The sequence below is a fragment of the Oryctolagus cuniculus genome, chromosome 11 (assembly GCF_051225735.1).
Source record: "Oryctolagus cuniculus isolate XC-2025 breed Fujian yellow rabbit chromosome 11, ASM5122573v1, whole genome shotgun sequence".
In the NCBI taxonomy this organism is placed as follows: Eukaryota; Metazoa; Chordata; class Mammalia; order Lagomorpha; family Leporidae; genus Oryctolagus; species Oryctolagus cuniculus.
Window position 1 is genome coordinate 32,759,166 of NC_142877.1, and position 1,138,177 is coordinate 33,897,342.

At 39.2% G+C, this 1,138,177-nt stretch overlaps 2 protein-coding genes, 2 long non-coding RNA genes and 2 pseudogenes across 9 annotated transcripts; 2 read left to right on the forward strand and 4 right to left on the reverse strand.

Annotated features, from left to right (window-relative positions):
• Positions 1–728: 728 nt before the first annotated feature.
• Positions 729–56,664, reverse strand: TMX4 (thioredoxin related transmembrane protein 4). Its single transcript, XM_002710979.6, has 8 exons — positions 56,281–56,664; positions 40,172–40,287; positions 32,364–32,409; positions 30,133–30,261; positions 26,625–26,670; positions 17,584–17,685; positions 6,808–6,871; positions 729–5,534 (listed from the first exon to the last, which is right to left on the reverse strand). The coding sequence occupies exons 1-8, from the start codon at positions 56,463–56,465 to the stop codon at positions 5,167–5,169; spliced, it is 1,056 nt and encodes a 351-aa protein (XP_002711025.1). The 5' UTR covers positions 56,466–56,664; the 3' UTR covers positions 729–5,166.
• Positions 56,665–163,176: 106,512 nt separating this feature from the next.
• Positions 163,177–955,765, forward strand: PLCB1 (phospholipase C beta 1). 6 transcript variants are annotated; one of them, XR_016215911.1, is made up of 34 exons: positions 163,177–163,659; positions 184,169–184,246; positions 403,416–403,484; positions 656,941–657,078; positions 682,869–682,948; positions 684,870–684,923; positions 685,918–685,993; positions 691,211–691,311; positions 693,236–693,402; positions 728,122–728,268; positions 743,359–743,516; positions 753,236–753,318; positions 759,540–759,624; positions 760,889–761,066; positions 765,770–765,837; positions 767,993–768,089; positions 770,500–770,584; positions 772,902–773,026; positions 777,911–778,065; positions 780,477–780,641; positions 782,258–782,357; positions 783,529–783,633; positions 784,916–785,025; positions 803,960–804,092; positions 806,631–806,684; positions 815,736–815,955; positions 826,304–826,484; positions 843,870–843,946; positions 844,055–844,144; positions 844,614–844,671; positions 845,230–845,316; positions 849,935–849,988; positions 856,286–856,403; positions 952,556–955,765. XR_016215911.1 is itself a non-coding variant. In XM_051846235.3 (33 exons), exons 1-32 carry the CDS (start codon positions 163,561–163,563, stop codon positions 856,382–856,384), a joined length of 3,522 nt encoding a protein of 1,173 aa, XP_051702195.1. In that variant the 5' UTR covers positions 163,177–163,560; the 3' UTR covers positions 856,385–856,403; positions 952,556–955,765. The 6 variants fall into 6 exon arrangements, 5 of the variants coding, with proteins under 5 accessions (XP_051702195.1, XP_089163398.1, XP_008254604.2 ...); XM_051846235.3 differs by lacking the exon at positions 849,935–849,988; XM_089307272.1 differs by lacking the exon at positions 856,286–856,403 and having other exon boundaries at positions 952,556–952,677.
• On the reverse strand, positions 802,359–845,639 carry LOC149123405 (uncharacterized). The gene is made up of 2 exons (XR_016215912.1): positions 845,528–845,639; positions 802,359–803,100 (listed from the first exon to the last, which is right to left on the reverse strand). It is a non-coding gene; the product is annotated as an uncharacterized LOC149123405 (long non-coding RNA).
• An 18,623-nt stretch (positions 955,766–974,388) lies between the features above and the next one.
• On the forward strand, positions 974,389–974,960 carry LOC100341254 (actin-related protein 2/3 complex subunit 3 pseudogene; annotated as a pseudogene).
• Positions 974,961–1,088,807: 113,847 nt separating this feature from the next.
• LOC138844331 (disintegrin and metalloproteinase domain-containing protein 17 pseudogene) lies at positions 1,088,808–1,091,151 on the reverse strand (annotated as a pseudogene).
• Positions 1,091,152–1,091,701: 550 nt separating this feature from the next.
• LOC149123406 (uncharacterized) lies at positions 1,091,702–1,092,922 on the reverse strand. Its single transcript, XR_016215913.1, has 2 exons — positions 1,092,807–1,092,922; positions 1,091,702–1,091,942 (listed from the first exon to the last, which is right to left on the reverse strand). It is a non-coding gene; the product is annotated as an uncharacterized LOC149123406 (long non-coding RNA).
• Between the last annotated feature and the right edge of the window lie 45,255 nt (positions 1,092,923–1,138,177).

Genomic DNA, 1,138,177 nt, shown 5'->3' on the forward strand with positions numbered 1-1,138,177 from the left:
CAAGAAGTTCATGTTCTAACAAAGAATTCTTGTAATTGTGGAATATGTTCCATAGAACCTTCAAGGTTAGATCGAAGTAGGGGATTGCCTTTTGCAATACAGCATGGTTGGCTTCAAAAACTGCAGGTTTTGCCATCACCAAAGATGGATAGCAAGCTCAGCTAGGCTGAGACAGAGAGTGAGACATATTTCTTTTTATGGGCAAATAAACATCCTGAGCCATTCTTGTGGGAAACAACTTGGTAGTACATAATTTTGACAATTTCTATCTCCTATTCATTCCCCTACTGTCTTCCAAAAGAAGTCTCTGAGGTAAAGGAATCATGTCACTTCCTTTGTGGTCTCCTACTGCTACAGTGGCAGGAACGTTTAGGTATGGAATATTCTTTTACATGTTTTCGGAGACTACTAGGTCTGTCCACAGTGTCTTAAGAGTAGTAGCACCACTAGGCATCTGCTCCAGTCCTAGCTAACCTGAGACCTCAGAATACAAACCTGAGATGTTAAGTGCAGTGCATTTCTATGGGCAACACAATGCAAGAGCCTTTGGACTCTTCCATGAAGAGCTGAAAAGCACATGGTTTGAGTTTCACAAACTTGAGGACAGGGAAATGAACAAATAGATGAAGGTTAAACACAGAGGAAAATTATTTTTAAAAAATTAGTATTTTTTCACTGCCTATGCAAATAGCTTTTGTGAAAATATTTATATGAAAAGCAATACACCATTTTGTTTTTAGTCATCAGTATCATTAGGTTTGATGAAAATGGAAATTTATACTGAAATGAAAACATATAGGACCAAGGATTATGTACAATTTTGTGAACAAAAGAATTGTAACTCAGGCAATGTACTGCTTGAAACACAGATTTTGACTTCTCATTTTAGTTGCTGCAGATGCTGTTTGAGGAAGCAAATACATAAAGAGAAAACATGTATATACTGGGCTTTAACTCGGATTACTACAAAGAATATAAACAATGTTTATGATACGTTGTTTTACAAATAAGCAGTGTTTTTCTGTATTAAAAATTGCATTTCCAGAAGAAGTCATCTATTAAATATGATTAAACTACATTGGAAACAAGTCAAAGCTGTATGAGTCACATATATACAGTATTATAGTCTACATAAAACTTTTCTGACAATAAGTCATCTGAAGGCCATGGCCTGGGCTATAGCTATCAAAGGCCTTTCAACTGGACCTCTAGCTGTGGAAAAGCTTTTCACAAAGTTGCCCCATCAGATTTTATCAGATGTGGTAACTCCACATCCAGCCTTTTCAAGACAAGTTATCATCTTGTTCAGAGGATCAAACCGTTAAGACTGAGGTAAAGAGATATAACATATAAAGGAGTTCTTCTATTGGCACAAAAGATTTACATGTATACTTTTTGAGATGTTGGTATATTTGACAGGATACATCAACCACCACATATATAATACTGGCAGAAATAACATTGCAACACTGAGATGACGTAGACAACCCACTGCAACATACTAGCAAAAGTACCAGTCTCTGTCTCCTTTCTCTTAACTTCCCACCAAAAGCTTTATATTGAAATTTTAGGACTGCCCTATCTTTTCCATGTTTTTAATTTTTCTTTGGCCTATTTCTTTCTTTCTATCTGTAAAGCAACATACCAGCTCCACTTCAAAGGACTTGGCTGTAAGTCACACGGCAAGCATTTGCTTTAAAAAGAATTTACATCATCTACCCCAAAGGCATTATGGGATACAGGTTTGGCACACTCACATATAACCAAATCATGTAACAACAACATAGATACTAATAAGAGGTTTGGACCACAAAAATCCAAATTTGGTTTTTTCCACTGTCAAAAGCCAACTTTTTGGAAATGTGTCCACTTTTTCGTACAGTAGTTAATCTGAAATTCTTTGTGCAAAGAGGACTATAAAGTAACAGATAGGGGTCACATGCACAAGATAAGGCGGTAAATAAGTGTCCATGAAATACAAACTCCTGTTAACTGAATAGGCCCTAGTCCTCATTCTGTTCAATGATTATATTTCAAAGAGAGAGTAAGAAATGAAATTACCCATATGTTGTTTCAGTATGGTATCTAAGCAAAGTGGGCTGGTTTAGGAGATCTAGCAAGAGATGAATATTGAAGACATCAATAAGAGAATAATTAGAAGTTTCAAATTTCCCTTCTAGTCAAAGACAAGCTACCCTATTCCAACTACCCACATATAATCACTACAAAATCCCATTTTGAAATCCAGTTTTATTTCATAGTCACTTTTACTTCACTCACCTAATATTAATTTACATAAAATACCATTGTGTAATTAAATTATTGATACTACAATGGAAGAAAGCATGATTATTCTTTTATTTTTTAAAAAAATTATGTTTCCATGCAATGGACTTTTCCATTAATTACATTATCTACAGGAAAAAATCCACAAAGTCCTACCGAAATGTTGATCTAATTTTAAGTATAAATATTTTATATTGACTTTTGATCTTTTAGCTTTATATTCAATAAGTATTGAAGACAAATCCAAAGGCTTCCATTGGAAACAAATTAAATATGTAAATATCAGGCCATTTTGTAAAAGAACTTTTAGTTAGAATGTTTAAAAAAGAGAAAATGAAGAAAAATTATTCTCAAGCAGATATTTAAACATTAACGGTATCCCATTTCCCAAGATATTTTTCTCCCCCCTCCAGATTTTTCTTAAGTATGGCTAAAAAAGAATTTTTTAAAAAATTCTAAAGTTAGGTACTATTTGGGATACAATCAGAACTTACATTTAGAAAAACAAAGGTGGGGCATACATGTGGCACAGTAGTTGAGCTGCCCCTTTTGGGACATCTGTATCTCATATCTGAGTGCCGACTTGAGATCCAGTTCCTCTGCTTCTGATTCAGCTTCCTACTAATGTATACCTTGTGCTCAAGTACTTCAGTTCTCTTGCCACTTCCATGAGAGACTGGGAATGAGTCTGGGGTTCCTGACTTCAGCTTGACATAACTCTGGACTTTGTAGGCATTTGCAGAGTGAACCTGCATATGGAAGATCTCTATCTCACTGACTTTCAAATAAAAAATGAAAATAAATATATATTTAAAATATTAAACAAAGCAAAGTTGGGGCACTCCAGGGCTTCAATTGTAAAATAATGTCAAATCAGGAGAAATGTGAATTTGATCAGCAATCATTATAGACATATGTTGGGAAATGTCACTAGGTGGCCCATAAATATGTGCAATCATTGTTAATAAATTTTTTAAAAGCAAAAGTGGATTATATTTCTTGATTGCTTCCTCTTTAGTGAAATACTTCTCTAGAAAATGAATATGTACACAAAGAGTCTGGGGAGAGATTATACAGAAAAGCCAACTCTGAGAACTTTCTTATTCCCACACCTCTGAATTTGAGCTTAGTTTTCTTTGAAAACCTTGCCTCTTGGATTGAAAGAGAAAGAAATTCAGTGACAGGAGGACAGCACCACATAACTCTGACTCAGAAAAGAACCCTGACATCAGGGTGACAGAAGTTCCCCTTGAGAATAGTGGCATTCTGGGTGAGGATGTGTAGAGGAGCAGAAGAGGGGCCCATGTCAAAACTCTCCTAGGCCACAAATTCTGTGATGGCCTCAAACCTCAAGTCACACTCTGAAGAGTGCAGTTACAACTGCTAAGTGAACCTCATTGTACTGGGGCTAAAGACTGTTAACTAGAAAGATTGAAAAATAAACATCTCTAGAAACTTCCTTTGTGCAGTTTGTAACAACCTCATTTAACCACAGGAGGAAAGAGTTTCAGAACCTCCCATGCATTAGCGAACCCCATGCTCACAGTTAATACAAAGAAAGCATTATCTAAACAGGCAGATAGGAATATATTGCATATTGCTTTTTAAAGGTGACAAACTTTTTTGATTTTCATAAACCTGTACTTGTTATTTTGTCTAAACTCAAGGGACATTAAGATTGACTTTAGTTTTTATATGCTGAGAATCTAATTTTATGAATTTATTCGAAGACATAAATCAAGGAAGGGGGAAGTGGACGGATAGAATTTTTAAAAGAAATTGGGATCCCTGGGAACTTACCGTAGATTGAGTACTGAGAGATTTACAAAGAAACAATTCTCTAAAATATTAAGGAAGATGGAAACAAAATCAAATCTTTCACTTCCAGATATTGACTTCTATTAATATTTTCACCAAAAGCATAGCAGTGAAGGAAATAAGGAATGGTTTCTCAGTTAATATTAAATACAAGAGCCAGGGAACCCCTTGAAATGAAAACAACACAACACTATATCAAGTTTTCTTCACAAAAAATACCTTGTCTTGGCAAAACTTAGAGGATTTTTTCCTTCAGAAAGTATATTATTGAAGAAATTTTGGGGGAAATAATGACATTTTGCCCCCCCAAAATAAAGAGACTTCTATCCTGTAAAATCTCTACTTTCTTTTGAATTTTTGAAGAATATATCATTTCATCCTAGATGCCTGGCATTCATGGCTTCATGGGTTGTGGTCACTGATTATCTACACCCTTAAGTCAGAATAAATGTGGCTGATGCAAATCCAGCTGCTGTCTGAATCTTCTCTTAAGCAGTAATAACAGTGAAGAGAAGGGGAGCCTGGAGACCCAAGGTGAAAAAGCTGGAAACATAAAAGCTAACAAATAAAACATAACAAAGGAGACTTAAAGGGTTGGGATAACTTCCAAGCAGGCTCTCTCAATTTCTATCTCTAAAAAAGTGTTTGCGCACTGTGGTAACCAATGTTTCTTCCGTTTGACAAAAACAAATTGTAACAGAAGAAGAGGAAGCCAAACCTCTGCTACACAATGAGGATGCTCAGGAGTAAAGGCTACTTTACCTTCTTTTGTATGGAGCCCGCTGCCTTATTTCTGGAAGGTGCTAATGAGCATGGGGGTTGCCTCCTTTGGTCAACTCTCTTCCCATCCCAAGCTCTCAGACAAATCCTAATACTGTGTTGTCCTTTTGTTTACTGATGTCATATCTGGAAGATTCCCTTAGGATATATGAAACTACCTTGAAACCATATGACTTAGAGATCATCTTTTAAGAGAAAAATTAAGAATTTGGTTTAAACTGCAGACCAGAGGGAAGCTGACATATTTTTTGGTCTGTATTCATGGGAAGAGCATCATTAATCCTACAGTCCCTTAGTGGCAGGCTGACTTTTGCGCTGCCTCAAGGAGTCTTCCAGACCCTCTATGTCAGCCACACGGGGCTGCTCAGGGAGGTCATCAGTATTATCAGGTTCGACTTCTGCCTGGGACACACTGCCTTGTCTCAGGAGCCCTTGGTCATTGGTGTCATTCTTCTCCTCATCCACATTGCCAGTTGGGTTGTCCTCTTCCTCTTCCTCCTCTGCTTCATCCTCATCAGCAAGGTCTTCTTTCTCTTCTTCATCATCTACAAGGCTGTCTTTGTTTTCTTCTTCATTCGAATCATCCTTTTCCTCCTCTGCATCCTGTAATTGTTCAGCACTATGAGCATCCTCTGACCTCTGATCTTGCTCTGTGGAAGACAGAGAATCATCTTCTGAATAAGCAATGTTAACTTAGTAATATTTTGAGTGGGGGTATAGCTGCAAACTGAAATTTGTGGGAAGCGAGTTTTCTTTACATTGAAGCTATGGTATAACACAGGTCAGATTCTCTGGTCAGCTTTCCAGCCTCTTTTAAGGCTTCTCCATCCATCTCTCTCTGAAGATTCTCTCGACTATGTTGACTCTGGCAGAGCATGTGGACACAAAGAGCAAAGTTTCCCTCATATTTTGCACCTTGTGGAAGGCTCAATAACCCACTAGTCATGGCAACTGGTTCACAAATAAAACAAGCTGGGTCAATCTGAGTGCTTCCCAGGAGTCTGTGGCAACAGTCAGACTTTTGCAGGGAGCTGGGACAGCTGACAGCCACTGAATGAGTCCCATAGAAATCAAAACCTAACACAACTGGGGTATGCTTGAAGCCAGACCATCCTTGACTTCTCATCCTTGGACTATCAGATGAGTGAACTAATAAATTTTCATTTTTTTCTCTAAGATGCTTTATACTGAGTTTTTGTCACTTTTAAGAACTCAAAGGATCACATGATATTTGTTTTTTTTGGGGACTAACTATTTCACCAAGCATAATGGTCTCCAATTGCATCCATTTTGTTGTGAAAGACAGGATTTCATTCTCTTTTTTATGGGTGAGTAGTATTCCATCGTGTATATATACCACAATTTCTTTATCCATCATAGATTATTTTTGTTTATCTATAAAAGTCTCAAAGCCTCAAAAAGTTTAAGAACCCCAAAATTATGATTTTACTTAAACTCCCATATAAAATTCAACAGCAATTATGAGGTTTTATAAGTCTTTATTTAAAGTTCCCCAACTAGTTAGAAATAATGACATGTGAATCTAGGACCATTTGGTCCCAGAAGCAGTAAAGAGCAGGAAAAGGACTTGGGGGAGTAAGTATGCTACTGACACACAGACACTCAATAAATGTGATTCTCCTCCCTCCATTCTCATTTCAGTTCATATGAAAGAAAACATGTCCACTGATTAATACAGCACATAAAGGGGAAAAGCAAAAACCAAAATTAAATATTTCCTAATTTAAGAAAGAGATAAAAAAGAATTTTTGTTGAAATCTACCAAGTGAACCAATTTTAAGAAATTTGATGATTTGGTCACCTTGCAAATCAAGGAAAACCCACTATCTATATGAGCAAAAAACTAAATTACAAACTTCAAAATTTTAAAAGAACTGTATTGTATGAGTTCATCATACTTACCAGAACGTTCAGATAAATCCCTTGGAAGTGGCACACAGAAACATTCTGATATTACCACCAAGACCTATAGGGAAAAAGTAATTTTACAATAAGTAGTTAGGACATTTATTACCAAAGGGCCTCAAAATTAGGCCTTGCCTCTATAAATTAGGTATTCTTAGACAAATAATTAGCAGCTGGTCAAGAGTCTTCAAAAGGGACAAGGATATAATTAAGAATTTCCTACTTTTCAAATGTGACATAACACAGGAAAATATTATTAATTTAGAACAGGGATCACAAAGTCAAAAGTCTATAGAGAGCTCACTATAAGTGGATCAAGTATCTATAAAAATAACAAATCTTCAGCCAAATCTAAAACGTTTTTAAAAATACTGTTCTGAACAAACCAAAATACTCTACATGAGTGCAGCTACATGAGTGCCCCCCCCCATTAATAGAAAACCCCCAATAGAGGGGAATTCTCTTAAGAGTAAACATTAGGACATCGCCAGAGAGATGAATTGTGAGAAAACTCAACAATGTGAACTAAATCCTGCTTTAGACAGTGAACAACTGGCTTCTTTTCTGACCTTGACTGCAGCACCAGTCACTTTCTACTTCTAATAAACACTCCTGTCCCCACGACAAATTATAAGCTTCTTCAGGGTAGGATCACTGCAAGGTCGTGTTCCACACCGGCACTAACACAGGCCACAGTGATGAAATTCATGGGTTATGTCCACCAAGGCAGAGTCACTGAAGCTAGAATAAGTCAGAGCCGCTCTACCTAACTGTGATTTTTCTTTCCCCTATAGTACCACACAATACAAAGAGATCCAACACAGGAAGAGGCTGCCTGTTTAGGAAAGCTATACATTTATTCTTGTGCCTAACACTCAGAATATAACTTCTCTTTGAATAACACCCATGCCTTTAAAATAAGAATAATACTAATATGTTTGTGTTTAATGTGTATTCTGAAATTTATTTTAAAAAAGATTTTATTTATTTGAGAGTAGAGTTACAGACAGTGAGAGGGAGAGACAAAGGTCTTCCTTCCATTGGTTCACTCCCCAAATGGCCACAATGGCCAGAGCTGTGCCGACCCGAAGCCAGGAGCTAGGTGTCTCTTCCTGGTCTCCCATGCGGGTGTAGGGGCCCAAGCACTTAGGCCATCTTCTACTGCTTCCCCAGGCCACAGCAGGAAGTTGAATTGGAAGAGGAGCAGCCGGGACTAGAACCAGCGCCCATAAGGCATGCCAGCACCAGACGCAGAGGATTAACCTACCCTTGAAATCTTAAATAACCCAAAGTACTAGGCTTTTTGATTCACTTTTATATCATCAAATGAGCACAATTTTTAAAGACTATTTACTGTTTGTATATTCATTGATTAGTTTTCTCAATATGTGGATCAGTAAGTTCAAGAGACCCTACTGCCATCTGAGGGGAGGAGGTCTTGCAAGAAGAAAAAAAAATGGCAACCTAATTGTAAAGCAATATGGAACCTCACAATAAAAAAATGAATAAAGACTTTTAATACTTAAAATATAAACATAATACTTCCAGGGGCCGGCACTGTGGCACAGTGGGTTAAATCTCTGGCCTGAATCACCGGCATCCAATATGGGCGTTGGTTCTAGTCCCAGCTGCTCCTCTTTTGATCCAGCTCTCTGCTACGGCCCAGGATAACAGTAGAAGATGGCCCGGGTCCTTGGGCCCCTGTGCCCATGTGGGAGGCCCAGAGGAAGCTCCTAGCTCCTGGCTTTGGATCAGCGCAGCTTTGGCAGTTACGGCCATGTAAGGAGTGAACCCAGCATATGGAAGACCTCTCTCTCTGTCTCTACTTCTCTCTGTAACTCTGTCTTTCACATAAATAAAATAAATCTTTAAAAAATAAATAAATAAACATAATACTTCCAGTTATGGGATGCAGAAGGATCATGAACGAGAGCTTGAATGAGGAGGCAATTAAGGTTCTGGGCATAGCAAGGAGAGAAAGGGTAGCAGAGCTGCCTAGGCACCCTAACCTATACCAAGGTATATCCCAGGAGCTCTAGGATCCAGAGAAATCCATGAATGCCAGGTGAAGTGGAGCAATGGGCTGCAGGAAGGCTCTGTGGGTGGGTTATAGATCCATAAGCTGCAAGCTCTTAAGTGTATTTGAATAGTAAAGAGGGAAACATTTCCATATTGAAGGACTAGGGTTGAAAACCTTCCATCTGGGGCAAGAGCTGTGGCTCAGTGGGATAACGCCCTGGCCTGAAGCGCTGGCATCCCACATGGACACCTGTTTAAGACCCGGCTGCTCCACTTCCAATCCAGCCTGGGAAAGTAGTAGAAGATGGCCCAAGCCCTTGGGCCCCTGCACCCACATGGGAGACCTAGAAGAAGTGCCTGGCTCCTGGCTTCGGATCAGCGCAGCTCCAACCGTTGCAGCCATCTAGGGAGTGAACCATTGGATGGAGGACACCTCTCTCTCTCTCTCTCTCTCTCTCTCTCTCTCTGTGTGTGTGTGTAACTCTGACTTTCAAATAAATAAATATATCTTAAAAAAAAAAGAAAACCTTCCATATTTAATGTGACAGTCTTGTGTTAATTAGCCGTTCATAGGATAGAATACTTTTAGAATCTTCTGAATTCCACCTGGATGGCAGAAAACTTGATCCTAATGTAGTTCAATGCAAAAAGGAGACACCATACAGTGACAAGAAATATAGGCATTTCTTAGAAAGCCTAGGAGGGAATAAGTTGCACATATGATGGAACTGGGCCCTGGAGAGGGCTGGCTGGTTATAAGGGCCTAGGAAAAGCTCACAGACATCAGCCTAACCTTTGCCTCTCATTAACTGTGTGACCTTGGACAAGTTATTTAACTGCTCTTTTACTTGAAGTGCATTTGGGCTAGACTATTGTCAAAGTTTGTTTTAACACTAATGATCTAATGGTATACAATTCCATACATAAGTTGTCCTCTCAGAAACAGGGAGGAAAATATTCTCACGTTTTCAAATTATCTCAGTTCAAGGTCTGTCTTGTGCTCTAAAGAACCATTCCCTTACAATAGGCTACCTTCTAAGCCACTATGAATGGCATGGTTTTGAAACGGAGTCTATGGGAAAATGATGCCTTCCTCTTCATTTTCTGCAAGGACCTTACAGGTTTGAACTTCTACCCAGAAAGGTATAGACAGGTATGCACCTAAGTGAAGTGGACAGATGAATTTACATTCAGAGAGGGTGATGGTCAAGCCTCCTTCTTATAGGAGACCTTGTGGTAGGCACTGGTCAGTTGTATCTAGAAAATTAATCTACTTAAGCACCAAAATTTGGACAATGTTTATAAATACCAACTGAAACAGACACTACATAATAGAGGCAAAAGAAACTCAGGCCTTTTATTGTTTTGTGATGGAACTATTCGTGCTAAAAAGACTTTAGCCAGACCTCTGAATCACTATCTATGTTCTTCATGGCTCTCTCACTGTCTAGAGCCTTGCTATGTTCCAACCTTCAGAAGACATTCACTGATGACAGAAAGTGATGCTTACAGAATGCTCACATAAATGGACTATGCACTTAAGAATCTCTCCTACAGTTGTTTGAAATACATTATTTCTAAGCCCTGAGCCTCTTATTTGTATGTGAAAAATTTTAGCAAAATATCTCATCCATCACTAGACTCAATCAAGAAAGCAAACGAAAAATCAAACTAGCAGCCCTATTTTGACTCCCTATCTTTTGAATTAGGAAACACATAAGGAACATAATAACTGAGCATATGAAAAGCAATGAGTTGATAAACAAATCACTTCTCCACAGAACAAGTCCTGTCCCTCTAGGTCACTATGTAAGATGAACTCCATGAAGACTCAGAGCAAGACAATGAATCTGAAGAGTCATGAGAACCAAGCTTTGTGAAGCTGCCTGCCTGGGCTCTGCTTTCTGTCCCCAGTTAATGGCAAAGGCATCACAGAGCAGTGGACCACCCACCTGAAGATCTCACCTTTACTACTGACTCTGTGAAGTAGAAATGCAGGTGAATCTCAAAACTGTTGGTTGCAGATTCTCTATGAAATACAGCATCTCAAAGCCTCTTAGTATGGAGCTAATTGCTATTCTTCTATTCTGGGAAATTCTATGCTCAGCAATTTCATCCTTATTCATTCTATCTAGACTACTCATTTAATTTGACTCAGTTGGTGAGAATATTTTGAAAAAAAAAAAAAGCCTTTAGATCTGCACTTCCCAACAGATGTGTCATCCCTCAGGGAGTCTGGGCAGGCCATGGGCAGCTGCTCTTCTAGGCCATTCAGAACCACACTCAAGCACCCTTGTCCAGCAGCAATAGCAAACCCAAGGATGCTACACAAATACCATTCTCTAAATAACTAAGAGGCAAAAAAACAATTGAGGAACACTTCTCTATAATCCTAGAACTTAAAAGAAAATACTATTCTGGAACAGATGGTTTAATAATAATGTGGCTGGTGCTGTGACATAGAGGGTAAACCGCCACCTGCAGTGTCAGCATCCCTTATGGGCACTGGTTGGAGTCCTGACTGCTCCACTTCTGATCCAGCTCTCTGCTATGGCCTAGGAAAGCAGTAGAAGATGGCCTAAGTGCTTGGGACTCCGCACCCGCATGGGAGGCTTAGAAGAATCTCCTGGCTCCTGGCTTCGGATCGACCCAGGTCTGGCCGTTGTGGCCATTTGGGGAGTGAACGAGTGAGTGGAAGATCTCTCTCTTTCTTTCCTTCTCTCTCTCTCTGCCTATGACTCTGCCTCTCTGTAACTCTGCCTTTCAAATAAATAATCTTAAAAAAAAAAAAAAGGTTGGGGGGAAGGACGGCACTGTGGTGCAATAGGTTAATGCCCTGGCCTGAAGTACCAGCATCCCATATGGGCACCGGACCAAGACCAGGATTCTCCACTTCCAATCCAGCTCTCTGCTATGACCTGAGAAAGCAGTAGAAGATGGCCCAAGTGCTTGGGCCCCTGCACCTGCATGGCAGAACTGAAGGAGGCTCCCACGTTCGGATCAGCACAGCTCCAGCCACTGTGGCCAATTGGGGAGTGAACCAGCTGATGGAAGACCTCTTGGCCTCTCCTCTCCTCTGTGTAACCCTGACTTTCAAATAAATAAATCTTTAAAAAATTAAGAAAATAAAATATAAAAAAAGAAAGAAAGAAAAAGAAACTGAGTCCCAAGACAAAATAAATATTTTAAAATCAATAAATAAAATTGTATAACTTATTCAGAAAAGGTGAATTGAAAAGTACATATGAAATTAAAGATTACTGAAGGCAAAATTCCCAGTTGCTGAGTGTTTCACAAATTTCACAATTGTAAAAATAATACTTTGAGCACAGATATATGTCTGCTATATTTCAGAAATGTATTAACACAAAATGTATGAGCCTACTGCTTTGAAATTATTTTTTTAAATTAAATGATCTTCTCAACTTCTTATAAATAAGCAATAGTCTGGTTCACATAATCACTTGAACAGTCAGCATCAATTCTCTTTCTTCAAACCAAGCCTTCAATAACCTTCCTACACTGATTATTTGAATCTAAGTTTCCATCTGAACTTATTCATAGGCAGGCTTGATTCAATTTCTTGGAATTAAAATCAAACTCAAAGATAAAAGTCTAAAACTCCTTATGCTAAGAAGTTTTCATTCATCTTTTGATAGGTTCACACTCAAGCTAAAATGCCCACATGTCATCCATCTCTGACCCACCCACAGCCTCATAAAAATAATAAAAAAAAAAAAAATCAAGCTTCCCTTGGCTCCTTAGAGTTGTGATCCTGCTATACCAAGTTATGATTCACTATAATATCAACTGCTAAACTTTTATTTTTTAATATTTTTTTTATTTGAGTCTTTTCTTTTTTTAGTTAGTTGGGCCAATGGGGTGTCAATTTTGTTTATTTTTTTCAAAAAACCAGCTCCTCGTTTGGCTGATTTTTTGTAACTTTTTTGATTCAATCCTGTTGATTTTCTTCTCTGATTTTAATTATTTCTCTTCTCCTACTAAATTTGGGTCTGGTTTGCTGCAGTTTTTCTAGATCCTTGAGATGAATTGAAAGCCCATTTATTTGGTGCCTTTCCAATTTCTTGATGTAGGCACCTATTGCTATAAACTTTCCTCTTAACACTGCTTTTGCTGTATCCCATAAGTTTTGGATATGTTATGCTGTTGTCCTCATTTATTTCCAGAAAGTTTTTGATTTCTCTTTTGATTTCTTCTATGACCCAGTGTTCATTCAGGAGCATGTTGTTCAATCTCCATGTGTTTATATATGTTCTAGGGATTCCTGAGTTGCTAATTTCCAACTTCATTCCTTTATGGTCTGAGAAGCTGCATGGTATGATTCTAATTTCTTTGAATTTGTTGAGACTTGCTTTATGGCCTAGTATGCGGTCAATCCTAGAGAAGGTTCCATGTACTGCTGAGAAGAATGTAAATTCTTTATGTGTAGGATGAAAAGTTCTGTAAATATCTGTTAGACCCATTTGGGCAATAGTGTTGTTTAAATCTACTGTTTCCTTGTTGATCTTCTGTCCTGTTGATCTGTCTATTTCTGAGAGTGCAGTATTGAAGTCCCTCAGTACTATTGTATTGGAATCTAAGTCTCCCTTTAAGTCCCTTAATATATCTTTTAAGTAAACTGGTGCCCTGTAATTAGGTGCATATACACTGATAATCATTACATCTTCCTGTTGAATTGATCCCTTAATCATTATATAGCACCCCTCTTTGTCTCTCTTAACAGTTTCTTGGTCTGATATTAAGATGGCTACGCCCACTCTTTTTTCATTTCTGTTGGCATGGTATATCTTTTTCCAGCCTTTCACTTTCAGTCTGCATGCATCTTTGTTGGAAAGATATGTTTCTTGTAAGCAGCAAATAGATGGGTTTTGTTCCTTAACCCATTCAGCCAATCTGTGCCTTTTAACTGGACAGTTCAGGCCATTAACGTTCAATGTGACTATTGATAAGTAGTAACTTTGCCCTGCCATTTTCCCAAAGATATTTTCTAATATATCCTTTGAACTTCCTGTGATCTTTTGCTGTGAGGTTTCCTTCCTTTACCTTCTTTCATATTGATGACCGTGTTTCTGTGTTTGTGTGTGTAACACATCTTTAAGCATGTTTTGCAGGGCTGGGCAAGTGGCGACAAATTCTTTCAATTTCTGTTTGCTATGAAAGGTCTTTATTTCACCTTCATTCACAAATGAGAGCTTTGCAGGATATAATACTCAGGGATGGCAGTTTTTCTCTCTTAGCACCTGGGCTATGTCTCACCATTCCCTCCTAGCCTGTAGGGTTTCTGATGAGAAGTCTGCTGTGAGTCTAACTGGAGATCCTCTGAGAGTAATCTGACGTTTCTCTCTTGCACATTTTAGAATCTTTTCTTTATGTTTCACTGTGGTGAGTTTGATTACAACCTATCGTGGTGAGGATCTCTTTTGGTCATGTTTACTAGGGGTTCTATGAGCTTCCTGTACTAGGATGTCTCTGTCCTTCTTCAAACCTGGAAAGTTCTCTGCCAGTATCTCACTAAAAAGGCCTTCTAATCCTTTCTCTCTCTCCATGCCTTCAGGAACTCTTAGAACCTGAATGTTGGGTTTTTTAATAGTATCCTGTAGATTCCCAACAATATTTTTAGATTTCTAATTTCCTCTTCTTTTCTTTGGTTTGACTGTATACTTTCTTGTGCTCTGTCTTCTAAGTCCGATATTCTCTCTTCTGCTTCACTGACTCTGTTCTTAAGGCTCTCTAACGTGTTTGCCATTTCATCTATTGAGTTCTTCATTTCATTTTGATTTCTCTTCACTATCACACTTTCCTGTTCTACTAGTTTCTGTGTTTCATTCTGATTCCTCCTTAAGATTTCATTTTCACAAGAGAGATTTTCTATTCTGTCCAGTAAGGATTTCTGAAGTTCAAGAATTTGTTTTTGATAGCTTCTAAATGTTCTTATCATAAATTTTTTGAATTCTGTGTCTTGCATTTCTTCTGTCTCATCATCTTCATAATCTTGTATTGGAGTGTCATGTTCATTTGGGAGCATCATGATGTCTTCCTTGTTCTTGTTTCCTTGGTTTCTGTGTTTGTTGCTTGGCATTGTGCAGATATTCTTTGAATTCTTCTTCCCTCGCTGAGGTGCTTTTTTCTTGTTATACTATAACTGTATTAAGTGGACTGTCTGCTTTTGGAGGAGCCTTAGAGGCTTGAGATGGGTGTGGCCAGAGAGCTCTGTTTGGTTCTTCAGGGTTAAGGGTGTGCCAAAGGTGACACACTCAGGTTAGGCGTGGTAAATCTCTCTCTCTCTCTCCTTTTTTTTTTTTTTTTTTTTTTTGATTCAGAAGGGTACAGCTGAGCAGAATTGAAGGTAATCAGCTTCCGATCTCTGGCTCCTGTGGGTATATCATTTGTCTGCTCTTTCCCAAGGACCAAAGAATCTGTCCTGCCCTCAGTGTGGGCTCAAATTCTCCTGCAGTCGCCCAACGGTTGCCAAGGTTACCGAATTGTAGCTTCTCTAGAGAGTACTCACATGAACTCCGTGAGTTCTCTCACCCACCGTCTCTTTTTTCACCATCTCAGTTTCTTAGCTCCACACATTCACTAAGTCCTAACCTCCTGTTATTTCAACCCCCCACCCAGAGTCAGGTTTTTCTGTCTGACTGAGGGCAGGCGCAGCTCTGAGGTCATGCCTTAATATTTATTTTAAAAGACTCCATTTTCCCCATTTCTTTCAGAGAATCTTGATATTTAAATTTAACTACTTGAGATACAAAGAGGGAGAGAGAAAGAAAGAGAAAAGAAAAAGAAAAAAAAAAAAACACAGAATTCCCATACTCTGGTATACTCCCCAGATACCTACAATACCAGAACCAAGGTCTCCCACTTCAGTGGCAGGAACCCAATTATTTGAGCCATCATCCTGCCTCCCAGGCCTGTATTAGCAGGAAGCAAGAATCAAGAACCAGAGTTGGAAATCAAATCCAGGTACCCTGATATGAAAGACCGATGTCTCAAGCACTAGGCTAAATGCCTGCTCCCTTGAGCTTATTTCTACCAAGACCTTGCTAGGGGCAGGCATTGAGCATGGTGGTTAAAATACTAGTTAAAAAGCCTGCATTCCACATCTGAGTCCCTGGATTAAATAATGGCTCTGGCTTGTAACTCAAGCTTCCTGCTAGTGCTGACCCTGAGAGGTACAGGGATTGCTCAAATAATAGGTTCTTCTCACTGCATAGGAGGCCTAGATTGAAGTCCCAGGTCCCTGCTTCAGTCTGGCCCAGCCCTAGATATTGCAAGGATTTGGGGGTGGGAGTACTGGTGAACCAGCAGACAAAAGTTCTCTCTCTCTGCCTCTTGAGTAAATAAAAATAAATAATAAATTATATAAAAATACTTTAAACAGACATGAGGATAGACTTTAAGAAGTTTGTTCTTTTACACAAATTTTTAGTAATCAATTCTTCCCATTTCAGAAAAGTTTAGAAGATATGTGATTAGTATTTATTACAAAGACTTTCAAGAACTTATCTTAATTAGAATTTAAAATACAATCAAATTGATCAAGTATAGGTTAAGAGAAAAATAAATTATTTTTATCAAGGAATAAAACATGCTAAAATATTTATAGTGGCCTTTAACATTATGTGAATACAGGGGCTGGTGCTGTGGCATAGTGGGCTAAGCTTCTGCCTGCAGCACTGGAATCTCATCATGGGTGCCAGTTCAAGTCCTGACTGTTTCTCCTCTAATCCACCTCTCTTCTGTGGCCTGGGAAAGCATTGGAGGATGGCCCAAGTGCTTGGGCCCCTGCACCTGCGTGGGACACCCAGAAGAAGCTCCTGGCTCCTGGCTTTGGATCAGCTCAGCTCCAGCCATTGCAGCCATCTGGGGAGTGAACCAGCAGATGGAAGACCTCTCTATGTCCCTCCCTCTGTCTGTAACTCTGCCTCTCAAATAATCTTTTTTTAAAAATCCTACTATTAAAAATAATAAAAAATAAAGTTATGTGAATATACTTATAATTCCAAAACTCACCAGAAAATATCTATGAGAAAACGTACACTCATACTAGAGAGTGATTTTCATTTCCATAGAAGACATGGAAATCACTCTGAATCTTAATTTTATCCACAGCAATGACTGTGTTGTTTTATTTATATTATCTTGCACCATCCACTCTGGGAAAACCACAACATGCTTAAAAGCAGTTGTTCAGGATTGGAGGTTCAATTGGAGAACACGATCAAGAAGAAAATCTTCCATCTACCCAAAAAACACATTCACCCCTTCAGCCTATCACCCTAGTGCTCTGGTCAAGTAGGCAAAGCTTGAAATCAAAGCTGACACGAGCAAGAAGAAAATCTTCCATCTACCCAAGAAACACATTCACCCCTTCAACCTATCACCCTAGTGCTCTGGTCAAGTAGGCAAAGCTTGAAATCAAAGCTGACATGGTTGTCTTCAAAACTGATGAACAATTCAAGCAGAGTCTATATTTTCTCTTCCATCACTGTCTATATTCTGAGCAGCACAGCAGCATACTTCCTCAGAATATTTATGTGATAAAATTAGAGCATAATCAATGAATTTTCCATTATATTTCATATTACCATTGTAAGTAGTATAAAACAAGAAAATGCTATTTAAGTGCTTACATTACACATAGAAGAATGCTTATTAATTTTCTTTTTCTTTCTTGGCTTATAGTTTGCAATGCTACAAAGACAGAAAAAAAAAATTGGCATCATCTCTTACCAGACCCATTAAAAGGCCGAAAACCAAGGTTGCTATGACGAAAAAGACATAAGAACACCAAGCAGGAATTCCAAGGGTCACTGTGAAATAATTGTGAAGATGCTGCAAACAGAAAAAAAAATTTTTTCTTATAATGAGGACCAAGAATATTTGCTTCTCCTGCTTTCACTATAATTCAAGTCTGCAATTTGTCTATATATATATAAGTTCCCAGAAAGGTTTATGTATCCAAAATAGTTTTAATGAATAAGTCAAATCTTATAACACTGGGACAATGAGAATAACAATCACATTCATACTTAGTAAGAGTTATACTTCTTTACAGTTCATGATCTGGAAAAAATATTAGTAGAGGGTTTTGCTAGTTCTTTTGCTCATAATAACAGATTTCTTTAGTCCCCCTCCCCTAATAATTAGATACATTTCAATGTTTACTCATAATATGGGAATCCATAAAAAATTACACTCCCTGTGCCTTTATCAAGTTTTTTAAGTACAGGCAAATTACTACTTACAGAACCCCACCTATTTAAAATATCTCCATACTTCCTTTTCCTAATCAGATTCTCATTACTCTGCTCCTAGCCATCCTTAATAATTTTACTAAACCATCATAAAACCTACAATGTAGTATTAGACAGAAGGGACAGTTTTCCTGATGAATTACTTATGAGCAAATGAAATTTCATCAGTGTTTGAGTAGAGTTTACATCCTCCTTTATTCTTACTGCCCCCTGGGACTCTATTTGATGACAAATCCTTTTCAAAGAGTGAGGAAACATATTCTCAGCTAAAACTTACTTACATTTCCAATAACATAGGAATTAAATCAGAATGATTCAGTCATCTGGTTTAGACCCTTGCAGCTATAAAAACAGCCAATAGCTTCAATCCAAGCAGTTACTGACATAATATAAAATGGTCCATATTAAATATCACTCACAAGTAGATACAATGGCTAACTAAATTGCATAGAACCAGTAAATCTGATTAAAATGAATCTAGTTTTATTTTTACAATTCTCAAAATCTAAATCACTCCCATTGGTTTCTTATTTTATGTTGATGGAATTAAATAAAAATATTTTATTCTGGCTTTATTCTTAATGATACACACAGAAGTTTAATTTATCTAGAGTAATCTGAGACTTCTCTCTATAATTTTTTTTCTTTTCTCCTAAACCCAAGCCCCCATCTCTATACAATTTTTCAGCACAATAGACATATCCCTACAGACACAGCAATGATTTTAAACACCGACACATATAAAGTATTTTATCTATATTTGGTGAAAAAGGAAAGGATGCATCAAATACTTAAGCTTCACAGAAAATGTAAAAAACTCTTGATTTGTAAGATTGTTATCTTCCTTCTTTGATAGCCCTGGTCACCAAACCGTGTCCAATCAAAAACATTGCTTATGACAAGTAACTCAGCATTCTGAAAGCCAGCAGGCAAAAGAAGTATCTGACATATCAAAAGATATCTTCAATGGATACTCTGTCTTGTACAGTTCCCAACTTTTTAGAAAACACTGTGTTTGGGGCCTGCACTGTGATACAGTGGGTTACTTACATTGCTTACAGCGCCAACATCCCATATTAGAGTGCTGGGTCAAGTTCAGGTTGCTCAGCTTCTAATTCAGCTCCTGCTAATGCTTCTGGGAAAGCAGTGGATGATGGCCCAAGTGCTTGGGCCCCTGCCACCCACATGGCTTCAGCCAGGCTTAGCCCTGACTGTTGTGGTTATTTGGGAAATGAACCAGAAGGTGGAACATCTCTCTCCTTGTCTTTCACTATCTCTCTATGCCGTTCTGTCAGATAAAGATATATTTTGTAAGAGAAAATACTGTGTTTTAAATACAGTTTTTGCTTATTTTGATCATGCAGTGCCACTATCAGTATTAAGCTCTGAAATGTATCAAAGAAAACTATGTTAAAAGTCAGTCAGCCTCCATTCTGACCCATGGATGTATTCTGGAATTTCCTTTAGGAATATCCACTGTCTTACTTTCCTTATATGCTTGGGATAAATCTTGTGCTATCTGAGTCCTTCTGGACATTGTCTTTTGCCCTTTCTGCAAAATAAATGATTAAGGCAACCCCAAGGTGTTCTGTAGATTTCAGTAAATTATCTCCTTAAATAGGTTGCTACCTAATTTCAACATTTCTTAGTACTTTCAAAACATCCTCTTATTGTCATAATCTCCATTTGAATTCTCTTGTTTTAAATTAAGGGATTTATTTCAACTTCTCAGAGAAACCCTGCCATCTTGTGGTCTGTTAGGTAATTATTGCTAGACTCATGAATCAAGTTGTGTTTTTATAACTGCAGATATAAATCTTTATTCATTTACTTTCTCTGAATCCACAACAGCTTTCGAGTCTCTTATAAATGTTAGGATTTGTGGTACTATATAATTAAAGATTTGTTATATATGTTTCCAAAGTAATAACTGATGAAAACTAACCTCAGTTTTAGAATTTTTTAATATATTTTTATTTAATTGCAACGTAAACTGACTGCTTTCACTGATCCCTGAGGTTGGCATTGTGGAGTAGTGGGTAAAGCTGCCACCTGTGACAATGGCATCCATTCAGGGCACTTGTTCAAGTACCAGCTGTTCCACTTCTGAACCAGCTCCCTACTAATGTGCCTGGGAAAAGCAGCAGAAGATGCCCCAAGTATACAGACCCTTGCCATCCACATGGGAGAGCAGGAAGAGATTCCAGGCACCTAACTTCAGCCTAGCCACCCCCCCCACCCCGGTTGTTGCAATTATTTGGGGAGTGAAACAGCAGATGGAAAAGATCTCTGTCTCACCTTCTTTCTCTGTAACTCTGCCTTTCAAATCAATTAATCAATCCTTAAAAAGAAAAAAGAAAAGAAAATACTGACCCCTGATCAGTATTATATGTGCTCAGTACAAGGAAGAAGACTACTCTGTTTACTGAAAATGCACTAAAATATCATCTGGTGGACATAGTTTCTTATCATACCAGATGACTTGTTTAAATCAACTTTTTGGCTACAGATTCTAATGAAAAGACTAACTGAAAACATCATTACAACAGAAATGAGAAGAACATTCAAATCAGTCATCAGATGGATTTAAGGAATAAGGCCAAACAAGGCTTCCATGGATTGGAGCCTTCCCTACCAAGATGCTACTACTCCCTCTAGAAGTCCAAATTACTGCAGGTCAGACTACAGACAACCCAAGCACACCCACCTATACAGCACAGGGTTCTGAATTTTTCAAAGTTGGGTTGGCTCTGAAAAACTGACAGCCTTTCAAATTAGAACATGCCTGAATCACAGGTTTACTATGAAGAGCAGAGGGACAAGTGCTTTTTCCCTTTCAGATACAACACAAGCCCTTTCATCCCTCTCAGACACAGATCAGAAGCTTCCCTTTATAGAAACTGCCAAGCACTCCACAGGAGTGGCCAACAGCTCACTTGCCATTCCAAGCTGCACTTCTCAACTTTTGCAACAAGACACAACCTTGCAGCCTCTCAGAGATCATTTTACCATAACATCCTACCAAAATTTCCTTTCTTTAAAAAAAAAAAAAAAAAAAAAAAAAAAAAGATTTACTGGGGCCGGTGCGGTGGCGCACTAAGTTAATTCTCCACCTACGGCACCGGCATCCCATATGGCTGCCAGGTTCTAGTCCTGGTTGCTCCTCTTCCAGCTGTGGCCTGGGAAGGCAGTGGAGGATGGCCCAAGTATTTGGGCCCCTGCACCCACATGGGAGACCAAGAGAAAGCACCTGGCTCCTGGCTTTGGATCGGCATAGCTCCGGCCGTGGCGATCACTTGGGTGAACCAACTGAAGGAAGACCTTTCTGCCTCTCTCTCTCTCTGTCTGTAACTCTGTCAAAAAAATAAATAAATAAATAAAAATAAAAGATGTACTATTATTTGTTTGAAAAGCAGAGTTACAGAGAGACAGAGAGAGAGAGAGATCTTCCATCCACTGATTAGCTCCAAAATGGCCTCAACAGCTGGAGTTGGGCTGAAAAAAAGCCAGGAGCCAGGAGCTTCCTCCAGGTCTCCCACATGGGTATAGGGGTCCAAGTACTTGGGTTATCTTCCACTGCTTTTCCCAGGCACATTAGCAGGGAGCTGGATTGGAATTGGAGCAGCTGGGACTTTAGCCAGCACACATGTGAGATGCTGGTGCTACAGGCAGCAGTTTACCTGCTATGCCATAGCACCAGCACTCACTCTCCCCTTAAAAATATTTCTAAGAAAAATTACCAGGAGGAAATAGCTAAATCACAGGCAGACATTTTCAACGAATAAAATACATTTTGTTACTCTCCAGTCTTAACACTCATGGCTTTTAATTTTCATTATATTTATACAGCAGTAAATCTTCTGTCATGTCATTCCAATCAAAAAGAAAAGCAATATTCATCACAAATTGTCCTCCCAAAGATTTAGTGCATCTCATTTTTGCTGAAATTTGCCATATGCCTGTATCCTTTCAGAACAACATTTAGGAAAGATAAGTGGCACCTTATATAACCTCAGTGAGCAGCAGAGTTGCCAAATTCAATACAATGATGCTTTAAATATTTCAAATGGTAAATTTAGTTTGTAACTGTACAACTGCCACAGAACTCTCTTTTAAGCCTGCAATCAGCCTTGGTTAAAAAATGTTTAAGTATTCTGTGTTGCCTATGACAAGAAGGGAAAAGTAAAATAATGAGGGCAACAATGATTAATGGATATAACTAACACAAAGAAGTTATCAAGCTGGTGCCACAGCTCACTTGGCTAATCCTCCGCCAGCAGCCCTGGCACCTGGGGTTCTAGTCCCGGTTGCTCCTCTTCCAGTCCAGCTCTCTGATGTGGCCCGGGAAGGCAGTGGAGAACGGCCCAAGTGCTTGGGCCCTGCACCCGCATGGGAGACCAGGAGGAAGCACCTGACTCCTGGCTTCAGTTCGGAGCAGCGTGCTGGCCATAGCGGCCATTTGGGTGGTGAACCAACAAAAGGAAGACATTTCTCTCTCTCTCTCTCTCTCTCTCTAACTCTGCCTGTAAAAAAAAAAAAAAAAAAAAAAAGGCACTTATCAAGTACATGCTGGGTGCCAGGTTCTGTGCTGAGAATTCATAGTCTAATAAAAACAGAGCTCAGAAACATGCACATGAGGTGGGAGGTACGACCTGTGCTCCTGCAAGAAAGGGCAGTGCCTCTCCACAGCCAGCTTCGGAAAGAGACAAGACAGAAGACTGGATGCAGCCTCACTGGCATTAGCCGCTCCACATCTTTCCTTCTTCCACGTTGTTATCTTCTTTTTCTGATACTTTATACTTCTAAGGTTCTAGCTTGCTTCCCCTGTCACCCACTCCCACACCTTCTCCCTCTCTCTTCATAAGCACTGTATCTTTTGTTCATTGCTACTGTGGTTGCACCACAGTTATAGATTATCTTGACATGAGTTAAAAACAGATTATTCTGGCCGGCGCCGCGGCTCACTAGGCTAATCCTCCGCCTAGCGGCGCCGGCACACCGGGTTCTAGTCCCGGTCGGGGCGCCGGATTCTGTCCCGGTTGCCCCTCTTCCAGGCCAGCCCTCTGCTGTGGCCAGGGAGTGCAGTGGAGGATGGCCCAGGTGCTTGGGCCCTGCACCCCATGGGAGACCAGGAAAAGCACCTGGCTCCTGGCTCCTGCCATCGGATCAGCGCGGTGCGCCGGCCGCAGCGCGCCGGCCGCGGCAGCCATTGGAGGGTGAACCAACGGCAAAAGGAAGACCTTTCTCTCTGTCTCTCTCTCTCACTGTCCACTCTGCCTGTCAAAAAAAAAAAAAAAAAAAAAAAAAAAACCAGATTATTCTTCCTACAGCTACATATTTGACATTTTTGGGAGGATTCTGAGCAAAATAAATAAGCTAAGTGTACAGGCAGAATAGTCAGTTTAGGAAGACTAATTAGTGACTCTCATTAAGGGCAACTGCACTAGAAAATGAAGTGGGAACCATGCTAAGAAGTCTTACTGGGAAGTCAGGAATTGGGTCTCAACTAGCCATAGGTCATATACCTTGTAAATAATAAGACAATGGCCAGACTCTAGAAAAATAAGTGATAAGTATCTTATCAAGTAATGAATGGATAGGGACTATTTCAAAGAACAAAAAAGTCACAAAAGTAATTATGGGGCTTGGGGAAGCCAGATGCTGATATGGGGGTAATACCAGATTTTTATTATCCATATTTTTAAAGATTTATTTGAAAGGCAGAATGACAGAAAAAGAGACAGAGAAAGAGAGAGCTTCCAGCCACTGGTTCCTTTCCAAACAGCCACAACAGCCAGGGCTGGGCGAGGAGCCAAGAACTCCACCTAGGTCTCCTACATGGGTAGCAGTTTCCTAAGTCCTTTGGCTACCATCTACTGCTTTCCCAGGTGGATCAGAAGGCAGTTGGATCAGAAGTGTAACAGCCAAGACTCCAGTATGGGATTCTGGCATTGCAAGTAGAGCTTTAACCTGCTATGCTGCAACACTGGACTCATTACAGTTTTTTAAGGTACTTTACACATATGAGATCAAAATAATCAATAAGCCTACCATTTATGTTCTTTTATGTATACCTACTCTCTCCACACACAATCAACAATCAGAGCAAATATATTGGTGACACCTATAAATATAAATGGACTAAATTCGTCAGTAAAAATAAGTACTTCTTGCTATGTGCTTTATATAAGAGTATTTAAAACATAACAAGAGGGTTGAAAATGAAAAAAAAAAAAACAGGAAAATGCTAATCCTAAGGAAAAATACAGTATTGATATCAGACAAAACTGGCCTTACAGAATGCAAAATATAATTATGGGGTGTTAAATTTTACAGTTTATCTTATAAAACTGTGTTTTTGGGTCCCCTTTTGAAATATCTGGAATGAAATTTAAAATATATATATATATATATACATATCACATATATTCTTTCTATCATGAAGAATTATTAAGAATACTTAAGTATTCTGAAGCAGATATTTTATTCTCTAAATGGCTCTTTTCTGCAATTTAGCGCATCTACATAGAATCCATCTGTGTTGCCCACAACTAAGCACAGTACATACAAACATAAAACACATATCATGGCCTTGAAGCACTTTAATTTCCAAACACTATAATCATTCACATGATACAATTTAAAAAAGTAATTCCTGAACTCTTTTTAATCTAATCAATAAACAGCAAGCTATATGAGGTCATATATATATATATGTGTGTGTGTGTGTGTATGTTTGTATGTGTGTGTATCTTTGAAAGATATCAATCTGCGAAGGCCATGATCAACTTCACCTAATCTCTTCTTAACCTACAGAACAAATTCATTTCCTGATATGCACTTATCAAAGGTTCCATGCTAAGAGCTTATTGTCAACGCTGCCTGACATCTATCTATTACAATTATCTTATGAAACAAACATTACAATTCCAGAAGCCCAGACAGCTATCAGGCTATAAGTCTTCGTCAATTTTCTTTTATAAAGATTTATTTATTTATTTGAAAGGCAAGGATACAGAGAGAGAGGGAAGGAGAAGGAGAGAGAGCTTCCACCCACTGGTTCACTCCCCAAATGGTTGCATTGGCTAGGGCGGGCCTTGCCGAAGCCAAGAGCCAGGAGCTTCTTCCAGGTCTCCCACATGGATGGCAGGGGCCCAAGGACTTGGGCCATTTTCTGCTACCTTCCCAGGTACATTAGCAGGGAGCTGGATTGGAAGTGGAGAAGCCAGAACAGGAACTGGTACCCATATTGGATGCCAGCACTGCAGGTGGTGGTTTAACCTTCTATGCCACAGCGCTGGCTCTGACTTTGTCAACTTTTAATGTCAACACACTGTAAAATGCACAACTCCTTACTCTCTATTCCAACTATGCAGTTCATAATGCTTAGCCCTCAGCTAAAGGTCTCACCAATGTCAAGGAAACAGAAAGAGGAAACTATGTAACAATCAAACTCTGGAGGGAAAAACACTGGTTTATGTTTCATGTGAGAAACAACTTCTCTCTCCATGAAACCCAATGAAACATGAATGAAAAAGACTGAATCTAAGTCTCTGATTTAATATATATGATATATATTTATATCTTAATTCAATCTTTATATGCATATATTTTATATATATAAAAAATTGAGAAAAGCCGTTATAAGAGGTCATTCTTTAATTTCTCTCAATAACATTTTTATGCGTGAGAAAGAGTCTGCATGAGTTCCTTGAATACTAAGTTCCAAAGCTGACAGCATGACCTATGACTATACCTTAGAAAAGACTTACATTGGGACTCATATCAAAAGATTTTTTTTAAATAGTTTGAGCTGTATTAAATTCCAAAGCAATTGTGTTAAATCTAGTTGTTGGACTTGGTTCCTCATATAGAAGAGAACAAAAGTTTGTGGGACATATTCAAGATTATGTAACAGTTCAACATTTTAACCTCAGTAATTGTTGGAACTCACAGAAATGACTCAGTGAAATTATATAATCACACATAGAAAGGGTCTGAATTTTTTTAATAATGCTTTTTCTTAAAGACCAATCAGTAAGTATTTTAGCTTTATGGACCACAACTCTCTGTGTCTTTGTCACAATTACTCAACAATACCTACTGTAGCACAAAAGCTACAGTACGTAATCATGAACATGACTGTGTTCTGAAACTTTATTTATAAAAACAGGTGGCTCAGACACTGGCAGCAGTTGGCTGACCCCTGATGTGAATTACTTCTAGGCTCAAACTTGATCTGTAGGGAGATCTGTCAATGGGAAAATAAGGTGACATAAATGACCAAAGCCCTTTTGCTTGGCTAAAGAATTTCATCGATGATCTAAGAAATTGTGATTTTACACAGTAATTTCAGGACTTGTTCAGTTCATGCCCTTCGACACAAGACTTATTATCACTGGAACAGCCATATGAGAGCAGATGTGTGACTTAAGAGGAAAAGTGAAATTGTAAGTATTTATTTTCCTATTCCTTAATATCTATATTTTATTCTGTAAAACTTCCAAGATTACTTACCCATATCTTGCCAGAGATGCTAAAAAGACCAGCCATTCCAGACATCCTAAAAAGAAATGAAGAAAAGAATCAGTGACCATGTATACTATGACAAACAAATTATAACTCAGGTCAGCAGGACTCTCCCTCTACTTCTTGCTATAAATTGTTTCCTTTCTAAGATTCACTTCCATTCTACAGTTTTAGTTCTATGGACAGTATTTGGCTGACTCTGCTGCAAATAACATTCTAATTCCTTGGCCCTCTCTCCCTTCATGGTATATACCTGGTAAATATCCAGATGAGCAGCTGAATACCTTTGGGGAAACATCACAAAACCAGCTCACTGTTCTGGCTGCTTCACAATCCAGCCCTAAGTGAACTATCAGTATTGCCCAGGCCTTACTGCCGGTTTTCTCTTTTAAGGCTTTGAGACAATAGCTGATTTCCTTTTCCCTCTTTTCAAACTTTACAGAAATATTTTACTTCCACCCCTACACTCTGTCAGTTAACAAGTACTACTCATATGTCACTGTGAAACCAGAGGCCAAATGTGATCTCTTTTATCTTCCCACCACCAAATCCGAGCCTGGTGTACCAACTGCATCTGCCTTCTCTTATTACAATAAAGACTGTTGTACCTTACCACAGTCCAATTCCTCCACTTGTGCCTTGTCTCCTATCACTTTTGTTTTGCCAATGACTTGGTTCTGTCATTCCCTTCTATTACATTAGCAATTCTCCCTTCCACATTGATCAGCTCATCAGCACACAAACATGTTCTGCTCCTTTCTAGACCTCACGTGGCTCTCTAGTTTCTCAAATTTCCTCAAAGAGTAATATACACTTGCTCTTTCTTCTTCCTAACCAGATCTTTAATCCATTTAAACCTGCCCTCCACCCCCACGGGGCTTTGACACTACTTAAGATGCTTCCTGGCCAGTGCCGCAGCTCAACAGGCTAATCCACTGCCTGCGCCGCCAGCACACCAGGTTCTAGTCTCGGTCGGGGCGCCGGATGCTGTCCCGATCGCTCCTCTTCCTGTCCAGCTCTCTACTGTGGCCCAGGAGTGCAGTGGAGGATGGCCCAAGTGCTTGGGCCCCGCACCCGCATGGAGAGCAAGAGAAGCACCTGGCTCCTGGCTTTAGATCAGCGCAGTGCGCCGGCCGCAGCACACCGGCCGCAGCGGCCTTTGGGGGGTGAACCAACGGAAAAGGAAGACCTTTCTCTCTGTCTCTCTGTCTACTCTGCCTGTTAAAAAAAAAAAAAAAAAAAAAAAAAAAAAAAAAAAAAAAAAGATGCTTCCTTTAATGTCCATGTCTTAGATCAGCTCTCCTTCACCTTTAATAATATGGGGCACAAGTGGCTATTCCTTCCTTCTGGAGCATCTTTCACTTGGCTTCTGGAAAATGGAACAGCCTTGGTTTTCCTCCTGCCTCAAGTAGATATTCATGTTCCATTCTCTTTTGTTGATTCTTTCTCTACCCTCCTCTTAATTTGAAGATGGCTTGCGGTTTAATCCCAAGCACTTTTTTTTTTCTTTCTAGGTGTTCCCTTCCCTCATCAGTCTTTAAACACCATGTATGTTTTAAATTTGTGTTTTGAATTCTCCATGGAGATCCAAATCATGTATCCAATTGACCTGTGTATGATGTCTGCATCTGTAGCTTAATATGTCAAACACAGAATCCTTGATTTTCCTGCACCCAAATCAAATGATACAAGACCCACTGAGTACTCAAACCAGAAACTGAGAGATTCTCATTGGTGAATCCTTCATCTCTTTCACATTGGAAGTCCACCTTCAAAACGTATTTTAAATTCACATGTTTTCTCCATCCTCACTGCTGCCATCCGAAAACAAGCTACTATAATGAAGTTTGACAGCCTTCTAACCTCATCCATTCTTGCCCTCTCCAATCTCTTCTCCTTGGAATTAACTTCCCATCCCATGTACTGATAACCTCCAAGATACTCACTGGGGCCACAGGCTCTGCATGCTCTGGCTTTGGTTGGTCCTCCCTACACAGCTTATACAACTCTGCCTCCTTGTTGCTCTGCTCAGCCTTAGCTAGCACTTTGCTTCTCAAGCACACCAAGCTCTTTGCCAAACTGGGGCTTATGTGCTACACCCGTTCCTAGGAACATTCTTCCCCTGCTCTTTACCTGGGCTAAGTCCTTCTATCCTTTAGTTCTACCTACCATCATAGTCCTTCCCTCAGAGTAACCTCTCTGAGCCCCTTCATCTACAGCAAGCACATGACTCTACACTTTGTTCTCTGTACTAGTAAAGTACATTGTTATTTTAGGCACCCTAACCAGACTATGATTCTTTGTATCTTTGGTTTTTGTGTACTCTGTCTTTCTTCTTCACTTTAAGTTTTCTGAGGGGAAGAGAGGAGTCATTTCTATGTTGTTCACTATTAAATACCTAACACTTAAAATAATACCTGGCGGCCAGTGCTGCGGCTCACTAGGCTAATCCTCCACCTTGCGGCGCCAGCACACCAGGTTCTAGTCCCGGTCGGGGCACCGGATTCTGTCCCGGTTGCCCCTCTTCCAGGCCAGCTCTCTGCTGTGGCCAGGGAGTGCAGTGGAGGATGGCCCAAGTACTTGGGCCCTACACCCCATGGGAGACCAGGATAAGTACCTGGCTCCTGCCATCGGATCAGCGCGGTGCGCCGGCCACAGCACACCAGCCGCAGCGGCCATTGCGGGGTGAACCAATGGCAAAAGGAAGACCTTTCTCTCTGTCTCTCTCTCTCACTGTCTACTCTGCCTGTCAAAAAATAAATAAAATAAAATAAAATAATACCTGGCATAGAATCAGTGCTCAGGTAATTACATAATGAAATGCTGGAGGTGAGCTGCTTTTACAGAAATTTGTTTCCTGAGTGTTAATGTAGATACTCATAGATTATTTATTACTGTAATATGGCACAATTTGTTCCTATTTCAGTAGGTATATTTCTTATATATATTCATATAACACTATAAATGACAATTCATTCAAAATTACAACCACTGTGATAATTACTAAGTAAACGCCTTATTTACTTGAACAAATAAAGATACAGTTTTCCCCAGCAGTACTCTGCTAGGCACTGGCAAATAAACTGTAGACTTTATTTTTCACAGACCAAACAACAACTCTTTCAACAACCATAACTCAAGAAAGAGATACTTCCCATCTTATCAATAAACTTAAAAGGAATGAAGATGGGCAAATGGTATTTTAGATCATATTTTGTAAAGAGAAAACAATTGACATGACTTGGTGAAAAAGCTGGAGGAGAGGCTTTCTGTAACCCCTCCAAATCTAACTGCTTAATTCTCAGTATTCCAAAACTAGCTAAAACACATGTGGGTCACAGTATCAGAAATACTGCAGGGCCCAAGTATGGGCATGTGTGGTCTGGGTAATCAGAAGTGAATATAAAGAAAAACGTAGGGTTTCAAGGGCAACAGACTAACTTGGTACCTCTTGTTTTAATTATAACACCTTGTCATTAAAAAATTAGCAAGTTACGTCAGAGAAGCTGGAGATTTCCAGCCAGTCAGAGGCTCAACTGATTGCCATTTTTTCTCTAAGATGTAATTCTGCAGGTCTTCAAAGATTCCTGGGCCACGGTAACGGCGGAATATTCCATCCTTTGCACTGTAAATCATAAAAACAAGTAGAAAATTAATCCATCAAAATAACAGGTGTTACAGGTAATAAAAATCAAAATAACTCTTAAGCATCACATGAACTGCACTTGAATTTTAAACTGGCTCAAATGAAGAAAAAATATACTTAGCTTCAAATCAGAAGCAGGCATAAATTTTAAACTACTATAAATGAAAAATGCCGTAACTGAAAGTATTAAACACTTAGCACAATTTTTAGCAGTGTTTAAGATGCCAAATTACATTTTATTATTTTTGCAACCAATTATTTTTTTCTCTTACAATAGCAAAGTAGCCATTGTCACCAAGTTAAAAATACTATATCCACATTTCCAAATTCACGTCATTCAAGTCCCTCCTCCTCCAACAAAAAACTTTTTTTGTTGTTTTTTTAAAGCTTTATTTAATGAATGCAAATTTCACAGGTTCAACTTTAGGAATATAGTGGTACTTCCCCCTATACCCACCCTCCCACCCCACTCCCATCCCACCTCCTACTCCCTCTCCCATCTCATTCTTCATTAAGGTTCATTTTTAGTTTATATACAGAAAACCAACTCTATACTAAGTAAAGATTTCAACAGTTTGCACCTACACACACACACACACACACATAATGTATAAAGTACTGTTTGAGAACAAGTTTTGCAGTTAATTCTCATAGTACAACTCATTAAGGACAGAGTTCCTACATGGGGAGTAAGTGCACAGTGATTTCTGTTGTTAATTCAACAATTAACACTCTTATTTATGATGCCAGTGATCACCCGAGGTTCTTGTCATGAGCTGCCAAGGTTATGGCAGCCTTTTGTGACCACAAACTCTGTCAGTATTTGGACAAGCCCATAAGCAAAGTGGATGTTCTCTCCTCCCTTCAGAGAAAAGTACATCCTTCTTTAATCAAACATCTGCCTTCAGTCTTCCCTCCCTCTCATCTTTTGCTCTTTTGCCAATAAAGCTTCCCAGGAAAGAATCTTCAGTTGCCATTTTCTCCTCTTTATCAGTCACTGACTACTCAATGAGAATGAGGATTCAATTCCCACAACTCCACAGAACCTGATCCCCAGTGACTCCTAAATGCTATATCCATGGGCACTTTTCCTTCACTGTCACTGGCACTGTCCATTACTAAACACCTCTGCTTTCCTGTTTATACTTGGCCTTTAAGACATGAGCTCTCTGGGCTTCTTCTATGACCAAGCCTTCTTAGTCTCCTTCACACGATGTTTTCCTTAAAGATGTCCTAATGCTGCTTAGCCTCGGGTCCTTCGGTTCTATTCGTGGCTTTTCTATGTGTTCTCTTTAGATGTATTTCAGTTGTTATCCACCTAAATGCCCAGGAAATCTCAACATGTATCTCCAGTCTAGATCTTTCTTCTGAGCTGTAGAGCTGACATCAAACTGTGACCTACACTTCTGTGGCATAAGTATTTTACACTGTTTTTGCCATTCTGGCATCTATTTCAATACCTCATCTTATTTGAATGTCTCCTTTTTTGAAGTCCTAGCAAGATCATTTACTAATTATACATAGCCGATTGATATTCATCAGAGACTCTTCCTTCCCAGGACTAATCAGTCACAAAATCACATACCTCTTAAGTAGCTATGGAATCAATATTTTCCTTTCTCTCTCCCTCCACTACTACCTAAGCCTCCAAAGACTCATCACCCAGCATAAGTGAAACACACTTCATGGGCCAGCCAAGCAGAACTAGTTATTTAAAGTTCTCAGAAGGTACCTCATGTTTCCTGGACTTTTACATGCTATCTCCTTTAATTAGAAAAACCTTCTCTACCTTACCGGCTTAACCCATTCCACTATATATTAAGATTCATCCCACTTCTAATTTCATCAGAAAAATCTTGTTTGACTTCCTGCTCCCACCTAACCCCTGCTTGAAATCAGTTCTTTCTCCACAGCACTCCAGGCATTTTTCCCCCCTAACAGTGATTAATCAGAGCAGACCAGTCTTCCTCCCTACAGACATTATGCTGAATGTATAGCGGTCAGGGAAGACAACTCAGAGTTCCTGCTATGCATCTACTGACTTCTAATCTTTACAAGGCCAGAAAATTATTCAAACTTACTGAAAAAATGCTGGGAGCGTGGTGACAAAGAAGCGGCCACTAAGACCTATACAAAACAAACATACACAAAAAGTTATAAGTCAAAATCAGAGTAACCCAAGTACCTAACTTAAATTCCAAGAACATACACTCTTGAGCTTTTTTTTCTAATCAATAAATAAAACTGATGCAATTACTGAATCACATTTATTATTTAATTAAATAAATTGTATTTTTGCCCATCTTTATTTACCTAACATCTTCCAGTCAATGACATACAACTTGCTTAACTTTAATGGGTTACCTTGGAATCTTCTGGCTTACTCCTCACTTGGAATTGATGGAGACTGAAAGGATAGATTACAGAGTATACATCCCGGGTAAAATATCAACTTCCCCATTTACTAGTTTTATAGCTTTGAATAAATTGCTCAACACTTCTAAGTGTCACTCACCTCATATGTAAAATGGGCATTTTAAAGCCTAAATGAATTGTTCTGAAATTAAACTAGATCAAAAATGTTAACATCTTAAAAAGGTGCCTGGCAAACAGTGAATAACTCAATAAAGTATAGGTATTTTTATAAAAGTTACCAATTTATGAGAATAATAAAAAATATACAGAACAATTAAAATTTTGTAGGAGGGTCTTCAAAATTCATGGAAAATGCAGATTATGAAAAAACTATACAAGGATTTCAAAACTTGAACCAAAATTAAAATTAGTTCCATTTTCAACATACTGTTTTCAGTACCTTCAAAAAATCTTTGCACATTTATAAATCTAGCAATAGTGTATACAGAATACATGTACATGAGCCATATTTTTTCCATCTGTCTTGTCAAACTCTTACTGAACACAAAATGCATATACAAAGTACAAATCCTAAGCTACATAAAGGCAAATAAATCCCTTACTCACTCAGCAGGTAATTAGGAAGAACCATTGTTTTAGGGACTATAACTCTTTAGCACACAGATGAACAAAAACATGTAGTTTTTGTTCTCATAGAGCTTACAGTCTAGAGACAGATGGAAATAATCAAGTAATCATAATTATGACTATAAACAGACTCAGATAATATGAAGAATTGGGGCATTTAACAAAAAGCCTAAATGAGACTAACATGGATCACAGACCCCTGCCTTTTAAATGTTTGCAAATAAATGATATTTATGTGAGCATCATGAGTCAGTTAAAAGAAGGAAAGCTAAAAGATTCTCCTGGCCAGCAGGGAAAGATGACAGAGATATAATTTTACTACTTTTCATCACTTCTACTTTTCCCACTATAAAAACAATTGACAAAACCAAGCACCTATCCAAATCAGATCACTCAAATTTTACATCTCGATGGTCACTTATAATTTGAAACAGTGGAAGCTTTACATTTAATAAAGTGAGAATTTTTTTTACCTATTTTATAAATTAAACCAATATTTAGTGTAATAATTGAGTCATCTATAAGGATTCCTTTTTTTTCCTCATGTAAACCAAGAAGTCTCCAAAACATCCCATGGTACTTAAAATACAGTACCCTGGGTTGAGTAGTAAAAGTCAATGTCACAAGAGAAACATTTGCTATATAAATGGGCCATTGTATATTAAAAATAAAAAGATCATATCCACAGTAACATAAACACAAGTGAGGAACAATGTTTAGTCTAGCAGTTAACAATGCCCACATCCCACTTCAGTGTTGCTGAGTTTGATTCTTCACTCTGGCTCCTGACTCCAGCTTCTACCAACGCAGACCCTAGAAGGCAACAGTAATGGCTCAAAAGCAACTGGAGGCCAGCGCCGCGGCTCAATAGGCTAATCCTCCACCTAGCGGCGCCAGCACACCAGGTTCTAGTCCCGGTCGTGGCGCTAGGTTCTTTCCCAGTTGCCCCTCTTCCAGGTCAGCTCTTTAAATTTAAATTTAATTTAAATTAAATTAAAAAAAAATAGAAAAACAAAACAAAACCAGTGAAAGCCAAAATAGTCCTTGGATTATGACACACTACTAAATCTTTATATGGGAAGTTCATCTCAAATAACTGTCACTTCTGAGGAGCTGAAAGGCATCAGACAGCTCTGAGTCTCATCTCAGTTCTCCAGAAATGTATGCTAATCTTAAATATTGATGCTATGAGGACTGTGGAGGGAGAAACTGCAGTATGAAAAGTTAACACAGGAGCATCTCAGAATGGAGAGGGACCAGCTAATATCATGGCTTTAGGGTTTCAAAAGCATAAATGTGGACCTTGACAAAGTGTTACAACAGTATCGCAACAGCTCATTTCACAGTTTACATAATTATCAGTGCAACAGACTTCAGGAAGTTCACTGCTTGCCTAAACAAGTACACTGCTCAACCTTGAACTAAGCAAGTGCACTCCCCAACCTTTAAATTAAAAGAGCAACAATGTTTGACCACAAAGTCTCCCAAAACTTCTGCATGCATTTTTTCCTTTAAGGGTAACTTCTACTTTAAAATGAAGACTGTGGTGCAACATACAAGAAACATAAATCCAGAATGTAAAAACTTTTTAAAATCTGTCAGAAAGCTGTAACACATGGAATAAAAGAAAAAGAAGTGAAAGTTAGAAAAAATAAAATATGGAAGTAAATTATATTTTGATATGTGAAAACAAAGCAGAAATTATTTAAGGTCAATATTAAGAAAACAGAGGTAACTAACAGTTTTTGTTTTATTTATTACCTGTGTTCCCTTCGCCATGTTACTAAAGCTCTTTGAACTTTATTTTTATGATTAAGATAAAAAGTATGTTCTTCAAAGAGTTTTTTGAAGGTAAAACAACTAAACATGTGAAACATCGTTACAATTAGATATACTCACTAAACATTTGTTATTATCACACCAAAACAGAGCAGCAAAAGGAAAACAAAATAAAAGAACCTTACCTTCAAGACAGAAATAATGTTGTCAATACAGTAGAATATAAATACTAATTTTTATAATTACAAATTTTTTTTAAAAAGTAACACTCTAAATCTAGTATGGGCAAGTGGCTTCTGTAGTAACTTGGTGGTTTTAACACAAGGCTGATTCTGGGCAGCAGTAGGGGTCAGCCTTACCTCTAACCTAGTGTAACAGCCATCACCCATGTGCGATATATGAGCAGCTGCTGTTTTCCTGTCCTTGACAAATAAGCTCATTTGCACAGAACAGAAGGTTCAAGTACATACTCATTAAATTCAATTTTTCTCATTCAATTAAACATCACCTGATGTACAGACAATGTAGTATAATCTAGTATAAGGCCAATTCTAGTCCTGACTTCACATCTCAGCTGTAAAAATCCAATATGCTTATAATTCCTACCCTTGGTAATTCTTCAATTTTCTGTTTAAAATACCTAAAATTATAGAAGAGTCACAGGCATAACTAAAAAGTGTGTGAGAACACTTCAAAAACTTTTGTTTTTTCCTCTTTTTAAATTTTACATACAAATTTATGTATTTATTTATTTATTTATTTACTTTTGACAGGCAGAGTTAGACAGTGAGAGAGAGAGAGACAAAGAAAGGTCTTCCTTTTTCCGTTTTGGTTCACCCCCCAAAGTGGCTGCTATGGCTGGCGCGCTGTGCTGATCTGAAGCCAGGAGTCAGGTACTTCCTCCTGGTCTCCCATGCGGGTGCAGGGCCCATGGACCTGGGCCATCCTCCATTGCCTTCCCGGGCCACAGCAGAGAACTGGACTGGAAGAGGAGCAACCGGGACAGAATCCGGCGCCCCAACCGGGACTAGAACCAGGGGTGCCGGCGCCGCAGGCGGAGGATTAGCCTAGTGAGGCGTAGTGCAAATTTAAATTTTACTTAGCAAAATTGTAAGCTTGAGGTAGGTATTGTGGGATAGCAGGTAAAGCTGCCACCTATGACACCAGTATGCCATGTGGGCACCAGTTCAAGTCCCAGCTGCTCCATTTCTGATCCAGCTCCCTGATAATGGCCTACAAAAGCAGCAGAAAATGGCCCAAGAACTTGGGCCCCTGTCATCCTTGTAGGAGACCCAGATGAAGCTCCTGGCTTCCTAACCCTGGCTGTTGTGGCCATCTGGGGCGTGAACCAGCAGATGGAAGTGATCTCTCTCTCTCTCTAATGCTGATTTTCAAATAAATCAATCAATCTTAAAAAAAAAAAAAAAAAAAGAATGTAAGTTCTACAAGAAGCTAGACCTGTTACTTCACTGTTCGCCTCTGTATTTCTGTTACCTCTGGCACAGGGCCTGGGCCATAGTGGGAAATAAAATATTTTTTGAATAAATACATTATTTCTAATCCTTATTAAAAGACTGACAGAATTAAGCTTGCAATTTAAAGTAAAATTATAAATTTAAAACAGTATAATTTGAATGAAATATCTGCATGAATGTGGAATTCTGTCTCCCAATTTTTAATTATGAGATGCAGTTTTTATGTTTTTAATCATTTAGGATTCTAGAGGTTTTGCTTTTTAAAAACTGTCCCAACAGACAAAACAAATAATTACCTCTCTTGTTGCACTATGATTTTCTTCACTATTGCTATAGAATACCAGACAGAAGAGTTTTGTTTCTTTCTTGTTTGACAAATACTTCTAGGATATTTAGTTTATTTGTATATACAACTACACATCAATGCCAAATATTTTAAGACAATTTTCTCTTAATTCACTTAAGAACTTAACTCATTCACAATGGAAAAAAAATAGCTGTAAGTCCGTATTTTTAGATGGAAACACTATATTCAATTAAACATTAGATATGTGGATCCATCACAAGTTAGCTGTTTGTCCTTTCAATTCAAATCCAGCTGTTAATTCACAGCAGGTATACCAAATGACTATAATGTGAATTGGCCAGCTGCATTTTTAAGAAACTCATAATAAAATGTATCTAGTGCCCAAATCTAACATCTCACAATGGATTTTATTGGACTCAATACACTAAAACATAAAAACAAAGGTAAGTACAATGATTTGATCTCCAAACAGAATAACTCACTATAAAACAGCCAATACCATAAACAAATAACTATAATTCTCCATTTCTAAATAGAGGATGGGCACAGGTGACTCTTTTTTCAAATGCTTGCAAAGGTGGAGACTGGAGGACTCATGGCTTTCAGTAGAAATCTCATCTATGGGTTTGCCAATACATCCATCTTAACAGGCATCATACATTTTATTGTTCAAGTAATTGTTACTTTATGCTTTGTACATTTTGAACTCATAGTTATCACAGGAAGATGAATAGCTACTCTTTCAAACCTACCTTTTTTTCCCCCTTATAAAAAGATTCAGAGGGGCCGGCACTGTGGCGTAGCAGGTAAAGCCTCCAACTGTGGAGTTCCAGTCTCAGCTGCTCCACTTCCTATCCAGTTCTCTGCTACAGCCTGAGAAAGCACTAGAGAATGGCCCAAGTCCATGGGCCCTTGCACCCACATAGGAGACCTGGAAGAAACTCCTGGCTCCTGGCTTTGAATGGGCACATCTCCAGCCATTGCAGCCAATTGGGGAGTGAACAAGCAGATGGAAGACCTTCCTGTCTCTCCCTCTCCTCTCTACGTGTAACTCTGACTTTCAAATAAAATAAATAAATCTTTAAAAAATAGTAAAATATAAAAAAAAGACTCAGAAAGTAGAAACTGAATGTTAATAAGAACAGATGACTGATAAAATTGGAAAATGGACAAATTTTAAAGATTTAGATCATAAGAGCCAGGCTTTTCTTCTCAATTTACATATAAATCCAGTTTTTTTAATTGCAAATACAATAAAATATGTGTTTCTTTTCAGAATTTAAAGTCTCCGTTTTCTCTCTTTACTCTTTGAAGTAAAAGCAGCTATCTCTTTAAAAATGTTATCAGAATTAACAGGAATAGATGGAATGCTAGAATTAGAAATTCTGAAATCCACTGTGGAACATCTGATTGAGGCATTATGTATCTTAAACCCCAAAGTATCATCCCACAGATTATCTGCTTATCCCAAAGATGGGATGTTTCTTCCTAATTGAAATAATTATAGTCACCACTTTAACCAAGTATTCAAATGTATCATCACTAAAGGTGATAGTATAAGCCTCAGGATGAGACACATATGAACTCCTGGTACCACCAGTGAAGTACTTTTACCATGTATGTCTAATCTCAGTCATACCTTGGTAGGGTTTGTTGCTGCCAAAATTGATGTTGAGGTTCAGCCTCTAATGTACTGGTGTTGGGAGATGAGGCATTTAAAGAAAGATTAAAGCCTCTCTCAGGCGTGAATTCTTCCTCTCATGGAACTAGGTTAGTTACCATGAGATCAGGATGGTATAAAATGAGTTTGGCTTCTTGGCTTACTCTCTTGTTCCCACTCTCACACATGTGCTCTCTTCCATACACACCCATGTCCCCTTCCACTTTTCCTTCAAGTATGGCCCTCGTAAGAAGCCGGAGAGATGCCAGCAACTACCCAGCCTCCAGAACCATGAGCCAAAATAAAACTTTTCCTTCATAAATTACCAAGCTACTGGTATTTTGTTAGAACAACAGTGAATGGACTAAGACATGTCTGTGGGTCAAACTTACAGTTACAGAAAATACAGTTAAATGTAACCATAAGGCAGAAGTAGGGAACTTTCTTTTCCCCAAAGGGCCATTTGGATATTTATAACAGTATTCATGTGCCATACAAACTTATCAACTTAAAAACTAGCCTGCCATAAACATAGTGAATTTCAAGTTCTGCCTGCAGTTGCCTTGGCAGGGCCAGACTAAATGATTTTACAGACTTACATGGCCCAAGGGCCACACATTCCCCACCTCTGCAGGAAGCACGTAGGAAAATACTGGCCTGGTGTCTCTAGAATCTATGTCTGAAAAAGTAGTCTGAGAGAGACTAAAAAGACCTAACAACCAAATGAAATTTGTGAACCTTGAATGAATTCTAATTCAAAAAACTATAAAAAAAATCTGTGAGAAAAAAATCATGAAGATTTTAGCATGCTAAAGAATTAAAGGATAAGGTATCATGTATCATGATACCTGAAACTTACTTTCAATGGCTCAGCAAATAATAATATAAATATATACACACATATGTATAAACTCACAATAATAATATAAATAAATATACACATTTGTATGTATAAACACACAGGTACATAAACAGATTCTGATATGCCAAAATGTAACCTATTGATTCAAGGTGGCCACTGCACTGTGTAATCAACATCTTAGTCTTTTAATTTTTCCAGAGTGTCGCTCCCCCTCTTCGTGGAGGAACGACACTAAGCCCTGCCTAGGCTTCATATCCGAGTCACGGCACCATTATGTCGCTCCCCCTCTTCGTGGAGGAACGACACAGGACCCTGCGCTGTTCTTTCGTCTGCTCGGCCCTCCCCGGGTTTGCTGCTGGTTCTTCCCGGGTTGGCTACTATCCCTTCCACCTCCGTGGAAGGGCAGTTCCCCCTGGCCGCATTCCCCACTTCCGCAGGGGAGCGGCACACCGCCGGCCGGCTTTCTCGGGGGCTGCACGGGTTCCCTTAGATGTTCCCCATAGATGTTCCTGGTGCATGCCGTCTCTCTCCTCCTTTATAGTCCTCCTCCGCCAATCCTAACTCGGCTGCCCACACGCCGAGTACGCTGCTCTCCAATCAGGAGCAAGTCCTACAGTTTATTGGTTGAACTGGAGGCAGCTGTGCGGAAGCTGTTTACTTCTCTCCCAGCGCCATATTGTGGGAGAGCAGATGCATAGAATAAGTCTTAATTCCAGTAACTCAGTCTAGTCCGGATTGTTCCCCACACCAGAGGCTTGCAAAAGTTAAATAACTTTTGTATTTATAGTTAATGTTTACAGTACCCGGCTCTTGAATGACATCCACTTTTCCTACGCTGATATGCAGGACTTCCCCATTCTTAGCGAACGTCTCCCACTCTGAATCAGTCTGCTGGCAGGATGGACACCATGGGGCATAACTGTAAGAGAAGAAGAGCTTATTGATAAAATACATAGAAAATTTTATGAAATGAAGTTGGGAAGCAAGAGTATTTAAGTTAAAGAAAACTTCTTAATTAAAGGGAAATATAAAAGTAAGCTTTTCCAAAATCACAAAAACAGAATATTTTTCCTCTAAGAATTAATGCATATGTATCAATTGTATAGAAAAAAATTAGTCAAAGTTTGAGAATATTTTCAGGAATTATTGTAATGTATAATGATTTGGGGATTAGGTATTTAACCTAGCAGAACAGACTCCTGCATTCCACATTGCAGTTTCCAGGTTTAGTCTCCAGATTAGGCTCCTAAATGTAGCATCCTGTTAATGCAGGTCATAGGAGGCTGCAATGATAGCTCAACTAGTACAGTTCTGTCACTTACATGGAAGAACTGTACTGAGTTCTCAGCTTCTCGAATTCAGCTTTGACCCAGGCCCAGAAAGACATTGTGGGCATTTGGGATGTGAATCAGTGGATGACTCTGAAGCATGTGCCTCTTTGTCTCTGCCTCTCAAGTAAATAAAAATATCACAATTCAGTGTTATTACTATAATACACCCAAATTTTGTCACTTCTCAGGTAGATTTTGATAGTGAGCACTGTAAGTGCCCCATTAAAGGAGGACAATTTTTGCAAGGGTACCCCAGAATTAACCAATTCAGTTTAGATCCATCAAGGTTACAAATCTGATGTGCAGAGACAGAGGCTTATCACTAGTGCATTCTCAGGAATGTTTTGAAATATCTGAATATGGGGTAGTTTGGACCATTCCAAGAAGGAAAGCAGTAGCTATAAGCTAAACCAGCCCCAGTCAATACTTTCTTAAATAGGGGTTAAATATCTTGTACCTTCAAGTTACAGTCTGTTTTTTATACTCATCTCTTATTCAAATACCAGTAAGCACCTTGTTAAAAGTCAGGGTTACAATTGTGAAAAAGATATACTTGGTGCCTCCTTTCCTTATGGGCTGTACAATCCAGAGATAAACAGAGAGAGAAATACAATCCAGATGGTATATCTGTGCTAAGATTAGCTAAAGGAGGAATGACAACCAGCCATGGGTCAAGGAAGGCTCTAATCTAGGTGGAAAGAATATGTGTGAAAACTCAGTGCACTATAAGAGAAGCATAAAAATATTATCCACAGTCATTTTTAAGTGATTTTTTAAGTGATCAGAGTGGTTTTTTTAAGATTTATGTATTTATTTGAAAGGCAGAGTTACACAGAGAGGAGAAGCAGAGAGAGAGAAAGGTCTTCCATCCACTGGTTCACTCCCCAATTGGCCACAACAGTCGGAGCTGTGCCGATCAGAAGCCAGGAGCCAGAAGCTTCCTCTGCGTCGCCCACTTGGGTGCAGGGGCCCAAGGACTTGGGCCATCTCTCTTCTACTGCTTTCCCAGGCCATAGCAGAGAGCTGGATCAGAAGTGGAGCAGCCAGGCCTCAAGCCGGAGCCATATGGGATGCTGGCACTGTAGGCAGTGGCTTTACCCATTATACCACAGCACCAGCCCCTATCCACAGTCTTAAAAAAAAAAAAAAATCAGCTTTATTTGAAATTCTGTGGTAAGCACTAAACAGGAAAAGAGAATTATGATCAGATTTACATTTTGGAAAAATCTTTCCAGTAATTATGTAGGTAAAGGATCAGAAAAGGTCAAGATTGAAGCAAAGAAAAATTGAAGTATGAACAACCATCCTGGCAATGTTAGTCGTTTCATTTGGTCTTCCCCATGTCCTGGAAAACATCACAAATATTCAGACCACAAAGCTCTGAAGTTCCCCAGGATTTAATCTGAAGATGTTAAAAATGGGAACCCAGAACTGCTTGGAAAGTGGTAGGTTGAACAGTATCCTTTTGAAAGATATGTCCAAGTAGTAAACCCTGTTACCTGTGGATATGACCTCACTTAGGGTAAGGTGTTTTGAAAATATAATAAAATTAAGGACCTCTAATGAGATCCTCCTGGATTTAGGGTGGGCCCTAAAACCAACAACAGGTATACTTGTAAGACAAATAGAGGAAACTGACAAAAAGCAACAGAGTGAAGAGCATATAGAGATAAAGGCAGAGATTGGAGTCATGCAGCCACAAGCCAAATCAGCAAGGTTTGTCCACAGTCACCAGAAGCTAGAAGAAAGGCATGGAACAGACCTTCCCATATGTACTAAGACTCCAGGCCTGGCAACACCTGCAGTTTGGACTCCTGACCTCTGGAACTGCAGAGAATAAATTTCTGTTGTTTTGAGCCATCAGGCTGGTTATAATTTGTTCTAGCAGCCCAGGGAAAATTATACAGAAACTAATTTTACTTTAAATTAAAATAAATTGAGATCAAATAAGCCTTCTGGAGACTGAAAGAGCTGGCAACACTGTGATTAATACAAAATATCACGAACAAACAATAACATATGCTAGAAATTCACTTTACAATATAAACATGACACAACTAAAAGGAAAATTATCATTTACAGAATAATGTCACAAAAACACAATGGCACAAGGGAAAAAACATTTTGTTTTGCTTAATATTTCTCAGAGGATAAAAGTTGTAATTAAAATATATCAATCAATGCTCACAAAACAGAACAAGATAGTCCACAGGGGGAAAAAATCAATTAGACATATCTTTAAAATCTACTTAAGCTTTCCAAAATAAGCCTTTCATCAAAATATTGAGGGAATAAAGGAAAGAGATAAAATATCATTAAAATGTTCATATACAATGGGTGCATGTTAGAGTAAATAAATTGCACCACTAAAGGGTAAGAGAAAAGGAGAAATAGATGGAACAAATTTGCCAATTTATCAATGACTACTAAATTTAGATGACAGGTAATAGGGGCTCACTTTACTACTTCTATTTCTGTGTCCATTTAAAATATTTCATAAATTTTTATAGATCAATATCAAGTTGTGAATTACCAAGCTGAACATTGTAAAAATATCAACTGCCTTTCATCTTTCTTTTCTTTTCACAATTATGTTCTTTTCACAAAATTTCACTATTTCTACATTATAAAAGGAAGGAGGCTTGGGAAGAGAGATAGTAAATGACTGCTTGGGGTCAGTACTGTGGCTTAGCAGGTTAAGCCTCCATCCATGGCACTGGCATCCCCTATGGGTACCAGTTTGAGTTCTGGCTGTTCCACTCCCAATACAGCTCCCTGCTAATGCACCAGGGAATACAACAGAAGATGGCACAAGTGCTTGGACCCTTGCTAACACAAGGGAGATCTGGATGAAGCTCCTGGCTCCTGGCTTTGACCTGATCCAACTCTGGTTGTTGCAGCCATCTGGGGAGTAAACCAGCAGATGGAAGTTCTCTCTCCTCTTTGTCTCTCCTCTCACTATAACATTATATCTCTGCCTTTCAAATAAATAATAAATTTTAGGAAAGAAAAAAAAAGAATGCCTATTAAAAAAATCAAAAGAGAACCCCTCCCAAACACACAAACACACACACACAAACACACACACACACAAACACACACTGCCTTAGGGAAGGAAACAAAGGGGGAAAGTGCTAGACAGGTCAAATTCCATAACAAGATTTAGGCTTAAAAGGGCTGTCAGATCATCATTTTCATATGGTTTTAAAATTCTGAAATACACACTAATATGTTAATACAGTTTAAAAGTTAATGGGATTTTGATGTTCATAAACTAGCATTAGCAAATAACAAAATACTGAAACTGGATAAGTTTGATCTTTCACATTATAAAAAGGTAGAGGGTGTTAAAAAAAAAAAACAACAACTAAGTAGGGGGAGAGATGCATTTATCTTAGGAAAATTATTGAAAATCATGCAGAGCAGAAGCAAAAGTGTGGGGAGCAACTGGGAGCAACTCGGACTAGACTAAGTTACTGGAATTAAGACTTATTCTATGCATCTGCTCTCCCACAATATGGCTCTGGGAGAGGAGGAAACAGCTTCTACCCAGCTGCCTCTCACCAACTTGACAAGCTGCAGGACCTGCTCCTGATTGGAGGAGAGCAGCGTACTCGGCGTGTGGGTAGCAGAGTTGGGATTGGTGGAAGAGGACTATAAAGGAGGAGAGAGACAACATGCACAAGGAACATCTAAGGGGAACATCTATCTGAAGGAACATCTGAGCAGCCCCCGAGAGAGCCGGCCGGCGGTGTGCCACTCCCCCGCGGAAGTGGGGAAAGTGGCTAGGAGGAACCGCCCTTCCACGGAGGTGGAAGGGACGGTAGCCAACCCAGGAAGAACCAGCAGCAAACCCGGGGAGGGCCGAGCAGACGAAAGAACAGCGCAGGGTCCTGTGTCGTTCCTCCACGAAGGGGGGAGCGACATAATGGTGCCATGACTCGGATAGGAAGCCTAGGCAGGGTTTAGTGTCGTTCCTCCACGAAGAGGGGGAGCAACATAATGGTGCCATGACTCGGACAGGAAATCTAGGAGGGAAGAAGCGGGAAGAAGTGGGAAAATACCGGAGAGAGAGAGAGACTAGAAGACCCTAGGGAAAAGCCGGACGGAAAAGGTGCCGGAAAAAGCTATCGAAAGCCTAGGCATAGACTCGGATACAGACTGTGGGAAAGAAGTTAGGATTGAAAGCTAGGATTTAAAGTGAAAGCAAGAAGAAACTTAGACTCAGATACGGACTGCAGGTTGAAAGTCAAAGTGAAACCTATAAGAAACTTACTCGGATACAGACTGTGGGGAGAAGCCAGGAGAAATGAGAGGGGAATATTGTTGTTGGAAGAAAAGTTAGGGAAACATACCAGGTAGAGAAAAATGTTAGGGAGGATGAAGCCGCGGGGGCAGGCCGAGGCGGAGACGTAAGCTATCTTGGAATTCTTCAAGTCAGCCCGGGGAGCAAAAGGCGAAAATCTGGAACCAGAGGCAGAGACGTGGGCCGCCAGGTTGGAATTCGCCAGGTTAGCCCGGGGAACTTGGACTGAATGCCGGTGGCGGAAACGTGAGCTGGGCTGTGTGACTCACGGAAGCTGCAGCGCGCAGAGAGAGCGTGCGGGGCACAAGTGGGGAGAGCGCATGGGGCGCGGATAGATAGGGAACGTGGGGCTAGCGCGAAGGCCATGGTGCGGGCGCGAAGGCCGTGGAGACCGCGGAGCGCGCGAAGCCGAGCCGCGCAGAGCCGGGAACCCACCGCAGGGCGGGCGCCAGGAAGCCGCGCAGATGAGAGAAGCGTGGGCTGAAGCAGCGCAGAGCCGGGAACCCGCCGCGGGGCAAGGCGCCGAGAAGCAGCCTCGGGGCGGGCGCCGGGAAACCGCGGGGATAAGAGAAACAAGTTTAGAAGTAAAATGAGAGAAATAGGAATGCTGGTAGATAGAAGTAAAATAGGAGAAATAGGAATGCCCGGAGATAGAAACAGAGAAAAATAAGGCCTCCCCACAATATGGCAATGAGAGAGCTTGGATTCGGTCTGCCTGATTAGTAAGACGATAAGCACCTGCTGGCGGCTAGCAGCTTACCCGCTGCAGGTCACCGAAGACAGGCACGTTATCAACATAAGTCTCCCCACAAGACGGCAATGAGAAGGCTTGGATTCGGTTTGCCTGATTGGTAGGGCTTGTAAGCACCTGCAGGCAGTTCTCACAGAGCAGAGCATGCGCTGCAGGGCACCGAACACAGGCATGCATCAGCGCCTAAAAACCTCCTCGCAACATGGCGAAGAGAGGACCCGGATTCGGTTTGCCTGATTGATTGGGCTTGTAAGCACCTGTGGGCAACTCTAGCGGGCAGAGCAGAGTGTGTGCCGCGGGGCACCAAAGACAGGCGCGTATCAACGCCAAAAATAAAAAGAAAGGGGGATCTGTGGGGAGCAACTGGGAGCAACTCGGACTAGACTAAGTTACTGGAATTAAGACTTATTCTATGCATCTGCTCTCCCACAATATGGCTCTGGGAGAGGAGGAAACAGCTTCTACCCAGCTGCCTCTCACCAACTTGACAAGCTGCAGGACCTGCTCCTGATTGGAGGAGAGCAGCGTACTCGGCGTGTGGGTAGCAGAGTTGGGATTGGTGGAAGAGGACTATAAAGGAGGAGAGAGACAACATGCACAAGGAACATCTAAGGGGAACATCTATCTGAAGGAACATCTGAGCAGCCCCCGAGAGAGCCGGCCGGCGGTGTGCCGCTCCCCCGTGGAAGTGGGGAAAGTGGCTAGGGGGAACCGCCCTTCCACGGAGGTGGAAGGGACGGTAGCCAACCCAGGAAGAACCAGCAGCAAACCTGGGGAGGGCCGAGCAGACGAAAGAACAGTGCAGGGTCCTGTGTCGTTCCTCCACGAAGGGGGGAGCGACATAATGGTGCCGTGACTCGGATAGGAAGCCTAGGCAGGGTTTAGTATCGTTCCTCCACGAAGAGGGGGAGCGACAAAAAGTATAGCCAAAAGCCTTGCTCTTCCCTCTCTAGAGCCAGGCCCCACAATCAGCAAGACTTCAGAAAGAAAGTCACCTTTTCTAGCTCCTTAAATCTCTCCAGAAAAGACTATGACATCCAACTCCAAAGTCATTCTAAAAGTCATTAATCTTCTTATCATAGCTCACTGTCCAAGCCTTGAGATCCAAGAAACAAGAACCAAACCTGCTGACATCTTGTAACATGTTTAAAAAAAAAAAAAAAAAAAAAAACTTGTACCTCTACAATTCCAGGGGAGTGTTTGCCAAATAAATAAGTATATTAACCTTGATAAAAATTATATTCTTCCTCTGAGGAAATAGTTTTTCTAATATTTTCTAAACACTAAAATGGCAGATGAGACTGGGTGAGGCAGATGGCCAACTTTAAGGGGAAAAAAAGGAACACTGAATTATTTAGTATACTTCAATATACATTTCAGAATACCAGACAAGAGTTCTGCTGGAGGAATCAGAAGGAGCAACCATGAAATCACCATGTGATTCTGGGCAGGTAAATAATTTTTCCATGTTTTAGCTTCCTCACCTATAAAACAGGAGAATAATTGTAGCTTTCTAAGAAGTTTTTTTTTTGGGGGGGGGGTGGGGAGATTACTAGCACGTATAAAGCAGGTACACATTAAAAACAATCACTAATACAAATTATATTTGCAATATTCCACTTGGTTTCCATGAAGCATTAGCTCGTCTGAACTTTACAAACTCACTACCAAAAGACAAAATAGTTTTACAGACTGTGTAAGGTTACCTAAGACCACTCAGAGGTAGAAACCAGATAGAGGGATTTTTGTTGTGGTGTAGCAGGTAAAGCCAGCACCTGTGACACTGGCATCCCATATAGGCACTGGTTCAAGTCCCAGCTGCTCCACTTCTGATTCAGCTCCCTGTTAATTGCATGGGAAAAGCAGTGGAAAATGGCCCAAGTGTCTAGGCTGCTGCCACCCACACAGGAGATTTAGATGAAGCTCCTAGCTCCTGGCTTCAGCATGGGGCCCAGTTCTGGCTGTTGCAGCCTTTTTTGGAGTGAACCAAAGGATGGACGATCTCTCTCTCTCTCTGTCTCTCTCTCACCCTCTCTCTGTAACTCTGACCTTCAAATAAATAAAGCTTTGGAAAAAAAAGATGGAGATTTGATGCAATAAAAATATTCAAGGTAATAAGATGCAACAGCAACAGGGAAAAAAAGAGAGCACAAGAAAGGAGACATGACAAAACAAGTATCAAAAATAAGGGAAAAATTCAGCACAATTTAATAAACTTTATTTACCTAGGACTATATCTGCCTACAAGTCATGGGCACAGTTGTTAAATCACAATAATTATTAAAATCCTACTAACTTCGGCCGGCGCCGCGGCTCACTAGGCTAATCCTCCGCCTAGCGGCGCCGGCACACCGGGTTCTAGTCCCGGTTGGGGCGCCGGATTCTGTCCCGGTTGCCCCTCGTCCAGGCCAGCCCTCTGCTGTGGCCAGGGAGTGCAGTGGAGGATGGCCCAGGTGCTTGGGCCCTGCACCCCATGGGAGACCAGGAAAAGCACCTGGCTCCTGGCTCCTGCCTCGGATCAGCGCGGTATGCCAGCCGCAGCGCGCCAGCCGCGGCGGCCATTGGAGGGTGAACCAATGGCAAAGGAAGACCTTTCTCTCTGTCTCTCTCTCTCACTGTCCACTCTGCCTGTCAAAAAAAAAAAAATCCTACTAACTTCATAATTTTTAAAAATCTTAGTCTCTGGTCTATAGATAAACTATCATATATACTTAAGTTTTGGTGAAACTAGACTTTGGATATACAATTATGATATAGCCTTAGATATGCCATTGAGATAATTTTCTATGTAGCTGCTACCATTTGTGGCACAGTTAATGGCATCATTTTTGAGATTTAATCAGCACTGAGTTGGAGTTCACCAAATTGTTCTGTCAGTGGTAGAGATACATTAGCTCTGATCTTAGGTGTGGGAACTGGTCTGTTGTTGCCACAGCATTGTAATTAGTACTCTTCTGTACTTAAAGGACAGGAATTTAGAATCTACTATATGTAAAGCATCTCCAGGGATAAAATGAATGTAAAGAGGGATAAACCATGTGACTCTGATGTTTCTCTGTATGTTAGTAAACATACATAATTTGTATATATAAATATAGCTTATTTATGTACATATGCATGTGTGCATAAAAATTCAGAAAGGAGTGAACATGATCATTTACATTCTTTACAACTAGTTCACAGCAGCAGTCTTCAAAAAACTATAAACAACTTGGCCTGCAATAACTTTGTGCTGCACACAAAAATTAATATTTCTTTAAGAGCTCCCATGAGCAATTAGCACCCTTTTAGTAACAAAAACAGTAAACCAATAACATTGTAATTGTAAGTTTTTGGAGGTCACAACGATGTGTAGAATCAGAAAGCTTCATAGAGACATTCAAAATATATTCCAGATAGCCAAAACATTCCATTCAATTACATCAGCTTGGATATGAGTCCAGTGTAATTTTAATCCTTTCTAGAAAGCCACATTCAACAGCATGCTTTCTGTTATACATGTTAGTATTCATGTACAAAGTACACTGAGTTTTCATGAAATGTGAGATAGTTAAAGGGTCTTGATCCTTTCATCATGTGAACTCATTGCATTTAATATGAGATTTCATAAAGCATTCTAAACCTCTCAGAGAAGGCCTTACCTAAATATATTTCTGAGAAAGAAAAACTCACTAAAAATAAATTTTATGCACCAATAATAGACAACTTTTCTTTTTCTGTTTTGGCTCTAATTTTGTCAGTTTCTCAGTACTTTCACTTTTCTCCTGATTTTTTCTTATCCTTGCAGAAATGAGAAGGACAACATCAGATAGTGTCAATTTCCTTTTAGAATTTATTTTGACCAAAACATTCAAAAGAATCTCTGTTGGGGAGAAGAGATGAGTACATTCATCTTTCTACAACTTAGTAAATGAAATTAAATGTCAGCAAAATGATGTCTTAGCCACATCAGGTGTCATTCTACTTTTTGACAAACATGGAAAAACTCTTAATATGATCCAGGAATTGAAATCCATATGCTCAACTCTATTATTTAGGAAGTCATTTCTGGAACATGTTAATGAAAAATAAAATACTGCGACCAGCACTGTGGCATAGTTGGTGGAGCTACCACCTACAGTGCTAGCATCCCTTATGGGCACTGGTTCGAGTCCCAGCTGCTCCACTTCCAATCCAGCTCTCTGCTATGGCCTGGGAAAGCAGCAGATGGCCCAAGTCCTTGGGCCTCTGCACCCACGTGGGAGACCTGGAGGAGGCTCCTGGCTTTGGATTGGCACAGCTCCAGCCACTGCAGCCACTGGGGGAGTGAACCAGCAGACAGAAGACATCTCTCTCTCTCTGCCTCTGCCTCTCTGTAGCTCTGCCTTTCAAATAAATTTTAAAAATCTTTAAAAATTAAATAATAAATACTGACAATTCCATAAGAATCACACATCTGCTAGAGAAAATGGAATTCACTAGTGCCACTAGGATTAACAGTTTACTAGGGCAGTGACTGCTGCATCATTTGTACCCAGAACAGAATCTAGCAGGTCCTAGGCCACAACAAATATTTATTACATGAAAGAACAAATGGGATACGATAGTGATTATCTTTAATATTTAAGAACATATGGAAAGATATTATTTTCAGTTATATACTCAGAGGATTAAAGGGATAATTAAAACAATTATTCACTCATTCATTTAGTCAAAAATTACTTATACCTACTACTTAACAGTTATTAAGGTTCTGGAGGCAAACTGGGAAGAAAAACTTTGCTTCTGTACTTAAAATCTTAAAGTCAACTGGAAGAGTAAAAAATCTACTACAAAAGCATAAATAGAGGCAAGCATTGTGGTGCAGCAGGTTAAGCCACCATTTGCAACGCCCACATTCCAAATCAGAGTGCTGGTTTGAGTCATAGCATCTCCACTTCTGATCCGTAATCCAGCTTCCTGCTAATGCACCTAAGAAGGCAGTGGATGATTGCCTAAATACTTGGGTCCCTGCTACCCTAATGGAGTTCCAGGCTTCTGGCTTCAGCCAGACTCAGCACTGACTGTTATGGGCATTTTGGAAGTAAACAAGCAGATGGAAGACATCTCCCTTTCTCTGTCTCTCCATCTCTGTCTCTCTCTCACACTGTCTTTTCCTTTGTCACTCTTTCAAGTAAATAATTTTTAAAAAGCATATACATAAATTTACAATGACTAAGGAGATAAGGGTCATAGACATAAACAAGGCATGGTGAGAAAGATTATTCCTGGAGTGTTAGGATGTAGGGAAGGTAGGGCACCTATTTATATGGAGAGAAGCATCAAGAATGAACATACAACAATGCTTTTCATTCACAGAACCTAAAGAAATGATTAGAAGCACAGATGGGACCCTGAATCCTGTAGGAACAAGGCCTCCCTTCCTGTATTGCTTGCAGCTGGCCAGCTTTCAATAACAGTCAGTCAGGCTCTGTGCTTTCCTCTAGTGTACTCCAACTACTCCCCCATGCTTGTAACTGGATAGCAAGGTTCAGACTTCAACTCTAGTTCTGAGCTTGCCCTCTACTTACTAAGTAGTGCTTTGGACAAAGATTTAACCTTTTCACCTTCTCTAGTCAGTGACAATGAGGATGACAATACTGCATCAGATCATTGGAATGATCAAATAAGACAGCATCTGGAACATGTGTTACAAGCAATGTAACTATTTACCATGATCATAATGATGATGATGAAGCCGTTGTAGATGACAAGTTCTAATGAAGCTTTTAAATTCTTTGCAGAAATAATCTGAAATTACAAACTGATTTAAAAATAAAAGATTTATTTTGTTTATTTGAAAGGCACAATTACAGTGGGAGAGGGAAAGACAAAGAGAGAGATCATCCATCTACTGGTTCACTCCCCAAATGGCCACAACAGCCAGGACTAGGCTAGACCAAAGCCAGGAGCCAGGAGCTTCTTCCAGTTCTCCCACACAGGTGCAGGGGCCCAAGCACTTAGGCCATCTTCTGATGCTTTCCCAAGAGCATTAGCAAGGAGCTGGACTGGAAGTAGAGCAGCCAGGCCTTGAACTGGCACGTCCATATCAGATGTTGGTGTCCCAGGCATTGGCTTTATCTGCTACACTACAACTCCAGGCCCCCAAATCACATACTTCTGTGTTAGCTTATGAGCTCCCCTTTTGCATTTATCTAGGGCAGTGGTCTCCATTTAGAGGCATCTAGAAGTGTGCAGGGAATTGGGGCTGTGATTTTTTTTTTTTTAAGATTTATTTATTTATTTGAAAGTCAGTTACACAGACAGAGAAGAAGAGGCAGAGAGAGTGGTCTTCCATCTGCTGGTTCACTCCCCAATTGGCCACAATAGCTAGAGCTGCACCAATCTGAAGTCAGGAGTCAGCAGCCAGGAGCTTCTTCCAGGTCTCCCACACAGGTGCAGGGGCCCAAGGAGTTGGGCCATCCTCCACTGATTTCCCATGCCATAGCAAAGAGCTGGATCAGAAGGCAGCCAGGACTTGAACCAGCACCTATATGAGATGCCGGAACTGCAGGCAGCAGCTTTATCCATTACACCACAGCGCAGGCCCCTTGTGATTGCTTTGATGTCACTTGACTAAGGATACGCTAGAATGAAATGGGCAGGGGCCAGGTATTCCAAAGGTGTCACACCATACATCAAAGTGCTATTCAATCCAAAATGCCTATAGTATACTGTTGAAAAGCACTGGTGAGTGCTTTTCACAGAGGAAGCATCCCATGAACATCTATTAAATAACTGAACACTACTTAAAATTTGTTTCTCTCAGAACACAGCAAACTGCCAGTCCCTTGAAATCATGACTGCAGCTCATTAGTTCTTGCCTTCCCAGGTCCCCAAATCCAAACCTAATATTCAATCAACAATCAAGAAAATCTATTAACCTGTAAGATATCATCACTCTTTGAAACAGAAAAGTTAAGGCAGTGGTGCTCTACACATTCTCTCCAGAAATACGAAGAATACTGGAAAGACAATATTAAAATCTAGAGGTGCTAGGGAAATCAATAAAACTTTGCTCCATTCACTAGGTACCTAATTTCTATGTAGAAACACAAGCAAGAGCAAATTCAGAAAAAGTAGTGCTTTATAAAGAGCTTTACAGAGATAAGTTTCAAAAAAATACTGTCCTCTGAACATTAGTTGAAAGGTAGCAGATCAAAATTAATCTAGTTGGACATATACTCATTTCTTTGGGGAGTAAAAAAGCCACCAGAACACTATATGAATGTATCATATTATGTACTTTTGTGCTTCAAAAAAACGTGATATTCTCTAGGACTGATATAATGTCAGCCAAGCAACTATTTAAAAGAACAAAGCGTTGCAAAGCAAATAAATGAAGAGTAGTATAAAACAATGGAAATAAAGCAAGCACAGAAGCTATTTCAAAGGTTAAATAATTTCTCCTAACTCAGAAAAAGGACAAACTTTTCATTAGAAAAGTACAGCAAGGGGAAATAAAAGTACAGCAAGCCAATTTGCAGTGACATAGCAGAAATAGGGGTAAACATTATAAAACAAAGTATGAAAGCTAACAAGAGAAAAATGAGTCTACAATAAAACTGCATAAGTCCATAGCATTAAAGAAAATGTAAGTACTAATGGGAGAATTTTTCAGATCTTTAAAAAGATTTCAGAGTAGAAACGCTGAATTACTATGAATATTTATTTTAAGTGATACCTCTCCTTAACAGAGAAGTACATTTTTAAAACTGGTAAGTAAATTATAATTCAAAGAATTGACAGTTTGAAAGACAAAGAAAATATAGAAAATTAATTTTTGTAATAGAAGCTTTTCATGTCTCAGAGAAGACAAACACTGCTAGGTTCTTCAAAATAAATTAATTTTCAATGCCCATATAACCAGGAATTGCATTCAGGGACTTTGTATGACTTGGAATATAAAAGAAAAAATTCTCAGAAGAAAGGTAATCTATAAGCCAATGAGCAAATAAAGAACTGTCATTCACATTAATGTCAAACTTTCAATACCATCACAAAACTTTCTAACTTGCTCTTTAGAGAAATTAAATGTCGTCTATGGCCTGCTAATAATCTCCATTTATTATAACTGGTTCTCCTGAATAAAGTGTTAACAGGAGGTAGTGTTAACACATTTTGTATATTTCTATTGTATCCATTAGGAAAATAATCTGATAACTGAATACCTAGAAATTTATTTTGGGCATATATTGAGAATATAATGAATTGTGTATTTGCTAAAATGCTGGATTTTTTCAAAGGAAGGAGAAGTAGTATCATGCAAAGATACAGAGAAATAAATCCCAAATAGACGAGAGGCACACAATTCCTCAGAAATAGCATTTAGCTTCCGGTATCTAGGAAGAAGGTAGAGGCAATGGCTTAAGTCCTCTCCTTGCCAGCCTCATATCCACCTATACTTCTAGATTACAAGATTCATCTTGCAGCACAACTCAAACATACTCCACTCAAGTGGCTACATGGCCAGCTTACAGCAACTGATCACTACATCTAGCTTTGCACTTTTATAAACAATCAAAATGTGAACCATCAACATAGGAGTTGTTGGCTGTCACTATAAACTTATTGGGGCTTACACTCACCAAAGCTTTAACGTTCTTAGCTATCTTACTTTTAAAAAAAAAAAAGCAATTCCAAAAGGAACTGCAAAGTAGTTGACATCATTAAACACAGAAAGGCCTTTCTGCTTTGATGGTAATTATGGATCCCACTAGTGTAAATATACTGAAAAAAAAGAAAAAGAGAACCCTATATTGTCTGACAAAATGTATAGCTTCCCTGCATCTGTTCTAATTATTACAAACTGACAATCCTATCATAAGGTTCCTCTTACTTTGAAAGTTTCTTTCTAAAGTAGTATATGGGGGGCTGGTGTTGTGGTAAGGCAGGTAAAGGCATCACCTGCGACACTGGCATCCCATATGGGCACCAGTTGGTGTTCTGACTTCTCCACTTCCATTCCAGTTCCATGCTACTGGCCTAGAAAACAGAAAAAAAGATGGCCCAAGTGTTTTGGGCCCCTGCTACTCACATGGGAAACTGGGATGAAGCTCCTGGGTCTGGCTACTTCCTGGCCCAGCCCAGGCCATTGAGGCCATCTTGGGGAGTGAACCAGGAGATGGAAGATTCTCTCTCTTTCTCTCTGTAACTCTGACTTCTAAATAAATTAATTAACTTCTTAAAAAAGGAATATGACCGCCTCATTCTCTCCTAAAGTGTTTAACTTTAATAATTCTTTCATGTCTACAGAACTCTTTCATTTTATTGATTCATCATGATACTAATGGCATTTCATTTTGAGGTCTAAAATATCCTTCTTAGTGACCAAAAGGTGAATGCATATTTGAGGGATAATGCGCATTATATTTTTCAAGCAATATAACCCATCGAATAACAGTGACATAACTCTGGACTCTGACCTCACCTTGAGGTTTTCACTCTGTATTCACCTGCTTGCAATCTAAAACTGAAAGAACCAAAACATTTGGTCTTAACCACGTGTCTGTATTCTCAACATAAACTTAATTATCAAATAGTAGTGACCAAAGATATGCACTGTTGAAACCACAAGCTAAAGAGATGTAGACTCGGCCATCTCCAGACATTATGCACTTTCCCTGCAAGCCCAACATCATGGTCCCTCAGGCCTACTCAGACAGCTGTCCAATGTCCACCTCAAGTCTTCCTCCAAATGATCATTTCCTTACTAGTTTCCTAAACTAGAAGTCAAACTCCAATCAGCAAAGCCCTTGCTTTCACCTTACTCAAAACTAGTTTCCAATCTCCTTTGAGCAAAGGCACTTCTATTGCCATTTTTTATTGTCCAAGGGGGCAATTTGTTAATGCCCTTTTCTTGACCACACTCGCACAATTATGACATCTACCCAAAAAGCCTACCTCTAAGAATTGTAACAAATATCAGCATTTTTTTGTCATCTTGTTTTATAAATTTAGAAGGCAGCCATGCTTGTGGTCTGTTCACAATGGCATGTCGACGTCTTCCAAAGGAAAGTCAAGTTACGTTACACAAAGTGGTCGGCCTCCGCGTTCTGCAGCATCTATTAAACAAATAGCTGGCCCGTGCGTGCCCGCATTCATACAGCACACGCATGTCACTGGATGTCCTTTCTCCTCCACACGCGCTCCTGTAGTTAAAAGCACAGCTTTCTGGCAGATTCTGGCCCCCTCCCCAGCCCACCTCCCCCTGGAGCAGTTGCTTAGAGCCCCCCAACCTCCCCCGCCAAAAAAAGCCACTTTTCCCAAAAGCAAGGAGCTGGCGAGCAGGGGAAGCCGCTGCACCCGCAGCTGTCACCACGGAGCGCCGTCGCGCATGCGCGGCGCGAGCAGCTCGGCCCCCAGCGCCGCAGGTCGTCCGCAGGGCGGCTCCGGAGCCTGAGGTGGAGCGAGGGAGGCGGTGCGGGAGCGCGAGCGGACCGCGCGGCGTGCGGAGGCTCACTGCCTCAGGACTGGGTGGCGAGCGGGGCGGGCGGGCACACTCACAATTTCAGCATCCACTCGCCCTCCATCACCAGCGTCCAGTTGGAGGCGGTCATGGGCTGGACCCTGCTCTGCTCCGCCGGCAGCGAGGCCTGCTCAGAGCCGGCCGGAGTCTCCGCCGCCGCGGCCGCCGCCAGCCAGGCGGCCAGGAGCGTAGTCAACAGCCGGCCGCAGCACCCGCCCGCCATGTTGGGACACGAGACAGGCTCCTCGACAGGGTGTGTGGGGAAAGCGAGCGGCCTCACACGACCGCCCGCTCGAGGAAGCCTTTCGAGGCGGCCTGAGGAGATGCCGAGCCGCTCCGCCTCCGCCCCACTGTGCACAGACACCCCGCGCGCGACGCGAGCCGCTGACACCGCCTCTTCTCGGGCGGGGCCTGCTGAGGCCACGCCCCCTCCCGCTCTGCCCGCGGTTGCCCGGGGTGCCGGTTGCCTTGGCAACAGCCGTCCTTTCTTCCGGAGCGCCAAGCTGAAGAAAACCAGATGACCCAACGTGGTGGAAGTTAGAACCTTGCGCCGCCGGCAGGCGCAGGGTCCCGAGAGGGGTGGAGAGGTGAGGGGAGAGGGGCTGGGCATGCGGGATTTTTCTAAAGGAGAGACGTGGTTAGTCGTTAATAAGCCCACCTGCTCCTCAGGGGTAGCAGGAAGACTAGCCGTGGACTGCAAAGTCGACGTAATGTTGAACGACAAACGGAGGGACAACGGTGCGCATCCCTTGCCGAGGGAAGTGCCTCGTGCCTGTGAGGTGACACGTCACTGCCTGGTTGCAGACAATAATTAAACCAAGCAATGCCACTGCGTTTTCTTTTTAGAAAAATGATTTTAACAGACGCTTTTTAAAAAAGGAGTATTACACATAAAAGGAGTCAGATAAGACCGCCAGTTGTAATCACAAGGGACTCACCTTTCTCTCAGCCGCAGTTTTGTCAGATTTGAACTGAGAGAAAATGACTTTCAAATCTCTTTCCAGATACACATTAAACGAATCTGTTCCTTGGGACCGCTGAGCCATTAGTGTGTGAGACTGAATTGCAAATAGAAGGTGGGTGCCTGTCTTCAAAATGTGCTTCCTCTTCACTTACCGCTGTGCAAAGCGTGAAACTAAATGTGGTTTACAGATTATGAAAAAGATGTGGTTTCTTTCCTACGCTTAAAATAAAAAGCTACACAACGAAGAGGACTTTAGGACCCATAAATTCAATCTCCAGTCAGTAACCTAGAAAGAAAGATTAATTTTGCCTGCAGGGAAGATCTTGCCTGAATTGGGTATTGATTAGTAGTAGCTAAAAGCTATGTGTGAACCCAGATCTGTATCATCAAAATATAATATTCAAAAGTTTACAAACTATTAAGAAAACGTTTTTTGAAAACAATGTTACTAAGACTCACTGTTACTGTGAGCACTGCATCCCCCACAGTCAATGAGAAACATTTTACTGTGCTTGTAAAAAGAAATGCTTCATAAACAAGAAATCTATCATTATTTTCTGTGTCACTTTTTGTATAGGATATGACTGGCTTAAAAAGAGTTCTTAAAGTAATATTTGCTATTAAGGAATTATTGATTTTATTGAGTGTGAGAAAGGCTTTATGACTATATTTTACATCTCTATTGGTTATAGATAGTGAAATATTTGGGCATGAATTAATATGATGCCTAGAATTTGCTTTAAAAGACCCCAGCAGTAAAATGTGGGTTGTGGAAGGAGGATGTATAGTATAGGGTTGGCACAATGTCAGTCACTGTTGAAGCTAAGTTACTTTTACTATTTTATCTATTGTGTATGAAAAGTCAAAAAGACAAAGTCTAGGGCTCACACATTCACACAAACTCATTGCTCAAGCACGTCCTGTTTCTAACAGAAATCGTGCACTCAAGGATGGCATTTTCTGGCCTTCGGAGTGAGAAGGGTAGGAAGCAATATATCAAAAGTGTGTGGGAGGCAGTGAGGAGGCACAGAGCAGGGTGATAATGCCCTTATAGTCAGACCACAACCAGCCTCTCCATCTCAGCCCTGACACTTCTAGTCATGTGATTTGGGGGCTAAAACTAGTTAATATCAAGGTTCTCTTTAATTGCAGATGATGGTACACTTTGCTCCAAATGGTTGCTATGATGATTATAAGAGTTAAGGATAATACCTAAACTATAGTGGTAGGTCTCAAAAAAATGTATGCATTAGTATTATTTGCTTCTAAGGCTCTCTAATTTTTCTTACGTAAGTTAAATTTACTTCGTGTGGTTCACGAACTAGCTTCAGTTCTGCCCACCTTACATTCCACCATCCTTTGTGTTCCAGTAACACAAAGCTCCTCCCCACTCCCCAAGCACACTGTGTACTTTTATGCCTCCTTGCCTCTTCATTCTGGTTAAAATATTCTTCTTTAGTTACCCAGTGAGTCATTATTCAGCCTCTATCCCATGCAAAATGAGCTGCTATCTCCTCTCAGATACAATGGTGCTCCTGTACAAACTCTACTACATTTTTTTCCATATTGTAACACAATAACATGTAGTTGTCACCCTCTCCCCTCATCCCTCCAGCCTACAAGGAACTCTTCAAAGTTAAGGGCTTCACTTTATGTATCTTAGTCCTTAACAGAACACTCATTACATAACAATAGTAGGTGTAAGCAGCTTCAGACACAGTGCTCAGAGATCAGACTCCCTAGTGTTCAGGCCTGTGTGTGATCCTCTTCTCTTGAATGTGGCCTGGGCCTAGTAACTCACTCCCATATAAAAGAATATGGGAATATCACTTCTGTAATAAGGTTAGAAAAAGAGTAGAATACCTGCGACTTCCTTCTGACTGGAAATCTTTTTCCCCTCTTGCTTGCTCAGTCTGAGATTCTGTGTGGAGAGTTCCATGTGACAAAGAACTGAAGGAGGCCAACCAACATCTCATGAAAAACTGGCTTCAATCCAACATCCCTGTAAGAACTGGTCCTACAAATAACCACATGAGTTACCTAGATAGCAGTGGATCTATCCCTAGTGCCGTTAAGATGACTAAGCTTATGAGTGACCCAGAACCAGAGGGCACAGCTTAACAGGGTCCTCTACCCACAGAAACTGTGAGGTAATCAGTGTTGATGGATTAAGCCACTAAGAGTTAAGTTGTTATGTAGCACTAGGTAACTCAGTGAGAGTACAATCATTTTCATATTTAAAGTATGGATTTACAGTTTTTAAATGATTGGTATCTGGTACTAGGAAAAAAGCTTATATCCTCACAGTAGTGTCCAATGATAGCCTCATGGTACAGCTATGGTTATACAAAACTACATGAGTCCTAGAAGGAAAGGGAATTCCCTGGACTCTGATGAGGTGGCATTGTAGGAGAGTGGAGAAGAATGTGGTGTATCCATGTCTAGTTCTCCTATCTTTCTACTCTGCAGTTAAAAATCATTCCCTAAGTGGGTTTCCATACTCCCCTTGAAGTTTGGCACACCAGTGTGACTATTCCGTCAATAGACTGCAAATAGAAGCAGTGTGATGTATCACTTCCAGATCTAAACAAATCATTGGTGTAAGGTGCTCCAGTGTTCCCCTGTCCTTCTATGGTTATTTTAGAGAAAAGATCATTATTAAGCAGTAGCATGAATTGCTAAACTGTCTCATAGAGGACAGATGGCCTGAGTAGATTCCGAGATTTTCAGTGGACTTCACATAGACAAATTTTTGCTATGATAGCTTATTCATGTTAGGTGTTGTTGCATAACCAACCATCCAAAAACTTTGGTCTCATGGTTCTTGGGTTGCTGGGCTCAGCGAGACTGGTTTTGTTTGTGTTCCTTTATCTAGTGTCAGATACTTGGAGGCTAAGGCAAGAGCTAGCTGCAACCATTTGCATTCATCATGCCTAGCAGCTGGTACAATATGGCCAAAGCAGCTGAGAACTGATCAGGAATATGTATTAGTTAAGCAGCCTCTCCATCTGGCTACTGTGGGCTTCCTTATAGCAAGGCACTTTCAGTACTTTCATACCTTCTATCTTCAGAGCAAGAATTCCCAAAAAGCCCAAGTAGAAACTGTATTTCTTCACAAGACTTTGATAACATAGGGTCTGAGAATGCTGCTTCTGCCATATTCTATTAGTCAAACAAGGCATTAACAGTCAAACCAGACTAAAGAGGGGAGGAATTAGACTTTATCCTTAACAAAAATCCTCAAAATAAATCTGACTAACCCACTGTCTTATTTATTTGACTTATTCAAATTAGTCAGGAGTAGCCTGGTATTATTTGTTTGTTTTGAGGGGAAGATGTGGTATTCCACAGAGCAGTGTGGGAACAACAACTCCATTTTTACCTTTTTGAATAGGTCCTGTGAGACATGTGTTTGGGCAAAAGGTATTGGAATGATTTTTAAGTTCTTGGGCAGCCAGATGGTTTGAAATTGTGGGATTTAAGTACCCACAAGACTGCAAAATTTTTGTTAAACTTGTTTAAAGGAAAGATTAAAAAGGATATAGTGATTCTTATGTAAACAATCCTATGAGGATAACTATCTTCTGTATTCTGAACCCTTCTTAGCCTTAATAATGGATGTAAAAATCCAATACACGATGAGAAATAAAAACTTACATTCTAATGGTGGAAACTTTTAATACATAGTTACAGGCAAAGATTTTTATATAATTGACAATTTGAGATTTCATATTAAGAGGATAATCTATGAAAGACAAGGAGATTGTTTTCACATTAGGAACTATACAATAAGGTATAGAAACAAAATACAATAGTTTTCTTGTTAAGTGTGGTAAAACTTATATGGAAAAATTAAATAAGCTAAGCAATGTAGTAAAATTAGTTCATAAAGTAATAATAGTACAAGAATTTAATTACACAAACAGATTTGCTAAATGCCTTACAGGAACAAGAGGTGGAAGGGAGAATTTAAATAGGACACATTAAATGTCCTAGAACAGATGGTAGAAGATGCCATGAGGGAGAGAAATACATTGTACCCAGGCTGGTGACTAGGAAAAATTCCAGAAAGAGACATAGTAAGCCTCTAAGAAATAACCCCAGGACTATGTCTTGCTAAAAGAAAGTCAACTAATTTTTTCCAAAGTAGTAAGTGAGCTCAGGAAAACAGCTGCATATAAGAGAAATACACACAACTGAATTCTCTGTACAACTCAATTTTCTTCCCACTTATTAATACAAATTAATTTTAAAATGTAATATAGATAAATATTCCATTCAGTAGCAACAAAAATCTTCTAAAATAGAAACATGCAAGACATAGGGGGAAAGCTAGAGGACTTTTATATGTCATAGATGTCAGTTCTCCCAAATTAATATACAAATCTAAGGCAATATAATTCAAAAAACCAACCCAGACCTGATAGAATTCTAAAAGTATATGTTAAGCTAATGCAAAAAAAAAAAAAAAAGCAATTATAGAGGACTTGATCATAGGACTTCTTGGAGGGCAAAAAAACTCAGTCAATGAAAGCAAAACTAAACAAATGGGACTGTATCAAAGGTAGAAGCTTTTGCACAGCAAAGGAAATGATCAATAGATTAAGAGATATCCAACAGAATAGGAAAAAAATGTTTGCAAGCCACATATCTGACAAAGGATTAATATTTCAAATATATCAGCTACTTAAAAAGCTCAACAGCAACAACAAAAATTCAGTTGAGGAATGGGCAAAGGACTTCATTACACAGTTCTCAAAAGGAGAAATACAAATGACCAACAAATATATGAAGAAATGCTCAATATCACTAGCCATCAGGGAAATTCAAATCAAAATCACAATGAGATAGCACCTCAACCCTGTCAGAATGGCTGAAATTCAAATAAGAGAGAGTAACAAATGCTGGCAAAGATGTGGAGAAAGGGGAACACTTACACACTGTTGGTGGGAATGTAAATTAATACAGCCACTATGGAAAACAGTGCGGAGATTTCTTAAAAAACTAGAAATAAACTTGCCGTATGATCAGCAATCCACTACTTGGTATATACCCAAAAGACTTGAACACAATGTATCAAAGAGATACCTGCAGGCCAGCACCGTGGCTCACTTGGCTAATCCTCCACCTGCGGCACCAGCACCCCAGGTTCTTGTCCCGGTTGGGGCGCCGGGTACTAGTCCCAGTTGCTTCTCTCCCACTCCAGCTCTCTGCTGTGGCCCAGGAGGGCAGCGGAGGATGGCCCAAGTGCTTGGGTCCCTGCACCCTCATGGGAGACCAGGAGAAAGCACCTGGCTCCTGGCTACAGATCGGCGCAGCACCGTCCGTGGCAGCCATTAGGGGAGTGAACCAATGGAAGGAAGACCTTTCTGTCTGTCACTCTCTCACTGTCTATAACTCTACCTGTCAAAAAAAAAAAAAAAAAAAAAAGAGAGACACCTGCACAACAGCACTTTTTACAATAGCCAAAATTTGGAATCAACCAAGGTGTCCATCATCAGATGAATGAACAAAGAAAATTTGGCATATATGCACAATGGAATATTATTGATCTGTAAAAAGGAAAGAAATTTTACCATTTGTAGCAAAATGGATATGACTGGAGGACATCATGTTGAATGAAATAAGCTAGACCCAGAAAGACAAATACCACATCTTCTCTTTATATGTGGGAGCTAAAATTTAGCAAACAAGAAAGCAAAAAAGAAGAATAAGAAGAAAAAACAAGAAAGAAATGTCTGTGGGTATCAGTATTGCTGTAAACATAATTTTGTAAAGCTGTGTTTTATACTTTTGTCAAACCAGTGGTTGACAATGTTATACTACTATAGTTGTAATGATCTGTGATTACTTTAAAATATACTGTATATGGGTGACATGGTCATTTTTCCATTCAGTTGTTTATAACTGTAGTCTATACTCCCACTAAACTAGGGCATTTTTGGTTTTTACTTTTAAACTTCTTATTCGGGCAAGTATTAAGCCTTTCTACTGTAATATAAATTTAAAATATGTTATCTAACAAGCTAAAAAAATGAGAAAGAAGGAGGCTAAGAAGGAGAGGGGCAGAGAGGGAGGGAGGGAGGAAGGGAATATCATGTTCTTAGAATTGTGTCTACATAGCACATTGAATCTGTTAAAAACTAATTAAAAATTAAAATAAAAGATGTGCTGGAAAGTTCCAGTAAAATGGAGATAATGCCATAAGAAAAAGCAAATTGATAAAAAGAAAACAAAACCTCAAGAAGTAAAACTATATATATATATATATATACACACACATATAAGATACATATATAAGATATAAATACATAAACATATATAAGATACATATACATATATATTAGTATTTATATATGTTAGAGGTAGTATATTAGTCAGTATGAGGTATATGTAGGCAGTAATAACAAACCCTAAAATCTCAGAGCCTGACTACTGAAATTCATTTCTCTATCAAGCAAAATCTACCTTATATCCAGGAGACTCTCCAGGGAAACTATGCGCTGGGCAGGGTCTAAACAAAACAGACTTCTTCAATCTTAGGGCTATGCTATCTCAACAGAAAACATTTTCCATGGTAATAGCAGAAAATGAGGAATGTAAAAGGCTGCAACAAGCTTTTGGTTTCCTCAGTCCAGAAGTTACACCCACCAGTTAAAGCCTGTCTAACCAAACGCGTCATTGTTCTTCATGGAAACTAAAAGCTGATGAACCTAATAATGTCAAAAATGACATTTCAGGCCGGCGCCACGGCTCACTAGGCTAATCCTCCGCCTTGCGGCGCCAGCACACCGGGTTCTAGTCCCGGTCGGGGCGCCGGATTCTGTCCCGGTTGCCCCTCTTCCAGGCCAGCCCTCTGCTGTGGCCAGGGAGTGGAGTGGAGGATGGCCCAGGTGCTTGGGCCCTGCACCCCATGGGAGACCAGGAGAAGCACCTGGCTCCTGGCTCCTGCCATCGGATCAGCACGGTGCGCCGGCCGCAGCGCGCCGGCCACGGCGGCCATTGGAGGGTGAACCAATGGCAAAGGAAGACCTTTCTCTCTGTCTCTCTCTCTCACTGTCCACTCTGCCTGTCAAAAAAAAAAAAAAAAAAAAAGACATTTCAAATCAGTGGGAAATATTGGACTCATATACAGTCATTAGTAGGACAATTACTTCTTAATCAAAAAAGAAAAAATTATATATCTAAAGTAAGCTATACTCCAACATAAGTTCCAGATCCACCAATGAAAAAATTTCTAGAAATTGTCCATTCATGACAAAATTTAAAGTGTTTTTTGAAAAGGTTTTGGGGAATAATTTTATGATGATTTGGTGGGCAAAGTCTTCCTAAGTAACTCTTGAAACACTGGAGCCAGAAAGAGACTTTGGGAAATCAGCTATACAATGAAAATAATTAAGCAAAGCTCAACTGGACAAAATGATCTTAAATATGGACAGCATATAAAGGTTTAATATATCTGAAATTCAAGAATTTCTATGAATAACTGAGAAAAACACATAAACCCCATAAGATAATAGAAAAGAATAAAAATACCTGCAGAAGAAGTAAGAACAAATGGCAGGTGAATAAAAAAGTTGCTCATGCAACCTGCTGATCAGGAAAATACATTTCATAATTCCTAATAGTTTATTTGTTGACTCCTTTAATTCCTCTTAGGAGTCAACCAACTAGGACTAGATACTCCAGCACTGTAAAATGCTCAATGGACTCTAGTCACAACTTCCCTTTTGTAACTTCTTGCTTCCATTCACATTATGATTATGCTCAGTGATTACCTGATATTTTGGAATATGGTATGTGTGTGCCTGTTTTCAAATAGTAGTAAATGGAAACTGGAAAGGAGACAGGTACAAAAGTTATTCTATCGCAACTTTGTGCCTCAGATATGGCAAATGGTACACAAAGAAAAACAACTTCAATGAATAAAAGTTACCTATAGTGTTTGGAGTTCTTCAGTAATCACCAGGCTTTGCAAGTTGTAGCATAGGATCTGGTGTCTTCATTTAATTCAACAAATTCCAGTGAGCATATGTTGTACACAGATCTCATACTAGATTCCATGAGAAATCAAAGATTTGGATCTCTGTTCTTAATGAGACAAGGCTTTAACTGATAACATTCAATAATAAAAATCAAATAATAGTTGGAAAACAGTAACACAGGAGATATGAGAAAGTGTTAAATGAACATGTTCACATATAAATGGTCAGTGATCTAGAGCATTTCGGAACAAGAAGACTAAGAATATACCAGTTAAGATTCCAAACTTTAGAACTACTTTTGGATATATAGGATGACAACTTGAAGAAGTGGGGCAGAGAGAATTTCAGGTGGGGAAAATGGTATGAAAAAAAGAAAGTGTAAGAAAATTTAACTCTTAACCTGAAAAAAAATCTAAAGCTTGCTTATTATGAAAACATATTTGTGCTTGTCTCTTGGCATTTGGAGATCTGGGATTCAAGAACTATATTTGTGGACTTAACACATTTATTTAAGATTTATATTTATTGAACAGAAGAAACTGGAAAGAAACAAAGATGTCCATTGAGTTTATTTCTCTGCTCCAAGGCAATAAAATTAACTAAACTACCAGCTCTTGTGTGTCTACCAAGAATTTACTTTACTTTTAAGATCTCATTTTAGGAAATGTTTCTTGATATTTGAGCCAAATATTTTTTAACACATGAGGGATCTTCAAAATTTCATGGAAATGTGTATAATAAAAATGCAGGAATTTCATAATTTTTGCACCAAAATAAACTTATGGGGCTAACATCATGTTGCAGTGAGTTAAACTGCTGCTTGCTATGCTGCATTTGAGTATCAGTTCGAGTCCATGCTATTCCTCTTCAGATCCAGCTTCTTACATACTCATTTTGGGAGACAGCAGAAGATGGCCCAAGTACTTGGGTCCCTACCTCCCGTGTGGAAGACAAGGATAGAGTTCCTGGATTCTGGCTTCAGTGAATAGAATCTGGCTGTTAATCTTTCAAAATAAATAATTAAATACTTTTCTTTTTTAAAAAAACTTACCTTTTAATTTTATTTATATGAACTTTTTGAAGTACTCTAGTACTTCATTTTTTTAATTTTGTCTTTTCTACATTTCAATGAAGGGGTAAACAATTATTCATCATTCAATAAACTTTATAGCCTTAACTTAAAATCTTTGCCTCCATTTCAACCTCTTATCCCTTTGTCTTCATATATAATTTTGAGTCAAAATTAGACACAGATAAGCATTCAAATATTAGCTAATACAGGCCAGCAATCAACATCTTGTACTTTATCTAAAATAATTTGAGGAAATTACTTGAGAGTAATTTCTACATTGCTTATAGAAGATGAGAAAACTGTTAAGATATATTCTTGAAAGAGAAAACACAATTAAAATGTAAATAGAATAAAATGCATGTTTCACATAAATAATAGTGCCATTTACTATGGAACCATTTAAAATGCCTAGACTTTAAAATGGTCACTGTTGTAGGAGAGAATTTATGCAATGCCATTTATCCTATGCACCTGTAGGATTTATGCTATGCTGGTAAAGGTTTGACAACCAACATCTGTCAGGTGGGGAGCTCTGATTAGATGGGTTTGCTGATTTCCATGGTCATAGTACTCTCATTGTGGCTAATTCCAAATTACCAATATTCTAAACCACCAACTTAACATTCATCAGCTTGTAAGATTTCTGAAAAAAAAAATTTTTTTTTTTTTGACAGGCAGAGTGGACAGTGAGAGAGAGAGAGAGAGAGAGAAAGGTCTTCCTTTTTGCCCTTGGTTCACCCTTCAATGGTCGCCGCAGTCAGCGCACGGCGCTGATCCGATGGCAGGAGCCAGGTGCTTCTCCTGGTCTCCCATGGGGTGCAGGGCCCAAGCTTGGGCCATCCTCCACTGCACTCCCTGGCCACAGCAGAGAGCTGGCCTGGAAGAGGGGCAAGCGGGACAGAATCCGGCACCCCGACTGGGACTAGAACCCGGTGTGCCGGCGCCGCAAGGCAGAGGATTAGCCTAGTGAGCCGCGGCACCGGCCAAGATTTCTGAAATTTATCAATTTGTTTCTGCAAGCCAGGGAAAAGTGACTCAAGAAGCACACTGCAAATACTGACAATAGAATACCAAATTTTTTATCCTTTTCTCATTTTAAATAATAATGATATGGATAAGTGACTCTAAAATACATCTATATAATATATGAATATTGGGGTGTATATGTGTATATGTGTGTGTGTGTGTCGTATATTTGTGAACTGAAAATACTATGCTTAAGTCTTATCCTTTTAGACACTTAAAAATATAAATTTCTTTCCACTTAACTTATTTGTTAGCTAACCAAAAACACATATGTTGTTGAGTGGATTCTTATAAATAAATGTAACTGGTATTAAATTACTGACTTGCATCTTCCTTATTTCATGTGTGTGTACATGCACTCATACACACACACACACACACACACACACTGCCCTTGAGTTTCTAAATGACTTGATTTAGCACAGGTGGTTGGACTGAAGCAGTGATCCTCTTTCCAAAATAATTAAATGACGCTTTTCCTCTGTTCCATAGCAGATTTATGGCACTGCCTAAATTCTAATGAATCACAATATTATTTTTCTTCATAAAATGTACTTACATAAAAGACAACATGTACTTTAAAACATACTTAATATAAAAGAACACTGTGTTGTCAAGTTTTTAGCATCTACCTATTTTTTACTAACAAAAATGAAAATGAATTCCTCATACTAAAGGGCCAGAAATATGAGGCTAGTTTAAAGATACTTATTTTGAAAATTGAAGCACTTTCTCCATTGCATTTATTTTATGCCATGTGAAAAAGAGAATTTTAGCTAATTATTAAAGATATTAAAATTCCTCTTCTATAAACTAGTAACTTATAAAAGCCTCTTGGATAAAGGAACTAGAAAATAGCAGCAACCTCAAAGTAAAGATTTGGATGAGTATCCAAAAACACTCCTGAGGGAAGGTTCACAGTTGCCCCCATACTTTTCTACTTTAAAAGGTAGTAGTTCAAGTAAAAGTCATGTGGGAGTTACAGGTGTTTAACCTAGTGGTTAGAATGCCAGTTAAGATACCCATATCCCACATTGGAGTACCTGGATTGGGTACTTGGCTCCAGCTATTGACTCCAGCTTCCTGCTGATGCAGATCCCAGGAGGCAGCAGTGAGTGGAAGCTCATCATTGGTTCCCTGTCACACATGTACGAGATCCAGATTAAATTCCCAGCTCCCAACTTTCGTCTTGGCCAGGTCCTAAGTTGTTGCAGGAATTTAGGGATAGATCAGAGGATAGTGACTCTCTGGCTCTCCTCATTACTCAAGCTTATTTTAAAAATGTATTTATTATTGCATGTGAGTGTTAGTGTATACTTTCATCAGAAAATTATACTAGTGGTTCTCAATGGAGGTGCAGCGGGGGTGACTCTACCTCCCTAAATCCTGCAGAGACTTTAGATTATATCTGGAGATATTTTGGTTGTCAGAACCTGGGATGGATAAGGTATTACTGGCATCTAGAAGGTAGAGTTCAAGGATGCTGATAAATATATTGTAATGCACAGATCAGCATCCCACAATAAAAGGCCAAAATGCTGACAGAAATGTTTTACTATACCCAAACATTTATATACATTCAAGTCACACAATCAAGTAAGTGGGACATTGTCAACATCCGTGACACCTCTCACCTGGTTCTCCCTTATCACACATCCTGCCCCTTCTGGATGTGATCTCAATTTCTACCTTGCCTACCTTTATAGTTTTGTATGTAGCCATGTATCACTAAATGATAGGGAAGAGTATTGCCTGTCACATATTATGTGCACAGAAATTTTAGTTCAAAGTTAAACTTTCATCAACTATTCTCAATATCTTAACTTCTCATATTCAACATTATATTGTGAGGCTTATCCATTTTCTTGAATGTAGCTGTAGTCTCTTTGATAAATTGCTACATACCATTGCACTGTGTGAACAAAACATTATTTATGCATCCAATTTAAGATAGATGAATGTTTAGACAACCACAGACAATACTGCCACGACAACTCATGTACATGGTCCTTGGAACATATGTGTACCAGTTGCTCTATCTTATATATATATGTAAGAGTGGAATGTTAAAGTACAGGATAGGTGTGTTTTCAGTTTCACCAGGTAGTACTAAATTCTTGCCCAAAATAGTTGTACCAACTTCATACTTCTACCAGTATATATGAGAATCCCTGTTGAATGACTTTTCTGATATTTACTATTGTCAAACCTTTAAATCTACCCATGTGGTGAGTCTATAATGATAACTTGTGGAGATTTTAATTTCTATTTATCTGATCACTAACAAACATTGAGACTATTTATAAGTGTTTATTAACCAGTCCACTTCTTTAATAAAAAATCAAATCAGGTCTTGGGCTCATGATTGAGTTGGGTGTCTGTGTGTGTGTGTGTGTTTAATTGATTTACAGATGTTCTTTATATATTCTGGAAATTAGTCTTGACTGAGGACTGATTTTTTTAAGATTTACTTATTTATTTGAAAGTAGAATTAGAGAGAGGAGGAGAGACAGAGATCTTCCATCCACTGGTTCACTCCCCAGATGGCTGCAACGGCCAGGGGTGGGCCATGTGGGAGCCAGGAGCCAGGATCTACATCTGGGTCGCCCACATGGGTGACCTGAGTTCAAGCACTTGGACCATTTTCTGCTGCTTTTCTAGGCCATTATCAGGGAACTGGACCAGAAATGGAGCAGCCAGGACGTGAACTTGCACCCATATGTAATGCCAGCATTGCAGGTGGTAGCTTTAACCACTAAGGCAAAACACTGGCCCGGTACTTTGTTTTTAACTAGTTTTCTATTTCAATTTTGATTAATAGAATTTCTTAAAGTTTTAAATGTACTTAACTGCATTTTTCCCTTTTGTTAGTACCTTTTGTGTCCTATTTAAGAGATTTTTTTCTCTCAACGTTGTGGGGGTTGGGGATGGGACTGTTTTTCCAAAATAATCCTCTAAAATCTTTCAAATTATTTATTTATTTATTTATTATTATTATTTTTTTTGACAGGCAGAGTGGACAGTGAGAGAGAGAGACAGAGAGAAAGGTCTTCCTTTGCCCTTGGTTCACCCTCCAATGGCCGCAGCGGCCAGCGCGCTGCGGCCGGCGCACCGCGCTGATCCGATGGCAGGAGCCAGGAGCCAGGTGCTTTTCCTGGTCTCCCATGGGGTGCAGGGCCCAAGCACTTGGGCCATCCTCCACTGCACTCCCTGGCTACAGCAGAGGGCTGGCCTGAAATTATTTTTAAAAGTTATTTTTTTTTTTACTTATTTCATGTATTTGAGAGTCAGAGAGACAGAGACAATGAGAGGGAGGAAGGGAAGGAGAGAGAGAGAAAGGGTTTGTAAGAAAGAGAGAAGCCATTCATCTGCTATCCAAATTCCCCAAATGGCCAGGACTATGTTGACCCAGGCTAAACCAGGTGCCTATTTATATTCATTGAATTATTTTATATGATGTGAGGTAGGAGTTTAATTTTTATATAGGTCCTCAATTTTCTCAGAAACCTAATGAATTTTCTTAGCCTTCCCTAGTGCTCTGTTCTACTACTCTGTCATAAAGTATTCGCATACTAGCATATATGTAATTCAATTTCTGAGTTGTCTATTCTGCTTCATTGAACTATTTGTGTTCCCTATTTTAAAATCATACTGTTTCAACTAGTATACTCTATGACACGTAGTGATATATTGTAGAGAAAATTGTACCCATTTACCTATATTTTCATGAATTCTACAAGTACATTTGTTTCTCTATTTTTCCACATGCATCTTATAAATATTTGATTGTGACCAAACATCAAACAAATAACAACAAACCAATTAACAAAACTGCTAGGATTTGCAATTTTTTTTCTCACATGCATTTATCAAATAAGTGGTAGAATAACTAAATCAGTGTAACTAAGAATTTGATATAAAATCTTAAATGTTGTCAGGAAGGGTAAGTCAAATATACTTAGAAACACCCAAATATGTTTTTTAAGATTTATTTATTTATTTGAAAGTCGGAGTTACACAGAGAGAGAAGAAGCAGAGAGAGAGAGAGAGAGGTCTTCCATCCGATGGTTCACTCCCCAACTGGCTACAAGGGCCAGAGCTGCGCTGATCCAAAGCCAGGAGCCAGGAGCTTCTTCCAGGTCTCCTACACAGGTGCAGGGGCCCAAGGACTTGGGCCATCTTCTACTGCTTTCCCAGGACATACCAGAGAGCTGGATCAGAAGTGGAGCAGCCGGGTCTCAAACTGGTGCTTCTGGCCAGGACGTTAACCCGCTGTGCCACAGCGCCAGTCCCGAAACACCCAAATATGTTGAGCTACACTTGCTTTCTTTCTTTAACTCTTCCTTTCAAATAAATAAAATAAATCTTTTCAAAAAGAGTGAAGAATAGGTCACTAGCTTTCTGATATACATTAACTAACTCCCACCATTTATAAAAACAAATTATGACACATGAACGAGAACATTTATATCTGCATATGAATCTATTTTTAAAAAGAAAGAGAAATGCATTTATGAAAATACTATGCATGGATTTCAAAAAAATTATTGTACCAAAGTATGCTTTATATTTTAATTCTGTTTTTCCATAAGCTTTTTGAGCTGCCCTCAGATTTGGTCATTTTTTAATTTGTGAGGGAGTTTTAAGAATTTTTTCTATGATTGATTTTCTCTTCAGTTGTATACTTCTCAGTTTTCTATGCAATACTAGATTTCTAAGAAACAGAGTTTTCGTAGGATTTACTGTTATATAAGTATCAGTATTTTACATCTTTCATAATCATTTCTTTCAAATCACCATTTTTCAATTGACTTATAGATGTCCTTGTTGAAAACATAATGAATAATAAAGTGTGTAGTATGTAGCCCAGTATCTATTACATAAAAACTAACTCAGAATTGTAGTAAGACTACAATATACAAGACTACTCATTAGCTGTCTTTATGAGCTGTAGTCATGTAAATTTATATGCATGGTTTCAACTTTGCATATGTCATCTTACAGATACCTCACACAGATTTGTAAATGTTTTGCTGAAGTCTTTCTAAAAAGAGCCCCATAAAATTAGTTGCAGTTGATTATCAGAAATAAAAGTCATATTTCACTCTACATTAGCAAGGGAAAGTATTTTCCAGTCTGTAAGTATAAAATTAGAACTTATATAGACATTTTGTTAAAATGGGATTCTATTACAAGAGGAATGGTTATGAATTCAGGAGCATGTTGAGAGAGCAGTAAAGGTTGCTTTGGGTGTTGTGTAGTGGATATGTGTACTTTGTGATAACTAATTGAGCTGTAGATTATGGTTTGTACACTTTTCTATATGTGTATGTTATTTTAATTAAAGCAATTGAAAATGTCAAATTTTCAAAACTTGTTGACATAACGTAATCATATTGGAAAATAAACTAGTTTATAGAATAGTACTTTTAAATCATGCTAGAAAAATATATAAGTGTGTTCAATCACAGAGAAAAAATACTTGGCTTTGTGGCACAGAGGGTTAAGCCGCCACTTGGGATGCTTATATCCCGTATCAGAGTGCCAGTTCAAGTCTTGGCTACTCTGTTTTCAATCCAGCATCCTGGTAGGCAGCAGGTGATGGTTCAAGTATACTTGAGTTCCTGCCACCCATATTGGAGACCCAGATGGAGTTCTAGGCTCCCAGCTTCAGCCTGGCCCAGCTCTGGCTGTTGCAAGCAATAGGGGGATAAACCAGTGTATAGAAGATCTCTGTCTTGGGGCTAGTGCTGTGGTGCAGTGGGTTAAAGCCCTGGCCTAAAGCGCTGACATCCCATGTGGATGCCGGGTCTAGTCCCAGCTGCTCCTCTTCTGATCCAGCTCTCTGCTGTGGCCTGGGACAGCAGTAGAAGATGGCCCAAGTCCTGCATGGGAGACCTGGAAGAAGCTCCTGGCTTCGGATCCGCGCAGCTCTGGCCATGGTGGCCATCTGGGGAGTGAACCAGCAGGTGGAATACCTCTGTCTCTGTAACTCTTTCAAATAAATAAAAAGAAATAAAATCTTAAAAAAAAAATCTCTGTCTCTCTTTCAAATTCAAAAATATTTGAAGGATATACATCACCAATTTCCTAGTGTTTTGTTTTAGTTGATAGACTTGTAGATAATGCTCTAACAACAACAATTTTATTTATTTATGCATTATATTTATACATTATATGTTAATACAGTTTTCCATTGATGTATTTTATATTGTTTCTAATCTTTTACTCTTGTAAATAATGTCACAATGAATAATGTTACTCACATACTGTATTCTATTTAGGCAAAAACATCTGTAGAATAAGTTCTTAGAAGTTGAATTGCTGATTTAAAGAAAATATGCATTTGTACAGAGCCAGCACTGTGGCACAGTGGGTTAAAGCCCTGGCCTGCAGTGCTGGCATCCCATATGGGCACCAGTTCAAGTCCTGGCTGCTCCACTTCTAATCCAGCTCTCTGCTATGTCCTGGGAAAGCAGTAGAAAATGGCCCAAGTCTTTAACCCCTGCACCTGTGTGGGAGACCTGGAAGAAGCGCCTGGCTCCTGGCTTTCGGGTCAGCTCAGTCCTGGTTGTTGTGGCCATTTGGGGAGTAAACCAGTGAATGGAAGACCTCTCTCACTCTTTCTGGCTCTATCTTTCTCTATAATTCTGTCTTTCAAATAAATAAAATAAATCTTTTTTAAAAAAGATAGAAGAAAAGAAAATATGCATTTGTAACTTTGACAGCTGTAGTCCTCCATGGCAATGATCTGCCATAGATACTGCCTTAAGTGAGTGGCTCCACAGGTGCCGTCACCTAGAGATCTTTCTGCAGGTGAGGTTCACAGGATCGTGAGGCTTATCCATTTAATTCTCCAGGTATAATCTAACTGACATTTTCCAGGGAGCCCAATCTCAATGATTCTGAGTTCGAGGAGTATTTTCCATAGGCCATCCTCAGATGGTGGCTGGCTTATAAGGGCTTTTCAGGGAATCGTGTCTCTTCTCCTAAAACTAATCCATAAGTCTATTTGTTGGGATGTCTAGTTGACTTTGAAGTTAGACTAGATCACCTGTCCTTCCCATGGGGACATGTAAAGAACTGAGGGGATCTCAGGCAACCTTATCTCCTTCCTCCCCTGAAGGATACACAACAGTTTCTTAGGGAGGCTTGATAGCTGGGGATAGGCTTCAATGGAGATTTTAAACTAAAAGTCTTCTGGTGTATGTGAGCATATTTCCTATTTTAAAAAATGATTAAATACAGTTATTCAAAGTAAAGTAGAATCGTGCAAGAGAACATGATATTTCTGGATTTCTGTCCCTGTTCATGGAAAAATGCTTCTATGCTGTACTTTAAATCATTGCCAATTTCATTTTGGTAATGGGATATTTGGCCCGGAGAACACTGGGACTGAGAAGGAGTGTGTCACAGGATTAAAATCCTTTGGCTAAGATCAGTAGAGATTCTTGTGTTTGGTTTCAGGGGCTTGTCTAATAAAAGTCTTTCTTTTCTCCTGAAATATATCAGTGGATTTTATGTACTTTCCAAAGGTATTAGTCACATTGCCATTTTAAAATTTGACCATTATATTTTATTGTGCTTTATGAAGTAGCAACCAGGCTTCAGGACATTTCCATATTAGTCCAGTCTTTGTCACTTAGTTGCCTTAAGTAAGATATAACTTTTTAAATTTTTAATCTCAGGTGAAGATATAGTATGATATGGTGAAGAAAACCAGACAGACATAGGATTCAGACTAGAGCTGGCATGTCACTTACTATTTATGTGGCTTCAAAGTTGCTTAACTTCTCTGAGTTTGCCCAATTTATTAATTTTATAATTACTGTTTATAATTAAAATTTGAGATTATTTTAGGAACATTTATCCTCTTCTCCAAGTCCAGTAAATTTGGCTGCATAATACTAAAAATAAAAAAAGCTTCTTTCTTTACAGTAGGCACAAGTCTTTTCTTGACTTTCCTTAAAGTAGAAAAATCAGACTGCATGTTGTGACGCTTCACAGCAATGATCTAATTTGCTTTTCTTTTGTTTACTGCCAAAAATTTAATTATATACATAATCTAGAGTCAGTAATAGTTTGTTTACTTCAGGGGACAATAGGTTTTTGAAGACCATTTCTGAGAATCAACTTATTTACAAGCCCTGTGCCCTCTGTGGGAGCATGAATCTTGCCAAGATCCCTGGACACATAAATTTGGATATTCCCAGAAAAGACTAATGGGCACTAGCCTGGGATGCCTCACTGTGATAGGATCTTGAGTCAAGCATCTAATGAGGTGATGCATGAGAAAATCTTGACACAGTTTTTAGAAATTTTTTAGATTATTTTATTTTATTTTATTTGAAAGGCAGAGTTATAAGGGTGGAGGGAGAGAAAGAGAGAGAGAGAGAGAGAGAGAGAATCTTCTGTCAGCATGTTCACTCCCCAGATAGCTGCAATGGCTGGGGCTGGGCCAAGCCAAAGTTGGGAATCTGGAACTCCATCCAGGTCTCCCATATGGATGGCAGGAACTTGAGTACTTGGGTCATCTTCTGCTGCTTTCCCAACTCTATTAGAACTGGAGTATCTGGGACCCAAACCAGCACTCACATGGAATGCTGGCACTGCCTCACAACACCAGCCCCTTGATATAGTTTAAAGTGCTATATAGATTTTGTTTATTGTGATGATGATGATGATGATAAAATAAGAGTCAGTGGATCACCTTTTGCCATTAGCAGGAGCATACTAAGAGGAAGGTGTGACAACGTGTGTGTGTGTGTGTGTGTGTGTGTGTGAGATATGGGGCCGGTGCTGTGGTGCAGCGGATTTAACACCCTGTCCTGAAGCACTGGCATCCCGTATGGGCTCCAGTTCTAGTCCCAGCTGCTCCTCTTCTGATCCAGCTCTCTGCTGTGGCCTGGGAAAGCAGTAGAAGATGGCCCAAGTCCTTGGGCCCCTGCACCTGCGTGGGAGACCCGGAAGAAGCTCCTGGCTCCTGGCTTCAGATAAGCACAGCTCCAGCCATTGTGGCCAATTGGGGAGTGAACCAGAGGATTAAAGACCTCTTTCCTCTCTCTCTGCCTCTCCTCTCTCTGTGTAACTCTGACTTTGAAATAAAAATAAATAAATCTTAAAAAGAGAGAGAGAGAGAGAGAGAGAGAGAGATCAGCAGGTTTCCCTAAGAACTGGAGGACTGATATAGTCCCTTAACTAGAATTTTAAAAACAAAACAAACAAAGCCACAACAACAACAAAAAACTATGTTCTTCTTATATTTGTGGATTCTCAATCTCAGCTGTATTAAAATTTTGGACTTGATAATTCTTTTTGTGGAAGTTTGTCTTGTGCATTTAGGATGCGTATTGTCATCATTGACCCCTGTCCACTAGTGCAAGTTCCATCTCAATTGCCATCTCAATTGCCCTCGCAATTGAAAATATCTGCAAACGTTGGCCACTGTTACCCTACTGAAATACTTCTATAGGTATGATATGCTGGCACATTTATAGCAGACACAAATAGTATTCAAGAACAGTGCTATCACTGACATAAAATTGCACTCTGCCCTACAGAGATGTTCAGTGTGAGGTGCTTAACTCTGGGAGAACAAGACGGTTTTTCCAAGTACAGTAGTTGGTACCAGCGTGCCTTCAGTGCAGGTGCAATTAGAGCAACCAAGTGGAACAACCGAATAAGGTGATTTAGGTAGCGTTCCTTGTTCACTGGAAGCCTCTGACTTCTGTACATCCATAGTTTTACTCTCTCAGCCCCATCCATTGATAAAACCACCATCACAGTAAGAGTCACTCCCTGGGAAAATGGTGGAAGTTATTCCACCCAGAGGGAAATGGGCAATATTTTTCATCATACATTTTAAATCATTTTCTGAAAAAAAATAAATAGAAAGTTCAGGCAAGAATTAAAAGTCTAAAATGCAAACTTCCTCTCCGTTTTCTGGTGTGAGCCAGAAAACATGCTGTGCGTTTTATATTTACAGATAATATAAAAGATAGTAAGAAAGTGTCAGTGTTTTTTGTTGCTGCTGCTGCTGCTGTTACTGTTTTTTGTAAGTGAAACTGTAGAGTTCAGCTTCAAGCACATGAAAACTGAGCATCCTTTATTGACACCTAAGAAAAATAGGAGCTGACACCAGCATAGATTGCATAGAACACCACAGAAATGATGCTGTGCTCTTCTCAGCACAACCCATCGAGGGATTTGCCATGAACATGTGTCTTGTTATCTGGGAATGTTATTTTTGTTCCCTAGTGACCTTGATGTCTGCCAAGTTTCAGCACTGTAAAGTTACTGTTTTTCTTTTTGTATTAAATTTATATTTTGGGGCCCAACTAACTAAAAAAAGAAAAGACCCAAATCAATAAAATCAGAGATAAAAAAGGAAACGTAACAACAGACACCACAGAAAGAAAAAGAATCATCAGAAATTACTACAAGGACCTGTATGCCAGCAAACAGGAAAATCTATCAGAAATGGATAGATTCCTGGACACATGCAATCTACCAAAATTGAACAATGAAGACATAGAAAACCTAAATAGACCCATAACTGAAACAGAAATTGAAACCGTAATAAAGGCCCTCCCAACAAAGAAAAGCCCAGGACCAGAAGGATTCACTGCTGAATTCTACCAGACATTTAAAGAAGAACTAATCCCATTTCTTCTCAAACTATTCAGAACAATCGAAAAAGAGGGAATCCTCCCAAATTCTTTCTATGAAGCCAGCATCACCTTAATCCCTAAGCCAGAGAAAGATGCAGCACTGAAAGAAAATTACAGACCAATATCCCTGATGAACATAGACGCAAAAATCCTCAATAAAATTCTGGCCAATAGAATGCAACAACACATCAGGAAAATCATCCACCCAGACCAAGTGGGATTCATCCCTGGTATGCAGGGATGGTTCAATATTCGCAAATCAATCAATGTGATTCACCACATTAACAGACTGCAGAAGAAAAAACATATGATTATCTCAATTGATGCAGAGGAAGCATTTGATAAAATTCAACATCCTTTCATGATGAAAACTCTAAGCAAATTGGGTATAGAAGGAACATTCCTCAATATAATCAAAGCAATTTATAAAAAACCCACAGCCAGCATCCTATTGAATGGGGAAAAGTTGGAAGCATTTCCACTGAAATCTGGCACCAGGCAGGGATGCCCACTCTCACCACTGCTATTTAACATAGTTCTGGAAGTTTTAGCCAGAGCCATCAGACAAGAAAAAGAAATCAAAGGAATACAAATTGAGAAGGAAGAAGTCAAACTATCCCTCTTTGCAGATGATATGATTCTTTACTTAGAGGATCCAAAGAACTCTACTAAGAGACTATTGGAACTCATAGAGGAGTTTGGCAAAGTAGCAGGTATAAAATCAATGCACAAAAATCGACAGCCTTTGTATACACAAGCAATGCCATGACTGAGAAAGAACTGCTAAGATCAATCCCATTCACAATAGCTACAAAAACAATCAAATACCTTGGAATAAACTTAACCAAGGACGTTAAAGATCTCTATGATGAAAATTACAAAACCTTAAAGAAAGAAATAGAAGAGGATACCAAAAAATGGAAAAATCTTCCATGCTCATGGATTGGAAGAATCAACATCATCAAAATGTCCATTCTCCCAAAAGCAATTTATAGATTCAATGCAATCCCAATCAAGATACCAAAGACATTCTTCTCAGATCTAAAAAAAATGATGCTGAAATTCATATGGAGGCACAAGAGACCTCGAATAGCTAAAGCAATCTTGTACAACAAAAACAAAGCTGGAGGCATCACAATACCAGATTTCAGGACATACTACAGGGCAGTTGTAATCAAAACAGCATGGTACTGGTACAGAAACAGATGGATAGACCAATGGAACAGAATTGAAACACCAGAAATCAACCCAAACATCTACAGCCAACTTATATTTGACCAAGGATCTAAAACCAATTCCTGGAGCAAGGACAGTCTATTCAATAAATGGTGCTGGGAAAACTGGATTTCCACATGCAGAAGCATGAAGCAAGACCCCTATACCTTACACCTTACACAAAAATCCACTCAACATGGATTAAAGACCTAAATCTACATCCTGACACCATCAAGTTATTAGAGAACATTGGAGAAACCCTTCAAGATATTGGCACAGGCAACGAATTTCTGGAAAAGACCTGGGAGGCACAGGCAGTCAAAGCCAAAATCAACTATTGGGATTGCATCAAATTGAGAAGTTTCTGTACTGCAAAAGAAACAGTCAGGAGAGTGAAGAGACAACCGACAGAATGGGAAAAAATATTTGCAAACTATGCAACAGATAAAGGGTTAATAACCAGAATCTACAAAGAGATCAAGAAACTCCACAAAAACAAAACCAACAACCCACTTAAGAGATGGGCCAAGGACCTCAATAGACATTTTTCAAAAGAGGAAATCCAAATGGCCAACAGGCACATGAAAAAATGTTCAAGGTCACTAGCAATCAGGGAAATGCAAGTCAAAACCACAATGAGGTTTCACCTCACCCCAGTTAGAATGGCTCACATAGAGAAATCTACGAACAACAGATGCTGGCGAGGATGTGGGGAAAAAGGGACACTAACCCACTGTTGGTGGGAATGCAAACTGGTAAAGCCACTTTGGAAGTCAGTCTGGAGATTCCTCAGAAACCTGAATATAACCCTACCGTTCGACCCAGCCATCCCACTCCTTGGAATTTACCCAAAGGAATTTAAATTGGCAAACAAAAAAGCGGTCTGCACCCTAATGTTTATCGCAGCACAATTCACAATAGCCAAGACCTGGAACCAACCTAAATGCCCATCAACGGTAGACTGGATAAAGAAATTATGGGATATGTATTCTTTAGAATACTAAGCCGCAGTAAGAAACAACAAAATCCAGTCATTTGCAACAAAATGAAGGAATCTGGAACACATCATGCTGAGTGAAGTAAGCCAGTCCCAAAGGGACAAATACCATATGTTCTCCCTGATCGGTGACAACTGACTGAACACCAAAAAGGAAACCTCCTGAAGTGAAATGGACACTATGAGAAATGGTGACTTGATCAGCATAGCCCTGACCTGTTAATGAACAACTTAATACATTATCCCTCTTAGTATTTTTTTTGTCTGTTCTACTTAATATGACTGGTTTAATTCTGTAATTATCGCACAGTTATTCTTAAGTGTTGAAAATTAACTGAAATGTGATCCCTGTTAAACATAAGAGTGGGAATAAGAGAGGGAAGAGATGTATAATTTGGGACATGCTCAAGCTGACTTGCCCCAAATGGTAGAGTTAGACACATACCAGGGGATTCCAATTCAATCCCATCAAGGTGGCATGTACCAATGCCATCTCACTAGTCCAAGTGATCAATTTCAGTTCACAATTGATCATAATGAAAGTTCTAAGAGTCAAAGGGAGCACATAAGCAAGTCTAGTACCTGCTAACACTAACCAATAGAATAAATAAAGGGGAGAGTGATCCAACATGGGAAGTGAGATACTCAGCAGACTCATAGAATGGCAGATGTCCTAAATAGCACTCTGGCCTCAGAATCAGCCCTAAAGGCATTCGGATCTGGCTGAAAAGCCCATGAGAGTATTTCAGGCATGGAAAGCCAAGACACTCTGGAAAAAAGATCTCTGCGAGTGAGATCCCAGTGGAAAGAACAGGTCATCAAAGAAGGAGGTACCTTTCTCTGAAGGGAGGAGAGAACCTCCACTTTGACTATGACCTTGTCGAAACAAGATAAGAGTCGGAGAACTCAGAGGGCTTCCATAGCCTTGGAAACTCATGACTGGAGCATAGGGAGATTACTGATGCCATAAACAGGAGTGTCAATTTGTAAAGTCAACAACAGGAGTCACTGTGCACTTACTCCTCATGTTGGATCTCTGTCCTTAATGTGCTGTACATTGAGATTTAATGCTATAACGAGTACTCAAACAGTATATTTCACTTTGTGTTTCTATGGGGGTGCAAACTGTTGAAATCTTTACTTAATGCATACTAAACTGATCTTCTGTAAAAAAAAAAAAAAAGAAAGAAAGAAATTATCAATTCCCAACTTGACTCTCACTGGGATTAAACATGACAATAGGTCTGATCTGATTCATCATCATTTAAAAAAATCATCTATTATTTTTCACTTTATGTTTCTGTGTGGGAGCAAACTGTTGAAATCCTTACTTAATGTATACTAAGCTGATCTTCTGTATATTAAGATAATTGAAAATTAATCTTGATGTGAATGGAAGGGGAGAGGGAGTGGGAGAGGGGAGGGTTGTGGGTGGGAGGGACGGTGTGGGGGGGAAGCCATTGTAATCCATGAGTCGTACTTTGGAAATTTATATTCATTAAATAAAAGTTAAAAAAATTTATATTTTGGGAGCAGACTGGAAGATTATGCGCTTACCCTACCTCTCAAAACTTGCCCACTAAGTCTAGCATTTATAATGGGATCTTACCTGCAACAATTAATCCTCGGGTACTTTTCTAGTAATGATCTTTTTTATGTCCTTTATTCCATCTACATATATTAATTGCATTTTTCCATAAATTTAGAAGCTTTCCATTCTCCTCCTTTTAGTTATTCAACTATTTATTCTCTAGTTATAGGAGTACATGGATGCTTCACTTATTCTTTGGGTTATAATCCAATATTATCATTTTTTTATTTATTTGCTCAAATTGCCCTAGTTTTGACCATTGAGAGACTTTCCAAGTTATTGCCTATGTCTTTCTGACATGCCAGCATCCTTTTTTGAACATTCCTTTACTTTCTGGCACTACAAAGGCTTCCAGGCTCATCTTGGTATTTTATTAAATGAAACTGTTTTCTTCTCATTTAAAAAATATAGACTAAAAGGATTTTAGTACAGTTGATAAAAAAAGAGAAGTAGGATATATACAAAAGCCAAGTAATTATCCTAAAAAATATTCACTCTGCAATGGAGATGTAGAATTGTTTAGGAAAATATGAAAGCCACACAGTAAAAAGTAATTAAACTACACAAAAAAAGAAGTGAGTTTGAGAAAAGGAAAAATAAGAAAGAGCAGAAAAAAAATTTCATTTTGATTTAAATGACACTAAAGCACAGCAGATGACAAAAAAAAAAGTAATGGAGCAAGAAGATGCAGTGATGATATAAATCAAGAAGTAATTTAGAAACATACCAGGGGATTCCAATTCAATCCCATCAAGGTGGCATGTATCAATGCCATCTCACTAGTCCAAGTGATCAATTTCTGTTCACAATTGATTATAATGACAGGACTAAGAGTCAAATGGATCACATAAACAAGAGTAGTGTCTGCTAATACTAACCGATAGAATAAAAGGGAGAGAATGATCCAACATGGGAAGTGGGATACACAGCAGACTTAAAGAATGGCAGATGTCCTAAACAGCACTCTGGCCTCAGAGTCAGCTCTTAAGGCATTTGGATCTGGCTGAAAAGCCCATGAGAGTATTTCAGGCATGAAAAGCCAAGACCCTCTGGCAAAAAAAAAAAAAAAAAAAACCTAAATGAAAGATCTCTGCGAGTAAGATCTGAGATCCCAGTGGAAAGAACAGCATCAAAGAAGGGGGTACCTTTCTCTGAAGGGAGGAGAGAACTTCCACTTTGACTATGACCTTGTCTAAGAGTTGGCGAACTCAAAAGGCTTCCATAGCCTTGGCAACTCATGAGAAGAGCCTAGGGTGATTACTGATGCCATAAACAGGAGTGTCAATTTGTAAAGTCAACAACAGGAGTCACTGTGCACTTACTCCTCATGTAGGATCTTTGTCCTTAGTGTGCTGTACATTGAGATTTAATGCTATAACTAGTACTCAAACAGTATTTTTCACTTTGTGTTTCTGTGTGGGTGCAAACTGTTGAAATCTTTACTTAATATATACTAAATTGATCTTCTGTATATAAAGAGAATTGAAAATGAATCTTAATGTGAATGGAAGGAGAGAGGGAGCAGGAGAGGGGAGGGTTGCGGGTGGGAGGGAAGTTACGGGGGCGAAAAAGCCATTGGAATCCATAAGCTATACTTTGGAAATTTATATTCATTAAATAAAAGTTTAAAAAAAAAGAAATATAAACTGTCAAATACACACACACAAAAAAAGAAGTAATTTATATCTGAGTTTATATAATATTTGCATTAAATTTTAAGTTTATTATATGCATAAATTTATTATGAAAAAATTAAAATTATGATATTCAAAATTTAGGATATTTAAATTAAGTACCTTATTTGCACTGTGATAACATTTATGAGAATTTGAAAAAAATATCAAAATTTCCTATCTTTTATAGTTCAAGGAGTTTTGGTTCTAGAATTTGTGAAATTTGTATATAAGTCTCCCTTCTTTGAGATTGAACATACAAAGGTACCTCAAAAATTCATGAAAATGTCATTAAAATACATTTATTGTGGTGCAAAAAATTTAAAGTTTGTGCATGAGTTTTCATAATATGCTTTTTCCATGAACTTTTTGAAGACTCCTCATACTTTAATTTTTGTTTTCTTTTTTCCTTAAAAAAAATGAAATAGAAGAGATGAAATGATGACAGGATTTCCAAATCTTTCTTCCTTCTTGAACTGAATTTCAAGCTTTCGCTAGCCATCCTCGCTTCTGATTCTGGTCCTCTTCCTGAATGTAGCAGTTTTAAGTTCTGGTCCTGGGCTGTTTATCTTGTGTCCCGTCTCCAGTCACTGGAAATTGAAGACCCCTGAGGTGGCTCTGCTTTCCTAATCATGTGTCTGCCTCTTCTGTAGGAGCTCAGTTCTAGATTCATGTTCCCTTGGGAAGGAACTCTGAACTCCAAGTATAATACAAGTTCATCAGAAATGAAGATGTACTAAAGAGCCAATAGTTATCACAGCAAAGTACTGTAGCAGACTCATGTGCATATGCAGACTCAGTGTAGGAGAGAGGTAGCAGCTCAAATCACTGGGTAAATGATGATTTGTTTACTCGAAAATGTGACAAACACTTAGAAATAAAGTCAGATTTCCTCCTCACACTATATGATCAACTGAGTTTGTGGTAGATAAAGGCTTCTTTAAAAATACTGAAAGAAGCACAAGCCATAAGGTAAAAATGGATGCACCTGCATATAACCAAATTAAGAGTTCCTGTGTATGATATCATAGACAAAGCCTGGAAGAAGTTAAAACACCTGTCAAAAATCCCTAGGATATTAATATCAGTACATGCAAATAAATAAAGAAATGAGGAGGCATCCAGTAGAAAAGTAGAAGAAAATATATGAATAAACACATCACAGAATAAACAAAAATGACTGTCAAGCATGTGGAGAAATACTTGATCATACTGAAGATAAGATTAATGGAAGGCAACAATAAGTACATATCTTTTTAGCAAAAGAAAATCTACACAATCATATAATGTAAAGTGTTAGCAAAGGCACAGGGAAATGGAATGCTCATAGCTTCCAAGTAGAAATTTGAACAGTGCAGCATTCTGACAGAGATTATTCATTACTTTGTGAAATTATATCTGTAAAATCCTAAAAAAAATTCTTGAAAATATAAATTACAAAAATCCTTGCGTAAGGATCACATAAAGAATGCTTGTCTAAGTTTTACTTGTCATTCCCAGAATAGGAGGCTATCCGCTTTTATATAACTGGAATGAATGGGAGCAAAAATGTAATGTATATTGCTAAGTTACACATAGTGCGTAGTGCTAAGAGTTAGACATAGACGATAGAAACAGAAACAACTAAGGGAGGATTCTAAAAAGAATTCGGAGGAGAATAAATAAGAATCTGAATTAAATCTAGAGTGAAATGCTGAAGATGAGTAGGTAACACAAGAGTAATTTTGAACAAACTAATGATAATGTATGGTGATTTTAACTCAGCACCCAGATCAACCAAATTACACGTTTTTGTATTTTTCCAGTATTCTGTTTTTATACAGTGCAATCTATTTTAAGCCTTCTATATGATGGATAAACATTAAGGCTACAGCAAAAACACATCCTGCTTTATACTCAGCACAATAAAAATATTATTTAGGGGTGGGTTTTGCTGCTCAGTGGGTTAAACTACCACTTGGGACCCTGAATCATATATTGGGGTGTCTGGGATTGTGCTCCATCTCCATCCCCATCCCTGCTTCCCATCGAGCTTCCAGCTAGTGTGTCAGGGAGACTTCAGATGATAGTTCAAGTGCCACATCCATACCTCCCACATGGGAGACCCAGATAAGAGTTCCTGGCTTCAGTTTAGCCCAGCCTCTAATTTTGGAGTGAACCATTAGTTAAAAGATATAATCTCTTTCTCTCTCTCTCTCTCTCTCTCTCTCTCTCTCTGTGCATGCCTTTCAAATAAATAAAAATGAATAAATATTTTTACAATAATTATTTATTGCAATGGTCAACACATATGCTTATAAATGTAGCCTAACTTAGGAAACACCACCATAGAAAAATATTTATTCACTCATGCACATGGCCTTTCCCACAAGGTCAAATTAAAATTTCTGTGTCTTCCAAAGCTTAAATAGTGTCTTATCAATGACATGCATAAATAACTGTAGAAGCAAGAGTCGACTTATATTTTATTTTTTAGTTAGATGGTTGTCACCGGAGCTTATTATTACTCTGCTGATTGCTACCGAAATCAGAAAAACAAAGATTAGAACAAAATATTCTATACCTTCAAATGGTTTCAATAAAAATCCTAGAGAATTTTCATTTATTTATTTAAAATAAAATATTATGAACATTATTCCAGAAGCAGAAAATGAAACAGTGTATTAAGAGGAAAATGAACATTGCTTCCAAAGTGACAATAACTTCATTTTTATCAAGTTACATACAATCATGTTTTATACTCTATTGAAATTATTTCCTTCCATGCCCCAAATTCTAAATAAGGATGTCTGTAACATATATGTTAACTCCTTACAGCACTCACTCTACTGCATGCTAGCCAAGAATAAAGAACAAGAACGTACATTTCTTGGCAGTTCTTCGTGAAAGTGTGCGTGCTGCTTGGTCCTAACCAAAATTTAAAATTCTGGACACTAGATGGCGATAGAGTTCACAACTACTCAATCCTCTTGGACTCTGTCTTTGCAGTGCTCTATTGTTCATGCATTTAATTTATTTATTTTAAACTATTTTATTATTCAAATATTAATATGACTCAGATAACTGTAGAGTACTATGAATTCATGGGGCAAAGACTTTTCTCCTCTTTTTTGTCTAATCTTTTATATTTCACCTAAGCATATTATACATTTAAAATACATATCATGTAAATACATTAAATATATAAATATCAAGTAACATTAACAAGGAAGTACTTAATAGTAACATATATACCTGTGTTAACTGTTTTATAAATAAGAAGTGATCCCAGCATTTGCCAAACAGCAGGAAGTCACTATAATATGAAGGAGTTGGCTTTTGTTCTTCCTCCATTCTACTTAGGCTAATCATCATTTCAAAGATGTGCCATTTGGGGGCCAGGCCTCTTGCCTATGTCCCACATTGAAGTACGTAGTGTAGTTTCAACCCCCGGCTCAAAACACCTGATTCCAGCCCCCTGCTAACGTAGACGCTGGGGAACAGTGGTGATGGCTATCACCTACATGGGAGACCTGGATTGAGTTTCTGGCTCCTATCTAAAATCATTTCAGGTACAACACTGGGGGAGTGAATCAGCAGATGGAAGCTCATTGTCTCTGTCTCTCTGCTCTCAGTTAAATTAAAAATAAATAAAAGGAAACATGTTATTTCTTTAAAATTACAACAAAGTGACCCTTGTAACAGGGTAAAACATTCAATGGTTTTGCAGAATTGAGTCTTTCTTGCATCTGAAAACTTAAATCACAATTTACAATCACAATCACTTAAATTTCCCTGTCACAGTAAAAAAAAAAAAATACAGGGAAGAGAAAGAAAAAAAAAAACTACAGTCTATCAAATGCATAAAGAATGAAACTTACATGGTTTATGTGATTGCTAAAAAGACAGTAAATTCAACATCTTCATGCTTGCAAACTTGCTGTCTTACTTGAAAAAAAGTCACTTAACATCACTCGATTGCTATGTAACAAGAAACCAACTGATATATGAGAAATGCACCGAATATTTCACATAGGTTATATATTTCCCACATTGCCCTCTTATCCTCAGTGAGCAGTCCACTTTTCATCCTGTCCTGAATTTTAGAAATAACTTTAATATGTGCCCAAGTTCTTCTCACTCTGGGGACTAGCCTTTGAGCTCAGAGAGACCAGCATCAGCTGCTAATGCCCCTCCTTGGTGATCTGGGTCCCAGAGCCTCTGGATCTTCCTAAGGGCTCAACTGGTCAGTGCACCCCCCCAGAAGGATCAGAGTTTCAGCTCTACACTCCAACACCTCGCCTTTGTTCCTGCAGCTCTTGGGGTGACAGTTGTTTCCTACAGGTCCGCACTCAGGGATGCAGTTTTGGTTGGCGCTTTATTTCTTCAGTGCTAGGTTAACAGGTCTTTGCATTGAATTCACGCTGTCAACAGAGCAGGCATTGTTTCTGTCTCCTGAGAAACACTGACTGATCAATCATTCATTGGTCTGAAGTGTTCTTCAAATCTTCACCATTGAAACTGTGATAAATTTCTCATCCAGTATGGTCTGATATTAATTCATTCATAGTAAACAATTGTATTTATTCTGAATTGAAAATAAAAGAACCTCCTAATGACAGGCTAGAAAAGTCACAAAAGCAAATTTAACAAACATTCCAGCTATTTTTGTAAAGTATGTATCTTGATTCTATAGCAAAAAATTTATTCTTACAACTATAACTATTTAAATTGACTGGAAAAATACAATCTAAGGATTTCAAAAAGGGGAAGACATTTTTGGCTCTGAAACAGAAAACATCAATGTCCTATATAACAGTAAAAGAAAGTTGGATATGGTTAAGGAATTCTGATAATTATAATGTCCATAAGATTAGTAACAATGTAGCATGTTTATGTAATTTCTTGCTTCTCAGAATGGAAGGAAACCATCTGGACATTTCTTTCTCTTTCAACAACATGACTTTTTCAAAGAGTAGCTGCAGTTTAATTGGAATGGAGTTCTGTCAGAGAGAAATCAAATTAGCTTGGATTAAAATTCGAGGATTATTATTTATGTGTTTTGGTAGTTTCTGTTTTTCTGTAACATTTCTCTACTAGAGTAGATAGATATTAGAATAGCTGGCTCAGTTGTATTTTGTTTTGTTTAATGAGATGTCCAAGCTTGCTTTTTTATTACTACATAAAAGTAACCATGGCTACTGTATTTTTGAAGATTCAATTTTTTTTCTTATGATGAACATAATTTTATTGAGCTTTTTTTAAAAATCAAATTACATAAATAGTACTTTGTTTTGAAAAAAATCAGAAGAATACCATATTATATGGAGGAAAGTAAAAATGCCCTAAATTCTCATCACCCAATCTCACTATGCATTAATTAATTTTATGTAAAATTGGTGATAGGAACTTTTTTTTTTATCACTTTGTGAAACTGTTTAGTATTATGTTGTATAGCTGACCTTGTGGGTACCTGGCAACCCATCAGTTCTAACCCTAGTTAAATATACTGAGGAACTTTGACCACATGCCCCAGGAAGTATACATAGGAATGTTTATAGTAGCCCCAAAGTTGGAACAGCATGGTTTTCCATCAACAGGAGTTGAGATAAATAATTTGTGGTATAGTGAATACTACACAATTATGCAGCTCTGAGAGTAAATAAACTATCTCTTTGAAACATAACTAACATTACTTTTGAAAGAAACAAAGTGATTACAAAAATGACTATAATTCCATTTAAATGGAGATGAAAAAGAAAAACTAAATTTTGTTTAGGGATATGTGGTTAATCCTTAGACAAGAGAAGGGAATGACAAAGCACTGTAATCATTTTTCTGTCTCCATTATCTTTTTCTTACCCCCTCCCTCCAATCTCACATCTTCATTCTCTGCTAAAATCCTGGTATATGTTCTTACACACTACAGAAGCATGAAGATAGATTGCTTGGATCTGTCTTCAACAAAGAACGTGCCATACTGGTGTGAGAAATGCAGTCAGCTGACTGGCCCAGTGGCTGAGCCTACAGGGTCCATCTCATTCTGTCAACTTTCCAGTTGAAGATACACTCTTCCTGGGGCCCACCCCAGCCACTGACTGGGCAGCATGGGGGTACTTAGGCGGCCATTTTTCTGCACACTAGACTCTTTCAGTGTATAATCTTTATACTCCCCTTTAGGTTGGTTAGGGCTCTGAGAGATCCTATCATAATTTAAAGCTGTCTCCATCCTACCTACTTCCTCTCCTTTGTATCTTTCATAGGTGCAACTCCATTTCCCTAATCTCTTACATTCCTAAAGCTTATCTTAACATCTGCTTCCCAGAGAATATAATGGAGGCACTTACCTTTCTCCAATTCAATTAATTAAATACAAATTCACACATTAGAAAATTTAGCATTGTCTATTCATGTTGCTTTTCTCACTTTATGAGGTAACATGGAGATGCCTCCAAGTCCACCATTAGAGGTCCACTTCATCATTTAATGGTCACTTAAGATCAGATGGCATTCATTTACCTCAATTTGTCAGTTTCCCTCTGATGGGATGTTTTCCTTTCTTTTTGCACTTCAAAACACACTGCTAGCAAAAACACTTGTATGCTCATTCTAAGATACCAGTCTTTTCATTTCAATAGGACAGATTCTCAGAAGACTTCAAGGACAAGTGTGTATATTGAATTTTAATAAAAATATTGGCTGATTACATTTCAAAAGTCCTGGAAAATGGATACTCACAACAGCCAAGTGAAAGGATACCCATTTTTTTTCCCACATTCCTGTCAATAGTAGGTGATGCACACCCATGATTTTTTCCAGTCTGAGAATTATAAAGTGCTACAACTATTATATTTCAATTCTCTGACTGCTAGAAAAATTGAGCATTTTCCATATGTTTGTTGTTCATTTGCGTTTTTATCTATAGATTGTCTTTTCATCTCAATAGTATTTTTCTATAAATTTTTTATAATTTTTAATATTTCTTTGAGTGTTATGTAGCATAACTACATACATTTTCAATTTGTGTATAGTCAAATATGTCTACCTTTTGTAGCTTCTTGAGTTTTCCATCTTGATTAAAAAGATTTCAGTATAACCTGCTTCCTGCCCTTTTAAATTCTAATAGTTTTCTAAACTTTTTCCATTAAATTGATCTCTTTTTTGCTTTCTTTATACATTTCTATATGTAACCAGCTTCAATCTGTTTGGCTACATGTGAGGTCGGAGTCCAGTCTAATGTTTCAGAAGTACAACTCAATATTCCATGATCATTTTTAAAATATATCATGTTTCCCCCACTATTTTCAATACCATCCTTGTCATTCTTCATACTCCTACTTATAATGTAATACATTCAGGTTTCTGGTCTGTTACATATTATACCTTATTCTGTTGATGGTAGCTTTAGAGTAGGCTTCAGTATTTGAGAAATTACACATTTTCTTTTTCACAATTTCCTGCCTAATTTTAATATTTCTTGTATCAGATATGTTTGATCCTAGAACTTTCAGTGGGATTTTGTAATTTTCTTCCCCTAAGTCCTTTATCTTCCTTTTCAAAATTATTCACAAGTATTTTATAGATTTTGTCTCGCATATGCAAGGAGCAGTTTCCAATTTTCTATTTCTACCTGGCTATTTCTAGTGATTATTATATTTTTATCTTTTAATTAGCTAATTGCCTGATTTTAAACAAAAATTTTCTAGGATCTCTTTTTGCTTATAAGTGTGAATAAATAATTGCACATATTTTAAAAATTATTTTATTTCTTGTTTTAATTCACTAGAATTTCTAATAGCTCACTAGGCTAACCCTCTACCTACGGCGCTGGCACTCCAGGTTCTAGTCCCAGTTGGGGCGCCGGATTCTGTCCCTGTTGCTCCTCTTCCAGTCCAGCTCTCTGCTGTGGCCTGGGAGGGCAGTGGAGAATGGCCCAAGTACTTGGGCCCTGCACCCACATGGGAGACCAGGAAGAAGCACCTGGCTCCTGGCTTCCAATCGGCATTGGCACAGCACGCCGGCCCTGGTGGCCATTTGTGGGGGTGAACCAACAGAAAAAAGGAAGACCTTTCTCTCTGTCTCTCTCTCTCACTGTCTAACTCAGCCTGTCAAAAAAAAAATTATGATAATGAGCATCTATGTATATTTTCTTATTTTAATGGTGGTGGAGTTAGTGCTTCATTAATCCAAATGTAGGCCATTATTTCTTGAAGCTTTAGAATATTAAGTAGTTTATTTTTCTCCCTTTTGTATTTAGATTTTTACTGCCACAATGGCTGCTGAATTTTCTGAAATCCTCTTTTTATATCTATGCATTTTTTGTTTTCTCTTAAATTAATGAATCAACAGGTTTCATATATTCAGAGATTTTTCTAATCTTGTGCTGTCTGAGCATTCCTGATACTTCTTTTTTCAGTAGATTATTATTTTTGGTATGTTGACTTCATTAAGTGAAAGGGGGGCTTTTCCAAGGCATTTTCTCTACCATAGAGTTAATATTACTTTAATTTTATTTGAAAGACTGAGGTGGAGAGAGAGAGAGAGAGGGAGAATATACAATATATTAACATTATCTGGGCCGGCGCCGCGGCTCACTAGGCTAATCCTCCGCCTTGCAGCGCCAGCACACCGAGTTCTAGTCCCGGTCAGGGCGCCGGATTCTGTCCCCATTGCCCCTCTTCCAGCCCAGCTCTCTGCTGTGGCCAGGGAGTGCAGTGGAGGATGGCCCAAGTGCTTGGGTCCTGCACCCCATGGGAGACCAGGAGAAGCACCTGGCTCCTGCCATTGGATCAGTGCGGTGCGCCGGCCGCAGTGCACCAGCCACGGCGGCCATTGGAGGGTGAACCAACGGCAAAGGAAGACCTTTCTCTCTGTTTCTCTCTCTCACTGTCCACTCTGCCTGTCAAAAAAAAAAAAAAATTATCTGTAGTCATGTTATTGTATAAATCACACCTAGAAATTCTTACTGTTATCTAGTCATAATTCAAGTTCTCCCTGCATTTCTAATTAGTCTTGTGTATTTAGCTACCATGGTCATTGGTTTGCAATCCTGACATTTGATTCATTAATTATGTTTTCCACCTTATATAATATTCCATTATCCTGTTACTGTTTCCAATTTAGAATTCTGTCTTGTCTACTATGAATCTTGTAAGACTTGTATTATTTTTACTTTTATTTGCCTTTATCTACATTATCAGTATGGATGTTTCTCTTTTTCTTAGGGAAATATCTTCTTTCTTCTTAAAATTTGTAGAAACTTATTCTTGAAATTCAGAATTTTAGCCAGAATATACCAAGCCTCAAATTAGCAGCCTGTCAGGAGTTCATTTTGTCCTTTAATTATGAAGATCTATCTTTCCTCCACTCAGAAAATTTCTTCTATTACTTAATTATCGTTTCTCCTCCATCTGTTCCTTTTTCTCTATTTGGAATTCTTATTAATTGCATTTTAGAGTTCCTGGAGTTGCACTCCAAATTGTGTTTGGTTCACCTCAGGATTTCCAAGTCTTTGTAATTTATTTTGCATTTGAGGATATTTATTAGACAGGATTTTCCTGTCTGATATAGTTGGTCTGCTACTGAAGTATGAAATTTTTAAAACATTTGTTTTTATTTCCAAAAGAACTTTATGTCTCATAATTGAGTACCCTTACATTTATTTATTTATTTATGCATTCCTTCATTGGCTTATTTTGTTAGTTAGTTGCCATCTGTTGTTTTTTGCTAGAAGCCACCTGTGCAGCATGCTCAGACCTGTCACCTTCCCTTTGACTTCTGGCTCACCCCACTTTATTAATCTCTGCCCTACTTGTGGATGACTTACACTTCAAAACAATTTTAACAGTAATCATACATATTTATAGGCTACAATGTGATATTTCAATATACATATACACTGTGTATTATTAAAACAAGGTAATTAACATTTCTTCTTCTTTGACATTATTTTATGAATGGAGGTTTGGATTTTCATTCCTCTGTTTATGCAATATATACTAGAATTTTGTGAACTGTAGTCTCCTTCACTATGCTGTGTAACACAAGGAACTCATTCCTTCAATCAAATTCTGATTTGGTACCTAATATTCAAACTCTCAATTCTCCCCATCCTCCCCAGTGTTTAGTAATCCTCATTCTGTGTTCAGAATCAGTTATTTTTTTTCCCACATATAAGAGAAGATGCAGTATTTGTCTTTTTGTGCTTGGCTTATTTCACTTAACATGATGTCCTCCAGTTCTGTTCATTCAACTCAAATGACAGGACTTCACTTTTTATTGCTGAATAATATTACATTGTGTGTGTGTATGTATATATGTCTCACATTTTCTTTATTCATTCATTTGATGAAGGACACCTTAGTTAATTCCATAGTGTAACTGTTGTGAAGAGTGCTGCCCATAAGTAGATATTTGATACCAGAAACATCCAAGAAGAAACCATAGTTACTGGTGAAATATCACAGGAATTCTTAGTAGAGTCTTAAAGCAAGAATGGCTGCTGTCATGGTCACTGTGTTGGTGACCACAGTCAATTTAATAAAATAAGAAAGAAATTATATGCATTGATTATAAAGGAAATGATAAAATTGACAGTTTGCAGATAGTATCATGTATCCTCCCAAACTTAAGATTAAAAATCAAAATACTATTAGAAAGAGCATGAGAATTTCTCAAGGTTGTAGGATTAAGATTAATGATCTCAGCGTCTCAGAGCAGTAATAAAGATTCTAAAATTTGGCACTGCGGCAAAGTAGGCTAAGCCTCCACCTGCAGCACTGGCATTCCACAGGGACACTGGTTTGTGTCCCAGCTGTTCCTCTTCTGATCCAGCTCTCTGCTAATGGCCCGGGAAAGCAGTTGAAAATGTTCCAAATGCTTGGGCCTCTGCACCCATGTGGGAAACCCCAAAGAAGCTCCTGACTCCTGGCTTCAGATGGGCCCAGGTCCAGCCATTGCAGCCATTTGGGAAGTGAACCAGTGGATGGAAGACCTTTCTTTCTGTCTTTCCCTCTCTCTGTAACTCTCTCTCTCAAATAAATAAATAAATAAATAAATCTTTAAAAAAGATTCTAAAACATCTACAAAAGAATGGACTACATATGAGAAGAAAAGGGGAAAAAGACAATGAGTGTATAAAAAAATACACAAAAATCTTAGATGAGAAAACAACATTATGAGCCGGCTAATCCTCTGCCCGCAGCGCCGGCACCCGGGGTTCTAGTCCCTGTTGGGGCAACAGATTTTGTCCCGGTTGCTCCTCTTCCAGTCCAGCTCTCTGCTGTGGCCCAGGAAGGCAGTGGAGGGTGGCCCAAGTGCTTCGGCCCTGCACCCGCATGGGAGACCAGGAGGAAGCACCTGGCTCCTGGCTTCGGATTGACGCAGCATGCCCACTGTAGCGGCCATTTTGGGGGGTGAACCAAAAGGAAGACTTTTCTCTCTGTCTCTCTCTCTCACTGTTCTATCTCTGCCTGTCCAAAAAAAAAAAAAAAAAAAAAAAAAAAAAAAAAAAAAAAAGATTTAATTATTTATTTGAAAGAGTTACACACAGAGAGAAGGAGAGGCAGAGAGAGAGACAGAGAGACAGGTCTTCCATCCAATGGTTCACTCCTCAATTGGCCGCAACGGCCGAGGCTGTGCTGACCTGACGCCAGGAGCCAGGAGGTTCTTCCGGGTCTCCCAAGGACTTGTGCCATCTTCTACTGCTTTCCCAGGACATAGCAGAGAGCTGGATTGGAAGTGGAGCAGCTGGGTCTCAAACCGGCACCCATATGGGATGCTGCCACTGCAGGCGGTAGCTTTACCCTCTACGCCACAGCACCAGCCCTAAAGGAAAAATTAAACAAAGGAAAGATGCTCAAAGTTATTGATGATCACTAGAATAGAACTTAACTCATTCGGCACATGGGATGTCAAAATTAAAGAAATTGAAAGCATCAGTTTGCCAAATATATGGCGAAGTAGGTGCTCTCAATTACTATTGCAGGATGGGAATTGGAAAGTTGACATAGACTGTTAAAAAGTTGGGGGGTTATTTGACAATATAATTAAAATTTAAGTCCCCACACACTTCAGTCCAGTAGAAATAACTATATTAAGATTTCTAATGATAAAAGAAAATGGATCATGAGAGATCAGGAAAGTATGTACAGTTGTAAAATGGAGATTTATTTTTGTAACATTTTATTTGTGACTATCAAAGTTGTATCTCCAGCATTTGTGTTATCTGAGCTTTTATGAGAATATATTCCTGTAATACTTGTGCACTTAAAAAAATTTCAAGAGATGCTACCAATTTATTACAGTTTGGCAATAACTTAGTTTCACAAGATAGTTCATAAGATATGAAATGATTTTACCACCATATTCTCTTTTACCCTCTCCCAGGCCACTAGCTTTAGGAAAGGTAAACAATGTGTTATTTTTAATAATTGCTTTATTATATAGAAATAATTACAATGGCAGAATAGGAAGAACAAGATATTATGGTAAGCCCTGGCTTCCCAGTCTCACTAGGCAATTTCCTATATTCTTTTAGGATTATAAGTATCAGATGAAACTCTAATTTTCACAAAATTGTTTCTATGCCCTAAAATGAAAATTGTTTTCTTTCCACAGCCAGCATGTTAGAATCATCTTTTTTTAAAAGATTTATTTATTTTAAGATTTATCTTTAAGATTTATTTATTTATTTGAAGCTCAGAGAGAGAGAGAACTTCCATCTTCTGGTTCACTCCCCAAATGGCCTTAACAGCCAGAGCTGGGCCCGGCAGAAGCCAGGAGCCTGGAGCTTCATTCAGGACTCCCATATGGGTGTAGGGGGCCCAATCACTTGGGGCCATTTTCCGTTGCTTTCCCAGGCACATTAACAGGGAGCTTAACCAGAAGTGGAGTAGCCGGGACAGGAACCAGTGCCCATAGGGGATGCTGGTTTGCAGGCAATGGCTTTACCTGCAACGTCACAACACCAGCCTCTAGAATCACTTTCTAATTAAGAGGTCTGCTCAATGAGCGATTTTCTTTCTCCCAGAGATGCCTAAGACAGTTTTCGCCTTAACAATCATTTTCTATTGTGGGACACTACTCAACTTCTTTCAAAGCTGATTGGATCCGAGTGTTCACATTACTCTAGATATATTAGGCAAAATGTCTCTCCTTAATATTTGGAAATGAGACTCAGAGACACTAAAGCATTTCAACAGATTGCTTACACAGAGCACAGAAACTAAAGAGATTGGGCAATAACGTGAGATGTGTATTCTTAAGGAAGTCAAACCATTCTATAGTTGAGGGGAGATGTTAAAGCAGACACACAGAGAAGCTGAGACGGAGACAGAAGGAGTCAGTTGGGTTCATAATACTTTGCATTGAAAAAAGTCTTTATCAACATTAACCTTTACTGATCACTTACTGTATGTCAAGAACAATCAAAACTTCTTTACAATCATACAGTCTATCTCAGTCCTGAAAACAGCCAGATGACTAAGGACTCTTAGCAGCCCTATATATGAAGGCAGAGTTTACCTACCTGTCATCTCAGAGATGGTAATGAAGACAGCCAAAAATCTGAACCCATACTGAATTACTGCAGAGGCTAGGTTTGCTATTTATTAACTTCTATTTTAATTTGGTTTCTTTTTTCCCAACAAATTTTTATTTTCAAAATCCTCTTTTTTTCCCTAGTATCTATCTTTAGAGCCTCTCCACCAAAGGTGCAATAAATATTATGTATTTTGTTTTGTTGTCAACTCTTTTAGTATCCTTTAATCTGAAATCGTCCCAGATTTTTTTATTTTGTTCTAATTTTTGGCTTTTTATCCATGCCTGTTCACAGTAATCTACTGCTAAATACCCCAAAATTTAGTGACTTAATGCCATTAACAATGAGAATTTTATTACAGTCATTAATATTATAGGTCAGAAAAAAATAAGACACATTGGAGATGGTTTGCATTTGTTCCATGCTTCCTATACCTCAGCGATGGAATGACTGGGGGAGATTTGAATGGCTGGAGGCTGGAATTATTTGGAGGCTGCTTTATTCACACATCTGAGGCCTAGAATGGGACAATTTTAGAATTGTGTTCAGCTGTGATTATCAGCCACACATGGCTGTTCGTTGTGGCTTAGGCTTCCTCACAACATAGAAGCCTCAGGGTAAACTACTTACATGTGGTTCACAGCACACTACGATTTTGTAATCATTTGCTTTCATCCACCTCCAGTCTCTAGAGCCAGTGATGTCAATTTTTTTCTATCTGGAATTTTCCAGAAGGCCCCATCCATGGAATAAAACCATATGTAACTTTTTATATTTGGTAATTTTCACTTATCACAATATGTTTGGGATTCCTTTCTGTTGCATTTGTCAGTAACTCATTCCGTTTTAACTCTGAGTAGTCTTCCATCATATGAATGCACCACCTTTGGTTTATTCATTGATTTATCATACAGTTGTTAATTTCTTAACTTCTTTCACATTCTTATTAGCAAAATAAAAATCATCAATTGAGATCATGCAAGTTTGGAGCAAGCAATTATCTTTCTAATAAATCATTTTTCCACTGAATTTTGGTTGAATGCAATTGTTTCCATTTCTCAGCCAGGATGTTTATGGCGAGTGTTGAAAGAAGATTAAGTTCCAGCTGGCCTCATAACAATTGGATAACCAAAGGATCATTCAAGTACAAAACTTTTTAAAACCGGCCCAGAGTCAGGTATGGAGGTGGAACACTCTCTTGGCTGAGTTTGAAGCCTTAGGACCTCAAATGATGCTGTTAATTAGGCAATTGTGGACTTCCTGTAGGAGGGAGAATGAAAAGGCAAGGGCAGAGAGAGATACCACAGAGGAAAACATGGATATTTCTGCCTTTTCCATTATCTAGCTCCTTTTCTTGCAATAATTCAGATTGAGTCATTTCACATTCTGTGCATGGTTTCAATAGGTTAGAAACTAATTTTAAAGCCATTAAAAATGAGCCCATGTCAGCATTGTCTCCATGACCCTTTGCCTTTACAACAGCTGAGAACAATGTTGCCTCACTGGTTTTTTTCATGCTATTGTATCATTTGGCATAAAACAGGTGTGCCTCAGACGTTTCAATGCCAACTCAACATAATGTGCCTGAACAATTCTCTAATTTCACTGTCAAGGCAGCAATCTTTTCTCCTTTGTTAAAAGGCTCTCAAAGTCACTGTAAGTAATGTCAATGCATACCGAATTTAGGGCAAATAACACCTTTGCCTTTTCTGCTAACTTTGAATCTTTAAAAAGCAAGATATGAAAAAATACAGATGAGCCCTGGAATGAGTAAATTGATTCTAAATTTGTCTGGTTTTATGACAGTAAATATTTCCAAGAAACAAGAAAAACATTAGAAATAAAAGTTTTCTATATATTTGAAGTGTCAAGTTATATGTTTTGTTATTTTTTAAAATTTCAGTCTTTTTAATTTGATAAGAGTCCTTTCCTTGAGAGATTTTTCCATTGAAAAGTGAAATGAGTATGAACTTGGGCTCGTAGACTGGTTGTCTGTTTCCCCTTTTCTTCCTCCAGGTAGCTCCTCACTAAAGTCGCTTTCTTAGGAACTCTCATTAGCAGTGTCCTGGCCAGCTGCACAATTGGACACAAACTTTCTCACAGTTATCTCAAAGAGGATCACATAGATACACAATTATATGTCTATATTGCTCATTTTTGCACAATGATTAAGAATAAAAACAAATTCCATTATTTTCCTAACATATTAAACTAGCATGTATAAATAAATAAATGTATAAAAATAATTTAGTAAATATGAGGCTACCTCAAAAATTTCAAATAAAATAGAATTAAAATTAATTTATTTTAGTACAATTTTTAAAATTATTTATTTTCGTTTATTTGGAAGACAAAGATCTTCTGTCAGCACTAGTTCACTCTTCAAATACCTGCAACAGGCAGGGCTGGATCAGGCCAAAATCTGGAGCTATAAATTTGATCTGAGTTTTCCACATGGGTGGCAGGGCCCCTATTCCTTGAGCCATTGCTCATGACCTCCCAGGGTATACATTATCAGGAAGTTGGAATTAGAAGACATGCTAGAACTTGAAGCCAGGCACTCTGATATAGATGCAGATGCTCCAAGCAGTGTCGTGGGACGGTAATTTAGAAAGACTGCACATAATGCATAAAGTGGTTTTAGGGTTGAAAATAACAAAGCCCTAAAGATTTTTGCAAGAGAAAATTTATTATATAATGAGAGCTTTACTTTAGTTGATAATAGAGAAAAGACAAATTAAATAATCAATTTTAAATGTATTTTGTGACATAACTTGATACAACTTGATGACCTGTTGAATGAGGAGAACTGAAGATAGCACAAAAATGACATTGAGGGTTTTAGGCTAATGCTAGTAGTTTCCAGTTCTAGAAAATATTAATAGCACTAAATAGAAACCAAATTTAGGAAGATGATAAGTTATTTTGAGATTTTCAGATGTTTTATTCTTTTGCATTTGTTAATGGAGATAGTAATTAAAACTAATGGGAAATCAAAGGTGGAAGCAATTTGACTATACCCGAAGCATTTGCAGGAGAAAAGATCAATTAGAGCAAATAGTAGTAACTGTGGGATAAACTTATAACACAAACAAGTTTGGACAATGAAATAATAAATGAAGATTTCATAAAGATCATCGGACTTATGATAGAAGACTAAAACATAGCTTAATACATACATCTTTCTCTATATACATAGTCTCTTTCTTGGCATCTTTATTACAACCTAATATAATTGAGAAACCATCAGCACTAATATGAGAATAATTAAGAGAAGTCATAATGATTAACCTACCATTCATATTTTTCAATGCTCAAAGTTGCAAAAGAGATCTACCAAATGGGTTGTCTTCCTAAGTTTTCCTTTTGTCAACTGTATCTTTTACTATAATTCATCCATACAAAACACATTTTAAGTTTATATATTTATTTTTATTTGTTTGAAGGCAGAGCTACAGAAAGAGTGAGAGAGAGAGAGAGAGAGAGAGAGAGAGGAGAGAAATAAAGAGAGAGAGAAATTTCCCATCTGCTGGTTTACTCTTCCAAAATGACCAATGGACCAAGTCAAAGCTGGGACAAGGAACTAAATTCTGGTCTCCCACATGGGACCATCATCTACTTCCTCCCAACGTGTGCATAATCAGGAAACTGGATGAAAAGCAGAGCCAGTATTTGAACCCAGACACTCCAATAAGTTTTGTAGGTGTCCCAAGCCAGCGTATAACTTGGTTACTGCAATGTCCCCCCACAAACATTTTTTTAAATCCCTTACTATGCTTCAGGATGATTCTAAGCCCTGGGATGTAGCAATGCACACCCAGCAGTCACCAAATACCAGTCTTCCTCAATAACCACTTAAAGGTTATCCAGAAGCACTCCTCAAAACGCACACCAAGTTCTCTGTTTATGTACTTTCCCATTCCCCTTATCAAAAGCAACTATAGTTAAATAAACCAATGATTGTAAAAGGTAACCTATTTGGGGCTTGGTGATTGCAGTGAGCCAAAAGTGACCTGTCTAATATAGAAAGCTAGATATTCTGATTTCAGTGTAGCTCTGCTAACTGTAAAATGCTAAATAAACATTTAATTTGCCCCCTGTACTTTAGCAAGTGCAGCCTGTTTTATGAATAGATATCAAATTCAAGTTCATAACTGTCCTAATTTTTTACATCACCAGAGCTTTTGACATTGCAGTTCATTTTCCCAGAAAGGACAGTGAGTCCTTAATATAATTATTTAGCTAACCTCTGAGTGAACTAGCTCTGCTGTCACTGCTAAAATTTGGATGTACTCATTGTATTAATAGGTTTTGGCTCATTTCTGCTTCTTCACTTCCATCTTTTAAGAATAGATCTTATTCTCAGTGGTCTACATTGTGAAGATACAAAAGGCACTTTGTGAATAAATCCTACTGTTGCTTTTAACTATTATTTCCCCTTGGAATTTGGTTCTGGAATCCCACACAGTTAAATGATAAGATGGGAGGCACTGAGGATACTTCATCATTTAGGGAAACTCCCTAAATGTAATGTTGGCTCACAATGTGAAAACTGGTTGATGTTTTATGTTAGTTGCAGAAAAATTCTCATTCTCAAGATTCAAAGTAAATATATGCTTTCCCCAAACTGGTCATTAAAACCCAAAACGTTCCCTACCAACGTGTTAATAAATACTTGAAAACTGTCTTTGAACATGTTTTGATCTAGGCTCCATATATTATAAATAATGCTTTGAAAATTCATTGTTAATTCTACTTATTTTGTGCTTTGATGGACACAATTTTTCACTTCAACGAGGTAAATTCTTACCAGAACATCAAGTTTGAAATATACATTAGGGGATTTCAAAAGTTATTGGGGAAATAGAATTTAAAACTGAGGTTATTTTGGTAAAAAAATAGAAATTCATGTACAGTTGTTTCATAATACGTACTTTTTTTTTTTTGACAGGCAGAGTGGACAGTGAGAGAGAGAGACAGAGAGAAAGGTCTTCCTTTTGCCATTGGTTCACCCTCCAATGGCCGCCACGGCCGGCGCACCGCGCTGATCCGATGGCAGGAGCCAGGAGCCAGGTGCTTTTCCTGGTCTCCCATGGGGTGCAGGGCCCAAGCACCTGGGCCATCCTCTACTGCACTCCCTGGCCACAGCAGAGAGCTGGCCTGGAAGAGGGGCAACCGGGACAGAATCCAGCACCCCGACCGGGACTAGAACCCGGTGTGCCGGCGCCGCTTGGCGGAGGATTAGCCTAGTGAGCCGCGGCGCCGGCCCATAATACGTACTTTTCATTTACTCTCTGGAGATCCCTCCCAAGTAACCTGCAATACTAAAATTTTAATGAAATAAAATAGAATGTTTCAAAATAGCCATCTGGAAGGAACCCAGAATTTAGAAAGTTATTCACACCTTTAATCACATTGTTTCTCTGCAATAGGTTTCTGGCCCATTGTATTTAGAGATGTCTTGAAATATGTGTTTTCACTCTGATAGAAAACAAAGAAAGCTAACTATCTGCAAGAATTCTTGAGTAAATATGTCTTAAACAGAGGTACCTATGTGGAGGAGGGAAAAAGAAAAAAGAAGAAAAGGAATAAATAGATTTTAATTATTCTCAATGCTAAGTTGTCTTAAAAAGGTTCCAGTAAGGGAAATCATAAAAAAAACTACAAATAATACAGCTTGCTAAAATTACTACATATGAAAAACTTCCTCTACGATATGTTTCAAATGAAAGGAACTTAAATCTGTATTTCAATGTTAGTCATACATTCACTTTATAATCTGTTCCAAAATCCTTCAGATCTTGAACCTTTTTATACACTATACATCCAAGATTGTACTTTTATTATTGGATTAATTTTTCAAAACATACGATTTACGATTAAGATGGCTTCTAAGCACTTTTAATTTTTAATGTCACACTGGGTATGTTATAGGCACACCATGTCCATAATTGATAATTACATGGGAAACATTGTATGGTCCTGCTTGAAAGAATGGAAGTTTATTTCTCATTCTACTTAAGGTCAAAGTTTATTTCTCACTCTGCTGTAGTTCAAAGTTTATTTCTCACTTTGATGAAGTTCTAAATTTATTTCTCACTTTACTGAACACTGTGAGATATAAACAAATCTCTGAAAAAATAAACTGCCAGAGGGTAGTGGCGATGAGCACGCTGTGGTGTTTCTTCTAGTGAAAGCCAGTCATGACACTAGAGTTTCCACAGGCTTTAAAAACAAGTAGCTGGCATGTGTTGTTTAAAATATCTGAACTATATTAAGGCTCTTGACCATGGCTTTGATTTTACGCATGCTGATGGTGTAAACAATCATGCTGGTTGACTGAAGCTATTGGGAAGGTATTCAGCTATGACTACTGTGAGGCCACCATATTTCCAGGTTACGAGATCTAAGACAGCAACAATCCAATCCTTGCTTCCACAGCACCTGTCAGTGGAGAAGGTGGTAAGCTTTCAGCTGGGGGCAGGAGGTGCAAGATCTTAGTGACTCTTCTCCTGAGAACTGTAGGGTCACATGTTCAACTACATCATATTAGGCAGAGACCTTTAGACTGATTGTTTGCCAGTGTGTAAACCAAAGCAAGAAAACCACCAAATGATGCTGTAACTCAACAGAACGACTTTGGGGTGAATGTCTTCCAATAGGAAATAAAATTTTAGAAGAAACAATAAGATTTAAGTGTCATGTAATATTTTATATCTTCAGCTGGCTACATAGAAAATTTTGGTGAGTAGGTTGTGAATGCTTTATTTTAGAAAGCTTTAAATAGATAATGCATAACTCAAATATATATTTGTGAATTCTTAATTTTTGGACATTTTATTTATCTTAGAAAAGTTTATGATGTTCATGGGTGCTCATCTTGTTTTTATCTTAGAGAGACAGAGAAAGAGAGAGAGACAGACAGACAGAGAGCATGCCTACCCACTTGCTCACTCCTGACATGCCTGTAACATCTGTAGCTGGGCCAAGGTTTAAACTAGTAACCAGGAACTCAATCCAGGTCTCTCATGGAGGGGTGTCAGGGGCCTAACTACTGAGCCATCACCTGCCATCTTCCAGGTCTGAATTAGCAGGAAATTAGAATCAGGAGCCGAGCTAGGACTTAAACCCAGATCTTGTATGCAAGAGTCCAACCTGTGACTTAAATCACTAGACCAAATGACTAACTTTGGAAGTTTCTTCTTTATTGGCTTCCTTCCTATTTTCTAATGACCTCAACTCTGTCATAAAAATTAAGGACTAATAAGTTTATAACTCTTACATGGTAAACCTTAAAACCAATTTTTTTAATTTTTAAAATTGTATACATATATTTATTTGACAAGCAACGATACAGAATGTGTCTGCATTCACTGGTTCACCCCCTTAAATGTGTACAACAATCAGGCTGGGCCAGGCTGAAAACGTATGCTGGTAAATCAATACAGGTCTCCCATGTGTTTGGCATGAACCAAATTACTTGAGCAATTACCACTGCCTCTCAGGATCTGCATTGACAGGAGGCTGAAGTCAGCAGAAAGAATCAGGAATCAAAGTTAGGTGCTGCAATGTGAAATATCAACATTTTAACCTATGGACTAAATGCTTGCTCCCTATTTCTTTCATTTACAGTAAAGTAAGTAAAATGTTTTTGCATTTCTACTAAGTGCTATATACAGGATGGTAGAAATCTGCATGAAAATTTCTCTTTTAGAAGGAGAAAATGGAAGCAAATTATAGTAATCATGTATAGAGTAGGATACAGTTATTCAGAGAGCTGGTATAGATAGTAAGTATGATGATGAGCTAAAGGAGATGTTTCATGAGGTCAGACAGAAAGTGTTTTTGTTGGAAATTAATATGGAAAAACTGTAATTCATTATCTCAACAAACTTTTAAAAAAGCACCACATATGTACAAGAAAATTCACAAAATAATGTGGGAACAAGTACAGCTGGGATATGAAGAGAGTTTGGTGCGCCCATCAGTTATCTATTGGCACAATACTGATGCATAATGATAATCCTAAGTTGGTGGCATACAGTGATAACCTTTTATTTAGTTCATGAGTCTGTGGCTTCAGGTGTTCTGGTCTGGTCTCAGTTGCTCTCACCTGGGATTGTTCATGTACCTGAGGTCAGCCATCTACGTCTTTTTTTTATTTAAAAATATTTAATTTATTTGAAAGAAAAATAGATATCTCCCTTCTATGCATTCAGATCCCAAATGCCTGCAACAGTGCAGACTGAGTCATACCAAAGCCAGGAGCCAGGATCTCTCATAGAAGTGGTAGATACCCCAACTTCTTGAGCCATAACCTGCTGCTTCTCAAGTGCAAATTAACAGGAATCTAGAATCAGAAGCAGAGAGATTCTAAAGCAGAATCGGGAACTCCAATATAAAATGCAGGTGTCCCAAGCAGTGGCTTAACCACTGCACAAAATCCTGCCCAGCCAAGGGTTATTAAGGATGCTCTGTTGATCTTGCTGAGGCTCACTCTATGGGTGCAGACTGGCTGGCTGTTGGTTGATGACCTTAGCTGACATGAATGAGGCATGTTTCATTCCTCACTAGACTACCCCAGGAATGTTTTCATGGCCTAGGAAGGTGCAAGTCTGAGATCAAACCCAATTGCACAAGAGCTTAGAAAGTTTCAGCTTATTGTTTCTTGGAATAATAACCCTTTGTTAAAAACAAGTCTTATGGTTGACCATTGTTTCAGAACAGGTAAGTACAACAAAATTGCAAGGCATAGGCCACGAATACTGAAAAGGTTTGAGAATTAGGGTGATTAATGCAATTGTTCTGCCAGAGTGAAATAACTATACTCTGAGTATAGAGGGAAACAGTATATTCCTTTGGGAATTAAGAGCAGACCACGGTAAACTGAAACTTCAGTGGGCTCATGAAAAATTTGAATATGACCTTGGATAAAAAGTTGCTTGTTAGAGAATTTCAGTAGGCGATGTAGTGGAGCAAAGACATGGTAGAAAAGCAATCAGCCCAGGGGGGAAAAATGACACTCATTTGACTATTTTACTCTAGCACTAATTTGTACTTGGGAAGTAGCAGGAAGCAAGGTTTAAGATGGGAGTGTGAATTGTCTGGGATCCTTAGCTAAAGAGTCTGAATTTTATCTTATAGGCAACAAGAACCTCTAAGTTTGCAAGCAGAAGCATGCCTTTTCTCAGGATAGCTGATATCCAAAGTGGATCTTGTGTTCTCCTGTGTAGATTTGCTAATTCTTATGCCTAAAGTATTGTTAGACCCAAACAAAGCACCATCACTACATGGAATTTCTTTAATAATGATATAAATTGAATTAAAAAGTATTAAAGTGTTAATGGAAGCTAATACTGGCAATTTTGAAAATATCTTTCTGTAGTATGTTTTGGTTCATTCTCATTTCAGACACAAATTGTGCAGTCTAAAATTTTCTTGAAACTAAATGGAAAAATAAAGACTAATCCAGATAAACAGGAATTATGATTGCTGGTTAGAAAGCAGAAAAAGTAATAAAATAAAAAAGAATTTTAGAACAAGATATACTTTCTTGTGGAATAGACGATTCAATCAGAGGAAACTAGAGAGAAAAATACTTTAAGTATATTGTGATAATTTTACATGAAGAGCTAGGCATAGGAATTTTAGTCACTAATAATAGAGGTCTTGTGGGATTATACTTTTAGTGAACTAAAATAATTGTATTTATCTTAGGATACCATAGGACAGAACTGCTAGGATTACAGAGTAGATATCATCAGGATTCTGTTTATATCCCTCAGGCCTGCCGCCTAATTTCCATGGCAAGTATCCGCATCAGTTTTCTTAAGAGCTTTCTTCAATGTTCCTTCCGATTTTGATGTCCTTTCTGTTTCATTATCCTGTGCATATTGCAGACTGAAAATGACAAGGATTTAGCAATGTTTAGGAGCAGGTCTTAGTCAATGACTTAATAATTGATTATTCAGTTGGGTTAAATTTTGGGCGTGTGTTCTATACTGTCTCTCAGAGTTCCCCAGCAATATTAAACTTTGATAAACTCATGGTGGTGACTTCCTTGATAGCACACCCCACACCATTTATTGGCTTTCTTTTCTTTCTTGCTTCACTTCCCCACTCCCATACTGATACCTTCTGGATTACTCCGAAAATAAACTTCAAACCTTCAAATACTTATCTCTGAGCATACAAAGGCAGGGACCTGAATGAAGACAGAAAGGATGCCTGTAATTGATTTAGTGTTAGCCAATAGAGTTCTATTTGACTAGAGCTGCAAACTATACAAGCATGCATGTGTAAGAGATAGGAATAACTGGAGAAGAGCCTACTGAAATGCTCTAATGCGTCATACTTTTGCCAGTTTCCTCTCAAAAGAGGCTTAGGGCTGTATTTATCATTACCAACAAATTTAGAATAATGTTTTGTTTTATGGTCAATGATATTCTGTTCTAGCTCATTCTAGTAAAACAAATCTACTAAATGTGTTTTTAAATACAGAAAGACTTATTCTGGAAAAAAAAAATCCGTGTCACTTTGTAGTGCTTTTGTTGCTAAGACATTACCAAGCTTAAGGTGAGATATGAGTATGTTCTGCAATTGGTGATGAAAGAGCCATCAACATGAGTGACAGACCATGTTCCACGCATTGGGCCCACATAGTAATCTTTCTCTTGAAGCACCTGTGTATCCAGAGAAACTCAGATTTTGCAATAATGATGATATTAGATTACACCTTTAGTAACACTATTACATATAATTATATATGATATATATTACTGTCCTTTACTATATCTATATCTATATCTATATCTATATCTATATATAAAGGATAATAGTTCCCTCATCTGATATTAAAATTAGGAGACAGGAAATGGATATAAAGGCAGGAGGCATCATGGATATGGAAGCACATTCATTCACTGGCTATAATTAGTTATAACTCATGGATTACAGATTGGCAGAAAATAGTCTTTTAGTTCAAGAATTACAACTTTGCTAATGCTATTCTCAAAATTAATGTTATTAATAATAAAAACAATGAATAAAGATTTTCCTATTTTAACCCCATAAATTGCATTCCAAAAGTAGAATATAGAATAAACCTCCCATCCCTTTCCAATCATTTTGCTATGAGCACCTTGCAGTTCTCTTTCCATGAGACTTACAAAGTCCTGGAAAGTGGACATCCATTAAAGTGTCAAAGATAGGGTGGGCATTTCGCATAGTTTTTAAGATGCTGCTTAGGACACCCACATCCTGCATCACAAGGCCTGGATTTGAGTCCCAGCTTCATTTCCAATTCCAGCTTCCTGCTAATGGGCTCTGTTGGAGCCAGAAGTGATGGCTTAAGAACTTGGGTCCCTGCCACCCATCCTAGAGACCTAGGTTGAGTTCCTAGCCCCCAGCTTGGGCCTAGCTCAGCCTCAGCTATTATAGGCATTTGAAGTGTGCAATAGCAGATGGGAGATCTCAATATGTCTGCCTGTATTTTACTGCCTCTGCCTTTCAAATAAATAAAAAAAAAAACTATTTAATGAATTAAAAATAAAATGACTAAGATAAATAGAAAGTATGACCCTGTCTTCACAGGAAGGAGTAGAGGGATGACCATTAAAAGGGTCTTTCCTTTCCTTTCCCAGAACATTGAGAAAACATCTGTCAAAAATACCCTAGCTGTAAAACATAATGCATACTTTAAACTATGTTGTAAAGAGACAGTGTACAATGTTATTCACTCTTATGTAATAGAATCTAATTAAACAAATTATTTTTAGTAGTGTGCAGCATCTGCCAGAAGCCTAATTTTTAAAGTTGCTATCACTAGTTCTATTTTATAGTTAATATAACTGAGAAATTAAAAAAACATCCAAAGCTCATAAGTCATTATTCAGCAATGATGCTTTTGATTGTGGTGTTACAACTAAGAAGAAACAGGACCCAGGAAGAATGCAGCACATGAGCTGTTCATTTGAAAAGGAGATAAAGAGATTGGGAATATGAAGTACTGCTCTCATGGGCTGCAGTAACTCCTTTTGAACAGAGAAGAAACTAGTCATAACTTCATTAGATTAGTTTCAATTATTCATAATTGATGGTCCTTCTCAAATTTATGAGAAGAATAAAAATTCAAAATAGTCATTGCCTTTGAAAACATAAGAAGTATTTTATGTCACTTGTGTCTTTGTTCTGTGGCCAATTTTATATATTAAGGGAGAAACACAAACAAGTGAGGGAAATCTAATTCCAGAAACTCTCTACTCAATTACTTTCCGATTGTTCTTTACTTAAGGTCAATTCTGAAAGCAAAATATCATCTGACCATATGGGAGTTTTCATATTAATGAAATGGCTTTGATAACATCTTACTAACCATCAAACAGGACAGTAGCTCATGCTTTCATTTAGTTCCATTACTATTCTGTTTCTATTATTTATTTGGCTATATATTTGAAAGATAAATAACTGGGAAAAAGTATAAACCGTAAATACATTGAAATTATTTCAGCGATATTATTAACTTTCTATAAAGAAAAATATACTGTAATGATGTTGTGTGAAATCCATCGATTAAGGCAGTGGGCATTTAGCCTAGAGGTTAAGATGCTCACAACACCACAGTTCGACTCACAGCCCAAACTTTGACCCCAGCTTCCTGCTAAAGCAGGCCTTGAGAGGCAGTGGTAACAGTTCAAGTAATTGAGTCTAATCACCATGTAGGACACCTGAATTACATTCCTAGGTCCTGGCTCAAGTCCCAAGAACCGGAAGAAACAGCTTTATGATGATCCTTTGGAGAAGGGTATTGGTGTGAGTTATTAGGAACGAAGCACCTGAAAGCAGAGGAATGAGAGCAAAGACCAGTCAAGGGGATCTGAGGGCTTCTGGGGAAAGAGCAAGGGAACACTGCAACAGCACCTCTACCCATGCAAAAACACTTGATAGTAAGTGTCATTGTGTCAATTCATATGTGGGATTAAGCATGCCACAAATTAAATGAAAACCCACTGTGCACGTGACTTACTCACATACCATCATGATCTTCAATTACATCCATTTTGTTGCAAAGTTAGGATTTCATTCTTTTTATGACTGAGTAATAGCCCATTATGTAGATATACCAGTTTCTTTATTCATACACTGTGGACATCTGGGATGATTTTGCATGTTTGCTATTGTGAAGAGATCTGAATAAACATGAGAGTTCAAGTACTCTTTCTTTTTTCTTTCTTTTTTTTTTTTTAACAGGCAGAGATAGTGAGAGAGAGAGACAGAGAGAAAGGTCTTCTTCCATTGGTTCACCCCCTAAATGGCCACTACGGCCAGCGCAGCACCGATCCGAAGCCAGGAGCAAGGTGCTTCCTCCTGGTCTCCCATGTGGGTGCAGGGCCCAAGCACGTGGGTCATCCTCCACTGCCTTCCCGGGCCACAGCAGAGAGCTGGACTGGAAGAGGAGCAACGGGGACAGAATCCGGTGCCCCAACCAGGACTAGAACCGGGGGTGCCAGCGCCACAGATGGAGAATTAGCCTACTGAGCTGCGGTGCTGACCCAAGTACTCTTTCATACGCTGACTTCATTTCCTTTGAATGTATCCCAAATAAATGATATAAATAATAATGTTTATTTTACATGTATATCTATATATAATAAAAGAAGTTGAAGAAGATATACAAATAATGGAAACAACGCCATATTCATGGATTGGAATAATTAATATTATCAAAATATGTATACTGGCCAAAGGAACTTACAGATTCAATGCTATTTCAATCAAAATACCAAAGTCAGTTTTGAACAAATTAGAAAAAAAAAACATAAGTTTCATATGGAAACACAAAAGCCCTTTATAGCCAAACCAATTTTGCACAATAAAAGCAAAGATGAGGCATCATAACCCCAGATTTCAAGACATACTATAGGGCTATTGTAACTGAAATGAGATGGTACTCGTATAAAATTAGACACATAGATCAAATGAACAAAATAGAAACACCAAAAATAAATCCATATATTTATGACCAACTTATTGTTTTACAAAAGCAGGAAAAATAACTCCCTGGAAAAGGACAGTCTCTTCAATAAACGTGCATGGAAAAAATGGATTTTCACAGGTAGAAATTTGAAACAAGATCTCTTTTTAGACCCTAAACAGAAATAAACTCTAAATGGATAAAAAATTAAAATGTAAAACTCAAACAATCTACTAGAGGAAAATCTATGGAAAAACAATCCAAGATATGGGCATTGGCAATAATATTTTGGATAAAACCCCATAAGCAGAGGCAATAAAAACAAATATATAAATAGGGTTATATCCATCTAAAAAGTTTCCATAAAGTAAAGGATATGATCAATAGTGTGAAGAGGTAGCAAAAAATATTTGAGAAAATATTTGCAAACTGTGCAGCTGATTAAAGGATTAATTTCCCTACACTTTGAACAGGAAACTTCTCAGGAGAACCAACAATTTTGAAACCTAACTGGAAAAGAAACAGAGTTATATACACATTTCTACTCTAGGACTTTTTACTACTATTAATGTACATTATAAATCCCCAAGAATAGTGAAAATATTGTGTGGGGCTGTTTTTTAATATTAATGCTCCATAGACTCACTTTGTTATATTCTGTTAAGAATAATTGATAGAGGGCCAGCGCAGTGGCTCACTTGGTTAATCCTCTGCCCGCGTCGCCGGCATCCCATATGGGCTCCGGGTTCTAGTCCTGGCTGCTCCTCTTCCAGTCCAGCTCTCTGCTGTGGCCCGGGAGGGCAGTGGAGGATGGCCCAAGTGCTTGGGCCCTGCACCCGCATGGGAGACCAGGAGGAAGCCATTTTGGAGGTGAACCAATGGAAGAAAGACCTTGCTCTCTGTCTTTCTCTCTCACTGTCTGTAACTCTGTCAAAAAAAAAAAAAAAAACTCATTTTGCAGACCTCAATTTATACTTTGAAATATATAATTTGAATCAATTTATAAAAATGATAACATACTATAACAATAGATGTGTATGACTACTTCATCATATTGCATTAAAATAGAGAAAACATATAATAGTTCTAGAATAAGCACTTGCCAAATCTATACCCATTCATGATTTAAAAAAAAAAACTCATTAAATAGAAGAATATCTTAAGTACTGCCAACAAAATACCTTGATCAAACATCAACCTAAATGGTGAAACATTTAAATATCCATTTAAAACTTAGTTGTAAAGGTCTCCATTTTTCATACCCTTTTGATAATAAGAAATATAATAATTTGAAAGTAAGAATTATGTTTCTTATTATTCACATGAGATATACACTAACATGGAAAGCATGAAGAATTCACAGAAAATTTATTAGATTTAACAAAATTTATTAACAGTGTTAGTCATAACTTTAATATAAAGTAATTTGCTTATTTATATAATAATACCTAGAAGATGTAATTTACAAATATGTAATATACAATAACATCAAAGAGTATCAAGTGTCTAGGAATAAATCTGTGTGTCTTCAAAAAGGAAAATTTTTAACTTTCATGAAAAGATATTCAAGAAGATATAGAATTTCATTATTAACAGCAGTCAGTATTATAAATATTCTATTTTTTTCCAGTGATCCATAGATTCTGTGCAATTCCAATCAATATTCTAACAGAGCTTTACTTGAAAATTGAGAAGATGATGATAGAGTTTAAACAGAAATTTAATTGACCAAGAATAGCCAGGACTCTTATGAAGAAGTCAGTAGGGAGGGAATCCAGACATATTATGAAACTATGAAATTTAAGACAGGAAGGTAATGACATAGCAGAGAAATATTAAACAAAGGAATTTTACAGAAGCACAGAGAAAGAGACCTGAGTAAGTATTGAACCTTGGTTTGTAACCAAATAAAGATGGATATGTTATTTGATAATAGAACTGGAAAAAGTAGTAAGCCATTTGGAAAATAATGAAGTTGGATTTCATATCCCACACCATGTTAAAAAAATAAACTGCCATATTAAAGTCTTAAAAGTTTAAAATATGAAAATAAATGTCTTTTAGGTATTGAATCAGGAAAAGACAATCAAGGGAAATCAGGAACATAGGATTTAGAATTATGGTTACTTAGAGGGATGACCAATAAGGAGGCAGTTAAAAGGGACCATACTCAGATCCTTTTCAAAAGTTTTGCCTTTATGTTGGATCAATGGCTGATGAATATGTAATATATTATTTAGACTAACAAATAAAACCAAAGTACATTACACGATATTTTCACAACCCAAGGGTTATGATTACTCAAACTATGGTTCCAATACAAAAAGAGTACAATTGTTTTTAAAATATCACATATCAATGCTTTAAATTTCAGCATACATATGGATTTCAAAATTGACTGCAACAAAATAAACTATTTCAATTCTATGTTCCATGACTCTTTGAAGTACCCTTGTATGAACAAAGGAAACAGCATATCATAATGGTTTGAGCATGAACTTCGGGGTCAGGAAGCCGTGGGTTTGCATCCTGAGTTTGCTCATTAGAACTAATGAGCTCTGTGCAATTTTGAAAAGGGTTTTAAGACTTTAACTTCCTCATCTGTTGAAAGTAAAAAATCTTAACCTTGGGTTGTCTTGAGGTTTTAAACAAGAGCATGAAATTGCAGCTATGTAGAAGATAAGAGTGAATGGGTATTTCTAAGAAACAACCTTCCACAAACCTAAGTTTTCTTTGGATTTTCATGTTAAATTTTGAGTATTTTTAGGTCCTCTTTCTAAAATGCTTTAAATCACTTATTGTCTGTGGGAGCTGGGGGGAAAATGATGAGAAAACTCAGTGAGAATTCAATTTCTGAGAGTGTGTGTGTATGTGGGGTGTGTGTGTGTGTATGTGTGTGTGAGTGTGAGTGAGTGTTTGTGCTCACACGAGCATGTGTAGCAGAACACTTGGTTCTGGAGTTAAGGGACTGCAGTGAGGACTGCGGTAAATAAACAATGAGTTCACCTACTAGAAATGTGGACCTGTCTTTAGCATGTTTAAAGGGACACTTGTCTGCTTATGCCCTGAAATTATACTCTGAAGTTTGATAGGATTCTCATTAACTCTCAGAAGACCCCCCCCCAAAAAAAAAAAGGAAAGTAGTGCCAATTTTCCATGTCTCACTAGAACAGATAGGAAAGATGTTTTGAAATTTGTAAGAGGTGGCTGCACATCACCTATCACTTGTGACAGGATTGGCGAGAAGGGCTGGCTCCTATGGTTTGAATTCTTGGAGGACTACAATAAGAGGCCCTGTAATCACTATAAACACAGACAGAGTGTGGACCTTTTCAGGGCCAAGAGAATCTCAATCAAGTCAATAAAAGCAACAGTGAGACAAATTAGCAAGACAATGGAGTTGGTCTCAAAAAAGGCACCCTTTGTATCATGAAGAAACAGCAGCGAGAGCAAATGGGAATTTCAGATACTTCAATTTCTACCCACCCTCGAGTGGAAGTCTGAGATCCGTTTTGTGCATTACCAAAGTCCCCACAAACCCAGAATGCTCAAATGTGAGGGGCAACCATAGATGGTAAAGTGGCACCTTGTCTGGTGGTATGTTTTCCTCCAAGTTAATCTGATCCTATAAGGTGAGGATTAGAATTCTTTTAGCTCCTTATTCAGACACTTTTCCAGCTGCTATTAAGCCTTAGAAGGATGGAGGACGATGGTTTGATGTTGGTTGCCTTTTAATGGAGAGTAAGGCAATAGTAGGAAAGAGCTTCAGAAGCTTCCACCGTAGTGGAAGGACACTTTCGCAGAAGGATGTTTGACAAGCATGTGATGTGCTGTCCACACTGCTGGTTGGGGAGATACCCGGTGAGAGACGCCTGCTGCAACCAAAGCCGTGGCTGGAAACATTCTTGGATTGCTAGGATCAATGGAAAAGAGGCATAAACCCTGACTCAGGATTCTCAGTGGTCAGCTCTTTCACCTCATACACAGTAATGTCTCTGGCTGAGGCAGACCTAGCTCTAATATTAAAGGAACTTTTAGCTCAGAAGCATTGTGGATACCCTGCTATACTGAAATTTTGAAGCTGAAATTTGACTCTATTTCTCCCTAGATTTGTAAATTTATTTCAACATACCTGCAGCCCTTCCCAGCTACTGGGTCTTAGTGATTGTCACTACAGTTCAGCCTTCTGAATCTCTCTAATTTTGAAGTTCATTTCACACAAAGCATTTGGATTCTTTCCTCCCCAACGATCCAGGATTCCTTACAAAAACTGACTTATCTCCTCCATCTGCAGTTAATTCTGACAACCAAGCAATTCCATTCTTAGAGCACCTCCCTTTGAAAACTACAAATCTACCCAAGTAATAAATATTTACTTTTTATTTTCCCTTAGACATGCTGCACTTTAAAACATTATTAATAATAATTATAGATAATTATGGGATACAGTGTGATGTTTCAATAAGTATACACAATGTGTACTGTTCAAAACAGTATAATCAACATTTCCCTTTCTTTGACCTTACTTTATGGTTGCAGGCTTGAAGCTTCTCTAATTGTTCATAAAATATATGCTAGGCTATTATGAACTATCGTCTTCCTACTATGCTGTGTAACATAGGAACTAACTCTTATCTAGTACCCAGAACCAAAGCTCACTCTATGCACCCTACCCTCACCCAGTCTATAGTTACCACAATTCCGTTATCAGATTGAATTTTACAAACTTTCTCCACATAAGAGAGACAACATGCAGTATTTGTCTATATATGTTTTTCTTATTTCACTAAAAAATATCTTCTAGTTCCATTCATTTTGCTGCAAATAATAGGATTTCATTCTTTTTTATGGCTGAATAATATAATAATATTTCATTGTAAGGGGAGAGGGAGTGGGAAAGGGGAGGGTTGCAGGTGGGAGGGACGTTATCGGGGGGAAGCCATTGTAATCCATAAGCTGTACTTTGGAAATTTATATTCATTAAATAAAAGTTTTAAAAAAAAGATTCCATTGTGTATATATACCACATTTTCTTTACTCATTCATCTCATGAAGGACCGTGCTGATCTGAAACTAGGAGCCAGGTGCTTATCCTGGTCTCCCATGTGGGTGCAGGGCCCAAGGACCTGGGCCATCCTCCACTGCCCTCCCGGGCCACAGCAGAGAGCTGGACAGGAAGAAGAGCGACCAGGACAGAATCCGGCGCCCCAACCAGGACTAGAACCCGGTGTGCCGGTGCCACAGGCAGAGCCCTCTCTTTCTAGTTTTTAAGAGATCTCTGTTTATTTTCCATAGTGACTGTACTAACTTACACTCCTACCAACAATGTATAGGAGTTCCCCTTTCTCCACATCCTCGCCAGCATTTGCTACTTTCCATCTTTTTGGTAATAGCCATTCTAATAGAGGTAAAATGGTATCTCTTTGTGGTTTCGATTGTATTTCCCTGATGGCTAGTGATATTGAGCAGCTTTTCATATATTTGTTGACCATTTGTATTTCTTCTTATAAAAACTGTCTGCAGGACGTTGGTGACAGTTGGGTGCTGAAGTTACCTGCTAATACTGCATTGAAGTCTATCTCTTCCTATAGACCTACTAACATTTGCTTTATGTATTTTGGTGGTTTTGTGTTGTGTTGGATGTGTATATTCTTATGATTGTGATATTGTCTTATAAATCAATCCTCTTATCAGTTTATAGTGTCTTTTTCCCTTTGTACAGGTTTTTTATCTCTTCAGTCTAGCTACTTCTTTTTTTTTTTTTTTTGACAGGCAGAGAGAGAGACAGAGAGAAAGGTCTTCCTTTTTTGCCGTTGGTTCACCCTCCAATGGCCACCACGGCCGGCATGCTGCAGCCAGCAAACTGCGCTGATCTGAAGCCAGGAGCCAGGTGCTTCTCCTGGTCTCCCATGGGGTGCAGGGCCCAAGCACTTGGGCCATCCTCCACTGCCCTCCCTGGCCACAGCAGAGAGCTGGCCTGGAAGAGGGGCAACCGGGACAGAATCCAGCGCCCCGACCGGGACTAGAAACCCGTGTGCCAGCGCTGCAGGTGGAGGATTAGCCTATTGAGCTGCTGCACAGGCCAGCTACTCCTGTTTATCTTTGTTTTGTATTTGCATTATATATCTTTTCCCAGCCTTCACTTTCAGTCTGTGTATCTTTACCTATGAAGTAAATTTCTTATAAGAAGTCTATAGTAGGATGTTGCTTGTTTTTTTTTTTAAATCTATTCATCCAACCTATATACTTAAAAATATTTTTTTATTTGAGATACAAGAGTTACAGAGAAAGAGGGAGCAATGGGGTTGGGAAGAGGGAGAGAAAGACACAGAGAGAAAGAGTTATCTTGCATCAGCTGGTTTTCTTCCAGGGGTCACAGCAGCCAGATCTGGGCCAGGGGAAAGCCAGGAGCCACAAATGTCATCTATTTTGCCAACTTGGGTATCAGGAGCCCAACCACTTGGGTCATCTTCCACTGAGTTCACAGATACATTTGCAGAAATTTGATTAGAAGTGGAATAGTCAGGACTCGAACTCACACTACAATATAGAATGCCAGTGTTGGAAGCTGCAATTTAACCCACTGTGCCACAATAGTAGCCCCTAACCTGTATCTTTTGACTGCAGAATTTAATCCATTTACATTCAAGGTTAATATTGATAGATAAGAGCTAACTCCTGTAATTTTGTTGATTGCTTACTGATTATCTTATATAGCCTTTTTTAAATTTTTGTGTTTTGGGGCCATATTCTATCATAAGGTTTTTTTCTCTTTCTCTTTTTAGTATGTGCTCTGTTAGTGAATTTTGTACTATTGTGTTTTCAGCATGTGAGTTATGAACATTTTATTCTAGTGTAGACCTTCATTTAGGATTTCTTGTATGGCTTGTCTCTCATTTTTTGCTTTCTTTCTCCTTCACTTCTAAAAGGCAGCTTCACTGGATATACTATTGTTGGTTGGAGTTTTTTTTTTTTTTTTCGAAAATTTCAACTATGTTATCTCTCTCTTCAAGTCTATAGGGTTTCTGCTGAGAAGTCTGCTGTTAGTTTAATGGCAAATTCTTTGAGATTAAGTATGTAATCTTCAGAGTACTATAAGGGCTTGCTTCAGGATTTCAAGTCAATCTCATTGTGGACATGGCTTCCATTTCCACATATAAAGCTCAATCCATACCATATACACTAAAAAACTCACACATAATAGATAATAATCCGTATATGAATGCTTATCAATAATAAATATTCTGCACAAATCCATTCATGAGCCCACATCTGATACCTCTTGCCAAGGAAGACAAATGTGGCATGGTGATGGTTCTTGAGTTCTATGTAATTTTTGGGCAGAAATAGCTGAAGAAGAAGAAAATGAGTATTTTGCTATCAGTATATTGTTTGTAATTTGGCAACAATATAAGCACATATTGTTCATTATCAGAGCTCAAAGTGATAGCATGGATAATTTATATGAAATTCACAAAGCTGAAGTAGTTATTAGGCATTCCAAAATTCTTTAAATAAAGATTTTCAGGACAGAGTTTACCAGATGCAACCCTAGTGTGTACTTGGAAGAGTTAGGTAAGGTTAAACAGTTCTTTGCTGTTCCTGTGATTTAACTCAGATGACTATGATTTTGCCAAAGATACAAATGAACAACAGGCCCTTCACTAAGACACATTTTCTTTATCATGAAGAGCAAGTTTTATATTTAGCAGTAATGCTTGCTTTTTTGGGGGTGGTGATGGTGATGGGATCCTCATTGATTGTACCTTTTCAAAGTTATATTTTTGGAAGTTATCTATATGAATAATTGTTCATTGATGGACTATCCTCTCACCTCACATCTGCATTCAGGACTAAATGGATTATTTAACCATTTCTTTCTCTTTTTTCCCACTAATGATTTCACATTGAGTCAGGCTCATTCACAAGTCAATTGAGTAATTAACACATCATTGAACTTTCAAAATTTAAAACAGAGAATGAAACAATTTCTGTGGTTTGTACACAGATCTAGAATGAATAGATCAGAGGCAAAAATAAGCGAGAAAAGGAGATGGGGGATAAATGAGTAGAGAGAGAGTAGCAGAGTGAGAGAGAGAGAGAATATAAATTTCCTATCTAGATTTCAGAGGTGGAAGGATGCTTAATTCTTGGATGATATTAGAAGGAAATGAGTTTTCTCCCCACTCGCTACAGTGACCTTTACAGTATGGAAATAATCTGCTATCATTATTTTAAAGGCCTGCAGCACAACAGTGTATTCAAAAACATATGCCTAACACTTTGAGAAAGCCTGAGACATTTTTTAAAAAATGCAAGTCATAAAGCAGAATAATTTTTCAGTATTTAAGGGATTGATTTCACAGACTTGAGGAGTTAGGGCTAGTATAAATGTGTCCCCAACAAATAATAATACACTTGATAAAAGTGATAAAAAATTTTAAATGCCAGAACTCAAACAACCATGGCAATCTTATATTGTCAGGAGAAGCTGCTTTTAGGAGGGTTTGTACACATGGTTTAGTATTTCATGCAAAACACTTTAAAAATGGAAATGGTCATTTTCCAGGATGAAGATAAAGCTAATCAGTGATCTTTAACTACTTTTTATTTGTTTATTCTAGTGAACAATAGGAATATCAGAAATTGAGTGTTTACTCAGAATGAATTTTTGTCATTGTTTGAAAGATAATTTCTTAATTATTCAAAGCTTTAAAAAATAGACTCTCAATTGAAAGGGCAGAATTCTCAGACTATTTCTATAAACAGCCAACTTCAGGAGCAGGTGTTCCACTGCAGCTGATTAAGACGCCTCTTGGGATGCCTGTATCCCATTGTTGGAATGGTGATTTTAGTCTTGGCCCCTCTGCTTAGGATCCAGCTTCCTGCTAATGCACCTAGGTAGGCATCAGATGATATCCCAAGTCCTTAGCTCCCTTCCACCCACATGAGAAACACAGATGAGGGTTCCTGACTCCTGGCTTCAGTCTGGCGTGGTTCTGATGGTTGTGGGGATTTGGAGCTTGAACTAGTGGATGGAAGATTCTCTCTTTCTCTCTCTCTCTCCTCTTTCCCATCCTCTATCTGTGTCAATGGTCTTTGTCTCTGACTGTCACAAAAGCTCAATGGCTGCATTCCTCTGACTGCCTCTCCTAGGAAATCACTGAGTAAAGTCAGAATCATAAACAGTTATCAAGAACATTAAATGCTGGCAATCAAAAATCTGATATCATGAGCATCCATATCTTCCTTGTTTTTTGGAAATGCCTGTGTGATAGTCATGCCTGGAATGAAAACAAACAACAGGGATTTTTAAGTTTGTTGGTAGGAGTAATGTCCTCAGATCTCAGTCCCTTCAGACTAAGTAAATGTCTTTATTCCCTTAGTGTGTATATGTGGGTGTGTAAGTGTGTGTGTGAATATGTGGTATGCATTCATAAAATATAGGAAATAAGTACACTTAAGTATAGTTTCCATATAAGTTGACCATGTATATCTTCTACCTATGAAACTCAAATGATTAATCTATATAAATATGGATATATAAATATATAAGAATTTTTGACATATGAATGGTGCCATATGGTTGTATCACTGTACGGTTCACTTAGAAAAGCTTTAGAAACCTTTCCTTGTTGGAACATAGAGAAATAACAATTTCTTTTTAACTGCTAAAAAGGTATTCCATGGAAGATATTTAGCAGGTTTTATTCAACTGTTCCCTTTTAGGGTCTCTGCATTTGTGTCAAATTTTTCTAGCATAACAAGAAGTAGATTTGTTCAGTTAAAGGGATACATATTTGAATTCCAATTATAAAAGAATCCTGCCAAATTCTCCATCAAAACAGTTGTGCCAAGTTATTCCCATCAGTCATGCATGAAAGTTAATATATCTTCTACCATTGCCAACATTTGAGCTTAAATTTTTAAAACAATTTTTACCAAGCTGATGCAAATCATTGCATCAAATATGTTCAGATTTTTAGTTCCCTGGGAAACAAGTGCAGTTGCACATTTTCCATATAGTTTTTGGCCAGCTGTATTTTCAACCTTGAATTTTCTAGTTATTAAATTCAAATAAAGATATGCAATGATTATATTTAGATATACCATGGTGATATTTTGATCTTTTAGCTATATTTTTGAAATATTTGTGAAACTTTCTTAGCAAATTGAGGAAGTTGTATATATAGCCTGGATGTTTATTTAAGCTGTATAATAATATTACCATGTTATAGTTTTAATAATGGTATATTTTGTGAAATCAAACTTTACAATTATAATATGATTTAAATGTATCAAATATTTTCTTTATAGTATCTTCAACACTTTTCCAAAGTCAGAAACATAAGGTTTGTTTATATACTTAGATGTTAATCTATCTGGAACTAACTTCTGTGAGTAGAAGATGGGAGGTAGGGTTTGAACTTTATTTTTTCCAGATGGAAAATCTGCTATCTCAACATCATTTCGTGAATATTTCATTCCCTCACTGATAGGAAATGCTACCTATTTTATACCCAAAGTTTCATAGTACACATTCATTCATTACTCTCTACTTTGTCACAATTAATTTTAAAAATTATATTACTTATGAATATCAGAATTTAACTATTACTGGCAAAAGTTAATTATGATCTTTCGCTCATTTAACAATAAACTTAATATTCATTGAGTATCTGCTATGGGCCAATCATACTATATAAAGCTCTGGGAGAGAACACTGAACAAAATAGGTCAAGTCCCTGCATTCATGACTGATATGGTATGTGTAAGTTGCTGAGTCTAGAGAACATCACAGAGCCCATGGGTATGGAGAGAGCCGATTGCACAATGTCCAGCTTAAAAGTTTTATCTTCTCTTAGATGTTGTTAAAGGATATAAACGCATTTTAGCTATAAGTCTATGCAAGGCATTTTTGTTTGATTTGATTTATTTATTTCAACTAACCCCCATTTCCAAATTTTACATCAGAGAAAATTAATGTGCATGACTCTGAATTTACAGAAAAAAGTATATAACAAATATCTTTTAGTCAAAATATTTAAAACCTGTCTTAGGAAATGAGACATAAACAATTCAAAAGTATGAGTGGACAAAAGAAATAATAAATGAGAGTCTTCAAGGTATTACAGCATTAATTTTCAAATGAATAAGATAAACTATAAAAAGATGCCAATTTGAAGGACAAAGACATTGTGCTATGCAAAGATTGAGCAAGGCTCTAAGTGTATCATGAAAATGCAAATAAGTGAACATGATGGACATAGCATTCTTTATCAGGAATTTCTTAATTCTTGGATCAGTTTTACTGAAATAAGAAAAGGATTTATGTCTTTGGCCTATTGGCTGCCTAGAAGGGGATTTGAGTGGGCTTTAAATAACAGAGAAATTTGATTGCATGTTATATACATCAAAAGATATCAAAAGGAAACTGCTAAGTAGAAGAAGAACATACATGGTCAATGAATGGTTTCAATGAACCTGTGATCCTGGAAACCTTAAAGACTGCTCTAGACAAAAATCTGATTTTTTCTGTGGCCAGCGCTGTGGCACAGTGGGTTAAAGTCCTGGCCTGAAGCACCGGCATCCCATGTGGGCACCGGTTCTAGTCCCGGCTGCTCCTTTTCCGATCCAGCTCTCTGCTATGGCCTGGGAGGGCAGTAGAGGATGGCCCAAGTCCTTGGGCCCCTGTACCCACATGGGAGACCTGGAAGAAGCTCCTGGCTCCTGACCTCAGATCAGCTCAGCTCTGGCCGTTGTGGCCATCTGGGAGTGAACCAGCGATTAGAGGACCTCTCTCTCTGTCTCTGTAACTCTTTCTTTCAAATAAATAAAATAAATCTTTAAAAAAAATCTTATTTTTCACCTCTTATTTCCTCCTCAAGTTCTGTCTTTCCCCCAGGTTGCTAGTGTCCTTGAGTTGAGCTTTTCTATGTAGTAGTGCCTTTTGATATTGAGTAGCCTATGCCACATGTGTAATGAATCTAAAAATAATCCATATGCATGAATTATCATGGGTGATCTTAGACCTAACTTTCCTGTGAAATACATTGGCGTTTAGCATAATTTGCTAAGGGGCTCAGAAGACTGAAACCCCCTTTTTCAAAATATTTGAGGGGTTGATGTTTGAGGGGTCTCTATGTTGATGAGCCCAGGGTTCAGTTCTTGACTGTGCTCTCAATTCTAGCCTGTTAATACACAACCTGAGAATGATGGCTCAGGAACTTGGGTTCCTGCCACCCAAGTAGGAGACTGGGATTGAGTCCTTGGCTTTGGCCTGGCCCTGCCCCAGCTGTTACATACATTTGAAAAGTGAGCCAGCAAATGGAATATTTCTCTCTTTCTCCTTCTCTTTGCCTTGAAAATAAAATAAACGTATTTTTTAAAGTACATAAGATTTCAATTTCCGCAATAGCCTAGGAGTAGAGAGGCTTCTGTCTCTGGGGAACATGTAAGATCTGTAGTAGCTTCTTAAAGTGACCTCTACCTCTGGATTTTCATTTATTTATCTCATCCCCTGTTTTTAACTGTGTGCTGGATGTAGTGTCTTGCTTTCAACAAACAGGTTAGAACAAAGGTAATGGGAAGTCACTTCCAAGATTAGGTTTCAGAAGAGCAACTTTCATCTTGCTTGGTCTCCCTGGCTCACTAGCTCATTCTCTTTTGCTCACAGCTAATGTGAGCCAACCACCAGCTGGAAAATGCACTATATAGAAAGGCCTATATAGAAAAGGAACTCAAGTGGACTCCTTCACTAGTCACGGAGGAAATGAATGCTGCCAACAACCAAGGGAATGAATTGTCCCCTACTGTCGCCTTGAGCTGACTACAGCATTAGCTTGATGTCACCCTTGTAAGATGTGTTGAGATAAACAACCCTGCTTAACCACACCCATCTTCCTGGCCCACAGAATGTGTGAGGTAAGTAGCTTGTTTGGGGCCATTTAGTGTAATTTATTATCCATCACATATAACTAATTTAAGACACCTCTCAGCAGAACACTATGTATTATTGGAATCAGAATCTTGGAATAGGAAGACTTTAAGGTCATCCAGATCCATCTCCAGTAGATGTTTGAGACACTCAATATTCCTGCTAATGATGGTCAACTGACACTTGACCTCTCATATTGTGAGCATGTTAGCACATTTTCACTTGAGTTTGGAAATTTCTCTGTGGTACTCACCTGGTAATGATGGACTTTATTTCTCTATAACGATCATTAATTTTGGCTTCTCATTTTGGATAAGGAAAATTGCATTATTGGTTAAAACCAATGGAAAAGAATAAGATGTTATCCAGGAGCCCATCATCAGGCTTGATCTTTAGTCAAGCTTCCTGTTTAAAATGTCACCTCAGAAAATTGAAATGGAAAATGTCTACATAATTGTGCTCTGGGATCTGATAAAGAGTGAAAAATGGGTTTTCACTGCAGTTGTAATAAATATTCACAAATATTTTGTTTTTAAAAAGGAATAGAACAAATCTTTCGAATTGCATGGACATGTTAGCGACTGGGATTCTTTAAGAGCAAACCTTCACACACAGTGATAATCCAGCTCATAAAGTTATTTATGAGCAGCTCTTCATTAATAACAAGCATGGGACAGCTGCAGAACATCTTGGAATCCCACAGCATTTCCCAACTACATTGCTAACAAATTGAAGTCATATCCCAAAAGTAGTGAAGCAATCCATTCAACAGCAGCTGTGAAAGACTGGTCAGCTTAAATAGACTCTAAAGATAATTTAACTGGAAAAGATAATTGAAACAGCCCAGCATTCCACTATAATTTATGTAACTGAGGCTAGCGATAGCTTTCTCTTAACCCCTTGGAACTCATCCCTACGACATGAAAGGTGCTTATTGCAATCACCTGTTGCTCTTTGCCTATGAGTTTTAATTCTGACCCATGCTCAGGAAAAACTAGAAATGCTGAAAGTAACAAAATGTTCTTGATTCAAGTTTCCATCAATGTAGGACCAGAAGTTGGAATAGATTTCTTTCTTTCTATCTATCTATCTATCTATCTATCTATCTATCTATCTATCTATCTATCTATCTATCTATACCATCACTCTTCCAGCTGCATTCACATAATTCTAATGTATGTTCTATACTGTCTCCCAGAGTTACCCTGCTACATTTAAGCAGCTGTTGTCCACAATAGTAGCTGATTGGTGATATAACCTTACTGCTTAACTTCTCTTCCTTAACTTACTTCTCTACTCCATTAGCAGTGTTTGTAATGACTATCAGTTGTCCCTAAAATCACCCAAATAAATGTATTTGAGCTAAATTCCATATCTCAAGTTCACTTGCTGGGGAAAATCAACTTAAGAAAACTTTCTTGGCAGTTGTACACTTAAATGATATATTAACTCTGATCTGAATGAACTTGCAAGGTTTTATACTCACTGAAATGCATAGTAACAATGCACACAAAATGCAGCAAGTTTTCTTGACTTAGGGACCCAAACCATACTTGAGATGTAACTTTATTTTATGAATTATTGTTATATTTTTGCTTTTCCATCTAAGTTTTAAGGTGGTACTTGAAGTCTACCTACTTTCATTACAACACAGATTACTTAAATGGTTTTCCAGTTGTCATAAACTATGGTATTCTTCAGCCCAAGGAAGCTGAGGTTTCCAAAAGAAAGGTTCACAACCTTAACAGTAATCATAATTACTGAATACTTATTGTGGGACAGGAAATAGGCTAAGCACTCTATGTGTGTTTACTCTTTCTGTGTTAGAAATAATTTAATCTTTAGGTACTCTTCTTACATTTTCTGTCTTTTTTGTGACACATTTATTGTTGACATAAAAGCTTCACAAATGTAAAGTGTATAGTTTAGTAAATCTAGACGTAAGAACATTTCTATGAAACTGTCACATCAGAATAGTAAATATAACTATAATCCCCAGAAATTTCCTCAAAATGTTTCACAATCCCCCTCCAGGCCTTACTTCTCCGGCTTTCCTCAGGCCAATAGCCAGGCTAGGTTAGTTTACATTATCTAACATCCTACATAATTGTACTCTTTCAATGTCTGATTTCTTTCATTCACATTTATTTTGAGATGCATAAATATATATATATATATCTAGAACTCATGATATTGTTTGCTACATTTATCCCATTGTATGGTTGCAGTACATTTTGATTATCCACTCACACTGAAATACTATAATTTGTTTATCCATTATCTGTTGACTTACTTTTTCTAACTTTCACTTTTGGGGGGATCCATACTCAGAAGTGGACTGATTGGATTGTCTGAAAAGTGTATATGTAACATTTTAAGAAATTGTCATTGTACTGTTTTATATTCCCACCAGCAATTTATAATATCTCCGGTTTTCCTATTTTCTTACTAAGACCTGATATGGCTTGGCCTTTAATTTTTAGCACTCTTACAGGTTTGTAGTGATATTTCAAGATTTTAGTTTGCATTTCTGTAATGATTGATATTGTAATTTTTCATATGCTTATTTGCCCTCTGTACATCTTGGGTTAAATGCTTATTCAAATAATTTTCCCATTTTTATTTGGTAGGATGTATTTACTATTTGGGTTTTAGAATGACTTACTGGCTGGCGCCGCGGCTCACTAGGATAATCCTCCGCCTTGCGGCGCTGGCACACCGGGTTCTAGTCCCGGTCGGGGTACTGGATCCTGTCCCAGTTGCCCCTCTTCCAGGCCAGCTCTCTGCTGTGGCCCAGGAGTGCAGTGGAGGATAGCCCAAGTGCTTGGGCCTTGCACCCCATGGGAGACCAGGAGAAGCACCTGGCTCCTGCCATCGGATCAGCGCGGTGTGCCGGCTGCAGCGCGCCAGCCGCGGTGGCCATTGGAGGGTGAACCAATGGTAAAGGAAGACCTTTCTCTCTGTTCTCTCTCTCACTGTCCACTCTGCCTGTCAAAAAAAAAAAAAAATGACTTACTAATTCCAGATGAAAATATTTTATCTGTTATGTAATCAAAAATTTTTTCTCAGATTTTAAGGCTCATTTTTTCAATTTGCTAACATTGTCTATTGAGGAGAATAATTTTTACTTTCAATAAAGTCCAATTTGTCAATGTTTTCTTTCATGGATTATACTTTAGCCATCTTATCTAAGAAGTCCTCATCTAACTAAAGTTCTCAAAGATTTTCTCCTACATTTGTAGTCTATAATTCATTTTGAGTACTTTTTATAAATGAGAATTGAAATCAAAGTTTATATTTTGTTTAGACAACCAAACAATATTTGTTTGAAACAATTATACTTTTTGCACTTATTTGTCTTTGTTGCCATTACTAAAACCAGTTATCGATATGTGCATGTGGGTCTATTTATGGAATTACTATCCTGACCCATCAACATATTTGTCTGTCTTAACACAACCATTATACTGTCTTGCTTATTTTAACCTTAATAAATATTAAAGTCTGGTAATGTTAGCCCTCCAATTTTGGTCTTCTTTTCCAAAGCTATTTTATCTATTTCAAGTCCTTTGAATTTTCATGTGAACTTTAGGATAATCTCATACATTCCTACAAAATAAGCCTGCTGAGATCTTGATGGATATTGCATCTTAACAATACTGAATCTTTGAATCCAGGCTGTTTAGATCTTTAATTTCTTATGGGATATATTGTAATTAGAAGTATAGTTTTCAGTAATTATAACTTTCACATCTTCTTTTGGGCTTTTTCTTAAGTATTTAATATTTTGGATGCTATTGTTATTTCAATTTTTAAATTTTTTTTAACTTTTATTTAATGAATATAAATTTCCAAAGTACGGCTTATGGATTACAATGGCTTCCCCCCCATAACATCCTCCCACCCGCAACCCTCCCCTTTCCCACTCCCTCTCCCCTTCCAATCACATCAAGATTCATTTTTGTTTCTCTTTATATACAGAAGATCAGTTTAGCATACATTAAGTAAAGATTTCAACAGTTTGCTCCCACACAGAAACATAAAGTGAAAAATAATAGATGATTTTTTAAATGATGATGAAATCAGATCAGACCTATTGTCATGTTTAATCCCAGTGAGAGTCACATTGGGAATTGATAATTTCTTCTTTTTTTTTTTTTTTTTTTTTTTTTACAGAAGATCAGTTTAGTATACATTAAGTAAAGATTTCAACAGTTTGCACCCACATAGAAACACAAAGTGAAATATACTGTTTGAGTAAATATTCACTAATTGTCTGATACAAATTAATTTTTGTATATTGATCCTGTGTCCTGGAAATTTCATTAAAATCTCTTTTTAGTTCTAGAAATATTTTGTAGATTCCTTCAGATTTTCATTATAGATTATCCAGTTGTCTTTGAACAAAGATAGTTTCCTTTCTTCTTCTACTATCTGGTGATTATAACTTTTTTTTCTTATTTTATTCAGTGGGTGAAATCTCTGGTACAATGTTGAATAGAATGGAGAAAATGAGTATCCGTGTCTTGCTCTTAATCTTAAGGAGAAAACATTTAATCTTTAACCATTAACTGTATTTGATATATGTCTATTGTAGGTGTCCTTTGTCAGGTTAAGTAATACCCTTTATGTTCCTAGTTTTCTGAGAATCCATGTTGGGAATGGATGCTGAGTTTTGCAAAATACTTTTTTTTTTAAACTTTCATTTAATGAATATAAATTTCCAAAGTACGGCTTATGGATTACAATGGCTTCCCGCCCATAACGTCCCTCCCACCCACAACCCTCCCCTTTCCCACTCCCTCTCCCCTTCCATTCACATCAAGATTCATTTTCGATTATCTTAATATACAGAAGATCAGTTTAGTATACATTAAGTAAGGATTTCAACAGTTTGCTCCCACACAGAAACATAAAGTGAAAAATAATAGATGATTTTTTTTAAATGATGATGAAATCAGATCAGACCTATTGTCATGTTTAATCCCAGTGAGAGTCAAGTTGGGAATTGATAATTTCTTCTTTTTTTTTTTTTACAGATCAGTTTAGTATGCATTAAGTAAAGATTTCAACAGTTTTTGCAAAATACTTTTTCTGCATCTATAGAGCTCTTGGGGTTCTTCTTTTTCAGTCTACTATCATGAGGAATTACATTGATTGTGAATCAGATATGCATGATAACATTGGCGAAGGCGTTCTCCAATGAGGAATTACCTGACAGCTACTTGATGTGTACCTTATCAAGGCTGAGCCAGGGGAAATGTGATTAACTCATTTTCTGGAGATCAAGTGAATGTGGTCCCAGATGATTGTACAAAAACTACATCCAAGTCAAGGGGGAAAAGGAGGATAGATATTGCCAAAAGTCCATTGTTATTTGTCTTTAAATGGAGCACATTTACCATTTTGTTTCTGATGGATCTATAAAAATACATACTGGACTTATGTATACCAATAACTATATCTAACTACAAAAACTGACAAATAGAGAAGTGATGTTTTACAATCCCTTCCAGCCCTACAATTACATCTGATTAGTTTTAACCATTTCTCATGAACTGCAGTAGCTGGCAGGTAGTACTCCTCATTTGGCAGGTGAGAAAATGATGTTTATTGCAAACCTTAAGGTGGGAAAAAATACTGAAATAGTTCCTTTTCTCCTTCCCAGTCTGCCTGCATATAGCCAGAGATTAGAATTAATTTGTGTAAAACATCTGGCAGACTGCCTGGTACAGAGTCATTTGCTCATAACTGGCACCTTGTATTTCTATGAGTGTAAACTTGTGGAGAATAAAAGTATTATTTAAGAAGAGAGTAAAGCTAAATTAGAAAAGAATGAATGGCTGAAAGCAATGTAGTGTGGCACTCGGAATAATTTTTGCATCCACTTAGAAATAGGAAAATGGCAGAAGATAACAAGGAGGAAGAACATGAAGGTAAGATAAATGGGGAGTCAGGTTTGGAGGATGTCTCTCCAATCATAATATTTCCCCATCTGTGATGATTCCAGCTGACTCTAGTAGCTTTATTTAATTTGTTTACTAATGCTTCAATTTAAAAATTCTTGCCTATTTAATATAATTCAATCAGGAATTGTATCTATATAAAATGCCACATCTATTTAACATAATATTCACATACTTCAACAGACAACTTTCTACAACAAACACAAACTTGCTGTTACTTTTCCCTCTAAAAAGTAGTCTTCTATGTAACTTTTCAACTGAGATTTGTTGTTTTCTTCTGCAAGTGATGATGAATTTTGTACTCAAGCCCTTTGCACTTACATCTATAGTCCCATTATGTTTTTTCCTCACCTTTTCACATAATAGAAATACTATCATTTCAGCAATGGGTGTTATCTGAAACTCCCAGGAGACACAGTTGCTTAGTATTCTAAATATTTCATCAAGGCCCCAGCAATGTACATTTAGCAAAGAATTGGAAATAATTGAGTGACCACTTGTGCAAGTTACTTCTGTAGTTGCAAAAAATTATTCTGGAGAAATTACATTTTCTTCTCCTTCTTATCATTTAATAGCATGCTTTGAAGTGTATCCATCCTCTGGAGAGATATGCTCTCAGTCCAATGGGGTTACTGCTAATAAAGGGCCCCCACTGACCCTTTTTCACTAAACTCACATCACCCCTTTTCCTAGATGCAGTTTTGTTTTCTTATCATATATGTTTTCACCTCTGAATTAAAAAATTAATGGTATCCAGGGCTGAGTGACAGCAAACAAATGATGCATGGAAATTGCATAGCCATGTAGTCTCTTGAATTGTCTCACAAAATTGGCTTAATGAGATGGAGACGACAATTAACTTTTCCCAATTATCATTTCTCTAATTCAACATTATGTTGCTGAGTGTCTAAAAGAGCTCCACAAAATCCTTCAGAGGTCAGCAATTAAACACTGTGACTAGAGTTTAAGTGATCTCATTTTCTTTTTTTTTTTAAATGAATTTCAATATTCCTTTAATGTACCTCTTTCCATGTCAAAATACTAGGTTAATGGGCATTATTGCCTCTTCTTTACTCTGAAAATGCAAAAAAATAAATAAATAAATAAAAATAAAACCAATATGTTTTAGAAACCTGAAAACTTCAAAGGAATTATTTGTCTTTTTCTGAATGAAAACCACAATAGTCTAAGACCTTGGGATTGGGGATCAGAGAACTGGATCTAAATTTTTACTCTCCCCTCCCTAGCTGTGGGGCATTAGGCAACTTGCAGTCTCTGGTTCATTTTCTGTAAAATGGGAGTAATAGCAGTTATTTTTTACACAACTGCAATGAGGATCAAAGTATTAACATAATGTAAAATGCCTGATGATAAATATCCATTCATTTTGTTTCATGATAAACACAACTCTGTGAGTGAAAACCTCACTGATTGCCAAAGATAAAGGAATCAGTGTTGTATCAATACTTACTATCACCATTTATAGGTTGCAATGACTTGTGAGCCAATTTACTTCTCCACTCTGAGCAGAGTTTCTCCAAGGAAATTTCATCATTCATTTTAGTATTTCTTAATCCATTGTAGCCCTGAAGACAACTGCTTTAGGACACAGAGAAAAATCAGAGGGAGGTTTGATGGTTTACCCAAAGCTTAGCTGGTTCTTTGATTCTGCCAGCCTAACCTAGGGCAATGCTCTGATTCAGCTCTACTTTTAGTTTCTAGATGCCCTAAAACAGTAGCTTAGTTTTTAAATCTATGATATCCAACATTTAAAACCCAATCAGAAAGAAATAATTTGTGCATACCATCTTCAAAATCTCTTATAAATTACACATATGTACCTTTGTTCTAGGTAATTCATACCTATTAGAATATTGTTAAAATAAATGTAACAGAAGTTACATTATTTTCTTGACATGTTAAAATAGGTCTTCTTTATACCTTTCTTGGTGTGCATTTTATTTGAGATAGGATGTTCTTTTGAAACTTGTGTGATGATGGGGAATGAGTGAGAGAGAGAGCACTTGATGCTAGAGACTAGCAGTGCCTTGCTATCAGCTGTAATTTTGTTGTGAGGTTATAAGTTGGCCATGTTTGGGATGTGGCAATTTCTTCCATTCTCATTTTACAGTCAAATCAATCTTTACTTGGGCTCTTCGCTGAGTGCTAGCCAACCCCTTCACTGGTTTCATGTTTTTGGAACCAAATATTACTTGTTTTCCTTTGAGATTTACAAAATTGGCTTGAATCCCCCACATCGAGTTTTGTGCAAATTTTCATGCCCTTTCTAAGATTTCCACAAGTTCCACAGAGAGTTTATGTCCCCTTGGTTACCTCTTCACTTTTTTATTCTTGTGAAACTCTATCTTGTTTACTTCTTGCTTACATGTAAGGACTCTCTCTTTCCTTAAGCTCACTCAGAGGAAGAATATGGGGTACCAATACAGGAGCTGATTATAACAGGTGAAGGAGGGGTATTACCTTGCAGTACAGTAGAGCACATATTTAAAAATAAATATAACTTCCCTGTGATCTTTATTCCTTTTTATGTTTGCTGATTTATTATAAAATATTTTACAAGGTATGCACATAAAACATCAGATGAAGAGATGCAAAGAGCAAGGCTCATGTGAGCTGCAGAAAACTGCCACACCTTCTCAGGGGCATCATCCCTCAAGAAGCCTCCAAGTGTTCAGCTAACTGTACAGAAGCTTGAACCTTATCCATAGAGATCCACCCACGGTTTAGTATTCTCTGCATTGAACTGCCTTTTAGATATTCTTGGCCTTTGTGGTGATACATCTCTCTTTCTAGATCATCCATCCACCCAACCATTTCAGTCTTGGGTAACGTTTCTCAAGAGGCTGAATTTCAGGGAAAGAGGTATGTGTTTGGTGGGGTAGGGGGATGGAGGCAAAGGGGCTGTCAAGATCAGAACAGCCTAACAGTACTTCACATACCAATGATTGACTCTGGTGTCATTTCACTGATATGTCAGAATCATATCAATCAGTGTAAAGAGTGATGCATGCTGGATTGTTCTCTCCTTTTTAATCCTATCAATTATTATTAGCAGACACTGGTCTTATTTATGTGATCCCTTTGACACTTAATCCTATTTTTATGATCAATTATGAACGTAAACTGATCACTTTAACTAGTAAGATGGCATTGGTACCTGCCACCTTAATGGGATTTGGAGTCCCTGGTACGTTTCTAGCTTTACCCTTAGGGGTACGTCCGAGTGAGTATGTGCCGAACTGTACATCTCCTCCCTCTCTTATTCCCACTCTTATTTTTAACAGAGATCAATTTTCAGTTGTATTTAAACTCCTAAGAATAATTATGTGTTAATTAAAGAGTTCAACCAGTGGTATTAAGTGAAAAAGAAAATACTAAAAAGAATAAAATAGTAAGCTGTTTCTCGACAGTCAGGACAAGGGCTGATCAAGTCATTGTTTCTTATAGTGTCAGTTTCACTTCTACAGGTTTCCTTTTAGGTGCTCAATTAGTTGTCAGAGATCAGGAGAACATATGATACTTGTCCCTTTGGGACTGGCTTATTTCACTCAGCATGATGTTTTCCAGATTCCTCCATTTTGTTGCAAATGACCGGATTTCATTTTTTTTTATTGCTGTGTAGTATTCTATAGAGTACATATCCCATAATTTCCTTATCCAGTCTTCTGTTGATGGGCATTTAAGTTAATTCCATGTCTTAGCTATTGTGAATTGAACTGCAGTAAACATTGAGGTGCAGACAGCTCTTTTATTTGCCAATTTAATTTCCTTTGGGTAAATTCTGAGGAGTGGGAAGTGGGATACACAGCAGACTCATAGAATGGCAAATGCCCTAAACAGCACTCTCGCCTCAGAATCAGCGCTTAAGGCATTCAGATCTGGCTAAAAAGCCCATGCGAGTTTCTCAGGCATGGAAAGCCAAGACACTCTGGCAAAAAATGACCTAAATGAAAGATCTCTGTGAGTGAGATCCCAGTGGAAAGAACGGGCCGTCAAAGAAGGAGGTACTTTTCTCTGAAGGGAGAAGAGAACTTCCACTTTGATTATGGCCTTGTCTAAATAAGGCCGGAGTTTGTGAACTCAAGAGGCTTCCATAGCCTTGGGTGATTACTGACATCATAAATAAGAGTATCAATTGTTAAATAACAAGAGTCACTGTGTACTTACTCCCCATGTAGGACCTCTGTCCTTAATGTGTTGTACTATGAGAATTAACAGTAAAACTAGTCTTCAAACAGTACTTTATACTTTGTGTGTCTGTGTGGGTGCAAACTGTTGAAATCTTTACTTAGAATATACTAAGTTGATCTTCTGTATATAAAGATAATTAAAAATGAATCTTAATGAAGAGTGGGATGGTAGAGGGAGTAGGAGATGGGATGGTGCGGGTGGGAGGGTGGTTATGGGGGGAAAAAAACGCTATAATCCAGAAGTTGTACTTTTTAAATTTACATTTATTAAATAAAAATTTTCTAAAAAAAAGAGTAATGCAAGTCATTTATTTCCAACCGACATTGCGTAATATTTATTATCAGTATAAGAAAATGGATTGATGGTCATACTGATAAAAAGATCAATTTTATTTCTTTGATTTGTAGTATAAATTCTCAAGTAGGAGAGAAGCTGCAAGGCACAACAAGTGGGCTGGTAGTTGTAGATAAACATCAGTCACCATTACAACTTCAGCAGGGAAATGTTGAATCTCACTTTTTTCAAGCAATGAATCTTCACTGTTGAGTCCATAATCAAGGAACAAGTAAGATAATTTAGTGTAGCAAAAATAAAATGTTACAACTTATAATGATAATTATTTTATTTTTATCTCATGCTAAAATTTGTCTTTTCTGTGTATGTAATATGCAAATACAATAGCTTTCAGACATAGCCATAAGTTCTTTGACACTTATGTTGTCAGGAATGAATCTAAGCCACATTCCCTTGATTTTTTAAATTTACTTGCATCAGTAGGATAGGGCAGAAGAGAGGTTAGGTGGTTTCAAAGGCTAAGTCATGAAAAGCCATGCAGCCTTCTGTAGTGTGCTAAACCATTGTTCTTGCAACACAGAGTTACCATATCAGATGTTCAAATACCCAAGACCACAGTGTTGTAAAAGAGCCCAATCTATAAGGAAAGATCTCATAGGCACTCAAAGTCCCAACTGAACCCAGCCTAGCACTAGACATTTGTGTAAAAAAGGCTTCAGATGATTCTATATCTTGGCATTTCGAGTAACTCTCAGACATATTTTTCTTTCCAAACAGAATACATGGACATAAGGAAATGTCTATGTTTAATACTATTCAGTTTTGTTGTGAGTTTTAATAGATAATATGAATTCTAAACAATATATTAACATATAATGAGAACATGTAACTAATTTATAGTTGGATCTATGCTATGATGGCATATAAATGGAATTATTTTTCCTCATAGGGTGTAAGATCAAAAAATTTGGAGACCGTTGGTCTGAAAGTGGACAGTGATCAAGGGCATACAGAAACTACATGGAAAGCTAAACAACCAGATGGGCTAGTATGATCCAATTATAGAGCTGTATAGTTGAGGTCAAAATACAGTGTATTGGCCAAGTCAGTGGTCAGACACCAAAGTTGGCAAATGCATGCCTCAAACACTTCATAGAGATCATGTAAAATAAATCCAATTGCATTAGTAGAGAATTATGAGAAAGATCTCAAAGAGTTTGAGGTAATCTCTTAAGAAAGAGGCAAATTTTCAATTTTGTCAAGAACTTTCATATTAAAGATTTATTTGTTTATTTTGAAAGTCAGTTTTGAAGAGAGAGAGAGAGAGAGAGAGAGAGAGAGAGAGAGAGATCTTCCATTCTCTGGTTCACTCTCCAGATGGTGGTCATGGACAGTTCTGGGCCAGGCTGAAGCCAGGAGCCAGGAGCTTCATCTGGGTCTCCCAGGTGGGTGGCAGGAGACCAAATACTTGTGTCATCTTCTGCTGTTTTTTCCAGGCCATCAGCAGGGAGCTGTACTGGAAGTGGGGTAGCCAGGCCAAGAACTAGCACCCATATGGAATGCTGACTTCGTAGGTGGTAGCTTTACCAGCTCCATCATGATGCTGACCCTTTCATGTACTTTTTATTAGAGTAGAAATAAACTTCAGGCTAGTAAAACAGGAGCAAGGCAAATAACTGCATCAAACTGGAAAGGAAGATTGAGGAGGCAGCCCTGAGGAGAATCCTGGCAAGGCAGGATTTCCTTGACTAGAGAAACCCGATGCTTTTAAAAATCCCAACATTTCCTTCAAAATACTGAAATATAATTCACATATTTAATTTACTCACTATAAATGTATAAGTCTGGAGTGGATGTTTGGTGTACTAGTTAAGACACCTTTTGAGACATCACTATGTAAAGATATTATACACATTAGCAGTCATTCCTCATTCTTTCCTCCTCTGAGTTTATGACAACCACTCATCTACTTTCTTTCTATCTCCAAGGATTTGTCAATTTGCATTTCTTCATGACTCAGCATTCACTTGATTAATGCTTCATGTGACTTTGCAAATCTGAAGTCTCACTTTTTACAATTTTGTTTGCCATGTTTGTACAGAAGGGCTTTACATATCTTTTTAGAAAGTTCATTAGCAAAGAGTTGTAGATACTGATAGCCTGAACTGGGCTGCGGGCACTAAAATAATAAGGCCCAAGAAATATGCCACCTACAACATTTGTTGCACCTAGTCTTACCTTACTGTTTTAAGAACATATTAAGGAACCCAAGTAGCCTATGACTGCGTAATAGGAACAGCTCCGTTTGTTTAATGACTATCCAATCATCTGAAGTTCTCTCTCCTTGATGTTTGATGATGACATGTTCAAAGAGATTAAGCAGTTAGCCATGGAAGTAAGTCTATACAGAAAAAGCAGACACAAAGAGAACATGAATAACAAAAATGTACACTATACTAGAGTTTTTGTTGGACTAGAAATGCAATGGTATCCTGGTTCTCTATGATGGTGCAAGATTCCATTATGGTACTCGGAATAGCATGCAATTTAAAACATGTGAGTTTTTTTTTCTGGTGTGTCCCTTTTAATATTTTAGGCCTTTTTGGGTCACAGGTAACTAAAACCCTGGAAAGCAAAACTGTAGGTAAGGAAAGGTTTCTGTGTAAGAACTAAATAACGCTGTCAACCAACAGAATCTAATGAACATTTTATAGACCATTCAACTCAACAACAGAATATGCATTCTTATGCACCCATGAGACATATACCAACAGACTATATTGTCAGCCATAACACTAGACTCAAGAAATTCAAAGTAATTGAAATCATAGAGTGTGTTCTTCAATCACATTAGCATCAAACAAAATATCATATATTAAAAGAAGACAGAACAGTGCTGAGAAAAATTTATAGTATCATATGCAAACATTAAAACAAAGAAAAGTCTAGAATGAACAACATAAACTCCCATTTCAAGAACACAGATGATGAGGAATAAATTAAACTTAAAGAAGAATGATGGAAATCATAAATAATAAAGGTGCATGTTAGGCAAAGGGGGAGACCATAATGGGCTTTCTGACTCCTAGCTTCAGCCTCGCCCACATTTGGTTGTTGGAGACTAAATGTGGCCATGTTGGGCAGTAAACCAATGGATAGACCATTTCTCTCTCTCACCCTTTCTTCTTTTCTCTGCCTTTCAAATAGATAAACAAAGCTAAAAAAATTTTTTGGAGATTTCTCAAAAAATAAAACTTGTACCCACCATACAACCCTGAAACCACATTTCTATTTATCCCAGGAAAATGAAGATTTTTTTTCAAAAACCCTGTATAAAAAATCTGTACACAAATGTTCACAACAGCTTTGTTCATGACACCACAAAGCTGGAAACAAACAGGTGAACAGCTAAACACTGTGTTATATGTTCATATCATGTGAAAATACTCAGCAATACAAACTACTGATACAAGCCACAACCTGGATGGAACTCCTCAGCATTATGCTAAGTAAACAAAGCCAATCCCCAAAATTATATATGTGAATCCATGTGTATAACATTTTGAAAGGAGAAACAGAAACGGAGAACAGCTTAGTGGTTGCCAGCATTAAGGAGGGGATAGAGGCCAAGAGACAAGAGGGTGTGGCTACAAAACAATCACAGGAGGACCCTCACCATGAAGAAATTGGTCTCTACCTCCAACGTTTCAGAGTATTATTCTGGTTGTGATATCACAGTATTTTCCAAGATATTTGGGGTAAATTGGATAAAGAGTACTTAGGATCTCTATATTACTTCTTATAAACAGATGTAAATATACAATCATATCAAAATTTAAAAAGTTAAAATAAAAAAAGTATGAATAGGTTGGTGCTGTGGTGTAGTAGGTTAAGCCTTTGCTCTGGCTCCAGCATCTCGTATGGATGCCAGTTCGAGACCTGGCTGTTCCACTTCCAATCCAGCTCCCTGCTAATGGCCTGGAAAAGCAGTGGAAGATGGGCCTTTGCACCCACATGGGAAATCCAGAAGAATCTCCTGGCTCCTGGCTTCAGATTGGCCCAGCTCTGGCCATCGCAGCCTTTGGGGAGTAAACCAGTGGATGGAAAATCTCTCTCTCTGCTGTTCCCTCTCTCTGTAATTCTGCCTCTCAAATAAATAAATCTTTAAATACATATATATGTATATGCATATGCGTATATATGTGTGTGTGTATATATATATATATGTGGTGTTTTAACTAAAAACTACAATTAAATGCTTCAACTTTTGTTGGTTTTATTTATTTATTTTTTTAATTTTTTGACAGGCAGAGTGGACAGTGAGAGAGACAGACAGAGAGAAAGGTCTTCCTTTGCTGTTGGTTCACCCTCCAATGGCCGCCGCGGCCGGCGCGCTGCGGCCGGCGCACCGCGTTGATCCAATGGCAGGAGCCAGGAGCCAGGTGCTTTTCCTGGTCTCCCATGGGGTGCAGGGCCCAAGCACCTGGGCCATCCTCCACTGTACTCCCTGGCCACGGCAGAGAACTGGCCTGGAAGAGGGGTAACCGGGACAGAATCCGGCGCCCCGACCGGGAGACCGGGACTAGAACCCGGTGTGCCAGCACCGCTAGGCGGAGGATTAGCCTAGTGAGCCGCGGCGCCGGCCTTTTTGTCGCTTTTAAGATTTACTTTTTGCCGGCGCAATGGCTCACTAAGGTAATCCTCTGCCTGCGGCACTGGAATCCCGGGTTCTAGTCCTGGTTGGGGCACCAGTCCTGTCCCAGTTGCTCCTCTTCCAGTCCAGCTCTCTGCTGTGGCCCGGGAAGGCAGTGGAGGATGGCCCAAGTGCTTGGGCCCTGCACCCACATAGGAGACCAGGAAGAAGCACCTGGCTCCTGGCTTTGGATCTGCGCAGCACGCTGGCTGTAGAGGCCATTTTGGGGGGTGAACCAAGGAAGGAAGACCTTTCTCTCTGTCTCTCTTTCTCACTGTCTAACTCTGCATGTCAAAAAAAAAATTTACTTTTTATTTTTTTTTGACAGGCAGAGTTGACAGTGAGAGAGAGAGACAGAGAGAAAGGTCTTCCTTTTGCCATTGGTTCACCCTCCAATGGCCGCCGCGGACAGCGCATTGCGGCCGGTGCACCACGCTGATCCGATGGCAGGAGCCAGGTACTTCTCCTGGTCTCCCATGGGGTGCAGGGCCCAAGAACTTTGGCACTCCCTGGCCAAAAAATTTACTTTTTAATTAGTTATTATTTTCTTGCTTCTAATATTGTCAATGTTCTTGAATATCCTTTGTATCCCACTAAGATACATTCTTAAGTAGAATTTTTGGAAAAACTAGTTGAATGTTTGTATGACAGAAAATATATTTTTCCTTTATATTTGACTGTTGGGCTGTTGAAAATTTGGGATTAAATAATTCCCTCTCCAAATTTGGAAGGCATTTTTATATCACTAGCATACATTGTTACTGATGAGAAGTATGCTATGCTTTTTACCTGAGTTTCTTGGGTAGAAACATTGGTGCTTTTCTTTGAAAATATGTAAGTACTTAAAAAAAACTGGTTTCAGATATGGGTCACTTTCATTTATCCAGATCTCAGTGAGTATTTTGGGCACTAGATTTAATGTGTTAATTTGGAAATACATTTCTGTGATTTTTGTGGTTGTTTCTAGCAGTCCCCAACATGCCACCCTCAATTTCTGTTTTCTTTTTCTGGAATTTCTTTTATGAGGATATTATATTTCCTCAACTTATTGTTCTTGATCTTAAATATTCATTAAAACAGTTTGCTTTTTTCTTTATCTTTTTGGTTTTTAGTCTTGGCATTTCATAATCTCTTCTCAACACAGTCAGTATTAGCAAGGTGTGAGATGTCAGATTATTTCATTCTTCACCCAAACCCTGAATATCTCCATTTCTCTGAGAATGAAACTATTGGGTTGCTATAAGAGAGTGCCTAAAACTAAGTTATTAATAATTTTAAAAAAGATATTTATTTCTTGTGGTTTTGAAGGCTGAAAGTTTGAAGTCAAGAGTCCCACATCTGAGGGAGGACTTTTGTGCTGCATTATCGAATGGTGGATAGAAGAAAGGCAGAGAGTGTATGACAGAACAAGACATTGAACTAGCTGTCTCAAGCCCTTTTGTATTCAACATCAACCCATTCATTCATTAGTGTGGAGCCAGGGGACGTAAATAACTCATCTATTAGGTAATCAGTATTAGGTCCAATCTCCCAGAATTGTTTCATTAAGGATTGCTTTTTCGAAGACACATTCATACCATAGCAAAACTCCAAAATCCCACATGATCTGCCTCTAATCCCCATCCCTGCTAATGTGTCTGGGAAAGCAGCGGAGGATGACCCAAGTCCCTGGACCCCTGCACCCACATGAGAGACCCGGAAGAAGCTCCTGACTCCTGGCTTTGGGCTGGCCTTGCCCGGACAATTGCAGATTTGCAGCCATTTGGGGAGTGAACTAGTGGATGAAAGATCTCTCTCTCTCTCCTCCTTCTCTTTCTTTTCCAACTCCTCTCTCTGTAACTCTGCAATTCAAATAAATCAATAAAATTTAAAAATAATGCCATGAAGGTTTAAACACTGTGGTTAATTCTCACTAAAAGCATAAGAAGTAAAAGAAGTAGCATAACAAGGTAATAATAGCATGATACTAACACTAATAATAGCATGATACTATTAGTAACTTTGCTGTTGAATATTATCAAGTATCTCACCTATATTATCTGATCACTTGGTAAATCTCATCTCATAAAATCAGCAAGTGTAATATCATGCCCATTTACAAACCAAGAAAAATGAATGTGACTGTACAAAAGTAAAGTATTAATACATACTAGCATATAGTTTCTGTCACAGTAAATCAGATACCTTTGTTTCCCAGTTAAGATTATGAGCTACAGGATAGGTAAATACCTTGCATTATTTATTTTTATATTTCTAGTTCCTAGTCTGTACCTGGACCAGAAGAAATTGTTTTTCAAAGTATAATTTTTGTTGCCTGGTGTCACAAAGTTAGATAACACATGGCTGTAATAAAAATCAAATTCTTGTGCTTTTCAATATAATACATGCACTGCTCATTAAAATGCAACACATCATGTGTGTTTTTAAATAAGTGAACACAATAACTTTGAGTGGGTCTAGTGATATATCATCCATCAGAGCATGAGTCAAGGAACCCAGCAGGAAGCAGATGACACATTCAAGCTGTGGAATCCAGGAGAGTTAATCAAGGAACCACATGGGTACTCCAGAAAGTTCATGGGAAATGTATATTATAACATGCATAATATGTACAACATCTTTGTCTATACATCCCCAGAAATAGGTGCTTAATTATTCTCAAGGTAGCACTCTCCATCCTTAACATCATATTAATAAACCTTTTCCTTTTGTGTGGAAATAAACTTATTTTAAATCCATTTTCCCATTAGCCTTTTGAAGTACCCTGATATTACAAAGGCCAGAAAGGAAAACGAGGGATAATGCAGGGCTCTGGGTCTAGAAATAATAGTAGGGAGCTATTACCCTCCAAGAGCTGCAGAGTTAAGGATATGTGGTTTCCAGAACTTGTGGAGAGAGCTGTATGGGCAGTTTGACAGCTGCTGGGCTCAGCGGATGCTAATAGTTAACTTACTGAGATTCAACAGGCAGGGATCAAGGAGAATAAACACCTTTAGCTTCCCCCACCCCTTCTCCCACCCATCTCACCTTGAAATACTCCATGACTGAAGTCAACCTTAAGACAAAGAACATCCAGTTTAGCATTGCAGAAACCAAGGAAAAGAGCAAGGAGAGAATTATGGGGAATGGGTGTGGAGGGGTCAACAGAAAACATCAGATAAGGAGTGTTTTTAGCCTCAATCCTTAAGTGAGAAAAATGGGATTCACTTGAATACTTAGCCCACGCTAGACTGGAGACTGAGGAGGCTGATGTACTTGGAAGGACCTGCTGTGCTAAGAGGGCTGCTGCCAATCTTTGGAAGAGTAACTTGTTCTTGTCAAGAAGCATAAACAGATGGGATCTATGGTTTAACTCACTACTTCTGTGTGCAGCTGTCAGTTGCAGCTACAGTAGTGAGCTCCAGAGGGTTGCAGACTGCAGTTTGTATCCAAGATCTTCCATAGCACAACTGGCACACTCTTTGCACAGTAAGTACAGGCTCAATCAATCCACACTGCTAGTATCAAAGCATATTCTTCATTAATTGAATGTGACAGTGCATTTACTACTCCTTTTTGTAGAGAACAAAATACTGATTCAAAGATTGTTCTAACTATGAACTCCAAACAACACACACCAGAAGCCAATAAATCAGTTTGGTCTATTTCTTTATGAATAGATTCTTCTGTGTGGTGGGTCATATTTAGTCCTAACTTGCAAGATCTCAATACTGCTTGCCCTGGCTCAGCCAGCAGTAGTCTTTCCTTTAACTTACTTGGCATGGCTTTTCCTCTTAGGCCATGATGATCTCAGCTGTATTAGTGTGCAACTTGTACACAGAATATTAAGGAAATGACCTTATAAATCCCTTCTCAGTAAAGGTTAGGTTCAGACTTCTGGTGGCCAAAAACCAGGATGAATACATCTGGTTCCATCATGGTATGGCCCTAACGACCTCATTAGCTCCTCTAGACTTTGGTATTTCCATCTATGGAAAAAAGACATTTAACTTCTCTTCTTATATCTTTGGGGTACTGAAATCTCTGAAATGCTATCTAATTATAAGATATTATAACATGCCATATATAGCTACATACATATGAGTATCAAACATCTGAAAGCATGTACATGTGGCTTTTGTTTTCTACAGAACAGCTCATGAAATGGCATGAATTAAATGTACTAGAGGAAAGCGTTTTATTTCACTCTGTAGTGAAACCTCATGAAAATGGAAAAGTCTCTCACTGGTTTTAAGGTTCAGATTTCACATGTGAGATGGGAATGATAATATTTACCTCTAGAAGTAAAAGAAAAGAAAAAGCAGTTAAAAAATGAAGTTCCACATAAAGGAAAGTTACTGCTGACACCAGCGTTGTTAATGAATCATAACATTCAAGACATCAATTTATTTTGATGTTACACAAATAATATTTTGTTATTCTTGACTAGTATTAGAGTCAGAATTCTAAACTGTGAAAATGAGAATTTTCAGGATTTCTACAAAGAACATATGAAAGTCATAACCTAAATTATTTTGGCCAAGAGGAAGCAAACCTTGGATTGCAAAGAGAAAGAACACAAAAGAATTGACTAAAAGCAAACAAATGAAGTATTTTATAAATTTAGTAGAATTTAAGTTTAACAGTGGGCATGTTAACACTCATATCATTTCTCTTCTGCCACAATGATGTGTTATAAATTGCCTCAAAGCACAGTAGTTTAAACAACGGACATTTATTGCTGCTGATAGGATGTTAATCAGGTGGACAGGTCTTTGGATAGTGACTGGACAAGTTTATATGCCTCAATCAGCTGTGGATTGAGAGTCAACCTTGTAGACTTCGGCTTGATGAATTTGTATGCTTGGGGTGAGCTGGCTCTAAGCTAGTCTAAGATGGTCTGACATGGATCGACTAAGCTTTCTTCCATTGCTTTCTCACATCCCTCCCGCAGAATAACCAAGGCTTATCCTTAAGATGCTTGGGCATGGTTGAGGTACTGGGTCAGAACTGGCAAATTTTATTTCAGTACCATGCTTCTGGGTAAAGCAAATCACTAACACAGCTCATATTTTAGGATTTGAGAAACAGACTCCATGATCAGATGGGAGGAAATGTGATTTCACATTGCAAATACTGGCTATGTGGAGAGGTAGAGAATTGGGGCCATTTGAGAACTGAGTCTGTCTCATCATTCCTGTTGAATTTCCTTATGAGCAATAGTGAAAGGTTTATAAACATCTGGGAAGCTTCAGAAATTTGGACAATTCTACACCAGTATGACACTACAATAGGCAGACTGTGTAGAGCAAGCCAAATTTGTACTTAGAGGGGCCTATAAGACATGCCAACTATTTTTATGGATGTACAAGTTTGGCTGATACATTATTTTCTAATGTCGGAAAAACCCCATTTGTACAACTTGAGTAATCAAATCAGATGCAGTAACTGGTGTGGCAACCGACCACCTCTCAGCTTTCCTTTTATCAGGCTAATTCTTTAGTCACTATTTATTGGATTTAATTTATAGAATAAACATGTCATTTTCTGAAAGCTTCCATTTCACTTGCTTGTATTTTTAGAAAGAAAGTTATCTTTCCTTCCTCACATTTGGAAATGTGGACTATAATACAAAGGGCAGTTCTATAGTTTAGAGATACATATTTGGACTGAAAAGAATATGTGAGGTGGAAGAAGAATTTATAATTCTTTGCTTCTATAGCTGTAGATGATTTTTTTATTTCAACACGATGCTCCAAAAAGGAATTTAAATTGACAATCACATTTTTTGACTTGCCTTTCTTTTTTTAAGATTTATTTATTTATTTGAATGGCAAAGTGAGAGAGACAGAGAGAGAGAGAGATATCTTCCACCCACTGGTTCACTCCCCAAATGGCTGCAATAGCTGGAGCTTGGCCGATTCGAAGCCAGGAAGCCAGGAGCCAGGAGCCAGGAGCCAGGAGCTTCTTTCTGGTCTCCTACATCAGTTCAGGTGTCCAGGTACTTGGGCCATCTTCTACAGCTTTTCCAGACATATTAGCAGGGAACTGAGTCAGAAATGGAGCAGACAGGACTCAAACCAGTGCCTATATGGGATGCCAGCCCCTCAGGCAGCAACTTTACCCACTACGACACAGTGCCAGCCCTTTGGCCTTTCTGAACGATATTTTTTTTTGCTTATGTAAATATTGAATATGGAGAAAATAGAATGAACTGATATTATTGGGAAAATAAAATGACTAATGAAATCACCTAAATCATTAGAGAGAAAATGTAGTTTATACTCATATAATTAAGAAAACAGCAATTATAACCATAATGTTTTTAGATATTTCAAAATTCACCAAAGGCAACTTCTCAGCCACAGTCATTCCTGAGAGAGAGGGTCTGAACTGACAAAATATAGTAATAATTCATTTAGAGATAGCCACAGTTTTCTAGTCAACATGAAATGGTAAAACAATATTAAATGTTATACTACAAAAACTATGCATGGCCGGCACTGCGGCTCACTAGGCTAATCCTCCGCCTTGCGGCGCCGGCACACCGGGTTCTAGTCCTATCGGGGCGCCGGATTCTGTCCCCATTGCCCCTCTTCCAGGCCAGCTCTCTGCTATGGCCAGGGAGTGCAGTGGAGGATGGCCCAGGTGCTTGGGCCCTGCACCCCATGGGAGACCAGGAGAAGTACCTGGCTCCTGCCATCGGATCAGCGCGGTTTGCCGGCCGCAGCGCGCCGGCCGTGGCGGCCATTGGAGGGTGAACCAACGGCAAAGGAAGACCTTTCTCTCTGTCTCTCTCTCACTGTCCACTCTGCCTGTCAAAACAAACAAACAAACAAACCAAAAAAAAAAAAAAAAACAAAAAAAAAACAAAAAAAACAAAAAACTATGCATGGGCTTCAAATATATTTTGCACCAAAATAAATCTAACTTTCAAAAAGAAATAAGTAAGTAAAAATTAAAAGAAGAAAAAAATGTTATGCCACAGGGACAGCACTGTGGCACCGCAGGTTAAGCTGTTTCTTGCAACACTGGCATCCCATATTGGAGCACCAGTTTCAAGTCCTGGCTGCCCCGGTACTAGTCCAGCTTCCTGCTAATGAAACTAGGAAGGCAACAGAAGGTGGCCCAAGTACTTGAACCCTGCCACCCACAAAAGAGGATGGAGTTCCTGGATTTGGCTTCAGTCTGGTACAGACCTGGCTTGCTTTTGCAGCTATCTGGGGTGTGAACCAGCTGATAGAATCTCTCTCTCTCTCTCTTTCTCTCTCTCTCATTCCGACTCTGTCACTCTACCTTTCCAATGAGTAAATAATAAATAAATCTTTTAAAAATGCATTGCTTCAATCTGTGATATTTTTACTGATTCTACTAAGGCTCTAACACAGAGAATTTAATGTAATATGTATATTAGAGTTCTATGTCAAAACTGCTGTTATCCTGATACTTCATTAAATTTTAATTAGAATTCATGTTTCTTTTGAATTTTCTGTTCCTGCAGTCCGTTGAGTTGCTTTGGAATCTACATCAATCTAAATACAGTATATAAAGATGAAAATTTTGTTCAAGCTTTGGGCTTAAGAGTTGTGTTTTGTCTTTTATCTACCTAGCATTACTTAATGTCTAGCTTTACCTCTTGCCCACTGAATTCATGCATTTATTTATGTGGGATATTTATAACATTTTAAAATAATAATTTTTGAATCCTGTGTTGCAGAAAACTGAGTTTCGGATTCAAATTCTGCTCCTGCATTACTAATTATACAAAACTGATAAGGGTGTAGTTAGCATCACTAAGCCTCATTTTCTTCACCTTTAAATCAGTGATAATGATGTTTCTTATCTTGTCACACTGTTGAATTGACATACTGAGTTAATCTGCATAAAGTAAACATGGAGTTAGCCTTCTATGAATAATAATGGGCAGAAGTCACGCCTAATTTATAATATATCAATATCTTAACTATTAGAATGATCTTTGCTGGGAAATATGATCAGTGTTAAGTTTTTTCTTACATTGGAAATTCCTCTTCAGAGGAAAAAATAGTGATAGTGAAGTTACTCATTGAATAACCCTATCTGGCTACACAACAGAATGAGATGCACTTAATAAGCTCTGCCCATGCCCTTATAGCTTTTATGCAAATTTTTTTCCTCAAATGCTTATAATCAACTGGAAGACAAAGATTATCAGATGTCCACAGGTGAACGTGTCTGGTATGGAAAAATGGAGACACAGCAAGCAGACACTAAAAGCAATCTAGTGAAACATAGACTAGCCATTAGACTTTAAAAATAAACATAGTAGATTAACTTTATGGAAGGAACTGGAAACAAGATCTAGATGCTATGAAAATGATCATTCAGAGAAGAAAAATAACTATAAAATTGAAGATTTGGTAATGAAGAAGAGAAAAAATGAAATATAAGAATTAAAAAGTAAGAAATTGAAAAATAAGAAAAAATCAAAATATAAGAAAAGAAAAGAAAACAAAAGATAAAGTCCTAGAAGATAGTGTTGGTGACCCAATATCCAAAACAAAAGGTATTCCAGAAAGGAAGCAAATGAAGAACTGGAAATAACCAGTGAAATAATTTATGAAAATTTCCTAGAACTATAAAACATCATTTTCTAAATTACAAGGGCCCAATAAGTGTCCAGAACAGAGAATGAGAATAAACCAAATCGATGTCCAGAATTCACATAGATTCAGAATACTGGTGACAAAATGGTAGCTCAAAATGTTTCCAGAGGAAGAAATACTTCTCATGTGAAGGATCAAGAAACACAACCAAACTTCTCAAAAGTAATCCCTTCTAAAAGACATTGAGAGAAAGAAAGCTTCCCAAATTCTGAGAAAATATGACTTCTAAGCTAGAATTTTTCTGTTCAGCCAATTCATCAATTAATCATGAGGATCAGAATAAAGGCATTTTCATACATATCAGCTCTTAAATTTAACCTTCTTTTCACACTTTCTCAGGAAGTCACAGAAGGGTAAACTTAGAAAATCAGAAAATTAAGCACAAATGAAGAAAACCAGAACCAAAAGTTACGGTACAGGAAACACACAAGGAGAATTCTCAGCCGGACTGTGACAGGAAGCTTCTAGATGGCAGTGGTGCAGAGAATCCAGGGCACAAAGAATCCAGCTTAGAGCACAGTATCCACAGAAGGCCTCTTCAAGAAAAAGAGATATTAATACTCATTGTGTTTTAATATATTACAAGGTGCTTTCAACAACTGAAGCTATGTCTGTCTTGAATTATTGGTAAGCACAGAACAAACTGATCAAATGATAAAACAAGGCATACAGAACACAAATATTGAACGGGAAATGAAAAGTAATTATGGCAGTTGCATAACTCAGACTCAACTCTGAGTATGTATATATAGTAAAGAAATATAAAGTATGATAATTATGTATCACATATTATATATAATATTTAACTACAATGTAAACGTGAACATTTTGAGCTAACCAAAATTAAGAAAAATCCATAACCCTGATGGGATAATGAGGGCAACCATGAAAGATGAGAAGAAGGGAGCCGGCACTGTGGCGTAGCAAGTAAAGCCGCTGCCTGCAGTGCCGGCATCCCATATGGGTGCCGGTTCATGTCCCGGCTGCTTCACTTCCAATCCAGCTCTCTGCTATGGCCTGGGAAAGCAGTAGAAAATGGCCCAAGTCCTTGGGCTCCTGCTCCCGCGTGGAAGACCTAGAAGAAGCTCCTGGCTCCTGGCTTCGAACTGGCACAACTCTGGCCATTGTGGCTATTTGGGGAGTGTGCCAGCAGATGGAACACCTCTCTCTCTCTCTCTGCCTCTGCCTCTCTGTAACTCTGCCTTTCAAATAAATAAATAAATCTTAAAAAAAAAAAAAAAGATGAGAAGAGGATGGTGCAAAACAAAGCATTCGCTCTTTTGTTAAAGTCAACAGATAGTGAACAGAATGAAGCATTAAAGTAGTAATATAAGTTTATTATTTAATAAAATGGGGCTAAATGTTGAAAGAATCAACTGGAACAATTGAAAGTACTTATATCTGCAGAGAGAGAACTTGTGTGTGGGTAGAACAGGTGGCTGCTTCTATTTATAAGAAGCTTTGTAGATTTACTTGATCCTTGAAAACTAAGTGTTTGAATGATGTGATGAAAATTAAACGTGAATATTAGAAACAAAGTACTATGAAATTACTCTTAGTGGTTCAGTGTTTCATGAGATAAAGACAAATATTTTTCAAAATAAACACATTTTCAGGAGCTCTTAAACATGCATGCATTCACAAACACGCACATTGACATCACCACCACCACCAACTATTTTCTAGATGTGAAATGTATTTTTTCCGTGAGTACTGCAGTTCTTTGTCTAGCCTCTATCTATAGATTTTATCACACATTTTTGAGAAACCAAACCTGTTAAGCAACTTTACAGCTAAGGCTAGTCAGTCAACAGAAAGCAATGAACCAACCTTCTGCCTCCTTCCTGTCGAATAAAGCCCAAAACACAAATATAGGATACTTTATTACTGGAAAAATGTTTCCCAAAATACACCAAGATAATAATTGGTGTCATCAAATTTATGAAAGCCTTTAACTATATGTGAGATGAGAAATTAAATACGTTCAAAAGGAATAATAATTCTTTAATTAATCTTAATATTTAACAACTTATAATCAGTAATGTCTTTTTTCTGAATATGACTGGACATTATTCTATGAAGATAAAAGTCAGTTCTCATAACACTCAAGCATCATAAAGAAAGGAGGTATTGTGACAAATTAGTCTCTGAGTATGGAAATTAAGCAGCGAGTTGGCCTTCTCATATGGCTTAATGTTGGTATTCCACCATAGTACATGAAAATATGCTCACAAAAATAATAGCGTGAATAACCAGATAATCAGTCCGTTACCTGTGTAATGAATGTGTGATAAAAACAAGGCAAATGGAATACAGTTCTGTGTTATCAGCATGGATTTTTTGCCCAACTTCAGTAGTCCATCAAAGCACAGCACGTTACTCCACAATAAGCAGTTGGCCATAGCTATTCTTTGAAGAATACACATCTCAGGAAATGAGGCTTAAGAGTCTCACCTATGATTATTTTATGTAAAATAAAATAATTGGATTATTTTCAATATCAAGATATTCCTTGATAATTATTGGAACACTAGCGAATCACCTAATTGTGGCATTAACAGATTACACAGGTGGTTCCCAACTCAGCAGTAAATACCAATCCCCTGGGTTTCTGTCTGAAATGTACCCTCTATTAGAGTAATTTTGGGCCAGAGCCCTAGGCTTCTGAGAATCTCCCAAACAATGCTGATACTATTGGTCCATGGATCACCAGTTGGATAACATGGTGCTATGTGGTACCATGAGTTCATTTGCTGGATTTCTAGGTTTCATATGTTCACATGAACAAGAAAACTTAATTATAGAGTCCAATAGATTGCCTATCACACAGTAGGAACTCAACATATTTTGGGTAACTATGCTATTCTTGGGAAAGTATAGAGTAGAAGGAAAGCCCCCAGTGAATAGGCTTAAGTCATATTAATGAAAGGAAGGCTATTAGCTATATATTCATGGTGCAGTTTTATACTTGATATTTTATACTTGAGTTATTTAAATAAAGCCAATGAAAAGTACAATTTTAGTAACTGAATTTCTCAAGTATTTGCAGAGAAGATAAATTTGCACACTTATAAATTAGACACTTCAAACATTCTTTTATGAGGAACCTGTGTTTTGTGAGGTAATTTCCTTAGATGTTTCAGTATCATGGATTTTGCTGTTGTCAGCCTGTCTTTTTGTTACTACATGGTTGTTATGGGCCAAAATCTTATATTCACTTATTTTTTCTAGGTTAGCCAGCTGCCTATCTTCATATATAAAACATATCCTACTTCACAACTGCTGTGTTATGTGGGCTTATTTATTTTTAGTTTTGTTAAGTGGCAGAGAGACAGACAGACAGCTAGAGCTTCCATGGTTTGATTTACTTCCCAAATGTCTGCAATGGCTCAAGCTAGACCAGACCTAAACTGGGAGCTAGGAGCTCAATCCAGATCTACCATGTGGGTGGCATGGACCCAACTTCTGAGCCATCACTTGTTGCCTTCTAGAGTGTGCATTAGTAGGAAACTGGAGTCAGGAGCCAGAGCTGGGTATTTAAACCAAGAACTTCTAAATGTAACACAAGGTCTTTAATCAGTATCTTAACTGCTAGGCTTACTTATTTATAGTATACAAGTACTAGTGGAATTAAGTAGAGCTATATATTTCATGATACAGAAAGATAAATGATGTATCTGTAGGGCACAAAGTGAATGTGAAAGCTTGAAGGAGACAATGCAAATTTCCAGAAACCTGTAAATAATTCCTTATAGTAGAATTGAAATTGACCAACTACACATGGGCCAAATCTAATATGACACTTGTTTTTGAAATAAATATGTATGTAACACAAATATGCTCTTTCATATACATGTTGTCTATGACTATTTTCAGTCTATAGTGGTGGAGTTGAGCAGTCGTGACACAGCGAACACAAAGCCTAAAATATTATTCCTTGACCATTGCTAAAATATTTGCTCATCTTTGCCATGCAACTAAAGATTATATTTTCTTTTTTTAAAAGATTTATTTATTTGAAAGTCAGAGTTACACAAAGAGAGGAGAGGCAGAGAGAGAAAGACAGAGGTCTTCCGTCTGATGGTTCACTCCCCAATTGTCTCCAACGGACAGAGCTGCGCAAATCCGAAGCCAGGGGCCAGGAGCTTCTTTCGGGTCTCCCACGTGGGTGCAGGGGCCCAAGGACTTGGGCCATCCTCTACTGCTTTCCCAGGCATTAGCAGAGAGCTGTATTGGAAGTGGAGAGGCTGGGTCTCGAACCAGCGTCCATATGGGATGCCGGCGTTTCAAGCCAGGGCATTAACCCGCTGTACCACAGTGCTAGCCCCGATAGAATAATTTTTAAAACTTATTTTTTTGAGCAAATGAGGGGGAGAGAGAGACAGAGAGAGAGAGTTGTTCCGTTTGTTGGTTTACTTCCCAAATATCTGCAGCAGCTGGGACTGGATCATGTCAAAGTGAGCCTGGAATTCATTGTGGTTTTCCCAATGGGCCATCACCAATTGCCTTCCAGACTGCAAATTAACAGGAAGCTGGCATTTGGAATGGAGTCACAATTCAAATCAGACAAGCTGATATGGCCTGTGGGCATCCCAAATGGCATTTTAACTGCTGAGCCAAATGCCCACCCCTGGAGATAGCATTATAATGTTCCCTTCATAAGATTAGAAATAATCTGATGGTTGCAAATCTTACCTGTTTCACTCTTTAGAAGATGCAGTGGCAGCATAGCCCAAACAAGAGCATATGACTTGTTAGGAAAGGGAGAGATTCCATTATCATTATTTATAACTGAATTTCTGTTGTATTAACTGCCACCCCAAAAGAAAAGTGACTACTTGTTTTTTTTTTTAATATTTATTTATTTATTTGAAAGTCAGAGTTACACAGAGAGAGAAGGAGAGGCAGAGAGAGAGAGAGAGAGACAGAGAGACAGAGAGACAGAGAGAGAGAGAGAATCTTCCACCCACTGTTTCACTCCCCAGATGGCTACAACTACTGGAGCTGTGCCAATCTGAAGCCAGGAGCTAGGAGCTCCTTATGGGTCTCCCATGCATGTGTAGGGGCCCAAGGAGATGGGCCATCTTCTACTGCTTTCCCAGGCCATAACAGAGAGCTGGTTTGGAAGTGGAGCAACTGGGACTTGAATTGGCCCCTAAATGGGATGCTGGCACTGCAGGCGGCAGCTTTACTCACTACACCACAGTGACGGCCCCAACTACTTGTTTTTGATGTGTTTTCTTTGTAGTAAAAAAATGGAGTATTTTGTTCATCTTGATATCAATGATTTGAAATTTTTATTACAATTTTGAGTAAACCATTTCCAAGTTATTTTTCTTTTAATTTTTTTACATCTGTATTTTCCTTTTCTATCTGTAACAGTATTACCATTTATCGCTTGGCTTAGCTGTTCTTTCCTTCTCCTTCTATATGTTTCTTGTGTACATCTGACACTTAATATGCACCAATAGGGGTAATATATTGTAGGGAAATGCATTTATGTTAAAAATACCTATAGTTACTCAACATACACATGTACTAATTCAATTCAGTTCAATCGATTCACTGCTTTCAACTGTTAACCAGGCACCTGATTTTGTGAATGCAAAGTCCCAACTCATCATTATTATTTGTCTATGTGATTTGATTTGACATTACAAAACTGGGTCAATAATGTTGTAGGATTGTTTATATAAATCTTCACAATTTGGGGGTAACTAGAATAAAATGTCCAAAGACTTGTTCTGCCAATTCCCCAGAATATTGTAATGTTAAAGCCTTAATGCTTAATTGTATTCAAGTGAGTAAAAAATGAAAGTTCCTAGCATCTGTAAATTGCCCTAGATTGACATTAATCATGATATCTGCTTTAGTTATGTAACTATTACAGTAGCAAAAGGCTAATTTTAATAAAATACATCATTGTACAAGCTCCCTCCTTACTCACCCTGACAAATACTTTGAGTATAATTCTTCTCCATGAAAACCAGTGTTTCTGTAATGATCCTAGAGAGGTGTGGGCAAAATCATTTCAAATTCTGGTGGAATGAGTGAAAACCACCAATTACTTCAGGAACAGAACTCAAGATAAATACATGGATAAGAAAAAAAAAGCCATTTTTCCTAATCTGACGACATGGAGGATTGAAAGTCTATTAGAAGACAGATTGGGATCACTTTTCAGTTAAAATTTAAACACCTAAGAATAACTGTGTCTTAATTACAGAGTTCAACCGATAGTACTAGAACAAAAAAATACTAAAAGGGATAAAGTATTACATTGTATTTCAACATTCAGGACAAGGGCTGATCAAGTCACTGTTTCTCATAGTGTCCATTTCATTTCAACAGGTTTCCCCTTTGGTGCTCGGTTAGTTGTCACTGATCAGGGAGAACATACGATATTTGTCACTTTGGGACTAGCTTAATTCACTCAGTATAATGTTTTCCAGATTCCTCCATCTTGTTGAAATGACCGGGTTTCATTGTTTTTGACTGCTGTATAGTATTCTATAGAGTACATGTCCCATAATTTCTTTCTCCAGTCTACTGTTGATGGGCATTTGGGTTGGTTCCAGGTCTTAGCTATTGTGAATTGAGCTGCAGTAAACATTAATGTGCAGACAGCTTTTTTGTTTGCCAATTTAATTTCCTTTGGGTAAATTCCAAGGAGTGGGATGGCTGGGTTGTATGGTAGGGTTATATTCAGGTTTCTGAGGAATCTCCAGACTGACTTCCATAGTGGCTTAACCAGTTTGCATTCCCACCAACAGTGGGTTAGTGTCCCTTTTTCCCCACATCCTTGCCATCATCTGTTGTTGGTAGATTTCTGAGTGTGAGCCATTCTAACCAGGGTGAGGTTAGGGAGGAGATGTACAATTTGGGACATGCTCAATCGGACTTGCCCCAAATGGTGGAGTTAGATACGTGCCAGGGGATTCCCATACAATCCCATCAGGGTTGCATGTACCAATGACATCTCACTAGTCCAAGTGATCAATTTCAGTTCACAATTGATCACACTGATAGGTCTAAGAGTCAAAGGGATCACATAAACAAGACTAGTGTCTGCTAATACTAACTGATAGAATCAAAAAGGGAGAGAACGATCCATCATGGGAAGCGGGATACACAGCAGACTCATAGAATGGCAGATGTCCTAAATAGCACTCTGGCCTCAAAATCAGCCCTTAAGGCATTCGGATCTGGCTGAAGAGACCATGAGAGTATTTTAGGCATGGAAAGCCAAGACACTCTGGGGAAAAAAAAAAAAAAAACAAAAACAAAACCTAAATGAAAGATCTCTGCGAGTGAGATCTCAGTGGAAAAAACGGGGCCATCAAAGAGGAGGTACTTTTCTCTGAAGGGAGGAGAGAACTTCCACTTTGACTATGACCCTGTCAGAATAAGATCAAAGTCAGTGAACTCAAAAGGCTTCCATAGCCTTGGCAACTCATGACTAGAGCCTAGGGAGATTACTGACGCCATAAACAAGAGGGTCAAATTGTTAAGTCAATAACAGGAGTCACTGTGTACTTACTTCTCATGTGGGATCTGTCCTTAATGTGTTGTCCAATGTGAAGTAATGCTATAACTAGTACTGAAACAGTGTTTTACACTTTGTATTTCTGTGTGAGTGCAAACTGATGAAATCTTTACTTAATATATACTGAATCGATCTTCTGTATATAAAGAGAATTGAAAATGAATCTTGATGTGAATGGAATAGGAGAGGGAGTGGGAAATGGGAAGGGTGTGAGTGAGAGGGAAATTATGGGGGGGGGGGCAAAGCCAATGTAATCCATAAACTGTATTTTTGAAATTTATATTTACTAAATAAAAAAAGAGAAAAAAAAAGACAGATTAGAATACAGCAAAATGAAAGCTACCAGTGTTCAGTCAATTAGGGTTACTTGTGGTTGCATAAGATGGAAATCTCACAAATTACTAGGGTTTAAACAGACAGAAATTTATTTTTACTTCATTTAAAATCTAGGTGATCCGGAGGAGGATGGTGGCTGGAAGATCCAAATCCTTCTCTCTGCTCTTCAAGTCTGCTTCTGGGATCTCTTCTCAAGGCCCCCTGTGGCAGGAGCTTCAGTCATCAAGGGGGCATTCCAGGCAACAGGAAGCAGGAAGCAGGGAAGGTGAACAAAACACATCACAATTTCAATGTAAATTGAAGCCCTGCTATTCATGGGTAGTTGGAGATGGAAACTGGAAGCCAGCTAGAAATCTCTAAGAGCCTCTTGAAGAAGTGCCTTTTCTCTTCTTCCTTCATGTGCTTTAAAATGTGCTATGAACACATACAACCATAAATGTAGTAAAAGCATTCACTGATAATCCATAGGGTGAGATGACTCTAGTGAAAATAGACAAAGAAAGAGAAGTCCTGATCTGATAAAAAGTCCTGTTGGTGGTGGTGAAAATTCCTGGAAAAATTCCAAAGGATGGTAATCCATATTTTATAGCTGTTACTGTATCAGAAATGGTAATCAAAATCTTTGTGTAAGAAGGGGAATGGATAAATATACAATTAAACTTCAGCTTCAGTTGGAAGATGATTATTGCCCCAAACCAACCCAAAGGCAAAAAGATTTTTAGAAAATGTGAATCCAGGGGCCGGTTCTGTGGCATAGCAGGTAAGGCCTCCACCTGCAGTGCCAGCAACCCATATGTGTGCCAGTTGAAGTCCCCGCTACTCTACTTCCAATCCAACTCTCTGCTATGGCCTGGGAAAGTAGTAGAAGATGGGCCAAGTCCTTGGGCACCTGCACCCACGTGGGAGACCAGGAAGAAGCTCCCAGCTCCTGGCTTCAGATCGGCATAGCTCTGGCTGTTGTGGCCATCTGGGGAGTGAACCAGCAGATGGAAGACCTCTTTCTCTGTCTCTGCCTCTCTATAACTCTGCCTTTCAAATAAATAAATAAATAAACAAACAAATAAATAAAATATTTTTTTTAAAAAAAGACTATAAAAATGTTTTTAAAAAAAGAAAATGTGAATCCATTCCTAGACAATATATCCAAAAATGTTAGAATAAAAAAGAATTTTCCTTTATATTCTGACACCTACGACTATAGCTATCACTAGAGACATAAACCCTGGCAGTTTTATTTGAAGTGAGAGAGAATTAGGTGCTGATGTTTATTTTTATAGAACAGGGAGATAGGGATCTAGAAAATAAAGCAACACCTGTGTGTTCCTACCACTAGGTCTGTCTGAGGGATAAGAAATGGGAGGGAGGGAAATAGGGGCGGTGAATGATCCTTATCAATCCCAAGGCATCCTTTTATGATCCTGCGTTTTCTGTGAAATCTGCATTTGTCTGAGAGTGTCTCTCCTTAAATATTTTTGGGTATGAGCTTCCAGATTCCTTTTCAAAATCATGTTTACAGCGATCAGCCAGATTTCAATGAAGGCCTTTGCTTTATGTAAAGGGTAAAGTAGAGCTTAAATGAATATAAGGTAATTTTTTTTATTTTTCATGAAGAAAACAAAAAGTCCCACCATTGTCATAGCATAACTAAAGTAATGTGAAAGTTTTTTTAATCTTTTGTGCGACATAAATTAGGGAAATTCAATATGCTATTAAGAAGGGGTTTATTAAATAAGAGCTTCCAGGAGGGAAAAGTGTGACTCTTTTCCATGTGCCACTGATAATTTTAAGACATTTTGTTTTGGATCTCTGCCTATCTCAGTGTTTTACTTGATAACAAACCTCACTGAGTCAGTTCTTGGCAATTTCATAACAATGCATTTCATATTTACATCCAAGATCCATAAACCTAATTATCTCTTATGTTAATGTGAAAAGTAATGATAATAATGATGCCAATGACATTTAGTTCTTGGCTTAGATATCCTATGCATATGTTTCTTATTTACTTAACAGTAATGGACAAGTGCACAAGTCATCAGAGTGACCTCCTTCCATAGAGCTATTCGGAGACTCAGAAGCTCTGCCATCCTCAACAAATGGCTCCCCAGGTCACTGTGGGGGTCATTTCTGTCCCAGTCAGTCAGGGGATGAGTATGGAGTAGCACACAGGGGAGGGTTTTCTATGTCAAATGCTATTTGCTGGAGTCCAGATGCGGCTAATATAAAGCTGATCCTGACTGTTTTTTCTTCATATTTTTCTATTATTCCAAAAAGATGGAGTATCCCTGAAGTTAGATGCAATTATGGATAATTTATTCATAATTGAAAAGAGCTTTTCAATTTTAGAAGGTTAGAGAGGAAAATGGATATGATTTAAGTTTATAGATTTAATGCAAGCAAAAAGAAGTTGACTAAATCACAGACCACAGATGAGGATGCTGTCTTTGAGGACTGAAAGTGTTAATTAGAGCATGTAAAAGCAATAGAGTACTATTTTGGAGTAAATATAAGTGTTTTAACTACTATTGATTAAAACTATGTAACAACGGGCCGGCTCAATAGGCTAATCCTCCACCTGCGGCGCCGGCACCCAGGGTTCTAGTCCCGGTTGGGGCACCGGATTCTGTCCCAGTTGCCCCTCTTCCAGCCCAGCTCTCTGCTGTGGCCCGGGAAGGCAGTAGAGGATGGCCCAAGTCCTTGGGCCCTGTACCCGCATGGAGACCAGGAGAAACACCTGGCTCCTGGCTTCGTATCAGCACTGTGCGCCGGCCACAGAAGCCATTGCGGGGTGGACCAACGGAAAAGGAAGACCTTTCTCTCTGTCTCTCTCTCTCTCTCCACTCTGCCTGTCAAAAACAAACAAACAAACAAAAACAAAACAAAACAAAACAAACCACAAAAGAAACAAAAAACTACGTAACAGGGACTTACATAGCTTGATTTTATTTGATCTTTACAATGACTGTTCAAGATGGCTTAGTGTGGTGGTTAAATTCACAGGCTCTAGGGCCAAACTGCCTGGGCTTGAATTTCCACTTATTAGCTGGAAAATGTTGGTCAACCATTTAACCATTCTCTGATTCAGTTTCTTTATAAGATGGTCAACCATTTAACCATTCTCTGATTCAGTTTCTTTATAAGATGGAGACAGTAATAGCAACTGAATTCATAGAATTAATGTGAATATTAATGTATTAGTAGCATAAAACCCTTAGAGGCATGCATGGTGTATAATCAGTTTTCATTATTATTAATTCTCCATTTACATATTAAGATAATGTATTTTAGAAAGGGTCAGACACATTGCCAATTCACACAGCTACTAATAGATAGAACTGGCTGTGAAAAGGTATATCTATCCAAATCAGAATGCCTGTACTTCATACTATAGCAGGTCTAAAGTAAGCTATGGACTTAAAAGGAACTGGACTACCTATTTACTAGGGAAATTTGAAACATGCATGTTTCATTGTGATTAAAAGTAGGGAGAAACTATATTGTGAGTTCTAGAAATGCCTTTTATGGTGGCTAAGAATCAAGATTCTCAATTCAATATTGTATGACCTCGAGGGGATAATTTTCCTTTCTTTGCCTCAGTTTTGTAATAAGTAAACTCAGGGATAATAATAATATCCACCAGATCAACTGAGAGTTAACAATAAGGTATAAGCACTAAAGACATTTATTACCTTACTTTGTAGGATATCTAGTGATGTTTCAAAGGGTTAAGGACCTCAGGAAGGATCAAGGCTCTTTGCTTCTCTCTACGCTGTTGTCCCCTTATGTACATCCCACACCAGCACTAGACAAAGGACAATGGAATTAATATAATGGATTTAAACCAATCATATTTCACTCCCTGGAAAGAGGAAAAGCCACCTCCCCTACAACATGGTTGCCACTGAACTGAATCAAGATTTGCCTATGGAGAGTGCAGCTGAACTATAAGGGTTCTGTTACTGAGTATCTGGGAAGTGCTTAGCTTACTGCTCTGGCCTACAGTGAGTTCTCAATAAAGCTTAGCTTTGCCAATTCTCAGAGGCCGACATTCCAGAGGGTAATTTTGTGTTCTCATGAAACACAGACCTGCCTATTGTCTCAAAAGCAGAACAGAGCACTGAATTTGATGGATCACAGGCCTTATTCACACAAGTTTGGATGTTCTTACAGGATCCTTTGAACGGTAAACATCTCCACAGTTTAAAAACATTTGTATCTCGTATCCTGGACCAAAGGTAGGGACAATGAGGGAGTTGAACCAAGCTGCTTCAAGCCTCATCCTATGTGTTGAAGGGATTCATTCTGCAGTTCTCTTACATCAAGCTGTTTCACTTTGCTGGCAGAGAAAACTCCTTCAGCCCATGTTTGTTTTGAAGACAAGTGCTGTTCAGAATTCTACAGCTTTCCTTTCGTTTTTCCATTCACACTGCAACAGCTGGGAAGGAAGGAATGCCTGCTGAAATATTCAACCATCCATGGCCAGGATGATGGTGTGTGACAAATGACCCCAACTCACTGGCATTCAACAATGAGCATTTATTGTCATGCTCGTGGTCTGAAGGTTTGGGTTCTGTTAGGTCCAGGATGATTTCCCTTGGACTTTCTTCCAAGCTTCAGATTGTGCCTTGATCTGCCCCATATATCTCCTTGGATCACAGATTTTCTGAAGCATATTTATTTTATGGCAATGATAAGAAACCCAAGAGGGCAAGCCCAATCCTGTGAGCACATTCCAAAGCTTTGCTCATACCACATCTTCAAACATTTCATTGGCCAAAGCAAGTAATATGTTAAACATCAATGGGTTGATCAATACACAGTGTATCTAGTTGAAAATTACATGGTCACAGGGGCTGGCCCTGTGTTGCAGCAAGTTAAGGCCCTGGCCTGAAGCCCCAGCATCCCATATGGGCTGCTCCACTTCCGATCCAGCTTTCTGCTATGGCCTGGGAAGTCAGTAGAAGATGGCCCCTGAACCCACATGGAGATTTGAAGGAAGCTCCTGGCTCCTGGCTTCGGATCGGTGCCGCTCCAGCTGTTGCGGCCAACTGGGGAGTGAACCAGCGGATGGAAGACCTCTCCCTCTCTCCCTCTCTCTCTCTCTCTCTCTCTTCTCTCTGTGTAACTCTTTCAAATAAATAAATAAATCTTAAAAAAAGAGAAAACTATATGGTCACAAGGCAGAATATGTGGACACAGGGTGAGGAAAGGCACAGAGGATAATGATGCAATAAGCCAATCTAACTTCTTGTGTTGCTTACAGCCTATTTCTACTCCCCACCCCAAATTCCTTTTTTAGTAGGCACAGCCCTAGTGTATATTGCCTTCCTAGCCACTCTCATAACTAAAAACTATATGCCCTATAATCATTCAAGTGGATAAGAAAGAGACTGAGAGAAAAAATGGGAAAAGCTGGGTAACCTGGTAGAATCATTTGTGAAGACAATAAGAACTGGAGTCCCGGAAGCATAGATTTGTTACCATCTAAAGTGAAGAAACACAATGGGAGAATGAAAACGGTGCCTTCTGTGAGGTAACTATCACGCTACCGCCACCAGTGAGAGGGATTATGGATGGTGCAGTCAGGTTTTAGTTTAGGAATCAAAAAGAAATAAGCCAGTCTTTAATGAAGTTCTTGATAGGAAGTGGCTCCCAGAGATAGCAGGAGTCAGAGACCTTGCTCATCAGACTATCCACAGTGATTATAATAGTGCCTAGTATATAGCTGGTGATCAATAAATACACTGTGAATGTACTGAAATATTTAATAACAAATGTCTCCATTGGATATTTGATAATCTTCTGACCAAATTTATACACATTCCCTTGGAAACTCTAGTGGCACAGGACCAGGAGCAGAAAAACTTAAGAAGTCATGTCTTTGCTGAAGTCCTTGGCACAGTAGACTAAGCCTCTGCCTGGGGCACCAATCTGTGTCCCCGGCTCCTCTTCCGATCTAGCTCTCAGCTTGTGGCCTGGGAAAGCAGTGGAAGATGACCCAAGTACTTAGGCCCCTGCATCCCACTCCCTCCCGTGGTAGACCCAGAAGAAGCTCCTGGCTCCTGGCTTCTGGCTTCCGGTTGGCCCATTTGGGGAGTGAACCAGTGGATGGCAGACCTTTCTCTCTCTCCCTCTCTGTCTGTAACAGTACCTCTCAAACAAATAAATAAATCTTAGAAAAAAGAAATCATGTCTGTTTTTATCATTTTTCATAAGCTGTTTCTTATTTTTAAAGATAACACTTTTTTGAAATATGATTTACTTTCAATGAAAGACACTCATTTTCGGCGTCCAGTTTTGACTTTTGACAATGGGAGACACACACAATAAAGAACTTTTCCATCTTCTCAAAAAGTTCCGTGGTGCGCTCTTTCATGCCCACTTCCTGCCACGGGCAACTGCTGATCTGCCTTGTGTCTACATGGACTATCTTGCCTTTTCCAGAACTCTTAACAAATGGAATCACGCAGCACGCAGTCTATTCTCTCTACTAACCTTAAAGCCTGTATGATCCATCTGTGTTCTTGCACGCCCTTCCCTTTTTTTGTTGCGGAATAATATTCCATTGTTCCGGGATACCACAAGGTGTTTATCCATTGGACTGGCGGTTGACGTTTGCAGTTTCTAATTTGGGGCTATTATGAAGAACGCCACGACCATTGTTGTACATGTCTCTGCGGACACAGGCTTTCATTTCTCTCGGGCAAACACCTAGGAGCGGCATTTCGGGGTTGCGAGAAGTAAACGTTGAACTTCCGAAAAGAGACTGCTCTCCAAAGCATCTTTCTCATTTTTATACTCCCTCTAGCAGCGGAGGAGAGTTCCAGTTGCTCCACATCCTCTCCCTTGCATTATCCCTCTTTACAATTTTAATCTATTTTCCTTCTTTCTTCCCTGCTCCCTCCAGGAATGTTTGTTGACTGAGTTAAAAAAATTCCCTAGACCTGTTTCTAAGTGAGCAAGTTTCTATGAAAATCTCTGTCTCACACACTCAGAGAAGGCGGGGGAGGGGAGTCCTCCTCTGCCCCTTGGGAAACAACCTTGGGTTCCCTGAGGCAGGGCTTTCTCTCTGGAGCACAACTGAACCTACCCGTTTGCCCCCGCTTCAGCACCGCGCGCTGCGAACTCTCAGGCGCGCCCAGGTTGCACTGACAGCTCTCACTCCAAGCCTCTCAGCTGCTCTCTTCTCTGCTGCTGAAGAACCATTCTCTTCCCGAAAAGCTGTTTTGTGGCTGGCGCTGGAGAGCTCCAGGAAGAGCGAGAAGCTGGGGGGTTGTCTGTTCCCGCGCAACGGCCCCCTCCTCCCACCCGCTTAGGTTCCGAAGACGCTCCCGGGCTCACGCCAAGTTCCCTAGAAAACACCCCCTGCACGGCGCGGCTCCCGGACATCCCCGGCGCCCCGGCGACCCGGGCACGGGGCATGCTCAGAGGGCGCGCCGAGGCGCAGGCGTTGGCTGCAGTGGGGCCCGGGAACCGGGAGGTGCCGCTGCGTCCCCGCTTCCCGGCGTCTGACCCAGCGCGCAAAGTTGGGCTGGGAGCCGCGGGGGGAAGGAAGGACCGAGCGAGCAAGGGTGGCGGGGAAGGGGGGGCGGGAGGCGGAGGGAGGAGGGGAAGGAGCAGGGAGGGGGGGCGCCGAGCGTGTGTCACTCGCTCGCTCCCTCTGTGTACAGAGGATGTGCTGAATGGTGCGCTTTGAGGCGGCGGCGGCGGCGGAGGAGCAGGAACCAGCGGCGGCTGCCAACCTCGGCCGCCCAGCTCAGCTTCCTTGCTTCCGAGGCTCGGATCCACCCAGGGCTCCCGACCCCGTGTCCCGCCCGGGGCATGGCCCGGCGTTGCGCCCCCGCGCGCCCCGCCTGCTGAGCGGCGCCAGAGCGAGGTGCGGAGGCCAGGAGGCCGGGGGAGGCCGGCTGTGGAGCAGAGTCGAGCGGCTCCGGAGCAGAAAAAGGAACCCGCGCCCGGAGCCCCGCGCTCCGCGCCCCGTCCCTGCCGCGCTCGCCCGGGCCGCCCGGAGCCCCGATGAGCCCAGATGGCCGGGGCTCAACCCGGAGTGCACGCCTTGCAACTCAAGCCCGTGTGCGTGTCCGACAGCCTCAAGAAGGGCACCAAATTCGTCAAGTGGGATGATGTAAGTAGTGGGGCGGCCCGGCCCGGCTCGGGGCGCGGGCCGGGGCACCGGGCAGGGCGGGTGGCGTGGGGGTGGGGCGAGGGGCGCGTTATGCAATGGGCGCGCGGACAGCGGGCAGGGGCGGCATCGGGGCGCACAGGTTGGCATCTGCTGAGGCGATGGCAAGGAGCAGGCGCTTTGCGCGCGCTTCTGTCTCCTCCGGATTTAGTAGTTGACATCCCTGCTGGGTCCAACGGGCACCCACTGAAGATCTCCAGTCTTTGGGACCAGCGGGGCGGGACGGGTTTCGCTTGCTGTGTGATGCTGAGAGTTTGGAAAGTGAGGAGTGTGAAGTTGGGTCCAGCTGGAAGGCACCGGGTGTGAACAAGTCGCGCCCTCCCCTCCCTCGGACGCAGCCCTTGTTACCGCTGTTGCTGGATTTCAGGGAGGTTCGGTCCCGGAGTCCCAAAGTATAGGTGTCTGCTGACCTTGCCCGCTCTTTGATGGGAACCCATGCGGCCAAGGGCGCAGCGGTCCAGCCGACAGGTGGTCGTTGATGCCAAACTTTAGCGCCTGGCTCCGGAGTGAGGGACCCGGAATGGCAGAGGAAAACACAGCTGGGGAGTCAGTGAGCAGAAGCTGGGGGCACTTGCGGAATTCAGGATGGCTCCGGGGGCCTAAGGAGAGGCAAGAGAGGGCGAGTTTTTTGAGAACTGAGCTGGCTAACGCCTTCACTTGCTAAAGACACATCAAGACTTTACCACACGACTTACCTTCATCTTTTGTTAGGTAGGCTAGAGCCTAACTCTGTTCCCACCCCCCACCTCCCGGTATCCAAGGTGTCCAAAGCTTCACATGCAGTCCAGACCCCAAGACTTTCAATGAGCTGCCCTTGCCGGCCTTCCAACATGTGCATTAGTAAATGGGCTGAAAACCTCCCAATCTTGGGATGGAGGTGTCATTCAAAAGACTTGGTAAGAACAACAGCTGGAGTAAGCCCGAGGTGCCAGGATCTAAAGAAATTTAGGTCCCAATGACTAATGTGTCTCTTAATCAGGAGGAATTATAGGAGAATGAGGTGTTCTTGCTGAAAAGGTTTTCCACCTGGTAAATTATAGCCTGTTATTCTCCAGGGTGTTTTTTTTTTAATCTTCCTAAGCCAATTTCCAGTGTCTGAAAACAATTTAAATATTCCAGGTAGCAAATCCAATTACTTTGCTGAGTGCATCTGAGTCTATATTTTGTCCACTTGGAAGCACGAACGGAACTTGGAGAATGAGCCACAGCTTCCTTGAAAGCTCATGCCAATTATTAAACGCTGCAGGCAAGGATGTAAACATGCATCTTTCCACTGGGGCTTCACACCTTTGTCCTTTTTGTCCCAGGCTCATTGGAATGAATGTTTTTGTAAATGCAATAAAAATCTAAAATGGAATAAATTCAGACACAGATTTAAATGCTCTGTTTGTGTCAAGGGAAAGATAGCAGATAGAATGCAATTTAACAGCTAATAAAACATCCTTGTCCATCTTGAAATCCTTGAGCAGGGACCTAATGTGATATGCACTTACCAAGAGCGCGAGGGGAGAGTGGCAAGATCACAAAGAGAGGTTGCAGAATAAAGAAGGTAGTTTCACTATACGCACTGGATATCTTTTATAGAAATGATTTTAATCCATCTTTTAAATAATTCTCCATAATTTCCTATGTAGGAGAAATTGGCCAGTGCCACTTTGGGAATGCAGGTCTTTTATGAAAACGCATTTTTCTATATCCAGGTAGATGACTTTTATTTTGTGTCTTTATGTAACATAATGCTTGCTCACCTATCAGTGCTAGCCCTAAGCTACATCCTGAAGTAATGAAGAAAGTAGACACAAACCCTGGTATTATGGACCTTACATGCCAAAAAGAGACAAAAACAATTAAGAACATCAAATGAGAGAGGGTATGAGTTGAATGATAACTGGTCAAATGCCTGGAGAAAGACGAGGGCAAAACAACTCCCTCTGAGCTTTGCAGCAGTGAATTTCTGAGGAAGACCTCCAGGAAGGATGTAGGTGTTAAGGAGACAGCCAGTAAACTCTCAGGTTTTTCGTATTTCAATTTATGTTTATTATTATTTTTTATTTTTATTTATTTGACAGGCAGAGATATAGATAGTGAGAGAGAGAGACAGAGAGAAAGGTCTTCCTTCCGTTGGTTCACCCCCACCAGATGGCCACTACAGCCGGTGCTGCGTAGATCTGAAGCCAGGAGCCAGGTGCTTCCTCCTGGTCTCCCATGTGGGTGCAGGGGCACAAGCACTTGGGCCATCCTCCACTGCCTTCCTGAGCCACAGCAGAGAGCTGGCCTGGAAGAGGAGCAACCAGGACTAGAACCCAGTGCCCACATGGGATGCTGGTGCCGCAGGCGGAAGATTAACCAAGTGAGCCACGGTGCTGGCCCTCAATTTATGTTTTAAAAATTATTTTATTTATTTGGGGAGGGAGAGACAGAAAGAGAGAGAGAGAGGGAGAGAGAGAGAGTGAAAGAGAGAGAATACACATGCCCTTATCTTCTGGTTCACTCCCCAATGTTTGCAGGTCTCTTTAAAGTGAAATCCTAGACTGCACCCAGAAGTCAAATAGTCTGGAATGCGATGAACTGTCATGCAAGTTATTTGGCTCTCAGTGTCCGTGTTCTGTGGAATAAGAGACCCAGCCCTCCTAAGGGTTGCCTATATCATCCCCAGATACCACCTGCTGTACTCTCCCCAGCTTGGGTGTGCTCTTCTGGTATCAAACCAAGTCCAGGCTATCTAGCTATTTTTACTGTGCCCTTAGTGAGAGTGTGTGTTGATGACAGAAGATTCTCTATACCTATTTCATGTAATAGCTGGGAAGAGCTAGAAGGAGAAGTGGTGCTTCTTACCGGGGTGTGCATCAGAATCATATGGAGGACTTGCTAACAAATTGGTGGGTCCAACTCTCTGAAATATTTTATAAAGTGTTCCTGATGCCCAGCCAGGCTTGATTCAGATCCATACTTTTTTTTTTTTTTTTTTAGATTTCATCTGCTTCTAGTGTAGTTGTTGAAAAGGGAAAGGAGACCGGCACCGCGGCTCAATAGGCTAATCCTCCACCTAGCGGCACCAGCACACAGGGTTCTAGTCATGGTCGGGGCGCCGGATTCTGTCCCGGTTGCCCCTCTTCCAGGCCAGCTCTCTGCTGTGGCCCGGGAGTGCAGTGGAGGATGGCCCAAGTCCTTGGGCCCTGCACCCGCATGGGAGACCAGGAGAAGCACCTGGCTCCTGGCTTCGGATCAGCATGGTGCGCTGGCTGCAGCGCGCCAGCCGTGGCGTCCATTGGAAGGTGAACCAACGGCAAAAGGAAGACCTTTCTCTCTGTCTCTCTCTCTCACTATCCACTCTGCCTGTCCAAAAAAAAAAAAAAAAAAAAAAAAAAAAAAGGAAAGGAAAGAGAGAAGCTTTCTGAGAGGCCACCTGTTTCACTTTGTGGTTTTGCACACTTATCACCTCTTTCATTTGATGTTCTTAGCCACGTTTGCATCCTCCAGCATGTAAGTTCTGTAATAGCAGGGATTTTGTGTGTTTGGCGCCTACTTTAAGAAATACCTCAGGGATGCATCCCCATCTGCTTGTGTAGAGGAAAAGTAAATGCTAGAGACAACTTAAAATCTCTCGAATAGCTGGTCTTGCTTTAAGACTATAGAACCCGGAAAACTCATAAACAGAGTCTCAGTGTCTCATCAGAAAGCAAAACATGTAGCAGGCCATTGAAAACTGGTGAGTGTGGGGTAATATAGGGTTATGAAGAACTTATCTCCTGTTCCATTACTGACTGAAGTGCTACAATCACTGGTCCTATTGTCCGGTTAACAATAGAAGTGCCAGGTGTCACCTGAAGGGTGCAGTGCTGTGCACTTTTGGCTACCTACAAGGTCTTGGTAAGGCTGTGGGTTCTCTACATGTGGTAGTTACAACTCTGACCTAGGTACTAACAAACTACAGAGGACAGAGACCTGGAGACACCCTGCCGTACTAGGCCAGGCATTAACCTTTTTGCTGCCTGATCCTGGGGAGTTCTGGGGGTCCCCTGGGCCTGTAGGCAAGTGGGTGGGGGGTTGGTATTTTTCATTGTTTTGAAACTAATAATGGTATCTGTGATCTCCTCCTCCTGAACTCAGCAACCAGCTGCAGGAATGACCTGTCATGACTACCTGCTGCACTAGTGATATTAAAGGGTACCGCTTTCTATCCTTGCTCTCATTTTGCATTTTGCATGTTATCACGGTGTGATGGTGGGAGATAGGTGTAAACGGCTATGGGCACTATGGGAGAATTCTGGTGCAATACACACTGGAAGGGAGCTACTTTCTCTATATGGAGATGCAAAGATTGTGAGATTGGCCCCTCTCTCTGCTGGAACTTGGCTTTACTTTATATTGGGCCTGACATGGAAGGAAATAAGGACCAAAACCTGCTACACAACCCCTGATTAGCCCTAGTTTTCCATGCTGGGACCATGTCTTTGTCTTTGGGAGGTGGAAGGGCTTTCATTTGTTTGTTCTTTCTTTTTCTTCACTATTACCTTTCAAATTCAAATGTTACTGTGGGCGAGTGGCTTAATATATTCCAAACTCAGTTTCCTCAACTGCTATATGTAAATTGTAATATTTCCTACCTTGCAGAACAGTTCTTTAGGTTAAATAGGCAAATGCATGAAGATTACTTTGTACAGTGCCTGACACATGAGAAATGATCAATAAAATGTTCTAAAAAATTGCTCCCCCAAAGTAACAGGACCACCTTTATCAAGGTGGTCAATGTGCAAAAAAAAAAAAAGGGTGTTTTATTCTATTTGTGTGAGAAATTCAGATCTTATTTCCATTCCCTTTGATGTGGTCTTGATTTTGTATTTTATGATTTAGAGAAAAAAATTAGGCTTTTACCTCCCTTTAAAAATTTCAGCTGTTTCAAAGGAAGTGAATCTAAATAATTCCAAGTAGTACTTACTCGCCCTAAAGTAAGTCAATTTACTAAACATACAAAAGTTTCTTTCCACTTAGATTCTATATATGTAATCTCACATTGTACATCCTGTCTCATGTGCATAATCCAATGTTAAAAAGTCAGAGTTGTTAAAGTAAGTTTGAGAAGGAATCTGAAGAAGCTCAGAGGTTTGGATTTGCATTAATGCTTCTATCCCAGAGAAACCGCACAGCTAGAACAGCATCCTACACACACGCTTCGTTAGCACTTCTGCATAATGTGGAATCTGAAGTTCCAGTTTCCCAAATGATGACAAGATGACACTGACAGGACTAAGAAGGGAGCAGAAGGGAAGGGCTTGTGAGATGGGGATTCAGCAGCATTCACTTTGTAAAAGCTGTGGGAAATAGGGAAGAAACAGCCTGAATCTGTAGCTGGTAGATTAGGATTGGGTTTCCTGCAGGGACAGATTGGAAGATTGGAAGAGTAGCAGGTGCCTTTTCCAGAGCCACTTAAATATGCCCAGATTTTCCATTTTTAAAAGTACAATGAGCTTTGCGTTTCTCATTGACAGTCAGTAATTACTGTAAACTAAGTGTAAGAATATAACTTTTTCCAAGTGAGTCAATAAAGTATATTAAGCTTTTTTTTTTGTTCCAGTGTTATATACACACCCCAAACACATAAATCATGGGTGCAGCTGGATCGATTTCATAAGTGAACCCTCCCATGTCACCTGCACAAGGTCAGGAAACAGCATCAGCAGCCATAGACGTGCCCGATCATTCCTGCCCGACTCCCCACAGTCTGTACCTGGAGTAACTGTTATCCTAACTCCAGAGATTGGTTTTGCTTGTTTTTAATCTAATAAAGCTATTTTTATTTTTGAATGAAAACTTAGTAATACCTCTTCAGCCTGAAGCATTTTTATTATTGCCAAATTGACTCTCTTGAACAATATCAACTAAAGTAACTATCCTCAGTTGTGATGTCCCTTGATTAAATCCTAAGTCCTTATCTGTCCCAAGGTAAAGTCTGGGAAGTGCAGCAGGTGTTGTATATGCCCTGAAGGACGAAACAGTTAAACTAGTAATTTAGCAAGGAAATTTAATGCCTTTAGGCTGTTATTGGCAAGGCAAAGAAGATTCCTGCAGTGCTGTTGACAGAATGTTTCTCTCATAGTCTTTTTCTGTGGATTTGTTTTGCTCTTTAAAACATTTTAAAATTTTTATTATTTCATTTTGTTTCTTAAAATGTTTATTTGTGAGTAGGAGAGGAAGGGAGGGAGGGAGAAAGAAAGAGGGAGAGAGGTGGGGGAAGAGAATGGGGAGAGAGAGAAAGAGAGAAAGAGAAAGAGAAAGAGAGAGAGAGAGAGAGAGAGAGAGAGAGAGAGAGAGAGAGAGAGATATGAGAATGCTCATCCGCATTCACTCCTCAAATGCTGGCAACAGCCAGGGCTGTATCAGGCTGAAGCTAGGAACCCAGAAAGCAGTCTAGATCTCCCATGAGGGAGGCAGAAGCCCAGTTACTTGAATCATTATCAGCTGTCTCCTAGAGTGTTTTGGCAGGTAGCTGGAGTAAGGAACCAGAGCTGGGAATTGAGCCCAGGTACTCTGATGTGGGATGCAGGTGTCTTAATCACTAGGCTAAATGTCTGCTCTCTCTCATTTTATTTTTACATCTTAAAAATTGAGGTGAAATTTACATAAAACACAATGATTTTTTAAAAACATTTAGTTTACCTATTTGAAAGATAGAAGTTTTAGAGAGGAGGATAGATGGAGAGAGAAAGATCTTCCATCTTCTGCTTCACTCCCCAAATGGTCTCCATGGTTGGGACTGAGCCAGACCCATCTGGGTCTCCCCCCAGGATGCCAGGGGCCAAGCACTTGGAACATCTGCTGCTGCTTTCCCAGGTGTACTAGCAGGGAGCTGGATCTGAGACAGAGGATAGGGGACCTGAACCAGCACATCGGTGCGGGAAGGCCAGCTTATGCCTCTGTGCCACAATGCTGGCCCCAGAATTAATGATTTTAAAGTAAACAATTCAGCAACACCTAATAGGCTTCCAGTGTTGTTCTAACAACATCCCCATCTGGCTGCATAACACCTGAGGCTGACATTTCCTACCTATGGTGCATTAGGATACTTGGCTCTGTCTATTAGCATATCTTGAATAGTTCCCTTGAATGGTTAGCCTATCAATAAATAGCTTCAAATTATATTTACCTGCAGTGATATTTAAATGGAACAGAACATTTTGCTTTTTTAAGTTGAACTTGGTAACCTGTAGTTAAATGTTTCCTTATCAGAATTGTTTCATGTTATCATGAACCAGAAGTGCCAGCAGAAAATGGAATGGGGTTGATTGTGGATTGTTGACTAATGCTATGGGTCTCCACTTAAATAACAAATCCTTAGTAACTGGACATGTTGGCTTTCCTGTTGCCTGAGCTAATATTAGGTTCATTTGGCCTTTTAGATCCTATCATAAATTCCGTATGCTCAGACAAATTTCACAGTCTATTCCATTTAATCCTTTTCCTGTCTATTCCAGGTCTGATCCCCTAAAAAGAGCCATGTGCATATCAGTAGGTGAAGCAACTAGAAATATACCAGTGAGGTCATTTGCACTGAAGGAGCCATCAATTTTTTATCAAAAAATTAAGTGAAATAGAACATAAGTGATGATCAAACTCTTTGAAGTTTTTTTTTTTTTGTTGTTACCCTCTCATTAAGGTCTAATATTTCATTTTTAATTGCCATGTGTTAATTTCAACTTCAGAAATTTTTGGTTTTCACTTGTATTATGAAAGTCTAAGTATATGTGGTAATCAAAGGTAATTCATTCTATACATCTATCAAGGAACTGAATTACTTTTAATAATAATTTACAACTGAGAAACACTTTTATAAAATAAGGAAAGATGGACATTTTGTATTAAAACAGAATTAAAAGCATCCTACATCTGTTTTTCATTTCAAGAGCTTTATTTTTTTAAAGATTTATTTATTTATTTGAAAGGCAGAGTTAGAGAGGCACAGGCAGAGAGAGAGGTCTTCTATCCTCTGGTTCACTCCCCAGATGACCACAATGGCTGGAGCTGTGCCTAACCGAAGCTAGGAGCCAGGAGCTTATTCCAGGTCTCCCACGTGGGTAAAGGGACCCAAGGACTTGGGCCATGTTCCACTGCTTTCCCAGGCCACAGCAGAGAGCTGAATTGGAAGTGGAGCAGCGGAGACTCAAACCGAAGCTTGTATGGGATGCTGGTACTGCAGGCGGCGGCTTCACCTGCTAAGCCACAGAGGCAGCCCCTCAAGAGCTTTTAAAATCATAATGTTTTCTTTTATTCCTTGAAGATTTATGAGCAAGGGACCAGTTAGCAAGCAAACACTTTCATCTGAACTAGTCATGGTGGATGACAGCATTGATATCTAGAAGATTAAGAGATTATTTTATCATAAAAAGAAAACTTTGGAACTTTTGCATTCAATACATATTGGAAAGTTAGTTTTGCTCATTTTACAGAAAAATCTATATGAACTCAAGAATAGGAAGGCTACAGAGCAAGTATGAAGCTGGTCTAGTAGACTGAGGAAAACAATGAAGGATGCTAACCATGATCTCCATCAGGTGGCTGTGTTGGAGATGGTTGAGTCTCAACAACCCCTTCTTGCATCAGGGAAGAAGGACTTTGTGTAAGTCAGCGTCTGGGGATTTAGAGCTGTGGTTACTAGACTCCCTTGAGGCTAACAGTCTGGCTGAAAATTAAGTTCCTCCAAATAGATGATGCCTGTATATATGAAGTTTGAACATTAGAAATGTGATCGAGGCTGCCTTCCTTCATTTTTATTTTTATTTTTTGGTTTGTTTTTACAGATGCATGGACTGTTGAAGAAGTGGCAGCTTCTGTAATAATTCTCCAGTGTCTCTGAGAGGCATTGGTGACAATGGCCATTCCTTGTTTTCGGCTTACTCTTCCCTTGTCTTGAGCCACGCTGGCACATTTGGATTCCAGTAGTTCCTTTTTGATTTCTCATCTTTCTGAGTGTGGTAGTAGCAATAGCTCTCCTCATAGTTCAGTACTACCATGTTCTGTGATCATTCAGGCAGACCGTACCTGCAGTCTGGTTCTCTAACCCTTCCAGTGATTCTATCAAGGGTTTAATTTTCTGCATTAAGTCCTTTAATGTTTGAAGTTCCAGAAAGGTTTCTATTTCCTGAAGTAAAGCCTCCCCGATATAGCCTTTTATGGCTTCAGGATTTCATGACTTTTAGTCTTTATGGACAATAATCATCTAAATATCCTATATAATTTTCTCCAATATTACATTTAAGTAAAAGGGAATTTTGTTTTGATATTGCCTCTGTAATTTAATATTGAGAGTAATCCTTATAATGCACTATTATTTATATTCACCACCATGAAACAGATCTTGAATGGTAGGAAAAGTGCAAGTGCTCTTCCTATTCACATAGAAGTAAATTGAGGCTAGGGAGTTAGTGATTTGCCCTAGGATTCACAACTCATTAGATCTAGAATCACAGTTTAAAACTAGATCTTACAATTAAATTCATCCACCATGATGTCCCTACACAGGCTCCTTTTGGTAACAAAGAACTTTATTAACAGAGTTTCAATGAATGCAAATTGAGTCATTGAGTTTTTCAAAGAATCTCCCTGATTTTGGGATTCATGAAAATGAAGCTAAGTCCTTACTCACTTATTTGGCTAGTGTCTTTAAAATAGCTATTTTCATGGGATATATACCCAAAGTCCATTTTTGTCTACCCTATGCAGAATGTGGAAACATAGGAAAACTTCATTACTGCTTTGAGGTACAGAGGTCACTGTATGCTTTAAAGTCTATAAATGTTCTACATCACTCATTGTAGAAATATGCATACATAAAGACAGGTATTTGTAATGGTGTTAAAACAAGGGTCATTTTCTTCATTGTATAGTAAGTGACACTTTTGTATCTAGCAAATGCCATTACATGCACTACTACATTTTTTTCTTTTTCTAACATAATTGCAAATGTTGGCTTTTGCTTAATTGCTAGTAAGGTGAATCCATGGTTTCTCCTGGTAATCATGGATTATGGAAAACTAAGGATATGGTAGGCATGATGCAGTGTGGTGAGTCTGTTTGCTCCCAAACAAGAGTGTCTTGGACAGCAAAGTAATATCAACCCAGAGGCCAGATTTAGATTACCAGTGCAGGTAGATTGATATGCCTCATCTTTATTATAATTAGACTGGGCTCCCAGAGAGCTACGGCTTTGTGCTATTCATCTTTTTGCCTTATGTGAAATACCACACCTGACATTTGGTAGGTGCTGGTGCTCAGGGAAGATCTGTGAAATGAAGGGATGATCTGGTGTGTGTCTGGCCCACATGGGTTCACAGAGAGGAGTGCATATCCTTGAGGCAGACCTGGAGGGTGGTCTTGCTGTTGAGAGACCTTCCTTACCATCCTAGTGCTACTTGGCAGTGGTTGGAAAGCCATGTTCCATGGTCTCTGAATCATCTGAAATATCCCAGAGCTTTAAAGAATCCTGTGGCCTTCTTAAATAGGGTTTCTCTGTGTTGAGTTTGAGAGTTAAAATGCTTGTTGGTAATATAGAACTGACTTCTGTCTCAGCACTGATTTTCTTTAAGGTCTAAATAGTGCTTAACTTGAGTATATACTAATTTTTGAGTCAATATTGGTTAGAAATGGTGACCTTTCTCTCTGTCTTTCTCTCTCACTGTCTGTAACTCTACTTGTCTAATAAATAAAAATTGGCTCACATGGCTAATCCTCTGCCTGCGGCGCCGGCATCCCATATGAGCACCGGGTTCTAGTCCCGGTCGCTTCTCTTCCAGTCCAGCTGTCTGCTGTGGCCTGGGGGGGGAGGGGCAGTGGAGAATGGCCCAAGAGCTTGGGCCCCTGCACCCGCATGGGAGACCAGGAAGAAGCACCTGGCTCCTGGCTTCGGATTGGTGCAGCGCCAGCCATGGCAGCCATTTGGGCAGTGAACCAACAGAAGGAAGACCTTTCTGTCTCTCTCTCTCACTGTCTGTAACTCTACCTATCTAATAAAAAAAAAAAAATGGTGATGCTTAATGTCTTACATCCTCTGATTCTGAATATTACCCATGGCTCCTGTTTTCTGAGAAAAGATGCTCAAACGTATCCAGTGAAAATCGCCCTTCAAAAATTCAGAAGTGTTGGGGGTGACAGAACAACATACTGATCATTATGAACTAATCTCCTCTATCTTGATAATGATTCACAAAGAGAAAAATGAATCTGTGACCCTTATTGCTAAAATGATAATAGTAAATAAAAGACATTTAGTTCTAACATTTTATTTACAATAAATTTCTGCCTACATTATTCTCTTTGCACATTGGCAGTGGAAGCCCCTGGGATGGTATGCTTCACTTGATTCTTCCCCTCTCCTAGTTTAATGTACTTGGGCCACTCCCATTCTTTCACCTGCTCTCCTGCTCCTGGGGAAACACCACATCTTCCTTCTCCTTCCGAAGTTCAACCTTGCTGGCATCTTGAATCTTGGTTTCATTGTCATCCACCACCATCCTCTTCTGTTGTGACAATGTCTTGTAGCCTCCCTCTGTTCTAGCTCTTCTAAGAACATAATCAATATATCTTTCGAGTAATAAACATTCCAGCATTAAGACCAGCATTATTCCTGGGGACTGGTGTCATCCTTCAGTTACTGCCCTTTCCTTTGTCTTCTTCCCTCAGCAATGAAAGTGTAACTTACACTCACCTGCCACTCATCCTTCTCAACCCACAAAAGCCCCTTCAGTCCTCAAAAACATGTAAGCAGTCCACTTCACACACACATACACACACTCAGTAAGCACATGAAAAAATGTTCAACATCTCTCACTAGCAGATAAATTCAAATTAATACCACAATGCAAATGAAAAGCCACTTCACACCCAGCAGAGCTATATCTGAAATTACCAGTTTTCTCATCTCTGTGCCCCAACTAGCAATGTGCAGCTTGGTTACTCAGAGATTTGGGCTTTTGTTTTGTATTGAAAGTACTTTGCGTGGTGTGGTAAGAACTACTTGCAATTTTTCCCTATTTTGTTTTAAAAGTAATTTTCATGCTTGTTAATTCAATGTAAGCATCTTTTTTTTTTTTTAAAAAAAAAAAAAGGTTTATTTTATTTATTTGAAAGGCAGAGTTACAGAGAGAGAGAGGGTGAGACAAAGAGAGATCTTCCATTCGCTGGTTCACCCCCCAAATGGCCACAGGGACTGGGCCAGGCAAAAGTCAGGAGCTTGTCTGGGTCTCCCACGAGGGTGCAGGACCCAAGGCGGTCAAGGGCCATCCTCCACTGCTTTCCCATGTGCATTAGCAAGGAACCGGCACCAATAAATATAAGCATCTTAATGCTGCTTCTTTCCACTATTTTCAGTCCCCTATTCTGAAACTTATTTCCTCCTCTGCTTGCTTTTATTTTTGGAAATACACACTGGACACTTCCTTACAGGAATATTCTCATCAGTGTTGAGGTACTTGGAAGGTTTACTTCATTGATCCTGATTTAATATTCTAGCGTAACATCCAAGTCTATGATTATTATGGCTTTATTTTATAATCAGAGCTGCATTGCTCATGTTTGTTGGGCATCACTTCTGATTTTCTGTGACCCTCAGAATTCTTCTTCCTTTACAGCTGTTTTCTCCCCCATATTGGTCTCTTCTGCTTCCTAATGCAAGTCTTGGGTAATCCCTGTGGCACATTGCTTGTTATTCTTCCTTGTTGACTCTGTAAGATTGATTAGCTTAGAAGTTCATGGCACTATTCATGTGGGTACTTCTGCAAAGAGAACATTAGAATCATTGTGGAGGCAAAATTGTGGTTAACCTTGGCCACTAGTTCTCTGACAGTGAAGCTGAAGAATCCACTTTCGGTCTGTGGACTGGTCCTTGACCTGAGACCTGAGGTTTAGGGTTATATTTTGTATTGGTTTACTACAGCACCATGTAGTATTACAGACTGGATACCTTAACAGAAATGCATTTTCTCACAGTTCTGGAGGCTGGAAGTCTGAGATCAAGGTTAGCAAGACTGCTTTTTTGAGGGCTGTGAGGGAAAGATCCATTTCACCGTTTTCTTTTTGACTTGTAGATGGCTGGCTTTTCCGTTTGTCCTTGTCTCATCTTCTTTGTATATATGTCTATGTCCATGTTTCCTTTTCTTGTATAAGATGCCTGTCATGTTGGATTATGGCCCACTTTTAAGACTTGCTTTTAACTTAAATCACTTCTTTAAAGACCTTGTCTCCAAATAAGTCACATTTTGGTGTGCTGGGGAGCTAGATCTTCATCATATGAGTTATTGGGGAAGAAGATGCAATTCAGTCCACATTATACTTCCACCTGGAAAAGCAGAGCTCAGAGGATGGCAACTTGATGTCTCTATTAAGATATTTGAAGAATTGACTTTCAGAGAAGCAACTAGATTTATTTTACATTTTTAGATGTCAAAACTTAGCTGGCAGCTGCATATATGAAAAAAAAAAACCCTAAAAGTAACTGGGATTATCTGATGAGTCAATCAAGTTTGCTTTTTGAGAGTGATTTCCCTGATAATGTTAGTCTCCATAAATATTTAGTGCTGCACTGCCTGATAGAATATGAACCATATAGGACAGTTTTAAATTTTCTAGTAGCCAAAAATCACAAGAAGAAATAATAACCAGGTAGAATTAATTTTAACCCCATGTTATTTAGCTTAGTATATCCCTTTTGATATATAATCAGTGTCAAAAATTATGAATGAACTAGTTCCTGTGCTTGTTTCATTATTAGTCTTTGAAATCTTGCAGCTCATTTTGGTTGCATAAACCACATTTCAAGTACTCAGTAGACACAGGGGTGCCACAGTAGCTGCCTGATGCATCTGGGAGGGCAGCAGAAGTGTCCCTGCATTCATTTTCATTTCATCTCCAAGGAAATGGAAAATTATCCTTGGGGTCAAGAAGATCTTACTGTATTCTGGGGCTGGCGCTGTGGCGTAGTAGGTTAAGCCTCTACCTGCGGCACCAGCATCCCATATGGTGCCCATCTGCTCCACTTCCAATCCAGGTCACTACTAATGGCCTAGGGAAGCAGTGGAAGTTAGCCCAAGTGCTTGGGCCCCTGCACCCATGTGGGAGACCTGGAAGAAGCTCCTGGCTCCTGGCTTCAGACTGGCCCAGCTATGGCCATTGTGGCTATTTGGGGAGTGAACCAGTGGATGGAAGACCTCTCTCTGTCTCCACATCTCTCTGTAACGATGCCTCTCAAATAAATAAATAAATCTTTAAAAAAAAAGAAGAAGATCTTACTATAGTTTTATATGTGTATAAAGTACATATGTACAAGGGTCTCCAAAAATTTCATGGAAATGTGTATTATGAAAAAAATTAGGTATGAATTTAAGAGTTTGTTTTGCACCTACATAAGCTTATCTTTTAATTTCATTTTCCTATAAACTACTTTAAGTATCCTTGTACGTATAGCAGATAAGAATATATTTAGGATATGTGCAGTATTAGCATTTCATGGGGGATGCCTAGGCGAATCAGTATCTCAAAAGGCTCTTTAGCAGAGCAATAACCAAAAAATGTTGAGAAATTTTGGTATAGAATGTGTACTTGAAAATTTAATTTCCAGTGTTTCCCTTTTCAGCTTAGATTTCCTTGTGCATGTTGTTTAGCCTAAGACTTAATCTATTTTTTCTGTGAAATGGGGATAATAATCATGTCTACTTCTTAAGTTATTGCAATTATTAGAGGAGAAAATCCATGTGAGTTTCATTACTGGCCCAGAGCAAATGTTGTAAGTGTGTCAATTATTATTCTGTGAGGGGATTTTTGGAAAAATGTACTCTGGTATTAGAAGAGAGATTGGACCTTGAACCGTGGTGGCCTTTTCATTTCCTCTCCATTTCTTTAGTATTTATTTACTTGTTATTCATATGAAAGGCAGAGTGACAGGACAGAGAGAGAAGGGGTGGCAGGGTGGGGGGCAGATATCTGGCACTGGGCCAGGCTGGAGCCAGGAGTCAGGAACTCCATCTGTGTATTCCAGGAACCCAAGTACTTTGACTGTCATCTACTGCTTCCCAACCATGTTATCAGTAAGCTGGGTGATAAGCAGAGGTGGGGCTCGATTTCAGACTCTCTAATATGGGATGCAAGCCTCCCTAGTATTGGCTTAAACTGCTGTGCCACAATGTCCATCCTTAGGATTTATTTTTGACTTATGTCAGTACACTGATGAGCAAATCATTATAATAAAGATTATAGGACTTGGTAATGTTAATGTTGATCCAATGACTCTTTTTCTCTTTAAAGAGTTATTTATTGTTTTGAAAAACAAGATGACACAGAGAGAGGGCAAAAGTGAGAGTGATCTTCTGTCCATTGGTTCACTCCCTCAGTGGTTAAAACAGCAAGGGTAGGCCAAGCCAAAGCCAAGAAACTGGATCTTAATCTGGTCTCCCATGTGAGTGACAGGGACCCAAATATTTGGGCCCTTAGCTGCTGCTCTCCCAGTCATATTAGCAGGAGCTGGATCAGAAACAGAGCAGCTGGGACTCAAACCTGCACTCTAATATAAGATGCTGGCATTGGAAGTGAAGTTTTAACCTGCCCTGCCACAATGCTGGCCTCCAGTGACTCTTTTTCTTCCTGAAATGTTTCTCATTCTTTCTGATGTTGAGGGTTTGTTGAGGCCCTTAGGTGTGTTCCCTGACTGTCCTTTATTTGACATGAAGTCTCTCTGAGGTTTCATGTAAACTGCAAAACAGCAACTCCTTTATCTTATTAGCCTTCACTACTGATGAGGTTGGGATGGGAGTAAAATGGTTTCTATAAAATAAAAAGAAATAAGGCCGGCGCCGCGGCTCAATAGGCTAATCCTCTGCCAATCCTTTGCCTGCGGCGCCGGCACACCGGGTTCTAGTCCCTGTTGGGGCGCTGGATTCTGTCCTGGTTGCCCCTCTTCCAGGCCAGCTCTCTGCTGTGGCCCAGGAGTGCAGTGGAGGATGGCCCAAGTGCTTGGGCCCTACACCCCATGGGAGACCAGGATAAGTACCTGGCTCCTGGCTTCGGATCAGCGCGGTGCGGCGGCCGCAGCATGCCAGCCGCGGCGGCCATTGGAGGGTGAACCAACGGCAAAAGGAAGACCTTTCTCTCTGTCTCTCTCTCACTGTCCACTCTGCCTGTCAAAAAAAATAAAATAAAATAAAAGAAATAAATGGAAGTTCACATCATCCCCTATTACTGAGACAAGCATGCTTATTATGGTTTTCTTTTCTCAATAGATATTTATTATAATAAGTGCCTTATAATTTAAGTAAGTAATTAAAGTTGAAGTCTTAGAGGATTTTGGTTTGGCTGCATTTTATGGTCACCGGTGCTCCTTGGAGCTTTGTGTCATTGCATTCTTGACCCAAAGCCTTGGCCACGGTGGGCCTCAGTGGTTCTCAGGTGTGTTCCATAGGTCATCGCTGAAAGCACTGCACGTTCTAGACTCCATCCCCAGAGCAGTACATGAAAGACTGAGGAAAGGGCCCTGCCGTCTGTTTGACAAGACTGCTCAGTGAATCTGATGCACGCAAAAGTTTCAGAACCACTATTTTATAGAATTTACATCTTATATTGACATAAGGTATAAAAAATAGATTCACTGAGAAATGTCTTCATTATTCTGCAGTAAAATACCCCAAGAGTCACAGCCCATCTGCAATTCTGTTGGAAATGAAAGATGACCATGTGTTTCAAACTTCAAACCGGAACATGTATCCTAACAACAATATCTGAAATCTAGGTTGAGTGGCTACACTGGTTGTGGACAAGTGGGAGGTGGGAAAAATAGGGAATTAAAAATGAATACTCTTGTATTTCTGGGTCAAATCCTGCTTTGCATGGCAACCGTGCCAGTTCCAGCTGATCTTGGAGTGTTAGAGGTGATTATGGAGGAGGCAGGCAGGGAGCTGAGGTAAATGATCATTTGACAGGGGAGCTGTGGTTGGAAGAGTGGGGTCAAGAAAATATTGAACAAAGGAGCTTTGAATTTGAAGGAGGTGAGAAAATAACCTAGAATAGAAGTTTCTGAAGCAAATGAGGCAGACTAGTAAAGTGTTCCAAAGTATGAATTTGGGCAGCTTCACTCTAACTTAAATAGTTGATTCTCGGAGATCCTTATAGTGAATTGCCAATGAATATTTTGATTAGAATCTTGATGAATCCCCAATAAATAAAAGGAACTGACCTGAAAATTATGTTGTACCTGCAGGTTAATTTCATTCATCTGGCAGTGGTAATGTGTGCTGTGTGCAATCTCTCAGAAGCTTTTATTTTCTCACCCCTGAAGAGTGAAACAGGACTGAAAATATTGCTGTGACTTATTGGAAATATTTCTGTGAACTGTTATGCATGCAATATCATAGAAGAAGCTTAAAATAGTTTAAAAGTTGTTTTTTTTCCCAATAGGATATTACATTTGTTTCCAACTGCCTTTCCTTTGACATTTAAATTTAAAAGTAATGTTGAAATTTTAAAATACTAGTTGAAGTTCCATGCAACAGCACAATCCTTATAAAAGATATTTCTCAAACTACATGTTCAGAATATATGTCGAGAATATTGGGCATTTTCTCTTAGCTAAAACTTCCAGTGGTGGTAGGGTGGAAAGTATCACTATGCTCCTAAATCTAAATATATGAAATACATGACATTTGTTCACCTTATATAAAGAAAAAATATTTTAAAAAATTTTAAAAAAGAATATCAGAACCAAACAGCATGGCAATTCCTCAGAAAATTAAACACAGAACTACTCTATGATCTAGCAATCGCACCTCTGGGTGTAGACTGAAATGAATTGAAAGCAGGGTCTCAAAGAGATCTTGGTCCACCTGTCTTCATAATGACATTATTCACAATTGACAAAAACAACCCAAATACCCGCTGACAGATGAATAGATAAATAAAACATGGTATATACATAAAGTGGGATATTATTCAGTCTTTAAAATGAAGGCAATTTGATAATGCTGTAATATGGATGAACTTGGAGAACATTATACTAAATTAAATAAGACAGACATGAAGGAAGACACTGATATAATTCTACTTATATGAGTTAACTACAATATCAAAGTTACAGACACAGAAAGTAAAATGGTGTAGGGGCTGGCCTTGTAGGGCAACAGATTAAGTTGCCATTTGTGACATAGGCATCCCATATCACAATGCCGATTTGAGTCCCAGCTGCTCCACTTCTTATCCAGCTTCCGGCTGGTGCACCCAGGAAAATAGCTGATGATACCCCAAATACTCAGATCCTTTCCACCCAGGTGGGAGATGTGGTTGGTGTTCTTGGCTTTGGCCTGGTCCAGCCCTGGTTTGATGGACTATTTGGAGAATGAACATGTAGGTAGACAATCTCTCTGTCTCTCCCTCTCTCTCCATTGCCTGCCTTTCAAATAAATAAATATATCTTAAAAATAAAATGGACAGGGAGCTAAGAAGTTGCACTATTCTACTACTACTACTAGTACTACTACTACTAGTACTAAATGCCTGCCATAACGGGGGATGAGCCAGGCCAAAGCCAGGTCTCCCATGTAGATGATAGGGATGCATGGACTGGACCATCACCTGCTGCCTCCCAGGATTCACATTAGCAGGAAGCCAGAATTGGGAGTGGAGCTGAAACTTGAATCCAGGCACTCCAATAAGGCATGTGGGCATCCCAAGTGGCATCTCAACCACTATGCCAAATGCTCTGCCATAGATAATGTTTAAAGTCTGAAAAGTTTCAGGTTGAGAAGATGAAACATTTCTGGAGCAGGCTGGTGGTGAATGTACTTAACACCAATGAACTGTATACTTCAAATTGGTAAATTTTATATCATGTGTATTCTACCATAGTAAAAAGGCATATCAAGATATATTTTCAATTATAACTTAATACATTTGATTTTAAATATAATCCATTATATCAACAGTTTATGTGGAAAACATTTGTCCAGGTCCTTCACCCACACTATTCTATTTAAGCCTTGTAATAAGTCTGCTGGGCAGGTTTTATTATTATCCCCTTTCCTTCAGTTGTGTAAAATGAGGCACTAAAAGGGAACAGTTAGGAATTTGAATTCCAGAGGACAGCCTCTTAGAACCAGGCTCCTCTAATAACACTTAACATGTAGATTAAATTAATACTATTATATCCATCAGACAGAAAAGTCACCAAATTCCAAAATTATCTCTTCAGGTTCTTTATTACAAGTTCTTTGATCACATAGAAGATATGATACATGATAATTAGAATATGTATGAAAACATTTAAAAGGACAGCCAATTTATGGCTCTTTGAAAAATACAATTCCTGCAAAGGCCTGAGTTTTTCTACATAAAACTCTATATCTGGTGACATGTATTTTCTTGTGTAGATGGTATGTCGTTCTGAAAATTTCCAAAAGACATGACCAGATATTTTAGAAATGTTTAATGTTACTTACTCCTCATGTAGGATCTCTGTCCTTAACGTGCTGTACATTGTGATTTAATGCTGTAACTAGTACTCAAACAGTATTTTTCACTTTGTGTTTCTATGTGGGTGCAAACTGTTGAAATCTTTACTTAATATATGCTAAACTGATCTGTATATAAAGAGAATTGAAAATGATTCTTGATGTGAATGGAAGGGGAGAGGGAGCGGGAGATGGGAGGGTTGCGGGTGGGAGGGAAGTTATGGGGGAGGGAAGTTATGGGGGGGAAAACCATTGTAATCCATAAGCTGTACTTTGGAAATTTATATTCATTAAATAAAAGTTAAAAAAAAAACTTAAAAAAAAGCAAATACAAAAAAAAGAAATGTTTAATGTTACTATTAAAATTACAGTTCATACAACATTTGCTTTATAACAGGCATACTTTAAATGCAGAAGACTGTCTGTGATGTTTTATTTTAGTATGTGAAATTTAAATTTTCAACAGTTTTGTGTATCTCTTTCCCAATATGGAGAAAATGGCCTTATTTACTGTTACCTTGGAAACAGCAATGGCCAAATGCTATGTTTATTCTCTTTAGTATAATTAAAAATCATTTTATGGAGAAAATGTAATTTAAAATATTATCCTTGAGCCTGAATTTTAATTAACTGTAGTCATATGGAATATGCAATGATGGTTAGTGTTAAAGTCACTTAAAAATTAAATATAGATTTTTAATAGAAAACATGTCAATGCCTTTCAAAACTTGTCTTCATCAATAAATGCCTCACTGACCATTCCTTTAGAGTTATGTACAAATATTCTGATTACTGTTACTGTTATATTCAGTAATCCTTTGAAGTTAAAAATTCTGTGTCTAATTTTTAAAATATTTTCTTTTAGTTGAAATCTTCAGAGAAACTCTTAACCATTATTATTTCTCAAGAAACTCCTGTGGAGATCTTTCTACAGTTGCATATGTTGATATACATGTTTTGTTTTCTTATATTTTTAGGACTCCACTATTGTTACTCCAATTATTTTGAGGACTGACCCTCAGGGATTTTTCTTTTACTGGACAGATCAAAATAAGGTAATAAATAAAATATATCTTTCTTACATTTTCCTGTTGGTTACTGATTTGCAAAGCTAGTATCTTATCTGAAAATATGTACCTATTTCACAGATGAATTTTTGTAATTTATTTAGTGCTATACTTCCAAAGAACATCTAAGGCCAAACTTTATAGGACTTTATAAGGATTCCAGTTTAAAATACTAGATTTGCTAAATCATAGAGCAATTGATATTTTTCAGTTTGCTTATATTATTTGGTAGGACAAGAATATGGAAATATAAACCACATCTGATGTGAACATACATAGCCAATGATGCCAATTTAAGTCCCCATCCATAAAGAATGAAGGAAAAGGATGATGAAATGACCTTTGACCCTCATGAACATAGCTTTTGCTTTTTCATTCTCTCTCTTCTTCCTTATGCTCTTCAGTAAGTGGTCTGCTGGCATCAGCAAGAATTTGGCTTTTACAATTTGCTCATGTTAGAAAATTAAGAAAAAGATTTCTTTAGCTTACTGCTGAAGTTTTCAGGAATCTTCCCAAACGAGCTTTCTGCTCACAGTACCACAAATTTAGTATCTCATTATTATGAAACCAATTGATATATTTACATTGAATTATTAAAAAGCAGAGCTTCTGCAGATCCTAAAATTTATTTGAATTTTTATGGGCAGGTAGAGAAGAATATTCATAGAAAGTGGTTATTATTTCAAGAGTCATTGCGTAGTTTTACACTTGAACCTGAAAGTCCACAGAATACAGAATATTTTTGTTCTCTATGTTCTGATATTTGAAGATGTCAGAAAGGGTTTATTGAGAGTGCTCTGTAGCTGTTGAAACCAACAGAGTAACAATAGGTGCAATTAAAACAGTTACTGCTGGAAGGGGTGATAAATTGTCAACTCTTTCAAAATCTCACCTTAGATTATTACCATTTCCAAAGATTTTAAAGTCATCAGTCTTATCTTCTGCTTTTGAGGCCAACTCCGTTATGCCTGTGGAATTGGCCCTGTGTGATAACATGGTGGAGTGTGCTGTGGATCCTGGGAAAAATTCTTAGCCTGCGGGAAAGTAGTGACTGGTCCCAGGTACAGTCCTGAAATGGACCCCCTTGCATATCACCAGAGAGACAGATTTCAGCCATGTGGTCTTGGCATTATGTTCTGACTACTGTGTGTGCTGTGAAACCATCTGTGGCCACAGATGTGGGGGGAAACCAAAGACCCTATGCTAATGTCAAAATTGTAGTTGAGTAAGATTTCATGCTTAATGTTCATGTTTATTACTGGGTGTGCTAATCATTTTGGCTTAGACATTCTGTTTGGCTTCCTGCTGTTATGTATAAAACAATGGCTTGAAAGAGGTTTTGTTTTTTGTTTTTTTTTTCTCCTCCTAAAGGCTATTTTTAGAACTGTTGAAGCTATATTCATGAAAGATGTATTTATAATGCCTAGAGCATTTATAAAGGTTGGGTATTTGTACAAGAGACTGAACTGTCAGTTCGATTTTTCAACTTGTAAATCAAACTTCTATAAAAGCAACAGAAGATATTTTAGGGGTTTTAAATAATTCATGGCAACTCAGTTAAGCTCCCCTCTAAGAGCAATCATAAATATTTCTTTGCTTAAGGAAGAGACAAGGTTTAGGACCTAAGGCTCTTTGAGGCATCTCTATTGTTCTGTGAACCTAATATTTTCATCCAGGCCTATTTTCAAATGTATGAATATTTCTTTTCATTTTTTACACCAGCACTTTCTCTTGGTTGGTTGTAATGCTGTTTATGGCGAATTGAAACAAAAAATAGGGTAGCAGTACCTTTTTATCTCTTTATTACTTTTTCCTTAGATCTTAATCTTACAGTTCTAGCTAAGATGTGGTAATTGTTTTTCTTTTTAAATACCTACATCATCCTTCTGTCATTTATCAGAGTTCAGAGACTTATATTTTAGTCAATGATCATATGTCTCAGTGTCCAAAAGGTGAGAGAATTTAAGAAAAATAATTAAACTCACTGTGCTTTCAAGTTTGTCATTTTATTTCTGGCTTTAAGCCTGGTCCTGGAACCAGAACAAGTGATACATCGACTTTTAAGAGATGGACTACTGTAAATCATGTATAGAGTAAATGTATGCTGGTAGAAGTGGTGGACACAAATGAAGGCTGCCATGTCATGCTTTTAGACGAGGCTTTCATGTAGTTCATTTGAGACTACATGGCTAAATGTTGCAATCATTATACTACTTAGAGCACCTTTCTTTAAAATATTCTTTGTCCTGGTTGTTAGTCTAGAAGAATCTATTACTTGTACGAGAGGACTTCAAAAACTTTATGGAGAATTGAAATTAAATAGTAAGTTTAGGGGTGGGTGTTTGGCCTGACGGTCAAAAAGCCCACATCCAATATCAGAGTATGTGGGTTCAATACTCAGCTCTGGTTCTTGACTCCAGCTTCCTGCTACTGCAGACCTGGGGAGTCCGTGATGATGGCTGAAGTAGTTAGATTCCCTCCACCACTGTGGGAGACCTGGATTGAGTTCTCAGCTCCAACGTTTGGTCTGACTCATTCCTAGCTATTGAAGGCATTTGGGGGTGAACCAGAGAATGGGAGCTCTCTCTCTTTCTTTCTCTAATAAGCAGATTATAAATCAATCAACCAATAAATAAAGAGAAGCTTATTTTGGTGCAAAAATTTTTGAAACCCTATAGATTTTCCCTAACTTTTTGAAGATCCTTGTATTATAGAGATCATCTCAGAGACGAACTATGATATTTTAGGTTTACTCGTTGATTTCACACACTGTTTCCTGTTGGATGCAAAGATTGCTTCCGTATTTATTTTAATTTACCTCTTTTCTCCCTTCAGCCTTTTTCCCAGTGTGTTTTCCTTTTGGCCCATGAAGCTCACAGGTGAACTGAAAGAAGCCCTTGGTAAAGAGCATTATTACAAGGGTTTTCTTATTTCAGCACTAGAGGAAAAATGTCATCTTTCACAGTATTTTATTCATGCCCTTCTTTGTCATGGCTACATCATACCTTGTCCAGGGCCACTGATTTCAAGCCACTGGCTTTCCCCTCTGTAGACAATGACATGTTGCCTTTCCAAAGCCCTCCTTTAATTTGTCAACCATAGACATGATAGGTGACAAGATAGCATAGGTGAATTCAGAATAAAAAAACAGAGTTAGCAAGTAATTTTTAGGTAGCAAAAATATGCTTCAGTGAAATGTTGACAAAGTTTGAGGCTGATAAAGCAGATCATTATGAAGATCATTTTTCAGGATAAATGTTCAGACTTCATACCAGCTTTGGACTTATTTTAAGAATTTTTTTCTGCTTTCCTGTGTGTTCTGTAAATCTTATTGGATATAATTAGCAAAAACAAGTTTCTTCATGTGACTATTTTAAGTATGGTGATTTTTCTGGGGTGGTATAGCCGATGTGAAGAGGATGAGATTATTTCTATGTCTGGGTGAGAAGGGACTCCCTGCACAGCCTGAATACTTAGGAGGCTGCCTGCCTGTACTAGGCTGTGACTTTTGTTTGGATCTATGCCACAGGGGCACCAGAAACCAAAACAGGAAGTATTAGCTGTGAAAACCTTGTGAACTACAAGAATCCACATTGTAATTTTGAAGGAAAGGCTAAAGAAGAAAAAAAGGTCAATAATAAATGTTAACAAAAACCTATCCTGCTAGAATTTGAAGCAAATGAGACCTCTGCCATGCAACTCGATGCCCTGCTTCTGTGCCAAAGTTGGTGTAAAAATAAAACCACTCACTACCAGTTCAGATCCAAGAAGTTCAATATCGTTCAATTAACTCTTCCTTGTATCCCTAAAACAGGAGCTATAGGAAAGGGAGAAGGGACACAGTAAATTTTAAAAGGATTGGGACAAAAACACATTTTAAAAGGACTGCTACTAACTTACTTTTTGTTACACATATCATTTACTTTTTAACTTTGTAGATCATAAACAAATACATTCTTTTTATAAGAGTAGAGCTGGCTGGGGCTGTGGCTCACTAGGCTAATCCTCCGCCTTGCGGCGCCGGCACACCGGGTTCTAGTCCTGGTCGGGGCACCATATTCTGTCCCAGTTACCCCTCTTCCAGGCCAGCTCTCTGCTGTGGCCAGGGAGTGCAGTGGAGGATGGCCCAAGTGCTTGGGCCCTGCACCCCATGGGAGACCAGGAAAAGCACCTGGCTCCTGGCTCCTGCCATCAGATCAGCGCGGTGCGCCGGCCGCAGCGCGCCGGCTGTGGTGGCCATTGGAGGGTGAACCAACGGCAAAGGAAGACCTTTCTCTCTGTCTCTCTCTCTCACTGTCCACTCTGCCTGTCGAAAAAAAAAAAAAAAAAGAGTAGAGCTGTGTGAATATCCTCAAGCTATAACCCCACCCCATGTACCCCAATATATGTCCTTTTTCCATAGTTAACTATTGGTAACAATTTTATAATCGCTTTCTAGATCTCTTGATAATGAATGTGTGCATCATAATAATGGAAATAATTTCTTTGGTTGTATCCATTTTTGTCCTAAATGACATATTATTATTAATTTTTTACTATCTATGACTTCTTTTTACTTTACAGTATGTCTTAGAGAACTTTTCATATAAGTACATGTGTATCTACCTCATTCTTTTAAATTGCTGTGACGTATGCCAAAGAATGAATTACCAAATGTTATTTAATGAAAAAAAACCTCACAGATGGACTCTTGGAGTTTTTATTTATTAATTTGTTTTCCCATTTAGGGCTATAGCAAGCAATCCCATAAAGCAGAGCACTAGTAAGCCTTGTGTATTTCTCTCTGTGTATATGGGTCAGGGACTCCCTAAGGGAAGTGCTCAGAAGTGCAGTTGCTGATTTGAAAACTATCCATATGCCAGATCTTAGTTAATGACTGTGTCATTTTACAAATCCACCAGTCTTAAGTTAGAACTGTTTTCTCTATTAGGAAACATTTTAATTTTCACCAGCCAATGTAACCATCTTACCCTTCGATTTAATTTGCCTTTTTTGATTTGCTAGGAAGCTGGGTGTGTCCTCATCCATTTCGTGGCCTTTTTAAAAATTTTCTCTCTTACCTGGATTACCAGCCTCTATCTCTTGTCCTTCTGTGCATTATTCCCTAGGTGTAAAAGAAGTTAATTCTTTAGCTGTTGTAACTGCTGCGAATGCTTTCTTCCTGCCTGTGGGTTATCTTTAAATTTCTTCATGTATAATTTATGCATGAAAAAGATGACTTAAACCTTTAAACTTTCTTGTAGTCACAGTTAACTTTTTATTCCTTTTGCTTTATTTTTAAGCCTTTATTATTCATCCTCCTTATCACCATCACTTTTTTTTTTTTTTTTTGAACAGGCAGAGTGGATAGTGAGAGAGAGAGAGACAGAGAGAAAGGTCTTCCTTTACCATTGGTTCACCCTCCAATGGCCACCACGGCCAGCGTGCTGCGGCCGGCGCACCGCGCTGATCCGATGGCAGGAGCCAGGAGCCAGGTGCTTCTCCTGGTCTCCCATGGGGTGCAGGGCCCAAGCACTTGGGCCATCTTCCACTGCCCTCCCGGGCCACAGCAGAGAGCTGGCCTGGAAGAGGGGCAACCGGGACAGAATTCGGCGCCTCAACTGGGACTAGAACCCAGTGTGCTGGAACCGCTAGGTGGAGGATTAGCCTAGTGAGCCGCGGCGCCGGCCTACCATCACTCTTATTAACCTAGAGATTTAATCCATGTTCCAGTACACTGTATTTTGAGATCTGGCAGGAGGTGGAGCTCTAAATTTAATTTCTTCCATTGGGTGGTTGTGTGAATCAGTGGCTCCTTGTTCTTTCTGGTTGTGGCCAGCTATGAGGGTGCCCTCTGTCTGTGGCTTTCTTCTTGGCTTGGTGTATGAAAAATGTAGGAGATGGTAGGAGAAGGGAGCTGCAATGGCAGGTTGACTTAAGTGATGTTCCCTCATCACTCATAGTGTTGATACCTCCCTTACCTGGCTTGGATGGCCCATCGATCCCTTTCTATGTCTTAACACCTATGAACTTTTGGTTTGTTATTTCCCACTTCATTCTTATTCTGTTTTTCTTCTGCTTTCATGGTTTCTGGCTCAGCAAACCCCCTTTTTGTTTACTCATGATCCTAGACACAAATTTATACTTGCATGTTTAGTTATTTCCAGGGACTTAGGACAGGTGGTTTTTGCTGTACCATATGCCATCTTGTCCTGGACTCAGATTTTTCATGAGATACCGTTTGGCATTCTTGTACAGAGTGATGGTTATGATTCTGTTAATGGCAACAATAGATAATGTTCTCTCATGATTAATTTTCTGTATCAAACCCAATAGCAAAGTTTAGAAGTTCAGTATTTACATAAGCCATGGTGATATTTTTCAACATGAGTCTAGAGTTTAAAAACTGTTCAAAAACAGTTTGAACCATACCTGATAAACCTCAACAAGAAAATTTAGTGATTTTTCATTAAAAAAACACTGATCTCCCTAAAGGACCACTGGACACAACAAATTTCATTAATAATCACTTAGCCATGGAGATCGTCTTTGAGACACACTTTTCTAGTATATCTTAGAAACACTAATTTTGACTTTTCTTGTGGATGATAAATCGGATGAGGACACTCAAGAGTTGATCTACTGCTTGTATGTAATGAAATGGGTATAATGAAGACTATGAACTCTGTTCATTTTTACTTGGTAGCATCCATCAAAGGCTGAAGCAATAACAGAAATTACCTTAGAAAACAGTGAAATTCACCTGAGATTGCTTTGGGGGCTGGCATTGTCCCTTGGCTTGGAGCAGTGTCCCAGCCATCATTGACTAGCCAGTCTCATTTTCCACCTTTGCAATATTTTCTTCACCACTGTTGTGGATAACAGTAGCTTGAGTATACACAGTGCCATCTCTGTACACTTGCCTTTGCCACTCTGTGAATCGCAAGTTGACTTCTGGTGCCATCCACTACCACCATTCTTTCGATTTTTCTGGCCATTTTGTCTTACTTTGTCACTCATGCACCTGCTCAGAACTTCCTAGCAGTTGAAGTCATTCTGACTAATAGAATTTGGTGGATAAATACCGCAGCTCCCTCACCTCTTGGATGGGATAACTCAAAGGTACAGGCTTTATATTATTTCCCAGAGCCCTCCAGTGGAATCAGTCCAGTTGTCCACAGGAAATAGACTTGAAAACAGACTTTTTTTGTGGGCTTCCTTTCCTTTTCTCACTCCCCTACTCCTAATATGTCCTAGAACCACCTATAAAATACATAACTTTTATTAGAAGCCTTACCTAGGAAGTGCTTAACACAAATGCGTAATGCTTAAATAATTGGCGTAACTACCTCCTAATTAAGGAGATTGAAAAGAATCCATGTTAAGAGGCAGTATTAACCAAATATTTTGCTTTAAGCCAGGCCTGGTTTTCTTAAAACATGAAGCATGGTTAAAAATAAAAAATAAATAAATAAAATAAAAAACCAGCAGCTTTGAAGTTATTGTGGCAGATGTGGGTTTGATTCTGACTCTGCCATGTATATAATGAGACACGTATGGGGAATCTGAGGCTCAGTTTACTCAGCTGTAAGATGGGTAATACTTCCTTAGTGTTGTTGTGGAAGTTATATAGCAAAAATGAAGTGCCCCACATAATGTCTACTACAGTGTATACTATCAGGTGGTGATTTTTATTATTCTATACAGTTAATCTCTGCCTAAGCACTTGTCCTTAACTAATGCTTAAGGACCATGAAGGTGTTGTTTTGAAAACCAACTGACCATTTACTTATGTATACATTTTTCATTCCTTTTTTTCCTCTTGAAGTTACCAGTGACTTGTTTTCTGTTTAGGCTCTGTTGCAGTCTTTTGATCTAAGGCATTGAAGCTTAGGTCTGTTTGGGCAAACAAGATGTTTATTTATGTATTTCATAATGTTTTGGGAACAGAGCCAGGGAAGCAAAAGAAGGGATTTATTGTTCAAAAGATTTGTCCTCTGAGAATAATTCTCTGATAAATACTCAATCATAGGTGAAAGTTTCTTGGACCCCTGGGAATCTGAAGCATCTTGTGGAATAAGCTGTGAAGATGATTTAAAGACCTGGCTATGAGAAAATAATGTTATTCACAAGAAGAGTCTGATGCAACCCTGGTTGTCTGTTTTTTTTTTTTTTTCCCTAAAATCAGTTTAGGATTATTATAGTCACATGGGTGTCAGGCAGCTCCTCCTCCATAGCAACAAGATTCTCAGAAATTAAACTTCTATTAGTTTTGAGCATAGCTTTGATAGCCGTGGGTCAGATTGCTAAGGAAAAAAATCTCTGTTCCGCAAGTCAACTTCCAGATTAAGTTCTGTTTTTCTCAACATTATATTCTTTTCCCTGCCACAACCCCTGAATATTTTACTTAATGAACTCTGGCTAGTATAGGAAAATCAAATACAATGACTGCTTAGCCTACGTAGATGCAGCATAAGAATTTGTGTTGTTGTTTTTTTTTTTTTTAATAAAGATTTATTTATTTGAGAGGCAGAATTACAGAGAGAGAGAGAGATCTTCCATCCACTGGTTCATACCCTAAATGGACAAAATGGTGGGAGCAGAGCCGATCTGAAGCCAGAAGCCAGGAGTTTCTTCTGGATCTCTCGTGTGGGTGCAGGGGCCCAAGCACTTTGACCATCTTCCACTGCTTTCCCAGTCTATAAGCAGAGAGGTGGATTGGAAGAGGATCAGCCAGGACACAAACTGGCACCCATATGGGATGCCAATGCCACAGGAGGAGGCTTAACCTACTATACACAGTGCCAGCTCAGAATTTGTGTTCTTGCAGTAGAATTGTTTATAAACTTTGGGAGGAGGCATTCATGGCTTTTTGGTAGAACTTCTAATCAAATATAGTCTCTTGAAATACAATTTAAAGTCAGGTTAGTTATTATGAAATTGCGACATTGCAGTTTTTTCTGAAATCATTTCTAGGGAATTAAAACAATAATATTGTTTTTATGTGGTTGTCACCACACTTCATGTGGTTAGCAATAGCATTGCTCACTTTTAAAAAGTTTTATTTATTTTGAAAGGCAAAGTTACAGAGAAAGAGGGAGAGAAAGAAATTATATATATATATATATATATATAGAGAGAGAGAGAGAGAGAGAGAGAGAGCTTTCATTTGCTGGTTCACTCCCCAGATGACTGCAATGGGCTAAGCCAGGCAAAGCTAGGAGCCTGGAACTCCATCTAGGTCTTCCACATGGGTTCAAAGGCTCAAGGACTTGGGACAAGGAGCTGGATCAGAAGAGAAGCAGCTAGAACAAGAACTTGTGCCCACATGGAATGCTGGCATTGCAGGCTGCAGTTTAACCCACTAAGCCACAACGCTGGCCCCAGTAATGTTCATTTTAATTCATTGTCATAGGAGTTGAGAAATGTATAATAGTTTCCTGGCTTTAATTCATAGTCCCATATTCCTAATATAATTTAATTACAAAATTAGACATCAGCTTTATGGGTTGCTTCTACTTACGTCTTCCCAGTCTTATAGAAGCTAAATTGGATATTTCCATGCTATGGAGTGATTATAATGATATATGTGTACCTTCTAATACCAAAAGTGGTTTAAGATACGAATTTGAAGAAAACGTGGAGAAACACATTCTGTATATTGTCCAGGATTTTATTTTGTGTAATGGGGAAAATCCATTTGCCACTGTAGCTTCTTCTGGGTCTCTCACACTGGTGCAGGGGCCCAAGGACTTGGGCCATCTTCTGCTGCTTTCCCAGGCCAAAGCAGAGAGCTGGACCAGATGTGGGCAGCCTGGTCTCAAACTGGCGCCAATGTGGGATGCTGGCCTTTCAGGCCAGGGCATTAACCTTCTGCATCACAGTGTCAGCTTCTATTGTAATATATATTATACACACACTCTGTGCTCTCTCTCTCTCTCTATATATATATATATACACACACACATATATATACTATAATATATATAACTATTTTATAATGTATATGAACAGTAATTTCCAGAAGCTTACATTATAATAGCATAACATGCTATAGTCTATACTATTACATATATATGTTTATATATATTTGCATAGTATTCGATCATATTTATAAGTCTATAAAGGACTGTGCTATTACTACTGTGATTTATAAGTGAGTGGGTTGACATGTGCACAGAGGTTAGGAACTGACCATATCATACCAGTGCTTAGTGTCAGAGTCAAGGCTAGGACTGAGGAGGAGCACTCTGGTTGTATGTGCTGGCTCTTAACGTTTTACTTTAAAAAGAAACTGTTTCATATCTAAAGTTAAGTTTAGCAATGGATGTTTTTTCTTGGATTTGTTTGAAAATGAAACCCAAAGAGGCATAGTACATTTGCTAGTGAGAAGCAGTATGAAAAAGATATCTCAATTTGGACCATTCATTAAAACCAGCTGGAGCACTTGAAAGGATTCTGCTACTTGGGGTCCACCTCCCAGAAGTCTGACTTAATTGGTCTTGGGTCTGGGCAGTGGATTTTTTTTTTTTTGAAACATCTAATGTACAGGCATGGTGAACACTGCTATTAAGTATAAAGCAAGGTAACATCACCAGGTGATTTGGTAAACTTCTGTGGAGAGGATGTACTCATTGTGTATTTCCTATCTTTGTTGCGGCCTTTTTTCTTTCAGAAGCAGTCCTTCATGGGAGCACCCACAGGCCCTATATGATTTTGAATTATTTGACTATTATTGGGTAATATTCCCCATACTGTACTTAGTAAGGCAGCAAATTACTGGCATTTTTTTAGAATGAGTCTCAATATCCAAGATTGAATCAAAATGGATTTTGTTATTATGTTCAGCTGATTAAAATTCATTTAACTTTTCATTCCCTAAATGCTTCACATCATAGTGGTTTGTTTTATCCTCACCAAACATGTCCTTAGCATTCAAGCCCTGTTTATTAACTGTTATGTTTATGTTATTCTTGATTCTCAAGGTGCTGTTTAAATTTTACATTTGATGAATTTAGCTCTAACCTGGACTGGAATACATGAATGTGGTTTTAAGAATGACTTTATATATTTATTCCATCATTCATTCATATATATATATATGAGAGAGAGAGAGATTTTGTTTACAGATGCAGAGGCAGATATTATCTTAAATTACAACACCATATCATCTCTTATTCATTTCTGTGACTCCTTGCTTTTTTGACACATAACACCCAATCAGGACAATTAGAGACAGATAATTTTCCGGTGAGATAAGAAGCTTGGCATTTTGTTATCTCTACGTAACACATTTGAGAATAGTAAAATTCACGTTTCTCCCTTTAGAATGTTTGGTTTTTCACTCTCTGTTATGTAGGGAGCATAGACTATGATGAGAATGATTTTGCATGAGATTTTTTTCTCCTGAATTGTGCACAACTCCCCTCTTACTTAGGGACTGTAGTCTGGAAACTATTGCACCATGGCCAACAATGCACCTATGTGAAACGAATACCTCAATGCAAAGTTTTATGAGGCAGAACTAGTTGCTATGCTAAGAAACTAATGACTGTGCTACTATACATAATGGATTCTATTTTTAGATGAACATTTGTTCCTATAGCATGGCTTCATTATGCAAGAGGACAGCAGTTTCAGCCCTGTGCTGTGAATGTTGACATATTAGAACACTGGAGTAGATGCAATCTTAGATATGTTGAGACTTTTTCTTCTACTTTAGCCTTGATATAGTTCATAATTGAAGGTAAAACCATCGAAAACAAAAACAAAATACCAAAACAGTTTCCAGTGTTTGTGGGTTGAGTTTCAGCAGCTAACCTCAAGAAAAAAAATTGACTTGAGTGGTTTCTTTGGGAGATCACTCTAGGAAACATGGGCAGAGTAGTGGGGAATGAGACCTGCAAGGGAATAAATTACCTTGGTGGACAAGAGAAGCTCCAGTCTACTTGCAAACTCTGGGAGGTAGCACAGAGGGATAGTTGTGGTAGTTACCCACTAGTTCCCACCAGATAGTGATAGAGGGCAGCTCTCCCCGGGGGTATTATTTCCTGGTCTTTGTCAGTCTCTTTTGGTGGTCAAGGGGACTTCAGTTGAGCATGCCTCAGGCTTTGATAAAGCCCTCAAACATAATTGCAATTGGAGCTGTAAGATGGCATACAATGGTATACATGCTTACTACTGGCAGGGGCTATCCTGGGCAAATTAATTTTCAAAAAAATTTGATTTCATAAATCCATATCAAAGGGACAGCATGGTGGCATAGTGGGTAAAGCTGCTGGCGTCCCCTATGGGCACCACTTCTGATCCAGCTTCCTGCTAAAGGCCTGTGAAAAATGGTGAAAAATGGCCCAAGTGTTTGGGCCCCTGCCAACCCTATGGGAGACCTAGATGAAACTCTTGGCTCTTGGCTTCAGCCTTGCCCAGTGCTGTCTGTTGTGGCCCTCTGGGGACTGAACCAGTGGATGGAAGGTCTCTCTTTGTCTTTCCTTTCTGTAACTCTTTCAAATAAATGAATAAAATTTATTAAAAATAAAACTATATCACAGAATGCAAGCTGAAGGCTAAACTGATTCACAAACATCTTGCTTAGCCTGCATAATGCCTTAAATGCATAAACATGAATTGCCAGTATTTAAAAATCTGAGAAGTTCTGTACACATCTGGATTTCTCAGAAAAATCAGAAGGCATGGCCACAATAACCAGCTTAGCCCCAGGGCTGCATCTGATTGTAACACAGCAGCAGCTGCATGCTTCAGACAAGGCATGTAACATCCAGTCTGCCATAGTCTCTACCCAGCCAACCTACTTAATTTACATGGCTGTTTAGGCTTCTGTAGACATTTGAGTCTCACTGTCAGGCCTCTTTGCTAACATCCTATACAAGAAGCTTCAGCGAGTTGACTCCAAAGGATCATGTGGCATGAAGTTAATTTGTCACAGTGGGCCCATTGGAATGTTGTGGCCTACAGATTGAATGTTACATTGGAAAAATGGCTGAAGGTCAGTGTATCCCAGTCCTGCTAGTAAGTGCCACGGGCAAAGCAATTGATGCTCCACGTCTGCTTCTTCTCTGTGAAATATGAAGCTCAGCTGTATGAGCCCTGAGGTCCCTCACTGCTTTTAAAGGCTATTATTCCAAAGTGACTTTCACGTGGCATTGTGCTTGGTAAGATTTATAAATATGACTCCTTGGCAAAGGATTCCAAGTTGAATTGGACCATTAATCTAAAGGAAATGAGAAGGGTGGGCTTTAAGACATCAGACAGAATGACTTCCTTTTGTGAAATGAATGGGATTAACTTCACTCCTAGTTCAAGATACTGATCATTGATTGGTTTAGCCAGCAGTGGAGCCTACATTTCCCTCACTATAGAGCTGTGCTGTCTGATACTGTAGTCCCTAAACCCATGTCATTTGCATATTTCAATTTTAATTAAAATTTAATTTAATTAGCAATTCAGTTCCTTAGTCACACCAGCCACATATGGGGTGCTCCATAGCCACCTGTGGACAGGTGCAGTTATAGAATATTTTCGTCATTGCAGAAAATTTTATTGGGTTTTGATGCATAGAGGTTCTATCAGGAAAGGCTCTTCAGAGCCAAAGTGAAATTTCCTTGCAATAAGAAATTTTCCTTGAACTACAGAGAAAGAACCTTTCATTCTTTGGCTGGATCTCATGTGTTACAAAGATGGAAGATCTGGACCTGCTTTTCTTACTTTGTTTCCAAGAAAGAAGGTTTTGGGGGTAGTTCAGAGACCACTTTGGGATCTTACTAATTTACTAATTGGTTTCTGGGGAAACTGAGGCAATAGTTAGGGTGATTCTCTCCCTGGAAGGCATATCCAACCCAATGTTGTCGCTCCCCCTCTTCGTGGAGGAACGACACAGGACCCTGCGCTGTTCTTTCGTCTGCTCGGCCCTCCCCGGGTTTGCTGCTGGTTCTTCCCGGGTTGGCTACTATCCCTTCCACCTCCGTGGAAGGGCAGTTCCCCCTGGCCACTTTCCCCACTTCCGCAGGGGAGCAGCACACCGCCGGCCGGCTTTCTCGGGGGCTGCACAGGCGTTCCTTCAGATGTTCCCCTTAGATGTTCCTGGTGAATGCCGTCTCTCTCCTCCTTTATAGTCCTCTGCCAATCCCAACTCGGCTGCCCACACGCCGAGTACGCTGCTCTCCTCCAATCAGGAGCAAGTCCTACAATTTATTGGTTGAACTGGAGGCAGCTGTGCAGAAGCTGTTTACTTCTCTCCCAGCGCCATATTGTGGGAGAGCAGATGCATAGAATAAGTCTTAATTCCAGTAACTCAGTCCAGTCCGGGCTGCTCCCCACAAATGTAGCATAGAACTCCCTCTTTTATGCTGCTAGAATACCTAACACTTTCATTCATCTTAGCATTTTTATGCTGTGTTAATGTTGTCTAACTGCTTCTCTTTCCCAAATCAATGACAGAGTCCTTAAATTCAGAAACTTTGTCACATCTGCTTGGCATTTCTAATACATGCTAGTATACAGTGATTATCGATCAGTGTTTGTCCGACGAAGGAGACCTAGAAAGACTATGCAGCTTGTCTCAGGTTACAGGTTACTAAGTGAAAATCCAGGTCTGTTAGAGGTCAAAGCCAGTGCTCTTCCCTACTATTACTCATTTATTAAAACCTTCTACTCCTTCTTTAAATCTCCTGCTGCCCCATTCTCTTCAGTGTGTGTGACTTCCACTGCTTTGTGCCACCAGTCCCCAAATTCCACCCTCCTCTGCTTTTACCTGCTTTTACCTGCTTTTACCTCCTGTCTGTTTCCTCATATCCCAGACCACCCTGACCTCTGTGACCCGGCACCATGACTTTTCAATGATTTTTGACTCCTATTTATGCCTTCTCTTTCTTGTGCTGTTAATACTTCCCCCATCACCAGATGTATTTCATGCACATTTCAACCTGGTGTTCCTCTCCTCTGTTCAAAGAAAACCTTGCATCTTCTATTGACTTTCACTGAGCACATTCCTTACGTTCTCCTTTTTGTTCACAGCAGCTTCTTGAGAGACTTCTCTGCATTCTCTCCATTCCCTCTTTTCATCTATTCCTCAGTCCGTGTCAACCTGGATTCTGTATTTACCACTCCTCTAAACTGCTGTTTCTGAAGATACCAATAGCCTTTGCATTTCAAAATTGAATTCTCTCTTGGTGTTTGATCATTTATCAGAATTTTACATTCTTGAGTGCTCCATTTGCCCTGAAATATTTTTTCTTGACTCCCTTGCTCCCCTCTTCCCATTTCTCTAATTGCTCATGCTCAGTTTGCTTTGTGGGCTCTAATCAAAATTGCATTCCTTCTCTTTTACTCTTCAGTGAATCTCACATGCATTTATAGCTTCATTTACCACCAGGAACCATAGCTACCTGTTTTATAGTCGATATCCTGTCCCTGAGATACATGAAATCAAGTATCTCCAGAACTGGTATCTTGCTGTTGGCTCTCTTCATCCCTGATCTGGTTCTGCTACCTTAAAGGCACTACTCATACTGGGATGGGAGTTTGACTCAGTGGTTAAGATATCACTTGGGATGTTCACAGCTCATATTGGAGTGCATCGTGGGAGATAGCAGGTTCTAATAGTTGGGTCCCTTCACTCATATGGGAGACTTTGATGGATTCCTGGCCCCAAGCTTTGTTCTGGTCCAGGCTCAACTTTTGCAGGCATTTGGGAGGTGAACCAGTGGAAAGGGGATCTTTCTCTGTGTCTCTATGTCTGCCTATCTGTCAACCCTATCCCTGCATCTTTCTTTTTGTCTCTGTCTCTCAAATAAACAAACTGAAACTTACAAGAATAAAGACACCACCTTTTATAGAGTTGCACAGTTCTGAATCCTAGAAATCTGCCTTAATACCTTCTTCTTCACCTACCTTGCAAGTTCTTGGTCCCTTGGCATTTGTGTTCCAGCCATACAGGATACACTAGCTTTCTTCCATTTCCCTAGACATAGCATATTCCTTCCTGCTTGAAGTCTTTACAAAACTTTCTTTCTTCTTGGAATGTATGTCATCTCCCTTGCATGGCCAGACTTCCATGGTTGAAAATACTTTTTACATAGTTCTGTAGTTTCTAGCTCCTCTGGTAGAATGTTGACTCATGAAAGCAGAGGCCATTGTTGTCCTGGTTAATGATTAACAACTGGCTTTCCTTCTGGGATGTAAGATTTGTAGCGCTTGCTGATCTCCAGAGTGTGAATACTCCCACTGTGTCTGCTTTCAAGCTACCAGCACATCATCACTGAATGCAGATTTGGCAAGTGAAGGGCACAACTGGCTCCAGCATGTGTGCTGGGGTGGTGACATATCTGTCCTCTTTATTGCTCTGTCCTCATGACTTGAGGCAGTGCTTGCCACATCACAGATCCTCAATGACTGTTAATTGGAGGGAAAAATACAAATGTTTTTATTCCATCTAGAAATGTGGCCAAAAATGCTGTTATTTAAGGCAAAAGTGACATAAAATCCTTCGTTTTGAAATTGGACAAAGCCTTAATGCTTATCACATCTAATCCCTTCATTTTTCTTTGTTAGAATTGACAGCCAGGGGAGTGAGATCTTCCATAGTCACACAGATAGCTGGTAAAACAACTCAAGTTCATAGACACATCTCTTAATTACTAACCAACATTCCTTCCAGTATAACAGTCATTGCCAACAAAGCAATTTATTTATATTAGTGATTTTTAAAAGATTTATTTATTTATTAGAAGGGCAGAATCACAGAGAGAGAGAAAAAGAGAGAGAGATCTCTGTTGCTTGTTCACTCCCCAAATGGCAGCAACAGACAGAGCTGGGCCTATCTGAAGCCAGGAGCCAGAATGTTCTTGGTCCTTGGGCCTACCCAAGCCAGTAATTAGCAAGGAGCTGGATCAGAAGTGGAGAGGCCAGGATTGGAACTAGTGCCCACAGTGGCATCACAGGTTGCAGCTTTACCCACTACGCCACAGCACCAGCCCTAATATATTAGTGATTTGGTATAGGTTGTTGTTAGATAGGATGCAGTTGAATATATAAATATATCTGTTATTGAAAAGAAAAAAACAAGAGTGTTAGTTTGGGACATTGGTAAAGATGTTGCTTGGGTTGCCAACAACTCATGTCAGAGTGTTTTATTTTGAGTCCTTCCTCTGTTTCTGATTCTGCTAATGTGCATCTTGGGAAGTGGCAGTTGATGGCTCAAGCAATTGGGTTCATGTTACCCACATGGGAGACCCAGAGTCCAAGTTCCTGGCTCCTGATTTCAAGGTGGAAAGGCAGGCATTTGGGGAGTTGATGAGCATGTGGGAGATCCTTGTCTGATTGTCTGACTCTGTCTCTCTGCCTGTCAAATAAAATGAAAAACAAAAAAGTATGAAAAAGCAATCGCTATCAATTTCCTTTAAACTATGAATTGTTTGTTAAGAGGGCTTTCTTCTTTACCTTTCTCCCTCATAGTTATCTGAGGTGATTGTTTATAAAGCAGAGATATCAGTCTGCTTTTTCTGTATAGCAAACTACCCCAAAAGTTAGTCCCTTAAAACAGTGTCTATTTAGGTCACAGTTTTCTAAGTTGACAGTCTGGTGTGGGCTCCGGTGAATCATCTTTCTGGTCCCAGCTGGGCTCCTTCTGGTTTATGCAGTGGCTCTGCTGATAGCTCAGGCCCCTCGTGTCTGAGGCTTCCTCTGGGATTGCTGGGCAGCCTTGTGTCTGGCCCATGTGGTCTCTCATTTTCCAACAGACTACCCCAGCTTGTTCTTGTAATGCATTGGCAGAATTCTAAGAGAGAGGGAAGCTACACAGCCCAAGAAACAGAGGTGCCAAGCTGGCATCTCTGCCACATTTCACATGCCAAAGCAAATCATTCATAGGGCGGGGAAATAGATGCCACCTGTTGATGATCAAGTCTGCAAAGACACATGGCAAGGAGGTCTGCGTGCATGGGGGTGAGAACTTTGTGGCTGTTTCTTGCAATCAAATGCAGAAAATAAATGTTTTCCTCAATTGGTAGAGGATTGTCTGTGTACTAGTGGAGTGGTTTATTGGGCAGCACTGACCAATGGCTTTCTTATGTTCCTGAAATATTGAAACAATGGGAAATATGTCCCCCATACAATTGTGTTAATTGTATATAGTCAAAATTGACCCTTCACATAGCTGTTTCATGCCCAAAATGATCACATCAGTTGGGGCTGGATCAGGCTGAAGTGAAGATCCCAGAACACAATCTGAATTTTTCACATGAGTGGCAGGAAAACATGTACTTGGCCTGACACCTGCTGCTTCCCAGGGTATGCATTAGCAGGAAGCTGTAATCAGAAGTAGATTTGGGACTTGAATCTAGGTATCGAATGTGGGAAGTAGGCCTCTCAAGCAGTGTCCTAATCACTGTGGTCAGCACCTGCCCCCTTTTTCATTGTATTTGAGGCTACCAGTTTACTATTATCAATCTCTCACTTTCTGTCTTGTTTTTCTCTTCCCTGTTCTTGGTTTTCTCTTTTCTGCGTCTGGTATAGGTTTTGGTTTGTTTGTTTGTTTGTTTTGGTATCCTTTGTTGGGAACATGGAAATAACTCAAAATCTATAAGGATACTGGGAAAATGGAAATTAAACCTCGGGATTCTTTACTGATGGAAAATGATCATGGGTAATTTTCCATAGTAGAGAAGTGGAAATCGTTCCAGACCTCTTCCAGCCTGGGCCCACAACATGCATTTTTCTGGGATGAGAAACACATGAGTTTGACCGAGGCAGAGTTGGTTGGTTTTGTCAATGAAGCATGGGAAGGGATCAGTCCTTACTCTGAGCTCATCTTTTTTTAAGCTGAGTGTGCTCCTGGAAGATGCAGGCATCAGCGTATTCATATCTGACTGAGCCAACAGGGCATGCGGTGAAAGGGAAGGAAGGCCACTATCTAAACTGAATATTGGGTGGGGAGCCACTGAGGTCAAAGCAATCTGTTTATCACCATCTCTTCACTTTGTGCACTACAGAATTAGTTTATTATCTCCATAGTGGTTCTTCTGTAAGATCACAGAAACTGAAACCCACTTCTTGGCTTCAAAGTATGATTCAAACACTGTATGTGTCTCTGAGGAAGACATTGGACCACCATTTCCTCTTCTGCAAAAACAGGAATAATAATAAATCCATTTCATAGAATAGATATTTTGCTAAATGAGATAACGCATCAGAAACACTTGGTACAGCACACACTGTGGTAAGCATTCCACACTTGCTAGCAGTTTTTTAATAGATGTTTTAGTAAACTTGAATATGTCTTGTGTGAATTTATACTGTAACAGATGCTCAAGTATTTCTAGTTTATATTCTAAATGTTTTTTGCTCCCAGTTTGATTGGAAAACTGGGACTCCCCCAAGGAATGCCTGTATTTTGACGGCAGATATGTTCCTAAGTCCAGTATCTCCACAATGAGATTTAGGGCATCCCCTCAGAGTCCACTGACTCTGGAGAAGGGATCTTGTTACCTGAACTCAGAGAGCACCTGGTGCACCTGGAGCACCTTAATCTCCAGTGGATCCTTGACCCTTCAGTAATGGACAGTTGAGTGGGAAAAGATGGTTTGTCATCCAAACCAAAATTCCAGACAAGCCTGAGAGTCTTGCTTGCTTAGTTGCCTCTGGAGAATGAGAATGATTTTTTTACTTTTTGGAAAGCTAGTGCTGTACCTGATATCTTTGTGGCTCTAGCAGTATTTAACAAGGCATCTGATATTGAAAGAATGGCATTAAGGTCTCTATCAAGATGGCTTGAGGCAGTCAGTTAGATTCCCTCTGATCCCTGTGCACTCATTTGTATATTAAAGTGTGTATGATGGGATTTTCACTGTTGTATCTGAGAACATCTGAGAACTCTGTCTGGGGATGCCTGCTCAAATTAATAAATTATTTTATCTATTGTACAGACAAATAGAAAATCTTTCTGTCTCTAAGGGAAAAATGTGAACTATTTTTTTTTCATAGAGGATCGCAAAGCCTAAAGTAGATACATTTGGGTATTTGCAAAACAGATGCAGTAAACTGTGTAAAAACAGAAGTAAAATAGGGCAAGTACTTGAAAGTGTAACTTTGGAGCAGATCAGTTTCATTCAAAATGTAAGCTGTAAAATTAGAATAGGAGATAATGTCATTACAGATTTATTTTAAATCACTTCTAAATTTTCAGATTGGCAAAGTCTGGCAAGGTCTGGGTAGATAAAGAAAACATCATTGCTTGGAATTTCTTAGGAAAACAAATCAATAAATCTGTAGGAAATAGTCTGTGCAGTGGGCGTGATTTGGTTTCTGTTTTTTGACCTGGAAGAAACATATTATATTAAAAGGGTATGCTTGATACATAGAATCAAGGTGACCTTTAATCTCTGGGTTTATATAAACATAATAACCACGAATGAAAAAGCCTGAGTCTAAGAAGAAAAATAAAAATAACCCTGAATCTGTTATGTTGAGCCCTATGAAAGTATCATAATTGTAGGTCAAAAATGGTCAAACACAGACAACAGTCTTGTGGTTGAATAATACAGTCGTTCTGAAAGAGCAGCCGTGTTATGTTCACTCAACTGACACCTAAATGATGACAGTTTCGAACCTGACATTGATGTGACTAACATGAGTTAACTTCTTTGTTGCCAGTGGATATGATCTTACTCTAAACATTAGTATTTGTTGCCACATTTTATAAGTAACAGGAGAGAATGTCTTACTTACAAGAACTGTATTTGCCTCTCATGTTCAATGATATAAATTTAAGTTAGTGCAAATACAAGTTTTTCATTAAGATCAGCTGCAAATTGGCATTAGAGGGAAATAAGCTTGAAATTAGTTTCTGGGGCCGGTGCTGTGGCGCAGTGGGTTGACGCCCTGGCCTGAAGTGCCAACATCCCATATGGGCACTGGTTCAAGACCTGGCTGCTCTACTTCTGATCCAGTTTTCTGCAATGGCCTGGGAAATCAGTAGAAGATGGCCCAAGTCCTTGGGCCCCTGCACCTGTGTGGGAGACCTGGAAGAAGCTCCTGGCCCCTGGCTTTGGTTCGGCACAGCTCCAGCTGTTGTGGCCAGTTGGGGGTGAACCATCAGATGGAAGACCTCTCTCTCTCTCTCTCTCTCTCTCTGCCTCTTCTCTCTCTGTGTAACTCTTTCAAATAAATAAATAAATAAATCTTTTAAAAAAAGAAATTAGTTGCTGATATAGTTATTATTTTGTTTGCTTATGCATATTGTTTTTGATTATTTTTAATAGGGGGGCTGATTCAGGTTGCTTCTTTTGCAATATGGAGTGGTAGCTAAAAGCACAGACTCTGAAACTCATCTGCCTGGTTGGAGCCCTATCTCTGTCTTGTGTAAGCTGTGTAGTTTTAGGCAAGTGACTTAACTTCTTTGTGCCTCAATCTTCACTGGGAGAAAAGGGGACACCAATAGTGCTTCCTTGCAAGATTGTGGTAAGGGTTATGTGAAATAATGTATTGTGATTATGTCTCCTTTATTAAACTTGTGTACATGGGCTGTCTGGAGAATGACACCTTGTTTCTTAAAGTGAAAGGCTGTGCTAATTCTCCTTACAGTATGAGAAACTCATGTCTGGGAAGGTCCCTTTGTCAGTACAATATTCACACCAGCTAGGTGAACCTACTTACTTAATCAGTTTACATTTTGTGAGGATTGGCTGGTGGGGTAAATAGTCCCCAAGTGTTCACTTGTTTGGGAGCTATCCCACCTGTTCTTGTCTTTTTGTCTAGCACAATTTCTTTTCAGAGGTGCTGTTTCCCACAAGCAGTTTGGCATCACCATTCTAGACTACAATGAGTCGGTTCTACACATCTGCTGCTATGGGTCATTCATTTTTTAGCACAGTTTTATTGGACATCTACTAAGTGTCAGTCATCCTTCCATGTCAGATATGTTACAGATAGTGCATTGTAAGTCAGGCAGTATTGAGAGTGATGCTCCTGAGAGTGATGATGGGAAGAGCCAAGGGAGGGAATGGTGTTCTTTTATGTAGGCAGTCGGGGAAGGCATCTCTGATACTCTGATTTTCAGGCAGACTGCAGGCTGAGCCATGTGGCCATTTGAAGGAGGAATATTCCAGGCAGAATAAGTGGTAAGGGTGAAGCTGCATGTCTTCAGGGATAGTGTGATGAGCAGCAAGGAGGCCAGCTGGCTGGAGAAAAGGAAGTGGAGTCTGGAGCAATCACAGGGGATGAAGTCACAGAGCTTACTGAAAGGCAAGGGCAGATCGTGTCAGTTTTTTTCCACTATCACAAGGACATTGGTTTTCCTCTTAATGAAATATAAAGCCATTATAAGGTTATGAACAAAGGTGTGGTGTGAGCGGCCTTGATTTTAAGACCAAAAAAAAAAAAAGATCACTCAGACTTCTTATCTACATATGATGGCAGAAGTACCTTTTTTCTGTTCTTTTCTGCTAAGTACATCTATAAATCTTGGCAATAATGCAAGGGACAACAAGTGGGGAACTCATGAAAGTGTTGTGAAGACTGTGGACTGCTCTGTGCCCTCAGGAGTGGAGGAACTGCACAATGGCATGGATTTGTAGGTTTTCCCCAACCTACAGAAGAAGGACACCCGGGCCTAGCATTGCACAACCCCTTGGGCACAAGGTGGCCCTAGGAAGCTCCTTCCTTCTGTGTATCAAATGAGAGTACATCCAGTGTACCAGGGAGTCCAGCACCATGGGCCAGGGGATCCGTTGGCAGCTCTGTTAATGATAAGTGGCTAGGGTTCTCTGTTCCTAGCCAGGACTGACACTTCTCTCTGCACCAGGAGACGTGACATGGGATTGGCTGAGTCACCCCCACAAACGGAGTCTGCCTAAATAAGCAGCCTGGCTTAGGATACATCTTGTTCCCAGAAGAGGTGTGTACTGCCTCTTCCCTGCTTAAATATACCAGCATGGGTGGGTGACACCAGTAAGAGGGCTTCCACTGCCACAGGCACTTGGCCCAGGAAGCCTGTTTCTTCCCACAGGCCTGAGGCTCCCCTTCTTCAGTAAGAGACACTGGGGGGATGCACTGCAGAAGCCCCTCTGCCTTCTCAGGTATGGGGACCTGGAGGAGTTCTAGGAGCGTCATAGAGATCAAAATGCCGTAGCTGAGGCTCTGCATAGTAAACCATCACTGGAACAACAGCCCACAAAAGTAGACCAGGACTCATGTGATGAACTTAAACCAGGATGACTGCTTGCTAAAATAAGAGATTTAAATAGTATTCAGCATCTTCTATAATAACAGATAAAATGTCCAGGATGCAACAGAAAATGGCCCATCCTACCTGGAACCAGGAGGACCATAGCATGGGTGAGAAATAGCAATCAATGCATACAACACCAACACAAAACAGACATTAGTGTGGTGGTACAAAGGTTTTAAAAGGGCCACCAGAAGAGGCTTTAATAGGCAATTATAAGTTCTTTTTATTTTTATTTAATTTTTTGACAGGCAGAGTGGACAGTGAGAGAGAGAGAGACAGAGAGAAAGGTCTTCCTTTTCCATTGGTTCACCCCACAATAGTCACTGTGGCCTGCGTGCTGCGGCCGGCGCACCGCGCTGATCCAAAACCAGGAGCCAGGTGCTTCTTCCTGGTCTCCCATGCGGGTGCAGGGCGCAAGGACTTGGGCCATCCTCCACTGCACTTCCGGGCCACAGCAGAGAGCTGGACAGGAAGAGGAGCGACTTGGCAGAATCCGGCACCCCAACCGGGACTAGAACCTGGTGTGCCAGTGCCGCAGGCGGAGGATTAGCCTAGTGAGCCGCAGCGCCGGCCAACAATTATAAGTTCTTTTGAAACAAAGGCAAAATGATAAAACCTCAGCAAAGAAATAAAAAATTTTTTAAAAGAAATAAATGGAAATGATAAAACCAAAAAATAAAATGGCCATATGTCGCTCCCCCTCTTCGTGGAGGAACGACACAGGACCCTGCGCTGTTCTTTTGTCTGCTCGGCCCTCCCCGGGTTTGCTGCTGGTTCTTCCCTGGTTGGCTGCCGTCCCTTCCACCTCCGTGGAAGGGCGGTTCCCCCTGGCCACTTTCCCCACTTCCGCAGGGGAGCAGCACACCGCTGGCCGGCTCTCTCGGGGGCTGCACAGGTGTTCCTTCAGATAGATGTTCCCCTTAGATGTTCCTGGTGCATATTGTCTCTCTCCTCCTTTATAGTCCTCTTCCGCCAATCCCAGCTCGGCTGCCCACACGCCGAGTATGCTGCTCTCCTCCAATCAGGAGCAGGATCAGCTCCTGGAGGTCATCACTCAAGTTGGCAAGAGGCAGCTGCATAGAAGCTGTTTTCTCCTCTCCCAGCACCATATTGTGGGAGAGCAGATGCATAGAATAAGTCTTAATTCCAGTAACTCAGTCCAGTCCGAGTTGCTCCCAGTTGCTCCCCACAGCCATATAAAAGCACTCACGGCATTGGAACAAGAGTAGAGTAGAGATGACAAAAGATAGTACTACTGAATGGACAGATTAATAGAATTTGACCTGAACCACAGAAATAAAATAGATGAAAAACAATAAACAGAGACTCAGGAACCTATGGAACAATAGCAAAACATCTGACATTTATATTATTGGAGTCTCAAGAAAATTGGACTCACAAGTACTCAATGAAATAATGACTGAACACACCCACAATTTGGTGAAAGACACAAACCTGCGGAGTCAACAATCTAAACAAACCTGATTCAAGATAGTAAAGTCAGTCTACCCACAAGTTTATCATGAAAACAAAGTGCAAGAATGGATCTTGGAAACAGCCAAGGAGAAATGATGCATTAACAGTAGGAAAACATCAGTTCAAATGACAGCAGATGTCTTATCAGAAAAAGGAACTTCATGAAACAGAAAAGAAATGATAAAAGAAAGAAACTTGGAGATTCAGGGAAGAAAAAACAGATGGAAAGAGTGCAGAAATGCAACTGTAAGTGCAGGCAGTAGATCATCCTTTCTTTGTCCTTTTTGTCAATCCTGTTTGATGATTAAAATGAAATTATATTACCATCTTATTTTCAAAACAACGTAGGAAATGGTAAATGGACCCAAACAGAAGTAAAATGATTTTCACACTTCACTAGAAGTAGTGAAATGTTGATACTAATAGATTGCAATAAATCACATATGTATATTATAATAGCTGGAACAACCACTATGAAAATTAAATAGACATACACTTAAAAATTATAAAGAAGTCAAGATTGAATCCTAAAGAATATTCAAGCAACCTCTAAGAAGGTGAGAAAAAGAAAACAACCGAATGAGAACCAAAGTAAACAAGTAGAAAACAAATAATGAAAGGACACATTTAAATTCTCTATATATCACTAATTATGTAAAAGGCAACATCATAGAAAACCCAGAAATAGCTCCCTCTCCCCACAGTTGTGATTACTGAGTGTTAGGCACAGGCATAAGCAGGAAGAGAGGTTGATTGGTGATAACAGCCAGCATGAGAGGCTGGTGTTTGGCACAGCAGTTAAGATGCCTTGCATCCCATATTGAATTGCCTGAGTTTGAATCTCAGTTCTGCTTCTGATTCCAGCTTCCTGCTCATGCACATCCTTTGAAATGTTTATAGTGAGTCTGAATTTAGCTAGAGAACATTTTTTTTAGTTTCTACACATTTTTTGAAGAAAAAATCTTGAAGTGAAACAAGTTTGAATTTTTTTGAAGGAGTTTCTCTGTTCACAATGTTGTATGAACATAATATACTAGGTACAACAAAGTGTTGACCAGATGCACCCTAGAAGTATAATTTCTCTTCTGTACTCAGGTAGTAGCCTGAGCAAATAGAGAAATATTTTTGAATTGCATCTATTTAAATACTTTTTTACCTTTATGTTTCACAATCCATAGATTCCTGTGTGATTACGAAATACAGTAGTGGATTTATTTTTTCCTTTTTAGGAGATTTATGTGAAATGCAAAGAGAGGGAAGGAGAGACACACAGAGCTTTTCCATCTACTGCTTTATCTCCAAATGGTTACAAAAGCCATTTCTGGGCTTAGCCAAAGCCAAGAGCCAGGAACTCCATCTGGGTCTCTGACATGAGTGGCAGGGGTACAAATACTTGGGCTATCATCTGCTGCCTTCCCAAGTGCTATGGCAGGAAGCTGGATCAGAAATGGAACAGTCTGACATGCGACACCAGTGTTGCAAGATGTGGTTTTACACACCGTGCCACAACGCTGGTCCCAGGAGAGAATCTCTTGATTAAGTCTTAACAACATTCCAAGTTGTCATTTTTGTAGTCACAGAGATAAAAAGCTGACTCTTCATGTCTATAAATACATTATCAGAATAAAAAAGATACAGCATGGCCTGCAATACAGTCATCCCATCATCCCCTATCTGAGTGCCAATTCCAATCCTAGAAGTTTCACTTCTGATCGAGTTCCCTGCTGATGTGCTTGGGAAGGCAGGGGAAGGTGACCCTTCCCTGGGGACCCTGGGCCCCTGCCATTCACATGGGAGACCTAGATGGAGTTCTGGGCTCCTGGTTTCAGTCCGATCTAGCCCTGGCAATTGAAGCCATTTGAGGAGTGAATCAATAGAGAAAGCATCTCTCTCTCTCTCTCTCTCTCTCTCTCTCTCTCTCTCTCTCTTCTTTCATCCTGGCTTTCAAATAATTTAAAATCTTTTTGCAAAGTTAAAAGTGAATAAAATAAAATATACTTTAGAAATATTCACCCAGAAATACATACTGTTAATCTCATAAACTCACAGCATTGACTATTAGAGAATATAATTTCAGTTTATGCATATGTATAGAAATATAATGTATAAATTAGAATGTGGTACTTTTAGAACTGTAACTTAGGATGCAAAAATATTTCAATTAAAATGTTAGATTTAACTTTCCTTGAAGTTAAACATAAGAAGCAAACTGAACTTAATGCAATTAATCTGAACTGCAGTTAACAATTTCATGGCAGGATAAGTCATTTCTAAAGAATCCTTCTCAAGTTAAGAAGAAATGGTTATGAAGATCTCAAAGCTTAATTCATTACTCTTGGAACTAAAATTTTGTCCTTTTATTTTATCTAATTCTTGCTACAGACGATGAATATGTGAGATTATGTAGGTTTCTTTTTCACTTTACCCTCTTGGCAGCTATATTAATTAGTTATAAAATTATTTTTACTTTTTAAGGCTTCTACCATGTCATGATGCTCTGTGATAAAAATCCTTGGGATTCTGTCAGAAATTCAGCAGTCCAATTAAAATAGAAAATTCAAAGCAGTCTTAGATACAAAAAAGAACTCTAAACCCACTCATAATAGTAGAAATTTAAATTATAACCATACCGAGTTTACATTTCTTACCTATCAGATTGACAAGGATCTAAAAGTTTGTCTATACTTTCCAATGCTAAGGCTGTGGGGAAACAGTCCTTATCATGCATTGCTGGGAAAAGTGCAATTAACCCCATTCTTATTGAGGGTAATGCAACAATATCTACCAGAACTAGAAATATATTTAGCTTTTGACCCAGTAATTTTCTTGTGTGTGTGTGTGTGTGTGTGTAAATAGTGAACTATACATATATATGTATATACACCCCACTAAAACACACAAATGCACCCCACAACTCCCAAATGGCCTAGGTACAAAGTGAGTCTTCTCAGAGTTCCTTAGAAAAGTCCTACGTAGAAACAACCTAACTTTCCATCAATAAGGGACTAGTTGAATAAATTATGAAGCATTCATGCACTGAAACCGTGGTTAAAGGCAGAAGGAGGAAAAGGCAGGGAAGGGAGAAAGGAGAACTCTGTGTTGATGTACAAAGATCTCTAAGATACATTTGATGAATAAGATCCTCTTACCCACAAGGCGTGTAATAAAGGGACTTACTTAATAAGAATGAATTTGTTTGTACTTGCCTCAAGAAGGACACATACATTATTGTCAGAGAGTTCACCTGGCAAGAGAGGGAGCAGGATGGAAAGAAAACTAGTAGACTGGTCAGTCTCTCTCTTTAAATTATTTTGATTTGTGAATCAGTGACCACTACTCATTACAAAACAAAAGTTGAAAGATTAACCAAATGGATTCACTATTCTACAGCTGTCTAAGACTTTCCATTCATGACTTTTTGGTTAGCTGGATTTTGTCATCTAGTTAATAATAGAGGAATCATTTTGTTCTATTTTCTAAACTGCCACATGAATGACTCTTCATGTGCAAACCTTTGAAGTTTCTACCTCAAAATTTTGTCTGCCTCACTCCACTATCTTGTGGAATGGAACTGTGGAATTTTCACTAAGTGAGGTTTTTGTTTTTGTTTTGTTTTGTTTTGTTTTTGTTTTCATTTTTACCCTCTACTTTGTTTTTGTTGTTGTTTTGATGATTTTTTATAAAGTAGAATAGTTAACTAAAAATGGCTGAAGTTTGGATTTCTTTTGAGATTATCTTTTAATGTCTTTTTTTTTTTTAACAGATGAAATTCTAGACAGTGAGAGAGAGAAAGAGAAAGGTCTTCCCTCTGTTGGTTCACTCCCCAAATGGCCACTACGGCCGGCGCTGTGCGAATCCGAAGCTAGGAGCCAGGTGCTTCTTCCTGGTCTCCTATGCGGGGGCAGGGCCCAAGCACTTGGGCCATCCTTCACTGCCCTCCCAGGCCACAGCAGAGAGCTGGACTGGAAGAGGAGCAACTGGGACTAGAACTTGGCATCCAAATGGGATGCTGGCGCTGCAGGTGCAGGATTGACTAAGTGAGCCACGGCGCCGGCCCTAATGTCGTATTCTTTTGTGGAGATTAACTTTACCTCTAACTCTCAGTTATGAAATAGATTCAGGAAGGTATTTTAGCTTTTGGGAGACTGAGTTCAAAATATCTTCAGGAAATTATATTTTTTTCTGAGTATGTGAATTAAATGTCAGAATAATCCTAAATTTTGTACTTGTTTTAATGACATGTACTGTGAAATTGATGTTCAATGTCTAATTCTTGATATTGTTTATCTTTTGAATTGTATGAATGTTATTTAATAGGGAGTCAGTCTATTTAGTAGCTTTAGTCTATGCTGACTGTCTATCCTATCCTACCTGGCATGCCAAGCCTAGTTTCCAATTGTACTTCTAGACCTCTCCACTTTGTTACCCTGCAGACCATCCAAACTCAGTACTTCACAAAGAACTGAGGCTCCTTAGCCCCCCGCCCCCCAACCACATCTGTTGTCCCTGTCTTAATTCACCCCAGCACCTTCCTTCACCTTCCCATTTAAAATCTTGGAATCATCTGTACCCCTTCCTTCCCTTTGCCATGTCCTGAAATTCTAGGCTTGGATCCTTTTTCCTGTTTCTGCTGTGACAGTTCTTATTTGATTCACCTATTTCTCTTTGTTACTCTATACTTTAAGATCTAGCCTGCCACTCTAAGTCCATTCCCTACTTCCTAGTGGTAGTGATGGGCAGGCATCACTCCATTTCCTAGAATTTCCATGGCTGGTCTCCTCTTTCTCCACAACTTTTTGGTACTTATACTTGTTGATAATGTCAAAATATGTAATGGTGGGTGCTGGCAGAGGACCTCTGATAATCAAACACATAATATGAATTGTATCTATTTATGATGGGCAAGCTTCAGATACCAGAGATTGCAATGCCTATCACCTGTAGTAATACAAATATATAGGGCCACTATATATCTTATAGAGGTAGTAGTGGTTTTGTGTGTGTGTATATGACTATATACATATATATATATATACACATACATATATATACACACACATATGTTAAGACTATATGGGATAAAGTTTACCTAGGTGACTATTGTACCCATCAGTTATTTATGTAAACAATGGCTACAGATTTTTTATAGCATCTGATAATTATCATTATTTCTGGCTCTTTGGCTGGGTTAGGAATTGATTGTTTCTAGGGTGGACTTTCATGGTCTTTACTTTAAACTGTGTATTAGATCTGTTCTGTTTCAGTCCTGTGTGTGAATTGAGTTCTGGTTTTCCCAACATGTGTGAGGCTTAAAAATGAATAACCACCTGGAGAAGACTCCTGTCATGGATGGCAGAACTGCAAAAAAGCAAGACCATATGACATCATCACTTACATCATGTATGACATTCCTTTGGCCAAAGCAAGTGACATGGCCAAGCCCCATATCATGGAGTCTAGTGGAAAAATCCACAAAAGGAGTGAGCACAAGAAGAGGTGAAGTATGGAGAACAATAGTACAATCTAACACAAACACAATAGTTGTCTTCCATAAAAACAAAGTAACGTATCAAAAAAACATGGGCAGTGTTGGATGCTTATGTGTTATTGCTGCATATTTATTTCTAATTAGTAAACACAATGCATTTTTTATTGAAATTAGAAGCTAAAAAAAAGGGTAATGTGGATTTTGATTTTTTGTTTTATTTATTAACTACTTATTTACTTTTTATTTATTTTCATCTATTTTAGGGGCAAATGTTAACTCAGTGGTTAAGTCGCCCTTGGGATGCCCATAAGCTCTATCAGAGTTCCTTTTGGAAGTCCCAGCTATTCTGTTTCCAATCCAGCTTCTTGCTAATGTGCATCCTGGGAGGCAGACATGATGGCTCAGAAAATTAGTTCACCCTGCCACTTTAAGTGCAGATCTGGATTGGTTTTGGGGTTCCTGGCTTCAGTGTAGCCCAGGCCTGGATGTTGTGGGCATTTGAGGAATGAACCATTGGATTGAATCTCTGTTATCATCTGTCTCTCTGTAATTCACATAAAACATGGAAATAAAGAAATAATTTAAAAATTAAAAAATTATTGAGAGGGAGAGGAAGAATGAGAGAGGGAGAGAGAGAGAGAGAGAGAGAGAGAGAGAGAAGGAGAGACTGAGAGAGAGCGAGCAAACTCCCTAGAATGGGGGTCAGAAACTGGGAGCTGGGACCTCAATCCTGATCTCTCATGTGGGTGGCAAGGTCTCAATTTTTTTTTGTGCCATCACTACTGCCTCGTAGGGAGAGCATTGGCAGGAAGGTGGAGTCAGGAGCCATAGGTGAGTATCAAAGGAAGATTTAGAACTCTGGCACTCCAGCATGGGATGTGGACATTTTAATCCCTAGGTCAAATGTTTGTTTAGGATTTCTGGTCTAAAGGAAATGTATGGCAATATTACTTGGTAATACTCTGATAAGACAAGCCACCAACTAAGAAACAAGTTCCCTAGTTTTACTGGAAGCTTTTGGGATTGTCCTTTTGCATTCACATTTGTAATCCTTGACACATTTAAAGAGCAAAATATCTTAACCATCTATGTTAAGATCTTTTAAAACCTGCGAAATAATCAAATGTTAGCATATAAGCATCAAATATATCAGGAAATAGAATCCCAGAAGTTAGACTTGTTTTTTAAAAAATATTTATTTACTTATTTGGCAGTCAGAATTACAGAAAGGGAACAATAGAGATTTTCCATCCACTGGTTCACTCCCTAAGTGGCTGCAACAGCCAGGGCTGGGCCAGGCTGAAGCCAGGAGCTAGGAGCTTCTTCCAGGTGTCCCATGTGTGTGTAGGGGCCCAAGTACTTGGGCCATTTTCTGCTGCTTTCCAGGCATAGCAGGGAGCTGGACGAGAAGTGGAGTAGCTAGGACTTGAACCAGAGGCCATATGGGATGCTGGTGCTAAAGAAGGTGGCTTAACCTGCTGTGCTACAGTGCTGGCTCCAGAAGATAGACTTTTAATTCTTTTTTTTTTTGATAGGCAGAGTGGACAGTGAAAGAGAGAGACAGAGAGAAAGGTCTTCCTTTGCCATTGGTTCACCCTCCAATGGCCGCCAAGGCCGGCGCACTGCGGCCAGCACACCACGCTGATCCGATTGCAGGAGCCAGGTACTTATCCTGGTCTCCCATGGGGTGCAGGGCCCAAGCACTTGGGCCATCCTCCACTGCACTCCCTGGCCACAGCAGAGAGCTGGCCTGGAAGAGGGGCAACCGGGACAGAATCCGGCGCCCCGACTGGGACTAGAACCCGGTGTACCGGTGCCGCTAGGTGGAGGATTAGCCTAGTGAGCCGCGGCGCTGGCTAATTCTTAAACTATCATGTACTTTGTTGCTGCAATTAGTCTGTGGTTGATGATATCATAATTTGTAAATCAAATATTTTGGAAATGCCTTAGAGGACAAGCATTCAATAAAGTGAAGTGAATGACTTAGAAATTAAAATAAGAAGTGTCCCAAGCTGTGGCTATCCCAAGGGAGTAGATGTAATATTTAAAAATAATGTCCCCAACCTTGCCCCATAACAACTCTGTTTTATCTTTTATCACTGACTGTTTATTCTTTTTAGATTTCACATTTACTTGAAATCATGCAATATTTTTTTATGTCTGGCTTATTTCACTTAACATAACATTTTCCCAGTATTATATTTAGGATTTTTGTTAAATTAGTAGACTAATAACTGCTCTGGTCATGGGGAACAAATAGGTTACCATGTGAGATGATGGATATGCTAATTTGTTTCACCATAGTAGCAATATTTTTACTGCATTATTTCTATCCTATAACATCATGCTCTATACACTGAATATACACAAGAAAATTTATTTATATGATTTCCTTTATGGGCATGATGGTACTTTAAAAGTTTATGAAAAAATAAAATTAAAAGATAAATTTACCAAGACAGAAAGAATGGGAAAGAGAGGGAGGGTAGTGTAGGGTAGGAGGAAGTGATTATCATTATTGTTTCTGAATTGTATTTATGAACTATATTGAATATATAAAAACTAAAAAAATTTTTTCTACAAAAAACAAAAATAAAAAGTAATAAATAAATAAGTTACTATTATCATTTGAGACATTTGATGCTCTGCTTTGGATACCTATGTCCTGTATCAGAGTGCATGGTTTTGAGTCCTGTTTCTACACCTGATCTCAGCTTCCTACAAATCTGAGCTCTGGGAAATAGCAGGTAGTGGCTCAAATATTTGGATCCTAGCCACCTATGTGATGGACTGGATTGAGTTCCTGGCTTCTGGCTTTGACCAAGTCCATTCCTGGCCTTTGTGGGCATTTGCCAGTGAAGCACTGGATGGGAGATCTTTCTGTCTGTCTTGTATTCTGTGTTTCTGTGTCTCTGCCTTTCAAATAAATAAATCAATAAATAAAATTAGTAAAGGTAAACTTATTTTGCTACAAAAATTATTTGGGGATCCATGTATAGTTTTTTTTCATAATATGCATTTTTCTGTGAGTTTTTTGAAAACAGCTTAGGAAGGATTTTAATCATGTGTGTGGAAACATTTCCAAATGAATATTATGTAGAAAAAGAGTACTACCAGGAAAAGGAGTTTCTTTCACCTCTCTACCCAGAATGTTGGCAGACACACTTTCAGACAGTCATCAGAAACACAAAGAACTTATGGTTGATTGTACTAGAATTTTCTATCAAATTGTAAAATTTGTCAAAACTATAACACATTTCTCATCCATATCATCTTAAGAAACATGGATATGACAATGCCTTTAATTTTCAGCCACCCAAATTTTCTACAGTTGTATGAATCATGCATGGTGAGAATCATTTAACAAATTCATCTATTTCAACTTAGAAGAATTTAGGAAATGACGACTTCCCACCTCTTTGATATTTGTCATCCTCAGAATCCCTTAGAAACCTCAACATTTCACCATTTACCATGTTTCAAGGGAATGTTTTGCTAAGAAAAAAAGAATGCAGGTGTGGAAGAGAAGGAAAAGGAGAAGTGCAGTTGTAACAGAATATTCAAGATTCAAGATCATGGGTTGGGCTTAGGGCCTAGTGCTTTAGAAGCTGGTTAAGATGCCTGCATTCCAAATCAGAGAACACCTGCATTCCAGTCTGGGTTCCAGCTGTGGATTCCAGCTTCCTGCTAAAACATGGTGTGGGAGGGAGGAGGTGATGGCTCAAGTAATTGGGTCCCTGTCACTCACCTGAGAGACCTGGATTGAATTTTGCTCTTGGCTTCAGCCTTACCCATCCATGGTTATTGAAGGCAATTAGGGAGTGAACCAGCAGATGGAATCTGTCTGTGTGTCTGTGCCTCTCACATAGTAACTGAAAAAAAAAAAAAAAAAAGAATTCAAGATCCGGATATAAAAACTAGGTAGCATGTTTCCTAGCATGTCCTGAATTAATACTGAACATGTAGCTTCACTGATATTCTTTTCCTTGTAAACTAATAGATTAAAATATAAGAAATATAGATTCCATACTAACCACTAAGGCCATAATTCTTATGTAGGTTGCAATCTTTGGTAAACTAAATTGAAATGGTTGTGACACTAATACCAGTGTTAGTGAAGTATGATCTGGGCTCCCCTGTTTTGTTCATAGTATACATTCCTAATGCCCTTTTTGTGAACCCTGGCTAATTATTAAGCAGGTCAGAGTGTATGAACCGCTTAAAATTCTCTGAGAAGTAGTTTCTTGGTATCTTTTTCCCTTGCTGTTAAAAGTAGGTAGAATTGTTCTTATCTTTTTGTGTCATGTGAAACTATTCAATTTTATATTTCGTTTTAAAGTAGTCGTTCCTACATACCGTCACTGTGATTTTGAAGTTAGAAATAGCTTACTTAACTTTCTCGGTCAGGGACAAGTTATGTTTGTACTTAGTGAGCTTGATTCCCACATGTAACTTGGTGTTCATGATGGCAGAGCAAAAGGAAGATTTCAAACAATCCTCCAGATCTGCAGGCTGCTGTGTTTACTGGCAAAGGAAGCCAGACGCGGGATGGCTGCAGACAGCTTGTTAAGTACACAGTGGCCCCAAGTACCTTCTACTCTCAGCACCCAAGTCGCTTGCTGCTCTGAGTTGGGCATTTTAAGGGCATCATCTCTCATGGGACACCTGAGACTCATTTAATAAGTAACCAGAGACCTGGAGATGTTCATGTATTCTTCTGGATGCCCTTGTTTTGTTACTGGTGGAGTTCATTGATGGTCACTCCCTGGCTTCAAATGTTTACAAGTGTTTCCCCAAGTGAGTGACCTGCATCTAGTGGAGAAGCTGGCTCACTTTTTATTTGCAATCAGCCAGTACATAGTAAGCAAATCAACTTCATAATAATTATGTCCTGGCCAAAAAGAAAAAAGTACAGAACAACAGATGTAATTTAAATTCAAAAGGCCAAAATAAAACTGAGTTATAATTAAAGAACTTTGTTAAATGAGTGTAAAGATTTTATATTGATATAATCTCCAATGAATAGAAAGCTTAAAAGACCAAAACATGGAACAATTCTACATTCTTCCTACAGATTCACTGATTATTTCTGATTGTTCTCATTTTGCTTCCTTGTTCTACCCACCACACCACCATTATATCAAAAATGTTTTTTCCTTTACCACTTGAGTGGAAGTTGCAGACATGGTACCTCTAACATAACCACAATGTTAAATTTAATTTACTGATACTTACTATTATGTAATTGTGGGTAAGTTTTTAATATTATATTTAGAAAAATAGGAAAATGAAAGTAAATGACTACAATTCAAAATTACCATAGCATTCATTTGCATTAGAGCAGCTTATTATGCTATGTAATGTTAAAATAAAGCCGACTTAATTATTTAATGGTCATATATTAGGCTACATTTCAATTATAAAATTATCGGATTATTCAAAAGTAGATTTGATGAGGGGGTGAGGGTCACTTAATAACTCATTATCATATTTTAGTCCCATCTCTGGTCCTCCCCACACCCCCTTGACTTACCAAGGAGACAGTTATTGGCACTTAAGCTCAACCTTAACATTGCATTTGTAAAACAGGTTGAAATGAAAGATGCAAGGGAGATTTATTTCGGCCTCAGTATTGAGCCATAACTTGACATCTTGGTGCATTAGATATTTGGCTTTAAATGTATAATTTAGAATAATTATAATTAACATACAACAAAAGGCTGACAAAGTATGCCTAAAGTAAGAGCTATTAACAATACACTTTGCAAGAGTCAGTACAATAATGTAAGTAGTTCAGACAAGATATACTATAAGGATTGTGGGTTTTTAAAAATACCATCAATTTTCTTAGCTTTTCTAATGATGTACTATTGTAGCAATAATTAAGAAAGTTAAATCCCTCTTCAGATCACATTAGTGAGATTCAGGCCCATTAGAAAAGACTGTTCCCCCCTATCTCATGTTCATTGCAAGACATAGTATTAAGTGGGATTTTGTTGATTAAGCTGCCAGTTTAAAAGAACCTATTAACTAGGTAAAGTATAGGCTGCTAAATGATCATACTAAGAAGAATCCTCCAAGCAACATAAAGGGCAGATAAGCCCATATCATCCATCTGTGAGGATGAGTTGCAAATGTAGGAGAGCTTTCTCTAAGATATACCTCCTAACTTTCTTCACATGACAGCCACACTGATGCCATTGAGAGTTTTTCTGTTTTTTTTTTTTTTTCTTTAAAGAGACTGCAACATCATCTATATCCTCACATTAGTTGTGGAGATAGGACTGTACTCATATCCTCTCAAGAATTATATGCAACTTAAGTAGCACAAGTGTATGTGCCTAAGGAGTCAGGATGAAGAGGATAACTTAAAAAGAAATAGAAATAATGAATTGGATATCTAGAAAGGAGGAAGAGAACATTCTAATAAATTATATAAATTAAATATATGACTGTGGAGAACCAAATAGCTGCTGAATGGTAGCTGACTATGAAGGAAGCAGGCAATGTGTTTATCAGTATCTTCATTTTTCTTTTTTCTTTTAATTCGTATTTATTTTATACTGAGTTTATTCCCGAGCCATAAGTTTTTGCTTCTTTAGTTTCTTCTGGGATATCTTTTTCTTTTGTGCCACCTCCTCTTCTGGCTTAGGAACTATCTGTTCCTTCTCAGTGAGGATCATCTCGATGTGGCACGGGGAGCTCATGTACGGGTTGATCCGGCCGTGGGCTCTGTAGGTCCGGCGGCGCATCTTGGGGGTCTTGTTCACCTGGATGTGCTCAATGACCAGAGAATCTACATCCAAACCCTTCAGCTCAGCATTACTCTCTGCATTTTTAAGCATGTGCAGCAGAAACTCGGCACTTTTTTTGGGCCAGCGACCCTGGGTCCAACCCCACTGCTTGGCCTGGGCACATCTACCAACTCCACCATTGTACCGACGGAATGGCACACACTGCTTCTTTAACGTGACGTCTTTCAGGTATTTGGTGGCTTTTCGGATATGCATACCCTTGATGGCCTGGGCAGTTTCTCGAGTGTTCTTAAAGTGAACGCGAAGATTCGAGCCTCCTGATTTGCATGATTTTGTGGGGTTTTCTGGGTCCAGTGAGTAGCGAACCATTTTCGCAGGTCACCTAAGGCCGCTTACAGGAAGAGAGTATCTTCATTTTTCTGAGGAAAATAGGATTTGGCCCTTATGGCGTGATGCCTTTGAAATATCCAACAATTGCGAATACAACTTTGCTAAGACATTTGTTCATGGGCATCTTCCTGTAATAAAGACCAACCCAGGAATATTAGCTTTGTGTATAGAATATTTGATGCTTGTAAGAGGATCTAGTAAAAAAAATGAAAAAAGATTATCCAGAATAAAGAAGACTGTTGGCACATGATTTGTAGGAGAGGGCATGGGAGAACAGGCATGTACACATGTTACGGCAACGTGGTGATATCTGTCGGAATTACGAATATGGCCCTTTCCCTGAAAGTGCAGCTTCTGTAACTTATTTACAGTCTTGCTTATATACAGTATAAAGAAATGAAATCCAAATCACGTGTTTGAAAATGGGAGCTAGATATTTGACCATGGGTCAATTAAACCCTCAGAGATCCAGCCATGGAATACTATGCAGCTGCAGTAAAAATTAAAAAGAAAAAAAATTTAAAAGAAAAAAAAAGATAAGGAAGACAAGGAGGAAAAAAAGAATGTGCTATATGCAATGGTTTGGAAATATCTCTTAGTAGAAGGCCAAGAATAATCTCATTTGCATATACTTGCTTGAAGAAACTAGAAGGAGATTTAAAAAAGCAATTGAAAGTGTTTTGTAGTGGGTGGAAACTGGCAGATGGAGACAGGGTGGGTGGGAATGTCTTCACTGTGTAAACTTTTTATATTTTAAATTTTTTGAGCTGTGTTCATGTACTAGTTAATGAGAAAATTAAAAAGAGGACTACTGTGTTTTTAAAGGGCTGACAGGAGCTTCTGATTTCCACTCCATGATCTGTTCTCCCAGTTGTTTAGCTTTTAAACTGGAACATTGGCTTCTAAAATTAAAATAGTATTTTCTGAGGCCAGTGAGATCTGTTGAGAAGTTTTGTGTAATGTATCTTGGTACCTCTTTCCCAGGCACATTAGCAGGGAGCTGGATCACAAGCGGGACATTTGGAAATTGAATCAGTAGCCACACAGGATGCTGGCACTGCAATCTGCAGCTGAACCCGCTGTGCCCCAGTGCTGGCCCCAAACCAAGATGTTTTTATTTGGAATACAGGCATCCCAACCAGCAGCTTAACTGCTGCACCAAATACACACCCTTTAGTTTTATTTTTTTCTAAGTATTTATTTATTATTGGACAGGGAAGTTATTGGAGAGGGAGGGAACAGGGAGGGAACAAACGGAGGATATGTTGGTACTTTTTATATGAATCTCTCCAGCCATAAGGGTCTTTCTTGCCTTGCTTTTTTCTTCCTGAATGTAGCTTTGATGTCTACAACCTCAGCAGACATATTGGACTGTGTGTTAAGAGGGCTGAGCAGAAAATAGAAACATGAGTCCTGATGACATTCTGGAGCCACCATACTGGTTGCTTCCTGGTCTCTTTTACATGAAAAAAAAAAAAAAAACCTGCTGTCTCTGTGAAGCACTCTTATTTTGATCTTTGTGGTGCTGATTAGACAATGGAATCCACTTCATTATTTGCCCCCAGTGTAGGAGAATCATGTTTTCATTTGAGATCTTTTCATTTGTCAACTTTGAAGGGACACTGTATACTTTTGTTCTTCCTTATTCATATTCAGGCCCTCTGTCCTCTTTAGGTGGATGTAATTAGGTCTTATTGTGTTTCTGGAGAATAATGAGACATGACCACTATCTGTCACTGTTTCTTGCAGTGCAAAGTGCTAATGTTGGAAAAATTCCCATAAGTAAAGTCATTTTTTTCTTTTTAATGCAGATGTGCAGACAAAATTTTAATATTTCATATCCAGTTAAAATCACCACACTTATGTCAAAACAAATATTCACGTTCTCAATCATGGACTTAAAGAAGTGGAAATAAATTGATTTAGGAAGGGCACATGTCTGTTTTATTACCAGATCTATATTCCAGGGGGAAAAAAGAATAATAGGGAAAAGATTTTAGATAAATGGGTGACATGTCTATTTTAGATTCATGGGCTATTTGCTGAGGTAGTTGTAGGGAGGACTAATGTATTTTTAGCCAAGACATCTATTACTGTGCATACAATAAATAAACTCTATTTAGTAAGCATTAACTTTTTTATCTCAAAAGAATTTGATAGTAAAAAGATGTATCATCATCCTACTGCTGGAAGATTTGTACATTTTTTTTCCTTTTTAGAAAAATATTTTATTTATTAATTTGTTTGAAAAGCAGTTACAAAGAGAGAAAGAGAGAGAAAAAGATTTTCCATCTGCTGTTTATTCCCCAAATGACTGCAATGGCTGGGGTTGGGCCAGGATAAACTCAGGAGCCAGGAGCTTCATCTGGGTCTCCCAGGTGTCTGGCAGGGGCCCAAGTATTTGGGCCATCTTCCACTGCTTCCCCAGGTGCATTAATAGGGAACTGGATCTGAAGTGGAGTGCTGGGACTCCAGCTGATGGTCATATGGATGTGGGCATTGACTGCACCACAATGCTGGCCCCAAGACTTGCACATTTTCATACTAGAAAGATAAGAGAACTTTGTTGGTAGTCATGCAGGTACATGTGTCTTATATTAGACATCTGGCTGTAACCATCCTTGCTTACTGAAAAGCAGTGTAATAACACAACCAATGAGCAACCTTAATAGAATGGTGAAGCAAACGAATTTCACTGGTGTTTCATAATATCTGATTTATTTATTTTCTTTTTTTTTTTCTTTTTATTTTTTTGACAGGCAGAGTGGACAGTGAGAGAGAGAGACAGAGAGAAAGGTCTTCCTTTGCCGTTGGTTCACCCTCCAATGGCCGCCGCGGCTGGCGCACTGCGGCCGGCGCACCGCACTGATCCGATGGCAGGAGCCAGGTACTTATCCTGGTCTCCCATGGGGTGCAGGGCGCAAGGACTTGGGCCATCCTCCACTGCACTCCCTGGCCACAGCAGAGAGCTAGCCTGGAAGAGGGGCAACTGGGACAGAATCTGGCGCCCCGACCGGGACTAGAACCTGGTGTGCCGGCGCCGCAAGGTGGAGGATTAGCCTAGTGAGCCGCGGCACCGGCCAATATCTGATTTATTTTAAACCTGGGATGACTTCTTTGGAGCCCCTTACACTGATTCTAATTTGCACTCCTAATGTAGATACCTCTTTGTCTGCTTTCAGTAGAAATAATATTCTGAAACAAATTTTTACATAATTTTTCTGCATCATGGAGGTGGGATTTCCCACATGCTATTATTAGTAGAAAATGTCTTAGAAAAATACAGAAGAAGCCATGCAAAAGGAAAATAATTTTTTGAAAGAGGCTTAGAAGATACAGCCATAATTTGTGTTATTCAAGATAAAGTTTTGCTATAGACTGAATGTTTGTGTCACCTCTAAAATCCAATACATTGAAACCTTATCTCTAATGTAAGGGATTTGGAGTTGGGGCCTTGTGAGGTGTTTGGGGGGCGGTGCTTGGGAGGGCCCTGTCCTCATAACTGGGGTCAGTGCCCTTACAAAAGCGGCTGCAGAGAACTGCCATGTCCCTTCTGCCCTGTGAGGCCAGCAAACAAACAGTCTTCTAGGAATCAGAAAGCAGCCTTCACTGGACACTGAATCCCCAGGGCAACTTGATTTCAGGCTTCCAGTTTCTGGAACCGTGAGACATAAACTTCTGTTGTTTATAAGTTGCTCAGTCTATGATATTTTTATAGCAGCAGCCCAAACTGACTAAAACAGACTCCTGATTCTCATCATATATTTAACTATGATAGTTGACAGAGCTAGAGCTGATATGAGCTTTATACTAAATAAATTATTTTTAAAAGATTTATTGATTTCAGAGAAAGAGAGAGAGAGAGGCAGACAGACTGACATCTAACCCCTGGTTTGCTCCCCAAGTGACTGCAATGGCTGGGCCAGGTCAAAGCCAGAAGACTAGAACTCCATTCAGGTCTCTCATGTGAGTGGCATGGGTTCAAGCACTTGGGCCATTTCCCTCTGCTTTCCCAGGTACATCAGCAGAGAGTTGGACCAGAAATGGGGCAGCCAGGACCGGAACTGGTGCTCCAATATGGGCTGCCCGTGTTGCAGGGGGTAGCTTAACACTGCATCACAATGCCAGCCCCTAAATGTATCCTTTTTGTTTATTAAATTTTTTAAAAAAGATTTATTTATTTTGTTTGAAAAGCAGAGTTAGAGAGAGAGGGAGAGAGAGAGAGAGAGAGAGATTGAGATCTTCCATCTTCTGGTTACTCTGAGTGACTGCAATGGCCAGGGGTAACCAGGCCAAAGCCAGAAGCCATCTTCCACTGCTTTCCCAGGTGCTTAAGGAGGGAGCTGGATTGGAAGTGGGGCAGCTGGGACTTGAACAGGCACCCATATGGGATATTGGTGTTGTAGGCTATGGCTTAACCCACTACACCACAACGCTGGTCCCCTAAATACATTCTTTACCCATTCATATATGCATTCATCACTGAGAACACATTTATTGGTCATCTACTTTGTGCTAGAACATTGGAGCAGGAGATAATATTGGGCCCTGATGTCATAGAGCTATGTAAGGCAGCCTTACGGTGAGTGAATTCCCAAATAAATACCGCCAATTACACACAGAGATCTGGGCTCTGGACGGACAGTAACCATTCTGGGAGAGTGCATTACCCAGGAATCTGGTTCAAGCTGGGGACTCAGAGAGCCCTAACCCAAGTAGGAGCTGAGGTGTCTTAAAGTGGATATGAGTGAGGTGCACCTCATGTTCTAAGTATATGAGCTCTGAAGAGCATTGCATTGTAAGGGAGCTTTTTTTTTTATTTTATTTTATTTTATTTTATTTTATTTTTTTTATTTTTGACAGGCAGAGTGGACAGTGAGAGAGAGAGACAGAGAGAAAGGTCTTCCTTTGCCGTTGGTTCACCCTCCAATGGCCGCCGCGGCCGGCGCGCTGCGGCCGGCGCACCGCGCTGATCCGATGGCAGGAGCCAGGAGCCAGGTGCTTTTCCTGGTCTCCCATGGGGTGCAGGGCCCAAGCACCTGGGCCATCCTCCACTGCACTCCCTGGCCACAGCAGAGGGCTGGCCTGGAAGAAGGGCAACCGGGACAGAATCCGGCGCCCCGACCGGGACTAGAACCCGGTGTGCCGGCGCCGCTAGGCGGAGGATTAGCCTAGTGAGCCGCGGCGCCGGCTTGTAAGGGAGCTTTACATGTCCCACCCATGGAGCTTTATGGTATGAGGCCAATGAACATGGAGCTGAGAGAGCAAGAGGTCAAGGACAGGTGAGATGCAGGTGGAGCAAGATCCCTTAAGGACTTTCTTTACCCTCTAGTCAGTTGGAGGCCACTGAGAGATTTTGGAGAGACTGAGAGAAGAGTTACAGGAGACTGTGGCAGAAGAGTTACAGGAGCCAGCATGGGTCCAGAGACTGATAGAAAAATCATGGGAGTTGAAGGAGACTGGTGGCAGGGAGGTGGCAAAAAAAAAAAAAAAAAAAAAAAAAAAAAAAGTAGATGATAGGTTGGATATATTATTTTACACAGTATTTTAACAGTGATCAGAAATAGTATTTCTTAATAATTTTATGTCAAGGTTGCAAAAAAATTAGTACACTGGGCTCTTGCACCCCTCTTCGTCCAATTTCTCCTAAAGTTAGCATCTTAAAGGACCATAGTATAATCTGGAAAAAAAAAACAGGAAATTAACAATGGTAGAATATTGTTAACTACAGACCTAACTTGGGCATACTAGTTTTTCAACCGATATCTTTTTCTTATTCCCACAATGCATTTGGTTATCATGTTTCCTTAATCTCCTGAAATCTATGGTGATTCCTTAGTCTTTCCTCATCATTCAAGTCTTTGACACTTTATAAATATTGGTGAGTTATTTTGAAGAATGCCTCTCCCGTTGGATCTGTCTGGTATTTTCTCATAATTAGATTAAGGTTATGCATTTTGGCAAAGAACTTGAAGTGATGCTGTTCTGTTCTTGGTGCATTATGTCAGGATATTTTAAAGTACCATTTGGCAGTTGACTGATGAATTTGTTTCTAATTCAAGCTTTACATCGCTATTGAGCAAGCTTTTTGTGGTTTGGAATTTTAGACGCCTATCCTGTTATACACTCATAACTGCATAGAATAAAAAGGGAGAGAATGAGTTTAAAAATTAGTCTGATATTTTCCTGCATATGTAGAAATGGGAAATCAAAGCTCCATGTCTGAATACTGTAGGTGTTCCTATAAATGGAGTTGGGAAGAGGGGTGGGTGAAGGATTGCATTGTGAAGAGGAGGGGGTGTGAGAGACCTCCTTTTAAACAGCTTAGAAGAAATTCCTTGCACACTTATGCTTGGAAAGAACCATCCATTCCAGGGTACAGAAGACTGTGATAAGCCAGGGGAAGCAATGGCAATGGGTCTCTACCTCCTGTGCCTGGGAGGGGTCTTAGTGACATCTTCTGCTCCAAGAGCAAACAGATGTGCAGGATGAACTCACTTTCCCCATAATCTCAGACTACGTGAACTCCGGCCATCAAGGGAAATGTTCTAATAACCACAGATTGTATTTCTTTTCTCCTTGTCTCCCTCCTCCTCCTAGTGCCTGTCTCCTTGCCTTCTTCCTCCTCCTCTCCCCTTTGTCTCCTTTTGTTCTGGCATTTACTGCCTCAGAAGAAGGATTCGTGGAACTGTTGCTCTATCAGAAGAACCAAGGTCCTAGCAGCTAGTGCCTGATCCGATTTATCTAGTCTTCCCATCTGAGAACCCAATGAAAGTTGCTGATAACAAAACTGATTCCTTCCAAGTGATTTGGATTAAAAAATGACTTGGAAGTCTCTAATTTTTATGCTTTCAATGTATAAAAGTATGTCATAATCATCATATGACCCTGATAATGTGGTCAGTTTTATCAGTCATTTCCATCCTGGGTTATGTTTATTTTTGGGGAGTGTAGCTTGACTAAAGAATATATTCTTGCTCTTATTAGACAAAAATAAGTCTACAATATTTTCTCCCCCCAAATCTTGAATTTCTATTTTTAACATTTAGAGCTTTAATGTTCGTGGAATAGATTTCTATGTTTGCTAAAGGGTAGAAACTTTCTTATAGGACTGTCAATTTTGTTATAGAAAGCTTATAGCCTCAAACATATTTATTAATATAACATTAAGGCTCTGAGCCTCATATCTTATTTATTTCTAGATGCTTTTAAATTTTATTACAAAAAATGAAGTCATTTTGTTTATTACCTTGCCAAACTGGTTATTGTAGTGTATAGGGATACTGTAGAATTTTAGAGTATTGATCTGGGTAATAAGATATTTTCTTAAGGGGCCAGTGCTATGGTGCAGCGGATAAAGCTGCCACCTGCAGTGCTGACAACCCATTTGGGTGCCGTTCAAGTCCTGAGTGCTCCATTTCTGATCCAGCTCCCTGCTATGGCCTGGAAAAACAGTGGAAGATGGCCCCAGTCCTTGGTCCCCTGCACTCCCGGGGGAGACCCAGAAGAAGCTCCTGGCTCCCGGCTTCAGATTGGCCTAGCTTTGGCCAGTGCAGTCATTTGAGGGAGTGAACCAGTGTATTGGAAGAACCCCCATTGTCTTTTGAATCTTAGCTTTTTCTGAAGGTTCTCTTGGATTTTCTGTGTTGACAAAGGTTTTATATATATAATCACATACTTTCTCAAACCTTTCTACCATTTAATTTTTTTCTTGTCTGCTGAGTCTTCTAGGGACTCCTATAGTGAATGAAAAAGCACTCTGGGTCCCAGCGTTGTGGCAATGTGGGTTAAGCTGCAGCTGGCAACACTGGCATCCTGTATCAGAGCACCAGTTCCAATCCTAGCTGCTACACTTTTGATCTGAGAGGGCAGCAGATGATGGCCCAAGTGCTTGGGTCGCTGCCACCCTTGTCAGAGACCAGGATAGAGTTCCTGGCTTAAGCTTGGCCCAGTCCCAGTTGTTACAGCTATTTGGGAAGGGAATCAATGGATGGAAGATCTCTCTCTTTCTTCCTCCCTGGGTCCCTCCACCTTCCTCTCTACTCTGCCTCTCAAATAAACAAATAAAAACATAAATAAAGCTTTAAAAAGAAGAGCTTTAAGGACATGCCTTTCCCTGATCTTAGAAGGAGAGCCTTTTATGTTTCCATAGTGAGGATGATACTTCTACATGACATTCCTCAGCAGGCCAAGACACTTCCTTTGGATACCTGATTTGCTAGGGGATTTAGAAAAATGATAGCTAAATGTTAAGTTTTGTAAAATGACTTCTCTACATATATTAAAATGAGGTTTTCTTCTCTCATAGGTTATGTGTTGATGAAATCCATTTGCTTATTTTTTTGCTTCCATACTCACAATGTTAACCCTACGGTTATTCTTTCTTGTACTGTACTTCTTCAATACCAAGATAATAGAGCTTCATAAAATAATATAGAGAAATATTTGTATTTGTTTGTTTATTAGTTAATGTTCCTATGTTTCTACTTGTAGTGTGTCTTTTTTATTCTACTTATCAAGGAAAGGTACCCTCCCACAATGTTATAAAAAATAACCAACTCTCTTTTTCTTATAGTATAGACATTATTTTTTTATATTTGCATCTCAAATACATAACTTAAAGTTGGCACTTCCATATGCATGATCAGTATAGGGTTATGAAATTCCAAGGTTATTTTTAACATCTCAAATATATACTTTGTGGTACCAGCAGGGCTGCTCAAGAGAATTTCTATAGGCTTCAGGCTTGAAATAAACCCAAGTCTCTACCTAATTCAACAATATGATTCCATCTTTAATGCAGAAGTAAGCCTTCATGTCAAAATATAAATAGAGGAGAAAATTTAATTTGGGAATCTTTCCAACTCATAGAGCTATTACTCAGCTAGAGCTAAGGATTTGCTTTAGCAAGCAGTTGGATTTCCCAAGCATGCTGAAGCAAGGCATAGACAGTCTGGAAAGAAATATATGAGATTTTGAAGCAAAGTCTCAATGCAAAATATCCTCTTTCATCTTTGCAATCAGTGATGCTATCAGTCTCATGATTTTTAAATAATTTTTTGAGGACGCCTAAAAGGAATTTGTTTTAAATGAGCAAAGATATGAAGAATACAGGTTATCTACAGCTTGAATGAAGAAGCAAAGACTTTTTCCCATGTTGTGTTTTGTAGGTCTTAGTTGATTCCTGCCTCTACCTAATAAATATGCTAGAATAAAAATTTCTAGCATGGTTAGGGTTTTTTTTTTTTTTTGGATTTAACTTATTTGTTTGAAACACAGAGTTATGGAGAGAGTGTGGGAGACACACACACACACACACACACACATACACACACAGCTTTTTCATCCTCTGGTTCACTCCCCCAAACAGTTGCAAGCCAGGAGCTCAGAACTCCCATATGGGTTTCCCATGTGGCTGTCAGGGGCCCAGATACTTGGGCCACCTTCCGCTTCCTTGTTAGGTACATTAGCACAGAGCTGAGTGTGAAGTAGAACATCAGGGGCTAAAACCAGCACTCTTATTTGGGATGCTGGCATTGCAAGCAGCAGCTTAACCTGCTGCACTGCAATGCCCCTCCCCCCAAGCATGGTTAGTTTTAGTGTTATTCTTCTTCCCTAGCTAGTATATTCAGAAAGGTAATAAAATGGAATACATTATTTTTCTCTTGGCATTTATATATTTTTATTCTTGTTAATGTCTTTCTTATACTGTTGGTAACTTAAAGCATTGCATGGATTGTGTGTATGCACAGGCATCTTTAGTCTGTTTTTGCAGTGATATCTGTTTGTGGATTCCTTTTTTTTTTTTTTTTTTTTTTTTTGACAGGCAGAGTGGACAGAGAGAGAGAGACAGAGAGAAAGGTCTTCCTTTTGCCGTTGGTTCACCCTCCAATGGCTGCTGCGGCCGGCACACCGTGCTGATCCAAAGGCAGGAGCCAGGTGGTTCCCCTGGTCTCCCATGGGGTGCAGGACCCAAGCACTTGGGCCATCCTCCACTGCACTCCCTGGCCACAGCAGAGAGCTGGCCTGGAAGAGGAGCAACCGGGACAGAATCCGGCGCCCCGACTGGGGCTAGAACCCGGTGTGCCAGCGCCGCTAGGCAGAGGATTAGGCTATTGAGCTGCAGCGCCGGCTCTGTGGATTCTTATGACGAACATGTAGACATGTAAATGCAGAAGACAGTCAGGTACTTCTTAGATTAGATTATTCCAATGTCACAACACAGGAGGTTGCTTGCTTGTCTATATAATTCAATAGCATGTATTGGGAGTAAGTACACTGTATGCCATGAATTACATTGTGTTCTCGGGTCTCCCAAAGGGCTGAAGATTCCATCACAGAGAGATGGAGATGGTTGGTCTACAACAATCATATCAGACAATGTGATGACTGATATTCCAGTATTTTGAATAATGTGTTGAAGGAACACAAGATAAAAAACAATTTATTTTGCAGAGATTTGGAGGTGAATGTGGGTGTGGAAATAAAGAAGGAAGAATACACATAGAAAGTAGAATTTGGCCTAGGATGTAAATGAAGTGTATTTGAATAGAAAAGAACAAAGAGAGGCCAGAGCTTTGGCATAGTGGGTAAAGCTGCTGCCTGCAGTGCCAGTAACCAATATGGTAGTTCAAGAACCGTCTGCTCCACTTCTGATCAAGCTCTCTGCTTGGCTTGGGAAAGCAGTAGAAGATGGCCCAAATCCTTGGGCCCTGCACTCACGTGGGAGACCCAGAAGAAGCTCCTGGCTCCTGGCTTCGGATCAGCGCAGCTCCAGCCATTGCAGCCAATTGGGGAGTGAACCAGCAGATGGAAGACCCCCGTCCCCCTTTCTCTCTCTCTCTGCCTCTCCTTTTCTCTGTGTATAACTCTGACTTCCAAGTAAATAAATAAATCTTTAAAAAAAAAAATAAAGAATCACGAGAGTACTTTGCTTCTTGTGGAAATGACAAATAATATAGTAAAAGTGCCTGGCCTTCAGTGGTGATTATAGAGCAAGAAAGGTTAAATTAGAAGGGCTCATCCTGTTTTTTAAAATATATAGTGTGGCCGGCACCGTGGCTCAATAGGCTAATCCTCCACCTAGCGGTGCCGGCACACCGGGTTCTACTCCTGGTGGGGCGCCAGATTCTGTCCCGGTTGCCCCTCTTCCAGGCCAGCTCTCTGCTGTGGCCCGGGAAGGCAGTGGAGGATGGCCCAAGTCCTTGGGCCCTGCACCCAATGGGAGACCAGGAGAAGCACCTGGCTCCTGCCATCGGATCAGTGTGGTGCGCTAGTCGCAGCACCCCAGCCGTGGTGGCCATTGGAGGGTGAACCAATGGCAAAAGGAAGACCTTTCTCTCTTTCTCTCTCTCTCATTATCCACTCTGCCTGTCAAAAAAAAAAAAATATTGTGCTACTTCTCTAATTTTATTTGATAGGGAGAGAGAAAGAAGAGAGAGATAAGGAGGAGAGAACAGAGAGGGAAAGAGAGAAAAAGAGAGAGAGATGGAAGAGAGATTTCCTATCAGCAGGTTTACTCCCCCAATATTTGCAACAGCCAAGGCTAGGCCAGGCTAAAGCCAGAAGCATAGAAATCAGTCTCCCACATGGATGGCAGGGATCCAACCACTTGAGATGTTAACCCCTGCCTCCCAAGGTGTGCACCAGCAGGAAGGCAGAATCAGAAATGGAGCCAGTACTCCAACCCAGGCACTCTCAAGTGGGATGTGGGCCTCCTAAGTTGTACCCAAGTACTGTGCCAAACATCCACCCGTATTCTGCTTTCTTTTTAAATATTAATTAGCATGGCAGTGGCATGGAAAATAGTTTGGAATCTGGAGAGAGTAGAGCTCATTTCTAAGTTGAGAATTCAGTTCAGAATTTGAACAATGGTAGCAGTATATAGGAACATAGAGGAATCACCAAAAGAGATGGAATTGGTGATAAATTTAACATGGGAAATAAGAAAGGGAGAAAAAAAGATAACATGGAAGGGACTAGTTTTGTACCCACAAATGACCTAACTTCCTAGCCTTTCAACTTTCACAGTCCTAGAGCAAGTTCACTTAGTCTTCCAGAATGGGATTCAGTCCCAGTCCTTGATTGTAACCTGTTCACTATAGTACTCTTCATTGCCTTCCTGCCCTCTCTGTCTTCCTTCTCAGCTCCTCTCTTGTTGTTTGCTCAGCTCACCTCTGGATAATCTATTTGCAATCAGATCATTGCAGTGGGTGTCTACTTTTGGGAGGAGGAAGAATTAAGTAAAAGTTTGACTTTTCCATCTAAGAAAATAAGACTAGATGATTTGTATAAAGAGAAAACTTTGAAGCCACGGGGAGGGAAAGTGATGAAAGGGGCTGGGAGTGGGGAACTAGGGTCTCTTCATCCTTTGAGTCACAAATGGAGGCATTGGAATGGATGTGTCTAACATGAGACAGAGTTGTTTTTAAGCTTCTTTTAAGCACACTGTGATAATCCATTCAACCTAAGTGTATTGCCGTTCTTCATTCAACAAATATTTTTAAAGCCCATACTATGTCATGTTTGTTATTTTCTGTCTTGATTGATACAATTTCCTTCCATTGTCTTTTTCCCCTTGCCTCTTATTTAACAACACTGGTTGCTCAATTTGTTTTAAAAGATTTATTTATTTATTTAAAAGTCAGAGTTACATAGAGAGAAAAGGAGAGGCAGAGAGAGAGAGAGAGAGAGAGAGAGAGAGAGAGTTCTTCCATCCACTGGTTACTCCCCAATTGGCTGCAACGGCCAGAGCTGTGCCGATCTGAAGCCAGGAGCCAGGAGCTTCTCCAGATCTTCCACACAGGTGCAGGGGCCCAAGGACTTGGGCCATCTTCCGCTGCTTTCCCAGGCCACAGAAGAGAGCTGGATAGGAGTGGAGCAGCCAGGTCTTGAACCAGCGCCCATATAGGATGCCGGCATCCATGCTTAACCTGCTACGCCACAGCAACGGACCCTCAAATTTTCTGACATTGAATGCACTTTATCTTATTCTGCTTTTACCATGTATGATAATAAACTATTGTCCTAGAAATGTGTTCTGAATTTAAACTGAATATCCATCTTGAAGTTGTCTTTAATTTTTGTTGTAAAATCTATTGAGCATAATAATCAGGAAAGACAAAATTTAAAAAAAGCTGCTTAAATAGTCAATTTAGTAATGTTTCTATGAAATATAGTAGGACTCTCTTGAGAAGGTAATTAATGATCTAAAACTTTCTGAAATAGAGCAAAATGAATTTTTTTCTTGTCTGATTTTCCTGTCTGGTTCTTCTTTGGCTCCTACCTTTATTGGAATGCATTATTGGAATCCATACATTGCAAGTAATATAATTAAAAGTCTTCATGATATACAGACCATGAAGTGAACTTACCAAAAATGAAATCAAACATGAAATTTATCAAGCCCTAGATCCAACTAATGAATTATTGAAAATACTATATAGAGAAATAGTTCCTAAGTGATGGGGGTTGTATTGAGTCTGTGCTTTACAATAAAGGAAGCTTCATGATAGCCTAGTTTAGTTACCAGATAAATTGTTAAGAATAAAATAAGACAGAAAGGGGAATTATAGGTTAGAATACTTATAGGGCATTTAAATCAATCAGAATGTATAGGGTATATTTAGATTAGGATTTAAAAAAAAAAACTATGAAACCTATGAGACAACCTTTGAGACAATGGTATTACATAGTTTGCCCATTAAAATCTTTTGTTATGTAATAGCATATGTTCTTAAATTCAACCAACTGATAGAAATAAGTTCAAACAAGTTCAAGGATCAAATATAATCATCTGAGGATAAGCTTCACTGCAAATTCAGGTTGACCTTTGCTCAGAGAATGTGAAAAGAGCTTATTTTTGCATGTTCTTTTCTTTACCTGTGACTTCTATAGATGGTAGCACAGTGGATAATTTTTTTAGGTGAAAATTATTCCAGCTTTTGTCATCCTTCTTCCACTTTCTTACTGTCTATCTTTCTTTGTATTTTAATCATTAATACATATTGTCAAATTTTAATCAAAGTGTGTAAGCCTTAAGTAGTGTCCCTAAGTTAAATTTGTTAAGTTTCAGAACTGAAAGATTCAATAAAATGAGGAGCAATGATGGGTAACTTGGTAGTTGGATAGAAAGACATGGTCATCACTGTTACATTTTAAAGAAAATTGTTTTCTGTCTGTCTTGGAAATTGTTATGATATTTCATATAATAATTTGGTAAAATAAATAAAATTTATTTTTGCAGCTGCATCTATATATGCTTCTGTCAAGTCTTATATAAATATAAAATAAGCAATTACTGTATCTTAGATAACATTGTTTTTAATTATTTTTATTACTAAAGATATTGAAATTATCAGAATTGATATGCTGAATAATGTTAAGTGTATCCCAAGAAATTTCTCCAAAGAAGTAAAAAAGTAAATGTATGGAAATATAGTGTAATATTTTCAGAACTAAGAAAATTAGACATGAATTGAATGACAACAAATGATAAAAAGTCAGTAAATCAGGTATTTTAACAATATACACAAGAAATACATTAAAATGAAGCAATAGAGAAATATTTAGATATAAATTTAAGGAAAAATACAAGTAGAGTAAAAGACATTGTCTTCACTCTGGGAATAAATATGTAAAATATATTAGTTTATATGTAGACCAGCAAAGGATATTCAAAAATGAAGCCAGCTGTTGCATTGTAGTGTTGATATTAGGGTGATTTATATTTTCTTCAAAACTCCCTTCTGTTCTCATAATGATGTTTAAAGTGCAGAAAATAGCAACAAAGAAATACTGCTGCTATGAACTCTAATTATATAGAAAATACAGTTCCAAGAGGGAGCAAATAGAATATTAATTTAAAATTAATCCTGATAAACACAATGAGTGAGCTATCACATATTTTAAAGTCTGGTTACTGTTTTAAGAGACAATACAATGCAGGGTGTCTCATGGCTTTGTCTTCCTTAAACAGGAGAGGAACGTGGTGCTATGAATCCCACACTCTTGATGAGTCATTACATCACTAAGAGATGGGCTTTACCCAGTGTCCAGTTCAGTGCTGGCTCTGGGTGGATACTTAGTAAAACAGTTGTGCAAAGTCTGTAGGGATGGTGATGAGTCTTTTTATTGTGTATTGTGTGCTTTTTCCAAAAGTAGTATTTTCTTTTAGGATGTCACCTTTTGTTTTTCTGCAATACTGAGTTATTTAAATAGCTGCTTCCTTCCTCTGCCTCTGTTCAATTTTTAAATTGTAGATAAATGTTTTCAAATGCTAACATAGAGTCTTACTTTTCTTATATTCTTGTGGGGGATTTGAATGCTGGTGGAAGGAAGATGTGAGGTAGGGAATTTGCTTAGTGTTAGGGGTTATTGTACTGGAAGATAGTTTCAGAATAACTGGGTATTTGCTTCCTATTGTCAGGATCCTAGAGAGTAGAGAGATACATGAACCACATCATTGATACCTTGCTATTTTGTTTTGTTTTCTATACCTCTCTTTCTCTCCTCTCTCTCTCTCTCTCTCTTTTTTTTTTTTTTTTTTTTTTTTTTTACCAGAGACAATCTAGGTTATGTTCTAAAGCCCTAGTGATTTGTTGCATAGACTTAGAGAAATTCCTGATGTTTGGTACCAGAGGGCAGAATGATGTGACAGGGTACAGTGTTTCTTTGGCATACTCCTTTTCACTCTACAGTTAAGCTAAACTTAGAAACTCTGAAGGCTTGGCTGCTTTTTAAAATGCGATAATGGACACAACCTCTGACAGGGCTGACAATGGAAGGGAAGGGCGGAGGTGGTCATTTTTCTATATTATCAGTAAACCATAGACATGTTTGGTTCATTCCACCACCAAGATATTGCTACTGGGAAGCAGATATTGCTACTGGGAAGCAAATATTGCCCTGTCTCTTGTTTATGTAGTGCATTTTTTCAAGTTAATTAAATGATTTAATAGGCATTATCTCACTAAACACACAAAAGTCTTAATAAAATGTAGAGCTATGTTTAGTGTCACATCCGTGTTGTAGATGTCACACGGAGTGCTCTTGGATTACAAAAATATGATTCTTGTCCCCAACGTGTTTATATATATTCTTTCTGATGCAAAGGCATAAAAAGGAGGAAATGTATGCATTAAATTATAGATGAAGAACTCAAGTGATGTTTTTTACTTACTTCATGAGATTATTGAAAATAATTTAATAAAAGCTGAGAATACTCTTTTCAATAAGATAGTGTACAGCATAAGTATTTTACTGAAGAATTAAAATATTTTAACCCATGACACAGATCATCTTTGTAAGTCTAATAGGGAATGGAAGAACTTTTCATTCTGAATAATGGTCAATTTTGCTATTTTGTCTTGGTCCTTTGGGTGAAGATTCTGATGGCCATAGTATTAGTGCGTTTGCCTCTAAAAGTGCTTTGCTGGCAGTTATCTTTGCAGGGGATGATTAATAGTGGCAGAGATAGCAGGAAAGGAAAACTGTGCTCTTCAAGGTTTGGCTGCCCTGACCGTGGGACCTCTGGCTGCTCTTTTAATTAAACTTGAGCGTAGAAGAAAAGGGACTTAAAAAGCATCAAGTACTGAGTTACAGGATGTGTTTAACCTTAGAATTTGTCAACAGTTGCAGAATAAAATGAATGGGTTACAGGAACAAACCAGTACATGGTTTTTCAGTTCTTTAACCAAATTACTTTTCCATTCTAAGTGAAAGTGGGAAACAACTTTTCTTGGCAAATGTAAAAATTTGTTCTCAGGGGAGTTGGCTTTGTTTTCAAACAATGAGTATATGTAAAATGTATTTAGGAAAAGAAAAGGAGTATGGAATCTTATGGTAATTTTACAGCAATATATTTTATTGATTTACAAGTTATTTTATTTCCCTAAATTTATTTTTTCTTTGCTTTTTAAATTACAAAAGTAATATGTACTTGTTGAAAGGTTTAAAGTCATAATCTTTCTTGGAGTAGAGAAGCGAAGGAATTCAGAAGTATGTTGCTATAAAGGGTAGTTTCTCCGTTCTTGACCCATCCGGAGGTCATGATGTGGTCAGTTTGATGTGTTGCTCTACAGAACATTTTATTCTAAGTGGAGACAAACATGTAGGCACAGATACTCATCGTGTCTACCATTCTTGAGTGTATCCCAGCCCTCCCCTTACTCACAAGCTTTTACACATAGGAGCCACTTTGATTTTACAACCTTATAATACATATGCTATTACCAACAGCCAATTCATAGATGAAAAAACAGGACCGGGGAGAGTTACAAGTACATTTTTGCCAAGTTGCACAGTTAGAAAAGCCTGAGTTGGAATTTGATCCCAATAATATAGGCTTTAAGTCAAAGTTCTCCATCACCACATAAATCCCTAAATATGTAAACCAAGTATGTGTAAGTGTCTAGATGGATAATTATTTACTTATATACAAAAAGATCACTCTATATGCTTTCCTTTTTTAAAAAATTAAGAAATTGAGCATGTTTTCCCATGCCTCTTTATATTGCTGTTATTACCTAAAGTTTTAACATGTTAATGGTTCCATAGTTTATATGTCATTCATTGTTTTAGAGATTTTTTTGAAGGCATTTTCATTGTTATTCTTTTATACCTATGAAAACAGTGCTATAATGGTCTTTATTTTGCACATTTCTTTGTGCTCCTGTTGAGATGTTGTTGTCATACATTCTTAGAAATAAAGTTGTTGGGGCTGGCGCCACGGCTCAGTAGGCTAATCCTCTGCCTGCGGCGCCAGCACCCCGGGTTCTAGTTCCGGTCAGGGCGCCAGATTCTGTCCCGGTTGCTCCTCTTCCTGTCCAGCTCTCTGCTGTGGCCCAGGAGTGCAGTGGAGGATGGCCCAAGCACTTGGGCCCTGCACCCCATGGGAGACCAGGAGAAGCACCTGGCTCCTGGCTTCGGATCAGTGCAGTGCCCCGGCTGCAGCATGCCAGCTGCAGCAGCCATTGGGGGGTGAATCAATGGCAAAGGAAGACCTTTCTCTCTGTCTCTATCTTACTGCCCACTCTGCCTGTCAAAAAATAAAAATTAAAAAAAAAAAAAAAAGAAAGAAAGTTGTTGGGTCAAAAACTGTTGATTAAAGTTGGGGAAGATACCACTAAATACCATATGAGTTTATACTGGTGCCAAAATGGCAGTTTGTAATCAAACAGGAGGCTGACACTGTGGCGTGGTAGGTTAAACCTCAGCAGCAAAGAAATAAATCCATTTATTCCATAAAGCAACTGGGCTATATACTGTACTTTCAGGAGTACCTTCAAAGGAGCATCAGACAAGCCGGCGCCACGGCTCACTAGGCTAATCCTCCACCTGTGGTGCCGGTACTCCGGGTTCTAGTCCCGGTTGGGGCACTGGGTCCTAGTCCCAGTTGCTCCTCTTCCAGTCCAGCTCTCTGCTGTGGCCCAGGAAGGCAGTGAAGGATAGCCCAAGTGCTTGAGTCCCTGCACCCTCATGGGAGACCAGGAGGAAGCACCTGGCTCCTGGCTTAGGATCAGCGCAGCTCTGGCCCTAGCTGCCGTTTCGGGGGGTGAACCAATGGAAGGAAGACCTTGCTCTCTGTCTCTCTCTCTCTCACTAAGTCTGCCTGTCAAAAAAAAAAAAAAAAAAAAAAAAAGCATCAGACAAATCTGGTATTTCCCTCTGTAAGCCTTTTTTTCAGTTGTGTAGCCCAGAACTACATAGTCAGACTGACAAGAAGCAATTTCCTCAGGCCTGTTGTTGGACTGTTTCATGGTCTCATGACTTCACATATGTTACGGGGCATAGAGGCTTGAATGCCACTTAGCCTCTTCTTTTAAGTCCAGTTAGTTCAAATGCTTTTCATTAATGCGACCCTCAAAGTGATTTTGGAAATTTGAGTATCCCTTCACAAGTTTTTATGTTAGCATATAAATTTCTTTTCATCCAAAATTTTGGTAGCCAACTAAGGTGTGATTGTATTATAAATATGAACATTAAAAAAGGAACAGTTAGATCATTCTTAATGTATCTGATGGAATGCACACAGCTGTTTTATGCTAACAGTATCCAAATAGAAAACACATAAATAAATTTTCCTTTAACAAAACGTTTTTTATTTATTTTGCTTTAAATTGAAATTTTCTATTCTACAGCCATAGAATTTTAATCTAATATATTACATTTTTTACTTGAAATTCTTGTTCTGGCTACTTATTATGTTTTTCTGCAACAAAATTGTGTGTGTGTGTGTTGTGTGTGTGTGCATGTTTACATATGAGTTAAAAACTCAGCATCTGAGATCCTAAGATTTAATTTTATCACATTATTGAGGATAAAGATTTCAGTTATTATCAATTTATCTTTGGTGAAATAGTTGTTTCTTAATAAGCAATTATTAAATGTTATATTATTCATATTTTATAAATATATAATTAAAATAAAAATGAAGAAGACTTTATTTGTAATAGAGCTCTTAATGAGATGAGGCTCTCTTTTAAAAATTAATTCATTCACCTGTTGTGAAGATTAATATGACTGAAGTAAAGTAAGCATCACCATTGTACAATTTCTCTTTTGCTTTACTGTAAATATACATCTAAGAAGTATGCCAATATAAATAAATGAATGTTAATGAAAATGTTTTTATAGCCATGCACCTCAAATCTTTGAACTCCTTTATACACCAAAAATATTAGTAATCTTTCACTTAAAGCTATTTTATTACTGTTCTGATAGATGACTTAATTAGGCTTTTCTTCAACTTTATTAAATCTAAAAAATTAGAAACAGCCTGACTTGTGAAAGGATTTGTTTACCAGTATTAAAATCTTCTGCTTTTTCAATTTCTGAAAAAGTCTTCAAAGGAACACTGTATATACCATTTACTCTTTCATTTAGAGACATCAAGTCTAACACTGAAGAGTTCAGAAAATAGAAAAATTGGTAATTACAGTATACTTTTGCCCATGCAATATTTTTTGGAGAAAAACTTTGATCATAAGTTGGTGTTTATACAAACTTTGGAACATTAGTTTTAATTCATTCAATGTATGGAAGTATTTGTCACATAATTTGATGGGAAATCCAACCCTCATCATCATAAAAACCTGGTTTCATTTTTACATTTAAGTAAACCTGAGACTAGGCAACTCCAAGATCTCCAATTCGTTTCTAAATTCTGTAAGTGAAACAGAAGAGGGCCAGGACTCTGCCACACACTTTGTTGGCTCTGCTGCAATTGAGATGCCTTCTGACTGGTTAGTTCTCATGGGATCCTAGGATGCATTCATATTCAAATACAGGGGTGGAAGAGGCAACTTTGATAAACAATTTTAGCCCTCCTGCAGCCTCAGTACACAATATGTCTGAATTCTGAACACATGTGTGAAACATGGGACACCCAAAGCACTATTGCAGGTTTGTAGTGTGTTAGATGAAGGTGGCATTTTGTACTGCTTTGTTTGGAAGTACATGGAAGATTCTACTCCCATGGAAAATGCTCTTTACCAAGGCTTTTGTTAGGATGAGAGATACAGCTTTCCCTCGTAATATGTGTGAAGGATACCACTGCAAGAGAGAGTGAAGATGGAGAGGGAGCAGCAGTGTTGTGTAGTCTTCTTGAGCTCCTCCAATGTAGGACTGCTTGAAAGCCCACAGCAATAAAAATTCTCAGGCCCATGTTTCTCTTGGAAAGTCTTAACATTCACTTGACTCCTGTGTCTCCTTGAATAACACCATTCTGTTTTACTTGTAAAATAATTTTTTTTTATTTATTTTCATCTTTCTCAAAAATCAGAGAGGAGAGGAGAGAGAGACAGAAAGAGAGAGTAATAGATTGATCATCTGTCCATTGGGTCATACCCAAATGCCCACAACAGCTGAGGCTGAACTAGGCTTAAGCCTGGAACCCAGAACTTAATCCAGGTCTCCAGTGTGTGTAGTGGGGACCTAAGTATGTTAAGCCATCATCTGCTGCCTTGCAGGGTTTGCATTAGTTGGAAGCCAGGACTGCAAGTGGAGCCAGCTCTCGAACCCTGGCACTCTGATTTGGGATGTGGGCAACTCTAGTCGTGTCTTAACCTCTGTACCAGATGCCCACTCCTATTCTAGCTGATTTAAGTGGGAGAGATAGTTGATTACTAAGAAAAGATGCCAATGTTGAGCATTTGTAAATTTTACTGAATTTGAACTTTTAGGCTGTCTCCAGTCAAGTGAAATTGGATTAATGTGGATTGCTCTATAAAGGTTTCAAAAAATAAAAATAAAAAGGATGCAGAGCTACAGTATTAATGATGAAGTAAAACAGGGGTAGACTTTGTGGCACAGTAGGTTAAGCTGTTACTTGGGAAGCTCACATCCTATATCCATGTGCCTGGGATTGAGTTCTGCTCTTTTGCTTCTGATCCAGCTTCCTGCTAACACATCTCAGGAATAGCGAATGATAGCCCAGGTGCCAGTGCTGTGGTGCAGCAGGTTAAAGCCCTGGCCTGAAGTGCCAGCATCCCATATGGGCACCAGTTCTAGTCCTGGCTGCTCCTCTTTTGATCCAGCTCTCTGCTATGGCCTGGGAAAGCAGTAGAAGATGGCCCAAGTCCTTGGGCCCCTGCACCCACATGGGAGACCTGGAAGAAGCTCCTGGCTCCTTGCTTTGGATCGGTGCAGTTCCGGCCTTTGTGGCCATTGGGGAATGAACCAGCAGATGGAAAACCTCTCTCTCTGTCTCTACCTCTCTTTGTAACCTGTCTTTCAAGTAAATAAAATAAATCTTAAAAAAAAATGGTAGCCCAAGTACTTTCTTTCACCCATGTGGGAGACTTGGATTAATAAATTTCTGGCTCCTGGCTTTGACCTGGCCAAGCCCCAGCTGTTATAGGCATTTGGGAAATAAACCAAGTGATAAAAGATCTCTTTCTGTCTCTTGCTTTCTTTCTCTCTTTGCCTTCTGCCTCTCAAAGAAATAAATAATGAAGACTTTAAAAGTGATTTTTAAGGAAAGAAAAACAGAAATGTATTAACTGCTGTTTTTCATTGCAGAGATTCTTTAAAATTAAATTAGCTTTGTATTTTAGGGTGAAAGATATGTTCATTCCAATTCCTGTGCAGTCTTTTGCAGTTCTTCCATGAACTGTGATTGAAACAGATTGCAAAATCTCTTGGTGTATCAGTTTCCTTAAAATAAATTAGAAGCACTTCATTATCTATAATTCTATACTGAGTTAAAATAAAAGTCACTATGTAGGTCAACCTTCATTAGGCTATTAATAGCTTTGTCTTATTAGAAGATTTTTAATTTCCTTTATTAGAATCTGCAAGCAGCTAAAATATGAATGTCATTGTTTTGAGTGTTAATTGATAGCTGAGGGTTTTTTAAAAAGTGATTTTGCTCTGAAGTCAGCAGCGTTCATCCTAGGACATGCAGGTACAATGAACTTCCCCAGCATCTCCATACTGACTGAACCTTGTTTGAGATTTTAGTTCTGGTGGTGGATGTGCCTGTTTGCTCTGATTTTCATTGTAACAAAATTCAATAATTGTCCAAGGAACACTCTGTGGTGGAGCATTTAGAAAAGACTGAATTTTATTCTGTTTTATATTCAGGAAAACAAACACTGAATCAGAAGAAATGAATGAGATCTCAGTGTATTAAATTCAGTTCCACTTCTGTTTGGTTCCTTATATTAATTGATACATAGTTGCCTCAAAAATAATATCTAAACATTTTAAATACATTTTCATTCTGAATAAAGTTCACATCTAGGGAATATGACCTGTAGAAAAAGCACTGGAGTGAGTCCTGCAACAGACTTTTTCTTTCTGTCCTGTGACCTTTGCCAAATAAACACATCTCTGAGTCATTTTGTTCTAATTTATCAAATGAAATGGTTGAGTCATGGTGGTGATTATTCTTGTTACTGTGTTTTAGGATTATAAAAGTAGTCCAGAATTTTGCAAAACACAAACTATATAGACATATATAACACAAAAGGCAAGACATCTCATCAGTTTAAAATGTTTGTCACATGCACTGTTCTCTATTTGCTGATGACTGAATGATACTCTTGTCTGAGTGTGCCACTGTTTATTTACCAAATGAAGGACATGTGGAGTCCTTGAAGATCTTGGTACACTCCACATGTAGAGATACCCAAAGAACATTCTTTTACCTGTGCTAGAATTTGTATGTGAAAATGCACAACAAAGTATGTGATCAATTAAATTTTCATTTTTGGGGAACATAAAAGCCATTTATAAATGGACAGTGTAGAATTTTTATTTCTTTGCAAATCAGAATAATGAAAACACCATTTCCCTTCTTGAGTTTCTTCCTCATCTCCAGGTACCTTTAAGTTGCATATTATATTTTCTGTTGGGACTCCACAGCTCTGTTGTCTCAAAGCTTGATGATGATAAAAATGCATATTGACTAATTCATCCAAGAATTTCTTGAGCCTGCTGTTCTATTGGAGGATGAGGTTAAAGTGGTAAACAAAAGCATTGTCTTCCTTGGCTGCTTTTATGGAGTAGTTGGTCAAGAACAAAACCGCGATTTAGATAATGGCAGGATTACACATGCATTTCCAAACTGAAGAGAGTCCTGTGAGTATAGAAGGACCTGACTTAGTGTGATGCTGGGGAGACAGGGGCTTCAGAGAACGACTTTTTGAGAAGCGAGATTAGCTCTGAAGATGAGTAACAGATAATTGCCCCAAGGAATAGGAGTAGCAAGTGAACTGGGAAGAAGAGCTTTGTAATTAAAGGAGACCAAGTATGCAAAATAGCAGGCCAGGTTTGAGTTGGTGAATTGGCCAAGTGGCTGAGCCTAGAGTATCAGATGAAATTTGGTCAAAAGTAAGCCAGAGCAGGGGCTAGAAGAGTGCTTGCTCTGTTGGCCAGCTTTGATCATAACTAAAATGCAATCAGAATCAAGTGAAGGACTTAGGCATAGATGGAAACAGGGGTGTTTTGATGGTGTGTGTACGAGTTGGAGGAGACCAACATGAGTAGGTGTGTGTTAATACAACTTGTAGAAAGATGTAAAGAATGCATAGACTTTGCAAAGTTATGATCTTGCTTAAGTGGATAGTTTATAATTCTTCTGAAGGTAGTTCCTTCAATAATGAGTTATTTTCCAGAACCCAAAAAAGAATGGCTAGTAGTCTTTTTTCCTGCAGGGCAGAGAGTCTCATTCCAATTTAGGATCTAAACCTGCTTCCACACAATTTAGTCCTTAACTACTTGACCAAAGCAGGGACAATACTAAATGTGTTTTAAAATTGTTTCTAAATAAGGTAGCTTAAGAGCAGAAGTGAAACAAAGGAGATAGAAATAAGGAGCAAGCTCAAATGTAAGGCTTCAGCTGTAGAAGGATTTACAAATCATAGCTTTGTAAAAATGAGTACAGTAGATGCTGATGAAAGTAGCTGTTTCTTTATTCATTAAAAAGCTACTGAAATGTGCCTACTGCTGCGTTGTGCAGCTTTGCTTTCCCACCATTTGGGACTGATGTCTTTAATTGCAAGGACTAAGGTTGCCTCACTGCTTTTTCATATGATAATATCCTTTGATGTGGTCTTTGAGTTGCCCATTAGGCAACCTCGGGGTTTGGGATAGTGGTTTTGGGGAGTTGTGCTTTTTATTTATTTATGTTTTGCCTCTCAAATAAAACAAGGACCCAGGCACTGTTCCTGAGATCTTTGGAAGGAATACTTGAGATTTCTAACTTAAGGAATTGTGATTGAGGAGAGGTTGAGGCTATAAGAAAGGCTAAACTACTTGAAAAGGATGTGGTTAGTGGTTTTATTGCCGAAATTCAAGGGCACTTCAAAATTGCAGAGACATGGAATTAAAACGATAGCTTATTTGGGGCAAAAAGAAACCCCACAAAAAAACCCAGCAAAATTCATTCATACAAGGAGTCCTTCAAAAAGTTTATGGATAGGGCCCAGCATTGCTTCAGAACCAGCTCCCCCTGCTAATGCACCTGGGAGAACAGCAGATGATGACCCAGGTACTTGATTTTCTGCCACCCATATGGAAAATGTGAATGGAGTTCCTGGCTCCTGGCTTTGGCCTGGCCCAGCCCAGCACTCTGTATCTCTCTCTGTGTCTTCTTTCTTTTTTTCTCTGTGACTCTGCCTTTCAAAGAAATAAATAAGTAAGACTTGAAAAGAATAAATAAATTATATACATGAAAAACAATAATAGATAGCAGGTACCAAATCAGAGTTAGATCAAAGGAATGAGTTCCTACTTTCACATAGCGTAGTTGGGTGACTGCAGTTCAAAGTCATCTGGTATACATTTTATGAACAAGTAGAAGAAGAGGGCTCCAAGCCTCTTGGATAAATAATATCCAAGAATGGGAGACGGTGGTTACCCTGATTTGAGTAGCACACATTGTATACCTGTAGTGGACAGCTACACTGTAGTTCATAAATATGTGCAGGGTGTCCGGCTCCATTCCCGGAAGTATACGCCTTCTCTCCTTGTGGATCCCAAAGCTACCAATATGTACAATCATTGTTAATTAAAAAAATTAAAAATAAAAAGAGAGAAAAATAATCCTACCAAAAAACTTTATGAAAACTCAGTGCAATGAAAAAATTCTGTGTGGAATTAAAATTTTTTTTGGTACCAAAATAAACTTATTTTTTAATTCCAATTTTCCATAAACTTTGAGAAGTCTTATAGTTTTTTTAAGATTTTATTTATTTATTTGAGAGGTAGAGACAGGCAGAAAGACATCTTCCATACGCTGGTTCACTTCCCAAATGGCCTCAACAACTAGAGCTGAGGCGATCTGTAGCCAGGAGCCAGGATCTTCTTCCTGGCCTCCCATGTGGGTGCAGGGGCCCAAGGACCTGGGCCATCTTCTACTGCTTTCCTTCTACTGCAGGGAACTGGATCAGGAGAGGAGAAGCCGGGACAAGAACTGGCACCCCTGTGGGATGCTGGTGCTACACATGGAGGCTTAGCTTACTATGGCACAGTACCAGCCCCAGTCCTCTTGTATTTCTAACACTACCTGATTCTTTTCTTTACTATCTCCACACCAGCTTTTCTAGGACAGTCCTATTTACACAGCTAGGCCAATAAAGAGGTCATGTGTTTACCATGTGAATTGGAGGCCACTTCGAAGATTATTTTGTTTTTCTGATCTCTTGACCTCCTGAAAGTTCCCGTCAGCCCTTTCTCCTCCCACCTTCCACCACACTATAAATAAAAGCCAACCCACAGGCACCCACTTGCATGTGTCTGCTCTCAAATTACTAAATCAATTTGTTAATCTCAAAAGGCCATCAAAACTTAAAAACTTAAGCAGTTAACAGAGAAAACGATGTTGAAACAAATGATTAAATGGCTTTGAAGCTAGGATGACTGGAGAACATCCTTGCTGTTTTCTTGAGTGATTGGAGAAGGCAAGAAGGCAAGGTCATTCTGCATAGCATTTCAGGAGCAATAGTGTATCACTTCTCAGCCTTTTGGTTAAGATCAAGTGTAGGATCAATAGTGTTTTTTTTGTGTGTGTGTGTGTGTGTTTTTTTTTTTTTAAGGTGGTGACGTTGTTCCCCGACCCCTTTAAATAGCTGACAGTTCACTGCCCCTGCCCCTCCTGGAAGTACTTCAGCCAGATTGTGCAGTTTGTTTGGAATTCTCCTTTAACAGTACTAGTTTGAGGCTAAGGTTAGAATGAGAGCATTGAGTATTTCTGCTCTGTCTCGATAAACTTGAATTTGTTGGGTGCTCTGTGGCCATCGGTACTGCTTTGGTTATATAGACCAAGTGTTCTGGGCTTGGATCCCAAACTTGCATCAAAAGACAGCCTGAAGATCTTTGAAATGTGCTTAATAGGGCAAAATAATAATCTGCCATAGCTAAAATTTTATCTGTGTATAAATGGATTTACACATATATTTAATTCACAGAAGGGAGCAGTATGCATACCATGAATAAGAAATAAATCTATTTACATAGAGTTAATTTGGTGATATACTATTTTTAAAATTTCTTTTCATTAAAAAAACTATTTATATAATTTTGAGGAGTTTGTTAAAAGCTGATATTTTAAGATCCTTTTGACATTTTGCCTGATTTTGGGACACAAGGACATAAGTTCAGAAAAGCTGGAAGGCTCTCACAGTTGGAGAACTGCCATATTTGGGAGTCCTTGGCAAAGCTTCATGTAAACGTTATGGTTTTTACTTAGGGAATCTTTATAACAGAATTAAGACTGTCCACCATACTTTGTACATAAACTTCTATTTACAGAATGAATTTAACGAAGCTGATGAGCAATATGGAATTTTAGATTAGAGAAAAATATGCAGGACATTGTAGAAGTCAGACTCTGTGCTTGGCTTTATGATTCACTCCTGAAGTTAGAAACAAACCCAAATCTGGGACTAAGCTGGAATTCAAAAATTCTCTTCTAAGGAGCCATGACCAAAGTTCTTGTGCTCTGTTGCTGTGTCCACAGTCTGAGAGGTACTTCTAAGCCAGATACAGAGTTCTGAGATAAATTTGAGCTTAAAAATATGATTCCAAGTAAACATAGGAAATGGGTACATTTAAGTAGAAACAGAAATCTGATCATGATTCATGGTGTCCACAAAACTAAAGGTAGTTTCCTGGGATGTAAAAGATCTATGCCCTTAAGAGGTCAGATAAACTGCTCTTCAAATCCTCATATTTAAAGGTGGATTACAGAGCCACGCAAAAATATAGCATAAGGGGAGAAATTAAGAATATTCTGTTACTATGCAAGAACACACAAAAAATATGTCCTGTCTACAATGACTTTAAATCCAAATACTTGGAGCTCAAAGTCTACTACTTATTGAACATTTAGAATCCTGAACAAACCAAAATGATAATGTGATGCCATTTCCCTGACTTCCAATGCTTAGTCCCCTGTTCTGCCTGCTCAGAGACATTCTTCTAAGTGTGCCAAATCATAACTGAATGACTTGACTCATTCCCTTTCTCTTTAGGAGAGTCAGTGGCTCTGTGAAGCCTTTGTCTATCTCCTCTAATCCTTATTTTCAACCCACTTTCCTTAAGGTGACATTATTCTCTATCATTCCCTGAACACTTCTGTTTCCCATGTCTTCTTTTTTTTTTTTGATTTTTTTTTTTTTTGACAGGCAGAGTTAGACAGAGAGAAAGGTCTTCCTTTTCTCCATGGGTTCACCCCCCAAATGGCCGCTACAGCCGGCGCACTGCACCTATCTGAAGCCAGGAGCCAGGTGCTTCCTCCTGGTCTTTCATGCGGGTGCAGGGCCCAAACACTTGGGCCATCCTCCACTGCCCTCTTGCGCCACAGCAGAGAGCTGGACTGGAAGAGGAGCAACTGGGACAGAATCCGGCGCCCCAACCGGGACTAGAACCCGAGTGTTGGGGCCCCAGGAGGAGGATTAGCAAAGTGAGCCGCTGCGCCGGCCTCCCATGTCTTATTTCTAAAGTGTGTTCAAATCGCAAACAAAGGCTCCTTCATATATGAGGGATCTACAGTTAGGGTTAGGCTAAGGTCTGCACAACAGTTGTGAAGAGGCAGGGCCGGAGTCTCGGGAGATAGCTGGATTGAAGGAAAGATCAACTGATTGGTTGATAGTGGAGAAAGCTCAAGTGGAAAGTAAAGGGCTGAGTTAAGTGGGAAAATAAGAACAAGGTGGAACACCCACCTCTCCCTGAAGACGGAAGGAGGAGAGAGGGAAAACAGAGGGAGGAACTTGCAGGTGGAGAGAAGAGTGGAACTGTGTGGTAGTCTTATGGAAGAGTAGGAAGGAAATTTGCTATCAATGGCTTTAAACTTCCTCCTGAAGTAGGAATGATTGTGCAGTAGCATGATGTATAGAACTGAGAGTCTTGTGAGAGCTGGAAAGGGATGGGGTAACTATTAAAATTCATTTTCAATTTACATTTATTCATCCATCTTGCCAACTAACCCAAAAGGTGTGTTAAGAGATACATGCAGTAAACAGGCAGAAGTGGTTTCTGTTCCCCATTCTCATCTGTGGGGAATGCAGTGTGACATCTTTTCCATGTCAGGTGCATGAATGAACAACATCTGCACCTGCACTCTCTGGGAAAGACAGTTAGAGGTGGAAACTTGTTTGTACATTCATAGTGAGAAATATTAGTGCTTGGTAGAATGTTGATTCTGTCACTACAGTATGGGATGTGGGCATCTCAAATGGCAGCTTAACCCATTGTGCCACAATACCCTCTCCAAGGGATAGTTACTTAATCTCTGACTCTTCTTATGTGAACTGGGAATACTAACACCACCACCACCACCACCAACAACAACAACAACATCTTCTCCATAGAATTATTTTGAAGATTAAATAAGTGAATATTTTTTAAATGTCTTGGTACATAGTAAACACTCTAAATATTGATAAATAAAAATAGGCAGTTAGATAGACAAACTCTAGAATATAGCAAGGTGCAGAGAACATTTACTATGGCCTAAGGTATGAACTGGAATAGACTCTAGAATTTATTTTTTTTTGGCCGGGGGTTGGAGGTGGGTTTTTGATTGTTCCATTCATTGGGAAAATGTTGAGAAAGGGCCAGCATATTCCTGCATGTATTTCATGTTTTCCAGCAGACATTAATTGCAAGGAAAACAGTTTAAAATGATCTGAAGATACACATAATTCATCTTATGTGTACTTAGGTATTTCTGAGTTTTATTGATGTATGTGTTAAGTGTTTCAGAGTTTTATTATGCATTGGAGTTCCAGGACTGCAACTATTACTTACAAAGAGTGATGATTGTATTTTATTGAGTTCAGACATTACCAAAAGTTATTTAGCATTTCAGGTACAACACCCATCCTAGCATTTGAATCCAGTGTAATTCACCTTCATCAGTGTGCAGCACCCTTAATCCTTTTCCTCATTTGTATAAAAATCTGAAGACTTCACTGCATCTTCTAGTAAAGCCGTGGACAGTGATATATGACTATGCATATGCTTTTAGAATAACTTACTTTCTTTTGATTTTTTTTATGTTATGGTAAGAACATCATGCTGGCTTTTAAGAAATTATATTGGTGGTTAGATAGGTTAAAATGTCAATGAATTTTATTTAATTAAAGATATTTGTTAGGAGCAGACCTGGGGCTGACGTGTGTGGGAATCAGTAATACAAACAAAGGTCCTTGTCAGAGATGAGAAGCCTGGACAGTTTAGTTGGAGGTTGGCCACTGGCTGTTTTCTGTAAGGAAGCTAGTGGGTAAATGGGCACAGATTGCCATGAGGGATTTTGTGTAGTCTTAGCTTGCCATTCTTTGGTTTATTGATGTAAGATATTGGCAGTTCTCTTTGAAGTTAAGGTGATTCTGTTGTAGCATAGTCACTATACTTGAACCAACAGCTCACATTTATGCTCAAACCCATTTACATACTCATATACTTCTGGAGTTAAGCCCAGTTGCTAACACAAGAGTTTTTATTCCTTGACTCCTTCCTCTACAATAGGAGAACAACATTATTTCTAAGATAGACAAGAATTTGAATTAAACTATATGTTAAAAACCTTTTCATAGGTTTGATACCTGGGTATTCACACTTAGTGTATAAATGGCCCAGTTAAACAAAATGAGGGTTTCATAATGATTTTGTTTCTTTAAATTGCAAAGTGTTTGTAGATAGGGAGACCATTTTGATTATCTTTGTGTCCTTGGCAGTTAATACAAGGCATGTCACAGAGTAGGAAAATAATCCATGCTTGATGATGAATGAGACCTATGTATGGGACCAACTGGTGGGACTGGGAAAGAAAACTCGGTTAAAGTCATGCATTCTGGATTCCCCTGCAAGATCTGTCTCTTAATTGAGTTTTGAACTTGGATAAATGACTTAAAATACCAGTTTCATCATTCAAAAGCTGAGGTTAATAATATGTACCTAGATGATATATAACATTGTTCTTAAGATCAAGAAAGAAAAGACAGATAAAATCATTTGAGATCCACATAACACAACTAACCAAATATAAGATTTAAAAATTCCATCAAAAATATAGAAGCATATTCAGGTTTATTTAGAGAAGAATGGTAGATTCACCAAGGGTTTAGAGGTTTTAATATTACTCTCATACCGATTCACATCAGAATGTGCCTTTATTTAGAAATATGGCTTTTTCAGATTTAATTATTTAAGATGAAGTCATATTGGATTGAGTTGGGACCTAAATCCAGTGACTAGTATCATTATAGAAAGAGAAAACACACAGGGAGACACAGAGAAGGCCAAGAGAAGATGAGTGAGGCAGAGAATGGTGCACTACAGCCTAGGATTGGTGATGCCACCAGAAGTTAGGAAAAGACAAAGAAAGGTTCTTTCTTGGAGCCTCAACAGGGAACATGGTCCTACCAACCTTGATTTTGTACTTGTATCTTCCAGAACCATATGAGAATAAAGTTATTTAAAGCTACTGCGGCTACAGTACATTGTTGTGAAACTCTTGGGAACTAGAGCAAGGCATAATCATTTTTCTTTTCTCTTGTGAAGAAAGGGAAAGGATAAGAGGTGAAGAAATGCTTTGGGAAATCTGCCTGGTGTCATGATATTATTACCATTAGGACTTTTCTTTATGGAATCAACTGCTAGCATAAGATTTAAAAGTGCTGGTTTTGAGGTGGAACGGGGTTTGGTTGCACCTTTGGCTACACTCTGGAATACTATTGGGCATACTACAATTCCCACCTGTAGTCTCTTATGATCATAGCTGCATCAAGTCCATGGGCTGATTTGAAAATTCAGTGAGATAATATACATACCTTAAATAGATGTGTGCATATATCTTATAAAAACAATTTCTAAAGGTTACTGCTTATTGCTATATACTAAGTAACTTCAGGTAACTGTAGTTCAATTCCAGATAGCTATTCTTTACAATAGCCCTTGAGTCAAGAACTTAAAAAAGCTAAGATGACATTTTAAATTTTGATTCAGGACACTTAAATTCCCCTTAGTGAGAGTCTGAATTTGCTTTTGTCATGATGACAGTAACCAAAACTGGGCAATCAACCTCCCTTAGCCAACTTGTATCTAGCTGTAGATGTCCTATGTACTTTTTAAGTGAATGCAACTTTTGGCTACAATTTAATAAGAAGCCAGAAAGTTAGGAGTATCTTGGAAAAGTCCTTGAGACCCTTAATTGCTTTATAGATTCTATGTATGTTTCAAGCTAAAGGCAAAATTTTAAATGTCAATTACTATGGAAAGTTCCAGATTGGCTCATTGTCAGTGTGTTTAATTGAACAAGTGAGGCTGTCCTCACACGCTGTCATTGCCTTCTATGAACCCATGCTGAGCTCTTGTGTCCTCAGTCAATGAATGGTTTTCCAATGGTTTTAAAATCTCAAATAGCAATCTAAATCCATTTATGGAATAGGTTTTACAAGAAACTTTCAGAGATGTTCAAGGTCAAAAGCAGAATTCATAGAGTTTCAAATTTCAAGAGATGAAAACTACATATTCTATATTCTTTTTGCACAGTTTCTTAGATTGAATTCAAGCAAAAAAATCAAAAGGTCTGGAAATTTAGATTTTACTTTCAGTTATTTTTCCAATGGTTTATTATGAATGTTCTTAAAACAACTTTAATACTTCATCTCATAAGAGGAACCATGCAACCATATAAACCCATTTACTTGGTTCTTCATTTTATGATGGTTGTATGTTAGTTGTATCAGCATACATGCTGAACCCCACAACACAGTGTTATGATTTTGCATTAAAGAGTAATGTACATTTCAAAGAAATTAAGAGGAAAATTATCTGTTAAAAATTTTTACCAACATGTCTGTCACTTCAAATGATTGTTATTCATTTTTAAAGATCCAATTTTCATTTTCTTCAACATGAATTCTGCTAGTACAGGTCTGCTGGAAAAGATTTTTCTTCATTTTATTCTGTTTGAAAATGTCTGTATTTTACCTCCAGTTCAGAGTGTAATTTTTTTCTGAATATGTAATTTTATTGTAACATTTATTTTCTTTCAACACCTTAAAGATATTGTCTACTTCTCTACAGTGTCAGTGGTCATTCAGATTCATTGTTTACCTGAAGGTAATATCTTACTTTACTCTAATAGCTTTCAAGATTTTCTCTTTAACTTTGATTTTTTCATCTATATTATGATGGGCCTAGATATAATTTCCTTTGTATTTATTCTACGTGGGTTTTGCTGAGTCTTTTCAATCTGATAATTCATATCTTTCATCAGATTTGACAAATTTTTGAACATTTCTTCAGCTGTCTTCTGTTCCACTCTTTCTCTTCTCTTTTTGGGACTTCAATTACAGATTTTTTCCCATATTAATATACATTATTAAACTTATTTTTCAGCATGTATCTTTAAAGTTGAAATTAGTTGCAAATAAATTGGCTTCTTAAACCTTCCACATCTCTGTGAAATAAATCCAATAATTTTCATATGGGTTATTGTTTGTTTCTTTTTTGAAAGGCTACTGTTCACCAGTTCAACAAGTATTTGATTCTGGCCTTTATGTAAATCTGCCATAGGTATAGTATGTGATTTGCTATCTTCTAATTTTCATTTGTAAATTATATACAAGAGTATTTATATTTCTATTGACTATTCTACATCAAACTGTTTTACCTAGTTCCAACAAGCTTCTACTGACAGGTTAATTTCAAATCTTGCCCCTTTATGTGGAATTATAGTTCTCTTCCAGCCTTGTTAAACTTTCCTGTTTAAGTCACATATAAGGATTTTGTTGCATATCTATTGTAGAACCCATAGTGTAGTGCTAAGAAGTCTTGCCCTTTTAGGGAATTTGTGGTTCAAGTAGATTGGCAAGACCCAGTCCTTGTTCGAATATTTATATTGTCTCACAACTCTATTTAGAACAAGCTGTAAGACCTCTCTGTCCTGGGCAAGACTTAAAGACTAATTCTTACCATCACATTGGCAAATGCCCTGGAAGCCAGCCATTTGGAGGAACCTAAATTGAAACAAGCCGGAAGGCTTGGTAGAGTCCCAACATTGACCTTTTCATCTCTTTCTTTTTCTTTCTGCCCCTTTTCTATTTTTCTTTTTTTTTTTCACAAAAAATACAAGAAAGACTATTTACTATTGATTGTAATATGTATCAACTTCTAAAATGCAGCAATTGAGCATTAAACTTGTTTTACTGTGAGCATTTGCTTTTGTTGAATTAAGTCCAGGTCTCTTCATTTCTCAGGGCATAAAATCTTGGTTAAATTCCATGGGAATGGATTGTGTTCTGGGTATATAAACATCCAGCCAAATACTTGTAGATTTCAGAAAGAGCATACATTCTTAACAGTGACTCAATTCAAACACATGCATGTAGATTAAACCTCTTTTTCAAGGAGGCATATTGTGTTAATAGTTTCAAAACTGAGCCTTCCCAACCTGATGAAAGAACTCCCACTCTTGCAGAATAGAATACAATATTTAAGTTCAGTTTGGAAAATTTGTATCACCCTTAAAATTCTTGCTTTGCAATAGATGATTATTCTCTAGAAAACTCAACAGGGATATAGTAGGTGAATTATAGTGAAATTTAGCATTTGTGGAGTTAATGAAATTTTTCAAAGTAAAATATTGCTCACCATTTTAAGTTGTTTTCATTTTTACTTATTTTGCTTAAAAACAGAACTAAAATTTAAACAAACAGCTTGCTTAATGTAAAATAAACATGTAACTTAATTTGCACATTTGTTGGATGCTTGTTTTGGAAATCATTGTAGTAAAATGGAAATAGTCACATAGAGTTCTGAGCCAAGTAGATGTGGGCTTGTGACCTGACTAACTAGCTCTATGGCTGTGGATAAGTTGCTTAAACCCTTTGTACCACAATTACCTTTTCCAAAAATTAGAAATTATAATGCTCATCTTTAAGGTGGTTTAGAGGGTTTGTGATTCAACTGGCATCCAGTGTATCTCAATAATACTTTGATTTCTGAGAATAGAGAAGACAAAAAACTGAAGCATTTTGTTTATGACTAATGACTTCCACATTATGTTGTTTTCATAGTGGTGGTTCCGAGTTGAGACAATTGAGATTCTATTTTGAAATCTTTGTATTGTGAAATACGCACAATGGATGCGATGCATCAGCCATAAACATATGAGTTAATGAGTTTAATAGTAGCAAAAAACCTGTGTAACCATCACTCAATACATAAGTTTTTTTAAAAAAATAAACTTATGGTGTTATGAATAAATTCATGAATATAAGTGTACAATTCAAAATAATCTTCACAAACTGAACAGACCCTTAGAATTGTTACCCAGGAAAGAAATAAGACATTTCCATAACTCTCCAGAATCCCCAAGTACTTCTCCCAATCACTACCCATCCTCACAAAGGAGAACCATTAGCCCATTTCTATGTTCTGATTAGTTTCACCTTTTATTTTTTAAGATTTATTTATGTATTTGAAAGTCGGAGTTACACAGAGAGAGGAGAGGCAGAGAAAGAGAGAGAGAAAGAGGTCTTCCATCTGATGGTTCACTCCCCAGTTGGCTGCAATGGCCAGAGCTGTGCCGAACCAAAGCCAGGAGCCAGGAGCTTCTTCCAGGTCTCCCACGCGGGTGTAGGGGTCCAAGGATTTGGGCCATCCTCTACTGCTTTCCCAGGCCATAACAGAGAGCTGGATCAGAAGTGGAGGAGCCGGATCTCAAATCGGCGCCCAAATGGGATGCTGGCGCTTCAGGCCAGGGCATTAACCCACTGTGCCACAGCGCCGGTCCCCGCCTATTTTTTTTTTTTAACACAGTACGTACATCAAATTATATAATTTGACTTTTCCAGCTCAGAGTAAGGTTTGTGATACTGAGTTTATTAAAAAAATACATATCTGTAATGGAAAATAGCCAATGTCCACAACTGAAGAGAATATTCAGTGAACCTTGATGTGTCCATTACTCCTTTAAGTCTGTCTTAAACCCATGTTGTTTGATCTAAACACCTGCCTACTCTATTTGATCCCCCCAAAACTGGATGATCTCCCCAAATATCCCATCATTTCATCCATAAACATTTCAGTTTGTATGTCAATAAAAATAGGATTTTTTTGTCATACCTAAAATCTTAACAGGAATTACATGATATCAGTATTCTGCCGGGGATCAGCATTGCCCATTGTATTGTAAGGGAGTGTTTCTGTGTTTGAATTGTTCACCTAGTATGCTTGTTTGTGAAGTTGGGGGACCATTTTCTATTTATATTAGTTAGACATTTGGGTGGCATTGCAGTTCTTTATGGTTCATATAAACAAAAAATTAGCATATTTTCAAATTATATCTACTGTTTGGGTTTGCATTATCTTAGAATGTTAAAAATTGAGAATGTCTTTTAATTTCCTGATGTTTTCTGTCTTGGCATACTTCAAATGCCTTTTGTGTGTGGGAGATGAGCTTTTAGCTTGATCTTTTTTTGTTTTTGCATTTGGCATTATAAAGTCCAGTTTTTACTATTTTACCCCACTGATTTACTTGCATGGTGACAAGCACAGTCGGGGTATCCAAGTTCAGTTTGCCTGAATTCATCACTAAGTCTTGAGACAATTCCTTGAAAGGAGCTATATAAAGAAAACCAAAGTGTTCTCATTCTCAGATTCTCACTTCTGCTATGGAGCTGGAGAGAATGACTTTAATCATATAACACTAAAGCTGACAAAGTAAGTGTGTGTTTAAACGATTTTTTCCTATATTACCTTAACTTCAAACCTGTTACATTCTTGACCATAGAGAACACTCAGTGCTTTCAGGTAAATATCTTTCAGTCTTTTTCAGTTTAAAACTTCTGCACTCATAAGATTTTGTTGAGTAAGGGCTCTCATATTGTTTGAGGTCAAGCTAAATATTCTGTGGTCATTGAGAATTACATGATTTTGGAAGGAATGACCTTCTTTGATCACCTTCACTAGGGTCTGTAGTCACAAACTCATTTCTCGCTATCGACTTCTGCCCCAATTTCAGACCATCTGCTGCACACTAATCCTAGAGATTCCCTTGGCATTTGTGCATTCCTGGCTGCTTTTCTTTGTTCTCCATAGTGTACTTGACTCTGTGACCTTCGCCTGATCACCACCCTTACATTTGTAACTACTCTTGGGTCTTATGGTGCTGGGAATGGTTGAGTTTAGTTTACATACATGGAGAAACAGAGGGCCAATAGCAATGCTTTTGGAATCTTTGAACCATAGTTGGGTACTTTTTCCATCTTCTATGTTTTTCCTGAAGGGATTACCAGGACCTTTTTGAGCTCTGACCTCTGTGTCTCCTTTATATCATAACCAGTACTTCCTGCTTGATGGTTTTATTTTCAGTCTTCCTGGATTGATTCAGTGTTTCTCTTTGCATTACACAGGTAATGTCAAATATTCTAATGCCCAAATTAAAGAAAAAGAAAAGGAATTAAGGGAAATTAATCTGAAAAGCATTTTAACTTAACCCAGATATCTAAAATATTATATTTTAACGCAAAATCAACATAAAACTATCAAAATATTTTGCATTCTATTTTTTCTTCATTTTTTGGGAGGGCTGCTTACACTGTTGTGAATTCCACATGTAAGTTACACTTACAACCATTTCAACTTAGACTGACCACGTTTCAGAACTAATGACTGCTGTATTGGCCAGCAAAGGTCTATGCAATCCAAGAACATAAATGAGGAATCCTCTGGATAATTTAGAAAGTGAAGCAAAAACTATAAATAATTATGTTCTCATAACAGTGCAGTTTTGGCTGCAAACCTTACCTTTACATTAATCATAGGTTGCTGATTAACACAATTACCTGATATATATACAGTGTGACTTCCACTGAAATAGCTTTTTGATTATTGGAATTGAATCCCTGGTTTCTTTTCAATATGCCGAAGTGCCTGACAAAGTGCTGACCTCTTCGTAGACAGTCAGTTCTTGATTTAAGAAGGCTAAGTTGATGTCTTTGCAACTTTCATTCAGGGATTTACTTTACTCATTAAAGAAAGAGAGAGAGAGAGAGAGAGAGACAGAAAAAGAGAAACATTTTCATTCTCTGCTTCTTTCCCCAAATGTCTGCACAAGCTGGGCTGACACCAGGAACCAGTCACTCTATGTGGGTCCTCTAGATATGTAGCAGGTACCCAACTGTTTGAATCATCAGTATAGCCTATCACTGCTTACGTTAGCAGGAAGCTGGAATCAGGAGCTGGATATGGTTATGGAACCAGTACTGGGAGCTCTAATATGGGATGCAGGTATCCTAACCAGCAGATCATCAACTATGCTAAATGCCCAACCCTGTGGTTCTATTCTCATTGCCTGACAGCAATGCCTTGAATTTGTCTTTTTTGTCTCCAACCTATACATTCTCAAACTGTTCTTACAGTCAGTACAGCCATACTTTAAGAATGTTACTTTACTTCATTATGTAGGGGATGGCAATCAAAAGGAATAGATGGGAACTGTGTAGTAAAAGTGAGAACCAAGGCACTCAAATGAAGCAAATCCCAAAAATTCACGAATGAGGGCCAGAATGATCAATATGATTTACTTTTTAAAATTTGCTTATTAATTTTTACTTAGAAACCTTTTATTTAAGGTATACAAATGTCATATATTTCAAATATACAAATTTAGGAACATAGTGATTCTTCCCACCCCGCCCTCCCTCCCACCCCCACTCCCTCCCTCTTTCCCTCCCTTTCCTATTCCCTTCCTTATTTATTATTTATTTTAATGACAGAGAGTCAAATAGATCTTTCGCCTGCTGGCTCACTCTACGCCTATTTGAACCATCATCATCTGATACCTCCCACGGTGTGCATTAAGAGGAAAATAGAATCAGCAGTGAAACTGGCATTGGAGGGGCCAGTGTTGTGGCATAGTGCCACTGCCTGCGATGCCAACATCTCACATGGGCCCTGATTCATGCCCCGGTTGCTCCACTTCCAATCCAGCTCCCTGCTAATGTCCTAGGAAAAGGAACAGGAGATGGTCCAAGTATTTGAGTCCCTGCCAGCCAGGTGGGAGATCTGAATGCAGCTCTTGGCTACTGGCTTTGGTGTGGCCTAGCCATGGCCATTGCTGCCATCTGGGTAGTGACCCAGCAGTTGGAAGAAGTTCTCTGCCTGTCTCTCCCCTCCCTGTATAAAACTCTTTCAAATAAGTAAGTGAATAAATAAATCTAAAAAAAAAAAAATTGGAACTTAGGCACTGTGGTATGGGATGTGAACATCTAAACAGACATCTTAACCACTATGCCAAGCGCTTGCTACTCAATATAATTTTAATGTTCTCAAGAATCAGTATATATTATGTTTGTAATTAACAAACTTCCTGAGCAAAAACCTATGCTAAAGGATGATGTATCGATAAATGTATGAGGTTAGAATGACACCTAAACCTTCTCAAAAAATATATCTAATGATATATGATGCAGACATATGAAAATGATAACATAGTTAAATGTATTCTAATGGGTTGATGAGGTTTGACTAAATATGCTATACCTCTCATGTGGTCTGATAACAAACTTTGGAGACCTACAAACATGTCGTGTAAGAGAACAGATGAAAAACAATTGGCCGGCCGGCGCCGCGGCTCACTAGGCTAATCCTCCGCCTAGCGGCGCCGGCACACCGGGTTCTAGTCCCGGTCGGGGCGCCGGATTCTGTCCCGGTTGCCCCTCTTCCAGGCCAGCCCTCTGCTGTGGCCAGGGAGTGCAGTGGAGGATGGCCCAGGTGCTTGGGCCCTGCACCCCATGGGAGACCAGGAAAAGCACCTGGCTCCTGGCTCCTGCCATCGGATCAGCGCGGTGCGCCGGCTGCAGCGGCGGCCATTGGAGGGTGAACCAACGGCAAAAGGAAGACCTTTCTCTCTGTCTCTCTCTCTCACTGTCCACTCTGCCTGTCAAAAAAAAAAAAAAAAAAAAAAAAAAAAAGAAAAACAATTGGCCCATATTTTTGGCCCCAGCAAGAGGTTTTTCAGTTCAGTGACCAGCATGGGTTACTGATACAAGTACCTCCACATCCCCAGCCACACACACCCACTCAGTCATCAAACTTGGTAGTTTACCTGCCTTCAATTCCTCTCAAAGCTGTATTTTTCTCTACTTCCTTTCCCTACTACCCCGTCCTAACCTCTAAAGACCTTTACTCACCTCTTTCTATGTAATCAACTTCTTAAATTCTCACAAATGAGTGAGAACATGTGATTTTTGTCTTTCTGTGCCTGGTTTATGTCACTTAACGTAATGTCCCCGGTCCCCCTGGATTGTTGTAATGGACTCTTTGTGTTCCCACTCCCACATTTGTCTGTTAGGCCAATGCTTTCAACTCTCAGTGGACAAGAAAACTTTTTTCTTTCAATACATTGTAGTCCAGTGTTATAAAACAATATAAGTGAATTACCAGAAAGGTTAATTGGAAAAAAAAAAAAAAAAACAGACATTGTGAAATATCTCCTTGAGAACAAAATCACCAATGGCTGAGAACTAACAGTTTGAACCTGTAAAACTCAGTAAGACTAGAATCTCTTGGGATCTATGGGACTCTTTTGAATTCAAAGCACTTTGCACAGCTACGGCACACAATGGGCATTGTCTTGGCATAATTGTTGAATGAATGATTGACTGTAAAACCCTTCATCAGAAAATGTTTTCTTTCTTCCTTTCCATTGTTGTTTTTTCTTCCTTCCTTCTTTCTTCATTGTTACTTCTTTTCAGACTAATTGGCATAGTCTTATATCTAACTTAATTTCTTGAGTGAACCCACCGACCAGGAGAGACTGTCACACAGAAGGGACAGTCATTGGTCAGATTTCTCCCATGGCCAGTTGGTTTGGTCAGCTGATCCACAGTAAATGGGTGGACAAAATCATCAACAGTCCATCAAACTAGAGATGGACTGGGAGTAATTTGGTGGTGACAGCTTCCCTATGTTGCTCAGCTTTGTTATCTTAACTATGAGACAGAATTGACAAATCCATTAGTGTTTCAAACAAGCTAACAGCACAGGATTTCAGAATTTGTAAGACAACTAAAAGATTATGCATTCTAGACTCCTTATTTTATCTGCACATGGGAACTTTCATTAGGTCCTACTCCAGCCGTCTTAGAATCCAGGATGCTCATGAAAGTCTGAGGCTACATTTACAACCAATCAAATGCAGAGCTGTAAGATGGCAATGCTCATTTGGAAAGTCCTGAGCTTTGCATTGTTTGCTCTCCCTCCCACTAGTCAGTCCACTGGCGCTAGAGCGACATTTGGGAATGGTGACACAGCTTAGTTCTACATAGTCCTCCAACTAAGTATAAAAGACCCAGAAGGAATCTGCCATCTAGGTTTGCAACAGCTTTGCAATCTGGTTTTCTGCTCTTCTTGTCTTTTCCCTAGATTCTTACCAGAAGACTCATGTCCCTCTATGTTATGAAATTCTACACTTTGAAATATTTGTTCTCCACGCTGGACATTATTTCAGCCCAGAGGTCCCTAACATGTTTTACTAGGCCTTGTTGTAATTGTTGTGACATTGCCGTTCTCTTGTTTTGGACTGGAGGTCTCCTATCTTGGGTTAGTTTTTCCCCCAGTACCTTCCTGGAGGTTGATCCATGTTGGTTCCAGTAGGTATGTTCTGATACCTTTCGGGAAGCTGATGCTGGCTCTCAACATGCTGCTGTCACTGTGCTAAAGGGGCTGGACTGCAAGTGAAAATGCATACCCATCTAGGCCAGCGCCGCGGCTCAATAGGCTAATCCTCCGCCTAGTGGCGCTGGCACAGCGGGTTCTAGTCCTGTTCGGGGCGCTGGATTCTGTCCCGGTTGCCCCTCTTCCAGGCCAGCTCTCTGCTGTGCCCCGGGAGGGCAGTGAAGGATGGCCCAAGTCCTTGGGCCCTGCACCTGCATGGGAGACCAGGAGAAGCACCTGGCTCCTGGCTTCGGATCAGCGCGATGCGCTGGTCGCAGCACACCGGACGCAGCGGCCATTTGCGGGTGAACCAACGGCAAAAAGGAAGACCTTTCTCTCTGTCTCTCTCTCTCGCTGTTAACTCTGCCTGTTAAAAAAAAAAAAAAAGGCATACCCATCTCAAAGGATCACCGGAAAACGCCAACTCCCTCTCCCACTCCCACTTCATATATGCCTGCCACAACCCTATCACGCTTGCAGACATAGGAATCTTTTAGCTTCCTTTGTAACTGACCTGTGGTTAGTTAGATGGACTGGGAAAATGACCACCAAATCAGCTGGGATGCTACTAATTGCAAAATCATGAAGCTTTGTTACAGTCATTTATTCAGTCTCATAAAATATGTATCAGACACTCACTCTGGAATAGCCCAAGTAGATACAAATAAAATGTCAAGTCCTTCAGGTTTCTGATCAGCAAATGGGAATAGAAATGAAGCAGAAACATCTTTACCATGCAGCGGAGAATAAATATACAAAATAATATAATAACATATAAGGGGGGAGTCAGAAAATAATGGTAAAATAAATACTTTTTTGAATTGGTATTCTTTATACCAGGCAAATACTGGTGATTTTTTTTAATAGTTCACACTTCTATTTGAAGTCCAATAGCCACATTAAATAATGAGGTAAACAAGTGTCCAAGATAGGGGGAATCACCTTTAGAAATTGGTCCTTGAGTAAAGTAATTATTTTTTTAAAATTTTAATTCTTATTGCAGTATGAAGTACAGTTAGAAAAGCACAAAGTTCCAAAGAGTACAGTTCAGTGAAATTTCACAACCTGAACTCATCTAGGCAATCAGCACACTGACACTCTGGTAAAGAAACAGGACATTTCAGGCATCCCTGTACTCACATCCCCTCCACTGTGCCCCATCTTTCCTTCCAGAGGCTGTAGCCCCTCCACCCAAAGCTACTCTCCTGACTTTAACAGCATAGATTAGCTGTACCTGTTTTGTACTTTGTATCAAGTCAAATATAAAACCTCTGCTCATTTTCATGTTTATTCAGTTGTTTTAAGTCAACTTGATTTATTCACATTGTTGTCTGCAATTTAAATTGTCATTGCTATATAATATTCCATTGTGTGAATGTTCTAACACTTATTATCGATTCTACTATAATGGATACTGAGATAGTTCCCAGTCTTGGGGCATTATTAGTAGTGTGTATCCTAGTAGTGGGTACTCTAGTGCACATTTTTCTTGCACATGGAATGGATATGTAGCTCACAGTAAAATTGCTGAGTTAAAGACAGTAATGTGTTTGAATATGGGATCAGGAAATGATGTACATAATTGACACATGAGCCTGTAAGAACCTGCTTGGCACACCACCACTTAAAGGGGGTACATGGGTCAAGCTTTAGTAGATGCTCCCTGTTTCCCAAACTTGATTTTTATCCAGGGTTCAGTTTTGATGAATAGATAGGAGTTAGCCAAAGGGTTAACCAAAATAATAATAATAATTTTTAAAAAGGAAGCTGGGAAAATGTTCCAGAAATATGTATTGTATGATTGTTAAAATTGGTTGTTCTTGGTTTCACAATGTGCATGGATTCATCGGAATCCTGTCATAATTCGCCTTACTCTTGCCTGAAATTTCCAGTCAATAATGGAATGTAACACTTTACCCTTTTTGAACTTCTTCCTTCTCAATGCAGTACCACTTTAAAGGTCAACTGTAAAATTTCCGCATCTTATTAAATAACATTCCTAGAGCCAGATATAATATTTCAAAGTGCTACTCCTCTTCAGAGGTACACACACATAGTAGTTGTTGTGGAAGGATCTAGTGAACATGAATTTCTTTGTTTGAATATCCGGGGTTGTTTTTGCCTCCATTGTCTCTGTTTTGACTTTGTAGATCTGGCAGCTGTTGATAAATTGTTTTGGAGTATAGGATTACTAGATTGAAAACAGTATTTTACCAAAAATAGACCTCTTGGCTGATGACCCATGTCTCAAGAGACAATGTGAGTGAGTGTCTGTTTCTTTCTTTCTTCTTTTTTAACCATGATACTAAGTATAATCCAAAACATAATGCTGGTATTGGCTTAACCCTTTTCTTTGTTCATGATAATAAGGCTGGAATTAATTTATCCTCTGAAGGCATCTAGATAGGGGGTTTAGAATCACATAGCATTGTTGAGTAGTGATTTTGAGACAGTCATTTTTAAAACATCATTTCTCTTAAAAGGTAAAAAGACAGTGCCATTTCACCTAGCCAGATTTGGGTTTCTTGGACATCTCTGAATATATGCTATTATGTGATTTTCTTTGAAATAATGTACCTGAGAGAATTCAGAAATATATGTGGATCTTGGAGAAAATAAAAATATGGTATGTGCTATTTAGTAGTAATTTCTATCATGTATTTCCTTTCTAAATTGTGCTATAGAATTATCCTACTGAATGAATAAGGTTGAAGGTATCTATAGATAAAATCTAACAGTATAATAACAATAAAATATAAGATATTTGATCTTGAAATATTATAATTTAGAAAATATGCCCATATAATCATTTCTTCAACAGATAAAAGGAAGAAAACCATGGAATCATACTGATAAAGTGACCAAAAGACAAGATGATAAGATTCTACTTGTAATGATTTTTAAAAATTTGACACACTAGGAATCATAGGCTTCTACTGTAAACTTACCATCAACATCACACATTAGAGGTAACATTTGAGGACATTTCACTTAAATCAAGAAGAAGCCATGGATATTCAGTGTTATACTGGTTTTTGAAAACTGTTCAATAACATGAAGTAAGCACAATAAAGATTGGAAAAAAACTCATTTTATATTTTGCTTATGTTATGATTTCCCAACCTGAAAACACAAGATCCACTAAAAAAATTAATCCTAATGAAGAATCAATAGGGACACCTTTTCAAAAATAAATTATGATAATGAGAATTCCCTTTTGTTTGGTAATTGATAGTAAAGCTGACATCAAAAATTCAACTCCAAACAAACTACCTACTTTTTTTTAAATTGAGGAATATACAGCATCCATAAATTTAAAATATACAGGACATTTTAAGACAATCAAAAATAGTTTAAAATACATAGATATTCCATATTTCTATATAAAATAAAAATTTTTAAAGATGTATCTTCTTTCTGAATTTAAATAATACAAATTCAGCTAAAGTTAGAAATTGCTTTGCAAAGTTGGAAAACAACTCAAATTAATTTGAAATTTTTTGAAGAAACAGCTTGAAAACACTAAGAGGAAATTACATTGACTAAGGTTTCAAACATAGCATCAGGCAAAAATAGGGCATTTTATTGCTGTGGAAACCAGTGCATCAGTAAAAGAGGATAGGAAATTCTTAAGTACACCTAACCAGTATTTTATAAAAATGAAAATATAGTAAGTTGGGTATAGCATAATATTTGGGTAAGATTAAATTATTATTAAGAGCTAGAATCTATTAGGGAAAAGATAAATTTGACAGCATTATTTTGAAATATTGCTACATGAAACTATTCACAAACTTAAAGACAAAATGCAAAGGCAAAACAAAATAGACTAGGAACAATTTTTTAAAAAGTGATGATGTCTAGAAGCTTTAAATCTTTATTTCTTAAATAATCTTTTTAAGTAAAATAAAAGAAAAAAACAGAAAAAAATGGTAAAAATAAAAAGGGCAATCACTCAAAAACAAAAAGGAAAGAAATGAAATGTAAAGAAAATTATCATCTTCAACTTCACTATTAGTCAAAGGTATACAAATTAAAACAATAATTATTTTTGCCTATAAAACTTTCTGTTTTCCCAAAACTAAGAGGTCCAGTCATTGGTGCCAGTGAGGGTAAATCCACCACTAAGTCATTTAGTAAAGAATTTAAATCAGATTAGCTCTTTGGTAGCCTTTGGCGTATTCATCAAAGCATAAAAGTCCTGAAGCTTGTTAATTCTACAATTTTACTTTTTATGCCTTATTCTATGGAAATTATGAAAGTGGTCAGACATTCCCAGAAAATTCACCATGCTACTGATCCATATTGTTACAAATAGGAAAATGAACTGCAAATATTCAACGGTAGGAAATAAGTTAAATAATTATGATGTATGATTTTAGTGGGATATTCTGCAAGTATTAAGAATGATACTGCCTAATTAAAAATACATTAAAATGTTCATGCATCAAAGGAAATACACAGACTACAAAGGAAAATGAATAGTACTGTCTTTTTTTTTTTTTTAAGAGGGGAAAATGCCTAGATGGAATATGGATAAGCACCAAAATAGCAGTGATTTCCTTTGGCTGGTGGGATTATGATTGATGTTAGTACATTTGTTTGTATTTGTCTCACATTTGCAATTTTTGCCTACAGTCAGCATGCATTACTTTCATCATTTATCATGACAGAATCATATGCCATTTTATTTTAGGAGAGATGTGTTTTGTTATCTAAAAACTAAAAATTGAATGATTAGAACTATTTGTTAATTCAAATTTGAAGGAGGAATTGTTATTCAGTGGTTTCTCCATTGCTACTTAATTGGTTAATCTAGTTTTTCATTTATCTTAATGCAGACTCAAGTGGAATCTACAACATATTCAGGCACCAACCCTGGGATTAATTACCTACTAATTACATAAATTGGATCCCAGTTCCATCAACCTTTTCTCTGTAAGGAATGTCTTTTGCTTTACAAAAACAATGAAGTACCAACTTTAAAGAATTAATTATGGAAACTTATTGCAAAAAGATGTGCAATATCCTGAGGAAAGCTCTAGAATACACAAGTTAAAGATGACCTGTAAAAAATAGACAGATTTAGATTTAATATTTAACTCTAAAGATTTAAAATTATTCTCCAGAATGAAAATGAATGGTCTGAAGACTCAAAAAAATATGGTGGTCTCCTAGGAGTTAGAGAGGTCAAGATGACAATTAGATAATGATTTGTACTTTCAGGAAACTTATTGGAACCATGGGTGGCTTAAAGGGTATTGGAGGAATGGGCAAGGTCAAATAGTGACTAGAGATAAGATGATTTGAGGAGCTGATAGGTTACCCAGGTAAGAGCATCCAGCAGGCAAATGAAAATATGGAATTGGCCCTCGAATTAGACATATCAAAGGAGATGGCATGATGTAGGAATCAATTACCTAAAAGTGACATTTCAGGTGAGTTCAGTGCCCCTGGGTTTCTCAGCTCCAACTCCAAGAAAGGTCTTCTCATTCTGTTGTTTGTAATTATGCTTTATAGTAAATCACATAAATTCAATCATGAACAATTCTTCCATCATGCAAGGTGACACATAGTAGATGAAGTCTCTCACAAAAGCTAGGCAGAAGGTGTAAAAATGTATTGTTTTAATGTATGCAAGGTGCAAAAAGAAAATGAAGCTCACCAACTGATAAAAAAAAGTGGTCGAAAAGAGGGAAGGCTCAAGAAAAATGATACAGGACAGATTTTCAGGAAGTGTTTGGCTCCTGGAGTCAAGTGGTATAGGCAAACATTTGGCAAGGAGAACTGAGAAAGACCACTGGGACTAAAACTAGACATAAATGGATAGTCTCGAAAGCTGTGGAGTCTGCTACATAATTGGGGTGGAAGAAGACATCAGGGCACCTCAAAGCAAAAGCCAGTGCCTGAGGAAGAATGAAGGATTGTGGGCTTAGAGGAAAGCAACATGGGCTGAAGGACCTTTATTTCTATCTAGGGGAGACCTAATCTTATTTTGATGCCAGGCATCAAATAAGGCATGCTAGGCATTTTCTTATGTTATCTAACATATGCTTATAAGAAACCCAGGTGGTGAGCTTTATTTTAGTTGACTTTCCTATCAGAAAATGAAGGCTGAGAAAGGGAAGCATAGACAATTGGTAAATACAGTTTCCTCCACTTTCTCTACTTCTTTCCATTAACCTGCTCTCAGCTTGGCATAGATCAGTGAAGCAGACTTTAAGCTATATCTTTTTTTCACTTTTTAAAATTTATTTATTTGAAAGGCAAAGTTAGAGAGGGTGGGGGAGAGGGAAAGAGAGAGACAGAGGTCTTCCATCTGCTAGTTCACTCCCCCAAATAATCTCAATGGCCGAAGCCAGGAGCCAGGAGCTTCTTCATGGTCTCCTACATGGGTGCAGGGGCCTAAGGACTTGAATCATCTTCTACTGCTTTCCCAGGCCATTAGCAGAAAGCCAGATGGGAAGTGGAGCAGTGGGGACTCGAACTAGCACCCATATAGGATGCCAGCACTGCAGGCAGCGGCTTTTCCCTTAAGCTACATCTTAAAAGCCACCATGAATTAGAAGAAAAGAGAGGATAGTGTTTAAAGGGAGGAAGGAGCCTGTGGAAAAGGCACAGATGAAGACAAGCACAGTACTCAAATGTGTTTTGTTCAGATTTGCCTTTAGAGAACTGAGCCATTTTGAGTTGGCTTTGCAATGTATGCTTTTGGAAAGGAAACAACTTTGGCAAGAAACTCATTGGGACCTCTTAAAGAACAATTAGCCTCAATCAGGAGCTAGGATGACTCCTGGGTTTCTCTGTAGGACTCAATATCTCTTCTCTCCTTCTCTTGACCTTCTTGTAACATTCTTGTTATTTATTTATTTATTTTGGCTCTCTGAAGAATGGATTTTTTGCTCATCCAGTTGTGTGGTCACTCTGGCTGCACCAGATATGCATCAACATCACTGAACTCAGTGTTGGATTCCATAGGCCAGATGCCCATCCCAGGCCACATACGCTATGATGAGTGGTGTGGTTTTGCATGCCCACTTACCTTGGCCTGAGAGCAAGTTCTTTGACAGCATGGTATGGCCAGCTTCTCTCAGAAGGCAACGATTGTTATTTGAGCCACAGGGAGCAAGAGAAGAAAGACATCAGTGTGTTCAAACTTATAAGGGAATAGCCTGGACAAATACGGCAACACATGCAGTTGAGCCTCAACTTGGGAGGGGAAGGGATAGAAGAGGCAAAGGTTTGGTGCAGGACAAGTTGAAAGGGTAGAGAGAAAGAGACCACAGGGAGGTCATCTAAGAGATCGTGGCATTCCTGTGGACATAAGGAATAATGACTAGCTTAGAGGGATGAGAGAGGAATGGCAGTTGCTCCAACAATCAGGAGTTACTTGGAAAGAAGGACAAACATAATTTACAAACAGGTTCTAAATGAAAGGCAGTTTAAGTTTCAGGGATGGGGCAAATTTTCTGACTTTGGAAACAAGAAGAAGGAGGAGTGTTAAGTTTTGTAGTTTTGTATATGGTTTGAGTTTGCCCCAAAGGTTCATATTTTGGAGGCTTTGTCCTCGGTGTGACTTTGGTGAGAAGTGGATTAGTTGGAGGCCCTAAGGTAATCAGAGGCCAGCCCTGGTAATGGGATTAAGGTAATTCTCTTGGGACCCTAAATCACTTCTTGTGACAGCCATTTATTAGAAAATCGAGCCCATTCCTAATTCACTTTCTCTTACGTGCCACGTTATTGTTTTTTAAAGATTTATTTTATTTATTTGAAAGAGTTACAGAGAGAGGTAGAGACAGAGAGAGAGGTCTTCCATCCGATGGTTCACTCCCCAGATGGCCGCAATGGCAGGAGCTGTGCCGATCTGAAGCCAGGAGCCAGGAGCTTCTTCTGGGTCTTCCACATGGGTTCAGGAGCCCAAGGATTTGGGCCATCTTCTGCTGCTTTCCCAGGCCGCAGCAGAGAGCTGGATTGGAATAGGAGCAGCCAGGACTAGAACCGGCGTCCATATGGGATGCTGGCACTTCAGGCCAGGGCTTTAACCCTATGCGCCACAGCGCTGGCCCCGCTTACCACATGTTGATGTGATCTCTTATTGCCACATGTGCTCACAGTGTTGTGTTGTCATCCACTGTGAGGCTTCCAACAAAGCTGAGCTGACACAGTGAAGGGTCCCTTGTCAGAACCAGGCTATGCTGTTTGGATTTTCAGTCTCCCAAATTGACAGCTCAATAAGCCTCTTTTCCAATACTTAGCCACTGATACTTTTTATTGTAAGGAAAAAAAAAATGAATGAAGACAAGGAAGAATTTGATCGTCAGAGAAAGGTTGTGAGTAGTTTAGGAATGTGGTCTCAGGTTCAGTTGTAGTGTTGAAATACTGTGCCTAGAAGGACAAGTGGAGTGTGCAGGGTGAAGTAGGTAAGATATGAAGCCGTCTTCATTGGAAGTTAATGAGGCAGAGGGGGCTTGGAGGAAAATGGGAATTTGGTGGCCAGTAGTCTTGTATCCATCTTTGCTTCATGGCAGGCTAAGATACCTCTGTGTTTGTGGGAGGATTTGACAGGACCTCAAGGAGGCTAGGTCAGGTAATTGAAGGATGAAACACCTGAAAAGTATCAGAGTCTGAGATAGACTGGGGCTTGCTAACGTGCAGTGATAACTGCTGATTTCCCTCCCGTGGGGAAAACTCTCACCACACTTAAGACTGACAGGGGAACCTCCTTTAAATCTTGTACTCAGCTAGTAGCCAGTGATCCCCAAAGTGTGCCTTAGCCTACACTACAAACAGGAAAAGGTTAAATTTCCAAACACGTCATTAAATACTTCTCCCTGTAATGAAAGGACCTTGCTATTTCCTAATGCAGACAACATTGGTCTGAAAGAATGGTTGTGTTTTGGCCAAACCACCATCTCCTTTCTGAGACTCTGCCAGTTCCTGGTGGAAGCCAGGAAATGTATTTTTAGGCCTTTATAACTCGGGCTAAGGGAACTGTGTACCTCCTAATGGTTGTCATCCAATGGATATAAATAGAAGCTTTAAAAAGACAAGCCATATGCTTTATAGTGGTTACTTTATTTAACTCCAGATCGGATTTACAAGCACTTTAATTCCTAAAAAACACTCCATTTAATTCATTAGGACTTCGTAATATGCAGAGGAATGCTTTGTAACTTGGCTGTAGAATTATAAACCAGGAATACTTCCTCCCCAAAATTTGTGATAAGGTCAAATACTAAGGCCTGCAGTGAGTTTTTTTTTTTTTAGCTTTTTTTAAGAATTGAAAACAAATGCTATCTAATACACAAAAGGTAGAGTACTGTTAGTAGTGTATTTATATAGTATAATTTACATTTCATCATTTTATTTATTAACTAAATATTAAATGTGGTTTGCTAATTTTTGAAGAACTGTTAATAGTTTCTATTGATTAAGATTAGATTTATATAATTTTGTATCAGAGAATTGTTATAATAAAAATTAACCTAACAAACTAACAATGGCATATTTTACAATAATGTTTAAACCTGCTGCATGTTCACCAGAATAGCAAAAATTGAAAATATTGACAATATCATTTTTTGGCAAAAATGTAGGTAAGCTAGAATTTTCATTGGGATTATAAATTGGTTACATCCACTTTGCCAAAACTATTTAGTAGTATTTGTTAAGGCTCCAAATGTATGAACTGAAGAGACGTGCACATATATGTCCAGGAGAAGACAGTTATAACAATGATCATGCAGTTTTCTTTATTATAGCCCCAAACTACAAACAACCCTGTTATCTGTCAAGAGCATGGATAAACAAATTGACATATGAATGTATTCACAAAATAGGATATCACTGTGCAGTTAAAAACAATTAGCTCTTAACACATACTACAATATGTATGAAATCTCATAAACTCCATGTTGAAAAGAAGGCAAACACAAAAGATAAATATAATTCAACTTATATGAAGTTCAAGACTAGCACAATAGCACTCCACTATCCTTTGGGGAAAGCTAATGCCTGGGGATGAGCACCTGATAATTTTGGGATGAGATGTAAGTGTTCCAAGCCTGGGGTTGGTGATTCCAGTCACATTTATCTAGTTGTACAGTTGAGGTCAGAGTACTTCAGCCTGTGTATGATAGACCTCAGTAAAAGTTTAAAAAATGTGTTATATGACTCAAGAAAATCCAAAACAAATTGCTTATCCTTTTCCAATTCCACAGAGAAGAGAGGAGCTAAGTCTAATACAAAAGGTATTGATTCTTGGCCAAACTAGGGAGGAAGTGATGCAGTTTCAGTATCCATGCAAATATAAGGGACCTAAACATCCCTGTATTTATTAAACAGAAGTAAATTTGTTCCACTTGTGAATGTAATAAAACAATCCTATTTGTGAGGGGATTTTATAACAAGTAATAGGGGCCGGTGCTGTAGCGTAGCAGCTAAAGCCACCGCCTGCAGTGCCGACATCCCATATAGGCACCAGTTCAAGTCCTGGCTGCTCCACTTCTGATCCAGCTCTTTTCTATGGCCTGGGAAAGCAGTGGAAGATGGCCCAAGTCCTTGGGGCCTTCTGCTTACATGGGAGACCCAGAAGAAGCTCCTAGCTCCTGACTTCAAATCAGCCCAGCTCTGGCCATTGCGGCCATCTGGGGGAATGAACCAATGGATGGAAGACCTCTCTCTCTTCTCTGCCTCTGTCTCTCTGTAACTCTGCCTTTCAAATAAATAAAATAAATCTTTAAAAAACCGCAAGTACGACTATTTTTATATTTTATACCATAATATATCGTATACATTAAAAAAGAAAATATTAATTTAGGGCATATTTCTTACCTTTTAAATGTAAATAGGATCATATGCATGTATATAGTTTTTTTAGTGCAGTCTTTTTTTTAAAGAGAGAGAGAAAAGAGGAAAAGGAGAGAGAGAGCATGCTTCACTTCCCAAATTGTAGCAACGGAAGCAGGAGCCCAGAGCTCCATCTGGATCTCTCATGTGAGTACAAGGGCCCAAGCACGTGAGCTATTTTCTACTGTCTTTCCAGGCGCCTTAGCTGGGAGCTGGATCAGAAGGGGAGCAGCTGGTACTCGAACTGGCACTGCAATAAGGAATGCTGGCATGGTAGGCAGCAGCTTCACCTGCTGTCTCATAGCACTGGCCCCAGTACAGTCTTTCTTCTTATGTTTTTCTTGTGTTTTCTACCCCTTTCACATTACCTCTTTGCTCTTACAGCATCCTGTGCTGCTTAGATAATTTCTTTATGTTTATGTAAGAAGACATGAAAATTACATATACCTGGGTGCATGAGTACATATGTGTATACCCATAGACACTGACATCCCTATGTAAGTACAGATTTCTTTGTGTTAAAAAGTGGCAGATTTTTTACAAGCTTTGCTTCATCTTGCTTTTATTCATCTCATAAAACTCCATGAAAATCCCTGTAAGTCAACTAGTATGTTGTAGTGATAGTTCCATGATTCATAATATGGATATACCATCATTTATTCAGCAAATCTTTGGTTTATGGGTTTTGATTGGACAGACTCTCCTGTGAGAGATGTTTGGACTCAAAAACACTGATCCAGCTACCTGTTAATGTGCCTGAGAAAGCATCAGATAATGACTTTTTTTGATTGGGCCCCTACCACCTCTGTGGGAGACACAGATGGTGTTACAGGCTCCTGGCTTCTGTCTGGTCCAGCTCTGGCCTTTGCGGCCATTTGGGAGTGAACCAGCAGATGGAAGATTGCTCTTTTTCTCTCTGTAACTCTGCCTTTCAAACAAATAAAATCAATCTTAAAAAATATATAAAGTAAAAACAGTGATCAGATTTTGTTACTTAAATTGAGCCATGTCTCCTCAAACATCAAAGGGCAATAAGTTGTTATGTGTCCACTCACTTAGTTATAAGAATAAAAAATAGGATATAAAAGAGTATGAAGACTCTTCAAAGAGTCCATGGAGAATATAGAAGTATGCATGCATTTCCAAATTTTTGCACTGAAAGCAAACTTCTCTTTTAACTTTATTTTTCTGTTTTTAATTTTTTTTAAAAAATTATATAAAGGGAACAGATTTCATGGTTTTCCTATATACAGTTTGAAGAGCATAATCGTACTTCCCACCTTCCTCATATGTATGTATGGTGTAATGGGGAGAGCTGTGCTGTGATTAACCATAACAGTGTCCTTGAGGGGACTGCATGTTGCACATTGAGTTAAACTACCACTGTGATAACACTGACATCCCATATTATAGTGCTGGTTTTAGGCCCATCTGCTTCATTTCCAATCCAGCTTTCTGCTAATGTCCCTGGGATATCAGTCAAAGATGGCCTATGTGTTTGGACCCCTGCCACCTGCTTGAGAGTCAGGAACTCCTGGCATTGACTTGTCCCAGCCCAGACGACTGGCAACCATTTGGGGTTGCAACCATTTGGGGTTCCAGCAGATGGAAGCTCTCTTTCTCCTTCTGTCTCTCACTTTCTCAATTTGCCTTTAAAATAGGTAAAAATAGGTCTCTCTCTCTCTCTCTCTCTCTCACACACACACACACATACTTTTTAAGAGTATATTTGTGTAGTATTGTCATGTGAAGCACTGTTTTAAGGGCCTTAAGTGTATTCAGTTAATCCTCAAAATAAGGAAATGAGATACTATGTATTATTATTTTTCCTTTTTCTTTTCTTTTTTTTTTTGAATATTTTATTTATTTATTTGAGAGGTCGAGTTACAGACAGTGAGAGAGAGAGAGACAGAGAGAAAGGTCTTCCTTCTGTTGGTTCACTCCCCAGGTGACTGTAACTGCACTGATCCCAAGCTAGGAGCCAAGGAGCTTCTTCTGGGTCTCCCACACGGGTGCAGGGGCCCAAGGATTTGGGTCATCTTCTGCTTTCCCAGGCCATAGCAGAGAGCTGGATTGGAAGAGGAGCAGCCGGGACTAGAACCGGTGTCCATATGGGATGCAGGCGGAGGATTAACTTACTGAGCCACGGTGCTGGCCCCTATTTTTCCCTTTTCTTAGATGAGAAAATTAACAAACATTGAGGTAATTTGCACAAGGTCTGCTTTTTTCTGTTTTCTACTTGAGTTTGTGATTTTATCTATTATGCTGTATTACCACTCACATCCTTTTGCTAACATAAAATAGGATGTTCCTCAGGAAAATTATGTAATTACATTGTCCCTCATAAAAAAATACTGGAACTTAAAAACAAAATATGAGATATGTATCAGGTGGTTATTTATATATAAGAGGCCATTAACAAATGTAGTGACTCAGTGACAACTATGTGTTTAGCCATGATTCTCCAATTTAACCATCTGGTCTGGGCTCAGCTGGCTGATTCTTCTGTTTTATCTGGGCTCTCTCACACATCTGTGATTAGCTGCTGAGTCAGCTCTGGAGACTGACTATCATCCAGGGTACTAGGAGTAATTCAGCTGTGAGGATTTCATTCTTTATTAGGTTTAATCAGGTTTATGCAAATGGTGATGAAATGGATTTAAGAGGAAGAATAAAAGTGTATAAGAACTTTTGAGGCCTATAGTTACAGCTGGCTCAGTGTGGCATCCACCACATCCTCTATGTCAAAGCAAGTCACAAAGCTATCCCAGACAGAACTACTTAAGGTGAATTACTGCTAATCACATGGGCAAAGATGGAGGGTGATGAATAATTGCAGCTGTTTCATTCAGGGTGGAAAGCAAAGCAAACATATTTCAGACTACTTCAATTACATTATTTAATTCATCCAATAAAGCTCTGGCAGTGATTTCTTACTAGTACTGTGTAGATATGTATGTGTGTGTGTATGTATGCATGCATATGTGACATGCGTGTGTTCTGTGAATGCATTCTGTACATTTATCCTTTCATTTGCAAGCAGCTGGTTTTTCTTTTGAGGCTACATTTCTTTCTGAGCTAGTGGTTTGCTTGTTTTGAATTTCTAAAACATGTTTTAGAATTACCCTTATTCTCTTGAAGTCTTTCTGTTTCCACTGATTTTAATCTTGCTTCTCAGATAGCTAGAGGACATGACATTATATAGTGGCTTTTCAAAGCAATATGATTGATGCCTTTATAATTTAAGAATCAAAACCAAATTCCCTAACTCATATGGTTTATAATACATGTAAGTTGCACATTTTCCAAGGTGGACAATCATGCTCTTATTCCAGTATAAGGACTCTTCTCACACCTTTCTAATCCTCTCTAATCTTCCCTCTAGTCTTCTACTGAAGAAAGACACACATTTAGTAGACTGAGACAACAAAATATCTATCAGTTTTATTCTGGGTTCAACAACTGAGATTTATGAGTTTTTCAATTCTTGGCCCTAAGCCATGTAAATTGTCTAATTTGATTTTCAGGTTGTTCCATGTTTTTATAGGAACCATGTCTCTTTTTTCTTTTGAAGGCTTAAAATGCTACATTCTTTAACTCATCTATTCAACATGACAGCTCTTTGAGGAGGTCTGGTTGCATAGATACAATGATGTCTTTATAGAAAACATTTTTATAAAACCACATTATATTTGGGTCTTAGTGACTGCTCTTATTTTATTTATTTATTTATTTTGCTTTCAGTTACATGGCATAGTAGATGAAAACATGAATTCAGGAAATGGCCAGACTTTCATTCAAATTTCAGTACATTTAGGCAGTTGAATGCAACACACACATCTGCGCCTGTGCACATGTAATACCTGGAGCAGAGTTTTAAGTGCTGGATAAATCTTTATTGTTATTACTCTTGAAAACAAGGGGTAACGTAACAAATTATTTTCTTAAGTCAGATCAGGAGTAGTAGTTGCAACCACATGACAGGTGGATCACTTGTACTCATGTCCTTGTGTTTCTCTACCTTAGTGTTAGTTTCTCTTTCAAGTGTCCAGATGGTACATGCATTACCTTTGGATAAGAGCCAATGAAATAACCACATGCTGTGCCTTGTGCAGGGTCTGGAAAGAGTAAGTGCTCTGTAAATATTAGCTTTCTTCCTCTTACACTCCCTCTCCTCTTGGGTACAACTAGCTCTTAAACACACCTTTAACCTTAGGATGGGTTCCACAGAAGCAGACTCAGAGAAGGATTTGTACAGGTGATCTATTAGGGAAGGATCCCAGAAAAGAATGGCAAAGAAGTGGTAGAAACAGACCAAGGAAGGGGAAGAAGTTCAAGTTCTGGCCTTAGCATGACTCCGTACAGTGCACTGGAGTATAACTGCTGCCTCATCATATGTCCTGCTTGAGGCAAGGTAGCTTGTGTTTCATACTCCTGCACCAGAAAATCACTGGCTGCGAACCATCATGAGTGGAATAGAACTTCTTATGCACTTCCAGCTCTGCATACTGTTTGGACAGTTATAGTAGCCTAAGGGAAAGCCCTGAAAGGGCTACAGGTGCAAGCAGTTGGAACCAAAGTAAAAGCAGGAGATGGATGAACAGAACCTGCAAAAGGGAAGGAGGTAGTAGGGTCTACAGTAGGGTCTACTGAAGCCTATCAGGGTTTCCAGGGGTCAGATAAATAAATATCTCATTGAAATGGTGGCCTTTTGTTGGTGAAGGCAAAGCAACTGCTTAGGTCAAAGTCACACATTGTTTTTGGAAGCAGTTACTAAAGCAGTATCAATCAACACAAATGAGTCCATATCTGAAGACCAAATACCTAGAAAATCTGTCTCAAGCTTTAACCTCTACAGTTAATCTTCAGCCAGACGTGGTCTGAATGTGACTCTGAGTATTTCATTAAAGCCTTGTTTAGTGAAGGAAGACAGTATGTAAGAATAAGCCTCAATAGTATCCATAGCAGAACAAAAGAATTGGTGATTAATTTTCAAGCTCTATAGGATAATTCCTCTTAAAAAAAATGGGTAACCTAAGTGGTTTACTTCTGAAGAGGCACAGGCTTTTAATTTTCTAAGGCTTTTATGAAAGACCTGCTGAGAGAGAAAGTTGAGACATGTAGAAAAATTTCAGAATTCAAAAAGAATTTTGGAATTATTTTTTAGGAAATGAAATACTAAGTGTTTCATAATTTTTTTTAAAATAAAAATAAAATATTTTGATTGCATAGACCCTCACTTGTAGTTTTTAATTAGGAAATGCAATAATGAAAAAATCTGAGAATTCGGTTTAATTAAGAAGTGGAGTTATTAGAAATAGCAATTCTTTGACATCCTAAAAAATGTATTTATATTTGGGAAGTGATCATCTCCGTTAAGGTGTAATCATTTCTTTATTTTTCTTAAGTTTCACATATGATATCACTGATTCTATGTTCATTATTATTTTTTAATATTTATTTATTTGAAAGGCAGAATTTCAGAGAGGCAGAGAGAGAATCTTCCATCCACTGGTTCACTCCCCAAATGGCTGCAACTGCCAGAATGGGTCAGATCTGAAGCCAGGAGCCAGGAGCTTCCTCTGCATTCCCCACTCAAGTGCAGGGGCCCAACGACTTAGGCCATCTTCTACTGCTTTCTCAGGCCATAGCAGAAAGCTGGATCAGAAGTGGAGCAGCCAGACCTTGAACCAGGGCCCATATGAGATGCTGGCGCTGCAGGCAGCAGCCTCACCTGGAACGCCATAGCACCTGCTCCAGGTGTAATCCTTTCTGATGTGCCTCATTTGGAGATCTAGTGAGAAATTAGAAATTTCTGATAAGCAATTTTTAATACTTTGGAGGTATTTTAATGAAATAGCCTGTGACTCATGACTCATTATCAGTCTTACATTATTCTTGTCTTGCTTAAGGATGTGTCCGTGACTGGAGATAATAAGAAAGAAAACTTTGCCTTAAGCTACAGGAGAACTGGAGCTAGAGTCTTAAATGTTGAATAGTGGAATGATTCCAACATTCATTATGAAAGCTATTGAAGTGATATAGCATCGTTGAACCTATTTTGATGGACAGAAAGTTTTATCAATGGAGAACTCACTAGCCCTTTGCTCTGTGATTCCCTGTGATTTCAGGTCATGTCCACCCTGAAATCTGAGTCTCCATCAAAGCTGTGCCTTCATGTATCTCAGTCTGAAGCAGCAAAGATGAAATAGACTGTTTGTGTGTGTGACTCCAGGGAGTCCCCAGACCAGAAAGCCCAAACCTCAATTTGTTTCTTTTGATTCTTGGCAGGTTGCTGTCTGTGCCACTTCTCGGATGTGACTGTTTGAGCATATTAGCTGGGCCCCCCTCTAATTATCCATGCTTCCTGTGTTACCCGTTTGGAATTTGTGACCATAAGGACAGTGGATTAGAAGCCTAAGGGATTGAGGCTGAAGTCTGCTGCCAGAGATTTACTGTCATTGTTTTAGGTGCAAAGTATTAACAGGAAGGCCAAGTCACTTCAGTTCTGAGCTTAGTACATTTAGTGGAGAATTATCTGAGAATGAGTACATTTTCCCCGAAACAGCTTGGAAATCAAACACTCAGGGAATTGTTGAACACCAGGATTTAAGTTTAAGCCTGTCATTCCATATCTGATGGGCGTCATCCCATATCCGTGAAAATCTGACACTGATGATGTAGAATGCAGGCTTAGAGGGACACTGTCAAGGTGGGTCACAAAGGCGTTTTTCTTCCTTTAATGTTTCTCCTCTAATATTTTGTAATTTTTAGTTCATTGATGAAGAGTAAATCATGTAATCATCTTGTAGCATAGATGGCTGCTATAGAAACTTGTGTCTTTATTTGACAATATCTCATTAATTTTACTTTATTATGTTATCTATTTGTTTTGGTGACTTTGTGTTTCAAATGATTTTGCACCAGTAAGGTATTTGGTAGTTAGATACTCTGTATCATATCTTATGCCATCTTTGAGTGCCTTTTTCAATTTTATTTTTCATTTCCCTTAATCTACATCCTAAGTAGGGAAAACTACCAATAAAGTATACTGGCAGAAGTTCCATTTTCAACTTCTTAGTGAACTGATGCATTTAATCTTTCTTTCTTTCTGTCAGTCAACAAGTATTTATTGAGCCCCAACAATATACCAGAGACATTGCTGGCTGCTGGGTCAGGAGAGCAAGAAACATGATGTATTTCGTCTTTTGTTCAAGCTGTCAGTCGACAAGTATTTATTGAGCCCAGCGATATGCCTGGGAATTTGCTAGTTGCTGGGGATTCAGAGATGTAAAGACATACTTCCTTTGATTCCCAGAATTTGTAGGAGTGACACAAATGCAATGTAGTAGATGTGAGATATGTACTCTGGTTGTGTTAGCCTTTTCTGGCTGCGATAACAAAAATACCTTAGACTGGGTGATTTATGAATGATTACTGCTCACAGTTAAGGAGTCTGGGAAGCCCAGGCTCAACCTGCCAGCGAACTCAGCGTCTGTTAAGAGGCTGTTCTTCCTAGGCAGCACCTTTCAACTGTATGCTCACAACACAGAAGGGCAAAGGGACAAATAGGTCCCCTCAAGCCTCTTTTATAAGGGGACAAATCCCATTCCTGAAGGTGGATCCCTCATGACTTTGTCACCTCCCCAACAGCTCACCTTCTAATAATGTTACGTTGGGGGACTAAGTTTCATTCTGTAAATTTCAAAGGCATAACATTCAGATCACAGCACTGATAGAGAGGCAGGCCAGAAGCAATGATATCCTCAAGGAGAACTATGTTGCTTCTATCTGCGAGTAGGGAGGGTGGCCTTGGAGCTGATGCTTGGTCTCTAAAGAGGAGTTGTCCAGGAGGATACAGGGTTTTCTGGCATCTGAAGCAGGGGAAACAACATGATGAAAAACACAAAGGCCTGCCAAAGCTTCTGAGTTATTAAAGAGTTAAGTAAAATTTTGGGAGTGGCTGCAGCTGAGAGTCATAGTTTGGTGAGGGTCAGGACAGAAAGAACCAGTGGATGGTATTCAAAGTGATACCTACATTCCTGGCAGCCAGTTATTATAAAGACATATGCCTTGCTAGGAGTCTTATATTATTATCAAGAAAACCAGAAAGGGGCTCTTCCAACAACACAGCATGCATGTTTGTACATGGGACACAAACACAAGTCTGTTTGCTCCCAAACTCTTTTGGATTTGGAGTAGATTTTTTGATGATAAAGTCGTTGGTAGCATCACTTGCTTGCTGCTTTAAGGACTATCAGAATTCAGAATGTCCATGGAAGAAAGATATTTATAGCAATGGACTTAGGAATCTAGGTCTATTTTTCTCCCTGGAAGATCAATACTGATAGCTGCCAAAGGTCTCTGGGTGATGTTTTACTTGGGAGTTCAAGCAGATCTCCAGATACTCAACACACATGAAAAAGAGATTGTAAGGAAATACAGGAGATGAAGGAGGGAGGATAAGGTGATATGTCCATCACCATAGACTAAACAGGAAAGGAAGACATTCTGGGGAGGAACTTTGGAGACTTCTGACCCTAAAAAGAGCCCAAAAAAGAGGTCTTGGGCCTAGGCTGACTCACTAGGTACATTGCTGGACATCAGGCTGCAGCTAGTCTCAGCATCCAATGAGAATGTCTGTCCTCCTGTCTGTCAACACTGCTGACCACATTTGAGACAACTATCTCTAAGTGTTGCTGAACCAGGCTTTGGAGTTGATCAGGTTTGCTAACACAAAGAATACTTACTATACCTCCTTATCTTATCCCCGTGGAATGTTTGGGGTGGAGGAAGAGAGGATGAAAAGCAGGAGATGTCACTTGATAATAATTCTAATCCAGTAATTTCATATAACTTTGGAGTAAATGTGCACTTCATTTTGATGAAAATTGGAATTTTATTAAATAGCTGTTCCATGCATAAGCAATGTAGCAGGACTCCACTATTTCTAAGGTTGCTTTTGATAATACCTCATTAGCGCACCAAGGCAAATTGAATTCTCACTTGATTAACCCTCCCACTATCCCTCATTCATCTTTGCTATATAGAGAGCACTGTGTGGAGAATTTCAATGGCCAATCCCCTTATTATTCCATAGAGAAGTTTGTGGAGAGAACTTTCTTTATCAATGCCATGTCTTCCTCTCATGGTTGTAATTACTATCAGTTTGATAGGCTTGAGACAAAAATTTTTACAGTGACATTAGAATTTTGTTTTGCCTTGCTTATATTCAGTTGACCGTATATCCAGCTTTATCTAGGACCGTCCCCTTTCATGTCTGTAGCCTCAATAAAGTTTTTAATAGTTCCCCACTTTGTTCTCAAAAGGCCTCCCTCTTGAACAAAAACTTAGGTGGCTGCTTATAGCACACGCTAAGAATGTTCTACTTGGATCCTTCAGAATTGAGCATTCTGGAATATTCTTGTTGGCATTGTCCCATTGACACTGTGTGAAGAGCACTCTTCTGAAATCACAGAAACTGTTGGCTCACTCACCTAGTAGGCTGGAATTCTGGACTATCAACTCTCCCAGAAACAGTTCTTAAACAATAACTGATCAGAATTTGTGGTCAAGTTTCATTTGCTTTTCTGTGTGGATGTTCAGTTGCTCCAGCACTTTTCATTTAGAAAATTTCTTCTTCCTATTACATTTCATTGACATCTTTGTTAAAAATTCATTGGATTTATATGTATGGGTCTATTTTTGAACTCTCTTCTGTTCTGTTGATCTATCTTTATACCAATACTAGGTTGCTGTAATGATCCCTGAGTTATTTTATTTTGTCATCAGAGCTGAGAATCGCCAGATAAGACAAACCATGATCCATTGGCTCTGGATCAATGCATTGCTAGTCAATATGGGCTTCAGGTTGTATTCACAAGGAGGAGAAACATTGAGTTGACAGCTAACAGTGTCTGCCACACATATACTTAAGTCATATATTAAGCAATATGTTTGTTAGGAATAGTGTTTTACTTTACTCGTTTTATAGAACCACGCCCCCTCCCATCAACATAGTTTTTGTTACCAGTAGGGCATCCTTTGGAGTTATCTATCCAAATTTTCTAGAACAAATATTTTCATATCTGTTAATATTATTTGAGATGCTGTAATTCAAGCATTCCTACATGATGCAAGAAAACTGGAAATTTTAACCTAAGCCACAACTGCTATTTGAATAGCATAGTTTTTGATTTGGGGGTTTTTCAATAATCCTGCATATAGTGGGGGGGGGTCTCTGTAACCACCACTTTATTGATTCCTAAAGTGACCCTTAAAAGGCCTCCTTAAATTATACACAGCTTTTACAAGTGGAAGCTTATGCCCACCTGGAATAATTACAAGATGTGTGTTAGCCTTTAAAAATTTTTTATAAATTTCCTTTCTAATATGCTAGTGCTAGTTCTGCTTACAAGTAAACTTCTAAAAGTGTCCAAACCAAGAATAATTGATGAGACTTCAGGATACTGTATCTCTACCTAATAAAGTAATTAAGAAAATACTGGTTACATTAAGTAACTTTGTTAGGACTTGACTGTAAGGCAGACCCCTCTTTTCTGGGGTATGTTTATGAAGAAAAACTAGTCACTATTAAAAAAAAGTTTGTAATTTTTTTTAAAAGGCAGAGCCAGAGGGAAGGAGGGTTGGGAGGGAGGAATATAGGGAGGGAAGAAGAGAGAGAGAGAGAGAGAGAGAGAGAGAGAGAGAGAGAGAGACTCTTCTATCCGCTGGATTACTACCCAGATGCCTGCAACAGTCAGGGTTGTGCCAGGCTGAAGTTAGGTGCCTGGAACTCCATATGGGTCTCCTGTGTGGGTGACAGGGAACCCTGTACTTAAGACACCACCTGCTGCCTCCCAGGATGTACATTAGAATGAAGTTGGATCGGAAGAAAAGCTAGGACTTTGGACAGGCGGCGCTCCAGTATGGGATGCGGGCATCCCAAGCAGTGGATTAACTGCTGAACCACTGTGCCAGCCCAACAAGTCTCTAGTTGTGTACAGCCTTATCTGCTTGTTTTCTGATCATGAATTCTTGACCATAGTTCAAAGTGGTAAGTTTTAAACCATTTAAAAACTTTAATCCAACAAGGTTCATTTAATTTATATGAGATGAGAAGCTTTTTAGTTCAAATAATGTATGCCTTCTCCAGAAGCTCCCTACATATCATGCATCCAAAACTAACTAAATTACCAGGACATGGGGAAATGGTGTGATGTGTCTTAGTTGCTGAAAGTTCACTTTATCTTGAATAATAAAATTACCAATCTACCTGGAATTGAACTTAATTGCACAATATTGTATTTCCTTTGCCAATTAACCCAGTACAAGTTTGAGGTAATATATTTGAAAAATGCTTTGTAATCTGAAAAGCACTAGGCAGTTGTTAATCGTTGTCATGACTATATTGGAAAAACTACCTGTGGCTACTCACAATGGAGAAAAAAGTCTTAGCAGTGAGCAGAGAACAGCTCAACCCTTAGGCAAGTGCTTTATCATCCAAACATTTTCCAATGACTGTGATTCATAGCAGCTGAAAACTAAGTCCCGTGTTTTTCAAGATAGAGAGCTTGACCTATGAGTAGGTTGTGAAATCAGTGTACTGACTGGAAACCAGCATTTAAAGAAAATGACCAGTAGGATAGAACAGAAAAAAACATAGTAAAAGATATCAGAGGTAGGATAAATACTGTTTTGTGAAGATTTCTAGGTAGACATGTATATATAAATAAACATAGACTTGTGCAAACACTGGATAAAAATATAAAATGTTCTTATTATGAATCATTGCCTAAAAATCAAACAAGCCCAATAACAATATTATTGCCCTAATCCCTGTTTAAAAATTTTAAGATCATGATAGTTGTCCTTATTATAATATAAGTTATGTTTATTTTAAAATGTGACAAAATATTAAGGTTTTTATACGATATAAACTCATTATCCCTGACTCCATATAGAGCATAAAGGTGTAACTACTAACATCCTTCTCATAAGCATTGAGTGATTAAAGGCAGCTAGATATCTAGTTGAGTTCAGCACATTGATTGAGAATTGAGAATATACAAAAAACTGGAAAAGAAATTAAGCTATGTAATCATGCTTTATGGTAAATAACAGTTTAATGACTTCCATGGCATATAACCATTTCATAAAGAGTTGATTTTTAAAAGGCTGATACAAATTTTAAAGTATTATTTGAATGGTTTTTACATGAGTTTCTGTAACAGAGATGCTATCAGTTAACTAGTGATATATAAAAAAAGTCATCCCCAAACCGGTTGTTTAACAGCAGCCATTTATTTGTTGCCAGCTCTGTGGCTCAGCTGTGTAAGCTGGACTATCCTAGGTGGTTATTCTGTCTGGGTTGATTCTTGTAGATTTTTTTTTTTAAGATTATTTATTTATTTGAAAGTCAGAGTTACACACACACACACACACACACAGAGAGAGAGAGAGAGAGAGAGAGAGAGAGAGAAATAGAGAGAGGTCTTCCATCTGCTGGTTCATGCCTCAACTGGCAGCAATGGCCAGAGCTGTGCCGATCCAAAGCCAGGAAGCCAGGAAGTCAGGAGCTTCTTCCAGGTCTCCTACATGCAGGGGCCTAAGGACTTGGGCCATCTTCTGCTGCTTTCCCAGGTCATAGAAGAGAGCTGAATAGGAAGTGGTGCAGCCAGGACGTGAACTGCGCCCATATGGGATGCCAGCACTGAAGGCGTTGTCTTTTATTCGCTATGCCACAGCGCCAGCCCCTGACTCTTTTAGGTCTATGGTCAGCCATAGATCTTTGTTCTGAGAGTTGACTGGCCATTGGCTGGGGTACTTCTGTTCTTCTCTACTCTGATGGTCTCTCATCCTCAACAGATGCAGGACTGAACTACTTGAGCTCCAGTCTTTCCAGAGTACAGTAATAGGGCTCAGAGAGAGAGAGAGAGAAAATGGCAATATGGAAAGCAAGTTGAGGCCTACTGTGGGACTGATTCAATATCATTTTGTCTGCATCCTGCTGACCAATGTAAGTCACAGCTGGCCCAGATTTAAGAAGTGGAAAAAAGAGACTCTACCCCTTGATGAGAGAAATGTCAAAGTCACGAGGCAGAGGATAAAGATATAAGGAAGCCATTAATTGGGGTAATCAATACAATCAGCTTCCAGTTGTTCTTTTCCTTCCCACTCTTTCCACTGGAACAATATAAAGGAATCCTTGAGATGAATTGTTATAAAGACGCTCTTTCCTGCTTGAGCTCAGAGTTAAAAGATTAATGTGGAAATTAGTCTAATCCATGCATTAATAAACAGAACATTTACTTAAACGGAGCAATATTCCTTCTCAATTTGATTATAATAAATATTATGTTTTTAAGAGGCTAATATTGCAAACAGAAGGATTATATTTTCTCTGGGAATATTCTGAAGCTTGTGTCTTGAACAAATGCTTTCCTAAAAGGGTGTGGGTAAATAGAATTGTAAATCAAGCCAAATTCTGTCTGTTGAGCTCACAATTTAAAGAGAATTTTTTTGCATGTGCTCTCTTTTTCTAGATCTCCCTAAAAGCCCTAGTTGATGGTGTGTTCTATGAAGCAACTATAGGATATAATTGCTACATTTAGCTGAAAAGTTGGCCCAGAAATACTAACATGCCTTTTAAAGCTTGAAGATTAGATGAATATATTCTACTGAGTTTAGGTTCATCAACAAGGCTAGAAATAACTAGTTACTAAAGTGACTTTTGCACAATCATTAGTTTCTTATTGAACAATTTAGAAAAGAAATTACAAATGAAATTAGGATAACACTACGTATCTACTCAGTTGGTAACAATTTTATAAGGAAAAAAACAACCTAAATAAGACTTTTTTAAAAAAAGATTTATTTATTTATTTGAAGGGCAGAATTACAGAGAGGCAGAGGCAGAGGCAAAGGCAGAGACAGAGAGAGAGAGAGAGAGAGATCTTCCATCTGCTTGTTCACTCCCAAAATGGCCGCAATAGGGGGAGCTGCACTGATCCGAAGGCAGGAGCCAGGAGCTTCTTCTGGGTCTCCCAGATGGGTGCAGGGGCCCAAGGACTTGGGCCATCTTCCATTGCTTTCCCAGGCCATAGCAGAGAGCTGGATGGGAAGAGGAGCAGCCGAGTCTCATACTGGCGCCCAAATAGGATGCCGGCACTACAGGCAGTGGCTTCACCTGCTACACCACAGTACCAGTCCCCTAAATATGATTTTTTAAAAACTTTTATTTAATGAATATAAATTTCCAAAGTACAGCTTATGGATTACAATGGCTTCCCCCCATAACTTCCCTCCCACCCCCAACCCTACCCTTTCCCTCTCCCTCTCCCCTTCCATTCACATCAAGATTCATTTTCAATTCTCTTTATATACAGAAGATCAGTTTAGCATATATTAAGTCAAGATTTCAATAGTTTGCACCCACACAGAAACACAAAGTGAAAAATACTGTTTGAGTACTAGTTATAGTATTAAATCACAATGTACAGCACATTAAGTCCAGAGATCCTACATGAGGAGTAAGTGCACAGTGACTCCTGTTGTTGACTTAACAATTGACATTCTTGTTTATGGCATCAGTAATCACCCTAGGCTCTTGTCATGAGTTGCCAAGGCTATGGAAGCCTTTTGAGTTCACTGACTCTGATCATATTTAGACAAGGTCGTAGTCAAAGTGGAAGTTCTCTCCTCCCTTCAGAGAAAGGTACCTCCTTCTTTGATGACCTGTACTTTCCACTGGGATCTCACTCTCAAAGATCTTTCATTTAGGTGTTTTTTTTTTTTTTTCCCCCAGAGTGTCTTGGCTTTCCATGCCTGAAATACTCTCATGGGCTTTTCAGCCAGATCTGTGTGCCTTAAGGGCTGATTCTGAGGCCAGAGTGCTGTTTAGGACATCTGCCATTCTATGGGTCTGCTGTGTATCTCACTTCCCATGTTGGATCATTCTCTCCCATTTTTATTCTATCAGCTAGTATTTGCAGACACTATTCTTGTTTATGTGCTCCCTTTGACTCTTAGTCCTATCATTATGATCAATTGTGAACAGAAATTGATCACTGGGACTAGTGAGATGGCATTGGTACATGCCACCTTGAGGGGATTGAATTGGAATCCCCTGGTATGTTTCTAACTCAACTGTTTGAGGTAAGTCAGCTTGAGCATGTCCCGAATTGCACATCTCTTCCCTCTCTTATTCCCACTCTTATATTTAACAGCGATCACTTTTCAGTTAAGTTTCAACACTTAAGAATAGCTGTGTATTGATTACAGTATTCAAAAGTATTAAGTAGAACAAACAAAAAAATACTAAGAGGGATAACGTATTAATTTGTTCATCAACAGTCAGGGTGAGGGCTGATCAAGTCACCGTTTCTCATAGTGTTCATTTCACTTTAACAGGTTTCCTTTTTGGTGCTCAGTTAGTTGTCACCGATCAGGGAGAAAATATGACATTTTTTAAAAAGATTTTTTTATTTACTTGAAAGGCAGATTTACCTGGGGGGAGAGGAGAGGAGAGGAGAGGAGAGGAGAGGAGAGGAGAGGAGAGGAGAGGAGAGGAGAGGAGAGGAGAGGAGAGGAGAGGAGAGGAGAGAGAATCTTTCATTCCCTGGTTCACTCCCCAAATGGCCGCAATGGCCAGGGCTGAGCCAAGCTGAAGTCAGGAGCCAGAACCTTCTTCTACGTCTCCCATGTGGATAGCAGGGCCCAAGTACTTTGGCCATCCTCCTCTGCTTTTCCCAGGCCATTAGCAGGGAGCAGGATTGGAAGCAGAGCAGCTGAGACTAGAAACAGTACGGGAGGTGGTTGTTGCAGGTGGTGGCTTAATCTGCTGTGGCACAACTCCAGACCCTAAATATGACATTTGTGTATTCCTACCTTTCCTGTGAATTTTTTAGTCTAATACAATTTGCAAGATAATATTACAAACTACTTACAGTGACTTACTCCATTGACAGGCTGCTTGGGTTTGAATTTAAACTCCATCATGTGTTATCTGCATTCTCCTGTGTGATCTATATTAATCTTTTTAGACCTTCTGGTGGAACAGGATATCAATAGTTTCTACTTTATAAGGTTATTGTGTGGATTCAACCAGTTTCTCTGTGTGGAGGACACACACAATGACAAGTACATGATAAATAGTAAGTTCACTCTCACTGTCAATACCACAGTTGGTTTTTATGCCAATCTTCATACATTCTTACCAATTCATCCCACGCTTGTTTGAATACATATGCCAGGGTTCTGGGAGACAGATAAAACACAAAGGCACTGTTGCCAAGTATGTTGAAGTATTGGGTGATCGCCCCAACCAAGCCCTCAGATGCACAGATGGTGGTGCCATTCACAAATGGGATGTCAGACTTGAGGATCATTCACAATATCCATGAGACTTGATTATTGAAAAAAAATTATTTATTTATCTGAGAGGGAAAGAGACAGAAGAGAGCACACTCCTGTGCACTGGTTCTCTTCCCAAATGTGCTGCAACAGCTAGGAGAGTGGGCCAGGCTAGAGCTGGGAGGTGGGAATGCATTCTGTGTCTTCCATGTGTGAACTGCTTGAGCCATCATCTGCTGTCCCCCAGGGTGCGAATCAGCAGGAAGTTGGCTGGTGGAGATTGAATTTGAAAACAGGCACTCTGATGTAGAATCCAGGTATCCCAAATGTCATCTTGACCACTACTCCAAATAGCTGCTTAAACTTGCTTGAAAAAAAAAAATTGGCTTCACATGATTTACTGCACAAAGGTGCATGGTTTTAAGCTGATAACTAACATGTATTGAATTAGCTAGATTTACTCAAGTTTAAACTTAGCCTCTCAGTTTCCCTGAAAGCAGATATTTCCCAAAATTATGTAAGCCAGACCTTTAAACAAAGAACTTGTATATAAACAGCACATAAGTCTAAGAAAAGTGACTTATTCTTCACTCTTTTTGAAAAGATGTATTGTATTTATTTGAAAGGAAGAGTTAAGGAAAGCAAAATGGGGTGGGGAAGAGAGAGAGAGAGAGAGAGAGAGAGAGAGAGAATCTTCCCTCCACTGGTTTACCTCCCAAGTGGTTGCAATGGCCAGATTGTCCAGACCAAAGTCAAGAGTCATGAGCCGAAGCACCTGGGTCATGTTCTGCTGATTTTCCCAAGTGCATTAGGAGGAAGCTTGATTGGAAGTGGAGCAGCCAGGACTCGAACCGGCACCCATATGGGATGTGGGTGTTGCAGGCCACAGCTTAACCTGCTACACCAAATGCTGACCTGCATAAATTTTTTTTTTGAAGATTTACTTATTTATTTGAAAGTCAGAGTTAGAGAGAGAGAGAGAGAGAGAGATATGCATCTTACATCTGCTGGTTTAGTCTCTAGATGACCACAAAGCAAGGGCTGGGCCTGGCTGAAGCTAGGAGCCAGGAGTTTCATCTGGGTCTTCATTGTCGGTAGCAGGGGCCCAAAGTACTTGAGCTGTATTCTGCTGTTTTCTCCAGGGAGCTGGATCAGAAGTGAAGCCGCTGGTATATGAACCAGTGCCCACATGGGTTACTGGCATTGGAGGCAGACACTTTACCCACTATACCACGATGCCAACTCCAAGATCAGAAATATTAAAAAATTATGTATTTCATCTGTATCCAGCATGCAGTTTTTCCTATTACTGTTGCCAACCAATACAATGTAACACCTACTTTATAACATTTACATTGCATTAGGTTATGTCTCGTAAGTAATCTAGATATGTCTAAAGTATATAGGAAGATGTTCATATGTTATATACATGTACTATGCTATTTTTTACTAAAAAGTGTTGAAAAGTTCATGAAAAATATCTAACTATGTGTAGATTTCAGACATTTTCTGCACCAAAACAAATTTATCTTTTTATTTCATTTTCCATGAACTTTTTGAGTTCCCTGCTAACAGACACTTAAGCATCTTTGGAGTTTGATAACTGCAGGAGTTCCTGGAACCCAGAGAAAAGAGCTATATATAGCTGCTTTCTCACTGTGTAATTTCATGACTTCCCATTTGTGGGAGGAGAAAGAGAAAGCTCTGTCTTCCTCTTCATATAAGGGCCCTAATTCCATCATGAGGGCTCCATCCTCATGACCTAATCTAAGCCTAGTTACTTCCCAAAGGCCCACATTACCAAATACCATATTGGGTATATGAATTTTGGGGAATACAAACATTCATACCATACCATGCTCCTAGTGTAGTGCAAAGGTAGTGGAACCAGTATTGGAAGCTGCTTGCTTGCATGTCTGCTTCAGCTTTGCCGCTGAGAACCTTAGATAAGTTACTTAATCTCCTTAAGCCTGCATTCTCTCATCCATTCAATGGGAACGACTTTGTTAATGTCCACAGCACCAAAAGATGTTTCTAGAACAGAGTAAGTGTTCTAGACATGTTAATCATTAGCCTGAACCAAACTCTGGAGTAATTAAGTAATTTTTCATTGCCAGATGAGAAACAAAAATTACTTTATTAATGAGGAGATGCTGGGCATGACATTATCAACAAACTTTGCAGTTTGTCTAATATTCTTTCATTTTTCATAGTATCTCAAATTGTAACATTAAACAATCATTAGTTTCAAGTTCTGAAGATATTTCCTTCTCACATATGACATCACCTATTGATTGAATTCAATTCAGTTAAAATTTGAGTGCCTACACTATGTAATATAAGAGTTGAGAATTCACTTCTCATTATAAAAGATGTGCATGTGTTGGCCTGTGCATTTTTCTCTATCTTGTGTTTGATTAGGAGTCTTCATTAATATGGTACAGAAGATCAATATCAGCATTAAAGATTATTTTCCTTTTAGCAAAGGACAGATGTGATGTTCCAGTCTAAAAACCTTTAGCACTTTCTTCCTGTTGCTCTGGGGGAAATGTAGCAATTCCGTGTTATCTAACAACATGTATGACTGGGGATGCAATGTGTGAGGTGGGTGTATGATTAACAAGGAAGTCTTCATCCCAGAGAGGAAATTACTCATCAGTCTAGAATCCAGCTCTGTCAAATAACTTATCATTTGCTCTCACAGTGTCCATAATTTTAATGTTTAAGAGTATAGGTGTCAATGGAAGGCATACTTGGGTTCAACCCAGCTCCACCAGTTATATAGTCATTATCTGTGTGATTATTGTGCAGTCTTATTTTTCTCACCCATAAAATGGAAATAGCAATATGTGTCCCATAGAGTCATTGTGAGGATTAATAAAGTGAGTGAATGCATGTCACAACACTTGGTCCTGAATCTGGCATGTTGTAGTGCTAGAGTAGTTATTATTGTTGGAATTGTCTAACTCAAAGTCATTTCATTCCACAAGGGAATGACAAAGTAGCCTTTAAGACTTGCCAAAGGGTGGGGAAGATATTTAATGTCCAAATAATGATATCACTGATAATTTTTAACTAAGTTCAAGTTGTTACATATTTTTAGCTACAAGAGAACCTATAATGTAGAACCAGAACTTTCAGAGTCATTTTTATACTTTCCTTTATGCTTTGTAAAAAACGTTCGTGGAGGACCACTCTTATGGGTAGCTAGGTATACCCCAAGTTTATATCTTTTTTTTTTTTTTTTTTTTTTTTTTGAAAGGCAGAGTGGACAGTGAGAGAGAGAGACAGAGAGAAAGGTCTTCCTTTTGCCGTTGGTTCACCCTCCAATGGCCGCCGCGGCCGGCGCGCTGCGGCCGGCGCACCGCGCTGATCCGATGGCAGGAGCCAGGAGCCAGGTGCTTTTCCTGGTCTCCCATGGGGTGCAGGGCCCAAGCACCTGGGCCATCCTCCACTGCACTCCCTGGCCACAGCAGAGGGCTGGCCTGGAAGAGGGGCAACCGGGACAGAATCCGGCGCCCCGACCGGGACTAGAACCCGGTGTGCCGGCGCCGCTAGGCGGAGGATTAGCCTAGTGAGCCGCGGCGCCGGCCCCAAGTTTATATCTTAATGTTGTTTTGCATTTAACCTTATTTTTGATTCTGCACTGCATGAATTTCAGTCATTTGTAAAGTGGAGAATTGTGGAGCAAAGTACATGCTTCCAATTCTAATCAAGGTTGCTAAGTCATATTATTATTATATTATTATTAACAAAACCATAATCTTCTTACTGGAAACAGTTACTCAACAATAAAAACATGTGCTGTGGGAGCAGGAACAGTATTCAATGATTTGTGAAGCATCATTTTATTGTTTTTATTTTTCCTAGTATCACTATTAGGAAATTAAACAAGCATTATTGTATAAATAAATCATTGGATTAAGGAAGAGAATTAATTTGTATTGCAAAAAACCAACATTGCTGACCTGTGTATTTATTCAGAGTCTAATAAGATTTCCTGTCTTCTTAAATCCCTTATTTATTTTGTCCAATGCTTTATTAACTTGCTGTTGAGCCTCTGGCTTCTTCTGGGTTAGTCAATGCCATTGCTGATGGCTTGTGTATTGGCTACTAAAAACTATTGCTATGATATTGCTGTGTAACAAGCCACCACAAAATACCAGTCTCAACACAATGGCTTTTTGTTTGTAGCAATACAGTTGTATTGACTGCTCATGTCTCAGCAGGGCTCATTCACATACCTGCAGACAGTTGTGGGTTAACCTGCTGGTGTCATTGAACTTGCATGGGTCCTCATTTTGCTGGAGGCACTGCTGAGAACGGGTACTTCATCCTCCAGCCTGCTAGCAAGCTAGCGCTTGCTTTTCTCAGCTTAGCCCTGCATATTCTTGAGGCAATCACATGGCAGCCAAAAGAACCCTCAAGCCCAACCAACCAAGCAACAAAAAAAGAGAAATACTCAGCTGTGATTTTCTTCTTGCATCAAATTAGCTACCATAATATTACTCAAAGTCAGTCCACGGACAAACCAAGAGTCAGAGTACTAGGGGCCTGCAAAGTTAACAGGGAAAAGGTGTGGAAACCTGGAGGCTGTTAACTGGGCTATTAATAAAATCAATGCTCTATCAATGGAATGGATTCACTTCCCAAGGAAGCTATCATGTTTCCAGGAAATTTTCCCAACTGGGCTTCTTAAATAGCTTTTTGATCCTGATGCGTTTTATCTCCTGGGCTTGGAATGTATTAGTAGGAATGGGGGCGGCTGAGGTGACCGGATAGCTATCCTGCTACCGCTACTTTAAACAAAAAGAATGATCAGTTTGCGTAGCCAGGAAGAATCTATTCACTGATGTTTAACCCATCTGCTTTCATGCAGAAATATGTCAGAGATACCTGCTAGTGATCAAGGAGAAATGACTAATCAATATACATCAAGCAATAATCATGCCTTAGAGGGTGATGTTGGTGCTATGTCCAGACGCTCTTGACTCATAATTCCTCAGTTGCTACTGTTGTTGGCTTGTCTTGGGCCACAAATGACTCCAGGATAATTGCTCTTAGACCAAGATACTGAGGGACAGCCTGTTGACCTAGTGTAAATATTCCAGCTATTTCTGTGGCACTGTCCATGCTCCTGAGATCCTCAGGGATCAGGCTCAGGGTCGACTTCAATTGTGACATCGCCTTTTTCTGCTCTGAATCCTTCCCACTTCTGTTCCCCACCTCCCCCATTCCTGGTACCCCTCAATCAATCTATCACTTGAGTCCAAATCCCTATCTCAGACTCTGGTTTTATAAAACCCAATATAAGACACATGATATAAACTTATTTTCTGACATTTCTCATTGAATTGAAAAAAATGCAGAAGACCTCATGGATGCAAAATGGGACATTTTATTTCAGGCATTTATGAGATATATTTTTAAATACCTTTTTTGAAAATCTGAATATGTATGAGAGGTCTTCAAAAAGCTCATGAAAATGCATTCTATGATGGAACTATGCATGAGTTTTAAATATTTTGGACCAAAATAAAACAATTTTTAGTTCTTTTCTACGAACTTTTTGAAGTATCATCCTATGTTTTGAGGTGGTCTTGGAGGAAGGGAAGGGACATCAACATTGTTTCAGAGTGAGTAAATTTATGCCCTCACTGTTCCTGTTGTGCCACTTACTGGTCCTGAGGATTTAGGAAGATCTTTAACTTGAGTCTCAATATGGGGAGAATGACTACAGTTGCAATGGATAATATTGAGAATTAAGTTAAATGAGCTAGAACATGCCAAAAGCCTTTTAATATTTATTTGTAGACTTCACTTATAATTTATAGTTTTTAAAAATAAAATATAACCATCCAATGCAAGTAAAATAAAATAGAGAAATAGTAAAGAAAATTGATTTTCTTACTACTTTTTTCAAAAACCAAATTTTTTGCTATGTTTTCAAAAATGTGTTTTTGTCCTTGCTGTTATTTTTAAAATGATTTTGTTGCTTACAGTTTTTCTCAGTCAAAATTGAAACATAAGTTTTGTATCTCAATCCAGGAGATGTGAAGACAGATATTTGGCTTTCATTGCATCAGCACAGTAAGATAAAGGAATGTTCACTTAATATTAACATTATATTGTGACTTCTTTGGAATGCTACTTCAGGCATATGGCAAAATAATTTTCAAAAATTATTAAGCTTTGAGGAATAAATAGTGATTTAAACATTCTTTGTGAAATGTAGATAATTTTCTTTAAAAGACTGTTTATTGAATTCTAATGAGCTTGAGCAATTTTTGGATATTATGATTGGCAGATTGTAGATTCAAGCTGATAGTGACACTTTTCTTGGTACCTTATAAGTGGTAAAATCACCTATAGTTTGGGTCACTCCAGTTTTAAATTGAAAATAATATTCTTTACCATTGTGGCTTTAATGATTACCAAGCAGTCTCTACAACAATAACCATCTGTTAATGAAGATTAGATGCTGAGGTTTTCACTAGCAATGTTATGCAGATTCAGACATCTGTGAAGGAATATCAGTTTATGGAAAGATACCCTCTTGAAATCACTTTATTAATTACATTGCATTGATTTTCTTCATTTTTTTTCCTTCAATTTGCTGAAATACACACTGTATTTCTTTCCTGAAAGACTCTTTTGGTTCAAAAATATTTTCTTTAGGAATTTGAAAAATGCAAGTGAAGAGAAAATAGTTCGCAGACTTAGATTCCAGTGAAGGTTGATGCTGATTATTATGTGATGTGGATATATCATATACGGAAATGAAAATCTCCAAGATCGTTAATACTTGCAAAGGTTTAGAGAATTCTGGATACAGATGTTTGTGTGTGTTATGGCACCTTCATTTAATGAGGAAAGCCATATGTGTTTATGTTGATAGGTAGATTGACTAAGCAACAGACTAATTAGTCTGGGGAAAACAGAAGAATTCTGCAACCAAAACTCAATGATGAAAATTATTAAACTGATGTTTCTGAAATTTTCATTCTTTAATATTTACCCACTACTATGTTTGGATCCTGAAATCTGTGATTAAAATTTAACTTTTGCTTTTCTATTTTTTGAAAGTGAAACTGGCAGAAAATTCTTGTTTATTCCTATCAATAATGTTTTGAAATAATCGATCAGACTTTTTAGTAAAGGTCTCAGCAGCATTTATAAATATAGAGCTGCTGTTATATAATTGGTCTCAATCCCATTTTGTGCCCCTTTTGCTGATATAGCAAAACAAACCTACGCAGATATAGAAGAAATTATCCACAGCTGCCACCAACCCCCATGCCACTCAGTAGACAGCTTTGTTGTGCATAAACTCAAGCTGAGAATTGTGAACATTCTTCAGCCAGGACTATGTGTTAAGCCATTGTATTTTGTTTGCTAGTTTACACAATTTCTTTACAATAAGTTTCAGTGACAATTGTAGACATTTTCGGTTTTCTTAGAAAAAATGTGAGAATAAAAGAGTTGGGACAGTTACACTCTGCTTTCTCTGATTTTTCGTTCTGGGATTTAGTGTCATCTCATCCTGCTTTGGTGATTTTATAGAATTACCATATTGAGCATTCAACAGTAGGTTATATGATTGTAATTGTTGGCCATCTCATGTGATTGAAACTATTGGCCATCTTTGCTTTCATGAAGTTTCTGTCCATATCTTTCCACTCTATAATCATGAAATCCTGTTGTTTCATTTTTATGTCCAAATCAGATTAAATTTATTAATGGAAAACAACTCATGTACTTTATATTAATAGTTATTCTTTGTTCTTTAAACTGGTATCACTTTCTTACTTACTTTTGATCTCTAGGAGAGAAATTTCTGCAGGTGTTCATGCAAGAAGTACAGGCCTATGTACCACATTAAGCGTAAGAAAGTTTGACTTATAAAATGGTTAATAAATAGCAAAAAGAACCAAGTCAGAATCTTGTCTTCAAAGATGAAGTCCTTAAAAGCATGTAAAATTAGTGTCTGAATATCTTAAAATCAAATAAGACTGAAATAAAATTAATATTTATGTAGGTGTATAGGCTTAAGCATCCTACAATCTGATTATATAACAAGGACAAAATAAGGTAACCCTGTGTAACGTCTTGTAAAAGAAGCAAGGTTATATAATTAGGCTGCATTTATCAAGTAGCACATTCCACCTACACAGGTTCTGAAGAAAGAAGGAAATGGGGAGGGAAGAATTTCGAAGGAATAATGTCTAAAAATGGTTTCAAACGTGCAGTGGTGTTATCCTTTCAAAGTATTTTTCTTGTCTTCCTTTTTTTCTTTCAGTATCATGCATAACACCTATCAGTTGCCTAAAGACCTACAGTTTTATTCTTCAAAGACCTTGCTCAAGCTAGTCTTCCAGGCAAAAATAAGAACTCAGTGGGAAAGAATCAATGCTTGCTTTTAAGATCGAATTCTAATGAGAAAGGACAAAAACAGCTAAGGAAGACTATGTTTATCTGGAAAAATTTTCAATTTTAGTGAATGAAGTTATTAGATGTAGAGAACATATCTTTTGTGACTTTGAAAGTTTCAGAGTTGGACTCAAGTGATGTTATCACCATTACAGATAATGGAGGTAATGCAATATGTTCTGTTAGTCCAACACATTATGGGAAGAAAGGTAAAAACCAAAGAAAAGCTAAATGATAATGAAAATCTGTGTTAAGGTGATCATTGGTTTTGGGAGGGGCAATAGATGGAGTTTAATTGCTACAACCCCCACTGCCATTGTTTTATTTCACCAGACATTCCTCAACCTTGTACTCTTAAATCTTAAAAAAAATAGTAAATTTTGCTGAGGAAAGTATATTTTGCTAACTGTCCTGAGTACATCCAAATTTGAAAATTAAACTGCAAACCAATTTCTTGGGTTGTTTTCTACTATTTTCTCCAATGTTGGGGATTGTTGAAAGAGTTAGGGAAATATTCTCTACACAGTTCTACCATATGCCAGTAATTTGATGGTATTAGATTGTCTCAGATTTGGGGTGACAACTTTTGGTTAAATAAATAAAAAAATTAAAGTTCCTGTTAAATTGCTGAAACTGCTTATGTTGCAGTTGATGCATACTCGGCTGCCATTTGCATTTGTTCTCCCTTCAAGCGCCAGTCATCTGGTGGTGGGCATACAAGGCAAGTGTGACTTCTTTGTTTTCAGTGGAAGAAGTTGTCATTCATGAAAGAACCATGAAACTCAAAGGAGACCAAGTACAAGTAGAGCAGTGACCATACCCATGTAACACCAGTTCCCAAAACATGGGGCTGATCCTACCTGAAGAGGTTGCAATAAATAAACAACAAAAATTGTCACAGAAATAGGAAATACTGCCTCAAACTCTACCTCTTGGATAACCATAATTAATGTTGGATGAACTAAATTTTAACAGGAAAAGTTGGCAAACAATCATATCCACATACAAAGACATGTGTTGGATAATTTAATCATTTGTAGTTATTTATCTCCTTATTAATGACTTTATTTATTTATTTATTCTGACAGGTAGAGTGGACAGTGAAAGAGAGAGACAGAGAGAAAGGTCTTCCTTTTTCCGTTGGTTCACCCCCAATGGCCGCTGCTGCCGGCGCACCGCGCTGATCCGAAGCCAGGAGCCAGGTGCTTCCTCCTGGTCTCCCATGCGGGTGCAGGGCCCAAGCACTTGGGCCATCCTCCACTGCATTCCCCGGGCCACAGCAGAGAGCTAGACTGGAAGAGGAGCAACCAGGACAGAATCCAGTGCCCCGATCAGGACTAGAACCCGGTGTGCCGGCGCCACAGGTGGAGGATTAGCCTATTGAGCCGCGGCGCCGGCCATATTAATGACTTTTTACAAAAAAGATGTATTTATTTATTTATTTGAAAGGCAGAGTGATGGGGATGGAGTAATTGAGGGAGGGAAGAAGAAAGAGAGATGGAGGGAGATCTTCCATCTGCTGGTTTATTCCCCAAATGGCTGCAAAACCCAGGACTAGGCCAGGCCAAAGCCAGGAGCCTGGAACTCCATCCAGTTCGCTCGTGTGGGTGGCAGGGACCAAAGTACTTAGGTCATTTTTCTCTGCTTATCCAGGTGCATTGGTTGGGATCTGGATCATAAGTGGAGCAGCTGGATCTGATATGGGATGCTGGTCTTTCCGGTGGAATTTTAGTTCACTCTTCCACGCTGCCAGCCCCCTATGACTTGATTTTTATTTCATTAATATGAATAAATAATGACTTACCTTTGGTTGTGATGGACTTAAAGCAAAATTTCTAAAAACTGAAATTTGGAAAAATGAATTGCCTTTTCAACCCGTTTCTGATGGTTAATTTACTTGTTTTAAGACAAAGGCTGAATCTTTTTTTTTTCACTTTTTTTAAAGATTTATTTATTTGAAAGGCAGAGGGCAAAGTTAGAAAGAGAAGGAGAGAGAGGGAGAGAGAGAGAGAGAGAGATCTTACATTTGCTAGTTCACTCCACAAGTGACTGCAACAGTTGGTACTGGGCCAGGCTGAAGCCAAGAACCAGGAGCTTCATCCAGGTCTCCCACAGAGGTGGCAGGGGCTCAGGGACTTGGGCCATCTTCTGCTGCTTCCCCAGTTGCATTAGCGGGGAGCTGGATCAGAAGTAGAGTAACCAGGACTTGAACCAGCACCCACATGGGATGCCAGTATTGCAGGTGGTGGCTTAACCTGTTACTCCAAAACGTTGGCCCCAGATGTATTTTACCTATATATCATCTGGCAACAGTAATTCTCTTCTAAATTTACAGTGCAAAATCAGTCACCAATTTGGTGGTTATCCAGGCTGTGAAATGGTGCTACTTTCCTGATTTAATCTATGCAGCCTGAGAACTTTCGCAAGCAGGAAACCCAACTACACTAGCTGGGCTGTTGTGAAGAGCTACCTGTCATTTGCTCCCTTTCAATGCTCTAAAGCATTGGATTTCAGGGGCAGTAATAATTTCCATTTATTTTAAGAAGTTGATTCCTAGTATACACGAAGGCACTACCCTTGTACATGGGTTAGTTAGAAAGGAAAAAAGCAGAAAATAAGTTGTTGCTATAATGCTGTGGTATAAATACCTTTGGGCTGGCATAAGATGCAGCTGGACTGTGACCTTACCTCTTCCATAGAAGGTATTCTTGGACAAAGCTCTTATATGATCCATAATGTTCAGACAACAAAAGTTTATAGAGGAGATATCATAGAATATGTCTCCACAGATAAATGCTGCTAAACATAATAGAAATGAGGATACAGGAGAAAAATCATCATATTCATATTAGTAGATGTGATGAATGGGGGTAGGAGAACTAGTTTTCAGTGTAAGAAGTTATTTTAAATGTTGGATAACCATGGTTAGCAACTTTCCGTACTTGCTCTTAGTCTTTATATAAAACACGGCATGGTTTTTCTAACACATGAATTTATACTTGTATGTATATGTGCCAAAAAAATTTTTAAAACACAATTTGAAGTATTTTTTAAAAAAATCTTACTTTCTGAAGTAGCTATGATTAACATTGTTTAATATCTTTCCAAGTGTATTTCTAGGCATATATATGTATATATAAATATGTGTGCACAGACACGATTATATATACACATGTTTTATACATGCATCTGTTTATATGTGTGTATATTCAAAGGAAGTGTAAAAATAGCTTTCCAAAAATAGGTTCTTTTTTTTTTTTTTGACAGGCAGAGTTAGACAGAGAGAGACAGAGAGAAAGGTCTTCCTTCTGTTGGTTCACCGCCCAAATGGGCCGATCCAAAGCCAGGAGCCAGGTACCTCCTCCTGGTCTCCCATGCGGGTGCAGGGCCCAAGCACTTCGGCCATCCTCCCCTGCCTTCCTGGGCCACAGCAGAGAGCTGGACTAGAAGAGGAGCAACTGGGACAGAATCCAGCGCCCCGACCGGGACTAGAACCCGGGGTGCCGGCACCGCAGGCAGAGGATTAGCCAAGTGAGCCGTGGCGCTGGCCAAAAATAGGTTCATTTTGTAGGCACTATTTTAACAGGAAGCCTTAAAATTTCAGTGCTAATACTGATTGCCTCCATGAAACATGAGGACATTCAACCCGCTGCTTGTCCCCTACTTCGACATTGCCTGCTGCATGTCTCCATTTTGTTATTTGGGTTATTATTTTTACATGTTGTGTACTTAAAACATTCATGTTGTGGTAGAGCTGTGATTTCTACATGTGGTTGGTTAGCACTGTATTCCAATGAATTCAGGGTTCTCCATCAATTATTTACAATGGCTTTTGCATTCCTAAATTGCTTATCTTACTTCTCCAGACTGGCCCTGTTTCATTGTCCAGGTCTATTTAAAAAATTATTTTAGAACCAATGGAAGGAAGACCTTTCTCTCTGTCTCTCTCTCACTGCCTATAACTCTACCTGTCAAATAAAAAAAATTATTTTAGGAAGGCCTCATAGATTTGTGAGTTTTGTGAGGTCTCCCAGGTTTTCCAAGCCATCTGCTTTAAACATGAATAATACTGTATCTTGATAGGGTTTTCTTGGCTCAGATTGTAGCCATTGCCCTAAGGTGTCCTAGTACTAACTGTTGGGTCTGCAGACTTCTAAGGAGAACCTGTTCCTTTCTGTCATGGATTGTTTGCTTTTATGCCTGCATACTTGAAAATTATTTTCTTCTGAAGGAAGATACTTTGCATAACTTTGTTGCCCTTTCTTTTTCATCTTGCTTTGGTAGCTTCTTTCCAATATTCTATGTTGTCTAATGTTGTCCTTTTTCTGAGGCTGGAGTGTTTTCTGCCTACAGACTCTGGTTTGAGAGATGGGTAGTTAGAGTTCTTTCCATTTCTCTAGAGAAGGGCAGCTGGAGGGAGTCCTGATGTCATCCACACACATTCTTTCTCAGCCTATCGGGTCTGTTTTCTCTTCTGAAATGTTGTTACATTGTATCACTATGTGCATGTGTCCTCTCAGGAAGAAAAGAGGAATTCCCATTCCTATAAGGGACATCCTCAGACCTCAGTGAGCCTCCTCATTCATTCTGAAGCACTGGCTGGAATCGTCCTCGACTTCGACGGCACTCATCTCTCCCATATTCCCCAGGCAGAGGCATTTCTGCTATTCTCAGAGAAGAGAAACTACGAGGACATCTCTTCAACTATTTCACTTGTTTATCTCTCAGTCTGTGATTATGAACAAAAATTGTTACTAACTTTGGCTTAGAGGAAGGATTAGTGTTTAGATTCCAACAGTGACTCTCAATTCTCTGCTCCCAGAAACTTGTTACTTTCATAGCTGTTAGAGTTATTGCAATAGGTCAAGCTTTGTTTCTTGTTTGGTTTTGTATTATTTTCTTTATAACTGGTTTGCATTTTTTTCACAATGTATTTTGCAAGATAGTTTTCTTCCATCCTAAGCTGAAAATCAGTATAGTATTATTTTTCTTTTTTTAAAACAGAAATTGTGTTATTCTTTTTTTGATATATTTTATTTTATTATTTTGAGAGAGAGAGAGAAAGGGAGAGAGAGAGAATATATATATATATATATATAGAGAGAGAGAGAGAGAGAGAGAGAGAAAGAGAGAGAGAGAGAGAGAGAATCTTACCCTTTGGTTTACTTCCCAAATACCTACAACAGTGGGGCTGGGCCAAGTTGAAGCCTGGAGCTGGAAACTCAATCCACGTTTCCCATGTGGGTGGCAGAGACCTGATTACTTGAACCATCACCACTATCCATAAGTGTGCATAGGAAGCTGGAATTTGGAGTGGAGCCAGGATTTGAACCGAGGCACTCTGATACGGAAAATGAATGCAAAACGCCTTCCCCTCAGCTCCTCCCTCCACATCCCCTGCCAGAACAGGACTTCCACCTAATTCCCGAAAGTTGTTCCTATCGTCTCTGAAGATGGAATATGTTCCCTGTAGGGAAGCTGGCTAGAAGGAATAATTGCCTCTGTGAGCTACTATCAGCAAACTATGTTATTGAACACCTGCTGGCTTTGATTTACTTATTTATTTTAGCCCTTTTCATTGTCAAGAGTACTGGTATTTTTTTCATTATTTTGGTCGCCAATTACAAGTTGAATTCGAAAGAACATTCACACCTCACTGACTTCCTGGATAATTCTTATTTTTTCTTGATCTGAGGAGGTTTACAAACTGAAGAGGAAGAACATTCAGATAAGATGCTCTATGAAGGTTGTTTTTAAAACCCAGCATTGGCCGGCGCCGTGGCTCACTAGGCTAATCCTCCGCCTTGCGGCGCCGGCACCCTGGGTTCTAGTCCCGGTCAGGGTGCTGGATTCTGTCCCGGTTGCCCCTCTTCCAGGCCAGCTCTCTGCTGTGGCCAGGGAGTACAGTGGAGGATGGCCCAAGTGCTTGGGCCCTGCACCCCATGGGAGACCAGGATAAGTACCTGGCTCCTGCCATCGGATCAGCGTGGTGCGCCGGCCACAGCATGCCGGCTGTGGCAGCCATTGGAGGGAGAACCAACGGCAAAGGAAGACCTTTCTTTCTCTGTCTGTCTCTCTCTCTCTCCACTCTGCCTGTCAAAAAATAAAAAAAAAAAAAGAAAAAAAAAAACAGCATTTAAAGTTTTGAAAACACAACTAAAAAGAAAACAAAAAAGAAAGTAATTAAAATAAACTTCCCTAAAGGTGTGAAAGTGCTTTCCTTTCCAAGATGTGTTCCTGCAGGCATTCCCACTAATTTGAAAGAGAGAATTACATCAGATCAACATCTACAGATAAAGACTGCTTTCTATGTTCTACTTCCAAGAACTATTAATTGAGTAAAGTTGAAATTCTTTTTCTGTGCATACATGATATAGACGTGAGAAAATAAAAAGGATGACAATAGATTTTTCTGTTATGTCTTCACTGCGTGGAGGATGCTGTTTGGGAAACCTGCTTCACACCATGATTATGAGGATTAAATGAGCAAATATGTAGAAAGCAGATTGGTTTTCCTTTATTAAATGTTTCCTATGTCCACCAATCTTGTTGTATCATACGATGTAGGTTTTCTTGTGTGGATTTGTCCTTATTGAATGACTACTTTGAAGTTATTAGTGCCTTAAATGAGAGTTTTACAAACTCTGTTGGTTTTACGTTGAACTTTCGTCTGGTTAACATGTGATGTGGGTGTTGCTGGTGGACTGTGATGGGGCAGGCCTCAACTGCAAAGGAACACAAAGATTAAAAGAGCAATCTAGGGGCCGGCGCTATGGCGCAGCGGTTTAAAGCCCTGGCCTGAAGTGCTGGCATCCCATATAGGCACCAGTTCTCTTCCAATCCAGCTCTTTGCTATGGCCTGGGAAAGCAGTAGAAGACGGGCCAAGTCCTTGGGACCCTGCACCCATGCAGGAGACCCGGAAGAAGCTCCTGGCTCCTGGCTTCAGATCGGCACAGCTCCTGTTGTTGCAGCCATCTGGGGAGTGAACCAGCGGGTGGAAGTCCTCTCTCTCTGTCTCATCTTTCTCTGTAACTCTGACTTTCAAATAAATGAAATAAATCTTAAAAAAAGAGCAATCTAAAGTGTATAAATTGTGCTTTCTCCCCTTGTGATCCTAATTTGACTGTTATTGCCTATCTCATTGCAGAAGGCTGTGCAACCACGCTATTAAACTTCGGTAGTCAGCTGGCCATGTTCAATAAAAGAAAGCCTTTTGGTTCTCAGATTTCAGGTTATCTGATGTTTCAAATTCACATTTGGAACAATGCAGGAATTTAGCTTAATATTTTCATCTATCCCTTTGGATTTTGAGAAGGAGAAAAGAGAGAAGATTTCTGGAACATTTCTGAACATTTCTGAAAGTCACACATATCAGTTCCTCATAAACTTCGATAGTCTGTGCTCAAACAAAGGGAGACTGAGGAATTTCATATTCCTTCAAAGTTGGCATGCGCCTGGGTAAAGTGAGTGCTTCTCTTATTACTGGAGGAGAGAGAGTTTTGGAGTCAATGGACAATATTTACAATACAGAAAAAATTAAAGAAAGTAAGTTTCACCCACAGTATTATCACCTAAAACATTGTCACCATTAGACTTTCATTATTTTGATACATTAAATATTTCTAAATAGAATTATACTACATATTCTGTGATATGCTGTCTTTGTTTTATTATATACTCTGAGCAATTCCTGAAATGTTTAATATCCTTTAAAATATTGTTTTGGTATTATTTATACTAGTAGGTATTGTAATGTATTTAACTGATTTCATATTTTGAGTCTCTATATATTTTTCCAAATATGTTCTGAAGACATCAATGTATATAAAAATCTCTGTAGTTGGGGCCAGCACTGTGGCATGGCGGATAAAGCCAAACCTACAGTGCCAGCATCCCATATGGGCGCTGGTTCAATGCCAGCTGCTCCATTTCCTGTCCAACTCTCTGCTATGGTCTGGGAAAACAGTAGAGGATGGCCCAAGTGCTTGGGACCCTGAACACACATAGGAAGACCTGGAGGAAGCTCCTGGCTCCTGGCTTTGAATCAGCACAGCTCCGGCCATTGCGGCCAATTAGGGAGTGAACCAGCAGATGCAAGACCTCTCTCTCTCTGCCTCTCCTTCTCTCTCTGTGTAACTCTGACTTTCAAATAAATAAATAAATCTTTAAAAAAAATCTTTGTGGTTTTCTTTAAGGTACAGTGGATATTTCAAGATTTTAAATATGTTTTTCAAAATTGCCTCTCAGAAAAGTGGTAGAATGTTATACCACACTTTGCACACATGCTTACTCCCACACTTATATCTGTGGGTACTTATTGCATCAAACTTTCCTCCTTACTAAATAGTATGAATTTTAATATAATTGCCAGTTTGATGGTTAGCAAACTGTGCCTTAGTACTGTCTTAATTTCTATTTCCTTATGAACATTGAAACTTAAAAAAAACACGACTCTAATAAGTTGTACATCTGGTTTAAATTTCCTCTATATGACATTTATCTGGTTTTCTCCTTACAAATTTAAGAAAGCTCTTTCTGTGATAAGGATACAGTTTGTCTTTAATTATATTTGAATATTTTCCCAGCTTGCAGTTAGCCTTCAGTTTTAGTAAATATTTATGAGTTGGGAAATTTGTTCTATTGCCATATTTAGAACAAATATTTATTTGTATCTAGTAATCAATCAATAAATGTTTATTTAATGAGAGATTGAAAGAGTGAACAGTTAGATTTATGACCACAATTTATTGTTCTTAATGCATACTACTAGTTCCTTCTTCCTTTAGCCAGGTTTCTCTCATTCTGAAACTTTCAGTTTTGACTTGTTTCTTGGCTGACTGGAGTTGTACTTTAGTAATACATTTGAGAAAGCATTCACGTATAGTATGCTTCAAGTCTTCATTCATCTCCAGATACATTCCATTGACTTTACCCTAGCATGTGTGTGATTGCACAGAATTCTTCATTATGGCTATTTCCTTTCAAGGCTCTGTAGACCTTCTTCCCCTGTCTTCTGGCATGTGATATGAGAGGAGCTTGGCTTTTTATTTCTTTCCAAGAAATTGTTGCTGATTTTGTTTTATCTTCCTGGGAGCTCTAAGGACTTTGTTCTCTCTTCTTGATCTTTGAAAGTAAAATCAACTCACTGTAATAGGAATGGCTGATAACTTTTCATAACTAGCTCCTGGAATCTCAGGGATTATTTAAATAAACATATTTGGAAATGTTCCCTTTGGCTCTGCCCTTAATTCTTGTATCTCTTGGGTCTGTCTGGTTTCTTCCTTGGGAACATTCGTTTGACTATTTGGGTTTGCTTTTCGTATCTACTGTGTTCTTTCTCACTATTTTTATCTCTGTCTTTTTTGCCCTTTATTTTAGGGGAGCATAAAAATGTCTGCTCTTGCATCAGAGGTTCGATTTTTCTACTCTGACAAATATGTACCTGTTTTGTAATAAAGATTTAAATTTTGCTATGACTTTTTCTTTCTCAACATTGTCTTTTTTGCCTACTCAGATCTTGCTTTGTTTTGAGTTGTAGTTTAGCTCCTGTTCTATCATCTCGTTTGCTGGCGGTATCTTCTCATTGTTTAAGGAGTTCTTATTTCAGGGAATGTATTGATCCCATAGGGCAGACGCTTCACTCTTGCTTGCTTTAGTAAATATGTTCCCAAATGTATGCTCCTTTTCATGTTGTCTTTCTCACTTAAAAATTATATAGTTCAGTATCTTTAAGGCTTAAGCTTTTTTATTTTATTTTATTTTATTTTATTTTTTTTTTTTGACAGGCAGAGTGGACAGTGAGAGAGAGAGACAGAGAGAAAGGTCTTCCTTTGCTGTTGGTTCACCCTCCAATGGCCGCCGTGGCCGGCGCGCTGCGGCCGGCGCACCGCGCTGATCCGATGGCAGGAGCCAGGAGCCAGGTGCTTTTCCTGGTCTCCCATGGGGTGCAGGGCCCAAGCACCTGGGCCATCCTCCACTGCACTCCCTGGCCACAGCAGAGGACTGGCCTGGAAGAGGGGCAACCGGGACAGAATCCGGCGCCCCGACCGGGACTAGAACCCGGTGTGCCGGCGCCGCTAGGCGGAGGATTAGCCTATTGAGCCGCGGCGCCGGCCAAGGCTTAAGCTTTTAAAACATTTTTGTTCCTGTTACTATTTATTCATCCTTGCACAAAGAAGTATCTGGGAGTTAGGCTTGCTATTTAACCATAACATGAAATAATGGAGGTTGGATTCTTGGATGTTTTCGTATCTCAATATTTATTTATATTTTTATTTTCCCAGAACCCTCTGTCATTTCTTTACCTGAAGACAGAATGTTATAGTCAATGTTTGTGTCACTACACCCAGATCCTTGAGACTTTTCTGTATTTCACTCTCCGTTTGACCTGGCCTCCAATCAGGTGCCAGATGTGGCCATGCAGAACCTTCCTGCCTGCTGCATCATGGAGATGAGGGTCCAGGTCAGGAAGATAATCCAGAGTTTGTTTGGGTAGGTGCTCCGGAAGATGGCGGACTCTCTACAGGGGCTACTTGGTCCTGTGGCCGCCTCACCTGCACCCACCATCTGGGGAGCTGGGGAGCTTTCTGGTATCCTGCAAGGATCATTTCTGATTGTGATGTGTTTATTTCTCAAGAGGGAATCTTGTAAGATAGTACTTGGATTTCCCTTACAACAGTTTTTCACCAATCTTCAGTTAAAGGCTGGGGTACTGTGGGTATTGTCTCAGGGCTGATACATTATTCCCTACCTGTTGTCATCTATTGGTCATTTTAGACTGGATTGGAGAGACATAATATAAGAAGAGAAGATATGTTTTCTCAGGTTTCTATCTTATGTAACAGTGCCAAGTTTGCATTAATCCCATTATTTCTCATATAATGATCATATTTCCATAGTATTTCACATTTTGGCAAAATTGGTTTTAGTGATTTTTTTTTTAACTGGGAAAGAAATCCCCTGTCACACTCTTCATATCCCCTCACACCGCTGAGGTTAGCCCTGGAGTAGAGGTGCAGGCTCCCTGGTGGGTCCTCCTGAGCTGTCAGCAGTGTCCCTACTAGGAGCTGGAGGACGCTGCCCTGCTGGTCAGTTGTAAGGATCCAGGCAGGGAACCCACAGCATCTACAGCATGGACCCTTAATGGTCCCTTCCATGTGAATCACATTTACGTGCTGTTTGTCCATTTCCCCTTTTGTCAATTATCATTAATTAATTCAACACATAGTCACTGGCAATTACATGTTAGAGGTCTTGAATCTTTTTAGGAGATGTCCTTCAACGAAAGACAAGGATTCATTTGCCCTTTGCTCACATTAGGCAGAAGATTGTTTCTGAGTAATGCAAATATCCTTTTATCTACTACATTTATAATAAAATTGTTTCCTCCTTGAAAGGATCATGGTTTCGGGCCTAAAAGACTTGAAAAGTCTGAAGGCTGTTGAAATTTTCTGTGAACTTTTGTCTGCGTGACTTCCATTTGCTTTGCATATAAAGAGACCACCCAAGTCATAAAGTCATAATACTCAGATCCATGTTTTTCATCTCTTAATTATTTTAACATTTAACTTTTAATCCAACAGGAATTTGTTTTGCATTTTTGTGATAGATGACTCAAATGAATGCAACTTTCTAAAAAAAAATCCAGTAGTGCTGTTTACTAAATATTTCTTACCTATTTATGTGTGGCTTTTTTTATTCTTTCTTTCTTTATTACCCAAAGGATCTATCGCCTCAAAATTCAGTACATATGTAGTAGATATTTACATTTTATTTATTTATTTAGTTAGTTTTGGACAGAGTGGACAGTGAGAGAGAGAGACAGAGAGAAAGGTCTTCCTTTGCCATTGGTTCACACTCCAATGGCCGCCGTGGCCGGCGCACTGCAGCCGGTGCACCACGCTGATCCGAAGGCAGGAGCCAGGTGCTTCCTCCTGGTCTCCCATGGGGTGCAGGGCCCAAGCACTCGGGCCATCCTCCACTGCACTCCTGGGCCACAGCAGAGAGCTGGCCTGGAAGAGGGGCAACTGGGACAGAATCCGGCACCCTGACTGGGACTAGAACCTGGTGTGCCGGCGCCGCAGGGCGGAGGATTAGCCTAGTGAGCTGTGGCGCCGGCGATGTTTACATTTTATATAAACACGCATTTGTATAATATATAAGATTGTGCTATATATTATTTAGGAAAATTCCAAAAAGATTATGGAAAAGATTATAGAAATTTGAATTTATATGAACTTTTTGAAGCTCCCTCATAGATTTACATAAATGTAAATTCATGTATTTGTATATAAATTTAGTACATTGTTTCAGGTGCCAGAGATATTTAATAATCCAAATTGTATAATTAGAATAAAGAAGGAGACAGCTTACTGATGATAACTGTCACCCCAGATACCTCATCTTTGTCCCCAGGAGACTTGCTCAGGCGTGCAAGGGAGGGACAGAGAGCCAGACGGTGCCTGTGGTTCGAAGTCAATGATTCCTACAGGGGTGGAAAGCAATTACTCAGTACCAGTCCCCTGGGAGGCTCCCGACAAGGCAAGCATGTTCCCTGCATTCATCTCTACAAGGTGTAATAATTAAGCCAGCAGAATCATAGCATCCGCCTGATGGTTGTACAAAGAATCAGCATGGACCCTCTTGGCTTGTTCATCACCTGCATGTCACCTACACAGACTAGTAATTACTCAAGGAATTTATGGCATTTACACATGACAATGATTTGTGCTGCCTTACCACCTCAGAGTCCTAGAGTACAGTGGGCAGCTAAAAACCTGTTTGTAACCAGTGAATCTTAGACCTTGAGGTTTTAGGTAGTATTGGCTGACACTAGTCTTAAGAAAGATTGTAAATGGCTTCATTGAGAAGAGGATGAAGGAATGAGGACAATTCAATACATTTGTGGAAATATTTGAAATTTATGTATGTGAAGAATTCTCATTAAGCAAATAGAAAATATTTATCATGAAAAATCCATGTATAGGTTTTCAAATTTTTCCACGAAACATAAACTTATCTTTTTATTCCAGTTTTCCACAGACTTTTTGAAGTACTATAGTCTGTGCTGGATTTGGCCATCTTGATGCTTGTAGTTAGCAGTAGCTTATTCACTGCTCTGTAAATTAGAGGACTTTTCTATTTGAGGTATAACTATCTATTGTATGCCTCCCAGTGACTGGATAGAGACTGGATAGCAAAGAACCACCAGTACATTGGAAGTGTTTGGCAGATTTTAAAGTCTACATTTTAGGTCTTTCCTTCTCTATCCTTGCATTCCCATCCAGAGACCTCTGCAAACTGACATGATGCTTTGTCTACCCAGCTCCCTCTCCTTTTTGTGCTAGAAGGAAATGAGGAGTGTTCTTCTCATGAGCTAGAACTCTTGACTTGGAATGCTGACAGAGAAAGAAAATTATGGAGAGGAGAAAAATTTACTATCTTAGGTTGAGCTCACTAGAAGCAGAATTTGAATTGGGATTCTCTTACAAATAATTTTTTGAAGGAGTGTCTTTAGGAAAAAGAGTGAACAAGGCAAAATAGGATAAGGCTGGAAGCTACATATAGATTGGGTGGGAGAGGAGTAGCTTCTTCCTGGCCCCACAGTGAGTATGAATTGTACTACCCAGTGGACCTACAGATAGAACAGGGGCTTGGGCTGTGATACTCCTGCCAGCTGATGGCCACCAACAGTTTCTCCCTCCTGGTGATGGGTACATAACCTTCCAGGCAACTCCAGCCTAAGGCAATACTCCTCATCAGGTCTGAGCTGTTAGTACCCAACACCTGAAGCATTTTTGGGATGGGTGCACCAGCCTAGAGAAGGGGAACTGAGTGTGGCACTAGAGTATCAACCACAGTTCCTGATTTGGCTTTTCTTCCTCTTGCCCCCTGGTAGTCTTCATTACTCTTCATTACTCTCCTTTGTAGTCATAACACTTACTACTATCTGTAAATAGCTGACATATGTTTACCGTTTATTGTCTGCCTCTTCTCTACCAGACCCCAAATGCCCTGTGTCACATCAGTATCACACCACCAGTTTCTAAAACAGTGCTTGACAAATAGTAGTTTCCCACAACACTATCCACTGAAAGCAAGAGTGAATGAGTGGGGAGTGGGATGACCTAGAACCTTTGGAAATCTGCCTACACCTAACTACACTGGATGTTATCAGTGCTCCATCCAGATCACCTCAGATCCCCACTTCCCACTCCTGGGTTTCCATTCCTTAGCTTCTGTGCCACTCCTCACAAATACCCTCTGATCTTTTCTTCAAAAGGCAGCACTTGGGCCACTCCCGCAGGTGTCAGGAGCGTATGGGAGTTTCCTCTTGGACAAGTCTTGCCATTGATTGATGGGGTGTGGCTATGAAGTCTGACTCCCTTGCCACGAGATTGAAAACACAAAGTCTAATATATGAACCAGAGTTTCCTACAGAATCAGGCTGAGTCTAAAGCACTTCCTGAAACTGTGATTTGTTTGAATTCTTGCTTTCCTATTCTGTTCCTCTCCTCTGTTTCTCCTGTGAGCACTGTATTAATGTATCAGATGCTCACGTACCTGTATCTCAATGTCTGCTTTTGGGAAATTATATCTTCAACACCATCTAATAAATCCATAAGAAATATGTACATCAGGTAACTACAAAAGGCAGTGTGCAAGTATGACTGAGGCCTTTTCCACTGAAAGAATTATGCCATTTATTATAAAATACTTAGCCGATTCTTGGACACCCCTGAAGACTTTTCTAGAGAAGTAGTGTATGAGCTGGGATAATAGCTAAAATTGGTTGAGTACCCTCAGCCTGCCAAGCTCTGCTTTAAGCAATTGCCATGTGTTATGTCAGTGACTTCTCAGGCTTTACTGTGCATGAAAATCTCCTGGGGGTCTTGTTGAAATTCAGGCTTTATTTCAACGGTTCTGATAAAGGGATTTGCTACCCAAGCCCCCTGGAATGCTGATGCCGATGCTGTTTTGTCTAGACCACATTGCAAATAGCAAGGAGTTCACTCATTCATAACAGCTCTGTGAGGTACAGTCTAGTATTAATTCCTTTTTGCAAATGAGGAAAGTGAGAGGCATGGAGACATTAGACAATTTTCTCAAAGTTGCACAGTTGGCAAGAAGTGGGGCCAGCATTTGAACCAGCCAGCCTTGCTCCCAAATGTGTCAAGTGTAATGCTCTAAAGTCTCTACTGAAAAGTGAATTTATACATGAGGTCGCCCAAGCTGACAATTGAACACAGTGCATCCTCATGGTGAAACTCCAGTGAATAAATGCTCAGCACTACCCCAGGACACTGAGAGATTCGTTGGGTGAGTGTGATTCAAAGAAAGCCTGCTCCACTGTCAATTTCTCTTTCAGCCTCCCATGACTCCAAACCAGTAGGCTGCACTTTGACAGTGTTTCCTGATGCCTTAAAAGTAACTAGTGAATGAGTGCCAGTACCTAATAGGGGTGAATGACGGCAGTCATAATTTCTCAAAGATTATTTGATTGGTCTTTTGTGATATTTCAACATGTGATGTAAAACATCAGGCAACTGGAGATTTATAACCTGACTTACTTTAATTGATTTTTTGGCTTCCTTGAGTCTAATTAATTTTTACTGTGTACCTTAAAATGGTGAAGTAGGCTTCCTAAAAGCTGTTGGAAGACAACTTTATCACAGTTTATGAAAAATTAAGACTTGGCTTTATTTGATAGATAAATAGAAATTGATTTTGCTGTTGAGGTGCAGACAGAAAGGAGGAAAATTGACTCTAGAACTCAACAGGGGACCTTGTATTACTCTACTTTGGTTTGAGTTCCCTCCAAGAGGAGACTCTGCAACCAAAATTTAGTGGAAGTAGTTTTCTGAAGGAAGTGTCAGGAAGCTCTGGCAGGAATGGGTAAGTGAGAGAGGCAGGATGAAGTCTCCAAGTGATGCTTTATCAAATAAGTTACCACCCTGGGCAGCTGGGGCTCAATCCCTGCCATTCTCTGGGAGACAGTGCAGGCCTTAGAGTTATCCCAACAAAGAACAAAACAGCTGTGTATTTTTCACCAGGTCTCATCAGTAATGGTTTGAGGGCTGCTCCTGGACAGGTGTGCCATTAATCCTCAGCATTTCTGGGCAAAAGCCTAGCAGTCTCTGATGGCCAAAGACAACTCTTAATGCAACAATGGAAGTGCTTGCACTTGGAGCTGTAGGGCTGGGACGACATGGTAATGGTAAATGCCAAGTGGATGTAGACAGAGCACCTACAGCATTGGTGGCAATGTCTAAATATAAATTTGTTTTCTTTCTTTTGTATATCATTGACTCCCTACTCCACCTCCTAGATCCCAGCCTCTTGTTCCTCATCTTTCATGGAGCTGTTACCTAGACTACCTGACTTATGCCCTGACTTGTAGATATTTTATGAATGCAGTTGTCCATCTTATATGTTGTAATACAACACTCTATCCCAATTTAGAAGAATGTAAATTAAATTACATCTGTGAATTATATAAAGCTTATAGTTATTAAAGGGAATAGGCAAACTATAAAGTATTTTAGGATTTTTTGCATCAGTTTGTTCACAATGCACAATATGATGTCTTGGTTTCAAATGGATCCTCAGTAACAGACTTTTTGGTAAGAAGAAGAATACTCAGCCAAACTGAAAATTTAATAGAAGCTTCTGTGTTGCGGTAATTTTTAATGGGCTTAAAATTTAATCTTGAAGATGCAGCATTCGTGTTTAGCATTGTCAGAGGCAAAGGAGGGATAAAAAATGCATTCCAGGCCAAAGAGAAATAAATCCAGCTCCTTCCCAGAGTCTGCTGCCTTCAGGGAAGCATTACCTAGGTCTTCTGACCGGTACCGCTCCCATTGTCATGCCACTGACCAGACCCAGCTGCTCAGTGTGCACCTGGATGTCTTATTTGTTTCTGTGACAAAGAAAACAAAACAAAGACAGCGTGGTCACTGACGCTGAGCTCAAGACTCAAGAAATTATTTTCACTCCAGTTCTGTTGTCCTATCAGGAAGCTACTCAGAAAGGCCCAGGAGCAACTAGGTATTAACCTGTGTCCTTACCCATTTCCTTAGAAATCACATGAATCTGTAAGCACTGCAGGCTAGGAGGACAATTTCAAGATATATCTCTGATTTAGATTTTGATATTTGGAAATTTATGTTTATTTTGCGAGCTGTTATGTAACTCAACAACATATTTCCAGTTTAGTCTCATTATTTCCTTTCTTCTTTTTAAAGATATAACTTGCATAATTTTACTACAGATTATTCTTTTAAAAAACACAGAATGCAGTATCCTAAAAAAATCCATAATTTACTTTTGATACTAAGTCCTACAAGTTTATTGTGCTATCATACACAAATCAAGAAATTAAAGAGACCATAAAGAGTCAGAAAGGTAGAGAGACAGACAGTTTCCATCCACTGGTTCACTTCCCCAAAATACCTGCAATAGGTAGATCTGGGCCAAGGACAAAGCTTTGAACTCAATCCAGGTCTTCCAGGTGGGTGGCAGGAACCAAACTACTTGTACCATAACCTGCTGCCTCCCATGGTCTGCATTAGCAAGAAGCAAGAATCAGGATCCAGAGGCAAGTACTGAATCCTCTGTTGTGTGAGACAGATGTCTTAAACTCTATGCCAAACACTGGTTCCTTGGTTTTGTTTTAATTAACAAAGCATCGTGCTCGCCGTCTGCCAGGCAGTATTCTTAACACTTGGCAAACAACTCATCTGGTCTTCCTAACTTTGCAATGAAATGGGTGCTGTTTTTACCCCCATTTTTAAAATCTGGAAATGAAAGCATTGGGAAGTAATCATGGTCCCATTATTATGAAAATAACATTGAGACTGGTGAAATATGTATATATATATATATATATATATATATATTTCAAAACATTTATTGCAAATAAAAAGATCAGCTTATTTTCATGTGTTTTTGAAACCCATGCGTAATGTTTTCATAATACACCTTTTTCCATAAGCTCTTTTAAGAACATTCCTATTCATTAATTTTGATTATTTAATCCTTAGATTAATCTTTCTGCCTCTGCCTCTATTCCAGGTGGCTTTGTGGATAATTTCCAATACCTCTTAAAGGGTCTCTCTGTGTTCTCTCTGAATTATTACACTGTTGCCCTGGCTCTGTTACAGTGAGGGGAAGGTTGCAGAGTTCCCACAGAAGGTAGACAAGGCCAGAAAGTCAAACATACCATTGAAAACACTTTCAAACAGTTCCACGATGCTGCTGGTGTTTCAAGTGTAACCTTCTGTAGTAAATTCTAAAAATGCTGTTTTATAACTGCAAAGATTGACTGAAGAAAGAAAAATTTTTATATCAGGCATTTTTTCCTTTTATTTAATGAGTACAAATTTCATAAGTACAACTTTAGGAATTAGTTAATCTTCCCACCATACCCACCCTCCTGCCGCCACTCCCACCCCACCTCCTCCTCACTATCCCATTCCCTGTCCATTCTCCATTAAGATTCATTTGCAATTAACTTTATACAGAGAGGACCAACTCTATGCTAATTAAAGGTTTCAACAATTTGCACACAAACACACAGAAAAAAAAACTGTTTGAGAACAAGTTTTACAGTTATTTCTCATAATACAACTTATTGAGGACAGAGATCCTGCATGCGGAGTAAGTATACAGTGACGCCTGTTGTTAATTTAACAATTAACACTCTTATGTATGAAGTCAGTGATCACCCAGGGCTCTTGACATGAGCTGCCATGGCTATGGAAGCCTTTTGAATCACAATCTCTGTCAGTATTTAGACAAGGCCATAAGCAAAGTGGAAGTTCTCTCCTCCCTTCAGAGAAAATTACATCCTTCTTTGATGGCCACTTCTTTCCACTGGGGTCTGTGGCTTGTCCTGAAAAGTCACACCGTCTGGGAGATCAGGGCGACAGTGTCCTTCCTACAAGGAACACCAGAGACAAGCTTTGGCCAACATGTCAGACTTTATTCACAGTCATGTACTCTTTTTAAAGGGCAGGTAGAAGGGGCATAACTAACTCAGGGGAACACCAACCATAGGACAGAATGGACATTGGCGCCAATATGCCTCTCCAATCAGCTTGAAGGTAGCTTTCTAGGTGGGCCTGGCCACACCCAGGAGCAGTTTACCTGATTGGCAGAAAGCGGAGGTGGGGAGAAATGTGCCTGGGCTCAGGCTGCTAGGATTGCCCACAAGGGTTTCACTCACAGAGAGCTTTCATGTAGGATAATATTTTTTTTTTTTTTTTTTTTTTTTTTGCCATAGTGTCTTGGCTTTCCATGCCTATATCAGGCAACTTTTAAGAAAAGCATCAGGCCGGCGCCGCAGCTCATTAGGCTAATCCTCTGCCTTGCGGCGCCGGCACACCGGGTTCTAGTCCTGGTCGGGGCGCTGGATTCTGTCCCAGTTGCCCCTCTTCCAGGCCAGCTCTCTGCTGTGGCCCAGGAGTACAGTGGAGGACGGCCCGAGTGCTTGGGCCCTGCACCCCATGGGAGACCAGGAGAAGCACCTGGCTCCTGGCTTCGGATCAGCATGGTGCGCCGGCCGCAGCGGCCATTGGAGGGTGAACCAACGGCAATGGAAGACCTTTCTCTCTGTCTCTCTGTCTCACTGTCCACTCTGCCTGTTACAAAAAAAAAAAAAAAAAAAAAAAAAAAGGCATCAAATCTCTAGTGGAGAAATGAATACTGGGTGAATGAATCAAAAGGTTTTTGCTTCCCTGCAAAATTGATTCCTTTCCATTTCACATCAAGCTTCTTTAATTTTTAAAGCTTGGTACTAGGTTTACATATTACCCTGGGAATGTTTGCTATAGCAGTTGTACTTTTTGAAGAAATACAGACTAAGGGTTAAGAAAAGGGGCTCAAGAAATAGAAAACCTGATTTTGACTCTCAGCTTATTCTTGAATATTTTTTGAATTTCTTGAATTTTAGATAAATTCCTTTGAACCTCAGTTTTCTCATCTGTAAAATAGGCACACTAATCTGTACCCATGTTATAGGATCAATGTGATGATTAATTCCCAAGAAGGTCCTTGAAGGGTGCCTAACCCTTAGTAAGGATGTTCTGAATGTGAGATATTCCTAGAGTCTAACACAGCATATAATATTATCCTGAATAATACTACCATTACCAATGGGCCTAAAAAGGCTCTGGTTCCATTACTTCCAAGTTTGTCACCTTAATTAAATTACTCAACCTCCTAGAGCTCAATATTCTCAACTTCAAAGTGAGGTCAATATTACTTTTCTCATAACATGACTATAGACTATGTGCAAAACTCCTAGAACAATGTAAGTGATTTTTGTCTTATCACTTCTCAATCTGAGAACCACATACATAGTAGGTGCGTAAAAGTGTTGAATACATGTGTGAGTTGTCTATCCATAGCCACAGTATGGAAGGACTTTTTACGTTAAAGTGGCATCTTTTGCTAATACTGTAGTTCCAAAGATACGTTATTTGTTCACATTGTGAATCAGTGTTGTATGTGGTCACATTCATTAATGCCACCATTGATATCGTCAGAAAAGTTTGTAAGTATTGAGAAGATGTCAGGGTCATAGTGGTGGATGCAGGTTTTCCAAAATTCTAATTTTTTTGGAAGTTTGTATTTTATCATTGGTGACAAATACTGTCATTCATTTACCTAGAAGTGACAGACTCACTTTATTCATTTTCAAGAGAATGACACATACCTAAGTCTGAATAACCCTAGTTTGCTTATCAGTGATTCTTTCAAGCAAAAAATGGTGTTACATGGGGAGAATGACTGGCTCAATTTAAAACTAAATCCTGTAAGTGCTCCAGTGTACAGCAGAAGTGTTTTGTGCACACCTCCCACTCTGCCACACAGAATATTAAAAAAGCAACTTTTTTAAGAGTCGAGATTTAATAAATCTGAAATTTTTACTGCTTTAAGAATGATGCTCTTAAGTGCATTCTTTAACAGCCAATGTGAGACAGTGAATAATGCAATGGCATGGAGTGCACCAGTGGTCTGCTGCTTTTGTCTAGATTTGTGTGAAGATACCAGCAGTTTTATCCAACACTGCTTTTGTACAAAGTGCAAATGTTATCACAGTGACAAAGGCAAGAAGGTCTTAGTATTACTATGACATCATTTTGATCTCTGGGCCATTTTGAAAATATCCTGGGGGAAACTCTGTGATCTACAGGCCGTGTTTTGAGAATGCATGACCCAAAGAAACACTCTGTAGCTAAGGCAGGACTCTTCTTAATGAATGAAGGTGGAAAGGGCGTCCAGGGGCAGGAAGAAAATGGATGAATGCCATTGCAGAAAAAGGTCTGACTAGAGGAGAGTAGGTTTGATCTAGAAGAGAGTAGTTCCATTTGAGGGCATGAAACACTAGTGGATATCCTATGAGTCACTCAAATTCGGGTATCTTGAGCAAGAAAAGTTTTTCACTGCATCTCCCTTGTGCTGGGGACAGTAGAAATACTTTCTGGTTCAAGCTTTTTTTGTATTTTGAATTCATTTTCATAGTGAAATTGTAAGCTGCATTAGAGGGTGGCCTAAATTATATATTCAGAAACAATACTTTAGGAACTTCACACAGTGCAAGACATTGACAAAATAACAGTTTTGAACAATGACAATCTCCTTCCTACAATGACATATTTTTCTTCCACCCTTTAACCCTGGCCAAACTGACATAACACAGTCATTCTATCGTTCATCATCAATGTGGGAAATGTAAATTGACACCACAGCAGGACGTTGTATACCCAATAGACTGCTAAAATTATAAAAGTCTGACAATACCAAGAGATGAAGATGATGTAGGCTATCAAAAGCTCTGGACTCTGCCTGGTGGGAAATAAAGTCAACACCACCATTTAGGCAACAGTTTCATCCTGTTCTGTAAAATTAAACATTATTATACTCCCTATAATCCAGAATGTCCACTTTTAGGGATACACCTGACCAAATATCTATTATAGCTTCACCAAGAGAATTGCACAAGCAGGTCGATAGAATGTTTGTAATGGTAAAAAGAGGATGAGTGGAAGGGACGCAAAGGGACTAACAGTAGGAAAGTAAATAGTGACATAGTACAACACAGGAATCCTGTACTGCATTGAAAATGAATGAATTGCTGTATGCAACAGCATCTTTTTTTTTTAAGATTTATTTATTTATTTGAAAGAGTTACACAGAGAGAGGAGAGGCAGAGAGAGAGAAAAGAGAGAGAGAGAGGTCTTCCATCTGATGGTTCACTGCCCAGATGGCCACAATGGCTGGAGCTGTGCCGATCTGAAGCCAGGAGCCAGGAGCTTCTTCCAGGTCTCCCATGTGGGTGCAGGGGCCTGAGGACTTGGGCCATCTTCTACTGCTTTCCCAGGCCATAGCAGAGAGCTGGATTGGAAGAGGAGCAGCCAGGACTAGAACTGGTGACCAGGTGGGATGCTGGCGCTTCAGGCCAGGGCGTTAACCCACTGCGTCACAGTGCCGGCCCCAAAGCATCTTGAAATATTAGGAATTCAAGGTTAAAAGAAACAAGAAAACTTCAGAAATACAACATATAATTTGATATGTTATTATAAAGGTTAAAGCAGATATGTTAAATATACTACTGAAGATTTATTTGTTGTGACAAAGATACTAAAATGAGATGTTAATGGGAGTATTAGGGTGAGGGGTATATGGGAAATCTGTGTTACTACCTCACAATTTTTTTTCTTTTTTTTTTAACGTTTATTTAATGAATATAAATTTCCAAAGTACAGAATATTGATTACAATGGCTTCCCCCCCATAACTTCCCTCCAACCCACAACCCTCCCCTTATCCACTCCCTCTCCCCTTCCTTTCATATCAAGATTCATTTTCGATTCTCTTTATATACAGAAGATCAGTTGAGCATACATTAAGTAAAGATTTCAACAGTTTGCTCCCACACAGAAACATAAAGTGAAAAATACTGTTTGAGTACTAGTTATAGCATTAGATCTCAATGTACAGCACACTAAGGACAAAGATCCTACATGAGGAGTAAGTGCACAGTGACTCCTGTTGTTGACTTAACAAATTGACACTCTTGTTTATGGCATCAGTAATCACCCGAGGCTCTTGTCATGAGTTGCCAAGGCTATGGAAGCCCCCTGAGTTCACTGACTCTGATCATTTTTAGACAAGGCCATGGTCAAAGTGGAAGTTCTCTCCTCCCTTCAGAGAAAGGTACCTCCTTCTTTGATGACCCGTTCTTTCCACTGGGATCTCACTCGTAGAGATATTTCATTTAGGTTTTTTTTTCCCCCAGAGTGTCTTGGCTTTCCATGCCTGAAATACTCTCATGGGCATTTCAGCCGGATCCGCATGCCTTAAGGGCTGATTATGAGGCCAGAATGCAGTTAGGACATTTGCCATTCTATGGGTCTGCTGTGTATCTCACTTCCCATGTTGGATCATTCTCTCCCTTTTTTATTCTATCAGCTAGTATTTGCAGACACTATTCTTGTTTATGTGATCCCTTTGGTTCTTAGTCCTATCATTACGATCAATTGTGAACAGAAATTGATCACTGGGACTAGTGAGATGGCATTGGTACATGCCACCTTGATGGGATTGAATTGGAATGCCCTGGTATGTTTCTAACTCTACTGTTTGAGGTAAGTCAGCTTGAGCATGTCCCGAATTGCACATCTCTTCCCTCTCTTATTCCCACTCTTATATTTAACAGCGATCACTTTTCAGTTAAGTTTCAGCACTTAAGAAGAATTGTGTATTGATTACAGTATTCAACCAAAAGTATTAAGTAGAACAAACAAAAAAAAATACTAAGAGGGATAACATATTAAGCTGCTCATCAACAGTCAGGGTGAGGGCTGATCAAGTCACCGTTTCTCATAGTGTTCATTTCACTTTAACAGGTTTCCTTTTTGGTGCTCAGTTAGTTGTCACCTATCAAGGAGAACAAGTGGTATTTGTCCCTTTAGGATTGGCTTATTACACTCAGCATAATGTTTTCCAAATTTCTAACAGGGATCACTTTTCAGTTAAAATTTAAATGCCTAAGAATAATTGTGTGTTAATTAAAGAGTTCAACCAATGGTACTAAAACAAAAAAAAAATACTAAAATGGATAAAGTATTACATTGTACATCAACCGTCAGGACAAGAGCTGACTGTTTCTCATAGTGTCCATTTCACTTCAACAAGTTTCCCCTTTGGTGAATTTAAATCTATTTTGAAACAAAATGTTAAAAATAAAAAATACTATTAATGGGTATATACTATTTTATAAACTATAAGAAATAAATGTACAATCAACCCAGAATTTAAGACAATGTTTTTTCCTGTTAGGTGTGTAGACAAAAAGATGTGTTAGGCCAACATAATGTGTTCTTTTAAATTGTGGAGGAGTGGGTAAATAGATTTTCTAAACTATAATGATATACACAAATATATGATATGCACATTTTATGCATTATTGCATTATAACAAAAGCAATATTAAAATTTGATAGAAAATTTTTTCTTTTTAAATCTTTACCTCAAGACATAGTAACCTTTATTTTCTATATGTGTTGCAAGTAAGTGCTTATCTGCATGTCTTCTGACAAGTTATGAGAGCTTCAAGGGTTAAAACTTCTATAGTCAAGTTTACATCTTACCTTAAAAATAAATTTCTAGGCCATCTTATGCAGCAAATAAATCCGTTTCTAATCAAAATGAATTAATTAAAATGAAAGGATAGCGTCTGCTCTGTGGATTGATTTATAACCAAGATAATTCATTGATATTCATTTACATTTTTCATCTAAGGACATTACCTATCATGTGTTGTTTGGTCAAGATACCTATTTCTTTATAAAATCTTCAAATGTTTTTTGTATATTTTGACGTAAGTATTGTGGTGATTTATTTTACACAAATATACACACAAGGGGGAAATCTCTTAAAAATTGTTTATTTATTTGAGAGAACTCTCATCTGCTAGTTTACTCCCCCTGTGCATGCAATAGCAGAAGTTGGCTGGGATCAAAGCCAGGGTTCCTGAGCGCAATCCTGGTTTCCCACATGGCTGACTGAGACCCAGTTAGTTGAGCCATCACTGTTGCCTCCTAGGGTCTGCATTAGCAGGAATCTGGAATCAAGAGTTTAGGCCAGTCGTTGAACCCAGGCACTCTGATATGGGACGTGGCCTTCTTAATCAAGCACTAAGTTTAATACATGCTCCCTCTAATGCTGTTTTGTACTTGGTGAAACTGCTGTTCAACCTAATAGGGCAATGAATATACCTCTCTCTCCCTGTCTCATTTTTCTGTAAGATACTTACTGAACCAATTTTCATTAAGGGTGTTTGGTAAGCTTGCCTCAACCAAATAATACAAGAGATTGACAACTATACTGAGTCCTAACAATTATTCTCACGTTGAGACCAGATGTCAGAACAATGTTAGTTTTAAGAACAAATATGTGGTATCCTGTCAATAATTAGACATTGAAGATGTCAACTGAATTATATCATGAAGCTTTGGTATAGGCTCATGTGAGAAACTTGAAAGTCTCTTTAGTACAATGTTATGTTTTAATAATGATAATGGTGATGGTAATGATGATGATGAAGATGATGATGAAGTGTATATGTAGCCATCTAACCTCCAAAATAATTTGAAGTCAGTTCCCATAGCCTAGACTGAGTGTGCTTTTTAGGATATCATACAAGTTATAAGAGTACATTGCCAAGCTGTGTCCTGTGTCTTTTAAGCTTTTTTGTTTAAGATTTATTTATTTATTTGAAAGTCAGAGTTAGAGAGAGGGAGAGACTGGGAGAGAGAGAGAGAGATATTCCATCTCTTTTTTTTTTTTAACTTTTATTTAATGAATATAAATTTCCAAAGTACAGCTTATGGATTACAATGGCTTCCCCCCCCGCCCCATAACATCCCTCCCACCCGCAACCCTCCCCTTTCCCACTCCTTCTCCCCTTCCATTCACATCATGATTCATTTTTAATTCTCTTTATATACAGGAGATCAGTTTAGCATACATTAAGTAAAGATAAGATCTTCCATCTCGGTTCACTCCTCAGATGGCTGCAATGGAAGGGGCTGGGCCAGGGTAAAGCCAGGAGCCAGGAGCTCCATCAGGGTCTCCCATGTGGGTAGCAGGGGCCCGAACATCTAGGTCATGTTCCACTGCTTTTCTCGGGCCATTAGCAAGGAGATGGGTCAGAAGTAAAGCGACCAGGACATGAACTGGCACCCATATGGGGTTCTGGCTTCACAGGCGGCAGCATTACATGCCATGCCACAGTGGTGGCCCTCTTAAGCTTTAATACAGGGAAGAATTGCAGGAGCAAGCATGTGCTCAACAAGAAGTGACAGCTCTCTATGCTTTGTCTAGCTCAGGCTGCAGCACTGGGTGATAAGCCTAGAAAATATCTTTCAGGTCCCTTTCCCATTAACTTTGCAGTTGCAAACAGGTGTCTTGAAGTTAGGAAGAAAGGTAATCTGAGAAGAAAGAAGGTACAGAGGAGGGAACATGTACACTGTCATTTCCTATTGAGTTAGGTCTCCTTTGCCTTGCATTTCTTTCTCTAGGTGTTCTGTTAATTTGGTAATAGCTGTGCCTGGTTTTAATCAATCCACCTCCCTCTGGCATGATAAGGTGTAAATGTAGATCTCTGGACTCAGAAGGGATATCTTATAAAGCGGAGTAGGTCTCAAGAAAACTTATGAACATGCATGATAGCTTTTCATATGCTTTTGTTTATTCAGCTATTACTTCCATATGATGAAATTATCATTTTTTGTGTAACCATTTATATGGAACATGAGTGCTTAAAATTCACTTTTGATAGAAAATAATTTCACTCAGATATAGCCTAAACTATTATTGTATCTTCTTTTCCCTTGTTTTGAAAGAAATCAGATTATAATAGACATGCATATTTATGTATGAGTGTTATATACATACACTATACACACACCTGAAGGTGTTTGAAAAAGATTATGTACAAATGGAAGTAAATGCCAACATATTTTGGTGCAAAAACATTGAAATCCATGTATTTGAGAATCTTAAAAAAATTCATGTAAGTGTATATGATGAAAAAATAGGCATGGACTTTTCACCAAAATAAATTTATATTTTAATTCCATTTCCACACACTTTTTGAAGTAAACTCATAGGCACCAATATACATGTATACCCATATGTGTGCATGTTTATATCTGTACATCTGTACATATATATATATATATGCATGTACCTGTATGTGTGTGCATAAGTATAAAATCAACGATGAGATGGCCTTGCTGTGCAGTGGTATCATTTGAGTTTGTTCTCTATATTGAAATCTGTCAACCTTTCCACCTTTCTGAAGGAAAGATTAATTTACAGACTAAAACAGGGCATTTGCCATTTTGATAGTAATAATTTTCAGTAACCAGAGATTAGTTGAATACATTGGTGTCCAAAATATTCAGTAAAGTAATATAGGAAAAGCCACTAAACAACATGGCCTCTTTAATTGTTTGTTGGTAAAAATTCTGAATGAGAATTGGAGAAAATGGGGAAAGGCAATTGAAAGCCAAGTAAGAATTATAACCACAGAAGGGTAGCTGAGAGTGGATCCTATTGATTGGCAAAAGAAAGCTTCTTGGAGCCGGCGCCGTGGCTCAATAGGCTAATCCTCCACCTTGCGGCGCCGGCACACCGGGTTCTAGTCCCGGTTGGGGCGCCGGATTCTGTCCCGGTTGCCCCTCTTCCAGGCCAGCTCTCTGCTGTGGCCAGGGAGTGCAGTGGAGGATGGCCCAGGTGCTTGGGCCCTGCACCCCATGGGAGACCAGGAAAAGCACCTGGATCCTGGCTCCCGCCATCGGATCAGCGCGGTGCGCCGGCTGCAGCGGCGGCCATTGGAGGGTGATCCAACGGCAAAGGAAGACCTTTCTCTCTGTCTCTCTCTCTCACTGTCCACTCTGCCTGTAAAAAAAAAAAAAAAAAAAAAAAAAAAAAAAAAAAAAAAAAAAAAAAAGAAAGCTTCTTGGGATTCTAAGGATGTTGGTATCATTAATGCACAACCACTGTGGGGGATTTTAAGAGGTGAGGAATAGACACCAACGTTAGAAATAAAAGCAAAGGCATGTTTCAGGAAGGCTTGTGGCAGTTTTATCAGGAAAAGAGCTATTGATTTCAGTGAATTCTTCCTGCATAATGTGCAGCCCCTTTGAGGGGACACCTTCAATCCTACACTTGATCTTAGCCAAAAGGCCGAGAAGCGATGACACCTTCAATCCTAACCCTTAGCATTCATTTGATGTCTTATTAAGTTTGTTACCAAAAACTTCACTGGATCATTTTGCTTCTTACTTGTTATTTAAATAACATTCCCACCAAATGCTTGTGTTCCATAATGAGATGAAGCAAGAACTAGAATCAATCTTCTAAAATTCAAAATCCAGTATCATATATAGAGTTGACATTATCACTTTAAGAGTCTTTGTGACTATAGGTGCTGACAGAAACATACGCATACACACACTCACATACACACATTTTGCATTCTTGGTTCTTAAGCAGTACATTATTTTAAGAAACATAACCTGGATCATATTTTTAAAATACTTTAAGGGCAGCTTACTGAAAACATCGCTATTCACAGACTGAAGAAAGTATTCCATTTATACATGGAATCTGGGTGTTTTCCCCATCAACACAGAGTGATCCATGTTGGGATACTGGTACATTATTCATTTGATGATTTAAATATTGTTTCACTTTTGGTTTTTATAGTTTGTATAATATTTATTTTTGCTCTGAGAAATAAGTAATAGCATGTAAAACTATCCCTTCTTTAAGTTTCAGAAGTATTTATCTGGTACTTCTTGTATTCAAAGTGTTGATGCATTCCAAACAAGAAAGGAATTTAAATGCAGTGGAGCTTCCAAAACATAGCCAAACAGGTGTGTGGGGCATGTGTTATGCCAATGGGAAAAGCTGTCTAGGGTACCAGTTTAACTATAAACATGTTCATTAAGATTACACAGCTGGGTAGATGGATGGATGGATGGATAGATAAGAAAGACAGACAGACTAGATCACTCATTAGTCATTTATTATTCACTCAAGAAGCAGAAAAATGGTGACTGCAAGGCTTTTTGAGATCCCCTTCAGGGAAACCCCCACTCATTATACAGCTTCCCTTCAGCTGCTGCATGTCGTTTCTGATGGAAATCAATTTTAAGGCTTAGACTTAATAATCTGACCAAGAAGTAAATGTCAATAGAAGCGAAGCTCCCTAATAACTGTACCTTTAAACAATATTTTGAAATTTTTGTTTGTTTTTGCTTTTGATGAAGTCTCAATAAAAACCTGCATTTCATTATGGGCCTCAGCACACAAATACAAACTCTGGCATACACAGACACAGGATCTTTTAGACCCAGGTCCTCTCCCATTCACAATCAACGTTCTTGCTCATGGTTATGTCATTCAATCTCACAGATGGAAATATACCTGCTCTCCTCTCCCAAATACACATCATATATTCTTCCACACGTTCCTTTCGAATCCAAGTCTGCTCTCTGATGCATTAGCATTTTAGTTTCCATAAAACCCCAGAACTGTTCCTCAACATCCTTCTTTTTAAATAAAATTCAGAACTATCTATGTAATTGCTCAAACGGAGTGCCTGAGTCATCTTTGGGTATCTGTTAGACTTTCATCTCCTATCTAATCTATCACCATGTTCTTTTGACTTTGTACCTGAGGTAAAATGCTGCCAGAATGTTCCTGAGAGAGCCCCCGTCCTTTGCTCTACAGATATCTGCCGTTACACATCCCGTCATGTTTTCCACACACTGGACAAATGCAGCTCCCTGCTGCTGCTGCTGGATCCAGACCCCATCTCTCTTCTGCTCATGCTGTGTTCACCATCTGGAATACCTTCCTCCACTTTGCCTTTCAGTCAAGGGTCTACCCAACATCTAGGCACTGAATCTTAAATTTTAAAAGTGCGTGCTGCAGTAGATATTCTTTGAAGGATTATTGTCAAAGAACTGGAGTAGTTCCTTGAGATTGCAGTCTTCCAGAACACGAGCAGTATTTACGTCATCTCCAAGAGCTGGAATTTGGTGCTCAGCAGTGTCACACTACCTGGATTCTAATCCTGGCCCCTCCGTCTGCTGTCTAAACTTGAACAAATCACTTAAGCTTTTTGTCTCAAGTGCTTCATAACTGTAATAGAATTCATATTAGCAACTATATTCTAGGGTTATTGGGAAGAGTAAAAGCGTAAGTAAATGTGATATACCTCGAATAATAGTGCTTGATGTCCACAAGAACTCAGTTCATGTAATTTTCAAAAAGTGGTTTCATTATATGTGAATGTTTATTCTTTTTCTTGCTGCAGTTGCTGAAAGTGGAAGGGTTAGATTCTTTTTTTATTCTCTGCAACCTTTAACCTAGAACTTTGGCTTGGATTTAAACAATTGGTGACTTGTCAAGAAAACTAATGACAGTTCTTAAAGTAATTTCTTTGATAGTAGAACACATGCCAATTCTGTAATTTGGAGAACAACTCCATTCTTATCAGAGCATCTGCAGATTTCATAACTGCTACTCAAGACCCTGGCAGCTTGATATGGCCCAAATAGTGGCCAGTTAAAATCAGCTATGAGTCCAATTTAAACAGTCTCACTTGAGCCAAAATTAGCCTTTTGATTATACTTTACCTAATGTCAGGAGTCCGTGTTGTGCTTTAGCTATTTAAAACTTTGGCTTTCAATTAGAAATTTAATAGCAAGGTATCAACATCTTCTCATCGCATGCTCAGAATGTAAGTATCTAACATTCTCCTACTTAGATTAAAATTTGAAGATGATGACAAATAATCTTGGTATAACAAGATTAAAGATGAAATAGATAAAGTTGTAACAGATTACATCAGCTGTACCCACTGCTAGGCCATGAGGTAGGGATCAGTTTTAAAGCTTAGTGAACTTGTAAAAAGTAGTAGTTTCTACCAGGAGGCTAAAGATCAGTGAGGAGTAGCGTTTCCTTGTAAAGGCAGATTGATTGCATGTGAGATAGCCTGTGTGTGTCCGTGAAATAGATGGTCTGCGCTCAGGCACAGCTCTTGAAAACCTGAGAAGAGTGTCTGGGATGAATGAAGTTTTCCTTTGCCCTCCTTGTTATTTTACTCTGTGTATAGATCTGGGGTTTCAAAGTCAAGGTCATGATTTTATCTTCTTAGTTGTTTAGTCTCTGGGTCCCCTTTGCCTTTAGAGAAAGGATTGCGGCTAGTTCTTTAACACTTCCAGAAGAGCTATACTCACCCTCCTGTGTATATAGAACCTAGAAGAATGCTACAAAGATAAATACAGGCTTTTTATAAAGTGTTGTGAGTGAGAAACAAAAGAAATTCATGGGTAATAAATCATTAATTTCTGTTAAACAGAGAAGTCATTAACTGGAATAGTGCATTCTAGTTAAGTGACTTCTTACAGCCTTTCTTATGCATTGCACATTGCTTCTTTCGTAAAAGGCCTAAAGAAGCATTACATAAAGAGAGTAATCTGAAAATCTCCAAACAGTGAAAATGCTAGTTTTTCCCCTTCAAATTTGTCTTTTATGTCCAGTCCTAGGTACACTTTCTTTCCTTGGTAGAATCAGCCGGAACTTCCAGGTAGCTGAAATACACCCCGTGCATTGATGCAGAGAGCATTTATAGCACATTGTTCAGGACAGAATAGCGGATAACTACAGGGGGCTCTGCAAATGTGTCTCATCGAGTCCCAAATTGGAGACATGCTTTTGTCATTTCAAAGTTTCAGCAGTAGGGTCTGGGATTCAAAGCAAATACCACCTCCTACTGAACACAAGCCTTAATTAATTTTCAGCAGGAGATGAGCGGTTGCCAATAAGCCATGAATTAAAATGGAACAGTGCACCAAAAGCCAGGTTCTCATCTCAAATGAATAACATTTCTTGCTGTTTTCTTGAAAGATCATCTCAGAACGAAAGGTGAGCAGGCTCCCATGACAGCTCTCTGTAAGGGCGTGAACTGAACAAATAAGCACAATGCAGTGAGTCCTGACCCAGTGGGAAATGGGGATCAAATCTGTTAGACTCGAAAGCATTTTATCAGTGTCCCCATCACATAACATGCAATGTATATGGAGAATCTGTTCACTTACCTGCCCTTTTTTATTTCTCATGTTGTCATTAAATCCTGGTCTTGGGAGGGCACTTAAAAGTCTGCTGTTCCTGTTGTCCAGTCAATGCTTGTGATGCGTTGGGGGGCTACATCTGCCAGCCCTGTGTCCAGGTGCTGCTTGAACTCCTCTGGTGGCTGGAGACTCACTCCCTGCTGAAGCAATCTATTTCATCTCTTCACAGCTCAGTCGGTTTCCATTTCGTCTCAAAATTGAGCAAAAACAATATCCCGCTGCCTTGTTCCATTGAGGCCAGTTTATTCCTGAGGGCCAAACACAATGAATCAAAACTCTTGTGCTTGATAGCTTTTTGATAAAAGGGGAAGACAGCTCTCACTCTTCTGTGGTCAAAACATCTCTGAACCTTCCAAACATTCTTCGATGGGCATGATTTGTGCGCGTGTGCCCTTGCTGTTGTGTGATAGTTATAATTGAAACAACGAATGGCTAATAGTTATGCCCTGGGGCATGCGATGCTCTAAGTGCTCACATAATACAACAGCTTGGGAACTTGTTACTAGGATTATCCCATTTTACAGGCAAATGATTCGTAGAGAAGTTAAGTAACTTGCCCACCAGGATCTGAAGCCAAAGCTCACTTTGCAAATCACAATATTCTAGTGCTTCTCATGTCTTTCTTTGTCTGTTTCAACCATGCTCACCCTGAAGAAAGCGCTGTTCCTGATTTCTCATGGGCATCTGACATTCCTGACATCTGAATATACATATGCTAGGAATTTTAGATATGTTGTCCTATTATCAGCCCTATTTTCTTTGTGAGGAATGGGCTCCAAGAATTTAATGATAATGGTAAGCAGTAGAAGCAGGACTTGAACTCTGGTACTTGTGGGTCAAGTCTATGTCATATCCCTTCCAGCAACTCATCCAGAAGTCTGTTATTAGATGAGGGTCTTGCAGTCCTCACCACCTGTGGTGAATGAATGAACTGATTTCCTGGGAAGCAGAACCTTGCTGGCTATTTCTAGTGCCCTCTAGTGGTGCGAGAGTGAGGATGAGGTGAGTTCTTAGTGGTTTGACTTCAGGCATTCAGAGGCCAAATGCCCACATTTAGCTCCCTGAAACTCCAAAAGCCTTGCTATTTCCATCTCCTCCTCATCCCTCATCACACATTTGGTGCAGGATATGAGAGTCAACCCTTAGCACATGTTAAAATTATATACCGGAATGTTCATTTTTATGCCAGTGCAGCAATTTGCTTTAATTTTTCAGTGATGCTTGCAAAGAAGAGAGAGTCTGAGAGTAGAGCAATTGAGTTGTGGCCGGCTAACATAAACTGAGTCCATGCGTGTGTGGCACTGGCATGATCGGGTGTGGCAGCAGCAAGGGTGGGCTGGGGTGCCACCTGGAATGAGCTCTAGGAGCCTACATGAGGTGCTGTTTATTTCTTGCCTTGTCTTCTGATGAGACTTTTTAAGGATTTATTAGGATTAGCATGTTCTTCATTAAAGTTTAAAACACTCTCAGAGGATGTTAAGCTAGTGGACAATCCTCATTATAGAATGAATTGCTTCATTGAGTTGTCCTTTGCAGAGATTGACTTCAGAGAATGAGTGATTTGTTGGAAAATGAGAAGCAAAAAAAGACTGAATAATCAAAGGCTCAGTGTCTCCGACAAGTCTTCTCTCTACTCTTTGCTTTCCATCTAAGGTGGACTTATTATGACTGGGAGGCCCCAGTGAGACTCTTGGAGGAGATATTTAGAGGGAATACCCCCAGAAATACCATCTGTATTCACAATCATATCAAAAACTGGAATCTTAACTCAAGTAAAATGTAAGAACTTGTTACTTTTTCATCAAATTTATTCAAGTTTAGGATTGACCCTAGCTCTGATTCTCACCTGGGATTGCTGTGTTGTCTTTACATCTATAAAGCAGGCTGATTGTACTTAGTCTGTCTTAAAATTTAAGTGAGATAATAATGCCTACAATATGAACAACCTAATACTGACACATGATAGATGCTCAATAAAATGTGATTACAATTACTGTTATTTTGATATTAGGTTATGGATTTATTGAAGTCTTCTCTTTTTATTCCCACTCAATTTTCTTTCCAATTTCATATGTGAAAAGTTTAAGAAAGCATTGAATAATATTTTTTAAAAAATACTGAATTTGGAACCCCTAAATCTTTAAAACTCAAACCATAAAATGTTACCATCATTGAAGAAGTGCTGCTTCAACTTACCAAATTGCCAAGAATTAAACTAGAACTGAGAACATTCTTAACTAGGCAGTTTGGAGTTTTCTGACACATCTTTATTTCTTCAACTCATTTGCAAATACTTATCTCTGATTTAAATCATTCAAATGACTTCAGAAACACAATGGAAGCAGAGCAGAACTAAGTGTTTCCAACTGTCAGGTCTGGTGAGAGATAATGTAAAATGGGACATTTAGCTGGCATCCTGCATGGTCTCTAAATAGAATTAGCAAAAGCATCCACATTTCAAGGGCTAAAAATAATGTTTCTTGTAGAGGCAGCTTGTCTAGAGACCTAAGAGTGGGGCTGGATGGGTGGGTATGGGTGCCTGTGGGTATATACAGTATTTTGAGAGGGTCAGTTCAAGGGCTCTGGGTCTTTAGATTTAACTTTAATTGGTTCTATAAATGTAAAGCAGGAGTGACTTTCCTTTTGTCTCTGGTGTCAGATTCAAATGAATTATGAGCACTGAATCTGCAGAGGTGAAACAGTTTGGAGAATTAAATAATGCATTGGTTTACTACAGATTATCAGTTGGAATAGTTTGCAGAAGACCTGACTTCTACTGTTTAGTGTTTAGACTGTATTTCAATGTTAATGAGGTTTTGAATTTTTGTTTTATGTGCCTCTTTTTTTGGAGGGCCCAGCAGTTCCTCCATACAATCCCATTAATGGACAATTATGTTGTTTGTTAAGAACACAAGTACTTGACTCATGTTGGTTTACTTCTTTTCTAGAGCTACTTTTTGTTGGTATTAGAAGAGGCTTTAAATATCAAGTCGATTAATCTAGAACTTTTTTACTTGACTTGTACAGCAAAATGTGGTGCAACTTTATCCAAAAGATATTCGTTCAGTGATAGGACAGTTTTTCATGGCCAGAAATTTAAAGCACCCAGCCTGGGAAGAGCTCACTCAAATTCTTTCTGAGCAAAACACTAGCAATTAATTTATTATTTAGTAAACACATGCAGCACTTACCATCTACCAGGTGATTTATATTCTTTGCAAATATTAATTTAGTCCTCTTAATGACTTTATGATTAAAGTACTATAAATACCCCTTATTTTATAGATGAGAAAACTGAAATACAGAGAGGTTGTATAGCTTGCCTACAATCACATAGCTAGTAAGTGGAGAAGGTGGGATTTGAACCCAGATAGTGTCCAGGAACCTAAATATGTGCTCCAATGGTCCTTTTCAGTCATGCTTCCTAATTAAGTGTAATAATTGAAAAGAATGACAATAAAGTCTGCCAATATTAGCATTATACTTCTTTTACCTTTAAAGTGTTATTCATTTTGAATACCAGAGAGCCATAGATTATTTTTTTCAATATTTTTAAAAAAACCTCAAAGTTAGTGATTTAAAGTTAAAGTCCAAATAGAACTTAAAAATTTCTGTGCCTCATAGTATTATTGGGAAAAATAATCATAATGTGGTCCATGGGATTGGCAATTGTTGTGGCTAGAAGCATAGTATTTTCTTAACACTTTGTGTTTGAAGATACAGTATCTTGGTGGTGGGGGAAGGGTGACTGCACTGAGGTCACAGGTTCCCAGGCGGGCAAATGCATCACCTGGGCGGATGGCTCCACTCTGTCAGGCACTTTTCCTAGGAAGCCATAGCCCAGAAGACAGCCCAAGGGCATGCTGAAATCTGAAGCCAGCAGATGTCCTTGAACCTTTCTGTCTTAGTTTCTTCATCTATAAATAATGATGTTGGATAAAATTTTAGGGTGAGCCTGACATGTGCTTGTTCTTGAAAAACCAGGTTAAAGACACCGATTGAAGGAGCACAGTTAATATATGCTCCTTGCAGTTTTTCAGAGATGGGTAGAAAGGTGAGAAAGGCCATTGAAGGTTGGGAACTGCATTACTATTATGGTTCAGGATGTGATGTCTCCTTGCCTGGACTAACAGAGGGCTTTTCTCATAAGCCACCATGGCCTTCCAAATCACACAAGTATTCCTCTCATCCATCTTGGACAGGAAAGTTGGTGATACTGCGAGTCATAAGGGTATCTCGGGCTGTACTTTGGGGTTGTCTGCTTGGAATGAGTTAACTAGATGGGGGTGAGGGATGGCTCTGGGAACTTCTCAGAGCAGAGGTGTAGTCACTAATACTGCACATTCCTTGAGCACTGGGCCAACTACGGATGATAGGTGAGAGATCAGGGTCAATTCTGTACTGGTCTGGGTTCCCTCAGCTGTGGGCTACTATTAGTAGACCAAGAATTCTTAACTTTTTTTGAACCACTGACACCCCACCCCCCCGTCTGATGAAGCCTGTGGATCCCTTAGCACAAAATTTACTTTGTTGAAGTAAATTTACATATAGTAAAGTGAACAAATGTTTTGTTTAATTGAATTGGGACAGATGTGTATTTCAGTGTCACCATCATTCAGACCAAAAGAAGAACATTGCTGTCACCCTCTGAAAGTTTCTTCATGCTTTTCCCTGTTGATTCTCTATGTGTTCTCTACTGTTTTCTATCACCATAGATAGTTTTGAATTTAATAGAATGGAATTACACTGTTGGTAAACTTTTGAGTGTTAACTTCTTTATCTTTTCGTAAATTTTTTTAATTTTAATCATGTTGTTTTGTATGTCATTGCTCATTTTTATGACTATGTAGTTTCAAGAGGCTCTTAAATATAAAATTATATACACACAAACTATTTTATGATATTTTTAGAGAACACTTGTTATATAGTTTATTCTGTGTGCTTCTTTACTAATGCATTAAAAGACAGACTATATCTAGACATCCAACTACTGGAATTTCATAAGGGCATGTGATATACAGCAACCACTTCTGTAATGCCATATGAAATCATCTGTCAGGTTTTGCTTGGTGGCAAATCACAGATGGAATCAATATTAATGTGTTTTATCATCAACAGTGATAATAAAAGAAAATACTTAGTCAAGGGTGAGTGCAAAATAAAGCCATTGCTTCCATCCACAAACATAGGCCCCCTCAACTCTCTGGGTACCCTAAAATAATATATGGGTACATGAGTATGCTTGATTCTTTGACTTTCCCACATAATTGAGACTTTTGAAATCTTTAATTCATTCTTTAGGGTGAGAACAATTGGTTCTATCTATTTCCATCTTTCCTGCATGTATGATGGGAGTTTAAGGCAAAAGATCTTATTGAGTTTCTGATTTCATACAAGAGTGAAATGTTGCCTATGGCATACTTTCTGAGTAGCCTTGGAAAAGCACTAGGGATGAGAAAGATGTCTTTAAACAAGAGAAGGGGGTATGGTTTTCTGTGAATGCTTTGATTAATTCTAGGGGGTGGAATCCTCTCTGACCCCACAAGAATGCTCAAGACCTTACAGGACCATGAGGATCACGCAGATAGAACTAAGGAAGACAGAATTCCTTGTCCACATAATGGCTGACATGGAAAAGCATTCATTTTGTCATTTGAATAAGAAAACATACATTTTTTAAAGATTTCTACAAATCTATTTCTTAGAGCTGGAAGTAGTAACTAAAACAATGTCACACTTGGATATCTGTATTCTAAATGGCTAACAGTTTGTCATTTGGGGTTACAAATGAAAAATACAAGTCCCATAATGATCTATTCCATTGAAGTGTCAAGTTGAAGTCTCCTAGTTCAGAATTAAAGGGAGCCACAGGGCAGGAAGCAATCTGTGTCCATAATCCTGTTGACAGCAGTTTTCTCCAGGCTTTGATTCATAGCTCATCTGCTCCTTGCAGATTGCCCTGAGCTCAGCAATGCCATGCCGGTTTCCATGGCACTGATTTGCATACCAAACCAGGACTTGTATTTTTGTGTTTGCCTCACACATTTCCAGCGCTAAGTGTTCTTCTAAGAAGGGGATTAGCATGCTAGCCAATTAAGGGAGTTTGCCAGAAATAAAGCACCCAGGGAATTATTCCTCAGGTTATGTGAGTGCTGCTATGCCTGAGAACTGACAACATGTTTGATTGGCTTTCCTGGGCCAGCAATGAGTCTTCAAGATAAAATATCTGCCGTGAAATATGTAGGGTTTTTCTTGTTCTTTTCTTACTCTCTTTTAAGCAGTTCCCAATGATTATAGTACAGGTATTTTGTGTGTGTGTGTGTTTGTGTGTGTGTGTGGTTTTTTTGTGGAGCAGAAATTTAGAGAGAGTTTACCTTTGATGGTTTTGTTTTTGTTACTGTGGATTGCTCAAGTGGAAAAATTGTGTCTCACTTATTTAGGGTTACTTACTTTAAAATCATATTTATTTTTAAAGGACTTATTCAAATTATCTAGATCAGTATTCTAATGAACTTTAATCACTGGATCAAAAGCTGGAAAATGTTTGTATCTTCATTTCTCCATTGAATTCCACAAAGAAGCACAAGAGAATGAAGAACTGACACATCATTATGAATCAATCACAAAAACATGATAGTGAGTGAAAGAAACTTTTTTCAAAAGAGTATGTATTGTTTGATTCCACTAAGATGAGTTTCTAGAAGAAGCAAAATTAATTTATGGTGAAAAAAAAAACCCAGTCATTACTTCTGATTGTGTAGGCAGGTATTTAGTGGGAAGCGCATAAGGGGCTGTGTAAAACAGTTCCTGTCTTCACAGGGGTTTGGGTTATGTGTGTGGGCATTGGCCATAACTTGTGAATGGACAGTTTAAGTATATTGCTTCCCTGGCTCCTGGCTTCGGATGGGCGCAGCACCAGCTGTGGCGGCCATTTGGGGGGTTAACCAACGGAAGGAAGACGTTTCTCTCTGTCTCTATCTCTCTCACTGTCTAACTCTGTCAAATTAAAAAAAAGAATATTGCTTCATCATAAATGCATTTTTACTCAAAATAAACTACAGATTCATATTTTACCAAATCTTGGATGATTATTTTAGATATTTTGAGGAAGTAGAAACTGAGAAAAGGTGATATGATTCATGGAAGTTCGTGTAACATTATTTGAAAATTATGTGTGGTTATATCTATTCTGTCACTTTCCAATATTTATCTGAATCTCCAGATCTCTCTGTCTTTCCCTCTCTCTCTACTTCTTTCAAATAAATGAAATAAATCTTTAAAAAAGACCAAATCAGTGCTTTTAGAAAGTACTGCCTTCATTTTCAGTTTTAAATGATCAGCAAGGATATGATTGTGTTGAAAAGTGGATCACTTGAGCTTCACTTTGATCCATATTCTTTTTTTAAGAAATGAGAGGAAAGGCATCTTGGATTTTGCCTTTTATTGTATGGCATTTGATAATCCTGACTCTCAGGGCAACCTTAGGTTTTCTCTCTGCTAAATGCACTCTCAGACATTGGCATGTCTTATGATTCAGAAAGTCCTTGGGGTAGCAAATTAAAAAAAAAAAAAATGCTATCATGACTCCCTTAACCAATGCTCTTTAAAATCGATACTTAAACTTGATTAGGAAGGTGAGGAGGTGGTGCTTAAGGCAGTCACATCTTGTGGAAGGTTCCTCTCTATCCCGTTATGGAATAGGGACCCAAATTACCCAATTGACAGAAACACACATATTCTGTTGTAGGCTTAGAGTTTGAACAATGGAAAAGACTCAAGTAAGCTCTACACAGGAGGAGGACGCTTCGTTTATCTCCACTTGTTTGAAGAATTTCCCTCTCTGTTGATGTCCCTTCCATTCTCTCACCACTCAAGGTCCAAGTTCATGTTGCTGCCATAAACAGACACAGTGAGTTGTAGGAGATAGTGTGGTTTTCCCAATTCTATTCCCTTATTTGGCTAGTGGATATAGACTCCAACTGTTGTGAAGATTGGTTTCAAGGCTTACAGAGAATTAGCATTAGCTGATGGAAACTATCTAGCAAAAAAGGTTACAGTACATCCCACCTACATACAAATGATTCTCCTCTTTTCCCTAGCCAAGAGAACTGTCTTGTCTCTGCAGGTAGGGAAAACTCAGTGGTGTGTTTCGTGCTCCAGAGCTCTCTGTGGGATCAGGTCATAGTCTGTACTCAAATACATGCCTTCATGTTTTCATAAAGACCCTCCAGAACTTCAGAAAGCTCAACTTGCCCATCTTAAGACCAAACCAGGGGCTGGCATCATGGCACAACAGGTTGAGCCACTGCCTGTGACACCATCACATATGGGCATTAGTTCCAGTCCTGGCTGCTCCACTTCCAATCCAGTTCCCTACTAATGCATCCAGGGAAGCAGCAGAAGATGGCACAAGTGCGTTGGCTCCTGCCGCCCACAGGAGAGACCCAGATGGAATTCTACCTTTGGCCTGGACCAGTCCTAGTCACTGCAGTCATTTGGGGAATGAACCAGAGGATGGAAAATCTCTCTCTCTCCCTCCCTCTCCCTCTCGCTCTCCCTCTCCCTCTCCCTCTCCCTCTCTCTCTTCCTCCCTCTCTCCCTCTCTGTAATTATTTCAGGAAAGTAAAATAAATCTTAAAAAAAACCCTACCAGATCAGTGATTGCCTCTAAGAATTTATATGTGAGTATTTTTGCCTGTAGTTAGGTAGTGGCTAGTTTAGTGTTTTGCTGCGATGGAGCTAGGTGCATGTTGTGCTTAAGTAGAGCAACACTTCTTGTATGAGAGAGAACCAAGAATTACTACCCTCTCACATATTAGTGTGGAAGGGGGAAAACCAGGGGAAAGTATGTTGTGAAACATTTTACTTCTTTGTTGCCCTACCTGTTAGGGCATAGATTACACTCATTCTTGTAGAACTTTCAACAGAATGAACCCATTCAGAAGAAGTATAAGAAGTGACCTTGGATCATTAGAATACACCAGAGAATTTGTAGCTCTTTAGAGCCAAGAATGCCTATGTTTTCTCTCTGAGAGGAAAAATGTGGCTTCAATTACTGGTCAGCTGTCTTGTGTTTAAAGTGTCACCTATCATTCAAAGAATGGCTGTTCTCTTCAAAGTAGCTGGGATTATGGCATAACTCTTTACTCCGTGTATTTACTAGTATTGAAAAGGATGTTTAATTATATTTTATTTAATGAAATGTGATAAGAAGAGAAAATGATTTCTTTCTCTTTAGAATAAAATTTTAGTGCCCTGAAGGGCTTTCTCAGCCTGACTACAGAATGAATTTTATTTAAGGCAGAAAGCACTAGCAATTTTTTCAATAAGGGGATGTGACAGAAGAGAACTGTATCAATTATGTTTCCAAAATAGCGCTGTGTAACAAGCCACCTCAAATTAAATTAATTAGCTCAGAAATCTATGGTTCAACAATAGAGACAGGACTCAACTGGCAGTTCTTCGGGTCCTGGCTTAGCTTACTCATATGCCTGGTGGCTAACTGGGACAATGGGGACAATTGTGCCACATGTCTCATTTTCTGGCAGACTAGCCTGAGACAGAAAAGCAAGGCAAGAGCACGCAAGGTCATTTTTAAAAAAGATTTATTTATTTACTTGAGAGTCAGAGTTACAAGCATAGGGAAGGAGAGATAGATCTGCCATCCACTGGGCAATCTGAAGCTATGAGCCATGGCCGATCCAAAGTTAGGGGCCAGGGACTTCTTCCAGGTCTTCCACATGGATGCAGGTGCCCAAGCACTGGGGCCATCTTCTACTGCTTTCCCAGGCCATAGCAGAAAACTGGATTGGAAGTGGAGCAGTTAGGACTCAAACTGGTACCCGTATGGGATGCTGGCAACATAGGCGAGTGCTTAACTAGTCGTTACAGTGCCGGCCCAAACAAGGTCATTTATGCAAACCCTTTTCAAGCTTCCACTGTGCCACATTTGCTAGGATTTCATTGGCTAGAGAATATCATATAGTGAAGCATGGGGGTCACTCTAGGAGGACCCCACCAAATTCATGATCAAGTGTTTGAACACTGAGAAGAGCAAAGAATTGGAGACGTTGAGGTAATATACCCTATGCAAGAGTACACACACACACACACACACACACCATGTTTCTATATGGAATTACTTCGAGTAACATAAAACTTTCCAGCTGAACTATAGAACTCCAGTTATAATTTCATATTTTCCCTCTGTTTCTCCTTTTCAGATCCTTTGATCTTTCTCTTTTTTTGTCTCAAAGATTTTGTACACATCATCTCCCTCTCTCTATTTTAATATCTTCTTTTCTTTTCTATCTAAATCCTAAATATTTCTCAGAGCTCAACTCAATTTCTTACTTTCCTGGAATTATATGTCTGTGTCATTGTTCAACACATATATCTTATCTTAATGATTATTTTGATGTATATAACCATGTATTGTTACTTCAATATATTAAGTCAAAGATCATGTCTGATACTTATTTGCATCATCACAAGTATATTTTTTCATATAGTAAGATTTTAATAATATGTCGACTGGCAACTAATTCTTTTCTTCATATTCCATGCTAATCTTCTCTCCTTGTTTCTACCAAGATTATCTTACTTTAAAATCTGAGATAGCATTTTTTTTTATCTGACAGGTAGAGTTATAGGCAGTGAGAGAGAGAGACAGAGAGAAAGGTCTTCCTTCCATTGGTTCACTCCCCAAATGGCCGCTACAGCCAGTGCTGCACCAATCTGAAGCCAGGAGCCAGGTGCTTCTTCCTGGTGAGATAGCATTTTTAACATTATCTTCAGGCCTTTAGTAGCAGCTACCTTAAAGAACTATACTGAGAATGACTCCTTGGCCATAACTAGAAAGAGTTGGAATGAGTGCCATCATACATTAGTAATGCCTGCCATGGATGCAGGCAGGGCTAAGGCTTTCATATTTAGTACCAAAATATAGTTCTTAACTCTTGAGTAGTGTGATATTTTTAAAGCACTGGGGAGGAGCAATAGTGATATTCATTGAAGATAAACAATGGTGATGACAAAGTATTAGAAGTTTATGAGAAACCATGTATTTAAGCAGAATCTTTTAAGAAGAGGCAGTATTACACTAAGAATGAGGCCTTCAGCCAACCAATCTGACTTCAAATTCTGGTTCTCCTGGTTACTACCTCTGTGACTTTGGAAAGTCCACATAACCTGTTTACCTCATTTAATTATATCCTAAAAAGTAGAGTTGTTTTGAGTACTCAATTATTTAATATACAAAAAATACTTAGCATCATTCTTGGCACATATTAACACTAATAAATGTTATCTATTGTTTTATTAAACTATGTATCATTAAAAGTACAAATAAGTTAACCATGACATTATCATTAGAACATAACTCTTATTTATACATAACATCTTATTCAGATGTGGACAGTTGATGAGAAGAATGGGAATTTAGTGACCCTGGATTTGGTAGTGGATAATTCCTGAGATGGCTGATATGGCTTTCAGCAGTGACTTGACCAGCTACTGGTACCTGGGTTCAGTCGGGTTTCATTAGAGATGCAGAAACATTAATAGGGATTTTTACAGCAATGAGACTCTAAGCAATGGTGGCAGCTTTTAAAAAATAAGTCCACTGTCTTCACATTGGGTAATGGAGCTTAAAGTCCACAGGGAAGGGAGACAGATATAAGGAAGTGGAGAACAAGGACACTCGGAGATGCATGAGCATAAGAGGGACCTCAGAAGAACAGACTGGTACTCATGTCCATCAACCATGGACTAGGCCTGTATCCTGCAGGATACGCTGCCACCTTTTTTTTTTTTTGACAGGCAGAGTTAGACAGTGAGAGAGAGAGAGGCAGAGAGAAAGGTCTTCCTTCCGTTGGTTCACCCCCCCAAATGGCCGCCACGGCCGGCGCACCACACCGATCTGAAGCCAGGAGCCAGGTGCTTCTCCTAGTCTCCCATGTGGGTGCAGGGCACAAGGACTTGGGCCATCCTCCACTGCACTCCCTGGCCACAGCAGAGAGCTGGACTGGAAGAGGAGCAACCGGGACTAGTACCCGGCGCCCCAACCAGGACTAGAACCCAGGGTGCCGGCACCACAGGCGGAGGATTAGCCTAGTCAGTGGAGTAGGACATGTATCTAGCCTACAAGGTGAAGTCTATGAAGGGGCAGAAAATGGTGGAGCCATTGCATACCAAATAGTGAGTCATTAAATCACGGTAATGGGTATCTGCCTGGACCTTCTGAATGTGAAGAGTAATGTGACAGCCTCTTCTTTTCCACTCCCAACTCTACAGAATGTCTCTCATTGCTGTCTTAATTGAAACTTTTGGGAAATCTTGTTCAGCCTAGTGATGCAGGTATGATAAAGGATCACTACCCACTTTCAGTGACCAGGTGGCGCTACAGAAAGAGAATTTGCCTTCAAATCAAGAGGTCTAGCTGTGTAACTTTCAGCAAAACCACTTAACTTTCTCTCCAGATTTCAGGTCTTAGTTTTCTCATGTATACAACAGGAAACAAGAGTAGCTCTTTTCACCCCAAAGGTCCCTTCCAATCCATTGTCTCTAATTTGGTCATCTTACATCTAACTTCCATTCAATTTCTGTGTCTGCCAGTCTTGCTTATGTATTCCTAGGATTCTGTCCTGCAGCAGCCGCTAAGCCAGCATTATCACTAAGCAGGTGAAAGGAACTCCGAGTATTTGCATAAGCTCTCAGAGCTGCCGAAGTCAAATGCTGGGGGCAAAGGGCAGCATAGGTGATGGAATTAAATATTTACAGTGTTAACCATGACCACTCCTACATTTCAGGGAAAGCTGACCATATTGACTACAGCTTTCACTCCAGTTTTTCTAATGATATGCAATCTTGACTTAATTTGCCAGCTCTCAAGGGGTTGAACACTATTCAGCAACATTAATTTCTTTGCCTCCTTCCAGTTACAAGCAATTATAATCTTGGCAGTTTTATTTGCCTTGCATAAGCACTTGTACACTTTATTGATATCTGGCAGGGCTGACTCCCTCCATGCAAAAACTCACATGGTTTCAGCACTGCTAATTCTACAAAGTGCTCAAGCTGCAGATCAACATTGGCCAAGCATTCTGGGGAAAAGATGTTATTTCTGAGTGCTCTGGAACAGAAAATCCCAAGAAAGCTCAAGGAAATTGGTTTTTGTGCTTCTTTCTACATCTTTTGCCCTCTTCTCCTAAACTTTGTGTCTCAACTAACTAGTTCTATCAGATTCTAGTGTGGGTTCAGAATCCCTTATCGAGCATTTCTTTTCTAGGAATTGACCTTGACTGGATAGAATTATCTTGCTTGTAGTCATGTCTCCTTCCTACATCACACATCCAACGAGTGTTGGTTCTAATATGCAAGACCCAGCCCCTTCACTTCAATTCAGGAAAACTGTAGGACCACTTCAACTCGGAGCTCCTGTGAGGTCAGCTGAGATCGCTTCGCCACTTGTATCTCATCCTAACTTTTTCTTCTGCCACAAACTGCTTGTTTCCCTTCTTCCCTGCCCTTCCCTTCCTCAGGTATTCATCTCAGAACTTCTCCCTAATAAATGCCTGTATACAAATATTTATATTGGAGTCTACTTTTCCAAGGAAGCAAAGCTGTAACTGCAGTGACATCAAGAGAGATCAAAGTTCAGGAGGCAGACAGACCTGGGGTGGTGGTTACATAGTAGCTCTTAGATTTCGGAGAATTGAACTTCTTTCTTCATTCATAAAATGGTCTTGTTGAGAGGATTAAAGGCAACTCAGCACAGAACTCTGGGCCCTGTTGGAGATGTGAGCTCTCTCTTTTTATCCCATTGAAGCATTTATTGCTTTCTATGTTATATGATTTGATAATATATTATGTTTTATGTTTTGCTTACTTTCTGTCCACCTTTACCCCCCTGCTCACAAACACACAAACAAAAATATAAGCACCACAAAGATAAAGATCTTTGTTGTATTCATTAGTGCATTTCAAACATATAGTAGATGTCAAACACATAGTAGATGTCAAATCAATGAGTTCATGAATGAAAGGGCAAATAGAGGCAAAGGCACCCATGGTGGGGGCTTTGTCAATAATGTGAGTCAGGGCTATGCTGATCAAGCCACCGTTTCCCATAGTGTCCACCTCACTCCAACAGGTTTCCCTCTTGGTGTTCAGTCAGTCGTCACCGATCAGGGAGAACATATGGTATTTGTCCCTTTGGGACTGGCTTATTTCACTCAGCATGATGTGTTCCAGATTCCTCCATTTTGTTGCAAATGACTGGATTTCGTTGTTTCTTACTGCGGTATAGTATTCTAAAGAGTACATATCCCATAATTTCTTTATCCAGTCTACCGTTGATGGGCATTTAGGTCGGTTCCAGGTCTTAGCTATTGTGAATTGAGCTGCAATAAACATTAGGGTGCAGACCGCTTTTTTGTTTGCCACGACTGACTGAACACCAAGAGGGAAACCTGTTGGAGTGAGGTGGACACTATGGGAAACGGTGGCTTGATCAGCATAGCCCTGACTGTTAATGAACAACTTAATACATTATCCCTCTTAGTAGTTTTTTATCTGTTCTACTTAATATGACTGGTTTAGATCTGTAATTGATGCACAGTTATTCTTAAGTGTTGAAAATTAACTGAAATGTGATCCCTGTTGAACATGGTGGTGGGAATGGGAGAGGGAAGAGATGTATAATTTGGGACATGCTCAGGCTGACTTGCCCCAAGTGGTGGAGTTGGAAGCATACCAGGGGATTCCAATTCAATCCCATCGAGGTGGCATGTACCAATGCCATCTCACTGTTCCAGGTGATCAGTTTCAGTTCACAGTTGGTCATGGTGGAGGGACTGGGAGTCAAAGGGAGCACATAGACAAGTCTAGTACCTGCTAACGCTAACCGATGGAGTAAATAAAGGGGAGAGTGATCCAACATGGGAAGTGAGATACTCAGCAGACTCATAGAATGGCAGATGTCCTAAATAGCACTCTGGCCTCAGAATCAGCCCTAAAGGCATTCGGAGCTGGCTGAAAAGCTCATGAGAGTATTTCAGGCATGGAAAGCCAAGACACTCTGGCAAAAGATCTCTGCGAGTGAGATCCCAGTGGAAAGAACAGGTCATCAAAGAAGGAGGTACCTTTCTCTGAAGGGAGGAGAGAACCTCCACTTTGACTATGACCTTGTCTAAACAAGATAACAGTCGGAGAACTCAGAGGGCTTCCATAGCCTTGGAAACTCATGACTGGAGCATAGGGAGATTACTGATGCCATAGACAGGAGTGTCAATTGGTAAAGTCAACAACAGGAGTCACTGTGCACTTACTCCTCATGTAGGATCTCTATCCTTAATGTGCTGTACATTGAGATTTAATGCTATAACGAGTACTCAAACAATATATTTCACTTTGTGTTTCTATGGGGGTGCAAACTGTTGAAATCCTTACTTAATGCATACTAAACTGATCCTCTGTAAAAAAAAAAAAAAAGAAATTATCAATTCCCAACTTGACTCTCACTGGGATTAAACTTGACAATAGGTCTGCTCTGATTTCATCATCATTTAAAAAAAAATCATCTATTATTTTTCACTTTATGTTTCTGTGTGGGAGCAAACTGTTGAAATCCATACTTGATGTATACTAAGCTGATCTTCTGTATATTAAGATAATCAAAAATGAATCTTGATGTGAATGGAAGGGGAGAGGGAGTGGGAAAGGGGAGGGTTGTGGGTGGGAGGGACGGTATGGGGGGGAAGCCATTGTAATCCATAAGTCGTACTTTGGAAATTTATATGCATTAAATAAAAGTTTAAAAAAAAAAAGAACAAAAAAAAAATAATGTGAGTGAGCAGCCATTGAGGCTGAATGACATCAGCGAATGGCAATGAGAAGTGGATAGCTGCTAAGAGTTTGGGAAATGCACTTCTCAAACTTGAAGGTGCAAGAGGTTCCCTTGGCCTGCATGTTAAAGTACATATTCCTGGGCCTCACTGCCAGAGTATCTGATTCTAGAGCCTATAATCAAAGTTTCATTTGGATAATTATTTCCTGAATCCAATGGTGAGCTCTGTGGCAGGACAGGCAGTATCATCTCATCACTCGGGCTGTCTGCCATCACCCAGTGGACTGCTTGGCACCAGCAGTATTTATTGAGAGCTTTTATTCTTTCTACTCCCAAACTCCTTGAAAGACTGTGAAATTGGGGAACTTGCAGACCCCTGGCAATGTGAAAGGAAAATACAAATCTAAACTCATTCTATTACCCACTCGTGACTAGATTTGAAGTGTAAAGATGGACTCAACACTCAACTTAGATTATTGTTAATGCTGTTTGGAGTGAGATAATTTCAGCCTCTTTCTTTTCCCTTGTGTTTTATTATGTATTTACTTTTTGATGTTATATTTTTTTGAATTCTATATATTTTCTGGATTAACTTGTAATACTTGTAATTACTTTGGGATACAATGTAGTATTTGAACACTTGTTTGAGGGCCTTACATCTTTTCTAGCTCTTCATAAAACATAGAATAGGTTGGTGTGAACTATAGTCACTCCACTGTGCTGTGGAACAGAGCTTATTCCTTCTACCTATGCTCTAGCATCCATTACTGGTTGTCATTTACATTTCTGATTTCAGTTTAATAAAGGTTTTGGTTATTTTGTCCATTGTTGGAATAATGAATAAAATGTTGTTGTTCACTTTGTAACAAGAAAATTTCTTAATTTTAAGGCAAGTATTAAATACCTATTTATTTGTCTTCTTTTAGTGTGTTTGAAACTCTTCTCATTATTTTTAATTATTTCCTTGGGCACTATTGGTAGTATTTTCTTTCTCTTCAGAGTCTATTAATATTTTTTTATTTTTTCTTTAAGTTTATCTTGCATCCTACCTTCTACCCTGGAATGCAGAAGCAGCTTTAAGCTTAATAGTCATAAATAAAGTGGTAGTTACAAGCAGATATTACTTCTCTAAACCCTTATCTCTGTGACTTGTCCTACTATTACATGAAGTCTTTAACAATTGAAAATTTGCATATAGTTTATGATATTTTATGATCTCTGTGACTTTTTTAAATGCCTTAACCTTATCAGAGATTTGTGTTTTCTTTCTGACCTTACAATGTTCCAAATTCATTGTTAACTATTAGCTTGATTTTCTGATTGGGGGTGGGGAATAAAACTTAATTATTATAATGTACCTGAATTAAGATCATTTAAAAAAACATTTATTTCTTTTTTATCTATGTGAAAGGCAGAGTGAGAAAGAGAGACAGATCATCCATACACTGGTTCACTCCCAAATGGCTGTAAAAGCAAGGGCTGGGCCAGGTCAAAGCCAGGAGCCCAGAGCTCCAGATCCTCCATGTGAGTGCTAGGATCCCAAGCACTTGAATCATCATCTGCTGCCTCCCAGGATGTACCGACTTTGAGCTAGATCAGAAGCAGAATAGCCAGGAGTTTTGCAAAACAGCACGCTGATATGGAATCCAGGCATCCTAAAGGGTAGCTTAACCTGCTGTGCCACAGCCCCTGATCCATGCATTAAGACCATTTTGACAAGTCAAATGCAGACATGCAGATCTTTTGAGTCTTCGGAACCTTTCATTTCAGGCTATTCTGAATGTACTAAGATATGTGTTATTTTATGGAAAGTACACCTTTTTGTAATCACATATGCTGTTTCTCAGTTACACAGTTATCTAAGGGCTATTTTCTTCTGTATTTATTTTGTGGATTTGCATTGACACTTTTTCATTCCTTGAAAACCAGGCATCTCGGTCTCTTTCATGCAGCTATAAGAAAATAACAGAGACTATGTAATTAATAAAAAAAGGAGATTTCTTTGGCACATGGCTCTAGAGGCTAGGAAGTCTAGGATGGAATGGTCATACCTGGTTAGAGCCATCCTGCTGCATTACTCCATGGTGGAGGGGGGAAAGGGAACATAGAGAAGGAGGGAGAGGAGAGAGAGAGGGAGAGGGAGAGGGAACAAGGAAGCAAGAGACAGAGCCCAAATTCATCCTTTTATAAAGCACATATTTCCATGATAATGAACCTTCTCCCTTGACAATCCACACTAGATCCAAGCATTAAGGATTAAGTTTTTGGCACTGAACTTTTGGGGAGACAGTGAAACCATAGCACCAGGTAAGAAAAAATTGTAAAATAATGTTTTGAGTTGGCCAATGAAATGCTTGCCCTTCTGTATTCTTTTTATGATCTGATTTTCAGAGAATGAGAATCAGAGGGTATAGTCCTTAAAAAATAAAGATTTCGGAATCGGCGCCATGGCTCACTTGGTTAATCCTATGCCTGCGGCGCCAGCATCCCATATGGACGCCGTGTTCTAGTCTTGGTTGCTCCTCTCCCAGTCCAGCTCTCTGCTGTGGCCCAGGAAGGCAGTGGAAGATGGCCCAAGTGCTTGGGCCCTGCACCTGCATGGGAGACCAGGAGGAAGCACCTGGCTCCTGGCTTTGGATCCGCCATAGCAGCCATTTGGAGAGTGAACCAATAGAAGGAAGACCTTTCTCTCTGTCTCTCTCTCTCACTATCTAGCTCTATCTGTCAAATAAAATAAAAAAATAAAGATTTGCTAACTGTTAAAAAGGGAAGTAGTGCTCCCTGCTTTTTTTTCTAAACATAAAATCATGACTTTTTGTCATTTGGACAAAGTGACATATTTTTATCACTCCTTCCTGTAACTAATCCTTGCCAGTTAAAGCAGCCTATGCTTAGCTGTATTATATGTATTCCTACTCAATATATCTTTTCATAATACAGGTGCACCTGCACATACATTTTAACTATGCAATGACTACTTTTTAAAAAATTTATTTAATTTATACAAGTTTCATGCATTTCATATAAACTCTTTTGGGAACACAGTGATACTTTCCTCCCTCCCACCCATGGACCAACCCTTCTTCCTCCTCACTCTTCCTTTTCCACTCTGAATTTTCATAGAGATCTACTTTCAGTTTACTTAATGATTATAAAGTTAATCCTATGCAAAGTAAAAGACTTCAACAGATAGTATGAAAAAAAAAAAAACACACTGTTCCTCAACAGAAGAGACAAGGGTTGTAAACAATCATCAAATCTCAAAATGTCCATTTCACTCCATTGTATTTTAGATACTCTATTAGTAAACCCTAAGCAGGGAAAACATATGATATCTGTCTTTTTGAGACTGGCTTACTTCTCTAAGTATAATGGTTTGCAGCTTCAAGAATGTGGATCTTGTAGTCACCTAGTCACTGGTCATCCCTAGTGTTGAACTCTCACCTCCATCATTGCGTTAGTTATCTATTGTCAAATTAATATTTCATAAAAAATTATCCCTGCAACTTGGTGGCCTAAGACAATAAGCATTTCTTTGGTTTGTGTTTCTGAAGACTGGAGATATTGACAGGGATCAGCTGGGAAGTTATGGTCTTTTGATCTGACTCACTGGCGTGTCTGGCACTCGGCTGACTGTAGTGACAGGGAGATTGAGTCATGTATCTGTCATCATCCGACAGGCTAAACTTGGCTATTTTGCATGCTGGTGGGCATGGCTCCAAGACAGCAGGTAGGGGAGCATGAAGTCTTTGAGGTCTAGGCCCAACCTGACACACTGTTGTTTCTGGTACATTCTGCTGCTGGCCAAAGAACATCACAGAGCAAGTGCAGACTCCACTTTTTGCACACTAAGGGGACAGGTAGAGGGAGGGAGGAGAATGGGGACTGCATGTGCAGCCCACCCCAGCTATTCACTCAGAAGACCACTGTGAGCAGTTACTCCAACCTCACCTAGAAAAAGAAGGAGTTTCATGTTTCCCTTCTTTAATGGTGTACTGCTCTGGCGAAATAGATTCTCTTCACCATCAAGGCCTGGGAGTGAAGCAGCAAACAGTGTCACAGTGCTATGCTATGACAAAAATAGCGACCTCCCTAATGTTGACACCAGGGTTTGCGTAAAGAAGATGAGATAGGTGAAATCAATGGGCATGGCAGTTTGCCTGTGTCTCCAGGATTTGGCACAAACACCTAGAACTTTCTCAACATGCTTATGATGAATGAAGAAACGTGCTTCTATAGTGGTTGTTATTAACAGAGTAGATATTTCGTGTTAGGATCTTTCAGAGCACTCTGCATACACACACTTATTAAGTGAAGGACTGTGGGCATCCCCTACAAAACATCTGAGAGTCCGTGTTATAGCAGTTAAAACTTCCTGTTTGTTCCATGCCAGACTGTTTTATAGAACTCCCTTGTAGCAACATATTTAATTTTTTAGATTAGTGTCAGGCATTACTAACTTCCCTGTTTTGCAGATGAGGAAATTATTTTATAGAATCATGCTTAAAACATGCCCTAGGGGCTGGCATTGTGGCATAATGGGTAAAGCCGCTGCCTGCAATGCTGTCATCCTATATAGGCACCAGTTCAAATCCTGGCTAATCCACTTACTATCTAGCTGCCCATTTCCTATGCAGATCCCCACTAATGGCCTGGGAAAAGCGGTGGAGTATGGCCCAAGTCCTTTTAGCCCTGCCACCCATGTGGGAGAGCTGGAAGAAGCTCCTAGCTCCTGGCTTCACCCTGGCCCAGCCCTGACCATTGCAGCCATCTGGGGAATGAGCCAGTGGATGGAAGATTCTCTCTCTCTCTCTCTCTCTCTCTCACCTTCTCTCTGTATTTCTGACTTTCAAATAAATAAATAAATCTTTAAGAAAAAATGTCCTGAGTGTCCTGCTTAGAGTCACAGGCTCATCCATGACAGTGGCAGCATTTGCCCTCAGGTAGGACAGCTCCAGGCCCAGAGCCCTGAACCACTGCTCTGCAATAGCTGCAGCTTCAGTTAGGGCTTCCATCCGTGGTCACCCTTGTCATTCTGGTTTCCTTCCAGTAGGCTGCTCCCAGGGAAACCCAACCATGAGTTGTGTGTCAGTCCTTTGGTGAATTTTATCCAATCCTGGCTTGGTCTTGACATCCAGAACATATTCTCTTTTGCCATCCACTCATGTGTTGTCAAGGAATACAAAATAGTTGAATGAAAAATAGTTTTACTGTTAGCCAGAAATGAAAGAAATGAAGCAAAGGAAAAAGGAAGCGTAAAAAGGAGAAAAAGAAAGCTGGCGCCGTGACTCAATAGGCTAATCCTCCACCTTGCGGCGCCGGCACACCGGGTTCTAGTCCCGGTTGGGGCGCCGGATTCTGTCCCGGTTGCCCCTCTTCCAGGCCAGCTCTCTGCTATGGCCAGGGAGTGCAGTGGAGGATGGCCCAGGTGCTTGGGCCCTGCACCCCATGGGAGACCAGGAAAAGCACCTGGATCCTGGCTCCTGCCATCGGATCAGCGCGGTGCGCCGGCTGCAGCGGCGGCCATTGGAGGGTGAACCAACGGCAAAGGAAGACCTTTCTCTCTCTGTCTCTCTCTCTCACTGTCCACTCTGCCTGTCAAAAAAAAAAAAAAAAAAGTAAAAAAAAAAAAAGGAGAAAAAGAAATGAGGAAAAACTGAAGGAAGACGGAAGGAAGGAAGGAAGAAAGAAAGAAAAGAAAGAAAAAAGAGATAGAAAGGAAAAGAGAGAAAACCATAATGGATTTTCATAATGGATTGCAATATTTTTCTGTCATTCTCAATGTTTAGTTCATCCACACATCACTCTGCTCTCTCTTGGCAAACATCATTGAAGTAATTTTTTAAGTAGTGAGTGAATTCTGCAGTGTTCCAAAATGCTAACAATGCTAATAAATCACAACTTGTTCTCCTTGAAGCTTTTTCATTTATGCATATGCATATTATGGGTATATATTTATGTTCCTTTTTTATAGCAGAATGTAAACACATGTGAGAATAATTCTGATTCAAAACAGATTTTAAAATAGGGGACTCTTTTGCCTGCATCTAATTGTTAATCATCAAATCCCTGTTGTATTACAAGTGCTTCATAAATTTATTTTTCAGTCTTCTGTCTCCTCATATAAACCTCCATATTCTGCTTTGTATTATTTGGTATATGTTAATGAAAACTGACTTATAAATGAGCATTTCTGTTTTCTTGGACATGAGGAGACCTTGAAGAAACTGGAGGAGCAAAAATACATCCTTGGATGGCAAGAGTGGGCTTCTGATAACAAGCCAAAAAGGACAAAGATTCTGTAAATATTTTATAAGTACTCACATGTAAGAAACTTCATTAGTACAGGAACAACAAGAAAATTAGACTGACTTTGATTATAGTACATGGTCTAAAACTGTGGTCAAGTCACCAGACTGTTTCCCAATAAGTAAAACATAGCAAATTAGAGGCCACTATCGTGCATCTGCTCTCCATTAAGCGTGTTGTGCAGGAGGACTTTGGCCACCATGCAGACAAGCCGGTGCCCCTTCCCTGCCCCGTCACCCTCCAGTCTATGGTGCTAGCTTCTTTTTTCAAATACTTGTGACTTTTTGTCCAAGGTATTTCTCTGGCTTCTGGAATGTTCTCAGCTATGTACTGGGTAGGCTGAAAGTGTCAGGGAATTAACATCTCTGAAACAGCAGCCCGCCACAAATGGCAGAAGGGATTTAGGTAGAAAAATAACGCGTGTCCTTCAGTTTTCAGTTGGGTTAGGTGTGAAGCTTGTTCTCTTTGTTCTCCTGAATTTCCCCAGCAGCACGGAGTCCCCATGACCATTTGTTCACAGACTTCCATCCTGTCCTTGCGTTGCAACCCCACTCACCTGTCATGGCTTCCTGGGGTTACTTTCCCCATACAAGCTTCTCATACTCCAGCCCTTATCTCGGGGTGTGTTTCCGGGGCCACCTTATAGAATACAACTATCATAATATTTTTTTTTTTGACAGGCAGAGTGGACAGTGAGAGAGAGAGACAGAGAGAAAGGTCTTCCTTCACCGTTGGTTCACCCTCCAATGGCCACCGTGGCCAGCGCGCTGCAGCCAGTGCACTGCGCTGATCTGACGGCAGGAGCCAGGTACTTATCCTGGTCTCCCATGGGGTGCAGGGCCCAATACATGCCCTGGAAGAGGGGCAACCAGGACAGAATCTGGCGCCCCAACAGGGGCTAGAACCCAGTGTGCCACAAGGCAGAGGATTAGCCTAGTGAGCCGTGGCACTGGCCATAATATTTCAAAAAATAGATTACTGAATCTGTTCTAAGTATTTCACTTCCATCATGTGCTGTTTTTCTTTCCTTCTCCTTCAGTTCTTCTCCATTTCTCTTTTCTTCCTACATTACAAGGTCACAGAACCCCAATCTGTGAGGTAAAGCTCTTTGTCCACCTAATAAGGAATAATGAATGTATAGAGTAAGAAAAGAAACCAAACCAGTAAGCACAACACAACACTAGAATCTTAATAATACTTGAGGGTGGTGCCCTTCAGAAAAAATTCATTAAATTCCAAGCTAGGAGATGGGATAAAAATATAATAAAAAGATAAGAGCTATTCTATGAATATTTCTTAAATTAGCATTTTTAAGACCTTTAGATCATTAGACACTGAGTAGATAGCCAGTTATTCAGAATTACAAGAAGATATTTCTCAGAAAGTAGGAGTGACCCAAAATTAAATTCCAAAGTTTTGAATTAAAAATGACAGGAGAAGGTATAAATCTGGACAGCCTCCTTAGAGCTCTCCTTCACAAGCAGGTAGACAGCCTGTTTGGTTTGTCAAAGGAAAGGAAGTAGCTGTTATTGACCAGACATGTTTTGAATTGTCAGAGGCTGTCCCACGTGTCAAAGTTTGACAGAACTGACATAAAAAATATACCTCACGCTGCGTTAGCCTTGAGAGGAACAGCACCTGCTCATTAGAAGGGGGAGCTCTTCAGAGACGCTGCTTGCCGCAGTCCGATCTCCGTCTTCCTGAGTGGAAAGAGTTTCCAGCCAAACCTGGTTACCTGATTGCTTTGGAGACAATCACAGGAGAGATTGTATTTCCAAATCACAAGGGAGATTTGAAAGCAGCATAAACTCTGTTACACAAATACTTGTAGAATGTGTCCATTTTTCTTCTTTCTGATTTGTTTATGTCCTTTCTAACATATGAGAGTAATTTTAAAGAGTTTGTAGAAAATGGAATTAAAAGATTGGTTCATTGTTGAAATCCCTGATATGTATTTTCATGAACATTTTGATGACCCTTTCTATGCATGGATTTCAAACTTTTGGGAGCACCAAGATAAACATCTTTTAATTCCGTCCTACTTGAAGTTTTTGAAGTACCCTTAAATAGCCACGAATTCTTTAAGTGACATATAAGGTGTTCCTAGAAATATTTATTTATAAAGAATGCAATGTTTCAGTTATCACTTGTTGTACAACATGCCATCCCAAACTGAATGGTGTAAAACCATAACACTGTGAATCATTATTGTCTATTATGGTTCCTACATTCAACTAAGCACATTTGGGTAGTTATTTCTCAGGGTCTTTCTATAATCTGCACCTGAAAGGTGTATTGGCTAGTTTTATCTTGAAAACTTCCTTCTGCACTCAGATATCTGTCGTCTTGGCTGAGAAGATTACAAAACTGAGGTCTGAAACAGCTGGAACACCTGGGCCTCTGTCTCTAGCGCTATAAGCTTTCTCTTTGTAGTTTCACCAGTAGGATAGAGTCAAAATAGTTGAGTTTTCTCATCTGATGATTCAAGGCTCCAAGGATTCATGTCCTCAAAAGAGAACCAGACAATGGCTGTGTTGCTGTTTATGATCCAGGCTTTGGAAAGTAGAAGCAATTCACCAACCAGCCCATATGCGAGGAAGGAACATCCACCCCACTTCTCGATGGAAGAATTGTCAAAGTTTTTGTAGAGATCTATTTTAAACACTACGTTTAATAATGATTTCCTTTCATCATCACAGGGCCTTCTCAGTGGTTAAGATTATAATACAGGGGCCGGCGCAGTGGTGCACTAGGTTAATCTTCCGCCTGTGGCGCTGGCATCCCATATGGGTGCTGGGTTCTAGTCCCGGTTGCTCCTTTTCCAGTCCAGCTCTCTTCTGTGGCCCGGGAGGGCTGTGGAGGATGGCCCAAGTGCTGAGACCAGGAAAGAAGCTGCTGGCTCCTGGATTCGGATCGGCGTAGCTCCAGCCATGGCGGCCATTTGGGGGGTGAACCAACGGAAGGAAGACCTTTCTCTCTGTCTCTCTTTCTCACTGTCTGTAACTCTACCTGTCAAATAAACAAATAAAAATCTTAAAAAAAGATTATAATACAGTGGGCAGGTGTTTGGCTCAGCAATGCAGTCAGTTCCTGGGATTCACATACCTTGTTTTGGGATGTGTGATTCGAGTCCCCACACCTCCACTTCCAATTGAGATTCCTGGTAATGTGCATCCTGGGAGGCAGCCACTGAAGGCTCAAGTGCTGTGGGAGACCCAGACTGGATTGCAAGTCCCTTGCTTTGGTCTGTCGTAGCTCTGGCTTTTGTAGTTTCTTTTTTTAATTTAAAGATTTACTTATGTATTTGAAAGGCAGAGTTAAAGAGAGAGACAGAGAGACAGAGAGAGAGAGAGAGAATCTTCCATCTGCTGGTTCACTCCCCAGATGGTGGCAATGCCCAGCTCTGGGTCAGGCCAAAGTCAGGAGCCAGGAGCTTCTTCCAACTCCCACAAGGGTGCAGGGGCCCATGCACTTGGGCCATCTTCTGATACTTTTCCCAAGCCACTAGCCAGTAGAGCAGCCAGGACATGAACCAGTACCCATAGAGGATACTGACATTGCAGGTGGTAGCCTTATCTGCTACACTAAAGTGCTTTCTCCTGTTGCAGTTATTTGATGAGTGAAACAGTAGCTAATGTATCTCTCTTTCTATCTCTCTTTGCTTTTCAAATACAATTAAAATAAATAACATTTTTTCAAAAAGATTTATTTATTTGAAAGGCAGAGTTACAGAGAGGCAGAGGCAGAGAGAGCAGTCTTCCATCGGCTGGTTCACTCCCCAGATGGCCGCAATGGCTGGACCTGTGCCAAGCTGAAGCCAGGAGCTAGGAGCTTTATCCGGGTTTCCCACATGGGTACAGGTGCCCGAGGACTTGGACAGTCTTTCACTGCCTTCCCAGGCTATAGCAGAGAGCTGGATCAGAAGTGAAGCAGCTAGGACTCGAACTGGCGCTCGTATGGGGTAATGGCACTGTAGGCGGCGGCTTTACCCACTATGCCACAGTGCTGGCCCCAGTAAATAACATTTTACAGATTAAATATAGCAATACTTTTACTAATTTTAATGCTCTGTTCAACTATCCTTTAATATATATTAATCTACAGGATGACTGTAGTGAAAGAACTGGAGATTCAGCAGTAGCATGCTGACTTAAATCAAGGAAAAAACATGTATATTGCTTTCTCATTGAATAACCAACACCTACAGAGTGACTGCTATGAGCACAACACTTTTGTAGATTACTGTGTATACAGCTAAGTGCTAGAGGTTTTAAAGTTGTGAACAGAACTTAGTCCTAGCTCACAATCTCTAAAAAATGTGTGTGTGCGTGTGTGCGTGTGTGTGTGTGTGTGTGTGTGTGAGAGAGAGAGAGAGAGAGAGAGAGGGAGAGAGGGAGAAATTCACTGACAAGGACTATTTACACATTATTATTAGAAAAGTCACACTAATGGAAAATAACTGAAAGCCATGTGTTCAGTTTTAATATTCTACAGAAGGGGTCAGGCAACAGTGCTCAGCATTCTCCCAAATCCATAATCAATCCAAAGAATATTATAAACAACAATGCTTGTATATACAGCACTTTTATTTTATAAAAGTGTAAGCTTTGTCAAGAGGCGTTTTCTGTTGGCCTGCAGTGTTAATTTGGCCTCATGAGTTCATAAGCATCCATTCCCTAATCTATTTCCACAAAAAATTACTGCACTCTAACTCTTATCCCAGCCACTACTTCTAGGGAAGCAAAAACAAAGAGCCTGCAAATACAGTGCTGGTTATTAGACATGCACTAATATGGAAGAATTTATGAATAACTTTCATATTATGAAGATGTTAAAGTTCATAGTAGTGTTGGGTACTGATATTAAAGATACTAAGAGGCTTTCAGATATTTTTCCTGTGAAGCTTTGCATTTGGACTGAAATTGTCATATAACAATCATGGTGCAAGCAGTTAGAAGTCACCAGTTATTTATAGGAGTGGGAATTATGGGGGTTAACAGGTAAGAAAGAAAACCAGGGATAGTTGAGATATTCTCTATGCGACTAAATGACTTAAAACTACAGAAACAATTTTCTATTTTTATTTTAGATAATTGAATGCGCATTCTGAAAAGCAGTGTTTTAGATTTCAAATTCCAGATCTTCAAAGAAGGGGCTTCCATTCTGAACTAAGAATGATACATTTTATTTTTTATTTTTTAATTTTTGTTTATTTGAAAGGCAGAGAGACACATACATAGAGAAAGATAGCCAGAGGTCTTCCATCTGCTGGTTTACATCCCAAATACCTGCAACAACCAAAGCTGCGTCAAGCTGAAGCCAGGAGCTAAGTACACAATCCAGGTCTTCCATGTGTGTAACAGGGACTCAACTACTTGAACCATCACCTGCTGCCTACCAGGGAGTGCTTTAGCAGGCAACTGAAACAGAAGTGGGGCAGGGACTCAAATCCAAGCACTCCATAATGGAATGTGGGTATCCCAAGTGATATCCTAAACATTGCACCAAGCACCCAGCCCAGATTGATGCATTTTAAACCATTATTGTAGAAACTTCTCTGGTAAACCCATGAGATAAATTTGTTTTAAAAAATAAAATGGTTGTAACCATGCCAGTGTTTAAGTAATGTTACATTTTCACTGGAATTTTTTTATTTTAATAATTATTTATTTGTAACATGTAGAGAGACAAAGTGAGAGTTCTTGTCCCCTGGATCATTCTTCAAATACCTGCCATGGCCAGGACTGGGTGAGCCAATCACTGGGTGACTGGTGAGACTCAATCCAAGTCTCCCAGATGTGCAGCAGGAATCCAATTACTTGATCCAGCTCCATTACCTCCCAATATGTGCACTGACAGGAGGCTGAAATCAGAAGCTAGAGCTTCTGAAAGTTTCTGAAAGTTATACCATCCATGAAATTGTCTACTATGATATTACTTTTTCCATTCAAAAAAGGTTTTAACAGGCATCTATTAAGTCAGGAACAGACCAGGCACTCATTGGGCACTTACTATGTCCCAGGTACTCATCTGCCAAATCTCTCATGTGTTAACTCTGCAAACCTCACAGTCATGCATTTAATAATATTGTCTAATTTAGACTTAAGACTCTGGGACGCATAACAATGCCTGTGATCACATGCGTATGACTCAGTGAAACTTGCATTTGAACCTAGTCTGTCATTATACTGCATTATCTTAAACATATCTGAGGCTCTATCTCCACTGTTTTCAGCAAATTTCTTGTGGATCAGGAAAGAGGGGTGGGCAACCCAGTGATAATTTGGTAAGGTGGTAGAGCAGGAAGTTCAGGCAGGGCTAGGAAACACAGAGGAAGAGTTGACTTTGCCTGAAGGACCTGAAAGCTGCACAGGGGACAGCAGCAGCCTTGACCTGGATTTGAAAGGGCACAGTCCATTGGAAAAGTTGTTTCCAGGGAATAAAATATTTTTAGAAGATTTTGAAGATATGAGTGAAGCTACAAATACTTCTAACTACTTTTAAAATGTAGGTTAGAGTAATTAAAGGTTTATTCTTTAAAAATAGACGCTTTGGGGTTTTCAAAGTAAATATTTTGCTCTCTGGTAAGTGTGCCTACTTGGAAGTGTAAATACCTACTAATGTGTTTACATGGATCCCTTAAACTTTAGAAAGATTCCAAATTTATTTTCTTCTAACTCATTGCACTAAATATTAATTCTCTAGGCAATTATGTAGTGATCTATTGATGTACAGAATAGACTTATTATAAACTAACTTATGTGGTTTGAATTTTGCATTGTTAGCCGTTCATCTAGCTTGCTTGTTCACCCTTGTACAGAGTGTATTATTCTGGAATTGAAAGGTTGTTGTCCAGCCCAGCTCCTACAGCACAGCAGAATGATGCTGCAAGGCAACGAACAGGCAGTTTCAATTATTTTTAAGCTTTCGAGGAATGATAGCTTATGACTTTTCTTGGCCTGTGATTTATTCAGCCTTTAAAAATACATTTTTACTCATGACTTACTGAGTTGTTTTTGGTGTAAGTTATCTGCTTCTTCAGAAAGTTTTACTGGTGACTTAGTTCAGTTACTAATTCAGAAATATTTGAAGTGAAAAAATGCTTTCATTAATCATACCTTCTTTTTTTTTTTTTAGGAAACTCCCAATTTTTTTCCTTTTCAAAAAATCAGAGTTAGATTATGTTGCATCCACTCATCAGCTAAAATGGAATATTACAAAAACCAGTGACAGTCACGCATGCATTTTATTGAAAACGAGAGGCAAATGAGAAGTAAGGCAATGGATCAGGACAGACACTCCTTACCAGAGTGTGGCCCCCGATAGCGAGTTACACATCTTTTTTTTAAAAAAACTTTTATTTAGTATATATAATTTTCCAAAGTACAGTTTATGGATTACAATAGTCCCCCCCCCCATAACTTCCCTCCCACCTGCACCCCTCCCATGGCCTGCTCCCTCTCCCATCCCACCCACATCAAGATTCATTCTCAATTATCTTTATATACAGAAGATCGATTTAGTACACATTAAGTAAAGATTTCATCAGTTTGTACCCACACAGAACATAAAGTGTAAAACACTGTTTGAGTACTAGTTATAGCATTAATTCACATTGGACAACACATTAAGGACAGAGACCCCACATGAGGAGTAAGTACACAGTGAATCCCGTTGTTGATTTCATCAGTTTGTACCCACACAGAACATAAAGTGTAAAACACTGTTTGAGTACTAGTTATAGCATTAATTCACATTGGACAACACATTAAGGACAGAGATCCCACATGAGGAGTAAGTACACAGGGAATCCCGTTGTTGACCCAGCAATCTAACACTCTTGTTTATGGCGTCAGAAATCTCCCTAGGCTCTAGTCATGAGTTTCCAAGGCTATGGAAGCCTCTTGAGTTCGCCGACTTCGATCCTGTTTAGACAAGGTCATAGTCAAAGTGGAAGTTCTCTCCTCCCTTCAGAGAAAGGCACCTCCTTCCCTGATGGCCTGTTCCTTCCACACAATTTTGAACCGAACCCCTAGTTTGCAGGGGCAATAAAAAAAAACAAAACAGAATATTGTTGTAAGATAACAGTTAGCAATAACAAACCCAATAACATTGAAGGACACATTTCTGTCAACTTAATTCTTGGAAATTTGGGCCCATGTAGTTTCACAAGATACACCCTTAGCGGTTTACAAGCAAAGCTAATATGTACATAAGCAAGAGATCGGCAATTAGGTTTTAGCCACACTCACTCCCTTTTGATTTTAACTCTACAATTATAGTTTTCCTTTACCTCTGAAACTGTTTAGAGGCTTCCTAAAAGTATACCTATTTACCAAGACTGAAACACTACACTGAAAAATGAATGCTGATATTTTCCAGAACAGTTAACATGGTTGCTTTCATAAGGCCCAAGTGCATATGACCATAGCAAGATGAAAGCTTTATTTATTTTCTTTTTCATGTTAGGATCTGAAATAGTGGGCAGTTTAACTTCCGTGAAGTTGTCCAAGTCTCCAGGTTTCTGTTACATGGTTTCACCGTGTGCTAGAGAATTCTTATGGGTGAATGTGTATCATAGTACTATTTCCTCATTCCAGGTGTAGAGAGAAGAAAGTAGAAGCAAACAGTTTCCTCTAAGGAGGTGATGCAAAATTTTATACATTTCTGATGCTTACAACTTGTCCAAAACTGAGTCAGATGACCCTCCCTTGCTGCAAAGAAGATGGGAAGTTGAGTTCAGTGGCCAATAACACAACCGACACTCAGAAGTTGCTCTTAGCAAAAAGAAGAAAGGAAACAGATATTGGAGAACAGTTAGCTTTCTCTGCCATAGAAGGTCTGTTCTTCATATTTCAGTTCAATAGATATCAGGGTCTTTCTAATGCTATTTCATGACATTTCTGTATTCCAATTTTTAATTAACTTGTGGTTCACTTAGGCCCCCAGGTATTTTTCGGAGGCAGTTTTGGCTGGTGATTTATTTCACATACTATTGAAAAATGATATTGTCCTTTTAATGTCACCATATATGAAACTATCTTTTAGTTTATTTCAGAAATTACAAGTATAATTATGTATAAACAAATACATGAACAATTGTATATTCATATATACATTTATATACAGATAACTATATATTATGTATATATATATATATTGATAGACACCTATCGCCTAATGCCTTTTACTACACCTGTCATAGAGTATCAAGTTGTTCACGAAATGTATATTATGAAAAAACTATGCTTACATTTCAAAAGTGTTTTGCACCAAAATCAACTTATCTTTTACTTCTATTTTTCCATATACTATTCAATGTATCCTTGTACACACACACACATACACACACACACAAAAAAAAAACATAACCAGGGTGAATTTTCTTATATTGTGTACCAAATGTTTCTTAATCTCAATTGTCTCGCTGAACTCCTTTATCATAGCTTCAATTTGAATTCTGTTGCTCTGCTGTGCTTAAAATGGAAACAGGAGACAGATGCAATTGTTGCTGGTGTCTGCAGCCAGCTTCTCTTGTCAGTGTGCTGGCTTAGCTTCTCTTACTTTTTAATATGACTAGATTATTTTATTTTGTTTCGGTGCCTTGCCTAATGGTGGCCCTAACCATTGCATTTTTATTTACTCTGAATCATTTCATCAGTGTGTTTTGTTTATTTCTTTATCCCTGGATTATTAATAAATGTATTCGTTACTTATAAATGAATTATTTACATTTATATATGTGTGCATATAAGAGAATATTTATGGTACTCTAATATGATACTTTGAAAATATCAAAGTTGATGCTGTTTTGAATTTTCATAGGCTCTGAGATGCCTAAAGAAAATATAGAATATAAAAATAATCTGGCCAGCCAATCATGGACATCTAGTCAATTAACTGATATGTCTAAGACACTGTTCTGGGTACAGAATCAAGAAGTTAGCAATCTTGAATAGCCCCAGTATCTTCAAAATTAATATCTGATCCTGAAACTATCTCTAGTGACCAATGAGAATACAAGATTGACATGATAATCCTAACACATCACTATTATTCAAGTAGTTGGCTTTGGGAGGTCATAAGTGACAAAATCTAATTTGTATTCTTACTCTCATATTTCTATCTAGTATTCAGTAAATGAAGAAATCTGAGAAATTAGTTTTAAATGTGTTCCTTTGAGTTCCAGCAGATCCCAGGCTATTTCAGAAGAGAATTCTAACCAGATGTACTTGGAAATGGAAGGCTCTGAATAAAAATTACCAGGTCTTTGAGTACAGGCAAAATTTTGTCCAAAAATAAAACGTGTTTGTATCCATTGCATTTGCAGCCATTGTTTCTTTCTCACCGGTTGGTGCAGACAACTGAAATATTTCCTTTTTTCACCTGGCAAACAATCTAAATGACCCTGGTTCCTCTCTGAGGCCACCACGCTTTGCCCCCTGTGTAATGATAACACTTTCTTCTGCTAGTGGAGTTGAAAGCAAGGTTATGAAGAGACTTTGCTGCATTGCTCTCTTATTTTATTCATCATTATATTTGAACCATGGTTTATTTGGAGAGCTTGCTTCAAAGCCCACGTGTGCAATACTCAGAGCTGTGCCCCACATGTTCTGAAATTAGATTTGGGTCTCTTTTACTTTAGTCTAGCACTTTCATGAGGACTCTGTGTTATGAATTTTATGAAATCTCCTATGTAGCAGAAATTTGCATTACAATAATCACTACTTCAGTGTTTTTAAAGGAACTATGTTTCAGGTTTCCCTCTTGTAATTAAATGCTGACATATTTTGCAATTGAAAATAGGAAAATAGTAGGTGGCAAGCAGGTGTTCAAGAATAATTCTTTCCTGGGGCAAAAACTACTAAGGTCAAGATTCCTTCCCCCTGCTCTTGATAAAAAATATAGGATTAAACCATGGAGCCGTAAAATGAATGGGAACAGTGACATTTAATCAATAATAGCTATTATTTATTAGTTGTTTATAATGTGCTCACCTTGTTCTTAGCACTTTACACTGTGTTAACTCACTAAATCATTATAGAAAATTTAGGGAGAGATGTTACTCTTACTTTCCTTTTCAGATGTGAAGCTAAAGCAGAGAAATGTTAAGAACTGACACCAAATCTCACAGCCAAAATTGATAGAGCTGAGATTGGAACGCAGGCAGTCTGATTCCAGGGCCTGTCTACTGAACCATTGTAACAAGGACAAGGTTCTTCCAAATGTACTAAAATGCTCACAGAAGGGCCATGCTGCATTAACAATGAATGCTCCTTGGAAGGCTCTCAAATGCTACACCAGCTCACAGGTTTGGATTATCTGTCCTGCGTTCATTGGTTTAGTTGCCTAAGACCAGCTCTCCTGTCTGATCTCCAACAACCACTGTCACTTCTATGGGTCTTGTGAATGCTCCAGAGCTTTCCTGTTTCTCCATAAGGTTCCTAGTTTCTCGATAGCATTCAAGGGATTATACAAAGTCATGAGTGTCCTGCAAGTCTACTTTGAGGACAGCTTCACTGGCATGTAACAGATTCTGAAATATTCAACGGTACTTGTTACTGGTTGAGATGCAGGAATATTATTGGTACTTATGGTAGCATCTAGATCTTTTGTTGTATCATAAAAGATGAATGGAAAATAGTATGAATTTATGAAGGAGAGGGGTAGGCCTATGATATCATATTCTTTCAAGGCATAAACTAGCTTTTCAGTGTACATTACAATATTTAATATACATAAAACACTTCTGGAATGTTTGGAGGTGAGTCATATGAAATATGATTTTTGTAGGTGAGAAACAGCTGATTAGCAGAAATTTCATCCATATTTATGCACAGGTATGCAGACTCACATGTGTATGGATATGTAAAGATATATAATATAGCCACTTCAATCAATAAAATAAATAGGCAAAGCTCAAAATTACCTGGTAGAATTTTGCATAACTGAAATTAGGAGATAATTGTGAGGATCCGTTCTTAGAATTCTATCAGGGGCCAATATTGTGACACAATGGATTGGTCTGCTGCCTGCAGTGCCGACATCCTATGATGGAGTTCAGTTCAAGTCCTGGCTGCTCCATTTCCAATTCAGCTCCCTGCTAATGAGCTTGGGAAAAGCTTCAGAAGATGGCCCAAGTACTTGTGTCCCTGACATCCATGTGGGATACTTGGATGGAGCTTCTGGCCTAGCCCCAATTGTTATAGCAATTTGGGGAGTGAACCAGTGGATGGAGAATTTCTCTCTCTCTCTCTCTCTCTCTCTCTCCCTTTCTCTCTGTCTCTCTGCCTTACAAATAAGTAAAATAAATCTTAAATAAAAAATTCTATCAGAAAAAAAGTGTTTTCCAAAATGGAGGCTTACTTTAAGGCAAAACTGATACTTTGGAAGAATGAGATTCTATATATATGAAATTTTTTCTATATTAATATTACAGGAAGCATAGTACCTACACTTGATATTTTGAACTTTTTTATACCAGTCTGCTGGAAGCGAGACCTCTTCTCTTGGCAGGTTGATGACTTTTGCAAGGTTTTGTAGTTAGGCTCATATTTTTGCTGCAGTGATCTGAGCAGTTTTTCCTACATCATTTTTTTGACAGAAGTTACTGAAGCAGGGTGTTTGAGTCCATAACACCATTACATCTTTTAGTTATTAAGCACCTAGCTAAAAGAGGAGCTTTGGAATAGTGTTATCCTCAGCAAAAGTTTGTTGTAATAGAGTGGTGTTATTTTGTTTTATTAAAGAAATGAGGCCAAATATTCATGGATGAAAGAAATTGCCCCTTCAGTTTTGGGGAGATTTATCTTAAGGAGGTGTCCGTGTGTGGGAACACTAACCACTTTTCTGAAAGACATTCAGCTGACTTTTTGTGTTTGCTTCCTGTGGCTTAATATCACTTCATTCTGTTGAATTAAGGAATATTAAGTAATATATGCGTGAGCAGCCCAGGCAAGACAAAGAGCCCAAGAATGAGCAAATAGGGATTTTGGACTCATGCCTCCCATTTACCCACTGACCTTTCTGGATCTTTGTCTCCTTGTCTGTAAAACAAAATGATTCAAGACCAATGAACTCTAAGCAGAGATTGGGTGCTGGGATTTTGTTCTTGGCCCTCGCATTTCTGGCTGCTGAATTGGCAGAAGAACACACAATGCATTTGACCTTGCTTCCATCTTTCCTAATGCTCCATGCTGCCCTTGGTATTTAAATGAACATGATTCTACTGACTTGTTGTCAGTAGGACTTGCACTCTGGGCTGCTTTCCAGCCCTGGGGATGGATTTATGTTGATTCATCGACACTTGCTCTCCCAGATGCTGCCTCTCTCTGTTTCTACTGTAGAATGGAGCAAATCTGCCGAAGTCAGTGACTGAGTTTATTTGTTCTTTGTAAACAGACTAAGGTGGAAAACCTAATAGATCCCAAAATAGATAGAACTTGAGCATGATGTGTATTAGCCAGAAAATTCTGCACAAGTAGAAATTATGTGTTCGTTATCTCTTGCGGGGTAATATGAATAACTAAAATTTATTGGGCACTGTTTTAAGTGCTGTGCGTGTATCATCTCATTTAAATTTTATGACCCTTACATTGTACTATAATAACTATAATTATCCCTAAATGAGAAAATGAAGGTGCTAGGAGGCTAAATCACTTTCGCCTGATTATGCGCAAGTACTCACAGACAAAGGCAATGTTTTAAACTCAATCAGACCATGTGACAGCACATAACTTTTATATTATTTCTACCTGTTCTGAATATGCTTCAGCTGCATTCTGAGATAGTGACTCTCAACTCAGAATCAAAATCGGGGGATTTAGCCCTAGCATATCAATGCCTAGGTCAGAGGAACTACTTGTTTCCAAACTTTACCATGGATAAAAGGGGGAAGTAACACATACATAACTGGAATCATACCTTCCTAACTTATAGAGTTCCTATTAGAGTTGTCTGTTTATATAGCTGCTATGAAAGGTGCTGTGAGCCAGACGGTTAGAAGAACATTGAAATACATGTTGCCCTTCCATGGTCAGGCTTGCTCCTGGCCAGTGTCTTCCCAGTGAAGTACTACATAACCATCTCTCACCAGCAGAACATGAGAAGTGATGAGTGTTACTTCTAGGCCCTCCTCTCTGTATTAGATAGTTCTGTGCTACTGTATCTGAATACCTGAGAATGGGTAATTTGTAAAGACAAAATATTTATTCCTTAGTTTTGGAAGCTGACAAAGTAAAGGTCAAGGGGCCTGTGTCTGGTAGGAATCTTCTTGCTGTGTCATCTCAGGTCAGAAGTTGGAAGGTGAAGCAGAGGCAGGAGACAGTGAGAAGGCAAGAATGTATCTTGCTTTTGTAACTAAGCCATCCTCAGTAAATCGAATTAATCAAATCACGAAGGTGTTGCCTCGTGACCTAATCACCTCTTGTTTTTAAATTTTATTTGTTCATTTGTTTGAAAAGCAAAATGACAGAGAGGGAGAGAGAGAGCTAGAGCAAGAGAGAGAGAGAGAACTGTCATCTATTGGTTCAGTCCCCAAATGCCTGCCTCAGCTGATCTGGCTGAAACCAGGAGCCAGGAATTCCACTGAGTCTCCCACATGGGTGGCAGGAACCCAAGTACTTGGGCTATCATCTGCTGTCTTCCAAGTATGTTAGCTGCCACGTGTTATGCAATATCCCACATGAGCGCAGGTTCTAGTTCCAACTGCTCCACTTCTGATCCAGTTTATAGTTAATGTGCCTGGGAAAGCAGCAGAAGATGGCCCAAGTGCTTGGGTTCCCGCCACCCCTTTGGGAGACCCAGATGGAGTCTCAGGCTCCTGAATTCAGCATTGCCCAACCCTGACCATTGTGGGCATTTGGGGACTTAGCCAGCAGATAGAAGATCTACCCCCATTCCCTGGACTTCAACCCATAACTCTGCCTTTCAAATAAATAAAATGAATCATTAAAAAACAATTGATACATCATGGCAGAACATTTTCGGGTGTACTTGGCAATGCTTCTAAGTTAGGATGCTGAGTTTCAGAGTCTTCATAAGGTTTCCTATAACCATAGCTATTTAAAACCAAATAGCTCTCTGCAAATTAGTGTCATGCTTAGTCTTTTTTTTTTTTTTTTTTTGACAGGTAGCCTTATAGGCAGTGAGAGAGACAGAGAGAAAGGTCTTCCTTCCATTGGTTCACCCCCCAAATAGCTGCCATGGCTAGCGCTGCGCTGATCTGAAGCCAGGAGCCAGGCACTTCCTCCTGGTCTCCCATGGGGTGCAGGGGCCCAAGCACTTGGGCCATCCTCCACTGCCCTCCCAGGCCACAGCAGAGGGCTGGACTGGAAGAGGAGCAACCGGGACTTGAACCCGGCACCCATATGGGATGCCAGCACCGCAGGCAGAGGATTAACCAAGTGACCCACGGCGCTGGCCCCATGCTTAGTCTTACACTCTACTTTTTTTTTTTTTTTTCCTGTTGCCTGTGCAGTGCATCCTTTGTTCCAAAGTGGTGATTGATGGATGTTTTCAAAACTATCCTTGGAAGTTGACAATAGAGAGTATCTTCTATAGCAATTTTGTGATTTTTGTGCTGTTGGCTTGACATACATAGGAAAAATGTAATGTGTGTGCAGATTGTTGGCACTGATGTTGTCCAACTGGCATTGTGTACTGCTCATACCTAACCCAATTATGCCAAGAGGTTGATGTCTAGGAATAACTTTTACAACCCATTCAAGACATACTAACTATTTGGGGGAGCTGTGTTCTGGGAAACCATGGAGTTGAGTCATAAAAAAAAAAAAGACAATCTTAACACAATGTAATACACATGTCCCTCTAAGCTTCAAACTCCTAAAAAGCTCCCATTAATATATTATCCTTTATTTTTATTTTCTGTGTTGTATTCATTGTTACCTTATCTCCTTATCTTTAAAAGTTGGATTCCTGTTTCATGATTGTACATGTGGGCTACATTTGATTTTTCTGCATTTACATGAGCAAATAAGCAATGTCAAACTTGTTCTCCTGTCTCATGAATTGCTTAGTGCCCTGCATTGGCTCCCTCCATGAATGATGCACATTATAATTATTCTCTTCTGCTTCAGGAATAGATATTGAGTTCTGTGCAATTAATACCATTACACAGCTCTTCCTGGCATCTCCACTACATTTGGAACATTGCAGAAGAAAAGCATTACAGTAATTTAAGTGACTTAGGAAAAAAAAAATCTTCTATGACTTTTAAAATGACATTTCAAAATGAAGTAGTTAGTAGTCAAGAAAATAATCATGGAACACACAACTGATTGCTTATAATAGTGCTGGTCAGGGAGAACTGGATCCTGACACAGCTTCTCAGAGTCCTGTTGATAACATGAGCGATTCTGAAGAGTGAAGTAATGTTGGTGGAGCAGCAGGAGCCAGTGGGAACAGTTGGAGCTTTTGGCCTGGAGAAAAGAAGTCCAAGGGAGGCAGGAAACTATTTTCATCATTCTGAGAAAGAATTAATAAAGCTGATCTTGAATTCTGCAGTCAACAGAACTAAAAATAAAGGCTAAAAAAGGTAGTTGTAAAATGAAAGGCAGACAATGCATTTGAAAATAAGTTACTAATGTCAACAATTGAGTGTTATTCTTCCAGAAGTTTTCTTTGTATACCAAAACCTAAACCTGTAGAGAGACTTACATAATATATGTTTCATATCATTGTGTATACACACACACACACACACACACACACATTTAAGCATATAAGGATGCTTCAAAAAGTTCACAGAAAATGGAATTAAAATTGAGTTTACTTATGTGAGAGTGAGGAAAATGGGGCTCATTTGCTGGTTTATTGCCCAATGGCTTTCAATGGCTGGAACCAGAACCAGAAACCCCACAACCGAAGCCATCACTAATGCCTTTCAGGGTCTGCATTAGCAGGAAGCTGGAATCAAGAATTGGAGCTCAGTATCAAACCCAGGTATTTTGATATGGGAAGGAGACACCTTAACTGATGCCTTAACCACTAAACTAAATGTCTTTGATACAGTAAGTTTAATTAAGTGCAATTTTTTGAAATCTATAGTCATTTCATTATATATATTTCCATGAGCCTTTTGTACATCCTTGATATTTTTACAAAAATGGGATCATATTGTATACATTTTTCTTAAACTTGAATGCAAATTGGAGTTCCACATAATAAAGACATTATAAGAATTGAGAATACCTAGTAGTGGAACTGACTGCTTCATGAGTAGTGAGTTCGCCTTGAGTTCAAGTAATTAGAATAGATAGGCCAACAGGTCTTCAAATTTAATATTCATGCACATTTCCTGAGGATTTTGTTAAAATGCAAGTTCTGAGTCAGTAAATCTAGGTGGTATGTGAGATAACAGGTGGTGGTAGTCCCAGGACCACACTTAGGGGAAAGGGGATCTAATGACACTTCTGACAGTGGTTAACATGGAGCCTTTCTGGGGTTGGGATGAAATATCTTTAATTCCTCTTATAACGTGAATGTTTTACTTTATCATATATATATATATATATATATGCAGACAGCGTGTTAATGATATACAGCCGTTTGCATTTACTGTCTCGTCTTTACTCATCAGTCCTTTCCCCCTATTTCTCTTTTCTGTAGTACAGCCTACAACCCTATGAAAATATCTGTGATTATGACTTTTCTGCTTTAACATTCAAAGCCAATATTATCCTAAACTTCCACTGGTACTGTATGTCTGTATTTAGAATTGTATGATGGGAATAGGGAAAAGGCTTCAAAAGGTTCAGGAAGATGTGCAGTATCTTTTACTTGCATTTTTCTCTGAATGTTTTACAGCCCCCTCTGATGTGTTTGTATATCTTAGGATCATTTGCATATGTCTAAAGTAGTTCCCATACTAATAGAATTACACATGCTTAAATGTTGTCCCTGGTAACTTAGAAGGAGGAAGCAGAACAATAACAACAATAATAATGACAACAACAATTTTACATGGCTTTCATGTTGGGCACTGGTTTCAGGATTTTATAGTCACTGAATTATTTAGTCTAAAATACAGACCTATGAAATAGGCCTATTGTTATTCCAATTTATAGACAAAGCAAGTGAGGTATAGGGAAAGGAAGTAATTGGCCCCATGTTGCCTAGATTCTAAGTGGTAGCATTGAGATTTGAATCCAGGCAGTTAAACTTATGACTTGAGGGTCCTGACTATTGTACTCACATGGGAACAGGTCATTGGTATGATGTAATATGAGGTATTACCTTTAACTTACATCAAAATGTGGGTATTTTTCATGATGGTACCATTTTTTGTTGGTAAATTAGGCTTTTAAATACGTAATCTTAGCCTTTGAGGTAATCTTGCCACATCCATGCTGCATTTGGTAATTTATAATTTATTTGTGCAATTGCTCTAGACATATGAAATCCATTGGAATGATCAATGCGGGTTTCATGAAATAAAACTTAAAATGGTACTTGTAAGAGACATATGAAACTTTTTTTAAATTCATAGTTATCACTTACTGATACTAAAACTAAATGTTGTCTGAGTTTTCTTATTGATTTGCGTGGTTTAAAATTTTTACAAGATTATACCTTATGCCCTAAATATTCCATACCATCCCTAAAAGAGAAATTAATGGAGACAGGTGATTTCTCTAAAAAAATGCTTAGCATTCACTCTTTGATTACTTTTTTGTAAGAAAAATGAAAAGGAGTAAATTAAGTGAATTAAAGTGAATGTCTGGCATGTCAAGGCACAGGAGTTGTCCATAGCCAGAACTGCCATCTCGGCACAGTGTGGCCATTGCTGGAAGTTGGAGAGAGGATGGGCAGTGAAGGATGGATGGGGCTCAGCAAGGAGACTGAGGCCAAAATTCTGGTTCTCAAGAAGCTGGGGACACCTTAGAGTCAGAAATGGGGGACAGCTGTTCTGGAGTGAATCACGGTTCTAAGAATTAGGGCTATTTGCTCCAAATACTTAAATTTGTTGCATTTTAATAATAGATAATATTTTCACATGGGTCACAAAATATAAAAGGTGGGATTTTACCAATGAAAGGTGTGTTCACTGTTCATGGAGGAAAGATCAGATGCTGTCTTACTTCCTGTAGGTGTCTATTCTGCCATGGGAGGTCAAACCTCTTAATTATTTTGTTAATGTTAATGACATGTGCATCTTTTTATCAAGTGAGGTATAGGGAATAAAGCATTAAAGTGGACTAGTACTGAGAAAATTGTTCAGTAGAAAATGCAGCCTTGGTGCAGGTTCTCTGTTTCTTTGATTCTCTTTGCATCTTATGATGTATGGTGATGATCCCAGCAGAGTTGGGATGAGGATGATGAACTTAAAAGTCATCAGTTTACAAATTTTCTTGAAATAGTTATCACAAGAATATTTTTCAAAAATTGTATCTTGTATACTGATGGATCTGGGAGCTGAGAACCCAGTCCAAGTCTCCTACATGGGTGTTAGGGACTCAAGTATTTGAACTTGTGCTTCCCAGAATGCACATGAGCAAGAAGGAAGAATGAGAAGGGGAACCAGGACTTGAACTGAGGCACCCTGATATGGGATGCAAGTGTCCTTGTAGCATCTCAACTGCTGTACCAACTGCCTGCCCCTTGGACAGATGGATCTTTTTGTGGACGTGTTTTTTGTTTTTTGTTTTGTTTTGTTTTTCGTTTGTTTGTTTCAATTGGGAAATTACTTAAGAGTGGTCTTGGTGCCATGGGGTAGGTATCTGTTTAAGTTAACTAGAAACTCCCAGTATTCCAAAATGTTTGTTTCACTTTATAGTCTCACTCAGCATATGCAAGAACAAGGATGGTCATGATCACATTAGTATGCAGTCACTGGCTCATCGTGGGGCAACTCCACCAGCTCATACATCGCTGAGCAGGAAAGAGTGGGAGACAGTAATAGGCCAGGGAAGGTGGGCAATGGAATGATAGAGCGAGTGCATTGGAGAAGTAATGGATCCTTCTCTTGCCAACAGGACAAGCTCATTTACTCCCAGAACCACTTAGGAGCACAGCGAAGCCTGCCAAACTTCCATTAAGAGTTACACCATGGGCAGACTGGCTGTGTGACAAGATTAATTCTGGGACTGGCTTTCAGCCCACCTGCACCTTCACCTCATCCCTGCTTGTTCCCTCTCCACACTCATACTCTGTTCACCCAGCTTCATAAAAACTGTTGTTCTGTTTTTGGTAATTTGCTTCGTTGATCTTCTCATTGCTGAAGCTTTGCAATCGTGAGTTCTATCCCTTAATAGATGTATAATGTTGGGTTTCTTTTCTCCAGGCTTCATTTTCCTTGTCTATAGGGATAAGAATGCTGTGAGTATTAAAAAGTTAATGCAACTTTTAATGCCTACAAAGGACTCAGCCCTGGGCTGGCACATAGCATAGGCTCAGGAAATGCTAATTATTCTTATTCCCAGCATAGTCTCTCCTGCTGTGCTTCTTACCTGTGATTGGTTCTCTATTCTCTTAGGACCTCTTAATGGCTAATTCTAGTAAAAGACCCTCCTGAGAATAGTCCTAGGAATTCCTGCCCAGGTCTCTCCCTTTCTGAGGCTCAGCCACAGTTACTCAATGACATAGTTAAGATAAGCCAGGCACCATTTCTATTGCAGACTATAAAGTTCCTGCCAGCTTGATGTGGGGCTCTTTGGAGCTCCTGTTCTATATTTCCCTGGACGAGAATTAAATTTAAGGGCTTTGTGATAAAAATAGATCTCTATAATGCATTTTCAAGGATTGTAGTATATGGTCAAACTCTAATTTTAACATAGCAGCAGCAGCTCTTTAAAACCTCACATGCCAAGTTCTTGACTACTGTTAGTCCATGCTCCCGATGCTTCTGTGATCCCTTCGATGTCAAGGATGCCTTTGCCTCTCCCGACAGACAGGATGCTGTGAGCTCTGGGAACAGAAAGGCCACTGGTTTTTGTCTTAGCCTCTGCCATCTAACAGCTGCTCACTTTCTTTTAAGCTCTTCCTCTTGCAGTTCTCAGGCCTGATGCCCATGAACCAGTCTAGCTCTTGGCTCTCAGACTCAGCTGCCTCTTATCACAGCATCAGGCTTGGGCTGCATATGCCTACACATGGACTTCCCTCCTTTCTTCTGCCCCACCGTGTACTCCACAGGACACACGCCCCCATGTTTCTCTTCTTCGTGACTTTACTCAGTTCTCTCTCTGGTTAGCACTTCCTCTTCACAAACCTGAAATCACTATCTACTACTCCCTCCCTAACCCTGATGCTTCCATCCCAGCCAGACTCCTTGGAGAGTGGTCTTCAGACAGATTCCTGTCTTTTCCTCCCCTTTTCTTCACTCCAACACACTCCATTAAGACTCCTCTTCCCACGAGTCTGCTGAAAAAAATGGCCAGTGCCGCACATCTGGCCACTTGTTTTCCTCTCCCCTCACCCCTTAGCACCACTTGACATGACTTCCCTCTTGCTTGAAATGTGCTCTTCAGCTTCTTGGCACTGCACATTGTGCTTTTTCTGCTTGAACGCTCTTCTCCCAGGTTGTCATGGAGTGTCTCTTCTCATCGTGAGTTTAGTCTCCTTGCAAGAGGCCTTCTCAGTCCCAGACCATCCTAACCAAAGCAGTTTCCATTGACTCTTCACTACACTTCCCACGTATTTCATATTGTTAACAGCACTGTTCATAGCTGGCATTCTCATTAATTTATGTCAGCATTTTATGGGGCAGTTTGTAAAAATCAAATTGCACTGTGGCAAAAATGATGGCTGGCATTATTCATGACCTGCTATGTGCTAATTATTGCCCTAAGTACTCTGCTTGTATTAGCTTATTTAATATGTGTGTTCATTTTACCTGTGTGCAAACTAGGTACAAAGATACTAGGTAACTTGCCCTTGGTTCCAAAGTTGTAAGTAGCATAGCAAGGATTCAGAATTACCCATTCTGATGCCTGGAGCTGTGATAAAAATCGCTGAGACAAAAATCACTGAATTCAGTGAATTGCCCAGAGTTTCCAAGAGCAAAATGAGAGACTTTGTGTGGCAGAACATCTTCACTGATACCAACTGGAGAGAACTAAGATTTTGCTTCCTTTGGAGCATTGAGAATATAGAGGTTCGCCTTTGTGAAAGGCGATCATTCACAGTGATATATTTGTCTCATTTTGCATTGAGTGGGGCAAGTGGTCAAACTTTGTTTTAAATCTTTGTCGAACAAGTTGGTAGGATCTATATACTATTATAGTTTTATTTATTTGGGGCCTACTTTAAAATTTATATGGATGAGGTTGCACATGTTTCCATTTGATTATTGTTGATAACTCTTGCCTATTTTCCTACTGGCCTATAGTTACATTTTATTTTTTATTTGTTGAACTCTCTATTTAATGGAGTCATTAAGCCTTTGGCTTTAATGTAATGTGTTATCCCAAAAAATAAAATATTAAGTTAAAAAAGAAATGTACCACAGGCCATATATACCGCTTGAAGTATGTATATTTATGTATGTATGTTTATGTATGTATATTTATGTATGTATGTATGTAAGTATGTATGTTTATAAAGAACAAGATACATGTTAGCTTCCTTATTAATGAATCAGTAATCTGGGATGAATGGGAACTACATCCTAATTAAAAACATGGATGATAAGCTGGTCTGTATTATCTTTCTTTTGACTGCTTTATCATTAAAGCCATGGCCTTCACAAATTACTGGCATGGGAAAGCAGGTTGTCATGCATTTTGCAACTAGAGAAAGCAGGTGTTTGCCGCCTGCTTGGTTCTGTCTCCTGGGCTGAACTTTGCCTTCTTGACATGAATCCACAGCACACTCTCCTGGCTTGTTAACACTCCTGTCCACTGTTGCTCTGTTGCTGGCAAGCCCGAGTTGCTCTGTTGCTGGCAAGCCCGAGTTGCCCTGAGTGAAAGTCACCCTACTCTGAAACCCCAAACAGGGTCTAACACATTCTCAGCAAATCCCAGCTCTGCACCTCTGTGAATCCTCATACCACACTCATTTCCTGTCTGCTACTTCCATAGTAAGAGACCCAGACCTCAGTGGCAGTGTCATACTAGTGAACTGAGACATAGCTGTCACAGAAGTGTTAGCCTTGTGTGGGAAGAGAACAACTAGAAAGACTGATGTATAATTCCACAGAAGGAGAAGCTTTGTTATTCAGCTACAGTAGAGTCTAGAGCCCTCAGACTCCAACAGGCCTGTAAATGGCGTCCACATGTGCATTCAAGGCATAGTTTTATACAACTGGATTATAAATCAGGTGTTGAGGGTCGGAGCTGTTCACTGATCTGGCACAGGGTTCTTCCTGTCTGTACCTCCTCCCAAACCCTCACAGCTGCTCCCTGTTTTAGGATCTTATTATTCATCTCTTGGTTATCTTTTCAAACTTCATGGACCTACTACGCACAGGGGCTCTGGATCACGCATGGATTCTGACTCAACAGGCTTTGGTGCCTGAGATTCTGCGTTTCTAAACAGCTCCCAGGAGTTTACCCAATCACATGAAACAGCCTGGATCACCAGGTTCTAAGCCTGTGGCAAGAGATTTTGATTCTGTGGGTCTCAGATGAGGCACAGGAACACACAATTTTAACAAGGTCTCAGGTGATGCTAGTACTGCCAGTAGGAGGCCAACTCTTTGAGAACCGCCAACCCAGGTAACTATGGTAGCCTCTGACTTGTCTCTGTCACCTCTTCTTTATTTTTTTCACTATCACCAGAATTATTCTTTGAAGTTCCAAAAAGGATTGTTTCACAAACTTTCCTACCTTATTTATAAAACTGGCAATGGTTCTCATTGGACCATTTAATACACATCTGGGCTCTTTGGCATGTTGAAACAGTTAGAAATAAACATTCCAAAGATAGAATTTTGTCAGAGGCCTGCCTCTCTAGTTATTTTAATGGCAACTATGAGTTATAGTACACCTAGTTCTCCTATCTGTATTTATCCATGATTTAAATGATTCTTATTTCGAGGACTTACACAGGTTATAAAAGTACTCATTGAGAATAAACACATACTATACAATATTGCTTGCAAATATTTTAGTAATCCATAAGTAAGACGACGCTAGCCATGATGTCAGCAAACTATATATCAAGGAGCCAGTGCTGTGGTATAGCCTCCTGCAGCACCAACATCCCATGTGAGTACCAGTTCAAGTCCCACCTGCTCCATTTTTGATCCAACTTCCTGCCCATGTGCCTAGGAAAGCAGCAGAGGATTCCCCAAGTGCTTGGGATGCTGCCACCCAGTGTGAGACCCAGAAGAAGCTCCTGACTCCTGGCTTTGGCTTGGCCCAGCTCCTGCCGTTGAGGCCATTTGGGGAGTAAAACAGCAGATGGAAGATCTCTCTCCTCCTCTCCCCTCCCTTCCCTCTCCTTTTTTCCCCTTCTTTCCTTCTCAACCCCTTTCCTTCCCCTAACACCCTTTCTCCCCTCTATTCTTCCCTCCCTCTCTCCATAACTCTGCCTTTCAAAAATCTAAGTAAAGCTTATAAGAAAGTTGTATATCGAGATTCTGCTCTCAGCTCCCACGTCCAGTGTCTTGAAACACTGGCTAGTGTTATGCAGAAGAAGCTGCTCTGTCTGCCTGGGCCTGACATTCACTTTGTTCTGCCCTGGTTTTGTATGTTCTCCTCTGTGAGACCCCACAACACCTCTTTTCCAGGCCGTTAGCTGCAAGGGCTATTTGTTGCTGCTGATGTTTGTTTTGTTGTGGGGAGCTTGGTCCTAATTCTTTTTCTTTGAATCTGTAAATACTCCAAGTGCAGTCCATAAAGAGGCTTGACTTGCTTCCAGGACACACTGCCAGATGCTAGCTTCCAGCTTTACTAACCCAGCCCGGGAATGGACTTTGTGGGTTTGTTTGGTCCCGTGGTTTCTGCCAACTGGGCACCATGTCCTTAGTCCACCTTCTTCTTTGCACACAAATACAAAAGGGAACATTTTATTTTGCTCCTCTGGGTAGGAACAGTCACTGTATTTATGGGGACCGAGCTAACATTTGATTTCTCCATGGCATCATGCTCTGCTTTAACTGTGGACATCTACATACTTTATTGTTTTGCCATTTCAGACCCGAGTTCTTCTGAGCTCCTATGGTGTTTAGCCCTTTGTGGCCTTTGTCTTCCAGCTGCCCCTCTCTGCACTGGGGCACATCTCCTCCTGTCATTCTCCCAAAAAGCCAAAAGCCATGACACCTCCTTACCTTTTCTTGATTAATTCCCTCTTTCCAAACTGCTTTCTGCTGTGTCTCCTTTACTGGTACTACCTCAGCTGGGTTAATCCCACACATGCCGGTCTACCTAGATCTTAAACTCAATCTTGTTAAGCCCAGTGAAAATCAGATGGTGTTCCCCCAAAGGCAAAGAACTCTGATTCCTTTTAGTTTCCCTTTCGTCTGATTTCCAAAGGAATGTTTGTGTGAGGGACAGGGGAGGTACTTGCTGCAAGCAAATGTTTGAGCATTTGGGAAGAGTCAGGGGAACACGGGATGTAGGGGTTGGTAATAGTGGGTACCATGGATGCACAAGTGGCCTGCTGAAGGGAATGTTTGCTCCTGAATAATTTTTGCTATCTTTTTGCAAGCATGGCCTGTGGCATTTAAAATCACAGTGCTTCTCTAACCAAACTATTTATTTTAGTATTCTTGGTACACTGTGTATTCACCATATATTTAGGATTTTTGAAAAGAAGCTTCAAAACTTTCAAATTCTGTTCTTTTTTCACTGTTCAGGATTTCTTAGTAGGAAAAGGAAAGAGCTGGATTGCTTGTACCAGGTCTTATCCACTGACACCTATGCATTTTAAGGATTCCAGTGGAGTTTCAGTTTAAAACTTGAGTTTCTTTTAGTCTTTATTTCCCTTTGTGTTTTTACCTATGGTTGATACTTATATTTTCATGTCAAGGGACAGGCACAGGTAGAATATTCATGTTCTCAGTGAACACTACTGAATTAGCCAACAGTCATTAGATCTGATGTTTAAAAACTGTTTATTATTCAAAAACAAAAAACAATTTATTTTTTTAAATTTATTTGACAGGTAGAGTTAGAGACAGTGAAAGAGAAAGAGAGAAAGGTCTTCCTTCCATTGGTTCACTCCCCAAATGGCTGCTATGGCTGGCGCACTGCGCCGATCCAAAGCCAGGAGCCAGGTGCTTCTCCTGGTCTCCCATGCGGGTGCAGGGCCCAAGGACTTGGGCCATCCTCTACTGCACTCCCATGCCATAGCAGAGAGCTGGACTGGAAGAGGAGCAGCTGGGACTAGAACCGGTGCCCATTTGGGATGCCGGCGCCACAGGCAGAGGATTAACCTAGTGTGCCATGGTGCTGGCCCCACAATTTCTTTTTTTTAAACGGAGAGATGATCCATCTTCTGGTTCATGCTCCAAGTGCCTGCTGTGGCTGGGGCTATGAGAGAAACAAAGCCAGGAGCTGGGAATTTCATGCAGGTGCGAGGGATTCAACCACTTGAGACATCACATGCTGCCTCTCAGGATCTACACTGGCAGAAAGCTAGAATTAGGAGCAGAAAGAGGACTCATACTCGGGCACTCAAGTATGGGACAAGGTTGTCTCAACTGGTTTCTTAACAACTAGACCAAATCCCTGCACCCTAAAGTAGTTATTTTTAGTTATATACATGTTAGTGCACTGTAATGGGAACCTATGAATAAGAGATGGTGGTAGTCACATGGCCAGACACTTTCGGGTTAGTGCATGGACCTCAGCTCTTACAGGTGTTGTTTGCCTTCTGCCCAGGAGATGCCTGTATCTCCTCCCTTGCTCTCCCGAGTGACAACCAAAATGTCTCTGCACGTTACCAACTGTCTGGGGCTGCAGAATGGAATGGTAAGGGTAGTAGACAGCATATTTGCTCCCTATTAAGAACCACTGATCTATAGCTCCTGAAAGTGCTGAACAGTAGCTTATTCTCTCCCCCAAGCTTACTCAAGCACAGAGGATTAGAGGTAATCTGCAAAATAAAGTCTGGAGGCCAGCACTGTGGCCTTGTGGAAAAAGCTACTGCATGTAGTGCCGGCATCCCATATGGGCACCAGTTTGAGCCCTGGCTGTTCCACTTCTGATCCAGCTCTCTGCTATGATCTGGGAAAGCAGTGGAGGGTGAACCCCTGAACCCATGGGAGAGACCTGGAAGAAACTTCTGGCTTTGGATTGGTGCAGCTCCAGCCATTGCAGCCATCTGGGGAGTGAACCAGCAGATGGAAGATCGATCTCTCTCTCTCTCTCTCTCTGCCTCACTGTAGCTCTGCCTTTCAAATACATAAATCTTTACAAAGAATAAATTCTGTGTTCTTCTTGTGATATTGCCATGTTCTGCCAGTGCAATTTAAGTCCATTTTTTCCATGATATCTTCTGAAGCATCTAAGGTGTTGTACAGCAGGTTAAGCTGCTGCTCCGAACACCATGTTTCAATGTGATTTCAAGTTCAGGCTGTTGTGCTTTCATGCCAGCCTCCTCTAATGCATTCCTGAGGGCAGCATCAGGTGATATGAGTAATTGGGTCCCTGCCACCCATGTCGGAGACCAAGACAGATCTCCTAGTTCCTGGCTTTGACCTGGCCCAACCCTGACTGTTGCAGGAATCAGGGGAATGAACCAGCAGATGGGAGCTCTCTCTCTCTTTGTCTTTCAAATAGATGAAAATAAACAATTATTTATAAAAATAAAAACAAAATGGTAGGGGAGAAAAGATGCCCTTGTTTCTACGTGGAAGAATTCAGTGATGTTAGTCATGGCCCTAGCATCAGCTGGGGAGCCCAAGTATATTCATGTTTTGCATTAGATTGTGGCAAATCATAAAATAATAATTGGTTTAATAGTGTCCCAGAGACTGTTGTATTTTTGAATGCAAGAACTTATTAAATATAACTGCCTGACATTAGGAAACTAGAGCTAGTTGAACTATTCAAAACTTCACCTGCAAACCACAGGCCTGACTACACTAATTCCAAACAACTGCTAACAAACTTCACCCTGCTTCATTCTCCTTCTCTCAGGTTTTGCCTGTCTAGGCAACTCAGCCCTTCGTAGTTAGCCATGATGGAAGGCCTACAAGGATAAAGATAATTAAGCAAACCTGATTTTCAAGGCTTGAAAAATTAATGACTGTGATTTTGACATTTTAAGAATGTTAGGTTGACCTTGTTCTTGATCAGTCATGAGAATTAACTGCAGATGTGCAGAGGAGCAAAGCCCTTAGCTTTATAAGGATTGGATTCATGCAGTTCTCTAACATTCTCTACTTGACATAGCCCATATTGTACCTTGTTCCCCCAAAGCAAGCATTAATTATAATTTTAATTTTTAAATACACACCTCCTTAATCTTGTATTTTGCTGTTACATGAATCAAGGAAATGACAAGCAAAATTTCTGTCCCAGAATTCTTAAGCTACTTTAAAATAAAATTAATGTTCACTTTTCAGTGAGCTATTAAAATAATCCATTGGGTGAAAAGTCTTCTTCTGTCCCAGGAGCTCAAGTTGCATTCAGCAGTTGTCTTTGGAATCCCAAAGAGAGCAGCAACAGTAGCAGTTATCCCTGGACACTTCTTCACTCCCAAAAGACAATTTCCTTCCTCCCTGCAGAGAAACCAAAGAGCAAAGACAAAAATCATCTGAAAGAGAGCTCAAGAAGTGAACACACAGCTCAGTGTAAAGCTAGCTAACTAGAGAGGGAGAAAGAGGATGCAGAATTTACAGAGAAATGGGAATTTTAAAGTATTTGTGTGATGGAGATATCTGTAAACAAAGCCAAGTGCTAAATATAGAAGCTATGGAAATAAATAGCCCAGCTTCCAGGATAGCCTTAGCTTTGATGTTAAACAGCAAAGCAGCTCCTAAAGGGTTCCTGTGCTATAAACAGGAAAGGATTAAGAATATGCTGATTAAGAGAAACAAACGTGTGTTACCTCTGGATTTTGCTATTTATGGAATAAAAGACAGGAATGTCAGAGCAAGCACTTTGTATAATTAAAATCTAGAGATTGTGAGAGGAAGGATAAGGCATTCAGTCCATTGTCTTGAACTGCCTATTTCATAATTTATTTCAAGGCAGCTTTAAAAAACAAAGGTGTCTTATTACAACAAAGCTACCTGACAAGTAAAAAAACACCATGGACATGAACTTTGATGAGCTTGACTGAAACCAGATCAGAAGACAAAAAAGGGAGTCTAATTGGAGCTAGTTGATGTCTCTAAAATGAACTTCATGTTGCCTTTTACATTTCCTTGTATTAGTTCTCATGGAAATTTCCATTAGTTGTGTGACATCTAGTAAGTAATGGATAGAAGTTCTTAGTTCAATTGCTGGTAAGTTGAGAAGGTGACCATCTTAGAGGTACTGCAATCATCAATGTAGGTGGAGTTGTTTAACAACACTTATAACTACTGTTTGTTTTAGGGCTACTTACAATGTTGCTATTTACAATGGATGGACTTAGGCCTTAAAAATAAGATGAAGTATAAGGAGGATAATTTTAAAAGTTTTATTTTTGTTTTATTTGGAAATATATGAGCCATCTTCTGCTGCCTCCCCAGGGTGCACATTACCAGAAGCTGGGTAAAAAACAGAATAGCCAGGACTTCGTCCAGACATTCCAATATGGATGTGGGTATCCCAAGCAGTCACATAACTGCTGTCCCACATATAATTCTAAAATTAAATGGCACTTTATTGGACCAGTGTTTATGGTGCAGCAGGTTGAGTCACTGCCTGTTATACTGGCATCCCATATGACTGCTGGTATAAGTCCTTGCTGCTCCGCTTGCAATCTACTCCTTGCTAATGCACCTGGGAAAGCAGCAGAAGATGGCTGCTTGTGCCCCGGTCATCCACATGGGAGTCCCAGGTGGAGTTCTTGGCTCCTGGCTTCAGCCTGGCAGAACCCCGGCGTTTGCAGCATTTGGAGGATGAACCAGCACATGGAAGGTCTCTCCCTCAGTCTCTGTAACTCTACCTTTCAAATAAATAAATAAACCCTAGGAAAAAAAAATGTAAAGGCGTACCTAGTCTACCCTTATATTTCCCAGCATATCTTGCAGCTAAGCTAGGTACACCTGTGAGGCTGAATGCCGGCCGAGAGGTATAAATAGAGTCGTCTGTAAGCATTTCAAGACCTTCCCTTAGAGGAGAAAACATGGTTTTTTTTTGGTTTTGTTTTTGTTTTTGTTTTTTTTTTCCTCTCTTATACTGCAAGCAGAAATGTCTCTAATATGAATTGTGTCTGAGTCGCCATCTCTACCCCAAGGTAGGTGCTGTCTATGCCTAGGATTGGGCAACCATCAGATAGATAAAAAAGCTTATTCCGTAGCAAAATAACCCTAACAGGCATGGGCATATGTGAGAGAAATGCAAAGGTACTTCAAAAAGAGCATAGGAAAATAGAATTAAAGACATATAAATTGGCTCAAAACAACTTTAAAATCCATGATTCATGGCTTTTTTTCATAACACCTATTTCCATGAACTTTTTGGAACCTCTCATGCATGAATTTACAAAAAATGCCAAAATAAACTTATTAATTACATTTCTCATAGATGTTTTGAAGTATGCTTGTAAATTTTTATGTTAGCCTTTCTCTTACTTATAACTGAACTTAATTAATAAGCATTCAGTATGATTAAAAGTGGGAATAATGGAACCAAAACTCATTTACCAGTTTGCTTTATTTCTCCAGTTCATGCTAAAACTAGAATGGAATACTTGCTTAAAACCAGAAGGCAATCAAATGTAATTGATTTTGTGTGGATTGTAAGTAAGTGTGAAATGGAATTTGGGCCCTCAAACCACTTTCTTCAAAGTGAAGAAACAAAGCATTAAGAAACTACACCTGCACAGAGTATAGACACAGAAACGTAGACAGCTACAAAATCACTGGGCAGTATAATCTTATGAGACACCATTGCATAATGCAGTCCAACATTTACTAAAATGTCATTAAGTACTACTTGACTGTATATATTCACATACACATGTCTATACATGTGCAAAATACATAATAGTATAAGCACCTAGACATGCAACTATTACATAATTGAATCAAATAAAATCTCAGTGGTGCTGGGAGCAAACGGTTAATAGAAAATCAAATCCTCAGGAGTTCAAGGAAACCGCTGAAAAAGGCGGGCGTTTTGGCAGGGAACCTGCTAGTGAAGACTAGAAGGAAGAATTAGACAAGTGACAAGAAGTGGAAATGGAATGCAGCGAACATGTTGTCAACAGAAGTTTTAGTTTGTATCTTTATATGACTTATTTGCAGTCAAAATTGTGGTTAAAGGTTCTTTTGCTTATGCTCATTTCTTTCATCTGGTCTCGATGGACTGCATAAATTGCCATAAGAGACCACATGACAGCATTTTCAGGAAAACTGCAATTTGTGCAATTAGCATTGAATTTTCAATGTGCGGAGTCCTTATTGTTTGTGTTTCACTGTGGTCAAAGGGGATGAGTGAGTGATTACAGTATAGTGATTGTGTCTGGTGAGGAGAAAGGCGATCATAACACCTGGTTGTTTGCTAGTGGAGGCAGGAAAATCGGGGCATTTAAAATGGAGTGAGAATGGCAGTTGTTAGACACTGAAATGGAGAAATGTGGCAAGCAGGTTTTATGGGAGTAAATGGAAGACGTACAATTAAGGAAAATATATGGGGGTAAAAAAATCTTGTGGAAAAGGTGCTGGATATGGTCTGATTGAGGATAAAGACAATCAGAGCGTGAAAAAGGAAGGAGTAAAATTTCTTTGCAGACATGATTTTCTATGTGGGAGACTCCAAAAATACATACCGAAAAAACCCCTGGAAAAAAATCGTAGCCACAGAACTCACACCTTACAGAAAAATGGACTGAAAATAGTCAGACCTAGGGAGAAATTTGAGGTCCTGGATTTGTGGATGAGTGTTTAGATACAATCAAAAGCATGACTTTGGTTAAATTGACCTTCATGGCCCGGTCTGGGGTGCACTAGGTTGATCCTCTGCCTGCGGCACCAGGTTCTAGTCCAGGTTGTTGTCTTCCAGTCCAGCTCTCTGCTTTGGCCTGGGAAAGTGGTGGAGGATGGCCCTGGTGCTTGGGCCTCTCCACCTGCGTGTGAGAGCAGAAGAGTCACCTGGCTCCTGGCTTCGGATCGGCGTATCTCCTGCCATTGTGGCCATTTGGGGGTGAACCATCAGATGGAAGACCTTTCTGTCTCTCTTGCTGTCTGTAACTCTACCTGTCAAAAAAGAAATTGACTGGCTGGCTCACTAGGCTAATCTTCCACCTTGCGGCACCGGCATACCGGGTTCTAGTCCCGGTCGGGGCTCCGGATTCTGTCCCAGTTGCCCCTCTTCCAGGCCAGCTCTCTGCTATGGCCAGGGAGTGCAGTGGAGGATGGCCCAAGTGCTTGGGCCCTGCACCCCATGGGAGACCAGGATAAGCACCTGGCTCCTGGCTTTGGATCAGTCCGCTGCACCAGCTGTGGCGGCCATTGGAGGGTGAACCAACGGCAAAGGAAGACCTTTCTCTCTGTCTCTCTCTCTCACTGTCCACTCTGCCTGTCCAAAAAAAAAGAGAAATTGACCATCACTTATTTTGCTGTATGAGACATTAAAAGAATGAAAAGACGAAGGAAGGACTAGGTGTGTCCTAATAGGCTAAGCCTCCTTTGTGGTATCGACATTCCACCTGGCTGCTTCTCTTCTGATTCAGCTCTCTGCCTGTTGCTTGGGAAGCCAGTGGAAGATGGCCCAAGAGCTAGGGCCTCTGCACCTGTGTGGGAAACCTGGGAGAAGCTCCTGGCTTTGTATCTGCCCAACTCTAGCCACTGCAGCCATTTGGGGAATGAACCAGTGGATGGAAGACCTTTCTCTGTCTCTTTATCTCTTTTGCTCTACCTCTCAAAAAACTAAAAAGACAAAGGAAGAAAATATTTGAAATAACTGTTTAAAAAGATTTACTTACTTGGAAAGCAGAGTTGGCAGAGTGAGACAGATCTTCCATCAGCTGTTTCACTCACTGAATAACTGCAATAGCCAGACTGGGCAGACTGAATCCAGGAGCTATGAACTTTATATCCAGGTCTCTCACATAATTGACAGAGCCCCAGTCAGCTGGCCATCACCTGCTGCCTTCTGGGCATATTAGCAGAAAGCTGTATCAGAAGCAGAGTAGCTGGTGCAAGGTGTCTGGGGCGTAACAAATCTTCCCAGGCAGACAAATTAATTAATTCATAGGCTTTTATTGGGATTCCACTCCCAGGGGAGGTTCCCTGGTCCCAACAGAGCAGGGGCTGGGGAAGTCACGCGTCAGAGGTTGGGAGGGCTCCTTTTATAGATACAGGGTGTGGGGGTTAAAGGTTGAGGCGGGTCTGATCCTCATTGGTTGACTTTAGGCACCCACGGGGACCTTGACAAGGACTTTTCTTCCCCAGAAGTACAGGTAGGGACTTCTCCATTCGCAGAAGTATAGGCCTTCCTTCCATGTAGATCCCAAAGCTACCAGCTGGAGCTCAAACTAGCACTCCTATATAGGATATGGTACAGGGAATCCCAGAATGAAATGCAGATTATAGCAAAAGTGTGGAACCAACAACCTCACTGTTAGAGTTTAGAGTTTAGGGTTGAAAAGAAAGCAGAGTGACTTTTTTCTTTTTTCTTTTTTTTTTTTTTTTTTTTGGACAGGCAGAGTTAGTGAGAGAGAGAGAGAGACAGAGAAAGGTCTTCCTTTTCCGTTGGTTCACCCCCCAAATGGCAGCTATGGCCGGCATGCTGCGGCCGGCGCACTGCACTGATCTGAAGCCAGGAGCCAGGTGTTTCCTCCTGGTCTCCCATGTGGGTGCAGGGCCCAAGCACTTGGGCCATCCTCCACTGCACTCTTGGGCCACAGCAAAGAGCTGGACTGGAAGAGGGGAAACCAGGACAGAATCTGATGCCCCAACCGGGACTAGAACCCAGGGTACCGGTGCCGCAGGTGGAGGATTAGCCTAGTGAGCCACGGCGCCACCTACCTTGACTTCTTAAATGGGTGGAATTTGTGAAACTAAAAGCAAAAAGCTGTACAAAACACCGTGCTAGAGTTGATAAACTTTACCTCCTTGGGAAGCAATTCTAACAACCCTGAGATCATTACTCCTGCTCCTATACTGGAACTGAATAATTGTATGGCAGATGGTGAGAGCAATGTTTCTAAGTGCTGGAATGAAGGGTACTAGAATGATAATCTGGTCATGAACTACAGCTGGAGAAGTCAGTGTAAATTTGGATAATAGATACAGATGGATAACTATGGAAAGAGTGACAGGTGTTTATATATGGGTTAGTATATCCATATGAGATTTCCAAACCCTATTCCCTGTAGGGGACCTAGAAGCATAACAACATAGTGTCAAGGAGCATACCCTGAACCCTGATCTTGGCTTCTAAAAAAATTCCTCAGTAAAAAAGAAATTGAGGGACTATGTTGAATATTAGAATCCATAGTCATAAAATGGAACCCTAGCTGCACATCTCCCTGTTGCTCGTTACTCAAGGTACTTTACATACTGGAGTTCCAGTTTCAGCATCTATAAAATGGGTATAAAATGCTTCTTGGCTTCTAACATGTTTTCATTTTCTAACATTCTATCTTCACTTGCTTTCTTTTATGATCAGAGACAGTGGTATTTATCCCTTAAAATATCATGACTCCTAATTAAAGTACCCTCACTACCTTTTTTTTATTTTTATTTATTTATTTTTTTATTTTTTGACAGGCAGAGTGGACAGTGAGAGAGAGAGAGAAAGGTCTTCCTTTGCCGTTGGTTCACCCTCCAATGGCCGCCACAGCTGGTGCGGCGGACTGATCCAAAGCCAGGAGCCAGGTGCTTATCCTGGTCTCCCATGGGGTGCAGGGCCCAAGCACTTGGGCCATCCTCCACTGCACTCCCTGGCCATAGCAGAGAGCTGGCCTGGAAGAGGGGCACCTGGGACAGAATCTGGAGCCCCGACCGGGACTAGAACCCGGTGTGCTGGCGCCGCAAGGTGGAGGATTAGCCTAGTGAGCCGAGGCGCCGGCCCCTCACTACCATTTTAAAAAAAAAAAAAAAAAACAAAAAACAAAAAACACAAAAACCTCCAGGATTGTGTTAGCTCTTGAAATATCTGTATTACTTATTACTGAGTCCAGTGTGGGTGTTTTTTGAAATAAAGGTGGCTTACTTCTACCTGCTCATTCAGGAACTTGGGATCCATTTAATCTAGTAACCCCAATAACAACTTTGCTCCCCAAGTCGTCTTGTCCTCTGTATAAATGGAGAAAGACCCCTCATGTCTTTGGCACTCATTCCTTTCCCACAAAGGAACTGGGAATGAATTAGTCATGTGACCCTCCTTCACTGCCGGGGGTGCTATGAAATGTGGTTCATAATTGGGCAATTTCCTTATAATTCTGTTTGAGACAACAAAATACAAATGTTGGTATAGAGTGAACCACTTCTGCCTTGCTCAATGCATGGGTCTATGAATGATGAGCTCTGCAGCCAACTCGCTTGCATAGACGGAGGTGCCATTGTAAGAAAGCCTCCTTCAGTAATCGTGAGGAGTGCTGGTGAGAGTTAACCCTGCAGTTCTCTATGCTCTCTAAATTGTTTGATAATTCCATCTGAAAATGTTTTCCATGTACTTGGGTATGCTTGCATATGATTCAACATTATATTAAAGAAATCACTTGGAATTCAAGCATTAAATGAATGCAACAGAAACTCTTCATGCTGTATTTAAAAATAGTCTTGCAGAAATGGGTATGGTATAAAGTGGGAGGTCATAATGTCTGCAATGTATTTTTCTTTGTATTTGCACTGAAGTCTTTTAGCTTGTATGTTTCTCTAACATCAGTTTATGGTAGCATATTTTTTTTATTAAACATAGCACCAGATCATCAGACACAGTATTTAGATAAGATAATAGGCTTTTTTCCGAATGCCTTAAGATATAGTCATAAGTAAGATGATTATTAAGAACAAGAAAACCTGGTATATCCATATGATATTTGTTACCAATTGCTGGTTTCCACCCATCTAGTGTTCAATTCAGAAGGGCTAGGGTTTGTCCCAGTAACTGGTGTTTCTAACAAGTTCCTGGACAGTGCTGGTCTAGGGACCATATTTTAAGAACCACTGATCTATCAGATTGTACTAAAGGAAGTAAACAGAAAGGTTTATTCAACTTCCAGGAGGGGAATTGGCTTTGCCATTAAAATGCCCACCTATCCAAGTACCTGGGTTTTGATTTTTTTAGCTCGGGCTCCTGATCCTACCTTCCTGCTGATGTACGAGGGAGCAGGTGATGGTAAAAGTAATTGGGTCCCTGCCGGTTGGAAGACCTGGAATGAGTTCCTAGCTCCTAGTTTTGTCCTGGTCTAGCCCAAGCCATTGCAGATATTTGTGGAATGAACCAGCTGATGGGAGCTCTCTTGCTCTCTTTGTATTTCAGATAAATATTTTAAAAAATAATTTGGAAGAAACAACCTTAAATTCATGCAATGTCACTGAGATTGGACTATTTGTGTCTCAGCTTTTGTATTAAAAAATAATGCAGGTCATACAGTGCTTAAGACTCAGGTTATTTTAGTTCCATAATCATAAGGCAGAATAGCTCCAGTTTGGATGTGTGGAGACTTTACTTAATTTTGACTGACCCACATACAGCAAATGTGATTCATCTGACTTGAAATTGAAAACCCGAATACTCTAGGTTGTGAAACACAATGGATTGTTACAGTGGGGGGCTTAAATAGAAAAAGATGGATTATTAGGGTGAGGGGAGTAATCAGTCCAAAGGTATATCTGAAATAAGTTGCCCAGATACTAAGGAAAATACCAAAAAAATCATAGAAACTTTAAGGAAAAGCAAGGCAGAGCACTTTCACTAAATTGAGCCCAGAGTCTGAGCTAAGTGGATTTAAATTTTTTTTCTTTGCTGGGTATTTACTTTCTTAATACAGGAGAAGGAATTCAGAGGAAGATTTATTTTTAGGCTTTATTTTCATCTGAGCAAGAAGAAATATACTGTGCAATAATGAAAAAATGACCTGTGCTCAAAGCCTGTGTTAAGGATTCATGAGTTATTTATTTAGAAAAATTATATACCCAGGGACCATGACCCTGGTCAATACTAGGCTTCATATTCAGTGGTTGTAGACTTTAGGGGATGAAGTAATTTATCATAACATTATTATTTATGGAATGAATGAATAAACATCACAGTTGGCTTTTTTTTAAGTCAAGGCCTGCCTGGAATAGGCCTAAAATATTCACTTCAAAAGGTGAACAATGATATTAATCAGTAATATATTTGAGGAGATGATCTGGAGCAAAAAGATATCTCCCAGGCCAGGAAGGTAATATTCAAGAAAATAAAGAAGCTAATGACTGTCTCTTATGATAATCTTGCTTTTGGTGAAAATACAAATACATTTTTTTTCTCAACTGCATTTACAAAGGAGGTATTAAAAAATGTGAATGTCTTGATTTGAAGGAGGAGAGTACAAACAAAATGTGTCCTGCGTTCTGCCAACGGCAGTTTTATTTGGGAGCTGTTCCGCTCTTAACTGTCATCACTCAATGTAATGTTTCAGAAGGGCCATCCAAATACTGTTCCTTCCCCCTCCCTCCGTGGCTGTTTCTCTGGCACCATTCTGTGGCTTCTCTGATCTCAAAGGACTCTTCTGCCTTGAAGGTGAAGTTCCTGCCTAAATGTTGTAGAAACCCAAAGTCGAGCACACGTCTCAGCACCCTCGCGGCGTGTTTCCGGGGAACCGTGTAGCCCCATTGCCATCCATCACACAGCAAGCCTCCCGGAGAGATACGGGAGGAAAGCCTCCCTACAGTCTGGCTGCCTTTCTCCTTTCCCTCTTAATGCTGCCTTGACTCTGTCCAGGAAGGGCTAGCCTGTCGGTTGACCGCAGCATTTCTGCTTTCGTGGTACCGTGGTGCCATAAGTTTGCAGAGTTGCCAACAGTGGCAGGACTCAAGCTTCTTCCCTACTCTGCTTCCTCCTCCATTCCTTTCTTTCCAGCATTTGCATCATATATACTTTAAATATGAGAAATACAGAACAGAAAACAGGAAAACAGAAAAAAGCCTTAAATGATTTTTGATTTAATATTTTATATTAAATAGATTGTATAATATTCTATTGCCCCAAGAACCTGTGTCATGTGTATGTTGAGGGTATTTCAAAAATAAACTGGAGTTGAAGTTTTTATTGCAAAAACAAAACCGATAAAGATAAGGGGTCTTCCCAAAAGTGGTGTATAATATGTGTTATGAAAAATTTCAAAACTTTTTCCACCAAGTTAACTGTTTTTAGATTTTACTCAAAAGTCAGAGTTACACAGAGAAGAGAGGCAGAGAGAGAGGTCTTTCATCCAATGGTTCATTCCCCAATTGTCTGCAATGGCCAGAGCTGCGCGGATCTGAAGCCAGGAGCTTCTTCTGGGACTCTCACACGGGTGCAGGGACCCAAGGACTTGGGCCATCTTCTGCTTTCCCAGGCCATAGCAGAGAGCTCGATCGGAAGAGGAGCATCCAGGGCTAGAACCGGCGCCCATATGGGATGCTGGCACTTAACCTGCTGTGCCACAGCACTGGCCCCTAAATTAACTTTAATTCCATTTTCCACAAACTGCCTGGGGTACTCTTGTACTTTGTCTTCAGGGCACAATTCTATTCAGTGTCTTTCTCAGATATGTCACTTGGACTAACATTCTCTTTCCAAGGTCTGTCTCCTCTTGTTTTTCCAGTTTCTCCTTTAACTGTTCTGAAGGTTCTGTGCTTCTTACCAATTTTGTAAACTGTTGCTGCTTTTCAACTTCTTAAATGAAGGGAGTAAATGTAAGAATTCCTTAGGGAATTTCTCATGAAGGTCGAGTCAAGGAAGTGCTGGAGGAAGGCAAATGTTTTGTATTGCTTGCCTGTTTGCTTTGTTCTACCTATGTCCAGAAGCAGAAACTGGAGTGAACTTTAGGCTCTGTCCAAGTACCCTAACACACACTACTTCCTTTCTTATTGCCATTGAGTGCAAATGTGAAGCCTGTAAGTCTTTCCCTCTGTGTTTCTGTAGGCAAAGAATCCCAGGGAGTTTACTTAAACATCTTCTTGCTGCCCCCCATCCCCCAAAAAAAGGGCTGTGTCTTCCTCTGATAATGTAAATTCCTATGCTTTCTATTTAAAACATCCATTTTTAAATTGCGGGTAAGTCAGTGTGTCCTTTCCACAATAGCCTCACAAATTAGCCTCACAAATCTTATAGAATGATTAAGTCCTGATTTCCTCTCTTCTAAATGTGTGCCCTGTCTGATTACCTCGATTCCTGGTGGGGCCTCAAATTTTACCAGTAGTGTAAATATTTTGTTTGATCTCAGTGAACTTTTTTTTCTCTTAACAGGGTTCTTCTCATAAAAATATAACTATTAGGTACTGTGATGTTATGTATCTATCTTGGATGATTAAGTTAAGCTAATGAGCATGTTGCTCACCTCATCTATTTATGTCTTTGTATTGAGAGCAAACTCTTAGCCATTTTGGAATATTTAGTAACTCTATCAGTTTCTGTGCATTGCATTTCAAATCTGACATCCTACTCTGCTTCTGACTGGGGTTGCTTTTCCCTTCTGCCCTCTCCACTTGCAAAGACATAGTGATAAGGAATTGAGTGTGTGTGTGTGTGTGTGTGTGTGTGTTAATATCTCTGGTAGAATAGTGTTATTAGCATAAAAACATTTTAATATGTTTAAGGTTCTGATCAAATGAATCATTTTTTCTTTTTTGGAGTATCATTTTCTTCAGTTTATTGTGGACAGATTTCATTTTCTTCAAGGAAGGGGAGTGAGTAGTTGCTGGAAAAATGGAATAAGTCTTTACAGAGGAGAAAGTAAAATATAGTGGATATAAACATTTATTTTTAGCTTTGAATATGACAAAATGAAGTCTGATTTGTGAATTGGGTAAACTGGTGCTTTTAGTAGTTCTCACTTTTTTCCAAAAAGAAATATATTTTAAGATTTATTTACTTACTCAAAAGTCAGAGTTACACAGAGAAGGAGAGGGAGAGAGGTCTTCCATCCACTAGTCCAATCCCCAGTTGGCCATAATGGCCAGAGCTGTGCTGATTGGAAGCCAGGAGCTTCTTCCAGGTCTCCGATGTGGGTACAGTGGCCCAAGGACTTGGGCCATCTAGTACTGCTTTCCCAGGCCATAGCAGAGAGCTGGATTGGAAGTGGAGCAGCCGGGATATGAACTGGCACCACAGGTGGCAGCTTTACCTGCAGCGCCGGCCCCAAAATATTCCTCCTTGAAATCATGCACTGTCTCTTAGATTATTAAGAAAAAGATTTGTCATTTTATAAAGATTTTACTTGAGAGGCAGAGTTACAGACAGAGGGAGAGACAGAAGAGAAAGATCTTCCATCTGCTGGTTCAATTCTCCAAATGGCCACAGTGGCCAGAGGTGAGCCGATCTGGAGCCAGAAGCCAGGATCTTCTGGGTCTCCCATGGGGGTACAGAGCCCAAGCACTTGGCATTTTCCACTGCTTTCCCAGGCCATAGGCAGAGTGGGATTGGAAGAAAAGCATCGAGGATATAAATTGGTGCCCATGTGGGATGTTGGTGCCGCAGGTGAAGGCTTAGCCTACTATACCACAGTGCCTACTATACCACAGTGCTGGCTCTTAAAATGACAAATCTTTTGAGAAAACTATTTGTACACCACATTAGATAGTATACACTCATGTCTATGTCCCACAAAATGTCGGGCTATTTTACATTATGGTTAAGTAGGATACAAGACAAAATACATGACTGGGAAGTGATTTAAAGTCTCAGTGCTCATATTTGGCATCATGTTTAAAGCTAAGTTCAAGAAAATTTTCCAAAAGCATAAATATATCAAAAGTCACAAAGTTACATACTTTTGTTACTGGAGAATGGCAGGGTTCTTGTCTTCGTGCAAGAAAGAATTCAGGCGTGAGACAGAGTAGTGGAAAAGTGAAATAGCAAAGTTTATTAGGGAAGGGACATCCGTAAGGACGGATGGGCACCTCTCCAGACAGGACCTGAGTGCCCAGTCGCTTGGACTTGGGGGGTGGGGAAGGAGTGAGGTTACATGGTTGAGTAGAGAGATTACACCTGACCAGGCAGGCGGGTGGCTCAGCAGAGAGGCAGAGGGCGGAGCCCGCAGTCCAGTTGAAGCCTGATGGGGTGGGGGGGTTGGTGGTAAGGAGATGGGTCTTTGGGTCTTTGTCTTCACACATCTCCTCCTGAAACAAAGGATTTTATGGGTGTAAATAATAAGAAGCTCCTATCTGAGTTTTCCCTTGAAGGTATCAGACAGGAGGAAGGCTAGCTGGCCCCATCCTGGGTTCAGAGGAAGGGTGAGAAGGACCCCCTGGAGAATGGGGATCCGGAGCAGGGTGTTTGAAATGCAAATATTGGGCTGCATCTGGGAGATTGTGGAGGATTTGTCAGGCAGAAGGGGCATGGACCCCCACCTGGCAGGTTATGGGGTAGGAGGGGGCAGGGCAGGACACTGGGCTGCCCCTGAAACATTATCAGGATGACTTTGAGATGCAGATGCATATGCTGGACATAGTCTTCTCTTTAGGCCTGACACACACATAAGCTCATATCTAACTTCCTATCTAACACTTTTAAATGTGACTTTTTAAAATTGTGATTAGAATAATTTCTATTTTAATTTATAAATTGATTAATTACAAGTGATTGCTATCTTGGATGGCCTTCTCAGAGCAGCCCCAGGTACAAGAGGTAGTATGCCAGTGAGTTTTTGAGGAAGAGCTCTCAGGAAACAAAGTGGGGGAAGCAGAACAAGGAACGGAAAGAGCCAGCCAAGAGTGAGCTAGCTTTCAGGTGAAATACCAGCCTCAGCCTAACCTGCTGAGAGCTCTGAGTATCAATTACACCTCAGTTTATTCTGCCCCAAAGCAAGATTGCTGGCCTTCCATAGTCCTGCACCTGTCAGTCAGGAGCTGCAAGCTCTCTGAGGGAATAAAGCCTTCCAGGCATTTCCTGCCCTCTGCTTATCTGGGTGAAGCAACTGCAGGAGGTCAAGTGTAATCAAAAACTACCTATGCCAGTTGTTGGGACGATAGCCTACAGACCCTGGGTAATGTGTCCAGCACAGGGGTCCAAAGAAACCACCAATAGGGTTTCCTACAGGAGCTTTATGCAGATTTCCAGAGTAACTGGAAAATGGTCCTGGGTTTAGTTTTCCAGTCATTTCTAGTTCTTGATAAGAACAGCTAGCCTCATTTTGTATACTTGCATTAGTGTTGCAACTGTTCAGCAGTTGAGTAAAAAGTTTACTTCTGGTGAGTTACAGCACTTAGAACCTTAGGGCTTGTTTATTGATTCAGTGAGTGCTTCTCAGGGAAAATTGATCAACCATACTTCCCATTAGACATATCCATCCTGACTCCATGTATTAGCATTGGAAAACACTCCATTGAATTCCTCTGTCTTGCCTGAAAACAAAAAGTCGATCTCCAGAAGCAAGTTCTCTTTGAAAAGAGAAATAAGTTATCTTTTAGTGTGACAAGTTTTTAACAATATCTCATTTTGGAAAATAGATTAACTCCCTGCATATTACGGATGTCATGAAATTAAAAGGCCATTAAAATGCTGTGGTTGCTGAATACAGGGAGGAGCATGGTAGAATAAAATGCAAAATTCAAGCAGTATAATTTGGAACAAATAGCTGAAGGAGAATGAGGCTATTGGTAGATTTTAAAAGTGGCTACTAAGAGAAGGCTAAAATGAATGTGGGGACTTTATCATAGCCACTCTGATGCTGGATGCAGGCAAACCAAGTGATGGCTTCACTGCTGAACCAAATGCACCTACCAGATCTTGAACTCTCACGCTTGCAAACTGTAAGCTGAAGTGTACCTTTCCTTGTGAGTGGCTCCTCTCAGGTGTAATTGAAGTTAACAAACAGCTGACTAATCCACCTGCATGTTTGACTTAAATTGCTCTCTGTTTCCAGACTAGTGGTTCTCAAAGTATAGTACTTTGACTAAAAGCATCAACATCACTAGGGAATATGTGAATTCTGTGGTTCTACCCTAGACCTACTACATCAGAACCTTTGCAGTGGGGCTCAGCGGCTGTTGTTTATTAAGCCAAAGGGTGATTCAGAAGCAATCTAAAGTTCAAGAACCTTTGCACAATGGTGACAGATAATGGTTGCCCACCAAAAAGACCCATTAACCAGGACTATACCTTGTTGTAGGATATTCTGATAGTTCAACAGACTACTTAGATCCATTTATAAAATACCTGTATCAGTATTTTAACAGTGATCAGAACTGCTAATAAACTTAAGTCTTCAGACTACCAAGTCTATCAGTAGCACCAACATTACTGTAGATTGAAGCAACAATTTGCTCTATGGGCCCTAGACGCCAGAGTCTAGGAGAAGTCCTAAAGATGTCTGGCCTAATTTTAGGTGTTCTGCTTTAACCCTTTGCATGGTACATCTGGGCTGGCTACCAATATATAGTGTTTATTTCTCTAATTTGAGTGACAAATACAACAACCTGGAAGGTGCATTGGTCTGGCATCTGATAGAGGCTAGTAGGTGTGGAAGGGAGGACCACATGGTGAGCTGGGAAGCAGAGAGAAGCCAGGGAGACCTGTGTTCATATGGCCAACCCTCTCTGGAGAATGAGCTTCCAAGGGCAAGACCTCAATGACAAAAGACCACTCTCTAGACCCACCTCTTATTAAATGCCATATTTAGATCAATTTTCCACCTTTAATCAGCTTTTGACCTTAATCTGTTAACCATTAACCAAAGGTTTTGGGGTTTAAAAGGCTGTATTTGCTTGAAGAGCCAAATCTATCCTATGGTTCAAACCATAACACTAAGAAAGTGGTGTATTCAAATATTAAAGTAAGGTCAAGAGAATGCGAATAACTTGAGCTGTCAAATAAAAAAGCTTGGTTCGTGGTGCAGCCATAGTGAAATAGTTGTAAGCCGGAGATAACATTTTAGATGATTCAAAGGGAAAATCTGGCTACATTTAAGTCATCTGGACTTTTCGAGTGGAAACAGCTTGTTTGCCTGATGAATCTGTATCATTTCCATTTCCAAGGACCTTTTATGGAAATCGGATTCTATGCTCATCCAAAATATAAAAATAATTTTCAGCACTTATGAAACTGTTTGCAAAATGGTGGATGCTGTTTATGGTTAATTTAGTTAACCTACAATGAGGATTTTTGTTTTTTGGCTTATTACATGAGATAATAGAGGAGGATTGTTTGAAACAATTAGGTATCTTAGTGCCTTTCTTGGTAGAGACTGTTTGGCCCTAATAGGAACACAATATATCAAAGTCAGACAGTACCTCGTATCTTCAGAATATCATTCATTCCATAAACCAAGATGGAATACAGCTTCTATTCTGGACTCTTTTAAGCATATAGCTTAGATCTGTACAAATGGAAAGGAAAGACCAAGTCGTCTTGTCAAGGGACTCATAACCAAGAAACCTCACACTAATAGACAGTTAACAACACAAATATCTCCTTGGTGGTTCTGTTCAAATATTAATCTTTCAGTTAATTATGACACATAAAAATCAGTTTTCACTAGAGCTTTTAGGTTTCAAAGATTTATGAAATATCTATACAGTACTAGATTTGTCGGATCTTTTTCTCCTTCTCGCTGTGTTTTTCTTCTAGTTGCTATACTGTCTACTTCCAATATTTCTGCAAGAATCTTCCTTTTCACTTGGCATAAGAAATGTGGCCACCATAGTAAGTTATATGTATGCATTCCTTCTTGCTTGCTAATTGGAGATCTTGATCTAATGTCTCCATTGATTTAGTAGCAGTCCATTGAGGAAGATGTTGCTGGCATCTGCATTTGTTTGGGAGTATACAAGGTGTAGACAAACATCTGCAGTAGCTTGCTTTATATTCCATTGATAACAAATGATCATTTCAAAAGGGAACTCACACTTTCTGCTTCCTGGTTCTCTGAAATTTATCCTTTTTAAAAACTGAGCATTTAAAGTAAGCAGTCCAGATGTGTTGCCTTTCTGTATTCTCTGCAGTAGTTGAGAATGCCTCTCCTTGCATTTGGTGTTTCCTACGCTGAGTCTCCATTGTAGACTGTGGACAGAAAGACAAAAATCATTCTTGGGGGAACAAATGGGACAAGAGACCAGGTGGAAGACAGTACAGGGATTTTGGGGGGAGCTACACTGCATAGACTTTGCAGTCTCAGAAATGGAATAAAAATAAGGAACAGAGTTGAATCTAAATCTATTTGCTCCTCTTTAGAGTAAATCCTTCATAAAAGCACTTTTTTTAATTGTGCATTTGAATTATGTTTGATAGTCAAATTAATGTGTTCTTTCTGTAGCTGGAAGTTGAACAACCTAATGAATATACCATGTGTGAAGGTATACACAATTGCCATATGTAGCCATCAATATCACGTGAGATGTTTATGACTGGAATGAATGTTCTGTGATAACATTTTATATTTATATAAAAGTTCAAGCATGTTACTATATTGGATGACTAATGGAATTTGGTAGCAATGCACAGAAGTTGGTATTCTGGCAAGAGTTGATTTTAAGTTGTAATCTTTCCTGAGATTTCATGGCTCATATACCTCACAGTAGGTTTGTGGCTGATGGATTGAAATCTTTGCTGAATAGTAAACATCAGGCACAATTTAGTCTTGCTTTGGCCTGCTTGTCTCAAGTTTTTTTTTAATCGTTGAAGAATTTTCAAAAAAATCCTTGATTCCTGTTAATTCACTTTATCTGTACTGACAAAGGAAGAAGGCATTTTAGTGCATGTACTGGTATACCCAGGGTTGTGGTCTGTAAGCTTTACATGGTGTCAGTGAGAGCCTTGGAAACAAAAGGGTCTGTTAGCCTATCTGGGTCTGTGAAGGAAGAATATGCTATGTTCCTTTGGCATCCCAAACCTCTTCCCATTGTTGAATCGGCTTAGTGGTTAGAGAGAACTTCCTTTTTCTACTTTTTCAAAGATGGTTTTAATAGCATGGAGTATATAATGCAAAGATCGTAGCAAACACAATGATTCGGTGATTGCTTGAATTTCTAAATGCTTAGTATTAAATTTTGCCCTATGTAAGTGTCTGAGTCAACTCTTTACAAAACAGGAATGGATGCCCTTTTTTCTCAAATCGGATTTAAGCTCAGATGATTCACTGTTATGCATACTTTTACAATCAATAGGTGTAATATTTTTATAGTTCCATATAGAAAGAAATGTTGTATAATCCTCATATAAGTTATATAGTTTTATCAGTCATTCACATAAAAAGCCTTGTGACAACTGTATGAGTGCATATACATTAGTACTGCTCAGAGTGGTCCTTAGAGCAGCACCAGTATCACCTGCAAGTTTACTTAGAGGTGCAGATTCTCAGGCCTTCACCAGACCCTGAGTCAGTAACTGTAATGGGAGGTGCCCAGCTTATCTGGGGTTTAAGAAGCCTCCCGGGTGATTCTGCTATAAGCTATGGTTTGAGAGCCACTAGCCTAGAAGTTATCATTTAACAGATAAGTTGATGCTTATATTGGTAAAATAGCCAAATACATGTTCAGTTACATTTTGGGCCCTTTCTTGGAGACTTTCTGCTTATATATCATGTGATTTCCTTTTTGGAGAAAGGAGTAAAATACTGAACTTTTTACAAAGTTGGAAAACAGTAACTCTCAAATGAACCAAGAAAGGGACCATTGCGCTGCTTTATAATGAGTGTGAGTTGTTAGAACTATTAACATCGTTAGAACTATTAACACAAGAAAATTAGCCTAGAAAAAGTTTTAATGACACCAGTAACATTTTAGTGGTCCTGTGCATTGGGTTCTTCATTTTCCTCTTAGTGGAGGAAAGAAAATGATGTTAAATCCCAGAGCAGTAGCTGTTGCATGTTAATGGAAATGGGAGACACTATTTTAATCACTGCTTTCTCACAGAATGAGTTCATGGATGGCTTTTCCACCTGGGTCTTTGCCATGCCACATTACCCACATTGATAATGCCCTGCGGTGGTTTTCCTGCACACATGGTTTTACATGCAAGTGAGAGAAGTTCTTGGTGTCTATCAGAATGAATCCCCAGGATAGCTGGCGTTAACTACCCCCTCCATAGCTTGGGGAATGAACTTTTCCTTTTGAGCTGAAAGTAGAAGGCAGTGATCATTATCTGTAATATACAAGTCTATATAATGATGCCTGCTATAATTTTGTTCTCAATTCGAGCTTTGTGTATGTAATCAAACAAGTAAACCTTCAGCCTATTGTTTGTTTCAGTGGAAAGAATTTCTTAAAACATTGCAATCAAATTAGGTAAATGAAGTGCGTATGAGATGTTTGTACTATATAAATATAAAATATCATAACATGTGCCAAATATAAGTTTTTAAATAATTATAAAGACATCCATGTAATGATCACTAAATTCTAAAGTGACTGTTACTGCCTTCCTATCCATCTTTGCTGCATATTCCAAGTGATGTGCGGTTTCCTGCACACAATTCCAGTCCCTATGCATCTGCACCTGTTTCTTTTTCCCCCTTGGTCCCCCTCCATGCTCACAGATTATAAGGCTGATAGCCTCCTGTTTATCCTTGCTGCATTTTGGCTGAGGAGTTGCCATAGCCCTCTGAAGCCCACGTTTGCAGAGCACTCTGAAATGTTAGAGTATAATTTGTTGGTGAGCTCCTCAATATAGGAACTTAGATTTGCAGTTTTTGGTTTAATCCCTGGAAGCAGCCTATTCCTGATTCATTGTAGATATTCAGTAAATAACGTTCATGTGAATTAATGACTGGCATTTCCACTTGGATAAATCTCTCATATATCCAAAGTGCACTATAATTTTGCCCAAACTGCTGAGTCCAAGTGACAATGCTGGAATACCCAGTGCCGTGTTTGGCCCCTCTGTTTGCTTTAGTTAATCCTGCCTGTATCTTTATCTTTTACCTCTGAAGTCGTCTTGTTCCCTACTTGATTTTGTCTTCCATTTTTCATGTCTCCCCTCAGCTCCCATATTCTGGGAAAAAAAAACTTAGTTTGATTCCCTCCCTGTTTTCCCTCTTAGAGCAAAGATTGCAGTGGTCAATGCTATGGAGAAGAAGCTTGGACCAGATGCTCACCTTCCTCATTTCTGATTTCCACCCCCACCATTTCTTTGTTAAGGAAGCCATAATGCATTTGCCTACATGAAGCACTGAGTCCTGATGTTGATACCATTGTCCTGACACTCTTAAGGTTACCTTCAATATTGTATCTATCATGGCCTTAGAGGAACCATGACATGCAGCAGCTACTTGTCCTGAAAAGTTCTTGGTGGGTTGCTACCTGTCACACCCGATAGTTTGTGAGGATTTCCATGGGGTTATACAGTGGAACTGGCTAAAGAATCCTCTAAAATGGGGAAAAGGAATTTTCAAGATCAGAGTGAGCAAGGGAAGGGACCCACTGTTCCCTGTCCCTCTTGCATCCCTCAGAGCTGTGCTGGCCCCTGTTGCTCTGTTGGACCTGCCATATAGATTGACATTCTAGTGGAAGGATTCTCCCTCCAATTTGGCCATTATCATACCACAACTTAGATGCAAGAAAATAATTGGACCCTTTTGCACCAGACATTTGGAACTGGTGACAGGTGTTTCAAGAAGTTGCCTGAGAACACCAGATGCTGGTGCTGGGGGACTTGGGGCCTATGAGAGGCGATACCCACTCATGTCCAGATGGCTTAGTGGTGGGAATTGCAATGCACCCCCTCCTGTTGGGAGAAATTGCCTACCACTCGTCTGGCTCATTGTCACAGAAGCACAGGTTGGACATCTGCAGTCACTTTAAGACAACCCTACACACTGTACCACAGTCCTTTCTGGCTGGTGGCAGAGCCCACTGTGTGTATCAGTAGCATGTTTGGCCCAAACCTCATGGCGCAATTTCTTTAGACCCTCAGGGTTTCTGAACTTTGTCCCTATCCCTGTTTGATATCCTTTTCTGGCATCATCTCCCGTGACTTCCCTTCACATGGTCTGTGTTCCAGTCAAATGGAATAATGAGTGGCTCTCATGTGACTTCTCCCAACACTGCTGGTGAAAGTGCACTTACACTGATCTTTATTCCTGGTTGGCGCTCTATCCTTTTCGCCATCATTCCCTGCAATGTGCTGTATCTCTAGGAACATGAGTACCTCAAGGCTGAGCCCAAATCTCATGCACTCCTGTCTGGACATTTGTTCGTGTTGTATCTTCCACCTGGGATGAGCTTTCTCCATCTTTCTCTTCGCTATGCTTAATGACTCCTCCACAGGCTTTTTCTCTGAGCTCCTAGAGGGAAGTCTCTGGTCCCCCATTGCCTTAGCATTTAACTTTAACTAACTTGGCATTAACAGTTTCCCTTGTCTTGCGCACACACACACACATTTCTTTATTCTTCTAATTGATGGTAAGTCCATCCAAAAAAGCAATAATAGCTTGTGTGTCCCATACTCGAGGGTCACTTGCACACTGTGGGTGTCCACTAAGGGATAATGAAAACATGACAGGGTCAGGGCATGAGGAAAGTATGCAGAAAGCTGGGGAGTGAGGGAGACAGATAAGTTTTACCTTGGCCAAATGAACTGGATATGGCTGTGAGCTAGAGGGAGAATCTCCACTTTTTCCCCCTCCACACCCCTTTTCTGTTCTCCATCCCCACTGACATTCCCTCATACCCTCCTTTACACTCAAACTCCTGGGATGATTTTTTGACAGAAGAATGGGAAGACCTGATTCATCATGCCTTGGGAATGGCTTATAGTATAGGCTAGGGACCCAAACCATACATTCTCTTCTTCCAGAATGTGTTAGAATCTATATTAAATTGAGCAGTTAGCAGTTAGCAATCTTCTTGTTTTCATTCCAGTGCTACTGAGATGTGATACAAGGGGCTGGGGTAAACACCCCAAGTGCAGAGAAATTTTCAGGCAAGTCTCACAACCATATCTTTTGAAAGTGATGTCAATGACACAAAACTAAGAAATTCTTTTGTGGTTAACAGTTGAACATTTTTGCCTTCCAGGAGACAGAGCTGTTAGATCTCAGCCTTGTCAAGGATGCCAGGTGTGGGAAACATGCCAAAGCTCCCAAGGTAGGAGGCACAGTGCTGTGCACATACTGGATACTGCTATGATTTAGTTGTGTTGTGATAGCAATTAATTGTGCCAATTAAAATTTTCTGTTTTAAGATAATACAGGCAGGTTTGCCTTAAACATTGGATTTTTATTGAAAGATGAAAGCAGTGAGTGTGGAGGAATTTGGACAACAAACATAAGGGCCTCTTAAAAAATGACAGTTAATAGGTAACTATGAATTTTTAAAATGTGATTGAAGCTATTTGAAAAAATTCCTGACACCCCCCAAGACATGTAAAATAACCTTTAGACATTTTAAATGAAGACCCTGTATAATTCAAATGTACTTCAATTGAAGTAATTCCGTCCATGAAACCAAAAACTTTATGTAAAGTACCAATTCTGCAAACCTTACTGGTTAAGATCAGTTACTTTGGGATTAGTTGTGTGGAATGCCGTTTGTTTTGGTTTGAAACTTGTTAAGGAAATGTTGAAAGAAATATTTGCATTTTATTTGTTTTGGAGACTTTTTAAAATGTTGGATAAAAACAGCATAATTCTGCTTAGCTTATGTTATCTGGTAGAATATAGCAGGATGAACGTTGAATTAGCATCAAAGTTAAACTATTCTTTGTATTTAAAATTCTGTACTTCAAATATTTCATTTCCCAGCAGAGAGGGTATTAAGAAATGGAGAAGTACACTTGCTGTTTGGTTGCCTAATGCCTCTTTTCATTGGTGATACAAAACTAGCGATTTTCTTTTTTTGTCTTCCTACAACTTTTTTTAATCCTTTTAAAAGCCAAAATACTTTCCTTGACATGTGAAATATCTGTTGCTTTGAAGATGCAGGGGAAAAAATTCACCTGCAATGATGATCCTTCTGAGACATCACAAGGCTGTAGATGCTGGCAAATTCTACCTTTTGCCAAATGGATTAAGATGGGAAATAAAATATTAAAGTGAGAAAGAATAAAAAATAACTTTTCAAAAAGGCTTTTAAGCTTTTCCTATGAAACTAGTTGATTGTGTATATTAGTCTCCTGGTAATTTCACTAGCTTGGTGTTTCAGTTTCATATTGGGCTTATCATAATTAATGCTTTGCAGATGATTAAAATTGTTCAGAGTTTTTAATGGAGAAAATAATTTTTCTCCTCTCAACAGCATTTCAGCCAAGTTTCATGTAAGCCTCTTAGTTCCAATAACTATATCGATCAAAGTTATAAAATTTTTTAATGCAAGTTTATTGGCTAAACTCAGAATTTCAGGATCGCCAGACTCTCCTCTCAGTCTTGGGCATTGGGTGTCAAAGTGAATTCTTCAGCCGCTTGGAGCATTTCTTCCAGGCTTGAATCCGTTTCTTATTGCAATACATGGCTTGCTTATCAGTTAAGTGCTTCATTTATGGATGCAGTTTGATAAATGCCTATTGAGTGTTGATAAAGGAATAGAAGTAAAGTCTGTACTGTGTGCAGCTGATAAACCCTGATTAGATCCTGAAGTGTTCTCTCGAGGATGGACTTTCAACACTTAGAGTACTCTGGCTTTGACTGCTGTTTCTGTCAACACTTCCTTTTGAGGGAGCATTGCTTTCTCCATGATCTAGGCTTTTTTTCTTCTGACATTCAAGTGCCTCACTTTTCAATATTTTCAAAGCCTGGCTCTGTGAATATCACCTGTGTGGTCTTCCAGAGGCTCTGACCTCTTCTTAGTTTGTGGTGATAATGAGCAGTACTTCATGAGATTGCTGTAAGGATTAAATGAAATAATTCCATTAGGAAACCTTTGGCAAAGAATCACATGGGAAACTTCCCATAATGCTGATGCCATTTCCCACTCCCATAGATACTGGTACCACAACCATCTGATTGGTCCAGGTCTGATGAGGCTTCAAGGGTTTTGAAAACAAACTAGCAGCAAAATTGGAGCACCAGTATCTCACTAAATAGTTGCCACATTCATATTAAAAATGCCAAGTCAGTTTTGCAGGATTTTTTTTTTCATTTCACTCACTGAATATGATTTCTCATTAAGATAAGAGGCATTGGAGAATGGCCTTGATCTGAAAGGGCCTTGTGGGTGGGCAGGCAAGAAACTTGATGTAAGTTTTAAAGTCTTTTAGTTGCCAAAATTCCTCAGCTCAAATTAGCAGTTGGAATATTTGAAAACTTCTCTGGAAATACTGGATTCAGGTGAAGTCTCAGTTGCTTAATTAATGTTGCCAAGATCTAGACACCTGTCTTTCTCACCAGTCTGGCTTTCAATGAGCTGGATGAGGTGCCTTTTCCATCTTCAGGTTCCCCATGGTGGCACCCCTGTGCATTTTACCCTTGGCAGTTCCTGGACTTCCTAATATGACAGCAGTTCCACATGGTGGGAGTTGAGGGGGACAAGCTGTCCACGCAAGTATTCCGGAATGATTGCAGGAGGATACCTTGTTGAAGAACGTGTTTGGCCTGGAGGAATGCAACTTGAATAGGAGACTGTTGAGCCGACTAGAATGAAAGCAGCAGGACGTAGTGTAGAAAATTAAACTGTAATGATATTGGAATGGAATGAGAAAAACATGAAAGTTAGGACAAAAAGGCAATGTATTGTAAGAACAGATTGAGTGCACAACTTTCCGTGGGGGCTTATAGACAATAAAGGGAGAAAGAACATTTGTGGTGCAGATATTTATCAAAACATCCAGGCCTACTGCAAATATTTATCTGTATTCCCATTATTGTTTTTCTACAGCATCTCATTAGATCAAAATTCAAGATCTTAGTTGAAAATGAACTGTTTTCTAGGCCTGCTGTGATTTGAAATAACATTTATAGGAAATGAAGGAAGCTTCCATGTGTGGCCCTGTTAATGAATGTAAATGTCTTCTCCCATCACAATGCAAACAACTCTAGAGCTGCTTTTCAACGTATAGCCTTAATTCAAGTTAGCAGGTTTGAAATTTCTTACTAGAAACTGGGAGACTTTTGGTCTTTGAACTTGGATTTAAATCGATGATAAACCTTTATCTTCTGAAACCTAAAATTTACTGGTTTGTCCTTTCTCCTCTCCTCCCTCCCTCCATATTTCCCTCCCAAGTTTATGAAGCACATGTTTAGTGCTATATGGTATATACACCTTGTCTGCTATCTACATGTCATACTTTCTGGATTATGATTTCCAAAAGAACTTTGCTTTTAAAGAGTGCTCATCCCTGTGTCATCTGATCTGTTAGTGGTTCCTGACCCAGCAGATCATTTAATGGCTCGTGCACAGCATAAATGAAATGCAATAGATTTTACTAGAAGTTTTACTAAAACGTCTTACCTTGGTCGTAGCAAATCAAGTGAACTTAATAATGAAGTTAGACTCTACACTAAGGTGCTGTGCAATGAAAAGAATGTATGTGAGCCTTCTCCCATGTCATCTCAAAACCAACTCTCGGATTGCTTTTGGACTCCACACAAGCAAACTCATGGTTACAGATGTGTTCCCAACTTTAGCGCCCGAAAAGTGGGTGCTGTTGACATTGAGCTCTGAGCGGTACATGCAGAAATATCCACGAAAAATACTTCTACAGTTTTGCCTCCAAAAATTTGGTTTGGAAGAAACTGCTTCATGTACTTAGTTACAACCAGATCATTGTTGGTAAAGGGAGGTTAATTTCAGATATATAATATTAATGTTAATATGGATTTTCATAGAGCATAATTAAAGATGGTATATAATAGCAAAATTGCATGAAGTAAAATAGAATAAAATTAAATCTTAAATTGACTAGAGTTTGTCTTGCTACTGTATCTTTAAAAATGATGCCATTTATACTGGTTCCAGTCCCAGGTGTTCCACCTCCAATACGTCCCTACTGATGTGCCTGGGAAGGCAATGGAATATGGCCTAAGTACTTGTGCCCCTGCCACCCATGTGAGAGACCCAGTTGGAGTTTTGGGCTCCTGGCTTTTGCCTGGTCCAGCCCCAGCTGTTATGGACTTTTGAAAGTGAACCAGCAGATGGAAGATTTTCTCTCTTCTATAACTTTGCCTTTTAAATCTAAAAAATGCCTTTTAAACTTCTTTATTGACTTGACAGCTAGTCATGGAGTGAAAATCTCTGCCAGGCACTGTTCTAGGTGCTGGGAAAAATAGCAATTAACAAAAGACAAACAACTCTGCTCTTACATAATGCTCTGCTTAGCAGTGAAGAAATGGTGCTATAGTAAATCGGGTCTTCATTTAAAAAAACCTGATTTGTTGCAATTACTATTTCCTTTGTGGAACTGTGTCCACCCTGGCAATTTTCTTTTTATTTATTTAAAACAAATAAATAATTATACTAATTCTTTAGGAGAGACAGAGGGAGAGATCTTCCCATCCACTGGTTCATTCCCCAGATGGCCACAGTAGCCATGGCTGAGCCAGGCTGAAACTAGAAGCCAGAAGCTTCATCTGGGTCTGACTCATGGGATGCAGAGGCCCAAGTACCTGGACCATCTTCTGCTGCTTTCCCAGGCCATTAGCAGGGAGCTGGATCAGAAGTGAAGCAGCTGGGACAAGAACCAGCCCCCAAATGGGATGATGGCTTCATAGGTGGCAGCCGTACCAGATATACCATACTGGCAGATTTCAAGCCAGCAATCTAACATCACGAAGTGAAAACTTGGAAAGATTGCAGAAAAGAGATAAAAGATAATGTCCCATGGATAAGAATAAAGCAAAGTGGGAAACTAAAGACCATGGGTGATGCTGAAGCTTTCTGTTCTATAGATTCCTAGTGTAGTAAGGGATCTTGGTGAGATGTGGCCATTTGAATAGAAATATGAATTTAGTGAGGCAGAGTACCATGTTAAATGTACTAGAGGAGCATATTTGGCAGGGAACACAGCAAGAGCGAAGTCTGAGGTGGGAACCTGCAATGCATGTTTGAGGAATAGCAAAGACACCAGTGTGGCCGCAGTGAGGTACAGGCGTCAAAGGCTGTGCTAATGGGCTTGTGCTTTAGCTCTGATGGAAGTGTGAAGGTTTCTGAAAGACCTGAGCAGAGGAGTGATGACCTGAGCTTTTATAAGCATCACTGCTGGCTATGTTGAGCATAGATTGAGGATAAAGAAAGACACAGAAAGACTAATTAAACATGATATTGCAAACATCCTGGGCAGTAATCCTGGTAATTCTTGGTGGAGGTGGTAGATGTAAAAGTGGTATAAGCAAAATGGCAGAATCTAAATATGTTTTGAAGGTGGAAACAGCTTATTAATGTATTAGTTGTGAAATGAGACCAGACTCAAGAACACCTGTTAGTAATTTGACTGGGGAAACTGGCAGAATTGGATCACCATGTTCTGAGATGGGAAAGAATAAAAGCACATCTAAACATGTTTAGTTTGGTTATGATTCTTTAAATTGAAGTGCCTATTAGGGTCTACCAAATGATGTCAAGATCACAGATAAACACAAATTTGAAGCTTAGATAAATTATTTTTCCCTGAAATGTAACTTAGGGTATTTAAAGTTCAAAGGTTAGGTGAGGCTTTTTAAGGAATGTCGATATAAAAAAAGGGCTAAGCAATAATCAAATGCCAAAATGTCAATTTCACTCATACATTACATTGTTTTGGCAATCTCCAAGTCAGGGGAAACAGGTTATTTGTCTTTATTTCACTAAGCTTGATGGTCTCCAACTGCATCCATTTTGTTGCAAAAAATAAACAAGATTTCATTCTTTATGGGTGAGTGATATTCCATTGTGAGATTTGATTATTGTTTATAGCCCATGTCTATACTCTCAGAGAACAGTGTTTTTTGTACTTGAGTTCTTAAGAGGGTTAAACTTATTATAAAGTTAATTGAAAATGTCATTGTAAAAGAGGGAGCAGCAGTGAGGGTGGGTAGGGTGAAAAGTATCATTATGCTCTTAAAGCTGTATATAAATTACATGAAATTTGTTCCCTTTGTAAACTTTTTTTAAATGGCATCAACACCTTAAATAACTACTCCATTTAAAAAAAAAAAAAAACTACATATACCCAAAACAAAGAACTGAGGTTTGAGACCGGAGGCCTCCAACTCTTTGGTTTTGAGGAGACTAGGAAGAGCCAGGGAAAGAGACTGAATGGCACATACCCCAGGGAACTGAAAGCAAGAACTGGAGCAGATACTTGTATACCAATGTCCATCATTGGATGAAGCGATGATTCAAATGTAGCTAATACTTACAATGAATAGTATTCAGCTTTAAAATTTTATTGATGTATGCTAAAACATAAATAAATCATTATGCTAAGTGAAATAAACCAAAACACAGAAGGACAAATAATGGTGGTATTGCATTCATAGAGAAAGTAGAATGGTGGTTGCCAGGACCATTGGCGGGGAAATTACATGGGTACAGAGTTTTGATTTAGAAGATGAAGTAGTTCTACAGATGGATTTGGTGACATTTGTACAACCATTGAACTATGTTTTAAAATGGTAAGTCTTGTATTATATTTATTTTACTACAATAAAAAAACAGTCCAACTAGGAATAGCCAGGGAGGTGGAAGAAAAAAGGCATATTCTGGGTGCCTAAAAATTATTTTAAGAATAAGAAAGTCAGATGGTGAATTTGGATCAAATGGCAAGTTTCTTTTTAGCCTTCTGAGTCTTCACTTTTCCACACTTGCAATTTCACTGAAAATATTTTTACGTGCATTAAAATTCTTATCCTGAGATTTTCATTTTAATATTCAAAATAAGCTATTTATTTAAGGATTGTCAAATCTCTAATAGCTCATCATAGAGTCTGGATGCCAACATATAAATCTCGTAATGAGCTGTTACTTGGATGTTATACAACAGTGGTTTCAATGAATCATCCTTGAAGCTTGAAGTTGAAATGAGGGTTTTATTTATTGACCCTCTTTGCTGACTATGAGTTATTTTCTCTGACTTTAACGATTTCACCATTGTGTGAAGCTTTAGACATAAAATTTGTTGTAGGTTTATGGGGATTGGAAAAGAAAACACATACCACAAAACAAAGCCTTCTCTGTTTTTCACTTGATGGCTAATGAGATCAACCTTTAGCCCTTATTCTTGGTTCCAACTATTTCCTAATTTACCTAACATCTTGCAATAATCTTGTTTGGTTTGTTCTGTCATTCTGTTTCCATAAATGTGTGCTGTTTACATCTCTATTAAATGGAGCAAACTGTGGCTAAAATTCATAAAATTTGTGCATGTGCAAGTGTGATGATTTGACAGCTATTCACATTTATCTCCAGATGTAAATTATATGGCATAGTTCCTTTCTTATGTTCATTAAATTCCATAGATGTCAGTGGTTTCCTTGGAAACAAAACCTTTATATAACTAGTCAGATTTGGTGGTGGAAATATCAGGATGCTTGGGGTGGGGGGAGGGCTGTTAAGATTCTCTTGGAAGATATTTATATTTAGCAGTTTTATACTCATATGGATTTTCTACCTGCCCCATATCTTCATGGACATTGAATAGTGAATAAAAATATTTTCAAAGCTGCCATTAAAGTATAGAATATCTTCTGCAATGGTAAAAAAACTTTCTGCACTTAAAACTCAGATATGCTAAGGCTTTTCTGGCATGTTACAATTTCTTAAGTATGAGAAGAGGTTGATAGATCTGTCATTAAGAAATTTGAGGATTTGAGCAATACTTAGGTTAATCCATACATTCAATATACATGTATATTCCAGCATACATGTCTACCTATAAAACATTGGGAACTGAAGATATGTGTGGTTGAATCAAAATTGCATTTTTTTTTTATTATTTTTTTGACAGGCAGAGTGGACAGTGAGAGAGAGAGACAGAGAAAGGTCTTCCTTTGCCGTTGGTTCACCCTCCAATGGCCACCATGGCTGGCGCACCACGCTGATCCGATGGCAGGAGCCAGGAGCCAGGTGCTTTTCCTGGTTTCCCATGGGGTGCAGGGCCCAAACACCTGGGCCATCCTCCACTGCACTCCCGGGCCACAGCAGAGAGCTGGCCTGGAAGAGGGGCAACCGGGACAGAATCCAGCGCCCCATCCGGGACTAGAACCCGGTGTGCCGGCGCCGCTAGGCGGAGGATTAGCCTAGTCAGCCGCGGCGCCGGCCAAAAATTGCATTTTTTAAATAAGCCCAAGTGTCTTAGTATCTGAGTGCCAAAGAGCTTAGAAGGCTTCTAAAGGGTTGGAGAGAAGAGGGAGGCCATGGTTCTGCCCAGGTGTAAAAGCAGGTAAAAGACACGGCAGCCAAGAGTGTTTTCAACATGGCTCAGAATGGACGGGATTAGTAGTGTGAGCTAACTAAACTCCAGGGGTTTTCAGAAGATTATGATAGATCTTATTGCTTGTAACTAGTGTAACTTCAATGTAAATCCAATTTTTTTTCTACATGGAAGAGTACAGAGTTGCGTTTTCAAAACACTTCTCCAATTTTAATTCAAATGAAAAAAATATGCCATCTTGTGGACATATCTGATATTAGTATAATTCTACGTAGTGAGTCAGTCTAAGCTGGCATTTTCACCCTTGGTGTGTGTGTTTTTTTTCATGAGAAGCTTTATGTACATATAGTGTGTATGTGTGTGTGTGTGTGTGTGTGTAAAGATTCATTACATTTGTAAGGCAGTTAGGGAGAAAGAGAGTGGGCTTCCACTCGGGCTGGGCCAGGCAGAAGCCAGGAGCTTTTGCTGGGGATCCCTTGTGAGTACAGGGGCCCAGCGATGTAGTTCATCTTCCACTGCTTTCTCAGGTGCATTAGTAGGGAGCTAGATTGAAAGTGGAGCAGCTAGGGCTTGAACCGGTGCCCATATGTGATGCCAGCACTGCAAACATCAGCTTAACCTGCTGTACCACAGCCCTGGCCCCAATATATTCTTTAAAAGGAGTCGCAAACACTCTCAAGATTACCTCATTGTTGATCTAATGAGGGCGTTCAAAAAGCTCATGAAAAATATACACTGAACTTTATTTCAATACTTACTAAAGAAATTTCATGTAGATATGCCCATTATTTTCCTTTGTAATCAATGATTGTCAAAATCCAAAAAATTTCATAATGAGAATCAGCCCAGAAAAAGGTGTTAATGCTTTTGTGGAGTAGGCTTTTTGCAGAAGATGGTATTTTCCTATCGGCACTTAATTCTCTAGGCCCCTAAGCACCCAACATGTATATCTTTATGCTTTGTAAATGCCTAAAGCAGTGTGATCATTAGTTGTACAAGCTCTTGGGTCAGAGAACCAATTGCAAGATGTGTAAATCAGCAAGTTATTTCAAATCTTGAGGCTTAGTTTCCCCATCTGAAGTACAGGAATAATCTGCATGTGTATCTGACTTGGTTACTTAATGACTTGGTGATAAAATGTATGTAAAACAATTAACCAACTATCATGAGCATCATACATGCTAAACACATTTTAGCTGACATCTGAGTTTTATTAAGAAAACGTATAACTGTTGTTCATGTAATGGGTGCAAGTTGAAGTTGCATGATTTACCTGTTTACAGTGGAATTCCATATACTACTATGGATCGCTTTGGAATAGATTTAGACTTATGTTGCTGTGATATTTATTTTTTGACAGGCAGAGTTAGAAACAGAGAAAGGTCTTCCTTCCATTGGTTCACCCCCCAAAAAGGCTGCTACAGCCGGCGTGCTGCGCTGTGCCAATCCAAAGCCAGGAGCCGCCTCCTGGTCTCCCATGCGGGTGCAGGGCCCAAGCACTTGGGCCATCCTCCGCTGCCTTCCTGGGCCACTGTTGCTGTGATATAGAAACTTACCTATGAAAACCTATTCTTTATATAAAACCCACAGAAAAATGAAATTCAAGCATATTTATTTTTGCAGCCAAAAATATCCCAAGAGAACCATCATACCATCCTGTTGTAAGAAGATGTACAGTCCTTATGTAGAAAACTGTCTAGATTTTCTAACCATTAAATAGATTTTCCCAGCAATCTAAACAGTTTTAAAGCAATTTACTTTCAGTTAAGAACATGTTGGTATCTTTTTCTGTGCTATGGAGCCATTGAAGCAAAATCCAAAGTACTGTTTTGAAATGAAATGACAAGGTTTGGGGTCAAAGAGAACTAGGTTCAGATCCCAGGGCATAAAATAGAAGGGGGATCCTGAGAAGATTTGCAGTATCTCTGTGCGTAATGACACTTCCTTGATAGAACTGCCTGATGGGTAGGAGCATGCTGGTAATGAGACACAAGTCATATTGGACATAGCCCAAGAGCTCATGCATTGCTTCTTGCCTACCCTCTATCCTACTTGCCTACCCTACCTTAAGATCCCTTTCTAGCCAGTCTTTCCAGCACTCTGAGATGGATGGATAATTATGCCTATGTATTACTTGAACTGCCTCCATTGGGAGTTTAGGTTTTAGATTAACTTGGCATGAAATTTGACACTTGGTCTACCTGGGGAAAATACTGGGGTGCAATTAGACAAATGATTTAGCACAGGAAAAATTTTAAAATCGGAAATACTTCCTAAAAATGGGCATGCCATTGCACTCTTCAGCTTTAGGACTGTGCTGGTTTTCAGGTAATCTAGGTGACATGATTTGGATGTTTGTGACTCTTCCAAAATTCCTGTAGAAATGTGATGTCCAATGCAATAGCATCACGAAGCCAGATCTTCAGTAGGTGATTAGGTCATAGGGTTCCTCTCTCATAACTGGGATTACGACTCTTATGAAAGAGGCTAAGATTGTGCTTTACCTCTTTTTGCCCTCTGTGCTTTCTGTTAAGTGAGGACAGTGTTCAAAGCACCATCTTGAAGCAGAGAGCAGCCCTCTCCAGACTCTGTACCTGCTGCCACCTTCATCTTGAATTTCTCAGCTTCCAGAGCTATGAGAAATCTGATTTATAAATTTCTATTAGTCATACTCAGTCTCAAATATAGCAGCCCAATTGGACTAAATTAGTTTTTATTTGGGATCTGAAGCTGATGGAAAGGCCTTGGAAGTATTAGCTTCCAGGAACCTCACTTTCCACCATACTCACTGTGAGAAGTCCTGTCCTTGGACATATTTCAGATTGATTTGCTAGGCTTAATATGTAATATAGTAATGTGGAAGGCAGCTGGGAAGAATAAAGTATTTAGTAGTTATGTGCCACATTATTCTGAGAATAAGTAGGAAGTGGCTGAAAATTCTGAAATTCCTTCCACTTACCATCAAAACATAAAAGCCTCTGGGTCTGATAACTGACACACAGTAGGTATCTTTGTGGGCAAAATAATTCTTTCTCTACAGCTTTTCTCTTTCCTGAATGTGAACTCATTAAAAATTCTTAGATGTCTGCACTGAAATTTTCAGGAACCTGAAGAGAGCATTGATTTTATGTAGAAAGTGTCAGTTAAAAGTCAAAATAAAGTAGTGAAATACTAGCTATTTGACAGATCTGTTAATGGCAGAAATAAAGTTTTCTAAGACTAATGAAATTGGTGTCCATAGATTTTTGTGAAGATGGAAATAACTAATTAACTGGTGTATTTGTTACTGTTTAACTCTGAGACAGGATTGTTGAGACTAACAGAACATTCTACTCATTCAACTAACACATTTTCTCTGCCTTTTGGAGCTTCCACACCCACACTTTGCTTTTTTAAATTTATAGCCAGACATTACCTGTTTCAGGTGCAATTGGGAGAGGTGATCATCTCCATCAGCTACGAAGGGGCATAACTCTAAATGGTCACTGCATTTTTCTCCTCCCAGGGATGGAGAACACGTTAGAAAAATCATTTCAGTATTTCCCCTGATCTTCTTGGCATATTGTTAGGGGTTATAAAAGTATTGCCTGGTCAAATAAGTTTGTAAAATATTGAGTTTCTTTATTGTATGACCTCTCTTAGCCTTTCATGAGTTGGCAACAATTGTGGCCATCCCCCCTTCCTTTTTTTCTCCTTTAACTGTGCGCTCCTTTGTCACAAGCATGTCACAGGATTAATGCTCTGCTGAATTCACAGTAGTAAATATTATGATAACTGGTTTATTATGAAGTTAATCACTATCTGCTTTGGTACTGGAAAACCAGTTTAAGATTGACATTTGTTCTTAAGATGTTGTCTGTCGATAATTAATGAAAGTGCTTTGAGTTCTTGGGTGACCTAATCCAGAACAGTCTTTTTCATGTCTCTTCATAATAGTTCAATTTTGTCTTGTTTTATATTATTTGAAATAGAACATTTACATATGCCGGTTCTCATTCCCAAGCAACTGCGACAGCCAGGGCTGGACTCTGGCAGAGTCAGTCAGTAACTGCATCTGGGTCTCTCTCATGTGGTTAGGAAGTGCCCACGTGCTTGGTGCGTCATCAGCTGCCTCCCAGGCATACTGGCAGAAACCAGGTTTGAAAGTGGAGGCAGGATTCCGTCCCCGGCACTCTGATACAAGATGTGGACATCCCCAGCGTGCAGCTCAACTTGCCTTCCTCCTTAAACTTTAAATTTATTATCATTAGTCCCTTCTATATTTCTTCTAAATTGACACCTTTATGAAAGACAGCCATCAGCATTGCCCATGTATTGTTCAAAACACAAGATTTCACTTATTTCCATGGTACCTGCGATCAAGTTTGGCACTAAACATGAGCCTAGTGCCAGTTATGCCACTAAGTGTGGGATTTAACATCTCCCAGCTGTGGGAAGCATGTGTCTGACTTCACATCTTCTCACACAGATGAAATTGATTGCACTTAGCTTTTTCTGAAAGATCTTAGGTAAACTATGATAGATGTTAGATTAAAAGTGGGTAGAGTTACTTAAGCATTAACTTTCAAAAGTCTTAGCTTCTTCCTGGTCTGTGAGCATGTGTCTGCAAAGAGAAATTAGATGGTGGTTCTGATTCCTCACGCTGTGGTGGACGGGGTGGTTTGAGGAATTCCACAGCATCACTCATGTGGCCATGTTCAAATCACTTTACTTCTGTCTTGATTTTTTTTATCTTCTGTAAAATGAAGCTAATAGCATTTTCAGGGTTGCTGTGAGGATTCCATGCCACTATACATTTTTCATAGGAGGGGCTTCATAAGTGGTTACTAGTATAATCCATAAGACCAAAACATTACTGAATGTGTCTAAGTATCATTATTTGACAAATTAGACTTTTGCTGCATAAGCCTTATTTTTTCTTTAGATATTTGCATTTTCCCTCTATATCATGTAGGATTCTCTGTATCTGGCATAATTTTCACTTTTAATGTCATCTTTAACAATATTTTCCAAGCATTGCTCATTACTCATATTTCAAAAATCTTAATACTTATACACTAACTTAATGTTTAAACTTTAACATTAAACATTTTCTTACCAGGATAGTTCAGGATTTGTAATAATTTGTTTAAAAATTGTTTGCCAAGCATAATTATTTCCTATAAATGTTATTTAAAAATTAAAGTTTACTGTGTCTAGTTAAAATAAGTCATTTGTATTTGTATATGAATCGAATCAACATTCATCCTTACAGTAACTTAGTGTGAATTTAATGAGTTAAAAAGTCTCATACAAATGATCAAGCAAATTAAACAATTATAGACTTGATTACTTTGTTATATCTACTATCTAAAATAAAAGTTAATGAGATTTCATTTTATGAGATTCTGAAAAATACTTCTGTATTCTTTCCTTGTACTATTATTTGAAGATTAAGGATTGTTTAGGAGGCATCATCTACCAGAAGAAAAACTCAATAAAATTAATGTTAAGATACCTGATATTAGTTCTGTCCGACACATATTGAAGATTGTGAAATTACTTAATGAAGAAAATTAAATGTGATGTGTAAACAGAACTTTTAAATAAACTATCTGAATATAGTATTTAGAGGGAATAGGTCCTAGAATTTCAAAAATAGATGATTAAGTGGAATATTTCTTATGAGTTAGTGGTTGATAGAACTTTTAGAAAGTATGTTCAAGAATAAACTGAATAAGTAACAGTAAACTAGAATTGATATTTAATTTTCTGGTTTGCTCATATTGCATGGTTTGGTTGATAGTTCTTAGGTCAAATAATTTATCTGAAGGATATGGTAAAGCATTTGAAAAGCTGTGAAAGTGTGAAAAGAGCCCTATTTTTTTGCATATTTTAAAGAAAAGCAAAGTAAATTGTTATTGTAGTGTGTAAAATGTAGAAAGTCATAGATCTCCTCTGTAAATATTTTTTCCCCTGATCTTTAACTGTGCCATCTTATTCTAAATTCTTTCAGGTAATTCATAGAAATGTTCTATATATCTAGAAACTCATTCATCTTCTAATCATTTCACTTAAACATTTGGTTTTTAATTTGGCAATATTCCTGTGTTGTAAATTGGGGAAATTTTAATAAAGGTAATATATTGAAATGAATCATATCTTTCTTCTCTGAGTTGAGCTTGTTTCTCTAGCAACAAGGTTTTGAACAATAAATTATGTATCTCCAGGCTTATAGCTCCAGAGGAAACAGTGAACCGTAAGTTTAGCAGTCTCATCTGATTATGTTTGTGGCATCTTTGCTCCAATTACTAAGTTGTGGTGATGTTGACTCAATGGCAGAAATTCAAGCTGTGGTGATTCCATGTCATTTCAAAATATTTCTTTTAATCCTAACAAAACATTCTTTTGATAGCATTAATTGATGTTAGTTGCATGTGGCAAAAATTTCATGCACTATTAATTCTAGCACTACATTTGAATGCTGGAATTATCCTTGGTGCTAAGTAAATCCTTCTGGCTGTATGACTGAGAATAGAAAAACTAATTATTTTAGGGTCCAGTCCTGAATTATTGCCTTAATAAAGTCTCCAACAATCAGAACTTATATAAAGGATAATTTAAGAACAAGGTCGGGAGAGTCATAAAACGGATTGTCTTTGATTTGATCAATACCTGATGCTTTTACCAAAAAAATTCTTTGAAAAATTAATGTTACCTAATTATGGATTGAATTATTCCTTATGGATTGAATTATTCCAGATATATTCAGTCACAGGTTTACATCCCCAAATATAATACTGTTCATGACATTATTAAATTTCTTTCATTTAACATGATATCGTAAGCATAGTCAGCCATTATTTTAAGTATTTTTGTGTTAGTTTTGTGGGTGAATAATCTGATTTGAAATTTTATTAACTATTTACCATCCATTTACTACTGAATAATTGGATGATTTTTATTTTTGCCAATCCAAGTTAATCTGATACAACTATCTATCTTCAATTTAGCATTTTTATTCTTAGGATTACAGTTTAAGGAAAGAACACCAAACAGTGGTATTCCAGGCCTAACTGGACCTAATTTAATCCATTGTCCTGGAGTTTTTCCTCATTTTCTTTTTCCACGTATTTCTCTTTTCTCAGTTACAATTTTGATTCTATACTGCATGAATATGCTTAGTTGTTAGAGCCTGTACAAAAATCATTCTAAAAAAGGAATACTGTGGCACTAATATCTGCTAGAGAAAATTCAACTCTTTGTAGTTCTTGTTATTAGAACACTTTGAGTATATGTTCCAAGAGTATAAAAGAAGGTTTCCATATTTTCATATTGATTTGCTCTTGATTTATTTATACAGAGCCATATTCAACTTAAATGATTATAATTCTAAATTTATACAAGGTGAACAAATTTCATGTGTTTCAAATACACAGATTTAGGAACATAGTGATATTTTCCACCCTACCCTTCCTCCTGCCTATACTCCCCTTCCCTCCCTACTCCTTCCTTTGTTTTAACTTTTACAAATACATGCTTTTAGTTTATTTTATAATCATAATTCGTTATTTTTTGGAAATGTAAAATATCTGATTCAAATTTCAAAATTATGCAGATGAGAAGGACTGGTGCTGTGTTAAATGGAGTAAAGCTGCTGCCTGCAGTGCCTGTGTCCCATGTGGGTACCAGTTCAAGTCCTGGCTGCTCCACTTCTGATCAGCTCTCTGCTATGGCCTGTGAAAGCAGTAGGAAATGATACCTATGTGAGAGACCCAGAGGATGCTCCAGGCTTCTGACTTTGGATTGGCGCAGCTCTGGTCATTGTGGCCATTTGGGGAGTGAACCAGCAAATGGAAAGACCCCTCTCTCTGCCTCTTCCTCTCAAATCAAATCAATTGAAAATAAGAATACTTGGAGAAGTGTCACTCCTGTCCCTTTTACCCCATTCTTACTCACTTCTGGTTACCATGTTTCTGTTTGCAAAACTACATACACACAAACACACTCACCTACTTAAATTCTTTTCATGGTTAGTAAAAACCCGTCTTGTCCCAGTAACGTGATGCCAGTTTTTTCTTTAAAACTGTATAAAATATACCTGTATTTATTACACAAAGGTAGCATACATCCATATGATTTTTTTTTTTTTTTTGACAGGTAGAGTTATAGACAGAGACAGAGAAAAGTCTTCCTTCTGTTGGTTCACTCCCCAAATGGCCGCCACGGCCAACGCTGCGCCGACCCGAAGCCAGGAGCCAGGTGCTTCCTCCTGGTCTCCCATGCAGGTGCAGGCCCCAAGCACTTGGGCCATCCTCCACTGCCCTCCCTGGCCACAGTAAAGAGCTGGACTGGAAGAGGAACAACCGGGACTAGAACTTGGTGTCCATATGGGATGGCGGCACTGCAGGCAGAGGATTAATCGGTGAGCCACGGTGCCGGCCCCATCCATAAGATTTTTAGTTTACCTACTTCGCTTAATATCGCCTCAGTGTTATTCCTTGTAGGTCCTGGGAATCTCTTGAATTCTTTGACTCAGCTGCTTATTACTCCACTGCACAGTACTCTAATTTTTCTTTTCTTTTTCTAAAGATTTATTTATTTGAAAGGTAGAATTACAGACAGTGAGAAGGAGATGCAAAGAGAAAGGTCTTCCATCCCAGTGGTTTACTCCCTAAATAGCTGCAATGGCTGGAGCTGGGCTGATTCGGAGCCAGGAGGGCCCAACTATTTGGGCCATATCCTAGTGCTTTCCCAGGCCATAGCAGAGAGCTGGATCAGAAGAGGAGCAGCAGGGACTAGAACTGGCATCCGTATGGGATGCTGGTACTGCGTACTGCGTGCAGAGGATTAACTTACTGTGCCACAGGGCTGGCCCCTCTAGTTTTTCTTATCAGTCTTCTGGGGATGAGCATTTGGCTTTTTGCACTATTTTATTGTGATGTGCAAGTCTGTCATTTAAAAAATTGGGCCTTACTTTACATACGCAGAGGCCCTGTTTAAGGGTGAATTTTCGGAGTTGTTTTGCATATTTCCTTCCTAGATTGTAGTGTTTTTGTTTTTTGCCCTTTTCTCTTCCACTGCTCAGTGTGAGAGGATCTTTATCCTCTCCCTCTGACCTCACCAGAAAATGTGTAGGCCAAGTCTCTCATTTTGAGGATTTGGTAAGAAACTTTTATAGTTTTCAGTTTTATTTCTATTTAAGTAGAAAGTGAGCATCTTTTCATGTTTAAAAACTGTATTCCTTGTCCTTGAATCTCAATTGGGTCTCACACCCTATTGACTTCATACCCCACCCACCATGGCCAACTGAAAGACCAGTTGCAAGAGTTCCAGGAATTCCCCTCACCCCTGCTGCCTCCTACCCGATCCCCATCCATAGCCCTCCTCAAATATAAAAAGGCCCAGCCCCTGGTGGTCAGGGCCTTCTGCCACTTGTTCTATCCTGTGCACGTGGGCAGTTAGTCACCTATCTCTAAGAATTTATTTTCTCCAAATAAACTCGGTCTGGCTGTAAATTCATACACTGCCGCCTCTCTATTCTGCACCTCTTTTCCTAACAAGGTATGTATAGGTTTTATGAGTATGTCTTTGTTCAGTGTGCTATCACACATTGCGTTGGACTGAGGCTTCCAAATCTGAGGGCTGCAAAGTTCAATATCTACGTGATGGTCCATCTGGTGTCTGGTGCGGACCAACTTCTGAGTTTGCATGATGTCCTTGATGCCTCATGCGGTGGGGGACAGAGTGGGAGAGCCAGCTCCCTGGTCTTTTCTTCACTGGGCACCCAGTATGTGAGCTGCACCCTCATGAACTAATTACCACCCAAAGGCCCCACTTCCTAATATTACCATAACAATGAGGGTTAGACTTCAACATATAAACTTTGGAATCAAATCTGTTACAGGATAGTCTGTACATTTTTCTGTCTGATGCTTTGTCTTTTTTTCTCCCTGATTTTTCCAAGCTCTTCATATATTTGGACTACTTGCTCTTTAACAATGATAGGAGTGCAAAAAATTTCCCCCAGTTTGTTTTTTGCCTTTTAATTTTAGTTATATTTTTTTGCCATGTTCTTTGAACTCATCAATGTCTCTTTTGTGTTTTGAGCCACGGTTTAGAAAAGTCTTTTCCTATAGCTAGTTTATTTATAAACTCATGCATAGATTTTTTTCTAGTATGGATTTTCTAGTATGGATTTATGGTTTTGCATATATAGATATCTTGGATTAACTCAACTTTTTTGTTAGGAAGTATGAATCCGATTTTATTTTTCAAGTTTCCTATTTGTCACAACACTATCTTAAAGTTAATCTTTTAAAACCTAATTGTGTTGCCGGCGCCGCAGCTCCTAGGCTAATCCTCCATCTTGTGGCGCCGGCACACCGGCACACCGGGTTCTAGTCCCGGTCGGGGTACCGGATTCTGTCCCAGTTGCCCCTCTTCCAGGCCAGCTCTCTGCTGTGGCCCGGGAGTGCAGTGGAGGATGGCCCAAGTGCTTGGGCCCTGTACCCCATGGGAGACCAGGAGAAGTACCTGGCTCCTGCCATCGGATCAGCGTGGTGTGCCGGCCGCAGCGCGCCAGCTGCGGCGGCCATTGGAGGGTGAACCAACGGCAAAAGGAAGACCTCTCTCTCTGTCCACTCTGCCTGTCAAAAAAAAAAAAACAAAAACTAATTGTGTCTTTTATTTGCTACCAAGTATGCCAAAGCCATTTACTAAGAAGTCTGTCTTTTGCGTATTTAAAAGTCCAAGTTTTGTTCTGGTGAATTGAGGTGGAACCTTTTTTGCATACTCATGTTGACATGTATATAAGTGTATTTCTGAGTTTTTATTCTGTTTCACTGTTCAGTCCATTATTGGTTACTGGAATACTTCAGATTCAACAAGGAAAAAGTGGATTCTTAGAAGATAACTTCAGATTATCTTGGTTTAGACTATCAACTCTTTATACTGGTACCACAAAAAGTTTTTGTATAAATGGAATTAAGTCTTTGTGCCGAACATCTGCCCCTAAACTTGCCTGTTGGGGTGCCTGCATCCCACATCAGAGTACCTGGATATGCGTTTCAGCTACTCTACTTCTGATCGAGCTTCATGCTAACACACTTCCTAGGAAGCAGCAAGTGATGGCTCAAGTACTTTTCTCAGCCACTCATGTGGGAGACCCAGATGGCGTTGCAGGCTCCTGACTTTGGCCTGGCCCAGGCTTTGCTCTTGTAAGCTCTTTGCAAGCATTTGGGAAGTGAACCAGCAGATGGAGATCTGTTTTCATTTGCTCTCACCATTTCAAATGAATTTTTTTAATTTTAAAATTTATATAGAAAATAAATTTCATGTATTTCATATACAGTTTTAAAAGTATACTTCCTATCCTATTCTCTCTGCCACCTTTTTTACCCCCTCCCTTATTTTTAATTTTTACAATAGCATACTTTAATGACAAGCTTAACCCTCCACTAAATAATTAAACAAAAAGTTTATTTGGGTGCAAAAATATTCAAAATCCATTCATAGTTTTCATAGTTTGCATTTTCCATGAACTTTATGAAGATCCCTCATGTCTATTAAAGTTTATTGTCAATACTATTCTCACCTTTTGTTTCAATGACCTTCCCCCATGGAAAAAGATTTTTCCCAAGGCAGTTTTTGTTTGTCTTTTTATGTAGCTACAGAATCCCATTTTCTAGTTTAAAAAATTTAATTATTTTAATTTCATTTCTTCAAATCCCTAGGAAATGAAAACCAAAATCATTACTAATTAAGAAATTGATGTTATCCTGTAAAATTAACCACAAAGTCTAGGAAATAAAAATAAAGAACACTTGTGGTTACTGTTTTTATAAATTGGACTACTAGAAAGCTATGCCATCATGGGCTTGTTCATTCTATAATTTGAGTATTTTATGTAAAAATAACTCCTGTACATTATTCATGTTGACAGGCCCTTTAAATAGCTGAAAAGCATGTGGGAGCAGATTAGTGCTGCATCTGCCCCATGCTTTTTAAGTCTATCAACTTTATGGGATGGAAACCTTGCATACTGCCAGAAGCTTTCTTACACTGCCAGTGGGAGCATAGGGAAGTTAGTACCTTAGCTGCATTATTTGGGGAAAGTGTCACATTTTCTGATTGGATTTTTACCTGATGAGGGTGAGAGCTGTCAGTTTCATTCCAAACTCTTGCAAAGATGTTCCAAGTTGAGTACATTTTCTTTTAAATGAATGTCAAGACTAGCAACTGTCTGCAGCCTGCCTATAGGGCTCTGTGTGTCAGAACTGTTCTCAATAGTGAATGCCAGGCACGTCCATTCTTGCCATTCGTGACCTTTGAAACATGGAAATTAAAGCATCAGGCTCCTTTGATAGAGGTGGATATTGGTCTGGGTTCAAGTTTTATTTTTGAAATTAGTCTGCATATCTACTAAAAAAAAAAAATCTACTCCCAGCTATCATTAAAAATGTTCCTCTCCACCACCATTTCATTTTGCTTCTCCCAGAAACAACAGTTCAGTTTCTTGTTTTATTTTCCTAGAAAACCTATTATTGATAGCAGACAGTCAAAGGCTATTTAAACTCAGGGCCTAATTTCTGAGACATGGCCATCAATGGACTCACACACACATATATATGCTTAATTCTGTTCTGAGAAATTATGGAACATTATTTTGTAGATGTACCATATTGTATGCATTGAGTCACTTTTTGTAGGCATTTTTGTAATTTCCAGGTTTTTGTTTCTCCTCCAACTGATGTTTCAGTGTATTTCTTAATAAATATATCCTTGGGCTTAATATAGATACATTTGGTTTTCCTGGGTGTGAAATTGCTGTCTAAAGGGATGTGAATTTTAAATTATGAAATGTGTTGCCAAATTGTTTAACAAAAAGGTTGTATCAATTACATTTCCACCTACAACATTCAGAATAATCTATTTCTGCACACTCTTACCAAAGCATGTTTCTTGAATGTTTGTTTTAAAATTTACTTATTTAGAAAATAAAATAGAAAGAAAAAGATCTTCCATCCATTGGCTTACTCCCTCGAGATGGGCCAGGCCAGTGACAGGAACTTCATCTGAGACTCCCAAGTAGGTTGCAGAGGCAAAAGCACTGGAACCATCTTCCACTGCCTTTCCCAGGCCATTAGCAGGGAACTGAATCGCAAGAGGAATAGCCATGTGGGATGCCAGAGTTGCAAACGATGGCTTTATCCTCTATAATGTTGGACCCTGAATTTATTTTACTAAATTTGATAGATGAACAATTGACTTTTTAATTTGCACAAGAGGAAACTTTTCTTGTGTTTTATCTGTATTTTGAACCATATTTTTTGGCCCATTTTCTAATTTGTTGATATTTTGATATATTTTTAAAAAATTGTCTATCATGTATTAACTCCAGCTTTCAGTTTTAATTTGACCTTGTAAGATTTATTTTTAAAATTGTTTTTAAGTCAAACTTATTTACCTTTTCTCTGTTTATTTCAGAATACTTTGAACCCTACTTGTTCTAAGATAATAAAGGCCATTTTGTGATTTCTCCCAGGGCCATGGTTTTAACTTATATCTTTCCATCTTTGAGCCATCTGGACCTTATTTTATGGTGTTGATAAATGAATCTTTGTTAGGATATGCTAAAGTGATAACAGTCTCATAGGAAAACATCACAAAAATGTGTCCCTTACTCAGTTTGCTGAAGATGTGTAAAAATGTTCTATGGTGGCTGCCGTAAGCATTCCTAACTGTTTCTGTCTTGGCCTTTAGCTGAGATAGCAGAATCCTTTGCATTTATTGTGGCAGGACGTGAGAAGCGGCAAGGAAATCCATGTCTAACAAACACCCCAGAACTGGGCATAAACATGTGTAACTGATTGCTGAGTCTGCTCAGCTGGGTGTTTCTGGCTTGGGCTGGGTTTTCAATGTCTCAGCCTGGAAGGGCTACATGAAGCAGGTCATCTTTCATTGGCTGTTTAAAGTCTCATGGCTGAGCTTGGTTGCAAGGGGTCTGAGAAATAAGACTGACTTTCCAGAGCCTTCAGAGGAGAGCCAATGATTTGTGATCTAGTAATTTTCCCCACGACATAAATTTTATTTTATCCTAGATGGCTTCCTAATTGTCAACATTAATTATTGCATAATCCATTTTTTTCCTCCCTTATGTGGCATTGTCTTGTATTAAAACCCTCTGAGTATTCCCATTTCAATACTATTAATTTATATTTTGAGGCTAAGCTGCATATTTAAAAAAATATATTTGAAAGAGTTACACAGAAGGAGAGGCAGAGAGAAAAAAGGGTTCCATCCGCTGGTTCACTCCCCAACTGGCCACAACAGCCAGAACTGCGCTGATCCGGAGCCAGGAGCCAGGAGCTTCTTCCAGGTCTCCCATGCAGGTGCAGGGGCCCAAGCACTTGGGCCATCTCTATTTTCCCAGGCCATAGCTGAGAGCTGGACTGGAAAGTGGAGCAGCTGGGATTCAAACGGCTCCTATATGGGATGCCGGCACTGCTACACCACAGTGCCAGCCCCTGTATATTAATTGAGGCTGTATAATATATTATTGGATAGGGTTGGTGCTACTACACAGATCTTTATATCTCAATTTTAACATGGTTTTCAGAAATTTTGCTCAAAACTGTCAAGTGTTCTTTGGTATTTTAGATATTTAGATTAAAGTAGCAATAGTTTTTTTTAGCATACTGAGTAATTCTACCCAAATACTCATGGAAAATATGTATTTATTTCTGTACAAGTGGTTTTTTTATATAACTTGTGAATGTCTTAATGTCTTCATCATATCGATATTACACATTTAAAGTTATAATTTTCTTGAATATTTCATTACTTTGTTCTAGATAGAGCTGTTATCTAGGTTTATGATAACCTTAAATAATTTTTGGTATATATTTGTGTGACTAGACACTGATCTCTTTGTAATATTTTTTAAGGTTTTTTTTATACTAGTAGATATAGCCCCCCCCCATGAGTATAACCTCCCCAATGAGTATCAGACTATATTGTATCTCTTTGTATCGAAATTTTATCTTTTATTTACCCTTGAACTTGTTTACTTTGACAATTGGGAAAATTCTCAACCTTCTGAATTATGGCAAAATTTAATCAATTGTGATTTTAAGTCAGCTCTTTGATTAGAACTACATAATTCTTTTTTTTTTTTTTTTTATTGAACATATCTCACAGGAAAATCCCTGTTAGGTTTAAAATGGCATGAAAAGAGACTAAGACAAAGAACTTGTTCTTGTGGTTCTGATATTGGAAACTGGAAAGCACCAGGAAATATATAGTCTTCTATGATATGAAGTATTTGAAGTCAAAGGTGTAACTGGGATACAAAAGAAGTGCTTTCAGATAACAAGATGTTAATTCTGTACAGTGGACTGTGCATTATGTTGACAGGAATGGCAGAACATGGGCAAGTATTCACAGATGAGGTAGCATTTGAATGACATCCTGATAGATTTTCAGAAAAAGACAGGATATGGATTGCAGAAGTGGCCATTGCAGACCTCAGGGAACAATCTAGACTTGATTTTGAAGCCTAATTTTATTCTACACCTAAAACAGGTCTGCCCAGGGATATGCAGTATCTTTTAGAGGGTACTTACATGTCAGAATGGTTCACAAGTAATGTATTTGTACATGTTACAACTTGAAATGTGAATGCTCATTTTATTGGAATCCATGATTATTTCTTTCTCACTCATGAAAAAGTATGGATTGTCTCTGATTTCTGTTCCTCAGAATTTGTCATACGTTTGGAGGTGTCAGGAATATCTGGGATCATAAAAACTTCATATGGAGGGCCGGCGCCGCGGCTCACTAGGCTAATCCTCCGCCTAGCGGCGCCGGCACACTGGGTTCTAGTCCCAGTTGGGGCGCTGGATTCTGTCCCGGTTGCTCCTCTTCCAGGCCAGCTCTCTGCTGTGGCCAGGGAGTGCAGTGGAGGATGGCCCAGGTGCTTGGGCCCTGCACCCCATGGGAGACCAGGAAAAGCACCTGGTTCCTGCCATCGGATCAGCGCGGTGCGCCGGTCGCAGCGCGCTGGCTGCGGCGGCCATTGGAGGGTGAACCAACGGCAAAGGAAGACCTTTCTCTCTGTCTCTCTCTCTCACTGTCCACTCTGCCTGTCAAAAAAATTAAAAAAAAAAAACAAACTTCATATGGACAGAATTAGCCTCGTTTTTAGCTATTAAGTTAAAAATGTGACATTAATTTTGTAGCAATAAACAGATTTTTTTTTTCAGAATAGTGTTAATTTAAGAAGCGTTGACAATCAGCTTTTGTTAAACTGTTTTGTGATTTCATGGAATCAGCACTTTGTGCTAAGAATTAACTGACTTAAGTTTTTACTTCAGGGTTTTTGGCAAACACCTGATATTGCTACAAAATTAGTCTCCTGTTGTGTAAAGTCAACATGTAGTATTAAAAATTCCTAGGTTTCTTCCATTCTGAAATCTTTAAATTCAATCTCAATATTGCCTTGCATATCAAATGATTTATCTTTTTCTGTGTAAAATACGTTTGGTGCTGGTCTGAAAATAAGATTAAAAAGCACCTAGCACAGAGGATGAAATCGACAGTCCCTAAGCTGACTTGCTTTCTCTTCCATTTCCTTATACTCCCTTAAGAAGCAAAAGAGCAAGCTCCTAGGGAAAACAGCATTTCGGGGGAAATATCAGTTTACTATTGATTTATGGAATTGAATGATTTCATAATCTGAAAAGGGATATGGTAGCTAAAAGAGCATTCTGTGATTTGAAGATTCTAAGTTTTTAAATATGTAGATCCTTTTAATAATTCTTTAGTTCTTACTAGTATTTTTAAAAACAAGTCAATTTTTTTTACAAAATACATTCAGTATTGAATTGATAAGTGTACTAAGGGTATCTGAAATATATCTAATATTTTAAAATGACATAATTATTGCTGATTATGACTACAGTTTTGGTTCCATATATTAGTGTTATTCTTAAAGTTACATGTGACTAAATTAACAAAAATAACTATCACATTCTCAATCTCTAACCCCTACCTTTAAGACTAATTTCCTCTGATATTAAAGAAGTATTCTTCACATCTAGCAAATGTTCAAATGCTGACTTTTTGAATGCTTAGTTCTCAATACGTGAGGCAGACATTGATGTACTCTCAAGTTCTAGCAAACCTCTCTAAAACCCAGAGGTTGTGCATTTGTTACTGGTTGTGAGTCTGTGATCATGGGTGGTTCTGGCTTAGGCTGGGTTCATTAATTTACTTGTTGAGTGGCCCTGCTGATTTTGACTGGACTCACTCATGTGTTTTGGGGTCTCCTGGCTCCAGGCTGATTTGCAAAGGTTAGTACTCCTCTATATGTCTCACATACCACAATGCAGAATCAGTACTGCCCTGGACATGTAATTGAAAGGCAAACAGAAGAGTAAGAGTGTATAAAAATGAAGGGCTGCTTGAGGTTCAGACCCCCAGTTGGTATCCTATCTAATATGCCACCTTCTTTGGATGAAAGCAAGTCTTAAGATCAACCTTAGATAATAGATACAAGGATGGGGAAAATAGACTACTTAATAGAGGGAAGTGCAAAATCATGTTGCAATCCTGTGAGGATACAGGGAGGGTGTAGAATTATGGCTAACTTTTCCATCAACTTAAATTCATTTTCTTTGGCAGAAACTGGTTGCTTCCACCAAAGCCAGCTGAGGGGCCGGCACCGTGGCTCACTTGGTTGATCCTCTGCCTGTGGCGCTGACATCCCATATGGGTACCGGGTTCTAGTCCTGGTTGCTCCTCTTCCCGTCCAGCTCTCTGCTGTGGCCTGGGAAGGCAGTGGAGGATGGATCAAGTGCTTGGGCCCCTGCACCCGCATGGGAGACCAGGAGGAAGCACCTGGCTCCTGGCTTTGGATCAGTGCAGCACACCGGCCATAGCAGCCATTTGGGGGGTGAACCAATGGAAGGAAGACCTTTCTGTCTCTAACTCTGCCTGTCAAAAAAAAAAAAAAAAAGCCAGCTGAAACTTTCACTGGAGGCCTCATTGCAGTTGGCTTATACCATTCTACAAAGTCAGTTGTTCATCATAGCTATTAAGTTATTTGAACTTAAAATGAAATATTATATGGAAAAAGTAACAATATTAAACCTATAACTTTTGAGCTATAGTTTATTATCTATGCTCTTAAGGTTGTTTACAGCTATTATATTTGAATGGCAGAAATGCTGTATAATGGTGTGCTACTTCATATCACTTCCCAAATATGAGCTCAGTGATGTTGGAACTCAGAAAATGATACCCCAAAATATGGCACTTCGGCATGCTGAGTACTGTGGACTGAAGAGCCTTCATTGGGAGAGTCTCAGAAGCAAATTCTCCTTCACTATCTTCTATGTTCTTTTCTTTCCCCAAGGAAGACCATAAAAAAATTAAGAATTCTCTTCCCCAAGGTGGATCATCAAAACCAGAAAGCCAACCATTAAGTCTAGCCACCATCTTCCCCTGTAAGAGCTGGCCATAAAGAAAATCTGACATTGATCTTGTGCTCATAGGTCATATGATCCTATTTCAAGAAGGACTTCTGCCCTGTACCCTGGAGGAAGGAACAGCATCCGGAAAAGTCAAAAAGAATAACAGATAGGACTTCCTGGGATTTACCTCAAGTCTATTACAATAGGTCATGTCATTTGTGTCTAATCATATTTCTATATAGAATAAAAGCATTAGAAATGTACACGTCCCCCTGGGATTTTTGGTTCTTCAATCTAAACATTCGTGTGTCTTGTAAAACCTTCTATTATTTGGTAGGCTTTTCTTATTAACCGTTTTTGTTGTTGTTGTAGGAACATTAGCTATGACCATTATTTTTTTTTTTGAGGGGAGTATTTACACCACCCAAAGGCAAATGAGGGGTACTATGTTTTGTCTCCTTGTTAATGGAGACCAGAGATGTTTATTTTCCTGAGTCAAATGGGTTGATATGATATCTGCCTTTCATTATTCCAAAGTAGCAAAAGTCATTTCATTCACATGAGAACCTGTAATACAAACAAAACTCAATGAGGAGCACTAGAGGGAAAAATAAAGAGCAGCAAGTTCAGTTTGTCCTGTGATTATACATACTTAATAAATTTCTAGAAAAAGCAAGAACTATATATGTTCTGTGTGGAGTATCAACGTGGGTAGGCTACTCTTTAAATCCCTTTGCTTGGGATGTTTTGTGGAGTTGTTAGAATGTGGTACTGTATGGTAGAACTTAGGATAAATGTTTGGGATGTGATGTTTCTGAGTGGGAACAATTATATTGGCAACTAATCAAGAACTAAGCCTCTGACAGCTCTAAAAGTGTTTCTTTACTTTCTGCATAATTTAGGTGTCTGTGGAGCACATAGCCTCCTGATGTCTCAATTGTTACAACCAAAGAGAGAAGACCAGAATGAATCACCTGACACTAGAATGAGAGCAAAGCCTGTATTTAGCTTAATATAGATGCAGATATACAGAGAAATATAGTTACTTCTATACTTATCCATCTAAGGTTAGTGTATAGATAGATTCACAAGTGTTGTCTACCACCAGGACCAATGGCACCCCAGGTGCAATGAGCTCAGTCAGAGCCTAGATCTTGATTTTTATACCATTATCCCATAAAAGGAATTGGAGAATTGACTAATTATAGAGCTGTGAAAGAGAATTTATAAGTCAGTACCATATTGTAGCCTCAGAAAAAAGGATGACCTCTAAAACGCAATAATGGAAGTGTGGCAAAGGAACACGGGAGTCAACTTAAAGAGCTCCCAGTCTCTAGTGCTAGAATCACTTACACAATAAAGTATATAATATTAAATTTAAATCAAAATATAAGCCAAATATTCATGGACTCAATACTGATATAATTAAATGAGCAAATTTTTTAAATGAGAGAATAGAAAATTCTACCATGTAGAGGAATCCCAAATAATTTTTTCTGGATAATGCCACCTTAGTAGAGTTGTAACAAAACTTTCTGTCTAATAAAAGTGGATCTGCATAGTGACTAACTTCCAAGGGGTATATAATGTAGTAAGATAGAAAGAGTAATAGTAGAGAAATTGATGTACACTACCTTAGTCAGGTGATCAAAGTTACGTTGTCGGTGATAATCCTATCATTAATATGATTTGATAGTTTATTTACTTGATAAAATGTGGTGAAGATGACCCTCAACCTTGTGATCTCCCTCCCCCAAGCCAGTAATTCCAGTCTTACAATTTGAATTCATTTGATTTTTTTTTAAATGATATTTTACAAAATACATGAACAACACTCTCAAAATTGTTACCTTTTTTAAAAATAGGGAATGCCTGAAAAACACAGTATAAAGAACTTTGAGGCACATAGGTAAATATAATGTGGTTGGCATGGAGGAAAAGAAAAATGATCATGGCTCAAAGGTAAAGAATATAGAAGTATATGTTTGTTGAAAATAAGTTATCGGTATCTGTTCACTGGTTGTCACAATGAACAACTTACAGTATTAAAAATTGAAGTTATTAATAACAGGAAAGTACATGTATTGTGTTTGAGTGTTGTCCATGAACTGCACTTGTTTATATATGTTTACAGAAATCTAAAATGTTGCTGTTAAGCTATTCTAAGTTAGAAGTTTATTTAAGAAAATATTACAATCATGTAAACATTGGATATCCTTTAGCAAATTCTTAAACACTTTAAATTAGATATTTAGCTAGATTGTGGTCTTTTATTTTAAAGTCAAATGTCTGTCATGGAAATCTGTAGGAATTGGGGCCTGTGTTGTGGCATAGTGGGTTAAGCCATGACATGCAATGCTGACATCCTACATGAGCACTAGTTCAAGTCCTGGAACTGCAGGCAGAGGCTTAACCTACTAAGCCACAATGCCATCCCCATAATCCTCCATTTTCTATTTGAATAGTGAGAACATAATCTAAAGCATCATTTTTATTTATTTATTTATTTATTTATTTTTTGACAGAGTGGACAGTGAGAGAGAGACAGAGAGAAAGGTCTTCCTTTGCCTTTGGTTCACCCTCCAATGGCCGCCGTGGCCGGCGCACCGCACTGATCCGATGGCAGGAGCCAGGTACTTCTCCTGGTCTCCCATGGGGTGCAGGGCCCAAGCACTTGGGCCATCCTCCACTGCACTCCCTGGCCACAGCAGAGAGAGCTGGCCTGGAAGAGGGGCAACTGGGACAGAATCCGGCGCCCCGACTGGGACTAGAACCTGGTGTGCCGGCGTCGCTAGGTGGAGGATTAGCCTAGTGAGTCACGGCACCGGCTGCATCATTGATTTTTATATAAAAACAAATTTTCAGTATTGTTCTGAGCATTGAAATTTAAATATTTTAGAAACAAGTCATAGTCTATCATAAGTTGATCATCTGTATATAAAGATAATTAAAAATGAATCTTATTGAAGAATGGGATGGGAGAGGGAATAGGAGGTGGGATGGTTTGCAGGTGGGAGGGTAGTTATGGGGGAAAAACAGCTGTAATCCAAAAGTTGTATTTTAGAATTTACATTTATTAAATAAAAGTTTAAAAAAAGTATTGGGTTATTGATTGATAGGGAGTGATCACATCTATATGTACTTACTATGTAACTTAAACTAAATTAGTTGAGGATACAAGAATCTAGTGGACATTGAGTTGGAACTGGGAGAGAGACAGTAGTACATAATGGTAGGGCTCTTCTCTGGTAGTCAAGGGACTTTTCTATAGTCATGCCCAACTGCTCAGGACACTGTTTCCACAGGTATATTCGCCAAGGTATTAAAGACCATATCTAGAACTTTTTATTCTATAAGCCTCTTTGTGTGTGGGAGGGTGGGGGGAGGGTTACTTATACTCATTCCAGATAAATTTACCTTAGGAATCAGGTCTACAAATGTTATACTCTTGAACAAAATTTGAGTTTAAGATTATACAAGGACACTTCTTACATAGAACTTATGCTCTGTTAAGAGTAGGGGTTGACGCTAGGAGACAATAAAGAAGTGAACAAATGAATACCATTATTTAAAAGGATGGTAGGAAGTATGAAAGAAAACAGCAATGGGGTTTACCCCCTGAATCTAATACACTTTTATTTGGGTGGTACAGATTATGAATTTGCTATGAGGAAAAAATAAGTCCATTCCCTGATAGCTAAAACAGCATTAATAAAAACTAATTTTAAATAAATACACTTATATTCTGTGCTTTTGGTATGTTTCTGTTCACTTAAGATATTTGAGATTCACCCATATTGCTGGGTGTAATTGTTAGACTGCTCAATCTCTTTGCTATGTATAGTGAATATTTCATCATACAAATAGACTACAACTTATTTATACATGATTTAGTCACTTGTGTAGTTTCCAGTTTGATGTTCTGACAAATGGTGTTGCCTTCAAAATCTTTTGAAACCTTTCATGCCTCTTGGTGAACACAAAAATGCAGAGGTGGATTTCCTGAATCGGGGTATGGACATATACATTAGTGCTAAATATCTTTCCAGTGGTTGTCATAATCTATGCTTCCACTAAGAGTGTAAGAGAAATCTTATTCATATCTTTGCCAAAAATTGATAGAATTCCTCTTATTTACAGATTTCTGGTTATTTGTGACAATACAGTTAAATGTAAATTTATTTAACTGCTCATAATATGCAGTTATAAGTAATAATTCTTGACTCACAGTCCCCATTGCTCCATTAAGTCTGTATTTTCTTAGCTAAGTTGATATTTTAAAAATCAAATTTAAAATCAAATTTCATATCTTTAAAATCAGATTTTAAAATCAAAAGAATGAGCAAGAGCAAATACTTCCCCCACCCTTTGGTTTACTCCCCAAGAGTATCCATAGCTGAGGCTTGGCTGGGCCAGTCTAGAATCTACCATGTTGAAGCTGGGGTCCAATTACTTGAGCCATCACCACTGCCTCCCAGGATCTGCCTTGATAGGAAGCTGGAGTCAGCAGTTGGAGCCAGGAATGGAGCCAAAATACTCCGATGTATGACACATATGTCTTAACATCTAGGATAAATGCCACTCCCTAATTTGTCTCTCTCAATTTTTTTTCTTTTAAGTAACAAAAAGTTCCCATCTACTGATTCACTCCCCAAATGCTTGCAATGGCTTGAGCTGGGTCAGGCCATAGCTGTAAATTGGGAACTTAATGCAGGCCTCCCACATGAGTGGGAAGGACTCAACTACCTGAACCATCACCTGCTGCCTCTCAGGGTGAATGTTAGCAGATAGATGGAACTGGGAGCTGAACCTAGGCACTCTAACATGAAATGTGGGTGTCAGGGCTGGCGCTGTAGTATAGCAGGTAAAGCTGCCACCTGCAGTGCCAGCATCCCCTGGGGGTACCGGTTCAAGTCCCAGCTGCTCCACTTCCGATCCAGCTCTCTACTGTGGCCTGGGAAAGCAGTAGAAGGTGGCCCAAGTTCTTGGGCCCCTGAACCCACATGGGAGACCTGGGAGAAGCTCCTGGCTTCGGATGGGTGTAGCTCCAGCCATTGTGGCCATCTGAGGAGTGAATCAGAGGATTGAAGATCTCGTTCTCTGCCTTTTACCTTTCTAACTCTGGCTTTCAAATAAATACATCTTTAAAAAATGTGGGTGTCACAACTAGGGTGTTAGCACTGGGCCAAACCACCATTCTTTAATTTTAGTGGATTCAGTGGAGTCCTCCAAAAAGATCCATGCCTGTATTCTGATTCCCAGCACCCTAGAATGCTATCTTGCCTAGGAAAAAATTTGCTGGTGCAATTTAGTGTCTTGAGAAGATCATATTGTGTTCCCCAGGCAGGCCTTAAACCTAATGACATGTCCTTGTGTAAGAGATCACAAATGAGATTCAACAGAGGCAGAGGTGGAGGAGGCAATGTGCAGATGGAGGCAGAGATTAGAGTGATTTAGCCACAAGCCAATGAATGTCTGAAACCTCCAGGATCTAGGAAAAGCACACAATCAGCATGAGCTGAGCAACCTCCTATAGCTTGGAGTCCTGGCCTCCGGAATGTAAGAGTAAATTTCTGCTGAGTATGTGGCAGTTTGTTCAGTATCTACAATACACTAATGTGTTGGAAACAATTGTTACGTAACCTAAAACTATGCCACCCAATATGGTCACCACTAGCTAACTTGAAACATGACTTATCCAAGTTAGATGTACTCTAAATATAATATATAAAATTTTTAAGTTTTGTTATAAAAAAGGAATGCAGGGGCAGGCATATGTGTCCAGCAGCTAGAACACAAGTTCAGATGCCCACATCCCATGCTGGAGTGCCTGGGTTTGATACCTGGCTCCAGTTTCTCACTCCAGCTTCTTGCTGATGCATATCCTGGGAGACAGTGGTGGTAGCTCGAGTAATTGAGTTTCTGCCACCCACTTGGGAGCCCTGGATTGAGTTCCTGGCTCTGTTTTATCTTATTTCAGCCCAGGCCATTGTGGGCATCTGGGTACTGAGTAAGCGAATGGAAGTTCTAGGTTTCTGTTTCTCTATCTCTTAAATAATCTTTTGAAAAAGGGAATGTGCAATATATCATTGCTTCATATATTAATCGAGCAAAAATGATTTTGGAAATATTGGGCTTAATATACCAACTTCTCTTGTGTCTTCATATATTTTTTTAAAGATTATGGCTACTGGAAGATTTTACAATATGTATGGCTTACATTATGGTTCTCCTAGATGATAATACTATAAACAGCAAGACATTCAGAGATCTATGTGTAAGACTGCCTTTTTTACTGCTTGTCATTAATTCATGCTGCTGTTTTCAACTCCTGTTAGAGACTGTTCAGTGAAAATTCAGGGGAACTGTCTTCCATTTCTATAAGCTATCTGGGTCTGTACAGAAGATCCTTTTAACAAAAGAAAGTGGATTTCTCACCTGACAAACCGGAGGGATTTTTTCTTCCTGACCTTGTCAAATAATCACTTTCCTCATTAAAGAAATTGACAAATAAGAAAACTATGACTCTGTTTATGCTAGTTATTGCATACTAATGAACACATTATAAGACTTATTATTTAGCATTGCTGTAATAAAGCTGCATGACAAAATCTTTCAAATTTAATAGTTCACAATAACTTTTGTTTATTTTCCTTCTCAGGCATATGTGTGATGTGAGCTACAATATATATGCTGAGTTATTCTGTTTGCTGGCTGAGGCTGACTTGCAAATTCAAATTGGGTTTAGATTTTCAATTAGGTTTTCCATAATCTCCTGAAAGCTTTACCTACCTGTGATTGTTCTTCCCTGGCCAATGCCAGGAAGTTAAAAAGATGCATAAAAATGGGCAAAACTCTCCTTGCTTCTTAAGGTTCTGGGTCAGATCTGCTATTCTACTTCTAAAACATCCTATTAGCCAAAACCAGTGGCATAGCAACCCCAAATCGGAGTCAGGGATGTATTTAATAGCTATTCAACCTCACTGTGGGGTTCCAGAGTGAGGGAATAAAAATCAGAAAAATGATCCCATCTGTCACACAAAACATTGCTCTCTTCTACCTTTTATTCCAAGATCAAGTCTATATTCATTGACCAACTAATATGCGATCCAGTTCTGCCAAAGAAGTGGGAGTCAAAGAAGAAATAGCCAGGTCTTGCCCCATAGGATTTTATTGTCTGAAAGAGAACACAAACCAGTTATTTAACTTTATGCCTCCATGTGTGAAACAGAGGAAATAATACTTTTGGCTTTATAGTTATGAAGATTCACAAGTTAATGTTATAACAAAAATGGTAGCCATTGTCTCTATTTAATTGTCTATCTAGCCATTTAATTTGACCCTAACTTTCTAAAAGAATACATACACACTTCACACAGAAAAACACCATTAAGGACACAAATGAGAATATTAATGGTGCCTATATTTGGGCTTTGGCATAATGAAGTTTCTTTCTTTGGGTGAATTTCAGTGTTTTCTAAAATGTCTATAATGATCATCTTTGTCAAAAGAAAATTCAACATGTTTTAGAAGTCAGTTTACGGCCAGCGCCACGGCTCAATAGGCTAATCCTCTGCCTGCAGCACCAGCACACTGGGTTCTAGTCCTGGTCGGGGCACTGGATTCTGTCCCGGTCGCTCCTCTTCTGTCCAGCTCTCTGCTCTGGCCCTGGAGTGTGGTGGAGGATGGCCCAAGTCCTTGGGCTCTGTACCCGCATGGGAGACCAGAAGAAGCACCTGGCTCCGGGCTTCGGATCAGCGTGGTGTGCCGGCCGCAGTGGCCATTGGGGGGTGAACCAACAGAAAAGGAAGACCTTTCTCTCACTGTCCACTCTGCTTGTCAAAAGAAATTAAAGTCAGTTTACACAGTGAATTGTGATCCGATATGTGTTTTGTTTGATTAAAAACTTTGACTAGATTCTAGGATTACATGTTTTTGACTTTTTTTCAGATACCACTTTAGAGTTTTCCAGAAGATGAATTAATATATTTATAAATTTGACTTCTAATAATTTGCATAGTTTTGTTTCATATTACATACATGTAAATTCTGTAACAATAGTCACCCACTTTTTTTTTTTTTTGCCTTACCTTGTTATTTAAAACTGTCAAGTATTAGCTCATTTCCTCTCATTAACAAAGATAAGGTATACTTCCACTACAAAGCAAACAAAACCCTTCATTTTATATATAAATCTGTGTGTGTGTGTGTATATATATATATATATATGGTCTTCAAGGTTTAATTTTAAAACTTAATGATAGGAACATAAAATGGTGGTAAGTCTGTATTTTGCCTTTTCAGCTTATTAGATGAATAAGTAAAGGCCTTCTTAAAACTTGAGAATCTTCTCCCTCAAGCTATTGTGATAGCTAATGTGAACAAGGTTTGAAAGTAGGATGAGTATTCTTCTGAAATTGTTACAAATCTTGGAGTTAACTCTATCACTTACTTGCTATTTTTCAAAGACCTTTTCAATGTACTTGATCTAAATACAAAAGGTCTAACCTCGAAAACGCTGTCATCACTTCCCTTAAACCACAAAAATAATGAACACCCAATAAAACAATTCTAGATCCTTCTCTGTTAGCAGTAACAGAATCATTTGAACATTTTCTGAATCTTTTTTAAAAATTTTACCTGTCTCAAATTAGATGTGGAAACTGAAGCTGGAAGGATTGAACTGATGTAATCTCCAGTGCCTTCCACAGAAATGTTGCCTGCAGTGTATTCTGTCACCAGCTGTAGTTTTCCAAACTGAATTACATTAAATTATCAAACAATTCATGCAGTATTTGTACTTTGGACATTTTAAAATTTATCATAAAGCCAGGGCTGAATTTTCTGGGACTATAAAAAATTAAGAAAACAGTATTGTATTTCTGAGACATATTCAGCTATTGAAAAGATAAATGAGTCAACACAAGGTATCATTTTCATGAAAATATAGATTGGCCGGTGCCTTGGCTCACTAGGCTAACCCTCTGCCTGCGGTGCTGGCACCCCAGGTTCTAGTCCTGGTTGGAGTGCCGGATTCTGTCCCGGTTGTTCCTCTTACAGTCCAGCTCTCTACATTGGCCCGGGAAGGCAGTGGAGGATGGCCCAAGTGCTTGGGCCCCTGCACCCACATGGGAGACCAGGAGGAAGCACTTGGCTCCTGGCTTTGGATGGACGCGGTGTGCCGGCCGCAGCATGCTGGCCATAGTGGCCATTTGGGGGGTGAACCAACGGAAAAAGGAAGACCTTTCTGTCTCTCTCACTGTCTAACTCTGTCAAAAAAAAAATATATATATATATATATAGGTTGAATGAGCATGATCAGGACAAAAATAATAATCCCAAACCTGTTTATTAGAAGTGGGCAGTGTTTTCTTAATCTTGATACTACTAAGGGATGAATGAAACCTGCATATTTTTGTTTCGGTTAATAGAGAAATATTATTGCTATATTTGTATAAGAAAAGACACTTAAGCTATAACAACTTTAATGCATTTCTACAAAAACATCTGACTAAATCTTTTCACCAAATCTACAAAAACAGACTATAAATAAGGGTAGTTACAACAAACATATTGTCTTGATGACCCATGGACTTCGAATCAATTGTTTTAGAATTGTATCCAGATATCTTAGAGAACTACAACCCCTACTTTCAGGACCTTGTATGAAGAATAAAAAACTCCACAAACATGGTGTGGAGTGTTAGATGGATATGAGGAATGGGGAAATTAGTAAGGAAAGTTTAAAAGAATCAAAAGTGCCACTATCTGAGAACATTCTCTAATGTTTAAAACAATCCTCTGTAATTCAGCTTTCTGCATTTTTAAAGATGCTTTATATCTATTGTCCAAAGTGGCAGCCACTGTCCACATGTGGCTGTCAAGCACTTGAAACATGACTGGTGTGACTGAGGAAGTAAATTCCTCATTTTATATAATTTTAATTTTAAGACTAATCATTCAGTTTTACCTCAAAATATGATCTTGATATGGTAGCCTTAGCATCCTCTAGAAATTTATTAGAAATGTAGAATTTTGGCTCTTACCCATAACTACTCAGTATATGCATTTTAGCAAGCTTTCTGGGCAAGTGGTGTGCTCCTGGATGTAGGAGAGGTACTGCCCTAGTGCAGTTCTCACTTGCTAATTAATCACCCATTCAGAAACACTGGGAATTGTCTGTTTTTATAATGGGCTACTGAACATCAGCAATGTGTTCATTTATCGACAGAAGAGGCTTTGATACAATAGGAATAAGTGGTAATAATTTTTAAGATTAATTTTATTTATTTGAAAGAAAGAGTTAGAGGTAGTGACAGAGAGAGGTCGTCCATCCGCTGGTTCACTCTCCAGATGACCGTAATGGCTGGAGCTGCACCAATCTAAAGCCAGGAGCTTCTTCTGGTTCTCCCACATGGGTACCAGCGCTTCAGGCCAAGGCTTTAACCTACTGCGCCACAGTGCCAGCCCCAGTGGTAATAATTCTTAAACTGTTTTCCAAGTATATACAGTGTACTCTATTGATCTGTTTATTCCTCCATTCATGAATCAAGCACAATGTCCATACATGGCAGGTGCTCTGTGAGGTTTATGGAGAGACTCTGTAGTAGTAGCAAGAGAAGGGCAAAGAGAAGAATTGAATTAATATATTATGGAGTTCAGTCTTGAGACTTGGACATAAAACTTATCACATGTCCTTGCTTGCCATTTTTAATAAAAGCTAGAACTAGAGAAATATGTGGCTAGAAGAGTTTATTGTAGTTGATGCGATACCATTTGTCTTAAGTTGGAATTCCCTAGAATTTGACTCAGACAAGGACCTGTATACCGGTAGTTTCCTTGAAAGTGATCCTACGAACTTGAGTGAGTGGAGTGGTTAGTATGAAGCAGGGGAGTAAAGTGAGTGAAAGTTGCCTTGATGAGTGGACCACTGAGATGGGCACCTAAGGCTGGATCACTTTTGGGGTCATCTGAGAGATGGTGGGTATTTGAGGGAGAAAGATATCTGCATGCACGGGAACTGACACCTGAGCTACATGTATCTTCCAGGGTGCTAGCAATGAGACGGGGAACCAGCAGAGTCTTCTGCACTGGAATAGAAATGGCTTATGTAATGAGCTATACTCTTAATGTGAAACAGATCTCAATTCAGGGGTGAAGAACTAAGAATGTGCTCAATCCTCCTAGTGGCTATCTATTTGGCTTAGGGTAGATTGCTATGTGCCACAGTACAATAGAGGCACTGGGCTTTGTAACCAAAGAGGCTATTTCATGTTCTGTATCCAGGATTCTTCTGTACTCTTCATTGCTACTTTTTTCTTTTAATAAAACTTGTTCTATCTCCATTTCCTCCAGAGAATACTAAAAATAACTTACAGGCTAAGAAACCTGAAAAACAGGTGTAAAATTTTATTTGACCCATCTGTGTATACTTTTAAATTTTGTTTTTCTAAATTTAAGGTATACAAGTTTCATATATTTCATATATACAGATTTAGGTGCATAGTGATACTTCTCATCCTACCCTACCTCCTGCCCATGCTCCCACACTTCTTATTCCCCCTTCTCCTATTCCCACTCTAAATTTTTACTAAGATCTAGTTTCAGTTTGCTTTATTCTCATAAGGGTAAGCCTACACTAAGTAAAGAGTTCAACAAGTAATAATAATAATAATAATAATAATAATAAAAACCATTGTTCCTCAACAGTTAAGGGTTGTTCAAAATCATCGCATCTAAGTGTCATCACTTCTAGAGATTACCTTTTAGAGAACATATACTATTTGTATTTTGGGGACTGGCTTATATAGTAAGTATAATGGTTTCCAGTTGCATCCATTTTGTTGCAAAAGACAGGATTTTTTTTTTTTTACAACCAAGTAATACTCTGTAGGGTGTGTGTATAAATTTCTTTAGTCATCAGCTGATGGACATCTAGGTTGATTCCATATCTTAGCTATTGTGAATTGAGCTGCTATAAACATGGGGTTACAGATAACTCTTTTCATATGCTGATTTCTTTTGGTTTGGATAAATTCCCAGGAGTTTGATGGCTGGTTCATATGGTATGTCTCTATTCAGATTTCTGAGGTATCTCCACACTGTTTTTCCCAGTGGCTGCACCAGGTTACATCCCCACCAACAGTGGGTTAGGATACCTTTTCCCCCACATCCTTGCCAGCATTTGTTCTATGTTGATTTCTGTGTGAGAGCCATTCTAAGTAGGGTGAGGTGAAACCTCATTATAGTTCTAACTTGGATTTCCCAGATGGCTAGTGATCCTGAGCATTTTTTTCATGTGTCTGTTGGCCATTTGAATTTCTTTCTTGAAAAATGCATGTTCAAATCCTTTGACCATTTCTTAAATGGAGTGTTTGTTTTTGTTGAATTTCTTGAGCTTTTTATAGATTCTGGATATTAACCCTTTATCAATTACATAGTTTGTAAATATATTCTCCCATTCTGTCAGTTGCCTCTTCACTTTGCTGAGTGTTTCTTTTGTAGTGTAGAAGCTTCTCAGGTTGATGTAATCCCACTTGTCAATTTTGGCTTTGATTTCCTGTGCTTCTGGGGTCTTTCCCAAGAAGTCTTTGCCAGTGTCTTGCAGGGTTCTTTCGTTTTGTTCTCTAGTAATTTGATACTATTGAGCTGTAGATTTACGTCTTAGATCCATTTTGAGTGGATTTTTGTGTAAAGTGTGAGGTAGGGATCTAGTTAGATACTTCTGCATGTAGAAATCCAGTTTTCGTAGCACCATTTGTTGAAGAGACTGTCCTTGGTCCAGGGATTCATCTTTAGCTACTTTGTCAAAGATAAGTTGATTGAAGAGGCATGGACTGGTATCTAGAGTTTCTATTTTATTCTATTGGTCTATATGTCTGTTTTCATGCCAGCCTCAGCAGGCACTTGGGAAGTGAACCAGTGGATGGAAGCACTTCCACCTGCGTGTGCATACACTTGTGCTTATTCTCCTTCTCTCTCTCCTCACCGCCCTCCTGCCCCTCAGAGCTTCATTCAAGGTATTGTTGAGTACTTGAATGTTATTTTTAGAAGCAAAGTAATGAAAACACATAGTCTGACGTGGGAAATTTTCTGTCTTACATATCTTTATATTTAGGACATTTAAAATCATCTATATACATAGTATAGCAAGTTTTATATAGTGATAAAATAAGGATATAAATTCATTTGTACAGGAACATGTTTGGTATAGTGTCCAAGATGCCACTTAGGATGCCCACAAACCATATATGAGTGCTTGGGTTTGAGTCCTAGGCTCTGCTTATTCTAGCTTCATGCTTATGTGCACACTGAGAGTCAGGAAATGATGGCTCACATACTTGGATCTCTGCCACCCATGCAGGAGACCTAGGAATGAGTTCTGGGCTCCTGGCTTCCACCTAGCCTGGCCCTCACTGTTGTAGGCATCTAGAAAATAAAGTAGCAGATCAAAGATCTCTTTCAAATAAATAAAAATAATTAAAAATTATTTTTAGAGAAAGTTTTTTAGATGTCAAATATTACATTAAGTTAGATTTAGTTTTATACAATCATGTTGTGTCTCCTAAACAAAACTCTAAAGGCTCTAAATAGAAAACATAAAAAGATCACACAACTATGGAATTATAAAGTTATGCCAGTTACCTTAAGAAGTGTACTGTCCCTTTGAGAGGCAAGCTGTATTTCTAAAACCGAGTAAAATATTTTTAAAAAACTTCTACAAATAGTTTTATATACAGCCACATAAATAGGAATTGGAGGAACTTCTGTGGGTTTTCAGGAGGATATATATATCACATATATATATATCATATATGTATATATGAGATAAGGCACAAAATTGAACGTGGTTAGTAATGACTTGCTAAAAGATGCAAGTTTTTTGAGCCAGGTTTTGAAATATGAGGGCTATGTGCAGAGACTTTTCCAGAGGAATTATGCAGCTAGAACTGGACATAATAGGAGACCAGCATAGATATGTTTGATTGAAGATTTGTCAAATGAGAGAAGATAGAATTACAAATTCCAAGGAATAACATGAATGTTAGGCAAAGGACTTTAGGGAAATGCCCTCCCCATTAGTGCTTTTGTCTTATACAACTGAACAGATGATGTATATCAAAGCAGAGTTCATCTTAACACTTGAGTTCCATTGTCCCAAAGCTGTTTCTCTTCAGTTCTATATTAAAAAGTGTCATTAATGTCTTATGAATGCTTTCATTCGTTTGCATTTTTGAATGTCTTCTACTGAAACTACAACATTGAACAAAACATGCTCTCTATTTGAGAGGACCTCACCAGACAGGTAAATGCATGATTGTACTTTAATGCAATGAGTCATAATAAAAGTGCCCATGAAATTATATGCAGTCTAATTCTAATTAGGTAATTTCCATCTTATGTGGAGATGTGCTAACTTCATTAGAGTCTGGCACTGTGCTGACTGCAGGCCACCTGCAAGTACTAATCCTTAGATGATGCTTTGTCTTTAGTATGTGTAGATCTGCTCTAAATAGACATTGGAAACAAATGCAGAATTGCCTTAGTCTGTTTCCTGTTATAACAAAATATCTGAGACTAGATGATTTAAGAAGAATAACACTTCATATGGCTTATAGATCTAAAGTGTGAGAAGTCTAAGAATATGGTGCTGACATTGCTCTGCACCTAGTGAGGGCCTTCTGGCTGCATCACCTGGTGAGATAGAGCAAATGTGCTAGCTCAGGTATTTTTCTTATAAAGTCATTAATATTATCCTAGGAACCCCATCTCTATATCCTCATCTAACCCTAATTACCTTCCAAAGGGTACTACCTCCATAAATTGGTAATTTATGACTTGGATTACGTTTTCAACACATGAACTTAAAGGGGATAGATTCAAACCAGAGTAGCAATTATATGTAGATTCTTATTTTATTGAAATTTGCTAGGAGTTAATGGCAGTCCTTTATCTACTAATGAAGTACCTTCTAAAAATTTTTTCTTAATTATTTATGTAGCAAATTATTTTCAAAGATGATAATTTGGGTTTTCAAAAAGCATGCTATAATGAAAAAAAGTCTTTTTTTTATAAGAAGACAATAACTTTGAATTTCTTAACTAATTATAGTGTAAATTTTGTACAGTTACCAAGTACTCTAGAGACAGATTTGGCTGGAACACACTAATGACTGTTTATTCCCACCCAACTATCCTGGAGAGAGACAGGTCCTTCTGGATACAATGATACTCATTCTCTCCTTCCTCTGGTGCCCCATTTCATTATCTGCCTACACAGAAACTGAGGTTTCTTGGTGTTCCAAAAGAACCATTTCTCAAACTCAGTCTATGTAAAGTATTCCTTATATACTTCCACTAAAGTTCATTAATGCAGTTTTCACATGATTAGTGCAGCTAATGAAATGTAAGCATCCCTGATCATGTGGAAAATTGAAGTAGTTAAATTAAAACATTGACACTGATTGAGTAATAACTGCTTTAAAAATGCCTGTGCTTCAGAAGCTTTGTTTGCTAAATCTCTTTTAAAATCAAAGTTAATATGCTTTTGGTATATAAACGTGGACCAACTTAAATTTCATACAGTACTTAACTGCTCTTGTGATATGTTATGTGGTATCTTCATTTGTCATGGGGACAGTATTTTAATTGTTTGCCTATATTTTCAGAATTGTGTCTTTAGTTACAGGCTTAGCACAGTGTTTGACCAATAAAAAGCATCCAAAATTATTAGCAATTATTATGGTGATTTTACATGGAAAAATACCAAGGAACAGAACCAGCTACTCAAAAGTGTAGTTTACTTCTAACATAACTATTTATATATCACTTCTGCTTTTGAAATTGGAAACTTTAAGTTAACTATCTTAGTTGGCTCAATGTTGTGGTAGGCTTTGTATTGCCCTTGATTTGTAGGCCTCAACTATCCATAGGAGCAGCAATTTGTATCTTAGATTATTGCAAAGGAGTTTGTATATTAGAAATCTGTCTGCCTAAGTTCTGTTATTAAGTCACAACAGCAATTCTGATTAATGGAAATGATTCTTGACAGCCTAAGGATGCCTTCAAGACTTATCTGTTACATGCTTTCATAATATGGAAAGAAATTTCCTTTACCTGTAAGATATGAGTACTAATCTCTGCCTTAGAATCTATGGGTTGTAATGAAGATGCGAGACCTCCTGAATTAGTGAAATGAGAACAAGGAAGCAGACAAAAGATAGAGATGCTGGGAGGTTAGCCAACCACTGCCATTTGTCTATCCATCAACTTCTGCCTATAATCCATGCAGGGGAAGGTCTCAAGTTTGATTTTAAAATATCCTGTGAACTACCAAGCTTATTCAGGATCATTTGAAACCCCTGCATATGAAGTTTTCAAAGCATTCATGGAATGTGCATATTAGGGAAAAAATTACACGGACACAACATAAAATCTTTTAATTCCATTTTCCATAAACTTTTTGAAGCACCCTCATACTGAATCTGTAAAAAGAGGCTACTGAGTAGCTATAGAACACAATTTTGATATTGTCAGCTCTATACATGAGACCAAGTACACTTAGAACATCGTAAAATGATGCAAAGTTGCACTTCAAAAATTCTAAGTGTATTTGTGAAACTCACAGGAAGCTACAAATCAGAATAAAAAATTTGCCACTGCCGTTCAGAATTTTCTAAGCTTAAGTACCTACTTTTAAAATCTAATTTTTGTTTTTAAATACTCTGATGGGATAGATCAGTTTGACAGTCTGAAAAAGGAAGTCAAAACTCAACTGTCAGACAAATAACGTATCTGTGCCAAGAGACATGCTGAGGGAAAGATATAATGACAAACAATAAGAGTTCAGCTCTCCCATTTAGGCTAGTGAGCGGAATGAACAGCCATGCTCTTCTATAGATATTATAAATCCCATAATCTAATGACTGTGAGGTTCATTGATGCAATGAACTTAATGACCTCATTTATATGTTATAAGGTTTTGTATGCATCCCACTTCTACTCATCTTTAGGCAATAAATTTCAAGAGTATATACAAAATTGGCCTTCTTGCTCTGAAAATTTGTAGACTCTGTCATTTTAGAAAGAAGCAACGTAAGGAGCAGAAAACATTGAAGGTCTTCAAAATTTTATTTTGATTTTTAATTAGTATTTTGTTTTTTAATTATCAGAGGGAGAGAGCTCCCATGTACTAGTTCTCTCTCCAGGTCCACTTTCCAGGTCCACAAGTTCACTCTCTAAGTCCACAATGACGAAGGGACTAGAGTTTGGAGCCAGAGCCTCAATCCAGGTTTCCTAAATGTGTTGTACGAAACTGGAGCACTTAATATTGCCCGCTAAAGTCTGTATCAACAGATGCTGGAGTCAGAAACCGGAGCCAAGAACTAAACCTAAGCACTCTAATATGGGTCTTGCACATCATAACTGGACTCTTAACCAGTAGACCAAACAACTGCCCCTTGTCTTTTTTGTCAAAGATACTAAACTCTTGGGAGAGCTCCTTTGGAAATGACAGAAGTTTAGGTTGAAAAAGAATCTCCAGGATCCTCCTTCCCTATTGGAGGGTCATTGAACCTATCACATGCTCTGCAGAGGAAGATTCCATGATCTATAGATTTGAGAAACTTCATATACTGTAATGCTCTCTTGGAGAGTGTAACAATTCATGTTAGCATGTTAAAGCAATTCCTCTGTTTAAAATGCTAACTTTGCATTTAACCCAGTAACTCCCAATTTTTATTAAAGATTTTGCTTTACTTTATCATTTCTTAACTTTTTTTTTTGAAGAATGGGACAAAAAAAAAAAAAAAAAAAAACCACTTTTCATCTGCTCAGTGATTCTCCAAAAGCCTGCAATAGCCAGGACTCGGCAGAAGTCCAGAACTCAGTCCAGATCTTCCCCTTGAGCTGTTACTTGCTGCCTTCCAGGGTGTGCATTGGCCAGAAGCTGGAATGGGAAGTGGAACTGAGATTCAAACCTAGGCACCCCCAATATGGGATGCAAGCATCCCAAGCAGCATTTTATCCACTATGCCATACACACAGCCCTGTGCATTAACTTTACAAGCTTATGTTTATTTAATCCCTTCAGTAAATTCCAAGGAGTGGGATGGCTGAGTCATGTGGTATTCAGATTTCTGAGGAATCTCCAAACTGCCTTCATAGTGGCTTTACCAGTTTGCATTCTCACCAACAGTGGATTAGTGTGTCTTTTTCCCCACATCCTCGCCAGCATGTTGTTAGTTGATTTCTCTATATAAGCCATTCTAACTGGGGTGAGGTGAAACCTCATTGTGGTTTTGATTCGCATTTCCCTGATGGCTAGTGATCCTGAGCATTTTTTCATATGTCTGTTGGCCATTTGGATTTCCTCTTTTGAAAAATGTCAAATATGCATGGGTCTTTAGTACCTTCCTACTTGGCTTGTGATCCTGAGACAAACAGCATCAGCATCACCCAGGACTTATAAGAACTGTAATCCCAGGCCCAGCTCCAGATCTCTCAACTGAAAGAATCTACATTCTCAGGTGATATATATGTTGAACTTTGTGATGCCTAGGTCCAGTATTTTGGTTTACCACCCTCACTTCTATTGCATTAGGGGTCCGCTGAGGAAATAGCACATGTACAACAGCTAAGGAATATGGGAAATGCAGATAAGTTGTACCTGCAAGTAGTTCCTGCATGTACTGCCTCTCTGGTTTCCTGTGATTGAGAAGTCTTTGAGGGGCCTGAGTCGGTCTTCACAAACTTCCCCATTTGTTTAATGAGTTATGAGTGACGAAAATGTAGACAAAGGAGCACTGTGTCATCTGGTGGAGTTAATGGAACCTATGTATTTAGCAGAAAGCAGATCACCACTAACACATTAAAATTTGTTTGTACATAAAAAGGGAAGAGAAGTCCAGATTGTAGTTTGCATTGGAAATAATTTTTGTTGTCCTCTGACAGGTGAAACATTTAAGGGGAACCAAAACACTACCCATAGAAATCTATCAGAAGCTACGATAATGTCTACAGTTGACTTAAGAATAGGTACCATGTACCTTTCTGGTATTGGAAATGGTCTATATCTTGAAAGGGTTTACATGGGTATAGTCATTTATCAAACTCAGTGAATCATTCCCTTAGGATCTATATATTTCACTGTGTATTAATCATACTTCAATACAATGTAAAACATTTGTCTTGTGAAATTTGAGTACAGCTGGCGTTAGATGCAGCATTATAGGCCATCAGGAACACTTTGGAAGCCTGCATTTGAAGATGCCCTTCACTTACTAGATGGATAGTTTTAATTGGAAGAGGGGAGCAGTGTGTGAGCTGCTTTATGATGATCTCATCAGCAACCCAAGCAGTGATTGATGTCAACTCTGCAGGGAAGCTGTGCTCAGAGAAAGGAGGTGGTAGCATGAGCTCTGACACAGCATTGGACTTGACTCTCCAGTTCCTTAGTTTCCTCATCTGTGAACTAGCAATGATAAAAACATTTACTTCACGTGATGTTTTGAAGACTGGCTTGAGATTTGTATAGATTTTGGCATAATCCTGGCACCGAGAAAACACTATACATAAAAGTGTTCTGAAAAGTTCATGGAAAATAAAGTAAGTTTTCGTGCAAAATTTTTGAAATTTAGAGTCTTAAAGTTCATAGAAAATGCATATAAGAACTATTCTTAGGTTTCAGGATTTTTTTCAAACACTTTATGGAAAATCAAAATTTCCAGAATTGAAATAAACTTTTTGAAGTACCCTTATACATGTTTTTTGGATTAAAATAAAAAGTGACTCTAATAAACTAGCTGCACCTGCCACCATCAGCTTGTCAACTTTAGTTCCTTAACAACAATTATTCCTGTTTAAGATGATCCTGTTTTGAATCACTTCTCTGCATATATATTGTCCATTACCTACCTGTCTGCTTCACAAGTCCAAAGCCACAAAAGACTGATTTGCTTTGTTTCTCCCTGGATTCCCAAGCAACTGGAGCACTGCCTGACACACAATAGGTGAACAGTAGCACCCGGAATGAATGAATAAATGAACCATATTTTAGAAAACCAAGTCTTAAGACTTCTTTGTGGAACTTATTTCTTATTTCTATAAATACTGATTAAATTATTGCATGCCTGGCATGCATGATGATAGGTAAACAGCTTACTGGTTCTGAAGTATCTGGTTTGATAAGATCAAAAAAGTGTGAGGAAAAATGAGGAGCCCATAACTGGAAAATCTAAGACATGGGCCTTCCATGTAGATAGAAATATGCAAAGCCCTGAGACCTAAAGGGGAGCAGCATATCCCAACACCTGAAGGTGGCTCACAGATAAATCTTTACTCTACAGAAACATCTGCTTTAAAGTATACTTAAAAACCTTAGCCAAGACCTTTTACTATAGTATTTAATTATGCTTGATATACCTTTGTTCCCTTTAGGATAGTAGATCTCCTAAGATTAAGCAATTTATACTGTGATTGGGAGGAAAGCCAAATTAACCACAGGCAAATTCTGACCTTCATATTTGATAAAGGCAGTATTTCCATTAACCCCTGCACCTGTCTTCCAAATCCATGAGGCAGGGCCGTAATCATATTCATTTGTGCATCTCCCAGACCTTCCCAGGTTACCTTGTACTTAATCAGCACAATAAATATATAATTAAGCTGAATAAATTGAATTTGAATATGTAGAACACTTACACAAGGGCTTGAGGTCCAGCATTTAAAATAAGGCTTAGTTCCTAACCACCATCCCCCACCCCAACGCTCTGTCTACAGGAAGGATGTAGAGGTCACCCTTCCAATCTGGAAGTTGAGCTTACTTTTTATATCAACTTTTTTTTTTTTTAAGATTTATTTACTTGAAAGTCAGAGTTACACAGAGAGAAGGAGAAGCAGAGAGAGAGGTCTTCCATCTGCTGGTTCACTCCCCAATTGGCCGCAATGGTCAGAGCTGTGCCGATCTGAAGCCAGGAGCTTCTTCCTGGTCTCCCACATGGGTGCAGGGGCCCAAGGACTTGGGCCATCCTCCACTGCCTTTCCAGACCATAGCAGAGAGCTTGATCAGAAGTGGAGCAGCCAGGACTGGAACCAGCACCCATATGGGATGCCAGCACTGCAGGTGGCGACTTTACTCACTATGCCACAGTGCCAGCCCCTCACTTTTTTTTTAAGATTTGTTTGAAAGGCACAGTTACAGAGGCAGAGAGAGAAGTCTTCCATTTGCTGGTTTGCTCCCCAAATGGCCACAGCACCAGCCCCTACAAGTCATTACTGATAACATGACACCTGCAGTTTACACTTTCAAAACAAACATACAGGTACATGCACAGGAATGATGAACAATGGATGCTTCCAGTAATATTTGCCTTAGGATAAGCCATTCAGGGCAAGAATGTACAACACTGCAAACTATATTGTGAAGATTCATATGTAAGTCATAGGACAGGAATTTAAATGCTTATTTCTAAGGGGCTCACATATTTACATTTGAAATGTAACAGATTTCTTGTTCAGGTACACATAAGTATTTGTTACTTTGTTGAGACTAGCATACTTTGATTTCTATCCTGTAACACTTTTAGTTTGGAGATACTAAGCATTTCCGTGGCAAAATCCTTGGTACAAGACCAAATGAGTATCAATTTCTATTAGCTATCTCCTATCTCCTTCGTTTCTGACTTTTTTCCAGCTTAATTTGTATTAGCCCTGTGGGCTGCCTTCAGCCTTCCACAGTATCATTTCCATAAACTAAATTGAGCAAAGAAGGTCTTGTATTGGTATTTAGGAAACAGAATGCTAAGTATTTGGCTAGTACTCCACTTCGCTTGTCTTTGGGGAGAGAGGTGCTTCAAGATGGCCAGTGGATGTAGTACCAAACCCTATATATTCTTATATATTCTTAAATCTTTTCACTTAAAGGAAGCACTTTGTGACTTGTCTTTGGCATGTCCAATTTACGAGCATCATGTTGCTGAACGATTATGAAATGAGTCATTAAGTAACATCAGGGTTACTTGAACTTGATCATCTGAAAAGGCCACTTAAGATGAATGTATGGGTAAGGGATACAGGGTGGATCTGCTGGACAAAGATGATTTATGTCCCTGGTAGGACAGAGTGGGATGGCATAAAATTTCATCATGCTACTCAGAATGGTGCACAATTAGACTTATGAATTGTTGTTCTGGAATTTTCCATGGAACATTTCCAGACTTAGGTTTGACCACAGGTAGCAGATTGGGGCTGAGGTTCTGCATCTCTGAAGAGGCTCCAGGACCACACTCTGAGTAGCAGACATTTAAAGGAAAGTGTATTTATCACTCTCCAGCAAAATCATCCCACTGTTTTTTTCTTCTCTTTAAGAAATCTTGTTCTCATCCTTTAAACATATGTTAGCACCCTACACAGGAAGTCCTCAGCTATCCTGAACAGATTAGCAAAGAAATGTTTATCACACACCATCAGCAATGCCCTTAACTTCTGGATTTTTGTTTGCAGTGGACTTGGGAGTTTATGTCTACCCTATATTCAGTTTAGAAAGAAGGAACGTTTTGAGAAAGTTTCTCCATGAGAGAACAGTTGTGTATTTTTAAAACTTCTCTTTTTTTTCTGTTATCTTCAGGCAGTAGGTTAAGCATACCCCTCCCTCACTCCAAGCTTTTTGGTGGGGACTCTTTTCTGGCACCAACGTCAGCAGATCCAGCTTTCATGCTGAGCTGAATGTAGCACGGAAGCACTGCTGCTTTTCTGCTTGCAAGAGCCAGGAACGCAATGAAATGTGATTTCTTTTCCTGAAACATGGAAGGATGATTGGTGAAAATGAAACAGCACAGTGATCTTTCTTCACTGAGGGCCAGCTCCATGAGCAACATGCTACTTTAACTCTCTAGACAAGGCCTGAAATAAATCATAGTCTGAAAGCAAGAAAAGTTCTGTTTCTTTTCAGCAGTACTTAAGAAAATAAGAACTCTATTACACTTTGATTTTTATTCCTCTATTCATGGAAACCGTTTTCTTTCTGCACGTGTGCGCATGCACACACACACACACGCATATGCACAGATTTGAGGCACAGAAAATTAATGAGCAAAATTAAGCACTTCACAGTTTGAGCTCCAGACTTCAGAAAATGGAGAGATTCAGTTCAACAGATACAGGGTAGCATATATATAATGCTCTGTTTGAACATGATTTGACTTCCAGGCTCATGTCAGACTTTTTATTTACATCAATATCATGAGTTAATGATAGTAAGAGGATGGGAACAATCCTATGATGTTTAAGAGGTGGACCTAGTGGGAGATCCTTTGGTCACTGGGGGCAGTAGTTCTCATGAGCAGTTGGTTATAAAAGTTCGAGTTCATCCCAACCCATCTCTCTGATTTCTTGCTTACCATGTGAACGTTGTTCTGCACACACTCAGCATTGTCATCTACTGTTATCAGAGGATGATCCAGTGCAGCCACCCTGTCTTGGACTATAAGCCAAAATGTAGCTCTTCCCTTCATATGTAACTTGTCCCTGCTATTTAATGCAATAACATAAAGCTGAGTAATATGTTTAGGATGAACAAGTTTAAAGATCTGTTAGACAACATGAAGACTACATATAACAAAACAATATGGAATTGGCTTGTTGATAAATAGATCTTAGCTGTTCTTGTTACACACAAAAAATACATGAGATAAAAGATTTGTTGATTTGTTTGCCTCTAGTAACCATTCTACCTTTCTATGCATATATACATATATAAATTCAAAAATTTTTGTACAACAATAAACTTATCTATGAATTCCATCTTTTATGAGCTTTTTGAAGTACCTTAATATATACCATAATAACATTGTAAACCTTGAGTGTAAATGAACATAAAAATTCACAAGCTGAAATCTTCAGAACACAGAAAGAAATAAACCTGTTAAGGATGGGAAAGTACCAAAAGGTGGGAGGAGGAACATTTGATGTACCAGTTAAGACACTGGTTGGAATGCCCATATCCCATATTGGAGTTCCTGGGTTTCAGTCTTAGCTCTGCTGTGGAGTCTAGCTTCTTGCTACGATTCACTCTGGGAAGCACCAGATTATGGCTCAAGCAGTTGGAACCCTGCAACCTAGACTGAAGACCAAGATTGAGTTTCCAGCTTCTGGCCCAGCCTTGGCTGTTATAGGAATTTGGGAAGTGAACTTGTTAATGGGAAATTTTTCTCTTCCTGTCTTCTCCCCTCCTCCTCTTGTTATTCTCTCTCCCTTCTCCATCTCTTCCAAATAAAATAAACAATGACTTTTAAGTGAAAGAAGATTATTATAAGATTTTATAATGAACAAGAATCTGAGCATACCAAATGTGTAACTTAAACTCATGTGAGATAAAAGTCCAGTTGGCCTTCCCAACTGCAAAGTCTAAAAGGAAATCTGGCCTTCAAGGACTTGAAGACTTAAACATTGAGTTCTGATTTTGTATCCACGAGTGGCCTTAGGTGAGTTAATAAATAAAGGGCTTTAAAAAGGAAAGGGCCTTGAGTGACCTTAAGTGGGTAGCAGGACTACTTACTAGTTATGAGAGAGACAGCTCTAAAAAGATGTCATCTGAATAAAACTAAGGAAAGAATAAAACCAGCATTGGGTTCAAATGATTCAGGATCTCAAAAGTATTCATGACTTGAGTCTCTAAGGAAAGAAAAATTGGAGGACAGCTAATTTTTTTAAACTTTGTTCAGATAAAATTTCACAGGAAAAAAATGTAGCATCAGTAGATCAGAAAGGATTAGTCTCTCCTGGTCTGCATTCTCCATGCCAGTAGAAACATAACAAATAAAATTGCACTGCCATCTCGAGTGCTGCAAAGAAGGAATTTTGACAGATTAAGAAAAAAGCGCTCACTGAAAATGAGTTCAGCTGGCACAGGGAAGCAGGCAACTGTGCACTCACGTAGTCCAGATTGTCTGTGACAAAGGATGAGAACAAACATGGTGTTAGAAGGTAGCAGCTTCTGTGGCTTCCTTGTAGAGTGGTGCTTGGCCTTGCTGATGACTGTTTATCAGAAACAGGAGTGTTAAGGAGTGGGGGTGCAAAAAGAATCTGAATTCGGTCCCTTGGCAATTCATATGGTTGTGGATTAGTTGTATGATTCTATCCTATTAGTGGTTCCTGAAGGAGAAGGGTTTCTCAGAGGCCACTGGGTAACCTGTATCACCTTTAGCAAGAGGAGAATGTTTCCTATTCTTCCCAAGCCTTATCTGTGGATCTCTTTTCTTCATTATCTTATCCTTTTCTGCCCTAGGAACATGCACCAGGTAGGAGCCACCTATTCATACCTTCCTGCCTGTCTTAAGAACATTAGGAGTAGGTCTGTGCCATTAAACTTGTTGCCACAGTACTGTAATGCCCTATTATCTGCAGTTTCCTTTTGTACAGTTTCAGTTACCGACATGTTCAATAATGGTAAAAAGCCATTAAATGGAAAAATCCTAGACACAAACCATATGTTCTAAATTGTACACCTTTGTGAGTAGCATAATGGAATGTCACCTGTCTTGCTCCATCCTTCCTTAACTGTGAGTTATCCCTTTGTCCAGCATACATGCGACTGTAAACACTGTTTGATTACCATAGCATGTCAATTATCAGATTTACTGTTGTAGTATTACAGTACTTGTGTTCAAGTAATCCAAAGCACAAGAGTGGTAATGCCAACAATTTAGATATGACAAAGAGAAGCCGTAATGTGCTTTGTTTAAATGAAAATGTAATAATTTACTCAAGGAAAGAAGAAGGAAACATATGCTGAGGTGGTTAATATCTATGATAAGAACCAATCTTCTGAGGTGGCGCTGTGGTGCAGCTAGTAAAGCTGCCGCCTGTAGTGCCAGCATCCCATTTGGGCACCAGTTCAAGTCCTGGCTGCTCCAATTCTGATCCAGCTCCCTGCTAATGTGCCTGGGAAAGCAGCAAAGGATGGTCCAAGTCTTTGGGCCCCTGCACCCACATGGAAGACCTGATAGAAGCTCCTGGCTTCAGATCGGCCCAGCTATAGCTGTTGTGGCCATTTGGGGAGTGAACCAGTGGATAGAAAACCTCTTCCCCCGTCTCCCCTCAAGTTCCAAGTGAAGTGGAAATAATTACTCCGTTTCAGGCAGTATTGCAAATATTGAAGTCCTTATGTGAATTAAGAAAACCTCTAAATTTAACACCAACAGACTGTTTTTGCTGTCGCCTGCTGGACACAAGCTTTAATTGTCAGTGTCCTGACAGCCTTGTTATATATAAAGATAGTTCTCTGAATGGAAATATAACCACTTTTGCTTTGTTTTGAAAAACAAGCAGAAACTGACAGAGGAAGATGGAAAAGGAGAATATCGGGGTGTGCTCAAAGACCAAGAGAACAGGAACAAGGCTCTCTCCTGGTCAGTTTTAAAAAATTTCCTGGTAGACCTTTTTGATCCATAACTCTTAGATTTTAGTACCGTTGGTGGTCAAGGTGACACAACAAAATGTTAACCCACAAACAGGTGACAATCTGAGATATGAATTCACTTTTATGGATTGCACTCTACATTTTTTAAGAAAAGTAATAGAATGTAATAGTCAAGTGTATTGCAATGGAAAATATGAGAGCATCATAGCTAATAAGGTTAAATGCTGGTTTGTGACACTTTTCTAATTATATATTTTGTGTATTGGATATACTAAGTGATATAAAATGTGTTTGTAACTGAGGGAATTAACACTGTTCAACATGAATGTATTTGTTAGGAAGAGTTAAATGAAGCTCTCTGTAAAAGGAAGATGACTAGAAAAGATGCAGGTTTGCTCTGTATAGGCATTTTCAGCCTTGAAATGAAGGGGTCTTATGTCGTACTATGTTTATGGTTGAACCAGCAATAGCTTAAAAAGGTGAGTTATCTCAGTGGCTTTAAAAGATATAACTTGGCCGGTGCTGCGGCTCACTAGGCTAATCCTACGCCTGCGGCTCTGGCACACCGGTTTCTAGTCCCTGTCGGGGCGCCGGATTCTGTCCCAGTTGCCCCTCTTCCAGGCCAGCTCTCTGCTGTGGCCAGGGAGTGCAGTGGAGGATGGCCCAAGTGCTTGGGCCCTGCACCCCATGGGAGACCAGGAGAAGCACCTGACTCCTGCCTTCGGATCAGCGTGGTGTGCTGGCTGCAGCGCGCCAGCTGTGGCGGCTATTGGAGGGTGAACCAACGGCAAAGGAAGACCTTTGTCTGTCTCTCTCACTGTCCACTCTGCCTGTCAAAAAAAAAAAATACATTAACTTGAGCCCGTCCAAGTTATTTTGTACATGTCAGAGCGTGAATTTGAATGTGGATCAGCATTAGCAATAGTAAGTACCTGTGACTGTTTGAATTCAAGGGCAAGTCAGATTGGAGAAAGCTGGAAGCACATTCCAGGACTGTGTGTTGCACAATAATGACTAAAGTTCTGAGCACCATAGTAAAGCCAGGAGTTGTGTTGAGTAAATCTGAAGAGAACTCTGAAACTAGAAAATAAGTCCAGGGGAGAAATGGGAAAATATACTACAAGTTTGTTACATTTACAAAAGATCAAAGTTGAATCCTGATGGAAGAGTATCTATCTAGTTAAAGAGGACAGAGGTGATGGTCAAAGATCTGGGAGACTGGGAAGAGGCCATGGGTGATGAGGAATCAGGATGTGTTCAAAGACCAAGAGAGCAGGAACAAGGCTGTCTCCCGGTCAGTTTTAAAACCAAAACATTTTAAGGGAACCAGGTGTGAAGTACAGTTGGAAATAGCAGGCTGAGTGGGTGCATTGGTAGATTACTGATCTCAGCATCAGCCTGCCTGGGAACAGAATGGACCCGGAGGCTGGCTGAGAACGCAAGTCTCACAGGTGTGTGTTTAATGGATCTAGCTGAGAGGATGTTAGAACTCAGACTGGTTCTGATGTGAGAGAGTTTCCTTTCAAAGAGTAGCATGGAATTATAGCAGTGAAGATTTTGATGGAAATTTCCTATTTATTTTAGTTTTCATCAAGAAGAAGGAAGTGCAAAAGAAAATTTTAAAACTTTCTCCACTGTTTTAGCCTTACTGATTTGACATATACAGTTGGTGTTATATTATTGACTACTATATGAGGGGTCGAAAAGTTCATGGATAAATGTTATTGAAAAAATACAAATTTCCATGAACATTTTGAAGCCTCTTTCACCAATCAAAATATAATTGTATATTAATTAAAAACATCTTAATATCATACATCAGTTAACTCTTATTGCCATCTTTTTCATTATTTTCAAGTTCCAAGTGAAGTGGAAAACAGTGGAAATAATTACCCAGTTTCAGGCAGTATTGCAAATATTGAAGTCCTTATGTGAATTAAGAAAACCTCTAAAATTAACACCAACAGGCTGTTTTTGCTGTCGCCTGCTGGACACAAGCTTTAATTGTCAGTATCCTGACAGTCCTGTTGTGTGTAAAGATAATTCTCTGAATGGAAATATCACAGCTTTTGCTTTGTTTTGAAAAACAAGCAGAAACAGAGGAAGATGGAAAAGAATATTTTTCTTTTTCTTTTTGAAAGATTTATTTATTTGAAAGGCAGAGTTACAGGTAGAAGAAGGCAGATATTTTCGATCTGCTAGTTTGCTCCCCAACAACAGCCAGGCCAAAGCCAGGAGTTTCTTCCAGGTCTCACATGTGGGTGCAGAGGCTCAAGCACTTGAGCCATCCTTCGTTGCTTTCCCAGGGGCATTAGCGGGGAGTTGGATCAAAAGTGGAGCAGCTGGGACTCAAACCGATTCCTATATGGGATGCTGGTGCTGCAGGCAGCAGCTTAACCAGCTGTACCACAATGCCAGCCCTGAGAATTCTTGCCAACAAATATGACAAGTATATGACTCTTTCTCCCAAATGTGACTTCAATATCCATAAATCTTTGTGTATCCATTCCCAATCTGTTTTACCACCAAATGAGTTTCCTGAAAACTCAGGGCCAGTGTTTTTACTTTCAGAGACTTCAGGATTTTAGAATTGTGAGCAAGCGATTGTAGACCTGAGTTTGCTATGTTTTTGGTATTGGGATACTTGAATATTCAGCCTGATAATCCACATCTCTAGGTTTCTTTATGTGTAGGCACATTCTACACAGTGGTGTAAAGTTTTTCAGATCATTTATAGTATCAACAGAAATTAAAGTCTAGATTTTCACATGAAGATCATAGAACAAAATACTAGCTGAAATTTCACTTAAAAAGTCATGTTGAAAGGATTTGTTTGCTGTATGAGTTTGCTTAGACTAAGTAGCTAAAACAGGAAAGATTCATTTCTCGGTTCTAGATCTTGGAAAGACAAGGATGTAGGCAAGGTGGATTTCATTCTGAGGCCTCTTCTCTTTGCTTGTAGAGTAATGACCATCTCAGTGTGTTCCCTTGATGTCTTTCTTTGTGTTGCATTTGAGGATGAAAGGACGAGACAGGGAATATGAGAGTTATGCCCTTGTGAGTAGCTTGAATACCTCTGAAAGACCCTGTCTCTAAGGACAGTCCCACTGGAAGTTAGGCTTTCAGCATATGATTTTTGGCAGAGACAGATTCATCCCAAAGCATATCCCAAAACTCAAGATTTCAACTGCTGTGGTTTGTAGCCTTTGTTTAAAAAGCATTTTCTTAATTTCATGTTTGTTTCTTTTTTAAGAAATTATTTTCTTCATGATCAAAGTACTGGCACTTAGAAATAGCATTTGGAGTTGCTAACATCAAGCCTTTTGATCCAGTCTAGTTGATAGATAAAGCAGGAGGAAACATACTGCTCATCCATCTGCATTCACAACTCAGAGGCAGAAACCCACTGCCTATTTTGAATTAAGTCTAACACTAAATCCACAACTACAAGATGAATTTGCCCTGTGGCATCCATGGGAGCAGGGCAGTGTGACTCCTCTGGCATTGCTGTCTATAGGTTTCTCTGTTACATGTTGGATGCATTCATCAGCCCTGGCTGGAACATGTTTTCCAGAGCAAGTGGATTCAGCATCATGGGCACAATTAGTTGAGGTTATTCAAAGTCCTAATTAGGCCCAGGAATGTAACACTTTGGGGAGGACAGTTACAACAGGAAACAAATTCTGGCAACACCCAGTTGTTTCCTAGCCTCAGACCTCAGAATCAGGGACTTGACTGTAAACTCCTGGGAACTTCCTAATAACTGTGAAACTCTAATAGTAAGCTGTCTAACGATAAAGTAAAATTTGACCTTTTGATAATGAAGAGCAAGAATGGTTTCTAGAAAAATATTGTGGGAAGTTGTTAGTAGAATGCTGAAAATTCTTGGGATAACATGATTATTTTGATTTGCAATGTGGATATGCTGCTTTTGCCTATGCTTTCTGGAGGTCTTCTTTAAAGAGGGAAACCATTGCAAAATAAAGTTTAGGCTGTGGACTGAAATTGCTGGGGTCATAATCTCCATGTGACCTGTAGCAAATCATCTGTGCCTCAGTTTACTCAGGTACAAATGAACAAAAATATGATAACTCAGTGTTGTTGAGATTCGTTGAGAAAATAGCCGTATAAAAAGGGAAGCTGGCACAGAACTGTTCAGTGAATGAAGGAAAGGTCATGGCCATTGTTGTCCTCATTGCTGCAATCAACTTGTTTTGGCCATTTCATAATGAACTACTGTGAGTTGCCCCCTGGAAGTGGTGTAAATGAAGTCTGTGTGTAAGCAGATGCCCAAAAGTGTTTAATTCTCTCAGTATGATATCAGGAATCGTCATGGATGGCATCAGGGGATAAGCTCTTTTCTCTGGAAGAATAGTACACCTCTTTCTACTAAAAACAAGTCAATGCATTTTTTGTTTTATCCCTTATTACTAGAAAATTTCAATAACAATGACTATCAGTACCCGTGACTAACATTTATTTCTTTTCCATTCTTAATAACTTGACCTTTTTTCATTTTTTAAATTGATATAAGGTGAACAAGTTTCATATATGCAAATTTAGCACAGTGATACTTCCCATCCTACCCTCCCTCCTGCCCATGCTCCCACCCTCCCTTCTCCTTCATTTCTCATTCTTTTTACAGTGACATACTTCCAGTTCATTTTACAATCATAAGCTTAACCTTCCACTAAGAATTCAACAAGTAGCAAGAAGAAAAAAAACACTGTTCCTCCACAATGGAGACAAGGGCTGTAAAATAATCAAATCTCAAAATGTGATTTTCTGTTCAGCTAAAAAGAGCAATACATGTGACTGTGAAAATTGTTCAATACATGTATTGATTCTTAGTTTTGTATCTGTATTTCCTGATACCATTTAGATATTTCTGAAATATGGTGCCTATCTTGTTGTTTTCACTTATTTCATTCATATAAAACTACTAAATGCCTACATATTGTTGCACACACTAGATACTAAGTTTCCACAGATAAAAAGGCCTGGTCTGTCATTAATGATAGCACACTTATAAAATATTAAACATAGTATCCGTTATATGTAGTCATAATATCAGAAATGTGGACCTTTTCATTGCTATTCACTGTGGTTTTTTTGAGATTTATTTATTTTATTTGAAAGTCAGAGTTGCACAGAGAAGGAGAGCCAGACCAGAGGTCTTTCATCTGCTGGTTTCACTCCCCAGTTGGCTGCAATGGCCAGAGCTGTGCCGATCCAAAGCCAGGAGCCAGGAGCTTCTTCTGGGTCTCCCATGCAGGTACAGGGTCCCAAGGATTTGGACCATCTTCTGCTTTCTCAGGCCATAGCAGAGAGCTGGATCTTAAGAGGAGCAGCTGGGACTAGAACCCACATGGAATGCTGGTGCTTCAGGCCAGGGCGTTAACCCGCTGTGCCACAGTGCTGGCCCCTGTTATTCACTGTTTTATGCCTACTCCTAAGATAATGTCTAGAATATTTATCTGCTCATGTAGTATTTTCTCAGTGGATTATTGTGCCAGGCACCTTAAATATACTAAAAATGTAAGTGATGCTTACTAAGTAACTTCTATCTATATTCCAGCGTTGTACTGAGCATTGCCACACCATGAACCAAAACAGCTGTTAGTGTTGTGATGTGAAAGCAAACACTGAGTTCTAATGAGGTTATGTAATCTATGGTTACAGTAAGAACCAGAGGTCTGCCTAGCTCCAGGGCCTGTGACGTTAACCAGCACCCCCATCCATTACATTATAATACTTCAGTAGTCAATAATAGTTTCCCCACTTTATGGATAATGAAACTGAAATTTCCTAAGGCAAGGCCTGGTTAGTGGAATACCTTGTACATGCCAATTCTCATGACTCCAGACTATGCATACTTTCTGATATACCACACAGCCTTTCAGGCACATGGATAATTATGTCATGCATACAATAATGTTTTCACAAAAGTTTGTAAAAATTATACTGGGACCCATGTCATATGGCTGCAGTCTGTGGGTCCATGGCATACAGCATGCCTGCAGTTGAATACCTGTTGAAATGGATTGAGCCATGAAAATAATGTACTATGAGTAGAATCTGAGGTTACTTAGAACCTAATGAGTGGCTTGACTTTGTCTTACTCCACTACATGACATAGTTCTTACATTAATATCCAGTCAGAATTCAGGCAGTGTTGATACTCGCTTATGCCATCATGAAGCATAGTTGTGGTACCCAAAATTCAGACATGTTCCTATGATCTCCACCTGCTGATGCTCATGCCTTCTAGAATCTGCCCTCACTTGTGGGCAGACTCTAGAATTTGCTTCTAGCCAACAGAATATGACAAAGTAGGTGGGATTTTTAGGTATAATTAAACTCCAAGGTCAGTTGATTTCGAGTTAACACAAATAAGCTCATTGTCTGGAGTAGGCCTGACTTTCTTAGGTGAAGGACTTTAGAGAATGGACCCTTCTGGAGAAGGCAGATATGCTGGTAGAATTGGTGAAGTTAGTTTGCCCTTGCTCAGAAGCCCACCAGGCAGGGAAATCTGGCAGCCTCCGGGAACTTCAGGAAGTCTCTAGTATCTAGGACTACCAGGAAAAAGACAACAGGGCTCTCAGTCACATAGATTAAGAAATAGAATTCTTGCTACCACCTGAAAATTTGGAAAGCAGATTGTTCCCCCAGTCAAGTGTGTTGATGTTAAAGTCTCGCTAGCACCTTAATCTTACCCTGCCTAAGAGCCTGACAGAAGAGTCAGTCAGGCTATAACCACACATCTAACTCAAGGAAACAGACATTGTGTGTCATTTTAAGCTGTGAAGGTGGTGTTGATTTATGATACAACAATGGAAGTCTAATACCTGTATCTGGGTGACACCAGTTGTGAACCCCCTAATTTAATTGGTCTCGCCATTTCATCAATGTTTTTGTTCTTTTGGCTCTATTTCTCACATGGAGGCTTTGGCTTTTTTTTTTTTTTTTCTAAAAGCTCATGCCCCTCTTTTCCATGGTCAGGCATGGCTTTTTCAAGGAAGTTATGACTAGTTGAAGCACGTTTTGAAATACATTATTGTGGTTGACTAACTGCAGATGGGAAGATGGACTCTACTGAGCTCTCAGGCGTCTCTGAGGATAGATTGCAGAGATGCATAGGTGATCCCAAGACAAGATACACTAAAATTCCTCTCCACATGAGAGGATAATATGTGTTCCTTACTTTTCGAAGTTCTATCAAATATTGAATACAATATGTGTACATTTACTAATTTCTTGAACAGTTATTTCTGTGTCACTAAGCCTAGAATTCTCAATTTGTGTTCAGAGAAACAAACATTGAAGTTAATATAGTTAAGATTCTTATGCTGGGACTAAGTAGGAAGAGTTTTGTTAAAGATTTATTTATTTGAAAGGCAGAGTTAGAGAAGGGGACAGGAGGAGGAAAAGAGATCTTCCATCTCCTGGTTCACTCCCCAAATGGCCCCAATGGCCAGGCTTGGGCCAGCACAAAGCCAGGAGCTTCACCTCGGTCTCCCACATGGGTACAGGGACCCAAGTCCTTGGGCCATCTTCTGCTTTCCCAGCAACATTAACAAGCAGCTGTATTGGAAGTGGAGCAGGTGGAACTCAAACTGGTGCCCATATGGGATGCCATTGTTGCTGGTTGCAGCTTAACCCACTACAGCAAAATACTGGCTATAGAAAGAGATTTTTAATTTAAAAAATGTTCTATCAGGGCTGGCGCTGTGACATAGCAGGTAAAGCTGCTACCTGCAGTGTTGGCATCCCATATGGTGACCAATTTAAATCCTGACTGCTCCACTTCCAATCCAGCTCTCTGCTATGGCCTGGGAAAACAGTGAGATGGCCCAAGTCCTTGGGTCCCTATACCCACTTGGGAGACCCAGAAGAAGCTGCTGGCTTCAGATCGGCCCAGTCTGGCCATTGCAGCCATTTGGAGAGTGAATAGCAGATGGAAGACCTCTCGTTCTCTCTACCTCTACCTCTCTGTAACTCTGCCTTTCAAATAATCTTTTTTTTTTTTAAAGTTCTACCACCTAATAATTCTGTCTCTGAACTCTCATTACCCTCCTCCCCCAACTTGTTCCATCACTTTCTGGGTTTTGGTATCATTCTGAAACGTCTTCCTTTGCTCTAGGATCTTATCCTTCTAGCTCCAATGCAAGAAAGATCCCTGGGTCCACTTGTGTCAGTGAAAACCCTGGTGTACCTTTCACTGGACCAGCCCAGGTCCTCTGGCAGCACTTGACCTACCCACTGTAGCCAAGGACTGTGATGCTCTGTCAAGTCAGTCCTGGGATGTAAGAGGCCCATCCTGCAGCCAGGAGCAAAGTCAGCATCTCAAAACATGTGGGTAGTTCAGTTTTCAAACAAGTCGAAATCGATTAAATTTTCCTTTACTGGGAAGACCTCCAAAAAGGAGTTTTCCTTAGAGTAGAAGTTGGCAAACCAACAAAATTATGCCAGTAGTGGAGGCAGTTTGAGCTAAAAGTGACTGTTTTAAAGCTTCTATTTACTGAAATACACTTGCAAGTACAGGAATAGACAATACATACATAAAATAGCAGTGATTAGAAACTGTTCAAACAAGTGTAATTCATTATGAATGGCAACATGAACTGCTATTTCATTAGAGTATAATTTTTAGGAATATTTTATTAAAATATGCATAAACACATGAAATCAAATCCATTGTAGTGAATAGTGCAGTCAATATGTGGTTCTCAAGAAACCAATCACCCAGTAGTAATGGCATCTCATCTGTTCTTTGTTCTGTGGTTTGTTTCTACCAATATTTTGTATTTTATGAACATTCTTAAGATGTGTATTTAAATGTGCTATTAACAGTACCCACAATAATAGCAAAAAAATTTCTATTAGATGTTAGCATGATGCTTTAACTGGAGCTCTGGGAACACTGAAGACAGTGATCAAGGAAGTGTCAAAATGACCAATTATGCAACTTATTGAGTAGGAATATGCAGGGATTTCTTTTGTAACTGTGGAGTGAAAGAAGATATTTTGAGTCATGACATAAAACCCAGAAACCATAAAGGAATTCATTGGCAGATTGTGTACCTAACACTGCTAACATTCTGATTGTCAAAAGATGCAACAGACAAAGGTAAAAGACAAATCAGATTGCAATAAAGTAGTTACAAGATATATCAGAAAGAAAGGAAATATGTCATGCCTAACATATAAATGGCTCATATAATTCAATAGAAAAATAGGGTTCTCAGACATCTCCAGACACATGCCACAGTAGTCTCTTAAACACAAGATCTGAGGCAGCACTTTAGGAATCAAATGAATGTGGTCCTTCTCTGGCTAAGCCTTCTGGGCTCTGCAGAATGAAATACCTCTCTGTGGGGTGCAGCTCCTGATCCAGGAGACAGGGAAATCAGTCTTAACCCTCTGCTGCAGAAAGAGCATCTCCTTAGCAACTGGGCCTTAATTATCTCTCCTGGCTCTGGGGTGAAGGAAGCCATCCACTCTGCCCTTCCATAGAGATTGGGAGCACACCTGGCCTTGCCTATTCTCTCCAGGCCTTGCCTCTTGGCTCTTTGGTTGTCATCCTTACTCCACAAAGGGAATTGGTGGGAGGGAGGGAAACTGGGGGCCTGTCCTCTTGAGGCCATCTACTCAGAATACCCAGCTCTCCAAGTATTTTAAACAGCTCTACAGCTGTAAATGTAACCTACTTTTGTATCCCCAGTATGTTACCCAAACTGGGCATTCAATACGTATTTTGGCAGAGTGAGCAAATGACTTAGCAGTGGGCAGAGTGCTAAGGGCTGTATCGCTGCGTCTTTTCCATGCATGGAGTTTAGGGTCAGTGGCAAAAGTTGCTGTGGTAGAGATACCAAGATTCCAGACAGCTGGGAGGCATTTTCCCACAAACACTCAGTAAGACTTAGGAATATGTTATTGGTCCATTTCAAACAATAGGTAGAAAAAGAACCTTTTGTTTTAGAGGCTCCAAAAGATGACAGGATATATTTTTTTGTAAGACCCATAAAAACAAGTATCACATTTCATAAAAACTGAGGTACAGAAATACTCACCTAACCAAGGAAGCTAGGATTTGTCAGATTTTTTTTGAAAGAATGTGTGATGCATATTATTCAGACCACAGCCTAATCAGGCATTCATCACCCTTAAAGTTGTGTGATATTTAGATTTATGATATTTAGATATTTGACCAGATGATATTTGGATGATACATAGACAGCAGTTCTGTAAATAAAACTTGGGTTATTTCTAATATTATGCTTCTCCTAACACATTTTCTGAAGTTTGATTTGTATTTGATTTAACATGTTTTACCTTCTTTTTTCCAGTTAGATTTCTTTTTTTTCCCCTAGATCATTGACCTTTATACAGATATAGAAAATGCCTCTTACCATGCATCAAAGTTCTTAAATTTTTAAAAGCTTCCTTTAACTAAACCTTATGACGCTCATTTTTTATTTCAATTAGCAATATTTTAAATTGTTCAGGCTTATTTTTGAATGCATATATATCATGCTAAATGTACACAAGTGAATCAGACACAACTTGTTTCTTTTAAAGAATGTTGAACTAAGATAAAATTGCTTAAGTAAGAGAATTTCATATGTTCAGAGCTTCTTTCAATGGGCAGTTAAAATATAAGCTTATCCCATTAATATATAATATATAATATAAGCTGATCAAAATTAAATGGGATGATTTAAACTGGTTGGCTTGAAAGCCAACAATCAGTGACTGGAAAACATCTCGAAGACTGGGAATCATTCTATTGATAACCAGTGTGTTAATAACAAATCTTTAAATATTTGTGAATCTTATAAGTAATATTGAAATGAATGAAAGGAAATATTTTTCATTTTGTCTTCATTGTCTAAAAAGTTTTGGATTCATGCTTTTACTGTCCAAGAAAACTATTTAATTCTTATAGTGGGGTCATTGAAGAGAGAAAATACAGCTCAAATGCATGCCTGGTGATTCAATATGGTACTTAAGAGTTTCTGCAGTACAGTAATTGATTGCTATGTCTTCTTCCATCACACACCTATGAACCAGCAAAATATTTGTGTATGTTTCCTACAGTTCAGTCTTTTCAGGGCTTATTCCTGTTCCTGTGTATCTGCAAAGTGTGTGTAACATATGGCTAGACAGCATCTAAGTAATCCAGCTTCACCATTTTGCAGTAGAAGGATTTGAAGAACTAATTCAACAGTTTTACTGCTGTCATTCAATGAAATATTTTCAAAAACAAAATATCACAGAAAATCTGCTATATACCTGCAGGTAGGTAGCCACATTCATTCCAATTATTGTTATATACAGTTGAAGATGTCATTGTTTCTAACTGGTAGCATTCCAGTGAATTTAGCATCCTCATTTGTTCATTGACATCAAGAATTTATGGATAACTCTATAAAATCTTAGAATTTTACTCATATGATTCTTAATAGAAGGTAAATCAGGAATTAGATGGCTATAGTTTGAAACTATGTGAAACTATCAGTTTTCAAACATACAGATCATAATAGGATATTTACAAAAGAGTCTGATAGCAAAGACATTCAGCCAGTCTTCCTGAATTTGATGTGAATTTCAGAAAGAGTGATTTGTCACAATAGAGAATTGCTTTGAATCCATGTCCAGCCAAAACATTTGACACGTTGTAATGTACTAGTTGCAAGAAAATGATCACAAAATGTTATTGTTGTAATTCCAAGTTATATCAATGGAAAATAATAAATACCACTTATTTGAGAGGTGGCTTAGTATTTATCTAAATACAGATGATTTTCATGAACTCTAGGACTGAAAGAAAAACTTTGCTTACTAAGAGCATGAGCATTAATGCAGAGAAATTTCTGGCATTAGGTCTTCCAAAAGAATTCCTATGAGGAGATAGAGGATGACTAGTTGCAGATAATCTTGAGGTTGCTACAGGGAAGTAGTTGGCTTGCCCAACTCTGTAGCTCTGTATCTGAAAATTTCCTTGAATCATTATGAACATCAATCGAAGACAATTAACTAAGAGGCAACAACAAAAGATATTACCACAGAATTGGTATACAGTTCATATAAATAAGACTTCTATTATGATACATGAATACAGGTTCAAAGACTTTTCAAGAAATATACTTTTAGTTCTGATTTCAAATAAAACAGAAGGCATGCTGAATGGGATTGAAACTAAAATATTTGCAGGAATAAAATAACTGAATACATTCACTTTATGTGTGTATGTGTGTGTTAGGTATGGTGTAGTGATTATCATTTTTCTTTACTCTTGTTTTGTTTTTTCATTTTTTAACTTTGAATAAATACAAATTTACAAAGTACAGTTTATGGATAATAATGGCTTCCCCCCATAACTTCCCACCCACTCACAACCCTCCCATCTCCCGCTCCCTCTCCCATTCCATTCGCATCAAGATTCATTTTCAATTATCTTTATATACAGAAGATCAACTTAGTATATATTAAGTAAAGATTCCAACAGTTTGCACCCACACAGAAATACAAAGTGCAAAATACTGTTTGTGTACTAGTTGTAGCATTCATTCACATTGGACAACACATTAAGGACAGAGATCCCACATGAGGAGTAAGTGCACAGTGACTCCTGTTGTTAATTTAACAATTGACACTCTTGTTTATGGTGTCAGTACTCACCCTAGGCTCTTGTCATGAGTTGCCAAGGCTATGGAAGCCTTTTGAGTTCACCGACTCCAATCTTATTTAGACAAGGTCATATTCAAAGTGAAAGTTCTTTCCTCCCTTCAGAGAAAGGTACCTCCTTCTTTGATGGCCCATTCTTTCCACTGGGATCTCACTCGCAGAGATCTTTCATTGAGGTTTGGTGGTTTTTTTTGTTTTTTTTTTGTTTTTTTTTTTTTCCCCCAGAGTGTCGTGGCTTTCCATGCCTAAAATACTCTCTTGGGCTCTTCAGCCAGATCCGAATGCCTTAAGGACTGATTCTGAGGCCACAGTGCTGTTTAGGACATCTGCCATTCTATGAGTCTGCTGTGTATCCTGCTTCCCATGTTGGATCTTTCTCTCCTTCTTAATTCTATCAGTTAGTATTAGCAAACACTACTCTTGTTTATGTGATCCCTTTGACACTTAATCCTATCAGTATGATCAATTGTGAACTGAAATTGATCACTTATGGAATAGTGAGATGGCATTGGTACATGCCACCTTGATGGGATTCAATTGGAATGCCCTGGCACGTTTCTAACTCTATCATTTGGGGGAAGTCCGATTGAGCATGTCCCAAATTGTACCTCTCCTCTCTCTCTTATTCCCACTCTTATATTTAACAGATCACTTTTCAGTTAAATTTAAACACCTAAGAATAATTGTGTGTTATAATTACAGAGTTCAACCAATAGTATTAAGTAGGATAGAAAAATACTAAAAGGGATAAAGTATTAAGTTGTTCATCAACAGGACAAGGGCTGATCAAGTCACTTTCTCATAGTGTCCATTTTACTTCAACAGGTTTCCTTTCTAGTGCTCGGTTAGCTGTCACTGATCAGGGAGAACATGATATTTGTCCCTTTGGGATTGGCTTATTTCACTCAGCATGATGTTTTCCAGATTCCTCCATTTTGTTGCAAATGACCAGATTTCATTTTTTTTTTTTACTGCTGTACAGTATTCTATAGAGTACATGTCCCATAATTTCTTTATCCATTCTACTGTTGATGGGCATTTAGGTTGATTCCAGGTCTTAGCTATTGTGAATTGAGCTGCAATAAACATTGAGGTGCAGACCGCTTTTTTGTTTGCCAATTTAATTTCCTTTGAGTAAATTGCAAGGAGTGGGATGGCTGGGTTGTATGATAGGGTTATATTCAGGTTTCTGAGGAATCTCCAGACTGACATCCATAGCGGCTTTACCAGTTTGCATTCCCACCAACAGTGGGTTGGTGTCCCTTTTTTCCTACATCCTCGCCAGCATCTGTTGTTGGTAGATTTCTGCATGTGAGCCATTCTAACCAGGGTGAGGTGAAACGTCTGTGGTTTTGATTTGCATTTCCCTGATTGCTAGTGATCCTGAACATTTTTTCATGTGTCTGTTGGCCATTTGATTTCCTGTTTTGAAAAATGCCTATTGAGGTCCTTGGCCCATCTCTTAAGTGGGTTGTTTGTTTTGTTGTTGTGGAATTTCTTGATCTCTTTATAGATTCTGGTTATTAATCCTTTATCTGTTGCATAGTTTGCAAATATTTTTCCCATTCTGTTGATTGCCTCTTGACTTTACTGTTTCTTTTGAAGTACAGAAACTTCTCAATTTGATGCAATCCCAAATGTTAATTTTGGCTTTGACTGCCTGTACCTCCAGAGTCTTTTCCAAGAAGTCTTTGCCTGTGCTTATATCTTGCAGAGTTTCTCCAATGCTCTGTAATAATTTGATGGTGTCGGGTTGTAGATTTAGATCTTCAATCCATGTTGAGTGGATTTTTGTGTAAGGTGTAAGGTAGGGGTCTTGCTTCATGCTTCTGCATGTGGAAATCCAGTTTTCCAGCACCATTTATTTGAATAGACTGTCCTTACTCCAGGAATTGTTTTTACTTTTTTTTTTTAGGAAAAATTATATATATTTAAAATACTTAATTTCTACAACTTTTATCATTTGAAGTTTCTCCTGATTTCTTAAAATTTAAAGCTCACTTCAATGAATATCTCCACTAAATTTAGTGAAATCTTCAGAACAAAATTATCTTCTCTTGAAAGTAATTCAGATGTGTGTGGCTTCTTAAGATGGATTATCAAAAATTTACTGTTATCAAATATTTTTGTTCATTGATAAAGCCCAGAACATTAAAGTAACTTTGTTATGCCATAAGATACATTAAACAGCTAAACAGGCCGGCGCCGCGGGTCACTAGGCTAATCCTCTGCCTTGCGGCGCCGGCACACCGGGTTCTAGTCCCAGTCGGGGCACCGGATTCTGTCCCAGTTGCTCCTCTTCCAGGCCAGCTCTCTGCTGTGGCCAGGGAGTGCAGTGGAGGATGGCCCAAGTGCTTGGGCCCTGCACCCCATGGGAGACCAGGATAAGCACCTGGCTCCTGCCATCGGATCAGCGCGGTGCGCCAGCTGCGGCGGCCATTGGAGGGTGAACCAACGGCAAAGGAAGACCTTTTTCTGTCTCTCTCCCTGTCCACTCTGCCTGTCAAGAAAATAAAAAATAAATAAATAAACAGCTAAACAGGAAAACCAAGCTTGCTGGGAAATTACCATTTAATTTTGAATTAGCCATATATTCATCTTTATTCTCTTGGACCCTAGTACAGCTCAGAAAGCCTTAGCAAACCTCAATTTTCTGGATCAGAGAAATATTTCATTTAACAATTTCATGATAAAAGCATCTTTAGTAGTTTAAATGCAAATGGAACTGGACTATAGGTCCTGACTTTAGACATTTTTTTTTTAATATAAAATTACTGTCTGGTATGGAAGATGGCAGTTCCTCCGTCTTAAATGATAAGCTTCTGATTTTATATGCTAAAGGAACAGTGTGTAGTTCAATAACAATTTTAAAGAACTTTTTAACCAATGTACCAAAGAAATTGACAAGGAAGCCTATTGAACACTAGCCAAAACGAAAAAGGTGTATGTGCATATTTTATTCTGCTGCCTTACCCCAATCCTTCCCCCGCCCCCTCTCTCTTCCCCCCTCCCCTCTTCCTCATCCCCCTCCCCTTCTCTTCCCCCTACTCCTCTATCTTCCCCCTACTCCTCTCCCTCTTTCCCCTCTTCCTCTTCTCTCTCTCCTCTTTCCCCCCTCTCCCTATCCTCTCTCTCTCCCCCTTCTCCCTACCTTTTCTCCTCCCTCCTTCCCCTCCCCCCGCCCCTTAGTGGGAGCAGAGCCGGTACATGGCAAAGTGTCTGATAGGCTTTTAACTAAATCTGTACATATGTTATGTTTAGAAGGCAATGGAAGAAGCTGGACCTGGAAGAATAATTGCTGTGTGATGGCACCACTGAAGATGAATTGTGCGTCTAAGATTGTGAAAATTCTGTCTTACAAAAAAAGTTGTTTCAACATCAAGGCTCCTACTGGGAAAGAGATAACAATGTCTACCATTTCTGAACAATTTAGAGAAAATGTCAATGTACCATCCCAGGGATAATTCATTTTTTGAACGAGAGTCCTTTCTTCTGAATACATCATTTTGAAGGGACATTTTTAGCTTCTAAGATTGTTTTCCTCTGCTGTCTGGATTTTGGCTGTTCATGTTGTTGATCAAAAGTAAAGAAATAGTTCCCACACAAATAAGTCTCAATTGTCTAAGGTCACCCAGAGGCTTCTAGGTGAGAAAGGAAATTACATCTGCAGAAAGGCACCACATAGGCTGTTGACTATGATGAACTTGGAGGTCCATTCCAGTTCTGGGGTTCTATGACTTCATGATCACAGAAACTGCTAGTGAATGGGATACTCTTTAACTCACCCTTGGGCTGTTTCTCATGGCATCTTAAGTGAAAAGGAAATAGAATACCCCTAAAATTAAATCCTTAAAGCAAATTCATACTATTAGAAACTTGACATATTTTAGTTTGAGCATTGCTGGTGGTATAAGCGCTGATTAGAAAAAGAAATAGAGGGCTAAACAGTGTAGCACAGTGCTTAAAATGATGCTTGGGGTGCCTACATCCCATATTGGAGTGTCTGGGATTGAGTCCTCTTCCACTTCCAGTGTAGCTTCCTGCTAATGTACCCCTAAGAGGCTGCAGGTAGTGACTCAAGATTTGCATCCCTGCAACTCACATGGCAGATCTGGATGGAGTTCCTGGTTTTGACCTGGTCCAGCCTCAGCTGTCGCAAGCATTTGGAGAATAAAGAAGTAGATGGAAGATAGCCCTCCTAACCTCCTTATCTTTCTCTCCCTCCCTCCCTCTTCCATTTCTGTCTTTGTGTTTTCAAATATGTAAATATTAATGAGTAAGCTTAAATAGGAAAATGAAGCCAAGTTATGCTTGTGGAATGCTTATTACATACCAGGTGGAATGTGAGGTATTCTGTATAAAGTATGGATTCTTTTGTGACCATTTTATAAATGAGGAAACTGAGGATTGTAGATATTCAGAAGTTGTGAAACTAAACAAGCCCTCTCAGTGCTAGCATCCCACCTCTCTTAGCAGACACTAGTGATCCATCACACAATATTCTTCCAGATCCTGGATTTCAGTGCAGCTGTCAGATACATTTCTTTGCAATAACCATTGCTGCACTTCCTTCAAGTGCATGTGAGAAGAGGGAGGTCTACTCAGTAGGCAGGTAACAACTTAGAATGAAGGGCTCTTATCCTACTCTAGGAATAGTCCTCAGTCAATGGAATGGTATAGGGTAGTTTCTGTATGAATTTTCTGCTCCTTTGTCTCCTAGAATAGTCCCAAGACACAGGGTTCCTCTGATTACCCCAGCAAGACCATCACCTCACTCAATACAAAGGTGGTAAGGAATTAGTTCCTGTATCGTGTATTGATATCTCTTTCTTCCGTGATTCATTGTCTGAAATACTCATTTCTGCTTCTTAGAACTATTCTCAAATAAACTTTCTGAAAGCAAGTCTTATCTAAAGTGCTTGCTTTTGAGGGCACGGTGTGGGGAGTGAAAGATGCTGTCTAACCATGTGTAATTGCTGTACTTGTTAGCACTCTCCTGCTAATGGATTACAATGCCTGTCATACCATGGGACTGACTACCACAAAACCCAAGTTTATCGGGAATACTTAGGCAGCATCAAATCTGTAAACACATGATGGAAGTTAATGGTAATATGTTGAAATTTCCTCTTTGGAATTCAATTTAGTTAAATGGGAATTCAATTTAGTTAAATTGAAAACCTCTACCACAGATTGGCATGACTCCTTTGAAGTCTTCAGAAAGTCTAATGATTTAGTATGACTACTTCAGCACCATTTTTCCTATCCTGTTCCCAGACATGCTCTGCTATTAATTTGCTTTGTAATCTTAAATGAGTCCATGATTATAGATGAAATAGTTATCTTTCATTCCCTTGGAAAACTTTCACAGCAAATCTGCCTGTTTTTTAAGTAGAAAAGCCACTGTTCCTCAAGAATATAGACAAGGACTATAAACATAATTAAATGTCAAAATGTCAATTTTAATTTTTTGTACTCTGTATTTTGGTTACCACATATCAGGGAATACATGATATTTGTCATTATTTTGAAACTGGCTTATTTCACCAAGAATGATGATCTCCAGTTTCATCTATTTCATTAAAGACAAAATTTTGTTCTTTTTATGGCTGAGTAGTATTCCATCATACACACACACACACACACACATACAAACACCACAATTTGTTTATCAAATCATTGGTTGATATACATCTGGGTTGATTCCATATTTTGACTATTATGAGTTACTGTAATCATAGGTAAAGATAACTGAGATGTTGACTTCACTTCCTTTGGGTAAATTCCCTGGAGTAATAGTGTCTGGGATATGTGGTAGATCTATTTTCAGATGTCTGAAGACTCACCATACTATCTTCCATAATAGCTGTACTAGTTTACATTCCTACTAACAGTGTATTAGAGTATCTTTTTTTCCCCACATCTTTGCCGCCATTGCTATTTGATTTGGATTCTGATGCTTAATATTTAATTGAATGGATTGTAAAGCCCGCATTCATGTGGAAAGGAGTGTTACTGAATGCAAGAAAGAAGGCCATAATAAGTTTTTCCCCTCAATTTATTGTCATTCTGAAACTAATGGACAGTTTGAGGCATCCATTAATTTGAGGCAGTAGAGTATGGACTCTCCCACAGTTCTGACATGAGAATTCTACCTGTAAACTGTGTTTTTCTTCCTGTTACTGATTTCTTCAATTTTATTCTTTCAATATGTAGGCATCTTTGTTCAATGCCTTGAGTAGAGTACTAGAGGTAGTTCACCACTTTTTGGTTAGCTTTGTTATAAAAACAGGATCCTTTCTTATGGATGCTATATTTAGTATATCATTCATGAGATCCCATAGTTAGTGGTTTCATTTGAGGGATTTTGCCATCCTCTATCCATGACATATGACCAACTTCATCAGATGAAAATGTGAACTGGTTCCTAGAAACTAGTGCTACTCCGGATTGTTACCAGAAATTTTGTGAAAGGACTGTGGAGTTAGAACACACATCAAATAGTATAATTTTTCAATGCTTTATCTCATCACTATTACTGAGTTGTAAATAGTCTTGTACCTATTGTAAACATTTGGTAAATTTGTATGTGGATGAGGCAATATTTTAACCACTGCCATTTTCAAGAACCATAAGAGCAGTGGGATGAATCTCAATTTTTGCAATAATATGGAAGCTGCGTGCTTATTTTCCATCCATTATTTTTGTTTTTGAACCACATGGTATTCATCAATTCCACATTCAGCTATGAATATATATGCCTATCTCAAGTTATTTTCCTGTTAAACATTTCCTTCCCCTTTTCCTTCCCTCTTTACTTTTTTGCCCTCCTGCTTCCATTTGCTTGTTCCTTCTTTCCTTTCTCCCTCCTCCCCTCCCTTCCTCTATTTCACGAATCCAAAAAAGCCTTTATAATTCAAGTATCTGAAATAATCATCTTAGTTCTTCTAGTTACTGAAAAGTTCCTGAAAACCAGTCCTACAAGTCTGTCTTATTTTTAAAATTGAAACCACTATGAGAAAGATACTAGGAAAACTTGAAACCATCTGATTGTGATTATTGTGTTAAATTGCCAGTATTCATGAATTATACTTAGGATCGTTCTCAATTTGCAAAGTATTGTCTATTTTCATTTTTAAGTATTCTAATGCATCTTCTAGAAATATTTTCTTGTATGAGGAGATTATCCCCTCTGTCCTCTTCTGTTTTAATTGTTACTTCATCTGTTAACTTTTTTGCTAGAACTGAAACCGTAAGAGAAAAGTAATCAAAACACCCTGAGAGTTTGTTAGCCATGTAAGCATATATGGTAAAATGATCTTAAAAATGCAACATTGTCTACTGGAAAAGATTTTGGAGATAAGGCTTTGATTCATATCTCAGCTCTGCCATTAGTTAATTGCCTTGAAAAGTATCAAGGTCTCCTTTGAAAATTGAAGTTAAATTTCTTAACGTATATTGTGTTCCTTCAAAGTGCAAACATGAGCTGGTGAAGTATTAACATATAGGTGATATCTTTGAAGAACATCAGAAGAGGTGAGCTACAATGAGTGAGGACGTGTGTGCTAGAAAATAGCCAGGTTTCCTTGTGGTGTAGCTGGTAAAGCTGCTGCCTGTGATGTTGGCAACCCATATGGGTTGATGGTTCATGTCCCGGTCACTCCACTTCCAATCCAGCTCCCTGCTAATGCCTGGGGAAAAGAATAGAAGATTTGGACCCTTGCCACCAATGTGGGAGACCCAGATGAAGCTCCTGGCTTCAGGCTGGCCCAACCCTGGCCATTGCAACCATCTGGGGGTATGAACCAGCAGATGGATGATCTTTAACTCTGACTTTGAAATAAAGTAAATAAAATCTTTAAAATATCCAGATTCTACAGGGGAAGGTTCTTTTAACAGAACTGGATGAGTCTTTGAAAAAGAAACATTTGTTCTCTCTGAAGAAACAGGAACAGAAGAAGTCAAAGAGAAGAAATGATACTTGGTTTGGATTTTGAAGAGTAAATAGGGTTTTATCAGGTGAAAACTGGAGAAATATCTGGAGGAAAGATATCTGGTAGGAATACCATATATCAAATAACTGTAGGACATAAGTAAGCCTTGTGAGTGGAATGTACAAAATGGAAAATATATTGACAAAATGATGATCTACAATGCCATGTTTTTTTAAGATTTATTTGAAAGAGTTGCAGAGAGAGAGAGAAAGAGAAAGAGAGGTCTTCCATCCACTGGTTCACTCCCCAATGGGCTGCAACAGCGGAGCTGCGCTGATCCGAAGCCAGGAGCTTATTTCGGGTCTCCTAAGCGGGTGCAGGGGCCCAAGGACTTGGGCCATCTTATTCTTCTTTCCCAGGCCATAGCTGGATTGGAAGTGGAGCAGCTGGAACTCAAACTGGTGCCCATATGGGATGCCAGTGCTTCAGACCAGGGTGTTAACCCGCTGCACCACAGCACCGGCCCTGCCATGTTTTCCTGATCCATTAAGTATCCGTGAGGATATTAGCTGTATTGGACACCAGAAATCCAGCAGAGAATTTCTCCTCCATTCATTTAAATCTTAGGTATAACTCAGCTCTCCTTGAACCCTGCATTGTTTTGCATCATGTTTTCTTTTTTCCTACTTGTCTACTCATTTGTGAGCACAACTCCATGGCAACCCTGTTTCTGCTCTAGGGCCCTTCCCAGTGTACACTCCTGACCTACCTTTCAGCTCCATTCTTAGGCGGGAAGCCCTCTAGCCTTCAGTCCCAGTGTTCCCTTTATGAAGCCAATGGTGTCCAATGGGTCCTGACAGAAGCTTAACAGTAACAGCAGCTTCTGTAGCCACCCCAGTGAGTTCTTGTGAAGCATCCAAATGATAAAAGATAGAACACATATTCACTTTGTAGGACCAAAGGCTTAAATTTAAATCCTGGTTCTCACTGAATGAGCCATGTCAATTTATTTAACTTCTCTGGGCCTCAATTTCATCATCTGTCTGGGATTAATAGTACCTACTTGGTAGGACTGCTATGAGAATTCTCATTCAACAAATGTAGATTGGACACTTGCTGTATTCACATTACTATTGCAGGACCAAGGTATATAACAGGGAACAAAGTTGCCACCTCCTGAACTTCAGATAGGTAACAAGAAGTACCTAATATATCAGATAGGGCTCAGGGGTGGAAGAATGACAAAAAGGGTAAAGGGCAAGGGGGAGGGTAGGAGAGAATTGGTGAGAGTGGCAATCTTGCAGATGGTACTCAAGGCAGGCATCTTTCGTGAAATACAGGAAGAAATCTGGAAAAAGCATTTCAGACACAGGGAATAGCACAGTCAAGGGCTCTGATAGGGGCAGAATTTTGTCCCCTGAATTCATACGTTGAAGCCCTTAATATGACTGTATTTGGAAACAGGACCTTGAAGGAATCCTTTCACTTATTTATTTGAAAGAGTTACAGAAGGAAAGATGGATAGAAGGAGATCTTCCATCTGCTGGTTCACTTTCCAAATGGCTGCAGTGGCCGGAGCTGGGCCAATCTGAAGCCAGGAGCCAGGAGCTGCTTCTGGGTTTCTCATGTGGATACAGGGGCCCAAGCAATTAAGCTGCCCTCTGTTCCTTTCCCAGGTGCATTAGGAGGGAGCTAGATCAGAAGTGGGGTGGCCAGGACTTGAACCAGCACCCATATGTGATGCTGGCATGCAGGCAGTGGCTTAACCTGTTATGCCAAGATAGTATCCCCTAAGGTGGTTATTAATGTTGAATGAGATCCCAAGGGTAGGCCCTAATCTAATGGATTGGTATCCTTATAAGAAGAAAAAAGTGGCAGAATTACTCTCTGTGCACACCAGGGTAAGGTCAACCCTCTGTCAGCCAAGAAGAGAAACCTCACCAGGAACCAACCCAGAACTCACATTGATCTTGACTTCCAGCCTTTGGAACTGTGAGAACATAAAGAAAACTTCTGTGTAGAAGCCACCCAGTTGCGAGTGTTCACTAATACAGGCTCTGAGGCTGCAGCAACCTTGGCATGTGGCTGTTGCTAAGTAATGGTGAGAGAAGATGCCAGAAAATGAAGCGGAGAAGTAGCCAGCACACCAATGCCATGATGTGGAGTCAAGGTTTTATGCCATAGGAAATGGGTGTCATTGGAGGATGTGCTTTATAGGAAAATGATGTAATGTGTGCCATTACAAGATCCTCTGGCTGCTGCGAGGAGAATTTAGTGTGGGCAAGAGCTCATGGCCCTAAGTGTGGTTAGGGAGATGAAGGCGTGGGCCTACAGTAGGGTAGGGGAAAGGTGGGTGGTATGAATTTGGGAGCTGGAGCTGACAGAATTTGATGGATGGGATGAAGAATGGGAAGAAGCAACTCAGGATGACTCACAGGTTGTTTGAGCATCTGAATGAATGATGGTGCTTTTGTGGAGATGGCTGTTCTTATGTCTGGAATGCTGTCCACAGACACCAGTCTGGCTGCCTCTGTCCTCCCCTGCATATCTTTACTCTGATGTCACCTTTGTATCCAGGCCTCCTCTCACCTAAAACCCCACCATTCTATCATTCCCCTTTATGCTTTACATTTCTCTGTAGCACTCCTATCCATCTACACACTATATTTTTTACCAGTTCTTTGCATTGTCTTGTAGAAGGCAGACTTTATGAAAGCATTCATTTCCATCTGCTTGGTCACTTACCCACTGACTTGGGTAAGCATGCTTAAAACACCGTCCGGCATATAACAGGTGATCAATAAGTGTTGATTGACTGTAGGAATGACTGACTGAATGGCTAAAACTTGGGGAAGAGGTATCAACCACTCTGTTATGAGACCTAGGTAGTCAAATGGCAATATCTGGCAGGTCACCATTATATGATTAAATAAGATAAGACAGACTCAATCACTAGCATCTTGCCTACTATTTAACCATTATTATTCCAAGCATTGTTATGTTTCTAAGCCTGCTGCACCCACCTCTTAATTCACTTTGACCAAAATTGCCTGATACCTGTAATTCTTAGTTCTAAGGTTGTATAGGTATGAAGCTAGGGGAGAATGTGGGGGAAAGAAGTTGCTAAAACTCAAAGCTGTCCTTTTATCGCAATTTCACCATTGTCATGTGGACAGTTTTCAGACTTTCTATTTCCTTTATGGTACCCAAATATGTATACTGAGTATTAATTCCCTTGAAGGAGCATAATCAGAGGCAATAATCAAAACAATGTGTACTGCAAAGTCAAAACTTTATACATCATAATCAAAAACCTGAGCTAAATTATAAGAATACACGTTATGGTTTAATCAATGACTCTGACCTTGCTTCAGTGCCTGATGCAAAGAGAATCAAAGATTTTTTGAAAAGCTCCCAAGAGGAGCACATTATGAATTTATCTCATGTAACTTAGTATGCTGTTCTTTTTTAAAGATTTGCTATATGTCTCACTATACCACTCTTTTAGCACATGAGGACCCCACAGAGAATCTGTAAGCATTTGCATTCATCTAGTGCCTCCAAGAATGATCTGTACTCCAGAAAGTTCTTTACAAGTCAGATGATGCTGGCCTGAGCAAAAGTGGAATGTGACTAAGGTGCTTGTACCTGATAGTTCCCAGTAGATTCCTGCCTTTACTGTGAGTTGTGAATTTAATGTTTGAGGTAATGGTTTCATTATTCACTGGAAAGTAAAATAATTGTTATTTTGATTAGTGGCATTTTTTTGTTTTGGTCTTCACAGATTAGAGTGGTGGTAAAGGAGGAGGTTAGTCTTTTATGTTGTTAATTATTTGAGAGAGGAAGAGGGGGCAGAGGCACACAGAAAAGAGCAAGAGTTCCCATCCACTGGTTCTCTCCCCAAATGCCCACAATAGCCAGGGTTGGGCCAGGTGAAACCTGTTAGCTGGGAACTTGATCCAGTTTCTGATGTGGGTAGTAGGGACCCAAACACTTGAGCCATCAACTGATGCCTCCAAGTGTCTGCGTTAGGAAGATACTAACATCAGGACCAGGGACTTGAACCCAGGCATGTTACAAGATGAGGGCAACCAATCACTGACATTTTCCCAGCCATAGCAAGCACCCACCTCGGGTTTTTCTTTTAAAGTACATATTTTCTGCATTTAATAAACACATGTTTTATAAGGAAAAGTAAAAAAAAAAAAATTATGTGTTGAATAAAGACTTAACACGTATAGAAGAGAAAAAGAATTCCTTTACCTTTGTCTTAGTCCGTTTTGGCTGCCATAACAAAAATACCATGAACTCAGTAGTTCATAGACAGATTTATTTCTCACAATTCCAAAGACTGAGAAAGGAAGATCCAGGTGCCAGTGTCTGATGAGGGCAGGCTTCATTGACAGCTAACTTTTCACTATAGTTTCATGTGGTTTAGGGGACAAGGGATCTCTCTGGGGCCTCTTTTGTAGGTACCAATTCCATCCAAATTCCTTGACCTAATCATCTCAGAGGGTCCCACCTCCCTTCACTATTATATTGAGGGTTAGGATTTCAAAGTATGGCTTTTTAGGAGGACATATATTCAACTCACTGTAGTTTGTTTAAGGCACATTTTATCCAGCATTATTCTCCCAGGACTTCTATGGAAATAGTAATATTGCTTTACCTACCACTTTTATAATATATATTTTTGTTATGCATAATCTTTACCTGCAAAAAAGTCTTCCTAATGATGTCACTTTTCTTCACAAGTATAGGAGGATCAGCCTCCTGTCTACTGCCATTCAGGTTCTATATGTGCCTGGCAGCAGGAGTGACATGAGCTTTGCAGGCATTGTGTTGATCTCCTGTTCCACCTTTGCCACTTACTTATTGTGAACCGTTGCTTACTTCCTAACCTGTTCTTCTCCATGAACAATGCCACCCCAAAACATGGAGTGATTCTCTGTTCTTCTCTGGTCATCTCTTCACATTATGCCAAATGTATGTCTTTAGCACCTTTCCCACCTCACTTACTCTGCCTGCATTTCTTTGCACCATTACCAAAGTCTGCATCTTCATCTTTCACCTGACCTTTAGTGATGATTTCCTACGTAGATTCAACCTTCTGATTTTCCCACCTTCCTTCCATCTCCAGCATTCTTCTAGGGATGCATTTCAGAAACCCAAGTTCAATCCTACTAGTCTCCTTGTTAATTTTTTTTTTCACAATTGCCCATTAGTAAAGCGTGGACTTATAGACTGGCACATTTTTCAGCTTGTGATACTCTAGATTTGCTCTGTCCTGCATGATTTTCATTGTCTTTGCTCTAAGTTTTCCTTCTCTTTCTTACTAACTTTATAATTTGTGTTTTTTTAAAGATTTATTTTATTTATTTGAAAGAGTTACAAAGAGAGGTAGAGACAGAGAGAGAGGTCTTCCATCCACTGGTTCACTCCCCAGATGGCTGCAATGGCTGGAGCTGCGCCAATCCAAAGGCAGGAGCCAGGAGCTTCTTCCAGGTCTCCCATGTAGGTGCAGGGGCCCAAGGACTTGGGCCATCTTGTACTGCTATCCCATGCTGTAGCAGAGAGCTGGATCGGAAGAGGAGCAGCTGGGACTAGAACCAGTGCCCATATGGGATGCCAATGCTTCAGGCCAGAGCTTTAACCCACTGTGCCACAGCACTGGCCCCTGTAATTAGTGTTTAATATGTGCATGTAGAAATAAGCAAAGCCCACATTATCAGCAATAACAGAGGCTCCTCATTTAAAGTTTGCAAGGGAAATTGGGCACAAACTCTTGGATTTGGCAGAGACTCATATATGGGAAGAGAAGCAGACAACTTCAGAGGGAAACCAAGTTTGGCGTCAGGTATTCTCTGATGGAGGTTGCTGGCCTGGGGACACTGGGCTTGAGTTTAACTAGAGAATGGCATCTGATGTGGCTGGTTTAAAAAGCAGAATTAGCTTTTTCTGGTTTTTACTGAATTGGGAAAAGGGAGGCACATATAGGGAAGCTGGCTGTCTTTGTCTAAGTCGTGATTGCTAGATTGGTTGGGGTTTGGCTTCCAGCTAGTTCTTGAAGTTGTGGTCAGAGTTCTAGTGTCATATTCTGTCTGGCCTACGTCCATGTGTATATGCAGCTTCTCAGGCCCAATCAATGTCTGCTGAATTAGGAAAGGTAAATTCCATCTTAGTAATTCCCTCCTTTCCATCTTAGTGGTAGAATCCTAATGCCCCAATTTCTTTATCCCTCAACATTATTATGCTTCTGTTTCTTAATGTGTAGAAGAGAGCTTCCATGTTCACCTATAAATAATTTCTAGGAAAGAAAGAAGAACCTCCCTAGGCCTTATCCACTATGTTAAGCCACCATTAGATGAAACAAAACTTGGAGGCACAGTTTTTCTCCTCATTCAGTCTGTTCCTGTTGCATATCCAACTTTGACTGCTTTCCTTATTCACTGCACCTCCCTGGGATGAAAGGCACTTGAGGTTGTCATTCCAGACTTTTATGTAAGTTCTTCCTTTACAGATAAAATAGCTGACCTTCACAATGAACTTCTCCCACAGAACAGTAATAATAACACGCCACCCACTCCAGAAAGGAAACACGCAGATGAATGAAATAATGTTTGTATAGACGTTGACACTCTGCAAAATATTCTAATAACATGGTTCCTGCTCTTTGAAATGTTCAGATCCTATTTCAATAGAATTAAAAGTCAGTGCAGAACAGAATGTGATTTGCTTGTCACACTTTACATGGGGGCACATGGCTATATTGATGACATTAGACAAGTTAAAAGCTAGGTTCTAGCAAAGTTTCTGACAAATTGGGTTGATTTAGAGGTGGGAATGGGTAATGGTGGTATTTATTCTTATCCATCTTTGTAAAAAGGCAATGGGCTACAACGTGAACCAAAACCACTTATATAGCTAAATTACAGAAATCTCTCCATCTGCAAGAAGTTTTGGCTAAGCAAGTTAATTTTCATCTTTAAGTATTTGCATGGTAATTGTATTTAGTCTGAATATGTATCTGCATTGACATCATTCATTTTCTCAGTCATATTCTTTGAACAAGGATTAATATAGTTCTTCATGAGTCATTTAATAATAGAGTATTGATGCTGAATTCTTACTTTTTTATGTTTGGGTGTTTATAAGTTGGTGCTTGAGCCCCTAGTATGCAGTACATTGATACTGTCTTTATTTTTGTTATCAGATGAAAATCCTTTGAGTTTTATATATGGACTTTGTTTAGGGGCACTAAAGTATGCTGTCATATAACGTAGCATTTTAAATACTATTAAAAACTATCATTACATGTACTTGATCTGTAAAGGGGATGTGATGGTTAATGCTTTCAGTGTGGCTGTTGTGATGCTTATGTTAGTTCTCTAATGGGCTTGTTCCAGGAAACCTTAAATGACCTCAGGTATTGAACCACTGTAGGCCATGATCAACTATGGCAGCCCCAACATTCTTCACTTCCCCAGTGTATCCAAGGCCATTTCACATTTCACATACTTTGCATGGAACAACCATCAGGGCTTCCTGAAATTGCCAGGGGACGATGAGTGAAACCATTTACCAATACAATTTTACAGAATTAGTGGGTGAAATATAATCCGATTACTGTAATAGACAAATTCTGGATGTATGTGCTGCTGTTATGTCAATTTAAGGGGCAATTTCTAGCTCATAAATTATAAACAATATTTTGTCTTCCTAAATGAGACTGGTCTCTGGATAGAAGAGACTTATTTGTGTAGATTTCAGGATTTGTTCTTTTTTTATAAATAGAAAAATGGTAGATATGATTCTACTAATCTCTAGATTGGAATGAGGTATAGATAGAGGAGCATGGTGAAGTTTGTTTTCAGGTACTTTCTTGAAGCCTTTTTTTTTTTCCTAGACTTCTGGTCTACATTGACATCATCTAGTGTCATTTAAAGGAATTGTATCAGTACTTTCCTGGCACTCACCTAAAATCTGGGAAGCCATTGTCTTACTCATGGCCTAGAATACCATTTTTAGATGCATGACCATACGTCTGCTGACACTCAAGTACACTGTCTTAAGTGCATCCTCATCAGAACTTTGTGAACTCTTCTTGTGATTCTTCTGCCCACTCAAGGCTCACAGGAAACACTCCCTTTTCCCAAACACTTATCAACATTAATCATTGTTCACAGAATCCTGTCCAAAATAAGTTTTAACATATGCGGGCTGTGTGAGAACTGACATATGGCCATCCAAATGTGATGATCGTTATCTCTTCTGAGTATTTATTTTGAATATGAAGTTCTCTATATTTTTCTAAATGTTCCTTACTATTTCCTTCACCCACCACCAGCCCACACATTTTACTTGGTTGCAAGTGTTTTGGGAAAGCTCTTGAAGCTTTTCTCTAAAGCACCCCATTTGAGATTTTAAAGAACATACAAGTATGAATTACTGCTATTATTCTGTCTAGCTCCCAGCTGATAGGGATGTTGTAGAAAGTACACTTTGAGTAGTGAGGCTCTAGAACAGTGCTTTATTTCTAAGATTTATTTACTTAAGAAGCAGAGATAAAGGATTTGCAGAGACAAAAGGATTTTCACTCCCCAAATGCTGCAACATCCAAAACTGGGCCTGGAAAAAGCCCAGAGCCACGAACAAAATCCAGATCCCCCAGGTGGGTGGCAGGAACCCAATTACTTGAGCCACCACCACCATCTCCAGGATCTGCAAAAGCAGAAAGCTAGAATTTGGAGCCAGAGCCAGGTATCAAACCCAGATGCTGTTAGAGGATGCAAGCATCCCAGTTGTGTTGTAAATGTTAAGCTATATGCCTACCCTAGAACAATGAAGAAATTATTTCATATCCATACTGTCTTAGCCAGTGGCCATTTGCTACTATGGTCAATGAGCACTTGAAATTTGGCCAGTATGGCTGAAGGACTTATTCATTACCATTTGGTTTAACTAATTTAAATGTAAATAGCTACCTACCACATTTGGTTATTCTCAAGGACCTGATTAAGGTTTTTGTAGTCATTGGCTTTGGCTGGTCCGAGTGCAGTGGTGTTTACAACTAATTGATCTAGTCATTGGCTTTCCTTGGTGTTGAGAATGGTAATCTTTAGGAAGAAGACCTTTCTGATCTACTAGGATCATGATGGGGCTAAGAACTTTATGGCATGCCGGTGCCGCGGCTCACTAGGCTAATCCTCCGCCTTGCGGCGCCGGCACACTGGGTTCTAGTCCCGGTCAGGGTGCCGGATTCTGTCCCGGTTGCCCCTCTTCCAGGCCAGCTCTCTGCTGTGGCCAGGGAGTGCAGTGGAGGATGGTCCAAGTGCTTGGGCCCTGCACCCCATGGAAGACCAGGATAAGCACCTGGCTCCTGCCATTGGATCAGCGAGGTGCACCGGCCGCAGCGGCCATTGGAGGGTGAACCAACGGCAAAGGAAGACCTTTCTCTCTGTCTCTCTCTCTCCCTGTCCACTCTGCCTGTCAAAAAAATAAAAAATAAATAAAAAATAAAAAAACTTTATTGCAGAAAGGAAACAATTCTGATAAATCTATTCTTCATTTGTGGGGGAAGATTCATAGAACTGTTAAATAATGTAGGTTCTTTCAAATCTTTATAAGACATGGCAGGTAGGTAGTTCTGCCTCTACCGATTACAGGATAATTTCTGACAAGTCACATAATTCCTTTAGCTACCAGCTTCCTCGTCTCAAAATAGCTATCATGATTATAGCAATGTTGCTCTGTTTTTGACATGAAATTTGTGGCAATTCATTTTTTCAAATGGAATTTGCACTGCAGTCCTAGATTTTGTGATGATTTAGGCATGTGTTCTTTCCTTCCTCTAATTACTTACATTTTTAGTGAAAGAATAAAGAAAAATACCTTTTTGTTTTTGACAGACAGAGTGGAGAGAGAGAGACAGACAGACAGACAGAAAGGTCTTCCTTTGCCATTGGTTCACCCTCCAATGGCTGCTGTGGCCGGCGCACCTCGCTGATCCAAAGGGAGGAGCCAGGTGCTTCTCCTGGTCTCCCATGGGGTGCAGGGCCCAAGCACTTGGGCCATCCTCCACTGCACTCCCTGGCCACAGCAGAGAGCTGGCCTGGAAGAGGGGCAACCGGGACAGAATCCGGCGCCCCAACCGGGACTAGAACCCGGTGTGCCGGCGCCGCAAGGCAGAGGATTAGCCTAGTGAGCCGCGGCGCCGGCCTGTTTAGCTGTTCACCCTCCAATGGCCGCCGCAGCTGGCGCACCGCGCTGATCCGATGGCAGGAGCCAGGAGCCAGGAGCCAGGTGCTTTTCCTGGTCTCCCATGGGGGACAGAATCAGGCGCCCCGACCGGGACTAGAACCCAGTGTGCCTGCGCCTCTAGGCGGAGGATTAGCGGCACCAGCCAAGAAAAATACCTTCTATAGACACAAAATATGGTTGAATTGAGAGGTTAAATAAATAAGAGAAGGCTACATCTTTGAATCTTTCCTCATGAAGAATAAGGAAGTGGGCTTTCACAGGTTTAGTTCATTGCATCTTTATTTTATGTGGAAATGAACATATTTTTGGTCTGGAATTTTGTGTTAAGTTCCTCAAAAACTGTCATAAATGCTTTGCTAAATGTGATTGTAATTTCATAAATCCATCTCATCTTTAACATACCCCAATCTTGCCTTAAACATAATTTTCCAATAAAACAAATGTTTTCTCTCTGATTTATCAAATAGATTTGCTTTGGGACAGCTCTTTTTTTTTTCTTACTCTTTATTTACACACACACACACATCCATTTGCATACTGCATGGAGATGAGGAAAATCAAAAGTGAACATTTAGTAAGTGTGCAAAGTACTATTAAAAACCCTTTATGTGAATAAATTCACTGAATTTTTATGGAGGCCGAATAAACCTTGAAGCTCTTTTATTGTCTGCTATTGCACTTAGTTTTGAAAATATTGATAGTCCTCTAATCACCAGTAATGGCATGAAATAGCTATCCAGTGACCTTTGTGCAATCATGATTATGGGCTGAACTGGGCATTTCACTATTTAAGAATGATTGAGACAAATCAAGGCATTTAAAGAAAATAATCTGATTTTAGCCGGCGCCGTGGCTCAATAGGCTAATCCTCCACCTTGCGGCGCCGGCACACCGGGTTCTAGTCCCGGTTGGGGCGCCGGATTCTGTCCCGGTTGCCCCTCTTCCAGGCCAGCTCTCTGCTATGGCCAGGGAGTGCAGTGGAGGATGGCCCAGGTGCTTGGGCCCTGCACCCCATGGGAGACCAGGAAAAGCACGTGGCTCCTGGCTCCTGCCATCGGATCAGCGCGGTGCGCCGGCTGCAGCGGCGGCCATTGGAGGGTGAACCAACGGCAAAGGAAGACCTTTCTCTCTCTGTCTCTCTCTCTCACTGTCCACTCTGCCTGTCAAAAATAAAAAAAAAAAAATAAAAAAATAAAAAAAAATAAAAAAAAAAAAGAAAATAATCTGATTTTGTGTTTCTGTTTCTTCAAGTGTTTGTAGCTTGTAAACCTCTCTGTATTTATATATTCTTAAACAAGCTCTGTAGACCTTACAAAATAATTTAAATATTTTGTTTAAAATTTTATACTATAGTGAACACAACTTTATTTCTGTTTATCAGTTCATTCTTTATATACATTTTACCTGCATTTTTTGATTAAAGTAAATCAATCCTGATAAAGGTAAGAGTTAACACGTTAACCATCTCTGGAAACCCCATCAGTGTTGTGATAGTTTTGAGTTTCTATGGCAGGGAATAATTCAGAGTTCACCATCCTTAGCCCTTGTTTTCTCTCTTGCCTTTCTCCACATAGTAAGACTTGAATGCAAAACAGTCACATCTCAGGCTGAAGGGATCAGGTAGCCTACTGCTAAATAACAGGCAAAAGACAACTAGGAGAAGCTTTTTGTGAATAAAAAGGCAAATGATTATATAGTGAGCACTTTTCTATGCTATTTCAAACTTGAATAAATTAGAATTTGTTTTACTTCAATTTATTCAACTGTGCACTTTTTTTTTTCAGATCATACTTGTCTTTTTTTCCCATTTAAAAAAATATTTGAAAGGCAGAGTTACAGAAAAAGAGAGAGAGAAGGAGAGAGAGAGAGGTGTCAGTCAATCTTCTACCTGCCAGTTCACTCTTAAAATGGCCACAACAGCTAGGGCTGGACCATATAAAATTCAGGAGCCAGGAACTCCATCCTGGTCTCACACATGGGTGGCAGGGGCCCAAGTACTTGGGCCATCTCCTACTGTCTTCCCAGGAACGTTAGCAGGGAGCTGGATCAGGGGTGGTATAGCCAGGATTTTGAACTGGCATTGTAAGTGGCAGCTTTACCCACGCTCCTTTTCCCCCATTTTTATTTTTAATTTTGAGATAAAAAGAATATAAACTTACATTGTAGTCAAAAGTTCAATGCTCCGCTAAATAAAAGAGCTCAAAAATAAAAATAAAAATAAAAAAGGAATATAGGCAAGGCTATAAACAATAATCAAATCCAAAGATATCAATTTCACTCATACACAGTAAATTTTAAAATAATCACAGATCATTAAAACTATGGTAGTGTATCATTCTTGTTTTTGTGAAGTGTATTTTCTACAAATGAATGAATTTCTTCAGAAGCAACCTAAACAGTTGCAGAGCAGTCAGTGTCGCTAGTGAGAGTATGTGATATGTTGTGTTTGTGGGTAGCAATACATGCTGTTAGAAGTGTGTTGAAATTATAATGAAATATTTGCAGTGCTCACCAGAGACACAAAGAATAATTATGCTTTGTATGCTACTATACCAGTTCCCTCTACCTTTGAAACCCTCCTGCATCTATGTTTTTCTTCCCCCACAAAGGAATCCACTGTTCTGAATTTAATATTTACTTTTCCTGTCCTTCTTTTTATAATCATACTATATACCAAATAGATCCAAAAGTATATTTTGGGGGGCATATGTTTGTCCTAGGTGTTGAGAAGCCTGCCTCCTACAACACAGTGCCTGGATCTGATTTTTGGTTCAGGCTCCTGATTCCAGCTTTCTAGCAATGCAGACCCAGGGAGGCAGTTGGTGATAGCTCAGGTGTTGTTGTTGTGTTTTTTTTTTTCATTTTTATTTAATGAATGCATTTTTAGATAGATACAACTTTAGGAATATAGTGGTTCTTTCTCCCATATCCACCCCACACACACTCCCATCCCACCTCCCATTCTCTATCAAATCTCCTTCATTATGGATCATTTTTAGTATGACTTTATATATAGAGGACCAACTCTATGCTAATCATAGACTTCAACAATTTGCCCACACACAACATATAGAGTACAGTTTGGGGAGAGAATTTGCCGTCAATTCTCATTACAATACCATAGGGACAGAGGTCCTACATGGGGAGCAAGTGCACAGTGACTACTGTTGCTCCTTTAACAATTAACACTCTTTTACGATGTCAGTGATCATCTGAGGCTCTTGCCTTGGGCTGCCAAGGCTGTGGAAGCCTTTTGTGACCATAGATTCAGTCAGTATTTGGACATGGCCATAAGCAAAGTGGATGTTCTCTTCTCCCTTCAGAGAAGAGTGTCTCCTTCTTTGATGACTCTTTCCTCTGAGGTCTCACAGAGAACCTCCATGTAAGGTGTTTTTTTTTTGTTTGTTTGTTTTGTTGTTTTTTTTTTTTTTTTTGTCAGAGCCTTGTCTTTCCATGCCTGAAATGCTCTCGCAGGCCTCTCAACCCGATCAGAAAGCCTAATGGGTTGATTCTGAGGTCAGAGTGTTATTTACTGCGAGAGTCATTCTAGGAATCTGCTGTGTGGACTACTTCTCATGTTGGCCCTTCCTTCCTTTTGAATTCTATTATTTTTACCAGATAGGCTCAAGTGTTTTGAATACCTGCCACTTCTAAGGGAGACCTGATTTAGTTCCCAGCTCCCAACCTCAGCCTTCTTCTGTCCTGGCTGTTATGGGCATTTGGGGAGTGAACCATTTGTTGAGAACTCTCCCAGTCTGTCTCTGTGTGTCTGCTTCTTAAATAAAAAAAAAAAAAATTAAAGTTAACTTTATATATTTTCAATGTCTTCAACAGACTTACACTGAATATAAGTGGAATCACAGTGTATGTATTCTTATGACACCTGAGTCTTCATTCAGTAATGCTACAGACAATTATGTTGATGCAGTTTGTGACATTCATTTTCCCTGCTCTGTTTTGTTTTTACAAGATTTAATCCCCGCCCTTGTTTAGTTTGAAATTATGTACTGTACAGGCATTCTGAAATGGGATGCAGGCATCCTAAGCAGAGTTTTAACCACTATGCCCAATGCCTATGCCAATGTTAATTTTTTTTCTTATTTGTAAATTTGACTTACCTCAGTAAAATGTTTCAGGTCTTATTTCAATCACTTAACAGTCCCAGTTTCCTCCAGTGCATGTCATATGTGCACTTAATCATTAGAACTTTAATTTTTTTATATTTTTGTAAAATATTGAGGAGGATCAATTTAGAGCCTCATTGTGTGCCCCAAAGCCTAAGTAGAGATTATGTATAATTTGGTGTCAATTAAGTCTGGCTGTTATTCCAGATATTAATACATTGAAGTACTATCATCTAACATGTTTCTTTATTAATCTTCAATATATCCTGCCAAATGCCTTCCTGGAGTCAACACACATTGTATTCATGATCCTTCTAGCCACAAATGAGCTAAATGAGTGAACATTACTTTGACTAATAAATCCAATTCTGAAGAAGTCAGAAAGTTCCACCATGTATACTCATAGCAGATCATTATTTGCAGTCTCCTTTAGTTCCTCGTTGGAGTCAATTGAATATTCTGACACCTTCGTAACAATCAAGCCAAGGTGTTATGCAATCATGCCTATTTTAACTAAAATTATATAGCTGCTTTTCCCAAGACCTATAATAAAGACCTCTATGGACTTTCACTAGCTCCAAGGACAGCAGATGTAGAGTTAAGGTTGCCTTCCTTCCCTTTTCTCCACATTTCATTCCAAAATATCATGACATCAGTCATTTCTGCTTCCGTTTTTTAAGCATTTGTATGGTACTTTTCCCATCCTGGCTTGGATTTTCATCGGAACATATGTCCTTGAATTTGCACACAAGAAAGACTGTCAGTGATTGACATATCCAAAGCTTTTTGTTTAGCTTTTTTCAATTCCTAATTTTTTCATTTCCTAATGGGAACCATCCAGGCTCTGTTGTCTGCATCATTAGGAGAATTATCAAAAATGAATCTGACCAGTTTTCCTATTGATCTTTTATCCCCTTTTCCCCTTTTATTTCCCTACCTATCTTTCAAATATATGGATTTCTATTTAGCAATGTGAAATAGTAAACTACTGGCACATGCAAAAGTTGGACTCATTTCACAGAGATCATGTGAGGCAAATGAAGTCAGACAAAAAAATTACCAACTTTGTGGTCCCACTTCCAGGAAGTTTAAAGATGGGTACAACTAATAAATGATTCTGGAAGTCAGAATAGAGTTTGCCTCTGAGGTTGGGGGATATTAACCAGGAAGAGGCATGGGAAAGTTTCATGGGGTAATGTTCAATGCCTTGATTCAAGCAGTAGAAACATGGCTGTGAAAATTCATTAACTCTGTGCATTTTACATGTTAATAAAGCAGAAAAACTCAAGTTACAAGTGAGAACCAGTTTTAGTGCAGTGTTCTTGAGTGTGGGCTGTGAGGTATTAGACATATAATCAGTGATATCATTAAACAACTGGGTGATGCTGTAAACAGTTTTGTCCTTGGAACAATGAGAACAATAATTTAGTGTTTACTTTCAGGTATGAGGTATAAGGAATAACATGCATAAATCGTTTAGCAACATGCATTCTACAACATATGCCACAAATATATTTTAGTATAATTTCTTCCCCATTCAAAACATTATCTTGTACTTGAAACCTCCTGTTATTTAAACAAATGACTAAAATCACTCATTCATACAATGATATTTCTTATTTAGTAACCTATTTGTGGATTGATTGGTAATTAGAATGGCAACTGGCATCTAAGCAACTATTTAAAATCTCATTTCCTATGCATTATCTAATTTACTTACCCACAACGAAGCTGGGAAAGTGTATGTATTTTATTCTCATTTTCCCAGGCCAGAACTTGAGATGCAGACACTGGTAGTAACTTGCTTCATGTAAAAGGAAGTATTAGAGCGAGTCACGTCTTGGAGCCATCAATCATCCTCTTCTCAAAGTTAGGGTATATGAGGGTTACTTGGAGAGCCAGTTAAACCGCCTGTCACCCCAGAGTAAGGGTTCAGCACATCTGGGGCTGGGCTTGAGATGGCAGAGCTTCTCGGGTGATGCTGCAGCTGAGCTCCATGGACCACACTCTGAGTAGCAAAGCTCAGCAAAACGAATAAAGCTAAAGTGTCAGCTGGGAGCTCTGTCCTCAGTTTCCATCCTCCCCCCCGCAAAAAAAAAAAAAAAAAAAAAAAAAAAAAAAAAAAAAAAAAAAAAAAAAAAAACGGTGCAGTACAAAGCAATAAAAACTCCTTAAGGTGGTTTATAATTCTCAGGACATACTACTAGCTGGAAGTAAAGTATCATGGAGGAAGAGGATATAAAGGAAAAACATTCAGGGCCAGTGTTGAGGTGTAGCAGGTTAAGCTGCCGCCACCACTGACACCTGTCAGTGATTCCTGTCCTGGCTGCTTCACTTCTGATCCAGCTTCCTGCTATTGTGCCTGCAAAAGCATCAGAAGATTGCTGAAGTGCTTTGGGCCCTGCACCTACATGGGAGACCTGAATGAAGCGCCTGGCCCAGCCGTGGCCTTTGTAGGCTGTTTGGGGAGTGAAGCAGAGGATGCAACATCCATCTCTCTCTCTCTCTCTGTCTCTCTCTCTCTCTCTCTTTCAAATAAATCTAACAAAAATGGGGAAACCATTCAAATAAAATACAAGAGAAAACTACATTTAGCTAGGCTCATTTGCTGGTACTCGGTGACTTCTTACATGCCTGGTGGGTGTGAGGACTCTAAAACATACTCAAGAATGTTGGTCTTGTGATTTTCATTTCAATACACCAGGCAATATTTTTAATGTTTTAACCATTATTTTATAGGTCTTTGATTGATGAGAAAGTTTGTCTCAATGCTGTAACACTGATTTTTGTCAGAACTCTTAATTTCAGCTTTTTTTAGTACAAGTGTGTTCCCTGAACACATTAATTGAAAGTACATGAAAAAAATTAGGGGAGCATCGTGATTAAAATAATAAAAATTGAACAACTTTCAGTTTTTCTCCAGCTTTGCTTTGTCTCAGAGCAGCTCTTAATAAGAGTCCTTAATCAGAGCTTCAACAAGGAGCAAATAAATTTTTAAAAGCATATGTTATTTATTTTAAAGATTTATTTATTTATTTGACAGCTAGAGTTACTGACAGTGAGAGGGAGAGACAGAGAGAAAGGTCTTCATCTGTTGGTTCACTCTCTAAATGGCTACAATGGCAGGAGCTGTGCTGATCCGAAGCCAAGAGCCAGGTGCTTCTTCCAGGTCTCCCATGTGGGTGCAGGGGCCCAAATACTTGGGCCATCTTCTGCTTTCCCAGGCCGTAGCAGAGAGCTGGATCAGAAGAGGAGCAGCTGGGACTAGAACCGGCGCCCATATGGAATGCCAGTCCCGCAGGCTAGAGGATTAACCTACTGTGCCACAGCACTGGCCCCATATTTGTTATTTTAATATGTAATTCACAATCCACACAATTCAAATAAAGTAAATAATTCAGTGATTGGAATAGTGCAATTACTAAGTATCATGTGGGTTTTTAAAAGATTTATTTAATATTTCAAAGGCAGAGGAATAGAGGGGTGTGTGTGTAAGAGAGAGAGAGAGAGAGCTAGATCTTCCATCTATTGAGTAACTCCCCAACTGCCCACAGTAACTGAGACTTAGCCAAGCCAAAGCCAGAAACCAGGAACTCCAACTGGATCTCCCGTATGTGTGGGAGGAGCCCAGTGCATGGGCCCATCATAGCCTACCTCCCAGGCTCACTAGCAGGAAGCTGGATTAGAAGTGCAAAATAGCGAGGACTTGACTCAGGTACACTGATATGGGATGCTGGCATCCCAAGCAGCAGCTTAAAGCACTATGTCCCACTATCCTAAATATATAGGACATGTATAAAGACATAATTTGAGCAATAAATATACTACTTTTGCTAAATTTTAAATAAGCATTCTGTCACTGAAATATTTGCCACATTGAAAACTTGGCACTTAATGGGTTAACTGGCTTTGTCAGGACATCTGCCTCTACCATGTGTGTAATTTTAGACAGTTTGCACCCAGAAGAAATTCTATACCCATTAACAGCCACTCTTCATTTTTACCAACTTCCTCAGCCCTAGGCAAACACTAATCCATTTTTATCTCTATGAATTTGTCTATTCTAGACATTTTATAAAAATGCGATCATACAGTGTATGATTGCTGGTTATTGTCTTATTTTACTTTTTTGAAGTTCCTTTACATTCTAGCATTTATCAGTATTTCATTTCACTAAATATCTCACTGTATAGGATATGCCACCTTTAATTTCCCATTCATCAACTCATAGACATTTGCCTGCTTCCTACTTTTAAGCTAATATAAAAAATACCTTCATCTCTAAGTGTGTGTGGACATAATTTTTGATATTTTTATTTATCTTTAGTATGTACTCATGTAATGCCTGAATTATATGGAACTCTGTGTTTATACCTTAAGGAATTGGCAGTGTGCCTGTAAGGCCTGTCCTTTTTCATTCCAACCAGTGGTGTATGACTGTCCAGTTTGTTCACATACTCTCCAGACTTATTATCTGCCTTTTTGTTTAAAGCCATTCTAAAGGTTGTAAACTGCTATCTGCTTGTGGTGTTGATTGTATTGACAGATTCCTAGCGATGTTGAGCATTTTTATGTTCTTTATTGCCATTTGTCTACCTCTTTTGCAGAAAGTTCTTCTTGGATCACTTTTAATTGTTTCATCCTTTTCTAAAATTGAGTCCTAAAATTAGAATCACATTTTTTAAAGTTTGCTCATCTTTGTCTCTCTTTTTTTAAATCTGTTAATGCTGGGTATGTATTGGTTGAAAACATGTACTTACTTACATGACTCAGTGAAAACAGTAGAGGACAGGGTAAAAATGAGAGGAAGGAGAGAAAACAGCATCAAATAGTGTGGAACAATGGCAAGCATGATAACTAAGTTTTACCAATAATGAATAGGTTGATACTTGGTTTAATAATTAGAAAGTTACATGCAACTTAAAATTGATTCTAATGAATATTTAATGTCACCATTTCCCAAATTATTCCATAGGATGTTAAAATGTTTATATTGAAAGGAAATCTCAGCTTTAAAAAGTCTAAGAAATCTTAGGCTTAATAAATGAAATGCAATGTTTAACTAAAGGGTTTCTTTGAGGCTTTTATATGGGAATAAAGATTGTTTCAGTTTTCTGGAGGAGTAGCTGGCAGGAGTATAGATCCTTTTTCTTTCTCCAGTAATCTTCATTTGGATCTTTTGTTCTGTAGAACACAGGGCTTAATTACTTTCTAGATGTTAATTTATCAAAAAGAAAAATGTACTGCCCTAGAGAGCTCTGATTATGACAACAGGACAGGTATGAGGGTGACCGAAAGACTCAATACATCTCCTTTACAAACTCACAGTGAATATGGAAAGGACCAAATGAAAATTAATATTAATTAAAGAGAAAGAAGGAAAGGCCTGGGAAGATTTGAGGCAGTTTGTGATTTCCCTCAGCCAGCTTGCATGTTTATTTTTCATTAGAGTTCATAATTGACCTCCTGCTAGGTGAATTGGATTTTTCAGGCTTGCTTTGTTATATATTTCAAAGAGCTCTAAATTTAACACATGCTGCTCCTCAAGGTGCAGCCTTTGAATAGCCTTCTTTGTATGAGTTGTGTTTTAGTTGGCTGGTTTTTTCTACTAAAGAATAGTTACCTCTTTAAAAGAGCCTGTTGAATTCTGGGGAATCTTCCCATTTATGTAATATTTCGGTGAACCTACAATTTTATCATAAATTTAGGGAGAATAGAACTATTTCTGGAAATAGGAATTAAGAGTTCAGTTGTTACTGGCTGTCTTATCGCATTCTCCAGAATCATAAAAAGTAGTCTGTGCCAGGTCATATTGCTTTGGGTTGAATACATAATGGATTTTTAAACTATTCCATGTTCATAATATTTTCTTTTACTTTACCCCTAAGGGTGCTAGCAATGTGTTCATTAAGAAATTTAGGTGTTCTTATTTTTCTTTTCAATTTTTGGCAAAGTAGAACTTTCTTTTTTCTAGGCAAATTAAGCATAAATGTCTTGATTGTAAGGATACTATTGTTTGCAGAACTTTGTATAATCTATTTTTGGGCCAGATGAAATCATTAACTCAAAAGAATGGTGCCTTTTATTATTTTGTTTACAGTACTCACTTCATTACATATATATCTTATGACTCATTTTATAATTGACTTTTTATTTGACAGTTAGAGACAGAGAGAAAGGTCTTCCTTCCGTTGGTTCACCCCCCAAATGGCCGCTAGAGCCGGAACTATGCTGATCCGAAGCCAGGAGTCAGGTGCTTCCTCCTGGTCTCCCATGCGGGTGCAGGGGCCCTTGCACCTGGGCCATCCTCCACTGCCTTCCCGGGCCAGAGCAGAGAGCTGGACGGGAAGAGGAGCAACCTGGACTAGAACCTGGCGCCTAAATGGGATGCCAGCACCGCAGGTGGAGGATTAACCAAGTGAGCCATGGCACTGGCCCCTTTTTTTGCCCTTTGTATCAGAAATGGAGTTCTGATGGTCACTTAGTCTTCTGTTAGGTAGGAGCCAGAGGATTTATTAGCAATTCCCAACATAAGAATTAAAACCATCTCAAAGATGAAGTGGGTTAAGCTGATACCTATGATGCTGGCATCTCATGTGGGCACCGATTTGTGTCTCAGCTGCTCCACTTCTGGTTTGGCTCCCTGTTAATGGCCTGAGAAAGCAGTGAAAGATGGCCCAGGTGCTTAGGCCCCTGCCATCCACATAGGAGACCTGAAAAAACTCTTGTCTAATGGCTTCAGCCTGAACTTCCCCAACCATCACAGCTATTTGAGGAGTGAAATCAACAATTGGAAGATTCTCTCTGTCTCTGTCTGCCTTTCTAATAAATAAGTCTTTTAAGAAATAGTAAAAACAAGGGCTGGTGCTGTGGCATAGTAGGTTAAGCCACCACCTGCAGTGCTGGCATCCCATATGGGCACTGGTTCGTGACCCAGCTGCTCCACTTCCCATCCAGCTCTCTGCTATGGCCTGGGAAAGCAGTGGAAGATGGCTCAAATTCTTGGGCCCCTACACCTTCATGGGAGACCCAGAAGAAGCTCCTGGCTTCGGTTCAGCGCAGCTCTGGCTGTTGGAGCCAATTGGAGAGTGAACCAGTGGATAGAGGATCTCCCTCTCTCCCCGTCTCTCTCTCCCCGTCTCTCTCTCCCCGTCTCTCTCTCCCCGTCTCTCTCTCCCCTTCTCTCTGTGTAACTCTGACTTTCAAACAAATTTTAAAAAAACAAAGAAATAGTAAAAATAAAACCGTGTCAACCAGCTCAGCTGATATGAGAAAACAATCTGACTCCACATGTTCCATCACATTAAAAAGTGATTTTCTCTGGTATAGAAGTTCCTTTCATCATTGAGATCTTGTTCTGATCACTCAAGTATTTTGGAGAATTAAGTAATCAGATTGAAGTGCTAGATTATAAAGACAACTATAAGAGAAGGTCTCTGAGGAGAGCCATAGTCCTTGCATTTTGTGGGTTCTTCATCTGCAAATATATACTCCAATTTATCCTATTAGATTGCATCAAGCCAAAAAAAAGAGAGTATGGAGGATTGTCACTGGAAGGTTCTGTGGACACATGCTGAAGCTCTCACTCCATTTCCTAAAAGTCATATGGCTACTTTTTACCGCAAGGGATACTGGGACATGTAGTCCAACCATATGCTCAAGAAGAAATGAATTTTTGAACATGCAAATGAGTTTTTGAACATGATCTCTGAAACCTGCAGCTGGATATTTGCATTTTTATATTTGTGATGAAATTAATCTGAGTAATGAAATGGAGTTATCTCCAAAGAGGGGGAACTAGGCATAAACATGTTAATTATACATTTGAATCCCAGCTTAATAATTAATATATCAACATGTTAAGTGATTTTATTAATAAATTCTACTCAAATTAGTTCAAGGATATGTTTGGCATTCCTAGAAGGCAAATTTATTGAGCAAAGGATCTGTTCTTAATTTATAAAACAAATAATCCATTCCTATATATCTGAAATCCCTTTTGAATATCAGACTGAGTAGCTGAACATCACACAAACTAGAAAATGGATTTTGACAACCTTGTTAGTTATCATTTCAACAGGTACCATTAGCATGAAGCTCTAGCTGCCTGCCTTCGCCCTAGCACTCTAATGGGAAGTAAATACCCATCCAAACAGCTGGCCTCCTTTCAAAAACAGAAAATGACATCACATAATTGGTTTTGTCTGAACAGCTCAATGGGTGAAAATGTGATTCAGATGAGGTAAGGCATGACGTCATTATTCCCAGAGCAGATAGCTGATGGCGCCTTGCCAAGGCTGGACACTAAGCAGCCTTATTCTTAGAGCCAGCAGCAGTACACAAACCTGGTGCAGAACTTCACTCTCATTTGTGCTGTCCAGTGACTTTCTTAAAGCATGGCGGGATGGTGGTCGGCGTGCTGTTTTTAAAACAATAAATCAAGTGCTCTAGAGCATTACTGGTGTGCTTAAATAAGATAACTTGTTAGATTAAGACAATTAATCATCTGCAATGGTCTTGACTCTTATCAGTCCCTCACCTGGGCAGGAATATCATTGACATTTATCTCATTCCCAAGTCACCTTGGCAGAGGAGTGAGACTTGAAGGTTACATTCATTTATTTAACAAATGCTGGCAACCTGCTATGTGCCTGGTAAGGATCTAGGTGCTAGAGGTACACCCATAGGTAAATTAAGTCATCATAGTGTAGGTAATAAGCAAATAAAATAGAATGTAATGCCAGGTAAAGCTAAGCATGGGTGAAAGCGAAGATAGGGTGAGAAACATCATTATGCACTTAAATCTGTATATATGAAATATATGGGATTTTTTCACCTTCTATAAATATGAAAAATAAATTAATAAAGCCATGTGGTGTTCCAGAGAGGGATGGGGTAGTGACAGGTCATGGAAAAGATGGTGTGAGAATACGTCATTTGAGCAGAAACCTGAATGAACTGAGGGAGAAAATCATGTACGTACTTGGAGGAAAAGGAGTATTGGCGTAGAGACAGCTGAGGAAGAGGCCCTGGGGTGGAAATGTACTTGGCAAGTTCAAAGACAAGCAAATGTGAATAAGAGAACAGAAGTGGGGAATGCAGTGAAGGAGTGGCTATGGTGGGAGCAAAGCCTACTGGCTGCTGCTGCTGACTGCCTGCCTGCAATACCATTTGGATTAGAGAACTGGCATGGATCATGTATGCACTGAGATTTACCCTCTCTGGTACTTGAGTGACTCGCCAAGTTTCGGAGGTTCCAGACCTGGGCAATGAGGAGACCAATCATCCATGACGAACCTTGAAACAACTGTTAAGAATGCCAAACATTGGTCTGCTTTTTTTTCATCACCATACATGAACAGTTCCAGATGTTTCTTAGACTCAAACCACCTTCATCCCCCTTTCCTTGATGCACCCTTACTTTTGCCTGCAGTTTGACAGGCACCACTAAATACCACATCAAACAAAAGCTCCCACCTATCTGGTTAGCCATACACATTTGTCAAAAAGATCATAAACACACATATACATATTCCTTGTTTAGCAAGAAGAAATCAGTTTGTAATCAAAGATGCTACATGGAAAATGTTAAATTATCAAGATACAACCAGGCTGAGAACTCAATCCAGGTTTCCAACATGAATGGCAGAGACCCAACCATTCAAGCCATAACCTGCTGCCTCTCAGGGTCACATCAGCAGGAAGCTGGAATCAGGAGTAGAGCCAGGATGGGAAACTAGGCACTCATATGGGATGCAGACATCCCAAGCAGCATTTTATCTGTTACACCAAATGCCTGGCCCAGGAGAAACTGATATGACTGAGTATCCCTGGTATGTCAGGAAGGTTTTATTCATTTTTTTCTAAAACCGTTTTGTGAGACTTACTCTGTGCTATTGAAGATAAAGGTCAAGAGATGTCCTGGCAACAAACCAAAAAGTGAGACAAGACCATTCCAATTTTACAGATAAGAAGACAGGAGAAAGCACGAATTTATGCTCAGTAACACACCATGTAACATAGAACCGGAAATCAGATACAAGTTTTTCTATTTCTTGTCTCTTTTTTGTAAATGCAAAATTCAGACTCCTGCACATTACTGTAGATAACTGGCATATGTAAAACTTTCCAATCCACATGGGCTATCTGAATGGAACTATAACATGTAGCATATCATAAGCATCTTGTGCAGGAGCAAGGTTTGCACCCAGTATAGAAAAAAAGGATAATCCAGTGCAAGATAGAATGTGGTAACTTAAGGGCAACTAGTAGTGGGATAACTGGTAGAGAATATATGCTAGCTCTTCAAAAAGTTCATGAAAAATGTATACCATAAGCAGGGCATAGATTTCAAGAGTTTTAGTATCTAACGTAAACATCTTTATTTTCTGACAACCTCTTGAAGGATGCTTCCTTGATCTTTGAGAATAAGTCTTAATCCCACTCATAGCCCCTGTGTTAATAATGCTGTGATTTAGTCATGTACATGACTGCTTCTTGCTACCTCTGTGAGAACGATATCTAACCCAAGGACATACGCTACTACTTCTTGTGAAGATGTGGATTCCAATTCACAGATCTGGGGTGGGACGTGACATTCTGCATTTCCAACCAGCTCCCAGGGAATGCAGATGCTGCTGGTGGGAGACACACTTTAAGGCTGTTAGTCATTTCTGACATGAACCAAGAAGCTATACCTTGGGCCTCAACCCTACTATTAGCTACTTTTGCAAGAGGTTTCCCATCCAGATCTTCCAGTGGAGCCATTTTTACAGGATTTGAAGGAGGTATGGAATGATTGTAGAGGGATCAAAGGAAAGAACAAAATCGTGAAAATGGATTCTTTACCTCACTCCAGAAGAATTCATGGAAGAGATGTTTACTCCTCATTCAGATGTGTCTACATAAGTCTGCATGATTGATTTGATGAAGCATGATGTCATGCAACAAAGCTGTTGATCACCTTGAAGAATAAGTATTTCTTTCTTGATGTAACATCAGTTTTGCCATGGTCAAACACACAAAAAGAATCCAATATTCTCCTATATTATTTATTCTGGCCAAATGCTAACATTAATTTTCTTAAGTGCTTTGGACACTGTGCTAACACTATCAAATACTTTAAGGTGAACCTTTTTAAAACATGCAAGAGAATTTCTTCATTAACCTAGTGCTTCTCAAATTTTAGTGAGCCAACAGTGTTTTACTAGAAATGTGAATTTTAACTCAGTGAAGTTAAGGACTGAAATTATGCATTTCTGAAAGTTCCTAGGTGAGGTGGGCATAGCAAATCTTTGGATCACTGTGAAATAGAGAAGCCACAGAATATTTGATCTTGCCTTGAATGAATATGGATTATTGTATGTGTATCTGATGTTCAAAGTGATAGTTATATATTTACTTACCACAAAGGGCTTTAAAAAATGGAAATTCAGCCTCCACCCCATCATATAGGCCAGTGATCAGATTCTACAATCACATTATTTCCTTATCATAAAGGGCATTTCAAACACCAGCTGTGCAATAAAGGAATTTTGTCAGAAAGATGATGGCCCATTCCAGTTTCTCTGAAATATAAGGCTCTGCTTTACTTGGCAGGTTCTAAAAAGTACAACTATTCAAGATTCCCCCCAGACTGACTAAACCAGCCAACTCTGGGCATGGATCTGATGAGTAGTCTCCGGACCAGCACCATCAACAGCACCTGCAACCTTTTTGCAGCTTATAGAATCGTGGGCCCATTCAGATCTACTGAATCTGGATCTGTAGTTTAAGATCTTGGAGTGAATGTTTAGCATAGCAGTTAGGATATCCATATCCCACATCAGAATATCCGGGTTTGATTGACAGCTCATTGACTTCATTTCCCTGCTAATACAGACTCTGAGAGGTAGCAGGTAATGGCTAAAATGATTGGATTTCCCTCCTGCCATCAACATGGGTAAGCTGGGTAGTATTCTTGGCTGTGGTTTAAGCCCAAGCCCAGTTCTAGCTCCTATGTTCATTTGAGAAGTGAATCTGAAAATGAGAGCTCTCCCCCTCTTTCTTTCTCCTTCCTCTCCCCAAGCAAATAAACATTTTAAAATAAAAAGATCCCCAAGCAATCCATTTACATGTTGAATTTTAAAAGACACTGCTAGATCTACCACAAACCTGGATAGATCCCATGGCAACTGAATTGTAAGGCATTAAAAGTCTCATTTCAAGTCTAGTACTTTGGATTTTTGCTTTATTAGAGCTGTCCAACAGCTGCAGGATACATTCTTTTTGACAGCACATTGACTTTGAATCTGAGGCATCTGGCATGGCATAAAACAAGGAGAAAAAAAACAATGTGTCCAATGTTCCATGCATGAAAGCACTTCCTAAACTTCTTGAGAAAATGTAATTAAGACATAGTTTGCAAAACAAACAAACAAACAAAAAAACTGAAATTCATGCCTAGTTTTTTCATGATAGACACTTCCACAAAGTTTTAGAAGACCCATTGCATGTTTAGTTCCTCTTTGTTATGATTTTCCTCAGCTTTCTCCCAGGAAATCTCATCACTTGCTTTTGATGTTACATCTATTGAGTAAAAAACATTATCTGAAATAAATTGAGTCAAAACTTCAAGTTGACAATAAAGACAGCTGGGCTCATATTGTTTTCATTGTCATCATTCCTTATCAGTGGGCTAAAACTCAAGGAATGAATGAACAAGAATTTGTTGAGGAACTACTTCGTGTCTGGAATTATACTAAGGATTTTTTGTCAAACAAAAGATTCTTTGCAGGTATTTGGTTACTGACATGAATTTAACATACAAATAATATAGAGAGGTAGTGTGCCTTTAAGTTCTTGAAATAGTGAAAAAATAATAGCATGAATGAATAAACAAACTGAAAACAGTGAAGAATGGTGTCAGTTTGATTTGAGGCTTAACAGACCTGGTGGAACTTAAGTAGATTTAAGATGTAGGACATTGCATTTAGAGAAAAAAACTTGAACAAAAGGAAATAAATGCACAGAGGTAATGGGAATATTAGTATATTAGTAATATTAGAATTTAGTAATACTAGAATTAGTAATATTAGAATTTAGTCTTAAATATGCAGTGCTATTTTATAGTTTCCATTTTTGGGCACAGCACTTTGCATATTTTAGGGAACTGTAGAATACCTTCTAGTTCTTAAGGAAGATATTAAATCTTAAAAAATGTATTTTAGTAATTATAATTTATACTTCAATTGTATGGAGTATGGTATTGTAATTTTTTCTAGCTTCAAAATGTAAAGTGTAAAGGTTTGAAGATGTAATAATTCTGAAGAAACAAAAAGCCCTGCTACTCATATTCTAGACCCAATTTGAGCAGATTTTTCCATAATTTAAAAATGTTCAGAATTTCTTCGATATAATGTACTGGTGTTTTATAAATTTCATTCTATTCTTACAGAAAACTTTACTAACTTACAGAGCCAGTCTTATATTCTAGCATTATGACCTAATTCTTTAGATAATTATCATTTGGATTTTCTATTATTCAATGTGGAAAATTATAGCTCCAAACAAAATAAATATTCTCTGTTTTGGGGTAATATATTAATAAGAAATGCATATATTCAAAATACTTTAGAATGTTGTGCTTGATTAATTTATATGGGTTTTTTGAGGAGGAATAAATTAGCATTTTAATTATGAGCACTATAAATATTTACATATCTTCATAAATGTTTATTACATATATAGTACATTTAAGATGGATTAACATTAATATGAGTCACATGGCATTGAAATGATAGCAAAAATGTTCTTGATCATTGACTCTCTTGCTAAAAATATTCATCCTTCACTTGTGTAACTCCTAAACTCACAACAATTTAGATTTTGGCTCAGAAAACTCAATTAAAAGATTTGTATTTAGTATGGTGAAGTATTTTTTTGACTTTTAAACTTGCATATAAAATTGTGCATATGTATGAGGTACTGTTTGCTGTTTCATTACATGTATGTGTTTCATATGTACTCAGAATAAATCTATTTATCTTTTCAATAATTTAACATTCTTTTATAGTGAGAGCATCCACAATACTAGACTCTGGTTTTTAATAGACAAATATTCAGTACATTGAAATTATCTATAATCACCCTACTGTGTGACAGAACTCAGAACATCTGTTCCTATCTAGCTATAACTGAGCACTTGCAAATCAACCTTTCAACATTCCACCCTTCCTGCATCCCTCACCGACCTCTGCTAGCCACCATTGTATTTTTAACTTCTGAAAGATCACCTGTTTTTTAGATTACAAATGAGTGAGATCATGTGATATTTGTCTTGCTGTGCATGGCTTATTTCATTTGACATAATGACCTCTGGTTACATCCATGTTGCTGCAAATAACAAGAGTCTATCTTTTTCTATGACCTAGTAGTAGTCAACTGTATATATGCACCACATTTTCTCTATCCATTCATCAGAGGATGGGGACTTCAGTTGTTCCATTGATTAGCTATGTTGAATATTGCTGTAATAAACACAGGAATGCAAATATTTCTTTGACATATTTCATTTCACTTGGATGTATACCCACTAGTGGGATTTCTGGATCATATGGGGGATATATTCTTAGTTTTATGAATAACCTTCATACTGATTCCATAGGGCTTTATTAATCTACAGTCCCACAGAACAATGTTCATGTGTTCACTTTTCTCCACATCCTGTCCAACGAGTGTTATTTTTATCTTTTTTATACTAGCCAATCTTACTTAAATGATATCTTGTGATTTTGATTTGCGTTTTCCTCATGATTAGTGATGTTGAGAATTTTTTTCACATTCCTGTTGCCCATTTGTATTTCTTCCTTTCAGAAATGTCTGTTTAGATCTATAGCCATTTTAAAAATTGGATTTCTTGTTACGTTATTAAGTTGACTTCTTTATCTGTTCTATATATTAACCCATTGCAGACATATAGCTTACGGATGTTTTATCCCATTCAATATGTTGTCGCTTCATTCTTTTAACTGTTTTCTCTGTTGTACAAAAGCTTTTTCGCCTTATGCAACCCCATTTGTCTAAGTTTGCTCTTACTGTCTTTACTGACAGCATCTGATGTACACAATCCTTGCCCTTTCTAATGTCCTGAAGTGTTTTCCCTATGTTTCTAATAGTTTCAAAATTTCAGATCTCACATTTAGATCTTTCATCCATTTGGTGTTAGTTTTGTATGTGGTTAGAGATGGGGGTCTAGTTTCCTTCTTCTGCTTCTGGGTATCCAGTCAACCTACCACCATTTGTCTTGAAAATTATCCTTTTTCCAACGCATATTCTTAAAACATTTGTCAAAGATCACTTGGCTCTATATTTATGGGTTTAATTCTAAGATATTTATTGTGTTGCATTTTGTAAGGCCATCACAAAACACACCAAACACTGGAGTTAGAGGAAAGGTTTATTGTCAGGTGGGGGAAGCCCAATGGGCGGGGGGGGGGGCACAAGAGAGTAAGAGATCAGCAGAGAGGGCATGTGTGCAAGAAACAGTTCCTATTATACCTCTGCAGGGGGAAGGGAAATAGGAGCAACAAATCCCATTAGGGTTGGGGTGGAGCCGATACCTGTGGTTGGGCCATCTAGTCACCAGGCTGCTAGAATGGCAATGGGGGCTAGAGCCTAGAATGGTGTCTGGGACATAGATCATGCACAGATAAGACCTGTGCCATTTTACTAACATTCCCCCCCGCTTTTATAAATCAGATGTTTTATGGGATTACATCAGCCCAAAAAGTCCAAGAGGGGTAGAGGGATGATGATCTGTCTTTTAGAGCTGCTTCCTGCTGACACGAGGTGATGAATTACTCTCCACTAGCGGGACATGATGTCTCAAGCCTGATCTCCTAGGTGGGGAGACAAGTATATCCCTATAGTGGCATTTGGTTGACTGCCTGGTTGGTGAAGGCTTTGGTTTGTTCCATTATAACCTCCTATAAACACTTAAAAAGACATGGTAATATAAAAGACAAGGTGCAAATAGCAGCCAATGATCCTAAGAGTGGCATTAACCAAGTAATGAGAGGATTTCATAGAGGAAAGGAAATGAGAGGGGGTCTCTGGACCCTAGGGAAAACTGTTTGATGGATGTGATTTTTGCCTGGCTTGATTGGTTAGCATAATGATAACATGATTAAGTCCAGTCTGTCCCATAGTATCATGCCTGTTAGTGAGGTGATATGGCTTTGGAGATCTCAGATGGCATCAGCTGAGGTCTCAATGGACCTAGTGACCTCCTCTTGCAATTGTTGGAGTTATTTTGGAGTCAGTCGAGATAATGCTGTGGCCCCAGGTTGTTTCTGAGATCACTACTGAGGAGAGGGAGGCTGCAAATTTGATTCCAACCAAGGCTCCGAGAAAGGCTAATTCTCTTGCGGGTAGAGGGGTTTGTAGAGAAAATTCTGAACAATAATACAATAATAAGTGGGGGAGAGGACCATCAATATACACAGGTTGGGAGTAAAGCCATTGATGTTAGACTGGAGGCTATGATTACAAAGGAATGAAGCCCCAAGTGGGTTAGACAGGGTCTAGAACAAAGGACATAGTCGTCATTGGAGGGCCTAGGAAAGGTGCTGTATAAGCCACAGATAGAAACTGACAGAAGAGGCCTGATAATAATCAGGTGAGCTTTAAGGTCTTGTCAATTGTGAGGCCCAGACCTATCTATCTGTTCACATGGGGTACATCCTAAGGGAGGTGTGAACCTCCTTGGGGAAGGCACCTTGTTGACTTCCATTACCTAACTGGCCTGGGAGGAGAGTTGGCCAGGTAAAGGCTGGTGGCATCGCTAACAGGAAATTGACAGTTCTGTCTGCAATGTTACTGAGCCTACTTAGCTGTTGCCTCAGCAGTGGTGGTTACTTTGGAAGTTGGGCCAAGTTGAAGAGCTTTTCAGCTTAGAGCCAACAAGATCTGTGGCTCTGAACTGAAGTCCTTCGACTCCAGGGTAGTTCCATTTCCAGTGACCTAACTCTTGGCTGTTGGAGCTCTTCATAAGCTGACTTCTGCTGAAGCTCTGGCTTTTCACGTTGAAAGCCACTGCAGTGGACTGCCCTGTTGGGTCTCCTTGATGGCAGTTCACTGTATAGAGCAGCCTTAATTGGATTACCACCTATCTTTACATGGCTTCTGATGCCTAGCTTTCTCTTCCTCCTGGTTTTTGTTAAAACGGACCATGGGAAACCTTTAAGAGGATTCAAGTCAAGGGGATGCTCACATCCCACCTCTAATCTTTGGTGGCCTAAACTAGAAGTCTAAAGTCACCGGCATGTTCTGATAGTGGTTTTTCTGTGAGGTAGACAATGCTCATGTGGAAAGCTATGTCCTTACTTTAAAACTCTCTCCCTTTGTTTTGCTGAAAAGGAGGTTTTGCCTGTTTACTGTTCCCATGGTGTAGTAAACCTAGGCATGAAATCATAAATTAAGCTTTAATTTTGGCTATGCTATTATTTCAGAAAAATGTTAGCCATCCCTTTTATAAGATTTAAAAATCAAACTGTACATCCTGGAGAGTTCTTCAGTATAGAGTCAGTTTCTCATCTTGAAGAGAATAGAGAAATGAGGGAGCAAGTCAGACTTCCCAGATTTCTTACTGACAATAACAATATCAAATAAGAACATAGCAACCAGTTTTAACTGTCAAATAACTACTTATTAAAACATTTACCAGAAAGTCCAATGCCTTCTATAAATTTTAAGATAAGAATACATGTATTTGGAAACATCTCTTAAATATCTGACACAATGTAACTTGTTTGACTAGAAAATTCAAACATAAACATGTAAATGACTTAAACATTTTTAATTTCTTTCTATCAACAAATTTAAAACATGTGATACAGAGATTCAGGTCACATGGACCAAAATGTATCTCTGGTTAATTTTAGCATTTTAAATTTATGAGCAATCTTTTATCTATAAACCAATTAAAACGAAGTTCTTAATAAATTTTCCCATGTAGCTATATAATATGTATACATGTATATCATAACATACAAGATAGAACAATAAAGCAGTTTCAGTAATAACATCTTAAAATCTTTAACTGTTTTTTAAATTACCAATTGCTTTGAATTGTTTTCTGCTCTTAGTAACCTCAATTAACCATACTTTCTCTCAAGTGGAACCTATGTTGCATTATTGGCTTCTTCTGCTTACATCCCTAAGGTACTGAACACGACAGAATCCATTGGAAAAAAATCCTTCAGATTCTAGAGAGGACACAGTTAAACACAGAACCAACAATGATTTAGGTTTTGTTTGTTTGTTTTTTTTGACAGGCAGAGTTAGAGAGAGAGAGGTCTTTTTTCCAAAGAGAGAGAGAGAGGTCTTTTTTCCATTGGTTCACCCCCCAAGTGGCCGCTACGGCCAGTGTGTTGTGGCCGGCGCGCTGCACTGACCTGAAGCCAGGAGCCAGGTGCTTCCTCCTGGTCTCCCATGCAGGTGCAGGGCCCAAGGACCTGTGCCATCCTCCACTGCACTCCCGGGCCACAGCAGAGAGCTGGACTGGAAGAGGAGCAACTGGGACAGAATCCGGCATCCTGACCAGGGCTAGAACCTGGGATGCCGGCGCTGCAGGCAGAGGATTAGTCTAATGAGCCGCGACGTTGGCCCAATGTTTTAGTTTTATGAGTAGCAAACTGATATATAAAACTTTAGATGACGAAAGACTTTAAATAGCCATGTTTAAAATTATAAACTCACTAACCAACAGGAGGCACTTGCTTACCCCACACAGTATTTTTGAAAACACCTATAGGATTTTACAAAACATTTAACCCTTTTAGGCTTCTAGGCCTTTCTCATTGAGATAATCATCATGTCTGATAACAACACAAGATCTTTTTAAACTTTGTATCATTTGTTATCAGTAGCATTTTACATTGTCATAACTTAGCACCACTTCACATCTTGACAGTACCTCTAATATAATCCAAGTAGCCTGCTTAGTTGGTGTCTCTACAAGATAAGAGACATCCTTTGACATTTCCAGGGGCCCAACTGGAAATATCAAAGTTCAAATTCTTTGGGACTTTAATTTTTTGAATGTCTATCAAGGATGCCAAGAAGGCTTAAAATATCTGGTAAAAACAGGATCCCTTAACATCATGGCATTATAGAGACCAGATTTGATCATTGTGACAAGATGATTACTCAGGTGGTTTAGAATGAGTGTATATTCAAATCAGCCATAACTCTAAAACACAGTTGTTCCTGAACAGAGCTCAATGGGACAGTGGAGAACACAAAAGATTACTTTAACATTAGTCTCTTTGGCCATTCCAAAAATTTGAAATAAAAACTTAAATTTCAGAGTTAGTGCATGGAATCATATCCTGTGACTTTAACAAAGTCAGAACTAGGGAAGAGAAAATAGCTTACTGGAGCTGGCTAGAAAGCTGACAGTCACCAATTATTAAAATATTGAGTAACATATATGCATTGCTAAAACCTCATTGATTTAACAGAGGATCATATTCTAGTTCTATATCCAATAGACTAATAGCTTTTGCTTTCCATCTGATTTCCTTGATTTATATTTTGAAATAACCATTTAGAAATCACCAAATTAAGATAACATTTTAAAAATAAGATAACACTCAGATTTCAACCTTAGTTACTTTCAAGCAGTGTTGAACTATTTTCATATGGATAATTTATGAAAACATCTTAGTAAGTGCAAGTACTTTTTCCATAGAGTATAAGGTGCTAAGAGTAAAAAAGTTTACATTTAGATACATTTATCTCATTTGCTTTTACCCAATTTACATTTAGCAATAACACCTCAATGACTGAAGATCCTGTTATAGTACCATACATCTATCTGAATTAAAAACAAAATTACATTCACATGGAATTCTCCTTTTATAAAACTGTAGCTATAAATTAGTGACATTAAACCAGAGACTGCAAAATCCACCTTAAAGGCTATAACTAGTACTGATTACCCATTGCTATATCATTGGAAACCTACTGGAAGACATTGCAAAACAAGTTTGGTAAGTTAGAAAGCAATATTTTTAAAGGTAGTGATCTTCCTATACCCCAAATAGAAATTTCTTCAAACCCAATATCTAGTTACAGTTGAACCAAATTCTCATGCATGAGATTGTTATTTACCAGACACCTTTTTAGATTTTAATTGAATTTGAGTCTATTCTTTTTTACCCAAAGAACACCTTAGGCCAATGATGCCGTAGTCAACAGTCAGCAACTTGGGACTGCCTCTGAAACAAAATGTTCAGGCAGCTCCTAGATAGGTCCCAAAGTTGACTGTGGGCTGGGAGCTGATGTGCCAGGGACAAGAAGTCCACTGGAGATTATTCACCATTATGCTAGGTTTAGTAGGGGAGAGCATCCTTCAGAGTAAATGGGCACCCCTTTGTTTGGAGAGAGATTTTGAGGAGAATCTGATAGGTGACAGAGTAAGGGGCAATAAGGGAAAAGGAGATATGTGTAGAAATAGTAATTAACCCGGGAGCCAGCTGGTTTGAAGCACCAGTCTAGGAAATGCTTGCTAATGGGACCAGGAAATCAAGTTCATAGGCATTGAGGAGACCTGGCGAGGTCAGCTTGACATTCTGTGGGGACCAGACCAAACCCAGGTGCCAGGAACTCCCTCTGGACCTCTCACATAGATTACCAGAGCACTAGCTCTTGAGACATTGTTTTCTGCTTCCCAGGATGCATCAGCAGGAAGCTGGATCAGAAGCAGAGTAGCCAGGAATTGACCTTGTACTCCATATGCGATGCCAGTGTCCCAAGTGGGAGTTAAACCTGTTCTGCCATGATACCTACCTCTGTGAATGATCTTTTAAATGTGCTGTTGGATTTGATATGCTAGTATTTTGTTAAGGATTTTTTTTCATCTAGGCTTATCAAGTATATTTTTCTACTTAATGTAACTAAGGGATTATCAATTTAGCTTACTTTTTTCAAAGAAGCAACCCTTTGTTTATTGATTTTGTATTTTTAAGTCTTCATCTTTGTGTTTTTTTTCTTCTAAAAAGTTGAGTATGTTTTTCCATCTTCACTTCGGAAATTTTTTTAAGATTTATTTATTTGAAAGTCAGTTACACAGAGAAGGAGAGAGAAATATATAAAAAGAGATATAATGTTTCTAAAATTCATAAGAGCTTGTAAAATACCGGTTCACATGAAGTAGTTTCCATGGTACAGAAACTTTAATATTACCAACTCTGTGGGTCTTAAAAATTGTAGGAGGAAAATGGCTGTGTGCTTTATCTTTGCTCCCATTAACAGAAAACATTGTGGAATATAAAAATCTCAATAAACTGCAGGCTCCTTCACAATATAGACATACATTATTTACTTTTATAACCCTAGCACCTGTGATACTTTGTACTCTTGATTCACAATTCTATGCTATGGTGACTTTGGCAATCTACTCCATGGACTTGACTCTAGGACATGCTTGGCAATCTAATATTAGGAGATTTAATGCCACAGACACTTGACATGTGCTAATGTGTATGCCTTGTTATCTTGCATTCCTGCCATGCACCATGAGAAAAATATGCTCCTGGGAGTGACTGATTCCAAAATGGAAGCCATACGGAGATGGCGAGAATCCAACCTGTAGCATGACACTGGACTATATGCACAAAACACTTTCTGTTCTGCCATGTTTGATTTCTGAAATTTCTGTGCACAGGCATCTATCTCCTGAGCTGAACTCCAGCATGCGATGGTGGTAGTAAAATACCTAGACACTGGTTTCTAAGTAGTTGGGACAGTGTATAAGAAATAAGGGGAAAATTGGTTAGACCTGGAGCTTTCCTCATCTCTGGAGTCTCAAGATAATAGCTCAAAGCCATTCAGAGGTGCAGCATTGGACAGGGCTTCCCAGCCCACCAGGATCAAGCAGTGAACAAAAGATTGCTTGAGCATTCTCTGAGGTTCCTGAGTGTGTGGCAAACCTGGAGTCCCTTTCTGATTTCCAAGCTGGGAAAAGGTATGATTATGCTCATACCCACCACTGCAAATGATTCAGAAAACACTAGCCCAAGTTTGAGTTCAAGGAATGAAAAATGGAATAGGAAACAAAGTTGAAGTGTTGGAAAAGCACGTCAGGTTGGGGAGAGTAGAAAAGAATCATGCTGAAGGTCATGTTGACATATTTATCCTTGACTTAAAAACTGTCCAGTCTGTCTGCAATTTTTATTTTTCCTAATATAGACAGAATATTACCTTAAGGTGTAGCCTGTATCCCATACAGGGTATGGTTCCATCACTATTGATAGCTGTTATAGAAGTTAGAGTTTACTGTAATTTACCCCAGGGTCTGATCAGATAATCCCAGGGAAGCTGACAGTGGCTAAAGACAAGCAGAATAGAGCATTGAGCAGTTTGATAATTACATGCAGACTGAGCTTGAATTTGGCCTTAACAGAAGTAAAATAGGAGACAATAAACCACCTCTCATTTCAGGGAACTTAAACTGAAAATTTGCTATAATATAGGGTTTTTGAAATTTTTTATTTGAAAGAGAGAGGGAGGGAGAGGGAGGAGAGAGGGAAAGATATCTCCCATTTACTGGTTGACACTTCAGATGTCCATAACAGTGGAGGCTGGGCCAGGCCAAAGCCAGGGGCTTGGACCTCAATCTGGATCTCCCAAGTAGGTGGCACAGATCCTGCTACTTCGAGCCATTACCTGCTGTCTTGTACACATTAGCAGGAAGTTGGAATAGGGAATGGAGTCTGAACTTGAGCCCAGGCACTCTAATGTGGGATGTGAGCATCACAAGCGATATCTTAACTGCTACACCTAAGGCCCACCCAATATAGATTAAATTTAGGTGCATTTTTTTAGTTAAAAAAATTAAACTATATTGAGCTTTGGCAACAAAATTATAACATATTAAAGACAGGCAACAAAATCTTTAAATATTTACTTTCAAAGTGTCTTAAGTTGTCTTGTGATATAATTGCTAATCAAAATTAGTGATAACACTAATTGATAATACAAATTTTTTGGATAGGTTATTGTACATATTCTATTTTTCAAATGTTTTTCTAGGATTACTAATACTTAATATCCACTATAATTTTTGTTATTATTTGCTATTTGTCCTGCACTTATAAGCTAGGGCATTAGGAATTGGTCAGTGATTGCACTTAATTTTTAAAATCTGTTTTTATTTTATTTGAAAGGCAGGGAGAGATCTTGCATCCACTGGTTCACTCCCCAGACCCCCACAACATCCAGGGCCAGGTCAGGCTGGAGGCAGTAGTTTGGATCTCAGTCTAGGTCTCCCATGTGGGTGGAAGGGAAATAAGTACCTGAACCATTATCTGCTGCCTCCCAGGGTGCACATGTACAGGAAGCAGAATAGCCAGGTTTCAAACAAGATACTCTGATATGGGATGTGGGCATCACAAACAGTGTCTTAATCATTGTGCAATATGCCCACCCCTACATTCAATTTTAAATTAATATAATAAACTGCATAATAAACACTTCATGTCCTTGGCTATATATTTAATTTATTTCATTTTAGATAATTTTATCACAACTAATTATAGGGTAGCATATGTATATATATATGTGTGTGTGTGTGTGTGTGTATAAAATACTATTTTAGGAGGGAGATTGTTTTATATACCAGTTATTTTTCCTCAACTAGATTGTGTGTGCTTTCTCTATCCTTCCCCATTCCTCACCTGATGACTAAAACTCTGAACATTGTGCAGTAAATACTGCCCAAATAATTTTAATTTTTAACTCTCACATTCACAGATAACTAAAGCAACTATAAGTGAATGGTTTCTGTGAATAAGCATTTCTTTAGCATTTTATCAAGTTGGAGTTTGAATCTACTTAAATATCTCTTCCTTGAAAAGAGCAAAAATTAAACATCAGGATAACTCTCAGCCTTAGAATATAAAATATTTAATACTGATGTGAATCTTCATGGACATCTACAGCTTAAAGAATTATTTTAAATAGTTTAATAAAACCTGTGTTTCTCTGTAGCTCAATTTATTTTGTGCTTGAAAGATATATTAACACTGTGATTCTGTAATCCCAGGATAAAATCTGTATATTTGATCTAACTTCACAAATTGACATATCCATTAACCCATAGCAATGAATGAAAAGGATATTTCTCAGGAAACAAATTTGTGTAGCATCTTCTAATATGCGCCTAAAGTAGAGTGACATTAGCAATATTTTCATGATTATTTAACTGTCCAGTCAATGCCATCCAGTCCCAATTATAGCAGAATGTGTCCTACTTTTAAAGTGCTGTCATTCTTTTTCACTCAAAATATAAAAGGCAATTTAATTACAAAGGACATACTTTTTTATATTGAAACAATATAAATTCTGACCGCTTGCCAAGTGGGAGTGTGTGTGACAAAGTGGGCTTTGAAAGCTTATGCTCCAAGCATAATCTGAAAGTCACAGGGTGTAAGGCAATTATTGATGGCAAATAGATGTTTGGCAGGCAGTCCTGTGTGGTTTTCTTTAACCTCTTTTTCTAAATGTCCTCTAGTGAATTGAAGGAAGTTACATAGGGGTGAGAAAGTGGTGGTGGGAAAAGTGTGGGAGAGATTTCCTCTCCACTTACTTGGACGCCTTACTATCACTCTTTATTTACAGAAACAATAAGAAACGAGATAAGACAAAGTCTTATTTGATTAACCAAACTGGTATAACTTGAATATAAAATTGTCTACAGCAGTCTTATTTTTCTGTTGAATAAAATAAATATATTAAATAAAAATGTATTCACTTTCTCCCAAATTCTGCTTTTGACAATCCTGAGTCTTCTGTCCTCCTGGCTGATGCTATATATTATTCATACCAGACTTCCATAAACATTTCCCTCAAGTTTGCTGATCTTGTCCTAGATGTGGTACTCACATGTACATACATTTTAAATGCACATGTATTTTCATAGTTCCCTTAACCATATGCTGACTTACCAGCTTCAAATTGTTCCATCAATTAACACTATAGTGTTACTAGTTAATTAGTAATTAGTTACTAATTAGTGTTACAATTAACACTAATGAAAAGAAGTTGGTCCTGAAAGGTCAATGTTTGAGATGTACTTTTACACTAGTTTACTGTTCAATGTGTCAATCACAGAGAAGGTGTTGAAAAGGTAGATTGGAGATGGATAGTTGGTGTAACAGTTCAGACACTCTTATCCCATATCAGACTACCTGGTTTGAGTCCCAGCTCTCTCCAGATTCTAGCTTCTTGCTAATGCAGAGTCTGGGAGCCAGCTGATGGTAACTCAGATAGCCAAGTCCCTGTCATGCAAAATGGGAGACGTAGATTGAGTTCTGACTCTAATTTTGACATGGCCCAACCCCAGCCATTCTAGACATTTAGGGGAATGAACCAGTGAATGGGAGATGCTCCCCACCCCTTTTCTCTCCCTATCTTTCCCTATCTCCCTCTATCCCAAATCTGAAAAATAAATGTAACTGCCTGGACTGTACACCACACTTACAAGTACTCTGTGTACATAGATGTTATTGAAATTCCTCCTAGGTCTTAGAGATACACACAGATGCAAGGAGTGTACAAGTCTGAGAAGTAGAGAAACCACATTAGGTGGATTCACTTATCTAATGCACAAAATAAACTACCTTAAAACGTAACACAGCCACTGTGTTGTTATCACTATAGTCATGGCCAAACCTAGTAGGAAAAACTAGTCTTGGCTCTACGGTGTCTGTGCTAAATGGAGCTGGAAACAGGAAGAAGTAGAAGTGAGCAAGCATCTTCCTTTTCTCAGAGGATGTTTCCAGCATGGTGACCTCAAGGTTATTGAACCAGTGGTGGTTTGGTGGGTTCCGGGATCTTAGAAGCAGAAGCTGTCACTCTCATAGGGTCTGGGCCCACAAACCAGCACAACAGAAGGGCTGCTGTGTTTTCTTGGTCAAGTACTCACAGAGCCCACCCAGAACTGAGAGAGGAGACATAAGCCCTTCCTCTCCTAGGAGATACATTAAAAATATTTGTGACCCTTTTTAGTTTACCGCAGCCATAGTAATCCAAAGAAGCTTTGAGGAATGATTGGCTTTCTGAATACAGTAGTAGTTTATTTCCAAATCTGATAAAATCAGAAACAAATGTTGAAAAGTTTTCTAACAATACAAAAGATTGTATGGCATCAGCTCTAAAGTGTTTTTAAAATTACTTTTCTTAGAGTTTTCAATACACTTTTTAGAAATCTATATGAAGTGGGATTGATAGGATTATTAGCCCTATGTTAATTTATTAGGATATTATTGATTTATCAATTTATAGGATTTGTAACACGGAAAGAAATTCTAATGTCAAAATAATTTTTCAGTGTTAAATTTAGATATGAGAATTTTCTTAAAACAGGTACTTTAAGAAATTATTTTTGCTTTTAAAATTTGAGAGCCAGGGGCCAGCACTGTGGTACAGTGGGTTAAAGCCCTGGCCTGCAGTGCCTACATCCCATATGGGTGCTGGTTCGAGTTCCAGCTGCTCTATTTTCAATCCAACTCTGCTAATGTGCCTGGGAAAGCAGCAGAAGAGGCCCCAGTCCTTGGGCTCCTATACCCTTGTGGGAGACCCGGAAGAAGCTTCTGGCATCGGATGGATTCGACTCTGACTGTTGCAGCCATTTGGGGAATAAACCAGCAGATGGAAGACCCCTCTCTGTCTCTCACTGTCTCTGTCTCTACCTCTCTCTCTAACTCTTTTGAATAAATAAAATCTTTAAAATTTGAGAGGCAGAAAGAGACAGACACAGAACTTTCATCTGATATAGTACCAAATGCCCACAATGGATAAAGCTTGTTCAAGAAGAGCCAGAAGCAGGAAATTCAATTCAGGTCTCCCCTGTCGGTGGCAGGGAATCAACCACTTAAGCCATTACCTGCTGCCTCCCAGGGTGCACATTAGCAGGAAGCTCAATCTGGAGCTGAGCAGAGACTCAAATGGGTTGGAAGGGGTGGAATTTGGATAAGGAATGTGGATGTTCCAACTGGCATCTTAATTACCAGGCAAAATGCCTACCCCAAGAGGTTTTTGTTGTTGTCTAAGCCCAAAATTTATGCTTTATTGCTATGATGGGAGAAAATGCCCAAACTAATCATTAATGCATTGACTGCAAATGTCAGCATGCTCAATGTTTGTATTGTGTCAAGCAAAATTATAAATTGGGTGGTTTTAGAAAAACTAATCTGAGCGCGGACATAAAAATCTCTGGAGCATACTAAAAATAAAAACCAAAATCATTTCCAGGTCGAGACAAATGCCATTGTTGCTAGCATTTGTTTTCTATTCTATCCAGTTCTGTAACTGCACCTTAAACTACACTGAGTTTTAACAGGCTTGAATAGTGAACACCTGTTGAAATGTGTAGTATACGTTTAACTCAGCAAAACAATCTATAGGATGACTTCCTCCATGCCAATGTGTTTTGGTGCTTTAAAAAAACTATTTGAAAGTTAGAGAAAGACAGAGATAGATCTTCATCCACCGGTTCACTCACCAAATGCCCACAAGTCATATTGAGTGGATCAGGCTGAACCTAAAAGCTAGGAACTCCATCCAGGTCTGCCACATGGGTGGCACAGATCCACATGCTTGAACCATCACCTTGGAGTACACATCAGCAGGAAGCTGCATTGAAAGGACTGGTGTAACTTGAACTCGGAACCCTAATATAGGATCTGGGTGTCCCAATTGGTGGATTTACCATCGCAGCACAATGACCACCCCTCCTCCCAGGTCAATGCACTGTAACTAATTTGAAATTAGTTCACTTTTCTCAGACTTTAACCTCTGGTTATCAATCATGGTTGCTTGGATTTTTGTTGTTGGTACTGCAAGTCTTGATGATGGACATATTCAGAGTACACTTGAATTCCCAACTAACTGGCTGAATTATCACTTATGCCTATCCAGTCTTTAACTTTAGGTTGCTTGGTTGGAGTATTGTTTTTGCTTTATATTGAATAATAATGGATTTGTAATTGGCCACAGCTTATGATGTGTCTTGGAGATTAAAAACTAGATAGCAAACATTTAAAGTAGCTGAGACCAAAACAGTAATTGTTTCTCTAGAAATTCAATTGTTTATTTTAAAAAAATTGCATATGTTTTTATTTATTAGGAGTGGCTATTATAAGTATAAATTCCAAATACCCTCAAGTCGGGTTAAAATGGCATTGTGCTATTCTATAATGTGTATGCCTTTTTAAATGAGGACATAGGACTTAAGCATCAATGTGAACCAAGAAATAGATGCCAAATGCAGAAAGATATTGGTTGCTAACATTCAAATTATTATCTAAAACAAGTCCGTGTTCTCTGTCATTTTACCATATTATTCAAAACCTCCTATTACACCATTTATCCATGAGCTACTGTATCATCAAGAAAGATAATTCATTCACTTTCACAAGATAAACTCAAGTGTTCTTCCCAGATATACCTTTCTCTCAAGCAAATAGTAACAGGTTGGGATCACACAATTGGCTGATCAAATCCAATGCCATGAGCACTTTAAAGGCAATCAGCTGATGCTTATTATAGTCTATCCAAGCCCTTGAATATGAAATACAACAGCAACTGCAGGCTTTTAGTCCTGAGGTGTATAAGTAGTGGCTAGAAGGATCCTTCTTTTGAAGAATAAAAGTGAAACTTCTGTTCTCCATGAGAATGAATAAAAGGGAGGTCATCCGATGATGTCCATATATGCATAATTTTGAAGTTCTAAATGATTTTCTAGGAACATTTGACATTTATTATGAAATTAAGCAATATATCATCTTCTGGTTTGAACAAATCACTATAATGCACACTCCATAAAAGCAGATTTTTGCTCACCGTGGTATCTCCAGAACTTACTCAATGCCTGGCATATAAATGCTCAATATCTATCTGTTGGATAGTGGTGGCAAAATTTGGGAATTAATATTCAAACTACAGGCCGACGCCATGGCACACCAGGCTAATCCTCCACCTAGCAGCGCCGGCACACCACGTTCTAGTCCTGGTCGGGATGCCGGATTCTGTCCGGTTGCCCCTCTTCCAGGCCAGCTCTCTGCTGTGGCCCAGGAGTGCAGTGGAAGATGGCCCAAGTCCTTGGGCCCTGCACCCCATGGGAGACCAGGAGAAGCACCTGGCTCCTGCTTTCGGATCAGCACGGTGCGCTGGCTGCAGTGCGCCAGCCGCTGCAGCCATTGGAGGGCGAACCAACAGCAAAGGAAGACCTCTCTCTCTCTCTCTCTCTCTCTCTCACTGTCCACTCTGCCTGTAAAAAAAAAAAAAAAAAAATTCAAACTATGTATATGACCAACACATAATGAGGCTAAATAAGCTGATCAAGCTGTCTTGATTCATCAAGTGAAAAGAACCTCTGTCTATCCAAAATAGATTCAGCAGATAACAAGACAAATTCTTATCAACTGAATTTCTCACTTATCTGTGATTCTGACCTTTCAAATACGTGTGAATTTATCAAATGTCACATTTTTCCCAGTTGGACTTTAAAGTTGCAAACTATTTAGAGATTCACATTATAAAATTTCAGCCATGTGTTAAATTAATTTTTCACTTTTATTTAAAAATTGATTCCAAAATCTTTTTGGAGTATTGCTGACACTCCTGCAGTAATGTTTAAATAAACTGAATTTGTTTATTGACATTCTCTATCAAAGTGCTTTCTGAAACCTTTTGTATTTCTAGTGTGAATAATAGAAATATATCACTGAATCCTAAATAAGACTGGATGCAGGTGACATAGCCTTGCTGTTTTGTGAAGGTTTACCTCTTTGAAACTCTACTATGGAAGAGAAGATTATTGGATAAGCTACAATCATTACCTTGACAGAAATGTGAACATTTCTTTGGCTTTATGTTCACAAATTATTCCTGATATTATTTTCATATCACATGTGTGTGTGTGTGTCTCCATGTGTAAATTCAGACTTATGTAGGCTTAAGATCGAACCAGAAGATGATTTCTTGCTGTTTTTGGGTGATTTTTTATTTGTTGATTTTTTTTACACTTGAATAAAATACTTTCTTGTGGGAGTTTTGTGAATATATTCTAGAATTTCAAAAACAGGTAACACACAATATTTTGTTCTTTTGAATACTGGTTTGGTCATACATGGTTAACTTTGTGGAAGTGGAGAATGAGAGTTTCCTGGCAATTTCTGTATCCATGCTTCTGGGAGGTATAGAAATTACTCCCAATTCTCTTACATTGGACTTCTCCTAGAAAGCCAGCATTTGCCTGGCAGTTGTCATTTGTGCTGACCTGAGTTCAGGTGGGTTTTCAGGGAGTGTCTTATCACACAGAATTCAGTCCTCTACTTCCCCTGGAATGGCTGAGGTTCTTCAACAGCAGGAACTTAGTTGTGTTGAGTCACACAAGGAAGAGATGTGTAAAGCTGCTGGGTCCTATCTGTTCTTAAGCTCCCTAGAGAATGTCTACAGATATCCTAGATCTGCTTAGATAATTTCATCAAAGCAATTCTTTTATCTATAACATAGCCCACAATAAGCCCACTTTGATCTGCTGAATAATATACAGTGTTTTTGGTAGCAGCGCTTTAGATATCTACCCATTTCACTTTTACTAGGCACCAGCCCGGCACTCTGCACTACTGTGTGTATTGGATGCTAATGATTTTCCTTTAAGAAGTTTGATGGATTCTGTTACATCCCTTTTAGGGTGGCACATGGACAATGACTGACGTACATGAAGATGTAAACATACAGCTTCTTGACTATAGGTGGGACTTTAGCTGCAAAGCCCCTCAGGGAGCAAGCTAATCTAGACTCTAAATCTTTGCCTGGCTATAATGTTCCTCAGCCTTATCCTGTTTCTCTCATGGCATTATAGATTTCTCCTGAGGGTCTACACTCTATAAATCACATCAAAAGAATCTTCATCTCAGCCACTGATTTTAGAAAACCCAACTGAGATAAAACAACTAATATTGAAGAGTGAAATTCCTGCATATAATCAGGATGGCCTCTTACCTCAAAGGCTCATGTTTGAAATGACCTGAAGGACTTAAAATAACATACCTTATGGTTCTGGCTAGTGACCAATGATTGGGGTTTATATCTCTACAGCCACTAAGATCATTTAAAACTTAATTGTTCTAAAAGTGACAAGCTGGTAGTCAGAATTTTTCTGTTTCCTTGTCATAATGTAATACAAGAATGATTGTAGGTTATTAAATACAGTTTATTTGAACTGCATATGGTAACTGGATTTTTTTCTATTTAACATAATAAAACACTGAATTCCTCTATTTGAATCTATATAAATTTTCTAAATATAATGACTTTGTCCTGGGCTGTGCTAGCCTAAAGAGCAGCTAAATTTAATTGATAGTTTATATTATGAAAAATGTGGCATGGCAAAGGTTCATAGTCCTGTTTAATCTCAGCAGTGGCATATTAAGAAGAGAAATGGAGATTAGCAAACATTTTCCTAAATAAAATACCTCATTTTATGTGACACGGATAAGGAGTCTTTATAACATTAAATAATTTATTCCCCATACGTTTATTGACTACCTTAAAAGTATGCACAACTCTGCTTGGAAATGAGCACCCAACATGAGAGGATGCAAAAGCACTTGAAACAGTTTGTTGAAAAATGAAATTAAAAGAGTTTTTTGTTCCAAAAACATTTTGAAATACATGTATAATTTTTAACAGATATCTTTCATGAATTTTTTGAAGACGTCATATGCATGGACTTCAAAAAACAGTTGTTTCAAAATAAACTTATCTTGTAAACCTATTGCAGTACTGTTGTATGGATCCTACTCCCAAAAGAATACCATGGTCAATTGTAGGGAGATGAAAAGAGGTGGAGGCCAAGCTTCGACCTATAAATAATGTGTGCAAACATCTGTCTACCAGACTTGTGTGTAGCATAGCAGAGAATATTGGATATTACTTTAGCAGTGGAATGAACAGAATACTAAGAGAACCCAGAAGAAAGCTCTACTGGGAGACCAATATTTTTCCTTAAAGGTGTATATTACATAACTAAAATATTTCAGCTGAATGACCTAGGGAGATAAGCAGTCATAAGAAATGAAAATGTCTTCATGGATTTATATAACCATTCATTTTGTAAAAATGCATAACTTGGCTGCCCACCTTTTCTCTCTGCCTGCCCTTCTGTCCACCACTGAATTCTTGGAGCCCAAAAGGTATCTTTGATTTAAGAGATTTTTCAAAATGTTTACATTGTAGCAAGTTCTGGTTTGGGTCAAGCAGTTGATGAAAATCATAACTGCCTCCAAAAAATTAGGTGGACCAAAACCAAAGAAGCTGCACAAACTTGGCATTGTCTTGGTGGCTTAAGGTTAGCCAGAGTACACATGCAATGCAGTCAACCATTGTGCCAGTGACAGCTCTTAAAAAGTTCTCACTTTGGGGAAGTATTGGTTTAAGAGAAGTGTTTTCAATCATGCTCATCCTCAGCTTCCTATACCTGATTCTAAAGAGGAGCTATATTCTCCACATTTAGGGTTCTCCAGGAGGACTCACGACTCGGGTAGCTTCACTGAGTTAAATCTTCGTCTTGATTAACAAAGAGTCTTTCCTCTTTATTGGAGTATAGATGCATCTTTGCAGAGATTCATCAATTCAGAGGGCAAAACAGAAGGAATCTAGTAATATAAAACTATCTCGAACCTGGCAACAGTAGATGCTAGTTCTGTGGTAGCTTGTATTGTTGTCAAAATCTATTGCCCTTCACCACCTGTTCTCCCTTATTCAACCCTCAACCTCTCCTACCAAAGAGATAATCCTTCCTAGTCCATTGCTGAAAGGCTTGAATACACATATTACTTTGATCAATAAAGAGTGAAGGAAGCAGTGTAATCCATTTCTGAGTAAAAATATTTGTAAGCCAGAGTGATACTGCCAGGTGGTCTCCTAGGTCATCCAGCTAGAGTCTGGAGTAACAAGCCAAACTACTCGTGGTGGATGTTGTGTAAGCAAAACACATGCACTTGTTCATAAGCTACTGGTATTTTGGAGTTGTCACTGCAGCATTGACCTTTTGATGGAAACAGAACAGTTTCCAGTTTATGGGTTATTATTGTTTTTTTAAAAGATTTATTAATTTATTTGAAAGTCAGTTACAGAGAGACACAGAGACAGAGGAGAGAGAAGAGAGATCTTTCATTTGCTGGTTCATTCCCCAGCTGGCTGCAACGGCCGAAGCTGTGCTGATCTGAAGCCAGGAGCTTCTTCCAGATCTTCCACGTGGGTGCAGGGGCCCAAGGACTTGGGCCATCCTCTACTGCTTTCCCAGGCCATAGCAGAGAGCTGGATCAGAAATGAAGCAGCCAGGTCTCAAACCAGTGCCCATATGGGATGCTGGCACTGCAGGCGGCGGCTTTACCCGCTATGCCACAGTGCCAGCCCCAGGTTATTGTTTTAAAGATGTGAATATGTGTATATTGCTTTGGGTATAGAAATATGATTAAATAATTATCAAGCAGTCATATAGCTGGAGTAAATAGCATGGGTGTGTTTAACTTTTAAGAGATGGACAAAGGGCCAGTGCTGTGGCTTAGTAAGTAAAGCTGCCGCCAGCATGGCCGGCATCCCATATGGGTGCTGATTCAAGTCCCGGCTGCTCCACTTCCAATCCAGCTCTCATCAGTGGCCTCAGAAAGCAGTACAAGATGGCCCAGGTCTTTGGGCCCCTGCACCCGCATGGTACACCAGGAAGAAGCTCCTGGCTTTGGATTGGCTTATTTCCGACCATTGTGGCCATCTGGGGAGTGAACCAGTGGATGAAAGACTTTCTATCTCTTTCTATGCTTCTTCCTCTCTGTAGCTTTGCCTTTCAAATAAATAAATTAAAAAAAAAAAAGAAAAAGTGATCTGGATTGGAAGTGGAGCAGCTGGTACTCAAACCAGTGCCTATTTGAGATACTGGCACTGCAGGCAGTGACTTAATCCACTATGACACAGCTCCAGCCCTTTGTCACTGGTTTTGAGCAACTTCATTATGAAGTGGCTTGGTAGAATTTTCTTCATGTTTCCTGTACTTGGAATTCATTGAGTTCCTCTGGAATATGGGTTTATGTTTCTTGTCAAGTTTGAAAATCTTGGGGCTGGCTTTGTGGTGGAGCAGATTAAGCTGCTGGCATCCCATGTTGGTGTGCTAGTTCAAATCCAGATGGCTCTGCCTCTGATCCTGTTTCCTGCTGATGCACCTAGGAAGTCAGCAGAGGATGACTCAAATACTGGGCTCTCTGATACCTATGTGGATACCAAGGGTGGATTTCCTGGCTCCTGACTTCTGCGTGGCCTAGCCCCAAACATCACTGCTATTTGGAAGTGAATCAATGAATGGAAGACATTCATTCATATTCATTCTATCTCTCTCCCTTGTTCCTCTCTCCACATCCCATCACTCTCCCTCCCCCTTTCAAACATATAAAATCTTTTTTAAAATTTGAAAGTCTTTCGAGAATTACTTTCTCATATTTTTCTGGTCCTGAACCTCTTTCGGAGACTCCAGTTACTTTTCTATTAGACCATGTTCTCAGTATGTCTAGTGGGAACAGATACTATCCCAGTCCTGTGGGAGTGCTATTGTTCCTTCCAAGTCTTATGAATTATTTTTTCCTTGGCCTTGAGTGATTTCCTGTCATACATAATTTGATCAGCACTCAAATGGATACTCAACTTGTCCTATCTAGATCTCCAGACTTCTTTCTGAAGTGCTCACTTCTCCAGTACTCTTCTCTCTGAATCCCAACACCTTAATCTTCGTGGATTCTCGGCTGTATCCCATCAACCCAGGGACTCCCTGAGATCTGGAATCTGCCCAGATTCTTCCCCTCTAGACCACAGATTACCAACTCTCAAGTTGACTGTGCACAGGATTTGCCTCACTACCTTTGCTTGAGGATCATTGTTCTTTCTTATCTGATGCTCTGTGTCTTAGAAAGTTATTCCATAGATTTTGCCCACTTTGTTGTTTGGGGTGTTACTCTATTTTGACTGGAAGTGGAGATTTATAAATTAGTTCAGATACTTAGTTCACCGTTCATGGGCTGAAGCGTCTCCAGTTGTGTCACTTATCTTGGCCATGTCATTTACCAGGAAACCTTATTTTAGGAAATGTTTGCCTTGCCATCCATTTTTTTAAGACCAGCCTCTCTTGGTTGAGAAAATAAATTACTTCCTGTTGACTTACATAGAGTTCACTGTTGAGGCTTCTGAGGATAGTCTTCTGACTTACAATGAACTTACTTGACTGTATGTGTGAGTCATTCCCTTTTATGTAGTTTGCATTGCTAACTACATCTTCCAAATGGAATTCTGGTGATAAATTGTTCAAATAGGTTTTTATAAGTTTACATCAAAGAAAGTTTTATGGATATGTTTGGCATAATCATCTTTATGTGTGTTTGTTTTTAAATAACATGGCATGGTGCTAAATAACTTAAACAAAGAATATATATTTTTTTGAGCCAGATTTCCTCCAGTACCTGTGACAAAGTGTAATTTAATAGGTTATGGTTTCAGTGTGATGAAGTGGGGAAAAATTATACATTTCCTTTATGTGCAAATTATAATTTAAACATAAGAAAGAATCTCAGAATATCTGTCTTGGAATATATAATACAAAGTTAAGCCTAAGCACAAATATTTCCAGAGGTAGATTTGTCTTATACTGTCTTAGATTTGCATTTGGAAATTATTTATTTGAAGATCAGAGTTACACAGAGAGAGGAGAGGTATAGAGAGAGGTCTTCCATCTGCTGGTTCACTCCCCAGTTGGCCACAACGGCTGGAGCTGTGTGGATCCAAAGCCAGGAGCTTCCTCTGGGTCTCCCATGTGGCTGCAGGGGCCCAAGGACTTGGGCTATCCTTCACTGCTTTCCTAGGCCATAGCAGAGATCTGGATAGGAAGTGGAGCAGCCAGGATTCAAACTGGCGCCCATATGGGATGCTGGCATTGCAGGCAGCAGCTTAACCTGCTATGGCACAGCACCGGCCCCTGCATTTGGAAATTTTATTCCTCAGTTTCTACAAAGCAAAAGTTATTGTTTATATAATCTATTATAATATTGTATTGTGCTATATTTTATTTATATATTAACAGTGTATATGTATTTTCCTATTTCATAAATTATTTTTAGTTGTATTAGGGCAGAAGTGATAGCATTTTCATTGTCAATTCACCAAACAAATAAGATAAAATAGAATTCCCCTAATGTAACCTTCTAATGTCTAATCTCTTTGTCTCTCAGGAGGTAATCACTGAAGTGAATTTAACATGAATCCTTCCCAGTGATGGCCCCAGGATCCCATTCATGCCCCGTACCTGCCCCTACAACCTTGGTGGTTTGAATACTCATGAACAACTTCTTCCTCTTACTTCAATCTTATATGTCACTCGTATTTCATTGACTCCTCAAACTTATAGTCACCAAAGGAACTCCTTCTTGTTTTATCATTTGGATGAGAAAGTAGCAAAAATGAGCACTGGCTTATTTTTAAAGATCTTATTCCAAAGCCAATTTAAGTTTAGAACAAAAGAAAATACATGATTTGTTAAATTTTCCTTTCTAGCTTGTACCAATACGTTTTCATCTAGTTGTAAGATGATTATACATCATTAGGTTTTATCTAGAGATTTGATTTTATGACAGGTTCTAAAAGTGGTACTACTTAGGGTAAATGAAAAGGTCTGGCTTGCTTCCTGTCTCTGGAAAGTTTATTCAATCTCTGTAGTTTATGAATCTGGTAAATGGGAAGATAGTGAAGCTCAGTTCTTTTAAAATTTTCATAACCCTGTGTGTTTTCACAGCAGAACTTTGATAATAGCTCTTTCCTTGTCATTCTAGGAGTCTGTATTCACCTTAGAAGATTCTAAAAAGGAATTCAAAAGTAGTAGCTTGAGTATTCAATTAATTGGAGATTATATGAAAGTATTCTGGAACATTATTTTCCTTCTGCCTTTTTGAAAGTTTTCCATTTCTTTTTCTCTCAATTTATCTGAAGATGTCCAGAGGTATTTTGGGTTGAGTTATTATGTGTTTAAGAAATGCTAAGACACAGTTCCCAGAAAATTAATTCACATTACACAAGAATGTGTGCTAGACAAGATATGTCTTGTATTGTTGTAGTGGAGAAAATGCCATGATCCATCACAATATTTTAAAATTAGTAAGATATTTAAAACACTTGAACATCCGCTTTCATTTCAGACTCTAGCTTGTTCTTAAGTCAGAAAATAAAAACCAGCTGCCAGAGTGAATGAAATTCTTTAAGAGAATAGAAAATGGGCTTTTCTCAAGCTATAATTCTGGGTGTTCTTTTTGAATGTGTCAGAATGTTCCTTTTGTGAGTTTTTTGTGTAAGTTTCTACTTCTCTCCTTATTTTGCAGAAGAACCATATTTCTCTTTGCTCCAACACAGTTAAGTCATTTATTCCTCCCTATGTTTCTTGTTTCCTTGCTTCATTCTGTCTGCTTCCCTTTCACTCCCCCTCCCTTCCTCTCTACCTCTTTTACACCTTTTCTTCCTCCCTCCCTCCCTCCCTCTCTCTCTTCCTTTCCCCAACCCCTCTAGTTTATCACTAGCTCCATCACTGGATTCTTCTGGACTTGGAGTGGTAACCTAATCTTTGGCTTTCAGGTTTATGTTCTGTAGGATGCAGATGCTGCCTACTTATTTCACATGGTGGTTATCATTTTGACTGAACCATAGCCAAACATACGTCCTTAATATTCCATTCATAGTGTGTCCTCTTTTTCTCTCCTCTCTTTTTGTCCTAGTGTGACATTTCTGTCTTCGTTTGAGAATCAGTTCAAAAATGTTTCTAATCTTATGGGCAAAAGTAAGAATGGTAAATCTGTAAGAAGACTAATAACAATGAACTAATGTGATCAATATTTATTGCTTATTTTGCGTAGTCACATTTAAAGCCTTTGCGTACATAAATTCATACAATCTTATAGAAATTTTACAAATTAAGCACTATCATTATGTATATTTTACACCAATAAAATAAACACTTAGATTAAGACAGATTATACAGCCAGTAAATGATGGGGTCAAAATGGGAATATTGGTATTTGTCTTCAAACTCTGTTCTCTAGGCTCAACTGGGGTATGGAACAAGACTAATAATGATAAAACGTCTTACTCAACTTAATTTGGCCTCACCAGCCTTTACTAACCAATCATGACACTGACCTGCATTGACCATGGATGCCCAAATTCCTTCCTACCCGAGGGCCTTTGTCATTGCTCTCCCATCTTTTCCACAATTTGTCAAGGTTTTCCCAGCTCAGCAAAATTGTTACCTTTCCACTATTCCTACTATGACTGCCCTATTCAAAGCAATGTGGGTCCCTTCCCCTAAAACTAGTTCTTTGTTTGCATATTTTGCTTTATTCTAATTATTTAGCACATTGAGACATTATCTTCTATATTTGCTAGATTTTATTCCATATTTTCTGGCTACAAACTGTAACACAATACAGGCACTATCTTTTATTTGGGACTTTGTCCTCAGTGTCTTGATTTGTTTGCTTCTGACATAGTAAATGTTCAGTGTGAACTGAATGAGAAGACTAAATGGAAGGCTTATTTTTTATGTTGCAGTATTCCCAGACTTAGAGCATCAAAAGAGAATTTACTCTCTAAGTATTCATTTGTATCCCAACTTTGAAGTGATTAATAATTAGAGAAATTTTCATTTCTTTTCCTTTCTTGCAGTCCTCTTCAGGATGTATTTATCAGTAGACAAGATCAACAAGCCATACTATAAAGCCACTTATGGAGGTTGATTTTGATATGGGGTACTTTTTGGTATGAGGTTATTTTAAATACCAACTTCCTTAGAACTAAAAATCAGATCAGAGAAAGACTATAGCTGAACAGACCTTAAGTCAACACATGAGTTCTGTATCCAACAAAATGCATTTTTTTGTTTAGTGACATAGTTAAAACTAAACCTTCATACTTCCAATTAGACTTTAAAATGAACCTTCATGTGCATTTTTATAATCTAAAGTTTAGATAAGGGGCTGGCACCATGGCTCACTTGGTTAATCCTCCCCCTGCAACGCCGGCATCCCATATGGGCACCGGGTTCTAGTACCAGTTGCTCCTCTTCCAGTCCAGCTCTCTGCTGTGGCCCGGGAAGGCAGTGGAGGATGGCCCAAGTGCTTGGACCCCTGCACCCACATGGGAGACCAGGAGGAAGCACCTGGCTCCTGGCCTCAGATCAGCGTAGCGTGCTGGCTGTAGCGGCCATTTGTGGGGTGAACCAATGGAAGGAAGACCTTTTTCTCTGTCTCTCTCTCTCTCACTGTCTAACTCTGTCAAACAATAATAAAAAAAGGTAGATAAGAGGTAATATCCTCATTTTATGCATTGAATAATTGGATCAAAAAGTTAAACAGCTTACATAAATAAGAGCTAGTTTTTGAGTCTATTGGTTTCAATTGAATTATTTTGATCATACTAAAAGTTGACATAAAATTTTATAAACACTCTTGTGATTACATGAATATCCTATATAAGACATATTATATAATGCATATTTATCTGAGGAATCTGATAAATAATCATACATTAAATGTGCTACTTTAATTGCCTGGAAATGAAAGTGGAAAGCTACAAAATTTTATTTAAGCTCGGGCATTTTGTGTAGAAAAAAAATCATTGAGGAGCCACTGCTGTGGCACAGTAGGTTAAGCCACTGTCTGCAGTGCCAGCACCCCTTATGGGCTCTGAATCAAGTTTCAGCTGTTCTGCTTCTGATCTAGCCTCCATGCTAATGCACCTGGGAAAGCAGCAGGAGATGGCCCAAGTCTTTGGGTCCCTGCACCCATGTGGGAGACTTGAATGAGATTCCTGCCTTTGGCCTGGCCATTGTGGCCATTTGGAGAGTAAACTAGTGGATGGAAGAACTCTTTCTGTCTGCTTCTCTCTGTAATTCTAACTTTCCAATAAATAAATCTTTTTTTAAATAATCACTGAAACTTGGAAGTAGAAAACAAATCCACATCTCACTTTGGCTGTAACTGTGGCCCCTATGTATTAATAGCAAAATATTTAAATTTTTAATTCATTAAATGCATTGTTAGTGTTTCAAAATACACAGCTGATATTTGTTATTGAACTTTAAAATATATGAGAATTTAGGTAAATACTGTCTGTTGAAGATTAATTTGGAAAGTAATTCAGAAGATAATATTTGGGATTGAATTCTGCCAGCAATTATTAAATGTATTTTGAGAAGAAAATTGCTATCCAAATTACCCGTCTCATCTTTGGCATTTTCTGAAAACAAGAGAAATGTTTTTTGGTTTGAGAAGGCTGTTCACAACAGTTAGAAGCCAATTAATTATAAAAAGATTTAAACATGCATTTGACCATGAAATCATTTTCTTGTGGCTGATGGGTTATAGTTTTAGATAATTTTATGTAGACCCAAAAATTGCATTGACCCCCTGATGATTACAGTGATGATCTGTGTGAATGATTTTTTAAAAAATAAGATTAATAAAATATTTTTCTTGGTAAAGGTACAGAATGAGTTTTGAATAAATAACCAAAGTATAGCAAAGTATTTTAATTCTTCATAGATTTGTGAAATCAGTTAGTAGTGAGTATGCAAGAAGCTCATTAGCTGCAGACATGTAGCTTTATTTACCAGGGAGTATTTATTTTTTAGTCACTGTATTTGTTTCCTAGAGTAGGGCATGATATTTTTTTCCAAGACGTTTTTAGGACCCTTACTTCTCTTTTTATGTGAAAACGACTTTCTGAATATCATTTTATTTCTTTGTTTTTAGTTTTATTATCTTTCAAAAAGCCAAATGGTAACAATCCTATTTCTATAGCCAACTAACTAGCCAAGAAGTGAAATATGCATTTTATTTAAACTCAAGATATTTCCATGAAATGGATGGATTTATTTACTCCCTAAATATTTATTGGGTACCTAGTAACTTTAAACTCTCCTTAGAGCTTGGGGTACAGTGGTAAAATAAAGTTGTCAAAGATCTCTGTCATCCTAGAGGTTACCCTCTCCATGTGACAAACTTACAACAAAGAAGACAGTTACACTTTGTGGAGCTTTATTAGGGATATGTGATGCTATAACAGTCACTAGCCCATGTAGAGTGAGTCAGCTTTAGCTACACAGCAAACTTCCCCCAAACTTAGTGACTTAACCCTTTTTTGGGTTTATGTTTCAGCTGGCTCCTGTTTGGGATGGGTAGATCTGATGTAGGTCAGGCCAAGTTGAACTCTGGGAGCAACTTATGTGATGGTTGTCAGCTTTCAGACTGGTTGGAGACTGGCAGAGGATGACCTTAACTAAGATGGCTTATTTCTGCTTCACGGAATCTCTCACATTCTAGCAGTTTTATCTACATTTTTGACGTGGTGGTGGTGGTGGCAGGGATCCCAAGTACAATAGGGGTCATTGGGAAAGCAGACCTTCTGGCATTCATTTTGTTCTTTTGATTGTATGCCATATAAAAATTGACTGAATTACTCACAAATCTCCCTGTGAAACTTGTCATGGTGGAAAACCCATGGGAAAAATAAAACCCATTCTGTTGCTAGAGTGATATTGCTGAGCTTTTCACAGTCAATTGTCATGCCAAAATGTGTGTATGTGATTTTGAAATCTGTATGTGGTTTTCATTCAGAAAAAACATTTATATGATCTCCCTGTAGAGAAAATCTACAATAGGTTATGTATTTGTATAACATTATGAGTAAGGAAATAAAAAAATTCTGAGAAAAATACAAATACTTCATCTTTCATAGTATTGTTTCTTTTGTACACTTCATAGAAAGATTACTTCTCATAGAAATATTTACCTGGACTGTTGAATAGTGATAAAACATCAAGTAAAGCAAAATAATGTGCATGCATTACATTGAGGGAAACCAAACAACTATATAATTTCTGTTGTCATTAGGAAGCCTGAAAAGATACATTGGCTCAATGCCAAATACTTTGTACCAGATGTTCAATGAAGAAAAGATAAAGATAAAATAGAAACAATTTCATTTCTATGGCTCATGAAATTTGGGGTATTTTGGTTGTTATTAAATTCACATAATATTGTCATGTTTTTGGTTTGAGTGCCAATATCTTTCCTTTAAGAGTAATTGCATTGAGGTATTTCAATTATATGCCCATCTTATATTTGTAAAAAATGGAATAAGTATCTTGATTACTGAATTTTGATAAAAACACACAGATAAATATTAGTGAAGATTTTTGTGTGATTTACAAAATTTTTCTCTTTAGTATTTTATTCCCTCAGCAAATATATATTACAGTGTTTATTATGAGCTAGGCAATGTTTCAAGTACTGGGGACACTTCAATACAAAAAGTACTGTTTCGGGTTCTCTAGAGCTTCTAGTCCATTAAGTGTTATAAGCAAATTCTCATCTATTAGATGTTATAAACAAATCAATCTTTTTACTTTATAAAAACAGCCTGTTTATATTTTTTTAAATAAGAAAGGGATTTCAGAAAAAGTGTCATGACACAAATTTAGCTGGAGCCAATGTTTGTATAGTAGTATTCCAATGTTTTTATTTTTTTCTTTAGTGGTTTATTAATTTAGGAAAATATAATTCTTGTTGGAAATATCTATAAAATTAGTCCACATAGTAAAACAAAGCTGAAAGAAGCAATGTCTGTCAAAGGAGTTGGAACATTTTAGATATTTTTAAATTTTCCTTTGTATCATACAAATTGGTCTCTTAGAGAATTCAATTATCTTATAACCAATACAACTACTTTGCTTCTAGTTTGTAGGGATATGCTTTTAGTCTCTACAGGTATTAAGATATTTAAGATACCCTAGACCACTTCAACAAGTTCTGAGAGGGCCCAGTATTGTGGTGTAGTGTGCAAGGCTGCTACCTGCACACACAGGCGTCCCAGATAGGTGCCAGATTGTTCATGTTGCAGCTGATCCAGCTCCGCTGCTAATGGAAAAGCAGTGGAGGAAGGCCCAAACATTTGGGCCCCTGCTTTGGCCAACCAGGGAGCGAACCAGTGGATGGAAGATCTTTTTCTCCTTCTCTCTGCAAATATGACTTTCAAGTAAATAATCTGTGAAAAAAAAAAAAAGTTCATAGAAAACTAGAATTGAGCTAATTTTTTAACCCATGCATAGCTTTTTCTTTTTAAAAACATTTTATTGAAATACAGTATACATATGAAGAAATGCACATAAGTTTACAAGTAAATTTTTGGTTCTCTGATCATTCATAAATAACCAACACCTAAATTAAGAACAGAACATTACTAGTACCCCAAGAGTCCTCAACTATTCCCCTTATTTCTTTTTTTTTTAACATGGGAAAGGATATATTGTCATTTACATGGTATGATTCACTGAAGCAATATTTGTAACTATATACCAAATGATATGACAGCCACACAGTTTTTATACAGACTCTATTAACTAATATTTGGGAGGAGCAGTTCTGGCTTATTTTACTTACCATAATGATTTCTAGTTGCATCTATTTTGTTGCAGATGTCAGAATTTCATTCTTTTTTTATGACCAAATAAATAGTCCATCATGTATATATGCCGCATTTTATTTTTCTGATCATTAGTTGATCATAACATGTTTTACATGAATTTTTGAAGGCCCTTGTATAACAAACCAGATTTACTACAAATGTCAAAGGGATTACATAAATAAGACCAGTGTCTGCAAATAATGATAGAATTAAAAAGGAGAGAATGATCCTACATGGGAAGCAGGATACACAGCAGACTCATAGAATGGCAAATGCCCTAAACAGCACTCTGGCCTCAGAATCAGCCCTTAAGGCATTCAGAAATGGCTAAAAAGCCCATGAGAGTTTCGCAGGCATGGAAAGCCTAGACTCTGTGGCAAAAAATGACCTAAATGAAAGATCTCTGTGAGTGAGATCCCAGTGGAAAGAAAAGGCCATCAAAGAAGGCAGTACCTTTCTCTGAAGGGAGGAGAGAGCTTCCACTTTGAATATGGCCTTGTCTAAATAAGATTGCAGTTGGTAAACTCAGGAGGCTTCCAAGGCCTTGGCAGCTCATGACAAGAGCCTTGGGTGATTACTGATGTCATAAATAAAAGTGTCAATTGTTAAATCAACAGCGGGAGTCACTGTGCACCTGCCCCCCATGTAGAACTTTTGCCCTCAGTATGTTGTACTATGAGAATTGTCGCTCCCCCTCTTCGTGGAGGAACGACACTAAACCCTGCGCTGTTCTTTCGTCTGCTCGGCCCTTCCCGGGTTTGCTGCGGGTTCTTCCCGGGTTGGCTGCCGTCCCTTCCACCTCCGTGGAAGGGCGGTTCCCCCTGGCCACTTTACCCACTTCCACAGGGGAGCGGCACACCACCGGCCGGCTCTCTCGGGGGCTGCACAGGTGTTCCCCTTAGATGTTCCTGGTGCATGCCGTCTCTCTCCTCCTTTATAGTCCTCCTCTGCCAATCCTAACTCGGCTGCCCACACGCTGAGCACGCTGCTCTCCTCCAATCAGGAGCAAGTCCTACAGTTTATTGGCTGAACTGGAGGCAGCTGTGTAGAAGCTGTTTTCTCCTCTCCCAGCGCCATATTGTGGGAGAGCAGATGCATAGAATAAGTCTTAATTCCAGTAACTTAGTCTAGTCCGGGTTGCTCCCCACAGAGAATTAATGGTGAAACTACTATTCAAACAGTGCTTTATACTTGGTGTGTCTTTGTGGGTGCAGTCTGTTGAAATCTTTCCTTAGTATATCCTAAGTTGATCTTCTATATATAAAGATAATTGAAAATGAATCATGATGAAGAATGGGATGGGAGAGGGAGTGGAAGATGGGATGGTTGTGGGTGGGAGGGAGGTTATGGGAGGAAAAGTTGCTATTATTCAAAAGTTGTACTTTTCAACTTTTATTTAATAAATATAAATTTCCAAAGAAAAAAATAAAAATATATATACAAAAATCTTAGTTGTAGTATTCTCATCTTGTTTTATGCTTTCAAAATTGATATTCTCCTAAAGAATGCAATTCCAAAATGTAAGTAATCAAAAAAGAGAGTAGAATTTTTGGTTAACAGCTTTCACTTCTTTGTTAAATACATTTAACTTACCACTTTATTACCAAAATTATTATTTCTATTAATATGTAATCAATTCTGCATCACAATTTATTTTAAAAATGAACTAAAACTAAAAACAGTGTTCCATGGTTGTCTCTAAAGATAGCATAACTATGAAATATATATATATATTCTTAAAGCATTTTAGGAAGGAAAATACTTGATGTGAACTCTTCTGACATTTAAATCTTCTCTCATTCTTGTCAGTACTGTCACAGTAAATGATAAAGGTGGTATTAATAGCCATGCAGTTTTCTGAAAATTAATTTTTATATTTTTCAGTTGAAGGCAGCTGGGCATTTTCATAGCCTGAAATCTTATACTGTATTATTCTGTTAATACATACCTACCCTTTTAGGAAATTAGATGTCTATTTTCTGGCATATTGGCTTACCTTTAATTAAGTACAGTTTTTTTCCTACCTAAGTGTGTTTATCCATTGAGCATTTTCATGTTCCAGTTCTTATTTGAACAACTGCATTCTCATAGTTGAGAATTGTTTAAAGTTTTACTATTTCCTAGTTGGTAATTACTACTTCATTTTTGGCTCTCGGTTTTCTGGAAGTCTCCAAACCTTAAAGAATATATTTTTTTCTGTATACATCTTTGCAGAGTTGTTAGACAATTTGTTGGTATAGTAGTTGTATGAAACACCAATTCCAGATAATATTTTTGCCATTGTACTGATAATCTCCAGAGGCACATACATTTGCAAATTTAGTTTATTCATATGTGTCATGGTTTTTCATTTCCTCACCCCAAATTCTAGAAAATTCAATAAGCCTGGACCAGTTTAATCCTCTCTAATAATCCAGTGTTACTAATCTCCTATAATTGTGGGGAGCAACTGGGACTAGACTGTTACTGGAATTAAAACTTATTCTATGCATCTGCTCTCCCACAATATGGCGCTGGGAGAGGAGGAAACAGCTTCTACACAGCTGCCTCCAGTTCAACCAATAAACAGCAGGACCTGCTCCTGATTGGAGGAGAGCAGCGTGCTCGGCGTGTGGGTAGCAGAGTTGGGATTGGTGGAAGAGGACTATAAAGGAGGAGAGAGACAACATGCATGAGGAACATCTATCTGAAGGAACACCTGAGCAGCCCCCGAGAGAGCCGGCCGGCAGTGTGCCGCTCCCCCGCGGAAGTGGGGAAAGTGGCAGGGGGAACCGCCCTTCCACGGAGGTGGAAGGGTCGGTAGCCAACCTGGGAAGAACCAGCAGCAAACCCAGGAAGGGCCGAGCAGACAAAAGAACAGCGCAGGGTCCTGTGTCGTTCCTCCGCGAAGAGGGGGAGCGACATATAATCATCAATCCTGGGCAAAACTGAGGGATAGTTTGGAATATGTGGTGCTTCCATTTACCAAGTAGTACATGTTGTGATATTTGTACACCCGTATTGATCATTGTCTGGATAATAACAGAATGATACCAACCTTAGAATTTAATACTAAGATGCTTTGGTCAGTCAAGGGGAAGTTATTTGGAAACCATACCAAAAGGGCCACCACCAGTAGCAGAACACCACCAGTGGTATTTCTGAACACCAGTCCAATCCAGAATTTCTCCAACCCACCTTCACTAATACAAAGTACCTGAATTCATTCCAATCTCACAAAGTGGCTGATGGCTGCTTGGGCCTACCATTGCTTTTGTTCCTTAGAGACATTGCAAATGGTTTTTTCTTTCCTAGATTTCCTGGCAAGACAGATCCTCTTCTCCTTGACACTGCCTGCTCCCTCCAACTCTTTCCAATTCTTTTTCCTCAAGAGTTGGGGGATACCCTCCTGTCTGCTAAGTGAATGCACAGGAGCTGCACTTCACAAAATGAGTCTCCAAAAAATAGCAGCTTTAAGAAAGGCCACTGTGGCACAGCAAATTAAGTCATTTCTTAAGACTCTTGTATCCCACAAAAGAGTGCCTCTGATAATGTCCGCCTCCACTTCCAATCCAGCTTCTTGCTAATACACCTGGGAGGCAGCAGACTCTGCCCACATGGGTGACCTGGATGGAGCTCTTGGCTTTGGCTTCTCCTATCTAGCCCTAATAGTTGCAGTAATCTGGGGCGTGAAGCAGCAGATGGAAGTGTGTGTTCATTTTTCTCTCCCTCTTTCCCTTTTTATCTCTCCCTCCCTGTGTCCCTCCCTCCTTCCTTTCCCTTTCTCCCTGTTATTCTGCCCCCTTTCAAATATCATATTTCTTTCCCATTGAGTCCTATAGAGTTGTATGTACCATTTATTGAATGAGTATGAGGAGTCACTGTATTTCATATTCTACAGACTTTAATCATGTTCTATTGACTTAATTTTCCTCTTTTTTAGTAAATTGCAATGAATAAATTATCTCTTATTCACAAATAGTCTCATTTTTTGACAGGTAGAGTTAGAAAAAGGTCTTCCTTTTTCCGTTGGTTCACCCCCGAAGTGAATCGCTCTAGGCCTATCCGAAGCCAGGAGCCAGGTGCTTCTCCTGGTCTCCCATGTGGGTGCAGGGCCCAAGCACCTGGGCCATCCTCCACTGCACTCCCGGGCCACAGCAGAGAGCTGGACTGGAAGAGGAGCAACTGGGACAGAATCTGGTGCCCCAGCTGGGACTAGAACCCAGTATACTGGTGCTGCAGGCGGAGGATTAGCCTAGTGAGCCTTGGCACCGGCTAAATAGTCTCATTTTTTTAAAAAATTATAAATTTATTTTGAAAACCATGTTGTATTTCTAATTTTATTTAAGCTATCCAAGTTTCATATATTTCATATATACAGATTTAGGAACATAGTGGCACTTCTCCCTGACTTTCCCTTCTGCCCACGCTCCAACACTCCTAACTTCCCTCTCACATTCCCACTTTTAATTTGTACATAGACTTATTGTCAGTATACTTAATGATCATATAGTTAATCCTATTCTAAGTAAAATAGTTCAACGAATAGTATGAAAAGGAAGAAACAATTTTCCTCAATAGAAGAGACAAGGGATATAAATAATCATTGAATCCCAGAATGCCTATTTCACTCCAATACATTACATTGCAGACTCTTAGTTACCTTACATCAGAAAAAGCGTATCTGTTTTTGAGAATGTCTTATTTCACTAAGTATAGTGGTTTCTAGTTGTGTCTGTCTTATTGCAAAAGACAGGATTTCATTTTTTTATAGCTGAGTAATACTCCATAGTGTATATAAACCATAATTTCTTTATCCAGGCAACAGTTGATGGACATCTGGACTGACTCCATATCTTTGCTATTGTGAATTGTGCTGCAGTGAACATAGGGGTACAGATAACTCTTTTATATACTAATTTCTTTTGGTTTGAGTAAGTTCTGAGGAATGGGATGGCTGGATCATTTGGTAGGTCTGTATTCAGATTTCTTGGGTATCTCCATACTGTCTTCCACAGCAGCCGGACCAGTTTACATTCCCACCAACAGTAGAACAGGGTACCTTTTTCCTCACACCCTTGCCAGCATTTTGTCATTTGTTAATTTCTGTATGGAATCATTCTGAATGAGGTAAGGTGAAACCTCATTGTGGTTTTGATTTACATTTCCCTGATGGATAGTGATCCTGAACACTGTTTCAAGTGTCTGTTGGCAATTTGAATTTCCTCTTTCGAAAAAGGTCTGTTTAAGTCTTTTGTCTACTTCTTAACTGGATTGTTTTGTTGCTCTTGAGTTTATTGAGCTCTCTATACATTTTGGATGTTAATGTTTTATCAGTTGCATAGTTTGCAAATATTTTCTTCCATTCTTTCAGTTGCCTTTTCACCTCATTGAGTGTTTCTTTTGCAGTACAGAAGCTTCTCAGTTTGTTGTAATCCCATTTATCAATTTTGGCTTTGATTGTGCTTCTGGGGTCTTTTCTAAGAAGTTTTTCCCTATGCCAATGTCTTACATAGTTTCTTCAATGTTCTCTAGAAATGTTATGGTCTTTGATCCATTTTGAATCAATTTTTGTGATTCTTGAAAGGTGGGCGTCTAATTTCCCCAGTACCATTTGTCAGCAAGACTGTCCTTATTCCATGGGTTGATTTTAGCTCCTTTGTCAAAGATAAGTTGGTTGTAGTTACATGGATTGATTTCTGGAGTTTCTATTCTGTTCCATTGGTCTCTATGTCTGTTTTTGTGTCAGTACCAGGCTGTTTTGGTTATACCTGCCCTGTAGTATGTCTTGATATCAGACATTGTGATGCCTCTGGCTTTGTTTTTGTTGTATAGAATTGCTTTAACTATTCGGAGTGTCCTGTGTTTCCATGTGAATTATAAAATCATTTTTTCTATATCCACAAAGAATATCATTGGTATTTTAATTGGGATCACATTGAATCTGTAAATTGCTTTTCTAGTATGGGCATTTTGATGATGCTGATTCTTCCAATCCATGAACATGGGAGATTTGTCCATTTCTTTAGTGTAGTCTTCTTTCTTTCTTTAGTGTTTTATAATTTTCATTGTAGAGATCTTTGATATCCTTGGTTAAATTTATATCAATATATTATTTTTGGAGCTATTGTGCATGGTACTGATCGTAAAACTTCTTTCTCATCCACAACATTGTCATGGTATTAAAGGCTATTGACTTCTAAGTGTTAATTTTATATCTTGTTGATTTACCAAACTCTTATGAATTCCAGTAGTCTCTCAGTGAGTCTTTTGGATCTCCTATTTATAGAATCATGTCATCTGCAAACAGGGATAGTTTGATATCCTCCTTTCCAAGTTTTATCCCCTTGATTTCTTTTTCTTGCCTAATGGCTCTGGCTAAAACTTCCAGGATTATATTAAATCGTGATGGTGAGAGTAGACATCTTTGTCTGGTTCCGGATCTTAGAGGGAATGCTTCCAGCTTATCCCCATTCATTAGAATTCTGGCCCTGATTTTCTCATAAATTATCTTGATGGTGTTGTGAAATGTTACTTCTATACCCAATTTTTTTTAAGGTTTTCGTCATGAACGGTTGTTGTATTTTATCAAAGATTTTCCTGGCATCTATTGAGAAAACCATATTGTTTTTGTTCTTCAATTTGTTCATGTGATATATCACATTAATTTTGTGAATGTTGAACCATCCCTGCATACCAGAAATAAATCCCACTTGGTCCAGGTGAATGATCTTTCTGATGTGTTGGATTTGATTGGCTAATATTTTGTTGAGGATGTTTGCATCTGTTCATCAGGAACATTGGTCTATAGTTCTCTTTCTCTGTTGCATCTTTTTCTGGCTTAGGAATTAAAGTGATCCAGGCTTCATAGATGAAGTTTGGGAGGATTTCCTCCCTTTCAGTTATTTTGAATAGCTTGAGAAGAATTGGAATTAGTTCTTCTTTAAATGTCTTGTGGAATTCAGCAGTGAAGCTGTACAGTCCCGAGCTTTTCTTTGTTAGGAGGATCTTTATTTTGTATTAAATTTGTCTTGGTTATTGGTCTATTTTCTTCCATGTCTTCGTGACTCAATTTTGGTAGATTGTATATGCATAGGAATCTATCCATTTCTTCTAGGTTTCCCAATTTGTGGCTTATAGCTTTTTTGTAGTAATTCCTCATGATCTTTCTTTCTGTCTTTCTCTCTCACTATCCACTCTGCCTGTCCAAAAAAAAAAATTCCTCATGATTCTTTTTAGTTCCTTGGTACCTGTTGTTACATTTCCTATTTCCTACCTGATTTCATTGATTTGGATCTTCTCCCTCTTCTTTCATGTTGTGCCAATGGTATATCAATCTTGTTTATTTCTTCAAAAAATCAGGTCTTCATTTCACTGATTTTTTTGTTTCAATTTTGTTTGTTCTCCAGTTTTAATTATTTCCTCCTACTAATTTTTGGTTTGCTTTGTTGTTGTTTTGCTAGGTCTTCAAGATGTATTGGTAGCTCAATTATTTGTTACCTTTCCAATTTCTTCATGTAAGTGCCGACTGCTATAAACTTCCCTCCTAACACTGCTTTTACTATATCTCATAAGTTTTTTTTTTTTTTTTTGACAGAGTGGACAGTGAGACAGAGAGACAGAGAGAAAGGTCTTCCTTTGCTGTTGGTTCACCCTCCAATGGCCGCCGCGGCCAGCGCGCTGCGGCCGGCGCATTGCACTGATCCGATGACAGGAGGCAGGTACTTATCCTGGTCTCCCATGGGGTGCAGGGCCCAAACACTTGGGCCATCCTCCACTGCACTCCCTGGCCACAGCAGAGAGCTGGCTTGGAAGAGGGGCAACCAGGACAGAATCCGGCGCCCCGACCGGGACTAGAACCCGGTGTGCCAGCACCACAAGGTGGAGGATTAGCCTAGTGAGCCGCGGCGCCCGCCCATAAGTTTTGATATAATGTATTCATTTGTTTCCAGGAATTTTTTGATTTGTCTTTTGCTTTCTTTTGTGACTCACTCTTCATTCAGGAGCTATGTTTTTCAGCCTCCATGTGTTTTCATATAATCCAGAGATTCTTGAGTTGTTGATTTCCAGCTTCATTCCATTGTGGTCAGAGAAGATGCATGGTATGATTTAGATTTTTTTGTTTTGTTTTGTTGAGACTTACTTTTTGGCCTAGCTGATGGTCTATTCTAGAGAACGTTCCATGCATTGATGAGAAGAATATGATTAGAAGAAGTGCCACGAAGGAGTGAATAATTCTGTAGATATCCGTTAGGTCCATTTTGTCTGTAGTGTTGATGAACTATGTTTCCTTGCTGGTTTTCTATCTGGTTGATCTGTCCATTGCTGAAAGTGGAGTACTGAATTCTCCATTACTATTATATTAGATCCTTTCAGATATGTCTCCCTTTAGATCAATTAACATTTCTTTTAAATAGCTAAGCATCCTGGAACTAGGTGCATATACATTTATTATAGTCAGATCTTCATTACGTAATGCCCTTCTTCATCTCTTTTAACTCTTTTTATATTAAAGTCTATTTTGTCTGATACTGGGATCAGTATCAGGATCTGTTAGCATGGGATACCTTTTTCCATGCTTTTAGTTTCAGTCTGTGTGTATCTTTATTGGTGAGATGTGTTTCTTGTAGGAAGCAAATAAATGGGTCTTGTTTTTAATCCACTCAGCCAGTCTGTGTATTCTAACTGGAGAGTTGAAGCCATTTACATTCTAGGTGACTATTGATAACAACTTGGCCCTGCCATTTTTCCATATATAGTTATAATGGCTTACTTTGGATTTCTTTTGTACTTCTACTGGGGAATTTTCTGTCTTTTCTCATAATGATGCCCATCTCTCTGTGTGTAGCACATCCTTAAGCATCTTTTATATGGCTGAATGAGTGGTGAAAAATTCTTTCAATTTTCTTTAAAATTATTTATTTCACCTTCATAAATAAGAGTTTTGCAGGATACAGTATTCTGGGTTGACAGGTTTTTTTCTCTCAAGACTTGGACTATATCTCGCCATTCCTTTCTAGCCTATATTGTTTTTGATGAGAAGTCAGATGTGAGTCTAATTGGAGATACTCTGAAAGTAATCTGGCATTTCAAGCACATTTTAGAATCTTCTCTTTATGCATTACTGTGGAATGTTTCACAAAACATAGTGAACATCTTCTATGGTCATATCTATTAGGAGTTCTATGTGCTTCCTGTACTTTGATGCCCCTTTCTCCAAATTGATAAAGTTTTCTGTAATTATTTCACTAAATAAGCCTTCTAATAGAATCTCTCTTTCCATACCCTCAGGAACTACTAAAACATATATGTTGAGTCTTTTGATACTGTTTCATAAATCTCCAACACTGTTTTTAAGTTTTCTGTTTTCTTTTCATTTTTTGTCTGACAAATTTCTAAAGGTTTGTCTTTTTGTTCAGATAATCTCTTCTGCCTCACCAAGCCTGTTATTAAGGCTTTCCACCACATTTTTCATTTTATCTATTGAATTCTTCATTTCTAATATTTATTTTGATTTCTCATTAAAATTTCAATTTCATGGGAATAATTTTAATTCATGTTATGTATGGTTTTGTTTGTGGATTTGCTTCTGATTCATTTTAAGCAATCCTATGATTTAATTTTTTGACTTCCATTTCTGGCATTTTCTCAATCTCTTCATCTTCACACCCTAAAATTGAAATGTTGTGTTCCTTTTGGGGGGTCATGGTGTCTTATTTTTGTTTAATTTTTGCAAATTATTTTAGGCATTTGTAGAGATGATTTTTTTTATCTGAGAGCTTTTATCTTTGAGCTATGCCTCTGTGGCTTTGTGGAATGTCTGTATTTTCACTGACTACCAAGAGGTATGTGTGGGTGTGGCCAGGAAGCACTAGTCAATGCTCCAGGGAGGGCCAAGTATCCATGGTAACACCCAAGTTGGGTGTGGTAGATCTCAATACCCAGCTACACCTTGCACCTTCTCATGTAATCTCCAAGTCCCCATGGTCTCAGAACACAAGGCTCCAATAGTCATTGGGTTCAGAGATTTCTCTCTGCCTTGCCAGCCAGAGAGGCAGATGTTCCCCAAGACAGCTCTGCCTAGGTGTCTTGATCCTGCGAGGCTGTGGGCGTCTCATCTTCCTATGTGATTACCCAGCCAGATTTCAGCCAAGCTCAAAGTCAGTGGGGACTATGGATTGTTCCCTCTGCTAGAATCTCTGGATCACATGTGTACATAAGAGCCACTTGCCCAATGTTGCTCCCTGTCCACCACTGCAACCAGTACTGCCAAGAAGGCATTCTGTCATAGCCAGTTGCTGTGCGCATACAAAGGCTTCTGCAGCTGCCACACAAACCCAAAATGGAACCCACCCTTTTTCAGCCAGGCAGCAGGTGCTAGTACGGGGAAGTTGGGGCAAGATAAATATGCCCCCTCTACTTTCACTGGGTCTGTGGACAACTGCTAACCCCCAGGGCTCCAGTCTTGACTCACACCAGGCTCTCCCTCTGGCTATATCCCCCCAGGTTGCTGCAGTCTGATCTTATCTCCGTCTCCAAACTGCTGCATGCTCTGTCTCTTAGCTGCTGCAATTGTGTTTGTGTTTGTTGTGAGTCAGCACCCTCCACGCAGGTCCACGGCATTCCTCTTCCTCTTGTAGGATTTCCAGTGCATTTTCTCTCCAATTCTCCCCTGGGAATGCACTTCCTACACTTTTTTTTTTCACTGTTTATCCTTAGCCTAGTGCAGTATGTCATTCCGTAATCCACCATCTTGAACTCCGTCCAAATAGTCTCATTGTAAAGAGATGTTTTAAAATATAATATAAATGGTATGCTACTAATTTTTAAGTCATGTGTTTGTATTTTTGATACATTCATCTAAAAAGTAGCCTTTGAAATAAGAGCAGGCATTAAGCTGCCACACAGGATGTCCACATCCCATATGGTAGTGCCTGAGTTTGAGTTAGCTTTGCTGTCCTTTCCATCTTTAGGTTAATAAGCACCCTGAAAGACTGCAGGATACAGCTCAAGGACTGGAGTCCCTGCCACCCATGTGGGAGACCTGGATTGAGTTCCAGGCTCCTACCTTCAGTCTGGCCCAGCCCTGGCTTTTGCAGGCATTTGGGGAATGAGCCAGAGAATGGGATTTCTGTCTCTGTCTGTCTGTCTCTCTCTCTCTCTCTCTCTCCCCCTCTCCCCTCTGCCTTTCAAATAAATAATATTTTAAAAATGTTTGCAAATCTCTGAAAGAATAGATGACCTTGATTTAAAAAGAAGTATATGAACTTGTGCTTAGGACCTGGACTTAGACCGTCAGAGCTAGAAAGGAGGGTTTTTAATTGTATGCATTGTTTTCCCTTTTGATTTTTGCTTCATGGAAGCATAATTTTCATCTAGATATTAAATAATTCAAATAAGCATTTAATATGAAATCTTAAAAGCCTAAGGAAGTTGAATAAAATTTTCATTCACTCCACTAATATATAAGTTCCCTGATTCATAAGCTCGCCATGGGGAAAATAATGTGGCTGGTATCATCACTACTTCCAGCCTGTTATTGTCTGCTTCCACCTCCTTTACTCAGGGTGACACTTCTGATGTTTCTAGGTTAGAACAGAGATGAAGTGATGAGTCAAGGGCCATAAAGAATTTACTTGAAAAGCATTACTTTAATTGGGTTTTGGCAGATGAGTTTGACAGAAAAAAAAAGTGTATTCCTCTGTCTGGTTGCAGTGCCTTTGTGGGTTGGCAGGGTGTTGTGCCCTGTGTCACCACTGTTCTGAGGGCTAGTGATGCAGCTGCCACCATTTGTTACATTTCTAGTCTGTGTGGCAGAAGGGGAGAGCAAGTGACAAATCATGCACTGGCCCTTAAAATGTCACTAGGAGTGACCCATGCCCCTTCACCTGACAAGTCCTTGGCCAATACAAACCACATGACCGCACCTAACTACAAAGTGAGCAGAGCTATACAATACTCTTGTGTGTTCAGAAATGCTAAAAATGATAAATTGCACTGTGAAATATGTCAAGAGGAATTCCTTTTACTTTTCCAGCTAGTTCATGGCCACAAGATGTTTTAGTTGCATGTGTCATTCACACAATTAAAACATAACAGGGCTTGTGGTCCAGCTCCTCAAATTTCCCCCTTTTTTTGTTCTTGTTTTCTTCTCTTTCTCCTCCTCTTTTCTCTGACTCCACTCTAAAAAACATACAAGTCATTAGAAAACCAAATTCAAACAAATAAAAGCAACCCTCTGAAATATTTTGTTCTTAAAAATATTGAAATACAAGGAAGTGCTGAATTGTCTAATATTGCCAATATGGTGTTGAAAAACAGGTAGTGCTTTTTATCTTACTTACTTGAAAGGCCAACCAACTGACAGCATGCTCCTCTCTAATTCTGTCCCCCAAATGCCTACAACAAAGCTGGGGCTTTATCCAGGTATCCCATGTGGGCTGCAGGAACTCAATCATTTGAGTCATTCCTGTTGCCTCCTGGAGTGTTTGCAGTAGTAGGAACCTGGAGTCAGGAGCCATTACTGGAAATTAATTACAGACACTCAAAAGTGATACGCAGGCATCGTACCCTTCTCAAGGTTTTCTCTTGAGAAGGAAGATGTTGGATGGTTCTTACTGTGACAAAGAAGCAATAAGCCTTTCTGAAGTAGGACCAATGGCAATTCTTTTTGCCCTACACTACCAACAATATTTCTACCAGGGCCATTTCTTTTTCTTCAATCTGTTGCCTCCTGTCTAAACAAGCAGCTCTCTCAAGATGCAGCAGTTTGGCCCCATTCAAGCTGCTGTGACTAATGAGGAAACATAGGCTGGGATGTAGGGAATAGATAATGGATATTGGTTTTAGTTACCCCACCAGAAGCATTTTGAGTTCGTGCCATTGATGAAGAGCAGCGATCCAATGTTTATACCCTCATTCCATTAGGAAAGGAAAGGAGTAGAAAAAAAATGGAGAAATACAACATCCTAGTTGAGTGTGGTGTTTTTAAAAAAAATAGTCTTGCAATGATAAATGCCTTGTTACCATGCTATCCAGAGAAATGCTCCATAAAATATATCCTCTTTTGCTAGATGTTTTAATTGCCCGACAATATGAAGTCTTCTCCAACAGACCACAGGAAATTTTGTCATTTAGAAGAGAGTAGGGAAAATACAGTTGGCTCACTTGGGAAGAAATCTCTTGGAGCTGGTAATTATGTCACATCTGCTTGGAGAAACAAGTTGGCCTTTAAGAGAGTGAATGGGGTAACAATTTAATTAAAGGCGGGTTAGATTACATGCAAATTGCTTGCTATTATTATTGGAGGGAATCTGTCAAAATGGACAACTGGGAAAGCTTGTATTTTCATGTTTCTTGAGGGAATAGCTCTTGGCACAGCTGGAGCATTTCATGTGCTTTTCTGGACATAAGTTTTAGCACTGGTGTGTGGAAATCATTGCATAGGCTTTGTGTATTCCCCAGCTTCTCATTTCTTCTTGCTTTTTACTCTGTTACTGTTCATATAGAACTTGGTTTTAGTGCTACACTTGCCACCAACACAGTATTATCTGGTTCAGTTATTTCCTTTTGTTTTCATGAATTTTAGAAACTATTACTTACCCTTAAAAATTGATTTTTAAAAAAATATTGATCAGCATCTGGTCAATAATTCTAACACAGTGTCTTTAACTCCATGAACTTGAACCCAAACCTACTCAACTGCCTGTTCTAATAATCCCTGTTCCATATTGTCTGTGATAGTAGATGGTTTTATAAGCAATTCCTTCTTGCCCAATGTAAAATGATTTATAGCAATCTTTTTAATTGAACATGGAAATTCAGCATTTTAACATGCCAAAGAAGTAGCAAAGAATGTTCTGTACTGAAGTTATAAACATTTTCATAAGCTAAAGCATGTCTCAGATAAAATCAAAGCTTTCATTAAGCTAAAATTAGAGATGTGATTTAAAGGACATGGGGTCTATTATAAATGAGCTTTCATGTGTTGGCTGGTCATTGTCAGAAAGAACTCAATCCATCTAACTAACCACGACTAATCTAAAAATACCTTCTGTAAGCCCATGTTAGTTATGAAAGAATGACCTGGTGACAGGTGTGGTGGCATGTGGATTAAACCACGGCTTGTCATGTCAGCATCTATATCAAGGATGCCAGCTAGAGTTTTAGCTATACTGCTTCTGATCCAATTTCTCTACCAATGCACCTGGGAAAGCAGTGAATGATGATCCAAGTACTTGAGTCCTCACCATTCTTGTGGGAAATCCAGATGGGAGTTCCTGGATTTGGGCTTTGGCCTGGCCCATCCCTGGCTGTTGCAGTCATTTGTGGAGTAGACCAGTGAATGACAGATTGATCTCTCTCTCTTTCATCTTCCTTCTCTCATCCTCTAGCCTCTCTCCTATGTGTGTGTGTGTGACTCTACCTTTCGTATAAATTTTTAAAAAAGCAGAATGATGTATTTACCTCAGGTTTTTCATTTTTATAGGATGCAATTGAAATTTTTAACAATATTTTAATATAACTATTATGTAAGTCTTTTAATATTTTCCTAGTAAAATACCTCTTAGTATCATAGGTGGCATGATTTGGATAATAAATTGCAAGGTCAGGTTTGTCATACACAGTAGAATTTTGTGAATTTCAATAGATTGGAAGCTACTGCCTGGCTATCAAGATTTGAGGAAGTAACTGAGAGGTAACAATTTATGAAGATCACAGTAACTAATAAATTACCAAACTTTTGGGACAGTATAAGTTTTAGGTGATATGTTTTCCCATGTGCCAGAGCCAACAAAAACCAGATCAAAATCCAGGTGGAATGGATATAATAGAAGTCAGGATCCATCAGCAGAAACAATACTGACCAACTTCAGGTGCAAGCCAAGGGGCCAGACTTAATGGATATCAGAAAACTAGCAGATTTAGAATGCAAGGCAACAAAAACTTGCCACAAAGTTGTAACCAGAACTGCTTGGGTGTTAGGCATTTATTTCTTAGGATCGGAGAGAATCTTTGCCAGAAAGTGGAATTAAAAAGTTAATGCAGAAAAAGGAGATAAGAAAGTAGTATTTAAAAATATATTCATACAATCTGCTAATAAATACAAAAGGAATGGAATAAACAAAAGACATTATTAAATATTTGTTATTGAGTATTGGAAGTATGTATTCTTTTCTAATATCAGACTTTTGTAGTTCATTTATTTGTAATTTTGAAGTCTGCTTACTCCAACTACACTTTTGGAATATCTAACACTTTCACTCCAGCTACCACTGTATTCTCTATATCATTTGACCAATAGTTAATTTCAGAAAGAAAGAATTGTAATTATGTCCTATATCTTTTGATAGCTATTTACTGTGGTGTCCAGGATAATTAAATTTTAAAATTATTTAACTTAAAAATATCAAAAAAAATTTTTTAAAAATCATAGAATTAACCCTTCCCCAAAGAATCTCTGTACATAATTTGGAGATATGACAGAATGACTAGAACATTTGCATCCCAATTCCATTTTATAACTATCCTACCCATTAGTGGGGTAGAATAAATTTATGGAGACTACATTACTAATACAAGGATAATTTTGAGAGTGTTACAATAAAGCAACATGTGGATCTGAGTTCTAATAGCCATCTGAAATGGAATAAATATATTTGCAAACAGTGTTTGACTTCTCAAATTTTAAAGAAGTTCATAATTTCTGTATTTCAAATCTTAAGCACAGATAAAATACCAAGTAGTCACATTGAATGTTAGATTTGAAGTGACTCAAGGTCTGGTCCTTCCTCTTTCCTATCACAATATTATCCTTGCTTATTCCCAATCTGCTGTTTAAACTCTGGTATATGTATACTACAGAGGTGTGAGAGATGATCTTTGACCAAACCTTTTCTTACTTGCTCTTTGAACAAATGTGGGTTCAGTCTATATGCTTCAGCTCTGTGCTAGGGGTCAGCTCAGTCCAAGTTCTGTGAAAGGACTTTTATGTGCAATGCAAAGATTATTTAAAAATGAGTAATTACCATGTGCTAATTTGAAACATATAAAATGCTTTGTATTATATAGAGGAAAACTCAAGCAGTAACTCCAGCAATTGTTTAATAGTGTAACTAGGAAAACACTTTTTTTGTGAGGAGTATTTTATTGGTGACAATGTTAAGAATCACCAGGGGGCTGGCGCCATAGCTCACTAAGCTAATCCTCCGCCTAGCGGCGCCAGCACACCGGGTTCTAGTCCCAGTTGGGTGCCGGATTCTGTCCCTGTTGCCCCTCTTCCAGGCCAGCTCTCTGCTGTGGCCAGGGAGTGCAGTGGAGGATGGCCCAAGTGCTTGGGCCCTGCACCCCATGGGAGACCAGGATAAGTACCTGGCTCCTGCCATCGGATCAGTGTGGTGCGCCGGCCGCAGCGCGCCAGCCGAGGCGGCCATTGGAGGGTGAACCAACGGCAAAGGAAGACCTTTCTCTCTGTCTCTCTCACTATCCACTCTGCCTGTCAAAAAAAAAAAAAAAAAAATCACCAGGGAAGGATTGTAATATAAAGAGAACCAACTTTCAGTTATAATCTTAAAAACATTTCTTCAATTAATGACTTCCTACTAATGCAGAAGCTGAGAGGCAGCAGTAATGGGTGATGGCTGAAGTTGGATTTCTGCCAACCATGTGGGAGACTTGGATTGCCCTCCAAGTTTCTAACTCCATCCAGAATCAGTGCAAGCCATTATGGAATGGATAAGATTCCCTCTTTCCCCTCTCTCCCCTTTCTCTCTCAAGTAAGAAAAAAAGATTCATGGAAAAATCAAGCAAAAGATAATTTGTATTTAAGAACAAACAAAAACCTTGACTGATATCCAATAATTTGGGTCTCTGTGCTATATACTTCAGAGAGATCACCCAAGCTGCCTGCCAGTCTCTGTCCAGACAATAGAAATGGTCTCTAAACACATGAGAGCACTGGAGCATCACTCCTGGTAAGACAACTGGGAAATGAAGTTATAATTTTGAGCTGAAGCAGGGAAGGTTATTGACCATATTTTCCAGGTGCTATGAAAATATATGCAAATTCACATGAGAAATCTCTACTGAGACCCAACCAATCTAAGCCAAAGGCAGCCGATACTTCCATTTTGCTTTTATTCTAAAAGAAACCTAGCTAGGGGTGTTAATCAAACTATATTCTTCATTAGTCTTAAATACAGTGAAGAGAAAGTAGAGATGGTGAATAGATCAGTGAATGAACCCAAAGCTATTTTAGGTTTAGAATATGGCACTCGCTAGTAGAGACATTGGCATAGTAAAGTCATTAAAAATGAGAAGTCAGGGGCTTCATGGGCACTTGATGCAGTAGTTAAGATTCTGCTTGGATGCCCACATCCCAGATCACAGTGCCTGGATTTGAGCCCACACAGAACTGTAGATTCCATCTTTCTGTCACTGGAGACCTTGGGAGGCAATAGGTGATGGCTCAACTATTTGGGACCCTGCCCCTTACCTGGGAGACTTGGATGAAATTTAGGAGTCCATGCTTCAACCTGGCCAGCCTTAGCTGTAGTGGGCATTTGATAAATGATCTGGTGGATGAATCTCTGTCTCTCCCTCTATCGTATCTTTTAAATAAAGTTTAAAGGTAAATTATTTTGGCAATGTAATTGTTGAGGTGATTAACACCCAGGCTTCCTTCTGAAGACTCAGAAAGCATTGTTTTTCAAGTGTCAATTTAAAGGATTTAAATTGATAAAAATAATTTATATTTCAATTGATAAAATAGTAATCATCTATATTTATGGGCTACAATAGGATGTTTCAATGTATGTATACTCTGGAATGATATTTCAAGGCCATTCAAAGATCTGTGGGGGTACAAAGAAACATTGCCATCAGCTTTGTTTATTGTAGCTTTGCTTACTTTAGCTTTCTTTTCAGGCGCTATCTTAGGGAACCCTTATCCACCACAGTTCTAGCAATGATGATAATTGAAGATGAACAGCCAGGGGTAGGGCAATATAATGTGTCGACTGATCATCTGATTATTATATATATTGTAGAGAAAAAAGGGCAAGGAATCTGAGAATGCATTCTGGGAATGTAAAAGTAATCCTCTGTATAAAATATGACACCTAAAGACTTCTGCAGTGATAACTTTAAAGTGAATTAAATATCAAGTATAATCACAGCTTATTTATTCCACCAATCAAATGATTTCAGAACAGGGGACAGGTTGTTTTCACTTTAGAAATTTTCCACTAGCCAAATCTAATGCTCTATATTCATAATTAAAATAATTGCCTATGTTGTTCTTTTAGGTTAATTCTACATTTAAATGGAAATTTAAAATTTGCTTTTCTCACCAATGGAATGAATTGTTTAATTATTGCTCTGAAGAAGAAAATAAGCTTCAACTGGGCTTGAGAAGAAAAGATTTTTACAATGAACTTTGCTATTTTTTCCAGATAGTATCTCCACTAATTTTTAAATTGATAATTACATATGGGATATAATCATGTATTTTGATATATGCACACATTGTCAGATGCTTGTATCAAAGTAATTAACATCCAACTCACATACTGATCATTTTTTGTAGTGAAAACAGTTAAATCTACATTTAGAAATTTTTTTTAAAATGTTACATTATTAGTATCTCTGGTCATTGTGCTGTGCAATAGGTCTTAGCAACTCATTCCTTTTGTTTAACTGAAACTTTTATCAAAATCCCCACCCCAGCCTCTGATAACAACCTTTTAGCCTCTATTTCAATAAGTTTGACTTTTCTAGATTCCACATAAAGTAAGGTCATGTGGTGTTTGTGTTTCTACACCTGACTTGTTTCATTTAACATAATGTCATTCAAGTTCATCCAGGTTGTCACAAGTGACAAAATTTATTTTGTTTTAAAGGAGGAACAGTAATTCGTTGTGTGTATGAGGAGTCTTTAAAAAGTCCTTGAGAAATTAGTATTATGAAATGACAATGCATGAATTTCAATATTTTTGTACCACAATAAACTATTAATTTCATTTTCCACAAAATTTGTGAGGTTCCCTTGTGTAGACCATATTTTTTTATCCATTCATCCATCAACCTAAGTTGATACCTTATCTTCTCTATCATAAATAATACTGAAATAAAAATGGAAGCACAGGTATCTGTACAATATACTGATTTTCAGTGCTTTGGATATATTCCCAGAAGTGGGGTTGGTGGATCATGTGGTAGTTCTACTTTTAATTTTTGAAGCACCTCCATTATTGTTTTCAATAATGACAGTACTAACCTACATTTCTACCAACCATGTACAATGGATCCCTTTTCTTTGAATCTTGGCAATGCTTGTTTTTTTGGTTTTTGTTTGATAGTATTGATTCTAACAAGTATGAGATAGACCTTATTGTTTTAATTTGCATTTCCCTGATGACTGGTGATATTGAACATTTTTTTCATAAACCTGGTGGGTCATTTGTATATCTTCTTTTGAGAAATGTCTATTTAGATTCTTTGCCTCTTTAGATTGTTTGTTTTTGTTGTTGAGCTGTTTGAGTTCTTTATATATTGTGGATATTAATCCCTTATCTGATTGTAATTTGAAAATATTTACTCTGTGTTGTCTTTTGGCACAGAATGTACATTTCCAGACTGTCTCCTAGACAGCCATTATTATAAATAGAAACAGGAAAGGGATTTGTGTTCCAAAACTTCAGTCTGTATGATTGAAAATTTGCCAAACTGGAAATGAAACATCTACAGCATTGGATTGGGATTTAGTGATCCATTTATTTTTGGCTTTAAAACAATGATGTACTTTTAATCAGAAATATGTAAAATGAACTGTACAATCATCACTATTAGTACATTTCTGATTTACTCAATTAGTATGAGAATCTATGGGCAAAATCTATGGAAATAAGTACAGTATTCCAAATAGGGCCATGATTTAAGCATATATACTATGTTTATAATTTTTTAATTTTTACTATATTTCATATTTTTGAAACTAGGATTATAAAATAGTTTGATCTTTATGTGTAAAATAGCAATTCAAACTTTGTAAATATAAACATCTCAAGTTCTCAAGTATTTTTAAGATTTATTAACTTATTTGAAAGGTGGGGGGACAGAGAAAGAAGGAAAGACACAGGGAGACAGATCTTCCATCCACTGTTCACTCCTCAAATGGCCACAATAACCATGTCTGTGCCACGCTGAAGCCAGGAGCCTGGAACTCCATCTGGGTCTTCCATATGGGTATCAACCCAGGTGCATTAGCAGGGAGCTGGATCAAAAATGGAGTAGCTGGAAGAACTTGAACCAGCACTCTGTTATGGGATGCCAGTGTCACAAGTAGCAGCTTAACTTGCTGAGCCACAAAGCTATCCCTCCAAAATATTTTTTAAATAAATAATCTTACTTTCTTGGATAATGGCTGAAGTACTTGAGCTCCTTCCATCCAGATGAGAGAACTGCACGGAGTCCCTGGTTCTTGGCTTTGGCCTACCTAGCCTGTCTATTATGGGCTATACTTGAGTGAACCAATAGATAAAATAGCTCCTTCTCTGCTTTATTGGTAAGTAAATGAATCTCTTATTAAAAATATATATAAAACAATGTTATCTAATTTCATCATATATCCCTTATTATGTAATGGGTGAATATTATTACATTGTTTTGTCTTCACATGTAAAGTAGTTTCTTAATATGAATATCTAAGGCCAGTGTACCTCAAACTTTAGTATTCATACAAATCACCCAAGTGATTACTAAAGCTAATATTCTACAGCAGTACAGGGGTTGAGTTAAGATTCTGGGTTTCTAGCAAGTGCCCAGGTGATGCTGATGCTTCTGACCTGCTACAGACCATATTTTGAATGACAAGATCTGGATAAAAGATATACTCATTGACATTGATCAGCTTATGAAAGTCACAAAAAATATGGAGGATAATGTTAGAGACAAGGGACAGAGTGTTGCCATATATGAAGTGCTATAACCTTTGACTTAGCCCTAGAGGGACAGCTGCATACTTTCAGCAGTCCTGGCACTTGTTTACTGTTTCTGTTCGAAAGTAACTATAATAATAGACCCTCAATTAGAGAGCTGTTTTAGTAATAGCATCTGCTTTATTATAGCAGCAGTTTTATTAAACTAATAATTGTTAGCGTGAAGACACCATTATCGTAAATTACATTTATAATTATGGCACTAAATATACTCAGGTTGCATACAATTATTAGAAATTTCTACCCCTATCATTTACCTCTCCCACAGCTTTCCTCCTGTCAGAGACTCTGAATTTGTGTAAATGTATGCAAGCTTCTATATGTAGCTGTTTTCCTGTGTCCCATACAGTTACTCAAACTGATGTGTGTCTGTCCAGAAACTTGTGTTGCTAGCTCTGAGAGTAGTTAATTAGAACTTCTGTTCCAATCTCTATGCCTCATAGAGTGGGTGGGTTCAATGTTTAGTGCTTCAGTCAAAGCTAATTTGATATGTAGTTGTGTATGGCTTTGAGGGAAACACAATGTAAAAGAAAGTTCATACAAATATGTACACATTAAACAATGATGCATAACAAACACCCTAAAGCATGGTGGCTTGAACTAAGAAAGTTTATCATCACTCCAGTTGGGTCAGCTGGAGGACAGGTAAGCAGTGGGAAGGATGTCTGTCTAGGTTTGGCCCTGCCGAGCAGATTAGCAGAGGTTGCTCTGATCCACATGTATTTCATGTGCCTTCCCTGAGTCTGTGCTGTTTGTCTGGCAATAGTCCAAGCACAAGAGATCTGTGAATGATGACAGTGCTTTTCCAGCCACTACTTTAGCACCTCTGCTAATATTACATTGGCCAAAGCCAGTCACTTAGTTAAGCCCAAACTTTACTTATGATACGGCCAAATCAAGTCCAATATAAATAGAGCAGAAAAGGAGCACCTCCCACAGAAATCAAGAGAAAGAATGATAGATCAGATCATCAGTCTGAAACAATTAGAAGCAGTTTCCCTTTTATAAGTGTAAGCACAAGTACTGCAAGACATCTCAGTTGGGCCATAGCTATATTGAGACAAATTAGAAACATAATTGCTTGCTGTCTTTTAGACTCTTCGTTGGTTTTTTTATAGAAAGAAATTATGATCTTTCTATCCACTTATATATATATATTTTTCATATACATGCTGCATACTACTAGTCACATGCATGGGTTTTAAATTCCCAAAAGTCTAGTGAATAAAGTCATTGGTAAGATAAATTAGTCAATCCATAGTCAAGGTGATAAAGCTATTCACTCAACAAGAAAATCATTCATCGGAGGTTTTCTATCTTCCCTTTTTTATGGCTGTGCAGATAAAAGGCAACACTGCACGGGGCTTGGCAATTCTTAGAATGTTTTCAGACAAATGAACAAGACCTCCAGTAGTAGGTAATAGGTCCTCTATACCAATTGTATGCCAGAGACAGAAAGAGAGGGTGCTAGAGCTGGATTCTGGAAGGATGAGAAGAAAGCCATCAGGATCAAGAAGTTAGATATTCTGAATAGAGATGTCATCATGCTGCATTCAGAAAGACAGAAGCGATGGTGTAAAAGTGAGGTTTGTGTCTGCTGCCTTCTGCCTGACCTCCCACATTCTACACCTTGAGAGAGACTGTGTGGTAAGCATAGAGCCTAATCAAGATGCAAGCAAAAGAATTTACTTGGATGATAAAAGCTATAAAGCAAAAGTAGTTGATAAGAGATATATTATCTACATTTGAAGTTGGAACCAGTGACAAGTCAATGATATATCAGTATCATCAGTCAGAGCCAATGACTCCTGACAGCTGTTACATGTTTGTCCTCGTATGCGTGATATTGGCCTGATTTGGGATAGAGTGAAATGGAGAAAGAGAGTCTAATAATCTCTGTGCTGCAGACACATCACCTCTAGGGTGATGTATGAGGACGCTTTGGTCAATGGAATATGATGGACGTGGTGTACCCAATCTCTACCCCAAGTCCAACCGCTGCTGATCAAATGCAGAGAATTCCAAGATGGACAGGAAAGCAGAAGGGAATGATGAAAGAGTCCAGGTTCATAGGACAGGTAGCAAGAAAAAATACCCATATCCACCTCTACACCCATTTGTCAGCTTCCAAAATAGCTATAGAAAACAGACCTTCGACCATTTATCCCCATAAGGTTATGGGTTTTTTTTTTTTGGGAGGGGAGGAGCTGTTAGGTAGGAAGTTAAAAATTAGCCTATGTGTGTTAGAAGGGCTTAAGGAAACACATCTTACAGCAGTCCAGCATCTGCATTTTCAAAGTCCTGCCCAGACCCTAATAACCTTTAACCTTCCAGGTGGTCCCAGCCCTTCCCCCAAGGAAAGCTCCTAGGAGAATTCTCTCCTCCAAATCAAATGGATTACCTGGCCTGATAACATGGGGCAATAAAACTTTCACAGGTGCCCTAAGGGAAGCCCCCTCTACTCTGCCCAGTGCCAGCAAATCTGGGGAGGAATTTGCTAATTTTCACCCAACAAACCCTTCTGCTAGGACTCCCCATCCTTTGTCCTGGAGGAGAGAGGGAGGTGGGTAAACAGACTCCCATAAAAACTGGGAATCTAAAAGGAAGACTGCTTTCTCAACCCTCTGCTCTCCACTGGGCCTGGCCTGCCTAGGTGAATTCTCTCCATTCAACCATGTAACCTCACTCTCCCCCAGTCTGAGAAACTGGGCATTCTCTCCTTATCCCTTTCATTCTGATGGATGCCCTATCCCAAATAAAACCTTACTTCACTTAAAAAAAAAAAAAAAAAAAGTCCAGGTTCCTGAATGTGTGGGAAAAAGAATGTCCTGTCTGAACACACTTGAATTATTATGTAATCTTAGAATTTAGCTTTTATTGGACCATTAAGTTTACGGGCTGTTTCTAAGCATTGTAAGCCTACATTGACTGACAGAACTGAAAATGTTGTGCTTAACTGACATCTTCACTCTCAGTCTCAGGAATACTATGTGTTTATGGGTGAAGAATTTTTTCATAGCTTGTGAAATAGGTGGGATGTATGATACAATTGGAAAAAGAAAACCCAACTGGTGAGAAAATGGCAAATGGAGAATGAGAATCATGAGGTGGTATCTCCACTCTTTGCTAAAAAGGAAGTTGATGTTTTCTTCATAGTTTTTATTTATATGCTGTCAATTTCAGAGGGAGCTTTCATTAATTCATTCATTTTTTTTCATAACACTTATTTAGCTAGCACTTCCTGGCCATCTACAATGACATACCAGGTAATATACCTGGGAAGGTTACAGAGTGAGCAAAAATATAAACAATCCTTACCTACTTGATACTTTATAGTTTGGAGAGTAACAATTACAATTGTGGTCGATATTACAAGGGAGAAATGTTAGTTTGTCTTAAATGGAGAAGATAAAATCTTAAGGAAGGAAAAGATCAAGAGACTGAGTTTATATTTAAAGAGTAGGGGCTGCCGCCTGTGATGCTGGGATCCCATATGGGCAATGGTTCATGTCCCAGCTGCTCCACTTCCCATCCAGCTCCTTGCCAATGGCTTGGGAAAAGCAGCAGAGGATGGTTCAAGTGCTTGCTTGGGCCCCTGCACCCACATGGGACTCCTAGAAAAATCTCCTGGCTTCAGCCTAGCTGAGCTGCAGCTGTTGAGGCCATCTGGGGAGTGAACCAGCAGATGGAAGATCTCTCTCTTTCTCTCTCTCTCTCACTCTTTCAAATAAATAAAATAAAAAAGATCGAACAAGACTTAGGATATGGATGAGGGAGTAGAAGGTACAAAATATGAAACAAAACACAAAATATTATCAACAATAAAGATCTCTTCAGCCTTTCCTCCAGTTCCTGTCCCCCCGTGGTGATTGAGGGTTGAGGAAGATGTGCTTAGGAATCTCAGTATTTCTTTTGTCAAAGATTAATTTATTTGAAATGTGGAGTGAGTGACTGGGAGGGAGACACAGAGAAAGTGAGATCTTCCATCTACTCGTTTTCTCCACAAATGGCTCCAGGTAGGTCCCCACATCAGTGGTAATCCACATACTTAAGCCATCATCTGCTGCCTTCCCAGGTGTAGTAGCAGGAAGTTAGATTGGAAGCAGAGCAGCAAGGATGTGAACCAACACTCTGATATGGGATACCTGCGTTACATACAGTGGCTTAAATGAATGCATCATGCTGCCAGCCCTGGTACCTGAGTGTTTCTTTAGACTTGCTTCCAATTTGTATAATTGCCTGGTAATTTATTTAGTAGGTTAAACAAAGGCAACAATAGACTTTGTAGGAGCCAAATACACAATTCTATAACCAACAAAATGACATGCAAATATTTTGTTTTGATTTTTCCAAAAAAATCCAAAAAAAAACCTCTATACTCATTCAGCATACTAATTTTATGCAATCTTTGGATAACATTTATTGAATTCCAAATAGCACTTAGCTTTCAAATCTTTTTTTCTTTGCTACTTCTTGATCCACTTTGTCCAAGAGGATGTGATATTTGGCCAGAACTATTATTTTATGAATCTCTGTATTGTGAGACAGCCAGATTCCAGCTATTTAATATAGTTTCCATTTTAAAGCATGAATGCTTTGGGGGTCCATGTTATAGTCCAAAAACTAACGCATTTTCTTGGAAGATATAGAGAAAAGCTACTTAGAAATCACACTTAAGTGACAGAGTGATATGAAAATTTCCTTTATGGGTCATTACCACTTTGCCTGTAGAAAAAACCGATGGTGGTTCTTAACTTTCTAACTTACAGAAGCAACACTGTCAAAATTCTTGGTGAGATCAATAATGGGTGATGGTTTATTTTGAAGTCTCATTTAAGGAATATCAGGATATCCTATTGGTTAAATTTAAAGTTAGCATCTTAATTGCAGTTTGTCATGATCCAAGTTAGTATTAAATGGTGGGACAAAGACTGGAATTTGAATAAATCAAACATACTAAACTTCTATCTAACTATTCTGACAGTTACCCATACCCAGCTGATTTCTTCTGTGATAACTTCTAAGATCTAAGTAACAATCTGTGCAACTTTACCTAATAGTATTTTATGAAGACACAATTTACTTTCAGTAAAATGCAAAGATGTTAAATGTGCACTGCAGAACATGTTGACAAATGCATGAATTCATTTAACAACTCATTTAACAATCCTCCAGATCAGGATGAGGAGCATCAAACCAAGAAGTCCTATGGTACTCTATGCCAACTGACCAACTTGTCACCAAAGGGACCCGCCATCTGAGTCTCATGACCACAAATAACTTCTATCATTGCCTGAATCTCTTGTCAGTGAAATCAAGCCATCTTTGGAGTCTGGCTGCTTTTACCTAGAATCTGCATTTTGAGGATTTCTGAAGTGTTAGGGACAACCTAGTGTCTCTGTAAATATTGCATTATATACAACCTCATCTATTTAAAAAGTGTCAGAATTAAAGTTATGGTAAAGTGTTACCCTAGAAAGAGACTGTTAAGTTAGCTACAAAATTAAGAGAACTTTATTGATGCAAGTTAAAAATAGAAATAAAGGCAGGCATTTCACTGAGAAGTTAAGACTCAGATTAAGATGCCTACGTTCCACATCAGAGTACCTGAGTTCCACTCCTGGTTCTGCGCCAGATTCCAGTTTCCTGCTAATGTGGATCTGTGGAGACAGCAGTGATGGCTGAAGTAGTTGGGTCACTATCACCCATGTGGGAAACCCGAATTGAACTCTCGGCTCCCAACTTTGGCCCAGCCAGAACCAGGAGATAGAATCACTCACTCACTTACTCAACATCTCTCTGTCTCTACCCCTCTCTCTCTCTTCTAAAAAGAAAAAAGAAAAAAGTAGATATCCCTAACTTTCTTATAGATAGATAAGCTCTTCTTAAGTACTTCTCAAGTGCAAAAAGAAGACCCTAATTATAAATTATTATTATTCATTTATTAAGGTTGATCCTGTAAGGGCCAGTGCTAGGTAATTCTTCATTAACCTTGTCTCAATTACTTGTTCTTGAATTTCAAAAATTCATTTTCCCATAATTTTGTTTATTAATCCTGGTATTTTCATTTGTACAGATTAGTAAAGTATCAATCTATCTGTATAATTCCAGAGATTCACCTTACAACTTAGGGAGAAGAAAAAGATTCCGAGGGCCTATTATGAGCTAATTATCCAAGGTACTTTCTGCTACATTAACACATTAAATTCTTCCAATAAATTCTGTTACAGAATCCAATACATCCAGTGGATAATTAGTTCAAATACATAGGTGGTCAAACATGAACTGCATTCTAAAAGTTCACCCCTAATTCTCTTGTTTTACCCTTAAAACACATATAAGTAGATTATTTTTAGTCAATATTCCACATTTGTATACTATATTTCTTTTACATGTATAGTGAGCTATGTCTATCATGTATACTTTTCCATATTATACGCTATTCTATCAAGTCTAAAAACCAATTTTGTTAGATACCTCAATTTATGTAATAATACTAAAGGGAAAAATACCATTATTGTGGCACATGGCATTTGTTTTTGAGATGTTAAATATTCAAAGATCATAGCATTAATGAAACACAATAGTTTAGTACTAGAAACTGACTATCAAGAATATAGCCAAGGCCAGTGCCGCAGCTCAATAGGCTAATCCTCCGCCTGCGGTGCCGGCACACCGGGTTTTAGTCCCGGTAGGGGCACCAGATTCTGTTCCGGTTGCTCTTCTTCCAGTCCAGCTCTCTTCTGTGGCCCAGGAGTGCAGTGGAGGATAGCCCAAGTCTTTGGGCCCTGCACCTGCATGGAGACCAGGAGAAGCACCTGGCTCCTGGCTTCGGATCAGCATGGTGCGCCAGCCATAGCAGCCATTGAGGGGTGAACCAACGGAAAAGGAAGACCTTTCTCTCTGTCTCTCTCTCACTGTCCACTCTGCCTGTCAAAAAAAAAATATAGCCAAATATCAATAATTGGGGAAAGGAAGGAGCTGATGTTGTAGCACAGCAGGTTAAAGTGTGACCTGCAATGCTAGCATCCCATATTGGTGCACTGGTTCAACTCCTGGCTACTCCACCTCTGATCCATAAGTCTACTAATGCACCTGAAAAAGCAGCTGAAGATAGCCCAGGTGTTTGGGCATCTGCCACCCATATGGGAGACCAGGATGGAGTGCCTGGCTCCTGACTTCTGCCTGTCCCAGACCTGGTTGTTAAAGCCATTTGGGGAGTAAAACAGTAGATGGAAGACATTTCTGTCTCCCCTTTCTCTATCCCTCTGTCTTGCAAATAAATACTTTAAAAATAACTGGGGAAAGGAGAAGCCAGAGGCTTAAAATGTTAAAATATTCATTTGACACTATATAGTAATAGGTTTGGGAAAAAATTAAAAATTCTCCAAGACACAGCCACTAACAGCCAGTATGAAAACATTAAGGAAAGGAAATTATTTAGTTTCTATTTGGTTGAAACACAAAGTTCAAAAGTGCAAAATACCTACTTTTTCTTTAACATTAGATTTCTCCATTGTAGCCAATGTTGTTGGCACCCTGTCTAAATCTCTCAGCTGCTGTGGGCACTGGTACTGTAGCTTGCATCCAAAATATCTCTTGAAGATTGTCCTTGAGTGTTGGAAGTCACCTTCTCCAGAGATGGTAGAGAGCTCCCTACTACCTGTGTGTGTCCTAAAACTCATGAGCATAGACTTTATGAACTCATGGTACTAACCTAACCTGCTTGCACTAAGACTACTGATTCTGAGATGCAGCTTATGTTCCAGATCTTTGCTCAGGGTCAAGTTGAGACAACTGGCCATAAGAATCTATATCTTGGCCGGTGCTGCAGCTCACTAGGCTAATCCTCCACCTGCGGTGCTGGCACCCCGGGTTCTAGTCCCAGTTGGGGCGCCGGATTCTGTTCCGATTGCTCCTCTTCCAGTCCAGCTCTCTGCTATGGCCCAGGAGTGCAGTGGAGGATGGTCCAAGTGCTTGGGCCTCTGCACCTACATGGGAGACCAGGAGGAAGCACCTGGCTCCTGGCTTCGGATCGGCGTAGCGCGCCAGCCACAACATGCCGGCCGGCCGTAGCGGCCACTTGGGGGTTGAACCAATGGAAAAAGGAAGACCTTTCTCTCTGTCTCTAACTCTGCCCGTCAAAAAAAAAAATCTATATTTTACTTTCTTTCCTCCCATATGGGCTTCTCCTGAGAGCCTTTCCTTACTAAACCACTTTATAAAGATCCACATCTCAGATTCTGTTTCTAAGGAACACAATCTAAGACACCCATTTCATTAATGCTGCCATCCTCATCCTGGACTCTGGCTAGACTAACAGTTGTCTTCTTGATCCTCACCCGGAAAGACAAAAGCCATTCATGGGCCAATCGAATCCAAAGCCCATACTTGTTCGAACATCACATGCTCCATACTTCTTCTCCACTGAACACACATGTTCAAAGCAGAATGCAGTGTCCCTTGGGGACTAGAAAGGTTAAAGACAATGATTTTGCAATGCTGAAACAGCTAGTATCCTGTACACACAAAGCAGACACTGCCATTGTAAATCTAAATAAGTTCTAAACAGTGTTAAATATTAACTCCATGAAGTATAAGTTTTTAAAAACAAGTGCTCTAAGACACATAAGGGATTTCTTATCTGTACTCCAAACATAGCAAGATAATTAAGAATATGAAATAAGGGCTTATTTTCATGTGAGATTAATTTAGTAAGGCAAGAAAGTTAGCAGTGTCTCTGCTTCTCCAGTGAGGAAATCTCAATTTCAATCAAGATCAGTCATGCAGGCACTTTACTGGAATTGTCTGAAATGAGTTGCCCAACTGTCAATCAGAACATTGACCATATTGTGTGGTTCCTGGTGCTCAGTGCAATAGATCATTGAGAATGAGATCACTGTTGATTCTTACCCTCCTCTGCCAAAAGAGAGTGACCCAGTGTGATGTACTGATCCACTTAGATCTTTGAAAGTACCATACAATCTATGAGCAAAGAAGTTAGGCTTAGTATCCCTCTTGCTTTCCATTTTTGTCACCTGTTAAATCAGCACTCCAAAGTTTACTGAGTGCCTATTTTGTGCCAGTCACTGGAGATATTGTGGGGAAGAGCATGGGTGAAACCTAGGAAGATTGGTCTTAGTGAGAATACAAAAGAAAATAATCACCTCCAGAGAAACAAAAATTAGACCAAGAGGAAATTTTGTGGGGTAGGCATTGTGGTACAATGAATTAAGATACTGCTTAGGATGCCCGCATTCCCAGTCGGACTCCTAGCTCCAGCCCTGGCTTCTCTGCATCTGATCAAGGTCTCTGAAAATTCACCTGAGAAGCAGAGGATAATGATTCAAGTGCTTAGATTCCTGCCATCCACTTAAGGTACTAGAATACAATTGGGGTACCAGGCTCTTAGCTACAGCCTGGCCCAGCCTGGGGGTTTTGCAGCAATAAAAACAATACACAGGTGTCTATTTCTTTGGGTTTCACTCTTGATATTTGCCGTCTTCAGATCAAAATATTTTTGGAAAATAATGCATCTATCTTGAACATGTAGAAACTTTTCCCTTTATTGCTTAAACAAGTACAACATAGTGATGATTTCTAGAGTATTTACATTGTTTTAGACACTATAAGAAATCTAAAAATTTATACAAGATGATATGCTTAGATTATATGCAAACTTGATGCTATTTTGTATAAGGGACTTAAGCATCCTCAGAGTTATTTCTGTGAGGTTCCTGGAACCAGTTTCCATGGATATTGTTTATACAATAATATGTTCTGCAAAGGGTGCCATTAGACAATATTGCTATTGTGCAAACACCAGAGAGCACACTTACACAGACTACAACCCTTATGATTTCATGACCACCATCATACATGGTGTATAACAATCATGAACAGACAGATGGCATATGTAGATTTGATTGAAAGTGTCAGGGAAGCGTTGGGACACAGCAAATGGTTAGCCACAGAGATGGAATCAATGGAACATGATTTGGGTTATTAAAACTATGAGTTTAAATCTACAGAAGAGGGACAAATGGAAGCTACTCAGGACCTCAAGTTGGATTTCAGATCCACATGCAGTGGGAGGAAGAGAGCCGCTGTGTACCTGTGTAGTTGCATAAGAGTACATGGAACATGGAAACTTTGAACACCTGGGATGCTCAGTTTCACACAGAAGAAGCCGCTGAAAAATTTGCTGCCCAGAGGCCTCGTGCAGAGCATAAAATATATGAAAATCAATAGAGTAGCATTAGTACTCAAGATTTCAGAATAGCTAATTAACTAGTTACTTGATTAATTGATTATAAAATATCAGAAAAGTTCCAATATACATATCATTGTTTGCTATAAAGGATGAAAAAGGAAAATAACAGCAATAAAGCAAAAATATACTTAAAATGAGAATTCCATTCATTTCAATGCCAGGTATTAAAGACTGTCATCCCAAAAGTGGAATATTGTTATAGCCATCTACTCTAATCACAATTACAATATTGTATAACCTAGTATTAGAGAAGACACTTGATCAGTAACTACTTAAATGTGACTATATGGCTTTAGCAATTCAGAATTTAATATATCATGAGAAAAATGAGCCTCTCTGGAATTTTTGGAGAGCATGAAGGAGAATTGTGGTTGTTTTTTATTTCCTTCTGCTGGCTAATAAGCCTGGGCCCATTTTTTTTTTTCAATAACATTGTCTTGTTCACTAATTATGACACTTGTTTCCCTCTTTAACTATCAGTAGGAACAAGAGTGACATCATAAATGTGTCTTTGTGTTTTCAAGGTCATGTTTGGCCAAATATCAGTCAGGGTTTCCTTTTCCATCTTTAAGCAGGCAGAAATGATGCAATTAAATATTTATAAGTCCAATTGGGTACATTAATGAAGTAGAAGATGCAATTAAGAAGTAAAATCAAGTGTCATAATGCAGGATGTACTTAAATAATGCAAGACATTGGAATCTTTGACAGAAGAATGGTTGGAAGTGTGTGAATGACAGTTGAGTGTCCCACCGTTTGTTTTCAGCAAGAAAAAAATATTAAAAATGAAATTACAACTAGCAACATAACATTCCTTCAGTTGCATTTACAAAGCTTTCCAATATCCAGAAGGAGGTTGACAATGACATTTACATAAAGGAAAAGTCATGTTTATACCTCAGATTGTAAGGTGATAGGGAAATTTAAATTCACTCTAAAATATCTTATTCCATATGTAGATAGAACACTTGAAGTCAATTGCAGACTAATGATGGAAGAAGCTAGATCTTGGCAGAGAGTTATGGTATTCAATATGCCATAATGTTAATACTTAATATTATGAGAGTTATGGTATTCAATAATAATATTAAGTATTAACATTTTTGAGTTTTGCATTCATTTGGGTTTGAAATGTTCTAAATGTTTGTCTATATGGAAATACTGTAGTTAATTTGATATTGGTGTTGATAAGGCCAAGATTTCTTGCCACAATGTCTTGGCTTTCATGCCTGAAATGCTCACGGGCTTTTCAGCCAGACAAGGAAGCCTTAAGGGCTGATTCTGAGGTCAGAATGTTAAAGAGAATGTCATTCTATGCTCTGTGGACTGCTTCTCATTTTGGAACACTCTTTTAATTCTATATATTATTATTATCAGGCACTTGATCCTATTTATATGATCACTTTAACACATAAGCTGATCACTTGAACCTTAAGATGTCATTTTTACCACCAAGCCTAATGGGATTTGGAGTCCCATGACAAGTTTTTTTAATGTACACTTATAAGTAAGTCTGTAGGAATATATGCAGAACTACACAGCTTTACAGTTACAAATTTCCTCCTCCCTCTCTTATTCTATTCTATTTTTCTGAGATCTATTTTCAGTTGACTTTATATACATATGATTAACTCTATGGTAAGAGTTCAACAAATAGTATGAAGGAAAAAAAAAAAACTGTTCCTCTACAGTCAAGACAAGGGAAGCTCAAGTCATCCCTTCTCAAAGTGTCAATTTCAATTCTACAGATTTATTTTTAGGTGCTGTACTAGTTCTCACAGATCAGGGAGAACATGTGATATTTGTCCCTTTGGGACTGGCTTATTTCAATAAGTATGATATTTTGTAGATTCATCCATTTTGTTGCAAATAACTGGATTTCATTTTTTACTGCTGTATAGTATTCCATAGTGTACATATCCCATAATTTCTTTATATAGTCTTTGGCTGTTGGGCATTTAGTTTGATTCCATGTCTTAGATATTGTTAATTAAGCTGAAATAAGCATGGAGGTGCAGATAGCTCTTTTGTTTACTGATTTCATTTCCTTTGAGTAAATTCCCAGGATTGGGATGGGTGAGTCATGTATAAGGTCTATATTCAGATTGTTGTATCTCAAACTGTCTTCCATAATGGATTTACCAGTTTACATTCCCACAAACAGTGGATTAGGGTAGATTTTCCCCCACATCTTTGCCAGCCTTTGTCATTTGTTGATTTCTGTATGAAACCTGTTCTAACTGGGATGAGGTGAAGACTCATTGTGGTTTTTGAATTGCAATTCCCTGTCAGCTACTGATCCTGAATATTTTTCATGAGGCTGTTGGCCATTTGGATTTCCACTTTTGAAAAATGTCTAAATCCTTTGCCCATCTCTTAACTGGGTTGATTTGTTGTAGAGTTTCTTGATCTCTTTGTAGAATCTGGATATTAATCCTTTATCTATTGCATAATTTGCAAAATTTTCTCCCATTCTGTCAGTTGCCTCTTCACTTTTCTGTTTCTTCTTTAGTACTGAAGCTTTTCAATTTGATGTAATCCCATTTTTTAATTTTGGCTTTGGCTGCCTGTGGCTCTGGGGTCTTTTCCAAGAACTCTTTGCCTGGGCCAATGTCTAGCAGAGTTTCCCTAGTATTTTCTAATAATTTTATAGTATCAGGTCATAGAGTTAGGTCTTTAATTCATTTTGAATGGATTTTTGTGTGAGGTGTAAGGTAAGGGTCCTGCTGCATACTTCTGCATGTGGAAATCCAGTTTTCTCGGCACCATTTGTTGAGACTGTCCTTGTTCTAGGGATTGGTTTTTGCTCTTTTGTCAAAGATAAGTTGGTTGTAGACATTTGGTTGATTTCTGGTGTTTCTATTCTGTTCCATTGGTCTATCCATCTGTTTTTGTACCAGTATCAGGCTTTTTTTATTATAACTGCCTTGTAGTATGTTAGAAATCTGGTATTGTGATATCTCTGGCTTTGTTTTGTTGTGTAAGATTGCTTTAGCTATTCGAGGTCTCCTGTGCCTCCATATGAATTTCAGCATCATTTTCTCTAGAGCTGAGAAGAATGTCTTTTTATTTTGATTGATATTGCATTGAATCTATAAATTGCTTTGAGAAGAGTGGGATGTTTTTATGATACTGATTCTACCAATTCATGAACATGGAATATTTTTCTATTTTTTTGTATCTTCTGCTTATTTCTTTAATGTTTTTGTAATTCTCATTGTGGAGATCTTTGACATCTTTGGTTAAATTTATTCCAAGGTATTCGATTTTTTTTGTAGCTATTTTGAATAGTATTGATTTTAGAAGCTCACCCTTGGCATTGTCTGCATATACATAGGCTGTTGTTTTTTGAGTACTGACTTTATATACTGCTACTTTACCAAACTCTTCTATGAGTTCCAATAGTCTTAGTGGAAACTTATGGATCCTCTCTATATAGAATCATGTCATCTGCAAAAAATGGGGTAGTTTGACTTTCTCCTTTCCAAATTGTATCCCTTTGATTTCTTTTTCTTGCCTAATGGCTCTGGATAAAACTTCCAGGACTGTATTGAATACCAATGGTGAGAGAAGGCATCCTTGTATGGTACCAGATCTCAGTGGGAATGCTTACAACTTTTCCCCCTTCAATATGACACTGGCCGTGAGTTTGTCATAAATTGCCATGATTGTGTTAAGGAATGTTCCTTTTATACCCAATTTTCTTAGAGTTTTCATCATGAATGGGTATTGTATTTTATCAAGTGCTTTCTCTGCATCTATTCAGAATATCAAATGGTTTTTGTTCTGCAATTAATGTGATGTATCACATTGTATCACGTATTATGGCAAATGTTGATCTATCCCTGTATACCAAGGAAAAATCCCACTTGTCTGGGTGGATGATATTTCTGATGTGTTGTTGGATTTGATTGGCTACAAATTTGTAGAGGATTTTTGCATCTTTGTTCATCAGGGATACTGGTTTATAATTCTCTTTCTCTGTTGCATCTTTTTCTGGTTTGGGAATTAAGGTGATGCTGTCTTCATAGAATTTGGGAGGATTCCCTCCCTTTCAATTATTTTGAATAACTTGAGAAGAAGTGGAGTCAGGTTGTCTTTAAATGTCTGGTAGAATCCAGCAGTGAACCCATCTGGTCCTGAACTTTTCTTTTAGGGGAGGGCCTTTATTTACTGATTCAGTTTCCATCTTAGTTATTGGTCTGTTAGGTCTTCTATGTCTTTATGTCTCAATTAGGTAGGTGATATGTGTCCAGGAATCTATACATTTCTTCTTGGTTTCCCAGTTTTTTGCATACAGTTCTTTGTAATAATTTCTGATGACTCTTTATTTCTGTGGTATCTGTTATATTTCCTTTTTCATCTCTAATTTTAACAATTTGTGTATTCTCTCCTCTTTTTGGTTAGTTGGGCCAATGGTGTATCAATTTTGTTTCTTTTTTCAAAAAACAAGCTCTTCACTTGGCTAATCTTTTGTATTGTTTTTTGAATTCAATTTTGGTGGTTTATTTAATTTTAATTATTTCTTCTACTAATTTTGGGTTTAGTTTGCTGTTGTTTTTCTAGATTCTTGAGATGCACTGATAGCTCATTTATTTGGTGCCTTTCCAATTTCTTGATGTAGGCACCAATTGCTATAGACTTTCCTCTTAACACTGCTCTTGCTGTATCCCATAAGTTTTGATATATTATATTATTTTCATTTGCTTCCAGAAATTTTTTGATTTCTCTATTTCTTCTATGACCAACTGTTATTTCCAAAGCATGTTTTTCAGTCTCCGTGTGTTTGCATATATTCTAGAGATTCTTGAGTTGTTGAATTCTAGCTTACTCCACTGTGGTCAGAGAAGATGCATGGTGTGATTTTGATTTTTTTTTTAATTTGCTGGGACTTGCTTTATAGCCTAGTATGTGGTCAATCCTAGAAAAATTCTCATGTACTGGTTAGAAGAATGTGTATTCTTCAACTGTAGGATGAAAAGTTCTGTAGATATTTGTTAGGTCCATTTGGTCTATAGTGTCAATTAAAGCTACTATTTCCTTGCTGATTTTCTGTCTGGTTGATCTGTCCATTGCTGAAAGTGGGGTATTGAAGTCTTCCATTACTATTATATTTGAGTTTATGCCTCCCTTTACATCCCTTAACATTTGTTTTAAAAAAAAAATAGGTTCCCTGTAATTAGGTGAATATATGTTTATGATAGTTTCATCTTCCTGTTTAATTGATCACTTAATCATTACCTAGTACCCTTCTTTATCTCTTTTTACAATTTTTGTGATAAAGTCTATTTTGTCTTATTAGGATGGGTACACTAGCTCTTTTGGTTTCTGTCGGGATGGAATATGTTGCCATGCTTTAACTTTCAGTCTGCATGCATCTTTGTTGGTGAGATGTCTTTCTTGTAGACAGCAAATAGATGAGTTTTGTTTTTTAATCCATTCAGCCAGTCTGTGTCTTTTAACTGGATAGGTAAGGTCATTTACATTCAAGGTGACTATTGATAAGTAATGACTTTGCTCCACCATTTTTCAAAGTATATTCCTATTTTTTACTTTGAATTTACTTTGAACTTTTACTGGGAGTGTTCCTTCCTTTAGCTTCTTTCGTAGTGATGACCATGTTTCTGTGTTTCAGTGTACAGTACATCTTGAAGTATCTTTTGTAGGACTGGATGTGTGGTGACAAATTCTTTCAATTTCTGTTTGTTATGAAATTCATTATTTTCACCTTCATTCATAAATGAGAGCTTTGTAGGGTATAGTATTCTGGGCTAACAGTTTTTTTTCTCTTAAGACTTGGAATGTGTATCACCATTGTCTCCTAGCCTGTAGGGTTTATGATGAGAAGTCCACTTTGAGTCTAATTGGTGATCATATGAAAGTAATCTGGTGTTTCTCTCATGCACATTTTAGAATATTTTATTTGTTTTACTGTGGAGAGTTTGAATACAATGTGTTGTGATGAAGATCTTTTCTGATCATGTCTATTACGAGTTCTATGTGCTTCCTGTACTTGGATCCCCTTTGTTTCTCCAAATTAGGGATGTTTTCTTTTATTTCACAAAAAAAGGCCTTCTAATCCTTTCTGTCTTTCCATGCCTTCAGGAAATCTTAGAACCCACATGTTGGGTCATTTGATAGTATCCTGTAGATTCCCAATGGTATTTTTTAGTTTCCTGATTTTCTCTTCCTGTTTTTGGTTTGACTGTATATTTTCCTGTGCTTTGTCTTCTAAGTCTGATATTCTTTCTTCTGCTTCAATGATTCTGTCACCAAAACTTTCCACTGCATTTTTTATTCTATTGAATTCTTTATTTCATTTCGATTTCTCTTTAAGATCTCAATTTCATGGGAGAAATATTCTTTCATGTCCTGTACCAATTTCAGTAGTTTGTGTATTCCTTTCTGATTAGTTCTATGTAATCTTATGGTCAATTTTTTTGAGTTGTATTTCTTGCATTTCTTCCATCTCATCACCTTCACAATCTAGTATTGAAGTGTGTGTTCTTTTTGGGGCATCATGTTGTCTTCTTTATTTCTATAATTGGTGCATTTGTTTTTCAGCATTTGAGGAGATACTCATTGGTTTCTTCATTTTTTTTTTTTTTTTTTGGTGTGGCAGCTTTTGTCTTTGTACTGACTCTGTATATGTGGAGTGTCTGCTTTCAGTGAATATCTAAAGGCAAATAGTGTGTGTTCCAGGGAGTTCTATTCAGTTCTCCAGGGTGAAGAGTGTGTCTAAAGTGACACACCCAGATTTAGTGAGGTAAATCTCTTTTTTTTTTTTTTTTTTAAGTCAGGAGATTTATTCTGCTCAGTTGAGCTCCTCTCTTCAAAGGAGACCAGTGCCTGAGTACTAGCCCCAGTGGGTATAATATTGGGTATAATATTCATCTGTTCTGCCCCCAAGGACTACACAAAAGAACTGTTCAGTCCTCAGTGTAAGTTCAGGTTCCCCAGCAATGTCACTCACGAGATAACTGGAAGCTCTGAGCATGTGGTGTCTCCCATTGTGACTTCCCAACATCCCAGCCACATATGAGTTCTCCCACACAACCTCAGTTATTTTCACAGTCTGAGCACAGAAGTCTCCCACAGTCAGGAGCTCCCAGCCCTGATAGTTCTCCCCACCAGAGTCAGGAGCCTTCACTCAGCTGGTTGCTGGGCATGGACACAAGCTGGTGCAGCTGTTGCATAAGGTCCACTGTGTCCCTCTAATTTGCATATTTTCCTCTGCCATTTTCTCCTTAACTCTTCCCGGAGACTGCACTATCTCCTCTTTTACTTAAACTGTCTTCTCCTGGTCTACAGCAGTAAGCTCCCTCCCTACTCTGCCATCTTGGAACTCCTCTGGGTACAAATCTTTAGCTAGCAAGTGTGTGCATTCCCGAGCTCAACAAATGGTGGCTATTGTTTTTATTAGATATGCCACTGTGTGTTCTTATTAATATTGGAAATTAAGGTTGGGCTTGGTATAGAAGTAATATTTTGTCTCCCAAACCATGTGTAACTAAATAAATAAGTTTAAATGTGATTTTACTTGTATAAAGTTTAAGAGCAAGTATGATTATTTTACAGGACCTGTGTCAAAACAGTGGTTCCCTCTAGAAGCATGGTATTGACAGAACAGGCAGAAGGATTTCTAAGGTGTTAGAAAAATTCTATTTCTTGATGTAGCCCATAGCAATTGAATTTTATGTAGATGAAAATTCATTGAACAGTACAATTAATATCTAGGTATGTATTATAATGTTATAACTCAATAAAAAGGAGAGCCATATAAATGATAATATTTCTCAAATTTATTTAAAAACATAAATAGTGCACACCTTTAGGAAATTAGAACTCATAAGAATACTCAGTATCCTGTCCCTACTTAATTATTTTGACATATAAATTATTCCAATCACAGATAAAAAATTTATGAAGGTGTTCATTGTTTTCTATAAATTGTATTGAGAACAATATAAAGTAAAATAATTAATGATGCATCAACTCCCAAATTATGTCATCATGTGGACATCAAAAATAATTGTTAAATAGGGCCATTTTAGAGAAATCCAGATAGTGTTTTATAAACTAACTGTACCTTGCCCTATGATTAGCAATTCAACTTCCAGCTTTCTCTCAATACAAATAAAGACATATGAGTCTACAAAAAGATTCATACAATTGTGATCATTGTTCATAATAGCTGAAAACTGTAAGTAATCCAAATGTCCATCAGTAGAAAAATAAATATGTGTATTCATATAATGCAATACTATATCAGCTATTACCACAATGTGAATAAAAAGGAATATGCTGAATGAAAGTAGGCAATAACAAAAGTTTATATACTATGATTCCATTTATATGAGTTTTCAGAAGAGGCAGAATTAGTCTATGGTGATAGAAGAGTGCTTACCACTAATGGGAATGTAGCAAATGGACTGATGATGGAAATAGTCTATATGTTACTTGCAGATTCTACAATAGCCATCTTGTGACCTTAAGGAGGTACTCAATAGAAAGTTAAAATTTTTTCAACTGATGAGCTGGGGAACCAATGCCAGTACCCATCAACTTCCATTCTTATGCAAAAGAGAGTAAATGCCTATTTTTTCAACCTACTAAAGCTAAAAACATCTTATAAAGAGAAGATTCAAAGAAGGGCTGCTGTAATATTTATTAGTGAGGAAAGGAGTTATTAAGGAGAGCTGCTAGAATTCCAGAAACGTTTTGACATTCAGCCTGGTGTTATAGAATTATAGGCCTGGAAGAGATATTAGCATTTATAGAGGATAACCTTAAGCCCAGAGAAATTCTGTGTCTAACCCTAGGACACACATGACCAAGGTTAGATCATATACATCTGATCGTCAGCTTCTTTAATGACAATGAGATGGTTCCCACAGAAATTGAAAGGGATATTGATATTCCCCATATAAAGCTTAAATAGCATAAAATATGAGATAGTAAAGATTGGGAAGCTGCTAATGATACTTCAACAATTCCAAAACAGCGAGAAGGATTTGGCACAGCAGTTAAGACACTGCTTGGGGCATCCACATCCCTCTTCCCCCTCGCCCCCTTGCCCCCTCTCCCTCTTTCCCTCTCTCCCCCTCTCCCCCCTCCCTCTCTGTCTTCCTTCTCCCTCCCCTCCTCTGTACCTCCCCATCTTTTGAATAAATAAGCAAGCAAGCAATGTTAGAACTGTTCTGTATAATATGATTTCACATTGTGGATGGCTAGATGGTTTATGCTTCCAGTTCCTTCAATATCAGATATATTTATCAGATCTCAAAATCATATTCTTGAGGATTTCATTTTCACTGATTTTTAACTTGTGCTTGTTGTGTAGCAACACAAAGTCAATGATGCATTTGATTTGTTTCTCATTAAAGGAGTAAGGTAAATCTATAGTAATTCTGTGAATTTATTATGTATCAGGTTATCATTTTCCAAAAGATTAGAAGATGCATTGAAATGCCCCTCTGTGTTCCTTGTGGCATTATCAACAGTTTTATATGTGTATGAGAAGAAGATAATGATACCTTTCCCCCATATTATTTTAGATATACTTTAATACTCCTCCTCAAAAAAAAGTATGAACAGCAACACTCCACTCCCCCACCCCGCCCCGCCAACTTCCAGTGTATTTCGGGGGAACATTAAGTATTTAAATAGCTCTGTTTCCTCTTTGAATAAGTTCTCACAAGTTAGGAAGAATTCCATCTTTTCAGGGATTTCCACTTCTGTGGCATGGAACAAGAATTAGTTATGGATGATTTTTTGGCTAGTCTCTTACTTGGTTCCAAATGAGTGAGAACTGGATGGCAGTGGTGGTTGTTTTAATTAGTTTTATCAAGAGTTGGTATATAAGCATTATATTACAGTAATGTTACTCCAAATGAGAAGAACAGTCTCCCTCATATCATTCTTTTCCAGTTATTCTATTTCCTTTTCCAGAAGTAATGTTTTTACATAGTTCAACCTAAAAAAGTGTATGAAATGCTAGCTGGTCAAAAGCCCCTTTTAGCCATGTTTCCCTTCTCCTTGTTTTCTTCCACTTAGACAATGCCCTTAATGTTGCATATATTCACACATTAAAATTCATTACTTTGAACTTATTAGATATAAAGTATATATTCTTCGCCCTATTTTAATAAATGTTGGCATACAATAGAGTATTCTAAACTCCTATTTTCACTTAATCATATCTTTTGGGTATTCTTGTTTACATTTATAAAAACCCATGGCAAGACTTTCCTTGTGTGTCGTTGCATAGGTGAACCATAATTTATTCAACCAGTCTTTCAGTAATAGAATTAGGAGTAATATCCAGTGTTTTACTATTACAGATAGGGCTGTAGAGGAAAGTGGTTAGTTTATTGGCTAAAAATCCCATTAAGATGGCTCTGTTCTACAATGGATTTCTTGGCTTCGATGCCCAGCTCCTCCTCTGACTCCAACTTTCTGCTTATGCAGATCCTGAAAGGAAGTGATGATGACTCAATTGTATTCCTTCCTCTGCCCCACTTCTCCCTCTAAAAATAGTGCTGCAATGATTAGCCTTATATACATAACTAAATGTATTTATATAATTATTATATATAATTATGCATCTGTGGGGTTGTTTGGATAGCCTTCATTCTCATAAAAAATAGGATGTTACATGTTTTTGCAATTTAGTAGATACGGTCTTTCCTTAGAGTGATTCTAGGGTAACAAAAGATGTTTCCAGAAACATAGATGCCCCCTATGTACCCCTCAAAAACTCATCCCCATCAGGCTAGCACAGTTCCAATAGAGATAAGCACTATACTGAATTTTTTTATTTTTTTATTTATGAATCTGTTATTTTAGCAACTCTAAATTGTGTATATTCCTAAATAGCATATTTTAAACATATGTCAATGGAACCACACATATAAATTCTTCTGTAATACATCCTAGAACAATAGGTGTTTTTTTCATTTTCATTTATGTAGTGAGCATTACAAGAATACTCTGCAGTTCACTTACCTATTCTAGTAATAGAAGTGCTCATACTACATTTTTGGTATTTCAAACAATGTCACTGTGAACATTTTGGTCAATGTTCTCCAATACACATGATTTCAAGAGGTTTGTAACTCTTGGAATATAACTAGCAGTGGAATTTTTGCATTGATTGCTTTGGATATTTTCAATATTTTGTTAACTTTTCCAAACAACTAAATACTAATATGTCTTCCCTCAGGAGTGGATAAGAGTTGTTGTTACTCTACATCTTTGCTAATACCTAGTAGTATCAAGCTTTTTAATACACCAAGAATGAAGTCATATTTCACGATGACTAAATGGTATATGTTCTAGGTTACTAAGATGGGTGAGCATTGTTTCATATATTTATTCAGGTTTTCACTTTAATGAAATCTCTTCAAGTGTTCTGCCCTCGTTTTCCTTCATTGAGTCATTGAGTTCTTTGTATTTTTTATTAGTGACTCATAAAATGCCCCTAATAGCACGGTTTTGATGTATATATTTGTCAGTTATATTTTTAAACCTCTAAATTAGATGTATGCTTCCTAATTTGAAAGCTATCTTACTCTCTAAATATTTTTGACCATTTCTTCTTAAGGCTTTTTTTTTTGACAGAGTTAGAGAGACAGACAGAGAGAAAGGTCTTCCTTCTGTTGGTTCACCCCCCAAATAGCCACTACGGCCAGCGCGCTGTGCTGATCAGAAGCCAGGAGCCAGGTGCTTCCTCCTGGTCTCCCATGTAGGTGCAGAGCCCAAGTACTTGGGCCACCCTCCACTGCCTTCCTGGGCCACAGCAGAGAGCTGGACTGGAAGAGGAGCAACCGGGACAGAATCCGGCGCCACAACCAAGACTAGAACCCGGGGTGCCAGCACCGCAGGTGGAGGATTAGCCTAGTGAGCCGCGGCACCAGCCTAAAATAAATCTTAAAAAAAAAAAAATGATTGTAGGTTAACCCTACACTTACATAAAAGAGTTCAACAAATTGTATAAATAAAAACAAAACAAAAACCACTGTTACTCAACAGAAGAGACTAGGGCTGTAAACAATCATTGAATCTCAATATATCCATTTTACTCCAATGCATTATTATTTTTTTTTTTGACAGGCAGAGTGGACAGTGAGAGAGAGAGAGACAGAGAGAGAAGTCTTCCTTTTGCTGTTGGTTCACCCTCTAATGGCCGCCGCGGCCGGCACGCTGCAGCCGGTGCACCGTGCTGATCCAAAGGCAGGAGCCAGGTGCTTCTCCTGGTCTCCCATGGGGTGCAGGGCCCAAGCACTTGGGCCATCCTCCACTGCACTCCCTGGCCACAGCAGAGAGCTGGCCTGGAAGAAGGGGCAACCGGGACAGAATCCGGCGCCCCGACCGGGACTAGAACCTGGTGTGCCAGCGCCTCTAGGCAGAGGATTAGCCTGTTGAGCCACAGCCCTGGCCAATGCATTATATTTTATGTAGTCTATTAGTTACTTGCAACCAGGGAAAACATGATATCAGTCTTTTTTGGGACTGGCTTATTTTACTAAGTATAATGGTTTCCTGCTTCATGCATTTTGTTACAAAAGAAGGGATTTCATTTTTACAGCTGAGTATACTACACAGTGTATATACACCATAATTTCTTTATCCAGTCAATAGCTGATGGACATCTGGGTTGATTCCATATCTTAGCTATTGTGAATTATGCTGCAATGAACATGGGAATACCTATACCTCTTTCATATGCTGATTTGGGGGGGTTGGTATGTTCCCAGGAATGGAATGGCAGGGTCATATTCAGATATCTATATTCGGATTTCTGAGGTATCTCCATACTGTCTTCTGCAGTGGCTGACCATTTACATTCCCAACAACAATGGATTAGGGTATTTTTCCCCAAATCTGCACCAGCATTTGTTGTTGATTTCTGTATGAGAGCCATTCCAACTGGAGTGAGGTAAAATCTCACTGTGGTTTGGAATTGCGTTTTGCTGATGGCTAGTGGTTGTGAGCATTTCTTCATGTGTCTGTTGGCCATATGAATTTAGTGTCTGGTAATAACAATAGATAGAAGTAAAAAGGAAAGAACGTTCCAACATGGTAAGCAGTCCACACAGCAGACCCAAATGCCCTAAACAGCACTCTGACCTCAGAATCAGCCCATAAGCCATTTGGATCTGGTTGAAAAGCCCCTGAGAGCATATCAAGCATGGAAAGCCAAAACACTGAAATCCCAGTGGAAAGAAGGGGCCATCAAAGAAGGATATACTTTTCTCTGAAGGGAGGAGAGGACTTCTACTTTGCTTATGGCCCTGTCTAAATACTGACTGAATCTGTAGACTCAAAGTCTTCCATAGCCTAGGCAGCTCATGTCTAGGGTCTCAGGCCATCACTAACATCATAAATAAGCTTTAATTGTTAAATCAACAACAGGAGTCACTGTTCACTTACTCCCCATGTAGGACCTCTGACCTTAATGAATTGTACTATGAGAATTAACTATAAAACTTGTTTTCATACAGTACTTTATATTTTGTGTATGTGGGTGGGTGCAAATTGTTAAAATCTTTACTTAGTATAGAGTTGGTATTTTGTGTATAAAGTTAATTTAAAAAAAATCTGAAGAATGGGATGGGAGAAGAGGTAGGAGGTGAGATGCAAGTTGGGGTGGAAGGGCAGCTATGGGGGGAAGAATCACTATTTTCCTAAAGCTGTACCTATGAAAATTGTATTCATTAAATAAAAGCTTTCTTAAAAAAAGAAAAATACCCATTCAAGTCCTTTGTCTATTTCTTAACTAGATTGTTTGTTGAATTTCTTGAGCTCTTTATCGATTCTGGAAATTAACCATTATCAGGTATATAGTTCTCATACATTTTCTCCTATTAGTTACCTCTTCACTTTGCTGTTTCCTTTGCAGTGGAGAATCTGCTCAATTTTTTTTTAACTTTTATTTAATGAATATAAATTTCCAAAGTACAGCTTATGGATTACAATGGCTTCCCCCCTCTAATGACTTCCCTCCCACCTGCAACCCTCCCCTTTCCCGCTCTCTCTCCCCTTCCATTCACATCAAGATTCATTTTCAATTTTCTTTATATACAGAAGATCATTTTAGTATACATTAAGTAAAGATTTCAACAGTTTGCACCCACATAGAAACACAAAGTGAAAAATACTGTTTGAGTACTCGTTATAGCATTAAATCTCAATGTACAGCATATTAAGGACACAGAACCTACATGAAGAGTAAGTGCACAGTGACTCCTGTTGATGACTTAACAAATTGACACTCTTGTTTATGGCATTAGTAATCTCCCTAGGTTCCAGTCATGAGTTTCCAAGGCTATGGAAGCCCCCTGAGTTCACCGACTCTGATCATATTTAGAAAAGGTCATAGTCAAAGTGGAAGTTCTCTCCTCCCTTCAGAGAAAGGTACCTCCTTCTTTTAAGACCTGTTCTTTCCACTGGGATCTCACTCACAGAGATCTTTCATTTAGTTTAGTTTTTTTTTTTTTTTTTTCTTTTTTTTTTTTTTTTTTTTTTTTTTTTTTTTTTTTTTTTTTTTTTTTGCCAGAGTGTCTTGTGTCTTGGCTTTCCATGCCTGAAATACTCTCATAGGCTTTTCAGCTGGATCCGAATGCCTTTAGGGCTGAGAATCTGCTCAAATTGATGTAATCCCATTTGTCAATTTCGGTTCTGATTGCCAGTGTTTCTGGGGTCTTTTCCAAGAAGTCTTTGCCCATGCCAATGTCTTGTAGAGTTTCCCCAATGTTTGCTAATGATTTGATGGTATCAGGCTGTAGATTTAGGTCTTTGAGCCATATAGAGTGGATTTTTATGTAAGATGTAAGGTAGGGGTCTAGTTTCATACTTTGGCATGTAGAGATCCAGATTTCCCAGTACCACTTGATAAAGAGACTGTATTTGCTCCAGTGATTAATTTTAGTCCCTTTGTACAAAAGAAATTGGTTGTAGATGTGTGGATTGATTTCTGGAGTTTCTATTCTGTTCCAGTGGTCTATATGTCTTTTTTGTGCCACTACGAGGCCATTTTTATTATAACTGCCTTATAGTATGTCTTGAATTCTGGTATTTTGATGCCTCCAGCTTTGTTTTTGTTGTATAAGATTGCTTTGGTTACTTGGGGTTCTTATGTTTCCATATGAATTTTAGCATCATTTTTATACATCTGACAAGAATGTCATTGATATTTTGATTGGTATCATATTGAATCTGTAAATTGTTTTCAGAAGAATGGGCATTTTGGTGTCCATCCTTTTAATCTATGAACATGAAAGATTTTTCCATTTCTTTATGTCTATTACTTTCTTTAATGTTTTATAATTTTCATCATAGACATCTTTAGGATCCTTGGTTAAACTTATCCCAAGGTATTTTTTGTAGCTTTTGTGAATGGGATTGATCTTAGAAGTTCTTTCTCAGCCATGGCATTTTCCATATATACAAAGCTTATTGACTTTCATGTGTTAATTTTATATCCTGCTACATTAACAAACTCTTATGAGTTCCAATATTCTACCAGACATTTCAAGAACAACTAATTCTATGTCTTAGCTATTGTGAATTGAGCTACAATAAACATGGGGGTGCAGATAGCTCTTTTTTTTTTTGCTGATGTCATTTCCCTTGAGTAAATTCCCAGGAGTGCGTTGGCTGGGTCATGTGGTAGGAATATATTCAGAATTCGGTGGTATCTCCAAACTGTATTCCAAAGTGATTTTGCCAGTATACCTTCCCAAAAACAGTAGGTTAGGAAAACTTTTTCCCCACCTCCTCACCAGCATTTGTTGTTTGATGGTTCCTGTATGAAACCATCCTGAGGTGAGGTGAAGCCTCATTGTTTTGATTTTTTTTCCCTGATGGCTAGTGATTCTGAGCATCTTTTCATGTGTCTGTTGGTCTTTTGGATTTCCTATTTTGAAAAATGCCTGTTTAATTCCTTTGCCAATCTCTTAACTCAGTTGTCTGTTTTGTTGTTGTACAGATTCTTTATCTTTGTAGATTCTGGTTATTAATCCTTTATCTGTTGCATAGTTTTCAAATTATGTCTCCCATTCTGTCAGTTGCCTCTTCACTTTTCTGACTGTTTCTTCTTTAGTACTAAAGCTTTTCAATTTGATGTAATCCCATTTGTTAATTTTGGCATTGGCTGCCTGTGGCTCTGGGGTCTTTTCCAAGGACTCTTTGCCTGGGCCAATGTCTAGCAGGGTTTTCCCAATGCTCTCTAATAATTTGATGGCATCAGGTCATAGATTTAGGTCTTTAATCTATTTTGAATGGATTTTTGTGTGTGTGTGTGAGGTGTAAGGTAAGGGTCCTGCTTCATACTTCTGCATGTGGAAATCCAGTTTTCCCTGCACCATTTGTTGAAACTGTCCTTGTTCTAGGGATTGGTTTTAGCTCGTTGGTCAAAATAATTGATTATGATGCTTGGATTGATTTCTGGCATTTCTATTCTGTTCCATTTGTCTATTCATCTGTTTTTGTACCAGTACCAGGCTGTTTGATTATAACTGCCTTAGAGTATGTCTTGAAATCTGGTATTGATGCCTCTGGCTTTGTTTTTGTTGCATAAGATTGTTTTAGCTATTTGAGGTCTCCTGTGACTCCATATGAATGTTAGCATTTTTTCTAGATCTGAAAAGAATGTCTTCAGTATTTTGATTGGTACTGCGTTGAAGCTGTAAATTGCTCTCAGAAGAATGTACTCTATGGAATACTACACATGGGTAAAAATGAAATCCAGTTATTTGAAACAAAATGGATGAATTCAGAAAACATCCTAGTTAGTGAAATAAGACAGTCCCAAAGGGATAAATATCATATGTTCTCCCTGATCTGTGATAACTAATAGAATAACTAAAAGGAAACCTGTAGAAGTGAAATTGACACATTGAGAAGCAATGACTTTAAGAGCCCTTGTCTTGACTGTTGAGGAATAGTGTTTTTTGTTTGTTTGTTTTGTTATTCCTTAATACCATTTTTTTAACTCTTTATACACACAATTAATTCTATGTTAGGTAAAGTTGGTTGAAAATAGATCCCAGTAAAAAAATAATAGTGAGAATAAGAGAGGAAAAAGGAAGTTTGTAACTGTACAGCTGTATAGTTCTGCATACATTCCTAGGGACTTACTCCTAAGGGTACAGCTAAAAGCCTGCATGGGACTCCAAATCCTCTTAAGCTGGATGGTAATAATGCCATCTTAAGTGTTAAAGTGATCATATTAAGTGTTAAATTGATCATATTGATAGGATTATTAAAAGAATCATATAAGATGATAGATCAAGTGTCTAGTAATAACACTAGATAGAATTTAAAAGGAGGGAATGTTCCAACACGGGAAGCAGTTCACACCGCAGACTCATAGAATGACAATCACTCTAAATAGCACTCTGACCTCAGAATCAGCCCTTAAAGCATTCTGGTCTGGCTGAAGAGCCCATGAGAGCATTTCAGGCATGGAAAGTCAAGACACTATGGCAAAAACAGTTCTACATGAAGTATCTCTGTGAGTGAGACCCCAGTGGAAAGAAGGGGCCATCGAAGAAGGATGTGTTTTCTTCTGAAAGTAGGCGAGAACTTCTACTTTGCCTATGGCCTTGCCTGAATACTAACAGACTGTAAACTCAAAAGGCTTCCATAGGTCAAGAGCCTCAGTTGATCACTGACATCATACATAAGAGTGTTAATTGTTAAATTAACAACAGGAGTCACTGTGATTTTTCTTCCCATGTAGGACTTCTGTCCTCAATGAGGTATACTATGACGAACTTTGCACCAAAAAGGAAACCTGTTAAAGTGAAATGAACACTATGAGAAGTGGTGACTTTATCAGCCCTTGCCCTGACTGTTAATGAACAAGTTAATATGTTATCCCTCTTAGTATTTTTGTTTGTTTGTTCTACTTCATACTTTTGGTTGAATACTGTAATCAATGCACAATTATTCTTAAGTGCTGAAACTTAACTGAAAAGTGATCGCTGTTAAATATAAGAGTGGGAATAAGAGAGGGAAGAGATGTGCAATTCGGGACATGCTCAAGCTGACGTACCTCAAACGGTAGAGTTAGAAACATACCAGGGGATTCCAATTCAATCCCATCAAGTCTCATGGCTCTGGTGGCATGTACCAATGCCATCTCACTAGTCCCAGTGATCAATTTCTGTTCACAATTGATCATAATGATAGGACTAAGAATCAAAGGGATCACATAAACAAGAATAGTGTCTGCAAATACTAACTGATAGGATAAAAACGGGAGAGAACGATCCAACATGGGAAGTGAGATACACAGCAGACCCATACAATGGCAGATGTCCTAAACAGCACTCTGGCGTCAGAATCAGCCCTTAAGGCATGCGGATCCAGCTGAAAAGCCCATGAGAGTATTTCAGGCATGGAAAGCCAAGACACTCTGGCAAAAAAAAAAAAAAAAAAAAAAAAACCAACAAACAAAACAACAGCACCTAAATGAAAGACCTCCACGAGTGAGATCCCAGTGGAAAGAACAGGTCATCAAAGAAGGAGGTACCTTTCTCTGAAGGGAGGAAAGAACTTCCACTTTGACTATGACCTTTTCTAAATATGATCAGAGTCGGTGAACTCAGGGGGCTTCCATAGCCTTGGAAACTCATGACTGGAACCTAGGGAGATTACTAATGCCATAAACAAGAGTGTCAATTTGTTAAGTCATCAACAGGAGTCACTGTGTACTTACTCCTCATGTAGGGTCTCTGTCCTTAGTGTGCTGTACATTGAGATTTAATGCTATAACAAGTACTCAAACAGTATTTTTCACTTTATGTTTCTGTGTAGGAGCAAACTGTTGAAATCTTTACTTAATGTATGCTAAACTGATCTTCTGTATATAAAGAAAACTGAAAATGAATCTTGATGTGAATGGAAGTGGAGAGAGAGTGGAAAAGGGGAGGGTTGCGGGTGGGAGGGACATTATGGGGGGGAAGCCATTGTAATCCATAAGCTATACTTTGGAAATTTATATTCATTAAATAAAAGTTTAAAAAAAAGGAAAAAAAAAGAAATGTGATAGTAATATATGTGTGTATATACATATATGTTTATATATATGTGTGTGTATATAAATCTTGTACCTAAAATATTTAGTGCTTGTAAATTAACCCAACGTTATATCTTCTGTGTTGTTTTATAATCTATTTCTAATATGGAATTCTACAAATTCTTATTAAATTCCAACAATGTTTCTTCCATCTTAAATCCTCCCTTCCTTAGATGTTTGAATGTTAGCTCTGATTTCTTCAGAAAGTAAGAATGTCAAAACAAGTATCTCATTGAGATTTTGTAAATCCTTCTGGATAGTGTGGTATTACATCATCGAAAACTGGTTTCGATTCATCCAAGATTTCAGAATTCTTATTTCTAAAGCATAAATCATTTTAATTACTTCTGTTTTGATTTATCTTGATTACATTTTAAAAACTAGAATTCGGGAATAATAAATAAAGCAGTATAAAAATAGTATTGAGCTTAATGCTGGAATCTAATCTGTTGAACTTTGATTATCCTAATACCCAAAGTTCAAGTAATACATATGTTGGGATACAAAGAGGCCAATTATTTTATTCAGAATATTATTTGCTGATCTAGTATGCTTCATAAATCAATTTTATGTTGCCTATATTTTGAGAATGTTCCAATTTAAATAAAACCAAATGAGCATTTAAATTTGAAATCTATTGAATTTTTCTGAGCAATTGGAACCACCAGATCCTTCATCAAGAAAGCTATTTTCAGTTACAAAGTACACAGGCACTGCATACGTAATCCTGCCCATTAAAAGCCGGGTCAGGTGCACATTTTCGTTGCTAGGCAGCTGTTCCTTCTAGACCTGTGGCTTATGCCACCTGCTTTTCATACGCTTTCCCAAACTTCCCAGGGAGTTGCTACAGAGACTCTCATATTCCTTTCTTTGTTTTTCATTTCCCCATCATATGCACAGCAGTTTTCAGCTTTTATCAATAATGCTGGAAACTAAATATAGTAGATTTGCATTACTGATACTGAGGATTCACATTAAACAGACAGATGTAAAACTTAAATCACTTGTGGAATTTGGGAGAGTAGATGAGAGTATATTAAGATTAAAGGTCAATCTGTGTTAACACTTCTATATTCATGAAATCTGGTAAATGCATTTTGATGATATTGATTCTTCCAATCCATGAGCATGGAACAAGCAAAGATTACCTTTTCATGATCATGAGTATTTGAAACAACTAAGAAGTAAACAAAGCAGTATTCACTAGAAGTCACCTGACTCATCATTAGATTAATCAGAATTGCTGAATGCTGTTTCATTCTCCAGTAACAAATATTATCCTGTTAGTAAGTGTGAAAAATAATGACCATCCCTGTTATTTGCATTGGAGGATTAGTATTCAGTGGACTCAAATTTAATTGTGATGATGAGAAAATAGTCAAGACAGTTAAAATATGCGCATATGTTATAAAATCAGGAGATATTTGCAAAAATTGTCACAAAATATGTTCTCAAAATTAACTTACTAGAAGTATGCCAGTATCTCACAAATTAACCAATACTTAGCAATATTTTACTTTGTATCATATTGATCTGATATGTTACTTTTTATGACAAATATTTCTTAAAAATCTTCATTCTTGATCTGAAAGTACAATGTTCCAATTCTGTAACTGGAAAATGAGACCATAAATGAAGACTATGTTAACCTTTCCATTACCTGTTTCATTTTTATAGCTGATTTAACCACTTCCCCAGAGAAAAGTCATCAAATATTTTCATCACACCTTTAATTTTTATTTTTAGTTCATTATAGCTAAGCAGAAATGAAATTTAGGATTAATAAATGACAATTTATTCAGTTACCTACACGGCAAAGGGAACTTCCTAAGAGTTCTAGAACCTGATATCATGAAGACTATGGAGCAAATGCTCTGGGAAAAAATTCAAAACATTTGTCTCTAATTTTGGAGACAGTTAAAAAAAAGATGTATAATATATTTTGCAGTCCATACATATTCATCCATATCATTTATTCAAGGCCTGAGTCAGTTAACCCAATGATTACATATCTGGTGACTATTGTATATGCGTCACTGCTACTGGGATCATACAATTCAATATATTTAATTAAACTATCTCCTTAAGAGGACACGGAAGAAATCACCTGAAATTATTTGCTGATGTGCTATTAAGTCCACCAGTACCCAAGACCATGCTTGACACAGAGTAGACTGTAAATCCCCACACCCTTGTTCCCTCTGTCCCTCTTTCTCCCTTTTATCCTATCTTCCTTCCATCCATCCTTCACTCCACCCATCCATCCATACATTATTTTTTGTACTTTGTGTCATTAATAAAACATAAAGACTGATGGAAATAAACAGAAAATTAGATCACTAAAGTTTAGCTGACAGGAGTTTCAGCTAATGTCCTTCCATATCTTGGCAACTCTCATGAGGGTGGAGGGTATGTCAGTCTTACTCTCCATTGACCTCCCAGCATTAGCTCTGTGGCTTGACAAAAGATGTAATCAATTAATAACTAATATCAAATGAATGCTTTAGTATCCCTTCTACATAAGACTATAGAGTCATTGAAACTTATAGGAATATTATCAACTTTTCAAGAAAATATTAACTGATGTACATTAACACTCAAGAAAACAAAAAGATGCACAACTCTTTATTTATCTGAAAAATTCTTTTATAAAGAAGTCCTCCTTTTCCTTTGCTGGCTGATGAATGAGCCATTACTTGATATTCCCTTGCTTTCTTAATAGCCATCTCATCTAGCAGGCACGGTGGAACGGCCCCTTTCTCTAGCTTTTTTTACTGTATGAAGTCGCTGGGAAACATCTCATTGATAATTCACTGTGCAGTCCACAGAGGCTCACAGGTGGAGGAAACCTAACCCAGTTGTAAATCACAACATGGAACACTTCCTGCATATTTGAGGAGACGGGAAAGAAAATACCTTGTCAGCCAGCAATCAGAAGCCCATTATCTCTCAGAAAGCCTGCCCTTAGTACCTGTCATCCTCAATGGGTCCTTTCATACCGATCTTCCTGTGAATTCATTCAGAGCAGCCAAACGACTCCTTCCCTCCTGTCTCTCATATTGCCACACATGTCTTAGTCTTCCTTTGAAATACTTCCAAACCACTGGAGCATACTCATCATAGACCCCTATTGATGAAATGCAGGATTGAGGTTGTGTCAGATATAACTAATGATTAGAATTATCCCTACTTTCTCCACATTGTTGACAGACAGCGAATAAAAGCAATGTTGTTACACATACAATTGATCTATTGAAGTTACAACTTGGTTTTGACTCATGAAAATATAACCTTTTCCAGGGATCTTCTAAGCCAATGATTTAGAGCTCTTATGCCCTATATTTATTTATTTTACCATTTCTTCCACTGCACATGCAATGGGGCGTATTATTATTATTGCCATGTCTAGCTCTGCACAGTGCATGTGTGACATTCACACAAACACATACAGAATGCATACAGAATTCTCCATAGCATTTAAGAAAGAAAAGATACCCAAACTGTTTTATACATTCTCTTCTTTATGTTCTAATAGTGAGGATTAAGTCTTAACAAGCAAGTCTTTGGTGACTATGATGAAAGATTGGTTGAAAAATCATTGAAGAAAAATAAAATGGGGACATGTTGTCTGACAGTTCATTAGGGTATTTACTTTTATTTTGAATAATTAATATTCACATTTGGTTACTAGTTGTCTAACATACATAATTTGCTCCATGTCTCACTTAATATCTTAATAATCAAAGTATAAATCAACATTGACCTTCAAGCAATGTTTCAAATCTAGATGCTACAAAGAGTTCTGAGATGTGACTTTGCTTTCATCCTTCCCTACTTTTTGCATTTACATACAATTTTGAAACAGTGGGACAATTTGGATGAGATAAAGAGAAATGAGGTAGCTTCAGCTAGCTGTGAAACACACAGGCGACTTCATTCCCAGCTGTGAGAAATTTTCCTCCCAATTGGAGGTAGACTTTTTAATAGACTTAGACCATGTTCCGTGTAAGAGCCTAGGATGCTCCATCAATTCAGGTGCTCATTGATGTAACTCTTATAATGGCCTCAGAGGAATATCCTTTCTCCTCACATGCTGACTTCTCTCTGATAACCAGGTAAGCAGTTCAGAAGTGAATAGTCCCCAGCTCTTAAGTTTTCATGACCAGTTTTTTCATACACATGAAACTGACCATGTGACAGTCTCCTAGTGATTCTGGTACTCGTGTAGAAAGGGGGTTAAGCAGAAAGGGCAAAACTTCTTGAAATCCAGCAAATGAAATGCCAAAGCAGAGGCCAGTGGGAAGATAGACAATAGGCTGGTGGAACTGACAGCCACTTTTGACCTTTTTTTTTTTTTTTTTTTTTTTTGACAGGCAGAGTGGACAGTGAGAGAGAGAGACAGAGAGAAAGGTCTTCCTTTGCCGTTGGTTCACCCTCCAATGGCCGCCGCGGCCAGCGCGCTGCGGCCGGCGCACCGCGCTGATCCGATGGCAGGAGCCAGGAGCCAGGTGCTTTTCCTGGTCTCCCATGGGGTGCAGGGCCCAAGCACCTGGACCATCCTCCACTGCACTCCCTGGCCACAGCAGAGGGCTGGCCTGGAAGAGGGGCAACCGGGACAGAATCCGGAGCCCCGGCCGGGACTAGAACCCGGTGTGCCGGCGCCGCTAGGCGGAGGATTAGCCTAGTGAGCCGCGGCGCCGGCCTTTGACCTTTTGAATCAACAAGTGTGTTACCCCCACAATCTCCCCATCAACTGCAGAGCTCCCGTCAGAAATCTCACTGATGTTGTGTTGATTCACTTAAGATTCCTCTTGCCTAAGAATATAGTCTGGGAGCCTTCTTTCCTTTATTTAATCCTCAGCACAGAACTGTCTGAAATCACATGCTAGAAGCTCTTTACTAAACATTGTTTAGAGCAAAGCAGGAGAAAAATACCACCCAGGAACGAATAGAAGGGCTTCAGTGATGTTTGTAAGATTATCTTTCCTTTGGACTTCATTGGGAAAATTTAATTTTCAGATTCTAGGGAAATATTGTTTCCCATATGCTTCATAGACTATTATTTGAGTCAGAGAAGACCTTTTGTGCAGAGAAAGAAACTAAGGCCTTGAAAAGTAAATTGATGTATGGCCGGCGCCACAGCTCACTAGGCTAATCCTCCGCCTGCGGCACCAGCACCCCAGGTTCTAGTCCCGGTTGGGGCATCAGATTCTGTCCCGGCTGCTCCTCTTCCAGTCCAGCTCTCTGCTGTGGCCTGGGAGTGCAGTGGAGGATGGCCCAAGTGCTTGGGCCCTGCACCTGCATGGCAGACCAGGAGGAAGTACCTGGCTCCTGGCTTCAGATCAGTGCAGTGCACCAGCCGCAATGCGCCAGCCGTAGCGGCCAACTGGGGGGTGAACAAACGGAAAAAGGAAGACCTTTCTCTCTGTCTCTCTCTCACTAACTCTGCCTGATAACTTTTTTTTGTTTTTGTATTTTTTTTAATTGTTGTGCATAGGTTGTGGCAGATACACTGATTCATGTGGCATCAACTCTTCAATTGATAAATTACTCTATGGCAGACACCATATAGACACTGTGAATGCATAGGTAAGCAGAGCTAATTGAGCTCTGCCCTCCCTGGTAGTAAGACCTCTTGCCCTTTGCTAGTCGAGATACCTCTATATTATCTAGTAGTTTGTTAGAAATGCAGAATCTCCAGCCTCACTCTAGACCCACCAAATCAGAATATCCTTGTAAATGATGTATTCTCTGGTTTCATAAGCATATTCAAGTTGAAAAGATAGAGCAAAATTATATTAAAGGACATAGGAAGTATTGGGAGTTTAGTGAAGGCTAACATAAGACACCACATGGAAGCAGAGTGCCCAGGGCTCTTAGGGCCATATAGGGACATGGGATTTTTCTTTAAGTGGGAAGAGAGTTCTGGAAAATACCCAAGGTACAATCTGCCTCAAATGTAAAATATAAGTAGCACATCTTTAATTTAAGAAGACAGAAAGCAGATCGGTGATGGACTGGCAATAGCGCATAGGCTATAAAGGGACACAAGGAATTTCTGGAGGTGATAAAAATATTCTCTATCTTGACTGTGGTGGGATAATTCCAGTGTGTGCTTTTGTCCAAACTCATCTATTTTTGCACTTAGAATGAATGCTTTCTATCATATGCAAATTATTCCACAAAAAGTTAAAAGGAAAAAAGCATTAGGCACGTCATATCTAGGATTTAAATCAAGTTGTATAACAACAACAACAACAAAAAAAGCAGGTGAGAGTACAGCTATTGCAATGTATAACCATTAAAAGCAAACTTTTCTCCATAATAGGGGACAAGTAAAGATGTGTAGGATTGCATGCTCTGAAAGACCATTCTAGAACCCCCCAAAGCATGAGAGCTTTCATAATAAAAGTGAAGAATTCACAGTAATACTTAAACAACAAAAAACCACAAAAGCAGGCTTCAGAAGATAGACTAAATGTCCTTATCCACTTCTACGACTACCTATGTTTGTAGCCTTGGACAAGCCCTAACCTTCTTGAGAATGCAAGTTTCTTCTCATTCTAGTAGCAATCAGAGCACCTGTTCCTATATTGCGATATAAGAGATGGGAAAATGCTTTGGAAATTAAGAGACATTATGTACATGTAAGAGCTGCTAAAGTTCTCTCCTTCTCCAAGTCACTTTCATAATAGTTATGTCAAGAGATTAGAAGGAGCTCTCTTATGATGTATTTGACGCCTCCATAGCTCTCTGGCATGTGAAACTTCCCTGATGTTCATGCAGAATTGTGTTTATTACAGGATCTCATGTGTTCCTCAAGCAGGGTCAGAATCTGCATGTGTGACATATCCTAAGGAAGAGCCATTCTTAATAAAAAAAATGTGTCTGGAGTATGTATAACAAATTGAAAGTCACAAAGTCGATTTGTTATATAATCACATTTATGTAGTCAATAAGGCAGAGCCTTTCTTAATAAGTGACACAAAAGTGAAAGATGAAAATGTCTGTTTTATGAAGAGTGTATATGTAACAAATTGAAAGTTACATGTTATGTTTCATTTTTAAATTTTAATCAATTTTAACAAATTCAATATGATTTGTAGATACAAGTCTAAGAACATAATGATATTCCCTTCCTCCCTCCCTCACATCCTCTTTCCTTCTCTCTTTATTTTTATTAGTTTTTGAGATAACATATTTTAAGTTTACATTGCAGTAAAAAGGCTTGGTACTTTACTGAATAAGAAATTTAGCAACGAAAAAACAAAAAGACCCTCATTTAGTGGGAATATAGACAATGGCTATAAATGATGATTGAATAGAAAAATGGTAATTTTACCCATATAGAGTTTTTGTCAATTAGTCATTCATAACTTCTTTCAATGAAATAGAACCAATGAAAATGTAACAGCTAAACAATTACTGTGTAGTTACAATATAATAATTCAGTTCATTTAAACTTTAAGCCAATCCCTCTCAACAGTTTATACACAGGAATAATTTTATGTAGATTGCAATGCAAATAATTATGTATTATATTTTTGTACTCTTAGTTACCACAGATCAAAGAAAACATGGAATTTTTCTTTTGGATACTGGCTTATTTCACTAAGTATAATGGCTTCCAGTTCTATCCATTTTGTTATGAAAGACAGTTTTATTCTTTTTTACAGCTGAGTAATGCTCCATTGTGTATATATAACACATTTTCTTTATCCAATCATCGATTGATGGATATATATAGTCTGATTGCATATTTTAGTTATTATGAATTGAGCTACAATAAACATGGGGGTATAGATAATTCTTTCATATATTGATTTTATTTCATTTGGGTAAGTTCCCAGCAGTGGGATGGCTGGGTAAGATGGTATATCTATTTTCAGCTTTCTGAGGCAATTCCATACTGTCTTCCACGATGGTTGTACTAGCTTGCATTCCCACCATGGATTAGAGAACATTTTCCCCCACATCCTCATCAGCATGTATTGTTTTTGATTTCTGTATGATATCTAACTGGGGTGACATGAAACATCATTGTGGTTTTTCTGTGCATTTCCCTGATGGAGAGTGATTCTGAACATTTTTTTCATATGTCTGTTAGCCATTTGAGTTTCATCTTTTGCAAAATGCTTGTTCAAGTCCTTTGGCCATTTCTTAAGAGGATTGATTGTTGCTGAATTTCTTGTTCTTTATTGATTCTGGATATTAATTCATTATCAGTTGCATAGTTTGCAAATATTTTCTTTCATCCTCTTGGTTGCCTCTTCACTTTTTTCTTTTGCATTGCAGAAGCTTCTTAGGTTGACGCTTCTACATTTGTATATTCAGTAACTTTTTCCTGAGCTATGAGAAAGGCATGGGCAGATATAAAAAGAATAAGACACACTCATTAATACCAAGGAGATGACAATCTAGAAGAATGGATAAGATGTCTAAAAATAACTTGAATGCAAAGCCATATGTGGAAAATAATATAGGGAAAAGTTTAGTGCAATGAAATTGGAAAAGGCAGCACATATTTTGTCTTGGAAATCTTCCCAAGAGAGGGTGCTATAAGTGAGTATTAAGGAGTGAGTAGGAATCTTCTGAGAACAAGAAGAGAGTGTCAGGTGGAAGATTACTTTGAACTATGTCATATAATCAGAAAATTTCTTAAAGGATGTACTGAGCAGTTTTGGGGAGAGCTGGTGTTTGACGCATGAGAGTGAGGTGGGAGACCAGCATGAGGAAGGTGAATTGAGGTCAGGACTATGGAAAGTTTTTCATGCCAGGCTTTCTTGCCTGAAAATGGAAAACCAGTGAAAGTTTCTGAGCAGGAATGTGGTAAGATGCAAACTTTGTCAATGAAACATGATTTGGCAGCTCTGTTGAGTATGCATTCATGTTGGGAGAAACCAGTGCTATGGAGGTCAACAAAAAAATACTATTACTGATGGGAGAGAAAAATCAGATTTCAGCTAGTGTTATAGCAGTTCGCAGGTTATGTACAGATATAACACTGGTGTTGAAAACTGGCTGGACTTTAAAAGCAGTTGGATATGGGAGTTGAGGGAGAAGAAATTATCAAAGATGATTTTCAGATTTCCAGCCAATATGAAAAGCCTTGGAAAAATGCAGTATGTGAAAGGTGGTAGATTTACTTTCAAAAGATGTTAGATTCATATGCTAGTGGGACAGTTAACATCATTTGGATAGTTCTTCTGTACTGTAAACATTACATATATTATCCTATTTAATTTTCAGATCATTTTTATAAGAAGAATTATTCTAAATTTAAGAGAAATATTGAAGGCTGAAGATATAAGCTAATTTACCTAAGGTAGCAGAATGCTGTTCAAGAAAATACCTTAATAGGATATTGTGTTCTCTGTCACCATTGCAAGAAATCTAGCAGAGTGGGCATGGCAAACTGAAATCAGAGAGTCAGGAATAATTAACAAAGTTGCTTTACCTGAAGTTACCAAGAAAATGAATTTCTTACATTGACATTTGCTATGCACCTATCAAATCTATTCAGTGCATCTGCGTAATCTTTCTAACTCTTAAAAAATAGTAATGATTTTCTGGTCCAGTGATCATTTCTAACTGATAACAAATCTCTGCAATGATTTTTCAGCAGTATGTTGCTAAAGTATGATACATTCACAAGTTAGTTTCTAAGCCCTATTTTAGGGATAGATCATGATTCAGAATTTGCTTGTGATACCAAGTATACCACTCTGATTCTACATGGAAACTCAGCTCAAGATCTCACTTAAGATCTGAGGGAGAGTTAAGGTAATGCAACCTGTTTCAAAGCACAGTCATCCCCTAAATAGACCATGCTACAAAAATATATTCAATGCATATCTGGAAACTTCAGATCTGTGGCTGAAATTATCGGTAGATGATATTACAGTAAACACCATCACCAGTGTTTTGTGCTGGCTGTTTTCTTTTTATTTATTTATGTATTTTTTTTGACAGGCAGAGTTAGACAGTGAGAGAGAGGGACAGAGAGGAGAAAGGTCTTCCTTCCATTGGTTCACCCCCCAAATGGCTGTTATGGCCGGCGTGCTGCGTCGATCCGAAGCCAGGAGCCAGGTACTTCCTCCTGGTCTCCCATGCAGGTGCAGAGCCCAAGCACTTGGACCATCCTCCACTGCCTTTCTGGGCCACAGCAGAGAGCTGGACTAGAAGGGGAGCAACCGGGACAGAACTGGTGCCCCAACAGGAACTACAACCTGGAGTGCCAGTGCCGCAGGCAGAGGACTAGCCTAAAGAGCCGTGGCGCCGGCCTGTTCTGGCTGTTTTCTTATTCAAGTTGTACGTTTGTAGGAAATGACTAGTATTATAAACTTTATTGACAAAATCACAGTTCTATTTTCCAAATAAGAGTATTTCTATGGCATAGAAATGAATTCTTTTTTAAATCCAGCTGTGCTTTTCTGCTTCTGCCCATGGCTTTTCTTTATCTCTCCTAGTCTGTCTCCAGATAACATATTTTGCTGTATGCATCTAAAGAGTTATAATTGCACTTCCTCCTTGGGAATCACAGCTTCACATTAATTAACAGTTACTAGTGAAATGGTCCACTGATAACACAAGTGCATACATTTCCAGAATAATAACATGAATTCTTCTCTGAAGAATCTAAAGCAGCAGGTTGTCACTTCACATAACTTTGTATTTCTCCAAACTTGTAATAAAACCAGCTCACTGTTTTCTTCAGACTGAAGCAGGAAACCGTTTTTCTCTGTTCCTTTTGTCTGCTTGTGGCTCACTCTTGTGATTCTAGAATCACTTGTTTTTAGATGAACAATTATGGTATCTTCAACCATGGACATGAACACAGGAATGATCTAATTATTCAACACAGATTTGGACCAGGCAACTATTCCTCCTAATAACTCAGGGTTAAACACAGTAAATTAGCCCTGCATGGGGACAAACATCAAATGCATTTGAAAACCGTGTACTTCTTGGTTTAAATGGTGTCACCTCCACTCATCTGGTACTCTAAGCTGGGAACTTAAATCACCCATTCCACCTCCCTCTTCCTCACTGGTCACATCCAACCCAGTCTATGTTCTGAAATAGTACCACTGGATCCATTCTGTTCTGTTGTGTTCTTGAACTCGTTCACTTTTCTTTTTTTCAACTGTTCTCTCTTCGTGTTCCTTGATATTTTTGCAGTAGCTTCCTAACAGTTCCTCACCATTCCCTGCCACTCCACGCTCCACCTGATAGTTGAGGGCAATATTTTTAGATTAACTGGTAAATCAAGCAAGCTCCAAATTCAAAACCTTGTAGTGGCTTTCATTGCTTGCAGTATAAAACCAAAATCCTCACCATGACCTTCAAGACTGGGCATGTTCTAGTCCCATTGGCTCTCCAGGCCATTTACTGCCATTCTCTTTTCTTCTGGGAGGAAGAGATTCCCCTGTGTGAGACTGCTTTTCTCCACTCATGTTCCTTCTCCTATTTATTTTTTTTCCCTCCGTATCTCTAATCAAGTGTCAGTCCTTCAGAGAAACCTTCCTGACAACTCCATACTCCTGTCCCTGGAATCTGTCTGTCTTCCTTCTTTCTTTCCTTCCTCCTTTCTATTCTCTGTCTACCTATCTGCATTTGTTCCTACTATCTCTCATTTTATTTTTATCTGTGTGTCTTATCTATTACCCCTCATTTAATATATATATATATGTAGATGTAAATATGTTTCTGTGTAGATGTTCAATAAGACTGAACATCTGAACCTCAGAGCTATTGTTTCCACTTGTATTCTTTTATTTATTGTGTTCACAGTCTTCACCTCTAGGCTATAAAATCCATGAGAACAGTGGTCATATCTGACATTGCTTAGTTTTCTATGCTCAGCACCTAACTTATTGTCTGGCACAGATGAGCTTTTCAATAAGTATTACTAGAGTAAGTTAAAGTGTTTTGTCAATCTGTGGCTCAAAAGAAGTAACCTCTGGCAAAATATTAAGTGCTAAGAAAATAAGATATTTTAACATTTCTCAGCAAGTGTTTTTCAGTGAAGCAAGGCAAAAGGGAAGACATACTTTGTGAATACTAAAAGAAACCAAAAAGAGGAATGGGAGGCAAATGAAAAGCACATTAAAAAAAAAATCTTGCTCCTTGAGCCACTGTTATAGTTGAAACAGGTAAAGATTAATCCAAGGAAAATGTCTAGACCCAAGTCCTAGGGTTTGCTTTTGATTGTTCTCATTATTAATGAAGTGGAAGACCAGTTCAGGACCCACTGGAATGTCCAGATGGTTAAGTGATTGTACAATGTTTGATTCTGATTACTTAACAAGCCCTAATGCAGGCATTTCCCCCAACCCTTCTGTTCATTGCCTGCACCATCACAGGGCCTTGAGCCTATTTTTAGAATCAAACTTTAACTGCTGTGCTTTTTAATTTTTTTCCTATGGTTTCTTGTGCACTTTACATCAAGTTCACCTTGTATAATGAATTAAAAGAACAACTCCTAAGAGATAAGAGGTTGGCAAATTCTAGCTGATCAATCTCAATCTCTCCCCTCCTTCTCTCAAGAATGAAATTTCTATCAGGGGAAGATTCAAAGATTATCTATCAGTTTGGCAAGTCAGACTGTGTAACAGGAAATGACAAGTGGAGCGGATAAAGAAGAAATTAAAATATTGCATCTACTGAAGCCTAAAGCTAATTCTCTTTTGTTCCCATAACCTTTTCCACTGACTAACAGGAATAATCGAATTAGGTATAATTTCCTAAGATATTAGTGCATTTCACTACAAGCATTAATAAATTTTTCTTTTGCAGAATTGTGGGTTTTCAATTTAGTATAGCTAATTGGTAGGAATTTTACCATCAAGTGTGGTGAGCAACTCGGACTAGACTAAGTTACTGGAATTAAGACTTATTCTATGCATCTGCTCTCCCACAATATGGCGCTGAGAAGGGAGAAACAGCTTCTACACAGCTGCCTCCAGTTCAACCAATAAACTGTAGGACCTGCTCCTGATTGGAGGAGAGCGGCGCGCTCGGTGTGTGGGTAGCAGAGTTGGGATTGGTGGAAGAGGACTATAAAGGAGGAGAGAGACAACATGCACCAGGAACATCTGAGCAGCCCCTGAGAGAGCCGGCCGGCGGTGTGCCGCTCCCCTGCGGAAGTGGGGAAAGTGGCAGGGGGAACCGCCCTTCCACGGAGGTGGAAGTGTCGGTAGCCAACCCGGGAAGAACCAGCAGCAAACCCGGGAAGGGCCGAGCAGACGAAAGAACAACGCAGGGTCCTGTGTCGTTCCTCCATGAAGAGGGGGAGCGACAATCAAGTTGTCTGTAATAATATACATGCATATATATTATATATACATATGTACATATACATATATACATATTATATATACACACACAAATGCATGCATATCTTCCTCCTGGAAGACAGCTACTGTAAGATCTTTGCACAGGGTGATAAGAGCCATACAGGTTGGTTTAATGATAGCATATATTGTCAGACTCTTGTTCTAATTTATAAGAAATGGTAATAAATAAATCTTTTTAAAAATTGGGGGTTGCATGGTGCTGTGGCATAGCTGGTAAAGCCTCTACCTACAATGCCAGAATCCCATGTGAGCGCTGGTTTGAGTCCTGGCTGCTCCACTTCTGATCCAGCTCTCTGCTATGACATGGGAAAGCAGTAGAAGATGGCCCAAGTCCTTGGGCCCCTGCACCCAAATGGGAGACCTGGAAGAAGGTTGGCTCCTGGCTTTGGGTCAGCTCAGCTCTGGATGTTGTATCATTTCGGGAGTGAGCCAAAGGATGGAAGACCCTCCCTCCCTCCCTCCCTCTCTGTCCCGACCTCTCTCTCCCTCCCTCCCTCCCGCCCTCTCTCTCTCTCCCTCCCGCCCGCCCGCCCTCTCTCCCTCTCTCCCTCCCGCCCGCCCGCCCTCCTGTCCTCTCTCTCTCTTTGTCTCTTTTCCTCTGCCTCTGTAACTCTGCCTTTCAAATAAATAAATAAATATTTTTGAAAAATGGTGACTGTGAACTTTGTGCACATTAATACTTATTCTCCTCCACTTCAGCCAAACTGTTTGCAGCTTTCTTTTCTCTTGGTCCTCCTTTCTTCTAAAGACAGCAAAAGTTTGTTTGGAGGGTGTGACCTCCCCCATCTTGTGCACCAGCTTCTGCCAGAACCTATACCTGTGTCTGAGGGCTTTCCTACTGGCTTATTCTTTGGAGTGGTGGAGCATGAGCCCTCCCAGAGCAGTCATCAAGCAGTGATGTCTGCTTTTTTGCTGGATACATACTCAGCTCTGTCATCCTCTAGGTTGCTACCGACAGCATCCCTGGAGCAGCCCCAGTGATGAGGCCCCAGGTGCCTGCGATGATGGCTTGCTTGACAACTTGCTCTCTGTCATTCTCTTCCTTTCACTTTCCCACTCTTCCAAAACAGGTTTGTCAGACTGCTCTGACCAGTTACTAAAATAGTGCATGCTTTCATGCCAGTTGGTATATAGCTGTGTTCCCAAATTCTCAGAGCCCACTGTACTGGTCAGCAGTTTCTTCCCATGAATCAACAGCTAAAAGCTAAATCTTACCACAACAGGGGACTTCCAAGACCTTCATCCAATGCTGTGGGCATCAGTTCTCCAGAATACTTTGAGAAAATGGTCTCTACATTATTAAATATTTTTAATATTTGTGTTTAACTTGTACCACAAGGCCCAGATGTAGAGTAGGACTCTTCCTTTAGTTATTGAGATGAACTTAGCGGTTACCTTATTCTACCTCAGTCTTTGTTACTTCTCTACATCGACAACCTTTAGTTGCTGCATGGCAGACCTTTCAGGATAAAAAGATAGGAAAAGAAAGAGTGGGAGAAAATATTTGTTACTTAACGATGACCTTCTTGGGAATTGTGTGAGCATTTCAATTTGAGCTGGCCCCAGACTGTTTCCTATGTAGTAGTCCTACCACACTTATGAACTGTGGAATGCTTTCTAGTGTACAATGGATTGGACACTGATTCTGTGCCTCTGAGGCTGCTTTTCATAGATTCAAATAGTTCATGAGGAAAGAAATGTAAGATCAAAGGTCACTCACAGTCCAATTTACCTCCATAACTGCATTGTGAAGAGGAGGACTGAAACATCGTAAGCTGAGATTTCCTGGAAGTGCTGTAGTCACATTCTGCATGATTTTATAACCTGCATGCATTTGATAGTTACTTGTGACACAATGATTACAAAATTCAAAGGGCACATTCTTATATGTGTGAAAAAGACAATTTCAGAGTTGCTTTTGGTTTCTGCTATTGTGAGGTAGTATTTAGATACAGCTTCTCACTATTTAGATTTGCTATTGAAGTTTTAGTGGAATGTCAAAGATTTCAGTTAGCATGTGAAAATACATGATGTCAACACAGCTCCAAGTTCAAGGTGGAAGAGTTTCTTGAAATAGATCAAGCATTTGGTGCCCAGAGATCTTGTTGTAAGATCCACCAACTTCTCAACTCTTGAAATTGCTTTCTTTTTAAGAAACAGATTCTTCTTATATAAGCATATGATTTTTATGCTATGTTCTTCTTTCTGACACTTGTGTATGTCTGTATATATAGATATGTGTGTATATATATAGATATAGTGCAAAGCTTTTTAATATTTTCTTTAATTGCTGACAGCATTTTGGGAGTGGAAATTTTTAGAGGACTAAAAGAATCGAGTAAAGAAAACTTAAACTCAAAATTATTTTCATAAAGTTATTTTAACCCTCCAAAAGCTATTGCACACTGTATACTCACTAAAATGGTTAAAATTACAAGATTAAATGTTGACAAGATTGTAGAGTAGCTAGCTAAAATACTCACACAGTAGTAGTAAGAAATAGCACATCTATTTTGGAAAACTCTTTGGAAGTTTCCAATGAAGACATACACACCTCTTCTATGAACCAACAATTCAACTCCTAGCTATTTACCCAGAAGAAATGAAATGCATATACACATGATGATTTGTCAAAGAATATTTACAGCCCTTTTTAAAAAGGTGTATTTACCTGAGTGGCAAAGAGAAAGAACAAGCGAGATAGAGACACGGTGACAGATGGGGCTGCTGGCCTCTGGTTCACTTCTTAAATGCCCACAGAGGCCAGGGTAAAGTCCAGAACTTGGAACTCATTAAAGGAATCCCGCCATTGGATCCATCACTCTTGACTCCCAGGATCCTTGTTAGCAGGAAGCTGGAATTGGAAGTCAGAGCTATGAATCAAACTTTGGCGTTCCAGTGTGGGATCTTAACTGACAGGATAACCACCCACAACTTCACAGTATCTTTATTCACAGTAGCCCCAAACTGGAGAAAACTAAAATATCAATCAACTAGGGAATGAATAAACAATTGTTGTATGTTCTTATAATGGAATACTGCACAGCTATAAATAGTAACGAATTGCTGATATGTTCAATGAAATGCTTGCATCTCAAAATCATAAGGCTAATAAAGAGAATTGAAGAGAGATAAAAGACACCATACTGTGCAACTCAATTTATACTAAGTTTAAGGACACGCAAAATAGTCCTTCAGTGATTAAAAGCTAGAATAGTAGCTGACTCTGGAGTATAAGGGGAATGATTGGAAAGTAACACAGGGAAACTATTCTGGAGAGGAAATTTTTCCATTTTAGTCTTGGCATTGATTACATGGTCTTATACAATTGCTAAATCAAACTAATCTGTATGCTTAAGATGCATGTTGTAACTAAAGTATACCTGAATTAAATGCTGTTAACATAGGCAGAAGCTGTTTCCCAGCTTCTGAGTTCCCACTTGACAATATTACCTGTCATTTTTCTATACTAGCTCAGAAGCTATATTCAAATTCAGAATATAACAGAATCTTAATTATTTGAAATTTCTGAGACATGTGCTTCCCCTTTAATATACCAAACCATAAAAAATTTGGTTTATTGGGGAAAACTTTTATTTTGGTAAAGTATCAAATCAATGGTCTTTTTGTGTGTCATTAACAAAATTTCTTCCCATAAAATAATAAAAAATTTCTTCCCACATACTTAATATCTTTTCACGGTAGCTATACAAATATTTTTTTAATTATTTTTCATTCCTTAGAAAGATTGTTACATATACAATGTCCCAAAATCCCTTTCTGTTATAAAATCTATTACAATCAAACATTTTTTTCAACTACTCTATGGCCACTTGTATGGATTTTAACCAGATCATATATGTGCAATTTGAGATGTTACTCAAAAATTTCCTTAAGCCACAGAATAATCTTATCATGGTAACTATAACATGGATGACACGGACATCTTTTCCATGTTTACTGAGTAAAAGAAACAAGATCAACTTGCCTCTCATCTGCATTCAGGTTTGTCACTGGAAAGAAATTCATGCTTGGTAGGGTTGAATAGCTCAAGGGGAGAATATGGTAACACATATGAGTATGGAAGAAGTAAGCAGAGTTCTAGAGACCAGGTAATGAGATAATGGCTAGGCTAGGAAGAGGTGACCTGGCATTGAGCGACTTTCCAGATAGAATGATGAAGACTGTTAGTGGACAGGGATTTGCCTACTCATACATCTTTGGTAGCCAGCCTCCAGTGCATGCTTCATCATTTTATTGTGGTTGGTGGTCATATCTTCTAGCCTAAAGGAATAAAACTAGCTAAATATTTCCTATTGCAAAATTTAGTATTTTTTAATTAGGAAATAATGTAATTATGAACTGTGTGAATGGGATTTTCAACTTGAGCAGGGCCCTAATGTGTAATTGAAGGTGCTGATTTTTAGTCTGCTCTAAGACAGATGGGACATACTTCTGTTAGTGAAGTGCCTGCCCAGTCCCAAGCACTGGAGACTTTACATACAATGGGACTGACATCTCAAACAGAAGTCGAAGGCCTTGTTCTATTATGTCTTGATATGTCACATGGAAAGGACTATTATGTTTTAATTCTAAAGATTTTTCCTATTTTCTCCTCCTCATTCCCTTTCCTCACTTAGATTCTATAAATTTCTTCAATTCTTTCATCTGCATGAAGATTAATTTTATTAACAGATACAATTAGTTTATAAATCTGCTTTCTACCCTAACCTGATCTGCAATATAATTACCTAGAAATCACTTTTAAAAAATCAAGTATACCTTTGTCTCTCTCACTGTCTAACTCTGCCTGTCAAAAAAAAGGCCGGCGCCGCAGCTCACTTGGCTAATCCTGGCTCCTGGCTTCAGATGGGCGCAGCACGTCGGCCGTAGTGGCCATTTTGGGGGGTAAACCAACGGAAAAGGAAGACCTTTCTCTCTGTCTCTCTCTCACTGTCTACTCTGCCTGTGGCAAAAAAAAATCAAGAATACAGTTAATAGTAGCTTTTTCTATAAAATTAATAGCTTTTGCTACAGTTAATATATACATGAAGTTTAAAGTCTAGTCCATGTGTATGCCATCGCCTGAACTTTTAGAGCTAGGTCAATTTTTCAAGATACATTTGTTTGAGAAGTAGAGTTACAGAGAGAGACAAAGAGAAAAGTCTTTCATCCTCTGGTTCATTCCCCACATGCCTCAGTGGCTGGAACAGTGCTGATGCAAAGCCAGGAGCTTCTTACAAGTCTTATGTGGGTACAGGAGCCCAAGGACTTAGGCCATCTTCCTCTGCTTTCTCAGGCCATTAGCAGGGAGCTGAATGGGAAGTGCAGCAGTTGGGACAGGAACCTGCACCCATATGGGATGCCAGAACTACAGGCAGAGGCTTAACCTACTACACCAGAGTGCCAGCCTCAATTTAATATTCTTGCAGCAAAAAATTCTCTCTGGCATGAGATGGAACCAAGTCTGGTGCAACCTGATTACCTTTTCTTTTTAGCAGATTTCCACTTATCTGAAGAAAGATAGTAGAGAGTTAAGGGTCTTCTTTAAGTTCCCTCTTAGCCTTTTTATCCACACTTCTTCAGAACTAGGTACACAGGGGTTACCTGTATGGGAGCCAGAAATTAAAACCTGCTCCTAAGACATCTGACCCACATCATGAGCCTTTTTCAGTGGTGGTTCTCAATCTTAGCATATTGGAATCACCTAGGGGTGTGGCTTAAAAATTCTAATGACCAGGCCTCACTCTAAAATTCTGTTGTACCTGGGCTGGATGCAGTCCAGGTCCTGACAATTTGAAAAACTGTCCTGCTAGTAGAGATCTGCTGCTGTACTATAAGCAGTGCACTGCTTTACCTGGCCACAGGTGAGGATGTGCTAGGGGAATTCGGGAAGGGGAAGAAGGTTTCCCCAGTAAGAGATATGCTTTGGCAAAAAAGATTAAATGCCCCTTGCTGGCTACATAATTAACAAATATACCAAGGCAATCCTACTTTCCCTGGCTGCAGGTTAACAGCTAATATTTATATGAAGCCAGCTGCATATCATAATGGTGTACAGTCTTTCTGCCAAACATATTGACTCATCTATGGACCCAAAATTGCTCCATTAAAAAGTGAATAGTGTTTGTAATAAGCATAATCCCAATTTAAATATAACCAACTGAAATTCTAAATGATTTGGCAATGTGACTTTAAGTGGGGGTATTCTTAACACTAGTAATACCTGAGTGAAGTCATTTCTAAAATATTCTAATCTCAAATTACTACCATTGGTAACATTTGAAGTGTTATACTCTTTGACAGCTAGAATAAATTCTAAACTGGAAGAAGTACAGAGTTGAGGTATGACTTTTTGATTAGGAAATACATGTTGCTGACTGATCTGTAGCCATTAACCATTAAATTCATTATCTCTGTCACTCGCATGAAAGTGTACCTGCTTGATTGATTGATGCCTTATGTATAAATTTATGACATTCCAATGTATAGACCCATGATAATGCCCTGTGTATATTTATTAATATATATTAATATATACAAATATTATGTGAAATCACAAGGTTAGGAAGGTAACCAATTTGTAAATAATTTTCAGTTGAAACAGTTGAAACAGTCCTTGTGTAAGCTAGTAAGTAAGACTTACATTCATTCAATAAACTAAAATGTTTTGTTCAGAATTAGAGGCAAGTAACTGATGTTTTTAAAATTGGTACATGTTGAGGTAGGGACTAATATATTGTTACCAAGTGTGAAAAACAAATCAATTGTATGAAAAGGTATCATTTGAAATATAATGTAGTTCCCTAGAACACGTGGAATATGGGTTCTTTATCTCTCTCCTTCCACCTCTCCATCTCCTATTGATGTATTTCATTGTCCAAGCTAAACAGGGAGTCACATGGTGATGGCTGGCTGATGCAGTTCAGAGATTTGTCTCCTGGGCTCAGAATAAGGACGAGATATAAAGTTTGTCTGAATGGCAAAAAGAAAGTATATAGCATATTTGCTCCACTGATAGCTTCTCTCTCCGTTTTTCACACTGTAACCGCAAAAAGAATGAGTATAGCCATGGGACTCATTTCTGACCAATGTGATATCATTGATAGTGGTGAGGTGTAACTTAAAGTAAGATTTTTTCAGTAGCTGGGACTTGTGTATATTTTCCCTTCTTCTCTCCTCTTTCCTGATGCCTATAATGCAAAGGAGAATAAGAATCACCAACTACCGTTTTGGACCATGAAGCAATCTTGGGGTGAGAAGTCATTGCTAAGGATGGTAGATCATACATTTACAAAGTTCTGGATCCCTAGTGACTGAAACCACCACACCAGCCCAAGATTTCTACTCCAGGCTTGCTCCTTTTTTTTTTTAACTTTTATTTAATGAATATAAATTTCCAAAGTATAGCTTATGGATTACAATGGCTCCCCCCCCCATAACTTCCCTCCCACCCGCAACCCTCCCCTTTTCCACTCTCTCTCCACTTCCATTCACATCAAGATTCATTTTCAATTTTCTTTATATACAGAAGATCAGTTTAGTATATATTAAGTAAAGATTTCAACAGTTTACACCCACATAGAAACACAAAGTGAAAAATTCTGTTTGAGTACTAGTTATAGCATTAAATCACAATGTACAGCACATTAAGGACAGAGATCCTACATGAGAAGTAAGTGCACAGTGACTCCTGTTGTTGACTTAACAAATTGACACTCTTGTTTATGGCATCAGTAATCTCCCTAGGTTCCAGTCATGAGTTGCCAAGGCTATGGACGCCTTTTGAGTTAACCGGCTCTTATATTTAGACAAGGTCATAGTCAAAGTGGAAGTTCTCTCCTCCCTTCAGAGAAAGGTACCTCCTTCTTTGATGACCTGTTCTTTCCACTGGATCTCACTTGCAGAGATCTTTCATTTAGGTCATTTTTTTTTTTGCCAGAATGTCTTGGCTTTCCATGCCAGGCTTGCTCCTTAAAGGAAAATTAATCCTTCTATATAACAGAAAACGAAGAATTCTAAAGTTTCATCTCATTACTTATTTGCATTTGCATAATTACAGTAGGATATCAGTATTTTTACGTCATCACTTTTCATTTTTAAAAAATGAGTTCTAAGTCTCCAACCTATTTGTAATTTCAGAATGTATCTGACTGCTTCACAATAGGTTACTATCTGCTTATAAACTGTACTTGTTTGAGATAAAGCTTCCATCTCATAGTAGATTGAGACAATGTTAAATATAAAATGTCAGCTTAGCATATCAAGTGAATGGACAGAGAAAGAATCTCAATTTGTACTCGTTCTTCAGTGTGTTGACCAAGTGCACACCTTAGGTAATAAACAGGAGAAACAGTTACTTTAATAACTTTATAGGCACACAGAACTGGGAAATGATGTCTGACTTATCATGGGTAAAGTGGCAGATATTTCCTAGGAAGCACATGAATATAAATAAGGTGATGAACATTGTTTAAATATCACCAAATAAATATAACGTCCTGTTGGGTACATTTTAAGGAGATAGATTTTCCATGGAACATATTTCAGCTGTGTTTTGTTTGGATGGTAATCATAGCACTGAATTTAATTAAAAGACATTATTGAATTTCCATTGGAATATTTCTGGTGACAAAAAATTAATGCACAATGGCTTTGAAGCATGGTTGCTTACCTATAGTACCTACATGTGAGAAAATGCTTTAGATGCTCTTGATCATTTTCTAGCTTAAGCTGACTTGAGTATAAATTAATTCTGTTTTCTAAAAACTGCACACGCACCCATGAAATGCAGCGTTAATCTAAGAGCATTCTGTGATCCTGGCAGCATGAGAAAGCACTGATACTCTAATTCCATTACTACCATTTGTGATTCTTTGTCCCACTGTTGTTGCGCACTAGACACTTAATTCAGAATTACAGGATGGAGAGGAAAAATCACGGAATTTATAATTCTGGCTCTGAGCCAGTTAGCTAGATAACTGGATCAGACCACATTTAGATCTTCTTAAAGAGGGCACCATTAGCTTTTGGGACAGATGTCTGATATTGACCTGGGTATCAGCCTCATGAACACGAGAAAGGAGTAGCACTTTGAGTTAGCTGCAGTGCTAGGGATTGCCATGGCAGCATCTTGAGTGAGTGTTCCCAACCTTGAGCTCCGGGGAAGATGGGACAAGTATAGAAGCAAGTACTATAGCTTGGGGAAAGTATTGCATTAAAGCAAGCAGGGACCTCTACTAACACTGTGACTCTGATATTGGATGGTAGTGATTCAATTCCATTTCCTCCTGTTTTGAACTCTTTTTACTCAATTACATTAACAGTTTTGAGCCTGAATTATACGGATACCCAAAGTCTCCACTTCATTTTTCCTTGTAGACAGCCTGCTGCCAAAGAATGTAATGTTCATAAGTTCAGTATTCTACAATAATAGCAAGAATGTGATGGAAGATCCCTCTAAATTATGGGAATATCATCCTTCCAAATTCCAAATATTTTGAGTGAATAGCATGATGCCCATAAAACTAACTTCACTGGTATACATCAGAAGCTACTTTATGGTACTTTATTTTAGAATAGGTTAGCAATAATAATTATTAGTATATGATATGTCCCTATACTTCGTAAAAGCAACTAGTGGTGAAATGTCCATTTGAAGTTGTTGAAAAATTTATAAGAGATTATTTGGAAGTTGTGATAAATTTAAAGCTATGGCTTTGAAGTAAATTTATACCTTAAAGGGAATTTATGATCAGTTAAGTTTTCAGATTTTATACCCAAATTGGAAATCTGATGAACTCAAATTCTGAAATGTAGTATTTTGAAAGAACATTCATGTACAATTACAATATTATCTTAACAACTAATTTTCTTTTAAAAGAGGAATGTCTTAAATTGTCAACTTTAAAACAGGAGATTCTTGAGGGTACTTCAAAAAGTTTGTGGGAAGTCAAATTTAAAAAGGCTATTTGTTTGCAAAAAAATAAACTTTTGAAATCTATGCATAATTTTTTCCTAATATACATTTTAATGAATTTTTGGAAGATCCCTCAAATTCATGGATGTAAAAAAATTTACACCAAAATGAACTTATCTTTTTATTCTATTTTTCCACAAATTTTTGTAGTACTTTCATATACTTGGAAAATACTGTGTCAATGCATCTATAAAACACCATCTAAACTCCTATTGAACTTCAAACAGCCCAAACCAAATATATGCTGGATAAAGTATAATGTGGTTGTTGGAAGACTTTAAAATATGAAAAGTTCCCTTTATTCTTTGTATTTTACCTCTGAGAATTTTCTGGCCAAGGTTCTATTTGAACTGAGGTTAAAAAAAAAAAAGATTACTGTGTAGGCTTTTCTTAAGAGATGAATTTAATGAAAGGGCCTAGTTATTGCAACATATGCTGCCTTCATTTCAAATGATTTCCTTACAGCATGATGATTAAAGCCTAGGGAGAAAGAAATTTGTTCTTCTCCAAAGTGCTCAGAAGCACCCCACAGAATAAAACAAAGTTCTGAAGCCACATGTATAAACAAATAATTACCCCTTTTCACTTAAAAAAAGATTACAAATCCATTTTTGCTCCTTTACTTGAAAATATTTTCACAATTTTGAAATGCCAGTATATATCGTACAAAATGTTCTTGTTTATTTCTTCCCAGAAAGTGAACTGCTTTATTCTGACTTTTTATTGAAGAGACTAGGTTAGATTTCAAGGGTTCAATGAGTAGTATCTTAAATTGGATTCCGTAGAGACACAACCTGAAAGAGGGTTTTGGCTAAAAGTATTTATCTGGAAGATGATCCCAATAAACAACACTAGAGAAGAAACAGAAAGAAAAGGCAGCCGAGTAACAAGCAAGTGACCACCACAGACAGCTGGAACCAACTCCCATTGGGCTATCCTGGACAAGAATATAAAACACAGACCTTAATCCCTGTTAACATCCTAATAACCTGTTAAAGGTCCCACCTCAAACACTAACGCAGTGGCAGTCAATTTCAACATGAGTTTCCGAAGATTCAAACCATATTAAAATCATAGCAGAAAGGAAACAATTTAAAATGGTTTATGAACATTTGAAGTTTGAGGTGCTCATTAGTCATGTGTGCAGGCACAGTTATATACCTGCTGGTCCAGTTCAAAAATAAAAATGAAGGGCTCCTTAGCCAAGAAGGAGAAAGTGCTACTAATGATAGTAAAATATAATTTTTTCTTTTTCTATGATCTCTTTTGACATTTTACAGGTTTTTTATTTGCTATTAAATGTCAAACTAAGTCTAGAAAAATTAAAATCTTGAATTAGCATGAGTTTTACAACTCATCTTTATGTCGTGCAATGCCATTTTTAAAATATAAAACATTTAACTTGTATAAAACATCACCAAAATTATACAGTGTGTGTTTCATAGTTGTCCATGCCTAGGTATTTTGCTCTTACTGGCAGAGTGAACATGCTATGCAAAACTGACTCAGTTGTTTCTACTTCACTTATTAACAAATGCATATTCTTCCAGCATTTGCTACTTTCTGCTTAATGATAAATAGAGAAGAACTGGAAGGAAGGAGAACTATGGGTTGCCCTTTGTTCCTCATTTTTCCTATGTTATCATTTTTAATGTCATGGCTAACCAATATAGTAAATAAGATTAGCTTATTGATCATTTACATTTCTTAGAATGCCAGTGCCTTCTTTTGTCCTTTGAAACAAGTTTTGTTTATAACGGAAACTAGCGTGGCTTCTCAAAGCTGTCAGCACCTCTAATTGTAACACTCACCTTATACATTATTTGCATCCAATTGAATTCTCAAGCATTGTAAATGCTATATGTGAATGAGGCAGCAGGGTACAATGAATGTGCATATTGCATCTACCTTCCTTGTCCTTGTGTGCAGTCCCCATTTTCCCATCAGACTTCATTGACAAAACACAAGCTTAAAGATAAAATGATTCAGAATTTCAGGACAGTGACTGCAGAACACAGGCCACACCTGGTCCCTTCAGAGAGCTGGCCCCTGTGTGACTGCATAGATCCTGCAGTCAAAGCCAACCCAACATTCATATGGAAATATGTAGGAAGCAGATGTTGGATTCTGGAGTTCTGGCCAAAAGTCATTGTTGGAAATGTAGACTTGGGAATTATTAGTACTTATGTATTAAGTGTTTTGGGTCAAAGACATGATGAGCCCACCTGTGGCAAGTGTGCAGATGGAGAAAATGACTCAGAAAAGAATCTGAGACACTGTGATCACATAAAAGGGGATGAACAAGCAGAGTCTACTAGGAAGCAATGGCCAGTTAATCAAAAACAGAATACAAATCCCAAAAACAACCCAAAGACATTAGTTAGTGCAGAGGGGCACTGTTGTCTACATTGCAGCCACTAAGCAGTCGAGCAAGGTGATAACAGATGTGTCATCACTGGATTTAGTAATATGGGGGTTACTGGTGACTGTGATGAAAAGTCTTTCTGTGGCAGTGGAAATAAAAGACTCATTGGGAACATTGAGGGAACAATGTATAGCAAGAAGAGAGACAGCAGTGTTGATGGTTCTAAAAGAAATTTTTCTAGGAAAAGGAACATAGAAATTGGACTGTTTGCTAAAGGCTGTGGTACTAAGGGAGTGATACGGGTGTCTACACTGGAAATACATTTTTAAAAATATTTATTTATTTGAAAGAGTTACACAGAGAGAGAGGCAGAGAGAGAGGGAGGGAGGTCTTCCATCCACTGGTTCACTCCCTAGTTGGCTGCAACCACCAGAGCTGCACCAATCCAAAGCCAGGAGCTTCCTCCAGGTCTTCCCACAGGGTGCAGGGGCCCAAGGACTTGTGCCATCTTATACTGCTTTCCCAGGCCATAGAAGAGAGCTGGATCAGAAGTGGAGCAGTTGGAACTTGAACTGGCACCCATGTGGGATGCCAGCACTGCAGGTGCTGGCTTTACCAGCTATGCCACAGTGTCGGCCCTTGGAAATACATTTTAATTCTTGTTGTATTCATTCTCTGAACTTGCTGTAAGTTGTATATAATCTTTCAAATATTCAGACATTTGGGCTGTCTCTAAACATTTTTTTGTATTTTAAAACAAAAATTCCATGAATGTTTAGATGTACATATATTTCTATTTTCCAAAGCAGTTTGCTAACTTACACTCCCATAAACAGGTACAAGAATCCACAATTATTCACAGTCTATTCATGAATGTGAGACCATGGCCAAATGATCCTCCTAACCAATCTGTAAAAATCCCTTAATTCTAAATGGCCTCAGTTTGGATTTCACTTTGATCTCTACTCGTCAAAATTTATTCTAAGTCCTCAAAGGCATGAAGAGCATATTTTCTCCCTTTTTGTTTGTTGTTTCTCTGAGCAGGACTCTGGAGTGTCAATGCTTGATTATAGTGAGGGTTTCCTTCATAGCTTTCAGGCCATGATCAAATGAAAACAAAACAAAAAGACAAGATTTCCATGCCTTTTTAAGCCTGTTATTTCACAATAATTGAGCATTTCCATTTCTGTAGTTAGTGGCTAATGGACATCATTTCATAGGCAAAGGGGAATAAGATAAATGTAGATCTTTTTAGAGTTTCCTCCAAGACTTTGGTTTTAAAGTCTGATTCATGTTTGAAGCATAAATTAGATCTCAGAAGATGCCAGCAATCACTTTACACAGCAAAAGAAAAGGAATCAAGACCAAAGAACAATCTCATTTAAAATGGTAAGGTTAAGAATTAGGTATCTTACAATCATGGACTTTTTAGAATCATTATTAAAATAACAAAATTCTTAAAATTTTTTTCCCACAAAACACTTGCTAATGGGAGATATCTTAATTTGAGTTTTCCAGAGCAGGTCCATTTTGAAGGCATTCTAGGAAATAGCATCAAGGAATGTGGGGAAGTGAGGTGGGGAGGGGGAAATAGTCAAGAATTTGTTACCCTAGGTTACTGCTGTGAGCCAACTGAATCACTCCCACTGGACACGCCAGGCAGAGTCAAACCAAGCCTCAGAATTTCCCCAGCTGAGCTTCAGGGAACTGGCATATGTACCCATCAACTTCCTTCAGTCATCATCTGAGAGCTATTTTGGGGGACTATCAAATCTGAGACACTTCTAGCCCACTAAGTACTCAGCAGGCTCCAGACAACGAAAAAATCACTCCAACCAAAAGGTACCGCACCGAGAGTAAGTCAAGTTTAACAGATAAAATAGCAAAAGGCAACATGACTTGGGAAACCAACAGAGGCTAGGAAGAAGAATAGCAGGAGATATAATAATACTGAAGATGATGTTTCTTTTGTATTTGTTTCTGATACTCTTCCAGATGGGGACATTGGGGAATCATGGATTTGATCCAACCCATTGACTAGTTTATGAAGACATGTAGGCATAGTGATACTTAATGATTTGCTCAAAGATGCTCAGACATAATAGAAAAATCAGGCATCTTGCATTAATATGTGAGTTTGATGAACATTAGTGTCTTTAAATATTAAGAGAAGAAATATCTGTCAAACATTCAAGTGGAGTATTTCGTAATGGAAACTTAGGTGATATTTAGCTCCAGCTACACTTGGAAATCTTAGGTGAAATAGCATCAAAATTCTAACCACTTTTTTTGCCATGAGGGACTGTTATTGTGCCCACAGAATATGTCTGTGGATATATGGATTCCATTTGACTCACATAAATTTGTCAAAGGGGAATCAGTGAAAATGATGGAAACTCTTTTGAACTAGACAAGAATCAAGCAGTGACACTATCTTATCAGTCAATGGAGGGGTGAAATCTCCTGCCCTAGGTTCTGAATAGGTTTGGTTCCCCCTAAGATGGAAAACTGCTGGCTAGTTTTCAATTCGCACGAAAGTGCTAACATAGTAATTCCGTTGATCTGACTTGTTGACCTGGTGTAATATCGTGTTCGAATTCAAAGTAGAATTCCAACCTGAAATCAGCATGAAATGGTTACCCTTTGGCCCAAAATCAAGTAGAGTTGGTATCTATGCCACCTTCAAAGATTGTGGTCTATGCTACTCATTTGTTCCTTAAATTTATTTATTTATTTAAAAAATTATTGGAGAGGAAGAGAGAGAATTTTCATCTAGTTGTTCACTCCACAAAGTGCCCCTGGCTGAGCCCAGGACCAGACCTGGATCCAGGAACTTGGTTGCAGGGACCCAATTCCTTGAACCCACACCTACTACTTCCTAGCAGGAATGTAAAATCAGGAGCCAGAGCCAGGAACCAAACCCAGGTACTTTCTCATGGGATGAGGGCATCCTAACCACTAGGGCAAATGGCCACTGCATCTCTTTATTTTATATCCAGCAATAAGCTTAGAGTTGTATATTAATCACCACTTGAAACTGGTTGACCAAATTGCATAAGAAATAAACCTCCTGGGGCTAGAATTGTGGCCAGCAGGTTAAGCTACACCTGCAATGCCAGCATCCTGTAACAGCCCTTGTTTACATCATGGCTACTCCACTTCAGAGTCAAAGCAGTAGGAAGATAGCCCAAGTGCTTAGGCCTGTGCTACCCAGAAATCTGGGTGGAGCACCAGGCTCCTGGCTTCAGCCTGGCCCAGCCCCACAGCTGTTGTGGGCATTTGGGGAGTGAACCAGAGGATCTCTCTGTCTCTCCCTCTCTTTGTAACTGCCTTTCAAATGAAAAGAAGTCTTTCACCGTCTGTCCATATGGGACACCAGCTTAATCTGCTACGCCATAACGTTGGCCCCCATAAAAAGAAATCTTTAAAAATAAAAAAAGGAGTGAAGGTTTCTGCTTCATGAATGACACCAAACCTTTTTGAAGTCATAAGAAGTACAAACTAATTTATAAAATGCAGTAAAAGTACTAACCTGTTTAAAAATCACATATATATTAAAGTACAATAAGGACTTTTTGAAATTGCTTAATGTATAATTTCTTTAATTTTGTAAATTACTTCCCATTTGATCAAGTTAATAATGGAAAACAATCTTCTACTTTTTATTAAAGGTAATAGTTTATCCTGTCCTCCTGAAGCACTTAACCTGATTTCATGTCTTATTAAAGGGATGCTATTTAGGAGTGCAGGGACTGTGCTGTGCCATTAAAGGCATTCTTGAGAACCCATCTTTGTTATTGATGAAATTCCTCCACTCTGAGATGAACAAACTGTAAAGTAATAAATAAGAGATCAAGGAGAAGAAAGAAACTCTCTCTGACCAGACATTCCTAAGTCTAAATATAGTTTAAGAATCTCTTATTTTTTGCAGAAGGTTTGGAAATGACATTTCATAGTGACATACTTCCAGACAGTATTTTCAGACAATGATTTAAATATATAATCTCCATGTTATTATACATATGTGCATAAAATGTGTATAGTTATGTGATATATTTATAATCACAAAGTACAAGCTCATTATAAAAATATTTGGGAAATATGTCTTATGAGGAAGCAGAATATAATTCATTGCTCATTTCTGACTTTTCTCTAAAGAGTATATATTTATTGAAAACCTAGGTGAATTTAAGTTTTGTATAAGACTGTTTCCTAATAGTCTTTGTTTTAATATTTTTAAAATTGTAGCTCTTGATTTAACGATCAGCCTTACGATTATGTATACAGTACAAAACTCTTTCTGATGGGTTTTTTGAGGCTGTGGAATGGTGACTGAGACCTGAAGTTGAGATGTGGGACAAACTCAGGGCACTGTAGGAAATAAAAGAGTAATATTGGAGAGTTGGCCTTAAGTCTTCAGAGCTAGGGGAGTAGAAAAGTCCAACAAAGGACCTGGGATGAAAGTAGGAGACATGGATGATAAATACTATTAAGAAATACCAACCATCAATTCATGTATAAGGATTACATGAGGGTGCTTCAAAAAGCTCATCAAAAGTGGAAGTAAAAGATATTTGATTTGAGGCAAAAAGAAAATTTGAAATCCCTGCTTGTGAGGGATCTTCAAAGGACTCATTATGAAAAAACTACACATGAATTTCAAAATTTTTCAACAAAATAAACACTTTAATTCCATTTTATACAAACTTTTTGAACTATACTTGTGTTATTTGTGGCCATATAAGAGATACTTCTCATAAGACCATTTCACATGTTCTTTAACTTTCTAACAAGAAATACTACATGACAAAAGAAAATGAAATAAAAAACATAAAACATTCCCCATGACATGTGTCCTAGTTTCATTTATAAGCTTTAGTACCTTAGGGGTCTTAGGAGAACTGACATTTAAAACAGTTTTAAAAATTTAAAAGGTTAATGCAAGACCAATGAACCATGAGAATCTCTCCTCTTAGTTAATTGTTAGATTATCAATTACTTTGAGTTTTTCCTCACTGTCTTCCTGTTTTTGGTTTTCAGTGTTAAAATGTGAAGGAGCCCATTACTGCTTCCTGCGTTTCATTGTCTTGTAAAAAAAGTAACTCTGCTTTTATATATATATACACCAGATTTTCATTAAAACTGGATCTGTGCATGTGGGTTGTGGAGCCTCTATTTTGTGAACATGTCTTTAAACTATTTGCTCCAGTAACTAATAAACCTGACCCCTCTAGCCCATAGGGATCTCTTCCATCCCTGTCCTAATAAAACTTACTAACAATTAACTCATAATTCTGACCTTTGCAAACCTTTGTAGTTTATTTTTGGTATACTCATTTCTTTTTCTTCACTGATTAATAGCTTAGTAAGGGCAAGGATCTTGCAAACTTACGTGTGTGTGTGTGTGTGTGTGTGTGTGTGTTCAAACACCTACCCAGCTTGGCACATATTAGATCTGCCATTAATATTTTTGTTGAACAAACCAACTTCCTTTGGATGAGCATGAGTTAGCCACTTCTGAATAATAAATTATTCTTCCCAGGGGACTTAAAGAGAGATTTCAGTGTGTGAAGGTTATAAATAATCAGATCTGAATAGCTCTTGTTCTGTAGAAGTGCAGTGAGTGAAGGGGACAAAGCTGTTTACCCATAAAAATGAGTTAATAAAAAATAAGCTCCCTTAAATGAGAAATGCAATGCAAGGGATAAGTGTTAATTGGCTGCAAGTACCATAACTAGAAGTTATGATGGAGAACACGTGTTAAGTTACCTATAAGTAAAATAAACAGACTGCAGATAGAAAGTGCTATTCAAAGAGTAGTTCCAACCAATATTGTTTAAAGGACTACCTAGAGTACAAAAATTTAATTAAATTCTTGAAAGAACAGCACTTGCTTGTTTCCCTGGTTATTTCTCCAAGTTTTTTAAACATGGCATATTTCCTCTTTGTACATTGCCTCTCAGGGTCATTAAAAAAGAAATCAACCATGACCTGGATTCTTGCTAAGGCTAAATAAATCACAGTGTTTCTTAGCTCTTTCTGATATAACTTGAAGCAATAATACAGACTCTTCTTAAAGCCTGTCATATATGATCAGAAGTGAGTAGATCAACAGTAATACTCATCTTACACAGACCTGCAGATGTATAGCAATCAAATCTTGACAGCCTAAATATTGGCTTGATAGAAATTATTTAATAAATCTAAGTCTGAATTCCCAAGTATTATGGCAGATGGTAGAAAATTACTTATTTGTTTTCAGAGCACCTGTTTTTTATGCATACTTGCTGGAATTTAGTTTGTTGGAAGATCAATTGCATTATTGGGCCCAATTCTTTACTACCACCACCTGCCTGTATCCATGCCCTTAGAGAAGTAATTTTGTAATTGCCTTCTACTCTGGTTCAGCAACAATATGAATCACATCGCAAATGAGATGTTGGCAAATGTAACATACACAAAGAAATGAAAAGCACGTGTGGTTTTTCTCACAGTAGTCCTCTAAGGCTGCTGTAAAAAGAAAGTGCCCAGGCTAGCCAGGGGAGATATACCTGGTACAGAGCTGAGTACCCATAGTAGTCTTGGGCAGAGCCACCCTCTGTGACCCAACAGCAAGTCCACAGCAGGTTCAGTCAAGACCAACAGAACCCTGCAGCGAACCCACAGATGTGCAAGCCAAACAACTGTGGGTAGTTTGTTGAATAGCATTAATATGACAATCCTTATTTATATACTAAGATTTCTCAATATACAAATGTAACTTCTTCTTGTTAATGGTTAGTGTAGCAGCATACAGACAATAAATGATAAATCCTTGAATATGTTCATAAACCTAGTCTTAGGGTGTGGTATCAACTTAAATTAAAAATGCAGTGATTCCCACCTATAGCTGCTGATTCTGGCTTCTTGACAGTGCAGACCCTGGGAGGCAGCAGGTAATAGCTTAAGTAGTTGAGTTTCTGCAACCACATGAGATACAGCCTACTGCAGTCCTGGCCATTGGAAACATTTGGACAATAAACCAGCAGATGGAATATATATAACTCTCTTTCCCCCTTCCTCCCACCCTTTTTGTCCATCTCACTTTTCCCCTAACAAATTAATTTTTAAAACATATAGTGGATTTTTTTTTTTGAAAAATGCTAAGAAAGTTTGAACCATCAGTCTCTCATCCCCCCACAAAAAAAAAAAAAAAGATCCAGCAACTACATAAAAGTTCAGCTCACCGTTAAAAGCCCCAATTCTCCAAGTTGTGCAATAAGCCCCCCATCTTGAGCCATGGAAGACAATTCCACTCCTGATTTAATTTTAGCCTTCATTATTATTCAGGTATGTGGAAACCCACAAATCAAGAGATGACTACCATTGAAAAGATAGTTGTTACTCTCAGTTCCCAGGAGGAGAGAGCATAAGAAGAGACACCAGGCCACAGGAGGAACACCAGGGTCATTCAGGAGGCAGAGAGCCAGGGCAGCATGCGGACAAGATCCTTTATTATGGTTTCTGCAGGAAGGAGTGGCAGGATCAGGACTGTATTTGTCTGAATGATTTCAACAATCTGAGTGCTCTCTCTAGTTGGGTGCTGCACTACTGTGCATGATTAGGACAAGGGAGTGCTGGCCCTGAGTATGATAGCCTGATTGATGAGGTAGCCAGGCATGTAGACTGTGGATTGGTTAGTTTGCATATGAAAGATAAAACAAGTTGTTTACTGTGGGGAGCAGCTCGGACTAGACTAAGTTACTGGAATTAAGACTTATTCTATGCATCTGCTCTCCTCTGTGGGGAGCAATCCGGACTAGACTAAGTTACTCGAATTAGGACTTATTCTATGCATCTGCTCTCCCACAATATGGCGCTGGGAGAGAAGTAAGCAGCTTCCGCACAGCTGCCTCCAGTTCAACCAATTAACTGTAGGACTTGCTCCTGATTGGAGAGCAGCGTACTCGGCGTGTGGGCAGCCGAGTTGGGATTGGCAGAGAAGGACCATAAAGGAGGAGAGAAACGGCATGCACCAGGAAGATCTATGGGGGAACATCTAAGGGAACCCGTGCAGCCCCCAGAGAGCCGGCCGGCGGTGTGCCGCTCCCCTGCGGAAGTGGGGAATGTGGCCAGGGGGAACTGCCCTTCCACGGAGGTGGAAGGGATAGTAGCCAACCCGGGAAGAACCAGCAGCAAACCCGGGGAGGGCCGAGCAGACGAAAGAACAGCGCAGGGTCCTGTGTTGCTCCTCCACGAAGAGGGGGAGCGACAGTTTACTATCTCTAGGAATTAGCTGGCCCATGGAGAGGTGATTCCTCCAGTGTCAGCAAGATCTGGTCTGGGGCAACAGAAATACAGAAAATAAAAATAAAGATATGATTAATATTAATAACCCCCTCTCAAAAATATAGTCCTAAGGAAATAATACATTAGTGTTCTGAGAAGTTCAGGGCATCTGAACTTTATAAAAATTATGTAAATTGGATGTAAATTAGCTCTGATAATGTTACAATAACCACAATATTCTCAAATATTTTTTAACGAGTTTTTCAGTCTCATATGAGGTTTAAAGCATTAACTTCTCTAGAATTTTCTTTCCAATGATCAACAGTAATGTAGAATTTTCTTAGCCTAATGCTAAATATCCGCTTTAAATATCTGAAAAATACATGGCATATTTTCTTAATTTGTAGATTTTTTTTCAGGGGAAATAATCATAGAAAAATAGAACACTGTGAAGTTCAGGTGCTTTAATAATTTATTGGGTATCTACTGTGTGTTAGGCACTAGCATAAATACTAGGAGATTTTAGTCAAATATCATGCTCTCAAGGGGCTCATAGTTAAATGAGCACAAGTTATAGGAAAATACATGATTGAAATTAGTCACAGCTGCAGAGTAATCATTGTGGCAGATAGGACTTTAAGAAGAGTGACACATGGCTCTTGGTAAGGTTTTAGATAGAACTGTATGTGCAAAGGCACAGGGGTAGGAATTAAAGTATCATAAAGAACGACTAACACTTCCCATATAACCAGGACATGGGGTGCTTGGGGAAAATTGGTGAGAAGTTAGAAAAAGCAGGAAGGAGGTTATAATCAAGGAAAATATTAAATGCTATGCTAAGGAGTTGGGGAATTACCCTACTGGCATTAAGGAATAATTTATGAGACTAAAGCAAGGAAATAACATGAACAATCTATTTTCAAAGGTTTTTTTCTGGGTGTACTGCAGAGAACAGTGTATATTCTCCAAGGGTTGGGGTCCTATTTCTTTTTCCAGTCTGTACTCCAATTCCTGTTAAATGGCCTGGCACATAGGGTGTGTCTGTGTAGCTGAGACTGTTGTGCTAATTCACTGTTTCATGTGCTCCACATATACAGTGAGCAACCAGGAAGGAAAAGTATGAATGTATGCAGACAGCACTTTATGGGGTCTTCTAGAGTGACCGTCATCCAAGTTTGCTCAGGACTAAAGCATTTCCCTCAGGATGCAGGAGAGTTTGTTAATCTGTTAGTGCCAATACTGGGTGAGTTGTCCCAGGAAAACCAGGATGGTTGGTCACCCTAGCTCTGCTATACCATAACACTTGCAAAGAACAGATCAGATACTGAGCATTTCTCTGAACTCACACACTTGGATTAGAGAGACATGAAATCCAAACATGTGGCCTGAACTCTCATTCAGCTATACTGACAATGAATCCTCACTCACCATGTAGGTGCGAAAGCGTGTGTGCTGTAGTCTGGTGTTGTGCCAGAACTAGCTCACACCAGCTCTCAAGAACTGAGTTTTCTTGTTTCCTCCCAACTCTGTGTTTATTGAGTCATGACAATAGATTAAAATCAAATATATTGGGATGGTTTATAGAATAAAAATTGGCAAATGCTATAAATTCTCTGCTCTCTGCTTCTCTGCTCATCATTTACCAGCACATCACTGTTTTTAACTGATGTGAAATGGTTTAGAAGATATCGTATCGTGGGGAAAGCCCACTGAATTGTGTGCCCCCACTGAATCCCTTCACCTAGACAGTATACCTGTCCCCAGATTCTGTGAATATTGGCTGCTAATAAGTCATAGCCACTCCCTTCCTCTAAGAGTTGTTCTTAGCTGATGAGATTTTCTTTGGCTGGAAATACCTGGGAGGAATGCCTGACCTCCAGGAGTGGATTGTGGCCAATGACTGGCTCATAGAAAGGAGTTGAAGGTCATCTTTTTGCTCCTAAGTGGGACAGCACAGTGGTGCCTTCCTCACTTCAGAACTCTTCTTGGGATCACATTGGAACTCATCTCCAATGGAAACTGCACCCTTGCTTAGGTGCATCCCCTTCCATATCATTCTTCCATTGTTCCCTTACATGTTTCTCCTAAGAGCCCCCCCTCAATAAATCATTGGCTGCAGAAGGAGGTACCTTTCTCTGAAGGAAGGAGAGAACTTCCACTTTGATTATGGCCTTGTCTAAATAAGGTCGGAGTTTGTGAACTCAAGAGGCTTCCATAGCCTTGGCAGCGCATGACAAGAGCCTCGGGTGATCACTGACGTCATAAATAAGAGGGTCAATAGTTAAATCAACAACAGGAGTCACTGTGCACTTGCTCCCCATGTAGGACCTCTGTCCTTAATGTGTTGTACTATAAGAATTAACGGTAAAACTAGTACTCAAACAGTACTTTATACTTTGTGTGTCAGTGTGGGTGCAAACTGTTGAAATCTTAGTATATACCAAGTTGATCTTCTGTATATAAAGATAATTGAAAATGAATTGATGAAGAATGGGATGGGAGAGGGAGTGGGAGATGGGATGGCTGCCGGTGGGTGGGAGGTTATGGGGGGAAAAGCCACTATAATCCAAAAGTTGTACTTTTGAAATTCATATTTATTAACTAAAAATTAAAAAAAATAAATCATTGGCTGAAGAATCCTCATCTTGGGCTCTGGTTCCAGGGAATCTGACCTAGTATACCCTGCCTGGGGGAATTTCTATGGAAATGAATATAAAATCTCTAGTATAGATCTTATGTACTAAGCAACAAACTATTGAGAGACCTTTATGATCTACATGCTTACTTTGAGCAAAGCACATCTGTTGGATTTTTGAGCTTTCTAGAATATCATTATGCAGTGTTCCCCATTCCCTTCTGCAAATCTAGCAGTTGTAACCTTGAAAGCACTTTCAAGGGGAGCTGTCAGTTTTGCACTTTGAACTTTGGATATGCCTTTCTTACTAAGGGAGAGGAGGAGAAATGAACTTCCAGTATATTAGCATGACATTTAAGGTAGAGAAATTTAGGAGCAGTAGGCAATCATGTGGAACAGCCGTTTATGGCTGAATTATACTATTTGCAGCTACTTAACATGCTGAACCATTCCTCTGTGTCTGGAAAAATCATAAAAAGCGGCCCGTCAGCACTCTGAGTCACTGCTAAGAAGCTTCTGCATCCTCACACCTGCATCTAAATGAATGTTTCCGGGGCAAAAACTGAGGACCTCAGAGAAATGAAATGAAGCACTCTAGCAGAGAAAAACAATATTGGTTTCCTTCTGCATTTGTAAATTAACTGCAGGAAGAACACTTAGAGAAGAAGTTTAATTATTAATAGCAATCATTGTGACCAACTGTTTGACCTTATGTGTTTTCATGAAAATAAGAAGAGATTATATAAGAAAGATGGTGATCAAGTGGTAAATGTGATATCCAAAGGGTAAAGGCACACCTGATAACAGGTTATGGTGCATTACCCCAAGTAAGAATCCTGCAAATATGTGGTGAATATATAAATCATAAAAATCATATCCATGAAATTTAGAGTCAGGACTAATGAATATCGTATCGTAGTTTCTTCTTTCTCTTGTTTTACTTAAGGCATAACTACATAGAATACAGTGAGTCAATCTGAACTATATATATAGATGAATTTCTATACTCATATTGAAATAAAGCATTTGTAGTATCCCCATAAGACTCCTCATGACCTCCCCAACATAAATGTACCCACCCTCCTGGTCTTCCCTCACCCAGGTTTTCAGGTTTCTGTAAAAAAAAAAATCATTTCCCTGCACAGCAACAGGAGACCCTTTCAGGTTTTAAGAATCCATGGTGCACTAGGTTAATCCTCCGCCTGTGGTGCCAGCATCCCATCTGGGCACCAGTTCTAGTACTTGCTGCTCCTCTTCCAGTCCAGCTCTCTGCTGTGGCCTGGGATAGCACTGGAGAATGGTCCAAGTGCTTGGGACCCTACACCCGCATGGGAGACCAGGAAGAAACTCTTGGCTGCTGGCTTCAGATTGGTGCAGCTCTGGCCATTGCAGCCATTTGGAGAGTGAACCAACGAAAGGAAGACCTTTCTCTCTCTCTCTCACTATCTGTAACTCTACCTGTCAAAAAAAAAATCAAAAATCAAAAAAAATATCTTTTAGCTCACCAAGATCACAAGAAACAATTAGCCTTTTGCTACTTTAATGCAGAAGGGTTCATCCCCACATTCCCCTCTTGGGTACTGACCTGATCTTCTTGTTCTCTCCCCAGATGCTTGTAAGTGCTGGGGCGGGGCTGGGATGGGGCTAAATTAGGAGCTGAGAGCTTAACCTGGGTCTCCTACATGGTAGCAGGGATCCAACTGCTTGAACTGTCACTGCTACCTCCCAGGGTTTTCCCAGGAGGCAGCTGAAGTGAGGAACTAGAGCTGGGGAATCAAACCCAGGAACTCCCATGTCCGGTGGGTGCATCTTAACTAACCACTAGGCCAAATAACCCCACCACCACCACCACTGCCACCAAACTCCTTTTTACAAAGAGTCTCATAATTTCTTCAAAATTCATTTTGATGTTAGAGAATTTAAGAGCCCCATAAATGTACCCCATAATCTGTAAGTGTGATACTATCCTCTCTCCCTCCACACCTTTGTGTGTGTTCTCACAAATTTCAATTCCAAAATTCAGAAGTTCAATAAAAACACAACAGCCTGAGTTTTGAAGCTGGGCCCCTCTTATAAATACACTGTGAAATCTTTGAGGTGTATCTTAATGTGTGGAGGATAAACCTTCAGTGCAAGTTATATAACCATAATACTTTTATTAAATTTACAGACCTAAAAATATCCTTCAGTAAATACAAGTATTTGTACATACCAGATTTTATCAGAGGTGTTATTAAGTTTAGAAAATTGTGCCAAAATTTTAAGAACAAAAAATTATCTGTTCTCTTTGCTATTGTGTAGGACTAATGCCAGAGCTGGCAAATATAAAAGCCATATAGGAACTCAAAAGAGGGGATGTCGTAGAATCTACTTAGCTTTGAGCAGTACCCACAGAGAATTCACACAGGACTTCTACTAATGAGTTGTGTTATTATTAATTTGTGGGAATTAAAACAATTATCAGATCATGCACTGTACCGTTCCTAATGTAGCCTGCCTAGGGATCCTTTTAAGAAGATGTGTGGCAGTTTGACTCTTTGCTTTCTTATGTAATAATACTATAATGGCCCAAGTGAGGAGAGTGTGACAAAAATATATACCAAATGTATCCAAAAGAGCCCTCCATGGCATTCTAAAGAACTAAAACAGGAGTGCAAATGTGAGACCAGAACCATTCCTTCTAAAGGACTTCGTGAGTCTGTCATTTTTCTTATCCTGTTTTTGTTTGTTTGTTTTAAAGTGATTATATTCATTCCTGCAAGGTTGCATGGGAAAGAAAAACCACAGTTGCACAGTTTTCATCATTGAGCTCCAGCCTACAACTATCTTGCTTAAGATTAACAATTTTTCAGATGAGTAGACTACTAACGCAGAATTGCTTACACTGAGATGTGTATGTATTTTGTGCATGGAATAATAAATAAGCCCCAAAAGACAAGTAGCATATGAAGCTGAGATTCCTAGTTTCCAGGTTTTTTCTGGCTGGGTGGCCAGAGTAGGTCATTAAATATTTCTGGATGTTTCCAGTCCTTCACTGTAAAATAGAATGATGAATAATGTGACTCCTCAGGCTACTTTCAACTTTGAAATCATGAGATATTTAACTTCCGCAGGCCCCACCAAAATCAAAAATTTCTGAAGCCAAGTCTTTAACAGTTGAGTATGTATTGGAAATGCTCCTCATTTGGGGGTAAAGAGCCATGACTCAGTTATTGTAAAAACTAATGGATGGATGTATAAGATATGATTTAATACATGCTTGGTAGGTATGGATTTTGTGTAAGGATCTGCATGGAGAATTACAGGAAAGTTCAAGTACATAATTTTCAAGGAAAATGTAGCTTCTAGCGCAACAAGGAAGAGTCCTCCAGGGAAGGTGGGGAACAAAGGGTTACTAAAATTTGGGGAATAGTGGAATAGGCTGCCATAGATATCTGCCACCATAACATGTGACACTTATAAATTGCCTTAGTTTTTGTTTCTAAAATAATTCTTTTGAAATTGTGTGTGGAACTCATCCTTGTTTTAGTACTTACATCAATGTTATAGACTAAATTGTGCCCTTTCCCAAATTAACATGTTGAAGCCCTCATGCCCAATGTAACTATATTTGGTTATAGGATCTTTAAGGAGCAAATTAATGTTGAATGGGGTCATGAGAGCAGGGTGCTAATCCACTAGAACTTACAGGAAGAGCAAGAGACACCAGGAAGGAGTGGGTGCAGAGAAAAGGCCATGTGAGTTCACAGCAAGAGGGTGGCCATCTGCCATGCAAGAGAGAGGCCCAGGGGAATCCAATCCTGCCACCATCTTGATTGTGCACTTATAGCCACCAGAACTGTGAGAAAATAAATTTCTCTTGGTTAAGCCACCAAGTGTGGTATTTTATTATAGCAGCTCAAGTAAAGGAGCACAGCTGGACTCATGTTTTCTGCACAGTTGCCTTCCTGATATTTATAATCATGCCCATACCCTCTCCAGTCAAGAAACCAGACCAGGATCTAGAAAGAGAACACTTGTAACCGCCTTTTGTCTCCTAACATAAAAGCCCCAACACAGATAACTGCCAAACCAACCCACAATCAGCCAGTTTCTTGTGAATGATATCCGGCTTCATGAGAGGTCATTAAATGAAACCCCAGCATTTCTAGGGCACACAGGGCAGGTTTCAGGGAGGATGTGGCACTAGAGCTTGTTCAGGTTCACTTCCATTACTACTTTTGCCTTCAGGATGACTTGTGTTCTCCTGTCGTCTTGTCGGGGCTGAGAGTCAGTGTGTGAAGACATTTTGAAAATCATTCCTTCCTTTTCTCCACAAACACTAGGCTCTGTTTCAGATGCTTGAGTTCTATCAGTGACCAAAGCTAAACCCAAATCCTCTCTTTGTGGAATTCATTATCTTGGAGGGTGAGGAGGTAAAGAGAGCTTTTGGCTCTGAGGAGTCCAGAGTGTTATGGAAAATTGTCTCTGGCTTTGTCCATTTGGGCTGCTGGAACAAAATACCATAGTCTGGGGAGCTTATTTACCACACAAGTCTGTTCCTTAGTTTTGTGGGGCTGGGAAGTGCAAGCTCCAGGCAGATCCTTCCTGCTTCATAGAAGTACAACCATCTTCCTTATTGTGTCTTCCCCCGATGGGAAGAGTAAGGGATCCCGTTGGGGTCTATTTTATAAGGGCACTGATCCATACATGAGGTGATCCTGATCACCTCACAAAGGCCCTCTATCCTAAGACCAATCATCATGGAGGGTTAAGAAATCAACATACAAATTTTGAGGAGACACATTCTGTCCTTCACAGTCCCACTAAAATTGATGATTTCAACAAAATAGCAAAAGTGGAGAGATGAAGCCTGACAAGAAACTTCAGAAGAGGGGGCCAGTGTGCTTGTGATTCCGTCATCAGACATCAGAATGCCAGTTTCAGTCCCAGCTGCTCTGCCTCTGACCAGCTTCTACTAATGCACCTGGGAAGGCAGCAGAAAATGGCCCAAGTATCTAGAGCCTTGCTACCCATGTGGGAGACGAGGATGGAGTTCCTGGTTTTAGCCTGGGCCTGCCCTGGCCACTGTGACCATTTGAGGACTGAAGCGAGAGGTGAATAGAATCTCTCCCTCTTACTTTTCTCCCTCTCTCCTCTCTCCCCAGTCTCTCCCTTCCTCCCTCCTTCTCTCACCCCCTCCTTTCCCATCTCACCCTCCCCCTCTCACTCTCCCTCTGCTATTCTTTCAAATAAAGATCTTTAGGAAGAACCTGGATATGACAGAGCTGAAGTATCCTTGAAGAATTCTTTTCTTCTGTCCAAGAGTACCAAGTAAAACCCCAGGCCATTGTTCTTATCAGAGATTAATTCTACTTTATGTACTACACACTATCAAAATATAAAATATACAAGGACTATCAACTGTGTTATTTTTGGCTCCTTTTTAGGGATTATTTATATAATAATTCAATCCAGTAGAAGATAAAATTGATAGTCTTTTTCTTTGCTCTCTGGACTTTTTCTTGTTACTATTTCTCTTGCAGATGTGACGAATTGCCACAAACTTGGTGGCTTAAAACAACATGAATTTATTATTTTATAGTTTTATTGGTCAGAGGCCTGGCATGGATATTTCTGGGCAGAGTTCAAAGTGCCAGCAGGATGAATCCCTGCTGGATTCCCTGGGGGAAATTTGTTTCTTTGCCTTTTCCAGAATCTAAGGACTCCCTGCATTCCTTGGATCATGCCCTCCTACCCGCCCCACCTTCACACCTTTTCAGTGTGACTTCCCTCTGGTCTCTCTTCTGATTCCCTCTTATACTGTTAAAGACCCTTGTGATTACTTTGGGCTCACCAGAACAATTCAACATAATCATCTTATTTTAAGGTCTAGTGAGTAGCATCTTTAACTCAACTGCAGCCTTCATACACCTTTGCCTGGCAACCCAACATATCCACAGGTTGCAATTATTAAGATATAAACACAATTGGGAGTCATTACCCTTCCTGCTACACTGATTTATTTAGTGTATTCTAAGCACCAAGGGGAAAAGATAAATAATAAACATAGGGATAGGCATTTGGTACAGTGGTTAAGCTGCCACTTGGGACATCCATATTTCATTTTGAGTGCCTGAGTTTGAATCCTGGCTCTGCTTCCAATTCTAGCTTCCTGAATGTGCACATTTGGAGGCTGCAAGTTATGGCTGAAGTACTTGGGTACCTGCCCTTGATATGGGAGAGCCCTGGGTTGTGTTCTGGGCTCCTAACTTCATGCTGGCCTAGCCCAGGTACTTCAGGCACTTGGGGAGTGAACCAGCAGAGAGGAGACATCTCTCTCCCCTTCCCTCCCCAATAAAATAATCATTAAATATTTTTATAAAAAATAAATATAGAAGAAACACTAAACATTTTTGTCTATCCTGCAACACTAGAGAACATAGAGAATCAAAGAACTTTAGTGGGGTCTTTTTTTCATCTTAATCATTTTGACAAAATATCAATTTTGAAGGTAAAGTAAGGGAAAACAGACTTTCAGGGATCAAATCCAGCTTCATTGCGGCTCTGGTATCCAGCTGTGGGTATGGGAGAAAGACGTGGATGGCTTGTGCTCACATCACAGGAGTACCCAGCAGAGGTTATCTTCTGAGCATTCACAGTAGTATGCACCACACACGCCATGTGGGCATTCCCTCCCCTGAAGGAGCTGTTCAGAAGCACTTCTCTTGGCTGTATTCTCTTAGACTGTACAACCTTCAGGGACAGATGTCAATATTATACACAGCTCTTTCTACAAAGAGGAATGTCAAAAAGTTCATGATGGCCGGTGCAGTAGCTCACTAGGCTAATCCTCTACCTGCAGTGTTGGTACCTGGGTTCTAGTCCTAGTTGGGGCTCCGGTTCTGTCCCGGTTGCTCCTCTTCCAGTCCAGCTCTCTGCTGTGGCCCAGGAAGGCAGTGGAGGATGGCCCAAGTGCTTGGGTCCTGCACCCACATGGGAGACCAGGAGAAGCACCTGGCTCCTGGCTTCAGATCAGCACGATACGCCGGCCTCAGCGGCCATTTGAGGGTGAACCAATGGAAGGAAGACCTTTCTCTCTGTCTCTCTCTCACTAACTCTGCCTGTCAAAAAAAAAAAATTTCATGAAATTGGAATTAATAAATTTATTTTGGAGAAATTTCTCTGTTAAATATTCTTAAAACTCATTTACGTGGATGTCAATATTTTTTGTACAGAAATGCATCATTTTCTGTTTTTCCAAAAACTTTTTAAAGTAATCTATTTTGAGGGGATGGTTGAGAAGCATGTTTCATTATATGTGATTTGCCAGTCACCCCAGATATTACAGTGATAGAAATTTCGCTCTTTCTTGAGTGCCTACTGGGGGCTAGGACTCTAAACTAAGTACTCATCAAATATCATCTCATTTAAGCATCACAGCAAGGTTGCAGTGAAGGCACTGTAGCAGCCATTTTCAACCTTGCCTGCAACTGCCTTAACCCTTGAAAAAATCTCAAAGCCCAGTCTGTGCTGAGGCCAATTAATGAGAACCTCTGAGGGTGGGATCCATGCAGCTTATTTTCTTTAATATAAAGCTTTTATTTAATAAATATAAATTTCATAAGTACAACTTTTGGATTATAGTGGTTCTTCCCCCCATACCTGCCCTCCTACCCCCAAACCATCCCACCACCTACTCCCTCTCCCATCCCATTCTTCATTAAGATTCACTTTTAATTATCTTTACTCAGTATTGAATTGATCTGTATATAAAGATTTCAACAGTTTGCACCCACACTGACACACAAAGTTTGAGTACACACATACTGTTTGAGTACTAGTTTTACCATTAATTCTTATAGTACAACACATTAAGGACAGAGGTCCTACATGGGGAGCAAGTGCACAATGACTCCTGTTGTTGATTTAACTATTGACACTCTTATTTATGACGTCAGTAATCACCTGAGGCTCTTGTCATGCGCTGCCAAGGCTATGGAAGCCTCTTGAGTTCACAAACTCCGACCTTATTTAGACAAGGCCATAATCAAAGTGGAAGTTCTCTCCTCCTTTCAGAGAAAGGTACCTCCTCCTCTGATGGCCCGTTCTTTCCACTGGGATCTCATTCACAGAGATCTTTCATGTAGGTCATTTTTTGCCACAGAGTCTTGGCTTCCCATACCTGAAATGCTTTCAAGGGCTTTTTACCCAGATCCAAATGCCTTAAGGGCTGATTCTGAGGCCAGAGTGCTGTTTAGGGCATTTGTCATAATGAGTCCAGGCAGCTTATTTTCTGAAGCTGACATGCAGCCAAGTTTCACTTCCATCTATCTGATTCCAGCCCCAGTTATTGTCTGCCAAGTAAGCAATACTACTCTGGCCTTTCCCTTACTTCCCACCCCAAGTCCCCAGCATCACCCTCCCTGGTCTTGCCTGTGTGTCCTTTTATTCCTAGTTAGATTTTCACTTATTAAATGAAAAGGCTAATAAATATTTTAATCCTTATTATGACTTCAATGAGAAACTTACATTGTTTTTACTTAAAATAAACTTCTTGGGGCCAGTGCTGTGGTATATCAGGTAAAGTTGCTACCTGCAAAACTGTCATCCCATGTGGGTGCTGATTGGAGTCCTGACTGTTCCACTTCTGGTCCAGTTTCATGCTAACATGCCTGGGAAAGCAGTGGAGGATGGCCCTCATGCTTGGACCCCTCTACCCTTGGGGGAGACCCAGAATAAGCTCCTGGCCCAACTCTGGCCATTGCAGCCATTTGGGGAATGACCCAGTGAATATGCTGGATCTCCTCTCTCTCTCTCTCTCTCTCTCTCTCTCTCTCTCTGTAACTTGGCCTTTAAACAAATAAAATAAATCTTAAGAAAAAAAAAAACAAGCTTATTTGCTTTTAGTGTTTTAGCAGAGGGGAGAATAGTAGTATCTTTATAAAAAAGAAACAATGCTAGTAATTTTGCAAAACTGTAATAGCTAAGAGTGTATCAAGTTATTTTATATATAAATTTTGATGAACTTTTCATAGCTTTGTAAAGGTTCTATTATGATGAGGAAACCAAGGCCTCTAAAGAGGCAGCCCAGAGATTCAAGCCCAGATCCTTGTTATTTCAGAATTTCAGCTTATTTATATCCTCCATTTGACATTTCCCAGACTTAACTGAAAATAAAACTGTTAGCAATGTGTTGGCTTCCTGAAAATCCTGAAATTGGTTCTGCAAAGAAGCCTGAAATGGGACTTAGAAATCTGTATTTTTCACACTGGTCTCTGGTGTTTCTGAGCTTCTTTATCAAGGAGTACAAAGGGATTTCAAAAAGTTTATGGAAAAATGGAATTTAAAAATAAGATTATTATGATGCAAATATGTTTTGAAATCCATGCATAAAAGGAGATTTCAAGAAGTCCACAGGAAAAAAAATGCATTTGATAAAAAGACTAGGCATGGAATTCAAAATTGTTTGGCACCAAAAATAAACATCTTTCAATTCATTTTTCTAGGAACATTTTGAAGTAATTTTGTACATTGTCTTAGAGAAGACGTTCTCAGATGTTCATGTGTGTGCAAGTCACCTGTGATCCTAAGATGCAAAACCTGATTGGGTAGATGAAAGGTGGCTGGGATTCTGCCTCCTTACTTCCTTCCCAGGTGGTGTGGTGCTGCTGTCCTAACCACTGCATTTTGAGAAGCAGCCTGGTGCTACTCACTCACTTAAGTCTTCCAGGTAACAAAGTTCTGAGAACGTTGTTGATTTTCCATTCATCGACGACGTGTCCTCGTATATCTGTTTGCAAGAAGCCCTTAGTATGTCTTTGAGGAAATCAAAACAATAGCACTTTTTAGACAGCAATATCAGTCTGAGCTTAGTGCTTTAAATGCATTTTATAAATAGTGCAGCAGATAAATGTCCTCTCTGGGGAAGTCAAGCATTTGCCCAAGTATATTCTAGTCTCAAGCAGATACTAAGCACATGTCTGATTCATTCTTGATAACAGCGCCTCACTAAAATAGGTGCTCAAAAAGTCATCTTTTAAAGGAATACATTATTAACCTTTGCGTTGTTTTAAAAGTACATCTTAACTTTTATAACCCTATACTAGTACCTCATACTTTTATAAAAAGAAGTGTCTGAATTTTCATTCTAAAGTATCTATCAAATATGTAATACCTCTTAGGTGCAAAATAAAGACAGTTTTTATTTAAAAATATAATACACCTTCACAAAACAGAGGAAAAAGAAGACTTTTATGGAAGCTAAAGCTAACCTAAATATACTAAACAAGAAAAATGAGAGAGGGACTGGTGCTGTGGCTTAGTGAGTTAAGCTATGCCTGCAGCACCAGCATTCTGTATGAACATGCCTTCAGTTCTCAGCTGCTCCAGTTGTGATCCAGCTCACAGCTAATGGCCTCGGAAAAGTAGTGGAAGATGACCCAAGTGTTTGGGCCCCTGCACCCCTGTGGGAGACCTGGAAGAAGCTCCTGGCCCAGCCCCAGCCATTGTGGCCATTTGGGGAGTGAACATTCTCTCTCTTTCTCTGCCTTTCAAATAAAATAAATCTTAAAAGCCATTTCATCTTTCTGTTTTTAAAATTCCTTTTCTGGAATTGTGATTCCCAGTATGAAAAACATACACCACTGATTTTAAAACAATAATTGTAATAACGGCCGTCTTTAAAGCTAACACTTATTGAGTGCTTCCTCTGAGCTAATATAGACCAATCACTGTGTTAAGCAATAAGTCTCAGAGGTGGTGTTGTCTGACTCCTGGGAGGATGAGGAAATGGAAACACTGATTAGCTGCCCACACTTATATGGCTGGTGCGTGGCAAAGCCAGGACTCAGTGGGGTGGTTCATCCCTACCTAGAATGCCTCTGAGCAAATGTTCTGTGTGCCCAAGTAAAACAGAGAGATTGATATTTGTTGGAAAGATTTTAGACATTCACAGAGAGCCTACTTATAAATGCAAAATTCACCTAAACTGCTGAAGTTCACTATAATCTCCCTTTGCTTTGAAAGAATATCTGCTTCCGTTGTTCTGTCAATCAATTCCCTCTTCCTGTAACTACCCACTCCTACCAGAACCATTTCTTCCACTAGAGCTGTATGACTTCCAGGTTTTAGGATACCTGATGTTCATCTAATGTCTCCACACATGTTTTGCTTGGGGCATCATTTTTTCTAGCCCCAGATAAGAAGGAAAGTTCTCTGATGAGGCCAGTTTCCCATATGAGACAAAGTGCAATTTCCCAATACCCATAAGAATATTCTAAATGAAGAAGAAAGTTTTATGTCGTTATTTTATTAAATTAAAGGCAAGGTTGACTCTTGATATTCCCAGAATAGAGGCTTTTATAACAGACCTTAAATTGCCTTGATTTAAAGCAGGTGTATAAGATACAAAGTGGTATTTAAAGAGGTGTAGAGATATTAATTAAAATGGGCTTACTGAAATGCCAGGGATATCATCACTTCTGAAAATTGAATTAAACCCTGAATGTCAATGCTGAATTAACATGAATACTTATCTATCCCTGTCCAAAATGTATTTTATCCACAAACTGTATAATACATGATGATTAACCAGAGGCCATAGACTGTAGCTGAAATCAAATCGCATTCTTCAGAATTCTAGGAAAGGAATGCATGTAGGTCAAAGAACTTAATAGAAACATTCCCATCACTTAAAAGGCAAACAGAGTGAGTGTTTAAACTACAGAAAATGTAAGATCCTTTTTGGAAAACAGGACACATGCTCTAGAAAAAAAATTGATTTTCTCAAAATACAGTCTATTAATGCACTTATTATTTAAATGCTCTAGAATGTTTTCTTTTTTCTCTTGACTTTAACTCACAAAGAATGGAACCTATCACTAAAAATATATTTCAGGAATGAAGTACCCTTCTTCTACATACACCCTCTAAATCTATGGCTAAGACCAATGTTTAAAGTCGTCAAAGTAGCTGTAGTCCAAAATCAGATTAACATTTGCAGTTTCCCTGAAGTGCAACTTTGAGAGGCAATTCAAATAACCTTTTGGGTAATCCCAGCTGGTAGGTTTTAGCATTTCCAGCTGGTTCTGTGGGCCTCTGCTCTGCTATGAAGAGGGGGGATCCTTAAACATAGTCAGTGCTTGTCAGTTCATCTGTTTCTAAATTCATAGAGCAGTGGTTCTCAAAGTGGTCTTTTGATCCATAATTTCAGCATCTTCTGAGAACCTGTTAGAAATACACATTGTCGGGTCCTACTGTACTGAATCAGCTTACCTTGGGTGGGGCCCTCTCTCCTCCTCCCTTCCTTTTACCTCCCCCTCCTTTCCCTCTCCCCTCCTTCTCTCTTCCTTCTCCCCTCCCCCTCTCCTTATCCCTCTCCCTCCCTATCACTCCAACATTCAAATAAATAAATCTTTAAAAGAACCACTTTTGCTAAATGTTATATAAACTTGATATTAATCTGATACTAATCAGTAATCTCATCTCACCATTTAAAGACTGCAGCTTTCATTTTTATGATCATTTGTGTTGGATAGGAATAGCAGATGGATTTAACTGCTTAAAAGGTACAGGTATGGGGGCCTGGGCCATGGCTCACTTGGTTAATCCTCCGCCTGTGGCGTCGGCATCCCATATGGGCACCAGGTTCTAGTCCCAGTTACTCCTCTTCCAGTCCAGCTCTCTGCTGTGGCCCAGGAGGGCAGTGGAGGATGGCCCAAGTGCTTGGGCCACTGCACCCGCGTGGGAGACCAGGAAGAAGTGCCTGGCTCCTAGCTCCAGCTGTAGTGGCCATTAGAGGGGTGGACCAATGGAAGGAAGACCTTTTTCACTGTCTAACTCTATCTGTAAAATATTTTGGAAATAGGTAGATGTGTTGGCTACACAACATTGTTAATGTACTTCATGTCACTGGATATTTCACTTTGTTTTTTATTTTTCTTTTTTAACTTTTATTTAATGACTATAATTTCCAGAGTACAGCTTATGGATTACAATGGCTCCCCCCCCCCATAACTTCCCTCCCACCCCTGCTCTCTTCCCCTTCCATTCACATCAAGTTTCATTTTCAATTCTCTTTATATACAGAAGATCAGTTTAGTATATATTAAGTAAAGATTTCAACAGTTTGCACCCACACAGGAAAATACTGTTTGAGTACTAGTTATAGCATTAAATCACAATGTACAGCACATTAAGGACAGAGATCCTACATGAGGAGTAAGTGCACAGTGACTCCTATTGTTGACTTAACAAATTGACACTCTGTTTATGGCATCAGTAATCACCCTAGGCTCTTGTCATGAGTTGCCAAGGCTATGGAAGCTTTTTGAGTACGCCAACTCTGATCATATCTGGACAAATTCATAGTCAAAGTGGAAGTTCTCTCCTTCGTTCAGAGAAAGGTACCCCCTCCTTTGATGACCTGTTCTTTCCACTGGGATCTCACTCGCAGAGATCTTTCATTTAGTTTAGGGTTTTGTTTGTTTTGCCAGAGTGTCTTGGCTTTCCATGCCTAAAATACTCTCATGGGCTTTTCAGCCAGACCCACAGGCCTTAAGGACTGATTCTGATGCCAGAGTACTGTTTAGGACATCTGCCATTCTATGAGTCTGCTGTGTATCCCACTTCCCATGTTGGGTATTTCTCTCCCTTTTTTATTCTATCAGTTAGTATTAGCAGACACTATTCTTGTTTATGTGATCCCTTTGACTCTTAGTCCTATCATTATGATCAATTGTGAACAGAAATTGATCACTTGCACTAGTGAGATGGCATTGGTACATGCCACCTTGATGGGATTGAATTGGAATCCCCTGGCACATTTCTAACTCTACCATTTGGGAAAAGTCAGCTAGAGCATGTCCCAAATTGTACATCTCCTCCCTCTCTTATTCCCACTCTTATATTTAACAGAGATCACTTTTCAGTTAAATTTAAACACCTAAGAATAATTGTGTGTTAATTACACAGTTCAACCAATAGTATTAAGTAGAGCAAAAAAAATACTAAAAGGGATAAAGTATTAAGTTGTACATCAACAGTCAGGATAAGGGCTGATCAAGTCGCTGTTTCTCATAGAGTTTTGTCTTAAGTTTTTAAAAAGGTATCATCTACATAATAATTTGAAACTCAACTGCTTTGGTATATACCAATCTAAACACTAAGCCTGTATTTCCAGTCCTTAATCATTCTTAGGTTGAGTATATACTGGTTTTTCAACACAAAGGACCAAATGATGGATTTTAATTATACAATTACTAAAGGTTCCAAGTAGACATAGAAAAGACTACCATAAGCTGTTGTTTGAGTGCTATTCTATGAGTATGGTTTACATAGCTAGAGGGAAAATGCCACTTGGGATGCCTGCATCCCCTATTTGAGAGTCTGAATCCTGGCTCCTCTGCTTCTGATCTAGCTTCCTGCTGATATGCTCCCTGAGAGGCAGCAGATGATGGCTCTAGATCTTGAATCCCTGCCAGTCATATGGGAGACTCAAACTCAGTTTTGAGCTCCTGTCTTTGGTCTGACTCAGCCCCAGGTTTTACAGACATCTGGGGAGTAAACAACTAGATGGCAGATCTGTGTGCACATGCAAATTTAAAATTTCTTTGAGAATGAGCTTTGGGATTCTCTAAGGATTTTGAGCTCTATCACGTGGTTGATAAACAAAATTGCTCTCTTTACTTAAGGTCGTAAATAGACTTTAAAGTGAGCTTGTAATCAACTCTGGCTTAAAGCAAAAGGGTATGCCCACAGAACTGACTTGTTTTGGCTCAAAAACCACTTTATCATGAGATGTTCCATTGCTCACCTAAATTTTAGGTAGCCTTACATCACCTTGTGGCATCTGATAAATATCCGAATAAGAAAATATTTCCTGATGTTTAGATAATGACACTTAGATTTATAGGGTTTTTTGCCTAAGACACTAATGCCTTTTATAAAATGTTTCATAAATGCGTTTTACAAAAACACAAATCTGAGTCAGTTGGCACAGGGACATGCACAGTGTCACAACTCAAATATTTTCTGAATAAATAAATGGATGAGTGAAGATGGAAATAAAATTATTAAATATAATTATCTGGGTTCTAAATAAAGGTTTATTTTAATAAGAGTTTCTAATATTTAAATGAATTCAGTATATTGCCATAATCAGAAGATGGCAATAATTATCAGTTGCCCAACAGTGATTGTTAGAGTAATTCAGTGTTATTAACTCCCAAAATGTTAGAGGATGAATATATATAAATACAATATTTTTTATGTGTGTCCTAAACTATTGGGCTTCACATTCCTTGGGCTTTTTGAGCTAAAAGGAAGTCAAATATCTCTCTGTTGTCCCGTGTCAATATATAAAATAAATGTTATTCATTTGAAAATATAATTTCCTTCCACATATTCCCCTGCACCACTTTCATTCATTTGGACAGCAGGCAAGTGAGTAGAACAAATGCAGTGTAGGCAACTTTTTAATATTTTTTTGCAAGCATGGACATCAAAGAGTACATGGACATCTTCAGATGAGCATGTGTGTTTACAAAACAATATCCCTTGTAACACATACAATTCAGTGTGTCTTAGTATAATTTGTATAACATCCAAAATTGTAGTCACTATTCTATTATTTTAGAATAATTTCCTCACTCCAGAAATAACTAACTCCATATTCACTAATAATCACTTTCTCCCTCCCATACCCAAATAACATTAATAATTCTGTCTCTATATATTTGAATAGTCTAGAAATTTCCTAGAAATACAATTATACATTGTGGTCTTTATTGACTATTTTTCACTGAGCATATTTTCATGTTTCATCCATGTTGTAGCATGTAACAGTGCTTCTTGCTTTTAATTATCAATATTCCATTGCATAGCCGGTGCCACAGCTCACTTGGCTAATCCTCCGCCTGTGGCACAGCACCCCGGGTTCTAGTCCCAGTTGGGGCGCTGGGTTCTGTCCCGGTTTCTCCTCTTCCAGTCCAGCTTTCTGCTGTGGGCCAGGAAGGCAGTGGAGGATGGCCCAAGTGCTTGGGCCCTGCACCCTCATGGGAGACCAAGAGGAAGCTCCTGGCTCCTGGCTTCGGATCGGTGCAGCACGCTGACTGTGGCGGCAGCTTGGGGGGTGAACCAATGGAAGGAAGACCTTTCTCTCTGTCTCTGTCTCTCTCACTCTCACTCTCACTCTCACTATCTAACTCTGCCTGTCAAAAATATTCCATTGCATAGATAAACCACATGCTGTATATCCATTCATCATTGTTGAACATTTGGGTTATTATTTTACTTTTTGACTATTTTGAAAAATGCTCTTGTGAATTGTCTTTACAATTTTTTTCTGTAGACATGCTCTTATTTCTTTTTGGGTGTATACCTTAGAAGTGTAATTGCTGGATCATAGGTGTAGGACACATAACTGTGCTTAACATCTTATAGAACTGCAAACTGATTTCCAATGTGGTATGCACCATTTTACATATCCATCAGCAGTGTACAAGCACACTTCCAAATTCATGGCACATGGAATTAAACAATGTTTATTTTAGTGCAAATTTTTTTAAAAAACCATGTATATGAGGGCTTCTTAAAAAGCTCATTGAAAATGCATATTAAAACTGTTCATGGATTTCAATTTTTTGCACCAAAATAAATTCATTTTTAAATTATCTACATATTTATGAAAGAGAATCTTTCATCTACTGATTCACTTCCCGAATGCCTACAATACAGGAGCAAGTGTTGAGGGGAGGAAACCAGGAGTCCAGAACTTAATCCAGGTCTTCCACATGGGAGAGAGGAGCTCAATCACTTGAGGCTGTAGTGATGCACCTCAGGGCTCCTGCTACCCAGAAGCTGGAGTTAGGAGTTGAATATGGGAATTGAAGTCAGACACTTCAATGTGGGATGCAATTGCCTTAACTGCTGGGCAATATTCTCACCTCAGATGTAACCCCTAATTTCATCCTCCATTACCTTTTTGAAATACCCTTCTATTAGATAAATATCTCATATAAAATTTTCACATATTTCTTTCATTTTGTTGATTTTATTTTTATCTTCATAATAATGTTCCTGGTGGCTTAAAGTTTTTAATTTTTATGAAATCTATTTTTTTCTTTTGTCACTCTTGCTCTAGGCATGTAAATAAAGCCATTGCCTAACCCAAGGTGTCAAGTATTTCCATATGTTTTCTTCTAAGATCTTTATAATATAGCTCTTATGTATTATTAATTTTGAGTTGATTTTTGTACATGATATAAGGTAGAGGTCCAATGTCAGAATAATAATATCTTATTTTAAATAGTTATATATTTAAAAATTTGCCAGCTTAAACAATAATTCTAAATGGTAAATCAAACATCAAAGAAATGCACTGTATTTAATTCAGACTTTCTGGAAAACTCAATCTAGGTTCCATATTGCTGAGGAAATTTGTTCTTAAATTTTCACTTTTATTTATTTGTATTCATAGAAGGTAAAGTTGGAATAGAAGAGTAGGGTGGAAGTTAGTACAGATGCACACTTATGTGCCAGGCTCTATTTGAATGTAAAATTTTATTTTAAAGTAAAATCCTTTTGCCATTGGGCTTCATTTTCTTGAATTCTGACTTACCAAATACAGGAAAAGCAATATAATTCTGATAAAATTATGTCTAAGTGTTAAAAATGCTTGTTTAATGTTGAAATAAAGACAACATCAGTATCTTTCACCAAAGTATCACCAATAAGGGTTTCTACTACATAAATTAATTCACATCGTTATCTAATCAGCCAAATTCAGTTGTCATAAAATACAATAAGCTTCTCTTTTATTTTAACATAAAATTCCTAACTTCCACCTGTTTTTTCTTCTTGAACCAATAAAAACAGCTTTTCAGGAGGGCTAAATTTAACCAGAGAGCTAATAATGTTGACTAAAGAGTATTATTTTTTTTTTAACCAAATCCGGTTTACTTGGTTTTATTGGCTGAGTGTGGAGGAAATATTCAATGACTCTTTGATCCACTCTCCTTAGTGTTTCCAGTGGTAACTTAACAGAATTCCCTTAACACCACTTAGAATCTGCAAACCCTTAACAGATGTATTCATATCAGGTTTTCTTTTTTGGAACAACAAACTGCTTTATATCTCACCCTATTTAACTTCACTAAAGACAGTAGTGTTGCCTGCCCTCTGTGCTCCAAAAGCTTGTAAACCCAGATACTCAAAGAGTCTGTATTTTCCACTATCATATCATGACAACCTTGAAGGCAAATACTGTGCCACATTCAATGAATACAACTTTAGAATGGAGAATGGCAATAGAGGCATAAGATCTATTGAATGAATGTGTGTGTGTATCGCGGAGAGAATGTGGAAATCAAAGTACAGATGAAAGTGGTGTTATTTGTAGGGTTCCTGGAACATTTATTTAATTTAGGTGAAAATCAGCTCTATTGTAAAAATCACTCACATTAATGTGCAGTTTTCTAGGATCTTGTTATAAATATCCCAAAGGTATAAATGCCCAAGCCCTCATCTTTGCCATTCATCAGTTGAGCTTTGTCAAGGGAAGAAGGGTAAATCAACGAGAGCTCCCTAAACACTTAGCTCAGCTTCCTGTAGAGTGCCAGGTCCCATTTTCTCATGGCCTTACTTGCCTATGCCCTAAAATCTTCTCTACCATGAACCAATAGAATCACAGAGGTTTCACCTGGAGGCCCAGTTACCATCTGGTTTGCATATCCTATATGCATTAAATGTTGTTGTTCTTGATTATCATGGATCTACTAAAACTCATAAATCTGTAGGTTATGTAGGCCCTTTTACCCCAATTACTTACTGGCCACACTGGGTCAAGTAGTTTCTTGTAGCCTCCCCTCTGCCCTAACAGGCTTTAAAGACCCCCCAACAGAGCTTCATCACACAAAAAAATTACCAACCTAATTCAAGGAATCATACTTTATTCTGTGAAGAGGTGGTTTTCCAAGGCAAACTAGAGAACGTCACCATCTGTTGATGACATTTTAGGAAAAATTTAGGGCTGTAGCTGGAAAACCACATTTAAGTCTTTATCCCAGACATCATCTAGATTAGCATGCAATTGAAACAGAGGCGGCCGGCGCCACGGCTCACTAGGCTAATCCTCCGCCTAGCGGCGCCGGCACACCAGGTTCTAGTCCCGGTCGGGGCGCCGGATTCTGTCCCGGTTGCCCCTCTTCCAGGCCAGCTCTCTGCTGTGGCCAGGGAGTACAGTGGAGGATGGCCCAAGTGCTTGGGCCCTGCACCCCATAGGAGACCAGGAAAAGCACCTGGCTCCTGGCTCCTGCCATCGGATCAGCGCGGTGCGCCGGCCGCAGCGTGCCGGCCGCGGCGGCCATTGGAGAGTGAACCAACGGCAAAAGGAAGACCTTTCTCTCTGTCTCTCTCTCTCACTGTCCACTCTGCCTGTCAAAAAAAAAAAAAAAAAAAAAAGAAACAGAGGCAAATCTGGATGTGAGATATATGAATGCAAGGCCATTCTGTTTGTTTTTTAACTATAGAGCAATAAAGCTTAGGATTGTGCCTGTTTGCTCTGCTGGATACTTCAAGGCTCTTCAACAAGTGTCCAGCACTTCCCAAAACTCTGCTGAAGTTATAATTTCCTCTATGCATTAAGAAGTTCTGTGCCACAAAACTACCCAAAACACAATCAGCAACAACATCAGCAATCACCATCAACTATAACATTTTATGCAAGGGCTCAAGTATTAGAGCCTGATAGATGCAGAGCCATTTCAAGATTTTCTGAAAGTGATGAGTCCGACAATGGACAACACTGGGGTGCTGATCGCCAAGGACATTGACTGTACCTGTTAAACATACCTGTGAGTAAGGTAATAACCTCAAATGGAAAAATTCAGAACGTGGACTAACATCTAACAACCTTCTGCTGACATATGGTTTTCACTCCGTAACATAAGATTCTTTTAAAGGGTCTAGCATTGGTAAATCTTCATTTTTAGACTGAAAAAAAATTATTAGCACACATTTCCATTATAAAGAAAACAATTCTAATTTGTTTTTTAAAATGATTTTGGTTTTTATGGGTTTTTTGATATTACAATAATGCATTGAGTGCATAGTCTTTGTAAATATTTGCAAAATAAAAACTGATGAGAAAATTTCTATAAATTGAATTTTTATAATGTTGATATTATAAGAAAAGCTTCTCCACACATGAGAGTAAATCAGAAAATTATAATAGGTTTTATAGATTTGAATATGAAAAAATGCAAGTATTAATGGGAGAAAAATACACCATGGCAAGCATTAATTCAAATGATACATTTGGAAAAAAATTACAACATATATTCCAGTTAAAGTGTCAATAAAAATAAAGGCCACTATTAATAAGAAAAATTGGAATGCCCTATTAAAATAGGGAGATGACAGCCTGAATAAATGCATCCTACTATAAAAGATATGTGACTAACCAAGACGTAGGGATGTTAATCAACAGTAGCACATTTTTAAAACACAAATAAAAACAGTAATGAGATAGTTTTCTTTCAGTAGACCATCAAGGATGGAAAAAAAATGTCAATAACCCATGTTTGTGACATCAAATGTTATTTGTGGGGCTATAAACTATTAAAGAATATCAGCTAATGTGTATCATAAGTAGAGATATTGATTATTTTACTCTAAATTCTACACTGGGAATTTATTGCCCTTATTTGAGTTAAATTAAAATTAGTTTCTTGTTTGCACTAGCCATATTTCAAGTATTCAGTAGCCACCTGTGGGTATTGGCTACCATAGTGGACAGTACAAATAAGGATCACTCCATCACCAAAAGTTCTGTTATATAACACTGGTCTAGAAATATGTTCTCCATCATGTTTTCAGTGGTTGTTTCTTGCTGGTAGGATTTGGGGATTCCATATCATTATACTTTTCTATATTGCTTGAATCTGATATGAGTATGCAATATATTCACATTCAGAAGCGTCTTCCATCTGAAAAAAAATCTAATCCCATCACATAAAAAAGCATTGCTAATATTATTTATAATGTTCATGGTCTTTGCTTTACATTTTCATGGTTGCAAAGAGTTAACATCATATGTACAAGTTATAACTGTTGCTTTTACCATATACATTGTCATTTTTTTCTTAAAATTCTTCACAAACATAACTCTGAAAAGCTATATACCATTCTATCATATATCCTTAATGATTTTTCATATACATGTTTCCTTGAATATACTACTAAAATACTAAAGTATTTGAGAATTTTGAATCTCACTTGGATTTTGAAAATCAAATTCATATGGAAGATGATTTATAGTTCTGCTATATGTTGAGAACCATCTAATACACTTAGAAGATCCTTTTTTGTTTTAAATAGGTATTCCAAACCATCCTGATAAGAAATAATAGCTTTAGAAATCAATGTTTTGATAAAGGCCTTTTATTTTTCAAATATCACTGCAGAGTATAACAATGTACAGAAATCTTTTTTAACATCTGCTTTCCATAAAGACTTATCTAAAATGTGTCACTTCTCTTTAAGTCCCTTTAGAAGTGGATCTTTAGGTGAGATATACTTCATTTGGCTTTCCTGCGCTACATTTTGATAAATGTAAAATGACTTCAGCATGAGACTCAAGGAAAATACATGCCAGCAGAATGATTTGAAATACACTGAAGAAAAAAAAAGTGCAACAAATTTGACATCCTAGTCTATAGGTTGCTTTTGCTGAATTTAGAATCTTATTCAGAATAAAACTGGCATCAAGTGCTTCATTTTTTGTAGCTATTCTTTAGTAGGTAAGATGTTTCCAATCAGATTTATGTTAAACAAATGGGAATGGGTTCAAAGGCACCTCAGACTTATCATGTCTAAAACCAAAGTCATAATCATATCTTCCCTTTCTCCAGCTATCCCTATCTCTCAACTAGATCATTTTTTCAGTTGTGTGGTTCAGAAACTAGGAGTTATTGCTGATACATCTAACTCTTCTATCCCACTTAACTAATCTAATGTCAAATTGTGCAAAATTTGCCCTTATATATTTCTCAAAGTTATCCAACTGTACTATTTCTCTGGTCCAGGCTACTAACCTGAAATGCTGTAAGTATTTAAGAGAAGGCATGAAGAATGAAGTGAGAGAGATGTGTGACAAGACAGAAATCGTGAAACAATCTCAAGCCAGAAAGAAGATAGCAAGAGAGGACCTAAATTTGAAAATGTGATGCCTACAAGAGTTTGGGAGCAATGGTGTTCAATCAAGGTCTTTCTCTGTTGTCCAATAGAAAAGTCTCCCTTCTTCTAAGTTTTCACTTTTAGAAGGTATCACCATTATTACAAATTAAATGAAATACACCTACAACTAAATAATTGTATTAAAAATAAATACACTCAAAGTGCATCATTTTCTAATGATTTTATTATTAAATGTTATCATTATCTATGACCTTAAACTGTTTGTAGCTATTGCAGCAGTGTGGTGAAATATCATATAAAAGTGTGCTACTGCTAATCAATTTCCAACTCTGAACTCAATGATGTCATTTTAATAATTTGAAATTAGCTTGTGGGAGTATCTGCACCATGGATAATCAGTACATGCTAGAATTCAGGGATATAGGGACTTTTCACTTGGAGTTTGATATTTGGTGGTTTCGTTGAAACTATTAGAACTCATAAAGCAGTTTGGCAAAATGGCAGGATATAAAATTAATACACAGAGATCTATAGCCTTTGTATACACAGATAATACCATGAGTGAGAAAGAACTTCTAAAATCAATCCCATTCACAATAGCTACAGAAAAAATACCTTGGAATACATTTAACCAAGGAGATTAAAATCTCTACTATCAAAATTCCAAAACATTAAAGAAATAAGATACAGAAAATGGAAGCATATTCCATGTTTCATGTATTGAAAGAATTAATATCAAAATAGTCATACTGGGGAGAGTGATCCAACATGGGAAGTGAGATACTCAGCAGACTCATAGAATGGCGGATGTCCTAAATAGCACTCTGGCCTCAGAATCAGCCCTAAAGGCACTCGGATCTGGCTGAAAAGCCCATGAGAGTATTTCAGGCATGGAAAGCCAAGACACTCTGGCAAAAAGATCTCTGTGAGTGAGATCCCAGTGGAAAGAACAGGTCTTCAAAGAGGGAGGTGCCTTTCTCTGAAGGGAGGAGAGAACCTCCACTTTGACTATGACCGTGTCTAAACAAGATAAGAGTCGGAGAACTCAAGGGGCTTCCATAGCCTTGGAAACTCATAACTGGTGCATAGGGAGATTACTGATGCCATAAACAGGAGTGTCAATTTGTAAAGTCAACAACAGGAGTCACTGTGCACTTACTCCTCATGTAGGATCTCTGTCCTTAACGTGCTGTACACTGAGGCTTAATGCTATAACGAGTACTCAAACAGTATATTTCACTTTGTGTTTCTATGGGGGTGCAAACGATTGGAATCTTTACTTAATGTACACTAAACTGATCTTCTGTAAAAAAAAAAAAAAAAAAAGAAATTATCAATTCCCAACTTGACTCTCACTGGGATTAAACATGACAATAGGTCTGATCTGATTTCATCATCATTTAAAAAAAATCATCTATTATTTTTCACTTTATGTTTCTGTGTGGGAGCAAACTGTTGAAATACTTACTTAAGGTATACTAAGCTGATCTTCTGTATATTAAGATAATCAAAAATGAATCTTGATGTGAATGGAAGGGGAGAGGGAGTGGGAAAGGGGAGGGTTGTGGGTGGGAGGGACGGTATGGGGGGGGAAGCCATTGTAACACATGAGTCGTACTTTGGAAATTTATATTCATTAAATAAAAGATTAAAAAAATGCCAAAAAAATAGTCATACTACCAAAAGCAATTTACAGATTCACTGTGATCCCAATCAAAATACCAATGATATTATTCCCAGATCTAGTAAAAATGATGCTAAAATTCATATACAGAAACTGAAGAGACCCCAAAAAGCTAAAACAATCCTATGCACCAAAAACAAAACCAGAGGCATCACAATACCAGATTTCAAGACATATTACAGGACAATTATAATCAAAAGAGCCTAGGATTGGCACAAAAAATAGACATGTAGACCAATGGAGCAGAATAGAAACTCCAGATATAAGTTTAGGCATCTGCAACCAACTTATCTTGGACAAATGAGCTAAAAAATCAATCCCTGGAGCAAGGACAGTCTCTTCAAATGGTGCTGGGAAAACTGGATCTCCATATGCAGAAATATGAATCAAAAAACCTGTTGCACACCTTACATGAAAATACACTCAAAATGGATCAAAGACCTAAATTTATAACCTGAGAACATCAAATTACTGGAGAACATTGTAGAAACTCTGCAAACATTGGCATAGGTAAAGACTACTTGGAAAAGACAAGAAACAGAAGCAGTAAAAGGCAAAATTGGCAAATGGAATTACATCAACCTGAGAAACTTCTGCACTGTAAAGGAAACACTCAGCAAAGTGAAGATGAAACTGACAGAATAGGAGAAAATATTTGGAAACTATGAAACTGATAAAGGATTAACATCTAAAATATATAAAGAGCTCAAGAAATTCAACAACTGCAAAACAATCCATTATGGAAGTTTTAGCCAGAGCCATTAGGCGAGGAAAAGAAATCAAAGAGATACAAATTGGGAAGCAGGAAGTCTAAGTATCCCTATTTGCTGATGACATGATTTTATGTATAGAGGATCCAAAAGATGCCGCTAAGTGTCTATGGGAATTAATAGAAGAGTTTGGTTAAGTGGCAGGATAAGCAACACACAATAATCAAAAGCCTTTGTATACATAGACAATGCCATGGCTGAGAAAGAACTTCAAGGATCAATCCCATTCACAATAGCTACAAAAGATAGCTTGGAATAAATTTAACCAAGAAAATCAAAGATCTCTACAAGGAGAATTACAGAACACTAAAGAAAGAAATAGAAGATATAAAAAAAGGAAACATCTTCCAGGTTCATGGATTGGAAGTATCAGTATCCTCAATATGTTCATACTACCCAAAGCAATTTATAGATTCAATGTGATAAAACACAATACTAAGGAAATTCTTCTCAAATTTGAAAAAAAATATGCTAAAATTCATATGGAAACAAAGGAGACCTCGAATAGCTAAAGCAATCTTATACAACAAAAACAAAGCCATAGGCATCACAATACCAGATTTCAAGACATACTACAGGGTGTTATTACTAAAACAGCTTGGTACTAGTACAAAAACTGACTTGTAGACCAATGAAACAGAATAGAAACTCCAGAAATCAATCCATGCATCTATAGCCAACTTATATTTGACAAAGGAGTTAAAATCAATCCCTGGAGCAAGGACAGTCTCTTCATCAAATGGTACTAGGAAAACTGGATCTTGAAATGCAGTATATAACTTGACACAGCAATTTCACGAAGTATGAAGCAAGACCTCTACCTCGCACCTTACAAAAAAATCCACTCAAAATGGATTAAAAATCTAAATCTATGACCCGACACCATCATTTTAAGAGACCATGAGAGAAAACCTGCAAGACACTGGCATAGGCAGAGAGTTCCTGGAAAAGACTCTAGAGGCACAGGCAATCAAAACCAAAATTAACAAATTGAATTACATCAAATTGAGAAGCTTCTGTACTGCAAAAGAAACACTTATAAAAGTGAATAAGTAACTGACAGAATGGGAGAAATTATTTGCAAACCATGCAACTGATAAAGGATTAATTACCAGAATTTTTAAAGATATCAAGAAACTCCATAGCAACGAAGTAAATAACCCAGTGAAGCAATGGGCAAAGGACTTAACAGACATTTTTCAAAAGAGGAAATCCAAATGGACATCAGACACATGAAAAAATGCTCAGAATCACTAACCATCAGGAAAATGTAAATCAAAAGTGCAACAAGGTTTCACCTCACCCTGGTTACAGTGACTTTCATAGGAAAATCCACAAATAACAAATGCTGTCGAGGGTGTGGGGAAAAAAGGTACCTTAATCCACTCTTGGTGGAAATGTAAACTGGTACAGCCACTGTGCAAGACAGTATGGAGATACATTAGAAATCTGAATATAGACCTACCATATAACCCAGCCATCCCACTCCTGGGAATTTACCCAAGGAAATGAAATCAGCATATGAAAGAGTTATCTGTACCCCCATGTTTATCGAAGCACAATTCATAATAGCTAAGATATGGAATCATCCCAAATGCCCATCTACTGAAGACTGGATATAGAAATTATGGAATATGTACACCATGGAATACTACAATGCAGTTTAAAAAAAAATGAAATCCAGCCATTTGCAATAAAATGGATGAAATTGGAAAACATACATAAGCCAGTCCCAAAGGGACAAATACAATAGTTCTCCCTGACCTGTGATAACTACTAGAACATTTAAAAGGCAATCTGTTGAAGTGAAATTGACACTTTGTCTCGACAGCTGAGCAACATTTTTTTAATATACTATTTGTTGAACTCTACTTAATGTAGAGTTAATCATATGTGCATAAAGTTAATTGAAAATAGATATTAGTAAAAAATAAGAATGGGAATAGAGAGTGAAGAGGAAGACAAGTGGGAGAGTGAGTGGGAGGGCAGGTATGGTGGGAAGAATCACCATGTTCCTAGTTTTAAATATGAAATATATGAAGTTTGTAGTCCTTAAAATATTTCTGGGAAAAAAAAAGAAATGGGCAAAGGACATGAACAAGCATTTTTCAAAAGAGGACATTCAAATGACCAACAGACACATGAAAAAATGTTGAGAATCACTAGCCATCAGGGAAATGAAGATCAAAACCACAATGAGGTTTCCCAATGCCCAGTTAGAATGGCTCTCATATAGAAATCCAATAAATGATAATGAGGATATGGTTAAAAAAAAACACCCTGGGGCCAGTGCTGTGCCGCAGCAGGTTAAAGCCCCGTCCTGAAGTGCTGTCATCCCACATGGGCACTAGTTCTAGTCGTGGCTGCTCCTCTTCTGATCCAGCTCTCTGCTATTGCCTGGGAAAGCAGTAGAGGATGGCCCAAGTCTGTGGGCCCCTACACCCACGTGGGAGATCTGGAAGAAACTCCTGGATCCTGCTTCGGATTGGCACAGACCCGGCCATTGTGGCCATCTGGGGAGTGAACCAGTAGATGGAAGACCTCTCTCTCTGTCTCTACCTCTCTCTATAACTCTGACTTTCAAATAAATAATCTTCTTTTAAAAAGTACCCTAGTCCACTGTTGGTGGGTATGTAAATTTGTTCAGCCACTGTGAAAGACAGTATGGAGTTACCTCAGAAATCTGAATACAATTCTACAGTATGACCCAGCCATCCCACTGCTAGGAATTTACTCAAATGGAATTAAATCAGAATATGAAAGAGTAATCTTTTATGTTTATTGCAGCTCAATTAACAACAGCTAATATATGGAATCAACACAAATATCCATCAACTGATGACTAGATAAAGAAATAATGGTATATATACACTATGGAATACTATGCAGCCATGAAAATAATGAAGCCCTGTATTTGGCAACAAAATGGATGCAACTGGAAATCATTATACTTAAGTGAAATATGCCAGTCCCCAAAAAGACAAATGCTGTTGTTCTCCCTGATCTGTGGAAACTAATAGAGTACCAAAAATGTAAATATATAGGAGTATAATTGACATATTGAGCTTCAATTTTTATTCATAGACCTTGTCTCTACTGTTGAAGAACAGTGTTATTTTTTTCCTTCTATTTGTTGAGCTCTTAGTGTGAGGTTAATCTTATGAGCATAAAGTAAACTGAAAGGAGATCATTATAAAAATTACCATAAAGAATATGAGAGGAAGGAGGAGGAAAGAGCATGTTCAGAAAGAAGGGTATGGTGAGAAATATCACTATGTTCCTAAATCTGTATACATGAAATACATGAAATTTACATACCTTAAATAAAAATTTTTTAAAAGTAACTAAAAAGTTGTAGAAATGACTTGTCCTTTAAATCTGGTTAAATTATATTTCCCATTGAGTAGTGAATTGAGAGGAAAATAAAATTCAAATGTTTCAAGTTTAGTCAAGTATTCAGAAATCATAGGCATAAATGAGAACACAAATGTATGTTCTAATTTATAAATTTTATAGGAATTAACAATATGAGGATATGTTAAAAAGTTCACAGAAACGGAATTTAAAACTTTTTGTTGGCATAAATTTTTTTTAAATCCATGCATAATGTTTTTTATAATATGCATGATCCATGAACTTTTTGAGGATTCATTGTATGTGTAAAATGCGTTCCTTCCTATAAGATTAATTATTCAATAATGTCCCCATATTCTTCCATTTTTAAGCTGCTGATCTATTTTGTAAGTATTTACAGCTTGTTATGTGCTACCTGATAAATTAACATAATGAATGATTCACTTATTCCCATTTTTAAGGGGACGCTAGCCTTATCCTCATCCCATAAAAGAGAAAAGCGAGGCATAGACTAGGTAATAAAACTTTTCAACATCACATTGCTTTAATGGTACTGTCAAAACTCAAAACCAAAACGACAAATGCAGAATCTCTGCTGACTCCTTCCATGTGTCAAAAGGCCATAATATAAACACACGGATTTTCCAAACAGAGTGTTGTCTGTGTTTGTTATTAGGGAATTGTTAAGTGTCCTTTTTAATATGATTGACTTTCAATAAATTATGTTCAGATGTTCTAGAACTCCCAATGATATCATCTAACTGTGGCAAAGTATTATGAAGGGAAGTGGGCGCCATTAAGGAATAAGTAAAATAAATCTCACCAACATACAGCTCACCAATGAGGGAGATGAGGCAAACTCACCAAAAAGTATCTCTGCATTCTTTTAACAAACAGGCCTCATTATTCTAAAACTTGAACACATGGATATTGAAAATACCTAGAAGTATTGACCTTCCCTGAGAGTTGGAGAGTGGAAAGCATTTCATAGGAAATGGGAGAGAGAGACAGGAAGGACATATGATGCTTAATTGTTTGCTTTGCACACACTGTGACCCCTGGAGGCATATGGATTTTTATGCACTGCATTGGTAATGGCTGTGCATGTGAATTTCCTTGGCAGTTAGGTGGTCACATATGTCAAAGAAGGCTGAGGGAATTGTTAAAAATATGACTGATGAGCTATCTGTATTTTACAGTGTTTAACGTTGACAAATACTGACCAGAGGGGGGAAAAGCTAATTACTTTTTCTATTGAATTTTTTAAAAATTGCTGTATATTTCATGGACTTTTATTTTCAGTAAGTGATGATACAAATGATGAGTAAACTTGATTATTTAGATTCCACCCATTCCTGAGAAAGCAAGTGGTGACATGAGACAACAATTTTCTTCATATTTTAATTTTGCATATGAATTATCTTATATTTTTAATGAACTGCCTAAAATATCATGACAGGCAATTACTTGAATGGGTGCTGATTTACTTAAGTTTATTTGGTCAGTTGAATTCTTTGCACAGTTTGTATATAAATTCAATCAAGTTGGATATGCTTAGTAACACAAAGTGATACAGGCAGGCCTTACAGTTTGCAATTAGATCTGCTTGGATTTGGATCTTGCTGTGCCTCATTTTATAAAAATAAACAACTTACTGCACCTATCTGCATCTCATAGGAAGTACAGAGTAGCAACAGCTGTCTCTCTGTGTTGGTTTACAAATCATATGAAAGGAAAAGATAGGAGAGAGCAAGTGTGGGGCATGACACATAGTTTGTTATCTTTATAGAGATGGGATTATTTAGGAATCTAGTAACCTACCTGAGAACATTCCATCAATTGTGGATCCCAGAGAACACTAGACAACATTTATTCTTGTTTGCTGTGGACACTCCTTTAGCAATGTTAACAGTTTCATTCCTAGAAATACTGGAGTGCTGTGTAGGGAGATTTTCCTTTATTTGTCTCTTCTCTGCATCTACCTCCAAGGAAAACCAGCGTTTTAGCTGTTTGGATATGTCTATGACCAAAGGGAATATCTTTCTTTTGGATTTTTTCTTTTTCTCTTAATGATTTGTTTACTTTAACTCAATCAACTTATACCCAACATCCGACATCCTCAAACCACCTTTTTTATTGGGGGGGGGGGGGGGGGAGGAAGGGATGGAGATGTATGGCCAAGCTAATGAAAATTTTCCCTTCTCTACCAAAAGATTTCTATATTTGCATCCTGAGGCTCCCAATGGGTAAAGTAGAGATTGGTTATGCAAATTCATCCCTAGTGTATCCAAGCAAATATGAGTAGTCTTGTTTTGATAAACCTCTATGAGATACAAAGGGCAATATACTATCCTTGTGAGCAAAATGACTTATGTCCAAATAAAGGTGAGAGAAATATTTGAAATGAGGGTTATGAGGATAAGCATTGGTTCAAAGGAAATTTGTTAGTCTGTGTTTATTTTTTGAGATGCAAATATTGAATTGAAGATACTAATGGAAAACTAGCTTGGACATATAGCTTCCCTTTACAATGAGATCTGAACATAGTAGGAGTCTGCTTTCCCTTCAAAGAAAAGACTACTTTATTACTGTGGAGCTTGACCATATAAATCTAACTTAAGTATAATAAGGAACCCATCTCTTTCATATCCAACTCTTGTACAGGGTGTTAGTAGAAGTACTTTCATATACCCGATCGTTCATGTAAATGATGGCTTAAAGTCAAACTCAAGTAACTTTAATTCAGATTGAGAATATTACTTTAAGTGCTGGTAATAAAGTTAATCTAATATACAAATTGCTGAGCAAGCCTAAAATCCAATAAATATATATTTCATGGGGATGAAAAATGAGTAAAGCACATTTCCTGTACCAAAAATACTAGTATAAAAAAAAGAATTCTTGAAAGATAAATAAATAAAATAGTTTCTACTTGGAAGTCATATTAAGAAGTGAGGGTTCAAACTGACTCAATTCTTTTTAAAAAGTACTTTAGCTGATGTTTATTTCTTCCATGATCTATTTTGTGTGTGAGCTAATATTTAATATGCTTCTTTGAAATGTCATATTATAAAAATTACCCTAACACATGCCATATTTGAGTCCCAATTTCTTAGATGTACAATCTTTACTTTTCTCAATGGCCAATCACTTAGAAATGAAAAATCGCTTCCTTGAGCTCTAACAAGTGTAAAAATCAACTTTGTTTGCAAAGGGCATGAATAATTGAATCATGAAAACTGATGATTAAGAGAAAATGAACTTAGACATATGTCTCTACTTTATAACTGTTAGGGAATAGTGATGATCCAGAACTTACGATTCAAAAATGGAGTTAAATTACAACCGCCAGGATTTTCAGTTGATCTGGTTAATTCTGTCAATGGAGACATATTTAGGATATTCTCTGCTGAAAGTAGACTTTGAGTGACAGTTCAGCGAAAATATGAAATTCAAAGTTCACCTCATTTTTTACTTTCTTCTTAGTTATATTCTTTAATGTTCTGCAACAGAGAAATTGCTTGCTTTTACAGAGATGTGGAGATCCCTTGTTTGCTTTTAAGAAGTTGAAGAAGTTTGTATTGATTGGAGGACAGAGAAATGTATTTGTGTCTGATAGTAACCATAGTAGATAAATCCTTCTCTTGGAACTTCTCAAGAGGTTCAAGCAATGAGAAATATTTACACATAAAATTCCTTGGTAGAATACATTTAGGAAGGGGGGTACTTTGCATGCAAATTGTCTGTAGATTTTGTTTCTGTTATTTTGATATTTATTTTTTAAATACAGACATTCATTTTCCCTGACCTGAGAGTGCCACATCTAGAAACATTATCCATATTCATTAAATCCCTTTACCAACAAGCTTCTCCAAAAATATGGTGGCTTTGCAGTTTCCATCCAGATAATTAACCCTTTGCCTATTCTCTGATGGTCTGTAATCAACAGAGGGCTATGTTTAGTATCTGAACAGACACTTGTCATTTTCAGTCTACCCTAAATTTATCAATATGCTCAATAATGAACTATGTTCAAAATTCTAATATGTTCAAAATTCTTTAATAATTCTAATTAAAAGTGAAATCATTTCTCAGGAGAGAATTCTAATCTCATGAAGTTTGTTACTGCTAAAGAAAAAATGTCATATGAAAGACAAATAATAAAGTGAAATATAGTTTAGTGTGGACCTTCATGAAAAATACATGTTAGTAAGGAATTTGATCAATAAACTTGTATATATTTTTTATTTACATCCAGAACTATATAACTAAAATGCTGTGATTTCTCCGGAGAAAATATTTCCCAGATATAATTGTCCTTTCAATTTGGGTTCTATCAAGTTTTAGACATCTTTTGCACAAATGATAACCATCCTATATATAGATATTTTTATAATGAATCCTAAGATAAACAGCCTTCAGATTTGATAATGATCAATATCATCAACATCATCATTCAGCCAGATGTTTTATCTACCTACTCCCAGGCATCATTTCTAAATACTGTATTACAGCTTTGTAATTACACTGGGACCAGTATTTTAAACTATGTATATAAACAATGATTCATAGAAAAATTTTATAAACAAGAATGCTGCAAAGATTTGGTCCTCTTTCTTATAAATTCTTGTAGATGACACCTAAGCATTGATAGGAAAGTGGGAATCCCAGAGCACCATTTCCAGAATTATTTTCTGTACTGGGCATCTACTCTAGATGGCCTCTAATTTCCTGGAGTTCCTTTACGTCAAAGATTATTAAAGTGAACCCTTGACTCCCACACTTAGTCCTTGCAATTGTGAAAGGTGTCTTTCATTCACCAGTAAACTGTGTAATAACTGAGCAAAAGTGTTTTTGAGCAGTCATGAGAATAAGGTAGTAAAGTAGTGTAGACTGAGAAGAAAATGCCTGGAAGAGAAAGAAAAAGCCAGGAGGTAAATCATATAACTATGATTGGGGGAAAAAAGGATCCAAAGAATATAGCCAACTAATTTTCCAGTATTTTCCCATTAAAACGTTGTGAAAGTAAAGATTGATAGACTCTGTATTCACTAATTTAAAGTTTTTTATTTATATTTACATGCTTCGGGCCATTTTTGAGAATCGTTTGTCTTCTAAGTACATGCCAAACAAAATTAGGAGTACTAATCAAGTATCTTCTAACCTTTCCTCAATGGTGTCCAAAAACTATGGTGCAATTAATTAATTCACAGAACAGCTAGTATCATTGTTTAATTACCCTTCATACAACACCCATTCTCCCTGAACATTTTCTTTTTGTCATTCATGCATGCTAGAGTGCTAAAAGTTTCCCCCTTTTTCCTGTTGCTGTTTATTGGATAAAATTTATACTGTACACTTTTATGGGTCATGCAAATTGATGATTTTTTGGTAGCATTTGATCTTTCCAAGAGGCCTAATAGATTTGATAAGTTTTCAACTCATTTGTTGACTTGAGGTTGCAGTTACCTTAGGCAAAGCTTTGAAATGGAGTTTCCTGTCTTCATTACTTACCTGAAAATGTTCCTCTTCATCCTGCCAAACAGAGAAAGTTTTACTCACTAAAATAATTAATGATACCAAATAAACTAACTCAACTGCAAAGGTTTTGTTTATTTTCTTTCTTGGCTTTCTTTGAAAGGATAGTGCACATGGAAACCTCAGAAGGGAGGTAAGAATAACCAGCCTCAGTAACCAGAGCCCGTTGGCCTAGAAGTTAGCTAAATAAATAAGGATGCAAGTGTAGTCCTTGTTCCGAAGCTGGCTGCAAATTTGCTAAGTGATTGATTTGATGCTAATTTTCTGCATGGACTAAGAAGTCCTTCAGGGCCTGTCCTTTGGGAAGAAAATAAATTTAGCCCAATTCAGGCCTATTTTAGGTTTTACTTTGAGTTCTGAGAGTTTGGAAACCTCCTTTTCCCAGAAAGACTGTGTCCAAGGGATTCTCACTTATGATGTTCCAAACAATGCAGCTTGTTCTGAAAAGATTGCAAAAGTCCCCAGTGTCTACCCCCAGGACACTCTGAGGAAAGAATTTGAATTAGCATACTCATACAGATACTGCCATTTTACTCACTCACTCACCCTGTCTCTTCATGTGGATACACTTTGTTAGAGAAGGTCCATGCTGAGAGTCTTGGCTGCTTCTGCCCCAACCCTGGATGGCAGTGTTGCATTTTGATTCCACAAGCACCACCTGATTTGTCTTAATGTATCCATGAATTGAAGGGGAGGATGGGGAATTGTCATTTCAATATGCAATTCATGAGGTGACTGGAGGGACTGAAGGGAGAACTATGGCACATAAACATGTTACCAAATTACTGTATGACAGAACAGGCCATAGTCTTGAGCCAGCACTTCCCTCTCCACGTCCTTGGGCAATTTGCTTCACTTCTCTAGGCCACCGTGGGGTGGGGAACATCAACTCATACCAGTTTCTAGTAGGAATAGAAGGCATTTTTTTAAGGATTTTAAAGGCTCATTTATTTAATTTACTTGAAAGAGTGACAGAGGGAGAGAGATCTGTCCTCTAGTTCACTCCCTAAATGGCCACAGCAGCCGGATCTGGACCAGGCTGAAGCTAGAACTGTATCCTGGGGCCCTAGTTCTTGGGCCATCTTCTGCTACTTTTCCAGATACTTTAGCAGGGAGATGGTGTGGAAGCAGAGCAACAGGAACTCAAATGGCACTGTGATATGGGATGCCGGCTTCACAAACATCCGTTTAACCTGCTGTGCCACAGTGCTCACCCCCAGAAGGCGAATGTGCTTGGAGTCATTCTAGATCAAATCCTGTTGTAGTTGAGATGCCTTGTTGGAATCTGCAGTTATAGACTAATGTTTCCCAACATTTATTTTGCAGGACCCAAAATTACGTGAACTTTTGGATATGGGCAACATTGGGCGCCTGGAGCATCGCATGATAACAGTGGTCTATGGGCCTGACCTAGTTAACATCTCCCATTTGAATCTTGTGGCTTTCCAAGAAGAAGTGGCCAAGGTATGGTGCATTGAAACTTGTCATCATGATCTGAATATGTGTGATTCTATGTTGACAATAGGGAAAGACTGATGATTTTTTTATCATATTTAGCATGGTGAAATTCCATCTAAAAATAATTCAGCTGCCAAGTACAGAAGTAGTTTAAATACTTCCAAACAATGGCATCTACTTAGAATTGTGGAGACTTTTTATTAGGAATTAAGTCGTTGGATACAATTCCTTTGCAAAACAATACAGATAGAAACCACATTTCTACTTCACCTAAATAGCTCATCTCAAATCATTCTTTTCTTGGCCTCATCTCTATGTCAATAACAACCCTATGTCTTTTCTAACTCTGTTGTAGAGCGAGATGTCCTCAGAACCTTTTAAACTCCCTTTTCACTATGCAGCACTAGCTCACCACCATTCATGCAGGAGTCACTTAATTCATATGCAAAAGAATTTTAAACATCTGCAATAATAATAATAAGTAAATAGTATTTGTTTAGCTATGGACTAGGAAGATGAATTAGATCTAGCCCTTCCATTAATGAGTTGCTAATCTTCTAAGACAGTAGTCTTTCAAATATATACAGAAATAGCTAGAATATAAGTACAATATAGTAAGCAATAAGCTGTGAACATCTGAGGCTTCTAGACTCAATGGGTCTTTCTCTGGAAACATCTAATTGTCACTAAAAGATTACTGAAATGTCTATATTTAAAGATGAATTTTCTTTCTCCATGTTTATAGTTTTTATAATTAGTGATGATCCTCGTCCTTCATGTAATTTCCTTTAAGAGTTCAGAATACTGAGTTGGGTGTTTGGCCTAATGGTTAAGATGCTGCTTAGGATGCTCATGTCTCATATTAGAGTCCCTGGGTTCAGTTCCCATCTCCTGTCTCCAGCTTCGTGATAATGCACTCTTGAAGGCAGCAATGATAGCTCCAGTGATTGGGTTACTGTCACTCAAATGAAAGAACTGCATTAGGTTTCCCCTTGCATCCAAAGACCAGCCTGATCTCAGCTGTTAACAGCCTTTGAGGAATGAAACAACAGATGGGAGAGCCTCCCTCCCTTTCTCCCTCCCTCTCTTTTTCTCTCTTCTCTCTTTCCATTTCTCCCTGTGAAATTAATTAGTTAATTTAAAAGTTAGAAATTCGAGTCACAGAAAACTTGAAGTCTGTATAGCATATGTGTGCCCGCTTAAGGTCACCGTGCTTGTCTGGGCATGGTCACCTATAGATCTTCGAAACTCGGTGCTCTGACAGTACTCTGAGTTACACCTGATGGACTAGCCAGGCTTCTAATTTATTAGTGACTACTAGCAGGGGTAAACGAGAATTATGCAACATTATCTGCAGTTATTTCAATGGAATGAGTAAAATGCTATACAATTTTAGTACTCTTAAGTCTTTAAAAACTACTCTCCACCAGAGTGTTATAAATCTAATCACTTCTGATTCAGAACCCATGTTGCCCATTTGCTTCTACAGTGTAACTTGCACCGAGAAGATTTCATTCAGTGAGACGTTTTCTTTGAAAGCATTAGATTACTCTGCACTAGCTCATATCCCAGTGCCTTGCTGCTAATCTGTGGGTTACATATATTTCTCAGTATATAAGTGGGAGTTTAGATGGATGGATGAACACAAATATGAAATATTTGCAAAATAGGTTGTAAAATCTTTCCCTAAGTACAGTTATTTCATTTTAAAAATAGCCAATTCATGATGTTTACTTAATCTCAATAGACTGTCAATTAGTGACAGTGACTTTCAGGGAGCTTTTTAATGAAAGGGAATAGAGGCCGGTGCCGCCGCTCATTAGGTTAATCCTCCGCCTTGCGGCGCCAGCACACCGGGTTCTAGTCCCGGTCAGGGCGCCGGATTCTGTCCCAGTTGCCCTCTTCCAGGCCAGCTCTCTGCTGTGGCCCGGGAGTGCAGTGGAGGATGGCCCAAGTACTTGGGCCCTGCACCCCGTGGGAGACCAGGATAAGTACCTGGCTCCTGCCATCGGATCGGCGTGGTGCGCCGGCCGCAGTGCGCCAGCCGCGGCGGCCATTGGAGGGTGATCCAATGGCAAAGGAAGACCTTTCTCTCTGTCTCTCTCTCTCTCACTGTCCACTCTGTCCAAAAAAAAAAGGGGGGGTGGGGTGGGGAATAGAGCTTTTACATATCTTAAACTGCTAAAGCAGTATAAATACCTTTGTGCACCTAAATTTAAAATAAATCCAGTGCCCTCCTGTCTTGGGATTCCTACCCACCAGTTTTTCTCAGGACTTTTATTTCTGAGCCCTATAATAGTACCCTTCAAGACTGAATCTGTGGAGATTTTTCAGCACTACTTGTAGTCCCTGCTATAATTAATGATGCTGGTGGAGTATATTTTGTCATTCCTGGCTGTGATATCCTGTAAAGTATCTTCCCCCTACTGAAATTGCTCAACCAGAAAATTAAGATTCCAAACACCATTTTACTCTGGAAACTCACTTACTTTACCTGTAATTGTCAGTGTTGTCTCGTAACATCACATCTATTTAATCTCGGAGGCTGACGTACAGGATGCATTGTTGGGACCAAAGGGGACAGCTTCTCTCATTATGCAGAAAGCCCAGCTTGCACCTGAGCTGGCCAGATGTCTCCAGAATACATTGTTTATAAATGGATTCTAGCTCATTCATTCATTCAGCACTCCCTGTTGGGCAGGTGCCTTCTCTGTGTCAGCCACACTTCCAGTGTTAGGGATACAATGATGAACAAAGGCCTTCCCTCCGAGAGCCAGCATAGTAGAGAAACAACAGATCCATCACGATTAAGCCATGGATGTATCACATCAGAGGGAGATTCATGTGGAAGAATAAAGGAGGAAGAGAAAGAATGGGAGGGACGGAAATGGGAATTACCTCTTTGTGGCCTAGTCAGAGAAAGCAGGCATCTAAAGGAACTTGCTCAATTGCAACTATAACAGATTTCCAAGAAATCTCTTAGATTGATTAAAAATTTAATATCAGACCTAGCACTTAACCTTTCCTAAAGATGTTATTCCAGATTTGCATGTTCTTTATTCTTGCCTAAATCTCTTAAAACTGAATTTTTAATTTATTCCATTAAACAGGAGAATCTTTTAAGTGGTAGACATTGAAATAAAACTGTGTCTTTCATCTTCTCCATCTGCAGTTGGACTAAAATGTTGTATTTCTTGTGATGAGACAGCAATCATACTTTTGTTGCACAGTGTGATTTCCCAGTGCTTTCATCCCTTAAGGATCAGACTCCTCTGCTCCCTCAAGCAAGGAGTGTTTCTTTGAAAGTATTTGAGAAACATATGGTTTGTTTCACATTTACTCTCTGAGATATATGATTCTCCTTGCACCGCCTGCTTCCCTGAGGATGGTTGGACACATTGCATTTGCTACCATTTGTAACCCCACCTGGGGTTCGGTCCACCTCTGTGGGGTACCCTGACCTCTCTGCAGAGCTGAAGCATAAATGGCAAATGTCAGCATCCTTCCCCTTACTCTCCTAACCTTAGTTTCCAGCAATTCTCCACTCTTGGCTACTGAGTTACGGTAAGGATGGAAGTTTCAAGAAATCAAATGAAAACAGGGGAAAATAGAAAAGATAAACAGTGTAAGAGTACAACAAAAACTTTATGAAAAATGGAATTAAAAATATGAGCTCACTTTGGAACAATTTTTTTTAAATCCATTCATGGTCTCATAATGCATCTTTGCCATGCCATATATTATTAAAAGAAAATATCTTGTTACCAATTTAATGCACCAAGCTAAAATTATAATTTTGATTCCATTCATCAATGAACTGTTTGAAGTATTGTCACTTTGGTTCCAGCCTCTCACCTCCTAGTGCATACCCTGGACCTGAATACCCACCCAGGAACAAACCTCACACCTCACTTTTTCAGTTTTCAGCTTCAGGGTGATCCAGTACAGTCTTGGGAACTCTAATGTCCTCCAACAGAAAGTCTGGAAGAGCTTTTAGCTCTCCAGGTCTTGGCCAAGTCCCCCTTGCTATCTCCACTAACAAGCAGTGCTGATGTACCCCATCATTGCCCCTGTTATCTCTTGGTACAGACACAGGTATAGGCACAATCACTAACTGTCAAAGATAGCATAGGCTGGCGTAATGTTGTAGGAGTAGATCCCTATAGAGCATGAGCAGGTATGTTAACTGACTTACACAGTGGTGAGGCAGAGAAGATTGTAGAAGGAGGGAGCATTGTAGCAACCTCTCAATCCTTGTACACTGTTCTACAAAATGTAGCTGCTGTTCAGTTCTTACCAGTGTTATCCAGGAGTAGTGATTCTAAAATTTTACTGCCTTTCAGCATCACTTGAGAGCCTTGCTAAATCACAGTGTTTCAGGGTGAGCATTTGGCACAGTGGTTACAATGCTACTTGGGATACCTATGTCCCCTTAATGGAGTGGCAGTTTTAAGTGCCAGGTCCCTGCTTCTGATCCAGCTTCCTACTAACACACATGCTGGGAGGTAGCAGGTACTAGGAACCCGGCCACCCAGGACTGAGTTCTGAGTTCCACTCAGGATTGAGTTCTGAGTTCCGCCCTTAGCCTTCATCCAGCCCTGGCTGTTGTAGGAATTTGAGTCAGCACATAGAAGACATTCTGCCTTTCAAATAATTAAAAAAAAAATGCATATGTAAACACAGCATTTGACCCCAGCCCCAGCTAACCTAGGGAGCCCATACCTTTGGATTTCTGATTTCCAAGGTTGTGCTAATGCTGCAAGTCCTGGCGCTGCACATAGAGGGTCTCTTCCTCTGAGTCAAATGGGCTCAATGCTGCCAGATCCTTATAATTTCTTCCCAAAGGAGCTGGAAAATCATGTAAGGTGTTCAAAACTGGGAATATTTAATTTAAAACAGCATGTGAGCCAAACAAAATGCAACTCTGGACTGAATAAGACTTGGGGACTTCCAGTTGGCAGCTTGTAAGATCTAGATTCATATTAAGGAAGAAAAGCATTGTCCAAAATAAGACTCGGGTCCTGACCACTGAGAACAGTGGAAGGAGTATAGAATGTAATTTTTCAGAGTAGAATCAGTACTCACCACAATAATTGTTCATGCTCTAACGTCAAAAGCATTCCAGAGTCCTCTGGGTACCTAAGAAGCATGACATCTTAGCACAACAGTTTTCCGGAAACAGAGCCGTCTCTTCTCCGAATGTCATTGTGGAGATTTTATGAGAATTCTATAGCAATCATTATTCCTGCACCTAAGATTGGATCATATTTTTAACTGGAGCTTCTATATGTGCAATAATGGAAAGGAAGACATAGTAATATAAGTAAAAATCATTTGGATGCTTCTAGTCTCCATTTTCAAACATGTAACTTGAAAATTTAAGGGTAATGTAGCAAGCCACTACTTCAGTAAGCCAAAGTTAAGTCAAGAAGAGCACAAACATTACATAGTGTTCTGCAAGCTCACCTTACAACAGTCAACCCATTAATTAAACAAATGAAAGCCAACCAGTTGAGAAATTGCCACTGAGGGAGACAAACGTAAGCCATTTTCTTGCTGCAGAAAGTGAGACTCTCTAGCAAATGAAATGTTTCCTTCTGCAAAGCCACGATTTTGAATTTTTGAGGAAAGGAACTAAATAGAAGAAGGAGCACATGCAGATAATATGGAGTCCTGAGAATGGTGTTCTGAGAAGGAGCACAGCAAAGAGAGAGACCACTAGAGAAGTGGTCTGTAAAGCCGAAATCTCAGTTAAACTCTCCTTCCACATGCGTGTGAGCCTTCAGGTGCCTCAGCAGTGCAGGTGCATCCATCGTCCACAGAGATCTTGGAGTCATTCACTCTCTTATTCAGCCGAATTGCATTAAGTGTGCTGAGTTCTGTTATAGAAGAGGGAGATAAAACAGATACAGACCCTTGCCTGCATGCATATGGTCTCGTGAGGGAGGGTTATAAAGAAAATAAACACATAAACCAAGTTGACTTGAGAGATAAGTGATATCAATAAAAATGAAGTAGAAATGGGAAGTGCTGGGGAAGAGGACCTTAAGTTGGGTGGTCAATCCAATCACCTATGAGAATGTGACAGTTGAGCAAAGATGTGAAGAAGATGAGAGAGCAAGCCACAAGACTTTCTGGAGAAAATTCAACGTAGTGGGAACAGCAAGTGCTAGACAGTGTCTGGTGTAGTTTAGCAATATCAGTGGTCAAGTGTGGCAGGAGCAGAGTGAGAAGATTGAAAGGAAGATAGTAGCAGAGGGGATTAAAGAGACAACAGAAGTTGATTTCTAGTGGAGTGCTGTAGACTTATGAAGGATTCTGTCTTTCCTTGTTGAATGAGATGGAAGCCATTGGAAGGATTTGAGCTGAGGGCAGATATGTTCTGACTTAACCTTTAGTCAATAACAGGCTGCCAGGGGAAGATCCATAATGAAAGGAAACTATTAAAATATTGTAGGTCAAGTTGCTGGTGACTTGGACAAAAGGAGACAAGGGAGGAGATTAAAAAAAGATCCAAATCTATATATATTTTAAAGGAGGAATCAACAGGATGTTTATAGGAATCGCATGTTGCATGTGACAGAAATGTGATTCAGTGATGAAGTTAGAATTTTGGCCCTTGGAGCCAGTGCCATGGTGCATTAGGTTACTCCTCCGGCTGCGGCACCAGCATCCCATATGGACACTGGTTCTAGTCCCGGCTGCTCCTCTTCCAATCGAGCTCTCTGCTGTAGCCTGGGAAAGCAGTAGATGACCCAAGTATTTGGGTTCTTGCACCCACATGGGAGACCAGGGAGAAGCACCTGGCTCCTGGCTTCAGATCAGTGTAGCTCCCGCCATTGCGGCCATTTGGGGAGTGAACCAATGGAAGGAAGACCTTTCTCTTTCTGTCTCCCTCTCACTGTCTGTAACTCTACCTCTCAAATAATAAAATCTTAAAAAAAAAAAAGAATTTTGGCCCAAGATATAGGAAAGATGGAAATATCACCTACTAAAATAGGGGAGATCTAAGCTAGAATGTAAGTTTTTATTTGGGGATATGTAGCCAGGATTCAGATTTGGTCCTGTTCTGTTTAAGATTATTTATATTCCCATATGGAGAGGATGATTATGCAGTTGGATATGAGGACCTAGAGATGGGTGCCAAATATATCATATAAATTTGGGAGTTGTCAGGTGTTTAATAGTATTAAAAATAATCATAGTATTTAATGAAGCTGTATGAGGTCACCAGGAAGTGACTGTAGGTAGGGACGATGTCCAAGGCCTGAGTCATTGACACTCCAAGACGGGAGATAAGAAATCATCAGGGAGAGGAGACTGAGAAGGAACAGTCAGTGAAGCAACAACATGGCAACTGTGAATCATTGGAAGTCAGATGAAGAAAGTGTTTCCAGGAGATGAGAGTGGCCAGCTGGGTCAAATGCTGCCCCTAGTTCAAGAAAGGGAAGGTGAAAAATTGACAACTGGATTAATAACACAGAGATCATTGGTAGCCTTTATCAGAACAACTTTAGTAGAGTGATGGGATAAAAGCTCTGTTTGGAATGAGTTCAAGGGAATATCAGAGGAGACAGATTAAAAAGTCAACATGGATTGCTCTTTGGAGAAGTTTTGGTATAAAGGGAAATAGGAAAGCAGGAAAGGCAAACAGGGCCCTCAAATGGTTTTTAAGATGGAAGATATAACAGCATGTTTGTGTACTGGTGGGAATGATCCTATAGAGGGAAACCAAGTACTGAATGTAATAGAGTTGAATGATTGGAACACTCATTAGGTAGGAAAGAACAGTAGGGCTTACTGCAGGGATTGGTGAACCCTTTGGCCCGCCACTTGTTTTTATACTGAGAATTTTGTTCGGATATAGCAGCATCCATTTCTTTGTTCACATAATTTCTATGGTTGTTTTACATGACAAGAGTTGACTAGTTATGTTAAACTAAGTAATCAATAAAGTGTATTTACTATCTGATTCTTAATAATAAGTGTTTTTTGACCCTGGACCACTACATAAGTGCAAGGGCTTGGCTTAGCACATTTCAAGCAGCAGAAGAGGAAAAGGATGTATTAATTGATGAAGATTTTTATAAAGGTCCAAGTAGTGGAGGAGTTGTAGACATCTACTTCTGATTATCTTTTTTCTTAGTGCTGAAGGAAATACACATCATTCTCTGTGAGTAAAAATTATTTCATTTCTCGGGCTCTTTTCAGCATCACTTGGTAAGTTTCTTGAAATATCTGATGGTCAAGCTGACATGGAATGTAAAAGATCACAAAGCTAAAAATTCCTTTTACATGGAATGTAAAAGGTCACAAACCTAAAGTTATTTTGGTCAAGTTAGCCAATCACTATCAAATTTTCAGTTGGTCAATGAGTCTGCCCAATTCAAATTTCTAGCTCAATATTGTTTTTCTTGGGGGACACAGAGTAGAAATAAACATTTAGGCGTGTACACTATTCCCTGAAGTCATGCAGTCTATAAACAGCATTGTATAGTTTGCAAAGGGCAGACTTCTCTGAGTCAGAGGCAAGGATTCACAGGATTGCCATATGCTGGCATTTACCTACAGGTCTCATGGATCCAGTATGCAAATGTTGGGAGACAATTGATCATCTGGAAAATCTCAGCAAGTAATGAAACTTTCCATGACATAGCGCAGAGGAATCTCAGAATGCAAAGTAACTAGAGGTGAAGCCTTCCCTGTTTTGCATTTAGAAAATCAAGCTTATTTTCAGCATGTCTTCCCCTGGGTTCTAGTTCCTTTTCTAATATGATAAAACAGTTGAGTTGTTTGTTCTTTTTAGAAAGGCTAGAGCCAGTGATATAGGAAAGAATTGGTCCTGTGTGTGATGCCAATAAAAGCAAGTGTCCCCTGTGGCTGGCTCCTTGGAAGCTCCTGTTTTTACCCCAACCCTGTTTCTGCTGCTTGTATGATACATTATATTAATGAAATGGCTTATGGGGTCAGTATTGTGGTAGAGCAGGTTAAGCCATACCTGCAAAATCAGCTCCCCATAGGAGCACTGGTCCATGTCCTGGCTGCTCTACCTCAGATCTAGCTTCCTGCCCATTGCACCTTGGAGAGCAGCAGAAGATGGCCCGAGTACTTGGACCTGTCCACCCATGTGGGAGACCCAGATGGAGTTCCAGATTCCTGGCTTCAGCCTGGCCCCACCCCAGCTGTTGCAGCTATTTGGAGTGTGAACCAGCAGATAGAAAAATCTCTCTCTTTCCTTCCCTCTCCCTCTCTTCTTCTCAATATCTTTCCCTCTATAACTATAACTATGCTTTTCAAATAAATAAATCTAAACCAGAAATGAAATGCCATGTCACCCTAAGAGACAGGATTTGTGATTCAGATTCTAACATTAACTCCTAAATACTTTGATACTCTGATAGGATTCCTGGGTGGGTACTTTGTTGAGCCAGCAGCCAGTTTGGCAAATTTCCATCAGAGCGGTTTCTAGTCTTTTGGGAAGCAGTGGACTGAACCAGGATCCAATGGAATGAGATAGAGATACCCAATAGCAGAGTCACACAGTTGAGAATCTGGGGTTTGCTCACCTACAGAAGCATTTGCAGATGTCATTGCTTCCAATTCTAACTTGTTTTACACTAAATTCTCTTAAATATTCAGAAATAGAAAAAATGGAACAAATTCATTTTTCTTGTTCAGCCATGTCAATGGGAATTGAGACATTTTAAAATTTTAATGAAATATAGCACGCACAGAAAATTGAACAGAGCCTACCTGTGGACATTTTCGAAGGGAACATGCACATTTAACCAGCACTCTGGTCATGAATGAGAGCATCACCAGCATCCCAGGTGTCTACCCCATAGCCATACCTCTAGTTTGGCTTCTAACATGATATATTCGTTTTATCTGTTTTTAAACTATCTGAAAATGGAATCTTACAATGTAGTCCTTTTGATCTGTCTTCTATTATTCAACATTATACTTAGGAGATTTACGAGGCTCTTCTATATTTTATGTGTGGTTTTAGCTCACTCAGTGTATTTGCTACATAGTATTCTGTAATTTATATAGTTGATGGTGATGACCTTCAGGCAGTTTCCAGTTTAGGGATATTGCAAATAGTGATGCTGCAAACATACCTTTTGACAGGGTATGCACCTGGGAGTTTAACTGCTGGTAGTAGATCTTCATATGTTCAACTTTGATAGTTGTGGCCGATTTCCAAAACTGACAGAACCAGTTGAATTTTTTTCAGGTTATTTCACACATGCCAAAAAAAAATTTAAGAGACTATCGTTGTGTTAAATTATTGGATTTTGAAGTAGACATCACAGAACAAGCTCTCCAGAAATGCATTCTATAAACTGAAAATCTGTCTTGAGTAGCTGTACTTTTAGATATTTTAGGGGACCTCTGCCACCTCTTTAGCTGTCAGTATCTTAAAAAACCTAATTCACTTATATGAAAGGCATGCCTTTGGGATTTCCTGGATTTTTTAAATGTCATATGCTTGCACACTATGCAGATAACATTAACAGTCTGATTTTCTTCACCAGCTCTCATTTCTGCCCTCATCCTCTTAGTCCTCACTGTTTTGATAAGGCCATTGACAGGGCTCATATATAGTCATCTCCCACCTACTTTCCTAGAAGTCTCTTAAATCTCCATCTGCACATCTGCATGAAAAGTCTTAAAAATAAACTTAAACTTGATTATGCTTAAAATTATTTTCATGCTCTGTTATCTACAAAATGAAGTCTCTATTTCATTCTTGGAGTGAATGAATATTTATTAAAGGGTCTAATAAATGCAATGCACTTCTCTGGGGACTGGGAATTCATTGATGACCAAAACAAGCACCCTACCTTCAGGGCTGATATTTCACCACTTTGACCCTTGATAATTTCTGCTACAGCAGCTCTAACTACCTGGAGTGTTTTTTTGCCTTTATAATTTAGTGCTTTCCAAGACTGCCCTTCTTTATTTTGTCCACCAGAAGAAGTTTAAGTTTCCTTAGGGATTTGGCATCAATACAGGCTCATCCTTCTTCCCATCCATCCCAGGACTTCAGGAGCAGCAGCATCATTGTTTTCTTCTACGTTCTTCAGTGAACTGCATGAGTATTTTCTCTTGTACTTATCATGCTGATTATCAATCAGTGTGTCTGGAAGTCTGCTCTGGATTTGTGAACTGTTGAAAGTTTAAGAAAAATAGTTTAGTCACTTTTATGGGCCTATCTGAGTGCCTGGCATACAGTAGGTGCTCAATAAATGTTGGGAGGGGGTTTACAGGCTACATAAAATTTTATACTCAAAAGGACTTTGAATATCACATACCTTAATCATTTCATTTTATAGAGTTGAAGAAGTTGAGGTCCCTTGGCTGGCTGCTTGCTTGCATGAGACTTCTTCCAGTCTAATTTTCCCTCCACAGTTAGCCAACATTCTCAGTAGGAGAGGGCAGCACTGATCATCGTGGCTTCCAGCCTCCTACTCTTCTTTCCCAAACCCAAACTTGTCCTCACACTCAGAGTCCCTGCTATTGTCACCCTCCCTATCCACCCATCGCCACATGCTTTCTCAAACAGATGAAAAATAGCCTTTGTTTACCAAGTCATCACTGCCTTTTATCTGAAAACAATAACATAATATATATATATATATAATATAAGATATAGTAACAGAGAGGAGACTATTTTTAAAAAGGAATAGAAAACATAATCTATTAAATGAAATTAGAAAATAAAAAGGAAAGATACAAATGAAGGAGTCAACCAAGACTCCTGTTTTAGGACGTGATTCACCAAGAATTTGGGAAATTTGTTTAGATACTCTTCAGGTTAATAGTGTTAGATATTTAAATCTGACCTCAAGAAACATAATGTTCTTTTATTTATTTTTATTCTGATAACATACACATTAAGGTAATAATTTTGAAATATCTATATGTACAAAACATGGAGTTTATCTCATTTGCTTTTTGAATTTAGTGCTAATGTATAGTAATTAAGCCATGGCTATAAGGTTGACTTTTCTTTAAATAAGAAAAATGATTAAGAAGACAGAGAGGCTGGTGCCGCAGCTCACTAGGCTAATCCTCCGCCTGCGGCGCCAGCACCCCAGGTTCTAGTCCCGGACAGGGCGCCGGATTTTGTCCCGGTTGCCCCTCTTCCAGTCCAGCTCTCTGCTGTGGCCCGTGAGGGCAGTGGAGGATGGCCGAAGTGCTTGGGCCCTGCACCCACATGGGAGACCAGGAGAAGCACCTGGCTCCTGGCTTCGGAGTGGCCATTGTGGGGTGAACCAATGGCAAAAGGAAGACCTTTCTCTCTGTCTCTCTCTCTCACTGTCCACTCTGCCTGTCAAAAAAAAAAAAAAAAAAAGCCAGAAAAAAAGGGCATCATATATAATATTCGGTGATGTATTTTGGCACATAATGGAAAGTTATGCATGACTAAGGTAGAATATAAATGCCAAAAAGGTTGCTTTTTAGAACATGAAAAGTTAGACCTCTTATTTGTTACATTTTGTGATATCTTCAATCCGTGGTGTTCCTGATCACCTCATATTAACAAAACATGCATATGTCATGTAGGGCTGTTCCACCACCCAGTAATAGACAAGGACCAAGTTCTTACTACGCACTGCACCCTTAGTCTTGGAATGTTATACTTGCGGTGTCCTTTGTTGGAAAATATGACCCACCCCGTGTTCTGCATTTGAGTAGTAGATGACTGCCAGGCAGATAAAGGACACACATTTGAATGTTTATATTATGAAATACCACCATCCAGAATATCCATATAAAAGTTTAAAAATTAAGAAGTCAAAAAGATATTTGTAATAAAAAGAAAGCAGAAAAGAGCAACTTGGATTCAGTCTCTTCCTGACACACAGATTAGCGGCAGCAGCTGCTATACTGATAATTGTGGACAAAAAATGGTCCCTGCCTTCTGTCTCTTGGGGGTCTTTTCTGTATTTTTTAAATAAGAGATTATTTGCAGTCAGGCAGTTTTCAAGAGTGCCTCTTAAATGAATTAGCATCAAACTGAAGGGAAAATGTAAACCTTGAGTCACAGAAATGATTGTGATTTCAGACTCTAGGCTCCTGTTAGTACAAGCCCAGATCTCTCTCTAAAGGGAAGCAAGAAATTGCTGCAACAGTAGCATCTCCCATCCCTCCCATCCATCCAAGAATAAGCAGCTTCCCCCTTGTTGTTCTGCCTCCTGGCTTTTGATGCCTCGCAGCTGGCTTAGCATTGATTGTATCAGCTGTGAACCTAGCCTTACAGTGAAAGCACAGATACTAAAATAAAAACAAACAAAAAAAAAAAACATGGTGTTTTTGAAAAAAAAAATGAAGAGCTCTATGAAAATATGACCTCATCCTTTAATTTTTCCTTTCAGATGTAAAATATTAAGGAAAAATATACCAAACATCCTGTGAGAGAAGCAGGTTGGCATTTTGCCTTCCACCTCAATAATCAGTTGCCAGCTTTAGTTGTTGAGCCAAATGTTTCCAGTGCATAATCTGCCACTAAGGATAAAAACTCTTTTGGAAATTACCTTGCTAGTAATTTTCCTAATAGTGATATTATAATATTCATTTTTCAATGTGTTTAATTGCCTACTGTGTACTAGCCATTGTTTTGAGTGCTGGGGGAACAGAAATAACTAGATAAATAAAAATGCATGTTCTCATATTGGTAGGGGTGGATAGTCAATAAACTCAATGAGATATTGTTAGAAGTTCAAGAGAAATGGAACAGAGAAGGTAAGAGGAAATGTATTTCTTCTTTAATATGTTACTAAGAGAAGTCCAAGTGAGATGATGAAATTTGAGGAGAACCTTGTGGAAGATGATATTGTGAACCAAGATGGTGTCTGGGGACAGAGCAGCCTCTGTAGCAGGTGTATGCCCAGCATGTTGGCCAAACTGCAAGGATGCCACTTGGCTAAAATGGAGCCTGTGCAAGAGAGAGAACAGTGAGATATGAGTTAGGAAAAGGTGTGATGAGTGACTCAAAAAGTAGTGCATGGCCACCACAAAAATGTGCTGTACTCTGAATGACATGTGAAAGTATTACAGCATTTTGAGCAAAGGATTGATTCAGTGTGGTATTTTTTAACATTACATGGCTGCTCTGATGAAGTCATTGAAGGGGTACAGAACCAGGGAGACCAAAGCACTTGAGTTGAAGTGGTGAAATGTAGTTGGATTCTGAATCTATCCATGTACTTTAAAAGTTCAAAGAAAATGGGTTTAAAAGATAAAATTGTTTTTGGTGAAAATATTGATATCCATTAATATGATGGATTCTTTAAAGCATTTATCGAAAAAGCATATTTTGAAAAAAGCTGTACATAGATTTCAGTTTTTTACAGCAAAGTAAACTTAGCTTTTAGTTCCATTTTAAATGAATGTTCTGAAATATGATCATAATTTAAATGTAAAGCCAAAGGATTTGTTGATGGATTGAATATGTGACATGAAAGAGGGCAGCTAGAGATGATCTCAGGATTTTTTAGAGTTGCATTGATTTAGATGGAGAGCCAATTGAGGATAGAAAAATCAGAAATTTAAAATTTTTAACCTATAATTAGTAGTAGTCCAAATCAGCAGAATGAACACTGATGTGACCGCTCATCTCTAAGATGCTGTGAAAATAATGGTAACGGAACATAAACATTCAGCAATGAAGAGAATTTGGTGGCCTGTAGATGACATAGATTAATAAACTGGCAGAAGAAAAATATGGGGAGAGAAGAATATCTGATGAAACATTGTAGAAAAAAAAAAACAGTAAATTGCATGGAGAACTGCATTCTGGGAAGTCACTGACATGCTCAGAAGCAATTCAGAGACCCCCAGCCCTGAGGACTGCTGACCCAGCAGAAGATGGAGAATTGGGAGTGAAATTAAGGGCAAAGAATTAAAGGAACATGGCTGGCACCGCAGCTCAATAGGCTAATCCTCCGCCTGTGGTGCCGGCACACTGGGTTCTAGTCCTGGTCGGGGTGCCGGATTCTGTCCCGGTTGCCCCTCTTCCAGCCAGCTCTCTGCTATGGCCCAGGAAGGCAGTGGAGGATGGCCCAAGTGCTTGGGCCCTGCACCCCATGGGAGACCAGGAGAAGCTAGACACCCGTGGTCAAATTCTGATCAGTGAAGGAGAAGCTTTACACAGGTTTATAGAAATACTGAGGTAATGTCCAGAAATTTAAGAGCAGAAATGCTGAATATAGTTGTCAAGAAGCAAAGCCAGGATACAGAAGCAATCATTGCCTTACATTATAACCATTCTGCACAATTTTTAAACTATGTTTCTATTGCTTTGACAGATAATAATCCCTTAGATTACTACCTTTTAGTGAATACTTATGTCTGTTACTAAACTAAACATGTAGCATGAATTATATCAATTCTCCCTACAGTCCTATGAACTCCCATTTTTACTTTAACTGTATAAGATAGATGAATATCAGTTTGGAAACATTTTCCAGGATTATTCTATCAATGGGGGTTGGTTTACATTTAATCTTCATAAGATAAAACCAAATGAAGCTAGATAAGAAAAATTGGGGAATTTTTCTTTGGATTTTGTTCCATTTTTACTGTTATGATTTTTGTTATGTAGCAAGGAAGCTGAAGGTAGGTAGTTTCTGACATTGATTTAGTAGCTCAGAAGTAACAAGGCACAGGCCCTAGGATTCTCATGGCTGTTTTCTCTTGGATCAAAATACCTCTGAAGCTCCAGAAATTCCCTTTGTGTACCTAACAGCAAAGAGAAAGGGACACCTTTGTCAGGAAGCCACATTTTCCCAGAAGCTCACAACAGACTTCTACTTAGATGTGGTTGGCCATGTGCCGTATGGCCACCCTGGCTGCTGAGGAAGTGGGAAGATGTGAATTTTCAGTGAACATGTTGTTGGCTTGGAAAATGTTGGGGTTGTTAGGCAAGAAATACCTCTTAGCAGCAGGATGCATAGCTAGAAGGAGACAGGGTAGGGTTTTGAAATCTAATGGAGTGTATTTTTAAATAAGCTTCAAAAAGTATCAACAGGACAGGAATTATATTCTTATTTTTGATTAATTAGTTAATTAAGTTGAAAGGCAGGGAGAGAAAGAGAAACCCTCCATCCTTTGTTTTACTCCTCAAATGGCCAAACAGCTAGGGCTGGGCTAAGCCAAAACCAGGAGCCAGGAACTCAATCCAGTTCTTCCACATGGATAGCTGGGGCCCAGGTACTTGAGCCAAATCTGATGCCTCCCCTGGTATGCAATAGCAGTAACCTGGATTGGAGAGGTAGCTGGGACTTGAACTCAGTCACTCTGATATGGGATGCCATCAGCTTACCTACTGTGCCCACCCTTCATGCTCATATTTTAATTCTGAATTAGAAGACAAAATTTTTTTTTAAGATTCTTCCACGGCCCCTAAGGTAAAATGATCAAGTTCAAAAGCAAAGACTATCTCTCATCTATAGGACCAAGAGTTACTTACGAAGGGCCTAACACTCCTTCATTTGAAGGTGAAGAATGTAGCTTGCCATAAGACTTAAAGTTGGGAGATATAATCAAGGTTATTTAAATCAAATTAATTTCCAAATGAGAAAATTATATTTTAGTAGATTTCTGTCATTAAGTTATAAGGTACTAAGGATCTACCTGCGTGCAGTTTGCTAATCAGTTTTCAGGGAATGCATTTTTAGTTTAGCCAAACAGATTTCAGTTGGCAGATAAGAAGTGCCACTTAACTCTCAAGAAACTGTGCTCCTTTTCTTCTGCTTCACATCTTATGAGGGAAACTGGCTGTGTTTTTATCTCTTTTAAAATCATTTTCTCTATTTCATCTCCTCAAAGAGATTTACTGCTAGAAAAGTAAACAATGATATCAATTCTAATTATGGATCCTGCTTGCATACATTTATTTCCTCAAATACACAGCTCTCAGGCAGATACAACCAAAGTAATAATTAATACTGAGATGCAGGGTTTAGAGGATGTAGTGACAAGTGCCTTCATAGAAGTGACAGAGACTGTTGGAAGCACCGTTCCAAAACTGTGATGGACTGACATAAAAGCCTAGGAAAGGAAGCTTCAAGGGGTTCCATATATAAGCACTCAATTAATATTTTTTCTTAGTTGTACAAATGAGCAATGACTCAGGAAATTAGTGGGAGGGCAAGGAAGTGTAAAAATACACTTGAGACTCACAATGATATAGTTGCAAACCTCTCATCACAACAACTTCAGCTGGAGCAAACATCTTTCTCCTTTCTTCTACTCTTTGCATGGAAGTTGCTTTATTTTTCCTTTTTTGAATAAAAATTTTGATTGGATTTCACCACGTTAAACTTTTCATTATTGACAGAGGAACGTCAGAAGGACTAGGGATATAGTAGTCCTAGATCCTCTCAAAAGTAGCCCAGAATGTGGGTCTTTGCACATCTGCATCCTCTATGTTTTACTTTCAGGTATAGGGATACTTCCTTAGACAATCAGGGTACCGATTAGTGCATTGCTTCTGCACTTGTATGGGGAAATCCAGTTGAGCAGCAATATTTCAGAATGCAGCATTTACGTGTAGCCGACATAGATGCCCTAAGTCTTGACCCTAAAGCTTCTGGACTTTATAGATTAGAACACTCCTTCAACCCTGTATTTCACTCAGTTCTCCTTGTTGTTATAACCTATTCCTTCCACATGTGCACATTACAATAGGAAATTTATAAAGCCAGCATCAGAAATTCAATAACCAAGTATAGTGATTGTAACCCATAAAAATGGAGGAGACAAAGAAATTTCAAAAGGCACAATTTATAAAATGTGGAAGTAAGTCTTTCATTACACACTCATTCATGCACTCAATGAGTATGAAATTACTGCCTATTTTATTAAAAAAATACTAAAGTAAGAGGTCCCATGCAAGTTGGAGAATGCACACATCTTTTTCTTCTATCTGTTTCACAGTATTCCTGAGTACTAGGCCTATGTGATATTTCCTATATTCTTCCATCTTTCTATTTCCTGCTCCTACCCCAATTCCAACAATTTGGTTCCATGGATATTGTTAAGTTCTTGCCTGAATTGATTGATCTACAGGTAGATCAGACCTTTCCCAGTATTCTTGCTGGTAGTGAGGAAATCAATCAGACTTTGAAGGTGGGAGGCACCATATGACAGTACTTGGTGCAGTTGTCGGCCATGGGGAAGAACTATTGATTAGGGAAATGAATAGTGGCACCAGGCTCTCTAGGGCCATGCTAACATAATGAAGAAAGTCCTACTTGCTTTCAGGCTTCTGATCCTTGATGATCTTATATTAAACATACATTATTTTGCCCAACTTTTCCTTAAATTACAGGAAATTACCCAGCTTCCTTGATATATTCTGTTTCTTAAGTTAGTTTGAATTGTGCTTGTGTCAACTGTAGCCTGAAGATATTTGAATCACATGGGCTGAAAGTAATCATTTATTTACATAATTTGGGTAATATGATGTTACTTTACCAATAGTGATGATTGGGTCCCAAGATGCCTCCTGTTTTGGGTGTGTTATTGTTCTCTTGGCAATTATGTATGGTTGACAACAGCTTTTCCTTGAGCATGAAATAAACATAAGAGCATTTTGACTATTAAATACAAGATCTTCACTGCTACCTAATACAGAGAAAATGTACCAGAAAAAAACTCCAATTTTCTAGATGTTCTCTGTAGTATCATAAATGCAGTGACTACTCAGAGAATCCTTTCTGATTTTAACAAAAGATTTTAACAGCTCATCTACCATCTTTCACCATGAAAAGATTCTTTGCTGGTCATTAAGAGAAATTCTCAGCAGTATGAATTCTGATGCATGCTAGTAGGTGAAAGAAACATGTTCAAGCCAGTTGAGGCAACTCTGAATGAACCACCCAGTATTCCTCTTTACTCATATCCAAACCCACTACACACTGAGGAGTAGAGGAAATCAGAAAGTCACCATCATCAACATTAATAGGTGTTTGGTAATAAATTTCAGAGGTGAATATAAAGCATCAAATATATCTCATAGGGTGACTATAATATTAAATGAATTAATTATTTGCAAAAATGTTTACCACAGTATCTGGACCAGAGTAAGTACTACATCAGTGTTAGATACATAATGCAGTTAAGCGGATTTAGTTATCTGTGTATCTTGATTAGCTAACCCCAAATTCTCTAGAACGAGATGACAAAAAGCACAGTATCTAAAAATACAGAGTTGGGAGCCCAGTCAAACTGACTTTCATTACTTCTGAGGACTTAAGCTTTATTGAGTGCTTTGAAACTTTGAATATTCTAGAAAATGAAGATGATGATTACTACCTCCTAGATAAATGTTGTGAGACTTAGTTATTGGTTGCAGAAAACCCTGCTCAGAATGTAGTAAACAATCACACAATAGCTATAGAGTAACTGGTAACTGTGGAACAATTGTTAGGAATATTAAAAATATCAAAACCTGTGCCAAGAACAGAACTTACATAATTAACAATAAAGTAAACTAACTTTGTGACACCAAAGAAAACTTGGTATCTCTGATAGTGTCAACACTGCCTCCCAGTAACTGCACCAGAACCTGTTGAGTTATAGAATGAATCTCACAGATGTGACAGATCCATGCACACTTGCACATTTAACTCCAGCTGAAACTCAAGGAGGCTGAGTTTTAAAACCATTTTATTTAGTTAGGGTCATATGAAGAGATTAATCATAAGGCCAGAAATCTTCATGACAAAGCTTCAGGGACTGAACAAAATCTAGTGGCAATCATTGAAACTTCGTCTCTAAAAGTAGAAAAGCAAATCCTCCAGATTGTTTAAGAAGCTGTCATATTAACCAAAGTCTAATACTGGATTTAAGAAAATGCTGCCAGGATGAGATCTAGTACCTTGCCACAAAGCGTGTTTCATAATCCCATGATGAGTTGCAGCTGCTTTAAGCTACTCTAAGCCATATCTCTAGGCTTATTTATCTTAATACAACTGTAAGGTCTTTGTGATTATGCAAAAAGTAATAATCAAATTCATTTCTTTGTTTTCTTGGGAAGGGGTTAAACAGACTGGAATAATGCTTCCTAAGCTGAGTTCTAGAACACTTTTCTACTCAGAATGATATCTCTGGCCTCACAGTATGTTCAGACATTAATATGCATAAACTATATAGGGGTTTTTGAAAGAATGCAAATTTTGAGTCCAGAGATTTTGTGTGGAGCCTGAAATCCTCCATTTATAACAAGCTTTCAAACAGTTCCATAAGTCATTCTAGAATGCTGCTAATCAGGGGATGGTCCACCACAGACCTCACCTGGGAGCTCCGAAGTATAGAGCCTGTGTCCCCTCCCCAGACACAATGAATCAGCATCTGCTTTTCAACAAGACCCCTAGCGATTCAAATGCACATGAAAATTTTGAGAAGAGCTACTTTACAATGAATGTGAATAAGTTTTCCCAAGACTTTGATTACATATGCCTATTTGTACCAGGTAGATACTTCCAGTACCCAGAGATTCTGAAATTTTACTACAGCACAATCTTGCTGTAGCAAACTCTCACAATACTCTGCTCTTATCCCTTCTCATCCCTTGCCATTTTTTTAAAGATTTATTTTATTTATGTGTAAGTCAGAGTTAGAGAGGGAAAGACCAAGAAAGAGATCTTTCATCTGCTGGTTTACTCCCAAAATGGCCCCAACAGCTGCACCAGGCCAAAGCCAAGAGCTTCCTCCAGGTCTCCCACGTGGGTGCAGGGGTCCAACCACTTGGGCCATCCTCAGCTGCTTTCCCAGGCCATCGGCAGGGAGCTGGATTGTAAGTGGAGCAGCCGGGACTCACACTGACACCCATATGGGATGTGGATACTGTAGGCGGCGACTTAACCTTCTGTGCCACAACATCAGTCCCATCCCTTTGACATTTGCATGCACAATCCATTCATGGGCCTTCACCCCCAGCAGCCAACATTCATGTCTCTTTGTTGGCTTCTCTTTCTGGATATTGGACCCCATTTTGCTGTCCGCAGGGCAAGCAGGAAGTACCAAGGTAATTCCATACCCTCCAGCAGCCCTTAGCTAAGACAAGTATGTTGGTGATCTCCTTATTCCATTTTCTATATCCTTGGTCCAAAAAACCCAACTTTGAGGCATGGCTACCCAGAAAGGATTAAGTCACAGTTATTATTCATGAAACTGTTCTTGCCATATCCCACTCCTTTTCCTACCCCCTTCTCATCCATGTTCACTACTTTTTAATGTTGTCAGGGAGCATTTTGTAATAAACCAATTCCTCATAAATCCTTCTCTCGGGCTCTACTTCTAGGGAACTCAAAGTAAGACTTATGGTGTTTTAGCTCAATGTGATGTTTGAGGGTACTTTTAAATGTTTGTAGGAAAATTAAAACAGAAGTTTATTTAAGTACAAAATATTTTGAAAGCCATGCATATGAGGTTTCTTCAAAATGTTCATGGCAAAGAATATTCAGAATTTCATAATGTTTTTCCTACCAAAAAATGTTATCTTCTAATTTTATTTTCTCATAGGCTTTTTGAATTGCTCTGGTTTATAACCTGAAATCAGCATGAGTTTGGATTGTTCTAAAATTCCTTTGGTCACTATAACAATCCTTGAATCTGCGAATCAACCTGGATCAGATCTTAGGATCACAGGATCTTAGGATCACAAAAGGCTACAAGTATCCATTGGGGAGTAGAAATTCTATATTTGGGAATTCAAATGCTCACATTCTGAGAATTTGATGAAAATAAATTATGCTTTCCTTTTTTAAATTTAGTTGTTATGTGTTTTAAAGAGAGAGAAACACAGAGCAGAGAGACAGATAGGCTGACAGAGATACTCCATCCACTGGTTCACTCCTAAAATATCTACAATGATGGCTGTGCCAGGCTGAAGCCACGGTCCTGGAACTCAATCCAGGTTTCTCATGTGAGTGGCAGAGACTCAACAATTTGAACCATCACCTGTTGCCTCCTAGGGTGCTCCTAAGCAGGAATCTGGAATCAGAAACAGAGATGGAACTGAATCCAGGCACTCTAATGTCGGATGTGGGATATCTGAAGCAGCAGTCTAACTGCTGTAACACGTGCTCACCCCTATGCTTTCCATTCTGGCTGAACTAACAGTGGCTATGCAGTGAAGGTGGTGGTGATGCTATCCTTTGCTGGTTTTAACAAGGACTCGTGGAAATAGCTAAGTTTCTAGAATACCTGCACTGACTAATGTAGCAGCCACAGCCACATGTGGCAGTTGAGCACTTGTAATGTTGCTAGTGCAAATTGAGGCAGTCTATATAGTCTAAAATCCACACATGATTTCAGAGACTTGGCATGTTAAAAGAATGTGAAATATTTCATAATACCTTTGGATTACATGATTAATATTTTTTGAAATAGGTTAAATAAAATGTTTAAAATTAATTTCATCTATAGCATACCATTTTTAATGTGGCTACTAGAAAATTTAAGTTAGATATGTAACCCATATTATGTTTCTATTAAACTGAATATAATTCAGGCCTTAACTGTCAACCTAAAAGGTTAGACCAAGTTGAATCACCGTAGATTAACATCAAAGAGCTGGTGCTCAGTAAACACACAGACTGCTTGTTGCCTTCAATTATAAATACTTTAACCAGTACACAAAATTGCCATCAACGAGGAAATGCTTTACATTTGACTTTTATATTGTGCCAGAAACATATTTCCAAAACTAGTTTCAGTAGTTATTCATATTTTACTGTTATATAATTTGAGAAAAACTTTTTCAGGCTGTTAAAAAGTGGTCCTAATGCATTTCCGTGTGTACCTCAAGTTTGCTGACCACTAATGTTGCTTCCTTCCTGCTTGCTATGCTGTGCTATATTTTCTGAGTCTTCTGCGAGTAGTCAGTAGAGTTGAACACCTCTGTGTTTCTCACCTGAACTGCTACAGCTTCCTAATTGAATTGGTATTCTCAAGCTCACATTCCTCTTCGATATGGTTGCTAAATAACCTCGCTCTGCCTCCCAGCCCGTTCTCCTCACTTGCCATCCTAAGAAAAGTCCTTCAACATTGTGGGTTTTTTTTTTTGTTTTTTTTTTTGTTTTTTTTTTTGCTAACTTATCTCAGACTTCTGGATAAGCATTAAATGCTCTCTATACCTTGACCACTACCTGTTTTTTGTTGCAACTCTATCCTCTCTATCCTTTTTTTCAGTTCCTATTAGACTATTCCCTGTTCCTTCTAACTCCTGCCCTGTTTACTCACTGTTCATTCTTATCCCAGATCCTTTTATTTTTCTTTTCTGCTTACAAAGCCTTCTTCCAGCCAGCACCGCAGCTCACTAGGTTAATCCTCCGCCTTGCGGCGCCGGCACACTGGGTTCTAGTCCCGGTCGGGGCGCCAGATTCTGTCCCGGTTGCCCCTCTTCAAGGCCAGCTCTCTGCTGTGGCCATGGAGTGCAGTGGAGGATGGCCCAAGTACTTGGGCCCTGCACCTCATGGGAGACCAGGATAAGTACCTGGCTCCTGCCATTGGATCAGCGCGGTGCGCCGGCCGTAGCGGCCATTGGAGGGTGAACCACCGGCAAAAGGAAGACCTTTCTCTCTGTTTCTCTCTCTGTCCACTCTGCCTGTCAAAAACAAAACAAAACAAAACAAAACAAAACAAACAAAAAAAAAAAACAAAGCCTTCTTCCTTTTCTTATCACTCTATGCCTCCTGTGTATTTCATGATGGTTTATGGTCAATGCCTTAATTCCTGGGGGGCTGGGTGGGAGGGGACACAGAAAAGACCAACAAACCAACAGTAGAAATGGCAAAACTAGGTGACAAAGTATATAACTAAAGACATTATTTCATGATGAATCACAAAGAGAGCAAGATTGGAAGAGAGGAACAAAAGAATTAACAAACTGGTCATTAAAAAAGCTAACAAAATGCCAGCAGTAAATCCTTACCTATCAATAATTAGTTTAAATGTAAATGGATTTGATTTTTCTAGTCATTCAAAAGAGTGACTAAAATGGATAAAAAAGAAGGAAAAACAAGATCCAACACTTTAGTCTGAAGGACAGACATAGACTGAGAGTAAAGGGATTAAAAAAAAAGGTATTCTAATCAAATGGAAACCAAAAACAGGAAAAGCTATACTTATGTCATACAAAACAGACTTAATCAGAAACTTTTAAAAGGGACAAGATCACTATATTTACATTTATTCAGGTCCAATTCATTGAGGATATTACAATTTTGCATACATATGTACCCAATATTGGAGAATCCAAATATGTAAAGCAACTATGAATAGATCAGAAAAGTGAGATAACACAATACAATAGTAGGAGACTTTACACATTATTTCATTGAGGAGAGCTTCAAGTCCATTACAACATCAGGTGATTACTTAGTTTCATATCATCTTCTTTTTGGAGAAAGAACAATTGGTTCAGTGTGTTTGTGCATTCAAAAATCATCACCTGGAACAAAAGTCCAACACTTTTTCAATAGACTTGCTCATTTTCATTTTCATGGAAGCCAGGTGAGATCAATGCTGAGTGGTGTGGGGTAGTGATGAAAATCGAGGAGTAGTGAGGGATTGATAGCATTGGGGGAAGAAGGGTATGGTATACTGCATGACGTTGTGACTGCAGCTGATCTAGAGCACTTGTAAAACTATAGCTAACTTTTCAAAATCCCTTGCCTAGTTGCTTTAGCCTGAGTAGGAAAGTAGGAATATTGTATTTGCAGTTTTTGGTTTTTGGGTTTTTTTAAACATTTTACATATTTGAGAGAGAGAGTTACAGATGGAGGGAGAGACAGAAAGGTCTTCTAACCACTGGTTCACTCTCATTACCAAATGGTCTCAATGGCTGGAGCTGAATTAGTCCGAAGCCAGGAGTCAGGAGCTTCTTCCTGGTCTCCCATGCTGGTCCAGGGGCCCAAACACTTGGTCCATCTTCTGCTACTTTCCCAGGCCATAGCAGAGAGCTGGATCAGAAGAGGAGCAGCTGGGACACGCACCAGCACCCATATGGGATATGGATGCTGCAGGAAGAGGCTTAGCCTACTATGCCACAGCACCAACCCCTGTATTTATAGTTCTGTTCAAAATACCTCTGGGGGCCGGTGCTGTGGCATAGTGGGTAAAGCTGCCACCTGCAGTGCCAGCATCCCATATGGGTGCCGGTTCAAATCCCAGCTACTCCACTCCCGATCCAGTTCTCTGCTATGGCCTGGGGAAGCAGAAGAAGATGGCTCAAGTCCTTGGGCCCCTCACCCACATGGGAGACCTGGAAGAAGCTCCTGGCTTTGGATCGGCGCAGCTCCAGCTGTTGCAGCCATCTGGGGAATGGAAGACCTCTCTCTCTCTCTCTCTCTCTCATTCTCTCTGCCTCTCCTCTCTCTGTGTAACTCTGACTTTCAAGTAAATAAATAAATCTTAAAAAAAAAAAAACTGATAACATTTTGAACTTTCTCATTACTCTTTGTTTATAATTCAAGAAAAATGATAAAATGTGCTCAGTTATTGAAAGGCAGTATAACTGTTTTCTATCTGTAGGGATTTTAAAAAGCAGAAAAACTGTGTAGAGAACATTTCCTTAGGAAAAAAGTATTCACTCAGGGATTTAAATTTAATTATGTCATTTTTACTTTAAAAAAAAAAAAAAAAGGCAGGGGGGGTGGGGGAACACTTCAGCATCCAAATGGAACTAATTGGTCTTACTAGAAGCTGGACTAAAAGCATGTGTCTAATGACTATGCAATATTTAAGCTAACACAAGTGTAATTTACATTTTTCAGGAGTGGACAAATGAGGTTTTCAGTTTGGCAACAAACCTGCTGGCCCAGAACATGTCCAGGGACGCATTTCTGGAAAAAGCGTAAGTCACTCTAATTTTATTGCTAAGGGTGTTACTTTGAGTCAGTTTCCTTTCTTTTCGGTTCGTCTTTTGTTTATGCTACACTGGCTTCTCACATTGACAAACATAAATTTCCCTTTGGGATTTGTTAGAGAGCTGATACCTCCACTGTTCAGAGCTGGAAGACATCCAAGAAAGATCATTCTTTCCTCTTCCTGCACATCATATTATGCCTGGGCTGAGCTTGCCTGAATGTCAGTGTTTTTGACACAGAATAAGGAGACACTTCCAAATCCTGGCAGCTGCACCCAGAACTAGAAATTATTAATTTCCGAGCGTCCTCTGCCTCTACACCTGCCTCTGTCCTATCAATTATTAATCTGAGGAAGAGGATGAACAGCATATGTTATTCATTTCTCTAGAGTCATGGACCATTGATAGATACTATAATAACTCCCCTGCCTACTTAAATCAATAGACTAATGTCCTGCCTCCAGCCCTTGTAGACAATCATTGCAAAAATCAGTAGGAAAAGAAGAAACAGAAAGGATGTAGAGGAAAGAGCAAAAGGAAAAGCAGGAAAAGCATAACAATTTAGCAAATCACTCCAGAATTTCAACAGCCTTTCTAAAAATCATTTGACCAAAGAAAATAATGAGTTAGACCAGATCAGCAGCAGGGAAAGCTGGTTATGTTCGTTTTGGAAGCTGTGGCAGTTCAGGCATGTGGGAAACCTTCATCCAAAGCACAAGGAGAAACATTTGGTCTTCATATTTTATTTAATAGTTTCTCTCCTCACTCCTTATGCAAGACATACCCATCATTCTAGATCTCAACCTTCAACCGCATTTCCTTCTCGCTTTTGTTTGAATTCCTTTGACTTTGAGTCAGTAGCTCACAGCTACTTATTTAACTGCTTTTTATCTCCTCTGGTTCACCATGAGAGAAGCCTTCCCGCACGCCTCTACCTCCTCCCTGCTTTCCTTTCTTTCCTTTTTTTTTCTTTTCACTCTCTCTTTGCTCTTATTTCTCTTTAGCAAACATTTCTAGGACTTGTGTCTTTCCAGGCAATATTACTGGAAGAGGACAGATAACTAAGATCTTTACCTAAAACATAGTATGCTATACTTAGTTGACCAATTTTTAATCTGTTAACAAATATCTATTCCATATTGGTGCCTCCCTGAGAATAGCTTCTACATATATACTAGGACTTTTTTGGGGGGTAACACATATTGTAAACATTTTTATTGCATACATACCTATGTATGGGATTGCTGGGTCATGGTGTGTACAGTTCCCTAAAGTAGTATGAGGATACTTTAAAAAGTTCACCAAAAAAGTAGAATTAAAAGATAACCTTATTTTGGTACAAAAATTTTGAATCGCATACCGATTTTTCTTATAATATTTAATTTCCAAGAAATCTCTGAAGACTTTTTTATTCCCAGTACAAACTCCCATCAGGAGTGTTTGAGAATTCTATTGCTTGATTTTTCTCCCTGTGTGTCCATCAACAGTTGAAGAGCTAGTAGTAGAGTTTCTATATTCATAATGGAATAACATACAATAATGAGAGTAAACAATGTGTAGCGATAAATAAAATAGATGGATCTCAAAAACATAATATTGAAAGAATCAGACACAAAAATCACATTTCATTTATACCAGTGCAAAAATGGGCAAAAATAGCCTATGTTTAAATTCAAGTTGGCAGTTCTCTGTGTGGGATAGATCCTGGAAGGGGATATGAGAGGGGCTCTGGGATATGACTAAAGTGACAATATTCTGTTTCTCTTTCCGAGTGCTGATTCTGAACACTCAAGCAGTTTGTGAAAATGCAACAAACTGCAAATAGACCCAAACCCTTTTCTATGTATTTCACTTGTGAATAAAAATTCTTAAAATAAATTCAATCCCTATTGTTCTGCTTCTCCAACAGCTATACTAAACTGAAGCTGCAAGTCACTCCAGAAGGGCGTATACCTCTTAAAAAGTAAGCTTTGTGAACATTTCCCATTATTAATTTTCTTTTTCTCAAAGAGTTGAATCCGTGCCATAGCTCTGTTTTGTTTCTCCAGTGGCCTAAGTGGGAGCATGGAAATGTGTTGTGACTGTGTCCTTCCTCGGTGCACGTCTCCCATCAGCACAGCTGGTTTCCTCATACACATTCCCCAGGGCATCATTTTCAAGAAATACCGAAGCAGTAAGGGGGTGGAGGGAGTGGAGGGAACCTTGTGGCTGAACCCAGAAAACAATCTGAGGTTCAGATCTACTCTAGCGTAAATCAGTTGCCTTTGGTGCTTCTTTCCACCAAGATTGTCACAGTGTTAAGAATCTGCACATTCAGATGCCAGCAGGAGACATGCAGGGAGCTTCAATAACAGAGCAAGTCAGGAATAGGAAGAAAAAGTCAGCAGGGAAACTTGACCAAAGGAGACAGCAGCAACTCACCTTTGTGATTGGTGAGCTCCAGAAACTAGATTTTCTAATGTTTCAATAGAACCTAAATCCAAATTCATGTATTAAATAGTCTAGTACTTAAGTTCTGTTTTTTGAAATAAGTGGCCAAAGAAAGTACACTCCTAGACCACATTCAACCAAATGTCTTTGACTTATGAACTACCTGTGAACTTTGGTTAATAAAGCAGTTGAATTATTAATAATGCAACGCACATCTTTAGAGCAATGGGTAGCAACAAATTGGCAGATTTAGTGATGGCTAGCACAGGTTGTTCAATGCAGTACTTTTAATTGGTTTTTCATCAAAATATTTTGGTTTTCTCTTAGACACTACAATTTAAAAACCAAACGTATAGATTTTTCAGAACCCAATATAGACGCTTGGAGAAATGTTTAAATAGTAATAATAAATAATAATAATAAATGGATTTGATTCATTAGAAAACGTTGAGTTGGTATCATCTGGTAAGTGTTGTGATCCATATGCATTTAAGCATCCCTCAATTGCTATATTTTCATCTTTGCAGCATTTATCGCTTGTTTTCAGCAGACCGAAAGCGAGTTGAAACTGCTTTGGAGGCTTGTAGTCTTCCATCTTCAAGGGTGAGCATGTTGCCTTACAATAATAGCACAGTAAAATAGCCTTTACTAATTCACACTAAGTATAGAGTGCCGCACGGTTACCTAAGCATCGTCACCTAAACCCGTAACTTCATTGTTAGCATTTGTAATGTCTGAGAGTATTGCTGTTCTTTTCTTTCACTCCCATACCCTCAATGTTTCTGTCTAGAATGACACATTTGCAGATTAAAAACCAGTCATCTAGTCAGGCAATATAAAAAAGTAGCCAAGAAAAATCAAGAAGATAATTTGAAATGTGGACTCAAACCTATCTCTAATAATAAATCCTTTTTGAAGTCTCTTGAGGTGTTAGCTAATGATAGCATGAAGTTATCATGTTTAAATATATATATTAAATATTTCATCTCATGCTATAAATTTCTAGTTTTACAGTTTGTGAATTGCATAGAAATTAGTATGATAATATTTATAAATGATTACAGTATATTTGCATACTCTACAGGACTGTGCTCAAAAGGTTTTCACTGAGAGGGGTATAGTGTTAAAAAAGTTTGGAGACCATCTGCTTTGCTCATATGGTGATAAAGAGGAACAGAACAGGCTTTTGTAACGTGCCTGACCTAGAATAAAGTAATTTACATTCATTTCAATTCATTTCTACATAACTGGCTCTAAAATGATTTGTTCCTATTGTTTGTGAGAGAACAGTCTACTGCAGGAAACCTTTTCTGAAGCTATATGTAGAACTCTCCTTTCTATTACAAATCATTTTGTCCTAGTATCCAAGCAACAAGTAAGCACTTACCTACAGAAATCACTGACTTGATAAAAAGAATCTTTAGCTCTTTAAACATGCTAACAATCTTCAAATTACACTGAAAAAAGTTGTAAAGTCACTCATGAACTTACAACTTGAATTATGGAAAAGTGTATGTGTGATTAAATTCATCAGTCAATTCTTGTTGTGACTACTTTTCAGAAAACTGAAGTTTGTTGACAACTTTGGAAAGTCACAAGAAAAAAAGCATGTCTTCCCACTACCACTTTCTCCTTAGGGAAAGTAGGCAAGTGATGCTGCAAAAGCTATGCAGAGCTATGGAATGGCCCCCTGAAACAATTTACCTTCACTTTATCAGCAAAATAAAATTCTTGAACTTGCTCACTGTTAATCTTTTCTTAATCCTTTGGCGTACAAAGGATAGAATAATTAAGATCATGCTATGGACTCAACAAATATTTCTTGATCTCTTACCATGTATCTATAGGCATTCAGAATATGGTGGTGAACAAATTGAAGTCCAAGTTTCAAGAACCATAGGTTCTCCTTCTAGGAGAACAAGTCTATAAATAATCAACAAATGCATTTCTAAATTGGAGGGGAATGGTATATTTATTTTAAAAATAAGGATGGGATACTGCCATAGAGAATTAGGGAAGTTTTTCCTAGAAAAAGAAAGCTGTGTGTGTGCGTGTGTGTGTGTGTGTAGCCCTGAGGCTGGGAAGAAATAACTGCTTAAAAATAAATGAGAAAGGACCCCTGCATTCAAGTATGAAGAGCAAGCATGAGAAATGGGTTTGCAAAGACATGCAGAGAATTCTATTCCTTTGCAATCACTTCTGATTTTAACTTTTCTGGGTAACATGTTAAGGAATATAAAGACTAAAAAATTTAACTTAGTATTATAGATTTAGCTAAGCAGAAAAAAATAGAAAATTAAGCTAAATAGAAAAACAAATTCATCAACCAATTCTCTGTAAATTGCAATTTTCTGAACAATTGAATCCTGAAAATTCAGTCAATAAACATAAATTGAGTCTTAAAAATCCACTATGCATATTATAGGTTCAAACTTTCAAAACAATGTCAACTGTAGACATTTTAGACATTTTGAAAGTAAAATGAGATTCAAATAGCATGACTTATGTTTAAATTGGGAAAAATGTATTTATCCTTAGCAAATTGAATGTAATGACAGTTTTCTGGAAACAAACAAGATATTTTAAAAATATAGTCAACCACGATCAGAGTTTTGAAAGATCATTATTCACAGTAAAGTGTAATTTACTCTGAGGTCTTGTAGAATTATAATGCTTTTAAAAAAATCTAAAAACCAAAGACAGTTTCAGAGGCAGGAAATAAATGTTTCTGTGAACTGACTATGGTACATCAAAAATATATTTTAAATCTTTTAGGTAATTTTAAATCTCTAGAACAGTAATTCTAGAAAATGTGTACTAATTAGTAAAAAGATTTCGGATGCATTAACGAGGTACATTAAACATTTCACAGAAGAGTTACATAAATGGTAGGTTTTTCTGCATAACTCAGAGCCGACTTCATAGCCAACAGTCATTCAAACCAGATTTAATTGTGTTCTGTAAATAGATATGTTACCAGAAACACTGGATATCCTGTTGAGATTTTTTTAAAACATTATCTATGTGCACATTGTTAGGGATAATTAATGCATTTGAACTTGTATCCTGGCTGACATGATCCATTGCAATAACAAATTCCTTTAGAGGGTACTCCTTTAGAGATTACAGTTAGCCTAAAAGTTACCTTAATTGTTAAAAAACAGTGCTGTATCTGAAAAGAGAGACAAAGCATCTATTAATAATCCAAACGTATTTTCCTGTGAGAACTCTGAAAACTTTTGCATATTCAGAAAATTATCACTTTACCCACAAACTTTCTGAGAATTGTGAATAGTTTATTTGTATCAAATCCCCTTGATTAACTTGAACACAGTTCAGAGACATCTGGAATGTACTGTAGTCTTGCTATAGCTTTGTCATATGGAGTTACATTTTAATGTAGAGAATAAACCCATGTGTTTGCTTGGAATAACTACTGTAAGTGATGGGCATTTGTATAATACAAAGACGAACTAATTATTTTAGATTGAAAAAAGATATAAATTTAACTACAGAGTAATACGAATAAAATTTATAAATCTATGTGTAACTTGTGTAACTGTGGTGTGTTGCCTTTCTTCTATGCCTTATATTCCAAATATAAACAAGAACCATAGTTAAGTTTAAAATTATGATTTTTAAAAATCACTTTTATCAACTTTCTGTGTCAAAACCATATTAAGTATTCAGTTTATTATGAGTGATGTAGTCTGGCTGATTCAACTCTTTAGTTATAGTTTTAATAAAGGTTGAATTTCTGAATTTACTGGAAATAGTTCATTAACTTGTCAAGAAAAATATCTGTATGTCAACTCTGTTCCTTAGAGTCTGCTTCAGTAAACTAATATATTTTAAATTATATTTTCCTGGATATTAAACTAACCATCATAGAATTAGTTTTTAATTCTGGAAATATATAAAGAAAATACAAACCACCATTCCAAAGCTAATATGAACAATCAGTTCACTGCTTCACAGTGTGAACTAATCAAGTCCTTCAGATCCAAAATGTAACCCTCTACTGTCATGAACTTGCTTGCCAAGATTTAAGAAACCTGTATAATCTCCTGGTGTTTCTGTAGAAGTGGGACCCTAAAGGTGCTGACTTGATAGAGCTGACGTGAGGATTAAATAAAAACATTCCAGTAAGGCTAATAGAACTATATGCTGGGCATACAATAAGTGCTCAATAAATACTTCTTATTATCCTGAGTATTTTTCATGTGTTGGTGTCTGGCGGCGGCACACCGGGTTCTAGTCCCAGTCGGGGCACCGGAATCTGTCCCGGTTGCCCCTCTTCCAGGCCAGCTCTCTGCTGTGGCCCAGGAGTGCAGTGGAGGATGGCCCAAGTGCTTGGGCCCTGCACCCCATGGGAGACCAGGAGGAAGCACCTGGCTCCTGCCTTTGGATAGGTGCGCTGCACCGGCCACAGCGTGCCGGCCGCGGTGGCCATTAGAGGGTGAACCAACGGCAAAAGGAAGACCTTTCTCTCTGTCTCTGTCTCTCTCTCTCTCTCACTGTCCATTCTGCCTGTCCAAAAAAAAAAAATAAATAAAATGACTTTGTTCCTCTTGTATGGGGACTCCTTCTTATCTACCAAGTGGTGAGCTAAATTATCTTATCTGTTAGTAAGCTGTGTACAATTTCAGACAATAATTCAAACAACTTTTAGAAATTTCTACAAAAACACATTTTACAATAGGAATATGGTAAAAGAAGTGTATCTTTTGTTTAAGGGTGTGAAAATTAAAATAATCACATAAATATGTATCCACATCCATAAGAAAACTGCAGCAATGTTCTTCCTGTAACCAAGGTTTGAATACATGCTTCTGGTTTCCATGGCAGCCCAGCCAAACAGAAAAATAAGCTATAGAAGTAGATTTTATATCAATGACTTGCTTCCTAAACAATAGAACCAGGAAAAAAAGCAGTGAAAAATAGTGACTGTTGCCGTCCTACTGATGAAAACTATTACAACTTACCAGTTCATTTAAACTGGAAGAAACATAATTTGAAAAAATATGACACAAAATTGGGATTTATGTTTTCATTATTATCTCTAGAGTCATTGCTTTCTTTAAAAATATTTATTCAAAACCTGATGAACATCAAGTGCATATACCTCAAACTACTGATCTGTGCACTTAAAAAATGGTTAAAATGCTACATTTCAAGTATATTCTACCACAATAAACTCAAGATTCAAGCCAGAAAAAAAAATCTGCTAAAAAGATCCTATGTTTCCTAAGTCTATTTTACATTGGTAAATACACTTAGGAAATTGTCTTAACATTTCTTCAGAAGGAAAAAAATTCTTAAATTTAAATTAAAAAGCGGCCGGCATCGCGGCTCAATAGGCTAATCCTCCGCCCTGCGGCGCCAGCACACCGGGTTCTAGTCCAGGTCATGGTGCCGGATTCTGTCCCAGTTGCCCCTCTTCCAGGCCAGCTCTCTGCTGTGGCCCGGGAGTGCCTTGGGCCCTGCACCCGCATGGGAGACCAGGAGAAGCACCTGGCTTCTGGCTTCGGATCAGTGGCGGCCATTGGAGGGTGAACCAACGGCAAAGGAAGACCTTTCTCTCTCTCTCTCTCTCTCACTGTCCACTCTGCCTGTCAAAAAAATATTTAAATTAAAAAGCAAGAGAAAATAAGGGTTTGACAACCCAAAACCAGTATCCAAATGACCTGGCCTCACAGATGTATTTTGAATGGTTACTTTGACCTCCTAGAAGGGGGGAAAGCGATGAAAGAAAACTGGGAGGGAGGGAGCTTGAGATAGAGAATAGCCATTTGCTGACTTTGTTGTTTTATTTTCTAGAATGATTCAATACCTCAAGAGGATTTCACTCCAGAAGTGTACAGAGTTTTCCTGAACAACCTTTGCCCTCGACCCGAAATCGATAACATCTTTTCTGAATTGTAAGAGAACACATTTTAACCCTCTTTCTTAAAATATGCATATATTTGATATATGTGTGTATATATATTATATAATATATAATTGAAAAGCAAAAGCAAAAAGAATCAGACATAGAGAGCCGTCTCCCATGCACTGGTTTATTCCCCAAATGCCCACAACAGTCATGGCCAGGTCAGGGCAAAGATGGGAGCCAGGAACTTAGTTCAGATCTCCCATATGGGGGATAGTATTCCAAGTATTTGAGCCATCACTTACTGCTTCCCAAGGTCTCCATTAGCTGAAAGCCATATTGGAAGCAGAGGCAGGAACCAAATCCAGGTACTGCACCAGGGTATGCAGGCATCCAAAGCAACATATTGATTGCTACACCAAATGCCCACACTCTTGATGCACTGTTTCTCAGCTTGCACTGTTGCTCAAGGTGGCTGGGAGAGGCTTTTGAGCTGTAATAGAGATAAAGAATGTTGTTCACCAAAGCTGCTCTCCTGTGTGATCTGATGAACAGAGTCACCCATGCTGGCCCTTGGGGTGAAACCACTGCTTGCTTTTAATGAGCAAAAGCTTTCTGGGATTTACTTACTGGTGTAATTGTTTCAGTGTGCTCAGGTGACTGACTGACTCTATGTAGTTGGAAGGTTACAGAGAGAACAAGAGAGCATCTTGGCTTAGTGGAGATATTTACATAGCACAAAGAACTCCAGACTGGGAACTTACCATTTCATCTCTACTTCATGAGCTGAAACTAATTGCTTTAATGTTAGACATTATAAACTTATATAGGCATTACTTTTTTAAAGCTGGAAAAAAATGAAAACAAACAAAGAAGCAAACCAAAACAACAAGATAAATCTGGAGAAAGAGCAATTTAATTGGAAGGGATGATTAAATTTGGATTTAACTGTGAAAGAAAGGGGGAAAAAAGCAATTTGCCTTTCTTTATGTACTGAACCTACTTAAGGACAGAAAATCAGCCCAAAAATAGTGTGCAAGATACGAGTTGGCCGGCGCTGCGGCTCAATTGGCTAATCCTCCACCAGTGGCGCTGGCATCCCGGGTTCTAGTCCCGGTTGGGGTGCCGGATTCTGTCCCGGTTGCCCCTCTTCCAGTCCAGCTCTCTGCTGTGGCCCAGGAAGGCAGTTGAGGATGGCCCAAGAGATTGGGCACTGCATCTACATGGGAGACCAGGAGGAAGCACCTGGCTTCTGGCTTTGGATCGGCGCAGCGCACTGGCCATAACAGCCATTTGGGGGGTGAACCAACAGAAGGAAGACCTTTCTCTGTCTCTGTCTCTCTCACTGTCTAACTCTGCCTGTCCAAAAAAAAAAAAAAGATACAAGTAGACATAGACTAACAATGCTTTGAAGAATGGCATTGTGCACTTTATATTCCTGCTTTGTTCTGCTAATTGAAATGATTATCAAACAAATGAGCAGTTTGGATCATACTATGTTGAAGAGAGAGATACTTATTAAACTTCAAGGAAATTAAAAATATGCTCAAGTAGATATTTTTTAAGTAATGAATAATATGCATTCAAAATGATTAAATGGAATAAGTAAGGGAGTTTGATGACTAAATCATAAATTTAGTTTCATAATCTAAAAACAAACTAGAATTCTGTGTTCAATTAAGAGCACTTCCATCCACTCATAAGGCAGTGTTTCCCTAGTGTGAATTTTCTTTTACATTTGGTATTTTTCAGGAGCATTGAGATTTTGTGGTGGCAACTGCAAAATATATTTTGTAGTTCATAGAGATATAGAAATTTTGCAGAGCAGCACAGTGTTTTTAGAACAAGTTCAGAATTTGCTTATAGTATACTTTTATCAGAAATGGCACAGTTTTGTTATCTAGTAGTTCAAAAATGTATGAATGAGTCTTAATGGGAAAAATTCTAATTTTCTGATTTTAAATTATTTTTAGTGGTGCCAAAAGCAAACCATACCTTACTGTTGATCAGATGATGGATTTTATCAACCTCAAGCAAAGAGATCCCCGGTTAAATGAGATACTTTACCCACCTCTAAAACAAGAACAAGTCCAAGTGTTGATTGAGAAGTATGAACCCAACAATAGCCTCGCCAAAAAAGGTAAGTCAACTCTGTTCCACACCATTGGGTACCTCTTGTTTCCACTGGATAATGGATCACCCCTTGGTCCTGAGAGACATCTAGGACTGTTTAGGACAGTTTCCCCAATTTGTATACTTGTTTTCTTTTATGTATAAAATCACTGGTGGATCAGCTGGAAGTAGATTTTTTTTAAACTTGGATGTGTGATTTATTTTTAGTGCCATATCTATGTCTGCATATAACATATTTTCAAATATCGAAACATTTGTTTTCTTCAAATTTTCCCTGAAATTGAATGCATCTTTCTCCTATAAGAAATCCATTGCCTTAAAGATCACCCACTAGGATGTCTTTCTAGAAAGTTCTGTGAAGTAGTTCTCAAATTTTTATAAATCTCTAAAACGGATGATAATATTCAGTCTGTTCAGTAAGACCCTTGTCTCATTCTGGTTTATACTCTCTGAAGAATGTCTCCAGTTGGGGAAATATTCAGAAATTTGCCTTCCCATGTTAGAAAAAAAAAGTGTGGTAGAAAAAAAATTGATAGCAGAAAGGCAGTTCTAAGTGTCTTGGAACTTATGAAGAAATTTATATTTTCAATTTTGAAGAAATGAATTGCCATAAGAGCATAAATATTTTTTAATTTTATTTAAGTTATACAAGCTTCATGTATTTCATATATACAGATATAGGAACATAGTGCCATTTCTACCTCCCACCTTGTACCCTACCTCCCACCCATGCTAGAACCCTTCCCCCTCCTCCCGCTCACATTCCCATTCTTAATTTTTGCAAAGATCTATTTTAAGTTTACTTAATGATCATATAGTTAACCCCACACTAAGTAAAAGATTTCAACAAATAGTATGAAGAAAAAAAGAAAAAAGAAAAACACCATTCCTCAATGGAAGAGACAAGTGCGTAAGCAATTATCCCAAATGTATATTTTACTTCAATATATTATTTAAGGGACTCTATTAATTTCCTTGGATCAGGGAAAACATACATCTGTCTTTTTGGGACTGGCTTATTTTACTAAGTATAATGGTTTCTTGATGCATCCATTTTGTTACAGAAGAAGTGATTTCATTTTTTTTTTTACAGCTGAGTAATACTCCATAGTGTATATATACCATAATTTCTTTATCCAGTCAATAGCTGATGGACATCTGGGTTGATTGCATATTTTTTGCTATGGTGAATTGTGTTGTAATGAACATGGGTGATACAGATAACTCTTTCATATGGTGATTTATTTTAGCTTGGAAAAATTCCCAGAAGTGGGATGGCTAGATCATATAGCAGGACTATATTCAGATTTTTTAGGTATCTCCATACTGTCTTCCACATTGGCTGGACCAGTTTACATTCCCACCAACAGTGGAACGGGATCCTCTTTTCCCCACATGCTTGCCAGCATCTGTCATTCATTGATTTCTGTATGAGAGCTATTCTAACTGCAATGAGATGAAACCTCATTTGTGGTTTTGATTTGCATTTCCCTGCTAGCTAGTGATTCTGAGCATTTTTTTCCATGTTTCTTTTGGCCATTTGAATTTCTTCTTTTAAAAATGCCTGTTCAAGTCCTTTGCCCATTTCTTAACTGGATTGTTTAGTTGCTGTTGAATTTCTTGAACTCTTTATAAATTCTGAATGTTAGCCCTTTATCAGTTGTGTAGTTTGCAAAAATTTTCTCCCATTCTGACAGTTGTCTCTTCATTTTTCTGAGTGTTTCTTTTGCAGTGCAAAAGCTTCTCAGATTGATGTAATCCCATTTGTCAATTTTGGCTTTGATTGCCTATGTTTCTGGGGTCTTTTCCAAGAAGTCTTTGCCCATGCCAATGTCTTATGTAGATTTAGGTCTTGGATCCATTTTGAGTGGATTTTTGTGTAAGGTGTTGGGTATGAGTCTAGTTTCAAACTTTTGCACGTGGAGATCCAGTTTCCCTAGCACCATTTGTTAAAGGAACTGTCCTTGTTCCAGGAATTGATTTTTAGCTCTTTTGTCAAAGATAAGTTGGTTGTAGATGCATGGATTGATTTCTGGAGTTTCTTTTCTGTTCCATTGGTCTACAAGTCTGGACTTGTGCCACTACCAGGCTTGTTTGATAATAACTTCCCTGTAGTATGTCTTGAAATCAGTTTTGTGAGGCCCTCAGCTTTGTTTTTGTGGTATAAGATTGCTTTAACTATTCAAGGTCTCCTGTGTTTCCATATGAATTTTAGCATCATTTTTTCCTAGATCTACAAAGAATGTCATTGGTATGTTGATTGGGATAGCATTGAATCTGTAACTAGTTTTGGTAGCATGGACATTTTGATGATATTGACTCTTCCAATCCATGAACATTGAAAATTTTTCTATTTTTTAATGCTGCTTCTATTCCATTTGGTAATTTTCACTGTAGAGATCTTTGACCTTGGTTAAATTTATTCCAAGGTACTTAATTCCTTTTGGAGATATTGTAAATAAGACTGATCTTAAAAGTTCTTTATCAGCCATGATATTGTGTTTAAAAAGGCTATTGATTTTTCTGTGTTGATTTTATATCTTACCACTTTACCATACTCTTCTATTAAGTCCAGTCATCTCTCAGTGGAGTCTTTTGGATTTTATATATATATATATATATATATATATATATATATATATATATATGATAATTTCATCTGAAAATAGGAATAGTTTGATTTCTTCCATTCCAATCTGTATCCCTTTGATTTCTTTTTCTTGCCTAATGACTCTGGCTAAAACTTCAAGGACTATATTAAATAGCAATTTTGAGAGTGGGCATCCCTGTCTGGTTGCATATCTCGGGGGAATGCTTCTAGCTTTTCCTCATTCAGTAGTATGCTGGCCATGGATTTGTCATAAATTGCCTTGATTGTTTTGTGAATTGTTCCTTCTATATGCAGTTTGCTTAAGGTTCTCATTATGAAACGATGTTGTATTTTATCAGAGGTTTCCTTGGCATCTATTGAGATAACCATGTGGTTTTTGTTCTTCAATTTGTTAATGTGATTTGTCACATTGATTGATTTGCAAATATTGAACCAGCCCTGCATACCATGAATAAATAAATCCCACTTGTTCCAGGTGGATGATCTTTCTGATGTATTGAGGATTTTTACATCTATGTTCATCAGGGGTATTGGTCTATAGTTCTCTTTCTCTGTTGTATCTTTCTTTATGGCTTAGGGATTAAGGTGATGCAGGCTTCACATAAGGAGTTTGAGAGGATTACCTCCCTTTCAATAGTTTTGGATAGCTTGAGAAGAATTAGAATTAGAATTAGAATTAGTTCTTCTTTAAATATCTAGTAGAATTCATCATTGAAGCTGTCCAGCCCTAGGCTTTTCTTTTTTGGGAGGGTCTTTATTACTGATTCAATTTCCATCTTGGTTACTGGTCTCTTTAGGTTTTCTTGTCTTCATGACTCTATTTTGGTAGATTTTATACATCTTAGACTCTTATCATTTCTCCTAGGTTTTCCAATTTGTTGGCATACATCTCTTTGTTGTATTTCCTGATGATTCTTTTTAATATTTGTGATATCTGCTGTTACATTTCCTTTTCCATCCCTGATTTTATTTATTTGGGTCTCTTCTCCCTCCCCCATCTCTCTCTCTCTTTTGGTTAGTTGCACCAATGGTGTATCAGTTTTTTTTATTTTTTTTTTTTCAAAAAACTAACTCTACATTTGTACTGTGTATTTTTTTTCAACTTTATGTCTTCTCTAATTTTAATTATTTCTTTCCTCCTACTAATTTAGGTTTGGTTTTCTGTTGTTTTTCTAGGTCATTGAGATGCATTGGTAGGTCATTTATATGGTACCTTTACAATTTCTTTATGTAAGCATCATAAACTTATAAACATAAGCATGCTATAAACTTCAGATACATTGACGTTTCTTTTGCTATGAACTTCCCTCTTAGCACTGCTTTTGCTGTATCCCATCTTTATTTGTTTCAAGAAATTTTTCAATTTATCTTTTTTATTTTTTCCATGCCCAACTGTTTATTCAGGACCATGTTTTTCAGTCTCCATGTATTTTCATATGATCTAGAGATTTTTGAGTTGTTGATTTCCAGCTGTATTCCATTGTTGTCAGAGAAAATGCATGGTATGATTTTGATTTTTCAGAATTTGCTAAGACTTGCTTATGGCCTAGCATATGGTCTATCCTAGAGGAAGTTCCATGCACTGATGAGAAAATGTGTATTCTGCAACTATGGAATGAAACGTTCTGTAGATATCAGTTAGGTACATTTGGTCCATAATATCAATTAGCTCTGTTGTTTCTTTGTTGATTTTCTGTCTAATTGATCTATCCATTGACGAAAGTGGGTGTTGAAGTCCCCCATTCCTATTGTATTGAAGTCTATGTCTCCCTTTAGATACATTAACATTTCTTTTAAATAGCCAGGTGCCCTATTACTGGGTGTGTATACATTTATAATAGTCACATCTTCCTGTTGAATTGATCCCTTAATCATGACATAGTGCCCTTCTTCATCTCTTTTAACAGTTTTTATGTTAAAGACTATTTTGTCTAATATTAGGTTGGCTACAGCTGCCTTTTTTTTTTTTTTTTTTTTTGCTTTCCATTAGCCTGGAATATCTTTTTCCATCATTTCACTTTCATTCTGTATGTATCTTTGTTGGTGAAGTGTGTTTCTTATAGGCAGCAAATATATAAGTCTTGTTTTTTAATTTGTTCAGCCCATCTGTATTTTTTAACTGAAGAGTTGAGACCATTTACATTCAAGGTGATTATTGATAAGTAACAACTTGACCCTGCTATTTTTCCAAAAATATTCCTAGTGTTTACTTTGGATTTCTTTTGTACTTTTACTTTGGGATTTTCTGCCTTCTCATTCTTTCATAATGTTGGCTATCTTTCTATGTTTCTGTGTGTAGCACATCTTTAAGCATCCTTTGTAAGGCTAGATGAGTGGTGACAAATTCTTTCAATTCCTGTTTGCTATAGAAGGTCTTTATTTCACCTTCATTCATAAAAATGAGAGCTTTTCAGGGTACAGTACTCTAGATTGACAGTTTTCTTCTCTTAAGACTTGGAACATCTTGCCATTTTCTCCTAGCCTATAGGGTTTTTTATGAGAAGTCAGCTGTGAGTCTATTTGAAAGTAATGTGACATTTTCTTATGCATATTTCAGAGTCTTTTCCATATGTTTTACTGTGGAAAATTTGAGTACAATGTGCCATGGTGAAGGTTTTTTCTGGTCATGTCTGTTAGGAGTTCTATGTGCTTCCTCTAATTGGACGTCCCTTTCTTTCTACACAATGGGGAGGTTTCTGTATTTATTTCTCCAAATAGACCTTCTAGTCCATTTTGTCTTTTTACACCTTCAGGAACTCTGAAGACCCATATGTTGGGTTGTCTGATAGTATACCATTACCATATATCTCCAACACTGTTTTTAAAATTTCTATTTTCTTCTTCTGTGCATTTTTGTTGTTGTTGTTGTTGTTTGGTTTGTTTGGCTGTATAATTTCAAAAGATTTGCTTCTAGTTTGTGTATTCTTTCTTCCACCTCATCAAGTCTGCTGTTAAGGCTTTCTACCACATATTTTTGTCTATTGAATTCTTCATTTCTATTATTTCATTTTGATTTCTCTTTAAAATCTCAGTTTCTTGGGAAAAAATTTTCATTCATATCATGTATGGTTTTCTTCAGTTCATTTGCTTCTGGTCATTTGTTTTTAGGCATTTGTAGGATTGATTTTTGTTTTTTGTTTTTTTTTTTTCCTCTATTGGGTTTTTTCTTTGAGCTATACCTCTGTGGGTATGTCTGCACTTTCAGTGAAGATCTATAGTGTTTGGTGGGTGTGGCCAGTGAGCTCTGGTCAGTGCTCCAGGGTAGGGCAAGTATCCAGAGTGACACCCAAGTTGGGTATGGTAGATCTCAATGCCTGGGTGTTATCCCCCAGTGTATTCCATGCCACCAAATGAATCACACAAATGATCTGCACAGTCCTCACTATGAGCACAGTGGGCATGTGGAGCTGCTCCCAGTGATTGCCCAGAGACCCAGCAAATCCCTGCACCTTCTCATGTAACCACTGAGTCCCCCACAGTCTCAACCCACAAGACTCCCACAGTTGCTGGGTTCAGAGATTTTTGTTTGCCTTGCCAGCCTGCCCAGTCCACAGAGAGGCAGATGTTCCTTGAGACAGCTCTGCCTAAGCTTTCTGACCCTGGGAGGCTGTGAGCACCTCACCATTTACATAATTGTCCACCTATCAGCTAGGCTTGAAGTCAGTGGGGACTGCAGATTTTTCCTTCCGCTAGAATTACCAGATCACACGGGTATACAAGAGCCACTGGCCGAATGTTGCTCCACCACTGCCACCAGTACTGCTGTGAAGGTGGCATCCTGTCTCAGCCAGTTGCTGTGCAAACGCATGAAGGCTTGTGCAGCTGCAGCCCAGACCCAAAATGGCACCCACCGTTTCTCAGCTGGAAAGCAGGTTCTGTTGTAGAGAAGTCGTGGGGTGGACAAACGTGCAGCTTCTACTTCCATTAGGTCCATGGGAAACTGCCAGCCCCCAGTGCTCCAGTCCAGATGCAAACCACACTCCACCCCTCCTGTACTTTTTAGGCTAATGTAATCCCATACAACTCCTGCTTTATAAAAAAAAAATAAAAGGGAGGAAGGTTAGTAAAATGGCACAATCCACACCCCGGCACCATTCTAGGCTCTGCCGCTGCTGCCATGGCTGGAAGCCAGGTGGCCTAACCACTGGTGTCAGCTCCACCCCCACCCTAACGGGATTCACTGCTCCTACTTCCCTGTCTACCTCCTGACAAAGTTGTAAAAGCACCTGTTCCTGAACATGGGGCTCTCTTTCTATCTCCTGATCTCTCTCTCTTACACTTTCCGTCTCCCTCTTGTCCTTATTTGCCCCTTCCCTCCAGTCTGTCGGGTTTCCCCCAATAAACCCTTTCCATTAAAAAAAGTGATAGCTGCATAAGTAGTAAGCCAGTAGCTTGATAATACATGTGTTCTCAGTATAGTCACACATAAAAACTACATTTTCCTGAGGAACACATGTGACTATAGAAGCAACAGTGGGGGTTAAGTGGGTGTTTGATCTAGCAGTTAAGTTGCTGCCTTGGATGCCCACATCCCACATTGGAGGGCTTGGGTGAGTCCTGATTCTGTTCCCAATTCCAGCTTCCTGCTGATGCACACCCTAGGAGGCATCATGTGGTGACTCAAGTAGTAGGGTCTCTACTACTCACATGGGAAACCTGAATTAATTTCTGAACTTCTGGGTTTGGCCTGCTCAGACTTGGATATTACAGGCATTTGGGGAGTAACCAGTATATAAAAGACTGTTGCTACCTTTCAAACAAATAAAAATATATTTTTTACAAAGCTGCTGCAGTCCGGCCTCACCTCCATCTCCACAGCTACTCTCTGCCCTGACTCAGCCCCTGCATTCATGCAACGTGCCTGCGTTCATGCTGTGCATCTGCGCCCTCCATACAGGTCCATGGGGTTCCTCTTCTTCTTACAGGATTTCCAGTTTGGTTTTCTCCTCAATTACCCCTGAAAGTGCACTTCCTACAGCATTCTCTTTCACTGTTCATCACATCACTCTTTAATCCACCATCTTGGAATCTCTTCAGATCATAAAGATTTAAGTGCTACAAGTTTTCAATTTGATGTGGCAGCATTGTTCCCTAATAAGCTCTTCAAAGTTTTCTCTGTGGATAAGCTGAAGTCTCATCAAGGTTGAAATGTCTTCACTGTGATGAAATGGTGATGTTGGAAATTGCCTAGCTATCCCATAGTGAGGAAAAGAAAGAAAGAAAATTAACCAATTATTGAGGACAAATAAATTACCTATTAATATGCAGGCAATTTACAAAGCAACAGAAATGACTCTAGCAAGCTTATCACCATGAATGAGAATATTTATAATATTTATCATAAATGTAGATGAAAGTCTTTTAAGCCATTGTATTTATTTTAGAATCAATCTTGTAACTAGAAAGCAAAAGTATTTATTATGACGAGAAGTAAAATCTCATTGGTTCTGTTCTACATTGTTGGTTGGGAATTTATAGATGACTTTTCTAGTTTGTGTTTGTTTTCTTGTCCTAGCACTTTGCCCTTGTCATTATCATCATTCTTATTGTTGCTGTGGAGGTGAAGAAACAACACAACAGTGTGTGTTGGTATTGCCAGGCAGGCCTCCAAGACTACTTACATACTAGGCTCTTTCTTCCCTACTGCCACAATACATGGGATTTCCTTTTCCTCATTAAGCAAGGAGACACTTCTTGAAGGTTTTGTCTACCTCACTTAGCAATTTCCTTATTAAATTCAAGCTTCTCCAAAAATAACTTACACGGTGCTGTCACAAATCCAATGTGACCTCAAATACAATTAATCTATGACACTAGGCAAACAAAGATCATTGATGAAAGCAAAGTGGCAACTCACAAACATCAGATGTGCCCTTTTCTCCTCCTTCATGCCACACTGCTGATAGTACATGCTTCAGTGGGTCTGTGATGCCCCATTCATCATCCTGTGATGACATGGAGAAGAAAGAGAACACAATGGGGTAAATTGTGCTGCGCTATTGTGAAACACCATAATCATAAAAGAACCAATTTTGACTCTGATGGAAATGCTGATGATGTCCCCTAACATTTGGCAAGATTATTTAGTGCCATTTTGTAAATGTACTATGTATGAATTCCGCAAGTACAACAATCCCACAAAACTCAAATGTTTTTTAAAAGCAACTTTATTTTTCTGTAACTTAAAAAATGTTTAATTTACTTGAGAGGCTAAGAGACATGGAAAGATGGAGAGAGCGAGGGAGGAGAGATGAAGGGAGAAAGGGAGAGAGCCCATCTGCTGGTTCACTACACAAATGCCCTCAATGTCCAGGGCTGGATCAGGCCAAACTTGGGAGCTGGGAACTCAATCTAGGCCTCCCAACATGAGTGCAGGAATCCAATGACTTGAGCCATCACCTGCTACTTCCCAGGGTGCGCATTAGCAAGAAACTGGAGTCAGGAGCTGGAAAAGGAAATCAAACCTAGGTATGCTGATTTGAGACATGGACACATTAGCTGCTAGACTGAACACACATACTAGACTGAACATACACATAGCTTTTCTGTGACTTAATATGATCTTGGTCATGAAGTGCCTTAATATCAGTGTATAGAAGCAATTTATAATAGTGATTCCACTCAGATTTTTCTAAGTAGAATCCACTTCATTGGTTATGTTGTTTTGATACCCAACCTCATTGTGCCCTAATTACTTCTTCTACAAAACTGAAGGGAGAAGTTTTATTGATTGATTCATGAATTTTAATTAAATAATACCTTCAACCCACTTAGAAGAATGTGTGAACCATTTGATATGATGAGTAAGTATTAACCTGCAGTGTATTGAAGTGCAGTGTGTAATTTTTGATTCCTTGTGTGTTTTCATCTGTTTTGTCTGGGAGATCACAAGATTTCTGGGGATTAGACTTTCTTTAATGTCCCCTAGCACCTAAAAGATAGACCTCCTCATTAAGAAATATTTCATGGAGACTTATAGGTGTGATTTAATCATTGACATACATCTGTGCCCCAATTTATCATTTGAGAATGTTCTCTGTCCTGCAAAGAGGAATGTAGGCTAGCTGCCATTTCCTCCGATAGCCTCATCTAGTCCATGTGAAAGTCAGGAGCATTGGAATCCAACATCTGGACTGCTACCATATCATATAAGAAGTACCCTCTGTCACCCAGGGAGTGCCAAACAGATCTGGCTGGCTACAGTGTAGCCCTTTCCTCTCCATAATTCCTATGTACAAACGTAACTCTCCATGAGTCACGTAGTCAAATTACAAAAGTCCTTAGTAAAATCAGTTTAACTCCAAGGCATGTACACAGAAAGGAACTTAGGACTACTGCCTTGTTTTAAGGACAAATAGAGGCTGTATATACTAATGTTTCATTCACCAACAGTACTCATTCAATAATGGTATAAATTTCCATTCTCTTTATATAAAGCAGGCCAAATAGCACTGGAGGAAACAGTCACTCTCTTATGTTCTAATCTTGCAAACTCAAAATTATAATCAAACCTGAATGCATTCATTCATGACTTTGGTATTCAATAAATTATTAGTGAAATGTAGGAGGCTATGGGCTGTGACAAATCCAGAGATAAAATCTATGCCTCTACAGCCTTGTGATCTGTTGAGAGAGAGAGAGAGAGAGGGAGAGAGAGAGAGAGAGATGAATATAAATAATATCACTTCTCAAATTCCAACGTGCCCATGAATCACCTACAGCCTTGTTAAAATGCAGATTCTAGATTCTGTATTTCTAACCAGTCACTGATTGATGCTGATGTTGCTGGACGAAGCAGCCAGTCTCTCAGAGGTTCAGAGGAAGAACAGTAGGCGAGACAATGGAGAGATATTATCCTGTAGGGAGGATTCATGGAAGAGGTAACATCTGAGTTGAAATGATTTCAACAGAAATGAACTGGATACTTTATAGGGATAGAACATACCATTATTTTATTCACTTACTCTTTCAGCAAACATTTCCTGAGCACTCATATATTAAGCACCAAGAAAACTTAAGATGAAATTTTTAAATAATTTATTTTTTATTTATTTGAAAGAGAGAGAGAGGTAAAGAGAAAACGAGAGATCTTCCATTTGCTGGTTCACTCCCCAGATGGCTGCAACATCCAGGGCTGGACTAAGCCAAAACTAGAAGTCCAAAACTACATCCAGCCAGTGCCGCGGCTCAGTAGGCTAATCCTCCACCTGCAGTGCCGGCACCCTGGGTTCTAGTCCCGGTCGGGGCACCAGATTCTGTCCAGGTTGCTCCTCTTCCAGTCCAGCTCTCTGCTGTGGTCCGGGAAGGCAGTGGAGAATGGCCCAAGTGCTTGGGCCCTACACCCGCATTGGAGACCTGGAGGAAGTGCCTGGCTCCTGACTTCGGATCGGCGCAACACGCCAGCCGTAGCAGCCATTTGTGGGGTGAACCAACGGAAAAAGGAAGACCTTTCTGTCTCTCTCTCTCTCTCTCTCGCTGTCTAACTCTGCCTGTCCAAAAAAAAAAAAAAAAAAAAAAAAAACTACATCCAGGTTTCCCACGTAGGTGACAGGGACCCAAGTATTGAGTCATCATTCTGAGCCTTCCCAGGCACATTAGCAGGGAGCTGGACCAGAAATGGAGCTGGACCAAACTGGACCAAACTGGTGCTCCAATCTAAGATGCTAGTATTACAAGCAGTGGCTTAAACTGCTGTGCCTCAATGCTGGCCCCTGAGGTTAAACTTTGATGATCTCAGAAGTCTGAAGAAGTCTGGATGCAGGGGCTGAAATAATTTTTTTCTCCCTTCCTCGTTAAAATACTCAGAGCAAATCTTGTTTTTGGTCAGAGTATACACTTATTAAATCAAAAAACTCAAGTAAGGACATAGTGTGGACATAAGTTATTTCATAGCAAGACATTTTATTTGCTGCTTTTGCTGTCTATAAGAACAAAAGAGGTCATTTTACTGTGTTAACTCTTATTTTAAGGTCAAAAGGATAACAATTTTGAAACATCTATTTGTAGGACCAAAAAATGATTAATTCTCTAATACCTTATTCATTAATAACCAAGGGTTTGAAATATCTTTTTCTGAAGGTGAAAGTACATTTCTTAATTTCACTTTTCAGCTTATAACAATTGATTTTTTTTTTTTTTGACAGGCAGAGTGGACAGTGTGAGAGAGAGACAGAGAGAAAGGTCCTCCTTTTTGCCGTTGGTTCACCCTCCAATGGCTGCCGCGGCTGGCGTGCTGTGGCCGGCGCACCACGCCTATCCAAAGGCAGGAGCCATGTGCTTCTCCTGGTCTCCCATGGGGTGCAGGGCCCAAGCACTTGGGCCATCCTCCACTGCCTTCCCAGACCACAGCAGAGAGCTGGCCTGGAAGAGGGGCAACCGGGAAAGAATCCGGTGTCCCAACCAGGACTAGAACCCTGTGTGCTGACGCCGGTAGGTGGAGGATTAGCCTATTGAGCTGCGGGGCTGGCCATAATTGATTTTTGATAACAGGATATTTTCAGGAACTCTTTTTTATATCTTCCTTATGCTAATCAATTAGCTACAAGAGAAATCCAACAAAGCAGTTTAAGAAAGTATTATTTGACTTCACTATGATGATTTGTATGGATCTGGAAGGAAATCAGCATTAATTTATTATGTGATTCTCAAAAAGCACATTAAGATTTTGTAAAAAAGTAATCCTATACTGAAACCCAGTGACTTACTTGAAATTTCACACCAACATGATCTTGAAAAGGCAGGGTTTTTAACTTTCAGTGAAGTAGTTAATACAATTTTATCAATAAACATATGTAAAATTGAGGGACATTTAATACTATAACATAATGTTTTATTTTGCTACTTTAATTTTGACTCATTCCTCAACTGTGCTGAAGACTTAGTTATAATTGGTGTGGATCTCAGTACTGACACATAGAGTCTACAGATCTATTTGATCATACTTTTATTCTATAAGGAGCAGGTGTTCATGAGGTTTGGTAAAATCATTGAATTAGAATAGCAAGTTATAATATTAGCAGACGTTTCAAGCTACATTCTACTTTTTCATCAGTTCTTCCTCTTAAACATTTACATGGGTATTCTCTACAAAAGTTGCTCCGCTTTATTGCCATTAAAGCATAAAAATTAGGCTATATAATGCCTGTTAGTATGTGATCAGTGCTTATTAAGTTGATGATTTAATAGTTGAAATGAATTCAAAATTATCGTGGCAAAACAATTTCATTTTAAGCAAAACAATAGAAGCTCAGGTTAGCAAGGTTTTTGCCCCTAATAGATCTAAACTAATAATAATTGTATCAATAGATATAACCCTATTTTATTTCCAATATTTTTAATTTAAAATGCTGATATAATCAAATTGTGTAGTTATTGCCAACACCAAAAAACACCTGGAGTGTGGTAGAACACCGAGCTTAGTAATCTTGCAGTCTGTAATATTATGTAGGACTCTTTCATTTGAGCAATGGTGGAAAAGTGAACTGAAGCACAGAAGGGAGTTTGTTGGTACAAATAAGCACATTGCAAAGTATTAATGATTTCAGACTCTATCCAGGAGCTCAAGCAACAGCATCAGGAATTGCCTTTTGGGGCTGGCACTGTGGCACAGCAGGTTAAGCCACCACCTGCAGCGCCAGCATCCCATGTGGGTGCCAGTTCATATCCATGGCACTTCACTTCCAATCCAGTTCCCTGCTAATACACCTGGGAAAGCAATGGAAAATGGCCCAAGTCTTTGGGCCCCTGCCACCCATGAAGGGAGACCCAGATGAAGCTCGTGGCTCCTGGATGAGAGATGTCTCTCCCTGTCTCTGTTTTTCTCTCTCTGTAGCTCTACCTTTCAAATCAATTAATAAATCTTTAAAATTGTCTTTCTTCATCTCTCATCTCTCTGTTCTGGCTATGGTTCTTGGTCAGATTCTCCTGAAATAAGAAGTTCGCACCAGCAGCTTTATCCAGCCTCCAACTCACCAATATCTCAGTATATAGAAATTCTTTATAGTCATGGTTGTATCAAAAGTCCCAGAATCCAGAGCCTTGCTTAGGCAACTAGAGGCCACTCTTTTTTAAATATTTATTTGTTTATTATTTGAAAGGCAGAGCAATAGAGCGGAAGGGAGCAACAGAGAGCACTCTTGCACCTATTGGTTCACTCCCCAAATGGCTACAACATCTAAGCCTGGGCCAGGGCAAAGCCAGGAGGCAGGAACTCCAGGTTTCCCACTTGGATGGGAAGGTCTGAGTGACCTATGGCTGCCTTCCCAGGCACATTAGTAGGAAACTAGATTGAAAGGCGTTATGAGATGCTACTGTAGCAGATATCAGCTTAACCCACTGTGCCACAATGCCAGCCCCACAAACAACTCTTAAACCAGAACCACTGTGGCCCGGAGAATGGGATAAAATAATTGTGCCAGACTTCATCACATGAGTCTCCCTGGAGCCAATGAGCAGTCAAGTACAAAAATTGCAAACTGTGTGGACTGACAGTAAAAGGAGGCTTCCCAAAATTTAAATGCTTCCTAGAATAAAGAACAGGACTGGTTGGTTGCTGAGCAAACAACAGCAGGTCCTACAAAAGTTATGTCTATAAATGAACAATTCATCATGTTCATTGCCTTACCCGAGGAAGTCATTTACCTGTTTGACTAGCCCAGCTCCCTAGTTTTCTCATCTTTGAAATGATTCCCTGAGAGAATTGCTGGGAGAATTAAATAAAATGCATATGTTATTATTGCCCACTAAGTGGTTACCACTTACAAAAGAAAAGTGATAATTGGCTTTTACACTAAATTATTTGGAAGCATTTGTGGGTCTGGAGGTGACATCCCGTTCTTTGGGCAGAGGCATTCCCAAACATTTCCATCTCTTGGCTTACAGTCTTACTTAGCATAAGTAAGTTAGAATCATTTAACAATAAACCTGAAAAATATGGCATGTCATATGTATGCACAAATATTCCTTTCTTACTCATAACTCTTTTATATATATTTTACTAAAATGGATTTAGAAAGTTTTTATGTTTACTTCATTATCATTTAATTTTTTTAGTAGATTTTTAAAAATCCTTTTCTGAGAGGGTGTTGTGTGAAGCAGATTAAGTCACCACTTGGGATGCTACCTCTTATTATCAGTGCACCGGGGATTGAGTCCTGCCCTTTCATCTGCTTCTGATCGAAGTTCATGCTAATGCACCTGGGAAGCAGTAGATGATTTAAGTGATTAGTTTCTGCCACCCATGCTTGAGACATATATCGAGTTCCAGACTCCTGGCCATCCTACTGCCATGGTTAAATTTGTAAATACTAGGCAGATGAGCTTGCTTGATGTGTGTATACAATCAGATGACAATTGCACTGCAGCAGACATTGAAGTTGGTTCCATATCCCTTGATATTCACTCTTCTAAGACAGCCAGCAGCTTTCTCTGCAGTTCTCCAGGACTGTCCAAGGACAGCCAGCCTCCAACGCCTGGGACCACATGGCCCCCGCAGTTGCTGGAGGCTGAGTACTTCCTTTTCCTTGCCCCTTGTGTGAGACAGTTCTCTCTCAGAGTCTCTCCATGATACTGAGCTACAATTTCCCACAGCTCTAACCCTCTTATTAAACATCCCTGTATTAGTTGCCTTTCCTCCCCTTCTCATTTCTCTTCAGCTGTTTCCAGTCACCTTCCAGATAAGTTGTAATCAAATCCCTGTCTCTGAGTTGGCTTTCGGAAGACCCTAAACTAAAACATGCACTTTTCTATCACTGACTCTCACAGAATCAAATGTGAAAGATGAGTGCAGTGAGAATAGCTGAGAGAAAAAAATGGAAAGGGGCTCTGCCTGTGGCTCATTCCTTCCAACCTATCAATGATAATAGTTGTTATCATTGGTGAAGCCCTAGCCAGGGGCTGCAAATCATGGCATTTTCCTAGAAGAGGCAGAAGATCCCAGAAGAGCCAGCTAAGTGAGCAGCAATGTCGTGATCAGGACATTGACCATGATCTTTGTCCCATTGCAGAGTCCTTCCAGCTACTCTAGACTTCCTCTAGCAGACATCCAGGAGGGTTTGTTGAAAAGAGAAATGTCACCTGTTTAGATGTTATTATGCAGTTGGCCTCTATAGCAATGGTTTCCAAACTTGTCCTTTAATTTTTGTTTTTCTTTTATCAAAGTTTTACAAAAACGACTGATATGTAGGGAAAACCTTTTGAAACGGTGTTTCAGTTTAATAGAGAAGAGCCTAAAATCTAAGTAGTGGTGGCTACCCTACCCTTGTAGTCCATCTTGCCCCATCCCATTCTCTGCAGGCACTTTTGCCAATACCTCAGGAGATTCGGGATGTTCAGTTTAAAAACCACTATTCTGAGGGACATATTGACTGGTGTAAAGATCTGTCTCACAATTAAATATTTTTATATAGATTACCTGCATAGAAATAGAGGAAATAAAAGAACTGAAATGAATAAACAAAATCAACTCAAATGAGACAGACTTATTTCCCAGAAGACAAAGATGCATGAAAACTAAATGATGTTGCTGATTCTTTTCATGCTTAATTAAGTTACAACCTAGAGAAAGCCGTTGAAAGCCACTCTAGTGTTTTATTGATCAAGATTCTATTTAAGTTCCACCTATTGACTTTCTAGCCTCAGTGGAAGGTCACTGAAGAGTGAATATATCTCCTCTTAACTCCGTGTTTCTTAGGTTCACACACTTCTCTGAAGTATTTGCGATGGGCTAAGTATGAAAAATAAAATGTTTTTCAAGGTAGCTGTTATGCATCCGTTGTTTATTGGTTGACTTGGCAACCTCCCTCACTTTTCTTTCCCTTGTTGCATTTCCTCCATTCCCTGGAGACAGGATCTGGGCCTGAGAGGCAAACACCCACCCCAAGAATCCTGGCTTTTTCTTGCTCCAGCCTTTCTGTCAGTGACCTCAGCGTCTGCTCAGCAGCACAGCACTAGCCAAAACGTCACAGCCACATCTAGTCATGGCTGAAGTGTCCTTTGTTCAGAAAATAACCAGACAGGAAAAATATAAATAGTAAAAGGCAAAGTCAAATGCCAGTCACAGGGGCTAGGGAAGTGAGCTTGGTCCATAAATCCATGCCACAGTCTGTTGCATTTTGAGAAAACCTGGTTCCCTCATCAACAACACCTTCCCACGATGTCTTGCCATTTTGTATTGAGCCATTTAGGAAAAAAACAAAAACAAAAACATGAAACTGCCTGTTTTCTTTTTCTTCCCCTGCATGTAACCTCCCAGCAGAACATGGCAGTGACAACTGGGACTACCACATCTTTCCCCTATCAACAGGGGTCCGGGGAGACTTTAGCTCATTCAAGAGGAACAGCGTGGCAGGTTGCACTGTGCTGAGAGGTAGAAAGGCCATGGAGCCACAGGCATTTGACCACCAACATCTACAATACTCAGAGTCGAGATGTGTTAATATTCAACCCACACCAACTTGGAGGAAAAGAGGTCAAATGCAAAGGGAAAACAAATGATCACCAGGAAACCAGATTAAGTGAGGTGTGGGCTCTTTGCCCTGATATTTAAAAGTTGGAAAATGTGTCATGGCAGAGAGCACTGTCAGGAAGCTGAGGATGTCCTATTATTTTGTTATTGTGTTATGGAGATTCTGGGGGCACTATCTTAATTCTGAATCCCTGCAATCTCCAGGACTCCAGTTATGAGAGCTTAATTATACCCAGCTGAGCACTACTTAAGTGGCCCGTAATTGATAATGGCAGACAAAAGTCAACCTTTTCACCCAAACCTTTGCCTTACTTGCAAAAAGTGAGCCAAAATGCTTTTGGCAATGTTGCTCTAAGTCTTTGTCAGGTCTTCCCCAGAATCTGACTCTGAGAGAAGATTTCAAGTACAAAGAATTTACATGAGAAGAGGTACCAGGAAGCACCTAAAAGGCAGTAGGTGGGAATGAGAAAGGGAAAGCAGCCAGTAGAGGTGGTGTCATTAACCAGTTATCCCTGTGAGTACCTGCAGCTTGGTCCTGAGGCAAACACTACATTTGTACATAGAACATCCCCACATTTCCCAACCACAGTTATTATTAAAGATGCTCCCAGGAGGTATTTATTTTTAGCACTTCCAGCCCTTTGGACATAACGTAAGCCATCAGGCAAAGACATGCAGATGGAAGACCTGCTGATCTCCTAGGATATCAGTATCTCCATTGTCTGCTACAACATCATTACCAGCAAAACAATACAAACCTCAACCAGTAGTATAAAAGCGATTTTTCTCTCCAGTTACATGGCTTGAACAAGAATATTCAGCATGTCAAAGGAAAAATCCTCCGTTGAATTCTTTTTTTAAATTCAAACACACACCTGATGCAGGTGCAAGTACATTTTATTCCAGCCTGTGGTATGCAACTAACTTAAGAACCACTAGGAAGTGGAACAAAATCAAAATGCAATTTTCACTGTCAAGAAGTTTGTAATTCTGAAAGAAGATATTAAAATCATTGGAATACAATATAGAATTGATATGCCTCCATTCATTCATCAAGCAGAGAGCTTTGGGTATCTTTTCATGTGCTAGTGAGGCTTGGAAGAAAAACAAGTTGTGTTTACTGAGATTCTGGGTAGTTTCAGTAATTGCTCCAATCTCTTTGCCTACTAATTATCTTATACTAACTTCAGTACAAATCTGTAGGTGCATATTATTGTCCTCATTTTACAGTGAGTCTTTGCATGGTCAAGTAACTGAAATTTGTTCAGCAGCAGCATTATGCTTTTTGAGAAGGAGTTAGTGAGAGGTGAATCTAAAAGGGTAGCATTTGTGACCTGCATGGAAGCCTTGTTGCTACCCTTGGCTCTTTAATCCATTTATTTACTTAACATATATTTTTCTGAGTCTCATTGTCAATGGCAGCCCTTGAGCTGGACAATGAAATGGTGCCATTCTTCTCCTCACAAGGCTTTCCATGTAGTAGAACCTTCTCTGTAGTTCATAAAATGAGGAAGGATGTACTGAAATTTCTAAAATGAAAAGTGCGGGACTGGACTGACGAGAGTCAGGTGCTGTTTAAGGAGCTAAGAGATAACATGTTCTAAATAGTTCATCAGAAAAGCATTAATGAGCACCTATTCTAGGTCTGCCTTTATAATAAACACTTGAGATATAAACAAAGTGAAGGTCATGGTGCTGGCCTTTAGACAACCAATGTCCATTTTGAACAAGGGACATGACATTCCTGTTAATGATCTAGGACATTTTTTTCCTCATCTACATTATAGTCAGGGAACATTGTGACAAGTCTCCTCTCTTAAAGCATTGTGAAACTGCACTGAGAAAATAAAAAGGGACTTGTTTTTTGTCTAATGACAACTTCTAATTCTAAATGGTAAATAGGGCCAGGCATTGATGTAGCAAAGATGCCAACTGAAATGCCCATACCCCATATCAAATGCTCCACTTTCAATTCCAGCTTCCTATGAACATCTTGAGAGTCAGCAGGCAAATGCCCACATACTTGGGTTCCTGCTACCCTTTGGAGAGAACTTGAGTTCTAGGCTCCTGGCTTCAGCCTGGCTCAGCTTGAGCTGTTGTAGGATTTTAGAGAGTTAATTGGCAGGTGGAAAAATCTCTTTCTCATGAACATTTGAAATAAGTAAATGTTAAGCTAATACATAATCTAGGCTCCAAATACAGCTCTAAGGTAGTCTTTAAGAAAGAAAGGTTCTGATCTGGATTCTGCCTTAACTCTGTAACAGTTGAAAGGGACTGTTTAATTTCTCCTGGATCAAAGTTTACCTGTCATGTTAAATTAATGTTAAATAATCAAACTTTTTTAAAAAAAGATTTAGTTATTTATTTGAAAAGCAGAGTTACAGAGAGCCAGAGGCAGAGAGAGAGAAATTTTCCATCCGCTGGTTAACTCCCCAGATGGCCGCAATGGCCGGAGCTAGGGAGCTGGAACTTCTTCCAGGTCTCCCACATGTGCACAGGGGTCCAAGGATCTGGACCTTCTGCTGCTGCTTTCCCAGGCATAGTAGCAGGGAGCTGAACCAGAATTGGAGCAGCCAGATCGAGAACCAGTGCCCATATGGGATGCCAGCACTGCAAGTGGAGGCTTTACCTGCTATGCTAAGCAGCGGCCCCAACAAAACGTTGTCATATTTACTAAAGAGAAGAGTGAGAAGAAAGTAAACTCAGAAATGTGAGACTGTTTTGAAAAAGGGAAAGTGCTAAACCGAAGTAGGTGTTATTAAGAACTTTCGCACAAAACCACATCAACAAGTACAACTTAATACCATACAGGGAAAGCTGCAGGAACAGAGAAAAGTGTGACAGCTGGGTGAGGGGGTGATCTGAGAAGGCTTCTAAACAGCTGCTAGAGGTTCAGTGGACGTTATCGCACCATAACTTGGACTTGTATTTGCACATAGTTATGGGAATAGAACAGCTTTTGCAATCAAAATGTAATAAGACTGTGTGACACTTTTCAACCTGAGATAAAATAATAATGCGCAACAACATGCTCTGCTAGTCCCCTTTTCATTTCTATAACAAAATACCTGATGCTTGATAACTTTATAAAGAAAAGGAGTTTCTTTCAACTCATAGTTCTGGATGCCCAAGGTCAATGGGCTGCACCTGGTGATGTCACTCTTGTCAGGCACCTCATGGAAAGAGGGAGCACACGTATGTGTGTCTCATCTGGTCTCTCTTTCACTTCTTACACATCAATAACGAGGTCTCCATCCTGATGATCCTTCCTAATGAGGATCACCTCTCAAAGCCTCACCTCCAAACACTTTAGTCAGATAAGTCTCTACTCTGTTTATACCACACACTGGTGATTAAATGTCAACACATAAAAATATGGAAAGACACTCAAATTATTTCCAAAACATCACACATGTATAAAACATAGTGCAGTGACTCCAGGGTTGGAAACCAAATGATAAACCAGCTAAGTCCACTGACTACACAAAAACACAGTGCTTGTTGCCATAGATGATAGGAAAGTTTAAGCCCAAGAAGAGATACTTGAAAAGGGAACATATAATAGATAGTTTCTGAAAGCAGGCAAATAGATTGGTGAGCTGTGAGATATTAATGCTATCTGCACTTACCCTCTTCGAGCTGATCTAACAGAATTCACAAGAGTCACAGCACCAAGAATAAATATGAACCAAGAAATAGCTTCTCAGGGTTGTGCTTAGAAGTGATTTAAGGAGGTGTTAAGCCATTGATCTGGTAGTGTTTCTCCACGGTGCTCTGATCTTATTAAAGAGTGAGGATTGAAAGATGATGAATGGATTCTCAACCATGGAGTCCCAGTGATATCTAAACATATGAGTGCCAGATACACATAATTGGCATTTGGCTCAATAGAATGTGGTTGGTGCCCATGCTAGCTGGCAAGCCTGGCAAGCACACTGTCCGGTTTTCCCATCTTGACTGTGTGGTGATTCCATGTGGATTTTTGGGCCATCTGTATTCAAGGCAAAATTTCACTGTGTGACGGGGCTTTGAAAACGTTATTTGCATGTGTTTGGCTGTCTTTATTTCTTAAGATAACCTGCATGGTTTTTTTTTTTTTTGTTTTTTTTTTTTTTTTTTTTTTTTAGCAAAACCCACAAAACAAGGTCGCATCTTCTGTTGGCATTTCTCTTGTCTTCTCACTGGCATAATGAGTCTCCTATGGTATTTTGTTTTTCTTCCTAAAAGCTTGATTCACTGGTTAGAGAAGAAAAATGCTAGAGGATATCTTTAAATGACTTGCAGAGATTAGAATGTAAATTAAGTCTGGAAAAGAATTTTGAAACTTAATGGACAAATTCAAATCAAACAGCTAATCCTCACGTTTCTGCCAGATGGGTCATTTGTCCGCCAGAGCCCAGCTTCTTTTTAACAGAAAGATTAAAGTCGCACGTTTTAGAGAGATAAGTAAGTCACCGGATAAACTCTTCCTTGGTCACATACAGGGCTATTTTTAGGACTAATGGAGAATGGTGAGATTGAAGCCAACTGCCAAGGAGGCAAGACACACCCCTTTTCATTATCTCTGTCCCCCATCCAAGCTAGAACTGGAAGAATTATATGGGTAAACATCATCCATGGCACCCACCACCGTCTGTCTTCATTACTCCTGACGTAGTCTTCAGGTCCACTTTTCACACCAAATACCTCTATGCTCCCAGACAAGTTGCTTCCCTAAGCCTCAGCTGACTCAATTGAAAATGAGAATTTAAAAGTACCTCTCTCTCATAGTATTTCTGTGCCTGGCATGTGGCCAGTACTCGGTAATGGTAACTCCTATTATTATTATTATCGTCATTATGTAGCTTCTATTGTTAGACAATGCAGGAAATCTATAGCAGTGTTGCTTGGTGGTAAATTGCATGCAGCACACTCCCTGATTGTCAGGGCTTCAGTCACAATGAATTCACATATGAGTTGTATGACTTTGAGCAAGCTGTTTGACTCAGGTTTCCCTTCTATAAAATAGGCACAGGGGCTGGTGTTGAGCTGCAGCCATTAAGCCACCACTGGCATCCCATAGCTGTTTGCTGACTTGAGTCCCAGCAGCTCTGCTTCTGATTTACAGCCTGATAATGCACCTGAGAAAGCAGTAGATGGCCCAAGTACTTGGGTCCATGCCACCCATGTGGGAGACAAGGATATAATTACTGGTTCCTGGCTTTGACCTGGTCCAGACTTCCTGTTGTGTCCATTTGGAAAGTGAACCAATTGATGGAAGATCTCTTTCTCTGCCCCTCTCCCTCACTTTATTAAATGAACAAATGAATGAATGAATAGCTTTTAAAAAAAAATAGACATAAAAGTAGTACCTGGTATCATGAGGATGAAATGGAATAATATGGGGCGGGTGCTGTGGCACAGTGGTTTAAACCACTGCCTGCATTACCAGCATCCCATATGGCACCAGTTTAAGCACCAGCTGCTCCACTTCAGATCTAGCTCCCTGCTAGTGCACCTGGGAAAGCAATGGAAGATGGCCCAAATCTTTGGGCCCCACCACCCATTTGGGAGACCCAAAAGAATTTCTGGCTCCTGACTTCAGCCTGTCCTAGCCCTGGTTGATGTGACCATTTGGGGATTGAACCAACAAATAGAAGATATCAGTTTCTCTCTCTCTCCCTCCCTTCTTCCTTTCTTCATCTTGAACCAGAACCCAAATGGGATGCTAGAGCTTTAACCCACTTTAACCCACTATGCCACAGCGCCCACCCCAACCCTCTCTTCCTCTCTTCCTCTTTCTCTAACCCTGCCTTTCAAATGAAATAAATCTTTATAAATGGGTTAATATTTGCACATAAAAAGCAGCATGTAAAGGTCTGTTGAACAATACACTGGAAATAGATTCAATTCATGAAACTGTTATAAAAGGATTTTTCTCTTTTTCTTCCCTTCCTATTCTGCATGCACTTGTGCAATAGTATTTCCTTTTAAGTCAGATCCATTATTTTTAAAAAAAGGAGTACCACATGTATCAACATGGCCAGCCACATTTCCTTCTGTTGAACCTCTACAGCACTTTTTCTTCTGCAGTTCGCTGCTGCTGCCTCACATCTGCTTTTAGGAGGAGCTCAGGAGCAATTCCATGTTATTTCTTTGATGCCATGATGGGGTCCTTTCCTAGGTGATCACTGCTGGTAAGAAGTGCATACCAAGCAGGAAAGAACCTGACTGGGGAACTTTCCAGGCACATTAGTAATGTGATGCAAAACTTATTTAGAGATCAGCTTTCAGTGGTGCCCTGTTGTGTACTTTTTCCCTCCCCTGGGTCAAGGAGTACATGGAAAGTATAATGAGAGAGGATAGTGCTAAGGACTTAACCACTGACTCAGAAATTGCATTTAAAGGTGTTATTGAAAGTCATGTTCATAAGCTCTGGGTAGAAGGTGAGGACCTATGGATTTATTTTCAATAAAGCATTTATTGTTAGTTTAATAGGGCACTGGACCAGAGCTAAGCAAAGGAAGTTAAGAGGAACAGGGCATTGACAGAGCAGTAGCTTGCCATGTGCAGTGTAATGAAGCATAGACAACTCATATCATTTAAGGATTGACTAGCTCTATGCTGAATTATTCCAGTCCCCTTTTCTGGTCTGGCTTTGGTCATCAAATTTTTCCAGAGCTTCTCCTAGATGTGAGGACAAAGAAGCCTTAGTTTAGGAATGCCCTCAGATCCAAGCAGGAAAGTACCCTTTAGTTCTTCCTCCTCTAGGAAAAGGTGGAGTGCTCTGTTACTGCCTGATTTAGAGAGGAGTAAGAAGGACTTTGAAAGGACAAGGAAGAAAAGTGTCCAATTGAACACACAATTTATTACAAGGACAGAATTTAGTTAGAAAATCCTCCTTAATTTTTTTTTTAGATATAATGGGATGATTTCTGCAGCAGTGGTTTGCAACAAATTGCAACTTCACATGAGAAGCATAGGAAACAGAATCCCAAACCTGGACAAAGTTTTCTACTGACTGAATTCACAGGACACATCCCAAAACTGCCACTTGGGGAGTTGTACAAGTCACCAGCACTCCACACATCTGAAGTCTGTTTGACTTAGCATCACTCATGTAGAAACTTGGGGAATTGGCAGCACATTCCTTACACAGTCATTTATACTTGTTCCTTACAAGCAGCCTCAGTGAAGTTGGCAAGAGAAGCCAACTGGCCCAACCAATGTCCTGCCTGATAAGCACCTGAGAGCTCAGTTTGTCTTGTGAATCTGATTAGACTCCACCTGGGATACAGCAAGGGAAACCTGGCTGTTACAGTATCCAGACAGTGTCATCTACAGTGAGATATTAGTCACCACATCTTTCCATTCGAGAGATAACAAGTAGAAGAGAGGCCATTCTACAGTAAACTCCTAATGAGCTGAAGCAGTTTCCCCATTTGATTCAATTTTACCTGAAAAAGTCTAGCATCAAAGATAAAGTACATCTGACGATTTATGCTTAACAAAAATATCTTCTTTATAGTATAGTATAAAAATCATTGAACTCCATGATAAATATGGTGGACTGAGCAAATCTGACTGAACTCCCTAGGAACCACACTAAAACTACATTAAAAGATATATTTTGAAATCATAATCTACAAGGTTGAGGATAATAAGATAAGAGGTAGCAATCACATACTTTAAGCAGCTGGCTGTATATTTACAGCTGTAAAAAAATGAGAAACTGATCAAAGACAAGCCATGTAAAAAGCTTGGAACCAACCTAAGTTATCACATAAAAACCTTAAAATTTTCAGGAATTGATGAAGTCACATTCCTCTGGAAGTAGAATTGGAGGTAAGGAAAAAAATAGTGAGATTTATAGTTGTTTGAGGACAACTAACCACAGTCTAAGAAATAGCCATGAGCTCGACCTGAGAGAGATGAGGGGTTTGTTCTCTGGAGACAGAATAATAGAGGGACTAAGGATGATACAAGACACAGGTGAAGGCAGGGCTACCATTTTGATATCAAGGATACAAAGTGGTCACAAGCATGCCACATACTCAGACTCCAGCTATCTACCACCATTTGTCTCCAGAAAGCTGACATCCAGGAGACTGTTCTTTTCTCTCCTGGAAGAGATTAAAATTTCTCTTCGGTCTCTGATCAGTTCAAGCAGGAAGACATAAAGATATCAACACTAAAGTTTATTCCAAAAGACAGAGAAATCCCTCTACAGTGATATCAATCCTCATATCTTTCATAGCCACCAATGCATGCAAAATTCAATCAGCTTTCAGTCTGCCAATTTGAAAAATGAACAGATAGTTAAAGGTTAATAAACATATGAGGAAAATTCCTTCTAAAAAAAGATATAGGAAAAGGGTAACTTTGTAGAAAACATAAACTAGATAATGAGAATTCTTTAAAGATATTACTGTCTTTGAAAAACAAATAACCATATTGCATCCATGAAAACAGAATGCAATTTTTAAGGAAGTGAGAATGTAAACTAGCTCTCAGATTTTACAAAGGGTAGCAAACACCAAAAGACGACCTAGAAATGAAACTTAGGAAATCTCTCAGAAAACAAAGAATGAAGTGAAAATTTGGAGAGAAAAAGCACAAAATATTTAAATCTAGCTAAATAATATTCCAAAAAGAGAGAAGAGAGGAAACTATACTAGAATTAATTCATAAAAATTTTTTCAAACTAATGGACAAAAGCTTTCAAACCAAAAGATTCCAACATATGCCCAACACAGAGGATAAAGATAAACCCACACCAAAGAACACTGTTGTGAAATTTCCAGGAACTAGAATCAAAGATGCTAGAAACTTCCAGAGAGATAAAACATAAAAGATTAAAAGAGACCACATACCTGTTTTTAGGGTGGTAAATCTTTAAATTTTCAAACCTCTCAAAAGGTACACTATGAAGAGAGACTGAAGCAAATTGTCCCACAAAAATATAAAAGAACAAAGGTTTCCTATCTAGAATTATACCTAGCACAATTAGCAATGAAGTGCACAAGTATAAGCCTTTTTTCCGACATGCGGCACTCAAGAAATTTCACATGTATGAACCACTTCTCCAGAAACTACTGACAAATATGTGAAAAGATAGCCATGAAAGAGCAAGGCACAAAATAAAAGAAATATAGCATAGAATAGAAGTGAATGAAATGGAAATTGCTCAACCTAGATTGGAGCAGGTCAGAAGTCTTCAGGAAGATCTTCAAGAGAATGTCACAGGGAAAAAAAAAGACTCAACATATTACAAAGAGGTTTAGCTTATTAGTAGACAATTTGGAGTTGGAGATATGTATGAAGAAATAAATGAGATGGCAAAACAAGATAATTATTAACTACAGATAAAACAAAAAGTTGTGCACAAAAAAGTATTTTTTAGGTTAACATATGACTCAACTCTAAGTAGAATACATAGTCTTGATAATTTAAAGACTGAATGCAAATCTAACCAAATTATAATTATCTCAGAAGGATGGGAATGTGTGTGTGAGCTATGGAGACAGAGACAAGAAAGAGCAATATCCTCGTCTTCCATGATGGAAAGTCCCAAAGTACCAATGCAAATGTAACATTTTGAGATATAAAAGTAGATACCAAATACATAGGCTAAAAGATTCTAAAGTGTTTCTAATCAGGACAAAATGAGGAAACTTTTTATACCAATTCTCTTTGTGAAAGTAGTTCTAGGGAGCAGATGTAGAAATAGTTCTAAATTTAGGCAACAACCCTTAGCCTCTGAACTGTGCTGCTTGACCCACAAGCATCCCCTACAGTGACATCAGTACATCAAGTGCAAATCACACAAGTGACTTCTTAGCTCTAACTTGTTGACTCTATTAGATGACGACAATCAATCAGCCCCTCCCTATTCTTCCAAGTTCAGTGCATCAGGAAACAAATTTAGCTGATTTTACTCCATCTATTGTCAGACCTGGGCAACAGAATACTGAAAGAGAGACAAGCAGAACTAGACCAAAATGAATTGATCCTCTCAGAAGATTCTTGAAATTTAGATCCCCAAGAAGCCAGAAGGTTCAGAAGTAGCCAACATGAGTTGTATTTTTCCTCTAACTAGGTCTGATTTCCAACTCCAACTTTTTAGTTTAAGACAGTGAATGAATAGAAGTCAGAACCAATCATAAAAAGAAATCAAGTAGGAATTTTGCATACTGTGTGCTTAAGTTCTTGAAGGACAAGACTGATGGATACATTCATGGTTGCTATCAAGACCCTTGCCGGATAAAGGTAGACCCTCCATAATGTTTGTTCATCAATAATGACTTGCAACGAATTCCCAAGCTCCAGGGTGAATTCAAGACATCTTGTTCTTCCTGAAAAGACTTCAACTGAAGACATTTTTCCCACATGCCTGCAACAGAAAGTTCTGTTGGAAATGGTTTCCTTGAAGCCAATAGATAAAGTTATCAGAACACATGAAGTTGGAACAACCATTTCATAAAACTCTTCTAGAAAATTCATCAGGTCAGCCGGCACCATGGCTCACTAGGCTAATCCTCCAACTGTGGCGCCGGCACCCTGGGTTCTAGTCCTGGTTGGGGCGCCGGATTCTGTCCCGATTGCTCCTCTTCCAGTCCAGCTCTCTGCTGTGGCCCAGGAAGGCAGTGGAGGATGGCCCAGGTGCTTGGGCCCTGCACCCGCATGGGAGACCAGGAGAAGCGCCTGGCTCCTGGCTTTGAATCCGTGCAGCACGCCAGCCGTAGCGACCATTTGGGGGGTGAACCAATGGAAGGAAGACCTTTCTCTCTGTCTCTTTCTGTCTATAACTCTCTGTCTCTCTCTCTCACTGTCTAAGTCTGCCTTGCAAATAAATAAATAAAATTGAAAGAAAGAAAATTCATCAAGTCTGTTCTCCGAACTCTGGACAAAAATTCCCCTTGTTTCCTGGTTGTCCTCAAGGTCAGGGGGATGGCCCCAGGCTTACAGATGGCATCAGAGTAGTCCATTCCCTAGTAAATACTCAAGGACATTTTGCATGCGCTTGTATGCATGTGTGACATCCAGCAAAGTATCACTGCATACACTGTAAGATCTTGAAGGGTATTTTCAATGATGTCTGGAAAGCATAATTTTGAATTTGTGTCTTCCTGACATCTTCAGGAGCCCATCTGCAGAGCCTCAGCCATCATCTGCCCCAGGGAAAGGAGAGAGCCAGAACAACCAAGCAGTATGGTGAATGGATATGGCATTTGTGCAAAGCCGCATGACATTTGAGAGTTTCTTTCCAGCAAAGATAGTGCTGAAGAATGACAAAACATAGAAGTAGCCACTGGGGACCATCAGTTTGTCAGGAAAGTTTTCTCTTGTGTCTCTTTGAAGATGATTCCTTCCCATTAAGGTTATATCTTTTCCTCTTCTGCAACACAGTTTCCTTTTCCATTGACTATCAGATCTTCTTTAGAATGGCATCTAAGAACAATGCTTTTCCCATTTCTTGAAGGGTTTACATTTTTCCTACTTTGGATCTGAATACTTCAGACTACATGTATACTAAAGATTATTTGGGCTGGCGCCACGGTTCAATAGGCTAATCCTCCACCTGCAGTGCCAGCACACCAGGTTCTAGTCCCGGTCCGGGCATTGGATTCTGTCCCGGTTGCCCCTCTTCCAGGCCAGCTCTCTGCTGTGGCCTGGGAGTGCAGTGGAGGATGGCCCAGGTGCTTGGGCCCTGCACCCGCATGGGAGACCAGGAGAAGCACCTGGCTTCTGGCTTCGGATCAGCGTGGTGCGCCGGCTGCAGCGTGCTGGCCATGGCAGCCATTGGAGGGTGAACCAACAGCAAAAGGAAGACCTTTCTCTCTGTCTCTCTCACTGTCCACTCTGCCTGTCAAAAAAAAAAAATGATTTGTAGGTGATAGTATATGATTGACATGTCCAATAAGAAGCTTATCTATCTTTTATTAAGAAAACAGGTAAGCTGGCACCACAGCTCACTAGGCTAATCCTCCGCCTGCAGCGCCAGTACTCCAGGTTCTAGTCCCACTTGGGGCACTGGTTCTCTCCCGGTTGCCTGGCTTCCAGTCCAGCTCTCTGCTGTGGTTTGGGAAGGCAGTGTAGGATGGCTCAGGTGCTTGGGCCCTACACCCACATGGGAGACCAGGAGAAGCACCTGGCTCCTGGCTTTGAATCCGTGCAGCACGCCAGCCGTATTGACCATTTGGGTGGTGAACCAATGGAAGGAAGACCTTTCTCTCTGTCTCTCTCTCTCACTGTCTAACTCTGCCTGTCAAAAAAAAAAAAAAGAAAGAAAGAAAGAAAGAAAGAAAACAGATAACAGACTTGAATTTTATCCTTGTGGACTGACCTTACACTTCTGAAGTTAATTTCTCCTCCTGTTGGTTTTACTCCAGAAAATGGTAGCATTGCTTCTTCTTATGCTTTGATGCTTCATAATCTCATTCTTTTTTTTTTTTTCTTTTTTTGACAGGCAGAGTGGACAGTGAGAGAGACAGAGAGAAAGGTCTTCCTTTTGCCATTGGTTCACCCTCCAATGGCCACCACGGCCGGTGCGCTGCGGCTGGCGCACTGCGCTGATCCGAAGGCAGGAGCCAGGTGCTTCTCCTGGTCTCCCATGGGGTGCAGGGCCCAAGCACTTAGGCCATCCTCCACTGCCTTCCTGGGCCACAGCAGAGAGCTGGCCTGGAAGAGGGGCAACCGGGACAGAATCTAGCGCCCCGACCAGGACTAGAACCCGGTGTGCCGACGCCGCAAGGTGGAGGATTAGCCTAGTGAGCCGTGGCACCGGCCATAATCTCATTCTAATATGATTATGTTTAATAATTATTCTAAATGATTGTGTTTTAATTAAGCTTATAATTATCTCTAATATATTAGCTTGCTTGAATTCATAGATTTTTAGAACTAGAGAATTAAGTGTCCATGTAGTTTACTCGTCCTGTGGCTAAAGAATTTGTCCTTAACCAATTGTTGCTGGCAAGAGTAGAAGTTGAATTTCTTGTGCTGTTACTAATTTTTTTAAGAAAGCAATATGTTTTTCCTACCTCAGTTTTCCATCCTTCTGTGTCCCTCAGTTTTCCATCCTGTGTTTCTCAGTGGTTCAAAACATATTTATTATAAACAATTTTTTGAATAGTGCAAGGTTAATTTAAAAAACTTGGATATTCAAGTTGACAGCAATAGCAATATTCCAGATATAAGATACAAGGAAGGGAGAAAAATCCTCTGAAAATCTGTTCTCTATCTCTAAGAATGTACTAGTCAAAACTGGTTTTTGAGACTAATTCATTATGTCAAAACATCTGCATTTTTGAAAATGAACTCCTGATCCCTTAGCTGATACCTAGATTGCAAACTAGGCTCTAAAAATTCCTTCATGGAGGATTCTTTAATGATTTCATATAATTATAAATAATCCTCACACTGATGAACCTAACTCTCATTTTTCCAATTATTTTAATCTGTGCCAAAATTAATGTTAGAATTTTTACTTTCTATGAAATACCAAAGGTAGAGAAGATAAATCAAAATATTATGGTTTAATTGATGTGTAGAATATTAACTGGCTTTGTATTTAATCTGGCAATATTTATCAAAAAGAATACATATATGCATATTATATCAATGTCTTATAGCCTCCAAATGGCTTTATCATCTTCCTGGTTTCATAATTAGTGAAATAAACTTTGACACAGTCTTTGGCATGTTGCAAATTATGTCTTGGTCTGAATTATAACATTTTCATTGGAGGGTGACAAATATGTGGCTTATACGCCTTCACATTTCTGATCTGCACCATAAAAATTAATCACAAACATGGTTTGAATCTCTCTCTATTCAAGTGCCCAAAAGTCACTAACAATAAATTGGAATTTGTTCCAAAGTTAAAATTCATTTGTCCTCTTTGACCTATTGACATGTTTTACCTTAATTGCTTTTCAAACATCAGACAAAAGTATAGTTATTCCTGCAAGATAACAGTTATAAACCTATAGCCTTAGGATCCAGTCCAGCATCAGAAAGATGCATGTTAGGTCACAAAACATTTTATTGTTGTACTGTAGTTTACGTGCCTTCAGAAGAAACGTACACTTGTCCAACTTACCAGTAAACTGGCAAGTAAACCTGTTAACTACCCTGCCCCCCTCATATGCACATTCATCTAGCTATTATATTACTGCTTTTTTGATGGCCTCTGAAGATATGTGCATTTATTTCCTATCTCCTGAGGAAGCTGTAATTAGAGATTGAGTTGTATGAAATTGCCATTTCATAGGTTGAAATGCCCAACATTAACAATCTCATATGAGTTGATGTAATTGAAAAACAGGAATCAAACAAAATTGTGCTTCTGTTGGTAATCTCCCAGTTTCAAGCAGTCCATTCTCTTTTTAAAATCACTATAATCATCCAAAAGAATTGGTGATCTAACACTTCCTTTACACAAAGCATCATGGTAAACTCCATGGGTGACAACAGATGCAAGTGCACACCTTATTTTGAAGGTGCTGTTGCCTGGTTTTCAAGGTGAGTGATAGGCTATAAGATTATGAGCCATTTGCAGATAGAGAATGTGTTTCACTATGCTTTCTTTTTCTGTGTATTTCACATGTGGCAGGTAGTCAATAAATCTTTGCTAAAAGAGTGAAAGGTGGGGAGAGAGACAAAAAGAAGGAAAACAGGAAAGGTGAGAGGAATACAGAACTTAGTTTAAGAAGTACCTGAAAACTGAATTTGTCACAGAAAAAAGGAGAGCTACAAAGAAATTCAGTTTTTTTTAAACATTTGCTTCTAAATGAGTTTTATACTCCAAAATATTTTTAAAGCCATTTATTGAAATTGCTTTGACCCTAAGTTGACTTTGGTTCATTACCAAATATTGAAGTGAGTGCAAAGAGATATGTGCATTCTACCATCAGTGCATTTCCAAGATTTATTTGTTTGAGAGGCAGAGAGAGAGAGAGAGATAGGTCTTCCATCCATTAGTTCTCTCCCCAGATGGCTGCAACAGCTGGAACGAGGCCAAAGCCAGAACCAGGAGCTGCTTCTGGGTCTCCCACATGGGTGCGGGGCCAAGGACTTGGGCCAACTGCTGCTTTTCCCAGAACATAGCAGAGAGCTGGATTAGAAGTAAAGCAGTGGGGACTCAAACCAGTGCCCATATGGGATGCTGGCACTGCACATGGTGGCTTTACGCACTACAGCAGGGTGCCAGCCCTGATCAATACATTTTAAACAGGAGGCTTCAAGAGCAGTAACTAGTAATCTCATCAATAGCAACATGACCAGGAAGGTTTCTCTTAGATGAGTTACTTGAAGCCATGAATAATGGTATCTATTAAAAATTGTTCACCACAAATATGAAAATATAAGGAGCGTTATACTTCTCACTTCTTACTTTAAAAAATTATTTCAAAGACAGAGTTACAGAGAGGCAAAGAGAGTCTTCCATCTGCTGGTTCACTCCCCAAATGTCTACAATAGCCAGAGCTGGGGCTGTTCAAAGTGAGGAGCCAAGAGCTTCTTCTAGATTTCCACCTGGTTGCATAGGTCCAAGCACTTGGACTATCAGCTGTAGTCCCAGGCACAACATCAGGGAGCTAGATTGGAAATGGAGTAGCCAGTACTCAAACCAGCATCCATACAGAATGCTGGCATCACAGGCGGAAGTTCTACCTACTGCTACGCCCCAATGCCAGCCCCTATATTTCTCATTGTATTACAAGACACCTTCTTAGCTCTTTCTTTTCCTTTTATCATTATTGAAATTATAAAGGTGAATGGTAGGGGTAATTTTTAAGTAGTTTTTGGGGCAAATAATTATTTTTATTTAAAACTTCATTTAGGAAGTTTTTTTTCTTTATAAAAGAGCCACTATCAAAAGAACCAAAAACTAAATTTATTTATGTCTTTATTCATTCCTAGACAATATTAAAAGAGATTTCACTTTAGGGTTCCCAGAATTTGGGAAAAGTATTAATTAGTCACCTTGAGAAATTTGTTGGTTGTGTAAAACTTTTTGCTGTGGCAAAGAGTCAGGCCTAGCTTTTCCATTTGCATATGTCACATCCTTTCCTTATCATTCAGGAAAAAATAATGGTGCTCCAATCAATCAAAATGAATAGTTGTTTTTAGCTATAAATTTGATAGTTGGGATGTTGAGTAGGAAAATACAAATTTTTACATATTATTTGTGAGCCCATTGCTAGAACTTTAACAGAAAGGGAATTTGTTATGCATAATCAAAACCTTAAAAATACACATACTTTTTGAATCAGATTCCAATTCAGGAATTTATCCTAAAATAATTAAGGACATGTACACAAATTTAACTATGAGAGCATTTAATGCAATGTTAGACGCACTACTGAAAAAAATAGAAACAATTTTAATAAGTAACAATAGTAGCATATTACTTAGTTATGTTATACTTTTATATCCTATACCATATAAAATATAAAATTATATTCTTTGTTAGAGTTAGTATCTTTATGGAATTTTCATATTAAAATGGTCATAACAGATTGTTCAATTAAAATGAGCAAAGATTGCTCAAATATATGTACGTGTGATTGAATTTTTATAGTAGAATCATACAACCACATTTTTTTCTCTGAAAGAATGCTAAGATTTTGACAGTATTACCTCTGAAGGAAGAGCAAGTGATATTTAGGGAAAAAAAGGTTTCTAATTCTTTTCAGATTTTTTTATTTTTAAATAAACATATACTAGTTTATATTAAAACAAACTATTTCAAGAAGAAAAATAACAAGTGCTACCCTCCAACATTTACTGGCAATGTTTTCACTATCCACGGACATGCTGTTGTTTTGAGGCTTTGATTGCTAGAGTTAAAGAAACTATGGGTTGGACCAAAATACTTAAACACAACTCTATATCTGTAGCAATTACTATAATAAAGACAAAGAATTGTCTCAACACATGTGGCAAAATATCAAATTGTACATCATAACTATAATTTTTAACAACTACACCTCAAACATAAAACAAGATTTATCTCAACAAGTAGCATTAATCACCTCAGAAAGGTTGTAACAATAGAAAAATTTCTAAATAGAATCTAAAAGTCAAAGTGGTAGTCATAGTTTTTCCATTTGAAGTAAAATCATTCTAAATATGAAGTCCAAAGAACTTTTTTAGGAACATTCAATTTTTTATTCCAAGAAGTCTCAAATTTGGTCATCTGTATTTTCTGTTTCAGGAAAAAAGATAATTACTTGAAAACACTTCCACTACTTTAAATTGTAAAGCTACTTAGACATAACTGGTTTGATTATAAAAGTAAGATATATTCATAATAAAAAATTGTCCCAAATTCTATCACCCAGTGACTAACACTGATATTTTGGTGCCTGTCCACAAATGTTGATCCGATTTTTAAATTTGAAAACTAAAGATGGGTGTTTAGCTATTTCATTCCTGTGAAAAGTCAGTGGAGATCAGATAGCTACATTTTTTTCTGTTATTTTTTTCTGTTTGTGGCATTGCCTACATTAAGATGCAATTGTTTTTGCCTTCTACCTTGGACTTAAAAGAGTTTTCTGGCAAAAATAAATAATAAATAAGTAAGTAAGTAAGTATGTACAATCAACCGGATACCAGCAGCCCAGTAAACGAATGCATTCACATCGCCTCAACTCTGTTTCCTCCAGGGCAAATATCAGTGGACGGATTTATGCGCTACCTGAGTGGAGAAGAAAATGGAGTTGTTTCACCTGAGAAACTGGATTTGAATGAAGACATGTCTCAACCCCTTTCTCACTATTTCATTAATTCCTCGCACAACACCTACCTCACAGGTATGAATTCCTAGTTCTTTGAGAGTTTCCTTATCTGATCTTACCAAATATCACCCTTGTTGACAAGCAAAGGTTTGTTTTTTCTGAGAACTCTGGGATCCCACCACCACCAGTCTCCACTTATAAACAGACCAACCACATGTGTGTGAAGCAGTATCATCATTTTCCCATGAACAAGTTTTCTAAAGTGTGTCTACAGCTGATGTCTTCAGACTGGTGGGATTTTTGTGAAGCTAAACTGATTGTTCAGTGAACTTCAAGCCTTTTATAACTACCTGGTCCCCTGGACTGTGTTCTAAAGGAGGGCTCCGTGGCCCTTAATAACTTCTGTGAAAAGTGAATTCCTTTTTGCTCAAAGTGGAACAGCCCTTTAGACAAAAAAAAAAAAAATTGACCTGTGAATGACACTTACATTTCTGAGTAAATACAATAATTAAGTAGGAAAAAAAAAACAATGAATTTCCTAACTAGATCCTAAATTGAACATTTCCATGATTTTTTTAAACTTTTATTTAATGAATATAAATTTCCAAAGTACAGCTTATGGATTACAGTGGCCCCCCCTACAACTTCCCTCCCACCCGCAACCCTCCCCTTTCCCTCTCCCTCTCCTCTTCCATTCACATCAAGATTCATTTTCAATTCTTTTTATATACAGAAGATCAGTTTAGTATATATTAAGAAAAGATTTCAACAGTTTGCACCCACATAGAAACACAAAGTGAAAGAGTACTAGTTATAGCATTAAATCACAATGTACAGCACATTAAGGACAGAGGTCCTGCATGAGGAGTAAGTGCACAGTGACTCCTGTTGTTGACTTAACAAATTGACACTCTTGTTTATGGCATCAGTAATCACCCTAGGTCTTGTCATGAGTTGCCAAGGCTATGGAAGCCTTTTAAGTTCACTGACTCTGATCATATTTAGACAAGGTCGTAGTCAGAGTGGAAAGTTCTCTCCTTCCTTCAGAGAAAGGTACCTCCTTCTTTGAAGACCTGTTCTTTCCACTGGGATCTCACTCGTGGAGGTCTTTCATTTAGTTGTTTTTTTTTTGTTTGTTTGTTTGTTTGTTTGTTTGTTTTTTTGCCAGAGTGTCTTGGCTTTCCATGCCTGAAATACTCTCATGGGCTTTTCAGCCAGATCCGCGTGCCTTAAGGGCTGATTCTGAGGCCAGAGTGCTGTTTAGGACATCTGCCATTCTATGGGTCTGCTGTGTATCTCGCTTCCCATGTTGGATCGTTCTCTCCCTTTTTTATTCTATCAGCTAGTATTTGCAGACACTAGTCTTTTTTTCCATGATTTTTAATGTAAAACTATTGAAATATATAAATGTATATATTACCTCACCATAGTCATATTTGAGAAACTTATAATAAATACATATTTTAATTATCAAAATATATTTCATTCAGAATATTTTCTGTATGGCAGATCTTTATTTTTTTAAAGAATAATTTTATTTATTTGAAAGTCAGAGTTACACAGAGAGAGAAGGAGAGGCAGAGAGAGAGAGAGAGGTCTTCCATTCTGCTGATTCACTCCCCAAATGACTGCAACGGCCAGGGCTGAGCTGATCTGAAGCCAGGAGCCAGGAGCTTCCTCCAGGTCTCCCACTTGGGTGCAGGGATCCAAGGAATTGGGCCATCTTCTACTGCTTTCCCAGGCCATAGCAGAGAGCTGGATCAGAAGAGGAGCAGCCAGGACTAGAACCAGCACCCATATGGGATGCCAGCGCTGCAGGCTGTGGCCACAGCACCGGCCCCAGATCTTTATTTTTTTAAGATGTATTTATTGATTTGAAAGAGTGACAAAGAAAGAGATCTTCCATCTTCTGATGCTCACACAGCCTGGGCTAGGCTAGGCCTAAGCCAGGAGGCAGGAACTCCATCCAGGTCTCCCAAATGGGTGGCAGGAACCCACATACATTTGCCATCACTCATTGCCTTCCCAGACACATTAAGATGAAATTGAATCAGAAACAGTTTCGGGCAGGAATCCAGGACTCCAAAATGGAATGCAGACATCCCAAACAACAGCTTCACTCACTGTGCCATAACATCTATGCCTATATGGCAGATTTTTTATCATAGGTGTCAAAAAGTCTTTGTAGGAATGCTGCTGCTGTATATCACTCTCCTGTTCACAAAGTCTATCATACAAACATCTAAGGCTGCCAGACCTAATACATCACAAGTCTGGGATCCTATGTGGTATCTGTGTGTTGAAGATGTTCTCCACGCCTTGAGGGTAGTTTTGATGAACTTGTAGCTCATTATCCAAGGATGTGTGTCATGTAACCAACAGTGGGATGCACATAAAGACAAGGGAGATATACAGGCCGTTGATAGCCATGGAGGTCCAACCACGTGACAAAAAAGAATTTCTTCCTCTAGAATTCCTTAAAGAGATCAATTCTCTCCAAATTCAAATGTGCAATGTGTTGATCCTGAGCCCAGCATTAGCCTGGAATCCTTCATTAGGTGAACAAAAGCTTAGAATAGCAGTCAGTCTTTGATGAAGATAGCTACATAGCTCTGGAGAACTAGAATGAGCTACCCTAGATGATTCCATGTAATTCAAGACTACCTAGTTGGAGCCATATAGTCTGAGTCCTACAGTCATTTGAACTGCAATTTCATGTTCTTCACAGAAATTTCAAGGCTTTCAAGCCATCTTGTCACCTTTTCATTTCAACCGACCTTGTGTGCTAACAAAAATTCATGTCACAAAGCTATGTTTATTTGTTGTCATCCTAAACCACATTCTACTCATTTACTGTTACATAATGAAACATTCCAAGACTCAATTTCATAAAACCACCACTGTTTTATTTATATATTATTTTATTTATATAATCTTTATATATTATAATATATATTTATATATTATGTTCATTTTATTTATATATTTATATATTATATTTTATTTATATATGTACATATATATACACACACATATATAAATTTTATTATTTGAAAGACTGAGACAAATCTTCCATATGCTGGTACACTCCTCAAATGCCTGCCCACCCAGGGCTAGGCAAGCAGGAAACTAGGACCCAGGAATTCAATCTGGGTCTCCCATGTGGGTGGCAAGGACCCAAGTATTTGAGCCATCACCTGTCACTTCCCAAGTGTGCATTAGCAGGAATCTGGAATCGGAGCAGAGCCAGGTCTTGAAACAAGGTACTCCAATATGAGATGCAACGCCGTAATTGCTACACCGGGTGCCTGCCCCACAATTTTATCTTGTCACATTATGTAGATAAAGATTTCAGACCACAAATTGGGGGCATTGCTTGCCTCTGTTCCTTGGTGTCTTAGGCTTTAGTTAGGAATAGAATGGGGGAATGGGGTGGATACTGGGAATCATCTGGAGGATTCAACAGTAAGTCTGGCATCTAGGCTGAATGACCCAACAGCTGGATTCAGGTTGAAGGATGGGCCTGGTTGCCTACAAGAGGCCTTACCATGTAACAAAGGCTTCTTTACAGCATGGCAATCCAAGGATAGGTGGATTTCATTTTAAGTGATAACTCAGGGCTAGCTATAAGAGTTAAGTGCCCCAGAGAACAAAGAGGAAGCTTAATTGCCTCTTGGCAATTAACTTACAAAGCTCTATTGAGTCACTTCTTGCTTTGTAGAAGGGTCACAAGTATATTTCAGAGTCAGAGGGGATGTAAGACCACAACTTTCTATGGGAGAGTGTCAAGGAATTTTCATTCCTGTTTTAAAACCAGTACAGGTTCTATAAGTTTAAGACAAGATTATCAATTTAGGCCACTTGGATTCTATTCCTCAGGATGCCTATGGAAATTTTTCAGCTCCTCATCAAGTTCATAAGCCTTTGTATAGGAACTTTTTTTTTCCTTCTTAGGGGTTTTTAATTTTATTTAATACCATTGACCTATTTAGCAGACTACAAAAGCCTGTGGACTCATCTCAAAATGTTAAATGTATAAAATAAAGTATCAAGGATTAAAGAGGAAACAGATTCCACAGAGTATTTTTAACAAATGTAAAACACAAAATAATATTTATCTTTTTATTAACATAATTTAAATGAGTCAAAGAAATATGTTGTGATATTTGCAACAAATGGAATATGATGTGAAAATATTTGTGATTTCTACAGGAGAAAAAAAGCATGGATCATGCTAATATTACTGTGGCTTGTGACCTATATTCATAACTGTAGAGAATGTTAAAATTGAAGATGTAAACCTTTTTCTCATCTAAATTCAAGGAGTCTCTGGAAAGTCAAGCTGAGTCAAGACCTTTAACTTAAAGGATCCAAAGTATAACTTTAAAAACCTGGGTTCGTGTTTGGCACAGTGGTTAAGCCACCGCTTGGGACACCCACATCCCACATGAGAGTGTCTCAGTTTATATCCTGGCTCTGTTTTGGATATCAGCATCCTGATAATGGGCACGCTGGGGTGCAGCAAATGATAGCTCAAAATTTTGCATCCCTACCACTTGCACGAAGACTGAGATTGAGTCCCTAGCTCTTGGCTTCAGCTTGACTCAGCTCTGGCAGTTGTAGGCATTTGGAGAGCAGATGGGAGATTGCAGTATTTCTCTCTGTCACTCCATTTCAGTACATATATGTTTTTAAATAATAAAATCCTAGCGCACGATAGAGTCTTACATTTATCATATACTTAGGACAAGATTCTTAAAAATACTTAAATTTATGCCCGGTTGAATTTTGAATATTTTATATGGTCTTATCTACCTGAAAGTCACAATACTGAGTGATCTTAAAACAATCCATTTAAGTCCAAAGATGCCTTTTAATTGATGTACTGATATTCATGACTTTCTAGGGTATTTGTCATGTAGAGTCAGCAATACCAAAATGATTGAATGGTGAGACTAATCAGATATTCACTCTATTCTTTCCAATTTCCTTGGGAAAATAGTGATTTTACTCTTTCTGCATACCATTATGGACTTAAGCTTTTCAGATTTTGTGTATATTAATTTAATGACAGTCATTATGCTCCTTCTGTTGGCCAGATTGTCTCAACTTTGAGCAGTGGGAGCCTGTATAGGCTGGCATCTGCATCCTCTTGACATGACACTTTGCTTTTGAAAATGTCTTTGATTTCTGGCGCATAAAGATCTTCCAGGCTCACCTTATTTCTTTCTGCTCCAGACAAGGAATCATTTTCCCAACAAGTCCTGGTTCCTTTAGGTGGAATTAAATGCAGTATGTGTAACGATCATCATGACCTTGTGTGCTGTTTCTGAACTATTTCAGTGAACAAAACAAGGGAAGACAGATATTTTTATTTTTTTCTTATAAAAGCATGATTCACAATTATTTCCACCCATATCTTCTGACTTAAATTCCTGTTTCTGTAGCTGTGTTTCCTAGCAATCTGGTTACCTAACAATTTATACATAATTACTCATTTGCTTTACTAACAGCACAATAATAATTCTAAGAAAATGGGTCAACATTAACACATTAACACAAACAGAAAAACTACTCAATTTTTTCCTTTTTAAAATTTTTATTTATTTTCATTTTATTTGAAAAGTGTGGAGAGCAGAGAGAGAGTGGGGGTGTTCCATCCCCAAATGGTTGCAACAGCCAGGGCTAGACCAGGCCAAAGCCAGAAGCTGGGCTCTCCATCTATGTCTCCCATATGGGTGGCAGGGCACTAGTACTAGGGCTGACATCCACTGCCTTCCCAGAGTATTATCAAGAAGCTGGATAAGAAGCAGAGCAGTCAGGACTCAAACTTTGAATACTGTTGTTGCAAGTAGTGGCTTGACCTGCTATTCCACAATGTGGGCCAAACAAGTAGCACCTTAACTTCTGTGTAAAATGTCCATCCCAGTTATTTAAAAACAAAACAAGACAAAAACAAACGCACTGCATTTCGTTAAGAATTCTCAGTCAGTATCATTACTTCTAGAGTCACTCATATGGCCTCTTTCCCTTGAACTTTGTTAGAACAAATATGGCAGAGAATTTCACTCCATTGTGTCAGGCTGGTTTCAATGTGAAGATATTAGCATAAAAACCTCATTTGACTTATGGGTCAATTTGGTTTTATTTTATACACTATTAGTAGTATCATTATTTTAATTGCAGATAAAATATTATAAAACTTTTATTTTCAAAAGTTGATAAATGTAAGCATTTATGATCTGAAATTGCAAACTCCCCAAAACCAATCAAGAATGCTATAACATAGAATATTATGGAACAATAGGGCTCATATTAAATTTTAAAATCAATACCTAGAAGATAAGTGATTTTATTGCCATTTCCAGAGAAGTAGAAATTTTGTCTGTGGAAACATTATTTCATATAGGAGGTATTTGTGGATAAAGGGAAGGTTTTCTTTTCAAATGAGTTTAAGAAATGCTGCGTACAAAAATTAGCCTCTGCTAGAATATATATTACATTTTAAAATATTTATTTTATTTATTTGAAAAGCAGACAGGCAGGCAGGTAGACATAGAAAGATCCCCTATTCACGGGTTCACTCCCCAAATGCCCTCTAACCCTTGGGCTGGGCCATCTAATCTGAAATTCAGTCCAAGTCTTCCCAAGAGGAACAGGACCCAACTACCTGAGCCACCACTGCTGCCTCCAGAGTGCACATTAACTGAAACAGGAATCAGGAGCAGAGCTGAGACTCAAAGCCAGACACTCCAATATGGGATATGAGCATCTCAAACAGCATGATAACTGCTACACCAGGTGCCCATCCAACTGTAGTGTATTTTGAATATAGGAAAAAGGACCAGAGATTTACAATCATTAAGGAGATGACCAGTCTTACATCTCCCTTGTCATTACTGTAATTCTTTCTTGAGCAACTTAAGAACTTATATTCCTGAGAAATACTGTTCCAAATCAGGAGAATTATAATATGTGGGATATTTTATATTGAACATTCAATGAAATCATAAAAATTAAATATACAGTATGCAAAACCAATCATTTTAGCAGTGCATTATTATGTCTATTTTTCTACTCATTTTTGCCCCTTTGTTGAATATTGAACATGCCCAAAAGAAAAAAAATAAATTGAATCATTGAGAGAAATATATGCACAAAATTAGTTGGTTTTTAATTACAATAGTCATTTTCTAGGGTTCTGGATGGTCTTGCAACACTCAGCAATGGTTATGCTTTAAATTATTGTTTTTCCTCAAGGAATCCACTCTTTGACTCAAGGAAACAATCCTAGAATGAACATTGTGCAGTCATTTCAACATACTTTGTAGCTCTTCATAAACCCTCTCATACTCCGAATCATTTGGGAGATAATGGCTCTGGATACACAGTCTAGGCAACATGTTCTATCTCTGGATATGAATGTCTTTTTTCAGCTTAAGAAAAAACCTTATAAGGGGTAAGCTTTTAAAGCACAGTGGTTAAGATGCCACTTTGGATGCCCACATTCCATATTGTAGTGCTTGAGTTCAAGCTCTAGCTGCATTTACAATGTCAGCTTCCTGCTGATGTGTCCCCTGAAAGACAGCAGTGATGTCTCATGTGGTTAGGTTCCTGCCACCTTGGCAGGAGATCTGGATTGAGTTATCTGTTCCTTGCTACCGCCTAGCCAAGCCCCAACTGTTGCAGGCAGTAGGGAAGTGAACCAGCAAATGAGAGGTAGGTCTCTTTCTGTCTCTCAAATAAATTATATTGACTTGAGAGCTTAGGTATCTCAATAATCTGAGGAATTATAATTGATTGTATCAAATGATTATTTAGCTACTTTCCTCATGCTTTTTTTTTTTAGAATTATTTCATTTATTTGAAAGACAGAGTTACAGAGAGAGGTAGAGACAGAGAGAGAGGTCTTCCATTCTGCTAGTTCACTCCCGCAATGCTCAAAGCTGAGCCGATATAAAGCCAGGAGCCAGGAGCTTCTTCCAGTTCTCCATATGGGCGCAGGGTCCCAAGGACATGGGCCATCTTCCACTGCCCTCCCAGGACATAGCAGAGAGCTGGATTGGAAGAGGAGCAGGTGGGACTGGAAGCAGTGTCCATATGGATGCCAGCGCTGCAGGCTGGGGCCTTAACCCACTGTGCCACAGCCTCGGCCCCTAAGAATGTGTTTTGCCTGCAGAACCAGCCTAAGAATGATTCAAGCCCTAGTTGTGCTTTTGTGTCACTCTGCACCAACCCAAGACTTTGAGTCTTTCGTATTTCCTCCATTTATCCCTGAGCAAATGCTACCCTTCACTATTTATTTCATATTTAAAGCATATACCTACCTGGAAGACATGAGTGGTAGAGTGGAAAGAAAGTGAGCTTGGGAGACATAACAGACTTTAAAAAAATTCATGGAAGCCGGCGCCGTGGCTCAATAGGCTAATCCTCCACCTGCGGCACCGGCACACCAGGTTCTAGTCCCGGTTGGGGTGCCGGATTCTGTCCTGGTTGCCCCTCTTCCAGGCCAGCTCTCTGCTGTGGCCCGGGAGGGCAGTGGAGGATGGCACAAGTGCTTGGGCCCTGCACCCACATGAGAGACCAGGAGAAGCACCTGCCTCCTGGCTTCGGATCAGCACAGTGCGCCGGCCGCAGTAGCTATTGGAGGATGAACCAACGGCAAAGGAAGACCTTTCTCTCTGTCTCTCTCTCTCTCACTGTCCACTCTGCCTGTCCAAAAAAAAAAAAAAAAAAAAAAAAAAAAAAATTCATGGTAACTAATGGAAAAAAAGCTAATCTATAGAAGTGAAATTGACACTTTGAAATGCAATGACTTTAAATAGCTCTTGTCTCAACTGTTGAGGAACAAGGTTTTTTTTTTTTCATACTAACTACTCTAGTTAGTGTAAGGTTAATTTTATGTGTATAAAGTTAATTGAAAATAAATCTTAGTAAAAAACAAGAATGGGATAAGAAAGGGAGGAGGAAGAAGAGTTGAAGGGAGGGAAGGATGAGAAGAATCACTGTGTTCCTAAATTTGTATATATGAATTGCATGAAGATTATATTCCTTGATAAAAGGTTTCTAGATAATAAATAAATAAAAGGCCATTTTGGTACAAACATTTTTTAAATAATTTTTAAGATTCCTTGTTAGTGTGGATATAAAGAATTTTTATACAAAACCAAGCTTACCTTTTTTTATAAAAAAGGTTTCTTTATTTGAAAGACAGAGTTACAGACTGAGAAAGGCAGAGACAGAGAGAGAGGTCTTCCATCCACTGGTTCACTCCCCAAATGACCACAATGGCTGGAGCTGAACTGATCCAAAGTCCGCTTCTTCCGAATCTCTCACATAGGTGTGGTGGCTCAAGGACTAGGGCCCATCCCCCACTGCTTTCTTGGGTGCATTAGCAGGGAACTGGATCAGAAGTTGAGCGGCCTGGACTCGAACTGGTGCCCTATGGGATGCCAGCACTGAAGGCTGGGGCTTTAACCCACTGCACCACAGCGCCGGCCCCAAAAGATAAATTTACCTTTAAAATTTTTTTAGTTTATTTGACATGAAGAGAGACAGAGACAGCTCACATTGCTAGTTCACTCCTCAAATGCCCACAAGGTTGTGACAGAACTGAGCTAGAAGCCAGAAATACAATTCAGGTCTCTTACATGATTAGCAGGAACACAACTTAGTTGAGCCATTGCCAAGTCTACCTATAGTCTGTATTAGCAAAAAGCCAGTCAAGAGCCTGAACCAGGGGCAAGCATTGTGGCACAGTGAGTAAACCTGATGCCTGCCATACCAGCATCCCATATGAGCACTGGTTCAAGTCCTGGCTGTTCCATCTCCAATCCAGCTCCCTGATAATGCACCTGGGAAAACAGAAGATGACCCAAGGGTTTGGGCCCTTACTACCCACATGGGAGACCACAATGAAGCTCCAAGGCCATGGCTTCAGGCTGGCCTAGCCATGGCCATCGCAGCCAATTGAAGAGTGTAGTAACTCTGTCTTTCAAACAAATAAATCTTTAAAAAATAAAGTAAAAAGAGCCAGAGCTAGTAATCAAACCCTAGCACTCTTGAGATAGAGGCATCTTAACCTCTAGGCTGAACACCCTGTTTCTAAATTTATCTTTTAATTCTTTTTTCTACAAACTTTTTGAAGTACTTTATAAACTGTCCTGGCTTAAATTTGCCTTTAAGTAAATTATATACTGAACTCTTCTGAACCTTGGTTTTTTTTTGTTTGTAAAATGAAGACAAATTAAAACAGCCAGGGTTCTTGTGTCTGAATGCAAGAAGATGCTGTAACTTAATGGGCTTCAGATTAATGGATTTATTACCTCACACAGTAAGTTGCCCAGCAGAGAAATGGTTGAGTCAGGAATTCTTTTTTTTTTTTTTTTTTTTTTTGACAGGCAGAGTTAGACAGTGAGAGAGAGACAGAGAGAAAGGTCTTCCTTCCGTTGGTTCACCCCCCAAATGGCCGCTACGGCTGGCGCGCTGTGCCGATCCAAAGCCAGGAGCCAGGTGCTTCCTCCTGGTCTCCCATGCGGGTGCAGGGCCCAAGCACCTGGGCTATCCTCCACTGCCTTCTAGGGCCACAGCAGAGAGATGGACTGGAAGAGGAGCAACCGGGACTAGAACCCGGGGTACTGGCACCGCAGGCAGAGGATGAGCCTAGTGAGCCGCGGCGCCGACAGGAATTCATTATTGTCATTGGGCATCCAGGTACTCCTTTTTGGTGCCTTCATATTTTCACAGTATTGCTACTCCATGAGTCAAGATCCACAGGCACAGGAAAGGTTCCTGTGTGTGTTCCTTTCTAAAAGTGAGGGAAATGTTCCTAGATGTTCCCCTAACATCCTTCCCCAGCCCCCGTCCAGTAGACACCTGTATATGATGGATCCCAGAGTTATAACCATGTGCTCGTGCCCACATCAGTCACTAGTGCGGTAAATGTAACTGCCATGACTGACTTAAAAGGGTCAAGATTTACCCTAAGACTGAGTTGTAAACCCTGAAGCATATCAGAACCTAAATAAACTACCCCATTGTGAAGGAGAAAGGGTGACCTGAAGTGTAGGATTGAGATAAGAGTTTAAACTCGCTGATGAATAAGAAACTTGTTCTTTGCTTACACTTGCGTCCCTACCTGAATTGTAAGGGTACAAAATATGTCTCCTGTATTTTTCTATCCCATTAACTAGCATTTGCCTCCCACAGAAAAGTTGTTTGGGAAGATGTACAGACACCAATGGGGAAGCTCCTATAAACAGTAAGGCATATGTTTCAAGTTGTTTTCTCAAAGATGGGAATCTTTGCTCTTCCAGACATTTTTGCACATAAGGCATCTCATGGCAATTGGCTCTGTGTTCAAGAGCTTCATGGTCTCTCTAGTGAGGCAACAAAGACTGTGGCAACAGAGAAAGAACAGCTCCATCAAATTGATGCCTTCAAAGATGATCAAGATGAACTACACGTTTTCTGTAGTTTGAGCAATACCCTCAGGTGTAGCTGTGGGATTCAGTGCACCAAAATGGCTATTCCAGAATTAAAAGCAAAGAGAAAGCAGTCAGCATTAACAAATGCATCACATTCTAGAACTTTTTTGCCCTGGCAGTTAAAGAGAAGACAAAAAATAATGATAATCATAAAAGATAGGAAATTAATCACCGGTCTTTGAGATCTGAAAAAGTCTGTATTGCTAGAAGGATTGTTTTTTTTTTTTTTTTTTTTTTTTCAATTTTCTGGCCCCTTCTATCATTTGATGCCTTGGGTAATCTGAGACAAAGCTCAAGGGAATCCAAACAGCCACCCAATATGAGTGCAGTCAAGTGAGAAGCTGCAGAGCTGTGACTACAGGCAGTAATAGTCTTATGAACTGATCTGAGAGGTAGCTGCAGGTCAGAAGTTCAATCAAGGGCTTGGAATATGTTGCAGAAGCTGTTCACAGCCAGTGGAGATGATGCCAAGTGTTGAAAGTCTAATGACAAATCCCAAATCCCAACACCTGGTATTCCACTGACCTCAGAAGCTATGTTTATTTGCTCTAATCAAAGGGAAATACAGTAGGTAAATGGAATGTGATAATGAAAAGGTCAAAATTTTAAGGAAGAAAAATAAACCAACTTTGAGAATGGTAGAAAATAATGAAGAATATTAATACTTGTGTTTGAGAAAATCTCCATAAATGAAGTAAAACTGCAGGAAGTTAGTATGCATTCCAAAGATTAGGAAAATTAGGAATAAATATAGATTTTCAAAATATTTCTTTGAGAGACTTCCACTTCTAATAAAATATTATTTATTCTAACAATGAGCAACAGTGTTGCATTGGAGTAATTCTGTTGGTTTTAAGAGTTGGATAATAAACAAAGATATATAAATACACACTCATTCTTTAGTTATTTTCAAGTTCTTTTGTGGCTACATTCTGAATGTTTTTAAAGACATTGACTGGGGGCCGACATTATGATGCCACAGAGGCATCCCACATCCAAATTACCAATTTGAGTCTCAACTGCTCTACTTCTAACCAGCTTCCTTCAAATGCACCTGGGAAGCAATGAGTGATGGCCAAAGTACTGCAACCGATGTGGGAGACCAAGGTGCAGCTCCTGGCTTTGGCCTGGCCCAGTCCTAGCCCTTATGGCCATTTTGGGAATGAACCAGCTGATGGAAGATCTCTGTTTCTCTCTCTCTCTCTCTCCCTTTGCCTTTCAAATAAATAAATATTTAAAACATCAGCTTTTTGATACTTCAAAAGTCTTCTACTTGTTCTTTGGCATAAAAGAATTACAAATTCAAAAAGTTCTAGAAACTCATGATAGAACACTCTACTAATCAGTTAAGTATCTACTTTCTACACCTTTAAATCAGATTTAGCTTTTAAATCCATGGCAATGCTAGTAACACCCAAACAGTATGAATGAAATAGACTTAGTGATTGCACAGAATATGATAGTGTTAGATACAGTCAATAGACAATTACCTAAAGAAGTACAGACATAAAAGTCTATCCTTAAAGACTAGTGCAATTTTTTGAGGGAAAGCACTTGGCAATGAGTTAACTTAATAATAATTTGAATTCTTCACTACCTTTAGCTAGCATAGCTGTCCCTTAAATTTAGGAATAATGCACAAATATTTGTTTTCCTTCTCCTTTCACTATCCTATTAACTTTTATACAGGAAGACCTTTGTAAATCCTTGTCATGATAATAAACTTCAAGGAAATTATAAATGGAAAATTGATTACCCAGCTTCAGGATCTTTGCTGATTGTTTGCCAGTGTTTTTTCTTTTGCAAAATACATTTCTGTGTTCAAAAACAAAAACACCTCTTTTTCCAGTACAGAAAAGTGATTATGCAAACATACTTAATCAGCCTTTCAGTGTATTGACCAAGGCTCTTTAGAACTCAAGAATGTCATCTTTTTGTTATGCTGATGGTGAGTGTCCTGACATGCATATAAAAACAAAACTAAGCCAATAGCCTTAATCCCATTTTCTTTGTCCTGTGTGTCTCCACAGGGCAGAGTCATTTCAGAGTCATTTTGACAGTTTTCATCCACATGCCATATTTTAACTGGCTATAAAAAAATGATGGAGGTTTTTAAGAGTATAAGTCAAAGAAAATCTTACTTTGGAAAAACCAAAGATTTAAATGTGTGTGTTGATAAGGTGCTTGTCTCCCAATTTTTATTATTCACCTTCTCAAAATAATTTATAGAGAAATTAGTGACTTCCATTCCCTTCTTAAGTGAAATAGGAATAGTTTGGCTTCCATGCCTAGTATTTTCTGTCATCGTGCCTCTCAGGTGCTTTGACTATCACAAATCTCATGACTTCAGTAGGATATTTCAGTCCTGTTCACAGAAATTTTAATTTTGATAAAATTTTTCTATTTTGTCTTTTGTTGCTTGTGCTTCTGGTGTCATAGCTATATAACTGCTGCCTAATCAAGGTCATAAAGATATACCCCCATGTTTTCTACTAAGAGGGTTTTATTTTTATTATTATTATTTGAGAGGTAGAGTTATAGATAGAGAAAAGGAGAGACAGAGAGTGAGAGGTCTCCCATCCTCTGGTTCACTCCCCAGATGGCCTCAAGGGCCGGAGCTGTGCCATTCTGAAGCTCCTTCTGGGTCTCCCATGCGGGTGCAGTGGCCCAAGTGCTTGGGCCATCTTCCTTGGCTTTCTCAGGCTATTGCACAGAGCTGGATCGGAAGAGAAGCAGCCGGGATGCAAACCTGTGCCCATATGGGATGCTGGCGCCACAGCACCAGCCCCTCTAAGAGTTTCATAGTTTCACCCTTATATTTAGGAATACCATTGATTTTGAGTCAATTTTTTGTATGTGGTGTGAGACAAAGATCTGACATCATTCTTTTAAATATGACTCCCCAGTTTTCTCAGAATGTTCTACTAAACAGACAATTTTTCCTGCATTGAATTACCTTGGTAATCCTGTTGAAAGTCAGTTGACATAAATTGAGAGTTTACTTCTTGAGTGTTAATTCTAATTCACTAATCTGTATGTCTAACATTATGCCAGTACCTTACTGCTTTAATAATTGTAACTTTGCAATAAATTTTAAAATTGAAAAGTATGATTCTTCTAATTTTATTTTTGTATTTCAGTATTTTATTGACTAAGAAGGGTCCCTTATATTTCCAAGTGAAGTTTGGGATCAGCTTGTTAATTTCTGCCAAAAAAAATGGGATTTTGATGGGAATTGAGTCTGTAGATCAATTTGGGGAATCTACTTCATGAGCAGACTGCTGGATCTGCTACATGCTAGCTTTGGAAATCTGGGCAACTGAACTACTCTATGCCATTTTCATTATCTGAACTGGGCATTTTTACAAAAATAGCTTTAGCAGACAGTTTTTATGAAGATTAAAAGGTTAATACATATAAAGCCAAAGATCTATAAAAAGCATATGGTAAACATGTATTATGTCATTGTTATGTCTCTTCCTCCAACCTACTGCTAGGGATCCACAATTCCATCTGGGATAGTACCACCACTTTCTGGTAGGTTGAGACAAAAGCTGAGACCCTCTGTTTCAGCGCTGGAGCTCCTTGTTTTCCCATAGCTGATGGGCCTTTCTAGGATGCTACTGTTATCTTCCTTGCTTCATGGGATTCTAGGGTATGTTTTGTCGGTGTCTTGTAGCTGGCCAGCTGGCTGGAAACTCCTCTGTCGAGATGTATCGCCAAGTACTTTTGTCTGGTTGTCGCTGTGTGGAGCTGGACTGCTGGAAGGGACGGACTGCAGAAGAGGAACCTGTCATCACCCATGGATTCACCATGACAACTGAAATATCCTTCAAGGTAGAGTGCATGAATGTCCCTAGGGAGACCTGACCTCTTCTGGGTAAAGCCTCTTAAGAGAAAGTCCATGTGGTCACAACTAAGTCCATAGGCTGTGCATCATCTTTCTAGCTAGAGACACTAAAATTCATCATGTTATCCATGGGTAACTGCCATTAGATGAATGACTTGATGTTAACCAATTTATGTGGAAGATATATTACAAAAAAGAAATATCCCCTTTTTTGTCTTTTCCTATTTAGCATTCTTGTTTTCTTGTGTTTATTATTATAAAATATAACATACATAATGAAGAATGCATGCAAACTATATGATCTAACTAATGAATATAAGATGCACACCTATGTAACCATACAACCTAACTCAAGAAATAGAAACTCACTGATGCCCAAGTAGCACCCCCATGCACCCATTTCCATCAGAATGACCACGCTGTCCAGAAGTGACCATCATCCTATTCTGGTGACCACTGCTCTGCTTTTTAAAGCTCTGCAAGTACAGCCCTAAACAGTGTTGCTTCACTACCTTGTTAACTTGATATAAATTGGTTTATACTGTAGCCTACATTATTTTGTGTCTTGCTTCTTTCACTTCATATTGTTCAGAAAATTCATTGTTGGATATATCTCTAGTTTGTTTGCTTTCCTTATCAGGAAGACCATGGTTGATAATGATGATATTAATTACTGCTATTCAATTATTTACATAAAATCCCATTCTGTTAACTAGCTTTTGGCATATTGATACCTACTGGTCTAAGACCCCTATGAACACACCTGTGGTCAGAGTTGAATTTACTTCCTTGTGGGGAACAGGGGCATCTCAATAAATGTGTTAGAAAGAACTTAGGATTTGAGCTTAAATTAGGTGATTTGAGGGAGGATTGAAAGTAGTACTGTGCTGTGGATTGAACACTGTGAGGAAGCAGAAAAAAACATCCTATAATTTGATATCTTAATAAATCCTATTTATGATTAGCAGGACTAAAGCTATTATTAGTAAAGAAATACCAGTCATTCTTATTAGCCAGGAATGAGGGTTGTCTTTGGTCTTCTACTTTTTCCACCCTTGACACTATCCTATACCATAAAGGTTCTCACATTATATATATGAACACCCAAGCCCAGATTTCCAAATTATGTCCATGATCCCTGCAAAGGGCCATCCCAGGGGATTGGCGTCATTTGGGTGGGAAGCTAGGGCCTCAGGTACCAGCAAAGTGAACTGGAACAGGGGGCATATTTGCTTTTCACCCCTTTGGAGGGGAATCAGAAGAAAAGAGCTAGAACCCATTGCATGGACCCTATTACCCTGATTACCTGAGTCTCAGGGCAGAACTGGCTCTGGGTCATTAACTTGTCATACGTAACCAAGGAAACAGTGCTCAAGTATCTGTGTAGCTAAGGAGAGAATGGGGAGTCAGAATACTGAGAGGCTAGAATATTGGATGAGTTTCATGTTAACATCACCAAGGTGGGTGGCAAAGCTTTGGATGAAGAAGACAATATTGGCCGGCACCGCGGCTCACTAGGCTAATAATTCTCCACCTTGCGGCGCCGGCACACTGGGTTCTAGTCCCAGTCGGGGCACCGGATTCTATCCCGGTTGCCCCTCTTCCAGGCCAGCCCTCTGCTGTGGCCAGGGAGTGCAGTGGAGGATGGCCCAAGTACTTGGGCCCTGCACCCCATGGGAGACCAGGATAAGTACCTGGCTCCTGCCTTCGGATCAGCGCGATGCGCTGGCTGCAGCGCGGCGGCTGCGGCGGCCATTGGAGGGTGAACCAACGGCAAAAGGAAGACCTTTCTCTCTCTCTCACTGTCCACTCTGTCTGTCAAAAAAAAAGAAGACAATGAGTCTATTTTCAAATCTACACTGATTTAGGGAAAGCTTAGTCAATGGCAGAAGTGAAGGGGTGAAAACCGGTTTGGCAGTTTCAGAACAACTGGGATTTTTTTTTTTCAGGATATGGATAAGTAATATTTCAGAAGTAGCTTTGGGAGCAAAATTATTCCAAACCCCAGCATTTTGCCTGGAGCTCTTGAGATGTGAGAAAAGAAATGGCTGTCACTTGAGAGAGCAGCAAGAGAGAAGCAAGATTGTCAAGAGATAGCCAGTTTCAGTTTAGACAAATGGCTTTTTCTGATCAAAGTTACTGTATACAACAAAGAAACTGTTCAGAAGTGGTATCACTCGCACCTTAAAATATGTTTACTGTGTTGTATCTAAGGAATTTGACCTATGATTTCTTAAACTTGGGCTATATTTCAATTATTAGAGGAAAAATGGCCCTCTTCACTAATTTTTATAACAAAGATTAAAAAGGGCTTGACCTGAATTCTGAACAATGTCTTTCAAAGATGAGACTACTTTTTTTAAAAAAAGATTTTATTTGAGAGGTAGAGTTACAGACAGAGGGAGAGACAGAGAAAGGTTTTCCTTCCGTTGGTTCACTCCCCAGGTGGCCGAAACAGATGGAGCTGTGCTGATCCAAAGCCAGGAGCCGGGTGCTTCTTCCCAGTCTCCCACGCAGGTGCAGGGGCCCAAGTACTTGGGCCATCTTCCACTGCTTTCCCAGGCCATAGCAGAGAGCTGGATTGGAAGAGGGGCAGCTGAGACTAGAACCGGCGCCCATATGGGATGTGGGCGCTGCAAGCGGAGGATTAACCTACTGTGCCACAGCGCCGGCCCCTGAGACTACTTTTAAAACCAAGCACTCTGCAGGTCTTGGGATTTTCTTAAACAAAAATCGATAGGGTTTTACTTCATTTCTGTATTCTCCCACCTCCTCCACCAACTCCCACTATTGTCCTTTTCCACTTACCGAAGATCCCAGCCTATCCTGGTTGGGATGTTTAAGAAAATGTGGGGACGGGTGACCCTGGTGTAGGGCCAGTGCAGTTTGGTTTCATTTCTCTGCTGATGGATAGAGATGATCCTGGAGTGGCAGACAGTGCTTTCTGATGGAGCTGAGGCAAGGATGGCCTTGCACTTGACTCACCACCAGGAGGACCTGCTCCTCCCCCACATTGCCTTCAGCCCACCTCTTAGACTCCTCAGAGTGAGGAAAAGTTATATTTTCTTCAAATTTTAAAATCCCCTAGAGTTCCTTGGAAATAATAAACACCAAGCACATTCAAAGGCATATTTATTTTATTTGGAGCATTTTCTTCTTGGACTGTGCTATCGAGTCTGTGTAGAGTGACTCTCCTTATGCACTTGACGATACAAGTGGTTCTTCAAGTCACATCTGTTATCCCAGAGTCACTGGTTCATTGAACATCTTGGATTCCAGAAACCCAGCTTATCACCACGTCCATGCACTTGCAGATAGATTTAGAGGCTTAAGACTAAATCTAGTTTGCTGTCTCTGCCTGCTGGATGGGGGTTGGAGGAGTGAGCAGGGTGGCCACAGAAAGCCAGCTATGCCTCCTGCTCATACACCTTAGCAAGATTGGTAGGTCTGGCAGAGCTGTAGTTGAGTGGCAGTGTGTAGGAATGGGTGTGTGGAGAAGAAATGTCAACCTGTGTTCAAACAGATATACAGTAGCAGAGATTCTCAATATCAGTCTGAGATTACAGTGAGGCAAGTAAGACATCTAGGATGCAAAATCTTAGGATGCTATCACTCTCAGGGTCACATCGGTATAGAGTGGACGCTTGAGTATCTCTTTGAAGTTTGCACTCAGAGACCTCTCTTGCATCTCCTAGTCCCAGCCTCTTCCACGTGATTATCCGCGTACAGGTTTCCCAGAACTTAGTGCTTAAAGTGACTTGCAAGAAAGTGCATGAGAAACAGTAGAAAAGAACCTACATGATCTACTCCCCGCCTCACCATTAGCTCGTTTCTTGCTGCTTTCCCCCCTAACTCACTCTGTTCCCGTGTTCCTGCCTTCCTTGCAGTTCCCTGACTATGCCAGGCAGGTCCCCCTTCCACAGGCTGCTCCCTCTGCCTGGAGTGCCCTTTCACTAGGTACCTGCACTGCTCTCCCCTACCTCCTGTTTTAGTCCATTTTCAATGTACCAGAGCTTGGGTAATGCATGAAGAATAGTTTTATTCTGGCTCACAGTTCAGGAGGCTGGGAAGTCTAAAAGTATGGCACTAATGTGTGCAGCACCTGGTGAGGCCCTTCTTGATGCACTGGTGAGGAGAGATCACATGGTGGGACAAGCAAAGGTGCCAGCTCAGATCTCTTCCTTTTCTAATAAAGCCCCACCCACCTGACTTCATCTAGTCCTAATTATCTCCCAAAGCCTCCACTGCTAAATGTCATGTGCATATGAACTTGGGGATGATTTTTCTTACATAAGCACTTTGTTTTAATTTTTTAAAACTTTTCCTTGGCTGGCACCGTGGCTTACTTGGCTAATCATCTGCCTGTGACGCTGGAACCCCGGGTTCTAGTCCTGGTCCGGGCGCTGGTTCTGTCCTGGTTGCTCCTCTTCCAGGCCAGCTCTCTGCTGTGGCCAGGGAGTGCAGTGGAGGATGGCCCAAGTGCTTGGGCCCTGCACCCGCATGGGAGACCAGGAGAAGCACCTGGCTCCTGGCTTCGGATCAGCACAGCACGCTGGCTCTAGCGGCCATTTGGGGGTGAACCAACGGAAAGGAAGACCTTTCTCTCTGTCTCTCTCTCACTGTCTAACTCTGCCTGTCAGAAGAAAAAAAAACTTTTGCTTAACATATATGCATGTACATTTTATGGGGTACCATGCAACATTTTAATATATGTCTATAGCTTAAACTGATCAAATCAGGCAATTAGCATTTCCAATTGTAGTTTTTAATTGACTTACTGTGGTTCACTATTATATCCTTTATGAATAACTGTAAGAGAAAGGCTCTAAATATAAAGCAAATAGAAATGGCAGCATTGATGGCCCTGACTTGGTCAGTACACATGCATTGAAATGTCACAATGCATCTCACAAATATGACCAATGATTATATGTTAATAAAAAAAATGCTTAAGGAGACAAAAATGGGGCCAGTGCTGTGGCTCAGCAAGTTAATTCTTTGTAATTCTTCCAAAATAAATAAATGAATCTTTGTTTAAAAAAAAGAAATAGACACAATAAACAAGGAATGTGATAAATAAATTAAGTACATTATTACAAGAGCTATGTGAAAAATTAAAAAATAACAATGTGGCAGGGGAGCAAGGGGAATGCAGTGATGGCTGGCTACAGTATTAAATTGGGAGTCCCCTGAAGGCTTCATTTAGAAGGTGGTTTTTGAGAAAGGCTTCAAGCAGGTGCTGTGCTTGGAATGTGTCCTTAAAAGCTCATGTTGAGGATGTGCACAAACCTAAACCCTTATAAAATATTAGTGGGGATGCAAACTAGTGCAGCTGTTATGAAGAACAGAAAGGAAGTGCCTCAGGAAACTAAAAATGGATCTACCATATGACCTAGCCACCCTACTTCTCAGTGTATAGCACAAGGAAATGAAATCAGTCTATCAAAAAGATATCTGCACTCCCATGTCACTGCAGCACTATTCACAATAGCCAAGATATGGAATCAGTGACCTAGATGTCCACTGATGGATGAATAGATATAAAAATATGGTCTATAGACACAATGGAGTGTTATCCACCATATAAAAAAGAATGAAGTCCTGATATTTGCAGCAAAACGGATGGAACCAAAGGTCATTAGGTTAAATGAAATAAGTCAGATGTAGAAAGCCAAATACTGCCTCTTCTGTCTCATAGAAGTTTAAAAAAATAGTTCATGTGATGTCTGAATGGTGATAACTAGAGGCTGGGAAGGGTGGGAGGAGGAATGTTAGAGGGAGATTGGATAAGGAGCACCAAAATTCAGTCAGAGGGAAATAGGGTACAGTGCTCCACAGCACAGGGTGGGGACCATAGAACACGAGAATGTATCATATACTGTCGAAGGAACTGGAAGACAGGATATAGTAGGCACCAATCATAAAGAAAAGATAAGGAAGCAAACATTAAAGGAGAGCATATACTTTCTTGTAGGGCAAGTCTATTACCAAGGAATTCTCTCTCTCTTTTTGATAATTTTTTAAACCTGGGGATGTTTTACTTTCTCTTTCTATGGTTTCTTTATGATTATTATTTTAATTGTACATGTTTGTATAGTACAGTGTGATCATTTGATACATGCATACAATGTATAATGATGAAGTCAGGGAAGTTAGCTTTTTTGTAAAAAAAAAAAAAATTTATTTGAGAGGCAAAGTTCCAGAGAGAAAGAGACATAGAGATCTTCCATCTACTGGTCCACTCTGCAAATGGCTGCAACATCAAAAACTGGGCCAGGATGAAGCCAGGAGCTTTATCTGAGTCTCCCACATGGTTGGCATAGGACCAAACACTTGGGTCATCTTCCACTGCTTTTCCCAGACCATTAGGAGGGAGCTGAATTGGAAGTGGAGCAGCAAGAACATGTATCAGTGCCCATGTGGGATGCTGGCATAAAAGGCAGCACCTTTACCTGCTATGCCACAACACTGACCTCTTTTGTGTCTTTCTATTAGCATGTAAGCTTACAAGGAAGTGGGTCTTTGTTCCTTGATCTGTCCCCAGCACTTTGAATAAAACCTGCATATAGTAGGTGTTCAATATATTTTTTAATTTCTTGAATAAATAACTTTAAGACCGAGATGAAAAAAAAGAAATGATTTTTGAATGAGTTTCCCCATCCCAAAACAAGTAGGCAAAATATAGCATAGCCTTCATGTCCTAGCCTATTTCCTGCTGCTATAACTGAGTGCCACAGCTGGGTGATTTATAGGGAAAAGAGGTTTATTTGGCTAACTATTCAAAAGGCTGTGAAGTTCAAGATTGGGCGGCTACATCAGGTGAGGGCCTTCTTGCTAGTGGGGATTCCACAGAGTCCCTTAGCATCACCAATTACCGCATGTTGGGAGACACTGAACCACCTCACTCTGAACCGCTCCTCCTCTGCTTAGAAAGCCACAGTCTCATTGGATTATGGCTTCAGCCTATGGCCTCATTTAACCTTAATCACCTACCAAAGGTACCACCTCCAGATACCTTAACCAGACAAGAATTCAACCTTCTCAATACCTCACAGTGATGATTAAATTTCAGTATGAGTTTTCAGGGTCATATTCGAATCACAGCAAATCACAGTACTTCATTTTCAGACTTTTATGCCTTTGTTCATAGGTGAATTTTGTCTTTGTTTTTGCATGTGAAATTCTATATATATTAAACACTTGTATCGGTAGGCAGTGAAAAGATTCTCCCAGCATTTGCCAGCTTTGGCTTTCCCTTCCATTTGGGCCTGCTTTTTGCAATGTCCCTTAGACTATATTCTATAGCTACAGCATGTATATTGCTGCAGTAAAATAAATTGCTTAGAAAGTTCATCATTTTTATATCACACAGTTTATCTGCCTTCAGTATATGTGGTGGAGAAAGCTTCGGTGCCTGATATCCCCCAAAATAAGAGTCCCTATTGGCATTTGCCACCTGTTTATTGTGTGAACCAAAATGAAAGGTTATGTTCTGGGAAAGGGGACATGCTGTAAGTCAGCCTCTTTATAGAGGGCTTTGTATTTTTGCAGTCTGGCTTTATTTGTTATTTAGCCCATGCATCTGCTCTTATGTTTCTGTGTCTCATTCCCTAGATGTTCTGATGGCATGATCTAGTAATTCAGCACTTGTTCTTCATTTTCTTGGGTCCAAATCTATCCCACACCACACCCTCACCCCTCCCTGGTAGCTCCCTTTTAATTAGCAATGTGTAGGATGTAAAACTGGGTAAAGCGACCAAATACAAGATGCAGATGTGTTAAATTTGAGCATGGTGTTAAACTGAGCATTTCTGAAAATAAGTCTCCATTGCCTGAGAGAAATAATAATGTAGGATGCAATTTCACTGCTATATTAATGCACAGATAAAATGGATCTCCAAATATACCCTGCTGTTGTCTGTCTCGGATAAAGGATTTCAAGGGCAGTGTTTCCCACTGGAGGTTAGTAATCGAACCATATGGTTGATAGATTATTGAATACAGGGTTAGAAGTCTCTGAACACTGATTTTTGGCTTAATAAGAGCAATGCAGCAGGAAGGCACTTTCATATCCAATATCCACTAATTATAGCATCCATGAAAGAATTAAAAGTTTGAAATAATTTTCTCATCCTGAATGATCATCTGTAACACAAAATTATATTTACCTTTGGATACAATCAGGTTTTAAGCCAATGATCAGATTAGCTCTGTGGCCAACAAAATATCTTTGACAGTCCGCATTAAGACTGCCACCTGATTTTGTGAATCAAGTTTGCTTGTAACTCAGCCATATGCTCTTGGTTACATATTGTCTGTGGCTACTTTTGGGCTATGTATTAGTCTGGGTCCTTCAAAGAAAGAGATCTGGCAGAAGATTAGATAGATAGATAAATATGTGTGTGTGTATATATATATAGATGTATATATAGATAGAGTGAGAGTACAGCAGAAATAAATTCTGTGTAAGTATACATAGGTATAAATACATATATATGATACATGTACATGTGCACACATCTATACATGTATATTTTATATATATATATGTATGGAGAGAGAGAAATTGAGATTATATAGAATTGGTTTACATGTTTAGAGAGACTGAGAAGTCTCAAGATCTCTGGATATCAAGCTGGAGATCCAGGAGTCTATATTCTTGATGGTATGATTCCAGTTTCAGTTTGAAGATCTGAGAATCAGGAAGGGGCGAGTGTGCAGGAATGGGGAGTGACCACTAGCAGGTACACAGTTTCTTTTCTGTGTGATTAAAAATGCCCCAACTTAAATTGGGATGATAGCTGCATTCCACAAACTCTGTGAATATATCAATAACCATTGAAACTGCACACTTTCAATGTGAATTATATCTCAATAAAGTTATATCTCAATGACAGCATTTTCTTTAAAATACAAATTGAGTAGTACCATAATTAAAGCTAAGTTAACACAAACGCATGAAAAGCCAACCAGAAGTGATTTCAACCAAATGCTTTATAGTGGTTTGGTTCAGAAAGTGAAGATATGAGTGAAGATGTTTGCCTGCTCTTACTGATCAAAATCTTTGTAATGTGATTAGCTTTCTTTTTTTATAAAAATAAGTATGTACATTTGTGTATATAATTAACCAACAGCAAATTTTTCTTCTTTTGTCTCCTCCTCTACCAAAATCCAGTCTTCCTTCTTTCTTTCTTTTAAAGATTTGTTTATTTGAAAGGCAGAGTTAGCGAAATGGAGAGAGACAGGAGAGAGATCTTCATCTGTATATTCACCCCCAAAATTGCTGCAACAGCCATGACTGGGCCAGGCTGAAGCCAGGAGCCTGAAACTTGATCCAGGTCTCCTGACCTCCCACGTGGATGCAGGGGCCCAAGCACTTGGGTCATGTTTTGCTGCCTTCCCAGGCACATTAACAGGGGGCTGGATTGAAAGTGCAAACAGTGTTTCGTATGGGATGCAGGTGTTGCAGGCAATGGCTTTAACCTACTATGCCACAAAGCCAGGCCTGTCTTCATTCTTTTTTTTTTTTTTTTTTTTGGTGAATAAAAAGTCAGAAATTTTAAGGGTCACCTGCCTAGCAATTTCACATCATTTGATAAAATTCCATGAGTGAAAAAGACAAGCTTATTAATAGATTTTTTCCAAAGGGGAAAAAATGCACCTTAAACATCCTGGCGTCTTTAATATACCTGTGTTTTCCTTTCAGGAAGTGATAGAGGCAATTGCAGAGTGTGCATTTAAGACCTCACCATTTCCAATTCTCCTGTCCTTTGAGAACCACGTGGATTCGTAAGTACTCAACACATTCAGTAATGATTCTTTTGTCCAAATAAGGCATGTTTAAAAATTATTCCTCAGATTTAAGAACATGTGACATTATTGTGTTCTTCAGTCATGCTACACATGCATCTGTTTATGCTGGAACTCTTGCATTTAAGTCTCATTAACGTTAGCATTATCCACTGGACTTGTGGAATCTATTTTTATGCCATGATTTTTAAACTGAGGATCCTCCCTTTTACAACACACTGGTACATACTGTCTTATAGAGTGTGTGTATCTGATTCAGACCTGGAATACAGCAGTGCACTTTCACAAGCCTCCTTCTGTCACAAGCAAATTTATAGTCAGTTTGGGTGCCTTAAAATGCACAGTTTCCTGCCTACACCTTGTGGCAGGTGAGGGAGAAATGTATGTTCTATTCTGCCACTTTGCACTCACACAGAACTCAGCTCTCCCCTTCCCCACGGCTTTCTCTGGCTAATATTTGTGAATATTTTCCTGTTTCAAAACATCTGCATTTATTGTTGAGCTACACAAATAAAAAGTAGCTTTGACCTCATTGGTTTATATTCCTTTTATCATGAAGCACCAGAATGAGATACCTCCATATCTAACCTATGTATATTTGTGTATCACGTAGCTACTCATTTTCAAGTGCTGCAAAATGAAAGATTCTTCTCTATCTTGGGTCAAAGTTCATGGAACTAAAATGTTAGTCCATGAAATCAATATCTGATGGATATGTGCCAGGGACTGGCATTGCTCAAAAGAGCACTGGTTTGGCCTTCTCGCTCGTCTCCAGTACTACACCACATTGCTCAACTTAGAGCCGGCAGCATCTGTCCTAACTTGGCCCCAAGCACCTTTTGCATTTCTTCCTGTTGAGAGCCTTTCCACATCACTGATCCTCTTTCCCAGCCAATTTGCAACACTTGCTTCCATTTATTCATTACAGAAGAATTCACTAAGTCTTCAAAACAAATTGGTCACAATCAAATGCCTAAGTAATTAAATGTGGTACTTGTTAACAAATATTACCTTAAAGTAAGCCATTTTTAAGTTGTATTTCTAGCTTGCCCTCAGGAGATACATATTGCATTCATTGGCTCTTAGTTTTGTTTCATTATGAAACATCCATCCAATGAATGACATAATCCATTGGCACTTAGTCTTTCTAACACTTCTGAGGGTCATTTCAAGAGAAAGGAATGTATTCTGTCCTTTGCTAGTTCTCTTCCTACAAAAAGGAGCGCCTCTCAGTGGCTGGATTTATTACCTCATTTGCAGTGACAGCTCCAATTTGCAAGTCAGTTTTTTGGAGCACTTTCTTGTATCTGTCCATCTGAAATTGGGCTCTAAGAAAGCTCTAGTGCTATTCTTTAAGGCACTGTACTTTCCAGACTCTTGCTTTTTTCAAAAAAAGAAAAGCATCTAATGTAATTTTTTAAAGAAATGTTTTCATTTAAATTCAGCAAAATAAAAAACTCTGCCGCAATTTTGGATCACCATACCAGCTACCTTGAATTCTCCTTGAGTTAGCCAGAGAAAGACCAACAACCACACCAGCACAAACATGATAACAGCTGCCATTTATGGAATACATATTTAGTGTCAAGCAGTGGCCCATGTATTTTACCTGCCCAAGCACATGCAAGCTTATTATGATTATCATTTTTATGGATGATGAAACTGAGTCACAAAGAGGGTGGATAACTTGCTCAAGGCTGTGCAACTAACTAATGCATGATGGAGACAGGATGCAAACCCAGTTAATCTGGCTTCAGAACTCTTGCTTTTAGCAAACCCTGCTATTCTCTACACCCAAACAGAAGCATGATGAGCCTTCTGACATTCAATTAAGACAACTGGGGCATCTACAGGGCAGCTGCCTGCCAATGTTTACATTTATGCGACTTGTGAACTCAACCACCAGATGTTTTTTTGCAGCCGTTCACACTCATTATACAGACAGCCAGAAACATGAATGAAAACTAATTCCTTTTTGCACACAAAAGCAAAAAGCAGGAGCCTGATGCTGTAGCTCAGTGGGCTAAGCTATTGCTGCAATGCCCACATCCCATGTTGGAGTGCTGGTTCCAGTCCCACTACTCTGCTTCCCATCCAGCTTCCTGCTAATGTGTTTGGGAAAGCAGAGGAAGATGATTCAAGTACTTGGGCCCCTGCCACTTGTATAGGAGAGCAGGATGGAGTTCCTGGCTCGTGGCTTCTGCCTGGCCCAGATTTGGCTGTTACAGGCATTTAGGGGAGCGAATCATCAGGTTTTCCTCCAGTTTTTTTTTTTTTCCTTCAGAATTTAAAAGATGGCCAGATTCAGAACTTAAAATATATCTTTTAAAACCCTGATTTACTCTAATTTTGCACCTAATTATTTGTGAACTGGTACTTTTATAGAACTCTAAGTTCAATTCAAGTAAAGTAATCAGTAGCCTTCCTCTGGCCACACACAACTGTGAGGTTTTTAGAAAAGGCCCTTAATTTCCATGGATTACAGATTCCTCATCTACTGAGTAGCAGGTTGGTTTTGTTCAACTTGGAGGATCTACCCCATGAAATGGAGCTCTATTTGTTGGATCTGGTCACTTTGCCAGATTCCTAAGGTCTGTATTCTAGGCATATTTTAATATATTACAGAAATGCCTTGTGGCCCGAAGTTTACAGGTAATTGTGAATTTTTTTCCTTTCTCACTTCATCTCCCTGGAAGCTGATGTTGATGTTCTAAACACTTCAGGATTTTTTTTCCAAACTGCAAATTTAATTCCTTTGATTTTGCCAGTTCTGACCCACAGTTGAAGTTGCTTTGTTTTCCGCTGACATTTTCTGTTCAATCTGCCCTCTGCTCTAATTTAGTTGCCTGTCAGGTGGGCACATGTATTGTTGAAAACATGAATAGCCTCATTACCAAATAGCCCATTTTGCTTTTTTTTGTTGACACCTACATCTTGTTCTCTCCATCTCAGTTGATTTTGAGGCAGGTTTTAAAAGTTCAAGTTAACATATGCCTTTGTTCAATGTCAAGTTGGACATATATCTTTGCTCTTCAAAGTCTGGTCCTCAGACCAGTGGCATGTACAACACTAGACAGCTTCTTAGAAATGCAGCCAAGTTTCAGCTTCACCGTTGACTCCGTATCAGAATCTTCATTTCAGTAAAAGCCCCAGTTATTTAAATGAAATGTAAGAATTTGGCTCCAAACACTGTGGTTCATTAGAGGCCTGCATCAGAATTACCTTCAGGCTTGTTTAAAAGGCAGCTTCCCAGTGCTTTGTTCCCAAAGCTGAGAATAGGGGCACTATAGATGAGGTCCTGCAATATTAACACCTTAGGTGATTCTTTATTTTTAAATTTATTTTATTTATTTGAAAGACAGAGTGACAGAGAGAGGGGAAGAAACAAATCTTCCATCCACTGGTTCAATCCCCAAATGACCGCAACAGCTAGGGCTGGGCCATCTTGAATCCAGGATCCTGGAGCTCCATATGGGTCTCCCATATGGGTGGCAGGGGCCCAAGTACTTGGGCCATCTTCCTATGCCTTCCCAGGCACATTAGCAGGGAGCTGGACCAGAAGTGGAACAGCTTGGCTTGAATCCGGGCTTCAATATAGGATGTAGTATTGCAGGAGATAGCTTACTTAACCCCACTGCACAACAAAGCCAACTTTGATTTTTTTATTAAGATGCTTTATTTATTTGAAAGACTGAGAAACAGAGAAAGAGACAGACACAGAGATTATCTATCTGCTGGTAAACTCCTCCAGTGCCTGAAACAGCTGGGGCTGGGTCAGACTGAAGCCAGGAGCTGAGAATTTGATTCAGATCTCTTTGTAGGTGGCAGGGATCCAATACTTGAACCATCATTGAGTGATTCTGTAGTGGACTTGAGTAAGAACAATGGCTCCAGCAAAATCCTTCTTGGGACCTGATTTGGGGACTGCCCCATAGAGCATGCCTGCTTAGGGGATACCTGAGCAACTCCCTGAAGTTCTTCTGCTGAGAATGCAGTTTCCCAAGAATCCTGAAAGTGTGGCATTAGGATAAAACCCCTCTCTTTCGCTACAGAGCTCTGCTCAATGAGAATATGGGGATGTCAAGTTCCAACACTCAGGAAAACTGTCATCTACATCAGAACCTGTTGACTTATTTTAATCTGTCACAGCAGTTTGAACTTGAATGTGCATCAGCATCACCGGGGCAGGGTAGGGGGAGGGTGCGGGGGGGGGGGGGTTGTGCTCAACCTAAGCATCCTACATTAGCATCATCAGGAGGCCTTGTCTCCCTGGAGACTCTGGTTCTGAATGCGCATTTCTAACAATCTCCAGGTGATGTTCTTGCTCCCAGTTCATGGCCCAAACTTGGAGTAGTAAAGCTCCAATGTGTGCAGCAGGATCATTCTGTGACAGTGAAATCAAGAGTCTGGGCAGTTTTTCTCTTGTACAACCAAGAACATATGGGCCCAGCAGAAATGGACTTGTCTTGGCTGCAGTCATAGACCAAGAAATTATCACTGGGCCAAGAGTATCTGAAATTGAAGATGCCTAGGGTAGCTTCTGCCAAATCAGCCACTTCTCTGCTCCTAAAGGTCTCATGGACACAGTTGATAAGGGTTGGTTCTCTGATGAACAGTTGTTCTCTCTCCTAGATACTGCTCTATGGGGAATATGGCAGTTGATTCTGAGCTGCACATAAGCCATGGGGTAAAAAGCTCTTATCAATTGAGAAAAACATGATGAGAAGACACAAGGTGGTTATGCAAGGCTTTGCAAAGTCTTTGAATCCCTCCTTTGCCCTTCCTGACAGTTCCAGGAAAGCAGTAAGTTTCAGGGTTCCTAGTTGAACCCTAAATAACTCTGCATCCCTAAGACACATACTTTATATTTTTAAAAAATGGGAAGAATGCTTTTCCCTGTGGACCATTGCAGTATGATTTGAAACTATCCCCCTACCCACTCACAAACTCAGGTGTCCCCTTCCCAGAAAAACATAATATAAATCCATAATCCAGGGTTAACATTCATGAAAGAGGAAATCAAAACAAGAATCACATTTTATAATCAACATGAATTGTCAAAAAGAAGGCTTTTCATCACTGTTCCTATTCTCAGAACAGTCCTGGTTAGGATATATGTATTATCCTCGCAGCATGTAGAGAGAGCCGTTGGGAATCAGTTCAACAGCCTGTAGATCAAAATCAGAGTCCATGAAACCTGAAGGGATTGGATATCTTTTAATGATATTTAGCATTCCACAGAATGAGTGAAAAATTTATTATATTTTAAAAGGTCAAGGAAAGGAGGCATATTGCAAGAATAGGATGTTCTCTTCCATTAACTGTGTTTACAGGTTACTGGGTGCACGATTTGTCCCGTGTAGCTGGCAGCCACAGCCTCCTAACAGCAAGATCATCTTATGTTCACTTGCTCTTTCAACATTTGAAAGGTGTTGGCATCCATTAATTCACTTCTCAGCATCCCTTGTCCTTTCCAAGAACAGTTATGATCCTCCTCGTTTATAGATCCAGAGCTGTTCAGAGCCTGGAGCTCAGCTCAGTGAACCCCACAGCTCCCGGCATTTTCCCGTCAAATCAGCTTCCTGCTGCAATATTCTCAGGTTAACATCAAGCTGCCTGCTGCTTTGTCGCTTCTCAGCACTCCCTCTACAAGTGGACACGCTGTCTGCCCTTTCCTCTTCTACATTTTGAGTCTCCCTGCCTCTCTCTCCTCCTTGCCTCCCTCCCTCCTCTTTCCGCATTCACCTCCCTCCCTGCCTTCTTACATCCTTCCCTCCTCTCCTACCTCAACATGGTTCCAGTGCAACTCCCTGGCGATTTGAAAAATTTTGCCCAAGAATTTATGAAATTCAAGCCTCATGAAAGACAATTCATATCTAAGTGTCTTACAACTGACTTAGCATCAGGCAGTGAAACAAAAGGGTCTGAGTCGAACTCTGGGATGTGCAAGCATCCAGCAACAGGCAAATGGTCAATGTCCTTTCCATGTCTCTGCAGGTCAACCCTAGGAATAGCCTAGCCAGGCCAATACCTGTACCGTCTGCCTGTGTGTGTTATACAAACTCACATGAATCTGGATAGGGATTTAAAAAGATGAAAACTGATCCTGAATGGGGTTTTGAAAGAATGTCTCTTTTTTATAACCTATGACACAAGGGAAGCCTCCCTGCTTTTCTTTTCTCCTTTTCCCTCCCCCATAGCCCAAAACAGCAAGCCAAGATGGCAGAGTACTGCCGATTGATCTTTGGGGACGCGCTTCTCATGGAGCCACTGGAAAAATACCCGGTAAGCCTCTGCAGGAATACACCAGTTATTTATGGTTGGGGGTGAGGGGATACTTACTCACTTCCTTTCCATGTTTATATTTCTTGGTAAGATTAACATACTTGAAAATGAACTCTTTGACCAAGGGCATACCAGCAATGGGCCCCACTGAAGGTTTAAGACATTCATCTGTTGTCTTCCTTTTCCCAGTCTTCTTCCTCCCTTGCCGCCTGACATGACTCAGTCCAATGTGCAGAATTCCCTGCAGTTACAGTCAGCTACAGAAAACAGTCCAGGAGAACAGGGCTCTAAAAATTGCCCAGGGAACCTTGCTACTTCCAACTCTTTTGCGATCCCTGCAGGTGGCACAAAGACTTCCTTGCATGCATTTTTGGTGGGGGCAGAACTGAGACCTCTTCTTGTCATGGTAACATAGCTGCTTTGGGACAGAACCATAGCAGAAGTATCCCAAAGTAGTCTCTGCCCTTTTAGACCGTTTTACCCGGTCTCCACACATCCTTAAATCAGTTCATGCTGGTCCCAGTCCCCTAACTCATTGCAAGCACAGAATAGAGAAGTAACTTTGGAGAGCTCAATAGACGTTCTAAAAATAACCTGTCTTGTGGGTTGCACACATGCTCTCTGATACAGTATCTAATAATCCTCTCATAGGAAATTGATTTTCCCATTAGATGTGCAAGTGTGAAACACTAGAATACGGCTTGAGAATATGGAAATTTGAATCTCAGTGCTAGAAGGAAACCTGAATCCCCAAGTCCACGTTGCTGATACCAAGACATAGCTGAACGGATGTGGGTTTTTGCTGTTTTCAAGCTGCATCTGAAAAGTTGACTACAGGCCCAATTAGAAGCTACAACCTGCCTTTACCAACTCATTCCACCAGTGCCTGGCTTTCTGCCCTTAGAACTCATGCCAGGGCTTTCTTATCTGTCCTGAGTTGGATTTATGTGGTCCATCGGAAAACTCACAAAAGTTTGAATTTAGTATAGCAAATCAACCAGTACATTTCTTCGATCTTTTTCATGTAAATTTTATTGTAGAAAAATAAAAGTAATTAAATAAATCTTTGATGTCTATATTGAAAAAGAAAGCTATGAATCAGCCCCCCTGCAGACACACTTAGAACAGATTAGTGAGCAGGGTGGAGGGTAGGAAAGAGTGAATAGATACTCTTAGTCTACAAAGCTGGGCTGGCTGGGGGTTTGGTGAGGGAATCTGAAAGTAAGGAGTGGTAATTTTAAAGAACATGTCTGTCTTGTCTTAGTTGGAATCTGGAGTTCCTCTTCCAAGTCCTATGGATTTAATGTACAAAATTTTGGTGAAAAACAAGAAGAAATCACACAAGTCATCAGAAGGAAGTGGCAAAAAGAAGCTCTCGGAACAAGCATCCAACACATACAGCGACTCTTCCAGTGTGTTCGAGCCCTCGTCTCCTGGAGCCGGTGAGGGGCTGGTGGGATCTCCTACTGGTGTCCTGTGTGGATTTAAGAATTGCTGCTTGGAAATTGGCTTAGAAGGACTTTTAACACCCTCTCTCTCTCTTTTTTTTTTTTTTTAAAGAGTTTTATTTATTTATTTGACAGGTAGTTACAGAGAGAGAGAGAGAGAGAGAAAGGTCTTCTTTTTGTTGGTTCACTCCCCAAATGGCTGCAATGGCCAGACCTACCCCGATCCGAAGCCAGGAGCCAGGTGCTTCTTCCTGGTCTCTCATGCAGGTGCAGGGGCCCAAACACCTGGGCCATTTTCCACTGCCTTCCCGGGCCACAGCAGAGAGCTGGACTGGAAGAGGAGCAGCCAGGACTAGAACCCAGCACCCATATGGGATGCCAGCGCCGCAGGCAGAGGATTAACCTAGTGCGCCACGGCGCCGGCCCCAACACCCTATCTCTTAACAGTGCTGCTGAATTGGTTTTCTGTGGCTGCTACAAATGTGGTTGCTTAAAATGACAAAATGTTGTATCTTCTACATCCGTCCATCTGAGAGCCCACCAGGGCATTCCCTGGGCTAGACTGAGTTTCAGCCGGGCTGCGTGCCTCTTTGGAATCTCTGAGAAAGAATCTGTTTCCTTGCTTTTTCCAACTTCTGGAAGCCACCCACATGTTTTGGCTCATGGCCTCCTTCCTCCAGCTTCTAAACCAGAAATGTTGCATGTCAAGAACCTTATCGTGTAGTCACATTTCCCTCTGTAAGCAGCCAGGAAATGTCCTCTGCCTGTAAGTATTCACGTCATTACATTGGACCTATCCAGTTAGCCCAGCGTAAGCTACCCCTTCTCAAGGTCCTTAATCACCCCTGCTGAGTACCTATTGTCGTGCAAGGTAAACATATTTGTAGGAAGCCATTATTCTGACTGCTTCACAAACCAAATAATCTTTGAATTTGCCATGTGATTTTAGGCTTCTTAATGGGAAACATTAACTAAAGGACTGGGCACAAGACACTCACTGATTGCATTCTTTTTGATGGCCTACTGGATAGTTCTGGGCATTTCAATCTAAACATATTTTACAGAGCTTTTTAGAAATGTGAAATGGTGCAATTACTTTAATTATCTATCAAAGCCACAAAGTGATGCTTATTATCATTCCCTTTGCTTTTAAATTTAGGTTGAATTAGATTGTTGTGGCTGATGAGAAAATAATTCAAAGTGGTCACTCATTTCCTTTCGATTATTTGTAATTTAGTCTAATTTATTTTCCAAGTTCAATCAGCATCTTGGCAATCTAAAAACTGCAATGCAAAGTTCCTCTGATTGGAAGGTGATTAAGTGGCACAAACTTTAAGCTTAGTTCTAGGAAGTTCTTCAATTAAAAGTTTAGTTTACATAGGAACAGTCACTATGGGAAACTGTTGAGCAGTATCTAAGAAAGCTGGGCATGTGATCCCTAGGAATAGGTTGTGTTTAACCAACAGAAATACATATTGATGTTTAGCAGGAGACCTGTTCAAGAACTACTGAGAATATCCAAACACTGTAAACCAGCTACATACCTACGAATGGATAAGTAAGTCACCGTTATGTTCACACAAAGGAATAATATGCAGCAATGATAATGTTTACAGCTATATCTGAAAAAACAGCTGAATCATATAATGCTGAGCAAAAGAAGTCAATTATATGTCACACTATTCCATTTATCTCTATAAAGTACAAAACCCAAACACTGATCTGTACTGTTAAACACCAAGGTAATGGTTACCCGACTGGAAGTAACCAAGGAATCGTATAAAGACTAGTAATGTTTTGTTTTTGATGTGCTGGTTACTCAAACACATTCTTTTGCTGAAAATCCATTGCATTATATGTTATGACATATTTTCCGGTACACCCATCATATGTCAATTTAAAAATTTAAAATAATTTTAAATTAAAATATAAATTCTAGTGCAATTAGGGGAAAAGAAGCTTACCAAGACTCTGATGAATCTTCTATTTTTCTCTAAATTGTCATTTATTTTTCTTGTTTAGATTAACATCCTTATCAACAGACGTCATATAATTGTTTTAAAATGTGCTGTAGCTCTTGAATGTGTATTTCAAACATTTTTACACAATTCTGGTTCTTTTTTTTAAATGACTTTTGTGCTCAATGAGAATATTCTTTTTGAAATTTTCAAATGAATGTCATTAAGAGACCACCTAGTTCCTGACACAGTTCTGTCCCTTGAATGCCGGTGAGCAAACCACGTCTTCCCTTGCACGTAGGTGCTTGGTTCTTTACCATCTGCTTTTTCCGCTACCCTTTCCCTTCCTCTTATTAACAGGACACATAGCACACTAACGATTTTTGCAGGCCGTGAACATGATTGCTTAATACAGAAAGAGCAGCAATCTGTTAGTAATTTGGAAGATTTCCTAAGTCTGTTGTGCAATCATCATTTATTTCATTGGAAATTTTGTACGTTTTAATATGTAGGTAGACCTTTGGATAAAGGGCACTGCTAATTTACCATTTGATTTGTAGATGTGTGCAGTATTGGGAACTCAAGTAACTTGAAAAACATGAAATGGATCTCATTTCAAAGCCAGTTGGCTTATCATGGCCCCTGCTGGCAATTTGCCTGGTCCAAGATTCAGCTCTTTGACAATCTACTTGTCCTAAAGAACTAGGGCAATGTAAGATTTTTTTTTTTTTAAATTCAACAAGATTCACTCAGAGTCCCTCCAGAGACTTATGAGGGAATTCCATAAATATGTACAATTATTATGTATCAGTTTCTACATTGATAAATTTTTCCACGTCCTCTTAGGAAGGAAAAGCTAGATCCTTGTGCTTATAAGATTCAGAAAGGGAGGGAAAGTCTTTCTTTCCTACATAGGTCAGTGAATGACTTGCTTGAGTATTAGAAATGACTGATATATTGTGCCACATGAAGCATTTTATAAAATGTTCTACCAACAACTCTTAAATCGTTTAAGATAGCCTTTTCTCTGATTTAAAAGGTAATCAAAAATAATAAAACTTGTATCAAAAATTTGGTTGTAAAAATATTTAAGTGGCAATACCCTAAAAGAATGTCCCTCTATTATAGTAAGATACATCTTCTATCAAAAGGATAATTGAGTCACCCTATTAACTAACAAAAACATCAACATCATAAAGTGGGTTTATGTGTCTTTCTTAAATAAATAAGCCATAAATAATAACCCTTGTTGGTCTCAGAAATCTTTTCCCTGTAAAGTATTTCATGAGTATATTGCTCACTGATATTATTCAGTAATTTCTCAGCCAAATGAAAACATCTATAAGCTCTTGGACGTGGTCACTGAGTTGTTGATGAAGATTGAGTAAGGCTGCTAACTTTGAGGATGGTGAGATGGTTGGAGAGGTACTTTGCCAAGGCAAGTTGGCCATAGTTGAGCCTATGTTGCCATCTACTGAGCTGATTGTAACATTGCATTGTGTGAACTCTGAAAGATAAAAATAAATCAAATCATATGCCTTTACATTTTACTTGAAAGTATTTCTATATAGCTGATTATACTTGGTCTAACTGAAGCCCAGACACATGTGATATTATAATTTCTGTAAATGTGAATACTATTATGATTATTTAACCTAGTAGAAATGTCCACTTAAAACAATCAATTGAAATCACTTTATGTTAGCTAAATATAAAGCTGAATTGTCTCTGATTGAGTTAGATTTCCAAGCATGATGATTTTTAAGGGTTCACCCATTTTACCATTCCCTTTTAAATGTGTTGTCACCATTTTCCAAGATGTGTGCATTGTTTAGATGGTAGTGTACCCAATACAGAAGCTTACAGACAAATCACAGGAGGGGATGGTGGGCACTTTAGAGTTTCTGCATTTGTGTTGCCTTAGCTCCACAGTTCCTGCCCCCATTCATTTCTTCTTCTTTGATTTCTGTGAGATCCCCTATGTTCTTGAAAGAGGTCAATGCAAGGTCACTGACTTGTGCGCTGGCCAAGCATTTGCATTGAATAGTCAGGGCTTGAGAAAGGAAGGGAAGATTTGGAAAAGTAATAACTTATCAGTTTTAGGATCATAAAAAATTAACATCCCTGAAAGAGGATATATATATATATATATACACCAAAAATAGGAAAAATATATCCTAGGAAGGGAACTGTATAGGATTCTGTATGGTTTTTAAATCATATACAGAAAAAGTGTTAAGAAAAACATTTTTGGTAGAATTTGGAAATTTTAAATTGTATTTATTTGCAAATATAATTTAGAAAAAAAATCAGTAGCCAAAATGTTAGGGACCAAGTATTTACTCTAGCAGTTAAAGTGCCTGTGTCCCACATCAACTTCCAGCCCCAGACTCAGCTTCCCATCAATGTACATACACCCTGGAAGGCAGCAGAAGATGGCTCCGTAGCGCTTCTGCCACCTACAAGGGAGGCCCAAATTAAAATGTTTCTGGCTCCTGGCTTCAGCCCTAGCCCAGCCCAGTTCATTTGGAAAATGAACCAATAGATGGAAGATCTCTCTGTCAAATAAATAAATAATTTTAAGTATTCTTAAAAACTAAAATCTAAAGCTCGCAAGCAATAATTTTGGAGAAAAAGGGAAAAAAAAAACAACAACATTTTAGAAACTTTTTAATATGTGTTACAAGGGTTTTGAACCTGTTGATATTGATGTGATGACGTGTTATTAAAACTTGACAGGGGAAGCTGACACAGAGAGTGATGATGACGATGATGATGATGACTGTAAGAAATCTTCAATGGATGAGGTGAGTTTCTAGGGATTCTGGTCCCTTGAAATTGCACTAATTTGCCTGGACTGGTGGAGCCTTCTGAATATATCTCATGGTTACCTTCTGCCATCTAGTGGCAAAAAGAGTTAATGTGTGCTCTCCAACCACAGCTTCGATTTTTGAGGCAATTTTTGGATTTTCAATTGGTCCAAAGTCCAGGAAAGATATAGGGTTGGGGGCAAGTTCAGAAACATAACATTAATTTCATCATAAGCCTGAGCTTCATCAACTCAAAATATTAATTTCACAGGACATAGAAGAAAATCAAAAGCAAGTCCATTGGAATTTTAGTATTTCCTTTGGTGGAATCCTGGTCAGTTTATACTGGATTTGCTTTCAAATATGTTGGAGAGTCCCTGTCTCAGTGCTTATAGCTTTGAAATTTAGTTTAAAATACCAAATACCCAGATATTTGTACTTGTTCTTCCTCTTACAGTCATTTCCTTTAATGTAGTCTAAACTTTTGCTTCATTATGTTCCCCTCAAAAATTTCTACTTAATCTCCAAGAAGAAGATCTTACAACACCTGGAAAGTTATATCTGCCTGAGGGTAATTTCAATTGTATATGATTTTAGTCTGTGATTTTTGATCATTTTAGAACTGTTTTACTAATTGGGTAGTACATTTGGAAGCAGCTATTTCCCAATTGACATTTAACCTAAATATTGCTACCAGAACCTACAAAATAAAAAATGGTTCCATGAATTATTTCTCCTAAAGATGAAAAAGCATACTAGATCAGTCTACAGAGGCTTGTTTTGTGCCGGTATTGCCGTATTGATTTTCTTCTTCATTTAAAACTGTATCGGGGTGGGCATATGGTCTGTTTTTAAGATATGGCTTGAGATGCCCACATATCATATTGCCATTCCTGGGTTCGTGTCTCAGCTCTTCTCTGTGTTCCAATGTCCTGCTATTGTACAGTCTGGGAGGCAGCAGGTCTTAGCTGAAATCTTTAAAGTTGTGGCTATCCACATGGGAGACCTCAGTTGAGTTCCCTGCTCCTGGCTTTGGCCTGATTCAGCCCAGGCTGTTGTGGGAGAATTTGGCAAATCAGCAAGCAAGTGGGGGATATCTCTGTGCCTGTCTGTCTGTCTGCCTTTAACTAAAATAAACCATTTTTTGAAACTATATGAAATCATATCAAAGTGATATGTAATGGTAGTAATAGCTAAAGTGCCATGAGAATTTACTATGTCTCAGGCACTACTCAGAGCTCTTTCATACAAATTTATTTATCTAGTACCACGAAAGCCTTTTATACTCTTGGGACTGATTTGATGCTAATTGCAAAGATGAGTAAACTGGGATACAGAGCAGTTAAGTAACTGTGGAAGATTGCAGAGTTTCTAACCAGCGATCTTGGGGTTTAAAATCAGACACTAACAATTTCCAGTTCATCAAGTGGGTACGTTCACAGTTTTCCTGTGTAGTTCTTGATTCATTAACCTTAGACATCATCTATGGACCACCTGCTCTGCAAGTTGTGCTATACCTGAGTGATACTCAGTTAATATGAAGTTGAATCCTCTCATTAAAATGCAGATTCTGACTCCAGAGACCTCCAAGAGAGGGGCTGGGGTCCTGTGTTTGAGCTCTCAGGAGGTGCTGCCAGCCACCACCAAACTTCCCTCCCCACACCCCTGCCTTTTGGAAAATGAGGCACAGGCTGAGCATCCCTAATCCCCGAATCCAAAACTCAAAATGCTCCAAAATCCAAAGCCTTTGAACACTGATATGACACTACAAGTGGAAAATTCCATACCATGAAACTTTGTTTCATGCATGAAAACATTGAAAATACTCTGTAAAAATACCTCTAGGCTTGTGCAGCATTAATGAATTTTATGGTTAGACTTGGGTTCCATCCCCAAGGTTTCTCACTGGGTATATGCAAATATTCCAAAATCGAAAACATGTCTGATTCCAAACATTCCAGAAAAGGGACACTCAACCTGTCTATTTTTGCATTTTCTTTCTCCTATAATGGATTTTATATTGGTCATTATCATTCACAGAAGGAGAAAGAGAAATTTCTTCTGGTTTGAGTCACATCATCATCTTCCTGGGGAGAAAAAGTAAAAGCTAATTCTTGACTCTGGAAATGTTGTCTTTTATTCCTGATTACAGGGGACTGCGGGGAGTGAGGCCATGGCCACGGAAGAGATGTCTAATCTAGTGAACTATATTCAACCAGTCAAGTTTGAGTCATTTGAAATTTCAAAAAGTAAGTTTTCTTGGGGAAAACCCCTAATGTAGAATTTAGCGATCGTATTTTATATACAAGGTAATTTGACTAAAGAATATTATCACTGATGGAACTACCCTTGCGGAAATCTTAAATAGGCTGACTACCTTGTTTTCTTTATGCACACATATATCTTTGCAACAACACAATAGGATCCACCCACTATAGGTAAGTGACAGGGTTGGAATAAATTATCTACCCATTTTCCAGAAAGGAAGCAGAGACTGACAAACCTGATAATAAAAAATGGAACCAATTCACCTGTGTACCATTTGGTCACCATGTTTTGTAAATTTGGGAGAATAACTAATTAACTTGATATCATTTTGTGTTTTCCCTTCATCCAACCACACATCCACACTGGATGCAAAGAAAAATATCATCTCAGCTCTACATAGAGAAAAAAAAAACATTTTTCTTAAAGTGCCCTTTATATTTACATAGAAGTATAAGATGCTATTACATTTAGAGAACACCAGGACTTTGTTGCTTAAAAATATGTCCATTTATAAACTGAAATTCTGCCTCTTAAAAAGGATGGCTTTACAGAGCCATCAAAATCTAAGCTTCTGCATAACACACTAATATTATATAATTTTGTCCAGAGAGTCTCAACTTAGTGGCAATTTGGTATCTGTCTCCCTACACAAAGAACTGGACTTCCAATGTATATTTCAACATTTTGATGTTACGATTACTGATTTTTTATAGGTGGTTCAATTTGAAGCATCATATAAAGTGGTATAGTATTGTGACTTTCACTGGCTGCAAAATAAGTTTTCCTAATTTATTAGTCAAAAGCTGCCAGACACAGCCGACTGTGAGCAGGTGTATTCAAATTCATCAGAACCAGCCAGACTCACAAGCATTTGTTGTTATATCATTTCATCATTTTAAAAAGATACTGAATGTATTTTACAAAGACCTATTAACGTTAACTTAATTAACAACTGTGCTTAAAACAACTGTGCTTAAAAATAATTTGAGGAAAGTAGATTTAGAATGAACCAAAATGAGAGAAGTCAGGATTTACCTTCGAGAAAAATGGAGAAGTTGAGGAGAGGAATGAAATTTTCTAGGGATGATTAGAGAAAAATTAAAACTGAATTTTGGAAAGGATGAAGAAGGAAAAATTTCTCAAAGATGATTCATTTTTAAATCATCTGAAAGCTTTCCAAGAAATGTAGTACCCACAAAGGACCTATTTTCAGTACTACCTGTATTGAAAGACACCATCTGGGCGGGCGCCGCGGCTCACTAGGCTAATCCTCCGCCTAGCGGCGCCGGCACACCGGGTTCTAGTCCCGGTCGGGGCGCTGGATTCTGTCCCGGTTGCCCCTCTTCCAGGCCAGCTCTCTGCTGTGGCCCGGGAGTGCAGTGGAGGATGGCCCAGGTGCTTGGGCCCTGCACCCCATGGGAGACCAGGAAAAGCACCTGGCTTCTGGCTCCTGCCATCGGATCAGCGCGGTGCGCCGGCCGCGGCGGCCATTGGAGGGTGAACCAATGGCAAAGGAAGACCTTTCTCTCTGTCTCTCTCTCTCACTGTCCACTCTGCCTGTCAAAAAAAAAAAAAAAAAAAAAAAAAGAAAGACACCATCAACAAAAGTAAGTGGTTGGAATCAACACATTGGAATAAGATATTTTGAACACATATATCTAAAAAAAAAAAAGCTATGGACTTTCGATAGCCTCTATATGGGATTTGACTAACTGCTGCACAGCTGATTTTTTATTGAGAAGGGGACGGAGAAATTCACTCTCAGTCTTGCCAAACTAATTGGAGGCTTGCATTTCATTTTCACAGCCTTTCAGGTGTTCAAGAACAATGAGACCTCAGCACTTTCCTCTCTCTGGCCTCTGTTATCTAATGTGAAAATGAGGTCATCAGACCAGAAAATATCCAGGGATTTTTCTGCTTTGAAATGCCATAATCTAGTATCACAGTATTGTTTGAACCAAAAGGGTAAATACAAACTGAGAAGCTGACCTTGTGGGTGGAATGAGATAGCCAGCATCTATCACAAACATGTGGTCTCTTGTGAATCCCCAGCACTGGCCCTGAGAAACCAATCTGGATGCATCTAGAACAAAAGATGCCCACGGGATCCCTGGTGTTTTGACAAAACAGTTCAGTGACAGCACATGCATTCAAAATCCACTCATATTCCCAAATTGCACAATGAAGTCTAAATGATCCAAGTAGTAAATGTTGGAAGGAACAACTGGCGATATTCAACTTTTGTTATAGGTAAATGGTTCATAGAAAAATATTGAATATGAAAATTCAGTTCAGGATCAATTATCCTTTATTGAACATTTGCATACTTCTTTTGTAATGTTATAACTTACTGTATTTTATTTCTCACCTTCCTGTTATTATTTTACTCAGAAAGAAATAAAAGTTTTGAAATGTCTTCCTTCGTGGAAACCAAAGGACTTGAACAACTTACAAAGTCTCCAGTGGAATTTGTAGAGTATCCTTGATTTGACTACTTAACTAAATTAAATCCGTGAGTTGTTTGTTTGATAAGTAGAAAGATGCCTGAAATGGCTGGGAGTGAGAAGTAGTTTCATTTCTCATATGTAATGCTGAATGGGGTCCTTGGTCTATGGAAATGTAAACAAGCCTTGAATAAAGGCATCATAGGTGACGACTTTATCAGCTATGACACAATGCTGGCCTTGGAAGCCTAAATTTCAAGGCCACCTTCACACCATGAAGCTCTGTGTCCTTTGGAAATTTGTTTAATCCTCACATCCCTCATTTGTAAACAGAATAATTATATCAGCTTTATGATTTTCTGCTTGCATTAGGTGCAATATATATAAGGTGGTGTCTATACTTTACACATATAAGATGTAAAATATGTAAATACACATACTTTTACACACCTGGCTGGGCACCTCGCATAACTGACATGTAATATATGTCCAATTAAAAAAAGTAATGGGGCGGGGGCCGGCAGCATGGCACAGCAGGTTATGAGCTTCAGTTTGAATCCCGGCAGCTCCACTTCTGATCCAGCTCCCTGCTGATGCACCTGGGAAGTATTAGAAGATGGCTCAAGTACTTGGGCCCCTGCCACCCACATAGGAGAGCTGGATGGAGTTCCAGGTTCCTACCTTCTGCCTAGCCCAGCCCTATGTGTGTTTGTATGTGTGTGTATGTGTCTGTTTCTTCCTCTCTGTGAAATACATAAATAAATAAATAAATAAATAAATAAATGTAACTAGGAAGCTGATTACAATAATATAAATATATATTAATAGTAATGGCTTTGTTGATACTATTCACAACAAAAACTTTGTTATTATCCATGTACCCACATAAAATGAAGCATTCCCGTAAAACCTTTTTATAAAATACTATTAAATATCCCAAAGACCTCCATTTCATGAAGCCAGTCCTACATTAAAAGTTAATTTGAAAACAGTAAGAAAATTAGAAAATTTAAACTCGTAAATAAAATCATGCTATAAAAATCATTATTAGTAGTATTTATTACTGACTAATAGAGCTTTTATTATGTATGTCTTAGCTCACCCCATCCTCACAATAGTCCTATGATATAGCAATAGTTAAATCTACTTAACAGATGTGGAGACTACAGCACAAAAAAACTGAAATAACTTCTCCATCATCATCTACTAGCAAGTTCCAGAGTTAAGCTTCAACTCCATTTTGCCTAACTCGGAACTTAGCTAACTTCTGTATTTAGTAATAGGAAGTAGCCAGAGGGACTGCTGGTGTCGTGTATTGGGTTAAGCTGCCACATCCTATGTCCCAGTGCTGTTTAGAGTCCTGGCTACTCTGCTCTTCCAATCCATTTTCCTGCCAATGTGCCTGTGAAGCAGCAGATGATGGCCCACGTGCTTGAGTCCCTGGCACCCTTATGAGAGACTCAGATACAGTTGCCATCTTCTAGATTCACCCTGGCTCAGTCCCAGCTGGTGAAGCCATTTGGAGTGTAAACCAATATAAAGAAGATATCTAAATAAGTAAAACTTTAAAAGTAACAGTGCAGCGTTCTTCCGGAACAACAGGTTTCTCAGGCTTGCATTGTGGCATAACAGGCGAAGCTGCTGCCTGCAACACCAACAACCCTATGGGTGCCCATCCAAGTCCAAGATGCTCTACTTCCAATCCAGCTCTCTGCTAATGCACCTGGGAAAGCAGCAGCAGATGACCCAAGTCTTTAGGCCTCTTCACCTATGTGGGAGACCTGTAAGAAGCTCCTGGCTCCTAGCTTCATCCTGGCCCCACCCCCACCATTGCAGTCATTTGCGGGGAATGAACCAGCAAATGGGAAGATCTCTGTCTCTGCCTCTCTCTGTAACTCTCACTTTCAAATACTTAAAATAAATCTTAAAAAAAAATAAAAAAGCAGCCACAAGCTTCTTAGGATGGAAAACAAATGATGATAAGAACCAAAATATGAAACCAGGTTAGAAACTTCTCTGCTAGATTTATCTTGCTGTCAATCATGAAGAGTATCACCCTCTCCCATGACTTACAACATTCCAGCTTTCTCTTGTGCACTTAACCATTAAGTGCATCCTTAACAGACTCTTCAATGTCACATTGCCTTTGACTCAACCATTTTTGCTACTTCAACAAGGCTCTGCAGAGGCAATGCTATATTTATTCTGTGAGAGCCCATCTATTTCGCTTCTTCAGAAAGGCTTTTCATGTTTCACTCGCTACCCCCATCAGATCACGGAGGGTAGACTCTCAGCTAATCATATGAACTACCTTTATAATTGCATTCACTACTTAACATGATGGTCCAGATACAACAAAATGCAGCTAAGCAGGATATATCCAAAAGGAACGCGTGTGGATTCCTCCAATTACATGCCTCAGCTCTTCTGGAATGCCGGCTGTCAGATGGTTGCCCTTAACTTCCAAACAGTGGGTAAGTGGCCCAGTTCATACTTATACTCTTAAGGGTCCAGAAACTATTCTCCCATAATTGGTACAGGAAAAATAATCATCAGTCTTACTTGAAAAAATACATAAAAGTGAATTTCAGTGAAGCGTATATCAATGCCAAAAAAAGTGAATTTTGAAATTGAGAAATTTTCTTGAGTGATTGATAAGTAGGTTTTTATTTGTACTAGTTTTGCATTACTTTTGAAGAATAATTTTCATACTTTTTAAAGTAGTATATATTTATTATAGAAAAATGGAATGGAAAACTAGGCCAGCGCCGCGGCTCAATAGGCTAATCCTCCACCTGCGGCGCTGGCACACCAGGTTCTAGTCCTGGTCAGGGCGCCGGATTCTGTCCCAGTTGCCCCTCTTCCAGGCCAGCTCTCTGCTGTGGCCAGGGAGTGCAGTGGAGGATGGCCCAAGTGCTTGGGCCCTGCACCCCATGGGAGACCAGGAGAAGCACCTGGCTCCTGGCTTCGGATCAGCGCGGTGTGCCCGTTGAAGCGCGGCGGCCATTGGAGAGTGAACCAACAGCAAAGGAAGACCTTTCTCTCTCTCTCTCTCTCTCTCTCTCTCTTACTGTCCACTCTGCCTGTCAAAAAAAATTTTTTTAAAAATATTAAAAAAAAGAAAAATGGAAAACTAAAAATAGTATAAAGAAAAAATAAAACTGCCAGGAATGATACTACTTTAGAGATTCAATAATGGAAATTTTGGCTTTGTGATCTGAAAGTCTTTTTTTGTGTGTGTGTGTATGTTTACATGCTTTTTCACATAATTTCTTGAAAAAATATATACATTTGGCACTACACAGAAACTTGAATTTTAATAGCTGAATATTAAGCATATTTCACAGATCACTAAAAACTCACATTTTTTCACTAGATATTAGGGAATATTTTCTACTATAATGCTCTGAAAACAGTCTTGAATTATCTCCTAAAGTTCTCTTGGAGAAATTCCTAGAAATAAAATTACCATGTTAGGAGATGTGAAAGTTTTAATAAAGCATCTTTTTGCATATTGTATAAAAATTATAATAAAAATCTTAAATTTCTCCTCTATCAACAATGTATGATAGGAGGTGGTCTTTTTCATTTAATTTATTGATAAGTATTATCATTAAATAATAAGATTTTAGAGAAAAACGTGTTAACTCATTGTTTTATGTCTTTCATTATTGTTTACATCATACATTTAAAATGTCTCATAATTTTTAAATTTCTGCTTTTATGAAATGCCTATTTAGGACTGTTTTTAACTTTTCTAATCATTTATAACAGCACTTTTGTATAAAGGACATATTGGCTGTTACTCTGAGAAACAGAGAAACATTCATTTTATGAGGTCAGGTTGGGAGAGGTTTTATTTACGGCTCTTGGTCTACTTTTATGATGGCAGCCTACCCACCCCAGATTTTGATCCATCGTTACTCCTATTTCTGTCTTGGTTTCTTTTTTATTGATAATTTAACTTTTTCACCCATCCAAATTCATTTTGACATATTGTCTTGTGAGAATAATCCTTTTTCCCTAAAACTATCATCCCGCTGAACTGGAATTACAACTTAACAAAACCTTTTGTTGTTACTGTTAATTTGTATCCATTTTTTCACTTTACATCCTTTCCATTTACAAGTTTGTCTGCCCTCCTGGATGCAACCAGTCTGTTTTCATTATATTTTATAATGTGGCTTAATACTGGAAGTGGCAGATCTCCCGCATGGGTATTAATTTTCAGTTCTTTTCTTACCACTGCCTATAGAGTTTGTTTAGTTTAATTGTATTATGTTTCCCTCACTACCATTAACAATTAAATACATTTAAAAAATATTAAAGTCATATTAGGGGCCAGCATTGTAGCACAGCAAGCTAATCTGCCACCTGCAATGCCAGCATTCTGTAGGACCTTTGGTTCGAGACCTGGCTGCTCCACTTCCAATCCAGCTCTCTGAAAATGTACCTGGGAAGGTAGTAGAAGATGACCCAACTCCTTGGGTCACTACTACGCACTTGGGAGAATTGGCTTCAGCATCCAAGATGTTGAGGCCCTTTTGGGCCTATCTCTCTCTCTCTCTCTCTCTCTCCAATTAAATAGATCTTTTTAAAAAATAATCACATTAAATTTATAAATGTATCTGAAAAAAGCTGATGTCTTTAGTTTTTACTTATTATATCTATGGGTCTGGTTTGCTGCAGATTCGCTAGATCCTTGAGATGAATTGAAAGCTCATCTATTTGGTGCCTTTCCAATTTCTTGATGTAGGCACCTATTGATATAAACTTTCCTCTTAACACTGCTTTTGCTGTATCCCATAAGTTTTGGTATGTTGTGCTGTTATCCTCGTTTACTTCCAGAAAATTTTTGATTTCTCTTTTGATTTCTTCTATAACCCATTGTTCATTCAGGAGCATGTTGTTCAATCTCCATGTGTTTGCATATGTTCTAGGGATTCCTGAGTTGCTAATTTCCAACTTCATTCCTTTCTGGTCTGAGATTACATTACATTTTTAACAGATTTTTCTGGATATTGGTATCTGTATATTTTTAAAAATAATGTATTTTATAAAATGATTGTTATAAGGTCTAATAACAGTCTGTTTTGGCCAGTAGATTCTACTGGATTTTTCAGGCAGACAGATAGTAATTTAATTGCATCTAATTTATCTCCCTGCCTTATTGCTTTGGACTGACTGATCTAGAATAATGTTATACAGTAATGATGAGAGTGGGCATCTTTATCTTGACATTAATAGAAATTTCATAATTGTTATACTCTCCAGTAGGATGTTGGTTTTAACTTAGAAATGCCTGTTCTTTAACATACTAAAAAGTAGTCATTTGGCTTAGCTGACTAACATTGTTTTAAGCATTTATGTTGAATGTTACCAAGCATCTCTTGGGATGATCATATGTTCATCTTTGTTCATAAATGTGATAAATTATATTAATAGATCTCTTTGTATTTGTCCTTTTGTTTCAAGGATAAACTCTACTTATTATTTTTAGAACATGATATGCTAATATAATTAAGTTTTTGAACTTGATATTTTTCAATTATGGTAGGTCTACTTTCTTTTTTGATATTTTGTCCAACCTTGGTGTCTTAGTCTATTTCTAAGGTTTGTAGTGTCTGGAGTAGCCTGTCTGCTGGCAGGTGATTGTCAACCTGTCCTGGGAAATTTATCATTAAAGTTTGAAAGAGCATGCTATGCTGCATCAATTTCGACAGTTCTAATTGTGATAGTGGTGGGACCACTTTGTCTGGCTCTGTGTTAAATATCTTATTGGTATAATATCTTAATTTAAGTCCCATCATAAGGATGGCATCTACTTTGTTTACTATTTTATGACAATCGTTCCAGGCTATGTGCACCCAAAAAAGTAGTCCGTGTTGTTGCCAAATAACTCCTAAGGGGGACTTGAGGGTAGATATGGTTATGGCAAACAAATAATTTAATAAAATGAGAGAGAGAATTTCTTATTTTCTCTGCTCTAGAAATGACTTGTTACATTCAATTTAAAATAATTCTATCTTCACATCTTTATTCTTGACATAAATAGAAATAAATCATGACACAGGTAATCTGGATCAGCTGACAACTTCCCAGATTCCTTATAAAATACATATTTTTAACCCTAAGAATTGCAGTAAATATGAAGATTCTACTGATAGACTGAGTCTTAGGAAGATATTGATCAGTTACTCTTGTTCATTGTCAAGAATCAATGTGTAAATAACATTGGTTGTAAATAATCACAGAAATGCACTTTTTTAAAAAAAATCTCTTTTCCTATGAAATGAAGAATTATAGCATCATCTGTGAGTGGAATTGGGAACATCTATCCTCAAACACATGCCTTAGTAGAGCATAAATTAGTTTAACAAGTAGGGATTTAGCCTAAAGTTGAAGACACCTGCCTCCCATATGCAAGTAACTGGGTTCAATTCCTGGCTCCAGCTTCTGGCCCTTGCAGACCCTGGGAGACAGCAGTGATAGCTCAAGTTACTGGGTTCCTGCCTTCCATTCAGGAGACCTGGATTGAGTTCTCAACTCCCAGCTCTGGCTTCTGTTTTTCAACTTTAGCCAGTAGTCCAGTCCCCCATTGTGGGCATTTAGGGAGTGAGTCAGTAGATGAAGACCTCTCTGTTTGCCTCTCAGATAAATTAACGTTTTAAAAAGTTTGTTTCATTGGTTTAAGCTTTCTGAAGGACACTTTATCAAAATATGTGCATATATATTTGGCCCAGAAATCCCACTCCTAGGAGAAGCATTGATGGTGTTTTCAAAGTTGTCACCACAATGATGTTCCATAAAACATATGGTCATTTTACTTTTTAGTTGCTGAAGTTTTTATTTAGTAGAACCTTTAAGATTTTTACTATAATATAAATTTTTTTATTTTTAATTTTTTTTTTATTTTTTGACAGGCAGAGTGGACAGTGAGAGAGACAGAGAGAAAGGTCTTCCCTTGCCGTAAGAATGTTATCTCAAGAAAATAATAAATGTTTAAAAAAGTAAAAAATTAGAAGAAATGTAACTCAGAATGGGCTGAACACATTTATTCAAATATATCTATTCAAAGGGATTGTACCCAGCTGATAAAATTAAGCAGAAAAATATTTAATGGAATCAACATACTATATGTGAAAAATATATATGAAGTGGCACACTGGCAGTAGTTATATCTGAAATTAGGGATTACAGCTGAATTTTTTAAATCTGTGTTTCTTACACTTCAGTGAATAATTATTTCTTTTGTAAGGAGAGCAGTCACACAAATGGACTGTAATACCATCTCAATTTATAATCTTTCTTGTTCTATCATAAATTCATTTACAGTAAGATTTGTATTTTATATTCAGACCTGGCTATGCAGATAAACATGGGGATGTATGAATACAATGGGAAGAGCGGCTACAGATTAAAGCCAGAGTTCATGAGGAGACCTGACAAGCATTTTGATCCTTTTACCGAAGGCATTGTGGATGGGATAGTAGCCAACACCTTATCTGTTAAGGTATGTACACCCTAACAAAAGCTAGATCATTCTCTACTTTGCATAAATAAGTGCTTTAATCTTAAAAAAAAAAAAAGCTTAATACCTGTTGAAGATCTTAATAGTTTTTGCAGGCTGCTTGAATGAGATGTAGTTAGTAAAATGAGTTGGTGAAACTTCTCTCTTTTTATGCAGATATCCCACCATGAAATTCACATGAAAGTTAGTGACCCATATTTGAGAGATCTGGCATTTTGTACTCATGAGTTCCAAGCAAAATTAGAGAATAAAGTCCCGCTATAAGTTATTAAATATTGAACAAAGGTTTCTAGTTTTCACAGCATGGTTTTGAAATGCTATGAGAATGTTCAGAGATTTTGAAGCTTGTATTAATGATATGAAGGAGTTGTCTTATTAAATATGAGTTTGTGACCCTAAAATTAATTCCAAATGATTTTCTCCAAGCCTTAAAATTTAAGTTACAATAGGTATATTCTTTGTGAACTCAGAAAATATTATTAAGGCTATGAAATGTAAGTTTGTTTTTATAAAGAACTTTATATAGAAATTCTGTAATTATTTGGTGTGGAGCTAAAGTTCATTTATTTTTTAAATATCATTTATTTTCTACTAATATGATAGAACCTTTTGGGGGGTCATAGATGTACTTTCTGATTAACTTTAAAGCAAGGCATTTGAGAAACTATATAAAAGTATTCAGTAACATTTTCTAGCAAAGCAGCTGACCCCATTTTCATCTTAAAGTTATGTCACTTTATATCAAAGATTTAAAAATAAAATTCAATAAATTACCTCACGGTTATGTCTTTGAAATTTTTTTCAAGTCAGATTTATAAAGAGTAATTCGGGCAAAACTAGAGCTTTACAATCATGTTTATTTTAGGGAATTGTTTTCCACCAAGGATAGTTAGTTCTGTCATGTGTGATTGAGATAAACACATAAGCATTATGCATAAAGAGAATGCTGTTTTAAAATCCTTGTCAATTGTTGTAGATGCATCAAACTCATAATATTTTTACTTTGTTTGCAAGTTCATCCTGTTTTTTCCTTAATTGCTTGCATATTTTTGTCTTGGAAATTTTGTGACATTGTAACCAATTTCCTATAGGCAGGATAGTATGTTGGGTTGTAAAGGAGAAATAGTTGAGTCTCAGACATGTGTAACCTGCTACTTCCATCCAGAATGGATTTGCTGTTCTAGAACTGTCAGTATTCCCTGAATGGAGAGGCCACACTGTAATACAGTCCTTCCTGACTTGAACATTACAGTCAGAGCCAAGATGCAGCTCATTTCTGTCCTGTTGTGTCTTTGTTTTAATTTTGTGACATAGGCTTTATACTGCCAGAATTAACTTGCGAACTCAGACAACGATCTGCCGTTCTATCTTACTGATGAGAACGCTGTGGTTTAGTGTCAGTAATTTAGTTCAGGATTCTTCTTTGATCAGACATCTTAAGCATATAAAGGCTTTGGTGCATCTGATTTTCCAGTCGGACTTACATAACTTGGACATTTCAAACATGTTGTGAAATGCCTGCTAAGTTCTTAGTTCTTCTGTAGATCCTCTAGTTCAACTAAGAGATTGTTGCTAGCAGGCCTCATGAAAGAAGCCAAAGATTACAGCCAAGGGAAATGAGTTGTCCCCAGGACTAATTCAGGGAGCCTTTCCAAAGCCTTCCCTCTAACTTGTTTGGAATGTCTAACCTCATCTGTATGCAGTTGACTTTGACCTAACTTATCCTCTGATGGCTGTGTTCATGCCTCTGTGATGTCTGATTTCTGCCCCAGGCATAATCTGGGAAATTCTGTCCCTTTTGCTGATTTGAGCTTAGAAACTTTGTTCCACTTATACAACCTAGATGAACCAGGTTATCTCCATCAGCACTTGATCCCTGGTGCTTCCATCTCTGGGATAAAGCAAGTTTACTTTGCTTGTTTCCTTGTTTGCTTCCATTAACCTGTAGTATGACTGATAGATCTCTGTGATAATGAAAATTAGGTTAGGAAAAGAGCCAGACCTGGGAAACATTTTGTGGATGTATAATTTTAAAATCTCTTTTAACTCCACTATGCTCATTTGTTAAGTAGCGAGGCAAAGGAAACTCACAGCTGTGGAGATGACTAATGGGGTGAATTAAAGGTACGGGTAAACTGATCTTAATGGTTTAAAGCAGATTCTTCTTCATTTGTTCCTCATTTACTGCTTTACCTTATTGACTCTTACCTGTACAATTTTCAATATTCCTGTACTAACTCCTTAAGGAAAAGAGAAATTACATTTCTACAATGGCTTCTATTTCATTTTGCTTATTCTCCAACATTCACCTAACAGCATTTATACCTCCTTAAAGTATTCTGTTATGTCTTTGTTATCTGTTTATCAAGACTTCCTTTTCTATTACTTTCTAGATTATTTCTGGTCAGTTTCTGTCTGATAAGAAAGTTGGGACTTACGTGGAAGTGGATATGTTTGGTTTGCCTGTGGACACAAGGAGGAAGGCATTTAAGACCAAGACCTCACAAGGAAATGCCGTAAATCCTGTCTGGGAAGAAGAACCAATTGTGTTCAAAAAGGTTGGTCTCGTGTTCTTGGCCTGAGATGTAACTGAGTTTTCCAGGTGTTTTACACTAACCAGAAATAAAATAAAATAAATGAGCAATTATTTGTTGCTTACCTTGAGAACTTGCACATTTTTAAAGCTATACCGTTTTGGAAGTCATCCTGCAAACTCTGAGATCTCTGTTAATCACTCGCTTAGATTTTTTAGAATTGAACTTTAAATCAATTAATTCTAGAATATCTCATTTGGAAGACCAGAATAACATGTAAGTTTAACTCAGATCATCACACAAGTATAAGTGTTCAATGATACATTTTCATTTAACTCCAATGAAGCAGAGTGAGAAGTAGGGAATGACATAGTAGCTGACAGGACGCAACTCTATACTTCTTTTAAAAAGAATGTTAATTAAACTCCTGACTGTCTTGTCTGGATTCTTTGGATTTAGTTAAAGTCTTTTACACCAACTGGGTCTTTCTGTCTTCACCAGGAAGCAAATCATCTTCACACAAGCTTATCACCAAAGCAGTTCTGAAAATAAGACATGGAGAAACCAGAGTAGACTTCCCTTTGCTTTTAATATGGTCACAATGTCTACAAAGACAGTCTTCTGCAAACCAAATGTCTATATGAAAGCTTTTCACACTCTGCTTTGCTCTCATATGCCAACTGGGTTTAATACTCCTAGAGTTAGTATGAATGGTCCATAAGTAAATACATTAACAACATTTAGAAAATCTCTGACAGTGCAAGCATTCAATAAATGTATTTACTGTTATAAAAATAAATTTTAAAGAGATAGTTGGTTTCATATACATGATATGGGATTAGAAAACCACATACTCCAGATATTTCATACAGGAAATAAACGAGTAATTACTTGTCGCATTATTTGTGAATTTTCAAATTTATGAAACAATTATATTTTAAAAGGATCCTGAAAGCTTTTTTATAAACCTTTTCTTTGATGGTAGAAAATCTATTTGCTTTGAAAACATAAGAGTAAACATTAACATAGTGATAAGACAACAAATTCTTTGTGTTTAAGCATAGAATTTGATCATTTCTATCTTTGAAAATGTTGATGTAAAAAAAATGAACTATTTACAAAATTATTTGTTAGTGATAGGGAAACAGAAGAAGAAAGAAAAAGAGAAACCTTATCCTCTGGTTCATTTCCCAAATGCCCCCAAATAGCCATGACTGGGCCTGGCTGAAGCCAGGAACCAGAAATCTAGGTCTGCCACTTGGGTGGCAGAAACCCACTCACTTGGGCCATCACCTACTGCCTCTCAGGGTCAGGATTAGCAGGAAGCTGGAGTCAGGAGCCAGAGCCATAAATCAAACCCAGGCACTCCTACTTAGGCTGTGGACATCTTAACCTCTAGGCTACATGCTCATTCCCAGTGAGCTGTATTTTTAACAAATGCCTTCCTGCAACAAGGTGATAAAGCAAAGATAAGATCCTATTTCTGGTAACCATGTATTCTTGTTTTGAAAAATTAACTCATAAGCAACATTTTTTTTAATCAAATTAATTAAGTAGAAACCTCTACTTGGATTTGGAAATGCAGAGCCGAATTGAACAATACATTTTCATAACCAGGTATGACCTTCATGTCTCCATAGGTAGTTCTTCCTTCTCTGGCCTGCTTAAGGATAGCAGTTTATGAAGAAGGAGGTAAATTCATCGGCCACCGGATATTGCCAGTGCAAGCCATTCGGCCAGGTATGGATAGTATGAGAAACTTGCTGTCAAAGTTGCAGAGAAAATTATCACTTCTTTACCTGATCATTAAAAATTCTTTAGGAAGTTCTTCACTGATTTGTAATTTTGTTATGTAACTAGAGGTGTAAGGTTATTTAAATATTTTTAAATATTTTAAATATTTAAATCATTTTCATGTTTTCGTGACATGTTACAGTTTATTAATCAACTCTTATCACAGTAAATCTGTGGAACAAATTTTCTGAAAACTTAAATACAAGTCCAGTTATCCCTTAGCACCCCGGGGTATTGTATCCAAGACCCCTTCAGATACCAGAATCCGTGGAAGCCCAAGTGTCATATAAATGGCATAGTATTTGCATATAACCTAGTAACATCATTCTGTATGCTTTAAATTATCTCGAGATCCCTTGTGATATCTAGCAACATAAATGCATGTGAGTAGTTGTTACACTATAGTTTGGGAGATAATGACAACAAAACATGCCTGTCTGTGGACAAATGTGGTTTTTTTCCTCAAATATTTTCCATGTGTGTTTGGCTGAATATGTAGATGCAGAACCCATGAATATTTGTGACTGTGCTCACGGGTCCTTGGATTGGCAAATTTTGGGTGATTCAGCCTGGGCACCAGAGAATAGCTATGCTTTGGGTTTAGGGTTTAATTACCTCCCATGTGTGTGCATTTTGAGGCCAGACTGAAGGGGCAGCAGCATCTACAGTGGAGACTTTCCTTGCCGGTCCACTGTAATGCAAGAGGAAAACTCTAATCCTGCACTGCATTTTAAGCTCTCCTTATATCACGTCATTAGCATTCCATTGGCCAAAATTGAGCATATGCCAAGCTCCGAGTCAGGACATCAACTGGAATTCAATTATAAGGGGTGAAAGTGGAATAATAATTAAATCTCTACCACACTATTTTGAATTCTCTTTTATGGGGAAAAACTGACTAGAAAGGGAAAAAAATAGATTCAACCGAGTTTTCCTGTCTAGTAAGGAAAATAATACCTTATCTCTCAAAATCATGTGATTAAAATGAGAAGGAGCTGAACTGCTTGTCACTCAGCATCAACTGAAATATACACCTCCATCTCACTGATGTTCATGATGATAACTAAATTGTGCAGAAATTACATGCTGCATTTTTTTTTTCTTTGCCACACTCCAGGCTATCACTACATCTGCCTGAGGAATGAAAGGAACCAGCCTCTCATGCTGCCGGCTGTCTTTGTCTACATAGAAGTGAAAGACTATGTGCCAGACACATACGCAGGTAAGTACCCCACCCACAACAATGTTTCCTTCTGGCTCATCCGGGATTTTGTGGCTTAGTGAAAGAAAAATTGGACCAAACAAAGGTTTGATTCTGCCCTCAGAGTCGTCTCTATATTTATGCTTAGAGGTAAATTGTTCAAGCCCTTGTAACTGAATTTTAATTATGTATTTTCATTTTAATCCCAATTCCTTAGTTTTAGGCATATTTATTCATTGATAGTCTTATCCTCATGGGCTCAGCCCTTCCAAAGGGACCTGGTACTACAGGTATGAAGTAGTTCTGTGCGCTGCATTTGCCTTCAGCCAGTTGTAGAGTGATGGTCCTTTTCATGGGTGAAAAATTGAGAGGAATTATAAATATGTTGTTATTTTTAATTTTTTTTTTTTTTGGTAATTTGACAGTGTGAGACAGAAAGAGCGCCCATCTGCTGATTCACTCCCCAGTTGCCTACAGTTTACAGAGCTGTACCAGGCTGAAGCCAGGATCCAGGACCTCAATCCTGTTCTCCCATGTGGGTGGCAGGGCCCCATCTATTTGAGCCATCACCACTCCCCCTTCCTAGGGTATGCATTAGCAAGAGGCTGAAACCAGAACTCAAACCCAGAAAACCTGATAGCAGACAGGCATATCTGGACTGGTATCTTAACTACCAGCCCAAAAGTCTACCCCTAGGAATCATACATTTAAATGTTTGTATTATCAAATGGTCTAGATGTGAGACACTGGGGAGTGCTGAAGACTGAAACAAAAGTTGGAGCACATGCTCCACCCAAAGATAGCAGCCTAGCTTATTATAGCTATCCACTGCCATCTGAATGAGCACCATATTACCAAATCACAGGGACATTCCAACAGTCTGGAAAGGAGGGTTTCTACGTTAAATGTCTCCATTTATGAAAGACCATTTGGTTGAAATAAGACAAATGTGTAAGTTATTTCTGGGGTAGAGGACGCCTCCAAAAAAATCTGAAGAATCTGAAAATCTGCAGTGTTGAGGCATGCTTAGTCAGAGTCTGACCTATTTGGCTCTCAGCACTGAATTCCTTTGATTAATCTCTTCCTGAGGGATGGCCTGAATCATCTATTTCCAAAATGTTGGGTAGATGAGTGGATCATTATACGGGTAGATGAAAGAATGGAAGATGGATGATGAATTGTTGGAAGCATGAGTAGGTAGAGGATGTAATGCATGGAAGGAAGGAGGAATGGAATGAAAGAAGCATAGTGGGCAATCACTACATCCCAGACCTTTGATCTAAAATGTCTCTTCCCTATTTAGACGTTATTGAAGCTTTGTCAAACCCCATCCGATACGTGAATCTGATGGAGCAGAGAGCTAAGCAACTGGCTGCTTTGACGCTAGAAGATGAAGAAGAAGTAAAGAAAGAGGTGAGAGGATGTTCTAATCTTAAGCATAACATTAAGTATTATTTCTTCACTCCCTTGCTGGCTTTGTCTAAATAACATCACACCTTAGGAAAAGAAATGGTGCATTGGAACAGCACTTCCATGAAGTCCAGCATTGTCATAGAAAATCTAGATGATTGACTGCATTTTTCATATTTCATTCTCTTTTGGCATTCAGTGCACACCACCAGTGTCTTTTCTTGCATACACATCTGCCTCAGGCAGGGTCCTGGGCTCGGATCGCCTCCTCAGACCGCTGCAACATCACTACAAGGGTTGACTTCAAGCCATTCACTGCTGCAGGTTTCTCTGAGGGTGAACTTCTGCTGATAGGAACGAGCATGCCTGGAGATGCCTGGCAAGCTCTTCCTTGGAGGGGGAGATCCAGGACCAGCAACTGACAGATCGAGGAAAATAACAGCACAGGTGCTTTGCTTCTGTGTGGGCAACTTCTGCGTTGCAATTCCTTCTACATACCTCCATAAGGGATGAGGCTGAAGTAGACTTCCAGTGACATGCCACTCTCTCTTCTTTCCCTATCTGTCATGCATGCCTCACATCCCTACATTTTTCTTCTGAGAGCATTCTCTCAGAAATATTGTCATGAAGAAGTCCCATATCCAATTCTCCTTTAAGGGAAACTAATAATGCTGAAGAGCCTTGTAGCTCAATAGAAGCATGAATAAATACTTCTGAATTTTTTGATCAGGAACTGGAATTTAAAGATTTTACAATGATTACATTTTTAATTCTGGTGTTCCTTCAGCTATAATAGTGTTTTTCTTTTCCATGGTCTTTAAAAAGATTAACCCATTAAGTCCCAACTTTTCAATTCTATGAATATTTCAATGAAATTGACATAGCTGCATTAAAATATGTTGGGAATTATGATCTATAGCCTATATATAATTTATTATTAAAAATGAAAATACAAATTGTCCAATGTAGTGTGTGTGTGTATTGTTTTATATATATAGTTATATAAATTGTTATATATATATATATTGTTCTATAAACAAGATATTGGGCAGATTTCCTTTCATACAATACACAGTATGCAAAAAAGTGATTTTCTTGACCTGCGCAATAATTATTTTTGGAGCAAAACACTTCAAACAAAAGTTGCATTACATTTTTGACAATATTTTGTTGGTTTTGTATAACATGGGTTGTTTTGCATGATTATTCTTTTCATTTTAGAATAATTTGGCTTCTTATGTGAAATCTGATATTATCTTGGGCAGTAGTAAGTCCAGAAGTTCTACACTTTCTTTGTCCTGATGGTTTCTGTTTTTCATTTTAAGTATGCTGAGTAGATGTCTCTTGAAATCCCACAAATTTATGAGATGCTCTTTGCCTTTGTTCACAAAATTGTGAATAGAACATGCATTTACCATACACATATCAGTTACTCAAGTGAAGGAAGGCCAATGCCACTTTTGTTTTTTAACAAAAAGAAGTGACCAATTTGAAAGCCCATCAATCATGCTTTAAGCATACCACCGATGAAATTGTCATAGGGACCCAATACCTTTGGTTGGGGCACAGTGACCCTACTAGTTATTTCTTTTTGGAAAGATTTAACTTTGACAGGTGGTTCCACTGTATCGTAGTTCTTGTCAACAATGACACATTCATTAGCTAACCATTTTGTAATGAGAATTTATCTGTATCAAATCTGTGGTCATGACCTTCTCGCTTGTTTTTTCATCAGTGTTGCCAGTTTCAGAAGACACTGTTTAGCCTGTTTTTCCTCGTGGTGTCTGTAGCTTAGAACACAATATTTTGAAGGTGTGCACACAAGTCATAACCAGCAAATAGATTGTCCAAAAAACCCAACAAATGGAGTGTGAGTCTGGATTCTGCACCACTTCAAGCATTTATAGAACTAATTTACTTCCAAGCACACAGATCACAAGTTTTCAACGAATATCTGTAAGTAGCAACACATTAGAGTTTGTCAGACAGCAGTACACTCCACTGCACATTATTATGCACTACACATAGTCTCACTCAGTGTCCTACTTATAGAACAACTATTTTCAAACATAATTTTCTTTAAAGATTTATTTTTAAGACATGGTTATAGGGAAATTGAGAACTACAGAGAGAGAGGGGAGAGAGACCCTCCATCTGCTAGTTTACTTCACAAATGGCTGGTGGGCTTTGCCATGTTGAAACCAGGAACCAGGAATTAATCTTGGTCTCAAACGTAGGAGCAGGGGCCCAAGCACTTGGTCCATCTTCAGCTGCTTTCCTATGCACATTATCAGGGAGCTGGAATCAGAAACAGAGCAGGCAGGACTCAAACCAGTGCCTAAATGGGATGCCAGTATCTTAGGCTGTGGCTTAACTCACCATACCACAATGCTGGTCCCCAAATATTGACAATTTGAAAAGCAATATATATTGAAATAAAATGACAGCCTAGTTCTAGGAAAACACTTTCATAAATGTATTTCTTTTATTATCTATCAGTTATGTAGGTAATCTTTTGGTCAGATTAACATTTAATAAAGGAACTTTTGTGGTAAAGTTAATGCTATTTCCACAATTAATTTTAAAATATTTTCAAATGATCTAATAATTCACCTATTATTTTCTCCAAACTATGGAACTCCAAAAACATAATATTTATGTCAAAGTTACTATAAATGGTACATTTACTGCTCAGTTGTTTTTTTGTTTTAGGTTTCCCACATATAGGACCAAGAGATAGAATGGGTTAAAACTAAAGAATTCTATGAATTTCTTATTTACTCATATGGACACCAATATGAAATCAGTACCTCTCCTAAGAAATCCACCAGAAGCTTGGAAATTCTTTTCTCTTTTCCTGCTTTACATAATAACATATTTAAAATATATATGTTACAAGAAAATATAATTTAGGTAAATATAAATAAATTACTGTTGAGAACAGTGATTCTATTCTTTCATTAGAAAACAGCAATCTCTTTAGTCAGCTACCTATATTTTATTTTTAGAGAAATAAACGTTTAAAAAGTAGGATTTTGAACTAAAATTTCATTGTAGACATAATATTTCTTATTTGTATAATCAACTTCTACCTCGTTGTAAGCCATTGTCCCTGAGAAGGAAGCACTCACTTCAAGAGAATACTTCAAGACACACCATATTTCAGCTTATGTAGTACGGCTACTGATGTAGAAGTCTCCTTGTGAATGTTTTATTGATGGTGCCTCAAAAAGACCAATTCTCTGATGATTGGGTCGGGGGGAGTAACCCCAAGGAGTGGAGACCTAAGTCCTTTGAGCATGCAAGGAGTGCCTTGGCCCACCTTGGTATCCTTTGAAAGCCTTATCTTTGTATACCAAAAAGCTGTTTGAAGGACCAGTGTTTGCTACAGTGGTTAAGATGCTGATTGAGACATAAGAGGGTCTGGGTTTGAGTCCCACTGGCTCCACTCTCAATTCCAGCTTCCTGCTAATTAATGCATACCCTGGGTGGGTCGGGGGGGGGCAGCAGATGACTACCCCAAGTATTCGTGTCCCCGTCACCATGTTGGAAACCTGGACAGAGTTCTTGGCTCCTGCCCCAGCTATTGTCACTCACTTGCTCACATTCAAATAAATAATTTAAAAAAACTATTTTGGGAGGACACTAAGGTATATAAAAATACAGAAGTAGAGTTTCAGGTCAATGTTACTTGAATTTTTTTAAAAGTTAACAAGAAATGTATAATTGGGGTTAAACTTACAGAATAATTGAACATTTTCAGTTGTAGAAATAATTTTAGAAGCGTTGAATTACATAGACTCCATACTGGTCTAAATCAGAAAATATGATTTTTCTTCTTGAAATATCTAGGCCCTTAACAGATTTCATTTTTGAAACTCAAGAAAAAAACAATCATTTGTTCTCACCACATAATACTAGGAAAGAAAAGTCATTTCACGCCTTTGAACAGCACTGTGCCCTTTATCTGTCTCACAATAATGTAAGTTTGTTTGAATGAGGCCACTGAAAATAAGTAGCAGTGGTTTTCTCAAAAGAAAATTCTATCTAGGACATGTCAGGCACTGGAGAGACTATTTTAGCAGCAGAGTCTTTTTTAGTATGATCCTTTTAACGTGGCACTTCTAAAGGTCATTTCTATTTGAACATTAAAGACTTCATTGGACTATAAAATATCATTAAATGGATAATTTTCTCATAAATTATCTTCACCACTAGCTCACAAACCAGATAAGTAGGAAAGTTAAATTCTTCTCCCTGTGACTTGAACAATAAACATTTACATCAGATCATGTGGGAAGACATTATTCAGGTGATATATTGTAACTGTATAAATACATTATATATAATCTAAATAATTATAGAAACTTAAGGAACACTATAGATTCAAGTTAATGGGTTTATTATATCATAAAGTCATAATTCAGGGTGGCAGGTGAGCAAAGTTGTATGAGAAGAGGCTAATCTGAATCCTAACAAAGTATTTTATTTATTTATTTTTTGTTTGTGAGAGAGAGAGAGAGAGTGGAGAGAGAGAGAGAGATGGAAAAATGCGCTCCCATCCCCTGGTTCACTATGCAAATTCCTACCAAACCTGAGGCTGAGCCTGGGTTGATGTCAGGAGCTGGGATCGCACAGTGCAGGTCTCCCACGTGGAGCCATTGCTGCTACCTCCCAGGATCTGCATTAGCAGGCCAGAGTTAGGACCTGATCCTCAGCACTTTGATGTGAGATCCAGGCATTTTAACTGGCATCTTAACTCCTAGACTAAATGGCTGCTCTCCTAACAAGACCTTTAAAGCACTTAAAGTTTTTCCTCCAAATAAAAAAGTCATATGGAAAAATTTTAAGCCATGGTAAACAAAAGAAATAAGGAAATAAAAATCCTTCAGTAATCCTGCAGGTACTATTAACTTTTGGTATGTTTTTCTATCATATTTTCTAGGTACATAGCTTATGTTTTAGAAATACTTTTAAATATTTCAGAACCCAAATGCTTTAAGAGATGCCTAATGAAATATCGGTAACTTTAGTTGTTGTTGTTTTCTAGTTTTAAAACACACCTGCATAGGGGAAAAAGTATTCAATGCATTAATTAGAAATATCACTTGATAACATTAATGACAAAATGCAATATTTGAACATGATTTGCTTTGACAGGTAAGAGAAGCAGAGAAAAAAATAAATATAATGAATATTTAACTGAGTGTCTCCTCAGTGCCTGACACTGTACTGAACCCTTTCGTATATAAGGGTTTCGTCTTAATCCTTAAGACACTCCTATTTTAGGTTGTGCGTTTACTGTCATGGTCAAGATGCTACTTGGGCTGCTTCTATCCCAAGTTAGAGCACCTGGCTTCCTGCCTCCCCTCCTGATTCCAGCTTCCAACTAATGTATACCCTAGGAAGCAGCAGTTGATAGACTAAGTACTTGGGTTCTTGCCACTTACATGAGAGATTTGGATTGAGTTCTTGGCTCCTGGCTCTTGGTTTGAGACTGGCCCTGCCTCAGCTGTAAAAAGCGTTTGGGGAGAGAATCAGAAAATAAGAAATCTCTCTTTCTCTCTTTCTTTCTTCCCCTCCCTCTCTCCTCTTTTCTCTCTCTCTCTCTTTAAATAAATAAATTAAAGAAATCTTTTAAAATCCATAAGTCCTAATTACTAATATTATTCTCATTTAACGGATGAGGCTCTGAGGGGCTACATTCTTTGCCCAGTGTCAATTAGAAAGTCAGAAAGTTGGGGGAATCCAGCATCACCCTTTGTGTTCTACATCAGACCTCCTTAAATGCAGTGACCCAGGCATCATGATAAAGTGCTCATCCTAATTCAGTGGGTCTGGGGTGGAGACATACTGGGCATCTTTTTTTGTTTTATTTTGTTTTGTTTTGGCAGGCAGAGTTAGACAGTGAGAGAGAGCGAGACAGAGATAAAGGTCTTCCTTTTTCCGTTTGTTCACACCCCAAGTGGCCGCTACGGCCAGCACGCTGCGCCAATCTGAAGCCAGGAGCCAGGTGCTTCCTCCTGGTCTCCCATGCGGGTGCAGGGGCCCAAGGACCTGGGCCTTCCTCCACTGCACTCCCGGGCCACAGCAGAGAGCTGGACTGGAAGAGGGGCAACCGGGACAGAATCCGGCGCCCCAACCAGGACTAGAACCCAGGGTGCCAGCGCCACAGGCAGAGGATTAGCCTCGTGAGCCACAGCGCCAGCCTTGGGCATCTTTCATAAGCACCTAGGTGAAGCACACTCTGAGGAACAAGAGTCTACTCCACACCACATTGCACACCTCTGAAACAAAACTGTCATTTTCTAGTAATCTAGAGCAAGGACTGTCTCTCCAGCAATCTTTCAGTCCCCTGTAGCGGGTCACCTGGATGAGTGAACAAAGAATATGAGATGTTTATCTTCAATAGGGATGCTTCAATAGGGATGGATAGAAGTCCATATAATTATGGACTTCTATTTCATTAGTTTGTGCATTGGTTGGCCAAAATATGTATCTCAATTTAAAACTTTTAAATTACACAGGCTGTGTTCATCTGCCACACATCTGTTGCCACACTTGAGAGGGCTGTGGTCTAAGACCTTTTACTCCAACCCTCACTCAGCCCTCAAGATAAAAACATCTGTTCATAAGAATTCCCAGTGCCACCTGTGGTGCACGGTGCAAGTGAAAGTGTGTGAGTGCTCATCACATAATGTTGATATGAAAAGGGAAAGCTGTTTGGAAATACTGAAACTTCATTGACTCCAGGAGGTCTGCTTTTTTATATTATCAGACACCTAAGTTCCTACATGTGAGATGAAATTTCCCTAAAATAGTCTGCAAGTATTTTCTCATTCACTGTGTGGCACCATGGGTGTCTTCAACGGGAAGATTATTTGAATAATGATGCAAATTTCAGCAACAAAATAACCCAGGAAGCAAAAATTTCAATGTGGTATTCTCACAGGCTATAATGTTTGCTGAAATAATTTCTACAAGACAGCAGTTTGGTACTTCATAGTTTAAGAATTGAGCACTAACTAAAATCAAAGATGAAGATTACTACTCATTTTTGAATTCATTTCCATTAAAATTTTTCCATCTAACAAAGCCTCAAAATATCAACCTGTAGAAACAATAGTTAATCAAAATTCCTGAACTTTAAAACTTCCAATAAAATAGGAAGTTTGCCTTTTAGGAGATGGCCTTTAAATAATGACACTATCCCTTTCATTTTCATATTATACAACTTTGGAGTTTACAAGGCGTTTTCATTGGGTACCCTGCATAAAACCAAAGCTACTGAGGAATGACTATGTAACACATATGTAAAATAGCCTGATTCTGTCCTTTAAGCCTTTAATATATTCCTGAGTAACCTACTATGGTTAAGAGTTAACTGCAGATTCTCCACTACAGGCAACAGAAAGAGAAGCATGTTCATTGTTTTTATTCATTTGTTTACCCAAAATATTTTTACTATTAGTACAACATTTAGATATATTTTTAGTTTCAGGATTTTGTCATTAATAATATACCTATTGATGACATGAGTAGTAAACTGTGAACTTATTCATTTAATCAATAAATATTTAATATAACTTTAGGTCAATCACTATAAACATTATAGATATATAATGAAAAAATCAGATGCTCTAATAGACTTTACTATCCGGAGAAAAAGACACAACTTTAAAAATTCACACATCTACATATAAACTTGTAGCTGTCGCTAATGTTTCAACAACAGGTACTCCATGAATACTGATATCTTCATATGAAAATATGGCCATTCTATATCAAGAATCACTTGGATCCATGTTTCACTTATTACTGGAAGAGGCTTGCTGGGCATTATTTGCAAGAATGCCAAAATCATTTTTTTTATTTTATGTGAATTAAGCTTATAAAACTGAAATCAATATGTGAATTAATCCAGCTCCTTAGAGCTCCCTTTTGTTTCCAACTTACTCTAGTAGACTCTTCAAAAATAGGACTTTAGATGTATTTTATTATGAAAGCTTCAAACATGCAAAAGCATTGAAAGAAGTGTTCCATGAATACCTATGTATCAATCACTTGGATTCCACACTTAAAAAGTTGATGCATTCACTTCATCCCAATCAGATCTATATCCATTTATTAATCCATCTTCTTTTTGGTACATTTCAAGTGAATTGTAAATATGAATATGCTCTTATTAAACACTTGAGAATGTATGAATCAGAACATGGTTCTTAGGAATGACTCAATTTCTTAGAAAGGTAAGGTGAACATATTATCTAATGTCATTCAGCTAACACGAGTGTAAGGCACACAGGAAAAGCTGACTAACAAAATCATACCACTGTCCACATTTGTTCTAAGAGGACTGAATTCTTCCCTGATGGAAATATGAATTTTGCCCATAACATTCTGGAAAAATTGATGACCTCATTTATTATCATCTGGTATCTGAATAAATATGCTGCCATCCTATCACAAAAGGTACTTGTTTTTTAGATGACCCTGGCAAGCACAGCATGATTCCACACCTGTGATAGCTTGCTCATACACCTGGCATTTGAAGCACCCTCGTGTCTACCATTTCATCCACTCTACTCAATTCTCCAAATCCCGATTCTCTACTGTTTTATCATCAGATTCATATTTCTAAGAAAATTATTTATTTGAAATGGTGGGATAGAGAGTGAGAGAGCTCTTATCACTGGTTCATTCCCCAAATGCCCACAATGGGCAGGAATGGATGAGGCTAAACCAGGAGCCAGGAACTCAATTCAGGTTTCCCATGTGGTTCAAAGGAACCCAATCCCAAGAACCATCACTGCTGCCTCCCAGATTCTACATTAGCAGAAAACGAGTTAGGAACCAGAGCGAGAAATTAAGCCTAGAAACTCTAATGTGGGACACAGGCATCTTAATTGATTACCTTTTAGGTGCTCAACCAGTAAGCCAAACGCCAGCCCCAGATCCAAATTGTTGATGCCCAGAATGGAAATGTTTTCAACCAGCCTAGCAAATGGATCCTCTTCATTTTGAAAAACTTAGATCTGTGACCTTCTTAGTTATCACTTTACTGATCTGTCTGCATTGTGTTTTCAAAGCACTTATGTTCATTTTGGAACTAGGAACTTGTAAATTATTTTTATGAAATCTTTTTTCCCAGAAGCCTTATATTTAAGGTATGCATCTCATAAATACAACTTCAGGAACATAGTGAGAAGAACACATAAGAAGAATCACTGTACCTGCCCTCCCACCTGCACTCCCACCCTTCTTCCTCCTCCCTCTCCTATTCTGATTCTTATTTTTTACTAAGAACTATTTTTAATTAACTTTATACACATAAGATTAACTCTATACTAAGTAAAGAGTTCAATAAATAGTATGGAAAAAAATGTTCCCCAACAGTTGAGGCAAGGGTTGTTCAAAGTCACCGCATTTCAAAGTGTTAATTTCACTTCTATAGATTACCTTTAGGTGCTTTGTTAGTTACCACAGATCAGGGAGAACATATGGTATTTGTCATTTTGCAACTGTCTTATTTCACTAAATTTAATGTTTTCCAGTTGTGTCCATTTTGTTACAAATGCCAGGATTTCATTTATTTTTACCATTGTGTAATATTCCATGATGTAAAATCCCATAATTTCTTTATCCAGTTTTCAATTGACAGACATATGGGTTGATTCCATATCTTAGCTATTGTGAATTGAGCTGCAATAAACATGGGGGTACAGATAATACTTTCATATACTGATTTCATTTCCTTTGGGTAAATTCCCAGGAGTGGGATCACTGGATTATACGGTAGGTCTATATTCATATTTCTGAGATATCTCCATACTGTATTCTCAGTGACTGCGCAAATATACATTCCTACCAACAGTGGATTAGGGTACCTTTTCCCCCACATCCTTGCCAGCATTTGTTGTTTGTGGATTTCTATATGACAGCCATTCTAACTGGATTGAGGCGAAACCTCATTGTGATTTTGATTCACATTTCACTGACAGTAGTGATCCTGAGCATTTTATCATGTGTCTGCTGGAGATTTGAATTTCCTCTCATGAAAAATGCCTGTTCAAGTCATTTACCCATTTCTTCATTGGGCTGCTTGTTTTGTTGTTGTTGAGTTTCTTGAGCTCTTTATACATTCTGGTTATTAATCTGTTATCAGTTGCATAGTTTGCAAATATTTTCTCTGATTCTATCGGTTGCCTTTCACTTTGCTGAGTGTTTTGTTTGCAGTGCAGAAACTTCTAAATTTGATGTAATCTCATTTGTTAATTTTGGTTTTGATTGCCTGTGCTTCCTGGGTCTTTTCTAAGAAGTCTTGCCTGTGCCAATGTCTTTCAGGGTTTCCCCAATAATATTCTCTAAGAATTTGATGGTGTCACATCATAGATTTAGGTATTTGATCCATTTTGAGTGGATTTTCATGTATGGTGTGAGGTATGGGGTCTTGCTTCATATTTCTGCATGTAGAGATCGAGTATTCCCAGTACCATCTATTAAAGAGACTGTCCTTGCTCCAGTGTTTGATTTTAGCTCTTTTGTCAAAGATAAGTTGGTTGTAGATGCATGGGTTGATTTCTGAAGTTGTGATTCTGTTCCATTTGTTTATCAATCTGTTTTTGTACCAGTACCAGGCTATTTTGATTATAACTGCCCTGTAGTATGTCTTGAAATCTGGCATTGTGATGTCTCTGGCTTTGTTTTTGTTGTATAAGATTGCTTTAGTTCTTCAGGGTCTCTTGTGTTTACATATGTATTTCAGCATCATTTTTTCTAGAGCTGAGAAGAATGTCTTTGGTATTTTGATCAATATTGCATTGAATCTGTAAATTGCTTTTGGTAGTATGAACATTTTGATGATATTGATTCTTCCAATCCATGAACATGGAAGATTTTTCCATTTTGTGTGACTTCTATTTCTTTCTTTAATGTTTTGTAATTCTCCTTGTAGAGATCTTTGATGTCTTTGGTTAGGTTTATTCCAAGGTATTTGATTTTTTTAATAGCTATTATTAATGGGATTGATCTTAGAAGTTTTTTCTCAGCCATGGTATTCTTTGTATATAAAAAGGCTATTGATTTTTGTGTGTGTTGATTTTATATCCTGCCACTTTGCCAAACTTTTCTGTGAGTTCCAATAGGCTCTTAGTGGTGTCTTTTGGATCTCCTGTTTATAGAGTCATGTCATCTGAAAATAGGGATAGTTTGACTTCTTCCTTCCCAATTTGTATCCTTTAGATTTCTTTTTCTTGCCTAATGGCTCTGGCTAAAAGTTCCATGACATTATTAAACAACAATGGTGAGAATGGATATCCTTGTCTGGTTCTGGATCTCGGGGGGGTATGCTTTCCCATTAAAAAGGATCTTGACCATGGGTTTGTCATAAACCACCTTGATTGTGTTGAGGAATGTTCCTTCTAGACCCAATTTGCTTATGTTTTTTTTTTTTTTTCATGAAAACATGTTGTATTTTATCAGATGCTTTCTCTGCATCTATTGAAATAATCATCTGAGTTTCTTCTTTAGTTCCTTAATATGATTAATCACATTTATTGACTTCTGAATGATGAATTATCCCTGCATACCAGGGATAAATCCCACTTGGTCTGAGTGAATGATGTTTCTGATGTGTTGTTGGATTTGATTAGCTAGTATTTTGTTGAAGATTTTTGCATTTATGTTCATCAGGGAAACTAGTCTGTAGTTCTGTTTCTTTTAGCTGTGAAGCCATCCAGTCCTAGGCTTTTCTTTGTTGGGTGGGTCTTTATTAGTAATTCAATTTCCGTTTGGGTTATTGGTCTGTTTCGGTTTTCTGTGTCTTCATTGCTCAGTTTCGATAGGTTGTATGTGTCCATGAATCTATCCATTTCTTCTAGGTTTCCCTATTTGTTGGCATACAGATCTTTGTAGTAATTTCTGAAGATTCTTCTTATTTCTGTGAAGTCTGTTGTTACATTTACTTTTTCATCTCTAATTTTATTGATTTGGGTCTTCTCTGTCTTTTCCCTTTTTGATTAGTTGTGCTAATGGTTTGTCAGTTTTATTTATTTTTCAAAAAAATTCTTCATTTTAGTGATTTTTTTTTGGTTTCAATTTTGTTTATTTCTTCTCTAATTTTAATTATATCTTTCCTCCTACTTATTTTGGGTTTCATTTGCTGTTGTTTTTCCTGATCCTTGATGTGCATTGATAGCTCATTTATTTGGTGTCTGTCCAATTTATTGATATAGGCACAAGGTTCAATAAACTTTCCTCTTAATACTGCTTTTGCTGTATCCCAAACATTTTCATATCTTGTATTGTCATCTTCATTTGTTTCCAAAATTTTTTTTATTTCTCTTTTGATTTCTTCTATGACCCACTGTTCATTCAGGAGCATGTTATTCAGTCTCCAAGTGTTTGCGTATGTTCTAGAGAATCTTAAGTTGTTAATATCTATTGTCATCCCATTATAGTCAAAGAAGATGCATGGTATGATTTCAATTTTTTTTTAATTTGCCAAGATTTGCTTTATGGCCTAGCATGTAGTCTATCCTAGAGAAAGTTCCATGCACTGGTCAAAAGAATGTGTTTTCTTGCAACTGTATGATGAAAAGTTTTGTAGATATCAGTTAAGTCCATTTGGTTTGTAATGTTGATTAACTTTTGTTTCCTTGCTGATTTTCTATTTGTTTGATCTGTGCATTGCTGAAAGTGGGGTATTGAATCCCCACATTACTATTGTATTGAGGTCTATATCTCCCTTCATATCTTTTAACATTTCTTTTAAATAGCCAAGTGCCTTGTAATTAGGTGCATATAAATTTATTAGAGTCATATCTTCCTGGTGAATTGATCCCTTAATCATTACACAGTGTTCTTCTTTGTCTCTTTTAACAGTTTTTGTGTTCAAGTCTATTTTGTCTGATATTAGGATGGCTATACCAACTCTTTAGGTTTCTGTTAGCATCCTTTCATTTTCGGTGTGTATCTTTGTTGGTGTGATGTGTTTCTTGTAGGCAGAAAATAGATGGGTTTTGTTTTTGAAGCCATTCAGCCAATCTGTATCTTATAACTGGAGAGTTGAGGCCACTTAAATTCAAGGAAACTATTGATAAGTAATGATTTTGCCCTGCCATTTTTCCATAAATATTCCTATTTTTTACTTTGGATTTCCTTTGTACTTTTACTGGGAGATTTTCTGTCTTCACCTTCTTTCATAGTGATGACCACGTTTCTGTGTTTCTATGTGGAGCACATCCTTAAGCATGTTTTGTAAAGCTGGATGGGTGGTGACAAATACTTTCAATTTCTGTTCGTCATGGAAGGTCTTTATTTCACCTTCATTCATAAATGAGAACTTTGCAGGCTATAGTATTCTGGGTTTTTCTCTTAAACTTGGACTATATCTTGCTATTCTCTCCTAGCCTGTGGGTTTCTGATGAAAACTCAGCTGTGAGTCTGATGGATGATCCTCTGAAAGTATTCTGGTGTTTCTCTGGTACACATTTTAGAATCTTTTCTTTTACTGTGGACAGTTTGACTACAATGTGTCATAGTAAAGATCTTTTCTAGTCATGTCTATTAGGAATTCTATGTGCTTCCTGTACTTGGACATCCCTTTCATTCTCCAAATTGAGGAAGTTTTCTATAATTACTTCAATAAAAAGACCTAATTCATTTTCTCTTTCTATGCTTCAAGAACTCCTAAGACCCTTATGTTGGGTCATTTGATAGTGTCCCATAAATCCTGAACACTGTTTTTCAGTTTTCTAACTTTTTCTTTTTTTGGTCTGACTGTAAAATTTCCAGAATTTGTCTTCTAATCTGGATATTATTTCTTCTGACTCACCTAGTCTGTTGGTAAGGCTTTCTACTGCATTTTAAATTTAATCTATTGAATCCTTCATTTCTAATATTTCATTTTGATTTTTCTTTAAAATTCAATTTCATAGGAAATATTTTCATTAATGTCATATAATTCATGGATTTGCTTCTGATTACTTCTAAGTAATCCTACAATCAATTTTTTGAATTCTGTTTCTGACATTTCTTTAATCTCTTCATCTTCACATTCTAGTATAGAAGTGTTTTTGTTTTCCTTTGAAGGCATCATGTTGTTTTCCTTATTCTTGTTTCTTGAATTGGTACATTTATTTTTGGGCATTTGTGGAGATACTTGTTGATTTATTTCTTTTTCCCTGTAATGGCTTTTATCTTTGGACTATGCTTCTGTTTCTTATGGGAGTGTCTGATGTTTCAACAAATACCCAGGGGCATGTGCTGGGTGTGGCCAGGGAGCTTTGTTCAGTGCTCCAGGGTGAGGGGAGTGTCCAAGGTGACACCCAAATTGGGTTTGTTAAATCTCTCTCTTTTTTTTTTTTAATCAGAGGGGAGGTTTGATCAGCTCTGTTGGAATAGTCTCATGCTCACCTCCTCTCCTCCAAGGAGCCCAATGCCTGAACATTAGGTGGAGTGGGTATAAGATTCATCCCTGCTGCCACAAGGACCCATGCAGTCCTCAGTTTGAGCCTGGATCCTGCAGTAGTGACACTCACCAGGGAATCAAGGATCCCGAGCGTGTGGAGCTGCCCACAGTGACTACCCAAAGACCAATCTACATCCTGTGCCCTTGCACACCACCACAGTATTTTCACAGTCCATCCCAACCCACAAGGCTCCCACAGTCATGAGCACCTAGCTTCCTATCAATTTTCCTAGCCAGTCTCAAGCATCTCCTCTCAACTGGTTGTTAGGCACATGGACGTGAGTGGCACAGCTGTTATGCATGTCCAAAAGGTTGCCTGCTCACTCTTGGTTAGTTTCATAACGCTGGTGCCAGGTGGCCAGAGAGAGAAAGCGCATCCCCTTTTTCCCTCTAGGTTGGCAGGTACACTGTTCCCCACAGGGCTCCAAACCAGACTCACACAACCAGGCTCTTCCCACAGCTTTATTGACAGTGTCTCAGCTGCTGCAGTCTGGTCTTACATCACTCTTCAAAGTTAGTGTTAAGGCTCTTGGCTGCTGGTGTCCTGAGTTGTGCACGTTGTGCACACCCTCCACATGGATCCATAGTGTCCCTCTAATTTGTGTGGAGTTTCTTCTGCAGTTTTCTCCCTAACTTTTCCCTGAGATCACACTCTATCCACTTTTTTTTTTTTTTTTTAGCTATGTAACTGTAAACTAGAGCAATAAGCTCCTTCCCTATTCCACCATCTTGGAATAAAAAAATTTAATTTTTGAAGTCAATTTTGCCATGCTTTGAAACGGGAAATGTTGCCATGATTTAATTTGGCCACTAGAGGGCAGAAGCTTACTTCTATGGTTCATTCAGCACATTTTATTTTTCTCTACCCAGCTAAGCAAATTGTAATTAGTACATCTGAAATATACTACCTTCTAAATCTTGTTTTCTTGAAATTTTCTTAATTGTATCCTAAACATGAATTAAATAAACTAATGTTTCTGCTTTTTTATTGTAATTTCAGAACCATGAGAAAGGTTTCATGGTTGTTATTCAAACTCACAAAAACATATTTGGGGGAAAGCCTGGGGAGAAATAAAGTCATGTGTGTTGACCTATGATTCTCATGAGTGGAATGGAAATTTGGTTCTTGCATTTCAGTTCATATCCAGATATCCAGATAGTGGAAATTATTCAATCTTTTAATCCTGTTATCAAAGTTAAATTGTAGTATTACACTAACTGTAGGAACCTTTCCTTTTTTCCATTATTTTCAGCTCTTGTGTTTAACTGTTTTATTTAACTTTTCTGTATGAATGCCTTCTCATTCACATAGAGCAATACATTCATATAGGGCAACAGTGAGTAGTCAGGGAACTTTCTTAAAAGATGTGGAAACCACTCACTCCCGACTCATATGGGTGTGTAGGCCCAGTGTTGCCAGGTACAATTTTTCAAGGGAGGAAGAAACCCATTTTAAAATGAAAAATTCCTTTAATTTAAAGATTTGGCAAGCCGGCGCCGTGGCTCAATAGGCTAATCCTCCACCTTGCGGCGCCGGCACACCGGGTTCTAGTCCCGGTTGGGGCGCCGGATTCTGTCCCGGTTGCCCCTCTTCCAGGCCAGCTCTCTGCTATGGCCAGGGAGTGCAGTGGAGGATGGCCCAGGTGCTTGGGCCCTGCACCCCATGGGAGACCAGGAAAAGCACCTGGCTCCTGGCTCCTGCCAGGATCAGCGCGGTGCGCCGGCTGCAGCGGCGGCCATTGGAGGGTGAACCAGCGGCAAAGGAAGACCTTCCTCTCTGTCTCTCTCTCTCACTGTCCACTCTGCCTGTCAAAAAAAAAAAAAAAAGATTTGGCAGCATTGAGTGAACCAAAGACAAAATGTCTACACACCCCATTGGGACTAAAAGTCTCCAGTTTGCAATGTTTTGCTGAATGACATAGGCATATGGTTCAAAGACCGACATAAATAAATAAATAATACAATTATAATGTAACTTACCCATAAGAAATAGTCATTTTTCAGGGAAGAGTTGTACCATAACCTGTAACATCAACTGCCTCAGATCCTTGCTTAGGCTCCTGTCCCTACCTGGTACCAGGGTTCATCTCTTATGCCTCTCTACCAACAATACTGAACAGGCCATGGTATACAAGCAGGCTTTGTTTCTTGAATTACAATAACTTCTGCCTTGACTTGAAGCAGTTTTAGAATTCTTGTGTTAAAGATATCTTTGGTAGAGAAATTAAAGGCCACTTGTGACAATTTTCATCACTACTTTTCACTGAGCTTTTATAAAAAATGTCATCAAATGGCAATGTGCTATTATAGGACAGCATGTCACAATGTCGGGCTCCAAGTGACTTCCGGAAAGCATACTTCATAATGTATTTTTATTGGACTACAGAAGAGAGCATTGGGACAACCTCACTGTCACTAAAACTAGCCCTAGACTCAGAAGACAATTTTTTTTTAAAAAAAGTGTTTTTTTGTTAATTTTTAAAAGCTTATTGATTTTTATTTATTTGAAAGACAGAGAGAGAGAGAAAGAGAGAGAAATCCTCCATCCACTGGTTTGTTCCTCAAATACATGCAACAGCTGGGGTTGAGCCAGGCTGAAGCCAGGAGTTAGGAACTCCATCCAGTTACCCGATGTGGGTGGCAGGGACCAAGGTTAAGCCATCATCTGCTGTTTCACAGGGTGTGCATCAGCAGGAAGCTGTATCAGAAGCATAGGCAGGACTGGATCCTAGGCATTGATGTGGAAATGGGCATCTCAAGCCGTGGCTTAACCCACTGTGCCACAACATCTGCCCTTCAGAAGACAATTGTAATGAAGAGCTGTGGAACATTTAGAGTACTGCAAAACTCCATTGAAATAGTATGTCCTCCTGAGACAGGTATTTTATAAGGATCAGCTTTTATTTGGAAAGCATTTATTAAAGATTTATTCTGTATGGGGTACAGTGAAGTAGCTACTAGGAAGGATGGAGTGGAGATACCATAAGTTGCAATGCATTTATTATTAGTGTGAATAATTGGTAGTATCTCACCAGCTTAACTGTTTCATTCATTTTGTTTAATGTGTATTTACTATGTATCAGGGACTATTCTAACTACTTTATAAGTATCTAGTTATTCAGTCCTCTTAACAACCACACAAGATAGATAATTTAGATATATATCCTCATCTATACAGGTAAGGAAACTGAAGTACATACATTTAACTGACTTGCCTAGTATCATATTGCTAGCAAATGGCAGGGTCAGAATTTGAATGCAGGCAAGTTTGGCTCCAAAATGTATACTCTTTCTTGTTTTTCTAAGAGGGCCAGCGCAATGGCTCAATAGGCTAATCCTCTGCCTGCGGCACTGGCACACCAGTTTCCAGTCCCAGTCGGATTCTGTCCCGGTTGTTCCTCTTCCAGTCCAGCTCTCTGCGGTGGCCCGGGAGTGCAGTGGAGGATGGCCCAAGTCCTTGGGCCCTGCACCCGCATGGCAGATCAGGAGGAAGCACCTGGTTCCTGGCTTCAGATCAGTGCGGTGCGCTGGCCACGGCGGCCATTGGAGGGTGAACCAATGGCAAAAGGAAGACCTTTTTCTCTGTCTCTCTCACTGTCTAACTCTGCCTGTCAAAAAAAAAAAAAAAAAAAAGATTTATTTAGAAGGTAGAGTGACGGCATGAGAGAGACAGAGATCTTCCCTCTTCCATCTGCTATTTCATTTCCCCAAATGACTACAACATCCAGGTCTGGGCCAGGATGAAGGCCAGAGCCAGGAACTCCATCCTGGTCTCCCATATAGGTGGCAGGGACCCAAGTCTTGGGTTATCTTCCACTGCCTTTCCAGGTACATTAATGCAGAGAGTTGAAAACCTATGCTCTTTTGCACCACATCAGTTTGTTATTATTGTAAACAAATAACTTCCAAATGACATCAGCTAGTTAGTACTTTTATGAGTCATTTGACCAGCTGTGCAGTTCTGCTCATCTGGACCAAGCGCAGCTTATGCATACATGGTCATCTGGGGACTGACTGGGCCAGGACGTCCTTGGCCAGGATGGCACTTTTCTCTTCCACATGGTCTCACATCTCCTGTTGCTACAGCAGGGGTGTGAAAATGAGGTGCGAGGGGGTGGAATTCACAAGCTTTTTTTTTTTTTTAAATCCTCTGCATCTAGATTGCTGGTCTCATTTGGCAAAGAAAATCACACAGTTAGGTCTGGAATACATGTGGGAGGATACTGCCAAAGGGCATAGTCATAGGTTGGTGAAAAAATTGGGACTTTAAGTGACCACAGTCATGGTTCTACACCATGCTGTTTTTACCCTGCTTTTCATACAGTTTCAAATTTGATATTTCAGACTCTAGGGGCCAGAATTGTTGTGAAAATGCTATAATGCTATAAAATATAGCCTTGTTGGTTTAGGGAAGCAATCAAAGAACAGTAAGAAATGTTGGAAATGACAGGATACTTACGATTTTAGGCTGATCCTGGGGAAGCACCTTCAGAGGCACCAAGTGAAGCCAAGACCACTCCAGCAGAAAATGGAGTGAATCACACTTCATCCCTGGCCCCCAAACCACCCTCCCAGGCTCTGCATAGCCAACCAGCTCCAGGTAAGAGTTGCACAACCTGAGTAAGGGTCTATGGTTGTTACAGGCCACTGAAGGAGGTTGTCTGAGTCAATGTTTGAAGCTGCAAGTGAGAAGAGATGCATGGACGTGGGATGCGCTTCTCAAGTGTGTGACAGATGAATGAATGAGTGCCCCCCCCAAAAAAAGACTCCTAAGTGCTCCTGTGACTTTGTGGGTAACTTATGAAGCCACACCAACAGCAGATCCCCAAGGCTACCTGGGTCTTTGTTTGCTAATGGATTAGGATCCCTCCGCTGGCATGATTGTAAAGAGGGCTCCATGCAAATTATGAACAAATCCGGGACACACATTCTCGGTTCTCTTCATTAGCACCTCTGCCAAGAGCACTGTGCCTCTTTCTGTGACTTCCTTTCCATGATCTGGAGTGACGAACCTGTGCTGGCTTTGTCCTCAGACCATCACATGGCTTCCATTGCTCTCCCTGTCTCCCCCCGCCAATGGCTTATGAGGGCACATTTTATTATTGCCCCCACTCTATGGATGGATAAGCTGCCATTTTCAACTGATAAAGTCCTTCATAAAGGCCATTTAGCTGGGGAAGAATGGATTCAGGACAGGCACAGTTCCTTCTGATATTAAAATTCTTGCGTTTAGCTGCACTTGTGTCTCATTTCCAGACATCTCTGTGCAGCTAAGCTTGACATTTAACCTCATGCTGCTTTATGTTATCATCTCTCCTGTGCAGGTCTCATTTCTCACAGTAGCTACAAGGCTTCCTAGGACAGGCTTCTGTTGGATAATTCATTTGCCCATCACTCAGGGTTGAGAGGTAGAATGTCCTTGATAACTTTGTGTTAAATTGCTTAATAAAGTAAATAAAAGGGATAAAAGTTATTTCCTTCCATGAAGGCATGGCTTCATGTCCTATAGCAATAGGGGTCTAAGAATATTTCCAATGAAGGGTCCAAGAATATTTCCAATGAAGGAGAGTGAGAGTTTAAAAAGAATCATATTTAAATGGAATCAGACATTCATGTACTGATAACTCTGCTTTCCTGTTTTTATTTTTTATTTATTTGAGAGGAAGAGAGAGAGAGCAGTCCCATTTGCTGGGTCACTCAACAAATATCCACAAAGGCCCCAGCCCAGGCTGAGTGTCTATGCTAGTAGCTGAGAACTCAATCCAGGCATTTCACATAGGTGTAGGAACAAATTACTTGAGCCATCACCACTGCCTCCCAGGGTCTGCATCAGCAGGAAGCTAGAGTCAGGGACCAGAGCCAGGTATAAACCCAGGTACTTTGATATGGGATGTGGCCATCCTAACCAGCATCTTAACCACTAGGCCATACATCCAGTCCAAGCGCTATGCTTTTAAGAGTGTTGAAGTCAATGATAGTAAGAAGATGACTTAATCATGTTATTTTCAAATAAAGAATTCAAATACCAATATAAGCATCTGAGTACTTTCAAAATATAAATAAATCATTTATATATGCAAATAAACATAGTCTTGTGCTACTGAGAGTTAAAAAGAATTTAACGTTTTATTTAGCTTGTGATATTTGACATTTATTTTTGCTTTATATTTTAGAATAATTTGACTTACAGGAAAAATTTTTAAAGGGCCAAGAACATATTGCAAAAAATGATCTCCACTTCCCCAAAAACTAACATTGGACAGGACTCTGGTATAATTATCAAAATGAGAAAATTAACATTGACACGGCACTATGAACTGAACTACAGACCAGGTTTCAGCTTCATGCGCTTTATTCTTCTAATGTCATGTTTTGTTTCAGATTCCAGCTCCGGGATCCTATGTTATAGATGATTGCCATGTCTCCTTAGCGCACTTTCATCTCTGACAGTCCTTCAGTCTTTGCTGTCTATCAGAACCTTGCTACTTTGTAGACTGTCTCTCAGTTTGGGTTCGCCAGCCTACTGTCTTATGATTAGATTGAGATTCTACATTTTTGGCAAGAACCCCTTTGAAGCACTGCTGTGCCCTTCCCAAATCATCCTATCCAGCTTTATAATACTGATGTGTCCCATCACTGGATGTCAGATCATTTGTGAAAGTGATCTTTCCCCTGGGAGTTATGATCTCTCCTTTTAGGGGAAGACAACTTTGAAACTATATAAACATCCCATTTCTCCTTATACTTTTGCCCACTGGTTTAGGCATCCATCAGTAGATCTTGCCTGCAATGATTATTAGTGCCTAGTGGTTCTCATTTGATTTTTCAAAGCCCACATTCTGTTCCTGATGTTGCTAAAGGTGGCAGTGGCATTGCCTTTACCTAACTTGTTTTGATTCCAAGTAGAGTGTCCTCTCCTTACAAAAGGAGCATATAATTTCTTATTTCATTAAATTTGTCTCAAAACTACAAAATGAAGACATTTTAAAATAATTTTTAATAATTTTCTCTCAATTTAAAATTTCTCAATAAAGAGACTCAAATGCCAAATTGTTTTTTTTCTTGTTTTGTATTTATTTTTATAGGAAGAATAAATGTAAAAAGATTTATTTATTTTTATTGTCTATTTACATTGCAGGTTCTGTAAAGGCACCTGCAAAAACAGAAGATCTTATTCAGAGTGTACTAACAGGTAAATACTACCATGTCCCCATGTGGAATTAGGCAGCTGAATATTACAGTGTCTGTAGAGGAAAAATTTCCACTCATCTCTGAAAAATAACATCATTAATTTAAAAAAAAAAACAGACAGTCCTAGTTTATGATATAATCACAGAAAAGAAAACATACTTAGCAAGCAAGACCTGCTGACATACAACTAACATGGTTTTATAAGACAGCTATTTCAGAGCCAAAGAAGAATTTTCCACTGGGAATGTGACCCAGTGAACTGGAATACATGTCTTCCCCAAGAGCAGACAATAAACTGGATTTTGGATAGTAGAATATGATCCACTTGTGACCATAAAATGCAGATTGTTTAAGAACTGTGACACAGTTTAGAAATAGTTTGTACTTGGCTATCAACTAGTGGGATTAAAATTGGTAGAAATTTCACACAGCACAATTAGCAGTATGTCGTAGAGTCTTAATTTTTAATACTTAATACATAACAGAAATTGCACAAATATTCATCAAAAGCATCGGCAATCATCAGAGCCAAAATTTTTGTGAACAACTCAAATTTCCATCAACATTAGGGTAGATAATAAATAAATTGTAGAGTGTTCACTTAATATAAATAGTGATATATTCATAGAATAGAGTAAGACATAAATGTAGAAATAAACAATAACCATAAAACACACAACCATAATGCACAGGAAAGGAAGCCAGACACAGAATACATTCTGCCTAATTTCATCAATGTAAAGTTCAAAACGAGCCGAAATGAATACATGCCATTAGAGAACCTAATTTGGATTACATTTGTTGAGGAACAAGACCCAAAAGGAAGGTTTTTGGCGCACTAGCAATATTCTGACTGACCTGTTAGCTTTCTGAAAATTTACAGGGCTATCCATTTGTTATTTATGTACTTTAAAGCATAAAAATGTATTTATGTGTCAACAAACATACACAAAATGCATATAGAAAACTTGCTTGAGAAAGATATCGAGGGATTCAGATGGTGGAGTGGGGAGGGAGCTTGCTGCTAGAGTCTAGGAAAAGATAGTTTAAAAAAAGTGGAAAGAGTGCAGTCTCAGGGAAGAGTTAAGGAGAAAACCGCAGAGGAAACTCTACACACAAACTGGAGGAACACAGTGGACCTATGTGGAGGGCAAAGATGCACACAACTTAGGACTCCAGCAGCCAAGAGCCTCCACACCAGTGGTTGGAGAGTGAGGTGAGACCAGACTGCAGAAGCCCAAGCCACTGGCTAAAAAGCTACAGGAAGAGCCTAGAGGGAACCTGGCTTGGAACCCCATGGGGGATAATGTATCCCCCAAACTAGAGGAGAAAAAACAAAGGAAGGACACGTTTTCTCTCTCCCTGATCATTCCTGCAAAAGCACCCTGTAACAAGCTGACAGAGAGAAGGCACCATTTTGGGCATACATAACAGTCATGCTGCTCGTGTCTGCACCCAGCAATGAGATCTGGTGGGGAGAACAGACTCAGGACTGGGGGCTTGTGACTGTGGGAGGCTTGTGTGCCGGAATTGTAAAAACACTGATGCTGTGTGGGAGGACTCAGCTCTGGCTGAGACATTGGGCAGTCACTGTGGGAGACTCCACGTGATCAGGGCTCCCTGTTTACCTGGCAAGAGATATTGCTGGTCCTTGTGGCAGAGTGGACAGATGATATACTTACTGGGGCTATTGCCCAGGACTGTTCTCCTTCAAGGAGAGGAACTCAGCCAAGTCCACGTCAACAGACAAGAAACCTCCCCTCTAATTAAAAAAAAAAAAAAAAAAAAAATTTACTACACCAAACCTGGTTGTATCACCTCAGACACATCCTTTACCCTGGAGCACTGAACAGAGCTCTCTGGCCATGCCTACCACACACCTATATCATTCCCTTAAGTAGACACTCCACTAATCCAATCAGACATAGTCCAAAGATAAAAGCCGCTACAGCAAAAAATCAAAGAAACCAACACCCCCAAAAGAACATAACACCTCAATACTAGATTATGAAGATGATGAGATGGAAGAAATGCTAGAAATGGAATTCAAAAAATTGATCATATGATTACTTAGCAGTAATCAGAAGCAAATGCATGGACTAATGAAAACCACACATGACACAAAAGAAAATTTCTCCCACAAAATTGAGATCTTAAAGAGAAATCAAAATGAAATCTTGGACGGCCGGTGCTGTGGCTCAATAGGCTAATCCTCCGCCTTGTGGCACCGGCACACGGGTTCTAGTCCCGGTCAGGGTGCTGAATTCTGTCCTGGTTGCCCCTCTTCCAGGCCAGCTCTCTGCTGTGGCCAGGGAGTGCAGTGGAGGATGGCCCAAGTCCTTGGGCTCTGCACCTGCATGGGAGACTAGGAGAAGCACCTGGCTCCTGCCTTCGGATCAGCGCGGTGCACCAGCCACAGCGCGCCGGCCGCGGCGGCCATTGGAGGGTGAACCAATGGCAAAAGGAAGACCTTTTTCTCTGTCTCTCTCTCTCACTGTCCACTCTGCCTGTCAAAAAAAAAAAATGAAATCTTGGAAATGAAGAATTCAATAGAACAAATAAAAAATACAGTGGAGAGCCTTAACAACAGAATCAGTGAAGCAGAAGAAAGAATATCAGACTTAGAAGACAAAGCATGGGAAATTATACAGTCAAACCGAACACAAGAAGAAGAAATTAGAAAATTAAGATGTTGGGGATCTACAGGATACTATCAAACGACCCAGCATACAGGTTTTAGGGGTTCCTAAAGGTGTGGAAAGAGAGAGGGGTTTAGAAGGCCTTTATAGTGGAATAATAACAGAAAATTTCCCCAATTTAGAGAAAGAAGGGGGCATCCAAGCACAGGAAACACATAGAACTAATAGACATGACTAGAAAAGATCTTCATTACAACATATTGTAATCAAACTCTCAACAGTAAAACAAAAAGGATTCTAAAGTATGCACCAGAGAAACACCTGTTAATTTCAGAGGATCTCCAATTAGACTAACAGTGGACTTCTCATCAGAAACCTTATAGGCTATGAGAGAATGGCAAGATATATTCTAAGTTTAAGAGAGAAAAACTATCAACCCAGAATACTATAGCCTGCAAAGTTCTCATTTATGAATGAAGGTGAAATAAAGACCTTCCATGACAAACAGAAATTGAATTTGTCATGACCCATCTAGCCCTGCAGAAGATACTTAAGGATATGCTGCACACAGAAACACAAAAACATGGTCATCACTATGGAAGAAGGAAAAGGAAGTAAATCTCCCAGTAAAAGTACAAAGGAAATCCAAAATAAAAAATTAGGAATATTTATGGGAAAATGGCAGGGCAAAGTCATTACTTATTAATAGTCACCTTGAATGTAAATGGCCTTAACCATCTAGTTAAAAGACACAGACTGGCTGAATGGATTAAAAAACAAAAACCATTTATTTGCTGCCTACAGAAAACATATCTCACTAACAAAGATGCACTCAGACTGAAAGTGAAATGATGGAAAAAGATATTCCATGCTAACAGGAACCAAGAAAGAGCTGGTGTAGCCATCCTAATATCAGACAAAATAGACTTTAACACAAAAACTGTTAAAAGAGACAAAGAAGTACACCATGTAATGATTAGGGGATCAATTCAAAAGGAAGATGTAACTATTATAAACATATATGCACCTATTTACAGGGCACCTGGCTGTTTAAAAGAAATGTTAAAGGATCTAAAGGGATACATAGACTCAAATACAGTAGTAATGAGGGATTTCAGTACCCCACTTTCAGCAATGGGCATATCAACCAGACAGAAAATCAGCAAGGAAACAGAGTTAATCAGCACTGTAGACCAAATGGACCTAACAAGCCAGCGCCGCGGCTCACTAGGCTAATCCTCCGCCTAGCGGCGCCGGCACACCGGGTTCTAGTCCCGGTCGGGGCGCCGGATTCTGTCCCGGTTGCCCCTCTTCCAGGCCAGCCCTCTGCTGTGGCCCGGGAGTGCAGTGGAGGATGGCCCAAGTGCTTGGGCCCTGCACCCTATGGGAGACCAGGAAAAGCACCTGGCTCCTGGCTCCTGCCACCGGATCGGCGCGGTGCGCCGGCCGCAGCGCACCAGCCGCGGCGGCCATTGGAGGGTGAACCCACGGCAAAGGAAGACCTTTCTCTCTGTCTCTCTCTCTCTCACTGTCCACTCTGCCTGTCAAAAAAAAAAAAAATGGACCTAACAGCTATCTACAGAACTTTCCATCCTACAGTTGGAGAATAGACATTTTTCTCAGTTGTCCATGGAACTTTCTCTAGGATTGACCACATGCTAGGCCATAAAACAAGTCTCAATAAATTCAAAAGAAGCAAAATCAAACCGTACATCCTGGAAGTTTTAGCCAGAGCCATTAGGCAAGAAAAAGAAATCAAAGGGATTCAAATTGGGAAAGTGGAAGTCAAACTATCCCTATTTGCAGATGACATGATTCTATATATAGAGGATCCAAAAGACTCCACCAAGAAACTATTGAAACTCATAAAAGAGTTTGATAAAGTAGCAGGATATAAAATCAGTACACACAAAGCAACAGCCTTTGTATACATAGACAATGCCACGTCTGAGAAAGAACTTCTAAGATAAATCCCATTCACAAGAGCTACACAAAAATTTAAATATCTTAGAATTTAACCAAGGATGTCAAAGATCTCTACAATGAGAATTATAAAACATTAAAAAAGAAATAGAAGAAGATATAAAAAATGGGAAAATCTTCCAAGCTCATGGATTTGAAGAACCAATTTCATCAAAATGTCCATTCTCCCAAAAGCAATTTAAGGATTCAATGTGATACCAATCAAAATACCAAAGGCAATCTTCTCAGATCTGGAAAAAATAATGCTGAGGTTCATATGGAATCACAGGAGACCTCGAATAGCTAAAGCAATCATATTAAAAAAAAAAGCTGGAGGCACCACAATACCAGATTTCAAGACCTACTACAAGGCAGTTATAATCAAAACAGCCTGGTACTGGTACAAAAACTGATGGGTAGACCAATGGAACCAAATACAAATGCCAGAAACCAAGAAGCCAAAACAAATCCCTGGAGCAAGGACAGTCTCTTCAACAAATGGTGCTGGAAAACTGGATCTCCATATGCGGGAGTATGAAGCAGTACCTCTACCTTACACCTTATATGAAAATCCATTCAAAATGGATTAAAGACCTAAATCTATGACCTGATCCAATCAAATTATTAGAGAAAATTGTGGAAACCCTGCAAGTTATTGGCACAAAGTTCTTGGAAAAAAACACAGAGGCACAGGCAATCAAAACCAAAATTAACAAATGCGATTACATCAAATTGAGAAGATTCTGTACTGAAAAAAAAAAAAACCAGCAAAATGAAGAGGCAACCGACAGAATGGGAGAAATTATTTGCAAACAATGCACTGATAAAGGATCAATAACCAGAATGTATAAAGAGATCAAGAAACTCCACACCGGCACTGTGGCTCACTAGGCTAATCCTCCACCTGCGGCACTGGCACCCCAGGTTCTAGTCCCAGTTGGGGTGCTGGGTAAGGTCCCTGTTGCTCTTCCAGTCCAGCTCTCTGCTGTGGCCCAGAAGGGCAGTGGAGGATGGCCCAAGTGCTTGAGTCCCTGCACCCGCATGGAAGACCAGGAGGAAGCACCTGGCTCCTGGCTTCAGATCAGTGCAGCACCAGCCATCGTTGCCATTAGGGCAGTGAACCAACAGAAGGAAGACCTTTCTCTCTGTCTCTCTGTAACTCTCTCACTGTCTAACTCTGCCTGTCAAAAAAATAAAAAAAAGAAACTCCACAACAAAACAACCCAGTGAAGAAATGGGCCAAGGACTTAAACAGACATTTTTCTAAAGAGGAAATCCAAATGGCCAACAGACACATGAAAAAATGTTCAGGATCACTAGCTGTCAGAGAAATGCAAATCAAAACCATAATGAGGTTTCACCACACCCCAGTCAGAATGGCTTTCACACAGAATCAACAAACAACAAATGGTGATGAGAGTGTGGGAAAAAAGGTACCCTAATCCACTGTTGTTGGTGATATAAAATAGTAAAACCACTATGGAAGACAGTTTGGAGATACCACAGAAATCTGAATATAGACTTACCTTTCAAGCCAGCCATCCACTCCTGGGAATTTACCCAAGGGAAATGAAATAATCAAATAAAAGACTTATCTGCACCCCCATGTTTATTGCAGCTCAATGCATAATAGCTAAGACATGGAATCAACCTAAATGCCCATCAACTAAAGACTGGATAAAGAAATTATGGGATATGTACATCGTAGAATATTACACAGCAGTAAAACAAAATGAAATCTGGTCATTTGCAACAAAATGGATGAATCTGGAAAACATCATACTTAGTGAAATAAGCCAGTCCTAAAGTGACAAATACCATATGTTCTCCCTTATCTGTAATAACTAATAGGGCACCTGAAAGGAAATCTGTAGAAGTGAAATTGACACTTTGGGAAGCAATGACTTGAACAGCCCTTGTCTTGATTGTTGAGGAACAGTTGTTTTTGTTTTTGTTTTTGTTTTTCTTAATGGACTGGAAATGGTAGAAGTAGGTGAGGATGGGATGAGGGGATGAGAGGGCAGTTATGGTGGGAGGAATCACTATATTCCTAAAGTTCTACTTATGAAATTTGTATTCATTAAATAAAATGTTTCTTTGGAAAAAAAGAAAGATATTGAAATAAAACAAAATGTGTTTTAGAAGACTGAGATCAATGTGAAACAATATAACATTAATTTTTAAAATGACAAAATTGCTCATAGAATGAGTCCAATATTATTTAAAGGTGCATAAATGCATAGACAAAAGGCAGTGAATGAGTCTGAAGCAATATATTAGCTGTTGTTATCCCTGAATAACTTATTTAGGAGTGATACTTGTATCTTTAAATTAATGGACATTATATTAAGTGTATCTAAGGAATAGTTTTTCATATTCAAACTTTCCAAAAATACTAGTCTACAGTGAATTTTGTATAATAAGATAAAATATCCATAATCCTATTTCTATACTGCCCATAGTTGTTGCGCTGCAACCCTTTAAAAATAATAAGATTGAATGTGTTACAAAAATGCTTCAGTTCCTCAACATTATAAAATCTTAATGTAAAAACATATTGGGCAACCATAATGAGTCCATTCAGGCCTGAGGGAAACTATTAAATAAATGTACCTGGTTCTCTCCACAGTTTCCTTCTCAAAAGGATTCAAATATCAGGAGAATATACACACTATAAGAAAAGGAAGCTTATTTTGATGCTTAAAGACCTTAACATTTAGGGGTATAAATTATTATTCTGATTCTAATGTTTATCCCCTAGACATCTCATTTTCCATTCAAGTCTGTTATCCATTCATGGCATATATTATTTCTGAATCTTTTGATGGCTCTAAATATTTATGGCAACACATTTTTTTGTTACCAGAAGCAGTAAGTTCAAAGAAAAGGATGGAATCAAGTGAACTATGACTTAATCAGGGTCCAGATAGATGGCAGTTCGGTAGAGTTAGAACACCATCAATTATAAGTCACCCCGCTGTTCATGAATCGCTAAGAAAGGAAAGCACCGAGACACTATGACACTGTTGACCATAGGATGCATTTTTTTCTAAGATTTTATTGATTTATTTGAGAGGCAGAGTTACAGACAGAGAGAGGGAGAGACAGAGGGAAAGGTCGTCCATCCACTGGCTCATTCCCCAAATGGCCACAATGGCCTAAGCTGGGCCAATCCAAAGCCAGGAGCCAGAAGCTTCTCCTTGGTCTCCCACGCAGGTGCAGGAGCCCAAGCACTTGGCCATCTGCTACTGCTTTCCCAGGCAATAGCAGGGAGCTGAATCAGAAGAAGAGCTGCCAGGACACGAACTGGCACCCATATGAGATGCCAGCACCGCAGGCAGAGGCTTAGCTCATTACGCCACAGCACCAGCCCCAGGATGCATCTTTATTTGAGAAATGTTAATGTATTTTTAAAATACATATTCTAGAATTGTTGGATCATGTCAGTAAAATGCAGAATGCTTTAAGGTCAGACTCTGTCACATTAAAAATTTTATCAGCATTGGGTAAAATACTATGTAGTAATGTAAGCTGATACTAACCTTTCTGGTGCCTTTATACAAAATAGATTAAGGGCTCTTCTCCCAAGTCTTTTTATTGGTATATACTATTGTGATACTGGTACAAACCTACAGTGCCTGCACTATGAACAGCACTCTTTAGAGATGGTGCTGTAGAACCTGAACAATCATTTGCTCAGCTTCTCAGGAACTGTGCCAGAAACTACGTTAACTACTTTCCATGAATTGCTTTATTCTATCATCGTAACAACCCCATAAAGTAGTAGAAGTTATAAGCATCAGAGCAGATGCTGTGGGTGCCCTGTGCAGATTCTCTACATCTGGTGCACTCATCTTCCAGCTGTGCTGAGAGTTGGCTGCTAACAGCCCATAGCTTCCCTTTCTCTGAAAAAATTTCCCTCAACTAACAGGAAGCTTCCTTTCCCAAAGGTTATGGTCCCCCAACCCCCTGCACTGATTGTCCCAAATAAGCAAGAAGCTGACTTTCTTGCCTCCATTGTGTGTTAAGATGGACACCCCGGTGTTTCTGATGGGGTCAGAAGCTAAGCTCCAGCTAAAGCCACTGACTTGCTGAGCTTCTTACCCTATCCCATCTGCCTCCCTCACTTCCTGACTCTGACAGCTCCTCTGTAAATGCCATCCACCTCAACTCCCTTCTTGGGTTCCGCTTCTGGGGGGTCCAAGCTTAAAAAGATAATACAAAGGAAGAAATTGTTTTTTTTTTTTTAGAAGTTTGGTAATATAATCTTGAAGTTATCAAGTGATAGAGCCAGATTGGAAACCAGATATATTTGGCATCCAAGCTGTGCTCATAAGCTCCAGGTGGCTAGGAGCAGACAAGTGTTGCTCAATGAGCAGGATGCTTCTTCCTCCTTCATCAGGATGTTGAGTGTCTCCATGTCACTTAGTTCTGACTCTCATTTGTTGCAGAAGTGGAAGCACAAACTATTGAAGAGCTAAAGCAACAAAAATCATTTGTGAAACTTCAGAAGAAGCACTACAAAGAAATGAAAGACCTGGTTAAGAGACACCACAAGAAAACTACTGACCTTATCAAAGAACACACTACAAAATACAATGAGATTCAGAATGACTACTTGAGAAGGAGGGCAGCTTTGGAAAAGACAGCCAAAAAGGACAGTAAGAAAAAGTAAGCTGAATGAATATTTTTGTTTGTTTTATAATATGACAGAAAAGAGTAATTTACATGGATTTTTGATGTTTTATACCATACAAGGATATGTTGAAAAGTGCATATTATGAAAAAAACCTGTGGATTAAATTTCAAAAATTTAAGCTTATATTTTAATTTCATTTGTCCATGAACTTTTTGAGGTACTCTTGTATTTTGGGACCTACACCACCACTAGAAGGAAAGTCAGCCAACTTCCTTCAATCTCTACAGGTCTTGAGTCAACCCAACTTACTTCTTGTGGGCTGAATTTATTAAGCGAAATTCTGAGTGTAGATATATAGGAAGCCCTTCCATCAGTTCTAGCCTGTGATCATAATACCAGCTGGCTGACTTCCCATTTTATAATTGCCAATCTTGTAGACATAAAATTTTACGTGGTATTCCTGGGAGCTGGTTGAAGAGGCACATTGTCTTATACAAAAGAGAAGTCTCAACTATCCTTTGCTGCTTTATCTGAAACCCACAGGGAACCTCTATGTGTGCACCCCCAGGGCTCCGTGGACCCTACCCTTTGTGGTGAGAAGCTGCCCTCATACATTCATTTAACTAATATTATTGAGTGCCTCCGTGCCCTGGGGGACGTAGTAATGAACATGACTTATACAGTTAACCTCTTCAAATAACTAATGTGGTAATGCTGGAAAGATGAACAATAAATAAGCAAGGGTATAACAATTTTAGTCTGTGACAAGGACTATGAAAGAAATATACAAGAGAGTGGGAGGGAGAATGAATAGGGAACAGAGAGCACTTTTGACCCGTTGCTTTGGAATAAAGTAACACATCAAGATTAAAGCAAAGTCAGCGGTACTCAGAACTAAGGAAAATTATTCTAGGCTGAGCGAACAGGAAATGCAAAACCCTTGAGGCAGGAGGAAAAAAAGGACTTATTCTAGGAACAGTAAATTTGGCCAAGTGCATGAGACCTGGTAAACTGTGGGTAGAGTGAAACAAGAGGAAGTCAGAGACATACAGGGCCTTCCAAAATAATGGAAAATGCATATAATGAAAAAAAAAAAAACTATGCACAGAGTTCAAAATTCTTTTGTCCCTAAATCATCTTTTCTGAACTTTCTAAAGTACCCTTGAAGGAGGGAGAATCATATCGCTGAGTTATTTAGAGCTGGACTGAGACAAATGGTTCAGAATTTATTCTAAGTATGACAAAAAAATAAGTGGAATTGATATAGTCCAATTAATATTCTCAGAAAATGACTCTAAGCTGCTGTGGGGAACATGAATCCTTATTCTGTGCTTCTTAAACTGATGAGTCACTGAGGATCTTGTTAGATGCAGGTTCTGATTCTGCAAGGCTGAGTTGAGGCCTGAGCAGCACTAGGTGATGCTGATATTGCTGGCCCTAGACATCGCTGAACAGTGCAAATTGGGCACATTAGAGTAGAGGCCCAGTCGGGAGACTTCTTCATGAGCCCTGATCAGTAGTGAGGGTAGTTTGGTCTAGAATAAGGATGGTAAAAATAGAGGAAAGGAAATATAATTTTCATTTATTTTAAAGGGAACATAGGATATAGGGCTGAAAACCCACTGTGTGATTGCACTTTGCCAGCCCTTGCTGCCATCCTAAGCTAAATCTGTTCATAACACTGCATTGTCTGCACCACACCAGTGCATCTCAAATTTTAGTGTGCATGAGATAAACTTGGAGAGCTTCCTGGGATGCAGACCCCTGTGTCTGCACCTCAGAGAGCAAGGGTCAGGCCTGAGCATCTGCTTTTCCAGCAAGTCCCAAGGATTTGCTGATGCTCTTGTCCATAGACTTCCCATGCATGGGCACTGCTTTGCAATCCCAAAGAGCATTCCAGAAATTAGATGTGTCATAAAGGCCCTCTGTACTAATTCCTGCCTTGCTTTCCAGCCATATGCCCCTGCACCCTACATGAAAACCCATACCCTCTGCTGAGATTCCACCATGAGACCAGGCACTGAAGATTTCCCAGGCTCATGAGCCCTTCCTTCTTCAGTTCAAATCTCTTGCGTGAAGATTGCAAGCTCTGCTCCTAAACCATAGCAAACACCTGCTGCTTAATGTTATGATTCTGACTTTCTACTTATAATTTCTATGAGGATTTCAGATCATCTGTTCTCAGAATCCTACATGTATGCTGTTCACCAGAGCTTACCCTTGGACTTTGAGAATACAGGTTCTGGCTGACCACACTGGATTTCCTGTTTTCTGCCCCCAGGAAGGGGCTCTTCACATTCCTGGAACAGCTACTCTGCTGAATATCAAGGAAGTGTCAGGCGTATGTGCTGTATCCTAAGCTACTGTACATGGTACCATAAACTAGGTGGCTCTTAACAATAGCAATATATTCTCTCATAGTTCTGCAGTCTAGGAGTCCAAAATCAAGTTACCAGCAGCGCTATACTCTCTGTGCAAGGTCTAAGGAAGGAATCTTTCGTGTCTCTTCTAGCTTCTCATGGCTGCCAGCAGTCCTTGGCATTCTGTAGCTTATAGATACGTCAGTCCAGTCTCACTCTCCATCATCACATAGCGTTCTCTCTGCAAAGGCATGGTTGTGTCCAAGTGTCTCTCTTCTTTTAAGCACAATATTCATTAGATTAAGGTCAATACTAATCCACTGTAACCTCATCTTAACTATGAATTAAGTATTGGAAATGAATAGAATCAGAAATATTTCAGATCTTCTTAGGGATTTGGAACATTGCATACACAATGTTGGGACTGAGAGCCATGTCTAAATATGAAATTCATTTATGTTTCATATACTCCTATACACATATCCTGAAGGTAATTTCATACAGTATTTTCAGTGTGCCTGTGTTTTGACTGTGACCCATTGCCATGATCCACCATTTTCAGTGTCATATTTGTACTCAGGAGTTTCAAAGTTTGGAGCATTTCAACTTTCACGTTCAGATTAGGGATGCTCAACCTGCACTACATTTGCAACAACTCTGTTTTCAAATAGGGTCACAACTGAAGTTCCAGGAAGGACATTAATCTGAGGAGAAACTATTAAATCAACTACATGTGCTAAGCTCTTAAATGCGCTATTGCATGTATTTCCCACAGCAGCACTGAAATAGGTACAGGCATCACTCATATTAGACATGTAAGACTTGAAGCTCAGTGAGGCTATGTGCCCCAGCCCATACAACCTGCAATGCATAAGACTGTAGTCATGGTAGAGTCATAGCAGGTATCCCCTGGACCCCGTTTCTGTCCTATGACATGGTAGGTCTGGAAACAGCATCTTTATTGACACGTGACAGCTTTCTAAAAGTGTTCTCTACAGAGGATTCAGAATCCTCTCATGCCTCTTTGGAATTCTCTACGCTGCAAATGGATGCATGAAATAACATGACCAAATAAATTTACTCATCTACCATCTCAGATGTTATGAGATTACTTTTCTATGTAGATTTCTGGAATTGTCTTCAGCATCCTTTGCAGGCTTCTTGTATGAACCTGTTGACAATGAATATTTTGCAAATGAAACTTTGTAATCAGCATTATTGATTTTTACATAAAATTTTTTCTTTAAAATTTAGTAATTAGGGAAATGGAAGTAAAATATAATTATTTAAAATTGTGCTGTTATCCCTTTAGGGAGTGAACAGTTCTTGTCATCCACAGAGTTTATTTATCTGTCAAAAATATATTTTTAAATGTTGTTTAGCAAACACTAACAGAGCATTGTTCAAGCCACTGTTCTAAAATCTTCATTGGACCAGCACTGTGGGGAAGTAGGTTAAGCCTCCACCTGCAGTGCCAGCATCCCACATGAGCACCAATTCAAGTCCCAGCTGCTCCACTTCTAATCCAGCTTCCTGCTAATGGTCTGGGAAAGCAGTGGAAGATGGTCCAAGTGTTTGGGCACCTACACCCATGTGGGAGACCTGGAAGAAGCTCCTGGCTTCAGACAGGCCCAGCTCTAGCCATTGCAGTCATTTGGGGAATGAACCAGCAAATGGAAGACTTCTCTCTCTGTCTCTCCCGCTGTCTGTGACTCTGCCTCTCAAATGAAAAATAAAACTTAAAACTCCTTAAAAATCTTCATAAGCTTCAACTCATAACTATTTTAAAAATAGAATGCTATTTGTGGTATTAAAAAGTATATATTTTAGGCCGGCACCGTGGCTCAATAGGCTAATCCTCCGCCTTGCGGCGCCGGCACACCGGGTTCTAGTCCCAGTCGGGGCGCCGGATTCTGTCCCGGTTGCCCCTCTTCCAGGCCAGCTCTCTGCTATGGCCAGGGAGTGCAGTGGAGGATGGCCCAAGTGCTTGGGCCCTGCACCCCATGGGAGACCAGGAGAAGCACCTGGCTCCTGTCTTCAGATCAGCGCAGTGTGCCTGCCACAGCGCGCCGGCCATGGCGGCCATTGGAGGGTGAATCAACGGCAAAAGGAAGACCTTTCTCTCTGTCTCTCTCTCTCACTGTCCACTCTGCCTGTCAAAAAAAAAAAAAAAAAGTATATATTTTACAAAGTTAATCATTTTCAAAAGCAAAGCAAAAGTATCTTGTCGCTCCTCCACGGGCTCGCGGGAGAATGACACCGGAACGGACGCTGTTGTTTGAATGCGTTGTGCGCTCAAGTTTGCTCCTGTGCTAACTGCATTCTAACCGCATTCCACTTGGTGTGTGTCTGCATTCTTGTTATTCTTTCGGTGCATGGTGTGAGATGTCTGCAGCGCATAAGCGAATCCCCGCCGCTTCTATCTCGCTTTTATAGTCCTCTCCCACCAGTCTGTGCTCTGCTGCCCACGTGCTGAGCACGCTGTTCTCCTTCAATCAGAGGTTGGATCAGGAATCAGCTAATTAACGAAGCAGCTGTGTAAGATTTGTTTACTCCCTCTCAGCGCCATGTTGTGGGAGACAGGCCCTGCTCCCCACAGGGCCATGCTCCCCACATATCTTTTAGTTCCATTTCAGTGTATGCTTAGCATTTTAATAAACAACACTATCACACAGATAAGAAAAGCTTTTTAAATCATTTAAATCATCACTTAATTTCCTATAGCTACTGTATGCAAATTACCTTATCAGACACCCTGATTTTTCCTGAGTTGACCAACAAATGGAAAAACATATGCTAAAACGTAATTCAGTGATCTTCATGGCTCTAGAAAATCATAATGGAGTTAACTGTCATTAGCTTTCTTTCTTCTTCTTCTTCTTCTTCTTCTTCTTTTTTTTTTTTTTTTTTAAGATTTACTCTATTTATTTGAAAAGCAGAGTTACAGAGAGAGAGGCAGAGACAGAGATTTTCCATCCTCTGGTTCACTTCCCAAATGGTCACCACAACTGGAGAAACCAGGAGCCAGGAGCTTCTTCCTGGTCTCCCACGTGGGTACAGGAGCCCAAGCAATTGGGCCTCCTCTGCTGCTCTCACAGGGACATCAGCAGGGAGCTGGACCAGAAGTGAAGCAGCTGGGACTCCAACCAGTGCCCATATAGGATGCTTGTGTGGCAGGCAGAGGCTTATCCCGCTGTGCCACAATGCCAGGCCCAGCTTTCTTATTAAAGAGTCTCCAAGGGTTTGACTTGCCCTTGTAATAACTGCCCCTGAGAAATAAAATTTCATTGTATAACTGGATATTTTATAAATCATCCTAAAACTATGTGAGCATGTAAGCTACCTGTCAAGTGAGCTAAAATTATGAGAGACACTTCAAAATTCGCAAGGAAACAGAATTTAAAAACATTTATTTTAGTGCAAATAATTTTGAAGTCCATGAGTAGTTTTTTCGTAACACACATTTTCCATGAACTTTTGGAAGACCCCTTTTTAAATCTGTTTATTGTCTTCCTTACTGAATTGCCTTATTTGATGCCGGTTTACCACAAGAGGACAGTTGCATTTTACAGATCCCTGTTATAACATATTATTTAATATATGCCTAACTTGAAAGCATAATCAAAAACACTGGGTTTTATTTTATTTTTGAGATTTATTTTTTTTTTTTTTGAGAGGCAGTTACAGACAGAGATAGGGAGAGAGAAGAGAGACAGAGATCTTACATCCACTGGTTCACTTCCAAAATTGCCGCAATGGCCGGAACTGAGTCAATTTGAAGCCAGGAACCAGGAGCTTCTTATGGGTCTCCCACATGGGTGCAGGAGCCCAAGAACTTGGGTCATCTTCCACTGCTTCTCAGGCCATTAGCAGAGAACTGGGTTGGAAGTGGAGCAGCCGAGATTTGAACTGGCACCCATATGGGATGCCGGCACCACAAGTGAAGACTTAACCTACTATGCCATATCACTGGCCCCACCACTGGGTTTTAAAAAGCAGTAAAATCATCATTTCTTAGAGCTAGAGCAGCCTTCAAAGCCATCCAGATGAAATTTATCACTACTTCAAGGAGGAAGCTGAAGGCTAAACTCATTAGCATTTTCCTGTAGCTATGCAGCCAATTTAGGCTAAGTTTGGTCTAGAACATCTCATAAATTTCTATTTTTTGATAGATTTGCATTCATTTGTTTATTCATTTGCCTATTTATATGTAATATCCTACAAACTTCTGATGAAGTAGCAAAGTACCATTGTAGAAGACATGTATATAAAAATCCTATGAAAATAGAAAACAACACACACATATACACATGCACAGACTGACCTATCTACCAGCTGTCTAGAAGACCAGCTCTCCAATACGGGGACCACCAGGTACATGTGCCTACTAAGCCCTTGAAATGCAGCTCGTTAATTCTGAGATAAACTCATCTTAGAAGTACAAAATATACTTCAGATATCTAAGATTTCATTTAAAAAAGAGGAGGAATATAAAATAGCTCCTATATGCCTATTGATTTGGTTTTAATTTTATGTTGAAGTCATAATATTTTCAATGTTTTAGGTTAAGTATGATGTTACTAAAATTAATATCACTTTGTTTAAAATTGTCATCTATTTGTTTTCATTTTATTTGAAAGATAGAGACTGAGAGACAAATCTTCCATCCACTGGTTCCTCCCCAAAGGTCCACAACAGTAAGGAGCCAGGAGCCTAGAACTCAAACCCAGTCCCCTAACTAATTTGACAAGGTCCCAGGCACTTGAGCCATCATCTGCTGCCTCCCAGGGTATGTATTTGTAGTAAGCTAGATTGAAATCAGAATAGCTAGGACGCAAACTGTGAACTCTGATAAGGAGTGCAGTTATCCCAAGTGTCCCAACTTAATGACTGCCAAAAGTCCCCTATATTCACTTTTTAATGTTGCTGCTAAAAGTTATAAATTTTGTGGGGAAAAGCATGTATGTAGCTCACATTATATTTCCACTGAATAGCACCCATAATTTAATGTAATTTCTTTCCTTGAATACTGAATTTAGTTCTTAGTTTCTGAGAAAAGGAAATACAGGGTTGATAATTCTCCTGTTCTGATTAAAGGGAACTTTCGTGCTCTTCCAAGGCAGACAAACATTTCCCCAGTTTTAAGTTACCAAATAATTTATCTCATGGATCTTAAACAAGCAGCATTAACAACAAGGTAACACCCTCAACCCTGATTTTACAGAAGGCGCAAAAATGTTGTTCACTTGGTTGTTTATACAGTCCCTCAAAAAGCAAAAGTCCCTAAGTATGTAGCATCTAAATGATCACTAGAAGATTTTCTTCAAGCGGCAAAACTACTGAGATTAAGTGATATATGTCTCTTCCATTTCCCTGGATACACAATAAGAACCTGGAACTACTTCAGAGTAATGAATGGCATCACATCAATTAGATTATCTTCTTGCTCCAATATACATTGTCTCTACCGAGAAAAGTTTACTCAAAAGTAGTGTCTGTCCAGTCATGACATGCAGTGGGTAAAAGCACAGATTTGACTCTGTTTCTCCCCAGCCCTAGGTGTCTGTCCTTTGGCAGGTTTCCCTGCTGTACCCCCATGACATGTCCCTGGATAAATTATTACATGTGCCAGGGTGTTGTGAGTGTGCCCAGCTCATGGCGAGTGGCCAGTCGGCGTGAGCTGGCTCCACTGTGGGGTTTGTAGCTGATTGAAGGAACACCTCTGTTCTGGCTTTGCTGAATTCCCACCACCAAAGGTGATAAAAGCAGCTCATGTTCATGTCAAGATGGAAGGTATCTTTAGTGCGGCAATGCAGTTCTGATGTACAGACTGTGTAACCCTTCTCTGAAATTCTCTAGACCAGAAATATTTTCTATTTCAGATTTTGGAATATTTGTATAAACATAATAAGATAGTCTGGGTATCTGGGAATGAGACCTAAGTATAGTATATATGTGTATAATGTATATATATGTAGCCTGAAGGTAATTTTACACAATATTTGTAGTGACCTGCATTTTGACTCCTCCGACACATGAGGTCATAATGTTTCAGGTCTTTGGAGCACTTCAGATACTCAGTTTTTAGATTAAGGTTGCTACCTTTATCTCTACAAATACATGAGCTTTACAGAGAGTCTCTTGTCATTTGGCATTACACACAAAACTGTTGAGAGAGTTCTGCATCCTTTATTTGACAAAATAAGAGCCTAACACCAGATTTAATCAACTGCCTTCTTTATGTAATACCACTGTTGCTGACCCAATTCAAGGAAAAAGCAATGGGAATTGGTGCCAGCTGATTCCAAGAAGCTTCCTTTTTTTTTTTTTTTTTTTTTTGAGATTTATTTATTTGAAAAGGCAGAGTTACAGAGAGGCTGAAGCTTAGAGAAAGAGAGAGGCTTAGAGAGAGAGAGAGAGAATCTTCCAGCCACTGGTTCACTCCCTAAATGGCCACAACAGCCAGAGCTGTGCCAATCCAGAGCCAGGAGCTTCTTCCAGGTCTCCCACATGGGTGCAGGGGCCCAAGGGCTCGGGCCATCTTCTACTACTTTCCCAGGCCATAGCAGAGAGACAGATTGGAAGTCGAGCAGCTGGGACTCAAGCCGGTGCCCATGAGGGATGCTGGCACTGCAGGCAGCAGCTTTACCTGCTACGCCACAGTGCCAGCTCCCCTGCTTACTCTGTCTGACCTCCACGGAAAGACAGGAAGACAGAGTCTGAAGTGATAGATATTAATTGAAAGTGATAGTTCAGCCTTCTTTCTCCAGCAGGTGGGTTAAATATGAATGAAAAGAGCTTACTTGCTGTCTCATTTCCATTCTCAATACTCTGTCTTCCTTGCTATGGTTTCCTACCTGTGATAATACAGAACTCAGAATTTTAGAGAGTCACACCATAAGTTAATAAGAACTGCTTTCATATCTGTGTAATTCTGTAGGAACTATGAGGAGAAAGCCATCCTACTCAGGTTAAGTATTTTAGAAGAAGGTATTTTTTTCCCTTTTAACTGAAGCATTTTGAGGAAAGTGATGTTTGAGCAAAGATATTAATGAATTTGATACAGCTGTCATAGAGCCTTATTATTATTATGTGTCATTGCTATTAAAAAGCTTGTTCAGAAAGAGAATTCAGATGTCAGGCAGAAGGGTTATCTACACATGACATCTACACCTGCTCTCTTTTTAAATCCACACCAACCCAGGTGCAAACTTCTTCAACTTTCCCCCAAAAAGAATCCACTCAGTGTAGTGAGGTTTTTATCAGGGAAACATCAAGGAATGAGAATGACATTACACATGCCCCATTAGAGAAGAAACGTTAAGGGGAGCAAGTGTTTAGCCTGGAGGTTAGGATGCCTCCACGTCATATCAGAATGCCTGGGTTCAGTTCCAGCTCAGCCTGTTGACCGCAGCTTCCTGCTATGCAGATCCAGCCAGGCAGTGATAATGGCTCAAGGAGTTGGATTCCTGCCACCCACATAGGAGGCCTGGATTGAGATCCTGGGTCTTAGCATCCACCTCAGCCCAGCCCTGACAGTTGTAGGCATTTGAGGAGTGAACCAGCAGATCGATATTCGTTCTTATTCTTTCTCTCTCTCTCTTCTCCTCTCTCTCTTCCTCTCTTCCTCTTTCTTTCTCTTTCTCTCTCTCTCTCTTCCTCCTTCTCCTCCTCCTCCCCCCCCACCTCTCTCCCTTTCTCCTTTCTTCTCTCCCTGCCTCCCTCTCTAATAAATACAAGGTTTAAGATAAAAGTGTTTGAAATCCTTCTGTTTTTTTTCCAAAGGGGCCTCTTTCTCACCATTACCACACCATGATCAGGGTCCCCTCCTCCCATATCTCTTGGATACCCTATGCCACTATGCATGTCCATGGAGTGTGCCTCTCCCTCTACCACAAGTGGTTTATTGAAATATTTATTTGCAAGCATAGTGCCCTCTCTAAGAGGAGTTCTGGTGAATGGCTTTCCTCGCACCTTGTTGCCACCTGCATGTTTTGTGAGTCCACCTCTCTCTTTGCAGATCGGAACCTAGCAGCCCTGACCATGGCTCATCAACGATTGAGCAAGACCTTGCTGCCCTGGATGCAGAAATGACTCAAAAGTTAATAGACTTGAAGGACAAACAACAGCAGCAGCTACTTAATCTTCGACAAGAACAATATTATAGTGAAAAATACCAGAAGCGGGAGCATATTAAACTGGTAAGGCTGGGAAATGTGATTTATATTTGTACAAATCGAACCCCATTTTCTATAGAAAAAATTATCTCTTGGGTAACATAAAATAGACAAGGGCAGGTGTGAAAAGCACACATTTGTGAGCTTGTTTAGGATGCACAGTTCTACCACAATAATATTTTAAAGTCCCCATTATTTTGGCATCTGTGTTTCAATGAAGATAGCTATATCTTAATGTTTTTGTTTTCACTAAAGTATTACTAGGTTACAGTAGTTTTGGGGGACCTTGAAATTTCACAATAAAATAGAAAACACTTATATTTCAGAACATACTGTAAATATGTTTTATCACTAACTTTTGCAAGACCTTAAAAATTATATTTTACTCTCCTACATTTAAATAGTATCTGAATAGCCAATACAGAATGTTATCTTCCCATCTCCCGAAGCTCCCTTTGCAAAAACAGACATCTTCTCTGTTAGTGATCATTTTTGTCTCTCAAAATGTTTTCACATGAATGGTGATGTTTTCTGTTCTGTTGATGCCTTAACACATAGTAGGGACACAGTAAATATTTGATGACAGGTGAGTTACATGAATTCCACAATAAAGCAGCCTTGAAAACAAGCTTATGCCAAAAACAAAACAAATGAACACGTTTGGTGGGAATTAAAGTCGTAGACAAAAGGAAGTGGAAAAGGAGAGAGATCCCTGTGATTTACGTCCATTTCTGTGCCGAGGATCTGTAAGTGGAAGGGAATCCTGAGGCTGCTTCTGGCTGTAGGGTGGAAACCAGCAGATGACCACTGTGGAATGGGTGATTTAGGGTAATGTTCTCGTTCCAGTGCCAGTTTCCTGATGATGACATGCAAATGAATCAGTAAACACCACAGGAATTGCTTATCAAATATCATTCCATGGACTCAGTTATTCTCTATTTGAGCTTTCACATCACCTGGATGGCTTGTAAAAAATACAGATTATTAGGCACTACACAAAATTTTCAATTACAGGTCTTGTACAGGCCTGTGTTAGCAGTACTTCTAGCCCCAGATCATACTATGAGAACCACTGCTGAATAAATAGCTAAACGTAAGGATAGAAATTTGTTTTCAATAAGCGCTGCATGATTTTGATGGGTCACCTTGATTCTGAACTACTTTAGCAAGATTGAAGCAGTGAAAGAATGTTTGGAAAGGTATCAGGTTGCTTTGACACACTTGAGAATATCAAAGTAAATGTTAATGGGAGAAAATGGCTTTGAGACTAGCTACAACCACTGCCATCTAAGTTTCTCCAATAATCCACCCTGAGTGCTCCAAAATATAATAATAATGAAAATAGCAAGCATCTCTTGAAAACTCACCATAGTGCTATACTTTATACTAAACTGTTTCCAGGAATTTTGCTGGAATTTAATCCTCACAACAACCATTGATATTTGGTAATTTGTGAGCCTCATTTTGCAGATAAAAACAACTTATAGAGGAATTTAATGACTTTCCCAAGGTTTCAAATGAGTAACTGGTACACGTGGGATTTGAACCTTTGTCCTCTGAGTCTGGCATTATAACTCTTGCGTTATAACATTTGCTGATTCAGATTTCAAGCCAAAGCCATCATAATGAAGGGAAGGACTTTGCAGGTCCTACTCATGCAGAGTGCACACAGCTCTCTTCTTCATTACAATGTCTGGGAAACTGCCCAACTCCGTTTTAACTAACCTTATTTCATATAGCACCTAACTCAGGCATTTGAAGTGTGAAGTTCATTGGTTTTTAGTATTCACAGATATGGACAGCCATCACCAGTCAATTTTAGAACATTTTCACCACCTCACACAGAAACCCTTATTCATTCATTGACTCATTCATTATGTAACTGCTTATTATACTTGCTCAGTTAATGTTGTTAAATGGTCATGAATACAAGTGATACCAAACCTAGCCATTAAGGAGCTTACATTCTAGGAGGGAAGTCAGTCTACAAATTCAGTTGGTAAACTACATAGTATGGTAAGTAGTAATAAAGGCTTAAGAGAGAAATAAAATCAGAAATGGGAAAATAGGGAATAAGTTTTAGGGAAGGATGAAGAATATTTTTTGCAACTGTAAATAGGTAGGTGGGGAAGGTAACATCTGAGTTAGAAAGTGAAGAACTGAGCTGAAAAAAAATATGAGGATGATTTTTCTAGACAGAATAACTTTTTTAAAAAAAAATTATTTATTTGAAAGGTGGAATTAAAAAGAGAGAGGCAGAGACAGAAAGATCTGGCTGCTGGATCACTCCCCAAATAGCCTCAATGGCCAGAGCTGGGACAGGCCAAAGCCAGGAGCTTCCTCCACGTCTCCCACATAGGTGCAGGGGCCCAAGCTTGGGTCATCTTCTGCTTCTTTCCCAGGCACATTAGCAGGGAGCTGGATCAGAGCAGCTGGGACTCAAACTGGCTCCCATATGGGATGCTAGTGTCATAGAGAGTGGCTTTACCCCCTACGCCACAATTCCAGCCTCAGGAATTAACATGTGAAGACTCTGGGCTGGGAATAGGCCTGGGTGTTGGAGGAAAAGCAGAGTAGCCCTGTCTGAGGAGGATGACAGAGTATTAGAATAACCAAGGTGGCCGGCGCCGCGGCTCACTAGGCTAATCCTCCGCCTAGCGGCGCCAGCACACCGGGTTCTAGTCCCGGTTGGGGCGCCGGATTCTGTCCCGGTTGCCCCTCTTCCAGGCCAGCTCTCTGCTGTGGCCAGGGAGTGCAGTGGAGGATGGCCCAAGTGCTTGGGCCCTGCACCCCATGGGAGACCAGGAGAAGCACCTGGCTCTTGGCTTTGCATCAGCGCGGTGCGGCGGCCATTGGAGGGTGAACCAACAGCAAAAGGAAGACCTTTCTCTCTGTCTCTCTCTCTCACTCACTGTCCACTCTGCCTGTCCAAAAAAAAAAAAAAAAAAAAAAAAGAATAACCAAGGTAATGGGATAATAGAGATGGGACTTTCGGGGCCGGAGCAGATCATCTTGGCTTTTTAGATTTCTGTAAGGCCACTGTGTTTCATTTGGGAACTGTTTTGAGCATGGGACTGACATGATCCAAAGTAACTCTCACAAGTTTCACTCTGGGGCTAGTGCTGTGTGGTCAGAGCTGGTACCCCAGGAAAGAGCAGTTTCAGGGCAGTCAAGGCCCAAGGGTTATGAAGTCCTGGGATTCTCCAGCACATGACTAAAGTTAACCATAGGGTAACAGTTACTTAGATGTCTAGACAACACAGTCAAAACTATTTGGAGTTTCTCCAGGGCCCCAAACTCTGGACAAGACTCCATTCCCCAAGGGAAGAGACTTGTCAATTCAGAAGATATGTGACACAACAAGAAGAAGCCCAATACTCAGAAGAGATTCCAGAAACAATAATTCAGAGTATGGATGAAAACAGAAACCCAGACATCCCAAGAAGGCCTCTTGGAATAAGAGGAACATGAACTGTGGAAGGCTAGTATAGTAAATCACAGGAAAGAACATGAGGCACCCACCCGAATGCCCCTGCTGAGGGGGTAGAGAGCTGCTCAGTAGCTTTTCTCCTGGAGAACACTGGCTGGGAATTGAGGATTCGGCTGAGATTGTAGGAGGGAAAAATCTCACCTGAAGAACAGGGAAGGTGGTACAAATCCTGCTAGAGGTGGCAATTTTTTTTTTTATTATTATTATTTGACAGGCAGAGTTAGACAGAGAGAGAGAGACAGAGAGAAAGGTCTTCCTTCCATTGGTTGACCCCCAAAATGGCCACCACAGCCGGCGCTGCACCGATCCGGAGCCAGGTGCCCCCTCCTGGTCTCCCATGTCCGTGCAGGGGCCCAAGCACTTGGGCCATCCTCCACTGCCCTCTCGGGCCACAGCAGAGAGCTGGACTGGAAGAGGAGCAACCGGGACAGAATCCAGTACAGATATAGGATGCCGGTACCACAGATGGAGGATTAACCAAGTGAGCCACGGCACCGGCCCCGGTGACAATTTCTTAATAGGTCTTTTCACTTCCATTTCCCTAAAATTCGATATGTGTGTACATGGTTTTAAAAAAAAAAAGTAGAAGTTTTTAGAGAAACACAAATTGAGAAATTGAGAAGGCATTTTGGTGCATTGGGTTTTAAGTTGATTTAAAAAAAAAAGACTTATTTATTTGAGAGGCAGAGTTACAGAGAAGGAGAGAGCGAGACAGGTTTTGGATCTGCTGGTTCACTTCCCAAATGGCCATAATGTCTGGAGCTGGGCTGATTAGGAGCCAGAAGCTTCTTCTGGGTCCCTTATGAGGGTGCAGGGGCCCAAGCACTTTAGCCAACTTCTACTGCTTTCCCAGGCCATTAGCAGAGAGCTGGTTTGGAAGAGCAGCAGCCAGGATTCGAATAGGCATCCATATGGGATGCCGGCACCACAGGCAGAGGCTTAACCCACAACTCCACAGCGCTGGTCAGAAAACTGTTGTTCTTACATCCACATCCCATATCCCCTTGGTTCAAATCCCAGCTACTTCACTTCCTAACTAGCTTCTTGCTAATGTTCCTGGGAGGCAGGAGATGATGGCCCAAGTACTTAGGTTGCTTACCCATGTGGGAGACCCAGATAGAGTTCTGAGATACTGGGTTTGGCCTTGCTGAGCTCCAGCTGTTGTGGGTATTTGGGATTGAACCAGGGATTGGCAGATCTATGGATCTCCCCTTTTCCTTTCTTTCTCTCTCGCTTTTTTCCTTTTCCTTTCTTTTCTCCTTTCCTCCCTTCCCTTCCCTTCCCTCCCTCCCTTTCTTTCTTTCCTTTCTTCCTCCTTTCTTTATTTCCTTCTTTCTTTCCTGATCCACCTGTCTCTCTCTCCTCCTCTATCACTCTGCATTTGAAATGTGTAAAATGTATACCTATATTTATATACCGTTACAATATATAATTACATGTCCAAGCCAGCCTGGCCCATCCAGGCTAGATGTAAGCAGCCTACTCAAAATGTTCACACTTTCAGCATTGCAATTGTGTAACTGGGTTCTAGATAAAGCCCCAGTGCCTTTTGAACACACCTGTCATCATGGGAGGTCTTTGTTAAGAAGGCTGAGGTCCAAATACCTTGGATTTGGAATCATACAGTTTTGCTTTTGTTTTTTTTGTTTGTTTGTTTGTTTTTTTGTGGCCATATGGGCACCCACAATTTCTACCGCATGCCTTTAGCCATAATATGTGTACCACAGCTGCTATCAACTCCATTTGCCATAACCATAGATTGTTGTCAGGAAATCTTTTGACTGAAAAGCACCTAGAAGTCTCAGTTCTGTGCATATCATTGGTGGTGCTTCTGCATGATGAACAGGCCTTCCAGACTGAATTAAACAAATGGAATTGTAATTCAAAATGAGTAGCCCCTAGATAAAATGGGGGTGTTTCGTGAAGAAAATTAAGTGGAAGATATTTTCTTTTCCAACATTGCTTTGGGATTAAATATCAGTGTGCTTTGGTTAAGGACCATACATGTCACTAGGGATATCCACAGCTCAAGGATTAAGAAAGAAGCCATAGCATCAATAAACTCCTTTACGAATGCTTAGTGCAAATTTTGTATTTGTACAACATCCTGATAGATGAGATAAAAATTAAGAAAACATGATCACTGTGCACACTCAGTGGGTATAGCAAGCAGTTTCAATACCGAGTGACAAATGTAATAATAAAGGTATCAGTAAATTTATATAGAAGCACAGAGGTGGTAACAATTTTCCTACCTAAAATTGATCTATGCCAATAGAATATTTTTAATGTTTATTTATTTTTAATTATTCAAAAAGCAGAGAGAGATCTTCTCTCTACTGTCTCACTCCCCCCAAAATGACTACAATACTCAGGGCTGGGCCCGCCTGAAGCCAGGAACCTAGAACTCCAGCCAGAACTCCTGTGTGGGTAACAGAGACCCAAGTACTTGAGCCATCACTTGCTGCTTCCCAGGATGCACATTTTCAGGATACTGGATCAAAAGAAGCATAGCAGAGACTGATATGGGATATGGACATTCCAAGCGGCAATTCAACACCTGCCTAAAGAGTATTTTTGGAGCAATTTTTCACATTAACAAAGGAGATGTAAAATTCCCATCAATCTCCAAACACGCTAAAACTTCTTAGACTTTGTACCTGTCCAAATAAAGAATTGTATCCCTACAGTCTTGCATCCAAATAGCTCTATAGCCTGGTTACTCAAAGTGTGGTCCCTGAATCACCTGGGAGTTTTGTTACACACTCCAGTGTCGGGCCCTACTCCATACCTGCTAAATCATAAATTGGTTTAAAAAGAGTCTCGGGTTAGGCTGCCACTATGACGCTGGCATCTCATGTGGGCATTTTAAGCCCTGGCTTCTCCATCTCAGATCCAGATCCCTGCTGGTGTGCCTAGGAGAGCAACAGAGGATGGCCAAATTGGGTCCTTGCACCCATGTCTGAGTCCCGGAGGAGACATCTGGCTCCTTGCTTCGGACAAGCCCGGCTCTGACTGTAGTGACTACTGGGAGTGAACCAGTATATGGAAAATCAATCTCGCTCGCTCGTGCGCGTGCTCTCTCTCTCTCTAACTATGCCTTTCAAGTAGATAATCTTTTAAAAACAAAAAAAAAAGTCTCAGATGGCTTATTACACATTCCAGTTGAATAAGCACAGTTTTAGAGCTCACCAATTCTAGTTTTGCCCCAAATATAGTTTAGAGTCAGCCTAAAATTTTGTTTGGTTGAAATGGGACAATAAATCCCAGTATGCTCTCTATTCTTCATACTTAATCATCAAACTGTATAGATATCTGTTAGTGACAAAATCACAGCTTCTGTACAAATTGCTCCTGTGGTTCCCTGCCTAAATTCACAATAGAAGGAAATGGTTAATCTAATTTAAGCCGAGTGAAAATAAAGGTGGGAGCTCCCCCACCCCATTCAAGTTCTTGTGTACCCTGAAATCTCTGTGAATAGCTTAGGAGGCTTTGCACCCCAGTTAAGATCTCTGACTGCTGCTCCAGGATTTGAACTGCAGAGTTGGGTAACCTGTTGTGATTTATCTGTCTGTCTTTTCATTACCTGCCATTGATCAACCCTGTGTTTTGTTTATACCATTAGGATCAGGTTGCAATTTTAAAAGTGACTTTGCTGATGGAAATGCATAGGGGATCTGAGGGTTCCTGATCACTCCTAGTATTTGGCACCAGCATCACAATCCAGGCTCAACATGCACAACCAAATGAAAGGGGATTCTGTGGTGATGTTGAGGGGTTTGCTTCTCTGTTACAGAAGTGCTTGGTCCACCATTTTCTTTTTCTTGCTCCTTTTTAGTATCTTCACAAAGAGATCTCATTTTCTTTCACTTTATCACCTGACAAGCCTTGTTTTGGTCTGCTTTGTTTTGCTTCCTGTCTTTGCTCTTCTTCCTTGTAGTCTAAGTTTCCCATATGTTCTAATCTCATTCATTTCTCCCATTCTTCCATTGACCCTGTGGTTCATATTTTTCTTACACTTCCTCCTGTTTTACTGGCAATCATTCCAGAACTCAAACCAACATTACAGTACTTATTAACTTAAGTTCCTGGCAATCCCAGGGAACTGAAAGCTATGTTTTAGGTTGAAAGTTCTGGGTGAATCCTGCTCAGCCATGAATGGTATGGCCCGTGAGGACAAGAGTGGTGACTCGGGGGGCTGAGAGTCAAGCAGATTCCATTGAGACCACTGATCCCCCACTGAGTTGCTGCAAAAATGTTTGGAGATTCAGTTTTCTCAGTTCTCCAATAGAACTAAGAAATATTCTCACCTCATTGAACTCTAAGGAGGAATAACAAGGTAAAACTTGTTTTCTAAAGAAAGCCTATTTAAGTGCAATCCATGAGTTAGCTAGAAAATGTATCTTCCAAATATAAAAGTGCACTACAGTGTTGACATCCAGCTGCATCCTAAGGGAACCACTGTTTCCTTCTGATGACTTCTGTCTGTGCCGTGTGCTGTTCCTGCTCTTTGGGAGCCACTCTAGAACCTTCTCCCTTCTGTAGTTGCCTGGCTGCAGTGTGATTGCCAGGAGCTGTTGCTGTGTCAGGAGACATTTCTCCTCTTAGTTGCTGCAGTGTTATCTGTCTTCCACCAAATGCTTCTCACTTTTCTTGAAAAATAAATGATTTAACTTTCCCCCAAATTTTGTTTTCTACCATCAAGAAATTAAATAATATCAGTAGAGAAATAAGAAATGAATTGTCAAATTATGCTCTTATAAGTCAATTTTCTTGATCATTACCCTAATGAAGTTTATGATGCATATGTGTATACCTACATACACATACAAACACACACATACACACACAGGTACTTCAAAAGTTTATGCAAAAATGATATTAAAAGCATAAATTTATTTTGGTGCTAAAAACTTCCTTGATGCCAAAAAAGTCTTTTTTTATAGTACATGGAAGATGTGTAGTATGGAAAAAACTGTGCATGGATTTGGAAAATTTCCTTCTACCAAAACAAATTCATACTTTTAATTCCAGTTTTCAATGAACATTTGGAAATACTATATATATATATATATACACATGTATATATAATTCATACATATGTATACACACATCCATATACTGTCTTCAAATATTTTTTCACATAACATTATGTCACAGACAATTTTTCATATAAATTTTAATACTTTTAGTAGCTCTATTTCATTGTATGAATGTAGCTTAATTTCTTTTTCTAGTTCCCAACTGATGGATTCTAAGTTATTTTAGTCTTTCTTATTTCTGAGACTATGCCGAGCCTTGTCCTTGTCCTGGAAAATTGGTCTCCACAAAAGCTGTGCCAAAGAGCACTGCCTCCAGTAGAGTCTGATATTCATTACCCGTGTACCCATGGGCTATCTAATGACAAATATTTTAATATTTCCATATATGTATTGAGCATTCACTTCTATTTCCTATTTTTCTGTTGTGTCCTATTCTTTTGACCCACAGAATCCATGCTGTACTACTAATACTACTATTATTAGGGAGTTAGATAAGACAGAGAATATTTAATGGTATTGTATCATCATTCATTCACCAAAATTATTGAAGGCCTGCTGTGGTTCACATTCTGGCAGAGGGACTTGGTGTGCACCACACCTAGTTATGGCTCCTTCCTTCAGAGGCTTACCTTGATAAGGAGAGCAGGTTTGTGAAGTCAAACTGACCTCCTAATAGTTTCTGTATTTATCAGTTAGCTTTGTGCCATAACAAATCACAAGGTTTAGCTCATGATTCTACGTATCAACCATTTGCACTTGACTCTGCTGGATGATTCTTGTAGTCCTGACTGGAATCGCTCAGTATCTTGAGCTCAGCTGGCATTCCCCTAGGGATTCTGCTTCTGGAGGTTGACTGCCTGTTGGCTAGATAGATGTAGGTGACTGCAGCTCTGTCTGTGCCCATCCAGTGGGCTAACATGGGCTTGTTCAAGTGGAAGCATGCAAGGTCTCTTCAGAAGTCTCGTAACTTCTTTCTCATTCTCTTGTCATAAAACTTGCCCAAAGTCAAGAGCTAGGGAAATAAATCCCATCTCTTACTTATTGCAGCTTCAAGTCATAATACAAAGATTGTGCATACAGGGAGCATTGTAGAAATGTGATAATTTTTTTAAAAAATATCTACATGGCCCTCAGAGGATGTGAAAGTCAATAAAACAATATACAAAAACATAAAATGACACCTGGAATACAGTCATTATCCTTTACCAAAGGACAGTTTGCACAGGATTTAGGAGACTTCCACTTTAAGTTATATAATTTCAGCTAAGGGGGCTGGTACTGTGGCATCATGGGTAAAGCTAGTGCCTGCATCATGGCATCCCATGTGGCCTCCAGTTCGAGTCCCAGCTACTCCATTTCCAATCACACTCCCTGTTAAGGTACCTGGGAAAGCAGTAAAAGGTGGCCCAAGTGCTTTGGCCCTTGCCACTCATGTGGGAGACCTGGAAGGAGCTCCTAGCTCCTGACTTCATCCTGGCACAGCCCTGGTTGTTGTAGCCATTTGGGGAGTGAACTAGTAGGTGGAAGACCTCTCTCTCTCTCTCTCTCTCTCTCTGCCTCTGCCTCTGCCTCTCCATAACTCTCACTTTCAAATAAATATATAAAAAAGCTATTTTACCCCCTTTGAATGGATTAATATTTATAAAATTTAAATTTTATAAATTTATCCCTCTGAGTACAATGCTAGTCTCCCTTAAGTTATAGAATGTGGAGAAGACCAACTCTCACATATATTAGAATAATAAGAGAATTAGTTTAAAACAACTGACATTTTCAACTTTGATTTTTCTTTCCATTTTGTGCTTACTGGAAATGTTCTTAGTATTTTTATGGTAATAATTGTTGAATAGGAAACATTAGGAAGAAAAATTCAGTAAATAGAACCATACCCAAAGGCAGAGCAAAGGATAGCTTTGATTTGTGTCTATGTAAAGAAACTAGGAAAGAATAGAGATTCTGGCATCAGGAGAATTCCAAAATAGGATCCATAATCTGAGAACTTAGTTTGTACCCTCTGGAATTACAGAATTCATTGCATGACATCTGGCAAGTGAGAGTCACTAAAGTTATATATTCGGTGCTAAGAACAGGAGAAACTAACATGCTGTGACTTTTGTCTTTTCTTACTCTAGCTTCCAAACACACTGTTGATAGCCCATGATTTATTATCCCAGATTACTAAACAAATCGAGACAATTCTCATGTCATTTAGTCAGGTTTCCTTTGCTAATTACATGAAAACATCCATTTGAAATGTATTCCTATCTTCCCTTATATGAGTGGTAAATAATGTTTACTTAATTTATTGTAAATTAAGTAGTGTCTCATCTTTAGAATTATATAGCCTTATCCTAAAATTTTGGTGATTTTGGTGTTTGTTTTTTCAGTGGGTTTTGTCAGATATCATCTCATTTAATTTGATCAGATACAAATATTTTCTCATTTTCTTCTCAATCAAGAAATATTTAATTGTATTATTTGTAATTCCATACCTATTTCTCTGGTTTTAAATTTTAATATTTTTTATTTATTTGAGAAACAGACACACTTGGGTGGAAGAGGAGAGAAATGGAGAAATCTCCCATCCTCTGGTTCATTTCCTAAATGCCTGCCACAATTAGGTCTGGGCTACATAGAAACTTGGAGCTGGGGGGATAGTAGGGACTGAACCACTTGAGCCAACACTGTTATCTCCCAAGATATGCCTTAGCAGGAAGCTGGAATCAGGAGAAGAGCTGGAATTGAAACAGACACTGCAATATGGGATACAGACATCCCAAGTGGCATCTTATCCACTGCACCAAATGCTTGCCATTACACCTACTTTTCAATGGCTCTCGCAAATACCTTCATTAGTATTCATAATTGTAGCAGGGTAATTCCTTGGTCTACTGTAAATTCTTCCTTAAAACTACATATATGAGCCATTTCAGTAAGACTTTCTTTTTCATTAAATATATAGGGTCATATATTGTTTTGTTTTGTTTTTTACTTTGAGGATATTTTAAAACATTATTGAGTCCAAAAAACTTACAACAATTAATTTATCAAAGTAATTTTAGGGCTAATTAAATCCCTACAGTTTTTAACAAGGGAACCAGGTTCAGAGAATAGAGATGTCATAATCCAAGCACAGTTTTAACTGGCAAAATAAAGCATCTACATTATAGTTATCTTTATCAAATCTCTTGCTTTAAAAACAAGACATTTAATCAATCTCTCTCTCTTTTTATCTCTCTCTTACACACACACACACACACACACACACACAGAGTCCAGGTTCCAAAATACATCTTTATACATCTTTAAAAACCAACATTACATTGAATTTTGAGTCTTGGCCAGATTTTCATTTTCATTTCTTTCTTTGCCCAGCAAACTAAAAATAGTTCCAAATAAACAACTAACAAGTTCAATTCAGCTATGGAAACTTTTAAAAAATAATAATTTCATAGATATGAAAGAATACCTCAAAGAACAATTGAGGCGGTTGCCCTTTTAGTCCAAAACTTTCTCCTTCTAAAAAAGGAAGGAAATTAATGGAACATGTGAACTCCACGTAATCAGGCCCTTCCTGCTCACAGCTGTATGATCAATGCTGCTAGCAGGGGATGAGTTAAATTCCTGTTATCCAAAATGCTTGAAAGCAGTAGGGTTTCAGATTTTGGTTTCTTTTAAAAGTTTGTAATAAGTGTTATACATGTAAGAAATTTATCTTGGAGATATATATATAAGGAGTGAGGAATGAGGTCTAAGGAAAAAAATCACTTATATTCCATATATACCTTCCATACATAAGCTGAATTTAATTTCAAAGATGTATTTATTCACTCATTTGAATTTATTCGTTCGTTCATTTGAACGGCAGAGCAACAGAGAGATCTTCCATCCAGTTTCACTATCCAAATGGTCACAACAATTAGGGCTAAGTCAGGCTGAAGCCAGGAGCCAAGAATTCCATCCTGATCTCCCACATGGTTGGCAGGAATTCAAGCATTTGGGCCACCTTCCTCTGCCTTCCCTGGCCCATTGACATGAAGCTGGATGAAGCAGAGCAGCGGTATCTCAATCCCGCATTCTGATATCAGATGTTATCAACAGAATAAGCAGCTTAATCTGCTGTGCCATGATGCTGGCCCCCTGAATTTAATTTTATGAAATATTTTTTGATGTGCCTGTGTTTTGACTGTGACGTGAGGTCAGGTATGGAATTTTCCACTTGTGGCAACATATCAGCACTCAAAAACTTGTAGATTTTTGGAACACTAAAGGTTTCAGGTGTTTTTATTACAGATGTTCAGCTTGTATCTGGCACTTGATAGTTGTTCAGTAAACATTCATTGAATGAATTAACGAATATTTCTCAGTTTCAGTGGCCAAAACACCTAAGGTAAACATCAACTTTGTTTTTAAACTGTTAATAATTTGTTTAGTCAGTAGGTACTTAGTTCAAGTGTATTACACTTAGTTCAAGTGTATTACACGTTAATTTTTTTGTAGATGAAAAGTAAACAGTTTAAAGTAAAAATCCTAGATTGGCTGCTTTGAGTAGCAGATTCTTGTCTGTATATTTGTGGACAGGGAAGGAAGATATATTGTGCCTAACTCTGAAGATTTTATGCTTCGCTTTTTCCCACCTTCCAAATTTTTGTCCTTCTTAAAAGAGATAAAACATGCCAATTTCTGTCCACATTTCTTTGATCCCTTTTGAGTTATTTTTAAGGAATAATCCTCTTCCATGGAAACCATTTCTCATTCTCAAGTGACTAAACTAAGAGAAATTTAGCATGGAGTTGAGAACAAGCGTGAAATTGTATTCCCCAGTGTTTTTCTTTTGACTCCTTAAATGGTTTGGAACATTGAGTGAGTAGAGTGATAAACAGGCAAGTAGTTGTCTCTCTGGGCAAAAGAAAGGTAATAATAAAAGTCAAAGTTAAATGTGTTTACCTCACTTCAATTTACCACATACCCTCCTGGTTTGTTTCCAAGGAATTTTGAATTAATGTGTGGTTCTTTTCTGCCTCTAATAGAGTTTTTTTAAAATTAATTTTATGATTAGAACATGATTCAATGGCTCTTTGAGTATGGCTTGCCACTAACAAATACACCACAAGTTAGTACACTTTGCCTATCAGTTAACTAAATAATTAAGAAAGAAAATATTTCAATTATTCTATTAAAAACTGTTCAGGGTCCTATTTTTATAGCTCATGCAATAAAACCCTGAGCCAAAAATCAAAGGTTCCTCTTTCTTAACTGGAGTTTAAGCAGAGAAATGTTTAATTTCTACTTTCTGTCAGATTCTCTTGATTACAAGCAATAGCCATGTTGGACTAAGTTCAGCAGTAAGAGTGTATCATGTGAGAAAGCACTGATGGGGGAAGGCAAAGGATAGACAAAGCCATGAGAGACAGGGGAACAGGAGAAACTAACAAATCACTGTGATTGCCTAGATAGAGAAGTACCTAAGAGGGAAGCAGAAGGCATTGTACACTTTTAAGCTAAATGATGATACTTGGTAAAAGGGGGAAATACAATTGATTGTCTTCTGTGAGTTAGAAATCTAAGCTCGCTTGCAGAAATGTTGAGATAGAGGTGGTGTCAAATCATCCTCAGCTAGCATTAGTCAACAGGCACTTGGAGATGCTGAAATGAAATGAAGCCCCTAGGATAATGGGAAAGAAAAATGAGTGACTGGGGTAATTCTTTTTGACCGTGGAAATTAAGGAGAGTTTGGTGTGAGAGTGGTTGGAACTGGCATGAATTCAAGAGGATAAAGTCATGATTACCAGTGTGCCAAGGCATTCTGGGGTACCACATTAAATCCACAGGAGAATTGTGGGACATCTTACATTTTGGAAGGAAACAGCAACATCTGCCAGACACACTGTGAAATATTACTATTAAATTGTTTAGAGTTAACTAATAGATAGAATTGCTTTTTTATTTCTTTTAGCCCAAGGATGTCATAAAAGTTGCTGAGGGGTAGATGTTTGAAGCAGTGGTTAGGATGATGCTTGGGATGCCCACATCCCATACTGGAGTGCCTGGATCAGCTCCTGGCCCCTCCACTTCCAATGGCACTTCCTGCCAATGCATATATTAGGAGGCAGCAGGTGATGGCTCAAGTACTTGGGTCCCTGCCAGATTGAGTTCTGGGTTCCTGACTTTGTCCTGGCTGAACCCTAGCTGTTACAGGCATTTGGGGGGAGATGAATGGATGTAAGATCTGTCTCTCTGCCTTTCAAATAAAATGAAAATAAATAAAATAAGCAAATAATGTTTCAAAAAATTACAGGGCTCCTAAGGACACTGTGAACCTAATAATTTTAGGAATTATAGAATAATGAAAGTTAAGTCCCAAGGAATATCCAAAAGTGTAAAAGAACACTTTTGCAATCCTAACACAAAATGAAGTGAATTTCAGATGTTGGAGCAGAAATGAAACTGTAGAATTGAAGAATGTGCATATAGGGCACTGCAGCATTGAAGGCACCAGGGTATTTTTTTTTTCATCTTAGAAATAGAAATGAAGGAAGAATGGCACTACCAGTTCACAATTCACTAATAGTTCATGATTTCTTTAATTACAACTGTTTTCAATAATCAATCTTTCTGCTGACCTAAGCACCAGTTAATAGTATTTCAGACTTAATTCACTTCATAGAGGAGTACATCAAATTTCATGTAAAGGTAAAGGAATATGGATTATTTATTATAATTCTCTAAGAGAATTGCTTCCTTGATTTATTGTCTGAGAACTTAAATATTAAAAAGGTGACATAGGACAGTGAAGGTCATGAGCCATGAGGTCTAAGCTCAGTGTCTTTTCCCAGTTCTGCCACTGACCAGGTCTGTGATCTTCATCCTAGAATGTGAGCTCTTGTGTTCATCTGTAAGTTGAAGATAATACTGACTTAATAGGGTAACCCTCAAAAGTAAATGTTAATACATGTAAAGCTATTCAAGCTGTGCAGCATATATAAATTATCAATGAATATTTGCTGAATTATACTGCCTAGTCATTTTAGTTTGCTTTATATGATTTTGGGAAAGAGAATCTCCATCTTTGGACAGCAGCAAAGGGGCCTTTCAAGGAAAGTCTGTAGAATCTATTTGCTGCTCCAAAAAGTGGGGTTGAGGTTGTTTTGCTACAGCTGCCTGAAAAATTGAAAAAGGTTCTGTAGATTCTTCATGCAGAATAAAGAAAGAGGAAATTGGCTGACAAAATTACCTTCAGGTGGAGCTGGCATTGTGATGCAGCAGGTTAAGCTACAGCCTACAGCTCCAGCATCCCATATGGGTGCCAGTTCAAGTCCTAGCTGCTCCACTTCTGATCCATCTCCCTTTGGGAAAACATAAAAAAAAATGGCCCTAGTTCTTGGACCCTTGGGAGATCCAGAAGAAGCTCCTGACTTTGGCCTGGCCCAGCCCTAGGCAATGTAGCCATTTGGGGAGTGAACCAGCTGATGGAAGATCGATCGATCAATCAATCTCTTCTATCTCTTTATAACTCTGCCTTTCAAATAAATAAATACCCTTTGAGAAGCATTAATTGTCTCCTAAATAGCAATTGTGCAGAATACCAAGGGTATGAAAACACTGCTATTGCCCTCTGAAAGCTTGGTTTGATAATAGGTAAAAATAATAAAATAATTTCATGCACAGTGATGTATTCAAGGTTCAGTGGTGGCCAAGGAAAGATTTCTGATGTTCTTTGTATCAACTGGGAGTCACCCACACACACAAAGACACAAACATAAACTTCTAGGCTGAGTAATTCATACCATTCCTGAAGCAATTGAACTATTAATGATAGCTAGAAACTAAGAATTATAACTCATTGTTGACTGTTCCTTCCATTTTTATCATACTCATTTTTATTTGAAGCTCCAGAGTTCTTCTAAGAGATAAAGGAATTGATAATCCCATTTATCACCAAAAAATATAGTTTCAGGAAATATAGGTCCTTACTCCAAATCACATTTTTAGTAAGTTGATGATGGAAATAAACAGAATCTGTAAAAAGATTAATGCAAGGTGGATTCAGAGCAGAATATGAGTGATTTAGGCCCAGAAAACACAACCCCAACTACTTTCAATGAGTCCTGGGAAGTGTCCCAAACTGGTCAAATTCTCATCAGAATTTATGTGTTAAACAGTGAGCATCCCATTGGCGTGCCCCCAAAAGGTGGGTTTTCAGTAAAGGGGCAGAGGTTACATTGCTTACTGGTTGGAAATCAGAATATGATTGGCTAAAAGAAACTTTAGAGACAGGAAGGGGACTGTCTCTGAAAACAGGCTATTGTAGAAAAGAAGGCTACTGATTAATTTTAAAGCGGGCATTTCTGGGGATGAGTAAGGAAGGCATGGATAAAGAAGAAAGGGTTGTTCAAGATTGCACCAAATGGCAAATACAAAGCAGGCCCATTGTGCACATGATGGAAGTCAGTCTACCTAATAAGATTAATAGCTCTATCCACTCAGATAAGTCGTAGTAGCTGTTTCTCTTGGATGCCTTACCACCTTTTTAGGGACAACTTCTCCTGAACATCAAGGAGTAGAAATTGGGACCTGAGTCTGCACTGTTAGTTGTCTTTGCACTGAGCCAGAGTACAGTCACTTGCACAACGAAGTAATGAGTTCTGCTTACTTAAATCAGATAAGAACAATTTCATATGAAAACCCATAGGCTTAGATCATAGGATGGTTTTAAATTATGTGTTCATTGCTGATGTTAGTTGTCTGGCAATTTTAGTTACTGTTACATATCCATGATTTTCTTACAAAAGGTAATAATGTTTCTGGTAGGGAGTGGAGGAGGCAGCTGTATTTATGATCTTGTAAAACAACAAACTGGCCTTTTTTTCCCCCCAGCTCATTCAAAAGTTGACAGATGTTGCTGAAGAATGTCAGAACAATCAGTTAAAGAAGCTCAAAGAAATCTGTGAGAAGTAAGTCCTCATTCCTTTTGCCATATATAAGTTTAGTATATAAGTTTACTAAACACATATTGCCATGATTTGCCATTTTTTCCCCTTTTACTTCTATTTTGACTGCAGAGAGAAGAAGGAGTTAAAGAAGAAGATGGATAAAAAGAGGCAGGAGAAGATAACAGAAGCTAAATGCAAAGACAGAAGCCAGATGGAAGAGTGAGTAGGAAGGGCTGCCTCTCCCCACCTTTTATCTGAGAAGCATTTTATTCTGTATGAGTAACAGGTTCTTGACCAGAGACCCCTCTGTGAAGTTTCTCCTCTAATTAACCTTTCAGAAGATCCCTTTATGTAAGATTTTTAACAGTGAACTCTCAAACAAAAGTAGATCAATAAAAAATTGGGGGCACCAAGAGCATTTTATGTAAATATTAAGTCAAGAGATACCTTCCAGGAGAGGCTAAATCCTCACTTACAGGGCTGTCAGGAAACCTCGCTGACCTTTTGTGAAAACAGAGCCTGTGCCTCTGGAGGAACTTGACCTTTGACCAGAGGCTGGCAAATCACACCTTCTTGCAGCAGCTGTAGTAAGGAGGTTGAGAGTTCTGCAAACTCTAATCTCTGAGATTCTCATGTTTGTCTATTCTGGATGAGTTTGTCTAAGGACCTCTGCATCATTTGCTTTTAGGGAGAAGACAGAGATGATCCGGTCATACATCCAGGAGGTGGTGCAGTACATCAAAAGGGTATGTGGGTTCATCACTCTCTCTCTTTTGCAAATGGTGGGTTAGCATTTGGCAACCTGGTTGTGAGCTTCTGCAAGAAAATGCCAACCCGTGTGACGGCTCTTCAGCAGCAGCCACTCTATAATCACTGTTTCCACAAGTTCAGTTGCAAACTACTCCATACAAGTGTCCATCTAAAGATAGACAGTCAAGAACCATTTCCAAGGTCAGGAGCCCAGGATAATGATGTAAATGGGAAGAGTCCCTAAAGAACCTGTAAGTTGTCATCAGTGGTAGAGAAGATGGCAACCTCCAAGGGCCATCTTTTTTTTTTTTTTTTTGTAACATTAAGGAAATGTTCAAACAGTTATGAAAATGTAAGAATAGTATAAAAAGTATAGTTCATTGATCACCACCCCCAACCTCTATGTACCTATCACAAGCATCAACACTTATGTAGTCTCCTACACTTATGGGGCAGTTTTTACTATAGCCTATGGATTGAAATGCTTTTGATTTTTTAAAAAACATATGCTTGAACATGTGGATGAAAATGATATTCCTTGTAACTTCTTATAGTTAGAAGAGGCACAGAGTAAACGGCAAGAAAAACTCGTGGAGAAACACAAGGAGATCAGGCAGCAGATCCTGGATGAAAAGCCCAAGGTAAACAAAACTGAATAGTAATACACAAGCATTTCATTTCGCTAAGATAAAACCTTCCTAGTTCACCTAAGGACTTCACACACAGTGACAGTAAGTTCTCACATGTGAAACTCATGTATTGTTCTCAATGAAAATAAAAATCTTTATAACAATTCTAAGTATTTATTATCAACTGGTGAGCTTTCAAAAATCACAGATGCACTGAACCCACCTGCAGAAACTTGATTTCAACTTGCCTCGGGTGTAGCTCTGGTGCAGGTACTATTAAAACTCTTCCTACCAGCTGATTCGAGTGTGCAGCCCTGTGACCAGGGACCAGCCAAGCCTCTTACTGATATAATGTTGTAATGACAGATTCTGTCCAGTAGAGGGTGCCTGTACCAAAACCACTCTGATTTTATCTAACAAAATATTCTCATGAACTAGAAAAAAAAATATTTTCCTCCATAGTAACAGTTTATCGGAGGCTTCAGCTTAAAATCAATTTATGCTGATAGTTTAACTTATATAAATCAACTCATAAATATTAACAAAAGATGAAATATCTACAAATTAAATACTTGATTTCAAGTTAGCAAGCAACATCTCAATTTTGATTTATCACTGAATATTTTTCTATTGGTGGAAAAATATGAATTTCAGTTTTTCTGTTCTTCTGTCTGCAGTTTAAAATATCTGACCTAAATGTACTGTCCGTCTATACAAGCTCAAAAGTGTCGATTTTATTTAATTGTATATTCTGTTCACCAACTTCCATCTTATTAATTTACTGTGGTTAATTTTAAATATATCCTCATGGTTATTTCTGCTTTCATATTTATTACACAGGACATTTATTTAATTTTTTAAAAAGTTTTTACATTTAGCAATATAGATCTCAAGTAAGAATAAATAAATTACTTATCTTTCTTGCTGTTACATTTCTCATGCATGCATACAATTTAGATGTTCTCTTCAGCTGATTAGGCTTAAGTGAAATGCAATCAGTTGTAACAAAATTTCAGAAATTGCTCATAGTAACCCTCCCTCCCAAATCTGAGATTTCACTTTCTACCCTTTACGTTGCCTGCAGCCAACTGTGGTTTGAAAATGTTAGATGGAAAATTCCAGAAATAAGCAATTCACAAGTTTTAAATTGCCAGCTATTCTGTGTAGCATAATAAAATCTCTCATCCCACTTTGTCCTGCCTTGATATGAATTATCCCTTTGTCCAGCATATCCATGCTGTTTATATCACCCTCGTTAGTCACTTTTCTATTAGTCACTATTCTAGTTATTAGATATGCTGTAGTGAAATCACAGTCCTTGTGTTCAAGGGACTCTATTTTTACTTAATTATTACCCCAAAGTGCAAAGGCACGGATACAAAGGAGGCACCAAGGTATAAAATTTGGAAGGACAGATTAATTCTGGTACTGAGTGGCAATGCTGCTAGGCATACAGTAAAAAACATTGTCTACAGAGAGTTTAGTGTTACCCCTGGTTTCAGGCATCCCAAGGCTTGGGGCGGCTCTCAGAATGTATCCCTAGTGGGAATACATTTCTACACAGGATTAGTCTTCTAAAAATGCTCAGATACTTGGAGTAAAGGATCCAGGTTTGACTAAAATTTAAGAAACATGTGTACAATAATCACTCCAAATGCCTGCAACAGCCAGTCCTTGACTGGACAAGGACTGAAGCCAGGAGTCAGTAACACAGTCTGAGTCTCCCCCATGGGCTACAAGAACCCAGTTACTTGAATCATCACCACTGCCTTCTAGACTGCGCATTGGCAGGGAGCTGGAGTCAGAAGCCAGAGCTGGGTTCAGGGGTTAAATCCAAGGATTCCAATGTGGAATGCAAGTGTCTTAACCTGTGTGAGAAAGGTTAAGCCAGATGCCCACTTTCATTTCCCTGAATTTTTAGTAGTTCTCTTGTCCCCACTTTTGAGTGTAAAAGTTATCCACAATGATTTCCCTTTGCTTTTCGCCCATGAGGTTGCTCTTATGATTATCTTGTGTCTGGACTTGAAGGTTCTCCTTGAAGATCGTTGGCTCCGTGTCAAACTAAAGCATTTATTGAAGAGTGTTCTTCAGGGATTAAAAAATGTTCTGCTTTGGAACCTGAACCATGAATTTAATAATAAAATAAGAAATAACTGCTACCATTGTAGGCCACACTGACTAATAAAGGGAATTGTTAATGACAAGGAGTAGCAACAGTACACAGTAGAGTAACAATAAGGTCAAATGTAGGCTGCATGAACAGAGAGCAAACCACAGGACAGTAAATGGAGGCAAACAGGTAGTCAGGAAAGGCCAGGCGGACAGAGTAGTCATGGATGCTTCTGTAATTGTGGGAAATAGAAATGGAATAGCACTGCTTTGAAAGCATCCCTGTCCACGTCCAGTATTGGAACAGTGTTTGACACTTGACATAGAAAGAAGGGAAATTAACAAAAGGAAAGGAGGAACAACTAAAAGACAGGAAACTGACCAATAATATCTCTAACAGGTTCACTGAGTCAGTTCTGTTCAGTCAGAAAGATGCAAAGACAGTGATCTGATGACATGTAAAAATTTGCAAACTATTCTATCACTGAGTTTTGAAGGAGGAATTTGACATTATATCAGGTAAAGACAATCACAACCTTCTGATGAAAAAAAAAGGTGTGCTAGGTATTGCCATCAGTGATAGAGAGTAGAATTCCTTCTTCAGTAAGGTGATAAATAAGTGTTCTAACTAGAAACTGGTAAAAGCTACTCTTTCACTTAACAAAATATATATGCTGCATGAAATAATATTTCTTCCCATTCTTCAGGTTTTTTGCCACATTGTTGGATATAATAATTTACTTCCTCTTCAGTCACTTATTCTAACTTATTCAAACTGTGTTTGATGTCCCCAATCTTGTCCTTATCAAGGAGAAAACCTATTTTACATTACTGCTTTCTCTCAGTGCTGTTTTGAGCCTCAATCATAGCTACATAATTTTCTAAGCCATTGGTAATCCAACAACTCCTTCACAAATAACAAACAGGAATAAAAAATTTAATGAAAGAAATTTAAAAAGCCAATTGGTAAAAGTCATCTGTTCTCAATGGTAAGGAGGGGCTCTCCTGGCTGGATTTAGAGCAAACGACCTAAGAAGATCAACTCATAGTACACATTTGTTAACCGTTTTCCTGAACAATGTTCTTGCAATCTCTAAGGATCAATTTAAGTCCCAACACTTTTTCTATTCTACAAAAGAAGAGTTACTGGAGAATATATCTGGATAAAAACCAAGCTAACATTCCATTTCTTCTCCACATATGGCCAGTATCATCCAGTTAGTATCTGGTAGGAGCCAACTTTGGCCAGTCACAATGTTAAAGTTTATTTTAACTTAACTTTTGCTTATTTTTATTTATTTGAGAAAGAGACAAACACAGAGAAAGATCTTACATCTGTTGGTTCATTCCGCAAATGCGCACAATGGTCAGGGCTGAGCCAGGTCAATGTCAGGAACTTGGAACTGAATCCAGGTCTCCCATGGGGGTAGCAGGGACCCAACTACTTGAGCCATCATTTACTGCCTCCCAGGGTGCACATTAACAGGAAGCAGAGCCATGACTTGATCCCAGGTACTCCAATATGGAATGCAATGTGGATGTCCCAATGAGCTCTTAACTACTGAACCAGTGCCTGCTCCAAAGCTTATTTTAGATTGTCTCATTTTTTAACATGTGCCAGGCACTTTTCATATGAGAAATTCATTTTTTACCATTAAAAAAGGAGATTCAAGAGTCTTTTCCTTTTGCATGTAATGTTTTAGGGCCTTGGGAGAAAATGGAAGTAAGTGTACCCTTGGGACAATTTATACAATAGGTAAGTATTTTGGCCCTCAACTTGACATAAAGTCATGTTGTGTGTTGGTATCCACAGAAATGTATTGTTATAAGCAACAATAGACACTCTGTAAGGAGAACACTCTGCTCCTTTTCTGGAGAAATGTCTCTCTGTATGTTTCCTAAGCAGTGAGATATTTGAGTCAGCCACCAAGTGTATGCAGCTTTCAGTTTTGTTTCATATGCGTGTGCCTTTTAATGAAATGCATAGCTGAAGAACTAGGGAGGTGGATGCAAGAAACACTGGCAATCCTACCACACAGTGACATAATAGATTTCCTTGGGATTTGCATTCCTGGGATTGTGAGTACAGAGAAACCACACCTTTTGTGATCCGGCTCAACTCTAAATTGATCCATTATAAAAAGGACTTTCTGCCTTTTTCTTGGGTACTTCAAAGAGATTTATTTTCACTTGTTGAAACATTGTTAATCAGGAGTCACCCTGTATCTGCTTCAAATATTGCAATGTCTATTGATCACTTTGCAGCTACTGACTCTCGTTACAAGAAGAATCATCTTTTGAGGGAACTTTTTAATGAACTGTCTCCCTAACCTCATAAAACAGTCGATAAATGTATAATTTACTTTTGCTCTGACACTTAATTTGTCTTTGATGTTTCTTAGAACACAGGTTTTCTGTTTTAATTTAGTTCATCATCAAGAAAGAATTCCAGGAAGCTTTAGGGCATTTTAATTTATTCCCAAAGAAATTTCATCACGCTGGCTCTTTTTTTTCCTTCCAGCCCGGGAATACAGACTGATTTTCCTCATTTCCCCTGTGACATCTTTGTAACAGGGTGAGTGACTCATCTCTATGTGAAGTGAGTCTTGTTGGACCTACTGCTGGGCTCCGAGACAAGCCTAAATGTGGCTGACATTTCCCCCAGTGTTCAGGTTGAAAAGACTAATGTGGGGATTTAAAGTAAAAACTTATTTACTTAAATGATTCATGTCTCCCTCCTTCCTCTAATCTTGTACTATCTGATGGGAAATGTGGATGCTCCTTAGCGTTACCTAGGAAGGGTCTTCAAAAAGTTCATAGGGGATTGGCACTGTGGCTCAAGCAGCTAAAGCCCAAGCCTGCAGTACCAGCATCTTATATGGGCACTGGTTCCAAGCCCAATGGCTCCACTTCTGATCCAGCCCCCTGCTAATGTGCCTGGGAAGCAGTACAGGATGGCCCAAGTGCTTGGGATCCTGCACTCATGTGGGAGACCTGGAAGAAGCCCCTGGCTCCTGGCCTCAGCCTGGCTCAGTCGTGGTTGTTGTGGCCATTTGGGGAGTAAACCAATGGATGGAAGCATTTCCCTCCGCCTCTCTCCCCTCCTTCCCCCCTTCCCTCCCCTCCCCCTCTCTCACTCTCCCTCTCCACACCCCACCCCCGCCCAGGCCTTAGAACCCTCTACCCCTACCTCTCCCCCTCCTCCTTGTTCCCTCCCTCTCCCCCTCCCCCTATCCCCTTCATCTCCCCCTCTCCCTCTCTCCCTATCCCCCCTCCTTCCCTCTCCCCCTTCTCTCCCCCTCTCCCCTTCTCTCCCTCTCTCTCTCTCTAACTCTGCTTTTCAAATAAATAAATCTTTAAAAAATAAAGTTCATGGAAATTGTATATTAAGAAAAAAACTATGCATGGATTTAAAAACATTTGTATCAAAATAAACCTATCTGCTTATTATTCCATTTTCCCATAGCATTTCAGAGGTCATATTGGACTTCTTATAGAAGCTAGACCACAGGTCAAGAACTAGATGCATGTAGACTATGGTTCATTGTTGTTTTGACTGACCTATACAGTGGATTACTTTTAGTTTGTTTATAGAAGAAATTTCATTTTCATTTTTATCAATGGGAAGTATTGCCTTTTTGAAATATGAATATCGTTACTCTTTATTTGCTTGCATATAAAACTTGGACCTATTGAGTTTCCTTCTGGGTAATGCCAGGATATGGGGATAGTTTTAATACTCAATTTATTTTTGAGATTCATTGTAATCCTATAGACTTTTAGACCCATAAGAAATTATAACTCTATAGTAGCAGACAATCAGTGTTCCTTTAGACTTCTCTGCATGGTCATAAACTTCTATGCTAAATATTCTTGTGCCATTTGAGGTTGTTGTCTTGTGTGTTCTCTAGAAGTTCTTTTGATGCAGTCTTCTGGAGGTCAACTTCTAGATTATGTGTGAGTGTATGTGTGTGTGCACATGTACACACAAAATGGCTTTATTTGTTTAACGTGGATGGGAATCCACATTTTCTTCATTCTGGAATGATAGTTCCACTGGGAATAGACTCTCTTGTCAGCAGTTATTTACTTTAGGCTCATTGAAGATAAAATTCCACGGTCTTCTAGTTTTATTGTTGTGTTGAGAGTTTCACTGTTGGTTTTCCTGGGATTCTTTTGAAAATAATTGTTTTCCTCCATTTGGACTGCATTTAGAATTTTTCCTTTATATTTTGTACGATTTTTCTATAATGTATCTCAATGTGTGTTTGAGATGCCTGGATGGATAACTTTCATACAGTTTTTAAAATCCTTCAACTCTTGGCAGGCGTCGGGCACAGGGGTTAAGATGGCACTTGAAAGACAGACAATCCACATAAGAGGCCTGTTTCAAGTCCTGGCTCTTCTTTTTCCAGTTCAGCTTCCTATTGATGTGATCCCTGGGAAGCAGAAGATCATAATTCAAGTACTTGGTTCCCTTCCACTCACATGGGGAACCTGCATTGAGGTCTGGGCTCCTGGTTACAACCTGGCCTTGCCCTGGAATTTGCAAAGTCAACCAGTGCATGGAGTATCTCTTTCTGTTTGTTTCTTTCTGTATGTCTTTCTGCCTTTCAAATGAAATAAAAATAATAAAATTTTCCAAAAAACCTCTCAGCACATATGACACATGAATTTTTCCTTTTCAGGATTTTATATATATTTTTATGATATAAATATATTTGCATAAAAATTAAATGAATCTTTACTCCATTTTCTCTTTTAACTGTTCTCAGTATTTTCCATATGTTCTTTCCCTGCTGTCCTGTATACACCTTTTTTTTTTTCAATGCACTAATTCATTGTTTCAACTGTGATTCTACCCATCCACTGGATTTTTAACTTTAGGTTTGGTTTAAATTCAAATCCATAAACTGCATGTCCCAGCTCATTGTAGAGAGTTGCTGTGAGACTCTTCCCTCTGGGAAGCCATGGATTTTGGAGTACAGGCTCCTTACACTGCAAGGCTGTCAAAGATGAAGTCAAAATTTTCGGCCATAGCAAAGGCCTTTAGGGAAAAATCAGCATCCTTGCTTAATACTTATCTAGGTTCAGTATTCCCTTCAGTTTAGGTCTGGTCATTCTTTAACTTTTTTGTGGATTTTAGGTCTTTAAATAAGATTGTTTTTTATAATGAACTCAGTTTTTTTTTTTTTAATTTGTCTTTTGCGGGAAGGATGGCCCAAATAATTATCAGATATAAAAAGTCCTCACATAATTTCTAAAATTTTTGAATCTGTTAACATCTGTATTGGTTGGAATTCAAAGCGAGGAACTAAACCAATAAAAAATTATGTGTGCTATAGGGAATTGACCGATGTGACTGTGGGGGCTGGCTCTTTGCTGTCTCCTGAGACTATCATGTGATATAATGCTGGACCATGGCAGAAGGCAAGTCCAGAAGGGAAGATTACGAGCAGGCTTGGTGACTATGATACCTTGCAGAAGCCAAACCGTTCTTCCATGGAGCTGAACACACATACACACACCTACCCCTCCACTTGGCCCAGGGGTCAGACAACTGAAGGAAGACTCAAGGGGAAAGGGAAGTGATTGTGGGCACAACTACTGTTTCACAACAACCAAGTGAGTCAACAAATCGCCAACAACATGTGTGTGACACAGAATGGCTATTGCCCCCATAGTCATCTCTCCTACCCTCAGGAGTCTCCCAGGTAGCACACCAGAACCAAAAACACACAGAAAGGGAAACTCTGGGAAACATAGTTCAGCAGAGTCAAGTTGGATATTACAAATCCATCATGGTATTACATAAAAATCAGAGAACTTATTACTTAGAAAAACATTAAATTTCTCCTAAAAATAGATTATATGATTATAATATAAATAAGCAAACAAATTGCGAGAGCTGAGAGAGGCTGGCCCTTAGGTCAGCATGATACTGCCAAGTCTACTTCATGGATTTCTGTTGCTGATTGGTTCCATAAGGTAAAATATTGAGCTTTATTTAATTTTTAATTTTAATTTATTTATCTATTTGAGACACAGCAGAAAGCAAGCTCCAATCCATGGGTTCATTCCCTAAATGCCTGTAGACCTGGAAGCCATGAACTTAATACAGGTCACCCATGTGGGTGGCAAAGCCCCAATTACTTGAGCCATGGCCCCTTCCTCCCAGACTATGCCTTAGAAGGAAACTTCTAAGTCAAGACGTAGAGGCAAGGATCAAACCTGGCACTCCATTTGATATGTGAGCATCCTAACAGCTAGGCAAAATGTCCAACCCTGAGTTTGAGATTTAAATAAACTTCCAACTTAGATGTATATGGATGCCATTGATTGCTTTTTATTTTATTTGTCTAAACTTTCTTTCCCCTTCCTTTATCCATGTTTGTCTTTCCTAAGGAAGAAACTCTGTGGGAGTATGGTGATCTATGCATTGAATAGAAGGCAGAGGGGCAGGAAAGAGGCTTTCCACCTACTAGAGCAGCTGGTTCAGGTGATGGTGGAGTTCAGAGATGAGCTTTAACCCCATTGACTTGCCTCTGACCACCTTGCCCTACCAACAAAAATTTCACACAACAATGGATGGAAAACCTTTTGGGTTTACTTCTACTTCCATGTGTCTGTTATTGGGCATGATTATTTGAATTTTCCTAATACTTGTTAGATGTGTTATTTCCAAACTGTATCTGTAGTTTCTGTTTTAAGCCCTGCTTTGATAAAACTGCAATAAAATATGCAAACACAGTCTCCAAATACTTTTTAAAGCAAAGAATGTAAAAATGTAATTGACCTCCAGAAACCATGACCTTATTTTACTATGTCCATAAGCATTTTAAGGGAAACGATGGCCAAAATCAACCCTAAGAAATATTATCTGCAGAAAATCTAAGGAGGAAATGAATTAGTTGCTTTGAAATATTTGTTGAAGCAGTGTGTGGAGACCAGAGCAAAGGTTATTACAAAAGGGCCAGCACATAACCACCAGGCTGGAAAACACTGAAGTTCCAGTTCAAAATAGGCAAGCAGTTTCTAAGAGCAGAAGTTATGTTCTCTAATTTCCATGCATTATGCCTTAGGCCAAATTAGTGTAATAAATCAACCACTTGGAATCCTCTTTATGCATTTTCTGTCAACAAAAATCAATTGACAGCAGTTCTGCATTTATTATAATCACTGTTGTGGAGAATCTTTTAATTTGATAAAGAAGTCTTTCAGTTTGTAATACAAACCAAGGCTCAGATAGTTTTTTAAAGTTTCTATGTCATAAACACATATACACATTCATATACATAAACACACACTACCTTATACAGTTGGAGGATGGCTTAGAAAGTTTAACCGTTTTGGTATCACAATGGCTTTTGCCCTAGAGAGTTATACTTGTAAATAGAATCCATGTCAAAGAAAGTAGCCAACAGTATATACATGTTTTTGGTATATAAACTAAGAAATACATTTTCTTCTATCTCTGTTTGAAAAGGATCTGTTTCCATTTTTCTATGAAGTGTACATATTATCCAAAAACTCCTAGATTTTGGGAAGTATATAATGAGCTATTAAAATTCTTTAATTTATTTTTGTCTATTAGGTATAATAAAAATCCTTAGGACTTGAAAAATATTGTTAAGCAGTTAATTCATCTTTATAATTCTTAAAGTGCCAACTGCAAAGCAACCACCTTAGCTAAAGCCACCATCATCTCCTGCCTCAATTTCTAAAGAGCCTCCTAATGGGTCATCTTGCTGTCATGTATATCCACTCATAATCTATTCTCAACATGACAGCTGAAGTCACATTTTTAGAACATAAATGAAATTCAGTTGCCTCTCTGTTCAAGACCTTCAGTGACACCCATCTGCCTCGGAGTTAAAAACTTACAAGATCTGACATGAGCCGTCCCACTTTGCAGTATGCTCTCTTCCTTCACTCATTGACCTACTCTCTGCTCAAGCTATACTGGGCACCTTGCAGGCCCCAACAAGCCAGACCAACCCCACCTGGGGCTGTTGCATGCCCTCGTTCCTCAACTCCCAAGGGAGTGCTTGGGCATCTCTCTCCTGTCTTTCAAGTATTTGCTCAAATCTCTCTTCTCAAAGAGTCTCTACATGACTTCTTTATTTAAATTTGCAACCTCTTTATACCACTCTCCCATCCCTGCCTCCTCTCTTCTTTATATTCTGCTCTACTTTCTGTGTTTCATAGAATTCATCATCTTCTCTCATTAGGTCACATAGTTCTCTCCTGAGTGTGCCATTCAATGTTGCTCTTTCACCATTAGCATGAAAGCTCCCCACAAGAGGAAGTGTATTATCTGTTCTCTTCACTGATGCTTGCTGCTGCTCTTGAGTTCAAGACACCCAAGGACAACACCTGTCTGGCACATAGGTGGTATTCACTAAATATTTATGAAATTATTTACATAGAGAGCTGACAAAATTAACTTTGCATTTTAATAAAGTAGATCTCTTTCTCTGGAGGAGAAAAGTAGATCCACGGAGCACAAACGCACTGGGCTGCACTGTTGAACTGAACAGCTATCAGCACCATCTTTACTCAAGTTTCCCGATGGTAGTGGGTTACGCAGAGTTTCTCAAAAGTGATAGTTCTAATTATATTTCACATCAGATGCCCACAAAGGGTGGGGGAGAAGCAAAGGAGAACCCAATTGCCAATTCCATTGTACTTGTGGTTGGGCTAAGTGCCATGCCACACTGAAGGTGTTGAAATCAAAGGCAGTGGAGGTTTTAAATCTGTATTCTAGAATGCATTCCAAATGACCTCCAATACAAATAATTTCAAACACCAACTGACTTAGAAATCTATTTCATTTCCTCAAAAATGACAGCCTCCCTTTTTCTCCACACAGGGGGACGGTTCCTCCTCATTCTTGTCGGAAACTTGCCATGAGGATCCCTCTGTTTCCCCCAACTTTACTCCCCCCAACCCTCAAGCTCTCAAGTGGTGACCACCGTCCCTCTGGCCAGGTAGGACTGGATGGGAGGGGCCGCATTTGAGAGAAGGGTGATGTGTGGCCATCTGGTTTCCAGGCATCTTGGAATTTCTCCTTTGTGAGCCTCAACACCCCAATTCTCTGCACTCCATCTTTTTCCTGCTCAAGTCCTCAACCACTCCCATGCACTCTCTTCCTTCTTTCCTGCCTTTCTTTGATATTTATGTCTTCCTCATTGTGCTTTCTCTTCCTGACACAAATTCTGTTCTTCTGTGTGACCTTTTCCTTCCTTCTGTTTTTCTATTTGCAAGACTGATTCCCTCTTTATTCTTGATCTTTTTTTTTAACTCACTCTTCTTCCCACTTCTGATAAATTTTTTTCATTCTTACTTCTCACTGCACTATTTTCCTCCCCGTCGTTCTAAGTGTCTTAAAAACCAGTGGGCTCCAATAAACTCTCAGGGAGTCTGCTCAATCCACTCTCCTTTACTTTACCTACCACATTCCTCCTCCTAAAAGTCCGGCAAAAGTAATTTTATTTCCACCAAGTATTTTGAGTTAAAGGAACAGCTCAGGATTTCCTGATTCTGTAGAAACAAGAGCTCTTGGAACTATCTCACTCGTAGGAATGCTTGGGCAAGCAAACAACAACCTGGAAATTAGAGGACTTTAACTTGCCAAAGGATATGCGTCATGAACACTATTATACTCTTACGTTAATAAGAAAACAGGCTCAAGACATTCTAAGGATGTGAATTTTGAAGAGACAAGAGGCATTCTTGTAATAATGAAGTAAACTTCTATGGCACAATAGGGAAACTATGGTTGATATCTGCTTGTGTATTTCAAAATAGCTAGTGGAGAGGATTTTGAAAATTAGCCTCCCTGCAAGGAATGATAATTTTTGAAGGTGAAGGATGTTAGGAAAAGAGGCACAGAATAGAGAAGAGGTGGTATACAAATTTACAGTCAGACCAAATTTATTCAGAGAAAACAGATTTGCAGATGTTGGTGACAATTGCCAGCATGCACATCTATGGATCACATGGCAGAAGGCCCGACCCCAGGGGCCAGGCCTTTTTATATTTTAAGAGGGCTAGGGATGGGGGTAAGGGTAGGGGCAGCAGGCAGAGGGGAATTCCTGGAACTGGTCTTTTAAGTGTTCAAGCAACTGGTCTTTCAGGTGGCCCTAGGGGGCCTTGGGAATCTGTGAAAGAAGGCACCGGTGGGGTATGAAGGCAATAGGATGTGAGACCCAATTAAGATTCAAGGGCAAGGAATAAATAAATTCCAATGTTTATCTATCTTTTGGGTTATGAGCAAGAATGGCTGAGGCTTATGTCTTTGTTCCATCAATGGATCTACCAATTACACTGATTTGTTCACTATACAACATGTACATGAATTGATACGTTGCACTGTACCCTTAAAATACGTACAGTTCTGATTGTACTATTATGATTTATCAGTTAAAAAATTTTAAAACAAAAAGTTTTTTAAAGGAATAAAACTTCTGATATGATAAAAATAGAATTTTACAGTGAACCCTATAATGTTTTTGTCCTTAAGCATCTGTTGATCTGTGAAGCAATACAGTTTTGAATCACATGGAAGAATTATTGAAAAAATTCACTGCTGATAAGAGGTATAAGTTCCTCCTTCTACATAAACTGCCCTATTTCAGTGCTTTTTCAAAGCTTAATAAGAGTATAAATTACTACAGCATCAATTAAGCTGTAGGTGCTTATCCAGGAGGTCTGGGTGCAGACTGACAGTCTGCATTTCTTGCTAGCACCCAGGAGATGTTGATGGTGCCACATTTCCATGGACCACACTTTGGCTGGCAAGGATCTAGCACATTCCTATATCCTGGCTTAAGCCCCTGGAGGAATCTTTAAGCTGCCTTCATAGTGTTGTACTGTATTTGAACATTTTTTCCCTAATCACAAGCGTGACCCTTTGATATATTTTTTATTTTCTACAGACTATAACACTAGAGAGAGACAGAGCTTGCCATTTGACGGTAGACACACAGCCTATGGAACTGTGTGATTGTGTCCATGTTCTCTCAATAGTGATGATGGTGTTCTTGCGTGACCTTGTGTTAAGGTTCATGTTGCGAGGGGGGCAAAACAGACACATTATATCCATTTCCAATTTCTCTAGGAAGGCATCAGTGAGACCTTGAAAATGTCCTCTTCATCCGGATGTGAATGTTAAAGACTCTTTAACATCATCAGTTAGGAGCATCCCTGGATTTTTGTTGCTGTTGTTACTATCCTGGTTGTTTTAAGAGCAACTGTGAAACATTTTATACCACAAGTAGAATATCAGATTTTTCTCAGAGGATGAAAATGACAGTGAAGCCAAAAATATATGACTTAGGCTTTGTTTTTTAAAAAAATTCAATAAAAATGAAAATATTACATATTTGCACTTCACTGTTTTAGGATTAGGAGAGCCAGTTCACAACTTGTATCATCCTCAGCATGTCAGCTGAGCTTCCTGCTTAGGAAAAGGATTTATTTTTAAAAGATCTGGGAGGGGGCATTTACCCAGTGGTTAAGATGCCAGTTAGAATGCCTACATCCTATTGGAAGTACCAGGGTTCAATCCCTGTCTCAAGCTCCTGCTTCCAGCTTCCTGCTAATGCAGACTCTGGTAGGTAGCAGGTGATGGCTCAAGTGGTTGGAGCCCTGCCACCCATGTGGGAGATCTGGGTTGAGTTCCAGCTCTGGGCCTCAGTGTGATTTGCAGTGCAGGAGTTATTTCTCCCTCTGTCTGTCTCTGTATCTCAAATCAACTAATTAATTAAACAAAATAAGAGATAAATCTTTCCATAATACCAGGAGTTTCAAAAAATATTGGAGCAGATATTTGATGCAGCAGTTAAGATGCTGTTTGGGACACCTGTATTTCATATCAGAGTGTGTGGGTTCAAATCTGAGCTCTGCCCCTGATTCTGACTTCATGCTAGTAAATGCATACTCAGAGGAAGCGGCGCTTGAGTATTTGGTTTCCTGCCACCCACATGAGAGACCCAGACTGAGTTCCATCTCCTGGCTTTGATTGCCCAGCCCCAACTTTGGCAAGCATTTGAGGAGTGAACCTACACATGAGAGATCTCTGTCTCTGTATCTCCATGTCTCTGTCTCTCTACCTTTCAAATAAAAAAATCATTTTTAAAAATAAGTATGGATTTTAGCTCTCATTATATTAAAAGATCCTTAATGGCATTGTTAGTTTGGTCCCTTTAGCTTCCCAAATATAACAGGTGATATAAAAATAAAACACTTTTGCATTTATGGAAAGTGCTAACATAGGAAAAGTCCTACTATACCATATTATATATGAGAAAACAAAATGCTATTTTATATACCAGTATGTGGAAAGTAAAATTTTGTGCCAGTATTTCCCCAACTATTTCCTACTTACTTTTTTTCAAAACATTTATATTCATCCATTATATCTGAAAACAAAATTTATGAATAAAAAGTAATAGTACATAGAGATCACACATTTTCAAAAAAATACTGTGATGGAAGAGTGATCCTAAGAGCACCCTGCATATTAATTGTTTAAAGTTCATATTTTAAAATTTGTGAGTGCAAATCTTCATTGATGAAAAAATATATCTCCTGTTATCAACTAGAGATTAATACAAAAGTTGATTAGGAGATAGCAGCAGATGAGGGTTCACGTACTTGGCTTCTGCTACCCATGTGGAGATACAGATTGGTTCATGGCTTTTGATTTGGCTCTAGCCAGAGGTCTTTGCAGGCATTTGGGGAGTAACCCGGTAGATAGGAGATCTCTCCCCTTCCCCCCAACTCCCTCCCTCCCTCCCTCCCCTTGTTTCCCTCTGTCTCTACTCCCTTCTCCTCTGTCTCTCTTTCTCTCTTTCAAATAAATACAACAAAATTTTAAAAGATATGTTTACTTTGGTTCAAAAACTTGAAATCCGTGGCTATGATTGTCAAAAAAGTTCATGGGAAATGTTTTTGTGGGAAAACTATGCATTGATTTCAAAAACTTCTTGCACTAAAATAAATTTATCCCATAATTCCATTTTCCTATGAACTTCCTGAAGTACCCTCATGATATGAACCATAGAGGAGCTATAGAATGACCAGTTTCTAAAAATACTGATTACATAGCATTAGAACATTATAAATCCCAGCCAAGTATTTGTTAAGTGCCTGATTTATTCTAGGATAAGTTCCTTAAGTTTGTAGAAACTGTATTTTTAATAGGAAGCTCAAAAAAAAAAAAAAAAAACAGAAAATACAGTTCCTACAAACTTTAAAATAACAAAGGAAGGTTAAAACCATAGAAGGGCATTAAACACTTTTTCCTGACAAACAAAATTTTAAAAATAGCAACTAGCATTTACTGAGCACTTGCTAAATTATGAAGCAGCTTCAAAGCACGTTGCATATATCATCTTCCTATTCTTGCCATTGTACATTTGAGGAAACTAAGGTTCATACAAGAAGTGCCAAACCTTGAACCACCATATGTATTGTGTCCTTTGGCTTTTAAAGGAAATTTCTAAAGCCATGATTTTATGAGCTATAAGTCAGCATGTGTGACATCTTATTCTCATGTTTACATGAATAGGTAAATAACAGGGGTGCCCCCTCCATGCCTCAGTATACTCAATCTGTAAAATGAAGAATCTACCAGTCTCTGTTAAATCATGCAGATCTTTTTGAGTGGATAGAAAAGAGACCCACTGGACACACAAACTAAAACACTGCTTCATTGTTGTGGCATGCCTCAGTCTCTCCACGACCACCACCCCCCAAAAAAAGGAATACCTTCTAAGTATTTGAGTCCTAGTCTGATTACAACACAAAGGAGCTTTAAACAGCACAGGCAGGATATTCAAATGTACAGAACCACTAGTTTTTAACAAGTATCTCTGAGAAGCACCTCTCCAGTACTAAATTTTAAAGACTTCCAGCCGTGTGGAAGCAGGACTCACCATCGGGAACCCACAATTAACCACAGCTGCTATCACTAAGAGTCAGCTATCTTCTGTATATAGTGTTCGGTGGGGAAGCAGTGCCAGGCAGAAGAGGGGAGGGGCTGTGTGGCTTGCACAGGTGGACTAAGGGTTTTGACAGAATCTTCCCTGCCACAGCTGCTGGAGACTACAGTTCTCCTTCCTAAAGCAGGCTGAAGAAGGCTGCAGCCACTTTCACATCCTCCAACCTCGGCTTTCTCCCTCTCTCCTTTCTCCTCCAATCAGGTGCCATTTAGTTTCCTATGTCACTGCTGAGTTCAAGCAGACTCAATGGGTTTGCTCCCCTTTAGATCCTCGTACCCTGTCTTCTCTCCCTGTCTTCCTCCAACCCAGAGCGGCTTCCTTGTTAACTTAACCTACTCCTGAATCACACAAGAAAGTGGGTATGGTACTCTGGGCTTTGCAACTGGCCTATTTTTAATGGTTAAGTAAATTGCATTTGGATGTCATGTATTCCTTCTTATAACATTAATTAGACCCTACTGTTTACCGCTGAGGATACTAGGAAATCAAAAGGCGCATCTTGGAAGACAAACATCTCCTTTCAGATTGGATTTAAATCTCAGTCCTAACCCAGGAATGGGCTTTTCTGGAGCAGGTGACCTATTGGTTTCCATTTCTCTATACTTACGGTCAGAGGAACATTTAGGAATAGATTTTGAGAAGACTTAAGAAAGTTGCCTGAGAGTAAAAATATCTAAATATCAAAATAGATTCCCAAAGGTTGTTTTGTGTATCTTTGAAGTTCTCTGAACGTGGAGACCTTGAAGAGGTTGTGTACCAGCAGTGGGCTGCGCATGACTGAGTGACCTTTTCTGATCATCTCCTTTGAGTCCGTGAAGGATATGATTAATTAAAGTCAGAAGTTTGCCCCTGAAATAATAGGTACGAGATCCAGAAAATTCAAGGTGTTGGAGGGCTCATTAAGTAGGGTTGCATAAATATGCTGAAAGGTAGGGTCCATAGGGTCACTTACAGAACAATGGAGCAGAGATGGCCTAGAAAAAATAAATTAGAATCAATATTGTGTGCTGGTGAATTAACTACTGTAGACAGACATATTACCAACTAAGAGATGAATTCCATAATTATATCTCTGTGATGCATATTGGTTTTCTTTATGAAAATTGCTCAGTTTAAGTTTTTTTTACTTGCAAATACTAAAATGTATATGTCTTTCTGTGGCTTCTGGGAATCATGGCTTCTTTAAGTAGTGGTGAGTACAATTAGGTTAAAAGTGATAATTCAACATAATTACATAATGACTACCACACAGCAGGCACTGAGGGGAGTGCTGGGAAAATACAAGGATGCACAGACACCCTATCTCAAGTTAGTAACCATCCATTTCATTGACATCCAATAGAACTTTCTTCAGTGACAGAAATCTTCCAATGTGTCCAATATGGTAGCCACTACCACAGGTGTCTGAACCATTTCAAATGTGACCAAAGGAACTGAGGGATTGACTTTTAATTTTATTTTAGACTTTTAAATTTAGGAATAATCAGCTCCATGCTTCATCCTAATTTCTGATGCATATTCCACAATCCTGCAGATTTGCTTTGGAACAAAACGCTAGGCTCTTCATTATAACAGAGCTGTTTACAGGGGAGGAATGGCTGACACATACTTGGGGAAACCTGGGAAGGCTTCATAGAAGTGGCAACCCTTAAGTTGGGACATATAGGATTGAGTGGAAGTTTATCAGGCAGAGGAGCAGACACACGATGAAAAGGACTGAGATGGATTTATCGGGTTACTGTTGTGGAGCTGTGTATAATTCCATTGTTGACATGTTGTATCAGTCTGTTCAGGCTTCCATATTCAAATATGAGAGTATGACTGGCTTATAGAATACAGATTTATTTTCATCTCAAAATCCAAGATCACGGTGCCTGCAGGTTTGGTTTCTGGCGAGGCCCCTCTCTGCAGTTCCTTGGCCATACCCTGGGGGTAGCCTTTCTTCTGCGCACGGAGAGTGCGAGTGAGAAGAGTGGGAGAGAGAGAGAGGCAGAAACAAGTGGGTGGGGGTGAGAGAGCTCTCTTTCCCTTTCTTTGGGCACTCCAGTGCTATGAATCAAGGACTTACCCTTATGACCTCATGTAACCTTAATTACCTCTCTAAAGCCCTAAAAACTCTGCTCCAAATACAGTCACATTTGGGAGTTAGGGCTTCAACACATGCATCTGAGGGGACAAAATTCAGTGTGTAACATATATTACTCAGGAGGCAAATATCTTTCCTTTGTTTTTTTTCTGAGAAAAGCTCATATAATTATATAGAAAATGATCATCTATTTATCTAACATCTGACAATTTTAACCATTGTGATTGATGTATGTATTAACAGACAACATAGGGTTCTAGAATATTAACAAATGTAAAAAAACCATCTAATCCTAAGGTGTCCACCTCACAGAACTGAAATGTCATTAAATATTGCTTAAGCAAATATTAATTTTCCTTTGTTCTATGAGAACAAACCAGTGGTGAGCTGGAGCTGGTTATATTAGCTCAGAGGAGCTCATTTTAAAATGTTTCAGGGATTTTGTGTGCTGAATGCAAAGCACAGCCATTATTAAAATTAAATCATGTGAACTTAAATTATATTAAAAGTGAAGGTAACAAATATCCAAATATCATCCCTTATTAATTATTGAATACTTTTCACTATTTCTGTGCTCTCAGGGTACTTTCCATTGATGGCCTCTGGGTGGTGGCCACAAAGTCTGCTACTGCCCACCTCCCCCCAGCTGCTTCTTCAAGCTCATCACTTTGGTAGTTGAAACTGGCCATGGTACAAGTACTCAAAACATAAAAATCAACAAGTTCTACAAATTGGGCCTTTTTTTTTATTTTCCAGGGCAGCCACGTATGAAACATTTACTAGCATAATATTAGCACATTCTGTTTTCTAGCAGAGTTTGCCGAGGACTTAACACGGAGTTCCTGTTGCAGCTTACCATAGTTGAAAACATCATTATCCATCATCTTGGTCTGTTTTCTGTTGCAAATAACACAATGCCACCGATTGGGCAAATTATAAAGAAAGACGTTTATTTGGGCTCAGAGTTCTGGTCCAAAGTAAGGGCACAGCATCAGCTGATGGCCTGATTGCTAGCAGAATCCCCGTGTGATACAGCACATCACAGGTCAAGAGACAGGGAGCTCTCCAGAGACCTTGTCACACTGGCTTTCCTAGAAGACCCACTGTTGAGATAACCTATTAATTCATTAACCATATGAATGCTTTGATCCATTCATAAAAACCACCTCCTAAAAGTCCCATCTAGTCCCACCTCTTAATATCCCATAATGGGGATGAAATTTCAGCATGTGTTTCAGAGGGGAGAAACCATATTCAAACATAGTACCCAACCCTTGAAGACAAAGCAAATTCTGCTGGAATATATCCTCTCTTTTTAAAATCTTTTCTGTTTCCTACACCAGAGAGAGGCTTATTTCCTCAGGCTCTACAAACCAGCAGACCCTCAGTGTAAGATATTTGGGGGTCAACAGAAAAGTACCCAGATATAAATCCAGCATTGATATTTTTTAACTCATTCAACAATATTGTCTACCTGAAAATTGCCTTGACTGTACCCTGATATCCCGCTCAAAGCTAATATATTCAGCTAACACTCGCCTCCTCCACGTTTTCCCTGCTGACAGATTTACATAGCAATAAGGGAAATAGAATAAATTCTGGAGTGAGTAGCAATTTTCATATTAAATTTTCTTTCCTGTAGGAAACAATTCTCTCCAATGTTGCCCTTTATGCCATCTCCAAACAAGTAAAGAGGTACTTAGATTTTGAAAATAAAATGCCATTTGGTGGAATCTCATTCAACCTTTCCTTAAAGCCACAATTAATTCATACCTGTGGCTCTAAAATTTGAGGCCCAGGAAATTAAAGTGACTTGTCCAAGGTTACACAGAGGATAAATGGCAGCACTCAATTACCTGTCCTGGTGTTTGAATTCAAAATTACACCATGGTATGGATGTGGGTGTGTTTCTAAATCTTGTTAATTTATGGTTTCTTTTTATCATCATAACGGTTCATGAATCTGTTATGAGGTGATGACAGAAGAAGGGATTCCAGCAGGAAAGGTTAAGTGATTTCAAATTTTCAGCTTCTCTGCTTGTGTAACGGATTTGCATAAAAATTTGGGAATGATGAATGTAAATGGAATCTAAGCACAGGGACAGATAAAATCTTTGACATAGCTAGAGAAAGAGAAGGAATCCCATGATGTAGTTCTGCATAACTGTTTATTGTAGGAGTTCTGGCAGAGGAGAAAACACATATGAGAGACGGAAAGGGTACAACCTGTGGGGTAGGAGGAAAAGCCAGGGCATCAAGAAAGCCAAAAGGAAACACAGTGCATTAATATGAAGGGAATGATCTAGCACCTAAAGCCACTGGCTCAGCTGTTTTCTGTTCCTATAACAAAAAACCTGAGACTAAGTACTTTATAAATTATACAGAAGCTTATTTAACACATGGCTCTGGAGGCTAGGAGATCCACAAGCATGGTGCCAGCATTTTCTGAGCACCTGGTAAGAGCCTTCTTGCTGCAACATAACATGGCAGAGGGCATGACGGGGTGAGATGAGCAAGGGTGCCAGAGAGAGCTAGCTTTTGTAACAAAGCCACTCCGGTGATGACCCCTCAACCCATTCACAGGTTAATCTATTCATGAGGGTAGAACCTCGTGATTCTACCACCTCCCAAAGGTCCCACCTCTCAACACTACTGCATTAGAGACCAAGTTTCTCTAATACGTGAAATTTAAGGAACAGCATTTAAGCCGCCCCTACTGCTGAGTGGTATGGGAGAATGTTCTTTAGTTCTAGAGACCGAGAGCCCAGCAATGGCCTCAGTATTAGGGAGGGATCAGCAGAAACATGGATCTGAGAGCCAGATAAGAGTGGATGAACAGGATGCAAGGAATGGGACACAGTTTGTGCGATGCTCTTTGGGAAGTTTAGATCTGAAGGGAAGCTGAAATCTGGAATAGTAATGCAGAAAATGTAGGGGATGGGAAGGAAAATCCAGTTGACAAAGACTGACTACTTCTAATTTTTGGTTCAGTCTAGTTCATCATAAGATCCTAAATAATATGCTTGCTGGGGAAGGATATGGAACAAAAATATAGAACTTGCCTTAATGATGCCAGGGTTGCATTACCCTCTGATGAATGCATGTGTAACGGAAGAACAAATAATGAGTGTGCAGTATAAATAATCAAAAACATTAAGAATAAAGTGTTCCTATAGATTCTGTTTAAATGTTAGGCTGTTTGCTTTGGCTATTTGGTACATGGATGATAATACATAACTTACATCATGATCTTCAGAGCTGATAGGGTGAGCCACAGGCCTGCATGCCTGTAAAACTGAAGGACTCCATATCTACCTTCCTGTAATTAGAATTCACTGTGCCTTGTGAAGCAGGAAAAATATTTTTCACACAATAACTATATTTTCTAAGCCCATTTTATTGTAGGATTTTTATTCCCAAAGGTGAGTCACATCTCCAGGAATGGAAAGGGTGAGGCTCCTTAAGAGATCATTAGCAGGACAGAAATCCTAAAAAACAGGGATTCCAAGAAAAGAAGGCATTTCTCCAAATGCCTTTAGCATCTTCTAACACAGAAGCCTGACCTGGGGGTGGGGGGAAGAGGATGGTTTACAGCCTTAATATTTACCCAGAGCTGATAAGACTCAGGATAAGAGGACCAGGGTCAATATTATGGATAAAGCCACTGCCTACAATGCCAGCATCCCATATGGGTGCCTGTTTGAATCCCTGATGCTCCACTGTTAAGGCTCCTGGGAATGCAACAGGAGATGGGAGGCACAGAAGAAGCTCCTTACTCCTGGCTTCAGTCTGGCCCAGCCCTGGCTGTTGTGGCCAGGCAGAGTGAACCGGAGGATGAAAGATTCTCATTCTCTCTCTCTCTCTTTCTCTCTCTCTCTCTCTATCTCTGTGTCTGTGCCTGTGTGTGTGTGTCTTCCTCCTCTCCTCCCCCCATAACTCTGCTTTTCAAATTAATAAATCTAAAAAAAAAAAAAGACCAGGAAAGCCTGCCCCTTCCAACCATAGAATTGTTAGAAAAAGATCGGGAGAGAGAAGATACAGTAGGAGTAAGACCTTGAATTACCTCTGTGACTTCTACTCTCCGGGCCCATTTCTGGAAGATTCAGAACAGAATTCATGGCTCCCCTTATTTTGTGTCTTAGAAGGTTCAGGAGAGTTCCCCCAGTGGTGGGAAATGGTGGCGTTGAGAGGGCTGGGAAAATCCTAGGAACGAGACAAAGAGGCTTCCACTGGTAATGAGCAAGACTGAGGTCAGTTGACCCCGACCATGGTCTTCAAAGCATGACTGGATTCTACAGTCTCTGTAAGAGCATCAGTCACCCCAAATGACAGTCAGTTATTAATAATTGGAGAAATCTAGACCAGCTCTTTCCTAGTAGACTTGTGAGGATACAGAGGGAAGCCCTTCTGCCCCTTGGGAGGCACACTGAGTTCTGTAATAGATTTGACCACCATGAGGGGAGCTGTCAACTTTGATAGATTTCCCTTTCCCCAAGGAGACTGATTTGTGCAAGAAACTTTAGAACCAGTTTTAAGGGGGCAGGGGTGGCTGTGGATTTGTAAAGCAATTGTAAGGAAATTGTCTATTTCCTTGAACAGTTAGAAAGGCTAGGATAGCTTCCAATTTTGTCATTGTAAGTGTGGCTTCTAAGCCTTCTGGGAGAGTGCTTTGGGAAGTGTTTCTGACTTAAATTACAGCCATTTCATGGGCAGGCAGCTCAGGGGCTGTGGTAGGCAGTTGGCAGCTACCCATAGTAAGTTGAAAGGGAATTGGTCACCTGGGAGTTTTCTAACCTGATTTCAGGTTTCCTGGACACCGTGTCCTTTCCTGACCCAACACCTGCTGTGACAGATAGATGTTTGTAATGAGGTAAATACCAAACAGCTTTGTGAACATTGGGTCACCCGGGAACAAAAAAAGGGCAAGCTTGCTTAGGTGAAGCCAGCAGTTTCCTGTCCCCCTTACCACTTTCTCTGCTGAATTTTGCACTGTGGTAGAAAGCTTTGGCAAGATTTTTAGACAAAGCCTTCAAATTCAACATTTTTTTTCAAGAAGTGTTTGCTGTTTCATGGCTGGGAAATTGGACTAAATCTTCTGACTTACCGTCAGAATTTTTTAAATGTCTCTTTCATACTTAAAAGCTCACTGTAAGGTTAGCTCCAAAATACATCACAGAACACACACGCACACACACACACACACACAAATCATATAAGAAAGGGGGCAGGAGGAAATAGAGGTAGATGATGGATATTTTAAACAATTAGCAAATATAATAAAATCTTTCCAACAGAGAAATTAGCCTTGCCTTGAAGGCCTCGTTTCCGTTGATATTTCAGTAGATTTCTCCTAAAAGCTGCCTGCATGCCCCTCCATGGACCCAGTGTTAGCAAAGCTTTCTGTGTGATCTGTAACTGTTCCCTCCGCCCTGTTAACACTGCCAGAACTGGGCCTCAGCTGGGCATCTTAGACAGGTTTTCTTTTTCTTTTTCTTTTAATCTGTGCCTAAATATATTTTTGATATCTTGATCAGAGATTTATCATGACCATTTACATTTCTACAGCTTCTCAGGTTTTAAGTCTTACTGACAAAAGTGACATGAAAAAAGTTATTGTGTGAGATTTCACAAGAACCCAAAATGAAGAATCCAGATTAGCCTAGTGCCCATCCACTGTGCTACACTTCCCTCGTGGTTCTGATCAGGGTTCTAGCTGTTGGGCCAGGATTAAAGCCACTGTAGTTGGAAAACCTAGAGACTGCATTTTCAGAACTATTTTAACATTTAGACTTGTAGTCCTGGAATTACCATACTGACTTATCAAAAACGAGAGTAGAAATAGGTCTTTAAACATCTTTTATCTTTTTAAATAGGATATTTTCCTTTTTTCCCTCTATGTGCACATAAGTAAACATATTTTAAAAGCAAGTTTACTAATTTCTTTGGTCAAAACTCTAATCTAAAATGCTTATCTGTGTACTTGGTAGCCTATTGTCAATAAAAATGCATTATAATATAATACCTGAGAGGGGGGTAGATCCATTTGAATATCCTCTTGCTTTCTTTGAATTTTGTACCACATGGATCAGTTATCTCTCAATTTTGTGAATCTGCTATGATACCAGCAAGTGGGTTGCTAAACTTCCTGCACTGCTAGCTCCACATGAGCTACTAATGTTGATTATTTTAAAATTCTGGTCCCTTTGATTTGAGATCATGTGCATCCTTCTCTTGTTAGATAAAGAGGTAATTTCATTTCTCCTGCTTTGTTTGTTCCAGTATTCTTTCCTCTGTGTTTCTTTATTCATTTTGAGCTGTTATGAATTTACATACAATTAAAGCAGGAGAGAATCATATTAATTGAAAAATTGATTGCATAACCTTGAGGACTTTGCTTTAATTACTTCTATTGTCCAGAAGTGGCAGCTCCCCAGATTTATCTTCCCTTAGTGGAGGGTTTTTCCCCCAGACTTCTGGCATCATCTCGTGTCCAATCTATAATGCAATGTGCAGCTATTTCCATTATGCACACAAAAATGTGATGATGGACCATGGACAAGTTAAATTAATAATCCTTCAAGGGTGGAATTAATGAGCCATTGCTAACCTTGGTAGACCTGAGGTAGTGTATTTTATAAAATTACAGACAATAAGATATGCTAAGGTTTTTGACACAAGTTGCCTGATACCACCCCTTAGCAGATATGGAAAGAGGTCCAGAGAGATTCACTTACAGGTGATGGTAGGGTGGAAATCTAGTCTCCACCCAATTGCTCTGTCCTTTCAACGTTACTCCCAACTACTCTGTTTCCCAATTGTATTCTACCTTAAAGAGTTACAGAGAAATAAGATGTAGAGATATTTGACTACTGCTGATCATGGAACAATTGAAAACTTACATAATAAAAAAGAATTAAGTTATGTGCTGGATGTAATTTAACTTTTTAAGTTAACAGTTTTCCTCTATAGCAGCAATAAAATCTATGGATATACAGTCAGCTTTCCATGTTTCTAATCTCGAGATTCAACCAAAAATTTCAACCAAAATGTTTTATCTATACTGAACAAGTACAAACATTTTTATTGTAATTCTTCCCTAAACAATGTGGTATAGCAACTACTACAATAGCATTTACACTGTGTTAGTTATAGATGGTCAAAGTATTCAGTTATATGTAATTACAGCACCATTTTACAGAAGGGACTAGAGAATCCACAAATTTTGGCTTCCCTGTGGGGCCCTATAATCAATCCTTTATGATACTGAAAGAAGACTGTATATGAGTATAAAATTATGTATGAATATGAAAAAAACAGAAGCATAAAATTGAGAGTGCATATTTATATTCTTAAGGAGTCATGTGATACATCTCTATACATAATATGTAATGATTTTCTCGTAAAATGGTAGTAAAAGAGAAAATAAAACAGTCAATATAAAAGAGTTTATTACAGTGTGCAGGAGATCAGTTAACAATTAGCGGCTAGAAAGCAAATGGATAAAAGATGCCAATTTTTCAGGAAAATTAAAAAAAGGAATATAGCTAAGTGTCCAGGACACAGAATCTAGCCAAGCATGCCAGAAAGGGAAAAGTGAGAGGAGCAAATAATCAGAGAAATATGCTAAGAAATATTTCACAGCAGAAGAATGTTAATTATAAGACCAAAGGGCCAAAGAGAGTGTCCACCAACAGGAAAAGACCCATACTAAGACTCCCAACTGAGAAATTTTGGAATACTAAAAGAAGGAGCAAATTTTAATCCTTTCCAAAAAGAAAACTGTAGGTCAAAAATTGAAAGTCAGAAGGGAATCAGCCCTCTCTTCAGAAAATTTGACAGTTTGGAAAATGATTTAATGTAAAATTTTATAGCCAGAGAGTAGAACAAAACTATATTCAGAGATGCAAAATACCATACAACCTATATATTTTGCTGAAATGCAAAGCACACTCTGTTTCTCTGTATGTGCTTATATTTCAATATGAATATTAATAGGCAACCTCTACATATTTACACATCAAATTTAAGCCATGGTTAACCTTAGGGAGGAGACTTGGACTGGAGAGTTTTTCCAATGGTACTTTTCAGCCATTTGTATTGTTTGCATGTGTCTCTTGATGTAGTTATGTTTTATCTAGGTGATTAAAATACTCTTCAATATAAAATAATTTATTTCTGGTAAAAGTTTTAAATGGGAGATTGTCTGAAATTCTAAGCTCTTCAATAACTTCTGATCTGGATCTACTTTTTTCAAATGCTTTCTATTTCCAGCTTTTAAAAAATCCAATTCTGACTAAAAACAGTCAGTATTGTTTCTTGATACCATCACATTTCTGTTAATGAGCTCTGAAACTTGATTGGTTTTAATAGAATTACAGTGATTCCCAAACAATTCTGAAGTCACCTCCCTGCTGTATATAACAGCATGTCTGTTGCTGACATGGTCTACAAAACGAAAATAGCAATACAGCAAAATAGAACTGAGAATCCAATAAAATCCATGTATAACTTTTAAAAAAAAATTTTTTTTTTAATTTTTTGACAGGCAGAGTGGACAGTGAGAGAGAGAGACAGAGAGAAAGGTCTTCCTTTGCCGTTGGTTCACCCTCCAATGGCCACTGCGGCTGGCGCACTGCGCTGATCCGATGGCAGGAGCCAGGTACTTATCCTGGTCTCCCATGGGGTGCAGGGCCCAAGCACTTGGGCCATCCTCCACTGCACACCCTGGCCACAGCAGAGAGCTGGCCTGGAAGAGGAGCAACCGGGACAGAATCTGGCACCCCAACCAGGACTAGAACCCGGTGTGCCGGCGCCGCAAGGCGGATGATTAGCCTAGTGAGTCGCGGCGCCGGCTCCATGTATAACTTTTAAAAATATATTTAAGTGCATCAGTGAGTGGAAAAGAATGAATGTTCAGAGCACAAGGTTCAAGTGGAAACCAGTAAACAAAATAAAGCTGTCTACCTTGCAAGTGTCTGACATTGAGATTGGATTTTGTCGTGGTGGCTGGGCAGTGGAAGAAGAGGAAATGAAATCAAAGTGATGAGCCTGCTACCTAAAGCTTCAACGCCAAGAGGATCGCAGCCTGAGAGACTGCATGAATAAAACTTGCTGTCACAAAGATCTCCAAGAAAAATTGTTGATTTCAAAAATTGCTATATAATAGAGGGAACAAATAGTCCTGAGAACTCATGATTACAGGCTGGTCCTCATGGAGTTTGGGTCCTGAATCCACAGCCCTCGACAAACGTAAAACTTTAGTTTACAACTATCTCAGCCTGATAATCATCAGACTCCTGGCTTAATTAATCAGTTTGTTGACTGAAGAACTCATCTTTAAACCAAGCTAAACTATTACTATAGATAGAATTCCAAGATATATCAGCTCATCCAAGAAATCACAGTAAAGACTAAGAAAGTCCATGAGTGACAACCAGCAACGACAACAGAGAAGAAAGATCCACAAATTCTCAAACACAAAATGATGGGAAACAAAATATCAAGCAAATGCTTTACAGATTTCAGAATGTGAGTGAAGAGACAACTAAAAGAGTGATGAATCATATTTGGAAATTAGTAAATTGGCCAGTGCCGCGGCTCACTAGGCTAATTCTCTGCCTGCGGCGCTGGCACCCCAGGAATCTAGTCCTGGTTGGGGCGCCAGATTCTGTCCTGGTTGCTCCTCTTCCAGTCCAGCTCTCTGCTGTGGCCCGGGAAGGCAGTGGAGGATGGCCAAGTGCTTGGGCCCTGCACCCTCAAGGGAGACCAGGGGGAAGCACCTGGCTCCTGGCTTCTGATCGGCGCAGTGCACCAGCCATGGCGGCCATTTAGTGGGTGACCCAACAGAAGGAAGACCTTTCTCTGTCTCTCTCACTGTCTAACTCTGCCTGTCAAAAAAAAAAAAAAATTGAGTTTCAATAAATGAAATTATTCAGACTTAACACATCATTACAGCAACACAGAGAGAATTCAGCCATTTTAAAAGATCTATAAAATTCCTCAGAAGTTAACAGTGTCATACAGGGAAAATATGGTACAGAGGTGAAGAGGCACAGAGGATAGAGGGAGAAGAGAAAAAGTGAGGACAGGAGAGTATTTGAAGAGATGGGTTCATTACTGAGGAAAGACACAAATGATAGATTCAGGAATCCCAAGGAAGATAAATTTTAAACAAGTCCATTTGCAGATAGATCATATTGAAATTTCAGAAACTCAACTGCCAGTTAAAAACTAAAGCAAGAAAGAAGTTCTCAGTCTACCCAGGAGAACAGAAGAAGAGTCGGGGACAAGTGAGGCTTTGCCATCTGCATACCTTTTGCTGAAGAAAGTCCTACGTCTATATGCTGGGCAGAGGAAAAACGATTCCAGATGGAAACTCTGAGCCAAGATCAGAGAAAGCTGTAAATGGGTAGATAAATCTAAACAAGCATTGACTAAAATTAGAATGTTTTATGTTTTAAATAAAAATAAAATATAGAACAATACCATATCATTCAAAAGAGATAATTGGTGTTAAAGTATTCTGAGTCCTTGTGTGCTTCAGGAAGAGAGTAAAGCTGTTGATTAATCCTATACTGTGATAAATATTAAAATTATCCAGTCACTAAAAGAAGTGTACAGATTCATAAACTGCAGAGGAAAAAGTATGAAATTAGAAAACATCCAAAGGAAAGCAAGAAAAAGAAGGAAATAAGCATAGAAAGGAAGGTCAAAGGAGCATTTAAATGAGATGATAGAACTGAATTAATTAGCTTTGCTAATTACAAAATATGCAAAAATGTTCCATTTAGAAATATCAAACATTTTCAGCTTGTATGTTTTTAATTCAGTGATATGTTTCTTAAAAAGGGCACATCTAGAACAAAGATTTTAGAAAAGTTGTATATAAAAAGAAAAGAAAAAAACAGACCAGGTAGATAGAACCTGCTTTAGCTAAGTTCACATTAAATAAAATAGATCTTAAGACAGAAACAAAAAGGCTGCTCTGTAATGACAAAATGTTCAGTTCTCTAAGAGAATATAACAATTTTAAACTTATGTACGCATTGTAATATATTCTTGCAATGTATAAAGTAAAAATATTGACACTGAAGTTATCTCCACAGTACAAAATGTTCAGCAAATTTTTCCCAATAATGGATATATAAAGCAGACTAGGAAATATCATCATGATACAGAAGATATGTATAAGACAATAAAATAGAAACTTTGCTAATATGTATATATGTGTGTATCTCTCAAAATGAAAGCAAATCCAAAGAAAACCTCATAATGAAAAACTTCCGTTATATGAATATGCCCATTTATCCCTTCCTACCCAATTCAGTAAGACAAGAAAAAGCAATGAAATGTATAACATTTCATATTAAATGATGAAAAGTTTAATTTATAAATATGATCTATTCAAAAGAATCTTCATATAAATTAATTTATATGAATTTTAGTAAGTATGTGGATTATAAAGTGAATATATAAAAATCTATTACATTCCCAGAAATAAGCAACAGGCATGTATCATACCTTTAAATTTTTATAATAAATATACTATATGCACTAATAAGTTTAGCAACAGATATAGGACATTATAGAAAAGAATACATCAAACAAGGCCTATTATAATATACTTAAGAATTACAGGACACAATAGCATAAAAACAAGTTCTCCTAAATTACTCTATAGATTAAAAGCAGTGCCAATAATGAAATAAACATTTGTAGAATTTGATAAGCTGATTCAAAAATTTATAATGAGAAGAAAATGCCCAGAAGTTAGTGAGACACTCCTGAAATAGATCAGAGTATTGACTACTGATATGGAAAAGAAATTAAATTGGATCCTACCTCACATCATACACAAAAATCAATTCTAAGTGATTTCAAGGCTTAAATGTGAAAATGACACCAAAAATCTTTGGAAGACAATTTAAAACAGGCTTATGCATGTGTGGAAAGGAAGAATTTCTCTAGCAATACAGAAAAGAACAAGATTTAGCAGAAAGAATGATAATTTGGTCTACATTAAAAGTAACATGTTCTGTTCATCAAGATACATTTTAAAGAAAATTAAAATACAGATAACTTCTACACATAAAGCGTATTAAAATTAATATATTTTATTATATCAGTAAAATTATAGTATGTGGTATTTATATATTAGTATTAAGATAATATTAGTATATATAAAATTCCTATAGATTTAGAAAAAGATCCAATATAAAAATTATGAAAACTAAATAGCTGCTTCAAAAATAGGCTCAAACTTTCTAGCCATCAATCAAATGCAAATTTAAACCACAATGTTATGCTATTTAACATCTTCAGACTGGCAAAACTTAAAGCTGATGATATCAAGTAATTTGCAAGCACATGGTGCATCTGGGACCACTCTATACTGCTGGTGGGGATCTAAACTGGTACAGTCTGGAAAACAATTTGGGATTATCTAGTAAAATTGAAAATGTACAGTCCCTAAGGCCAGACTTTCCTTAACAATTTAAATTTATGCATAAATGCACAAAAGAGAGTTGTGTGTGAGTGTTAATAGCATTTTGTACTAAAACCAAAATGGAACTAACCCATTTATACATCAAGAGTAGAATGAAGCGAAGTTAATAAATGCCTGCACGAGAATGTTAGATAACACCTAAGCAGCTCAGGCTACACACTCACAGATACACACCACGACTTGCGTAAATTGCAGCAACACGGTATTTAATGAAAAACAAGAGACAGGAAAATACATACAGTATGATTCCAGTCTGTAACTTTAAAAATACATTAGAAGAATCAATATGTTATTTAGGAATACAATCCTGGTAAAACTAATTATAGTGTGGTAATGATAAACCAAGAAATTCAAGATTACTGTCACCACTAAGGAATCAAGGAAGTAGATGAGATTTTTTTTAATATAAACCAGGCAGTTGGTGTTTATTACTTCAGTGTTCTTTATATTTATGAATATTTTACTTTCTTTTATAGTTAATCAATTTTTAAGAAACAGGGTTTTTTAAATGGAAAGAAAAAAGTATTCATGATGTATCACTCTAATGTGTGCATAATTTTGCAAGATGAAATATTTTCAAATGTCAGTATCTTTGGTGTTTTTCATTATGTTGAAATTACTCATCATCATTACACATAGCAAGTGGAAAATAATCTCATTCAGATCCAGCTACTACTTTGAAATCATCTGTGGGCTTCTCAGAAGGCAGAGAGCTAAGTTCCCCCTTCTCAGCAGGTATCTACATGATCTGGCCCTGGATTCCTCTCCAGCTTGCCCCCTCCTCCTCACACTCTTTGCTCATATGTATACCAGCATCTCAACCCCCAAAACAGGTCAGTCTAAGCTTTGGCTGTTTCTTCTGCTAGACCACAATTCCTCCAAACTTCCCCACTCTGGTCCTTTGTGTTCAGTTCTTGATTCAAATGTCACCTACAAAGAGAGGCTTCTTCAAATCACAAAACAGACTACCTGCTAAACTCTCTGTTCTGTTATTTGGGGCACTGATCAGTCCCAAAAGATCTACCTGACCCCCACACAGGGCCACACCTCTTTGTTCTTGCCAAGTACCATGCATATTGTAGACATTCAATACATTTTCTGTACCGAGTTACTATTTTTGGCCTTTTGTTCTTTAGTTGCCTGCATGTGCTGTCCTGTTTTGAATGGCTTTGTCAGCATCTCATTGGATCGCTAATGACACTCACCACACATCTCACTACCCAGGCTGCGGGAATGAGTTTGGCATCTTATTTCCTTGCTTGTTGGTACAGATGTATCCTGCATTCAAAAGGTCTGTACCACATATAAGATAACCAGTAAACAAAATTGCATTGTTTTTAAATTCCAAAGCTCAATGCTTTTATTTAGTACTAAACCACAGATTTGCGGGCCTGTAAGTAGGTCAAACATTGCACTGAGTGATCTATCAGTCCTTTGCCATCTGTTTACATGAATCAATGTCAGATGAACACAAATATATCCCTGCGAAGAGGACCTTGGAAAATAGTGTTGAAGCCCCAAGCTTAGACCCAAGACAAATACCATCTCCCAGAATAACATTGTCAAGGCAAATCCAAAGATATCACAGCACAGATTTAAATGCTGGATATGATTTCTCTGTGTATTATTTTCTTTGGATAGTAGATCCTGAATGGGACCTGTTTCTGCTTCATTCATCTGAATCTTATTACATGCCAGATATCCCAAGAAGTCAGGGATGGCAGGAAGTAGATGAGGAAGAGTTCACATTGGAAGCTATAAGTAGCCTTAGAGAGAAAAAGAATGTGGAGACAATGAGATGTGCGTATCCAGCTGGCTACTGGATTGTCAGCCACCAGAATTGGCTCTCAACTTGGACTTCAGAGCTTTACCAGCACAATGAAAATTGGTATGAGTATAATCATCATTATAAATGCTATATACTTGAAGGTAGCTTTGTTCCCAAAAGGAACTTTGAATGACAACCATGTGTGCAGCACAAAAAAGATAAAGACAGAGAACGTAAAGAAAATAAGATCAGAAAAGCAGCTTGGAGACAGGAGGGAATAGATTAATAAACCGCTCACAACACACTCCCATTGCCATCCTAAATATTACTTGGTTTTGGACTACAGAATCCATTAATCAAAACTGGCCACGGAAGAAAAGCATCCCTGGAGTCACTTGGGCTTGAAATTAATGTTTGGATTCTAACCTTTATCATTCTGTTTCACCATATACTCCCTCATGGTATCCCTGTATCGTTTATCCATTCATATATTTCTTGAATGTATTCAGTGTGCCAAGGTTCATGTCATGTTCTAGGAAAATGATCCATCATAAAAGTAAACTGCTCTAGTGGAGCTTAAAGAGAAATGAGAGATGGAGGCAGTGAGTGATTACATGAAAGGATGTGTAGCTACAAACTGAGACAAGTTATCTGAAGGAAAGAAATATGGTGTCAGGAAGAGCTCACTACAGAAAACCCAGACTGGTCTAAATAGGTTGTATTGAAAATTACCCAGGATATCTTGGAGCAAGTAGTGTTTGAACTAAGAGCTGAAGACTAAAGTAAGAATTAACTAGGTAAATGATGTGGGGTACAGAGTGAAGAAGAGTGTCTGGATAAAGCAAAACCTTTCCACATACAGAAAATGTTAGTTGCAAAGGCCCTGTTATAGGAGGGATCATGGCATGTTCCAGGAACTGAAAGGCCATGCAAGAAGGCAGAGAGAGCAAGGAAGAGTATAAAATGGGGCCAGTGAAATTCATACAGCTGGGTTGCTGCATTAGCAATTTGGTTTTTATCCTATAGGACTTAAGTCTGAGTGGAGGTATTGGCATGATCATATTAGGTTCAGGAAAGATTTTTATTGGGTGATATGGAGAACAAATTAAAGGATGGAAGATGGCCGGCGCCGTGGCTCAATAGGCTAATCCTCTGCCTTGCGGCACCAGCACACCTGGTTCTAGTCCCAGTCGGGGCACCGGATTCTGTCCCGGTTGCCCCTCTTCCAGACCCGGGAGTGCAGTGGAGGATGGCCCAAGTCCTTGGGCCCTGCACCCGCATGGGAGACCAGGAGAAGCACCTGGTTCCTGGCTTCGGATCAGCGCGATGTGCAGGCCACAGCGCGCTGGCCGCGGTGGCCATTGGAGGGTGAACCAACGGCAAAGGAAGACCTTTCTCTCTCTGTCTCTCTCTCTCTCACTGTCCACTCTGCCTGTCAAAAATAAAAATAAAAAAAAAGGATGGAAGATGCAAATAGGGTTCAGAAGATCAGTTCTAGTTATTATACTTGTACCTGTAAGAGATGTTGGTAGTATGGAGTTGGTTTCTGGACAATGGAGATGGAGAAAGGGAAAGGAATGTGAGAGGTAGGACTTAATGCTGGGGTTGCTGCTGTAGGGTGTAGAGAAATGGAGGAGGCAAAACATTGCCTGACTTTGTGGTTTGTACAACTGAGTTGGCTGGGAGAGGGATTTGCAGAAGACAGCTACACTGGGAATGAGGGAGAGACCCATGAGAACAAGGTGTGATGGAGAGGTCTTTAAGGCATCTAAATAAAGAAGTCACATAGATGGTGACATTTACCCTTTTGGAAATGAGAGAAGTCCTGCTGGAGTCCAAAAACCTGTGAATCATCCATATAAACATAGAAGTATGTGATAAACGGATGACTATGAACAGTACCCAATGAGAAAATAGAGAAAGAGACCTCAGGCAAGGACTTGAAGAGCTTTCAAGGATCAAGTTGACCTGAGGTTATTCTGAACTCAATACTTAGATTGTAAGGGCAAGTCTTTATTTTTCTCACCATTTCCTTAAGCTTCTTCCTTACTGTTTTGTTGTCATCTATCTGTTACTCTATAATTTCCTTAGTTAGCCCCAAATCACTCCTGCCAGTGATGATAAAAGTTTCAACATAAATGAGATTAATCATGTTGGAAAACATAATCAGGTCAGTTTTGAATGAATCAGAGTTTGTAGGTGGGCTGAATGATGTTTTGTTACCAAACCCACTCAACTGTCAGTGATTTCTATTCCTGCCATGTACTGGTTCATCTTTTCTAGCCTTGACATATGAGGTCAACTTGAGACGCTCTCCATAGATGCTTTGCAACTTGGTGTGAGATGACCAAGGGATTTTCTACTGACATTTACCTCGAAATGATCACTTTGAACACTGCAGGAGCTAACATCTCTATTTTTTTAAAAAAATTTATTTTATTTATTTGAAAGAGTTACAAAGATAGGTACATACAGCGAGAGAGGTCTTCCATCCGCTGGTTCACTCCCCCAGATAGCCACAATGGCCGGAGCTGCTCTGATCTGAAGCCAGGCCACAGCAGAGAGCTGGATCAGAAGAGGAGCAGCTGGGACTAGAACCAGCACCCATATGGGATGCCAGCGCTTCAGGCCAGGGCTTTAACCCACTGCGCCACAGCGCCAGTCCTGAGATAACATCCCAGTTTTGGGTGTTGTTATAAGCTATCTAAGGAAGTATGAGATTTTGTAATTAATGATTGAGAAAACCAACAGAAAAGTTAATGTTTGTACTGTGCAGTAGTTTGCATTATACAAGACTGTATTTTCATAGTAGATATAGCATAGGAGGAAAAATCCTTATTAATTGTAAGGCATGGAATTTTTTCCTCCATGAGTATTTGTTCACTGAATTTGATAGTGATAAGACTGTAGTGAAGAGCTGCATTCAGTTCATATGGGTGTGGAGGGGATGCATGCACATGTGCATTATAGGTATTTGCATGTGCTGCATGTGATTATTATGTAATATATTTAATATAATATATTTAATATTTAATAATATATTTAATATTTCTCTCTAGAGGGAGCACTAAGTTGAGCCATGAAATGAAGGATTTTTCTAGTTCATTTTCATGTAGGCAAGAGATAAGAATGCTTCTTCAGATAAACATGAAAGAAGTTTATAGATGAGTACTAGGCAATGTGGGAAACTCTAGCCACACATGACTGTTCAAAGTTGTTAATTAAAATGAAATAAAATAAAAAATTGTTATTCAATCATACTAACCACATTTTATGTGTCCCATATACCTAGTGGCTACATTGTGATCAGTGTCAACAAACAGCTTTTCTGCCATCACAGCAAGCTTTACAGAGTGGTGCTGAAACAGAGCTGGGATCAAATCCAGGCCACTGCCTATTTTTATATAACCTGTGTACCGAGTAACGTTTAGATTTTAAAATAACTGAAAAATAATTGAAAGAAGAAGAGTATTTCAGAAAACATGAAAATCATTAGAAATTCCTATTTTAATGTTCTTGAATAAGGCTTTATTGAACACAGCCATGGACCCTCCTTTGGTCAGTATCTATGTTTTCACACTACCACAGCCAAATTGAGGGGTTATGATAGAGACTAAAATATTTACTCTCTGGGTCTATACAGAAAAGTTTTCCAATCCTTGAGCTAAAAGAAAGGTAAATGGTAATGTCTCAAGTGACTTTAATAGAGAACACTCTGTGTCGTTTAGAAAATGAAATGGGGAGAAGGGAAAGTGTACCCAGAACCCATAACATGATTTGATGGCTGTAGGATACTCTGCATTTTAAGATTTGATGGTAGACTGGCATGAAGGTTCTCAAAACATTAGAGGTAGCCTTCAATATTGAATGCTCAGATTTCTCAGTGTCCTTAATTTTTAAAAATATATTCTTAAAATATCACTTCTCTGTAATCCACTGTGTTGCCCATTGTCAAAGGCAAATTAAGTTCTCTCAGAGGTTTGACAATACGAAACAAGGAAATTCATTTGCCCTCTTGACAGTGATGCCAATTATTATTTATTATTTATAACCTTCTCTTGGGAAAATAGCTGAGACAATGAACAAAGTATTTTGCAATGGGACCTGAGCTAACCCAGCATCAATCTGCTCTCATTACTACCATCACTTCCCATCTCTTGAGGATGAGCCCAGTAATAAGGATATATTTTTCTCTTATTGGGCCATGTTTAAATATACACAAAAACTTCATTAAGACTTTCTCTTTCAGAAATCCCACAAAGCTATTGAGAATTTCTGCAGGACTAGGCTTCTGTCTTACCTACCACCAGGAAGCCCAGCCAGTCAATTTGATACTGTTGATAAATTATGTAGTGGATAGGACCAACATCATTTTATTTTCTTCCCTGATACAGTTATAAGTGGTTCTTTATGAAAGAAGAAACATATAGCTTTGTCCTGAATGTAATCTTTTAGGGACTCCTAGGGAATTCCTAAGCCTTGCGAATTAGAGTTTGAAAAGGAAAAACCCTACTTCCCTCGAAGGGCCCACATTTAAACCCTCATGAATCCTAGTTTGTGACACACATGCTAAAAGTATTTGTTTTGATGTTTGCAACTTTCTTTGAAATGCATCCAAAAAATAAATGGAATAGACATATGCTAAGGCAAATTTGGTAAATTGTGAATAGCAGAATCTATGCAAGGAGTGTACTGCTTCCCTCTAAAATTCATTCAACTGTTATATATGTTTGAAGATTTTCATAATAAAATGTTGGAGAAAAAAATTCTCCAGAAATATGTTTTGCTTCAGCCTCTAATTCCTCAGTCTAAGCCTTAAGCATAACTGACTTCAAAGGAGTAAATCTTCAGAAAAAGTCTGTGACTCAAAGGATTGCTACTCAAGTTTTCTTGGACAGGGCTGAAGTTTGGGAACAAATGAAAATCCCCACCATGTTGGTGGGGGCCCACTGACCTCACTGTGGCAGTAACTACTCAATGACTGTTAGGGGTTAATGCAGATTAACACCATGGTGCAACATAAAGAATATGAGCATTTTGACTTCTAGTCTTTAAATTTCTGAGCCTGATCCTTATACCCTCACTTTAGTCTGTACCACAGATGTACCATCTGTACATCATCAGTTAAACAGATAATTTCAGGAGGGTTCTGTAGGCAGATTTGAAGACCTGTAATTTGTTTAACACAGAATGCATTGTTGATTCACACCTGGAAAGGGTCCATGTGATATCAGAGATGACTCCCTAAAATCTATATAGAAATGTGGTCCTTTAAATTTCCCCAGAAGTGCCATCTGGGATGCCACATATGTTACCGGACTTTGGGGTGCCATATGTTATCACCATATGCTTATTAATAAATCCCCAATATTAATAAGCCTGAGAGGGTTCTTGCCTAATATTTAGGAAGAATTCTAAAGGCCAGCACAGATAAATGAGGCAGCATGGTACATTTTAAGCTTTTATTTGGTGCGAAAGATGCATAGGAGAGTGAGAGCTTTATTTAAGAGAGAAAGGTAAATCTGGGTTCATACCAAGCACCAGGAACCAGCCACGTGGAGGAGCATCTAGGCCAGGAAACTTAGGGTGCATGGCCCGAAGGCCATGTGCCCTGGAGGTGCAGGGCTACAGCCAGCCCCCTCCTGGCAAGAGGCCAGGGAAGAAGAGAAGGGTGTCCCAGGCTTTTAACCCACTTCCAAAGCAGAGTGTGGTTAATTAACCTGATTGGCTGGTGGGCACCCAGGTGTGGCCAGGTAGGGGCATGAGGTCACACAGGGGCGTGGTGAAGGTATCAGGTAGGGTGTGAGGGACATAACTGACTTCAAAGGAGTAAATATTTAGGGGTGGCAAAGACATGGTCTTTCAGCTCACAAACCTAATCAATTTTAGCCTGTATGCCTGCCTACTTCACATGAACTGATATTTCCATAGCAAAAAAGAACCAAAAGCCTGCCATTCTGACATTTAGATTTCCTACTAGCATATGTCTGTTTGATTAAATTTAATATTTAGCATAAGGAGGATAGAACAACCACTAAGTTAAAGAGGAAAAGGTGATTAGCATAAAAGTGTGCATTACTGGAAATATTTAAAATTTATTTAAAATACTTAAAATTTCTCTTGAGACCCTTGAAACAAACTATGGTAGCTTTGGATATGCTATATATATATATATATATATACATACATATATATATATATTTGCCACAGAGACCATCCAATTCCAACTAGATGGTTCTGTCTTTAATAATTGCTCCAAATAGGGAATGTACAAAAAGTTCATGGAAAAGTGTGTTATCAAAAAAATTTCACATAGATTCATGGGCTCCAAAACTTGGGACACCAAAATCAACTTTTAATTTCATTTTTCCGTGAACTTTTTGTGCTCTCCTCATATATAATCCTAAATTTTGTCTTTAAATGTTTATACTATCAGTGTTTTTTTATGTATAACTGCTGGACCAGTAATTGGTCCTTTAATAAGTAGTGAGTAGAGGTGAGAACTCCAGAATTTGTGGGAGGAAATTCCAATCAGAGGGAACAGTAGGTGTGGCTGTCTAAGAGAAAAAAATGCCCAATAGAGGAACTGGATGAAGCCTATTACAATGGAAATAAATGACACTGAAGGAGAGAATGAGGTCAGAATATACAAGACAATTGTAAGAAGCAAGGACTTGGAGTTTTATCCAGAAAACAATAGGACCACTGAAGGGACATGATCCAACTTCTGTTCTAGCAGAATTTCTTTGACAGTGAATTGGAAAGAGGAACCAGACATCAATTACAAAGCTATTCCTAATGTCCATATAATGATAAAACTCTGTTTTCCTGTTCATGAGAAGAAAGCAAGAGTAAGAACCACTGAATTCATGCTTGGTAGAATAAGAAAATTCCCTGGCCAAGGATAATAGAAGATAAAACAATCAAGTCCACCAGCTCATTACTTTCATTTGCTTCGCCTTTATGTGTCAGATGAAGATGGTAGCTTTGGGATCTGCAAGGAGGGAAGGCCTACACTTCCGGGAATGGAGAGTTCCTACCTGTACTTCCCGGGAAGAAAAGTCCTTGTCAAGGTCCCTGCGGGTGCCTAAAGGTCAACCAATGAGGATCAGACCCGCCTCAACCTTTAACCCCCATGCCCTGAATCTATAAAAGGAGCCCTTCCAACCTCTGATGCATGACTTCCCCGGCCCCTGCTCTGTTGGGACCGGGGAACCTTCCCAGGAGCGGAATCCCAATAAAAGCTTGTGAATTAATTGATTCATCTGCCTGGGAAGATTTGTTATTCACCGGACACCTTGCAGAAGTAACTCTAATGTTCTCAGGTGAATCTAGTAAATGAGTCTTTGTGTATTAACTGTAATAAAATCTATCCAAAGGCTGATTTTCATGTATCTAGACAGGACATATAATATAGCCCAGATTTCACATGGGTGACACAGGGGGTTGCAGACTCTCTGAGTTTCCGACACAACTTTTAGAAGCCATGCTATTCCTCACAGATGGAGTCCTCCACCGCTGTCAGCCAATTACAGCTGTGCGCACTCAGAGAACTGAACAATAGGCAAGGGAAGCCGTCTTGAGCACCTCTCTGCTTCATGATGCACAGCCACATAGGGTTGTATTAGAAGTCTGACCACAGGTTAACCAGTGATTTTTTTCTCTCAATTCTTATTTACAAATCTCTCTAATCTCCCTGATTTTACTTATTTTGAAAAAAGTTTATACTTGTTTTGTTTGAGAGACAGAGAGACAGAGAAAGAGGAAGAGAGAGTTCTCATCTGCTTGTTCACAGTCCAGATACCCACAATGGCTGGTGCTGAGTCAAGGCTACAGCTGTAGCCAGGTATGCAATCCTGGTACCTCATGTGGATGGCAAGAATCCAATTACTTGAACCACCACTGCTGTCTCCCAGGGTCTGCATTTTCAAGAAACTGGGGTCAGGAGCTGGAGACAAAAATCTAATCTGGACATTCCAAAGTAGCATGCAGGTGTCTTAACCAGTGTCTTAACCATTAGACCAAATACCTATCCCTGCCTTTATTTCTAATTGGATTATTTGGCCTTGGCTTAGAGGTCTTAGGACCACTAAGATGAATTGTAAAAAGAGTGGGATCCATCCTTAACACAGCAAGACACACCTTAGATATTGAATGTTGAATAAGTCCCTTTAGTTCCTTTTATTTTAATGTGCCTCTTTTTCCTAAAAGCTAAGTCCCAAAACAGAAAAGTGTAAATGATCATCTATCTTTGGATAAATGAATTTTCTGAAATAAATTCCACAAATATGTTCCCATTTTTTCAGTTAAAATTTAATTTTCAAAGGATTTTAAAAGTCAAGCTGAGACTTCTGAATTTATCCAGTAGACACTCCTTGCCTTTGGTGGATATTGCCTGTCAAGGCTTTACTGAGAAGGTGACTTTCAGAAAGGAGGCATATAACCTACTGGTAATAAGGACAGCAGAAGTGAACTATTGAATGTAATAAAATTTAGTTGTCTTAAGATTTAAATAGGATTTATTTAGGGAAATGAGAGTTACATAATATTTAAATGAATTGTGGAAATCTTGGCCTTGAAATTGCCTGTTATAATACTTTGAAAGAATTAAATTTTGTTTAAAAGTTGCAGGCTTCCTGAATGTCAGAGGAAGGTGAAAATGCAGTTGTGGGATAAAGAGACTAACACCAGGAAAAATAGCCAGAAATTATGAACCTGGATCTCTTCCCAAATCCTTGTGCTAAAAAGATGATCTTGATGAGTGCTGACATTTTAAACACTGGAGTGCAAAGTGCAGTGTATTGCCTTCTAATGGATTAGAGCACATGATGGCTCTTGAGCCAGATTAGAAGAAGCCCTATCATAAGATTATGAGAAATGAGAGGGAAGAATCAGAATGGAAAGCCTGACCCACTGATGACTCCCTTGTCTAAAGAAAATGTTTGATCATGCTTACAGTGCATGGCTTCCTGAGAACAGATCTTTACCATCATCAGTCACTGTTTAAAATTGCACCAACTGCATTGATCAAGTCTCTGTGGAACCCCGTGCATGTTTAGCTATCTTGATGGCAGGGCCCACATTCCATAGAAAGCACCTCAAGTTAGTAGTGGGTCAACACTGCCAAGGAATTCAGTGTGCAATCATAGAAAACTCCAAAAAATATGACTGTGGGGAGCTGAGTGGTGGTCTCCAAAGAGTTATCTCTATGCTGTATTTCTTGGAACCTGTGAATGTTCCATTATTTGAAAAAGGGGTCTTTGAGGAAATCATCCTGGATCATCTGGGTGGCCCCTAAATGCAGTTGCCATGTGCCCCGAGAAGAGGGGGACAGTGAGAAGTTTGACACAGAAGAGAAGGAGACATTGTGATGATGGAGGCAGAAATTAAAGCAGTGCAGACCCAATGCAAGGAATGCTGGGAGCTACTAGAAGCTGGAAGGAGCAAGGGACTGATTCCCAAGTGAGTATGGCTCTGCTAACACCTTAATTTCAGACTTGAAGCCTCCAGAACTGGAAGTGATCAATTTTGTTATTTTAAGCCATCCAATTTTTATGAAATCATTAAAACAGCCACAAGAATCCAATACACTGATAATGGGTTCTGGTCCCTCCATTTATTGACACTCTCCCTAACATTTGCTTTTCCGTGTGAGGTATCTGTAAAGTCATTTTCCCTTCTGCACTCTTGCAAATCTTTCTGGAATATTCTCTATAACTATTAGTAGAGGCCATCACAACCACATTTGTGGGTTATATGTGTTAAATCTGCAGAGCTCAGATAAAATATCTGATCAAAGCCAACTATTGAACTAGTTAGTTGCTTTCTTCTCAAGTTCATTTGACAGAAATTTTTTGTGGGCATCTACTATGTATGTGCCAGGCATTGTTCTATGTAATGTGGATACAATGAGAAAGCAAATGGATAAACATCTCTGTTCAAAAGAAAGAAAATATATAGCATGTTGGGTGGGTAGCAAAAACTATAGAGAAAATTAAAGAGGAATAGGGAGCAGAGGCGGCTTCTTCATGACACAGGGAAGGTTTTACTGAGGTTACCTTAATGAAGGAGATGTACTGAGATTCTCCAGAGAAACAGAACCAAGAGTAGATAGATTTATATAGAAGACTATATACTCTTTTATATATATATATATATATGAAGAGTCTTCAAAGAGTTCATGGAAAATGCATATTTTGAAAAATTATGCATTGATTTCCAAATTTTATACAAATATAAACTTTTGTTTTTCCATGGACTATTTGAAGTTCCCTAATATAAAAAGAATCATTGTAAAGAATTGGCCCCAACAATTATGGAGGCTTGCAAGTCCAAATTCTGCATAGCTGATATCCTGATTCAAGTCCAAAAGGCTAGAGTTCACAGGCTGTCAGACTGGAGGAATTCTCTCTTATTTAGGGAAGCTAAGCCTTTTGTTCTATTCATGCCTTCAATTAATTGGACAAGTTCCACCTCCATTAGGGAGAACAATTATCTTTACTCAGCCTAATGTTAATTTCAGACTTCAAACTCATCCAAAATCACCCTCAAACATACAGAATAATGTTTGATCAAATATCTGGGCAGTCTATAGCCCATTCAGGTTTTTTAAAAAATATTAATTTGAAAGGCACAGTTACAGAGAGAGATGAAGAAGGAGAGAGAGAGAGAGAGAGAGAATCTTCCATCAGTTGATTCACTCCCCAAATGGCCACAATGGCTGGGCTGGGCCAACCAAAGTCAGGAGCCAGGAGCTTCTTCTGGATCTCCCATGTGAGTGCAGGGGCATAAGCATTTGAGCCATCTTCCGCTGCTTTCCCAGGTACGTTAGTAGGGAATTAAATTGGAAGTAGAGCAGCCGAGACTCAAACTGGTGCCCATATAGGATGCCATTGTCGCAGATGGTGGCTTTACTTGCTATAGCATAATGCCAGCCCCAACCTAGTCAAGTTCATTAAAAAATTGAATAACAGGGCTATGCTGATCAAGCCACCGTTTCCCATAGTGTCCACCTCACTCCAACAGGTTTCCCTCTTGGTGTTCAGTCAGTCGTCATCGATCAGGGAGAACATATGGTATTTGTCCCTTTGGGACTGGCTTATTTCACTCAGCATGATAACAAAACAGGATGCTGGGTGAACAAGCCATAAAATATCTGTGGAAAGAGCTAGCTCTGTGCAGTAAGTTTCAAGATCTAAGGTCCTAGGCTGTACAGAAAACAAGAAGGCAACGAGTACAGGAGTATAAGAGAGTCCAGGGACATGAGTTAAGAGTTCTTAGGGAGAGGCAGTGGCAGACATGAGTGACCATGGCAATGATTTCTTGTGTTTTGTTATTTTTTAAAACTTATCCGGCCGGCGCCGTGGCTCACTAGGCTAATCCTCCGCCTTGTGGCGCCGGCACACCAGGTTCTAGTCCCGGTCGGGGCGCCAGATTCTGTCCCGGTTGCCCCTCTTCCAGGCCAGCTCTCTGCTGTGGCCAGGGAGTGCAGTGGAGGATGGCCCAAGTGCTTGGGCCCTGCACCCCATGGGAGACCAGGATAAGTACCTGCTCCTGCCATCGGATCAGCACGGCGCGCCGGCCACGGCGGCCATTGGAGGGTGAACCAACGGCAAAGGAAGACCTTCCTCTCTGTCTCTCTCTCTCACTGTCCACTCTGCCTGTCAAAAAAAAAAAATTATCCCAGAGTTTTGCCTTTGTTACATTATTTTCCTTTCATAGCTATTTTTTCCAGTTATACCCATTATACTCATGAAAAAATTACATACAGACTTCAGAGATCAATGTTTTATTTAAAATTATTCATCAAAATCTATTGTAATTTGTTTATGGATATTTGCTTAGGTTCCAAAATATAGAATTCTTCTTCTGTATCTTGTATTACTAGCCTGTCCTGAGGACTGATGAGTTGGATTTATTTGTAGATTCCTGAACTGGGGAGTCTGCATATGATAATCATGCAAATATGCATGCAGGTGTGCTGTGGAACCAGCTTTTTTTTTTTTTCATGTCATAAACTGCATCATAGATTTAATAGCTTCTCCATTGATATCTATTCATTCTCATCTCAGACGGCACAGGAAATAGTTTAAAGCTCATTCCTGTAGCATAAAACAACTCACTAGGCATCTGAGTTTGTGATCTTTGTTGCATAACAAACTACATCAGAACGTAGTGAATTGAAACACTAGCCATCTGTTACCGCTTACAGTCGATGGGTCAGGTGGGCCTTTCTGCTGATCTGGGCTGGCTGCAGCTGATCTCAACAGGCTCAGTTTATCTCACTTGGTCCCAGTTCATGGTGGCTGTGTTCAGCTGGCAGATCTGCTGAACTCAGAGTGGTTGAGGATGGCCTTCCCCACCTGTAAGACATCTGGCTGGTAGCTGTGACAATGGGAATTGTTGAATCCTGTGTCTCTCATTCCCCAGCAGGCTATCCCATGCTTGATTTAAAGCAAAAAACTACAGAAATTTTAAGGCCTGGGCTCAAAACTGGCATATTGTACCTTCTGTCACATTCTGCTATCCAAATCAAATCTGAAAGGCAGCTAAGATTCAGGATGAAAGGAAATAGATAGTAAGTTTTGATAAGAGAAACTGCAAAAGAACTAGCCATTTGTTGGCATCTACACAAAGTTTCATAGTTAATTTTGTATTCCAGATGGACTGGGTCACAGGGTGCCCAGACATTTGGTCACATGTTATTCTGGATATCTCTGGAAGAGATTAAATCTATAGACTAAGTAAAACAGATTGCTTCTCTTAGCTAAAGAACTGACAAGAACAAAATATAGGAAGAGGAAACTGCTTGACTTCTTGAGCTAAGAACATTGATCTTTTTCAGTCTTCAGGTTCAGATGAAACACGAGAGCTCTTCTTGGGTCTCAGCCCACTGACTTTTGGACTTGAACTTACCCCAGTGATTCTCCCGGTTCTCAGGCAGGGAGATGCAGACTGGAACTACAGTGTGACTAGCCTGGGTCTCCAGCTTCCCAACTACAGATCCTGGGACTTCTCAGCCTCCTAAATCACACAAGTCAATTCCTTATAAGAAATCAATACATAAACTATATAGAGAAAGACATATGCAGGGTCTTCAAAAATTTCATAAGCAATATATGTTATGAAAAGAACTAGAAATAGATTTTAAAAGTTTTGACACCAAAATAATCTTATGTTTAAATTCCATTTTCTATGAGCTTTTTGAAGTTCCTACACACACATTCACACACACATACACTGGGTATTGGTTCTATCTCTCTGTGGAACCCTCACTAATAAAAATTTTGGTATCCAATGGTTCTAGAGAAAAATAATTTATTTTTTACCTAGAAATCTTTAAGGCATACAAACTTCATGCGTTTCATATATACAAATTTAGGAACATAGCTATTGTTCCCATCTTATCCTCCCTCCTTACCCACAATCCCACACTTCTACCTCCTGCCTCTCCTATTCACATTCTTATTTTTTACAAAGATCTACTTTCAATTAACCTTATACTCATAAGATTAACCCTACACTAAGTAAAGATTCAACAAATAGTATGAAGAGAGAGAGAGAAAAAAAAGAAAACGCTGTTCCTCAACACCAAGACAAGGGCTGATCAAAATCATCACATCTCAAAGTGTCAATTTTGCTTCTATAAATTGCCTTTTAGGTACTACATTAGTTACCACAGACCAGGGAGAACATACGGTATTTGTAATTTGTAATTTGGGGACTAGCTTATTTCACTAAGTATAATGGTTTCCAGTTGCATCCATTTTGTTGCAAATCATGGATTTGATTTTTTTTTTACCTCTGTGTAGTATTCCATAGTGTGTATTATACCATAACTTCTTTATCCAGTCTTCAGTCGATGGACATCTGGGATGATTCCATATCTTGGTTACTGTGAATTGAGCTGCAGTAAACATGGAGGTTGCAGATCACTCATTCATATGTTGATTTCTTTTCCTTTAGGTAAATTCCCAAGAGGGGATGGCTGGGTCATATGGTAGATTTCTGAGGTATTTCCATACTGTCTAGCACAGTGGCTGCACTGATTTACATTCCCACCAACAGTGGATTAGGGTACCTTTTTTCTCCACATCCTCGCCAGCATTTGTTGGTTGTTGATTTCTGTATGAGGGCCATTCTAACTAGATTGAGGTGAAACTTCATTGTGATTTTTATGTGCATTTTCCTCATGGCTAGTGGTCCTCAGCATTTTTTCATGTGTCTGCTGGCCATTTGAATTTCCTTTCTTGAAAAATGCCGTTCAAGTCCTTTGCTCATTTCTTAACTGGATTATTTGTTTTGTTGTTGTTGAGTTTCTTGAGCTCTTTATAGATTCTGGATATTAATCCTTTATCAGTTGCATAATTTGCAAATATTTTCTCCCACATTCTGTCAGTTGCCTCTTCACTTGGCTGAGATGTTTCTTTTGCAGTGCAGAAACTTTTCTGTTTGATATAATCCCATTTGTCAAATTTGGTTTTGATTGCCTGTGTTTCTGGGATCTTTTCCAAGAAGTCTTTCCCCATGCCAATGTCTTGTAGGGTTTCCTCAATATTCTCTAGTAATTTGATGGTATCACGTCATAGATTTAGGTCTTTAATCCATTTTGAGTGGATCTTTGTGTAAGGTGTAAGGTAGGGGTCGTCTTTCATACTTCTGCATGTGGAGATCCAGTTTTCTCAGCACCATTTGTTGAAGAGACTGTCCTTGCTCCACGGATTGATTTTACCTCCTTTGTCAAAGATTAGTTGATTGTAGATTCATGGATTGGTTTCTGGAGTTTCTATTCTGTTCCACTGGCCTGCCTGTCTGATTTTTTTTTTTTTTTTTTTGCCAGTACCAGGTTGTTTTGATTATAACTGCCCTGTAATATGTCTTGAAATCTGGTATTGTGATGTTTCCAGCTTTGTTTTTGTTGTATAAGATTGCTTTAGCCATTCAGGGTCCCTTGTGTTTCCATATGAATTTTAGCATCATTTTTTCTAGATCTGAGAAGAATGTCATTGGCATTTTGATTGGAATTGCATTGAATCTGTAAATTGCTTTTGGTAGTATGGATATTTTGATGATATTGATTTTTCTAATCCTTGAACATGAAAGATTTTTCCATTTTTTATGTATTCTATTTCTTCAATGTTTTATAATTTTCATCATAGAGATCTTTGACATCCTTAGTTAAATTTATTATAAAGTGTTTAATATTTTGTAGCTATTGTGAATGGGATTGATCTTAGAACTTTCTCAGTGATGGTATTGTCTGAGTATATAAAGGCTATTGATTTTCATGTTAATTTCATATTCTGCTACATTACTAAACACTTTCATGAGTTCTAATAGTCTCTTAGTGGTGTCTTTTGGAACCCCTATATATAGAATCATGTCATCTGCAAATAGAAATAGTTTGACTTCCTCCTTCCCAATTTGCATCCCTTTGATTTATTTTTTCTTGCCTAATGGCTCTGGCTAAAAATTCCAAGACTATATTGAACAGCAGTGGTGAGAGTGGGCATCCTGGTTCTGGATCTTAGTGGGAAAGTAAGAAACAGGATTCTAAAGGTGAGTTTTCTGACTTGGTTCTGGGGTTTCTGGAATCATCTGTCTAATCTGATAGTATTTAAAAATACAATTGAGGATCTAGCATTGTGGTCAGTAGGTTAAGCTATTGCTAGCAATGCCAGCATTCCATTTCATTGTGCTGATTTGAGTTTTGGCTACTTCACTGCCAATCCAGCTTCCTGCTAACACACCTAGAAAGGCAGTAGAAAATGGCTTAAGAATGTGGAACCCTGTCACCCATTGTGTGATACCAGGATGGAATTCCTGAGTTCTTGGCTCCTGGGATTTTATGGCCATTAGGAAGTATATTAGCAGATAAGATCTCCTCCCCCCCCCCCATCAATTTTATCCCTCTCTCCCTTTTTCTTTTTCATTCTGCCTTGCAAATTAATAAATAAATATTTAAAAATATGCAAAACTCCTCTATCAAGAATTTGAATTCCCAGCTCAAGTACCACATAAATTATTTGAAAGCTTCTATGTGTGCCCTCAGAAACACTTGAGATTACTAAAAATTAAACACACAATTTCATCCTGCAACTGGCAGAATTACAATACAAGTTTAACTCCCAGACTCATGAAGTATTAAAATAAGGTAAAAGATTGGGAAGGTTGGAATCCTGGAAATTGGAGTGCGGATGTATGGGAAGACCCCAAATGAAGCTGAGCCACTAAATCTGGATGAATACTCTTTGCATGTATTAGAGGTTTGTACATCCTCATCTAAGAGAATAAACCCTTTATTTCCTAAGGAAACTCTAAAAGCCTCCCTTGAGGTAGTTGCCATGCAATATAATACTAAGTCTACTTGAGACTCTGTCCCAACACCCCTTTTGGTTCTAGATCTATACACTCACATCCCAACAAACCCCTAAAGATGAGGTACAAAGTGGAATTCCTGAGAAAGAACATTATGCTTCAAAAGAACTATTTGGGTTTTCTCATTTATACAGACAGAAATCTGGAGAATATTTATGGGAAAGGATATTAAGAGTGTACAATAATGGTAGAAGAGACATAATGTTGGTTCAAGCAAAATTTATTAATATGAGCTCACTACAAGAGTCTGAATGTAGCATCACAGCTTGAGGAATTAGGAAAGACTATTGTAGGTTGGTTAATTGGTTGGTGGAAACATAAACCAAAAGATAGCCCACATTGAGCAAGTTGACCTGCCTTGGCTTAATGTAGAGAAGAAGCAATTAAAGGACTTAGGTACATTGGGATTTTATAGTGGATTTCTCATGTAAAATCACCTTCCCCACACTCAGAGAGTCTAGAAAACATGCCTTTCACCATGACTGTGAGAAATAAATTTATGAGGAGAGCTCTGTGATCAATCTTCTCTGTAGTCCATATCTTAGAGTGGGAACTGTAATCACTGAATTAGGAAAACTAAATGCAATTAGAGTAATTGGATCCCAGTGCTATCGGGGCCAAGTGAAAGCACTCAACCACCAAAGGCAAGGTGGATATATTTACCATGATGAACAGCCATCAAAGCAATAATCAGAGTAGCCTGACTCACAGACAACCACACCATTGGCTAACTTATCATTGTATGCTAAAAGTGAAAGTCAATAAATTCTTCTTTGTTCTGTAAGCAGAAAAATTCTAAGTCAAAGGAATGAAAGTCTTACCAGAATCATGAAAGGCAGAAAGTTGTTCCTCAAGCAATTCCCAGACCTGAACCAGTTTACAGACCCAGAAACACTTGAATGAAAGGGAGGCTGAGTCTCTGAGGAAGATCTCCAGTGTACTGTCAAAGATGTATACTGATGCTGTTTCTCTCAGCCTATCCCAAGAGGACTTACATAGTCAACTGCATTGGAAACTACTGGGTGCTGACTTTGAAACAACACTAATTCCTGGAGACCTAAAAAAGCCACGGTGATCTACCAGTCAGACCAGGAGCTTATGGAGATTAGATAATTAATGGAGATTCAAATCTGTCTCCCCATGGACCCACTGGCTCCTCAAACTCATCCTGTGGTTATTTCACTAGTTCTGGAGTACATAATTGGAATAGATATACTCAGAAACTGGAAGACTCCACATTGGTTCCCTGACCAGTGGAGCAAATGCTATCATACTGGGAAAGATCAAATGGAAGCTACCAGAAACTCCTCTATCAAGACAGATAAACCAAAAGCAACACTTCTTTCCTCCAGAATGGCAGCAAATTAGTGCCACCATGAAGAACTTGAAAGATTCCCACATCATTCTACTCGCCTGTTTGCCCTTGGAAAAAAAATCATGGAGAGTGACCATAGATTATTATAACTTTAACCAGGTGATGACTCTAGTTGCATCTGTTATGCTAGATGTGTTTCCATTGCTTGAGAAAGTTAACACTCTCCCTGCTGCCTGGTTTCTAGCTATTGGCCTGGCAAATACCTTTCTCCCCACCCTTGTTGATAAGAACCACTAGAAGTAATTTGCTTTTAGCCTGAAAGACCAGCAGTACATCTGTACTGTCCTTTTTCAAGAGCATCTCAACTCCCCAGCCCTATGTCACAATTTAATTTTTAAAAATTTGATTACTTTTCCCATGCACAAGATATCATACAGGTTCATAACATCAATAATATCCTGAAATGACATAGCGAGCTAGAAGTAGCAACCACTCTAACCATACTGGTAGGATATTTGCATGCCAGGAGATGGGAAATAAATCTGACAGAAGTTCAAGGACCTTCTACCTCAGTGAAATTTCTAGGTTCCCAGAGTGTGGGGCATGTTGAGATATTTGCATATGGACCATCCTATAACCCCCCAAAAAGAGGCACAAGACCCAGTGGGCCTCTGGATTTTGGAGACAACCTATTACTTGGGTGTGTTACTCTAGCCCATCTACCAGGTGATGAAAAATCTGGTAATTTTGAATGGAGCACTGAACGGTAGATAGTTCTATAACAGATCCAGGCTACTGTAACACTGCTCTGCCACCTAGACCATATGATCCAGCAGATAGTGGTGTTTGGGTTTATGTCATGTTTTGTGTTCCCTAAAGCATGAGTAATAGCTATTACCATTGCAAACACATACACACACACATACACACACACACACCTGCAAATGAAGAAACACAAAGCTTAAATAACTGGTAACACAACACGGGTAATTGAGCTATGTATCAAACATAATTATGTAAAACCCTGAAGACTACCTTCTTTCAATTTTCCTATTAGATTTTTGTAGTACTTCTGAAAAATACACTAAAATTCAGAATTGTGTACTCCAAAATATTCGGGACTGGTCTATGTGTTGTTTTTTGTTTGTTTTTCATAGTTTCACCAGTGTTCTGTTCACATCTTACAGAACCAATGAGAATTTTCCAGCATGTGCAGTGCTGCTGTCATGGTCCCTAAGCTGCTCACAGTGGGTTCAAAGCAGCCTTAGTCAGTCTTCCTAGATGAGCCCAAGCCCCAACCTGTGCCCTGCGCCTCAGTCAGCCAATCACAAAATATGGTGAACTTCTGTAGACGAAAGGACACAGCCCTGCTTTCAGTTCACCTATAATCTAAATGATGTAGCCAAGTGAATGAAGACAGGAGATAAAGGCGAGGCTGTGTGACATTGACCACAGGTAGACGGAAGCACCAACAAGAGTGATTGCCATGAGAAAGCTACTCAGGGGTAAAGCCATTGTGGAATGAGCAGGGTAGGAAGATTTAGACCTTGCAAGAGGCCTGGAAAAGGCAGGGAACCTGCAAAGGAACAACTTGAGCAAACTGTCTCAGAGCCAGTGATGGCCCCCTCTTTTATTAAAGTACCAAGCTTTCATAACTTCACAACTTTGGCCACTATGGGATTTTCACAAATGTCGTAAGAGTAAATTCAACACAGAATCCACCATTGATTTCATTTCATTTTCTTTTTTTTTTTTTTTTTAACTTTTTGACAGGCAGAGTGGACAGTGAGAGAGAGAGACAGAGAGAAAGGTCTTCCTTTGCCGTTGGTTCACCCTCCAATGGCCGCCGTGGCCAGCGGCCGGGGCGCACCATGCTGATCCGATGGCAGGAGCCAGGTACTTCTCCTGGTCTCCCATGGGGTGCAGGGCCCAAGGACTTGGGCCATCCTCCACTGCACTCCCTGGACACAGCAGAGAGCTGGCCTGGAAGAGGGGCAACCGGGACAGAATCCGGCGCCCCGACCGGGACTAGAACCCGGTGTGCCGGCGCCGCAAGGCAGAGGATTAGCCTAGTGAGCCGCGGCGCCGGCCATCATTTTCTTTTTTTAATTTGGGAGATACTCCTTCAGGTTGAATCTCACCAAGAATAATGTGTGCTGAGCCACCTCTTCAAATCTGGAATAAACTTTATTTTATACATGGGCATAGCATCCCACAGCTCTAAATAAAAAAAATTAATGAAATATTTTATCAGCGTGTTCTGTAAGTACCATCTCTCAACAGAAGTAGCATGGTGTTGTCTCATAAGGTAATTACCTTAAAATATATAGTAATTGCTAAGTCATTTTATGTAGTCATTTGTAAAACAAAATGCTTTACCCCTGTTCCTTAATTACCTTTCACTGTGAGTATGTTTTAAAGTGCAGAACCTTTTATTTGGACTGCTATAAATACAAATTATTTTTCGCCTTCAGACTCCATGAGTCTAGCTGGTTTGCCTTTTTCCTTCTGAGACAGAACTTCATCAAAAGGAAATCAGTACAACCACAGTAATTGAGATCAGCAGTTCTCTGAATCCCACATTCAGTTGAATCCCAAGTTTTGCTGCTATCCTTCCTTGAGACAAATCCTTTTGCTGGTATAGGGCTGTTTAGAAGCAGATGGGTCCATGTGGGCTTGCAGCTCCTGATTTATAAGCCCCTCTCCCACACTTGTGCTAACTGATATGAAAGTTAAATTCCAGGGTGAGTGCCCATAAAGGACATAAACATTGAACCATGCATTTCTGTTGATTATGTGTAGGAGGATACTGACTCTGACTCTGCAGTTTAAGTTCTCAACTAATTCTGAGCTCATGATCATGCTCTGTGATTCAGAGTCGTCGTATAGAAAGGTTGAACTTGTCCAGAGAGGTCTTAATGTCATTCTTAAGCTTTGTGCAAAGAGCTAGGTATTTGATACATTCTATGTTTGCAATAAGAGAATGAATATAAATAACACATTAATGTTTGTCAATTACTATCATAGTACTAGTACTATTGTCTCTAACATTAAAGCACCTTGGCTTATGTGATCACTGTTGCAAACTGTAATAAAATTGGACTAAAACATGGATGACATCAGGGTAAATAGAATGAGAAATGATCATTGCAAATGCCTTGTTTTGCAAGTCAAAAAGCTTGGGGAGAATGATCACAGACAGCTTACCTCAAGCTTAGGGTTAGGCAAATAAGCTGTTAAAAAATGCTTACATAGAAAGTACATGGTAATTTCAATATGAATTTTTAGGATTTGATAAATGGTGGTTTATTAACCTTATGTCAAATAAAGTTATTTGTTATTCTTGCTAATGACTACTGGTTTTTACTGTAGTATAGCCTTACAATTTATTCAAAAGTGTGGTTTTGAACCACATAAGGCACTTTGTCACAATACAAACTCTTCTAATGTTTCTAATAATGTGTGACATTATTTCAAAGCAAATTATGTGGATTTGGTATATAGCAGGTTTTAATCATGGACTTTACAATGAAATTATTTGGGAATTATAGTAGATAAATCATGAAAGAAGAAGTCATATATTTGGAATATATATATATATATATATGACTTCTTCTTTCATGATTTACCTACTATAATTCCCAAATAATTTCATTGTAAAGTCCATGATTAAAACCTGCTATATATTTGACAGGTAGAGTTATAGACAGTGAGAGAGACAGAGAGAAAGGTCTTCCTTTGTTGGTTCACTCCCCAATTGACCACTACGGCCGGCACTGCGCTGATCCAAAGCCAGAAGCCAGGTGCTTTTTCCTGATCTCCCATGCAGGTGCAGGGACACAAGCACTTGGGCCATCCTTCACTGCCCTCCCAGGCCACAACAGAGAGCTGGACTGGAAAAGGAGCAACTGGGACTAGAACCCGGCACCCATATGGGATGCCGGCACCGCAGGTGGGGAGGATTAACCAAGTGAGCCACAGTGCCAGCCCCTGGAATACATATATTTTTGATTGATGTTAATTTATATATTAAGATTTTAAATATCACATACCAAAATCTACCTACATGAAACTATGAATATTTGAACTTGGAAAATGTTGAGGAACTTCTATACAATGAGTATATAGAACTCCCATGCGTTAACATTTCAAAGTTAGGATCTTCTGGCTTTGGAAAATTTCACTTTGTGACAATGACAGTTAGACACCAGCAACCCAATGGCTTTTACTTTTCTGCTGGAACAAAATTAAGTATTAAGCCAGTAGGTTAGGGCAGCGCTATCCAAATGTTTTTACTTCATAACCCTAAAAATTGAGCATTCATTCCCCACCTACTCCCAGGCATTTGTTTATCATTCATTTGTTTATGTATTTTAGGTATTCAATCATTCAATCATTCATTTGTTTATGTATTTTAGGTATTGTTAAATGAATACAACCATTAATTACAAATGAATATATAGCATATGATATAATTTTAAAATTATAATAAATGGAAGAGATAAAACAAAGATGAAAATAATATACTATTTTATTTGTTAATGATTCAAGAAAACTGCTTTCAAAGAAAGTACATATGTTTGAAAAGATTTCATAATTTTCAAAACTCTTGGCTTAATACTATGACACAGAAATCAACCTGATTCTTACTTTTTTCAATACTTGGTTATAATGGCTGTCATTGCTAGAAAAAAGATTCTTTGCAGGGATTTGAAGATTGACATGAAAGAGATACATTCTATGTGTTGTTTATCTTTATACCCCCCATACACTTTATTCAATCTTATTCACCAGTTGTAAGAATTTATTTTATGATTAGTGCTTAATTTTTATGTATTCTGCTAATTATAATGGCTTCATGCTTTCATTAACATATTATACATTTAAGGCAAAGGTCATTGTTAGCTGTATGGGAGGTAAATCCATATTTCAGTAGTGTTAATCATATTACTTTTTAAACTGATTCCCCCATGATATTTACCTCAGAATGTAGGAAGGGATGGGGGATGTCAACTTGTTCAGTTGACACAAGAGTAATTGCTTTTTTGGCAATACAGTTTCACTTAAATTAAATAAAAAGTGGGTTTCTAAATAAGCCATTGGTCAAAAGCAAGGTTAAAATAAGAACAGATTTTGCATCAACCAACAATGATAATAAAACATACTAAAATATATGGGTTGAAGTTTATGCAGTGTTTGGAGGATAGTGCCTAACTTTAAATGTATTTATTATAAAAGAGGAAAGAAAGAAATTTAGAACTATGAGCTTAGAAACTGGAATGGAGACTCTTTGTTAAACCCAGAGAAGTAGAAAAAAGGAAATAATAAGAATAGGAAAATAAATCAGCAAAACAGAAAAAGACAACAATAAGGAAGACTCACCAGTCTAACATTTAGCTTATTTTTCTATAAAGTTTAATAAAGTGGATAAACCCCTGCCAGACTGACTTTTCTCTAATGAACTTAATTGCATCTGTTGCCCATGAGAAGTTTACTTTGAAACTGCAATTTGCTCAGCTTGCATCCAAGTCTATTCCCTTTCCATTATACCAGGACTTTAGAGTCTAGTTTTTTATCTGTTAAGTTGAATTATAATGATCAGGGCATAATCAAGGAACAGAAGTGCTATGAGAAGGAGGGAAGCTAAGGGAGAGTAAATCTCTGAACCTGTGGAGCACAGAGAATGGGACGTTTAAAATAAGAGCCTCCTTAGACAGTATGGAGAGGAAAAGACATTTTAATAATAATATTTAAAAATGAAAAAGAGCTTCTCTTTTATGTCTCCTCCCAGAAAAGTAGGAGAACAGGACTGTGAGGTCATGTGTGAGTAGTGGGGACAGATGGGTAGGTACATTGGATGCCACATCTACCTGTGGGTAAGCATTGATGTCAAAGACCACAGAAGGCAATGTGTAATTCCGTAATCATGAAGCTCAGCATCACTGGTGGCCCACAAAGAAACGACACCTCCTCTTTGGGTTTTGCTAGCACTATTCTGATATATAGCCTTCTACTCAGAGATTCTCCATGTGAGCCCAAATCACCTGGTTCTGTTAAAATACAGATTTTAAGTTAGTAGATAGATATGGTGCACTCTATAACAAGTTCACCTCAGATCTGACTTTATGACAAGCAGCTGGTGCTGTTGGTCCAGGGACTATGCTTAGAGTATGAAGATGCTACCTCAAAAAGCCAAAACTTGCTGCCTAAACACCAAATCATGACTGCAGCTGTTTGACCTGGTTTACATCATAATGATACATGTAGTGTGTAATAGATGCTAACACTTACAAAGAATGAAATTTCACGTGGACATCTGATGCTTTCCTTGAAAATTGTGGGGACTTGGTCAGACATGTACCACATGAGTGTTCCACACCTAGCAACTGTCAGCTTCCGGAAGCCCAAAATTTATCCTTTGCCACAAGCCTGTGCTCTGACATTGTACCAACCACTCACCTCACTTGTTTATTTTTTTAAAGATTTATTTATTTATTTGAAAGTCAGAGTTACACAGAGAGAGGGGAGAGGCAGAGAGAGAGAGAGAGACAGAGACAGAGACAGAGGTATCTTCCATTCACTGGTTCACTCTTCATTTGGCCGCAATAGCCAGAGCTGTGCTGATCTGAAGCCAGGAGCCAGGAGCTTCTTCTGGGTCTCTCACACAGGCACAGGGGCATAAGGACTTGGGCCATCTTCTACTGCTTTCCCAGGCCATAGCAGAGAGCTGGATCAAAAGTGGAGCATCTGGGATATGAACCGGTGCCCATATGGAATACCGGCACTGCAGGCAGCAGCTTTACCCACTACTCCACAGCACCTGCCCCACCTCACTTGTTTATTTGCCTTCCTAATATGCTTGGGCTTGGCCTTGGGCTTGGCCTTGGGCTTGGCCTTGGGCTGTCCACCTTAGCTAAATACTGGAATCTGAGGAGCTTTGAGAAATCTGATGCCTTGGTCTTACCCTCAAAGATCCTGATGTAATCTGTTTGGGTGGAATCCTAGGCATTTTAAAAGCTACCCAGGTGATTCTTATATGCAGCCAATGTGGAAGATTAAATCAATTTGGTACCACCAGCAAGATTCTTAGCCACTATCCTCAGAGATTCCAATTCAGAAGTTTAGGGCCACCTGCTTTCTAATACAAGTGTACCTCCTTATCCATGGAGAATAAATTTCAATTCTTAGTGGATGTCTGAAACTTCATGGTACCAAATCCTGCATTCTGTATTGGAGTGCTTGGGTTTGAATTCTAGCTTCTCGCTAATGCACACCCTGAGAGACAACAGGTGATGCCTCAAATACTTACGTCCCTGCCACTCACATGAGAGATCTGGTTGGTGTTCTGGTCTCCTGGTTTCAACCTGGCCCAGACCTTACTGTACTGATTATTTGGTGAAATAAAACAAGGTATGGAATATCTCTCCCTCTCCCTCCTCCTTGCCCCCTCTTCCTTGTTCTCTCCCTCTATCTTTTGTCATTCTGCCTTTCAAATAAGTAAAAATAGCTACTTTAAAAAATGGTTCATGGAAAAATGAAACAAAAGATAGGTTTCTCTTGGTGCAAAGACTTTGAAATCCATGCATACAGGGAGTATGCATGAGGAATGTGTTCAGTGAAAACTTAAGCATGAAATTAGAAAAAATTTTGGCACCGAAATAAATATCATTTAGTTCCATTTTCATTTAACTTTTTGAAATATCCTCATATACTGTTTTTCCCTATATTTAATTGCCAATGATAGTTTAATTTTTAAACTAGACACATGAAGGTTAATAGCAGTAAATAATAAGTAAAATAATTATAACAATGAACTGTAATAAAAGATATAGGACTTACAAATTGTTTTTTCTTTTGTCATTGTTTATTTTTAATTTTAATTTTTCACAGATTCAGTATAATTTGTAGATACAAGTCTCTAACAACATAATCATATTCCCTTCTTCCCTCCCTCCCTCTCTCCTTCCCAAAATTTCATAATTTTTCAATAAAATAGAACTAATGACAATGTAACATCTATATATTTCCTGTGTACTTACAAGGTAATAATTAAGTTCATTTAGAAATTAAGCCATTTCCTCTTTTTTTTAAGATTTATTTATTTATTCGAAAGTCAGAGTTACACAGAGAGAGGAGAGGTGGAGGGGGAGGGGGAGGGGAGGGGGAGAGGGAGAGGGAGAGACAGAGACAGGTCTTCCATCTGCTGGTTCACTCCCCAGTTGGCCACAATGGCTGGAGCTGCGCAGATCCAAAGCCAGGAGCCAGGAGCTTCTTCCAGGTCTCCCAAGTGGGTGCAGAGGCCCAAGGACTTAGGCCATCTTTTACTGCTTTCCCAGGTCATAGCAGAGAGCTGGATTGGAAGTGGAACGGGCACCCATATGGAATGCCGGTGCTTCAGGCCAGGACGTTAACCCACTGTGCCACAGCGCCGGCCCTGCCATTTCCTCTTTTCTATTTATGCACAGGAATAATTTTATGTAGATTGCAATGCAAATAATTATACATTACATTTTATACTTTATTAGTTACTATAGATAAGGTAAAACATAGGGTATTTGTTTTTTGGGGACTGGCTTATTTCACTAAGTATAATGGTTCCCAGTTGTATTCATTTTGTTGCAAAAGATTGGATTTCATTCATTTTTATGGCTGAGTAATATTCCATAGTATATGGGTAAATTTCCAGGAGTGGGATGGCTGGGTCATATGGTAAATCTATTTTCAGCTTTCTGAGGAATCTCCATACTGTCTTCCACAATGGCTATACTAGTTTACATTCCCACAGACAGTGGATTAGGGTAACTTTTCCCCTGCATGCTCACCAACATTTATTGTTTGTTGATTTCTGTGTCAGAGCCATTCTAACTGGGGTAAAGTGAAACCTCATTGTGATTTATGTGCATTTCCTTAATGGCTAGTAATCCTCAGCATTTTTTCATTTGTCTGTTGGGCATTTGAATTTTCTTTTTTGAAAAATGCCTGTTCAGATCTTTTGCACATTTCTTAACTGGATTGGTTGTTTTGTTGTTGTTGAGTTTCTTGAACTCTTTATTGATTCTGGATAGTAATCTTTTATCAGTTTCATGGTTTGCAAATATCTTCTCCCATTCTGTCAGTTTGCTGAGTGTTTCCTTTGCAGTATAGAAATTTCTTAGTTTGCTGTGATCCCATTTGTCTATTTTTGCTTTGATTGCCTGTGTTTCTGGGGTCTTTTCCAAGAAGTCTTTTCCTAATGTCTTGCAGAGTTTTCACCAATATATTCTTCTATTACCTTGATTTTTCAAGTCACATATTTAGACTCTTGATACATTTTGAGTTGATTTTTGGATAAGGTGAAAGGTAGGGGTCTTGTTTCATGCTTCTGCATGTAGAGATCCAATTTCCCAGCACCATTTGTTAAAGAGACTATCCTTGCTCCAGGAATTGATTTTACCTCCTTTGTCAAAGATCAGTTGATTGTAGACATGTACATTGATTGCTGGGGATTCTCTTCTGTTCCTTTTGTCTACAGGTCTATTTCAGTGCAAGTACCAGGCTGTTTTGATTATAACTGCCCTGTAGTATTTCTTGAAATCTGGTATTATAATGGTTCCAGCTTTGTTTTTGTTGGTTTAAGATTGTTTTAGCTATTCAGGGTCTCTTTTGTTTCCATATGGATTTTAATGACATTTTTCCTAGATCTGAGAATTTGGTGTTTTGATTGGGATCACAATGACTCTGTAAATTGCTTTCAATAGTAGGGATATTTTGATGATATTAGTTCTCCCAATCCATGAACATTGAAGATTTTTCCATTTTTTTGTGTCTTCTTTTTTTTAATGTTCTGTAATTTTCATTGCAGAGATCTTTCACTTCTTTGGTTCAATTTATTTCAATGTATTTAAAATTTTTGTAGTTATTTTGAATGGGACTGGTCCTACAAGTTCTTTCTCAGCAATGACATTCTCTTGTATACAAAGGCTATTGATTTTTGTGTATTGATTTTATATCTTGCTAATTTACAAACTCTTTTATGAGTCTCAGTAGTCTCTTACTGGAGTCTTTTGGTTTCCCTATAAATAGAATCATGTCATCTGCAAACAGGGATATTTTGACTTCTTGCTTTCCAGACTGTATCCTTTTGATTTCTTTTTCTTGCCTAATGGCTCTGGCTAAAACTTCCAGGACTATATTGAACAGCAAAGTTGAAAGTAAACACCCTAGTCTGGTTCCAGATCTTAGTGGGAATGCTTCCTACTTTTCCTCATTCAATATGATGCTAGTTGTTGGTTTATCATATATTGTCTTGATTGTGTTGAGGAATGTTCCTTCTATACCCATTTTTTTGTTTGTTTCTTTTTTTTATGAAAGGGTGTTGTATTTTATCATGCTTTCTCTGCATCTATTGAGATAATCATATGGTTTTTTTTCTTCAATTTGTTAATGTGAAGTATCACATTAATTTATTTGCATATGTTGAGCCATCCCTGCATAGCAGGGATAAATCCCACTTGGTCCAGGTAAATGAACTTTTTGATGTGCTGTTGGATTCAGTTAGTATTTTGTTGAGGTTTTTTGCATCTATGTTCATCAGGGATATTGGTCTTTAGTTCTCTTCCATTCTTGTATCTTTTTCTGGTTTTGGAATTAAGGTGATGCTGGCCTCATAAAAGGAGTTTGAGGAGATTCCCTCCCTTTCAGTTGTTTTGAATGTTTTGAGAATTGTAATTAGTTCTTTAAAAGTCTAGTAGAATTCAGCAGTGAAGCTATCCAATCCTGGGCTTTTTTGTTGTTGTTGTTGGGAAGATCTTTATTACTGATTCAATCTATGTCTTGGTTATGTCTCTTTAGGTTTTGGGAGATTGTGTGTGTCCAAGAATCTATCCATTGCTTCTAGATTTTCCAATTTATTGCATATAGCTGTTTGTAGTATTTTCTGATGATTCTTTTTATCCCTGTGGTGTGGTGTCTGTTGTTACATCTCCTTTTTCATCTCTGATTTTATTAATTTGGATCTTTTCCCTCTTTTTTGGTTAGTTGGGCCAGTGGTGTACCAATTTTGTTTATTTTTTCAAAAAGCCAGCTCTTCATTTCACTGATCTTTTGTACTGTTTTGGTTTCAATTTTGTTTTTTTCTTTAATTATTTCCCTCCTCTTAATAATTTTGGGTTTGTTTGCTGTTGTTTTTCTAGGTCCTTGAGATGCATGATAGCTCATTTATTTTATGTCTTTCCAATTTCTTGATGTAGGCACTAATTGCTATAAACTTCTCTCTTAATACTGCCTTTGCTGTCTCCTGTAAGTTTTGATATGTTTTACTGTCATCTTAATTCATTTCCAGGAATTTTTTAATTTCCTTTTTGATTTCTTCTATGACATTCTGTTTATTCAAGAGCATGTTGTTTATTCTCCATGTGTATGCATATTTTCTAAAGATTCTTGAGTTGTTAATTGGCAGCTTCATTCCATTGTGGTCAGCAAAGATACATGGTATGATTTCAATTTTTTTTTAATTTGCTGAGACTTGCTTTATGGCCTAGTGTATGGTCTATCCTAGGGAAAGTTTCATGTACTGATGAAAAGAATGTGAATTCTGCAACTATGGGATGAAAAGTTTTGTAGGTGTCAGGTCCTTTTGGTCCATAGTGTTGATTAGCTCTGTTGTTTCTTGTTGATTTTCTGGCTAGTTGATCATCCATTGATGAAAATGGGGTGTTGAAGTCCCCATTTCTATTGGAGTGCATGGTTGCCTTTAGATCCATTAACATATGTTTTAAATAGCTGGTTGCCCTAGCATTGTTTCTGCATGTGGAATCCAGTTTTCCCAGAACCATTTGTTGAAGAGACTGCCTTGGCTCCAGGGGTTGATTTTCACTTCTTTGTCAAAGATAAGTTGGTTGTAGATGTGTGGATTAATTTCTGGAGTTTTTATTCTGTTCCATTGATGTACCCATCTGTTTTTGTGCCAGTCAGGCTGTTTTGATTATAGCTGCCCTGTAGTGTGTCTTGAGGTCTGATATTCTGATGCCTCCAGCTTTGTTTTTATTATTTAAGATTGCTTTTGCTATATGGGGTCTCTTGTGTTTCCATATGAATTTTAGCATCATTTTTCCATATCTGAGAAGAATGTTGTATTTTGATTAGGATTGCATTGAATCTATAAATTGCTTTTGGTAGTATGGACATTTTGAAGATGTTGATTCTTCCAATCCAAGAACAAGGGAGATTTGTCCACTTTTTTGTGTCTTTTCCTATTTCTTTCTTTAGTGTTTTTAATTTTCATCGTAGAGAACTTGACATCCTGGTTTATTCTAAGGTCTTTAAATTTTTTATAGCTATTGTAAATGGTATTGATCTTAGAAGTTTTTTCTCAGCTATGGAATTGTCTGTGAATACAAAGGCTATTGATTTTTTTGTGTGTTGATTTTATATCCTGCTACTTTACCAAATCTTTTATGAGTTCCAAAAGTCTCTTTGTGGAGTCTTTTGGGTTCTCTACATATAGAACCATTTCATCAACAAATAGGGATAATTTGACTTCTTCCTTCATAATTTGTATCCCTTTGATTTCTTTTTCTTGCCTGATGGCTCAGGCTAAAACTTCCAGTACTATGTTAAATAGTAATGGTGAGAGTGGGCATCCTTGTCTGGTACCAGATCTTAATGGCAATACCTCCAATTTTCCCCCATTCAGTAGGATGCTGCTGTGGCTTTGTTATAAATTACTTTGATTGTATTAAGGAATGTTCTTCCTATATCAAGTTTATTAAAGATTTTCTTCATAAAATGGTGTTAAATTTTGTCAAAAGCTGTCTCTGCATCTATTGAGATAATGATGTGGTTTTTGATCTTCAGGTTGTTAATGTGGTTTATCACATTTATTGTTTTTCAGATGTTGAATCATCCCTTCATATCGGAGATAAATCCCACTTGGTCCCAGTGAATGTTCTTTCTGATGTGGTGTTGGATTCAAATGGTTATTATTTTGCTGAAAATTTTTGCATCTATGTTCATCAGGGATATTGGTCTATAGTTCTCTTTCTCTGTCATGTCTTTTTCTGGCTTTGGTATTAACATGATGCAGGCTTCATAGAAGGAGTTTGGGAGGATTCCCTCTTTTTAATTATTTTGAATAGTTTGAGAAGGAGAAATCATTCTCCTTTAGATGTCTGGTAGAATTCAGCAGGAAGCTCTCAGGACTTCAGCTTTACTTTGTTGGAAGGGTCTTTACTACTGATTCCATCTTCATCTTGGTTATTGGTCTGTTTAAGTGTTCTATGTCTTCAAGATTCAATTAGGTAGGTTTTATGTGTCCAGGAATCTATCAGTTTCTTCTAGGTTTCCCAATTTTTGGGGGTACAGTTCTTTGTAGTAATCCCTGATGATTCTTTTTATTTATGTTGTATCTGTTGTTACATTTCCTTTTTCATCTCTGATTTTGATTTGGGTCTTCTCCCTCTTTTGGCAAGTTGGGCTAAAGGTGTATCTATTTTCTTTATTATTTTTTTAAACAGCTCTTTATTTCATTGATCTTTTGTATTTTTTGTTGTTTCAATTTTGTTTATTTCTTCCACAATTTTAATTATATATTTTTCCTACCAATTTGGTGTTTGGTTTGTTATTGTTTTTATAGGTCCCTGAGATACACTGACAGCTCATTTATTTGGTAGTTTTCCAGTTTCTGGATGTAGGCACTAATTGCTATAAACTTCCCTCTTAACACTGCTTTTGCTGTATCCTGTAAGTTTTGATATGAGATATTGTTATCTTCATTTGTTTTCAGATTGTTTTATTTCTTTTATGACCCACTGTTTATTTAACATATTGTTCATTATCCATGTATTTGCATATGTTCTTAAGATTTTGAGTTGTTGGTTTTGAACTTAAATCATTGTGATCAGAAGGTACATGGTATGATTTTGATTTTTTTTTAATTTGCTGAGGCATGCTTTATGGCCTAATATATGATCTATCTTAGAGAAAGTTCCATGCACTGCTGAGAAGAATGTATATTTTGCCACTGTGGGGTGAAAAGTTCTGTAGATATTGGTTAGACCCATTTGGTCCATACTGTCAATTAGCTCTGTTGTTTCTTTGTTGATTTTCTGTCTGGTTGATCTATCCAGTGATGAAAGTGGGATATTGAAGTCCCCTGTTACTATTGTATTAGAGTCTATGTCTCCTTTTAGATCCATTAATAGTTCTTTTAGGTAGCCAGGCTCCCAGTAGTTGGGTGCATATAAATTTATTATTGTCATGTCATACTGTTGTATTAATCTCTTGATCATTATATAGTGTCCTACTTTGTCTCTTTTAATAGTTCTTGTGTTAAAGTCTATTTTGTCTGATATTAGGATGGCTACCCTTGCCCTTTTTTCCCTGTTAGCATGGGGTATCTTTTTTCATCCTTTCACTTTCAGTCTATGTGTACCTTTATTGGTGAGGTGTGTTTCTTATAGGCAGCAATGGATGGGTCTAATTTATTAATCCATTCCACCAGTCTGTATCTTTTAACCAGAGAATTGAGACCATTTACATTCAGAGTTAACTATTGATAAGTAACAAATTGAGCAATTGAAAACAGAAACTTATTTTGTGACTGTTCAAAGGCTGAGAAGTCCAAGATCAATACCCCTGAAGATTCAGTTGTCCAGTGGGGCTGTGTTTCCAGAGGGAAGGAGCACCACATCCTGACATGGTGGAAGACCAAAGAGAAACAGATCCAAATGCTATGTGCTGCCTGTTTATTAGGCTCTTAATTTCATTCATGGACTAATTGCCTCTTAAAAGCTCCAATTCTTAATATTTTTGCATTAGTTATCATGTTCCAACACCAGAATTTTGGAGAACACATTCAAAGGCAAGGTGCAAAAGAGTCCCAAGAGAAAGAGCTTCTATTCTGGTGGAACTGGGATGTACTACCCTTCAAAAACATGAACACCTGGAAGATCTTAGAAAATCTTTAGAGATTTTATAGCCCAATTCCTAACTCTTTGTGAGATTAGTGAGTGATGTTAACATTTTTTTAATTTTTAATGTATATTTTATTTAAGTTTTACAGGTTTCATATATTTCTTTTATACTGTTACAGGAACATAGGGGCACTTTCCGCCACCCTCCTTCCCACCTATTCTCCAACCCTTCCTCCTGCTCCCTCTCACATTCCCACTCTTAATTTTTACAATGATCTTTATTTGGTATACTTAATGCTTGTATAGTTAATGCTAACCTAAAAAAAAAGAGTTCAACAAATATTATGTAGAGAAAACAAAACAAAGCAAAACAAATTACAGTTTCTCAATGAAAGAGACAAGAGCTATAAACCATCACTGATTGTCAAAATGTCTATTTCACTTCAATACACTATGTTTCAGATACTCTATTCATTACCTCAGATCAGGGAAAACATGATATCTGTCTTTTTGGTACTGGCTTATTTCACTCAGCGTAATGGTTCCCAATTGAAACCATTTTATTTCAAAAGACAATAATTCATTTTTTTACAGCTGAGTAGTACTCCATAGTGTATACATACCATAATTTCTTTATCCAGTCATCAGTTGATAGACATCTGGGTTGATTCCATTTCTTGGCTACTGTGAATTGTGTTGCAATGAACATGGAGTTAGAGATAACTCTTTCACATACTGATTTTTTTTTTGGTTTGAATAAACCAGGAGTGGGATGGCTTGATCATATGGTAGGTCTATATTCAGATTTCTGAAGTATCTCTATATTGTCTTCCACAGTGTATCACTAGTAGTGTATCAGGGTACCTTTTCCCCCACATCCTCACTAGCATGTGTCATTTGTGATTTCTGTATGTGGGCCATTCTGATTGGAGTGAGGTAAAACCTCATTGTGGTTGTGATTTGCATTTCCCTGATAGCTTGTGATCCTGAGCATTTTCTCAAGTGTCTGTTGGCCATTTGAATTTCCTCTCTTGAAAAATGCCTGTTGAAGTCCTTTGCCCACTTCTTAACTGGATTGTTTTGTTGTTGTTGAATTTCTTGAGCTCCTTATAGATTCTGGATGTTTATGCTTTATCAATTGCATAGTTTGCAAATATTTTCTCCCATTCTTTGGTTTGCCTCTTCACTTTGCTGACTGTTTCATTTGCACTGAAGAAGCTTCTCACCATGATGCAGTCTCATTTGTCAATTTTGGCTTTGATTTCTTGTGCTTGTGGGTTTTGTTTTTTTTTTTTGTTTGTTTTGTTTTGTTTTTTTTTTTTTTAAAGAAATCTTTCCCTATGCCAATGTCTTTCAAAGTTTCTCCAGTGTTCTCTAATGATTTGATGGTATCGGGGCATAGATTTAGTTCTTTGATTTATATTGAGTGGATTTTTGTGTAAGGAGTAAGGTAGGAATCTAGTCTTATACTACTGCATGCAGAGATCCAATTTCCCCAGCACCATTTGTTAAAGAGACTTTCCTCACCCCAGGGATTAATTTTAGTTCCTTTGTCAAAAATAAGTTGATCGTAGATGCATGGATTGTTTTCTGGGGTTTCTAGTCTGTTACATTCGTCTAAAAGTCTGTTTTTGTGCCAGTACCTGGCTGTTTTGAATATAACTACCTTGTAGTATGTCTTGAAATCAGGTATTGTGATCCCTCCAGCTTTGTTTTTGTTGTATAAGATTGCTTAGCTATTTGGGATCTTTTATGTGTTCCATGTGAATTCTAACATCATTTTTCCAGATCTGTAAAGAGTGTTGTTGGTATCTTGATTGGGATCACATTGAATCTATAAATTGCTTTTGGTAGTTTGGACATTTTGATGATGTTGATTCTTCCAATCTATGAATATGGAAGATTTTTCCAGTTTTAAGTCTATTTCTTTCATTAGTGTTTTGTAATTTTCATAATAGAGATCTGTGACATCTTTGGTTAAATTTATTTCAAGGTATTTGAGTTTTTTTAGCTATTATGTATTTTGTAGCTATTATGAATGAGATTGATCTTAGCAGTTCTTTCTCAGCCACGGCATTGTCTGTGCATATAATGGCTATTGATTTTTATGTGTTGATTTTATATCCTGCCACATTACCAAACTCTTCTATTAAGTCCAGTCATCTCTTAGTGGAGTTTTTCTTTATGTTTTACTGTGGAGAATTTGACTATAATGTGTCGTGGTGAAGATCTTTTCTGATCATGTCTATTAGGAGTTTATGTGCTTCCATTACTTTGATGTCCTTTTCTTTCTCCAAATTGGGAAAGTTTTCTATAATTTCTATAATTTTCTATAATAATGGCCTTCTAGTCCATTCTCCTTTTCCACACCTTCAGAAACTCCTAAGATTCGTATGTTGAGTCATTTGATGGTATCCCATAAGTTTCCAACACTGATGTTTTCTATTCTTTTCTTGTGGTTTTTTTTTTTTTTTTTTTTTTGGTCAGTCTGTAGGATTTCCAAAGATTTATATTCTACTTTGGATATTCTTTCTTCTGCATCACCAAGTGTGTTGTTAAGGCTTTCAACTGCATTTTTTATTTGACCTACTGAGTTCTTCACTTATGATTTTTTCATTTTGATTTCTCAATTTCATGGGAGAAAATTTTCATTCATGTCACGTATGGTTTATTTTAGTTCATGGATTTGCTTCTGATTGCTTCTGAGCAGTTCTATGATTAATCTTTTGAATTCCTGTTCCAGTATTTCATCAATCTATTCATCTTCAGATTCTGGCATTGAAGTATTGTGCATCATGTTGTCTTCTTTATTCTTGCTTCTTGGATTGCTCCATTTATTTTTTGGCATTTGCGGAAATACTTGTTGGTTTGTTGTTGTTGTTGTTGTTCCCCTGTGGTGGCTTTTACCTTTGGACAATACCTGTGGCTTAGTGGTATGTCTGCTGTTTCAGTGAATATTCAGAAGCATATGCTGGGTGTGGTTAGAGAGCTCTGTTCAATACTCCAGGGTGGAGCGAGTGTCCAGGGTATCACCCAAGTTGTAGGTTGTAGCTCTCCTTTTATTAACAGAAGGGGGTGATGGTCACATCTGCTGGTGATCACTCCCTCCTTTCCTTTCCTTCAAGCAGAAAGCAATGCCTGATTGTTATTCCCCAGCATGTTCAATACTCATCCACATGAATGATCTGCACAGAGCTCCCTGTGTGCATGATTCCAGCTGCAATGAGCTGCCTTGGAAACTGAGGAGTTCTGAGAGTGTGGCTCTGCACCCAGAGCTGTTCCAGAACCCCAGCTAAACTCTCCCCTTCTCACACAGTCACAGTGTTTTCAGTCTCAGCACCCAGGGCTCCCACATAGAAGGAATGCAAGAGTCTACCCAGCCCCACTAGGCTATCCTATCTGTTAGAGAGACTGTAGGGTTCCCAGAGCCACTGCTTGTGTGTGTGTTTCACCCCAGGGGGTTTGAGTCTGATCCCCCCAGCCAGACTCAAAATCCATGGAGAACTCAGATTTTTCCCCTGGTAGAACCCCTGGGTTGCAAGTAAGCATAATACCCACTGGTCCACAGCCTTACTGCTTTCAGAATTGTGCTGGGTGGGTACAAGGACCCTGTAGGCAGCATTTCCCTTTGGTGGGGATGGCTCCCCCCTTCACCCATTGCAGGGTGGGCACAGCAGAATTTGTGTTGTTGCCCTGACATCAAGGTGGGGACACAACCCACCGGTTGATTTGAACTGCTGTGGTTGCCTCTGCCACAGTCCCTACTAGCTGCTGGGTGTGCACAGAGAAGCTGGAGCCACTGTTCCTGTTTATGTTCAAAATAGTGCCAGCCTTCTCCCTGCTAATTAGCCTCAGAGCACTGGTGTGGCAGGGGAAGAAGTAGAAAAAGATGCATGCTGCTTATTTTTTTCTTCCCCCACTTCTGCGTGATTCACCCAGCTCCCCAGATGGATTCTGGGATGGACTCAAACATTGTGCAGTCTACTGAACTCTCCCTCCAACTGTATCAACATTGACATGGCCTGGACCTCACCTTGCCATCCTGGGTGTGCTGCTGGTTCTTTTGTTGTTTTCGTGCTCTGTGCTCCATGCTCCATGCTCCATGCTCCTTGTTGTATGCCTGTGTCTTCCCCTTGGTCTAGGCCATTTCCACTGTTTTTGCAAGATCTCCCACTGCAGTTTTTCCTTTAACTTCTCCCTGAGAGTGCAACTTCTCCACTTTCTTTTCTGCCAAGTTTGCAGAGCCTAGAGAAGACCTCCCTGTCACTATTCCGCCATCTTGCCTCCTCAGTGATGTTAACATTCTAACCCTCCAAATCTCTGGTCTTTCTGGTGCTCAGTCCTATCCTGAGGTTATTCAAGGATCCTATTTAAAGTCATCTTAGCACAAATTCAACTATGATTGAAAGGGGCTTATTTTGAATAACAAAGACACTTCTGTCTCTCTGGGAATTCCAAGGTTTTTAAGAACTCTATGCCAGGATCTGGAGATAAAATCCTAGCTTTTATTCACCACACCTGAGTGTCCTTGCACTGGAGAGACCCGATCTCTAGATGAACAGGCATCATAGCCTTGTGAGTCAACTCTTCACCCTATGATGAGAGTGTAGATGAAGGAGAGGCAAAGTGGGCATGAAGGCTGAAGGAATGGGTCTTTCTTGCCCACATCTGCAGCTCTGGAATGCCTGCAAGTCTCATTCTGATAGTCTCCCATAGTGATCCTGATGCAAGTTGTTCACAGGGTATACCTGGGAAGGCAAACTGCAAGAGAACTAGAGCTAAGGAAGATTAGCTCTCCCTCTTGTCCCTCAGTAGTAGTCAGAGCCTTGAAGTCACATTTGGAAACTGTCACAGTTTTTCAGATAAGTCAAGGAAACTGTCATACATCTTCAGGTAAATCAAGTTTTAGGTCTTGGAAGGCAAACATTTAGAATCTACAGTTTATTCCAGGAGTGCATGGCTGCAGGCTTTGAGAAAATGAGAGAGATTTAGGCTGGCTGTACTCTGCTTCTCCGAGGAATTTATATTAAAATGCTATTGTCATGTATGATCTTAAAAATAAAAGAGAAGAAAAACACTGAAGTGGATACTGCTTCTACCTGGGATCCACTCACACCCAGGAAAGTAAATCTTGCCTAGCCTTCAGGATTTTGAGATAATGAGAGCTTCTGGTGATTGAGTGCTTACCACCTGTTCAAGCCCTGAGGTGTCTCTTGTAATCTCCAGGAGGTCAACTCCACTGTCTTCATTTTATGCAAGAAAATTGATGTATAGACTCTGGCCACTGGCCCATGCTCATACAACTATTCACCAGCAGTTAAGACATGAACCAGGTAGCCTGGACCTGGAATTCATTTTCTCTAAACCACTACCCTAAATTGCCTCTTAAGATATATTGTGTCATAGATTTTTATTTAGACTTAGGTGACTCCCAGCAGGTTTTCTTTTCTTTCATTAAAGGAGATGGCATGGAATGTTCATGTTTGTTACAGCCAGACAGAACCCATTAGCTTCTGGGCAAGCCAAAATATTAAAAAAATGTACATGGGTGCACATTTTTTGTTGTTGTTTTTTTGCTAGTGTCCACAGTACCAGGAAATGTGATCAGGCCTTTAAGAAGCAGCATAATATATAATTGCACCAATAGTACTCACCAATTATGCAGTTACAGGAACTTCTAGAGACAAATATTCCTGAGAAACCAATTGAGTTTGGTCAGGAAATTATAATCTATTAGTGATTCCCATCCTAAATATCTGAAGAAGTTAGAATAGAAATAATAGAAATTCCCCTGCTGCTGTGGTATAAATGTGTTTGTCCCCTTGCCCTCCCCCACAGTCTGTGTTGAAACTTATGCCCAGATAGTATTAACAGGTGGGAGGGCCTTTAGGAGGTGATTTTTTAAGCTTTAGCTATTGTTAATTGAATTAATGTCTGCTCCTGCCCTCCAGCACCATTTGAGAAAAAAATGAGCAGATGCACCATTTTAGAAGCAGAGGGTGAGTTCTTATCAGACACCAATCTGCCGGCCCTTGATCTTGAACTTCTCAGCCTCCAGAACTATGATAAACAAATTCCTATAATTTAAGAATTACCCAGTCTAAGGTATTTTGTTACCACAGCAGTAACAGACTGAGACAGCAAAAATTCAAAGAGGTTGTGGGAGGACAATCTCATTCTAACCAAAACCCATAAGCCAGAGACTACAAAGTGGTAACCTGACCAAAATAGCCAGCAAACATGATTTATTTGGCTTATACATTGTTGTAGAGCTTTCTCTTTACTATCCTTTTATTTTATTGTTGAATCACTTGCCAACTTTAAGAATCAGAAGGATTCTTTTTTAAAATGTCCCCTCACTTCTTCTGAAATACTGGAAGAACTGACCGCACAGTACCTGGGTTTCGGTAGATGCAACAATAGTTAGCTGGACCTGAGGAGAGAGTTCCCCTTTAGATGAGCTCATGTACTCCAGTGAGGCACAAATAAGCATCACTCATTGTTGCAGCAACCAACCTTCATTACAAACTACTGCTTTTTGCTCTTATTCTTTAGATTGCTACCCTCTATAGGTATTTGCATCTAATAACTGCTACTGTCCTTTTGTTCAATATGCCTTAGAATTTATGATATGTGTATTTGCTTATTTATATATACCTTGCTTCAAGAGGCCACACAAGACTAGGGGATAGCCATTGCAAGAGGATTTACACCAGGCTGCAAAATAGCCCTGAGTGCCCATCCAGGCCTGTCTGGGTGCCTTATCCTGGATGGCAGGGGTGGTTTTTTGCATACCAAATCTAACAAACAAGGGAACTTAAAAATTTGTGGAAAGTCGAATCAAAAGATAAAAAAAAAAAATGTAAACTTTATTTCTCACCATAAGCTCCATCAAGTTCAAGACACTTTTGTAAGCAACAATACCCACCATTTAGAACATTCTTGAAAAATGGAACCTGGAACTGTAGCCATGTCAGTACAGTCTTTTTATATTAGTAACTGAAGAAAAGCAAGTACCGTTTAAAGATTTTTAAGATTAAGAGATAAAAAGAAGTCAAAAGGAGCAAAATCCAGCCCTGAGGTCAATGTCTAATGATTTCCAATGAAAACTCTTAAAAATTATCCTTGTTTAATGAGCAGGAGCACTGTTATGGCAGGGAAGGATATAGAGACTCAGGTGAAGCTTTCCTGGGCATTTTTCTCTCAAAGCTTTGGCCAACTTTCTGAAAATACTGTCCTAATAAGCAGATACTGTTGTTCTTTGGCCCTTTAGAAAGTCAACAAGCAAAATGCATAGAGCATCCCAAGAAACTGCTGCCATGACCTTTGTTCTTGACTGACTGACTTTTGCTTTAGCTGAACCACTTCTACTTCTTAGTAGTCATTGCTTTTCTTTTGCTTTGTCATTAGGACTGTACTCGTAAGAGCATGTTTCCTCTCCTGTTACAATACTTTGAAGAAATTCATCAGTATCTTGATCCCACTTGTTGAAAATTTTCCTTATAGCTCTGCTCTTGTCTGCAGCTGATCTGAATGCAACAATTTTGGCATCCATCAAATAGAAGGCATGCTTTAATTTTCAGACAGAATTGTGTAATCTGAACCAATTGAGATGTCTGTGGTGTTAGCTATTGTTTCTACCCTTAATCATTGATCCCTTTCAGTTACAGTATGGGCAAGATTAATTTTTTCCTTGCAAATTGATATGGATGATCTGCCACTGTAAGCTTCATCTTTAACATTGTCTTATTTGTATACCTTTGTAAGTGGATTTCTTTGAAAACTTATTTCCATAAACTTTTCATAATGCAAAAAACTAGTTCCCCATTTTTCTACCTACAATGCATCATAAGTTTGATGTTTCTTCTTCAATTTTAGCAGAATTCACGTTGCTTTGATAGGGGCTCTTGTCAAACTGCTATCTTATCTTAGAGCCTCAAACTAGAACCTGTTCAGACATGTAATAACTAGTCAGTATGTGTTTACTTTGGTTCAAATTCTGTTTTCAAATCCATGGGTAATTTTTGAATAACCCACATTTTCTTTCCATAATGGTTTTAAAGATCCCTCATTTGGTCTCAATCCAAGATGTTGGGACTTTATGTTGGGAAAGATTCCAAGGCTATCTAAGCTCACTAGAAATACTGCCATGATTACTTCAGAGATATCGGCCATGATCACCACAGTTGCACTAGCCATTTAGATATCACAAGCAGTAGATATCACAAGATATCACAAGCAGTACAGCACAATGATCACATATAACCAGTCCTTGTAATGTCTCAGGTATCATAGAATGAGCTCTCGTTTTGCCAGGAGTTACATTGTGTCAATTTATAGTCTGACAGTCCATATGACCAATGCAAAGACAAAGTCAAGGCAGGTAAGGTGGGCATTACTCCCTAATACAGCTTCCACTAAACACAATATGGAAACACATATTTATGCATATTAATGCTTCTGAGAGTGGCAAATCTAGGAAAAAATCATTTTTCAAGCACTGATTAGCCTATAAAGAAAGAAATTCAATAGTTTGTTCATGATAATTATGTATAAATAAAAGAAGGTAGGCTATAAATACAGAGGTGATATCTTAGGAGAAGAGGAATTAAATGCCCAAATTATAAGTGTACTGATTGACTAATTTTTTAAGTTGTGAAGTCAACACTACATTAAAGATCCAAAATATTGTCAGCATCCCAGAAATGTCCCTTATGCTCTACTCCAATCAGTGTCATCTGCATCTTGAAGTAACAACTATTCTGACTTCAATAAATACAAATATTATTTTTCTATTTTGGAACTTTATTATTGTCAGTAAATTCATATGGTCTGTGGCCTTTCACATCTGGCTTCATTTATTTCTGGTGCACAGCTGTGGTTGGTTTTTTTCATTGCTTAGAGTATTGGAATATACCATAATTGAATTATTCAAGTCACTGTTGATGGACAGTTGGGTTGTTTCCAACTTTTGACTATTAAAAAGTAATGCTTCTATGAACACTTGAACTAGGGAAAGAAATATAAGGATAAAGGATAACTTTCTCTAAATTGCAACTTCAGATCAAGCAAGGAAAAGAAAAATTTCCCTAGATCCTGTAAAAATCTCTTAAATGATGACACTCAGAATGGGATACTTTATGCTCCTTTGACGATCTCCTGTGTGAAGACATTTTATAGGGTAATGTGGGCACTGTTCAAAGCATTATTCTGCAAAGAAAACATTTCTCCCAAGCTCTGAACACTTGTCATTGACATAAACCATTTCCAGTACTTGAATATACTGTTTCACCACTAGAGGGCAAGAATGACCCCGCAATGCTTGCCTTTGCCAATTGTGCAAAGTGATTTATCATGGTAAGGCAAAAAACAAGAAGCCAGGGAGGAAAAAAACGGAAGAGCACACGATGAAATAAACATCCATAAACTTCTAGTTTCCTTGGCAGGGGTGTATGAGTCACTTTTTAACACCCTTCCATCTTTCCCTTCTCTTTCCAGTTTTTTTTTTTTTTTTTTTAACATTTATTTATTTATTTAAAAGGAGAGTTAGAGAATAAGAAAGACAGAGAGGTCTTCTATCTGCTGATTCACTGCCCCAGATGACCGCATCAACTGGGACTGGGCCAGGTCAAAACCAGGAGCCAGGAGCTTCTTTTGGGTCTTCCATGTGGGTGGCAGAGGCACAAGGATTTGGGCCATCTTCCAGTGTTTTCCTAGGCACATTAGCAGGGACCTGGATCAGAAGTAGAGCAGCCAGGAATTGAATAGGCACCCATGTGGGATGCCAACACTGCAGGCAAAGGCTTCACCTCCTATGCCATGGTGTTGCCCCACTTTTCTTTTTTTTTCTTTTTTTTACAATTAGTGCCATAGTTTTACTACCCAAAAAGGTGGGCCTAGGTCATACAGATCGATCTTAGAGGGTGTTTTTCGGCACAGACCAGAGTCTTGATTATTAAGTAAGCAAAAAATCTTGCAAATCTCCAAATCCCCAGAGGCTTTGAGCAAGCAACAGGGAGGTTCTGCAACTACTTCTTCCTTACAAGTAGTTTTTCTTCCAATAGAGCCATAGTATTTTTTTGGAATCAAAACACTAGGGTGGCTGTTTGGTGCAGCAATTAAGATAATACTTGGGACATTCACTTCACATCTCAGAGTGCCAGGATTCAAGTCCCAGTTCCAATTTTGGGCCCAGCTTCCTAAGAGGCAGTAGGTGACGTTTCAATAATTGGGTCTCTGCCACTCATTTGGGAGACCCTGATTGAATTCTGGGCTCCTGACTTTGACCTCCTCTAACCCTGGCTGTTTGGGGCATTTGAAGAGTAAACCAGTAGATTAGAAGTATCTTCCCCTTCCACCTCCTCTGCCTTTCAAATAAACTCTAAATAGTTAATGTTTTAAAAAATCAACAGGCTGATGGGTAAGAGTCACAGCTGGACACCTTTCATTCCCTCCTCCATCTCTGTCCAGCCCCTCTTTCATCTCCCACAAACTTAACCGGCATTGTAGGACAAACGGAGATGTAGTGTTATTATTTTCTGAGAGAGGAGAGATCAGGAAATGATGACGCCAAGTTGCCTTTAAACTATTTATAATAAATTTCTACTAGAAAAGGACCTTTGGCTGACAATCGTTTTCTTCTGCCTCGGCATGACCAAATACAGTAAGAATTCAAAATGAGAACTGCGAAGCGAGGAGGAAGAGTGCGCAGCTGGAGCAGTCTGTTTCCACATCTCATGCTGGCAAGTGACAAACTCGGGAAGGAGCCTCCCGAGGATTCCCTGTCCTCGTTATCTCCTTTCGCTGCTCTGAAGGGCTAAGAAGCCCTCACCATTTGCCAAGACTCCTTCGTGCTTCAGCTTAATTTTCCTCACATAATTTTAAATACAGATCATGTCTACAGTGCAGCAATTAATGGATAGCCTAAAGACTTATTATTTCAAACTAATTGATATGTAGGAAAAGTTTAAATAACATAACAGGGATAGGGGAAATTTTAAATGATGTGTTCACAATGAATTTAGAATTCCTGTCTGCGGCAGAAGGCAGCAAAAACATCTGATTAATAAGGAAATGTGGTAAAATGTAGAATTCATCAGGAAATCTATCCCCGTTGATATTCTTGAGCAGGTAGATGATTGGAAGGAAGATTCAGATATTTCAGAAAAGAGAGGAAGGAGGATCAGGTTATCCCCCACCCACCCATGCAGATTCTAGGGGATTGTCTCACAAGGGAAATAAAGGACAAGGGAACGTCAAAAATTCATGAAAAAATGATTCAAAAAGCTAACGCACATTTTCCATGAACTTTTTGAAACCCTCTTACATATTTTGAGTTGTGCTCTTAGGTAAGGCATAGGAGAAATAAGGCCAGTATTTCTATTGTAACTCAGGTCAAATCCTTGTCTTGTCATAAACTTGAAAGGGAAGTCCACATCAACCAAGTTCTCCCAGCTGCAACAGAACCTGTTCCAAATCACCAGTACTTCCTGTCCCAGGATTCCTCCCGAGTTCTAAGAAGTGTGCTGCCATTAATCACTTCAATGGAAAAATTTGTTTTTCTAATTTCCCCTTTGCTTCCCAGCAAATGTCATATAGTGAAGTTTAGATAACTTACTTGAAGAACGAATATACCTCCAATGGGAGAAAGTGGAACACTTTAAGAGGCCAGTGATATGTAATGATGAAAATGTTTGTGATATCAGAATGTAGCATTTCTAGGGAAACAGAATTCACCCCCAGCACAAAACATAGGTAGGAAAAACTACCTTTAAACTGCAACTCCTTTAATGCCAACTTCATGTCATATGAATATCTCAGGGACTTCTGGCCAAGTCACCTAAAATTTGAGGTCTTCAGTCTTCTCAAAGGTAAAATCTGCAACCTGGACTGGTTATTTTTCAGAACCTTCCTGCTCTAATCTCCTACTGTATGTACATAACCATATGCATGCTTTAAAAATTCAAAAAATAATAATTCTGAGTTTACAAGATACTTTTCATTGGTCCATGTAGGACAATATTAGCATATTTATAATAATATGTCCATGAAATAATTATATAACACAAAAATTAGAATACTGATTTCTCCCTCTCTGATACCCTGCCTCTTTCTCTACCCTCTACTGTCCAAGGTAACCATAAATCTGGCTCTTGTATGTATAGTACTTTTATATTTACATAGGTATAGATGTACAGGTGCATCATATAAATTTTGATAACTTTTTTGTTTTAGTCATTTTGAACTTCATAAAAATAATACATGAAATTAAAATTATTGTACTGAAGTACAACAATGTATGTAAAATAACAGAGTTGGCCCTCTAATTTTGTGAATTTCACATCCATTGATTCAACGGACTCTGGATTGGAAGTATTAGAGGAAAGATTTCTGTCCATGCTGTCTTTTTTTCCATCTAAAACATATAGTATAACAGCTATTTACATGGCATTTCCATTGTATTATAAGTTAAAAGTAATCTAAAGATGGGTTAGTATACACAGGAGGATAATTATAGGCTATATGCAAGTACTAAGGGTTATGAGCATCCATACACTTGGGTACACTAGGGAGAAAGGGAGTCCTAGAACCAGTCCCCAGTGGGTACCTAAGGGTGGCCATACTGAAGCATCATACTGTATATACTCTTTTGGAAACTACATTACTTAGTTGAAAAATATGTTGTTATGGGGTCAGTGCTATGGTGTAGTGGGTAAATCCACCGCATGCAACACCAGCATCCCATATGGGCACCAGTTCAACTCCTAACTGTTCCACTTCCAATCCAGCTCTCTGCTAATCTGCCTGAGAAAGCAGTGCAAGATGGCTCAAATGCTTGGACCCTTGCACCCACGTGGGAGACCCAGATAAAGCTCCCAGCTCTTGGCTTCAGCATGGCCCACCCCTGGCTGTTGCAGCCATTTAGCAAGTGAACCAGCAAATGGAAGATTTTTCTCCCTCTGCCTCTGCTCTTCCTCTCTGTAACTCTGCCTTTCAAATAAACAAATATTTTAAAAATATGTTAAATCTAACAGAAATGTACACATAAATTCACCAAAAGACATGTACTAGAATGTTAATCGCTGCACTATATAATGGTTCCAAATTGAAACTAGTCCAATATCCATCAGTTGTTTCATGAATAAGTAAATTCTAATTTGTTCACACAATAGAATCCTGTAAATCAACGAGAATGACCAACCTGTAACAGCACATGACAAAATGGGTGATTTTCCACAAATGAATTACTAAGTGAAAGGAGGAAGACATAAAAAGCATACAAACAGTTGTATTCCATTTATATGAAGTGTAAAGGATAAATATCTTAGGTAGGGATAGAGTGACCAGAAAGTGGCCAGACCAGAAGAGGACTTCTGGAGTGCTGGTAGTCTCTTCTTATCTTGTGTTGTCTTGTCTTTTATTTTTTTAAAGAAGAATTATATACTGTATATGAAAGGCAGAGAAAGGGAAAGATAGACCAAGAAATCTTCCATTCACTGGTTCACTCTCCAAATGACCACAAAAGCAGGGATAGTCCAGGCCTATGTCAACTGCCAAGAACCCTATTTGGGTCTTCCAAAAGGGTGTCAGGAACCCACATACTTGGGCCATCATCTTCTGAGCAGGAAGCTAGATCAGAAGCAGAGGATCAAAGACTGGAATTAGAAACTCATTATGGGATGAAGATTTCCCAAGCAGCACCACAATGCTTGCGCTGGTCTGTTTTCTTGATCTGGCTACAGGTTAGATGAATATATTCATTTTGTGGGGAAAATATCATAAATCTGTAAGTCGGTTGTGTCAGTTAGCTATTGCTGTATAACAAATACTACCTCAAAGCTCAGTGGTATAAAACAAGAAGCATTTGTTATTTTCACAACTTAGTGAGCTAGAAAGTTCTTATCTCTCTCTGATGTCTAGAGACAGCTAAGGGTCAGGTGCACATCTCTACTGATGATATTCACTGGATTGTCTGGACTGTCTTTCATGTTTGGGGATCAGCTAGTTATTATCTGATCTAAGATGATTTCAGCTGGAACAACTGGATCTTTCCATATAGTCTCTCTTGGTTTTTTTGTTGTTGTTTTGTTTGTTTGTTTGATAGGCAGAGTTAGACAGCAAGAGAGAGAGACAGAGAGAAAGGTCTTCCTTTTCTGTTGGTTCACCCCCCAAATGGCCACTATGGCCAGCGCACTGTGGCCGGCGCACTGCACCAATTGGAAGCCAGGAGCCAGGTGCTTCCTCCTGGTCTCCCATGGGGTGCAGGGCCCATGCACTTGGGCCATCCTCCACTGCCCTTCCAGGCCACAGCAGAGAGCTGGACTGGAAGAGGAGCAACCGGGACAGAATCCAGTGCCCCAACCGGGACTAGAACCCGGGGTGCCAGATTAGCCAAGTGAACCGTGGCGCCAGCCCCATATAGTCTCTTATCTGCTAATAGGCAAGCCAGGCTTTTCTGTGGGCTGATGTCAGGGTTCCTAGGGAAAGAATGGAAGAACAAGAGATCTTCTGAGAAACAGAATCAGAACTGGAACTGTGTCACTTGTGCATTCTATTGACCAAATAAAGCCACAAATGAGGAGTGAAGAACTGTGGTCTTTCTAGAAACCAATCTACCATACTTCTAATATATGCTATTACTTCTATGTTCACTAATGAAATTTTGTTAGTAAAATTAAGTACCTCTATGTATTATTTATGTTACTGAATGTGGTTCCAGCTTATTTTTGTTTTCTATATAACTTGCTATTCTATGACTTCATTAAAGTTTATTTGTCCATGCTGCTCTTGCTGGACATTTTAGTGACTTCCAGTTTGTCACTGTTATAAGTAGACCTGCTATGAGCATTCCTGTATAGGTGGTATGCACACTCTATGCAGGTGTTTTCCTTGTTTGTATACCAGAGTGTGGAACTGCTGTGTCATAAGGAATATGAATGTTCAGGTTTACAAAATGATGCTGAATTTTCCTCGAAAGCCACTCCACCACTTTACAATTCATCAGCAGTGTATAGGAGATTCTTGTGACCCAGACATTTCCCGACAATTAATAGTGAAGTCAAATTTCCTAATATGTCTCTACTAAGATGGGTTCAAAAAGAGTATCTCATCATGTTCTTGATTTGCCTTTTACTAGATAAATGGAGTGATCACTCCTTCTTTTATGTTTGTTTTAATGTGGATTGTTTGTTCCTTACTAAGTAGAACATGTTTCTTTTTATTTAATTGGGTTGTCCTGTCTTTATGCCTGCAGACATTTTTTATGACTGTACCTCAGAAAGTTTGTGAATAAATGGAGTTAAAACAAATTATTTTGATGCAAAATTTTCAAATCTATGCATAGTTTCTTCGTAATATGCATTTCCATAAACTGTTTGAAGTGCCCTTATATTCTAAATACTACTCTTTTGTCAGATGTGTTTGTTTTGAAGACCTTTGTAAAGTTTATAACTGGATTCTCACTTTATTGAGAATGTAATTTGATGAATAGATTTCTTCTAAATAATTCATTTTAAGTCTTTTTTTTTTTAATTATTTGACAGGTAGAGTTATAGACAGTGAGAAAGACAGACAGAAAGGTCTCCCCTCCACTGGTTCACTCCCCAAATGGCTGCCACAGCCAGAGCTGTGCCGATCCAAAGCCAGGAGCCAGGTGCCTCCTCCTAGTCTCCCATGCAGGCACAGGGACACAAGCACTGGGGCCAACCTCCACTGCCTTCCCAGGCCACAGCAGAGAGCTGGACTGGAAGAGGAGCAACCAGGACTAGAACCTGGTGCTCATATGGGATGCTGGCGCCGCAGGCGGGGAGGATTAACCAAGTGAGCCATGGCGCAGGCCCCTGAATAATTCATTTTAAATTAATTTTTATTTATTTGAAATGCAGATTTAGAGAGGGCAGGGGGAGGGGAGAGACAGATAGAGGGAGAAAGAAATATTCACTCCCTCAAATGGCTAGGACTGGGCCAGGCCAAAGCCAGAAGCCTGGAGCCAGGAGCTTCATCTGGGTCTCCCATTTGAGTACCGGGGCCCAGGGACTTGTGCCATTTTACACTGCTTTCCCAGACACATTAATAGGAAGGTGGATAGAAAGTGGAGCAGTCCTGACTGGAATAGGCACTCATATGGGATGCCACTGTCCCAGACAGCTGCTTAACCTGCTACACCACAACACCAGCCCCTGTTTTAATTTTCACTGTTAGTTTTAGTTGAGGCCTATTTATTAAATCCTTAACTACTTCAAGGTCTAGAATATGTTCATGTATATAGTCGTCTAAGAAAAGTACCAAGGTTTTGGTGTTGACTTTTAAGTCTTTAATCTCTCTGGAGTTCATATTTTTGTATGGTGTGGGAGGAAGGCTCTAATTTCATATTTATCCATGTAGATAACCATCTTTTAAAGCTTTATTAAATAATTGTCTTTTCTCCTACCAATCTGCATACCAACACATTCATATTTTAGAGTTGCACAAGTGATTGGGCCAGTTTCTGGGCTGCTCTTTCCATTCCATTGGTTTACTTGTTTATCCTTGTATCTGCACCAATCTCTTGATTACTGTACAACATACCCTGTATCTGGCAAAGATACCACTTCCTATACTTCTTCAAGAATGTAATGTCTTAAATGTTCTTGATTCCTTATACTCTCATAGAAATTTTAGAATTTTTTTGTTCATATAAGAAAGTTTTAAGTTTGAAATTTCAAAGTTCAAAAAATTTCTTTCCTTCAATTTGTGTTTAAACACCCTTACACTATCATTTTTAGCTGTCCTTTGATCCTTCCTATAAATTTAGTGCAGCCATACCTGTAATCTCCCTTTCTCATACATACATAGACACATACACAACATAGCCTGCCCTTGTTTACAAGAGTTTTGATAATACTGCTTCTGTGTTCATTATGAAATATTTAGGTATGGTCTTGTCCTCAGTTAATAGTGTCTACATATCTCAGACTCGGGAGCCTAACTGTTCAGACAAGTCACAAGAATAATTCCAAAGGATGCTGCTTTTTGGCAACAGGCCCTAGTGTTCTACAGTAAGTAACAGAAATGTTAGCATTCGAGTGATAGGATGGCAATGACTCCAGCTAGAATGACATACGGATCATCCAAATCTTAAAGGGTAAGAATGCAGAAGTACAAGTGAGACCCCTCTGCCAAGGTGTCTTGGATCTTTTCCAAAATTTGAGTGTCCAGAGATCCCATGATTCCACTGTGATGCCTTCCATTTGTTGCGCTCAGTGGGTTGGATCTTGAACCTTCATAGGAGTTGTTTCCATGGCTTGGAGTCCGAAGGTAGAATCTGGTCATGGGACTATTTCAGTTCTATAAACAGCTTATAGACAACCAGACAAACTGAACATATACTTGTGCTAGGTCTCAAATGGGATGTTTTAAAAGGACATTCATCAGAAAAATAAGTGCCTTCCCTTTCTCTCACTCTTGGTTTCAGGGTGGTACACTCTGGCAGTTTGTCCAAAAACAGGTGAGTGTAGCTAGTAGTGCAAGTATAAAGAGCTCCTTTTTAGCCTCCTGATGTGCCTCCTATTTGGAGGGGTAAGGTACAGTCTCAGGCTGTGACCTGGGCACTTCCAGCTCAGAAACACCGATTCCTAATTGTTCAACCACTTTTATGGCCTTTAGGAAGCATGAGTTTGTTCTCAATTGGCTTAATGACTTTAATTCATCTCAAAGAAGCATCACAACTGGAAAGATTCTTATAAATAACGTTTACTGACAAGTAGAAAATAGTTCAATATAACACAGCCTAAAGTTTTCAGCTTAACCCTTCATATCCACATTAAGAAAATCATCATAATTATCTTTAAACCTATTTCAAGAATTTAATGTGGATATGAAGAACCTCAGGATGTTGTTAAAATGTAATTTCCTATCTAGTAGAGCTGGGGTGGGTCAAGGTGATACTGCTGGTCCCAGGACTGCATATTGAGTAGCAAAGCTGTATAAGGTTCTCTTCTTCCACACATTTGAACAGAAGAATTTTTTTCCTCTAGAGATGTTGTTCTAGCTGTCTTTCAAAATGCTTTTGAATTTTTTTAACTCATTGTTCTAGCAACTCAAAAAACTTTTATTTTAGTTAAAAAAAATCATCATTTTAAGAATCTTCCTAATTCTGGGATGTTGTTCAGTTATTTCTTGCTGAAGTCTTTTTTTTTTCTTTTTGCATTTTAAACCCATTTATGTTTGCTGGATTAAGTTCAACAAAATTGAATAAGATGGTTTATTTGACTGAATAAATGTCTTCTAGAATGTGGCGAGAGCTGGAAAACTCTTCCTTTATTATGTATAAAACTTCTGCCAACTTTCCATTCTGCTGAGTCATTGAAGGAATACTAATATATGGGATACTTGCTAAAACCTGATAGGAAAGGAGGTACTTATACATAATTGAAGGCTGTGGAGTCAGAATGCTTAAGTGTGAACTCTGGCTTCATCATTTACAAGCTGTGTGACTAGCTGTTTCCTTAACCATAAAATCTTGATAGTATTTACCCCAGAGAATAATGTTAACAATCCAAAAAGGTAATCCATGCAGATAACCCACTCCAGTAATTTAATCTAGAGTCCAGCAAAGAATAAATGCCCAGTAAATATTTATGATGGTACTCATCATTATTTGATGCTGATTATAGACCTCTTAAAGATCTAACAAAAAAATCTTTGTGCTTAATACACTAATAATTAGTTCATTTTCATGTGTAATAACTGAAGATTTTGGTTTTGTTGATTAAATTCAAAGGCAAGTCTCACCATAGTTGCCCAATTAATCATATTTATTATGTGTACCACTCATTTGGTAATCCAACTTGTAGGACCAGCTCATATGATTATTTCACTTTCTCTTGGATCACCAAACATATTTTAAGTTTTTAACCTTTAAGAGACAATAGTTTTAAGACTCTGCAAGCTAACTACTACAGAGCCATTCTTTTATAGCAGTGGGTTTTTAATAAATAGCTATTTCATTAGCTATTTCAATTATTAATAGAAGTAATCCACACAATCCGACAGAGACTAAGTCTGACCAAATTGGGAGGGACATCTTAAAGTTTATTCCCCTTTGAGGAATTTGTCTATTATCAGTGCCTTCTTATGTGTTTCTTCAATATGATATTCTATCCAAAGGGGACTCACAGGAAGAAGTTCACATAATGACAAAATGACTATTCATTAGTTTTTAAGATACTTTCGGTTTGAAATTAAGCATTTTCATGTTTCTCGACTTTCAACTCTTTGTTTTGAATGCATAGTAGATACAACTTTCTTGGAAGAACCAATCCATCATTATGCACAAATTTGACCTAATATTAAAATAGCACAATTTTTATTACAAATTTGTTAAAGATGTTGTTTACTGATTTATTAGTTAAAAACATATACATACTTTAAGGGAGTCAGAGAAAGTGAATAGAAATCTATGGATGAATAAAGAGGATTGAAAGTGGAATCAACAGTTCTTCTTTGAGTATATTTTAATCCAAAAGGCTAATTTTAAAACAGGTTATATCCCTTGATTAGTGGCATTTCTATGAGATAAATATCAATTATGTTTGGCTCATAAATAGGAAATGCCAATATACTTGAATTAATCTCACAAATTTAACTTGCATATTTGTATTAATGACTGTGATCAAGACACAGGAAATGTTAGTAAAGAATCATGTAGTTTGGAACAGAAACAAAGGATAATTCATAATTCAGTGAACTGGGTCATTGTCATTGAGACCAAGCATTTGATTAGAAGTATATTAGAATTGTATCTATGAACTACATGAAATCTGTTCTCTTTATATAATAATTTTAAGGTGTAGGCTGAGATAAAATGTCAATAAATTTTGAAGTATTGAGAAAACACTGAAAATGCACATTGTGATAATTGGATATTTAATAGATTTTGAATATAGAAGACTTTTCCTTTAAAAATATTGTATCTCATTTTTATTCATTATTCTAGAGCAAAAAACTATTTTTAGAGATATCATGATATCTCCACTACTGAATATAGTACACTAATATAATTCCTCTTACAGAATACATTTAGTCTTGTTTTGATGGTATAAACTGCTTTTGAATATACTCACCACGTCATATGTGATTTATTTATTTAAATGTTCAGCATAATTTCCCTTGACAGCATTTTCTTTCCCTTGAAATGTTATGTAACAAAAACACCATGACCAATTGCCATTTTAGTTTATCTGTCTGTTCCATATGCTGTTGGATGAGCAGGAAGATGAATGTGGATCATTACTATGCTGGGCACATTCCAGTTGCAGCTTCCTTTCTCCTGTAATCAGTGTCTCTTCCCATGAAAATAATATTGCAGCAAGATAGACTTCTGTTACACTGTATGTGACCACTGAGGTAAAGATCAATGTAGACATTTCGAGTTCCCCAGTATGCAGTAAACCTCTCATTCTGAGTATACAGCAGGGTTACCCTTCCTTGGTATTGCAACTATTACAATAGGATAATATGACAGTTCTGGCCAGTGGGTTGTGACCTATGGAAGTGGCCAGGTTTTCCTCAGAGCCATGGCATTTAGTTTCTAGTGTGAGTCTGAGTAGAAACAGTAAATCTGAAGTTTCATGTTGAGAAAGAGGAGCCTTAGTGTGGGGGTCCCTACACTGCTTAGCAGTGGACTTGGAGGACAGCTGCCCAGAACTTCTATGTTCTTTGTATGAATGGAAAATCAACGTCTATTGTGTTAAGTCACTGAGATTTTGGTTTTTTTCTTTTGTAACTACAGCATAATCTAGTCCATTCCAACAAGTATAATTATCACATACAACTTATGTACTAAAAATAATCATTGTAACTTAGTAAAATGTGATCAGTTAATACATGCCATATTCAGAGGTTTTTATGTCAGAATTTCAGTCATATTGAATAATATTTGTATGGGAAAAATGTCCACATAGTAGGAGCCAAAAGATACCCAAATTCTAATTTACTTGCATAACTATTTGTGTTTAATCTGCCTCAAGGCCAATGAGATCTGTGTTTATTAAGAAAGTAATGGATACTTTCATTCTAAATAGAGCCACTGGAGAACGTATGATAAAGCTCCAGCTTAAGTACCCACCGAAAAGTCAAATAATATCAACATACATCAGGGAATGTGACATATCAATTCAAAACCTATAAGAAAACCCTGCAATTCAAACTAAGTGCTTAATCAATAACGTCTTAGTTTGAGTTTCCCTACAAGTAGACCCTGAGACAAGAAATTGAGTTCAATTAGTGTTGCTGAGCAGTGACTCTAAGAAACCAGTAGGAGAATAAAAACATGAAACAGGACAGGAAAGGCAGCCAATAAATATGTGGGTTTTGGCAAGCTAATTACACCATATAAGTGGTGTTCAATCCCACTAGGAAACTCCTGGGGGCCAGTGCCGATGCTCATTTGGTCAATCCTCCACCTGCAGCACCAGCATCCCATATGGGTGCCAGGTTCTAGTCCCGGTTGCTCCTCTTCCAGTCCAGCTCTCTGCTGTGGCCTGGGAAGGCAGTGGAGGATGACCCACGTGCTTGGGCCCTGCACCCACATGGTAGACCAGGAGGAAGCACCTGGCTCCTGGCTTCGAATTGGCACAGCACGCCAGCCGTAGCAGCCATTTGGGGGGGGGGGGTGAACCAATGGAAAAGGAAGACCTTTCTCTCTATCTCTCTCTTTCACTAACTCTGCCTGTCCAATAAAAAAAAAAAAAAGAAAAGAAAACTCTTCTCAAATTCCCACCTCCTTTGAAAAAAAAAAAAAAAAAGAAAGAAACTCCTGGAGACTAAAAAATGAAACTTAGAGTTGTTGCATGCAAAAGAGTAAGGGAGATAGGGTGTGTGAAACAACTTCAGGTGGCACTTTCATCTACTTATGTATTTTGCCAGGCAAAACAAGTAGTTAAAATTAGGACCATTAGGTTAACAATGGAAAAGCCAGTGGGCTCAAAGATAAGGATTGACATCACCACAGTAATCAGTTTCAGAAATGAGAAGCATCCCAAGATTATAATGCTACAGCCTCAATCGTTCAAATTTCAGTGATGTTAAACCCAGGACCTTGCATCTGACCACAATCAAGTGTGTTTGGGTTTAGAACACTTTTCTCAAATCTAACACTACTTTTGTTTGACACATCTTAATCATGAAGTACATTAATGATTCACAACAATTCATGTAAATAAGAATCACCTGAAAGGCTTCTCCATGCTCTATATCAGTGATTCTCAAACTCTGGGCCAACAGAGTTCTATAGACCAACAGGGTTTCTGATTTAGTACATTTGAGGTAGGCTTGAGGATATGCATTCCTAGCAATATTCCAAGTGATGCTTGATGCACCACACTTTGAGAATCTCTGCCATATATATAATTTCACATACTTTGCTTGTCCTGTCATAATCATTTTTGTGTTAACATTAATACCAAGAAAGGAGTATATTATATTCTTCAAATTATAAAAAAAGAGAGGCCTTGACATAGATTTTCAAACTACTTCCAACTCAAAGTGTTAAGGCATAGATAGTTATTCCACCTCTAAAGAAGTCAGACAATTCATGGTTGGAAGTTTCTATTCACAGTTGAAACTATCATATTCACGATCATTTTTGATTAACAGATATTGAAAGATGGTCATTCAGAGGTAGGACTCAGAGGTAGAGATTGGGTTGATAGGTTTCCTGAGTGGTATTTCATATAGCATTCTGAAAAATTATGCATATAATGATCTTTTATTAATGACAGATCATTTATCTCTGCTATTTCAAGGAATATTTCCATCTTTTAGGGTGTTTTCTTCTATGTAGCCTAGAATATATTCATATATAGAATATATGCTATATTCTGTATTTAAAAACATTTTAGTGATCTTGTTGTTTTTCCTCTTCTGGGTATCGTAAAATGTAATTGGAAATGCTTCAGAGATAAAGTGGAAGCTATATGATGAGCTTTTGATAAACTTTAGCAGTCACCTGAATGTGCAAACGAGCTGGCATTTAGTGATATCCAACACTTCTAGTCTTAGGTCATTCCTATCCCCTGATGCCAAGGAAAGGTGATCACTCTCTCCTTGGTGCCACCACTTTATGTTGCATATAATCATACTGTGATATGTATCTCAGTGTATCACATTGTTTTACCGTTCACATTCTTCCACTAGTCTGGACCAGTGTCTCACTTGAACCAGGACTGTGTCTCACTTATGTCTCTATGCCTAGCACAGGTGCTTCACAATTTATTGAGAAGCACACTCAAAACATTTTAGATAAATTAGTGAGTCAGGGAAAGTATGAGACAGTAGAAGCAAAAGAAAGTAGGTATATTTGTAATCCGGTCAGTATTCCAAGTTTGGGACCTGTTTCATGATTTGAGATGAGGATAGTTCTCTGTATGACATGGGCAACAGATAATCAAAACAGGCTTAATGGAATCCAGTAGATTTTCTTGTTTCCAGGAAGATTAGTTGTAGTTTCCTTAAAGCCATTTAATGCTGTATAAGTAAGAATGCCTGTGCATCATCAGAAAAGCTTCTAATTCCCTAATTTTAGTAATTTGAAGAAATCCTTGTCATTTTTTAAGTAGCCCCAGAACCATATGTGCCAAAGTATGGTTACATGATGGAATGTGAAGTAGAAAGTAAGATTTAGCTCTCTGAAATGCCTGGTTATTCAAGTAGAAGAGAACGGCATAATGTTTGAAAATTGATTTGAAATTGATACTACTGATTTGAAGTCCTTCATTCCTGTCCCTATAAGAGTAACTCACTGTAGTCATACACCAAGATTCTGTACTTTTTCTCATCCTTTTTTTTTAAAAAAAATCTGTAATAATTATACATATTCGTGGCATGTACCAATGCCATAAACTAGTCCAAGTGATCAATTTCTGTTCACAATTGATCATAATGAAAGGACTAAGAGTCAAAGGGATCACATAAACAAGTCTAGTGCCTGCTAATACTAACCGATAGAATAAATAAAGGGGAGAGCGATCCAACATGGGAAGCGAGATACACAGCAGACTCATAGAATGGCAGATGTCCTAAACAGCACTCTGGCCTCAGAATCAGCCCTAAAGGCATTCGGATCTGGCTGAAAAGCCCATGAGAGTATTTCAGGCATGGAAAGCCAAGACACTCTGGCAAAAAAAAAAAAAAAAAAAAAAAAAACACCAAACCAAACCTAAATGAAAGATCTCTGTGAGTGAGATCCCAGTGGAAAGAACAGGTCTTCAAAGAAGGAGGTACCTTTCTCTGAAGGGAGGAGAGAACGTCCACTTTGACTATGACCTTGTCTAAATAAGATAAGAGTCAGTGAACTCAAAAGGCTTCCATAGCCTTGGAAACTCATGACTGGAGCATAGGGAGATTACTGATGCCATAGACAGGAGTGTCAATTTGTAAAGTCAACAACAGGAGCCACTGTGTACTTACTCCTCATGTAGGATCTCTGTCCTTAATGTGCTGTACATTGAGATTTAATGCTATAACTAGGACTCAAACAGTATTTTTCACTTTGTGTTTCTATGTGGGTGCAAACTGTTGAAATCTACTTAATGTCTACTAAACTGATCTTCTGTATATAAAGAAAACTGAAAATGAATCTTGATAAGAATGGAAGGGGAGAGAGAGCGGGAAAGGGGAGGGTTGCGGGTGGGAGGGAAGTCATTGGGAGGGGGAAGCCAATGTAATCCATAAGCTGTAATTTGGAAATCTATATTCATTAAATAAAAGTTAAAAAAATTATACATATTCATGAAGTACAGTATGATATTTCAGTTACATGTATAAAATGTATAATGATCATATCAGGGTAATTGGCATATCTATGACTTCATATAAACAAAAATTCTAGCTACTTTGAAATATTCAATTAATTTTTGTCAGCTATAGTTATTCTATAGTACTATGGAACATTAGAAGTTACTCATTCTATCACATTACACTTGTGATCCATTATCCATCCTCTTTCCATTCTTGTACATACTGTAATTCAGGGATAATAATACAAGAAAAAAGATTTCCTTTGACCTCTATCTTTTCCTTGTAGAAGAGGGAGAGATAAAGATTTATATAAAGTAATAATGTCCCTGGGCTTCATAACACTAGCCCTTTCTCTCTTATAAAGTACTCAAGATTTATCGTTAAGATTGTTCTCTAATTCCACATTAAATTCAGAATAATAAAAAAAGCACACAGCAACTTTAAGAGGTCAACCTTATGGTATAAAACTTAGTTAATAAAGATGAATTATAAGTAGGAGAAACACTCATAGTATCTAGAAGTACATTCATCATCTCCCCTGCAACTCCGTATAAACCATGCAACTTAAAGTATATATGTGAGAATGTATTGGTTTAACATCACACTGGCTGCTATGCCAAACACCACCAAAATGTCAGTGGCTTCATAACTAGAATTTTATTTTCACATAACAGTACAACATGGGTGTTTCTGGTTGATAGACAGCTTGTTTCTTCATGACTCAGAGAACCAGTTCCTTTCATAGTGTGGCTCCATCATCCCCTAGAACTAAGCTGGAAAAGCCAATGAGACAATAGAGATGCCTCATATACCTCTAAAAAGCCTTGCCCTGACTTTTTATTGGTGAGAAGTAGTCAAATTGCCACCCCTGTATATAAGAGAGTGGAATGGGCTCATAAATGTCCCTGACTAGATAACAGCTACTCAAAGGGAGAAGACACTTTGGGAAGTTGAATATAAGTTTTGAAGATGACTGGTTATTTTCAGCAACATAGACAAAGTTAATAAAATTCAATTCTGCTAAGTATAGAATTACTCAAAATTGATTCCCATTCATTTATGATCCTAAAAGTAAAATCAGTTTTCCAAATGACCTCTGTGGATGTCTTGAAGAAATGAATCCATCAGCAGAAGGATCAGGGCAACACTTGCAAAAGAGAATTTCCATAAAAATACCTCGAAGTTCAGTTTCTCATTCCTAACCTGGTGGGTTTGGTTCAATTACATCACCGTGCTCATTTGACAAATGAGAAAGTGGGAAAAGGAAGAGGAGTCCCAAATTTTTCAGCAAGTGCTTTCTATTCTAGAGTAAGATCAAACACTAACCATGGGTTAAGAAAGTCTTACTACTCCAAGTCACTTTACTTAGCTTATCGAAGACTGAAGACACCAGCACGATGTGGTTATGTCTCCACTTGTGTGATAAAGTACAGGAAGGAGGCCAGACCTCGCATGGGGAGGCCCCAGCAGGCATAGGAGGTTATCGGTCAAGTCCAGAGACAGATAAAGATACTCCAGGCGATGCAAATTGGCATGCATAGTGTTTTGTAAATTTCTCTTTAGATGCCAACACTGCCAAATCAGAAGATTCAGCATAAAGTCCAGATTTCTGGCTTCTTTTGAAAAATCACAGGTTGCACCCCTGGGCATACTACTTTCATGTGGCAGGAATATAATCAGAAAGATTGGATTGATATGTTTTTAAACAAGTGATCTCTACTGCATTCACAATTCTCGCCCCATTTTTGTTATTTGTATACCTTTCTATATGGCTGTGTTTCCATTGACTCTCCCTGAGAAATCCCATCAACTTTACCTTAGATAGAGAATTCAGGTCCAACTATCAGGCTTCTCAAAATGCCTTCTGGGCCAGGAAACAAATGTCTAGTTTCCTTTCAGATCAAGTTGTAAATGGGCAATCTAAAACCACAGCGATTTAAGCAGGAGGCATAAGCATCATGTTTAGAGGGGCTGACTATATAATTAGGACATACTCACTCCCTAAGCATCAAAATCAATTATCCTGATAAAACCCTAGGACAGCTAACCACACTTGAAATATACATTTATAGAAAGAAAAAGAAAAACCAAAACTAATTTTAGATGATCAGGAGAAGGGCGTTCTCCGGGGACACAGCTGAGTTCATTCTAGGACATTTAACACAGCCTGCCTTTTATTTTTTAAATGTGATGCACAGGCTTTAAGTCAAAAGAGAGAAGCTTCAGCTAGGACCCAAGTTGGGTAATTACTAAAGCTTAGTGAGTCTTAAAGGAGTTAGCCAGGCAGGTGTTGTGGAACAGCAGGCTAAACCACTGTTTGGGATGCCCACATCTCATATGGAAGTGCCTGATTTGAGTCCCAGCTACTTGGCATTTCTGATCCAGCTTCTTGCCAATGCATCTGGGAAGTAGTGGATGGCAGCCCAAGTGCTTGAGTTCCTGCCACCCACATGGGACCTCTGTATGAAGTTCCTGGCTACTGGATTGGATTCAACCTGGCCTAATTCTAGCTGTTGTGAGCATTTGGGGTGTGAACCAGCAGATGGAAGATCGAAGATTCATTCATTCATTTCTCCCCCCCCCCAAATAAAACTAAATAAATTAAATAAATAAATAAATCTTCAGGGGGGAAAAAGAGTTAAGTAAAGGTATCTGAAGATAAGGAGACTGATCTGAATCAAAGCCCACACAGCGCAGGACCACCATGTGCAAAAGCCTTTGGAAACAAGACCCAAGGTTTTGAAAGGAGGACGCTTCACTGGGTCTCCCTCGTATCTGAGCTGGAAGTTGGTTGTGTATACCATCTGCCCATATTGGCACTTGTTTCTCACATGACTCAGTGTAAGAACTGAATTCACAATGTAAGTTCAACTCTTCACTGTTGGCTACACATTCTACTTGACTGAAAAGAAATACACACTTCATCTAAAAATAATTAGCCTTTGAACAGCTTTTATTTCAATTGACTTGAAGCTTTTTATTGATTCCTCTAAGGTTTATGTGGTTGAGAAAATGAGATTCTCCTGGTGTTATCTTTCTTATCCTCTCCCTAGTGGGCATAAATCTCCCTCTGCCTTCATGCCCTTACTCCAAATACTTCACCGAAATCAGGGGCCACAAACTAGTGACTTGCAGATTCAATTAAGCTTTTTATTTGACTCCTGGTATGCATTAAAATTTCTGAATTTGAATGTTTTAAATAATAAACACAATTCCAGTTGGCCACAGTTCCTGCTACTTCTCTCTTACTTTCATAAAATCTAATTCACAGATTTGTTGTTGCTAGGACTCAACAGATATTGAGTTCAGAGATTCTGAAATTACTGTGTGAATTTTGTTAATGCATGTAAAGCCATAAGAACAGTACCTACCATGTAATAAGCATTTAATAAGTTGTTTATCACTATCATTATATCATCTTTTTTGATTCTGTATTGCTCTGTTTACTAGCAACATTTATTAAATTGGCTATAGTCCAAGAGATTTTTCTTTTTTCTTTTAAACCATGATTTTCCTCATTCCAATTATGTTTTTGCTTCTCCTTTTTTAATAATATCTGATTTTTACAGAAATAGTTTTTACTAATTAGACCACACTTAAGGGCAAATGGAAAACAGACAAGTGACCAAATAAACATCTTAAGCTGAAGAACCACAATGCAGGTATGTGTGGAAAACAAATATGTTCAAAGTGTGACAGACAAAAATAGAAAAACTTAGTGGAAGTTTAGGGAAAAAACTGCCTTAGTTGCAACTGATGGCGAATCCTTAGTGTTTTCCACAAAAGCATACTCTTTTATAAGAGGACAGCTTGTCAGGAAGACCTGGTTCCATGGGACCCTTCCTCAGCTTCACTTTTCAGAGAAAGACATTTCCCAATGATTTTGTGAAAGCAATTTTGAAATCCTAGACATGAGAGGAAGATTCATTGGCACTACCTTATTCTTTTCTCAGTACACAGACTGCCAAGTGACTGAGATCCTCACAAATCCTCTTTTTATTTAGTGAGAGTAAACTTGGAATAGTGAGGCTAGAACCTTGGATTCAGAGGAACGATTTGGTGTTCAAATCTTGACTTTGCCCTAAAGTACTTGGACTTCATCACTTCAGTTTCATTGTTTCATTAATGATGATGTGATTTATCGAACAATGTATTGAATGTATATTCACTCAGGATTTAAAAATAAGTTCCTGGTTCACTTGGTTAATCTTCCGCCTGAGGCACCAGCATCCCCTATGGGCGCCAGTTCAAGTCCCGGCTGCTCCTCTTCCAGTCTATCTCTCTGCTGTGGCCCAGGAAGGCAGTGGAGGATGGCCCAAATGCTTGGGCCCCTGCACCCACATGGGACACCAGGAGGAAGCACCTGGCTCCTGGCTTCGGATCAGCGCAGCGCCAGCCGTAGTGGCCATTTGGGGAGTGAATCAACGGGAGGAAGACCTTTCTCTCTGTCTTTCTCTGTCTATAACTCTACCCGGCAAAAAAAAAAAAAAAAAAAAAAAAAGTCCCTTCATCTTCCCTAGCTCAGAGCATAGTTAATCAAAGACAAAGAATGCATTTTAATATTTCAAGAAAAATAATAACTTTCTGTTGGACATGGTGTCTCGGGCAGTTAACTTGCTTCTTAATCATTTTAGTAAAATCAAAAGCACTTTCCTCATTCACATTTTTATCTCCAATGTGGTGGATCCCAGCTCTATCTTTCCACCAAAAGCATTAAAAGTAGAAAAGTTCTTCATGGTAACGACTACATGGTGAAAGTACTCCAGTACTAACACAATAACTTCAAAGCCTGGAACCTCTACATTAGCTGGTGTCAAGTGGCTCTCTAAATAGCATAATTATTACCTTAAATTGTAGAATGAGTTGATTTTAGATGCTGAATTTCTAGGGCATATGTATAAGGCACCATGAGTCTCATTCCTGGAACATGATAAACAACTCATTCCATGTCAAGGTCACAGAATTTAATGCACACTTCTGGGAAAAAAATTATGGGAATTATGGGAAAATGTTTTAATAACTCTGTAAAACAGACAAATGTCACTGGCATGCAACAATGAATATTTTTTTCTTTTTTATTGTTTTAAATTTTGTTTAAAACAAGTTTATGCAAGTTTCACATATTTCACATATATAGATTTAGGAACATAGTAACACATTCCCCCTCTACCCGCCCATGCTCCAACCCTTCTTCCTCCTCCCTCTCACATTCCCATTCTAAACTTTTACAAAGATCTATTTTCAGTTTACTTAATGATCATGTAGGTAACCCTACACTAAGTAAAAGACTTCAACAATAGCATGAAGAAAAAAGAAAAGAAAAAAAACTTCCTCAATGGAAGAGAAAGGTTGTAAACAATTATCAAATCTCACAATAACTATTTCACTCCAATACATTACGTTTCAGGTACTCTATTAGTTACCTTGGATCAGGGTAAACACGATATCTGCCTTTTTTGGGACTGGCTTATTTCACTAAGTATAATGGTTTCCAGTTGCATCCATTTTGTTGCAAAAGACAAGATTTCATTTTTTCTGTGAAAGACAGTATGAAGATACCTCAGAAATCTGAATATACACCTACCATATGATTCACTGCAGCACAATTCACAATAGAAAAGATTTGGAATCAACCCAGATGAAATCAGCTGTTGACTGGATAAAGAAATTATGGTATATACACATTATGGAGTACTACTCAGCTGTAAAAAAATAATAAACATTTATTTAGCTCATGAGTTTGCTAGATGCATCTGATACTAGCTGAGTGTTGCTGAGCTTAGCTGGGCTTGTTCACACATCTGTGGCTCATTATCAGTCTTGACTTTGGCTGGACTTGTTAATATCTCTGTATCAACAGGATGCTGACTAGTCTAGGAGGACTGTGGTCATGTGGCTAGGTAATTCAACCCTGTTCATGTATCTTATCTTCCACCGGACTAGTCCATGCATTTTCCAATGACATGGCAGAAGGACAGAAGCAAAAGTTAAACAAATGCTATTCCAAGTTTCTAATGGGACCTTATCTACTAACATCCCATTGGCCAAGTAAGTCAAATGATCACCTCATATTCAAGGAGACTCTGTATTCAATAGACTCTACACCTTTAGTAAAAGGAACACAGAGTCATAGACAAAGGCGGGGAATACAGTAGGAAAAATATCGGGGTTATTAATCCAATCAGAGTATCAAAGAGGAGAATTGACTACATTTTGTTATTAGTGAGTCATAACAATGGAAAGCCACTAACTTCTTTGGGCCTCAGGTTTGTGTCAAGTGAAAATAAAGAGTCTGACCATATAATTACTACCATCCTTTCAAAGACTTCTGAGTCTTGGAGGATTTGACTATATAATTGCTAGTGTTCTTCTCCAAGGTTTCTGCAGTAATCTCTAGATGCCTAAGAGATGATTACAAAAGAAATTTTGAAATATATTTCTAGGAAGTATACAACATGAGCTATATTAGGAAAGGACAACATTTTAGGAGAGGTATTTTAAGAAAGGGACTAAGAAGGCGGAATAGATATGGGAGTTACAGGAATACATTATGTTCTTGTTATGTTTCAAGAGCATCTTTCCTCTATGATGGTTTCATGAGGTATAAGGATATGTACACAAGTTTACACATAAGAGCTATGTTCAGAGTGCATTTGACTTGGGGTTTGAAATAAAATTTAAAATGTAAATACATGTTAGGAACTCTGTGAATTATGCCCAGTTTCAGGTTTCCCTCTTATTGATGCAGTATTTGGATCTATTTAGCATTTGGTCCATGTTGGTCTTATCTCCTCCATCTTTCTGCTCTTCATCTAATAGCTTCCAATAAACACTTTGAATCCAAACTTGTACATGATCAACTGCAAAGTTGTGGAGAGATAAGATGTACAAAAGATAATACTTTAATATATGTCTAGACCCTGAAATCATGGAAGATGATAGGCGATCACTGTTGGAAGAGCTTTCTCTAAAGAGATGTTATTCATAGTATGGTACTGAGACCAGCAACATCAGCCTCATCAGGGTGCTTGACAGAAATTTAGAATCTCATGCCTGACACTAGATCTCCTGAATCAGAATCTACATTTTAACAAAATCCCAAGCTGCTTTGCAGGTACATTAATTTCTTGCAATTTGATCATTAGGATGTCCATCTTGTCATTTTTAACATGTAATAATCTAAAAACTGTTCTTAACCACAGAGTTCATGAGATTCCACCATTGCGATCTGTGACTAATTATAGGTAAAAAAGTGACAGCAATTTTTATATATTATGCCATATTCAATCATTGAGATTCATACTCTCACATTCTCAACACTTGTGCATACTTATATTCCTTTAAAATATTTATTTTGAAAATCAGAGATTGTCGCTCCCCCTCTTCGTGGAGGAATGACACTGAACCCTGCCTAGGCTTCATATCCGAGTCACAGCACCATTATGTCGCTCCCCCTCTTCATGGAGGAACGACACAGGACCCTGCGCTGTTCTTTTGTCTGCTCGGCCCTCCCCGGGTTTGCTACTGGTTCTTCCCGGGTTGGCTACCGTCCCTTCCACCTCCGTGGAAGGGCGGTTCCCCCTGCCACTTTCCCCACTTCCGCGGGGGAGCGGCACACCGCTGGCCGGCTCTCTCGGGGGCTGCTCAGATGTTCCTCAGGTGTTCCTGGTGCATGTTGTCTCTCTCCTCCTTTATAGTCCTCTTCCACCAATCCCAACTCTGCTACCCACACGCCGAGTACGCTGCTCTCCTCCAATCAGGAGCAGCTCCTGCAGCTTGTCAAGTTGGTGAGAATCAGCTGTGTAGAAGCTGTTTCCTCCTCTCCCAGTGCCATATTGTGGGAGAGCAGATGCATAGAATAAGTCTTAATTCCAGTAACTTAGTCTAGTCCGAGTTGCTCCCAGTTGCTCCCCACAAGAGATAAAGGGAGGGAGGGAGGAAGGGAGGAAGAGAGAGCAAGAGAGAGAGAGAGGACAAGAATAATATCTTCCATCAACTGGTTCATACCCCAGATGGCTGCAATAGGCAGCACTGGCCCAGGCCAAAGCCAGGAGCCAGGAGCTTCCTCTGGGTCTCCCATGTGGGTATCAGGAACCTAAACACTTGAGCCATCTTCCGCTGCTTTTCCTAGGCCATTAGCAGGAAGCTGGATCAGAAATGATGCATCTAGGATACGAACCAGTGCTCATATGGGATGCCAGTGTTGTAGGGGACAGCTTTACATGCTATGCCACAACACTGGCCTCTGTATTCTTTTCCTTTAGATTGAGTGAGGAAGTTGGAAGTTTAACCTAGGGAACTTTGTCGCCACAAATAATGTCATCTATTGTATGTCCCATATAAAATGTTGAAGGCTTCTACCCTAAGATAAAAGTATTACCAAGAATATTGGCAGATACTACAAGGCTTAACTTTTTCACTCCAATCTCCTCTATACAGCATTTCTTGTAGCACTTTAAGCTGCTGTCTACTCTTCATTTTAAACATCTTTAGCTCATCTTGTCTGGAGTACCCATTCAGCCCAGCATCTCGTTTTTCCCATGCTTTATCACCCATGATGGATTCTTATTCTTCATTTCCACAGCACCAAACACAGGGCCTTGCATCAATCAAAGTGCATGGATGCTTTTTTTTTTTAATTATAAATGCATCAACTAGCCAGAATGTGGTCTAAGCACCATGACTATCTTGCATTTACCAAATAGCAACCCAAATAATACAACTGGAATGACAAGGACCACTTACTAAGGTGTTAAATGTTTGTAACTACAAATCCATAGTTTTATACAAATAAGATTATGTTGTATGAATGCATAAACATTCACAATATATAAAACATTTAACATATATGATCTCATTTAAAACTCTTTACCATAAGCCAGTGAAAATTGGTATTATTATCTCTATTTTTATACAATAGACAGTTGAAATTTCAAGAGCTTAAATAAGCTTACCAAGGTCATGCTTACTGAAAGGCAACATTCTAGATCCTACACAGAGAAAAAACATATCGGTCCCAAATGAATTATCCACTTAGTGTAGATCTATGACAATAGTTTAATTTGTATTTGTTTTCTTAGCCCTTTGCCACAGGCCCTTTGTTAGTATTATTCAAATAATGAAAATTTTAATATAATTTTCAAGCAAATATAATTATTTAGAAAAATTGACCAAATATATGTGTGCACCATACTGTAACACATGATAAAAAAAATACCCCCTGTGAATTAACTGTATTCTTCCATGTTGGCATAAACTATCCAATTTATTTCTATTTAGATCTGGAGTATTTACAACTTTGATCTAGAAATATTGGTCATCATTTTACTCCTTTCTATTTCTTTCTAGTTCTAACTCAATGGCAACCTTGAATTACAAGGTGAAACAAAAACTACATTTTACTTGCATGATTTGTAATTGTGAACTTCAGTTCATGTTCACTGGGAATTGTTTGTCTATAGGGGTCACTCCTGCCCTGGGTTAAGGCAGAATCAAAATAGTCTGTAGTTACTTGCCTGTGCTTGTAAACTACTCACTGTTAGTTCAGGTTTGGGTCTCTGATTCCCTTTGCAGACATTTTTTTCTTCCAGTATGCCTCTTGGATCATTAGCTTCCTTGCCTCATCCCCTGAATTATGGAGTGAGTTTTACTAGTTCCTGTTTCAAGGGTGGAGACCCCTACAGTTTATTCTGAGGAAACTTAGAGGAAAACAAACAAACAAACAACAACAACAAAACTGGAATGTTTAGGATATATCATACAGGCCCATTTTCCAACAATCCTTGGTGGGTAGCCTGACTGACCTCACTGTGTAATTTTCATATGATCTTTTTATTTCTATTCTTGGTTAAAGTAAAAATTCATGAGATTATTCTAAAAATAAGATGAGGGCTTTCAAGGTTGCTTAGGCTAATTTTGAAACCACCCATTCCATGAATATACTTAAATGCTTTTCCCATTGTTTTTAATATCCTTTTAGCAGACTGTTGATGCTGAGGTTAAAATTCCAGAGTCCCTGCAGTAATTCTTCATAAAGTTCTGCATCTTTATTTTTTTGTATTTCTATTTTTTTATTTTGGTTTCATTTTAGAATGCAATTTCATGCTAAAAATAAAATAAGCACAATACCATAAAAATGACAAGTAGAAAAAAATGAAAATTCTCATAAGGCCAACACAGTTTAGACTTTTGGGTATCTTTTCATAATAGTTCTAGACTTTTAAAAAATATTCTCATAATCATAGTCCATTTACAACTGTAGGTACTTTTCATTCATCACAATATTACTGTGATAATTATAGCATAGTATATATTCTATCCTAAGAACTTATATTTTTAAAGCCATTTATTAGTTTTCAATTATTTGACCACATCATATTGCTTTAAGTAGAAGCATCAGAATTTGTTTTTATAAAAAAATTTCAATTTTTGATACTTTGTTGTTTCTTTGCACATTTGACTCTTTTCCCTACTATCTAGCAATAAATTTCAAAATATTTTCAGCAAGGTAATTATAGTACCATATCACTGTACCTGTCTGCCAAAGCCTAGAGATATAACTTAAAAATGTAAAAACATTGTGAGGGATTAAATTTTAACTATGTACAGTAGGAGAAGATATTATAGCACATCAGGTTAAATCACAGCTTGGAATACCTGCATTTCATATTGGATTGCTGATTCAAATCCTGACTCCTCTGTTTCAATCTAGTCCTGCTAATGCATCCTGGGTAATAGCAGATGATAGCTCAAGTGCTTGGACTCCTGACATGGGAAACCTAGATGGAGTTCCAGGCTCCTGGTTTCAACTTGGCCCAACCTGGTCTTCTGTGCCAGACATTTGAGAATCAAGCAGTAAATGAAAAAAAAATTCTTTCACAATATGCATTCTCTGTGAACTTTCTGAAGACCTCTCCTAAGTGCATTCTCCAGTAGCACATTTTTTAAAGTTTTAGCTGTCTTCTGTCTTTGGTATCCCACTGTAGCTTGTTGTTGTATGGTTTCCATTTCTTTCCTTAAAATACCGGATTTGATCATATCTGGATAATAACTCTGTAGTCTGGCTTATTTATTTTTATGCCAAATTTATATTTTATTGAGTGAGTTTTTTTTCTGTTTGTAAGCTAACCTTAATGAGTAACTTCACTTGATTTTTGGTCACTTACAGCTATGCATCTAAAACTTCCCCTTCTCTAGATCAAGTCTCTACTATTTCTTAACAAGGCTGAGGAAAATAATGTCAAAGGCAGAATAATATTCCCACTACAAAAACTTTGGCAATAGGCAGAGTTGAACACATTTGAACTTGACTATAATTGCCTTTTTTTTTTTTTTTTTGACAGGCAGAGTGGACAGTGAGAGAGACAGAGAGAAAGGTCTTCCTTTGCCGTTGGTTCACCCTCCAATGGCCACTGCGGCCGGCGCGCTGCGGCAGGCGCACCACGCTGATCTGATGGCAGGAGCCAAGTGCCTATCCTGGTCTCCCATGGGGTGCACGCCCTGGCCACAGCAGAGAGCTGGCCTGGAAGAGGGGCAACCGGGACAGAATCCGGCACCCCAACCGGGACTAGAACCCGGTGTGCCGGCGCCACAAGACGGAGGATTAGCCTAGTGAGCCGCGGCGCCGGCTTATAATTGCCTTTTTCTGCTGTATTATCCAGAATTAACAAAAGTCATGAGTGGGCAATGTCTTTTCAAAATCAGGTTAACTCAGAAATTTGGAAATTGAGTCTGGCTAGTCAAACAGAGAAACTCAGCCTAGATTAAGGCAAACTTACTGAAAGTTATTATTTATTGATATCTACACATAATGTAACAATTCATCTTAAAAATTAAAGGTTAAATTCAACCACATTCTTCCCATTTTGTAACCATTTCCCCAAAAGTGATTTTATAACTTTAAGAACAACTAGACTCAATGTTCGCTCACATTATAGTGCAGAATTTCTAAGACATAGTCTACAAAATCAAATTTACCTTGAAAATCTGTCTTGTGATGACATTTCCCACCAAGAATGTGGTTTAAGGTCACAGCAATGAAAAGATGGGAGCAACTGTATTAAATGATGAATGTTTCATGGGAAAGGGCCTTAAAGGAGAATCTTTCGGATTCACATTGCTCCTCTATAGTTATATTGCCATAATGCTGCTGCCCAACAACTTATTACAACATTCAATGGCATAAAACAATAAGCATTTACTAAGTTCATGGACTATCTGAGGTCTAGGTAGTTATGATCTAGACCAGGCTCAGCTGACCTCCATAGGTTTGGGCATGCCTATGTTTAGTTGATAGGTCAGCCATGGACTGCTAGATTTAACATAGCTTCACTTTCTTGTCTGATAGTCATCTATTGTGATGGGAAAGATGTAACTGGACCATGTGTCTCCTCCTCCTATGAACTAGCCTAACCTTGTTCACATGATGGCTGAATAAGCTGTCAATAGGGAGAGAAGAATCACATCAGGCCTTTAGGCTTAAAACTGAATACTGTCACTTCTGACACATTCTGCTGGGCAAAGAAAACCACAAGACCTCCTCAGATTCAAGATTAGAAATATGCCCCCACCCCGGGTTCTAGACCCGGTTGGGGCACCGGATTCTGTCCCGGTTGTGCCTCTTCCAGGCCAGCTCTCTGCTGTGGCCAGGGAGTGCAGTGGAGGATGGCCCAAGTGCTTGGGCCCTGCACCCCATGGGAGACCAGGATAGGCACCTGGCTCCTGCCATCAGATCAGCACAGTGTGCCGGCCACAGCGCGCTGGCCGCGGCGGCCATTGGAGGGTGAACCAATGGCAAAAGGAAGACCTTTCTCTCTGTCTCTCTCACTGTCCACTCTGCCTGTCAAAAAAAAAATTTTTTTTTTTAAAGAAATATACCCCACTTCTTGCTGGGATGATATGCAAAGTCACACTGCAAAGGTTGTGGCTACAAGGAGGAGTTAAAAATTAATGTCATATGTGCAATGGGTCTTCCATCTCCACCCAACACACAGTTTGAATTGCACACAGTAGAAATTCAATGCATGTTGGAGTACACGAACAAGATTGTGCCATTAGATAGGATGGCACTGAACCCCAGAACGGAGGCAGTCAAGAGGAAACCCTGGTAATCTAAGGTGAGACTTACAGGAAAGAAAAATTAAGAGGGATCCAGGCTGAAATTTCATAGTTGAACCTAACTTCTCGGGTTCTTTGGCCTGAATCAGATTAAAGTCTGCTAGGACAGAAGTTGCAGTCTCCATCTGCCACATGGAGCCCACCAATGTGATTCCAATGGACTGCCAACAATAAAAAAGCAAGAGCTCTTCTGTGAAAATTTGGATTTATGAATTCTCATGTAACACAGGAATCTGACAAGCTTCAGATAGAACTAAGTTGTTGGCACCACATTTGGAAAAGCCTGTGCTCTCTGGCTCCTCAGAGTCCTACCATTCCTGCTTCCTAGCACCCAGCATGCTTCTCTTTACTGGCATGACCTCCTTGGCCGGTGTAAATGCCTGACTTTGCAATCCCTTGGCTGGAATACCTCTAGACTACTGAAGGATGGAGCTTTGTTGGCAGATAGTGCCCTGCATACTTTTCACATTTTCTCACAATGAACAAGTATTTACCTTTTAAGGAGGAAAAAGGAAAACAAAGCTCTAACTTGAAATTTAATAACAAATACAATTTTGAAGTTAATAACTGAATGACCTTTTAAAAAGAATAAATGATATTTAACATGAATATGATCCAGTGACTTAGCTTAAACAACAATAAAATCTATCCTATGAAAAAGGAGTCCACTAAAGTTACAACTTCACCAAATTTTGGTCAATTAAAAAATATTTTAAAAGTTTATTAAAATTATTATTTGAATTAAATTCTTAAAATATTTAAAAGTATAGGTTTAAGTATTTGGTATTTCTCACAATTTACATTTTATTTTTTCTTTTTTTATAATTAAGAAAAATACCAGCATTTATCAAGTGCCATAGGGTCTTAACTTCCAATAAACATTAACCTCAGAGATCTTGCCTGTAAGATCAGGGCTCAATATACCTTTAGCTGAAGATCCACCAGTCTGATTTAATGAAAACAGCAATCTGCTGTTTCTCCGAAACAAAGTCCCTTGTGTTTCTCTTTCCTTACCTTGCCTGGAAACGAATCTTTTTTTTTTTTTTTTGCATTTATTTTTTTAACTTTTATTTAATAAATATAAATTTCCAAAGTACAGCTTTTGGATTATAGTGGCTTTTCCCCCCATAACCTCCATCTCACCTGCAACCATCCCATCTCCCACTCCCTCTCCTATCCCATTCTTCATCAAGATTCATTTTCAATTATCTTTTTATCTTTATCTTAATATATCTTTATATATGGGCACCAGTTCTCATCCTGGCTGCCCCTCTTCCAATCCAGCTCTCTGCTATGGCCTGGGAAATCAGTAGAAGATGGCCCAAGTGCTTGCACCCCTGCACACGTATGAAAGACCTGGAAGAGGCTCCTGGTTCCTGGCTTCAGATCGGCCCAGCTCCAGCTGTTGCGGCCATCTGGGGAGTGAACCACTGGATGGAAGACCTTTCTTACTGTCTGTAACTCTACCTCTCAAATAAATAAATAAAAATCTTTTAAAAAAGGAAAAAAAAAAAAGCCTACTTCCTTATAAAGTGCTGGGACAGCAGGGAAACAGTTGGCAATTTTCTTATGTTTGATGCTCCATGATTTCAATGTGGTCCACGCAGAACATGGGGCCACGTTCAAGGTCCCTTTGTTGCTTTACAGCAGTGTGCCTCTCAGGACCCTGAGTATCCCTCTTACAGTTGATGTCTTCCTTGGCTTATTAGCATGTGCATGCTAGCATGATATATTCATAAACACTTCATAGTTTTTTAAAAGATTTATTAATTTATTTGAAAGTCAGAGTTATAGAGAAGGAAAGGCAGAGAGAGAGGCCTTCCATCTACTGGTTCACTCCCCAATTGGCTGCAATGGCCAGAGCTGCGCCAATCCAAAGCCAGGAGCCAGGAGCCAGGAGCTTCCTCCGAGTCTTCCCATGCAGGATCAGGGGCCCAAGACTTGGGCCATCTTCTGCTTTCCCAGGCCATAGCAGAGAGTTGGATTGGAAGTGGAGCAACCAGGACTTGAACCAATGCCCATATGGGATGCCAGCACTGCAGGCAGAAGCTTTACCCACTATGCCACAGCACTGGCCCCTCACTTCACATTTTATATTTGGGGAGAATAGTGGATTTTCAATGCTCAGGCTAAGCCATTTTTATCAGACACCTTTTGATGTGAAGGAAAAGTAATTTGAATGAGATCCACAATCCATTAACTATCTGAGATTGAGACCTGTTATTTCTCAAGATTCATAACTTATTCTGATTTTAGAATGGTGATATGATGCTTACACCATGATCACAGCACTCTGAGACGGCCTAAACAACCCTTGCAGTCAAACAGCTGGATATGTCTGCAGTGAAATGCATGGACATTCTTGCAAAGGGGGATAAATAAGGATTACAAATAGCCTATGATCAGCTAATGTCAATGAGTTTGCCCCAAATTTGACAAAAACTTCTGAATTTAAAAATTTTGGGAATTCTAGAATTACAGAGAAGGGATTATGTTATATAGGTTAGATAACTAAATCTTGGCAAAATGTCTCTAGCTTAAAAGCAAGAGTGAAAGGAGTTGACCCTAGATGATGCTTTCAAGCTGCTGACTCTCGTCTTCAAGGAAGTCAAGATACAGAAGGGCAGATGCCCTGAGGCCTGGCAACATTCACCCTGGATGGTCCAGGGGTCAGGGCAAGCCCCGGAGACTGCACTGAAAGCTGCAGCTGGAGAAGTTATAGTCCAGAGAGACACAGGAAATAGAACTGGGGACTCAGAGAGGAACCTGGACAGGGAGATAATCAGAGTGGCCAAAGAATCCAGCCTCATTGGCATCACACCAGATGCCGAGAAAGGCAAAATCTCAGCCACTCCTCCCAAACCTCTGAAGTCAAAATCAAGAGCAGGATTCCAGATGATTTGTGTTTATCTTGAAGTCTTAAAAGCAGAGAAGGTGTTAGATATAGTGGTTATCACCTCGCTTGGGATGCCCAGCATCCATACCAGAATATTTGGACTCAAGCCCCCATTTCACCTGCAATTCCAACTTCCTACCAATGAGCACATGTGGAGGCAGCAGGTGATACCTCAAGTACTTGGGTCTCTTACACCCATGTGGGAGACTCAGATGGAATTCTCAGCTCCTGGCTTCAGTCTGACCCTCAGCTATTGCAAGCATTTGGAGAATGAACCAGTGGATATGAGATTCATTCTCATTCTCATTCTCTCTCTCTCTCTCTCTCTCTCTCTCTCTCTCTCTTTCTCTCTCTCCCCCCCAACTTTCTCTCCCCCCTTCAAATAAATAAATAAATTTTTAAAGAACTATGAGAAGCACAAAAATAAATTACTTACAGATTTTAAGGAAATATCTTTTTAAAAGTTTCCTCAAGGCTAATAGATGTAGGAACCACTTAGTCTCCAATGCTGTTTTGAAGATTACACTACATGCTTACCATTCAATAAGCAGTGGAATTTTATTTAAAATTCTGGGTTTTCAGTTAGACTCAGCAAAGTAGAGTTTCCCAGGAGGCAGCTCTGACTGCTGATCCAACTTGCACCCCGCTCCTATGAAAGAATCCCATGTTTACACCTGTTTTATGACTAGGGCATCCATGCACGTCTTCATTTGAAAAAAAGAGCTTCCTGACTTTAAAAAAAAATCTGAAAATTCCCCAGGACCCAAAACAGATAAATTCAAAGACATTAAAAATGTAGCCCAAACAGTGAAAAAAATAAATGAAAACCTGAATGAAATGAAAATAGAGATGAGCAAAGATGTCAAACTGAAAGTTAAAGTTGGTTACAAGAGTTTGTGCACTTTGTAAAAATGCATCCAGCACTGGCTTCACCGACTGCCTGAAGCAGCGCTTCCTAAAGCCCACTCTGCTGCTCTGTTACTTCCAGTCAGCTGCTTGGTGGCTCCCCGCCCATTCATGGCAGGCCTTGGCACTCTCAGTTATCAATAGCTCTCAACTTACATGTCAGAACTTCAGACCATGGTGTGTTACTTCTATAAACTTTTTCTGTGTATGGGGGTGGAGAGAGACTGAGTGAGTGAGTAAACTTGCTGGTAGACAAATTTGTTTTATTCCAAGTTTTTAGACCTATACAAATTTACATATATGAATGTGACTATCAACTATGGACAGATGACATGTCCAGCTAAGCCCTGTTTAACATTTTCTCTGTGGGTGATCAGTGAATGACACTTACATTTATTCTGTACCCTACTTTGTACAACTTTTTCTATGAGTTTCTGCGTGGATGTGGGTATAGAAATCCAAATAACCTCAAGTCAATCTCTCTTGATGTCTCCTAGCTACAGATGGAGCTAGAGCAGGAATACCAAGACAAATTCAAGAGACTGCCTCTGGAGATTTTGGAGTTCGTGCAGGAAGCCATGAAAGGGAAGATCAGTGAAGACAGCAATCATGGTTCTGCCCCTCCTTCTGTGGCCTCAGACCCTGGGAAAGTTAACCACAAGCCTCCCTCCAGTGAGGAGGCAGAAGGAGACAACCCAGGAAAAGATTTTGATACTCCGCTGTGATTGCTCCTGCCAGGCCTTTAGGATATGCATGGCTGCTCAAGCCCCATCGGACTCTCTTATTACACAGATCACTGCCCAGAACTCTCTTCCTCGGAAACATCCCTCAGCCTAAAATCCACACCCATGGGCGTTCCAGAAGGGTCCACGCAGAAGTCTCATACCCGGTTCCATTTGTCATGTGGAAATGAATGCAGGTCTACTAGGGAAGAGTGCATGTAGGTGGGATTTTTGTGTTGTCTCCATTAGTAAATTCAAAGCAGGCAACTTCCAAGCTCCATGGAACATTTAATGAAGGACACTGTCTTCTTTGAAGAAAATTGAGCTTGTGTCTTTATTTGAAGCTCTGATGTAAAGTATTTCAAAGTAATAGAAATAGTTTCATAATGCATAGCACTATTTAACACATTGAACAGCTGACTTTGAGCGTTTTTTTTTCCCAACTGCCCCTCAACTACATATCTTCAAGTGGATATGCATATTAAATTGCTTCATCTTTTCCTTTGCAAGCACTGGTGGCTTGCAGTTTGCTAATTTATTTATCATACAAACATCGTGTATTCGTTGCTGACATGGCTTTGTTAGCTACCATAGTGATGCAAATAAGCTGATTTTCTTTTTTCAAAAATATCATTTGATTGCCCAGTGAAGCCATCCCAAGACTGAGCAATATGAATTGACTGACATCTGGCTGCATGAGCAAGCTAGCTGTGCATTTCCAGGCACTGTTCTACCTGAACTGACTCTGCACTCAAAGTTGGGGTATTCATATGATTAATAGCTACAAATGGTCCTCTCTGTTGAACGAAAATGATTGAACTGATGTATGTTAAGCAAAAATTCAATCATAGTGAACAGGTTCCAGTAGTAATTTTGCTGTCTGACATTGTTTTATGGTTCATTTATTTTTAATATAGAGAAGACAATATTTATCTAGAGAATACATAAACCCACTATAAATGATATATATTATCTCCATGTATATATGTATGCACTCAGTCATTTAAGTGCATATGCAGACACACATACACACTAAATGTAGATGTGTGTTCAATTGGCAGTGACTCAAATATCTTCCACAAGGAAATATGGATAGAGAAAAAAAGGTCTAACATGTAGTTTAAATGAATATTAAATTATGTGGAAATACTAAGAAATGATGGATGGATCCATTGATGCAAGTTGAGGTAGACTTTGAATTTAGACTATGAATTTGATATGTATTTTGCAGAATCAAATTGAATTTTAAGCATCAGATTTTAAGCTTGTTTAATGGTTAGATTGTATAAAATGTATAGGCTAATAAAATGAAAATTTAGTATCTTCCATAATTTTAAAGTCTGACAGATGTTAATTTTATTCTAACATTTCGAAAGCTTTCATTATATATTTACTATGTGCATTCAATCCACTTAACTGTGTCTTTTTACATTTCTGTTTTAGGTGGCTTAAGAGAAACAGTGATGATAAAAGTGATTGAAAATATTGTTGAAAGGTCTAATCAAGGAAGAATAACTATATAGAGAAAAATATAATTTAGAAAGTAACACAAAGAACTTTGAAGTTAAACACCAGAAGCAAAATGCTCATAGCTTTATGTTAATTTAAAATAAACCTGTCTGAGTGTAGCTTAGCAAAACATTTTAAAACAGAAAAACCAGTGTGTCTTGAAAATTGTGTTTTAAGAATTTAATATTTTTATGGAAATTATTTATCTTTAAGCAATAACTAGGGTCACAATTACATTTTAATCAAAATGAAGGCTTAATTCAAACATTAGGAAAAGTATAAAAAAGAAGTAATGAGGCACAAGGGGAAAATCACATCCTCTTTGGAGATGATTATATTTTGATTGGAAGGACTTAGTGTGTTAATTAGACACTTAATAAAACCTAACTTCCACTGAAAGAGAAATCTTTTGTAAATCATTCTACTTTAGCACTTTGAAAGAAAGGCATTAATCATAAAGAAGCAAGAATGGTCAAAACTGAATGCTGCATTTTTATAAACAAAATCACAGATTGTCTAAAATTGCAGAAGAGTGAACTAACAGCATTCATAAGCAAACACAATGATGGTTATTACACAATATTGTATCACATTTTAGTCCAGAGCTAAACAAAGAAAGATTGAATAACCTTGACTTCCACAAAACAGTTTTGGTAGTTGAATTTCATTATCTTAGTGACTCTAGTCATTTTACAATATGTTTGTATTTGGCCATTTACTGTAATCACATTTTTATATCTGTACAACGACACTTTTTGCAGTTGTGGGGTAGTGTGTAACACTGTCCATCTTGCATCATTGAAACTACTACAGTGATATTATCATTTAATAATATTACTTGAAATAGACTAAGATAAAGAAAAAGGATCTATATGATGTGCAGTTTTGTGCCTTTATGTATTTGCCTTGTTCTTTGTTGAATGTGTGAAATTCTGTACTGTGGTTTTTCCTCTAATAGGGAGTAGAGCTGTATATTGAATTTGACTGTGTCCCTCTGATACCTTTACACTACTGAGAATAGCGTGGTTTTGGCTGTGCAAACCAGTTTTCAAAGTTCTATTGACTTGCCATGTGTTTTTGGTTTGTAACATTTCATTTTAACATTTCAGCATCACCACCCATTAATTGATACTCCTCTAGTAAATAAATAGTCATTAAATAATTCCAAAAAAAAAGGGCCATTGCTTGCGTTACTTTGGACTTAATGTTGTGCTTGTGCATTGTATTAATATTGTTTGTAATGGATTGGACATTGTGACTTTTGTCTTTTAAGAAGAAACAATGAGATAGGACAAAGTATTTGAAGCTCTTTAAAATGTACATATTTTGGTTCCTCTATCTCAAATTATTTAAAATGCATAATTCACATTTTTGTAATAATTCTATGCAATTTTGTGGCATGATGTTTCTTCCACTTGTAATTTTATGTGCTTTCATCACAAATCCAAAGGAAACAATAAAAATTTCTTAACACAACCCAGATGTTATTTCTTGGCATCAGAGCCAGCCTTCTTTTGACAGGGAGGATGGTGGGAATGAACGTAATGATGCCCACCCTGACAGGGCACATCTGTGCCAGTACAGGAAGTCAGAATCTTGCAAATGCTTGTGCCAGAGAACACAGTTGTCATTACTATCACCTACCACCCTCTTTCCAGCAGTGGCATTGGACTTGTCATTTCTTCCATAATGGAGATCCTCCCTCGCCTTCTCCCTTCTTCCCTTTCTTCCTTCTTTGACCAAAGCTAAGGAAAGCAAAACAAAAATTTCTTGACAGGGTCTGGCGCTGTGGAGTGGCGGGTAAAGCTGCTGCCTGCAGTGCTGGCATCCCATATGAGTGCCGGTTCAAGTCCCAGCTCCTCAACTTCTGATCCAGTTCTCTGCTATGGCCTGGGAAAGCAGTAGAAGATGACCCAAGTACTTCAGCCCCTGCACCTGCATGGGAGACCTGGAAGAAACTCCTTGCTCCTGGTTTCGGATTGGCACAGCTCTGGCCATTGCAGCCAATTGAGGAGTAAACCAGCGGATGGAAGACCTCTCTCTCTCTCTCTCTCTCTCTCTCTCTCTCTCTCTCTCTCTCTGCCTCTCCTTCTCTCTCTGTGTAACTCCGACTTTCAAATAAATAAATAAATCTTTAAAAAAATTTCTTGACAAATAGAAATGTAAGAACTGACAGTGCACTTGATGTAAGTTTTCTTACAGAAAGAAAAGCCTGCCACATTGAAGGGAAAAGAAATGTAGGAGGGAACTTCAAAAACATTTATAAAAATGGAATTTAAAAAGATAATGTTTTTTGTTGTAAAAATTGAGAGATCCATGCATGGGGAGGCTATTTAAAGAGTTTGTAGAAAATGTGTATTATGAAAAAACTATGGGGCCAGCGCAGTGGCATAGTAGGCTAAGCCTCTGCCTGTGGTACCCTCATCCCATATGGGTGCCGGTTCATGTCCCAGCTGCTCCTCTTCAGTTCCAGCTCTCTGTTTATGTCCTGAGAGCGAAATAGAAGACGGCCCAAGTGGTTGGGCCCCTCTACCCATGTGGGAGTTCTGGAAGAAGCTCCTGGCTCCTGGCATTGGGTCAGCCCAGCTCCAGCTGTTGCAGCCATTTGGGAAGTGAATCGGTGGATGAAAGACCTCTCTCTCTCTCCCTTTTTCTGTCTGTAACTCTACCTCTCAAATAAAATCTTTAAAAAAAAAATAAATAAAAGAATAAAAAACCATGCATGAAATTCAACATGTTTTTTCACCCAAATAAACATCTTTAAAATAATTTTCCTTAAACTTTGTGAAATTCTGTTATGTGTGAGTTTCATGTGAATGTCTCAGAAACACCCCAAGTGTAGTGTGTTTATTGCTGTCTTATAAATGCCTCCAAACAATAATTATCTCATGTCTCACAGCATTTGGGGGTCATGAATTGAGACAGGTCAGAGAGAAGATGATTTGTCTACTCTCCACAAAGTCTGGGCCTCTGCTGGAAGACTGGGAAGACTAGTGGGCACTCCGGGTTAGAACACCCACATGTGCCCTCTCTGTCCAACCCAGGCTTGGTTACCATATGGTAGGTAGATTCCAAGGGAGAACCTCCTGAGAATCAAGCCTCAAGTTGGCATAATCACTTCTGCTGACTCCATTCACTGGTGCAGTCACAAGCTGCTTCCTAGATTCAAGGTGAGGTAACAAACTTAGATCCTGCCTCCACTAGGAAACAGTCACACTGAAGAAAAACATGAGGGGCCGACGCCGCGGCTCACTAGGCTAATCCTCCGCCTAGCGGCGCCGGCACACCAGGTTCTAGTCCCGGTCGGGGCGCCGGATTCTGTCCCGGTTGCCCCTCTTCCAGGCCAGCCCTCTGCTGTGGCCAGGGAGTGCAGTGGAGGATGGCCCAGGTGCTTGGGCCCTGCACCCCATGGGAGACCAGGAAAAGCACCTGGCTCCTGGCTCCTGCCATCGGATCAGCGCGGTGCGCCGGCCGCAGCGCGCCGGCCGCGGCGGCCATTGGAGGGTGAACCAACGGCAAAGGAAGACCTTTCTCTCTGTCTCTCTCTCTCACTGTCCACTCTGCCTGTCAAAAAAAAAAAAAAAAAAGAAAAAAGAAAAACATGAGGGCATGGAACAAACATATAGGCATGGCCATCTATGGAAAATACAATATTCTGCATATACTATACACCAAATTGATTTTTAACCTTCAAAATCACCCCCTTTTGTACATCAGTGAACAAACCAATACCATCTAAGTGCCCAAACCAAAATGGCATTATATCTGGCAGGTCCTTGTCCTTCACCCTTTTCTAATAAATCAGCAAATCAGACCCATTCTGACCCATTGATATTTCTCAGGTGCATTTTCCTTTCTATTCCCTACTCTAGTACTGAAGTCAGGCCACCATCCCCTCCCACCTGCCAAGCTTCTCCTAAAAAGTTTTCCTAAACAATTTAACAATTTTTCCATCCTATAGATAGAATGATAATATAAAGAATAAGTGGGATGAAAAGCCTTTAGTTGACATTGACTTCCTCAGCATAAGGACTAAGCCCCTCATTCATGTTTAAGATCTCACATAATGTGGTTCCTACACAGCTCTCTTGCTAAGTCTCTGCATGTTTTCCATACCACTCTCCAGCCTGTGCACCATCCCACCTCAAGAGCTTTTTGAGTACTATCAGTTCAACTACTTAGACCTCTCTTTTCTACATCTCTTTTTCTTGCACCTCTTCCCCAACACACACAGTTTTCATCATTTCCCTCCTTGCTCTGGTTAACTCCTATTCACCTCCCAACATAAATGTCACTTCCAACATAAATGTCACTTTTTCTTGAAATTTATCTTATTCCATTTGCTTTAACAGAATACCTGAGACGGGATAATCTATATAGAAAAGCAGTTTATTTAACTCACAGTTCTGGAGGCAGGGAAGTCCAGGATCAGGAGGCAACACTAGTGAGAGCCTCAGTGTGATTCATAATGTCCTATAAAAGCAGAAGGGTAAATGAGTGCCTACGAAAGAGAAGACTCAAAGGGCAACCTTGCTTTAACTCCACTCTCACAGTAACTAATCCAGCCCCTTGGGAGTGAGAACTCTCAAGAGCCAGCATTCACCTGTTCATGAAGGCTTCACCCTGGGATTCAAACACTTCCACAAGACTCCACCTTTCAACATACATGATGGAATACTACTCAGCCATATACAAGAATGAAACCCTGTCTTTTGATAGAGAATGGATGAAACTGAAGACCATTATACTTAGTTAAAATAAACCATACTCCAAAAGACAAAAACTATATATCTTTGATTTGCAGTAGCTAATATGTAGAGTACGAAAAATGCAATGCATGTGAATGAAATTGACTTCTTAAGATTTGAATATTGGTTATAGCCCTTGTCTATACTCCTGTGGAAGAGTGGTCTTTATACTTTCTACTTGTTGCATTCTTCAATTAGTGGAGAATTAAGTCTGTGATTATAAAGTCAATTGAAAGTATGTTATAACAAATTAAAGGGAAAAAAAGAAGGGAAGGAGGAGGGAGGGTAGGAAGTATCATTGTGTGCTTAAAATTGTATATATGAAATCTGTTCTCTTTATGTAAATAAAAAATGTAAAAGAAAAACATTGCCACATTGAGGAATCAAGCCTCACAGTGAGTTTTCAAACCATGGCAGAAGTCTTCTTGGATCCATCCAAGCTTCTGCCAATCCTTTCGTCTGTGCTCTGATCCCATCCTTTCAGTAACCTACTGCTGCAAAGCAAACAGCAAAATCTAATGCCTTAAACAACTACTACTTACTTTTGATTTTGAGTCTACAGATTGATGGGTGGCTCTGCCAACATGGGTTGTGCTTGGCTCATCTCAACTGGGCTCACCTACACATCTAGTACAACCTTTAGCTGGCTACTGGATGATCCTACTTTATGTCCCTTGACTAATCGATTCTGGGCTTTTCATATGATTGGATCTGTACAATAACCGGTCGTTTACAACTGGCTTCTTTCACATAGCAAAAGGGTTCAAAGTTCATTCATGTTGTAAAGCATATCAGTACTTCATTCTTTTTCATGATCAGATAATATTCCATTAGATACATATTTTATATTTTCATTCACATTTGATGGGCATTCAGGTTATTTGCACTTTGGTTATTGTGAATAATATTGCTATAAATATTGATGTACAAGATTTTTCATGGAAATATGTTTTGAATTTTCTTGGAAGATTTTCACCTGGGTGTGGAAATATTAGGTCATATAACTCTGTGTTTAATTTTTTGAGGAACTGCCAAACTATCTTCCAAGATGGCCACACCCATTACATTCCCCGTAATGTATGAAGCTGCCAATTCTCCACATTCTTACATATACTCGTTTTCCGTATATTTGATGATTGATGTCCTAGTGAGTACGAACCAGTCTCCCTTTTTAATTGTACTTTTCTAATTTCTAGCCATGTTGTATATACTGACTGTGCATATGTCATCTTTGAGGAAATGTCTATATGTGAATCTTTCATTTTTTCATTGTATAAATATTTCTTCTAAAATATTAATCTTCTTTCTTGATTTTTGGCTTCTGATCCTTTTAGTGCCTACCCATCCCAAAAGCCCAACTGAGGAAGACGTTCTCAATTATCAGTCTTCCTAGGGCCAAGGACAGTTCACTGTAGGCTGTTCGGGAGATGGTTCTGGTTATTTTCTTTGTCAATCCAGAAAGCCATTTACTTAATTTTTTTTACTAAATGTCAATGTTTATTATCCCAGGTTTCTCTCCTCCTAAAAACAGGGTGAAAAATAAGTCTGATAAATGTGAACTGAATTCACTCCATGCAGTGAATTTCTGATGGAAGGAAATTTACTAAGGACAAGTGAACATTTTAATATTGAGATGGAAATATTTGCCGCACAGCCTTTAAAAGTGAAGTGAGTTACATAATGTCTTACTCAGTATATGTCATCAAGAAACTTCATGTGTCAATAAGAAACTCATACAAAGAAAAATATCTTGCCAATTAAGTTATGACTGCTTGCCCAACAAAGTGACATCCGAATTTCAGAAAAGTTAAAAGCAAAAGTATATCTTGAAATCAATGAAATAACAGTTATCTTCCTTTCTTTATTTCCAAGTGCTACCTACTTTATAAGACTCTAAGGTAGTTCATTAATTTACTTAAAAACAATGGAAAGCTCAATATCCAGGCAGTGTTGTATTCAAAGTAATAACTGCCCAACACCAAAAAAAAAAAAAAAATTGAAAAGGAAAGATAAATGTGTACCAAAGTCACTATAAAAAGTACCAAAATGGGATTTGATTCATCCCACAAAGTCTTAAAACTGCTTTCCCCATCTCTTTCTCTCTATATATGATTGTCACAAATAAAGGAGCTACTGTCCAATTTTCCTTCACTACTCAGTCCGAGCAGGCTTTTATCCTCTCTCCCCTCACCTTTATCTCTGGATTTATTCTATTTTCTTTAACCATCTCTAACCTTTTCAGAAATCCTTTAACCTTTCCAATGTGACTCATTCTATCCTTCCTGAATGCTCTAGTGTTGCCTAATTCAGTTCCCCCAAAGGCTCACAAACCAAGTAGGGGAAATAAAATTATTCTTACACTGGGAGAGGCCAAAAAGATGCCCATGTTTACATTTTTCTAGCAACACCTCCAGTCCACACATATTTGATAAACAACTACTATTTTCCAGGCGCTCCATCTGCCCTAGGCTCAGTGTGGTTAAAGGTGCAGGTTTCTTGATTATAATTATGACCAGATAAGTATACCTTGAAGGCTGCCCTATCAAAATGAATCATATTGTATATCTCAACAGTCACACAGGCAGACAGAAGTAAGAGTGATATGCAAGTGTGCATATACACCTCCCACACACACACACACACATACACCCCTCAGACTGGGTCAGACACATTTAACAGCTTTTTTTTTTATCTTCCCCTTTATTTTTATTTATTTATTTATTTTGCCAAGCAGAGTTAGTGAGAGAGAGACAGAGAGAAAGGTCTTCCTTCCATTGGCTCACTCCCCAAATGGCCGCTATGGCCAGTGCTTCGCCAATCCGAAGCCAGGAGCTGGGAGCTTCTTCCCGGTCTCCCATGCGGGTGCAGGGACCCAAGCACTTGGGCCATCCTCCACTGCCCTCCCGGGCCACAGCAGAGAGCTAGACTAGAAGAGGAGAAACCGGAACTAGTACCTGGGGTGCTGGTGCTGCAGGCGGAGGATTAGGCAAGTGAGCCACATGCCAGCCTTCTTCTTCTTCTTCTAAGAATTGTTTCCCATAGTTGTTTCTAACTTAGATAAAGCAAAGGGCAATCATTAGTGTTTTTTTGTTTGTTTTTTTTTTTGTTTTGTTTTGTTTTGTTTTGTTTTTTTGACAGAGTGGACAGTGAGAGAGAGAGAGACAGAGAGAAAGGTCTTCCTTTTCCGTTGGTTCACCCCCCAATGGCCGCTCCAGTGGTGCTGCAGCAGGTGCACTGCGCCGATCCGAAGGCAGAAGCCAGGTGCTTCTCCTGGTCTCCCATGGGGTGCAGGGCCCAAGCACTTGGGCCATCCTCCACCGCCTTCCCAGGCCACAGCAGAGAGCTGGCCTGGAAGAGGGGCAACCAGGAAAGAATCCGGTGCCCCGACCGGGACTAGAACCTGGTGTGCCGGCACCGCTAGGTGGAGGATTAGCCTATTGAGCCGCGGCGCCGGCCTAGTTTTTAAACCTAGGATACAGTCCATAACCCAGTGAGAGATCTGAGGCCAAGACATTTATTTAGGAAATAAATTCATTCTGAAATCATAAGATAAACTGCCACACTGGAATGAATTCATAATGCACTATAAAGTATCTTTAAGCTACTTTCCCAGTTTTTTTTCTCTCTCTTTGTATATGGTTATCACAGAAAAAAAAATACCCTAAAATCTTTCAAAGTCATTCCAATAACTTTCTCTATTTTCTTTATTTATTTATTCTGCTTTTAAGAATAATAATATGAGGCAAGTTAAAGAAAGCTATTTTGGGGGCTGGTCCTGTGGTGTAATAGGTTAAGCTTCTGCCTGCCTGTGCCAGCATCCCATGTGGGTGCCGGTCCCAGCTGTTCCTCTTCTGATCCAGCTCCCTGCTGGTGGCCTGGGAAAGCAGCAGAAGATGGGCCAAGTGCTTGGGCCCCTGCACCTGCATAGGAGACCCAGAAGAAGCTGCTGGTTCCTGGCTTTGGATCAGCTCAAATCCAACACTTGCGAACATTTGGGGAGTGAACCAGCAGATAGAAGACCTCTCTCTCTGTCTCTCCCTCTGTAACTCAAGTAAATAAATAAATCTTTAAAAAGAAAGAAAACTACTTTAATGAGAAGATTGTCACTGGGAGAAACAGGGCTCAGTACTACTGGGCACCCTCCAGAAGAATCGAGCAGCAGCCCTCACCAAGATGGGAAGAACCTGGGTATGTGTCTACTGACGCTCATCACTTATTGATTGGGGTCTTTTCTGAGGCATTAGCTCCCTAGCACTTGTGATCTGTCTCATCCATTGGTTGATCTTGCTCCTGTGGCCAGAAAACATCCATGGCAGAGAAGTAAAGGACTTCTCAGGTGGGTAGAGAGATTTCACAGGTGAACTCCGGAGCAGGCTAAAGGCTCAATCCCAACACTCAACACATCAAGAAAAGCTCCATTTTATCTGTAAGTAACATACCCAGAATAATAAGATAAACTGGTTTCTATAAATCTGGCAATGAAGTAGAACTTACACATCTTTTCTTGTCAAACCTCAAGCTGCCCCTTGTGTGAACCTAACTTATAACTGAATTATGACTTTAGCTTGATCCATGCTCAGGGGAATGGACCCAGGGAAGAGGCCTCTACCAACCCTAGAATTGGGCTTGGGGCCATTTGAACAAAGGATTCTGGGTTGCCAAGCATGATCTCAAAAGAATTTGTGGCTTCCGGGTTAGCAGTTGCCCTAGGCCCAGAAGATTCCTCTGTGGAGGAAACAAAGCAAGAAAAAGGGCCACAGTGAGGCCATCAAAGCATGGCACCTGTGGCAAGAATTTCCCTTGAATGGATCCAGGGCAGTGCTCCTTCTCAATATAAGCAACTGACTACTCTTTAAAATATACAATAATTCAATCTTTTCTCCATCTGATCTTCCATTTACTCAAAAAGCTGAGCATTTCTGCATTCTATGTTTCAAGGAATGGGAGCAGCCATGTGACAGAGCTGCAAGTCTGTAAGTCTGCTTCTGGGATTTTTCATCAAAAGACAGAATGCTCAGGTGAATGGAAAGGATTTCAGTTATGGGCAGAATGTTTGTAAAAATTAGGAGACAAGTGGCTTCTGCATGATCTGGGGGAAATAAAGAGATGTAGGGGATGTATTAAGAGTCTAGATGTCAGAGGTTCCTGAGAGGAATTTTTGCCTCCTTGTTCAAAGCAACAAAGAAATGACAAAACCCCAGAGGGAACAGTCAACCTTAGCAAATTGTACTTGGATAGCTTCAAGAAATTCCTGTATCCTAGTGTGGCATGGAAACAGAAAAATTCCAGGACTCCCATGGACGAAATATACAAAACAGGAAACTTAGGATATAAATGGGCCTGGAGGAGAGTAGCAAGGGTGGGCAATAGATGTCTCGGGACTCTTGCACAGAAAGATGACATTGAAAATGAATAGGTTCTCCATCTGACTTATCTTGGCATATGGAGGCCTCCTAGAACTTAGCTAATATGAAAAATAATTAACTGAAGTTTTCCTTTTTTGTTTGTTTTTTAGGAGATGGGTGCTCAAAATAATGAAATGATTGAGTTTTCAAAAATAAGGCAAAACCTACCAATGCCTTCTGAATTCATGAAGATAATAATATATCCCCACACGGCCTGAACTCATCCTAAATATCCTTTAACACTCAGGAGATTACACACTTATATGACATGCAAGATAAAACGTTGTTCCACTGGCCAACTATGATGAAGAGACATCTTGGAGATTCCCATGTTGACTGAGATACCCTTCTCATTACTTAAACCTTCAGGATACTGACCCAAAGAGCTCTTCCCTGCTTCTAGAACCTAGACATACCAGAATTTTCATGTGAATATATTTGACATCATGTCCTGCCCTTTCTATTTCCATAACTCACATGGGTATGTGGTCTATTTTATTGGATTATTCTATCTTATTATGTGTTAGACTCTACTTCTGAGGAAATAAGACCATGGTCTATGCTAATTATTTTATTTATGGTCTGTCCAAGCCCTGCATAACTTGAGGTGAAATTAGAAAAACACAAGTGATGAAGTATTTTTTTAATCTTTTAATTTATATAAAGGGAACAAATTTCAGGTGTTCCATACAGATTTAAGAACATAATGATACTTCTACCATCTACTCCCTCCCTCCCTGTTTCCACCCTGGCTTCTCCTTCCTATCTTATTTTCTGATAAAGTAATTTTTACAGTTACCCATGCCCTCCAGCAATCCTCTCCACTCTTCCTCAGTTCCTTCTCAAGTTCATTCAGCACACTGGCTTATGATGGTATCTGAGGACACTACCATTTCCCACTAACTGCCTACTTCACAGTTCTGACCTATCTTCCAATTCAGTGATGCTCTTTTTTGTTCTGTCTAATCTGTTGTTAAATGTGCCTACTGAGTAGTGTGTTTTTCATTTCAACTATTGAAGTTATAAATTTCTAGAGGCTTTATTTGACATTCTTTTGAAACTTTAAAGTTGCCTTTCATAGCTTTCTGTCCTCCAAAGAGTACAGCTATGTTGTTTGGTTTCCTTTATGTGTAGTCAGTGATTTTCTATGAGGTTCACAGGTTAGTCTCTGCTAGTTATTGCTCATAGTACTTTATTTTCTTGTGTACTTAATATTTTCTATACAGGGCTAGAGCTGTGGCCTCATAGGTTAAGCCTCTGCCTGTGGAGTTGGCATACCATATGGGTGCCGGTTCAAATACCAGGTGCTCCACTTCCAGTCCAGCTCCCTGCTATTGGCCTGGGAAAGCAGTGGAAGATGGCCTGAGTACTTGGGCACCTGCACCCATGTGGGAGACCTGGAAAAAGCTCCTGGCTTTGGCTCCTGGATTCAGATCAGCCCAGTTCCAGATGTTGCAGCCATTTGGGGAGTGAACCAGCAGATGGAAGAGCCCCCTCTCTGTCTCTCCCTCTGTCTATAACTCTGCCCCTCAAATATCTAAATAAATCTTTAAAAGTATTTAATATGAAAGGCTTATTTTCCTTTTTAAACTATTTATGGGAATTCTCTGAGTCCTAGGATGGAAAAAGCCTTCTGATAGAAAGAACTGGTATTTGTTTCTACATGGTGGTTAGTGGAGAATACAACCCACACCTCTGTAGTAGATACAGTTTTTTGTTTGTTTCTTTGTTTGCTTTACTGTTTTTGAAATTTGATGGTCGATTTGAAGAACGAAAATTCTAATGAGGCCAGGTTGTAGATACAACCATTTTGGAAAAAGTTTCCAGCACCTGAGAATGAAACTTTCATTGCAGGCTCTATTGTCAAGACAAAGCTAGGATAACTGCTAGTTTTCCTTTATCCCAATTTTGAACCCTTTGGAGTACCAGCTCTATGGCTGAAGAGCCTCCTACTAGACTCTGATTTTAGTGGGCTCTGAGACTTCTGTTCTATCCAGTTAGGCCACGCATACTAAAGAAGTTAACGTTTACCTAGGTGGGTAAAAATCCCCAGAATGAAGGGTACAGTGCTCTTCTTATCTCTCTGGATTCTAACATTCCCTTAGATTTTGGCCTTCTAATTACCTGCTATCTTGTCTGTTCATTACTTTCTAAGAAAAGGTTTTGTTTTCTATTTACCTCACTTTTTAGTTGTTCTCTTAGAAAACTTAGCTTGTATGATGTATATTTTGAAAATTTTTAATTATTTTCCTGAAAAACTTATTTGACACTACCCAGACCAGGCCCTGCAACTGGCTGACATGAGAATTTTACTATCAGTCTCCAGAGGAAAGCAACCAATCTAAGTCTAAAAATGAAATAGCTCATTCACTGTTTGGGGACATGCTGTAGCCTCTCTCCCATATCTCAGCTGAAATAGCAATTAGCTAGGAAAATATCAGATAGAGATGATAAAAACTCCCTCTATAATCTAAAGACCTTCAAGTTGTCAAATGTATGTATGATATCCTTGTAAGTTAAATTTAGCAGTTAGAGCTCCAATTTCTCTCTGAGATGTGTAAAAATTCATCTAGCCTGACAGTTCCCTGTTGGCTGCACCTTTGAAAAGTCAATTATTCTAACCAAAGCCAATTTTAATTTATACACCCTAAATTACTCCTGAATTTCTGTGTGAGTTTATTTTTGTAGAAGATGCAACATCAAATTTAAGGACTAATGTCTTTCTGGACGTTGATAGAAAATCTGACCCTGCATCACGAAATTGTGAAACAGATATTTTGATTACATGATATTTTTCATTGAGAAATAACTACAAGAGTGCAAGCATTTGGCCTAGAAATTAAGATGCCAGCATCCCACATCGGGCTACCTGAGTCGGATACGCACCTCCATCTCCTGATTCCAGTTTCTTGCTAATGCATACCTTGGGAGGCAGTGGCGATGGCTCAGGTGATTGGGTCCCTGCCATCTACATGGGAGATTTGGATTGCTGGCTCCTAACTTCAGCCCTGGCTAGAGCCCACTGCAGTCATTTGGGGGATGAATCAGTTGAAAGGATCTCTCTTTCCTTCTCTCTCTCTCTCTCTCTCTCTCTCTCTGCCTTGCAAATAAATGAATCAATAAGAAATAGTATTTTAATATTTTTCAAAATAAAATAAAAATGAAAGAAGTACAAGATAAATTATTCCTCTTTATTTTATCCCCTAGGTTTAATAGTAGCACTGGTCCAGGCGCAAAGGATGACAATAAATAAAGGCTGCATGAATTAATGAATTAACTATCCTATGGTAGACTGATGGCAAAAATGGTGCTACTTTTTCACAGACTCTTGCATTTTTGTATTTGACTTTACATATCCTGCCAGCAAGAGGTAATGTCTGATCTCTACCCTTAAATAAGGGATTGACCTTAAAATGGGCATTGGGTACAAGAATGAGATTATTATTTTCCTTCCTGCATTGGGCTTCAATCTTTGGAAACCCTGACATCACCATGAGAGTAAATCTATGCTAGCTGGCTGGAGGATGAGAAACCTGAGGAAGCAAAGGTAACCTCAGTTTCCCAGCTAAAGCTGAACCATCCAACCAAACAGCAGCACATCATGGACATGAAAGTGAGCCCAGCTAAGGTATCAAACTCCAAAACAGCCTACAAACTTGTATGCATTAACAAATGGTATTTTTTTTTAGCAACAAAATTTTTCCAATGGCTTGTCACATGGCAGTAACTAACAGGTACAAAATCTGTGTTATAAGCTTTCCTGAGGGTATTTGAGAGGAAAAGGCGCTAGGCTAAGAATCAGAATTCCTCAACTCCAATTCATTCTCTGTTGTGAACTTGCTGATCTTGCACAAAACACTCTCCCTCTGTTCCTTTAAGTTATAATATTATGTCATCTGGAATCCCCAAAAATGCTTTACTCTACATTCCTGCCCTCTCTAATGATTCAGTGAAAAAAGTTGATATTTTTATAGTTGACAATTTATTGAATCTTGAAAGAATTTGTATACCAAGTATGGGAAATTCTAGAAAGTTGAACTGATATATTCTTACTCGAAGCCACCCATGAAAGTCTATTTTTAGAAAAGATTGTTACTGGGAACTTGCTGTAATTTCTGTTTTCCTTTGTTTTTGACATTTTATTCTCAAAGTAGAAGCCAAACAAACAAAATCTATTAAAATAAGCATCCTTGTTAATCATGGCATTAGCGAATTTTGTATTTTACTATCACCCCAGAGAAAAAATACAAAACAAAGATTTCACAATGGAACAAAATACCACTCAAAAGACAAAAATTCCACTCCAATCTATGGCTTTTACTAATTGATTGCATTATTGGAGTAAAGATAATTGGACCTCATAAGGCTCAATTCTGAAATGTGTAATAGATTCATACATAAAAGGACATAAACACACCAATTTGTGTTTTTTAAAGATAGATTGATTTATTTATTTATTTGAAAAGCAGAGTTACAGAGAGGCAGAGGCAAAGAGAAAAAGAGAGATCTGCCATCTGCTGGTTTACTCCCCAGATGGCCACAATGGCTTGAGCTTTACCCATCTGAAGCCAGGACCGAGGAGCTTCCCCTTGGTCTCCCACGTGGGTGCAGGGGCCCAAAGACTTGGGCCATCTTGTACTGCTTTCCCAGGCCATAGAGCTGGATTGGAAGTGGAGCAGCCAGGACTTGAACTGGTGCCCATATAGGATTCCGCGCCCCAATTTGTATTTACACAAGCGGAGTCCATGTGACAGTGACTTAATAGGTGAGGACTAGGAAAATCTTTGAAGATTTAATGAAAACAGCATACATGATCCAGAAAATCACACACTGTGTACAGTCACATAATATATTTTTATGATTTTTGCCTTCTTAGCACTTTATAAACATGGTTCTTTGCTGAGGATTTTTTTTTTTTGCCTTATTAATCATCATGTTGCTACAGTAAACGCTGTAAACTTAACTTCTCATAGTTGTAGCTATGTTGCAGACACACAGCCTAAGGTTCACCGATTAGATACATACACTAGGGGTCGGCGCTGTGGCACAGTGGGTTAAAGCCCCAGCCTGTAGTGCCAGTATCCAATATGGGTGCCAGTTCTCTCCCCTTCAGATCCAGCTCTCTGCTATGGCCTGGGAAAGCGGTAGAAGATGGCCCAAATCCTTGGGCCCCTGTACCTGCGTGGGAGACCTGGAAGAAGATGCTGGCTCCTGGCTTCGGATCAGTCAGCTCTGGCAGTTGCAGCCATTTAGAGAGTGAACCAATGGAACGGAAGACCTTTCTCACTCTGGTCTACCTCTCTCTGTAACTCTTTCAAATAAATAAAATAAACCTTAAGAAAAACAATACATACACTAAAGACATCTATTTGGAAATAAATGAGATTCAGAAGCAGGCCCAGAACCAGGCTGGTGAGGATGGAGACGAAGACAGACATTTCAGAGACAGCTGTAGGCAGAGGTTCGGGTATACTGTGTGGCCTGCCAGTGGGTTAGGTACAGTGACTCTGTTTATGACCATGCAAAGCAGGATCTTCCCTAGAGCAGTTAGCATGCAGTGTAAGTTCAGAGTTGTTCCTGCCTAGGTAGTTTCCAAACCTAATTCTCCGACCCTCTCAGAGATTCTGTGAGCTATTCAATGCCCTTCAATAAATACTGAAACAGTGTCTGCCACAGAGAATTCTGACAAGCACACACATTTAAAAAAAGGGGAGGTTTTGTATATAATTCCGAGGTTTTATAAGATCTGAAGACCATGCAAGGTTTCTTAAATACATAGATGTTCACATATTACCTTTCTAGGTAGAATAGTAAATATGATGGAGAATAGAGTCAGTGAGGGTTCTTGGTACAGAAGAATTAACAATGAGTAGTCATCAGTCTCAGTTGTAGTCCTTGCTTCACTACTAAGTACCTAGTCACTGAACACTACCTAGTTCTATGTCCACTGTCTTGAATCTAGGCAAGACTGTGACCAAAGAATGGGGCAGTAGTGTTATGTATGAGTTCCAAAGATAAATCAAACAAGGCAATGGCTACAGCTTTGGCCTTATATCCTCAAGTACCTTGAGTCACTACGTAAGAAGATCAGCTACTCAGAAGCCACCATGCTGTGAGCAAGCTCAGAACACTTAGAAAGGCCATGTGAGGTGCTCCAGTTGACAGGCCCAGCTGAGGTCCCAGCTGCAAGCCAGTATCAACTGCCAGGCACAGCCCTATAATTTTTCATGCAAATTAATATACTAGCCCAGGACAATAGGCATCAACCAGGACTGTCCCAGGCAAAACTGCCATAGGGTCACCCATTTGAGCAACTACTCTGAGCTAAGCATATGGACCATTCTTTGCCTGTTTGGTTTTTGGTTTTTGTTTTCATTTTTAACAGGGTGACAGTTGTTAATCCTGCAAATGTCACAAATCTCAGGGCCTGTAAGGATACAACAAGTAACAAAAACACATGAAACATCTGAATATGAGTAATAGAACATGGCAGGGACTCAGCAACTAAAAACTACACACACAGTCTAAAGGGAACAAATAATCTTGTCCCATATCAGAAAGTAATGTGGTCTCAATATTTCCTGATACTCTGATTTTTTTTTCAAATTTTAAAAATATGAAATGTTCAGGTTCCAGATAATATTTAAGGCAATCTCTATGGATGTGAGAATTTCAATAAAGTCTCCAGAATACGGGCTAAAATCAATTAACTTAAATACTCTCCTGCCACCCCTAGATGTCTGCTAATAATAGTTCTCCAACAGGTTTGCCTTTAGTACAAGTGTGCACTTTGTTACAGGGTAGCCCACTATGTCACAAACCTCTTGTCTCAGAATTCCTAACTAAAGCTGAGAAAAGCTCCTTTTCCATACTTTATATGAAGGAGTTCTAAACTATCATGTTAATTTACATCAGATTTAATGCTATAACTAGTACTCAAACAGTATTTTTCACTTTATGTTTCTGTGTGGGAGCAAACTGTTGAAATCTTTACTTAATGTATGCTAAACTGATCTTCTGTATATAAAGAGAATCGAAAATGAATCTTGATGTGAATGGAAGGGGAGAGGGAGTGGATAAGGGGAGGGTTGCGGGTTGGAGGGACGTTATGGGGGGGAAGCCATTGTAATCAATATTCTGTACTTTGGAAATTTATATTCATTAAATAAAAGTTAAAAAAAATTACATCAATGTCTGCCCAGGTACAGAAAAACTCATGCAAATCATTAACTCCATGTATTAGTCACCCATTACTGTAATACTGCTATGTAACAAACATCCAAATAACATTAATAACAAGCATTAATATCAAAATCATGGACTTGGAGGTTGATTAATCTAGGTTGGGCTCAGTAGGATCGCTCCGGTTTGGCTAAACTAAGGATTGGATTGGACTCGGATTTTCTGCTCTTGTGGGTTTTGTTTGTTTGTTTTAAACTTAGGCAGAAAGAGCAGCATCTACCCAGCAGTGGCTTCTCTCACAGTAGATCACAGAGAGCAAGAACCAACCCTGTCTGTATAGGTTCAATTAAGTCATCTCACATTTCATGGCCAAAGCAAGTCACATAGCAGTCCAAACTCAGAAGGGTCAGGTCAGGAAGTACATAATCCACTCATAAAAGAAAGGGGGAAAAGTGAATACTCACTGAAATTACTCCAACCTTCATATTCCAGATATCTTTTTGTAAAACTGGGTTTTTATCTAAATATTCCCCCAAACAACCTCTCTCCTAGGCCTTGCCGGCTCCTCTTAGAGCTGCCTCACTCTGTAACTTCACCTCAAGTGGATTTGGGTCTGTTGTACACAAAACACATGGTAAGTGGCAACAGATGCTGAAGACTTGATGCTCTCAGGACAAGTGCTCTAAATTAGGAACAAAGCATTCCATGGGCTACGTCAAAACTTTAAAAATAAGCCTTTGCTCCATGCACCGCTAATGACCTTGTTGAAGACTCAAATGCCTCATTTAAGATGCTCAGGAGCAGTGACCATGAGGTTTTTCCATCCCATCTGTGCCCTGCCCCTGATGCTTCTCCGTCCCCTCTGTTGTCGGGATCCTGTTCCCATGCAGCTTGCTTTGAATGAAAAATAATGTTTGGGTTACCTCTGCAGTTGTAATGTGCATAGGTCAACTCTCAGGCACACAAATGGGTATTGATCTAATGTAAAAATTCTACAAGTAGATAGTGTCTTTGTATGGTTTCTTAGCTATAAATATTGCTTTATTGACTCAGCTCTCTAGTTGCCTTCTAAGGAAAGAGAAGTTGTTCACTGTCATAATGCATATTTAAGTGAGCTGTAAGATCAGAGCATAGTGGATATCACATTATACTCTGACCACAAATGCCCTTAAAATATCTTTTGCTGAAGAGAACCGCAGAGCAAGGTGAACTGTTACCAATTCATACCAAACTGGAAAAAAAAAGCCTCATGCATTATCTAACATTCTGCAACAGACCCAAGATCAAGGGCACATGAAAAAGCTAGAAGCAGATAGGATAGATCCACCCAAGCTCTTGGTTCCTTATTTGCTATTACTTATTTACTTATTACTCAGAGGTAACTGGGCTACCTTATGGCTAATCTTGCTACACAATTCACATTTCAAAGGAAAGAAATTCTTCACCAAAGGAAGAAAGAAAAATAATTTAAATCTTCCAAGAAGACTAAAAGAGATAGCAAAGGTAGAAGCAAATTTCATTATATAACCTGGCACATCTCTATGCCCTGTCTCTTTTTGAAGGCCTACCTATTCAGCAACTATTTAGCCAAACTGGTTTTTTATGCATTTCTCCAAAAAGGTGTAAGAAAGATCTGAACAGCTACACAAGGAGTACCATGGAAGGTAGAATATCTGTGAATTTGTATCAGTAGAAAGGACACACTTGCTAAGATCAATTTCCACATTTTAGACAGGCATTGGCTTTTACATTGGGCCCAGAGCTCTCTTAATCAAGTATTATATTTGAAGCCATGCTCTGTGGTTAAGAAGACAGAACTGAGGCTAAAATCTTTGGTCAAATTGCAGGCTCATCACTTAACTAGCTGTTCAATTTTGGATAAGTTACTTTATTTTAATGAACCTATTTCCTTGACTATAAAATAGGGATTTAAACAAACCCTACTTCAAAATATTGTTGTGATGATTAAGTGAAATAATAACATAAGTGGGTGTTCAACAAGTGGGTACTGATTCTGAAAAGTAGTCAAGATTGGCAACGAGTTAGATCACAATTTTTCAATTTTTTTCTCATTTGTATCTTGTATCTGAAACTATGTTAAGGTTTCCTTACAGTTGTAGACTACATGTATGTGTCTCCAAAATTTACATGTTGAAGCCTTAATCCCCAAAGTGAGGGTGTTTGTGGGTAGGGCTTTGGAGGGTAATTAGGCTATAAGGGTGTATACTTCAGGGTAAGATCCATGCTCTTTTAAGAAGAAACAGGAGAGAGATGGTATGTGTCTTGGTCAGGTTAGGATACAACAATGTGGTCCTCTAGAGACCAGGAAGAGGGCCCTTACTAAACAACAAATCTGCTGTCACCTTGATCTTAGCCCTTCAGCCTCTAGAACTATGAGAAATAAAAGTTTGTTGTTTAATTCATGGTAGTTTTGAAATAGCAGCCTGAGCTAAGACACTGACTCTTAAAGGGCCAGTTCACTGAAGTCTATTAGCATGCCATCCAACATCTAATACTTCTTTCTCATACACAAGGAGAACAGATTAATTAAAAAGATTATGGAGGGGAGAGCACTGTGGCATAGCAGGTAAAGCCACCACCTGCACCGCCAGCATAACATACAGGTTCCAGTTCAAGTCCCGGTTGCTCCACTTCCAATCCAGCTCTCTGCTATGGCCTGGGAAAGCAGTTAAAAAATGGCCCAAGTGCTTGGGCCCCTGCACCCAAGTTGGAGACCCTGAAGAAGTTCCTGGCTCCCAACCCCAGGGCTGCCAAGATGCCGGCATATCACTCTTCTTTCATGGACCCTGACACCAAGCTCATCGGAAACATGGCACTGTTACCTATTAGAAGTCAGTTCAAAGGCCCTGCCCCTAGAGAGACAAAAGATACAGATATTGTGGATGAAGCCATCTATTACTTCAAGGCCAATGTCTTCTTCAAAAACTATGAAATTAAGAATGAAGCCGACAGGACCCTGATATATATAATTCTCTACATCTCTGAGTATCTGAAGAAACTCCAAAAGTGCAATTCCAAAAGCCAAGGCAAGAAAGAAATGTATACACTGGGAATCACAAATTTTCCGATTCCTGGAGAGCCAGGGTTTCCACTTAATGCAATTTATGCCAAACCTGCAAACAAGTAGGAAGATGAGGTGATGCACGCCTACTTACAGCAGCTAAGGCAGGAGACTGGACTGAGACTTTGTGAGAAAGTTTTTGACCCTCAGAATGATAAGCCCAGCAAGTGGTGGACTTGCTTTGTGAAGAGACAGTTCATGAACAAGAGCCACTCGGGACCGGGGCAGTGAAGGAAGCCTGGACAGGCACTGTCTCCAGAACTGTGGGCCGCATGTTACAGCAAGATGTACACAGTCCTCTGCCTTTATTCCATAGGTTTTATGCAGAAGAGAGCATGTCTTTACTTGAAAAGCTCCTCATCAAGAATTTGGGTGGGGGAGGGGAGAGTGGGTTGTTGAAGGATCATTTGAAATTTTCTGCACTATTAAGCTGTGCTTAATATTATAAATAATAAAAAAATTCTAACAACAACAACAAAAAACCTCTCTGCCTCTGCCTCTCTGTAACTCTGCCTTTCAAATAAATAAATAAAGCTTAAAAAAAAAAAGATAATAGAAGATGAGTTCAAATCTCTTAGAACATCTCTCAGGAAGGAGTGACAAATCTCAAGGAATCAGCTTCTTGCTCTCTGGGACATATCCCCCACCATTGGTTCTATCTGTAGGTTTACCACATTGGTAACTTTTTAAAAAGATTTTATTTTATTTGAGAGGTATAGTTACAGACAGAGAGAGGTCTTCCATCCCCTGGTTCACTCCCCAAAATGGCTGCAATAGCTGGGCCGATCTGAAGCCAGGAGCTAGGAGCTTCTTCCAGCTCTCCCAAGTGGGTGCAAGGGCCTAAGCACTTGGGCCATCTTTAACTGCCTTCCCAGGCCATAGCAGAGAGCTGAATCAGAAGAGGAGCAGCCAGGACTAGAAGCGGCACCTAAATAGGATGCTAGTGCTGCAGGCAGAAGCTTAGCCCACTACACCACAGTGCTGACCCCCATTGGTAACTTTCATAGACTGAATGGAACTCCAGTTTGTCTCTGCCTACTTTTCATTGACTATCTAAGCGGTGTTTGAAATGTCTGGCCCCTTGAGAGCATTCATCAAGTTATCTAGAGTATGGATCTGGTTGTCAGTTATCCAGAGAGCATATCTTCTGAACTGAGGGAATTTAGGACTGCTGCATAGCCTTTCATAGTTTCTGGCACCCACTGAGGGAGAAATGGAGGGTGAAATTAAGCACTGAGTCACGACACCAGGATACAGCTCAGCAGAAGTGGTGTCTTCTTTTGTAACTCAATTGCCTAGAAGAAATGCTTTTTTTCTTGTTTTTGTAATTCTCATAAAGATTCTGTATGTGCTGGTAGCCATCCTGGGGAGTTTGATAAAGATTGCTGTTTGTCCTCCTCCTCCTCCTCTTGCTGTTGATGTGAAAAAATTACAGAGAATTTCAAGTCATCAGAACTCCTTAGAGGAAAGATAGCGTTATGTGGACAAAAATCTATCACTGCTCTTAAGACAGTCCACAGGAACGATTGTCAACCCAGGAAAAAAAAAATCCTAACTAAAGTCTACAGTCCAAACTTTCTTGAATAAAGGTATCAGAAAAAGAGAAAGACATACACAGTATTTAAAACAACAAAAGTTAATCAGCATAGAAGATTTGACCTTGGCTGGCGCTGCAGCTTACTAGGCTAATCCTCCGCCTGCGGTGCCGGTGCCGGCACCCCGGGGTTCTAGTCCCAGTCAGGGCACCGGATTCTGTCCCGGTTGCACCTCTTCCAGGCCAGTTCTCTGCTGTGGCCTGGGAAGGCAGTGGAGGATGGCCCAAGTGCTTGGGCCCTGCACCCCATGGGAGACCAGGAGAAGCACCTGGCTCCTGCCTTCGGATCAGTGCAGTGCGCTGGAAGGTGAACCAATGGAAAAGGAAGACCTTTCTCTCTGTCTCTCTCTCACTGTCCACTCTGCCTGTCAAAAAAATAAATAAAAATAAAAAAGAAGATTTGACCTGGCAGTTTGTCAAAAATCAGTAGCTTCATTTCATACATGTAGCTATTTAGCAAAACCAGAATTCTGACTTCTTCTCAAATTTAGACATTCTCCTCTATCAAGACATCTTCCCTCTGTCAGAATCATATGCTTCTCAGGACAAGAATTCTAACTTATTTTGCACCTGCATTGTTGACAGTTTCAAAGTGCTCGTAGGCAGAAATGTCTCCTCAGGCCAGGTAATGAGACAGGATCATTACTTCAATATGAAAACAGAACTTCAGCAAAAATATCTGTTATCAAAGTTGCCACATTGCTTGGAAATTTATTTCTGTTTCTTGCAATGGAAACATCCCCCATACCAGGGTTAGGACATTGTCTTGTTTCTCTTCCAAAACCTGAGATATAACACTCAATAAGTGGTTGTTGATTTGATGAATGAATGCAATCTATGCTATTACCTTACTGTTTTTTCATTTCAAATCTCAGTGTGAGATTTGTTCTTCAGTAATTTAGCAGGAAAGTTTTCTTTGATGTTGGGATTCTCATAATAAGACACAATATATTTTATATGCTAAATAACATTTTATACTGTCTATAATATATAATAATATTGTTTCCTGAATAAGATAGTAAGAAAGATTATATTCTTATTGATGAAAAATTCTACAGATGCACATATGTATGTATGTTTTATGCATATCAAATTATATATGTGTATATATATGTATATATATAAAACATACACACAGAGATTTTGTTACTTTACCTGCATCCATAACAAATGAATAGCCACTGTTAGCAATTGGGAAGTAAACAGTATTTATCATGGCTTCCAATTGATGAGTAAGATATTCCAAGTATCATCTTTCCCATCTAGCAAATATAATATGGAAAATGCACATATTTTTATACCATAAAGATGTTTCTCTATTCCTTTCTTCTCCATGGACATCATTATGGGTGTGTCAGCTGGGCTTGTTGTAAATGTAGAATATTATCCCTACTCTGGACCTATAGAATCAGAATCTGTATTTTTAACAACATTCTGGGCTAGAAGACCATGGCTAAACCAAAGTTTATAGACACTGATGATGTTCAACTTCCAGCTTCTATGTTCTTCTCCTTCAAAAGGTCATGAGAGACCAACCATTCCTAAACTCATTCCATTCTCTGAGCACTGTTGATGGGGGCAAAGTAAACTCCGCAGAAAGAATGGATTTCAAAAACAGTGATTCTTCAGGAGCTTATGAAATTATTTCCTCCTGTGTTTTGTTCTCTGTGCCTTGTCAGCTCAGATTCTATTTCTTAGAACAAAGTGACTATTAAACTTGCTTTATGCTCAACCTTGCAGAGTGCTATGAACATTTAGTTTTTAGTGTTTTCTTGGGATGATGATGATAATGATAATGACAATGAAGGTAATGAAATACCCATAGAGTCTCAAATACCTCCTCCAAGCCGTTCTAACCAATTCGCTCAGAATTCCAAGTAACTGGTGATTCTTAAACCAGTGTCTGCAGAGCCCTATGTCCTGAGATAATGCAAGGGATGATGAGGGAGAAAGCTAAAGGCAGCTGAATGTCTGCTGGTCCACAGTGACTGACATTCAGATAAAGAGGGTGTGCAACCCAAACCTGAAAATGTTTGTTTTGATCTACTGACAAAGCTTTATTTAAAAACATAAATGTTCTTTGAATATGAGATCATTACTTTGGTTCCACAATTAGAGATTGTGGAATACTCAGTATTAAGGTTTTTCTGGGAAAGAGACACATTTAAGGGAGTAATAAATTATACTCACATTTTGGCTTGAAGCACATTTTTCAGTACACAAAAGGTTAATAGAGTTTGCTTGCATATTTCAGACTCAGACTTAGGCTTTAGCAATATTGTAAGATGTTGTGAAATGGGAAATACCAATAGTGATAATAATTTTAAAGTTCTAAAAGTCCTGAATTCTCCGGAGAAACTTAGAACACAAAACCAAGAATGACCTAGAAGAATATCTTTGTGTGAGTTAATTCTGGGTAGGGTGATTTAATAATAATGATAATAAATTCCTCAATGTATTAAATTATTTTTTCTGGAGTCAAAGGACCATGCTAGATACTCCTCAGTGACTTACAGGATTACAGTAATTCTATACTTCTCCTATGAAGTACAAAGCAATTTCACTTTAGAATTATAACCCTGTAAAGTTAAATTGTATTGACAACAAAACCGAATTTCCACTGTTTCAAATGTCTAATCATTTGCCTTCACTGAAGTCATGATCTTTTCCATTCTTAGAGACACACTAAAACGAGAACAAGAATTATATCCACTTTTGAATTGTTCCTAGGATACATGTGAGGCTGATTATATTTTCCAAAGGTGGCCAGCAAATTCCATTCCATATCCTCTTCTCTCAGTGTGATGGTGACCCAATCCTCATCAGGCAAGGCAGCTATATTCTTTTCCCTTGAACCTGAAGAGACATCTTGTGGCTTTTTTGACCAATAGAGTTTGGAAGAAGTGACGCTATGATATTTTCAAGACCAGGTCATAAAAAGGCCTTCACTGCTGCCTAAGATTTTTAGAATATCTGCTACTGGAAACCACCTGCCATGTTGTGAGGAAGTACAAGCCATATGGGAAAGCCATTGAGCTCCTAACCAACAACAAGTTTCAACCACCAGAGGCTGCTCCTTGTTGAAAAGCCTTCAGTTGACTCTACCTTCAGCCACAATCTGACTGCAGCATATAAGGGAGGAAAAATAATATTTCTTTCTTTCCATCTTAGTGGCTGAGTCCTCTGTAACAAAATATAGATTAATAAGAGTAAACACATATTTTTAAATATAAATTTTACATGATAAAAGGAGCCTTCATGCAGTCCAAAAGTGGTTAAACTGGAATGTTTTTGTAGTAGCCTTGATAAAGAACAAAAAGTCATGGAGAAATATGATAGGGCCAGGAGGAGAGGCTAAGCTAACAATTATAAAACGGGGGAAACTTAGTAGGGTCTCTTTGTTCAGATTCTCCTTAGCCTTGTGTGTCTAAGAGATAAGGGTGATCTTCTGGGTTACAGAGGGTGCTTCTCATATAAGGGTCTTATGACTTGTTTCAGGGGACAAAGGCAGGGAAAGATCATAAAGACCTTGCGTATGCTTTTTATCAAATTCTCTCTGCTCTAGACAATCTACCACAGTGCCACAACTTGGAGTAGCATGTGTTGAGCACCATCAAGCACCAGGAGACAGCCTGTAGTACTGAATCTGTCAACCCTCAGAACCATGGAAAACAGTCAGAAAATGCTCATGATCATTTTCTGCCACTAATTGTGGAGTAATTGGTGGTACAGCAACAGATAAAATATCCAACACCTTTTGTTAACTACAGCAGAAGATCCTGGGTTGACGAGTAATCAACTAAATTTTCTGCCTTGAATAATGAGCTCAACAAAAGAAGTGAACACTATTGATTCAGGCGGTATTATAGTAGCTAGCATTTCCTAACTGGGCTGTTCTACTTAGTTTGTAAACCGAACACGTCATTCTACCCTCAAAACTGGCTCCCCTTTCCAACTTTCTTATTACTCTTAAAGACTCCAATTTTCAATCAATGTTGGAATGATCTCTGACTAATTTCTACATTTTCACCATAACTATTCAGTTATCAAGATCCTTTGATACTTCATATTTTCAATGTCTTCTAAATTCCCTCCTGCCAAGATTTCTCTGGTAACTTTAGCTTCCTGCTTTCATATCTCCAGTCCTACAGTCTACCACAAGAATAGCCATTTTTTTTTTTATTTGAAAGGTAGAGTAACAGAGAGAAAGAGGGAGAGATAAAGAGAGAGAGGTCTTCCATCCACTGTTTCACTCCCCAAATGGCCGTAACGTTTGGGGCTGAGCCAGGTCAAAACCAGGAGCTTCCTCCAGGTCTCCCACATGGGTGCGGGTCCCCAAGGACTTGGGCCATCCTCCATTGCTGTCCCAGGCACATTAGCAGCAAACTGTATGGGAAGTGCAGCAGTCAGGACTTGAATGGGCACCCTTATGGGATCTCGTCATTGCACACGGCAGCTTAATCTGTTATGCCACAATGCCAGGCCTGGGGGTGCAGCGGTGATGGCTCAAGTAACTGGCTTCCAACCACTCATTTGCAAAACCTGGATTGAGTTTCCTAACTCCTGGCTTTGCCTTCAGCTCAGTCCTGGTTGTTGTAGTTATTTAGGGAATGAACACATGCATATGAGTGCTCTGTCTCTGTCAAATAATTAAGTAAAATTTTTAGAAAATAAACATTATATTCAACACCTCACTATAAAACTCAAAAATCCCTCCTCCTCTGACCAAAATATAACAATATTTAAGCTAGATATTCAGGGGCTGGTGCTGTGGCTTAGCAGGTAAAACCCCTGACTGCAGTACTGGCATCCCTTATGGGTGCCGGTTTAAGACCAAGCTGCTCCACTTCCGATCCAGCTCTCTGCTATGGCCTGAGAAAGCAGTGGAAGATGGCCCAAGTGTTTGGGCCCCTGCACCCGAGTGGGAGACCCAGAAGAAGCTCCTGGCTCCAGGCTTCAGATCGGCACAGCTCCGGCCATTGCAGCCATCTGGAGAGTAAAACAGTGGATGGAAGACTAGTCTCTCTCGCTCTCTCTCTCTCTCTCTCTCTTTGCCTCAGCCTCTCTGTAACTCTGCCTTTCAAATAAAATAAATAAATCTTTAAAAAACCAAATAAATAAACTGGATATTCAACTTAATATCCTAATAGGGTCCAGTCAGTTATTATAAATGAGTATACTAGGGCAAGTATAAAATAATAGGGAGTGGTGGGAATTATAGAAAATTAGATTAGGCAGTCTTTATAAAAGAAGTAGATCCATCCAATATTTCCACATCCTATGAATTTTTCCAAGGGAAGATGTTGAGATTTCTGTGAGAAATGGCCAGTTTTTGGTGATGGCATCTGATGTGGTTCATTTTTATTGTGTAATAAACCATGCCCAAATTTAGCAGCTTAAAGCAACAATCTTTTACTTGGTTGGTGACTCTGCAAAAAATAAATTTGGGCTAAGCTCAACTGGATATTTTTCTGATCTTAGCAAGGCTCCATTCTGGATGTGTGGTCTACTGCCAGACTGGATGGGGTGGACGGATAGGGCAGGTGACCTTGGAAAGTGTCCAGCACAAAGGCTCATCTTCACTCCATGTGTCTCTTGTCCCCCAGCAGGCTAGCCTGGGCTTTTTCATACAGAAGAGTCAGGATTCCAAAAATAAGTGGGCACATGTAAGGCCTTTTGAAGCCTATGCTTATAACTAGCATACTGTTACTTCCTCTGCATTCCATTGTGCAAAGCAAATCAGGAGGCTAATCCTGATTCACAGGAGGAAATTGACATCTATTGATGAGAGAAGACAGAAAGTTACCTTGTAGAGCAAACAGATAAAGCATAGAGAAAAAAGTTCAGGCCATTTCTGCATTCTGCCAAAGCAATTTTTTTAAATTTTAAAATGCTCATGCTAAAGAATATGGGTGAAAATTATATATCTCTGTCTAGTCACCTGCGCTTCCCTCTCCTGCCCTCAGTCTTAGAACCATGCTTTTCTCCTATTCCCCCTGTTTCTCTACTACTAAACCACTGACTCCATGCATAGCTCCAAGCAGGTCCTTTATTTGTTCCCATATCTGTTCTGCTTATTTTATTTTATTTTATTTTATTTTATTTTATTTTTTTTTTTTTGACAGGCAGAGTGGACAGTGAGAGAGAGAGAGAGACAGAGAGAAAGGTCTTCCTTTGCCGTTGGTTCACCCTCTAATGGCCGCTGCAGCCGGCACACCGCGCTGATCCGATGGCAGGAACCAGGTGCTTTTCCTGGTCTCCCATGGGGTGCAGGGCCCAAGCACCTGGGCCATCCTCCACTGCACTCCCTGGCCACAGCAGAGGGCTGGCCTGGAAGAGGGGCAACCGGGATAGAATCCGGCGCCCCGACCGGGACTAGAACCCGGTGTGCCGGCGCCGCTAGGCGGAGGATTAGCCTAGTGAGCCGCGGCGCCGGCCTGTTCTGCTTATTTTAATAATTGAAGATATACCTTTTGCTTTTCCATCAGAAATGACTTTTTTGGGGTTCAGTACTGTGGCGCAGTGAGCCTCTGCCTGTGGTGCCAGCATCCCATAAAGGTGCCGGTTCGTGTCTTGTCTGTTCATCTTCCAATCCAGCTCTCTGCTAATGGCCTGGGAAAGCAGCAGAAGATGGCCCAAGTCCTTGGGCCCCTGAACCCACGTGGAAGACCTGGAAGAAGCTCCTGCCTCCTGGCTTTGGATTAGCCCAGTTCCAGGGTGAAGCCATGGATGGAAGACCTTTCTCTCTATCTCTCCCTCTCTCTATCTGTAACTCTGCCTCTGAAATAAATAAAATATTTTTAAAAAGATAAAGAAATTACTTTCTTTACTTCTTTTGTATCTCATGATGTCATTTCCTCAGAGGCTTCTTCATATCTCTATTTTTCCACGAAGTGTTTGTTGAGTGCATCCTACTTAATCTCACAACACACATCACATTAGCACACTTGCTTTTTGCATTTTTCTTTGCTTAGACTTCAACTGATCTTATTTCATATTGTTCTTTAACATTTACATTTATGAAATGGTTTGTTTTCTGGGCTAGAGAAACATCATGCAATTTCTTTCTGTAGTAATCCCAAATTGGGAAGTGCATTATCAGTCCGCTACTGATGCATAACAAAAAACTTAAGTAACCTGCCGGTGCCTCGGCTCACTTGGCTAATCCTCCGCCTGCGGCACCAGCACCCTGGGTTCTAGTCCCAGTTGGGGTGCTGGTTCTGTCCTGGTTGCTCCTCTTCCAGTCCAGCTCTCTGCTGTGGCCCGGGAACACAGTGGAGGATGGCCCAAGTGCTTGGGCCCTGCACCCGCATTGGAGACCAGAAGGAAGTACCTGGCTCCTGGCTTCGGATCAGCACAGCCCACCAGCCATAGCAGCCATCTGGGGGGTGAACCAACAGAAGGAAGACTTGTCTCTCTGTCTCTCTCACTGTCTAACTCTGCCTGTCAAAAAAAAAAAATGTAAGTAACCTAACAATCACCATATATTTAGCTCTTGGTTCTGTGGGCTGGCAATTTAGGTTACATTTAAATGGATCATCCTTTTGTCTCGGTCAGTCTCCTTTACATGAGTGGGTTTTACAGATCTTCCTATGCTCTCTTCATGTCTGAGGTCTCACCTGGGACAAATGAATAGATCTGACTATGCCTTACCTGATCTCTCCTTCTGCAGGTTATTCTGGGCTTGCTCATGTGGCAACTGGGAAGATTGGTAATAGAATAAGTGAGAGTCTAGGTTCAGAAATGATTTGTGGTTCCTTTTTTTGAAGTAAATTGACTAAATGTGGTCAAAATCCCAATCCAAATTCAAAGAATGAGGATATGTATGGGCGCCGGTTCAAGACCCGGCTGCTCCACTTCCAATCCAGCTCTCTGCTATGGCCTGGGAAAGCAGTGGAGGATGCCCCAAGTCCTTGGACCCCTGCACCCACGTGGGAGACCCAGAAGAAGCTCCTGGCTCCTGATTTTGGATAGGCGCAGCTCCAGCCGTTGCGGCCAATTGGGGAGTGAACCATTGGATGGAAGACCTCTCTTTCTATCTCTCTCTCTCTCTCTCTCTCTCTCCTCTCTGTGTAACTCTTTCAAATAAATAAAAAAATCTTTTTTAAAAAACAAAAAGAATGAGGATATAGACCATATTTCTTAAGGGGAGGAGCTACAATGTCACATTTCAAAGAGTTTGGATATAGCCATTTTACAAATAATTTACCAAATAATGCTCATCTGGCCTCTAAGAGTTCTTTGAGGAACTATGTATTTTTCAATCTATCTTTGTGGAATTGCTCCTTCCTTGGTTTGAGCTAATCATTAGAATAGGATTTGAATCTTCTTTTTTTTTTTTTTTTTTGAAGATTTATTTTTTTGTGGTCAAAACTGTTTTATTTTTAGAGGTCTCTTCTTTGGAATTAAAAATGAGTATATTCATTTAAAAACTGTCTTACAATACATGTCTTAATAATCTGTAAAATATTATTGTCCTTAAATTTAGAACTACTGTTTTTTAACAAATTTATTTATTCATTTGAAAGGCAGAGTTATAGAGGAGGAGAGAGAGTCTTCACTTGCTGGTTCACTTCCCAATTGGCCGCAATGGCCAGAGCTGTGCTGATCCAAAGCCAGGAGCTTGGAGCTTCTCAGTATCCCACGCGAATGCAGGGGCCCAAGGACTTGGCCATCCCAGGCCACAGCAGAGAGCTGGATCGGAAGTGGAGCAGCAGACTCTAACTGGTACCCATATGGGATGCTGGCACTGCAGGCCATGGCTTTACCCGCTACACCACAGCGCTGGCCCCAGTGTTACCGATTTTTAAAATATATTTTCACAAAATAATTTTAAGAAACATGTGAAAGGTGAAGAATCTGAATTATTATTTCAGAGTCTCTAGTGCTTCTGGTCCAGTCCAGGCCAGTCCAGCCAAGTAGTCAGAAAGGTTTGGGATGCTGGCGCTTCAGGCCAGGGCGTTAACACACTGCACCACAGCGCCTGCCCCTGGATCTTCTTATGTAATACTTCCCTGGACAAAACAGTTGGATCAAGGTTGGGGGCCCTGCCCCAGATATGTCAGTCCTACTACTTCATCTCATCTTTGCTTCCACTTCTGCCAACAATGACCTCCAAGACTCCAGAGGTTGGCACACAACTCAGGCTTTGCTAATAAGAGTACTTCTCCAGAGTTTTCATCTACAGAACAGTTGATAAAGAAGTAATTTTCTTCTTCCTTGTTCTTACAATAGAAGCTATTGCCTGTGGCCAGCCATATGAAAAATCCCAAGCAATAATACTAAAACTCTGAGAAGAATAAATGAAAATCCAAGACAGTCCTGATGGTGATCAGGTCCCCACCTCATGGCTTAGTTATATAGAGAATAAACGTATCTGTGTTTCCTTGTATCTGTTCAAACTGAGTCTCCCTCACTTGCAAGGAAAGACTTCTGAGAAATGCATTAGGAACATCCTCAAGAATCCAGCACAGCTCTAGGTTACTTCACAAATACATGTTAAATTAAATAGAAATTAACACCATGTGATTTTATACAACCCAAAACAATGACTAAATATACAAAAGGAAGACAAGGCCAAATTTATCCACAAGATACAGCCACTGGGACTCACCTACAATGCTAGTGATAATGAAAATGAGCACTGCCATTGTCAAGCATCTGGTAGAATTTAGTAAAACTGAATATACACTTATGCCCTAGGTCCCAGTGGTTCCAACTGTAGGTATATGTGTAACAGAAATGTATGTTCAACAAAAGATGTTGTTGTATATGTATGTATATGTTGTATATGTATGGATATGAATAATTTCATGTCAATCCAGTGTGATGGATAAATAGTCATGTATTCATACCACTAAGTATTATACGGTTGTCCTCTGTATCCCTGAGTTCAACCAACCAGGGTTGGAAAATCTTTTTTTAAAATAAATAATTTTATTTATTTATTTGAGAGGTAGATATATAGGGAGAGACAGGATAAGTCTTCCATCCACTGGTTCACTTCCCAGATGGCTGCAACAGCTGGAGCTGAGCCAATCCGAAGCCAGGAGGCTGGGGTTTCTTCCAGGTCTCCCACGTGGGAGCAGGAGCCCCAGAATTTGGGTCATCTTCTACTACTTTCCTAGGCCATTGCAGGGAGCTGGATCAGAAGAGGAATAGCCAGGACATAAACAGGCACCCAGAAAATTGTTTTAAAAAATTGTATCTGTACTGAATATGTACAGACTTTTTTTCTTTTCATTAGTCCCTAAACAATATGGTATAGTAACTGTTTACTCTGAATTTACATTGTTTTAAGTATTGAAATTAGTTTAGTGATGATTTAAAATACACGGGAGTCAGGGAAGAAGGAGGTTTTAGCTTGGCAGTTAAATCACCATGTAGGACACCCATACCCCACATCAGAATGCCTGGTCTCAATTCCTGATCTAGTTCCTGATTCCAGCTTCCTGCTAATGTAGACCCTGGGAAGAAATGATGATGACCCAGGTGAATGGGTTCCTGCCACCCACACAGGGTACCTAGATTGAGTAACAGGCTCCGAGGTTTGGACGCGAGGAGTTAAGTGTATCTGGGGAGTGAACATGCTAATGGGAGTACTCTCTCTCTCTCTCTCTCTTTCCCTCCTCCTTATTACTATATCTATCCCTCAGATAAATAATTCTTTTACAAGTTAAGGTATACAGGAGAGTGTGTAGGTTACATGCAAATACTAGTGCATTTCATATAAAGGACTTCCACATCTGAGAAATTTGGTATTTGTAGGGGTTCTATAATCATTAGTAAGGGACAACTTGTACAGCAATCAGAATGAATGAAGTCAGCTAATGTAGACAAACAGATGGCTCTCTCAAACAAAATATTGAACAAAAGAAATCAAATACAAAAAAATTACAGACTGTTTGATTTTATTTATAAAGATTCACAGGAGAAACTAACTTTTGCTGCTGGAAATCTGCACAGTCATTATCCTTGTGGGGGTGTTGTTACTGGAAGGGATATGGGGGCCTTCTGTATTGGCTCCATAGACATGTAAGCTTCTGATTTGTGCATTTTTACCTAGGTGTGTTGAACATCCATTACAAGTTACTTTAAGAACACAGAAGAAGAAATGGTTTTGTTGTTCTATGGTCAGTTGTATGGTGGCCAAATCCTTCCTCTCCAAATGAATGCTGTGCCCAAGATTCCCTTTCTCTCTAGTAAAGGGGAGAGGAGTTGAGAACTGTAAGAAGCACAGTTGTCCCCATAAAGGAGCAAAGCCATCAAGAGAAAACACTTCTGTGACAAGGGAAAAACATGTTCCCCGACTTTCCCCATCTGTCACACCATATGCAGTAGCATTCACTAACACCCAATTTACTTATGCAGTTGAGGACATTCCTACCATGTAGGAGGAAAACTTGCCCCAATTAGCTCTTAAGATTAACTTTTTTTTTGTATCTTGATGCTCTGTGGGTGAATTCATTATCATTTCAGGCAGCCTCCACTGAACAGAATTAGATTCTAGACTTGGCAAAACCAGAAACTCCACACCTAAAATCTTAAAGTCTAATAATCTCATCATAATTCACAATCTTTCAACTTTCATTTCTTTCCCCCAATTTTTCCAGATTTGTGCTTCATTTGCATCTTGACATCCAAGTCATTCTACTTTCAAGCATTCGATGTTCTAAAGCCTCTTCTAACTGGGGTAAGGTCCCTAACTCCACCTTAAAGATTAATTGACTCTAATTATTCTACTCACTAGCTTTAATTGCTTTGTTTCTTTGATCTTCAATCACATTTTACCAGAAAAAAAAATAATCCCTACCATTCCAATTGTTTTAAACTCTATATTAGTGTGTGTTTTAAGCTTTATATTCCAGCTCTTTTGAAAGCCAATGGGTAAAAATTACTCCAAATTCATGCTGTCCAACAATGACAGGCTTTCTTCCTAGCCCAGTAATTCTCTTTCAAGTCCACAGTTAGTTCTTTCTTCAATACTTCAAATTTCTACCCATTAACTCATTTAAGAAACCTCTCATGTTTCCATGAGAAGACCCATCTTGTGAGATAGACCTCCTGCAGGGCTGGCTTTGTGGGTGTAAAACCTGAGCACTTACACAAGACTCCACCCTTTAGAAGAGCTCTGCAGCTGGCTTAATTCTCTGCTGTCACTTTCCTGAAATTCTTTGCACTTTGCCCTGGGCCCCACAAATCAAGCAGCTGGTCCTGCCCCCTCCCAGTAGACTCATGTCATTTATACTCCTCTTGCTTTCCTGTTCTTTAAGACGAAAAGGTTTCACCTTCTCTTCAAGGTTAATTCTTTTTCTCTCAAGTTTTTTTCAAATTGAAATATAAGTCATATATCGAAAACTTCACCTGTTTCAATTACACCATTCACTGATTTTTAAATATATTCACAAGGTTACAAAATCACCACCACTATCTATTTACAAAAACAAGACACAAGTTCTGTCCCATTAGCAGTCACTCCATGTACTCTCCTCCCACCAGCCGCTGGCAAACACTAATTTACTTTGAGTCTCTATGGATTTGCCTATTGTAAACATTACATACAAATAGAATCATACAATATATGTGGCTTTTTGAACCTGGCTTCCTTAGCAGCAGCATTTTTTTCAAGGTCAAGGTGCATTCTTGTGCCCATCCTTGTACTCCATCTGCTCTGACCTGGACAATGCTTGCCCAGTCATTCCCATTCTTAGTCATGTCTTCTACTCTCTGCCATTTCTTCTACTGATGCTCTCAGTGAGAAAGTGTCTTTAAATCCTTTTCAAGCTTTATAGCAAAACTCTTTCCTTTAATTCCACAACCTTTCTTGATAGTTCTTGCTCTCTTCTTCTTTTTATACCCAAACTTTCTAGCTCTCTCTGCTTTATTATCTCCCATTTACTGTCCAGTCCTTTCCAGTCTGGCTTCTGCTCCTACCAGGTCAAAGAAAATGTTCTTGCTAAGTGACCTGTGCTTTAATTACCTAATCAAAAATGTTTTCTGACCTTGGCTTTCTTTTATCTATTTATTTATTGAGATGTGAAGAGAGAGAGAGAGAGAGAAATCCAATCTGCTGATTCATTCCCCCAAATGTTTACAGTGGCCAGGACTGGTCATGCTAAAGCACGGAGTTGGGAACACAATAAAGCTCTCCCATATGTATGGCAGGGACTCAATCAGTAGAGTCATCACTGCTGCCCCCGCAAGGTACACATTAGCAGGAAGCTGGAATCATGAGCGGAACTGGCATTAGGACAAAGGTATTCTAATATGGGTATAAGGCATCCGATCCAATGGCTTAATCTCTAGGTCAAACACCTGCCCTCTTGGCTTTCTTGACATTGTAAGGTTGCTGACACTCCCTTGTTGAAATCTTTCCATTAGCCTTTGGTCTCATTGTCCCTGCCTTGCTCTATCTTTTGCACCTTATATTCCCAGAATCTTCATGATCCTCTCAGTTTTTGAATTCCAACAGTCCTCAGAACTCTCTACTTGCTAGCTCCCATTTTCCTCCTATATATTCTCCTTGAGACCCTCATCTAAACTGTCAGGTGTATGCTAAAGAGCCTCAACTCTGTGTTTCTAGAGCTGTCTTGTTTCCTGATTTCAGACACTTATGCAAATGTTTATTGACTATATCTTCCCATGAATAACAATGGGCCCCTCAGTCTTCTTAAATGTATTTACAATTCAACTTAGAATGCTTTTCCAAGCCTTTAAGTAAATGAGATCTTTGTTTATCATCCAAACTGTTCAATACAGAAACTGGGACTCATCTTGGACTCAAGACACCCTCTTATCCACACACAATTACTCTCCAAACCCATTCTCTTTCCCCATCAACACCTCTCAAGCACTGTATTTATCTCCATTCTCTTCCCTTCACTCCCACATAGCACTTGGTAAAGACTTCAGCTCCACCCTATCTCAACACATCTATCTAATAGTGCATACAGAATGAGCTTTCTGAAGCATAGGTCTTATTGAATATTCTCCACTAAACTGTTAGCTTTATAAATAAGGCTCACACTACCTCTAACTCTGTTTCCCACTGCTCTAATCAAAATATGACATGTTCTTTCACAGCTCCATCTCTAAATACATATTGTTTTCTTTACCAGAAGTACCCACATTCATCACAAATTTCTCAGGCTATTTATCCCCTCACCCCATTTCACAAATAACTTTAACTCTGTAAAAGTTTCTCAAGTGTTTTAATGTCCACAAACACCTTCCCTGACTACCTTTTTGTGCCCAACATACAAATCTCACAAACTGCATGCTAGGTAGCATCCCCTACCTGAGTTCAAGTTCCTAATTCATGACACCATTGTGGTCTTTGTACCCCAGTGCCTATAGAATTTGCTCAAGTAATGCCTAATAATTTAAATAATAAATCACTTCTACAGCCCCCATATCATTCTGTGGCTCTTAGTTTAGCTGATCCTTAAAGGGCATTTTATTTAGGAATCAGCACAATATACTCGATAGATTAGAGACTACATGGAACGAAATGGAATCTCTAAACTTAATTGGTATGTGGCCATTTGACCTATTTAAGAATATGATCAAATATAAACTCTGTCCCTAAAGAAACACAAAATCCAGGGATTTGGGTATAATTTTCATAAGTTTCTAGGTTCATAGAATCTGCTAGAGAGTTTAAATTGGAGTTATACTTTCTACTGTACAGTTCTAGGTAAACATAACTCACAAAAGGAAACTCAATACTATCTGAATTGAAAGAAAGAGACTGAGTGGTTAAGCCTCTGCTAGCACCCCATATGGGCACTGGGTCAAGGCCTAGGTGCTGTACTTCTGATCCAGCTCTCTGCTAATATACCTGGGAAATCAGTGTAAGCTGGCCCAAGATCTTGGGTCCTTGCACCCATGTGGTAGATATGGATGAAGCTCCTGGCTCCTGGCTTGAGCCTGGCCCAGCTCCAGCTATTACAGCCATTTGGGGAGTGAACCAGCAGATGGAAAACCTCTCTCTCTCTCTCTCTCGCTCTCACTCTTGCTCTCTTTCCAACTCAGACTTTCAAATAAATGAAAAATAAATTAAAAAATAAAAAAGAGGCTACATTGTGGGACAAGAACTTGATTAAATGTATTAACTTATAAAAGGAATTGTATTTAAAGCAGAAGGGAAGCAGTTTAGCTCAGGAAACTACAAAAAAGCTTTTCAAGGCCAAAGTTTAGCAATGCCCACTCTAGCAGCATTGAATAAAATTGGTGGTGGACTTTGGGGTTGTAGCCTGCAGAATGAGGATAGGAACATCCCAAGACAGAAACATCCCTAGTGGGAGGCAGAGGAAGGGTTATTAATTCTAACACCCCTTGACCACTCAGTTGCATTATAATTTTTCATAAATTATTTGCTTTGTCAAATACTATGATAGGCTGGTGAAGCAAGGGTGAATTTGATAGATTTGAACCCAGCTTTCCTGGAATTTGCCTACACTTTGCTTACTCAGCAGTCTGATTCTGATGCTGCAGAGACTATTGGCAACTACAATTCAACTATTTTCTTCTTCTCTATAATGAGAGATGCCTCCAGCTGCTCTGAGTCTAGACACCTAAAATGCTTGATGAAATGGATCTTCCTATCTGCAAGAATAAATCACTTAAGCTCTTGGAGGCCTGTTGTCAACATTATACGGGGAAAGGGGGAATTGGGGAAATTTTTTTTAAAAAAGAACCCTTGTGTTTTGAAAGGCTTTTAGTTTTTAAGACTTCTGGATACCCTGTGACAGGAGATGAAGGGGAGAGAATAGTTAAATTTTTAAGGAGAAAGTAGTCCTGCCCCCACCATGAAGGTAGCCACAAGGTACAGGTAGCTGCAATTCTTAGGACAGGGACAGACCTAACAGTACAAGGTCTTTGGCCTGAGAAGCACTAACATCAGACCAAAGATGAGCAGCAGGGCTTTAGGTGCCATCCCCTTACTACTGACCTAGAATCATGCCAGCAAAGAATTTTGCCAGAAAGGATAAGACCAGCCTTCAGTGGAGAACCTCACAGTCACACTACCCACAAAATCTGCTCCATATTCACCCTCCTCTTAAAGCAGCATTGACACAACCTCCACAATCAGAGAGACAGCCACTGTTAGAGCTGCTACTGCTGGTGTAAGACATTGGCACTTGGGGCTAACATGGGAGCAAGAAGTCCTCACCTTGCACCAGCTCCTCTCCCTGTAACAGTTCAACAAGGACAGCTTCTACTCAGCAAACTCATTCCTTCCAACGTAGTCCAAGTGCTGAGATGAGAAGAAGGGGAAGGTACCATCTTCTTAAGATACATCTGTAAGAACACAAAGATCCTGTGCTACCACTGGGGAGGACTCCGGCATCTTAGGAGGATGGAGCTGGCCATTGTTCAATACGCTATGACTGTCACATAGACATCTGAAGCAGGGACCAGGAAACATTCTCTCAAATGAGCCAATATTTCATTTTGCAGGCCATACTGTATCTGCCACAATCACTCCTTTCTGCCATCATCGCAGGAGAGCAGTCACACATGGTGCATACAGGTACCACACGGCTGGATTTGGCCTGATGGATATAGCTGGCCAACCCATGACTGAACATTACATTGAAACTCTTTAAGGCACCACAAGATGTGTTTGACTTACATGGAGACTCACTCAGACCTGTGCACAGGGAGACAGTACAAATAAGTAAACCAATACTAACCCACACCATTTAGATCTGTTTCTTTCTTTAGTTAACAGGTATGGCTAAAGGCAGGACACTCCTGAGTGACTGGGTCCATTCTCACTGATTTTTGAGAGTCACAGCTCAGGACCGTTTTAAATGCTCCTAAGTGATGACTGCATCACATTTAATGTCTCTAGAGAATGTCCTGATTTGCTTCTGGTAGTTGTTTTCTGTTTTCCTGTAGAAGGAGTGCTTCATGTACAATATGTGAGGAGAGAACCAGGCACACGATCATTTTGCCTCCCATTGTTAGCTCTACCACTTTTGTCCAGAGATTAAGCACATGCCCTGGTACCTTACACAGTGTCACAGAGTCTAGAAAGGGTAAGAGGGGTGGGGCATGGAATACCCTACAAAACGGAGAATTCTGCTTACCCTAGAAAATCATTTAGGATGTGCTAACCACAGGCTTCCTCATTTTTCAGAGGATGATCCTTCTAGAGTTGTTGTGAGGATTAAATGGCAAAGCCCATATGAAAGACTCTTTGTGGTTCCTGTTATTCTAAGTACAAATCAAACATCCCTAATCCAAAAATACAAATCATCTTCCACCTTTACAGGCACATTAGCAGGAACCTAGATCAGAAGCAGAGATAGGATTCCATTCCAGGCAGTCTGAAATGAGATGTAGGCAGCTCAAGTGACAGCTTAACCCACTGTCTAAAAACACCAACCCCAGGAAAAAAATGTTTTAAATGTCCAAGTTTATTGCATATAGTTAGACGAAAGAGCATTTCATGACATTTTTGTATGTGTCTCCTGGATCATGCTGTAAAATGTATTTCTTCTGAACGGCTTGGTCAAAAAAGAAGGTTGTATTAGTCCATTTCTCATTTCTCTAACATAAGACCTGAAGCTAGGTACTTTATAAAGAAAAAGTTTATTTAGCTGACAGCTTTGGAGGCTGAAAGTCTAAACAGCATGATACCAACCCCCCGGCCACATCACATCATGACAGGAGCATGTTGTGCAGGAGGCAGACATCACCTGGTGTGACACAAAGCCAGGGACCAGGGAGAGGACAGTCGTGCTCTTACAACCAAAGGAAAACTAACCAGAGTCCCACAGAACTACGTTAATTCCTCCAGTGACCAGTATAGTGATCATCAGCGAGATCATCAGGAAACTCTGGCTTTCTTGTATCAATAAATCTAAAACCACCAAGAGGATTTTAGCTTGTCATTCAACCAAGAGGATCTCAGCTTGTCGTTTTCACACCCTGGGGAGACAGACCTCCTGCTGTGACCTTGTGGGACAGCAGATGTTGCCTTGGCCCCTTCACTAATCTTATTTCTTACAGATTCCATCGCCTTTCAAATTGCCATACTGGAGACCAAGTTTTCAACAACACAGGAATCTTTGGAGGACATTCTTAAACCGTATCCAAATCATAGCAGTTGTTAAAATGACCTGCTAGGGTCCAGTGTTGTGGTGCAGTGTATTAAGCCACCATATGCAATGCTTGGCATCCCATATCAGACTGCCAGGTTGAGTCCCAGCTCCTTTGCATCTCATAGAGCTCCCTGCTAATGCATCTGGGAAGGCATCGGAAGATGACTGAAGCACATGGGCCCCTGCCACCCATATAGGAGATGCAGATGGAGTTCCTGGCACCTTTGTTTGGTTTGTCGCAGTCCAGCCGTTGTGGCAATTTGGGAAGTGAATCATCAGATGGAAGGTCTGTTTATCTTTCTGTGACTCCCTCTCTGATACACTGCATTTCTGATAGATAAATAAATAAATAAACCACCTGAAACATGAAACAAATGTAACTTTGGAGACTAACCTACCACAGAATATCAGTCCCTACAAGTTTCAGACCAAGGCAGACATTGGCCTAGTGGTTAGGACACCTGCATCCAGCCAGTGTTGTGGTACAGTCTGCATCCCATATAGGAGTTCCAGTTGGAGATCTAGGTGCTCTGCTTCTGATCCCTCTCCCTGATAACGTGCCTGGGAAAGCAGTGAATGACGGCTCAAGTATTTAGACTCTTCTACCCATGTAGGAGACCAGGATGGAATTCAACGTGGCCCAGCCCTGGATGATGCAGCCATTTGGAGAGTGAACCTGCAGAAGGGAGATCTCTTTCTCTTTGTCTCTCCCTCTCTCTCTGTCTGTCACTCTTTCAAATAAATAAAATCTTTAAAAAATTTAAAAGACAAATGCATTCCATATTGAAGTGCCTGAGTTCAAGCTCCAAGTCCAACTCCTAATTCCAGCTTTCTCAAAATGACCACTCTGTGAGGCAGCAGGTGATATCTCAAGTACTTAGGTTCCTGTCAACCATGTGGGAGACCTGGATTGAGTTCCTGGCTCCTGGTTTTGGCCAGGCCCAGCTCTGGCTATTGTGGGCACTTGGAGAATGAAGCAGTGGATAGAAGTGTTCCCTATCTACATGTGTATCTCAAAATAAATTAATTAATTAAAGCAAAAAAAAATTCAGACCAGTGTCCTATGGCAGTAGGCAGATGTTCTTGGGGCCGTGTAAGGCTTGTGTTCAGATGCAGCACTACATGATTGCCAAGCATAAGCTCTAGACTGATCAGGGCCTCCTCTCTGCTCTCCAGCTGGTGACAGGAAATGGGTCTAATTCCTTTGAATTTAACTAGTGACCCCCTTCATGCTGAAATTCTTGACAATCTGGGCAGGATAAAAGCCTCAGGCAACTTCTTGCATAGGGGAGTAGTGGTAAAGATGGTATAATAATATCTATATTATTCCTAGTTCAAAAGATTGTTAGTTACAAAAGGTTTTCTTAAAGACTTTTGTTGGTTCTAGTCCCGGTCGGGGCGCCGGATTCTGTCCCGGTTGCCCCTCTTCCAGGCCAGCCCTCTGCTGTGGCCAGGGAGTGCAGTGGAGGATGGCCCAGGTGCTTGGGCCCTGCACACCATGGGAGACCAGGAAAAGCACCTGGCTCCTGGCTCCTGCCATCGGATCAGTGCGGTGTGCCGGCCGCAGCGCGCTGGCCGCGGCGGCCATTGGAGGGTGAACCAACGGCAAAGGAAGACCTTTCTCTCTGTCTCTCTCTCACTGTCCACTCTGCCTGTCAAAAAAAAAAAAAAAAAGACTTTTGTTGGGATAAACCAGTATTTCCAAATTTGTGTTGGGGACAATTTTGTTTCCCAGTGAAAGTCCTTCCAGAATGGAAAGAGGTAGATGGCAGTGGTGAAGTTTATACTTACGAAACTGAGATTACAGGTTGAAATAGATTGATGACTCAGTGCTACACTTCAGAGTGGTTTCTGTCAAACGATGCACATGTACTTGTGACACCTGCTGTTATTAATTACCTTAAACTCTTGCTAGTGATTCTTTACTGGGACAAAGAAAAAAAATACTCTTATTTTTGGCTTTCTATTGGAAAATCCAAATAAGGAAACACTTGTTTTAGGAGCAAAACTTCCCCCCTTTTCTACTATGTTTCAGGTATTATTAGCATTAGTAATGGTTTTGACAGTCTAGGCTTTTTTTGTTTCTGGAAATAGCTATTAAAAAAAGCTGATATGAAGGCCAGCTTTGTGGCATAGCAGGTTAATCTGATGCCTGCAATGCTGGGATCCCATATGGGTTCATGTCCTGGTTGCTCCACTCCAATCCAGCTCCCTGCTAACAGCCTGGGAAAAGCAGCAGAAGATGGCCTAAGTACTTGGGACCCCTGCACCCACCTGAAAGAAACTCCTGGCTCCTGGTTTCAACCTGACCCTGCCCTGGCCACTGTGGCCAGCTGGGGAGTGAATCAGAGGATGGAAGATTTCTCTCTCTCCATCTCTCTCCCTCTCTCTAATTCTGACTTTCAAATAAATAAGTGAATCTCAAACAAAGAAAGCTGATATTAGATGAAATACATAGAAAACCATTGCCTTAATTGTTGAAATCTTTATACTTAGAATAGAGTTGGTCTTCTGTACATAAAGTTAATAAAAAACAAATCTTAATGAAGAATGGGATGGCAGAGGGAATAGGATGTGGGATGGGCGTGGGGTGGGAGGGCAAGTATGGGGGGAAGAACCAATGTATTCCTAAAGCTGTACCTATGAAACCTGTATTCATTAAATAGAAGATTTCTTTAAAAAATAAAATAAAACGACAAACCTATTTAAAAAAAAAAAAACATTGCCTCAATTAACTTTACAGAGACTGTAGGGGAGGGAGAGTGGAGGAGGCTTTGTGGGTGCAGATTCGAATCCCAGTTGTGTTTAAATATGGGTTGACTTATTTCAAATAGGCTTTCTAAATATCCCCATAAATCTTGCAAGACCAGATACCATATAAAAATTTCTTTTTGATATTTATTGTGTTGGCTTTTTTTTTTTTTTTTTTTTTTGACAGGCAGAGTGGACAGTGAGAGAGAGAGACAGAGAGAAAGGTCTTCCATTGCCGTTGGTTCACCCTCCAATGGCCGCCACGGCTGGCACGCTGCGGCCGGTGCACCGCGCTGATCCGATGGCAGGAGCCAGGTACTTCTCCTGGTCTCCCATGGGGTGCAGGGCCCAAGCACTTGGGCCATCCTCCACTGCACTCCTTGGCCACAGCAGAGAGCTGGCCTGGAAGAGGGGCAACCGGGACAGAATCTGGGGCCCCGACCGGGACTAGAACCCCGTGTGCTGGCGCCACTAGGCGGAGGATTAGCCTAGTGAGCCACGGCGCCGGCCTATTGTGTTGGCTTTTAAAAGTGTATTTAAATGCAGAGGGGGGATTGCCTCCCTGTAAAATGATGCATTGTGTGTCCCCTCTACTTGAATCAGTAGAAGTCACACAGGAGAAGTCACACTGAATAATGTCCAAGGCTAGACCCATGTGGATGCTGATGGTTTCCTTAAGGCACTTGCCTTCAGGAAGCCAGTTATCATGTAAGAAATGCAGCTATCCCAAGATCACCATTCTGGAATGTCCCCACCAAGAGCTTGGATGAAGGTCCAGCTGACAGGCAGCATCCTGTCGGCCATGTAGACCACCTCGGACCCATGTCCCAGTCATGCCACCACACGGCAGCTCGAAGTTGGACTTCATCCACATAAAGACCCCAAGAGGGCCCTTCCCCAATTTCAAACCCATGAAATGGTGAGCAAAAATAAAGGGGCTGTTTTCAGCTGCTTTATTCTACAGTGACTTCTTGTGGAATTACTGAGATAAAACAAGCTCACTGCGGTTAATGAGTTAATAGCAACAGGAACAACCATTTGCACTGCAAGCAAACAGCCCTGCCAGACCATAAGCATTGTGAGGGCAAAACCACATCTGTTGTGTCTCCACTTTACTCTCAGGGTCTGGCACATAGAGAGTGCCAACAAGCAAACAGTAACCCATATGAAATTTCAACAATATGTTATTGTCCTTATAATTTCAAATCAATCATCTTTGGTTATAAAAACCACAAGAATAAATACATTTTTACTAAGAACATCTGATTGGCTTTAGGTGGTAATGTTTTCTGGTTAAATCTGAAAGGAAGCACCACAAATTTTGAGTTCTCAGAGCATACAAACAGATGTATGAACAAGCTGTGGCTAATTCTTAAAAATGGAGCCAGGTTAGCTTTGCCAATCCATTGATGAGAGTCATGTTTACACTTCTGTTTCCAGCCATAACCTTTTGTTTATTTAGACATGGACACCAGCTGACCTAGATTCACAGCTGCAATGTCAACCTGTAGCTCCTCTTATCTCATGTTGGGGACCACACACACACACACACACACACACATACACACGATTCAAATTCAAGTCAACAGTTACTAAGGGGTCCCGGGCAGTTTGTAACATGAAACAAATGACCAAATAGCACAATTAGCAAGGGAGCAAAGGGTGATGTTTCTAGACACGAGAGGCGAGTTCAATGTCACCAATGAGCAAGGACTTGGATCTGAGGCCACTGAGAGTTAAGACAAAAAGCAAAGCATGTCAGTTTAGGATCTGATACTAGTTTTTCCTCCTCAGGCAAACACTTCCCAGGAACTAAATTCTAGAGTGGTCTGGGTATTTGTAAAGTAGGCAGTGTCTCCAGTCACAGTTTTGAACAAGCCATAAAAATGCACAGTCTGCACCCAGGGACCTGGAAGTCTAGGGAAGTGGCATCAGGAGTACATTTTGGCCAGTGCTGCCAGGATACCCCCCTGATACGTCAGGTGTCCATTTGCTGAGTCCCTGTGTGGCATCTCTGAAGATAGGTCCAAGGGCATGATTCCCTGGCAGGAAAAGGCAGTTTGCTCCAAAGTGACCTCATCAGACACTCGTCAGTCTCTTCATCTTTTGACCCCCAGAGTGTAGGCCTCCTTTGTCTTCCTACTGGTTGGGCCAATGGAAAAAGAGAAGAGAAGACCCTCACTGTCCAGTTAGCCCACCCAGGAGCTCAAGAACCTTCCTGGTAAGGAAAGTGAAGGAGGAGCTGCTCCTTGCCTGTGCCAGGTCTTGCCAGCTCATCTAATCTGCTCAGAAAATGCAGAGATCAGGACAACAAATGCACAGAGCAGTCAGACACAGAAAGTAAGCCCCTTTGTGAACTCCTTCTCACATGCCTGGGGAGAGGCGTGTATCTCTTTCCTCATATCCTACAGGAAGGAGTAAAATTTGTAAACCTAAATAACAACAAGAGAGAGATTCCCCAAATAATACTGATATTTATTAGGGAATTACAGATCACTGCAATAGGAATACATGCACCATAGTACATATGGGTGTGCCCAGGGAGATTGGGGACGTTTTCAAAGGGAAAAAGGAGAAACATACGTATACTCCTTGGATACAAAGATCATCAGTACTGGAAACACAAGACAGAGCTGGCATTAACTCCTTGGTGAAAGTGGGCTTGCCTTAGCAAGTGTTCTCTTCAGAGCTACTTGTCTGAATTTTCAAGTCTTAGAATGAATGTTAAACTTTCTCAGAAATCTATGCATATGTACAAGGTCTGCAAAACATGGGGATGGTATAGAATGAGAAGAAATCTCTTTTAGGCCTTATGAAAGTGCTTAGACAGGCAAAACTCGTTGGTTCTAATTTTGCCTGAATCTGACAGGAACAACTTCATCTTTGTATCATCAACTTTCACACTTTCCACATGGAAACTAAAACCCAAAGTCTCCAACAAATTCCAAGAACTCTTTTTTTGACAGGTATAGGGGATAATGGGGAGATGTTTGGAGAAACAGATCCTCAAAGATGCATTTGGAATCTCTTGAGTTTCTCTGTAGCATTTATTTCTTACTATTCCTCATTCAAAGATAACTAAGAAAGATCTGCATGATATTCTTGCACGTGCCCTAGTGACTCTTGGTATCAGCATAGTTGTCTACCTCTCCTTCCAGACTGTGACCTCTTTGAAGGCAGGCAGGTGTCTTACTGTTAGTAGACACAAGGGGACTGTTCACTTGGGCATCACCAAATAATCAGCCCCAAGTGGAAGCGGCTCAGAGGAAAGCACTATTTATTCAACACAAGTAAATGAGTCAGTGGAAAGGTTTAGTTCCTTAAAGAAACTGCTTCCTCAAGTAGTTTTCCAGGGCTTTTATAACAAGGGTTAGGGTCCTGTCCAGGGTGCAGAAAAGTGGGAGGGGCTTCTAGCTTGCAATAAACTCAGACTGGTTTTTTTTAAGTTATCCTTGCCTACTTGATTTAGCTGGTGTGAGCACAATGTTGGTGGATAAGCTTTCCTGGAACATCCTCTGAAAAACTAGCTCAAAGGAGAAAAGTGTTTCAGATTCTCTGTCCTTGTTCTAGTGCCCCCTTTTGACTAAATCCTATGTTTTTGCTTATAAAATCAATGCAGACATTTCACTTCATTTCTCATTCTACATGTTCCTGCAATGATTAAATTAATCCACGTACGCCCTTTTGTGTGTTGTGGTCCCACTCTGGAGTTGGCAGTGGGACTGATTCCATAACAGACCTCTACATCTTATTATCAAATAGGTTGGCAGCTGCTAGTCAGCTTCCTTCCTGGGCTTTGTTAGCCCAGCTGATTTGTTTCCTCCTCTGTCAAATGAGTGGCAATAAGGTTTGAATATCTGCCCAGGTGGGGTTGTGAATTGAAAACTACCCCTTATCAATGACAGAAATCCCTCAGGGTTGGCTCTCAGACCTTTAACATTGCCTTCCAATCATACAAGTCAGAGGTGGTAAATGACACGTGCATCTCCTTCCCTCGGAGACTGGAGAGGAGGCACATATCTCCCCCAGCCTTGTAGCAAGTCCTGTGCTGGGTAATACCAGTGATGCTATTGGGAAGAGCTGGACCTGACACCAGACAACCACTCCCACAGATGGAGTAGAATCGAGGGAAGGGGGGGGCATTTTTGTAGATTTTTCAAACTATTCCTTTCTTTCATTGAGGGGCTTTCAGAAGGACTAGGTTTTATTTCTCATTCAACTTGACTCTTCATCCTAGGATATACAAAGAACCAAGACAATAAGCACACAAAATCGAACATCCTACCTGGCTGAAGATGATATCCCACAGAGGAAGTTTGTCAAAGCCCAGCCATGGTGTCCAGTACACATGATAGAAAAGAGGAGGCAGGCACAGAGAATCAGCACAGTTTGCAAACCATTACAGAATGCACAAACAAGAAAGAATAGAATTCTAGACATAATAACAGAAAACAGTGAAGAGATGAACCAAGACTTCACACTTTTTTTTAACAGTTCTGAAACATAAAATTCCCTATCATGTAGACATCCCTATACCTCAATGAAATGATGCCACTTCTGTGAAATGAAGGAAAGATCACGCATCCCAGAAACCCAGCCCAGAGATTTCTCGTTCTGCCTTTTGCTATCCCCAATTTCCCAGAGCAAAACCTGATGTTTTGATTCCAATGTTCTGGAAAACACTGTCCTTCTTTAGTTTCCAAATTTTTCCTAACAACATACTTCCTGGCTTTCAGGTTTAACAGCTCTCAAGCAATTACTACAGTGGCAATTCCAAATTCCTTACTCCTTAATTCCATGAAATGCTGGACAGAAAGCGGTCCAGGTGTCTACTTCACCTCTAGGATTCCCAAGTGAGCAATTCAAGATTTCCAGGCAGCAAGTAATAGGATAGAGCTTTGGAATAGGACGGGATGGGATGATGGGATGAAGCAATCATTCCCTAAAGCAAATAAGCCTTGAGTAACTCACCATGGTCACCATGATCCTAGGCTAGAAACAATCCCATCTGGATCACCGGCTTTTTTAGTGACCACAAAAGGTCTATTTGCTTGGGATTCACCAAATAATCAGCTTTTTTTTTTTTTTTTTTTTTTTTTTGGACAGGCAGAGTTAGACAGTGAGAGAGAGAGACAGAGAGAAAGAGAGAGAAAGGTCTTCCTTCCATTGGTTCATCCCTCAAATGGCCACTATGGCCGACACACTGCGCCAATCCGAAGCCAGGAACCAGGTGCTTCCTCTGGTCTCCCATGCGGGTACAAGGCACAAGCACTTGGGCCATCCTCTACTGCCTTCCCAGGCCACAGCAGAGAGCTGGACTGGAACAGGAGCAACTGAGACAGAATCTGGTGCCCCAACCGGGACTAGAACCCGGAGTGCCAGCACCACAGGTGGAGGATTAGCCTAGTGAGACGCGGCGCCGGCCATCAAATAATCAGCTTTAAGTGGAAGTTACTTAAAGGAAAGTTTATTTGTCACAAGTAAAAGAGACAATGGCTGTGTCCCTGAGAAGCCATTTGTTAGAGCTTTTCTACCAAGCAGTTTTCTGACCAAGATGCAGAAAGTGGCACAGGAGGACAACTTCAGGTTTTTATACACTATACATTCAAAAATCTGACTCCGGCTGGTTTCTTGCAGCTTTTCTTGTTTGTGGTCATCTGGCCCCCACTGATCACAATATTTCAAGTAAGCTTTCCTGGAACACCCTCTGAAAAATGTTTCAGGATCTCTGGAGGTGTTCTAATGCTCCCCTTTTGCCTGAATCCCATGCTCTTGGTTACATTACCATCCAGCATATCTTAAGGAGTGAGTGGGATTTCCTTTACTTTGAAATCTTTACTGACAGCATTCATTTCAACAGAGCTTTATGTTGCAGGTTCTAGAAGGATTAATTCCACAGGTATTTCTGAACTTGTTGAAAAGCTGAATTGGGAGCGATGTGTCCTCAGGAAAATCAAAGCCTGGCTATGTGGCACAGATAGAATCAGAGATGGCAATGTTACCTGGTTTCTTGCAAGTACTGTGCCAAGGTCTGGAAGAAAATGGTGTTTCACTCCCTGAGCTTGTAGGAAGGAAACCACTTCCTAATATGTAGGTCCCTTTTGTCATTGCAAAATGAAATCAACTGCAGCTCAGAGTGAGCAGAGATGAGCCTATCTGCCTGTGAAGACCTGGGTTTAAGTAATTCTACACCAACACATACATCATCAACTTGGAATGGCCAGATGTAAATCAGCAAAGAACAATGCAATTATGTCTCAAAATACTCCTTGTATTAAGTCTTCATAGAAGTGCCAATGGGTCCTTGTTTTGGGGGAACTTGACAACTGTTACTAAGAACCCAAATTCATATACTTTAGATCCAGTAATGCCACTTCAGAATTATTTCTCAAGAAATTATCAGGAACAGGACATGGGATGTATAGTTGATTGTATTAATTAATGCAATGGAATATTACATAAGTGTTACAGGTAGTTAATGAAACACAGATACATTCATAACACAATAAGTGAAAAAAAGTACAAAATAGTACTATGGTAAGATCACTATCTAGAGGAGATCTAGAAACAAACAGAAATTAAAACAATGGTGATCTCTGGGGAGCAGAAACTGGTTCTACTTTTTTGTATGTTTATTCCATTTTTTCAGTAAATGTGTACAACTTTTATCATCAAAAGATAACAACAAATGATATGTTAAAGAATAAGAAATAAAATTCAGATGAATAATTGTCTTATCACTTATGGTGGTAGACAATAAGGCTGATGGAGACTTGGTTCAGAAAGGACATGAGATAAAGATCACTATGAGGGATGGGATTATTACTTTGTGGTTTTTTCCCAAGTTTTATTTATTTGAAAGGATCGTGCATATTTGCCAATCCTCTAATAACAAAGAGGAGGACACAGCGAGGGCTGTAAGGAGGCTTTTCCATACACTGGTTCACACACCAAAAGCCAGCAACAGATGGAGCTAGGCCAAGTCAAAGCCAGGAACCAGGGACCCATCTGGACCTCTCTTGTATTTGGACCATGATCTGCTCTCCCAGGTGCATTAGCAGGAAGCTGTATCAGAAATGGAAGCAGCGCTCAATCCCAGGCACTCCAACAAAGAACATAGGTTTCCCAAGCAGCGGCTGACCTCCCTGCGCCACAATGCACATCCAATGACTTTGTTTTGAGAATAAACCATCATTATTTGGGTTATCATTGTGGTTGAGTAGCATTCCAGTTGTGTTTATATATTCAGAGAATTATAGAAGAAAAGATGATAAACAGGCTAGAATGTAACACGGCTATAACGTGAATGGGTGAGTTTCACATTGATTTTTCTGGTTGCCTTAAATTGTGTTTCTCAGTACGTATTTATACATGTATGACAGTGGTTAAGAGTTTCCATTCTTAAACTTCAAATAATTCTTTTCCTCACCAGACATGTAACTTTGGCAAATTATTTAATTTTAGTTGAAACCTCAATAAGTAATGTTGATAATCCCACCTGCCAAATGTGGTTGTTTTGAAGAATGAGTGAATTAATACATATAAAGCATTAAGAACATAACCTAACATGTAATAAAAACCCAATATAGCTACTCATTATTATGTTGTTAGCACAAATGATTTACTGTGACATATTGCACTAGAAAAACCAAAGCCTGGGAATCAGAAAGCCTGCGATTGAGAGCAGACACACCTACTTAATAGGACAGTGACACACCAAGCACTTAACTTCTCAAAAAAGCCTCTCCGAAGAGAAGAGTAACAATACCTGTCTTTTCCTCTTCACAGCACTGTCATGAGGGATCAAGGAGAGACAACCACTGAATGTCTTGAGCAAAGAAAGACACTGGAGATCCTCCACCCTTCTGCCTATATGGGTATAGGTTTTCAAGGCCTTCCTCAGAAGAAGATTACAGTTTAGCATATTAGTATAATAATGGGTTACAGTAGCTTTTAAAAAACAATGGTTTTTAAACTCTGTCACCTGTGTGGTAGGAATAGCCAATGCAGATAAGTAGCTCATTTGTAAGAGAGCTGTGGACATAGGACCCCCAGCACTTTCTCCTTTGTTTATAATCATAACAAAGCAGAAAACATTGAAGTGCTTAGTAGAAAAGCTTAGTGAAATAGATTTCTATCCATATGTCCAACAGGATATTTTATTAGGACTAAAAACAGATATGTATAGAAAAAAAGCTATGGTTGATTTGAAGCAGGAAGACACATTATTGAAGTCCTGCTGTATGGAAAATGATTTTTAAGATGGTCAACACATTAAGCCTACTCACCAACCTCGTAGCTATTAGGAAAATCAAGTCAGTATAAGACAAACTTCACAGCGAAACCCAGAGCAGGTAGGGGGCAAATGTTCTTTCAGCAAACAGGACCAGAACCCTTTGTTACTAGATTTGAAAAAAAAAAAAAAAAGGCATGGCTATATCAATAGACAGATTACGAGTACTGAAGACAGACCAGATGGGGACTTTTGAATGAAATCAACCTAGTAATGTTGAGTCTATTTTATCGTGAATATTCTGTGAGAGCACAATTTGGAATTTAGAGCAGAAGTCCCTCCCTGCCTCTTCTACCATACCATGTCTTTGGAGCTCACCTAAGTCCATTTTCACCTTCAAACCCAGAACAATGGGAAAAGGCTGGGAAATGAACAAAGTCCATAGTGTACCCATTATACTCAATGACCTTGCCTCTTGTGTAGTACTAGAAGGGGCTTGGTAGCCATCCTAGATCACTGGTGGGACTTTTACCCCTCCTCACTCTCTCTCAATTACAAAAATGCTTGCACCTTACTTGGAGATAACAGTGACTTTCTATTCCTTGGGAGAAAGGTAGCATGAGCCATACATTAGCAATCTAATAACTGTAGATGTAGTAGTAGTTAGGGAGTCTCTAGGTAAAAAAAACGGGCCTACATTGGGCAGGGGTTTCCATTCACCTTTACTCACTGCATAGGATAGCTAGAGATTCATCTCATCTGACAAAAAAGAAAGAGGCTAAAATAATTGATAGAATTGATTCCAAAGGGATTAGATGGATTCCAAGTTTATTGTGCCCAAATGCATATGAGATTGAGTTAAAATGTACTGATTACTGTGGGAGATGGAGTATATTAATGGCCCAATTATTTTTTCCTCTCTCTATCCATGCCCCTTGCCCTGTGACTTTGCAATTTCTTCTACTAAAGAGACAGAATCAATGTTCCTAGTCTTTAAATCTGGCTGGGTGATAGGATTTGTTTCATTCAGCAGACTGCAAGTGGAAGTGATGGTATGCCACTTTCTAAGCCTTCGCTGCAGAATGTTTACGTGCTTCCATTTGCTGTCTTGTGCCTGATATTACCATGACAACATTTTCAGACTGACCTGCTAGAGGATGAGACATAGTGGAACAGAATCAAATCATCCAGTCATTCCAAACAAGGCCAGCCAGCCTCGATTAATTGACTGCTAGCCTAACACCAGACATCTGCTTGAGTCCAGTCAAGGTCAGCAGAGCTGCCTACCTGGACCTTGGCTGGCCCCAGGTATGTTAGCAATCGATATATTGCTGTATGTCACTGTGGTAGTGTGGTTATCTGTTATACTGCTGTGTATTCTTGTGATACATAAAATAACCAACATGATTGTCTACCTTTTCTGTTCTCAGTTAATCACCATCTAAACTTTTCAATAAGCTGTGTGTTTCATTATTTCCACTTTGCAGATGAGGAAATTGAGACCTAGTAAGATTAAATGGTAGGCCAGCGCCGCGGCTCACTAGGCTAATCCTCCGCCTTGCGGTGCCGGCACACCGGGTTCTAGTCCCCGTCGGGGCACCGGATTCTGTCCCGGTTGCCCCTCTTCCAGGCCAGCTCTCTGCTGTGGCCAGGGAGTACAGTGGAGGATGGCCCAAGTGCTTGGGCCCTGCACCCCATGGGAGACCAGGATAAGTACCTGGCTCCTGCCATCGGATCAGCGCGGTGCGCCGGCCGCAGCACACCGGCCCTGGCAGCCATTGGAGGGTGAACCAATGGCAAAGGAAGACCTTTCTCTCTGTCTCTCTCTCTCTCTCACTGTCCACTCTGCCTGTCAAAAATAAATAAATAAATAAATAAATAAGATTAAATGGTTTACTCAGAGCCACAAATACAGTAAGACAGGGAATTTTTATATCCAAAGTACAGAACTATTTCTAATGCACTATATGATAAACTGGGAGAAAGCAGGACATTTTTAAAATAAATACAATCATGAAAGATTGCCTGGGTTAAACTCTTGGCCTTTCCACTTAATAGTTTTGGAACAGTCTGCAAGTGTCTTGGCCTTTCTGAGTTTTCACATTCATTTCTGTAAAATGGGGATTATATCATCTGTCCTGGAGGTAATCAATTCCATAAATATTTATTGAGTGATGGCTACATGCCAATACTGTTCTAAGTGCTGAGGATACATTTCTGATCAAAAGTGCAAAGACATGGATTCAGAAATGTAGGGATAGATCTTTAATGTTTGAGGAACAGCCCAAACCCCAGAAGAAGGAGAGTTTGTGATTTAGACAAAATATGGCCTGAACTTGAAAGAAGAATTTCCCTTCTTAAGGTTTCTAGTTACAGCTCCCACTTTGGGATGAGGATTGGAGAGTAGAGCCTGAAAGATATCTGAAACCTCAGAGCAAAAAGGGACATTTTATACATTAACACCTCCACTGTAGGAGATTCATTTGTGGAAAGACATCAAAACATTCCTGCGAATTCAACAAAGCAAAACAAAATCACTAGAACACAAGGACGTGATTTTTGCTCTAATGGACATCCCACTAGGACCTGTGTCAATGGTAGAATCAACAACAAGATTCCTGCCCTGCTCCCCAGCTTTTCAGAAATTCTAGAATGCTGGCATAAATTCTGGGAAGGGAACATCTCAGAGACTCCAATTAAGTTATCTTCAAAATACAATTCATTTTGAGTCATAGGAAATGAAAGTGTGTTTGTGCAACTAAATTTCAAAGGCTCAGCTTCACATACTTTAATTAAAACCCAACAAACTTTAATTAAAAACCCAACAAATATTTAGACATATCTTGTCTAAATATTTTGTCTGTTATTATAATTGTTTCTTGTAAAATAAGGTAAAATGTAATACACTTTCTGTGGAAAAGATGTTAGCTCACAACCTGGCTGTATGCTCTCTGTTCTATGATAGCTTGCTAGAAAGTAGCTACCCAGAAAAAGATTCCATCTCCCAGAATAGCTTGCATCTAGTCCTGGTCATGTGCTCAGTTTCTACCAATAAGCTATAAATAGAAGTGATTTGTGTCCTTTCTAGACTGAGTATGTTCTGTATTGTCTCTTTCCTCATTGTCAACATCCTGAAACTTCCTGAAAGTTTCCTTCAAGATTCACCTTGTGACCAGAAATAGCAGCATGACACTGTTATATGAGAGAAAAATCAATGTCTCATGTTGAACCACTGATATTTGGAGGTTTATTTGTTTCAGCAGTTGATGTTACTCCAGTTAATACAAAATCACATCCCCAAACCACAAAATGATCCAAGCAACAACAGCTACCTTTTAAGAAACTAACTCCTGAAAGAATTCACTTCTCTTTTGAAAAAGTGTAGAGTTGATGCAGGATTCATCGGAGGTTGCTGGGATAGAATTCTCAGTGAAATAGTTTTTGTATAAAGGTGTGTGTTAAGGACTCTAAGCAAAAAAGGTCACGTGGAGATAATTTTCAGGTTTAACAGAAACATTGCAAGACTTAAACATCATATGGCTCCACAAGTCACACAGAGATCCAAATATTATAGCAGTAGGTTCCTGCTCCAAAATCTTATTGCTATCAGAAGATCTTTGTTTATTGCAGTCATCAATGCTATTGTAAAATGTTGATAAGCTTGTTGTTTTTCTTTTTTAAAGTGTGCTTACTTATTTTCATTTACTTGAAAGAGCAATAATGAGAGAGAAAGCTCTTCCATCAGCTGATTCACTCTCCAAATGCCTACAATAACCAGGGCTGGGCCAAGCCAAAGACAGGAGGTAGGAATCCCATCAAGTGTCTTCTATTTGGGTGACAGGAACCCAAATACTTGGGCCATCATCTGCTGTCTCCCATGGATGCATGCACTTTAATGGGAAGCTGGATTGGAAGTAGAATAGGACTCAATTCCAGACTCTCCGATATGGAGTGCAGGCATCCTAAGTAGTATTCAACTTGCAGCATCACAACACCTGCCCCGCTTGCTTTTTGTAAAGCAGATGTGAATCGCATGGATTCCATTTCCTGAAATGAGTCACTTGATATTTTCACATAGAGTTGCCTCATAGTGCAACTTATGAAGCTAACATGAGCATATCCTTCAAAGCCCACAAAAACTGCAAACTGTAATTCAGAAATTTTATTTAGTTGTTCTCATTAAACCTTATTAGCTCAATGTTTCAGCTGGGCTCAGCAGGGTTGATTACTGTATATGTGGTATATCCAGTATGTGGGTCTCTGGATAGCTTTTTTTTTTTTTTTTTTTTTTTTGACAGGCAGAGTGGCCAATGAGAGAGAGAGAGACAGAGAGAAAGGTCTTCCTTTTCCGTTGGTTCACCCCTCCAATGGCTGCTGCAGCCAGCGCACTGCGCTGATCCGAAGCCAGGAGCCAGGTGCTTCTCCTGGTAACCCATGCGGGTGCAGGGCCCAAGGACTTGGGCCATCCTCCACCACCCTCCTGGGCCACAGCAGAGAGCTGGACAGGAAGAGGAGCAACCGGGGCAGAATCCGGCGCCCCGACCGGGACTAGAACCCGGAGTGCCAGCCTATTGAGCCGCGGCGCCGGCCTGGATAGCTGATCTTTTCACATGGTACCTTATTTCTCTCCACCCATTGCATGTTCCCTGAAGGTCCAGAGGAAACAATTGTGCCTCAGAAATCACACAGCATTGCATCTGTTGCATTATGTTGATCACAAGTGAGTCATAAGCCCAACCAAATTCTAGGGGAGGAGTTGGACAGCACAACTCAATGGGACTAATACCAGAATTTTCAGCCTTAAAAAACAAAACAAAGTACTGCCACACTGTGTGACCAGTGTGATAACCAAATGACATTTGACTGCCTTTCTTATATTGATGCTTTCTAGGGGCCTTCACCTAGACTCTTACATAAAATTTGGAAATTAAATTTATTATCATAGAAGTCACAAGATATTCCCATTTAATGAAATCAGAATTTTGTAGATGGGTTCCTCAGTTCTATAGAAGAAGCCTTATTATCCACTTGTCCCATCTGCAAAAGAGCAAGTTCTGGAAGCATTCACCATAATCTATTAAGTTGCAGAGCCATAATATGAACTTATATTTCCTGACTCTAAGAAGAAAATGTATATTTAAAGTTTAAATGAGTTTCAGTCATTTTAATGTCATATTCTTTACTATGTACCTAAATGCTCTGAAGCTGAAGATGTCTTTTATCCTAATCCATAGGTTCAAACAAGCACAAACTGAAAAAATTCTTTAAGGATATACTGAACCTATGCAGATTCTTTGTTCTTTTCATTACTCCATAACCAATACAGCATAAAAACTACTTATCTAGCTTCCAAACTGTATTAGATATTAAAAGCAATATAGAGATCATGTAAAGTATACAGGAGGATGTGTGTAGGTTATATACAAATACTACATCATTTCAAATAAGGGACTCAAGCAACTATGGACGTGGTATCAGTGGGGTCCTGGAACTAATTCCCTATGGATAACAAGAGAGGACTATATTTTCTGCTCTTCTGAGCAAAGAAAAATAAACAAACAATCTTTAGAAATTCAATAGAACCAGGCACCCAAGAGGAAAAGAAATTTTATTCTGGGTATAGAATGACTTTATCAATTGCTTTGCTGAAAAAACTAAGGATTAATAAGGATTAGAATGGTAAGCAAAACGAAACTAGATGGAGTTGCTAAGGGCTCAAGGGACCAGATTAGAATTCAGTGAGATCCTGGGCAAATTAAAAAAACAGCTTGCTTAAAATGAGATAAAATGCAGTGGGAACAAATGTAGGATAGCTTATTTTTTAAAAATCTCCCATAGCTGCAAAGGGGGTTAAAGCTGGCTAGACACAACTATAGTAGACATTGGCACCATAGTCTGTGAGCACCATATGATGGGAGGAGTCAGAAATACAGATTTCAGATGTGAGAGTTCTTGGAGAAGACTGGAAAATATTAGCTCAACACATGGAGGATTTCTCTAATCTCACATTCAAACTGAATTAGCTTCTCTTGTAATGTACACTCAAAGCTCCATTATCTTTTCTTTCATGGACTTTATTGCATTGTATTTTTAAAATTTTGATGTGATTATGTCATTAATGTTGTCTTCCCCCGAGATGGTCATTTCCCACTATACGGTCAGTTCCATGAAAACAAGGTTTAGGTATCTTTCCATCAGACATACATTGTCTGCCACCCGCCTAATGTAAAGCTGATGTCTGCTCAATACTTATGGAATAATTAATTCATATTGGGTGACAATAATGTATACAAGGAGTTGGCAACCTATGATCCACTGACCAAATCCAACCCATAACCTTTTCTTGGATAGCCTATGAATTAAGAATTTTATATTTTAAATGATGAAAGAAAATCAGAAGAATATTTAATGACAAGTAAATTAAATGAAATTAAATTCTCAGTGTCCATAAGGAAATTTTTGTTGGAACACAGTCCATTCATTTACCTATTATTTATGGATGCTTTTGTGCAAAATAAATGGCAACCTTGAGTGGTTGCAAAAGAGACTATATGGGGGCCAGTGCTGTGGCACAGCAGGTAAAACCACCACCTGCAGTGCTGGCATTTCATATGGGCGCTGGTTCGAGCCCTGGCTACTCCACTTCTGATCCAGCTCTCTGCTATGGCCTGAGAAAGCAGTAGAGGATGGCCGAAGTCCCAGGGCCCCTGCACCCTTGTGGGAGACCCGGAAGAAGCTCCTGGTTCCTGTTTTCAGATTGGTGTAGCTCCAGCCATTGTGGTCATCTAGGGAGTGAACCAGCAGATGGAAGACCTCTCTCTTTGCCTCTGACTCTGCCTCTCTATAACTCTGCCTTTGAAATAAATAAATAAATCTTTAAAAAGAGAGAGAGAGACCATATGGCCTAAAGTGTCTGAAATTCTTAATATTTGGTGTCTTAGAAAAAAAGACAACTGATCTCGGATAGAGAAAATGTAGCTTCTATTGTGTTTGGGATCCCATCAACTCATGTGGGCTTATTCTTAAGCTTTTAGCTGAAACATAATGCTTAAAGTGATATTTGTGACCCATATGCTGAAACATAGAAATAGCTATTCTCTATTTCTAAAAACATGAAGGTCATAAAAAAAAAAAAAAGGAACTGCTCGGGTCTCCAGAATGGAGGCAGAAATTCTTTTAATAAGTAAGTCAATTTTCAGATGAAAATAATGTATACTGGGGATTGTTTATGAACTTTGAAACCATACAAGTGGAGCTGAATTCAAACTCTGGTTCTACCATTCAGATGTTTAATCCTAAGAAAAAATCATTCTCTCAGCTTCAACTAACCTTCCTGTAATACAGAAATTGAATTATCTTTCTTGTAGGATGTTGTGGTGGTGAAGTTAGATAAGATAAACAGTTTTTGTGTGCCTGTGCATACAAAACCCTTTCTCTGACTACTGTTCCCTAACTCCAGGGACAACGTGCACAGCCCTGTCTTCCTTCTCTCTGGTCACAACTGGTTAGACAAGGCATGGATAACTGATGCAAAGGCTGTTTTAGGCTGACTTGATTTTTTTTCCCCTGAATACTGAAAATTAAACCTAGAAACTCAAGTTAGCCCAGTTGAGGCTCTTAGACTATAGCCATTTGGGCCAAAGAAAGAGGCTTGTTTGTAGACAGCATAGATGAACACATAGCAAAATATTTATATAGAAAAAATGAAAGTAGCCCCTCCTTATTGGTATGGGAGCGCTCCTGAGTATGTTCTGCATGGCATGCAGCATTCCAAGTTGATGGCTGAAGGTTTAAGATGATAAGTATTGACCCTGGTGCCGACTCCACCTCCATCTCCAAGCTGACAACACATTCCAGTCCCTCGAGTATCCGGATCTCCTTAAGGATAAGCTACAGAAATGGGAAATTATAGGTCCCTTATATTCCATCATTTGTGCTAAAAATTTCTTTATTTGACATACTCTATCATCAAAGGGATAGGACTGGGAAAGAGAAGAAACTACTAACATAAGTGGCTGATCCCCATTCCATAAAACCATAACTTTAGAACTTTAGCATCATGTCTGGCAAGCCTCCAGTCCAGTGTTTCCAGAATCATACTGTTAAAAAAAAAAAAAAAAAAAAAAAAAAAAAAACTGGGCCAGTGCTGTGGCATAGTGGCATAGTGGCATAGTGGGCTAAGCCCCTGTCTGTGGCACTGGCATCCTATATGAGTACCAGTTCGTATCCTAGCTGCTCCTCTTCTGATCCAGCTCTCTGCTATGGCCTGAGAAAGCAGTAGAAGATGGCCCAAGTGGATGGGCCCCTGCACCCACAAGGGAGACCCGGAAGAAGCTCCAGGCCCCTCGCTTCAGATTGGCCCAGCTCCGGCTGTTGCAGCCATTTGGGGAGTGAATCATCAGATGGAAGACTTTCACTTTCTCTCTCCCTCTCTCTCTCTCTTTCTGTCCCTGCCTTTTCATACCTCCGCCTTTCAAATAAATAAATGTTTAAAAAAAAAAAAAAAATCGGGGCCGGCGCTGTGGCGCAGCGGGTTAACGTCTGGCCTGAAGCACTGACATCCCATGTTGGTGCCAGTTCGAGACCTAGCTGCTCTGCTTCTGATCCAGCTCTCTGCTGTGGCCTGGGAAAGCAGCAGAAGATGGCCCAACTCTTTGGGCCCCTGCACCCATGTGGGAGACCCGGAGGAAGCTCCTGGCTCCTGGCTTCGGATCAGCACAGCTCCAGCCGTTGCGGCCAATTGGGCAGTGAACTGTCTCTCTCTCTGCCTCTCCTCTCTCTGTGTAACTCTGACTTTCAAATAGATGAATAAATCTTAAAAAAGAAAAAATAGGGGGCCAGCGCTGTGGCTCACTAGGCTAATCCTCCGCCTGCAGTGCTGGCACCCCGGGTTCTAGTCCCGGCTGGGGTGCTGATTCTGTCCCAGTTGCTCCTCTTCCAGTCCAGCTCTCTGCTGTGGCCCGGGAGGGTGGTGGAGGATGGCCCAAGTCCTTGGGCCCTTGAGCCCACATGGGAGACCAGGGGCAAGTGCCTGGCTCCTGGCTTTAGATCAGCGTAGCTCCAACCATAGCGGTCATTTTGGGGGGTGAACCTTTCTTTCTGTCTCTCTCTCTCAGTGTCTAACTATCTGTCAAAAAAAAAAAAAAAAAGAAGGAAAAGAAAAAAAAATTTTTTTAAATCAACCTTGAAACCAAAGTGACATAGGAGTGCCCTGATTGTATACCTCAAAATTCTAAGAACATCCTGGGCTGCATAGAAGATAGTATGCATATGCATGGATTTTACAAAAGAATGCCAGGGACTGGAGCCAGAGATTTCCCTTGACACAGATTTGCAGGCGAAACACATGGCAGCTTGCAGAAGCCTCTGACACTAAGACTTTCCATTTCCTACTTTCACTCTCTTGAGTGCAACATAGATGCCTGTCTGCCCTTGATTCAGGGAGACAGTCATACACAAATGACTTGGGAGCATTTCAGATTTCAGTTTTCAGGTTTTTGAATCATGCCTGCTCCACCTGTATTTTCTTCAATTTTGGGGGTTGAACTGATAGATTTGTTTTCCAATACAGTATGCCAAGGTACAAATGAGGCCAAGGATTCTGTTCCCCCATACACTCTTGCTCTGGCCAACCTCCTTCCACAAGCACAACCAACTGCCCATGAGTCCTGGGTCACTTAGGACCAATTGCTCCATAAGTTGAGGTATATTTCATCGAGTAAATGGGAGAAATAAAAACCATATAGGGCCAGTCTAAGTCAGATGTATCACCTGGAAAACATGAATTACCATACAGAAAAGGAAACATGGGAAGCAAAGCCTTCAGAAAACTCTGTGCAAACCTTAAAAAGGTCTAAGTAAAAGAAAAAATCTTTTCAACTGTAGGAGTAGCCAGAGGAAAAACTGTTCAGTCCACGGAAGTGGTGATCCAACGTTAGCAGGAAAGTTTGCAGAGAATGGGAGGAAACACTTTGTGGTCGCCTGGGTTCCTTTATCCCACCACCCATGGGCATAACCTGAAACTCCAAACTCTTTCCCATTCAAGTTAGAGAATTGAGAAGATCCTCTAGTTGAAGACAAGACAATCCCTGAGACAAATCAATAGAACTGGATTAGTACGCGTGATCTTAGCCAAAAGGCCGAGAAGCAATAGAACTGGATTACTGAAAATCCTAAAAAAGAAGAAAAGCAGCACTTAGGACAGAATCTGGCTTAAGGGGAGCTCCCCATATCTTTATTCACTCGTTAGAAAAAGTATTCAGGGGGTGCCTACTAGGTGCTCTGTGCCAGAAAAATCTAGCCTTTAACAGAGAAAGATCCTGATCCCTTTGCACTGTGCAGTCTGCTGAGAGAACTAGTCATACAGGTAAACATAAAATTTTCAAGTGTGATCATCAGAAAAAATGCAGATCCAGAGGTGCTCCAGGAGCTGTTACATGTGTTGTGCCCAGCAGTACCCAATTCAGAAAAGCACAGTGTCTAAAAGTCCTGGCTCTAGGGACTCCATGGATTCAAATCCAAGTCCTGCTGCTTCCTAGCTAAGTGACAGTTTTCAGCTTGTGATTGGATTTGATCAATGTGAAGCACACTTTGGAGACTGGAAGGCCATGGTTTGGCAGTTACCAAGTTCTCCTGTCTTGTGTCCCTCTTTTAGAATTCTCACTAGATTTGAAGCTCTCCCCTCCAGGCCAGTGGCTGGTTACAGAGCAAAACTCTGCTTTTGCAAGCACAGCAACAGCCCCTGTTGATTTCCTGAAACATTTTCTTCACTGAACATCCTTCATCCAACACTTTCGAGTTTACCATATGCTATCCACCTGGCTTTCAACTTGAGCACCTGAAAATAATGCTTGGCACTTGATAAGCACTCTGTACACAGAAGGTAATATTATTCATGTAAGACATTGTTTTGGATTTGTGCTGTTTTCATAGAAAGTGTTTATGAACCCCACACTTAAAATATATTGAGAGGAGGTAGCTGAACTCTTTCCAAACTATCTAGGAACACATCAAAGGAGGATAAGAAAAACTAGACCCAGAAAAGTACTAACATAAAGCAGCTGTTCATGCATGCAGCAACAATGATTTTGGTCATGGGTAGATTTTGTCTCATCTACATGATGACCTTATAAGAAATAAAAATGCTGTGGGGCTTTTTTTTTTCAAATGATGAGAGAGGGGAGGAGATTTTCCAGAAAAAAAAAATCTCAGCCGAATTTGAGGCTCTTCTTTACCCACTTAAGACAGAAACTATCCTCCCTGGGATCCTCCTGATCTAATCCTTTAAGCCTCCACTGGCACTGGAAACAATGTTAAGCTTTGAGATCAGGCTCTTTGGTTTTTATAATCCATGGGAATTTGAAGATGATAAATTTGTGGAGAGGCTGAAAGTTCCTAACATGTAATTGGAGCCCAAGGGGGAGATAATTAGGATAGAGTCATATAACTCCATCAAATCTTCTGGATGGCTCTGAGTTATATAATTCCCTTGCTGTAGCTTCCCTTCTCTGCATGCCCCATTTTGCCACAGAACAAGAAAAAAAAAAAGAGGTAATAAAAGAAAGTGAAAAGAAAGGTCTGTGAAGTAGATTATTTATTTGCATTTGCTGTGGGAAGCCTGGTTGGGAAAGAATTCTAACTGATGGCACAAGTGAGAGGCAGGAATACGTAACAGAATTGATTTAGGCTCTGCTGGCTGCCTCCACCCTCGACCCTCCTTGCCAAGTATTACAGACAGTTACACATAATAAAAACACATCTGCGCTATTCTTACTAATAAGATTTGTTCAGGAAGGATAGTCCTCATCTGCAGTGGTTAGGGCTTCACTACTGAGAGTAAGAGGATGAACAAGAATCCCCTTCATTTCAGCTATAACTCTCCTTATACATAGGGGATCTATTAGAATGGACATTGTGGGTTGTTCAAGAGATGACTGCGAAAGGTTTTAGAAAAACCTCAAAAAATCAATTCTTATTTTTCTGGTTTTCAGAGGCACTAATCTGAATGCGCTATCACATTCTTGTCAAGAACAGAGCCTGTGAAGAGCTGGGTGGGCACTGCTACTTATGCATGAATATCGCAAGGAAATCAGTAGCAACAAGTTTCTGCTGGTGTCAGGAAAGGAGGACACCTCCTACTCCTTGGCCCATGCTTGTGTCTGCTTCATGTCTCTCTTTCCAAGAGGCTGAAAAGACATCATGTGACTCATTTTTACTCCAGTAGATTTGGTAGAAGCCTACACGGAGCCAGATAGGAAAGATCATTGAAAGTCATCCTTGACTTTCAAGCCCAAATATCTCCAAAGACTGGCACCAAGTGTATGCTTACTAAATATTTGTCAGTCACAAATATGCAAGATTTTGCTGTGGAGCAGAGCAATGCATGCTGGTACAGCTGTTAGTTTGGCATAACTTAATGTAACCAGCATCCCAATGGGTTGTTAAGCCATGGGAGAACGGATCTAGTCACAAACAATGATGGACATGGTGAATTCATGCATCTAACATAATATGAAGGATTACTGGAACTGCCCTATTTCCAGGCTCTAGAAATTCCACCAGCAGAGAATCACCCTAGGTAGAAAATATTGCTTTCCCAAAAAGAATCCATTAGGGAACAATTCTTATAAGATTTTGTATGTTTACAGCTCTTCAGATATTTTCTTCACCCTTTAATCTAATCAATTATCGACTTGTTTTTGATCCAGATTACTGCTATACAGAGAAGGAAATGTAGTACTCACCATTTTGATGTTCAACAAAAAAAATATGTATTTATTTAACAGGCATAAAGAGAGAGAGAAAGAGAGAGTTCCCATGGACTGGTCTACTAACCAAATGCCTGCAATAGCTGGAAATAGGCCTGGCCAAAGCTATTATCCAGAAACTTAATCCAGATCTCCTGCTGCAGGGACCCAAGTACTTGAGCCATCACTATGGCCTCCTAGGATACACATTGGCAGGAAGCTAGAATTGGAAGTGGAGCCAGGATTCAAAACCAGATATTCCAATTTGGTATGCAGGTGTCTTAAATATATATATATATATATATATACACACACATACATACATATATTTGAAAGACAAAGTTACAGAACAACAGAGTGAGAGAGAATCTTCCAACCTCTGGTTTGCTTCCCAAATGGCCACAACAGGTGGAGCTGGGCTGATCCAAATCCAGGAGCCAGGAGCTTCTTCTGGGTCTCTCATGTGGATGCAGGGGCCCAAGTACTTGAGCCATCTTCCACTGCTTTCCCGGGTATATTGGCAGGCAGCTGGATTGGAAGCGAAGCAGCCGGGACTCTATCTAACACCTATACTGGATGACAACTCCACAAGCGGTCGCTTTGCCTGATACACCACAGTGCTTGACCCTGGGATGCAGGTGTCTTAACCAGTAGGTATAGGACAAGTAGCATGCAGAGTGTGAACTTATTTTGTAGGGCAATCTCTTCCACTGGAAAGCTATGGGAGGCCTTAGGCCCCCTGAATTGGGAGCTGGAGTGAAATTCATCTGAAAACTCCAGAAGTTTTGCTCTGGGCATGTGATGCATTCTGAGCAATTTAGTAAATTAGTCTTAAATTTAAAACAGAACCTACACTCCAAAACGATGAGTGAATATTACGAACACCTCACTGGGGCCGTGTCTGTGCTCTCTGGCAGCAATGTTTCTAACGCAGGGTTCTTTCCCACCAGTTGGCAGTAGACATCTGAGCTTGCAGTCTCATCAGGGTAACCACCTCTTGTGTTTCCTGCTGATCACGCCACTGAGCAGACAGACTTCATCGACAGGCCTGACTGCATTTTCTCCTTGGAAATATCCCTGGAAAGTTTCTATGCAGAACATGTGGATACAGGCCGGCGCCGCGGCTCAGTAGGCTAATCCTCCGCCTAGCAGCGCCGGCACATCGGGTTCTAGCCCCGGTCGGGGCGCCGGATTCTGTCCCGGTTGCCCCTCTTCCAGGCCAGCTCTCTGCTGTGGCCCAGGAAAGCAGTGGAGGATGGCCCAAGTGCTTGGGTCCTGCACCCACATGGGAGACCCGGAGAAGTACCTGGCTCCTGCCATCGGATCAGCGCGGTGCACCAGCCGCAGCGCGCCAGCGTGGCGGCCATTGGAGGGTGAACCAATGGCAAAAGGAAGACCTTTCTCTCTGTCTCTCTCTCTCTCAGTATCCACTCTGCCTGTCAAAAAAAAAAAAAAAAAAAAAAAAAAAAAAAAAAAGAACATGTGGATACAGCCTCGCTTTCAAAACATTTACCTACATACAGGCAGACACCAGTGGGCTCTGGAGGAAGTAACCAAAGAATCATTTCCAAGCATAGGTTCTGGAAATGTGGTAGCACAGGTGTAGGAGATGGCACTTAAGTATGTTAGAGAGGTGTTTCCTGGGCCACACCTGCTTAGTAAGAATTTGTCTTTGGATCTGTGCCTTCAAGGATTCATCATTAAATCTCACCCTTTCAATTCTGTTTTGGCTTGACATGGACTACTAGTAAGTAGTTGCCAATGTTAACATCACAGTCTCAGCTTCCTCCACCTGAGCCTGCTTCCCCATTATCCTTTCTCTAACACTTCACTCATGCTTGGCAGTGGCATTGCAGGGAAATTCCGCACCCCGTTCTGACCTACATTCATCCAACTGCTCTTTTCATGTGGGAGTCAATAAAGGGCTCTCAGATTCCCTCAGAATTCTGCTGGTGAGGAACAGTAGAGTCCACCAAAAAAATAACTCAGTAACCACAGAGAGGGGAAAACTTTGCTTAGAAAGCTTTGGTTTCTTAATGGTGTCTGTTATGTATTATGCCAAACCATTCCAAACTGAGTGGTTTCAAATGGCAACCATTTTAGGTCCCAATTTTAGGAGTTGGCAGCTGGACTCAGCTGGGTGGCTCTTCTGGTCTCTGCTAGATTCGTGTAGACAGCTAATGATTGGTGCTAATCAAGGACAGCTCATGTCTAAGGGGAGCTAGTGAGGCTAACACTGCCTCACTCATCTCTGCGGTTTGGATAGGATTTGAATGTGCTTCCTAAAGTTTCATGTGTTAAATTTTAATCCGCATGGCGAAGAATTAAAAGAGTGGAAACTAACCTGTTTAGAGGTGGTATCACTGGGAGGTGATGAGTATTAGACAATGTCAAAAAGTAAAAACCCCAAAATTGAATTCTGGTGTCTTTTAAAAGAGAAGGAGAGAGCTCTGAGGACACACACACACTAACATGTATGCTCTGTGCCTTGCCATGTTCTTCCCTGTGCCACAAAGTACTCTGGCACCAAGAAGGCAATCATCAGATGCTGTACCTTGACCTTGGACCTCTAGAAATCTGTGTCAGAATAAACCTCTTTTCTTTGCGAAGTTATCCAATCTATAGCATTCAATTATTAGCAACATAAAACTTATACACTCATATATCTCTTGGTTGGTTCACCACCAGCTAGGGTGTTAGCAGAGAATGAACCCAGTGTTCTTTCCTCCAGTTGGAAAACCTGGGCTTGTTCATAGGGCAGCTGAAGACCATTCTGAGACAGAGAGCTGTTAAGAATGTAAGACTCCTGGAAACCTTGGTCAGAGCCAGCATGTCATTTCCACTGCATTCAAGAAGCCAAAGAAAATCAAAAGGCCAAGCCGCAGTCAAGAGTTGGGTAAACAGACCCAACTCTATGGGACTTGCTGTAAGCAGCTGTTAATACAAGAAGGCATAAAGACTTGAGGCTGGCATTGGCACAGTGAGTTAAACTGCAGCTTGGAATACCAGCATCCCATTATGGAGTGCCAGTTCAGATCCAGGCTACTCTACTTCTGATCCACTTCCATTGTAATGTGCCTGGGAAGGCAGTGTATGATGGTTCAAGTATTTGAGTTTCTGCCATCCAGATGAGAGACCAAGATAGAATTCCTGGGCTCTTGCTTTGACCTGGCCAAGCCATGACTACTGAGGCCATTTAGGGAGTGAACCAGCAGATGGACCTTCTCTCTGTGTCTTTCCTTCTTTCTCTGTTCACTCTACATTTTGAATAAATAAATAAATATTAGAAAAGAAGAAAAGGAGGAGGAGGTGGTGGCATTTGAGCCCATTTTTACCTGATTCAGAGATGAAGTTCATTGCCCAGAGAACAAAATCTATTAACCAAATATAGTCTTTTCTTCCTGACCCTATTGAACTCACAATTTGCCCTTTGAGCTTGCAAGAGTTCACTGGAGTCATGAAACTGGATATAATTTCATCTGCATAACTCAGCTCTCTACCATTTCTCAAGGAAAAGTAGTTTCTTATACGAATCGTGATTCTTAACTTCTTGAGGAAACATCTCTGCCAACAATCACAAACTCCTCACTACCAAATTCCCCCAGATTATAGATCATTGCACCAATCTTCATCTGGAGTAGCCCATCAGTTGTCCTTTCTGAAACCTGTGTGGCCCAGCCCCATAATATACAACGGACCAATGAGATGCATTTCTTGGGGATTTGGATTTGGAAACAGAAGTGAGTGGCAGGGTAGGTACTGAAAGATTGAAATCCAAATTTCCATGATGAATAGACTCAGGGATATCACAACAGGTGCCCAGTGGAGCCCATATCATTGACTAAATATCAGGTGATGCTTTTAACTGTATTCCTCCTGAGTGCATGATATATAAAAGAAATGTGATCAAAATTACCTTTCTTAAATTCTCCCACAGAACTATCTAGACAATCCTCTGCCCTCTTCTATATATGGGATATATTATCTTTCTCTCTAGGAAATATTTTGAACATTGCTTTGGTGAATATTAAAATATCCAGGGTGCTCTTTGTTTCAAGATAATGTTAACATAATCCCAGCCATGTTCCTTCCTAGACCTGCTGTATCTGTGCTCCTGCAAGGCAGACAGCTGGAGACCCCTAGGATGGACGATAAGGCAAGGTGGAAAAATCCTCTCACTTTGTGGTTTGGTCTTTCAGTTCTTCTTCCCTTGCCCTGGGGTCTTGAAATATTCTTTGTGGTTGGTAGAATATAAAGTTGAACATCTACTTATTTGAAACATTAAGTATAAAAACATTTTTCCTAATAGCTGAGTCTGTTCAGGCTGCCATAACAAAATACCATAGATTGTATGGGTTATGAACAACAGAAATTTATTTCTCAATAGTTCTGGAGATGGGAAAGTCCAAGATTAAGGCAGTGAGAGATTTGTTGTCTGGTCAGAGTCCACTTTCTAGGTCATAAACTGTCTTTTTCATTCAACCTCACATGGAAGAAGTAGGGAAAAAATCTCTCTGGGATCTCTTTTATAAGGACACAAATTCTCATGACCTATTCACCTCCCAAAGGCCCACCTTCTAATACCATCAACTTGGGGAATGAAGATTTCCACAGGCATTTTAGAGGGGGCTACATATATTCAGTCTACTGCATCAAGTTACCACCAGTCTTTTTTTTTTTTTTTTTTAATTTTTTTGACAGGCAGAGTGGACAGTGAGAGATAGAGAGAGAGAGAGAGAGAAAGGTCTTCCTTTGCCGTTGGTTCACCCTCCAATGGCCACCGCGGCTGGCGCGCTGTGGCCGGCGCACCGCGCTGATCCGATGGCAGGAGCCAGGTACTTCTCCTGGTCTCCCATGGGGTGCAGGGCCCAAGCACTTGGGCCATCCTCCACTGCACTCCTTGGCCACAGCAGAGAGCTGGCCTGGAAGAGGGGCAACCGGGACAGAATCTGGGGCCCCGACCGGGACTAGAACCCGGTGTGCCGGCGCTGCAAGGCGGAGGATTAGCCTACTGAGCCGCGGCGCTGGCCACCACCAGTCTTTAATCAAATAACTTGGTGTCACTATTCTGCAGTATGCCCCACTACAGTCTCCTAGTCCACCCCTGAACCACCTGCAGTTGTGCAGATAGCGCCTCATTGCTCCATCAGCTCCCCACCTGACGCACCTTCTGGTAGCTTTGGGATCTGCAAGGAGGAAGGCCTATACTTCCGGGGAAGAAAAGTCCTTGTCAAGGTCCCTGCGGGTGCCTAAAGGTCAACCAATGAGGATCAGACCCGCCTCAACCTTTAACCCCCATGCCCTGAATCTATAAAAGGAGCTGTCCCAATCTCTGAAGCGCGACTTCCCTGGCCCCCGCTCTGTTGCTCTGTTGGGGCCATGGAACCCCGCCCGGGAGCGGAACCCCAATAAAACCTGTGAATTAATGGATTCGTCTGCCTGGGAAGATTTGTTAGGCGCTGGACACCTTGCACCTTGTTGCCGTTGATTTCTCAACAATGTTGCAGTGGATTCGTTTCTGAGAGGAGCAGCGTGGTGGGGGCAAGAGGCGTGGAGTCACCACACAGACCCTGGGAGTCGGGTGAAAGCAGGCTTGAGGCGAGCAGCCCGCAGACTCGTTTATTACAGTTGGAACTACATCTTATATAGCCAAGACCAGCCAATCTGGTCAAGGGGCGGTCTATGCCCCAACCAATCACAGCCTGTTGCCAGGCAGGCTCCATTGCCAGGTGGGTTTCAAAGCCATTCCTGAGTAACTGACACTCGCTTGCCAGTGGTCACCTTGGCATGGCCTTCTCATTCCACCACAGCACCTTCTTCAATGATTGAGGCTTTTCTCCAGAGGTTTGGAAGTTTTCTTAGCCTGCCTTCCATGCATCCAGGAAGTCAAAGGTTTACTTCTTCCAGGAGCAGTCTTCAATTAATGAGAAATAGGAGTCAGCAGGTAAAGACCTCAGCTTCTTCCTTTCTCTGGGATGAAATCTGAAGTGTGCTCTGTGCCACACCACAAAGTACCCGGTGATGTGGGGCCCAACCGTAGTAACCAGCTCATTGAGTCACCCTTTTTTGGCTATCCTCCTTCACATGCCTTATTTCCTAACTCCCTCATTTGTGATTTCCTGGGATCACCTCCCAAATAAGCCACATGTACTGAAGATTCTTTCTCAGGATCTGCCTTTGGAGGAACCCTAACTAAGACACTGATGGTTCAGTGGAAAAATACAACCCTTCTCTCAAAGTGCAGTAACTTTATCCTAAAACAATGTACCAAGCAGAAGTTGAAATTAAAAGAACAAAATTTTAAGTAACCTGAGGAACACAGTAGTATTAAGGAGAAAAAAATAAAGTTGTAACAACCACTATGAGCCTACGTGAAGCCTTACCCAAATTTCAAAGAAATTCCACTTCCTCAAGACACAACTTTCATCTACTGAAGTGTTTTGTAAGATACTTTATCATCTGCCAAATTATCATAATAAATATAAAACTGTATAGTATCTAAGGTGTGAAAGGCTAATACTAAATCTCGACTTTCAGAAACATAATTCTGCCTTTAGAGAGAGACGGACACAGGTAAACAGGGATCTTGTATCCACTGGTTTATTCCCTTGCAAACAGCAGCCAAGTTTTGGCCATAGTCTAGTAACATGATCCGGGTTCTCCTCATGAGTGGAAGGAACCAACTACTTGAGCCACCACCTGCTGTCTCCCAGGGCACATATTAACAGGAAGCTGTAATCAGGAGTAGCGGTGGTACTTGAAACCAAGCTTAACATTATCAATGCAACGTTTTAACCTCTATGTTAAACATCTACACCTTAATTCCAATTCTTGTTCACCCAAGGATCACCTAGGGCATGGTTACTTGCCCTTGGATTTTGGTGAGTATCTCTATTGCTTTATTTCTGCCCTTAAACAGATCAGAAGTAGGTCTCTGGCCTTTAAAAACAACATACAGAAAAGTCCTAAATCATCTTCCCAATTTTGATAGATATGGAAAGACCCTAAAGGCCAGTGGTGAAATCAGTTGCTAATTCTATAATCTGTTAAATCAATATTGATGAATTCTAGATAGGAAACCAGGTAAATAACTTGTATAAAAACTATCTGCACCACCTAACCATGTAGCATGCAATTATTAATGTAAGATAGATTTTAAGAGTGTTTTGTGAATTTAAGAAAATCATTTGTATGTATTAGTCAGGTTCTCTGGTGATAATTGTTATCAAAGAACTCTAAAATCTCAGTGGCTTAAAACAACAAACATTAATTTTACTATCACAGGCCCATGGATTGGTTGTGGTTTGGCCATTTTTAGTTGTGCTAAACCCCAAGGTGTGAGTCAAGTTCAAGTCTGCTATACATTTTTTATTCCAGATGCAGACTGAAAGGACAACAGCTACGCAGAGTTCACTCTTCTCATGGCAGAGATGGAAATGCACAATGCCCCAGCATTTAAAGTTCATATAAGTTAACTGGCTCAATTTAGCCATTCTGCAACATATTTCAAAACATCATGTTGTATACCATGAATATATAAAATCTGTATTTGTCAATTAAAAGTGAATATATGAAAATTATACATGAGAACAGAAGTCTCCACACATTGCCCATCTCAGTTGCACTCACATTCCAGTGACCCAACAATGCCCTTGGGCTAAGTCCTATATTTGAGAAAAAAGATATGGATCAGTGCCTAACTGGGGGGAGGCATTCCACAAACAGCAAAGGATGTGCATAGATAATTATATTACTTAGAGGGAGGGAAGAACTGGAAATCTACAATATAGAAATTTTAAAGCACACCCAAACGGAGACAGAATGTCATAACAAACCCCAGTGCACTTGTCAGGCAGCTGCAACAATCACCTCTCTACTATTCTTGTCTCACACCTCCTCACTCCCACATTATCTCAAAGCAAACCCTACATTTTATGAGTGCCATTTAAACGAATTTTAAAAATCTATATTTTTGAAGGAGGTAATTTAGACTTCAAAGAGTTTACAAAACAATAAAAGGAATTTACTAGTAAGATAACATGCTGTGAAATAAAGCACAAGTACATATTCAACAACAATGAGGAACAGTCAATTCCAAGAGGCTGTGTATGGGCGTTTTACACTGAATATTGATGAGTTTTATATTTAACTGCCTGGTCTAGCTGAAATAATGAATATCACCAGAAGATAGAAGTAAACACCCACTTGTTATCTAGTTCATTAGTCTTAGTGACAGAATAGGAGGAAAAAGAAAAAAGGAAAAATCTGAAGTAACAGAATTTTAAGCTGCAAGGCAGAGTTATTTTATCTGTGGACTAGAATTATATTTCCTTGGGCAAAAGCCTCACTTCTTCTCAACACTGTTTTCATCTATGGAAATATAATATAGGACTATTATAAAAATAAACTTCCAGGAAGTTATAAATGTCAAAGAAGAACAAGACTTAAAAAAAGTTCAAAAGTAAGAAATATTTCACTGTGTTTAATAGAAGTAATGATCAGATCAACTTATTACAAAAATCATCATTTTGATACATACTTAAAATAGCATTTTAACTTCTGAAGTAGCCAAAGAAAATACATTTTCAAAGTCATATATTTGATTACTATATTAAGTTGCTAAGACCACCATAACAAAATACCAGAATGGGTATTTTTTAAATGTATTTATTTTGTTTATTTAACACTCAGTGTTATAAAAAGAGAGAGACAGCACACAGAGAGAGACATAGATATAGAGAGACACACATAGACAGATACACAGAGCTCCTCACTTTTTAAATGCCTACAGAAGTTAGGACTTTAGCTAGGACAAATCCAGGAACTGGAACTCAATCCAGGTCTCCCATATGAGTGGCAGGAAACCAACTACTTAAGCAATCATTTCCTGCCTCCCATAATGTGCATTAGCAGAAAGCTGGAATCAGGAGAGGAGCAAGGTACTCAAACCCAGATACTCCAACATGGGATGCGGGTATCCCAATCAGCATATAAATTGCCACACCAAATACTCAACCCAGAAATTTATTCCTTCACAGTTCTGAAAGGTAAATTTTTTTTTTTTTTGACAAGCAGAGTTAGACAGTGAGAGAGAGAGAGAGAGAGAGAGAGAGAGAGAGAGAAAGGTCTTCCTTCCATTGGTTCACTCCCCAAATGGCTGATACAGCCAGCGCGCTGCACCAATATGAGGCCAGGAGCCAGGTGCTTCCTCCTGGTCTCCCATGCGGGTGCAGGGCCCGAGCACTTGGGCCATCCTCCACTGCACTCCCGGGCCACAGCAGAGAGCTGGACTGGAAGAGGAGCAACCGGGACAGAACCAGCACCCCAACCAGGATTAGAACCCGGTGTGCCGGCGTCACAGGCAGAGGATTAGCCTAGTGAGCCATGGTGCCAGAGAAAGGTAAATACTGAGATCAAAGTTTTCTCTTGAGGCCTTTCTCCTTGACCTTCAGATCGTAGCCTTCTCACTCTGCTACCATACAGCCTTTTCTCTATTTTTGTGCATACCTGGTATCTCATTCTTTTCTTAGAAGGATGTGAATCCTATTGTATGATGTCCTCACCTTATGAACTCATTTAACTTTAATTACTTCTTCAAGGGCACTATTCATATACAGTCACATTAGAGGTTAGGGCTTCAAAATATAAACTGGGTAGAGATACATTTAAGTCCATAGAAGTCCATTACTCAGTATTATTGTACTCACAACTATAACACTACTAATAATAGTTAATTAGAAAATAATAAAACTAATAATAGTTAACAGGTAGTAGGATGGGGGACCTTCAAAAAGTTAATGGAAAGGTATATTATGAAAATCTAGGGGCTGGCGCTGCAGTGTAGCAGGTAAAGCCTGCAGTGCCAGCATCCCATATGGATTCCAGTTTGAGTCCCAGCTGCTCCACTTCCAATCCAGCTCTCTGCTATGGCCTGGGAAAGCAGTGGAAGATGGCCCAAGTGCTTGGGCCCCTGTACCCAAGTGAAAGACCCAGAAGAAGCTCCTGGCTTCGGATTGGCCCAGCTCCAGCTGTATCGGCTATTTGGAGAGTGAACCAGAGGATAGAAGACTTCTTTCTCTCTGCCTCCGCCTCTCTATAACTCTGCCTTTTGAATAAATATAAATAAATCTTAAAAAAAAAAGAAAAGAAAATCTATACATTAATTTCAAAACTTTTTTGCATCCAAAATAAACGCATACTGACTGATTGTAACATGTCTGAAGAGGATTTAGTTAGAGGCACTAATAATGAAACATTAGTTTGAAAAGAAACCTGATCAGAGGAACACAAGTTATACCAAATTTGAGGCAAGAACAAACAACAAATTCGTGCTAAAGCTTGAGTGAAAAGATACTGAAATCACTGATGATTTACAATAAGTGTACAGAGACAGTATCCTGAAGAAAAAAGCAGTTCACATGTGGGCAAGGCATTTTAAGAAGGGACAAGATGATGTTGAAATGAAGCCCTACTGTGGAAAACCATCCCCATCCATTTGTGAGGAAAAGCTTACCCTTTCTTGTGCCCTAGCTGAAGAGGACCAATGACTAACAGAAGAAATGACAGCCAACATCACAAGCATCTCAACTGGTTTAACCTCACACAATTAAAATTGAGCAAACCGTCTGCTCCGTGAGTGCCAAAACTGTTGTGCCCAGCTCAGACAAGAGGGGAGCTTTTAATGGAACTTTTGAACAAGTAGGGCCAAGATCCTGGAGTATTTCTTGGAAGAATTGTAACAGGAGACAAAACATTTCTTTCCCAGTGTGATCATGAAGACAGCGCAATCAAAGCAATGACTACCAAAAGGCAGAAGCATCTGGTCATAGCGAAGGGGAATGATCAGGAGCAAAGGTCATGACAATAGTTCTTCGGGATGCTCAAGGCATTTTGCTTTTTGACTTTCTTGAGAAAGCTAGCCAAAGCTTTCACAGAAAAGTTCCCAGGAGAGTCTCTCCATGACAATTATCTTGCTCATGCCTCTTATCAAACAAGAGCAATTTCTGGAGAGAGTTTTGATGTATAATCACTAGCCTTCAACCTTAACATCTTAACTTGGCTCTACTCCTTTTTATTTTCTACTCTCAAAAAATATTTTTAAAGGACACCCATTTTTTTTCTGCAGACAATGTAAAAAGACTGTATCCACATGGTTAAATTCCCAGGACCCTCTTTAGTTCTTCAGTGAAGAACTAAATGGCTGCTGGTGTCATCACTTACAAAGGCATCTTGCATTTGATGGAGTTTATATTGAGAAGTAAACTTTTATATATGTAAAATAGTAAATTAATTTGCAAATATATAATATATATTCCATTTTTCCATGAACATGTTGAAGTCCCCTCATATAGCACTCTGGCAAGATCTCTCTCTGCTCCATAAATGTGAGCATCTCTGAAACTTAAAACAATCCTACAATTCTATTATGTAGGAATATCATTTTCCCCATTTCACAGGTGAGAAAATTGAAGCATAAAAAGGCTAAATAAACAGGTAGATATCCAGTTAAATACAAGATGCCAAATTATATTTGAATTACAGATCACAAGGAGCACCTTTTTAGTATATGTATGCACCAGACGCTATGTGTGACACTCTTAAGAAGAGTGTAAGTTGCTGATTAGAAATTAAAATATAACTGAGCATCTTGTGTCTTACTTCCTAAATCTTATAACCCTAGGTAAAAAACCAAAGTGTGCTTTTTATTGTACTGGAGTACTGGGTTTTATATTACTCAACAGACCCTGGAATTATCAAAAGGACAAACAAAAAGATGGTCATGTTACCCCTTTGTAATACAGTACTTCCTTTCTAATCTCTTTTATACACCTAGACTTCCTACAAATGTTCATCTGAGAAAAGTACATGCATTTCCTAGAATCAAAAAACATGTTTGCAAAACTGCTTTTCAGGCCGGCGCCGCGGCTCACTAGGCTAATCCTCTGCCTAGCGGCGCCGGCACACTGGGTTCTAGTCCCAGTCGGGGCACCGGATTCTGTCCCGGTTGCCCCTCTTCCAGGCCAGCTCTCTGCTGTGGCCCAGGAAGGCAGTGGAGGATGGCCCAAGTGCTTGGGCCCTGCACCCCATGGGAGACCAGGAGAAGCACCTGGCTCCTGGCTCCTGCCTTCGGATAGGTGCGGTGCGCTGGCTGCAGCACGCCGGCTGCGGCGGCCATTGGAGGGTGAACCAATGGAAAAAGGAAGACCTTTCTCTCTCTCTCTCACTGTCCACTCTGTCTGTAAAAAAAAAAAAAAAAAAAAACCCTGCTTTTCAAGTAAACAAATAATTTCTGGATGTTCTATTTTGTTTTTCTTTGGAGGATCTTTTTTTTTTTGTAAAATTTTACCTTTGTCTTTTCCAAACTCAATGCTATGTAACTCTCTCTTTTCTCCCAAAGAACCCCCCAGGATCAACTTATTTGTTTGGAAGACTCCGAAAAGGAGTTTGCAAACTATGGCCAGTAGTCTACAGGCTGCCCCAGTTGTTTGTAAATAATGTTGCATTGAAGCTCAGCATCACCCATTAATTTACTTGTTAGCTATTGCTGCTTACATGCTACAAATAAAGAGCCACTTTACTGCGACACAGACCATATGGTTCAGAGAACCAAAAATACAGACTACATTATTTACCAAAAAAATTTGCTGACTGCTAATCAATAAGAATCTGCTTCTGATGGTTGATGGGGTGGCTTAAAAAAAGTTGTCACAAAGATTTTTCTGAGTTCAGAACAGGCAAGATTAACTGGGCAGATTGATTTTCTGTGATAGTTTTTAATTACTTTATGTCATTTGGAAAAATTGCTTCATAAAACAGTAAAGCTATCAGACAAAGCGTTTCTATCACAGATATAGTCACATGGATTGATGCTGGCAATGACCTGAAATTATCGAGAACGAAAAAGATGAAACTTTTACAGGGACAAAATCTATTGATTTTTTTTTTGTGCTGTTTATGGCTTTTTTCAAAAGTGAACTTCAGGGCTGGCACTGTGGCAAAGCGGGTGAAGCCACAATGCAGTGCCGGCATCCCATATGAACACCAGGTCAAGTCTTGATCCATCTCCACTTCCAATCCAGTTCCCTGTGAATGCCTGGGAAAGCAGTGGAAGATGGCCCAAGTGCTTCGGCCCCTGCACTCACATGGGAGATCCATAAGAAGCTCCTAGCTCTTGATTTTGGCTTGGCCCAGCTATTACAGCCATCTGGGGAGCAAACCAGCTCTCTCTGTCTCTCCTGTGTAACTCTGCCTCTCAAATCAAAGGACGAAAGAGAGAAAAGTGAACTGCAAAGCAGAAGCCCAGTCATTTCTTCCCTGCTTCTAGATCACTCTCTGGGTGGGTTCTCCAACAAATTCCCATCATCTGCAATGTTAGAATCCCGGGTAAGACATTTAAAGCCATGGGATGCTTGCAATAATCTAAAAAGGGTTTAGGTTAATAATCCCAGGAGCAGCCTTGTGCATTTTAATATAGCTGCCATGTCTTTGAACTCATGTCTTAGTGGAACTTTAGTCTTCTTTCATGGAAAGTAATCCATAAACACATTATCTCTCCTTGTCCCTGGAGAATTGGTTCACCATTGCTGCCTCACTTGGTATTTCAAGCAATTATTTTCTCTAACTCCCTAGATCCTCCTGAATAACCAATAGCTGTAATTATTCCAGAGTCATGAGGAACTTAGGAGGAATAAAATCATTTATAAAGCTATTTCTCTTTGAAAGTTGAAATCTACATTGAAAACCAGACTGTTGGTGTATCTGGCACATTTATTGGGGATATCATTTCTTATGATATTGATTATCGTGATTGAAAAAGTTTAGAAGAGTAAAAGATATTAAGAAAACATTTTAAAATTGAAGCACCAGCTTTTGTATCCTTGTCATGGTTCTGAATTCCTTTCCTATGAAGGTTTGAAAAGAGCCACAGCTGCAGTATATTTGAAAAGTATGCATATCTATTAAAAACGAGAAGACAACTCCTTTCATCCCTTATGATGTCCATATCATCTATGATGCCCATTAATAATAACAGAAGGATGTTGTAAACCACCTCCCTCCCCATGGATTGAGACATCCTTTTGGTCCAAACAAGATTTAGTCATTTTAGAGACTTTCTGAATGTATAAAGAAATGTTTTAAATAGATGGGTTAGCTAGAGAAGCCAACATGTGCCATCTTATTAGATTAGTGTTACCAATAGTAACCCTGGCAATGTCCAGTGTTTGGTGACTCATGTGGGATTAGTGTTGATCCTTAGAAAAGCCTCCTTATGAGGCAAACTGTCCAGTGCCTAACAAACAATTTCTCCCAAGGGTCTCAGTAAGATGCATGTGGATTTCCAGGTACAAGTTGAGAAGTCAGCCCAGGAGAGGTTAGGAAGTTGAGTATTTGCCAGATAAAGTGAGACTTCATTCTCTTCCTCTAACATATACAGTACAAAATAATTGACTTGTGAGAATCAACACTGAAAATGAAAAGATGTGGGCCTAGCCATAGTCAAGCCAGTAAATTACACTAAAGACAGAGGATAAAATGTCCACATTATCCCTGGTTGTGAAAGCCGTGGTTGCTATACAGTTGTGAGGTTTGTATACTGCGCAGACACCAAACTAAGGGATTGGGTGTCACCTGTGCTCTAACATGGGTTGGCTGGTGCCCAGAAGAACAGCCTTTTCCTTTCTTAAATATAATTTCAAGATTCTAACCCCCCAAAATCTACTCAAAAGCCTATATTAAGAATCCTTCATAAGGATCATTTTAATACCAGAAATTGTGTCAGAGTTTCTGTTTGGGGAGATATCAAAAGCTATTTATTGTTTCTTCTCTCTCTTTTTTTTAAAGATTTATTTATTTGAAAGTCAGAGTTACGCAGGGAGAGAGAGAGAGGAAGGTCTTCCATCCAACAGTTTACTCTCCAATTGGCCGCAAAGGCCAGAGCTGCACCAATCCGAAGCCAGGAGCCAGGAGCTTCTTCCAGGTCTCCCACAAGGGTGCAGGGACCCAAGGACTTGAACCACCTTCTACTGCTTTCCCAGGCCATAGCAGAGAGCTGGATCAGAAGAGGAGCAGCCGGGACTTGAACCGGTGCCCATATGGGATGCCGGTGCTTCAAACCAGGGCGTTAACCCACTGTTTCTTCTCTTTTATTCTTCATAAAGAAATTATTCATTAAACAAAATGTGGACTTAGTGCCTCCAATGTAGCATGGGCTAGGAATACCAAATTGTGGTAGATTGATTACATTAGGGGCTTCAATACTACACATTCCCCAATGACTATATATTTTGCTATGTGACTTTCTAGGGTACAGTTGCTCTGTCTCTAAGCTTGGCCATATGACTTGCTTTGGCCAATAAGATATTAGCAATCACAACATAATAAGAGGTTTATAAGTGCTATTGGAGCTTGTTCTCACTGTTGCATTCCTATCAATGCCTGCTGAGCAAGCCCATGCTAGTCAGGTCATCAGCATCTTCTCAGCTGACAGCCAGCCAGATCAGAACCAAAAACTGAACACAGTCAAATAGTTAACATTTAAATACATTATCTTAAAATGCTATGTTTTCTGACACTGAGGTTATTTGGTTATTTGTTACACAGCTTTATTGTAGCAATATATAACTGATAGACAACTTGATGGATAAAGTCTTTGGAGAACAAGCAACTACTGAATGAAATAATAAACAAAGGAACAAATGAACCAGAAAAAAAATAGCCAGCAGTAAGAGATATCAGAATATCATAGAAGAAGTGGGGAAGGGAGAGAGAATGAGTTAGGGGCTACATAACACCTTTGCTTTGGATGTTGAGAGATGACATTGCTATCGAGGTGACATTTAAGTTAAAATTTGAATGAATAGAAACAGTCAGCCAGGCAAAAGCCAGGGAAGATGGCAATCCCAACCAGAAGACCAGCTGGTGCAATGGCCCTGAAGCAAGAATGAATTTGGAGAACTCTAAGAACTTAGAAAAGGCTTGAAGTGAGGCAGGAGGAACACAAGATAAGACAAGAGAGGGAGGTGAGCCAAACAAGAAAGCAAAGACTGCCACTAATCACCACCAGACACAGACATGTGTCTCTTGTCAGAGAATGCCAAGTGTCCGTTAGCAAAGACAGCCCTTGTGTACCTACCAGAGACTGCCTTTGTCTTCTCTTGTCTCAGGCCTAGGCCAGGTCACAGAGAAATGCTGGAAGAAAACAATCCCATTCTTTAGTGAAGAGAAAGGACACAAAAGCAGGTTCCTGCGATTGGGAGACCAGGAAGGGAGAGAAGGGGAAGGAGACTCCCCAAGACTGGGAAGCAAATTGATGTCTAGAGGTCTGAGAAGCCAAGGTGGAGACTTGGGGCGGGGGGAGCTGGACCCCCAGGGGGTAGCAGCAAGCACACCCATGAGACCTTCCCTGGGAGTGTAGCTCCAGCCTCAGCAGAGATACCTTATCCAGGAATTGCTGGGAGCTCCAGGGGTCTCAGTTTCAAGCACTGGATAGGCTCAAAGAATGAATGTAGTAAGACCAACCAGTGTAGAATCAGGAAAGGAGGAACCACACCAAAGCTTTTGTGCCTGAGATTTGCCCTACCTCCTACTCAGATTTGCCATGACTCTGTAGCTGAGGTTGGGGGGGGGGGGGGGGACCTAATCCTGACTAAGAGGAATGTGGACAATGCATAGAAAACCAAGGTCATATAATTTGAGTTTTAAGGAATTTAAGGTGCCATTTGAATCTTAAAAACACCGTGCAGGGGCCAGCATTATGGCACAGCAGGTAAAGCTGCTGCCTGCAGTGCCAGTATCCCATCTGGGCACCAGTTCAAGTCCTGGCTGCTCTATTTCTAATCCAGCTCCCTGCTAATAGCCTGGGAAAGCAATGAAAGAAGGCCCACATGCTTGGGACCCTGCATTCACATGGGAGACCCAGATGAAACTCCTGGCTCCTGAGTTTAGCCAGGCCCAGACCTGGCTGTTGCAGCCATTTCAGGAGTGAACTATCTCTACCTCTCTCTGTGTAAACTCTGCCTTTCAAATAAATAAAACAAGTCTTTAAAAAAAAATACCTACGCAGAGTAAAAGAAGACAAATATGTGATGTTCAAAACTAAGAAAAATCAAGAGTGGCTTCCTCTAGGGAAGGAGTGGGGATCCAGTGACTTAAATAAAATACTTAATAAATACTTAATAAAGTATTGACTCCTTTCATTCATGGCCATCCCATGAATGAAAGGAGGAGGAAAGAAGAGAATAAATCTGCCTCCCCCACCCCCTTCCACCCTGGCTGATCCTAGGCTCTCCTTGCTGATTCATGCCCATTACACATTTTTCACAAAATGAACATCTAGGTTGTAACAAGCCTGTATCAAGTGGCCAAAAGGTAGGACATGGAAACAAATAGGTAAGCACACAGCAGTCAGTGCTGGGCAGGGTTACTTCTATCTGAGGGCACAGGCACTAAGCTCTTGAGGAAGGCCTGAAGACGACACAAGGGGCATATGGGCTGCAAGAATGTGCACTTTCAGAGACTAGAATCCCCCTGGGCTTGTACTTCTCTCCCTCCTTCAGATGCTGCATACAACATGGCCATCTTCAAGCCTGGGACTCACCTTTCACAATCTGACAGGCATTTGCAACTAATGCTAATGTAGCTGTGACACTTGTGACTTCCAGGGAAATGAACTCTCTGTACCCCAATGGCTACAGCCCACCCCCTCACCTGAGCAGGTTACTGGGTTTCCCAGCTGTTACTGCTGAACTGGAGCAGAGGGAGAAGGAAACCCTCCCAGACACACTGTTCCCTTCAGGAAACGAGGGACAAACGGCTTCCCTGAGGAGACTTGGGAAAGTGACATTTCCTCAGCCCCGAGGACATCATGAGGTGACTTTCCAAAACACTGGGCTAAATTGGCCTGCTTGTTTATGTTCCTCAGTTCTCTTTAGAAAAAAAAAAAATGTTCATCTGGATCTTGTTGTCAATGAAGAGCGCATCTAAGACTATTATAAACATGAATTGACGTTTGTTTGGGATGATAAAAAATGGTACCAACATTGAGAATGGCAAAGCACACTACTTCTGCATGGCCATTGTGCTAGATAAGGGCTTAGTGGCTCAGTAACTCCTCAGCTTTGGCTGCTTAGCACTTGGCTCTGGAGAAAGAACTCAGGAACCACCAATTCCCCTGTGTTTAAATGGAAACTTCCAAAGATGCCATTCATCAAGAGTTGGGAAGCAAAATTTAAATGAGTTTTCCAAGATAGAATTTTACTGACACTCAAGTTTTGGGTTATGACACTATTATGCCAAGAGTCAAAGGTTTCTTCCCCTCTCTTCCTTTTTTTAAGTGTATTGATTTTTATTTATTTGAAAGAGAGGGAGAAATTTCATTCAATGGTTCATTCTCCAAATGCCTACAAAAGGCTGAGCTAGTCCAGTGCCAAAGTCAGGAGCCAGAAACTCCATCTGGGTTTCTAACATGGGTGGCAGGGGCCCAAGTATTTGGACCATCTTCTGCTGCTTTCCCAGGAGCATTAACAGGTAGCTAGAGCAGAAGCAGACCAGTGGGAGTTGAACTGGTGTTGTAATATGGGATGCTGGTGCCGCAAGCAGCTGCTTACACCACTGAGCCACAATGCTAGACTCTACAACTCTATTCTAAGTAGGAAGCAGGGGGAAGATGAGGGGAGGCAAGGAAAGTCCACTCTAGCTATTTGTGTCCCTCTACAGAAATTTTTCTAGACATCCAGGAACTCCACATACTTTTTTTAAAAAGTTTATTTATTTATTTGAAAGACAGAGTGACAGAGAGTGAGAGATGGAGAAAGAGAGATTCTCCATCTATGGGTTCACTCCCCAAATGCCCACAACAGCCTTGGCTAGGCCAGGTCAAATCCAGGAGCCAGGAACTCCAACAGTATCTCCCATGAGAGTGGCAAAGACCCAAGCTGTCTTCCCAGACACATTAGTGGGGAGCTGGAGATGCTCCAATATGCTTGCTCTGCAAGCAGCCGGGACTTGAACTGGTGCTCCAGTTTGGGGTGTGGGTTGTCCCAAGTGGCAGCTTTACCCACCCCCGCACTTACAGTTTTGTCCATCTGTGATTGCTCAGACAGACTCGGTAATATAGCCTTTGATCTTGCGTTACAATTGGTCTTATTCACAGGCAACTTGCTTTCTCTGATACCACAGTTTCAGACTCTCTTCCATAAAAATATATCCAATTCCAAATATAAAGCAAGGTCAAATCCTTACATCCCAAAGGAATATCGGAAGTGGCTATGATTGCATTTTATAAATTATAGAAAAGCATCATACACTGTATGTTGAGAATCTCACAGATTAACTTGTCCAAACTTTGCATTTCACAGACGAACAAACTATGGCTCCAATAGGGAGATTTTCATGTCCCCAGAGACAGAGCTGATTAGAAGTGGATCTTGGGTACTGGAACCTAAAGGAGACTGGAATTGATCCAAAATTTCTCAAAATGTGTTCTAAAGCATTAATTTCATGAGAGACTCCATGGAAAAAAAGAACTCCATGGTCAACTGTTATCGAGGAACTTGGAATTTACTGATTTCTTTTTTAAAAGGCTAATCTTCATACCCCACAGACATACTGTTTATCACTTAGATTGAGTTCTTAGAATAATAAAAACAAAATAGTTGCATCGGCAGTGAATTTTGTTGTCAATCTCAGGACTTAGTTGATAACCTCAAGGCCTGCTTAAACTATTTCAGTTTCTGCCTGTGGAACATGGACAGCTAGATGTAGTGCTCCCATTCTCATCCTGGAGAGAGTGGAGGAGGGTACAGAGAGGAAAATGGGATGGGGAGAAGAAAAGCAGAGTGCCTGCCTCCAGGTAATTTTGACTTAAGAACCCTGATTAACTCATGCACTAATTACACCATTTCTAGATTCTGTACAGCCTGAAATTAGGCCACTTTCCCCAACACCAGGTCATTCAAGGTGATAATAAGAAAATTGTGATCTCCAGGTCTAAAAGCCACTGGGCCCTCAAGAATGATTCTCTGTATGCTAACCATAGTGCACTGGTCAGATGTTGGTCACTCCCTTCCTTACTGTGGACTCTTGCCAAGACAGCTGCAATTCTCTGGCAGCTGTTTAAATAATCAGCTAGAACGATAAGGCCAGGGCTGCCCTTTTGTTATTTCCTTGGAACTCTGTGTTCAGGAAAAAGCACCCTGGACTGATGGGAGTGGCCAAGGCAGGAACACAATGGAAATCAAAGTGGAAAGGAAGAGAGCCACCCCAGGAACTTCACCTGAATAAGATGACAAGTCAGCAAGGCCCTGGGTGGGAATCCCCAGAATACTTTGGGAATTTTGTTTTCAAGAACAGCAACCAATGGCTGATAACAGTGGTCACATCCAGCAGCAGAATAAAAAGAAAATAATGTCAGCAGGCTGTCACATGCCACATAGTGACATCTCCGTCAATGACAGGCCCCACAGACAACGGTGGTACTCTGAGATTGTTTCAACAAGTATTCTGTTAGCTGTCGTAGGTTGTGTTCATACACCCCATGATGTTTGCACAGTGATGAATTCACCTGAGAACACATTCCTCGTAATGTATTTCCTGTGTTAATCAATGAGGAGCAGCATGTTGCAGGAATTAAACTAAACAGGAAGCAACCCTTGAAGTGAAAGAGTAGCTTGAAAGGAAGGCGAAGTTTAGACATAAGGACTGGGGCTATGCTGGATTCTCTTCTTGCTCTCCCAGATCTCCCTACCAGGCTGTTTTGAGGATTTGCTGCACAGAGAAATGCCCCAGGTATGAAAAGTATCACCTTGGCTGGAGTTACCATCCACTCTGCAGGTAGCCATTGGTCAAAAAACTGGCTGATGCAGGTGCACAAAGCTGAATGCATGGCTGACATGTGAGCACAAAATGCTGGGTACATGCCTGACATGGGTGTACCATGCTGGCTATACAGCTGACGTGGGTGAACAATGCTGGGTACCCAGCTGATACAGGTGCATAATGCTGTATGCACAGTTGATGTGGATGCACAATGCTGGATACACAGCTTGCACAATGCACACTGCTGGATACAGGGCTGACATGGATACATAATGCTGTATATATCCTTGACAGAGTACACAATGCTGGCCCTTTGCCTCAAAGTGTGGCAAGCCCTGGTATGATTCTTTTCCAGAGTTCCCTGTGAATCAAGCCAAGGCTAGATTTTCTTAGCTCCTCCCCATTCCCCAGGGCTCCTCATTTCCCATCTCCTGAGAGACTAATTCATACTCAAATCCTTGTCTCAGTTTCTGCTTCTAGGGAACCAACCTAAGACTCTGACTAACTCTAATCACTACTATGGAATACCACCATATGGCCAGTCAGAAAGCAGAGTTGAGTAGGTCCAACTTGGCTTTTAAAGCCAACCCTCTTGTGGGAACTACCTTCTTAGGGCACACCCCAATGACATAGTGACCTCTCATCAGGTCCACCTCCTAAACACTGTGCCTGGATTAAGTTGCTGTCTTCTTAGTACCATTAATTTATAAATTCAGGGCTTAGATGTCCTGCAGGAGTTCAGGAGCAAAATCTTGTTCAAATCACAGCATCGGCTTCAGAAATCTTTTATGTAGCTACTCTGAAGTCTTCCTGCCTTAACTGAAGATCTCACACACAATTATTCTGTTGCTAATATCCAGTGTTAAGCACTAAAAAAAAAAAAGACTTTTATTCCAATGGTATTTCTGTGTCCTTGTGTTTACCCTAATACTTGGAGTCTGAAGTGGCCAGTGGTTTCCCTGTTGAATCATGAGCTGAGTCACTTTCCATCCCCTTTAGTGTGCGCTGGAGAATAGATGGCCAAGGGGAGTGGGGGCAATTAGGATTAAAATTGGCTGCATCTTTTGAAGCATCAGTTCCTTTCAAAGAGTTTGGTGGTGAAAATCAAACAATTTTATGTTTGGGTAAACATCAATATACATGGAACCAAAAATAAAATTCACATGGACTTCTGAAGATGAAACAAGAGCCTTTAAGGAAATTGTGGGCTTTCTATATGCTGCCTTTTATTCTATCCAGAAAAGTCCTGGACAGAATACAAAGACCTAAGACACATTCTTCCAAAATCCTGGCAGTCAAAAAACAGCAAGGGAAGGAGACATAAGGCTACATTTTGGAAACAAAAATAGTAGGAGGCCCCACCAGCATTGCTTCTTAAAGCTGAGCTTCTGAAACCATGCATAGAAATCCCCCAAGGGTCCTGATTCTGCAGGGTTGGAGCGGGCTGCAGGTGTCTGCATTGCTGGCAAGGTCCTGGGCAATACTCAAGTTGTACTCCCTGAATAGCATGGCTAAAAAGCCAGCTTCCCACTTCTGCTTCCACTGAGTTTCAAAGATGGATGTTCCAGCTCTTAGGGGAATGAAGATGGAAAGAGTGCAAATCCTGCATCAGAGAATCTGTGCTTAGGACGTCTGATCGCCAGCAGCACTGCTGATGCCAGACTTGCCTTTCCCTAGGCACAACAAGGCTATAATCATGGCCTGGTTTTGGACTATAGGGCCCAGAAGAAGACTGGTTCTTGGACAAAGACACCCACTGAGCCAACGATTAGCTCATTTCCCTAATAGTCACCTGTGAACAGAACTGATGTGCAGTTGGTATAGCTCAGGAAGACTGTCCAGTTGTTAAAATCTTAAAATATTTCTCTCCTAGAGAGTAAACAGCTCTTATCCAACCTCCATACCACTGGTTGCTGAGTGTCCCTTAACAGCCCCAGCTGCCCAGGCCCCTCTGATCCTGTAATAGAAGAGCTACCAATCTGTCCTCCACCTCCCCTCCCCCAGTCCTTCTCTCTAACATGCAGGTATCTGCAGAAAAGTTGGCAAAGAGCTTGAATATCATCCCTGCCTTTAGGAAAGGGAGAAAAAGACACAGCCCTCTAGGTAACTCTTTTTCTTGATTGAGGCAAATTAGCATAAAATTAACCATTAACCATTTTAAAGTATACAATTCAGGGACTGGCATTGTGATATAGCAGTTTAAACCACCACCTGCAAAGCTGGCATCCCATATGGGTGTTGGTTATTGTCTGAATTAGCTCCCTGCTGATGGCCTGAGAAAGTAGTGAAAAATGGCTCAAGTGTCTGGGCCCCTGCAACCTACATAGGAGACCCATAAGAAGCTCCTGGCTCCTGGCTTCAGCATGGCCCAGCCCTGGCTACTGTGGTCATTTGGGGAGTGGAGTAGCCTTCCTCTCCCTCTCTATTACTCTACCTTTCAAATAAGTCAATAAAATTTCTTAAGGTGTGATACTTAGTACATTTGCAGTGTTACACAATCATCACCTCTACTTCGAATTTCATCATTATCTCGTACATTATATCTCATACATTATAAGCAGTCATTTCCCATTGCCCCTTTTTCCCATCCTTTGGCAACCACTAATCTACTTTCTTTTTTTTTTTTTAAAGATTTATTCTATTTATTTGAAAGCAGAGTTACAGAGATAGGTAGAGACAGACAGAGAGAGAGAGAGAGATCTTCCATCTACTGGTTCACTCCCCAGATGGCCACTCTGGCCAGAGCTGTGCTGATCCGAAGGCAGGAGCCAGGAGCTTCTTCTGGTTCTCCCACACGGGTGCAGGGGCCCAAGGACTTGAGACATCTTCCACTGCTTTCCCAGGCCATACCAAAGAGCTGGATCAGAGGTGGAGCAGCCGGGTCTCGAACCGGCGCCCATATGGGATGCCGGCACTTTCAGGCCAGGGCGTTAACCCACTGTGCCACATTGCCGGCCCCATCTACTTTCTTTCTGTATGGATTTGTCTCATATGGATGTTTCATATAAATGGAATCATACACTTGTGTCTGGTCACTTAACCTAATATTACCTTCTTTCACTAAGCCTAATATTTTCAAAATTCATCCATACTGTAGTATGCACCAGTCCTTTATCCTTATCTATGGCTGAATAACATTCTACCATACAGATATGACCCGTTTGTTTATCCATTCACCACTCAAAAGACATTTGGGTTGTCTGCATCCTTTTGCTCTTGTGAGTAACACATTTTTGGAACTCTCCTTAGAGCTATTTTTGATCCATAGCAGAAAGGAGAGTTCGATCACCCACTGAACCAACTTTCTTGTTTATATGTGGTCTAAACTAACATTTTACTTGATAAAACAATTCATTTAATTCACAGCAAATGAAAATTTCATACCATTGGAGATCTCAACCCAATATTCTGTGGGTGCTAAAGGCAGTATAAACAGAGCAGCTCCCAAAATGTCAGAGCAAAGGCAGTGTGCAACCCCAGAGGAGTAAGAAGCTTGCATCCCAGTGAAAATTGCTTGGCCATGGACTTGTGACTCTAGGTTCCCGGGAGACCCAACACATTTAAAGATCTTTCAGAGTTTTTCTAGCCAGCATTCATGCATGCACACCTAAGTAAGATTCCACCTAAATCAACTTCTGAGGCAAGAACTAGGGTACAAGTGGTTTACTGGGAGATGATCTCCACAAGCACAATGGAGGGGGAGGTGAAGTGAGACAAGGAATAAAGAAAAGGTGACAAATAGTACCCTAATGAGTACTTTGCCATTAGGACACCTGGAGCTCAATCCTCTAGGAACACACAGCAGAATTAATCCCCTAAAGAGTGAGGTCAACAGACTTATTTATCCAACAAGTCGTATTTTACATTGGCTGCTGATTGCTCCCGGCTCATTAAATCCCTTCTCTGATGGAGGAAACCCTGAGGCCAGTCAAGCAGCAGGCGCTTGAGATAAGTATGTGCAGAAACTGTTCTCTGAAAAAACTGCAGAATTGCTGGAGAGGGCACCAGCAAGGTATTTTGCAATGCTAAGCGGTGGGCACAGATGAACAGAGAGAGGAGCTGAGGGAGGCAAAGACAGTATCATTCACTTCACTGAAGGCTGAACTTGGTCATCAGAGAAGTCCTCTTGGAGAAAGCAGACTCCCTCCCCTTCCCCCACCTCCTTTGTGTCTTCCAGGGTGAGGAGGAAGAGAGCAAGGGTCTTCCAAAGACAGCTGCCTAAAGCAAAGGCACTAGGAATTGGATTCTTTTTCATTTAGGTCTCACCACCAAGCACCCCTGGGGACAAGTCACAAACTGATGAAAGGGATTCTTCCTTGAAGGGGGCTAAAGAATTCCTTTGCAGTTAACACACAGGCTTCTTTGTGTGCTGGGGGTGTGCTGAAAAGGAAAGGAAGTCCCTGCTTCCTGCCTCTGGGGCTTCCTGAGGAGCAACTGGCTTCCTTGGAAACGTGGAAGGAAATTTGATACCCAGGGATAAGGCGCAATGGGTCAAGAAGGCTCCAGCCTCTTGTTTTGTTTCTTGAGTCCACTTCAAGGGCTTCGGGAAGTTTCCCCTAATATTCACATTCCACGCTGTCAGTTCTATCAGGATGGTTTATTTCACGATATAAATTCAAGGACTTAAGTCCACAATAGTTAGCAGTTACTTTAAAACAACAAATGGAGTCAGAAGATCTCTACATATTTATCAAGCACAGTCACAGGCCCGGCTTCTAAACTTTGTGTTCTTGTCCTCTGGCTCCACAAGCAGTCTGGGAAATCCTCCTAACCTCTTCTCAGAATAATGTTGTGATTGCTCTTTACTGAGATATAATTTCCATGCCGTAAATTTCACCCAGTGAACACATACAATTCAATGGTTCTTAGAATATTTGCAGAGTTGAGTAACCATCACCAGAATCTAATTTAAGGACATTTTCTTCAACCCCAAAAGAAACCCTGGACCCATTAGCAGTCACTACCTGGATCCCCTTTCCCCAGTTCCCAGCAACCACTAATGTATTTTCCACCTCTGTGGATTTCCCTATTCTGGAAGTTTCATATAAATAGACTCATAAGCTAATGCATCTTTGTGACAAGCTTCTTTCATTCAATATAATAGTTTCAACATTTATCCATGTTGAAGCATGTATCAGTAGCTTATTCAGAATAACATTCTATATGCCTAAACTTTCAAGTCAACACTGGATTTCAAAAGGAAGCAACTTATTAGAAAACAGATAAAGTAGTTTTAAATACAAATTCGTGGTATGTACTTTATTCATGCTTTAAATAACAGCATGTCAAAGTAGATATAGTAGCTACTGCAATTATTAAGTAGTGAAGAATGTTAAAAAACATTTTGAGAGTGTGGCCGTCACTGTCACATAAGGAGAAAATATTTGTGCTGTTTATTGCTGACAGAATCACAGGTTCTGCAAACATTACTCTGGATTGCTACCTATACTGATAATGGAAAGAAATGCTATAGTTTAGTTAAAAATTACTAAAAGATGGAAGGTTTTCTACTTCCCCTACATAAGGGCTGCCCTGAATTGTATCCTCTGATTCCAAGGTGGGGAGGGGTGGGGGATGGTCTATGGATGCAAGGTGAGAAAGGCCAATAAGATCAAGATCTGGACTTGGAAATCACATTATGCCCGTTACCTGCCTCAGCCATTTCCTCGCTGTGTGACCTCAGGCAAATTACATAATCTCCCTGTGCACCATTCCTCATTTACAAATTAGGCACAATAAAATGTGAAAATGTTTGGCAAGGTAAAATTTAGTCTCTCTCTATAGAAATATAGATATGGATATAGATATATAGATATATAGACATATGTGGTATTTACACTCCAGATATCACTGAGGTGGGAGTACCTCTCATAGTGGATTGTTTTTGAAATTGCCTCCAAGAAGGAAGAAGAGTTAAAAGGCAGAGGAGAACAGGAAAGCAATTCCCAGCAGCAAATGCACTACCCATGGCATTGCCATTTGGAAGAATATGTGTCCTAAGAACAGCATTCAGTTTAGTTTTTTTTTTTTTTTTTAATCTTTTTTTTTTTTTTTTGACCAGTTACTACAAGTACTCTGGGTTTGCATTTTGAAGTTCATTGTCTGTCACCAGTGGGGATTCCAAGTGATGTGAACATGTTGGGGCTCAGAAGGATTGTGATCTGTATAGCACGCTCCACTCCATCTAATTGGAAGCCATTATTTCCATTGTGATTTTTGAAATAATTCTGCATTTTTTGTACTAAAATATAGTTGCCTTAATAAATTTTGGTTGGTCAGGGCCAGGCTGGGTTCATGGCTATATCCCCAAGACTAAACACAGTGATACACCCTGAAGGTGCTCAATGAATGCTTCTAGGAAACAGCAGGAGAGATGCAGGGACTCCCTTGCTGGTCTGCCTAGATGCCAGTGACAGATTGGTTTCTGGGACACGACTGAGGAAGTTAGAGTCCATTTAACAGGGTATTTTGAATGAAGCCTCTTGGCACCTATGTGTGAAAGCCACCAAGGGCTGAGCCATTTCCAGTTTTGCTGCTGTGAAACTGCCTGGTAGGTAGGCAAATGAAGAAACCTTTCTTCATTTCTGCACTCTTATAAAACCCACCTTTCCTGGGTGGCAGTGACTAGAATGCCACCATCAGACTGATGAGGTCAGATTATAGGCATCCATCACTTTCGGTCTGTAGCATTCCCCTATCCCATTTGTCCTAAAAATTTCATAGCACAATTGCTCACCCATCATAAAGATTATTTTGGCAATGAAGACTTATGGGGAAGAAGGAGCAGTTAGGATTTGGAAGGTAGTATCTTAGTTTGGTTTCCCCAGAATCAGAGCCTGAGGACTTCTATCCAAGTGCCTGTGATTTGTTGAGGAGGTGTTCTTAGGATACAATGTGTAGCTCAGGGTCACCATCTAAGGTAGAGGAGGGAGTTGAGCAAGATATGATTCAGCTGGAGTTTGGCCTCAGCTTCTGGAGGTGAGAGATGGGATAGGAGGGATGAGGCCAATCCCATGAAATCCTCAGAGAAGGGAAAACTTTGAGTCATTGCCAGTGAAATATCCTTGCAACTGGAAAGAGTACATGGCCTGGAGATGGAAATACAGGCGGAGCCCCAGTAGTATCCAGGATTAAAATCATCAAGCTTTGCCAAGGTGAACCTATCAATGAGATGTGCCAATAGGACCACCCTTTCTCATTTCTACCTTTCAAATATATACATATACATATATACATAACTGATAGGCATAGACACAATAGTAGTCAAAACAGTATGCTCAAATGTGCCAATTAGCAATCTGGGTATAAGCATCAGAAATCAACTGCTTATGGCTTATTAAAAAATAATTCATTGGCATTATCTGAAAAGTTTAGAGTAGTCTGGATACTCACCGGGAAGCAAAACAAGGATCCAAGCTCAGTTACCTGGTAAGGGCACCATTAATGGAAAAAAAGTAGATTCATTGTTGTTATTGTTTTTATTGCTGTGCTTTTTGTTTTGTGTTTTAAAGTCTCACTTTTCACCACCAATTAGGTATAATTGAGGTATAATAATAACCTGAGCCATAAAGGTTCTGAGAAACAGGTTTGGAACTTTGCATTAGTCATCCCTTGCTAGGGTAAGGCTGTGTAACAAGGACCACCCTCAAAATAAGCCAACCCTCATTTCTCACTCAATGGTTTACAGTTTGGCCAGGCTGAGAACGAAATACACATATGTTCCACCTGTCTTCCTTTCTGGGAGCATTAACTACTGAGACATACTTTTCTCACAACAGAGGCCAAGAGTGCAAACTGCCAAGGCATCTTGATTATGCAGGCTCCTCTTATATGTGGAGAATGTCCTATCTGTTTCTATTCCAATATCAAAAACAAGTCACATAGGCAAGCCCAACATCAATAGGGCGTTGAAGTACCCTCTCTCATAGAAGGGGCAGGGTAAAGGGAGTATTTGCTGAGTAATAACAAAATAGCACAGAACTCCTCTGAGGTGAGAGAAAACAGGGCTCTGGCTTCCACCCAGGATTTAACTGAAGTATTAGCACTTTAATCTGTTTTCTGTCTTGGGATTCAGTGATATTTTATTTGAAAGAAGTGTTCCCTTGCTTTAAAAAAATATAGGTGGGATATCATGGATTCCAAGTCTCTCTCTCTTTTTTTTTTTTTTTTTTTTTGACAGGCAGAGTTAGACAGTGAGAGAGAGAGACAGAGAGAAAGGTCTTCCTTCCATTGGATCACCCACCAAATGGCCACTATGGCCGGTGAGCTGCACCGATCCGAAGCCAGGAGCCAGGTGCTTCTCCTGGTCTCCCATGGGGTGCAGGGCCCAAGCACTTGGGCCATTCTCCACTGCCTTCCCAGGCCAAAGCAGAGAGCTGGATTGGAAGAGGAGCAACTGGGACAGAACCGGTGCCCCAACCAGGACTAGAACCCTGAGTGCCAGCACCACAGGCGGAGAATTCACCTAGTGAGCCACAGTGCCGGCCTCAAGTCTCTATTTTTGCCAATGAAGAATCTGAGGTCAGATAGTAAATATCTTATTGATTAGTATCTGTGCCAGGACTGGGCCATGGGATTCTAAGTCAACCAGATCTGGATTTTTAATCCTCGCTCTATCATTTTCTAGCAGTCACACCTTGAATATGTCCCTCTGCCCTCCAATTACCACAGGCAAGAGCATGTCCAGTGCATTATGCCCTCACAGAACAAACTGAAGGGATAAAATGTAGGACTGTGCCCTCCTCATGGGGTGATCTGTGCTCAGCTGTGTGCATGGGATGAGACATATAGTGCAGGTTGCTGGTGCTCATTTCCTATTTTAAACAGCCACTCAACTGTTAGGTTTTCCTCCTTGTAGGCTTCTCCCCCTTTTCTCTGGCCAATTCCTATGCACAACTGGGTAAATACCTGTGTCCTCTAGTGGAGGTCAGGCTTTCTTAAGGGTAAGAGTCACTGTCCTTCTGTATATTTCTCTCCATGCCTGCACCCCAGACCTCTTCCCTACTCCAAACATATTACCCCTCCTAGCTTTGCAGCAGCAGGGACTCTGAAAATGGTTATAAATTCTATGTCTTCTCTGTGATCCTAGGTAGCTCTTTGCATTTTCAAGAAGACATGATGTCAGGAATGATTTCCTAGAAATGTTAAAAATCCTTAAAACTTAAGAAGAAAGTCTTGTACTATCTACAGACTCATGTACAACGAGCCCAGCCCAAGAATACAGAAACAACAAAACACTAAGATCCAGTCAAAACCATTAGGGTCATTGACTGTGATTTCAAATAAGCAGAATAAACAAACTTCAGTCCAAGTAGGAACTGGTTCTGCTGTCCTCTTCTTTTAAGCCAAGTTTAAATGTCTCAGAGGTTTCCTTCTATTGTATGTTCCAGATGGTCAACAGGTGGTAGGATAGTAAATTGACATGTTCATTTTCAACATTTGCTTCATTTGTTCAGCACTTTTCTGGCAAATTATAGAAAGAAAGGTGTGGCTATAATACTGTTCTACAATTAATCCAGCCGTGTTTCATCAATATTGCTACTCTAAACGCTACGACTATGGTTACACACAGGCTGACAACAAGTGCAGTAGGTGTATATATACTCACATCCTCCTCCACCCACACTCCTGGTAAGCAATCATATCCATCTTCCCCCATGAAATTCAGCAACCTGGTGGTTTACGTGGATGCTCTGAGGCACAGTGAAAAATCCATGTCCACCCTCTGGATCTTAGATTTCATGAGCTCAGACATATTTAACTATTCTGTACCCGACTCTTTCCCTGTATCAGTTCTTCTAAGACCTGGACAGTTTACGAAATGACCTGCTTCTGGAAACACTTTTCTTACTCCATACAGTTAAACTTTCACAATGCAAATAAGGGAGAGGTAAGTGTGCCAGTGGGCCTTCTACTTAGGCTGCCTTTCTTTCTACTGCGAACAAGGGCATTGCTCACATAGGCTGTTTGCTTTGGTCCGACACTGGACAATGCAGCAGTGACATCCAGTGTGCCTCATGGCTAAACAAACTTAGTATTTCGAGGTAACTAAGGAAAAGGCCTAATCAATGGCATGAATTTCAAATACTTCAGCCATCAGGAAAGCAGGACCCATATAAGTGCCTAAAAACTTCATCCTTAATAGCTAAGATGGCAGAAAATAGCAGAATCCTAAAAAAAAAACAGAGCCCTCTGCTCAATGGGAGGGGATTACCTCTTGGCTCTACTCACAGATTCATGATGGTGGACTCAGGACTGATCCTGCAAGAAGAGTAATCTTAGTAGGATTTTTCACCTCCAATCTTGGCCTTCAAATCCCAGCTCAGATGTCCCCTTCTTTTTAAAGACTTTTTTGTCCTATCTGCCCCAGACACAGATCTTTCTATCTGCCTATAAACTTTGTTTATACCCTCATTGCAGCACTAATGCCTTGGCATAGTCATTTTTCATTTATATGTCTGTCTCTTCTACCACCCTCCTTGAGGGCAAAGACAGTGCTAATCTACCCAAGGAACTGAGCACCTTGCCTGCTTCTTAGTCTAAAATCATGGATCAGTATAGCAACTCATATCACTTGGTGTCAAAAGATTATTTTATCCATTGCAACAGTGAAAACCAGGAATCAACAACCATGACCTCTTCTGAGGGCTCAGAATCTGGAAAAATAGGGGCATAATTTATCAATAGCTGATTGTGTAGAACTGCGGAACTCATTTGCCAGCTTCTTAGCTAAATCTGATCCTGCCCTCTGGCAACCATACCCCATAGCCACAGGTAATAGGCAGGCTCTTGTTACCGGGGTTATCATACATTCCAAGTCTCATGAAACTGGCCTCATCACTTAATCCACATGAAGGGGGAAAGTGGATTACATGACTCAAGATTTTGAATGAAGAAGCCTAGAAGATACAACTATTTTATAGTGATCCCTGTATCTCAGATTATATAGCCTCAAGATGAAGCAGCCATTTACTACTTTGTGGCACAAAGAATGAAGAATGATTACAGAGAGAAGGAGGGCAATGGAGCAGACACCTAGAAAGAAACAGAAAATCACCTGCTTCATTGTCTCCAGAGAGAAAAGCAGAACAGACAGAGGGTAATGCCTACAATTTTATTTTTCTCAATTATTGTCCCCTCAGAAGCTCACATTGTTCTCCAGAGTTTGAATTCCATGACTGGCTATTACATCGCATATTCAATGTTTTATTTTCTCTAATTTCTGTGGATTTTACTTTCTCATTCAAGCTATATTATTCTTAACTGAGGCACTATGCTAGGTAGAATGCAAGCTTGACTTAATATATTCATTTTTGTTATATACCCCCAAATTGGGGTTTGGCTATATTTAAAGCAATGAAAAATCTCTGCAAGGTCATCCTTGAGTACAGTCGTAACTAAAGAACCTACTGCAGCGCACTATTTGTAATGTAAAGTCACCAAATTTTAGTGACAGCAATCTGAATTCTAATCCCAGCTTGGTCATTTAATAAATAATTAATTTAAAGAAGTTACATAATCTTACCCTGCCTTACTTTCAAAACAAATTCCATTTCTATGAAAAAAAATTTTAATTTTTTACTTATTTGAAAGACAAGAGAGACAGACTGATTTTCCATCCACTGGTTCACGCCCCAAATGCCTGCAACATCTGGGGCTGGACCAGGCCCAACCCAAGAGCCCAGAACTCAGTCTGCAGCTCCCAGGTTGATGTCATGGTCTCAACTACTTGGTACCTGCAGACTCGAAGGGCAATTAGCACTAACAATAAGCTGGAGTCAGAAGCAGAGCTGGGACTCGAACCCAGGCATTTTGGGGTTAGACTATGGAACAAAGGCATCCCAAATGCAGTCCTAACTGTTGCACCAAATTCCTGACTTTATGAAAAATTTTAAATATAGCCCAGAAGTAGAGAGTACTCCTAGAATGAAATACTGGGGTATATCATCCAACTCCAAAAATTGTCAACATAGCCTCAATCTAGTCATGACAAAACATTGAGCATACTCAAATTGAAAGAAATTCTAAATAATTAATGAGTACTCCTCAAAAGTGTCAAGGGCATGAACGGCAGAAAATATCCAAGGGCTGTCACAGGTCAGAGGACACTAAGGAAACATGACAAATGCAATGCAGAAAACTGGGTAGGTTCTGGAAAAGAAAAATGATGTAAAAAGGGAAGAAAAAAGTTAGAATTAGAAGAAAATCTATAGATCAAATAATAGCAACACACCAGTTGATTTCCTAGTTTTGCTGCTTGTACCACAGTTACATAGAATGTTACTTTAGGGGAAACTAGGCAATATGAATTCAGGTTGGCCAGCGCCACGACTCACTAGGCTAATCCTCAGCCTGCGGTGCCGGCACTCTGGGTTCTAGTCCCGATTAGGGTACCGGTTCTGTCCCAGTTGCTCCTCTTCTAGGCCAGCTCTCTGCTGTGGCCTGGGAAGGCAGTGGAGGATGGCCCAAGTGCTTGAGCCCTGCACCCTCATGAAAGACCAGGAGGAAGCACCTGGCTCCTGGCTTCGGATCGTTGCATCGCGCTGGCCGTAGCGGTCATTTGGGGGGTGAACCAACGTAAGGAAGACCTTTCTCTCTCTCTCTCTCTCTCTCTCTCTCACTGCCTAACTCTACCTGTCAAAAAAAATTATATGAATTCAGGTCTTCTGGACTGAAAAATACAGGTAAAACTTTTCTGCAATTATAAAATTGTTTCAAGCCTTCTCAAAATAATATTTATCAATATTATGCCATTGTTACTTTGCCATTTTGAAAGCCCTCTCCCCTTTTTTCTCTCTTTTTGTTTGTTTGCATATTTTCAAGCAAATCTAGCAGACAGGATAAAATTTTACCATTCAGTTTGTGACTGATATGGACTCAGTTTTGTAATATAATTATAATAACATGACCACACCTAATGAAATTATTATCAATTCCCTAATACCAATACACAGAGCATGCTCTATTTTTCCAAAAGTCTTCAAAAAATGTGTGTTTAAGGCCTTTTTAGTTAAATCTGATTTCAAACCAGATTTTCATAGTGTACCATTTCATACGTCCCTTAAGTCTTTTCATCTATGATAGCTCTGCCCCTCCTCCTTCTTCCATGCTATTTATTTTTGAAAAACTGGGTCATTTTTCCTGTAGAATTTCCTACACTTTACTTGGGATAGTTGTAGACTTGTGGTTTGGTTTTTTATTATATAAAATGGGGACAATAACACTCTTCTAAAAGAGTTTTTGTAAGGCTTAAATAATAAAATATATGGGTGAAAAAAAGCCCAGAGTTTAGTAAATGTTCTTCTCTGAGCTCTATTTAGCAATTCTTCCTCCAATCTTTTCCTCAGGTTTATAATTTATTTGATTTTGAACAATTACCGTTCATTCGAGATGAGGTCTTTATTCTCAGATAACACTTACTAACACTAACAGATCAGTTTTCACAAATGTAGAATAAAGACCTGACCCTAGAAAGAGACAAATAAGAGAAAATCGTATTCCACTTCTTACAGTGACTATGTGACCTTGCTACTCAGAGTGTGGTCAGTGGATCAACAGCTGCAGGGCATATTCTGGGAGCTTGTAAGAAATGCAGAAACCGAGGCTCAGTAGGCTAATCCTCCGCCTTGTGGCGCTGGCACACCGGGTTCTAGTCCTGGTCGGGGTGCCGGATTCTGTCCTGGTTGCCCCTCTTCCAGGCCAGCTCTCTGCTGTGGCCAGGGAGGGCAGTGGAGGATGGCCCAAGTGCTTGGGCCCTGCACCCCATGGGAGACCAGGAAAAGCACCTGGCTCCTGCCATTGGATCAGCGCGGTGCGCCGGCCGCAGCGCGCCAGCCGCGGCAGCCATTGGAGGGTGAACCAACGGCAAAGGAAGACCTTTCTTTCTGTCTCTCTCTCTCACTGTCCACTCCACTTGTAAAAAAAAAAAAAAAAAGAAAAGAAAAGAAAAGAAAAGAAAAGAAAAGAAAAGAAAAGAAAAGCAGAAACTTCAGCCCCATCCCAAAACCACTGAATCACAACATGCATTTCAACAAGATCTGCAGGATATTTGTGTGTACACTGTAGATTAAGAAACACTGCAAGTAAGAGCAATCAAAGATTGTTTCGGTGAAGAAATTGAGTTCTTTTCCTGCACCCTGAGAGAGAAGTTTCTGGTCTTCTCTCAAACTGTGGCAGCCTTAGAAAGTGGGCTTTCTTATTGTCTGCAAGCAGCATTTTGGTAAATGAGCCACGAATGCTCACATTCCTCAGTAACTGTCATAAGAGAGTCTTTTGAGAATTGTTGTCACTTTGCCTGTGGGTTTTGGCCAATATGAAGTTTCCGAACATGCTATAGGACCGAGAGATCCTTGTTTTGGTTTGAAGAAGTGCTTCCAAATTTGGAGATTTTTCAATAAGCATGGGCCATCTTGACACCACAATGAGAGTTACCTCCCAGGGGGAGAGTAGAGTGTTTGATTTTATCTGAATCTATCAGTCCCCACACATTTTTGGTTTTAGAGAAATCTGATTTCATTTTAATGGGGAGTCATAGTAAACACAGATAAAGAATTTTAATCTTGCTCCAGACTCCAGGGTAGACAGATCAAATTAACAGTTCTTGGTATTTCAGTGTGGAGGGGGAAAAGATCCCTTTTAATTTCACAAATAGAATATGAATGTGTCTGAGTATTTTACTTTTTTTTTTTTTTTTTTGACAGGCAGAGTGGACAGTGAGAGAGAGAGACAGAGAGAAAGGTCTTCCTTTGCTGTTGGTTCACCCTCCAATGGCCGCCGCGGCCAGCGCGCTGCGGCCGGCGCACCGCGCTGATCCGATGGCAGGAGCCAGGAGCCAGGAGCCAGGTGCTTTTTCCTGATCTCCCATGGGGTGCAGGGTCCAAGCACCTGGGCCATCCTCCACTGCACTCCTGGGCCACAGTAGAGAGCTGGCCTGGAAGAGGGGCAACCGGGACAGAATCCGGCGCACCGACCGGGACTAGAACCCGGTGTGCCGGCGCCGCAAGGCAGAGGATTAGCCTAGTGAGCTGTGGCGCCGGCCATGTCTGAGTATTTTAAAGTAAGTCCCATAAGTATCTTTTTACCAAAGTTACTTAACTGTGTATCTCTAACAAATACAAGTTTTTAAAACATAAGCAAATTAATAGTTTCATATCAACATGTGTTCCCAACAGTCCTTAGTATAAATTAATATTAGTTCATATTCAATTTCCCCAGTTTTCTCACTTGTTTTTATTTTTATTTTTATTTTTTTTTGACAGGCAGAGTGGACAGTGAGAGAGAGACAGAGAGAGAAAGGTCTTCCTTTGCCGTTGGTTCACCCTCCAATGGCCGCCGCTGCAGCCGGCGCACCGCGCTGATCCGATGGCAGGAGCCAGGAGCCAGGTGCTTTTCCTGGTCTCCCATGGGGTGCAGGGCCCAAGCACCTGGGCCATCCTCCACTGCACTCCCTGGCCATAGCAGAGAGCTGGCCTGGAAGAGGGGCAACCGGGACAGAATCCGGCGCCCCGACCGGGACTAGAACCCGGTGTGCCGGCGCCGCAAGGTGGAGGATTAGCCTATTGAGCCACGGCGCCGGCCACTTGTTTTTATTTTTTACAATTGGTTCTTGAGTAAGGATCCAAAGTCCATAAGGCATATTTGTCCAATAAGTCTCTTAAGCCCCTTATTATTTAATGGTCCTTATCTATTTTTTCTTAATGCTTTTGATGTGTGGACAGAGTCATTTGCCCTACAGGATTTCCCAAAATCTGGATTGGTGGATGATTTCCTTGTGATATCCAGTGACATGGTTCTCTATCTCTATAAATTTTGTAAATGATTAGTTGGATATTACATTGTAGGCAAGGAGGTAGTTAGCAAGGAAGAGGTGAGGTCACCAGTCCCTCCCTGCAGCCCAGGCTATGCACTGCCAAAACCCCTTCCCTTTCTGTGAAACTCCTTCCAACATTTCACCACTTAAAAATGGCACCAGCCAAAAATAACCCACTGGGATGATGGTTGTATCCCTGTTACAACCCTTAGCTCATTATAAAATCATTTCAATAGAATAACTTACCATGGCTCCACATACCCACTCGCATCATGTACCTACATCATGATATATGCAAGTTCCCCCCACCCAAAAAAAGGCCAAGGAAATGAGCTCTACTCAAACACAGCACAAAGTCCACCCTTTATGAATATTCAATTTAACCCCACCCCAGACACCACCCTTATGCCAAAGGGATGGCACTGAACCTTGCTGAGTGTAGCTCTTGATGGAACATACATAAGCCTCAGCCATTCTTGCTCATTGCCCAAAAGATAGATAAACACTGGAATTTATTCTTTGCCCTTGAATCTCAATTGGGTCTGACATCCTATTGCCTTCATACCCCACCTCCCTACAGCCACCTGAAAGACCAGTTGCTCCAACACTTTTAAGACCAGTTCTAGGAATTCCCCTCTGCCTGCTGCCCTACCCTTACCCCCATCCTAGCCCTCCTAAAATAGAAAAAGGTCTGGCCCCTGGGTGTCAGGCCTTCTGCCACATGTTCCATCAATGTGCATGCCAGCAGTTGGTCACCCACCTCTATAAATTTATTTTCTCTGAATAAATTCGGTCTGGCTGTAAATTCATACACTGCCTCCTCTCTATTCTGCACCTCTTTTCCTAACATTTTTGGTGCCCCTTGTGAGGAGGCACCAATTCTGCGCCTCTTTACCTAACAGCTCTCTGTTCAGTATTCCTGCATTCCTTCTCAAGTATATGCTTTCTGTTTGCAATCAAATAACTCTTGCTTCTCTGCTGACCTTTACCTATGTCTCTTCCTCAAATTCCTTCTTGCCTCTGAGACAAGAACCTGGACCCAGCCAACCCACGATAGTTTCAAGTTCCTATCAGGTAAGGCAGAGCTGTTATGAACTGAATGTTCCCCCCACCCATATACTCCCCTTTGCTAAGTTTGTATGGGAAAATCTAACTCTCATTGTGGTTGTATTAGATGAGGCCTTTAGAAAGTGCTGTCATGAGGAGCCCTCAGGGCTTAGTGCCCTTTTAAAACAGACACTAAAGAGCCCCATCACCCTCTTTCTACAGCAAGAAGATGCAATGGGAAGTCAGCAGCAATTCTGCAACTCACAAGAGAGCTCTCACCAATACCAGATCCTGCTGGTACCATGATCTCAGACTTCCATCCTCAAGAGCAACCAGAAATAAATTGTTTCTTGTTTATAAGTTATTAGGTCTGTGAGACTGTGCTTTGTTACAGCAGCTCAAACCGACTGAGGCACGGTCTGCCTGGGTGGAGTGTGACAGAGAGAGCATGGCTTTGAAGGGCTTCAGAATGAGCCCTCCTCAGGCTCCTTAAATAAGAGGTGATAGCCAAAGGCTGTTGGCCATGATTTCTTACATTATGCTTCTTTTTTGCAAAGGGAAACATGATAACTCAATAGGTTACTGGGGCTGGTGCTGTGGCACAAGGGGGTAAAGCCCTGGCCTGCTGAGTCAGCATCCCATACAGATGCCGGTTCAAGTCCCAGCTGCTCCATTTCTGATCTAGTTCCCTACTAGCGTACTTAGGAAAGCAGCAGAGGAGGGCCCAAGTACTTGGGCCCTGCACCCATATGGGAGACCCGGAGGAAGCTCCTGGCTCCTGGCTTCAGCCTGGCCCAGCCCCAGTTGTTATGGTCATTTGGGGAGTAAACCAATGGATGGAAGACCACACTCTCTGTGTATCTCTACCTCTCTCTGTAATTCTGCCTTTCAAATAAATAAAAATAAATTAAAAAAGAGGTTATCATGAAGACTAGATATTTATAAAGCCCCGGTCTAGCATATAGTTGGTGCTGTATAAATGTTTAGTTCTCCTTTCCTCTTTTAGCCTCACATTCCTCTGCAGTCAACTGAGACTGGGTCAGTTAAGTTAGCATGGACACAGTCCACTGTTTATTTGCACTCTCTTACATAAGGGGTTTAAAAGTCATCTTAGGGCCCGGCATTATGGCATGGTGGATTAAGCCACCACCTGCAATGCTGGCAACCCATATGGCCACCAGTTCCAGTCCCAGCTGCTCTACTTCCAATTCAGCTCCCTGCTAATGCTCCTGAGAAAGCAGCAGAAGATGACAGAAGTATTTGGGCCCCTACCACCCATGTGGGAGACCTGGATTGAAGTCTGGGCTCCCAGCTTCCTCTTGACCCAGCTCTAACTATTACAGGCATTTGGGAAGTGAACCACAATAAGGAAGATATCTTTGTCTCTGTCTCTCTGCTTTTCAAATAAAATGAAAACAAATAAAATCTTTCTAAATAAAGATAAATAAATAAAATAAAATATGTCTGCCTCTAAGGCCATCTTTGTAGGAGACTCCATCAGAAAAGTTAGGAGGGGGCCGGCGCTGCGGCTCAATAGGCTAATCCTCCGCCTGCAGCACCGGCACCCCAGGTTCTAGTCCCAGTAGGGGTGCCGGATTCTGTCCTGGTTGCTCCTCTTCCAGTGCAGCTCTCTGCTGTGGCCCGGGAGTGCAGTGGTGTATGGCCCAAGTGCTTGGGCCCTGTACCCACGTGGGAGACCGGGAGAAGCACCTGGCTCTGGGCTTCAGATCAGCACGGTGCACCGGCCGCAGGGTGCCGGCCGCAGCATGCTGGCCTCAGCGGCCATTGGGGAGTGAACCAACGGAAAAAGGAAGACCTTTCTCTCTGTCTCTCTCTCTCTCACTGTCCACTCTGCCTGTCAAGAAAGGAAGGAAGGAAGGAAGGAAGGAAGGAAGGAAGGAAGGAAGGAAGGAAGGAAGGAAGGAAGAAAGGAAAAGAAAAGTTAGGAGGGAAGAGCAGGAATTGCAGACAATAATACTTTGGATGTTAGAGAGAAATCTCAAGAATAAAATGTGGAATAAAGGAAGAAATCAGACTCGTAAAGTTAAATGAAGGCAAAGCAATGAATGTTTCATCTTATAGAGTTAGCATTTTCCCAGCTGCACAAAGATAGCAGAGTCAGTATAACCAAATTCAGTTATATCAAGAAAGACACATCTGATCTTGACAAGTAGTTTCCTACTTCAAGGTCTTACCCTCAGTTTTGTTGGACATTTATTGCTTCATACTGTGTGATATACACATAGCATCATACGCCTAAGAGCACACAGAGTTTACACATTCCCACTCACATACACACATATATACTATGAATATACTTGATACTATAATTATAATACTGACAGTGTAATGCAGAAAATGTTAAGTACATAGTACCATATGACTATTATAGCTGAATATTATATATATATATATATTATTAGGTAGACTGGGTCCTTAAGATTCTTAAAAATCCCCAAGTCAAGTGTTATCTGTTGGTCTTCAGTCCTCTCAAGCACCACATTCACAAACTATTACAGATGACTAGAGACAAGCTTAAGTGCACAGAGGCATTGTAATAGAATTCTTCACTGACTTTCCCTGAATCAGAAAAAAGAAATCAGAATTTTAAAATGCCATGAGATAACAACACAGTCATCTTAGTGACAAATGTTAGGTCTCAAAACAGCACCTACCCTCCTTCCACATGAGCACACCAATGAACACATCTGAAACTATTTCTTGGTATTCATCAGAAAAAGAAAAAAAAGTGCAATGTGCAAATACCAAAGCTTTTAAGAAAAAGAGATTTGCTTTTTTCAAAGTTCATTTCGACGCTTGATACATTTTTGACACCTCATTTAAGGAGGTATAATTGGATGTGAGATAACTTTATCAGAATGCAATGACATAGTTAACCAAGATCCCACTTTCATAAAGAACAAGCATAAAGAACTTGCATTGATCCATTGAGAAATACATCTTCTTCCTCAAACAATAGGTTTGTGCCTAAGTAACAAATAGAAATCAGATCACTCACATTATGACATGTTCAGATAATCACTGAACAAAATTGCCGCAACCCTCATCAACATGAAGTGATGACTTCAATGTACCATCAGTAAAAGGAACTAAGCATGAATGTAAATATCTGCAAGGCCTCTGAGTGACATCCTACATCCTTGAATCTCTTCACATAAAGGTTTTCCCTTATGTGAAGAGATTCACATAAGGTTTTCAGCTGTGTGGATCATGCAGTTTTTATTGATCATGACTACCCAAATTTGCTGCTGTACTATGAAATCACCCATAACAAACATATAAAAAAATCAGTATGACTGTATGCCAACAAAACTTTGTTTTCAAAGCAAGAGGCTGGCTGGATGTGGCCCATGGAGCATAGTATGATAAATGTTGTTTTACACAGGGGCCAGCGCTGTGGTGTAGTGGGCTAAGCCTCTGCCTGTGGTGCCGGTATCCCATATGGATGCCAGTTCATGTCCTGGCTGCTCCACTTCTGATACAACTCTCTGCTTATGGCCCAGGAAAGCAGTAAAAGATGCCCCATGTCCTTGGGCCCCTTCTCCTGCATTGGAGACCTGGAGGAAGCTCTTGGCTTCTGGTTTAGGACTAGCCCAGCTCCAGCTGTTGCAGCCATTGGGGAGTGAACCAGCAGATGGAAGATCTCTCTCTCTGTCTCTCCCTCTGTGTCTGTAGCTCTGCCTCTCAAATAAATAAATAAATCTTAAAAAATTTTTTTTGCATAACTTTCTGTATTTATTTGCCTACTTGAAGTGAAATCTCTTCTTTAATATGCACTCTCACTCAAGAAGAATAAAAGCAAAAAGAGCAGAACAATAATATACATAATTGATCTGGGATAAATGGGTACCTTATCAATTTTTAAGATTATATTATTTAAGAAATTTAATGTTTTTACTTGAGAGACAGAGTTGCTATTCTTGCTCCCCAAATTATGGCAACCAGCCAGAGTTAGGAGTCAGGAACACCACCCAGGTGTATAACTTGGGTGGCAGGAACCGATTATTTGAGTCCTCACCCCTACCTCCTAGGTCTGCATGGAAAACAAGTTTGGAGTCAGGAGCCAGAGCCCAGAAACAGACCCAGGTACTCTAATGTGGGATGTAGGCATTTAAACTGCTAGGGGAATGACTGTTCCCTTTTTAGGGGAGTGGGTTATAAAAACACAATTTAGATTTTAGTTTCAAGAAGTTGGGGCCGGTACTGTGGCTCACTTGGTTAATCCTCCACCTGTGGCACCGGCATCCCATATGGGTGTCGGTTCTGGTCCCAGTTGCTCCTCTTCCAGTCCAGCTCTCTGCTGTGGCCCGGGAGGGCAGTGGAGGATGGCCCAAGTGCTTGGGCCCCTGCACCGCGTGGTAGACCAGGAGGAGGCGCCTGGTACCTGGCTGCGGACTGGCGTAGCTCTGGCCATGGTGGCCATTTTGGGGGGTGAACCAGCGGAAGGAGGACCTTTCTCTCTGTCTCACTGTCTAACTCTGTCAAATAAAAAAAAAAAAAAAGAAGTTATACACGTGTTGAAACTGAACTTGGATCCATTTTTCTTGATGTATCTCAGTGGGTAGCTTTTCTACTCTGAATATTTGCATTCAGTTTGTAACTTTGGATTTATAATACCAAACAGGTTTGTTCCTGAGTTAATGGAATCAAAGACTGGTTTATTTTGTGTGCATTTGATAGAATCAATGCCATGTGATGAAAAATTTTCTTATGTGTTCAGTTCTGAGATAGTAGCCACTTGCCTGGTGGATTTGGCTCTAATGCAGGCTGATATAATTTATTTTAATTTTTTTGACAGGCAGAGTTAGACAGTGAGAAAGAGAGAGAGAGACAGAGAGAAAGGTCTTCCTTCCGTTGGTTCACCCCCAAATGGCCGTTATGGTCAGCGCGATGCTGCGACAGAATCCGGCACCCCAACTGGGACTAGAACCCAGGGTGCTGGCGCCACAAGTGGAGGATTAGCCAAGTACGCCTCAGCGCCGGCAAAGCAGGCTTATAAAATTTGAGAACAGATTTTTACCTTTGTCTTCCATTGTGATTGTGAACTTTCACAAACAAAGGTGCGCCATTATGCACAATAATGACAAAGGACATAATATAATATAAATATAAAGGAGCTACTTGTCCTTGTGTTCCATTTTTGTTTCAAAAGTCCACGGAAAGGCCAGCGCCGTGGCTTACTAGGCTAATCCTCTGCCCGCGGTGCTGGTACTCTGGGTTCTAGTCCCGGTTGCTCCTCTTCCAGTCCAGCTCTCTGCTGTGGCCCGGGAAGGCAGTGGAGGATGGCCCAGATCCTTGGGTCCTGACCCTGCATGGGAGACCAGTAGGAAGCACCTGACTCCTGGCTTCGGATCGGCGCAGCGCGCTGACCATAATGGGGGGTGAACAAGCGGAAAAGGAAAACCTTTCTCTCTCTCTCTCTCTCTCTCTCTCTCACTGTCTAACTCTGCCTGTCAAAAAAAGTCCACGGAAGGGCGATCTAGTCAGTGCTGAGTCAAACAGGTAGCACCAATCTCAGCTGTGATGAAGTGGTATTTAGTGTAGAACAATGGTTCTCAGCCACAGATGATTGTGCTCTGCAGGGGACAAATGGTTATGTCTGCCAGAATTATCTGGAGACATTCTTGGTTTGCAACTAGGGTAATGCTGCTGGCATCTAGTGAGTAGAGGCCAGGCATGCTGCTAAACATCCTACAATCCACAGCATTCCTACAACAAGCAATTATGTTTCCAAATGTCAATAATGAGATAGGTAAGAAATCCCATCCCAAACCTCTTGTCTCATGAAATCACACTTTGGTACCTAGGAGCTCAGAAATACCTGAGTAGGTAATGTGTAGTCTCTTCCAATATCTGCTCTCAGTAGGGAACACCTCTAGGGTGCTGCATCTACCCCTTTATAATCCTATGCCCTACAAGCATCATGCCAGCTGGGGAAGGAGCAGGAGCATACATACATAAGACTCTTCATAATAGTGGGAATAGTGGGACTGAAGGGAGGTGTAAAATTCTGTTCGTTATCTCTGTTTGAAGGGAGCCAGACAAATTTATCTTCTGGAGGGTTTAGAGTATGATCTTTCATCTCCCACAGGTTTAAAGGATCCCCTGCATCATGGCCTAGAGTCTCCCCAGGTTCCCAAAGTCCAAGTGCTAGTGGGGGAAGGGGAGAGGAAGAGGGGAAAGGGGGAGGGGAGGGTGGAGAGTGAAAGGGAGGGAGAAGCAGAGAGAGAGACAGAGATTGATTGTGTTTCTGGTGGGCAAGGACAAAGTTAGCAGGAAGTGTCAGCCCAAATATCGCCTCAGGCCAAACTGGATCAATAGCAACCCAGAGCTGGACAAGACCTAGGTCTGGAGAAATCCCCAGATATCCAAAAACTACTACAGATTTTCAAAGCATCTGGGACCCAAGACATGGCTCCAGGCTCCTCCTAAGTTACTTCTGGAGATCCTAATATGGGTCTACATTCCAAGGTAGAGATTTGCAGAAAGGACTCTGAATACAAAAACATCAGTAGGCTATGGGCCCAGTTCTCCTCTGACCCTATTGTACATACCACCACTAAATAACCAACACTTCCTATCTTTATGATAGATAAACAGTAGGCTACTGTTTATTACTTGGTATTTACATTCAGGCATGTATTAGCCAATTACGAACTGGCTAGTCTATAGGCATGGCTTGCCGAAAGCAACAGAAATGTTTTACAGACATGACTTGAAATGAATTGTCGTCAGTGAACTTCTATTTAGGTGCAAAGGGGGAAATTACTATTTCTAGGAATTGTTGAAAATCTTGGGCTTCTAGGCTAATTCATCTAGTTATATTTCCATATATAATCTTTGCTTAAAGCATGGCACAATAGGGTCACAACAAGGATATTTAAAATAATAAATTTCTAGATCCCTCAACTGAATTTGCTTAAATGACAAATGAATATATTTATCACCTTAAAGAAAATTATTAAACATTCTCAAACACATACACATAGACACATGCCTTATATTCAGAGACATTATGTATCTTAAAGTAACATTTTCAGTCTGGATGCACATTTCAAGACCACCCTAAACTACTTTGCAAATTATGAAATGTGTTGAAAGTGTTCATTTTTATTGTTATAAAATAGTCTCTATGATGAACAGAAAATTCATCTGTAAGAAAATAATCTTTGGTCTGCTCAAATGAATTATGAAAACTCAAGTTGTGAAATTATGTCTTGCCACAGATTATGATCCTTTGTGATGCTGCAAGATGCCAGCCAAAGACTGCTGCCCACTATCTTTGGCACACCTGCAACTGATTTGCAATATTTGATTAGAATGCTTTGACCCAGTCTCAAGCTCAAGTGTATATCAGAATTACCCAGAATGCTTATTAAAATACAAGATATTGGGTTCCCAAGCCCTGCTGTTTTTGTTCCTTAGATCTGGGATGGGGCTAAAGAATTTGCATTCTAACAAGTTGCCAGGTGATGGTGAGTCTGTTGATAATGGAGCTTCCATACTGTTTTCTGTTATAGTTGCATCATTCTGAACTCCCACCAACAGTGAAAAAGAGTTTCAATTTCCCTACATCTTTGGATATACTTGTTTACTTTTTAAAAAATTATTATTTTTCTGACAGGTGTGAAGTGGGAGTCTCATTGTGAGTACAACTCACAATGGCCAAAATGTAGAAACCCCTATGCATCTATTGGCAGATGAATTAAGAAAACGTGATGTACATATACAGTGGCTTATTGTTCAGCCTTTAAAAATGTGAAAATTCTGTAGAATGCACTAACATGGATGAATCTTGAGGACATTATTCTGGGTGAAATAAGCCTGTCACAAAGAGTCAAATACAACCGTGTGATTCTGCTTATCTGAGGTATCTAAAATAGTACAATTCAGAGGATCAAGGAGTGGAATGGTGGTTGCTAAGAGCTAGGGAAAGGAGGTTATGGAGAGTTACTAATTAACGGACATAAAGTTACAATCAAGTAAGATGAATAAGCCCTAGGGATCTGCTGTGCATCACAGGACAACAAAAATGTAGTGAATAGGTAGATTTTACATTAAATATTCTTATAACAATAAATAAGAGAATAAGTTCTAGAGCTCTGATGTACAACATTGGACCTATAGATCACAATACTGTATTAAACACTTTAAAAATCTCTTTAGAGGGTAGATCTCATATTAAATGTTCTTGTTCCAATTAAAAAATAAAGATAAAAAGGTAAAAAGCAAATATTTGAGACTTTCTGGGCTATAGGGTTTCTACTACAACTACCCAACTCTGAAAGCAGTCACAGAAAATATGTAAAGAAGGGGATACTGTTGTGTTCCAGCAAACCTTTACTTCTAAAATAGGCAAGCATGGAATGTGGCCAGTGGCTGTAGTTTGCCCACTCTGAGCTATTGGAAAATGTGTTCTTTGGTGGGATCTTTCATCACATCTTCTTATCATGCTACACTGGACTCTAGCCACAACAGTCACCATATGATGCCAACCATGTCTATGTTGTTCCCTGGGGTATGTCCACGTGTGTGTGTGTGCACATGTGTGTGTGTGCTTTTGCTACTTGTGACAAGACAGTATCAGGTGAGGAAGGCAGGAAAGGCTAATGAGAAAGTAAAAAGAGCATTCACAGGAGGAAAGTATTTTAACTTACACCAGTGATTCCAGGAACTAAAAAGGACTGAAAGCATTTTTAACTCCTTCCCTATCTTCCAACTCTTAATTCACACTCCTCTCCAGGAAAGCAGTCTTTTGGGTTTTACTGCATTGAGGACCTTCCCAAAGATTCAGTTTTTTAAACATCCTGAAGAGCTTATTTCAAGTAATATATGCCCCTAAAGCAGGAGGAAAAGTGACTCCAAAAATAAAACAAGAAGAACATTTAATGGGAAATAAAAGGAGGCTGTGGAGTTTTCTGTTACTGATGTTATCTTTGCAATATATCTGAAACCCTTCAGTGTTTCTGAGTTTCATCTCTGATCTTTCAAGAAAAAAGGCAATTTCAGTTCCTCGCTAGTTTTTATCCTTCCATTCAAACAGATAAACCAAAAAATATTTTATAGACACCACGTATTTTTAGTTCACCCATAGGCCCTAAATCCACTGGGTACGAAGTCATACTTCAGTTTCTACAGTTCTATTAGAATTATAAAGGGAAGGACAGGAATGAGGTAATCAAATGAATTATTCATTTATGTGACCACAGAGTCACTTACATAAGTGCACTGTCTCCCCAAGTAAGTATCCCTCATTTTAAAAATGTTAAAATGTTGTGATCATTTTTCATTATTTGTCATTTAAATGAAAAGTACCAATGTAATCTTCATGTTAGAGGGTCAACTCAACAGCAAGATGAGGGTCAAAAAAAATTAATAAATGAGAAGAAAACCCGGAGCTAAGTACAACTCTACAATTCCCTTTTTAATGTTACTATCTCATGTTAAATTTCATATTCTACAAACATATGCTGTATAATGTCTTCCTGTATTTTCAGTTCAAAATGAATAATAATACTCCCTGCACAGCAGTTTCCTTTTTCTCTTTGACAGGAAAAGCTGCACAGTTTATTATAAGGGTTTCCAGATACCTAAATCTGACAGACACTTTTAGTAGCAGCAATTGCAATAAAGACTATAGAATCCTGAGTAATCAAGGTGGTTTTCAGAAAAAGCAGAAGCTTTATGAAATTAGACATAATTACATTTATTACAATGTAATTAAGACCATACAATGCATAAAAAAAGTTTAAATGTTCAAGCATGACCCAGGTCTGAAAAATCACATGGGAAACACTTTGGAGCTCAATATTACTCAAAGACATGAATAGATGCTGGATTCTTTTTAATCACACTATATGTGACTTGCACACAAGATTTGCAGAACAAATAAGGAAATTCCACATGTCAAGGTGTATAGAATAAATATAACTTACCTGTTGTCCTTCAGGGCAGCAGTTCCTGGTTCCGGGTCCATTAGAGATTAAGCACTTCTGGCAGCTCCTTGTCTTGCTTGTCCATTTTGGTATCATGGTTGTCTTTCGTTTTGTTCTGAAAATCAAAATCCTTCAGGGGAAATCTTCCTGTAGATTGTTCTTCAATGACATTAGCACAGTTGAGCTTTGGTCCAACAGGAACATACTCAATGGCAAAGCCCAGAGAGAGGGACTGCTATATATAAATGTAGCTCACCTTCTGTGCTTTGGATATTGGAACATTTTTAATAAGTAATATCCTTTTTCTTCATTATAACTGGGATTTTAGTTCTAAGGGGAAATCACATTAAAAGTAGGTTACCATATATCATTGTTCGTGCCTACTGTATAGAATCGCCAATCTTATTCTCCAAGTATGCAACCCAATATTTTCTTTATTTTTGCATTTAAAAATCATTTTCTTGTTCCAATTCAAATTTTATAAATTATCATAGCTTTTATTTTTCATATATGTGTCTCCTTAGGATAGATCATTGAGTTAATTGATCTGTCAAGTGTTAAATTCCATGTGGTTTGTGTTTCACAGTTGACTATTGATTCCTAACTTCAGTTTTGAGGCACCAAAGGACTGACCCCAATTATATCAAGGAATGTCTCAAAGCCCTAAGTTCATTTATTTTCTCCTAATTGAACTGTATGTACACTTATATAGCACAGAGTACTTTGAGAGAGAAGGGATGAGGGAGCTTTGCAAAATTCAAGCTGCGTGCTGACATAATCTAAAGAAACTGCAATCACATCTATAGAGTTGAATGCACTGATTCTCAGATCAGTACATTTTTTAAAGTTCTTTTTAAAAATGTCAGCAGAATATATAAACAATTGGCCTGTACTCTTCAAAAATATAAATACCATAAAAGGCATTTTTAAAAGGAATCAAGTGTTTAGCCTACCATTTGAGAGACCCGCATCCCACATCAGAGTGCCAGGTTCAATTCACTGCTCTGCTTCCTAACTCCAGCTTACTGCCAATACAGACCTAGGGAGGTAGTTAGTGGTGATGGCTCAAGTACCTGGGTCCCTGCTATGCATGTGAGAGACCTGGACTGAGTTCCTGGCTTATGGCTTTGACCCAGCCCAGTTCCAATCATTGTTGGTATTTGAGAAGTAAACCAGTATATGGGAATTTTCTCTCCCTTCCCGCCCCCTCTCTCCCTTATAAATAACTATTTTAAAAAGGAATTAAAAATGGTGTTGTCGTCCCATCTGAGAGGTGCCATATTAAACCAATGTCTGTTAAACTGTAAAACTGGATTATGAAAAGAGTTTTTGCATTCAGGGTATCCTAAATGTAACTCACTCTGTATTAGACTGTGTGGTTCTAACTTTCCTCCTAATTTAAGAGTTAGTTTGAAGTATCTATAGAGTATATAACATTAAAAATAATGAGAGGGTGCTATCTTGCAGGTGCCATTAAAAACTATATTTGAAATGTATGCCAACATCAGTTGTCTCCTTATAATCACTGAATGATAATGGAAGAATTATCAACTAGTACCCAAAGTTTAAATCATTTAAAGACTCAACTTTAACGGTGGTTATAAAGAATAGCACGTGTGGGGCCATCGCCGTGGCTTACTAGGTTAATCCTTCGCCTGAGGTGCCTGCATCCCATATGGGCGCGCGATCTAGTCCTGGTTGCTCCTCTTCCAGTCCAGCTCTCTGCTGTGACTGAAGCACCTGGCTCCTGGCTTCAGATCAGCACAGCTCCAGCCCCTATGGCCATTTGGAGAGTGAATCAATGGAAAGAAGACCTTTCTCTCTCTCTCTTTCTGTCTCTCTCTCTCTGTAACTCTGTCAAATAAATAAATAAAATCTTTAAAAAAATAATAAAGAATACCATGTCACAAGATACAGCTTTTCAAATGATTTTTTTTTTTGGAAGATAAAATACTGCTCTCTTCAAAAGAGAGTAGAAATAATGGATAGAAAGAGTTAAAGTGACAGAACTACTTTGCAGTACAGTTTGTTTAGAATGGTACCTTTCATGAAATAACAAAGGCATCATTGTGAAAAGAGCCACTAACTTAACAGATCGGTGATACAACTTGCTTTGAAAGACTTAAATTCAGAAAATCTGAAATAATGAGTTAGCCACCTCTGGATTTTGTATTTGTTTTCTTCAGATATTATTTACAACAAAGTTGAGTTAGGAACTAATAGAGCATTTCTCAAAAGGAATTTCAATTGGAAAGAACTAGAATTGCAGCTATTTTAGACTAAATGTTGGTTTCATGGGTCTGCTTGTTAGATAATTCAGTAATGTTTCAAGGTTTATTATTGATAGGAAAATATTGATTTGGGATAAGTTTTTTAAATTTAGGATTGTAACAGTTAAGTATATTTAAAATTTGCGTACTTATATTTGATTTTTAATTGCTTCTATCTTCTCCAAATATCATACTAAAATTTTAATGAAATGGTGTTTAAAGCTTCCATATTAAAGAAAACTGAAGTCAAAAATGGTAAGTAAAATGACTAGATCTCTCGTAGACCCTGGGTGTGGAAAATAATATTAAAGATATTATTGAAGCAACTAGCAAAATTTGAATATGTATGCTAGGTAGTAACATTACATCAATGTTGAATTTTCTGATTTTGATCATTCTGGTTATGTCAGAGAATATAATCTGTCATTAGCAATACATACAGAAGTATTTAGGGAAAAGGTGATACAACTTGCTCTCAAATGGTTCAGCACATGTGTGTATGCGTGTGCATGTGCATGAAGACAAATATACAGTGAGCCTTCTGTATCTGTGGGTTCCATATCCATGAATTCAACCAACCGCAGATCAAACATATATACAAAAAAGGCCTTTTTGTTGCCATTATTTCCTAAATAATTAAATATAACAACTATTCACTAGTCATTAGATTTTTAAGTATTATAAGTAACACAGAGGGGCCAGCGCCGTGGCTCACTTGGTTAATCCTCCACCTGCGGTGCCGGCAACCATATGGGTGCCAATTCTAGTCCTGGTTGCTCCTCTTCCAGTCCAGCTCTCAGCTGTGGCCCGGGAAGGCAGTGGAGGATGGCTCTTGGAGACCAAGAGGAAGCATCTGGCTCCTGGCTTCAGATCGGCGTAATTCCAGCCGTAGCAGCCATTGGGGGTGAACCAAAGGAAGGAAGACCTTTCTCTCTCCCTCTCTCTCTCTCTCACTGTCTAACTCTATATGTCAAATAAATTTTAAAAAATAAGTAACACAGAGATTATTGAAAGTGTATAGGAGGATGTATGAAACTTTTATGCAAATACTGTGCCACTATACACATACTAAAATGCTTGGGGCCGGTATGTAACAGGTAAAGCCACCGCCTGCGGTGCCAACATCACATATGGGGGCCAGTTCAAGTCCCAGTTGCTCCACTTCTGATCCAGCTCTCTGCCTAGCAAAGCAGTGGAGGATGGCCCAAGTCCTTGGACACCTGCACCTATGTGGGAGACCTAGAAGAAGCTCCAGGATCCTGGCTTCGTATTGGCCTAGCTCCATCCATTGCAGCCGTTTGGAGAGTGAGGCAGTGAATGAAAGACCTTTCTCTTTTTCTCTCTCTCTGCCTCTCTACTCTGTAACTCTGCCATTCAAATAAATAAATAAATCTTAAAAAAATGTTTGATCATCCATAGATTTTTGTCTGAGGGAGACCCTGGAACCAGTCTCCCTTGGATACTGAGTGGTAAGACAGACAGAAATAAGAAGAGGTACAGAGAGAGAAAGGAGAAGCAATTGTGACAAAATGTTAACAACTGGTTAATCTAAATGAAGGATATGTATGAGTTCATTATACTATTCTCTGAACATTTTACTTTTTTCAAAAAATAAGATTTTAAAATAACTATCTATTTATTTATATTTGTTTGAAAGGTAGAGAGAAAGCCTTCCATCTGCTGATTCACTACCTAAATGCCTGAAAAACCAGATGCAGTCCAAAACCAGGAGCCAGTAACTCATTCCAAGTCTCCCACTTGGTTGGCAGGGACCCAGCTACTTGAGGCACCATCTGTTGCCTCCCAGGATGGCATTATCAGGGACTCAGAATTGAGAGCAGAGCCAGGACTAGAACTCAAGTCATTCTGATAGTGACATGGGCATCCAGAGCACTGTCTTAACTCAAAAACAAGTTTATTAAACATCTGTACAATTGATAGTTATTTCTGATAGAACATTACTAATTGTTACCACATATATCTGTATTATCTGTATTTACATTCAATATATTTTTTTCCTCCACCATGATTATAAAAATGTGAAGCATTTTTCCATTAGATGAGCCAAGCTCTCAAAAGGCCAAGTCAATAATGCAAAGTCAGGGCCACTTCTTGGTGTTACACACAGAACCACAGACTCACACTTCTACCCAGAAAATATGTAAGAAAGGCTTACTGAGGTCATGAATGGTTTTTGTGAACATTATTGCGGTGATGGAGATTTCTATAATCATGAGGATGATTCTCCAACTAAGAAGACAAAGTTATGTAACCATATTCATTATAAAATCTTTGCCTTCTCTCTTTACTCTCAAATGGTTCAGCATATGTGTCTGTTTGTGTGGGGTGTGTGTGTTTGTGAGATAGACAGTATGAACGCACATATACAGTCAGATTTCTGTATCTGTGGGTTCTACATCCTTGATTTCAACCAACTACAGATTGAACATATCAGGACAGATAGCAGAACATATCAGAATAGATTGAACAGCTATCAGAAGAGTAGTAGATGCTCCTTCTGGAATGTTAGCAGCCCAGCAGAAAAGACTGAAAATGCTATCAATGGGAGTTTCCCAAAGTAGCAACCAGAATATCCACCAACCTTCCTTACCCATTGGTTGAGTGTTGCTATCCTGCTAAAGGCTGAGGGGCTGAATGAGGCTTCAGATAGGTTCCCAGGTAAATATAGAATTTGCTTCAAATGTTGTAAGCACAGGAATGAAGTCAAACCAACTGTCTACAGTAGCAGCAGCTAAAATCAGAGGTGAGTCAACAGACTGATGTGAAAAGCCAAAAGTGTCTTCCAGAGGCCACTTTCAAGGGATTTATCCAGTGCTTCCCTTATCCCCACCTCCCTCCACTCCTCATGAGCTCCTCCCTCAAGGAGAACTATTGGTTCATCCCATCAGGCAGGCAGGGTCTTCATTGCCCCGTTTCACTGGTTGGCTAGGTCACTGTGTGCCCAAAGCAGAAACCTCAGCTAGATGTTCCCTCTTCAACCTAACTCAGGATCAGCTGGCTGCCTATCCCACTCTTTTACTCCTCTGCTTAGGCATGACAAGCACCATACTTGCAGGCCTTCAGGTGGCAGGAACACCAGACAAGGTTTGCTGAAGAGAACTTCCATGCTCTTTCTCTGATCTGGAAAAGCGGTAAGATTAGCCAGGTAGCTCTGTACCATGGGCAAAGATGTTTTTAATTGAGTGGGAGAGAGTAGAAGCTGAGATCTTTGATTTTAATGGGTGGATAAAGTACAAAACAGACTGAGAATTCATCAGAATAAGATGTATAAAAATGGGGCCGGTGCTGTGGCGTAGTAGGTAAAGCCACTGCCTACAGTGCCAGCATCTCATATGGGCACCAGTTCAAGTTCCGGCCACTCCACTTCTGATCCAGCTCTCTGTTATGGCCTGGGAAAGCAACAGAAGATGGCCCAGCACCCTCATGGAGACCCAGAGGAAGCTCCTGGCTCCTGGCTTCAGATCGCCACAGCTCTAGCTGCTGAGGCCAACTGGGGAGTGAATCAGCGGATGGAAGACCTCTCTTTCTGCCTCTCCTTCTCTCTCTGTGTAACTCTGACTTTCAAATAAATAAATAAATCTTAAAAAAAAAAAGATGTATAAAAACAGCAAATGTTTATATTAAGAGATGTGGAACAGGAAATAAATTTAGTTAATATCTTTTTAATGGAAAGGATACTGAAATAAGGACAAGAGGTTATTAATGTTTATCAGAAAGGTTTGAAAATTTAATCTCATCAATTTTAAAAGAGAGAACTACACTTAGATATACTGTAGTACCCAAAGAAGAGAGGGTCATAAATGCAGCCAGGGAGAAAAGATACATTATCTACCAAGTCATAAAACTTGGACTGGTAGTTGGTTTTTTCTGGAAACATGGGAAGAGTGCTTAGGTTTTTCCATGTACAAAATCAAGTCATCTGCAAACATCTGTATTTTTACTTCTTCCTTCCCAATTTTGATGCTATTTCTTTCTCTTCCCTAATCGTTCTTGCTAGTAATTCAAATACTATGTTGAGTAAGAGAGATGAAAGTGCACATTCTTGTCTTGTTCCAGATCTCAGGGGAAATGCTTCAGCTTTTCCCCATTCAGTATGATACTGACTGTGGGTCTGCCATACATAGTCTTTATCACTGTGAGGTATGTTCCATCTATATCCAATTTGTTGAGAGTTTTTATCATTAATGAGTACTGAATATTACCAATGCTTTTTTTCTATATCTTTTGAGATGGCTATATGATTTTTGTCCTTCATTGTTAATGTAATGTATCATATTTCTGTATTTATGAATTTCAAATCATTCTTGAATCCCTCAGATAAATCCCATTAGATCATGCTGTGTGATCTTTTTCATTCAGTGTCATTCAGTGTTAGTTCAAGTTTGCTAATATTTTTTTGAGAGTTTTTTTTTTTTTTTTTTTTTTTGACAGGCAGAGTGGACAGTGAGAGAGAGAGACAGAGAGAAAGGTCTTCCTTTGCCGTTGGTTCACCCTCCAATGGCCGCCGCGGCCGGCGCGCTGCGGCCGGCGCACCGCGCTGATCCGATGGCAGGAGCCAGGAGCCAGGTGCTTTTCCTGGTCTCCCATGGGGTGCAGGGCCCAAGCACCTGGGCCATCCTCCACTGCACTCCTGGGCCACAGCAGAGGGCTGGCCTGGAAGAGGGGCAACCGGGACAGAATCCGGCGCCCCGACCGGGACTAGAACCCGGTGTGCCGGCGCCGCTAGGCGGAGGATTAGCCTAGTGAGCCGCGGCGCCGGCCATTTTTTTGAGAGTTTTTAGATCAAAACTTCAGTCACAAATTAATGTTGAAGGGGAAATGTTGATAACCCTGATTTGATCAGTATACCTTGTATACACTTATTGAAATGTCACATTGTTAATTTATTGTTTTTAAAAGATTTATTTATTTGAAAGTCAGAGTTACAGAGAGGCAGAGGCAGAGAGAGAGAGAGAAAGCAGTCTTCCATCCACTGGTTCACTCCCAAAATGGCTGTAACGGACTGAGTTGAGCTGATACAAAGCCAGGAGCCAGGAGCTTCTTCCAGTCTCACATGTGGGTGCAGGGGCCCAAGGACTTGGGCCATCTTCCACTGCCCTCCCAGGCCATAGAAGAGAGCTGGATTGGAAGTGGAGCAGCCGGGACTTGGCCTGGCGCCCATATGGGATGCCGGGGCTGCAGGCAGCAGCTTTACCTGTTATGCCACAGTGCAGGCCCCACATTGTTAATTTAAAAAATAAATAATACACTAAAAAATAAAGGGACTTAAGCAAAGTTTTATGAATGACCTTGGTTTTGGTAAAGGCTTCACAGGTACATGTATTTTAAAATATCAACTTGCATATTTTAAAAATATACAGTTCATTTTATGTCAGTTATATGTCAATAAAATCATTTTAAATTTTTAAAAAAATGAAAGAGAAAAAAGTAGGATGATACCTTCAAAAAGAAAATACAGGCCAACACAGAATTCAATACTCAGTAAAAATATTTCAAAATGCAAGGTGAAATGTGACATTTTCAGACCAATAAAAGCTAAAAGAGCTTAAGATCAGGCATTTTTATTTTGATATCATGCCTTACATGTATATACCCGTATGTCATATTAAGAGGAAGAGACAGACAGACAGACAAAATTGCCTGTATTTACTGCCAACAATTTTTTCCTATTGCATCTTCTTAAGAATATGTTTAGGAAGAAAGGAAATGATTCCAGCAAGGTAGATCTGAAATGTAAGAAGAAACTGTGACAAGGAAAATGGAAAAAATGTGTAAAATTTTAAATAAATATTCACAATGTAAATAATAAAAAATAAAAAATTCAAAATAAATTCACTATCCTGGACAACAAAGTATATAACTTGAATACATGACTAAATTTAAAGTATTTAAAAATGACTCTGTTACTGTTTGGGAACAGGTAAATATATCGATGTACTTTTTCTCTTTTAAATGTTATTTATTACTTGGAAGGCAAAGAGACAGAGACAGATAGAAAGAGATCTTCCATCTGCTGGTTCACTCCCCAGAACAACCAAGGTTAGGCAAGGTCAAAGCCAGAAGCCTAGAACTCAATCCAGTTCTCCCATGATGGTGGTAGGGAACAATTACTTTAGCACCTCATATCAAAGTGCCTGAATTCATATCCTGGCTCTTCATCCAGTTTCAGCTTCCTGCTAATGTGCACCCTGGAGGCATCAAGTGATAACTCAAGTAGTTGAGTTTCTGCCATTTATGTGGAGACCTAGGCTCCCAGTTCCAGGCTCCCAGCTTAGCGCTATGTCCACCCCAGTCACTGATGGCATTTGGAAAGTGAACTTGGATGCCCCCCTCCTCTTTCTCACTCACTCTCTCTCTCTCTTCATCTCAAATAAGTAAAAATTTAACTATTTGATTAAATAGTGGTTTCAATTTCCAGCATATTTTCTAAAAGAAAATAAGTTTTTTTTTAAAGAAGAAAGATATTTGTAGACAGGTAAAATTAGGACAGGGTAAAAATTAAAACAAAACATGAAAGGAGCAGGAAAAACCATTTTTTAAAAAAACAAACACAAAGTAAAAACTAAAGTGTTAGTAATAAATCAAAATATATAAGTAATCACCATAAATATAAATTAACTCTTTAGGTAATAAATGGTATCAGGCTAAGTGTATTTTTAAATATTATCAGATGTTTAAATCAATTATTCATACTTATGAGATCTGTGTGCTTGGACAATGAGAATTATGGACCCAGCAATCTTAATAAGGAAAGGTGTGGTCAAGTCAGATCTTGCACATTATTGAATCTATTTCTTTCTTTGGAGAATTTGACTAGATTTGTAAACTAGAAACTGACATGTATATAGATATTTGAAAGTCTAGTAGAAGGAAAAAAGAGAGATGACTGATGAGCAAATGGAGTATGGTGGTGATAGTGCTTCAAAAATGGACCTAACTTTGCTAAACTTGGCCTTTCTGAAAGGATACCACACTTGAAAACTTGAACTTTAGTCCTTTTATTCTAATTATACATACGTGGGAAAAGGCTGGTGTTTGTTTTGTCCCAGCTATGACTCCTAATAAACAGGCTCCAGAAAAGACAGGTGAGGTGGCCAAAGATAGAACACAGGGGTATATGAAAATGCCCAGTAGAAGGGCAAAACCGGACTTACTCCCAGTGGAACCTTCCCCAGCTGGGGTTCAGAGCAGCAGCTGACTGTCCTGGTGGAGCCAGGGGGATTTCAGAAACTGACATCTGAGATTATGAGGATGCTGCAGGGTTCTCTTGTTTTAGATCAGGATTTTCAAGGATTTCCATATGCTTTAGCTTTAAAAAAATAGTCATTCTGTATTAAGTTGACAAGTTTCCATAAATCACACCATAATTCTATCATGATACCCATCAGGGATCTTGAGAGGAAAGGTTCCTTGACTGAGGAAGGATCCAAGACCATTGTCTGCATTCAACAGGTCCCAAATGTAGAAAACTGCAGGGGTTTGAGCTTATAGTGCTTATGAATGCAGACTCAGTGAACAGGAAATTTGGAAAACCAGAAGTTTCTCTGTGTTTTAGTTTTCTCATCAATAAAATGGGAATTGTCATCTCTAACTATCATACTAAATATACTAATTCAACATAAAGCAGGAGAACCAATAGGAATTTATTACTATGCTCTCTGGTAATTAAAATTACATTAGTAATAAGTTATTATAATAATAATTATTATTAATGAGTACTTGAACTGGTGCATCTGGGGATTCCTATATGCACCCAGAAGGAGAGGTCTAGGTGGTAAAACTGAAATAACTACACAAATTGAGGCCCAAACATCTTTTCGACAGGGCTCTATTCTCAAAATATTAATTTATAGGGAAAAAGTGTTTTCTGAGAAACAAACACTTGAGCTTTAGGGGTCACATGGAATAAGAGAAATCAGGAGCCCCAGGAAGAAGGAATGATAGCAGAGGAAAGGTTTAAAGGCAGCTCAGCATCACCTGAGTGTCCAAGGCTAACTGTTGGTTAGATTGGAGTTAGAATTAAGCTGTCAAGTTTTGGCAAACTTGGCAGCATTACTATGAGCCAAAAAAACAGTTATCAAGCAAGAGCACACATATTTCATAAAACCATCCTTTGTCGTTCGGAAACTCCCATATAGAATGAACTGCCAGTGTAGCAAAGTCCTGAAATCCTGTTACCTAGTAGGTCTTAGATGGTGGGTGTATTTGATAAATAGGTTCCTGGTTACATTAAAGAATAGAAAACAATTTTCTGGCCAGTGCTGATAAGAGCCACTTCATTCTCTACTGCAATTATCAGGATAAACCAGAGTGTTTTGTTTCTCGTGATCAAGGCATTAGTTGCATATACTACACTTAAAAAGCATTTGCTCTTATCTAGGAAAGAACAAGGGGTTTGTCTCTCTTCTTACTAGTCCCCAATTTGTAGAAGGTCAGTCTTATAGACTCCCCAGGGATTCAGCTGAGCTCTTTTGTGGGTTCCGAATGATACTGTTAACTGGATGAATGAATTCACTGTAACAGATATGTCTTTCATTTTGGGGGACTGAAGACTTCAGGCTTCTTTGCCACAGCTGTACCAAATCCTCATCTTTCCCGATCATTTAATAGGAAGTTGGGAGGAAAGCCAAGTGGGAGTCCTGTATAAATAATTTAATGGTCCCAGGCAACTGGAGCAGGCTCCTGTCCGAGTGGAAGGCCTTTCTCCCATAGTTGTGTTTGCTTACTCTCTGGCTATATCTAAATGCTCTGCAGTTAACAATTGTGAAAAATACTGAAAAAGTCACATTATCTCACAGTGATAATCACAGGTCATCGATAGGGCAACAAGATCAAGCTGGTTATTCTCCATATTTAATTGGGGAAGTATCTGAATGAGTAGGTTCTCAACATATCATCTCCAATCAGCTGACGCAGCATCTCCTGAGAGCTTGTCAAAAATGCATATTTTCCTGTCTCTTGATCTCTCTCTGGATCTCTTATGCTCTCCTCTCTCTCTTTTCCTTCTTCACCCCTTCCCTCCGGTCTGTTGGGTTTCCCCCAATAAACTCTTTCCCTTAAAAAAAAAAAAAGGAAAAGAAACACACATTTTCTAGCCCCAGTCCAGACCTACTCAAACAGAATCTCTGGGAGTGAGGGCTATCAATCTGTTTTAACAACTCCTCCAGAGATCCTGATACACCTCAAAGTTTGAGGAAACCTGGTTTATGAAGACCAACTGTTTTAACTGGATCTGCAAAGTCACCTAGACCAAAACAGTGTTTGTTTATCAACAAGTCCTTCAACTATTGAAAAACTTGGGACTTTAAAGCAAGTTTCTCAGTGGGTCTAATTCTCTTCTATAAAGTAGTGCCCCAGGGCTGAAGGAATAGCTCTAGACCATGAGTAAGAATACATGAGTATTACGTATGCATGAGATTTTAGGTATTATACCAAGTCCCACTCCTAGAAATCCCAACGTAATCAATTTGATATGCTGCCTAAGCAAGAACCATCACCTTCAATTGATTTTCATATGCAGTTGCGGTTGGCTGATTGCCAAAAGTGATCACAAATTATGCCCCTCCTAGTATCCAGGCACTTGAAATGTGTGTTTGTCATTTTTCCTATTAAGAGGAGTCTATTTCTGCTGTTTCTTGAAGGTAATGTTGACGAGGTGACTTGCTTTGACCGATGGGACAGTAGCAAACATGATACAAGAAAAGACTTGGAAAGTGTTTATGCATTGGGGCTTATCATTTGTTGCTGAGACTACTATAAGAACCAGCCAGGAGAATCAGAGACCACGTGGGAGAAGCTCCTGCTGGCCTCTTTGTAACAACCATGGTCATCAAAATCACAAACAGTCCCAACTCACTTAATGACAGCAAATGCATGAGGAAGCCCAGCCAAGATAAGCTGAAGAAGAACAAAGAACTAATCTGTTATATGGTGAGCTAAATCAATGGTTTAAGTCAAAAAATTCTGAGAAGTTTTGGTATACATTTGTGAGCTGGTAGACGTCTGCTGTCAATGAAGTGCTGACCCCTGGAAGGAGGATCACCGAGCAGGGCAGATCATCCTATTCACTCTTCATGTCAGAGTTCTTGACTCAACTCATCAGGCACTGAACTTCCCACCTTCTCTCCTTTCAGGCAAGAAAGTCCAGTTACTGGTAGCTTCCATGTGTCTCCGGACTCACTTGGGCATTATTGAAAGCAAAAGAACTAGACCATGCAAGTGTAGAGATGTTGGAGAACTTCAAAGAAGATATAAAGCATATTCAAGTCCAAAACATGTTTTTAAAGGAGAAAATTGAATAGAATATTTATGTATGAAACATCTAAGATAAAATGTTTTATGAATTACTCCCAGCATGATTTAAGCTTTTGAGATTTGCATATTGAATCATCACAATCATCACCCAATTTTTTCTTTGTATTTATAAAAACATGTAGTTATAAAAACATGTAGTTCTTGTCAAAAAAAAAGAGGCAGCAAGAAATAGTAACTGAACTTAATTCTTTATCTATAATGTATGTTCTAATGCCTTTCTACCACTCAACATAAAATAACCAGGACAATATTTTAACATCAGTGTTGATAAGGGTATAGTTTGATTGGACTTATATCTGGTCCTTGGTTATCTCTTCATTCTTATTTGGCTTTACTCCCCACCCCTACAACCTATTTTGTTACTGTTACTTCTAAGGAGCCTCTATTTCCCTTAACTTTTACTTAACTCTTTTGTATGTTCAGGCTTTATCTTGGATTTTTCTGAAATTCCATTGCAAGCTAAGAGTGGTTCATTTTCTATGTTTATCCTTCCTGCATTTACCTTTATCATGCTTTTGACCTATATGGAGGTGGCGAGGCTCTAAACAGCTTCAGAGGAGGAGAAATGGCTTTTTAATAGTTGCATGGTGAACACTAGGAAGGCCTTTAACTGGAAGTGTCCAAAACTTGTCTAGCAGAGCCTTCATAAGTAAAGGTTTATTCTCTTCCTCCTCAAAGTATAAAAGGAATCTGCAGGTTTGGTGGCTTTGATTCATGCAGTTTACCCTGAATACAGGCATGAAGTTAGGAGCATGGTGTTTTCTTCATGTAAACAGCTGTACTGAGAATATCTTCAATGTACGTAAAACCCGAGTGACTTTCTGAATTGTGACAAACATCAGCCTCACAAAGTGACCCAGTAAAAGAAGGGCAAGGATTCCCTGTATGCTCATGGCTATTAAGAGCTGCAAGTACTCTGAACTGGGTGAAATAAGAGAAAGGGCCAAATGATCCAGCTCTAAATTTGGGGATTTTCTGGTTGTTGTGTTATTCTTTTAATTTGGGGTGGGGGAAAAGGAATGTTGAAGCTATAGAAAAATTATCTGTAGGAAAATAAATACAGTGATATTCATAACCCCCAAAATAACTAACAGAATATGGGGACTCCAGATTTTTCTATTTTGCTGCTTCAAAATCCTTAGTTCATGATTGATTTCATTTCATCCTTATTTTTATTATTGACCTCACAAGCACAAGATGCCTGCTGTGCTTCCATGTATCATGCTTATAATCAAGTGTGGAAAAGAAAAAAAGAAACACGAGCCAGGCTTATATGTTTTCCCATGAAAGTGAAAGTTTTTCTAGAGGTTGCACAGCAGAAGTCTGCCTAGGTCTCATAATTTGGAAATGCATCTTGTGGGTATCCCTTGCTGCAAGAGAGTCTGATGTAGCAAGTAAAATCAGAGCTCTTGTACATGCTGCATTGCATGCTTGTTTGTCAAATAACTGTTAGGAAGGAATTGCATTGCATGTCAGTGAAATTAACACTGAACTCTCCCTGTAAGAGTACTTGACTGTCACATCATGAACACCCCAGGAAACAGATATTTATCCAGAAGACCTTCAGACCTGACCCATTTGTGGCAATCCTAATAAAGTCCATGGAGTCTACATTTGACCTTTTGTGGGATACAGGTGTTGTAAACTGTGGAATTCAGGCATTCTACAGTAAAACTGAGGAGTTATATATGGAGGATGGACCTTAAATGTTTATATCAACATTAGCAAAACTTCTAAGGAAAATTTGGAAATTTAGAGGGTTTAACGCCTAGCATCTTTTTTTTCACTCAACCATATTTGAAACCAACTGAGAGACAGATGCAGGCAACAGTCAGATAGAATTAAAAGCATAACTTTTACTACTGAAAAGTGATGGGCTAAAGAAAATGCTCTTGTTCTGCTCTCCAAGCAGGGCCTTCCCATCTAGAACTTAGGCAGGAGTTACAGGTACGTGGGAAAACACCAGCCTCCTGAAAATCTTACACCGTGGGAAAAAAGATAATGAATACTCTTTGGCAGCAAACTGGTCCCACAGGGCAGGAGTGAAGGGAAGCATGCTCAGCTTTTGCTTCTAAACTCCTTTTTGTGTTGTGTCTTTTCTCCTCTCCCAAGAGGAATGGGCAAGGGGCTGGAAAAGTCCAGATGTGTTGCTACAGTGGAAATCTCTTCACACAGAAACATGAAATCAGGGAGGGAGGTGCCCTTCCCAGCAGACCAGGTAGGAAAATGTTTTCTTACCTCCTTGTCTACATACCCTGATCAGCTGTTTCCTTAGCACCTCTGGCTAAAGGAGTGAGGTGTAAGGGACTCATATCTTAAGGGGCTCCATGGCAACAAGGGAGACCATGGCAGACAGAATGCATTTATCCAGAGTATGTTTGCCAGTGGCACCTTAGAAAGAGTAAATAATTAATGATGGTGATAATGATGAAAATATTAGCAAACAATTTCACTCTGGAAATGACTCCAGATATGGGAGAGATTTGACCATGAGTAGAAAAATGAAAATAGAAACCAAAAGCATGAAAGTCTATAAATTAAGAAAAAAATAGGATGAGGATATGATGAGAAAATTACTCCCCTATAAAGAAATTTTTAGCTATTTTTATAATTATATCCTACACCCCTACCCTACAAACTATGAAATTCTAATACATCAGCTATCTTGTGTATCTGTTTATGCATTGTGGCCTTGTGAGGACTCTAAGCCTTGCTGACATCTAAGAGTTTTTCATGCACTCTCTCCACCCAGAAACAATTTTCTCCTCTGAGAATGCATGGCTTAGGATAACAACATTTATTCTGTTCTATACGGTGTCCTTTCTTTCAGGGCTTCTGGATTATTTATTTTTAAAACTTTAAACTTGTGATCTAGGAAAAAACCAAAAATTTTTCAGTAAACTAACCAGCTATCTAAAAAAACATATTTTTTTGAGAGAAAGAGAGAAAGGGAGAGGGAGAGAAAGAGACAGAGAGCGAGCAAGCTGGTTTATTTCCCCAAATACCTGCAACAGGACTTAAGCTAGAACCTAGGCCTCACACATGCATGGCAGGAACCTAATCACCTTGGCCATCACCACTGCCCACCAGGGTCTGTATTAGAAGGCAGCTGGAATAAGTGTCAGAGCAAGAAATCAAAGCAAGGCACTCCAATCTTGATGTGGGCATCCCCATGTGCATCTTAAATATTGGGCCAAACATCCACCCATAACTAGGTATTTTTTAAACAACCCACTGCCATCCATGAAAATATTAGCAGCCAGGTTGTTTTTATGTTTACTAATTGCCACACCTTGCCCCAACAACCAGCACTTCTTCATAACATCACTGTAGATATGAGGATAGCTATACGGTCAATCAGGCAGACAGGCAAATACCCTCGAAACTTTTAAAAACAGCTTAGAGTTTTGTTTGAAAGCCAGTTCCCAAATGTACCATTCTTTAAAACCAAATGAGCAGTTGATAGAAACTATGGTAATTTGTCTATGTCAAATTTGTAACACAGGCCCCTAAAATAAGGCATTGTATCACTTGACTACTATTCTATAATAGCTACCTCAAAAATCAGTATCTGAAAGTAATAAACTTTACTTATTTCTCACAAGTCTCCAGGTCAACTGCATGTACTATGGTGGTGATGGAACCCACGCAGGCTTCTGCACTCAGCTGCAGACCTTTGAGGCACCTCTGCTGTTCTTGCTTCAACTCAGCTTGGCTAAAGACTGGTCTAGGATGGTCTTGGCTCTCCTCTAGGTGATCTCTCTTCCTCCAGCAAGCTAGCTTAGGCTGGGTCACACGCTAGTACCAGGGTTCCAAAAGGGAGATTGGGTTCTGCACAAAGTAAACTAAGTAGCTCTTATGATCATAAAACAAATTAGGAAGTGATAAGTAAAATAAACAAATGGATAGCATTAATGCCCATAAGGAAATTAAATTAAGGTTCACAGATTGAGTTTCTCATCCTAACTTTCCCAGGATCTGACTTTCTCTCCCTTGCTTCCCTTTCTTCTGTTTTATTTTTGCTTCATCTCTTCCTGGGAAGACTTCTAAACTCAGCTCCTTTTCCTGGGAAAAAGGCATTGCTTCCTCCAGGATTAGAGTCAGCTCCTGCCCCCACCCCTTCTTTTGGCGAATTTTTACTAGAAGTTCCACTCTACAGGGACAAGTGGGAGAAGGCATTGTCTCAGAACACCTTATACATAGTAGACATTTATTTCCCCTAGTTCTATGGGCCATGAAATCTAAGATCAAGGTGCTGGCAGCTTTAGTGTTTGTTGGAGACATACTCTGTGAGTGACAATGGCACCTTTCCACTGTTCTTTTTTTTAATTTTTTTTTTTTTATGTATTTGACAGGTAGAGTTATAGACAGTGAGAGAGAGACAGAGAGAAAGGTCTTCGTTCTGTTGGTTCACCCCCCAAATAGCTGTGCCGATCCAAAGCCAGGAGCCAGGTGCTTCTTCCTGGTCTCCCATGCGGATGCAGGGGCCCAAGCACCTGGGCCATCCTCCACTGCCTTCCCGGGCCACAGAAGAGAGCTGGACTGGAAGAGGAGCAACCGGGACTAGAACCTGGCGCCCATAGGGGATGCCGGCGCCGCAGGTGGAGGATTAACCAAGTGAGCCACAGTGCTGGCCCCTCCACTGTTCTAACATGGCAAAAGGGACAAAGGGGCTCTCTCGGATCTCTTTTATGAGGACATGAGTCCTGCTCAGGAGGGTTCCACCCTCATGACCCACCCACCTCCCAAAGGCTTCACCTCCTATTACTACCATCTTGGGCTCGAGGATTTTCAATACGTGAATTTGCGGATGATACAAATGTTCAGACCATATCAGAGGGAGTTCTATTTTCTGGACTTGAGGTTTCTAGATTCAGTTTCACATCCACGGACAGGATTTCCTTCACAAACTCAGAATTTCAAATGTCAAAAGTAGAGGATAAAAAGTAACTTGAAAATATTTCTGCCCAAGAAGATAAAAATGGCCAGCAGATGCTCCTACTAGTTTCCAGTGTCAAGGGAAGTTATTTTAATTACTTTACTCTTTATTGTTTGGGCATAATTGTTTTATATAGGATATTAGAATACCAGTGAAAAGCACCCAGATTTTTGTTTTTAAGTGGTGATTTTCTTGAATAATCCTGCATTCAATGCCAGTTGAATTGTTTCATTTATTTCTTGATGGTGCTGCTCCTTAAGTAAAGTGAAGTGCATTAAAGAAAAACAACTTAGATTTCAGTTAATAGTTTCTAAAACAATCTAGAAGATTGTTGTAACTATTAATGAGATTCCTTTTAACTTTTTATTTTAATGAGTTATCTGTTCTCTCAACATGGGATTTTTCTGGGTAATTGATTATGTCATTTTCATTCCACTTTAAAACTGTGAGATTTATGCTCACAGAATTTGGGGACCATTTTTGCCTCTGTCATTTCCCCCTATCATTTCAGATGAACATTTGTGCTCTTCTTACAGAGCAAATTAAAGTTTTTCCAAAACATAAGGTGCCAAAATGTCTTCCCTAAATTCCATCTGATTTGCCATGAAACTACAAGCCGTTTCAATATCTACAGGAGTCAGAGCTACCCAGCCCTGAAACCCCAGCATAGAGTACTAAGAAAGGTAAAATGACTCTCCTGAAAATGAGGCTAGAATGTTCCTCACTGAACATCAACAATACTCACAGCATACAGACAGGACAGACACAATGGCCACTCAGCATCCACAACAAATGATCAACTGTGGCCCCTCTGGCGAAGAATGACATCTGCTTCTTTACCAACGATGTCTGGCCTTGCTTTCATCTTCCCACCCCCTAGACAAAACTTACTCAGGTACGACAGCTTGGGGACAATGGCAAATCTGGAACTGGGCTCTATTATCTTTTTTATTTTTCCTTTTTTTCTGGTCTCTGTTTTCTTGAATGCTCCTTAGCATCATCAGGTGATACACCCCTCCCCAAATTCCCATGTTGAATCCTAACCCCCACAGTGATGGTAGTAAGATGGGGGACTTGGGGTGATTGTATCATGAGGATGGGGTCTTCTTGAATGAGATCTGTACCCTTTAAAAAAAGGTCCCAAAGAGCACTCTGTTCCTTTCATGAATTTCAGGAGGGAGAGAAGGTGTCATCTACAAGGCCTTCACAAGACAGGGAAATCTGTTGGTACTTATCTTGGATTTCTCAGCAGCCTCCATAACTGTGAGAGACAAATGTCTCTGGTTTCCAAGCCACGTGGTCTGTGATACCTGTTACAGCAGCTGAACCAAACAATACATCGCGCAATGCAAGCCCCCAATCCAATAAGAAGTCCCTTCCAAATCCTTTACCCACAGCCCCACAAGCCCCCTGAGGCTCATTCTCATTTGCTACTGCAAGCTGGTTTCATTTTGACTCAAGGTATGTTCTTCACTCAGTGAGCTTTAACAGTAGGTTCTTAATATTTGCTTGATTAATGAAATTTCTCTTTTAAAAATCAGCCTATTTGTGTGTTTCTTCCTTTCTAAATTCCCTCTAACTTAATTTATCTGTCATCCTAATCTTCTGACCCTCTTAGTAGCCCCTCATTTGCTTCCCTGACTCCTTTGTTCCTTTTCTTAAGTCTTCCCATTACAGGTGGGTGATCCCTAGGAAATCATCCATTTCTCTTTCCTAAGTCACAGTTATTCATCTATAAAATGGATATAAATCATTCTAAACATACTGCAATATGAACTGCTTGTTTTTACCAATGTATATTCTTACCATCTTCCATGGAAATCAATTTAAAATGCTGAATGTTGACACTTCAATATATAGTGCAAAATACAGGTCTATCATACAATATCAATAATTATCAACTAAAAAAAACCTCAGTTTTCAGCTGTATCCCTCATTCTAATTTTGTTACACTATTTTGAAGCCAATCTAAGAAATTATATAATTTTATTCAGAAATGTCAACGTGTATTCTAAAAGAAAATGCTCTCTTCCAATGTATCACATTTAAAAGGTAGTAATAATAATATCACCTGGCTGTCACCGCGGCTCAGTAGGCTAATGCTCTGCCTTGCGGCGCCGGCACACCGGGTTCTAGTCCCAGTCGGGGCACCGGATTCTGTCCCGGTTGCCCCTCTTCCAGGCCAGCTCTCTGCCTTGGCCCAGGAGTGCAGTTGGAGGATGGCCCAAGTGCTTGGGCCCTGCACCCCATGGGAGACCAGGAGAAGCACCTGGCTCCTGCCTCTGGATAGGCGCGGTGCGCCGGCCGCAGCGCGCCGGCTGCGCTGGCCATTGGAGGGTGAACCAACGGCAAAGGAAGACCTTTCTCTCTGTCTCTCTCTCTCACTGTCCACTCTACTGTTAAAAAATAATAATAATAATATCACCTAATACTTCATCAGTGTCTGACTTTTCATTAGGGTTTCCTAATCTTGCTTGAGTCAAGATCTTATTAAAGTTTGTATTTTTATTTGGCTGATATAATCTATCCTGAGTATTTTTGCTCTTGAATTTTTTGTTGAATAAATAATTTATTTTGTCCTATTTTGTTTCTCACAGTCTTGAATTTGATGATTAGCATCACTTAGGTGTTAACATGTTCCTTTGTTTACTGTATTTTCTATAAATTTCTATTAAATGTAGATGCTTAATAAAATACGCTGATTTTTTAGGAAGATTATTTCATAGTGGTATTATGAATTTCCATTAGGAAGTACATAATTTTTTGCTTTTGTTGCCCAGATTTGTCTATATCCAAATCTGTCTTTCTTTCTTTCTATCTATCTTCTATCATCTACCTATCATAAATTTTAAAGTAGAAAATGCATATTTTCTTTCTGACAGTGTTGTTTTCATATCAGTCACATATCTGTCTGAAACCATGTTGTAACAAATCTTTTCAACTTAAGGGTGGTTATATATACTAATTAAAATTACATAAATAGAAAGTCTGGTAAATGAGGGCTATATCATAGGGTGCTCCCTCTGACTCAACGTTTCCTCAACTGACAATTCCAAAATCTCAATAATCAACCTAAACCTTTCAAGAACCTGTATCCAATTCCTTAGTACCATCTTTTTTTTTTATATTAAATATTTATTGATCGATGCAGGTATCATCAGTGCCACAGCTATAAAATACACCCTGAGCAGCTTGTTAATTCTATAAATGGCAAAAAAGACAATTCTGTTTTTTTGTGTTTCTTTTGACAGGCAGAGTTAGACAATGAGAGAGAGAGAGATAAAAAGAAAGGTCTTCCTTCCGTTGGCTCACCCCCCCAAATGGCCGCTACAGCCGGCGCACTGCGCCGATCCAGGAGCCAGGTGCTTCCTCCTGGTCTCCCATGCCAGTGCAGGGCTCAAGCACTTGGGCCATCCTCCACTGCCTTCCCAGGCCACAGCAGAGAGCTGGACTGGAAGAGGAGCAACTGGGACAGAACTGGCGCCCCAACCGAGACTAGAACCCAGGGTGCCGGCGCCGCAGGCGGAGGATTAGCCTAGTGAGCTGCGGAGCCGGCCGACAAGTTTGGTTTTTTAAAAAGTCAACAATCTTATAAAAATGTTTTTACATTCTGCTAAGAATGGTTCCACTCATACCCACACACCTCACTCATTTTGTATCAAACTCTGAAAGCACAACTAAGATATAAAGATACCATGACAAGGTAAAAGGAAATACCATAAGGTACCAGTTGAAGTATTAGTGTAACAAGTATCTGTGTAACAAACATCGGGGTGGGGAAGCATGATTTATCACAGGTTTGGTTAACTGCCCTCAGTGTAAGAGTTATCTTGGTTAAGGTGAGCACGCTTTAGTTCCTATAGGAAAAAAGCTTCTATGATAACCCTATAGAAACCAGAATTTGGACGAATAATTTTTATCCTTCATGTAGTAAACGCAGACCATCCAGAATCCTGAAGCATTAAAGTAAGAAGTAATGCAGATACCTACTTGAGGTGGGTAAAAAAGGGTTTCTGAAGTATGGGGTGTTCCAGGGCTGGGCCCCTGTTACACTCCCTCTCCCAGATGGCTCAGCACATCTTGGCCTATTCAAAACTATCTGTTCTTATGGTGAGAAACACCTCCTCCCCACTAGTGTTGGCAAACAGACAGCCACTCTTTTGGAAATTTTTTTTCAGAGCATCGCAATAGTATTGGGTGTATGAAGATACTAAACCCAGAGAGATTGCCCAGCAAATTGGGAGTCCTAAACAACTAGCAAGGAGTCTATCAGTCCCACTGCTGTCTACGACTCTCCAAGCTGTTAAGTCTACAAAGTTCTAGCTTAGGCTGGCGCCACGGCTCAACAGGCTAATCCTCCACCTGCGGCGCCGGCACACCGGGTTCCAGTCCCAGTCGGGGCTCCGGATTCTGTCCCTGTTGCTCCTCTTCCATTCCAGCTCTCTGCTGTGGCCAGGGAGTGCAGTGGAGGATGGCCCAGGTCCTTGGGCCCTGCACCCACATGGGAGACCAGGAGAAACACCTGGCTCCGGCGCCACGGCTCACTAGGCTAATTCTCCACCTGTGGTGCTGGCACTCCGGGTTCTAGTCCCAGTTGGGGCGCCGGTTCTGTCCCAGTTGCTCTTCTTCCAGTCCAGCTCTCTGCTGTGGCCTGGGAGGGCAGTAGAGGATGGCCCAAGTGATTGGGCCCTGTACCTGCATGGGAGACCAGGAGGAAGCACCTGGCTCCTGGCTTCGGATTGGTGCAGTGCACTGGCCATAGTGGCCATTTTGGGGGTGAACCAATGGAAGGAAGACCTTTCTCTCTGTCTCTCTCTCTCTCTCTCACTGTCCACTCTGCCTGTCCAAAAAATTAAAAAGAAGAAAAAAAGTTCTAGCTTAGACTTAGGAAGAGCTATATTAACCCAAATTATTTCAAAGTTTAGATATGTAATTCTCCATGCTGCTGACACGGGTAACAGCTAGAAAAAAGACCCACATTTTGGAGATAATGTAGAGATAGCTTTATCTTCTCTGTCATTACTTGAAGTCAAAAAATAAATAACTGTGTTTCAGTTGTCCTCACAAATAACTAAATGCCTCAGTGGATCATTACAGTGTATAAAAAAATAAGATCATTTTTCTAATTGGTGCTATTATCAATATAAAAGGTTAATTTACAAAAATGTAAATATTTGTAGTCTCATATGGCTGTATTTCATACCACAGGTACAAAATACTTTTGTACCACAGGTGAAGGGAGATTTTAAAGATTAAAAACTAAAACCGGAAAGCCTCATAATTAGCTAGATGCACCTTACCTCTTCAGCAGGGAAAGGGCTGAGCCGCACAAGCATGGTTTACAAACAGGAAGCTCAGACCTTGACTGGCATCTGCTGTGAGGTCACTTCCTTACATCTCCCAGATCTTCACAAAACGCACACTACAATTTTGGGTCCAATCTATAAAAACACTTTGCACACTGAATTCCAAAGAGCTCAGCACGTGACCCTGGGCTAGCACTCAGTTTCCTTGCTGTTGACACGACTCTGCCACTGCAGTTTAAAGGAGGTAGCCTTCTCACTTCCAGTCACCGCAGGCACTGCAGGCAGCCTGGAGTCTGGGGGGCAGGGAAGGGCTTGATAATGCGCACGGACGCTGAATCCATGCTGCTTAACATTTCCATGTTACTGGAGTGAAACAGACACTCATACTGCTTATCCAATTTCTTATCCACACAATGGACAAGAATGCTGAAAGGAATCCAAAATATCAAGGACAAAACCAGGACGGACCCTATGATGTCGTCTGCTAAAAACTTTCCAAAAGTATTGATGCTCAGCTGGTCACTGAAATCCCAAAGTTGCTCAATTACATCCTGCACTCGTTTTTCACACTTGCCATTTTCATATCACAAAATCCTACTGTGCAGAGCTTTCCTTTCCCCAGAAACAGGTTCTTCTGCTCCGCGTCCACCTAGGGCACACAACAGCCAGAGGGGTCCCTGCAGCACACCTTGCACGAGTTCTCTGTCTCATTGCACACACAGGACTCCAGCTGCTGCTCCCTCTCACAGAAGGGGATACACTTTCCATCTTTACACTTGCCCAGATCCAGGCAAACCACGTCATCTTCAGCATTTCCCAGTGGTGGGCACTCACTGCTGTTCCCTGCGCAGTAGGACACGCCATTGCACATAGCATTAATAGCCTCCTGGCACTGCTTCTGTGAATTCTAAAACTGACAAAGTGTTTACAACAAGGGCTGTTCCTATCACTGCACTGGACTCCCTGCTTCAAGGTGCAGTCACTGTTGGCAGCTGTCTTTGCTCAGGTACATGATGCCAGGATCACACTCTTCTCCCTCATCCACCCTGGAGTTCCTGCACACCTTGTTGCTGCATTCTTGAAAGTACTCCTGAGCCTTACTTTCGATGGTCTTATAGATTGTTTACTGCAGTGTGAACACATCTTATTGTTCTCATGGTCCCCACTCACAGCAATGGGGTACATAACACATTTTCCTTCCTGGTTCTCTTTCATAGCACGTTCTGCTAGACCATCAGGATTGTGTTCTGCTCCAAAATTGTTTCCCAACTCATGAGTTGTAACCAGGTTAGCTTCCTTTGTAAGGATGGTTTTACCACAATTTTTGGTGCTTGTCAAACCACTATTCAAATAGATATTTTTCTTCTCAACTGGACTACAATAAGCCTTTAAACAAACACCTCCATGACTGTTAGCTCTGGGACAACCCACATAAGCCAGTCCTAGCGTTCCCATAGCAAAATCTTGGTAAGTGAAAAGCTGTGCCAGGCAGACTTTAGATGCTTCTTCAGCAAATCAAAGCTACATTGTTCTAGCAACATCTTCACATCCCAAGCATCCTTTTCTTCATTTAGGTAACTTTTAGCCATGTTATAGTGTCTTCCACCAGTTTTAACCTCCTGTGGAGACTTGAGAATGAGAATCTGCTCTATCTGTATCCCATAACCTTTAAACCCCACATTGTCCCATGAAGTGTCCTGATAGATATCAACTGTCAATGAACTCTCTTAAGTAATTTGCGTTGTGCTCTCCTCCCCTCTGCCCATGTATCTGTAAAAGTGATGATCTGTGAGCACCAGTAGTTTGCATGTATTCTTCACGGGGTTAGGATCCACTCTTCTCTACCAGATGAACAAGCCCTTCCTGAGGTTCTCTGTCTACTAGTCCTTTGGGAAGCAACTCTTCATTATCCACTTTTACATATGCACACACTTTTGGAGACTGCAAAGGTGAAACATCTTACTATCTTCAGATTTACAAGCTAGCATTGTCTTCAGTGTCATTAACAAATCTCCAAAGTGGCTCTATGTTATATTCTGCCCTCTCTAGCCTACATCTCTTATGTGGGCTAGAACCCTAGAATCAGGCTCACCAATCACATGTCCACTGCAGAAGTCCTGCCACATCACAGCGTACTCGCTTTCATCTTTACCATCTATCACCACGACCTCGCAATTCTGTGCAAAGCGTTCAGTACTTGATGTCAGGTATAATTTAAACTGCCTTTTCAAAAACACTGAAGAAGTTAGTAGTGTTTCTAAATGTGTCGAGGCCTGTAGATCCCTTTTTCTTACGGAGTGCTGCTGGATATTAGAAGATATCATAGTCTGGGAGCAAAGAATTAAGCGAATCCGGGGTGGAAGCCAAGGCCCGAGTCGTCCGGAGGTCGTGGCACCAGCACGAAACGAACCAGGCCGGACAGGAAAAGGAGACACTGCCTGTTGTTCCCGGCTCTGCTCCACCTTTCCCGCAGTCTTCGCCTGAAGAGGGTTGGGGAAACTGCTCGCACTGAGGGGTGGAGGGGATCCGCCCGGCCGGCCCCTCAAAGCTCTCCACTCCCTCCAAGCCGCCTACAGGGAAGACTCTCTCCGGAAGTGGGGGCGGTGCTAGGAGAGGCCCGCTCAGCCGGCTTCCGGCCACCACCGACTCCTGCGCCGCCTGGGCAAGTATCATCTCCTGTAGTTCAAATATAGTTCGTCTGCCGCTGGTTCGTTTCTGGAAACTTTGTCCTTCGTGTAACGGTGTTGAGAGGTGGTAGACCTTTAAGAGTTGGGTAGCAAAAAGTGATGAGGCCTTAGGGCACCTCCCTTAGAAGGGATTAATGCCGTCCTCTCAGGATTGGATTAGATCTCCTGTGAGTAGGTTAGCTCTCAAGACAGTGGCTTGCCATTACAGGAGGCTACAGTTCCCTTTCCATTTCTCCAACACGTTGGAGGACCCTCCCCAGGACACTACTACTAAGCTGTTGGTACCAAGTATTGTGAGCCAAGTAAGCTACACAGCCTCAGGTATTTTGATATAAGAATATAAAATGGACAAGATATATTACTACCTCAGAAACAGTGCTCCCAACTAAAGTTGTCCCTCTTCTCTTTTTTTTTTTTTTTTTTTTTTTAAGATTTATTTGAAAGTCAGAGTTACACAGAGAGAGGAGAGGCAGAGAGAGGTCTTCCATCTGCTGGTTCACTCCCCAGTTCACTGCATGGGCTGGAGCTGTGCTAATCTGAAGCCAGGAGCCAGGAGCTTCCTCGGGTCTCCCATGCCGGTGCGGGGGCCTGAGGACTTGGGCCGTCTTCTACTGCTTTCCCAGGCCATAGCAGAGAGCTGAATGGGAAATGGAGCAACCACAACTTGAACCGGCACCACAGGTGATGGCTTTACCCCCTACACCACAGCGCTGGCCCCACCTCTCTTCCTTGTTAAAGAGGAACTATCACCATCTGCTCAGTTCCTTAAGGTGGAAAACGAAGCCATTTTACAAACCTTAATCTCTTTTGCTTTCTATGTCCGATTAGTGTTCATGTCTCATTATTCTGTATCACAAAACGTTCATGAACCTATCTTCTCCCCCACCCCACCAAGCCTTCATTTGTGTCATCTAAGGCTTTAGTTCAGACTTGTGCCTTTTCTCTGTTTAATTCTTACTGTGGCTACTTCTAGCCTTTTTTTTTTTTTATCATTTGAAGCACTTGTCATTTTTGCGTAACTGTTTACCCAACAGATTAGAAGAAAATTCAGGACAGTAACTTTGTTTTTCTTTTCTATATATCTAGTGCTTAACAGAGTCAACGGCACATAGGAGTTGCTCAATGATGAGCAAGAATCTGGAACCCTCACCTGCGTAAAGCTAAGAGCTCTACATGAATTAACTTGACTGAACCTCAGTATAGCCCTGTAGGGTAAGTACTATTACCCTTCCTTTAAAAGAAGATGAAACTGAAGCATAAATTGTTATATAATAACAAAGTTTATTTATCTAGAAAGGGTGGAAAGACTATACCTCAGATGCCTGCTAAGTAAATGAAAAAAGAATATGAAAGGATGGATTAATCAGTAGAGAGATTACTTACTAGTCAGTAAATTTCTGGTAAGCCTATTAACTACACTGATTTGAACAACTTTGTCTTCCACAGTATAAGAGAAGTATCTGGAAAACCCATTGGAACCCAAAATATGTCATTGCCCTACCTTGAAGCTTTGTTCGCATAGGTTGCCAATGCACTGTGGAAGAGAAATACTTTTATCATTCTCTCTCCTTTGTTCTGACTGTGGATGGGTGAAGGTAGCAAAGATGGAGCTGAGGTGGAATCATGAGATTGTCTTCTAATTTATAGAGAAAAAGAAAGATAAGAAAAACAGATATCAACTTCCTCTATGACTGACTTCCTTATGAGTTTTTATTGCTAAATGTTGATTAGCTTTTATGTTTGTTTTTCTTTTGTTAAATGAATACACTTGGATTGCCAGAACTGGAAATGAAAACATGAAAATCTACTTTGTCCACAAACTCAGTAAGGCTGGAGGAAATCCCATAACACCAGAATTTATGAGATCAGACAAGACCTGGCTATCTACCAGAAACTTTTCCTCCTTGTGCTTGGGTGATAAATTACACTATCGTTTTTCAGGGACCATTTGCTATAGAAAAGCAAATTAACCCAGTAATTTTTAAATTACACCTCTGAGGCTTCATGGTGACACGTCTAATCTGGTTATGTTTTGGTCCCAAGGCATGGGCTTCCTAATTGTTCTCTGATTGTACTAACTCCAGTTGCTGTTTGATTTGGAAGAGAACTCCATATAGCCATTGTAGAAATGGTAGAAAGCTAGGCACAGTGAATGTCTTAAGCACCTCTTAATTTTCTCAAGAATTTGTGTTCTACTTGTCAGTATTGAGTTTCCTTGGAGTTGACCTTGAAATTTGTATTTTAAATATTTGGTTTTATTAGCTTAGTTGTAGTCATGTTGCTGTGGAAGAGAAATTACAACTTCTCCCTTGATTGACTTTGGTGCTATGGATTGATGATTATGGCCTGATAATGTAGAATTTGAATCAGTATACACGCTTTTTAAAATCAATTTGTTTTTACATATGAAAATACCAAAATTCAAATGCCTAACTCAATTTAGCTAGGTATTCTTTCCTCATATGAGGAATCTTCAAAAAGTTCATGGAAAATGCATCTTTTATTTCTGTTTTTCCACAAAGTTTTTAAAGTGCCATATTTAGATAAAGTGAGTTTCCTCTGTGTAGTTCTTTTTCTTTTTCTTTGTCAAGTCATTCATTTACTCATCTACCCATCCCTTTATTCATTAATCCATTGGATAAATACTCATTGGGCACTGAATGTATGTAAACGCTGTTTCAGGAACTAAGGATGAGTTCATATTTGCATGGGCTTTTCAAAATGGTTAACAGGAAAAAGCAAGTACTGAGTGATCTGGAAAATGTAATGGCTTCATGTAGCCCAAACTAAGCTTAGTGGGAGTTACCAGTTCTTTCTCTCCTTTCTGCTTTTCCTCTCCTTTCTTCTCCTCTCCTCTATTTGACCCCACATAGCTTTCTTCCCTCCTGCATGTCAGCATCCTTCTGTCTTTGGCCAGATATGCTTCCTCAGTATGGTAGCCTACTGACCCATATGCATATTTCCACAGCTTGGCAACTCTAACAGAGGGAAAACTTCCCTTTACCCTGTACATGTATGAATTCATGAAAGGTTTTTCATGGAACTTTCTTGAATCATATACCCATTCCTTGGACCAATCGCTTTTGCTGTGCAATGGGACATTATCTTTGTCCTGACTTAAGCTATTATTATCTCTCTTTGGAAGGTAGGTGAGGTAATGGTTGTCAATTCCAAACAGCCATCTGGAATAAAGAACATCGATCACAAAATTTACCATACCCTTTAGTCCCTTTCTGAGCACTTGTCATAATTTGTAAAAATACTTTTATATCATAGTCATTTGTTAGATGTCAGTTAGACACTAATGTCCATGAGAATAGGAAATGTGGAGAACACTCTGATACTGGTGTATCTACCCAGAAGTTTATACCCTTTTTCTGCATGAATCTTATTTATTTTATCCTAAGGTAATCATTAACATTCTATATCATGTTTTCATTGTACTTTTTATTAGACAGCACTGTTATTGCTCAAGCTGGAGACCTTGTTGTGTCATTCTTCTGGCAATGAATTTTCTTTCTGCACTTCATAAACACATTCAGAATTACATTAAAGGTTTCATTTTCCTGGGAAAAAATGTATGCCTATGGTGAAATTCTGTTTCTCAAATTAGTGAAATCAGAGCAGCAGAACATTAATTTTTAGAATTTGTCCTGCAAGCATAGATGATAAAGCCTTATTTATTCAAATGATGAAGATTCTAAGTGGCCCTCTGTTATGTTTTGTTCATAGTTTTCCTATATATTCATGGTTAAAGCAAGGAGCATAGACATATTCATGATGCAATTGCTGAATGTTCATTCAAAGTTTTGAACCTTGGGCTACACACAGGTAATTGATAGGGTTATAGCTTCAGATCTAGTGGAATCAATTTTAAGTGGTTTCCAATGATGTTCAAGGTTTGCTTCTTATTTTTCAGTTGATGATTTGTTCCACTTGTACCAACAAAAAATAATACTGTTACTGAAAAGTGACAAAGTGGATGGACAAAGGAGGTTACATAACCAAGGGGAGCCTCAGAAACTTCTTCCCCTTCACTCCTTCTCTTTGTGTTTTTTTGTTTTTGTTTTTGTGTTTTTTTGTTTTTTTTTTTTTTAATAACCCTCCCTCTTTTGCTGCCTCTTTGTTGTTTCTTAGTGGATCAAATGGGAACAATGGCTCCTCTACAGTGAATAGGTAAATGTTGACACGCTGTGGTGAAAGCTTTAGAAAGGTGGATGTTTCTGTAGTCATTCCATGGACAGAAACATATGCCTGTTCTTCAGCACAAAACCGTATTTCTCCTAAAAAGGATACAAGAGAGAAGATGTTTTATATTCATGTATATTTGAAGATCGTTTTTTGATTGCTTGTCAATGGCCAGTGTGTAAGAGGTGAAGCAAACAAACAAACAAGCTTAAAATCAAAGCTATTGAAGTTTATAAGGCTATTGTAAGTTTATAAGGCTAGGAGTAAAAAGGGAAATTAAAAAAAATTTATTTGTTTCAAAGGCAGAGTGGTAGAGAGAGAAGGAGATCTTCCATCTGCTGGTTCACTCCCCAAATGGTTACAATAGCCAGGGTTGGGCAAGGCTAAAGTCAGGAGCCAGGAGCTCCATCCACATTGTGTACGTGGGTGGCAGGGACCTAAGTACTTGGGCTGTCTTTTGCTGCTGCTTCTTCTTCTTTTTTTTTTTTTTACATATTTATTTAATTTCAAAGGTAGAGTTACAGAGATAGAGAGAGAGAGAGAGGAAGAGATCTTCCATCTGCTGGTTCACTCCCCAACTGGCCACAGATGCCAGGGCTGAGCCAGGCTGAAGCCAGGAGCCAGGAGCTTCATCCGGGTCTCCAACATGGGTGCAGGGGCCCAAGCACTTGGGCCAACTTCTGCTGCTTTCTTTCTCAGGCACATTAGCAGGGAGCTGCATTGGAATTGGAGCAGCTGGGGCTCAAACCAGCACCTGTATGGGATGTTGGGGTTGCCGGCAATAGCTTTACCACTATACCACAGTGCCTGCCCTGTCTTCTGCTTCTTTCTCAGGTGCATTTGCAGGTAGCTGGATGGAGAGTGGAGCAGCTGGGGCTTGAATTAGCACTCCAATATGGGATGCCATCATTGCAGGCCACATCTTAACTTGCTGTGCTGCAACGCTGACCTCTGGAGAGAAAAATGGGGGGAGGTGCTGTAAACATGCTTTATTTTTCATTGATTGGTTCCCTTCTGAAAGAAAAATATCTATCACTGTTGTGCAGATTTAGGGGATCTAATGTTTTAAAAAGCCTTTTTTTAAAAAAAAAATTATTTAGAGTATATAATTTTCATGTATTTCATATATACATATTTGGAACATATTTTTTTTTACTTTTATTTAATGAATATAGATTTCCAAAGTACAGCTTATGGACTACATTGGCTTCCCCCTCCCCCCGATGACTTCCCTCCCACCTGCAATCCTCCCCTTTCCCACTCCCTCTCCCCTTCCATTCATATCAAGATTCATTTTCAATTTTCTATATATACAGAAGATCAGTTTAGTAGACATTAAGTAAAGATTTCAACAGTTTGCACCCACATAGAAACACAAAGTGAAAAATACTGTTTGAGTACTCGTTATAGCATTAAATCTCAATGTACAGCACATTAAGGACAGAGATCCTACATGAGGAGTAAGTGCACAGTGACTCCTGTTGTTGACTTGACAAATTGACACTCCTGTTCATGGCATCAGTAATCTCCCTATGCTCCAGTCATGAGTTGCCAAGGCTATGGAAGCCTTTTGAGTTCACCGACTCTGATCATATTTAGACAAGGTCATAGTCAAAGTGGAGGTTCTCTCCTCCCTTCAGAGAAAGGTACCTCCTTCTTTGAAGACCTGTTCTTTAGATTTAGGAACATATTGATACATACCACCCTACCCTCCCTCCCGCCCACACTCCCACCCTTCTTCTTCCTCCTCCTGTTTCCACTCAATTGTTTTCTTGAAAGAAATTTTCAGTTTACTTTATACTCATAAGATCAACCATACACTAAGTAAAAGTTCAACAAGTAGTATGAAGAAAAAAAAAAAAAACACTGTTCCTCAACAGTAGGTACTAGGGCTATAAATGATCATCAAATCTCAAAATGTCAATTGGAGGGAAAATTTTTAAATGAATATTTTTAATGACTGCACTCAGATATCCCCATATAAATATCAAGCCAAATTGAATACATAGAATATCTTATTTATGCATGCACTGAGAAGACACACACCTGTGTGCAAAATATTATGTTCAGGGGCTGGTGCTGTGGAGCAGTAGGTTAATCCTCCACCTGTGGCACCGGCATCCCACATTGGCACCGGTTCTAGTCCCAGGTTCTCCTCTTCCCGTAAAGCTCTCTGCTACGGCCCGGGGAAAGCAGTAGAAGATGGCCCAAGTGCTTGGGCCCCTGTACCTGCGTGGGAGACCTGGAAGAAGCTCCTGGCTTCGGATCAGCCCAACTCCAGCTGTGGCAGCCATTTGGGGAGTGAACCAACGCATGGAAGACCTTTCTCTCTGTCTCTCCCTCTCACTGTCTGTAAATCTACCTCTCAAATAAATAAATAAATAAATAAAATCTTTAAAAAATTCATACTTTATTCAGCATAATAATAAACCTTACTCTCACCATACTAGGCTTCTAGGACTCATGTAATTGACTTGAGGACTTGGCATAAGGAATGCCTAGTTTTCTGGTGCAAGAAAATAGAAGTGGAGCTTGTGTCAAGTTTGAATCTCAAATTGTTTAAAAGCATGAGATTCTTTTAAGTGACATGAGTATTGCAAAGGAGAGCTTAGATTTTTGTGGCTATGGAAAATTAAGAAAAATACTTTGAAAGCTAAGAAATATAAATATCATAAATTTGTCATTGGAGTCTATATTTTGTCTTCCCAATCAATATAGAATAAAAATAATAAAATCATTACTGAGAGAAGAGAATTTGTGAAAACATATACAATTGCCTTAGTTACTGAATTGTTTTACAAATAATAGTAAAAATAATAACATAAACCTATGCAGTTCTGCTCAAACTGTGGTTTGAGCACTGACATGCTGGTTCCAGTGTTTGATCTCTTAGCCATGACACCTGTAATGCCAAAGCTTACATTACAAATCTGTGAAAGAGCTGAGTACAGTGTCATGAGCTGCCACATTCAGTGGATTATGGATCTGTAAAAATATCTGGACTTATTGAGACAGCACAGCACGCAAGACTCCCTTCAAACTCTTCACGGGGCCCAGTCTTCCAGGGAGATGGTTAAAGTGGAGTTGAAAATACAGGATTGTAAATGCTAGAGTGGGGGAGGGAGCATCACCGATGTACAAAGGAGAAGCCTCTAGTCCAGACTATTTGGTAGAAGGAAACAAGGAAATACTTTTTTTCTTTTCAAAGATTTATTTATTTATTTGGAAGTCAGTTACACAGAGAGAGAGAGAGAGAGGGAGTTCATCCATCTGATGGCTCACGCCCCAGTTGGCCTTAGTGTGATAGTCTGAGTCCATGGGACCCATGAAAAGTTCACCTCTATCTCTTTCTTTTATTTTATTTATTTGAAAGACAGAGTCATAGAGAAAGGTAGAGACAGAGAGAAGTGTCTTCCATCCCCTGGCTCACTCCTCAATTGGCCGCAACGGCAGGAGCTGCACTGATCCAAAGCCAGGAGCCAGGAGCTATTTCCTGTTCTCCCATGCTGGTACAGGGGCCCAAGGACTTGAGCCATCCTCTACTGCATTCCCAGGCCATAGCGGAGAGCTGGATTGGAAATGGAGCAGCCGGGTCTCGAACCAGCGCTTGTATGGGATTCTGGTGCTTCAGACCAGGGTGTTAACCCACTATACCACAGCACCAGCCCCAGGAAGACTTCTTAAAGGAGGCAACTTTCATCCAGAGATCCTGGGAAGAGAACAGTATAATCCATTGAAGGGAAACAGAGTAGTTACATATTTCAAAGGAGTGAGAATCCATACATGAGAACACTTTAGACAGTTTGTGGGAAAATGGAATTAAAAGGTGAGTTTATTTGGGTGCAAAAATACTTGAAATCCATGTGTTTTTTTTCATAATACACATTTCCAATGGACTCTGTGCAGGCCTGTCATATAGGTGTTATGGGTGAAACGGCAGTGGAGAGAAAAGATTACCTCGGTTCTTTATCTCACATGGAAGAATTTCCAAGCAGACAAGGCAAAGAGAAAAGCAAGAGGTATTTAAAAACAGGATTTTATTTAATTCAGAGACTTTTGGCAGAGCGGCCTGGAGTAGGGCTCCAAGAGAGGCAAACCAAAGAGGCTGGTGGTAATGGGGTTTTTAAGCACAATTTTTGGAGAAAACTCAGTGAGTACAAGGCAGGGACAAGTCCATCAAAAGGCCTGATTTGTAATCTCTTTCCCTCTGTCTGGCTTGAAGAGCCATCAGAAGAGTGGGTTACCTAACTTGTTTTACAGTAAACTGGGAGCTCAAAAGGGTGGAGTCACCATTCCCTTGCTACTCTCATGGTAAGATTGGAAGCTTCCAAGGAGTGGGCAGGCACCTTTGGCCTTGCTAAAGATAGTTTTTGGGGAAAGCAAGCATTTTGCACCCGCAGTTTCCACTGTGACCAACCTGACTGCCTGTTAACTTGTCTGACTTCCCATAGGCACATGGATATCTATGTATGTATTTTTCCCTACAAAGATACTCTGCTCTAAATCACTCAAATAAATATTCCTTGTTACATTACGAAAGGAGCATCCATCATGCCTGTATGTAACTTCATCTGAAAAGCACACTTTGCTTATCTCTGGAAGATTATATAATAACCACTGAGCAAAAAGCTCCACTAATGTGTTTCTCATTTGTTTCAGTTATATAAGTGGGTGTCCTATTTTGCAGTAAACAAAAGACCACCATTGATAGTAAAACTGCAGAGAACATTCTGTGAATTTTTAAAGAACATTGTTTGACATGTTAGAAAAAGGCCATCAAATGGAAACTGTGTCTGTCTTTTCTGTTGCGAGAAGACCTATACCAGCAAGGACTAAAGCAAATTGTTAGAGCCAGAATCTCTTTGCATTAGGTCAGTGGTATCAAGACACTTGGACTCCTTCAGAGCTGCATTCAATAAAATAGAAGTGCGTGCAGGCTTCCCAACTCATGCCAAGGTAGATGTTCCTTTGTTCTAGAAGCAGTCTACCTTGAATTAATATGCTCATCTTAAAATGTTAGGGTAACAAGGAGACTGTTTAACTTCCTGAAACCACTGATACATCATTTAACTTTTTGAACTGCATGATAATTTAAACACAAAGCACCAACCAGTACAGCTACCTAATAATGCTCATAGAATTACATATTTTTGCTGTACCTACTGTCTTTCTCTATTCTCAAGGACATTTTGTTTTAGAATAATCACCTAGCTGTATCTTTGGCAGAGCATCATGGTGTCTAATGTTTGCTCAGTCTACATATAAAATTGGTTGTGATATCAGACTGTTTATTAATAATTTTCAACATTAATAAACCTGTAGGCTTTTTCCACTTATTCAGAGAAGAATTCTGAATACTGGCTTAAATAGACCAGACAATATGGTAGGGTTTTAAGGATTTTATTCAGTGAGAGAAATGTGCAGGAGAGTGAGGGCTTTGTTTAGGGGAGAAAGAGAAGTCTAGAAGCTAAGTTGAGCGAGCCGTGTGGAGTAAGTATATCATTATAAGCAGCCACAGGTAGCTTAATGCAGCAGCAAAGCAAAGGCAGAGAGTGGCAGCCAAAAGGCCCCCCCTGAGGGCACAGGCAACAAAGGGGGCCCACCATGTTCAAGGCCTTTTATTTACTCCCAAAGAGGGAGTGATTACTAGTCTGATATACAGATGGGGTCAGGTAGGGGCATGAGGTCACACAGAGGGCTTTGTCTTCCAGCTTACAAACCTAATCAATTTTATCTGCCTGCCTACATCAGTTGCACTTAATTTGAGGCTGACTAGGGGTGAAAGCAAAGGTGTGAAGGGAATGTAGAAAAGCAAAATGTACATTCTAGAAAGACTGTTAGAACAAAATGGAAAAGATTGTTTTGAAGAGACACAGCTGTGAGTGTTATGTAACACTGAAATGTGGTCTGTAAAGTTAGCATGCTCAATTTCATTGTCTATGAAGATTCCCATACATCACAAGATAAACTAATATAACCACATCCTGTTACAGTAGGACTTTATGTCAATGATGTCAGTGTTATCTACAAGACATTATTCACAATTTAACTGAATGTAATAGTGACTCACTTATTCAGAATCCATGGATAAACTTTAAGATAATGGGATTCCCTTCCTTTAAACTACAAGATTTTTTTCTTCTTTAACCATGTCACTCTACCACTTAGAGATTGATGGCTCTACATTAGTTGGAAGTATCAAAGCTAAACTCCTTCACCTGCCACCATCCTTCTTGTCCTTCTAGCATCTTGTCTACTGTACTTGAAAGTTGACGCTCCACCCATAAAATTAGGTGTTTCATGACTAGGTGTCTTTGCTACCACTGTCTCCTCCTTCTTTTTTTCCTTTTTTTTCTTCCCTCTTATCTTACTGTATTTTTTTATTTGTATATATCTCATAAATACAACATTAGGAGCATAGTAATTCTTCCTGAGGTACCTGCCCTCCCCCCCCCCCACTTCCCCTCCTTCCTCCTGCCTTTCCTGTTTAGTCTAGAAAGAAAAACAGAAAGGAAAAAAAAAAGAAAGATTGGAATTAAAAATCTAAGAGAACTGTCTCCTCAACAGTCTAGACAAGGGTTGTTCTGTGTTATTGCTTCTCAAAGCTGGTCCTCTTTTTCCTTCCTTGCTCCCTTTTCTTTGTTTTTAAAAACTTAATTGTCTTTGAAGAAGAACTCAAGGATGATACACTGTCTCCTCTTAACAGAGATCTCCCCCTACTCACTTCCTTAGTAAAGCCAAAAGGATCCTACCACCTCACAGGCTATACAATAGCTCTATTTGTTTGCCTCTTCCTGAAACCATGCTGGTAGCTACACTCCTTTTTCATCTGGTCTAAGATAATGGAAATCAGAATCGCCTGGAATGCCTATTAAACCCTAGAGGGCTGGACTCCACCCCCAGGGTCTCTCATTTAGCAGGTCAAGGGTGGACCCCACTCTGCATTTCTAAAAGTCCCCAGGGCATATTAATGCTGCTGGTCCCAGGATTAACTCTTGGGAACTCCAGGAAGTCATTTTCCCGTTTAATTGCTCTTCAAGTTTACAGTGGACTTTAAAACCAGATAGCTGATCTTTTTAGACTTTGAACACATAGCTAAAAAATAAATGGCAACTAAGAAAGGACCTGAAAAGATTTTTTTGTAAGACAAGTGGGTTTCATTTATTGAACCTAGTGATACCTATTTTGGTTTCTAAGAGATCTTTGTATACCCACAGTTCTAAGCTCTGTCCTAGGTGGTTCAAATTACAGAATAAATGATCCCTAGATGACTGACCTGCTACTATGCCCTGGATTATTTTTTATGTTTGCACAGTTATCACAACCATGCTAAACTCATCCACATGTCCTCTATGAGCCAATATTCTCAAATTTTCATATGAGTGAGAATCTCTTCTGGGGATATTAAAAATGCAAATTCTGATTCAGTCCACCTGAATTAGGACCCAAGATTCTGCATTTCTAAGAAACTCCTGAGGTGATGCTGATGTTGATAGCTCATGGGCTGCACTTTGAGAAACAAAGGTGTTTTCTATGCTGTCTCTGGAGAACTCTACCTAGACTAGTTTTTGACATGATTGAAAAATAAGGCATCATGAAGAAACTCAGTACACCATCAAAAACGTTGAAATTTTTGCAGGCTAAAATTGTCTTTTGTTTTTACATTTTAAAAAATTATCAGTTGTACATATTTATGGACTACAGTGTAACATTTTAATACACGTATGCAACGTGTACTGATCAAATCAGGATAATCAGCATTTCCCTTTCTTTGACATGACTTTGTGATGAGAGCCCTGGGCTCCTTTCTTCTGTTTGCTCATCAATGATATTATCCTTGTCCTTACAGAGTATGTTGCAAACCCATATTGTGGTCATAATCAGAGGGCATTTATTCAACTTCACAACAATCTGTAGCTTCCAACTAAGAGCCAGACACCAGTAAGCATCCCTTGAAGGAACAGCAAACAATTGTCAATGGTCTTCTACAGGCTCAGGGCACATGGCATTTTCACATATCAAGGGAATCTGATGGGCAGGACTAAACATAGCAGATTTTCTCTGTCCATGTTTAAACGTCAGTCTGTGCTCCTCACTCTCAACCAAGAGACCTTTTTGTGGCATTTCCTAGGATGAGAGACTGAACTAGGGATATGAGTTCATGTAGTTTATTAAGGAGGAGTTCTCAGAAGGCCTGTAGGAGACAGAGGAAGAGCTAAGTGGAACAGAGAAGGGGAAAGAACCCAGCAGGGATGTGGCCTCAAGAACGGTAGCCTTCACCTCAGTATCCTTAACCTGAAGCTGGGGGCTCCGGAGCAAAACTTACATGATGGAGTTGTCTGGCCTTGGGGCAAAGGCGTCAGGCTTTTGTGCCCTTTTATTTAATAACATGCCAGCCATCTCCAGAGCAGTTGACTTCCATGAGCAGAGGGACAGTTCTCCAGAGAAGAGCCCAGGTGTGAGCCATCACTAGCAGCTCTCACCATAGCAGAGGGACGAGCGTACAAGTAAATGGGATCTGAGCAGGGAATCCACACTGCCCACTGGGAAGGAGAATGATTCAGCCATGGTCACAGATTGCTTAGAATGGGGACTTGGTTCTGTGGGTGGATAGACAAAGCTCTCCACCACAGCTTTTTAAGAGAGGCATGGAAGGTAAGGGCAAGCAGAGATAGAGAGGTGATGTGAGAGAAGCAAACTGCTAGCCTGAGTCCCTTCATGCCTGAGGACATATGGGCACATATAGGACCGAAAAACAAATTTTTGAGTCCTAAGTGAGGCCCCAGCTAGGAACTCAAGGACATAGGGAGATGCTCTGGGTAGCTCCTTGGCCTAACAATGCAGGCCCTGTTCTGCAAATTTTTCCCCAAGAGAAAGCTTGGCAGGCCTGTGGCCATTCTGTGGGATTTTCCTTTCCAGTCACCTTTCCGCAGGCTTCACGTTCTCCAAGTTCAAGTTCATGCACTCCCAGGAAATCAAAGAAGCCTCTGTCCTATCAGATGACAAACATCTCATTTTCTTGGCACTCCCCCAAAAAAGGGCAAATGCCAGACTTCAGGACTTTCATAAATGAAAGATTCCAAAACCTAGAAAATCCTTTCTGGATCATAAAGGGCTGGGGGTGGGAGAAAACTTTCATTTTTTTCTAAATACAAATGTCCATGCATTTTCTATATCTTTCTGGTTTAAATCAAATTTATGCAAAACTAAGACAAATTTATTTTTAAATATCCAATAGGCAATATTATTGTCCCCAGGATATATGTTATGAGCATTTCTTTTGTGCTAAAGTCATATAATGTTTTCTAGTCTCAGCAAATATGGACCTTGGGGAACAAACACAATGTGTTCCATCTATTCACCACCTTAAAATTAAATTAGAGGAGAAAAAAAGCAAAACTGTATTAGCAAGGAGTGAAAGACATTGTCTAGACAGCTTCCTTCGGGCAGAATAAACAATGTTCGGCACATCCGCGCACTTTGCTCTTTGAGAAATGGGCCTTTGTAAGCAGCTGGAGGTTCTGGGAGGAAAAGAAGTGGCTGGGAAGACTCCTCATTGTGGTGGAGCAGTAGAGTGAGCTCCAGAGTGTGCTACTTCTCTTGAGTCCCACAAGGTGGGCAGCCAGGACATTCTGCTACAGTGGCAGGCATCTGTGTCACTGGAGCTGGAAGATTCAGAGAGCACACTTCTCCATTCTGTATTTGAATGTAACTGATGTCCAGTGTGACACCTGATCTGCTTCCCAAACCTGCTCCCTCCACTGTCCTGTCCTGTCCACTGTCCTCCATGAATGGCAGCCTCCCCATCTGGCTGCCTGGGAAATAATAATTTCAGATATCTTGGTTTGATCTCTTTGTCTCACATCCCATGGCCAATTCATTAGCTAATGCTTTGCCATTTCTTTTCTTTAAAGATGTATTTGAAAGGCAGAGTTATAGGGGGTGGGCAGTAGAGGGAAGCTGAGAGAGACAAAGAAAGAGGTCTTTCATCTACTGGTTCCCTCCCCAAATGGATGAAACAGCTGGTGCTGGGCCAGGCTAAAGTCAGGAGCCAGGAATTTCCTCTGGGTCCCATGTAGGTGCAGGGGCCCAAAAACCTGGAACCCCTTCTGCAGCTTTACCAGGTGCATTAGCAGGGAGCTGGATGAGAAGTGGAGCAGCTGGGACTCCAACTAGCACCCATATGGGATGCAGGCTTTGCAGGCTGTGGCTTAACTCACTACACCACTGTGCTGCCATTTCTTTTCAAGATAAAACTTGGGGTAGGCATTTGCCTCAGCTGTTAAGCTATTTGTATCCTACAGCAGATCACATGTTCAATTGCTGACTCTAGCTTCTTACTCCTACTCTCTGTTTCTGTGCACCCTGGGAGGCAGCAGTAATGGCTCAGGCAGTTGGGTTCCTGCCACTTGGGAGGGAAGCCTGGCTTGAGTTCCTGATCCCCACTTTGGCCCTGTATAGCCTTGTCTATTGCAGGCATTCAGGAAGTGAATCAGCAGCTGGGAGCTTTATCTGTCTTTGTCTCTATCCGTATCTCTCTCTTCTCTGTGTCTGCTTCCCAAACATACGCATGTATTAAATCCATATATTGGGAAATTAATCCCCAAAATCCTATGTTAGTAGTATTTAGAGGGGCACCACTGTGAGATGGTTGGATTGTGGAAGCTCTGTATTCGTAAATTCATGGGTTATCAGAACAATGTCTTTTTTTAGAAGCAGCTCTCCATGGCATACTTGCCCTGTCTCACCATAAGATGCTCTCCATACTATTAGGCAATATCCAGAAGGTTTTCACAAGAAGCCAAACAGATGCTGATACTTTGATATTGGACTCCCTAGCCTCCAAAGCCATGAGCTGAACAAACCTCTATTCTTTATAAACTACTTAGTGTGTGATATAAATGTATAGCTGCAAACACTACCTTCACTGCTATTGTGGTCCCAGGTACTATTAATTCTTGCCTGCATTGTTGAAATATCTCCTACATGGGCCTTCTATTCCTGCCCTTGGCCCACAACACCTTTGACAGAAAAAGAGCAGCAGATCACAGTCCTCTAGTCAAAGCCTTCCAAGGACTCCCATCTCACTCAGAATAAAGCCCAAAGCTCAAAAATAAACAAACAAGTAAACAAATAACACTCCCAGGTAATACCACATTACCCTCTTGTGCTCCTGACCTATGCCTCCCCTGTTCCCTCCCAGTTCGGACTCTGTTTCTGGAACACTCCAGGCATGCTCTCACGTTGGGACCTTTGCCTGGAACAATATTCCCTCCCAGCATGGCAAACTCCCATTTGCCAGGCAAGTCTTTACTTAAATATCACCTTCTTACTGCCTGAACTCCCTACTTAAATAGCAGTCCCCTTCCCTGGCCCTCATACTCCCTATGAGCCTCTTGATTTATTTTTCTCCTTTAATTTTTTTTCAGCATCCTAAAGACATACTGAAAAACATGCTCATGTCATCATTGTGTCTTTTCCCCAGGAGAACATCAGTACTATGAGAGTAATGATTCCGTTTGTTGTATTTCACAGATGGATGCTCAGGACCCAGTGTAGGGCCTGGTACCTTAATGACTACATAAACACTTAGAAGAATCATGCAACCTGCCAAAGACTCAGCTAGTCATCGTGATAGGCACTGAGAGAAGAGGATGAATAAAACAGGCAGGAATCCTGATTTTATAGCATTTATGATCTAGGATTTTTCTCTCTCTAGTAGTCACTAGTCACATGTGATTATTTAAATAATGCATTGAAATTAAATACAGTTAAAGATTCAATTTTCAGTCACACTAGCCACATTTCAAGTACTCAATAGCTTCATTGACTACTGGCTTTCATGTTGAACAGCCCAGAAGTAGGACATTTATTTCCATCTTTCCAGACAGTTATATTGGTTGGTACTAACAGAGGTTTTTCCTCATTATGGATAATTGAGTATTCATGTATTCCAATTCTCTCATTTACAAGTCAGGAAACTGAGGCTCAAGGAAACAGTGACTTGACTGAGATCACACTATTGATCCAGTATCAAACCCAATTCTTCTGATTCCCCAGAGCCAAGTCTAGATAACCTTGGTATTAAAGAGCTCTCCACTTCTTTAAGACAAGTCTAAATATGAAACAAAGCAACAAAGCAAAAAGCCCTCTCTTTAACTTATGGTATGATTTTTTTATTATAAAGATGGAAATAAAGCATGGGTTTAGAGAGCATTTGTCTCTTTTTTCCTGCTATTGTCTGAACCCTTTTCCTATTTGGGAAATATTTCCAGCTGTGCAAACCTTTGGGAAATGTAGAACTTAACTGCATTCTGGAAGATGGAAAAACTCAGATAGATATTCCACTCTCCTTTATCTGGTGTCTGGGTGGTAGATTTGTGAACAAGCTTGTGTAATCAGATGCTCCTACATAGGATTGTCATGGTGGTTACAGAGACAAACAGGAATGTAGCAGCCACCTAAATTCTCTTCGGCCACTGCAAATGCAATGTTAGAAATAGTCAACAGTCTCAGACTCACCTTCTATCCTGTCCATTTCAAGTTTGAACTATTTGTCATTTCTATCATTTGTATGAGCTAACTACAATTCCTAAATAATTTTTCAGCTCCAGTAAGTCAGAGTTCATTTCTATGACCTGTACTTTAAAACCCTGCCTGATAAAATGTACCAATCAAATTAAAATTTGATCTCAAAAGGAAGGGAAAAAAATTCTTCCCTCTCCTCTCCTAGGTTCTTTACCTGAGACCTTATAAATTAGATGGACCAAAGTCAAATTAACAAGAGACAGAAATTTGTTAACATGTACATTGCGAATGGGGATATCCAGTAATTAACTCACAGTGAAGGCTAGAATTTGGGCTTATATATCAACTTCAGAATACAACAATAAATTTATAGAGAAGTTTCAAGACAAAGGAAAAACACTTTGAGCTTATGCACATGGAAAATTTTAAGAAGGCAAATTTATGATAAATCTTATCAAAATTTTTTACATGTATTTCTCTGGTGCCAAATCTGGGCTGATAAGGGTCCAGAGTTGTCATCAGTAATTAATTTCTGTTCTTTCTGGAAGAAGGGGGTTGGGGGACACCTTCACAAACTTATATCCTGCTTTCAGATAAACAGAAGGAGGGCAGATAATTTTTCTTATATCTGCTTTTTCTCAGTTACCTTCAACTCAAAATATTCCTTATTCTGAGATGTCATATTTTGAGGTGGCATATTCTGTTATCCTTCCACTTTTACATATTTCCTGATATTTTTATTTATATTGAACCTTGGACATAAGATCATCATTCTGGCTTATGTGGAAAATATAGCTCATAGCTGGAAATCTGTGGTAGAAGACAGTCTACTCAGATATTTGAACTTGTTTGTGTTGAGGAGTGAGCTGATTCAACTGATTGTGCATTCACCTATTAAGAAGATAAGAATGTAAACATTTCCAGATTCATGGGTCTCTTTGGCATTGATTAGCCTGTCAAAGAGATTCCTGGAAGCTGAGGCTTAAAGGGCTAGGATGCATCAGAAATTCTGACAATAAATATTTCTTTGTGATTTGTATAAAGTTAACCATCAGTATCATTGCCTAGTCATTCTCATCCATTCAGTAAATTCGTCAAAAGAAAATACAGTGAACTACATTAAGCTAGTGAAAGCATTTTCTAAGACTAACAATATCAATAAAATAAGATTTTTCATGAGTACTTAGCATAAAACCTTATATGTGAATTTATCATATTTAATTTACATTCCCCAAATGATTAGACATTTAATTGTATATAAAACTAAAGAGGTTATATTAACCACCTTGATCCAAATGATATTTATAGACCATTTTACCTAATAACCACTAATGTAAGCAGTGAATTTACAAAGATAAATCAAAGGCTGGGGTGTAAAAATACTCAGAATAAATGTCAAATGATTAAAATTCTACAGAGTATGTTCTCTGCCGCTGATAGAATTAGATCAATAACTTATCTAGACAAACTTCACATATTTGGAAATCAATGCATTTACAAATAACCCATGGCTCTAAGAAGAATCACATAGGGTATTAGAAAATATTTCTAACTGAATGATAAAAGTAGAGTCTAAAGGAATTCAAGTGGAAGAATCTTCTAACATCATACCCAAAGATAATAACAATGATTAAAATACACCTAACATTTGTACAGCACTTCACTGTTTACATATATTCTAACATTTTGTCTTAACAACAACTACAGAGAAAATGTTAACATATGAGTGTCACCATAGCCCAGATCAGTACTCTGCACTTTCAAGGAATGGTAACGAAGACTGTCAGGCTGCTGGTCAGCTCCATGGGAAGATGATCTTGTCCCCCTAAACTTCCTTCCAGCCTTGTCACCTGCTCTCTCCCAATCAGATTCCCACACCCCAACTTTCTGCACCTAAGCATAGTCTATTGTGTCCCTTGCAGTGTATAATATTATCAAAAAACATTTGCATATGAACTTGTATGTTTACCTGTCTGTTGACTACTTCAAACTAAGTTACCTATGACCTATCCTCTACTCCTCAGTAATTGGGCCAGTATACCTCCAAGCCTTCTCAATCCAAGGACAATGCTTTTTCTTTTCTCTCTCTCTCTCTCTTTTTTTTTTTTTTTTTTTTTTTGACAGGCAGAGTGGACAGTGAGAGAGAGAGACAGAGAGAAAGGTCTTCCTTTGCCGTTGGTTCACCCTCCAATGGCCGCCGTGGCCGGCGCACTGCGGCCGGCGCACCGCGCTGATCCTAGGCCAGGAGCCAGGTGCTCCTCCTGGTCTCCCATGGGGTGCAGGGCCCAAGCACTTGGGCCATCCTCCACTGCACTCCCTGGCCACAGCAGAGAGCTGGCCTGCAAGAGGGGCAACCGGGACAGAACCCGGCGCCCCGACTGGAACTAGAACCCAGTGTGCCGGCGCTGCAAGGTAGAGGATTAGCCTAGTGAGCTGCGGTGCCGGCCAAGATTCATTTTCAATTCTCTTTATATACAGAAGATCAGTTTAGCATATATTAAGTAAAGATTTCAACAGTTTGCACCCATGTAGAAACACAAAGTGAAAAATAATGTTTGAGTACTAGATATAGCATTAAATCACAATGTACAGCACATTAAGGACAGAGATCCTACATGAGGAGTAAGTGCACAGTGACTCCTGTTGTTGACTTGACAAATTGATACTCTTGTTTATGGCATCAGTAATCACCCTAGGCTCTTGTCATGAGTTGCCAAGGCTATGGAAGCCTTTTGAGTTCACCGACTCTGATCATATTTAGACAAGGTCGTAGTCAAAGTGGAAGTTCTCTCCTCCCTTCAGAGAAAGGTACCTCCTTCTTTGATGACCTGTTCTTTCCACTGGGATCTCACTCGCGGAGATCTTTCTCTATAGAAATTATTTACTTTGTAAATTTTTAAGCTTAGATTAAAATAGCTTTGCATTAGATGTCAGACCATACAGAGAATAAATCAGAGACTGACTTGTGTGTGTATATATAGTACATGTATACTTGTGTAAGCATGACATACGGTTCAAGTTGTATTTGACTTCTCTAACATGATCATTAAAAAGAAGAAGTAAAATCCAGGCTTCCTTGCATTTCCCAATGGTTTATCTTAACTTTTGATATTTAAATTATTCACCTATAAAGTACACACTTGATCAAAACCTTCTTCTCATTTCTTTTCTTCATTTGTTACTTCTGTCAGCTTCTCCTGTATCAGATTAAGGGGTGGGTATATGGTTCAAAAAGTTCACCTACGTCATGTTTATTGATGACATAAAATCTGGTACCTTTTGCAAGACTAATAATTTTCTTTGGTAATTGGTTATAATATATTTTCATTATGCTGCAGAGTATCAGTCATCTTATGATAGAGAGCAGAAGATAATGTTAAGCAAGGAGAAACATTTATTTCAGAATTAGTTTTAAATAAAGTACTTCAAAGATTTCTTGAAAACAGAATTGAAAGACTAAATTTGGTACAAAAATGTCACAAGCCCTTCCTTGCCTTAGCCTGAAAATGGCCCACACCATCTCCTCACTTTCCACTGAGAGAACTTCTCATTCTTGCCTCACTCTTCATGTTGTTTCGTTTCATTGTTTGCCAGCCAAGTGCAAAGGAGTCAGCTGATGACTCCAATCCTAAAGAACAGTGGTTTTCTCACTTAGGAAATTAAATCTACATTGGCTCAAGGCACTGAGCTCCTAGAATATTGGTTAGAATAATTAGTCTATCTTAAATAGTATACTAATAGGGCTTGTGCTGTGGTTTAGCTGGTAAAGCCACTGCCTACAGTGCTGGCATCCCACATGGGTGCTGGTTCAAGTCCCGGCTGCTCCACTTTTTTTTTTTTTAAAAGATTTATTTGAAAGACAGAGTTACAGAGAGAGGTAGAAACGGAGACAGAGGTTTTCCATCCACTGGTTCACTCCCCAGATGGCCACAACGGCTGGAGCTGCGCCAATCCGAAGCCAGGATCCAGGATCCAGGATCCAGGATCCAGGAGCTTCTTCTGGGTCTCCCACGTGGGTGCTGCTCCACTTCCAACCCAGCTCTCTGCTTATGGCCTGCGAAAGTAGTAGAGTGATGGTCCAAGTCCTTGGTTTCCTGCCCCCATGTGAGGGACCCAGAAGACCAGGAGGAAGCTACTGGGTTGTGACCATTTGGGGAGTGAACCAGCAGATAGAAGGCTTCTCTCTCTCTGCCTCTGCCTCTGTGTAATTCTGCCTTTCAAATAAATACATAGTTTTTTTTAAGTCCGGCAAAGGCCGAAGCTGGGCTGATCTGAAGCCAGAATCCCACGCTGGTGCAGGGGCCCAAGACTTGGGCCATCTTCCAGTGCTTCCCAGGCCACAGCAGAGAGCTGGATCAGAAGTGGAGCAGCTGGGACTTGAACTGGTGCCAATATGGGAGGCCAGCACTGCAGGCGGTGGCTTTACCTGCTACACCACAGCACCAGCCCCCAATTAAATAAATCTTTTTAAAAAAATAGTATCCTGAGTGTATCTGTACATTGAATTGGTATATCTAAATGGAATTACTGTTGAATAGACTAAAATCTGTCCTGGAATTTGGCACACTTTGAGCAGCTACAGTGATTTCATTACATAAAAATGTATTGAGTACTTACTTTATGCTTAGTAGTACAATGAACATTGCACAGACCGAGTAGAAGATTCTGGAAGTAAAAAATAGAGGTTGACTCTCCCTTCTCGCCAACTCACCTGCCATAACCTCTTTCTCGCATCTTTGCTAGTACGCCCTCACTGTTCTTCCTGAGATCATACTGGCCAAACTCTAAACCACACGACAGTGATTTTCACCAATCTCCAATGCAATCTTGTAATACTCAGTAGAAAACCCTTCAGAGCCCTCCTCATCCCCACCCCTACCTTTGCTTTTGAAATAAAGTCCATTCCTTATCACAGTTTACAAGAGCTTCCCTGGTTGGGGGCGGGGCAACACTGTGGTGCAGTAGGTTAATCTCAGCCTGCAGCAAGGGCATCCTATATAGGCACCAATTCTAGTCCCAGCTGCTCTTCTTCTGATCCAGCTCTCTGAAAAGACCTGGGAAAGCAGTAGAAGATTGGTCCCTACACGCACATGGGAGACCCAGCTTCAGATCGGCCCAGCTCCAGCCATTGGGGCCATCTGGGGAGTGAACCAGTGGATGGAAGACCTCTGTCTCTCTCTCTCCCTTTCACTGTCTGTTACTCTATCTCTCAAACAAATGAATAAAATCTTTAAAAAAAAAAAAAAAAAGCTTCCTTTCACGATCTGGCCTCTGTTTGCCTCTCCAGTCTCATTTCCTGTGACCTTCCAGCCCCTTCACTCTGTATTCCACTTGGATCCAGAGCCACTTTCAGTTCCTTGCAGGCATGCAAATCATGCCCACAGAAACCTCTGTGCTTTTGCACACTCTATTCATCAAACTACATTCTTTCCCCACTCACTGCCCTTTTAACCAGGGAAGTTCTTTTAGGTCTTAGCTTATGTTTAAAAATCTGTGCTAACAACTGTGCAATATGAATGTTTGATAGGTCCTACTACACATTGTATTCACTCATCTTCCGTAGTTTATATACTGTCAAGAATAATGAGAATATATTCTGAGAAACATGTCATTAGGTGATTTCCTTGTTGTGTGCACATCATAGAATGTTCTCCCACAAACTAAGATAGGTATAGTGATTTACTAGGCAATATAATCTTGTGGGACCACTGTTATATATGGAGTCTATCATTGAGAAAATCATTGCTATGCATCACATGATTATAATTGTATCTCCTATCATTTTATGAATTCCTTTAAATTGGCGTGATTGGCCACAGATTACCTTTAGAATTCTGTGTTGGCCGGCCCTGCGGCTCACTAGGCTAATCCTCCACCTGTGGTGCTGGTACTCTGGGTTCTAGTCCCAGTTGGGGCGCTGGTTGGTTCTGTCCCGGTTGCTCCTCTTCCAGTCCAGCTCTCTGCTGTGGCCCAGGAAGGCAGTGGAGGATGGCCCAAGTGCTTGGGCCCTGAACCCTCATGGAGACCAGGAGGAAGTGCCTGGCTCCTGGCTTTGGATCAGCACAGCACGCCAGCCGTAGCAGCCATTTGTGGGGTGAACCAACAGAAGAAAGACCTTTCTCTCTGACCTCTCACTGTCTAACTCTGCCTGTAAAAAAAAAAAAAAATGAGGCAGGCGCCGCGGCTCACTAGGCTAATCCTCCGCCTAGCGGCGCCGGCACACCAGGTTCTAGTCCCGGTCGGGGCGCCGGATTCTGTCCCGGTTGCCCCTCTTCCAGGCCAGCTCTCTGCTGTGGCCAGGGAGTGCAGTGGAGGATGGCCCAGGTGCTTGGGCCCTGCACCCCATGGGAGACCAGGAAAAGCACCTGGCTCCTGGCTCCTGCCATCGGATCAGCGTGGTGTGCCGGCCACAGCACGCCGGCCGCGGCGGCCATTGGAGGGTGAACCAACAGCAAAGGAAGACCTTTCTCTCTGTCTCTCTCTCTCACTGTCCACTCTGCCTGTCAAAAAATAAAAAAATTAAAAAAAAATGAAAGAAAGAATTCTGTGTTGTGGTATTGTAGTGCTTATCATAGACACCATGGTCAATTAACTTATTAAGCATTTTGAGTTGAAATATTATTCTTGACTATCTAGGTGGATACCATATGCAATCACAAGTATCTATCCCAGAAGGACATGGAGGGATATGACTATACAGCTCAGAGTTCTATTTAATCATGACATCCAGCTTGATTCCAAGAGACAAACCAAATTCCAGCTTTAAGAAAACTAAAAGCCTGTAGCCAGGGCCTGGCACTGTAGCATAGCAGATAAACCTGCTGCCTGCAGTCCTGGCATCCCATATAGAGTTTGGTTCAAGTCCTGGCTGCTCCACTTCCTATCCATCTCCCTGCTAATGCACCTGAGAGAGCAGTGGAGGATGGCCCCTAGCACCTACATGGGAGACCCAGAAGAAGCTTTAGTCTCCTGGCTTTGGTCTGGCTTAGCCTGACCATTGTGGCCATTTGGGGAGTGCACCAGCAGATGGAAGATATCTCTCTCTCTCTCTCTCTCTCCCCCCCCCCCCTCTGCATCTCCTTCTTTCTCTGTAACTCTGCATTTCAAGTAAATAAGTAAATCCTAAAAAAAAAAGAAAAAAGCTATATCCAATCACTGCATCTAGCTCAGTTCAGGATCACAGGTGATGACATAGACCAGTCCATCGAGATGTGGCTTGTCCAGTGAACTATTATCTAAAGAGATAAATTATCTGCAATCTCCCACAACACTATATAAAATGATCCAGTAGAGACAAAACAAATGTTCCATTCATAAAAGGGACACAAATAGCAGTTATGAAACTCTGCAAAGCATGCATTAACACCCTCCCCCATGAGTACCCTGAGGGTGGGAGGGACTTCTTTCTTTGATAGACTGTGTTCTTGTTTATTCCCCCATCCCATGTCCCTCAGGAGTCAAGAAGTCTTTCTTGCCCATAAACCTCCCTGGCCATATCTGGAGAGTATAGTAGATACTATGCCTTCTTTGGTGGACACATGACTTTCATAGCCTGATTCTAGGTATAAATTTAAGATCGCTGAAGGTTGTGTTATTATTTTATTTTTGTTGTTCTCAGCACATATTTATTGAACTTGACACTCTGTGCGAGAATCTGTGGCAGACACTGGGAACAGTGGTTTAAGAACACAGACAAAGTTCTTCTCATACATCATACATTCTAGTTAAAGAGACAGACTGAAGGTTGTTTGAAAGTTCAAACAACCCCAAGTACTTCAGTCCTGGCTCACGGTTTCTTTGGCAATGCAAGCGTTTCAGAAATTCAGTACGCTTACGTCACTACATAGTTCTGATCCTAAACATAGTTCTCAAATCTGTTTTTTGTTAGTTTGTGTCCTAGCCCCAGTTTCTTTCTTTTTTAGCTAAGGGCAGCTATTTGAGGGTGATGGGGTGGGGAGGAGGTGAGGGATGTGCCATAGACTCAGGTAGGAAGAAGGTAAAGCCATTTATTGAGTTTTGTCTCTGGCTGAATCACTCTGTTCAATCATGAAGGACTTCTGAAACTTCATCAGTCAAAGCCTTTTCAGTTTTATCTATTACTAAGTGAGGATACAATCCTATAATAAAAATTATTTTGATTTCCTTTGATACTTATTTTAAACCTAGTCATTCCTTATTTAGTCCTGTTGTGGCATTTTAATATCTTGCTGAAAGCCATAGGTGTTTGCCAATACACAAATACACTGACCACTGACTTTTCCCTCTGCTTTCTCTAGAACAGTCGTTCTCAGAATTTAGTAGCCAGACCAGCGGCGTACTCAGTCCAGTTCCACCAAATCAAAAACTATGGGTGTGGAGCCCAGGAATCTTCATTTTCACAAGCCTTCCAGGTGTACAGTAACAGTGTCCACTAAGGATGAGAAGCACTGCTCTAGAGCCATAGGTATCGGTCTGCCATTTTATGACAGGTGGGGACATGCCTGGTTGGAAAAAAGAGAAGGGGCAACCAACCATTAGGTTAAGGTGACTATTTTTAGACATTGAGAAAGTCTGCGTGGTTTTCCTGACCAAAAGTTTTTAGGCAAGAATTATAACCTCCTTGAAGATAAACCTCTCCTGTCGTTATTATTCCTGCAGTTGACATCAATAAATTCACTTTAGACACTATCATTGCATTGTTATTCCTGTCTGAAGAATGCTCCTATTTCCTCTGGTGATCAGTTTCTTCATTCTGTGTGATCTCAGGAGGACTGTCACTCATGGAGTTTCATGCTTTTGGTTTTAAGAAGTATATGACTCAAGCCCAGCTGAATTGACTAATGTATCCCTGTGACATTAACAATTACTATATTCAAGGACTTGTGACTCAAGCATGGCTAGTTACAATCCAATCACAGCCAATAACTCACTGACACTGGATTCCAAAAGCCAGTTGTCTGTTCACCTGTTCACAAGGCTGAGTACAAGGTCAGGTTGACTTTTTATAGTACCCTGCATTAGGGAGGGCAAGAAATACTGGATGCTGTAACATAAAACTCTCCAAATTTCAACACCTTAACACATAAAATATACACTGGTGAGGACACCTTAGCATGTCTTAGGGCCCTTGAAACTTCCCCAGTTTACAGCAGGGCTAACATGTAACATCCAAGTTGGGCGATTTTGGACAGTAGACAATCTTCACACAGACATTCAGGGACCTTCTCCTTTCTCATCTCATCCCTCCATCATATTCTCAACTTTAGTTAACCTAACCCTATGTCAGCTTAACCCTATGCCTCTGTCTATCACAAAGGGAAGAGAGAGCATATGCATGCTTGGATGTGGAAGACGTTCGTGGGCCAGACCCAGAAGTGACCTCCATCATTTCATTCCACACTCATTTTCTAGAACACAGTCAAATGGCTATCTCAAAATGCAAGGGAGTCTGGGAAAGGTCTGGATACATGCCAGGAGACAAAGTAAAAAGCCATTTTTCAACACACAGTAACTAGTTCCACATACCATACTCATAGTGATTGATCAATTTGGTAGATATGTGATCAAAGCCAGCCAGTTATTTCCTGGGATTTACCTATGCTGAAATCAAGTGTAAGAAATTCTGTCATAATTCCAAGGTCATTAGCTAGTATACGCCTGAAATAGTATCTGCAACACTTAACTTCTCATAGTTGTAGCTATGTCGCAGACACATAGCCTGAGGTTCACTTCTTAGATACATACACTAGAGGTTGGCACTGTGGCACAGTGGGTTTAAGCCCCAGTCTACAGCGCCAGTATCCAATATGGGTGCCAGTTCTCACCCCTTCAGATCCAGCTCTCTGCTATGGCATGGGAAAACAGTAGAAGATGGCCCAAGTCCTTGGGCTCCTGCACCTATGTGGGAGACCTGGAAGATGCTCCTATCTCCTGGCTTCAGATCAGCTCAGCTCTGGCCATTACAGTCATTTAGGGAGTGAACCAGTGGAATGGAAGACTTTCCTCTCTCTATGGCTCTACCTCTCTCTGTAACTCTGTCTTTCAAATAAATAAAATAAATCTTAAAAAAAAGAAAATAATAAAACCAACACCTAGGATGTCATTATGTCTTGTTTTTTTTTTTTTATTTTTAAGATTTATTTATTTATTTGAAAGAGTTATACAGAGAGGCAGAGAGAGAGGTCTTCCATCCACTGGTTCACTTTCCAATTGGCTGCAATGGCCAGAGCTGCGCCGATCCAAAGCCAGGAGCCAGGAGCTTCTTCCAAGTCTCCCACATGGGTGCAGGAACCCAAGAACTTGGGCCATCTTCCACTGCTTTCCCAGGCCATAACAGAGAGCTGGATCAGAAGTGGAGCAGTTGGAACTTGAACCGGTGCCCATATGGGATGCCAGCATTACAGGCTGCGTCTTTACCAGCTATGTCACAGTGCCGGCCCCATCATTATATCTTACAACAATTCTGCTGTTGGTGATTAGGTATCCCATCTAAATACTCAGTGGATGTAAGTATTGGATACTCTTTTTTTTTTTTTTTCGACAGAGTGGACAGTGAGAGAGAGAGACAGAGAGAAAGGTCTTCCTTTGCTGTTGGTTCACCCTCCAATGGCCGCCGCAGCCCGCGCGCTGCTGCCGGTGCACTGCACTGATCCGTAGCCAGGAGCCAGGTGCTTCTCCTGGTCTCCCATGGGGTGCAGGGCCCAAGGACTTGGGCCATCCTCCACTGCACTCCCTGGCCACAGCAGAGAGCTGGCCTGGAAGAGGGGCAACCGGGACAGAATCTGGCGCTCTGACGGGGACTAGAACCTGGTGTGCCGGCGCCGCAAGGCGGAGGATTAGCCTAGTGAGCCGCGGCGCTGGCTAGTATTGGGTACTTACAGTTTGTAAAAGTTCCCTTCTCTAGAGAATTATTCTTGGCACTTGGGACACACTTTACCTGCAATGACATGGGAAGCTCTTCCTTCTCCTGTGAGAACTTTCAATTGGTAACTGATAAAATGGAAAACAAAAATAAAAATAAAAACCAGCAGTCTTGCTTCAAAGGGGAACAACTCTGTTCCTACTTATCCTGCAGAGCCCTTCAGCAGGATAAGCTGAGGCTGGACTTAGCAAAGGAATCCTGGCCAGCTTTTCTCCTGTTGCTCTCCTGAAAGTTTCTCCTGAAAACATCTCAAGTTCTGTTCTGAAGAGTCCATAAGACAGCATCGTTAGCCCCTTCCTACTTGATATTCATCACTTCCTTTTTATTTTGATTGATGCTACCCTCATCTTTTTATCTTTCAAGGTGTCCGACTTCAGTCTTTCCTGTATAAAATGTTTCGTTTTAGCATATTACACCCCTACTAAGAATGCTTTTGAAGAACTTGCTTCTATTTAAAGGACTCTTTAAAGGCTTCCTTAATACGCGCTCCCATCCTCCATCTGTCCTACATTTGCACATTCTGCTTTGACTTTTTCAGCATTCTGCTTTCATTGGAGTTAGGGGTTTGCACTTCTGTCTTGCTTGAGAAGAAGATTTGTTTACCCTTCATACGTGTATCCCTAAAGTGATTTTCCTAAATTTCCCTTCAGGATCCACACATATAATATACTCTGGTGAAGACACCTTAGCGTGTCTTAGGGCCCTTGAAACTTGCCCAGTTTATAGCAGGGCTAGTACAAGAGCCCAGAACAGAGCAGAAGGATAAGGAAAGGTCAGTTTGCCCCAAATACCTATGGAGATTGTGAGGATATAAGGGACAAGGAAAGAAGTAAATTGAAGGGAGGCCCTTTACACAAGTCTAATGAAATGTTTATACATAAAGAAGACCAGAGGAAGACGGCAGCTGGCCTTGTCCTGGGTCAATCAGATGACAAAAGTTGGGTAGCATCAATGCATGTGGAGTGTTTAGTTCATTGGGTAGCCCAAAGAAAGTACTCAGTGAAATGCAGTTCCTTCTACACTTTTTCCTTCTCTGCCTTTTCTACCTCCTAATGTTACCATTGTATTATCACTATATAGGCCAATGTTTAGATTGTACTATTTCTCTAGAATTCTATCTTTGATCTGAGTTAGGCCATGGTTCACAATAAACACTGTATACTACCCTATTGACTTTGGGCTTAGCCACATATCGTGGTTCAGTTAACAGAATATGAGAAGATAGTCTATACCATCTCTGTCTAAACTGTGTGAATGTGTTCATATAATTTTTTTAAGATTTATTTATTTGAAAGGCAGAGTTACAGAGAGGAGAGAGAGAGAGAGAGAGAGAGAGAGAGAGAGGTCTCCCATCTGCTGGTTCACTCCCCAGATGGCCACAGTGGCCAGAACCGTGCCAATCAGAAGCTGAGAGCCAGGAGCTTCTTCCAGGTTTCCCACGTGGGTGCAGGAGCCCAAGGACTTGCGCCATCTTCTACTGCTTTCCCAGGCCATAGCAGAGAGCTGGATCGGAAGTGGAGCAGCTGGAACTCGAACCAGCGCCCATAAGGGATGCCGGCACTGCAGGCGGCAGCTTTACTGGCTAGGCCACAGTGCTGGCCCCTGTTCATGTAATTTGACTTGCTGTCTTGTACCCCTAGCATTTGCTATGAGAAGAACATGTCCCATGTAGTCTCCATTCCTTCATCAGGGTTCAAGGAATGAGAGCCATGTGGAACAAATCTAAACTCAAATTACAGTCTGTAACATAGTTGTTAGAGCAATTTGCAGAAACAGAATCTGCAAGCATTGTTTGTTCTTTAAGTCATTGAAATTTGGGGAGTGTTTGTTATACAATATTATTACCATGGAAAAAACTAATACATCTCACCCCTGAGAAAAAGGGGAAAAAATTCTTCCCCAAAATTTTTGCATTGTCCAGGGAGACTCATGATATCTGAGATAGATATTAAGACAATAGAAGGGCTGATGGACCAGTAGATTCTGGAATCTTCTGCTGATCTCCTAAGATGTGAAAGTCTCCTAGATAACGCTTGTCTCCAAGTAATGTAATTGACTTGCATGGGCCAGGTTTTTCCTATTTCATGACCCTCATTAGTGGTAACTGAAATAAAGTTAATTGAGATTGACTCTGGCAGAGGGAAATGATGGAGATTGTCAGAGGCATCTCTTGATGATTCTGCAAGAAATTAAGATACAGAGTGGTGAGCCTGAGAAGCTGGAGCTACAGTCAGATGTGGAAAATTGAAGGAAGTAACCTGGTGAGATATAGGAAGGAGACACTAGAACAGTAAGAATCAAAGACATAAAGACAGTCAGAAAAGCCAGTGTTGAGATGCTCCCAAACAACCCACTGGAAAATAAACAGAGCTGAAAACTTAGGGAGTGAGAGACTGAGTCCTGAGGAACAGGCAAAAGAGATGAGTGTCTGGCAGTTCAAAGCCATGGTCCACTTGTTCTAAACCTCTTGGACTGGAAACCACCTGCTGTTGAGCAAGCAATGGAGTGTAAAAACAGGAGGATGTATCACGTACACCCCAGGAGTCACAAGGACAATGGTGACTCCTCACTCTGGTTTCCTAGTTGGTACTTTCATGCCTCAGAGACTCAGCTTCAGAATTTCTCATCCTCATCCTTCGAAAACCAAAATGCACCTTCAATTTCAACTCCTAGTAGAGTCTGTGCTTCCTGGAACTATTGCAACCTTGTCTGGATGTCTGCACATTGTTGTTGCCAAATTCCCCTCCTGCCTCCTGGACTCCTTCTGGCTTCCCCCTTGCTGGCCTTCCCTCTGCTGACCTCTGGGAGAGATGGACCATTGACTTCTACCTGCCACGAAGCCTTCTAACCCATGCTCTATGTTCTACTTTGCCCTGGATCACCCAGGAGTATTCGCATGCTCTGCCTAGTTCTTAGATCCTAGCTGTTCATCACCGACCTTGCTGTCTGTGCCCCACAGGATCTAACACATACGTAGGCCTGAGAAGTGCCTCCTATATAACCTTCTCTACTTAACTTTTGATCTCTGAAAGTATACTTTTATAGATGTGGCCCCTTGGCTCACATTAAAATATTAATTCCCATTGGGAGAGACCCTATTAAGTCTTTCAGGGAATTGCTAATTTGCATCTTAATGTGAATGAGGTTATTGCATTTTTTTTTACCCCCTTAAAGCAATCTTTGATGTGGGAGGGGATAAGCAGGGAAACTGCAATCACCAGATAGTGATGTAAGAGTTTCAGATGGCTATGGAGACAGGGAAAGGAAACAAGAGGGAAAATGTTGGCGCTTGTTCTCTGTGGGGCATGTAGTGTGGATAATGGTTCTGAGTTCTTCTTAAGCTTAATGAGAACATTTAGTTTTGTTTGAGATTTAACTCTTACTGGGTTATTTCTGTGGTGGAGTGATATAAAGTATTGATAGCAAAAGGACTAATGGTAAATAGGGATGCATCCTTATGATGAAAATAAGTCAGCATTTGGAAGACACTGAGCATGCAGGACCATGGATATAAATGGATCACAAAAATGTCTGGTTGTTGTGTTGGCTGTAGCTAAAGCAAACAGAAAGATTTCTCTAAGGAGACTGAACTCTCTGCTGTGAATGCAAGTATATGTATAGGAGTATCTCATTGGGTCATCCTATTTTAGAGGCTGGTCCTAAGTGTACATTTTCAGAAATTCAGTTTTGGGGGAGCATGTAGTAGGTCAACCTCAAAAGACTGACTCATACCTTTCTTGCTTTTTTTTAAAATTTATTTATTTATTTGAAAGTCAGAGGTACACAGAGAGAGGAAAGGCAGAGAGAGAGAAAGAGAGAGAGGTCTTTCTCTCCAATTGGCCGCAAAGGCCAGAGCTGCACCGGTCTGAAGCCAGGAGCCAGGAGCTTCTTCAGGGTCTCCCACATGGGTGCAGAACCTCAAGAACTTGAACCATCTTGTACTGCTTTCCCAGGCCATAGCAAAGAGCTGGACCAGAAGTGGAGCAGCTGGGGCTTGAACAAATGCCCATATGGGATGCCTGCACTGCAGGCAGTGGCCTTACCAGCTACACCACAGCCCCGGCCCCTGACTCATACCTTTCAAACTCACAAGAATATGATGAAAGATAGACCTTTCTAATGTGCACAATATGTTATATATCATCAGGTATCTGCTTCCTAGCATTGAGATCATGGGGAAGTTAAATTGTTAGTATCACGGTAGCCTGGTAGACACGAGTGGGATAGAAAGACCTACCCTCACAGCTGTGACTGAGTTCTTAGGTGCCAGGAACCATGCTAAGTACTTTCTCATTTAATTCTCAAAACTGCCAACAAGCAAGTGATTTCATTATTCCTCTGTTACGGATGAGTAGATGAGGCTCCAAGAATTTAAGTCTTTACTCAAGGTCAGCTAGCTAGCAAGAGTCAGAGCTAGATTGAAACCCAGGCCAGTGAGACTGAAACAACAAACTATGTGATCTCAGCCTATCTGGGAAAAAAAGGAAGTGGATCCAGATGTGGCAGAATGGACACGCTATCAGAGGGCGAGAGGAAGGGAGGACAGCCAGCAAGGGTCCAGGAAGGATAAATGCAGATGCAGTTTTTAAGACTGAGCCTCAATCTGGATCTCAGGGCTGGTTCCTATGTATAAAAATTGTTTGAAAAAAAGGGGCTCCCTTCAGGGGAGCATTTGGCATAGCAGTTAAGATGCCCATGTCTCATATCTCAGAATCTAACTTCCAGTCCTACTCTGCTTCTGATTCTAGCTTCCTGCTAATATAACCCTGAGAGGCAGCAGGTGATAAGTCAAGTAGTTGAGTCCCTGCCACCCACATGGGAGACCCAAATTGAGTTCTGATTTCCTGTCAGACTGTACGGTTTCAGCTGTTGCAGGCATATGAGGGAGCAAACCAGCAGATAGAATCCCTATCTCTGTCTCTCTGTCTCTGTCTCTGTCTCTCTGTCTCTGTATCTAGGTCTTTCTGTCTGTCTCTCTGTGTCTTTCTGACTTGCAAATAAAATGAAAATAAAAAACAAAAACAAAAAATACTCCCTAATGTTCACACCCTGTCCCACTTCACATACCTGCAACAAATCAGGAAATGCAGTGACAAACTGGTGTTCTCTGGAAGTGAATCTCTAGACTTTATATTTTAGTGTTATTTATTTTGAAAAATAAGCTTTATTAAAAATTATAACTGATATAAGCACAAAGGAAGTCAACTAGAATATGAATTAAATTATCATATTGTTCTTTTATGTCTGAGGATAAATTGGGTATTTGGGGAATGGGAGAATACAACAAAGAAAAAAAATACAGTCTATGTCAATTACATGGAAAAATAAAGTATCCAAACCTAGTATACATCTACTACATGTATTCTACTCATTGAGGTAACATGGAAATTCTGTTTTATTTGTAGAACTAAATTCACAGAACTGTTCAAACAGAATGACCTGTCCAATGAGAACATCGTGTGATATTTTAAGCTAAGTTAAATGTGAATAATTAGTTTGGTAATATATTCTTTAAGAATTGCCTGAAAAATGGAAAAATCAAGAGGTGACTAAATCCCATAGAACTTAGGACAGATGGGAAAGTCCAAAAAAATGGGCTTTCCGTTAACACATCTATTCCTCAGTGCTTGCAATGTGATCATAATGCTCTAATTTAACCTATTTTTCTAATTAAACTGTGGGAGTAAATGTTAGAAATCAAGGTATGTTGTCTAATTATAGATATATATACATAACAGAATATTGGAGCTTATATTTTATCTACATCAGAAGCATTTTTGTCATTTACTATTTTCTCTTGCTTTGTATATTTTCAATAAAGTTTTCCACTATAAACACAACAGAGTTCTAGAATAACTTGGTATAAAAGAACTTTGTGATATAACAAATGTTTGATGATTTGTGACTACTGATTCCTATATTGAATGGTATAGCCCTTGACCGGGGTGGGGAACATCCAGCCCAGGGGCTGTATAAGTCCCAAAAAATTATTTGCTCTGTCCCTGCCAAGGCAACTTCAGGCAGGATCCAAAATTCAGTAAACCTATTGCAGGGTACTTTTAACTTGATAATTTTGTATGGCCTGTGAACAACTTATAAATATAAAGAACCAGGATGTTTCTAAGAAGCATCTGAGTATACAAAATGACAGTTAAACAGTAACTATAAAACAGCCATGGTGATCAGTGGTTCTACCATATAATAATGAAAGATCAACTCACTCTCCCAGGTATCTAAGTGTTTATTCAGATCCTTAATTCCTAGATATTGTCCTCAGAATGGGGAGATTTCTTAGCTTAAAAAATGCTAACCTTTGATGATGAATGACAGAGAAGATAAAATAACTCTAGAACATAAATACAGTCTTATAGCAAAAAAAATCAAATTTTATAAAACTCCAGGAATATATCACAGTAAAGTGTGTTACACCTATCTATTGAAATTTCAATGATGCAGATGATAGGGGTTTAATTCACATGGGGGTTAATAGCCAATTAGTGAATCTCAGGTGATAATTATCTAGAGAATTAAAAGTGATGAAAAAACTAGGAAAATCAGCTTTTCTTCCTCTGGGTCTCAATTATCTCAACATGAGGCAATGTGTTGGGCTATACTGGTCATCACCTTGCTCAAACTAAGATTCTTTAAGAGGGATAGTTCATTTCATAACTAATTAAAAGGCTGAAGTTTGGCATTACCTCATCTGATTTATTCACAAAGAAGTGTTACTGCATTGGAGTCCCAATGATTCACAAGGAAAGTGCATCTTAGAGTCCATTTGATTTCTTCAATATCTTTGTAGTTTTTAAACTTTATGTATCAAGTCCAAATGTTCATTTTTTAAAGTTTTCCCTCTGAGTCTCTTAAAAATATATGTGAAGCAATATGAAATCTTATTCATTGCTAGCAGGAAAGCAAACAGGCACAGCCACTTTGGATAACTGTTGGGCAGTTTCTTACAAAGCTAAATACACTCTTACTATATAAACAACTGTGCTCTTTGGTATTTACCCAAAGAAGTTGAAAATTGTCATCCACACAAAGACCTGCATAAGGATGTTTGTAGCAGCTTTATTCATAGTTGCCCAAACTTGGATGCAACCAAGATGTCCTTCAGTGCTAAAAAGAAATCAGGTATCAAGCCAAAGAAACTTACAGTGAATATTACTGAGAGAAAAAAGCCAAGTTGAAAAGACTACATATTGTATGAGTTCCATTATATGACATTCTGGGAAAGGCAACACTATGGAGACCGTAAAATCAGTGGTTGCCAGGGATTAGGAGGGAAGGAGGGTTGGATAGGTGGAGCATGGGAAATTTTAGGGCAGTTAAATATTTTATATGATAGTACAATGATGAATATAGTGATTATTATACATATGTCCAAATCCATAGAATATACAGTACTCAAATGGAACCCTAATGTAAATTATGAGCTTTGGATGACAATGATGTGTCAGAGTAAGTTCACTAATTATAAGGAATTCACAAATATGATGGTGGTGGTGTATTGATAATGGGGGAGGCTTGTGTAGGACAGGGTATGTATGGGAAATGTCTGTATGATCTTTGCAACTTTGCAGTAAACCTAAAAGTGCTCTAAAGATATAGTCTGAATATACGTATTTATGAATAATATAAACAAGAATTTTAAATCACAATTACTCAAGCAGCTTCAGAAAGCTAATGGAAAATTGGAATTAGAAGATAATTTAAATTTTCCATGAACTCCTTGAAGCCCTCTAATGTGTGCATGCATGCGTGTTTGTGTGTGTGTGTGTGTGTAACAAAACACTCAGATCAAAGTACAGACATGAGATGATTTCTATTTTTTCCAATAGCTACTTTCAAAGCACTGGGCTGATTTGCTCCTCCTACTGATAATGGCATCCTGAAAGAAATCTAAACTTGACTAGTTATGTTCTGATTAGTCTGGATGGAGGCCAGGTTAAGCCAAAGTGAGAAATGAACCTGAACATTTCAGCAGCTGAGCACATCAAAGATGTGTGTTTCACTCTAACAAAGTCTCCTGAGGGGCAGGTGGCTCTCCAGGACAGCCCAAGTGATTAAAAAATTTTTTTAAAAATCTATTGTGGCTGGCGCCGCGGCTCACTAGGCTAATCCTCCGCCTTGCGGCGCCGGCACACTGGGTTCTAGTCCCGGTCGGGGCGCCGGATTCTGTCCTGGTTGCCCCTCTTCCAGGCCAGCTCTCTGCTGTGGCCCAGGAGTGCAGTGGAGGATGGCCCAAGTCCTTGGGGCCTGCACCCGCATGGGAGACCAGGAGAAGCACCTGGCTCCTGGCTTCGGATCAGCGCGGTGTGCCGGCCGCAGTGCTCGGACCACGGCGGCCATTGGAGGGTGAACCAACGGCAAAAGGAAGACCTTTCTCTCTGTCTCTCTCTCTCACTGTCCACTCTGCCTGTCAAAAAAAAAAAAAATCTATCTGCTCTGACACTCTCTCTGCATCATCTCAGTGTACGATTTCCAACAGGAAAGAGAGACCTGAACTCACATGATCTCAGATTGAATGCCTCACATCTTCAGCCTAATCTTGGCTATTGGAGACATGTCTTCATTTAAAAGTTTTGTAGTTTAAAATTCCTAGGGTCTCTTTATATTTATATTTATTTTGCATTAAAGCATTAGTTAACCTGATTACTGAGTTGCTGGGCAGTCCCATAAATGCTGTACCTGAGACAAAGGCCTTACTTGCCTCTCCATAGCCTTGGCTCTACCTTGAGTGGGAAACATTGCTTAATTTGCTAATTAACTTATCCCTGGGACTGATGACCATGGACTCTGACATCTGGAGCTTCTTGCTATTCCACCGTTCTTTTCAGCCACATTTGAAATTTTTAGTTGGGAAAGACTTTCCTTCGCTTCCTTTATGCCTCAATAGTCACAGGCTTATATTTTCTTGGCAACATGTTTCTCCCAAAAACCTAGTAGGCTTACAGTCTTTTTGCCTGCAATTAATTCCAACAATGATCACAAACAAGGTCTTTTTTGGTTATGATTTGTGAACCCTATTTTACTTTGCTGACTTGAGGGCCATGTCTTATTTTTAACTTAATGGGAACTTTCTAGACCTTTTGGAAAAAGGCTATCCACTTACTCTTATCTTTGCCTTGAGTCATTTTGTCTGACCAAGGTTTTCTGGATGCCATACCCTTGGTCTTCCCTTTCCCTTGAGGTCCTTTAATCAACTGGAAGTTTATCCTGGAATTTTGCTACATAAAGCCTTTTATTTCCTTTTGTTTCTTTCTCTGGGGTCTCAAGGCAAAGAGCTCTTTTCAAATCTATGAAGCTCTGAGTTTCTAGAATTTATTTCTTCTTGTTTCTACTTGCAAATTGGCAATTGTTTTCTGAGCTCATCTCGTAACACCTTTGCCAAATGCAGCCAATAGTAATCAACTCCTAAGGTTCTATCTTCAAATCGCTTCCCCTGGAGCTCCTATTAGGCTCCTTTGTTTCTCATGCTAGGCAGACTAGTGAATCTGAAAAATGTCTGTATTTCACCTTCTGGAACCTATCAATATAATATCTTACATTGCAAAGGGGGAATCAAGGTTTCAAATGGAGTAAGATTGTTAAAGGTGAAGCTTAAAATGGAAAAATTATCCTGCATTATCTATGTAGCCCCAATCTTAGAAGTGGAAGAGGGAGTAGAAGTGCAAGTGAGAAATTCAATGTGAGAAAGGCTGCATCTGCCCTTGCTGGCTTTGGCAGTGGAAGAGGAGAGTAACAAACCAAGAAATGTGGTGGACTCCGGAAACTGGGAAGGATCCTCAATTTACAGCCAGCAAAGAAATGTAAAATCTTAACCCTACAATGGCAAAAAACTGAAATTTCTCAACAACCCATCTGAGAGCATGCAGAAAGTTATATAGCATCCTGACACCTTGATTTCAGCCTGGTGAGACTTGTACAGGACTTTTACCCTGCAGAACTCTAAGATAATAAGTTTCCATTGTTTTAAACCTGTGATAATTCATAGCAGCAATAACAGAAATCTAATAATACTGCAAGTTATCTTTAACAATTCTTGACAAATATTTGGCTCCCGAATATACACATCACTGTCTTTGCTTCAGACTCAGCTACATGATATCTTACTACCATCTGACTGATAAGCTTCTACCAAATATTTTAGGTTTCTGTTTTGATGGCACCCCACTTCCAGCATCAATTTCAACATTACTCAAAATAGGTTAAATTATCTTGTGGTTACAGATTAAGCAGGAATTCCAGAGGTTTGAGAGAGGCTTATTTTTCACTCATGGAAAAATCTGCGGTGGGTCCAGCAGAACTCAAGAACATCATTCTTCCAAGAGGTGACTCTGATCCAGCCTGCTGACATCTTGATTCTGTTTAATCTAATACATATCTCCCAGGGATCCACAGCAGGAGAGAACACACTGGAGGGTCTCCTGTGATATTTACTTTCTCAGGTCAAAAGTGACATCATTCATTATCCAGAATTACAAACAGCTCTGCCAAACTTCCAAAAGATTAAGAAATGTCATGTGTGTGTTTGTGTGTGTGTGTGTGTGTGTGTGTGTGTGTAGAGTCAGGAGGGAACTTGATACTAATGGTTTCTAGCAATACCTTTCTACATTTTGTTATTTAAAAGAATTTGGACTGGCCCAATTTTAAGCTCCAGTTTAAGTTGGGTTTGATTTAAATCTACAGATCTTCTTACCTCCTACTTGGAGACTTAGAGATTTGGAGAGACAACTAGAGCCTAGTTCTAGTCCAGGGGCCTCTGCTTCTGATGCAGCTTCCTGATAATACACACCCTTGATGATGGCTCAAGTACTTGATTCTCTGCTACCCATATTATAGTCCAGGATAGAGTCCTAGGCTCCTGACTTCAGTTTGGCCCAGCTCTGACAGATGTAGGATTTGGGGAGTGAACCAGAGGATGAAAGATACTTTCTTTCTCTCTTTCTCTCTCTGCCATAGTACCTTTCAAATATATAAAACTAACTAAATAATTAAAAAATTTTCAACACAAAATTTAAAAAAGAAAAAAGACGGGGTGGGGGGAGCAGGAACCAGATAAGAAGGGACTGTGGTGAGATATACTGGTCAGAAAATGGAAGCAACATCCTCCATATTCCAGACCTTTGTGTGTTTTTTGGTTTTTGGTTTTTTTTTTTTTTTTTTGCTTTTTTTATTTATTTAAGATTTACTTATATTACTTGAAAGGCAGAGGAAGCCTGGGGTACATCCCATCACCAATATGTAGCTATTTCTATTTTCCACTTTCTCATTATTCCTATAGAACAAAATTTTACGACCTGGAAAGAGGGGAGGGAAATGATCCCCCAAACACTACTAATTTTCTTTCCTCCAATTCAGGGTGCTAGTGCATTAAAAGAAGTCAACATGCCACCATGTTGGCTGCATTTGGCAAAGGTGTTACGAGATGAGCTCAGAAAGAAACAAAAGGAAATAAAAGGTTTTATGTAACAAAATTCCAGGATAAACTTCCAGTTGATTAAAGGACCTCAAAGGAAAGGGAAGACCAAGGGTATGGCATCCAGAAAACCTTGGTCGGACAAAATGACTTTATATAGCACTATGGTACTGTAATACATTTTATTGACTGTTTATGTCCATTTTGTTTTCCTAGAGAGATTAGAGAAGCATGAAAAAAAAAAAGGAAGAAAGTCATTGGCATCTTCAGTGCTGAATTAGTAAGAAGGACCATGGCTTTTTCCCTTCCTATTTATTATAGAAAGGTGAGGGCTTCTTGTCCCACACCGTGCCAAAGAAAGGTACTCTAAATGGTTCCTAAAGATCTGAGTTTGCCATAAGAAGGGAATATTGACAATTCAGTAAACATTGAATTGGGCAACAGTAGGACCCCTTTGTGCTATTACAGCTACCTGGGGTTTGGGGAAGAGAAGTTCTTGGAGAGCTTGAGAGGAAACCTCAGGGTTTGAGTATAATGCCTATTTCTCACATGGACATAGATGGCATTAACAAGAACTTAGGGTAGGAGCAAACATTGTGGCTCAGCGGATTAAGCTGCCACTTGAAACGCCCACATCCCACATCAACTAAAGTCATTCCTCTGTAGTACTACCACTAAAACATGATAAAAGTTCAGAGAAAGAAAAAGATTAATGATAACTAAAAGTCGTCTAAAGAGACTCCTGAGTTAGAAACCTTGAATTTGTAGGTGCAGAGTCAACTCTCCTGATTCTCAAGTCTTCAGACTTGACTCTCTTGGGTGTCCAGCTTGCTCACTACAGATCTTGGGACTTTTCAACCTCCATAACTGCATGAGCCAAGTCCTTCTCTCCGTCTCTCTCTGTCTCTCTCTGTCTCTCTCTCTCCTTCCTCTTGGCCCCCAGTTACCAACATGGCATGCTATCTCATTTAATACTCATATAAACCTGACGAGTGATATGATTCCATCACTGCCCTCTTACAGATGAGTTAACTGAGGTTTGGGTCACCTACACAGAAAGAGGCTGGGATGAACCTCTCTCTAGAAACAGTTGGTCTCTGTATGAAAAAACAAAGATCTGGAAGAATGTGAAAAGGTGAGGGGAGAAGTCATTTCCTTGAGAGACTCTGAATAGGATGAGGATGGGGCTAAAGCTGAAAATCTAGGGGTTCCTGGATGATGCCCTGTTTGAGATCCCTACGGAGCTCACAATTGTGCCTTCTGTGGAGGAGAACTTGTACAAGTGGGGAAAAAAACACTTTGTGACTCCTGCAGTAGAATTACAAGAGGAAGAATAAGCTAGGCAACGTGATATATAAAGTACTCTTGAACATAAAATCTTGTTGAGGTGTATCCTGCACGGCCCCCATAGAGCTCAACCTCAGAGCAGACATCTATGATGGACCCAATATTTTTCCTGACACCAACACAATCGGACAGAAACCAGAGTGAGAGAAAACCATGTTGATGATCCTTATCTAGATTCACCAGAATTGCACCTGGAATACTCCATTGCTCTAGTGAGATCCTCATCTGTCCCTACATTTAATTCTGCTTAACTCATTTCTGCTTCTATTTATTTTTATTTTTCTAAATTTAGCCCAAAGGCTGAGTCATTAAGGCTCATAATCAGTTCGGTCTGGTTCACTGAAAAAGTATTGCTGTGCCCTTATGGAAATGACATTAAAGTAGGCAAAAAGAAAAATGTGCCCAGAGCCATTAACCGGATGAAACAAGGGTCATGCTTCCTTGGGAAAACATCAATGCCATATTAAAAAAAATACTGAGGAGCAGTGGGTAACAGCTGCTGTCTATCCAGATGCCATTTCCAAGGTCCTAGAGCTGCACTTTGGGGTTAGGAGCAAGAGAGCCACCTTAGAGAGACATCATGGAAGCTATTGACATTTTGAACAGGTTTTGAAAAGAGAAAAACCTTTTTTTCTACATGCTGTAAGCAGTTTCAAAAGAAATGATTTGCCTTGAGATTTTCAGTAGATGCATGGTAATTCCTAGAATTATTCTTCATTCCTTTTTAAAAATAATGAATATATTTATTTCTTCAAGGTGTCAGGAAGTTTATTCAAGTTATAATCAGTAGATTACTTCTTTTAATGCATTTTATAACCAAATTCTAGATGTCTTAATTTGCATAATTTCTGACTGTCACCTGTGTTAGCTAAATCCTTTGTTCAGTCTCTGCTTCCAAGTTTTCCATGTGTTTCATCTTATTTCCTATGATAAATTCATATTTCAGAAGATAATTTAAAAAATGACTCTTATCATAAATTTGAAACATTTCCTTGTTTTTCTCAAGTTTTAGTTTTTATACTTTGTCTTTCTACTTACTATATATTTTATTTTATATTTTATATCTATGTTTCAACCATATATACTATTTTAACTTAAATTTAATTTTATATCTATATTTGATCTGTGCTATATTGGCAACCAGTTTACTTTACTAGATTTTCAAATAATATGTTTCAAATTAATGTATTTTAGTCTTCCTCAAAACAGAAATCATCAAGACATCTACCTAGTTATAGGTTTAATATAATTTTCTTTTCTTTCTTTCTTTTTTTTTTTTTTTTTTTTTTTGACAGGCAGAGTTAGAGAGAGAGACAGAGAGAAAGGTCTTCCTTTTCCATTGGTTCACCCCCCAAGTGGCCACTAAGGCCGGTGCACTGCACCGATCTGAAGCCAGGAGCCAGGTGCCCCCTCCTGGTCTCCCATGTGGGTGCAGGGCCCAAGGACCTGGGCCAACCTCTATCTATAAGGCTCAAGGGGGTCAGTGCTGTGGTATAGCAGGGAAAGCTGCCTTCTGCAGTGCCGGCAACCAATATGGGTGTTGGTTCAAGTCCTGGCTGCTCCACTTCCGATCCAGTTCTCTGCTATGGCCTGGGAAAGCAGTAGAAGATGGCACAAGTCCTTGGGCCTCAGTACCCAAGTGGGAGACCCCAAAGAAGCCCCTGGCTCCTGGCTTTGGATTATCGCACCTCCAGCCTTTGTGGCCAACTGGGGAGTGAACCAGCGGATGGAAGACCTCTCTCTCTCTCTCTGCCTCTCCTTCTCTCTCTGTGTAACTCTTTCAAATAAATAAATTAATTAAAAAAGGTTTTCATTTATCTCACATATAGATCAGGTACTTGTACACTTTGAAAAGTTGAGGCCCTAATGTCAAATAGAAACTCATTATTGCAGTATAGAATAAAGTTTGCATAAGAACAAGTAACTTACTTTTTCCTTAGCTTGATTTATTACTCTGTAATAATGACCCCTGCTCCCAAGATGTCCACATTCTAAGTCCCATAGCCTATGAAAATTTTTCCTCACAAAGCAAAATAGATTTGGCAGATGTGATTAAGTTAAATGTTTTGTACTTATCATAGATTATGCTAGGTTATCTAGGTGGACCCAGTGTAATCACTTAGTCCCTTGAAAATGGAAGTTCTTGACCAGCAATCAACATTACTGGCTCTCAAGATGGAGAGAAAAAGAATCAGACACTGAGGCTGCGGGTTGCCTCTAGAGGTTAGGAAAGGCAGGGGGACAGATTGCCCCACAGAAAGTCTAGAAAGGAACAAGTGTTTCTGACACCTTTATTTTACTCACTGAGCTCTATTTTGATCTTCTGTCCTATAGACTGCGAGATAATATATGCATATTGTTTTAAACTGGTGAGTTTATAAGCAATTTGCTACAGTAGCAATAGAAACAAACACAACTTTCATCTTATTCTTTTAATAAACATTTATTAAGTACTCATCACACTAGACCCTGTAAATTAAAAGAATAAAAGTTATAAGATGGAGAGTGTTGCTTGTCTTTTTGTGTTTTAAAATTTCCAGTAAAGACATGTCTCCCCCTTGCAAATCACCTTAAAAGAAAAGAAATGTGTGACTCCATAAACTTTAATAACTACATGGTTATTTCATAAAGTTCATGAGTAATGGAATTAAATAGTAAGTTTATTTTGGAGAAAACGATTTTAAATCTCTGCATAATACCATTTTTTTTCCTATAAATGTTTTGAAGACCCTGCATATATAAGTAAGGGCTGGCACATTCAATGAAGATCTGAGAAGCAAACAGAAAGATACTGAGAGAAGACATTTAAGTGTGGTAGATCTCAGACTGAGAGAGTAGAGTAGAGTTTTCCAAAACACGTACCTTACTCTGGGTGGGGGCGGTGTTTTAAAAATTAAGATATAATTTATAGGGGCCAGCGCTATGGTGCAGTAGGTTAATCCTCCTCCTGCTGTGCCGGCATCCCACAGGGGTGCTGGTTCTAGTCCCAACAGCTCTCTGCAATGGCCTCAGAAGGCAGTGGGAGATGGCCCAAGTGCTTAGGCCCCTCCACCTGCGTGGGAGACCTAGAAGAAGCTCCTGGTTCCTGGTTTCAAATTGGCTCAGCTCCATCCGTTGTGGCCATTTGGGGAGTTAACCAGTGGATGGAAGACCTCTCTCTCTCTCTCTCTCTCTCTCTAACTCTACATCTCAAATAAATAAACAAAATCCTTTTAAAAAAAAGATAATTGACATGTGATTTTGTTTTCAAGCATTAGGAAGGAGGATTAGGAGGATTATCAGGTGGCAGTGAGAGCTTCCCCAGGCAAAGTTAGTTACAAAGACTCAGGGCTGATGAAAATTCACATAGGCAACATGTTCTTTGTAGGAAGCCATCTCTCAACCAAGCAGAGTGGAAGAATAACCTCTTAGAGGGGCAACATCCCCAAAACTACCTGTTTATGGATTGGAAGAAAGAAATGCAAAATTATTTCACAAATACCTCAGAAAAGATGTCAGGAGACATAAGAATAAAATTTAGCATATGTTAGGGGAAAAAAGGGAAGAGATAAATGAAATCACAGGAATGAAGGATATGACGACAAGGACAAAGAGAAAAAGATCTTGCTGAGTAACAAAGTAGCAGACATGAGAAGATAGAACTAAGAAAACTGAGCAAAATAAAATGTGAAAGAATAAAGCATTAAGACAGAAAAGCTCGCCAAAGGCAGTCAAATACACACATAACTCATCTCTACAATAAAAAACTAAAATAATAGAACATAAAATAGATATAACCTGAGAAAGTTAGAGTCATAATAACTGAATCTAAAACTGAAAAAGGCATACCATGTCTCACCACTTCACGTTACTATTGATTTGAGAATATTTTAATAATATTTTCTTACTTAATGTTAAAGAAATAATTCTTTCTCAATCTTGATAAAAAATTAATCATTTTAAGAGGAAAACCATCAGTGAGCCCTCATACTTCCTCACAGCAACATTTCATCCTGGAAGCCCATGCCTACAATGTCCTCAAAGAAAAAAAAGGTGAAACAAACATTTTACACAAAGCCAAGCAATCATTTAAATATACAGTGAACAAACAACAGTCCTGACATGTAATCATTAAAGAATATGCATCCTGTATTCCCTTTAAAAATAAATTATTATAAGCTAAATGTCAGCAAACAAAGATATGAATGGAGAAAATACAGCAAATGGACCGTCAGTGAGACTATTTAACTGAAAGACTAAAACTAAATCAAATACCAAAAAAACCTCCAAAAATGCAGGAATAATATAAGTACATTTAGGAATGAAAAGAAGAGAAAAGGTGGAAAGTAGTAAGTTGATCGCTTTAGATCAATATTATGAATCAAGAAAAAAAGGTAAAAAATGAAGACATGGTTAACACTACTAAGACAAACCTAAGAAAAGTGATTTTTCAAGCTACTGAAATTTTGGATGCTGAGGAGGAGGAAGATGAATGAGAAGGAAATGGAAAACATTCCTCTGAGTATTTCTCATAGTAAGTAGTAGTTACCCCTACAGATGTAATAATCTATGGCATAGCCATATAATTAAATGATACAGAGCCGGGCCGGTACCACTGGGTTAATTCTCCTCCTGCGGCGCCGGCATCCCATATGGGTGCCGGTTCTAGTCCCGGTTGCTCCTCTTCCAGTCCGGCTCTCTGCCATGTCCTGGGGGAGAGGGGGGTCAGTGGAGGATGGCCCAGGTGCTTGGGCCCCTACACCCGCATGGGAGACCAGGGGGAGGCTCCTGGCTCCTGGCTTCAGACCAGTGTAGTTGTGGTCATTTGGGGAGTGAACCCATGGACAGAAGACCTTTCTCTCTCTCTTTCTCTCTCACTGTCTGTAACTCTACCTCTCAAATAAATAAATAAAAATCTTAAAAAAAAAAATGTTACAAAGCCATTGAAAAGATTGAGGCTGCTCTCCATGTTTTGATATAATTTCCAAAGTAAATTGATAAAAAAAATTAGTACAGAATTAAAAAAAGGAATATGTGTAGAAGGAAGCTTCATAAAGTCTATGGAAATGCATACTATGAACACACTATCATGGATTGCAGATTTTTTTGTAGCAAAATAAACTTGTCTTTTAATTCCATTTCCATGAGAGTTTTAGAGTACTTTCCAATAAGTTTGTATATATACACTGATTAAAGCTCACAGCAAGTCTAAACAAGGTACAGGAATATAACACTTCCTTCTCAGTGCTTGAATGCTTAGGAGGAGGCAATCCTCCTCCTCCTCCCCCTCCTCCTCCTCCTCCTTCTTCTTCTATTTTATTTATTTGAGAGGTAGAATCACAGACAGTGAGAGGGAGAGACAGAGAGAGAGGTCTTCCATCCACTGGTTCACTCCCCAAATGGTCATAACGGCCAGAGCTGCGCCAGTCCAAAACCAGGAGCCAGGAGCTTCTTCCAGGTCTCCCACGTAGGTACAAGAGCCCCAAAATCTGGGCCGTCCTCCACTGCTTTCCTAGGCCATAGCAGAAGCTGGATTGGAAGAGGAGCCTCTGGGACTAGAACGGGAGGCCATATGAGATGCCAGCACCACAGGCAGAGGATCAAACTACTGTGCCACAGCACTGGCCTCAGGCAGTCCTTCTTATTGTATTTTTTTTTTTTTTTGACAGGCAGAGTGGACAGTGAGAGAGACAAAGAGAAAGGTCTTCCTTTTCCATTGGTTCACCCCCTAATGGCCGCTGCGGCCTGTGCACCGCGCTGATCCAAAGCCAGGAGCCAGGTGCTTCTCCTGGTCTCCCATGTGGGTGCGGAGCCCAGGACTTGGGGCATCCTCCATTGCACTCCCGGGCCACAGCAGAGAGCTGGACAGGAAGAGGAGCAACCGGGACAGAACCTGGTGCCCCGACCGGGACTGGAACCCTAGGGTGCCAGCACTGCAGGTGGAGGATTAGCCTAGTGAGCCGCAGTGCCGGCCCCTTATTGTATTTTCTTGCTGTGCCTTTTGAATTTTGTGTCTGTGCATGTATTGCCCATTTTAAAGTCTATACTGTTATTTCTTTTGAAGGTAAAAATGAGTTACCGTCCTGATTTTGGCCTCTGAAGTTTCACACTCCTTTGGGGTGAGACAGATAAACAGATAACTCTAAAACAATGAGGTAAGTGCTATAAAATGGGAATGTACCAGGTGCTTTGGAGAAGCCGAGAGCCTTAATTCCTCCTTCAGGAGTTAGAAAAGCTGAGTTTTGAATGGAAAGAATGATTTAAGAGATATTTATAAAGTGGTGTCAATCAATACCACTTAATGACTGACTCGAGGTGTAATGTGAGGCTGCAGAAGAAGTAAAAAATGACTCACTGGTTCTGGTTCCAGCCACGCAGTGGATTGCAGGGCCATTCATTTTTAGTTCAGCAAACATTTATTACTGTCTCACTGTATTCCAAGCAGCATGTTGAGCCCTGGGGATTAGAAGTTAAATAAGAAATGGTCCCTGTCCTCAAGGAATGTGAA

What these genes read in the sequence shown, in the direction of transcription:
- PLCB1 (XM_008256382.5), top strand. Translation starts at nt 163,561, where the DNA reads ATGGCCGGGGCTCAACCCGGAGTGCACGCCTTGCAACTCAAGCCCGTG. An exon ending in AACATGCCAAAGCTCCCAAG is followed by an intron (nt 403,485 to 656,940) that starts GTAGGAGGCACA and finishes TTTATTTTGCAG; the next exon opens with GACCCAAAATTACGTGAACT. An exon ending in TTTGAGAACCACGTGGATTC is followed by an intron (nt 753,319 to 759,539) that starts GTAAGTACTCAA and finishes CCTCCCCCATAG; the next exon opens with CCCAAAACAGCAAGCCAAGA.
- TMX4 (XM_002710979.6), bottom strand. Translation starts at nt 56,465, where the DNA reads ATGGCGGGCGGGTGCTGCGGCCGGCTGTTGACTACGCTCCTGGCCGCC. An exon ending in GGCGAGTGGATGCTGAAATT is followed by an intron (nt 40,288 to 56,280) that starts GTGAGTGTGCCC and finishes CTTCTCTTACAG; the next exon opens with TTATGCCCCATGGTGTCCAT. An exon ending in GCATCTCTGGCAAGATATGG is followed by an intron (nt 17,686 to 26,624) that starts GTAAGTAATCTT and finishes TTCTGTTTGCAG; the next exon opens with CATCTTCACAATTATTTCAC.